We start from the raw sequence: 1,035,012 nt of genomic DNA on the forward strand, positions 1-1,035,012 counted from the left end.
TTATCAATAAGAGAGAGGACGCATAATAAAGCAAATGAGATAAAATTATATCAACAGACGGAGAAGGCAATGGCACCCCACTCCAGTACTCTTGCCTGGAAAATCCCATGGACAGAGGAGCCTGGTAGGCTGCAGTCCATGGGGTTCCTAAGAGTCGGACACAACTGGACGACTTCACTTTCACTTTTCACTTTCATGCATTGGAGAAGGAAATGGCAACTCACTCCAGTGTTCTTGCCTGGAGAATCCCAGGGACGGGGGAGTCTGGTGGGCTGCCGTCTATGGGGTTGCACAGAATCAGACAGGACTGAAGCGACTTAGCAGCAGCAGCAGCTGCATACCAACAGATAAATTTGGGGAAAGATGACTATTCTTTGTATTATTTATATTGTAATTTCCTCATGAGTTTTAAATTATTTCTGTCCCCCTCTCACCCCTCCAAAAAATGTTAAAAGTTCTAGAGACTCCTAAACAGTTCTTGGCTATGCTTTGGGAATTGGCGTGAATACATCCAGAATTGCCATTAGGCCTCTTTGGAACAAGGGCATTTGTCTCTCTGGGACTCCTAGTCTTTATCCTTATTGATCTCTCATTTATCATGTTATTGTTCAAAGGAAAGTGGAACTGTGGTTTCCTCGAGTTTATTTGGTTTACCTTCTAGTTTACCTTCTTGGGGGGCAAAGAACAAACCTTAGTTGTCTCTGAAATCCCCACAGTGTACTTACTCAATTATCATTTGCTGACTTGAAATTAATTGAATGAGCCCACACAGGTCTATTGAACTGGCCAAAAAGTTCGTTTGTTTTTTTCTGTAACATCTTAGGGAAAATCTGAACAGACTTGTTGGCCAACCCAGTGGTATTAGTATCTGACAATTTCATGGGGTGGTCTGGAGAAAAACCTCTTGAAGGTCGAGCAGAGTCATCTAGTCAGCAGCAGCTCCAAGATCTCCCCTTTGGATCTGGCAAAAATGGTGTAAATAGTGCTGGGTGCAGTGTTTAGCAGATAAAGTGGTTGTGGTAGCCTCAAAATGCACCCCTCCCCTCAAAATAAGAGAGTCACTTGGTAATCTCTGGAACCTGCGAATGTCGCCTAATATCCTATAAAAAGATTTTGCAGATATGGTGAAGTTAAGAATCTTGAGATGGGGAGATGACCTTGGATCATCAGGTGGACCCCAAATGCAATCATACGACTCCTTATAAGAAGGAGTAGAGGGCAATTAGACACACAGAGAAAAGGGAACGACAAGACCGTGGAGGCAGAGACTGGAGTGATGTTCAAAGGAATGCTGGCTGTCACACCCTTGGACCTGGAAGAGCAGGGAAGGATTCTCCCAGGAGCCTTTGGAGGGAGCATGGCCCCCCCAACATCCTGATTTTGGTCCAATGAAATGACCTTCAAACTCATGGCCTCCAGAAATCTGAGAAAGTAAATTTCTGCTGTTTTAGGCTTTCAAGTTTTGTGTTAATTTGTTAGAGGAGGCTTCAGAAACTAACACAATGAAATGACTTCAACATCAATCCTCACCCTCCCATCTTATACACATTCTTTCAGGAAGGTGTGTTCGCTGTCATGCTTTATTGCTTATTTATTTATTCATGAGTTTGAGCAAACTCTGGGAGATAGTGAAGGACAGGGAAGTCTGGTGTGTTGCAGTTCATGGGGTCACAAAGAGTCAGACACAACACAGCAACTGAACAACACATTTATTCATTTGTTTATTTGACTGCGCCAAGTCTTAGTGGATCTTGTACGCAGGATCTTCTGTTAGGGCATGCGAGCTCTTAGTTGCGATATGTGGGATCTAGTTCCCTGACGTGGGATCGAACCTGGCCCCCCTGCATCGGGAGCTCAGAGTCTTAACCACTGGACCACGAGGGAAGTCCCTGTGCCTTATTGCTTGTAATTTATAACATAGGAAAACAGAATATGTAGGGACATGCAGAGGTCTGCAAAATACAATCTCTTCATGCCAACCTCTCCTCCCTCTAATACAGAAAGTTAGGTGGTTCCCAACCTTGCCTTCTCTCTCTTATCCGTCCAGACATCAGGGGCCCAAGGTGATCCAAACTGATTCTGTGAATAATTCTACCTCCTGTCTTTGTCTTTCTTAAATCATTATTTGGCTGAGAAGAGCTCTAACTCAGAATTTAAAAGAAGAATCTGATTGCATGTACTTATTAGTCATACTCTCCTTAATAAAAGTTAATATACTTAAACTCCTCATCATTAATTTGGCTCATTGTCTCATTTAATCCCCAGGCAGCAGCCAGGTAGGCTTATTAATATTGTTTTACTGGTATGGATGACCTTGAGGATGTGACCGTGAGGATGACTAATGCCTTTCTGATAAGTTACGGTAGGGTTGCAGATCTAAGTGGAGGGCTATGCAACCATGACCTGGACACACATTTTGCCCAGCTTAGCTGGGTGATTAAAAGATTTGGCAGAAGTTCAGAGAAGGTGAATCTCCATGGAGGCAAACTGAGAGTGGACAGGGCTTGCAGAGAGGAATTCCAGTGGAATTTGAAGTCAGTTGAGTCATCAGTGATTTCAAAATAACCAGCTTTAAGTGGATAAGGGCTCAAGAAAGTCTGCTCAGGGTTCCAACCATCTCTGGCATCACGTGGCTTTGAGAGAGGCCAGGAGAGGAGTTTTCTCATATGTAGGTCATTTCTAGCTTGGCTTTGAAGATTCTAAACCATCTACATTCTCTGTTGAGTAAAGGGTAGAATTTAAACATTTGGAGGTGATATTAGCCATGTAGCAAAGAACAGTTTAAAAAAAAAATGCACGGTTAAAAAATGCAGCTGAGGACATCCCTAGTCCAGTGGCTAAGACTTCGTGCTCCCAATGCTGGGGGCCTGGGTTAATCCCTGTTAGGGAACTAGATCCTATAGGCCACAACTAAGTGTTCAAGTGCTACAACTAAATGTCCCACATGCTGCAGTCAAGGTCAAAGATTACATGTGCAGCAACTAAGACCCCTCACAGCCAAATAAATAAACCAGTGAATAAATAATTTTTTAAAATGCAGCTGGTACTTCAGTCTTCAAGTCAATTATAATAGTCTGTCCTTCCCTCTTGATATAAGTAGTTGCTGGCACTATATAAAGATGATGGAATAGATTGTAGGTAGAATGGAATTATAAGGTTAGTGCCAAAACTCTTAGGTTAAGTCATTGAAACTTTGACTAAATCTGTTTCCCCGTCTTTAAAATGAGGTTATTAAAATCTTTCCTACTTATTTCATGAGTATGTTGTAAAGTTAAAATGAGGAAATGTGAACTTCTTAAGAGCTTTGGATTTAGACTGATCTGGGTTCTAATCTACTTTGTCCACTTACAGAACTTGGAGCTGGTTTATTCAAAATCTCTCTAGTCTAGTTTCTGTGTCTGAGCAGTGGAGATCCTAGGGTCTTAGAGGCAATGAAATGAGATAACCCATACAAAGCATTTAATAGTGTCAGGCGTAAACATCTCATTCAAGAAAGCTATTATTATTGAGTCATAATTGATATACAAGGAATTTAAACAGTTAAAAGGAATTGTGGAGCATCTTACTGATGATAGTAAAACCAAGCAGGACCCCTATGATCCTTCCCCTCCATGTCCTATGCCTGCCTTTTGTCTGTGGAAAACATTAGTCAAAGAATAAGTTTAATCAAAGAAATAAGACATGCAGAAACAAAGGAAAACAGTCCAAGGAGACCAGGTAATAATAATGTAGTCATTAAGCATAGTCAAGGACCTTTAGTTCCTTCTTAAGGGGCTGAGCTATATCTTGTTAGCTGTCTTATAGATACTGAAACTCCGACTAGTTGGAGGAGTTAACTGCATGGTGACCATAATGTAGCTGTGACATAAGCTGCCACAATTCTGAGAATTGGCCTCAAAGAAATGGAAGCAAACCGACCCTGAAACTGAAGATTACCTGTACCCAAAATAATGAAGATGACGCTGATCAGACCACCAATGACCAATTTGAAGATGACTGTCAGAGCTGACTGTGCTCATCTGCATGTAGCCCCTCCCTTAACCTATAAAAGCTCTCACCCTCTGCTTAGCAGGGTAGGGGGAGTCAGCCTTTGGACAGATGACTGCTCTTCCCACCCCAGTTGCCAGCGTCTGAAATAAAACAAACTTTCCTTTCCACCAACCCAGCCTGTTTATTGGCTTTTGAGTGGCGAGCAGCTGGATCCCACCTTTCAGGAGCAGTAGTAGTAGGTACAAGGCTAGCAATATCAAAGCAAGCCTGTGAAACATGCTGACACGTTCTTTATCAACTAGTGACAGTGAGCCAAGCAAAGGTGCTTGTTCGGGCAGTTAGCTTTAGACGTAGAAGTACGACCAAAACCCTAATTGAGACATCGTCCATCTGTATTTCGACTTCATGTATGCCTACTAATCCTGACATTTTGTGAAGCATTTTGCTCTGTGTAACTTGATATGCATTTTCTACTTGCTAAGACTGCAAATTCCTTGAGAATAAAGACAGCATTTCCTCGGTGGCCCTGGAGCCTGGTGGAGCTTGGTGAAAATGGCGTGGGTGTTCAATCTATTAGTTACTCACTGGTGCCAGAGCAGAGCAGAAATTGTTCACTTTTCCATCAAGTGTGATTCTGGGAGCAAGGGAGATGCTAAAGACCTGCCAGGACTGTTGTTGTTCAGTCGCTCAATCGTGTCTGACTCTTTGGGACCCTACGCACCGTAGCAGACCAAGCTTCGCTGTTTGGGAGCCTCTTATTTGGGAAAGCACACACTTCTCTCCTTGGGGTTACATCCACAGCGGTGTGAATGAAAGCCATTCTGAAGCGAAGTCCAGAGGACTAGGTATGCCTCCTTTCTTTCTTTTTTGAAGTCGTGTCTTTCATTAATTTAGAGACCGAAGTCTAGGCTCTGACACTCCCTAACTGTGGGAGCTGAAGTGTGTCATTAAGTCATTTTGAGCCTCCATCTTCTTATTTTTAAAGCTGGGGTGATAATATCAGTTCTATTTGCTTCCGGGGGTTGTCCCAAGTACCAGTGAGAAGGCGTTCATAAAAGCTATGTACACTGATACACAGGATGGGGTCCACAAAGGTGTGTTATGATGTCATCCAACCCTGCGGGCATGGGTCTTTTTGGTGGCTTCTTGCCCAGAGATGATAATCAGCTACTTCTGAAGCATCGAGGACTCCACTGGCTTCCAAAAAGGGCTGTTATCCAGAGGGCTTCAGGGGCTGTGATCTCTCCAACTCACAGACTGTGCTATCAATTTTTCCAAAGCAATCCATACCCAAGCCTCGTGTTTTGGCACTGACCGGTCACTGTTCTGCTTAGCGTTGCCTGCAGCCAAGGGCAAGCATTTAGGCAGCACCTGGCTGTATTTGGGGGTGCAGTTGTGGGGGTTATCCTCCCACAGTTTCCTTGTGGGAGGATAACCATTCCCTCATTGTTTGGCTTCCTGGTCTTCCACATACTTCTATGAGTGTTTCTACCCTACCCACCTCCAGGCCATTCCACATTTCCTCAGACTTCTTCCAGATTCTTTGCTTTCACTCTTGGTTTGGGTGATCCACTTGCACACCTGGTGCTTGGAGTATGACCTCTGACCTGCAATGACAAAATTGGTGACTGATGTGTTGTAGGTCAATTATGTCTTCCTAGGTCCCCTAGAAGGGACACTATTGGTTGTCACTATTATCACCCATCACCTCATTTTTCAAGGAAATTTCTAGAAGAGAAGGAGATATCTGAGGTTGCTTTTGCTCCTCCCATTGGACATATAAGACAAAGATTGTTGTTGTTGTTTAGTCACTAAGTCGTGTCTGACTCTTGGTGACCCCGTGGGCTGTAGCCTGCCAGGATTCTCTGTCCATGGGATTTCCCAGGTGAGAATATTGGAGCGGGTTGCCATTTCTTACTCTAGGGGATCTTCCCAACCCAGGGACTGAACCCGTGTCTCCTGTACTGGCAGGTGGATTCTTTAGCACTGTGGCATCTGGGAAGCTCAAGAAAAAGGTAGACAGAGGTATTTGATCCCCTGAAGATGTCTAGAGACTTTTTTCGCTTATACCTCTCGTCGACTCTGTTCCTTTTTACAAATACACCAAGATGTTCATGGGACAAATTCCCTTCCTGCTACTCTCTCCATTTCCTCATTTTACCTGGAGGAAGATATTTCCAGGGTCATGATAACTTCCTCTGGGGACTTCCCTGGCTGTCCTGTGGTTGGGACTTCCCCTTTCAATGTAGGGGATGCTGGTTCGATTTCTGGCCAGGGAGCTAAGATCTCATATGCCTTGTGGCCAAAAAACCAAAACATAAGATAGAAGCAATACTGCAACAGATTCAACAAAGGCTTTTCAAATGAAAAAAAAAAAATGGGGACATTATTTTGAAAAAATTATAATTTCCTTAAATTTTGACTCAATGAACTTCAGAGTTAGGAAGGGCCTTGCAAACAGCTGTCCTAAAAGTTTCATGTGGACACACATGGATTCAGAGGCTCAAAGAGATGAGGGGATTCAGTTAAAGCCCCATAGCAAAGCAGGGGCTGAAGTGGCTCCCAGCCATACACTCCTTGCTCTCTCACACCGTGAGTGGCTGAAATTCCTCCTTGCAATAATCAAAGTACGTTACTTACAGTAGAAGGGAACCTGAGAGAGCATCGGCTGTACCTCTGGATTGAGGCAGCATCAACCTGGTACTCAGACTGGGTGCAAATCCATTTACTTCATCTTCCTAAATGATGTTCTTTCAATGAGGTCTCATAAGTGTATCTTTCACTCTCTCTCTTTTTTGCTTGCTTTTACTCTTAATTCCTCCCTCCCTATACACTGCAATTAAATATAACTATTTCAGTCCTTAGGTTTGTGATGTATTTTCTTAAGGGGGAAAAAAAAAATGGCATGAAGCAAAACAAAGATGTGCAGCCATGTGGCAGGGCAACTTCATCCCACGTGCTGTTTTCCCACAGGCATGTCAGGACACCAGGCTGGTCCCTGCTCATCCCTTCTGCTCTTCCCTCCCATTTGTTTTGAACTTAGATTCTTTCACCAAATTCCCTAGACCCCAAAGAACACCCTGTTCAGTAAGCCTGGTCTCTCCTCCACCCTGCCTGCCACATGTCGTGGAATTCCAAGTCAAACAGTGCTTTCCTGCCTTTTCCATTCAGCACAACATTCCAGGGCTGTTTCCTCTCTCTGCTGGCAGGGAGCTCACAAATAGAGGAAAACGGAGCAAGCCTGTGAAGGAATGGGCTCAGTTACCACAATGGAAACGATGGAAAAGGTGATACGGAGTATATTCCTTATAGTTACAAAGCATTCGTAGGATTATTATCTCAAAAAGTTTGGTACATCCAAATTTAAAAATTACATGTTTGGAAATGTTTTGCAACCTACCCAAGTTATCTGGGAGTCAAAGGGCTGTGTTCTCTCCCTCTGGTGACCAATAATTTTGTTAGGGAACCAGTGACCGAAACTGCCCGCCTTGGCCAGGCATGAAAATAACCACTTGCATGATTTGTCCTGATAAGGGGCATGGTGCTGCCACTGGAAAACTAACCAGGAAAATTTGGGAGGGGCCAAAAGGAGGGAGGAGAGGCCAGCCCATAAGATGTCCTGCCAACCTCCCCAAAACGCTCGTGCTGGGAAACATCTTGACTGAGAGATGTGTGCGCCAGCAGGAGGGGCCTTGAATTGGACCAAATGTGGGCACAGTCAAGATGAGTGGCCAGAGAAAACCCAGAAAGCTAACCTCATCCTCATAAAATCCATGACTGTGAGCCACATGGCTGAGCAGTTCTGCTGGGTTCTCTTGCCCTGCTGCCCTCTGCCTGGGTGCCCCTCCTCGATAAAGCTTTTTGCTTTGTCAGTACATCTGTCTCCTTAGATTATTCATTTCTGAGTGTTAGACAAGACCCCACTCTTGGGCTCTGGAAGGGGTCTCCCTTCAGTAACAATTTAGACCCAAACCAGCTGAAAGAATGCATTGCTATCGATGACGCCAGTGGTCTTCTAGTGTGTACTTAAATACAAGACTAGGTGGTGGTGTTGAACTCAAGATCCTGTGCCTGACGCACAGTGAGTCCCAAACACAAACTGAAATGTCAGAGTTTGGAGCAGAGATAGGTTGACTGCAGGGCCAAACAAGGAGAATAGGCAACTGATGCTCAAGAAAACCCCAAACTCTCTGATGGTTTTTGAAGAGTTTTTATAGGCAACACTTGGAGTGAGGGCTGCAGGGTGTGTCATCTTCTTCTGATTGGTTGGTGGTGAGGTAACCAGGCAATGCGCCAGGAATCGTGTGCTCAGCCTGAAGTTACCATCCTCCACCCGAGTGGGCACCTTAGGTCCTGCAGAAGAACTCATAGATACTGTTATGCACATCCCTGGAGGAGGACCAAGACTGTGCTCCATCATTGCATTATTGTTTCTCGACTACTTCTCCTTTGTTTCTTCATTCTCTCCCTTCCCTGATTAGTAACTGCTTGAATCTGCCCTTCAGAACTCAGAGAAGGTCTAGGAGACTGAAGCCTTTTCCCTACAGATAGGAGACTGAGACACGGAAAGTCTTTTGTACCCGGGAAGGCCCCACAGGGTCCCGCCCGGTTTTGGAAGTGCGTTTGTCTCTGGACAGCTCTGAGCATTAGTTGAAATCAGCTTCTTTGCCACTGGGTGGGTTTTCTCCACTGAGCCATCAGGCACCTTCTTCCCACAGGAACAGCTCTGGTGTTAGAAGATAGTTCTCCTGTCTTGCTGAGTCCTTTCTTCATCAGGCTAGGTTGTTTTAGTTCCTTTGGCAATTTCTTATTTGGTGTAGTCTTCTGGTCTTTTGCCACCTGGGCTGCTCTTCTGAAGGAGCTCCACTTTGTCTCTATTACAAAGTGCTTGCCTGGAGCTAAAAGCAGTCCTCCTTTAGCCTTCAGCTATTAGATCTCCCACTTGGACCGGACACAGCAGCTTCTTAGACAGACCTGAGAACAGGCTCAGCAGATACCCTCTTATTTTCTTGAGCTTCCTTTTGTTGTAAGAGCCAAGATTTTGGCTGGCAACACATTCACATGCTTTCTTGGACATGGTGGGCAGGATTGGTGTACATCAGTGATGAGAACAGAGGCGCAGAGAGAGGAACAAAGGCTTAAAGACTGCCTGAGCTGGTCAAACATCACTGACTTCATGGACAGGAGTTTGAGCAAGCTCTGGGAGCTGTTGATGGACAGGGAAACCTGGTGTGCTGCAGTCCATGGGGTCGCAAACAGTCCTACAAGACTGAGTGACTGAATTGAACTGAACTGAGCTGGTGAAGCTATTTACGAAATGGACAGGATTAAATAGCTTGACTGATTTTTTTTTGGTCAAGGGCTTAGCTTTCAGACTCAGCCAACTTAGATTCAAATCCTGTCTTGCACCATTCATAAGATGTTTAAACTCGAGCAACTTACTTACTCTCTCTGTGCCTCAGTTTCTTCATCTGGAAAATGTAAAATCTCACTGCTGTTGTCAGGATGAAATTGAAGGTGCTGAGGACAGCACCTGGTAACATGGAAGTCTCTCTGGTGCTATTATTATTATAGGCGTTTTTACGCTCTCTGGTTGCTCAGATGGTAAAGAAACTTTCTGGAACGCGGGAGATACAGGTTCGATCCCTGGGTCAGGAAGATCCCCTGGGGGAGGGCATGGCAACCCACTCCAGTATTCTTTTTTTTTTTTTAATTTATTTATTTTAATTGGAGGCTAATTACTTTACATTATTGTCCACTCCAGTATTCTTGCCTGGAGAATCCCCATGGATAGAGAAGCCTGGTGGGCTACAGTCCATTGGGTCGTAAAGAATCAGACACAACTGAGCAACTAACATCACTTCACCTTACTGTCTCTGCCCTTCTTTTTTCTGCGTGCTGTTGGTAGAAGAAAGCTGGAGAGCTTTTCTGAAGCAGCAAAAACTATAGCTCATCTGAGTGCTTCAGGCTGGAGACTCACCTTTGCCCCCAGATTGCAGGTGTCTTAGTGGGAAGATAATAACACCGAAAGCCTGTCATTAATCCCTTTCAGGCTCCTGGGGCTTTTCATGCTAAAGAATTATTCCAAGGCCTTGAATAAATGAAGCCAAAACACTCATTAAAACATGGACATTTGCATGGCAGGTACAAGAAGTCCTTCTGATAGAGCTTATTATCTGTAGTAATTGCTTGTTATCTGAAGTTTTGGTTTTAAAAGCTTATTCAAAGTAATTTTTAAATTTTGAAGCTCAATCCAGAGTTGTTTTTTTTTTTCCCTTCCCTTCTGGAAAACCAGAGACAAAGGTTTTGAGTACTCCCTTCAGCTCCATCTTCTCAGATGGGAGAAAAGGAAGGTGCAGGACAAAAGAGGACAAAGGTAGTCACTTGGGATTCCTGCAAAATAACATCACAAACAGCAAAGAGAACTGTCCTTTCATCTTAAGATCTCACAGCTCTTTATTCTTGACATAGCTCTATCTGCTGTCAGACATAATTGCACATAATTTGTAGAGAGAGTATTTTGACTTACCCAGGGTTAGAATTTCACCTCTTAGACATAAACAACAACCAGCATGATATATTGGTTTGTGAGATCAGTCTCATTGTTTCTGATTTTTAATTAACTCTGCAAAGTTCCTCAATCAAGGAAATGCTGGAGGTTTGCTCTGGCCCCAGCTCTGGGAAGCATGGTTGGAAGGAAGTGACTGCATTGTTGAGAAGGAAGAAATTTTCCTCTCCCCTTCTTGGGTAGTTCTGGTTGGTCTAAGAACAACTGTTGACAGGAATGAAATTGAAACAAAAGTTTAATAACAAGTATACATGGGAGAGACCCAGGAAACAAGGTAACTCACCACAGTGTCGGCCAAGGTCCTTCCCTTGCCACCCTATGGACTGTAACCTACCAGGCTCCTTTGTCCATGGAATTCTCCAGGCAAGAATACTGGAGTGGTCTGCCATTCCCTTCTGCAGGGAATCTTCCTGACCCAGGGATGGAACCCAGATCTCCTGCATTGAAGGCAGATTCTTTACGTCTGAACCACCAGGGAATCTGAAAGAAGGATTTTGTCTTCAGCTAAAGATGAAAGAGAATGTTGGGGGTAGGGATTTGGGATTTTGAAGGGGAGGAAAGCAATTCACATGGAGTTAGAAAAGCAAATGCCTGGTAAACCATTGTTTGCTGGGCCATTCAGAAATGATGGGACCCAAAGTGGACTCTGTTCTCCAGGCTCTGCAGAATTTTCCCCACTCAGCCCATAGTCTTCACAAATCCCTCTGGTGACAGCTCTATTCCAGGAACAGGCCCTCTATCTAAATTCTTTTTTTTTTTTTTTGATTCCACACAGCATGTGGGATCTTAATTTCTCTGACCAGGGATGGAACCCATGCCCACTGCAGTGGAAGCCTGGAGTATTAACCACTAGGCCACCAGGAAAGTCCCTCTGTCTAAATTCTTTTAGGCCATTATGGGAAAGATCAAAGTTCCTGAGTCTTCTGTTTCCTAAAAATAAGCAGCCCAAATTAATCCTCAGGCCAAGGAGGTGCATTTTAGGGGAGGGAGCAAATTTTGCTTCCCTATAGCTTAGTGGGTGATTTGGAGGTTGTCACATGCGCTACTGTGATGGTCAGAGGCTGTATTCAATCACATCGCAAACCCATCATGATCTGGTGAAAGAAAGAGATGCTAAAATTCCATTTCTTGATGGCTCATGTGAACACTCCCAGTAGGATGTGTCATCTGCCATTTGCCTGGGGATAGATAACCTGACCCTCTAGGAAAGATTCTATTAATCTGGGTGGATCTCTTCATGCAGCAGACTTTCAAAGACGTGTGTTCCCATCTTCAGTGGCAACAAATGCCTGGGTCTCCTCTTGCTCTCTGCCCCACGTGTGGCTGGTGGGCTGGAGCATTTGATGAAGTGATCTGTAGTTTCTGTCACTGCTCTCTTGGGTTTGGTGGCACATTCTTTAGTTTTTTAGTTAAAAAATTTTTTATTGTAATTTATTCTTTTTTGGCTGTTCCACATGGCAAGTAGAATCTTAGTTCCCTGACCAGGAATCAAACCTGTGCCCCATGCAGTGAAAGGACAGAGTCCTCATGGCTAGACACCCAAGGAAGTTCCTTGGTGTGTGTGTGTGTGTGTGTGTGTGTGTGCGCGCGCGCACGCTCAGTTGTGTCTGATTCTTTGTGACCTCAAGGTCTGTAGCCTGCCAGGCTCCTCTGTCCATGAGATTTCCCAGATAAGAATACTGGAATGGGTTGCCATTTCCTTCTCTAGAGTATCTTCCTGACCCAGGGATCGAACCCATGTCTTTTGCATCTCCTGCATTGGCAGGAGGATTCTTTACCACTGTGTCACCTGGGAAGCCCAAGTACCTTGGTGGCACATTCTTATTCCTAGTTTCTGGTTTCTTCAGGGATAAGAACAGAGAGAAGTGAATTAATGTTTGGTGAGTGCTTATAATGAATCAGACATATTATATACATGATTTCACTTAATTTCACAGGTTGTGACATTCCCTGAGAATCTTGGTTTTTTTTGAAAGTCCAAGTTAAGGAACATAGGAGATGATATGTCCTTTAGTCCAGAACACAGGAGATAAAGGGACAGGAAGATTCTCTCTGTGGAACCTCTTCGGTTCTCTCTGCTCATAGGTGAGGGAGATGCTGCCAAATGGTCAGATTCTAACACTTGGGGAATGCAAATCCTCCTTTGCAGGTTTGTGAAATGATAGACTTATATTACTTTGTGGATTGTCGTATCTGATGGCAGTAGCATTTTGCATTTGTCCTGGTGACTCTGTAGAAATAATTTAGCATCTTTGCACAATTCACTGAGAGAACATTCTCAGTACTTCATAAATCATGTGTCTGAGATGCATGACTCTTAGACAATGAGGCTGTGACCAGGGTACCTCTACCCACCTTGCAGGACAAGTATCTCAGAGACAATAAACTGTCTGCATATCCTGAACGTGTATAATGATGTCAATAGCATAATAAATATTTGTAGTATCAGCTTAATTTTGGTTCTTATCACCTTAGTTTTGCTTTTGCTCAGAAGAGTAATTACTTGCTGACCATAATAGTGAAGAACTTTAACAATGTTAATTCCATTAACATTGTTTTTGAATAGATGACATACTTTGTGGCTCAGAGATCCCAGGAACAGGGTAAAGATGTGGCTTCTGAGGTTTGACCCTGACTGTTTCCTGTGGGTGGGCAGATGGTCTGTTCCACATGATGAGTTGCTGAAAGGAACTTTTATGAATTATTGCATTCTGCTTTGCATATATAAATGCTTAAGTCTGAGCCTAATAATACCCTTGATGTAAATATCCCATGAACGCACGAGCTGCTAAATCAGCCTTTCAGATAAGTTCAATGGGCTTGTCATCCCACAAACAGTTTTTAACAGCCTGCCCTCTCTCTGGGCTATAAAACCTGTATCACAGAGACAGTAAAACTGATTAAAAACAATTAACATTCTTTCTTATTGACTTTTCTTAAGCTTCTCCTGGTAATAGGTACGTAGAATGGTGACATCAATTTACAAATGTTTACTGGTCATCTTTACCATAAAGCTAAGTGCAAATGCTGGATCCAAAAGAGGTGGGAGATATTATCTCTGCCCTCAAACACTAATAAAGTCCAGGAGTTAAAAATAACACTCAAGAAATAAGCATAAAAATGTCTGATGATATGAATAAATTGTGTGACTAATCTCTGTCCTGGAGGGCTGGGGAAGGTCATTGTGGAGATGAAGAAATGAGCTGGAACTTGGAAAAGTTGTAGAATTTGTGTTATTATTAATAATAATGGAGCCCACTGGTATTTACAGTGACTTCTTTTTATGATCTCTGTATTGTCTCTCTGAGACAGATGGTGAAAGGAAGGCAAAGAATTTGTTGAGTACATATGCAAAGTGGACTGGATGGTACCTGCACACAAAGTGGGTTTCATTACAGAAGAGAAATCTTGAACTTAAGGAACCCAAATCTTTTATGATGGGGAATAAGACTTGATTTTTGTTCCAAAGGGAGACTTATCTTCCAAGGTTGTATATTATACCAGTGTCTTTGAAAAGATAAATCTGGAACAAAGAGTTGTCAGTGCCTCTCTCATATGATGTGCAAACTTACAAGAGACCCAAGAAGAACTGTGTTCCATGGCTGTCTCAAGGTTACCCAGCTAGTTAGTATCAGGGCTAAGACTGGAACCAAAGTAGCCAAGGTCACTGAAATGGTCTCCCTGGTTCCCTAAGATATCAGACTCAAATTTCTCCCAACACATGGAACCAGCCTTCATCCTACTTGGGGAGTTTTGCTGCTGGTCTGGCTCATATGAGGCATCCCTCATCAAGGACTGGGCTCCTTCTTTGCTCCTTGGAGTCAGGTCCTAATCTTGGGCTCCATTCTTGTGATGTTTCTTGCTTTTTTCTCATGGCAGACGTGTCTGTCTTGGTTCTCAACCCAGTTCCACAGCCTCAGGAATTCCATTGCCATTTCCCATGCTTGGTCAACATCATGCCTGACTCTGGGTGTCTTCTACCCCACTGTGTTTTGTCCAGTTGTCACAGTTGCAGGAGTTCCTGACAGTGACTTGCCCACCAAGAGCTTTGTCATCTCATTCCCTCTCCTAAGGCCACTTAGTCCAGTTGGGCTTCAAAGATCCTTTCCTGTAACATCTCCTCCCATGTGCTTGTATGACTGTCTCAAATGTGTTTTGTTTCTGGGTCATTGTCCAGCTGCTTACTTGATTTCATTCCAGTGGGAGAGGGAGGAGGTGATGGGGAGGTGGGGGATGAACAGTATAAGCAGAGTGCTGCAGGGGGATGGCAATATTGGGCCAACCCAGAGGCCAGGGTGATTAGCGCCAAGGGGAAGAGTGTCACAGAAGAGACCCTGAATGTCAGGTTGCAGAATACCCAGGGGACAACCAATAAATTATAGAGCATCATAAGACTTGATGGTAGTGTGCTCAACAATTTGTGGCAAGAGCATGAATTTGAGAATCAAGCTGAACTGGGTTTGAATCCTGGATCTGCTAGGTACTAGAGGATGACCTTGGAAATTTTGCTTTATGTCTCAGAGTTTCTTATCTGTAAAATGGTAGTAGTAACACCTATTTTGTGGGGCTGTGATGTGGACAGTTAATAACATACATAAAACACCTACCACCATGACCTCAATTTTCAAAAGTTCGATAAATGGCAGCTGTTATGTATTCATCATTATGGAACGTTTACCCAGGGTAGACCTCAGAGCTTATTTAACCCGACCCTTTAATTTAAGTAAATGAATTAATTTATATGTTGAAGTATCGTTGATTTACAATATAGTGTTAGTTTCAGATGTGCAACACAGCTATTCAGTATTTTTTTGCAGATTACGCTCCATTACAGGTTATGACAGGGCTTCCCTCTGAGCTCAATCGGTAAAGAATCTGTCTGCAATACAGGAGACATGGGTTGGATTCCTTGGTCAAGAAGATCCCCTGAAGAAGGAAATGGCAACCCACTCCAGTATTCTTTCCGGAGAATTCCATGGCCAGAGGCGCCTGGCGGGCTACAGTCCATGAGGTTGCCAGAGTCGGACATGACGTAGTGATTAAACCACCACCACAGGTTATTGCAAGGTAATGGGTATAATTCCCTGTGCTCTGTAGTATGTCCTTGTTGCTTATCTATCTTATATATTGTACTTCATATGGTCTAACCCCGATGTAAACCAGTAAAGTCTCCTGTGACACAGCCAGCCTCCGGGTACTTGAGCCTCACCCCCTTTCCTCCATTCCTCAAAAAATGCCTCACTCTTTCAACAATTTGTATTTATTCATTTACTATCGGAGTATAATTGCTGCCCAATGTCGTGTTACTTTCTTCTATATGACATAGTGAATCAGCTATATGCACACATATATCCCCTCCCTCTTGAGCCTCCCTCCCCGCCTCCATCCCATCCCTCTAGGTCATCACAGAGCATTGAGCTGAGCTCCCTGTGTTGCTCAGCGGCTCCCCACTAGCTATCTATTTTACACCCGGTAGTGTATATATGTCAATACCAATCTCCCACTTCATCTCACCCACCCCTTCCCCCAGCTGCCACCATAATCTACACCTGCGTCTCTATTCCTGCCCTGCACATCTGTTCATCTATATCATTTTTCCAGATTCCAAATATATGCGTTAATATACAATATTTGTTTTTCTCTTTCTGACTTATTTGGTATGACAGACTCTAAGCTCATCCACATCACTACAAATGACCCAGTTTTGTTCCTTTTTTATGACTGAGTAATATTCCAACATTGCTTCACTCTTTGCGGCCACTTAGGGTTATACAACCAGCTAATTCCTCCCCATCCTGCCGGGCTCAGCCTAAGTGCCATTTTCTACATGAATCCTACCCCGAGCCCCAGCAAGGCATAGCTGCCTGTCACATGTTCCTGTCACGCCCCATGTTCTCCTTCACAGTATTCCTTATGCTCTTGTGACATCACCAGCTCTCAGCTTTTTCACTGGGTGACCTCTGTGAGTGCAAGAGTTGGTTGGTCTTGCCTTCTGGGACATCCCCAGAGCTCTGCAGGCGGTAGATGTTTAACGAGTGTTGGCTAATTGATTAAATAAGCTTTGCTAACTGTAATTGTTGTTCCAGAATCTTGGCCTTGTTGCTTGGAATGTAAAAAAATCATCTAAAAATGGGAAGATAATAGTCTCAGAATAAAGGAGAGTTCTTTCCAAGAAAGGCAGTTGGAAAACTTATACCGACATGGATAAATGTATGTAATCTGTATATTATAGTCCACACACGCACATGCATGTGCACACACACACACACACACACACACACGCATTTTGCTTTGCCCTTATTTTTCCCATTTCATCTTGCCGTGACACTTCATCATGGACTTACTTGGCCTGAGGACTGGCATTTAGAAACTGCTATGCTAAAAGTCAGAACTATTAATTAACTGGAGCAATTTGTATTGCTCCACATTGCTGAGGAAAGCAAATTTCACAGTCCCAAAGGTTTTCCTGACCAAGGTACCAAATATACAGCTATCTTTTATTTCTTCTTGGTGCAATTTTTATCCCCTAGTTTTACTTCTCACTTTTAAATAAAAACCCCACCCCATCGGCAGGGCTTATTTAGTTCCTGGGGCAGTGCACACCACCTAGGCAAGGGAGGTAGCAAGCAGCAAGTCCAGAAAAGGACCGCTCTTCTGGGAAGTGTCATTTAACCAGAGTGAAACTTGACGCCCTATAGCCGCTGAAATCCCTTCACAGATTCATGATGTCCTCACTGGGGCCTGATCCTGCTCCAGGTGTCAGCAAGGGAACCGTGCTTAGGAAATGGGGCTGGGGGACCCTGAGTCCAGCTGTGCAGACCACCTCCTGCCAGGGGTCCCCAGCTGAGGATGGGGGCTGCCTCACCAAGCTATGCATCCAGATGGGGCCTGGCTCTGCTAGGAAGACGGAGCCATGTGTCCGTAGGTCACACAGAGGAGAAAGGGCTGGAGATGATGATGATTCATGGAGTCCGTGGAGTGTCTTGGTTTAGGGGATGTGGGCTTTGCAGTCAGGGAGACATGGGTGTAGATTTCTGCTCCACCACTTACTTTTTATGACTTTAGGCAACTGAAGCCTCAACATCCTTCTCTGTAAACAAGGATAGCCACAGTGTCCCCTTTCATGAGGTTGAGGGAAGGATTAAATGCGATAATGCAGAAGCCTTGCAGGGTGATGGGATCATGTTCAGAGCTTCCTAAATGCTGTCTCTGCCCGTCATCGGTGGGGCCATGATGCCCACGGCCATCCAAGAAGTGCTCAGGGACTGAGAACTCTTATGCCCTTTGCTCACTTCCCCTCATCTCACGGCCCTGTCCGGATCTGTGCTTCCCCTTAAGGTCCCCATCATTCTTGTTCACTAAAACCGGAAACCCCAATTCCACCCTAGCAGCCTCTCTTCTCTCTCACCTCTGACATCTAAGTGGTCTTGAAAGTCTCTCAGCATCACCAGCTCAGCTTCTGTCCCATCTGCTCTCACCTCTGCTACTTGGCCCAGAAGAGCATAATTCCTCTCTTAGACTATGGCAGCACCGTCCGGGGCTGGCTCCCACTCCCAGCCTTTCAAGAACACAAATCTGATCTCTTGGACTCTCTTGCTTAAGACCATCTCTGTTTAGGTGGAGGATAAAGCTCCAAGGTCTTTAGGAGTGATTAGAGCTCAGTAAGACCACCTGGCCTGTCTCCTCCTGCTCCTACCTCCATTCCTGGGTTCCAGAGACACAACATGGTCTGTGAAGTCCCAAGAGATTTGTAGGGTGCTCTATTTCTGTGCCTTGAACACGTTCCCCCTTTCTAGAATGGTGTTCATAATAAGGAGGAGGATGACCAAGCAGAGGAGGGTGGTAATAAGCATACCAGCCACCGTGTACTCTTCTCAACACTAAGCGTTTTACATTCATGATCTACCTTTCCCCAGCTCATCAAATATAACTGTCATATATTTTTTGTAATCTCAGGAAATTTATTTATTTATCTATTTATTTCTTTTCTCAACTTTTTATTTTACATTGGGGTACAGATGATTTACAATGTCGTGTTAGCTTCAGGTGGACATCATATGTTCAGTTATACATATACACCTATCTGCTGCCGCTGCTGCTGCTAAGTCGCATCAGTCGTGTCCGACTCTGTGTGATCCCACAGACAGCAGCCCACCAGGCTCCTCTGTCCCTGGGATTCTCCAGGCAAGAATACTGGAGTGGGTTGCCATTTCCTTCTCCAAATACACCTATCTATTTTTTTCAAATTCTTTTCCCATTTAGTTTGTTACAGAATATTGAGCAGAGTTCCCTATGCTATAGAGAGAACCAGGTCCTTGTTGTTTATCTGTTTTAAATATAGCAATGTGTACATGTCCATCCTAAACTCCCTAACTATCCCTTCCCATCACCCTTTCCCCCTGGTAACCATAAGTTTGTTCTCTATGTCTGTGAGTCGGTTTCTGTTTCATAAATAAGTCCATTTGTAATTTTTTTTTAGATTCTGCATATAAGCTATATCATATGATATTTCTAATATAATTATCTTTTAAGATCTATCTTTGTATTGGGAGTGCTTCATGTACAATCCAGAGGACTTGACTTTGCCTGAGTCTCTCACCTAGAGGAAGGGCCCATATTGGCGTGTGTGGTAACTGTGCTGTACCTGCTACTCATGTTTTTTTTTTTTTTCCCCAATATACTTTATTGTTGAGAGCAGTTTTTGATTTACAGCAAAACTGAGTGGAACGTACAGAAGGTTCCCGTACCCTCCATGCTTCTCCCTTGCAGTGTCCCCCACTATCAATGCCAGAACGGGACATTTATTAAAAGTGATGAACCAACTTTGATATACCATCATCATCCAAGGTCCATAGTTTAAATTAGGGTTCATTCTCGGTGTTGTACAGCCTATGATCTTTGACAAATGTATAGTGACATGCATCCACCAATGGAGAATCACACAGTACAATTTCATTGCCCTAAAAATTCATTTTTGAAGGGCTTCCCTGATGGCTCAAATGGTAAAGAATCTGCCTGCAATACAAGAGACCTGTGTTTGATTCCTAGGTTGGGAAGATCCCCTGGAGAAGGAAATGGCAACCTGCTCTAGTATTCTTGCCTGGAGAATGCCATGGACAGAGGAGCCTGACGGGCTACAGTCTATGGGTTTCCAAGCAGTTGGATACAACTGTTTGGATATAACTAACACTTTGTCTCTTCATCCTTCCCTCCTAACAACCCCTGGCAACCATTGATCTTTTTACTGTCTCTGTAGTTTTACCATTTCTGGTATATCATATGGTTGTAATCATACAATGTAGGGTTTTCAGACTGGCTTTTATTTAGTAGTATGCATTTAAAGTTTCTTGATGTTTTTTCATAGTTTGATGGCTCATTTCTTTTTAGTGCTGAATGCTATTCCATTTTCTGGATGTACCATGGTTTGTTTATCCATTCACCTACTGAAGGGCATCTTGGTTGCTTCCTGTTTTTGACAATTATGAATAAAGCTGCTATAAACATCCACGTGCAGGCTTCTGGGTGCACATGTATTTTCAGCCCCTATGGGTGAATACTAAGGATTGCGATTGCTGGATTACTTTGTAAAAAGTATGTTTAATTTTTAAGGAACCGCCAAACTGTCGTCCAAAGTGGGTGTACCTTTTTGCATTCCCACCAACAATGAATGAAGTTTCTTTTTATCCACACCCTCACTAGCATTTGGCATTCTCAGTGTTTTTGATTTGAGCCATTCTAGTAGGTGCGTAGTGGTATCTCATTGTTTTAACTTGTGTTCCCTTGATGACATATGATGGGGCCGGTGGGGGGGGGGGAGGAATTTTCACATGCTAATTCCCCATCTGTATATCTTCTTAGGGCAGGTGTCAGATCAGATTTTTTTGCCCACTTTTTAATCAGGTTGTTCTTTTCTTATTGTTGAGTTTTAAGAGTTCTTTGTATATTTTGGATAATGGTCTTTCATCAGACATGTCCTTGGCAAATATGTTCTCGCAGTCTTTGACTTATCTTTTCATTCTCTTGAGTTTCTACTCATTTTTGAAGAGTAGCTCAGCGCTTACCTTCTGTGGCATTTGGCCTGTCTCTTCCCTTCCCCAGCAGTTGGTCTCTGTTGACTTTGTACCGACACTGCACCTTTTGCAAACATCCATCGTATTGCAAATATTTACCTAGCAGACTGAGATTCTTGAGGAGTGGGGCATGCCAATCATTTTTGCATTTCCAGAGCAAAGCGCAGTGTCTGGCATTAATTAGGTACTCGGGACACGTGTGTTGAGTGAACCGAAGTGTAACATTGAGGACGTGCTGACCTAGGCACCCCTGCCTCCCTCAAAAGCACAGTTTTTCCTTCAGTAGAGACATGTACTCTGGGAATGACAGACATTCTGGTACTGGTTACATCACATCTTCACCTAGACAGAGGTATTTTTGGCAGATTCTAGATGCAAACCATCCAATCTGCACCAGAGAAGTCACAGGGGGGCAAGAAGCTGAATGCCCTCCCCCCTCATGACAAAATATTTGTGAAATGCTCAGGTTCTCCCTGGGCAGAGAGCCTGTTCATCATGGACACATAATCTTTCAGAGAGTGTATCCCCGCTCAGCTCTTCTACTCCTCTATCCATGTCTGCATATTTGCATGGATAGAAACTTCACTTTGATTTACCATTCCACCTGCCTCCAGAAGGGCTTCCCAGGTGGCGTTAGTGGTAAAGAACCCACCTGCAAGGCAGGAGACACAGGAGATGTGGGTTTTGATCCCTGAGTTTGGAGAGCATGGCAACCCGTTCCAGTATTCTTGCTTGGAGAATCCCATGGACATAGGAGCCTGGTGGACTACAGTCCATGAGGTCGCAGAGAGTCAGACACGACTGAAACCTGCAGAAAGTCTCTTCTGGTTTCCTGAATGGAGCCAATATGCACCAGCACACATGCGAGCCAAGGTGGTAAAATTCCACCTGAATTTCTTTCACAGATCAGAACGTTTCACCCTTTAAAACCGAAACCCTGTCCTCACTCTCTTCTGTCTCTACCTCCCTCTTCCTTCTGCTTCTTCTCACTTCTCATCTCTGCCTCTCTTTCCTTTGACGAGCAGTGATTTTGTAAAACTGCCCCCTCCCTGGCCCATCTACTCTTTGGCATTTAGCTCAGAATACAGAATCTTTTTCTCCCAGTGGAGTTTCTTCTGAGACCAGGCTCTGCGTCCAGGGTTGGGTTCAGCCCTCGGGCAGAGTTAACTGGGAGAAGAAAGAACTTTCACATGGTTTATAGGCTTGTGACCATTTTGACTTAACAGACATGAATGCCGAGACATTCAGAGGAAAAGTAAAGAAAAATCCCATGAAACATCACCAGAGGCTTTGTCTGTGAGACTTCAGGCTTTTGATGTTAGTCTGGGAAAATGTGTGGATTCTTGACAGAATTTTGCAACTTCACGGGATGTTTTAGGGATATTTAGAGAATAGTCATTATTAGCATTTTGGATCGATTTAGGTAATTTAAAAAGTTACCAAAGTTTGCCAACTTGTAAAAAATTCAAATAAGATGAGAGTCTACAGGGTAGAAATTTTCGTGTCCTTCTAGATTCTTCTCCCTTCCTTCCAATTTTACGCTTTCCTAAGATGAATCACAGATTGACTCTCCTTTTGGACATTTTTTTTTGTGCATCTGCATACGTTCATAATTCTATTATGATTATTATTTTACGTAAATGGTCATTTTATACAATTCATTCTGTGATGTTCATATTTTCAACAGACCTTGGAAATCTCATGTCAGTGCACCCAGAACTACCTCACTCATCCCCAGTACTGCCGAGGTTTCTGTACCATTGCGTGCTAAGCCCCTTTAGTCGTTCTCTTCCATTTTGGTCATTTTGGTTTGTCATAGTACGTGTTTTGTCATTCAGTCATGTCTGACTCTTTGTGACCCCACGAACTGTAGCCCACCAGGCTCTTCTGTCCATGGGTTTCTCCAGGCAAGAGTACCAGAATGGATTGCTCTGCCCTCTTCCAGGGATCTTCCTGACCCAGGGATGGAACCCCTGTCTCTTAAGTCTCTTCTGTACCATGGAGACATTGTCACTAGTTAAACATTTCCCCAGGGAGGGGTGTTTGGCTTGTTTCTTTCCTCCCCTTCCACCTTTTTTTTTTTCTCTTTTTATATTTTCTGTTTTAAACAAAAAATTGATAAATGTCCTTACACATATTTTTTCCTATGTGTGTGTATTTCTGTTGGATGTTATCAAGCCTTATAACTTGTTGCTGATTTTGAGTGAGATTAAATATACCCTTCCCCCCTTTTTTTGGTCCATTTGCTTTCCTTTGTTTCAAATTGTTAATTTGCTTTGTTTACTGTTCTTTGGAATTATATGCATTTTCTTATTTTCAGGGGCTTTCTCCCAATATTTATTGTGAAAAATTTCAAGCATACCAAAAAATGGAAAGAATTGTGTAGCTGACATCCATGAACCCACCATTTAAAATTTATCAATTTAATTATCATTAACATTGTGCTGTTTTTACTTTATCACTTATCTTTCCATCGATCCTTTTATTCATTTATCAAGCCACCTTATTTCTGTGCACTTCAAAATAAGTTGTCACTATCTGTACTCTAGATGTTTATCAATAACAGACTTTAATATTTGTTTACAGGCCTTCTTACTTTTTGAAGTAAAATTTACAAACAGTAAAATGTACACATCTTAAGGGTACAATTATAATTACAATTTACAAAAGTAAATTACAATTTAGTGCAGGGAGCTTTTTGTATATTAACAGTAGCAATCTTTCTAAATATATATATACACACACACACATATTTATATAAGGTATTTTTTCCCAATCTGCCTCTTACTTTTTAACTTTGTTATGATATCTTTCACACACAGAAATGGAAAATTTACATAGTCAATCTGTCAAAAATTTTCTTTATTCATTCTCAGTGTTATGTTTGCTTAGGAGGATGTCTCCCATTCTAGTACTACTTTTTACATTTCATATTTTGGTGCTTTGGTAGTGTTATGTAGAAAATTTTAAATCCACATTAAATTAAATTTTTGTATAGGGAGGGATATAATCTAGCTTTTGCCATGTGGAAACCAGTTGTCCCAAAGCCAAACATTCTTTTTAGAATTCTCTGCTGTAGTCTTTGACTGAGTTTGCTCCAAATCATAGAAATTGGAAGAATGAAGAGAGAAAAGGCAGAAGGTAGGGCAGAGGGGATGGAGAGAGAGTGGATGAGATTGTTGGAGTGGAGATTCTAAAGGTCTCTCTAAAATTTTCTGCAACAACTGAATGTGATTCCTGGCATAGAACAGTGAACATGCAGGGTGAGTTGCATCTCCTAAATAATACTGTTTTCTAACTTAAACAACATGGTAAGATGATTCAGAGTTTGGGAATTGCAGCATCTGTACTTTTTAGTGGTGATGTTTATGAATGAGTTGGAACCCAAATATGAAGTTTGTAGGATAAAACCTGCAGTGTTACTGATTAATGAATCTGTAGCCATGGAAACAAGAGAGAGAGGGACAAAGAAGACAGCAGCTGAGAGCAGGCAAGTGGGGAGGTGGGGTCTGGTCTACACCTTGCGGAGTGACTTTTGAGGTAGGGACACTGTACATTTTGGCCGGGGGTATGACCCAGGGTTTGAGAAAAAATGGAACAAAAGCAATTTGAACGTGCAGTTCTTCTGAGAAAACATCTGGAATATTTTATTCAGTCTTGGAGATGTCACTGTTGTACAGGGAGAGATAATCAATGGGAGTGAATCAGAGAAACAGAAGAAGAAATTATTTGTGAGGATATGTTAAGACAACTTATGCAAAGGCATTTTGTAAATTGCTTTGTGTAACACAAAAGCAAAATCTATTGTTATCATAACATAAGAAAAGAAAAAGAAAGTAGACTTTTTAAAATTTCATAGTAAACACAGGCAGGCATCAAGAGAACTATATGTAGGAGCTCCTGATTTTCTCCAAGCACAATCTCTATTTTCGTGCATGCATGCTAAGTCACTTCAGTCTTGTCTGACTTTTTGTGACCATATGGACAGTATCCCGCCAGGCTCCTCTGTCCATGGGATTCTCCAGGCAAGAACATTGGAATGTGTTGCCATGCCCTCCTCCAGGGGAACTTCCTGATCCAGGAATTGAACCATAGTCTCATATCTCTTGCATTGCAGGCAGGTGGGTTCTTTACCACTAGCACCACCTGGGAAGCCCACAGTCTCTATTTATTTAGGATCTATTCAGAACATAATATTATACCATATGACCTAGCCATTCTCCTCCTAAGTATTTGCCCAAGAAAATGAAAGGATACATCCATGCAAAGACTTGTACATGAGTGTCCATAACAGCTTTATTCATAATATCCCCAAACTGGAAACAACCCAAATGTTTATAATACTCCATGAGCAAGCATGCTAAGTCACTTCAGTCGTGACTGACTCTGTGTGACCCTATGGACTGTAGCCTGCCAGGCTCCTCTGTCTGTGGGATTTTCCAGGCAAGAATACTAGAGTGGGTTATCGTTTCCTCTCCCAGGGAATCTTCCCTACCCAGAGATCGAAACCACATCTCTTATGTCTCTGGGATTGGTAAGCGGGTCCTTTAATGCTAGCACCACCTGGGAAGCCCGTAATACTCAAAGAGATAAACAAAAGTGGTATGTCCATACAATGAAATATTATTTATGTATAAAAAGGAGTGAACTATGGTATACCAGACAACATGGAATAAATCTCAAAATAGTTATACTGAATGAAAATATCCAGGCAGAAGAAAGCACATTATTTTTTGTTCCTATTAACATAAAATTCTAGAAAATGCAAACTATGGGGGAAGGGAAGACAGTGAGGGATTACAAAGGGCACAAGGAAAGTTTGGGGGGGTGATGGGTATGTTCATTATCTTGATTGGGGTGATGGCTCAGTGGATGTATATCTTTGTCTATACTTTTCAAATTGTACAATTTAAACAGTGCATTTTATTGCATGTCAACTGTACCCCAATACTGCTGTTAAAAAAGATGATAGCAGAAGATAGCTATTCACTTAGAAAAACATAATCATTTCTAAAAGATTAAAAATTAAAAATTTTAAGCAAGCACAGTTTACTCCTGTATTCAACCCAGAAAAATCTGGTTTATACCACACAGTTTTAGAATTAAAAAGTTTTCAAAGAATTTTTCTTAGAGTTGAAGGAGTGGTGTTGATCATCTATGGTATGAAAAATGAATCTGAGGAAAGCATAAGATGCTTATAAAGGCATCAGTTCACCATGACACTCTTAGAGTCATGGAATTAGTTCTCCAAAGGGAAATTATAGAAACCCCATTACCACAGCCAAGAAAACCCAACTGTACAGAGACTCAGCTAAGAATAGGGCTCAAAACTTGTAAATGCCTTCATCCAATGATGTTAGCTTTTCCAAACACCAATGAACAAAGTCGCCACCATCCTGGGAGCTGATGGATACAATCATCACTTCCTCTACAGACTGAGAATTGGATTCCAAAAGTGCTGAGCCAGCCAGCCCAGGGTCACCCGGTAGGGCAGTCACTGACACAGCGCTGAGGCCTGAGTTCTGTGTCCTGGTCCTTCTCTCACTTACTCTAACCAACAGGGAACTCTCTGGCCCTAAACCAGACCATTGAGGGGGGAGAAAACTCATGCCTTAGCCAGTCTGCTTTGGAACCAAGATGATATAAGATGCACTCCAAGGGTAGGATCCAACAAGGCCGATACTGATCTCACCTCCTCACTTCCTCCCTCACTATTTTGGGCCAGTTCTCTTCTGTCTTCAGAATGTGAAAGAATGTATGATTGAAGCCTAAATAATTTCTTGGTGAACTCAAAATCAGGATTTCCACCCATGTGCTTTTCATCCGTTTTGTCTTTTTGCACAGAGATTCTCTCCATTCCACAGAAATTTGGGAAGTGCCCAATACTGCTGGATTGATGGCATGATAAATGTGGAATCTCCGGGACCCAGGGAGGGAAAACCTAGTAGACTCAAGCACCAATTAAAGGAAGATTGGGTTTACTTCTGAATTTTGAGGATTCGTGTAGTCTATCAGGGCCCTATCATTGTCTGGGGTGTGACTTCTGTTGGTTTTGGTTCATAAAGCTGGAAGAACCAGTTAATTTAGATGTCAGATCCTATGATCAGAAGCGTTCTTTTCCTGGATGGTTTGAGGTTCTAACCCATGTAAGACACATTTACTATGAGTTTCTATCATCGCTTTTCTGGTAATGCTTGACTTACCTGGGAGTTACTCATACAATAGACGCAACCATCTGAAACATAGCTGAGAAACCAGAAGGAAGCAAAAAAAAAAAAAAAGGTGGAGTGGGGGGCTGGGGGTGGCCAATAGGGGCATCAAAAATCCATAGAGCAATTCCTCCTCTTTTGGAGACTATTTTGTTTTACTTCAGGCATGACATAATAAGCTTAATTCTGCTGCACAGAAGACTAGAATCAGTGCATTCATGGGGCAGGGAGAAATTTTTAGAAACAGAAGCAAGAAGCTGACAACTTTATGGTGAGGGAGGAGACAGAAGAATGATAAAAGCACAAATGAAAACGCAAGAAACATAATTCAAGGTGAAAGCAAATAGTCCTCTATAATTTGCAGGCCCAACAGTTCATTATTTTTGGACATCAAAGTTCACTACTGGAGGTTATAATTATTTATTTGTTCTACCAACATATACTGGAAGACTAGGTATGCCACCAGGTATGAGATACACAATGACAGGAATGATTTTGTCCTTATTCCTGGTGGCTAAGCTGATAAAAATTCCGCCTGCAATGCGGGAGCACTGGGTTCGATCCCTGGGTTGGGAAGATCCCCTGAAGAAGGGAATGGCCCCCCACTTCAGTATTCTGGCCTGGAGAATTCACAGGTCATGGGGTTGCAGAGTCGAACATGACTGAGCAACTTTCATTTTCACTTATGGAGGGTAAATATATTATTTGTTGTTGTTTAGTTACTAAGTCATGTTTGATTCTTTGTGACCCCGTGGACTGTAGCCCCCCAGGTTCCTCTGTCCATGGGAATTCCCAAGCAATAATACTGGAGTGAGTGGCCATTTCCTTCTCCAGGAAATCTTCCCAACCCCGGGATTGAACCCGAGTCTCCCCCATTGGCAGGTGGGTTCTTTACTGCTGAGCAACCAGGGAAACCTATAAATAAATGATTGGGTGAGTTCTATTTAGAAAGATAGAGAATGATACCATATATTTAGAAAGAGTTCCATACCAATGAATAATGTTTAAAGAATTTGAGTCCCCAAATTTTAGACTCTAGGAATCTGGAAGAATCAATTATGTAGAATGGTTCATTTCCCACTAGACCTAATAAATGAGACATTAATTATATTAACATGACATTGTTATTAGTTAGAAATTAAAAGCAGTATGCCTATGTGTTATTTTCTGAAGACACAGATGTCTTCTTTGACCTTGAATTATTGCCAACTCTTTTGATATTATATATTTCAGCTCAATTAAGGTAGCCCCGTATTCCTGGGGGTGAGGAGACCAGACACAAGCTTGCCATTTGATAAGAGGTGGTGACACCTCTCAAGAGACGAGAAAGTAAAGAGCATAGGAGCACAAGGGACCTTCAAGGCTGTTTATGGAGAACCTTCTTTTTTTAGCTTCTCTCCCTACCTCTCTCCCAAAGTGGTGGTAGTTACTCAGTCGTGTCTCTTTGGGACCCTGTGGACTGTACCCTGCCAGGCTCCTCTGTCCATGGGATTCTCCAGGCAAGAATACTGGAGTGGGTAGCCTTTTCCTTCTCTAGGAGTTCTTCCTGACCCAGGAATTGAACCCAGGTCTCCTGCTTTGCAGGTGGACTCTTTATTGTCTGAGCATCAGGGAAGCCCCACCTCTCTCCCAGGCCCCTTTCTAATGCATAAAAATAAAGGGCCAAAAGGAATCGATTTAATGGAATTAGAACAGAGGGCGGGGCTGCCTGGGGATGTACCGTGCATTTAAAATAAAACAACACACAACGCCTCAGTTCCCCAGACAGGAAATTTCTGCCCAACTGGAAGGGCTGGTTGCTGGAATCCTTGAGGGGACTTTCTGGAAGGGCTGCAGGAGGCGTGGCTGTGAGAGAGCTCCTCCAGGCATTCATGCCCAGCTGCAGCCTGGCTGGGGGAGTGAGTCAAGTATACCCTGGGTGTCAGGACAGGAAGATGAATCTGACCAGGCAGAGAGGGATCGGTTCAGAACAGGACAGCATTCTGGCAAGGTCATCCTTGTGTCAGGGAAGCCTGTGGGCCTAGAAGGCCAGAGAGGTTTGAACTGAACAACTTGTACAGAGCCAGGATTAGAACCAGAGCCAGAATCAATCTGGCACTTCCTCAGTGGCTCAGAGGATAAAGAATCCGCCTGCAATGCAGGATACCTGGGTTCAATCCCTGGATCCAGACAATCCCCTGGGGAAGGGAATGACAACCCACTCCAGTATTCTTGCCTGGAGAATTCCACGAACAGAGGAGCCTGGTGGGCTACAAACAGTCCATGGGGCTGCACAGAGTCAGACCTGACTGAGAAACTAACATTTTCACTTTCAGAATCAATCTAAGCTATATTTCTGAAACTACTTGCCACTTCTTATTTAAAACACACACACACACACACCAAGAAACAAAGCAAACAGCATTCCATCTCTTCTAGAGCTTCTCACACCATCATATCCAAGAAATTCATTAGAAACTAAAATTGGGAGACACTGGGCAAATTATACCCAGATTATTACTATTGGCCATTACTTCACAAAAGTTTGCACTGAATAAAAATAAAACTTTTTTCCTAGTAAAGAGTTTGTGGTTTCCTGTTATTAACTTATTTACCCTTAGTAATGAAGTATACACTCAGAAGCTTATGGTTAGACAAGTTTTAGCCTGAGGCGTTAGCAGCCTAATTATAATGAAGATAAACAAGCATAAACACACATAAGTGCTCCTCTCATCAAAATAACCTGCAGGCAGGGCCTCTGCTTTGCGGCTTCTCAACACCTTTATCTTTTAAATACGGTGCCTAAGATGGCGGAATGTTCTAGGCATCTGTAGTGTTGGTGACTGCATTTACGAGGGTAGCGTGGTGGCTCTGCATTTTTGGAGCCTGGGCTTTGAACCCACAGATGGATAGTAGCGGCCCTTCCCCACTGCTCGGTTGACTGGAAGTGTCAAAGGCAGCCAGTTCACAAACCCCTAGTAGTCTAGGTCTACCCCACGGAAGGCGCTTGCACCAAAAATGCCAACCACCCATGCCGCTAAGCACACTGCTAGGTTCTACTGACATTTTAGAAGAAGACCTCTAGGTCAAAGGTTGGCCAACTTTTTCTGTGAAGGGCCAGGTAGAAAAATATTCTAGGAAGACTTACCTGGCAGTCCAGAGGTTAAGACTCCACAATCCCACCGCGGGGAGCACTGGTTGGATCCCTGGTGGGATCCCACATGCCCCGCAGTGCGGCCAAAAAAAAAAAAAAAAAATTCTGGGCTTTGCTGAACAGTGTCTATCACAACTAGTCAATGCCACTAAAATGGCCATAGATGACGCACCTCATATGGGTGTGACTGTGTTCCAATACAGTTTAAAAAAAAAAACAGAAGTTGGCACAAGCAGGAAATGGAAAGTGGGTTGAATGTGGCTTGGGGTGGGGGAGACGCTGTAGTTTGCCAATCTCTGCTTTATGTGAAAGAAGCTGTTTGTAATTACATTTTGGTGCGAGTTCCTCATCTTGAGTATTGCTGTACTAGGCAATCTGTGGAGGCCACAGCAGGTGGGATCCCAAGGCCCATCTATTGCTGGGGAGATCATGACACAGATGTTACGGGGGAGAGTGACAGCTTCGCTACACAATAGTGTAGCCAATGGGAAACGCCAGAATCCTTCAGCTTTTCTTCAAACAAACCTTTAGTGAGCATCAACTGTCTACCAGACACTCTTCTAAGCCCAGGAGACCCCAACATGAATAACACAAATTGCTGCCCTTCAGAAGCTCACAGCCTGGAGCTCTGTGTCTTGGGACACTCAGAGAGAAGTCACCATAGGATGCTATGCAGAAGTGTCACATCTTACTCAGAGATTTAGTCCAAAGTCAGCATATAACGTGAAATGACCAAGGGAAGTCACCCTACAAAAATCCCTGAAACTGACCCTAAGAAACTTCCTGCAGTTTTCTTTACATTTCAGCTAGAACTTCCTTTTTTAAAAAATTCTATGAATCTAAGGTATATTTTGCAGGGGGTGGGGAATAAAAAAAAAAAGATGTCTTTCTCTTGGTTTACTTTTCCCTCTTTCTGTTTACTGAGCATGTGCAGTTAGATCCTCGCAAGTTATAGTGCATATGAGACAGCCCTTCGTTATCCCTAAGATGGAAATTTGTATGAATGTACAAAGTGCTCTGAAAGCACAGAGGAACAATGTTCTAACTTTGCCGTAGGAAGTCTAGGAAGGCTGCCCTGAGGAGGTGTCATTCAAACAGGTGGAGGGTTAGGAGCATTCTAAACAGAGAGAATAGCATGCACAGAGACCTGTAGCAATGGGAAAACCGAGTTTCTTCAGGGAATGATCTAGAGTTTATGTTTAGGGCAGGGAGGATGGTAGTGGAGAAGATGGAGAGTTACTGGAGAAGAGAGGTTCATTAGGGCAAGACCATGAGGGACCAGAGCACAGCACGTGGCTAGCATAGCTGGAGGGAAGAGAGATCAGGAACACTGTGTTCTCTCCCTCCCAGCCCGCCAGCCTCCACCCTCCCTTCTCATCACTGACCATTTCCCTCCGGGGTTAACTACTTCCTGAAACGGCCAGAGAAACCATTCTTTGCCTCAGTCCTGCTGTACCAGTTCTGACTCACTGTATGGTGTTCTCGAGCTGAAAAGGATGCGTTTCTGTTTCCTAAGCCTCCTTTCATCTAAGGGTCACCAAGTCATCTGGGAACTTTGAATCACTACTAAGCTCACTCATGGTCTAAATGTCGGTGGGTTTCGTGTGCCTATTTAGTAGTTAGACTGTAACACAGATGCTCTCTGGGGATCTGTGGACCAGAGTTTGGCCCGGATGGGAGCCTAGATGATATACCACTTTCTACTTTGTCTTTCAGACTGTGAGACAAGCATCTTCCGGAACCATGCAAATGTGGCATTTTTCACATCCCTGGAAAGAAAGGGAAGTGGATTTTCCTATTTAGAACCCTTGGAGAAATTAAGGAAATGACAACGGAATTTTTGGACAAGAGTTTATAAAGATAACTTAGTGTTCTCTGGGGCTTCCCAGGTGATGCTAGTGGTAAAAAATCTGCCTGCCATTGCAGGAGACGCAAGAGGCATCGGTTTGATCCCTGGGTTGGGAAGATCCCCTGTGGGAGAGCATGGCAACCCACTCTAGTATTCTTGTCTGAAAAATGCCATGCACAGAGGAGCCTGGTGGGTTACAGTCCATGGGGTCGCAAAGAGTCAGACACAACTGAGCACCTTAGGTATTTTAGCTAAAGCCTGGAAGGAGGTTTTATCAATTAGAATCAGATCAGGTCACATATAACAAAGAAATCAAAATAACAGTGTTTTTAAAAAATATGAATTTATTTTCCTTTTAAATATAAGAAGTCTAGGGGTAAGCTGTCTAAGATTGATACAATCATGCACAGTCTCAGGAACTCAGACTTTGGTCTTAATACTCTGCTATCTTCAGCATGTGGTTTCCAACTCATGACCCTGGGTAGCTGCTCAAGCACCAGCTATCACATCCACACTCCCAACAGCAGAAAGAAGGAACAATTAAGAAAGGTGGGGGGAATGGCACCTGGCAACTGTCCTATAGAGATTTCCTGGAAGCTGCCACTCACCACTTCTGCTTATAACACGTTGGTCAGAACTTAGTGGAGCCTGGGAAACGCTGTCATTTTTCTAGTTGACAAGGTGAAAATAGATGCTACAGTAGGCAGCTAGCAGCCTCTGCCGCAAATCCCACAAGCAAGAATTCAGCACTGTACATATGATCAGAGAGTGAACACACTCTTACTTCTTCTCTGCTTCTTAACAAAGAGACTAGTGCCTCAGAGAAGCATGTAACAGCCGTAGGGGCCCTCCAGAGAGTCACCAACCCCCATATCAGTGTGATAATTTTAACGCTGGGCTTATTTAAATGCCAGGGAAAGGCGGGGCCAACCCATTTGCTACCAGCCTAGCACTCCAGGTTTCTTGAGAACATCGGTGTGACTGTTCCCAATTTCCCCTCCCAGACCTTCAGCTGTTTGAATGCCACACAAGAGGTACCCGGCGCCTTTCTGAGCAATTGTGAATGAGAAATTTCCTCTGTCACCTAGACAGTACGTTCTATGAGTGGCAACTGAGGACACAGGAGGGAAAGAGGAGGGGGAGGAAGCAACAGTTCAAGCAGAGAAGTGATGGTGGGTGGAGAGGAGGAAGGAAAGGGTGGGGCCAGCCCAGCCCTGTACAAATATGTGAATGAATCCAGTTTCTTTCCAGGGTCCTTCCCTATCCCTGGACATGATCCCCTTTCCTTGTTCACCATGTCCTCACCCTCCTCTAGTCACCCACCCTCAAGTCCTCCTTAGCTCTGCCTTCCCTAGTCTCTCCCTGCCTTTGTCCCATGCCAAAGCATCATCTCCTGCACTGCATCTTTAGGGACTCCCATAAGCAATAGCACTTAAATAATGGCCAATAATCATGGGCTCTCAAAATATGTCATATTTACTCACTCTCTCCTTCCACTGCTGTGGAAACCAAGATTGCGACCCTGTTGACATTTGAAGACTCATGAGAGGAGGAGGAGAAATTGTAAAAGCAACAAAATACACTGTCTAGCAAAATACATTGTCAATAAAAATTGGAATCCAGGGGGATGCCTCAGAGATACTTTGGTTTAGGCTGGCCGGACACACTGACTTATTAAAGAGCAGTGGCTCCAAGTTCAGAGGAGAGACAGAGTGAAAAGGAGTTCTCAAGAGAAATGATGAAATCAGATTACTGACTATTGGCAGAACAAGGGAAAGATAAATAGGCAGGTTCCAGCAGACAGGATGAGAGAGGCACGTTGGCAAGGGGAATTGCCAGAAATTCACACCAAGTATCCAGGAGTCTGTCTGCATTGCTTAATGGATCTAGGACGATTTGAATGGGACTTGTACACTTCTGGATTCCTGTTTAGATCAAAAACAGGGCTGGTTCTGGATCAAGTGAGCTGACAGAGAGCTCTCTCTTCACCTGCTGAGGCAGCTTGTCTTTCATATTTGTGCTGAATTTTGGGTAGAAGAGGAGAAAGGGATATAACATGAGTTAACATTTAAGACATTCCCTCTGACACTGGACTGAGTTTCTAAGACATTCCCTTCCCTGGACAACCTCCACCTTCTAGTCCAGAATTTCTACCATCCTAATCTTTCCCTCACTCCTCTTGAGGTTAAATGTGTATTCCACATGGCTTCTTCCTTTGAAAAACTTTCATCCCTTGCTTCTTTCCAACCTTGGCAACAAGGAAGCATCGTTGTCTTTCTAAAAGGGTCTGGAAAAGCTAGTCTGCCAGACAGAGAGAAAGGGTCCACCCCAAGGCTGAAACTAATCAGGAGCTGATGTCAGGCCTGGTGCCTCCCAGGTGCAAATGACTCCAGTTATATCTGTAGGAAGCAAGGAAGGAAGGGAGGGAAGGAGGGAGAAAAGGGAGGAAACAAAGAAGAGTTTTGATTACGAGTTGTAGCTGATTTAAGGATTTGATGATCTCCAGACCATACTAAGGGACTGACAGAAGCCACTGAAAATTATAAAATGAATTAGGTGCATGCATGATAAGTCCCTTCAATTGTTTCCGAGTCTTTGCAACCCTACGGACTGTAGCCCACCAGCCTCCTCTGTCTTTGGGATTTCCAGGCAAGAATACTGAAATGGGTTACCATGCCGCCCTCCAGGGGATCTTCCCAACCCAGGGATCAAACGCATGTCTCTTATGCCTCCTGCATGTGCAGGTGGTTTCTTTACCACTAGCACCACCTGGGAAGCCCCAAAATGAGTTAGATAATACATTCTATTTACGACCTTGATGGCTACTCTGTACTGTTTTGTTTCTTCAACCCTAAGTCTAGAAATTCTCCTCTAACAATCTTCCTAAAAACAATCTCACTTTATCTTCCTCAGCTCCTATAGGAAACCCCGTTCTCCAGCCAAGTCACTGGATTGGATCTGTCTTTTGAGAATTATTTGCATACCAGTCTCCCACACTAAAGTATAAGCTTCTAGAGGCCAATGTGCTAAAACATTTTCTATTCGCCCCTCCAGGTCCAATTTCCACCTTTTTCCACCCTCTCCTGGAGAGGCTGAACTCTTCAGGCTATTACCTAGACTCCCTTGCACCTTTGGCTTCCAGCAGGTTTGGCCAGTGGGAGATACCGATGAGAGACTGGAGGGTGGGGAGTCATTCCCTCCTGCCGAGCCATGTTCATTCTGCACATTGCGGCCTCCCTTCCTGGTTCTCTGAATCTCATCCCGCAGCTTTGCAAACTGTCTATTCATGAAACCTCCACTAGCCATTTTATTCATCCTGGATCAGTCATGGTGTGGAGCTGGAACTGCCGGGCACACCCCAGTCTGGCGCCGAAAATGAAGCCCACTTTACCACTCCCTCCCACCTGCTAGGGCTCCAGAGCCCCCACCCTAGTCCCACAGCGGCACCTCTTACCTAATTCCTTTCCCTTCCCTGGGATTCCTTTGAAGGTGATTAATGTATCTTTGAGTTCAAGCTTATAAATCTCTCTTACAATGTACACACAGCTTCTGGGAGGAGCACAGGCTTATCTTGATCAGTCTGGAAGTGAGCAAGCTTATCAGACTCAGTGGAAACCAAGTTTCCACAGCAGCACTGTGATCATGGATAAGCCAGTTAACCACTTGGAGCCTTAGTTTCCTCATCTGTAAAATGGGAATGCTAATAGTTCTAGTTTTATAGGACTGTTGTGGGGATTAAGGGAGTCAATAAGTATAAGATGTTGGGACCCATGTTTGACCCATGATGAGTTCTCAATAACAGTATGCTTTTATTATTACCGTTGTTGGGGGTATTATTATGGCCCGGGGCACCATATAGTTCTCTTTAAAGTACAGTGTGCTGATTCCATCTGTAAACTGAATTCTGTGCTCCAATACAGGGGTCTTCTAAACCAAGAGATGACTTGACAGTTCTCAGGCTTTTCTCCATGTAAAACTCCATCTTCTCAAGAGGGGGTGACTAGGGTAGGATTTAAACTGTGGTCATTTAAAGGCAGAGAGAGCTTTCTTGCAATCAGGGAATCAACTCTGGAGTTGGAGCTGAAGATTGTTAGAGAACTTTTAGCACACACTGGGCATTTATCAGCTAAAAAAAAAAATGGCGCCTTAGAGGTTGTGATCACTTGCTGAAGGTCAGCTGGGACCTACTGGCAGCCTGGACTAGAAGCCTGGTCTCCTAACTCTCACTGCAGTGTTCTTTCTACGCCACCAGGGATTTTTATGTTTTATGGATTTCATATCTGTCCATCATCTAGCTATCTACCTATCAATTTCATTTATCTGAATCCTTTCCCCTCAAATTAAATCTTTTCCTGAGCCCACATATATGAAGAGGGAAAGCTGTGTGTTCTGGCTGAAGGGAGGTGTAGGGCCTCCACCCTGGCCTTTTCTTTGCCTTCTGCAGTACCCCGAGTTTGCCCATATCACTATCTTATCAGTACTTTTGCATCTGTTTCTTTGATACGGTGTCAAATTCAGTTTTTCGAACCAGTTTTCCTGGTATATGGAGTTTCGGAACCTAGTCTGTCTTAAAGGGGGTTGTCAGTTAATACTCTCCATTGTAAATGGAGAAGTTTGGGGACATATTACTTTGAACTTTGGTCACTGCAAGGAAGCCTGGAAGCCAGCCTGACTCCATGAACATTGGCCAAAGTGCTAGAGGATGGGAAGGACCCTAAAGAAAACAAGCCTAAAACAAGGCTACACCCCACTTTCATCAACCTGAATATTTCTGTCCTCAGCTTGCAGCACACCCAGTCTCGAGTTCCAAAAATTCCATTTAATTTTCTTGGCTCCTGTATTCACTCAGTTACAAGTGTACCAGAAGGAGTCTTGGCACTAACAGCCTGCAAGGAAAAGGCTGTTTCTTTCAACTTTGTTGCCCAATTCTGCAGAACATTTTAGGTTCAGATAAGGTTTTGGGTGGCCAGTCATTTCTTTCTACTTGTTGCTCTGAAATGGGCCCAAACTCTTCCACCTTCTGAGATTCTCTGGTTGAATAATGGTGATAAGATGTTGACATTCCTGATTCAGAAGCCAAGTTGCCCTAAAGGTTATTTATTGTCCATGGTCCTTCTCTAAGCCTTCTCTTCATCTTTAGGTCACAGGGGAGTATAGTCTGAGCTTCTCTTTCTGGCCCTGAGAATGGCTGCTTGGAGACATCTGGGCGTATGCTCTCGTTGTTCAATTGAGAAATAAGAGGAAGCTTTTTTGGAAGCATTATCTCAGCTTTCTGGGCTATTGCTTATTTTTAAACCACCAGTGTCTTGCCCTAGTCAATTGAGCTTTCCACTAGAGGCATTATAAGGAGAGTTAAGTGTGTAGTTTCTCTTCTATTCAGATAGCCTTGTATGTGTGACACCCCAACTAATGATACTGAGAAAACTGAATATTCAAAAAAGTTATGAAATTGGACTCATCTCACACCACACACAAAAATCAGCTAAAAATAGATCAAAGACTTAAGTGCACAAGTTAAAACCATGAAACTCTTAGAAGAAAACACAAGGGTAAATCTTCATGATCTTGAATTTGGCAATGGATTCCTAGATATGACATTGAAAGCACAACCCATAAAAGAAAAGAATGAATAAGTTGGATTTCATAAGAATTAAAATTTTTGTGCCTCAACAAACACTGTCAAGAAAGTAAAAGGACAAACCACAGAATGGAGGGAAATATTTGCAAATCACATATTTGTTAAGAGACTTGTGTCTAAAATACCTAAAGACCTCTTACAGCTCAATACTAAAAGACAAATAGCCCAGCTAATGAAAGGGCAAAGTAACTGAACAGATGGACATATCACTAAAGGAGACGTATAAATGACTGCTTTGCACGTGGAAAGATGCTCAAAATAGTTAGTCATTAGGGAAGTGCAAATCAAAACTACAGTGAAATGTCACTTTACACTCAGTAGGGTAATTAGAACCAAAAAGTGATGAGTGTGTAGAGAAATCAGAATCTTCATATACTGCTATTAGGGATATAAAATAATTTGACTGCTTTGCAAAACAGTCTGCCAGTTTCCCAATGGTTAAACACAAAGTTACCATATGACCCAAGAATTCCACTCCTTTATACATGATGGAGTAGACACATGCTTTCATTTCTTCCAAAAAAAAAATGAAAACATATGTCCACATGAAAAGTTATATATGAATATTTATAGTAATGTTATTCATAGTAGGCAAAATTTGAAAATAATCCAAATGTCCATGAACTGATGAATGGATAAACAAATGTGGTATATCCATACAATGGGATATTATTCATCCATAAAATGATTGAGGTAATGATACATGCTACAACACGGATGAACCTTGAGAACATTATGCTAAGTGAAGAAAACCAGTCACAAAAGACCACATTCTATATAATTACATTTATATAAAATGTCCCAAAATAGAATATAGGTTACTAGTTGCTTAGGGCTGGGGAGTATGGGGTCATAGGGAGGTAACAGCTAAAGTTTCTTTTGAGGTGATGATAATTTCTTAAAACTGACAGTCGTGATGGTTACATATATATGTGAATATACTTAAGAGACATTGTACACTTTAAATGAATTGTACACTTTAAATGGGTGAGTTGTACGAGATGTAAATTATATTTCAATATAGCTGTTATTTAAGAAAAGATGTAGGGAGAGGGTGTAATTACCTGAATTCTCGACAGGGACTGGAAAATCCAGTTTCAAGTTGCTCCTGGCTGTTGTCAGAAGGCCCTTGTTCCTCATTAAGTAGACTTCTTCATTGCTGCTGAATTACCCAGCATTCTCCAGAGAACCAGAACCAATAGTTACAAAGACATAGAAAGATATTTTTTTATTATAGAAATTGACTCATGTATTTATGAAGGCTAAGAAATCCCAGTATCTGCTGTCTGCAAGCTGGAGAAACAGGAAAGCCCGTGATGTTATTCAGAGCCCAAAGGCTTGAAAATTCAGGAGGCCAATGGTATAAATCCCAGTTTGAGCCCAAGAGCCCCAAAATGCGGAGTGCCATTGTCCACAGACAGGAGAAGATGTATGTCTCAGCTCAAGCAGAAAAACCAAATTTGCTCTTCCTCTACCTTTTTGTTTTATTTGAGTCCTCAATGGATTGGGTGATGCCCACCTGCATTGGTGAGGGCAATTTTCTTTCCTTGGTCTTTTAATTCAAATGCTAAGCTCCTCCAGAATCACTCTTACAGACGTATCCCACAATCATGTTTTACCAGTTATCCGGGCATTCCTTTAGCCCCATCAAATTAGCAACATAAAATTAGGCATCAGAGCTGTTGAGTGTTTTCACAAGATGGCAGCTGGCTTCTCCCAGAGAGAGTGATCCAGGAGTTAGGGTAAGGTGAAAGTTACAACGTCTTGATGAAGTGTGACACTCTATCATTTCTGCAACATTCTTGTGGTGGTCAGCTCTATTCAATGTGAGAGTGGCCAAAGAAGTTCAAGAGTGCCAGGAGTCTAGAATCTCTCTGAGAATCTCTCTGAGAATCCCTCTGAGCCATCAAGGGTACCTACCATAAATGTATGCCTCACCTATAGAGCTTTCATCAAATGAGGCAATGGGTATAAAACATTTTATAAACTTCAACCTGCTATTTAAACATTGAATATTATCACCTTATTATAGACCCAGATTTTTAAAAATATTTATTTTTTTATTAGGTTGCACCAGGTCTTTGTGGCATGCGAAATCTTTAGTTATAGCACGTGGGATCTAGTTCTCTGACCAGGGATTGAACCTGTGCCCCCTGCATTGGGGGCACGAGAGTCTTAGCCACCAAATCACTAGTGAAGTCCCTGTGGACCTGGATTAATTGTCCAAAGCCAATTGCAGTTTGCTTTTTAACGATTCCTGCTTTAGATTGTTCAAAATTCTTACAGTGTCTTGGAATTCTGCAACAGTCTGCAAAATAGAAGTAAGTTTTTGAGGCTATGTGTCCTTGTTGGCATTTAGTTGACAGGAGGAAACAGATGTAAGGAAAAAGCTGGTCATTCTAGGATTTACCAGGAGTGGGATCCAAAGGACCATTTTAGCTCAATTCTGCAGCCCTGTTTGTCAGCTCAGGACTGGCTTCCTCACAGCTTTATTGTGTGGGCTGAAAATATGCAACAGAGTAAATAGCAAAATTAAACAATTGGACAAGGAGGAAAGAAACCCAGGACTGGGACCCAAGAAGAAATACCGAGTCTCCCTGGATTGTCCAGGGAAAGACGCTTTGCATCCCAGCTTACGTGGAATCTGGTCCAGCTTCAGGCCAGCCCCAGGAGGGCAGTTTCAGACAGGATGGGGATGAGGGCGTGGTGGGACTGTAGCCAGGTGGCTGTCAGCAGGCAGCTCCCTCCCGCCCATGTTTACTACTTCTGGAACACAACACTCCCCAGACTGTAAAGCCCTTGACAGCAGTGGATTTTAGGTTCTCTTCTGATGTCCTTTGCTCATAATTCTATCACAGACAGCATGTAGCGTTTAGGCCCAATAGGATTATACAGATATAATCTGAGATTCCCAAATTAAAGAGCAGCATCTAATTATTTGGGTAGCTTCTATCTGGGATGCATTAAGCCAGGTGCTTGCTTCTAACTTTCTGAGTCTAGTCCCTTTTTTTGTCTCCAGAGGCTCTCTTGGAAGCCTGGTCTCTCCAGCTCACTCCCTTTGCTGTTAAGAAACTGATCCTTTCACCTACCTAGATAGCTCTTTCATAATTTCACAAATATTAATTAACATCTATGTTAGACATTTCTGGAATATTCAGGTCTCTTCACTCATTTAATCATTGGTAATACAGGTAATATTATCATTTGGAGTTTGAGAAAACAGACATGAAAAGTTGAGTAGTTTATTTAATGGGACACAAATCCAGGGTTCTTGGTTTTCCCCAGACCCTACTTCTCCTTTCTTAAAAAAAAAATTTTTTTTTTTAATTAAAATTTTAAAAAGTATTTATTTCCCTGTCTCAGGTCTTGGCTGTGGCACGTGGGCTCTCTCGTTGTGGCGCACCGGCTCTCTAGTTGTGTCTGTAGTTTAGTTGCCCCATGGCATGTTGGATGTTGGTTCCCTGCCCAGGGATAGAACCCACAACGCCAGCATTGGAAAGTGGATTCTTAACCACTGGACCACCAGGAAGTCCCTCTTCCTCCTTTTTTTCAGCCCTGACACTACACAGTTTCCCTTAACTTGTAGCACCTTTGTTCTTTCTTGGGGAAGAGAGTAACCTGCCACAAGTAGGTGGCACCTACTAGTCATATATAATGCTTTATACTTTTCCCTAAATATTCTGTTCTGACTTGAGCCATTCCCCAGAGCTTCTCTCTAGCTGGCTTAGAGGTTAATGAGAAGACAGAGAGAATCCTGGGAATGGTCAGAGATGGCTTTTAGACGAGCTGACAATAATTCTAGATTAAAGTTAACTCTGCAAGACTCAGATGGATTCTGGAATCCTGCCTTCCTTCTCAGGCTCTCCCAGATGGGTCTTGCTCAGAGGGTCCTGGCATTGGTTTGGGCTCCATCCTGATGTGGATTGCTGCCTTGTGGTGGGGTAAAAACTAAACCATTCTCTGTGAGCGTGTGATGGAGGGAAGGAAGACATGTTTATGCATTACGCTGAGATCTTCTCTACTGGTTATCTCATGACACTCCTTGGCACCCAGCATGAGTTAGGACAGAGCAAAGTGAAAGTTGCTCAGTTGTGTCTGACTCTTTGTGACCCCATGGACAGTAGAGTCCATGGAATTCTCCAGGGCAGTATACTGGAGTGAGCATCCATTCCCTTCTTCAGGGGATCTTCCCAATCCAGGGATCGAACCCAGGTCTCCCACATTGCAGGCGCATTCATTACCATCTTAGCTATCAGGGAAGCCCTAGGACAGAGCAGGTACTCAATAAATGTTTCTTTTTTAACTTAATCAAATGGTAACCAATATTTTGTCTTGTTTTATCCCCCTCCCCCTCCAGGAAACCAATTCTACAAATGAAATATGCTTAACTGAAATTTCGTCCTTTCCCTCTTCCTTCCCCTTCTTTCTTACCTCTTCCTAAGTATATTTTTTAAAGTTTCCACTTTACCCACCCCCCCCTTTTTTGACTGGGGGCCATTTTTAATGTCTTTTATTGAATTTGTTACAATATTATTTCTGTTTTATATGTTTTGATTTTTTGACCGCGAGGCATGCAGGATCTTAGCTCCCCAACCTGGAATTGAACCCACACTCCCTGCGTTGGAAGGTGAAGACCTAACCACTGAACCACCAGGGAAGTCCCACCTGCTCCTAAATAGTGATGCGTACAAAATGTTACCATCTTCAGCATGACTACCTGTCTCCTTAAGCCTTAAATAGAGAGGGGCAGAAAATAAGCAGATAATGCTCTTCTCTCAAATGACCTCATTTGATCTGTTTCACCACTTTTACCCATAATGCATATCAAATGGAGCTTCCCAGGTGGTGCTAGTGGTAAAGAATCTGCCAGCCAATGCAGGAAATGCAGGAGACAGGCATTCGATCCCTGGGTTGGGAAGATGACCTGGAGGAAGAAATGGCAACCCACTCCAGTGTCTTTGCCAGGAGGATCCCATGGACAGAGGAACCTGACCGGCTACAGTCAATGGGGTCGCAAAGAGTCAGACAGTACTGAAGCACCTGAGCACCATCACATATCAAATATAAATTATCATGAATTCATCCCACCCCAAATTCAAGTGTTCTATTTTATTTTTCCATTTCCTTTATTAAGAAGCTATTATTCACAGTCTTCCTCTCCCAGCCCCGAGGGGAGAAAAAAGATCTTGTTTTCTGTGGGTGGCCTCTGAGGGTTTCCTAGCAGATGTTCTGAGAATTAGATTTTGTCTCTAAAGTTGTGTCTGAATCACTTTGGGAAGCTGTTAGTATTCAGGAATATATTAGTATTCAGTAAGCTGCTACCTGAGTACCTCTCCCCAGCACCTCTGTTACTTTTCCCTTTTCTGTTCTTTTCTATTATTTAAATTTAGCACACACAAGTACCTTCTATATTCTGAGTGTGTAGTGTCTTGCAGTAATGATATGTAAGGAATGTGCTCAGTTGTTTCTGACTTTTTGCAACCCCATCCATGGCTTGTGGCCCACCAGATTCCTCTGTCCATGGGATTTTTTAGGCAGGAATACTGGAGTGGGTTGCCATTTCCTCCTCCAGGGGAGCTTCACCCAGGGATTGAACCTGGGCCTCCTGAATCTCTTTGCATTGCAGGCGGACTCTTTACCTCTGAGCCTCAGGGAAAGCTTTAATGATAGGTAAAGAATATATCATTCCTGATGTACAATCAATAATATATTACATAAAATATATGTCCTAATATATCAGGAAGATTTCAACATTAGTTTGCTTATATTGAGTTGGTCAGAAAGTTTGGATTTTTCTATCAGGTGCTACAGAAAAACCTGAACAAACTTTCTGGCCAACCCAATACATATATAGACAGTGCTTTTCTCATCTAACTCAGAGATTTTAGGGACATCAGAAAAGTGAAATTTACCCTCAAGAAAATGATACACCATCTCTTGACCAAGCTCCATTTTTCTTTGAATGACTTACCCCAAAATGTTCAATACAGAATGCGATAATGTAGCCCGGCAGTTTCTGTGGCTCTCTCTCTGAAAGGGGATCGTGTGGAAGTGATAAAAAATAAGTTCTCAGGCTCATTTAATGAGAAATAGCCCTTTATGGCAAGATGTGGAGAAGTTAAAGCACTGGATTGCAAACAGAACTTTTGATGTGATACTCGTGTTCAGGGATTAAAGTATTTCAGATTTTAATTTAGCAACCTAGCTGATGCATTCTAAAATGTATGATTCTGAAGGACAGGAGGAAACCTGAAGGAGAGAAAGAAAGAAAATCAACAAAATAAATTATTCCAGTAGCTTAAAGAGTCTCCTGGGAAGGGTTTTTTAAAAAGACATAGACGTCTAAGAGAACTGCTTGTTTCATAAGAAAACAATATGGTTTCAATAACATATGAAAAAACGATCTCAACCCATGAGAAAGCAGGGAAGGGTAGAAAGAAATTAACTTGGTGTGGCCAAGGGTTGCTGTAAAATGATCTCAGAAGTGGAAGTTTGCCAGGCTACCAGAGAAAAGGATGGAAAAAAATGGAAATAATTTGCTGAGAAAACCAGAAAAGCCAAAGTAGGAAATGAAATGCAACTAGTGAAGAACATAAGGAAAAAATAGCAGAAAAAAATGCATTGCTTAAATATCAAAGCCATAAATAAAAGATGTAGAAAAAATACTACCCTTTGTAAGAGAAAAAAGAAGGCTAAAAATCTGATATACTTGAAGCCAAAGTTTAAAAATGTTAATCATGAAAATATTTTCTTGCATCTAATGCCTCAATTATACATAACCACTTTGTATGCATTTTCTTCTAGACCTGAGTTATATAATACTTGAAATAAGGTTAGTCCAAATTGAGATGTGCTTTAAGTGTCAAATACATGCTGTATTTTGGAGAGTTAGTAAAATTTGTTTATTATTAGATTTACTAATAATTTTTATATTGATTATGTATAGAAATGTATAGACAGCATATTAAAAAGCAGAGACATTACTTTGCCAACAAAGGTCCATCTAGTCAAAGCTATGGTTTCTCCAGTAGTCATGTATGGATGTGAGAGTTGGACTGTAAAGAAAGCTGAGCACTGAAGGATTGCTGCTTTTGAACTGTGGTGTTGGAGAGGACTCTTGAGAGTCCCTTGGACTGCAAGGAGATGCAACCAGTCCATCCTAAAGGAGATCAGTCCTGAATATTCATTGGAAGGACTGATGCTGAAGCTGAAACTCCAATACTTTGGCCACCTGACACGAAGAACTGACTCATTGGAAAAGACCCTGATGCTGGGAAAGAATGAAGGCAGGAGGAGAAGGGGATGACAGAGGATGAGATGGTTGGATGGTGGACATGAATTTGAGCAAGCTCTGGGAGTTGGTGATGGACAGAGAACTCTGGCAAGCTGCAGTCCACGGGGATACAAAGAGTTGGACACGAATTGAGCGACTGAACTGATGTATAGAAATTATAGAAAATACTAGAAAATACTAGAAAATTGTGTTAACCATAATATATTTTAAATTAATTTTGTCTAATTGACATGAGTGGGTCACATTATATTTCTATCTGATGGTGCTATCTACTTTTTATTTCCTATACATAAAAATCAGGAAGATTTTGTTAAACTTAGAATCATCTGAAGTTACTCAATTAAAATGGGAATGGAAGTTTCATAAATACCATTAAATTGGTTAAATAAGGAGGTCATTAAACTGAGGTGGCTCTAATGTCGAGGTGGCTTATGTAAACAGATCAGAATCTCAACCTGTAAATGCCCCAAGGTTACCAAACTGAAACATTCAATTCAGTTCAGTTCAGTCGCTCAGTTGTGACCGACTCTTTGTGACCCCACGAACCGCAGCATGCCGGGCCTCCCTGTCCATCACCAACTCCTGGAGTCCACCCAAACCCATGTCCATCGAGTCAGTGATGCCATCCAACCATCTCATCCTCTGTCGTCCCCTTCTCCTCCTGCTCTCAATCTTTCTCAGCATCAGGGTCTTTTCCAATGAGTCAGTTCTTCGTGTCAGGTGGCCAAAGTATTGGAGTTTCAGCTTCAGCATCAGTCCTTCCAGTGAACACCCAGGACTGATCTCCTTTAGGATGGACTGGTCGGATCTCCTTGCAGTCCAAGGGACTCTCAAGAGTCTTCTCCAACACCATAGTTCAAAAGCATCAGTTCTTCGGCGCTCAGCTTTCTTTGTAGTTCAACTCTCACATCGATACATGACCACTGGAAAAACCATAGACTTGACTAGATGGACCTTTGTTGACAAAGTAATGTCTCTGCTTTGTAATATGCTGTTTAGGTTGGTCATAACTTTCCTTCCAAGGAGTAAGCATCTTTTAATTTCATGACTGGAGTCACCATCTGCAGTGATTTTGGAGCCCCCCAAAATAAAGTATGACACTGTTTCCACTGTTTCCCCATCTATTTGCCATGAAGTGATGGGACCGGATGCCATGATCTTAGTTTTCTGAATGTTGAGCTTTAAGCCAACTTTTTCACTCTCCTCTTTCACTTTCATCAAGAGGCTTTTAGTTCTTCTTCACTTTCTGCCATAAGGGTGGTGTCATCTGCATATCTGAGGTTATTGATATTTCTCCCTGCAATCTTAATTCCAGCTTGTGCTTCCTCCAGCCCAGCGTTTCTCATGATGTACCCTGCATATAAGTTAAATAAGTAGGGTGACAATATACAGCCTTGACATACTCCTTTTCCTATTTGGAACCAGTCTGTTGTTCCATGTCCAGTTCTAACTGTTGCTTCCTGACCTGCATACAGATTTCTCAGGAGGCAGGTCAGGTGGTCTGGTATTCCCATCTCTTTAAGAAAGCCAATCAAGTCAACCAGGCTTCTGTTATAACCAATTTCCTTTCTTTGCCTCCAGGCTCTCTATGTCACTCTTTCCCCTGGCTTTTGACTTTGGAATGCTCCTAATCATTTCCGGTTTGGTGCTGCCTGATCCCAACAAATTTTTGCTCCAACAAGCTCTTAAAATTTTTAATATGCCTCATTTGTCTTTTAACAGTTCCTTTTTTTTTTTTTACACTTTCAATTTAAAAATTTTATTTATTTATGTTGTGTTAGTTTCTGCTGTACAACATGAATCAGCTATATGTGTACATATGTTCCCTCACTCTTGAGCCTCCCTCCTACCCTCTATGCCAACACATGAATAGATAAGGAAGATGTGGTACATATATACAATGGAATATTACTCAGCCATTAAAAGGAATGAAATTGAGTCAGTTATACTGATGTGGATGAACCTAGAGTCTGTCATAAGAGTGAAGTAGGTCAGGAAAAGAAAAACAAATATTGCATATTAACACATATATATGGAATCTTATAACAGTTCTTAAAAAGGATCCTTATGATTTTTCATCTTGAAAGTATAATGAAAGATGTAAAAGTAATTTTATCATAAGCCTTCTTAAAATGAAATTTAGGTTATACTTTCAACTATGCACCAGTTCTTAGAAGAAAATATCAATAAATAACGTGACAGGGGAGAGGATTGGGAGATAGTTTTTACAAAGAAAATGAAAGATAGTTTAAGACTACACATTTCAATTCATATTGGATTATTTTGAAACATGGGCATAAAGAGGACCAATTTTGCAGAAATGTTTGAAGAGTTCATCAATTTCCTTAATGGCCTCTCAGAATATTTTACTAGTCAGATTGTTCTCTTTTGTATGGCATATTTTATCGTCACCCTTAACTTTATCTTCAATTTTTTATTGATCTAACTCTCTGAATTCTTATCTGCTAGCAGCTTTGCAAGTGATTTTGTGCTCTCTAGACTCTCTAAGTCTTGTAACTCTGATGACTTAGATTATGACTACGTAGATAATGAGGACCCCTGTGTATGTTTATGTAGCGGGGATAACACTTAAATACAGGTCTGTACTCTATATTGCTACTTAATCCTAAGGGCAGTTATTTCTCAATGTCTTTAAGAAATCTTTATAAACATCACTTAAATAAATGACTACTAATAGTCTATCTTATAGATAAATGATAATCTGTAACTTATTTAAACATTACCTTATTTTGGATATTTTCTGTTTGCTCCTTTTTGACTCTTATAAATAACATCTCTGAGCACAAATCTTGTTTTTGCTCCTAATAAGTAACTAGGAGTATAATTACAAAGTAAAAAACTATGGACACTTTTATCCAAATTGCCAAATAGTTTTTTTGAATATTAGTTATAATTCTTGCCTTTACCAGAAGTATATCAGCATTCATGGAATCATACCTTTGCCGATATTATTACCAAGAAAATTATTTTTGATAACCCAATATAAGAAAATGATATCTACTTATTTTTATTTGAATTTCTTTGATAATGAGTTTTAAGATGTTATGAGCAAGGTGTTTTTAAAGATGTTTTCATGTTTTAAAAATGTATATAAACAGTATCATACTGCATGTGTCATTCAGGAGGCAGTTTCTCTTTAATTTTTTGTTCCAAATTAATCTTTTTTAAAGGATTTAATCCATGTCAAAACACTTTAACTGCTAGAGATATTTAATCATAATTATTCATTCTTCTATTTAGCATTTTTTGTTTTTTGCTATTGCAGATAATACAAAAAAATTTAAAATAAGCCTCCTGGTGCACTAAGGCATATATACCTGGAAGGAGAATTGTTGGGTTTTAGAGAATCTATGTCCTCAATTTTACTACATGCAGCCATATTTTAATCCATAATGGATTGTCCTAATTTACGACAGCGATTAGTGAGAGTTCCCAATTCTCTGCACCTTTGAGAAGGTTTGGTCTTGAGAAGCTTTAATTATTAATTTTTTTAAATTTCCATTTTCCTGGTTTTAGTGAGATGAACATCATTTCATAAATACATTGGCCACTTGGATTTTTTCTTCAGTATATATCCTATTTGTATCTTTTAACCAGTTTTCTGTTAGTTACATCTTCTTTCATATTGAATTATATAAGCATTCCATATTTTCTAGACATTAATCCTTTGTTGATAACATGCATTGAAAAATATAGTCTCTCAGGCTGTAACTTGCCTTTTCACTTTGTTTTCATATTTGTAATAGTGCAGACTTTTGGAAAACCAGTTTAATCAAATTCCCTCAGTAGCTCAGTCTGTAGAGAATCTGCCTGCAATGCAGGAGACTCGGGTTTGATTCCTGGGCAGGAAAGATTCCCTGGAGAAGGAAATGGCAACCCACTCCAGTATTCTTGCCTGGAGGATGCCATGGACAGAGGAGCCTGGAGGGCTACAGTTCATGGGGTCACAAGAGTTGGACACGATTTAGGGACTAAATCATCACCACAATCCATTTTTTAAAAAATAAAAATTCATGCTTTTTGTCTTGTTTAAGAAAATCTCTACTCAGATCAAGAAGACGTTCTTCCAATTTTCTCCTAAAAGTTGTGAGTTTTTCTTTTCAAGTTTATGCCTTAATTCACTTGGAATTTATTTCTGTGGTTGGTGGAAGAGAGAGAGATAATTTTGTGGGCAATTAATCATATCAGGATCATTGATTAAATATCCCATCTTTTCTTTAAATATATCCATTGATTTCCTTTAAGGTCATTTATTTCGTATATCAAGTTTTAATTTACATGTGCACTCACTTCTGAGTTTTTTACTCTCTTCTATTGGCTTATTTGTCTATTTCTTACTAATATAATCTCAGTAATTTGACTTTATAGTTAAGTCTTGATCTCTAGTAGGGCAAGCCTGTCTTTCACTTTATATCTAGTTTAGGAGTGTCTTAACCCTTTTAACCCCTTTCCCTTACATGTGAATTGTAGAATTGAATAAACACTTGAATAGAGTCTTGTTTCTTTTATAGATTTATTCAGGGAGAATTAATGTCTTTTCAATATTGAATCTTCCATTCACAGACATATTTTATTTCTCCATTTACTCAGGTCTTTTCTTATGAACTACACTATTGTAATTTTTAAAATAAAGATTTTACAAAATATTTATTCATTTCTAGATTTTGTTGATATTTTGATGATATTTGTTTGACATTTTGATAATATTTTTTCAATTAAGCTTTCTAATTGTCTCTTACTTATAGACCTCTTCTGACTTTCTAGCAGCTTTTTTGAGATGTTGTTTATGTATCATACAATTCATTCATTTAAAGTATTTGTACACAATTTAATGTTTTTAGACTATTCAAAGATATGTGCAACCATCACAACAGTCAATTTTAGAAGGTTTTCATGACCTCAGGAGAAACCCAGCATCTTTTAGTTCACCTCCTATGTTTCCATCTCACCCCCACCCCCGACAAGGGTTTTGGACATGTCTCCAGAATGAAACAAACATCCATCCAAGAGAGTGAATGAAATTAATAAGGGAAAGAGAATAAACAGGGCAGCAGAGGCCCTGAGAACAAATGTCTATTTTCAGGAGGCAATAAAAGGAAGAGGAATTGACCGGGGGGACATGGGGTCCTCGAGAAATAGAGATGAGGGTCATCCATAGGAGCCACGGGGAGAGTGAATCCCATTGAGTGAAGCATCCATATTGCAGAAGAAGAATGAGGCCAGAAAATCAGTCACTGACCTTTAGACAGCTCCTTGGCGACCTTTGGGAGAAAAGATTTTATAGAGCATGAAGTGGGGCAAAATTTCAAGAAAAGAGTACTTATATAGCTCAGTGATTTAAGAAGTGTAGCAATGGAAAGAAAATAAAAATAGGACTGTAAATCATGGAGAAAGCAAAGAGGAACATTCCTCAAGTTATTAGAAGTCTAAATGTGCTTATAAGCAGAAGAGAAAAAATCCATGGAGAGAAGAAATTGAAGGTGGAGTCTGCCATGCTTATTGAGGGAGGAGGATTCAGGAAAGTGATGAAAAATGTATGTGGCTGAGTTGAATAAAAGAGGATGTGCTTTAAAATTTTTTAATTTAATTTTTATTTTTTTGTATTGGAGAATAGTTGATTTACAATGTTCTCTTAGCTTCAGGTGTACAGCAAAGTGAATCAGTTATATATATATATATCCATTCATTTTCAGATTCTTTTCCCATATAGGTTATTACAGAATATTAGGTAGAGTTTCCTGTACTTTATAGTAGGTTCTTCAGTTCAGTTCAGTTCAGTCGCTCAGTCGTGTCTGACTTCTTGTGACCCCATGGACTGCAGCACGCCAGGCCTCCCTGCCCATCACCCACTCCTGGAGTTTACTCAAACTCATGTCCATTGAGTTGGTGATGCCATCCAACCATCTCATTCTCTGTCATCCCCTTCTCCTCCTGCCCTCAATCTTTCCCAGCATCAGGGTCTTTTCCTATGAGTCAGTTCTTCACATCAGGTGGCCAAAGTATTGCAGTTTCAGCTTCAACATCAGTCCTTCCAATGAACACCCAGGACTGATCTCCTTTAGGATGGACTGGTTGGATCTCCTTGCAGTCCAAGGGACTCTCAAGAGTCTTCACCAACACCACAGTTCAAAAGCATCCGTCCGGGGTACTCTTTTGCCCCCTTCTGATGCCTATGTCAGAAGCTTTCTCTATCTCCTTTATACTTTAATAAAACTTCATTACACACACACACACACACACAAAGCATCCGTTCTTCGGTACTCAGCTTTCTTTATAGTCCAACTCTCACATCCATACATGACTACTGGAAAAACCATAGCTTTGACTGGACAGACCTTTGTTGGCAAAGTAATGTCTCTGCTTTTTAATATGCTGTCTAGGTTGGTCATAACTTTTCTTCCAAGGAGTAAGCATCTTTTAATTTCATGACTGGAGTCACCATCTGCAGTGATTTTGGAGCCCAGAAAAATAAAGTCAGCCACTGTTTCCACTGTTTCCAACAGTGGAAAAATAGATTTTCCCCATCTATTTGCCATGAAGTGACGGGATCAGATGCCATGATCTTAGTTGAGTTTTAAGCCAACTTTTTCACTCTCCTCTTTCACTTTCATCAAGAGGCTCTTTATTCTTCTTTGCTTTCTGCCATAAGAATGGTGTCACCTGCATATCTGAGGTTATTGGTATTTCTCCCCGCAATCTTGATTCCAGCTTGTGCTTCACCCAGTCCAGCGTTTCTCATCACGTACTCTGCATATAAATTAAATAAGCAGGGTGACAGTATACAGCCTCAACATACTCCTTTACCTATTTGGAACCAGTCCGTTGTTCCACGTCCAGTTCTAACTATTGCTTCCTGACTGGCATACAGATTTCTCAAGAGGCAGGTCAGTTGGTCTGGTATTCCCATCTCTTTAAGAATTTTCCAGAGTTTGTGGGTCCCTATTAGCTATCTATTTTATATATGTTAATGCCAAATTCCTAATTTACCCTTCACCCCACTTTTCCTCAGTTCAGCTGGTAAAGCATCTACCTGCAATGCAGGAGACCCCAGTTTGATTCCTGGGTTGGGAAGTTCCCCTGGAGAAGGGATAGGCTACCCACTCTAGTATTCTTGAATTTCCCTGGTGGCTCAGACAGTAAAGAATCTGCCTACAGTTGTGGGAGATCTGGGTTCAGTCCCTGTGTTTGGAAGATCCCCTGCAGGAGGGCATGGCAACCTACTCCAGTATTCTTGCCTGGAGAATCCCATGGACAGAGGAGCCTGGCAGGCTGCAGTCCATAGGGTTGGAAAGAGTCAGACACGACTAAGCACAGCACCGCACCACTTTTCCTCTTTAGTAAAAAGAGACTGTTCGTAACCCCCATCATTGTCATGGCTAAATCTATATCATTGCTTACAATTGAAAAAAAAAAAAGGAGGATGCCCTTTCTGGAAGGAACTAAGTCTTTGGAGCTGGAGAAGGAAGGTTAGACGTTCGTCTTAGGAGATGATCATTTCTCGTCAAGACTTCTGAAGATAGTAGAGTGGGAGGAAGAAGTGAGCGCTTGGAGGACCTGGAGTGAGAAGGAAGAGGTGTAGACATGCCAGATATTCTCCACTTGCACAAGCTCAGGATGGGGGAAAAATGAGTTGCTGCCCTAGAGCAAGCTCCCTGTTTGCCAGGCCTGTTTGCACTCCCTGTTTGCAGTGACGCAGCCTCTTTAAACTGCTCCAGAACCAAGCACGCACACAGAAACACACACACACAGACACACACCAGCTTCAGGAGCAGCCCCAGTGCATTCTGGGCTCCAGCCCCTTCGAGCCCTGGCCACGCCCCCGGCCACACCCCCTCCGAGAACTGTGGGCCACATCTCTTTCCTGTGCACACAGGTGGAGTAAATCGAATTCCCATCTCCAGCCCTGCTCTGGCCCAGCCCAGCTGCTGACACCCTTCCTTTGGGCTGTGAACTCTACTCCCATGATCAGGCCTGGGGCAGCTTGAAGGCAGTGAGGAAAATCCCTTACACTTCCTCTCATAACAATTTCAAACCGGCTTTCCCAAAATATGATGTCATTTCATTTTCATGGCACCATGGCATTACTGTCCCCAATTTAAAGATGCCAATCATTAAGTATCTGGAGTGAGACCATGCAGCTGATATTACTATCTAGGCTTTTTGATTTGAAAACCCCAGCTCTTTCAACCACCCCCAAGCTCTACCCTTGACAGATCCACTTGAATGCTAAGGAGGTGGGTTCTGGGAATTGAAAGGTGAGAAAGAGGGGGAAAAGGTTAATGACAAAATCAGTGACACAAAACTGCCACCCAGGCTTAGCTTGCTGAGGATGGTTCCTTCCTCTTTGTTCAGGAAGCCATCTCCATGTCTACTGAAGGGACACCATGGTACCTATATACTTAAAGTCTTCTGGAAATCGAAGACTTAATGAGTTCTTAGAAGCAGTAAGGCAGGCAACTTAGGTGGGCGTTTGGTGATGATGGTGGTAGTTGGGACACGGACAGGTGAAGGGCACTGTGTTACTTGAAACACAAGCAGGAAATGGACTGTTTCCTCCTCCTTCACCTTGGGTGTGGGCTGGTCTGCCCCCCAGTGAAGGGCACTGGCCAGATACGTGACCCGGGTGAGTCCCTTCATCTTTCCAGGGTTGGGCTTCCTTTCCTGGAAGATGAGATGGTACTAGATGATTCCTAAGGTCTGACTAAACCCAAATCGTCTCTGAGTCCTTCATCGGTAGGAAAACGGAAATCATAGAGCAGGAGAAAAATTTCTTCAGGCGGACTTCCTGTTCAAGGCCTCTTCTGATTTCCCACTGGGGCAGTGAAATCATGAATGAGTCTGTGAAAACGACATCATTTTCTCGGAGGTGGTTTGTGCCCTTGTGCTACTTACAAAATGAACAAACCCACCAACCAATGAACCAACTAACTACCCAACAAATCAACTGACTGACCAACACATACCTGAATGGGTAGGAATGGAGCCCTTGCAAACATCCTCTTCTGTGAAAAACAGAGAATAATGCTGAAATAGGCATACCGAGATACCCCCAGCAATCCTGAACCTGCAGCTGTTCAGTGGACCCCACATATGAGTGACAGTAACGTACATGGGCCGCTAGACTGGTCTTGCCGCGAGGCCAGTGTGCCTTGGAATGAAGTATTTCCAGGGACGGATTTTCTCTACAGCTCCAGTGGCTGGATGGCCGCCCTGGGGTGTTTCCAAACATGAACCTGTAAGTGTCTGGTGCTCCCAGGCTCACAGAGCACAGGCGATTTTGGTTTCATGTGGCCCTGCCAACAGTGGAGAGGCCCCGAATGCACTTTCAGTCATGTGACTCGGTGACTCAGGCCCTTTCTGGTTCATGCTTGTTGGAGTATGAGAACCAGGGAGGAAAGGTGAAAAGCTGTACACCAGCTCTCTGGGAGGGTCTGGGCTTGAGTAATAGATTGTTGTTATATGGCTCACCCTGAAGCCTTTTTATGCGAGCGTAATTAAGTTATAGCTGTAGAACTGCAATCTCCAAGTGAGGTTTCTTGAGCTCCTGTATTTTAGCTCCTGTCTCCAACAGGAATAAGCCAAAATCATCCACAGGGGAAAAAAAAATCTGCATTTCACCACTTCCTTTAATGAAATGGTTTGGTATTTAACCACCTCATCACCAGAAATATTTCTGTAGTCTTAACCTGAATTCACCCTGCCACGTTTCAGCATGATTTTTCTTACTCTGGGAGACAGACTGGAAAATTCGTTTCATGGCAGTAGGAATGTCTAAGTAATCTTAAGGGAAGGTGCTCATTCCAACTTTCTTTTTTCTTCCCCGCCAACCTATAGCCCCCTTTCCAACTAGATTTCAAACGTTGAACTGCCTTTCTGAATCTTTCACTGTTTAACCCCTCTCTTGTTCAGCAAGGCCAGAACACACAGGCTTGGAGTTGATTTTTTCATGCATTTGTTCTTGTTGATATGCTCTTTTGCACATATTCTATTTCAGGTCACAGTGCTCTGTATTTGTAAGCAGGATGGATTCTCTTTAATGCAACTCTGGTGCTCTGAAAAATGTCTGGGCTTGGAATCAGAAGTATTGGATTTGTCACTCACCAGCTGTTACTTGAGACACATTCCTCAGCCTTGAAGAGATTCAGTTTACTCATCTGGAAGACAGAGAAAATGGGGCTTTAATTGTCGGGATCATTGTGAAAAAAAAATCAAGGAAAATGTATGAAAGTGCTTAGGATAATGGCTAACACTTAACAGGTGACCCGCAGACACTAGCTCACATTCTTTAAGGGCAGTGTCTTTAACTTCTGTTTCTATAGTAGTGCTCATGCGCTCAGTTGTGTCTGACTCTTTGCAATGCTGTGATCTGTTGGCCACCAGGATTCTCTGTCCATGAAATTTCACAGGCAGGAATACTGGAGTGGGTTGCCATTTCCTTCTCCAGGGGATCTTCCCGACCCAGGAATTGAACCCATGTCTCCTGCATTGGCAAGCAGATTCTTTACCACTGAGCCACCTGGGAAGCTCCTTCTGTTTCTATGGTTTTCCTTGTTAAGGGCTCAGGGTGCTGTTTTGCTCATCAGAGAAACTTCATCAGGACTACTGACTGGCTATCTTATCTGGTTGCTGAGGACACGCAAGTAGGAAAAGATTTAGGACTATGGCTTAGATGGTAAAGAATCTGCCTGCAGTGCAGGAGACTGGGGTTCTATCCCTGGGTCAGGAAGATCCCCTGCAGAAGGGAATGGCAACCCACTCCAGTATTCTTGCCTGGAGAATTTCATGGACAGAGGAACCTGGTGAGCTACTGTCCATGGGGTCACAAAGAGTCGGACACAGCTGAGCGACTAACACTTCTAACATTTGTGGTCTGAAGTCTGGCAAAGTCCCAGATTGAGGGTTCCCATGCCAGGTGGGCTGCAGGAAATGAAAAGATGGGACAGCACATGTCTGCCAGGGAACTGGGTGAGGCCAGATCTATGAGACAGACATCTATAGGGGAAAAAGGACTGAGGATTTAGCCTGAAAGCGTAGTCTGGTGTAGGCATATGGACAAGAAATGTTCCCGTAAAACACTCTGTCTCTTGTAACGCTTCCAGCTCTTAGAGTTCACCTTTGTGCTGCCTTTTCTGTCTTCCCTGACTAACTTCAACAAGTCCATTCTGATCCTTATCTGTGTGGGGGCGGGGCTTCTCTATCTAGGTGCCTGGTCTGATTACCTAGGAAGGTACACAAGTAATTGCTGAGAAAGTAATTTATTTTTCCCCAGAAAACACGGGATCTTCCCTCCATCTGGTCCCTTAGTTTCTCTTTTGCAGGAGGGTTGGAGACCCCATGAGATGGCTGCAGTGAGGCTCAGGCGAGTTTAGGGGACAGAGGTGGGCACTAGTCTGATGTGACTCTGGGTGAAGTGGGCAGGGTTACTCAGGGGTTGAGCAACCTGCTCCACAAGTGTTCTGTGGGAGGAAATGAGATTTGGGTGGGAAACCCTAAGCCTGGAGATTACTGAGGACTAGGGAGGGGTTTGTTTGTAGAGGGTGAGACCAGCTGAATGGAGGGGGGGAGGGGAGGGAGCCTGTCGGAAGGTCAAGGAAAGTGTCACCTCCGCTGCATAGCTCACTTCTTTGATCAAAGCAAAGGAGCAGTCAGGTGACTGCTACTCATTTATTTTTCTACTATACATGCCTTGACCCATGATAGGATCCTCAGATACAGAATTGAATACATTCCTCCGTTCATTCACAGGCTGTGCAAGGTCAGAGTCTTGGTTGACTTGATCTTGGTTGTTTCCCCCTTTATCCCTGATCATCACTCCTATTTCTCCTCCACTCCCTTTTTCATTTCCCACTTCCCCCAAATGCCAATCACTGACTGATATCTGGTAGTCTTCAATGATACGACCTTGAACCTGTGTTCCTATGACTTTGGCAAGAGCATCCCTGGGCACATGCCCAGCATGGAGCATTGCTGGGCATAAGGTACATGAGTACTTCATTTTCACTAAATACCCCCTGGTTGTTTTCTAGAATGTGTGTGCCAGTTTGATGATGCTCCAGAAATGCATGGGCAAGTCTATTTCCCTGAATCTTCTCCATCACTTGGTATTACCCAGCCTTCTAATCTTTGTGCATTGTGTATGTGTATGTGAATAAAGTAGTATGTTACTGTTTAAAAGTTTGTATTTCTCTGATTTCTATGCTCTCCTAGAAATACATATCTCATCCCTGGTATCCATTCTCTAAATTGTATATTACATGTTTTGTTCATTTTTCTCTTGGATTTCCAATCTTTTTCATATTGATTTGTAAGAGTTTCTCATGAGTTAGATATATAATTATCTACAGTGTAGATAATATAATTTGTGCTGTTGTCATTTAGTTATGGAATCAAGGTTCTACTTATTAGCCTCATAAAGTGATTGACATTTTCACTTCTATAATGGTTATTTATCTATGCAAGTATTAAATTTATTCCTTGCTAATTTGACACTTTTACTCTTTTAATGACTTTATTTTTAAATTTTAATTATTATTTTTCAGTTAAGTCACAAAATGTCGTTAAATTGTATATTTTCACATTCTTTAAAAAATTCTATTAAAATATAGTTAATTTACAATGTATGTATCTATTCTTATTTAGATTATTTTACATTATAGGTCTGGAGAAGGGAATGGCTATCCACTCTAGTATTCTTGCCTGGAAAATCCCATGGACAGAGGAGTCCGGTGGGTTACAGTCCATAGGGTCACAAAGACATGACTGAGTGACTAAGCATGCACTTTATAGATTATTACAAGAGAGCAAGTATAGTTCCTTGTGCTATACAGTAGGTCCTTACTGTTTGTCAGTTTTATATATAGTAGATTGTATATTTTAATCCCAGACTGAATTGATCCCACTTCCCTTATTCCTTTGGTAACAATAAGTGTGTTTTCTGTCTGTGAGTCTATTTTTGTTTCTTAAATAGATTCATTTGTATCATTTCTTTATATTCTGCATATAACTTTTAAAAATTCACTATAATGTCATTAGGTTATGGATTCCTCTGCTTATCTATGTTATATAACAATAACACTCTGTAAGTGTTCTCAATTCTTCTGTACTCTATACCTTAACTTTCACTTTTTTGTTTCTTTTTAGAAAAAATAAAAATATATATGGTGTTTACTTATTTATTCTTAATTGACATAAGTCTCATAGTGAGTTCTTCTTAGTGGAGTACTTCTTCCAAGAGAATATTAAGAGACATCTTATGTATGCCTGCTATACCATTAATTTTGTCCCCAATTTTAAATAGTTTGATTGGTGTTAAAATTCTAGGTTGAAGGTTCTTGAATTTCAACACTGAAAAAGTTATTCTCTTGGCCAGCATTTATTGTAGATATTAAGAATTCCTGTTCTTTTTAGGTGACCTATATCTTCTCTCTGGCAACTTTTAAAATGATCATTTTTGATTTCCTAAAATACATTTACTTTCTTTACCTTCTGAGCCCCATGACATGACAGCAAAGGAATAAAAATATTGTATAAACTTCCAATAGCATTGACAACACGGAAAGAGTCTTCAGAAGATAGGCAATTATGTGACATGTGGTTTATAGGAAGTAGGACTGTTACCAAAAGGAATTTGAGTCTACTCATCTGATGTGCGGCAAAGCCAATCTACTGACACAGCACCATGGTGTCAGTGAAGTGTTTATCAAAGGGCACCAAGCAAGGAGAATAGGCAGCTTGGTCTCAAAAGACCTGAACTTCCTGATGACTTTCAGGGAGGCATTTTTTAAGGCAACATTTGGGGGTGAGAGCTGTGGGGTGCATGGCTCTCTTCTGATTGGTTGGTGGTGAGGGAACAGGGTGATGTTTGGGGAATCTTAATCATGAAACTTCTGGTTATCTGAGGTCTATGCACTTGTGATCAGCATGTGGTCTCCATCCTTCACCTGGCCGAGGGGGGGGAGGGGTGGGGCGCGTCTTAGTTTCTGCAGAACAACTCAAAGATAATGTGTCAGATTGTTATTTTATCCCTTGAGGAGGAACTAGGACTCTTTGTTGCTGCACTATTGTTTAAGCAATCATTACTTTTCTTGTTTGACTGCTTCTTTGTTTCTGCATCCCCTCACTTCTCTGATAAGTAGAAACTCAGGGAGGGCCTAGGAGACTAAAGCATTTTTCTGCAAATAATAAACAAGGGACTCAGGGGGACTTATATACCTAGGAGGGTCCTGTGGGGTCCTGTTCAATTTTAATCCTCCCTTTCTTTGATATTCCTCAATCCTGAGGGAAACAGGGGCAGGACAAGAAAGGGAATTAAATTTTGGATAGAGAAGTTATTGTAAACTCCACCGGGGAACTTGGTTTTAGGGGAGCTTGGTTTCGGGAGGAGGCTTGGGGGCTGATGAGCTGAGGTAGACAGAAGTAGGTGCGGTGAAGAACATAAGCAGTGCGGGTGACTGTCAGTGGAAGTTTTGCTTGAATAATCCTAAAAGGGTTCAGGACTCAAAAGCTCTAGATTTGATGGTGGGCAAAAGGGAGACATGGGCTTTCCTGGTGGTTCACGGGTAAAGAATCCGCCTGTAATGCAGGAGCCACAGGTTCAATCCCTGGGGCTGGAAGGTCTCCTGGAGGAGGGCATGGCAATCCACTTCAGTATTCTTGCCTGGAGAATCCCATGGACAGAGGAGCCTGGCTAGCTACAGTCCATAGGGTTGCAAAGAGTCAGACACAACTGATGTGACTTAGCACAAAAGGGAGAGAGAGGCTGAGAAACCCCCAACTTCTCCACCCTGAGGTCGTGGGAAAGGATTGAAACTTAGTGCATCCTGAAAAACCCTTCCAAGTACAACTACCCCACCCCCCACCACGTCCCTGGTTTCTTTTGTGTGTGTGTCTGTGTACTGTCATTTATTTTTTAATCAATTTAACTGTGGTATAATATACATACAATAAAATGCACTCATTTTAAGAATACAATTCACTGAGTTTCAAAATTTATGCCTTTGTGTAACCACCACTATCATCAAGACCTAGAACAGTTCTGTCACCCCCAAAATTCCCTCATGCCCCTTTCTAACCAATCTCTTGTCCCCATATCCAACCCCAGGCAACCACTCAACTATTTCCTGTCCCTATAGTTTAGATTTCCCTTTTCCAGAATCTCATTTGAATGAGTTATATTCTTGTTTGTAGGAAAAAGAATCCTGTCTCCTAGACCTTCCCTGAGTTCCAAAGGGCAGATTCCAGCAGTTACTGATTAGAGAAGGGAGGGAGTGCAGAAACAAAGGACAAGCAGTCAAGGAACAATAGTGCAGTAAGAAAGCAGAGTGCTAGCTCCTCCTCTAGGGATATAATTGACACGGAACAATCTGATACAAATGCTATAAAGTGCTTCTACTGGAACTAAGGTTCCTACCCAGGTGGAGAATGGTAACTTCAGGCTGAGCGCAAGACTCCTGGGATACCATCCAATTACTTTATGCTCAGTCGTTCAGTTGTTCAGTCTTTGTGACCCCCTGGTCTGTAGCCCACCAGGCTCCTCTGTCGATGGAATTTTCCAGGCAAGAATGCTGGAATGGGTTGCCATTTCTGACTCCAGGTGCTCTTCCTGACCCAGGGATCGAACCTATATCTCTTGTGTCTCCTGCAGTTGGCAGGAGGATTCTTTATCTCTGAGCCACCTGGGAAGCACCAATCAGAAAAAGTCATACATTTTACAACCCTCACCCCAAATTTTGCCTTTAAAAACTCTACCCTGAAAATCATAAGGTACTTGGGTCTTTTGAGCATGACTTGCCCCTCCTCCCGGCTTGACTCTTTCTCTGCCCCAAACTTTTAGTTCAGTTCAGTTCAGTCACTCATTTGTGTCCGACTCTTTGTGAACCCATGGACTGCAGCACCAACTCCTGGAGTTTACTCAAACTCATGTCCACTGAGTCGGTGATCCCATCCAACCGTCTCATCCTCTGTCGTCTCCTGCTCTTGCCTTCAATTTTCCCAGCATCAGGGTCTTTGCAAATGAGTCAGTTCTTCGCGTTAGGTGAACAAAGTATTGGAGTTTCAGCCTCAACATCAGTCCTTCCGATGAATATTCAGGACTGATTCCCTTTAGGATGGACTGGTTTGATCTCCTTGCAGTTCAAGGGACTCAAAAGAATCTTCTCCAGCACCACAGTTCAAAAGCATCAATTCTTCTGTGCTCTTTATAGTCTGACTCTCACATCCATTCATGACCACTGGAAAAACCATAGCTTTGCCTAGACGGACCTTTGTCGGCAAAGTAATGTCTGCTTTTTAATATGCTGTCTAGGTTGGTCATAACTTTTCTTCCAAAAAGCAAACGTCTTTTAATTTCACGGCTGCAATCACCATCTGCAGTGATTTGGGAGCCCCCTCAAAATAGTCTGTCACTGTTTCCACTGTTTCCCCATCTATTTGCCATGAAGTGATGGGACCAGATGCCATGATCTTAGTTTTCTGAATGTTGAGTTTTAAGCCAACTTTTTCACTCTCCTCTTTCACTTTCATCAAGATACTCTTTAGTTCTTCTTTACATTCTGCCGTTAAGGATGGTGTCATCTGCATATTTTAGGTTACTGATATTTCTCCTGGCAATCTTGATTCCAGCTTGTGCTTCTTCCAGCCCAGCATTTCTCATGATGTACCCTGCATACAAGTTAAATAAGCAGGGTGACAATATACAGCCTTGACGTACTCCTTTCCCTATTTGGAACCAGTGTGTTGTTCCAAGTCCAGTTCTAACTGTTACTTCCTGACCTGCACACAGGTTTCTCAAAAGGCAGGTCCAGTGGTCTGGTATTCCCATATCTTTCAGAATTTTCCACAATTTATTGTGATCCTCACAGTCAAAGGCTTTGGCATAGTCAGTAAAGCAGAAATAGATGTTTTTTCTGGAACTCTCTTGCTTTTTTGATGATCCAGCGGATGTTGGCAATTTGATTTCTGCTTCCTCTACCTTTTCTAAATCTAGCTTGAACATCTGGAAGTTCACAGTTCACATATTGCTGAAGCCTGGCTTGAAGAATTTTGAATATTACTTTACTAGCGTGTGAGATGAGTGCAATTGTGCAGTGGTTTGAGCATTCTTTGGCATTGCCTTTCTTTGGGATTGTAATGAAAACTGACCTTTTCCAGTCCTGTGGCCACTGCTGAGTTTTCCAAATTTGCTGGAATATTGAATGCAGCACTTTCACAGCATCATCTTTTAGGATTTGAAATAGCTCAACTGGAATTCCATCACCTCCACTAGCTTTGTTCGTAGTGATGCTTCCTAAGGTCCACTTGACTTCGCATTTCAGGATGTCTGGCTCTAGGTGAGTGATCATACCATCGTGATTATCTGGGTCATGAAGATCTTTTTTGTATAGTTCTGTGTATTCTTGCCACCTCTTCTTGATATCTTTTGCTTCTGTTAGGTCTATACCATTTCTTTCCATTGTTGTGCCCATCTTTGCATGAAATGTTCCCTTGGTATCTCTAAACTTTCTTGAAGAGATCTCTAGTCTTTCCCATTTTATTGTTTTCCTCTATTTCTTTGCGCTGATCACTGAGGAAGGCTTTCTTATCTCTCCTTGCTATTCTTTGGAACTCTGCATTCAAATGGGTATATCTTTCCTTTTTGCCTTTGCTTTTCACTTCTCTTCTTTTCACAGCTATTTGTAAGGCCTCCTCAGACAGTCATTTTGCTTTTTTGCATTTCTTTTTCTTGGGGGTGGTCTTGATCCCTGCCTCCTGTACAAAATGTCATGAACCTCTGTCCATAGTTCTTCAGGAACTCTGTCTATCAGATCTAACCCCTTGAATCTATTTGTCACTTTCACTGTATAATCGTAAGGGATTTGATTTTGGTCGTATCTGAATGGTCTAGAGGTTTTCCCCACTTTCTTCAGTTTCAGTCTGAATTTGGCAATAAGGAGTTCATGATCTGAGCCACAGTCAGCTCCCGGTCTTGTTTTTGCTGACTGTATAGAGCTTTTCCATCTTTGGCTGCAAAGAATATAATCAGTCTGATTTCAGTGTTGGCCATCTGGTGATGTCCATGTGTAGAATCTTCTCCTGTGTTGTTGGAAGAGGGTGTTTGCTATGAAAAGTGCATTCTCTTGGCAGAACTCTATTAGCCTTTGCCCTGCTTCATTCCGTACTCCAAGGCCAAATTTGCCTGTTACTCCAGGTGTTTCTTGACTTCCTACTTTTGCATTCCAGTCTCCTATAATGAAAAGGACATCTTTTTGGGGTGTTAGTTCTAGAAAGTCTTGTTGGTCTTCATAGAACTGTTCAACTCCAGCTTCTTCAGCATTACTGGTTGGGGCATAGGCTTGGATTACCATGATACTGAATGGCTTGCCTTGGAAACGAACAGAGATCATTCTGTCGTTTTTGAGATTGCATCCAAGTACTGCATTTTGGTCCATCTAGTCAAGGCTATGGTTTTTCCAATGGTCATGTATGGATGTGAGAGTTGGACTCTGAAGAAAGCTGAGCACTGAAGAATTGATGTTTTTGAACTGTGGTGTTGGAGAAGACTCTTGAGAGTCCCTTGGACTGCAAGGGGATCCAACCAGTCCATCCTAAAGGAGATCAGTTCTGGGTGTTCATTGGAAGGACTGATGCTGAAGCTGAAACTCCAATACTTTGGCCACCTCATGCGAAGAGTTGACTCATTAAAAAAAAAAAAGAGTTGACTCATTGAAAAAGACCCTGATGCTGGGAGGGATTGGGGGCAGGAGGAGAAGGGGACGACAGAGGATGAGATGGCTGGATGGCATCACTGACTCGATGGACATGAGTTTGGGTAAACTCCGGGAGTTGGTGATGGACAGGGAGGCCTGGCGTGCTGCGATTCATGGGGTCGCGAAGAGTCAGACACAACTGAGCGACTGAACTGAACTGAACTGCATTTCGGACTCTTTTTTTGACCATGATGGCTACTCCATTTCTTCTAAGGGATTCCTGCCCACAGTAGTAGATATAATGGTCATCTGAGGTAAATTCACCCATTTCAGTCCATTTTAGTTCACTGATTCCTTAAATGTCGACGTTCACTCTTGCCAGCTCTTGTTTGACCACTTCCAATTTGCCTTGATTCATTGACCTAACATCCCAGGTTCCTATGCAATATTGCTCGTTACAGCATTGGACTTTACTTCTATCATCAGTCACATCCACAACTGGGTGCTATTTTTGCTTTGGCTCCATCTCTTCATTCTTTTTGGAGTTATTTCTCCACTGATCTCCAGTAGCATATTGGGCCCCAAACTTTGAGGTTCCCATTTGTTCGGCCTCACTGAGCATAGGGCACACAAACTTGGGTTCAAAACCACAGGTTCGTCCCTGTCTAAAGAAAATGAACAACCTGTTCTTCGTGTGGGAACTAATGCCATATCTGGGCTCCGTTTCCATTCACCCTGAGATGGAACCCAATAGCCAACATTGCCACATTGAGTTCACAGTCAGCTTTAATAATTCCACCAGTGACTAGGTCCTTGAGGGAATTGTGATATGTGAAAAGGAAACATTGTAGAATAGAGAAATAATCTCATAGGAACACAAGAGATAATTCAGGCTAAATAAGGAGCTTGAGAGAAACGAATTTGTATCCTCAGAGACATTTATGAAGACACCATATTAATTAAACAAGAAGGTGCTATGAAAATGCTAATTAAAATGTTGGAAGATAAAATAGAGAAAACCAAAAGAAAAAGAGTATAAAATGATCAATAACAACAAAAACATTTAAAAATAACCCGGGGGCTCAATATCCAGCTGATGGACGATCCAAAAGAAAAATATGCCAGAAGGAATTACAAAGAAATATTACAAGAGAATTTTCCAGGGTCGAAGGATATAAAAGTTAAGACAGAAGGTCTTAACTTTTGTTAAGACCTACTCCCCACTATAATGAATAAAAATAGCACAAGCATAATTTAAAAATTCGGAATGTTGATATTAAAAGAGAGATCCTAAGTGCTTTCAGAGAGGGACAGAGTCAGAGACAGGGAGAGAAATGAAGAAAAAAACAACAACCCACAAATAAGCACCGAAGGCTTAAGAGCAATTCTAGATGATAGACTGTAATGGAATGCTTTGTATTATGAAGGAAAGCTCCTTTTCACTAGAATTCTATATCCAGGAAACATAATTGTGAATTTTGAAGGCAGAAGAAAAGACATTTTCAGACAAATGCAGTGTTGAAAAGGCTTGATTCTACACATCTTTGAAGGAAGTCATTTGAGGACACAGCTCTGCAAAAAGAGAGAGTAAAGTAAGCCAGAAGGAGACGTAGGATTCTGGAAGCAGTACCTGCAACTTGGACAGGAGGGAAGAGAAATGTAGATGACATTTTTGCTGTAGGTCTAACGAGATATCAGTGCAGATTTTACAGCTAAAGGAAACTCGGATTTGTATTTTCTGCCATTTATAAAGACATCATAAACACAGAATTGTTAAGTCAGTTAAAGCTGGCGATCTGGACCCAATTAGTCTAACTTCAGAGAGTGAACACTTACTTTTTTTAAATCTTATGTTGCTTCTTCTCGTAACTTAAAGTGATTTATGGTTTCCACCAGGAAAATAAAAATTTTAGTATGAGTTGTGTGTGCTAAGCACTCTTAGTAGAGTCAGAATGCAAAAAAAAAAAAAAAGTTATGCAAAATTGCTAAATTAAAAAATGACTTTCTAGAAATCCAGAAATACTTCTCAGAGAAATGAATGTAACCACAAGGAGAGAAAATTTTAAAGAGTGAAAGGTGGTTTCGTTGAGGGAGTTCAGGGGCAAAGGGAAGGGGAGGGCAAGAGATTAAATTAATCATGTGCACGTATTCCTTTGAAAGTTAAACATTTTTTTTGCTTTTGCTGTGTATTTTAAAAAAATATTTAAGTAATTTATTTGGCTGCACCAGGTCTTAGTTGCAGCATGCGAGATTCTTAGTTGAGGCATGTGGGGTCTTGTTCCCTGACCATGGATGGAACCTGGAGCCTTTGCATTGGGAGCATGGAGTCTTCCCTACTAGACCACCAGGGAAGTCCCTGTTTCTTTGTATTTTAAAAAGAATGAATAGGGCTTGTTTTGATGATAAACCAAATGAGGCATTACAGCAAGGCACAAAGGCCTGGACGAGTAAATCTTTCGTGGCTTGGGGGAGGTCAGTATGGCTTAAGGGACTGAACTGGAGGAGGGTTGGGGGCAAGTAGGAGAAGCTGGAGACGACTCTGGAAAAGCAGACCAGGGCAGGGCTGTGAAAAGCATCGAATGCCACGCTAAATAGATTGGAATTTCCTTTGTTGGCAACAGAAAGATGAAAAGTTTTTGAGCCGCGTGATTCCATCTGTGTTCTAGGAGGCGCATCCTTATTGCGATGTGAAACAGGCGCTGAGTATGGGAAGGCAGGAAGCCGGAGGATGGAGGACGAGAGCAGCGCCGGGTACAACCGTCTACGGGTCTGAACGAAGGCTTTCATCCTGGGAGGAAACTGAAGTTCCATACCAGTGGCTGGAATCAAAAGTCCTCCTGCCACGTTAGCTGCAGCCCCGGGCCTGCTGCTGTCTGCGGTTCAGCGCCCTCTCTCTGGTTGGATGGTCTCCGCCCCGGGATGCACTGATGGAGCTCGTGTTGGGGGGCAGCGGGGTGGCCTCGTGGAATTGCAGGCCCTCCACCCCCGGGAACCGCTAGAAGCCCACGCCTGGGCGGCGTCTCAGTTCAGCTTTTTAGACCTTCCTATAAACTACTTTTTTGGCTACTTTTAAAGCCATGTTTTAGTTTTTCATATGGGATTTTTACCAACTTCTCTGCACCCCCTCCACACCCTTGAATGGTTCCCCTGGTTTTTATAAGCAGTTTTTCAGTTTTTTCCTCCTGTCTTGCCAACACATCTAAGAAGTAGGATTTTTTTCTCCCTTCTTTTATTATTAATAGCTTTAAAATAATATAATGGAAAGAATGAGTGTTTGTAAACTTCTGGCCTCCTGCTTTCTAGGTTCACACCCAGGGGTGCCCTTCCTCTGAGACTAATTAACATTCCACGTGCTGGGTGTGGGTGTCTGTGTGGCTAGGAGCTCTCAGATGGTTTTAGCCCTGTCTCCCCAGTTACCACGATTTCCTCCCTGACTTCTTTACCTACCCCCCTGTCTTTCGCCTGCCTCTGGTTGCTAGGCAACATAGCTCAGGGGCAAGAGAGTTTGGTTGGAAGTGCCCAGGTAAGGAACTCTGGGAGCTGGGCAACATGCTGAAGGTCAAAGGCAGTCATCCATGGCCGTGGCATTCTCTCCTCTAGGCATGAACCTGACTCAGGAGGGGAAATATTCGAAGGCAGGGAGTGGTGTGAAGTAGGTAGCTTTCCCTTCACACCCAAGAGGCCATATGGTTCCTAGCCTTCCGGCAGAGAGGATCAAAATTGAGCTGAACAGGTCTTTGTGCATTTCAGGAATGTGTTCATTTCCCTCCAGGCTTCTCCTGCCCTTGACTCTGCAGAAATGACAAACTCACTTGTTAGTAGAGGTGGCATTTGAGGAATGGGGATCCACCTCCCTATTACCATGTCATTCAAAATTTGACCTGGGGACTGGCAGCAGAAGAATCACCTGAGAGCTTGTTAGAAATGCAAACCTCAGCCCCACCCCAGACCTGTGACCCAGAATCTGCCTTTTGTCAGAATGGCTGGGTCGTTTGTGTGCACATGAAGTTTGAGACTCGGATCAGATACTTCACTGTCAGTTTGGTTAGAATGAGGGCACCTGGCTGACAATGGGACTGGTGTCCCACAGAATCCTGCCTTTCCCTGGTCAGTGGAGCATCACAGAGCCATAGACTTGGGGTCTTCTATGGATTTATGGAGAAGTCCGTGTGCAAAAGCACAGTCAGTCTCTCCTTTCTCCATCTGCCCTGATCCTTCCCAGGTTCCCCCGATCACGCATGCTCAGATTCATTCTCCCACCTCATCCTTGCAGAATCCTAGGGGTAACAAATTGGGGTTATTAATCTAATTTTAAACAATAAGCCTCCGTTTTATGGATGAGGAAATGACTATCTCATTCAAGGTCACAGATCTGCTAAACTCTACTTAGCCTTCTGATGGCCCAGCTTCTCACTCCCACCTTCCTTTCATATGTGACCTAGGCTAGACTTTCAGTCCTTTTCAACATGAACCTGACTCAGGAGGGGAAATATTCAAAGGCAGGGAGTGGTGTGAAGTAGGTAGCTTTCCCTTCACACCCAAGAGGCCGTATGGTTCCTAGCCTTCCGGCAGAGAGGATCGAAATTGAGCTGAACAGGTCTTTCTGTCATCTCTCTGAAAGCCAGTTGTTGTTCTTCAGTTGCTAAGTGGTGTCCAACTCTTTGTGACCCCGTGGACTGCAGCGCGCCAGGCTCCCCTGTCCTTCACCATCTCCTGGAGTTTGCTCAAATTCATGTCCGTTGAATCGGTGAAAGCCAGAGCCATTGTCCAACTAATTACTATGGAGAAATAAAAAAAGCCATCAGAAGCATCATGTTGGATTTGGTTTGAATCATAAATTCCACCACGTAGGGCTGCATCTAAAGCCTTCTTCCTCAGCCTGTGCAAACGATTCCAGTGGTTCAGAGGCCCTTTGAGCAAGAGGTTACACGGATTGAGTTTCAAAGAAAAGAATGTCGAAAGAGATCTCCCAGATGAGGATGGAGTCCAGATGTGGACATGGCTCTTCCAGATGTGTGGGAGGGTCGGGTTGGGGAGTGAGTGGCCTCACATGTCTGCAGGATGAAATGGAAAAACTGCTCGCAGCCACGGAAGAAAGTAGGACAGGGGGAAGAGGAAAGAGATGAGGGGGAACGGAATCCAAGCTCAACTCTGCAACGTAGGACCAGACGAACTTGAGGTGCCCGTTCCCACGTGAGCTGACATTTCCAATCTGCGGTCCGTGTGGAGGCCACACCTCAGACTGTGCTTCTGGAGAGAAAACTGAGAAGGTGTTGTGCCTTCAGGTCGCTGAATGAATCTGATCTGCCTCACAGAGGAGTTTCCAGGTGAGGCTGCAGGGAGGGCAGGCACCTAGAGTCTTGCACAGGGCAGAAGGGAACCCAAGGCCGGAATGCGGAAGAAGGAGCCAGAAACCACCCGCTCCTTCCTTCCCCCAGCGTCTGAATCAGCAGCTCGTTTTCTCTGGCCTCACCTGGTTTGTTTTTTTCACCAGGGCTGGGACATCCCCTGTTTCTCAGATGAGTAAATCTGCACAGAAAACAGAGATCTTGTGCGCTGAGTCATCGTGGTTTGTCATCTCTCTGAAAGCCAGTTGTTGTTCTTCAGTTGCTAAGTGGTGTCCAACTCTTTGTGACCCCGTGGACTGCAGCGCGCCAGGCTCCCCTGTCCTTCACCATCTCCTGGAGTTTGCTCAAATTCATGTCCGTTGAATCGGTGAAAGCCAGAGCCATTGTCCAACTCCTGGCTGCAGGGAATAAACCCTCTTTATTTCCCTTGGTCAGCATCTTTCCCTTCTCCTGGAAGATGTGCCAGATCACTGCTCCTGGTGTATTGTTGTTTCTCCGGACACCACTCCTGCCCCCCTGCCCCACCACTTTCCCAAGCCTTCCTCTCCTTCCACGTAAGGACCATCCTCAAGTTCCTGAGTCCACATCACTCTTGTTCCTCTTACCCTTCCCAATATGTTTCAGCAACACAAATAACTCACTCTGCGCTGGCCCCACTAGTGGGGTGCATGTTTCTATTTCCCTCTAAGGGGTCCCAGAATCCAAGGAACACATTCCAACAAAATGAGTACATTTAAGTTGTTAATTATTTATATTATTAAAACATGTGAACATGTAACAATGCCTACATACTGATCTCACATACACAGACACACACAGAGTCACAATCTCTGGCCAATATGCTAATAACACAATGAATGCTCAGTTGAAAAAGTTAATTGCCATAAACACACTGCTGCTGCTACTGCTAAGTCGCTTCAGTCATGTCCGACTCTGTGCAACCCTAGAGACGGCAGCCCACCAAGCTCCCCCGGCCCTGGGATTCTCCAGGCAAGAACACTGGAGTGGGTTGCCATTTCCTTCTCCAATGCATGAAAGTGAAAAGTGAAAGTGAAGTCACTCAGTTGTGTCTGATTCTTAGTGACCCCAGGGACTGCAGCCTACCAGGCTCCTCCGTCCATGGGATTTTCTAGGCAAGAGTATTGGAGTGGGTTGCCGTTGCCTTCTCCCATAAACACACTACTATATTTAAGATAGATAATCAATAAGGGCCTATTGTATAGCACAGGGAACTCTACTTAATATTTTGCAATAACCTATATAGGAAAAGAATCTGAAAAAAGAATGGATATATGTATATGTATTCACTTTGCTTTACACCTGAAATTAATACAATATTGTAAATCAACTATACTCCAATATAAAATAAAAATTAAATTAAAAAATAATAAAATTATCAAAGAAATTTTTTAAAAAGAGTTAATTAGTTTACTAGTTAATCTGTTTTCCTATGTGGTATCTAATCTTCCTTGGGTCTGCAGCCCAACACATTTTTCAAAGCCCACATCAGTCAGAGGTTAGATTATCCAGTTACAAGGTATTGAGGTCATTGCAGAGTAAAGTTAGGAGTGGTGCACCCTGGGTACAGAGATAAATGTCATTACTTTGGGAATCAAGTACCAGGAAGTATAGGACTGCAACCGAGCAGTGCCCTATGAGGCCTTTCCAGAATCGACCCCTACCAATGTCCTCTGACTGCTTTTTGTCTTTAGAAAAACTCTACAAAAAAGAATAAATTTAATCAGAGAACTGAGGAAATGCAGGAAGAAAGGAAAACAGTCAAGCAAGACAAAATAATAATAGTTAACCCATTCAACAAAATTAAGGACCATTAGTTCTCCCTCAAGGACTATAGGTGACATTCTGAGTCATGTTCTTTGAGCTGTTGCAGAAACTGAAACTCCCACCAGATGGAAGAAGTTAACTGTATGCTGCCCACAAGCATGTAGACCCCAGATAAGTTGGAACCAGAAGGCTGAAGATGCTGACTCCCAATTACCTCGCCACCAACCAATCAGAAGAATGTCCACAAACTGATCACATACCTCACAACCCCCCCTCCTCATCCTGTCTTTATAAACCTTTCCCTGAAGCCCTTTGGCAAGTTCGCATGTTTTAAGCACTAGCTGTCCTGGACTCCTTACTTGGACCTGCATTAACAATGCACTTTCCTTCACTACAACCCATTGTCAGTAGGTTGACTTTAGCGTGCACAGGAAGTAGATCCAAGTTTGGTTCTGTAACAGTATCATTATCATCATCATTGTTGGCTAATTGCAAATGCTTTATTTCCTTCATTTTATTTATATATTTTTTGGCTGTGGTGGGCCTTCCTTGCTACACTGGCTTTTCTCTAGTTGTGAAGAGCAGGGGCTACTCTCTAGTTGTGGTATTCAATTTTCCCATTGTGGTGTCTTCTCTTCTTGCAGAGCACAGGCTCTAGGGCTCGTGGGCTTCAGTAGTTGCAGTGCATGGGCTCAACAGTTGTGGTTCCAGGGCTCTAGAGCATAGGCTCAATAGTTGTGACATGTAGGCTTAGCTGCTTCGTGGCATGTGGGATCTTCCCAGACCAGGAATCGAACCTGCTGCCGCTGCTGCTGCTAAGTCACTTCAGTTGTGTCCGACTCTGTGTGACCCAATAGACAGCAGCCCACCAGGCTCCTCTGTCCCTGGGATTCTCCAGGCAAGAATACTGGAGTGGGTTGCCATCTCCTTCTCCAAAGCATGACAGCGAAAAGTGAAAGTGAAATTGCTCAGTCGTGTCCGACTCTTCGCGACCCCATGGACTATAGCCTACCAGGCTTCTCCGCCCATGGGATTTTCCAGGCAAGAGTACTGGAGTGGGTTGCCATTGTCTTCTCCAGAATCGAACCTGTGTCTCCTGCATTAGTAGGCAGAGTCTTTAACACTGAACCACCAGGGAAGCCCTATTTTCTTTGTTTTAGTCTAAATTGAGTTAAATTCCCAAGCTACTGTTTGTTTTATATTTGATTCTAAGGGTAATGCGATATTCCAATTAGTACCTTGTCCAGTTTTATAAAATTGATTCTGTCCTGGTTCACTAGAATCTACATCTTTAAGTTTTTATATGTAAACCCACTTAGAATTGGCTTCAGGCCTAGGCAAATAAAAAGCTAGGCTAAGTTCAGTATGTGGTTCAGAAAATGTCTCCACTTCATCCTGGCTTTTAATCACCAACTTATGTATTTCATGCTTCTGAATTGGATAGATTTCTGTTTGGCATTTTGGGTGGCCATGTTGGTTGAAAGTTCTTGTAAGCTGGTTGTTATTCATTGTTATTTTAGAAAGATTCTAGAAAACCTGGTGTTACAAGTAGCCTACCTTGCCCCCAAATACTGCCCTGTGGGTCCTTAATCGCTGCATTTTGCTCAAGTTTTGGATTATCAAGCTTTTCCACCTTCTATTTCTGGGCTTTTCACAGAGTCACACATCTGCTCCAGGAGTGATGGCATTCGGGTTTGCTTACTACCCTAGTTCGAGCAGGACTGGTCAGGGAGAAAGGATAAGGCTTTTCTCCTATCAGAACTTCCACCCCTGCTGGAGACAGAATCCCAGCCCATTATTCCTCAGTGGTGACTAAGGCTCAAAAGCCTAGCCCTTGTCCTTGGATTCCACCTGTGTAATTTCATTTGGAATGTACCTTTCTGTTTACTTCTTCTCCTTTCTTTTCACCTATCTGTTATGCTTAACTCTACCCTCGCATACGTGTTAATTCTAATCCTTTGGTGACCTAAATTAGAGAAAATGCCGCAGGAATAAACTGTTGGCCATCCACGAGCTTGCTCCCCTGCCTGCTATGGCATCTCTCCCTCTGACATTAATGCATTGGTGTTACTGAACACACGTTCAGGTGCCTCACGCACAGTGAGGCCAAACAAACCGAAACATTGGAGTCTGGAGAAGAGAGGTGTCTTCTGCAGGACCATACAAGGCGACTGGTGGCCCATGTTCCTAAACACCCCAAGCCCCCAAAGCATTCCAGCAAAACATTATTAAAGACCAGGTGAAGAAGGGGTGATGTTGGTTTTTGCAAACTTCTTGGCGTCAGAATTCTCTGTTCTTACAGCTGTCCATGTGGATCATGTCACAATGTTCCTATAAATCTCCAGCAGGACAAATGTTATTCTCTGTTCTGCAACTTTTAATCTCTATATGAATGGGAAAGTGTTTTACCCTGAAAGATGAGAGCCTTCAGAATGGGCTCTCCTGTACATTTCAGGCTAAGGCAACATTCTAAGTCATGGAACACAAGGGGTAAAGTAAAAGAAACAGCCAATCTGAAGTCAGTTTGCTCTTCCCTATTACATTGAGTTAAATCTATCCTTTATTATATAACTATGTGCCAAGAAATTGACTCATGTTTATCAAATTTATTGCTACTAACAATCCAACCAGCTAGATGGTGTTCTCCCCATTTTACAGATGAGGAAACTGAGGCTCAGGGTGGCTGAATGCCTTGCTCAAGTCTCTGAATCTGGAAATCAGATGAAACGTGGTTCATGTGACTCCAGAGCCTCTTCTCCAAGGATTTTTGGTTCTAGTCCAGGGTACCCCAAGAGGTCTTCTGTTATTTCAAGAAATTCTCAAATAGCCAAACCCATCTGTTTTAATTCAGTGTTAATAAAAACAATAGTGGTTATAGGTCTCATAGTAATAAAGTGAAAGGAAGGAGAAGAGTGTTATAGTCTGAAAGGTTGGAAATCACCCTCTCTGCACTGGAAGGAAGACTTCAGGTTATACATTAGATGTTTCCATTAGAATGACTTTGGCCATAGGTGTGTGAACCCACCACCGCCCTTTCGTTTGGTGGATGGATTTAAGTCTGCAGCTGAACCTGATGGAGGAGATTCCTTCTGGGTTCATGACCCTGCTCTTGGGGATGCAGAGTCTTGAGCTGGCAGGTCCTGAACGGCAGAACAAAGACCGAGTGAGATGCACAGGAACAAAGACTGGAAGTTCATTTCATCAAGCAATTGAAAATGCAGATATTCTTTCTAGAACTTGTAGCAAAATGGTGCTTTCTATTGCAAGAAAACACAAACCACTTCCCCATCAAGGTTATTTCCTTGTGCATACCCCCGGACACCCTTGACACTGATCCCTCTCGGCCTCTGAGAGCAAGCCTGTGTAAGTCTAGAGAAGCATGGTCTAGTGTAGGTTTACAGCTTTATCCTGCCTCCTCCCATAGCGTACTCGAGGCTGCACAAATAATACTGTGAGGCTTTGGCGATGCCATTTTTCCCAGTGGTAAGTTTGCAGACTTTGCCGTGGATGACTCCGCTGACAGTCCTGAGAGGCTCACACAGTCCTATGACAGAAGCCCCAAAAGCTGAAAGTCACAGTCTAACTCTGCAGTCTTATTGTGAGAATTGGGATTTCTGGAGGATGCACAGGAAACTTTTCTCATGGCATCAAGGAGATTGAATCCAAAAAGACTTGAGGAAAGGGTTGAATTTTTCAGCCTTCAAAACAAACTTTTAGGAAAGTGCCTTATCATCCTTTGGGCGTGCGTGCTAAGTCACGTCAGTAGTGTCTGACTCTTTGCAACCCTATGGACTATTGTCCACCAGGCTTCTATGTCCATGGGATTCTCCAGGCAAGAATATTGGAATGGGTTGCCATGCCCTGCTCCAGGGGATCTTCCTGCCCCAGGGATCAAACCCAGTCTCCTGTGATTTTTCATCTTTTATTAAATGCAAACCAAGGAGAGAAGGCTATATCCTTCCAGGATCTTCCTTTGGGGCATTTTTTTTTTTTTTTTGCTAATGATGGGGGTGGTATTAAGAGAGAGCGAGCCTGAAGTCTCTTGTTCTTCAGGTTAAATGTGAAGTTTGCTCAGGAAATATGAACAAACATCTTGGAATCCTTATCACCCCATATAAACTGCTTTACTGGTTGACTCTATAGAGAGTATCATATTTACAGAAATGAAATGATACCTTTGTGGAGAGTCTTTCATCATAGGATTTCTTGGCCTGATCATTTGACCCCTAATTTGCAGAGATAAGAATAAAAACCAAGAGAGGTCACAGTTGAGGAATAAGTCATCAGCAGAACATGATGAGAGCTTAGCCTTTACTAACCTGGCATCCAGATTCAAGCCCTGGGCTCAGGACACGAGACTTGTTTGCACTCCCAACCCTGGATAAGCAACCTCATTGCAATGGAGCATGTGTAGTTAGCAGGATGGAGTGCGTCTAATTGCTGTTGAATTAGTTGAGAGTTCAAGATCAACTGGGTTCTTTCACCATTAACCATCATCCAACAATACTACTGAGCATCTATATGCCATGAATGGCATTGGACACCAAGGAGGGAAAGGAGAGGCTGTGACATTTCAACATTTAACTTGTACAGAAGAAATGGCAGGCAGGGTCTCATACTTTTCTTTAGAGAGAAGGTCCATAAATAAACATGAAGCCAGTAGAGAATGACATGAAGTATGTCATCAAAACGGCAAAGAAAAGAGTATGAAGGAACACTGAAGGGAATGAATGGGTGTTGGTCTCCAGGCAAGGTTTGAAGGAAGGATGGACAAAGAATGGTTCAGAGAGAAGGGGAAGCTACATGGAAATGTTATTGTTCAGGCAAAGGGGTAGGAATCTCTGAGGTGCCTGAAGGGATGGATAAGAAAGAAGCAGACTAGACTTGTAAGGCTGTTTGTGTTGAAGCAGGTGATGATCGGGTTAAGGAGTTCAGTTCAGTTGCTCAGTCGTGTCTGACTCTGTGACCCCATGGACTGCAGCATATCAGGCCTCCCTGTCCATCACCAACTCCTGGAGCTTGCTCAAACTCATGTCCATCGAGTTGGTGATGCCATCCAACCATGTTATCCTCTGTTGTCCCCTCCTCCTCCTGCCTTCAATCTTTCCCAGCATGAGAGTCTTTTTGAGTGAGTCAGTTCTTCACATCAAGTGGCCAAAGTATTGGAATTCAACTTCAGTATCAGTCCTTCCAATTAATATTGAAGACTTATTTTCTTTAGGACTGACTGGTTTGATCTCTTTGCAGTCCAAGGGATTCTCAAAAGTCTTCTCCAGCACCACAGGGTTAAAGGAGGAAGAAGCCATACACAGTTCCTGAACCAGGTACAAAATGGTTTTTGAAGCTAGTTATTCTCACCAGCTACACGTGGTATCATTTAATTAAAAAAATAAAAAAACAAAATACTGCACATGGTATCATGTCTATCAATGGACATGAGTTTGAGCAAGCTCCAGGAGGTGGTGATGGACAGGGAAGCCTGGTGTGCTGCAGTCCATGGGGTCGCAAAGAGATGGACATGACTGAGCAACTGAACCGAACTGAAGAAGTTTAAAGGATGAAGCAGCAATGATAACTTTGGAATGGAGGAAAAGACCTCAAAACAGAAAGTGAGAAAGAGAAAGAATTAGCAGGACTCAGTAAAAAAGAGGGGAAAAAAAGGCTACGGAGGAGTGATATTGAGTGTGTTTTGGCCGAATCTTTTCTGAATTTTTGAGTTGGAAAATGCTTTAGTCCAGTATCCTTATTTTACAAGCAAGGAAACCCAGGCCAGGTCAGATCTATAAGGAAGCTGTACTTACAGAATTCAAGTGGGCTAGTGAAGTTCAACCAGGCCCTTATCTTATTTAAAGAGTAATTTAAGTTTTAAGGTTCAGTCACAGAAACTTCTGTAAAATTATGGGAAGATCAGAGGAAGCAGAATGTAAGGTTTGAACTCATGACTTCTGCATTCTGATTCTAGAAAGATCTGACTCTTGGAGACCTTTGGTGGACGGAGAGTTACTTTGCAGTGAGGCTAATCTGGATGAGGGATTCAGGTCATCAAAAAGTCACTGGGAAACGTGGTAGGCAGAGGATGGGGGTGGGGATGGGGGGAGGGGTTCCTGGTGTCACACCCTGCTTCTGGGGGCTCCAAGATCCAGGGATGATCAGGCCTGTGTGCATTCACAGTTGGATCTTTTCTGGGGAGTCCCACTCTGGCTGGGGTTACCCAGCTTCCCATCCAGACTTGTGCTAGCTTCACACCGTGTGATTCTCTGTGACCCTTCAGCCAGCATCGTTTCTCCACACCATATTATAAACCAAAAAAAAAAAAGAAAAAAAAATTAAGATCTTTCCCATGGATTAGGAATGCATTTCATCTAGCTTCATTTGAAATACATTGTTAGACTTGTGTTCACAAATTTGCCCGATGCTATAAATATGTATGAAATCGCAGAGGTTCCCACACGCATAGAGAGGCCAGTTTTTGCACGGCTAACAGACAGGGAGAATTTTAAGTACATCCTGTTTCACTAAAGCTTAATATTTTCCCATTTTGTCTCTTCCTCCTTCTTCTCACTCTGGCTCATCAACCTCTTCACCCTTGGCAACAGAAGTTTTGCTATGAGGGCTGAGCTTGGGCAGAGCTGAAGTTTTCCTCTTAAAGTATTACAAAAAATTTAAACTGTGATAGACTTAACAGCGCTCCCCACACACCCAACACAGCTGTCCTCTGTCAAACAGGAAACTAATGCCTGGGGTTGGTGTTTGCAGCTCTGGTTACCTTCCCCTCAGGGTCTTCCTGGCCATTCAACATGGTTAAAAATAGTAGCAGTGGAGCCAGAAAAAAGATGATTTCATTGTCTGCCCACTAGCAGCAGTGGCCTGATTTGGGTGGTGGCAGATGGAGCTAGTCCTCTGACTCGGCACCTCGTGAATTCTCTATAAGGTCAAGACTGGTCCTCCCATAGGATTGCAACACCGTGGTGCTCCCCCAGGGGCCAGCCATTCTCGGTGGTGGTCGGGGGTTGGGGGGAGGCAGTGAATCAGGCAGAGCCAGCTTGCCCTGCATGCCCACACACAGACACACAGCAGGTGACACAGTCACGGAAAACTGCCATCCCCTGCGGCACAGCCAGTCCACGTGCAGACCTCCTGGCTCCCTGGCTTGAGAAGGCAAGGCCGGGGCAAAACCTCTCTGCCCTCTGGGTTGGCCCCTCCTGCTATGGTTTGGGGAAAATGCATCCCACCTGGACTGGCCAGGTACAAAAATTTGTACAATTTACTGAAGCCTAGTTGGCCTTAGGGAGCTGTCCTAGTGACAGGTGTCGTAGGGACCCAGTGGTCTTCCAAGCCTGGGAGGAGAGCAAACTACTTTGAGAAGGAACAAAGGATTTGCTGGCAGTTAATCTTGGGGAGTAAAGGAGAAATCAGTTTTTACACCCCACCTCCAACTGCTGGTATGCGAGTTAAATCCTCCAAGTGTGCTCAGTCACTCAAGTCTTGTCTGACTCCTTGCGACCCCATGGACTGTACCCCACCAGACTCCTCTCTTCGTGGGATTCTCCAGGCAAGAATACCAGAGTGTGTTGCCATTTCCTCTGCCAGGGGATCTTCCTGACCCGGGGATCGAACCCTCGTCTCCTGTGTTGGTAGATAAATTCTTTACTACCACTGAGCCACCCGAGAAGCCCTTAAAATTCTCCTAATAGAGGTAAATTCACAATGCTGAAAAAAACCCATGTCCCTCTATAGAGGGCTTATGGTCCTCACTTGTATTAATCTGTTACTCAGTCAATCAGGCAAGTGGGTTTTAAAATGACATCTATGTGCCTGGCACCTCCCAAAGTGTTGTGGGCATTCAGAAGATTTATAAGACCTGTTTCGCTGTCTTTGGGGACTTTTATAGAGAAAGAACTAACACAACCACAGTCAACTGGAAACAAAACATGCCAAGCACTCAACCTTGGCATTCCCTGGAGAAAATTGTGAAAAAAAAAATCATAAACCCCTGCCCTCAGGGAGCTGATGGGCTAATAAGGCAATAACGAGGAGAAATAAGTAAGGATATATAACATGCTGGAGAGGGTAATTGCTTAGGAGAAAAAGTAGTGAGGAAAGATATGAAGTATTGGGACCTTCCTGGTGGTTCCATTCCCAATGCAGGGGACCCGGGGTTTGATCCCTGGTCAGGAAACTAGCGGAGAAGGCGATGACACCCGACTCCAGTCCTCTTGCCTGGAGAATCCCATGGACAGAGGAGCCTGGTAGGCTGCAGTCCATGAGGTCGCTAAGAGTCGGACACGACTGAGCGACTTCACCTTCACTTTTCGCTTTCATGCGCTGGAGAAGGAGATGGCAACCCACTCCAGTGTTCTTCCCTGGAGAATCCCAGGGCCGGGGAGCCTGGTGGGCTGCCTCTGTGGGGTCGCACAGAGTCGGACACGACTGATGTGACTTAGCAGCAGCAGGAAACTAGACGCCACAACTAAGTTCACAAGCCACAACTAAAAGATCCTGAATGATGTGACTAAAAAATAAATAAATCAGTAAAGAACCCACAGGCTGCAACAAACATCAAAGATCTCAGATGCCACAACTATTGATAAGACTGGTGCAGCAAAATAAGTAAGTCGAATAAATATTTTTGAAAAGATAGATTGGAGGTGCTGAGGAGAACACGTCTGCTGATTCACATTGTTGTAAGGCAGAACCCAACACAACATTGTAAAGCAATACTTTAAAGATAAATGATGATATTGCATAATTACACCCTTTGGATAGATACATTAGGATCTAGAAATTTACCAGGGATGTCCCGGGGTGCCCATCCTGACATCTGAGGCTGGAAGGCAGTATGGTGTGGGAGCAGCCCTTGCTCTAGGGATGCTCGCTGGGGTGGCGGTGTGGGCAGAGCACAGGCTTTGTTCTCAGCCTTGGGGACATGGGTTCACGTCTTGCTCGACCAGTTCCTAATCCAGACATGATACTTCCTTCTCTGAGTCTCAGTTTCCTCATCTTGAAATTGGGAATACCAACATTTTTTTTTTTTTTAACAAAGCTGTTGTAAGAGACATACCTAAAAGTCCCATTATTATTAGTGTCATGAAATCGCATGACTGTGTGAAATAAAGAGATGGGCTCTGTATGGTTGTTGTGGAATCTTGTCATAAGTCTGAAGGACGTTAACAGCGGTCAAACGTGTATTTCAGTGGAGAGCACTCAGCCTGGCATGAGTGACTCAGTGGGGGGACAATGAGAGGTTAAATGAGGCAGTGTTGTCATTAGTCCCTGGGGGTGAGGGGGCGGGGAGTGTGTGGTTGGCTTGCACACTCTGATCTGGGCCCTCAGGGAAGGAAGCATTTTGAGGGCCTTGACTCCACTGCTAATGAGAAAAGCCAGGGAGAAGGTAGACGGGACATTAGCCATGGGGCGGTGAGCTCCTGGAAGCCTTCCCATAGCAGGCGCTGCTTCACCGGCAACGCAGAGTCAGTGATCGCCTGTCAGTCCTTCCCCGGGAGGGTCCCTCAGGATGAGACCTGGCGAGAGCTGGCCTTGGCACTTCCGGCCTCGTCAAGCAGTATCTCTTCCTCTCTCTTCCTGATCTTGACAGTTCACCCATGAGAACGTGCGAAAGCCACACGATAAAAACCTGATAAACCCAACTAGAACACCCTGAGAACTTTCAGGCACTTAAAACTGGCCTGACGAAGGCCTGCGGGAAGCCCTAGGGAGGGAGTGAAAAAGGGCAGAGGGACTTCCCTGGTGCTCCCGTGATTAAGGCTCCTCACTTCCACTGTAGGGGGGTACGGGTTTGATCCCCGGTCGGGGAACTCAGATCCCTCATGTCTCATGGTTTGGTCAATAAATAACTAAAGAAAGAAAAGAAGGGCAGACAGCACTGTGAGGGTTCATAAATAAAGCTCGGGAGAAGAGAGCAGAGTGTTTTAGAGCAAAGGAAAAGTCCTAGGGGTCTGATGGAGACTGCGACTTTTCGGGTGGTAGGAAAACTTCCCATCTGGGGCTTCCTAAATGTTTAAGCTGCTTTGCCAATATGCGTGCTCACCACTGAGGCCTGGTCTCCCGGGGACAGGCATCTCTGAGGCTTTGCACATGGTCCCACCCACGCACCATCCAGATATCCTGTATCATCACGGCACCAGGGCCTCTCTTGGCTTCACACAGGTCTGTCTGACAGGCATTCAATTACTTGCTGATTCATTGATCGACAAGGCCGTTAGTAGGACTGCTTAACCCATCATTTCTTTTTAACATTTATTGAGCACTTATTACGTGTTAGGCATTGTGCTTTGCCTGCACTATCTTGTTTTATTCTCATAAAAACTTTATGAAGCGTGTGCTCTTATTATATTTGTTTTGCAGAGAAGGAAACTGAGCTTTTAAGAGGTTACACAATACAGGCAGGCCTGAGGGTTAGTAGCCTCAGACGCCAACATCTGTGTGCTGGAGCAGAATGCTATTCAGCCTTACTATCTACCATCGCTCCAATTTGACTTCTTTATGTCTGTAAACATGAATTTTTAGACAGGAGATGAGTGATTTTTTTTTTTTTAAAGAGGGCAGGGAGATGAACATATTCGTAGTACATTTTCAATCTTCCATTCACTTATAAGCAAATTTTGTTCAATAAAAATAATACAGCCCTGGGTGAGAGGAGAGATAAATTAAGAGTTTGGGATTAGTATATACACACTACTGTGTATAAAATAGGTGAACAACAAGGACCTACTGTATAGCACAAGGAATTAAACTTACTATTGTATAATAACCTATGATGGAAAAAAATCTGAAAAAGAATAGATCCATATGTGTAAAACCGAATCACTTTGCTCTATACTTGAAACTAACATGGCTTCGTAGGTTAACTATGCTTCAGTTAAAATGCAAAAATAATAATAACAGAACACCAGCCATGCTTAGGCATGGTTGATAATTAGTGAGAACTCATATTTTTTTCTTTTGGCTTGTGCAATCTCAGTTCCCCGACCAGGGGTCAAACCCATGCCCCTTGTCATGGAAGTGCAGAGTCCTTGGCCCTGGACTAGCAGGAAATTCCCAGGTAATGAGTGAAGATTCAAACACAAAAGACCATTCTTGTCATCCAGGATCTTGCAAAGGAGGAGACCGACCAGTAAATGGGTATTGTATCTGTTTGTGATGAGTGTCAAGACAGGTGTGCTTGGAAGCTGCGGGAGCTCCCATGAGGGGTACCAAATCCTCACTGGGGCAGAGGGTATCTTCCTGGGGAAGTTGATGACTGAGTTGTCTTGAAGACCAGGTCAGAGGGAAGAAGCCTTTCATCCAGATGGGACATTGAAGGCTCAGAGATGACCTGGAAGCATGTGGCTGGGATGTGAGGCTTGAAGACCGAGATATGATCAGATATGAAAGGCCTTGTGTGCTGCCCGAGTAGTGGGCTTGTGTTGTATCCTAGCAACAACAGTGGGGTGCCATGAAATGCCTTTCCATAGCTGAGAGACATGGTGGCCCTGGACGGTCACTCAGAAGAGCAGAGTCAGAGCAGTGCGCCTTTAGTGGGGAGGGGATGACAAGATGGGGAGAGGACACAAGACAGTGAGTGACTGCAGAGATGCGGGTGAGTGACCAGGACCAGGGCAGTGCTTTGGGCAGGTTTGGTTTGGGTAGAGAGCCTTAAACACTCAAGTTACCTCCATCCCAAATCAGAAAACACATACTAAGCCTTCATTTTAGTGTTATTAGCATCATCCTTAAATTCAAATTGGTATTTCTAGGGTTCTTATATCAAATGTCCTTCTATCATCACCAATAGAGTCTAAGTCTACAGACATGATTGAGACAGTGGCAGTTCAAAGTTTCCACGTAGGTCGTGTCATTTCTCTTCCTCTCAGCCTTCGGGGATGGCTTTGATTCTCTTCACTTTGGAAGTGAAGAAGCTGAGGCTTAGAAAGATGAAGAACTTGCTCAGAGACCTTCAGAGTGACAAAGCTGGGCTTCAAACCAAGCCCAGTGCTCTCGGTGAAGTCCCATCGTGGATTTTTGGTATTTGTTGGAAGAGCTAGGTCTTCCCTTTCCCACCCACACCCACACTTTATAACTAACTGTTGGTTAATAATCCAGGTTCTTTAAGAAGTTTGTTCTTGTACCCTCCAGTCCTTGTCCTTGAATAAGGGTTCAGATTGTGCTGGGCATTGGATGGAAGGATTTATTCTCTGTAAAATGTGTCACCTGTGTTACCCATATTGTGTGTGTGTGTGTGCTAAGTCGTTCCAGTCATGTCTGACTCTCTGTGACTCTAGGGATTATAGCTCTCCAGGCTCCTCTGTCCATGGGGTTCTCCAGGCAAGAATACTGGAGTGGGTTGCCATGCCCTTCTGCAGGTGATCTTCCCAACCCAGGGATCAAAGCCATATCCCTTATGTCTCCTGCATTGGCAGCGGGGTTCTTTATCACTAGTGCCACCTGGGAAGCCCATCAGCCAGATTAGACACTCATCTATTCCTCTGAGATTGGAAAGGCATTATCTCCATCTCACAGATGAGAAAACCAAGGCTCAGAGAAGCAAAAGTCATAAAACTACGTGGTGTAGCTTACTGTTAATACTCTGAATTTGTCTTTTTCCTTTTTATTGTCTTTTATGGACTGAATTTAGGTACAGTGGCATCACCTGGTGATCTTTTGGAAAAAAAAAAATTGTTTGACTCTCTGGCTGCTTTTTGTTCATATCCAACTCAACTCATTCAAGAGACGTGAATACCTACAGGGTCCAGGCACTGGGTGTTTGAGGATGCCCATCCTGGCCCTTAGGGAGTGAGTGGTACCCAGGGGGGATGGATACTGTGCAGTCAAAGGTGAGAGGGTGTGGCACATGCCGTCCTAGAGGTACGTGCAGAGCCTCCTGGCTCATGGGCAGGGATTACTCACACTGCCAGGGTGGGATGGAGGGATGAGGAAGGCTTCACTGAGAAATTGACATTTGAACTGGCCACAGAGGTAAAACAGCATTTCTTCAGGGCAAGAAGGGCTGGACAGCAACAATAACACCACGGGTATCACTCGCTAAACCCTGGCTATTCACCAGGCCCTGTGTGAAGAGATTTACAGACATTATTTCTTTGCTCCTCCCAATAAAACCATGAAGTGTCAACTGGTATCATCCTCATTTGAGGAAGTGAAGGCTTAGTGAGGGGTTGCCCTTAAGCAGTCTGATTCCTGCATGTTCTTTCAATCACTGCAGCACAGGGCCAGGTACCCAAACTAAAAAACAGAGCTTGAACACAGTCTCAGAAAACAGGACCAGCACCCTTGCAGTGGGGAGTGGGTTCGAGGAGGGCCCAGGCTTGAAAGGTGGGCTGGGCCAGTGTGTGATGAGTCTTGCATGTTTGATTTTATCTTGCGGACAAAGTTAGATTGCAGCCATGTGATCTGATTTGATCCGATCTGTGCTCCACACAGATAACTGATGGCAGGACACAGCAGGGGCTGAAAACATCCATGCCTACAGGAGACCAGGCCCCTAAAACCAAAGGGTCAGGCCTCATGGGGGAAGGGATGCCCCCTCCCCCACTGAGGGTGGCAGGCTTCACACCTCCAGCTCTTCCCAGCTCATCTAGGCTGTTTGCTGCCTTTCCCTGTGATTTTTAATGAGAGCTTGGAAAACCAACGTTTTATTAGACATTTTCTGGTTTTAAAGGTGAGGATTGTTTTTAGAACATTTTCTGGGCCAAACAAATTGTGTACGTGGGCTGTTAGTTTGTGACGTCTGGTGTGGAGGCTGGTCTGTAATGCAGATCTTGTAGAGACAAGGAAACACTGTACTAGTCGAGACAGAATAAGAGGCCTGAGCAAAGACCATAGCAGTGGATGTGAAGAGCGGGCAGACTTGAAATATTTACTTTAAAATTGACTTACATAGAACCTGGTGAGTCTGGGGACTTCCTTGGTGGTTCAGTGGCTAAGACTCTGCCTTCCCAGTGCAGGAGGCCTGGATTTGGTCCCTGGTCAGCGAACTAGATCCTATATGCCTCCACTAAGCATTCACATGCCGCAAACAAACAAAAAAAAGATCCTGCCTTCCACAATGAAGACTGAAGATCCTCAGTGCTGCGACTGAGACTTGGTACAGCCACATAAATACAGTACATGAATATTTTTTAAAAATGAAGGACCTGCTGAGTTTGGATGTAGAGGCTGAAAGGAGGACTCCAGGTTGACTGGGCAAATGATGGACCCATTAATTCATTTAACTTGGGGACAATTAGATATTGAGTGTCTACTAGGCTGAAGCTGAAGCTCCAATACTTTGACCACCTGATGCGAAGAGCCAACTTATTGGAAAAGACCCTGATACTGGGAAACATCGAGGGCAGGAGGAGAAGGGAGCAACAGAGGATGAGATGACTGGATGGCGTCACTGACTGAATGGACATGAGTTTGAGCAAATCCTGGGAGATAGTGGAGGACAGGGAAGCCTGGTGTGCTGCAGTCCTTGGGATCGCAAAGAGACAGACATGAACGACTGAACAACAACAAACCTACTAGATGCAAGATATTGTATTAAGAGCTGAGATACAGGAAGGATTAAGACACGCAGGACCTTGCTGAGAGGAGCTGGAATTTAGAGAGGAGGCCTATTGGAGGGAAGGTGCCCAGGGACTTGCGCACTCAGAGGGACACCTCCCTGCATCTTAGAAAGCGAGATGTCAGGCTGGCTCTGCTGATAAAGGAAACCAGAGAGGTGCACGTGCAAGAGAGATCGCGAGTCTGATTTGGAATGTGTTTGAGCTGAAGCTTATCTACAGCCCATCTCCTCTGTGATCTGATCCTCTCTCTGTTGTTTTTCGCTTTGTGACAGCGAAAAGTCCAGACATGTGACACATACCTTTCTTGCATCATGTTTTCCCTTTGCCCTTTGTTAAAATGGTCAGCCCAAGTGGGTACACGGCCGAGAGTACCAAAGACGCTGATGTGACCGGCGTCATCCACGGGTTCCCCGCCTCCCATCCCTCTAGCTATTCATCTTAGGTGTTGCAATATTTGTAAAAGGAACCTGGGCTTGCTTTTTTTTCAGTTTGCTCATTGCTGTTGTGGTGAACGATCTGGTTTCTTCTAGGTATTATTACTATTATTGTGCTTCCCTGGTGGCTCAGAGGTAAAGAATCAGCTTGCCAATGCAGGAGATTCGGGTTCGATCCTTGGGTTGAGAAGATGCCCTGGAGAAGGAAATGGCAACACACTCTAGTATTCTTGACTGGACTGGGAAATCTCATGAACAGAGGAGCTGAGCAGGCTACCGTCCATGGGGTTGCAGAGTTGGACACAACTAAGCAACTAAACAAATAACAATTATTACTGTAGGGTTTTTTGAATTTAAATATTTAAGGGGAAAATTCTCTGTGCTGTTATTCACTTGACACCCTTCCTCTGCTCACTCCACATTCTTTTTCAAATGCAGGCAAGGTTTCGCTTCATTTATTCAGCAAATAATTATCAGGCGCCTTCTATGTTCATTCAGCAAATAATGATCGGGTGGCAGAGGATGAGATGGTTAGATAGCATCACTGACTCAATGGACATCAGTTTGAGGAAACTCTGAGAGATAGTGAAGGACAGGGAAGCCTGGCATGCTACACCATGGTGTCGCAAAGAGTCGGGCATGATTTATCGACTGAAAAACAATAACTGCTCAGGAACTGTCCTAGGTGCTTGGAATGCATCCCTGAACAGAGAAGGACTCCTACGCTAATGCAGCGTGACTCCCCTGCAGCCTAAATGGTTTAGCTCTCGCTGATTTCTCTTTTGCTCTCTGGAGGTGTGCATAGATAGATGGGCACCTCCCAGCCAGGAGAATGTTCCCTCCAGCTCTTTCTCAAGAGGGAGGCTGTGTTCTCCCTCATCTGAGACTCTCCAATCCCTGACCAAGGATTGTCAGCAGTGTGCCAGCTTCTTACCCAAGTAGCTGGTGTGCCACTGTTCCCAAAAGAATCTTAAGTACTTTGCCCAAGCTCTAAATATCAAGATTACAGTCTTTTCCCAGACCATAACTAGAAGGCTGCTCCTCAAAATACTCTGAAAACGATTATGCTCTTTTGAGAAGATAATTTAACTGTGTCTTTATTTTATTTATTTTTTAAAAATTTACTGTATTTATTTCATTTTGTCTGTGCTAGGTCTTTGTTGCTGCACAGACTTTCTCTAGTTGTGGTGAGCCAGGGCACTCTCTAGTTGCAGTGCTTGGACTTCTTGCAGTGGCTTCTTCTGTTGCGGAGCACAGGCTCTGGGGCGTGCGGGCTTCAGTAGTTGTGGCTCTCAATCTCTAGAGCACAGGCTCAGTAGCTGAGATGTGAGGGCTTCGTTGCTCTGCGGCATGTGGGATCTTCCCAGATCAGGGATCGAACTCGCATCTCCTGCGTTGGCAAGCAGATTCTTTACCACTGAGCCACCAGAGGTGTCCTTAGCTGTGTCTTTAAACCCTCCCATGGACCAGCCCACCAGATGTACCTTCTGTGATAAAGACGTTCTAGTCTTTCATTCTTTGCCCTCAATGAAGAGTCCTTTCTAGGGGGGTGGAGGGTAGGTCTCCAGGTAGTCCAAAGCATGCCTGGAACCCAAGCTTGAGCTGGCTCATTGATGTGAATTTGGTAAAGCAGGATACTCAGGCAAAGGTCCCTGGGGAGGCTGACCCCCACCAGATCGCAGGGCTTGCAAGGTAGGCCCAGGATCGCCAAGATAAGCCTGCAAGGGTCATTTGTGCTGAGGGAGTTCCTCACCCAGAGAACTTGAATTTAGAGACCTCTTGGAGTCGCAGCTACTCTGTAAGTGTCTAGAAAGCTCTAATTTGGACAGTGTCCAATTGGAGTAGCTCAAAACCATCTCACATGTCTGGAAATCCTGCAGCCTTTTGGACCATCCTGGATCTGTAGCAGACCCTTTATAGCTTCCAAGGGCCACAAAAAACTCAGCAACACAGGGGAAGAAAAAAAGTAATAATTTACAAAGAGTTAAAAAAAAACAGACCTGGATTTCCTGGTGGTAGAGTGGATAAAAATCCACCTGCCAATGCAGGAGATATGGGTTCAATCAATGGTCCAGGAAGATCTCACATGCTGCAGAACAACTAAGCCCCCCCCTACAACAAGAGAAGCCACTTCAATGAGAAGCCCATGCACTGCAGCTGGAGAATACCCCACCCTCCACAACTAGAGAAAGCTCGTGCAGCAACGAAGACCCAACACAGCCCCAAAGAAATAAACAAAGGCCCTTCCCCCACATACCTAAGAGACCCCAATTCTATTCCTTAATAGTTCTGTGGTCTTCATCAAGCTATTAGGCCTCTTTGAGTCTCAATTTCACCCTTTAAATAACATGAGAAAAGGAAGATGTTAAATCCAAGGAAACTATATTTAGAAGATGCTATGCAAATGCAAATTTTTGACTGTTGTTATCTTCAGCCGGCCTCTTTTCTGGAGTCCACACTGTCTTGAACCTGAATCCTCAAAGTTGCCCCAGGGCTCCCCCTCCACCTGCGGAAGACAGCCCAATAGCCAGTGTCTGGCGAACCACCCCCTACCCTGCTCACCAGCCAGCCAGCCCTCGGCTGAGGAATCCATGCAGCCGTCACCTTGCCACCAGAACATGGATCTTGCATTTTATTGCTTCTGATATAAGGCTGGAAATCCCTTGGCAAGGGCTCCTGCAGCACAGGCTGGTCTGTCTCCCTACCCCCAGTTTGCTGAGGGCAACCCACGGTACCAAGAGACAAAGGACTAGCAGTTGGTCAGAGACAGATCACTGGCTCACCACCTGTGGCCCCTCTAGAGCTATGTGCGCTGTAGCTTGTGTATCCAGCAAGGGTCATACCCTGAAACCGGGGATGAAGGCGTAAAATGGGCGAGATGATGCCATGAGCCTGGAATTTCGGGAAATGGGTGTCCTCCAGCTGAGAACACAAATGGAGAGGTAGCCAGAGCCACAGAATCTTTTAAATCTCAAATTCCTGGCAGCCACCCAGCTTTATATCATTAGGGTTGGGCGGTCTGATTTGGCTCCATTTTCTTAGATGAAAGATCAGAAGAACAACAATATGAACTGTCCATCATTGTTTATGGGATAAAAAGAGAAGGTAGAGGCCAGAGAGAGCTGGTTGGCATCCATTCATACATGCCTTGCATGAGCTTTTAGAGTTGGTAAAGGGGCCATAAAATATTGATCCTCACTGACGCCCTCCAAATCATGAGGAACAGGATCCAGAGAGCTTTAAGACATTTTCGAAGTCTGCATGCAACCTCTGAGGGATGAAATCAATCCTACATGCCTGTCCAGTGAATGAGGGACAGAATGTTTAATAAGATGGCAAATATGACATTCCATGTAGAGATATGCTATGTTCAAAGAGTTTTACCATAGTACTGTTTTCTAGTGACAAAAAAATCAAAGCAACATAAATATCCATTTATCCATTAATAGGGAATTGTTTAAATACTTCATAATAGAAGGCACTTGATGGAATATTTTGTAGGTGTTACAAACACAGTAAGTCCCCTAACTACAAACAAATTCCATTCTAAGAGAGTTCAATTTGTTCGTTAGGTCCAGCAAAGTTAGCTTAGGTACTCAACTAACACAATCGGCTACATAGTCCTGTAGAGTAATAGGTTTATAATACTTTTCATATAATACATACAAAACCAGCACAAAAAACAAAGAAAACATTTTTAACCTTACAGTATAGTACCTTGAAAAGTACAGTAGTACCAGCTACATCACCACTGCTTTTATGCTTGCTTCTAGACATCCTGGGCTTGAAGTAAAGATACTGTACTACTGTACTCTATACTGTGAGTGTATGTGTGTGCATGTGTGTTCCCGTGCTCCGTCACTCAATCGTGTCTGACTCTTCGCGACCTAATGGACTGTAGCCCACCAGGCTCCTCTGTCCATGGGATTCTCCAGGCAAGAACACTGGAGTGGATTGCTGTGCCCTTCTCCAAGAGATCTTCCCAACCCAGGGATTGAACCCGAGGTCTCCTGCACTGCAGGAGGATTCTTTCCCATCTGAGCCACCTGGGAAGCCCTGCTCTACGCTGTACTATACATGCACAAAAGCACAATCGCTTGTGGAGGGTGCACGCACGTGACGATGTACGCCAGACACATGAGCTAACTTACATGACTGGACACGCGAACACTCATGTGCATCTTTGAAAGTTCACAACTTGAGGGCTCCTATGGAGGGGACTTATTGTGATGACTATCCTGCAATAAAACAATCAACAATTATGTGTATCTACATTTATTGACATGGGAAGCTGTGGGGCTTAGCTAGAAGGTCACTTCTGTTGACTTCCTGTTGTGTGACAATAGCAGGCGTCAATGCAACATATACATCACCCTGGATAAAATTTTATATACGTGTGTGTGTGTGCGTGTGTGTGCACGCGCGCGCTCATTTGCTCAGTCATGTCTGACTCTTTGTGACCCTATGGGCTGTAGCCCACCAGTCTTCTCTGTCCATGGGATTCTCCAGGCAAGAATACTGGAGTGGTTTGCCATGCCATCTCCCAGAAAATCTCCCCAACCCGGGGCTAGAACCCACATCTTCTGCATTACAGGCAGATTCTTTACTGCTGAGCCACTGGGGAAGCCCACGTATGTGTATGAATAGATAAAAAGGAGTCTTCGTAATAGCTATCTCAGAGTGAGGTTTTGGATGACTTCTAACTTTCTTATTTACATTTTCATGCACTGTTGGAATTTTGTTCAGAAATCATGTTTTTTATAATCAGAGAAGCTGATTAAATTGGACATCCTCCTTGCTGTCATGGGTCCTGTGAGGACTGCAGGAGGCAGACAGTGAATGTCCCCACATCTGGCTGGTTTGGAGTTGCTCTCCCCTCAAAACTCAGCAAGTGCTTCCCAGGACACCATCCAGAAAAAAGAACTTTAGGGAGGGCATGATGGATTTTCAAATGGAAATTGTTATGACCAGGGGTAGATTAAGAGGTCCCCATAACATCGAGATAAACCTCCATTTAAGAGTGAAAAATTAGGAAGACAGTGGGTGTTTGGTTTGAGTCTGTGGATGTGACCACTCTACAAAGAGTCACCTCTGCCTCTCGGTGGCAGAGGAGATGTAGGTATCCCCCAACTGTAATTAAGATGCTGGATCACAGACCAGAATGGCTAAAGTGAATTTATAAGTAGAAAGATGAAATGGAATAAATTGAATGGGATAGCCCTGGAATTTGGATGAAGCACAGTTGAAACCAAGGTGGGGATGATCGGCAAAGGGTCTGGAAAATGAGCTCTGTGTGTTTGTCAGCATTTACCTAGCTTTGCTAAGGAAGAATGGCTGTGAATTCTGTGGCCACAAGCTCTGCCAGGCTCCAAATCCTTGAGACACCTCTTACATACCACCCACAAAGAGTCAGGTGGCCCTGGCGTCTGTATGTTTGGAGCAGTAGATCACCTTGTGTATGTGTGTGTGTGCATGTGTGCAAGTCATAAGGGTTAGACAGAAATCTCTTTAGTCCTGCAAGACTTAACAGTTAAAAATATTATCCTAAGCAATTATTCTAAAATTTAACCAGAAAGAATTTCCAATGAGGCTGAATTATTGAGTCACTTTTATTGTTGTTCAGTCAATCAGTTTGTGTCCAATTCTTTGCGACCCCATGGACTGCAGCACGCCAGGCCTCCCTGTCCATCACCAACTCCCGGAGTCTACTCAAACTCATGTACATCAAGTCGGTGATGCTATCCAGCCATCTCATCCTCTGTCGTCCCCTTCTCCTCCTGCCCCCAATTCCTCCCAGCATCAGGGTCTTTTCCAAAGAGCCAACTCTTCACATGAGGTGGCCAAAGTATTGGAGTTTCAGCTTCCGCATCAGTCCTTCCAGTGAACACTCAGGACTGATCTCCTTTAGGATGGACTGGCTGGATCTCCTTGCAGTCCAAGGGACTCTCAAGTCTTCTTCAACACCGCAGTTCAAAAGCATCAATTCTTTGGCATTCTTTCACACAGCTTTCTTCACAGTCCAACTCTCACATCCATACATAGTTTTGCCTAAATGGACCTTTGTTGGATTGAGTTACTTCACTTAGTATTTTTTGTTTTGTTTTGTTTTCACCAAGAAAAGATCTGGGTCTCTGAAAGTGTTATAGCTTGGTCTCAAAGATCATTTGAAGAGGGTCCTCAAGTCTTGTGTGCTCTGCTGACCACACAATCCCAGTGGGAAATACATTCTAAGACATTCAGGCTGGACTGTCCAGCTTTATATTCCCTCCTCTGACAATTTTCTTCAGGAAAACTCAGAGATATGTTCTAACTGCTTTTCTCACAGCGACGGGGGTTTAGCGAGCGGGTTTGCTCTGACCAGTATTGGAACTCAAGGGGTAAATCTTGAAGGAGGACGTGAGATTCCTTTACTTGGGGATTGGACACTTGGCTGACTTTAATGGGACACAGGCTATGTGGTCAACCTCCACCTTCTGGGCTTGCTGCCTTCAAAGCAAAGGGAGAGATAGTCAAATCTTTAATTCCTTATAAATATTCAATCCTTTACCTGAAATGGTCCATTAAGCAGTAGGGATAATGTATTCATGAGAGGCCAAGTGGTGAAGGTGACATACCTTTAATATTTACCTTCCAGGATGGACTACCATTGGCATTAGTTGGAAAAAGGCAGAATCTTTTCACTTTTTATTTTGGTCACAACTGCTTATTTGTTGCTTGTTATTCTCTGGTTATGAATCTGTAACCAAGCAGCCACAGATCAGGAGATCTATTCTTTTAGGCTTTCTGACCATCCGTGCACATCCTGAAGAAGAGATCACAGCGATTTAGTAACAGTCTGGTGTTTGTAATTGTTTAGTTTCCCAGGTGGCTCAGCAGTGAAGAATCTGCCTGCCATGCAGGGGATGTGGCAGGAGCCGAGGGTTCAATCCCTGGGTCAGGAAGATCCCCTGGAGAAGGGAATGGCAATCCACTCCAGTATTCTTGCCTGGGAAATCCAATGAACAGAGGAGCCTGGGGGACTATAATCCATGGGGTTGCAAAGAATCAGATATAATTTAACAACTCAGCAACAATAACAGTTGTCCAAGATAGCAGGGTGGGTTCACTTCCCCAGCCAAGTTCAGATGTCATTGTCAACACAGCCCTCCCTATTCTATAACTATTAATACCTGCATCATACCACTTTGCTAGCAAGACTTTCCACGCAGCTGAGACGTACTCAGCCAAGAGCCTGTACTCTTGGAAGTTCTTGGAGTCTCATCAGTTTAATCTTTCAAAAGCAGTTTCAGGATAAGCTCACTCAGAGACAAAAATGGGGAAGATGCAAGGGGTACCTAGAGATCTCTCATTTCATGAAATTATATTCAAATATTTCACTGAGAGGAATTTAGGAATGTAAGCAGTAAGAACAGGAAGGAAAGAGTGGGTGGAAGAAATAAAGGCAGAACATAGCAGAAAGAAGGGAAAAAGGAGGATTATGACATTTTTGGTAAATCCTAAAATTTTAAACCAGAGTGGCAAGGAACAACATTCATTTGACTTTGGAAGATACTATATAATTTTTTTGGGGGAAAGATTGAAGGCAAAAGGAGAAGATAGCTTCACCAGCTCAGTGGACATGAATCTGAGCAAACCCCAACAGATAGTGGAGGACAGGGGATCTTGGCATGCTTCTGTCCATGGGATTGCAAAGAGCTGGACTGAGTGACTGATCAATAACAGCAACAATATAACTTTCATTTACTTCTATTTACTTTTCAAACAGCGTTCGCTAAAATGAACATCAACACTCCCAGCACATATGATAGCTTTGTTTGTGTTCAGTCTCTTCTGACTCTTTTTGGTCCCATGGACTGTAGCATGCCAGGCTCCTCTGTCCATGGGATTCTAGGCGAGAATACTGGAGTGGGTTGCCACTCCTTCCCCAGGGCATCTTCCCAACCCAGGGATCGAACCCTCGCCTCCTATGTCTCCTGCATTGGCAGGTGGATTCTTTACCACTGTAATAGCTTTGGGGAACATGTCTGAGATTCTTTTTGGCTAACTGAGCAAGTTCAAGCTCTTATGAGTTTTCTTTTCTGGGAGCAACAAGGGGCCAGACCTAACTTAGACAATCTATCCTTGTATCTTGTCCTGAAAAGCCCTGAATTTACACATCCATTTAAAGTATTTACGCCAGTTCATACTTGAAAATCTGCCCCAGACGACATCATGCCAGAAGCGGATGCCTGTTGCTTCAGAGGAGGGGGGGAATGTATTCCTGTGTGTGAGCACAGTGGTATGGCAAATGGGCAAGAGGGGACATTCCTTCCCAGGGCTTTACTGAGGTCAAACGAAACTTTGCCCGGTTCTTTACCCATGTGGAAAACCAATGTGTCAAAGCCAAGTGGGGGAAGTGGGAACTGAGAGCAGGCAGGCAGATCACCCTGAATGATTTGAAACTGTGTGGCAGGCAGAGTGGCATTCTTCAGCCCCACATGGTTCTATACCCCTTTACCATCTGCAGCCTCAAAGCTGTCCAGCTCACGGCCGGGAAGAGAATCAAGCTGACTATGTTCATCACATCCAGAGGCAGAGTAAGCTGGAGCCTCAGCTGGGACAGATTCAGTTTCCTGCCCGGTCTTGATAATTTTGTAAAGAGAGCTCAGTGACATGGCAAGGGTTAATTACAAGCCTTTAGAAATCCCTAGACAGGGAGGCCTGGCATGCTGCAGTCCATGGGGTCTCGAAGAGTCGGAAACGAATGAGCAACTGAACAGCAACAGAAATCTTCGATTGGCATTTGTCTTTTAGAAACACCGTAGGTCATCTGTATCTGAGGGTTCCACCTCCATGGATTCAACCAACCACATATCGAAAATACTCAGAAAAATGAAAAATTCCAGAAAGTCCCCCAAAGCAAAACTTGAACTTGTTGTTTGCTGGCAACTGTTTAGGTAGCATTTACTTGTATTTACAACGACTGACTTAGCATTTACGTTGCAGTAGGTGTTGAACCTGCCTGCCAATGCAGGGGATGGAAGAGATGCAGGTTCGATCCCCGGCTCAGGAAGAGTCCCTGGAAGAGGGCATGGAAACCCACTCCAGTATTCTGGCCTGGAGAATCCCATGGAGAGAGGGGCCTGAAATACTACAGTCTACAGGGTTGCAAAGAGTTGGACATTACTGAAGTGACATCACATAGCACACAGCATAGGTATTATAAGCAACCTAAAGATGATTTGTAGTATATGTGAAGATGTTCATAGAGTATATGCAAAAACTCAACATTCAAAATGAAGATCACAGCATCCAGTCCCACCACTTCATGGCAAATAGATGGGGAAACAATGGAAACAGTGACAGACTTTCTTTCTGGTCTCCAAAATCACTGCAGATGGTGACTGCAGCCATGAAGTTAAAAGATGCTTGCTCCTTGTAAGAAAAGCTGTGACAAACCTAGACAACATATTAAAAAGCAGAGACATTACTTTGTCAACAAAGATCTGTCTAGTCAAAGCTATGGTTTTTCCAGTAGTCATGTATGGATATTAGAGTTGGACCATAAAGAAAGCTGAGTGCCAAAGAACTGATGCTTTTTAACTGTGGTGTTGGAGAAGACTCTTGAGAATCCCTTGGACTGCAAGGAGATCAAGCCAGTCAATCTTAAAGGAAATCAACATTTCTTAAAGGAAGTAGTGATACTGAAGCTGAAACTCCAATACTTTGGCCATCTGACGAGAAGAACCGACACATTGGAAAAGACCCTGATGCTGGGAAAGATTGAAGGCAGGATGAGAATGGGATGACAGAGGATGAGATGGTTGGATGGCATCACCAGCTCGATGGACATGAGTTTGAACAAGTTCCAGGAGTTGGTGATGGACAGGGAAACCTGGCGTGCTACAGTCCATGGGGTTGCAAAGAGTTGGACATGACTGAGCAACTGAACTGAACTGAATGCCATTTTCTATCACAGATTTTGCTATCCTTAGGGTCCCGGAACCACTCTTCTCACTAGATCCCAAGGACAACTGTATTTACACAACCACTGTGTGTATGTATGTATTGAGATCAAAGCATTTAACATTTTCTCTCCAAGCTCTGAATGCCTCCCAAAGTACAAAGGAATGTGAGATTCACCAGGCCTACTTGGAAGCTATGACATAGGTTCATTTTAAGGTTGAATTGCAGGACAGCTGTCATTCCCTGACTTACCCCCCTGCCTCACCACCACCAGGTGGTGGGAGAGGAAAACTAGAACTGTTTTCTGAGTTCTGTCCTCAGAACTCCTTTCTTTTTCTTTCTGGCTGCACCCTGCGGTATGTGGGATCTTAGTTCCCTGATCGAACCCACACCTCCCGCAGTGAAAGGAGGACTGTTAACCACTGGACCACGGAGGAAGTCCCCAGAGCCCCTTTCTCAATCCCCTGCCTCTCCTTTGCAGACCCAATATGGGAATCCAAGAGTCCAAAAGGACCAAATGACTCCTCTGCTCCAGCACCGTAAGACAAGTTTCTGATTTTTTTCCCTTTGTTTACTGTGAGAGGGAGGCAGGAGGGAGATGATTTCCCCCCCCGACTATTCCCCAGCCCCAGATTTCTCTCTAAAAAAATGCAGCCAGACCACATACCCCTCAGCATCCCTGGACTCTACTCCTGGACCCAGCCCCCCTTCACATGCCGCTGGGGCACGGGAGAGTTTGAAACTGGCAGAAAGTCTTGGAGGTGAAAGACAAGCCCCAGAACTGTGGGGGGAAGGCCTGCAGGTGGGGTGGCCTGGCAAACTGCAGCTCGGGGACGCTGTGCCTTCATTCTGCCCTTACAGCCTGTGAGAATCTCCAGATCTCTTCATGAGACACCCCTGCTCCCTAGAGTTAGGCTGCTCCTGAACCACTGTGGGAGGGGCTTCTCAAGGAGGCATCTTTATTATCAGATGAGTGATGGAGTAAGTGTGTGCGCGTTTGTGTTTCTTCTTCATCAATCACGTCAGAAAATATTCCCTCCTAAATTAAAAAAATATATATTTTCTCAAAAACCAAAGTAATGTGGCTTCATCGCAGAAGATTTGAAAAATACAGAAATGCATCCCAGAAGAAACTAAAATCCACCTATGATTTTACCACCTCGTTTCATCAACATTTAGTTGAATAACCATCAGTCCCTACTCTATTCTTTTATGGAATATAAATTCCAGGATGACAGAGATCTTGCTCACATCTGTGACCCCGTGCTCTGAACAGTGTGCTAGTGCATGGCTATGTGCAAATATATAGACTGGCTGGATCAGTAAACTCTAGAAGAATAGTTCAAATTGAAATAAGTTGTCATGATACAGTACAGACCAGCAGAAATGGAGTTGCTTTGGGTGTGGCTGACTTGTGACTCAGCTGCTCCTGCTAATTTGCTGTTCTCCTTGGATCAGTTACTTCACCTCTCTGGGCCTGGGTTCCATCTTCAGTAAAATACTCATTCTAGTTAATATTTATGAAGGGCTTATTAGGTGCTAAGCATGTGATAAGCTCTCTACACGTATTTCTCACCATAACTCCATGAGAGGTACTGTCTACCACACTTACACCCCAGGAAATAGAGGCATACAGTCACATAGCTAAGTGGAGAGCAGCCGGACTCTGGGCTCCAGTGGATGCCTGGCCTTGGGGTGACAGGACTTCTAAAGGCCCCTCCCGGCTCTGGTGCTGAGCAAGAGAGGAGTGGGACAGGGAGATGGTTGGGACAATTACGCACGAGGCGCTCAATTGTGGAGCAAGGTCCAGGTGATTATTACTTAGAGATCAGAGAGCAAAGTTCTTAACTAGACGACTTCCTCCTGACTACTGTGAACGTGAGAAGCCCGGCCGGGCATTCCTGGAGCCTAATTACAGGGTCTTTCAGCCAGCGCCCCCATCATTCAGAGGCAGGTTTCTGGGGTCTCCTGGTGTGTTCCCCTTTTCACCCCTGCCCATCCCCAGGACAGTGCCCAGGGTCAGGCAGGGAAGTAATCAGAAGTCAACCTGATCATTCCTGACCGTGAGCAGCTGTGGATGCGTTTGGTGGGAGAGGAATAATAGCCCATTTGTGGGATGCTTAGCTGGGATGTCAGTGGGCAGAGCACTTCAGTCCCCCTGTTCCTGCCCCCACCAGATAAAAGTGTGGGCTCATCACCTCTGTTTTACTTGTATCCCCGGCAACCCACTCTCCTTTATGGTGAGGAAGAATGGGCTTCGGTAAACAGATCTATTTGTGTGACTCCTGTTACTCATTTGAAGCCATGTCACTCCTTTTTCCACTGTGGTCTGTGTGTCTGAGTCACAGGGAGCCTAAACTGGCTTCTCTGAATTGATGGCTCCCTCCCAGCCTGTCTTGACTGACTGCCAACTGAGCAGGGCGTAGCTTACCAACACATTTTTTTTTTTTTAAGCCGGACTGATTCATAGAAACTCCTTTAAAACACAGTGAAAAGAAACCGCCCATCACACACCCCAGCACTCCAGCTCAGGAAACTTATAACCTCGGGAGGCCAGCCCTCTGCTCACTGTGATCACAAACCTCCAGGAGAGCGGACGCCTGCCACCAGCTGCTGCCACTTAGGGCACCTTGGTCGGTCACCGGACCCTCAGGTAGGACAGTTCCCGACACTGCCGGAGAAGCCCAGAGAACTTTTCTTGCTTCCCACTGCTCTCCTCCTTCTGACCTCATTGAAGCTTTTTCTTATTTCCTGGGCTATTTTTCTAGGACTCCTTGAATTGAGCCCTTCAAGCTTTTTAGCTAAAAGTGGGCATTGATACAACTCTTAAGGTTCAGTAAAATCTAGTTTGATGGGGACCCCGGGGTAGAGGCAATCATGGGTCCGTCTGGGCCGTGATTATGTCTTGCAGGAACGGGGTTCTTGTTCTGAAAGTGTGCTGGGAGCAGGGACTTTTGGAACATGAGAGGATAGCGTTTTCTTTCTGGAGGAAACCCGACGTACCTTGAAACCGGACAGCACCTCTGGCTGCTTGCCAGACTTTGTCAATTGCTCTGTTGTGATTTAAATTGCTCAGGACTTGAATCCTTTCTCTGTTTGCCAGTCTTTTGGGGGTGAGGGTGGGTTGCATCTGCTTTTCAGTTTATTTTCATGGTGGCTGTCCTTTGGCTTGTTCATTTCGCTTTTCTTTAAGTGTAAATGTTTGGTTTGGTTTTTTTTCTTTCCACGGGATAGGAGGAGAGCGGGTGGGCTTGTTTAAAGAAAACTGTTAGAGGGAGAGAAGGAGGGAGAAAGAAGAAACTCTCTCTCTTTAAGTGGTGTTTGAAATGTAACACAGGAGGGGCTCCTGGTGCCTGATGTGGATTTCAGAGCTCTCTCCCAGGGCCAGATGTGGAGGGCGGGGAGAGACAAGGGAAAAGTTGGGTTTGGAGGGCAGGGTGGGGTTGGGGGAACTTCATCTGTTCTTATTAAAAATAAAGCAAAACACTGCATCGCTTTATGCTTTTATCCCAGAAGCAGCCAAATTCGGTGCAGAGCAAAAAGACAGCCTATCAGAAATGTTAAAATAATTTTTATTTCTTAGGTAGATGTAAGATTTTTTTTTTTTTCTCCTGCATGGCAGGCAGTGATTGTTTTGGAACGTTTAACTTCTCACTCTTTCCAAAACATGGCTGTACAAACGCAAACACTCATGCTAATCATGAAAGGATCTGGAAAAGGAAGAAGGGTGATTTCTATTTGCTTTTTCTTCTCAAGGTTAGCATGTTGGTTGGTTGAGGTGTGGCCCATTTCAACACAGATACTCGTGTATCTCCCTGCCCGGCCACCCCACTCTACACACAACACAAGGAGAATGACAGGATACAGCTTGCCTGATGAAATTAGGCTTTTTCTTTAGAAATGTGGTTCGTTGGAAGAGAAGATTCAAACATAATCTGCCTGGGTACAGGCAAGGTGCCTGCTAAAATTGCCCTCCAGGGGATGATTCAGTTAGTACAAGGGCAACTTTTCAAGGTGCAGGGGACTCCCACCTTTGCTTGAAATGTTGATTATTTTTAGATTACATCGACATGGATTGGGGAGGCCATTGTCATTAATGATATCCTGAGAAGCTAGAAACAAATCTTTGAGCCTGTGCAGGCTACAACTAGTAAGAAAGATTTGACCAGTCAGGAAATGAAAAACACTGACGACTGTTTGCACGTAAACCACCCTGAATCTGACTATTTGTACGGTGTCTCACTTTACGCTGGAGTTTTATGCATGAGAAAAGTGTGCTGTGTGTTATTGCCTGGAGTTTGAGGGCAATTGAAAAAATGCTGTTCTTATTCCCACTTTCCCATCTTCCTCCAACAAGTAGTAAGAGAGTGTCTTGGCTGTGGGGGTTTTTCTGGATTTCAGCTATGTATGTTCGACGAGACTGGACTGGGAGTTTGTTTTTTTCTCCCTGCTGCTGTCTCCCACCCTTGGGGGTGGATTGAATTCCACTCCAGGCTCTGAGGACTGGGGCAGGGGTTTGGGGCTGGCCGGAGGGCCACGGGATGTCCGGTCTGGTGTCCTGGTCTGAGGACGCCCCGGATTTTACATTGTTTGAGGATACAAAACTGTCCTGGGAGTTGGCAGGAGGCCTTCAGGGACCAACCCAGGGTAGATCACATCCCAGGGCAGACGGTGGCTCCCTCCCAGGAAGGGAAGAGACGTCCTCAGGCCTCAGAGGGGAAGAGACGTCCCTTCCACAGACCGCAGAAAAGACTGGGGCTGTCTCCTCTCTTCCTGCTCCCCTCCTAGGCCAGACTTGGCCCGTCCAGTTCCCAGAGACATCCAGACTCTGGGGGACTGAGAGAAGGAGCCCCATAGAGCCCACCCTGGGGATGCAGACCGTCTTCGCTTGGTCTGCGTGGCTCTGGGGGTTTCAGCTGGTACCCGGACCCACTGGGACCAGTGGAGAGAAAGCAGCCAGTGCCTCACAAGGCTGAGAGATGAACCAAAACAGCTTTTCTGTAGGCACCTTGGCATCAGATAGGGAATATATCTGAAAAACGGCCTCAGAAAAAGGCACAGGGCAAATATAGTTACATGTCATCCTTGATTTGTGCACTGAGTTTGGTAGAGATCTTGGAGGTCAACCTGTTCATTCTCCTGCCATATGCAGAAATCTTATTTTCACACCACCTTGGATGGATGAGTGTTTTATGCTTCCCTAAAATTTCCAGAGAAGGGACTTCGCACCTTAGAGAGTACTTCCACGCCCACCCTGCTTCACTGGACAACTCTCATCACTAGAGTTTCTTAGATCCAGCAAAATTGGCTTGTCTATAACTTCTATACTTTCTCCTGAGTTCTCCAGTCCTGAAAATATCTATTCCATTTTTGCTGTTGCTGTTGATCCATCCAGTGCTCTCATCTTCTAAACACTCAACTCTTATTTAGTATTTGATGATAAAACTTGATAGATCTGTGCTGCTGTTATTACTATTATGACTACCTAAGATTCCGAAAGAGCAGGGAGCATTGCTGAAGCTTTGAGGCTATGTACATACTCATCCCTACCTAGGTGATCTGATTCTGAGGTCTCTTTTTTTCTAAGCAAGGTGTGTGGTTTCTTCTTGAACTGACCGCATACATAGCTGCCTAGCACAAAATCTCAGAGCCACCTAGGACTCTCAGATGTAGGTACTCAGAGGGACACCCAGTGACTACCACAAGGTCATGGTTAAATCAGTGCAATGCCAGAAACACAGGCTTCTACCTTGGCCTGTGGGGCTGGTCCCTTAACTTGGTCCATAGTTCATGGAGCCCACGCCTTGCCACTGTTACTTCCTGTAATGGTAAGTACAGCAACAGGCTGCCAGTTAGCATAACCTCAGTCTATTTGCCAGCAGGCAATCTGGACGTCCAGCTCCTTGGAAAGGACTCATAATCCTTAAGTATTGTAGAACTGGAATTTTCTGACCATAAACTTCCCTTTTCCCATACTCCTTTTAGTTCTGCCCAGATGACCCTGGATTCCTATTCAGTAACCAAGGGAGCAGAAATATGCTTCTAATTAGGAGTTTGCTTGGATTCCCAATACCCTATACGCCATATACACATGTCTCAAAACCACGCTAAGTAACACTTCAGTTACAAGTCATCTCTCTCAATTTAATTGAGATCCGCAGACACTGAACCACAAAGATGAAAGCAGAGCCCATGTGGGGATTGCTGCTTCTCTCTCTTCATTTTAAACACAACATTTGGGTCCACGTTTTCTTCTCTGCGGGCTTCCCTGGTGGCTCGGAGGTTAAAGCATCTGCCTGCAATGCAGGACACCCGGGTTCAATCCCTGGGTCAGGAAGATCCCCTGGAGAAGGTAATGGCAACCCACCCCACTGTTCTTGCCTGGAGAATCCCATGAACAGAGGAGCCTGGTGGGCTACAGTTCACGGGGTCGCAAAGAGTTGGACATGACTGAGCGACTTCACTTTCTTTCTTTCCTTCTCTGCTGTGGAAATGGCATTTCTCTTTAACTAAATTGGATCGCTCTACTGGTGCCTCTGGCCTTACCGAGGATGTGGCAGTTTTCATATTTCCCAAGCCTATTTCATGAATTCTGTCTTCCAATGGGGTAATTAAAATTGAGAACACGTGAGGCTTGGGTTGAAATTGGTGGTTGGAACCCTTCGGCAGGTGCCAGCTGGCTAAATAGGAGGCTTGAGAGGCTTCGTCTTGTCCTGAATCTGCCATGTGAAGTGGGCAGGACATTTGCCTTCTCGATGGAGGGAACTGAGCTTGGTGGTCTCCATGGACCCTTGTGGCTCTGAGACCCTATTGTTCTAAGATCCGATAGTTCCTGTTCTGAGAAATCCCATGGCTCATGCTAACAGCAAGTTTAATCCATAAACACTGGTAGGAAAGTGAAATGATGTAACATGTCTGCATGGAAACAGGAGGATGGAGGACCCAGGTGGACTCCTCTGCTTCATCCGCTTAGAGATTCTTCAGGTACAGGTGTCCGCGGGCTTTACTGCTGGTTGCAATGAGCATTCACCCAGCTCATTCACTCAGATGAAAAGAAAGAAGTTTGATTTATGAAACCTGGGCAGTGCTGGGTTGGTGAAGCTTTGTGGGGACACTGACGACAGCAAGTGATCCACCAATGAACCCAGACCAGGCTCCAGAGACAGAGACGCGAAGGTGGTTCTGGGAAAGGAGCCTCACCCTCTTTTCAAGGAGGGTGTGGCCAAAAGGTGTGGATGGGAGCGGATGGGGAGCTGGGCTTCGAGGAGGAGAGGGAAGGTACCAGGAGGAAAGGGGTGGGGAGCAAGGGGACTGCCCGAGGTTTCTTAGGTCTGTGTGCTGGCTGAGGGAGGGGGGCAAATGGAAAGGCCTAGAAGAGGGAGAAGAATTGATGCTTTCAAACTGTGGTGCTGGAGGACTCTTGAGAGTCCCTTGGATTGCAAGGAGATCAAACCAGTCAATCTTAAAGGAAATCAGTCCTGAATATTCATTGGAAGGATGGATGCTGAAGCTGAAGCTCCCATACTTTGGCCACCTGATTCAAAGAACTGACTCATTGGAAAAGATTCTGATGCTGGGAAAGATTGAGGGCATGAAGAAAAGGGGGCAACAGAGGATGAGATGGTTGAGTGGCATCACCGACTCAATGGACTTGAGTTTGAGCAAACTCTGGGAAATGGTGAAGGACAGGGAAGCCTGGCGTGCTGCAGTTCATGGAGTCTCAAAGAGTTGGACATAGCGACTGAACAACAACAAGAAGAGGGAGAAACTGGGAAGAGGAAGCCAGAGAGAGGGCGAAAGAAGAGGGCACAAGTGTGAAGATGCTGGACCCCTGACTCCCTCCCCTCTGGTTTGGGGACCACCCACCCTCAATGTCAGGATAGTACTTGGGGCCAAGAATTTTGTTCTTTGTCTCACCCCTTCTTTCCCCGCTATGAAGAACCTTCTGTTGTTAAGGAGGCAATGTTAGAATTGCTATGGATTACTTGTGCAGTGTTCATCTTTCCCTAAGGACATTTTTTTTTTCCCTTTCCAGAAGGGTCAGGTCAGGACTGACAGCAGAATGAGGTCCTTGATACTTTGATGTCTTCTTTCAAATAATCAAAGAACTCTGCTTGGGAGGCTGGATGCGGGAGTTGGGGAGAGGTTATAGAGGTCAGGCCAGCCAGGAGTGTCCATACTTAAGCGAAGCTGAGACCTCAAGCTTCCCTTGGCTGTTTTGTGCTTTGCTGCTGGGGAGGGGGCCTTGTGCTGTGGGTGGGGGCCAGGGTGGAATGTTTGAAGCTCCTCTGGGGCCAGCAGTGCCGGCGGGGTGGGCTGTTTCAGCCTGGGCTGGTTCTGCTGGTGGACCTTCTCAGCAACTCAGTAGGAAGAAGCAGTGACCCTCCAAAAGCCCTTTGTTTTTTCCAGTGGCATCACTTTGGAGAGTCTGTGCTGACCCTCTGATTAACTAGGAGGGGTTGGAGAAACAGAATGAAGCAATAGATCCGGTAGAAGTTCTAGAATTCTGCCAGAAGTAGGAGAGAGAAGCTGTGCTGCAGTGGGGAAAGCCTGGCCCAGGAGATGTGAGGGAGTGGGCTTCATCCCGATTCTGCTTTCACCCTGGGGACCCGTTTTCCCACTTTTGTCAAGGAACTGGACCGAGTAACTTCAACTCTGCTAAGCCTCTAAATAACCAACTGCCTGCAGAAAGAGCCACAAAGCCCACAGCCCACGCCAGGCACCGGGGCGCCCCTGGCTGCACCCGCGTCTGTCCCTGGGGCCCCCACTACCTCCCAGACTGCAGCCTGCTGGTTGAAGCCTGTTGCTGGTTGAAGCCTGTTGCTGGTTGAAGCCTGTTGCCGCCACCTACTGTCAGACCCACCCAGGCGCCCCCCACCCCCCACCCAGGCTGGGCCACACCTTGAGTTTCTTCCAGAACCCTAGTTATTATCTTGGCAGTCTCTCCCTCAGAGACGTTCTGGCCGCCAGAACACTCTGCTTTTGTCAGCAGCAGAAGACAGCAAAGGTTCCATCCTTGCCCTGGGGACATCGCCTGATGGCCTGACCAGCTGCGGTCTGGGGGCGGGGGCTGGCCTCTGTCACCCCACCCAGGTCTGGCCTTGGCCTTGGCAGATGTCACCCAGCCCCAGCCCCTCCCCGGACACAAAAGAGGACAAGGGGAAACCAGAGCGAGCGAGCGAGTGAGAGAGAGAGAGAGAGAGAGAGATTATTCTCTCTGGGAACATTTGCCAAAACAAGATTCAAACTGCTTGTTTGCTTTTAGCAGAGTGGCTGGCCCTCGGATTCTGCCTGAGAAGTTTCAAGCGCATTTCACTGGGCTAAGTTGCTTCTTATCCATAAAGGAACAAAAAGGAACAAAACCAGCAGCCGTGCAGCCTTTGCTCTGTATCAGTCACGAGCCCTTCGATCCTCACGCTTACGGCTGTGAGGTGTGCAGATGAGCGCTAAAAGGGGCTGGGGTCACCACGATGTATGCTTGAAATAGCTTACAATTTTATGTGCCAGCTATACCCATCAAACCTGAACGTCTTTTTAAAAGGGGCGCAGTCAGGAGTCGCCCCCAAATTCAAGCTTTTTTTTTTTACTGCTCAGTACTCTGTCTCTCCAGGAGCTACTGTCCAGAGAGGATATATCATTTTCCCAAAGTCAGCAGAGTCAGAATTTTTTATGAGAATTTCGTTTTCAAAGAGGTGCTCTTTTTCTTTCTTGCTTTTGGTTCCCCTTAAATAACATGCTTGTCCCAGTACCCACACCCCCAGTTCCTTATCCCTAACTATGTGGGAATCATGCCCGTCTACACCAGGGCCAGATAAGCACCACCCTTTCTATAGTAAACCCTGTTCACAGTTGGGAGGTGCAGTTCCCTCACCCCCAGGACGATGAAAAAAAAAAAAGTTGTTTTCTTTGGATCATGTAGATTCCTGTTGCTTTTGCTGCTTGACTGCTGACGTTTCTCCTGGTCATAAAAAACTGCCCCGCATTTTAAAAAAACAGACCCCAGTATGAGTGTACACAGTGAATTACAGCCCAAAGTTCTTTCTTGCCACACCAAACATCCAGGCATCCAGAAGCAAGAGGAGATGGTGCTTTAGGATTCTTTTTCTCCACGTGTTTCCCACGGGGAAATTAATGCCCCCCTTCCCCACCCTCACGTAAAAACAATATTTAGAATGGAAAAGTACACTTGATATAAAACAACAAGAACAATGGTCAGAAAACCTCATCCAAGGTCTCATTCACTGAGCCTGTCTTTAATCCCAGCCTTTTCCTCCTGCGGATACATCCTCTACGGCTGCTCCCCAAAGACAGTATTTCCTCTTCTGCTTTTGCGTTCAGTGGATATTCATTTTGCCAACCCACAAGATCCTCAGTGGGAAACAAACACATCAAAACAAACCAAACAAAAGCAAAATGATCCTGACGCGTCGAAGACAGAAAGGCATCAGTGCCACCACCCTGCCTCATGTTCCTAGGAGAGGCACAGCTGCAGTTTTGGGTGTGACGCCAAGGAGGATGGGCAGATGTGGGCTGGCCCATGGAGATCATACGACTGGGAGTGGCTCTGCCTTTCATCTTGTGCCTTGGAGAAAGCCTTGTGTCTCGGTCTGAGAAAGCATTCTTCAAAGTCTGCAGTTATCCAGAGGAGATGGGAATTTCACTGAAAGCATCAATGGATAAAAAGACAGAGTCTGTCCGGCAGTCGGGTCATCTCAGGACTGTGTTATGATTTACTTGAGATTGGGGGATCTTTGGCTGATATTCTGATATTCTGATAACCTGGAAGTTCTGCTGGCGAAGTGACCACTTTAGAAAAAGCATTAGACAAAGCGCAGAAGTAAGATGGAGGTAGTCATTGCCAAGAGCCGCCTCTAATGCATTGTCAGGACCTTTCTGATGAAAGAGTGGGGAAGTTTTTGTAGATAGTCAGTTATCCATGACTGGAGAAGTTTAAGCATGATTAAGGTAGTTCCTGGTTATAGATTTGTAGATGAGTTTCATGCTCTGGGGAGGGATTTTAAAGTCCAGGGTTTCTGTAATTGAAAGAAGTAGATAGAAAAGTTAAATCTGTAGATAAAATAGTATTTAGAAGTTTAAAATTTTTTTCTTTGCATTTGCCTGTTTCTTCTTGAATAAGAGGGAACAAACACACGTATAACCTTGCATATTCAAACGTCAAAGATACTCAGGAAATATTTCTAGAGTTTGCATATAGTAAGATGTTCAATACATATGTTGTTCAGTCTCTAAGTTGTGTCTGACCCTTTGCAACCCCATGGACTGTAGCTCACCAGGCTTCCCTGTCCTTCATTGTCTCCTAGAGTTTGCTCATACTTATGTCCATTGAGTTGGTGATGCCATCCAACCATCTCATCCTTTGTTATCTGCTTCTCCTCCTGCCCTCAATATTTCCCAGCATCAGGGTACAGAAATAATTTCTAAAAATAACACAGGACTAAAATTCACCTAGATAAAAAAAAAAGGGGGGGGGATCATTTTCTCTCAAGAATTCTGTTGTTTATTATGAAGACTTCAGTTACCTTGACATTGTTTTTCTACAGGGAAGAAAATATGTCCTTTCTTGATTCATTTATTTGCTGGCTGAACAGATACTTGGCACATGTCATAGACAAGATTCTCTTTTCAGAAACTTAGAATCTTGGGGGTTGGGGAGCCAAACATTTCCACAAATAATTCTGTTACCAGGTAGGCTACCACTAATGATTTTAATAACAGGAGAAAAGTGACTACTTTTGACCTCTGTATCAGGGAAGGCTTCCTAGAGGAGGCAGAATTTAAACTTCCTTGAAAACAATGTGATAGTTAACTGGAGGAAGGTTATAAAAATAGATCTTTTTTAAAAAATCTGTTTTTAATCCTAGGATTTAAAATTCCTAGGATTCCCAGGGCCAGTGTGGAGCCTCTTTCCTGACTGGTGGTGGAGTGGTTGTGTGTTTGGAGGATCTGAGAAGAGGAGTGACTTGGTCAGATAACCCAGTGGTACTGAGGATATACTTAAGAGGGAGGATCAGAAGAGGCGGGTGGGAGAGGCGGGTGGTCCTGAGCTGGACAATGACAGTGGGAGTGGAAAGTAAGAATGCGTAGGAGGTAAGTATTGGAGGAAGAACGCATGACCTGATTGTGTTATTTTAGGCTGTAAAACTGGGATGAGAGGAAGGAGCAATGCGGACTTTGGCAGCTGGTCACTATTGCTCCTGTCTCCCCAGAAAAGTCTGGGCTGTCTTGGCTGCCGGAGAAATGACTAAACTGTCTTCTGGCTCTTGAGACAGATCCACGTGCTTCTCAGGAAGTTATGTTATGCCATCTGGTTGAGGATGCTTCCACTTTGCCTTTGTCTGGGAGACTCTCGCCCACTCCGAGTGAATCACAGACATTTGAGCTCTGTGGGACCCCCCACTCCCATCACTCACACAAGCCCCCAACTCACTGTTTCTGATCTTGTGACACCCCCAGTCTCTGGCTAGTTCTTCAGTGACTCAAGCCCAGGATTTCCATCACATCCTTTGCTGGAGAAGTAGGTCTTGGGGGCTCTGTTCTGTTGTATGGCTCCCCATTACTGTTCCTCAGACCACTCGAAGGCCCTGCTTCCCCCAGACTGTGGTGGCTGCTCAATAAACACACAGACTCCAGGGTTTGGAAGAAAGTTATCAGTCAGCAGTCTGACCCCTGGCTTAGTGATCGTGGAGCCAAATTACCAACGTCTCGACTGTCTGTCTAGAAGTCGATTCTCAATGTCTCTGCTATGAGTTACCCATCAGAAAAGGAAAGGTGTCCACAGAGATCTGATTAATTTCTCATGGTTGAGCATGTGTGCTAAGTCATTTCAGTCATGTCCAACTCTGTGTGACGCTATGGACCGTAGCCCACCAGGCTCCCCTGTCCACGGAGTTCTCTAGACAAGAATACTGGAGTGGGTTGCCATGCCCTCCTCCAGGGGATCTTCCTGACCCAGGGATCGAACCCACATCTCTTGTGTCTCCTGCTCTGCAGGCAGATTCTTTGCCACTGCATCACAAGGGAAGCCCTTCTCAGGGTCAGACCACCCTAAAAGTGTTAGGTTGCCTGCAAAGGGTGAAGAGGCAATAGAAGGCAGTCTCAGGGCTTTGTTCTTTTGATTCTTTCATTTTGTGGGAGGAGATGAGAAACCAATAAATATCGAAGTGGATGGAGCCAGCTAGAGAGGGCCGTCAGCCCTTCCCCCACATCAGTTGGGCATTTACAGCTCCAGTCACCAGCAAGCATCATCTTCAGGTTCAGTGTCACTAACTGCAATGAATGTCCCATTAGCAAAGACCTTCATCCAGATCTGGAATGGTCAGTGGCTGTGAGGCTTGTATCAGGGACAGGAGTGTAAAGAGACCGCTGCCCTAGTGTGGTCTGAGCCATGTGGGAAGGAAAGGGGAAGTGTGGTCAGAAACAAGGATGGCGGTGGAGGAAAGAAAACTGGCGGGCCTGTCGATTAGGGCAGAGAGAGGAACCGGAGAAGCATTACGAGAGCCTGTGTGCAGCTCTAAGTGGTTAACCTCCATTTTTCTTGACAGTCACTTCTCTGCTAGAGTCAGCATTCATGCCTCCAAGACTTTTCTCAGTTTCCCACCCAGCCCCATGGAGTCCTGACCAACCCTTTTCTGTGACTGTTGGGTGGGTGAGGGTAAAGAGGGGATCCTACCCAGCTTCCAGTGGGGAGACCTGTTCCTGGCACCCTGCATAGAACAGTCAGCGGACATCCTATCCCCTGAGAATGCTGTGGATTCAGTAGCTCTGGTGGCCTGGGTCCAACTCCAAGCAGCACAAATAAAATTGTTATAGAAGCCCCAACAGTAACACAACGAGCTTTGGGACTGCCCTGAGCGTCCATGCTCTATGAGGGGGTAGGTGTGTCTCTGAGATCTTCAGAAATGCCATGCTGTTTTCCGTTGCAGTCTGGTTGGAGCTCCCCAGCTAGGACAAAGTGTCTGCTTTCCACTGGAGAGGGCCGTAAATAGCATTCTTTTTCATTCTAAAAAATTTATTTATTTTTAATTGAAGGATAATTGCTTTATAATATTGTGTTCGTTTCTGTCATGCATCAATATGAATCAGCCATAGGTATACATATGTCCCCTCCCTCTTGAACCTCCCCAAAATGTTTCATTCCAAATGCTATAAAATTATAATCCTTTAATTTCTAAGTGTACAATTACAATCTTTGATAATTATTACTCAAGAACAGTTATGTTTTATGAGTATTGTTCAATTGTTGTCACCAATAGAATGGCACTCAGATGCGTCCATAGCCTTTTGAAGAGGTCAGAGAGAGAAATCAATGACAGCTTTAGTGAAACCTATTGCCATGATGGAAAGTTGTAGCAGCCAATACTTGCAAAGATATAAATGCTCAGAAATGGTCTCTTTTCAGTACTTTTATACGAAGCAAGATTCACACGAGGGCAGGGAATGACGCTCTCAGAAAGTGGCCCTGCATGTGATGGGTGGGTAGATGTCTCAAGAGCACCGGGTCCTCTTTTATTTCTGCCCAAACTGCTCTCCAATTTGATAGGTCCCCACTCACCTGTTAAGTATGTGGGCTTCCCAGGTGGCGCAGTGGTAAAGAATCCACCTGCCAATGCAGGAGATGCAAGAATTCTATTCCCTGGTCGGGAAGATCCCCTGGAGGAGGAAAGGGCAACCCATTTCAGTATTCTTGCCTGGAGAATTCCCATGGACAGAGGAGCCTTGCAGGCTACAGTCCATAGGATTGCAAAGAGTCAGACATAACCGAGCACATACAGACATGCTGGTCCCTAAAGATCTCAAGAATTACCTCCCATCTTCCCATCTCAGGATTTCTCTGCTGGGAGGGGGACAACCTGTAGTATAGGGACAGACATTTAAGAAGATAGTTCATTCTGCTTCCAAATGTGTTGGGGAGGGCTACTGAAATTCAAGAAAGGCCTTCTAAGCTGACAATGGATGATCCCAATAAAACCTGACAAATTTCGGGCAATGAAAAGATGGAGAAGCTACTACCTGTGTTATGTGATAGCTCCAGTAAACAGGTTCTACTTCTGGCTGGATACATCAGCCAAAAGCAGATAAAATTGTGTGTTCTGTGCACTAAGATCACTTGCTAATGCAAAGCATTTTGCTCCTTTTTTTGGTGGAAAGATACAGCGTGATTTAGTTAAGTTCAGTCTCTCAGTCATGTCTGACTCTTTGCGACCCCATGGACTGCAGCGTGCCAGGCTTCCCTGTCTGTCACCAACTCCTGGAGCTTGCTCAAACTCATGTCCATTGAGTCGGTGATAACATCTAACCATCTTGTCCTCTGTCATCCCCTTCTCCTTCTGCCTTCGATCTGTCCCAGCATCAGGGTCTTTTCCAATGAGTCAGTTCTTCGCATCAGGTGGCCAAAGTATTGGAACTTCAGCTTCAGCATCAGTCCTTCCAATTAATATTCAGGACTGATTTCCTTTAGGATTGACTGGTTTGATCTCCTTGCTGTCCAAGGGACTCTCAAGAATCTTCTCCAAGACCACAGTTCAAAAGCGTCAATTCAAAAAAAAAGCATCAATTCTTCAGCGTTCAGCTTTCTTTACATTCCAACTCTCACATCCATACGTGACTACTGGAAAAACTATGGTGCGATTACAGATATCTAAATACCCTGAAAGAAAATTGCTATCTTGCTTGATCCCCTCACCCACTCCTGTCTGAACCTCACAGGGAATAGTGATCAGGTGGCGCTGTGGTTTAGTAAGAAGTGAGAACTGGTGGGCCGGAACTCGTGTATGTGGTGTGATGGTGGTGGTGGGGAGGCAGTAGACTAGCCAAGCTGGATGAGCAGGGTATTTGGAAAGCATGAGTGTTCAAATGATCAAAACGGAGAGTGTGAGCGGGGCGAAAAGAATCAGGCTCAACATCAGAGGGTTACAGAGCAGTCTAAGGAGACAGAAAATTCTGCTGGATCCCCAACAGTGTGTCAGAGAGGAAACTCCTAACATTCTCCTTGACCTCATTTAAGAGGCTTTGCTTGGTGTATTGTTTTCCATCTCTGGCCCCTCAACCCCTATTAGGAGGAGGATGTTTGTCAATTAAAAGCAAAGGGGAAAAAACAGTCATTTCTACAGCCCAAGGAGGATTAAGCACAATCTTGTTATATAATGTTTTAATTCCCTGCATTCAGAGAATGAATTCAGGCCTGTTCCCTTCCCCGTGAGGGGTGAGATCAGGATCTAGTGATGGTGTGAGTCTGGGGGGAGTCGGGAGGGTGACCAACACAGGGATGAGAAGAGTCAGTTTCTCCTCTTCATCCCCACGGGTGGTCCCTAGTGGTCCTCCCTGCAAGGCGCAAGGATTCGATGTAGAGATAATTTCTAAGAGGACCAAAATGACTTTATTCACATGGCCCTGTGAACTGGATAGCCAGTATCCTATTGCTTCACGTGGGGCAGCCTGGTGAACGGATGACTCGGTTGCTGCTCAGTTTCATATAATAGCAATAACAGTAATAGTAACAGTAATACTAATAACCACAGCCCCATTAGTGTCTGCCAAGCGCCAAGCACTGTGTTGGGAGTTCTCCATCTAGGATTAAATGTAACACTACTGTGAGCATTGCAGCCCCCACCTTCCATAGGAGGGAACTGAGACCAGAAGGTCAAACAACCGTATGTGACTCTAACTCAGCCTCTGTCTAATTCAAAAATCTCTTTTCACTGTGCATTAAAGTCAAGCAGAAAATTGAGGAGGTGTGATTGAGGAGGTGTGCAAGGATCTGAGAAAAGCAAAAATGCACTGGAATGTATGGGGAGATTAAATAACAGGCACAAAAGCTCTAAGCTCTGCCCTGAAGGCGAGCAGTCAACATCATCATTTTGATCATTCACAGTTGGAGAAATTTCTACAGAAAGAGTCTGGGTGGTAGGGAAGTGCTTAGATGGCGAAGGAGGGAGGGAGTGGTTGGAATGGATCAGGGTGGGCAGTGGAGGCCCGTGTCTGCCTTTCATTCTTGGCTTGTCAACAGCAACCTCCTCCCACCCCCCGCCAGGGTACAGTAGAGCATTCTGGATTTGGAGTGCTTGATGAGGAAAGGGAGAGATCAAAAGCACTGGAAGTGTTGGAATGTTTACATCCAGGCTCTCCAATAAGTACCCTGTCTGAAGTGGAAGGGACTCAAACTCAAAGCTTTAATTAAACAAGGTGGAGGGAGAGAGAGAGAAGTGGGACACAGTTACTGGGTGTGCATAGCCATCTCCTCCCTGGGAGGGGACAGCCACACGTCTACCCTCCCGAGGGTGTGAGTAACCTGAGCCCTTTCCTTCTGAAGTTCCAGCAAGCCTGCACCACCTGGTAACTGTCTTGGGTGTGACAAAGCATTCCTGCCACTGACATCAATCAGAATAGCCGCCCCCTCATGCATCCTTCACACTTCCTTTTATGTTCTAGGTTTGATGATCCATGGGCTCCCCTCATCACTTCTGCTGAGATGATGACTGAATGCTTCCATTTACCCATGCACATTCTTAATCTGTTAGTTCCCCATCCTCCCATCCACCGTGTGATGGGTGCATCTGCTGATGGGCTGTACTGAGTCCAGGAGGATTGGTGTTTGGGTAAATGTCACACACAAGCTGAAGGCACATTTGGTCCCTCCCGCTGCATCCAGCCCCCAGACGTGCCATATTGAGTCGTAGGAAATATAACCCTCTGCCCCCAGACCAAAAGCAGAGTCCCTACCATGATGTAGCCCAAAGACTCAGGTGCAACACAAGTCTTAAAATATTCCATTGGTAGGTGATCAGACCATTAAACTGTAATTGGGTTGTTATAATTATTGAATATTCAACAGCATTATTATAGTGGAAGTTGTGGCTCTCACATTTTATATTTCATACGGGATCAGATTAGTAGCCCATTTGGTCTCTGGGCATTGAGTAATAGCTGCCAGTCTTAGGAAGGCATCCACTTCAATTAAAATCGCTGGGTGAGCAGTTTGATAGAAGTGTGGACAACTTCCCTAATGGAAAATGGAAATTTATACGACATTGTTGCGTAGAGACCTGGAAATGACAGCTGTGAAAGGCCTTTTAAAAACCAAAAATCCTACTTTTGACCTGTACAATGCAAACAAAATAGTAACAGTTACCATAAAATTTTTCTTGTTTTGAAACAGGCTGTATTAGAGGGATGAATATATAAATACCCGAGGTAGAATTTTCTTTCTGTTTAGATCTACGTAAACAGATGAACAGGCACTTGGGGAACTGGGCTAACTAATTAGGTGTTGGCAGAATTTATGGAATCATGATGATTTTTTACTGCAACTCCTCTTGGTTTTAGCAGAGAACCCACCCATGTGGGAAAGCTGAAATAACGCATTGAATGAGAGAGTAACTTCTCCTTTTCCTTTCGTGCTCTCCTTTCTTTTCAGGGCTCTCTTCACCCTCAAGCCACCGAAAAGCCAAGATGTTGGTGTTACTGGCGAGTATCTTCGTGGTCCACATCGCCACCGTCATCATGCTATTTGTGTCTACCATTGCCAACGTGAGTCCTGTTCTTTTCTGTTCATTCATTCATTTGGAAGTTATTTGAATATTTACACAAAGTGCTACAAAAGATGTTTAAGCCATTGTGAATTTACAGCTTAGTCGTGGAAAAAATTAAACACACACTTGCACTTCAAACAACTAAATATTAATAACAAGTGTCTGAATGAGTGATCTCGCCAGGTTGGAGAATACAGTGAGGCTTCTCAGGGAAGGTGGAGCTTGGAGGATGGCTGGATGGGTGGGGTTTCTTTCTGCTAGAGATGCAGAGTGAAAGGAACTTGGGAAGCATTCCAGGAGGTGTGCCCAGCCAGGGAGGACAGGTGGGAGGGACAGGCTTTGTTCAGGACAAAATGAAGACACCATGTGGCAGGCCAAACTTCCTTCTGGGATCCTTGATTAGAAGGAGAAATGGGGGTGAGATGATGAGATGCTTTGGTGTTCCGACCAACAAATACAAGTTCTGAGCAGAGAGTAGCATGTGAGAGTGGAATTATGCAAGATTAACTTCGTTTGCCTGAATTAACAACAACAAAAAAATACAAACTAAAAATACAGAGTAAGCCATAGGCTGTTCTGTCTGAATCTGGGGCTACTCTGACCTCTAGTGGTAGTTTGCAGAGTCCAGTATGCTTTTATTGTGCTTTTCTCAGAAAAAAACAAAAACAAATCCAAGACAACTCCTTGGAACTAAAGACCAAGGCCATGCATCGCTAGATAAACAGATATGACCACAGAATCTCTGTGGGTCCCTGTTACAGTTGAAGGATAGTGAGTTTTAAATTTCAGAGAGAAGAGTTTTGCCAACATTGGTGGGTACGATTATAAGCAAGATTCAATGAAACATCACTGTGATGACCTACCCCTCGCCGTGTGGACTCCTCCAAACTTGGATTTAGCAGTTCTGTTCTGTACACCCCCCCACACACCAAGTCTCTCAGTCTACCAGGTCCAATAAATGGCTTCAAACTATTTTAGTGGATGCCCCGTGCTGAAATCTGAATTATCAGCCTCTAACATGGGGCTGAACTCACAGCTGTTTATTAAATCAAGAGCAGGCAGGCGACTGGACATCCTGGCCCTGCTTTTCCAGTAACTCGCATTTGAACAGACACTCTGTGTAGACAGGGCTGGGTGTTTGTCTTTCATCCCAGAAGGATAACTGTTTCTCTTGGGCCTGGAAGGAGGGGGTGCTGGCACCGTGGTGAGCCTCGGTGAATACATTTTGGTCGTTTTTTCTACTTTCAGCTGCCCCCACAGGAAAGCTCTGACTGGACTATGTTATTATGAAATTACTTTTCATGTTGTGATAATCAAGGTTTATCCTTCTATTTAGATGAAAGTGGCTTATTGATCTCCCCGTCTCAAGACTGTTTTCTTTGCTGCCGTTACGTTTCTTACTTTTTTTCCAGTTGAACATTTTTCCTTAACTTTTTTCACCTTCTTTGCCAGGCCCTTTATTGGAAACAATCTTGGTAGGGTGTATGAATTGCACATCTTTAAAATCAATTTCCTCATGCAGGGTTTCCGTTTCTTAGAGCCTTAGAATGATTTAAAAAAAAACAAAACAAAACCCCAATGGTTGGATTACGTCTTTACTTTTTCAGTAATGAGAGATGTGAAGTCCAGAGAGTGAGGTAACTTCTCCTCGGTCATACATTCTTCTCTCTCGTTTTTTCTTGGGACCTCTGTGACTTCAGTTTTAGCAAGACATTATTTCCACCTAGAGATGAGCTTCTTAGCCCCACTTATGGCTAAACATGGCATCTTGCATAAGATTTAGTCCAGACACAAGCTGATGGTTGTTTCTTTTTCTTTCAAGCCAGGGAGTTAGTTTTTAAACAATTTTTTAAATTTCTTTTAAAATTTGTATTGGACTGTAACTGATTTACCATGTTGTGTTAGTTTCTGCTGCATAGCAAAGCGAATCAGTTATACATATGCATATATCCACTCTTTTTCAGATTCTTTTCCCACCTAACAGGAGTACTGAGAAGAGTTCCTTTATGTCTTTTTGGTTTCAGGTCTGGGTGGTGGCAGATTCGGGAGCGGGATCAGTAGGTCTCTGGAAAAACTGTACCATCGGTGGCTGTGCTGACACCCTTTCCTACGCGGGTGAAGGTACGTGCAAAGATACTGTACCCAGTGCCCTTGAGGAAATGGCCAGCTCCTTGGGGACTGGGTGGCCTGACGTCCTCACTCCCTCTGCCTTCTGTCCACAGATGCCCTCAAGGCCGTGCAGGCCTTCATGATCCTGTCTATCATATTCTCCGTCATCTCCCTCGTGGTCTTCGTGTTCCAGCTCTTCACCATGGAGAAAGGCAACCGCTTCTTCCTCTCCGGGGCCACCATGCTGGTGTGCTGTGAGTGTCAGCTTACTCAGAAAAAGCTTTCCTGTAGATCTCACCCTGGGGGCTCTCAGTGGCTTGAACAGCTGAGCACTAGGGGCAGTGAAATGCCTCGTACAATTTACTGGCTTGGTCATTTGTGCTCTTGGGGAGAGCCCCTGATAGCTACTTGAAATAAGAACCCTCATTGGCTTCACTGTTTAAACCTGGGGCTCCTGGGCAGATACCAAGTAGCCGGGGTCTGCCCAGCTGTAGAGCTTGTATGGGTTCGTGCTCAGTCATGTCTGACTCTGTGACGGCATGGGCTGTAGCCTGCCAGGCTGCTCTGTCCATGGGATTTTCCAGGCAAGAGTACTGGAGTGGGTTGCCATCTCCTCCTCCAGGGGATCTTCTTGACCCAAAGATTGAACCTGTGTCTCCTGCATCGGCAGGTGGATTCTTTACCACTGAGCTACCTGGGAAGCCAGAGCTTGTATCCAAGATAGTTGGAGGGGCAGGGGATGTGGGAGTCCTTAGATAGATGAGCTTGCTGATGGCCATTCCCTCTCTCCCAATATACACAGTTTGATGGAAGGTGTGTTCTTTTGCATCCCCCCAGGGCAGCCTGTCCTTGTGTGCTGGGGTCTAGGTGGGAAAGCCAGTGGAAAGGAGAGGGGAAGACCAGAGAAGCTGGGTTTTACTTCACAGCCACACAAACCAGTGCAGGTGTGAGAACTCGAACACCAGTGGTGCAGCAACATAACCATCAAGCCTGGTTCGGGGCCATCAACAGAACTACCGCTGGGGGCCAAATTTCAGATTTCATTTTCCCATCACCCATGAGGAACATAGGATCTTTCTAAAGTTATAAATCTTTTTCTCGCTTTGAATGTTAAGAAATCAAACCAACAGTGAATCACTTCTCCCCACTGCAGGGCTGTGCGTCATGGTGGGGGCCTCCATCTACACTCATCACTATGCCAACAGCTCTCAAAACCAGTATTCGGAGAGTCACCACGGCTATTCCTTCATCCTGACCTGGATCTGCTTCTGCTTCAGCTTCATCATCGGCATCCTTTATCTGGTCCTGAGAAAGAAATAAGGCTGAACACATTTACTGGGGAACTGGGGGGTGGGGAGGAGGGAGCCCTTGAATCTGGGAGGGGAGTGGAAGTTGCTAAGCAGGAAAAACCAGGAGAGGGAAGGGGGGGAGGGGATGAAAGGGGGGAGGGGCTGAAACCCAAACATGATGAAGGGGGTCCTGTACTGTCCAGCCCCTGCCCTGGGAGAAAGCCGTTGCCTGGGATGGGTGCTCCCTGGATGTGGGCCAGGGGGCCTCCCTCCGGCCACTGGGCTTGGCCTCCAGCTGTTCTCCGTTACACACACCGCCTGGGGCCCCAGCAGCTGCCACATCACTGGCTCCACTTCCGAGGGTGAATTCAGTCTTCAGACCCACTGCACCCAGTTAACACAGCGGTACAAGTTCCGGCCAGGGCAGATATTGGAATAAGCCGAGCCTGGAAGCCATCCTGCCTTTCTGACCCAAAACAAAACATCACCATGTGAAGGGCTCGAGGGAGGACTTTGGCCACTGTGCCACGATCCCTCTTTGTTAAACAGAGATTTAACTCTCTGGTATTTGTGACAAAATGGGAAGAAGAGACATAGTGATTAAGGCCAAGTTGGTGGCTTAGCTAAACTGAGAAAGAAATTTTCACAGTGGAAAGCCTGGGGCGTGGTCAGAACCCAGACCAGGCCTCACACAGCTGTCCCTTGTGGAGACCTCTTGCCGTGGACTTTGCTTGGTCTCTCGCTTAAAGCCACGGCAGCACTCTGGAATTTCTGTAAAGCCACTAACAACCAATTCAGCGGTGGGAGCACCACGCAAATTATGGGAAAAGGGGGCAGTCTTACAACGGGATTATATTAGGGTTATGTTATTAGGAACCTCTCTCTGTGCAATCAGTATTTAAGTATAAGATGTGAGAGAGATGGACATAGATCCTTGCAACTCAATCTGTTACTCTCCCCCTAAATTATACCCTTTTGAGGAAGTTTTATCTAATTAGCCAAGTTGGAGATCAGGGCTCCTGGGCTCAGAGATAGCTCTAGCTTTGAAATGAGCTGAAGGGGTCTCCTTTCAGAAGTCCTGCCTGTCCCACAATACGGATGAGTCAAGGCAATTTTGGAAGCTTCTTAAAACACATGCAAACCAAACCACACATCCTTGGGTGAAAGGTGCTATACAATTGTCAAGTATTAAGCATACTAGATTTCAGTCACAGTAAGAACAGAGTGTCTGTACTTCCAGGAAAATAAGAAAATTTCTGTGAGAGAAATAAAAATATAGGTGATGGGCAGATATTTTAAGGGAAAAGCAAAAACCCCTAAAACTCTTGTGGTGCCAAGTCCGATGGTCATTGAGCTTCTCTGTTGCCACAAGAGTGTTTCTTTGTAGGACTTAGAAGTATGGTATTAGTATGGTAATCCTGGTTAAGCAGTCATTGCTCTGGCCTGGCGCAGCTATTTTTAAGCCATCTCAGATTCTGGCTAAAGGGTTTATTTGTTTGTTTTGGTGGAAGACACTTCCTTTATCAATTTGAGAAGACCTACCCTAGGGAGAATCTGAGACATCTTGCCTACTTTTCTTCTTCTAGCTCCCCCTTCATTCCATTTCTTATATAGTTTTCCTTTTGGGGAGCTGTTATGCCACAATTGCTGGTATTTATATAAAAGGATTATTACTAAGTTTATTTCTTTATGTTTATTCTGGTTAGGGGAATGTGGAGGGTGGGCCACCAAATTATCTGGACTAAGGGTAAATGGGTTGGAAAGCAAAAAACTGTGGGATGATGAACTTTTTAATTATGATTTAGTGATCATATGACTATAGAAGGCTGTCTCCAGTTCAGAGGCAGTCTTGCATACCAGATATATCCAAAAGAGACACTACCATTGTGTTAAAAAGTTAAACTATGACTGGAGTGAACCATGTATTCCCTGGCCTTTTACTTTGTTTCTGTGCCATTTATGTCTCATGTAATTTGCATTACATTGGTGGGTTGTTCTAGTACTGTATTTGGCTTCTTCTTTAATAGATTGATATTTCATATACTATAATTGTAAATATTTTGATACAAATGTTTATAACTCTAGGCATATAAAAACAGATTCTGATTCCCTATGCTGTGTGGGTGTTTTCTTTCTAAAAATGTATGACATTTCCCCCTAATTAAGTTGTCAATCAGTTTGATTTGGACAACTTGGCATTTATCTGAGATAATAAGCTACTTTCTGGTAATGCATTAGGCATTTATACAATAACTCTTTCAGACAACTGAATGTTACTATATTTTCATCTTGCTTTCATTAGGCCTTTTAAGCAAAAAAAAAAAAAAAAAAATGGAACTTCACAAACTATTAGAGAGAGGTTATTATCTTGAATTAGAATGGTTTATGATATTAAGAAATGAGACACTTGCTAATTTTCTTTGAAACAGCCAACTCCACTAATGTGTCTTCAATATATAAGGCAATTCACAAAGGTGTGTATAACATACATTTGCATGAAGGCATTCATTGCACAACCTGGGATGTACCTGTAGGAAAGCTTTGAGGCTTTCTGGGTGCAGTGAGGACTGGAATCAAGGGTGGAAAGCAGAGTTGATGCTGCATACCCCAGTCTCACGCTGACACCAATAAGATGAGTGCTTTCAATGTGGAGTAGGCCATCTTTCAGTCCCTGGTAGACTTGGATGAAATCACTGCACAGAGTAAAACACACACACAAAAACCCCACAATGGAAGTTGAAAATAAGACTTTGACATATTTTAAGTTAAATTAATCAAATTGCATTGATTATTGAAAGCCTCTTAGAGACCTATGTGTATTGGTTCCAAAAGTTATTTTCCTAAGCTGATTGTCTGGAACTCACAGCACATTGTCCACAGAGACAAATTGAAATGATCTTACTTATGATATGGGCTAAAATGACTTTTGTAAGTCTAGCCTGGAAAATAAGTCTAATTATGATTAAACTATAATTGTTATCTTCAATGGGAAATGAATTAGTCAGGTTTTGAAACTTGGACCCCTCTTTTGCCTCTCCAGACCCTTCATTGCAAGAGGAGTGTATCTGATAGAGGCAGAGATGGGAAATGAATAGGGGTCAATCGCCAAGGGGGCATGGCTGCCTGGGAATCATTCTTCCCTGGTCATGTCAGAGTTTGCCATTGAATACAGGAGAACGTGGTATTAGCACAACTCTGACTGGCTTCAAATATATAATTTTTTTAAACTGGAGGTTCTTAAACTGGGACTGCTTGTTCTATTCTGCAACTGCATGATTTAGAATCAACCTTAATTTCCCCACATTTATTAGCATATCAATAGCTTAAATCCAGTTTACCTAGGAACATTAGAATGATTCTTATTCCTTGGTACAATAATTGACAGGCTTTTGGAAATGATGAAATCTTACTATTTTAGTTTGATTTCACAACATTCCCTCGCTCTCATAAAATAATTACAAAGGGCACATATATCTATAATTTTGAAGATAAGTCAAAAGTAAACCTGTTTTGAGTATTTGAACACAATTTGCAAGAGCTCTTAAGGTAACTAGGCCTTGCAAAATCAAGTTGGAGAATTATAGCACTGGGTTTTTGAATGTGATCGATTACACAAATGAATTGGATATTTGGTCACCTTGTTTTTAAAAAGTTAAAATCATTCTGGCAGTAATATTTAAATCCAGATTTGCTTCCATAAACCAAGTTGTCAAACTCACTTCAACGTGTCATACTTGAACTGACTCTACTGATCTCTTTCTGCAGAGTAGTTAACATTCTTCACCTTTCATTGTGTTTAATGTTTGTCAGACACGTACACGTGGGGTATAAAAGATTTTCACAAATGCTGGTCGGGGTCCTTGGCTAAGAGGAGACTCTGCCTTGGGCCCACCGGTGTAATAAACTGCACTTCACTAAAAAAAAAAAAGTTTGTCAGAGCTCCTGGAAGAACAGATAAAAGATCAACGCAGACAACTTTTTTTAAAAATTAATTTTTACTGGAGTGTAGTTGCTTTACAGGGCTTCTCTGGTGGCTCAGACGGTAAAGAATCCACCTGCAATGCAGGAGACCCTGGTTTGGTCCCTGGGTTGGGAAGAGCCCCTGGAGAAGGGAATGGCAACCCACTCCAGGAGACTGCCATGGACAGAGGTGGGCTACAGTCCTTAGAGTTGCAAAGAGTTAGACAGAACTGCACACACACACAGCTGCTTTACAATGTTCTATTAGTTCCTACTGCACAGTGAAATGAATCAGCATTGTGTATATGCATATCCCCTCTTTTTTTGGGTTTCCTTCCCATTTAAGTCACCACAGAGCAGAGTAGAGATCTCTGAGATGTACAGTCGGTTCTCCTTAAAGTGAAAGTGAAGTCACTCAGTCGTGTCCGACTCTTTGTGACCCCATGGACTGTAGTCCACCAGGCTCCTCCATCCATGGAATTTTCTAGGTAAGAGTACTGGACTGGGTTGCCATTTCCTTCTCCAGGGGATCTTCCCAACCCAGGGATTGAAATTGGGTCTCCCGCATTGTAGGCAGATGCTTTACCGTCTGAGCCACCAGGGAACCCCAGGTTCTCCTTAGTTATGTATTTTATATTTAGTATCAGTAGTGTAGATATGTCAATTCCAATCTCCTAACTCACTTGCCCCCTTGGTATCCATACATTTGTTCTCAATGTCTGTGTCTCTTTCTGTTTTGCAAATAAGACCATCTACACCATTTTTCTAGATTTCACATGTATACATTAATATATGATATTTGTTTTTCTCTTTCTGACTTGCTTCACTCAGTATGACAATTTCTAGGTCCATTCATGTCTCTGCAAATGATGCAATTTCATTCCTTTTATGGCTGAGTAATATTCCATTGTATACATGTACCACATCTTCTTATCCATGCATCTATGTCCTGCCTATTGTGAACAGTGCTAAATGCAGACAACTTCTAATTGCAGACAACTCTTAACTTCATTTCAGCCACTCATTCCCATGACCTTTCCTTGAACCTTCCCATTCCCACCTCTAGTTTTTTAATTTCATGCTATCTTAATTCCTTAAGGATACTTTTTGGCACATCCCTTCTTCCTGTGTCTCCAACCTCTCTTTCTCTCTTTACTGGAAATGTTCTCTTGTGGATAAGATATGTTTAATTTTTTCTTGTTATAAGCAAAAGAAAACAAAACACTCTTTTCTACCCTAATACTTTACCTCTTGCTGTCTGTGGGGCCCCAAGTGAGAGTACAAATGGAGGTCTGCACACCTTGCCTGAATATTTATTTAGCTGTGCTTTGCAGCTTGTGGGATCTTAGTTACCCAACTAGGGATTGAACTGCCCTTGGCATTGAAAATGTGGAGCCTTAACCACTGGACTGCCAGAGAATTCCCATGTTTAAGTATTTAAATATTACAGATCAAGTCAACGAGCTGCTAAATAAAGAGTGTGTTCTATGGTTCTACCTTGGTAAATATATGTCTAGAAAGTCAGGATCAGGTTTAGAATTGTCAGAGTCCTTAGGGTTCTGGGGTAGAACGTGGTTTTGCAGAGGAGGCTTGGTGCTCGGTCTCTGCTTCCCAGCCTGCCTTCCTTACCCCACACTTATGGCTCCATCCGTCATCCTGAGGGACCCTGAGTGCTTGACTGTGGAGACCCTGGCCCACACATCCAAGTCCAGCCTTCCTCTCCTCCCTGCCGGGCCTGCCGGCAAAAGGAACAGGTCGAGGACGCAATCACCAGAGCACCTGAGAAATAAAAGACTAGGAAAGATGGGGTTGAGAGGGATGGAGTCAGCTTGTGACTGATTCCAACGACTTTATTGAGGGGTAACATACATATATATACTAACAGGATTCACCAAATTTTAGATCAAAGACTTGCATACGTGCAGAACTGCAGACACTAGTTTTAGCTCAGGAGTTTTATCTTAACTCCAGCAGAGCATGGCACCAGCGTCTTACAATCAGGTAAAGACTACCTAGACATAAGCCATTCACAGGAGCCCGATAATCTTATCAGAGTCAGGAAAATGGGCAAATGGTGGCTGCAGCAATTTCCTTGAGGGAGGTGAGAAAGGCCAATTTGCACTTTAACAAATCAGGGGTGGCGGGACAGAGAGGGACCTCTTGATCTCTCTCAGGGCCGAGAAGGGGCCTGAGCAGTCAGGCCGGCTCCCCGCACCTCCCCACCCTGCAAATGGCTGCCCCTCAGCCAGTTCTTGGGCCAAGAGCGTGCACACTCGTGACATGGTCTGGCCTCTGTCTGGAGTAGACTTGAGAGGAAGCACAGGGGAGGGAGGCTACAAGTGAGCTTGGGGACTCTGGGGCAGGGAACTTGGGGTCCTGAATAACCTGAATATAATCTGGAAGGAGAGTGTGGGCTCCACTGGAAATGCTCCTTTAACCCCAAGTCCAAGGACTTCTTGTCGATGTAGACATGTGGCTAGGGGAGGGGCAGACATAGCCATAATACGCTGGCCTGGGAAAGGCCTTCCCACCTGATCTAAGGGCACTGGTTTTCCAGCCTGACTCCTCACTCACTTTTTTACAGCCTCACTCAAGCCAATCTGCTTCTCCCCTCATCATTCCGAAATAATTGGTCTCCTATGGGTCAACGGATCCTTTAGATTCTCTAGTCCAGTGAACAATCTTTTTTCGTTTGTTTAGTCGGTTTTCCTTGACCCCCTGTTCCTTTTATCTCTGTATTCTGCATGAAAGACTTAATTAAAATTCATACACTGAATCACCACTGATCTTGTAATGATTTCAAAATCTGCATCTTGACTCAGACCAATTTTCTGGCTCCAGTCCCACAAGCACCAAAAATTCGACAGAACCCAGTATGTTCCGCCCCCTTGCGTGTCCCTAGTCTCAGGAAACAACCTCCCATCGCTTAGATGCTCTTAGATGCTAGAAACCCGAGTATCATTCATGATTCCGCCTTCGCCCTCATTCTTTACATCCAATTAGGAACTGTATCTTGTTGATTTTAATTCCTAAATATTTCTAGACTCTTTCCCTTTATTTCTAACCATTTTGCTGTGATATTAGTTTAGACCTTTAATAGCACTTATTTAAAGTAGCTGAAAAGTCTCTTAAGAATTCACGGCTCTAACTCATTTTCCACTCTGTTGCAAAGATGATTGCTTAAAATGCAAATACCATCATGTTCTTCCCCTGCTTTTAATCCTTTCTTGGTGCCTTCATGTTGTTCATGATAAAATTCAGAACCCATCCATCACCACCTTCCCCCCACCGCCCCAACCTCATTCTATCCTGGAACTAAAACGTACTACTTACTCCACGCTTTGGGGACTCTTTCCCCTTGCTACTCTCTTTCCCCTCCTTCCTTCTGATTCCTCAAGACTCAGCATATTCCTCATCTCTGGAAGAGTGGCCAGGCAAGCCCCAGGCCCTCCTGGGATGCCCTTTGTCACTGCCTTCCTAATACCCTGTGCATATTCCATCAGAATGTTTTTTCACAAACTATTTTAATTGTGGGTTTAACTGCACGGCTTCCTTTCGAGGGCAGGGAATCCGCCTATCATTTATTACTGTCAGCACTTTGCCTGGCAATTAGCAGATGCTTAATATAAGTGTATGAGAGATGCCAGGGGAGGTGCTGGGGGGTAACTTGATGGGTGACAGACCCCATCTAAGGAGAACTGGACAAGCTGTCCCAGTGCAGGCGTTGCGTGGTTAATACTGAGGGGGAAGTGGGGAGATAGGCTCTTGTGTGGTAGTTGCTCTGTTGTGTTCGACTCTGTGTGACTCCATGGACTCAAGCTTGCCGGGCTCTTCTGTCCATGGAATTCCCCAGGCAAGAACAGTAGAGTGGGTAGCCATTCCCTTCTCCAGGGGCTCTTCCTGACCCAGGGATCAAACCCAGGTCTCTTGCAATGCACGTGGGTTCTTTACCATCTGAGCCATCAGGGATGCCCAAAGATGCTCCTAGGTGGGTGTTTAAAAACCTTCTTGGGGTCATTAAATTTGATAAAAAGCAAAACAAAACAAAACCATCTCTGCAAAATGTGCATACTTATTTTTTTTTTCTTCATGAAATTTAGGACACTGACAAATTCCCCTGGAGCCATCCATGGATTTCCTATGTAACACACCCTTTTAGACTGTCTTAGATCTGCTCTGACCCTCACCCACCTGTGCTCTTGGGCTCATGCCTCTGAGGAGCATCTGAGATGAATTTGAAGGGCAGGTAAAATTTTGGAAGTTGTACTTATGGGAGAAAGAGGGAAGCTAGTTCAGAAGGATAGGCTGAAAAAAGCAAGGGGGTGGGAAAGCTGGCTGGAGCAAGTGACTTATTTGGAAAGGTAGACTGGGGTTTCTGCTGCAAAAGGGGCCAACTCTCAGAGTTAGGAATTTGAAACTAATTGGGTGGGATCATGGGAAGTAATTAATTTTTTTTTTTTTTTGGTGGGGGGCATGACATAATTGGAGTATGCTTTGAGAGGATGACTTTGGCAAATGATTGAGTGGGTTCCAAAGCAAAAGAAAGAAGATGGGAAAAGGTGGTTTGCAGTGGTTGATGAAACAAATACAACTGAAGAAACTGGACAGAGTGGATGGGTGGGGATGGAAGAGATTTAGGCAGAAGACATGACTTAGTCACCCAGTGACTTAGCAGGAATTCAAGGAGAAGCCAATAAAGATTATTCTGATGTCACGAGGCTGGACTTTGGGAAACTGGCCATGCTGTTAATGAAACAGAAAAGCTGGAAGAAGAATTAATTTGAGGGAGAAGATGATAAGCTCAGATCTGGACTTGAAAAATATAAGGAGCAAGCTGGCTATTTAGGAAGCTCTCGACTTCACTGGGTCGCAAAAAGTCAGACACGACTGAGCGCGCGCGCACGCACACACACCCTTTCATCGCTAAAGAGGTTCTAGAAAACTCTTGAAGAGTTCCATTCTAGAATAGTCCTGGAGGTCTCTGAAGCACCCCAGAATTTAAACTCTGGGGAGCATGCGTATGTCTCATGTGTAAACTCTAGATAGTTAAGTTTTTCTGGGCATGTTTGTCAATTCTGGATCAACATGCTTGGCACAGGGGACACTTCTTAATTCAGCTAGCACTCCCTTGAAATTTTACTTTTAATGATTTAATGATTTTATGGCCACATTTAGCTTCCTCAAATTAGTGTCATTTTTTTGTTTGTGTTAGACCCAGTCTTGTTACTCCATGGGATAACAAGGCCATTGAGGTGGGGTAACCATGGAAGGATGACAAGAGGACAGGGCATGGATCCAGGGCACACTCAGCATTTTAATTTGGTATCCAACAACACTTCTTGTTAGAATATCTGATTTGCTTAAATTTGCTTTTCAGAAATGTTACCCTTTACAAACTTTCCCTTTGGACATGTTTAATATCTGCTTTTGTTTTAAAAGTGCTTGTCTTTTTTCCTTTTTGAGGACATCTTTTACTTTTGTTCGAATACTGTTATCCTGAAAATGGAGACAAACTACTCTGGGACAAACTACTTTGATGTTAAACCTCTGAACATCCATCTCACCAATGGGGGATCCAGAATGATGCCTAGACACAGGTAACAGGAACCTGGCATGAACATGAGTCAGGTGATATGATGAACAAGCCCACGTGATACTAGGGTGTATGGAGAAATGTGCAAATAAGTGCAATAGTTCCCCTATATTCTGAATTAGTCAGATTATAGTCTGAATTAGAGGACTGTTCCGCATCGGTCACCATGGTTCAAAGGGATGTGAAGAGTTTGGTGTGACTGTAGGAACATGCAACAAAGATGATTAAAGGGTTGGAAAATAGGTACCAGGATGAAAGATGAAAAGGTTTTTTGATGTCTTGGGACAAGAAGACTAAGGTGGGGCATGATTCTGAAAGGTCTTTACAAGGGATTTATAAGGGATAATGGAAAGATAGAAGATTGGGAGCAAACTTTAGAGAAGAAAAAGTGCCCCATCTTGGGTAATTTAGACCAGAGTCAATATTTTGTCCTACTCTTGGCAGACACTACCAATTAATCACAATGCCCTTTTTCTTTTGGTGGGGGGAGGGGAGTGGAGTTCAGTATTTTTTATTTGGTGAGGAAATAATCAGTAAAACCATAAATGATACTATTCAACTTTCACGGGGCTGGGTAAAATGAAAAAGACAACATTTTCAGATGCCGGTAAGAAAATGGAGTGGCCAGACTTCTCACACACTTCTGGGGGGAATGGTACAAATCTCTATGGAAGAGAGAAAAAACTAGATATCTCTCTGTTTGACTATATCTATTTTCAAAAGTTTTTTAAGTTAATTTTTTTTTATTGGAGTATAGTTGATTTACAATGTTGTGTTAGTTTCTGCTATATAGCAAAGTGAATCAATTATACATACACCCACCTTTTAGGATTCTATTCCCATATAAGTCATAACAGAGTATTGAGTAGAGTTTCTTATGCTGTCTCTGTCATGTCTGATTCTTTGCGATCCCATGGACTATAGCCTGCCAGGCTCCTCTGTCCATGGGATTCTCCAGGCAAGAATACTGGAGGGGATTGCAATTCCCTTCTCCAGGGGATCTGCCTGACCCAGGGATCAAACCCTTGTCTTCTGCACTGCAGGCAGATTCTTTACCGGCTGAGTCACCAGGGAAAACCCACAGAGGGTCCTTATTAGTTATTTATTTTATATATAGTAGTGAATCACATCACTCCTGTCTGTGGAGCTTGGGCCAGCCCTCAAACATCCTTCATTTGGAGTTCCAGGGAGCCTCTACCAGCCTTTTGAAATTTTTACGTAAGAAACCCCTTTCCAACTTCAGGTTTAGACATTTAACTTTCTGAGGCAAGTTTTATCTGATGCTTTTCCCAACCTCTCTCTATAACTTTGATTCTACTAAATCTTTGGTTAAATGAGTTTTGTGAGAGCTGGACACAGTGATAGATGATAATGATAATGTATAGATAATGATCTTGGCCCTTTGAGCAAAGTGGGACATCTTTGAAACACTTTTAGTTAAGGAATGGGTTGAGGGGAGGTTTGCTACTATGTTTTCATATAGAGTTTAGTTGTCCTCTCAAACAAGCTCTTCAGAGTCAGCCTAGAAAGTCTCATAATACTGAGAAGCTTGAGCAAAAAGAAATATATGGATTAAAAAATAGAAATATATTGATGGAGCTAGTTACAAGAGCTTCTCCAAGAATCTTCCCTTTTGAAATGGTCTAGGAGGTGAGATTTCCCTGGTGGTCCAGTGGTTAAGACTCCATGCTCCAATGCAGCTGTCGTGGGTTCCATCCCCAGTGGGGGAACTAAGATCCTGCATGTCATGCAGTGCAAAGAAAAATAAAGAAAGAAGTAAAAAATTTACAAAAATAGAAAAAGTGGTTCAGGAGGAGAAAAACTGGCTTTAGGTTGACCCTGAATGCTGACTGGCCGGGGAAGGCATCATGGCACAGTAATAAAGCTAATTGAACTCTGCTTTTCCTGTAGCTTTTAATATGCTGTTATGAAAGACCCGATGAACAGTGCTTTTCTGACATCGAGTCTCTGGGAGGTAAACAGTGATAAATGGCAGATCAGAAAGCTGAAGGGCAGAAATCGATACTTGCTGTTTACTCTGTAGTAAATTATGAGAAGCTCTGGATGAGAGGGACAGATGCTGGTTTTCAAATCACACTGCTTGAACTTTAGTTGTTTATACATTTCCTCTCTCCCCGAGGATCTGAGTTTCTATTTTTGCCACGTATGCCCTAAACATATGGGGCTATCCATCAGGACAATTAAAAAAGTGGCATGTACTTCAACTTAATATTTGTATTTTCTTCTCTACTTTCTCTAGCTTTTCTGATGATGGCTAGCATCATTTGTTTTGTTGAAGAAAAGCCTTTGGATTGCAAAATGGATTAAACTAAAATAAAAAGAACTAATTGTGCTTTAAAAAAAAATTAAGAATTTCCTATGCTGAGTTTCAAGGGCATCTTCCTCTGTGCCATTTGGCTCACAAACATATATTCTGGAGTCATTAAATTGGAAATACAGAGGGATTTTAAAAAAGGTATTTCTTCCAATGAGGTCAGCACAATTTTCACCATATTTTAGACAAATTCACCATGTTCGTCCAAGTGAGAGACTTACATATACTCACTTGAAGTTTTGTCACTGAAAAATAATAAAAAAAAAATCAGTTCAAAGATATTTTTTGCTGTTTTCTGGGGACAGTTGTTGACCTTTAGTATTTATTGATTTTTCTATCTTTTCCTTATTTATATTCCTTGCATCCCCCTCCCATTTTTGGAATTAGCTTCTTGAAATTTGCAGTAACAAGGCTGCTGTTAGGAAATTTGCTGGTTTTTTTTTTTAAAGGCTAAAGAATTTATTATTTACATGCATGAATGCACCACGCTGCATCATAGACGCGGATCAGGCTGATCACCAGGAGAAATGTATGAGATGTCATTGGAGGAGGCTGCTTGCTGCCGGTCACAGAGGTGTGTAGGGATGTTTATCTGAAGTAGCCATTGGGTAACTTCTAGAACAATCAGAGTCAAGACTGCAGAGAGAATAGATCCATCCCCGTTCCCCATCAGGCAGGAACATTGCAACTCAGGGGGAGGGGGTTGGCGTTCTTGCCTGACCTGCCCCCCTACCCACGCTGGCTGCCTATGGGCCGTGGGCTTACCTGACCAATCTATAGACAGAGCCCAGAAGCTGGTGGAGCCTCCTGCCAGACTTGATAACGCTTATTTAGAAACAGAAAGTGAGCAAAAGGTTGTAAAAAGCAACCAGGAGAGCCTTAGAGATCTCTGGGCTGTGAAACAGAGAAATAATGGTTTGAGGGGCTCTGAATTGGGGCCAGATCGTAAAAACTACTGACACATGATCTAATTATCACCAAGTGTTTCCCCCCACTCTCCCCCCAACCCCCCCACCTCCCCATCCCCGCCCTTGACGGTAAGTACCTGGAGTGCTTGTTCGATGACTTTTTGTTCCATTGTTTGCCTGCAGTCCACCACATTGCCTGGCTCATGTAGAAGAAGACACTGAATAAATATTCATCGAACTGATTAAACAAGAGAAGGGAAGAAAGGATTTTAACTTAAGATGAAGGAGAAATAGACTTCCATTGAAGCATCAGGGATACAGGATATATTTGCAGGGGGTTTCTTGGCAGGGAATATTGTTGAAGTCTGTTATGGGTTACGGAGTCAGTTTCATGTAATCTAAAGAGATCCGTCATCTCATGTCAACTGTACTGAAGTGATTTCAGTGGGCTGCCTGGAGGAGGGCACAGACTAGTTACTCAGCCTCTCATTCTTCTCTTGATGCTGTTGGTTTTGATTCTCAGGAAGTTTCCCGTCTTCTCTGCTCCCCTAACTGGCTGTGTCTATTTCTCACATGATTCTAATTTCCTTATGGTCACTGCAGCATAGGAGTCTTGGGTCCTGCAGCATTTTTGACAGTATGGTCCTGGCAGTCATTTTCAGAGCAGAGATGATACTTTCTCAATTACATCAATGACATCATCGGCCAAAGAGGCTGAAGAACTAAAACATAAGGGGCCAATGATCCCTCTGCTAAAAAATATAGTGCATCATTACTGGTGCTAGATAGCAAGTGTCAAGAAACAGAAGTCAGAAACTACTCCCACCCATCTTTTTCTCCATTGACATCTGTTGACCTATATTGTGCATTCTGTAAAAATTCTATATAGCAGAGAAATCGAGAGTAAAAAGGTCAGGTGAAGGCAGAGAATGAGTTGGAGAGGATTCAGAATAAAAGGACCTGCAATAAGAAAACAGTTTATGAAGACAGAAGCCGTGATTTCGGATTTTTTTTTTTTCCAGCCAGAAGATAAACAAGCCCAAAGGATGCTATATCAGTCTTGGGTTAATCAGGCATATTTTACAAGAGGGAAATTAACGCATCTCCATGTTTCGGATCCCTCCTCGATCCTTCTGATTTAGGGTTACCTGTGAGGTGTGAAGTTGCCGGCTGCTTCTTGATGGATCTTTCAGGGCTGGGGCCAAGAGCCAACCCTTAAGGAGTGCTCCGTGATGACTATCTTCATCCTGAAGAGTGGCTGGTTCCCGGTCTGTTATTTCACACATTGACACTAGATGTCAGGGAAAGACTTAGCGTTCTAATTTGCAGGTCTCACACCACTTCAGCAGAAAGGAAGGCTTCCTGCAGAGAGAAATCAGATGTTGAAGATTGGCACATTTCCCACCGTGAGCCACTAGGGACGCCTGGGTTCTTATGTCAAAACCTCACCACCCTGCTCGTGCTCCATCAGGCATACTCTAGATGCAGCTGGATCTAGTTTATAGAAAGGGTTAGATCAAGGTCATCTCGGAGAAATATATTTTTTTGGGGGGATGGACGAAGAGAACCATCAATTCAACTTTATTACAAAAGATATTCAATTTTACTTCGGAAAAAACGACAGTAGATATAGCATGGTCATGTTCCTATAATCCTTTTAATTAATGAATTAGGAAACAGCCAAACCAATTAAAAATTACATGAAAGTCTCACAAGATCATTCCAATACTCTGTGGTAGTTCCTTTCATTTTGTAAAACTGGTATTTTATTTTAAATGATATTAGGTAAAAATGTGGTTTTACTGCAGAATAGCTAAATCTTAACCTGCTTTAGTTATGCTGCCAGATTCCCAAAGCTCTGAGCCCCTTAGCAGGCTTTCTGATGTAATTAAAAAAATGTGCCTTTTCATTACTATGGAGGCCCCATTGAAAACATTTTTTTCTTCTTCTATTTTTCTTTTTAAAAATTTTTGACCTGAAAGAAGGCAATATGAGGGAACTTGAATCAAGCAGGACAGTGGCAAAGAACAAAGCCAGAAAAAGGGACATCGTTTTCCTCATTATGTACATTCCCCCACCACCTCCAATTCTACAGGGTCATGGCCACCGTGTTCTCCACCACCCTTTGGAAATAGCCAGTAATCTACCCTCCCAAGTTAAAAATAGCACTCCTGCAGCAGGAGGAGGGTCCACCCAGACGTGATGTTGCAGCCTCGCCTGTGGAGAGACATTCCAGGAGACCTCTTGGTGATTCTGGAAGGCTTTATATCATCATCATCAAAAATAGCATTCTTAATGTCATATGGGTGTGCCCATTTATTCGTGAGCTGGATCTTGTACAAAGGATGGGGAGCACAGAAAAGAAAACAGAGCTTCTGTGAAAACTCACAATGAAGACAGAACAGAGACATGCCAGCAAATCATTCCAAGTTCACGAGAGATATTTACAACGATTGCTAGCTGTCCTATATAGCAATCTTGACAACTCTATCCTCCTGGAACTTTCAGATAAAAAACTGATGGGGACAAACAGTAGAGGCAATTTCCCAGTGTAACTCAGATTAGAGGATTACTCAGACAAGAATAAAAATATGAAGGGTTATCAGTATTATTGATTAATTGATGGGTTTGCTGACTGATTTACTGATTTATTTGTAAAAGACACTCATATGGCACATACGATACGCTAGGCATCATTCTAAGCATTTTTTGATGTCAATTCATTTCAACCTTAAACCAACCCTACTAAGTATATAGGGGCTTCCCAGGTGGCACGGTGATAAAAAATCTGCCTGCCAATTTGGAAGGTAAAAGAAACTCAAGTTCAATCCCTGGATTGGGAAGATCGATTCCCTGAAGGAGGAAGTGGCAACCCACTCCAGTATTCATGCCTGGAAAATTCCATGGACAGAGGAGCCTGGCAGGCTATAATCCATGGGGTCGCGGTCTGACACATACTGAGGGCACATGTTACTAAGTATATAGGTACCGGTGTGAGCTTGATGTGTCAGATACGTAAATGGGGCAGAGATGTTAAATAAATTGCCCAGGTATTGGCAGGTATCTGGCGGGTTCATTTCACTTACCTTTTCTTCTACCCAACCTGAACTCCCACAGGACCATCTGTGTTTTTTCTCTTCCACCCAGAGATGGAGCTTTATTTAGTTTAATGACAACCTTCCAGGTCCTAAGGACCCTCCAACAGGCCAACAAAGGCTCCACATAGTGACGAACCCTCCCGCCCACATTCAGCATCACCTCACCAGTCATGTGAGTGAGTGAGCCATTCTGCAAGCAGATTCTCAGCCCCAGTCTAACCTGATAGCAGCTCTGGCTAAAATCTGGACCATAGCCTTATAAAAGACCTTGAGCCAGAACTACCCACCCTGGCTACTTCCAGATTCCTGACCCTCAGAAACTATGTGAAATTGTAAGTATCACTGTTTTGGGCCACTAGGTTTGAGATAGTTTGTTACACAGCAGTAGGCAACTAATATACTTTTCCTCACCTATTCTTGGTCAATCAAGACTCTGATCTCCACTTCTCACAGAATAGTCTACTCCTGATGTAAGTCTCATGGATGAAGTTTGCCCTGCAGACTGAACTCAGGGACCACTGTGATGAAGCAACGCCCTCTGTTGCTGAGAGCTGGAAGTGTCTTAGCTTCCTCATGTAGTCAACCAGTTTTCACTGCCCACTAGGTGTTTGTAGAGATGTCTGTTTGCAAGTATTAGTACTCTAACAGTGGATATGGATGATGAAAAGACTTTGTGGTATGGTATCTGTGCCAGGGTGGAGTCAAGTGGTGGGGCTGATGGTTTGAAGGAGACCCCTACTAAGTCACTTTTAGGGAGAGGATTCCTGGGAGTGTTAATTCGCAAGGATGTCTATGAGTTCACAACGTAGGATATAAAAAGGAATTGTTCGAGGGTTTGAAAACCCTGAAAAACTGAAAGCTGTCAACACTTTTGGGTTGAGTACCACCTATGTTCCTGCATAGATTTTTTTTTTTTGCCAGTTTGCAATTTGGGCCAGAAGCTCGTAAAGACCCAGGTGTTGGCCCAGAATGTCCAGCTCACCACCATTTAAATTCCTGTGCTTATGGGATGTCTGGGCATGTTAGATTTAGTGAACCCGAGTCTCAGAGGAGATCCCACTAACATGGTAAACATGCTTAGTGAAAAGCGGCTAGGAATTGAAGTCACATAGACCTGGGTAATATCCCTTTAGACTTGGACAACCTGGGCCGGTGTCTTGGGTTCTGAAACTCTAGAGGGCTCTGTTTTGGGGGACATCCAAAGAGCCAAGGGGGAATTCTTGCCTGAAGCCCAAACCCCTCCTAGACCACACTTTGAGTATGAGGGACTTTCTGCCCAAAGAGACCTAAGCATCCTTCTTGGATGCATCCTTCCCATCACCAGGTTTATCCTCCTAAAGACGGACCACCTGGACTCTTGGCTTGAGGGGTGAGCAAGGGATGTCTGTTTGAGGGGACAGAAAACAGAGCTTACACGTGGGGTTAAGGGTGTCTACACACACACGTGTGTGAAACCACTTATGGGGCAGGATGGAGCAGAGTGGAAGAGAAATTTGGGAAGCTTGAGGCTTCCCCTTAATCCCTTGTCCAGGACTTCTCTGGTCATTCAGTGATGATGAATCTGCCTGTCAATACAGGGGACACGGGTTCGATCCCTGGTCTGGGAAGATTCCACAGTGTCTCAGGGCAACTAAGCCTGTGTGCCACAGCTACTGAGCCTGTGCTCTGGAGCCCGTGAACCACGATGAGAAACCCACCTACTGCCACTAAAGAGTAACCCTTGCTTGCTACAACTAGAGGAAGCCCACACACAACAACAAAGATGCAGTGCAGACAAAAATAAAATAAATTAATTTAAAAAGTCTCTTGTCCTGAGCCCTGCAAATGTTGAGTGTTGGCCTGGATATTTCTTATAAGTTTAAATAAAATTCAAATTTCTTATAATAGTCTACATGATCTTTAGGGATTGGTCTACCACCTACATCTCCAGTTCAGCTCCCAATCTACCCCTTCTCAACACATGCAGCCTATTCAGCCTTTTTGTCCCAGGACAATGTTAAGTTTATTCCCTCCACACGGTCTTTGGCCCTTGCTGTTCTCCCTGCCTGGAGTCCTCTTTTCCTCGAAGGTCTTCACTTCTTGGTTCATTCTCACCATTCAGATTTCAGTTCAATGGCCCCTGCACAGAGAGGATTTCTTTTATCAACCTGTTTATAGGAAGTGCTTCTCTGTTGGACTCGATCACACTAGCAGGCTATTATCTGGATAGCAGTTCTCACTGTCCGAATCACTGCGTTCATTTGTTCACTTGCTTTTTTGACGCCCACTCCCCATCACGTCACATATGCCTCCTGAGAGACGGAGTTATCGTGCTCACTTAGTGAATCCCAAGGGCTTTGAAGAGTGCTTGACATAGTGTTGATGCTCAATAACTGTCTCAGTGAATGAACTTTTCAGATAGATTTACTGGCTATAAAATGAGACTATATGTAGTCATCACTTAATAGATTAGAAATAATAGAAAGGCACCAAGCAGGACTTCCCTGGTAGGTCTGGTGGCTGGGACTCGGTGCTTCCACTGAGGGGGCCTGGGTTTGATCCCTGGTTGGGGGACAAGGATCCTGCATGTTGCTTGGTGCAGCCAAAAAATAATAAAAATTGTATATGTATATCTATGTGTGTATGTATATATTTATGTGTATATATATGTGTAAGTGTGTGTGTGTATATATATATCTAAAGAAAAGCACCTAGCAACTATCTCTGGTATGTATCGAAGTGAAAGTGGCTCAGTCGTGTCTGACTCGTTGTGACCCCATGGACTGTAGACCTCCAGATTCCTCTGTCCATGGAGCTTTCCGGGCAAGAATACTGGAGTGGGTTGCCATTCCCTTTTCCAATAGTGGTATGTATTGGGAATTCAATAAACGTGATTTTTCATTATCTCTTGCCCATATAACAAATCCATCTCAAGTTGCCTAAAATGATAAAATTCCAAGCCTCTAGCTCCAAGTTCGCCCTAGACTACCCTACTCGCCTTCACCCCTTCCCATCCGTGTTCTGCTCCAGTTCCCGGCTCCTGCCCCATCTCCCCGCCCCGCCGGCCTGCTTCTTTTCTGTCCCAAATTGTCAGTGTAAGTGTGCCCCCTGGTGGCCATTGCAGAAATCACCCTTAAATTGATCTCCCTTCCGCATTCTCCTCCCATCTTTTCCCTAAAGTTCCGATTGTGTCACGCTGTTCATCTGCTTAGAGAACACTCAATGATTCTCTATTGCATGAAGAATGAAGTCTTATCTCCACAGCCTGGCGTCCCAGGTACTTCAAAGTCTGGGCACAATCTGCCTTACAGTCTCTTCTACTCACATGCTTCCTCTCGTACAAATTCTCATGTGTATGGTACCTTGACTTTTCTCCAAAAACATTCTTCGACTTCGTCGACTTTCACGTTATTCTCCCCACTGGAAATGCTCTCCCGTCATGTTCACCTGCCAGGTTAATCCCACACCCCTCAAAGCCAGTTCAAATGCTGGCTCCCATGAACTGATCACTCCTACCCTCGTGTTGAAATCCATGGTGCCCACACACCACTATTCATGTTTCCACCATCACAATTACATTATGCCTTATAATTGGTATGATTTTTTTTTTTTTACAGACTTGTCTTTGCCACTTTTCTAAGTTCCTTTAGTGCAGAGATGGTGTTGGCTTTGCCGATTACACTGTGATGGGCATAGCTGGTCAATGACACTTGCTTAATGTGTAGATGAATATAAATGCTGAGATTGGGTTCCATGTCTTCTGGAGCCCAGCCAGGCTGGTCTAAGAAGTAAGAGGGCACATATGGTGATATTGGGACAGGACATTTTGAAGACAGAAGTGCCTTGGGCAATCTGGTATGCACAGTCACCCCTCACTGGAAGCTGAGTCTCCTCTGGGGTCCTGTGAGCCCTGCCTCCTTTAGGGGGTGATGAACACAATCATTTCTGAATGCCCTTCTTTCTATTGAAAGGAGGGAGGTGAAGATCTGGGCATGCTGTCTTCTGTCCTCTGATGAGCCAAAATAAAGGACAAATGTAAAAGGTGCTATTATTGGGGTACTGATCACATATGTATGGGAAACTGCATTCCTGCAACACTGTATCTTTCCCCAAATTTAATTGAGTTATGTATTTCTTCGCTTCATATCCCAAGGTATATTACAAGTACTTGAGATGGACAAGCCTTACGTTATGGTATAATCGCTCAACTAATCTTTAGACAAAGGACTCAGGAATATCTAATGAACACAACACAGTCCTGAGAGTCAGTAACCAGATACATAAGTTTATCTTTTCCCTGAGACACGTTGTGGTGTCTCCTAATGAACTTTGTCTCAGTTTTCTCACTTGAAACTCGGAAATATCTGATTTCCAATATCACTAGCAAATTAGGCTTCTAACGAAGACATTGAGACGCATAAAACTGAACTTTTTTTTTTTTTTCAGAAAAATGCCAATTATCTTAGAAAAAAACAAATGTGAAGTTATGCACTTGGGATCTGTTTTTCTTGGACCTACACCCCAAGTCCAGCATCGTATGGTGCATAGTCTTCTATCATTTTTCTTGACTCTTAGAGAGGACATATTCTGGACTCAGACAACAGCCTTCCTACTGTTCTGATTGCTGACATACCTAATTTCTATGCACAAGATCCTCTTCTTGTTCATAAGGGAGCAGCAGGAGGTTAGTTGTGGAATACCCACTGTCAGGTTCTGTATGTAGGGTAATATCAGGCCAGGTCCCAACGACACAACCTCAATGGGAGACCCAAACCATCTGGAGAGACTGTTGGGAGCCACTGAGCCAGTATCTGGGGCTCTGTCTCCATTTCTGGGTGGAGAAATACACTTTCTCACGGGCATGTCCTACCGAGGAGTTAAAGGGACCAAGCATAGGGGCGACAGAGGATGAGATGGTCATATGGGATCATTGACTCAATGGACACGAGTTTGAGCAAACTCTGGGAGGTGGTGAAGGACAGGGAAGCCTGACGTGCTGCAGTCCATGGGGTCTCAAACAGTCTGAGCGTCTGAACAACAGATACTGTATACAACCACTTGCCCCACGTGATGTAATAAGTGAGACATTAACACTTAGTCCTATGACTTATAGCCTTGTCAACTAAATGTGTGCGTGCTAAGTAGCTTAGTCACGTCCAACTCTTTGCGACCCTTGGACTGCAGCCCGCCAGGCTCCTATATCCATAGGATTCTCAAGGCAAGAATACTGGAGTGGGTTGCCATTTCCTTCTCCAGGGGATCTTCCCCATCCAGGAATCGAACTTGTATCTCTTATGTCTTCTGCATTGGCAAGCATTGGGTCCTTTACCCCTAGTACCACCTGGGAAGCCCCATCAACTAAATACTTGAATGTCATATTTAGAGAAATTGGAGTCTGGTGGGTTTAAGGCAGGCTTCCACAGTCCCTTGTTTTTGCTTTTAAATAATCCTAAACCAATCTTGGATCTTAAGTACTTTGAAGGCCAGTTAAGTGGAGCTTCTCTGTGTCTATTCAGGAGAAATTTCACTTGGCAGTGATCTGTTGGAGACCCTGAAAATCATCTTTGGGCCAAGGTCCAGAGATCCTGGAGGGCACTAGCTGGAACTTGGCATCCTCAAGTTCACCACAATGTAAGTGCTCCCGGAGACCCACCCTGGGTCAGATCTTTCATGCTTACGCAAACTTGTGGAAGAGTTATTCCAATAGCCCCACTCTCTACCCATAAGACAGTGTGTAACTAATACCCTGTTCCCCGCAGACACAAGCTCCTGGGCAGGGCTCTGGAGTTTAGACCACCACCCAGGAGGATCAAGTAGAAATCTCCATTTGTAGCATTTCTGTGTTCCCTGCCAAATGCTTCATGTCTCAGCACACTCTTCTTACAACCATATTGAGCCTATGAGAGAAACAGTTGTATGGTGTATGGTTATTCTGCTTTATTTGAAAGTCTCTTTCAAGCACGCTGCCTACCGTGGGTCCTGGAGTAACTGGGGGTGCTCACTCCTAGTCTGTAGAGGAGCCAAGTTCAATAGCTTTCACGCCTCTGTGTTCAGGGTCAAGGATACCCACAGGCACTTGCTGCAGTGAGCTAGCCAACTGCAGAGCAACGCAAGCACAGTTAGATGAGGCTGTGATTCTAGAGCCAGCGTGCTCCATTCTGAAGGTGAAGAATATCTTCCTTAAGAGAGACGCTGTCTTGGCCAAATGTCTATTCAGCAGTGTGAGCCTCTCAGCCCTGTTCTAAAGATAATGAGGGGACACAGGTTCGATCCCCGGAAGATCCTACATGCCATGGAGCAACTAAACCTGTGCTTCACAACTACTGAGCCTGCCAGCCCTAGAGCCTGTGCTCTGCAACAAGAGAAGCCACTGCAATAAGAAGCCTGGGCACCAAAATGAAGAGTAACTCCGCTTGCCATAAGTAGAGAAAGTTCACAGTGCAGCAACAAAGACCCACTGTAGCAAAAAAAAAAAAGAAAAGAAAACATTTGCAGCTTAGAGCAGCGACTGTGGGATGCGTTCAGTCTTACACCATCCTCCATCCTGTGTATAAGCTCCATGAATAAAACTTGTCATCAGCAGAGAATTTTTTTAAATTATAAATTAATTCCTATGTCAGCTTGAGCTTGGGTGAATGAGTGACAGATGGGTAGAGAGGGAAAGAGGGAGGGAGAGGGGAGAAAGCAGGGAAGACAAAGAGAAAGATGAATGAGGATGAATAATGAAAGGAGAGATAAAAGGAAAGCAATAGAAAATGGAGAAGGGAGAGACAGGAAGCAGTGGTTTCTGGTAATTGCAGAAATATATCACAGATAAAATGGTAGAAAGGAAGGGGTTAGGACAGTGAACAGAAATAGTGAGAGTGTGACTGTAGATGGAAGAAGGAAGATGAATAAAGTGGGGAAAAGGAAAAGCAAAAGGGAAACTCTCAAGAAATAGGTTGGAAAGGAGATGTGCGTTCGGAATTTAAATGAACTATGTTGTCTCCTAAGTTTCTAACGTACAATGTGTCCTGTGATGACAGTCTAATTCCAATTAAGATATGCTAATAAGGCTGACCATATACCATAGACTCACCCTGCCTGATAAGCAGTTTATTTTCCTTCTGGGTTGGGGGGAAGGCAGTTATCTTCACTTTCCACACCAAAGTTTCTCATTGGCATTCCTCCTCCACAGACACACAGACAGTGAACACATATTATTCTGCCCTCATGTCTGTTTAAGTCCACCACACTTCACTTTGCTGAATTGACCATTCACTGCTCATACAAACTTCCTATTCTTCCATCCGCTTTCAGTTCCCTTGATCAAAAGTCATATTTACGTGAGTCTTTCTTCTTAACGGGGCAAAACTGATTTTGTCCTGGCTGATTTATCTCTGTAGACATAGAATTATTTTTGCAGAATGTAAAGCATCGTAGTAGGCTGCGAAGATGCCTGAGAAGTAACGCTGATAGAAAAGGAGTCATTACGTCCCAGAGCCATCTTGCTGACCTGCCAGTTATCGACAGTGGAGAGGAGCTGAACTGTAGTAATTGAGTGAAAATCTGGATTGTTCTTCAAGGGATCTTAGAAAGAGGCTCCAAGAATGGCAGGAAGACTTAACATACATAGCAACCCATTACTGAGCGTCTGAGCCCTGTGACAGACATAATGCTTGTGTCATCACAGTTCATGGGGTGGGGCATGGGGGATCTCATCCATTCCACGTGCAAATTCCTCCAGGGAGAGTCTCTGTTCACGTACTTCAGGAGCTCAGCATCCTTCCTGAGGGCTTCTGAGGTTCCCAAGAATTGCTTTTGTGTCTGGTTTTTTTTAAATTAAATTAATTTTTGTTGGAGTATAGTTGCTTTACAATGTTGCATTAATTTCTACTGCACAGCAAAGTGAATCAGCTCTACGTATACATATATCCCCTCTTTTTTGGATTTCCTTCCCATTTAGGTCAGCACAGAGCTTTGAGCAGAGTTCCCTGAGCTATGCAGTAGGTTCTCATGAGTTATCTACTTTATACATAGTATCAGTAGTATATGTATGTCAACCCCAATCTTCCAGTTCACTGTACCCCCTTTCTCCAGGAATTGCTTCTATTCTCCTAATGTCATTGCCAAGCTCTTGCATCCAGATTAGCCCAGATTTCTCTGCCAACCTATTCCTACATCTCCATGGTGCACCAGCACGTCTGGTACATTCCTTCCCCAAATGGCATCACAGACCCTCCTTTTACTTCTTTCCCAGGCAAACATGACTCTAAACAAAGATTAGAAAGTAGCTCTGCAGTCAGACTTCAGGAGTTGAAATTCAGGCTCTGACCCTTGCTGGTGCCTGGTTGATGGTCTTAAGCAAGTAACGTCACCTTTCTGTACCTGGATTTCTTTCTCAGTGAAATGAGGATGATAATCATAGTTCCTTTCAGAGTTGCCATGAGGATTAATGGCTTAATAATATGTGGAACCCTTAGAAGAGCAGCTGGCACAATGTAAGCCCTCAATAAATGTTAGTTATTACTAGTGATAGGTTGTAACTGTGAAGAAACTTTACTGAAGACTTTAGGTTGTAGGAAAATGATAGTTTTGGCATGAACAGTGTGAAACTGGGTATGAGGCACGGCCGCTGCTAGAATTCATCGGCCTCTCTCTAAAATTTGATTGAAGGATGGTTGGTTTACAATGCTGTGTTAACTTCTGCTGTACATCAAAGTGATTCAGTGATACATATGTGTATTCTTTTTCACATTTTTTCCCTTATGGTTTACTATAGGTTATTGAATATAGTCACCAGTGCTATATAATAAGACCTTGTTGTTATCCATCCTATATAGTTTGTACCTGCTAAGCTGAAAGTCCCAGCCCATCCCTCTCTCACCTTGGCAATCACAAGACTGTTCTCTATGTTCTCTCAAGTCTTTTTCTTTTTGTAGATAAGTGCATTTGTGTCATAGTTTAGCTTCCCTGGTGCCTCAGACAGTAAAGAGTCTGCCTGCAATGCAGGAGACCCAGTTTCAATCCCTGGGTAGGGAAGATTCCCTGGAGAAGGGAATGGCTTCCCACTCCAGTATTCTTGCCTGGAGAATTCCATGGACAGAGGAGCCTGGTGGGCTAAAGTCCATGGAGTTGCAAGGAGTTGGATACAACTGAGTAACTAACACTGTCGCTTTCACTTAGATTCCACATAAAAGTGACATCATATGGTATTTGTCTTTCTCTTTCTGACTTACTTCACTTAATATGCTCGTCTCTCTCTAGTCCATCATTGGCCACTCTCTTGATCCACAGATTCCAATGGGTTGTTTTTTCCCTTAGTTCTCAGCCTCCACTGTCTAGCTGGAGCCCCACACCTCCCTCATTTATATACTCCTCTCTCTCATCTCCCATTCCCCCCACCACCATCCTGGACCACAGGGTCAATCTCTGAGTTCTGAGGAAGCCAAGAATAAGGAAACAGCAGGACAGTTTCTGCACTCAAGATAGACAAACCTTCTACTTTCACTATGTAGATGCCTTGGGTCTTCATGACCTTAATCCCTTCACCCAGATTGGGAACTGAAGTACACTTTTGCATGACCACAAGTCCCACTTGAGAATTTCCCAAGCAAAACAACAGTCTCTTGCCAAAGATGAATTCCCCTTGCTTTCCCAGGATGGAGCTAGGGCTGCAGGAAGTGGGAGACCCTTCAGAGGCTCAGGACTTCTCCACTAGCATTAATTGTATCAAAATCATATCCCTTGACTGAGACACACTTATTTTGAGCCCATGGAGCTTGTTTGATGTTGATGATCATTACCTGGAGGAAAAATTTGAGGTTCTTCAAGAAATGGTCTAGGGCTCAAAATAAGTGTGTGACCATGACTCTGAGATCTGTTCCTTGGAAACATATGATGGAGCTGAAAATTGAAGCCATATGCTTTGCTTTGCTGCAAAACATTCTGCTTTCTAATCACCCGGGCTTGTAGCTCCATCACTTGGCAGAAGAGTTCTCCTGAAAACCATCAATATTGTGCAAGTTGCTATGTGCTACGTCCAGCAGCCTTTTCTTAATTCACATCTTCCTCCTCGACCCTTCAGAACATTGGGCATGATTAAGATTCTGTTCTCTCTTTGCTCTCCTGGTCTTTCATCTCTTGGTTTTCCTTGACCCTCTGGTTGTTTCTTCTCTAACATTTTTGTAGCTTTCTCTTCCTACCCTTTTCCTCCAAATGCTGTTATTGCCTAAGGCTTTATCCTTGACATTTCTCCCCCTGTTTCCTACACTTTCTCCTCTAGTAACCTTATTCATAGCTACAATTTCAAATATAATTTCTCTGCAGGAAATCCCAAATTCCTGTCTCTAGCCTTGATATCTCCCCTGACTAGACTCACTTTTTCAACAGCCTTTGCACCTTTCTATTTAGATATTCAGCTGAAACCTTAAACTCAAACTCAAAGTTTTCATCTTCAAAGCCACTGGCACTTGTTAATGTCTTTTTTTTTTTTTTTTTTAAGATACTGGAATCTTACGTTGATGCAGGTTAAAAACCTCTAACTCAATTGTTTCATTTTTTTATTACATATCTACTGTAAGAAATACATTTTACATCATGACTGCTATACATTCATATGCAACACACACATACACACACATACAACTGAAACAAAATTTCATAAAATAGTACTTATCCTTACTATGTGTGTTGCTTTCTAATCTATTTTATTCTAATGTACTCCATTAAAAAAATCCAGTTGTGACCCATTAAATTGATTTTATGATCCACTAAAGATACATGAATGGCAGCTTTAACAATACTGCCTTTAAATAATTTTTGATTCATTTTCCTTTTTAAACGCCCTGCTCTAATCTGTCATGAAGTAATGGACTTATTTTCAAAATGTCTTGCACGTTCAATCTCTTTTTCCTATTTTCTCTCTGGCTTTTCCAAATGTCTCCTCCTGGATTCCTCAGCTCAGGCTAATCCCCCACGCTCTCACCAAGGCACTCAATTTCTTTGGTTGCATCTCTCTGAAATTACTTGAGTATCACACCCCATAACTTTCTGTTTTCTTATCTTGCTTTATTTCTTTCTTCCAAGACCTTCTCACTTGACAATATACACTGAATTTATATGTTTCTTTATTTTCTGCCTCTTTCACTGGATTGTGAGATTGAAGACACAATATCTCCAACACTTAGAAATGAACTGTGCTTGAGACACGATCACTGATAACACAAGGCTGGGTGTATTTAAAACGGATAACAAACAAGGACCCACACTAGAGCAAGGGAGCTTTGCTCAATGTTACATGGCAGCCTGGATAGGAGGCGGGGTTTGGGGGAGAATGGATACCTCTCTATGTATCACTGAGTCCCTTCACTATTCACCTGGAACTGTCACAACATTATTAATTGGCTAAACCCCAGTGTACAGTAAAAAGTCTTAAAAAAATAAATGACAAGGCTGGAGGGAAGAATGAATGAAGGAATGACTCCCAGCAGCAAAGGGACCAAAGCTTCCTCCAGGGCCAGAGGTAAGGAAGATCCTGCAGCTTCCTTTTGTTTATTCTATTATTATTATTATTTTTAAACTACCTTGGATCTTCTGCCCAAGGTGACATGTGCTAGAATTGATTGATCAGGGGATTGGCATGTGCTAATTGACTTAATACCTCAATTCATTGCCCAGTACTGAGTCATTCACTGTGAATGGCTCCAATCAAGGCTAACCCTTATAGTCAGGAGATGGGTGTAGTCAACCAAAGTCCCTGGGTGTTTCACAGTTGGAATAAGGGAAGGGTTGAAATATATATATATATATATATGTGTGTGTGTGTGTGTAATGTTCTTTCAGATGGCCACTTTGGCAATTTTTTAAAAATGGCACCTTTAAAATTTTTTTATTTATTGACTGCGTTGGGTCTTTGACTGGGTTGCTACTTGAGGGCCTTTTTCTCTAGTTGCAGCAAGCAGGGGCTACATTCTAGTAGCAGTGCACAAGCTTCCCATTGTGGTGGCTTCTCTTTTTGTGGCACATGGGCTTCGTTGCCCCGCAGCATGTGGAATCTTCCCAGACCAGGGATTGAACCCGTGTCCCCTGGCAGGCTTAACCACTGGACCACCAGGGAAGTCCCTGGAATAGATATTTTTGAGAGGATGTTGAGAGGCAACCAAAATGCCCACCCCAAGAGTTCAGACAAGGCCTATCAAAAAGTTGCTTTTTTTCCCCCAAAATTGACTTTGCACTGTCACCTGTAGGTGCTCAGCTGGCCTCTCTACAAAGTCAGTGAAATGACACATCCCTCCCTCCCACCCCCTTAGCCACTCCGCCCCTGTCATTCTCCAAAATACATTAAATGGTACACTGTCACAGCATTGCTTGGGATGGAATGAAAACACAGAGAACGAATCTATAGTTAAAATGTGTATAAACTATGCACCTAGAAAAATGGAAGTGATGCAGAACACTTTCATCTGTATTCAAAGATGCCCTTGGGGAGAGATGGGGAGGTGCATTCAGAGACAGGCGAAGCACTCCTGGCAGTGGTTGAGGTGGCCGTTGCAGAGAATTCACCCCAGAGAGGTCATTTCTGCAACTTCCATGTGTTCTCCAGCAGCCGGGATCACTTTCTGTAAAAAGTGCTAGTTGTTCAGTCATGTCTGACTCTTTGTGACCCTATGGATTGTAGCCCTTCAAGCTCCCCTGTCTATGGGATTCTCCAGGTGATACTGGAGTGGGTTGCCATGCCCTCCTCCAGGGGATCTTCCCCTCCCAGAGACTGAACTTGCATCTCTTACGTCTTCTACTTTGGATCATTAGAGCCACCTGAAAATTCTATAAAGATTTAAGAAATGGTCTACATTAAAAAAATCTTAAAAAAAATAGTATGATGCAGGATCTGGAGATAAGATGGTCGAGGGTGGTGTCCACCATGGAGTAATTGGTGGGAATGGGAGACGTTTGTCCCCAGATGTCTCCTTCAACCTGAGAATGTGAAAATACAAGCTTCACGACTCTTTTGGAACAAAGTTAAAAAATTCCGACATCCTCTGGGAGGATTAATGCCTCAATACCATGGTTTGTTATCTACCAAGAGTCTATCAGCAGAGACAGGTTTTCTCGGATGATCTTGTCTCTTCTGATACCAGGGCAGGATGAAGCTTTTCATAGAGTGTTTCAGTGGATTGTCCAGACACCCTTACGTCGTAGATATTATATAGATAAGAAAATTGAGCCCTAAAGAGAGTGCAACTTTATTCGCTCATCCATCATCTTCTCTGTTCACTCAGCCAGCATGTTTACTAAATGCCTACAAAGTAACAGATACTATGCTAGAAGACAGGATACAGAGATGACCGTAGATGAGATAACACCTCTGACCCCAAGGAACTGCCAGTTAAGTAAGAGAGAAAGATATCAAATTCATGCTGGTCGTGTACATGGAGTTGTGTCCATAGCTAGTTAATGGATGAACTGGGATCATAACTTAGGTCTCAGAACTCCTAATTTTTTTTTTCACTGCCTCAAACCATGGCTTTCATTGTAGCAACTGATTTCTTGATTGTGAAATAAAGCTCATGTATGAGATGTGGAACAGCTAATAAAAATGATTATGGTTCACATCTTGTGGAGGACTCTTTTGAACAGACTTAATGGGCCATATGAAATAAAAATAACAATCAGAACACTTTTCAAACTATCCTGCAAGATCGGCACTGGTCTCTCTCTACTCCTCATCATTCAGTGATGGCTCCTCTAATAGCAGTGAGTATTCACAGCCTTAAGAATCCTGGGCTATGTTCTGTGGTTCATAATTTTGAATTATATTAAAATTATTCCTTTTGCAGAGTAGCATTTCTTTCCCAGTCAAAACAATTTGCATGGCTTTTGCTAATCAGCATGGCTGTCTAGCTTTATTAGAGGGGCAGGTAGAAGGAAGACCTAAGATGTCACCTGTCCAGAGAACTGAAGAGCAGCCTGAAGCAATGCCAGCAACATGCAGATGACAGTAATTCAAAATCACTGCTGACTATACCTGAGAGTCAGGTAGGGCCTTAGAGAGATTATCTAACCCAACACTTACGATGTAGCAAGGCTCAGGGCAATGGAAAGAATTGTCAGAAACACAGCAGGTGAGTGTCAGAGCCAAGACCAGGTTGAATCCAAGTCTGCTGATGCTTGATCCTTGATCCTGATGCTGCTGTGGCAGGAGAAAGGAAACATGTTCATCTGGCCAAATACTTCGAGAGGAGACAGAATCCAATAAAGAAGAATGAAGCTGTAGCAATCTAGGAATCAATTTTCACAATTTATTATTTCGGGAACGTCATTGAACATGTATGTCAAGTTACCTGGGTCATAGAGCTGTAGTTCTGGTCTGTCCTTTTATAATATAACCAAATGATCTTTTGCTGGCTAAAGCTTCTTTTTAAAAAAAAATTTTTTTTTATTGAAGTATATATGACAAATCCACAGCAATGGTGAAAAACTGAAAGCATTTCCTCTAAGATCAGGAATAAGACAAGGGTGCCTGTTCTCACCATTACTATTCAACATAGCTTTGGAAGTCCTAGCTACGGCAATCAGAGAATAAAAAGAAATAAAAGGAATCCAAATAAGAGAAGAATTAAAACTCTCACTGTTTGCAGATGACATGATTCTATACATGGCTAAAGCTTCCTAATCCTGTTTATCTATTTTCTTTGAATGGGGTTGAGTGTAGACTCAAGACATGACAAAAGCTGTAATCCTTTCTCCGGATATTTGTACATGCATTCACAATTTTACAAACATTTTCAAGAGTTTCATGAGCTTCTTCAATCTCACTCACAGCACAAGCACACATTCAGATACCTTTTTAAAAAATATTTTTTTTTATTTTTATCACTCATTAGGCTGCGTCAGTTCTTAATTGCAGCATGCGGGATGTTTTGCATGGACTCTAGTTGGCGCATGTGGACTCAGCTCTGGTGACATGCAGGGTTAGTTTCTCTGCAGCCTGTGGGATCTTAGTTTCCCAACCAGGGATCGAACAAGTGTCCCCTACATGGCAAGGCAGACTCTTAGCAACTGGACCACCAGGGAAGTCCCTGGATACCTTTAAAGAGACTCTCTGACAAGATATGATTGTGACTCATCTCACTGTCTCCATGAGTCGCTTGATGGTGGGCAAGAAGGAATTCTGCCAGCAGATTGCCTCAGGACTCAAACTGCATACATCCTGTTGGTTCTATTTTCTGGAGAATCTTGACTGATACAGATTTTCCTCAAGGGACGTTGATGTTAAAATTGTGGCAAAAAGACTACGATGTCCAGAGAACATCTTGTTCCTGGCAGTGGTGGTTGTATGTGCCTCTGCCAAGGTGACGGATAAAATTTGTGCTCGTTCCAATTGATCAATCTTCCAACTGTTCCTTGAGAAGTATTATTTTAGGGAAATCTGAGCAATGTGTCCACTTTCAAAAGCACTAGGATGATCAGACTAAAAAGATAAAATTCCTAGAATCTAGTTTGAGGAAGCAAAGCATAGTGTGATCAGGCCAATCAGTAAGACTGTGCCTCATAACAGGATTAAATAAACTGACAAGGAAGGAAGCTTAGAGGGTCTTCCCTAATGGGTTAGGGGAATGATGGCCTTAGAGGTGAACTCATCTCCTGGGTGGCTCAGTGGTAAAGAATCCCCCTGCCAGAGTAGGAGATGCAGGTGTGATCCCTGGGTCAGGAAGAACCCCTGGAGAAGGAAATGGCAACCCACTCCAGTATTCTTGCCTGGAAAGTTCCATGGACAGAGGAGCCTGGTGGGCTGCCATCCGTGCAGTCGCAAAGAGTTGAACGCGCCTGAGAGAATGAGCATGCAGCACACACAGAGGCCAATAATTTCAAGAAAGCATAGTTTTTCTTATTGTTTTTTAACTTTAATAGAATATTTTTAAGCAGTTTTAGGTTTACAGAAAAGCCATGTCAAAAGTATAGAGATTCCAATAAACCCCTTCCTCACTTCACATACGTCTTGCATTAACGTGGTACATTTGTTATAACTGATGAGCTGATACTTTATTATTAATTGAAGTTCATAGCTTACATTAGGGTTTGCTTTTTGTGTTGCTCTTTGTACAGGTTTTGACAAACGCATGGAGTTATGTGTGCACCATTTCTGTATCATACAGGATAGCTTTCCACCCTAAGAATGCTCTGCGCTTTACCTATTCTTCCCCCTACGCTTCCCCGGAGCCCTGGAACCAGTGATCTTGTCGTCGTCTCTCTGATTTTACCTTTTCCAGAATGTCATGAAGTTGGAATCATACAGCATGTATCCCCTCTAGAGTGGCTTCACTCACTTAGCAATATGTATTAAAGATTCATCCATGTAGGAAACAAAAACCAAAAACGGATTGAGATACTTGTGGGTGCCCAGGGCTGCCAAAAGCAGCTTCCTGTCTTTGTGCCTTTGCATATGCTGTTCCTTCTGCCAGAATATCCCTGCTCACACTGTGTCCTAATCAGGGTTCTCCAGGGAAACGCAACCAATGGAAACAAAACATATGTATATACTGAAATATATACATATTTCTCCCTTCCTCTCTCGTTTATTTATTTTTAAAATAGTGGTTTTTTAAAAAGTTTATTGAGGTATAGTTGATTTACAATGTTAATTTCAGCTGTATGGCAAAGTAATTCAGTTGTATGTGTATATATATATATGTGTATATATATATATATATATATTCTTCTCCACATTCTTTTCTATTATGGTTTATCACAGAATACTGAATAGTTCTCTGCTGTATAGCAGGACCTTGTTGTCTGTCTTCTATATATAATAGTTTATTTATTTATTTTAAAGAATTGGCTCCTATGTTTATGGAAGGACGCGGGCATGGCCTAAATGTGCAAGGTGAAGAACTGATGCTGCAGTTCAAGTCTGCAGGTCATCTCCTGGCAGGGATTCCCTTTTGTTCAGGAAAATCAATCTTTTGTTCTATTCAGGTCTTCATTTTATTGGATGAGACCGACTGCATTTTGGAGGACAATCTGCTTTACTCAAGGTCCAGTGATTTAAATGTTAATCTCATCTAAAACATCCTCTCAGAAACATCCAGAAAATGTCTGACCACACATCTGGGCACCAAGGCCCAGCCAAATTGACACGTTCACTGTTTGCCTGTGAATTTCTCCTAATTCTTTAAGGTCTAGCCTAAACATCTTACTCCCTTTCTATTTTGCCACTGAACCCAGCACATTCTTATGTTCGAATTCGTATTCCACAGTATTGTAATGATTCGGTCACGTGGCTGTGGACTTGGCTAGACATTGAACCTTCTGAGGGCAGGGACTGTGGATTCTGTTGAAAGGGGTGTTACAAGATGGCGCGCTAGGCCCTACCCAGGGCCTAGCGTAGGGAGCTGCTTAGCGTAGTTTATGGAATCAGGGGATACTTTAATGGAAGGACTCGGATGTTAGAAGCAATAACAGCCTTAAGTTATTTAAGTTCTGAATATCTGTTGCATCAGATATTCAGATCATTATCATTATTACAGCCACCTTGTCATAAGAAGGCGTGTACACACATACCGATATTCATTTTGGCAGATCCTGAAAAGATCTGCTGAGGTCCTTAGAGATGCATTCAATGATTAACCGTTCCTGCCTTTCTCAGGGCAGAAAGAACCAGGGGAAAGAATCCAGGGTTATAACTTCGGAAAGATTTGCCTTTGATTCATGTGGTAGCCCCTTGCTGATTGCCTGGACTTGGATATTATTTGCATATTCTCAAAGCCTTTTAACATTAATCATATGAGAACAATAATAATGACACTTACAACATAGTGTTGGTAGAAAAATCAAGTGCCTGGGCTTCCATGACTCAGATGGTAAAGAATCTGCCTGCCAAGCAGGAGACATGGGTTCAATCTCTGGGTCAGGAAGATCACCTGGAGAAGGAAATGGCAACCCACTCAAGCACTCTTACCTGGGAAATCTCATGGGTGGAGGAGCCTGGTGGGTTACAGTCCATGGGTTTGCAAAAGAGTTGGATGTGATGGTGACTACACAACAAAACCAGAGAGTGGTTCCTTAGTAAACATTGATTCCTCTTTCTTTCTTACGTTTGAATTTACCTTTACTGGATTAACTATTGGAAGTAGCTAAGAACATTGTAGATGAGTTCTTAAGATAGTCTTCCTGTCTGTTGATAATATAAGCTTCTTTTTTGTCTCTCTTCACTTCTTGATGAAGAGGGAGAATTTAGATTGTCTGGGGCAGTGATTTCCAACATTTTTGGCACCAGGAACCGCTTTCGTGAAAGACAATTTTTGCGTGGACCTGGGTGCAGAGGGGAAGGTTTTGGGATGATGCAAGTATATTACATTTATTGTGCACTTTATTTCTATTATTACTACATCAGCTCCACCTCAGATCATCAGGCATTAGATTCCCAACTAAAGGTTGGGAACCCTTGGTTTAGGGGATGGTCCCACATGAAAGAACAGAGAAGAGGCTTGGTATGTGCACCATTTTGTTTTTTTCTGCAACTAGTAACTCCTAATCTTTTCTGGGACATAGTCACTTTTGAGGAGCTTCGGAAAGTGAAGGACTCTTTCTCTAGAAATATGCACATACATTGTGTATTTGCATACAATCTCAGAGATCCATGAATCACATATATTCCAGATTAAGGACCCTGGGCCAGAATCTCATCTGTTGTCTGTCTGCCTTCTGTCCCTTGCCTCACATTCTCCTTCTCTCTTTCTTTCCCTTGCTACCTATACTTTCATGTATTTAACTAATGTATTTAGGATTAGGATAAGGATTGCGGATGGATAGATGGCTGAATGGATTAGAAAAGTAGAGGGCAAGAAAGAGCTATGGAGTTAGAATGGCCCCTTCTTTTTTCCTGGAAAGTTCACGAGTATGCCACCTTGGACACACCTTGCTGATCTAGTATAAAGCAGAATGTGGTGATGGTTAAACTCTGGAGCTAGACTGCTGGGTTCAGACCCTGGCTGTGTGGGACTTAGGGCCATTAATTCTTCCTCTCAGTTTCCCTATTTTTAAGGTGATAGTACCACTGTAGTGAATACCCGTAAGATTTAAATAAGCTAAGACATACATGGGCTTCCCAGGTGGCGCTGGTGGTAAAGAACCCACCTGCCAATGCTAGAGATGTAAGAGATAGGGGTTCAATCCCTGGGTCTGGAAGATCCCCTGGAGAAGGAAATGGCAACCCACACCAGTATTCTTGCCTGGGAAATCCCATGGACAGAGGCACCTGGCAGGCTACAGTCCGTAGGGTCGTATAGAGTCAGATACAGCTGAAGCGACTTAGTATCCATGCAAGACATATATGGATTTTAGAATAAAATACTTTAGCAAGTGCTCAGTAACAGCAGTAGCTGTCAAGAATTCTGATAATTTAAAATTGCCAATAATATAATTACTTATTCACAAAGCATGATACATTACAAATAATAAATTCAACACCACTGAGAGGAAAACTGCAACTAGAAATCCTCTTTTCAGAAAAAAAGACTTTGCCTACCCCTAAGGTGACTTACTCTTAAATAGAAACTGTAGTTTAACAGGGCAGCTAGGAAACCATTCTGGATTTTTTCTTGAGACCTGGTGGGAAGGAGACATTGTCTATAAGATATTTTTGTGTTTTTTTTCCCCCCATACTAACAAGGCTTTACTGTTAAGGGAGGAACTCAAGCCTACTTCTAGACATCACTAGAAGGGTTTATGTCCTTTTGTCTTTTTCTTAGGAAGCATCTCTAGACTAAATTATTTCTGTGTGCATGCTAAGAGGCTCTGGTCATGTCCGACTCTTTGCAACTCCATGGACTGTAGTCCCTCAGGCTCTTCTGCCCAAGGAATTCTCCAGGGAAGAATACTGGAGTGGGTTGCCATGTCCTTCTCCCAATAATTATTCTTGTCCCAAGGCAAATGGTGTATCATAACATCAGATTATGAAGCTGATACTTTCCCATGGGAAGTTGCATAAAATAAAAAGATATGAAAGAAGAAATGTAAATGTGTAGTCATCACTAACACTTCACATTTTTAAGGTAAAAGACTGTCTAAAATGGAACCACTTTCCCCTAATTTATAGGACTTGTTTACATGTGGCCTTTCATTCTTCTCTTGCAATATGTTTCTTGTTGCTTTTTAAATAGAAAATATGAATTCTTGCAAAACTGCAGCTTGCAAAACTGTCCACTTAATGGAGGGCTAGCAGGAGGGAGACGACCCATTCATTCCAGGCCAGATCTTTAAAAAAATTTTTTATTCCATATTTTAAACTTTTTATTTTATATTGGAGTGTAACCAATTAACAACGTCGTGATAGTATCAAGTAAACAGCCAAGGGACTCAGCCATACTATCCATTCTCCCCCAAACTCCCCTCCCATCCAGGCTGCCATGTAATATTGAGCAGAGTTCCCTGTGCTACACAGTAAGTCCTTGTTGGCTATCCATCTTAAATACAGGAAGCCATAAGTTCATTCTCTAAGTCTTTGAGTCTCTTTCTATTTTATAAGTAAGCTCATTTGTACCAATTCTTTTTAGATTCCACATGTAAGGGATGGCCAGTCTAGCTCTTGACCTCTGACCTGTGCCATTGGAAGGAGACGGTGCAGCTGAGCCTGAGGCCAGTGGGTGGCGCTGCCCGCACCACCTGGGAGGGAGGGGTGGTCCCGTGCGGGAGAAGGGGAAGGGTCCTTGGGAGAGAGCTGGGGGAGGAGGATGGGAACGCAGGGTGGAGGGATCGGGGGAGGACTGAGCAGTGGCCATGGCCTTGTTCTAATGGTTCTAACAAATTGTCAGTTTCAAAGAGGGTGTAATTGAATTCGAATTGTTTTGAGGTGGGGACAAAATCTAAGAATGTTCAGATAGGAAACATCTGGAGATGCCAGAACTGAATGAGCTGGGTCTCCTAGTAGCCTATTTGCATGAGATTGAGGCCGCTTCTGGGACGAACTCCTCTCAAGGAAAGACAGCTTTGAGGAGCAGGACCAGTTTGGTCCTGGATCACTTTGTGCTCATTTGCACCCCCCAGATGTGTTCATACTCTTTGCCTAGCCCACCAGCCTCCTCTGCCTATGGAATTTTCCAGGCAAGACTACTGGGGTGGGTTGCCATTTCCTCCTCCAGGGGATCTTCCTGACCCAGGGATCGAACCCCTATCCCTTTCATCTCCTGCATTGGCAGGCGGGTTCTTTAACACTGGTGCTGCAGCACCACCTGGGAATCCCTGCTCATTGTTGGAATGACTTGAAAGTGGCTCCTGAATCATGAACGCATGTCTGCGTCTTGCAGGGGTGAAGAGAGAGGAATTTGTTAATGTCCCCCCACCCCACTGGAAGAGATGTTTACTAAAATCCCAGGAGGCAGGGAGTTACAAGCCTACAAGCCATTCAACCTTGGGGCTCTCCTGGCAGAAGCTGACACTGGGGTGGTGGGAACATGGCTCACAGTGGGTGTAATCACCCTGCACCCAGGACTTATTTTCTGCCTGACCCTTGCCAAGGGCTTTATGATCTTCTCTTATTTAGGTTTCAGAATAAACCTGGAAGGTAGACTTTATCTCCAGTCTCTTTTATAGAAGAGGAAACTGAGGCGGACTTAACTTGTGGGCAGACAGAGGAAGTTGCAGGCTGGGTTTGTATCAGATGGGCCTGGCCTCAGGGCACATGGCCGCTGCTGCCCTTGTACTGGGTGCCTATTTTTACTTCTTCTTCTTTCTGGTGCCTGTTTGAATCTGTGACAACAATGGGACTTGCCCATGGTATGCATCTAAGGAGAAGATGGGGTTGTTGGGGAGAGTTCAAAGCAGCTCTGACTGGCATGATCCTGAGGTTAACATGATGCTTTTGAGTTTGAACCAGGCCTTGATGGCTTGAGTATGGGAAAGGAATTGAGCTTTCTTTCTTTTTTCTTCTTTTTCCCCCCACTTTTTGCCCACACCTAGATATGTGGGATCTTAATATCCTGACCAGGGATCGAGCCCATAACTCCTGCATTGGAAGCACGGGGTCTTAACCACTGGGCCACCAGGGAAGTCCCAGGAATTGAACTTTTTAGGCAGGGGCCTGGAAGGAAGAAAGAAGTGGAGGCCGGAGCAGGTAAGGTGTGATCAGGGGCAGTGAGAGGCCTGTCTGACTGGGTGAAGGGGTTGGGAGCCTCAAGCCCATGCAGGAGGGCTGGCCCGGAGCTGCCAGGCTGGAATGGCATGGCACTGGTGGTGGCTTATGTAGACTCAAAGAACACAGTGAAGGGAGGGTGGGATGGACTTCACTTCCCTGTGCATGCTAAGTCGATACAGTTGTGTCCGACTCTTTGTGACCCTATGGACTGTAGCCCACTAGGCTCCTCTGTCCATGGGATTCTCTAGGCAAGAATACTGGAGTGGGTTGCCATGGCCTCCTCCAGGGGATCTTGACCCAGGGATCAAACCCGGGTCTCCTTGGGCTTCTGCATTTCAGATGGATTCTTTACTGCTGAGCCCCCCAGGGAAGCCCTGGGATCCCAGAGACTGTAGGTTGTCTTCCATTGAGGGCTCCCTCTTCCCGCTCTGACCAGCAGGTGTGGATTGTTAATGGGTCTCCATCAACCCAGCAGGAAGTCGACATCTCAACCCAGCAGGAACTCCACATCAGAAATGAATTCTTTTTTTTACTTTATGAAGAACGTTGCAAAAAAAATAACTTTATTGTCAATTCTCAATTATCTGTGAGGAAATAAGGTTAATTGAAATCTACAGACTTCAGTAGCTAATAGCTTTGCTTTCTTTTGCAACTCATCATTCACCTCAGCTTCTGGAAAATAGCACAATAGACTGATCAGATTTTTGCATCTAATTTTTCACGTCCTCTACCAGAAGTGTTAACAAGCAGTGAAATGGCCCAAAAGTGGACAGCAAGAGGGAGAGAAAGGAAAAGCAGAGGCCTGGAGAACTATCCACATAGATGTTAAATTCCTAAGAAACCCAGAATGAGCTTTGCAATGTCTGTGTACTTCCCATCTTGGCTGCCATTTTGGTGGGGACCAGGAGAAAGGATGTGCTGTGTGTGTGTGTGTGTGTGTGTGTGTGTGTGTGTGTGTTATGTTTAGTCGCTCAGTCGTGTCTGACTCTTTGCAACCCCATGGACTGTAGCCCACCAGGCTCCTTTGTCCATGGGGATTCTCCAGGCAAGAATACTGGAGTTGGTTGCCATGACGCCCCTGCAGGGATCTTCCCAACCCAGGAATCAAATCCAGGTCTCCTGCATTGCCGGCGGATTCTTTACCAGCTGAGCCACCAGGGAAGCCTACAGAGAAGGGATGGGAGGTAGAATTCTGGGGCATAATAGTGCAAATGTCATTGAAGTTCAGAGTTCAAGAGCATCCCACAAAGTCTACAGGTCTCGAGAAGTTTGACAAGATACCCTGTCGGGGAGGCTTACATGGGGAACGTGGGAACAAAACTGGGGTGAGCTAAACTGAGCTAGTGGGTTAAAGAAATTCAACAAACAACTCCATAACCATCATCCTTCCCCTCCTCTTCTGTTCCCCTGGAGAGTGACTTTGGGTGGTAAATATTAATGTAACTGTCCGAACTAGTGATGGTATCATCCATGCCTGTGTAACTTAGGACATATTGTGATTTAGCTGGAAGTCCTTTATCATCTCTGTTTCTGCTGTTGTTTCTGTTTAGTCCCTAAGTTGTGCCTGACTCTTGCACCCCCATGGACTGCAGCCCATCAGGCTCCTCTGTCCATGGGATTTCCCAGGCAAGAGGACTGGAGTGGGTTGCTCTTTCCTCCTCCAGGAGGTCTTCCTGACCCAGGGACTGAACTTGCGTCTGCTGCATTGCAGTCGGATTCTTTACTGCTGAGCCACCAGGAAAGCCCCATATCTGAATCAGTGGTGATGTCATGGATGCCTGTGTATCTTAGAACATACTGTGATTTAGTTGGAAATTCCTTATCATCTTCATTTCTGCTAAGTAAGATCTATTTTTGATGTGAGGATGCAGGACCCTGGGAAGAACATTTAGATTTAAGAGAAGCCCTGCTGTGCAGTCTCATGAGTGCTCCTTCTTTCTTTTATCGTAAAGGAAATGGGTTTGGACTAAGGAGGCTGTAAGTGAGGGTGGTATTCATGCCTGGGAAATCCCATGGACAGAGGAGCCTGGCGGGCTACCGCACATGGGGTCACAAAGAGCTGGACACGACTGAGCAACTGAGCATACACACACACACACACACACACACAAGTGGGGGTGATGGGGCTGCAGAGAGTAACTAGTGTTTTCTACCTTTTTTCTTTTTTTTACTTTTCTATTACTCTTTTTAAATTGAATTAATTAATTTATGGACTTCCCTAGTAGCTCAGACGGTAAAGCGTCTGCCTACAATGCAGGAGACCGGGGTTCAGTCCCTGGGTCAGGAAGATCCTCTGGAGAAGGAAATGGCAACTCACTCCAATATTCTTGCCTGGAAAATTCCATGGATGGAGGAGCATGGTAGGCTACAGTCCATGGGGTCGCAAAGAGTCGGACACGACTGAGCGATGTCACTTTCACTTTCACAATTAATTTATTGGTCGCACTGCATGGAGGCGTGTGAGAACTTAGCTCCCGGACCAGAATGGGACCTGCGTCCCCAACATTGAAAGCGTGGAGTCTTAACCACTGGACCGCCAGAGAAGTCCTCTACCTTCCTAGATGGTAGGTACACACAGAACCCCAGGCCCCAGGGAGACGCTCCGGGCGGAAAGAACTGTCTGCAGCCAGGGCATGTGGAGAAAGAGGACCAGCCCCCAGCAAGAGGAGAGAGGTGATAGTAGGCCGGGCTCTGTGAGGCTTCAGCTTCTGCTGAAACCCTTGTCTGCTGTTGGAACAGCACCTCTCGGGAGAAGATGGTGCCACACTCCTTTTCCTATCGCATCGCACGGCCGGTTCCTCCATAGCCTGTGACAGCTCACCCCTGACAGCTGCCTCCTGCAGCCCTAGAGCCCATGAGCAATGCCCCAGCCATCCACACGTCGTGCCCCACCCGGCACAACCCTAGAGCAAGGTCTTCGGGGATCTCCAGATCCTGGAGGGACTTTCCTGTGGGCTGGGTCCTGGGGCTCCATGTCATGTGCATTAGAGCCTCAGAGAAGAGAATCCCGGAGAACAAACACCCACCCAGGCTCATCCCACGCTCTTGGTAACATCCCATCATCATCTCTTGGGATGTGGGTGACTCTGAGGCTGATGGAAAGATGGAGTCGGGGAGGAATTTGAATGCTATGTTTTAACATGGAGTGTGTGCTCAGCCTCTTAGTCCTGTCTGACCCTTTGTGACCCCATTAACTGTAGCCAACCAGGCTCCTCTGTCCATGGGATTCTCCATGCTGGAGTGGGTAGCCCTTTCCTTCTCTAGGGGATCTTCCTGAGTCAGGGATCAAACCAGAGCCTCTTGCGTCTCCCGCGTTGGCAGGCAGATTCTTTACCACTGAGCCACCTGGGAAGCCGAGGTGACCTAGAGAGGAGATCCTTCTATGAATTTTGGCCAGGTTTGCTACCTTGAGATCTCTTCAGTTGTTGTGTTGCTTACTCTTGAGTTGAAGGAACTTCCCTACCTGGTCCTCCCCGATTTTCTGGAGATAGATGTCAACTCTGATTGAGACCCTGGTGACCCCGAGGAGTCTCGGCTGTTGGCTTGCTGGTTGGGAAATCCCAGTTTTGGTGCTGTGTTCCTGAAAAAGCTGGGACAGCTTGCTTACCAGGTTGTCAGGAGACTTAACTTTTGTTTCTGGCTCCATGAAGGGTTAGGTGTGGCCACCAGTGACGCAGGCTTGGCAAAGTCACGCCACCATCCTGACTTCAGTTTCTTTATCTGAGAAATGAGGGAGTTTTGTGTAGATAAGTTCAAATGGGATTATTCATATCGAATAGGCTTTGCTTCTAAATCTTTGGACAGACTACTTACATCTCTGATTCTACTTCTTTCTCCACAAATGGGGGTCATAATACTCACCTCTACCTTCTAATCTATGTGAAAACACTTAGACCTCTGGGGAAGAAAAGCATTATTTAAATCCAGAGCAGAGTTATGATTACGTTTTATTTGTTCTCTCCTAGTTATTTGTCATGGCTGTGCTCTACAATTAGACCCTGGGGTGAGTTATGTGAATAGTCATGCTGGGTAAGTTTATCAAGTGATGGAGGGTTCTGATTGTGGACGTGGAAAAGACACCCAAAGTCTTTTATTTAGTTATTTTCAAGTAGAACCTGCTATCTTGTTTGTATCCAGAAGGAATACATCACTATCTCTAGACTATAAGCTTGTGGTTAATTTGGACTTTGTTTTCTTGCCCTTGAAGGTCTGTGGGTGTTGTTTTGTCCAGTTCTGCCCTGAGGAAGCATGGCATGGGTCCTCTTCAGCTCCCAGCATGACCCTGCTAGTGCCCCAAACTCTGATGGTGCCTCAAGCATAACCAGGGTCCCCATGCCTGGAAAATCTTTCTAACCCCATGTGCATAAACAAGCACTCACCTCACCCAGCTAACAAACACACACACAGGTCTATAATTGGTTTTGTATTTTCCCATTGTAACCACCAGAGGCCTCCCAAATTGTGGTCGATTTTAATGTCAGTGGAAATCTACTGGGAGTTAATAAAAAAAATTTTTTTTAACATTGAATAGAATGCCTATGAAAGTTCAAAGTCTGTTACCTTGTTCATTCAACATCGCTATTCATGCAAAATGTCATGCAAATCAGTCCTTATTTACTGAGCACTTTGCTTCAGTAACCAAAAAAAAAAAAAAAAAATGCTAAGAAAAAAAGCTGCTTATGTTTAGCCATCTATTTTTCCAAAAATAGGACTGCAATTAAAGTAGTACCACATGATGCGACTGATGATATCAGTGCAGGAAAAGAACACCATCTCGGTGGCTGGTGCTCACTGCTGATCATCGTCAGAGGCTGGGCCGTGTGGCCTAAACAGAAGTTCTAAAGCACCAGAGCCATCAGCGATGTAGATGCTATGCAGGGCACGCAATGATGAATGCATCCTTCATGTGATTAATCATGGCAGCTGTGCCTTTCAACGGGAGACCTCAGGGACCCTTTGGGGACCAGATTTCATCCCCGTGGTGCTGTGTCTTTTTTCTACAAACATGAGAGGATTGGGCTAGGTAATCTCCAAGTCTTTGAGAGTCTGTGATTGTTTCCTAAGATATTCAGGACCACTTACTGTGTGTCTACCACATGCAATTACAAGCTGCTTTGCAGATGTTTTCTTACTGAACTCTCCAGTCTGCTCTTGGAAGTGAGAATAGCCAGCTCCATTTTAGAGATGGTGAAACTAAGCTCAAAGAAGTGAAGTCACTTACCAGTGATCTTACGGGTTGTAAGTGACAAAGCCAGGATTTGTACTCAGATCGGTTTGCGTCTAAGACTTCTCACTGCCTTACCTATCTGGCATGCCTTCTCAAACTGAGAGAATAAACTCAATTAACCTATATGATTTACATAGGGTTAATATAGGTAATTATGTAGATGGAGTATACTATTCCTTGCCAGTTACTGTGCCAGTTAAAAATCACACTAGTGCTAAGCAACAGGCCAGACACTAATGGTTTAAACATGCATGAATATATTCCCTCTCATAAGTGAGGATAGGTTGTCTAGGGCAGACATGGTGGCTGTTGAGTCATCAGAGACCTCAATGCCTTCTGTCTTCCTGCTTTACTATTTCCTAGGATGTTGTTTCCATCCTTAGGGATGACTCACAGTACAAAATGGCAGATGGAGATCCAGCCATCACATGTGGGTTACAGGCTGGAAGAAAGAGGAAAGCAAACAAACACAGTTGGCAGGTCTCTTAACGGAACTTAACTCCATTTCAACAACATTTCAAAATATCAACACAGCCCCCTGCTAACATCTCACTGGCCACAATTTAATGACATAGCAGCCACACAGAGGGGTGAAAATGTGAAGCTGACCAACGTTATCTTTATTCTGGTTGACTAACTGTCCAGTTAAGCACTAGGGTTTAATATTGTTGAGGAAAAAAGGGAAAATGGGTATTGGGAAGCAAGTAGCTATCTTTGCCATAGGGATCAACTCCACAGAGACCCCCCAGTTTTTTACTGCTATTGGAGCCCTGATTTCATCCAGGTTTCTGCCTTTCCCCATGTCCTACAGCTGCATAGGTGGAGTCAGTCATGTCAGTCATGGTGGTACATTCTCCTTGCCTGTGATTGCTTGGGATTAGGTATATCACAGGTCCCCAACCTTTTTGGCCAGTTTCATGGAAGACAATTTTTCCATGGATGGAGGTTGGGGTGGGGATTGTTTGGGGATGATCCTCATAAGGATCACACAACCTAGCTCCCTTATGCGCATAGTTCACAGTAGGGTTCGAGCTCCTATGAGAATTTAACGCTGCTGCTGATCTGACAGGAGGAGGAGCTAGGTGGTAATGTGAGCCATGGGGAGTGGCTGTAAATGCAGAGGAAGCTTCGCTCAGTAGCCTGCCACTCACCTCCTGCTGTGTGGTCCAGTTCCTGACAGGCCTTGGGCTGGTACTTGTCCATGGCCTGGGGACTGGGGACCCCTGAGGTATATGACTAGTTTTGGAAAATGAGATAAGAAAGAGCTTCTGGAAAAGGTCTCTTTGCTCTTAAAATTTTGGTATTTGGGAAGAGACTGTTTTAATTTTTCTACTAGACTGTGTAATGTCTGGCAGTGACATCTGAAAATGTGGCAACCATCTTTGTCACCATCTGGGGAACCTACTTCTGAGGACAAAGTCACAGCTGGAAGACGGCAGAGGGAAGAGATGGAAAGAATCTCAGTTCTTGAGGATGAACTGACCAACTTGGGAGCTGGCCTACTTCTGGACATCTTATGAAATAGATTTCATATTGTTTAAGCCAGTTGAATCAGGGCATTTTCTTACTTGCAACCAAAGGTAGCCTGCCTGATATGTGGGAGAAAAAAAAGGAAGAGACCCATTCCTCTCTGCCCATAGGCTGGCAAGCGAGACACCCATCTATGCCCCTGTATTGCTCTATTTCTTATAAGAAGTACCTTTGTTTTGATTTCCACAGAAAGGATACCTTTCTACAGAGTATTTAATAGGTTCAGGTTAGAATATTTTAGGCTATACAATAGATAACTAATGAAAACGCACTGTAGGGCAGGGAACTTTATTCAATGCTCTGTGGTGGCCTAAATGGGAAGAAAATCCAAAAAAGAGGGCATGAATGTATACGTATACCTGATTCACTTTGCTATACAACAGAAAATAACACAACATCATAAAGCAACTATATTCCAATAAAGATCGATTTTAAAAAATATTTTAGAGTTATAAGGGACTTCTCCCCCTTGCTCAAGGCTCAAAGAGAGTCAGTGATTTCTCCAGGGTCATCACCTAGTTAGGGTAGAAGTGGGGCTGGGGACCACGTCTTCAGAAGATCCCCCAGTTCAAGGCTCTTTTCAACACACCGTTACCCCTCTCCTCTGCCGTCAGTTCAACTACTGCTGCAAGGTCTGAAATGCCGTGGGTTCGCCTTAGTGATGGTTAGAACTTTCCCAAAGAGAGGCCCCTTCCCCACCCCTAGCGTTCTCTCTCAGCCTCTTCCACATGACCCCTCTTGGTTCCAGGCTCCCAGGCAAGTCATGCCTGGAAGGATGACTTACAAGGATGGGCAGAAGATGGTTTTCGGCATCGACTGTTGCAAACCACATCAGCCATGGCTGTCACCCTTCCTCTCTGACTGCTCTTGCCAGAGCGTGCTGGAAATCGTTAAGACGGCCACGCTTCCTCCCCTTGAAATTGGACCCCAAAGGGTTTTGTGTACTCAAGCCCCATCTGCTCTTCATTCCAGACCATGTCATGTCACAATTATTCCCAATCATGTCTCATTTGGCCAGCCAGGATGCACCTGACTGGGAAAAATTCTCTTAGTGAGAGTCAGAAGGGTGTGCAGCTGTCCAGGGTGCTGGGGGGTGGGGAGGGGATGCTCTGGGACCCAAATGACAGACTCAGTCATGGTCTGTGGATGTTCTCCAGGACAAGCAGTGCGGCAGTCCTGGGCTGCGAAGTCACACCAACCCCAGCTCAGCCACCTACTGGTTTAAGACCTTGGACAAGATGTTTAAATTCCTGGTGCCTCAGTTCCCTCAACTGTCAATTAAGTATAATAATAGCTATCTTATAGAGCTTCTCTGGTTGCTCAGATGGTAAAGAATCCGCCTGAAATGTAGGAGACCTGGCTTTGATCCCTGAGTCAAGAAGATCCCCTGGAGGAGGGCATGGCTATCCGCTCCAGAATTCTTGCCTGGAGAATTTCATGGACAGAGGAGCCTGGCAGGCTACAGTCCAAGAGTCAGACATGACTGAGCAACTAATACTAAATGATACAGTTTATATAAAGTACTTAGCAGACACTCAATAAACAATTTTTAATTGAAATACAGGTAATTTACAATGTTGTGTCAGTTTCTGCCATATAGCAAAGTGATTCAGTTATGCATTCTTTTGAAAATTCTTTTCCATTATGATTTATCACAGGGTATCGGTTACGGTTCCCTGTGCCATGCGATAGGACCTTGTTGTTTATCCATTCTATGTATAATGGTTTGCATCTGCTAATTCCAAACTCCCGGTCCATCCCCCGCCCCCCCCCACCCAACCCTCTCCCATGGCAACCACAAGTCTGTTATCTGTGCCTGTGAGTCTGTTTCTGTTTCACAGATAAGTTCATCTGTGTTATATTTTAGATTCCACATATAAGTGATATCATATGGTATTTGTCTTTCTCTCTCTGACTTACTTCACTTATTATGATAATCTCTGTCTACCCATGTTGCTGCAAATGTCATTATTTCATTCTTTTTATGGTTTAGTAGTACTCCATTGTATATTATACTACAACTTCTTTATCCATTCATTTGTTATTGGACATTTAGGTTGCTTCCACATCTTGGCTATTGTGAATACTGTTGTTATGAGCAGGGGGGTGCACATATCTTTCCAAATTATAGTCTTGTCTGGGTATACGCCCAGGAATTGTATTGCTGGGTCATATGGCAACTCTATTGCTAGTTCAGTAAGCAATTTTTAAAAGTATATAGAAGACACTCAATAATTGATTAAAAAAATAAACTTTCCTCATGGAGTTACAATAGCACATAGGCTTCAACTTGTGTCTTTTTTGTTTCTGAGCTGATGCTCTTTGCTTCTCTGACTTGATACTTGCTGGCTCCCTGGGATCTAGGGAAGAGGTCAAGTGTCCCTCCCCCCAGTCATAGATTCTTAGCATTGAAGGGACCTTGGCGTTCTGCATCCTGACATGCTTCGTCCTGGTCTCTTACATTCTCTTGCTGAGCAAACACGATCAATCCAAAAGGTGGAGCTTGAGTTACTCTTATCCCAGGAGTTATTATCATCCTACCAGAAAATACCTCCCAAGCAACTATTAAAGCACCAGAAAGAACAGTGCCCTATTATGGTAGAGGTCAGTCTGGCTCTATCCTGTCCTGTCTCTGGCTGTCTAGGCCCCCCTGAGCCTTCTTCCAGTGGGGTTGTCCCCTTTCCTCTGAGGTCTGCTGGATCTCATCTGACCTTGCCAAAGGGCAGTCCTGGGTATTGTCTTAACCACCTTAGCAAGAAATGGAATTAAACAGAAATGGTATCACCTTTGCTCTGACCACTGAGCACTCCATCTTCTGACAGGATGACCAGCTTCATGTACCCTCAGCATGTCATATTATCTTTGATGTTTACCATCCTCCCTGGCTTCCCAGATGGCGCTAGTGGTAAAGAATCTGCCGGCTAATGCAGGAGACATAAGAGATGAGGGTTCGATCTCTGGGTTAGGAAGATGCCCTGCAGGAGGGCATGGCAACCCACTCTAGTATTCTTACCTGGAGAATCCCATGGACAGAGGAATCTGGCCGGCTACAGTCCATAGGGCCACGAAGAGTCAGACACGTCTGAAGCGACTCAGCACACAGCACACACTCCCTGGCGGTGAAGTAAGGGGAATTGAAGAGCTGAGTTCTCCCATGAGACTCTTAGATTTGAGCAACAATGACCTCATAATAGCTGGTAAATTTGGTTAATTCTATTAGTGTCCTCTGTTTAATTGCAGTGGTCCTATTAGCTTCCTGTTCAAACACAGCCATATCGTTCAGCTCTTGCCGTTAGTCTCTTATCTGTACTGATGACTTAGGAATGCAGCCTGGCTATGAGGAGCATGATGGCTACATTAACACCAGTGTTCTCCAATCAACTGCACTATTCAGAGGATGCCTTTCATGTCTTCTTACTGCAAACAGGCTAAGGAGGTAGTAAATGGGGGGGAAAAAAAGAAAGTTAAGCAGACTCTTAATGGGGGAACATTTGCTATTTCACGATTTACATAGTTGGAGGACAATTTAGTGTCAGGCAGTCCTCCTGTCTTGGGGACACTTGAAAAATCTTCACGAGGCACTTGTTCTTAAAGTTGGCCTGATTGGATTGGACACAGCCTGCCGAGGTGGAGATTTCATTGCAGTGTCAAGAGGCCAGCCCCGGAAGACTTCTAGAAGCCTCTGGCCTCTCCTGGCCATCTGGTCTTAAATGCCAGAGGACATGCTGGAGCTGCTGAAGGACGGATAAGGATGTCCTTAGGAGCAGGGCTCACGCAGGCTCTTGTGACACAAGTGGTTGTCTGCAGTTTGCCCCCAGGAATATTCAGAGAGGGCTCTGGGTCACACCGATATGATCACGGATCTGTGAAAGCCCTCTTGTGCTCCGAGCCCCACACTTTTCTTTAGAGGCAGCAGATGGCTCCCCCGGCAGTGCAGAGGACCAGGCTGCCTGAGATCTGCCGCCTCCTCCTCGGCTCACTCACGCCATCACTTTCTTTGTTCTTTGTCCTGTTTTCCCCCTAATGTGTGTTCATCAACGTAGGTTCTTCCTTTTATCTTTGTTGTCTCTTTAATTCTCTAATTCTCAGCAATTTTCTGGCCTCTTTCTCTCCATCCTTAGCCTCCAACCTGCTTTCTTCTCTTTCATGCTTCCTTTCTTCTCTGTATCCTACCCACCATCTTATTCTTTGGGCTTCCCTGATGGCGCAGTGGGTAAAGAATCCATCTGCAATGAAGGAGACACTGGGGACACTAGTTTGATCCCTGGGTCAGGAAGATCCCCTGGAGAAGGAAATGGCAACCAACTCCAGGATTCTTGCCTGGGAAATCCCATGGACAGAGGAGCCTGGCAGGCTGTAGTCTAAAGGGTCACAAAGAGTCGGACAGGACTGAGTGACTAAGCACACATTATTCTTTATTCTCTCTCTCTTGTTATCATCCTACTTTCTCCATTTTGTTGTTTTTCTTCTCCACAAAGCTTTCTCAAAACATATTTTAAGACAGATGTCAGCATTCTGATAAAAACAAGAACTCAACTCAGAACAACTTTACTGAGGAACTATCTCATCTATCCAACTTTGGGCCCCTCAGTGGCGCTCACGTCCCATCCCACGTTGCTGGGATCTGTTCAATGCACTATTTCACTCCAGAATAAGATTGGTTTTCTTAAGATCAGTGCATTAATTCTTGCTGTGGGCCGTTATTCTAGGTGAGGAAAATAAATGGTAGAGCGTGGTGTTCTATAAGCTCTATAATGACTGAGCTGAGAATCAGGGAGGACTCGGTCAGGGAGCTGGGATGAGGGGTAGAGGTCAGAGCTTGTGGGAGGTCCTCCCTGACTCCCTACAGTGGGTTAGATGCTCCACCTGCATTCAGCCCCCATCTCCCTGCCTGGGTGCTTGGCTGTCGCTCCCACCAAAGCATAACCTTGCATAGTATCTGATGGTAGTCGGTGCTCAGTGTGAGGAATCCACAGAACCCCGAGATCCTAGTAAGAGCCTTTCTCCCAGGAGTTTCTTTCCAGCTCACCTCTAGAGTGTGTGTGTGTGGATTGTTTGCTGTGAGTAGCCACATTGAGAATTCCCATGCCTATGTGAAACCAGAGAGCATTAGATTTAAAAGTTTTTTTGACACATACTCCGTGCTTTACTTTTTTTCTGGCTGCACTGGGTCCTTGTTGCTGCATGTATGTTTTCTCTAGCTGCGGAGAGCAGGGACTACTGTCTAGTTATGGTCCATAAGCTACTTACTACAGTGGCTTCTCTTGTGCAGCACAGGGTCTAGGTACCCGGGCTTCAGTAGTTGTAGCATGTGGGCTTGGTAGTTGTGGTATACAGGCTTCATTGCTCTGCGGCATGTGGGATCTTCCCAGACCAGTGGTTGAACCTGTGTTTCCTGCATTCATTAGCAACACAACAAAGGTCTGTCTTGTCAAGGCTATGGTTTTTCCAGCGGTCATGTATGAATGTGAGAGTTGGACTATGAAGAAAGCCGAGAACTAAAAATTGATGCTTTTGAACTGTGCTGTTGGAGAAGACTCTTGAGAGTCCCTTGGACAGCATGGAGATCCAACCACTCCATCCTAAGGAAGATCAGGCCTGGGTGTTCATTGGAAGGACTGATGCTGAAGTTGAAACTCCAATACTTTGGCCACCTCATGTGAAGAGTTGACTCATTGGGAAAGATCCTGATACTGGGAGGGATTGGGGGCAGGAGGAGAAGGGGACGACAGAGGATGAGATGGTTGGATGGCATCACTGACTCGATGGACATGAGTTTGAGTAAACTCCAGGAGTTGGTGATGGACAGGGAGGCCTGGTGTGCTGCGATTCATGGGGTCGCAAAGAGTCGGGCACGACTGAGCGACTGAACTGAACTGAACTGAACTGAATCCACTATACCAACAGGGAAGCTGATTAGGTATCCCAACAGAGTTCAGCATTTCTTTCCAGCAAACACTTCTGGGCTTGAACTAGGAAATATAGGTGTCAGGAACACCAAGTTAAATAAGCATGCCTCCTGTCCTTGAGGAATGGACAGTCCAGTGATAGGTTCTTCCTCAGTCTTGAGTTTAACCTGACATCTCCTGGGTTGGCTCATGGGGCCTGGATAGCAGACTCACTTCTGCTAGAATTTTCCAATGTGTAGTTTACCCATGTTAAGTACAAATGTATTTTCTTAATGAGCACTTGGGTAGAATATGTTATCAGGTACAGTATGTATTTTTTGGAGATTATGACCCTAACATGATTTTTATTTTTAAATGGGTCCACAGCCTATTTTTCTTCTCCCCCAGAATTATTTCCACAGTTGTGAACAGATTTAAAAATAACTTGGTTGGGAAGTTACATTTAGTTCACAAAAATGTCATTGAGCTTTGCAGTGGTCACCAGAGCCACTTTTATCCACAAAGTCACCTTGCTTAGAAACTGGTCCGACTTTGGGAAATTAAAAATTCACTTGCTTCTCAGGAGAAAACTTTGGGGCATGACAAAGAGGTTTATTATCTTGAGTGTGGTGATGGTTCATGGTTGTCTGTGTGCGGGTATGCTCTGTTGATTCACTCGTGTCTGACTCTTTGTGACCCTATGGACTGTAGCCCGCCAGGCTCCTCTGTCCAAGGGATTCTCCAGGCAAGGATACTCGAGTGGGCTGCCATGCCCTCCTCCAGGAGATCTTCCTGACCCTGGGATAGAATCTGGATCTCCTACATTGCAGGTGGATTCTTTACCACTGAGCCACGGGAAGCCCTCACGGATCCCCGTTACTGCTACTGCTAAGTCACTTCAGTCATGTCCGACTCTGTGCGACCCCATCCCTGGGATTCTCCAGGCAAGAACACTGGAGTGGGTTGCCATTTCCTTCTCCAATGCATAAAAGTGAAAAGTGAAAGTGAAGTCGCTCAGTCATGTCCAACTCTTCGAGACCCCATGGACTGCAGCCTACCAGGCTTCTCCGTCCATGGGATTTTCCAGGCAAGAGTACTGGAGTGGGGTGTCATTGCCTTCTCCGTCATGGATGTCTACATATGCCATACAGGTAGCTTAGTGTATGTCAATTATATCTTGATAAAAGCTGATTTAAAAAAACCCCACTGGGCCCCAAATATGTCCCTTTCCTCTGCCTGAAATTTATCATTTTGTTTTCTTTCACTGTCTTTGACTTCTTTCATCAGATGTCATTTGATTCTATCAGATTTTACGAAGTAAATACTACTAGGGAAGGACAAGTACAGTCAACAAATTCTCACACTCTTGTATCAGTTAAATCAATTTACTTACTTTTTAACAACAGGAGTCTAGAACTATAAGCTGGAGTTCAGAGAAAGAGAGAAAAATAATTTTGGAGCCTGGGAAATTTGGAAGATGAGAGGACAGGGTGAAGTGACTTGGTGACCAACCAAATTCTAGGGAGGAGTCCCAGGGTATGAAAGTGTTATCTGTGAATTTGCATCAAGGGTCAACCCTGCTATTCATCAAGAAATGTCCTCTCATTATTTTCTGTGGGATCCATGGTGAATCTACTGGAGGCTTTGAAGTCAGGCAAACATGGATGTGACCATGGTTCCCTCACCGATTTGGCAAGTTTTTCAACTGACCTTAACTTTATTTACCGGGTGTGTCAAAAGGTATAAGAATATTTATCTTAGATGGATGTTGTGAGGTCAAAATGAGATTATATAAACGGAGAGTGTCACCAAGTGCTCTGCACATGGTAGGGCTTCCTTTCCTCACTTTAGGGACAATTTTACCATAGATCTTTTTTCTTAAGCTTTGGTTATTAATTCTATAAATATGTATGGTGTACTTTCCAATGCACAAGTACCATAGATCTTTTGAAGCTTCATCAAGCCCATTAAAAACTATGGGTATACATTTCTTCCCGAATCACCAGAAGTAATTCATTATAATGGTTTTGAAAGAATGCAGAATACAAATCAGTCAATGGACCAAACACATACACACACACACACACACACACACACACACACACACACAAAACAACTTCTCTGTGAGTTCTTAAGAGAAAATGCACACCTCAAAATATAAACATTCAGAAATAAGGCCATTTGCAGCAACGTGGATGGACTTGGAGATGATCATATTAAGTGAAGTCAGTCAGAGAAAGACAAATAACATAAGATGTCACTAATATAGAGAATTTAAAATATGACACAAATGAACTTATTTATAAAATAGAAACAGATTCGCAGACATAAACAACAAGCTTATGGTTACCAAAGGGAAAAGGATTAATTAGGATTTGGGATTAGCAGATACAAAGTACTATATATAAAGTAGATGAACAACAAAATTGTACTCTATGGCACAGGGAACTGTATTCTACATCCTTTAATAAACCATGATAAGAAACTATATATATATACAGGCTTCCCTGGTGGCTCAGATAGTGAAATATCTGCCTGCAAGGCAGGAGACCCAGGTTCAATCCCTAGGTTGGTAAGATCCCCTGGAGAAGGGAATGGCTAGCCACTCCAATATTCTTGCCTAGAGAATTCCATGGAGAGAGGAGCCTGGGGAACTACAGTCCATAGGATCATATTTATATCTGAATTACTTTGCTATGCACCAGAAATTAGCACAACATTGTAAATCCACTATACTTCAATAAAGAGATATAGGCATTCATCGTAACCCTTACAGAGCCCTGTTAAGGGTGAGTGGCTGTGGATGGGTAGGTTATGTGACCCTGTGTCCGATTTGGTCAGCTCTGATCTCCTTTTGATTCTGAAGATCCAGGCTGACACTTATTTTCAGATATTATTGTCTTACTTTGAACTCAAGATTAAAGAAAATTTGGCATTATTTTAGATTGCAAAGTTCAAGAATGCTTGCTCAGTGTAGAGGGTGGAGAGTGGATGTACCACGTGACTCAAAGCAGATCTTGCAGTTCTGCCGTTTCTCTTTTAATAAGGCCGGACCCAGAGCAGCCAGTCTTACTCTTGACTTGCTTCCAAGCACAATACAATTAGCCTCCAAGTTATCCCTGACCCTTTTCCTCCTTCCTCTCTTGCACCTTCTCAGTCACCGAATCACACCTATTCCTTCTGCACCTCAAGTCTGCTCAACCCTTTATGCTGCCTCTCCAATCATCACAATACTGTTCCTTTTTCAAAATCTTACTTGGTTTATTTTCTATACATTTTTTCATATTCTTTTCTATTATGGTTTATTCCAGGATATTGAATATAGTTCCCTGTGCTATACAATCGGACCTGTTGTTTATCCATCCTAAAATATAAGTTTGCCTCTGCTGATACCAAACTCCCCCTCCATCTCTCCCTCACCTCTCTCCCCCTTGGCAACCACAAATGTGTGTTCTATGTCTTCATCACACTATTCTCTACACACAACATCTTTGTCCTTTGTGAATCACTCCATCTTCAGTGCCATCAACCACTCCTTTAAATTCTTTGCGAAGTCATGTCATCAAGAGCTAGAAGAGACTTCAGGGTCATAGTTTTTTGTTAATTAATTTTTATTGGAGTATAGTTGCTTTGCGATATTGTGTTAGCTTCTACCGCACAGCACAATGAATCAACTGTCCATATACGTACATCCCCTCCCTTTTGCAGAGTCATCTTATGTACTCCGCCCATCATATCAGTGCTTAGTTCAAGGCCACACAGCTGGGGCTGCGGCACTGATGTCCTGATGCCCAGGTACAGGTGACCTGGAATGTGCCGGAGCAAGGGATGCACGGCTCCATGGTGCTGGCCCCGACCACCTGGAACCACTTACTCTCAAAGCAAGGAAGGGCTTGGGAGTCCCTTCATGTTGGCATTTTTCTGTATCACAAGGAAAAACCCTCTGGACAGTTCATCCGCTTGTGTCACTCTTAAACCTAAGCGCCTCCTGATTGCTTCCACTAAGGGGGCTGATGAAGGGTTAGTCCCTTCAGGGTACCAATCCATCTCCTCACAGCCCAGGACAAGTCCCTTGCGTCCCTGTCCCCAGATGCAGGTAGCTGACTCTGCAGCTACACAGAAGCACTTTCCTGTCCATGCCACCTGCCTTTGCACCCCCTGGTCCCGCTGACTAGAATGCCCTTCCCACTTTTCTTATGTAGAAAATGTCCAGTCCAACCCCTCTTCCGGGCCATCTTCCATGTTATCATGATCCCTTGACCACCTCGACAATGGTAATCATAATGACAACCATGGTAATGAAGATAGATTGAGGGTGGACTGTGTGATGGGCAATGTGCTCATATAGACTCATTATTTTATTTCAACATCAGTTTGTTGTTCAGTTGCTCAATCATGTCCAACTCTTTGCAACTCCATGGACTGCAGCACGCCAGGATTCCCTGCCCTTCACTGTCTCCTGGAGTTTGCTCAAACTCATGTCCATTGAGTTGCTGATGCCATCCAACCATCTCTTCCTCTGTCGCCCCCTACTCTTTTTGCCTTCAATCTTTCCCAGCATCAGGGTCTTTTCCAATGAGTTGGCTTTTTGAATCAGGTGGGGCCGAAGTATTGGAGCTTCAGCTTCAGCATCAGTCCTTCTAGTGAATATTCAGGACTGATTTCCTTTAGGATTAACTGGTTTGATCTCCTTGTTGTCCAAGCGACTCTCAAGAGTCTTCTCTAGCATCATCAAAAACAATTTAATTAGAATGCTACATTCATGGATGAGATGCTTGAAGCTTAAAGAGGTTTAGTTATTTACCCAAGGTTACAGCTCGAAGATGCTGGCCCAATCAGTCAAATCTGTCTGATTCCAGATCCTAAGTCCCTCACCATGACATCACCTCTCACCACCTACCATGTTGTCTTAACAGTGATCTGTAAACTAGTCTTGCTGGTTGAGGACAGGGACCATTGGCATATTCCCAGTGCCTAGAATAGTGTCTGGCATATTTGAAGTGTCCAGTAAATGTTTGTGGAATAAGTGCATAAACAGTCCATTTCAGCCGGGCTCTCCCCACCTCCAACAGTCTTTGAACCAAACCTGGTGACTTGGGTGGAGGCTGTTAGTCCACACCCAGGAGCAGCAGCAGATGGTACTTCTGAAGATGCTCCTCCCATCACTCCTGCCCTGAGCTGAACTTTCCATCTCCACTCTTCCTCTGAAGAAGCCCCCTGTTCCAGGAAGGTGGCCAAGTGAGGCCATGAGTCTTCCAGCAGGAAATACCTGGCTGGTCAAAGGTTTTTGCAAAGCTTTGTTCCCACCATTACCCATTTCTTCTCTCTCCCTCTGAGATTTCAGGCAAGCCAACTGGTATCTCTTTCTAAACAGCTGAGAACACCAGATGGAAGGGGAGGGGGAGGTGGAGACACAGAAAAAGGCAGGAAGGGGTAGGGCAGGGGCTGTGGATGAGGAGGGCATGTTCTGAAACATGGGCAGTAGGGGAACCGCTGGACAGGCCGGCAGAGGCAGGAAAGGAAAAAAAGAGCTGAGAAAGTGAGCAGCTGCCATATGCGTAATGCACAGACACACGGGGCTTTCAACATACCATTAAAATAGAGACGGAACCGTGCTGGTTTCCGTAGCAACAAGGCCTATTGGTGCCTCAGCCAGAAAAACTTATTGGAAAAAAAAGGCATTTGCCTGTTAAGGAGCCTGATGAATTGGGAGATAATTATACAGCGTTCTGCCACCACTAAAGATACACAAATATCCTCCAGGAAATATTTTAAAGAGCACGATTGTCACAAACCCGTGAAGTCAGGGGGTGGGAGGGAGAGGCGGCAGGCAAGGATAAAAGGCAACTAGAATGATTCTAGGTGGCCAGCCCCGGGGAGTAGGGGCTTGTGAGGGGTAGGCTAGAATCAGTTGGCATGTCAGGCATCAGACATCTAGTGAGAGGTCGGAGCTGGACACAGCTCTGTATCTGATTCGAAGAAGCCAGCACATTGGGTCCTATTCTTTGTCCCTTCATGAAGTGGGTGGATCTGTAAAGTTGAAACTGTTCGATTCAATGAGAGAGTCTGTTGACCAGAGCATTGGGATCTGCATTTATTAGGGTCCTGCCAGTGCCATGGAGTGAGTCATGTGAATCTCATGGTACATCTGGTCCCTGAGATAGGGTGGGACAGAAGAGATTCTTAAAAATTGGGGTAATGCAGACTCTTGCTTAGGGTAGAAGAAGGAAAGGAAATCGGTAATTATTTTGGACTCGTAGCTTGGGACACAGTGCCGGGCATATGCTGCGGCTGCTGCTGCTAAGGCACTTCAGTCGTGGCCAACTCTGTGCGACCCCATAGACGGCAGCCCGTCAGGCTCCTCTGTCCCTGGAATTCTCCAGGCAAGAAGACTGGAGTGGGTTGGCTGGGCATATAACCATTGCTAAATATAACAGTGAATGAAGGATTGAGTGAATAAATGGATAGATGGATGATTATGTAAGAGAAATGACAAATGCATGGATAAAGAATCATGAGGAACCGGGTTCCCATCTTCTTTCCTCTTGTTTCTCCCTAGGAATTGAGCTGCAACTCAGTTTCCCCCCAGAAGAAGGGGCGGGAGGGTGCACACTGTCAGCCGTGGAGACTTAGAAGAGAGTCATGTCCCGAAGTCAGCCCTGAGGCCCTTGGGACTAAAGGGTCCAGCATCTTTGGGACACTTCAAGGAGTTGGACTTTCTGTACATGTCTCCCCACCATGGATGGTAGATCCTCTAATACAACCTTCTAGGGGCATATCCTAAATTAGAGGGACAAGCTCGCCGCCCCCCGCCTCACCCCCGCCACACACACTTCATCAAGGCACCAGGAACACTTTCTATGGCTCTTGGGGCTCAGGAAAGCCTTCAACTTTGATCTGAATCCACTTTCCATCCTCTGGTTTCCTGTAGTGCTGAGTGATGTCTTCATTTGACCCTTAATACCTGCTAGGAGAGGGGGATGACAGAGGACAAGATGCCTGGATGGCCTCACCGACTCAATGGACATGAGCTTGAGCAAGTTCCGGGAGTTGGTGATGGACAGGGAAGCCTGGCGGGCTGCAGTCCATGGGGTTGCAAAGAGTCGGACACGACTGAGCGACTAAACAACAACAACGTGCTGTGTACAATCCTGATTTATTGTTTGGTTTCTCCCGTGTGGACATCACACCTCTCCGACTAGACTATGCTCTTTAGGGGCAGGGGCCTCCCACAGAACCTCTTCTTCATGCAGCCCCTAGCAGGGTGCCCTGCATTTCAAAGCGCTGCATGTTGGCAGTGCTAACACCAAGGAGAAGGACACTGATCAGAGCCTTGAGAAGCTGGCGAAAGGCATCAGGCTCCGCTGCAAGCTGGGGTCAGCTCCATGCCAAGAAGCTCCATGCTCACCAGACACACCTGTGCTCACACACCTACCATTTTGTGGGTGCTGCCTGGGCTGCTGCCCAGCCCCCAGGGCATGGGCTTGAGGGCTGCGTGATGGGAAAGAAAGGGAGGGAGTCAGGGACAGTGATGGAGGACTCAGCTGCCTGCTACTCATAGGCACTTGGCTTCGTTTTGAAGTCAGTGTACCACAGTTACGGCTCAAAGGGGTCCTGCCTGGGAAGAGAAGGCAGAACCAGCTTGGGGTAGCTTCTCTGTCCTGAGTGTCGAGATGAGGGGAGGAGAACCACAGGCACTGCTACTTCTTTGTCATCACAATCCTGGAGGAGCATCTGGCTTCTTCTTCATTTTCTTGACAAGGAGATGGAGGTTCAGAGAGGTTGAGCAAATTACCCAAGGTCACACAGCTAGTGAGTAACCTATGTTGGACTCACACTCAGACTTTACACTGTGGCTCCAGTGTCCAGGCTCTTGACTCCTGTCCTATATCAGCTCCTGTGACTCAGGCTCCCTGGAGGAAGCCAAAGTATGTTTGATTTCCCTGAATAGATGCCTCTTACAAAATACAGCTGGTTTGAGAGTGCGAAAGAAAAAAAAAAATCGGATCAGAGCCCATTGCTAGTTAAAATAAAGAAGGAAGCAGAGTTCAGAGCAGGGGAAAACTTATACGTCTTATTTTGTGTAAGCATCATATTAAACAGATTCTGTTCCAACTGTAAACAGATTTTCACATTTCCACCTTCCCCCCCACCCCACCCATTCCCTCCATCAGCCCCCACCATCTCTAACAGATTGTTCTCTGCCTTCTTGTTTAGATTACAACTAAGAAAAATTGGCTTTCTTTTCATTCTCCACCTCCCTGGCCTGCAGCATCTGCGGAGCGTGTGTGCGCGCGCGTGTATTTCTTACCCCTATTTCTTTTTGAAAATCCTTCCTCGGCTTCCTGTCCAGCCGCCCCGTTGGCTTCGGAAGCTCTGCGGAGAGTTTCTCCGGCGGCCGCCAGGGGTCGCGGTCGAGCAGGCAGAGCCTCCTCTCCGCAGGGACCGCTTGCCGGGAATCGCAAGCCCGTCTCCTGTCGATCTCAGCGCGCGGCATTCATCAGGCCGCAGCTCTGCAGTGCTCGGCGAGGGGAGCGCGAGAGCAGGGCTGCGAGCGGAGATCGGGCCTTTTCAGGTGCCTAGAGCCCAGCCGCCGCAACTCTCCCGCCCTGGGCTCAGAGCAAACATCCATCAAGAGGAGCGAGCCCAGCCCCTCGCCCTGGCCCAGGGTCGTCCTCTGCCTTTTCAGGATTCCTGAAGGGAATACAGGCGTGGGAAAACACAGGGCCCGTGATTCTGCAGAGGGCAGTACCCCCGCCAGGCCTGACTTCATGGGGGAGAGGAGGGCTGCGCTTGCTCTAGGAGGGGAGGACATCTCTCCCAGCCCTGTCTTCTTACCCCCTCCCCCTCCCACATCCCCATCCCCGTAGACAGCCCCGGCCCGCAGACGCGAAGTCCTGCTTTCCTCCCGTCCACACACGTGGACGCTCGCAGCTCACCAGTGACTGCTCTGTCAACCCAGACAGACTTGGCCCAGGCTCCCCGGGTGTCCGCCAGAATTTTATCAGATGGGATGCAGAGGAATGTGGAGGGGGGCGGGGGGCGGCGCGGGGGTGGGGTGGGGTGGAGCACGTGCTGCCTTTAACATATGAATTTTTCAACATTACATTTTCATCTCTCTGCCCCATTTCTCTCCATTCCCTCCCACTGCTCTTTTCAGAGGTGGAGCTGCTTAAGATTTCAGGCCATTACTGGGCATCTAAGATGGAGGCACAAGGTGGGAGGAGGGAGGAGAGGGAGCAGAGGGGAGCCGGGAGAATGTGGCTGCCCAGGATGCCAGCGGTTTGGCAATGAAGAGAGCCTGGGGGCTGGCCAAGGCTTTGCCAGTCCTGGGACGCACTGCTGAGCGGTCTGATGCAAGACAGTGAGGTGAACCAGCAGAGGCCCTGGAGGCACCTCTGCTTTCCCTTCTCATTTCTCTGGTCCCTCCTTCTCTTCCCTCCCTCCCTCTGTTTCTTTCTTCCTTTCTTAGAGACAGACGTGAGCACACATATAGAAAATTCTAGAAGCCTGAAGACACGCTGACACTATAAGATGGACTTTGATCTTTCGTGTGTGTGTGCGCGTCAGTTGGCTCAGTCATGTCTGCCGCTCAGTCGTGTCCCAACTCTGCAACCCCATGGACTGTAGCCCGCCAGACTCCTCGGTCCATGGGATTCTCCAGGCAAGAATACTGGAGTGGGTTGCCACTCCCTTCTCCAGGGGATCTTCCTGACCCAGGGATGGACCTGGGTCTCCTACTTTGGAGGCAGATTCTTTACCATCTGAGCCACCGGAGAAGCCCAGATAACATGTTTTAATGGGCTGAGGAGCTATGAGAATTTCTTTTAATGAAAAGCTCTGGGGACTTTACTGAAATGACTGAGATATAAGTTGGATCTTGAGGGATGGGTAGGGCTTCTGCAAGAGGGAACAAGGCCTGTCTAGAGGGAAAAAAGAGCTTGAACAGCAACATAAAAGTGAGAGATTTCACAGCATTTGGGGAGAGTAATGAGTAGGCGGCTGTGGTTCAGCAGCAGGTATAGAAGAAGGGATGGACTGAGCGCAAGGAAGTGAAGGGAGGTTGGACCAGAAGATGGAGCGCTCTGCCTGCCTGGATGAGGAGCCAGGATTGCCTTTACACAGTAAAGTCTATCAAGGGTTCCCATGGCACAACAGATCTGTGGTTTAGGGGGCTTCTTTCAAAGATGGGCAGATAAAGGACCAAGAGACTAGGAGGTTGCCAGGACGGAAGATCTGTTAGGAGGACATCATGGCAGTAGAGCTGGAGACAGTCAGGTCCTGAACAGAACTGCACTGGGAGTGGAAAGAGAACGAGAGAAAGCAGGAGGAGGGGCTTCATGTTTGCATTTCCTCCCCCTCCCCCATCTCCTTCCCTTCTTCCACTGTCATCAGAGCTGGTGACCTCCCATCACTCTTCATTAAAACATGGAAACTATTGGAGGAGAGCTCCCTCTTCTCTCAGTCACCAGGTCAGTACCTCTACCCGTGTGGATACTTTGTCTCCATCTTTCCTCCTCCTGGGAGGCAAAAACCGCCCCCTGTCAGAGGTCAGTGCCTCCCCTCTGCTTTTTTAAAATTTCATTTATCTGGTTGTGCTGGGTGTTAGTTTGCTGCATGTGGGATCTAGTTCCCTGACCAGGGATCAAACTCAGGCCCTCTCTACTGGGAACGTGGAGTCTTAGCCACTGGACCACCAGGCAGCTCCTCTCCCCTGTGCTCTTTTGAAAGATTTTTCTTCTTTGTGGTTCCTCTCTCTTGTGCGATCAGTCTCTCCCTCTTTAATACTCATTCCTATCAGCACACAAGCTTGCTCTGTCATCCCCTATCTCTACCAAGGCTTTGACTGATGCGACGTTCCTCCCTACCTCTATAGTAAAACTTCTCCAAAGTATTGTCTGCACATGCTGCTTCCATTTCTTCACCTACAAATTGCTATTCAGTTTGCTCCAGCCTGGCTCATAGCACTGCATTGCCAAAATTACTTTGCAATCTCTAGCCTCCTCAGCCCAAGTGGGTAGTTTTCTGGCTTATTCTTGGCCTTTGAGTAATATTTGGCATACTTGACCCCTTCCTCCGCATGAAACATGAAACACTCTTCTTAGTTTTATAAGAAGCTCTTCTGGATTTTTTTCTGTAATCACTGCCTTCTGCTTCTCACGCAATTTTGCCGACTCATCCTCTTTCCTCTTCTCTTCCTGGCTTGTCTGTTCTCTTCCCTTCATCTGTGCGCTCCTGTGGTATAAATACCATCTCTACAATGATGTCTTCTAAATGGACCTCTCCCCATGGAGCTCCAGCTTGCTGTATCCAACCGTCAACTTGACATCACCACCAAGATGTCTCACTGGCATCTTAAATTTAGCACGTCTAAAACAAACACTTCATTCCCTGCTGTACTCGACCGCCAGCTGGCTCTGTTCCTTCTTCTATGTCCCCAACTCACAAAACAGCATTATCATCCACCTAGTTGCTTACACCAGAAGCCCTGAGTCACCCTGGATTCCTCCTTTCCCCCCATCTCCATATCCAGTCCATCAGCAAGTCCTATCAATTTCTTCTCTAACATGTGTCTCAAATTAGTCCACTGCTCACCACAGTCACTGGCATCCTGTATTTCAGGCTGTCACTCTCTCTTACCTGGCCTTGTGCAAAAGCTTTGAACTTGCTTCCCTATTCCAGCCCCATAATCCACCTAATCCCCATCCATGAAAGCGAACTTGGAAAAGCATAAATCAGCTCAGACTCCATGCCCTACTTCAATGCTGCCATTTGAGTTCCTATCACATTTAGAAGAAAATGCAAATGCCTTGAGTGGACTCCAAGGCCCTTTCTGTTCTAATCTTAGGTCCCCCTCAATCTAATCTAGATATGAGGACTCCCCCTTCCATAAGACCTGCCTTGAAGGACTCACTGCTGCTTCTTGGACATGGGAAGCTCCTTCTCTGCCTGTAGCCTTGGCGTCTGTTGGTTCTGGAACCTGGATTGCTTGTTCTTCCTGGGTCTTTTAATGAGAGTTTCCCTTCTCATCCTTCCTGACCCTCAGATGCCCTTCCTGACCACCCTCATGGCCCCAGTTATTCACATCACCCTGCTTCCTTCCTTCACAGCACTGACCACACTCTGCAACACACTGCTTATTTTTCTGTCTATTGCCTGTCTCCCAAGAATCAGAAACTTACCTGTCTTGCTCACCCCTGTATTCTCAGGACCAAGTAAAGCTCCTGGCTATGAATGATAGTGATAGCTGTTAGGTAGAAATGAAAGGTTCTGGTGAGTTATCCCATGTATGGAGTGGAGAAGGGAGAGGTTTTATTAAAGATGGAGGGACTGGAGAATGCTAATGCCTGCCCTAGGAGAAGGGACAAAGGAGAAAGTAGAGTCTCAAGTGGGGAGGTGAGTAAGGGGATGATTTCACGTTGAGTGTGAGATGCTTGTGGGAATTCCAGCTGTTGGATGGGGATGTGGGTCGATAGCTTGACTAAGAAGTTAAAGCTCGAGATGAAAGTTTGGGAGACAGCTATGCCAAAATCATAATGAAAGTGACGGGCATGGAAGAGATGGATCGTGGTGGGTCGGCTGAAAGGAAAGCAGGAGAGACACAAGGACGGGACCTTAGGTAGGGCCCATGATTAAGGGATGGGAAGAAAAGAGGAGTCTTTCAGGGAACCAGAGAAGCAAGGGGGAAGCCAGGGGAAGGAAATATTCCTGAAGCTCAGAAAAGGTGAGAGTTTAAGAAAAAAGGGTGGTAAAATTTCAGTTCAGCGCTACAAATATTTACTGTGCTATTCCTCCATGCCAAATGCCGTACTTGACCACAGAATAGAAATATAAATAAATTCTCACTTTGTGGGGAGGAGTTTATAGAATCTTTAGGATAAATAAATATGTGAAAACAATTCTGTAAATAAAAAATATGTACTGACACAAAATAGCACTGTGTACTTTGTAAGTGTATGAAAGTGAAAAGTGAAAGGGGCTTCCCTGGGGGTTCAGATGGTAAAGACTCTGCCTGCAATGCTGGAGACCCAAGTTTGATCTCTGGGTCAGGAAGGTCCCCTGGAGAAGGGAATGGCTACTTACTCCAATATTCTATCCAGATATAAAGATATATGTCAAATGCATTAGAGCTGTTTCCTGTGGGGGAGAATAGGAGTACAGAATAGAGATAAAAAGATATCAGTACATTAATGAAACAAGAAAGGACACAACCGCACAAAGATGTTAGAATATCATAAACAGACTTCTGCCCACTCCCCAGATCTTTGCAGTTTTTCCTTTAATATCAAAACACTTTTTTTCTCTTATAAAGTGCTAAATTTTTTTTGTAAAATCTTTAAATCGTAGAGAAAGAAAATAAGCATCTCTTGAGATCCCATTGCCCCCAAACAAGCTACTGTAATATTTTTGTAACCATGTATGCATGCATGTACATATATGTATATTTTTGGTGTCTTTACTTATTTAAAATTTGCTGCGCGTTTGTTTCACATCACCTAGGAGCAGATCCTCTTATGATGAAGAACCTCTTACCATATATTCATTTCATCAGTGCATCTAAGGGGAGTATCCATTTGCCCATTGTCCTAGGAGGAATGCATAATACAATGCATTTTGGTTTCACAAGAGTCAAAAGCCTAGACACCGGGGTGGGAGTGAAATCAGGTAGTGAACCTCCCCAATATCCTTGTGCCTTCATTAATTTAAGAAGTGAAAGACTAAGAAGTAAAAGACTCCTTTAGAAAGAAGGAGTCAGTAAGGCAGAAAAAATTAGAGGTAGGGATGAAGGGATAGGTGCATTCTATCACCCAGGGTCTCACCTCAAATCTAGGTCTGACCTTTGCATTTTGTTATTATATATGATTGGATATCAGTGGAAAATTTACACAAGTGATGACATGACCTGCTTATGTTTTTTACATGCATATCTAGAATTTTTCCATAAAAGGGTGCACATGATTCACTGTCTTCTGTAACTTGCTGTTTTTGCTCAGGAGTGTGTAATATCCAGACTTCCTGGGTAGTACAGTGGTAAAGAATCCACCTGCCAATTCAGGAGATGTGGGTTTGATCCCTGGGTTGGGAAGATCCCGTGGAGAAGGGAATGGATACCCACTCCAGTATTCTTGCCTGGGAAATCCCATGGACAGAGGAGCCTGGCAGGCTACAGTCCATGGTGTCACAAAGAGTAGGACATGACTTTGTGACTGTGCCTGCCTGGATGTAATATTTGGTCATATCTCTTTCATACGGGAGGTATGTGCCTTTACAGAAGGGCCCCTGGAGCACAGAAGAGGGCATTTCCAGCCTTAAGGAATCATGGAATCTTTCCTGGTAGAGATCCCTAAGCCAAGATATAGATGATGAGAGGTAGCCAGCCTAAGAAATCAGTGAAGGGACGACATATAAGCTCAGAGGAGAGACAGTGTGGGTAAGGCAGAGTGATTAGGCACACAGCTGCAATTTCAGAACAGGACAAAGAGGCCTCTGGAGTCAATCTCTTTCATTGAGATGTAATTGAAATATTTTATTTGTTTCAGGTGTGCAAAAAGACTTCATATTTGTATATATTGTGAAAGGATTGCCACAGAAGTCTAGCTAACACCCATCATCACCCACAGTTATGATTTTTTTTTCTTGTGATAAGAGTCTTTAAGATCTACTGGAGTCCATTGTTAAGAGGCAATGATCAGCAATCTTGAAAAGAAATCCGCTTCGGGGATGTTGTGAGGATGTGGTTTCAACAGGCATTATCGGATTACAGGGACAGAAACCACTCAACTGAGAAGGGCAGCTGGCTATTTTCAGGATCTCAGACAGTCTAACAGATATCCAAGAATAGGATAGGTTAGGATTGAAACTGGAAAGTCAGGGACTGAAATCATTCTCTGTTTTTCATGGTGAGAATCTGATTGGCTGAGCCCCGTCCACGACTGGACCTGTCAACTCCAGGTCCAATCATCTTGGGCAGGTTGGTAACTTCGAAGCAAACAGCATGGGTTGAGCAGGCTTCACAAATATGTGTATGTGGCTGTTCTAGTGATGAAGAGGACAGACTCCAGAGCCAGAGTGAGGTGGAACTTTGGGGCTACCACTCACCAGCTGTGTGCTAGAAGGTTAATGGCTTAACCAGCCTGGGTTCACTTTCCTGTACTGAAAAATGAGGATGCTAATGATATATATATAAAATATGTATATATATAACAGTAATATATATGTATGTATATATATATATATATATATATATATATATATATATATATATATAAAACTATTCCTCTTCAAAGAGCATTCCTGTTGGGGTCCAGGTCTGTGGCTTTGGTCTCTGTTGACAGCGAAGCTCTAGTTTTCACCTGTTTGACAGAGGACCCTGAATCTGACTGAGAAAACGCCAGGACCTTCACTCTCTTGACTCTACTCTGAGGTCCTGCTGAGGCCTTTTCTCCCATCAGTCTCTCCTCTTACCTTCTTCTTGTGCACACAATGCAGACCCTGCTTCATACCCACTTCAGTGTCCTAGAGCAGCAGTTCCCAACCTTTTAGGTACCAGGGACTGATTTCATGGAAAACAGTTTTTCCATCGACTGGAGGTGGGGTGATGGTTTGAGGATGATTCAAGTGCATTATATTTGTCGTGTACTTTATTTCAAATCTAATGCTGCCGTGGATCTGACAGGAGGTACCTAGACCCCTGGCTAGAGAATCCAGAGTGCCTCCTTCTGGCAACTGCATCTGTTCTCCAGTTATTTATGAACCCTATTTCCTTTAGTGAGAACATCCCTTGAGGGCAAGACCCATGCTTATTTCACTTGAATATCTCCCCCCTTCACTATAATATAGTCCACGTAGCTCAGGGCTGTGAGGTACACAGTGGGTGCTCAATAAATGCAGGTTTTCCAAATGTGGAAAAGAAATTCTCAGTCTCATTCCACTGATCTAATTCATCTCGATTTCCACGGTAACATCCTTTTCACAACACACACTGGCATTTTAAGAGACAATTTTACTTTGAAAATATGTCTAAAGTTCTTGAAGTGCTATTGGAAAAGGGTCAACTGTGTCTTCCAATCAGACATTTGGCCCCCAGTGTTAGAATCCCTGGGGCTTCTCAGATGGTTCAGTAGTTTAAAAAAACAACAAAAAAGTCTGCCTGCCAATACAGGAGACATGGGTTTGATCCCTGGGTTGGGAAGGATATCCTGGAGGAGGAAATGGCAACCCACTCCAGTATTCCTGTCTGGGAAATCCCATGGACAGAGGAGACTGGTGGGCTACAGTCCATGGGGTTGCAAAAGAGTCTGACACGACTTCACGATAAACAATAGCATTAGAATTAATGTTTGGGGAAATGCTTTTACTGGAGCTCAGAGTGACATGGGCCTGCTTTCCTCTCTGGAGGCACTTGGATGCCGAAGGCTGTGTACGGGAAGGAGGAGGTTTGTGATTATTGGCAACTTAGGAAAAACTCCTGTGAATCGAGAAAAAATGAGCTCTCCATCTTCATCCTTCTGTTTTACCTCTCTGTATTTCATCTGTCAGATTGGATAATGACATCTGCAGAACTTGCCTACTTATGATTTTAAAATATCTAAGATAATGAAAATGCTTTGAAAAGTGCCAGGTGAGATGTAAATACCAGGTATTCTATTTCTGCCTGCACATAGATTTTAAGGTTTCAGTTCTGACAGGTATGTCTCAACCACTGAAGAATATCTAGGAGCCATTCATTATGTGTGTGGAAATATATACTCAGACACACAGATTTTTTTTTTTTCTTTATCTCAGAAGGATTTATTTCAAAGAAAATGTTATGAATACAGTTAAAATCCACTGGGTACTCCTCCCTAATTTTGTTTCTCTCCTTCCTTTCTTAGAAGTAACCAACACCCTGAGTTAGGTGTTTATCATTCCACACTTTAAAAAAAATTTTTACTATATATATGGTCATAAAAATTTATGGACTTGATTTTCATGTCTTAAATTTTATATAAATAGTCATACACTGTACATATCATTCTGCAGCTTTCTTTTGTTTGCTCAGCATTTTATATATGTGTGTGTGTGTATATATGTATATATATATATATATATATATATATATATATATATATAATTGTTGTTCAGTCCTTAAGTCTTGTCCAACTCTTTGAGACCCCATGGACTGTAGCACGCCAGGCTCCTCTGTCCTCCACTATCTCCCAGAGTTTGCTCAAATTCATGTCCATTGAGTCAGTGATGCTATCCAACCATCTCATCCTCTCTGCCCCCTACTCCTTTTGACCTCAATCTTTCCCAGCCTCAGGGTCTTTTCCTATGAGTCAGCTCTTCGCATAATGTGGCCAAAGTATTGGAGCTTCAGTGTCAGTCCTTCCAGTGAACATTCAGAGTTTATTTCCTTTAGGATTGACTGGTTTGATCTCTTGGCAGTCTAAGGAACCCTCAAGAATCTTTGTATAGTTCCTTGTAGTACAACTGATATGTAAAAACTGCACACATTTAATGTACACATCTTGATGAGTTTGGACATGTGCTTACACCTGTGATATTATCATCACAATCAAGGTTCTAAACTGATGCAACACTGCATGGAGATTTTAAAATAGAATCTGCGTGTCTGTCTGTGCCTCCACTGATGCCAGCAAGGATTTTTTTTGTAAAGATCTGTTCATGGCGAGTGTTTATCAGGTGTATCATGATGATGTATTTGTGTATCCTGGTGTAGTGGGATAAACTTGAAGTCTGCCCTGAACATATCTGGTTAAGCTGTACATATATTTATTAGAGCAACTCATACTTATAGACTCAGATATACCATAGGTCATTCCTGTTCCCCACTGAACATAATAGTCTCCTATTGCCAAAGTCTGATGTAATAGTTAGCTTCCTAGGTCTTCCCTGGTGGCTCAGATGGTAAAGAATCCGCCTGCAATGAGGGAGACCTAGGTTCTGTCCCTGGGTTGGGAGGATCTCCTGGAGAAGGGAAAGGTTACCCACTCCAGTATTCTGGCCTGGAGAATTCCATGGACTGTATAGTCCATGGGGTCTTAAAGAGGCGGACATGACTGAGTGACTTTCACTTCACTTCCTAGGGAGGTGTTGGTCCTATGTTCTCAACTGCAACATTTACTGAGAATTTCTTCAGCATTTTCATCCTTGATTTTGGACGAATATCCAAAATAAATTGGCACTAACTGTTGCACATCTATTTCTCAGACAGCTCTTTATCTATCCTCTCTCATGAGAGATAATTACTCAATTGCCCAAGAAAGTTCCTATGTTTTGGTGGGAACTTTAATTCCAGGAAGAGATTGCTGAGACTGGTTACTACATTCCTGGGAAACTCAAGTACACAGCTTCTGACTTAGAAGCACACCAGGTTTATGATAAATGAAGATCCTACTTCCCATGACTGATTGCATTTGACAAGAGAAGTACAGACCAGATCCTGACCCCAATTAATGAAATTGCCAATTGCTATTTACAGAGGTGAGCCCTGTGCCTGTGATATGTTTATAAAACCTCATTAATTCAGACTTCATTAATTTAGAATTTGGGTTCCTTTGGAGAGGGCTATCCCCGCTGCATTTATCCTTGTGTTAACTACAGGAAGGATTCTGCTGCAAGAGCTGGCAAAGTGAAAAGTCATTGTGGGGAGATATTTACCACACGCTGGCATCATTCCAGCAAACAGAACCTCTTCATGGTGTTCCACCAGCCTGGACTTGAGTTGCTGCAAGACAAAATTGGGTGTGGGGTAGATGGAGCAGCATTGCATGAGGATTATAGCCCTACAACTGTTGGATGAATTTGGACAAGTTACACACACCTGCGATATCATCTCCACAAAGACTCTAAGCTGATGCGTCACTTCATGGAGATTTAAAAATAGAGTCTTATCAAGAAGATTCCACATGACGCGGAGCAACTAAGCCCATGCCCCAGAACTACTGAGCCTGTGCTCTGGAGCCTGGGACCCACAACTACTGAAGCTGTGAGTTGCACCTACTGAAGCCCGAGCTCCTAGAGGTCACGGCAGTGAGAAGCCCGTGCACCACAACTAGAGAGCAGCCCACGTTCACTGCAACTAGAGAAAGTCTGTGCAGCAGCAAAGACCTAGCAGAGCCAAAAGTAAAAATAAATAACATTATTTTAAAAACTAGAGTCTGCATGTCTGTGTGTGCCTGTATTTATTTATACCAGAGAGGATTGTCTGTAACGATCTGTCCATGGTAACTGTACGTCAGGTCTATCATGATGAAGCTTTAATATATCCTGGTTTAGTGGGATGAACTTGATGTCTGGCCCTGCACATACTCAGCTGAGCAAGGCTCTTCCTCCTCTCCTGTGACCATGAGTCTCTTGCTCATGGCAACTCTGTTTCTCTCTGACATGTGTCCCTTTTTCTTTACTAACCAGTTCTTCTGTTGGCCTGTAGTGTTCTGGGGCTGGAAAGCTTCATGTTGCACTTGGTCGTGTTCTTTCTGGCCCTAAACACCAAATACCCAGTCTTCCAGCGTTGTCTATTCCACCCCTTCCCACCCAACTAGTGTATTTTATGCAAGGTTTTGAAGGCCATATGCTGAGGGCCAGATCCATACTGATAGCCATTGTCTCATCAGCCTTCCCTAGCTGGAAAGAGCCTCATGGCACAAGCTGTGGTCACTATAGCAGCGCAGGGCCTCTTATAACTGGGACACAGGGGAGGGCAGGCCAGCCACAGTTGGCTGCTTTGGTCCACTTGAGTCCAGGGAGGGAAACGATGGTCCGTGTAGGGTGAGACTTCAGTTATAGACACAGTCACAGACTCACATGGCATGCTTTAACCTTCTCTCATCTTTGTTTGGGTCTAGTGTAAAATTGAAACCATTGACCTGGGGTGAGACCCAGGACCACTGAAGTCCATGGTACCTTCCACTGCCCTTAAATATCACTCTTGTCCAGTGATGCTTCTTCAGCCTTCTTTTCTTCAGATTCTCCCTGAGAAATCTCACTGAAGCCCAGGGTTTCAATCATCCCTATGCTGACCCAGAATGTATGCCTCCATCCAAGCTCCCCTCCAAGCTCCAAACAACAGTTCCAAACAACCTGTGTCCCACAGGTACCTGAAATTAGGTCTAAGCCAAAATTATTTTCTTGTCCTGAAATTTCTCCTTATGTTACCCAACCTCTTAAATTTTCCAGTTTAGTGACTGTCAAGAGCTACTCCCTGGTTGTCCAAGTCTGAAAAGTCCTAAGAATTCTGAATCTTTTCTCTCTAGCTACTGATCATATCCATTCAGATTCAGAGCCTTCCAGGGACTTCCCTGGTGGGCCAGTGGTTAAGACTCCACACTTCCAGTGCAGGGGGAAAGTTTCCCCTCTCAGGGTCCTTGGGCTTATTCACATCTGCAGAGTCTCTTTTGCTTTGGAAGGCACGAAATCACAGGCGCCAGGGATTAGAATGTTAACATCTCTGCAGAGCCATTATTCTGCCTAATTTTAACACATATTTATACATATGTATGTATTTTATATACATATATCCATCCATGTATATGTGTATTATCCATATATATATGATCTATCCAAATATATATATGTTTAACCGTATGTAGTATCCATACATATATATTATCCATTCACATACATACGTATTATCTCTCTATATAATATGTAATATATTTTGTTGTTGTATAGTCACAGAGTCCTGTCTGACTCTTTGCAACCCCTGGACTGTAGCCCACCAGGCTCCTCTGTCCATGGGGTTTCCAGGCAAGAATACTGGGGTGGGTTGCTATTTCCTACTCCAGGGATCTTCCCAACCCAGGGATGGAACCCATGTCTCCTGCTTGGCACCTGGGAAACCTGTGTATGTATGTATGTGTGTATATATATATATATATATTTTTTTTTTCATACTTCCAGGGAAATTTTGATTCCTGTTTTTTAAAAAAATTTTTTTTTGATTTGTTGTTTCTATGAAAAAGTATTAGTCTCTCAGTCGTGTCTGATTCTTTGTGACCCCATGGACAGTAACCTGCCAGGCTCTTCCATCCATGGGATTTCCCAGGCAAGAATACTAGAGTGGATAGCCATTCCCCTCTCCAGGAATCAAACCTGGATCTCCTGCCTTGCAGGTGGATTATCTACTGTCAGAGCCACCAGGAAAGCCTTAGGGTTCACTACAATTCACTCTGCGCCTCAGGGAATTTATCCGTTTGCTCACCTTCCTGTGCCCAGCACACAGTTGGTACTACATTTGATTGGAAAGCCATTCCACTCTCCTCGCCCTCTCTGTGGGCGTGAGTGAGGCTGCAGCCGTAAGACACAGCCCTGGCCAGCAGGCAGCTCTCGTGGGCGCCACTGAGGCGTTCTGTCAGGGGCTGCCCCCTGGCCACGTGTCCTCTCCATGAACACTGGCTGTAACCTCAATACCCAAGAATGTCTCACACATCTTTCACATATTTATTCCCCCGACATCCAAGGGATGTGAAGCTGACTCAGGTGCGGAGAAAACAAACAGAGACCTGAGGTCTTGGACTTTTCCACAGTCAGCAGACAGGAGTCCACAGAGGTCAAGAGAAATCCCACCGCTGGACCTTCCTGCCATTCACAATCTGTCACACGGTGAATGGGTTCAGTGGTGGAAAGACAGACTGTGACGGGAGGAAGCCCACAGTGCCTTCTAGAAGCCCAGGGGAGCTTTTCAGGAGACAGTACATCTGGCATCACTTCAAACCAAGACTGGCCTAGATTCTGCAATGAAATAAACAAACATGGTGGATGCTTGTAACTCATGGAGACCTTAGAAATTGTAAATGACTTCCCATTGCTGTCTGGATAAAGTCCTAAATCCTTAACAATACCATAGTGTCCTGCATGGTCTGGTCTCTGTCTATTTCTCTGGTTTTCTCTCATCAGTATTTTTCTGGCTTTCAACAGCCTAGCCAAGCCACTCATCCTCCAGCTCTCCAAAGTGGCCATGGCCTTTGCTCACATTAATTCCTCTCCCTTGCTCATTCCCTTTCCCTTTCCCTCTCTTTCATCTAGCTAACTCACATTCCACCGTAGATCTCTGCTTAAATTCACATTTTTAAGGAACACTTTCCTGATGCTTTTGAACTGTGGTGCTGGAGAAGACTCTTGAGAGTTCCTTGGACAGCAAGCAGATCAGATCAGTCAATCCTAAAGGAAATCACTCCTGAATATTCATTGGAAGGATTGATGCTGAAGTTCCAATACTTTGGCCACCTGATGTGAAGAGCTGACTCATTGGAAAAGACCCTGATGCTGGGAAAGATTGAAGGCAGGAGGAGAAGGGGATGTCAGAGGATGAGATGGTTGGATGGCATCACCGATTCAATGGACATGAGTTTGAGCAAACTCGGGGAGATAGTGAAGGACAGGCAAGCCTGGTGTGCTGCAGTCCATGAACAACAGCATAAAAGGAAGACTTTCCTGACACCCTGGGCTGCAATATTAATCAGTGTTCTCCAGAGAAACAGAACCAGTAGGAGCTGTATGTAAAATAAATAATAAATGTATAAGAAAGATACTTACTCTAAGGAGTTGGATCTCGTAATGATGGAGGCTGAGAAGTGTCACATCTGCTGTCTGTGAACAGGAGACCCAGGAAGCTGGTGGTGTAGTTCCAGTTTGAGTCTGAAGCCTGAGAGCCAAGAGCACTGCTGATGTGGATCCTCATTCAAGAGCAGGAGAGATGGATGTCCCAACTCAGTCAGCCAGAAGAGCAAGAACTCTCCTTTCCTCTGCTTTTGTGTTCTAACCGAGTTATCAATGGATTGAATGATTCTCATGCACGATGTTGTTTAGTCGCTAAGTTGTGTCCGACTCTTTGCAACCCCATGGACTGTAGCCCTCCAGGCTCCTCTGTCCATGGGATTTCCCAGGCAAGAATATTGGAGTGGGTATCCATTCCTTTCTCCAGGGGATCTTTCTGACCCAGGGATCAAAACTGGGTCTCCTGCATTGCAGGCAGATTCTTTACCATTTAAGCCACCCCACACCATAGGGAAAACAATCTGGATTAGATTCAGATGCTAAACTCATCCAGAAACATCTGAATAAACACACCCAGAAATAAATTTAATCAAATATCTGTGTACCCCATGACCCAGTTAAGCTGACACATGAAATTAACCATTACAATCCCCCTATTATATATAACAACACACCACAGCTATAATTGGTTATTTGAAGTGGTATAGTTACTACTTTATAAGGTCTATCTTCCCTTTGTAGCCTACAAATTCCATAAAGAACTTATCTTGTTCACCATTTTATCCTCAGGGGATAGCACAGTACTGGAAAAGAGTTGGCACTTAATGAGAATGATTTTGAATTAATAGCTTTCCAGGAAAATCCCACTACTTGCTAAGGAAGATATTACTAAAGCGATTGGGAGATGGAGAGATTCCAATTCCATGGCAAATTCTGAGGAAAAGCGCTTCATCTTACATTCTTTTATCCCTGAAAATTTTACCTCCCTGATTCCTTATTCCTGAGTCTTAGCAACTATTAAACAAATCCTCAGTGAGAGAAGGAAGAGAACTAATGGTGTGACACAGGGTGGGGAACTCAGAGAGCAGATGTGGGTCTGGGGCTGGTTTTGTTGATAACCTGGGAGACGACTGTGTGCAGTGACTTGACTTACTCCACGTTAGCTCTAAGCTTGGTCTCTGCCTCAGCCCTGCTGCTCTGTGGTCCTGAAGCAGAGGGGTTCTTTCCACTTTCCATCTCTGTGGGGGGTGAAACAGTGGATTCATGTCAGGGCATTAAGATGCCCTGACATTGCTCACCAACTTTACAAAAATGCAGACGGAAGTCATCTAATGGGGGAAGGATGAACCCAAGTGGTTGGGGCACAGTGGGATGGCAGATTGTGTCCCCTGAAAAATTGGAGCTGGTAGGAATCATCAAGTTTATCTAGTTTAGGTTCATATTTTATATGTGAGGCAGCCGAGGACCAGATCAACTCACTGGTTCATCCAAAATAAGTGACCAAGCTGACTCAGAAAGTGAAAGTGTTAGTCGCTCAGTTGAGTGAGACTCTTTGCAACCCCATGGACTATAGCCCACCAGGCTCCTCTGTCCATGGAATTCTCCAGGCAAGAATACTGGAGTCGGTAGCCATTCCGTTTACCAAGGGATCTTCCCAACCCAGGTATCAAATGTGGGTCTCCCGCATTGCAGGCAAATTCTTTACTGTCAGAGCCACCAGGAAAGCCAAGTTGACTCAGATTCACCTGTTTAAAGTTTTAACTCTGGGCTCTTCTTACCCTATCCTTCCCTTAGTCCACTTGAAGGACTCGTGGACACACCTGAACACAGACACAGGTAAGTGGAGGAGTTGATAAACCTCCATAACACAGGTGCTAGCTATTTCCTTTGAAATGCAAATAATACTGACCTGGGACCTTCATTTCTTGGGCAGTGGGGCTCTCCTTTCTCTCCTAGTCTCCCCAGAGATACTTATACAGAAACTTACTCCTCTGCAGGTTACCTCAGACTCTGAGATCTTGCTTCCGCTGACTTATTCCAATTTCTGGATCATCTGGGGCACCTGTGCATGCCGTCCCCCACCCCCAGAGCCTTCATGCCCTTCTGGCTTCCTGCCCTGGCCGGGCGAGGCAGGGGCATGGGAGTGAAATTGGAGAGCAAGAAGCGTCATCTTTGGGAAGCAGCCTTAAGGCCAGTGGGAGCTTTGGCAAGAATGGCTGTATTTCAGTCCCACCAAGATGGCTCCCGGCCCTTTCTGGCTTTTGGGAAGTGTGTTCAGAGGTTCCACCCTCCTTGTCCATCGGAAGGGTGTGCGGAGCTCTGCTGTTGCTGCTTAGCGCACATTCCCATCTGGGCGGCTCTTTCACTGAGGTCTTCCTCTCCCGCTCTCTTCTCCACATGTGCGCGCGTGCCTGTGCATTCTGGCCCCTTTCTCTCTCTCTGAAAGGCTGCCTGCCCCGTGTCATGTTGACAAGGAGAAGACACGCTGGGAAAATGTCACAGCTGAATGGTCCTGAGGGAGACAGCTTTGTCAGATGCCAAGCATGTGGGAAGATAAAGGCCAGCTGAGGTCTGGGGAAGGAGGGAGTGAGTGGAAGCCAGGGGCTGGCACCATTGGTGCCCCCAAGATGGCCTGAGCACTTGTTTCAGAGCAAGCTGAGGGCAGAGGCCTGATGTGGGGGAAGGGTGGTGTGAAGCTCCTTTTAAACTTCGTGGCTTGGCCCTGCCAGCCTGGGCTCTGTGGGTGATGAGGGAGGCTGACAGATGAGTTTGAGCATGGAGGTTCTACACACCTCCAGGGGTCTGGAGAGAGCAGCTTCCTCAACCAAGAAGGACACATCTGAATCCTTCAGTGGGGTTTTGAGCGCACTTGATAAGAGGAACACATGTTGGCAGGAAGCTTAAAGATAGACAAGATTTTTAGGACTCCTCCCCCAGTTCTAAATTCCCAGTGCATTTTTCCTGGGACCTTGGAATTTTCCAGAAGCAAGTGGACACAAACCCAGGTCCTTCTGTAAAACCATTGTGTCTGTGGTGTTTGGACAGGAACTGGTTGTGTTTGGGGCTTATCTTGAACCATACTGAAACCAAGCCCATGTACTCGGCATGTGATAGACTGGGATTCTCAGGAGGCAATGTTCCTGCCTACGGGGAGATAGGAACACTCTTTCTGAGAGGAGACATGTGTATGTATAGCTGATTCACTCTGCTGTACAATAGAGACAACAACATTGTAGAGCAATTATACTCCAATAAAAATTAGTTTGGGCTTCCCTCTGGCTCAGATGGTAAAGAATCTGCCTGCAATGCAGGAGACCGAGGTTCAATCCCTGGGTTGGAAAGATCCCCTGGAGGAGGGAATGGCAACCCATTCCAGTATTGTTGCCTGGAGAATTCCATGGACAGAGGAGTCTGTTTAAAAACAAACAGACAAAAAACAAACAAACAAACAAACAGAAAAAATGTTCTTTTTCTTCTGCTCAGTAAAGGGTCATCTCTCATTTATTGCTCCCAGGAGCATGTCAGATACTAGGTTTATTAAACAAAAGGCCACACCTCTCTTTATCCTGGCATCTCCTTGGGCACAGACTTGTAGGAGGAGACAGGCAAGGGGAACTCAGGAACCAGATAGAAGACTGTACTCATCCTCTCTACAACACCGATTCAGGCAGTGATCACTTCCTTTCATTCACAGCTATTCCCCAAATTCATGAGGTGCCTAGTCATAGGAATAAGACACTGTGCATTTTCTAATCATTTACTTGTTCATTCATTCATTTAGTGAACGTACTATAAAATTCCATTTTGTTCCATGATAGAGACTTTGGAGACGTTAAGAAAGCCTTGTCTTTAGGGATATCGTAGACTCGTGGCAGAAAGAAGACACGCAGATAAATAAGGGCAATTCAATGGAAAAAGTTAATTACCGTCATACCAAAGGTTTAGGAACTTAAGAGAACGAAGTTACAAACTTCCTTTACAGGTGGGAGGTGGGGTAAGGGGAAAGATGGGGGAAGGGATAGTCAGGGAGTTTGGGAATCGACATGTACCCACTGCTATATTTAAAATGGGTAACCCACAAGGACCTTCTGTGTAGCACATGGAGCTCTCCTCAATGTTATGTGGCAGCTTAGATGGGGGTTGGGGGAGTTTGGGGGAGAATGAATACATGTGTATGTACGGCTGAGTCCCTTTGCTATGCACCTGAAACTATCACAACATTGTTATTCAACTATATACCCAATACAAAATAAAAAGCTTAAAAAAAAAAAAAAAGAAAGAACTGTGTATGCCCACTTCTCACTGGCTAGAAGCAAACTATGGCCTCTGTAAGCAAAAAGAAAAGATTTGTTAGGATTGTGAGATCATAGATTAAGCTTCGAATGACAGAATTAAGGACAGCTCTTGGGAAGCCTAAATAGGGACACAGCTTTTAGGATTCCGCCTTAAGTTCTAACCACATCGTCTTGCTACTCCTTTCTCTTCCACCCAGGCCTGCTTACACCAATCTTGCCTTCCCTGTCTCTTAGAGTAATTTATGAGAGGCTACCAGAAGTAGGGAGGACACTCTGACACCCAAGCCTGGGAAGGAAGTAGCTTATACTCCCCTTGTACTTTACCAGCTCACATTATTTCATATCTCAGCGGCTGTCACTCCCACCAGCCCATTTCTGGGCACTATATCAAGGCAAGGTGGGTGAGTAACTACACATGGCTTGGTCTGCTTCTGAGCCTGGGGGTGAAGGAGGGATCTGTTAGAAGAAGGAACATGGAGGGGAAAGATGCTCAGGAGAAAGGACCTCAAACTGTCACTTACAGGTGATGCAGGTGCTCAAAGGGAGGAGAGGACTAGATGGTGGAATCAGAGAAAGTTTTGAGAAGGAGCTAGAGTAGGGAGTCTGCTATGAGACTGTCTCCCTCATAGCATCAGAGGTATACCTGTGCAGAAGCTCAGTCATTATATTTGATGATTCCTCCCTTCCTTGGCCAGAGCTGGGCAGATGAGTTCAACAGCTGATAGTCCATTGGGAAAGCTGACTCAGTGACACCTCCTTCCCCATCCATTGGGAATGCGAATACATGGCAGGATGCTGGTTAACTGGCTGGTGGGCTTGGAGATGAGAATCATGGAAAAGCCTTTGGTGGCCACGTTTGGTCAATATATATGGAAAGGTAGAAAAGGCAGAGTCTGAAAGCAGCAGAGCAGACTCATGGGAGGAAGTAGAGATAGAGCCTATGTGACTAGTGAGGAAGGAAAATCTGGGGTGGGAGTGAGCGGCAGAGTGAGAGAAATGAATCATTGCTCCTTGTGGCTTTCTTGTGTCTTTTTCCAGTCCCTTGTAGGATGTAACTGTAGTTGGTCCTTTTCACTTTCATGAGATATCCTTCAATCTTTCCAATCTATTCCTTTTGAGTCAATTTCTGTCTCTTATTATTTTTGAAGGACAAGGGGATGTGGACCTGTAGAGATGGGCCAGAGGTGAGGAAGAACATTACAGGCAGCTTGAACAAAGCCTAAATAAAGGTGGTAGAGTGTGAGACTTGATAGGGAAAGAAGAGTAATAATAGTTCAGTTTGGCTGGTTCAGTTTGTAAACAAGGGCTAGGAAGTGGGATGGGAGAGTACATAAGGTTAGATTGCAAAGACTAAGGAGTTTGGAAGTTAGTTGGGATGTAGAGCTTCCCTTGTGGCTCAGATGGTAAAGAACCTGCCTGCAATACAGGACACCTGGGTTCAATCCCTGGGTCGGGAAGATCCCCTGGAGGAGGAAGTGGAAACCCACTCTAGTATTCTTGCCTGGAAAATTTCACGGACAGAGGAGCCTGGTGGGCTACAGTCCCCAGGGTCACAAAAGGTCAGGCATGACTGAATGACTAACACCTTCACTTTCAGAGTTGAATCATTGAATTTTTGAGCCGGAAAATGAGTTCATCTGACCTGGTCTTTGGGAAGATCACAGTGAATGGACACCACTTTAGTATAAAAAAAAAAAAAATGTGCAATGCTCCTGCTCTCCTAAGAAAGGAAGGGATAGGAAATTCCTTCTATACCCCACTTCCGTAAGATCTGGCCTGAGACAACTTATTTCATACTGGGTGTGTACTCCTCCTTCACCTTTTATGGTGAGTAGCACTCCAAAAACCCAGAATTCTTCTATTCTGTTTCCCAGATCAGTCACCTCTAAATTGGGTTTGGGGATTCACAATTGGAATTTAAAAAACCTGAGTGATCAAAATCTCTGAAAAGATCTCCTGTGAAGACATATTTCTTCTCATCTACAATAAGAAGATTATGCAAAACAGTGTGTTCTGAGATCTTCCAGTTTTGAGAAAGTTTAAAAGTGAAAGTGAAATTCACAGTCACTCAGTTGTGTCTGACTCTTTGAACCCCATGGACTGTACAGTCCATGGAATTCTCCACACAACCAGAAAGCTGGAGTGGGTAGCCTTTTCCTTCTCCATGGGATCTTCCAGACCCAGAGACTGAACCCAGGTCTCCCACATTGCAGGTGGATTCTTTACCAGCTGAGCTACCAGGAAAACCCTGAGAATGTTTGGATGACTTCAAAAGGTAGAATAAAGTGGCCTAATGATGGAGGTGTTCGTGATGTTTCTTATACTAATTGTACAGAAAAACATCTTCGTGCCCACCCCCAAACTCATCCAGCCAGGCAGAAACATCAAGGTGTGGATCTGAGGTCTTACACTTACGAGTTCCTTGTGTGTTACTGCACGCAGTCACTTTCATGAGTCCTCTGTCACAGGAAGAGAGACATAAGGGGTACAGGATCCGTGAGTACCAACTCATTTAGCAGCCAGTCTGCTTTCAGCAATGATGGCTAACAACCAGGTTGGAAAGAGGAGATAATTTTAAATAAAAATGATTGCCGAGGGTGAGTTGAAAGAATTCAGTAATGGCTTAGCTTAGGCAGATGTGTTCTGTGCTGGACTGGGAGGAGACTCTTTTAGATGGAGGAGGGGATTTTGTAGAGCTAGGAAATGAAGGGATAAGCCAGAGGGACAGTAATCATACATATCCCTATGGCCACTTGCTGGATACCTAGCAGTTCTGGCCAATTATCTACGGCTCTTTCCATTCCCCTGCTTGCCAGCGCTGCTAATGGTGGTGGGGGTCAAGAGAGCATCCTGCCTTCAACATCCACCTCATCAGTGCCTCACTCTATTGACAACAGTCAGTTCTGCGCTGACAGCTCTCAGCAGCCTATGTAGAGGTGCCTGTGAGGAGGGAAAAGTCCTGAGACGGAAATGGAGACGGGTGAAAACAGTGGAAAAGTTGTCAAGAAGCAGAGGGTGGATGGAGGGTGAAAGGAAAGTGACAGTGTTAGTTGCATAGTTGTGCCCAACCCTTTGCAACCTCGTGGACTGTAGCCCACCAGGTCCTTCTTTCCATGGACTTCTCCAGGCAAGAATTCCATGGAGTGGGTGGCCATTCCCTTCTCTAAAGGGATCTTGCCATCCCAGGGCTTGAACCCAAGTCTCCTGTATTGCAGGCAGATTCTTTACCGTCTGAGCCACCAGGGAAGCTCTACGAATGGAGAGTAGGTGGTCCATTTATCTTTTCCCAAGTTGTGTGGGGACGAGGCATTGCCGTAGCACAAGAAAAGATGCTCCATTCTTGGTTTTAGTTCCATGCTCTCTGATGCTCTCTGAACTTCAGGGCTTATTCTAACGCTCAGGTGGTGTGAGTCTATGGATTACTGAGCTCCCTGGGGTTCATTCTCCACCACTTAGGGAGGATGTGTAAGGGCCTCCATGGCTGTGATGGAGGCCCTTTCTGCCACAGAAGCTTGGATCATAGTTTGAAGAGGGAAACAGGCACAAAAAAGCCTGACTGGTTTCCCAGGGGTTCATGCTTGGTGACAGTCTGATTAACTGAGGAGAAAGCAAAATATTGCCCAGTTTATTTTCAAGTGTGGTCCAACAGGCAATACTCTTCCTTGATATCTGGGCAGACAGGGTTTGAACTCTGTCTAACCAAAGTATGTGGAATGGGAAAGGCATCTTCCCCCTTTATTTATTCAAGTTTTGAAAATTATCATTTCAAGTTTTTTTTTTTTTTTTTTAGGTAGTAGTTTCCATATTATGTCGGTGGATGTGATTTAAATTAATAACATTTTAACTAATCCAATCATCTCACCAAATGCAGAAATCCCATCCGTAGTTGATTCCTCCCTGTCTCCCATTCCCCCTCCAACAGACATGTTGAATATATGTGCTCAGGACAGGGCAATAAGACTGAATAGAAGTTCATATGGTTCAGTATATCCTGGGTGGGAGTGGGGGGCAAGAACCACATAGACACAACTTAATATAGATGAAAGCACAGTGTCTGGTTCATGATAGAGTTTACTAAATAAATTTGTGTCTAAAAGCAAGAAAGAAAGGAATTAATACACTCTCAGTGGTAGTCTTGCTTTTTGGCTGTGCTGGGTCTTCACCGTCGCATGGACTTTTTCCTCTTGTTGCAGTGAGTGGGGACTACTCTCTAGTTGTGGTGCATGGGCTTCTCATTGTGGTGGTTTCCCTCGTTTCGGAGCACAGGCTCTAGGGCCTGTGGGCTCAGTAGCTGTGGCTCCCAGGCCCTAGAGCACAGGCTCAATACTTGTGGTGCACCGGCTTAGTTGCTCCAAGGCATGTGGGATCTTCCTGGATCAGGAATTGAACCAGTGTCCCCTGCATTCTTTACCCCTGAGCCACCAGGGAAACCCACACCCTCAGTAGTTTTGCTCTCTGCTTTTTGAGAAAGCCTTTTCCACCACGGAATAATTTTCTCAGAAAAAATCTTTCTTTCCTTATTGAAATGATTTCTGTGTTTCTGTCTGCGCCACCCCGCCCCCACCCCCCCATACAAACACATTGGTTGACCAGTGTTTGCCTTTTCTTCCTCTCAAAAATTTTTTCATCCTTTATGACTTGTTTCAAGAACCACATTTATTTGCCTTTCCCCTCTTATATTTCTCTTTCTCTGTTGGCTAGGGAAGAGACTGAAATTATCCCTAGAAGATGCTCCAGAGAGTGAAAGTCTTGGGCTTGCTTGGCTGTCTGTTTGAATCTCCTTTACTTGGGTTTAGTTTAGTTTAGAGGCAAAGGCCCCAAAAGAACCCAACTGAGATGCCCCCTAACTGGGCGTCCTGCACTGGGGCCAGTGCACATTGAACCTGTAATCTTGCAGCCTGGTTACGATGCATCTTTGGAGGGTAGTACAGATTTTTACTCCCACATGTACCTGAAATTCTAAGTCCCTGCAGCCTAAGCCTTTAAGGATGCTGTCATAAGTTAGGAATGGTGAAATGTTACAGTGTATGAGCAAAGCCATGAAACTCTAAGATTGTCTCTATTTATCCCAAGGTGAAAGGGAAATGGACACATCATCCAGTTTATAGCAGTGTTAGAGATTTGTGAAGGGGCCTCTCAGCAGTGATTCCAAAATTGGCTTGAGCATCTTTTTCTCCTGACTCTTCAATGTGAGCTTTCTCTTCCAAGTTAATCTCCTCAGTGGCTTCTACTCCCTCAATAGAGTTTATGTCCATTGGCTACTTCTAAGGCAAAATTTGTAGCCCATTTTTGATCATTTTAATTGCAGTGTTTGTGGAACTTTCCTGGTGCTCCAGTGGTTAAGAAACCACCTTCCAATGCAGGGGACATGGATTCAATCCCTAATTGGGGAATTAAGATCTCACAAGCCATGGGGCAATTAAACCTGGGTGCTGCAACTAGAGAAATCTATGCACTAACACCCAATACTGACAAATAAATAAATAAATAAATTTTAACATTTGTTCCCTCTAGCCCCTGTTTGTTTACTAGGTCACCAAGTTTGAAAACTAAATGAAACATTTTCAAGTTTATGAGGCTGAAGCTTCTTGGCAATAGGTCTGTGATTACGGCAGCAAAAGAGAATCAAATTTTAAAACTTGCTTTGAGGTATTGAACAATTGTATTTGGAGAGAGTTTACAACCTTGTGGGCATTTATTTTGCAGTTCTCATTTCATGCCATAGGCTGGTCACTTTTATTTTCTCTATAGATTTCTCCTCCAACTTTGGTGTCTCAGCTGGGCACAGTAGTATCACTTTTTTCTTTTCTATTGTGGTAAAAGTTACATAATATAAAGCATACTATTTTAACCACATTTAACTGTACAGTTCAGTGGCACTAAATACATTCACATTTTGTGCAACTCCTAAACTGAAACTCTGTCCCCATTAAACACAACTCCCCACCCACCCCATACCCCTGCCCTGGAGCCCCTGGTATCTACCAATGTACTTTCTGACTCTATGAATCTGACTATTCTAGGTACCCCATATAAGTGGAATAAAATTGTATTTTTCCACACCTAATGTATGTTGGAATGCATTTTTAAGGTTAACTTAATAGATGTCCCACAGATTGTACCTTCCCTTTCTCCCCCTGTGCTACACAGTACCTAGTCATTGTTTAGCTGCTAAATTGTGTCTGACTCTTTTGTGACCCCATGCACTGTAGCCCACCAAGCCCCTCTGTCCGTGAGATTTCCCAGACAAGAATACTGGAGTGGGTTGCCACTTCCTTCTCCAGGGAATTGTTCTGACCCAGGGATCAAACCTGAATCCCCTGCATTGGCAGACGGATTCTTTATTATTCTTTATTCTTTATTGCTGAGCCACTACCTACTCATCAGTTAACTATTTTATTCATGAAAGTGAGAGTGAAAGTATTAGTTGCTGTCATGTCTGACTCTTTGCAACCCCATGGACTGTAGTCTGCCAGGCTCCTCTGTCCAAGAAATTCTCTAGGCAAGAATACTGGAGTGGGTTGTCATTTCCTTTGGTGTGTATATGTGAATCCCAATCTTTCAATTGGGAGGATCACTTTTTGAAACAGGGCAATGTTGCCTTGTTTCTTGGTCTCTAATCCATTATAGGTTATGAACAGATAAAGCCAGGACATGCCACCCCTACAGACGAAGGAGACAACACGTCTTCAGGAAGGTCTACAGAATCAGAGACCCCCCTATTCCCTCTTTCTAGCCCCAAACATAACCTGGCAGTGTTCCCTTTCCTCTTAATATAATATGAAGCTCCCAGTGTATCAGTCTTAATTAATAAGACATTGGAAGTCAGAGTCGTGCATGTCTCATAAACTCTGAGTTTGGGCTTTGCCTCAGTTGGCTGGGGGAGAAACTCATCAAAGTGTAGCAGAGAGGAAGGCAAGCCCAGACCAGGGCAAAGCAAGAGAAAGAGAGCTAAACTGAGTGGTATTTAAACTGTTTACATATGGCCTAGAGAAGAGCCTGCAGAAATACTAGCCATTCAGCTCTTGAAGATTTCAGCTTTCCATTTTGGTCTCTCCTCCCTTCCCTCAGCTCTTTATTGGCACGGAAAAGAACTTAATCCATACGCTGATTACTCTCCAGTTGGAATGACATCTCCACTCCAGATGTCAAATTGCCTTCCTCTCTTTCCCATTGGATGACTAATGGATTACTCAGATTTAATATCATCAACCCAAGATGCTGAGGTCCTTCTCCCATATGTACTCTTCTTTGCAGTCTTCCCCATCATAGGCAGTGCTAGTGGCAGCCTTCGCATTGCTGGAGTTGTTCCTGAAGTCTGTCTCTCAAAATCCATATTGGTGACAACTGTAATCTCATTAGCTTGACATTGAAACTGTGTATACATTCTGATCATCCATTACTCTGCTGCTGCCGCCTTCATTCAAGCTGCCATGATTTCTCCCTTGGATTATTGTAGTTGGTTCCCAACCAATTCCCCTGGGTCCACTCTACACCCTGTTCACGGCACAAGGGGATTAAATGATCCTCTTACAATTGTCAGACTAGGCCCCTCCCTTGCTCACACTTTACCCCTGGGACCTAAGAGGCCCCGCACGACCTGTCCCCTTTCCTCCCTGACCTTGCCTCTGTCTGTGTCCCCTGCACTTAACTCTGTTCCAGCCACGCAGGCTGCCTTGTTCTGTGATGGAGTGGGGCATACTCTTGCCTCAAGGTCTTTCCATGTGCTTCCCCCTCTTCTTTGAATCTTCTTCCTGCAGAAATCTGAGAGGCTTGTTCTTTCATCTCCTTTAGGTCTTGCTCCCACGTCACTTTCTTATTAAGGCCATCTCTGGTCATCTTCAATAAATCATGCTCCCGCTGAAAACTGCCCTTTCTGCTTCCTTCTTTTGTTTTTTATCTTGGGACTTATCACCATCTTGCCATTGTCTTCACACGATGAAAGTTGGCTAGTGCTGAGTATGAGGCTCTCAAAACTCAGTGACATCAGTCATTTATTTTTCGTGCTTGCACATCTGTGAGTCAGCTGAGCCCAGGTTTGGCTTGGAACTCTGCTTCCAGCTGTAGGTCTAGTCTGTCCTTCTCCTGGCAGGTAGGACTAGGTGGGTTCCATGTGATTCCATCTTGGGGCTTACATGGTTGGGGCGGCCAGGACCCAGGGAAAGCTCTTGTCATCATGATGGCAGGGGTGTAAGAATACAAGCCCAGTCCACAGGCACATTTTGAAGATGTTTTCAGCCTTCTCTAAAGACTGCTTGTCTGCAGTCAAATGCCTTTCGGTGATGTGCTGAGGGTCTCTTGTCCTGAGATGAAATGTTTATGTCAGCCAGATAGGAACTCTCCTACGGCTCACTCCATCATTTCTCTTATTCAAGTATCACCTTTTCAGAGTAACTTTCCCTGACAACTGTTTCAAACATAGCATCCCTTACTCTATCTTTATGCTCTGCTATATTTTAAAATAGCATTTCCTTCTACAGTATGTTTTAAATTCTTTTTTTATTGAATTGAATTGATTTGTAATATTGTGTTAGTTTTAGGTATATATCAAAGTGATTCAGTTACACACATATTGGGTGTATATTATACAATTATATATACATAATTTTTAGGTTCTTTTATACTATAGGTTATTGCAAGACATTGAGTATAGTTCCCTGTATACAGTAGATCTTTGTTGGTTATCTATTTTATATATGAAAGTGAAAGTGTTAACTGATCAGTCGTGTCCAACTCTTTGCAACCCCACGGACAGTAGTCCACCAGGCTTGTCCATGGGATTCTCCAGGCAAGACTTCTGGAGTGGGTTGCCATTCCCTTTTCTTGAGATCTTCTCGATCCAGGGATCGAACCCTCATCTTTTGCATTACAGGCAGATTCTTTACCATCTGAGCCACCAGGGAATCCTAAACTCCTTATTTATCCCTCCCCACCCTTTCCCTTTGTTAACTGTAAGTTTGTTTTATAACTGCATCACATTAGAGTAAATATTTGTTTCTTTTTGTCTCTCCTAGAAGATTATAAGCTTCCTGAGGGGAGGGACTTTGTGGGCAAATGAATTTTCAGCACCTTAAACAGGGCTTGAAGACTAGAAGGCTTTCAGTTAACAGTGCTGAATGAATTAGGTCTAAGTCTGTGTCAGAGACTTCTCTATGGAGGGGAGGGGCTTGCTCCTAAATTATGTGGTGTCATTCCATGACGTCCGTTTATCAGAGCAGAGCTCTTTTTGACAGAACATCAATATTTTTGATATTTGTGTGTTTTTTATTTGCTCATAAAACACTGTCTGTGCCCCTGTAAGAACATCTCTAAATTTTTCCTGATACTGCATGTGATGCTTTGATTATTTCTGAAGCCATTCTCTGAGTCGCTAATATATTTGTCCCTCCTGTCTGCAGATACTTTAAAGGTGGTGGAGTAGAGCTAAAAATATTCAGAGGTAGCAAAGCCATCAGCTTTGTTTCAACCCTGTGCACTGACTGCCTTTGTGTCTTACCCTAGCATCTGGTATAAAAACAAAAATCTTTAACTCAGGAAGATATTTAAGTCCTCAAGCAATCTATTATTGTCACAGATAATGAACAAGGCAGCTTTTAAAAACACCAAACAATGATCTCTAACCTGTCTTTCCAGGCACCCACCTTGCTGGGATAACAAAGAGAATGTTATCAGATTCACCTCAAATAGACTTACTTTTACATAACTTAGAATGTAATGATCTTTTTTTAAAGTTACATGTTTGTGTCGTGTTTGTCCCTTTCTGGAGAAATTTCACATCAAGTATATTTTCCTTGTATGTCAAAGCAGGCATGGCTGCTCCCATTTCACATGGGACAAATCAGAGTTCATCGATATCCTTAGGTCACTTGGCTAACTAATGACTGAGTCAGGACACAATCTTCAGCCCTCTGTGCTTACTGATTTTGAATGTTGAAGTAGTAAGGTCACCACCTGTGATTCCCAGCATGCATGCAAGCATGCTGTTGCTTCAGTCCTGTCCAGCTCTTTGTGACCCCATGGACTGTAGCCCACCAGGCTCCTCTGTCCACGGGATTCTCCAGGCAAGAATACCGGAGTGGGTTACCATTTCCTTCTCCGATTGATCTTCCTGACCCAGGGATTGAACCCGTGTCTCCTGCATTGCAGGTGGATTCTTTACTGCTGAGCCACCAAAGAAGCCCCGATTCCCAGTATATAGACTTCCTGTTTTCTAGATTTGAAAACATATCAGTAAGCTTACAAAAGAAACATCGAAGGAATGGAAGTGTGTTTGGTAAAGCTGTGAGGCTTTACACTCTCCCCTTTGCCCCATCACCACATTTATGAGGATAAAATCAGGTGCTTTTACTGGAAGTGGGCACAAAAGGGGACTATGAAATGGGAGGGAAATAAGGGGAGAGGGGATTCTCCCAGTGGTGTGTATAAGATGAGAACATGTGTATTAAGGCTCTAGGCTCCAACTGTGTCTTTTTCATCCCTCCTCCCGTAAGCTTAGCTCTGTCCAGCACACAAGCCAGTCCTGACCAGTTGTCCACAGTCTCAGAACACCAGGTAATGCATTCCAGCATTTGTTATCATGGACCAAGTATCTGATGTGAGCTGTGGGAAATTCTATACCCATCAAGTCCTTGCCCTCTTTGGCCTTCTTTGACAGTAGCAATCACTTTGTACGATTGGGTTTCTGTTTGGAGCCCTGGCCTGAATACTGAATCATTTATCTGGGACCCTGATGTCCTGGTGGCTCAGACAGTAAAGAATCTGTCTGTCATGCAGGAGATAGTGGTTTGACTCCTGGATTGGGAAGATCCCCTGGAGAAGGGAATGACAACCCACTCCAGTATTCTTGCGTCAAGAATGCCATGGACAAGAGGAGCCTGGCGGGCTATAGTCCATGGGGTTGGAAAGACTCAGACATGACTGAGTGTCTAATACTTTCACTGATGCCCTACTAAGCCCCCACCAGCTCATACCCTGAGGACAGGTGGCTGGGTTCTGCTTTCTTCAGACTCAGGCCCTGGTTGGGAATATGAAGTTATCAGTTGCTGGTAATACTGCTCCAACTGCCTGCCTGACTTTGAGCATGTCCTACAGGGTTCAATGCTAAAACCCCAATACCTTCCATCCTACCTGGAATGTAGTTGATAGTCAATGAATACATGAATGAATGAACAGAAACACTTTCTGACTTCCTATGTCCCCACACTGGGGAGAGCCTTTTAGAAGGACACTTGTCTATCTGTATTAATGCAAGCTCATGTACAGTGAGGCCAAACAAACTGAAATGCTCGAGTGCCAAATGAAGAAAGGCTTGTTGCTGTTGTTGTTTAGTTGCTAAGTTGTGTTTGACTCTTTTGCTATCCCAGGTTACCCGACTGTAACCTGCCAGGTTCCTCTGTCCATGGGATTCTCCAGGCAAGAATACTAGAGTGGGTTTCCATTTTCTTCTCTAAGGGATCTTCCTGACCCAGGAATTGAATCCACATCTCTGTGTGTGTCTCCGGCACTGGCAGGTGGGGTCCTTACCACTAGTGCCACCTGGGGACCCCTGAAAAATGTTCATTTCAGGGTAATGCAAGGAGACTGGTCGCTCATGCCCTAAAAAGCCCCCAGTTCCCTGAAAGCTTTCTGCAAAGCACTTTTAAAAGCCAGAGGGAGGGAGAGGGGTCGCAGGGTTTGTGATTGGCTTGTGCACAATTCTCTGATTGGCTGATGGTGAGGCAGCAGGGTGATGTCACAGGGGTGAACATTATCAGTCCTTAAGCTCCAGGAGGCCTGGGGCTATGTGCTCATGGTCCTCTGTTCAGTTCAGTTCAGTTGCTCAGTCATGGCCGACTCTTTGTGACTCCATGGACTGCAGGATGCCAGGCTTCCCTGTCCATCACCAACTCCCAGAGCTTGCTCAAACTCATGTCCATCCAGTCGGTGATGCCATCCAACCATTTCATCCTCTGTTGTCGCCTTCTCCTCCTGCCTTCAATCTTTCCCAGCATCAGGGTTTTTTCCAATGAGTCAGTTCTTTGCATCAGGTGGCCAAAGGATTGTAGTTTCAGCTTCAGCATCAGTCCTTCCAATGAATATTCAGGACTGATTTCCTTCAGGATGGAATGGTTGGATCTCTTTGCTGTCCAAGGGACTCTCAAGAGTCTTCGACCACAGTTCAAAAGCATCAATTCTTTGGCACTCAGCCTTCTTTATGGTCCAACTCTCATATCCATACATGACTACTGGAAAAACCATAGCTTTGACTAGATGAACCTTTGTCAGCAAAGTAATATCTCTGCTTTTTAATATGCTGTCTAAGTTGGTCATAGCTTTTCTTCCAAGGAGCAAGCCTCTTTTAATTTCATGGATTCAGTCTCCATGGTCATCAAGTAGTTAACATCTTCCATTTGTTGGAGATGGGAAGGGTTTTTACATCTGCAAAACAAGTCAGGAAATGTGCATCAAATACTGTTTTCTAGGTACTCCACAGAGGAGCTAGAGCAGAGGATGTGGGGAAGGGCCTGCCCCCCACCCCAAGGCCCCATGGGGTCCTGGTCGATTACATTTGGACAAAACCTGAAAGACATCATCCTTTTGGACTTTGAGTCTTGGGCTCTCTATCGTTTGCAGCAATTCAGTTAATTCAGTTTTTTCGAGCAAGCATGTGCTTACAAGGGTCTCCCACTCACTTGCCTCTTTTTTATCTAAGATGTCTGCCTTACCACCACTGTCTGTAGTATAGAAAGATGGCCCCTTCCACTTTGGGGGACTATGAAAGCCATTTCGGAAACCAACAAGTGTGCTTTCGCTAAATGAATTCTGAAATTTCTATTTGAGGAGCAGGAAGGAGAAATCTCTGGCTCATGCTCAGGATTTTGAAGGCAGAATTAGATTTGGCAGTAGGAAAAATTCAATTCCATTTAACAGAGATTTATTTAATTTTAAAGTACTTTTATATGCTGTGAACGACATAGGAACGAAAAAGAAGAGTCAGTCATGTACTCTGCTCTCTAGGGAATGACAACCCGGTGACTGAGCAAGATCCACGGGTAATTGAGGTAGGCACAATAATCCCAGTATCTGGCAACTTTAGCAAGTGGAATAACAAGGGACAAAGGCGGACCCCACAGGCCCCCAAATGGGGAAGGTGGTTGACAGTTATCATGTATTTCTGGGAGACCAAGGGAGGGAGAGAAATTCCAGAGTACTAATAGCTTGTCCTTGATGAATGAAATGAAGTAAATTGAATTTAATATTTGGATTAGTTAATACACTCCTGTGATCAAAGCCCAAAACAGTTTCAGGTGACACATAAGTCTTACTCTCTCCAAGTTCCCTTCCAGCCCATCCCCTACTCTTAGTCGCTATAGGTAAGTTTTTGTATTGGTTTCTTGTGAATTCTCCCAGGGCTATGTTATGTAAACAAGGCAGATAAGAATTCATATTCTTATTCTGTTCCTTTCTTACACAAAAGTTTACATTAAGTCCTGTCTCCATCCTGGCTTTTTTTTTTTTTTTCATCACAATACAACCTAGAGATGATTCTATATCAATCAATAAAGAGCTTCTTCATTCTTTTTTTAAAAATAAATCCATGAAAAGTCTTGCAGTTTATTTAACCAACTCCCTGGTTGGGGTGGGGGGTGGGGTTTCCAACAGTTTGCCATTAAAAGTATTGTTGCACCAACATACACTGTTCAATTTCATTTACATGAGGTACCTTCTAGAATAAATTCATACAGTCAGAAAGTACATTGGTAGACTCCAGGGGCCGGGAGTGGGTGGGGAGCGGGGGATGGAAACTTAATGCTTAATGGCGACAGAATTTCACTTTAGGAAGGTGAGTAATTCAGGAGACGATGATGGTGAGAGTTGCACATCAATGTGAAAGCACTTCAGTTCAGTTCAGTTCAGTTGAGTTCAATCGCTCAGTCGTATCTGACTCTTTGCTACCCCATGAATTGCAGCACGCCAGGCCTCCCTGTCCATCACCAACTCTCGGAGTTTACTCAAACTCATGCCCATTGAGTCGGTGATGCCGTCCAGCCATCTCATCCTCTGTCGTCCCCTTCTCCTCCTGCCCCCAACCACTCCCAGCCTCAGGGTCTTTTCCAACGAGTCAACTCTTCGCATGAGTTGGCCAAAGTATTGGAGTTTCAGCTTCAGCATCAGTCTTTCCAATGAACACCCAGGACTGATCTCCTTTAGGATGGACTGATTGGATCTCCTTGCTGTCCAAGGGACTCTCAAGAGTCTTCTCCAACACCACAGTTCAAAAGCATCAATTTTTCAGCACTCACCTTTCTTTAAATAGGGTTAAATAGTATGTTTTATATTCTGTGACTCTTACCACAATAAAAAATATTGTTGCAACATTGAAATACTTCATTTCATATGTGTGCAGCTGTATGTATGTATGTGGGGGTGGGTGTGTTAGTTGCTCAGTCATGTCCAACTCTTTGCAGCCCCATAGCCTGTATCCTGTCAGGCTCCTCTGTCCACGGGATTCTCTAGGCAGGAATACTGGAGTGGGTAGCCATTCCCTTCTCCAGGGGATCTACCCGACCCAGGGATCGAACTTCCGTCTCTTATGTCTCCTGCATTGCAGGCAGATTCTTTACCTTCTGAGCCACCAGCAGGTGTATATGTAGGGCAAATACCCACCGTAGGGCTGCTCAGAATCTGCTCTTTTTTCTTTTTCAGTCTCATCATTATTCTCAATCTCAGAGACACTTGCTTTGGGACAGAGACCCTCAAGGACGAAAGGACTGGTGTCTTCTGGTTGAATTCCAGTTCTAAGAGGAGATGTAAGGTGAGACCTTAAGAAACTTGCTACATCCTAAGATCTAGGAAGCCATTTATTTGCACAAGACCCACTTACTGGACTGACTTTATTGTCACATCCTGACTTCAAATTCCATTGATATTTGTGTCAGCCTAGTCAGTGGCTTGCTCTGCCCTCATTCACCTGTGCAGCCAACAGATGTTTACTGGGTACTTATCAGACCTTAAGAATTCCTGGAAAGGGGAATGGCCACCTGCTGTAGGATTCTTACCCAGGAAATTTCGTGGGCAGAAGAACCCGGTGGGCTACAGTCCATAGGGTCTCAAAGAGTCTGACATGATTGAGAGACTGGAACTAACACACTACCAAACCTTGAGCTCTGATAGACGCTGCAGTTCAAGTGGACTAATACTTGGTCCCTGCTCTCTAGCTCACAATCTAGACAGAGATGGAAATATCTAAGTATGCATTCAGTATGGCAGATATTGCTCTAAACATATGTGTAGGTTGAACTTGGCCTCCAGAATCCCCACGTCCTCTGTGTATGTTCTTGGCAACCTATTGGGATTCCTCACTGTTACTTGCCATGTGCTTCTCATAAAGCGTGGAAACTTGGGTCAGAAAACTCTCATTTGGGTTTAACCTGTGTTACTTAATAGCTTTTCATGTTTTGGAAGATCTAAACCTTCATTTGAAATGGATGTGAGTATCAAATGCTATAAAAGCTGGAAAGTGCTTTGCAAATTATTGTTGGCATTTTTTCTCTCCTAGAAAATAGCACTGTGAGTGAGAACTGTCAAGGGTTGTGGGAATAATTTTAGTACTTGGCTCTGGACTGTGAGAACCTCTCAGATCGTCCTTCTTTTCTGGGTTGATTTGTCCAGGTGGCTGGCAGTCAAAGGCAGACATTAAACTTTTCCAGTAAGGGCGGTTGGTGCAATTTCTCAGGTGGGCTCGGGGTGCTGCTTCCAGAGGTGCCAAGTTGGCCCACCTGTCCTTGTCATTGTCGGTGTCACCACTGATGCCCTGAGCTGACCATCTTTCTCTCACCAAGGTCAGGGAGGGCTTGAGGAGATGATGTCCCTGGGAACTGTACCAGAAAGTATGAGAGTATTACCCAAAGTATTCCTGCATACAGACGACAGGTCAAAGTCAGCACACGGTCAGAATCAGGCATCCGTATTAGCCAGCGTGTGGCCAGGAAAAGAAAGCCCAGGTCCAGGCCAGGGGACCCCGCAGAAGAGATGTTATATGGGGAGTGCATGTCAAAGGTAATGGAGGGGCTGAGAAGTGAACTTGGAGAGAACAGAGAGACAACCTAGGAACAGTAACATTCACAGTCAGCTGCCAGCTCTTGGGTAGGAGAAAACAGGGGGGCAGGAGGTAATTATTATCAGTGGCCAGAAGACAGACCTACTAGTGGTCTGTCTTGGATGACAGAGCAGCCCCAGCACAAGGATGGGAATGAGAGAGAGGGGGAGATTCTGTCTTCTTCCTTGATCCACTCCTCTACTCCCCTGCTAGTACCTTCCGTGAGCAGATCCTAGCAGGAAAACCATTGGCAAGTAGCCTGGGAAATAAATTTTGTGAGAGAAAGTTAGGGAATGCATCTGAGAGCAAACAGGCAAATGACCAACACAGAATCTCAGCTCTCTTAAAAAGTGTTTCCTCTAAGTGGGGAAGGTTGCTTCCAACGTCCCTCTTTTTTTCCTGAAGATATATTCTTTTGTCTTGAGGCCTATCAGGTTTTATAAAAATTTAATTTCTCATTTTATTGGAGTATAGTTGCTTTACAATGATATGTTCATTTCTATTGTACAGCAGAGTGAATCAGCCATACATATATATATATATATATATATATATAGCCCCTCATTTTTAGATTTCCTTCCCATTATGCTAAGTTGCTTCAGTCAAGTCTGACTCTGTGCAACCCTATGGACTGTAGCCTGCCAGGATCCTCTGTCCATGGAATTTTCCGGGCAAGAGCACTGGAGTGGGTTGCTGTGCCCTCCTCCAGGGGATCTTCCCGACCCAGGGATGGAACCCACATCTCTTATGTCTCCTGCACTGGCAGGTGAATTCTTTACTGCTAGCGCCACCTGGGAAGCTATTTTATACATAGTATCAAGAGTGTAAATGTGTCAATCCCAATCTCCCAATTCATATCCTCCTTTTCGTTTTTCCTTGGTATCCTATACATTAGATCTATACTATCCTATATGATCCTCCTTTTCCCTTAGTTTCCATACATTGGATCTCTGCATCTATATATCCAAAGGAATATTACTCAGCCATAAAAGGAATGAAATCAGGTCATTTGTAGAGACATGGATGGACCTAGAGACTGCCATACACAGCTAAATAAATCAGAAAGAGAAAAACAAATACCGTATATTAATGCATATATGTGGAAACTAGAAAAATTGTATGTGCATGCTCAGTCATGTCTGACTCTTTGTGACCCCATGGACAGTAGCCTGCCAGGCTCCTCTGTCCATGGAATTCTTCAGGTGAGGATACTGGAGTGGGTAGCCATTCCCTTCTCCAAGGGATCTTCCCGACCCAGGGATTGATCCTACGACTCTTTTGTCTCCAAGACTGTAGAGGTGATCTTATTTGCAAAGCAGAAATCGAGTCACAGACATAGAGTCCTATCAGGTTTTAGCTTCGTTGTTACTTTCTCTTCCTGCAGGCCCACCTAGTCTGGAGCTGACAGTGCTTCCCGTAGGCTCAATTGGGACCATCCTTCTACATTCTTCCCATTCTTTCTGATTCCTGCAGTTGACTAGCAAATTCGTTCATCAGTCGCTTGGTTGGATGTATAGGTAGGAAGGCGAAGGCCAGGATAAACAAGTCACCTCTTAGCAGCATCATCTAGAAGCCAGAGATTTATGAGAAGGAGCAAAATGATTTCTGAGGCTTCACTTCTGTTATTACCTACCACTCCTCCGGTGGTTATGGGAAAAAACTTTAAATCACTTTACTGTCAGCCACAGTCTTCTAGTCCTGATTAGAATGATAGCATTTTAGAGCTAGAAAGGTTTTAGAAATCATCAGTCCCAACGTTTTCTTCTCCTTTGTTTTATAAACAGTGGAAATGAGGTCCAGCGAGGTTAAGTGACACAGAGAAGATCACATAACAACCTAGCCATGTGAGCAGATTTTAAAACACTCTTTTTCCATCTGCTGGCGTTAAATTTCAGTCAAGTTCCATACTGAATCACTATCTTAATTCTGCTGCTGCTGTTTAGGCGCTAAGTCATGTCTGACTCTTCGCGACCCCATGGACTGTAGCCTGCCAGGCTGCTCTGACCATGGGGTTCTCCAGGCAAGAATACTAGAGTGGGCTGCCATTTCCTTGTCCAAGGGATCTTCCCCACCCAGTGATCGAACCCATGTCTCCTGCTTGGCAGGCATATTCTTATTCTTTAACACTGAGCCACCTGGGACACCCCACCATTTTAATAGATTCTTCCAAAAACATTTAAACACTTCTACTACTTCAGAATTTCTCAGCATAGCAGATCAGTTTAGGTAGTCTCGGATCACTTTCGGGAGACTTTTATTTTCTCCTGGTGTTTCTGCCTCATCCGAAACAAATTGTTCTGAGTTGAGGAACATCTCCAGTGAGTTCAGGTTTGAATTGGCCTGTGGCTTATAGTATCAGAGGAAGGCTTCCCCTTCCCTGGTGTTGTTTGTGGTTCAAGTATGTGGGGGCTCTTTCTGTGAGGAGTTCTGCAATTTTATTGCCAGTAAAGTAAAATGGAAAACCAATACTATCATTTTCACTGTAGGTTTTATTTCCCTGGTGATACATGAAGAAATTGGTTCAGCGAAAAAGCCAGCTGGAAGTGTGAAAATCTGCAGAGCTGAGGTCCACGGGCGTGCCGGAGAGGATGTGGAATTCAGGAAAGAGGAAAGTCCTATCCTTGGTGTAATGGCTGATCCCACAAGACCTCTCCCCAGCTTCAGCCAGTGACTTCTGTAGTTTAGTTTTTAATCTGAGTCGAAAAGGAGAAAAAGATATACCAAGAGGAAAAAGATAGAAAAATGAAGGGGGGGCGGGGAGAGGCACAACAGAAACGGAGAACAAAGGAAAAGAAGGACAAAGGAGATGCTCCCATAGGAACAAAGAGCCAGGAGCAAATAAAAATCAAAGGGGGCCACATGTCACCAAAAAGTGCATTGCAGGGAAATGTGACTTTTTCTTTTTTTTGGTCTGCGGCACAAAGCTGAATTAGCTATTTTTATCAGTGTGAGGTAATCAGACTCAAGGCATGTTTCTTTGCAGAGAAAGCAGGGTGATCAAAAGAATAGGTCACCCTGGTTTACAGCTGCAGGGAGTAACACATTGAAACCTTGCATGGGTTGGAGTTGAGCATCTTGGCGGGGGTGGGGGGGGAAACCACTGTCTTAATCCCCTGGGGATGAGGATTCACACATACCAGTCCTCCGAGTGCCCTGGTTAAACATTCATTCTTTCTTTGGCCACTTGCTCTGATGCAGTTGTGATGACCCCAACTTAGCATAAAGATTAGTTCACCCATCTTTTCTCAGTTGTTGTGAGTCAATATTTGGTTAGAGATTGGTCATCCTCAAGTTTGGAAGACAGAGCAGTGAGTGGGAGGCAAAACCTCCTGGGTAAACATCAGGGTGGGAAGGTGTTGGGGCTTCCCAGGTGGCTGAGTGGTAAAGAACCCACCTGCCAATGTAGGAGACACAGGAGATGTGGGTTCGATCCCTGGGCTTGGAAGATACCCTAGAGAAGGACATGGCAACCCACTCCAGGATTCTCACCTGGAATATTCGATGGACAGAGGAGCCTGGTGGGCTACAGTCCATTGGGTCACAAAGCGTCGGAAACGACTAAGCATGCATGCACAGGTATAGGAGGGTGTTTGTTCTGGGTAGTAATGGAGGAGAAGGAATCTTCTAGAGTGGGCAGGTGCCAGAGGGTTGTATAAAATGGAAGCAACTGCACTGTAATCAGCTGGAAGAAGAGAAGGAATTGAGATCTGGCTTGAGATCCTCAACGTGCTTTGCAATTCCATATGTTGGTGAGGCTATCAGTCGAGGTACTCCACTGGACTGTCTCCTGGAACTTATAATCATTGGCAGATGAAAAAAACAATTGGAGCTAATTCATCCTATAGCTGCACCCTGATAAGTCCATCAGTTGGCCTCTGTTACCTGGATTCCCAGAGTTTCCCTGGCTTCTGCCCTTCCCAGATCTGTTGGGCATCTTTATGCATTTCTTCCATTTTGGGAGCTACCACCCTTTCTTCCAAAACCTCTTTTTTTAACTTCAATTAGGAAGAATCTCTTTCTGTTGCTTTAAGTCAAAGGACTCTAACCCAACCAATAGATGCTCTGACTTACCATTTTCTAAAGATTGTTTTTAACATGGTCCATTTTTAGTCTCTATTGAATTTATTACCATATTGCTTCTCTTTTATGTTTTTGTCCTTTGATCATGAGGTATTTGGACTTCCCAGGTGGTACTAGAGGTAACGAACCCACTTGCTAATGCAGGAGACACAGGAGATGTGGGTTCAATCCAGGAAGATCCCCTGGAGAAGGAAATGGCAACCCACCCCAGTATTCTTGCCTGGAAAGTTCCATGGACAGAGGAGCCTGGTGGGCTACAGTGCATGGGGTCACAAAGAGTTGGACATGACTGAGTACACACACATATACACACACATATACACACATATGTGGGATCCCAGCTTCTTGACCAGGGATCGAATCCATACTCCCTGGAACTAGAAGGAAAGTCCCAACCACTGGACCACCAAGGGAAGTCCCAATGCTCTATTTCATTACCAAATCACTGACTTTCCCAATCTATGTTTTGAATCTCTAGCTTTTCCAATAATAAATACTTTCTGGACCTGAAATAGATGAATGTCCCCTCAGTATAATGGTACATCTAATAATCCCTATTATGGTACATCTGATAAGGCTTAACCCCTCTGTTTCCCTTGTGGCTTAGCTGGTAAAGAATCCGCCTGCAATGTGGGAGACCTGGGTTTGATCCCTGGGCTGGGAAGATCCCTTGGAGAAGGCAACAGCTACCCAGGCCAGTATTCTGGCCTAGAGAATTCCACGGACTGTATAGTCCATGGGGTTGCAAAGAGTCGGACACGACTGAGCAACTGTCACTTTCACTTTCAACCCCTCTTAAACCCCTGAAGCATCCATTCTATCTTTAAAGGTTACAAAAGAAGGTTTGCAAATGTCCATAGATGGCTCTGACCAGGAGAGGCAGCAGTCTGGTGCAAAGGGTCAATCCCAGTTCTATAACCAGTAAGTTGCTTCATCTCTCCAGCACATGTAGTTTCCTTTCTATAGCGTGGATTTCACAGGGTTGATGAGGAGACTGACTGAGCTCACCTAAATCAGGGTCGCTTGGCAGCTGGCACGTAATGGGTTGAATCTCCACATTTGCTTGGGGCAATGCATTCAGTGATGTCCACAGTGAATGCAGATGAGGGACTCCAGAATACTTGGAATGTGGGTCCTTGACCAAGGTCACTGAGCTCAAAGCTTCTGATAAGATGGGACAGAATGACACCTAGGAGCCTAAAAATCAGAGAAGCGTAAAGGGGTCTTGATACAGAGATGATAAAACAGAAGGACGGCCTTAAAGAGAGAGAGAGTTAAACCAAGAGAAAGCCGAGCACTGGAGAGGACAAAAACTTGTACTCAGAATATGTTTCTTGAGTTACCTCTGCTTCTGAACTCCCACTTTGTTTTGTAAACTGATACTTGAAGGCCGGATTATGAGACTATTGAACCAGAGCACCAGGTTGGAAAGACTGGAACTGGCATGAAGCTGAGGCAGTCTGCATAAGCTACAATTTCTGCAAACAACTAAGGCTCTCATTAAGCAAACTTTAATTTCTGTGTGTTCTCTCCACTGTACCTTAAAATAAATGTATTCTTTATGATCTGGAGACGTGCCTACACTTCTCATTTGGAAGAAATATAAATGTTGGTAGCATGGTCTCTGGAGGATGTTCCTGCCCATCCTCATTAAGGGAGGAAGTAATGAGAGAGCGGGAGATTACTTAGTTGGGGAATCAAGGAAGAGAGGGAATTGACACCTCGGGGCTTAATCTTGAAAACTGTTCTGGTGCAGGCGGCAACATGCTGAGCAGAGGAGGAATGGGATGGGGGATGCCAAAAAAAAAAAAAAAAGGAAGAGGGAAAAGAAAAAAATGATCGTCAAAATAAAATAAGTAGACCTAGAGATTATCATACTAAATGAAGAAAGCCAAAGACAAACATCATAGATACCATCAGTTCAGTCAGTTCAGTCGCTCAGTGGTGTCTGACTCTGCAACCCCATAGAATGTAGCATGCCAGGCTTCCCTGTCCATCACCAGCTCCAAGAGCCAGCTCAAACTCATGTCCATTGAGTCGGTGGGGCCATCCAACCATCTCATCCTCTATAGTCCCCTTCTCCTCCTGCCCTCAATCTTTCCCAGCATCAGGGTCTTTTCCAATGAGTCAGTTCTTTGCATCAGGTGACCAAAGTATTGGAGTTTCATCTTCAACATCAGTCCTTCCAATGAACACCCAAAACTGATCTCCTTTAGGATGGACTTGTTGGATCCCCATGCTGTCCAAGGGACTCTCAAGAGTCTTCTCCAACACCACCGTTCAAAAGCGTCAATTCTTTGGGGCTCAGCTTTCTTTGTAGTCCAACTCTCACATCCATACATGACTACTGGAAAAACCATAGCTTTGACTAGATGGATCTTTGTTGGCAAAGTAATGTCTCTGCTTTTTAATATGCTGTCTATGTTTTTCATAACTTTTCTTCCAAGGAGCAAGTGTCTTTTAGGGCTGTAGTCACCACCTGCAGTGATTTTGGAGCCCAAGAAAATAAAGTCTGTCACTATTTCCATTGTTTCCCCATCTATTTCCTATGAAGTGGGACTGGAAGCCATGATCTTCATTTTTTGAATGTTGAGTTTTTTTTTTTTTTTTCTGAGTTAAAAGATATTTTACTGGCACTTGTAGTAACAGTCTGAGATTAGGGAGGTGTTCAGTAATGATTGGATTTAAGGTTAAGGATAAAATTGTTTTATTACCTCATTTCTCAGAAATATCAACATTTCTTATACTTTATTTCTTTCTAGACATGGAGTTGTATCCTCAGCTGGCTTTATTTTTTTTTTATTTTTATTAGTTGGAGGCTAATTACTTTACAATATTGTAGTGGGTTTAGATGCCCATCAGCAGACAAATGGATAAGGAAGCTGTGGTACATATACACCATGGAATATTACTCAGCCATTAAAAAGAATTCATTTGAATCAGTTCTAATGAGATGGATGAAACTGGAGTCCATTATACAGAGTGAAGTAAGCCAGAAAGATAAAGAACATTACAGCATACTAACACATATATATGGAATTTAGAAAGATGGTAATGATAACCTATATGCAAAACAGAAAAAGAGACACAGATGTACAGAACAGACTTTTGGACTCTGTGGGAGAAGGCGAGGGGTGGGATGTTTGAGAGAACAGCATCGAAACATGTATATTATCTATGGTGAAACAGATCACCAGCCCAGGTTGGATGCATGAAACAAGTGCTCGGGCCTGGTGCACTGGGAAGACCCAGAGGGATCGGGTAGAGAGGGAGGTGGGAGGGGGGATTGGGATGGGGAATACATGTAACTCCATGGCTGATTCATGTCAATGTATGACAAAACCCACTACAATATTGTTAAGTAATTAGCCTCCAACTAATAAAAATAAATGAATGTTGAGTTTTAAGCCAACTTTTTAACTCTCCTCTTTCGCTTTCATTAAGAGGCTCTTCAGTTCCTTTTCACTTTATGCCATAAGGGTGGTGTCATCTATGTATCTGAGGTTATTGATATTTCTCCCAGAAAACTTGATTCCAGTTTTCGCTTCACCCAGCCTGGCATTTCACATGATACACAAGTTAAATAAGCAGAGTGACAATATACAGCCTTGATGTACTCCTTTTCCTATTTGGAACCAGTCTGTTGTTCCATGTCCAGTTCTAACTGTTGCTTCTTGACCTGCATACAGATTTCTCAGGAGGCAGGTCAGGTGGTCTGGTATTCCCATCCCTTTCAGAATGTCCCACAGTTTGTTGTGATCTACACAGAAAAAGGCTTTGGAGTGATCAGTAAAGCCGATGTTTTTCTGGAACTCTCTTGCTTTTTCGATGATCCAACAGATGTTGACAATTTGATCTCTGGTTCCTCTGCCTTTTCTAAAACCAGCTTGAACGTCTGGAAGTTCACGATTCACGTATTGCTGAAGCCTGGCTTGGAGAATTTTGAGCATTACTTTGCTAGCATGTGAGATGAGTGCAATTGTGCAGTAGTTTGAACATTCTTTGGCATTGCCCTTCTTTGGGATTGGATGAAAACTGACCTTTTCCAGTCCTGTGGCCACTGCTGAGTTTCCCAAATTTGCTGGCATATTGAGTGCAGCACTTCCATAGTGTCATCTTTTAGGATTTGAAATAGCTCAACTGGAATTCCATCACCTCCACTAGCTTTGTTCATAATGATGATTCCTAAGGCCCATTTGACTTCACATTCCAGGATGACTAGTCTAGGTGAGTGATCACACCATCATGATTATCTGGGTTGTGAAGATCTTTTTTTGTACAGTTCTTCTGTGTATTCTTGCCACCTCTTCTTAATATCTTCTGCTTCTGTTAGGTCCATACCATTTCTGTCCTTTATTGAGCCCATCTATTCATGAAATGTTCCCTTGGTATCTCCAATTTTCTTGAAGAGATCACTAGTCTTCCCCATTCTATTGTCTTCCTCTATGTCTTTGATGACTTTAGATGCCATATGTGGCATCTAAAAAAAAAAGGTACAAATGAATTTATTTACAAAACAGAAAGAGACTCACAGACATAGGACACAAACTTACTGTTAACAAAGAGGAGAGGAAAAGGAGAAGGATAAATTAGGAAGTTGGAATTAACATAAACACACTATCATATATGAAATAGATAAACAAAGGACCTGCTCTATGGCACAGGGAACTATACTTAATATCTCGTAATAACCTGTGAAGGAAAGTAATCTGAAAAAGAATATGTATATGTCATTATATATAAAGCTTCCCTGGTGGCTCAGATGGTAAAGTGTCTGCAATTCAGGAGGCCCAGTTTTGATCTCTGGGTCAGGAAGATTCCCCTGGAGAAGGAAATGGCAATCCACTCCAGTATCCTTGCCTGGAAAATTCCGTGGACAGATGCAAGTGAATCACTTTGCTCTACATCTGAAACTAACACGACATTGTAAATCAATTATACCTTAACAAAAATTTTAAAAATATATAATAAAGTGCTAAGCTATTTTAAATAACAGCTTTGGGTATGACATCTTTATTCAGTCACAGATGACATTTATTAAAAATGCTTCGGTTTCTCAAGCTGTTTCAGCACACGAAGCAGGGAGAGAGAAGCCCAAGAGTTAAACTGGTGATTTAAACCCAAGAGTTAAACTACAGCCGGATTCCTCATCTCTCCGTGCCGTCTGGGACGCCAGTCTGATGACAGAGACAATAGCTAAACAGGCCTCTGAATTGGAGTTGTCACAGGGCTCTTTGTTGAGTTCATCTACCTTACTTAGCATTTTAAGTCTCTCTGGCTTAATGAAATGTCATCTTTTCAAAGCCGGAGACCAAATAATTGTTTAAAGTGAATCAGAATGTGAAAGGTGAAGGTTTTCATAATTCGACGCTTAATTCATTGTGAGACTGCGAATCGTGCTTCACACTCACTAAAGGATGTCCTATTTCAGGACGTGTGACCTTTCACCACCGCACGCTTCACCAGTTACAGCACTTCCCTTTCTCTCGAGTAGCTGAGGGGAGGTGGTTTCAATTTCCAATATTCTGATTAACTGGATATGGACATAAAATCCAATTATCAGAGAATGAAAAGTTCTTCTTCTCTGGATGATGGCTTTAGCTTTTCAACCTTTCTGTTTTTTCTACCCTCTCTTAGGGTTAATCTTCTTGAAGACCAGCTCATTTCTCCCCAGCTCAAATCTTCCAGTAACAGGATTTCCCTGGTGGCCCAGTGGTCGAGACTCTGCACTTCCATTGCAGGGAGCATGAGTACAATCCTCGGTTTAGGAACTAAGATCCTGCAAGCTGAACAGACAAACAAAGAAAAAACCTTCAGGAACCTCCTATAACCCATAGAATAAAGCTGTCTCTCAAGATTGTTCATGATCGCCCCTAAGTGTATCTATTTTTACACTGATGTCTGTGCCCTCTGCATCCCTCACACTCTTCTTCATAAATATCCTGACCTTTCCCCATGCTTGGTGTTCCCTCCACAGAGGAATTCCTTCTGCCTTGTTCCTGCACCCTCAAATCCTGCCCATTTCTGAAGACTCAGGTCAGTTCCTTCCTCTTTGGAAAGTCTTCCTCAACCTCTCCCTCTCCCCTACCTCCTGGTTTTACTAATATCTTCCTCTTCTGAAATCTCATAGTCTTTTTTTTTCTCTATAATATTTTATTTTTTTTAAATTGTTGAAGTATATTTGATTTCCAATGTCATGTTAATTATGGTGTATAGCAAAGTGATTCAGTTTTATATATATATTCTTTTTCATCATCAGTTATTACAAGATACTGAAAATTCTCCCTATGCTATACAGTAGGACCTTGTCGTTTATCTATTTTACATATAGTAGTTTGTTTCTGCTAATTTCAAACTCCTATTTGATCACCCCCCTCCTTTGGGAACCACAAGTTTGTTTTCCAGGTCTGTGAGCATGTTTCTGTTTTGTAAATAAGTTCCTTTGTGTCATTTTTTAGATTTCACATATAAGTGATATATGATATTTGTCTTTGACTTACTTCACTTAGTATGATAATCTCTAGGGCCATCTATACTGCTGCAAATGGCAGTATTTCACCCTATTTTGTGGCTGAGTAATATTCCATTGTGTATCTGTATCACTTCTTCTTTATCCTTTCATCTGTTGATGGACATTTAGATTACTTCTCTGTCTGATAAATGTAAATAGTGCTACTATGAATTTTATGGTGCATGTATCTTTTCAAATTAGAGCTTCTTCCAGATGTATGCTCAGGAGCGGGATTGCTGAGTTATATGGTAGTTCTATTTTTAGGTTTTTAAGGAGTCTCCATACTGTTCTCAATAGTGGCTGTATCAATTTACATTCCTACCAACAACGTAAGCTTTCCTTTTCTCTACACCATCTCCAGCACTTATTGTCTGTAGACTTTTTAACTATGGCCAGTCTGACTAGTGTGAAGGGATACCTTATTGTAGTTTTGATTTGACTTTCTCCAGTAATTAGAGATATTGAGCATCTTTCATGCATCTATTGGCCATGTGTATGTCTCCTTTGGAGAAATGTCTTTTTAGGTCTTTTGCACATGAAATCTCAAATTCTTGATATCTGCCTCTTTGGGGAAATGATTTTCCCCTTTAAGCCATTATCATTTACATCTACTTTATCTTACCAGTTAGTCACAATTTCCCTGAATGTATAATCTGTGACAGACATATCTCTTTCAGCCCCCAGATACCACCACATGTCTTGTACACAGTAGGTGTTCATTAAATAAATGAACCAACAGAACCATAATTTCATCACTAGGATGGGTCAGAAGGTGCTTTTCTCTTCCTCAGATGATTCATAGAATACTTCAGGATCTTACAGTGCTCTTGATTTATTATGATTAATATCAACCATCATTAGAGAGGCTGCAAATAAGTCTGGTATTTGAATTTTCTGGTTTGGATTTCTGAACAAAACCAAGAGTAAGTACAGTTAGCAACCAGTGGATGACAGAACCTAATGGAAAAATGCAAGGTTTCATTGACTTTACATAAAACAACAGTAAAGGGGATTAGGAGAAAATTAAATCCATCTGGACAATGTGGAGTGACTGGGTCTGGAAGAATCTAATTAATCATGTCAGAGTGTGATCAGAACCTTAGCATTACTACTACCCAGCATCCCCGTTCCCTGGGGATGATGACTTTAGGAAACACAGCCATCCCGGAAGACAGTAGCAGGCTTCGGGCAGAAGCTAGGCAGCTTCCTTCTTAATCACCAGAACCACGACTTGGATTGAAAATTTACTGTGGCTCCCTGACCCCAAGGGTTGAAGGACATGGCATTTATTTCAGGGCTGGTATAGTCTCTGCCCACAATGCCACGCCTGCAGGCTGACAAGTGTCCATACAGAGTCATGTACCTCCAGATAAAAATAAGAAAGAGGCTAGCGACCCAGGCATGGGTTAAAAGGCAGCATCCCTGATGCCTGGCCATGCTGTGAGCAGCATCAGGTCAAGGGATCGGAGGAAGAGAGAAAAGGGAATGTAGGAGCTCAGGGAAGGATACAATCAGGGTAGCGGTGGGTCGGCTGCCAAGTAAGTTAATCAGGAAGTGGATGTCAGTAAGATATATAAGACCAGCCCAAGCAAAGAATCAACATCTCTGGAACCTTAAGAAGCTGAAGGGACAGAGCAGATAGGTTGTCGATATGGAGATAACTGGAGCATTTTGCCATTTTCTCTCCAGAAACCAGCTGCATGGCCCCAGAATTGAGGAGAGAAATGAGATGCCAGGGGAATTTGTTATTCCAGCCCCAGCTGCATTGATGTGCCCTCCAATGACACCCACTGTGAGGTCTCCTGTCTCAAGGGTTGGCAGATGATGCTAAATGAAGGCTGGCAGCAGGCAGTGTGAAGGTGATCACTGGAGGTGCTTCTCCAGACAGAATGATTTCCCCAAAACACAGGCAAGGAGTTGTTTGGAAATGGACCCTCCCTGTAGCATTAAGCTTATCAGGATATCTACTAGGGATTCTCTTTCTTAGACTTTTATCTGATTTCTCCTTGAGGTTATGGGAACCCAGAGTTCACTTAAAATCCTCTCCACATGCTCCCTGTCTTGGTCTTTGACACCAAATGACACAACTGATTCTTCCCACAGCTGGTGGCAGTGGAGGCCAGGTTCACAAACTTTCTTAGCACAGCCCAAGTCCATCCTAAAGTAACTTCCAGGTGGACAACAAAGTGCAAGTGTTTGTGTCATGGAATCTTCTAAAGAAGAGTTGATCATGCTGAAGATGTTGCTAAAGATGCACTAAAGTTGCTTTAGTCACGTCCAGCTGTTTGTGACGCTATGGATTGTAACCCGCCAGGCTCCCCTGTCCACAGGATTCTCCAGGCAAGATTACTGGAATGGGTTGCTTATGCCTTCCTCCAGGAGATCTTCCTGATCCAAAAAACTGAACCCGTGTCTTCTGTGGCTCTTGCATTGCAGGCGGATTCTTTACCACGGAGCCACTGGGGAAGCCCTATGTTTGAAGCTAGAAGAAAACTTTGTAGTTCACACGGAGGGAAGCAAGCTCAGAGTAGTTAAGTAATCAGCCCAATGTCACAGAGTCAGAACCAACAGAACCCAGAACTTCTGATTTCTTGTCTATGAAATCATACACACGTGGCCATCAGAGACCACATCAGTTCCACGTCAGGCTTTTAGGTTCCCATCAGATTAGTGAACAGGAAATGCCCACTGTCCATGCAGTGGAAATTGATTCTTAAAGTAACTGTCATTGAGAATGTGTAAGAATGGATGAGGATGTGTGAGGAATTTACCAAAACCACTCTGAGCCCCCACTTTCTTATTTGGAAAATGAAAACTTCTCACCCCCCTCAGCAGTTTACTGTAGAGATAAAAGGGATAAAAATGTAGGTAGAACATTAACAAGATGCACACTAAGTCCTTGCTTCTTCAAAAACAAAAAAGATTCAAGAATGTTCAAGTTTGGTGCTGTGTATTTCATGGCTTTAGGACTTCATAGAGTTTAGTTACCTCCTGCAGAGTTTTTTGGTTTGTCTATTTTTTTTTGCCATGGTCTGGAGAAAGAAGCACAATATGTGAGTTACATGTGCTTACATGATCAAGAAACAAACATATTGAGGTGTCAGTTCTAGCTCTGCAACTTTCAAGCTGGATAATCCTGTGTAAACCATTTGGAGTCTATGCTGTATCATTTCCTCTTCTCTGCAGTTCAATAATAGACTGTGTTTTCCACGTTTACTTCATAGGATTATTGTGAAGATCAGATAAAGTAACAAATGAGCAAGTGTTTAACTCAGTGGCCATGTATTGAGTATGTCAGTTTCCATCGGTCCTTTAATCTGCACTAATCCCATGTAACAGACATAAGCTTGCTCCATTTGAAAACCTGAGCTCAGAGAGATGTTCAGTGACTTGCTAAATCTTCGCAGTTACTAAGCAGGACAGCCACATCTCAGAACCCAGCCTCTCAACTGCAAGTGCTTTTCTGACTATTATGTGGAATCATATGAAATTGCAATTTTTGGAGGTAAAAAAAAATCAAATGTCAGCAATTTCATATGGTTTAACCTGATATAACACTTCTGTATAAAGAACTATTGAAATTCCAGAGAGCGTAACTGTTGAGTAGAACTTAGGCTCTGATTAGCACCATTCAAGAGAGTGTGCCTTTATATCATGCAGAGGACCAGAAGGGGGTCATAAATTTCACATTTCATCCAAATCAGAATTGGCAGAACCCTGCTTTGGTTGAGCATATCCACTTAATAGTTCAGCCACAGGTCATATATAGAAGACAAGCTGCATCAGAAGTGCTGTCCTTACACTGGGGCCCTGACAGGCCATGTAATGTAGAATATCTACCTATCAGGAAAGTGTAAATTCATAATGGACCTGAATCCAAAGGCAAACTGAGATACTAAGTTATTTATGAATGCTAAGTACACACCTTTAGCAAATATGCCTTTATGAGATGGAGGCTTTTTTTTTTTTTGGACTATTCTTTTTTATTTTAGCTGACTTACAATATTATATTAGTTTCAAGAGTACAGCCAAGTGATTTTTATTTTATTTACTTAAAAAATATTTTATTTATTTATTTATTTGGCTGTGTCGGGTCTTAGTTGCAGAATGCAGAATCTTCCCCGCAGCGCGTAGGCTTTTCTCTAGTTATGGCATGTGGGCTTAGTTGCCACAGGGCATGTGAGATCTTAGTTCCCCAACTAGGGATGGAACACATGTCCCCTGCAAGGCAGATTCTTTTGTTTTTCTTAATATATATATTCTATTGAAGTATAGTTGCTTTACAATGTTTCAGATTCACAGCTGATTCAGTTATACATATACACATATATTATTTTTGAAATTTTCCATTGTAGGTTATTATAAGATATTGACTATAGTTGCCTGTGCTATACAGTAAACCTCTGTTGCTTGTTGCATATCTATTTTTTAAATTAGAAATCTAGCATTCTATTTATACTAAGTCAAGTGGAGTCAAAATATCATAAATTTTTAAAAAACTATTTTATTTTACTTTGGCTTCACAGTGTTGCATGTGGGATCTTATTTCCCTGACCAGGGATTGAATCTGCATCCCCTGCATTGGAAGCATGGAGTCTTAACCACTGAACCACTGGGGAAGTCCCCAAAGTGATTTTTATAGCCAATTATATAGATTATACTCTAAAGTATTATAAAATATTGCCTATATTCCTTGTATTGTACATTATATCCTTGTCAGTTATTTATTTTATACCTAATAGTTTATCTTATACCTGATAGTTTGAACCTCCTTAACCCATCTTGCCAAGTCCTGTTGATTTTTACCCTAAGATCTCTCCAGCATCTGTTATTTTTCATCACTCCCTTGGACCCTTGGTGGTGCAGGTCACCAGCATCTCTCACCCAAATAGCCTTCTAAATTATGAGATTGTTTTCTTAATATGAACTTAGATTGGTCTGTTCATGAAATTGCTGTATTTTGGGGGGGAAATCTCCAACTACTTGCTGATAATAGTAGATCCTGGTAATCCTATGGAGGATGCTGGTTTGAGTTTCTCATCACTCATGCTGGAAAAAGACTGTGAATGGGCTCTAGGAGTTCTAATTCCTAATGCTAGGAATGATCTAGCATTACCCAGACTGGAGATGAGATGTCCTCCATATGTCACACAAGATTGGACAGTTGACCTCTGGGAAGATATATACAGAGTATCATGATTGCTTTGATCACAAGGCTGGGTTATACCTCATAGATAAGGGTGGGAATTTTCCCTAAAGATAATAAATATTCCCACTATTGGTTATCCTGAGGGAGGGAAAGAGGAGTGCTTTGGACAAGGGAAGGGAAATCTTCTCCCTGTGAGTTGAAGGGCAGCTAGGGGCCAGGATGGCAAATTAGGGAGGAGTTTGGATATTCCTGTAGGATTGAATTCAGCCACTTACTTCCAGACTGGAAGGGCTGATGCTGGAGCTGAAGCTCCAATACTTTGGCCATCCGATGCAAAGAGTCAACTTATTGGAAAAGACCCTGATGTTGGGAAAGATTGAGGGCACAAGGAGAAGAGAGCGATAGAAGAGATGATTGGATGGCATCGCCGACTCAATGGACATGAGTTTGAGCAAACTCCAAGAGATAGTGAAGGACAGGGAAGCTCGGCATGCTGCAATCCATGGGGTGGCAGAGAGTCAGACAAGACTTGAAGACTGAACAACAACATGGTACGATTCCCTGGAAAAGGGAGTGGCAGCCCACTTCAGTATTCTTTCCTGAGAAATCCGATGGACAGAGGAGCCTGGTGGGCTACAGTGCATAGGGCCACAAAGAATTGCTCATGACTGAGCGACTAAACAACAACAACAACATGGGTAAAAAGACACCCTGGAGGCCTGTCCAGCCAAGATGAGCAAATTCAAGTTACTGCATTTCAAGTTTCACTGGTGACTTTTGGAAACTGCAATCAGTTCAACCCCTGGTGTGCAAGTCTTAGGGAGATGCCATGAGAAGGGGGGCAAGCAACTTCCAAATATGAGAACTGGTGATCAGAGCCTGGCCCCAGAAGGGCAGAGAGGGCCCCGGATTTTCCTACTCAGATGTTGATGAAGCAAGGGGCTGCAGATGCTGAACCCGGAGCTCTGGCTGTATTTGAAATAGAAACCCTTAGAAAGGCTCCCAGAACAGATATTCTGTTTCCAAAGTAGCAGTGCCAATGCCAAGTTTCTGGGCCAAGTAAAGGCCACAAAATCAAATAATATAGCTGCTTTCAAAGGACAGCTAAGTTATTGGATGACTGCTGAAGCATGTCTATGGCAGCCACAGAAGCTGACAGACCAGGATGTGTAAAAAACAGGCCATCCTTTGAGAGACCCCTCATTTATCACTGCCCTGCATGGTCCATGATGTTGAAGCCCCAGCAGTGATCTCTGCCTTTGTTGTGCTGCCGTAGACAAAAAGATGAGTGCACGGCCATGGGTGTGTCTACAAGAAGGCTGACCAAAGGCTTAGAGGCAAGAACAGCCTCAGCCGAATGCCATGTGCAGAGTATGAACCTGGAGACAGTCACAGAAGCCAAGACAGGATGTCTTCTCTTGGGAGCGGGTGCTGGTGTACCCAGGACAAATAATGCAAACCTTTTCCCTGAGAGGAAACTGAAGCCAGCCCAGTGCCTGAGGGGTGGGACAATTTACAGTCATCCTTCATTGCCAGGCTCCCCACTGTTTCCTGGGGGGTGTATGCTTCCCTGTATTCCTCATCTTGCTTAGCTTCTATGTTGCACACAGGCCTGAGTGCCCCCCTCAGGGGCCTAGCCCATCATGGCAACTGTGCTGAGTGTGCTTGAATTATCTGAGCAGTAAGAGGCTAAAGATGGTGCACAGAGATGAGTGTAATGTCATGACTCCTGCTCTTCCTTATAACCGTTTCTCCCAAGCTGGATCCAAGGATGCTCGGCATCTCTGCAACCCAAGGCTGCAGTGAGGGGATGCATCTCCCCTGGGGTACCCCAAATCCTTCTTCAACAGGTTTGGCTGGGCTCTCTGACAGACTTCTGAGTGGTTGCCTTTCCCTATGCCTGATGCTCAGGGACTAAAGATGTGAATTTGACCTTGGACCGCTGGATAGCAGTTTGTGTCTAAAGGTCACCTGCAAAATACTACCTGATACTACAGAAACAGGGAACAGCTCCCTGACTTTGTGAGCCAAAAATAATGAGAGTTTTCATTTCTTCTGGAGGATTATTCAAGTTTGACTTCCCTAGTGTTCCAACGGTTAAGAATCCACCTTTCAATTTAGGGGACGCAGGTTCGATCCCTAGTAGGGGAACTAGGATCCCACATGCCTCAGGGCTACTGAGCCCATGGGTGGCAATGAGAATACTGTGTGCCACAAGTAAGACCTGATGCAGCCAAATAAATAAATATTTAAAAAAAAATTGCTGCTTAAAAGAATGATCTGCTTTGTATGAGTCATTGCAGGTAACATAGGTTCTCATCCTAAACTATTTTATGAACTTGATACAAGAGTTTCTTCTTTATGTTTTCTGGAAAGGGCCAAATAGTAACTATTTGAGGCTTTGCTGGCCACATATGGTCTCCCTGCTCCTTCTCCTTAACTTCCACAGGTCTTGTCCTCTTCCCTCCCTCCTCTTCCTTCTTCCTCTTCCTCTAATTAAAACCATAAAACACCATTCTTAGCTCAAGGACTATAAAGAACTGGCCTTGGGCTGGATTTGGTCCTCAGGCTTGGTTGCTGGTCTGTGCTCTAGAGCCCAACGTGAAGAAAATCATCTAGTGTTGTACAAGGGAGCACTTGTTAAAGACTTAAGTTGAGTGGACCTAGGTGAAGAGCTCAGAGTAGGGTGTATTAGATTCGCCAAGGTACCACAGCAATCTACCACAAACTCGTAAGATTGCCCTTTTCTCACGACATTCACCATCTGGCAGGTTTATCATTTTTCTCAAGACAGAGCAAACCATCAGCCTTTCTGGGTCAAGGTAGGCATCTCTTCCGTTTCCTAGTTCATCATGAAGCCGGGATATTCCTCATAATCACACATGACAGTATACTTATGGCCAAAGTATGGTACTCTCATGTAACAGAATCTGATTCATATCTGTTTCTCCAAATGGCTTGAAGAAGGAAAACAGGATGCACACAGAGAAGCATGTGTCACCCTAGAGGGGAACTCACAGGTAAACATGCATATAACATAGCCACATGGAGTCACCCAAACTGGCCCTTGCCCAGGATACCTACCAGGCTTGGTCATGTGACTCTTTGGGCTGATGAGATGGAAGTGAAAAATGACAGAAACTTCAAGACCCAGCTTATGGGTCTCGATGAGCTCTTCTTCCTCTGCCATGAGATTTTTTTTTCCAACCAGAAGTTCTCTGTCGACCTAGGACCTAGAGTAGAGATGGGGAGCATAGGGTTGTCCATCTGGGGTGGACGAGTAGAATGGGTGAGAAAGAAACCTTTGCTACTGTAGACCAGTGAGGAGTGGGGGATGTTTGTTACCACAGCAGTGAGCAGAATCTCACTCATTCTGACTCTCCAAGTTGACAGCCTATTTGTATAGGCTCAGCTACATGCCACATAGCTAAGGGCTTCCCTTGTGGCACAGACGGTAAAGAATCTGCCCATAATGCCGGGGACTTGGGTTCAATCCCTGGGTCGGGAAGATCCCCTGGAGAAGGGAATGGCTACCCACTCCAGCATTCTTGCCTGGAGAATTCCATGGATGGAGGATTCTGGTGGGCTACAGTCCATGGGATAGCAAAGAGTCTGGCAGGATAGATGGAGTAACAGTTTCATTTTTCAGTTTCATGTAGCTAAACTATGAAGTTAAGAGGTGGTAGACAAATTCACAATTAGGTTCAGTCTGCTCCGGTGCTTGGAGATCCTTGGGGATGCAATTGATGTATACATTTTAAATACTTACATAACTCACATTTATTTCTCTTGGTATCCAGACTCCACTGTCATTTTCTAGTTCAGACATTCTGACCCATCCTGCATTTCCTGATCCCCAGAAAAGTAAGGATTGCCTGAAACCAAGTCGCAGGGATTGGCAGAATGCCAAGGTGGTATTATTGCCAGGCTAATAGTGCTTAATAATCAATTAGGCTTATTCATTAGTATTATTAACTCTCTCCCCCCAGCACCACCTGCAGTAATTTACACCATGGCAGACAGATGCTTTCCAGATGTTCACAAGGCCGGTTTTGTGGGTTTTCTTGACTCTAATCAGGCAGGCTGTGAAGAAGCCTGAGGTGGAGAGAAGGGCTGGGAGTGGGGGCGGAAAGAGGGGGGAGAGCAAAGAATGAGCGCTCGTTTTCAGGGTCCGCTGTTAATTCATGTCGGGTTTGTGAAGAACAAGGCGTCCGGGCTGCGACAGACAGAAGGCACACCCCATCTGCGAAGCGCTCTGGCCAGGGAGGGACTGGATACAGGAAACAGCGGGTGTCTCCCGGGTCCCCCTATCCCGCCTGGCGAGCACATCCCACCCCGTATGGTGGGCTGGGAGTGGGATCCCCGGCGACTCCGCACCTTCCGGTTGTCTGGGAAGTGGGGACAGTGAACTTCTGGGTGAATCACGGAGGCATCATTAGACCCAGGGCCAGCTTTTCAAGAATGTGAGAACTAAGGGTTTTCACATTCACAGCAGCTTGGAAAAATTACAACCTGCTGATCAAAACTGCGCAGTAGGAGGGAAGGTATCTAGAGTGGTGAGGCCGATTCCGCCGCCCGGATCTGTGCCTTTTGGGCTAGATGTGTACCCTGTCTTTGGGCAAGTGGAGCCCGCGCTCAGAGGGGGCAGACTGGGCGGAGCTGCACCCTGACCACGCCCCCTTCTCTAGTCTGAGCCCAGGGCCCGGGTTTCCCAGATCCCGGAGGAAGCAGATGGAGAGTGGGAGGAACCGACAGCTCCCGCAGCCCTGGAGCCGGCTGCTGGACGGCTGTCGTAATTATAAGAAGAATAAAATTGTTACCAGTTACTGAAGATTTACCAGGCATGCTTTTAACCCTCACAACAACCCCGTTAGTATTGTGGCATTATTGTTCCTATTTTACAGATGCAAAAACAAGTCCAGAGAGTGTAAGTTCACATGCACATCATCTCAGTCCACACCCACATACGCTTCGAAAAGTTGCACAGTCGGAATTCAGACCTACATTGTCCAAATTCTAGCTGTGCCTTCGTTTCCCTGTTCTACCAAAACTCGCAGTTCTTGACCCTAGGACTGTGTTTTGTGATTAGGTTAGGTTTGGCAGAAGATTTAATGCAAAGGTTTTATTTTTGGTAGGGGGGTGTTCAGAATTAAAATACAGTGTAGTCAATGGATGAAGAATTCTTTCAAGCTAAAAACTTATGAGCCTCTGTATTGTCAAAGACAATTCAGAGAGCTTTGCTTGATATGAATATTTGATTAGCAGCAAACAAACCATTTGTGAACAGGGAGACTTCAAAAGTGAAACTGGTCTGAAACTCGGAGGCATGATGTTACCTGACAGCTTATAAAGTGAAAAGGAGAAAGTTATTTAAGGAGAAAGTCTTTTTAATGATTGGTTATTACAATGGGGGTTTCCAGATGATGGGAGATAGGTTCCAAGAATTATCTTTTATCATTCCATGAAGATAACTTAAGTTTTATTTATAATTATCAGAATCATTTAAAATAAATAGAGTAAGATTCACTTATGTTCATGAAATAGACTAGATTATTTTGCTTATATTGCTGAACTGGTTTTCTCTGGGGGATTTTTAAGCCTGGTCTCCTTTTTATTTTAACAGAGGTAGGTTTAGGTGAAAAATTGGGGAAAGCCTGTTGGCACATATATTTTTTAGGGGTTAGACTAAAGAAACAACAAACACATGTGTGTGTGTGTATGTGCACACACACGCAATCTTTGTAACTGAATAACTGTTTTGACTTCTTGATGTCATCAGCTGCATGGGAGCAAGATGGCCTCTGAGAACACAAGTTCAAACACAAGAGGGCAGAGAATGTCTGAAGAACAGCTGGTTGTGTGGCTTGGAGACAGAGCCCCTGCCTCCAGGGCTGCCCTTCAGGCTCTCATCCTGGGGTTGTTCATCCCATCAGTTCCCTGGGTAAAGCCAAATGGGAGATGACCCAGGGCGAATGTGCCCCTAGGCCGCTTTCTCACTGGAAAATCCCTTGTATTTTTAACAAAGACTCTTCAGTGTCAGTAGGAAGTGCCAGGGCTGGGAGGGCTGTGAACTCAGCGGCTTGCAATTGCTTGACTGAAGCCCTGACTCCCTCCACATGGAAGGGCTAAATGCTGAACTCCCAGCATACTTCCAGCCTCAGGGTCTGAGGCCCTCCAAGAGACTGAGATTTTTTGCTGGGAATGCCTGATTTGCTCATTTCTACATCATTACCCTTCATGTGGCTAACATATATTAGGCACTGATAAATGTTGCTAGAATGAATTAATAAACGCATAACACATTTCCTGAGTCAGAGACCAAGCTGTGGGGAAACATTTCACACTATATTTAATAATATTATTCATTCAGTGTCTGTTGAACTCTTTTTTATATGGATTCGAAAGCATTGTGAGGGATTCGAAACTAAGACATCTGGTTCCTGTCCCTAAGGACTGGGAGCTGTAGTGAGGAAGGGTACCTGTGTCATCACTGACAATTCTTCTTTACCTGGATTTTTTTCCTTTAATCTCATGTCCAGATCTTTCCCATCCTTTAAGATCTTGTTCAAATGATGCCTCTTCCATGAACCTTCCCCCTTCTCTGCATCCCCAGAGTGTATTTTAATTACTTCTGTATATGCATTAACTACTGTTTTATGCTAAGCTTCTTCGGAATACCATTGGCATCTGAATCATGGATATATTTTCTCATCTTAGAGCCTTATTGTTGTTGTTCAGTCATTTAGTTGTGTCCGACTCTTTTCGATCCCATGGACTGCAGTACACCAGGCTTCCCTGTCCTTAACTATCTCCCAGAGTTTGCTCAAACTCATGTCCATTGAGTCAGAGATGTCATCAATCATCTTATCCTCTGTTGCCCCCTTCTCCTGCCTTCAATCTTTCCCAGCATCAGGGCCTTTTCCAATGTGGCTCTTGGCATCAGGTGGCCAAAGTGTTGGAGCTTCAGCTTTGGCATCAGTCCTTTCAATGAATATTCAGGACTGATTTTCTTTAGGATGGACTGGTTTGATCTCCTTGCTGTCCAAGGGACTCTCAAGAGTCTTGTCCAGACCTAAAACATAGCAGAATCTCAGTGTTTTTAAAATTAATTATTAAACCAATGAAAATGTGCTCACAAAGAAAGCAAATTTTGAGGATGGCACAGAGATTGAGGTAGGTAAAGAGGGAGGAAAGGAATCTATTAATCGAATGCTTGAAAGAGTCCATTCAAAATGTGAATAGTGCCACTGCTGAGAAACCCTCAATTAGAAGAAAGCCAAAAGCAACATGAGCTCCCAAACCAGTAAAATATGTTAATGTACTCAACCATGGATTAGTTTTAAAAATCGGTAATGTATAGAAAAGCAGAAATATGGGAGGAGGAAGGGGAGGGTGAGACGGATTGGGAGAGTAGGATTGACATATAGACACTACTGTGTGTAAAATAGCTGGCTAGTAGGGAGTCGCTGAATAGCATAGGGAGCTCACTTCAGTGCTGTGTGATGACTGAGAGGGGTCGGATGGGGTGAGGTGTGGGAGGGTGCTTGAAGAGGGAGAGGATATATACAGATGTATAGCTGAATCACTTTGCTCTACAGCAGACTCAGACAACATTGTAAAGCAACTGCACTCCAACTTTTTTAAAAAGTGGAAATAAATTCTAGCAATGGGAGGTGGTTTTCAGTAGTTGGTTAAAGGATGGTAAAGTCTCTGTTCTGTAAGAAGAAGATAGAAATAATTTTATGCTTTATATAAATAGGGTGTTTGTTAAAACAGTTGGGAATAACAATTTTTTAAAAAAACAGAAATATAATCTACAGGTTCCAAGGCAGTAAATGAGGAAAATTAGGACTAAGACAACTTTATTAATTTAACAAGAGGTGGAAAAAGAAGGACAATGAAGCAAAAAAATATGCAAAACAAAAGAAGCAAAGTAAGATATAAATAAGCTCAAACATATTAGTAGACACAAAAATGAAAAGGATTAATCTCACCTATTATAGATCTCAAAAACATCATCTTGAATGGAAGAATTAAATGGTATGTTGATATATACAGGCTGATGATGCCATTTGTGTAAAGATTTTATATAAACGAATGTCAGTCATGGGTAAATGCATGCATAGTAAATATATTAAAACATGAATGGAAAAGATACAAACTACCTTCAGGATACTGGTTTGTTGTGGGATGGGAGAGGAATAACACTGGATAAAGAGAACAAAGGAGACTTCAACCTTTCCTCTGAACTTCATTTCAAGAAAAAGATAATTCTGAAGGGAAGATGGATGACATTTGGGTATTGAGTACCCAAGTGTTCATTAGGTTTCATAGTTTTGTGAATGTTTCAACTATTTAAAAAATCTTTATAATTGGATTGAAAATGGAATACATTCCCAAGAAAAAAGGAAAAACTCAGCATTCTGATAGAGTTTTAGAAGTATATCTGTATTTTTTATGATGACACTTTCTTGCAAATCTGGTTTCATTACTTATTAAAAATGTCTAGTAATTGTTTTTAGATTGTATTTAATTGCATATTTATTTTTCTATCAGATAGTCATATAATTATATGTAAAATAAGCCAACTAACAAATAGGTAAATAGATACATACATAAATAGGTAAGTAGGGCTTCCCTGGCGGCTCAGTAGTAAAGAATCCACCTGTTAATGCAGGAGGCCTGGGTTCCATCCCTGATCGGTGAAGATCCCAATGCAATGGGATCCATGCCCCGTCGCTATGGAGCCTGCGCTCTAGAGCCGAGGAGTTGCATCTATGGATGCCCTGATGCCTAGAGCCTATGCTCTACAACAACGGAAGCCACCGCAATGAGGAGCTTACGCACTGCAACTGGAGAGTAGCCCCTGCTTGCTGCAACAAGAGAAGAGCCCAAGCAGCAGCAAAGATCCAGCACAGCCAAAAAAAAAAAAAATTAATTAAAAAAATTTTAGAAATAAATAGATACGTACATAAATAAAATATCTTAAATTTCACCTGTAAGAGAATGCAGTGTCTGCAGGACATGTGGAAGTGAAAGGAAATCATAGACATAAGATGTGTAATGGAGAGAGGTTTGCACCTGTCCCGGCCCTGCCATGTGGAACTTTGGGCAAGCATGAATCACCAGGTGATTGGATTCTTTGTAAAAAATAAAAGAGGTTAATAACCCTTTCCTGATACAGTTGAAATGGCAAGGAGGAAAGCACTGTGCAAAATTTAACAGGCCAAGTAAAAGATGTGAAATAAGAACAGACATGAGCTGATTTGGCTGTGAAAATTCAGGGAGGGGAAACGGGAATAGAAGGTATGCCCCCAAGGGCAGGGTATAGAAAGTGGTGATGCTTATAAAGTGACCCTACACACCTTATACCTTAGGCCAAAGTGGACCAAAACTAATTGCAAGCATTCTATCCCAGAGGGCATCTCCCTACTTGCTGCTGGAATTAGGTAACACGCGGTGATGCAGGATGGGTCAATTGGAGCAGTTGGCTGCTGAATACAGATGGGCCATGCACTTTATATATATATGTAATAAAACTGACAAATGTATCAATGGAAAGTATGCTGAGCAGGGTAATTGCTTTAGAGGCCACTTCTCCAAATATTGACCCAACCTGGGAGTCTTAGCATAACTATTGTCTCCTAATACCAGGGGAGACGGTAGGCATACTAGCCACAGGCTAAATGAGTTCTCACAAATTCTCTGGTCCCCATCAATCTAGTAGTTACTGCCATGCTGGTCCCGTGGCAGCTGGGCAACAAGTTATATTGGTTTAATATAGTTTGGAAATCTATAACACTTTTCATTTTCCTATGTATCCCAAAGCATTTAGTGTTTAAAGAAATGAAGTCAGAATTTTCTCAGGACTATCATTGGAGCAGCAGAGAAGGAAAAAAACTTCAGTTGCTGTAACAGATATCACAAGTGATCTCGCAGAGTCCCCAGGGATCCATGAAAATGACGCTTGAATAAAAGTTTCTATCATTATCCCAAACAATAACCTCAATAACAACAAATATCATTTATTGAGTGATTAGCATGTGGCATGAAATTGGCTGAGTGCTTTATGTGGGTTATGTCATTTATACCTTGCAACAGTTCTATTAGGTGTTTATAATTATTATATTGATTCTACAGGTGAAGACATCAAAGCTTAGAAGTCATACAGTCAATTAACAAAATGGGAATTTCAATCCTAATTTGTGGACCTGAGCTCTTAAAAACTATTTTAATGTTTTCTTAACCTTAGGCAGCTAGGTACTCTCATGACTTTGTTTCAAATCCACATGTTGCCTGAATGATTATTTATTAAATATTTAACTCAATTTCCCTTCCCCAACATAAACAAAAACATTTCATAGATGAAAAACAGATATGGAAAGCCACACAAATAAATGCATTAATTAATGAAAGCAAACATCTTTGAAATATATGTCAAGGTCTATTTCTATGTTGGGTCAAGAAATAGAACTTTGCCACCTAGCGGCTTAGTTGGTAAAGAATCTGCCTGCAATGCAGGAGACCCAGATTGAGTCCCTGGGTTGAGAAGATTCCCTGGAGGAGAAAATGGTAACCCACTCTAATACTCTTGCCTGGAGAATTCCATGGACAGAGGAGCCTGGCCTGCAACAGTCCACGGGGTCACAAAGAGTCGGACACCACTGGGCAACTAAGTCACTTTTCACCTATCTCAGAACCTCCTCCACGCTCTCTCAACCAAAACTCCCTTCCCTTCTCCCAAAAGTAACCTCTATCTCAACTTCTTGGGTGTTTCCTTAAGGTTTTATCATCCTAATTTGTATCCCTGAACATAGGAGTCTTGCTCTTTATAGAAAAATGGTATGTCTTTAATGAAATTTTTAATCTATAGGTGCTCCTATCATTCTTTCATTTTACTTAAAATTTATGCTCATAGATCTCGGCTCTTTGCCTGGTAGAGTCTTATTCAGTCTGTGTGTGTATGCGTGCTGAGTCTTTCCAGTCGTGCCCCACTCTTTGCTATCCCATGGACGCCTAACCTTCAAGGATGGAGAACTTATATATTTAATGCTTGTGTAAAAGGTGCTATAGTCATTTTGGTTGTCTGAAACTCCTTCTCTGCTAGATTTCTCAAGAAGTGCTCATGAGAACAATATTCTCTGGGTTCTTGTATGTTACTAACAGTTTGTATTCTTCATCCTTGAAGGCTAGTCTTGCTTGATGTAAAATCCTTGGGTCATTCTTTCTTTCCTTGATTATATTACTAATGTTTCTCTATTGTCTTTTACTGTCTTTCTTTGTTGTTGTTGTTCAGCTTTTTTAAAAGAAATTTGATTTATTGAAGTATAATTTACATGCAGTAAAATTCACAAGTTTTAAGTTTCTTAAATTTATTGAGAAGACGGCATCTGTCTTACATTATATATATTGTTTGAGAAGTCAGAGTTTAACTTGTTATTCATTCAATGTAAATGAAGGGTTATTTTTATTTTTGGTCTGGCATAAAGCATTGCTGGCAAAAATCTGATAATGATCTAATTTTCTTTCCTTTGTAAGTCACATGCACTTTTCATCTAGTTATTGCTCCTTTTCTTCCCCCATTTTTAAAGTCAAAGGATTAGATCTGATAGACAGAGTGCCTGATGAACTATGGATGGAGGTTCATGACATTGTACAAGAGACAGGAATCAAGACCATCCCCAGGAAGAAGAAATGCAAAAAAGCAAAATAGCTGTCTGAGGAGGCCTTACAAATAGCTGTGAAAAGAAGGGAAGCGAAAAGCAAAGGAGAAAAGGAAAGATATTCCCATTTGAATGCAGAGTTCTAAAGAATAGCAAGGAGAGATAAGAAAGCTTTCCTCAACGATCAATGCAAAGAAATAGAGGAAAACAAGAGAATGGGAAAGACTAGAGATCTCTTCAAGAAAATTAGAGATACCAAGGGAACATATCATGCAAAGATGGGCTCAATAAAGGACAGAAATAGTATGGACCTAACAGAAGCAGAAGATATTAAGAAGAGGTGGCAAGAATACACAGAAGAACTGTACAAAAAAGATCTTCACAACCCAGATAATCACAATGGTGTGATCACTCACCTAGAGCCAGACATCCTGGAATGTGAAGTCAAGTGGGCCTTAAGAAGCATCACTGTGAACAAAGCTAGTGGAGGTGATGGAATTCCAGTTGAGCTATTTCAAATCCTGAAAGATGACACTGTGAAAGTGCTGCACTCAATATGCCAGCAAATTTGGAAAACTCAGCAGTGGCCATAGGACTGGAAAAGGTCGTTTTCATTCCAATCCCAAAGAAAGGCAATGTCAAGGAATGTTCAAACTACCACACAATTGCACTCATCTCACACGCTAGTAAAGTAATGCTTAAAATACTCCAAGCCAGGCTTCAGCAATACGTGAACTGTGAACTTCCTGATGTTCAAGCTGGTTTTAGAAAGGCAGAGGAACCAGAGATCAAATTGCCAACATCCGCTGGATCATCGAAAAAGCAAGAGAGTTCCAGAAAAATATCTATTTCTGCTTTATTGACTATGCCAAAGCCTTTGACTATGTGGATCACAGTAAACTGTGGAAAATTCTGAAAGAGATGGGAATACCAGACCACCTGACCTGCCTCTTGAGAAACTTATATGCAGATAAGGAAGTAACAGTTAGAACTGGATATGGAACAACAGACTGGTTCCAAATAGGAAAAGGAGTACGTCAAGGCTTGTATATTGTCACCCTGCTTATTTAACTTATATGCACAGTACATCATGAGAAACACTGGGCTGGAAGAAGCACAAGCTGGAATCAAGATTGCTGGGAGAAATATCAATAACCTCGGATATGCAGATGACACCAGCTTTATGGCAGAAAGTGAAGAATTTAAGAGCCTCTTGATGAAAGTGAAAGAGGAGAGTGAAAAAGTTGGCTTAAAGCTCAACATTCAGGAAACTAAGATCCTTGCATCCGGTTCCATCACTTCATGGGAAATAGATGGGGAAACAGTGGCTGACTTAATTTTTCTGGGCTCCAAAATCACTGTAGATGGTAACTGCAGCCCTGAAATTAAAAGACGCTTACTCCTTGGAAGGAAAGTTGTGACCAACCTAGATGGCATATTAAAAAGCAGAGACATTACTTTGCCAACAAAGGTCCGTCTAGTCAGGGCTATGGTTTATCCAGTGGTCATGTATGGATGTGAGAGTTAGACTGTGAAGAAATCTGAGCCCTGAAGAATTGATGTTTTGAACTATGGTGTTGGAGAAGACTCATGAGAGTCCCTTGGACTCTAAGGAGATCCAACCAGTCCATTCTAAAGGAGATCAGTCCTGGGTGTTCTTTGGATGGACTGATGTTGAAGCTGAAACTCCAATACTTTGGCCCCCTGATGTGAAGAGCTGACTCATTGGAAAAGACTCTGATGCTGGAAAAGATTGAGGGCAGGAGGAGAAGGGGACCACAGAGGATTAGATGGTTGGCTGGCATCACTGACTCATGATGGACATGGATTTGGGTGGACTCCAGGAGTTGGTGATGGACAAGGAGGCCTGGCGTGCTGCGATTCATGGGGTCTCAAAGAGTCAGACACTGCTGAGCAACTGAACTGAACTGAAAGTCAAGTAATTGTACGAATATGTCTTGCTTGAGTTGATATGCTCAGATATAAGTTGTGTTTTTTCAATAATTTTTTCTAATTACAGGAAAGTTTCCTTGGATTATCTTTTTTTTTTTTTTTTTTTCCAGTTATGATGTTCTTTTGCTTTCATTTCGTTCTTCAGGAATTTCTATTATCTGTATACTGAAGTTTCTTTGCCTATATTTAATGTTTTTCTCTTTATCTCACTTTCCCTATCTTTATTCCTATTTGATTTAAAAACTTGCCTCTTTTCACCTCTAATTTCTCTTAAGGAAGTGTCTGTCGTACTTATTCCCCGTGTGTTCTTTCCTGTTTAGTTCTTACTTTTAAGATGAATTATTCTTTTGTTATCACTTCCTGAGTTCTGTAGCCCCACTTCTGAGTTTTTCTGTAGTTCTGATTTATGTTATTCATTCATCTCTTTTATCACTTTTAAATGTCTTTCAGTTAGTTTTGAAATGGAAGGTTACAGTTTTGATCTCTTTGTGGGCATTTTTTTTTTTTTTCCTGGAAGGCTTATTATTTTGGTCTTTATTCTTATTTTTTTTTCTTATAATTATTTGTGTGGGATTTGACCTCAATACTTTTCGTATGCTTTTATATATATGAAATTAGTTTCTCTGAAATTTTAGGAAAAAAGCTGTATTCAGGTCAAGATAGTCTTTCTAACTTCACAAGGCTCTCTCTTCTCTGGTTTTGTGTAGCTTGAAAAAATAGCACTTCACTTTCTGAAGTCTGCTGGCTGTGTTACCCTTTCCCAATTTATTTTGCGTTTTTTCTCTATTTTCCTTATTCTGCTCAATTTTAATCTCACCCCAGCAATTTCTCTTCAGTCTGTGTCTCTCTTGGAAAGGGTTGTAAAGTGGTCAGTTTTGCAAGTTTATAGATACTAGACTTCTCCATTACCTTTGCACCTATTGCAGTTTACTTGTACTCACCCACAAAGGAGAGGGAAAAATAAGTGTTTGTCTCAGTATCTTTGTCACAGGCTTTCCCATAAACACCTGCTAGTTATTTTAACATTCTTCTCATATTGTCTGTGAACTTTTGGTTTTGCTGTCTTATTATTTTTGTTTTAGTGTGAGGACTCAGGAAGATTGAAAAACAAAAACAAAACTATGCTATTGCTGTCTTCTGATTTCCCCCAGAATATTCTATTAACTTTTAGTTCCATTAAAAAAAAATTGTATCAAGGTGAAATCTACATGTAAAAAAGTCATTAATTTTGTATTTCTTGAATTATTGGAAATGTTGTTTTCTCATTGTTGAGTTGCTTTGCTGAGTTTTTGAGAAGTTGGAGGCTAAACTGGTATCCATGAATTGTAAATAACTTAGTTTTTATGTCTGCAGTTCCAGAAAAAAAAGTTTTATTAACTTCAGTGTCTTAATAATTTTACTAGGCGATGTCCCAGTGTTCATTATTTGGGTTCCAGTGTTTTGAGATATAATATAGACACTCTGAACATGTAGATTCAGTGTTTTTTTTTTTTTTAATTTTGGAATGTTTTCTTGCCTTGTAGTTTAGATATTTTTGTTTTGTTTGTCTTGCTTTCCTCTGTAGAATCTCCAATTATACATATGTTGGATCTTCTTTATTTATCTTCCATATATCACTTTCTCTCTAAAACTTTTTACCTATTTGTTTTCTAATCATTCTCTTAGCTGTTTTCATTTCTTTTCTCAGTTTCATGTAATATACTTTCAACCAAATCTATTTTCACCTGAACACTTTATAATCTAGTCTTCATTTCTGAGAAGATTTTGTCTGATTTCTTCAGTTTTTTTTTTTTTTGCCAAGTTCATGTCCAGCCAACTCTCATTTTTTATGTCTTTTTTTTTCTAAGTCTGTACTGAGATTTTGAATTTCTATTTGAAAGAGATCTTTCTTCCACAGATGCTGTTTAAATGATATTTAATTCATGTTGAGGCACTGTGTTACAGTTTGCCTCTGCTTCATGGCTGATTTGGGGGAGAATTTTTTTTTTAATCATTTGGAAGTTTTGACTCTCAACTTCTATTTTCTTTCTGCAGCAGCTTTGCATGATGTTTCCTGATATTTTCCATTTATGTTTAAAATGTTTTGGAAATTTTCTAGACCAGCAACAGCACAGGTTTGTATGGAGGAGAGAGAGGAGTTGACTGACTTGCCATGTATCTTTGCAGTTTTTTTTTTTTTTTTTTAATAGACTGAAGTGCACTTTCTTTGAAAATTGGTGTCTATTTGGGGAGAGGGATGCTCTTGATTTTCTGATGGAGTCTTCCATTATTTCTGTAGAACTCTTTTCAACTTCTCACTTCTTACTTTCCCTTTACCACTAAGCCACTCCAAGAGACACTAGATAAGTCAGGGTCCAGCCAGAAGATAAAAAATATACCAGTAATTGGAAACTGAAAGCCTGATATAAAGAATTATTATCTAGTAATAGGTAGTTAACTACTAAGGGGTAAAAGAGGACTCTCAGGATTCTAGAAGAAGCAAGTTAAAGATATCAGCTACTACTTTTAGGCTGAGGAAAAATAGAAATAAAGCAATTAAGGCTCAGAAGAACATCCTTATATCCTTCAAGCATGAGACTCAGATTTATCTAAAGAGCGATGTGCAGCCTGCCTGTAATGACAAGACTTGCTGGAATTCATGGGTCAAGTGGGGATGCAGTTGCCAAGACTGTAGCTGCAGCTGCTGTGGAAGTGGCTCACTGCACCAACCAGAACCAGCCGCTAAATGGGGAGAGGATGGTTTGAAGATGCAGTTGGAGCTAGCAAAGAAGTAGCCCACAGGAGTGGGTCAGAAGTGATTACTAGATGGGGACAGGGTGGCCTGAGGGCACAATTAGAGTGGGTCCATGACTACCACTAGGTTGCAATGCTGGATAAAAAATGGCAAACCAGAATCTGGAAGAAGAGTCTGCTCATATGGCTATCACCTTGGTGTTAATCCAGCATCCTCTGTAGATAAAGCTTTATTTTGTGTCAGCTGGCAAAAGAGACATGTTTACAGGGTCTAGCTTCAGTATCATGAAGTGGGTCAAGCAAGAGTGGGTTTGGAACAGGGAAACAGTAAATTGATAACTGATACAGACATGTTCTTTTTCAATTTGTCTTCTCTCCCAGAAGTTTTGTCTTTCCAATACTGCCAGCTTTGAAAATATATCCTTTCAACACCCTTATTTTCAGCTCTCAGTTGCCAGTAGTCTTATTTCCTATGCCGGACATTTTCTCAGCATTTCTCAGCTCAGGATGAAATCTTTACTTTCTGAAGTTAATATTTATATTTCTTCTGCCATCTCTAGAACACTGCACTCTCCTTTTCTTCACAATCTTCCCCAGAATCGCTGCTCTAGCATGAGCTACAGATGTGGTTCTGCTGGTTTAGATGTTTATTTTCCCACTTGCTTGTAAAATGAAGCTTGCAACTTTCTTTTTGTATCAGTAAGCTATTAGAAATCACTTATGTGGCAGCTAACAACAAGCATTTATTTTTTGCTTAATCATCTTTGGGTTTGTTGAAGTTTGGCTGAGCTTAATGTGGATTGGGTCCAGGTCTAGTCCATGTGCCTTTCATCCTCCTTGTGGCTCTCGAAAGCATATTATTTCATGACAAAAGACAGGAATTCAAGAAGCCAAGCCCATCTATGAGAATACATTTCAAATCTCTACTTGCAACACACCTCACTAACCAAAGAAAGGCATATGAGTGAATCCAAAACCAATGAGGCAGAAAAACTTGTTTTCTCTGTGGAAGTTGGAAAAGACAGGAAGTGAATATTTTCTGAATACTAGTACCATAGGCTTCCCTCTTGTTCATAAATAAATCCCTCCCATATTCAGAGTAAACTCACTCTCGTCCCAAGAGCCCCCAAATTCTTACCAATCATGGTATAAATCTTGAAGTCCAGGATCTTCATAGTCCACACCAAATCTGAATTCAGCTTCTTCTCTTGATCCAGAGATTTGTGAACTAGGAAGGCAAATTGTTCTCTACCACCGCTCCACATGTAGCCAGTATACAGTGATGGACCAGAAGCAGGTAAACTGCACTCTCATTGACTAACTACACTCCAAACATTCTAATTTTAAAAGGGAGAGAATAGCAATCATATAGGATGTTGTCACTGATCCATAGAAATTCTGAAATCCTGCTGGGCTTGTGTTGTCAGATTCTTCTATATTGGAGGTGAGAATTTTCCTTCATTAGGTCTTGGTGCTCTCTTGTAAGAGGAGTCTTAAGACCTTTGTTCCTTCCTATGCTTGGCTCTACCCTTAGGGAGTTCCTTCTTGTTTTATAATTTGATTCCTAGGAACACAAATGACAAAAGTCTCACACACACACACACACACACACACACACACGATATATGCCTTTCTTTTTCTACACTTAAATTGCAGCAAATTTGGACCCACCATTCTTCTATGGAATCATGTTCTCCGGCTTTATACTTGTCCTTTTTTTTAGTTGAAAAGATCTGATAGACTTTACTTTCATCTTTTCAGGGATATGGCTTCACAGGTGGCTCAGTGGTAAAAACTCCGCCTGCCAATGCAGGAGACACAGGAAATGCAGGTTCAGTCCCTGGGTCAAGAAGATACCTAGGAGGAGGAAATGGCAACCCATTTCAGTGTCCTTGCCTAGAGAATCCCATGGACAGAGGAGCCTAGTGGGCTACAGTCCATAGGGTCTCAAAAGAGTTATACACGACAGAGTGAGCATGCACACATGCACTTTAGAGATAAAATTAAGTATTATAGTCACACCTTTGATTTGATCTTTATCCTGAGGTCATGTTTTACTGGAAGTACCTGGATCTTGCATTTTCTTTGAGGCTGTCTCATAATGGTGGCACCTTTGATTTAGTAATAAGCACTTTTATTTTCCAACCCTGTAATTTTCTTCTAAATATCACTTGCCAACTGGGTAGTATTTTTTTCTGATCTAATCACTTTCATGCATTACTTTATCAACTAGTCACAACCAGTTCACGCTTTCAATGTTCTACCTCAAAACTTCATCAAACACTAAATATTTATTAGGTACACTTTCTGCTCTCTGAGATGCTGCAGGTAATATTTACGGAATAATATGTCACTGTATAACATAGACATTATTTTTCATTGTCATTTTATAACATTTTCCTCATTACCTACTTCTTAGCCCCCAAATTAATATAAAATATTTCAGGGTTTTGTTATAGCAGCATCTCACTTCTGGTACTAATTTCTTTATAAAGGAAATATATATATACACACACACACATATTTATAGTAAGTTCTTGTTGGTTATCTATTTTAAATATGGTAGTGTGTACATGTCAATCCCAAATTCCCATTCTGTTCCTTTCTCCAACCCTTCCCTTTTGGTATGCATAAGTCCATGAGTCTGTTTCTGTTTTGTAAATAAGTTCATTTGTATCATTTTAAAAATTTTCCTCTTATAAACAATATTATATGATATATGTTTTTCTCGGTCTGGCTTACTTCACTTAGTCTCATAATCTCTTCACTTAGTACAATAATCATGTTGCTGCAGATGGCATTATTTCATTCTTGATGGCTGAGTAGTATTTCACTGTTTATGGATCACATCTTCTTTATCCATTCACCTGTTGATGGACATTTGGGTTCTTCCATGTGGTGGCTATTGTAAACAGTGCTGCAATGAACAGTTGGGGTGCATGTATCCTTTTGAATCACATTTTTCTCTGATATATGCCCAGGAGTGGGATTGCTGGATCATATGGTAGCTGTAGTTTTAGCTTTTAAAGGAACCTTCATATTGTTTTCCACAGTGGCTATATTAATTTACATTCCCACCAACAAGGTATCAGGGTTCCCTATTCTTCACACTCTCTCTGGCATTTATTGTTTGTAGATTTTTTGATGATGGCTATTCTGACTGCTGTGAGGTGGTATCTTATTGTAGTTTTGATTTGCATTTCTTGAAAAATTAGCAATGTTTAGCAACTTTTCATTTGCCTCTTGGCCGTCTTTATATCTTCTGGGAGAAATATCTATTTAGGTCTTCTACCCATTTTTGATTCGGCTGTTTATTTTTTGGATACTGAGCCACATAAGCTGTTTGTAAATTTGGGAGACTAATCTTTGTCGGTTGCATCACTCGCAAATAGTTTCTCCCATTCTGTGGGCTGTCTTTTCGTTTTGTTTGTGGTTTCCTTTGCTGTGTAATCGCTTTTGAGGTTAATTTGGTCCTATTTGTTTACTTTTGTTTTTAGGTCCCTTACTGTGGGAGATGAATCAAAAAAGGTGTTGCTGCTATTTATGTTAAAGAGTATTCTGCCTATGTTTTCCTCTAAAAGTTTTATAGTATCTGGTCTTAGATTTAGTTCTTTGATCCTCTTTGAATTTATTTTTGTGTATGGTGTTAAAGAATGTTCTAGCTTCATTTTTTCATATGTAGCTGTCCAGTTCTCCCAGCATCACTTATTGAAGAGACTTGTCTTTTCTCCATTGCCTTGTTTGCCATGGATTAATTGACCATAGGTGTGTGGATTTATTTCTGGGCTTTCTATTCTGTTCCATTAATCTATATTTCTGTTTGGTACTAATTTCTATGTCTGTCAACTATTGCTGCCAAATAAACAACCCTAGAACTCAGGCGTATAACATAATACTTATTTTTCACTTATGTTTTTGCATGTTGACTGGGACTCAGGTGATGTAGTCTGTGTTTGGCTGGGTTTGGTTACAACCTGCCGGTTACAACCAGTTCTTCTTCAAGTGTCTGTCATCTTTTTGGACCAGCTGCTAAATAAGGCATATTCTTTTCATGGCAAAAGACTAAATGCAACCATGTTAGCACACAAGAAGTTTCTGCCTGCTTCACGTTCCCCACATGTGATCGGCTGAGGCAAGTCACATCTCCATGCTTGTCAATGGTGGTGGTCATGATTCTTAGGTGGGAGGGAGAGTGACTATTTGGTGAACAGTAATCAAATCATCATGATCATGATCGCTTCCTCAGCAATCAATGCAAAGAAATAGAGGAAAACGAGAGAAATGGGAAAGACTAGAGATCTCTTCAAGAAAATTAGAGATACCAAGGGAACATATCATGCAAAGATGGGCTCAATAAAGGACAGAAATAGTATGGACCTAACAGAAGCAGAAGATATTAAGAAGAGGTGGCAAGAATACACAGAAGAACTGTACAAAAAAGATCTTCACAACCCAGATAATCATGATGGTGTGATCACTCACCTAGAGCCAGACATCTTGGAATGTGAAGTGAGTGGGCCTTAGGAAGCATCACTGTGAACAAAGCTAGTGGAGGTGATGGAATTCCAGTTGAGCTATTTCAAATCCTGAAAGATGATGCTCTGAAAGTGCTGCCCTTAATATGTCAGCAAATTTGGAAAACTCAGCAGTGGCCACAGGACTAGAAAAGGTTAGTTTTCATTTTAATCCCAAAAAAAGGCAATGCCAGAGAATGCTGAAACATGTTTGCACTCATCTCACACGCTAGTAAAGTAATTCTCAAAATTCTCCAAGCCAGGCTTCAGCATTATGTGAACTGTGAACTTACAGACATTCAAACTGGTTTTAGAAAAGGCAGAGGAACCAGAGATCAAATTGCCAACATCCGCTGGATCATCGAAAAAGCAAGAGAGTTCCAGAAAAACATTTATTTCTGCTTTATTGACTATGCCAAAGCCTTTGACTATGTGGATCACAATAAACTGTGGAAAATTCTGAAAGAGATGGGAATACCAGACCACCTGACCTGCCTCTTGAGAAACCTGTATGCAGGTCAGGAAGCAATAATTAGAACTGGACACGGAACAACAGACTGGTTCCAAATAGGAAAAGGAGTACGTCAAGGCTGTATATTGTCACCCTGCTTATTTAACTTATATGCACAGTACATCATGAGAAACACTGGGCTGGAAGAAGCACAAGCTGGAATCAAGATTGCCGGGAGAAATATCAATAACTGTGGATATGCAGATGACATCACCCTGATGGCAGAAAGTGAAGAAGAACTAAAGAGCCTCTTGATGAAAGTGAAAGAGGAGAGTGAAAAAGTTGGCTTAAAGCTCAACATTCAGAAAACTAAGATCATGGCATCTGGTCCCATCACTTCATGGGAAATAGATGGGGAAACAGTGGAAATAGTGGCTGAGATTATTTTTCTGGGCTCCAAAATCACTGCAGATGGTGACTGCAGCCATGAAATTAAAAGACGCTTACTCCTTGGAAGGAAAGTTATGACCAACCTAGATGGCATATTAAAACGCAGAGACATTACTTTACCAACAAAGGTCTGTCTAGTCAAGGCTATGGTTTTCCCAGTAGTCATGTATAGATGTAAGAGTTGTACTATAAAGAGAGCTGAGCACTGAAGAATTGGTGCTTTTGAACTGTGGTGTTGGAGAAGACTCTTGAGAGTCCCTTGGATTGCAAGGACATCCAACCAGTCCAACCTAAAGGAGATCAGTCCTGGGTGTTCATTGGAAGGACTGATGCTAAAGCTGAAACTCCAATACTTTGGCCCCCTGATGTGAAGAGCTGACTCATTGGAAAAGACCCTGATGCTGGAAAAGATTGAGGGCAGGAGGAGAAGGGGACAACAGAGGATGAGATGGTAGGATGGCATTGCCAACTCAATGGACGTGGGTTTGGGTGAACTCCGGGAGTTGGTAATGGACAGGGAGGCCTGTCGTGCTGTGGTTCATGGGGTGGCAAAGAGTTGGACACAACTGAACTGAACTGAGTCAAATCATCTAATCTACTATACTCTGTCTCCTAGTGATGTACTAAGGTCACAGGTTTAGCTATACTTCTTCCACTTGTCCACTTGTTCTTTGAGGGATATATGGGAAGTTTAGATTTAAGTAGCTGCATTATCCTATGAGAAACTAGAAGTTCTCTGTTTAAATCAACTTATTTTTTTAAACAAAATCTCTTAAATAATAATAATATCCATTAACATTTTTTATGTGTTACATATATTTGTCACATGATTTTGCATATGTATTATAATTTTAAGGAAAAAAATTTCCCTATGCTACATACAACCTTCTGGTTAATTAGCTAGGGTACATGTATCAAACTTTTGGAAAAATACTGTATTACCCTGTAAAGTTTCCCTAAATCACCGATAAAAGTGTCCTTTGTCCTTTTGTCTTTTGTCCACCCACATGAGAAATCCAGTCCATTAAGTAACAGTATCTTTAACCTAAGGATCTTAATTGCCTGGATGACAGGTTTGACTTCAGCACTTGGCATGCAATAATAACCAACACACAGCACTCACTATGTCACAGAGGTGTTCCTAGTGCTTTACATATTAGCTAATTTAATCATCACAACCACCCTCTGAAATTGGCACTATTATTATCCCCACTTTACAGATAAGATAACTGAGGCACAGGAAATGTAAGCAATTGCCTAGAGTCACAGATTTATCTGGTAGCCATTTCCAGATTCAGATCCAAGTAGTATGACTTTAGAATCTACATTCTCTTTTAAAAGTCATTAATTAATTTTAGCTGTGCTGGATCTTCATTGCTGCATGTGGGCTTTCTCTAGCTGTGGCGAGTGGAGGCTACTCTTCTTTGTGATGCTCAGGCTTCTCGTTGTGGTGGTTTCTTTCACTGTGGAGCCCGGGCTCTACGGCCTGCAGGCTTCAGTAGTTGCAGCATGCATTCTCAGTAGCTGCAGTGTGGGGGCTTCGTTGCCCTGCAGCATGTGGGATCTTCTAGGACCAGGGATCAAACCAGTGTCGCCTGCATTGGCAGGCAGATTCTTAACCACTGGTCCACCGGGGAGGTCCCCAGAATCCACACTCTTAATGATTCATGTGTTCTACCTCTCATGGCAGGAGCTCGGTAAGGGTTTATTGGGTGAATGGATGCACAAAATCCACTACATGGTTGAAAAAAAATACAAAGTTTAGGGCCACTGTATGGCATTTAGATTTATAGGACACCTCATAGCACCCTCCACCTCTCTGAGATTTTAGGACCTGTTGTTTGTTTCATAAATGGATGTCAAATAGCCTTGTCCCCCAACTAGCCATTAAAGCAGTACTCTATTTGAAAAAAGAGCTCAATGCAATGTGCTATTCATTTGGTACTTTGCCTGCAAGCAGGCGTTAACTCATCACTAGACGGAAATGAACCTCCTTCTGCTCACGGCTCTGCAGCACTCCTTGCTAAAACAGTATCAACTGCCCCTGTGAGAGAGGGACCTGGAGCCTGGGAGGGTGAAGAGCTTCAGGCACCATCCTAAGGCACCCTGAGGAAAGATGAGCTCTTTTCTTTTTCCTTTCTTCCCCGAGGCAAACATCAACTCAGCTGGCTCCTAGAATTTATTTGTGCTTAAGATAAATTAACTAGAACCAAAGAGCCTTTCTGAGGTGTTGGTACTGGACTAGAGTGCCCTGAAGACAGTAATCCATTTCAATTCCACTATTGCTGCCTTTTGGGGAACATGTTGGAGCCCACGGTGTTTGCCATGGTTTTGGGCCAAGCACCCTGCAGGCTGCTGGAGCTGGAAGCTCCTCACACTTTGAGACTTTGATATAGATTCCTCTTTCTGTCGCCTGTACGGAATTGTGAGGGGCACCCGAGCAAGAAAGAGTAATGTGACCTTCCAGGGCTGTGTAAATAATCGTGTCCTCTATGAACTTGGAGCTTGAGTGATGATGCAAATTAGGGCTTTGGCTTATTCTTCAGGGTGAAGTACCCAGACCTTGAGAATATTTCATCATTATTTCTTCATAGCCAGTAAGAGTTCTGCCCTGCCCCCTTCTTAATTAAAGAATCCTTGTAATAAAATTTCACTCTGAGCATTCATCTCTTATCCCACGCTTCAACTCTGCCCCCTCCCACCTCACTGGTGGTAAGAATCAAAGGACATTTCAGGCTGTTGTTTGTTGCTGTTGTTGTTTAGTGGCTAAATCATGTCCAACTCTTTTGAGACTCCCATGGACTATAGCCTGCCAAGATCCTCTGTCCATGGGATTTTCCAGACAAGAATACTGGAGTAGGTTGCCATTTCCTTCTCCAGGGAATCTTCCTGATCTAGAGATTGAACCTGAGTCTCCTGGAATGGCAGGCAGATTCTTTACCACTGAACCACCAGGGAAGCCCCATCTCAGGATGACCAAAAGTCAAACAAAGGAATTTACTTAACATTCACTTAATGAGTAGTTATTGAGAATCTTCTATATACTGTGAGTGTCTTAGCAAAGCCCTACGGCTTCATGATGGGTCCTGGGACAAAAAAGGAAAACCTGGATTTCATTTCAGGTCCAACTCTGATCTGGGATGATCAACCTCTGGGTTGCTTCTTCTGCAGGTTTGGGGTCACAATGGAGCTTTTAAAAGAAATGCTTTATGTATGATGTTTCCCATAGTGTTCCCCTTTAATAAAAGCTCAAAGCTGTTGGTACTACTCCAACATTCTGGTACTACTAAAATGGTAATACTACAATACTACGTTTGGTAGTACTCCTTTCTTCCCTCTCTCCAGGAACAGAGGAAACGAAGATCAGTGGGGGGAATGGTTTTACAGAGATAAACTCTAAAATGTCTACAGAGGATGAATAACGTGCCCTGGGGGTCCAGAGGAGGAAGGAACTTATTTTCTAGCAAAATGAAAGCTGGAGAGGTTTTAAAAGGTAGGAATGCTCAGCTTCCTTATTTTACAGGTGAGAAAACTCAGGGCCAGAGAGGTCATGTGACTTGTTCAAGGTCATGGCATATTTGTGGCAGAAAAAAAGGTGTTACTTTCTCAGTCACATCCAACTCTTTGTGACCCAATGGACTGTAGCCCACCAGGGTCCTCTGTCCATGGGATTCCCCAGGTAAGAATACTGGAGTGGGTTGCCATTTCCTTCTCCAGGGGATCTTCCCAACCTGGATCTCCTGCATTGCAGGCAGATTCTTTACCATCTGAGCCACTGTGGCAGAAACTGGGAGTAAAACTCAGGACTCCACATCCCCAGCTTAGAGCTTATGTCACACAGACTATGAGGCAGTCACTGACACAGGAAAGATTTCTTACTAAACAAAAGCAGAAAGCTGGATTTTGAGTAGAAGGATCTAGAAGCTGAAAAAGGGCTCTAGAGGAAAGAAGGCCAGAACTTCATCTCATGCTGGACAGAGCCCCTGCCTGCTCTGTAATTGGGAACTTGAATACTGTTCAAGCTCTGATGATCCTCGCACTGTCTCAGAAAGTAGGTATGTTGTCCCAGAAGCCAGACCTGAGAGTGAATTCTGCAGGACGGCTCATTCTAAGGGAGGGCATGTAGAGAAAGAGAACTAGGAGGAGAAGGAGGTTTGTCCCTGATGTAGGAACCACCATAAATGGCCTCAAGAATCTTGGTGTTGAACAGGCACTTGCAACTGAAACTAAACCTATTTAAATCTGGAGCAAGAGGTTCATTTCATCTAGACCCAAGTTACGCTTTTGGATTATGCTGATGTTTAATGAATGTAATTTAAAAAATTAAATTAAATATTAAGTTAACTTAAAATTAAATTTAAAATAAATTGTAAATGATTAGATTTAAATTAATTAAAATTAATTTTTAAAGTAAAATTTAAAAAATTTACACATTTTTTAAGTCACATAGAATTATCTTCAGAGACTCTGACCAGAAGCATAAAGCTCACCTTCTGCTCCTTCCTGCCTCCCCCACTGCTGCAGCCCCTGAGAGCTCCCGAGGGTCAGAGGTCCATCTATGGGAAGGGAAGGAGGGGTCGATGTGTGTGTTCACATTGTTACCAGTGGCTTTGGGAAAGACCAGTTCACCTAAATCCTTCCTAGCCCACCAATGTTTCAATTGCATTGGGTGCTTTAAACTCTAGAGCAAATGGAGAAAAGCATCCTAATGACCAGCGTGCTGAAAAAAGAAAGAATAATCTCCACCTTACAGTTCATGTCCTACGTCTGGTTCCAATACGAGACCATATTTACACTTCAGGTGTTCTAAGGGGGATGTGGTTTCCGTTTTTTATTTAGTAGGGGGAAAAAAGATCAGAAATGAGTTGAGCCTCAAAGCAGAATTCCACAGACAGAGGAGCCTGGCAGGCTACATTCCATGGGGTCGAAAAGAGTTGGACACGACGGCACAACTAACACTTTCGCTTTTCCAAGTAGCAATAAAACAAAGCCGTATTCCCTGGGATCTTAAGTTCCTGGTGGGAGGTGGCAATCTTAAGGAGTCTCCACTCGCTATGACTTCTTCCATTCTGTCCTCCCAACCCACACCAAATGGAGCAGAGGCTCTTGTCAGAATGGGGGGCTTTTTTTCTTTCTGAGACTTCCTTCTTCTCAAGACCAGGTCAGAGTTTAATTGTTATTATTGGTCAATTTATCTATCCTATTTAAAAAGTCAGTGTATAACAGCAGAAAGAAAATGACTTCTCTGGCTAGAGTTTGCTGACCCTTAGAAGATTGTTTCATTTTGGATCTATTTTAAATCAAAACATATTCATTTAGTGAGTCTTGGCTACAGTATTAACATGGTAGCAGGTTCCCTGATAGGGGGGTAGGGGGAGACTGGTCCACTGAAGAGAAGCATCCTTTCAGATTTTAGTCCAAAGCTGGAGTCAGATGGCTGTTCATCTGGTGGCCCCGGGTGTGGACACGGTGACGTACTCTCACACCCAGCTCCAAAGCTAAGTTGCACTCATATGGAAACTGACAGCGCTTTGTCACCCCAAATTGGCCATGTCCCGGGCTTCATGCCTGTGGGAATAAAATCTAAAGCCAGAGTTGTAGAACTCAGCTCATAGCAGCTGTTTTCTGGGCTTGGGATTCAAAGAATGATAATTCAAATGTGCATTATCAGTAGTTGCTCCATGCAAAGGGAAAAAAAAAATCCCAGAAAATTTCATCTATTCCCAAGATGACTCTGGTCCACTGAAAGTGGGGCCTCCTGAAATCCCAAGATTATAGGTAATAGGGCCTGCCCTAGCTGTACAGTTTATGAGGAGAACATCATTTTAATTTGCATTGGCCTTGTCCTTGCTCTTGTAGTCTAATACCTGGGTAGCACGAGAAGGAGGGAGGGAACTAAATGTTCAAATATTAGCAGTTATTCAAGGGAACTGCATTTTCTGACGCTGCACTTGACACATGCTTTCCAGAAAGCTTGCCTGTGGCTGACAGCCTGCTTGGCACATTCCTGCTGAAGTCCTTTGGTGATGAAGAGCAGGGCTGACACATGGCCAGATTCCAGACAGGCCCATGAACTGGGGGAGATGGAGGCCTCAGAAGGGCATCAGCTGATGAATGTATCTGATCTAGGGAAGGGAAGGTGCAGCAAAAGAGTCATTCAGGAGAAGCAGATTGAAAGAGCTTTGAAAAATTCATTTTCCTTTATTTAAAAAATCTTTTTTTCTTTTCTTTTCTTTTTTAACTTTTTACTTTGTATTGGGGTATAGCTGATGAATGATATTGTGCTGGTTTTAGGTGTATAGCACAGTGATTCAGACATATATATATTTATTATATATATATTTTCAGATTATTTTCCATTTTAGATTATTGCAAGATATTGAATGGAGTTCCCTGTGCTCTATGTAGATCTCTGTGGCTTATTTATTTTATGTATAGTTTTTTATTATATAATATTTAAATATTAAAATATTTATTTTAATTTATATATAGTTATTATTTATTTCATGTATAGTTGTGTGCATCTCATACTCTTCTAATTTATACCTTCCTTGCTCCCTTTCCCCTTTGGTAACCATAAGTTTGCTTTCTATATTTGTGAGTCTGTTTCTGTTTTGTAAATAAGTTCATTTGTATTATATTTTAGATTCACATGTAAGTGATATCTTATGATATTTGTCTTTCTCTGTCTAAGTCAGACTTCATTTGATCTGATCATCTCAAGGTTCATCTATGTTGCTGCAAATGGCATTATTTCATTCTTTTTATGGCCAAGTAATATTCCATTATATATATTGCTTCCCTCATGGCTCAGGCAGTAAAAGAATCTGCCTGCAATGCGAGAGACCCTGGTTTGATCCCTGGGTCGGGAAGATCCCCTGGAGAAGGTAATGGCAACCCACTCCAGTACTCTTGTCTGGAGAATCCCATGGACAGAGGAGCCTGGTGGGCTACAGTCCACGGGGTTGCAAGAGTTGGACACGACTGAGTGACTAAACCACCACATATACATCTTGCATCTTCTCTATCCATTCATTTATCAGTGGACTTGCAGGTTGCTTCCACAATATGGCTATTGAAAATTGTGCTGCAGTGAACACTGGGGTGTATATATCTTTTTGAAACTTTTTTGGATATATGCCCAGGAGTGGGATTGCTGGATCATATGGTAACTCTATTTTTAGTTTTTTTAAGTACCCTCCATACTGTTCTCCATAGTGGCTGCACCACTTTACATTTTCACCAATAGCATAGGAGGGGTCCCTCTGAAGACTTCTGAAATAAGGATATGGGATGATGCCAGTCACCTCCACATTCCCCAATAGAAACCCACTTAATTCAAAGAGCTGGGCTTATTAGGAAATGTTAAGCACCAGCCTCCTAGGTATTAAGCACTTTTCTGTGTATAATATGATGGAAACCACTGTTAATTTCCCAGCAAATGCGGCATAATAGAATTTTAGCTAAGAGGTAATTATTCAGCCAAGGACTCGTTTCTGGTTCCTTTTGGAACCAGGCATGGCCTTGTGACAAACTCCCTCTCTAATGTGAGCAGAAGTGACGTGAGCTCCTTTCAGACCTGGCTGTACATCTTGTTAATGAGCTCCTGCCTACCACCATACCACCCGATGGGTGACAATAACTGGGGATTCCCAGTAAACTTTGGGGGCCCTGACTTGGAGACGAGAGAGCCACCATCTGTCTGGATCCCTTAAATAGCCCTGGGAGCATAATGCTCCTCAACTTCCTGCTCTAGGTCATAAGATGAAAAAGAAAAAGTCTTCCATTATTCTTGGGCTATTGCATTTTGGGGTCCACCCATTGTAGAAATTTAGACCTCACTGTCCTAGTCCATTTAGGCTGCTCCACTGTGACACTGGAACATGGGGGAGGAGAGGGTTGGATGTAGGAACTGAAAAGGTTGGTGGGTATGAGATAGGATAGCTCATGCTTTAAGGAACATCTGCGTTTATGTTGGGGAAGAAAATGACAACCTACTCCAATATCCTTGCCCAGAAAATCTCATGGGCAGGAGAGCCTGGTGGGCTACAGTCTGAAAAAGAGTTGGTCACCAACTTAGCAACTAAACACAACAACATTTATGTTACCTGATTATTTTTTTAGAAGTGAGGATGAAAAGAGTAAAGGAGAGAGAAGATGAAGGGAAAAATAGAACCGTGAGAGGTAATGATCTTGAAGTCTGATGTTGAACCAGTTCTGATGCTGAACCAGAGAAAATTGTACCAGCCTCCATTTCCACTGATGAACTAAATAAAAGGCTGGTTAAGAGGCTTCGAGATTACTTCTCTTTCAATCACCACTGGAAATACACGTGGATCTCCCTCCAATTAGATGCCTGCTACCTGGATATAGCTGTCGGTAAAGAATCGGTCTGCAATTCAGGAGACCCTGGTTTGATTCCTGGGTCAGGAAGATTCCCTGGAGAAGGAAATGACAACCCATTCCAGCATTCTTGCCTGGAGAATCTTATGGACAGAGGATCCTGGCAGGATATAGTCCATGGGATCACAGGAGTCTTAGTGACTTGACTTGGCGACTAAACCACCACCACCACCACCACCACCTAGATATCCAAGTTTTGCTGGGGAGAAACTTTGGCTCCAAAAAGTCAGATCTTTTTAGAGCTGGATCCATAAACTACAAGCACAGACCACACACAGAGCTCTCCTCTGGGCCTCTTAGATTGTATTAAGTCCTAGGTTTATTGACACCATCACCTCCAGCCAACAACTCTACAAGTTGCTCATCTCCTAAAACAAAGGGCTTGCAGGAAAAAAGTGGCAGAGAGATGGCAATGGACCAGGACCTAAGGGCAAATGCTGGAGGAGGTGCTGTAATAGCATCCTTTGTGAGTCTATGCCTTTGAGTTAAGGCTGTGGGTATGGTCAGGTAAAGACAACTCATAGTTTTTGGCTTTGCTGGTGTTGTTGAATTACTCAGTTGTGTCCAACTATTTGCGACCCCATTGGCTACAACATGCCAGGCTTCCCTGTCCTTCACCATCTTCCAGAGTTTGATCAAACTCATGTCCATTGAGTCGGTGATGCCATCCAACTATCTCATCTTCTGTTGCCCCCTTCTCCTCCTCTATTCTATCTTTCCCAGCATCAGGGTCTTTTCCAATGAATCAGCTCTTCGCATCAGGTGACCAAAGTATTGGAGCTTCAGCTTCAGCATTGATCCTTCCAATGAATATTCAGGGTTGATTTCGTTTAGGATTGACTGGTTTGATCTCCTTGCTGTCCAAGGGACTCTCAAGAGTCTTCTCTCAAGTTACTGGGTTGGGAGAGGGTAAGTCACAGCCCCCGGTGGCACTGGTGGTAAAGAACCCAGCTGCTAATGCAGGAAACATAAGAGACACAGGTTTGATCCCTGGGTTGGGAAGATCCCCTGGAGGAGGGCATGGCAACCCACTCCAGCATTCTTGCCTGGAGAATCCCATGGACAGGGAAGCCTGGCGGGCTACAGTCCATGGGGTTGCGAAGAGTTGGCCATGAATGGAGCAACTTAGCACGCACTCAAGTCACATTGCAAGTTCAGATCTGGGTCTTCAGTCTTGGGAGGGCCCCCCACTCCCTTTTTTTATAATAGCAGCAAGATTATCTTTATATCGATAAGATTATTCTAAAATTCACAAGGAAAGGCAAAGGAATTATAATAGTCAAAACAATTTTCCAAAAATGATATAGCTACTTTGAATATTTAATTATTCACTTGGCTGCTTCAGGTCTTGGTTGCAACACACAGGACCTTCCGTGCTGGCCCACAGGTTCTCCAGCTGTAGCACAAGGGCTCCAGAGTGTGTGGGTTCTGTAGTTTGTGACCTATGGGCTGTCTAGCTGAGGTGCATGAGCTCATTGTTTGCAGTGCTCAGGCTTATTTGCCCTGAGGTGTGGAATCTTTGTTCACCGACCAGGGATCGAACCCATGTCCCCTGCATTGCAAGGCGGATTCCTAACCTCTGGACTACCAGGGAAGCCCCAGGAGGGGCCCTCTTTTGCAGCAGAGAAAGTCTCCAGGTTCTTGGCTGGAAGCTCTCCTAGGCCCACATCGTTCCCTTCGCAATCCTTCCACCAGGCTGGCCTTCCGGAGGGTGCCATCCAGATGGTGTACCCCTGTCAAGGACAGCAGGAAGGGGAGGGCTCTGGTGCTGTCAGGGACCTCACTGCTGGCTCCAGTCATCTCTCCCAGCCCTGCCCTTTCCTTTGAAGGGATGCAGTTGACAATGGGCCTATTAGAGCCCTAATTGAATCGTTAACACACCAGCCATTAGCAGCTGCTAATGAGGGAATCCAGGGGATTACAGCATCAATTATCAAGTTTGACTTCTGAATGTGGCTCTGCCAACAGTGGGCTCTTGTGAGAGTCTTTAGAAAAATGTGACAGAGCCGGGGAGGAGTGGCATGTGCTCGTGGTATGGCCATGCCCCAAAGATGCTCTTACAGGGCCTTCTTTACATGGCCGCACATCACAAGTCCTGAGGCAGCTGGTGCACTGAAGACAGGACAGCGTCCCACAGGCCTGCATGCCACTCTCCCAGAGCTCTGCAGCATCCTTAAAATGCAATTGCTTCTTTGCCCCCACAGCTGTTTTTTCCACTAGTATTGTCACTTATGATGGTCTTCTTTAATGCCTTCAGCCAAAGTGAAGGTGTTAGTCACTCTGTCACGTTCGACTTTTTGCTACCCCATGGACTATGGCCTGCCAGGCTCCCATCCATGGAATTCTCCAGGCAAGAATACTGGAGTGGGTTGCCGTTCCCTTCTCCATGGGGTCTTCCCAACCCAGGGATCGAACCCTGGTCTCCTGCATTGCAGGCAGATTCTTTACTGGCTGAGCCACCTGGGAAGACTTTCAGCCAAAATCATTCCCAATTTCCTATCAACCCCATCCATCCTATCAGTCACTGAGCCCTTGGAATTCCAGCTTGTAAATATCTCTTGATTCCCCTTTCTTCTTCTTTCCCTCCCTATTACTTTAGTTCAAGCACTTATCATCACCATAGAAATGGTCATCTAGAGAAATTGTTCTCTCCATCTCCAGTTCATCTCCTCCTTCCTGTCCAAATAATTCTCTTTCTAAAAAGTAAATTTGATTGTCCCTCCTCAAAACCCTGCAGGGATCCTTTCAGCTTATAATAGGAGAAAGAGTAATTCCTCAGTAGAGCATCATAGGACCTCCATGATCTTGGATCCTTACACCTCACCCTCGTATTCCCTTATTCTCTGCTTTTCAAATCTAGCTGGAGCCACAGTGCCCTGCCTGCCCTTTCCCAAAGTACGGAAATGGTGGACCATTAGCTTACTTTGCACATGCAGATATGTCTGTCTGGAGTGCCTTCCCCACTGGGGAGCTTGTACCTGTCTCTTAAGTCTTCATTTAAATGAAGTTTCTCTGACTCACTCTTTCTTTCCTGGCAGTCCTGTACATATTTTTCTCATTGTACCTAATCATACTAGAATTATAATTATTTACTTGTCTTCTCTGCTGGACTATGAGATCATTAGGTGCATCAGCTTCTGTATTTCTTTCTGGAAGCGCATGTGTCTGACACATCAAAGACATTCAGGGTGCTACCCTCCCTGCAGCGTGTGCTGGACCAGTGGGTTAGATCAATGATAATGCCCCTCCCAGTTCCTTTCATGGACCTATATTGACATGCATTTTATTGTTCTATGTGGGACTGTTGTTCAGAGTCTAACTGTTTTGAACCCAAAGAGAAATGTTTTAGTTGTCAGAAATACCCCTCTCTACTCCAAAAGCTCAGTGCACTTAAAATGCAATTGCTTCTTTGCCCCCACTGCTGTTTTTTCCATAAGTATTGTCACTCATCGATGGTCTTCTTTAGTGACTTCAGCCAAAGTGAAAGTGAAAGTGAAGCCTTTGGATCCATGAATACTTAGGGAATTGAACTAAAATCTCTAAGTGTTAACTGAGCCACTTGTTCTACTGAGGCTCTAGAAGGAAGTGCTTGGGAAAAATGTCAGGCTGAAATAACCTATATGGGAAAAGAATCTGAAAAAGAATGGATATATGTATATGTATAACTGAGTTATTTTGCTCTACACCTGAAACAAACACAGCACTGTAAACCAAATATATTATAAAATAATATTGAAATTGAAAGAAATTTAAAAGCCCATGGGGGGAATAAACTAGAAGTTGAGGAATAACAGATACACATTAATAAATATAAAATGGATAACCGAGCACTGACTGTATAACATGGAACTATATTCAATATTTTGTAATAACCAAGAATGGAAAAAAATCTGAAAAAGAATATATATATATATGTATGTATATAAATATCTATGTTTATGTATAACTGAATCATTTTGCTCTACACCTGAAATTAACACAATATTGTAAATCAATTTTTGTTTTAATAAAACAAACAAAAAACCCCCAAACTGTCGCAACAGTCTCAGATGGTGTGTAGCCCTGTGTCCAACCTACATATGAGAAAACCAAATTCCATGGAAAGAAGCAAGAGGCAGAGCCAGGCTCACACCAAAGTACCTGCTGCCAGGGCTCCAGGCTCCCACCCGCAGTGGCTCCTGCCTGGTAGCCGTATGTGGTTAATATCAATCAATCTCTCCATCTGGGAGGGACGCTCTTTCTGCTTCCTCCCATCCCCTCCATCTGTTAACACTTTGCAATCCCATGGGTTGTCCACACATCAAAGCCTGTGAAATTGGACAAAATGAGATAACAACGCAGAGGCTAAACTCCTGCCCAAAGCTGTACCCTTGTTGCAGCCCAGAATACTCTCTGGGAACTTTCTATTTTTTAAATTTTATTTTTCTCCTTAGATATCTATTTCACACATGTTAGTGCATATTTGTCAATCCCAATCTCCCAATTCACCCCACCACCCCTTCCCCCTCTTGGTGGGACTTTTTAAATTGTTCCAAGATGAGGGATGCAGTCCCAAAATGAGGACGTTTAAGCTCTATGAGAGAAGAGAATTGTTCAGCGTGGTCTTCCTGTTATCCAGAAAGATGCCTTGCACACAGTAGGCACTTAATAAATATTTATGGAAAACTGTAAATGGTAGAAACAGGAGCATTTCAGCTGAGTTTAAAAGGCCATGCCCATTCTTCTTCTGCTCTTGACCCGTACAGGAACACTTAGGAGATACTGAGCCGCTTCGCATACACTCAGCCCCGTTCTTCATCTCCCTCCTCCATCAGCATGGAGTGGAAATCCATAACACAGCTTGCATGACCTGCAGAGTCGGAGGCCACGGGCTGCCCACTTCCTGGAGAGCCTCTTCACCCCTAGTTCACTGAAAAGCAAAATTTCAAAACAGGCTTGGAACTGACTAGGGTGAGCAGAGAGAGGCACCGGGATGCAAAATTCAAGGAGGCACTAGCGCTCCATCCAGCCACGTGGCCTCACTCACCTTATTATACAGGTCTTGCTCTAAAGACACTCATTCTGTCAGCTTTATAAATGAGGGTCTATGTGTGAGTGTGTAAAGTCGTTTCAGTCTTGTTGGACTCTTTGCAACCCTGTGGAGTGTAGCCCACCAGGCTTCTCTGTCCATGGGGATTCTCCAGGCAAGAATACTGGAGTGGGTTGCCATGCCCTCCTCCAGAGGATCTTCCTGACCCTGGGATTGAATCCATATCTCTTATGTCTCCTGAATTAGTAGGCAGGTTTTCTTAGCAACATCTGGGAAGCCCAAATGGGGGTCTAACTGCCTGTTAAAAAATATACATATATATATATATATATATATATATATATAAAATTTCTCCTAAAATGTTTTATATTAAATCATATATGTTTGACCACATTCTGGGTAGCTTTTATTTTTTAGAGGATAATTGTTTTACAATGTTCTGTTAGTTTCTGCTCTACAACGCACCCTGGGTGAGCTTATTTAGTTTTTGAAATGGAAGAAACAAAGTCCATATAGTAGTATTTAAATCATGCCATGTGGATCCCAATCTTTCTTTTAAGTGAAATTTTGACTGAGATTGTCATAGATTTACATGCAGCTCCCAGGTGGCGCTAGTGGTAAAGAACCTGCCTGCCAAAACAGGAGACATAAAAAATTTGGGTCAGGAAGATCCCCCGGAGAAGGAAATGGCAACCCACTCCAGTATTCTTGCCTGGAAAGTTCCATGGACAGAGAAGCCTTAGTGTGGTACAGTCCATGGGGCCACAAAGAGTCAGACATGACCGAAGCAACTTAGCATGCACGCATGCAACTAAACGTTTAGTCAGTCTACTGGCTAGCGTTCGGGATTGAAAAAAATTGAAATGGATTTATGAAAAAATACAGAGAAACTCTATGTCCTTTATCCAGTTTTTCCAAACAGTAACATCTTGTAAAACTATAGTACAATATCACAACTGAAATATTGACATTGGTACAATCCACAGGTTTTGTTCAGATTTTTTTCATTTTACTTGTCCTCATTTTAGTGTGCTATTTAGTTCCATTTGATTGTGTGTGTAGGTTATTTATCCACCTCCATGGTAGGATGGTGAGCAGATCCATCAACACAAGGATGCCTCTGCCTCTGCACCCACACCCTCCACCCTACCCACAACCCCCTCCATATACAGTCCCATGACTTTCCATGGTCTTTCATAATCTAAAAGCTACAAGTATTCCACTCTATGACTTTACTATATTTACCCAATCATTGAGAGTTGAACATTTTTTAGATGTATCTTTTCGCTGTTGTTTGTTTGTTTCACTCTTCTGGGAGCCACTTCACTTAACCTTTTTGCACATCCAGATTTATTTTCCTAGGATAAGCTTGAGAAATCTATCCTTCATTTTCTAAATTCTTAATTTGATCACTCAGAGCTGACTTCACGTTCCTTCTGCTCTGAAGGAAAGAGGGCTCTTCAAAACATTAAGTTCTCGAACAGTGGACAGAGCCTGGCCAGGACTAGGATCCTCAAAAGCATGTGCTTCATTTCCCTAAGGCAATTTCAAAAGAGAAACTGTAATAAGATTTGGGAGAAATGAGAATATTATTAAAATAGGTGCAGGTCACCAGTTTGAAGACAGCAATTATCTGGAGGTGCAAGTTCGGGTTTTCAGACACCTTGCCTAGGAGCCTCTTCTCATATGATGGGGCAAAGGTAGAGAGAAGGTCAAGGGAGTGGACAAAACCGGATATTAGCCAAAGATGCTAAAGAGGGAGGAGGCTGGTCTGCACACCCTGAGACACACAGCTCCCCTTGAGGGATGAAGAATGCCCCTGGATGGGAAAAGCTTGCCTGCACAGGACACAGCCTGGTGGAGGGAAGGATAGACGGGTGGATAGTCTGAAAATGCAACCAGGTCAGGTGTGGCCAGAGTCTGGATCAGGGACACAGGACAGGATTGAAAGCATCCACAGCAGTTCCCAACCTTTTTGGCACCAGGGACTGGTTTTAGAAGACAATTTTTCCATGGATGCCTGGGAGGGGAATGGTTTGGGGGATGATTCAAGCATATTACATTTATTGTGCACTTTACTTCTAATCTAATGCCACTGCTGATCTGACAGGGGGTACCCATCCATGGCCCGGAGGTTGGGGATGCCTGATTTAGAGGATATTGTTGAAAGAATTAGAGGAGGAAAAACTATTCAGAATGAGAAAACTTGACCCACCCAGAGGAGGGAGGGGAGTATTCATTGGCAGGAAAGACACAAAAGGAGCTGGATCTTGCTCTCTTCTGAGGCTTGGGTGGCCAGAGCCTGTGGGTCTCACACAAACTTCCTGCCAGGCAACAAGGTCTATGGAGAGAAGCTGAGACTCCCTGTGGAGGCTCCGCCCCTCTGGACCAATGGGTGGAGTCACTGGGCACAGAGACTTCCTTCCTTTGCTTGCATGGGCAGTGCTGTCCTGAGACCTGGGCAGCTAGCCCCTGTCCTTGGTTCTGTAGTCCCCAGGGTCTCAAGTTAGCCCTCCTCTTGTTCTGTCTCTTTCACCCATCTCCACTCCCTGAGGGATTAGCCAGGCTATAAAGGGTGTACATGGCCAGAGGCCACCTCCGCTACCATACCCTAGACCACCATGTGCTATCATGCTTTACACCTGAACCCCAGAATTCCCCTCCCAGATGGTCTCAGGCCCATGCTAGGACTTCTGTAAGACTCTCTCCAGGCTCTGTGCTGTGTGGGTGACCCATGCTTATAGGTATGCCCCTGCGCCCGTGGCCTTGCATGGTGAGTATTGGTGTTGAACTTGGGGTAGGAGAAAGAAGGGGTGCAGGTGAGTCCTTGGAGCAACTTGAACTAAACTGCACCCCGCCTTTTCTTGATGCCTGGAAATGCTTCTGATCTTATTTTGGTTTTCTGTTTGAAACGGATTGCTTCATTTGTCAGTTTGTCAGGTTCCCAAGTAATTACCCTTCCCGAATTCCTGCTGGCCATTCTGACATCCCAATGTGTTGGGCAAAGCATTCCACCTTTCCCACCTCTGTGTCCTGGCAATGAAGCAAAGCATAAATGCAGAGGGCTAGGGGAAGCCTTAAAGGGAGGAAGAGGTCTCACTAGGGCAGTGTTCCATCTTATGTCATCATGATACTCACAGAAGGCGCTTGTTAAAAATCCTAATTTCTAGGCGCTATGCCTGGCAAGTCTAATTCTTTTGGGTTTGGGGGAGACTCAGGAACAGTGGTTGAAAGCTGGAGTCCCCTGGGGAGCTTTAAAAAGTTCTAAGGCCTGGGTCCCAACTCTAGAAATTCTGGCTCAATTGGTCAGGGGTGTGGCTTAGGCATCAGCGCATTTTTTTTTTTTTCAAGTGCCCTGAGTGGTTCGTAGGTACAGAGAAGCACTGCTCAAGCCTCAAATGACTCTTCTGACCAGGTAAGGGTGGAGATTCTGCAGGTGGTCCTATAAAATACCATAGGGAAGAAAAGCATTACAGGACAGATTTTCTACACCTAGGAGGTCTTGTTTTGTTTTTTTCTGTTTGTTTTCAGAAGCAGCTGGCGAGCTGTTTTGTCCTCTGCCTCTTTCTCTCCAAGTTGTTTCCTTAATGCAGTAAGAGAATTGTTCCAGGGACTGAAAACTGTAGAGGTGACCCACCCCAGCCTCCCCCACCACTCCGGTAAAACCCTCCCTTTCTAGTGCATTAGTGGTGACTCATTTCCCCCAAGAAGTAGATGGAGTAGCTTACCCGGAGTCCTAACCTGGTAAATTTCAGGTTTTTGTTGTTGTTTAGTTGCTCAGTTGTGTCTGACTCTTTGTGGCCCCATGGACTGTAGCCCACCAGGCTTCTCTGTCCATGGGATTTCCCAGGCAAGAATATGGGAGTGGGTTGCCATTTCCTTCTTCAAAATTTCAGGTAATTTTTTTCCCCCTAGGGTGCATGATTCCTTTTATTTTTTCCCTATTATTTCTTTATTTTTTGACCATGCCCAACAGCATATGGGATCTTAGTTCCCTGACCAGGAATTGAACTGAGACCCCTGCACTGGAAGCATGGAGTCCTAATCACTGGGCCACCAGGGGAGTCCCATCTCTTTCCTATTATTTCATGAACTTTGTCCCATCATAGCCCATCCTTAGGGACTCACATTCCCAACATGTGACCTGGCTAAGCAAGGATATTGCTGAGGACTGGGACTCCAGGCCTTGCAGGAGGGGACTGAGATTAGCACTAACTCAAGACAGGAAGGATGGCAGAAATATCTGAAAGGTGATGGCCAATGCTGGATTCTAGGCTTTTTATGAGATTTCACTTGCCCTGTTCTCACCATCATTACACCAAGTGAATCAGAGGCCAGTCAGTGGTTAGCCACAGGACCTTCAAGGATAACTCAACACCCATGTATTACTAACTTCTTTTTCCCCTAGTGTGGGCTTCACTGTTGTTCATGGGAAGTCCACACATGAGGCTGAAGTCTAACATACAACTTGGAGGGAAGGGCACACCTGTGTCAAAAAAGGTACTCGGCTTAAAAGAGAAGAGGAGAAGAAGCAAATGACAGTGTCATCACCAAATGTCTGCCACCATCCCTAATTAGCCAGAGGGGCAACATATTCTCTAAACTACAACCTGTGAGCTTGATGCCAAAACATAGCCAAAATTCCAACCTTGCTACCGAAGGGTCGCTTTGTAACACCTGGAAAAAGATTCTAAGATTTCATGGATCCAATCTGGGTCTACGGAGAGCACACCAGAGCAGGACATCTTTCTCTGACAAGGTCATGTTAGACTGGTCAGTGAGGAGCACGTGGACTTCAGTCAGCTGAGTGATAAGGACTCCCATGGTCTTGTTTCATGGACCAGAAAGAAACACGTGGTTGGATACATGCATATATGACCTCTTGGTAACTAGCTGAACATCTGGGCACTGAAGGTATGATTTAATGAATGTGGAGAAAAAGCATCTGTAGGTGCCTGGTTTGGAAGCCCTCCTTTTGTTCTGTTGCATTCAAGTTTATTAACTATGACTTAAGGTGACACAGTGGTAAAGAATTCGTCTGCCAGTGCAGGAGATATGAGTTCGATCCCTGGGCTGGGAAGATTCACTAGAGTAGGAGATGGAAACCCACTCCTGTATTCTTGCCTGGGAAATCCCATGGACAGAGGAGCCCGGGGGACTACAGTCCATGATGTGGCAAAGGGTTGGATACAACTGAGCACACACGCCATGCCATGCCACAAAGAGTAATATATATTCTCAGAAGATAGGGAACTCTCTCTCACACACACATACATACAGAAAGATAACTGATAGATAGATGATAGATGGGAAGATTTTTGAAAGTCCGGGTTCAAGAGGGAAATTGGGCAAGATGATATTTACCAGATGTCCCTAATAGCGTGATTGCAAGAGAGAGCATAGCTCAGCAGCATCTCATGTGGAAAGGTGTAGCAGTGTGTCCACAGAATCTGCAGTTGCTTTGTGAATTCTCCTGTAAGGTTGCTTGGGTCCTGGACTGTAATAATAGAAGCAGAGAGTCCACAGCTCAGGAGATGATCTTCCATTCTGTACTGTCCTGGTCCTATACCATTAGGAATTTTGCCTTCCATTCTGGACATCATGCTAAGAAGCTGGGACCATTTGAAATGGCAGAGAGGAGCTAACTCTTTTTTTTTTTTTTTTTGAAGCTAACTCTTAATAAAATGACCTGAAACACTCTGAATTAAGGAAGAGAAAAAAAACATAGAGGGGCCATTTCAGGAGTCACATGGAGAGGGCACTGTTGTGTGAAGTTGTCTGAGATTTCTCTGATTTCCTCAAAGGTGCAAGGAGCATGTGTGTGAGAAAGCTCTGGCGGACTGGCTTAGGGCTCAATGTAAAGTTCTCCAGAGATAGGGAATGCTGGGCTTGAACTAATCCCAACACACAGGGACAGATAAGTCAACGGGCAGCTGATGTGGAAATTGTCAGAGGTCTGCCTTGCAGGTGGAAGGGGAAACTCTATACTCAGTTTGGTTTCAGAAAAACTCCAGAAAAGCCTTTAAAGGCCAGAACCTTCTTTCTTAGCCATCCTAAAACTTCCCCATTTGTGAGCAGTCCCTGTAGCTGAAGGTTTTGATTCCTGTTCCATACAAACACATCTGGAGATTCTATCAGAGAGTTCCTGGGACAGCAAGGAGATCAAACCAGCCCATCCTAAAGGAAATCAACGTTGAATATTCATTGGAAGGATTGATGCTGAAGCTGAAGCTCCAATATTTTGGCCACCTGATGCGAAGAACTGACTCATTGGAAAAGACTCTGATGCTGGGAAAGATTGAGACCAGGAGGAGAAGAGGGTGACAGAGGATGAGATGGTTGGGTGGCATCACTGATTCAATGGACATGAGTTTGAGCAAACTCTGGGAGATAGTGAAGGACAGGGAGGACTGAAGTGCTGTAGTCTATGGGGTCTCAAAGTTGGACATGACTTAGTGACTGAACAACAACATATATAAATGTGAAAGAAGGAGAGAAGGGGGACTTCCCTGGCAGTCCAGTGGTTAAGACTCCGTGCTCCCAATGCAGGGGGCTTGGGTTCGATCCCTGGTCAAGGAACTAGTTCCCATATTCTGCAGCTAAGACCTGGTGCAACCAAATAAAAATAAACATGTTTTTTAAAAGGAGAGAAGTGAGAAACTTTAAGGCAAGGAGAGTAAAGAGAGAGTGTGAAGATAGGAGGATGGAGGTAAACTGGGGAGGGTTTTAAGCATAGGAAAGCTGGCTTCATTTCCATTTGCCTGGTCTGTATCCCCACTGCTGATGAACTCAGATGATCCCATGTCCACTGACTCAGGGCTCAGTTCGGCCTGTCTCCCAGCCCAGGTCCTGGTGTCAGTATCTCTAGGCACAGGTGAGAGCTTCTGCTGCTGACTCAGGCCTGGGAGCAGACCATGTGCAGACACCCCTGGCTCCTGCCCAAGAATCGATCCCCAGTCAGCAAAGCCGGACACGAAAACCCCACGCCAGGGAGAGCAGAGGGAGCAGGTGCCTGGCCCCCCGCACCACCCGTCCTGGCAGGCTGGGAGCCTGGCTGGCATCACGCCCGGCTCATTTCCAAGAGCATGCTAGCTAGATATTTACTGGGAGGAAGGCTTGGCAAGAGGAGACAGCTGGGCAGAAATGGTGGCACAGGCTCATTCACCCACTGGGCTGCAGCAGCCCAGGTTCATTGCCCCTGATTGAGTTTGGTTTATGTGCTCGGGCCGTCCCTCTCCCGAATGGCCAGGGAAAGGGGTGAGGTGGTCCTTCCATCACAGAGGCAGCACGGAACCCTTATTGCATTTCCCTAACTCTGGAGCCTGGGAAATCTGATTTATTTTAGAGTGAATCCATCACCCTCTGGCATCCTTTCAAGACAGGCCTTGAGCGTAATTGTAGGATCTGGAGAAAATGGGGGAAGTCAAGTTCAATTTATTCCATTAACATTTAAAAAACATTTAATTACGATAAAAACCAAAGAGCATTTAATGTGAATGGGACTGTGGCTTTATCTTCTCCGTGTGTTTTTCCCGCTCATCACTCTCCCTGCTGTTGCTGGCCCGTTGGAATTTTGGGCCCTGGTTTTGAGGGGTCCCACGAACCTCAGCCCCACTATCAGCTTTGGCTGGCTACAGTGGGAACCAGGTGGGGAAGCAGGTGATCTGTCCTCTCATCGTCTTTTTTGCAGATGTGGATCCATCCATTCCTTCCTGGATGGTCTTTGTGTATTCTCTCCCTCTGCCGCACTCTACTTTGCAAATCTTCTCCCATTCCCTTTTCTCATCCAGGGCTGGAGGAGTAGGACAGGTGGGATGTGATTTTATTTACTTCTTTTTTTTTTTTTAAATTGAAGTACATTTGATGTGCAATATTATGTAAGTTACAGTTGTACAATATAGTGATTTACAATTTTTATGGATTATATTCCATTTACAGTTATAAGATATTGGCTATATTCCGCATGTGGTATAATATACCCTTGTAGCTTATTTTATATCTAATAGTTTGTACATCTTAACCTCCTACCCTGGACCCTCTCCTGCTGGCAACCACTAGTTGGTTCTCTATATTTGTGAATCTGCTTCTTTTTTGTTATCTTCACCAGCTCGTTGTATTTTTTAAGTTCTGCAAATAAGTGATATCATTTAATATTTGTCTTTCTCAGTTTGACTTAGTTTACTTAGCATAATGCCCTCCAAGTCTATCCTTGTTGTTACAAATGAGGAAATTTCATTCTTTTTTATGGTTGAGTAGTATTCCATTGTGTGTGTGTGTGTCTGTGTGTGTGTGTATAGATTACACACACCACGGTTCCTTAAGGGTGTGACTTTAGAAATAACTACTATATTTCATTTCTTTCAAGGCCACCAAGATAGATGAGAAAGACTAGCCTTTTGTCAGATTTCTTTATACTTATGATGAAGTATTGCTTTTACTTTTAATTCCATATGGGATTGTGGTAGGCTGTGTGTGTGGTCACTTCATGTCTCCATGCTTCAGTTTCTCTATGTGTAAAATGGGCCTTACTATTCCTGCCCTCCCACCTCACGGAATGCCCAAGGAGGTTCACAGATCACAGGCACGAAGGTGCATTGACACAAGAGAAAGTTGTATAATACAAACGCGATGCACTGATTAATCATAGCCACCCTGACAAGATAGCCAGATCTAGGGCTGCGCCAGGACAAAGCCTCATATGTGACAGGCATATGGATGGCAGACTCAGCTTTGGGCCTTCAAAGGCCAGAGTTGCCACCTGCTATCAAGAGTCTCCCTTCAGAAACCACCGAGTGCTAACCACTCGTGCTCCCCATGCCCGGCCCCCTTGGGCTTGGCCCCCCGGCCCCTGCTTGAGGCTGGCATGTCATTCCCAGCAACGGAGAAGCTGTTTCATTTCTCTCCAGGAAAACAGCCTTGCACAAAAGCTCCGCAGCTCCAGAGGGGACTCTGGGCATTGCACAAAAGAAGCGTCTGTATCCTCACGCTGAAAACATAATTAAAACACTTCCGCCTCCCTTATCTGAGACAGGGAAGAAAAATGAGTGGGATGATGAGTGAAAGAAAAAAAGCCCTTATCTCTCCTTTTGTAAATAAATTTTCTTTTGGCTTCAAGGAAAGGGTCACTGCCAAATTGTGTTCATAGCAAGAGGAGGCCTGAGAGTGCCAGGAGGGATGTGGTGTGTGCCTGGGACAGTTCTCAGCGCCTTGGAGGGCATGGCTGTAGGTGAGGCAGCCACGGCCATCCTGCAGCGGCCACGTGGTGCCACAGATGAGGCCTCGCAGCCTCCCGTCCTGGGCACATTTCCTGCCGTGGTGCCAACCCACCAGCTGCCTGGCCATACCTAGCCCAGGGAGAGGGGGACTCAGCTCGCCTCCCCGAGTCTCCCTTCTGTGTCCTGCCTGCCTGCAGGTTGTTCCCTGCCCCCTGCCACCCTACCTCATTCTTTTTGAAGCGTTGGGAATTCAACCCTAGCCCAGGCACTCTGAACATTGAATTATTCTCCAGTCACCCCCCACACAGCCGTCAGATCAGGATTAAGTGCAAAAGAAGAACAACACCCCCAAACAACCAAAACAAGGAAAAAAAAAAAAAAAACCACAGAAGAGGCTATAGAAACATCTTCCCTCCCTCCCTGCGATGAACCAAGAGCCCCTCCGGAGATTTCCTCTCACTTCCCAGAAGATGCTCGTTTCAACACCGCATTGCCTGACCTGGCAGATCCCCGCGGAGAAAACCCGCTGAACACCCAGGTTTCTTTGTTCAGACCACTCTCTCAGCAGAGCAGGGGCTACATGGGTGCCATGACACGGGGTGGCCCACCCATGTGGGATTCAAGGAAATCAACCTCACGAAGGATTTTCTGACAACTTCACGAAAACGTTCAGTCGCAGAGTCAATAACAGAAGCAAAATAAAAAATTCAGAGGTGTGGACACAGGAGAAAGAAATGCCTGGGAGAAGACTGTAGGGGTAGGAGTTGATAAGGTCGTGAGCCGGGGAGAGAGCTGTCCCGAGGGGTAGGAAGTCTGAGCACCCAGACGGTGGCTGGAGCAGGTGGAGAACCAGATCCACACACCCTCCACGTGGCCCTGGGACCCAGGGATCCCCGAGGAGCTGTAAACAAGTTTTTGCATTGGTCCACCCAGAGGTTTGGCTGGAGGCCCAAGGAATCCCATGGAAAAGCAGGACTAGTAGCCTGGAAGGAGGAGCCGGAGGGCTTAAGGCTGGAGTCAGTCAGGAGATGTAGAAACTTGCAGTGGTTATTATGATAGGAAAACCATTCTGGCTGGAAATCAGAGAGAATGGGAAATGGGTCAGGAAGCTAAAGAACACGTTTCAGCACATTTAGACTTTCGGCAGAGTACCAGGAAGCCGCTTGCTTCCTACGGGTTCTTATTTTAATGAAGCCAGTAGATCAAGACCTTTCCTGGAGGGGGCTCAGCGTGAGCAGCGGACCTCGGAGAGGTGCCTGCTCATTTACTGAGTCCTGTCGATTCTATTGCCTTTACGCCCCTCCGGCTCCCACTGCTTTTCTACGTTAGTTCAGACTCTCATCCTTTTTTCTCCTACATTATTAAAACAGCCCCCTAAATGGTCTCCCCACCTGTGGTCTCATCACCTTCCAATCCTCCCCTCCCCGCTTCCAGACTGATGTTTAGACATCCCAGATCCAATTGCTTCATTCAGGGGCTTAAAACCCTCCCAGGCTCCCTGCTTCCCCCAAGTGTGTTCTCAGCCTTCCTTGATCATAGACACCCCTGAGGTGGTTGCAAGAACGCAGATTCCTAGACCCCCCTGAGAATCTAATTTAGCAAGTTGAGGGTGAAGCTTTGGAATCTGTACCACCAGTTAGCATCTTAATTGATTCTTCTGCCCGGGAACGTGTAGGAGACACTGTCTAGAGCTATTGCTGAAGTCTCACTTGTGTGAAAGGTCCATGCTGAGCGGCCTTGCCCCCTCCACTCTCCCCGTCTGTGCACCCTGACAGCTCAGCTGCATCTCTGGGCATCACTCGTTGGAGCCCAGCCAGATTGGGCTCTGAAATGGGGATCAAAAACCAAAGATGGGTTGAGACTACCAACCCCCAGGCAGTTCAAATTTATCCGCAAGCAGTCCACTCAACTCTGGACTGAGAGAAAGCGGGTACACCTGCTGTGGACAGATAGATTTTCTTTCTTTCTTACAAAAATAAGAAAACTACAGGTAGACAGGGAAAAGCAACTCAAAAACCATATTATATGAACAACTTGTGGTGGCCACTGCTTCCTGCTGTTCTGAGAGAAACAGCTTGGTAAGTAAACTGAGGCAAGACAGACATGACAAGTGACCGTACTAAAAGAGCTCGGCTGTTATTCTCCAAATTGCTTGCGGCTGGAATTTCCAAGCTCCAGATGGTAGAATCGTGACGCCGGCAGTTTGCCTGGATGTCCTCAAACCTCTCCCTTTGGCTTCTCCTCTTGCCTCAATTGTGCTTCCCAGGTGGCTCAGTGGTAAAGAATCTGCTTGCCGATGCAGGAGACGTGGGTTTGATCCCTGGGTAGGGAGATCCCCTGAAGGAAGAAATGGCAATTCATTCCAGTATTCTTGCCTGGAGAATCCCATGAACAGAGGAGCCTGGCAGGCTACAGTCCATGGGGTCACAAAGAGTTGGAAATGACTGAACGGTTAATGTTTTCACTTTCACAAAATATTACTACTCCTATTCTTCCTCCAGTATGAACATCTAAGAATAAGAATTCGAATTCCTGTGAGATTTTTTTTTTTCCATCTCTTGTGCAAGTAGTATTCTCAGGCACCAACCCAACTTTCCAGTTGGGATCTTCCCTTGTGACCTGGTGGCACAAGACAGAGGGCTTTTTACTGTCCTGGGTCATAACAAGCTTTTATGTGGATAGAACCCATCTTACTCCATGCTTAGTTTCCTAGAGCTGACATAACAAGGAACCACAAACTGAGTGGCTTGGAACAACAGAAATGTTTCCTCTCACAGTTCCGGAGGCTGGAAATCTGAAATCAAGATGTAGTAGAGCCGTGCAATCTCTGAAGTTTCTGGGGAGCCTTCTTTCTAGCCTCTCCCTAGTTCTGTGCTTACCAGCAACCCTGGGCGTGACCTGACTGATAGACACATCACTCCCAACTCTGCCTCTTTTTTCCACAAGATATTCTTCTGCTTGTTTGTGTCTCTATTTTCTCCTCCAGTAAGGGCACGAGTCATTGAATCAGGGTCTACTATAAATGCAGTACGGATGCTTCTGCAGTGGCTTAGTGGAAAAGAATCTGCCTGCAGTGCAGGAGACCCAGGTTCCGATCCCTGGGGCAGGAAAATCCCCTGGAGGAGGGCATGGCAACCCACTTCAGTATTCTTGCCTGGAGAATCCCATGGATAGGGGAGCCTGGTGGGCTACAGTCCACGGGGTCACACAGAGTCAGACAGGATTGAAGTGACTTAGCATAACATGCACACAGTGCAGTATGGTGTCCTTAACTAATTACATCTGCAAAGACCCTATTTCTAAATAAGTTCATATTCTAAGGTTCTGGTTGGACTTGAATTTGGGGGAGTGGAAACTCTTCAACCTAATACACTCCCCTTGGCATTTCTGTCCTCACTTTCAAGCTCCTTGTATATAGCAAAGCCATCTAAACACACATCCATCCCTTCCTATTTTCCCATCATACTTCTCTTTGCTAATGGCTTTAGGTTGTTTCCAAAGGGAGCAAAATATTCTTATTCTGTTCTTCCCAGAGCAGGGGTTGAAAACCCTTGGCCAAAGAAGCCTGGGGCAGAGAGTGGTCAGTGCTTCGGAAAGCTGTTTCCTCACAAACCTGCATGCAGAAAGTGATTGTGTTTCTTAGATCATCTTGCATTTAGGTGTGACCTCTAGACTGGGTTCTAATCTATAGTCTGAGGAGAATCAAGTGCTCCACTTCCGGGCCTGGCCCTGGATCACCTCCCATGCAGGATCCTCCACACGCTTTCCTTCTCTGTTGTGTGCTAAGTCGCTTCAGGAGTGTTCAACTCTTTGCAACAGCATGGACTGTAGCCCGTCAGGCTCCTCTCTCCAAGGGGATTCTCCAGGCAAGAACACTGGAGTGGGTTGCCATGCCCTCCTCCGGGGGATCTTCCCAACTCGGGGATTGAACCTGTGTCTCTTACGTCTTCTGCACTGGAAGGTTTCTTTACCAGTAGTGCCACCTGGGAAGCCCTTCTCTGCTGGCTTGAGGCCACTGGGCAGTAAAGCCTTTAAAGCTGAATGCTAAAAATTGCAGAGGCAGAAGATAAAAGGAACTGGATCTCTGTGTAATTTCCTAAAAAAGAGCTGACTGTAGGTCAGGAACACCATTTTGGATTTTATATGGGTAAGAAACACACTTTGCTTGTATTAAATCCGGGGGCTTGTTTACTATAGGCGTTAGCCTACTCTGAGTAACCAGGAGGCTAAGACCAAGCTTATATGGCCACATTTTTATTAATGTCAAAGACATAGGCTTTTTAAAATATATTCTTTTAAAATGTTTTTAATTGATGAAGTTATTTTTGGCTGCACTGGGTCTTGGATGCAACCACCGGCTTCCTCTAGTTGCAGTGAGCGGGGGCTACTCTTCACAGCGGTGCATGGGCTTCTCATTGAGGTGGCTTCTCTTGTGGAAAGCGGACTCTGGGAGCTGGGGCTCAGTAGCTGTGGGGCACAAGCTTAATTGCCCTACAGCATGTGGGATCTTCTTGGACGAGGGATAGAACCCATGTCCCCTGCACTGGCAGGTGGATTCCTAACCACTGGGCCACCAGGGAAATCCTTTAAAGTCTTTATTGAAATTGCTATAATATTGTTTCAGTTTTATGTTTTGTTTTTTTTTTGTCACAAGGCATGTGAGATCTTAGCTCCCTAACCAGGGATCAAACCCATACTCTCTGCATTGGAAGGCGAAGTCTTAAACATTGGGCCACCAGGGAAGTCCCTGTGGTCTCCTTTTTTAAGGGCCTTAATCGCTTCTCAAAGGGCCCCTCTCCTAATACCATCACAGTGAACATTAGGTTTCAAGATATGAACTTGGGGGAGGACACAAATACTTAGTCTACAGCATTGCATATTTGATTTTGTGATGTTTATTTAACCATTTCAATTGAATTTCATGTTAAGTCCTCTTGGGATTTCCTCCTGGTGTCACTGTGTCCTTCAGTTTTCTCTGAAGATGACAGTCACTGTGTCCTTCACTTCAGTATGAAACCTCCTCCAGGCCTGGGCACCTTCATCTAGCTCTGCTTTCTCACCAGATCCAAGATGGATCCATTCTCAGGGATCCACACACCTGCTACAGAGCTGTCATCGAGTGGAGGTATCAGAATCCATCCATCTCCTAGGGAAAGACTCGCACAGGACTGGATGGGACCACTAGAGTCAGCATTGGTGTAATGTGGGGGCAACATGGCTTCAGCCTCTTCCTACCCTCCTTCATGGTTCCTAAAATAATTGTGACCTCTAACTGCACAGCGCTCCAAAGATCTGCTCACTTCCGATCCTGCCTGAGTACTTCTAGATTTGTTATGTGTTCAGTTCAGTCCTCAGTCATGTCTGACACTGTGACCCCATGGACTGCAGCACGCCAGGCTTCCCTGTCCATCACCAACTCCCACAGCCTACTCAAACTCATCTCCATGATATTAGTGATGCCATCCAACCATCTCATCCTCTGTCCTACCCCTCTCCTCCCGCCTTCAATTTTTCCCAGCATCAGGGTCTTTTCCAGTGAGTTAGTTCTTCACATCAGGTGGCCAAAGTATTGGAGTTTCAGCTTCAGCATCAGCCCTTCCAATGAATATTCAGGACTGATTTCTTTTAGGATTGACTGGTTGGATCTCCTTGAAGTCCAAGGGACTCTCAAGAGTCTTTTCCAACACCATAGTTCAGAAACACCAATTCTTCGGAGCTCAGCTTTCTTTATAGTTCAACTCTCACATCCATACATGACTACTGGAAAGACCATAGCTTTGATTAGACAGACCTTGTTGGTAAAGTAATGTCTCTGCTTTTTAATATGCTGTCTAGGTTGGTCATAGCTTTTCTTCCAAGGAGCAAGCATCTTTTTATTTCATGGCTGCAATCACCATCTACAGTGATTTTGGAGCCCAGGAAAATAAAGTCTCTTACTGTTTCCATTGTTTCCCCATCTATTTGCCATGAAGTGATGGGACCAGATGCCATGATCTTAGTTTTCTGAATGTTGAATTTTAAGCCAACTTTTTCACTCTCCTCTTTCACTTTCATCAAGAGGCTCTTTAGTTCTTCTTCACTTTCTGCTGGAAGGGTGGTGTCATCTACATATCTGAGGTTATTGATATTTCTCCCAGAAATATTGATTTCAGCTTGTGCTTCATCCAGCCTGGCATTTCACATAATGTACTCTACATAGAAGTTAAATAAGCAGAGTGATAGTATATAGCTTTGATGTACTCCTTTCCCGATTTGGAACCAGTCTGTTGTTCCATGTCCAGTTCTAACTGTTGCCTCTTGACCTGCATACAGATTTCTCAGGAGGCAGATAAGGTGGTCTGGTATTTTCTTCTCTTTCAGAATTTTCCACAGTTTGTTGTGATCCACACAGTCAAAGGCTTTGATGGAGTCAATAAAGCAAAAGTAGATGTTTTTCTGGAACTCTCTAGCTTTTTGGATGATCCAGCAGATGTTGATAATTTGGTCTCTGGTTCCTCTGCCTTTTCTAAATCCAGCTTGAACATCTGGAAGTTCACAGTTTATGTACTGTTGAAGCCTGACTTGGAGAATTTTGAGCATTACTTTGCTAGCATGTGAGATGAGTGCAATTGTGCAGTAGTTTGAACATTCTTTGGCATTGCTTTTGTTTGTGATTGGAATGAAAACGACCTTTTCCAGTCCTGTGGCCACTGCTGAGCTTTCTAAATTTGCTGGCATATTGAGTGCAGCACTTTCACAGCATCATCTTTTAGAATTTGAAATAGGTCAACTGAAATTCCATCACCTCCACTAGCTTTGTTCACAGTGATGCTACCTAAGGCCCACTTGACTTCACATTCCAGAATATCTGGCTCTAGGTGAGTGATCACACCATTGTGGTTATCTGGGTCATGAAGATCTTTTTTGTATAGTTCTTCTGTGTATTCTTGCCACCTCTTCTTAATATCTTCTACTTCTGTTAGGTCCATACCACTTCTGACCTTTATTGTACTCATTTTTGCATGAAATGTTCCCTTGGTATCTCGAATTTTCCTGAAGCGATCTCTAGTCTTTCCCATTCTATTGTTTTTCTCTATTTCTTTGCATGGATCACTGAGGAAGGTTTTCTTATCTCTCCTTGCTATTCTTTGGAACTCTGCATTCAAATGGGTATATCTTTCCTTTTCTCCTTTGCCTTTAGCTTCTCTTCTTTTCTTAGCTATATGTAAGGTCTTGTCAGACAATCATTTTGCCTTTTTGCATTTCTTTTTCTTGGGGATGGTCTTGATCACTGCCTCCTATACAATGTCAGGAACCTCCATCCATAGTTCTTCAGGCACTCTGTCAGATCTAATCCTTTTAATCTATTTGTCACTTTCACTGTATAATCGTAAGAGATTTGATTTAGGTCATACCTGAGTGGTCTAGTGGTTCTCCCTAGTTTCTTCAATTTAAGTCTGAATTTGGCAATAAGGAGTTCCTGATCTGAGCCATAGTCAGCTCCCAATCCTGTTTTTGCTGACTGTATAGATCTTCTCTATCTTTGGCTGCAAAGAATATAATCAGTCTGATTTCAGTATTGACCATCTGGTGATGTCCATGTGTAGAATCTTCTCTTGTGTTGTTGGAAGAGGGTGTTTGCTATGACCAGTGCATTCTCTTGGCAAAACTCTGTTAGCCTTTGACCTGCTTCATTTTATACTCCAAAGCCAAATTTGCCTGTTACTCCAGGTAGCTCTTGACTTCCTACTTTTGCATTCCAGTCCCCTATAATAAAGAGGACATCTTTTTTGGGTGTTAGTTTTGGAAGGTTTTTAGGTCTCCATAGAACTGTTCAATTAGAACATTGTTATGTGTGCATGTGTGCTAAGTTGCTTCAGTCATGTCCGATTCTTTGCAACCCTATGGACTTCAGCCCGCCAGGCTCCTCTGTCCATAGGATTCTCCAAGCAAGAACACTGGAGAGGGTTGCCAGGCCCTCCTCCAGGGGACCTTCCTGACCTGCACTGACAGGTGGGTTCTTTACCACTGGCGCCACCTGGGAAGCCCAGGTTGTTATACCCATTATCCATTTTCTTTTCCATCTCCTTGCTTTTTTTTAATCCCCCTGATTAAAAAAAATAAAAAATCATAAAGTTTATTTTTCTAAGCTGAATGCCACATGGTTATCCTTACTTTGTTGAGTCTATTTGTATCATTATTCTCCTGTTCTCTTGCTTGTATCAGCTCCCAGCTGAGCATGAACACATCATTTCCAACTACTTCTAGATCATTAATAAGCTGTGAGGGAAGACAAGTTCTTACCCTAAACCCTGTGGCACCAATTAGATGCTTACCCCCCAAATGGGCTCCTTGGCAATTTATCATCACCCTGTGGTCTTTCAGCCAGTGTTTAATCAATGAGGTTGGATTCTGATCCAAGCTGACTTTCGACTAAGTTTCTAAGGAAACTTTCCGGAGACCATTTGGTTTTCTGAAGCTGTCTTCTCTCTTGTAGCCCTTCCAAGCTGCTCAATTGGGAGCACAAAGACCTGCCAGACCATTTATTTGGCTCTAAGGACTGTTGAGGGTGGTTGCATTCATCTCTCTTTACTTCTATCTGTCTTTCACTTTTTGAGGAAAGGAAATCATCTTGGACCACTCCCTTCAGTTACTGAACTGTTGCCAGGATGGGATTGGAAAAAGGAGGATGTCTTCTACTCTGGGCAAGACTTTGATCACCAAGTGCTGCTTCCCAGACATGTCTAGGTGCAGAACTTTATGTAAAAGGGGCTGTTCAAAAGAGCACCAATGATAGGCGGTGGGGTGCCCACCCATGTTCAGTGAATCTGAAGGTTAAATACTAATTATAGAGCACTGATCATGTTTTAAGAGTTGTACCAGAGGTGCCCATACAAAGCTAAAGAAGCCACAGTCTACACCCTCAGATGACTTCAATTCTGGTCAAGTCGTGGTAAAATTGTTGGACTAAACACACAGGTTGTTGTGTTCAGTCATTCAGTCATGTCTGACTCTGCGACCCTGTGGACTGCCCCACAGCAGGCTTCCCTGTTCTTCACTATCTCCTGGAGTTTGCTCAAACTCATGCCCTTTAGGTCGGTGATGCCATCCAACCATCTCATCCTCTGTCGTCCCCTTATCCTCCTGTCCTCAATCTTTCCCAGCATCAGGGTCTTTTCCAATGAACTGGCTCTTTGCATCAAGTGGCCAAGGTACTGGAGCTTCAGCTTCAGCATCAGACCTTCCAATGAATATTCAGGGTTGATATCCTTTAGTAACATCTAAAGTTTATCTCCTTTGTCTCCTTTTATCTCCTTGGTTTTATCTCCTTGCTGTCCAAGGGACTTTTAGCGTCTTTAGCACTGCAATTCAAAAGCATCAATTCTTCGGCATTCAGCCTTCTTTACAGTCCAGCTCTCACATCTGTATACAACTTCATCTCTGACCTGAAAACCTAACAAACGGTCCCTGCTAGAAGTTAAAATATAAGCTGACCATGATAAATAGAAATACATTTGAAGTTATATTACCTTCAGCACAAAATTTTAATGTTTTTGAGTTGTTATGACTCTCAGCTGGGTTTGGCTTCAGGGAAGGGGATGTGGAGCAGACACTTTTCTTGGCGAGTTGCTGGGTGGTTAGCTAGGTACATCTTCAGCATTGCTGGATGTGGCCATATTTTCCTCCATAGTAGTTGCACTGATTTGCACACGATAACGGAGGAAGTCTGGGAATCTGAATTAGCTCCAGCACCAGGCACATGAGGGACAACTAAGCTAGGTGGACAGCTCTCCAATCCATCTCTGAAAACCTGGGGATGGATTCTCTGTACCACAGTCACACAGATGATAAAGATGCAGATTTCTTCACCCCACCCTAGCCTTTCTCCATCACAGTTTCTGAGCGTGAATCTGCATTTTAAACCAGGAGTCTTAGATGGTTCTAAAGCAGGAGGTTTAAACCTGGGGTTCACGGGCATGCTAGGGCAAGGTCCTCAAACTACAGTGTGTGGAAGAGTCACTGGAAGAGTGAGAAGGGTGCAGACCCTGGAATCTAAAACTTACAGATTCTTCTTCAGTATGTCTGGAGGTGGGGCAGAGAGCCTGACTGCACTTTTAACTGGCGTTTCAGGTCTCTCTAATGCAGGTGGTCCTGGGATTGCACTGTGAGAACTCCTGTCCAGGAGGTCTCAGGGGTTCTCTGCTCTGCATCCCGTCCTTCCACTCTCACTTCCTGACAATTTATACACAGACTTTTTATGTATGTGTCTCTGTGCCATTAAAAAAAAACATTTATTTATTTTGTTGCTCCAGGCATTGGTTATGACACACGGGATCTTCAATGTGGCATGCAGGATTTTTAGTTGTGGCACGTGGGAACTAGTTCCCTGACCGAAGATTGAATTTGGGCCCCCTACATTAGGAACTCGGAGTCTTAGCCACTGGACCACCAGGGAAGTCCCCTCTGTGCTGTTTTATAACAACAGTCGTTTATTTTTTCAGATCTCCAAAGTGAAAGTGAAAGTGATAGTCGCTCAGTCGTGTCCAACTCTTTGCAACCCCATGGACTATACAGTCCATGGAATTCTCCAGGCCAGAATACCGGAGTGGGTAGCCTATCCCTTCTCCAGCAGATCTTCCCAACTCAGGAATCAAACCGGAGTCACATGCATCGCAGGCGGATTCTTTACCGACTGAGCTATTAGGGAAGCCTGAAGAGATCTGAAAAAGAGTTCAGAAAAAAAGTTGATACACTGTTATTGGTACAAACTCTTCTTACTTTCCTGTACTTTCTTACATCTCTGTGTAAGCAATATAGAAAAAGAATGTATCAGCCAGCAGCTGCAGACACTATCCTTCAGGTAAGCTATTTGCTCCTCAAATGATGCATAAGTCCTGTCCCAGCAGAAGTCCAAGGACAAGAGCACAAGAAAAAATAAAAAGAATCCAGTCTTCAGGTTCTGATTCAATATTCTCCCTGCCTAGCCTTCAGGCTTGATTTTAAGGAAGTCAGTTTTAAAATAAAAAAAAAAAAAACAATAATAATGATTTATTTATATTACTAAATGTGCCATCCCTTGAAATATACTTTTTATAATCTGCCAGACTTGCAACTTCCCAAATCCTCTGAACAGTCTCTCCTAAAGGACCACTTTTGCTGTCCTCTTTATTCAAATGAAAGACAATAAAAAACTGCATCTTCTCAATCTCCTATCCTTTATAGTTAAACTGAGGCTCCCCTTTCCATTTTCTCATGTTTTCACCTGTGTTCACTTGAGCTCCAATTAAAGTCTCATAAGTTTTTGTTTGTTTTGCTTCCTTTTCTGTTTTCAGCTTGTGCTGATTCAAACGAGGGAAAAAATGATGTGCAGATGTGGCTTTATCTACTGGCCAGGTGGGTGGGGGGGGAAAAAAAAACATGTTTCAAGGCCAGAATCTGGGGAGTAACTGCCAAGTTCCCAACCTAAATGGTCCAAGGACACACTGCATGCTGGAGTAGGTGAACCCCGGCTTTGAAAACTGCAAGTTCTCAGCAGCTTTACCTGTGTGACCCTGGGAGGGTAGCCTACACTCTCCGAGCCTCAGTTTCCCCAACTGCGTGTGGGCAGCCGCCCTGGCTCCACTCCTCCAGGCAGACTGATGTTTTCTCAGCTCAGCCAATAGGAGTCAGCACCTCTTTCTCTTTCCAGTGGATCCACCCACACCGTGGAATTATAGAGCCACTTTGAGTTTACTGAAGATTTTGTAGAGAATCAGAGGAGGGTTTATATCACACACTTCTGCAGAAAACCCCATGAGATCCCACGAACAGATCTTCTCTTCCAAGTCTTTCCATCTCCTGCTAATCCACAGCCTCTCATCTCTCTCTCTGCTTCACACAGAGCCCAGACTCACTCTTGGTCTCCCCACTTCCCACATCCCTGCTCCCTCCTCCAGTTCCTGTGGATCTCTTAGTTGATGTCCACTTCCTTGTTGCTCAGACCTGTGTTTCCAAATCTACAGTCATCATGTGCTCAGAAAACAAGGATTTTTGTCTTCCGCCCCTACCATTACCTTAGTTTGGAAAAACAAAAACAATTCAGCCCTCAAATATTATTTCCTAACCCCCTTCTTTTTAAGAATCTTCAAATGAATGCCAGTCTTTTTTTTTTTTTTTTTTTTAATGTCACATGTAACAAGTGATAGCCTGAAGAGATTTCCATGGCTAGAGCTACTTCCCAGGGCCTCCAGCAACTCCAACATCTGGGAGGGGGAGAAGGGGAGGCCGGTAGTACATCACCAGACCCGTAATCCATCTAAGGCACATTCACACACCAATGCACACAGGCCAGGAAGCTCGGCCTCTGAAGACAGAGGGTATGAAGAGCCCCCACACATCTTCGCTTGTCAAAAGGGGGAAATGATGCCTATTGGATAGGGCTCGACTAATGACTAAACGAAATAAAACCTGTGAACCACTCAGCAAGTCTCTGCTATCAGGAGGCGATCAAGGAAGGAACTTAGTTAAACCTCAATTGAAATTTTTAAAAATTTTTAATTTATATATGGCATGAGGGTTCTTAATTCTCCAATCAGGTTCTGAACCCATGCCCCCTGCAGTGAAAGCATGGAGTCCTATCCACTGGACCATCAGGGAAGTCGATAGATTTAAAGAAGTTGATTCACTTTCCTCAGAAGAATCCCCTTTTGTTGGGAATTCTTTTACTTCCTTTATTTCTGTTTCATTTTTTAAAAAATGTCCATAAAATCTGTAAACTTATTTCTTTGAAGCCACATAGGCTAATGTCAATTAGTTTCCCTATTTGAAGGAATTGTAGTCCACTGGGCCTTGATTGTGGTCTCCTCTGGGAGGAATCCATTCCCTCTACCATTTGTATATCTTGACCTCATTCACCCTGCCCCCGCCCCTCACCTTCCACCACCATCCCTGACCATCAGTCCCACATCCATCCTCCCTCTAGAGCCTCCCACTGTGGATGGCTTGTGTCTCATGTCTCTTCATCACATTTTGTCTTTTATCACCCACTCCTGGTTAGACACTCTGTTCCCTGGAATCAGGGAGGCCTATGATTCTAACATTGTCATGCATTTTGCCTACATGTCAATTTCAATCATGCATAATCTCCCTTGCAGATTTACATGGAACCACTCGATTTTGTAGGAGAAGATACTTAACAAAATCCATCATGATTGATCTTATCATTCTGTTTCTCACTTTGAACCACCAGGCTCCTTGCTGTTCTGCTTCTTGAATACAGCAGTACCCTGCTGCCTTGGAGCCTTGACTGCTATCCCCACGGCTGAACACTCTTCTCTCAGATAACCACTTGGCCCACACACCCACCTGTTTCAAGTCTTGGCTCAAACGTCATCTTCTCCATGAGGTTTTCCCTACTGTGCCCCAGTGCCACTGAGTCCTTCCCTGTTTTATTGACTTCTAACATTGTGCATGAATGTGTGGAGAGAGAGAGAGAAAGAAATGTATATAGTTTATAGTTAGCCTGCTCCCGCTAGAATGAAAGCTCCATGAGGGCAGGAATTTTGCCTTTTTTTGTTTCTTAGTATATATTCTTTGTATTATATACATGTGTACTATACACTTAGTATATGTAGTACTGCTGCTGCTGCTAAGTCGCTTCAGTCGTGTCCGACTCATTGCGACCCCATAGATGGCAGCCCACCAGGCTCCTCCGTCCCTGGGATTCTCCAGGCAAGAACACTGGAGTGGGTTGCCATTTCCTTCCCCAATGCATGAAAGTGAAAAGGGAAAGTGAAGTCGCTCAGTCGTGTCCAACTCTTTGCAACCCCATGAACTGCAACCTACCGGGCTCTTCTGTCCATGGGATTTTCCAGGCAAGAGTACTGGGGTGGGTTGCCATTGTCTTCTCCAATATATAGTACTATATATATGTATATATATGGGAAGATCCCCTGGAGAAGGGAAAGGTTACCCACTCTAGTATTCTTGCCTTGAGAATCCCGTGGACTATATAGTCCATGGGGTTGCAAAGAGTCGGATACAACTGAGCAACCCTCACTCATAGGTATGTATGGTGCACATGTTTGTAGTGGACTTTTCTGGTGGCTCAAATGGTAAAGAATCTGTACTATACATGATATGTGTATAGTACATATGTATATAAGACACATGTGTGTGTGTATGTGTGTGTGTGTTTGAAGTCGCGTCAGTCGTTCTGACTCTTTGTGATCCTTTGTACCATAGCCCGCCAGGCTCCTCTGTCCATGGGATTCTCCAGGCAAGAATACTGGAGTGGGTTTCCATGCCCTCCTCCAGGGGATGTTCCTGACCCAGGGAGCGAACCCACATCTCTTATGTGTCCTGCATTGGTGGACAGATTCTTTACCACTAGCACCACCTGGGAAGCCCACATGTATGTATAATACATGTATTTATGTACACATTTATATATATATATATATATATATATATATATATATATATATATATATCTTCTTTATATTCTATACCTAGAATACATCCTGTCACATAGTAGGTGCTTTGTATATAACTGTTGAATAGAATGAATCAGTAATCATTTATTTCAGACAATGGTGGCATGAATTGTCCAAGTTCACACAGTATCTAAGGTAGAGAAGGAAGTTAACTCAGGTCTTTGTGTGTGTGTGTGTGTGTGTGTGTGTGTGTGTGTGTGTGTGTGTGTGTGTGCACGCTTAGTCGCTCAGTCATGCTCTTTGTGACCCTTTGGACTGTAGCCCACCAGGCTCCTCTGTCTATGGGATTTTTCAGGCAAGGATATTGGGATGGGTTGCCATTTCCTCCTCCAGAGGATCTCCCTGACCTATGGATTGAATCCATATCTCCTAGGTTTCTACAAAACAGTTCAAAACCTTTCTCCTTCCTCCTCTGCCTCCATTATTAACCACAACCTATAGAACCGCACTTGGGTCACTGCCCCTAGAGTGAAGTTAAGGAAGGCTTGGAGTCCGTCCCTCAGCAAGGATTAAAGAATGTGAGGTTTTTGATGTATTAAATGTATGTTCTTTATAAAAGTGGGTTCATTTACTATGTTTCAGCCATACTCTTCCTTCAGTTCTCTAAATCAACCTCAGGGCCTTTGCATATGTGGTTCTCTGGAATGCTATTTGCTGAGTTCTTCCCCAGTTTTGTCCTTCAAGCCTTGGCTTAAATGTGCTTTCTTGAGGATCTGCCCCCAACTAGCCACATCAAATAAGTTTCAGTTATTTATTTTATAACAGTTGTTGCTATTTGTTTGTGGTTATTTGTTATGTCATTCTCCTCCTGTAGGGATGGGGTTAACTCTGCTTTTTACACCTTTGTACAGCAATGCTAACACAGTATCTGGAATGAACACATCAGTGGATAAATCTATTACTAATAAAATTCAAAGAATTTGAGGGGTAGGCCTTATTTCACATTAGCCACCAAAGCTGCCTTTTGAGCACATGATGTCTATAGGAGCAGCCATCAGTGGGTACAAGCTAGGTTTGAGCCCATCGTTCTATGGTTGCTTATGCTTCTTAGGCCTGTCTGTAACTTGCCAAGCAGATCCCAGGCAAGTGACTTGATATATCTATGTGGCAGTAGAAACCCAGACTCAGAAAATATATGTCCTGTGTGTATATGTAACATTATAAACTAAGTTATATCAAGCTGTGATAATATTTGTTTTTTCCTTTAAAAAATCTTCATTGAGTTTGTCACATATTGTTTCTGTTTTCTGTTTTGGTTTTTCAGCCACAAGGCATATGGTGTCTTAGCTCTCCAAACAGGGATCAAACATACACCTCCTACATTGGAAGGCAAAGTCTTAACCACTGGGCCATCAGGGAAGTCCCATCAAGCTGTGATAATGTATATGTATTCATATCCACTTCAAGTCTTACTGGGTTATCTTGTCTAATGTCTGTCTTGTTAAATTATACCTCACTGGAAACTATTTCAGATCATTGGATAACTATTCACTAGGAACTTAACCAGTGCCTAGCCCTGAGAAGAATATAGGAGAATTCTAAGATAATGACCCATTCATCTAGCAGGATGAACACAGTTTATACACAAGATGATGTAAACAGGATTCTCCTTCCTAATGCATGCATTACGCAGGACAGGCAGTAAGTACAAGGCAATTTGAAGGGAGGAAAACATATATGTGCTGAAGTCTGAAGAGAAGGGCTTATGACTGAGATGGTATTTAACAGGAGTTTGAAGGATGGAGGAGAATAAATCAAAATATTTATTGAGTGCCTAGTATATGTAAGATACTAGACTAAATACTATGGGGAATACAAAGACATAAGAATGGGTCTCTTCCTTTGGCAAGTTTTTTATTTACCTAGCTGTAGAGACAAGATATAAATTAGTGAAAAGTAAATAACATTATGAGAGTTAAACAGCAGCTTAAGACAAGAGCAACACAAGCAATGTCAGAAAGCATTGTGTGATGAATTACCCAGGGAATGCAATAAATAGCAAAAACTTTAGGAGTTCAAAAAAGGTGGGCTGGGAAGGCTTCTCAGAAGACTTAGAACTTAAACTTGTGTTGAAAGGATGGGGAAGATTGGTTAAGAACATGATGGAAGATGAGAGAAGGCCTTATCAGTGAGGAAGAGTGGAAAATGACATAAAAGTACAGGGGCGGGGAAAGAAAAGCATATGTTGCAGGAAAACAAATGAACCAGCTTGCCTGGAGTAGATAAAAAGTAAAAAAACAGAAGAGAAAGAAAACTTCTCTAAAAACAGAAGAGGATGATTAAGACCAGATTATGAAGGCAATGAAAGCTGTCCTATTGAGTTTACATAAAATCTTCTGTGCAGTCAAGAGACCAAAACGTCTGTAGGGGTGTGATGTTTCAGAACAATTCATCTGGCAGTGAAATGAATGGCTCTGAAAGGAGCAACCCGGGAATTCCCTGGTGGTCCAGTGGTTAAGACTTTGCCTTCCAATGCTGGGGTACAAGTTCAATCTCTGATTGGGGAACTAAGACCCCAAATGCCTCATGGCCATAAAACCAAAATATGAAACAGAAATAATATTGCAACAAATTCAATGAAGACTTTAAAAATGGTACACATCTAAAAAGAAAAAAAATCTTAAAAGAAAAATGGAGCAGCTCTTCAAGAGGCTGACGTAGGGGTCCAAGCATGAGGCTAGAAGGATCTAGTAAGGGCAGGGGTGACCATTCACAATGGAGAGTGCATAGACACATGTGAGAAACAGTGAAGGAAAAATCAACAAGCTTCTATGACCAGGTGAATATGGGCTTGAAAAGAGAGAAGAGTCAAGTGTGGGTGTTGAATATTTTGTGTCTGGATTTCAAGAGGGTTCAGTAGCACCCACCCACCTACACACATACACACACTGTCATTAATTGAATACCTGCGATTTACCAGATGCTGGGCTTAGAGGTTGAAAATGCAAAGACAAATAAGACAAGACCCTGACTAGATTTCTTACAGCCTAAAGTGGGATAATAATACATATTCAATGAGCAATGTTAGAGTGCTCCATATATTCTAGGAATAACAACAAGCAATGCCATATAGAGAAGCTTAGGAACTAGGGAGAAGGGGAGGTTAGATTTCAGTTGTATGGAAAAGGGTGAAACACTTCATTTAAATGCATAGAATTCAAGGTAGTAGAAGGATTTTCACATAGAAATGTTCAGAGGCACAGGTAAATGTAAAATTAAAGCTAAGTGCAAAACCTGGGCAGGGAATTGTATATTTGAGAGGGCTTTACTCAGAGTGGATGGCTGCCAAAGAGAAGGCATCGAGAGAGGAGACGGAGGTTGAAGTCTGAACCTTAGGCTATGATTACATGTATAGCTGGCAAGTGAGATATCAACCAAGATGGGCTCAACATAATCAGAGCAGAGTTGGGGCAGTGTATGTCACTCAAAGGCAGAGAGGCATTAACAATTCAACTGTGTGGACTGTTCTGCGGAGGTCAACATGGGGGGAGTTAAGAAAAAGTTACGCCTGGGTAATATTCTATTGTATCTAGGTACCACATCTTCATAAAAAAGAATGAAATTGGGTCATTTTTAGAGATGTGGATGGACCTAGAGTCTGTCATACAGAATGTAGTTAGAAAGAGAAAAGCAAGTATGATATATGAACGTATGTATATGGAATCTAGAAAAATGGTACATGCTCAATCTCTAAGTCGTATCTGACTCTTTATGACCCAGTGGACTGTATCCTACCAGGCTCCTCTGACAATGGGATTTCCCAGGCAAGAATACTGGAGTGGGTTGCCATTTCTTTCTCTAAGGGATCTTCCCCACCCAGGGATTGAATCTACATCTCTTGCACCTCCTGCATTGGCAGGCAGGGTCTTTACCACTGAGCCACCAAGAAAGGCCCGAGAAATGGTACAGCTGAATCTATTTGCCATAAAGAAAACTGAGTGCTGAAGAATTGCTGCTTCTGGATTGTGATGCTAGAGAAGACTCTTGAGAGTCCCTTGGACGTAAGGAAATCAAATCAGTCAATCCTAATATTCACTGGAAATGGACCCTGAATATTCATGGGACGGACTGATGCTGAAGCTGAAGCTCCAATACTTTGGCCACCTGATGCAAAGAACCAACTCATTTGAAAAGACCCTGGTGCTGGGAAAGATTGAAGGCAGGAGAAGAAGGGGGCGACAGGGGATGAGATGGCTGGATGGCATCACCAACTCAATGGACATGAGTCTGAGCAAATTCTGGAAAATAGTGAAGGACAGGGAAGCCTGGTGTGCTGCAGTCCACAGGATCACAAAGAGGAGGACACGACTGAGTGAACAACAACAACCATCAATTTTCAGGGCAGGAATGAGATGCAGACATAGAGAACAGATGTGTGAATACAGGGAATGAAGGGGGGTGTAGGGTGAAGGGGAAGATTGGGATTGACATTTACACATTACCATGTGTAAAACAGATAGCTGGCAGGAAGCAACTGTATACCACAGGAAGCTCAGCTCAGTGCTCTGTGGACCTAGAGAGGGGGACAGTGGGGAGTGAGGAGGTCTAAGAGGGAGGCTATGTATGTCTATGTATAGCTGAACACAGTTGCACAGCAGAACACAGCAGTGTAAAACAACTATATTTCACGGAAAAAAGAAAAGGCTATGGAATATGTCTCATTAGCTAAGGAACCCTCTGGTCCTGAGGCTTTTTGGTGAAAATCTGGATAACCATGTCATGGATATCACAGAAACTGCCCCCCCCCATCCACCAGCCCCCACATTTGGGAGGAAATTGAGTTAGATGAATAATTTTCAACTTAGGTGTTTCAAAGTGTTGTTATCAATGGTAAGAAAGTATCTACATTTATAAATGCTTTGCATTTGCATTTGAAAGGTAGCTTACCTGGAAAATGGACATATCTTCCAGCCTATGACATGCCCACTAATATTGGTGGCTCATTGAAATATCAGAAACACTAGTGTGTGTGGTTGAAAAATGCTGGATGGCTTTAACAGACTCGAGTCTCTTTCATGACTTCATATTTCTATAATGCTCTGATTTAACAATTAGAGGCCATAGGTTGTGAGCTTCTGGAGGGTGGGGACCTTGTACTGGACCTTTGCCTTGGTATCCCTTCCAAGATATGATCCACTGTTAAGTACTTCATAATTTTGTATATGGATAAACTGATGGAGGGGCTTCCTACATGGCTCAGTGGTAAAGAACCTGCCTGCCAATGCAGGAGATTTGAGTTAGATCCCTGGGTCAGGAAGATCCTCTGCAGAAGGAAATTGCAACCCACTCCAGTACTCTTGACTTGGAAATACTGTGGACAGAGGAACCTGGTGGGATATAGTCCATGGGGTTCCAAAAGAGCTGGACATGACTTAGTGACTAAACAATAACAATAAAAGTGATGGTGGCCTTCAGGATTGCAGTGCAACTTCCACAGAATAGGAAGAATTTTTTAATATCCAGTCAGAAAGATGACAAAAAGATCAGAAAATAAAATGAGATGGAAGGTGATGGTTTTCATAATAGCTTCATATAAGTGAATGGTCGCTGCAAGAGGACATATATCTGTGCTTTGATAAGAGTGACTTAAGTTGGATATAACAAAGCCATTCCTAGTCATTAAGGCTAATAGATACTGAGCAAAGACTGCCAGGGAAGATGTGGATGTTGTATCTTTGAAAGTGCTTGAAAAATGAGTCATCTACACCTGAGGTTCAGCCCTCTTCCTTTCCCTTCAGTGGTTCAGTGATACAAGCTGCCATATACAATGTCTTTCTTTGAAACACATATTTGAGTGAATTTTTCATTTGTGAGAATTTTTATATTAACTACTTTTTGACCACTTCAGGGACCAAACTCAGTCTATTACATCTCCTAGAAAATGAAAATGATTCAGTGCATCTGCATGCAAGGTTTAGCTGTGAAAGTGAGGGAGTCAGATGCCACTAGCAAGGAACAATGAATGTGCCTGAGAGGAGGGGTGTGTATGTGTGTGTGTGTGTGTGTGTGTGTGTGTGATTATTTCAGCCCTCCTTCCATTCAGAGGGAAATGTACATCTTCTTCCTTGTAAGAGGACCCAGGATCACTGCTTACTGTGAATTGCAAACTCCATTTTCCATCCAAATTCAGCGGGAATGGAAATCATGAACTTGAGTACATTATATTTCAACATTGCCCAATTCTCTTGCCCTACTCTCTGTTTACATTCATCCATTTATATATAACCTTGTATTGTGGCTAGACATTTATTGTAAGCATTGCTGGAACCTTGAAAAACGGTTGTCTTCACTTGACAGGTGATGCTTTGAGGAGTAAGGGCCAGAGGAACTTGAATTCACTCCCTCCCCTCACTGGGCCTCAGTCTGGACTTTCTCTTCCATTCCCTTTTGTTTCCTGCTCTCTCATTTTTATCTTCTTGCCTCTCCCAAATTCATATTCAAAGATGCTTTCAACATAACACAGCTACTGCCAGAGCTAATTATAATTGCACATGGTTTCTGCAACACGACATACATTTTCTTCTAGCCTGAATAGTTCAAATTGACCTGTGAGAGGTAAAAAGAATTAATATGATCATTTTACCCACCCTCCCTCCCTCCCTCCCTCAGTGTCCATTCAGGGAAACTATTTTTTTCCTTCTGGGGTCTATTTTTATTCCCTATCCCCTGAACTCTTATTTAAACCTACAATATTGATGAACTCTATTCCAAACTCAGCATTCATTAGCTCAGTTGAGTACAGGTGGATGCAAATTCCTCGGATTCCTTAGAGGCCAGAGGCAGTGAGATGCAGAGGTTAATGTGGGGAGAAAGACGACATGACCACTGATTTTTTGTCTTTATTTTTTTAGTTGTATAGTTGGCTTACAGTGCTGTGTTAATTTCAAGGGTACACCAAAGTGACTCAATTATACATACATATGTGTATCAGTATACACATATTTTCTTTTTTCAGACTCTTTTCCATTATAGGTACTTACAGGACCTTGAGTAGAGTTCCCTGTGCTATACAGTAGGTCCTTGTTTAAGTATTTTATATATAGTAGTGTGTATATGTTAATCTCAACCTACCTCCTAATTTCCTTCTTTTGTAACCACAGTTTGCTTTGTATATAAGGTCACTGGTATCATTTTTTAGATTCCACAAATAAGTGATATCATATGTTTTTTCTTTCTCTGTATGAATTGTTTCACAAACCCCCTACAATTTTACAGTGGAAGTGACAAATAGATTCGAGGGATTAGATCTGATAGACAGAGTGCCTGAAGAACTATGGATGGACATTCCTGACGTTGTAAAGGAGGCGGTGATCAAGACCATGCCCAAGAAAAAGAAATGCAAAAAGGCAAAATGGCTGTCTGAGGAGGCCTTACAAATAGCTGAGAAAAGAAGAGAAGCTAAAGGCAAAGGAGAAAAGGAAAGATTTACCTATTTGAATGCAGAGTTCCAAAGAATAGCAAGGAGAGATAAGAAAGCTTTCCTCCCTGATCAGTGCAAAGAAACAGAGGAAAACAACAGAATGGGAAAGTTTAGAGTTCTCTTCAAGAAAATTAGAGATACCAAGGGAACATATCATGCAAAGATGGGCACAATAAAGGACAGAAATGGTATGGACCTAACAGAAGTAGAAGATATTAAGAAGAGGTGACAAAAATACACAGAAGAACTATACAAAAAAGATCTTCATGACCCAGATAACCATGATGGTGTGATCACTCACCTAGAGCCAGACATCCTGGAGTGCGAAATTGAGTGGGCCTTAGGAAGCATCACTGTGAACAAAGCTAGTGGTTGTGATGGAATTTCAGTTGACCTATTTCAAATTCTAAAAGATGATGCTGTGAAAGTGCTGCACTTAATATGCCAGCAAATTTAGAAAGCTGAACAGTGGCCACAGGACTGGAAAAGATTGTTTTCATTCCAATCACAAACAAAAGCAATGCCAAAGAATGTTCAAACTACTGCACAATTGCATTCATTTCACACGCTAGCAAAATAATGCTCAAAATTCTCCAAGCCAGGCTTCAATAGTACATGAACTGTGAACTTCCCGATGTTCAAGCTGCTTTTAGAAAAGGCAGAGAAACCAGAGATCAAATTGTCAACATCTGTTGGATCATCGAAAAAGCAAGAGAGTTCCAGAAAAACATCTACTTCTGCTTTATTGATTACTCCAAAGTCTTTGACTGTGTAGATCACAACAAACTGTGGAAAATTCTGGAAGAGATGGGAATACCAAACCACCTGACCTGCCTCCTGAGAAATCTGTATGTAGGTCAAGAAGCAACAGTTAGAACTGGACATGGAACAACAGACTGGTTCCAAATTGGGAAAGGAATACATCAAGGCTGTATATTGTCACTCTGCTTATTGAACTTACATGCAGAATATATCATGTGAAATGCCAGGTGGGGTGAAGTGAAAGCTCGATTCAATATTTCTGGGAGAAATATCAATAATCTCAGATACACAGGCGACACCACCTTAATGGCAGAAAGTGAGGAACTGAAGAGCCTCTTGATGAAAGTGAAAGAGGATAGTGAAAAAGTTGGCTTAAAACTCAACATTCAAAAAACGAAGATCATGGCATCCAGTCCCACTTCATGAAAAATAGATGGGGAAACAATGGAAACAGTGATAGACCTTATTTTCTTGGGTTCCAAAATCATTGCAGATGGTGACTGCAGCCGTGAAGTTAAAATATGTTTGCTCCTTGGAAGAAAAGCTCTGACGAACCTAGACAGTATATTAAAAAGCAGAGACATTACTTTGCCAACAAAGGTCCATCTAGTCAGCACTATGATTTTTCCAGTAGTCACGTATGGATGTGAGAGTTGGACTATAAAGAGAGCTTAGCACTGAAGAATTGATGCTTTTGAACAGTGGTGTTGGAGAAGACACTTGAGAGTCCCTTGGACTGCAAGGAGATCAAACCAGTCAGTCCTAAAGGAAATCAGTCCTGAATATATATTGGAAGGATTGATGCTGCAGCTGAAATTCCAATACTTTGGCTACCTGATGGGAAGAACTGACTCATTGGAAAAATCCCCAATGCTAGGAAAGATTGAAGGCAGGAGGAGAAGGGGATGACAGAGGATGAGATGGTTGGATGGCATCACTGACTTGATGGACATGAGTTTGAGAAAGCCCTGGGGGTTGGTGATGGACAGGGAAGTCTGGCATACTGCAGTCCACGGGGTCGCAAAGAGTCGGACATGAATGAGCAAGTGAACTACTACTACTACTAACTACCATCCTATGACTTGTTTCATTTAATATAGTCTTTAGGTCCATCCATGTTGCAGCAAATGGCATTGTTTCATTGATTTCTATGGCTGAGTAATATTCCATTTTATTATCTCACATCTTCTTTGTCCATTCATCTGTTGATGGACGTTTCTGTTGATTAAGCACTTATTTGAATGTTCTATGAAGTTGAGGCATAGTTATGTGAGCAGGAGAAATTTTGGAAACAATCTGGGAGAGTTGTCTAGGTCATCAGAATTCAGAGGCAGCATGTATGTGGTGTGAATTCCAAGGAAGGCAGGAAGTTACAAGGGAATGAATGTAAGCTTTCAATCAGGCTGCCTATGTTCAACTTCTAGCTGCAGATCTTACTAGTTGCTTGATTTGAGGCATGATCCCTGCTGATCTAAGCAGCTTCCTATAAAATAGAGAAGGCAACAGTTCCTATCCAACAGGGCTTGAGGGAGAAACTAGAAAATGCTTATAAAAACATTCAGCACAGTGCCTGGCTTGTAGAAAATAATTGGCAAATCATTACATGTCCTTCGCTAATGTCCACCCATAATCAGCACACATTTCTTCAACTATCACTATGAGACGTTCTTAGCTCATGAGAATGATGTTTAAAACCTATCAGCCTTAGAAAACAAAAGTAAAGTCCCATGGACAATTCCAGTAATTCTGGATTGATATTAATTTATTGTCTTCTATGTCATTCGAGATTTTAATCTGTTGTTTGTTTGTCTCATTTACATCCTAGTTGTGAGATTATGTCTGTCTAAAAGGTAATGCTCAAAATCCTTCAAGTTACACTTCAGCAGTACATGAATGGGGAACTTCCAGATGTACAAGCTGGGTTTTGAAGAGGCAGAAGAACCAGGGACCAAATTGCCAACATTCCTTGGATCATGGGGAAAGCAAGGGAATTCCAGCAAAACATCTACTTCTGCTTCATTGCACAAAAGACTTTGACTATGTGGATCACAACAAACTGGAAAATTCTTAAGAGATGGGAATACCAGACCACCTTACCTGTCTCCTGAGAAACCTATATGTGGGTCAAGAAGCAATAGTTAGACCTAGACATGGAAAAATGGACTGGTTCAAAATTGGGAAAGAAGTACAACAAGGCTGTATATTGTCACCTGCTTATTTAATTTATATACAGAGTACATGATGTGAAATGCTGGGCTGGATGAAGCATGAGCTGGAATCGAGATAGCCAGGAGAAATATCAACAACCTCAAATATACAGATGATACCACTCTTATGGCAGAAAGTGAAGAAGAACTAGAGAGCCTCTTGATGAGAGTGGAAAAGGAGGGTGAAAACCTGGCTTTAAACTCAACATTAAAAAAACTAAAATCTTGACATCCGGTCCCATCACTTCAGAATAAATAGAAGAGGGAAAAGTAGAAACAGTGACAGATTTTATTTTCTTGGGCTCCAAAATCACTGATGATGGTGACCTCAGCCAAGAAATTAAAAGATGCTTGCTGTTTGGAAGGAAAGCTATGAGAAACCTAAACAGTGTATTAAACAGCAGAGACATCACTTTGCCAACAAAGGTCATTATAGTCAAAGCTATGCTTTTTCCAGTAGTCATGTGTGGATATGAGAGCTGGACTGTAAGAAAGGCTGAGTGCTGAAGAACTGATGCTTTTGAATTGTGCTGGAGAAGAATCTTGAGAGTCTCTTGGACTGCAAAATGATGAAACTAGTCAATCCTAAAGGAAATCAACCCTGATTATTCATTAGAAGGACTAATACTGAAGCTCCAATACTTAGGCCACCTGATGCGAAGAGCCGACTCATTGGAAAAGACCCTGATGCTGGAAAAGGCTGAAGGCAAAAGTAAAAGGGGGCAGCAGAGGATAAGATGGTTAGATAACATCACCAACTCAATGGACATGAGTTTGAGCCAGCTCCGGGAGATAGTGGAGGACAGAGGAGCCTGGTGAGTTGCAGTCAATGGGGTTGCAAAGAGTTGGACATGACTAAGCAACTGAATGACAACAACATCCATCTATCCATCTATCCATCAATTCATCTATCCATCTCTCTATCCATCTATCTATCTGTCTATCTATCATCTGTTGGTCTATTTATCTACCTATCTCTCTGCCAGTCTATCTGTCTATCTATCCACCTACCGTCTGTCATACATAACAGGGTGGTGAGTGAAATGTTTCCTATTGTCTTGGAAATTGTGTCTGGGGTGCAACGATTCCCAGATGTCCAAATTTCTCCATCAGGAGACTGGGGAGTGTAGGTGATGCACAGGTCTGAGAGCTGGAGGACACACAGTTGGAAGAGATCAAATCTGAGCCACATCTTCAATATTAAAGGGTTGTGCCACCAAGGGGCTCCAAGGCCACTCTGAAGGACTCACACATGTGTCCCAGGAGAGACGGCCCTCAGCTGGGAGCCAGTTGCATGGAGGGCTTCCAAGGTCCACCTGTGGAAGCTAGGGAAGCAGCCACAAGCAGCAGAGACCACGACAGCGGCGCAGCCTCAGAAGAAGACACTTGTTCTCCTTTCTCTCATTTTCCCCCATCCCACCATCCCTGTAAGAGTCAGGGTTTGCAGAGTTGGGGCATAAGAGGTGTCTTTGAGTCAGATCACTGTCTTAGATCCCAGCTCACTGAGTTTTACGTCCCCATAAGATACGCTGAAATCCTAACCCCAGCACCTCAGAATGTGTTCTAATTTGGAGATAGGATCTTTACAGAGGTAATCGAGTTAAAATGAAGTCATTGGGGTGGGTTCTAATAATACAACCAGTGTCTTATAAAAGGGAAATCTGGAGATAGACATCCACAGAGAGAAGACAAGGTGATGAGACAGAAAAAAAATGCCATGTGAAGACTGGAATTATATTCTACGAGCCAAGGACTCTCGGTTGGTAGCCAAGGGGCTACCAGTGAGCACAGCCCTCCTCACAACTTGGTTTTGGAGTTCCAGCCTCTGGAACTGTGAGACAATACATTTCTATTGTTCTAAGTCACCCAGTTCATCATACTTGGTAATGGCTTGCAGGTGGCTCAGGTGGGTAAAGAACCTGCCTGCAATGCAGGAGAACCGGGTTCGATCTCTGGGTTGGGAAGATCCCCTGAAGGAAGCATGGCAACCCACTCCAATATTCTTGCCTGGAGGATCCCAAGGACAGAGGAGCCAGGTGGACTATAGTCCATGGGGTCACAAAGAGTCAGACATGACTGAGTGACTAACACACAACAGCAGACCCAGGAGACTAAGACAGAGCTCAAGACTGTGAAGGGAGGGAAAGGGGATATGATTGAAAACCACTGCAACTTGAACCTGGGCTGTACTTTAGGAGGCAAAAATGACCAGAAAATTATGGAATCTGCCCCCCATCTTGTTGAACGATGTGCTATGTATTAGGAAAAGGAGCTTCTACAGAGCATAGACAGAAGCAGCAGCTGGAAAAACTACAATTATTTTATGAACACGCCCCACTGAGTTTTCATTGCTCAATAAGCCAGTAACACACAGAGTCCAGCATTCTCTGCCCACCAGTTGCTGGGGAACTTTGCCAGGAATGCTCTCAGACTGTGTGCTGGTTGCCATGACAATGTAGGTAAGATACAATCCTGTAACTTCCCCAGTTTATAGCATAGCACCAGTAGCACAGTGCCTCTAAAGGTTCTGATCACTAGTATTTTGTGTTGAAATCAGACATTTAATGATGAGCTCTCAGAATGACAAATCTCTGAAATCAGAGGGTGCTCCAAGGGTAACCACGGAGCTCCCTCAATTGAAGAGCTACTTCCCCAACAGCTTAGAGAAAGACCCTCTTCCACATCTTGCCTTTGTCTGTAGAATAGCATGAGGAAGCTCCATACCCAAAAGAATCTCCACCATAGTCTAATTCCTTTAAGCTCTTAATGGATTTAGCTCCTCATCTCTAATGTATCCTGCTGACGTGTACCATTAAGTTTATGCTTGATCCCAAGAGGGTGTGGGCTGCAAGCTGAGTTTCTGGGGTGGATGGCCACTCAGGATTTCTCTCCTTCTCCTTCCTGGACACTGAAGCAGGGAGCAAAGAGCTTTGGCAGGATGGGTAGTTAGTTATGTTCATACTGCTGGACCTCAACAGGGACTGAGTTCACCCCTTCCTTACTTTCATGGATAATCTGATTGACTTAAACCAGTCAGAACACTCAACTCTTTGTCCACAGTCATTGGTGTGTGGACGGTTATAGGACTGATACTCCAATCAGAGTGAATCTCAAAGCTGGCTTGGAATGTGGAGACAGAAGCACACACCCTCCTGCTAAGTGTAACTGATGATGTCTGTAGCCCGGATTATAGCTGATAACCACGAGGGGACTTGGCCAAGGATAGGGTTTGCCTTTGTGGTTGATAGATGATAGAGCGAGAAAATGGGTCCCTGACCACATCATTGAATCAGTCAGTCTGAAATCTGGCCTACTCCTTGAATTCTCATTTACATGTGACAACAAAAACCTTTTCTTTTTAAGCTAGCTTGAGTTTTGTGTTCTGCTATTTGCTACTAAGGCTTGACAATTATGACCCAGTAATTTCACTTCTAGGAATCTACCTTAATGAAAGAAACACAAATTCATACGAACAACTTAAGTACACCATTATTTATAAGAGAGGAAAGTAGGAAATGGCACGCACAAGTGTCCCCAAATGGGTGAAGATTAAATAAATTATATCATACTCATAGGAAGGAATTTTATGAAACGATTACAAATCATGTTTCTGAAGCATATTTAATGACCCTGGAAAATGTTCATAGCGTAAAGTATAAAAACTGAGATGCAAAATTGGATTCACATAATGTGATCTTATTATCTTATTTACATATAAAAAGATTAGAACCAACCAAAATATTAACCACTGTTTATGGGTAATTTTTATTGCCCTTAATGGGTTTTGAACATTTCACTCTGAAAAATGTACATATATCACTTTTATAATCAGAAAATTTCAATCAACATTGTTAATATTTTTATATTTCTGACTCTTTGCCAGAGACCCAAAAGGGTAATAACATTTGCTAATTTTCTACTTAGCCGAGGCATGTATTTTAATGTTGCCCTTGGAGGCTGGCATGAGGAAGCACATTTTAAAACTCTGCTATCCTTACCATAGGTCAGATGCTTGATGGAGTGAGTCCTGAAGAGATATCAGGCTTGGGTGGTGGTGGTGGTGTTTAGCTGCAAGTCATATCTGACACTTTTGTGATCCAAGGGACTGTAGCTTGCCAGATTCCTCTGTCCATGGAATTCTCCAGGCAAGAATACTGGAGTAGGTTGCCGTGTCCTGCTCCGGAGGATCTTTGCAACTCAGGGATCGAACCTGGGTCTCCAGCATTGCAGGCAGATTCATCACCCCTGAGACACCAGGGAAGCCCAGGCTTGGGTGGGACTGGAACCAATCTGTCATCCAACAGAGAAGCAAATACTTCTCAGTCCAAGAAAAGAGTCAGTGTCTTGCAAACTTCTTGAAGCCATGCTGAATCTGAAGCTCTGTCTACCCTTCCAGACTCTTCCTGCTTTCTCTGGTCCCCAAGCTCCATCTCTGCATTTGCAGATGGGAAATGAAAATTCTCTGGGAAGTGAGTCAGTCACAGCCAGACTGCAAAACAGCCACCATGAAACAGCGTGGAGTCAGGGCCATCTGCTTCTCCAGTTAAGGGCTTGATCCCTAAGGTAGCTGATCATGAGGGACTGTCTTTCCCTAGACTGCTGTGAAGGCGACATCCTGCATCTCGCTGCCCCCTCTACCTCTTCTAGAACAATCCAAGTGGGAAAAGTTCTAGAACCTGAGGCCTGAGAATAAGGGACTGCTTTCTGTTAACCACATGAGTGAGCTTCAAAGAGAACCCCGAGCCACAGATGAGATGATTAGCAAATTTGGCTGAGACCTTGATATAAGTGTTCTGAAATCCTGGTAGAGAACCCAGCCACATGGATCACTAGAGAGTGGTCCTACAGAACTGTGAGCCAGTGAACAGGTGCTGTTTTAAACTTTGAAGTGTGTGGCAATTTATCACACAGTCATTTAACACTCACATACACTGGAATTCACAGTATTGTTCTTTGTAAACATTTGTACATCTGAACTACTTCATACTTCTTTAATACAGCTAGGATGAAGCGAAGTAATATTGCAGAGTTCTGGGCCTGATCTAGAACTGGAAAATAATTACCTGAAAAGTAGGTTACATATTTGGCATATAGTAGAAACCCAGTAAGTGTTGAATTGGAGACAAAGTGTGTCTGTGTGACATTGCTGAGACTAACTTAACAAGTGGGATCCCCCATGAGTGAACTGGGTATAGATTATGAGAGTAAAAGTCTTTATTGGACCAGACACTGGGAGCTTGGTGAGGTTTTCTAGAAGTTCATAGGATTCTAACAAGACTCTACCACACTGGTTAGCATCTTGTGGTCTGTCTGAAGAATGTTGGGCTCTTAAGTCAAGTTATTCCTCTTGGGTTGGGATGGGGGAGTGGGAAGCAGGAGATGTGAAAGTAAGTGGAGAGAGGAGACATCCTAGGAGAGGCTGTTCTGGGTGAGGCTGTATTAACCCATCCTGGGGAAAATGCTGCATCCTGCCTCTGGGGTACCAACCAACCCCCACTTCTGTTCAGTCACTCATCAAATCCATATCTTCATCAAACTCACTCCAATTTCAAAATGTGATTCCTGGAGCTACATGTCTGGGACCACAGTTGTCTTTTAGGTTTGTGCCCTGGGATGACCAAGTCAGGCCATGGGAAATGGAAACAAGTGCGTGTGTGAACTAGGGCTTCCCTCTTCTTCCTTCTTTTAGGAGATATTGAGCAATGGATGATGGCTGCACAGAGGAACTCTGGGGTAGCCCACCGGCCATCAAACTCAGTTCTGCCCAGGTGATCTCACCATCTCATCTCCCACCCCTACCCTTCCTATCTCAGACGTGTACTTATAACATCATCATTCATCTAGTTTCTCCATTAGAAACCTACGAGTTACCCAATCATTTCAATGATTTTCCATATTTTATTCCATCCACTCCTTATAGTGGTCTAAAATTTGTCACCTCCTTTTTCTTCTCAATCTTGATTTATTTTATGTACATATAATTTCAAACTGTACAGAAAAATTTTAATAATTGTGTAATTCCCATATGACCTGTACCCAAACTAACTGTTTGTGTTTTGCCTCTGTTTCTCCCTCTTCCTCTCCTTCTTTCTCTCCCCGTCTCTTACTCCATGTGTGTATGTGGTTTTTGCCTCTGAACCACTTGAGGCATCATGTCCCTTTACAACTAAATACTTCTTTCTGTATTTCCATATTTCCTGAGAACAAGAAGCTTTTCTTACATAACCACAGTACAATCATCAAAAGTGGAAAATTGATATAACCCTGAAGACCCTGATGCTGGAAAAGACTGAAGGCAAAAGGAGAAGAGGGTGGCAGAGGATGAGATGGTTAGATAGCTTCACAGATTCAATGGACGTGAACTTGAGCAAGCTCCAGGAGATAGTGGAGGACAGAGGAGCCTGGTATGTTGCAGTCCATGGGGTCACAAAGAGTTGGACAGGACTTAGCGACTGAAAAATATGACAGTTGTATTTAACCTACACTCTATATTCAGGTTTTATCAATTGTCCCAAAATGTTCTTTTTATAAAATTTGTTTTCCCGGGTCCAAGATTGAACACATTACATTTAGGTGCCATGATTCTTTAGTTTCTTTGAATCTGAAAGAGTTCCTCTGCTTTTCTTTGTCTTTCTTGACCTTGACATTTTTCAGAGTCCAGGCGAGTTATCTTGTAGAATGCTACAGAATTTAAGTTTGTCTGATGTTTCCTTGTGAGTAGATTCAGGCTAGTCGGTTTTGGCAGGAATATCATTTTGGCAGGCCCACAGTGTCGGTTTGTCCCAGTACTGGTGATGTTAACTTTGATTACTTGTTTAAGCTGGCATCTGCCGGTTTTCATCTGTTAAGTTACACTTTCTTCCTTTGTAACTAGTAAGTGATTTATGGGGACACAGCTGCAGGATAGGAAAATTTCCTGTGCTATGCTGTCTGTGCGTAGCCTCTCAGTCATGTCCGACTCTTTGCAGCTCCATGGGCTGTAGCCCACCAGGCTCCTCTATCCATGGGGATCTCCAGTCATCAGAATACTGGAGTGGGTTGCCACGCTTCCCTCCAGGGATCTTCCCAACCCAGGAATCAAACCCAGGTCTCCTGCATTGCAGGCGGATTCTTTACCATCTGAGCTACCAGGGAAGCCTAAGAATACTGGAGTGGGTAGCCTATCTCTTTTACAGGGGTTCTTCCTGGCCCAGGAATCAAGCTGGGGTCTTTGGCATTGCAGATGGATTCTTTACCAGCTGAGCTACCAGGGAAGTCCGGAAATTTCCTCTTTCATCAAACTTTCACCCACTAGTCTTTACATCCATTGATTTCCAAACTCTTTCATTCATTCTATATTTACTCATTGGGGCTCTTTTTAAGGAACATTTGTTTATTTATATTCATAAAAATGTATGGATTCTTATTTCATTCAACGGGTTATAACAAATTACAGTTATTTTTTGTTGTTGTTGTTTAAATTGCCCTGACTTGGCCAGTGGAAGCTCCTTCCAGGAGGCATGCATGTCCTTTGGATGTATCCCCAACATTGTTTTGAGAATTTTCTTACTCTCTTATGCAACAAGATGTTTCAGGTTTATCTTGTCTTTTCGTTGCCTGGAATCAGCCCTTTCCTTTTAATAGACAATGGTATATAGAAGCCAGAAGCTGGGTCTATATACAATTAGTATTCCTGATATATCATTATTCCTAGGCTTTCTCAGGAGACAGAGCTAGAATATATATACATATATGATAGAAAAGTTGATTAGTATATACATATGTAGTAAAATCATGTATCCTACGAGACATAGTCTTTCTTCTCTTTTTCTACACATGATTCTCTTTTCTAACAGTAAGAACCCTGGCTCTTATTATCCTCAATATATTTACTTGCCTTTTTTTCAAGCCTAGAGTAAACAGAAAATTGCTTTGGAACTCCTAACCTGGGCCACTGCTGAAATTAAATTTACTAATTAGAGTTCAACATTTGTATTTTTTCAGGGAAAATATTCAAATAGTGCAAATGCACAGAACTTAAGCATATAATTTATTGAGTTGACAAATGCATATATATTCCATACTCCTATCATGATATTATGTATCCATCACCCCAGAAAATCCCCTCAAGCCCTTTCCCAGTCACTACTGCCATCTCCCATTGGCAACCTTTTTTCTGATTTTTTTCACCAAAGATTAGTTTTGTCTGTTCTAGAACATCATATAAGTGAGATCATAATACAGATGTACCATTTCATTCTTTAGCTCAGGATAATGTCTGTGAGAATCATTCATGTTATTGTGTGTATTAGTAATCCATCCTTTTTTTTTTTTTTTTTTGCTGAGTTGCGTTCCACTGTATTAATGTACCTGAATTTCTTTATTCATTTTCCTATTGATGAACATTTGGATTGAATGTGCATACTATGAATAATGCCACTATGAATATATGTGTAAGTTTTTTTATGTACTTTTCATTTCTCTTGGGCAAATACCTGGGGGTGGAATTGCTGAATCATGGGGTAGATATGACAGACCGCATTTTCCAAATGTGGCCACAGAGTATCTTTAGTCCCACAGGCTCTTTTTGACACTTCTTCTTTCCTCTCTATCAAGAGGTAGAATCTATGTCTTCACTGCTGAAACCTGGGCAGACATGTTTGACAACAAAAACAAAGGACACCGCATGACTGCTGAGGCCAGATCACACACTGTCCCCTGTGCATTTCACTTTTCTCAAGGCTCACAGTCCAGTGCTTGCTATTTCATATCCTGAAAATAGTTGTTTTGTGTATTTTCCAGTTTGATAGTTTTTTTCCCAATGGGAAGAAAAGTCTAGTACCAGTTAAACTCTCATGAATGAAAATCTAACTTCAATGGCTTAAAACAATGCATTTCTCTGTCTTATAATATCTACAGATGAAGTATAGTTTAGCGGGACTAACTCAGGGCTTCCCAGGTGGCGTTAGTGGTAAAGAACCCACCTGCCAATGCAGGAGACATGAGAGACAATGTGGGTTAGATCCCTGGATCAGGAAGATCCCCTGGAGGAGGGCATGGCAACCCACTCCAGTTTTCTTGCCTGGAGAGTCCCATGGACAGAGAAGTCTGATGGTCTACAGTCTATAGGGTCACAAAGAGTCAGACATGACTGAAGCGACTTAGAAGGCACACAGGACTAACTCAAGGCTATCTCGTCTGTCAGAAACATTCTCCACAATGCTGCTACAGTGACCCACCTAGGTGGTAAATCTAACCACCTCATCAAAATAAAGTTCACGTGTCTCAGCATTTGACATCGATAATAGCCTTCATGATCTGGCCCCAATTCTCTCTCCTATCTCTCCCTTTCCTCCTTCTTAAACTTCATCATCATCTTCATTTTCTTCATCTTCTATCTTTGCATGGAACAGCCTTCTAGCATGGTCCCATAATAGTCTTCCAAAACCATTGTCAAGTGTCTTTGACACTTACCTCCTCCATGAAGTCTTCCCTAATGCCTTCTCCAAAGATAGAATAAAAAAGTCTCAAATTTCTTGCCTGCTTGCCTTTCTCTTCTGGCACATATGACACTGTATGTGATCATTGGTTTATTTGTTTATCCTCTGCCCTGGATTGTGGTCTCTCTGGTAGGGGGACGCTTTCTTTTTTCTCTTGTCACCACTCTTTTTGCAGCACCTGGGAAAGTATCAGTCCATAGAGAGTGCTTATTCAACACTTTCTTTGTTGTTGAATTAGAGTGTTAGAACTATAGTCAAATACTGCTCTCATGCAATATTTAAAAACAAGAAATTCTAGCTTTAGAAAGTAAAAGCGACTGACTGGGAAAGAAGATCTGAAAGATGATTCTGAGCCTTTTATGTGTTTTTCTATTGGGTCTGAGTATCTCCTAATTCATTAATACCCAGGAAAAGGAAGAAGGCTGGTAGGCTTTTTTTTTTTTTTTTATCTCAAATCATTATGAAAATGGAATATTTTTTCCCCAAAATATTCTCTGCGTGAAGCACAATTAGAATTTGTCTGAAAAAGCAGCCTTCAGGAAATGACTTGGGTCTTGACCTCGTCCATAAAAAAATGAGACGGTGCTGTGGTTCGGCCTGGGGAGCCCATTCACTCTGCTCACATATCTTCCTGATGAAGACTCGATTCGTGGTACAGGTTGAAAAGTATGTGCAAAACGGAACTCGTCACCTTCCCTCTCAGCCCGGCACCACCTCCTGATTTACCTATTTTTGTTAATGGCATCACCATCCTCCCCACCACCCAGGCTCAAAATCACCTTGTTATCTTTGCTCCTCTCTCTCTCTCCTTCCCCTGCACCCCGACCACCTGTCTGTAGTCAGTTCTGCCTTCCTATTCTCTCTCAGATCTCTCCCCTCCTCTGTCCCCATGGCTGCTGCCCAGGGCTCATTACCTCTTGCCTGGCTACAGCAAAAACTCCCAAGCGGTCTCTCTGCCTCCCTCAAATCAGCCGTGCCTATGGGGTTAATCTGCCTGAAGCACGGCTTTCATCATGTCCTAACCCAGCTAACAACCTTTCAATGGCTCCTCAGTTCCCTACAGAATCAAGTCCACATTCAAGGTGTGGCCTTTGCAACACAATTTCTCATTACTCCTTCTATGCTCCCTATGCTTCAACTAAATCAAAGGGCTTTTCATTCACTCACTCATTCATTTATTCAATAGATACTTATTGAACCACTGGGCAAGGCATTGAAGATTCATGAATCAAAAACAACATTTTAGATCCCAAACTGTTTGCAAGATCTGCCCTTTCCCATCTCTGGTTTGTTAACCTTTCCATCCCCCATACCTAGAATGTTCTTTTCCCCCACCCTTCATCTCTACCTGCCCCATTTCAACCCATGTTTCAATGCTTCTTTTCTCCTAATGCAAATATCACTTTCTTTCTGAAGCTTCCCCTGCCTGCATCTCTCTCTCTCTCCAAGCTGAAAGAAATCAATTTTTCCTCTCAAAGTTTACAGCATGTCACCTGCATTCTCTGTGGGTGATGTCTCCTTTTCTACAAACTCTTTGCTCCTGAGAGAAAGATTTGTGTCTGTTTCACCTCTGCATCTGAAAGACCTTCAATACAATGCTGGGCAGATATATTAACTACTCAATTAAATGTGGTTTCATGAACACATTTCCCAGAGAAGACACTAGGGAAATGAGGGCCCCCTGAGTCTTAGATTGTAGAAATGGAAAAGAAGCCTTTTCTGTTCTTGGCTCTGAACTGTTCCAAAGACTCTGCCCTTTTCACAGTGCCTGCTCTTTGTGTCCCGGGCATAGCACCCAATCCCACATGCACTGGAAAAATCAAAGCAAAGCTCAGACTGAGTTCCTTGGAAGCCTCCAGGCCTTGCATCCCTGGGGAAGGGCTGTTTCAGTCACATGGTGGCTCTGTTCCTTCGTTACCTAGATTAGCCAGGGTTTGCTCTATTCCCTCCTGGAGACATGGTGGACCCAGTCATCTGGAGATGGTTTCTGCACCCACATTTGGTGGCAAAAGGAAGATGACTGGGAGCCAGGAGATGGGTGCCCAGCAGGTTGGGTGCTCCAGGCTTGTATGTGAGGGTGAAGGGCCTCACCCACTGGTGGGTGGCCAGAATCAGAGGCTGCCATCGTTCCAGAACATTCCAGAGTCTACTGGGGCCCCAGTGAGCATCATAGCCTGGGAACAGGTTTGGGGGGAAAAATAAGGCCTGGGAGTGAGCCCCAGCTCAGTCCAGAGGTTTCAAGGGCTCCTGAAGCTTCACTAGCTCTCCATGGATGGAAAACCAAGGGTTCCTCCCTGACCTGGCTCCACCTACTTCCATTGTCCTAGCATCACCACACCTCTAGGCTCAGCTTCTTTTCCCTTTGTATCCTGTTCATTCCTGCCTTAGGGGCTCCCTCCTGCTGCCGGCCCCATTCTCAGTCTATTGAAAGCCACTGTCTTCAAAGTCCCATGGAAATTCTACATCTACACCCTCTTCTCTTGAATATCCCACTGAAAATGCACCATTTGCTTCTCTAAGTTTAACGATTATTTTATTGTCCTCTATCTAACACATTGCCTTCCCAATCACTTAGCAATAAAGAATCCCACTGCAATGCAGGAGACACGGGTTCGATCCCTGGGTTGGGAAGATCTCCTAGAGAAGGAAATGGCCACCCGCTCCAGCATTCTTGCCTGGGAAATCCCATGGACAGAGGAGCCTGGCGGGCCACAGTCCATAGTGTCACAACGAGTCAGATGTGACTGAGAACTCACACAAGCATAAGACAATTAGTTGTTGGGAAGTTTGTCTCCTTCAGTGTATTACAAGAGCCTTCAAAATAGTCGTACATTATTCAGATACATGCCCCAAAGTCTATCACAGCTCCCCAAACACAGTGGCCCCATGGACATCCGATAAATGCTTGTTAAGTAGATATCTGGATGAAATATCATCCTACCATTCCATAGAATTAATGTGCTTCCAGACGGTTCTTCTACTTTGGGAAGAGTGAGGCAAACAAGCATGCTAGTTCTCCCAGAGCATCTTTCCCTGGTCCTGAGGATGTTTTCTGTCCTGTTCAGTGTGAACCCCTCCATCAGATGTACCTGGTTAGGCTCTGCTCAGGAACATGGTGCGTTACTGATGTATGAGATCCAGTTCTAAGAGTTATCTCTCTCCCTTGGATCTCTCATCTCTGTCCTCCCTCTGACAAGTGGGGCTTACCTGGTCCCTGTCACTAATATCTTTGATGTTGGTAATCAGTCAGCACAGAAATGAGGTATAGTTGCTAGGGCCCCGGAGAGGTGAGGATGCTGAGACAGCAGACACTGCACTCCACACTCTACTTTCCAATCATCTCCTTTGACTCACATTTTGCAAAGTGCTCCAAGCTCCCAGCATCTATACAGCATGAGGATATCATACTGTAGCTTTCCCCACAGCTTCTGGTGGTCTCAAGCACATGTATCTCATTCTCAGCAAAACTGTAAACTTCCTTTTTAAAAATGTTTTCTTATTGGGGTGAAAGTCACATAATATAAAACATATTGTTGTAACCCTATTTAACTGGACACTTCAGTGGCACTAAATACGTTCACGTTGTGCAACTCTCACCATCATCTGTCTCTTGAATTTTATTTTTTACATTCCTAAACTGAAACTCTGTCCCCATTAAACACTAACTCCTTATTTTACCTCCCAACCCTAAGGGCCCAAGGCATCTACCCGTGTACTTTCTGACTCTATGGATTTGACTATTTTCGGTTCCTCTTATAAGTGGAATCAGACAGTAATTGTCCATACTTAATGTACATTGGAAGATATTTTTACAGTTAACTTATATGTCCGACGAACAGATTGTACCTCCCACCCCCCCGTGATTCTCAATATTTATCTGTTTTATACACAGTAGTATATATATATTTGTTAATTTCAATCTCCCAATTTATTCCACTCCCCGTTCTCCCCTTGGTGTCCATGCATTAAAAGTGTAAACTTCTTGAAGGAGGGAGTTGTGCCTTATAATATTCTATAACCTGTAACACAGTGTTAAACATATAGAAACTAAACAATGAACATTGCTGCTTTTTACAAGTCAAGCTCCCAACCAGGGCATCCTCAGGAGTCATGGGCAACGAAGTTAAACACTATGGTCTGTAATTAAAGTATCTTCACCGCAATGCTGTTTATAATGATAAATAACTGGAAATAACTTAATACCCAAGGATGAGGTAGAAGATTCAATAAACGGTGCATCTTTTGATGGGATAGTATGTAGTTACTAAAATGGTAATTATAATGTCTGTGGAGCAACATGAAAAATATTTATGATAGACTGGAACTGATGAAAGAAGATTATAAGTAGTCTGAAACTATCATTGTAAGTACTGCCTGCACTATAACAAATGTGATAAGGTGATATGCAAAAAGAAACCCCGCATCAATGCTGTAGGAGTTTGATTTTTTCTGTCTTTTAAGCTGTGGCTATATATTTAAAAATTTTGTTATTTTATATTGGAGGATAGCTGATTAACAATGTTGTGATGGTTTCAGGTGGATAGCAAAGGGACTCAGTCATACATATACATATATCTATTATGGCTGTATAATATTTTGAACAAAATGTAGATGTATCTGTAATTAATATAAAATAAATACTTGCTTGAAGTTTAGGGCTATTCGTAGTGAGAAGTCCATCTGGCAAAAGAATGGAAGGACAAAAAGGTGATTTTAATCAATGCCATGAAATTAAAAGATGCTTACTCCTTGGAAGAAAAGCTATGGCCAACTAGACAGCGTATTAAAAAGCAGAGACATTACTTTGCCAACAAAGGTCCATCTAGTCAAAGCTATGGTTTTTCTAGTAGTCATGTGTGGATGTGAGAGTTGGACTATAAGGAAAGCTGAGCACCGAAGAATTGATGTTTTTGAACTGTGGTGTTTGAGATGACTCTTGAGTCCCTTGTACTTCAAGGAGATCAAACCAGTCAGTCCTAAAGGTCAGTACTGAATATTCATTGGAAGGACTGATGCTGAAACTCCAATACTTTGGCCACCTGATGCAAAGAACAGACTCATTGGAAAAGACCCTGATACTGGGAAAGATTGAAAGCAGGAGGAGAAGGGGATGACAGAGGATGAGATGGTTGGATGGCATCACCAACTCGATGGACATGAGTTTGAGCAAGCTCTGGGAGTTGGTGATGGACAGGGAAGCCTGGCATTCTGCAGTCCATGGGGTTGCAAAGAGTCAGACAGGACTGAGTGACTGAACTGAACTGAATCAATGCCTAGATCCAGTGTATCTTATGAAAGTGTTAGTCACTCAGTCATGTCCAGCTGTTTGCAAACCCATGGTCTGTACCCTGCCAGGCTCCTCTGTCAATGGAATTCTCCAGTCAAGAATACTGGAATGTGTTGCCATTCCCTTCTCCAGGGGTTCTTCCCAATCCAGGGATTGAACCCGGGTCTTCTGAATAGCAGGCAGATTTTTTACCATCTGAGCCACCAGGGAAGCCTATATATGTTATACACCTACCAAATGTATTTTGATAATGATGATGCTGCTAATAATAAAAGTGAAAGTGAAAATCACTCAGTCGTGTCTGACTCTCTGCAACCCCATGGGCTGTACAGCCCATGGAATTCTCCAGACCAGAAAACTGGACTGGGTAGACTTTCCCTTCTCCAGGGGATCTTCCCAACCCAGGGATCGAACCCAGGTCTCCTGCATTGCAGGTGTATTCTTTACCAGCTAAGCCATAGGGAAAGTCCAGTAATCAAAAGAGAGCAATATTTCTTTGACTGCCATCTTGAAATAAGTATGGAAACTGAAAACAACCATGGCCCACTACGAAAAATAGGCTAACTCCTGAAAACAACCATGGCCCACTATGAAAACTATGCTAACTCTGGTAGGTTCTGGAGTTTCAGGGAAGAGGGTTGTCTTGACTTTGGGAATAGCTGGTCCCTGACTGCATGATGCTTAAAGATGGAATGAGAGGAATAGGGAGCAGAAACATTGAAAGGCTGGAATAAAGTCCCAGTTCTGATATTAAAGACCCATAGCATTTTGGAAAAGTCTCTTAACCTCAATAGGTAACGTCCTTCAAGCATCCAGCCAGCTGACCCCATTCAACAAAAAACAGTGAGTTCTCACTGGGAGGCAGCACCTAGCACAACCTTGGGCCATCCTTGGTTTCTGCCAGAGCTAGTTCACAGAGACAGGGGGAGGATAAAATGAAATAATGCATGTAGAGATTGTGTGGAAAAGCTGCTCTAAATAAATGTGAGCTGTGATTAAGGAACACAGAAGCAGAACTGATCTGCTTAGTTCCACAATGCTGACAGCTGATTCAGATCGCACCCAAATTGAGACAATCAACCAGTAACAAAGACGGGGAAAACAAAGCCCTGATTGAAATGGGCTGCAGCTGACTTTTCCGAACCTCCCAGCTGGACTCATTCGGATTGCTCCAGTGAACCTTGGTACCTCCATCAGAGCAGTGATCACCTGCCTAGCGCATAGTTCTGTCCCAGGCTCTCATCCCCTCTGCAAACCTGTCACCTCACCCTTGAGGGCTGCTTAGCAAACATTTGTCAAATCTGAAATCTGTGTGTGTGTGTGTGTGAGAGAGAGAGAGAGAGAGAGAGACAGAGAGAGAGAGAGAGAATGAGAGGGAGAGAATCTTCCATCTTAATAAGTAATATCTGACTTAGCACCAGGGAAGGGCAGTACGCCTTCTCTGAGCTAGCTATTTACTTTATTTTTTAAAGACACAAAATGGGACTTCCAAGGTGGTGCTAGTGGTTAAGAACCCACCTGCCAATGCAAGGGATGTTAAGAGATGTGGGTTCGATCCCTGGGTTGGGAAGATCCCCTGGAGGAAGGTATGGCAATCTCCTCCAGTGTTCTTGCCTGGAGAATTCCATGAACAGAGGAGCCTGGCAGGCTACAGTCCATGGGGTCGCAGAGAGTTGGACACAGCTGAAGTGACTTAGAATGCCTGCAAAGCGGAGCCTTAAGACTTGTGCAAAGACTTCTCAAAACACAATATTTTTCAGTGATAAAAGACACAAAATGCCTTGATGCATTCTTTTGAATGAACTTGGGCCTTTTTCTGAATACTTTGCCTTCTTCTCGTTCAGGCAGAAATGAGACGAGTTAAGTCTAATGTCTCATGGAGGACATGGGGAGAAGACAGGAGCAGAAAAGCAGCAGAAAAAGAAAAAGAAATGGACAAGAAACCATGGGAAAGGCAATTCAGTCCCAGAGGACAGAGTCTCCTTTGTAGAAGGGGCACCGACCCCTCTCTGCACCTTGGCACCCTCCCTCTCTGAGAAGGGCTGAGTAGGGACATGCTGGTGGGATCTGAGTTCAGAACCTTAGTCCCTCCTTCCCCAAGACAAATGGCTTAGAGATGTTAGTCACAGCTAATGAGCTTTGATGTATGAGTCAATAACCGCAGTCCCTGTACTTTCTTTACTGCTGAGTCACTTATTGGCATGTTGGTCAGTTGTAACCTCACCAGGCTTCGTGCACCCCAACAGTTAGCCTCGTGCAGGAGTAGAAGCAGGTGGGAATACCAGCGGTGGGACCCACTAGCTTCTGAGCTCGTCTACTGCTCTGGCGGTGTTTAAAGTGGGCAAAGAGGCTCACAGCTCTGTGTCTGCAAAAGTGGTTGTTGTGTTTCCTTTTATAAATTCCAAATTAGGACCATAACACTACTAACAGAGCTCATTAATCGCTTACTGTGTCCAGAGAGAGAGTCAAGATTTGTTCTTGTAACAGACTCAGACATAGAGAACAGACTTGCGGTTGCCAAGGAGGCGGGTGGAGGAGGGATGGATTGGGAGTTTGGGATGAGCGGATGCAAACTGTTACACACAGGATGGATAATCAATAAGGTCTGACTATATAGCACAGGGAACTATATTCAGTATCCCATGATAAACCATAATGGGAAGGAATATGAAAAAGAACATATATATATATATGTGTGTGTGTGTGTGTGTGTATGAATCACTTTGCTTTATAGCACAAATCAGCATTGCAAATCACTTATGTGTGTGTGCATGCTAAAGTCACTTCAGTCATGTTCGATTCTTTGCAACCCTATGGACGGTAGCCTGCCAGGCTCCTCTATCCACGGGATTCTCCAAGCAAGAATACTGGAGTGGGTTGCCATGCTCTCCTCCAGGGATCTTCTCACCCAAGGGATCGAGCCTTCATCTCCTGCGGCTCATGCACTGCCGACATTCTTTACCACTGAGCCACCGTGAAAGCCCTGCAAATCAGCTATACTTCAATGAAATAAATTTAAGAAAGAGATTTGTTTTCATACATTCTGTAGGGTCACAGAATAATAAGTTGTAGAGCGAGTTTTCAACTCTTAAGTACGGGACTGTGAACTCGATAGGAAATGATCATATTGAATATTTATTTATTCAGTTGCTGGATCCTGACTTAGCAGCTACTTTAGGAAAAGTCCTGGGCTAGGCACGGTTGTTGTTTAGTCACTAAGTCCTGTCTTTCTCTTTTGCGACCCCAGGACCAGCCAGGCTCCTTTATCCATGGGATTTCCTAGACAAGAATACTGGAGTGAGTTGCCATTTCCTTCTCCGAGGGATCTTCCCGGCCTACGGATTGAACCCTGGTCTCCTGCATTGCAGGCAGATTCTTTATCACTGAGCTATCTTGGAAGCCCAGGCTAGGCATTAGGAGGGACATAAAAGGTTCTACAGCCTGACTGCCCTTCTAATCAAGCTTCAGGCTCATGTGACCCTCACGAAAGTCATGGGTTAAGAGCATCTCCCATCATTGTCACCAGCACTGTGACCAGCACCACCATAGCTCTGCCACCATCTCTAGCACCTCCACCCTGGCCATCACCACCACCATCATCAACACCAGAAAACATTCAGAAAGCATCTGTTGTGTGCATGTGGCCATGTGGATTTTCTCCAAAGTGGCAGCTGGGTCACAGCTGGGGCGTGCTGAAGGATTAGGTGGTGCCTGAGTGAAGGTGACATGTGACAAACTCTCCTCCTCGCCTGGAGCAGGCTGCAGATGCCAGTCTCCCAGGAGCTGTCAATCCAGGACAGAACACAGTGCTTGCAGAATGGGAAATGAGCATGGTTTACATAATCTTTCTGGAGGAGTCAATGGCCGAGACTTCAGTCTCCCTTTCTGCAAGCCCATCTGAGCTGACATCTCTGTTGCTGATCAAAGGTCCCACCTACCTGGCAGAAAGGGTGTCCTATCCCATCAGGCAATGCCTCACCTCTGCAAAACTGAGGGAGATGCTGAACGCACCAAGGCAGCATTGTCATGCCAACTGTAATCTCTTGAAACTCACAAGAAAGGCAAATGCAGAACCAGAGAGCTAAAGTGAGTCAGTCTGTCTACACTGGGGATTTGTATATAAACAGATTTCATGTACACGGGCACACTTTTCAGAAGCATCTATATTCATGATGTTACTTTAATTTCAGAGTCAAATGAAGCTAATCACTCTTTCAAGCATATAAAACCACTTCCGTGCCCATCCCATGCTTTAGCTTATTTTCTACCTACAGCCTGAAATGCCTTTCCTTCTGCAAATGTCCAAATATTCCTTCTGATGGGTAGAATGGTACCCCACAGAAAAGTCTAAAGTCCTAATGCCCAGTACCAATAAAAGTGACCTTGTTTAGAAATCAAGTCTTTGCAAATGATCACATCAAGATCATATTAAGCCTCATACACTGCAGCTAACATCTTTATAAGAAAGGGACATCTGGACTCAGATACAGCCATGTACAGAGGAAAGATGATGTGAAGGTATAGGGAGCTTGCACCCTACAAACCAAGGACTGCCTGGGGCTACCAGAAGCTGGGAGACAGACCAGATTCTGCCCTAAGTATGTCAAAAGGGACCGGCCCTGCCAACACCTTGATTTGGGCTCCTAACCTCCAAAAGTGTGGGATAACGTACTTAGGTTTTTTTAAGCAACCCAGTTTTTGGTGTCTTGTTACATCAGACCCAGGAAACTAATACATTAATCAAACCTCAGGGTCAATGGTCTTTCTACAGAGCATCTTCTCTGAATGTAGCACAGTCCTACCTGTGATGATACAGATGTGCCATGACTTTACCTCCCAAACTTCTAATCTATGTGCTTGTGTAGCTACAAGGTGGAATGTAAAGTTGCCAAACACCCAGAAAGCAAGGAGAAAGGAGCTATACAGGGACGGTCTTGGGGACAGGGTGGCAGGTTGTAAAGGGGCTCAGGTAAAGATTATCCCCTTTCCTTTGACAGCAGAGTGAAAGTGAAAGTGTCCATCACTCAGTCGTGTCTGACTCTTTGCAACCCCATGGACTGTAGCCTGCCAGGCTCCTCTGTCCGTGGAATTCTCCAGGCAAGGACAGAGGAGTAGGTTACCATTTCCTTCTCAGGGGATCTTCCTGACTCAGGGATCGAACCCAGGTCTCCTGCGTTGCAGGCAGATTCTTTACCATCTGGGCCACTGACAACACAGGGACCCACACTAATAGTCTAATGGTCCCTGCTCATGCTGCCATGTTTAAGTGGACCTGAAAGGGTCAGAGAAGGTGCTCGGCCTGGAGTCCTAGGATGCTGCCGACAGGCACGAAGAGGTAGGAGAGACGATCCTAGGTAGGCTCTGTGTGTTGCCTCCCCTTCTGGAAACCTCTCTGGTGCTAACACGGGGTTATGAGCAGGCTGAGTATTGGAGCAGACCTGAAGGGTTCTTGCATACAGAATGTGGATGCTACATGGTATGCCTGTCACTTGCTTTCTTTGCTGCAGTGAAAACTCCACCATCAGAGTCTGGGCTGGGAGTGGAGAGTGGCTGACCATCCACCCAGTGCTGAATCTCAGTGACGCTTATCATCAAGGGCTTTGGGAATTGCCAAGAATCTACCTTGGTCTATTTCCTAGTCTCAGAAGCTTAGACTGCCCCAGGACTTGTCCAGCTGGAATATAAGGCAGAGTGTGACATGCATCACAAGATGGGAAGGAAAGAAGAAGCAGAATGGACAGCACTGGTGGATGATGGAGGGGGTGAAGGGGGAGTCTCTCTTCAGTGTTCTGCAGACATTCCTCAAGAGCTCTGTACACCAGAGAGTGTGTCCTTGGCCTGACCTCCAGGGCTAATAACTCAGGAAATCTGAACTCTGGTTCAGGATATTCACACTCTCCCCTGTGGCTGTCATTGTAATGTTGACCCTCCCCAAATCCTGCCACCTCCTCCAAGAAGTCCTCCCTGATAATCTCAATTGGAGCTAACGGCCCTATTCTGGCATTTTAACTTCTGTTTAGCACTTACATCATCTTGCTTTATGTTCCAGGGAAACATTGATCTCAATCCCTAGGCTTGAGTGCCTCAAGGTTAGGAAACATGTCTGATTTGTGTTTTTCTCCTTCTGGAGGCTGCCACAGTCCCACTGGTTCAATGAGTGTCAATAAATAAATCAACAGCTATCTATTCATTGAGTGCCTATTAAGTGCTGGGCATTGTGCTCTGCTGGGGAGATCAATACTTGAACAGAAAAGTGTCCAAAGATGAAATAAGATCTGCTCTTCCTCCTGACCCCTATTTCTCTCCAACCTTCAGCTCCCTGACTTACTGACCACATCTGAGGGCTTGGGCCCCACTCAGCAAAAGGTGCATAAGATGATATCTTACTGAACTGGGAGTTGTCTGCATTATGGATAGCCTGGTTGTAATGCCTTATTTCTGTGGTCAGGACCACTCACTGGCTCCTATCTGTGCCTTGCTTGCCCAGACCCCTGGTTCCCAACTGCTTATCTAAGATTTGGCTTCTTTTGAAATTTTTTACCTATTTATTATTTAAGCATAGTTAATATACAGTGTTGTGTTAGTTTCAAGTGATTCAAATTCTTTTCCATTATAGGTTATTGCAAAATATTAAGAACAGTTCCTTGTGCTATACAGTAGGTAGGTCCTTGTTGTTTACCTATTTTATTAATACAAATAGTAGTGTGTATCCCAGAGAAGGGCATGGCAAGCCACTCCAGTATTCTTGCCTGGAGAGTCCCATGGACAGAGGAGCCTGGCGGGCTACAGTCCTTGGCTCACAAAGAGTCAGACAAGACTGAGTGACTAAGTACAGCGCAGCACAGCAGTGGGTATATGTTAATCTCAGACTTCTAATCTATTTCTCCCTCACACCCCAATATTCCCTTTGGTACCCATAAATGTATTTTCTATGTTTGTGAGTCTGTTTCTGTTTTGTAAGTAAGTTTATTTGTAATATCAGTTTTTAGATTTCACATGTAAACAATATCATATGATATTTGTCTTTTTCAAGATTTGACTTCTTGCAAAGGGAGGGGATGGGGTAGGAATGAATTGGGGGTTTAGGATTAGCAGATAAAAAGCATTTTATATAGAAGAGATAAACAAGGTCCTTCTGGAGACCACAGAGAAATATATTCAATATCCTGTGATGACCATAATCGAAAAGAATATCAACAGGAATGCCTATATAACTGAATCACTTTGCCGTATAGCAGAAATTCACACAACACTGTAAGTCAACTGTACTTTAATTTTTAAAAAAATATTTGGCTTCTTACATTAGCTTGGCTTCTCTAACTTCTTTTATCTCACCTAACTCTGCCCCCAGCTCTCCCTTGACCGTGGGCTCTCAGATTTCCCCTTGAATCTGGCTCCATCAGGCCAAGCCACTGGTTTTCATTCTAAGTCTTGTCTCACCATCTCCATCTTGGATTTCCAATCCTTCTGACGCATATCTTGCCCTCAGGCAGATCTTCTTGCAAGAAGAAAGAAAGAGAAAATTTATGAATATGTGTTTTTGTATAAGAGTATGTCACTGTTGAAACAACAACAGTAATATCAGATTGAAAAGAAGGAAAAAGAATAGAAATATCCAATAAGATATTGAGGGAAAATGGAGCTAAGTGTTGTGAAGTTTTTATACTATCTGTAACTTTAAAATTTTATACATTGCATTTTTTAGGGTAAGTACTAAAAGGATAGAAACAGCATGTAAAACTCTCTAATAGAAGGAAAATAGAAATAATAAAAAATAAATCCAAAAGGAGACAATAAAGAAAAGGAAAACAAATGGAAGTAGGACAAATATAAGCATAAAATAAGGTGTAGATTTTAACCTGAAATGTTAGAACTTAAAAAAACTTGAATGAATTAAAGTCACCAGGAAAAAACAACAAAAATTCCAAAGGTGTTCTGGCTATACATTTCTATATGTGCTGTTTTCAAGAGAAAAAATTCTAAAACATAAGGATATAAAAAGGTTAAAGATGATAGGATGAAAAAAATACAGGTGGCAAATATTAATTAACAGATGTCTTAGGAGAGTTCATTAATATGAAATAAAAATTCCATAAGAAATCTGTATGCAGGTCAAGAAGCAACAGTTAGAACTGACCATGGAACAACAGACTGGTTCGAAATCGGGAAAGGAGTGCATCAAGGCTGTATATTGTCACCCTGCTTATTTAACATATAAGTAGAGCACATCATGTGAAATGCCAGGCTGGATGAAGCACAAGCTGGAATCAAGATTGCCAGGAGAAATAACAATAATCTCAGATATGCAGATGACACCAGTCTTATGGCAGAAAGTGCAGAAGAACTAAAAAGCCTCTTGATGAAAGTGAAAGAGGAGAGTGAAAAAGTTGGCTTAAAGCTCAACATTCAGAAAACTAGGATCATGGCATCTGGTCCCATCACTTCATGGGAAATAGATGGGGAAACAATGCAAACAGTGGCTGAGTTTATTTTTCTTGGCTCCAAAATCACTGCAGATGGTGACTGCAGCCATGAAATTAAAAGATGCTTGCTCCTTGGAAGAAAAGCTATGACCAACCTACACAGCATATTAAAAAGCAGAGACATTGCCAACAAAAGTCCGTCTAGTCAAAGCTATGGTTTTTCTAGTAGTCATGTATGGATGTGAGTTGGACTACAAAGAAAGCTGAATGCTGAAGAATTGATGCTTTTGAACTGTGGTGTTGGAGAAGACTCTTGAGCGTCCCTTGGACTGCAAGGAGATCCAACCAGTCCATCCTAAAGGAGATCAGTCCTGGGTGTTCATTGGAAGGACCGATGCTGAAGCTGAAACTCCAATACTTTGGCTATCTGATGTGAAAAACTGACTCATTGGAAAAGATTCTGATGCTGGGTAAGATTGAAAAGGCAGGAGGAAAGGAGGATGACAGAGGATGAAATGGTTGGATGGCATCACTAACTTGATGGACGTGAATTTGAGCAAGCGCTGGGAGTTAGACAGGGAAGCCTGGTGTGCTGCAGTCCATGGGGTCACAAAGAGCTGGACATGACTGAGCGACCGAACTGAACTGAAGCATTACTAAAGAGTATAATTTCATAATGACACATTTTAATTAACAAAAGACTACAGTTTAAAATATGTAAAAGTAAAATTAAAAAAATAAAGCTTTAGAGTATATAAAATAAAAATTGATAGAAAAGGAGAAATAATAACCATCCAAGTGGTAGATTGTAATGCTGTATATCTCTCTAAGTCATAGATACATCTTACAAGAAACAATCATAATCGTCTAGAACATTTAGACCAGATTTTAAAATTTTACATAATGGATGCTTATAAACATTGCCACAAACAGTTGCAGAAAACCTATTCCCTTTAGGTACATGTATAATGTTCATGTGAATCAACTATTTCTGGACCTTGGGTCAATCTCAATGAATTTCACTGAATTGAAATCACATTAAGTGTGATCTCCAATAAAATCCAATTAAGCTAGAAATAAAAAGCAAAAATGAACTAAAATATTTCCATATAATTAGAAATTTAGGCATGTGCTTCCATATAATCAAAGAAGTTCAGCTTAAAGAGAAAAGACAGTTTACATTTGAATAAAGTGGGAGGGCAGATTAGGGGAACTGATCCTCTGAACAATAAAAAAACATCTATGGATAGGTCCTCCACATCCATAGTACCCCATCTGTGGATTCAATCAGCTGTAGATTGTGTTGAATTGTACTATTTACTGTTGAAAAAAATATATAAGTGAGGTCATGCAGTTCAAACCAGAATTGTTCAAGGATCAACTGTATAGTGTTAATTAGAACATATTTTGAAAACAATAATGAAAATACTATTTAAAATTTGAGACATACAGCCAGAGGTATACTAGAGTTGCCTTGCAAGAGCTGAATGTTAGCTATTTAGGAATTTTCCAGCTGGTTATTAACCCACTACTAGTTTGAAATTAGTTGTGGTGAAGCACTTAAACACAGAAATATAAAATTGGCATGCTGCAAATCAGGAATTTTTCATTTCTATTCATCCTTATTCCCTCCTTCTTTTTCTCTTTCTTCCCTCTTTCCTTATGTCCTTTCTGCCTTCTTTCCTTCCTATCTTTCTTTTGCAAATTAATTACCAGATGACCAAGAGATGCAGTTAAAATATTACATAGAGGGAAATTTATAGCCACAAAAGCGTGGATTAGGAAAAAAGAAATGCTGAAAGTTCTAATTCAGAAACTAGGAAAAACAAAGCAATGTAAAATCCAAGAAAGCAGAAGAAAGAAACAATTAAGAAGATAAATTAATGTCAGAGAGAAATATTACACAAAACAGAAATATAATAAAGAGAACAAACAAACCCCAAAGTTGGCTCTTTGAAACTATGAATAAAATTGACAAACCACTGATGAGGTTAATCAAGAAAATAAAGAATAAATGCACAAATAATCAACATTATGAGTGAAAAAGTGGACATTAATATAGACACTGCAAATACTGACAATATAATAGGATATACAAAAAACTTAACACCAATATGTTTGAAAATAAAAGCAAAATGCAAAAAAAAAATAAAATAAAATAAAAGCAAAATGCATACATTCCTGGAAAAATATAACATACCAAAACCCTTCTCAATAAGAAATAAGTATCTTGAATTTTCCTTTAGTTAGTAAAACAAAAACTTCTTATCTAGAACTCTCTAGGCCCAGATGGTTTACCAGTAAGTTCTATAAATGTTCAAGAAATATTTCCAATTTAAACACATTCCCTCAGACAATAGAATAAAAGGGCAAATCTTCCATTATGCTTTGTGATACTACCCGTAATCTTGATTCTAATGCTCAACAAAACAAAATGAGAAAGAAAAATTAGAGCCCAATCTCACTCATGAATGTAAATGCAAAACATGAACTACAATTAGTCAACTGAATCCAGCAATATACAAAAAAAATACATCATGACTAATTTGCATTTCTCTTAGGAATGCAAGATTATGTAACTTTGGAAAAGCAATTCATGTAATTCACCACATTTTAAGAAAAAAAAAACAAAAAAAATGGGATGATTATCACAGAGATGCAGAGAAAGTATTTAGTAAAATCAACATTCATTCATAACAAAACTCTTAGCAAAATTGAAATAAAGTGAAATTTCCTTAACCCGACAAAGTGTGCCTATGACAACTTTATTGCAAACGTGACATCACATGTTAAAACTTTGAGAGCTCTCATTTTGAAATTTGGAACAAGAGAAGAATTCCTACAATTGCTGCTTCTATTCAGCCTTGTCCTGGAGGCTCTTGCCAGCTCAGTGAAACAATAAAAAGAAGGAGAAGGTATGAGAATTAAAAAGTGGGGAGAAACAACTGTCATTATTCACAGATGATTTCATTATGTGTGGAAAATCCAAAGGATTCTGCATAGAGATTACTGTAATTATTATGAGGGTTTGACACGGTTGTACTGCTCACATTCAATACTTAAACAACACATTTAATTCATATAATCAAGCAACAAATTGAAAATGAAATAAAAGAGCTACCATTGAGAAGAGCATAAAACAAGATGATATCCTTGGGAATAGTACTAACAAAATATTTTCGTCTGAGACATCCACAGAGAAAATTATAAAGTATTATTGAGAGACGGTAAAAAAGAAAACTAAATTGAGAGACATACCAAATTTATGAAGCAGAATAGTTAATTTTTATAAAGATGGCACTTGTCCTCAAGTTGAGTTATAAATTTAATGCCTACTCAAGAAAAATTCCAGAGTTTAAAAAAAATTTTGGCAGGTTGTTATTAAAATTTATATGGACATGCAAAGGGTTAATTAAAAAAAAAGTCCAAGATATTCTGGAAGAAGTAGAATTCTTTGACTACCAGATTTAAAGATCAGCAGGGAAAACAAAAATTTTTCAACAAATTGCTGAGATGATTAGACAATGGATCTTTACTTTGTATGGTACCAAAAAACATCAATTTCAGTGGATAAAAGACTAAAACTGAAAGGAAAATCAATAAGGAAAGATACTGTCATGATCTTGGGGTAAAAATTTCTTAAACAGGATAGAAAAACCACAAACTATAAAGAAAAATTTGTAAATTTTTTCTACATTAAAATCAAAACATCCTCTTCAGCAAATGGCATCAAAGGTAAAAATATAAACCATGAAGTTGGAGATAATGTTTACAACATGCAAAACAAACAACAGACTAGTATTCAAAATACTTTAAAAAACAATTCTTCCACTTCACTAAGGAAAAGGCAGACAACTTAAATAGGAAAGATGTGTAAAAGGTTTAAACAGACACTTCACAAAAAGGAAATTTCCAGTAAATGTGAAACTGATGGGCCTTGAACTCAAATACAATAACAATGGAATTCTTTCCATACCCAATTCAACAAGAAACACTTGAAGTCTGACAGTGAAGTGGTAAGGGAACATTTTGAACTCTCCCTGGCTGCTGATGTCAATGAAGTTGGTACAACCACTTGGAAATCAGTTTGACTTTATTTAAGATATGACCTCTAAATAGAAGTACCCAGAAATGTAACCCTAGATGTTGCTGCTGCTGCTAAGTCACTTCAGTCATGTCCGCCTCTGTGCGACCCCATAGACGGCAGCCCATCAGGCTCCCCCGTCCCTGGGATTCTCCAGGCAAGAACACTGGAGTGGGTTGCCATTGCCTTCTCCAACGCATGAAAGTGAAAAGTGAAAGTGAAGTCGCTCAGTCGTGTCCCACTCTTCGCGACCCCATGGACTGCAGCCTACCAGGCTCCCCCGTCCATGGGATTTTCCAGGCAAGAGTACTGGAGTGGGGTGCCATTGCCTTCTCCAAACCCTAGGTGTACACCCTAGCAAGCCTTGTTCAGATGGGCCCAAGGCAATCCAAGAATATTCATAGCAGCACTGTATATAATACAACTTTGATACAACCCAAATATCCATCACCAGTAGAGGAATTACTCTGCAGTTTTTCATGCAGTGGAAACGCACAGGCACAGGTATACCCCAGGATGAATCCCACAGGCGCAATGCTGAATGAAACACTCCCGACAGAACGGTACCATCTCTACAGACTTCAAAACCGAGAAGCCAAAGTTTAGAAGATGAAATGTATCACAGTCACTGAAGCCAGCCCAGTGGTTACCTTTAGGAAGCTGCTCAGATTCTGGCAGTGTTCCTTTTCTCGTCCTGGCTGGTGGATTATGTGGGTGTTCTCTTAGCTTATTCATGTATTTATTAAACTGTATTACATGTGCCTGGGGGCTTCCCTGGAGACTCAGAGGGTAAAGAATCTGCCTGCAAGGTGGGAGACCTGGGTTCAACCCCTGGGTTGGGAAGCTCCTCTGGAGAGGAAACAGCAATGCACTCCAGTATTCCTGCCTGGAGAATCCCACGGACAGAGCAGTCTGGTGGGCTACGGCACAAGAAGTTACGAAGAGTCGGACATGACTGAGCACAGACACACACCAGGCATTTGTGGGGTACTGAAGGATCATTCAAGAGAAGGGAGCAGCACGTGGATAAGTGAGAAACCGTGGGAGCATTCCAGAAACAACAAACAAGTCTGACTGTCTGGAGAGTCCTGTGACTACATAGGGTTGATTCTTGTAAGTTTTACTGTGCAAACCCCATCCTTTACTGGCAGGCCACAATTAGGGTTGTAAAAGAAAATATTTTCAGCTTTCAGGGTCCCTGAGAGTATTCCTAGAAGGGATTTCTTAAGTGTAAAAATCATTTTCAGTACATTTTTACTAAGAGCCTACTATATGCAGGGGTTTCCCTGGTGGTTCAAACAGTGAAGACTCTGCAACGCAGGAGACCCAGGTTCAGTCCCTGGGTTGGGAAGCTCCCCTAGAGAAGGAAATGGCAACCCACTCCAATATTCTTGCCTGGGAAATCCCAAGGACAGAGGAGCCTGGCAGGCTACAGTCCATGGGGTCTCAAAGAGTCGGACAGGACCAAGCAACTGAGCACGCATATATAAAATAGCTAATTAATAAGAACCTCCTGTATATAGCACAGGGAACTCTATTCAATACTCTGTAATGACCTATATGGGAAAAGAATCTGAAAAAGAGTCAATATATATATATAACTGATTCACTTTGTTGTACACCTGGGCCTGACAGCATTGTAAATCCATTGTACTTAAATAAAAATCTTTTTAAAAGGGGGAAAAAGGTATATCTGTTGGGGCTCATGAAACATGGAGACAACAATAATGCTTTACATTTGTATAGTATTTTTCCACTTTTAAACTCTTCCACAGATATCTCATTTGGTTTGAGGCAGATACAACCCAACCAGGGGTTTTGCCTGGCAGCTCTGCTTGTGATTAACACTGTCCTGCCCACTATTAGCAGGCCATCTCTTTGGTGGTCTGCTGACACCTCTCTGGGGTTTATTACAGGGTGGGGTAAGTTGAGACATTTTGCTTATCTTGCAGGGTTACTAGGTGGCCTGGGAAACACAATTGAGCACCTCAGGGCCTAGATTTTCCCTTGAGAAATCTTGAAGTCTTGCTTTGAAATCTTAGCTTTTTTTTTTTTTTTTTTGGTACAAGGGCTTTGCCAATAGAATTATTGCCAAGAAAGAACTAGAAAAAGAATAATCCTATGTGTCATTCAGGCTGAGGCAGCCAAAAATGAAGGGCCACACAATCTATTCCTCTAGGTTTACCTCAAAATGAAGAATAACTGGAGGTCTGTAATGCCTTCCATTTGTGGCAGAGTGTCCTGAAAACACCACTGAGTTTGGGAGTATAAAGATGTGGTTTTAGCACTGACTGAATTGCTACTTAGCTGTGTGACTTTAGGCGAGTTATCCAACCTCTCTGAGACTCAGTTTTCTCATCTGTAAAATGGGGGTGAAAGCTTCTACCCCTCTCGGTCATTATGGCCAGAAACGTGTTTAATGTCTATGCAGATCAGCTTGTCTCAACCAAGGAAATTGCTGTTGTTGTTCTTGTTATTGTTTGTTGTTACATAGCCTTTCTGTGGGATCTGCTTGGGAGGTCTGTTGTCAGGCAGAGTTTATTTTTTATTTTTTTGTCTCCTGCAAGGTAGCTCTGAATTCTGTCTCCCCGGAATAGCAAATTGCTACGTTGTCTCTTTGTTGTTTGACACTTAGGTTCTCATCCTAATAGTCTGTTTACTTAAATATTTCAGAGTCTCTTAGCATTTCAAAAGAGTATTTTGAAACATTAGCTATGAAAAGAAGAAGAAGAAATAGAGGCACAATTGCTCCTTTTTCTAGGCTCAGCAGTTATGTATTGAATTATGCACATACACAAGCAGAGAGAAAAACACAAAAAATGAGACATGCACTTGTGAACAGAAATCGGAATTACCTGTAAGTCTGTTAATCAGAGCCTGGCCTTGGTGGTTAATTTAAATACAGAATTTCACCTCTGCTTGAAAGCCAGGTGTGGAAATGACAACTCCCATGGGAAGCTTCTGTTATCCTTAACAGCCATTCCAAAGAAGGCTGTGCTTCAATCTGGCAGTCTTATTTTATGACACATGGAATGATAGGAGTTCCTTACAGCTGTGAAGACTGGAAATGAGGAGGTTCTGACTGACTTTGACATCTAGATCTAGGCTTCCTTGTCTCTTTTGTAATGTTACAGTCCCAGTGTGGTTCGGTTCTAGAGAGCATTTGATTAAAATGTTATTTTTAGTGACTACATGACTTCCTACATTAAAATTAAAAAACCCAAGAGGGCAGCTTAGGCTTGTAACTGTTGTGAGACTGTTGGCCACTGGTGTCCAACAAAATCTGACCAAGAGGGAAAGGGGGAAAGAACTGGTACCCAACACACACCCCAGCCTTGAGAAAAAGATACCAGAGCCCCAGTCTCCCATAAAGCACCTTTGCTGGCATGAGGCAGTAAAACCATCTGCGGGAACCCACTGTCCAAACAACCTCTCTCATTTTCCAGGGTGGGGAGGGACCCCGCAGAGGGACTGTGGGCCAGATGCCAGGCATCTGGCAGGCTGCAAGGGGAAAAGAGGTGCCAAGGTTCTCGTCTCCATCGGCACAGTCCTAAATTTGCTGTGATGTGATTCAGACACTGCGCTGCCCAGGACACTCAACAGGGTTGCAGCCCTGAGTCTGCCTCAGGCACCACCCCCCATCACGTCTCTACACATGTGCGGGGCTGAGCATCAGACATGGACACCTGCGTCTTACCAGGGCTCACTTTCTCCTCATGTCAGATCCAGGTCCTTGTTAGGCCTGACCTGCTGTCCTCAGCACGTGCTTTCAAAGAGACGCTGGTCCATTAGGTAGGAATCCCAAAGTCTCTGTTGTCTGTTAAGTCTGAGTAATGGAGAGTTCTCCCTGGTTAATTCAGATTATTAGAGGCTGAGATCAATCTATTAAGAAAGGTTTATCGTTCATAGCATTTGTATATTTACATTTCAAGGGATTGAAATTAATCTACTATTCATTTTGTGTTTCTGGTAATAGGGATAGACTTGTTGTTCAGTCACTAAGTCATGTCCAACTTTTTGTGACCCCATGAACTGTAGCACTCCAGACTTCCCTGTGTCCCAGAGTTTGCTCAAACTCAAGTCCATTGAGTCAGTAATGCCATCTCATCCTCTGTTGCCCGCTTCTCCTCCTGCCCTCAATCTTTTCCAGCATCAGAGTCTTTTCCAGTGAGTCAGCTCTTCGCATCAGGTAGCCAAAGTATTGGCGCTTCAGCATCAGTCCTTCCAATGATTATTCAGGTTTGACTTCCTTTAGGATTAACTGGTTTAATCTCCTTGCAGTCCAAAGGACTCTCAAGAGTCTTCTCCTGCACCACAATTCAAAGCCATAAATTCTTTGGCACTCAGCCTTGTTCATGGGATTTCTAAACCAACTATTTAATTGGTTTAGAAATCCCACTAGGGTGTTAAAGACAGAAAAGGAATTTTAAGGGAGTTTGGTAAACTGTTGTAAGCTAATGGCCACTCAAGAAAACGATTCCATAACCTAGCAATGATCACCAGGGGTCCCCAAGCTCCTGGGGGATCTAACATTTGATGATCTGGGGTGGGACTAATGTAATAATAATAGAAATAAAGTGCACCATAAATGTAATGTGCTTAAATCATCCTGAAACCATCCCCTACCCCATCTGTGGAAAAAATTGTCTTCCAGGAAATTGATCCCTGGTGCCTAAATGGTTGGGGACAGCTGACCTACCTTGAAGGAAGACCAGGTGCAGCCAAGGATCAGACACACTCAAGCCACGAACTCTGACTGTTAAAACACAAGAAAACAGATACGGTGTCTGAATCTTGTTACGTGAAGTTAGGGAGTTAATAGTCCTTGTGCATGTAACCAAGATAGAAATGAGAGGGAAAATGAACTAGGTAAAAGAGGACATTATACCAAAACCTGAGGTGAGTATTACCGTATTTTAGTATATGTTACTACCCTTTGGCTAATATACATATGATTTAATAAAGGCCATGATAGTACTGGTTAAAACATACAGGGCCAAAGAAGGACCAGTAAGCCTTGATGCCTGCCCAGGAATGAGATAGAGGGTGGCCTTCTCCCCTTCCCCACTTTCTCTTTGATTATAGAATGGTGCCCTCTTTGTTCTCGAGCTACTGGGCTCCCTTGCTTGCTCTCTTGTATCTCCCGAAAGCATCCTATGCTGATAAACTCACTATTTACATCTCATTGAATTCTTCCTGCACCAAGACAGAAGAAACTGAACTTCAGTTAATCCTGACACCAGGTGCGTGCGTGCACGCTCAGTCGTGTCAGACCCCAGGGACTGCAGCCTGCCTGGCTCCTCTGTCCGTGGGATTTCCCAGGCAAGAATACTGGAGTGGGCTGCCATCTTCTTCTCCAGGAGATCTTCCTGACCCAAGGACGGAACCCGTGTCTCCTGCATTGCAGGCGGGTTCTTTGCCACTGAACCACCTGGGAAGCAATACCAAAGCAAGAGAAGATAATTTAATCTGTCTTTGCCTGATCAGAAGATTTATTAGGATTTTACAGAACTCCAGGATCTTTCTTAATTACAACGTGCAGTAGCTGACTACCAGAGGGTGCCTGCTGACAGCTGAGTCTCTGGGAGAAGAAAGGGCTGACGCCTTTGTTTTAGTTCCCAGGTCTCCTGGTGGCTCAGCTGGTAAAGAATCTGTCTGCAATTCAGGAGACCCGGATTCAATCGCTGGGTCAGGAAGATCCTCTGGAGGAAGGAATGGCAACCCACTCCAGTATTCTTGCACGAAGAATTCCATGGACAGAGGAGCCTGGTGTGCTACTGTCCATGGGGTTGCAAAGAGTTGGACACAAGTGAGCAACTAATGCACTCCTTTTGGAGACATGAAAACTAAGCTATTTTAAAAATCAAATAAAAGAAACTTTGTTGGGTTAGTGAAAGGACCAGGGTATATGATTCTGGTCAGAGAAATAGTTTGTCCCCCAGAGCCATCCTCACTCACTTGGTAACCATGGGTCACACAGGAAATAGCTTCATGCCTTAGCATGAAAAATGGAACTAATAACAAGTCCCCTTGTGTGTAAATAAAATCAAGTCAGGGATAAGCACTATGCATATTATTCCTTATGCTCTCTGGAAGAAAATATTAAAATAGTTTCAAAGAATTATTATTATGATTACATATGCCTGGAGACTCAGGGCTGATTTTTCAGTTCAGTGATTTCCTGAATCCTTCATGGTATCTTTGAAATGGAAGGAATCTTTCAGTAGGGATGAGAATTGGAAGAGGCTCCTCTATTGGAGATATTTTTGGCTTTGGGATCAAAAAGGCTTGGCCTTGAATCCCTGATCAATCACTTATTACCTGCATCATCTTTTTTTCCCCTTCATTAGAGAAATGTGTATTAAGATCCTATGGTGTGTTCTGATAAGTTATCTAAGTTCTCAGAGCCTCAGTTTCCTCATCAATAAAATAAAGATTAAAGTATAATTCTCCTAAGTTCACGATGTCTGGCAAATAATTCATGTTAGTTTTCCTCCTTTAATTAATAAATGAGGGAATTAAGTAAGACATGACCTCTCAAGAAACTGAAAGTCTGTAACAGGAGGAAAGGCGAGGCACGATGCAACTAGTTTTGTGTGTGTGTGCTAAGTCGCTTCAGTTGTGTCCAACTCTTTGTGACCCTATGGACCATAGCCTTCCAAGCTCCTCATCGCCAGGCAAGGATACTGGAATGAGTTGCCATGCCCTCCTCCAGGAGAGCTTTCCAACCCAGGGATCAAACCCATGTCTCATGTCTCCTGCATTGGCAGGTGGTTATTCACCACTAGCACCACCTGGGAAGCCCACAGCTAAAGTTAGAGATGGGCAAAAAGGAGCTGAGACTGTCTGAATGGACAGGAGCGAACTGACTCAAGGAATGGGGCCCTGGTGGTTGAGTAGGAAATGTGAATGCTGATCTAGTGCTGCAGCCTATAACCAACAGGATGGTGTGAGGTGATGCAAAGAAGTCTCCCACATCAAACTCCACCTTGTTTACCGTTTAGTTTAACATTGATATTTGGGGAACACACGTGCATGCATTCAAGCGTTCATCCATCCTTTCCTTTATTCATTTATTCATCCATTGAAGAAGCATTTATTACCCTTCTTCTCTGAGTTAGGCATTTTCCTAACACTTGGAATACAACCAAAGTACTTACGGAAGAGTGAAGAAAGACAAGTAAACAGACAGTTATAAATCATCGTGATGAAGGCTAAAATGGAATAAGACATAGGCCTGAACACTTCCTGTTGTGTAATCACTTGGTCATGTCTGACTCTTTCACGACCTGATGGATTGTAGCCCACCATGCTCCTCTGTCCATAGGATTTCCCAGGCAAGAATACTGGAGTGGGTTGCCATTTCCTTCTTCAGGGAATCTTCCCGACCCAAGGATTGAACCCATGTTTCTGGTGTTGGCAGGTGAATTCTTTACAGCTGAGCCACCTGGGAAGCCCAAATACTTCCTTGGGGTGGGCGCTGTCACACAAAACTGTGTGTTGGCTTTGGTTTTGCCACTCACTGGCCATGGTTACCTGAGGAAAGAGGATAAACTCTTAGTTACCATGTCCCTTCTGCCCTCTGGCTTATTGCTTTGAAAATAAATTGAAATCATGTACTTAGAAGCTCTTTGGAATCTCTTATGCCATATAAATGCACATTTTAATATATTAACCATTAATGAATTCATCATCTTATATTACCCCATCAGAGATCCTGTTTTAAATTTTCTGCAATAAATAGTGGCTGGCACACAGATTTTATTGTCATTCTTGTCATTTTTATTTCTTGACATAGCTTCTTTTGGAACGTCTGTAAACCTTATCTTCTGGTTCTTTCTACCAAGGTGGTTGTCGCCACAGCTCTGTGTTCTGTGTCAGATAGAATTTTAGGGAAATCTAATAAGGTTTTCAGTTGCCTTTGGGAAGGGAGAAGGGAGACTGATCACTAATGATGCAAAGACTCAGGCACAAAGATTAGAGGGGAGTCGCGAGTGTTCCAGAAAGATCACAGTAAGAACATGAAGGGTGGGGTTTAGCAGCATAAAGGGAACAGAGATGGAAATAAAACTGAGAAGAATAGAATGAGTTGAGAGAAAGGGCGGAGGAAGAGACAGAGGCATCTATCCAGCTGGTGGAAGAGAGGAAAAGGTGCCTCCCATTTTAAACAGCTTATCTCCTCCATCTGCAATATTTCTGCTGGTGTCTGAATAGAGAGAAAAATGTATGTGTGTGTGAGTGTGTGTGTGTTTGTTAATAACAGGCATCTATTTATAGGCTTTAAATTATACGCCATGAAAGCCTCTCTGAGACAAGATGTGTTATTTGGTTGCCAGAAGGAAAAGTTAAAGAAAAAAAAATCTACCTCCAAAAAAGAGCTTCTAGATGTCTCTCTTCCTTCTTCTCATCCTCTCTGTTCATCTTCTTGTGGTTAATGACAACTGTCGGTTCTGTGTTTTGGAGCCAAACTTCACAGAGGTGAAAGGAGATTGTTAAAGATCTTCCTCCAGGATAAGGGGCCTCCCTGGTTTCCTGAACACATCATTTTCCTGCTGAATCAGAAGGGAGATTAGACAGCATCCTTCCCGTTTCAGAGGATGCTCTTTCTGTTATATCAGGGGACCTGCCAAGCAATTGCCACTCTTTCCAACTCTGGTTCCCTTACCCACATATGAAACAAGAGATTTCTGTCTCCTTTTTCCTCTGACCTCATCTTTCCAGAGAATGGGCTGAATCCTTTAATGACCTCAAGATGACATTCGGGTACAAGGCCTTCACACTTGGTTCCAAGTTCACAGAATGTAGAGAAGAGCATGAGCTTTTGATTCAGACTCAGGTCTCCCAGGTACTGTACAACTTTAGGTGGGTAATTTTTTTAAAGGTCTTTTTAAACATGCACCATTTTTTAAGTCTTTATTGAATTTGCTATAATATTGCTTCTATTTTATGCGTGGCTTTTTGGCTATGAGGCATGTGGTATCTTAGCTTCCCAACCAGGGATCGAACCCACAGCCCCTGCATGGAAGGCAAAACCTTAAGCACTGGACCACTAGGGAAGTCCCAGTATGTGATTCTTTACATGTCAGTTGCCTCACTAGCAAAATGAGGATAATAGCAGAACTCTCATGGGGACTGGTGTGGAAATCGAATGAAGTGATACGCGTAAAGCATTTAGCAAAGAGATGGGGCATGTGGTGGTGGTGGTTTGGTCACTCAGTCGTGTCTGGCTCTTTGTGACCCCGTGGACTGTAACCCACCAGGAACCTCTGTCCATGGGATTTTTCAGGCAAGAATACTGGAGTAGGTTGCCATTTTCTTCTCCAGGGGATCTTCTCCACTCAGGGATCAAACTTGGGTCTTCTTCACTGCAGGCTGATTCTTTACCAGCTGAGCTACCAGGAAGCATAGTAATGTCTAACAATTCTTTTTGTTGTTGTTATTATCATAGCATTCTAATGGGTTAGGAAAGCTGACTCCATTGACTAGGGTTTTGGATTGGAGCCTTGAATGCAGTGGTCACTCCCTCTGAGAGGCCCTTCATGCCCAGGGTATGGATGGAGGAGATGGTGACCAGCCAGTAACCTGCCAGTCAGTCTATAGATGGTCTTATTGAGGATGTCAGTGACAAAGGGAAAAGACAATGGCAGGAGGGATGGGGGGGAAGTGGCCAGGGGGCCATGTGTGAATATTAGATGAAGCTGGGCCTCTTCCTTTGATGAGAAAGAACACATGTCTCCTGTCCATCTCCTCCCACTACAGGCTGTGGGGGTGTCAATTTTGGATCTCTATGTTCCACGAGGAAGGACCCATTGCCGCGTTCTGTAGCCTCAAATGCTTTCCCCGTCTCACATACTCACCTTCTAACCTTCACCCGTACAAAGTCTGGCTTCTGTTCAACTTCTTGATCACCTTTTGCTTGCGATTTAACATTTTCTTTCATGAAACATTTATGACTATTATTTTATTGGATTCAATGACTCTAACATGATTGGAGAGCAGATTATGATTGCCAGTTGTAGAGAAGTCAAATGTTTTTCTCAAGATCCAATGTTTAGTAATTGGCCTCCTAAGTCCTAAGATGGCAGGGTGTGTGTTGGAGGGGAAGGGGGTTCAGAGTGTGTGGGTGCTTTTCCTGTTATATGACTGGGCTAGTTCTTGGCAATAACTTTCACCTTTCTTTTGCTCTCACATATACATTCAGATGAACATGGATCCATACTTTTAAAAAACATCAGGGACTTCCCTGGTGGTTCAGTGGGTAAGATTCCACGCTCCCAGTGCAGGGGTCTGGGGGTCAATCCCTGGTCAGGGGACTAGATCCCACATGCTCCAACTAGTTCATATGCTGCAAATAAGATCCCACACAGCCAAATAAATAAATATATATATATATTAAAAGTTATATAAAATATTAAAAAATAAAAAATCACCAAAACATTAAATATTAAGAATTTCTGTCTTAGGGTTAAGCAGAACAATATATTCTCTTATTTCCTTTCCTTTTGGGGAAGCACAGGCCCTAAAAGTCAAGTCTGAAAAGGGCTGTTAAGGAAAGAATAAATGAAGCCTCTGTTAAAATCTAGCCTCTAAGCAAAACATTCCATTCTCACATCCTTTGTAAACAACCCAAGGATACCATTATTATCTTATATATTTTATTTCCTATAATGTTTATGATGGTGCTTTGAACAAGTGTAGCATTTCAACAAGTGTAATAAATGAAACCAATTGAGAACATCTTAGGGTAGGAGGTGGGGCACGGCATCCCCGTGGGAGGCCTCAGATGCTGACGTGGGTGGAAATGACGGTCACATTAGTGGGTTTTTACTGTTTATACAATGCTATGTAAGGCATATTTACAAAAAGTATCTCTAGTTCTCAAAATCATCCTGAAAGGTAGACATTGTTCCTGTTTTACAGTTGGGAAAATGGAGGCTCAGAAAGGTTAAATAATCTGTCCAATTGACTAGGTAGCTCGGAGGCAGAGTAGGAATCTAGGACACCCTAGAATTTTGTTTCAGGATTTTTTTATTTTCTTGACTCCCTTAGTTTTTTTTTAATGTATGTTTTTTAATTGAAGTATAGTTGATTTATAATGTTGTGTTAGTTTCTGGTGTATATCAAAATAAATCAGTTATATATATGTATGTGTGCATGCTCTGTTGCTCAGTTATGTCTGACTCTTTGAGACCCCATGGATTGTAGCCCGCCAGGCTCCTCTGTCTATGGGATTCTCCAGGCAAGAATATTGGAGTGTGTTGCCACTTCCTCCTCCAGGGGATCTTCCGGATCCAGGAATCAAAACTGCATCTCCTGTGGCTCCTGCATTAGCCGGCGGATTCTTTACCACTGAGCCACCTGAGAAGCCTAATATATATATTTATATATATCTCCACATATGCATTCTTTTTCATTTTCTTCTCCATTATGATGTATTATAGGACTTTGAATATGGTTTCTTGTGCTGTACAGTAAAATCTTGTTGTCTACTTTATATATAGTAGTTTTATCTGCTAATCTGAAACTCCTAATTTCCCCCCACCCCCTTACCCCTTTAGTAACTGTAAGTGTGTTTTCTGTGTCTATGAGTCTGTTTCCGTTTGTCAATCAGTTCGTTTGTGTCCTATTTTAGATTCTCTGTGTAAGTGATATCATATGGTACTTGTCTTTCTCTTTCTGACTTACTTCACTTAGGATGATCATCTCTAGGTGGGATGTCCCAGTTTTCTGTGGTTTTGTGCAGATCCAACAACACCGGCCACCACTTTCATCACACTGGCTCCTCCTGGACCTCCCACATGGAGTGCTTCTCTCCACTGGCCTTGTGGGGTCATTCTTTGTGTTTGTGTGTGTGTGTGTGTGTGTGTGTGTGTTCAAAGGGCCCCCGCTGAGAGTCGATTCTGCAGCCTCAGTAGGAGGTGCTAGTGGCAGGCTGAGAGCAGGCGGGCGGGGCCTGTGTGGGAGCAGTTCTTGAGAGAACTTGAAAAGTGGGAGGGGGATCTTCTGTAACTAAGCAAGGATCTAAGAACTGTTGTCAAGGAAGAATTCCAGGCCTCCCATAAAAGGAAGGCCTCCTTCCTCCACTGGTAGCCTGGCATTGCTCCTGGTCCCCCTGTACTGGGGCAGCATTGGAAAGGAGGCCCCTGGGGGTGGGCACAGGAGGAAGTGACCTGGAAATAGGAGGTGGAACCTCCGCTTGAAGGGGTCTGTCAAAGAGCATCTGGTGGAGGGGGGCAGCCCTCAGCAAAGCAGCAGAGCTGAGCTCACCAGCCACACCTGGTGACAGGTCACCTGCCCTCCAAGCTCATCCTCTCTGACCTGCCCCCCAAGGTCTACCTGGGAGACTTTCCCAAGATGCCACAATCCTGCCTCAATGTCCTTCAATGTTTGCTCATCATTATTGGATAAAACTCACCTTATTTTTTAATATTTATTTTTATTTATTTATTCTTTATTTGGTTGCACCCAGGCTTTGTTGTGGCACTCTGGATCTTTGGTCTTCGCTGGGGCATGCAGGGTCTTTAGTCGTGGCGTGTGAACTCTTAGTCGCAGCATGTGGGACCTAGTTTCCTGACCAGCGATCAGACCTGGGCCCCGCTCATTAGGACCATGGAGTCTTAGCCACTGGACCACTAGGGAAGTCTCCCAACTTACTCAGCCTGCCAAGAAAGTGCTTTTTCCCGAGCTGACCTTTGCTTGCTTAATCAGCCCCTCATCCCAGGCTCCCTCTGGCTATTTCCGAGTGCTCATCTGCCTCCGAACGGGGCAGGCTTTCCTGTGCCTCTGTGCTTGCACACAGTGAGTCTTCTCTCTGATGTGCACCCTCCGCTCACGCATACCTAAACCCTTCTAGGCCTGGGAAACACACTCAGAGTTTTAGCACAAGCATCTCAGATCTAGACCAAGGCCACCCCTCCCACCAGCCTGTCAGTTATAACACTGCCCTTGGCACCACTTCATTCTTTCTGAGCCCTGCTCTTGCCCTGCCCACCCCTACCCTCCTCCACCCTGGAAGAGCTAGACTTTGAAGAGAGAGGTGGAGTGGGTATGTTCCCAGTTTAGACTATGCCTCTCTGTCCGCTTCAAAGCTGCTGATGATAAGTGTAAGGTACCAGGTAGCATCACTGAGCTTCCCTCTCTCGGACCATTCAAGCTGGTATAATGAAAATGCCTTAGACCTGGGTGGCTTGGAAACAACAGAACTTATTTCTCATGGTGCTAGGATCCAGGAAGTCCACTGTCAAGGTGCCAGCTGATCAGATGTCTGGAGAGGGCCTGCTTCTTGCTTCATAGATGTCTGTCTTTTCAGTGTCCTCACACGGTGGAAGAGGACAAGAGAGCTCTCTGGGGTCATATAAGGGCACTAATCCCATTCATGATGGCTCCACCCTCATGACCTGATCACCTCCTGGAGATCCACCTCCTGAAGCCATCACTTGAAGTGTTAGGATTTAATATGTAAGTTTGGTGGCCCACGGACATTCAGTCTACTGCATTTCCTTACCTCACCTCACCCTGAACTTCCTGGGAAAAGCAGAGGATAGGAGGTGTAAATCAAGCTTAAAATCTCAGTTTTAAGTACAAGTAATTAAAAAAAAGAAAAGAAAAAACCTTAAAACAATGAAACAAAACCCAAGATGTTACTAAAAGGAAAGACACAAGGAGATTGGAATGCAGATTATATCTGACAGGGCTGAGACTTCCCTTAAACTGGCTACATTCCGTTCTTATTTCTGATTTTGACTGACTGACAGTTCCTCTGTCCCTCGATCACTCTCTCTAGCATATGTTGAGAGATGTTCTTCCAGGGAGTGTATAAACAGCTGGTGTCCAACGCACATACTTGCAAGGCTGATGACTCATCATCAACTTTCACTGTAGGTTCCCTGTTCATATTACAAACAACCAGGGAACACCTGTGCTGACAGAAGCATCTTCATCGTCTCATGAATCCTCTTAACCACCTGAGGTCTGATTCTGCCCATTTGTGCTGAAGAGGCTCCGAGTTACACTGTTTGCCCAAGGTCATGAAGCTGGCAAGTTCTAAGGCCACCACTGGTTCCGAGGCCCACAGTCTTTCTATGATGCTGCTGCTAAATTCAGCTTAAAAGGAGCATTTATTAAGAGCCCACTGTGTACCAGGAACTGAGGATGCCAGCACCAGGACTCTTCAATGAAGAATGCCCGATTCCTGCCTGCCTGCAGCTTGTGTTCTTATAGGGGAGGGCACATCGTGGAGAGTTCATTCAGTGTGATGTGGTGAAGATGGTGGTGACAGACTGCACAGCGAGTGGTTGGGGCATGGAGGAGGGACACTGAAATCTATCATGAAGGGGTGACGCCTGAATAAGGAGCTGGAGCTGAGTTTACCCAGGGGAGGGGTTCAGGGGCTGGGGATGCTTTGCAGAGGAGATGCCCAGGTGCCCAGGCACCGTGTCTCCACAGGTGTGAATTGGGAGACCTGGCTGTGATGTCTCCTCCCCCCTCTTGCTCTGGGGACATTAACATTCATTGGCTCCTTAGTTTCAGTCTGTGCCCTTGCCAGGTATTGTTTTTTTTTTTTTAAGTTCTATCTCAAAGTAAGGAACAGAGCATGTGGTCCAGAAGAAATGTCAGGTACTCTCTGGGCAGGGATGCAGGTGAGGAAAGATTGCTATTATTTGTATAATCTTTACTGAAGGCAATACCTGTTTTATTTTGAGTGAAGAGTGACTGGACATCAATCCAATTCTCTTTAAGCAAATCCACTGAGAATTTTAGAAATTGCCTTCAGACAACAATCTGGGGTGGATCAATAGACAGAAACATTTGTCATATTATCCTCATTTTGAAAGGTTTAAAAATTTTTTTGTTTCGTTTTGTGATGGAGTATACTCAGATGGTGAAGAGTCTGTCCGCAATGCAGGAGACCCAGGTTCTATTCCTAGGTCAGAAAGATCCCCTTGAGAAGGGCATGGCAACCCACTCCAGTATTCTTGCCTGGAGAATACCAGGGACAGAGGAGCCTGGTGGGCTACAGTCCATGGGGTGGCACAGAGTTGGACATGACTGAGTGACTAATGCTTTCACTTTCAATAGCCGATTAACAGTGCTATGATAGCTTCAGGTGAGCAGCAGAGGGATTCAGTCATACATATACACGTATCCATTCTCCCCCAAATTCTGAGGGAAGATTATTTTAAAGGGCCAGAGACCCATTTCCTGGATGGTATAAAATATGCCACATAGACCAATCCCTGTTGCACCTTCCCTGAACTTGTCCTGGGAGGTGCTGTCGGAGCAACACAGACCATCAAGGTGATAAGAATGTGTTAAGGGTACCATGGCTGCTGGAAGGAGGGGGCTGGGCACATCTCTATAGAAAAGTTCCATATAATCAGAAGTTGGATTTACTCAGGGATGTTTGGGTTTTACAGCTACCCACTCAGAGCTATAAAAAGGGTTTACTTTTGAAATTCCTGCCAGAGAATAACTTTTTTTTTTTGAAAGGCTGAATTGCTTTAGTCTTTAACCCATTTTTCCCATGGAAACAATTGTTCTTGTGATACACTTTTTGAACTCAAGCTTTCTCAGCCACACAAATAAAATAGAACAAATAGAATAAAATAAAAAAGAGACTTTCCATGATAGAGTTTCGTCCTGGAAGAGCTTACAAATTCATGTAGAAGACAGAATGCACTCAGTCGCTTCAGTTGTGTCTGACTCTTTGCGACCCCATGGATTGTAGCCTGTCAGACTTCTCTGTCCATGGAATTCTCTAGGCAAGAATACTGGAGTGGGTTGCCATGCTCTCCTCCAGGGGAGCTTCCCGACCCAGAGATTGAACCCATGGTGTCTCCTGCACTTTCTGATTGCAGGCAGATTCTTTACCGCTGAGCCACTTGGGAAGCCCAGAAGACAGAATACAGATGAAATAATAAAAACTGCCTACTAGTTGTCACTAAGTGCTACCATCTTTGACCTCTCAACACCTAAGCTCTGTAGGTTCACATACATGACTATGGTGTTTTCCACGGGTGGGGCACTTGTGTGACTGCAGTCTGTCCCCTCTGCTGTGATCCAGGTGCCATCCTGGTGCAGCCCATCCAGGACTTTTGCTCCAGCTACGAGGGCTAGCTCTGAGGCTCTCACTTCCCTGAGTGGGAATGCCACAGGCCATTAGCACGGCAAGAGGACCCAAAGTGGGAAGTGGTTAAAGAAAGGAAAACAGGTGGACAGAGGCAGAGCAATCACTGTGCACAACTCCAGGGGGCACCATTCACAGGGAACATATTTGAATACGTTGTGATGGATGCCCTCTGGAGTAGCCAACAATGTGGCCCATTGGGGGATTGAATTGGAGGATGAAGAGGAAAACCAAGGAGAGGAAGCAAACATAACTGCTTTAGGGGAGCATTATTATTATCTACTGTTTTCTCTCTCTTTTTCCCTCTGATTCGGAATCTCAGCAAATGTCCCTCTTCCTCCCCGGGCTCCAGTTACTTCATGTCTCTCTTTCTTGACTTATTCCATCATGGGTCTCTCCCTGATTCCTCAGTCATCACTAATTTCCGGTCCCCCTTCATCTGATGCATTTCCTCTTTCTGCTTCCACTGCTTTCGTCTTTATTTCTTTTCTTCCCCTGATAGATTTCAAATATTGGCTCATAATTTTAGGTTGACTGCCAAAGAAAGACATGAATTGTGAAATTTTGTGCAAAAAGGTAAAGCTGGCCTAATGAAGATTACCTATAAATAACTCCTCTAGTTGAGAGCATTTCTCCTGGACACCTCCAGCTCTGACTCATGTCACCTCTCTGAATCTTCCTCCTGGGATGGTCAGTGTTCAAATGTCTGGCCCTGACTGTGTGTCTTCCCTCCCCTCGGTGTCATCCTGGGTCCTCTTGTTTCTCTTGCTGACCCAGGCTCTCTGTGATGAACTAAATATCCTCTCCTTTCTGGTCCCCCTCTTCCCTGTCCCTCTCTTGTCACTTCCCTCTCTCTGTGTCCATGAAACATCTCACTCCTGGACCAGATGCCCAGAGCTAGTCCTTACTGCAGTCCTGGATCTGCTCCTGCTGGAGTCTCCTGTCTCCTAGTGACTCATGTTCAGAAGCAACAGCCTCACCCTCAGAAGTCAAGCCCTTTGCCTCATGAAGGGTTTCTAAACAAGTCTAATTTCGAGAATCAAAGGGAATGTCCATAAGCCAGATTCCAGGGTCCTGCCCAGGTCTAAGGATCTAACAATCACACCATAAGGGAAAACATTGGCCTGGTTTAAGATCATCAGAACACCGGAGTGGTGTGGGGGTGACCAAGCCAGGGAGTGGGTGGAGGGCCAAGAGTAGGTCTGTAGCCCACTCAGAAGTCACATCCTCCCCGTTCCTCTGGGTCCCAGGTTAATTAATTCTGAAGTTGGGGTGCAGAGAGGCCTGAACCCAACCAAAGCCCAACTGGTTCTGAGATCTGAATCAGCCGGAAGCAACTGCTCTGGTCCCCAGAATCCGTGTCTCAGTTCCACCTGGCATCAGCAATTATCTGTGCCTCTGACACAGGGTGCTTTTTTTTTTCATTCCCTCGAAATAGGACTATAATTAAATCCAGAATTGTACTGGAGACTTTATAGTCATGGCAAAAGCAGAACACAATGTCTGCACACCAAAAAAAAAAAAAAAAAGAAAAACCTCTTTCAATAAAAATTAATTATTCTCAGCTCGTGTCCTAGTGCTGGTGGTGATGTGGGGAATGAATGCACACGTGGATGAAGAGGGGGGTGGGGAGGGCCAGCAGGCACTCAATGGCGCCCCCATCTCCATTCATGCCAAGCCCCACTGCACCTCCCCACCCTCCTCTATTTCCCTCCCTCTCTCTGAGTAACTGTGTGTTCTCTGCAGCCCTGGAGGTCACTGCTTTTTTCATTTCCCTCCTTCAGGGTCTGAGAAATTGAAAGCAGCCATAGAAGGGCTGGGGGGGGGCGGTGAGAGAGAGGAGAGACAGGATACAAAAGAAGAGAGAGAACGTATGATCTGTCATCCCCATTCAATCTCTCTTTCTTGCATGAAGAGAAATCCTCACTGATGGGGAACAAAGATTTTGCTGGCAGCTTGTGCCTCCTGCTTCGCTCCACGGGGAGTGTGCGTTCTCCCGCTCCCCAGGTGAGCTCTGGAGGAAGATGAGGGCCAGGGCCGTGTAACAACTCCCGGGACAAAGCCCGCTGGGACTCAGGCTTTCCTCTTGTCCAGAGAGTTTGTCGGGATGTGCAATGGAGTCAGAGCAGAGCTCTGGGGTGTGCAGGCCTCCTGTGGAGCAAGTACAGTGAAAGATCGGAGAGGCACGGGTGTGATCTGGGAGGCAGGATGCGGGGGGCGGGGGCGGGGGGCGGGGGAGGGGTGTCTCCCTCTGTAAACTAGTCATCAGATTTGACCAGGAAAAAGGAAAAGGGCTGTAAAAATTATAGAGAAAAAAAAAAAAAAAAACCCAAAGTGGGCATAAAGCCGGGTGGGACACCTTCCAACTCACCCGACAGTGTAGTCACTGAGAAGGGGGGCTTGGTGTCTGTTGCTCCATCAGCGTCTTGTCTTTCTTCCTGCAGCGGATCGGGTCTTCGCCATCTGCTCTGCCTGGAGGAGGGTCCCACCAGACCTCAGTGAAGCCTGGGATCCAAGTGCCCAGGACTGTGTGTTATCTAAACACGATGAGTGGTACAGAGGGTAAGAGGCTTCCTCACCAGGACACGTCAGTGGGGCACCCCCCTGGGGTCAGTCCCAGCCGCTACGGACACTGCCGGGCTCACCACGGGCACCTCACCCAGGCCTTCTGAAGGGGCGGGTCCAGATTTCACAAAGCAGCAGAATAAAAATGTGAGAACCACTCCCGGCTTGGTAGAAGGTGGAGGTGGTGGGCAGGTAATGCTGTGAGGTCATAAACTGTGGAAAGGAACAGACAGGGGCCATGGAAGGGCTGATGGGACATTTCTGGAGAGGCTCTTTGATATGGAGGTGACCACAATTGTCCTCCAATCCCAAGTTTTTCAAGATATTCCCAGGGACCCATGCTTTGGGTAGAAGATTGAATGAGATGCTCTCCAAGACTAGGATTTGGTGATTCTGTTGAGTCAGATTCTCCCACATTGGGGGGATTATGCAAGAGACTTGGGTTCAATCCCTGCATCAGGAAGGTCCTGTGGAGTAGGAAATGGCAACCCACTCCAGTATCCTGCCCAACTCCATGGGCAGAGGAGCCTGGTGGGCCACAGTCCATGGGGTTGCAAAAGAGTTGGACATGACTTAGCACATACACACACACAAGGACCAACACATCCTTATCTCCAGCTCATGGGACTCCATCTCCTCTTCCAGCACCATTTCTGTTAAGGCAAAGTCTCCTTCTGCATCCCATCCCCCTCTTTCATCCTGTTGCAAAGCTTATTGAAAGCTCAGAATTGTTGACCTGAGATGAGGAGAGGCCTCGCTTCAACTTAAATAATTAAGAAAACTCTGTCAAGGCTGCCTGATCCTGAAAATTAAACAGTAGTATGGCAGGTCCCAGCCAAGGCAATAAGAATAAGAAAAAAAAGGACAATGATTGAAAAGGAAGAAATGAAGCCACTAATGTTGCAGATGGCATAACAGTTCATGTAGGAAAAAATTTTTTTTCAATCTACAGATAAACTACTGGAATAACAAGTAAAGAATGTTGGACTCTGGATCAATATAAAATTCTTTGTATTTTACATATTTATGCATAAAAATTTAGTTAAATATTTTTCAATAGTTACAATTTGGAAAGCATTCATCATATAAAATGCATAAGCATGAATCTTACAAAATTACACACTTGCAGCCTTAAAACTTTATTGAGGCAAATGAAGAGACCCAAACAAATAAAGGGATACATATCATGTATTGAAATACTGTAAAGACATGAATTCTCCCTGAATTGATCTATAAATTCAACATAGTCATAATCAAAATTTCAGCAGAGTTGTGTGTGCATGTGTGTATGTATGTGTGAAGTGACAAACTGATTCTAAAACTTATAAGACTGTGCCAAAGGATGAGGAAAGGCAAGACATTCTTGAAGAAACACAAAGATGGAGCCCTTAATCCACTGTGTATTAAGGCTTACTATAAAGTAATAATGAAGGCAGTGTGGTATTGAGCCAGGATAAACAAATAGACAAATAGAATACACAAATAGAGTCTAGAAATACACCACAAATATGAGTTCACTTGATTTATCGCTAAAGTAATAATGCAGGGCAGTGGGGGAAAATAATCCTTTCAGGAAATCTTTTTCCTTTTCTTGTGAGCTCAGTTGTATCTGACCCCATGGACTGTAGCCTGCCAGGCTCCTCTCCAGGGGATTTCCCAGGAAAGAATACTGGAGTGGGTTACAAATTCCTCCTCCATGGATCTTCTCGACCCATGGGTCGAACCTGCACCTCCTGTGGCTCTTGCATTGGCACGCAGATTCTTTACCACTGAGCTATCTGGGAAGCCCTTTCAGGAAACTGTGCCACCTTAATCGGCTATCTAAATTGGAAATAATAATTTTACCCCACCTTACGCCATACGCAAAAATACTGATTCCCAATGGATTGTAGCTCTAAATGTGAAAGGTAAAATCACAAAGCATCTAGAAGAAAAAAATAGGAAAAGTCCGCATAAGCTTGGCACAAGGAACAATTTATTATATGGAAATAGAAAAACACAAATCATAAAGAGGGAAATGATCAATTGGAGTTCATAAAATTAAGAACTTCTGTTCTTCAAAAATACTATTATATTAAGAGAAAAAAAGTGTCACCCATAGAGTGGGAGAACATATTCGCAATATACTTTTATATCTTTCTGTACCCAAGATATAGAAAAGACTCCTCCAGATCTATAAAAAAGATAACTATCCCCCAAAATGAGTAAAATGTTTGAATAGAATTTCACAAGGATGTCCAAATGGCTCATAACTATTTGAAAAACAGCAAAATGTCAGCAGTTATCAGGGAACTGCAACTCAAAGCCACAATGAGATTTCACTATATACTGCCATAATCACCCAATCATATAAAGTACCCATTCATATGGGGCTTTCCAGGTGGTGCAGTGGTAAAGAATCTGCCCGTCAAAGCAGGAGAGGCAGGAGACAGGGGTTCGATCTTGGGGTAGGGAAGATCCCCTGGAAAAGGAAATGGCACCCCACTCCAGTATTCTTGCCTGGAGAATCCCATGGACAGAGGAACCTGGCCAGGCTACAGTCCGTGGGGTCGCAAAATCAGACGTGACTGAGCATACACACACCCATTCACACAAAGTACGGATCGGCCAAACTCAATCTATGCTGTTAAAAGTCAGGATGTGATTATCTTTGGGGGGCAGTAACCACGTGGTACTACAGTGGTTCATTCATGGTCCTGGGAAGGTTCTATTTATTGAGCTAAGTGCTGGTTATTCAGGTGAGACCTCTTTGTGAAAATCCACTGAGTTAAACTCATGATTTTTATTACACTTTTCTGTAAGTATCAAGAAAAATTCACTAAAAAAAAAAAAAAAATCAGTTGAGTAAAGTCTTCAGACGAGGATAATCCTCCTGTTTAGGGGGAAAAGAATGAGAAACGGAGGGAGGGATGTTAGGTCACAGGTTCAGGCCAGACTTAAAAGAATGCAGAATGGGGACCACCCACCTGGTACATTTTGAGGTTCATCACACATGGTGATCAGTGTCAGAAGTCCCAGCACTGTAAATCTATTCACTCCTTCAAGCTTTCGGTAGCCCTCTGAAAGCCTTAGATGTTATGCTCTGTGATTAGCTAACATGTCAAGATTTACTGTCAGCTGGAAGAAGGTCCAAGCTTTTAGAACATGGAATAAGCCCTGGGAGATCTAGGGCGGAGAGAGGGAACCACACGGCATAGCAACCAACTCCAGTCTTCTTGCCTGGGAAATCCACAGACAGAGGAGCCCGGCGGCCTACCGTCCATGGGGTCGCAGATAGCTGGACACGACAGAGCATCTAAGGGCACACTACTCAGGGAAGCCCTTTACTATGGCCGTTCCATGTAATCATTTCTTCATTGATTTATATACGATACATACTTATGATGACGCTACTGTGTTAACACGGCAGCAAATTACAGACATGAACAAGATAGGCATATCCTTTGCCCTTGCAATGTGCGGACTGTAGACAGGCATATGAAGCTGAATTTCTAGTAGGTGGATAAGCTTACTCTTCAACAGGACAAGAGCCTCACTGGGCTTCAGCTCCCAGTCCTTTGAGCCGTCACCTCGCAAGGAGATTTTGGTGGGACTGTATGGGACTCTGCATCACGTAAGTTCAAGGGCAACAGGCTTGCTCTTCTCAGGGTGCAACTCAGAACATGAAAGCTTACTTTGAAATGGTGGAGGAGACCCGGGCACAGCATATTTGCAAATGGATTCTAGCCAATACTATGAAATTCCCATCATCTCACTTTATGTCATAATTACAGTCTACTTGCTCTTTACCATCAGCCAAAGGGGTGCTTATTGGAGTATTTGTCATTATAAATGTTATGTATATAATCATGGAAATTTGTCACTGAGGCAACAGAGGGAGAGTAATCCTATTGAGGAGAGACATTTAACCTACTAAGAAACACAAGACTAACTGGAAGAATATGCCTCAATATACCTCCCTAGTGACAGAACGCCTTCCCTCATCCAGGTTGTCACGGCCACACTGGAGCCGACAGCCAACCCTGCAGCTTAATTTGTCTTTGTCTTAGAAACTGAAGAAAGACCAGTTATCAGAGAGAGCAATTTCATCCAAATAACCAGAATAAACCGTGCGTGCGCAGAATTCATGCTTAACCATGGACATTCTGGTTCCTTTTTATTTATCTTCCCGTACCAGGGATCAAATCCATATCCCCTGCCTTGGCAAACAGATTCTTAACCACTGGACCCCCAACACATTCTTGAACCTCGGTCTGAGGCATTCTTGCATGTCTTCAGCATCATTTGTTCAATAAATGTTTAATGAGCTCCTCCCCTGTGTCAGGCACCTGTTCACTCCACCTGGGGCCTGTCCTCCCCAGCCACCCACCACTGACCATGAGGGTAATCTACAAATGACCCCTAATCTAGGTATATATCCTTCCAGACCTTTTCCCTCCATCTCTGATATTCATTCTGAATCATGTGTGAATGTGGATCCAGAAGTGCACCCTCCCACTTACTTGACTCTGTCGACTCTCCCTAGCACACAGATGTGCCCATAGGCCCTCAACACATGTTTGCTGGTTTGTTCTTTGAAGTAACCAGATGCTGACACAATTCCTCTGGCTAAAACCACATGTTGACAACCGTGCTCATGCCATAAATAGGCTTCCCAGGTGGTGCTAGTGGTAAACGATTCACCTGCCAAGGCAGGAGACGTCAAGAGAGGGTTAGATCCCCGATTTGGGAAGATCCGCTGGAGGAGGGCATGGCAACTCAGTCCAGTATTCTCACCTGGAGAAGCCTATGGACAGAGGAGCCTGGCAGGCTACAATCCATAGGGTTGCAAAGAGTCTGACGCTACTGAAGTGCCTTAGCACACACTCATGCGCACCATAAATACTGTGAGTTCATGCCTTTCTTGGTGGCGCGGGCAGACTGTCCCCAGTGGAATTTCCTTGTAATTCATGCCCAATCTAGCTGAGACTGTGCTTCGGGGAGTCTTTATATGTGCCATGGGACCTGCACATGGTTAACTTAGTACAGTATGAAGGCACGCTGTGTTCCTGACAGCACATCTGGATTCACAGGGAAAGAGTCCACAGCCTGTAATTCAAAGATCACAACAATATCATTTCTATCAACACCACCTGAGAACTTTAATTGTCAAGGCTCAGGAGGCAGCCAGGGCAGGTGAGGTACTTGGGGGTTCTTAAAGTATCTTGCTTTTTTTTTTCTGAGATGAAGTGGAAGCTGCCACAGTGATTCGTGCCATGAGGAATGTGAAGAGATAGGATGCTGAGCCTACTAACAGACGAAAGTAGAAAAGTAGAGTGAACCTTTCCCAGATTTCTGTGGTTGTTGTTGTTCAGTCACTAAGTCATGTCCAACCCTCTATGACCCTATGGATGGCAGCATGCCAGGCTTCCCTGTCCTTCACCATCTATTGGAGTTTGCTCAAACTCTTGCCTATTGAGTCAGTGATGCCATCTAACCACCCCATCCTCTCTTGCTTCCTTCTCCTCCTGCCTTCAATCTTTCCCAGAATTAGTGTCTTTTCCAATGAGCTGGCTCTTGGCATTAGGTGGCCAAAGTATTGGAGCTTCAGCTTCAGCTTCATATTCCTTCCAGTGAATATTCAGGGTTGATTTTCTTTAGGATTGATAGGTGTGATCTCCTTGCTGTCCAAGAGACCCTCAAAAGTCTTCTCCGGCACTACAATTTGAAAGCATCAATTCTTTGGTGCTCAGCCATCTTTATGGTTCAGCTCTCACATCTATGTTTGATTACTGGAAAAGAAGCCTAGTATGTGGCAGACAGGCAGCTTTAAATCTTAAGACACACTCCCCAGCGCTCAGCGGCACCACTGAGATCTGGGCTGATAACTATTCTGCATCTCTACAAATTCATCTGGTGAAATTTCAAAGAAAACCAAGAATTGGGCTATAAATAGAAGAGACTATAAGACATTTAATTTTAAATTTAAGTGAGTTTATTATTGCTATAAACAAAAGGCCACACAAGTTCTAAGCAATAACAAGATGGATGATAGAAATAATAGGATAATTTTTTGGAAATGACCAAGGTCATTCAGGATGCTGGAGTCCCATGAGACATAAACATTTTATAGTCATCTTAAACATAATAGAGACTCAAGAGCTTATAATTTTAATCTAAACATACTGAATAACATTAACCAAATAACCTCCAAAGATAAAAATGTTTGTTATATATACAGAGAAAAAATATTAACTTGAGAATAACAATGAAAAAAAATGACGAAGGTCCTATAAGAGGTGTGAAGTGGAGGAGATGCACTGTCAACCTCAAGGAGAGAAAAGAAACTTCAATCCTGGACCAAATAGGAGGATATTTACCTGCTGCTGTCCTCTAAGATTAAGCATGGGCTGGATGCCAGGGTCTACTGCAGGGAAGTCAAGTGAGCGTTAAGAACCCAAAAGAATAGGCCCAGAGTCACTATCTGGGAGGTGACTGAAAGAAAGACATTTATCTGTTCTGGCCAGATCGAGAGCAAGTGTATGAATATACTTGAACTCTGCAAGCAGCTGTTGGCTAAAGCTCTGGATGGACTGCCAAGACAGAAAGATCCCTTAGCTCTCACTTCTCTTTCAACTCTGGGCCCAAAGTCTTGAACATTGATTAGAGTTCAAAAAACCGAGAGTGTCTGAAAGGTTTCTCAGTTTCCATATCCGAGGATATATATATGTATTATATATGTATATACATACACAGTACACAGATATACAAGTTTATTTAAATATGCATATTGTGTATATATGCATATTTACATACAATATGCATATGTAAATGAATTTTATAAATGTATATTATATATAAAATTAAATTTGATTTAAGAATGTGTATATTATATATACATATATATATACACGTTACTATTTATGGCTCAGTTTATGGTTTGATTAGCATTGAGGTAAACCTCACTGGACAACAGATCAAATTATTATAATTGATCAGTCAAAAATAACCTTCCCTACTCTGCGTTCCACATCCCCTCAGAAACACTCTGCTGAGCAAAACATGACACCCAGGCAAACAGCAGAAGGATCCCCAGTGTGAGGTACAACCCCCCAAAATGTGATGCCTCAAAATGCCTTCTTTACCTAGATTTAAAGTGGCATGAGATTAACTAGTAATATATACATATATATATATATATGGAGAAGGGAATGGCTACCCACTCCAGTATTCTTGCCTGGGAAATTCCATGGACAGAGGAGCCTGGCAGACTATATAGTCCATGGAGTCGCAAAGAGTCAGACATGACTGAGTAATTAATAATAACAACAACAAAAAGAATATATATATATATATGTATAAATGTTTATTTACTTGTCTTGAATACATGTAAGATGAAACACTTGCCGTTAAACAGAACCAGGGCACCATGGAGTCACGGTTGGTTGATTCCAGTTCTGCGGCATAGAAACTTCAAGTTCTGGAATGTCTTGTAAGGAAATATCAGAAAGTAATGAATTGCTCAAAAATTGCGGGAGGAACTCTGCTCAGTGCTATGTGGCAGCCTGGATGGGAGGGGAGTTTGGGGAGAATGGATGCATGTATATGTATGGCTGAGTCCATTTGCTGTTCATCTGAAACTACCACAACATTGTTAACTGGCCATACTCCAATACAAAATAAAGAATTTAAAGTCTGAAAAAAAAACAAGAGGAAAAAAGTTGAGGGGAATGTGTTAAAAGTACAGAGGAGGGGACTTGAAGTAGTCAATTTGGTAAAATTCAGTCATTCACAAGAATAATAATACTGATGGGCTACAATAATACACTTAATAAAACAGGGAATCCCTGAGTCCAGAATATTGCTACAAAAAAGGGAGGTGGTTCTTCTAATAGAAGAATGCCAGCGAATAGATATAGAAGAAATGATACAGTTATAATGTAACCACTGTATAATCACCAAAATAAGTCAGTATCATCAATGGATGACAAAGCTACTGGGAGAATGTTATTGGGAAAGGATATTCACATGTTTCTGAAAGTATCATGCCTCTGATTACATATTAACTACAAATGAAAATATGTGACACTTTGCAGTGGAGAAATCCAGAAGGCACCCCCTCAACTAACTGAACACACTCAGCATCATTAACCAAGGGACAAATTGACAAACTTCAAATTTGATATACTAAGAGGTCACATCATCACCTATGTATATTCTTGGCAAAAATGTTTAATATATTTATGAGAAAACAACCACATAAATCTAAATTGTGGGGCAATCAACAAAGAAAATAACCTGAACTATTTACAGTGATCCCCAATGTTTTTGCCACTGGGGACCAGTTTTGCAGAAGACAATTTTTCCATGGACCAAGGGTGGGGGATGGTTTCGGGAAGATTCCAGCACAAGACAGTAGAAACTAACAGAACATGGTTAAGCAGCTATGCTCCAATAAAAATTAATTTAAAAAGCTAAAAACACTACTACCTCCAAAAATAAATAAAATGAAAAATTAAACCCACCGTTCTCACTAACAAGCTGTATGATCTTGGGCAATATGCTTTACCTTTTGAAACACACTTCTTTCATTTATATATGGGACTAGTAATACCCATTCCACAAACTTGTGAAAAATAAAGTATGTGTGGTGGTACTTTGGTTGCCAAATCATGTCCAACTCTTGCAACCCCATGGACTGTAGCTTGCCAGTCTCCTTTGTCCATCGGATTTCTAGGTGAGAATATTGGAGTGTGATTCCCCCCTCCAGGGGATCTTCCCTAGCTGGGGATCAAACTTGGGTCTCCTGCACTGCAGGTGGATTTTTTACTGACAGAAAAAATTGGGAAAAGATTTTCTCTAGAAAACACGTGGCTTGACTTGTGCCTTGCTTGCATAAACATGGAGGAGAGAGTACGTGTCTGGCTCTGCTGATAGGTAGAGAATTTTGTTCCCTTGGATTTCTGCCCACCCTGCCTCCTGGGCTGAAGGATCTCTCTGCTTGGTCAGACCTGATGAAGATGCCTGAGGGCGCCATGACCGTACTTCTATCTGTTGATGTTCTAGAAAGCTAAGTACAGGTTCCTACGAGTTTGGCATTTTTCTCAGCTGTGGCCTGATGGCACTTGCGCTCCATTTGTGACAGGCCCCTCATTGAGCTTGAAAGCTGGTTTTCTTTTTCCTGCCAGAAAACCTGGCTCTCTCATTTGCTATATTTTCTGGGTCTGTTGGACTCAGCTCAGAAACGCCCCAGCAGAGTCTGTCTCTAGGGAAGAGCAGCCCCCGAGAAAGGGCGATGAAAGACAGTGTCTGTCTCTGATTCTTCCTGGCAGCCATGTGCAGGTGAAGATGTAGAAATGGGCAAAACCCATGGCTCAAACGCAAACTAATTGTGCAGCTTAGCAACTTTCCACAAGCACTTGTGCTGGTGATGACTTGCACTTCAAGAAGACTCCCTCCTGGCCTCCGCTGGGAGAGGAGGATGGGGGTCACTTACCTGAATAATGAGGTAAGTGTCCTGCTTGCTGAGTCTGGAAAGGTGGGTGGCAAGAGAGGTGACGCCCATTTTTTCTGAGAACACAGTTTGTCTCTTTGGCTCCATTTCCCCCTGGTAGCCTCCCTTGATAGGACAGTCCTGGAACTCAAGGTCATGGCTAAAGCCCTGTGAATCAAAGAGCACTCAACAGAAGGTAACCAGCAACTTTCTCTGTGGTTTTCCCAGAAAACAGCATCAGGGGCTTTTGCATAGCCTGGAAATTCAGATTTAATTCAGATATTCCAGGGAAATGGAAGGAAGGGTGACTCAGTCTCAAAGTATCTTTTACTCTTCACTATTCACTAAGAGTTACATAGGAGTTATCATGGAAAATATTGTCTAGCCGGCTTATGAACAGAATCAGTTTTGATGGGACTCCCCTGGTAGTCCAGTGGTTTAGACTTCACCTTCCAATTCAGGAGATGCCAGTTCAATCCCTGGTCAGGGAGCCAAGATCCCACATGCCTCATGGCCAAAAAAACCAAAACATGAAACAGAAATAGTATTGTAACAAATTTATTTATTTTTTTAATATAAATTTATTTATTTTAATTGGAGGCTAATTACTTTACAATATTGTATTGGTTTTGCCATACATTGACATGAATCCGCCATGGGTGTACATGTAAAGACTTTAAAAACAAACCACATCAAAAAAAATCTTAAAAAAAAGAATGGGTTTTGACATCTCTTTCTTGTCATTGTTTAGAAGATTCTAAGTAAGAGAGATTTAAATACCACTTAAATTTCATATTTAATTTAGAAAAGGTGCTACAAAAAACCCCAACATCTCAAAAATGTCTGAGTCATTTATCCTGGACTGATAAACATTAATCGTAGGAGTTACATAATCTCCAGAATGAAATATAAAACCAAAATAAAGATATCAGTGAACACTCCAGCACTTTTCCAGTTGGTTCCTCAAGATTCCTTTTATCATGGTCCCTAAAATATCAGATACTATCTATTAATATGAACTTAAACTTAAGAATATGAAATCCATGTCATAACTATTGTATCCATTCATTGAAGGCAATCAAGAGCTAAAGGTTGATGTTTATTTCTGGGAAGAGTAATCATTTTTATTTCCCTTTATAAGTCATTTTTTATTATGATCTTCAGCACCCCAATTTTTATTTTTCAGCCAGTCAATGAAATTATTGAAAGAATACACAAAATAAACACTTTCCCTGGGGGAGGGTCCCCGTGCTCTTGGTGCTATTGAGAAATACAGAAGATTCTGGGGGCACTTTTCCCATATTCCTGTTCTTAGTCCAGAACTCTGTAACCAACACTTTCAAAAGCTTAACTCCACCTGCCAGTACTCTTCTTCCTTAGCTCTACACATCCACATGCTGCTGATCGCCCTAATATTTCATGAATATTTTCCTTCCCTTCCATGTTCTCTGCCACCATTCTAGTCCAGAGGTCTTCCCAGGTGACGCTAGTGGTAAAGAACCTGCTTACCAATGCAGGAGACATAAAGAGATGCAGGTTCAATCCCTGGGTCGGGAAGATCCCCTGGAGAAGGGAATGGCAACTCACTCCAGTAGTCTTGCCTGGAGAATCCCATGGACAGAGGAGCTTGGCAGGCTACAGTCCATGGGGTCACAAAGAGTCAGACACGACTGAAGCAATTTAGCACACACACACACATTCTAGTCCAGATCCTTAACACTCCTATCCTGGATGGTGGCATCAGTCTCCTGGCTTATGTCCCTTCTCCAAGGAGGTAGACATCACTACTGCTCACCAGGATCATGCTCCCCTGGACTTGATGCCTCCTGGAAGTATTAATATATAAACTCAAACCTTTTCCTGACCACTGAAATCTTAACAGAAGTCTGAGCAGAAATGAAGTGTCTCCTGCTCTCTCTGTTCTATGATAGAGGGTTAGATTATTCCAGAAAGTGAAGCCTGTGCCCGTGGGGTCCCTGGTGAGTATGTGGGGGAGCCCCCGCCAGTGTGATGCAGACATGCATAAGGATGAGAAAGAAACTGTGCTGGTTTAAGCCTCTGAGATTTGAGTTTTGTTTGGTCATGCTGTCATTTACCTTAACCTAATACATTCAGTCTCTTCCTCCTCCAATTCTCTTCGTACATCTTGTCAGAGTCGTCATCTTAAATCACAAGCCAGACTGTTCCTCAATCGGAAGCCATCAATAGTTCACCATCAACCACAAATATAATGCCCCCCTTTTCCGGCTTTCAAGAAACCATGAGCTCTGTCTTCAATTTCCTTTTCCATCTTCCTCACCAAACCCATGTTTCCAGCCCAATGGGAAGACTTGCTGTGACCTTCAAATGCTCTTTTCCTGACTTTGTGGGAACCTTTGCCCATGACCCCACCATGTTGAAATTCTACTATCCTTCAAGCACAGGTTCAAATGGTAAGATTTTTCCTGACGCCCAGAAATGGATGAATACTCCCATTCTTCTGGGATTCCCTAGCAAATTATATATTGTCTGTAGTATTTATCATTTCCTATTGCACAATATAAGGGCTTCTCAGGTGGCTCAGTGGTAAAGAATCTGCTTGCTAATGCAGGAATCATAGGAGACACAGGTTGGATCCCTGGGACAGGAAGATCCCCTGGAGAAGGAAATGGCAACCCACTCCAGTATTATTGCTTGGGGAATCCCGTGGACAGAGGAGCCTGGTGGGCTACAGTCCACAGGGTCACAGAGTCAGACATGACTGAATGACTGAGCACATACTCACACTTGGCATAATATAGGTATTTGAATCTATATCTCACCTTTCCTATTAGACTCTAAGCCACATTAAGGCATGTACCTGTATTATTTATTTTTGCAATTCCCTACAGCACCAAGCTGTGCAGTTACTCAAGAAATAATTTATGAATTAAATATTAATCTTCAGGGGAGGACCATGGAGTTCTATTTTAAATCCCAAATGATCATAGTTTAGTAAGTGACTAGAGATGTCCCCCATAGAGTGGACATGCATTTTCCTGGTGAGCTTCCTCCTTCAGTGGAAGATTCTGCAAGACCACCTCTGGGTGAGGCATCAAAGAGAAACTGGTTCCCAGGAGATCTGATTACACTTTAGCCCCATGGTAATCTCTACCCTGCAAATAAGCTAAAAACTGGAGGAAATCCTAAGGCAATCAAAGAGAAACACATTTTTAAAAAACCGAAAGAGTCTTTGAAAAAAAGACTTGATAATTCCTGGGTTCAGAGGGACTTGCCGTATTGGGAACAGTTTCTCAAGGTGCGATAACACTGGCCATTGAAGTCTTATAGCTAGTTTTTGAGGTAAAGAGAAAGGAGAAAAGGGGAAGAAAAGACTAGCAGGGCAGGTGAGCTTGCAGCAATTGATGTTACTGAGGGAGAACAGTCTGAAGGATCAACTGAGGGAATTCTTCAGAATGATGGCACGCAGCAAGGAATATACATGAAAAGCCAATCTAGGGAGTTACAGGTGGGAAAGGCGACACCTAAAAGGAAATATTTGTAACTTTGGTGCCATGGGGGTGGGACCTTTGTAGTTATGGCTTGAATCAGGAAGAGCCTTCCCCAACTAGAAGTCCAGGACCAGCTCAAGATCCAAGAGGAGCAGGCAGCTGTGGAGTGAAAATGAAGCACTGGGACAGTGCAGAGAGAGAGACAGAAAAACACGAGGGGCTCACCTGGTCTGGAAGCTGTGCCAATCTGAATCTACCTGGAGTTTGATTATTTTTACCATCTGACCCCAACAAACTCCACAAAACCAGGGAGCCCATAGGCTGTGCCCGTCCAATGCATGTGTGTGTTTTTTTTTTAATTGGAGGATAGTTGCTTTACAATGTTGTGTTGGTTTCTGCTGAATAACAACAAGAATCAGCCATTAAAGTATGCATATATCCTCTCCCTCTGGAGCCTCCTTCCATGCCCCCATCTCACCCCTCAGGCCATCTCATCAGGAGCATCAGGCTAAGCTCTGTGTTACACAACAACTTCCCACTAGCTATGTGTTTTACACAGTAGTGTACATATGTCAATGCTACTCATTCCTTCTGCTCCACACTCTCCTTCCTCTGCTGTGTCCACACATTCCGTCTCTGTATCTACATCTCTATTCCTGCCCTGCGAATAGCTTCATCAATACCATTTTTCTAGATATCATATATATTCTCTTTCTGACTTACTTCCCTCTTTATATCACGCTCTAGGTTCATCCACCTCAGTCCAACTGACTCAAACTCATTTCTTTTTACAGTTTGTAGATACCATATATATTCTCTTTCTGACTTACTTCACTCTGTACAGCAGGCTCTGAGTTCATTCACCTTAGTCCAACTTACTCAAATTGGTTTCTTTTTATGGCTGAGTATATATATATATTCCAATATATATTCCATTGTAAATATGTACTACAGTTTCTTTATTCATATTAGTTGAAATGAAAAAGTACTGTACAATTATAGAAATTAACAAATTTATATTAATTTACAAAGTACTACTTTCTGATGATAATTTTGTTTTCCTAAGAAAGCCAGACCCCATTCCTCTTGAATTTAGGAAAGAGGTGGTTTTCTAACCCCCTCCTTCTGCCCATGACAATAATGGGATATTAAGACACACCTAGATTTTAGATGTGAAAACAGACATATGATACAAGCTCAAATGCCTAGAAATGAAGTCATCATACAGGACAGGGTAGTTAAGTGGGTCAGCTCTATCTCCAGTGATCTCTGTTCTGATACAGTCTTCTTATTTATTGGAGTTGCTTATTCTCTCATTTCTCAGGGGGAAATGGCTGCATTTCTTTTGTACACAGAATACTGTGATCTTGAAACAATACATTGAGTCATCTCTGAGCACTTAAATTTTTTTTACCTTTCTTTAGTCCCATCTATAAACTTTGGAAGTGGCAGGAAGTAGGAGAAATGAAGATACAGCAAAGTACATGTGAGTAACTGTTGTATTCTTACAGAAATCAATGAGATTTTTAAAGATTTTATTTGATGTGGATCATTTTTAAAGTTTTTATTGAATTTGTTACAACATTCCTTCTGTTTTATGTTTGTTTGTTTTTTTTTTTTTTTGGCCCTGAGGCACTCCTAGACGAAAGGTTAAACCTGCACCCCCTGAATTGGAAGGTGAATTCTTAACCACTGGACAACCAGGGAAGTCCCTCACTGAGATTTTAAATGGTTTTGCCTCAGTGGTTACATTGATCAGGCTGGACTTAGGGCTTAAAGGCATTGGTGACATGAATGGAGAGCATGACAGACTGAGTATAATGAATTCAGAGACAGAAAGACCAGACAAAACATTACGCCTGAAGTCCTTAGAGTCAACAACTATGTGGAAAATGAATTAAAATCACAGAAACACATGGACTTCAACAAAGCAGTGTGGTAGGAGAAAAATAAGATGGGCTTTGGAGTCATCTTGATCTGGTCCTGGATTCTAGAATCTTCCACCTACCTTTAGCAAGTGGTTTGACATCTGTGATCCATTACAAGGGACTTCAATCATGAGGACCCAAAAGAAGGTCAGAAATTGATCCATCTTTATTCAGACATCCACTAGCATTTCGAGTTCTCTCTACACTGGGTGCTTGAGAAATAATGGTAAAGAAACCAGGAACCCACCTTAAAGAAACTCATAATCTATAGAGTGTGATAGTGACAGAGCAGTGAAATAAATATCAAGAAAGATATGTACAAAATACATGGAACTGCCTTAAGAGAGAGGTTGATGGTAGAGCTTTTTGAGCTTGTGCAGAGTTCATTACAATAGAACACAGCCCTTGTTTGCTGTTCATCGTTGTCTTAGAGCATTCAGGCTGCTATAACTGAGTACCGTAAACCGAGTGGTTTAAGCAACAATTTCTTTCTCACAGTCATGGAGCTGGGAAGTCCACAATCATGGTGCTGACAGCTTTGCATCTGATGGGAACCTGCTTCCTGGTTCGTAGATTGCATCCTTGGCACTGTGTCTTCACATGGTGGAAAGGGGTCAGAGAGCACTCCGAGATCTCTTTAACAAAGGCACTCGGTCAGTCAGTGGCTCGGTCATGTCTGACTATTTGTGACCCTATGGACTGTACCCCAGCAGGCTCCCCTGTTCATGGGATTAGCTTCCCTGGCAGCTCAGATGGTGAAGAATCTGCCTGCAATGCCAGAGACCTGGGTTTGATCCCTGGGTCAGAAAGATTCCCTGGAGAAGGGAATAGCAACCCACTCCAGTATTCTTGCCTGGAGAATTCCATGGCCAGAGGAGTCCGATGGGTTACAAAGAGTCAGAGGGGTGGCAAAGAGTCAGACATAACTGAATGACTAACATTTTCACTTTCATTTCAGGTAAAAATACTGGAATGGGTTGCCATGCCCTCCTTCAGGGATCTTCCCGACCCAGGGATTGAACCCTCGTCTCCTGCATCTCCTTGCATTAACAGGCAGATTCTTTACCACTGAGCCACCTGGGAAGCCCAATAAGGGCACTAATCCTATTCAAAAGCCCCCACCTCTATGATGTAATCACCTCCCAAAGTCCTCACTTAATACCATTACATTGAGGGTTAAGACCTCAGTGTATTAATTTGGGGGGGACGCAAACATGTGGTCCATGACAATGCTGTTTACCATGGCTACTTTTTTGCAATGCTGCAGCTGTGCAGAGCTGCAAAATGGTAGATGGCATGCAGCCAACAGCTGTTCCTGGAATCCTCAAGCATAAGAGCAATCAATGACTGTGATATCCAGGTCATTGCATTCATTTAAAGATGAGTAAACTGAGGAAGGAGGGTAATGTGACTTGGTCAGGCCAGTTGCCCAGCTGTTGTTCAAGTCAGAGCTAAAGCAGATCTTCTGTTTCAAATAGTGCTCTTTCCTCCTCATCATACTGCCTCAGACTGACCAATAGTATTACTCAGATGATAGAACTACGTCTCAAAAAAAATATAGGAAGCAAGAAACCCCGCAAAGATTTTTATGGATGGTCTGTAACAATTTTCATGGATAGTAAGAGGTTTTGGAGGCTATACTATAAGCAATGCTGCCCAATAGAAATTTCTGCATTGGTGGAAATGTTCTATAGCTGCACTGTTTAATACACTGGCCACTGGCCACAGGTGGTCACTAGCACTTGGCTAGTGTGACTGAGGAACTGAATTTTCGGTTGTATTTAATGGTAATAAATTGACACTATAATTTCAATAGCTACATGTGGCTCATGTCTACCATATCGGATAGTGAAATTCTTAAGCATTGCCTATAAATTTAATTTATATACTAAATTTATTAAATTTGAAATAAATTAAATTTATTTCATTTAAATTAAATTAAATCTATAAACTTAAGCACTGCCTATCAATTTAATTCCCTGGTGGCTCAGAGGTAAAGAACCCGCCTGCCAATGCAGGAGATGGGATTGATCCCTGGATCGGGTCAATCCCCCGGAGAAGAAAATGGCAGCCCACTTCAGTATTCTTGCCTGGAAAATCCCTTGGAGGGAGGAGCCTGGCCACCACAGTGCATGGGGTCAAGAGAGAAAAAGAGTTGGACACAACTTAGAATCTAAACAACAGCAATAACTTTAATTATGCCACTAGATGTGTGATTGTCCTTATCTAGTTATCCTTTCTTTGTACTCCCCCAAGCTCACTCCATCTAGTCCCTGAGCCCTAACAATATATAATCAAACACAGTTACTGGTGGGTGGGGTCTGGAATTAGTCTATTCCAATAAGTCCATTTCACCTAGACAGTATTTCTAGAAGAGTTCTTGTCATATTCTCTCATCATAATAAGGATAATCATAATTTTTTAGCATTTTCTGCACATCCCTCACTCACCCTAAATGCTCTACAATACTGCACTAACTGTGCTGTACTCAGTCACTTTAGTTGTGTCCGACTCTTTGCAACCCTGTGGCCAATAGCCCTCCGGGCTCCTCTGTCCATGGGATTCTCCAGGCAAGAATACTGGAATGGGATGCCATGCCCTCCTGCAGGGGATCATCCTGACCCAGGGATCGAACCTGCATCTTCCACGTCTCCTGTATTGCAGAAGGATTCTTTACCGCTGAGCCACCTGGGCTCTCCCCCACAAACCCATATGTTCTATTACTATTAACAAGTGACCACAAGACAAATCCATCTTCTTCCAAAATCCTCACTTTTTTCACTGTCCTACATAGTCTAAGAACTGAAAATTGGTGTGTAATCCCTATAGTCTGAGCAGGGGTGATTTTTGTTCACTCATTCAAAAATATTTATTAACCGCCTCTTAAGTGCCTGGCACTGTGCCAGGTAAACTACATAGCCAGGGAGCGAATCACATTATCTCAGCTGACACCCAGCTTGCCCTCTAGAAATGAAATGCTAGTTTTCTGGGAAAGAAATTTGGTAGATTCTGCCAAGTAGCTAAGAATTCAGTGTTTACATGCTGCAGACAACATTTATACTGGAGATCATTTCTTTGATGTTTGAAATGTGTGGTAATACTCTCTCAAGGCTAGGAGTTTGTTTTCTTTTTTGTCATTAAAATATGAGGTTTCATTCACTCAAGAGTTCAAATCCTGGGATTTCATCATGAACTCCACATACAAGCTAATTTCACAAAAGGTCACCACAGAGACCCCCAAATTAGTATTGCAGTAGTTGACCACAGCTCTGTGATGATTATCCCAGCTTATAAATTGTGCTTATGAAATTTAAATATGTGAAGAAAAGGACTGTGAAGGATATTTAAGATTCTAAAAACTTTACTGAATAATTAAGTCATACAAAAGAGGAGTGGTGAGAATCCAAAATATCACATACCACATTACATCAGCTCTAACAAATCACAAATTTTAAAGCACACCATAATTTTACAAAGCAGAAAAAAAAGCAATGCTGCCATTTAAATTAGGACACAATGCATTGTTACATTGAGTTTTTATTTAAGACTTCCAAAAAGAGGCTTTTTTTTAAAGCTCATTGAAACATAATTTTTCTTAGTGATATATACTCAGTTCAGTTCAGTTGCTCAGTCGTGTCCAACTCTTTGTGACCCCATGGACTGCAGCACGCCAGGCTTCGGTGTCCATCACCAACTCCCAGAACTTGCTCAAACTCATGTCCATTGAGTTGGTGATGCCATCCAACCATCTCATCTTCTGTCATACCCTTCTCCTCCTGCCTTCCATTTTTCTCAGCATCAGGGTCTTTTCCAATGAGTCAGTTCTTCACATCAGGTAGCCAAAGTATTGCAGTTTCAGCTTCAGCATCAGTCTTTCCAATGAATATTCAGGACTGATTTCCTTGAGGATTGACTGATTTGATCTCCTTGCAATCCAAGGGACTCTCAAGAGTCTCCTCCAACACCACAGTTCAAAAGCATCAATTCTTTGGTGCTCAGTTTTCTTTATATTCCAACTCTCACATCCATACATGACAACTGGAAAAACCATAGCTTTGATTAGATGGACCTTTGCTGGCAAAGTAATGCCTCTGCTTTTTAATATGCTGTCTAAGTTGGTCATAGCTTTTCTACTAAGGAGCAAGCATTTTTACTTTCATGGCTGCAGTCACCATCTGCAGTGATTTTGGAGCCCAAAAGAACAAAGTCTCTCACTGTTTCCATTGTTTCCCCATCTATTTGCCATAAAGTGATGGAACCCGATGCCATACTCTGAAGGGAGTCTTAGGCGGCATTGCTTGGGGTAGGGTCCGGGCCTGAGTGCCCTGAGGACAATCGGAGGGAGCTTCTGTGAGTTGCCAACTTGAACTGTGGGAGACCAAAAGAGAGAGAGAAAATTAACCGGCCCAAACACACTGCCGGCCGTTCGCAGAACAGAGACCGAGAAAGTCCAGAGAAGAGCTCGCAGGCTGCAGACCGGCCCAGCCCCGCCGGAGGCAGGAGGCAGGGGGGAGGGGAAGGTCGCTGCGAGACACAGGGCGCAGGCACCCGACCGGCAGCCTGGGACTGGGGCTGGGGACGCGGAGGGCAGAAGGCGCACGCACCCGACTGGCGCCAGCGGAAACTGAGACTGGGTCCGTGGAAGGGAGTGGGCGCGCCACACCTGGGGAGAATGCGCCCACCAAGCCCCTGGCTGCCTGGACTGCTCTGACGGGGAAGGCACAGAGAGCAGGCGCAGCTTTTTGCTCTGCGCTTTTGTGGAACACCCAGGGCTGGAACCTCGCGCAGGGCGGGGCGCGCTCCATATAGAGCAGCCGGAAGCCTGAGCAGCGCAGACGGAGAAAGCAGCGTCAGCCCCTCCCCGCAGCGTCAGCCCCTCCCTGCAGCGCCAGCCCCTCCCCGCAGCGTGACGGAACTAGCTACCTGAATAAGAGTCCACCTCCGCCCGCCTGTGTCAGGGTGGAAATGAGGCTCTGAAGAGACCGGCAAACAGAAGCCGAATAAACAAAGGGAACCGCTTCAGAAGGGACCGGTGCAACAGATTAAAATCCCTGTAGAAAACACTGACTACACCGGAAGGGGCCTGTAGATATCGAGAAGTGTAAGCTGGAACGAGGAGCTACCTGAAACTGAGCCGAACCCACACTGACCGCAACAGCTCCAGAGAAACTCCTAGATATATTTTTACTTTTTTTTTTCTTTTTTCTCTTTTATTTTCCTTTAAAATTTCCTATTACTCCCCCATTACTCCTTAACTTTCATTTTCATAGATTTTTATGATTTTTTTAATTAGGGAAAAAAAAATTTTTTTTCTCTTTTTATTTTTCTTTTTTCTTCTTTTTTTTTCTTTCCTTTTTCTCTTCTATTTTCTGTTTTTCTTTTTCTCTTATTTCTTTTAAAGTCCTCTAGTACTCCTCTACTACTCCTTAATTTTCATTTTCAATACACTATAACCTTAAAAAAAAAAAAAAAAAAGAAGAGAAGCCCTATTTTTAAACCGAAGATTATTCTCTCCCAATCTTGACTCTCTGTTTTCTACCTCAGAACACCTCTATTTCCTCCTTTCCCCTTCTCTTCCCAATCCAATTCTGTGAATCTTTGTAGGTGACTGGGCTACGGAGAACACTCTGGGAACAGACAGCTGCGTAGATCTGTCTCTCTCCTCTTGAGTCCCCCCTTTTCTCCTCCTGCTCATCTCTATCTCCCTCCTCCCTCTCCTCTTCTTCATGTAACTCTGTGAACCTCTCTGGGTGTCCCTAACGGGGAGAATCTTTTAGCCATTAACCTAGAAGTTTTCTTATCAGGGCTGTATAGTTGGAGAAGTCCTGAGACTACAGGAAGAATAAAACTGAAATCCAGAGGCAGGAGACTTAAGCCCAAAACCTGAGAAACACCAGAAAACTCCTGACTACATGGAACTTTAAGTAATAAGTGACCGTCCAAAAGCCTCCATACCTACACTGAAACCAACCACCACCCAAGAGCCAGTAAGTTTTAGAGCAAGACATACCACGCAAATTCTCCAGCAACGCAGGAACATAGCCCTGAACGTCAACATACAGGCTGCCCAAGGTCACACCTAACACACAGACCCATCTCAAAACTCATTACTGGGCACTCCGTTGCTCTCCAAAGAGAAGAAATCAAGTTCCACGCACCAGAAACCGACGCAAGCTTCCCTAACCAGGAAACCTTGACAAGCCAATCGTCTAACCCACCCACTGGGTAAATCCTCCACAATAAAAAGAACCACAGACCTCCAGAATACAGAAAGCCCACTCCAGACACAGCAATCTAAACAAGATGAAAAGGCAAAGAAATACCCAACAGGTAAAGGAACATGAAAAATGCCCACCAAGTCAAACAAAAGAGGAGAGATAGGGAATCTACCTGAAAAAGAATTTTTAGAATAATGATAATAAAAATGATCCAAAATCTTGAAAACAAAATGGAGTTACAGATAAATAGCCTGGAAACAAAGATTGAAAAGATGCAAGAAATGTTTTAATAAAGACCTAGAAGAAAATAAAAAGAGTCAATAAAAATGAATAATGCAATGAATGAGATCAAAAACACTTTGGAGGGAACCAAGAGTAGAATAACGGAGGCAGAAGATAGGATAAGTGAGTAGAAAGATAAAATGGTGGAATTAAATGAAGCAAAGAGAGGAAAAAGAAAAAAGGATCAAAAGAAATGAGGACAACCTCAGGGACCTCTGGACAATGTGAAACCCCAACATTCGAATCATAGGAGTTCCAGAAGAAGAAGACAAAAAGAAAGGCCATGAGAAAATACTCGAGGAGATAATAGCTGAAAACTTCCCTAAAATGGGGAAGGAAATAGCCACCCAAGTCCAAGAAACCCAGAGAGTCCCAAACAGGATAAACCCAAGGCGAAACACCCCAAGACACATATTAATCAAATTAACAAAGATCAAACACAAAGAACAAATATTAAAAGCAGCAACGGAGAAACAACAAGTAACACACAAAGGGATTCCCATAAGGATAACAGCTGATCTATCATTTTTTGAATGTTGAGTTTTAAGCCAGCTTTTTCACTCTCCTCTTTCACTTTCATCAAGAGGCTGTTTAGTTTTTCTTCACTTTCTGCCGTAAGGGTGGTATCATCTGCATATCTGAGGTTATTGCTATTTCTCCTGGAAATCTTGATTCCAGCTTGTGCTTCATCCAGCCCAGCATTTCACATGATGTACTCTGCATATAAGTTAAATAGCAGGGTGACAATATACAGCCTTGATGTACTCCTTTTCTGATTTGGAACCATATATATATATATATATATATATATATATATATATATATACAGGTTTTCCTTGGCAGTACTGGTGGTAAAGAACTTGCCTGCCAATGCAGGAGACAACTGATGCTAGTTTGATCCCTGGGTTGGGAAGATCCCCTGGAGAAGGAAGTGGCAACCCAAATGCAGTATTCTTGCCTGGAGAATCCCATGGACAGAGGAGCCTGGTGGGCTACAGTCCATAGGGCCACACAAAGTTGAACACGACTGAAGTGACTTGGCATGCACACATTATATATATATATATATAAGAAAATATAAGATAGATGACTTGGTTAAGGAATTCCTAAAACTGTGACATATTGAGAACTTGACTTTTTAAAATTGTTTTCAGCTCAAAGTTGTCAATATCTGTGTTTTCCCCACAATGTCAGCCTCTGCGTCATCAGGGTCATTGGGATGTAGAATTTCTCAAGAGATTTTTCTTTGAGGATTTTCTTCTAAGCTGATGAAATCCTTCTGCAAATTTTGAAGATGGTGCTTTCTGTGTTGATTTTTGTTCACACATCAATGAACTGACATAACTAAGCTTCGTTTGCTCTTAAGCATCTTCCTTTCCCATGTCTTGGAGGGCACTTAGTGTTGCTTTGCAAGAAAACAAAGAATTGTGGTCACTCTTCCAGTATCACACATTTGCTCTCATATTATCCAGTGTATGCTCCACCATCCCGTTTCTGTAGTGCTCTGTGTACACAAAATAAGTTTTCATTTCAGTCAAATCACTGAGACCATTCTGTCTATGTTTTCCTCTAAGAGTTTTATAAGTGTCTGGTCTTACATTTAGTTCTTTAATCCATTTTAAGCTTATTTTTGTGTATGGTTTTAAAGAATGTTCTAATTTCATTTTTTTTTCAGAGGAGAAGGATGAGGGGAGGGAAGTTAGGGAGTTTGGGATTGACACATACACACTGCTTTATTTAAAATGGATAACCAACAAGGACTTACCATGTACTACAGGGAACTCTGCTCAATGTTATATAACAACCTAAATGAGAAAAGAATTTGAAAAAGAATATATGTATAACTGAAAAAAAAAAAAAAAAGTATTTCAATCCTGGGGGGAAAATCACTGAATTGTATAAAGTGGTGAAATTTTATGATATATGAATTATATCTCAATACAACTGTTATTTAAGAAAAAAGTCAAATCATAATGTACTCTGTTCACAAAAAGTAACAACCCATCAAAGGATCAATACACGTAGCACCTGCAGGAATCCAATCCTTACTTCAATGAAATGGGAATTCAAGGAAGGGAGGGATTAAACTCTAAGCTCCTTCTATTAATCATAAAAATATATTTAAACCCAGTTTCAGAGTGAACTCAAAACTCTACCTGAAGAACTGGATCTTCTTGGAAGATGAGGGACCATTCCTGTTCTGAGTCCAGCAGACAGTCTTGGAAGCACAAAGTCCCCTATCTCCCTAAGTTTATAAGATATCTTACTGGGAAGATTCCTCTGGAGGAGGAAATGGCAACTCACTCCAGTATACTTGCCTGGAGAATCCCAAGGACAGGGGAGCCTGGTGGGCTCCTGTCCATGGGGTTGCAAAGAGTTGGACACGACTGAGTGACTAACACTAGACACTAGGTTGGTAAGAGGCAACTTGGTTTCAGATATTGTAAAATATGAAAAAAAAAGTTGTCTTCGAAGATGGACAAAAGTCCTTTCCTGACATTGCTACAGAAGAGACTGACCCAGCTTGGACTGAGTTGAGACCATGAGGTTGAGCATTATGGGATGTCCACCCAGACATGTCCCTCACTGGCTTTACCCATGCCTCCTGCAGTCTGGCCTGAGCCCTGAAGACCTGTGATGAAGGAGAAGCTTCTTCCACGTGGGTTTTGTGCTTCCCAGACTGTCTGCTGGACTCAGAACAGGAATGGTCCCTCATCTTCCAAGAAGATCCAGTTCTTCAGGTAGAGTTTTGAGTTCACTCTGAAACTGGGTTTAAATATATTTTTATGATTAATAGAAGGAGCTTAGAGTTTAATCCCTCCCTTCCTTGAATTCCCATTTCATTGAAGTAAGGATTGGATTCCTGCAGGTGCTAGACCACGGTCTTCGGGTTTCAGAGGTATGAGAATGGAAACCAAACCTTTAGCCTATATGCTGTCTTCTTACCCTAGTTTTACCTGGAATTGCCTGAGAGCTAATATAAAACTGGAAACTTAGCGGTACATGACCCTCCAAGGGAACAGGTTCCCCTGAGGTGTCCAGGCTGGAATTGAGGTCTCGGTGTTCAAAACCCATTCTGCTAGCAGCCTACAGTCAGCTGCTTCTCTTGGAGAGTGGTATGTTGAGAGAGAAGACAGGCTTGTGAATCTCAGTTGTGTGGCCACAGACAACCTCAGAAGCTGGGAGGAGTCAGCAACTCCCTGCAAGCTCCCCACTCAGTGGCTGGGCTGCGATGAACTTCCTTCAAACCCACGCCAGCACAAGCTCTGCTGAGACACAGAATGCTTTGCGGGGAGAGGAAGTGGCAGAGCTCTGAGAATGACCAGGAATAGAGGCAAGAGGGAGCCAGTGGCTCAACCTTTCAGCAAGGAAAAGGGAGAGGTTAATGTGCCAAGATTTAGAAGAATGGGGAGACAGTTCCTTTTTGCCTGCTCCCCCAACATGGAGGGCTTGGCCTTTCTGTGAAGATGAGGAAGGCTGGCACCGGAAGAGTTAGTGTCATCAGTTGGTGGGTTGTGGTGATGGGGTCATGGATCTGTAGGGAGCTTGTGTGTACTTACTGGGATCTTCAAGCCAGAGGAGATGTGGGTAGTGGGGAGCATCCCTGGTGGTCTGGTGGTTAAGCTTCTAAAGCAGCAGGCACAGGTTGGATCCCTAGCCGGGGAAATAAAATTCCACATGCCTGCCTCCAAAGATCTTTCAAAAAAAAAAAAAAAAAAAAAAAAAGAGGAGACATGGGCAGGTCTAAGATAGAGGCATCTAGAAGGTTATAATATCAGTGTTGATAATATTAAGCTGTTGAAAAGTAAAAAGAGGCAAATACTGAATGATTTCTTTGTCAATTTCTTCAATAATCCTGTGACATTATAGCCAAGGGACTATGTGTACTCAATACACCATTAACCCACAGCAGATGCAGAAGACTGACACATGGCCAGCTGACAGATGGAAAAATTCACCATAACAACAGAGCTAGAACAAGATTCTTAATCTCCTCAATTCCTGACCAGAGCTATGTCAGCTGGCCACTCTGCAGTTGGAAAACATGGTAAGAGAGAATGGGAAGAGGGGGTTTGGGAGAGCAGGTAAGCAGAGGTCAGGGAAATAGAAGCTGAGTCCATGGAGGGGATCCAGCATGGCTGCCACCCTTGACCAGGGTTGCCCGAAATTGATGGCAAGGAGAAGACTCTTCATAACAGGCTCACACTTGATGAACTGAGTTGAATAATGTCCCCCACATTCACATCTACATAAAACCCATGAATGTGACCTTTTTGGGGGTCTTTGCAGATGTTACTTAGTTAAGACAGGGTGGGCCCTACAGATTATAGTACAGGTGTCCTCATAAAAAAAGGGATATTTCGACAGATGGACACAGAGACACCAATGCAGAGGAGAATGCCACGTGAAGACAGCAGCAGAGATCAGGTGTAGGGCTGTGTCCACAAGCCAAGGAATGCCAAGGATTGCTGGCAACCACCGGAATCTCATTGGAAAAGACCTGATACTGAGAAAGATTGAAGGCAGGAGGAGAAGGGACGACAGAGGCTGATGGTTGGATGGCATCACCGACTCAACGGACATGAGTTTGAGCAAGTTCCAGGAGTTGGCTATGGACAGGGAAGCCATCACCATGCTTCAGTCCATAGTGTTGCAAAGAATTGGACATGACTGAGTGACTGAAATGAACTGAAATGAACTGAACCAGAAGCTAGAAGAGTCCAGCAGGGGTTCTTCCCTAGAGCCTTTGCAGGGAGCATAGCCCTGCCAATGCCTTGATTTTGGACTTCTGGCCTCCAGAACTATAAGGACATATTTATGCTGTTTTTTAAAATTTTTACTGGAGTATAGTTGCTTTACAACGTTGTGTTATTCTCTGCTGCTCATATAAAGTGAGTCAGCTAGATGTATACATATATCCCCTCTTTTTTGGATTTCCTTCCCATTTAGATCACCACAGAGCATTAAGTAGAGTTCTCTGAGCTATGCAGTAGGTTCTTGTTGTTTAGTCGCTAAGCTGTGTCTGACTCTTTGAGACCCCATGGACTATAGCCTGCCAGGCTCCTCTGTCCACAGGATTTTCCAGGCAAAAATACTGGAGTGGATTGACATTTTTCCTCCAGGGGATCTTCCTGATCCAGGGATTGAACCCACGTCTCCTGCATTGGCAGGTGGATTCTTTACCACTGAGTCACCAGGGAAGCCCTTCTCATTAGTTAACTATTTCATACACAGTTGTGTATATATGTCAATCCCAACCTCCCAGTTCATCCCACCTCTTTTTTCCCCTGTCTGGTGTCCATATGTTTGTTTTCTACATCTGTGTCTATCTCTGCTTTGCAGATAGGTTCATCTGTACTATTTTTCTAGACTCCACATATCTGTTGTTTGAAGATACCTAGTGTGTGGTGCAATGTTACTGCAGCCCTAGGAAGAGATTACACCTGGATCGGGGCTGCATTTCAGCAATCCAGTCAAGGCTTTCTGCAAGGTAGCAGAGGTGCCAGTTCCTACTAACCTCTTCCTCTGGATAGACTGAGTTCTGGGTGATCTTGACTGATTTCTCTGATTATGGCTCAGGAACCCAGCATCTACTCCTCGTGTCCTGGAGATTCAGCTCTAACTGAGAGACTATGAAAGCCTCTTTCCAGACAGAGACCTCCCCAATCGAAGTTGGAAGTGCCATACCACAACTTCTGTCATTTTTTTTGGTCACATAGACCAATCCTGGCTTGTGATGGCAGCGACTAAGCAGGATCTGTGGGCACCATCTTGGGGGCTGATGACCATACCCATATCGAAATGTTTCCTGTGTTTTCTGAGCCTGGAGCAGGACACAGATTACTTATGGCTCCCAGAGTCTCAGAACATGACCAACTCCACCATGTAGTCCTTTCTAGATGATCCAAATGTCTCTATTTTTCAGTCTTGATCTTTCCACTGATATAGGGAAACTGTGCTACTTAGTTCATTTCTCTTTGGTCAGACTACCTGGATTCATGTCTTGCCTCCTCCACTTATTAGCTGTGTGATCATGGACAAGTTACCCAACTTCTCTGTGCCTCTGTTTCCTTGTATGTAAAATGGGGCTAAAACAGCATATACTCCACAAGATTACTGCATGGCTTTAGTGCTGTAATACATGGAAAATAAGTATCACAATCCTAAGTGTGCCTTATGTGCTCAATCGCTCAGTCAGGTCTGATTCGTTGTGACCCCATGGACTGTACCAGCCAGGCTCATTTGCCCAAGGGATTTTCCAGGCAAGAACACTGGAGTGGGTTGCCATTTCATATCTATAAAGATCATTGTTTGAAAATATTCTGTTTTAGGAACCAGAAAGGAAGGAGAAGGGATTATAGGGGATGGTAAAACATCAAGGTTTCTCCTCCTTGAATATTCTGCTGCATTTGATGTAGCTTGGACTTTTTGAGGTCACTGTTACTCAGAGTAAAGGTCCTTGTCATTCCCTTCCCTTTCTTCTTTTTTTTTTCCCCCTTCTTCTTATAAACACATTGCCATCAATTCCCATACATTTTGCTGGCCAGCTAAGAAGTCCCAGCCAGTGGCAGCATGGGCGCCTTGTTGCACCTTGAGTTGAATTTTCACCAACATTTCAAAGCCAGCTGCGTGCTGTGCTAAGTCGCTCCAGTCATGTCCAACTCTTTCAAAACTGGCAACCACAGTCATTCCTCCTTATGCTTTAGAACAAAGAACTCAGGGCTTCCCTTGGGTCTGATGCTTATAGATCAAGGCAGTTCCTACTGGCAAGAATCCTTATGTTTCTTAACTTGTTAGTCTCCCAACATCTGGCAACATAGTGCAGAATACAGTGGCTATTTCTCAGAAATGGAAGGTGTGGGATAGATGCCTCCAGACTATTAATGGCCTACAGATGCAGCAGTCAGGCCAGAAAAGCTCTGATAATAAACAGGATTCTTTTCCAACTGGTTCTCTGCATCCTTTACCCTTCTCCCCTCCAAAGGCCCTGCTGCCTGACACAGAGAAATTCATAACAATGGTGGAAAATCGCCAAAGCCCACAGATTTCTCCAAGCAAAGAACAATTCCAATAAAGAGTGTTCAGGTTTGCAATATTGTAATAATGAAAATGATCATATTTTATATACTTAAAGCACTTCTCCTCCTCTAGTCTACTATTTAATATGTGAGGTTTGTACATTTGCATATGCCCAGAAGAGGATGTGCACAGTGTACTGAGTCCATAAAATGGTTCGATGAAACATTGTCCTTTGTTTGATTAATTTCCAACATTTATTCATCTTGCCCAGTTTAAAATTTTAATCCCAAATATTACATTAGCCTCCTGTCAATCTCATCAATTTGGGCCATTTACATTTTTTTTTTCATTTACATTTTTAGTGTCAAAGTTATTATCTTTTAATACCCTATAGGGGCTTCCCAGGTGGAGCTAATGGTAAAGAACCCGCCTGCCAATGCAGGAGACATAAGAGACGTGGGTTCGACCCATGGGTCGGGAAGATCCCCTGGAGGTGGGCACAGCAACCCACTCCAGTATTCTTGCCTGGAGAATCCCATGGACAGAGGAGCCTGTTGGGCTACAGTCCATGGGGTCACAAAGAGTTGAACACAACTGAATCGACTGAGCACAATACCCTATAGATGGCTAAGAAGTTGGGGGCATCTTCCTGTGAGAATGTCATTTCCTGCTCAGAAAAGCTGAAGCAGAAAGAACTTGAGAGACAGCAGTGGACAAGACATTTTGACATAGGAGATTATGCCTGATTTCTGTGATCTGTCCCCATGCTCTGAGGGCAGCAGCTCATATGAACCAGCATGCTCCAGCCTGACTTTATTCCAGTTTAGATACAAAACATGAGAGATACCAAATTCTGCACAGTTGGAGATTCTTGCAGCCACAGTGACTCATGAACACAGCAAAAGAACTGTATTCCATGAGCGTTTTGGCCTCTCAGGTGGCACTAGTGGGAAAGAACCAGCCTGCCAATGCAGGAAACGTAAGAGATGAGGGTTCAATCCCTGGGTTGGGAAGAGTCCCTGGAGGCAATTTTGGCAACCCACTCCAGTATTCTTGCCTGCAGAATCCCATGGACAGAGGAGCCTGGTGGGCTGTGGTCCATAGGGTCGCAAAGAGTCAGACATGATGAAGTGACTTAGCACGCACACCAGCCTCTCAAATAATCTGCTTTTGGCCACTCTTCTCCTGGTTGGGTTCTGCATAGGATGGCAGAACCAGAGCTATAGAGCCCCAAGCTCTGTGAAGAGAAAGGCCAGTTTTGTGCAAAGGGGACCTGTTGTCTTGTCAAGGGTACATGAGAAAATATCACTGGGTTTCACAGACTGACAAGGAGGGCCCGTGGTGGGTGGAAGCTTAGCCCTTACTGGCCCTTTCAGGATCTTTGATCTCTTCTGTGAGGACCAAGGGGAAGTGGGTGGATGGGAAAAGGAGAAGAAGGAGAAGAGTTGTAGGAGGAAATCAGTTCAGTGAGTATTCACCAAGACAAAACTCCCTCAATTTCCTGCCACAAGAGGACATGCAAACAGAACATTTCAGTATCAGGTGCTTAGAAATACTGTAAAGATGTGCTAGGGAATCCTGGGAGAAGAGCATGGGGTCACTGAGGTCATGTTGAGGTTTTTTTTTTTTTTTTTTTTTTTTTTTTACTGTACCAAGCAGCATGTGGGATCTTATTTCCCCAACCAGGGATTGAACCTGCACCCCTTGCATTGGAAGCCTGGGAGTCTGAACCGCTGGACCACCTGGGAAGTCCCACCTTGGGGGTTTTTAAAAGAAGTGTTCCTAAACAATTGAAAGCTGAGCTGAGAGCCACCTGCACAGACAGAATGCATTTCTAGAGTGGTCTAGGAAATGTACCAGGATCCAAGAGAACATGGAAATGAAGAACATGCAGAAAATGCAGAACATGGAAATGTAGAGGCTACAAAGTCCTAGCCCCTTTTTGCCACAGGGAGTGATGGAAAGGTAGATAGAGCCAGTTCCCTTGGGACACTGCATGCCATGCTGAAAAAGCTAACCTTATTCTTCTGGATTTTATCTGGGGACAAATGGGGTCTGACCAGTTTTACATGGATCATTTCACTAGTGGTATATATTGAAAGCGCAAAACTGGAGTTGGAGGGGTTGGCTTGTAGGTGAGTGGAATCATTCAAGAAAGAATGGCAAAAGCCAGAACTAGGACAGGGTGGCAGGGAGAAGATAAACTAATTTGGAGACAAAAATCAATGGAACCTGATTGGTTGTTTGCTGGGTGGGGAAAAAGGGAAAAGGAGAATGAGGAGGCTTCTGGAACCACTGTTTTCAAAGTGTGACAGCTGGACCAGCAACATCAGCATCACCTAGGAACTCAAAAGAAACTGCAAATTTCATGGCCCGTCCCAGACCTTCATATCAGTTACTGCATTACTAACACTGATGTTGAAGCCCTAGAAATCTGCATGTTAAGAAACTCTGCAGGGGATTCAGATACAAGCTCAAGTATGAGCACCAAACTCGGTAGAATAAACTCCAGGATTTTGCCTTGGGTTCTAGGGTAAATGAAGTTGCCTTCTAACTCAGACAATAATCTTTCTGCAATGCAGGAGACATGGATTCGATTCCTGGGTCGGGAGGATCCCTTGGAGAAGGAAATGGCAACCCACTCCAGTATTCTTGCCTGAAAAATCCCATGGACAGAGGAGCCTGGCGGGCTACATACTGTCCATGGGGTCCCAAAGAGTCAGACTTGACTGAGTAACTAACACTTTCTCATTCACTTTATGCTGTGATAGGGAAGACTTTAAAAGGAGCAGAGTGATTTGTCTTGTTTTGTTTGAGGATGAGAAGAAGACTGGAAGTTAAAGAAAGGAAGAGAATTAGGGTGACACACAACAAAGAAAGACAGAAAAAGATTTAGAGAGAAAGAGCAGAAAGGAAGGAAGAGGTGACTTTCAGATCCTGCTTGAGGTGAGTGGCTGGCAGAGGGAAAGTTTTGAAAGCTGATTTGCTGCTCCTGGAGTAGTGATGGAACAGAGAATTTAGCCTGAATGGTGAGTTAGAATTTTTTTTTTCTTTTTCTGAATCATTAACTCCAGTCTTCTTGCCTGGGAAATCCCATGGACAGAGAAGCCTGGCCAGTTACAGTCCATGGGGTCACAAAGAATCAGACACACCTGAGTGACTGAGCACAAAGAAATCTGAGTTTCCCACACTATTGATGGTAACATATCCTGCTTTTTATACCAAGGCATGGTGGCTATGATATGAGAGGATCTGATGAAGGTCTTCCTCCTGTTAGGTTGAAGAGATGGAAAGAAATTGCAGAAACACAAGACACAGGTTCACAAGTACTTTGTCCCAGTCTTTCTTGTGTGATGAACATGGTGAACACTATGTTCAGACAGAAGTGTAGACCATGGCAAGACTTGGCCATCAGGTCAGAAAAGCCCTTCTCAAGGGGATGAGATCTCAAGCAATTAGCCCCTGAAGTTGTCTGTCAGTACACCAGGGTCAGAGTTTAAGTACACAGTACATGCCTCCATTGAACTGGGGAAGATGGTGAGCAGAGTGGAAGACAAGGCCCAGAGAGAGAAAGGGCGATTCCCCTGCTCTACACAGTGGCCTAGGCTGGGGTCAGAGATGAATAAAGTGGCTAAGGAAAGTCAAGAGCCAATGCATGGGGAGGTGGTCAAAGAAGAAAGTTCTGCCTGGATCCAACCCTGCCTAATAGAGAGAGATGAAATAGCATCCTCATGCCTTTGAAATGGAGTGACTTGCTGGGGACATTCAAGTCTGAAAATAGAAGCTTTAGTGCACCAAGGAGGCCACTAACTCAGTCATGACAGATGTATGGAAGCTTTCTCCTAATATGGTATCTGAAGATAAAAGCAGCTAGGAGAGACACATATTTTAAGTGCTGTCCTGCTAATACAAATGCATCATCTGCTAGCCATGCTCTTTGACCGCTGTCTCAGTGCCGAGAATGGTTACTGCTGATGAATCCACGTGTTCCGTGCCAACATTTCCAAGCCCTTGGCTTTGCGACATCATGTTCCAACCAACTGTTCTCTTCCCTGCTCCAATTCCTTCTACATATCACTGCCCGACTGATTTTCGAAAGTAGGTCCCACATTGTTCTTCTGCTCAAAAACCTCCTAAAGCTTCCTGTTGCCTACACAGTTGAATTCAAACTTTTCAACTTGGCCAAGGTACCGAGACTCCCATTGTAAATGACTGCCATGCCTCAAAAGCCACAGTTGTATCAATAATAATGGAAGGATGATGACACGGGAAGGAGAACACGTTCACTCATTAGCACCAGATGGGCAATTCAACAATGGGTGAATTTAACAGATGGAAAGAAAGCAGGCTCCTGGTAGACCCGGGATGGGCACTTTTCAATGAAGCTTCCTTCACACATTTAGGCAATTTTTATAACAGAAATTTCTGATGGCACATATTGATGGAAGGGTAGGAAGGAGGAAGGTCTAGACTAGAGCACAGTGTACTGCTGGGATGAGGAGATTTGAGGTGTATTATGAACAGCTTACTCTACCCAGGAAGGGAATGGACCCAGAAACAACAAGAGGGGCCTCCCAAGGGCCTGGAATCTTTTGCAGTTAAGTGTGTGCAGCCCTGTTCCTCATTCTCCCAGCTTCATCTTGCTGACCTTGGCAGATACTTCACCTTCTCTCCGTGGCTCTGATTCTTCATCTGTAAAATGGAGATTTTTCTCATAGGACTGCAAGGAAGTCAGTATACTTTGAGCATTGCCTCCTTGATATATACTAGCTTTTAAATATCTTAGCTTTTAGTTTAATCATCTTAGCTTTCCTTCTCTCTCCATTACCTTTCTCTACCACCCTCAGCCCATACTCATGTAGTTTCTTAAAACTTTGGTACTTGATGTTCTAGAGTCAGGACTCCCTAAAGCCTTCCTTCTCATAAGCCCATTCTGTTTCATTTCTTGATCAGAGGGTCATAGAGTTTTACAATCCTGATGTTTGGGTCCCACCCCAGGGACTCTGATTTGAGTCAACTGCAGTGGGGCTCATGAATTGGTAATTTTTAAAAAACTCTCCATCTTATTCAAATGTGTGGTTAGCATAGACCCCCTGGTCCAGACTGATGGGAATCAGAAGAATGGAAGGAGGAGAAGAAACATACTGGACCACTCAATAAGTCTACCAATGCCTTCTCTACAGGAAGTGATCATGGAGTCTTAGTAAACACTCCAGGTTAACTTTGAAAGAACTTTGTGTTTTTGGAACACTTATATTATTTTGAAGCACCCTTGCCTTTGGCTTAGCTACCTGTGGTGAGACTTACTGTGGAGCCCTGCTCAGAGGTTCTGGGTTGGTGGGCAGGAGATGCTACTCTGGGGACATTGGTATTAAATTTTCAGTTACACTGTTGGAGAAATCACTTGGGCTACAAAGGGAGAAATAACACAACTCAGAGTGTTCCAGCTTCTGGACCAGAAACACTTAGTGTTTCTTTCTATATCCAGAGGCAGCTTTCACAGCCATTGCAAAAGCTTCTTTGCCTCAGGAGAAGGATTTTGGACTTTATTCTTTAAACTGTGGGAAACCTATGACTATTTGGGGCAGGAAAGCAATATGGTGATGTTAGCCATGCTTTCCGGGAAACAAACTCACTCAGAAGGACAATGCAGATAGGGGAGTGCAGTTTATTACACTGGCAGGCCCAAGGCAGAGTCTCCTCTTAGCCAAGGACCCTGACCAGCATTTGTTAAAATCTTTTATACCCCATGTGTACGTGTCCAAACCCACCAGCCCAAATCCCTTGAGGCTTACAAAGGAAGGGTAAATACAATCACAATAACCCCATCATTCATGTGTTATGTGTTCAAACAGTCAATAATCAATAAGCCCACAGTTACATTCCAAACAGTTAATAATCAATAAGCTTGTGGTCACGTTCCAACCAGTTAATAATCGATAAGCCTGTGATTACATCCCAATAGATACGGAAACAATTTTATGGCCTATCCGGAGACAGGGGTGATTACAGTATGTTTCTTCTTAGGCAATGAGTAACCTGGATGTGATCTTCAAGATTCCCCTGTCTGGAGGGGGACTTATCCTTCCATTGTCGTTCCCACAGGCACTAAGTAGAGAGTTCAGAGTCCACTGGAGAGGCAGCCGAGCATGATCAGCACAGATAGGCCTGAGATGGAGTCCTGGCCCTATGAATTCCTTCTTCAGTGACAGTAGCATTTTAAGAGGATGGATGGTGGTGTGTAGAATGAATTGTATCAGAGACTGTCAGAAGGAGGTTGAAATCATGCAGGTGAGGAGTGTTGGGAAAGAAGAAAGGCTGTATGATGGAGTTCTGCAAGCATGGTCTGTCAGAGGCAGTCTGGGGTTTTGAAGGAGAAGGAGGAGACCTTTCCACATCACTGCCCCACCAAATTATGAATCCTCAAAGTCACTGTCTCATCTCTTGTGCAGGAAGAAACATACTTAGTCTCTAGAATATTTCCCTTAGCATGCTGTGCCTGCTGTGCTAAAGTCACTTCAATCATGTCAGACTCTTTGCAACCCTATCGATTGTAGCCCACCAGGCTCCTCTGTCCATGGGATTCTCCAGGCAAGAATACTGGAGGGAGTTGCCATGCCCTCTTTCAGGGGACCTTCATGACCCAGGGATCGAACCCATGTCTCTTACGTCTCCTACATTGGTAGGTGGGTTCTTTACCACTAGTGCCACCTGGGAAGCCCCTTCCCATAGCATGATGCCAAGTAATGTATTTATTTTGTGATGTCTACCCTTTCCTCCGCTCCCACTGGGCATCAGGCTCTATACAAACTGTACTGATGCCAGGTGGGGAGGGGAGGAAAGGGTAGACATTGCAAAATAAATACATTAGTGGGCATTATGCTAAGGGAAATAAGCCAGACAGAGAAAGGCAAATACGGATATCACTTATACATGACATTAAAAAAAAATCAAACCCATAGAAACAGAGTAAAGAAGTGCTTTCCAGGTGCGAGAAGTGGGGAGAGGTTGATAAAAGGGAATAAACTTTCAGCCCTAAAATGTTTAGGAGCTGAGGATCTAATGTGAAACATGGTGAAAATAGTCAATAACATTGCATAGTAGACTATAAATCTGCAGAAAAAGAGTAGAACTTAAATATTCTTACCTTCCACCCCTAGAGGTAAGCATGTGAGGTGATGGGTGTTGTAATTAACTAGACGGCAGGAATCTTTCATAGTGTGTATGACTATCAAGTCGTCATGATGTACACTTGTAATATCTTACAGTTTTGTCAGTTATACCTCAATAAAACTTGAGTATATGAGTAAATAAATGAATAAAATAGCTAAATGCCATGCAGAGAAGTTGAGCTGTGAGGATGGGAAGAAGTGCTTGGTTGCTGGAACCTGGAGAAGATGCAATTATTAATGACAACAAAATCAAAGGCATCAACCCAGTTCTCCTTCTGCTTCTATCATTTTTGGGGGCTACAATGCAGCAGGTGGGATCTTAGTTCCTTGACCAGAGATGGAACTCTTGCTCCCCGAATTGGAAGCACAGAGTCTTACCTACTTGACTGCCAGGGAAGTCCCTTCTGCTCCTCTTCTTACCTCTTACAGCCCTCATGACAGACACCATGCGCCTTTAAACCAGCATCACAATCTCCCATCTCCATACCTCTGACTGTGTCTTTTGCTGGCTCCTTATTCTTCAGTGTTCTCTTAATTAAGTAGTGCTTATTTTTCTAGTCCTTCTCAAAGGGATCCTCCTTTGCCCCTCTCCTCTCCCCACACGTGAACGCCATTAGCCAGAAGTTATTTTCATTGCTCTCTGGAGGCACAATGTGTAATATTTATGTAGTACTTATTACATATTGCCTTTTAGTAAATGAGATGCTTGTTCTTGGATCTCAGCTACTTGACTACTTTTTAAGGGCTCAAGGGCAAGGACCATCATTCCACAACTTGGTATTCTGGTCCAGGCTTGGCTTAGTGCTGTCCTGCCAGTTGGAGCAGGACAAATAAAGCATCCAATCTCCTAAACACAGGGACTGTGTAGTAGATGCTCAGTAAATGTCTATAGAATTGAATTACTGCCTCAATACATCAGGAGCATCATTTTCTATTTCTCACGTGAACCAGCATTCCTACATGTTCTCTCTTCTTTTTTATTTACTTACTTCCTTTTTAGGTTATGTCTGGGTCTTCACTGCTGTGCGTGGGCTTTTTCTGGTTGCTGAGAGCAGGCACTATTCTCCAGCTGCTGTCCGGGGACTTCTCGCTGCAGCAGCTCCTCTTTTGCACAGGACAGGCTCTTGGGCACATGGGCGCAGTGGTTGTAACATGGGCACAGTAGCTGTGGTACAGGGGCTTAGTTGCTCCTTTGCATGTGGAATCTTCCTGGACCAGGGATCAAACCCACATCCCCTGCATTGACAGGCGGACTCTTATCCATTTTACCACCAGGGAAGTCCCTTTTCTTTCTCCTCTATGAGGTTAATAGCTCATGTCCAGTCCAGTTGTTCGTTAGAGACCATAATAATAATAATGTTGAAACTCGTATAATTCTTACTTTGTGACAAGCAGTATTTTAACTAATTTCTTTACATGTTTAACACACTTAATCCACATAATAACATCAAGAACTGAGTGTTTTTATTATTCTCATGTCATGGAAGAGAAAACTATGATTTAGAGAAGCTAAACAATTGTCCAAGATCACCCAGGTATCATAGTTGGCAGCAGAGCTAATCGCAACAAAATTTAATAAAGTTCATGCTTTTAACCAGTGTTTTCTAACTTTTGGACAGTGATCCACTGTAAGAAATATAACACTACCACCTAGGACAAATATACACATCTGAAACGAAAGTATCACAAGCTAATAATTTTCTTTGCTGTGTGCAATGCTCTTTGTTTTTTGTTTTTACATTTTATCCCATTTTAGTTCATTAAAAATGTTAGATGGAACTCCCTAAATTGATTTCACAACTTCCTCATAAGCTGAGATTTGCAAGCTGAAAAACACCACTCTAACCAATATGTTTAACCACCTCCCTCGGCTGTAATAGATGAATGACTTCAATCCTTCCCCACTTCTCCCAAGTAACTGGACCAAGTTTCATTTCTTTAAAAAAGGAAGTGTCCTAACTGGTATGTGTGGGAAACGAGATGCACGAAGTTGCTGTTTAATTACACAATGTCAAGCGTAAATTAAATGACATATTCCCTCATGAATTACAAGTAACTCAGCTACAGGACTGCTGCAGCATTAGTTAAGACAATTCTAATTGAGCAAGAAATATAATTACAGAGAGGTCAACCGTCTGTGAGCCAAACCGGTTTCCCATCCTGGGATCTTTTCTCTTCCACACCACACTGACTAAGTAACCCTTCAGTAAGTAGATAGATCCCTGAATTCACTTTTTTCTTGTTTAGTCCTTCATTTAGTTACTAGCTTGCTAACTCTTTTATTTGGAAAAGAGTCATTTAAAGTGCTTCCAAGCTAAGCACTGTGATTAGCTCTCATGATGGCCCCTGGTAACATGGAGATGTTTGGTCCCTGTCTTCTGTCAACTAAGAAAAGTTGAGAGTTAAGTTTTATTCGGCAGGAATTTTTAGGGGCTCAAACTTGGAAGGCAGTATCTCAAGTAACCCTGAGATGACAGAACTGCTCCAAGGAGGCAGAGGGGAGGGGACAGGGTTAGGATATTTAGAAGTTTTGCAACAAAGAACAGGTAGTTGGGAACATCAAAAGATTTATGTTGTTGTCCTTCAGTCGCTCAGTCATGTCTGACTCTTTGCCACCCCATGGACTGCAGCAAGCCAGCCTTCCCTGTTCTTCACTATCTCCTGGCGCTTACTCAAACTCATGTCCATTGAGTCGGTGATGCCATCCAACCATCTTATCCTCTGTCGCCCCCTTCTCCTCCTGCCCTCAATATTTCCCAGCATTAGGGTCTTTTCTAATGAGTCAGCTCTTTGCATCAGGTGGCCAAATTATTGGAGCTTCAGCCTATGCATCCTTCCAATGACTATTCAGGAGTGATTTCCTTTAGGTTTGACTGGTTTGATCTCCTTGCAGTCCAAGGGACTCTCAAGAGTCTTCTCCAACACCACAGTTCAAAAGCATCAATCCTTTGGCACTCAGCCTTCTTTATGGTCCAACTCTCACATCCATACATGACTATTGGAAAAACAATAGCTTTGACTATATGGACCTTTGTTGGCAAAGTAATGTCTCTGCTTTTTAATACGCTGTCTAGTTTTGCCATAGCTTTCCTTCCAAGAAGCAAGCATCTTTTAATTTCATGGCTGCAGTCACCATCTGCAGTGATTTTGGAGCTCAAGAAAACAAAGTCTCTCACTGTTTCATTGTTTCCCCATCTATTTGCCATAAAGTGATGGGACCAGATGCATCAAAAGATTATCATTAATTAGAGAAAACCAGGTTTGTCAAGTTAAAGAATTTAGTGCTTTTCTTTGTATAGGAAGATGCAAGAGTCTGGGCTCACTGAGATCATTCCTCTGATTTGCACCTCAGTCATCTGGGGCCAGTCTCCTGTGTTTTCACATCTTGTGTCCTCTCGGCTCACCGTAGGGAGTGGCTGCAATCTGATGACTGCTGTGCTGTGCTTAGTAGCTCAGTCGTGTCCAACTCTTTGCAACCCATGGACTGTAGCCTGCCAGGCTCCTCTCTTCATGGTGATTCTCCAGGCGAGAATACTGGAGTGAACTGCCATGCTGTCCTCCAGGGGAACTTCCAGACCCAAGAATCAAACTGGAGTCTCCTGCATTGCAGGCAGACTTTTTACCAGCTGAGCTACCCGGGAAGCTCTCTGATGACTGCTAGATGACAGGTATTCTTTTCCTTCCTGAGTTCCCCCAGGGCTTACGGGTTCACTAAGACTGTGACTTGGCCCCCACCGTCATTTCTTCTCTGGATGTCATTCCTGTCACCTTTTGCCTCAGGCACAATTAAGGAAGCCTTCACTTTGCCCTCCCTCAGTGGGTGGGACATTTTTCCTTTGGGGCACAGTAATACTAAATTTTAAACTGAAGTGATAAATGGAATATTCCCTGCCATATCCGTAAACAAAGAATGTCAGGGATTGCAGCCACAGCCTTTGGTGAGCCAGTAAGCCCTGGGGGAACTCAGGAAGGAAGAGAATACCTGCCATATCAGTAAACAAGGGAATGATGATGGGGCCACGTGTTGCTGAGCAATAGGAATTTTCTGCAGAGTGAGGAGCTGGAGAAGATGGGGGGTGGTAATGGGGAGAAAGGGGTGAGTGTTCCACACTGAAGAAAACATGTGAAGGCAAGAGCATCAGTGGAGCATTTGGGGCTGGGGAGAGGACAGAACATGGAGCAAGGAGAGTGGACAGGTCTTGATTAGGAAGATTTGTGACTTACAAGGAGTTTATTCTGTATTTTGCAGGTGACAGGGGGCTGTGACAGAATGTTTGGCTGTTGAACGACACAGAGAATGTAATATTTCAGGAAAGCATGTGATAGTGTGTGGAGTGTGGGTGAAACAGAAACTGGAAGTGAAGGTGAGGGGCAGGTTTGAGAACCCTTTAGCAGCTGAGTGTACAGAGTGAGTGACAGTGTGGAAGGTGTGGACAGTGGCTCCCAGCGTCTGCTTTGGGTGGCCCAGCAGATGACTGTGCCATTTGCTAAGATATCGGTGCAGGAGGATCAGGGATGGGAACAAACTAACAAATTCTATTTATTTTATTAAAAAATTTTTTATTTTTAATTTCTTTGGCTACACCGGGTACTTGGTTGCAGCAAGTAGGCTCTCACTTTCAGCGTATGGGATCTAATTCCCTGACCAGGGATCGAACCCTAGCCCCCTCCATTGGGAGCAGGGAGTCAACCACTGCAGACATGAGCGAAGTCCCAGCAAATTTTATTTCAGAGAGGAAGCACTTGAGCCTACCAAGAGACCCCCAGGTATGCATGTAATAGGAGGGCAGAAATGTTATTCTGGAGCTTAGACGTAGGTCTGCTTACAGGTATAGATTTGGAAACAGTAGGTTCTGATTGCCAGCTAAAGCATTAGATGTAAATGAGTGTGTGTGTGTGTGTGTGTGTATGTGTGTGCGCGCGTGTGTGTGCGCATGTGCACTGGCACAATAAAAACAAGAAGGCTAAAGCCCCAGAATTTTTGGCACCAGGAACCAGTTTTGTAGAAAACAATTTTTCCACGGACTGGAGGTGGGGGTGGGGGATGGTTTCAGGATGATTAAACCAATTTCATTTATTGTGCACTTTATTTCTGTTATTATTACATCAGCTCCACGTCAGATCATCATCAGGCATTAGATCCTGGAGTTTGGGAGTCCCTGATGTAACTAAAGTTACTCTTACTTTGCATGCATGCTCGGTCGCTTCAGTTGTGTCTGACTCTTTGCAAGCCCATGGACTACAGTCCGCCAGGCCCCTCTGTCCATGGGGTTCTCCAGGCAAGAATATTGGAGTGGATTGCTATTTCCTCTTCCAGGGGACCTTTCTGACCCAGGGATTGAACCCTAGTCTCCTGCCTTGTAGGAGGTTTCTTTATGGCCAAGCCACCGGGGAAGCCCCCTACTCTTAGTTTACCAGACCCTAAAGTGGGTACAATAATAGTGCTGTCAGAGAGAAAAAAACTCTACCCTTCTAGGTTCTTCTGCTGTGTGATACGTGCTAAGTTGCTTCAGTCATGTGCGACTCTTTATGAGAGGTCTACAAATTAAACTGACAGGAGAAAATCAGACAAAAGTTTAATAACATGTACGCACAGGAGAGACCCAGGAAAAATGTGTAGCCAAAATGTCTGAGGCCCTCCCCTTAAACAGCAGCTCCAGCTAAGGACAAAAGTGGATGTTGAGGGTGGTGGTTTGGAACTTCAGAGGGGAGGAAGGCAACTGACATAAAGATGGAAAAGCAGATGTTTGGTAAACAAACGTTTGCTGGGCCCTGCAGAGACCACGGAACACAGAGAGGACCCTGGGCTTCAGGCCTGCCCAGTGTCCCCCATCACACTCAGCCCATATTCTTTGCAGATCTCTCTGGGAATTATCCCCTGGAAATTCTAGGAACAGGCCCTCAATTTTAATTCTTTCAGGCAGTTAGGGTGAAGGTCAAAGGGTCTTCCTGACTCTTTTGAGCCTTGATTGTTTTCAGCGTGAAATAACAGGCATGCTAAAGAGATATTTTGATGTGGCCAATTTTGTCCTCCTAAGGTTCCTATCTCCCTGGTGGCTCAGACGGTAAAGATCTGCCCGCAATGCAGAAGACCCAAGTTCAATCCCTGGGTTGGGAAGATCCCCTGGAGAAAGAAATGGCCACCCACTCCAGTATTCTCGCCTGGGAAATCCCATGGACAGAGGAGTCTGGTGGGTTAGAGTCTATGGGGTCGCAAAGAGTCGGACATGACTGAGCAACTAACACTTTCACTTTACAGTTCCTGTCTCACTGGGTCATTGTGAGAAACTGAAAAAAAAAAAGTGCAAATCACTTGGCCCAGTGAACAGAGCCTCATCACTGCTCAATACACATGAGCTAAATTCAGTGGCCACTTTTCCTGAGACTTGTCTGTGATGGAAATTAAGAGATCTGAGTACAGTTGAGTGTGGACCTAGGCCTGGAGGACAGGCATCTCTCCATACAGGAGAGACTTGTGTACCAGGAAGAGGCAGGCAGGCTGAGGAGAACCAGAACTATCAGGAGGAGAGTCGGAGACCAGGGGAGGGACCGTGGTCGCCTCTGGGTGAGCAGCTGTGCATCAGAGCTACCTGAGGCTTCACTGAGATGAAAAATGATGACCCACTTTTGAGTGAATGACCTTGCACCTGAACTCCTGTGCTCCTTTATCTTTCACTCTCTTCTTATAATCTGTTTCTGGATCCAGGGCTTCCTTGTTACCCCTAGAGTAACCCCCGGGTGTGCTGTGGGCACACTTCACAGGGAGCAGCCCCATTGCTAGGGTGACCGTTCACCCCGACGTCCCAGCACGATGTTTTTCATATCATCTTAGGATTTCCATGCTTCCTCCACTGGGAGGGGTCTTCCTTCTCTAGATTCCAGAGGAGAGGTGTTCACAGGTGCACACGGGCTGAGGGGGCAGACAGACCTTAATCCCAGCTCTGTTACCCACGAGCTTACAGCTGCAATAAAGCTCTTTAACCTCTCTGAGCTTTTGTTTCCTCCATGGTGAACATGAAAATAATACCTGCCTTAAAGCATTGTTGTTGCTGTTTAGTCGTTAAGTCATGTCCAACTCTTTGTGGCCCCGTGGACTCTAGCCTGCTGGGCTCCTCTGTCCATGGGATTTTCTGGGCAAAAATACTGGAGTGGGTTGCCACTTTCTTCTCCAGGGGATCTCCCCAGACTAGGGATTGAACCTGCATCTCCTGCATTGGCAGGCGGGTTCTTTACCACTGAGCCACACAGGAAGGCCTGAGGTGGTAATCTCGTAGCATTACTGTGATTAAACTTGAAAATGGAGAGTACCTAACCTGCTGTCTGGTACTCAGTTAAATACTGAATAATTATTTTTTTCTCATCCCAAAGAACCCTGAAGTATATAATCATTTAATGATTATGGAAATGATAAACACAAAGATCCATAGAGTATTACATAACTGTTTACATAACACTTTCTCATCTATAAGATGGGAACAACAACAGCAAAGCCTTGCCCACAGCATGGTGGGGATTATGTGACACAAGGATCTGGTGTTATATCTTTGTGGACCATTTGTGACTATTATGAAGGCAAAGGGTTTCCCAGGTGGCGCTAGCAGTAAAGAACCCAACTACCAACACAGGAGACATAAGAGACGTAGGTTCGATCCCTGAGTCAGGAAAATTGCTTGGAGGAGGTTATGGCAATCCACTCCAGTATTCTTGCCTAGAGAACCCCATGGACAGAGGAACCTGGTGGGCTACAGTCCATGGGGTCACAGAGAGTCAGATACAGCTGAAGTGACTTAGCAGAGCACAGCCCAGCACATTATGAAGGCAAATTTGAAAATGTGGAAGGCTACTTTCCATCAGGTGAGAAATCTTGGTACCAGATGCTGCAGTGAGGTGGAACACTCGAGTGTGGGTCTCACTGAGGGCCAGATAGAAATCCTTAAAACTAAGCAGCAGTGTGCATCTAAAACTTCAAGCAGGGCTGTCTGCAGTCCAGCCAGCATCGCCAGGATGCAGATATAGAGACCCTGCACAGACTGACCCTGTGACATGGAGCTCTGGATGATCAGACCCTCCTAGGCAATCACGGCTTTGGACCAGAATCATTTATGTGAAGGGATTCCCTGGTGGCTCAAGTGGTAAAGAAATTGCCTGCAATGCAGGAGCCACAGGAGACTTGAGTTTGATCCCTGGGTTGGGAAGATCCTTGGAGAAGGAAATGGAAATCTACTCCAGCATTCTTGCCTGGGAAATCCCATGGACCAAGGAGTGTGGCGGGCTATAGTCCATGAGGTCGCAAAGAGTTGTACATGACTGAGCAGACACACAAACACTGGTTTGAAAGAGGTTGGAAGTAAAGATACATCCAGACAAGTCAAAGGTCAGGAGAAGCATGGGCAGAGCAGGCCACCAGTAAGAGCTTCCCTCATTGTATAAAGAGGGAACCCAAGATCAGGTGCCTGCCCAATGTCAACGTAGGAATCCAGCAGCGACCCACATCCAAACACCCTGGTGTTGCTGGCATGGTCAACCCAGCTCTGCCAGACACATCCACTGCATGGTCCCTGAAGTTTATGAATTTGTTCCCTGCCCTTCACTAGCTGCAGGGCTTTCTGCCATTCCCTTTGGTTTCTCCAATCCCATCTGATTTCCCTTTGCATCCAGATACCCTGCACCTGGGGATCAGTCACATGCCATATGCTGAAATGCCATAGCTAGAGAAAGCTGGGCATTAACCCAAATGCTATGTTAGCACCACAATTAACTGGTAAATGGGGACTTTTCAAAGAACCTAGGCCCTCTGTTATATCACATAGCCAGGGCTGGTGTGCCTTCCACTGACTGGGATTCAGGGAGCGGGAGCCAGGCTTTGACCAGTCTAAGCCACTGGCACTGATGATATTGCTTTCCTGCAGTGAAGGTGAGCCTCTCTTAGAAGACAGTGAAGGTAGAAGGGAAGAAGAGAGAATTCAAACTCTCCCTCCTCTCCTTCCTTCTCACCCAGCTCTTCCCACCACACGCCATGCATATCCCATCCACTGAGCCTTGGACTGGCCATTCTCTCTGCTCTGAAACGTGAAAACTAATAAAGGGAAAACTCACTAAAATGGAGTCAGGAGGCCAGAAGGGGGCGCTCTCAAGCACATGCCATTTGAAGTACAGATCCCAGTGGAAGTGACTGGGATATAGTCTCCCTCAGGAAGTGACTGCCTGCAGGAGGAAGATAGATTTTCTCCTCCCTTGGCAACAGCTCAGCCAATGAAAAATCACTATGCTTCAACTTCCCAGTTTCCTCCAATAGACTTTTTGTTTACAACAGCCTCTCCCAACTTCCCCTTCTCTATAAAACAGTTTCCTCTCCTTTGTTTCACTAATCTTGCCTGTGGTCCTGGAAGCTGCACGTCCTGAACTGCAATTCTTTGTTGCTACTGAATAAACCCATGTTGCTGGTAAAATAAGTGGCTGTTTTCTTGTTTTAGGTTCACAGAATGCTGTTCCCTAAGATGCATCATGGTTCACTTTCTCTCTGCTCTTGAGGAGCCATCTCTGGGAAGCCTTTCTGGCCACTCCCCTGGACTTGCTCCCCCTTTTCCTGTTCTACTTTCCAACACAACATTAATTATCATTCAGTGAACTAAGTCTCTCACATGTTTGGTTTATCTTTTGCCTCCTCTCGTCAGACCTCAAGCTCTGCTGGAGAAAAAAATTTTGTCAAGTCTAATCACTGCTGAATCTTTAGCAACAAGCATTTACCTGGCATATAGTAGATGCTCAGTTATTTGTTGCAAGTGCAAACTACACATTGGCACATGCCGAGAGCATTTGCCATCTGCCTCTGCAAAGACTGAGTCCTCTGCTGCTGTAGTTGTTGACTTTCAACATGCCCTGAAGAGAGTTCAGGGTGGAGAGTAAGGCACTCTGCTCCAGTGAAATTGGTGGAACAGGTCTTTAGATAGTTAGATATTTTTGTGGTTTCATGATCCCAATCCTTGCATCTCTTCATATTTATAAAAGCACTAAATCCCTTCATGTTGACATCAGCTCCTTGGGACGAGCAGAAAACCTTTTGTAAAATCAGTGCTTGATTGCACTGAACTCCCCCTTCACCAAAATTATATTGACCTCCCCCCACTACCTCTTTGGAGCAGTTTCTCAGAACTATCTGGGGTACTGTCTCCCTTGCTGCAGTCTTCATTTTGCCCCAAATAAAATTTAACTCAAAACTCTCGCATTGTGCATCTTTTTTTAGTTGACACAAGGAAGGAAAGGAGGAGATGAAAGGGATGACAAAGGTATGAAAAACAGGCAAAGTTGCCATTTTTGCCCCCAAACTTTCCATTTAACTTAACAGATTTTGTTTCCATCTGTACTCTCTGCTGAGCCCCTGATCACATCCTGGAGTAATGAGTTAGTGGTCTCTCTCACTCAGGACCTCCCGATCTGGTTGTGATCTTTTTGAGAGCAGGTGGGAAGCAAGTGGAGTGAAAGAGACTTGGGATCACAGGAAGGAGAGGCCAATGACTGGCTCACTGGTAAAGAATCTGCCTTTTATGGTCATTTTATGGGATAGAGGAAGTAGGCTGTTGTGATTTATAATAAGAGATGTATACTTGGTGTTCCCCTTACCTGGCACAGAGCTTCTAAAACCCTTAGAATTTAATAAGTGATCAGAGAGATAATGGTGCCTTTTGTTATCCATAATACACATCTGAGTTTATGTTGGTGGTGGTTTAATCACTAAGTCACGTCCAACTCTTGGGATCCCATGGGCTGTAGCCCACCAGGCTCCTCTGTCCATGGGATTCTCCAGGCAAAAATACTGGAGTGGGTTGCCATGCCCTCCTCCAGGGGATTTTCCTGACTGAGGAATGAAACCCGCGTCTCCTGCATTGCAGATTCTTTACCAACTGAGCTACGAGGGAAGTTTATGTTCATGAGGTGATATTTACAAAGCCCCTAAAAAACTGCAGGGTAGGAACCAACTCTGTGACCAGAGCATTGAAACTTTCTGAGGGACTTCATCCTCACCTCCATTTCTGGGAAGAGAGAGGGGCTGGAGTCTGACTTAATCAGCAATGGTCCATGTGTTTATCAGTCATGCTGACATAAAGCAGCCACTGTGAAAATCCTAAACAATGGTTTCTGGAGGGCTTCTGGTTTAGTGAACAGGCGGCAGTGCTAGGAGAGTGACCCTCTTCCCTGAGCATCTCTTCCATCCAGCTGTTCCTGAGTTGTATCTTTTTATAATAAACTGGTAATCAGGTAAATTCTTCCCTGGTGGCTCAGTGGTAAAGAATCTGCCTGCTAATGCAGGAAATGTGGGTTTGATCCCTTGGTTGGGAAAATCCCGTGGAGAAGGAAATGGTGGCCCACTCCAGTATTATTGCCTGGGAAATCCCATGGACAGAGAAGCCTGGCCACGGGGTCACAAAAGAGTCAGACATGACTTAGTGACTAAACAACAACGATTTGGTGAGTAAACTGCTACTGAGTTCTGTGAGCCACTCTGCCAAATTAACCGAAACTGCAGTGGAGTTCCTAGTAACCTCTGATTAATAGCTGGTCAGTTAGAAGCCTAAGTGGCAACCTGAACTTAACAACGGGCATCTGCAGTGGAGGGAGAGGACAATCTTGTGGGACGGAGCTCTTAGCCTGTAGGACCTGATGCCGTCCCCAGGTCATAGCATCTGAACCGAGTTGAATTGTAGAACACGGCTTGCTGAGTGGAGATCCCACCTGTCTGGTCACGGAAGTGTCAGTGACAGAGGAGAGGAGAGCTGACATACAGGGGGTACAGTGACAACCCCTACACAGTGTACACTGGAATAACTGCATGGAAGCAGGCAGTACAGGGTGTGACTGAAGAATGCGGACGCTAGACAGCAAGCCAGAGAGGGAGGCCAGGTTATGATGGCAGGGGAGAGGTCCAACTTCACTGGGAGGCAGTTAGGAGCTAGGTGGCTTCTGTTGGAAAACGGCCGGGGTCATTTGGTGCTGGAAGGCAAGACTAGTAGGGTGTTTTTGTTTTTTTTTTCCCTTTATAATGTGGGCCGTTTTTAAAGACTTTGTTGATTTTTTTTTAACAATATTGCTTCTGTTTCATGTTTTGGTTTTTTGGCCATGAGGTATGTGGAATCCTAGCTCCCTGGCCAGGGATCAAACCTGCACCGTCTAAATTGAAATGGGAAGTCTTAGCCACTGGGCCGCCAGGGAAGTCCCATGCCTAACGAATTTGAAGGGAAGGTTGGCATGAGGGGCTCTGGCAGGGGAAGAGCCCTCAGGACATCACTGCCATTGTCCCGGTAAATTCAGAGGGCCTGATCTGGACAAGGGAGGCCAGGGAAGGCATTTAGGCATGTTCCAGAAGCAGATGTGATAGAACATGAGGACTGACTGACCCAGGAACACAAGGAGAGTCAAAGATGACCCAGACTTTGAGCCCGAATACAGGCGAACAGAAACAGAACGCGAGGAGGAAGAGGCAGAGGGTGTGTGAACTTATCTATTCCCAAAGTTCCAGATGACTCACTCTCGTTTTTTTCCTTTTGCTCTGAAGTTAAATTTTAATCAATAATCAATTTTAACCACTAATAACCACACATCCATTCCCACTCTACCAAGATATGCGGACATTATCACTTTAAAAGCACCCTCATTCAAGACACCAGGGCTCCGCCTTGTGGCTCTCCTGAGACCCCCGCCTCAAGAACCACTGGCCTGCCAAAAGGTCTCAGAAGAGCATAGCCCCCTCTGCACCTAAGTTCCATTTCTCCTAAAGAGGGCAGAGGCCCCACCTCTGTTGGGAATTCATTCACCTCAAGGTCGAGGTGGGGAGGAAGCTCAGGTCTAGTCCATTAGCTGAAAGCCCCTTCTGGGGAACCAAGGAGCAGACGGGACTCTGCTGCTTCCATCTGGTTCACCCTCATGTTGAGTAGGAAGCCTTAGGACTGGGATACTGAAGTCAGCCACCCAGTCCGTTCACCCATCCAACCTCTTGGCCATCCTAGTCCCTGAGATGTAGTTATACAGAACGCCGGACCACGTGTTCCGAACTGACCATCTGTGTCAATGAGGCCGGACTGCCTCACTGCTGAACTGAGCCACCTCTGGCACGTCCTGGAACCCGGGATGCCTCAGTTTCTCCTTCTGTTGGAAGTGGGTGATGCTAACCTGCACCAACCCACAGGGCAGCATGAACGTCTAAAGACGTTTTTGCTGTGGGCATTGAACCCGGGCCTCACAGAGATGTAGTGGAAACGCAGTTGGTCTGTGCACACAAAGGGCTTGTCCTGTTGGAGGTGCTAGTTATTGCGGGGGCGGGGCGGGGGCGGAGCGGGGTGGGGTGGGGGGAAACCTCAGGATCAGGCCCTATTCCCTCTCCCCGGGCCCCAGCCTCCGTCGCGGTTTCCTTTATGCTCCGCTTCCTTCTTGCTGTTGGCCTCCGGCCGTGACTCTGCTTTATTCTGCTGCAGATGGTCCACCCCCGCCAGGCTCCACCCAGGAAGGGTTTGCATTTGTGATTGGAGAGAAAGGGCATTAAATGGGTCTGATAGACCCAGGCTGTGAAGCCCCAGGACGCTGGAACACCCACCGCAGCGGCCGGAGCAAAGCAAGCTTGTTATTTTCCTTTCTCAACCATCCAAACAGGAAGCTACCTGTGGCATCTAAATTGCAAAGGCAAAACGTGGAGCCTGCGTTGGAGCTATTGGTTTGGGATAATTGGGAAAAGAACAGGGAGTTATTATGGGTTGAAAACCGCTTGCCGTGTCCCGGCCCCCATGTGATGCGGTGGCTGCTGTGATGGGGATTCAGGAAGCCAGTCACTTTCCCAATTGATGCCAGGGAATAAGCTTCGGCCCTGAGCAATGGCAGAAGATGGGAAACATTGTATGAACTAGAGCCTGAAAACCAGGGCTCTCCTTCAACTGGCAGAGTTACTAAGAAGGTAGTGCGAATTGAAGGGAGCAGGGGACCAGTTTGCCAAGGGAGAAGCCGGCGTAGGAGGCTCCCGTGGCCCTTCCTGAAGCATCGCTGGAGTTATCGCACCTCCAAGCTCGCACTGAGGCTCCCTCTGTTTTTAGAAGCCAAGACTCCAAGGGCAAGAAGTCAGTCGAGGGGAGAGCTGGGCTGACCTTCCTGCAGCCAGGCAGGGTGCCAGCCTGCCCTAACACGGAAAGCATTCCCTTGAGGTCTTGGGTCTGTCTGACTCTGCCACTGTGGAGAACGCCCGTCGGCTTCCTTCCTGGGGATTCTGACACTAGGATTCTCTCCTAACTCTTGACAAGTTCGGCTTAAGGCATGTTAGAGGCAAAAGCTCAGAAGGAAGAGAAAGGTTTAAATAAAAAAACAGAAGCCTGACCCATGTCTGACATTCAGCTTTGTATGCAAAAGGAAGATTTGACTTTCCATGGTTTTGTTTTGTTCTGTAACTGGGAAGGGCACCTTAATTACAGAGGAGGGTGTATACCTGTGTCTCCATTTGATTTGCTTTCTTTTTTTTTTTTCATTTATTTTTATTAGTTGGTGGCTAATTACTTCACAATATTGTAGTGGTTTTTGCCATACATTGACATGAATCAGCCATGGATTTACATGTGTTCCCCATCCTGAACCCCCCTCCCACCTCCCTCCCCATCCCATCCCTCTGGGTCATCCTAGTGTACCAGCCCTGAGCACTTGTCCCATGCATCCAACCTGGACTGGCGATCTGTTTCACACTGGATAATATATATGTGTCAATGCTATTCTCTCAGATCATCCCACCCTCGCCTTCTCCCATAGAGTCCAAAAGTCTGTTCTATACATCTTCTCCCCTCCTTTCTTCAAGCCTCACATAATTGTATAGTGACGCATTCAATCCTTTCCCCAAACTCTCTTGAGATCCCTCTCCCAAGTGAGTTGTGGTCTTTGCTGTTCCCCTCCTGTCAATCATTTTTGCAAATGTTCCTTTGAATCCTGCTTCTCTAGGGTTTACCCCAGGTAGGTCAAAGCCATCATGGCTCAGAGCCCACGAGAGGGAGGACAGGGTGCGAGGGCAATGGTGCTGGACCAAGCCAGGAGCTTCATTTTCTGATACTTAGGGTTGCCTATAGTCTCGGTCCCCTTGATCATGAGTGTGCCTTGGGAGCATCTCAGTGGCCGAGGCTGGGTTTAGGGAGAATGATATGAATCTTCCAGTGGCTGTGGGCAGCCTAGGAGCCCCTCATTCATCCCTCTTTCCCACTTAGACAGGAACGGCAGTAAGCCGTGGAGTGACGTGGGAGAGAGGTGACCGCCAACCCACAGATGCTACAGGGTGGGGAAGAGGTAGTTTAGAACCTGAAATACCAGGAGGTTCTAACAAGTCAGTGCCCCAGCAAAAATCTGGCATTTTTTTAGCCCCTAGGACAACATCTATATTTGCTGATTTAGCAGGATGGCGGGGGAGTGACACTGGGCAACCAGGGGCCTGAGGACAAGCTCAGATATGGGGGAGCTCGGGTTGCAAGATGAGCAGAAACGTGGCTAAAATGCAGCCCTCGCTTCAATGTTTCCCTAGGAACTTCTGTGCCATTACATGCCAGCACCACAACACAGAAGAGCCAGCATGAGTTCCGTGGTTTCATACGATTCAGTTCTTGTGGGCCAAGGTTTTGAAAGGATCTGCCAGGTTGTTTTCTTCATCTGAAGGTCTTGTAGTAGTGACTCAATCAAAGTCATAAGGGGAATATGCATCTGTCTCCATACTTGGTCCCATTTTACCTTCCCTTCTGCCTCACCGTCCTTCATCACCTTTTGTTACATTAAAAAAAAAAAGTCCTGCAATTGTCCATGTCAGTCAATCATCATGCAAGGAACCTGGTGCCATGGAGAGAACACTGGGTTAGAAAACCCGGGACTCACTTTTTACTCACAGCTTCACCTTGGAACAGTCCCCTCTCCCCAATTTTCTCATCCATAATATAATAATACTATCTCCCTGCCTACCTGTCAGGGATGTTGTGAGACTCAGAAAGACAACTGTGTGGAAGCAATTTCTCTTCCTATGTCACTTACCTCTTTCTATCTCCACCCCCCAATTCCAGAGTTCTTTATACTCTTATATATCAATGTATCTATTTCTTCACTTCCATCCAGGTATGGTTTTCATCCTCTGTTGCGGAGGCGGTCCTTAAAATGAATCTGTCCGGAAGAGAACCTCTTCCCTGAAGAGGAATTAATGCATCATTCTGGATGCAAAGGCTGATATCCCAGGAGCTGGTACTCCATTGGAGCTGATACCCCAGGCACAGTGAACACTTCCTGTGGCCAGTATATGTGGGGCCAGATACAGTGTCCTGCCCGGAAGTCAGTCCCGATGTTTGTTGGGACCACGTATGATTTTCCAAGGCTCTGCCCAATTAAGAACTAGAATGGGAGTTTCCTGATGGGAGGACTGTTTTTCTTTTTTTGCAAGTTGTTTCATCTTTAACCTCTAGAACAATATCTGGTGTACAGGAGACACTCAATAAAGGAATGAATTAATAAAAATAAGTAGCAGCCGTGGAAACCCCCTTTTTCCCCCAGAACCCTCATGTAAACCTCACCCATGAATCCTCCCCAGAGTCCTCACCCAGGTGTTATGATCATTGTTGATTTGGAGCAGACTAGCTTTAGCAAGGGATTTCCAGGTGGCTCAGCAGTAAAGAATCTGCCTGCCAATACCAGAGATGTGGGTTCGATCCCCAGATAGGGAAAATCCCCTGGAAGTGGAAATAGCAACCCACTCCAGTGTTCTTGCCTGGAAAATTCCATGGACAGAAGAGTCTGGTGGGCTACAGTGAATGGGATCACAAAGAGTCAGACATAACTGAGCACAGAATGGTGGAGAAGAGAAGACAGCCTCCTTGAGTCAGCCTCCATCTGCTTTAAACCACTGCTTTTAGGCTTCCCAGGTAGCTCAGTGATAAAGAATCTGCTTGCCAATGCAGGAGACACAGGAGACTTTGATCCCTGGGTCAGGAAGTTTCCCTGGAGGAGGAAATAGCAACCCACTTCAGTATTCTTGCCTGGAAAATCCCAAGGACAGAGAAGCCTGGCAGACTACAGTCAACAGGGTCACAAGAGTCTAAACCACCACCACCACCAGTTTTATCAAAATTTTCCAATAAGTTTACTCTAATAAAAAGAGACACAGACAAAATGATTAAGGCTTCCTTTTCTCTCCCCCACTGCCACCACAATCACCAGAATCAATATAAAACATGAAAGCATAAGCATTAACTTATATAAATTATTATTAAGTCATGTAGAAAATTAATTATAAATTATATATTATGTAACTCATCTTATGTAAATATAATTTATATAAAGTTGTCAGGAAACAATGTCTCCTAGTAATATGAAGCTTGCAAGTTAATTAACTTGAATTCTCCTACTGATGTGATAAAGCAATGGAAGCAAAGCAAAATTCTAGTGTTAACTGTCACAAAGAAGTCTATAGCTCATGGAGTCTTTTCTTAACCAAAATCATCAATTGAGTTAGATCCCCATATTCCTACAACACCCAGGAGATTTTTTTTTTTTCCCAGAAATACAACATCTGTTATTTGTCTAAAAGGGACATGCTTATTCAGGCTTCACGGGGGAGCCTGTGCAAAGCTTTTCCTCCATCTCCACTTTGTGATCTGGCAGCCAGGTTATCAAGAGTGATGGATGCAGCAAACAAGTTTTTGATGTAACCCAGTGTAGACATTGGGCTTCCCTGGTAGCTCAGCTGGTAAAGAATCTACCTGCAATGCAGGAGACTCCAGCTCAATTCTTGGGTCAGGAAGATCCCCTGGAGAAGGTATAGGCCACCCATCCCAGTATTCTTGGGTTTCCTTTGTGGCTCAGCTGGTAAAGAATCTGCCAGCAATGGATTCTATCCCTGGGTAGAGAAGATCCCTTGGAGAAGGGAACTGCTACCCACTTCAGTATTCTTGCCTGGAGAATTCCTTGGACAGAGGAGCCTGGCAGGCTACAGTCCATGGGGTCACAAAGAGCTGGACACAACTGAGAAACTCAGTAATGTAGCCATTGGGGTTCAGTAAGGAAAGAGAAACCACAGCCAATTATCTAAATGGAGAAGACTGAACTTGAGGAATTGTTTCCTGAGTAAGTCCCCTACACACGAACCTTTAGGGTGTGGACTTTCAAAGGTGTGAAAGTGCATGCCTACGTCCAGTCATGTGAGTTGCTTCTCCTTGAGGAGGCATTGTTAGTTTTTGAGGCACAGGTCTCAAATACAGAACAGCACAGGAAGGGCGCAACAGTCATTCAGAATGCAGTTCAGTGCTACGATGCCATCTATGACGAAAGAAAAAGAGCTACTACCCAGACATCATTGGGTGGTTTTTTCCAAGCAGCTAGATAGAACTGAATCCAGCAAGGAACTAGAACCTGTGCCATCAACATCAGGCTGGAGTGAAATTTCAGCTTGCTCTCCATCTCCTATGGCTGACGATCCTTCAGCTGTACCATCTCCCACCTCCTCCAGTCAGTAACTCTTCTTGCCTGTTCACTTGATGCCAGCCCATGCGCTAGCTCTTGTATTATACTACTGCACTTTTCAAGATACGGCGCTGAAAGATAAAAATGTGTGTGTGTGTGTTTTCTATGTATTATTTGTGTGAAAAGTATTACAAACCTATTACAATACAGTACTCTATAACCGATTGTTGTTGGCTAACTAGGCTAATCTTGTTGGACTTACAAACATGCTCTTGGAACAGAACTCATTCGTATGTAGGGGACTGACTGTGATTCTTTACTAGGGAGTGGGACAGAACCCTGCAGAGAAGAGCTCCCAGCCCTGGGACTGAGGTGGGGGGGTGAACAGGGAAGGGACTTTACAAGGAGAACCTGCAAAGCTGAGACTTAACCACTGTGGCTGCAAGCCCTGGCTGCATGATTGGGGAAACCGGCTACAGGCAGTTCTAGAATCCTAGGAACTGCCCAGCAGTGTGGTGTAGACTTGGGGGTCACCTGCACACGGAGAGGCTGGCTTGCTGGCTGAGCAAAAGAAGTCTTCCTTCTCCAGCAATTCAGTGTCCACCCACCCCTCCAGCGCCCTCTACTGGCAGAGCTTAACATCGGCTGGTTGGTCAAGGAGAAATGAACCAGCTACAAAGTCACAAAGCAGCAAAGAAGGGTGCACGTGGAGCTTGAAGACCAGACTCAACAGCTCACACATCCCCAGGGATTCATAGGGTAAAAAGTATTTCTGGGTTTTATGTATTCTAGCCATGAAAACTTCTCTGTTTTCACGGGGCTGTAGAAAAGTGTTCCAGCCTCTTCCCCATCTTGTGACCCTGATTTATTTGCTGGCATTAAATGAAGCCACTTATTCCCACCCCTGGCTCTAAGTTAGCATCACCCAATGAGTTTTTACAAATTACTGAGTACTCAGCACCTACATTTTTGAAATCTGGTCAGGTAACTCTAATAGGCAGCCAGAGTTGAAAATTTCTGGATTAAGCAGTGTCAGGAAGGCAGGCTTCCCTGGTGGTCCAGCAGTTAAGACTTCACCTTTCAATGCAGGGGGTGCAGGTTCAACCCCTGGTCAGGGAGCTAAGATACCACATGCCTCATGGTTAAAAAAAAAAAAAAAGGCTTCCACAAAAGCAATGTTTTTAGGGGCACTGGAAACCTTTAAAGTAGTGGAAGGATTTTGGGGTTATGTGGAGATGTCTACCTGTGAAATTCCAGACACATTAAGTAACCCCCCTGAGCTTCAGTTTCCTTCCCTGTAAGATGAGAGATGAAAAGAAAAATATGATTTGTCCCAACATTATTAGAAAGAGCAAATGAGATGACACATGTGAAATATTTAGCACAGTGCTGGTAAATTAAGTCCTCAATAGATTGGATTTATAATGACAGAAGTAGTGGCTATTTTCACAGGCAAAGACCACTTCTGCATAACATTCTCAGAATGTCTACCAAATGTGACACTCGGGAAAAGCAGAGTGTTACAGCATCCAAAGGGGCAAGATTTGTCAAGAGCATTGCCTAAGTGAGTAGCAGTAACTAAGTTGAGTATCAGAAACAAGCAAGTGAATACCAAGCCATTAGTAGATATGATAGAACGACCTTCCATTTATCTGGAGCATGCTTCTGTTTTCAGAATGGCTTCAAATGTACTGTGTTCTCCTTTGAACAGATCTGTAAGACTATTTGACTTAATGGTGAGAGTGGGGTGTTTGGGATCAGCTTTGCTGGTTTTGAACTGTTGATCTTTGACTCAGTAGTGTTGACACACATTTCTAAGCTCAATATGGAGCTGTTTCTGCTCGGGGAGGGGGGCATGTCAGTAAACCAAACTTTAGATAATGTTTGTGTCCCTGTGAATGCTCTGCTTGACAGCATATCTAGTCAGCCAATCTCCAAACACCAAGGCAGTCCTGGGCTCTATACGTACTTCCTGTTCTTTATTCTTCATCCCATAAATATTCCCCTGCCTTCTGCCTCACTTTACAGTTCTCTGGACCTTTGGGAATAGAGACTGTCTGCTTCATGAAGTTTTAAAAGAGTTTGTATCACATAAATTGTCTTCTTTATCCATGATAGCTGTGTGCCTTTGGGCAAGCTGATAAATCTCTTTGAACCTCAAAAGTAACATTTGTGAAATGGGACTTAGTAAGAGGATTACATAAGTTTTTTTAAAGACATTTAAAAAATATTTATTTTTATTTATTTATTTGACTGCACCAGGTCTTAGTTGTGTGATATGTGAACTCTTAGTTTCAGCACGTGGGATCTAGTTCCCCGATCAGGGACCAAACCTAGGCCCCCTGCATTGGGAGCACAGCATCTTAGCCACTGGACCACCAGTGAAGTTCCAAGGGGATTACATAAGTTGGTGAATAAAGGACCTGGAACAGACCAGGTGCACATTAAATGCTGGTTTCTTCTAGGTCTAACAAAAATGAAAAAAATACCTCCTCTTCTGATGTCCAGAGGATTTTCTGGATAGGATAAAACTCACACTGCCATATGCACTGGGAATAAAGAAGGATCTGTCCAAATATTAAATTTAATCTCAAAAAGAAGCAGCAGAGAAAGGAAAAAAAAAAAACTTGATATTTAAAGTTATTGTGGGTATGTATACTTAAACGTTGTAGAAGGTCATACAGTGTAACATTTTATTAGCCATTGGTGGACCCTTGGTACACAGAGAGGAGGAGGAAAAACCAAACACTGTCACCGCTTTGACCTGAAACAAGAAATGCTATTTTCGTAGAGCCAGTACAACTTGTTGAGTATGTTGCAGCAGTTAAGTAGATCGGACTTCAGTTAATATATCAGACTTGGTACGTGATGTGTCGAGGGCAGATGGCATGGAAGAAGGAGAGTGTGGTAGACTTAATTACCCACTAAGGTGAGACAAGGAATGGTAACCAACAGGGATTGTACAAAACTCAAGAGCAGATACTATCTAGAGGCATTTGGTCCTTAGAAGATCATCGATCATTCCAAATTTTGGAATAAATCCAGCAATAATGATACATCCAATAAAACAACTTCCTAGAAAAGTGCCACTTTCTGGTTTTCTTCTTGTGATCATGGGAATGGTCATTTAAAAATTTTTTTTAATTTATTTTTATTGGAGACAATTGTTTTACTACCATACAACAATGTGAACCAGCTGTAAGTATGCATATATCCCTTCACACTTGAGCTTCCCTCCCACCCCACCACCATCCCACCCCTCTACATCATCACAGAGCACTGGGCTGAGCTCCCTGTGCTACATAGCAGCTTCTCACTAGCTGTCTATTTTACGTACAGTAACGTATCTGTTTTAATGCTACTCTCTGAATTCGTTCCACCCTCTCTTTCTCCCACGGTGTCCACAAGTACATTCTCTATGTCTGCATCTCTATTCTTGCCCTGCAAATAGGTTCATTAATTACCATTTTTCTAGATGTCATACGTGTTTGTTTTGGGAATAGTCGTATTTAACGTGTATGCGTGGATTTAAAATGTCTGTGTTGAATTTCCTGTAGGTAGACAAACTTTTCAGTCTATCTCTATCTGGTCGTGGATTGTGTTGGTAGGCAAAATCAAAGAACTGGATTGTAAGAGTAAGCTGAACCTTCCCTAGGTTCATTCTGCAGCTCCAGAGAGGAGAAAACAGGTCTAGGAGTTCCAGAAGGTGCTCATCTGTGACATGTGACATGAGTGGTGAGGTGGTCTGTAGTGAGCTTGAGAATGGGAACAGGCAGCAGCTACAACATAGAGTTGAATTAGGAGTAAATATGAGACCTCCTCTCCTCCCCATACTCTGCTGCATATTAAAATCACCCAGGGAGGTTCTAAATGCCTGATGTCCAAGCAGCACCCCAGAATAATTGAACAATAATCTTTGGGGGATGAGACTCAGGCATCAGTGTTTTATTCCCATACTCTTTTTTTTGCCACACCATGAGGCATCTTAGTTCCCTGAACAGGGATTGAACCTGAGTCCCCTGTGATGGAAGCATGGACTCTTAACCATTGGGCCACCAGGGAAGTCCAAGCATCAGTGTTTTAAAAGCACCCTAGATGACTCCACTATGCAACCAGAATTGAGGACCACTGCTCCAGGTAACCTGTGTTAGAGGAGGGGGGAGGTTGTTATCTGGGCTGGAAGATGCTCAGAACCAAGGACCAGAAATGTTGACTTCTAGTCAAGACTTTGCCACATGTATTAACTTCCTGAGGCCCCTGCATCATAAAATAGGGTTTTAGTAACTGTTCTCACTATAGTACTTTCCAGCACTGGGATTACAGGAAGAGCACATGGCTCTTCATAAAGTGATGCTGGAATGTGCTTTATGATTTTCATTTGAAAAGCTAAATATATTTATCTTATCATCAGATATACCATTTAATTTGAATAATTTAGAAATCAAGGTATAGTAAAGGAAATCATCCAGTATCCTTATATATATAAAATCAAAGACAGAACTGGGATTAGAAGAGGAAGAAAAAGACCATGTAGGCAAATGTAATAGCTCAAAAGGACTGGTTGAAGAGCCAGACTGAGTACTGTTTCTTGTCTTGACTATGAGAGGAGCTTGGTCGCACTGTGACTAGATCCACCTAACTGCCAATCACCTGGAAGATGTATGTGAGTAGCTAATTCTTTGAAATGCACTGCACATTGGTTAAAATGCAGGTTAGTTTGCTTTCCTGATATTTCTAAGCAATGGAAGAGAAATGCACTAAAGAGTAAGAAAGAGGGCTTCCTGGTGGTTCAGTGGTTAAGCATCCACATGCCAGTGCAGAAGACAAGGGTTCAATCCCTGGTCCAGGAAGAACCCCCATGCCGAGGAACAAGTAAGCCTGTGTGTCACACCTACTGAGACTGTGAGCCAGCTACTGAAGCCCACAGGCCTCCTGGGCTCCATCCATAGCAAGAGAAACCATTGTAATGAGAGACCCTCGCACCGCAGCGAAGAGCAGCCCCTGCTTGCCACAACTGAAGAAGGATCCGTGGGCAGCAACAAAGACACAGCGCAGCCATAAATAAATAAATCAATCTTAAAAAAAAAAAAAGAGTAAGGAAGGCAGTTAACAATTTAAAGAAAATACAGATAACAGAGGAATATGTTTGTCATGCCCTTGGGGATGCCACCAGCAAAATCCAACTGTGGGAATGTCTTCGGGATAAAAGACTCCATGTCTTTAACAAATAGATTTCAAAACATAAGCTGAGAGGTGAAACTACAGATTCAAAAGAAATTTGAGAAATAGCAACCAATTGTGTGAACTTTATTTGGCTTATGATAAGAAAAAACCTGAACTGTAAAACAGTATTATATTTGAGACGAGAAATTTGAACAGTAACTAGATATGTTATCAAGGAATTACTGCTTATTTTTTATGTCACAGTGGTATTGTGATTACTCTAAAATAGAGGCCTTAATTTTTAGAAATATGTAGTAAAATGTTTACAGATTAAATTATGTCATTATCAAATTTGCTTTGAAATAATATAGAAGGGGGAAATATGGATATGGTTGAAATCAGACTGGCATAATTTGATAATTATTGAAACTGGATGATGGATATATGGAGGTTTATTATACCATTCTTTTTACTTTTGAATATGTTTAAAATTTTCCATGCTGAAAAGAAAAAAAGTAGAAGACAGTTATTGTGTAGTAAGGAAAGAGTCTTATGGAAACTAAGATCATAATTATTTAGCCTCTTCCCAACCCCTTACCAACATAATTTTCACTATTACCAACAATTTCAGCATCAGCTAGCAGAAACAGACTCCTAACTTAACTAGATTCATCAGTCCAGACTACCACTGACCATGAAAAACTGTTTAGAAGGAATTTTTTATGAACAGGATCTTATTATAACAAGCTTTTCCAAGACACAGTGAAGAAAGCACAGAGACCAAAAGGAAAAAAAAAACAAAACACTCTGATTCTGTTTTTTTTACCCTGATAATCTGTGGTAGGTTTCTTTATTTTTTGAATATAAAGTGACAGAAATAATTTGCCATTAGAAAAGAGAAAGAATCTTTGACTATTTACAGCTTTTATACATCACAAAGTTTTTCTTGTTTTTATGTTGTGTCTTTTTTAAATTCATTTTAATTTTTGTTCCTGCATCATTTTGAACAAGTCCAAACTGGAAATCTATACAGCTCACAAAAAAGCCCTCCACCCTAAAGACCCCCCACCCCCACCCCACCCCAATGAGAAACAAGATAAATTAAAAGAATGAAATCAACTTATTTCTTTTTTTAAAGGTAAGTCATTTGCTTATATATATACTTGTAATTATTTTTTTTTTCAAGTTCAAACACCAAAATCCAAGAGAGAAAGGAAAAAAATAAAAAGACCCAGTCATCCGCCCCCTCCCCCCACTCCAGAATCTCAATTGACCCCTGCACGTCCAAAATAAGAAATATATATTTACAGAAAACGAAAACAAAACAAACAGAAAGAGAACTCGGAGGTGGATGGGCTGGGGATCTGAGAGTCCAGAGGAAGGAGAGCCCGCCCCAGGGAGGGGGGCTGGGCCTCACAGAGTCAAGGTGAACCTGAATCCTCTGTGTTTTCCCTGGGGAGGGTACCACACCAGGAAAGCTAGAAGCCTGTCCCTTCTGCCATGGCGCCTCTGGAGGGCTGCGGCTCTGAGTTTGCAACCCAACCCTGCGGTGAATCCGTGGTTCGTGGTTTCCGTCATCCCCGCTCACCCCCATGCTCACACACACATGCGCGCACACACTCACAGGCACTCACACGCATGCGCGTCGTTGTGGCTCAGTGTAATGAAGACGGCGCTGGAGCGTCGGCTTCTGTCAAGTGCAGGAAGACGCCCTTAGGGACAAGGGCTCACTGCCCCGTCTCGTCCCTTTCTGATCGCCATTGTAACATGCCGTCTAGCTCCCTCAAAGGTTTCCAGCTCCTCGGAAATATTAATGCTGGGATGGTCATTGGGTAACCAAGCTCCTACCAAGATTTGCCCCTTGCCCGCACTCCTGCAAATGCCCTGAACAAACAGGTGCACCCGCTGAATCAGGTGTGGGAGGCAACCTGAACTAGGGAAAAATCTGAGACTCAGGCACTGGAAACCACGTTGTTCCCTGCTCACCTTTGGAAGGTTCCATTCCCAGGTGTCAGAAAGCAGAGGGTGTGACAACCCCGTCCCTGGCTTCCTTCCCTTGCTTCTTTCTTCCTTCCTATATGAGGTCCTCTTCTTCTTCAGTGCATAAAGCACTGTGCACCCCTTTGAGTTGGTCACAATATCCCCCCAGTACAAGAACTCAAGACATGGCATTAACAAGCCAGGGTGAACACAGTTGAATCTTTGGGGGAAAATGCCAGGCAGGGGGTGACTAATCTCAGGGGTCCCTTCACTGGGGGACAGAGAGGCTGAATGATTAGTGGTAGCTGTGATGTGATGAAATTCATGCCTTGCTCAAGGTTCTGTGTCGGTTTGGAGAACTAGTGCACCAGAAATGGTTGAACAGCTTCTATCTTTTTTTCAGATTATGAAAGGTTTTTTTTTTTTTTTTTTTTAAGGGCACAGGATATACAATGGAAAGAGCACGCCATCTGTGTCGGAAGCACGTTCCTGGGGGCAGACTCCAGGTTGCTCTTGCTAAATCTCTAAATGCCGATGCAAGTGGACTTTTTCCTCTTGCCTCCCTTGGTCAAATTTCTGATTTTTTCAGCCCTTCTTAAAAGCCCTCACTTGTCCCTTTTTCATGCAGCCCCACTCAAAAGTCCTTTTCTTCCTAACCCACTCCTGATCTTTCAAACCTCTCACCCAGGGTTTTTAAAGACTTTGCATCATTTCCTTATGTTCCTCTCTGTCACAAAAGAAAATACTAAATAAAAACGATCCGTGAGAGAAAACTTTCATTGAGCAGAACTGGGCAGAAACGAAGCTGCTTTCTAATCCTTTTCACTTTGAGTTTTTCTAAAGATATATGAAGAGAAAGGTGAACAAAGAATTATGATTTCCCCCAAGGAAACTGACTTTGTTGGGAACCTTGAAAATAGAAAGGACAAGATTTACTGGGAAAATGTGTTCATTCTAGGGCAAACAGTCGAAGTGCGGCCTCGAGCCACGATCACTTTTGCTGACATCTATAAAAATAGATGTGGCCTACCACAGATGGCAATGGGGTTTTTAGTGAACATTAAAAACAACAACAAAAAATAACACACACACACACACAAATCCTTCAGGATTGAAGAAGAGGCACCAGAATGCCACTCGGTTCCTTGGCCTCTACTCCTTCAATAATCTTTTCCTCTAAGTAACAGCAGCCCCCATCCCATACCAGACCCCCAACCAGTAACTCCAGCCTCTGCAAAAGTGCAGTCTCAAGCATCACACACTCTGACCGGCTTCCACCTTCCAGATTACGCTTTCTGGAAGCTGGCTCAATCATTCAGTGACCCCAGCCTGCATCTCAGTCCTCTCCCCTACTACACTTCATTATTTCCAGTTCCTTACAAAGCCTCACTTTCCTCTCACCTGGCTTTGATTCCAGGGCCAAGCATCATCACCATTTCGCAGTTGCCCTTGACCCTGTGTTCTGTGCTGCCCTCATTGAGTTTGCGTGCTAAGTCGCTTCAGTTGTGTCTGACTCTGCAACCCCAGGGACTAGCCCTCCAGGCTCCTCTGTCCATGGGATTCTCCAGGCAAGAACACTGGAGTGGGTAGCCATTCCTTTCTCCAGGGGATCTTCCCAACCCAGGGATCCAACGTGGGTCTCTCGCACTGCATCTGAGCCACTGCATCTTTACCATCTGGACCACCAGGGAAGTACTCGCTCCTAGATCTGCACTCACTAGATCTGTATTCCTAGATCTGTCCTCATGCCTAGATCGAGTATCATGGCTTTAAACACCATCTGAATGCCTCTGAATTCCAAATTTATATTTTCAGGCACCACCTCTTTCTCAAATTCCAGATTCAAGTATCCAACAGCCTAATCAACATTTCCATTTGGACATCTGATAGATATCTGAACCTCACTCAGAAGAAGGATCTCTTTCCCAGCCTACTCAACCCCCAAGATTCCCATCTCATTAATGGTGACTCCAAACTTCCAGTAGGCCAAAATTCTAGGCCGAGGCCAAAAATTCTAGGCTCATTCTTGATCTTTTTCTTTGTCTTACTCAATATCTAGTGCCTCGACAAACCCCTCAGAATATTTCTGGAATCCAATCACTTCTCACCTCCCTCACTAACACCATGGCCCAAGCCACTACACGTCTTACCTAGATGGAGGCAACAGCCTTCCAAGTGGCTTCTCCCAAAGCCAACTGCTTCTCACAGGATACTCGCAACACAGTGGTCACAAAGCTGCGTTTGAAATGGAAGCTGATTCGTATCACTGTTTACTCAGATCCTTCCAGTGACTGCTCATCTTGCTCTTGGTAAAAACCCTTACAATAATGGCCTGTAAGTTCTGTATTCATAGGTCAACACCAGCTCTCTGACCTTGTCTGTCACGCTCTCCTCCTCACTCATGGGCCTCCTGGCTCTTCCTCAGGTATATGTAGCATGTGGTTTGACCTCAGGGGCTTTGCTTTCTCTTTGCCTGAAAAACTCTTCATCTAGAAAACTCCAAGGCTCGCTGCCTTGTTTCCTTTTAAGCCTTTGCTCAACTGTCACCCTTTTATAGAATCTTCTTCTTTCCACCCTATACGAAGTAGCAAGACCACGCCCACCCTCTACTCAACCTGCCTCGTTTTTCTCCATGGTGCATTGAAGTGTCTGACATGAAATACATTGATTGATTTCTTGCCTGTTTCCTCTCATCAATATGTAAGCTTCAAGAGGCCACAGACCTTGCATTCTTAAGTATCAATAAATATCAATGCACAAATAAACCATCTCGCCAAAACATGCTCCTACACTGCAGGCCAAGTCTCCCCAAAACAAGAGTTTCAGTCAAAAACAAAAATCTGGTTATCAACTCTAAACTTTAACAGATTTCTAAATGACAAGGGTAGAGCTCACTTTGAGCTTTTCTGATTGAAGAATTGTCCTCGGGCTTATTGTGTTTTTCAATAATTAAGGAAAAATTACCTTGAGTCTTAAAAGCTCTTTTGGTTGCCTAACTCTTAAATTCCTTGGGGGTCCAGTAGAATTTCTAGAGACTCAATATTTGGGAGGATTATTTAACACTTTTCAGCCTTTCTGCTTTGCTTAGAACACACAGATCTACTGCCTTTCAATACTATTTTATAGCTTATAAGATCACGTCTGAGTCAGTAAATTCCATGTTAATATATGTAAGACTCAGGATTAAATCGATCTGTTTAAAAAAAAAAAAGCCTATTTGTAATCGAATCTACCAATTTCCTTCCTGAAGCAAATAGTAATCTGGTTAGAAACCTGGAGTTTTCACTGGGGATGGGAAGATATAATTTTATTTAAAAGATTTTCTTTCTCAGAGGTGACCTGAGTTTGTGATCCACAATCATTCCAAAATTGAAAAGCTTCAGCTAAGTCTATTCCCCTGATATAGTTCGTTCTCCCCAGCACCCTTTGCCTTCCCAATTTAAGTAAATGTAACCATAATGGGGCTTGCGCTGTTCTACTCAGAACAGTTTTGACTGGAGAATGGAAATGGTTCGAGAGGAGCCACCCTAAGGCTTTGTAGACCCATTTGGAAGAGTTAAGATGTAGTGTTTACCCATGTCTACCTGGAAGGAAACCTATGTCTCTTTCTAAAGTCAATGTCCCCATTTTTTCTGAACAATCAATATCTGCGCAGCTTCTCCTGCTGCCTCAGCTCATAGGGAACAGCAAACAAATCTTTTATAGAATAAACCAGGGCATCTGTGTCACCATCTCTTCCCCCCAAACCATTCTACCCTGATTTCACCTCATTGCTTTTGGATTTTTTGAAATGCTCAGTAAAGAGCATTTTTTTGGAAGAAAGATTTTTTTTTTTATATACTTATCACTGTGTCTGGTTCCTAGTTCACCTTCTGTCTCTCATCCCAATAGAGAGAGAATGTTAATGATTAAAAAATATAATGTACAACAGCTCAATGGGTGTGATATTTAGAAAGTCTGTGGCCTTCAGGCCAAGGATAGCTGTGGAGAGTGTCATATCACTGGAAGATTCAGACTGGAATGCAAGCATGCCCCGTCACACGGACTTGTGCTTTGAGACAATAAAAAAGAGAGATGATACCCGTGACAACCATGAAATGCCTCTGGGCCCTTGATCAAAGCCTTGGTGCACATTTTCACAGAGGATGCCTGATATTCTACAGCACACCCCCACTCCACTAGGTGGGGGAAAAAAAAAAGTGAAAGTGAAAGCCACTCAGTTGTTTCGGACTCTGCGACCCCATGGACTGTAGCCCACCAGGCTCCTCTGTCCTTGGGATTCTCCAGGCAAGAAAACTGGAGTGGGTTGCCATTCCCTTCCCCAGGGGATCTTCTCAAACCAGGGATCGACCCTGGGTCTCCCTCATTGCAGGCAGATTCTTTACCCTGTGAACCACCAGGGAAGCCCTTCTCCACTAAGTGAACCTGAGGTTATCACCAGGACAGGCACACACTTTTCCAGCACTTGACCTTGAGTTGAAACATCTGGCAATAAGGCCCTTCTTCTTTGCTTATTGTTCTCCTTTTAAAGCTTCTCCATCTCCCAAGTTTAAAAAAAAAATAATGAGAAAAAAACATGAGAAATTACTAAGGGTTTCTTTGAACAATCTAAGAGTTTAGATAATGATGCAGCTTAAGGAATAGATCCCTCCTTAAGGAGGGACATCCAAATCCATGAAGAGGAACCAGGAGAACCAACAAGAAGTCTGAGAGGTGAGGAAGAGTTGGAAGAATTTCCACATAAGAAATCTGAAGGGTTCAATGAGAAAAACCAGCTTGCAATGGCTAAAAACATGGGTATTTTGGTCTATATCTTATTACGATCACCATTCTTATTGTTCAGCGCCAACCACTGAAATTGATTTTGGCATCATAGTGCCAGAAAAGGAAGGGAACAAATGCCCCAAAGAAGAGATGGCTCTGGAGAAGAGATGAAGATCCCAAGGACAGTCGGGATTAAAGGATATACACTGCTTCTATTCATTCTTTGTGAATTTCCCCACCAGAACTCTGCCAGAAGGATGTTTGATTGGTGATGATCAAGTAGATTTCCCCACAATATGCCAAAGAAAATGAAGACTAAAAAAAGGAAACCAGAAAAGGAAGAACACAGCCCCAGAAGATCACAGTTCTGTGCTTGATCTCACTCATCTTTTCATTCACTAGGCTTTACCCAATTACCTGAATTATCATGCAGATAATTCTTTCAAGTCAGCTGCAGAAAGCAAGAGGTTAAGGAGACAGGTGAGCTGACCAAACAGGCAACCCTCTCTTGAGAAGAAATAGAAACCATGCTACCAGAGGACCTTACATCCTACCCTATGTCTTAGTGAGAAGGAGTTTAAACTCACAAGGAGTCTGGTGCCCCAGGAAATACCTGGGCTCTGAAACGGACTCTCCTCTGTGGTGCTTTTCCACGGGACACCTAGCACCCAGGCCCACTAAAAGCTACTCCAAATGGGAAGGTACCCACAATGTACACGTGCTCTTGGCTCAGCAACTCCAGTCTCGTGCAGATGTGGATTTTCTTTGTAAATTTTTGCCTTTGTAATATTCCCTATCTTTTTCTACGAGCTATCTTTTTGGCAGCTTTGCTGAAGGGTTGGTTTTTTCATTTCCACCATAATCTTTAATACTAAGCACATCTCTGTAGTTTTGATTAAATAATTCTCTATTTCTTGACCTAAGGGTCCCTGTGAATCCTCTTATTTCCCTCTCTGTCCCCAATGAACAGAGCTGAGTCTAGCAGGAAATGGTCATCCCAGGCACAAAAGAATGCTCTGAATGATCAGCTGTTGGCCCTACTACTCCTCATGAAGGAGCATCAGGGCCCAGTATCCGTAACATCACTCCTGTGAAGGATGAAGTTCCCAGGGTCTCAAGATGGAACCCCTGTCTCTCTCTCTTAGCTTCCTGTGATACCATCATGATTTCAGGCAGCCTATTGGGAGGCAGACAGGAGAGAAAGGATATTTGTAATTGGCTTGATTCTAAACTTTGAGCTTAAGGAAGGTTCTAGTATCTTCCTCTAATCATCCTTGCACATGGGAATTAAACTCGCTTCTTCTCTCTGCCATATTCTCTCTCAGAGCTAGGGTCCTGAACCAAGCTTTGAGGAATGACCACACTGTGCAATTGATGTGCAGATCCCCTCCCCCACCCACTCCCCACGACCCCAATCAGCTATTACTTTTCCAACATCCTACTTCTTCTCCTGTCTTTCCTTTGGGGCAGGCAGGACTGATGAAATGAAAATACAAACAAATAAACAAAACCAACTTTCTACATTGAACTAGGACACTTAGAGCTCTTTCATGGCCCTTGGTGTAAGCCAAATGCTCTGTATGTGAATGAACATCTGTTCTGCAGCACAAACTAAAGACTGTTCTCTTTGGAAAGACTGATACTTCCTGAGCTTGAACCACTCATCAGGGAACAGGTGGATTGAAAAGAGGATGGTTGCAGGATTCCCTGGCCCTTGTTTGCTTAGAGATTTTACCATTATAATCTTGGGGCAACATGAAGGCTTCACAAGAATTCTCAGGAGACCTTCATTAGTCTTTGTAACATCCATGACACCCTTCTTCCGGGCTTTAGGCAGCAAAAATTATTATGGGGCTAACTCTTTCCTTCTGGAATTCACTGTATATGTGAACTTCCTTATGTTTCTACTTAGGCTTCCAGCACTAACTCCTGCCTTAAAATTGACCTCAAGTTTGCTGTGTTTGAACTTGACTGAGTTACCCAGAAGAGGCTAAAAGGCTCTGTCTTGGGGTTGCCCTCTTCACTGTCAGCTGATCAAAACTCCTGACACCTTCAGAGTGTCATGGCTTCCTCACAGATTCTAGAAGTCTCCCTTCCCCATGGAACATTCTGGAAGAAATCCTCTGTCTCATGTCTCGGTTTTCCTTGACTTTTTTATTTGAGTGGGTTTCATGCTACATAAAAATTTTTTAAGGATAAAAAATTATTCACAATGTGTTGCCCCACAAAATTCAAAAACATTTTTGTGATTTAGCCTTCAACTCATCTTCATTACAGAAACTTTTCTACTCATTCCTCCTTTTGAAGTTTTTTCTTAGCTTTTTCTGATCTCTGTAGACTCAAATGTGTGTGTGTGTGTGTGTGTGTGTGTGTGTATGTATGGTGTGAAGATTTTTTTTTCTTCCATTAGATGCTGAACACAGGGTGTGGTGGAAAATTCAGGCAACTTTACTCTGTGACCTAGGCTGAGAGTTAGAAATTCAGACAAGTTTTGGTTCTTCCAAGAATTTCCTATATAACCTTAGTTTTAACTAAGCATCAGATTTTGCTGTGCTTCAGCTTTCTCGTCTATAAAATTAGAAGACAATCGTATTTCCATGCCAAAGGAAGCCATTCAGAGGGAAGGTTATGGTGGAGGTGTAACTGAGCTGCTGGTGACCCTGAGAACCACATCCTTCTCCAGGGCCGGGGAGCGGAGTCAGGCTAGAAACTGCCATAGCCCAGGGCCATTTCACATGGGAATTAAGCTAAGAATGTTCAAGCAATGAATCCTCAAATTTCTATGTGCCCCATTTCTTGCACCTGCTACCAAGAAACAACCAATGCAGTTGCCCTGGTCACTGCCAGTGCCCAGGAGGAATCTAGTAATAAAGTTGTTCTCTTTTCTGGGATCCTCAGTACATGTGATGTGCAGGAAGTGCTGTCCTTCATCATTCAGATGCAGTGGCTGACTGTGCTAGGTTTGTTGGGCTCTGGTTTGAAAACATGAATACCAAGCACACGTGACAGCCTTGTGCTCTCTCAGAGTCTCATTCTAACACTGCATGTGTGCATGGGTGTGGCTGTTCTGAGGGTTAAGTTAGAATATAGAGCACCTTGAGATCCTTGAACTGAGAACAAGAATGTAAGAGGACATGTGAGCAAGGGAAAACACGGCTGTAAGTGCCCTGGCTATCTTCCAATTGCGTCCGCATGAAAGAAAGGGTGTTTTTTTGCCATTTTATGTTTTTTGCAATAAGAGTTCTGTCTGGATGCCTCTCTAGCCTCTTTGCTTCCTGCTGACATGAAGTCTTGATATTTTCCCTGCTCTCAACACCGGGAGAAGAAAAATTATTGAATCTCCCAAGGTATGTTTGCCATTTCTGTCCCCACTGAAGGCAGACCTCACCACCCCCGCTCACATTGTTGTCAAAGAGGAGATGCGGGTACATGTGGAGATGTTATTTATCTAAGCAGCAAGCCTGTCTGTCCTTGCAGAGAATGGCTTCTGCATCTCCACCCTCTTCACACTGAGCACTAACGGGACATCAGAGGACGACACGGATTCCACAGGGTTCAGCAGGGACGGGCAGCAGGGCAAAAATGTTGTTCTATTAGGAAGAAATGCTCCCTTCACATAAAGCCTAGACACGCAGTCAAACCTTGAGGTAACAGCCATCCACAGCCTATGAAGAGCCCAGGGGAATCACAGGCTGTAATATATCCATCGAGTTCCAAACGAACACTTTCATCTACCAAAGATGCACCCCTGCTCCCCGATAATGTGAGTGACGTTGGCAATGTGGGGTCTATTTGTTAGGAGAGTGAGTCTGTGCGTGTGTGTTTGTGATGTGTGTTGGGGAGGTGCACAAACATGACAGAGACCAAATTAGGTGTTGTCAGGCTGTTGGGGGGTGGAATCTGTGGAAGCAATTTATAAGCAACAAAGAGCATAGCTCAGACAGAGCCGGCAAGGCCGAGCCTCTGATTTTCGTATGGTTCTACCTCACAGCCAAAGGGAACATTCGAATAGCCCTTGATTTCGAAAGAAAATGATCAAAGACAATGAAAACGTGCCGATGACATTGGGAGTTGACTACAAAGTCGATTCTGTAGAAGACTGAGGTTTCAGGCAGGCATGTTTTAGTCTTTCAAAAAATTAAAAAATTGTCCCCTCTGGAAACAGGAAATATTCTTATCTGAGATCAGCGGGCAGCCCAGCACACTCAGAATCCTGGGGCTGCATCCCATGATGCTCTGCTCCTGGTAGATCTTGGAGACTGTGCATCTCAACACAGAGAAGGCGATGGAGCCACAGCGTGGGGCTTAGGTTCCCTGTTACCCAGTCTCTGCCTGGGGGTGGGCTCAGGGCTGGCCTGCGTGCCTTGACTCCCTGCGGACATCCAGGACAGCACATGTTTGGTGGCATCCAGGTTTCTCCCTCCTGCCGGGAGGGGCACGGTTACTGCTGAAGGCTTCTGTGATGGGGTTCTCGCTTCCCTGGCACTGCCCTATATAGCTGTTGCCTTCCTGGTATTTCTGGCTTTGGATCAAACAACTTCCAGGCTACACATGGGCAGGAAGATGCTTCAGAAAGTGCTTCTGAACCAGCTGCATCTCAGATTACAAGTGGAGAGGGGAAAATGAGAAGTGTGATTCCATCTTTACTCCAATTATACCCAGGAAACAAGCTCCAAGTTTGAATTTTCCTGCCCTGGGAAGGATCAAAGGAACAGACACCTAGAAGGGCATCAGCTTTGAGTCCTTTTCTAAAGCTACCATCAACACCAGTAACCAAGGAGAGGGGGCCAAAGAGACTCAGGTGCAGTTCCTGGCACCTGACGCAAAACCATGCTCCATTGGAGGACCCCGTGTTTTCCCTTCCTCCTACGCTAACTTTCCTCCACTTCTGTAAGTATTTGTAGGCAAAAAAAAACTGACATGAACACCTCGTAGATGTTCTGGATATATTCTGAGTTCCCTGGAAGTCTCTTCATTCCACTTGACCAAGAGAGATTCATGAATGTCCTTTTTCATGAGGATGGCACCTCTCGACCCTTCCACCAGCTATTATCAGACTATTTCTTTCACTGGTTTTAAAAAAAGTGTCATAACAGAATGAGCTGGATTTTGCTCTAAAACATTAAACTACCCCATTTCCTGAAATAGGACCATCTAGACTTAACGGGGCCTTTGAGATGAACACTTCTCCCCCAGATTTACATTTTAATTTTCATTAGGGTGCCTCCCAAGTTGTCTCATTCTGCCCCATCTTGCCCATAATAATTCCTCCAGCCCCTTCTATCTCAGTGAAGAATGGAATTTGTTCACTTTTTTGAAGAACAGACTTGTCACTGCCTGTAACATATTTGAGTTTGGTTCTCTAAAGGATGCGTTAAATTAGCACACAGTAGCAGAAGATGCCTCCCATGGAAGAATAACTCATGCTTGATGACAAAATGAAAGTTACAGAGAAGGCTGGTGAGGAGAAGGGAACATGATTGGTCACCAGAGCAGCTTGAGTGAAAAGACAATACCAGCTCTGAGAGTTTGTTGAGGGGGTCAAACAACAACTGACGCTGACCAGAAAGAATAGGACAGACTGCTCACTAGACCACCAATGAGGTGGTGGGAAGGATGAATGGAGCTCAGAAACTAAACAAACAGGAGGGCCATAAGATCAGAGGTGACCTTCCAATACTATGAATCCCTTCACATTTAGAGACATGGCTGGAAATTTGTGCATTAAGCTGAAGCAAAAAGTCATGTCTAGGAGGCAGTATTTAGACGTCATCCTCACCCAGAGAGTTGTTGAAGTTGTGGAAAATAGAAAGGTTGCCATAGAAGCATAGAGGAAAGGAGAAGAGGGTCAAGCTCAGAACATCCCAGCAAGTTGAGGCTGAGGGGACAGGACTAAGAGCAGGAATCAGTGAGGGAACACACAGAGAGGGCCAGAGGTCTAGGATCAAAATCAGAACGTGCTGCTACTATTTACAATAGCTAGAACATGGAAGCAATTTAGACGTCCATCGACAGATGAATGGATAAAGAAACTGTGGTACATATACATAATGGAATATTGCTCAGCCATAAAAAGGAGCATGTTTGAGTCAGTTCTAATGAGATGGATGAACCTAGAGCTTATTATAGAGTGTGAAAGTCAGAAAGACAAAGATAAATATCTCATACTAACACATATATATGGGATCTAGAAAGATGGTACTGAAGAACTTATTTGCAGGGCAGCAATGGTAAAACAGACATAGGGAACAGACTTATGGACCTGGGGAGAGGGGAGGAGAAGGTGAGATGTATGGAGAGAATAACATGGAAACTTACATTACCATATGTAAAATAGATAGCCAAGGGGAATTTGCTGTATGTTTCAGGAAACTCAAACAGGGTCTTTGTATCAACCTAGAGGGGTGGGATGGGGAGGGATATGGGAAGGAAGTTCAAGACAGAGGGGATATATGTATACCTATGACTGATTCATGTGGAGGTTTGACAGAAAACAACAAAATTCTGTAAAGCAATTATCCTTCAATTAAAAAATAAATAAAATTTTTAAAAGAAGACTCTACAGAATGTGCTGCTACCCAGCAGTAAATTTAGGGTAATATCCATAAGACTGAGGAGCAGAAATAAAACAAACAAAAAATTATTAGATTTTATAACAAGAAGTCTAAGACTTTCATTGGAAGGTTGCCACAGTAGTTTAAGTGGAGTGACAGGATGAAGCCCATTTTTAAAGTTAAATCACAAGCATTAAGAGAGGAAATGAAGAAAGAAAGACAACCCTTTTGAGAAGCTTGTAAGTGAAAAAATTGGAGATAGGATAGGAATTCAAGGATCTAACTGTATTGACAGAAGTTTTGGTTTTAGAGACTATTGCAGGATTTGTTTTTGGAGATGATGACAGGATTGACTGTTTTTAGAGACGGTTGTAGGCAGGTGTGGGGAAAAGATGAAAGACGCAGCAGAAAGAACTGCTGTTGGCTGGGGCGTCATAGAAGAGATCAAAGGGTGAGTATCAGTACCGGGAAGAGGGGCACTGAGCTGGGAGGGAGGATGGTAAAGACGAATTGAAGCACAGGAGAAATTTAAAGGTAGACAGGAGAGATCATGTGAGAAATTTGTAAAATCTGATATCTTTTGTTAGTAATACAGTAGGAAGAGATGAGGTGAAAATGAAAATAAAAACAAATTTAACAAACACTTGGAAGATGTGATGGGGAGTCAAAATTGGAGAATAAAAAAGACATCTGAGCTGGACAGGGGTTAGGTGCAATTAAATGGATCCGATCTGTGCACTCTGGCATAGGTTTTGACCTTCTGTTCCTGGAGATGGAGTAGATGTTGGGAGAATGGGATACAGAGTTAAAAACAAAGTAGGTGTGGTGAGAAGGTGAGAGGAAGAGACACAGCTGGGGAGGGTGTTGTTGATATGGGTGAACACAGGGAGAGACCAAGGAGAGACGTAAATGAAATCAGAGGGGTTTATGGACCAGAACAACAGAGGGACCTGGAAAAAAGGCAGACAGGATTATAGAAAAGGCCAGGTAGAGGGCAGAGAGAAAATTTTCAGAGTTTAAGCACTGGGAGGCAGAATAATTCTGAAAGAAGGATTTGGGTGTGGCCACTATGGGGAGAGCTAGATCTCTGCAGTGTTTTTAAGATAATACAATGCATAATATATTTGACTCATACCCTGAAACGAGAAAAAATTCAACTTGCATGTATAAATCTACCCATTTATGCACACCTATTTATACATACATAGTGCATACATTCAAATACTGTATGCTTTTGTGTTCACATATTATATGTGAGTATAATATACTCCATTTTAAACTCTTTTATATTCTTCACAGCACCAGCCCAGGGGCGTAATAGGCATTCAGTAGACACTGGTTTAATTGCACTAACACATTTAACCAGAGATTTTATTTTATTTTTCTCCTGTGTAGTACTGGAATCTACTCCACCCTGTAAATCACAACGCTAAAATAATTACAAAAAGAGAGTTCAGGTTTAAACTGCGGAGACCAAATTTTTCAAGTAACGGATTTGTAATGGACTTGGTGTTGTGCTTTTTAATTGTACCCTTAATCCTTGCAGTGAGCTCCATTTCTTTCACTTTTGCCAAAGCCCAAATTCAACACACGAGTTCCAAGGCCCTAGGGAATTCTATTCGTTTGCTCTGCTTTCTACTTTCAGTTCTCATCAGGAGTCCTCACCCTCAGAACCACACCAGCAATTCTATTGTAAAGCACAGAACAGAACCAGAAACTCACTGTGATGAGCTCAAAGATAGATGGAAATGGACAGACTGGCAGAGAAACATGGATGACTCCTAATTCTGCCCACTTAGTCTCAGGACTGCTAGCCTAATCCATCACCCTTTGGGCAAAACTCTCTTTCCTTGCCTCAGCATTGTAAATTAGAGGCCCCAAACTAATCTCTCCAAGGCAGGGAAAGAGCACTGCTTTTCATTTAAGGTTTTTTGGGGTATTCTTTGTCACGAGAGCACCTAGGTCATAGTACCCACTGGGCCCCTGTGTGATTAAGTCAATGTGGTTGGAATGGGCTGGAGGGGGGACATATGCAGACATCCTGGGATTTTACATAATACTGGAACCCCCAAACTAGAATGAAACCCTAGACCTAGAATATTATTAGAAATTCTCAGACTGACGAATCTACATTTTAGCGATGTCCAAAACACCTGTTAGGTCTAAAAAAGAACTGCCCATTGGTTAAACTGTACCTTGTCCTGGAACTCCTTATCAGTTAGTGTGTGTTGGGATCACCCCTCTATGGAGGTAGAAAGTGGAGAACCCAGAACCACCCGGTTACATGGGAAGATTAATTGAACTGGGACAGAAGACAGAAGTTACTGTCATTACAGTAACTTTTTGCTGTCATAATTTGATCTTTCCAGCTGTCTACTCAGTAACCTGTGACAGAGGAGAAACATCAGTCTTCCACTCCCTACAGAAGGAGTCAAAGCCCTTGGCCTGTCCTACCAGGTATCACTGTTAGAAATTTATAAACTACACACTCATGTGACAGCTTATTGGAAATGATTCCCAACTGGGAGTCTTATTTCTGTGTCACATGAGCCTTAAATAAAAGCGAGAGAAAGATGAGATGGTTTACATGTCTTTACACTCTGGAATCTATCTCTTTCCTCCCTACTCTGTAACTCTCAGCATTCTTAACCCTCTCCCTCTTCTCCTCTACCATCACTTTATTCCCAGGAAAGGAAGTGAGAACCCTAATGTAAGCTAGGTGTTTCAATATCTAAATGTCTAATATGGCTTAATATGGCACCCTTCCTGGGATGACTTTCACTTAAATGCCAGATGAGCAGCTCAGGGCTAAAGGGATAACTCTGTGTAGGAGGACAGTAGTTGGAGTGAGGCTGAGGAATAAAAAGGAAAGGTCTTCTCAGGATCCCTGAAGTCACACCATGGGCCATATGCCATTTGTAAGGCCAGACCCATTCCAGTGTAACTGCCTACCCTGAGCTGCTTCTCATCCACAGAGTTCCTTAGACAGAGAGGAGAGTCTCTTGACACTCAAGTGAAGAATGAAACGCTCAACCAGTATTTGGCAATCTACTGAGTACACATTTCTTATATGGCTTTGGGTTCAGACAGCATAGAAGGTACGGCCACATACCTAGAAATCCCGAATGCATTCATCAATAGCACTGCAGCTGCATCATTTGTTCACACATCTGAATCATTCTTAACACCAGACACACACAGCGTGTCAAACAGACAGGGCTTTTTTTTTTTTTTTTTTAAAGAGATGGAAATTAAAAGAATAAAGTGAGTTCTGGAATAGCTTTTTTCCAAAGGCTATTGCCCAAACAATCTGGCTATTCTGTGCCTAAATCCTGAACTAAGCAAAGAACAAACAAATTAAATTCAAAACAAAAATAAAGAAACCCTAGTTCTTAAATGAGATGTGCAGGTGACCAGCACGCTGCGTTTTGGCAACACAGTGTCTTCACCTCCCATGCAGAGAATTCACCCATGGGAGACTCTCTGATGGCCACGGAAGACTGGGCGGGTGATAGTCCCTTAATTTTCTAGACGACTCCTATTTGTATCACATTACACATGCGTTTTGGCACTACTGACATCACCAACATTTAATGGAATCATTTGGGAATTTTTCTCTCCCTCAATACAACATGGCTGTGGCCAGTACAGGGGAAACCCACATCAAGGATGTTTCCCACATTCTGGCTGAAGATACACAGTGACATATTTTGAAATTACAAGATCCACTGTACATGCGTCACTCTGAAGGGTGTGCACACTCTTAATTCAGGCAAATTCAAGGGTCAGATTATCTGATGTCGGTAGAAATGCTGAAATTTCAGCATGGCCACCGAGAGGAGGGATACAGGACAACACCTACCAACTCACTTCCACAGTGGAAGGGAATGATGGAGGACACAAGAGATAGAAAGCACAGATTCTGAAGAAGCTTGGAACCATTAGCCCTCCTGAGGGTGTCTGTGGAATCTCACAGTTTGGATAGATTGAGTCTTTGTCCAGACCCATCTGTGGAAGAGATGGGGCTGATAGCGGAATTCATCCTCATGGATTTTCCTGGCTTCTTATTTTGGAAGGAAGTAACATCTAGAACTTGGCATTGCTCAGCCTTCCTTTCTGTAAGATTTCTTGGGCAGGCTGTGAATATCTTATCTGGGCTTAATTCAAACATCCAGTTGAAGAGAAGTGACCAATTGGGGCCAAAGAGGGTTTTAGAGAAATGAAATTAACCAGCCAACAATTTTTGATGATGGGACGACTGGACAGAAATGTAATGTAATATCCCAGTGAAATGGATTTGGAAATTTCTTCCTGCGGTACAAAGAGAGAGACGGCTACCACCCTTCACAGAGACAACAACCCAGTGAAAGAAATTCTACTTGTCTGGTCAACCCCAGGTCAGGTTCTGAACACCTGGCTTGAGACAAACAGTTCTTTCTTGATGGTGGAAGTGAGGACAAGGCAAATATAAAGTCACTACAGGCACTGTCCTTCCCGGACTCACCCTTCCACCTCTAAAACCAACTTTGTAACCTTTCTAAGAGAATCTCCTGGCCACTGAGTTTGGAGCAGATCTGGTCATCTTTTCCGGAAAAGCATGCAAATTTGTAAGACACAGATCCAGAGTTACCCTCCCATAACCAGATATCACATGTTTCCAGGAAGGAGACTTCATGGGAATTTTCCAGGTGTGCCTGTGGTGGTGATTTCTCAGGAGGAAGGAAGTGGACAGGAAGAAGGCTGGAGCCCAGGTACTAGGGAGAAAAGACTGAGCTGCGGGGAGATTTCTCAAGACAGAGCTTCCTGAAATCTCTTAGCCACATCAAGAGGAGAGATTGCTTTGACCTCAATTCTGGTTTAAGCCCTTTGGGGAATCTTTCCTACCCTAGATGCCCACAGGAGAAATATGGCACCACCAGCTTGATCTGGCACGGATGCTGGTGATCTGTGGTCCACCTGGAAGATAGAAGCTGGGCCTGGGGTTTGCCTGAAGCCAAACTGGACCCAAGCCAAGCCCAGTCATACCCGACGCCTATGACTACCTCTCACAGGCCAGTGAGAAGACTGGTGAGGTGGGTGGCAAGGACCCACAACCCTTCCCCAGCTTCGTCACTACTGTGGCCTCCACTTCCGCTCACTGTTCTCCAGACACCCTGCAGCCAAAGCCGTACAAAACTCCCCCGGAAACAGAAAATGAAACCCCTTAACAAAACACTTCCCCCTTCATTCCCATCCCCACCCCGCTCCCTCCAGCCAACACCCTGAATACTCACAAGAGAACACTTTATCTATACAAAATGAATTAGAAAACAAAATATTTACATATGAAATAAACACCATCTTGATTTCTATCACCAATGGGAGACGACAGAGCCCCCTTTGTTCTAGATTGCTGTTCGCTACAGTTGGTTTGGTTTTTTATTTGAAAGGGGTGAGGTAAGAGGAAGAGTGAGGGAGGAGCCCCTGACCTGGGATCGAGTCAGGGTGAAGAATGTTTGATGGCCCTTCGCCTTCTTCCTCCTGGAGGCACCTCACGCCCTCTGTCCTCTCGCTCCAAGTCCTTCCTTCAACCTAAGGTAAAGCACTCTGTGCTCCTCTCCAAATCTGTGAGAGGTTCAGCCCCTTGCCCCCAGGTTCGTTTTAGAAAGAAAACAAAGCTTTACAAGGCCTTCGGTTGGCTTGAAAATGAAAGACACTGAGGTAAAAATCAAGGAGGGCGGGGGGTGCAGTCAAGGACGGGGGTGGGGCGATGAGGAAGCGGGTGAGTTGGGGTGGGTGGGATTTCTCCAAGAGACATGGCAGCTTCCTTTAGAGGAGGATGAGCACCTTTCTGGTTTATGTGTCCTGTGTGTAACATGGAGATCCTGCGGCCAAGCTTCCAAACTGACCCGGCTCTTTGGCTGCCACCTGGGGAGAGGGGAGGATGGCGGCGGAAGAGTGGAACTGACCCCCGGAACACGTCTACCCCAAGTTTCGGGACTGGCAGTGACACGTAGTCGTTTCCCTTCTCCAGTTTCCAACTTTGAGTGAAGGGGGATTTGCTGTCTGCCAGTACCCTCATCCCTGGAGTTTTATATGTGTATATATATATATACACACATGATTTTTTATTCTTGAATAGTTCGATATGGGAGATGAAGGAGGTGTTGCAGGAAGGAGGAGGGGCTTCTACAGAGTGTCCACACTGGGCTCAACGTCACATACTCTGGGAGCCAGACCCAACGAGGTAGCAGGGGAGTCCCTCTCCGCCTCCCATCCCCTCTTCCAAATCTCTTCCCTTCCCTCCCCTCCCCTGTCTCCTGAGCTGTCCTTGAGGAGCAAGCTCAAAGCTCTGCACTATCTGTTCCATATCACTTGTGGCCAATTCAGGGGGTAACAAGCCTGCTCTCCTAGCTCCAGGTTAAGTAAGAAGGGATCAAAGCATTGAAAACATCCCCCTCTCTCACTTACCCTATCATAAACGATGCCCCTTGCCCTTCAAAGCGTTCCTTTAGCTCCTTCCCGCAAACTGGCCAGCTAAGGGTCTCAAAGCCCTCGGTTATGTGCAAAAGAATCCTGACTGCTTCTATTTCCTTTTAGCCTTCTGGAAAGTTCTTGGCCAAGACTGGTTGAAAGTACTGGCAACCATGAAGGAATTAGTTTTGTATATGTTGCTCTTGTAGGAATGTTCACCCATATGTTTTGTCTAGGCCACAGAAACTTCTCGTCAAGAACTTCCAGTCTTCTTATTCAGGAAGGGTGAAGGGGGAGAGAGAGCCATAATTCAGATAACATAGGACCATCTTTGTTTGTATACAAGCCAAAAAAAGCCTCTTGCCTAGGGATACTGAAGAAACAGCTTTATGGGGTCACGGTTGACTTCTATACAAATAGGCCCCTGACAACAGCTGTGTATAGACAACAGGTGTGCAAGTGTATATAGACACACACGCACAGGCAGTCCCTCCTTCTTAGCCTCTAATGTGCCCCGAAACATGCTCTAATGTACTTTTCATCATCTGTCAATGACTTTTCACTCCAGTTCACCATCAATAAGTCTCATGGAATTGAAGAAAACTCTTTTTTTTGGCTTATATATAAACACACATGGCTTCCCACCCTCTGCTTGGCGCCTGATCCCCAAACACACACCATCTAAGCAACAAGAATTTAGCAAAAGCCTCTTTTCATTTACAGGCAGTATGCTAATAGATCTTATGGGAATGCTTTTGCTTCCTCACCTACACATACAGATCAGTTCAGCAAGAGGTATCCTGCGTTCCCCGTGGCCTCCTCCTGCTTCTCCTTGGCTTCGCTCCAACCGGGTGGCAAAGAGTCCTTCCAGGCCAGGAGCAAGCTCCCCTGCGGCCACTGCCTTCTCGGCTCCAGCTGAGCCAGCCCACCGTATCCACTCTCCGGAACTGGGAACGGCAGCCTACCGTATCTTCTCGCGGGAACTGGGAAACGGGACAGGATGGACAGACGGGAAGGAGGAGGAAGAGGAAGAGGGGGCTGGAACGGGAGCAGAGATGGTGCTGGTCACCAGGCTCGCCCTCAGAAGGAATCAAAACTCCGGGATCCCAAAAATAAATAAAAACGACAAGAAAGGAGCAAATGGGAACCAAGTTCGCCCCCTCACCCCCCCGTTCGCCCTCCGTGACATGCGTGCCACACGCCCACAGCCAGACCCTCCCGGACGCACCTTCGGCCTCTCTCTTCCCTCACTCAGACATCAGACTCAATACTAGACAGTTTCTCATACACATGCCCATTGCTGGAGCCATTGAAAGCCCTGGGGTTTTTGTTGTTAGGCACACAGGGGTTGGACTGGTTCCCTATACAGATGTCTTTCTGGAAGCGGCCCGGCATAGCCCCGTGCAGGGCCGAGACCACCGGCTTGTTGCTCACAAGGGCCCGGAAGTCCGGCCTGGCCTTCGGCGCCCCCGCCACCGTGGGCTGCCTGAAGAAGTAGGATTTGCTGCCGTGGAGCAAGCACTGGTCGTCCCCGAAAGTGGGGATGAAAGGGTTCTGCGTGACCCGGTCGGGGTAGAGCGACTTGCTGAGCATGTAGCCGCCGCCGCCGCCGCCTCCGCCGCCGGGGTTGCCGTGGTGGTGATGTCCCGCGGCCGGCGCCGCCGCCTTGCCATCGTTGCCGCTGCTGAAAGCGCTCTCGCCGGCCGGCATCTCGAACATGTGCGCGTAGGGGCTGCCGTCCAGGAAGCGGCCCTTGTCCTTGAGGCTCACGCTGCGCGGGGCCAGGGCGGCCTCTTCTTTCTGCAGGTCCACAAACGTGTCGTAGGAGTGTTGGCGCCGCAGCTTGTTCCGGGGCTTCTTCTGCGCCTTGGAGTTGGTGGGGCTCTGCGGGTACTTAGACGCGGCGGACGTCACGGCCGCCACCGGGGCGGCCGGCTGATCCAACTCCTGCAGCGAGTTGTCCTCGCTGATGTCGTACAGGTTGCCGGCCTTCTTGCACGCCTCGCAGCGGATGCAGGCCGGCCTGCCCGAGTTCTGGCCAGCCACCACCGCCGTTGCTGCCGTCGTCGTGGAGTAGTTGTGCAGCTTGGATGGACAGCTGCGGCAGAAGTTGCCCCCGGGGCGCTCCTCCCAGTCCACGTTGGTCAGGTTCTTCTCCCAGGGGGCCGGGACCCCGCCGACGACCCCCCCGCCGTGTTTGTCGCCCGTGCCGTGCTTAAGGTGATGAGCTCGGTTGGTACAGGGTCCTCCGCCGCCCACCGAGTCGCGCTTGAAATCCTCGCCACGCTCTTTGTAGAGGTCGGTCAGGTCCACGTGCTCCCAGTGCGGCGAGGTCTCCTTGGCACGGAACTGGTCCAGGTAGAAGTCCCGCAGCCCGTCCTTGTCCCGAAAGTAGCGCTTGTGGTCGGGGGAGCGGGGCGGCCGGCGGCGGTAGGCCAGCTCTATCTCGTCGAACTCGCGGCGGGACTTGGCCGAGGCCGGACGCTTCTTCAGGCTATCCTTGTACTGCTGCTTCCGTCTCTTGGCCGCGTTGCCCTCGATGTTGCCGTAGGTGACCGTGTGGGTGGAGATGTCCGACACGTCGGAGCGGATCAGGTCGTCGTGGCCGCCGTAGCGGTCACTCTTGAACGAGAACTTGCCGTACAGGTCGCCGAGCTGGCTGTGCTTGGACGAGGGGAGGCCAATGTCTAGGGGCTTCTTGCCCAGGGCCCGGGGCTGCGTGGTGAAGGGCGGGTTGTCGCAGTCATAGAGCCCATCTATGGAGCTGGCGCTGCCGATGCTGTGGGGCCGGTGGTGGTGGTGATAGTGGTCCTGGTACACGTTGCTGTCCTTGAGCTGCAGGTTCCCGAAAGTCCTTTCCACCTCACTGATGTAGTCGCTGAACAGGTTCTCCTCGCAGGGCGGGTTGTTGTAGGATTTGCAGTCAGAGTGCGTGAAGCTGCGGCGGTGCTCAGAGATGTCATAGACAGACGACTCGCGGCGGATGAAGTCCAGGGCGCTCTGCGGTGAGCCGTTCACACCCGACAGGTTGGCCATGTTCTTGGCCGTGCGCAGCAGACGCAGGATATTGGAGTGCGTGTTGTTCATGGTGGCGGTGGGGGAGTTCATCACGGATTGGCGCTCCTCGATGGCCACGCCGTGGATGCAGCTGTAGATACCCTGCAGAGAGAGGATGAGACGGGTTAGGTCTCTGGCGAGGCTGGAAGGGACCCTCAAGCGCATCCCCTACCCCTGCTAACTGCCTAAATGGATGAGAAAAGTCCAGGAAAACATGAAAGAGATGGTCTTACACACTCATAGAAACCTGTGGCTAGAAGCTTGCCTGCCTTGTGCTGTGCTGTGATGAGTCCCTCAGTTGTGTATGATTCTTTGGGACCCCATGGACTGTAGCCGGCCAGGATCCTCTGTCCATGGGATTCTCCAGGCAAGAACCCACTGGAGTGGGTTACCATTTGCTTGCCTTATTCCCCAGCATTTAGCAAGTCTCATCATGAACCCTAGGGTTTTCCAGGTGGGGCTAGTGGTAAAGACCCTGCCTTCCACTGCAGGAGATGTAAGAGACCAGGGTTCCATCCCTGGGTCAGGGAGATCTCCTGGAGAAGGAAATGGCAACCTACTCCAGTATTCCTGCCTGGTGAATCCCATGGACAGAGGAGCCTGGCAGGCTACTGTCCATAGAGTCGCAAAGAGTCAGACATGACTGAAGCAACTTAGAATGCAACATGAGCTGGCGGTCTGATTGGATAGGCTTGGCTCTCTAAAAGGGGCCTCACTACATACACCAAGTGTTCTAAGCAAATGGACTGGAATTGCAAGACATGAGATTCATGCCTCACTCCACCACTGATTTGCACTGATTTTTCTTTCTATACTGAGGTTTTTGCTTCACAAAAATGAGGCCGTGATATCAACTGATAGCAAACAACATTGTCAGCCTTCTGGAAATCAACAGCAATGCTCTACAGATGTTGGGGATGTTCTGCCCTGGCTGGTCACCCCTGGCTGGCAGTAAAGACTGGGGAGCCCAAGCACTCACAATTGCCATTCATTTCCAGTTCTGACAAATTTTGAGCAGATTTTAGGATTTTGATCATCAGATCACAGCTGAGCAATTCTCTCCCTGAGCCAAGCATGAACCAAATTCAATGAGACAATTAGCCAGCTTTGAGGTCAAAGAAGGATATTTCTGCTGCTGTGCCTTACACCATGGGAGGGAGGACCTGGGACAGATATTAAGGACTAAATAGCAATCATGAATCCCCCTGCTGGAGAGGAGTAGTGGGGGAGGGATGGAGTGAGAGCTTGGGGTTGGCAGAGGCAAACTAGTGTATATAACATGGATAAACAACAAGGTCCTACTGTATAGCACAGAACCATATTCAATATCCTGTGATAAGCCATAATGTAAAACAAATGTGAAAAAGAATGTATGCACATGTATAATTGAATCACTTTGCTGTACAGTGCAATTTTATATTGGAAATCAACTATACTTCAATAAAATGAATTTAAAAAAAAGAATCCCCTTGTCGAATGCTCTCCTTTATTCTCTTTAGCTCCTGGTTCCCTCCTTTAAGTTTCTCACTCACTGTGATCACAAATAACTAGTATCTTAACATTAGTATTGATTGAGAACTCCCTGTGTGTAGCTTCTTGTGCAGAGCCCTAAAAAGCACTGTCCAGGAGAGGGAGAGGCTTGGGCTCAAGTCTAAAGTCAGGCCAACCTCCTGCCAATCTCTAGTTCCCTGCCTGAAATGTGGACATATTTGGAACTTTTCCACCTGGCAAGGGAAGATGTTTGCAGAAGAGGTTGTTTGAACAGTGTCTTTAAAACAAGGGGGATTCATTTGGAAAGGGACTGTCCTGATGGAGGAGGATGAGAGGAGAGAAGATTCAAAAGTAGAGTGGCAGCTAGATGGGAAAGAAGGATGGTTTGCATGAGATGAGCATCCCTGCCCTGGAGGCATCCACAAGATAAGAGATCTACAAGAGAATTGGAGATTAATATATATATATATATATACACACACACACAGTAGGGGTTTCCCAGGTGGCAGAGTGGTAAAGAATCCGCCTGCCAATACAGGAGATGCAAGACATGCGGCTTCAATTCCTAGGTTGGAAAGATTCCCTGGGTAGGAAATGGCAACCCACTCTAGTATTCTTGCCTGAAGAGTCCCATGGACAGAGGAGCCTGGCAAGCTATACTCCATGGGGTTGCTAAGAGTCGGACACAACTAAGTGCAGAAGAGAAGATATATACACTACCATGTGTAAAGTAGCTAGTAGAAAGCTTCTGTACAGCACAGGGAGCTCAGCTCGGTGCTCTGTGATGAACTAGAGGAGTGAGATAGGGGTGGGGATGGGAGGGAGGTCCAAGAGGGAGGGGATCTATGTATACAAACAGCTGATCCACTTCATTGTACAGCACAAACTAACACAACACTGTAAAGCAATTATACTCCCATTAAAAAAAAAACAGAGGGTTCTCCTGCTTTCTTCTTCTTTCTGACCCTTCTTGATCATGGCCAGGAGAAAATGCACTTGTCCTCTTCAGAGCCATCGATTATGTCGAGGGGCAACAAATAGGATTTCTACTACAGGCTTCCTGCGCTGTGGCCAGCCCCCTCTCTGGGGTCTTGGAAAGTGCCACGAGGTGCAAAAAGGTGGCTTAGGGACCACAAGTCTCTTGCTTCCAGGTAACTGAATGGCCTGAAGCAGCTCATAGACAGAGACGACATTTTTCTCTAGAACTAAAATACTACAGGAAAATGATCAAAAGATGGGAAAACTTAATGAGTACTCCATTTTCTTACATAACCCCATTAGAGACAAAGTTGGTTACATCTGAAGCCTAGACCTCTATTCTAAGAGGACATCTGAGTTCACTTCTCATGAATGAATCTCATAACTTCATTAACAAAATCAAAAAGTCTGCTTTTTTAAGGGGAAAAAAAAAACCCCTTTTCCCTGTGACCCTTTATTCATATTCAACACTGTGCTCCAAATCTTACTTTAGACTAGACATGTAGAAGAGAACTAAATAAAGAAGGACTTGAGTGGTACTCTTGCTCCAATTAAGGAAGTTTCTGGAATGCAAATTTCTTAATAGGTCAGGACTTATTTCTGAAAGTTCTGTTAAGCTCCTGAATGCTCCAAATGCATACATGGTTAAAATATAAAGCGGGATGGTGAAACGACCAATATACATTTGCATGTCAGAATAAGAGAGATATATGTTATGATTTATACAGAAATGTGATTTTTTAAAAGGATTAAACGATTAATCCAGCCTATGCAGAATTAACTAATAGTGATGAAAGGCACCTGGGGAAAGGCCAAATGTTTCATTTTGATAGCTCTGCCAGTTCTTTTTAAGAACCAAATGCCCAAACCCCACACAGAAAGCTGTTTCTTGAAGGAAAAACAGCATCACCTGCTCTCTGAGCCACTTGAAATGATGTCATCCTACCCCCTGGGGAAATGTACATGATGTGGCTTCTTGCTTTCACAGTCTCAGGCTGGAATTAGTGCCCCTCTGGACTCTCTGCTTTGCATGGCACTAGACTAAGCTTCCTTCCCCAAGTTCCAGGCACCTAAATCAAACCACTTACTCTGCTGATGGAGAAGACCATGCCGGGCTTGCCAGAACAGACACCCATAAAGCAGTGCCGGAACTGCCAATAGAAGAGGTGTTCGCAGATGAAGGTGATGAGGCTGAGAGCCATGGCCGCCCCCAGCATGTAGAAGACACCCGCCATGTTGTCGATGTCCAGCTGGCTACTCATGACTTCGTTCTTCTCATTGTGGCAGATGCCTGTGAGCCACAGAGCTTCCAGCTCCTCCATCTCCCCTGGGGACCGGGTAGGAAGGAGGGAAGGGAGGGGGAGAAAGGGGTGTTGGGAAAAGAGAGGAAAATATGAGAGAGAGGGAAAGAGACATAAAGAAAACCAAGACAGGTTAGTAATTTTATTAATATTGTTAAACTTATCAAGTTATTCAACAAGTGGTCAATGAAAACACAATGTTGGTATCAGAGGTGATACAAAGATAGAAGACATTACCTCTGTGCCCTGTATGAAAGTGTGAAAGTTTTAGTTTCTCAGTTGTGTCAGACTCTTTGAGACCCCATGGACTGTAGCTCCTCTGTCCATGGAATTCTCCAAGTAAGAATACTGGAGTGGGCAGTCATTTCCTCTTTCAGGGGATCTTCCCGACCCAGGGACAGAACCTGGGTGTCCTACATAGCAGGAAGATTCTTTACCGTCTGAGCCAGGTAAGCCCTAGCTACCCAGTGTAAATTGGTATATAAACAATCAGTACAACAAGCTGTATGTAAGTAACAAAAGCTTCCTGAATTAGTCAGGGTAATTTTGAAGATGCGGTGCCCAGTGGGTTTTCAGGAGGAAGGTAGGATTTGGAGGTGGGCATGGTGAATGGGTGAATTTTAATTGATATTGTACAAAAAGGCACTCCAGGCAGCAGAAATAGCATGATCAAGGGGAGGAAGGAGAAAAACACAAGTCGTATTTGGGAAAGGCTGGCAGAACAATTCAAACACAACAACAGCTGGTAAAAGAAGCTGAATACAAAAGGTTGATGAAAGATTGCTGAGCACCTGAGTATCAGACTAAGCACTTTGCACTGTTGTTTTTTTTTTTTTTTTTGTAGACAGAGAGGAACAACATAATGGAAGAAGCGATTCAGACAATTGCTCTCAAAAAAATGTGCAAAGCAGTTTGAGTTGGGGGAGGAGAGACAGAGACAAATCGGTGGAGAGATTGATTGATTCCCTAGAGGCCCTCAGACTTCCTGATCTCTTGTTGAAAACACAAATATTCACAGGAAAAGGGGGGAAGCTGGAATAAAATGAGACCACCAAATTCGGACCTGTCTCCTTTTAACGCTGCTTAGAGAAGTTCTGATTAATTCAAGTCATGCCAGGTTACAATAACCTTGATCCACTTCAGTGGATACTAGGAACTAGAAAGGTAGAAATTGTAGGCAAGAGGGAAATAAAAGAAACCATGAGCCTGAGAATGCATCTAACTCTAGAGAAGCAAAAATCTGAAAATCTCATGAAGAAAATTGCCAGTTTGGCTTAAAACATGAAATTTGTTTGCATAGTCTGACTGGAGCTCTGGGGTGTGTGTGTGTGTGTGTGTGTGTGTGTGTGTGTGTGTTAGTTGCTCGTCGTGTCCAACTCTTTGCGACCCTATGGACTCATCAAGTTCCTCTGTTCATGGAATTCTCCAGGCAAGAATAATGGAGTGGGTTGCCATTCCCTTCTTCAGGAGATCTTCCCAACCCAGGGATTGAACCTGGGTCCACTACGTTGCAGGCAGATTCTTTACCGTTTGAGCCACTGGGAAGCCCATGGAGCTCTGGTAACTTTTGCAAATCGTCTCTACTGCTGCTCTTGCTTGTGGATAGAGGCCCTGTTATTGCCTTAAAGTGACAGCTACATTACCATGATAGAAGCTCTTACACTAAAAAGGCTTGGAACACTCCACTAGAACCCCATCCTCTTTCCAATGTTCATCAAATCACTTTTTGCTCATTTCTTGGATCAAACTTGGATGACTTTCTTAACTGAACAACTGACCTCACCTGGAGTCTGCCAATCCAGCTGTGTTGTCTTCTCCCGACCAGCAAAGATTCCCCAGACGGAATTGGGGAACTGCTGGGTTGATGGCCTGTGGGGCCAAGTACAGTCAGGCTGCTCATTGTAACAGGATTAGCTTCTGTGAGACTGACAGGAGAAGGAGGTTCTTTAGGCAATAAAGTGAAGTGGGATGTGGAAGGTGTGAGCAAAATAAAATAGGAGATGAGGTATTCTCAGAGCAAGCTGTCTCTTCAAGGAATCACTCTGGCGAGTGATTTCAGTGTCTGCCTCTGAGGACCTGGCCCTGCTTCCTACCTCTTCCACCAAGAGAAGCAAAACAGAAGAGGGAAGGATGAGCAAACGGCCATGAATGGATTTCTTTGCCCTTTCTCTGGGTCCAGAGAGAAAAGGTCTCTGGACCTTTCTCTCTGTATAAAGGTCTGTATAGTCAAAGCTATGGTTTTTTCCAGTAGTCATGTATGAATGCGTGAGCTGGACCCTAAAGAAGGCTGAGTGCTGAAGAATTGATGTTTCTGAATTGTGATGTTGGAGAAGACTCTTGAGAATCCCTTGGACTGCAAGGAGATCAAACCAGTCAATCCTAAAGGAAATCAACCCTTAATAATCATTGGAAGGACTGATGCTGAAGCTCCAATACTTTGGCCACCTGATGTGACGAACTAACTCGTCAGAAAAAACCCTCATGCTGGGAAAGATTGAAGGCAGGAGGAGAAGTGGGCAACAGAGGATGAGATGGTTGGATGGCATCCATCACTGACTCGGTGGACCTGAGTTTGAGCAATACTCTGGGAGATAGTGAAGGACAAGGAAGTGCTGCAGTCCATGGGGTTGCAACGAGTCGGATATGACTAAGCCACTGAACAATAACAACAACCTCATTACGAAGCTTTAGAAAACTAATATATACCACCCAATGTCCTAGCATACTACGAAATGCTTTTCTGGAAATGCAGAGGTTAGAGGGACGGGGAAGGAAGAAGGGTAGATGTTTTGGACTGGCCATAGGAAGAGGCCAAGTAGACACTCCCTTTCTTTAACTCACCATCTCCGAAGAGCTGCAGGATAGCAAGGTCCACCTGGCGCTTCCATCCAGAGTCTTTTTGGATAGCAATGCCATAACCAGTGGAGGCAAAGACCTTCCCACTGCCAATGGTCACCAGCTTGCAGCCCTCATCTCTACCGGCCATGTAGTTCAGCACAGCTGCATCGTAGATGAAGGCATCCAGTTTCCTGTTCGAGAAAGGAGCAAACAAACCAAGTCGAATGGAGGAATTCGAGTACAAAACTACCTATGGGGCCGTTAAGATGAAGAAGTAGGGCTCCAACAGACTATGGGGAGAATTGGTTCAAAGCAGGGCTCAAGGTGGAACTCAGCCAGAAGCTAAAGCCGAACTCCCAGGTGGTTCTTTATATGATTTCAGATTGAAAGGAGGAGTTTTTTTCCCTCCTGTTCGGAATGATGAGAATGTAAGTTGGGCCCGGAGCCAACTCATAAGCTGTGTCTGAAAAGGAGAAGGAGTAAAAAGGAATCAATAAAAATAATAACAGAAATAATGAAAAGGAACCATCACAATGATAGCAACAAATAGCATGGGTTAGACTTACATAACATTTTTCATTTCTCAGTTCATTACAGTCCAGAGTGGGGATAAGTGTAGGTGGACGAGGAGCACTGGATGGGCAATGCTATTTTGGCGGTCAGAAAGGTTTTAGTATTTTTTTTTTTGCAGCACAAAGAGAGGAGAGAGTTGCTGGGGGTGGTGGCATTATAGGCTCAGGTCAAGAGCGAATGTGTGAAACCACAGCCAATGCAACATACAGAAGAATTCAGATGTCTCATGTTCCCAAACATATGAGAATCTCATTGTATGTACAGTGCTTTGCAAGGAGAAGTAGGCAGGGAAGGGGGAAAGGCTAGGGGCAAGGTCAGGAAGGTATAGGTCAGTATTTAAACACAATAAATGGAGTAGAAATTCAGATATATTCATATAGGTAATAGAGAGGTCTGCAAGAAAGAAAGGCAGGCATCATGACCTGCACTGTTACAAGTTCAGTTAGCTTTACCTCTCCTTAAGAAAAAAGAAGCCCTTTCTGGCATGACAAGATACAGAACGTTTTTTCCAAAGGTCCGTGAGTATCCTTTAGAAAGGTGTCCATCAGAAAGTCAAAGCTCTGAAGGGCTTGAGAACTGTGACTGTACCAGGGGCCAGATAACCCAGAGTCATCCGTCCCCCAAATTTAGATCCCACCTTCTGAAATCTGCTGTGTCTTGATAACGATAAGACAGAGTCTAACAGTGTTTAAGTAAACATGCCTCTGGGAGGCTCATTCCAAGTAGGAACCACCAGGAGGTCTAAGGGCTGCCAGTCATCATACAACACAGGAAACCAGCTATGAGACCAAACTCCAGCAGCTCTCACGCTCAACTGTCAGTCTTATTCCACAGCTGTGGCTTCCGAGGGAAGGAACCGCCATGGCTGAAATTATGTAAGCCAACATATTTGCAGTTCGTGAGTTCTCTTGAATGAACAATCCACCCTAGATTATAGAGCTGGATCAAAGACTGCCAATTTTGTTGGAACTGGAGATCAGTTAACATACTCTTACTGTTCGCTATCTAAAAGATTTCACGCTTTTCATTGTTTCTTTTCTTGTCTAAGACACCAAAATCAATTTCACTTTTAGGTCAGCAGGTCTTTATTTTGTGTGTAACACATAAATTTTAGCCTCGACTCTCCTCTTTGACTTTTATATCTATTACATTCTAATTTCACGGTTACATTCATGCAAGTAAAACAGAAATTGTTGAAAATATATATAAGTGAATAATACCAGTGGAATCTCCATGCACTGGTCTGAATTACACTATCAATTTAACCTGGGGACCCACAAAATGCAAATGCAGTCTTCTTTGCTTGAACTTGGTATGGCACACAAACATGGTGCATCTTATTCCATGGATGTTTAAGAAATGTGAGCAACACAGCAAAGATTCTGAGCTTGGAAGCAGTTCTTACCCTGTTTTCAGGGAGAGCAGTGCATCATCGACACCTCTCTGGTTGAACTTCCCCATGTAGGCATGCATTTCTGCATAGTTATTGCGAATATTTCTCTCTGTGCTGCCGTTGGGCACAGTGCCAAAGCGGAAAGGGGGTGAGAAGTCATTAGGTCTCTGGAACTAAAAAGAGAGTTAAAGAGAGACAGAGAAGATGAATGCTTCAGAAAACGTGGAGAGATATTCAGTTAACATTTGCGGATTTATCATGGAAGTGACCAATCAGAGTTCACCAAACACGTTAGCCCTTGCTCAGGAGTAGCAATTGCTATCTGAAAGTGAACTTCAACGCAACTCACTTTAATGCATATTGTTGAGAGCTTTCTAACTGCCCACCCGTGACTTGAATCTGTCTCTCTTGTCTGCCTTGTGTATGCACACTGCACAAGACCGGGGTGATGGGAATGAGCTATTAGTTTAACTGCAGTGGGCTGGTTGCCTCTATTTCTGAAAGTTGGGTGAAATCTGCTTCCAGGCCCCATCATTGGACGATTAAGGCTCTAGGACCTTAGTAAGGTAAACTACATCGTACTCCTGAAAATCACTTGTTGGGTAGCAAATATGTTTTGCTAAGAAATTCTCTCTTTACTTTCCTTGATGCTTTAAAAGCCCATATGTATCCTACATGAGTTGTCGGAGAAATTGTAAAAGCAAATGCAATTTTAATTATGTTCCCTCTTGTATTTAAGAACTGAAGAGTGGATTGCCAGGGCATAGCATATTAAAGGGAAATCTCTTGAATTTTCACCCCTATGACATCAGCTTTGTTTCTGGCTATTGCCCTGCAGTGAGCAGTCTGTATATCGCTTCCTGAATGCACAAATTGTGCATTTGTATCTTCATGGCCTCAGAGAGTCTGTTTCCTCAGCATGATCTCACCTTTCTCCCTGGGCCAATTCATGTCCTTCACCTCATTCATGTATCTCAGAGCAATTTCTTCAGGACACTTTCTATGAGTTCTTTCTTCCATCAAGTTTACCCAAGAGTGAGTCATCGGTACTTGGTGTTCTTGGTCTAGATCCCTGTAATTAATACTACAAATTCATTTACTTTCTAAATAAGCTGGCCAAGTTCTGAGAGCTTGTCTCTGAGGTAGTCAAGGAAGCTCTAGATTGAGACAAATATGGATTGAAGACCAGCTCTGAGTGTGTGTTAGTTGCTCAGTCATCAGTCATGTCCAACTCTTTGTGATCCCATGCACTGTAGCCTGCCAGGATCCTCTGTCCATGGGGTTTCCCTAGGCAAGAATACTGGAGTGGTTTGCTAATTCCTTCTCCAGGGGATTCTCCTGACCCAGGGATTGAACCCAGGCCTCCTGCATTGCAGGCAGATTCTTTACCATCTGAGCCACCGAGGCAAGTAACAGGAGCTCTCTGTGCATCATTTCCTCATATGTAATAAAAAGACAATAATGTCTACTTTTCAAGATTGCTGTGTGTATTAAATGATACAATGCATTGGAAGTGCATGACACAGCGTCTTGCACACAGTAAGTGCTCAATAAAGACTTCTTACATCATTTAAATTCATATCTACATTCTACATTCTCTAGTAAACTTCATATTCTCCAAGTTTCTCATTCTATTAGGACAGCAATGACCAGTTAGAGTATGACCGGAGCTCACAATCATATATGTTGTGCCCTAGTATAGGAAAGCCGATGTAGATGTTTAAAGTCCCCTTGGTTTCAATATTAAGTGAAGTGCAGTGAAAGTCACTTAGTCATGTCCAACTCTTTTCGACCCCATGGACTGTAGCCTGCCAGGCTCCTCTGTCCGTGAAATTTTCCAGACAAGAATAGTGGAATGGGTTGCCATTTCTAAGTGAAGATATCTTGAAAATCTTTGAAGATACCTTTGAAAGTCTAACTGAGGAGTACTCTGAGGCTTTGGAGCTATCTGGGCTTACAACCATTCTCCTTTATTCTTCCCTTGACCTGAGACACTTAGAGCTTCTCAGAATATGGGGATTTCATGGGCCACTAAATGTCACAGCACCAGTAACCATAAATGCCATCTTCATTGCTCAGAGTTGGCCACAGTTAAAAGTAAGGTCATGCAGTGGGGTTAGGTAATCTGAGATGCATCAAAAGATCACTACTTTCTGACTTACCACAGTGCTTTTTGCCATTAAGAGTATTTGTTTAATTATTTTTTAAGGGGTTGTGAGTTTTAAGAAAATAAAGATACTACAAAACAGTTTTTACAACACTCAAGGTTAACTAGTCCAAACCTTTAATTTTACAAATGAAGACAGAGGCCCAAAGAGGACGAGTTATCTGCTCAATGTCATACCACGGCAGTGATGGCTAACATTATCAGGAATCAACCGGCTTAATCAATAGTACTTCTCATGGTCCCCAGCAGATAACAAGTTTAAAAGTAAATACAAATATGGTTTATTGGAAGAGACAGAATGTTATGCATAGAACTGCCAGTTGTAACATTTCAGATGTTTGAAAGATGGTGTCCCCCAGTCAAAAGTAGAGTATTCATAGATATCATGGCAGGCAGCAAAATAACCAAATGTGCTCTCTTTAGTCAGTAATTTCCCATTTTGTTAGGACAGTGAGAACTGATGCTTAGAATGACCGAGATACTCTAGGGTCTAAAGTATTTTCTGAAACATCAATGAAAGTTGAACTCATGTCCACTACAATGTTGGTATAAATTTTTACAGTCTAGTTTTTTGAAAATTGGCAGTCAATGTAAGATAGATATAATAATTATTTTTAAATTAAAAAAACTTTTATTGAAGTAGAGTTGATTTACAGTGTTGTGTTAACTTCTGTTGTGCAACAAAGTGATTCAGTTATATATGCATGCTAAGTCACTTCAGTTGTGTCCGACTGTTTTCAACTCTGTGGACTGTAGCCCACCAGGTTCCTCTGTCCATGGGATTCTCCAGGCAAGAATACTGGAGTGGGGTGCCATTTCTTCCTCAAGGGGTTCTTCCTGACTCAGGGATCAAACCTACATCTCATGTTTTCTGCATTGACAGGCGTGTTCTTCACCACCAGCACAACTTGGGAAGCCCATTCATTTTATATATGTGTATTCATTTTCATTATGGTTTATCACAGGATATTGAATGTAGTACCCTCTGCTATACAGTAGGACCTCGTTTTTCTATTATTGTGCATATAACTGTTTTCATTTGCTAATCCCAAACACTTAATTCTTCCCTTCCCCACGGCAACCATGAATCCCTCTCTATTGATAAGACAATTTTTGATTAACCAAATGGAATGTGATATCCAGAAGGCCTCAAGTCCTGATAAAGCTAGATTATGGAAATTTTCTGTGCTACTCTTTATTAACTTTGATTTCGAAATTATCTTGAGACTTCTAGATGCTGTTTTATATCTTTGAATACTTAAAAACTAAAGAAATAACAAAGAACCTGGAATTTCTAAGATGATTTTAAAAAAGAAGGACAAAGTTGAAGGACTCACACTACTTGACTTTGAGACAAAGCTGCAGTCATCACGACAGGGGGACATTAACACAGAGAGAGTAAAGAGATCCTGAGAGCGGGTGCCCTCAACAGATCAACACATATGGTGCAAAAGCAATTCAGTAAAGATACGACAGTCTATAACCAATGGTATTGGAACTCTATATGTAAAAAAAGAACTTCATTCCACATCTCACAAGATATATAGAAATTAAGGCTAAGTGGATCAATGTACCTAAATACAAGTCCTAAAACTGTAATATTTCCAGGAGAAAATATAAGAGAAAGGCTTTGTCACCTTGAGCTAGACAAAGATTTCTTAGATATGACACCAAAAGTATAATCCGCCATCAAAGACAAGTAAGTTGGACTTTGTTAAAATGAAGACCTCTTTGAAAGGCACCGTTAAGATTATGGAAAGACAAGCCACCGGCGAGATAAAAATCTCTGAAAACAGTTTAAAACTATTAAAGAACTAAAGGATTATATAACAACACAGCCAGACTCTAATATGGTTACAGCATCTTCTGTAAGAAAACAGTCAGAAATAGCCAACACAAGAAGAATGGGAGGCATAGGCCTATGGAAAGCATTGGTCTTGAAGGCAGATAATTTGGATTTGAATTCCAGTTCTTTGACCAACTGTATGAACATGGGCTAGTTCTTTAACTTCATGGAGCCCCATTTTTCTGAAAGGATTATTTTTAATTACTATTATGATAATATCTAGGATCACTTAACACAATATCTGGCACATGGCAAATTCTCAAAACTATTAACTGCTTCCATGAGGGTGAAGTTCTAATACCTAAAACTGTTGCATGTGAGATTATGTCCCCTAAGATGGAAAACTCCTGTTTCCTAATTTGTTCCTTAAACTTGGCCAGTCTGGGGACCAAATGGGTGAGTGTATCACCCCAGAATCACCCAGAGTGGAAGCAGAAGTAAGTCAGCCTTTTCCTCTGAAAATTCTTGTCCCAGATTGGTGAAGTTTAAATAAAACATATATTTTTAAAACACTGTCACTGGAACTTGAATTTTACTAAAATTAATCGCCATGGAGAACTTTATTTTCACTAAGGAAGAAGGAAAAGGAAGGATCTTCCAAATACCGCCTTGATGTTTCCAATAAATGCCCAATAATAAAACTTACTCCAAGCTGTGAGGTTTCCATGGCACTTGTTTAACCCGAATGTCAGTGCTCCCTGGGGTTTGGGGAAGGAGTAGAACTTAGTACTGTCCAGAACCAGGGGTCTTAAAATCCACAGAACAGGGAGGACTCTGAGAAATATTTTTTTTAAAAATTAAAGACCCCAATACGCTAAGGAGACCAGCATTGAATTAAAAAGTTTGGTCTGATTTTAAAATAGGGAATTTTATATAGTTATTCCTTATTAGTCACCTTTGGCTATTATAGAGCTTTCTTGAACTTGGAATGTTTCTCTAGATTATAAAAACATGTGCTTAGCGGCTCAGTTGTGTCCGACTCTTTGTGATCCTATGAACTGTAGCCTGCCAGGGTCTTGGTCCATGGACTTCTCCTGGCAAGAGTACTGGAGTGGGTTGCCATTTCATACACCAAGGTATCTTTCTGACCCAGGAATTGAACCCTGGTCTCCTGTGTCTCCTGCATTGCGGATAGACTCTTTACCTGCTGAGCCATCAGGAGAGCCCCATTAAAACACAGAGAGGAGAATAAAAACACAGAAATGAAGAAATTTGGGGGGTCAGTCTCATTTCACAGATGAGAAAACTGAGGCTCTGAAGGAACCAAGGAGTTGTTACAGGCCACAGAGTGAAATAGGAGGACCAGCTTATAGGACTTGACCCTTGAGCTGAGTCCTCTGACCGTGGCTCAAACACCAGCCACCAGGTCCTACCTCTGCTCACCGGTGAGGGACTCTATGCATGTGTATGTGGGGCCACTTGGTGAGGGCACCCTTCCCTTCCTGGCATATCAGATGCCAACTCCCTCTCAGGGTTCAACCCAGGGAGTCCAGCCATAACTGTAAGCAGGCTCTCACCCAAGGGCAGGACAGTGCCAGAATGTTAAGACACCTGTAATCTCACTTGATCCTCCTGGAGAGCTGCTGGGAATCAGAATTCAGCCACCTGGGAGGTTCAGATGATCATCTCAGCCCCCACATTAACGACCTCAAAGTGAGTGAGTCTTGGCTATCAGGCAAGGAAAAAGGTGTGGAGCCAAGGACAAGGCTCCAACCCCAACCCAGAGATGAGGGGACTTGGGGGCCCTGGAGTGGTGCTGGCTGATCCCTCCCATTAGAGAGACCTTTCTGCAGCCTTCAGAGAGAAAGGGAAAATGAAAGATGTCAAGGAAGTGGCACCATTAACTCAACAGACATGAGTTTGAGCAAACTCCGGGAGATAGCAAAGGTGAGGGAAGCCTGGTGTGTTGCAGTTCCTGGGGTAGCAAAGAGTTGGGCATGACTGAGCGACTGAACAACAACAAGGGAGTGGAGATCTGGTCCATTTTTTTTATTTATTAAATACATAAACTGATTTTATTATGTATACGGCATTATTAATTTGTTCACAGCAGTTACTGATACTCAACACCTCTGTATGTGCTGAGAATAACTCTCTCATCTCTTTTAATGATAACAGTTTAAATGCCTCCATCCATTTGATAAATATATATTCTGAGCATCTAATAGCGCGGAGCCTGTATTTATGAGGATGCAAAGATGAAAACACCAGACTCTTGTTTTCAGGAAGTTTACATACCAGAGAGAGATGTAAACATTCATTCAGTTTTTCATTCCTTTACCTTTTTGTTCATTCATTATTTCATTCGCATAGAATAAAATAATTCTATGCTAAAACATTTTAAAATTCAGCACACATAATTCTAAAAAATTCAGCACATATTTACAGCATCTATCACCATATTCTGGGTGCTGGGGATGCAATGTGACAGGAGAGGAAGAACCTGCCTTCAAGGAGTTCATACTGTAAACAAAGGGGACAGATAATAAACTTTTTTTTTTTTTATGTAGTAGACTGGGGACTTTGCTGGTGGCCCAGTGGTCAAGAATCTGCCTGCCAATGCAGGGGACACAGGTTTGATTCCTGATCTTGGAAGATCTCACATGCCCCAGGGCAGCTAGGCCCTTGCTCTGTAACTACTGAAGCCCAAATGCCCTATAGCCAGTGCTCTGCAACAAGAGACGCCACCGCAAGGCAAGTGGCACCTGCTCACTGCAACCTGAGAAAGCCTGCATGCCGCAATGTAGACCCAGTGCGGCCAAAAATAAAATAATGTGTAGTTGACTAATACACAGCCACAGATTCCTTTCCAGTCCTTATATAAGAGATGAGGCCTACACTCTCTGAACTTAATTCTGATCTGGGCTTGTGACTTGCTTGACCAACAGAATGTGCAGAAATAACACTCTGGGCCTTCTGAGGCTTGGTCATAAGAAGCTTTGTGGTTTCCACCTGGGCCTCTGTAAGAAGTCAACAGCCTGGCAGGCTCCATGCTGGAACTGTGACGTGTAGGCACTTCTGTCTCCAGGCCTGGCTGAACCCAACCTTCCAAACATGCCAATCGGGGCACCAGGCAACCCTGCTCCCATATCTGACCCACAAGTTGGGGAAATACAATGAAATGGCTCTTGCTTAAGCCACCAAGTGCTGGGGTAGGTTGCTGGGCACCCATAGATCACGGGCCCACAGGTGATCTCAAGTAGTGAAAACTACGTGCTGGGAAGAAATTGACGCAGCTTGGACACAGGACACAGGGTGACTGGCAGGAGAACGAGTTTAGCCCGGCTGGCCCGAGAAGGCCTGTCTGAGAAGGTGGCATCTGAACAAAGCCCTGGATGAGAGGAGGAATCCAGCATGTGAAGATCATGGGAAAGTGCAGCAAGTCCAGGGAACAGCAAACACCAAGGCCAGACAAGGAGACAAGCCTGGTGAGGCTAGTGGGCCAGGAGCCACGTGCGGGGTGCCACAGAATCGAGTGCCTGTGACGGGGAGCCCAGAGCAAAGGGCGCTGTCCTGAACAGGCCTATGAAGGCTGAAGCCCCAGGGCTAAGAGATGAAGGGAGAGTCTTCTAGCAGGGCAAGAGGAGCCGAAGCGTTTCTAGATAGATAGCAGTCGGATTTAGAGACAGGGCCCTGAGAGAGGCTGGGCATTTGTCATTACCGGAGGCTAATAGATACGGCCGTGTTAACCGGAGCGCATTGGGGCTGAAGAGGGAGGCGGTGCCTGGGTCCCAGTGGGAGTTGAATTCTGCACAAAGTTCATGCTCTAAGGGAAAAGAAACAGTAGAACCTCTGGAGCCAAACTGCCCGAGTTCAAACTCCAGCTCTGTCACTTGATAGCTGGGTGACTTGGAGAAACTCACTTAACTTCTCTGTGCCCCAGTTTCCGTATTTGTACAATGGGGCCAATAATGCTACCTACCTCATTAGGCTTCTTACCATTCACCAGATTAATCTGGGCAACATGTTGGCATCGTGCCTGGCACAAGTTAAATACACTAGATTAGCTATTATAACTGCCATCATCATCATTGTCAGAAGCAACCAGAGAATTCTGGCCGAGTGTCAAGACTGGGTTTTTGCGCTGGAAAGAGCCCTGAGGCATGCAGGGATAAAGGAGAGAGACAGGAGCTGAGAAGGAGATGCACTGGGATGAGGGTCTGGGTGCCAGGGAAAACAAGGAGAGCAGGAAAGTTGTAGATAATTCCCTACCACCCAAGACTGTAAAAGACACCATGCGCATAGCTAGATAAAATCAGGACCACAGGGTGTATACCAGTGCCACTGAAACTCCAAAGGAGAAGGTGCAAGCAACCTGGCTTCCTGGATGACTCTTGAAGGAGGCTGGATTTAAGCTGGAGGAGTGGGTTGGGTTTGGAAGGGTGGAGGTGGGGCATGAATGTCCCTTCCCATTAGAAGAACCCTCCACTATAAGACACTTGCTCCTTGGAAGTAAGGCTATGAGAAATCTAGACAGTGTACTAAAAAGCAGAGACACCACTTTGCCGACAAAGATCTGTATAGTTAAAGCTATGGTTTTTCCAGTAGCTATCTATAGATGTGAGAGTTGAACCATAAAGAAGGCTGAGTGCTGAAGAATTAATGCTTTTGAATTGTGGTGCTGGATTCTTGAGAGTCCCTTGGACAGCAAGGAGATCAAACCAGTCAACCCTAAAGGAAATCAACCCTGAATATTCACTGGGAGGGCTGATGGTGAAGCTGAAGCTCCAATACTCACTCTGGCCACCTGATGTGAAGAGCCAACTCACTGGGAAAGACCCTGATGCTGAGAAAGACTGAGGGCAGGAGGAGAAGGGGGCGACAGAGGATGAGATGGTTGGGTGGCATCACCGACTCAATGGACATGAGTTTGAGCCAAGTCGGAGAGATAGTGAAGGACAGGGAAGCCTGGCGTGCTGCAGTTCATGGGGTCGCAAAGCGTCAGACAGGACTGTGACTGAACAGCCACTGTAAGACACTCCTTGTTCCCACCATGAGAGAGGAAACAGGTCCTCACAGAGAAGCTTTGAGGCCATGATGCCAGAAGAAAAGAAAACACAAACCCTTCTATATGTTGATGGTATCCAGGTTTTTGTGCTGACCACCAGACACAGCCCAATGAGGTTCCTTAGCATTAGATCCTGGGAACGACAGCAGGCAAATGAAAGGAGGAGGGTGGCAGTAAGTCCCTTCAGGGGTCTCTGGGGACCCTGAAAGATGGCCTTTCTCCTGCAGCCAGAGTCCCATCAGCATATGCAAATTAGGACAAACCAGCGCTGTGACCTTGCAGAGATGGATATTGTAATGTCCTGTTTGCAGAGTCCATCCACGTGAGACACAGAATCTGGGGGCTTTTGTCTGCAAAGCTTGACAATCCCACGCATAAATATTCATCCCAGCACTCCTGCTTTAACATTTGAATCACAAAAAGAATCAATGCCCAGATGCAGCTCAGCTCAGCCGTCTGAGGCACCCAGGAGAAAAGGTGGGAAGGTTTAGGCAGCAAGGGTGGCATTTGGTGATGTGCTAATAAAGAGAAGGTGGCAGAACAGCAGAATTTGGCAGGGCGCACGTTACCTACCCAAGTACCATCCCATCATCACTGTTACTAGCATCAGTACCCTCTGTTTTCACAGGACTGTTTTATCATTGACTTCCATCATTTTGATGTACTGTTCTACAAATTTTGTTATTGTAGTTATTCATTCATTTTATCAATATACAGTCCATGGGGTTGCTAAAAGTCAGACACGACCGAGAGACTAACACCACGATCACCGTACATAAAATGGGGGCTTCCCAAGTGGCTCAGCCAGTAAAGAATCTGTCTGCAATGTAGGAGACATGGGTTCAACCCCTGGGTCAGGAAGATCCCCTGGAGAAGGAAATGGCAACCCACTCCAGTATTCTTGCCTGGAAGATCCCATGGACAGAGGAGCCTGGTGGGCTACAGTTCACAGGGTCACAGAGAGTCGGACATAACTGAAGCGCCTGAGCCCACACGCATACATAAAATGGACTCTTTTTTGTTATCAATCTATCTTTTAATCCATTATTGATAGTTTGGTTTTGCTTTGGGATCCAATCTGAGAATCTTTTGCTATTAATACAAGAACTTGTGCTACTTTTATTTATTCACAGGAAAAAAATGTATTTGGTACTCAGTTAATCTTCGTAGAGCTGTCCCTCTGTTCTAACAATAACATACACCATTTTAAATATTTCTAAGTGTACAGGTCTGTGGCATTAAATACATTCATCCTGTTGTGCACCATCACCACCATCCACCTCCAGAAATTTTTCATCTTCTTCAACTGAGACGCTGTACCTATTAAACAATAACTCCTCATTCATTCAATGAATTTTAATCACATATTGAACATCTTTGAAAAAATTTATTTATTTATTTTTAGCTGTGCTGGGCCTTTGTTGCTGCTCGGGCTTTTCTCTAGGTGAAGTGAGTGGAAGCTACTCTCTAGTTGTGCAATGGGCTTCTCATCGCGGTGGCTTCTCCTATAGGGGAGCATGGGCTCCAGGGTGCTCCAGCTTCAGTAGTTGTGGCATGAGGGCTCAGTAGTTGCAGCTCCCAAGCTCTACAGCACAGGCTCAGTAGTTGTGGTACTCGGGCTTAGTTGCCCTGAGGCATGTAGAATCTTCCCAGACCAGGGATCAAACCCATGTCTCCTGCACTGTTTATTAGGCGGATTCTTTACCACTGAGCCAACAGGGAAGCCCTAACCATGTACAGAATCTTGTAACCAGCAACAGAACAGGACACAGAACAAGTCCATCACCTCCAAGAATTCCTGTATATTCTTTGTCTAGAGTTGTTCTCCCTCCACTTCTAACCTCTGGCGACCACTGCTCTGTCCTCTGTCCCCACAGTTTTGTCTTTTCCAGAATGTCCTACAAACGAAATCACACTGCATGTAACCTATTGAGACGGGCTTTTCACTTCTCATAATGCCCCTGAGATTCATTCATGCTGCTGCTTGTATCTGAAGGTCACTCCTATTTATTGCCACGTAGAATTCCACTGTGTGGCTGCATCGGTTTGTTTATCCATTCATCCATGGAAGGACATTTCGGTTACTTTCAGTTTGGGATAATCATGAATGGAGCATGGATGTACAAGTTTCTGGATGAAAATAAATTTTCATTTAAGGTAAATACCTGTGAGTGGGAGCTCTGGGTCATGAGTCACCCTCCTGCCTGAGACCTCCTCCCTCAAGTGCACCTCTTTTTGAATCTCTTCTCTCTTTTGATCTTTCCATTTTCCCCATCAACTATAAAGTAAATTAGCTCAGTTGGTAATGAATCTGCCTGCAGTGAAGGAGACCTGGGTTCAATCCCTGGGTCAGGAAGATTCCCTGGAGAAGGAAATGGCAACCCACTCCAGTTATTCTTGCCTGGAAAATTCCATGGACAGAGGAGCCTGAGGGCTACAGTCCATGGGGTCGCAAGAGTCAGACACAGCTTAGTAACTAAACCACCATGTGAAGTAAGTACATCCACTATTATTATCTTATTATTCTTCCTGATTCTCATCCTTTCCATAGTACTATCCAACAGCTTATCTAGGATGATGTAGTTGTGTGTGTGTGACTTCAGACTCTAAGCAACACCTGAAGGTGGGAGGGAATGGCTGGAGGATCTTCCATGGTGATCGGTTACCCCTTGTTTGCCCAAAGAGAGAAGAAGGTAAGATGACAACACAGACCAGACTCCTTGCAGGTATGACCTTCACTGTTTGGTGGCCCGTCAATGCTCGGGAAGATGGGGAAAGAAGGCACAACGTGCTTACCCGGAAAAGGCAGTGTAATGATGGAACAGTAAGTCAGAACATGGGTTATGGGCTAAGAAGATCTAAATTCAAGACTGAGTTCCACCCTTTATTAACTAAGCGACTTCATAAACAAACCACTTAGCTCTGAAACTGAATATTGACAATGTTCTAAGAGCAGAAATAATGAACGGCATCTCATTACAGATCCTCCACTTCAAACCTGGGGCCCAGGGTAGCCACCGAGGACCCGTCATGGAACAAGCTGGCTGTGGATACAGTGACAGATTAGAAAGGAAGGCTGTTCATGAGAATTAGCATCTGGGATGGAAGTGGGAGGAAAAAAAATTGGTTTTCTATTTCATTCTACATTATTCATTGGAGAGAATATTTTCAAATTCATTTGGAATAGGTGACTGATGAACAATTACTGTGACAACAATAACATAGAATGTAGTTAGAAGATACAGGTATATCATCAAATTGCCCAAATTAACTCAGTTCTCTTGCTGGTACCTGGAGAAATAGATTCCATTTTGCTACTGTCAGAAATGGAGTTAGCATTCAGGAAGAATCTAACACCTTAGCCATTTTTGTTCTTTTTCTCTCTTCTTATTAATATTAGTCCTGCGGTTGTCTACAGTGGCAAACACATCTAAATTTGCATGTGAAGAAACGTGCACTTATACAATGGAATATTATTCAACCATTAAAAAGAAAGAAATAATGCCATTTGCAGCAACATGGATGGACCTAGAGATTTCATACTGAGTGAAGTAAGGCAGATAGAGAAGGAGAAATATTGTATGACATCCCTATTTGTGGAATCTAAAAAGAAATGATACAAATGAACTTACAAAACGGAAAGATATAGACTTAGAGAATGAACTTATGGTTGCCAGTACACACTGCTATATTTTAAATGGATTACCAACAAGACCCTACTGTATAGAGCGCAGGGAACTCTACTTAATGTGTTGAGGCAGTCTGGACAGGAGTGAGATTTGGGGGAGAATGGATACATGTGTGTGTATGGCTGAGTCCCTTCACTGTTCACTTGAAACTATCACAACATTGTTAATCAGATACACTGTAACACAAAATAAAAAGTTAAAAAAGAAACCTGCCCTTGGCTGTAAGAAGCCGGGTAAGTTGTCTTCACAACTCTGGATGCTGTGCCTCTGGGGAAGGCACCCCTTACCTCTCTGAGCTCAACGTGGAGCTGGGGCTCCATGACAGGCTGCAGAGGGCAGGGCGTGATGGAGGGCACAGAACTCGCTCACCTCCAGTCGCTACCCTCCTGCTGCGGCCAAAACAAGAGCTTGTGGAAAAGAAAATATCAGTTCTCTGGATTCCTAGAAAGGAGTTAATGACCAGTTTTTTTCCCTCATTGTAAAACAGTCACTTCTTTTGTATTTTGCAAAATTTGCAACTAGAAGCCTTAATAAATATTTCCTAAAATATGTCATAAGATTAGACAGTAGCATTCTAATTCATGTGAGCTCACTGAGGTTTGGTCCCTGAGAGGGTAGAGCAGAACAGGTGGGCTGATTCCTGTATTCACTTTACCACGTCATAGTGTACCCTGGGGTCTTAGGTGTGTGGCCATAAAGTATCAACATCAACACACATTTCATGGGGATCATCCATGCATAAGTCACTGAACTCTGAAATGAGAATTTGAAATGAAATGGGACAGTAGACACAATTCCTATATTATAGTTCAACTGGAAATAAAAGTGTTAAAACGATACAGACACAGCTAACACATCCATGTTAATGCATACATGATTTACATATAGTAACTCACTAATCTTCCCATCAACCCTATGTGCTCAGTCATGTGTGACACTTTGCGGGCCCCATGCCAGGCTCCTCTGCCCATGGAATTTTCCAGGCAAGAATACTGGAGTGTGTTGCCATTGCCTACTTCAAGAGACCTTCCCAACCCAGGGATCAAACCAGTGTCTCTTGCAGCTCCTGCATTGGCAGATAGATTCTTTAGCACCAGTGCCACCCGAGAAGCCTTCAACCCTATGAGGAAGGTATTATTATCCCCAGGTAACGGACCTGGAAACTGATGCCCAGGGAGGTAAGTAACTTGAATAAGATCACCTAGCTAGAAACTAGTACACCAAGGGTTCCAATCCAGGGTCCTCACCCTTAACTGCAAAACACATCAGGGAGTTCTAGATACACAGAGTAGGTGCTCAGCAAACAGGTAGAGTAGAAAACTCCAATGACTAAGGAATATACCAAGTTCCAAGTGGGACAAAAGGAAAGTAATGGCTCTGCAGGTTTAGAGGAGCAGAGATCATTGTGAGACTCCAGGGAGGAAGCAGAGATGGAGCAACCCCTACAGATGGGCCAAGGTTTATACAGGCAGACATGCAGTGAAGACACTCAAGACAAGAGCAAAGACGCAGAGGAACCCAGGCTCGGTGTCTCAAGGGAAGTTGGAAAGAAAGTTTGTACGTGTGAATGTGGACCACGGCGCTGGTGTCCAGGCAGGAGCCCTGCAGTGTCCGGTGAAGGACGCAGCATCAGGTATCACTATGCAGCTAAATCAACAGCTTTGAAGAACAGAAGAGGCTTGGGCTGGAATGTTCACTGAGGGTCTGTCTGATTTCCAGGAGAGAATAATGGGAGGAATATATGGAGAAGACACCGAAGCAGAGGCCTTGATAGAATCTAAGTTGGCCTTCACGTTCAGAAGGAGGAAGGAAAGGACGTGGCAGAGGGGCTCAGCCCCATCAACTCCACTCCCATGGCTCTCCTCACTGGCCCCTCAAGGCTACCCTGGCCTCCTGGAAGTTCCTAGAACCCACCAGGCAACCTCCCACCTTAGCCTGCTCTGCTGTCCACCCAGAAGTCCCACACACCCAATACTCCCTCACTAACTTCAGGTCAGAGACCTTCCTTGACCACCTGACTTCAAACTGCAGTTCTTCTGTCAACATTCTCTCCCTTCTCTGTTTTACTTCTCTCTGCGGCATTGAACACCTTCTAAGATAGTATATGTAAGCATGCTAAGTCGCTTAGTCGTGTCTGACTCTTTGAGACCCTATGCACTGTAGCCCACCAGATGCCTCTGTCCATAAGATAGTATATAATTGTCTTTTTATTTTCTGCCTTCTCCCATTTAGAATACAAGCCATATGAAGGACAAGATTTTTTTCTGTTTTGATCACTGCTGTCTGGTGCTTAAAACATAACTTGCGATTTAGTGGCTCTCCATATGAATGAATGAAGGACTAAATGAGTGAAGGAATTAAATAGCAATAATAGAGCTATTTACTATATTTTTAAAAATCCCTCAAAATGTCCTCCTTCTTGGTGAATATATTACTGAGCAACACAGTTGAGACTGACTGATGCTCAGAGCTGGTGCTCTTCTGGTATCCCTGGTGAATAAGGAGTTAATACGTCCTCACAGCAGTGGAGGACATCTTTCTTGGCCCAGTCTCCATTTTCCCTTCAAAAAATACATCTGAGCTGTGATCCCAGGAGAGCTTGTCAAACCAGGACTTGACAATGTGTGTGGATATTTCTTTGGCACCAAAAATGTGACAGAGCTGGAGATGATTCTGATGACATGGGGATGAAGGAAACAGAGGCAGAGGGCTGAGGCATTTGAGTTTCATCCTGAAGTCATCCGGCGCCTGACAGGTGGTCTTGGTGGTGTTTCTTCAACCTCCCCTTAGCTGAGACCATTACAAAGAGGTGTGATGGCCTTCTGTGCACTCATGCCGACCCCCCAGACAGACCTGTGAGAGGGCAGTCACCGTGCAGGCATTCTTATGAAAGTTGTGGGTGCTGGCAAAGAGACACGGCCTTTAAAGAAGATGATAAGTAAACGGTACAGATGGATTCACCGTGGAGCGCTGCAGGAGCTCATCCACAGTTTGGGGGAGACTGCTTGCTCAGGGTTACTACCAGGGTTTCCATATGCCAGGATGTCCTGGGAATTTAGGGGCATGCCAGCTATTAGCATGACGACCTGAGGTTCCTATCACAGTGAAAACAGCTTTAGAGTCACAAAGTTGGGGACAGCAAACTTGAGGTCTGTGCCCGGGCAGGGCTGGGAATCCAGGGAGAGGCATGGCGGGAAGACAGACACACCCCTGCTCTCCTGGCCATTGATCAGCTCAGTCAATTCCAGACTGAGAAATGGAAACCCCAGCACATGCTCACACGCTCACACTGTGCCCGGTTTACACAGAGCAGAACTCCTTGCTCTGATCAATGGAGTCGACCTCCCAAGCAGGGGACACTCCAGACTGCAGAGGGTCAGCGCTGGGAGGGGGCTCAGTGACCCCACCGTGCCCACTGCATCCCCTCCTGGGTTCACGAGGGACCCACACAGGAGTGGGCTCCGATACGTCCATCAGCAAAGGGACATATCTAATCTTGATATGGCATTTCCCAGGACACATTCTGCCATGAATATTTTTTTTTTTAAATACCCATTATGTCTCCCAGGACACTTGTGGGTTGTGAAACAAAGTTTGAGAAATGCTGATCGAGTGACAGACATCCTAGTTGTACAGAAGCAGAAGCCTGGGCGGTCTGACCTATCCAGGGCCACAGGGCCATCCTCAGTTCCTGTCCCCTCCATCCCCTCCCTCATCTGGTCAACACACATGTGTTGAGCAGCCACTCAGCACCAGACACTGCGTGAGCCTCAATGATGAGTGAGACAGGGATAATGAGGATCCAGTGTGACTCCCTCATCCTTAACGGGCCTTCAGTTACAAGGTGAACATCACTATTTTAAGGTGACCGCTGCACTTGTGATTGGTTGCTCATTCGTGTCTGACTCTTTGAGACCCCATGGACGGTAGCCCTCCAGACTCCTCTGTCCATGAGGATCCAGGCAAGGATACTGGAGTGGGTTGCCATGCCCTCTTCCAGGGGATCTTCCCAACCCAGGGATCAAACCCACGCCTCTCACATTGCAGGTGAATTCTTTACTGTCTGAACCACAAGGAAGCAGGAAAAGATCAATAACCACATCAGGAGAGGAATGGATTTGATTTTTCCAGTTGACAGGGTTAAGCCAAAAGCTCATTCACTTTCAACCCTTTTGCTGAGAATCAGTCTAACTTACGGTAATTCACACTCCTCTTTAGGGTTACCTTTGTCAGACATGCTCGGTGAGCACCACTATGCCTCCAGCTACTGGATGTGGATAGGGCATAGGAAAGTAGACCTGAAAGGTGAAAAGTGGTTTAACAGATTGTGTTTAATGTGTATTTATGCCAGAAAAATCTTTGAAACTGGTTTCACTTTTAATATTTCCTTCATATAAGCTGAGTTTAATCATGATTTATCTCTTTTCCCCCTAAAAGTGGCAAGTGGCATTGCTATAGTTATTTCACCTACAATGCAGGAGACCCTGGTTCAATTCTTAGGTCGGGAAGATCCCCTGGAGAAGGGATAGGCTAACCACTCCAGTACTCTTGGGCTTCTCTGGAGGCTCAGATGGTAAAGAATCTCCTGCAGTGTGCGATACCTGGGTTTGATCCCTAGGTTGGGAAGATCTCCTGGAGCGGGGCATGGCAACCCACTCCAGTATTCTTGCCTCGAGACTCCCCATGGACAGATGAGCCTAGTGGGCTACAGTCCATAGGGTTGCAAAGTCAGACATGATTGAATGACTAAGCACAGCACACCTCTTGTTACGTCAGTGATGGGAAAGTAGAAAGCTCTTACATAGGTACATAGAGAGCCTGCCATACCCTGCTCACATATGAGATGAGGAGCAATCAGGGACTTTGGAGAAAATAAAATATCTTGCCAAATAAATCTTTCCAAATCAATAAATCCTGAAATCACTTTTTAAGTTAAGATCTGGTGAGCCACAATATTGGTATTATTCAGTATTCTTATACACCTGTTTGATTTATATGATTTGACAGTAGAAATCACAGGATGAGCAAATTCTGAGACTACAAATATCCAATATTTCTCTACATTACTCCTCTCTTCCTCACCATTAGTGAGTAAACTATACTCCACTGTTCCTCACATCCGAATGGCTAATAAAGAAAAGGAAGTATTGGTTTACTCTATGAACACTATGAATTATGTAACTATCTTCTCCTTCATTTCATTCATTGATTAAATAATTCATTAACTCATCCTTCAACAAATATCTGAGGATCTGTATTTGCCAGATTCTATTACAGTTACTGTGGATACATCAGTAAATAAGGACAAAAATTCCTGCCTTCATGGAGGTTACAGTCTAGTAGAGAGAGACAAGTAAACATTGTAAATATGGTAAAAATAGATGGCACTAGTGGCAAAGGACCCGCCTGCCAATGCAGGAAATGCAAGAGACGTGGGCTCGATCCCTGGGTCGGGAAGATCCCCTGGAGAAGAGAATGGCTACCCACTCCAGTATTCTTGCCTGGAGAATCCTATGGACAGAGGAGCCTGGCAGGCTACAGTCTATAGAGTTGCAAAGAGTCAGATATAACTGCAGTGACTCGGCACACATACACAAAACACTCATAAAGCAGATAGGACTTAAGAGATGAGCCAGGAGAGTGCCAACCCTGGCATGGCATTTGCAGTTGCTGCCTGCTGCCTGAAGGAAGAAGGATTGGTTGTCACACCATATAACATAATTTCCACTAATGGGAAAAAAAGAAAAAAAAACAGACAGGGAGGGAAAAACCTGTTTTAGAATCTCTTTCAGATTTTAGGTGGCTGCTTAACTGAGGACCTGCCCTACAGGATGTCCTAGGCTTAGACTGTCTTTTAGGGACATATGAAAAGTCACCATTCCCTGGAAACTCTTGTCTCTATTAATGTACTTTCCTGTAAGAGCTTTCCTCCTTGAGTCTTGGTCTGATGTGAATTTTCAGAAGAACAACTTCAAGTTTGCATTAGATAAGACACATTAAAATTTATTTTTCCACTTAAAACCCAAGGTGTGTCTCTTCTCAGGCTTGGAGAGAGACTTTTTCTAGAATAAAGCAAATGAGAGAGAATTACTGGCAGGGTAGCTTGCTTATGAACTTCAATATATATTTGGGAGAACAACCTAGATGAGTTTCATGTCACACTTCTATTTTGAAGACCTTTATCTGGGTGTACATAATTAGAGGTAAATGTGTGCAGTAATTGGGCTATTGTCTCAGCTACCGAGAAGGAAGTTATGCAAGCTTCCTTATCAACCTCCATGACCATTCTTTTAAGATACCAGCCCACTGGGTCCTTTTAATGGTTCTAAGTGCATGTCTCATGTTCCCTTGTCAATGGTTTATAGAGAACCTAGCCTACTTTAAAACTAGTCTATAAATTTCAAATCAGAAGCTAATTAACAGAATGGAAGAAAAGTCTCTGTGTGTGTGTGTTAGTCACCCAGTCGTGTCCGAGTCTTTGTGACCCCACAGACTGTAGCTCACCAGGCTCCTCTGTCCATGGGATCCTCCAGGCAAGAATACTGGAGTGGATTGCCGCGTCCTTCTCCAGGGGATCTTCCTGAACCAAGGATCCAACCCCAGTCTCCCACATAGCAGGAAGATTCTTTACCCTATGAGCCACCAGTTTCTACTCAGTGCCCAAGCAAACTGTAAAGAAAAACATTTCTCTTTATGAAATGGCAGATGGGACATCTGGTGAAAGGGCAGACATGAGTGCTTGAGTAGGGAGTGTGGGGGTCACTTGTTAAGCACACAGGGAAAGGACCCATTTTCTTTAATTACTTAGATGATGGAATGGAAAACTTGCTCCTTAAATCTGCTATGACACTCAACTGGATTGGATGGCTGGCCATTTGGAGATAGAACTAAACACCAAAGTAGTAAGTCTGGCATGAGGCAAGAAGATATTAAAAGGATAAAGTTCAATTAGAGAGTGTACAGAGGAACTCTCATAGGATGTAAAACCACACTGTCCCAGAGTCAGAAGGGGCAGGAACTGGCTTTGTGAAAGCATGGTCAGAAAGTATCATGGAGCCCTGGTGGACCATAAGCTACATGAGCTGATAACATAGTGTTGCTATTTAATCAGGGAGCTTGTAATGGGAAGCTCAGGAGAAATGTGGCAGGTGGGAAGGAGCCGGTCAGGCCCCGTCATGGGCCAGTGGGAGAGCTTTATGATTGCTGCTGTCTCCTATAAACTCACAAGTGAAATCTGAGAAAGTTCACAAAACCACTAAAGGTGAGGGGAGCAAGTCTTGCGGTGAAAGGTTAAAAGACTGGGTTTATTGAAGGAAATTCCTCTGTTACTGAACTTGATCTAATGTTTTGAGAGTCTGTTCTAGTCACCTAACTATGAAACTGGTGTAAACACAACCCATCACTCGTAGGGTTCTCTGAAATTTGGGGATACACTTGTACTAAAATCATCTTTGCTGTTTACCAGAAATTTAAATTTAAGTAGGTGCCCTGTTTTCATTTGCTAAGTCTGGCAACCCTACTCACAGGGTAATTAGTAGCCATCCAATAAATCCCTGTTGAATTAACTGCTATTGTGTACTAAGTATTATGCTAAGGGCAGAAAATCTTAAAAAACTAGAAGGTGATATAACAGAGGCCCTAATCCAAGGAACTATGGAAAAGGAAAGGTGCAGGAATCTGCTAGGAAGTAGAATCCAGGTTGAATGGATGGCTTATAAAGGGTGAGAGGAGTTTCAGGAGAGATTATTTGAGATAAAGAAGCACAACTATTACCTCTGGTCATTTCCCTGGGCTTCTAGCCCTTAGCCATGGACATCGTGGCAGCTGCTAGGATAGACGGGGACAAATGTGTGGTTGGACCCTGCTAGGATAGACGGGGACAAATGTGTGGTTGGACTCTGAACTCAGGAATGACAGGAAGGTGACAGAGAGCATGTTTGCACCGAGCTGTTCTGATTTTCCCATGCCGTGTTTCATGGGAAACAGTGGTTTTTGGTAGATATTTAGGGTCTATCTGCTGAATGAATAAATGAGGAGTAGTCATGAAGACTGAAAGCCAATGAAACAGACTGTTTAGAGAACACCATTACATTAGGTTTGCATCACAGAGATACGCAAGATAAGGCGCACTAACACAGCGCGTGTTCAGTGTGACATGGACAGCAGACACCCTAAGTGGTGCAGAAAGTGGGAAGAGAGGTCCCTGGCTTAGCAACTGAGACTAGGAGCTTCAGGGAAGGAAACCACTGGGTCTCAGGTTCTCCCAAACCCACATCAAACTTGACTTTCTGGGAATCTTTTAAATGGCAAGGAGTGATTGGGGAGCATCAGTCTTTCCTTTATTAGAAGACAAACTATGATAGAGTAGCCACCATTTAGGACAATAAGAACATAATTTCTGTTGCTCAACTAGTCAAAATGTGCATTAACGATTAAAGTAGCAGTGTTATACATGCTCTGTTTTTATCAGTAATTTGCAGGGCAGCTAAAGCCCTTTTCCACTTCTTTAATAAGAGACCTTGAGGCAGAAGCAGTTAGGTTTACTTTTTCTGGGAATCTGGAAGGACAGACCACTCCTGGGCAATAATAAATATGGACCATGAAGGCAGGGAATGCATAAAGAGGAACCCAGGTCTGTAATCGGTCTAAGAAAATGTTTGGGGTAGGGACCACTTGCCCAAGGAAATGATATTTGAAATCATTGTTTTCTATCACAGTGGTGGGTGAAAGACATAGATTTAGAAATGTCCACTGAGGGACTTCCCTGGTGGTTCAGCGGTTAAGAATCCACCTTGCAATGCAGGGTTCGATCCTTGGTTGGTAGGGGGACTAAGATCCCACATGCCGTGGGGCAACAAAGCCCATGTGTCATAACTACAGAGAAGCTCATGTGCTGCAATGAAGAGCCAGCACACCAAAAAATAAAAAGAAATGTCCACTGCGCTCTTACTCTGCACCTAGGAAAGGATGCTCAGTGCTTACTCTCCAAATTCCCCAGGATGGCTGCAAAGAGGTAGCTGGTGCCTGCTTCCCATGGCAGAGACCCTCCTTCCAGGCATCCCTGGATTCAGAGGTATTTTCAGGGGGTCTAAGCACTGCAGGGTGGCACCTCCATCCTGCCCTTCATACCTTTCCAGCCCTGACATAGTACAGGTCTTCCCCACCCCCCTATTTCTGAATCGCACTGAAATAAAGTGCAGGGAGAGTTGAGGATCATGGGGGTGGTCTAGCATGGATCGAGAGCAGTTTGTCTACGGCTTTCCGGGCACATGTTAATCATCTAATGGAAACAGCACAGGTTTTGTAAAATGGATTTTGGCACAAACCCCGAATCTGCCCGAACATTTACTGAGGGATTAGGACACACTCTTCTAAGCATTTCACGATATTGTAAGTACACAGTACTATACATCTTTAATCAACACACAGCTATAGTGTAGGCAATATTTTTATCCTCGTTTTGTAACTAGGAAACTGAGGCATCAGAGGGGTTTAGTAAGTCGGCCATATCATATGCTTTCCAGCATGTATATACTGTGTGCTCAGTCATGTCTGACTCTTTTCCATCCCATGGACTGTAGCTCGCCTGGCTCCTCTGTCCACGGGATTCTCCAGGCAAGAATACTGAGGTGGGTTGCTATTTCCTCCTCCAAAGGGTCTTCCCAACCCAGGGACTGAACCTGCATCTCCTGCATTGGCAGGCAGATCCTTTACCAGTGAGTCACCGGTGAAGCCACACTTTCCAGCAGTGGAACCTCTGTTTTCCCTTCTGGAAAGCAGAGTTAGCATCTGCCTAAAAGGTCTAGGAGGAGAAGTAAAAGGGACCAAGAATGCAGAGCGTCTAGCCCAGGAAGGCCACCCCTGGGCCCGGACGACTGGCCCACCCTGAAACTCTAAGTCCAGATTGTGGCTTCCACAGGGACTGCATGGACGACAGCCATGGTTGCTCACAAGGCAACGGAGCATACGACACAAAATTGGTTTATTTTTGGCGTTGGAAATGCAATTTTTAATAGGCAGCCTCCAACCTATGAACACATTGTCCTCAATAGTTCATTTATAAGTCAGCTGTTCGGAAACAGAAATACATTTCCCCAGAGAAAGAAGACTGTAAATGCTTAGCTCATTAAGGGCAATTTAATCCATAAGAGTGCAGAACTTTAGTGTTAATATTATTAGCTTCTGTTCTGGGAACACTCATTCACTTAACACCCTTCTGTGATGTACCAGGCACTAGCCCAGGAGCGGAACAGAGTTATTTTATTGAAAGCATGTCTGTTGCCTCAAGGCCCTTACAGTGTGATGAAGGAAATGGTCATCTGATCAGTAGTTCTAATGGAGGGTGACAGAGGTGGTTTCTGACTGTGGTCAGAGGACAGGGGCAGGGTATCTGGGGTGGGGGAAGGGGTGGGAAATGGTGATGAAGCCCTGGAGGAAGGGGAAGGGGTTTCCCTTGCTTGGGGTCAGGGCTGGCTCTCACACTTCCCTTTCTGTGGTCAGACCCCACTTTCTGGGCCCTGTTGCTTTTCTAAGCTCCCTTCCAGGCATCCCAAAGTCTCTATTTTCCTGTATGATCCATGTCTATAAGACCAAAAGTTCATTTTTTTTCAGTCCAAAGGAATTTAGGTGTCAAAGGGAAGATGATCTAAAAAACAAGTGTCATTCTTATATGTGGAATCTAAAAAGAAATGAAACAAATGAACTTACATACAAAACAGAAGAAAGAGACTCAGACTTTGAGAAGGAGCTTATGATTGCTGGGGGGGAGGAGATGCTAGTTAGGGAGTTTGGGATGGACATGTACACATTGTACACACATGTACACACTGCTATATTTAAGATGGATAACCAATAAGGACCTCTTGTATAGCACATGTTGGCTGTTGTTCAGTCGTTCAGTCCTGTCCAACTCTTTGCGTCCCCACGGACTATAGCATGCCAGGCTTCCCTGTCCTTCACTATCTCCTGGAGTTTGCTTAAACTCATGTCCATTGAGTCGGTGATGCCATCCAACCATCTCATCCTCTGTGACCCCCTTCTCCTCCTGTCTTCAATCTTTCCCCGCATCAGGGTCTTTTCAATGTTTAGTGGCAGACCAGATGGGAGGGGAGTTTGGGGGAGAATGGATACACGCATATGTATGACTGAGCCCCTTCACTGGTCACCTGAAACTATCACAGCACTGTTTGTTAATCGGCTCTACCCCATACAAAATAAAAAGCTTTAAAAAAATTGTCATGAACTTGTGATTGAATTATTACTCAATGTCCCTTAGATCTCTTCATTTTAAGAAGTAGCTAGTTTAAATTTTTTCAGTCCTCTATATAAATGTTTAAACTAGAAAGCACATGAAAATGTTCCAAAACAGCAGGGGTCACACAGACTACTCAGCCCGGCCCGAGGCTGCCCCGGGCACCCCTGTCTTTCAAGGACTCTTCATTTACCACTGAACCACGTGTCCTTCAGATACTGGAGGGTGCCTGCTGTTCTTTTTATGCGCACGTGGTTCCAGTGGGCAGGGGGCGTGGTGGTGGAATGGCGCCTTGTCCGGGTCATCTGTGACCTGGAGGGACTCATCCAGGGTGCAGAGATATGTGTGATTTCATGACCCTTCAAACCAAAGAACTGAGGGCACACCATGAAGACTATTCAGGAGGGGCTGGAAAACTACCCTGAATCCTGACAACCCTCCTCCCCCACAAATCCCAGCCCTGTTCCTGTCACCAGGACCAACCACACCATCAAGCAGAGATGCCCCCACTGCTGTGAGCTGTGTCTGGCCCAGGTCGCCTCCAGCAGAGAGGACCAGGGTGACAATTACATGATTCTGTTAAAAGCCTCTTGCCAATGACAGGATTGAGAGGAGGGATTGTAATCCTAACTCAAGACGAGGCTCTGAAGTGCTGGGGCAAGGTGACAGGGTGAGCAGTCAAGAGAAAAGTCAACCCTCCCCACTGTGATGACTGGGAAGACTGCTCTGCGTACACGGGCTCCTGAATGAACTATATTGGCCTTTTCCAAATAAATCAGTCTCATAATCTGAGATCTCATGTGCATGCTAAGTTGCTTCAGTTGTGTCCAACTCTGTGTGACCCCAGTGGACTATAGCCTGCGAGGCTCCTCTGTCCATGGGATACTCCAGGCAAGATAACTGGAGTGGGTTGCCATGCCCTCCTCCAGGGCGTCTTCCCAACTCAGGGATTGAACCCGTGTCTCCTGAGGCTCCTGCACTGCAGGAGCTGGAGAACCACCTGGAAAGCCCCTGTGAGATCTTACTGTTCACTGATTTCTTCGTGTGTGTGTGTTGATCCTTCTGTGCTCTTTACATGTTGGCTCATGCTTGCTCTTGACTTCCGGTATTCTTTTAAATCAATCATTTATATATTTGGTTGCATTGGGTCATAGTTGCTGCACGCATGATCCTCGTTATGTCACGTGCGATCTTTTGTTGTGGCACATGGGCCCTCTAGTTGTGGCTTGCAGGCTCTGGAGCATGTGGGCTCAGTAATTGCAGGGCCCAGGCTCAGCTGCTCCTCGGCATGTGGGATCTTAGTTCCCCAACCAGGGATCGAACCCATGTCCCCTGCATTGACAGGTGGATTCTTAACCACTGGACCACCAGGGAAGTCCCTCCAGGTATTCTGAATATGGATACATTTATGGTTACACCTGACCTCCAGATTATGGATGCCCAGTTATCTCATGGACTGGTATCTATGACTGTCAGACCACTGAGGGTATTTAAAGAATCAAGCTCTTCTGTCTACACTGTTTGGACCCCAAATCATCCCTAATCTTGGCAGATCTAGCAGTGACTTCCCACATCAGGACCCGATTCACACCAAGGCAGCAGGTGCTTGTGGAGCTGGTGTCAATTCTGACTCCATCCCTGCCTAAACCTCCTCAGCCTCCTCTGTCAGCATCAGAGGGTCACAGTGTCCATGCCGGCAGCCACCTCTTCTCGTCACAACCTGGAATCACTGCCATGCTGAAAGCTGCTCTGCTCTTCAGCATCTGAACATCAGTTTGCGTAATGAAGCAGGTGAGAGAAAGGTGAGAGAAAGGAATTTGGCCGTAATTGACCACAATTAACTTGATGTGCTTTTATAAGGAGAAATGGGTCTGATCCCTGGGTTAGGAAGATCGCCTGGAGGAGGGCATGGCAAAGCACTCCAGTATTCTTGCCTGGAGAATCCCATGGACAGAGGAGCCTGGCAGGCTACAGTCCATGGGGTTGCAAAGAGTCAGACACAGCTGAAGAGACTAACACCTTCACACTATAAGGAGAAAAGGAAAAAAGCAGAAATGTCTCAGCCCTCCCTGTCAAAGCTGCATTGGCACTCTTGGGTGTGTGTTCTCAGTGGTGGGTGAGTGTGCCCCGGAAAGGCACATAAGAGGATAACCTTGGATATTCAAGTGCACTTCCCCGCCGGGAGCACTGCTTCCTAGTGGCACCTCTGCCTGGGAGGTCCGTGGCTGCAGTGCCCTTCCTAATGCAATGTTGCTTGCCATCTTGTTCAATTTGGACTTGAGGCCACTAGGAGACATCATTAGACATCACGGCCTTCTTTCTGCAGTACCAGGATGACACCCAGCTCAACGGCTCTTTTGCACTCAGTCCAGAAAAGGCCGGGGTCCAGCTGTTTCAGGGTCTGCTGGCAATCAATTCTTGCAAGAAATGGAACGGCCTTGTCCTCAACTCAGAGCCCACCACCGTGCTAGTGATGAGCTGGGAGATGGGTGAGCAAGTTTGAAGGAATTAAGCATCCATCTAGCACCTTTACTATTGAGGTGGTTTCTAGACTTAAGCTGTTCAGGGTCTCCTGGCCATAAGCATTTCAGAAGCAGTAAGTGAACACTGTTCTTGCTTTAGTTCCATCCTAAGAAGAGGATTGAATAGGGAGAAGGGTGCACATCTGTCCTCTCCAATTCTTTCCTCTTTCTTGAGAGTAGGATCTTTTCCTTCTTGGCTGGATTAACTAAGTATGTATATTAGTTACTTCGCAGAAGGGAAAAAACATGGAGTCTGACAACATTCATTCATCCAGTTAACATTAAGTAAGTGGCTCTTAAATATGCGAGGGGCTATGAGTTCAGAAAGGCTTCCCAGGTGGCGCTAGTGGTAAAAAAAAAGAAAAAAAGAAGAAAAAAAAAACCCTCCTGCCAATGAAGAGGACTTAAGAGAAGCAGATTTGATCCCTGGGTTTGGAAGATCCCTGGAGGGAGGAGGGCATGGCAACCTACTCCAATATTCTTGCCTAGAGAAACCCATGGACAGAGGAGCCTGGCAGGCTACAGTCCATGGGGTCACAAAGAGTTGGACACGACTGAGTGACGAGGCACGCATACACGCATGAGTTCAGAAACAACGACAACAGAGCCCTTGGCTAGTCCCAGATTCCAGTGAACAGAAGACTCTCCTAGGGTCTTGTGTACCCACAGCTGGGTAGAGGGTCTACCCATTCCTAATGGGTTGGTGAGGGTCTTTAATCATCTCCTTAAGAATCCGAGAAGCCAGAAAAAGGGGGTCCCATGACGGGGGCTTGACAGGATTCTGCTACCCCAGGTCCATGCTTCCAGGAGCGTGTCCCTTGTCCCCATGTCCATACAGAGAGTCCAGGGGGTGGCTGCAGGCTCTGGTGTCAGTTCTGCCCGGATCAAATCCGACCCCCTCACCTGGTTGTGTGTAACTTCAGGGTATTTAATTATCCTCTAAACAACCCTCCTCATCTGTAGAAAGACACTGGCAGTGTCTATCGCACAGGGTGGGCATGAGGCTGCAAGGAGCCACAGACACGACGGGTCCAACAGTTGGCGTGTAGCACGTGTTCATCGAATAGTTCAATCACTGTTCAGTAACAAGGGCCAGGATGGCACATATGGCTGCAGGAACTCTAGCCCCTGGCAGGGGGGCCAAGTGAGGTCAGCTCTCCTGGGACCTGACCCTGAGCTGTTCTCCCCTGTTCTCTGGGGGCCTCGGGTGGAAGACAGAGGGCAAGAGGAGCCAGGGATGGGTGGCAGCCCCTCGTGGTGCTGTCCTGACCCGGCATGTGCAAGATAGAGTCTTCTCCTGGCCAGGCAGGCTCACGGAGTTCCCGAGTCTCAAGCTCTCCCAAGGATCCCCCCAAAGCCTGTAGGTCTGAGGGGTGGGAGGAAAGAGGAGGCATAGCCCTCCAGTAACTTCCTCCCCAGAGTAACTTTCTCTCACAACCCTTTTCATAGGTCCAGTTTCCTGGCTGCATCCTGGCAGGTGCTGCTCAGGTGGGACCTTCTTCCACCTGGACTTTAATTTCCAGGTGGATGAAAAAGGTTCCCTGAGTGACTTTGACATCAACACCCTGCTCTACCCCACCCCTTCCCCAGTGTTCACACCACAGACAGGTCTGCATGGACACACTAACCCTGTAATGTTTACAGAGAGGACGTGAGACTCCAATCTTCCCCCAACTCTGCCCCCTGAAAGTCTGAGCTGCCAGACCTTGGGGACCCCCCACGTGGGCAGCTCTGAGGATCACACGGGCCTGGAGCCACTGCCCTTGATGCTCTGAATCAGAGCCACCCAGCCAGGGCTGGATTAAAAAGCCGGAGGAAATGTCTGAAGGTCTGGTCACAAAAGAGTCGGATAGGACTTAGCAACTAAACAACAACAACCGGAGTGTGTAGAGCATGACTGGTCTCTCCACGGCTCTCTGTGACTGGCCCAGAATGGAAAACTTGACACTGAACTGTAAACTGAACCACGGTTCCCCAAGTTTTTTGGCACCAGGGACTGATTTCATGGAAGACAAGTTTTCCACAGACAGGGGAAGGTAGGGGATGGTTTCAGGATATTTCAAGCTCATTGCATTTATTGTGCACTTTAGTTCTGTTAGGGCTTCCCGGGTGGCTCAGATGGTAAAGAATTTGCCTGCAAGGAGGGAGACCTGGATTCAATACCTGGGTCGGGAAGATCCCCTGGAGAAGGGAATGGCTACCCACTTCAGTATTCTTGCCTGGAGAGTCCCATGGACGGAGGAGCCTGGTGGGCTACAGTCCATGGGGTTGCAAAGCATCGGACATGACTGAGCGACTTTCACTTAGTTCCATTATGATTACCTCAGCCCCATCTCAGATCATCAGGCTTTAGATCTGGGGGTTGGGGACCCTTGAACTAAATGGTTGGTCTTCCCCAGCTTTAGGCACTCTAAGGCCTGCCCTCAACACCCCCTCCCCGACCCTACCCCGAGAACACGCCCAGCTATGTAGAAAGCTTCCCAAAATACAATACAAAAGACTACACACGGTCCACTGAGGCCCTTGTCTACTCTCTTGCCATCACTATAGAAAGGGGGAGAGGGAACACTGGAAGAGCCAAAAGGCCAAAACATCCACAAAAGCCCAGAGCCAGTCCAGGCCACAATTTTCACTATGAATACAATTCTGACACCTCTAAAACTTGATTTATTTTAGGCTTGATGCCTTTGGCCACATATAAATTTTCATGGCTGCATTAATTTGTCTCGAAGGACTTGAACTTAGTAATTCTTAATAAGTTCTCAACCCACAAGCCAAGATTTCGTCAGCTTGTGAAAGCTGAGCTCCCTAGTACTGAAACACTTATTTCTAGTGTTTGCTTTTAACCAGACAGAAAAGGATGTTGAAGAACTCCCTTATTTTTCTTGGATGTCAATGAACTTCAGAGTGAAGACACTGCTTTCAACTGTCAGCTAAATGCAACAGCTCCCTTGTCTTGGAACCAGAAATTGGACCATAAGTAAATTACAACTTCTCTGGGAGTCCCCAGGGTCACTCGCTCTTCCCAACCTGGAAGACATGGCCCAGCTGAAAGAGGCCCCATATGGAAGCCACAGGGCTTCCCTGGTGGTTCAGTGGTAAAGAATCCACCTGCCAACGTAGGACATGCGGGTTCTGTCCCTGGGTGGGGAAGATCCCCTGGAAAAGGAAATAGCAACCCAGTCCAATATTATTGCCTGGGAAATCTCATGAACAGAGGAGCTGGCGGGCTACAATCCATGGGGTCGCAAAGAGTCGGACATGACTTAGCGACTAAACAATAGCAACAATGGAAGCCATGCAGATAAATTGAAGGATCCGACCAGTTCAGAGAAGCACTGTTTTCTTCCACTCCCAGGGCACTCAAGACTTGAGTGCTACATGCAGTGGAACGTGCTTGGGTTTTTGCTAACAAAAGTGTTTGTTGTTTATTGCTGGCTTCTATTTCGGGCCCTGTCCAATTCAATGCAGGTGGGGAAATTGTGGATTCATCCTCGTGCTAATCTGTGTAGTAGCAATTTAAAAACAGCTATGGTCCAGGAAGGTGTCTAACTCTTCTATATCTTGCACAGGACCACTTTTCTAAAAAGAGGTATACAGAGCAGATCTAGTTTACAACTGGGTTCAGGAGCTTTCTTTTTTTCTTTTTCTTTCTTTTCTTCCCTTTTTCCTTCCTTCAATCCATTTTGTTTCATTTCATAAAATGATGATTCCACTGATAGCAGAATGAGACGAATCTTTTCTCTTTTTCCAGGTAAAGACAACTTTCTTAAGTTCTATGCACATGGGAAACTTGCATTCCTTATGCAGATTTGTTAAATGTCACATTTCTAATTAGCCAGTTATTTGATGCTTCAAATTGGGTTGGTGGAGAAGACCCTTGAGAATCCCTTGGACAACAAGGAAATCAAACCAGTCAAGCGTAAAGGAAAGCAACCCTCAATATTCATTGGAAGGACTGATGCTGAAGCTGAAGCTCTAATACTGTGGCCACCAGATGCGAAGAGCCAACTCATTGGAAAAGACCCTGAGGCTGAGAAAGATTGAGGGCAAGAGGAGAGGGGCACAGAGGATGAGATGGTTGGATGGCATCACTGACTCAATGGACATAAGTTTGAGCAAACTCTGGAAGATAGTGAAGGACAGGGAAGTCTGGCATGCTGTAGTTCATGGGGTCGCAAAGAGTCAGACACAACTTAGCAACTGAACAACAACAATTTTGGAGGCTAGAGATACACACATATATGTGCACACATATGCACACACGTACATGCACATGAGTGTGCCTTCCTATGTAACAAGGAAGATACCTTCATTAACATGGAAAGGACACCTGTTTGCCTTTGATGAGAAAAACAACACCTGTGCCTGATGACCAGCTAGCATCCCTTTCAGCTCTGTAATTTGAGCAGCACAGCGAAACCCAGAATATAAGAGGGCTGCATGAATATTTTCCCCAGAAGAGTTGTGAAAATGATACATCTTGCCAAAAACATGTCCACAGTCCCCTCTGACAATGACCTTCCTGCTCAGAGCCTGCGTGTGGAGCGCACACACAGCTCACATGCTACATCTGGGGATAAAGTATCAGTAATCAGGCTCAAGGACACAGCAAAAGTGAGCGCACAGCAATGCATGGGGCTTTTTATTGTCTCCTTAAAATGAAACTGCAGGGAGAAGACTCCCTCTGGGTGTAAGCCATATCTTTGCAAATCTTCAGGGTGATGTAGATCTGTTCTTCCTAACAAAGAGATTAGTGGGGAGAGGAACTGGATTCTAGGGTAAGAAATACCTGCCTTGGAAGGACAGGGTTGGGTGGCTGATCAGAGAAGCTGACTAGGAGAAGCAGTGGAATTTAAGCGGGGTGAGGGGGGTGTGCAAGCCCCTGAGAGTGTTGGTTACAGGAGGGCATTGAGGCTCTGTGTTCACTTCCTATGGCTCCCGTAACAAACCCCTGGTGGCTTCAAAGAATACAAACTTATTCTCACATATTCCTGAGGCCAGGAGTCCACAATCAGTCGTAGGGCTTCACTCCCTTTGGAGGCTCTAGGGGAGAACCCATGCCTGTGTCTTCCAACTTCCAGTGGGTCCCAGTGTTTCCGTGGCTGCCACACTCTCTGCTCTTACTGCTCCTGGGCTTCTATTCTGTGTCAGCTTTCTCCCTCTGCCCTTCTCTTAGAAGGACATTCGCCCTGGATTTAGCAGCAACCCAGGGTGATTGTAACTTGAGATCCTCAACTTAATTACAACTGCAGAGATATTTTTTCCAAACAAGGTCACCACTCACAGGTTCCAGGCATTAGAATGTGGACGTAGCTTTTAGGGGACCACCGTTCAATCCCAAGAAACCCTGACATTTATGGTGGTAAGTCCCCTACATACAAACCTTCAAGTTGTGAACTTTTAAAGATGCGAACCAGCAAGGAGCCAGAACCTGTGCCATCAACATCAGGTGTGAGTCAAAGTGCAGCTTGGCCTCCGTCTCCTATGGCCGACGACCCCTCAGCTCCATCTCCCACCTGCTCCCTCCTCCAGTCAGTAACTCTTCCTGCCTGTTCCCTCAATGCCTGTACTCGATACCTGTTCAGCCGCTGTACGCTGTAGTAGTTGTTCTACTGTACTATTGTACTTTTCAAGGTACTGTACAATAACATTAAAAATGTTCGTGTCTGTGTGTGTTTATGTATTATTTGTGTGAAAACTATTATAAACCTATTATGGTGGCTTCCCTGGTGGCTCAGTGGTAAAGAATTGCTTGCCAATGCAAGAGATGTGGGTTTGATCCCTGGGTCGGGAAGATCCTCTGGAGTACAAAATGGCCACTCACTCCAGCATTCTTGCCTGGAGAATTGCGTGGACAGAGGAGCCTGGAGGACTACAGACCATGGGATTGCAAAGAGCTGGACACGACTGAGCACATGCACACATACTGCATAGCTGATTGTGTTAGTTGGGTACCTAGGCTAACTGTGTTGGACTTACCAACAAATTGGACTTACGCATGTACTCTTGTGGAATGGAACTTGTTCATTCGTAGGGAGCTTACTGTAAAGCAGAGGTGGGAGGTGAGGAACTTTACATGGGGAGGTCACAGAAGGTCAGGAAGCAGTTGGTCATTCAAGGAGAAGAGGGTGAGTGAAGCCTGACACTGTGAAGGGGACATAAGAGGGAGAGGAAGGGGACTCTGGGCCCCCCTCGGGAGCCCCACAGTCAACACCAGGACATTTGTATCCCAGGACCAGGAGTGTGACCACTGCTAAGCTTCACTGGATGCCTCAGTCAAGGCAGCCAGTCAAGTCAAGAATGAATTTGAGAATCAAGAGTTCAAGGCAGCCACCTGGGGACCATAAGCAGTCCCGTTCTCAAATAATCCTAGAGACGTGGTGAGAGCCAACCCCAAGTAACAGAGTTGGGGCTGCTGAAGCCCCAGGGCTTTGATTTGGATCCATCTGGATGGAGGCCACCCTGGCAGGAATGAGGCAGTGCGGTCCTGGGGGCGGAGGTCCACGTATAGTGTAGACTGGTTCAGCTAGCTAAGCAGGAGGCAAGGGGCGTGGTGTCCCTCCTCCAAGCCATGCATGTCCTATACCCAGTACAACCCCAGGGTTTGGGGAGTTTTCTTCTGTCATTTCCTCCAGAACTGTCCTTTTTTCAAAAAATTTATTTGTCTGTCTGTGTCGAGTCTTAGTTGTGGCATGTGGGATCTTCACTAGTCATGTGGGATCTTTCCTTGTAGCACACAGACTCTCTAGCTGTGGCTCACGGGCTCCAGAGTATGTGGCTAAGTAGTTGCTGTGCCCAGGCTTCGTTGCCCCATGGCATGTGGGATCTTAGTTCCCCCACCAGGGATCGAACCCATGCCCCTTGCATTGCAAGGCAGATTCTTAATCACTAGACCACCAGGGAAGTTCCCCTCCAGAACTGCTCTAGGCCAGTTTCAACAAAAGGACCAGAGGTTTGACATCTCTGGGGGACGCCACGCAATAAATCATTCCCTTATTTTGCTCAGCTATCTGAAGGCCAGGCCCAGGCCCTCATTTCTAGGTCCCCAGCTAGTAGTTCATGCCTGCTGTGTGCCTTGATGAGCTATTTTTAGCTCAGCATTCCAGAACCTAACCAAGATGGCCTGGGCCAGGACCAGCGTGTGACAGATCAGGCTGGAGATCAGCTGTCTCCCACTGGCTCCCGGCCTAAAGTTAATAGGGCGAGAAAGTCCCATTTGTACAGGGGAAAGCAAGGCCCATTTCCTCACTCACGATCAAATGCCCCCCAAGCATCACACATCAGGGTAGCTGTGGTGTAAATGCACTCCTCACCAGGCTGGGTTTCTTCCAGGATGCAGACTGACACATTCGTTTGCACATTAATTTAAAAAGTCATACAGTGCCTATCTGCCAGAAGGATATAAGGCAGTTTCCAGATGCTTGTGGAACTTCTCGGGAACTCAGAAGAGTCATTGTCTAGAAAAGCCATGGGGTCCTCAGTTTTAAGAAGGCTGTCCTGATGGCACTTTCAATGCTGCAAGCGAAGATGCCTGCCCTCATTAATTAGAGAAACACTTTCTTGACATTTCAAGTGAATAAAGTTCCTGTTGTTCCCCGAGGAAAAGAACCAACAAAATATAATGCAGGCATATGTCACTCATGTGGTGAGAATGAGTGAGGCAGGATGCAGCCAGGTACCCTCAGGAGCCCCATGGCCTGAGAGCAGCCTCTAGTGACCTTGGCAGCCTCTGCACCCCCAGCAGGCTTCCTTCAGCCCCTGACCTTTTCCCCTGCTCGCATCCCTCTCCCACCCTCCAACCATGGCTTAAAGCTCCTGGTCACAGAAGGCCCAGGTTAAAGTCAGTCTTGTGGGCAGTAAGCCTGCTCAAACCCAGGAAATATCACCCTCCATTCAAAGTCATGCCTCTGAAAAACTTATGAAAAAAATGTTAAAACACTATCTAATTATTTGGGGGTGAGTTAATCAGATAGCTAGCTACTCTTTAGTAGAGGAGAAGGATCTCACTTGTTAAGTATCAGAAAGGTAGATGGGAAGGTTAGAAAGAAAGGATTAGCTGGAAAGAGCACTGGGATCTAGACATGGTGACACTCTGTTTAGGGGCTATTAGCCAGCCAGGAACATCAGAAGGGCAGATGACTTAACCTCTGCAAGCTTCAATTTTCTCATCTACAAATGAAGATATTAAAAGCACCATTACATAAGATAATCTATGTAATGTATTTGGCATTATGCCTGGTTCCTGAGAGCTGAAAAATGTTCACAGAGATATCATTGCTGAAGTTATATTAATAATAATGATAACTGTTACTATTATTATCAGTAGAAGTAGTTGTAGCAGTCATGGCAGTGGTAGTGTACAGTGACCTGAGAAGGGATAGATTAGGTGGAACCAAAACTGAAAGTCATTAAATGAGAAGACGGGAGATTAAATGAAGAAGTGGGTGCAGGGTGTTAATACCAATCCTGAGCTATGTCATAATGTTATCTAGGGAGACATCCTGGCAAAGTGCTTTTTAGAGGCAGACACATAGGAACTCAAACCTTGGCTCTGAACTCAAACCTTGATAATGTAGGACTTTACGGAATCACTAAACTTCCTGGAGACTCAGTGTTCTTATCTGTAAAATGGGACTAATCATACCTCATGAAAATCATTTGTATAACATACACGCAGCGTACGTAATGTATCCAACACCCAGAGACTATGTCTCCTGTTTGTCTGGCCAAGCTCTTTCCCCTCCACATGGTGGTTGGCAGACTGCAAAATGAGAAATCCATCTGGAGAGCTGAGAATATGAGAATGAGCATTGTGGCTCTTTGTTAAGAGAAGAAAGATGTCACCAGCTCCCTTACAGCCTCCTCCCACTGGGAGAGCTGAAGGAATGTACAGTAGGGTTGCTAAATGTTAGAACTTGAAACCATTTTTAGTTATAGATGCAGTGGAATCATTCTGAATTCACTGATGTAATGTGCTATTGCAAGATGGAAGGCATCCAGTAAAAAGGAACCCCAAAATAGGATGCCATGGAAATTTAACTCTGAACATTCTGACTTTGTACCTTGACATAAATGAGACCCAGGAACATTTTTCTGCCATAAAATTGAAGTTAATTTCTTAAAATATATAGATTTAATGACAGCAAATACCTTCCCATCATCACTCCACAATATCTACGATTTGGTCTGACTTACATAGAAGATATGTCATCTATGAGAGTCAAAACAAGTTTAGAAACCCTTCTCCACTTCAAATGTTACCTTCCCTGATGAAAATTTAATTACACTGAAAAAAGAATCTTCAAAATCACCTCATTTCTCTGCAAAGCAAAATGTTATGGCTTTGATGGCTTTATTATTTTTTTTTCTAAATTCACAGAATATACTTCCTCTCACGCAAAGTCATTCCCAAGACTTAGCGTTTAGTTTTGAAGGAAAACTAATAAGAATTTTGACATTTTAAGTGTACGTTCAGAAAACTCTGATTTATAATACTGTTCCTGACACTGATATGCAGTCGTATGTTATTAGTTACTTGAGTGTTTTCTATAATTATGTAAATGATGTTGACACTTTCTGGTAGGATGCTTACCATTTACTATTTTGTCATTTGCAGAGTTCTGAAATGGATCAGATCACCATGTTCAAGCTGAACAGCTGTTAAAGGGCTCTTTTCTCTTGCTGTTTTCTTTGCCTGTCATGCCTAGTCCATTGCTCTGTGCAAGAGACTATTCAATATACTTCTCTCCTTCTCTTCCCACAGACTTTTTATAAACATCATAACCAAGTTATGGTCTCTGACATTGTGGAGCACATGGTCAAATAGGGGGAGAGGGATTTCCTTGGTGGTCCAGTGGTTAAGTGGTCCAGTGGTCCAAGAATTAAGTGGTAATTCTTAACCTTCTGCCTTCCAATGCAAGGGATGCAGGTATAATCCCTGGTTGGGGAACTAAGATTCCACATGGGCCAGGGCAACTAAGCTCATGTTCTGAAACTACTGAGCCCATATGCCACAACTAATACTGAGTGTAGCCAAAAATAAATATGTAAAAATAGAGAGAGATACAGGTACAGGTCGGGTACAGGTCTGTAGATTACAATGTGGGAGACAAGGGTTCTAACAAAGGTACAGATGATTGCCAGGACAGAGAAGACAATGGCTAACTTCCCAGATGAGAAAGCTTTACAAAATAAAGTGATCTCGAATTTGTCTTGCCATTTCAGTAGGAGTGTGGTGAGTGCAGAAGTGAGGAGAACAATCCAGGCAGGTGCAGAGCATGTGGTTGGGAAGGAGAAGGAGGCAAGGATGCCTGGAACATAGGGTATAAGAGTCTACACACGAGATGAGATGGAAGTGATGGCACATCCTGGGGATCATTAGTAAAAACTCTGAAAGCCACGTCTGAAAAAAGTCACCTTTACTCTGTGAGCAATGGAGCCAGAGAGTTCTTCAAGCAAAGGTGGGATGCATCTTTTCAGAACATAACCAACATGGCGTGGAGGACAGACAGAGGCAGAGCCTCTCTGTTCAAGTGGCGTGGCCCAGAACGGTATGTTCTTTCAAAGCCGCAGAAGGGAAAACAATCTCCCTCCATCTCAATTATGCTTAGCTCAAGTAGAAAATCGTTCAGTTGTTGCCGGATGGCCCTTGAAAGGATGGAAAACATAAATACAGTGTCCTAATGAATTCTCGGAGGCATCGGAAGAAAACAATGTGATAAAAAGTGGTGGCTCCCCCACTGAACGGCCCAGAGTACCCTGACCTCAAGCACGTTGTGTACTGCAAAGGCACATGGTCCCACCACCCTCTGCATGGGGACAGGACCTGCCACACCTCTGCCATTCCCCGACGTGAGGACGCGGTCCTCCGCACCTCTGCCAGACCCACATGTGGGGATGAGCCCTGCCATGCCTCTGTCACACTTGTGTTTGAGGAAGGACACGGCTTCCCTGGTGGCTCAGAGGGTAAAGAATCTGTCTGCAATGCAGGAGACCCGGGTTCAGTCCCTGGGTTGGGAAGATCCCCTGGAGGAGGAAATGGCAACCCACTCCAGTATTCTTGCCTGGAGAATCCCATGGACAGAGGAGCCCGGTGGGCTACAGTCCATCAGATTGCAAGAGTCAGCCATGACTAAGCGGCTAAGCCACCATCACCAATTAAGTGTACACACCACAAAACCAACAGGTATTTAAGTATTCTGGAGAGTATGTGCTTCCAAGGGATTTTAATTGCTGTACTTGAGACAAGGGCTTCCCTGGTGGCTCAGAGGGTAAAGAATCTGCCTGCAATGCAGGAGACCCGGGTTCGATCCCTGGGTTGGGAAGATCCCGTGGAGGAGGAAATGGCAACCCACTCCAGTATTTTTGCCTGGGAAACCCCATTCATGGAAGAGCCTGGAGGGCTAGAGTCACGAAGAGTTGGACACGACTGAGTGACTAACACACACACACATACGGCCCACTACAGCTCTGCCGGGTCCAGGTATGGAGCCCTGAGGCATCAGCTGTTTTCAGCCCCATGACTGCCCAGGTTACAGAAATGGGCACAAAAAGCAGTTGTAGAAGGGAGTGAGGGGAGAGGTGTAGCTCAGATTTTCTGAGGGGATCATGATGGTGAAGGAAGGATATTGACAAAGGAACAAGGTGAGAAAGGCCTAAGATGAATGAAGTAATAGATGGATGAATATCTGAATAAATGCATAATAAATCAGGAGTTAGAATAAGGAAGTAAAAAAAAAAAAAAGCTCAAAAGTAAAGGAGAAGGAAATACAAGAGAGGGAATAGTTTAAAAAGTAAGGAAGAAAAATAAAGTGAAAAGGAAGACACACCAGAGAAAGAGCTGACATAAAGAGGAAAACATCATGAGTGATCCTTTTGTGTGTGTATACAAATAGACATATATTCATTTCCTTAAGAAGCTTGTTATCTTCTTCATGCTTCTGAATGTTCTTGATGAGTAGTGAAGAGTAAATGGAGAAACCATAACTGAAGCCTCCAAAGAGACCATCTTCTCCTTTTCCCTCTTCCCAAACCATTTGCTCAGTGGTTAATTAGGTTTATCTTGAGGAAAGCTGCGCATGTGATAAACCATTAACTACACGGGACCTGTCTGGTCTAACACAGGTCTGTCTGTATCACACAGTTTCTCCTGGGGGTAGGGATGGGAAATCATGGTTTCTAAATCTTAAGAAAGCAGAGAGGAGGAGGTTTGTGGTAAGTGAACGTCTCTAGAGGGTTCTGGGGTTTCCAGAAGCTTTGCTGGGCACTCCGGGAAGGCAGCCCATAGTGCCAGGGTTGGACCACCCCAGTTACCAGAAGGGCAGGTGACAGAGCGCCACGGAAACTGATGATTCCAGCAGACCTGGAGAGTCACAGGAGCTGAGCACAGGTTTTGCATATCCTCACCCAGAGACCATGGCAACCGGCATACATGCCCCCCCACCCGTCCCCCCACCACGGCACAGGCCAGCAACAAGGCCTGCGCTGGGTTCGGGGACAGCCCATTCACGGGTGCACCACCCCCGACCCTGGACAATCATCTAGTTAAAGGGCAGCTACTTTTCTTCAGGACACAATGAGAACAATCCTCCTTCCCAGCCCTGGGGACGTGTGAGAGCGCAGAGGACCAACGGGGGAGCGCGCAGGCGAACAGCCCTGGGTAGAAAATGAAGGCGTAAGGAGCTGGTGCATGCAGTGTGGGTGCGCGGGGCGGCCCTCTAATGACACCCCAAATTCACAGCCCTGTGCTGAGCGTACCCAACAACAGGAGCCCTGTGCTCAGAAAGCCGCTAACACACCAAGCCCCTCATTTGCAGCCCAGAGCCTGCTGGCGCCGACCTTTCACAAATGAGAAGGTGAACGTGAGGTGATATTATTTCAGTAGGGACACTGATTTCTGCTCCCGCATCCCAATTTAAGGAGTCGTAAGAAAGAATGGTCGATTTTAGAGATTTAGAAAATTAACAGGTCCGTGAGAGCCCTGAGTACGGCTCAGAACGGGACCGAGGGGAAAGATGGGCGGTTTCAAGCGGCGCTCCTACCTTTTTGTCACTCAGGCCGGAAACCTGGTCCACATACTCCTCTTGGATCATGAAGGCAGCTAAGTTGGCAGTGTAGCTGGCCAGGAAGATGACGGCAAAGAAGGCCCACACGGACACCATGATCTTGGACGTGGTACCCTTGGGGTTCTGCACAGGGACGGAGTTGTTAAACACCAGACCCCACAGTAACCAAATAGCTTTGCCGATGGTGAAAGATGGGCCACCTGGCTCTGGTGGGACAAAAAGACAAGGACAGAAGGTCAAGACAGACTCACCGGTTCCATTTAAACCTACAAGTACATGGGCTGATAAATTCCAGCTCAGACTGGACACCAGCCAGTGAAGCCCCTGCCCTTTCATAGGTGGTTTTTTCAGTTGAGAGTTCATGTCTCACTTCTTTTTTTTTTCATGTCTCACTTCTTCTGGGGCCCTCTGGAAGGCAGAAGAGAAACACCAGAGGCCTGGGATGTGTGGCGGATCTCACTCCAACCAATGACCATAACTCAACCAGGACAACGGAGAAGGCCAGCTTTCTGCCTTGATGGATGGAAGACCATTAAGATCTCATCAAAACTGAGTAACAAAGGCAACCATCCCACTGTGGTCACCTTTGCATCCTCATTACTGTGGTTCTTAAAATTTATATTTGTATCTACCAAGAAAGCAATTAAACTTCAAAGAAGATGAGCAAGAACCAAGCAGGGTCTTTTCTGCCCATTGGTCACAGACCTCCAATTTTATTCACTGACTCTGCTTTGAATGTAGTTGATCCTGATTTTTCTTTGGCTTCTAGCACTCAGTGTTTCAAAGACAATCTTGACCTCACTCCCATGTCAACATTTCCCGCCTGGTTTTTTCCACCAGTACCTGCCTTTTGTATAAGAGAACACCAAGAGGCCCAGAGAGTCAGCCGCAGATCCCTGGCTTGGCCACATGAATCTAAAGGCAGAAAGGTAGGCTGTCTTTGTCCTCCACCCAAACTTTATGTAGATCATTCAGGGCTTCTGTCCATAAATTTATTGTGACCTCTCTGCTTTCTCTGCTTGGTGATGGTGAAACCTTGCCTGCTTCCTGCGTCTGCTGGCAGCTCCTCTGCTGCAGAAACGAACATCTGCGCGCACAGTTTTACAGCACATTAGCACAGGTCTTACGATGCTTTCTGCGATCCTTTGAGCATCTGCTCTGCCACCTAAATCATCAATGACTACACATGTCAGGCCTAAGATCTAACTGCGCACACACATCTGTGTGTGTGGACCTTATTTCATGGAGCAGATGCATATTGAAAGAGTTGTGTCTAAATCAAAGTTTTGTACACTGGAAGATGCCGCAAGGAGACTTGATACTTAAAGTGGCCCCATGTTGAATTCCTTGGCGAAGACAAGCATCCTTTGGTAAAGTGAGTCATTGTAAGTTCTTGCTCTGAATTTGGTGTCTGAATATTTGCTGCTTTGATTTTCTTTGCAGGTCGGTGAGGGTACATGCTGGCTTTAGTTCTTAACATTGCCAACATATGTAGGTACTCCTGTGCTTCTCCAATGCCTCACTTGTTACTAATCGGGATGGGGAGTAGCCACAGCTTTGGGGTGACCTTTTGGCACAAGCAGGAAGCACTTGACTATTCTGTATGGTGGAGATGTTCACATTTCCAGCCCAGAATGCACACCCCAGATGAGAAGGTAGGTGTGCACCTGGAAATCCTTCAGTGTAGGTGTGGTTCATAGCCTGGACTGTGAATTCAACAGAAGCACAAAGGGAGCTTTGACAAAATATTGCTGCCTGGCACCCCATCCCCAGAGATTCTTATTAAATTGGCGTGGGGTGGAGTGGTTATTCTAACATGCAACCAAGGTAGAGAACTGCTATTTTGAAACTTATAGTGGTTTGAGTTCCGCTCTGGACTTGAATATTGAATATTCAGAATATTGGAATATGAGGTCTTTGCATCTTTGTCTTTTAAGTGCTCTATAGTTAATTCTTAATGTATTAAGAATCTCTCCTCTTTGAGGCATAATTCCAGGACAAAGCTCACTTTGTGGTTGGGTAAAGACTCAGAGAAGGCATAATATTTCCTAATCATGGGGTTTTCAGGAAGTTTTAGAAGAGATATTTAGAAGGATCCCATGTTCCCCTTTGGAGATCTAGTAAACTTTGTGTGAGGTCTCACAAATGCCTCAAACACATGGGTGGATCTTCATAGCCAGGAAGATGGATGAACCACCCCCAAGAGTAGCTGTGGGTGAGAACTGTTATCCCCTGGCCATTTTATTTAATACCCAAATCTCTGCCTCTTGACAGAGGGATGTGAGCTGCAGACACATTCTGTAGAGACCAGAGGTAATCCTTTGGCTGCGGAGAATTCTTTCAGTCACAACTACCCTGGCATGTACCCTGGGGTGACCTATTTTTTCTTTCTTTTTTTTATGTTTTTATCATTCTAAGATGTCTTATTCTGTGAATTCAGAAAATTCTGAAACTAGTTCTAGCCCTTGCTTTTCCATGATTCAGTCTACTTTTTTTCTTATTCTCGATACATGCATCTCATCTGCCTTGTTAGCCCATCTGATCAGACAGACTGCTTATCATAGCCTAAGGTTATCACAACAGTTTCCTCTAACACGGTTACGTTACACGCATCTCCTGCCTGCTCAGCTCTCACTCCTCCAGGGGTAGAACTGGGCTAGGGGCCAGGCTTGAGCCGGGGAGGGGACACACAGATTCAAACCAGCATCTTAACTGGGGTCTTTCTAACAAGTCACTAAGAGGACAACCTAGAGGCCTGAGGGTTAGGGAGGAGGCAGACAGCAGGCGAGGGGCACAGAGATTCAGAGCCGAGAAGGAGAAAAAGGCAGACATGCCGCGGTTACAGCCGCCTTACCTCTGCCGTCAGCGAGGCACCTGTTGTAACCCACGGGGCTAAAGTACTCGAAGACAAAGACGGCCACGGCCGAGACGATGAGGAGCATCACAAACATCATGACCCACACGTCAGCGCTGAATGGCTCTGGGGAAGGAGAACATCGGCACTCAGGGTTAAAACAGAACGAACGGGTCCTGATTTAGTCATGTGTTCCTTCACTCCCTGCGACGCGTCTCTTTGGGAAACACAAACCACAAGTGTGTGCCCCTTTCAGAGAGTCAGGGCCTGCGTTAGGAGGAGTAAGAGGCTGTGTCTGACTGTTTCCATTCCCCTGATAGGCATGTGGAAATTTATTTTCTTTCAAACACATGAGAAGGACAGCCTCTTGCCTGTCCTTTTTGAGATGGTAGAGATAGTTTCTGCCATGATTAGACCGATATCTGGGTTTTTGGTAAACAGTGGAACTAGAATAAGTATTGAGGTGGCCAAAAAGTTGGGCTTCCCCAGTGGTTCAGTAGTAAAGAGTCCATTTACAGTGCAGGAGCTGCAGGAGTCGCGGGTTTGATCCCTGGGTCGGTAAGATCCCCTGGAGGAGGGCATGGCAACCCACTCCAGTATTCTTGCCTGGAGAATCCCATGCACAGAGGAGCCTGGTGGGCTATAGTCTGTACGGTCGCAAAGAGTCAGACATGACTGAAGTGACTGAGCATGCACTCATGTGGCCAAAAGGTTCATTCTGATTTTTCTATAACATCCTACAGAAAAACTCAAAACGAACTTTTTGGCCAACCCTACACTAGACATGGAGTAAGTGAGTCCTGTGGGACCCACTCTTGGTTTACACCCTCATCTATATGCCACACCCCACAGTGGGACCTAGGAAAGCTTTCAGTAACATTCCAAGCCTTGCAGCCAAGTTCATTCTCAACAAACTCAGTCACTCTTAGAGGCTTGAATTGGTTCAGTAATACTTAAGTACAATGAATGACTCCCTTGCCTCCTTGCCTCACTTCTCTTGAACTTTCCTGCCTAGATTGACATTTTCAGCTTGCTTGGATATGGTGTATTTTATTAGATATCATTAGTGTATGAGACAATGTCAATGTTAAAAAAATCAATCTAAATTAAATATCAGTATCTACAACACTGGGAATGTAGCAAATAAGAGAGGAACATGATAATTAACAGTACAAGCACAATCTAGTCTTTCCAGGTGACAGGGTTGACGGGACAAGACCAGGCAAGATAGCAGGAATGTTCTACACCTGCTTTCTTTAATTTCTTTAATCATTTTTGGAGACTCTCTTCCAGCTGATCTAAATCTCTCTGGCTCAGAGGTGTCCAGTAATTGAACACTGAATTCCAGTAGCTCTCTCTCTGGAGGCCTGTGAAAAGGGACAATCACTCTTCAGTCCCACAATACAATGCTTCCTCAATTGTGCCTCAAAATAGTTCTGGCCTTTTATAGCTGTCACATCACATTGTAAACTCCGAGCTAAGTGAATTAACATGCTGTTTTCTCCATCTTCCAAATCATTAATAAAGATGAAACTGAAAAGGGGGAAAACGGACTGGAAATTCAAAAATATTTCCTTAACTTTGAAATCTACTTTACTTTTGAACTCCGAAGGGAATTATAACAGCCCAGTCACTTAATTAATTTAAAAAGAACCTTGATAAGGCACACTCCAACTGTGAAATGCAAAACCTTTCAGTGGCAGCCAGAGATGTGAGGGTGGAAGGTACAGTTCAAAGCCTCTAGACAGTAGAGTCAAACCAGTCAAGCCAAAAGGAAATAAACCCTGACTATTCATTGGAAGGACTGATGCTGAAGCTGAAGCTCCAATATTTTGGCCATCTGATGATAAGAGCTGACTCATTAGAAAAGACCCCGATACTGGGAAAGATTAAGAGCAGGGGGGAAGGGGATGGCAGAGGACGAGATGGTTGGATGGCATGTCAATGGACATGAATTTGAGCAAACTCTGGGAGATAGTGAAGGACAGAGGAGACTGGCATGCTGCAGTCCATTGGGTTGTGGAGTCAGACACAACTGAGTGACTGAACAATAAAAAAGTGGAGTAGAAATCCTCTCCTCCTTGGTTCTGACTGACTGCAATCCTACTTCAATCTCACTTTGTCCAAGATTAGGGAATAACCGAGTAAAAGCACTGTCTCTAGGCTTTCTTTCCCCTCATTAGGCCCAGGGCAACTTTCAGTACATAAAACACAAAGAAATATCTGTACTGGTCTACACAATTTAGAAAGTACCTCATCACATAGTTTCTATGGTCCTTTGATAACAGCCCTTTCATTATGGATTATTATATATATTTTACAGAACAGTAACTAAGACTCAACGGTCCCAGCCCTTTGTAAGTTCATACTCAGAAGGTGGCAGAGCCAGGTTATAAAAATTGAGGGCTTCTGAGGGCAAAAGTCTGTGCTTTTCCATTTTAAATCACGTCTTAGTCCCAGCCCACTGGACTGATTCCTGATTTAGGAGTCGAGCTCTGAAATGGCCCCACCTGTACTAGAACACAGGCTGCAAGGGCAGCCACATCTAAACTTTAATTCTGGATCTGCTCCTTACTAGCTGGGAGACTGCTGGAAAATTACATAAATGAGATTCAGTTTCCTAAGCCATAAACTGAGTATGTTAATAGTGCCAATGAAATAATATGATCGAAGTTGGTAGAGGGATGCCTGGGCCGTCCCATAATAAGTGTTCAATAAATACTGACTTGTCTTACTCCTGTAATTAACTGACTGTTCTTCCTCCACACATACACACACCCTGCCTGGCATTTCTATGTCATCCTAGAGCTACACTGAAGTGTCACTGGGTCTTCTAGTTCAGAAGTTAGAGTTAGTGCTGGGCTGACAAGATGAAAATTACAATATGGTTTATTTGTATCTTTTAATGTTTCAATTACCCTTGTAAAGGAGAAAAAGCAAATAAAATACGTAAAACTGCTCTGAGGATTAATATACATTGTGTGTCCTATCCAATAACATTTCACATAAAATTGGCAGGGCGAGAGTCGCTTTACTGTGAGTAAGAGGTTAGTTGAGAAATCTGAGTAATTATAGAAAAATTCTCTGGAATCTGTAACTCTGCCTTGGAGTGTGTTCCTTCAATAATTCTCCCCAGATTGAAGCTGAAAGAAGTGTTAGTTGTTGTCTATTCCAACATCCTCACAAAAGAGTATTAATGTCCTTTAGAGAGATGGTGACTGGCCCAAGGGCTTTCAGCTTGTTTAGGACCAAACCAACTTCCTATCTCCTAGCCAATGGTTTGTTTTCAAGGTGACATTTTATTTTCCAATCCCTTGCTCTCACAGCCCCGGCAAAAAAAAATATGGAGTATGAGCTCACAAAAGACCTCATCTAATTGAAATCTTGGCCTCATCTCACCCGGTCTTATATCATATGGAAGGCTTTTGACACATAAGTGATGCTGGAGAGTGAGGTACAGGTTCCTATGGGGAGGGGTGGGGGATAGGTTAGGGTCAGAATAGCTTGATTTGGCAAAGCCTCTGAAAATTAATGTGAAGGCAGAAAACCTTTTTTTTTTTTTTTTGTAGCACTGAGCTCCATTCTTGAAGATAATTTGAAATAAATAGGTATTTGAATGATATCCAGAATTAGAAGTTATTAAAGCAGGAAGCAGCTTCAGAGATCAGCTAGTCAAAATGCCTTCTTCTACGGATGAGTGTCAAAGGCTGAGTGCCAAAGAACTGATGCTTTCGAATTGCGGTGCCTGAGAAAACTCTCGAGAGTCCCTTGGACAGCGAGGAGATCAAACCAGTCAATCTTAAAGGAAATCAAACCTGAATAGTCACTGGAGGGACTGGTGCTGAAGCTCCAATATTTTGGCCACCTGATGCTAAAGGCTGACTCACTGGAAAAGACCCTGATGGTGGTAAAGACTAAAGGCAAAAGGAGAAGGAGGTGGCAGGGGATAAGATGGTTAGATAGTATCTCTGACTCAATGGACATGAATCTGAGCAAACTCCAGGAGACAGTGAAAGACAGGGGAGCCTGGCGTGCTGCAGTCCATGGGGTTGGGAAGAGTCGCACACAACTTAGCAAGTGAACAACAACAATAATGGATGAAGAAACTGGGCCCCAGCATGGAGTAAGCTTATTCTAGGTTCAATGATAGGAAGAGGCAGGAGTGGGACTCAAGTAGGATCCCTTGCTACCAGTCCTGCACTGTTGTGTGTGGTTTTTTTTTAATAGGGAATGATGCCTTCCTATTTTTGAGGGTGGTCTTCAGTTTCCATGCTGGAGAAAGGTCAGTTCTGAGATCCCCACAATGAAATCCCTGGCTGAGGGAAGCTCCTGGCAAACCAGTTCCTGACTGAGAGAGTCTGGCCTGTCCCTGCATCCATGTTCTTCACACCTGCAAGCCCATCACTCACCTAAGAAGGCAGAAGGTGAGACGGTCCCATTGCTGCGTGACACCATGACGCTGATGCCAGTCTCTATGAAGGGCACGGAGAAATCGACCACCTCCGATCGCTCCTCGTTGATGGTCAGCGACCCCACTGCCATATAGGCCCTCTTCATGACCACCTGAGGAAAAAGGTGCGAGGCTCCAGATAAGAGTGCCCAGGGAGGTGAGGGGTCAACATGGGGAAAATATTCGGGCCCTAGAGTGCCTCCCTTTGCATAGTGGGAACAGTACATTTCATTTACAGTCATCCCTCAGTGTCCCCAGGTACCAACTCCTGCCATGGATACCAACACCTGAGGATCTTTAAGTCCCTCCTTATCTTCAGATTCCACCAACTGCCGCTCGTAAACATAGGACAGGATCTGTGGTTGGTTGAATCCCAAGATGCAAAACCCACAGGTAAGGTGGGCCGATGATGTATTTATTGAGAAAAATCCATGCATAAATGGAGCCACACAGTTTAAACCTATGTTGTTCAAGAGTCAACTGTACTATTTTGTATTTTCTAGATAGCTGGCGGGGTGGGGGGTGGGGGTTGGGGAGGTTCCCTGGTGGCTCAGTGTTAAAGAATTCGCCTGCCAATGCAGGAGACAGGAGTTCGATCCCTGGGTCAGGAAGTTAGCCTGTAGAAGAAAATGGCAGCCCACTCCAGTATTCTTGTCTGGGAAATTCCATGGACGGAGGAGCCTGGCAGGCTACAGTCCATAGGGTGGCAAAAGAGTTGGAAATGACTGAATGGGTAAACAACAACAGCAGGAAGCTGCTCTATAGTGCAGGGAGCTCAGCTCAGAGCTCTGTGATCACCTATAGGGGTGGGATGGAGGGTGAGAGGGAGGCAGAATAGAGAGGGGATATAGGCTTACATATAACTGATTCATGACGTTATACAGCGGAAATGAACACAATATTGTAAAAGCAGGTATTCTCCAATAAAAATGCTGATTGTGAAATAGGCATTTTTTTATATTAGATGAAATAAATGAAACATGGAAATGGCCCTTAACTCCTGACACTCACCTCTCCAATCATACCATTCCAGGTTCCATTGATTTTCTTCCCATGCTTGCCATTGGTAACCAGGTAAAGATCATAGGTGAACTTCACAGATTTAGAAATTTTCTTAAGGATATCAATACAGAACCCCTTGCAGCACTTTTTGATGTAACCTGGCTCCTCATCTGTTTTATTTCTGACCGGGTAAAGAAACAAAAAAAACAAAAACCAGGCTTTTACACAAGAGGCAAAATATTACCCTTTGCCATTAAAACTCCAACCACAAAGCGGGCGCCCCTTCACAGCTCAGCACAATTTATATCAGGCCTGAGTGAGGACATAAATCAGAACACAGAACTAAAATAATCTCATTATCTCATCACACTGGACCATGTTTTCTCATAATTTTCAATGTTCCTTTGAATATAAAATGCATCAGGAAAATACAGATATCCGAAGGGTTCAGCTAGATGAATTTTCATACATGGAACTCAAACATTTAACCAGAACCCAAATCCAGATACAGAAGAGTTACCAGCACCTTAGAGGCCTCTTGATCTCCCTTCCAGACCCTTTCCACCCTCGCCAAAAACGAACCATTATCCTGCCTTCTAACAACATAAGATTAGTTTTATCTATTTCCCAAAATGTTTCTAAATCTCACAATGTCAAGACATGCTGACCGGAAAAAAACATCTTTCAAAGCCAATGTAAATTTAAATCTCCATGAACTTGAATCTCATGGAGACCCAGGCAAAGCCTCAGAAATGATAACAGGTTTAGTGGCAATTCTCCCGGGTCACAATCTGGATAGAACCAGATGCCAGACCACAGGGCTGCCGGAAACCCCATCACGCAACAGCAACAGGATTCAGACATGGCGCCCAATCAATTCTGTGCCTCGGATCCCAGCCTGGTGCCAACGGCTGGGGCCAATCTGACTGTCCCAGGCCCCACTCCCTCCCCAGAGCCCCGGGGAAGGTGACATACTCAGAGATGATGCGCTTTTGGCAGGGGACCGTGTTCCTCATGCAGGTTCCACTCAGAGGGTCCACGCTCTCCACAATGACGAATGGGGCTTCCTCCAGTGTTACGATGCTCAGGTGGTCATCCTCCTGTTCTTCCGTCTCAGGGCACATTCGGGGCCACACGTAGTACTTCATCTGCAGGGACTTGTCTTTCCACTTCCCTACCTGCACAGGGATAAAGGCAAGACTCAGAAACCACTGGCGGAGACAGGGTGGCCTCTCCTGGCATCACCTAACCAGCTGTTAAATGAAAGTCAAAGATGCTGGCTTTGTCCATGTGCTCAGGATGAGAATACTGTGTCTGGATCTAAGGAAGGCAGGATATTCATTTACTCACCCATGTACCAAATGTGAAAAGAGGGCCTACTATGTGCTGGACACGCTGCTAAGCCCTGGGGGTCAAAGAAGCCCTGCCCTTCATCAAGCTCACATGGAGTGAAGGAGTCAAAGTGTAATCGAATGTTGACAGTGCCCAGTGACAAGTGCAAAAACTGACGCATGTCTCAGTGCTGGGAGGAGGCCAGAGCTGCCTGCCTGGAGTGCCTGGCGGTATTTCTCCTTAACTGTAGTGAGGAGTGGGATGATGAGAGCAGAGTGCAGTTCTGGAAAGGTCAACAGAGCGACTGGAGCAAGTAATCCAGAAGGATGTGTTTTGGCCCGTGCCAGAGGTCCAGGGGGGAGCCATGTGGACAACTGGGTGGATCTGAATTGGAATAAAACGGTGAGTCAGGATGAAAGACTAGAGCACATATTGCCTAGGGAAGGGAGTGTGATCGTGGGGGTGACGAATGTCACAGGTCAATGCAGATAGGCACCTGCTGGACTGGGTGGGTGCCCCAGGGGGAATCAGAGAGGTCTCTCTGTGAGCTGTCACATGTGGCCACAAGGGCCGTGTGCCCCCATGTCACACACTCCAGTGTAAAGATGGGTGCCCCTGGCATCAGGCACATGGTGGCCCTGCTGCCAGGCACTGGGAGAAATGTGTGGGTTCCATTCCTTTTTAAAAGAGCCATTCATTCCTGTTTTTATAATAGAATCTGCACGCCTTGCTGGTAAGGTTCCTGCTCTCACTCTATCATTGAGTTTACTGAAGAAAAAGGAAACACCTTTTAATTTTCTAAAACCAAACATCTTCAATTAGCACCACGAATTATAGATGGCAAGTTCCCGCATTTTCCCAGTCTATAATTTGCTCCATGCAGCAAAGCAAATTAGTAGCACAGGTGAGGCTCCAAAACTACAGAACGACTTAATTTACGAACCTCGAAAACCAACAAGGAGCAATAAATGGGCAGGACTGCATACACTTCCAAGCAAACGGGCTTAGATCTCCACATGAATACAAAACTCAAAGTCACTTCTTCGTTTCTGCGTTTGTCTACACTTCAGTTTCTACCTAGTGCCTCCCTAGGTGCGGTCTATACCTCCCCCCAGAATGTCTGGTGGGCATTGCCTACTTTCATGCCCAAGTTAGGCTGTATAGCCACCGCCTCTGTTCTCCTGTGTCACTCAGCATGGGCAGTGGCTTGGTGGCCTGGCTTCTCTTGCTTGGCATTAACCTTGATGCTAGTTCTCTTCCAAGCATGTTAGCCATATTTCACATCTGTTCAGAATTAGGCCCTGAAGCAAACATGGCTTCCCTTTACACATCTAGTCTCTTCCATACTGCTGGTCCTGACTTTGGTGCAAGTTTGTTTTTCTTCATATTGCTAAGACTACTCATTTCTAAAATGAAAATGTTCAAATAGCTTCATATTGCTAAGACTACTTATTTCTAAAACAAAAATGTCCATGTGGAGATCTTAATAATGTCTTTTGTGTGTGATATGGGGGACGTGGGGTTTGGAGAAGGGAGGCCCCAGCCCTGAGAGGCCGATGACACTGGGTCATGGCCCTATCCAAGCAGCCCTAGTTTCCCCAGTGGCCAAATTGACATTTTCTGCATATTCCATTATGTGAAAAAGATTGGGAAGCCCCAAACTATCTATTTTTATTTTTTCACTGCTACTGTGTTACCCCAATAGTCTCACTGAATTTTCTTCTTTAAACCCAAATGTCTTCTCTTCCATCTTTATTGCTATACCAATGGTCTGGAAGCCTATTCTGGGATCACTGTGGGCAACATCAAACCTCACATAACATGTTGCTAGCATCCACCGAGGACACTGCTGCCAGATGGATCTTCTTAAAACATCGTATCATCATATAATTCCTATTCAAAAATTTCAACAACCTTCCACAACTCTCAGGATTGTGTTCAGGCTTGTCAGCTAGATGGTCGAGGTCTGGGCATTGAGTCTAATCTATCTTGGTATCGTTAACTTCACTATTTTGAAACATACATCTCTTGTTAAAATCAGAAAAGGAAGTCAGTTTAGGAAGTTCACCTAGGTTAATCAGGAACAGGTTTCAACAAGTTGGCTACATTTTCTTTTCTGATAGCTTGGCTTTATTGGTGAAACAAAAATGCTGCAGACATAGCATGCCGGCAAGTTTTTTCATGAAACTTGTGAACAAGAGGGAATATAATACAGATCCTTATATACTTGATAGATTTGAAAGGAGTTTAAAATCTATACCCAAAGAGAAAAAAAATATGAGATCATTTAATGAATCAACGCCAACACAGAAAGAGGTCTCTAGCAACATGTCTGGAGACTCTGTTTTTAGAAGGGGCCTGGATAGTGTTTCAGAAAACAAAATAAAAGTCATGCTCACCCAGTTGCAGATAACACAAACTAGAACGGATAGAAGATAGACTGCAATGCAGAATTAAGGTAGGAAGCAACACAAATTCGCGGGAATAATGGATTGAATGAAATGGAAAAAAATTCAACAGTATTTATACTAATGTCTAGCATTTAGATTTTTTAAAGCAACTGTACAGTACTGAAAAGGAGCTATTTCAAGGAACAGCAGTCTACATGAGCTATTGCCACGAAAAATGGTATATTTCCAGACTTTAGAGCGTTCAGCACACAGGGCAAGGGGAGGGAGTAGGTGATCCTACCCGGCTCTGTGTTCATCATATCACAGCTGGAGAGCTAGGTTCTGATCCTGCAGTTCTATGATCCATCAGTTTTTATTTACTATCTCATTCTCATTTCCCCAGCAATCATCTGCTCACATGGTCTCCTCTAGCACTCTTTTTTTCCCAACTTCCTGTCAAGCTCGCTGGATCACATCCGTGCTTCATTTCAATGCAATGCAACTGACGTCAACTGCACATCAGTTCTGTGCCAGGCACTGAGTTACGTGCTAAAGAAAAGAACACCAGGCCATGTTTACTGAGGGCTTAGTATGTGCTGGGTACTAACCACATCCAGGAATCTCATGAATCGCCACAGTGAGCTTATGAGATGGAGGATGCAATTTAAGGTCTCATTTTACAGGTGAGATCAGAGAGTTCTGATGACTTGCTCATGGTAGCAAGGTAAGTGAGCACAGTGTTGGCTCTGAAGCTGACCAGCCTGATTCCAGAGCCCAGGCTCCCACCCACCACCCTGAACTGCTTCTCGGAAAATGAAGGAGTAAGACATGGTCCTTTGTCCTTCAAGGACAGTCTCCTGGGGAAAGACACTGTGCAAATTTCCTTCAGTCATGTCTGACTCTTTGCAACCCTATGGATTGCAGCCTGCCACGCTCCCCTGTCCACAGGATTCTCCAAGCAAGAACACTGCAGTAGGTTGCCATGCCCTCTTCCAGGGGATCATACTAACCCAGGGATCGAACCTGCATCTCTTATATCTCCTGCATTGGCAGGCAGGTTCTTTACCATTAGCATCATCTGGGAAAGACACTCAGTCAGTTCAGTCACTCAGTCATGTCCAAATCTTTGTGACTCCCTGGACTGCAGCAGGCCAGACTTCCCTGTCCATCACCGACTCCCACAGCTTTCTCAAACTCATGTCCATCGAGTTGGTGATGCCATTCAACCATCTCATCCTCTGTCATCCCCTTTTCCTCCTCTCTTCAATCTCTCCCAGCATCAGGGTCTTTTTTAATGAGTCAGTTCTTTGCATCAAGTGGCCAAAGCATTGGAGTTTCAGCTTCAGCATCAGTCTTTCCGATGAATATTCAGGACTGATTTCCTTGAGGATCGACTGGTTTGATCTCCTTGCAGTCCAAGGGACTCTCAAGAGTCTTCTCCAACACCACAGTTCAAAAGCATCAATTCTTTGGCACTCAGCCTTCTTTATGGTCCAACTCTCATATCCATACATGACTACTGGAAAAACCATAGCTTTGACTAGATGGACCTTTGTCGGCAAAGTAATGTCTCTGCTTTTTAATATGCTGTTTAGGTTGGTCATGGCTTTTCTTCCAAGGAGCAAGTGTCTTTTAATTTCATAGCTGCAGTCACCATCTGCAGTGATTTTGGAGCCCCTCAAAATAAAGTCTCTCACTGTTTCCATTGTTTCCCCATCTATTTGCCATGAAGTGATGGGACAGGAGGCCATGATCTTCATTTTTTAAATGTTGAGTTTTAATGCAACTTTTTCACTCTCCTCTTTCACTTTCACCAAGAGGCTCTTTAGTTCTTTTTCATTTTCTGCCATAAGGGTGGTGTCATCAGCATATCTGAGGTTATTGCTATTTCTCCCAGCAATCCTGATTCCAGCTTGTGCTTCATCCAGCCCAGCATTTCTCATGATGTACTCTGCATATAAGTTAAATAAGTAGGGTGACAATAATCAGCCTTGAGTACTCCTTTCCCAATTTGGAACCAGTATTTTGTTCCATGTCTGGTTCTAACTGTTGATTCTTGAGTTGCATACAGATTTCTCAGGAGGCAGATAAGGTGGTCTGGTATTCCCATCTTTTGAAGAATTTTCCACAGTCTGTTGTGATCCATACAGTCAAAGGCTTTGATGTAGTCAATAAAGCAGAAGTAGATGTTTTTCTGGAACTCTCTTGCTTTTTCTACGGTCCAACAGATGTTGGCAATTTGATCTCTGGTTCATCTGCCTTTTCTAAATCCAGCTTGAACATCTGAAGTTCAGGGTCACGTACTGCGAAGCCTCACTTGGAGAATTCTGAGCATTACTTTGCTAGCGTGTGAGATGAGTGCAACTGTGTGGTAGTTTGAACACTTTGGCATTGCCTTTCTTTGGGATTGGAATGAAAACTGACCTTTTCCAGTCCTGTGGCCACTGCTGAGTTTTCCAAGTTTGCTGGCATATTGAGTGCAGCACTGTAACAGCATCATCTTTTAGGATTTGAAATAGCTCAGCTGGAATTCTATCACCTCCACTTGTTTTGTTTGTAGTGATGCTTCCTAAGGCCCACTTGACTTTGCATTCCAAGATATCTGGCTCTAGCTGAGTGATCACACCATCGTGGTTATCTGGATCATGATCTTTTTTGTCTATTTCTTCTGTGTATTCTTGCCACCTCTTCTTAATATCTTCTGTTTCTGTTAGGTCCATACCATGTCTGCCCTTTATTGTGCCCATCTTTGCATGAAATGTTCCCTTGGTATCTCTAATTTTCTTGACGAGATCTCTAGTCTTTCCCATTCTATTGTTTTCCTCTATTTCTTTGCACTGATCACTGAGGAAGGCTTTCTTATCCCTACTTTACTATTCTTTGGAACTCTGCATTCAAATGGGAATATATTTCCTTTTCTCCTTTGTCTTTTGCTTCTCTTCTTTTCACAGCTATTTGTAAGGCCTCCTCAGGCAACCATTTTGCCTTTTTGCATTTCTTTTCCATGGGGATGGTCTTGATCACTGCTTCCCATACAATGTCACGAACCTCTGTCCATAGTTCTTCAGACTCTGACTATCAGATCTAATCCCTTGAATCTATTTCTCACTTCCACTGTATAATCATAAGGGATTTGATTTAGGTCATACCTGAATGGTCTAGTGGTTTTCTGTACTTTCTTCAATTTAAGTTTGAATTTGACAATAAGGAGTTCATGATCTGGGCCACAGTCAGTTCCTGGTCTTGTTTTTGCTAACTGTATAGGGCTGCTCCACCTTTGGCTGTGAAGAATATAATCAATCTGATTTCGGTATTGACCATCAGGTGATGTCCATGTGTGGAGTCTTCTCTTGTGTTGTTGGAAAAGGGTGTTTGCTATGACCAGTGCATTCTCTTGGCAAAACTGTGTTAGCTTTTGCCCTTCTTAATTTTGTACTTCAAGGACAAATTTGCCTGTTACTCCAGATATCTCTTGACTTGGTACTTTTGCATTCCAGTCTCCTAGGATGAAAAGAACATCTTTTTTGGGTGATAGTTCTAAAAGGTCTTGTAGGTCTTCATAGAACCATTCAACTTCAGCTTCTTCAGCATTACTGGTTGGGGCATAGACTTGGATTACTGTGCTATTGAATGGTTTGCCTCAGAAACGAACAGATATCATTCTGTTGTTTTTGAGATTGCACCCAAGTACTGCATTTCAGACTCTTTTTTTGACCATGAGGGCTATTATAAGGGCTACTATGAGGGAAAGAAACTAGCTACTGACAATAGTATCAAGTCAGGCTTTGCTAATTACCCTAATAAAAGGTATTAAAAAATTACTCTGGGATTCAGAGTAGAAGTGACCATTTCTGAAAGCGTCAGGGAATACTTTGACCAGGATCCTTTCTTAAAGCTGGGCCTTGAAACGGAAGTGATGGCTTAGTGGGTGAAGAGAAGTTTATCTGCTGAAATAAAAGCAAGAGCAAAGATGCAGACTCCTGCAGCTGCTCCATGCAGAGACCAAGGATGGCCCTTCACGTGTGTGGAGAGGAGTGTTGGTCTTGCTCAGTTCTGGTCCTTACAGATCCGCTCCCCCCACACCGAAGATCTCTGTTCCTCCAGACGCCCAGCTGGCCTGCACCCATCTCTTCCCAACTCATTGCTCAATGGCTTCAGGTTGGTGGTTTGAAACTGGCCGTGGGCACCATGAATTTGGGGCTTCCTCTGCCCACTCCCAGCACACAGATATGCAAACACATGGGCTTCCACGGTGGTACAGTGGTAAGGAATCTGCCTGCCAATAACAGCAGACATGGGTTCGATCCCTAGGTCAGGAAGATCCCAAAGTGGCACCCCTCCTCCAGTATTTTAGCCTGGAAAATTTCCATGGACAGAAGAGCCTGGCAGGCTATAACCCACCGGGTTGCAAAGAGTCAGACATGACTGAGCAACTGAGCACGCATGCATTGCTCACCCAGACCCCTAGATGTTAAACATTTCCCAGCTCACCACTGCTCAGTGTAACTAAATCATTATTTCACACTCTTTACTACCTTCTTTAGTGACTTTTTAGATGTCTTGTCTCCTAAATGAAATTCTGAACATGTCCCTAAGTATTACTGTGACTGTGGACAAATTTCTGTAACTCTCTAAGCCCCAGTTCCCACATCTGTAAAATATGGAGTGATTTCTAGGTGTTTTCTATATATTCTCATGCTCCCAAGATCTCTTGAGGACACAGGCTCCCTACCACATTATCATCGGATGAGAGAACCAGTAAAAAGGTGTTCTTAGAGGTTATTTCCTGAAGGGCGAGAAGTATCTGACCTGTGTCTACAGAAGATTAGCTTGCCTTACAGTCGTGATTGTCTTTTCTTGATTGTTTCTTCAAGGATGATGACAGTGGGAAGGAAATTAACAAATTCCTTTAGGACTGACTGAAAGGAGAACCAGGTTAAAAAAAAACACAATTCTGCTATGAATATCAGATATGCAATGCCAATACACAGTACTCATGTTTAAGAATGTGTTTGTTGTTGTTTTAGTCACCAAGTTGTATCCAGCTCTGCATCCTATGGACTGCAGCCCACCGGGCTCTTCTATCCATGGAATTGTCCAGGCAAGAATGGAGTGGGATGCTATTTCCTTCTCCAAGGGATCTTCACAACCCAGGGATCAAACTGCATCTCCTGAATTGCAGGCTGACTCTTTACTGCTGAGCCACCAGGGAAGCCCAAAGAATATGTTTAGTTACCACAAATTGTTGGGTTAAAAATGTTATGGAAAATCCCCAATGAACTTCTTGGCCAACCCAATAGTTACCTCAACTTCTCTGTGAAGCAAGACTGGTAGAAACAAGTAAACAAATAAAGTTAACATAGGGACTATTTATGTGGAAGAATAAGGTATGTTTCAAGCAATTCTTCTTTCAAGCGGGGGAAAGTATGGTGAAAATATTATAAATGGGAAAGTTTGTGAAAGTAAACACAGAAAGAGAAGCCTGAGATTCTGAAAGGAAAAATCTTGAAGTCTTTTCTAGGATGTCTGAACCAGCATGAGTATATCATCTTGGAAATGCAGAGAGTAGGAGGAAATGAAGTAAACAGGAAATATTTCAGAGAAAATCCAGTGAGAAGAGCTGAATGAAAAATTTATAGTCAAGGAGTAAAATATGTTCAGGAGAAAGAAAAAACCTTAAGAAATAACGAAGAAAATGTCTGTAAAGCGCCCTGAATTCCTCAGAGGGCAGCACTGAACAAACATCATCTCCACAAACACATTTAACAACAACATCTGTCTATAAAAAATGCAGTTCCCTGCCACACTAACATTTCAAAAGATCTCTGGAGACCTGAAATCATCTTCCTCAAGAGAAAAAAAAAATCTCTGATTAGTTTTCTCAGGGAAACATGAAGTCATTTGGAGGGTTTCTGATCAGTTCTCACAGTACAAGCTGAACACCTGTTCGGCCGGGAAGTCTCCTCAGAAGAAAGTCTGCCTCACAAAACTAGAGCATGTTATGCCATAAGCCTTCCCTCAGGAAAATTCTAGAACCAATCTGTGCTGATTTGAGATGTCAAAGTCTTCCTTCTGCTTTAAGGTTCCTCCACCAGTAGCAGTGAAGGTGGCAGCCTTCAGCACCCTGGGACACACAGGGACCATATTCTTTCCGGAAGTCCCTGGGTCTGTCTCCTGGGGGAATGTGTCCTCATGGAGAAGAAGGGCCCAGGCAGGGCTGCTGTGAAGGCCGCTGTGGTCCCTCATCAGAGAGCAGAGGGCATCTCTCTTCCTGGATGCCCTCTCTCATCTACAGGCAAAGTCATTTCTCAAGATTCTGGAACGAAAGCACTTATTAGAGCCTCTTTAGGCATCAGAGGTTATTTTTCCCAAATCAGAGCATTTTTGTTTCTGGCTGGAGATGACACCTGGATCTAACACTAAATGCTCGCTGCTTATTTGAAGCCTTCCTCTGACTGTTGGAATGCAAAATTTCAAACTACATGGCAAGTGGAAGGGACCGGCAGAGTCTCTGCCAGGCAATGGGAAATCTGCACCTCCATCCCATCCCAAAGTGACGTCCATCAGGCAGCTGTGTCTGACCATGGGTGGGGGTTGCCCTGAGGCAGGCCTGAGACTCCTAACAGGACAGAAATCTGAGGAGAGCAGGGCACTCCTGTTTCTCTTCCCCTAAAGCTATGCAAGGCTATGGTTTTTCCAGTGGTCATGTATGGATGTGAGAGTTGGACTGTGAAGAAAGCTGAGTGCCAAAGAATTGATGCTTTTGAACTATGGTGTTGGGGAAGACTCTTGAGAGTCCCTTGGACTGCAAGGAGATCCAACCAGTCCATCCTAAAGAAGATCAGTCCTGGGTGTTCATTGGAAGGACTGATGTTGAAGCTGGAACTCCAATACTTTGGCCACCTCATGTGAAGAGTTGACTCGTTGGAAAAGACCCTGATGCTGGGAGGGATTGGGGGCAGGAGGAGAAGGGGACGACAGAGGATGAGATGGCTGGATGGCGTAACCGACTCAATGGACATGAGTTTGAGTAAACTCCGGGAGTTGGTGATGGACAGGGAGGCCTGGCGTGCTGCAATTCATGGGGTCGCAAAGAGTTGGACACGACTGAGCGACTGAACTGAACTGAATTGAACTGAAAGCTATGCCAACTCATTGGAAAAGACCTTGATGCTGGGAAAGACCGAGGGCAAAAGGAGAATGGAATGGCAGAGGATGGGATGATTGGATGGCATCACGGACTCAGTGGACATGAATTTGAACAAACTAGGGGAGATAGGGAAGGACAGAAGAGCCTGGTATGCTGCAGTCCATGGGGTCACAAGGAGTCAGACATGACTTTGTGACTGAACAACAACAAACTATGCCTCTTAGCTCTGAGGATTTTCAAAGGTTAAGTATCTGATAACGCTTCATTTTGCTCAATATTTTCTTCCCTTCATTCCTGGTAACCAAGTGAATTTCTGGTGTAAAACCATCCATTCTCTATATTCACACAGAATACACATACATTTGAGGAAGCAGTATGTGTGAGTAGGTATGTATTTTTCCAAAATCAGATTGTAGTATACACGTCTCTGCAGATTTGCTTTTTCCACTTAATTACATGCCACGGACTTCCAACTCAATAGATGGTAGACCTAATTCCTTTTATTAGCTGCATGCATGCGTGTGTGCTTAGTCACTTCAGTTGTGTCCGACTCTTTGTGACCCTATGTACTGTGGCCTACCAGGCTCCTCTGTCCATGAGATTTTCCAGGCAAGAATATTGGAGTGGGTTGCCATGCCCTCCCCCAGGGGATCTTCCCGACTCAGGGATCGAACCCACATCTCCTGAGTCTCTTTCACTGTAAGCAGATTCTTTATGCTCAGTCACCAGGGAAGCCGTTTAGCTGCATGGTACTTCCTAATAATGGATACACTCTAATTTATCCAGTCATACCCTTATTGATAAACATTTAGAATGTTCCCTCGAAACTTAACCAAAACACATGGTACATATCTTGGTATTTCCAAAGCATCGATTCCCAGTAATAAAAAAGCAGAATGAAAGAATACCTGTGTTTTTGAATGTGCTTGATGTTGCCAGAAAGAATACTTTACTAAAAGTTTAGAGTGACTGAAATTCCCATCAGCAAAGCACAAGAGTGCACCTGGCTAACGTTCTTGCCAGCACTAGGTTGTCATCCCTATTTAATGTTTGCTAATCTGAAGAATAAAAAATGGTATCTAACTGCTCTAATTTCCATCTCCTTGACTCGCAATGGGCCAGAGCACCTTGTACGTCTGTTTCGATTTTCCTCTTTAACTTTCTGTTCGAATTTTTCACCCATTTTCTATTGAGTTGTTTGTCTTTCCTATCTACTCATAGGGAGCTGTGGTATATTGCATGACAGGAACCCTTTATACTTGAAATATTCTTCATACTTGAAATATTCTTCTGTTCTAAGATTTGTCTTCTGACTGTTTTTTATAATATTTTATGCACAAAATTTTACTTTTGGTTTTTTTTTTTTGAAGTAAAGTATGCCTCTTTTAACATAGAATGTTTGGTTCCATACTTTTACTTTAAAGAAAAAACTTACCTCCTCTCATGGTGTTTTCTTTTTTTAATATTTGGAAGTGTTATTTGCAATACTAATTTAAACATACAGCCAGGAATAAACAATAAAACAGCTAACGTTATAGGATGAAATATATATGCTGTGAACCTTGACAATGGAAAATAACTAAAAGGGACTGGGAAGAAATATAAAAGTACGAATTTGTTTTAGGTGTGACTCTAGAGTCTAGCATAAATTGGCTTTTGCTTTACAAGCCAACCCGAAAGTCTTTATTAAGAACTAAATTTTGCTCATTTATATTAATTAATATGATGTATTTGGCCCTGTTGCTGTAATATTTCAGTCTTTACTGTTTTTTATTTATTTTTTTTAAGGATAGTTGACTTAAAATACTGTATTAGTTTCAAGCACATAGCGAAGTGACTCAGTTATATTTCTTCAGGTTATATTCCATTATAGGTTATTACAAGCTACTTAATATAATTCCCTGTGCTGTATGGTAGGTCCTTGTGGCTTATTTATTTTCTCTACAGCAGTTTATATCTGTTAATCCCACACTCCTAACTTGTCCCTGCCTCCCTCCCTTCTCCCTTTTGGTAACCACAGGTTTGTTTTCTGTGTCTCCTCCCAGTGCTCTTTGTTCTTTGGTTTTGCATGAGCTTTTTCTGTACTGCGTGTGGTAGCTTTGCTTTCAGGCTGCACAGTCTTCCCTCCATCATCTCCTTCCCTGCTTCTCAAACGCTCTGCACCCTTCCCAGCCCTCCTCGGGCCTCAGCACCACCAGGATGCTGTACCTGGCCACCCTGCCCAGAGAAGAAGCTCGATGTAATCTTCCATCATCATTTTGTGGGTCAGCTGCTCCCCTAGGCAGTTACATTAAAATGTTAGCTATAGTTTGATTCGCAAATTCCTTTCTCTGAATGTATCTTTAAGCACTGGAGGGCAGAGACTATATTATTGCCCTCTTTCTGTCCCTTGTACTGGCTTGAACAAGTGCATTCTCGGTAAGTTATTGACTGTGTGTTCTTGGTAAATTATGACGTCACTAGGGGGGAAAATATTTCATATCCTCAGAAAGCCCCCAGTGCTAGATATCAGTCCAGTGCTCTTCCCTAGACAGGCTTTAGGAGGTAGGAGATGCCCCACATATTATGTCTCTCGATTCTGTCTCTAGATTATAAAGGTGCCCTGGACAGACTCAGTTCCATATGGATGGCTGTACGTACAACCACATTATCTACCGCATACATCCTCTCATCACATGTATACTCAACGATGTCTAAGATCTGGAAAGCTATCATCTTGAAAAAAAAAATGTGTTAGAAAATAATTTCCATATTCAAATTTGATCTGTGACTGCCTTGATCTTTGAAACTTAACTAAGCTGGGAGTGGGGTCTCTGGACACACACACCCATCCAACCTCTCTTGCCTGGCACCTGTGTGTGTCTCCCAGAGGCACTGAGAGTCAGTTGTCATCTCAGGCCTCAGCTGCCCTCCCTGGCTGACTCCAGCCCCTCTGAGAGAGCCCGGGGTTCCCTGGGGTTTGTGCAGACCCACTGCTGCTGCTGGTCATGGCTGTCTGTGGGTCCCTGTTCTCCATGGTCTCTCCCTCCATCTCTCCTGCTCTGAAGAGTGAAGGAATGGAGAAGTGGCATGCTGGGGTAGAATCTGGGTCCAGGAATGGAAGGTGCTAATTCCCTCAGCACCATAAACAGTTATGGTCATTTCAGATAACACCATGAGGAGAGATTGTGATGGCATTAGAGTCACTGTGCCAGGCATTAGGCCCTGTGCCGGGCACCTCACAGATTGATGGCATTTCACTAGCACCAACTCCCAGATAGGTGAGTACTGTTATGAAAAACTGAGGCTCATTGAGGGTCTAGGTACAACGGTCCCCAACCTTTTCAGCACAGGATCGGTTTCATGGAAGGCGATTTTTCCAGGGACGCGGGTGGGGGAGGGATGGTTTGGGGATCATTCAAGTGCGTTACATTTATTGTGCACTTTATTTCTATTATTACTATATCAGCCCCACCTCAGATCATCCGGCATTAAATCTTGGAGGTTGGGGACATCTGGTTTAGGACGTTATTGCTGATCTGTTTGACTCTGGAAGCCCAAGTTTCCTGCATCGTGCCATGTTGCCAGGAGACTATTTCTGACCTCCTTACTCTTTCCCTTCTGTGATTCTAGGAGGGAAGAATCTGGAGAAGAGTCTGTTTCAGCTCCACAGCCTCCCACTTTCATCTCAGCCCCACAGAAACTGGGGTTGACAGTTGTGTCTAAAGACTTTACACCAAGTGTCAGCCCAAGTCTGTTGGGGGCGGGGGACATCGACAGGATGGTGGCAGGTGGCTGTGGGAGGCAGGACACAGGCAAACTGTGTGACCTCTCGGGAGTGATTTCATCTCTGGGCATGGTGTGCGGTGGTTTCACACAACCAGTATTTGCTATTTTTCTCCTCCTCCTCCCCCTCCTCGCTGTTACTATCACTCCTGCTCCCAGAAACATCAGTGCAGCTCCTCAACATGACCACTCTCCTCTCAGAAACATGGTCTCCCCCTGCAATGGGAAATGTTAAACCACTCCAACTTCTCAAATCCTCAACTTGATGTGTTTCAAAATGTCACAGTAAACTCTATGAAATTCTTCCAGTTTCATGCAATATTTTCATTCAGGTGCAAATAAAATAGATCATGAGAATAAAATTGCTATGATCCTTCCAGGTTTACCTTGAACCCAACGAATGCCATCTAGAGAGATGTTCCTCTCCCATAAGCCCCTCCCCGTGGCAAGATGGATAGTTTAGAAAAGATAGCAATTCTTTTAGATCAGAGGATATTGTAAATAGTTTGCTAAACAGGCTCAAGTAGGCTGAAGGATACATCATGTTTTCCTCCAGTATCTGATGCCTCCCTGCCCCGAGGGGTGGAAACTTCCCAAGTTGACTATCACTCCTCAGACAGCAACTCTTGGAGTCCATTCCGGGATTTAGAGGGGCTCAGTTACCGAGATCTGAGTCCTGAACCATCTCCTCTTGAACTTCATCAGGACCAAGCTGTGTCCCACCTTCTCTGAATCAGCTTCCTCCTGTATTGTGGGGCTCTAGACGTGTGTGCAACACACCCAAGGCTTTGGTTGCTTGAGAACCCAGCTGAACAGGGATGCTGACAGACTGACTGACATATGAGGGTGGATTCATGACCTGCTGGGGGGACTTGGCTACAGGCTTTAGTCATGGACATTACTTATCATCATGTTCCCCTCTCATTGCTACCTTGACCCTGGATTACAAGCTGGTAAGATAGAGCAAAAGTCCACGGCGCCTGAAGGTTTTGAATGTGGCTTCCTGAATTTGAGGGCTTCCCTAGTGGCTCAGATGGTGAAGAATCTTCCTGTAATGCGGGAGACCTGGGTTCGATCCCTGGGTCGGGAAGAACCCCTGGAGAAGGAAATGGCAACCCACTCTAGTATTCTTGCCTGGAAAATCCCCATGGACAGAGGAGCCTGGTGGGCTACAGTTCAAGGGGTTGCAAAGAGTCAGACACCACTGAGCAACTAACACACTCCTAGATTTGAGAGCTGACTTGGCAAGGTCTAAAGTGGTATTTCCATATGTATATATGTATGCACTCAGGCATTCACTCACTTCTCTAGTTCATTCTAATTCATCATCTTAGTTAAATGCATAGGTGTTGAACTCAAAATGGCCTAATTTGAGTCCTGGCTTTGGTTATGTGTGACTCTGGACAAATTATCTAACCTTTTAAATTCTGGGTGGTAGATATCTGCTAGTTTGTCTACCAACCAGCCGTCTTCTGCCTGAACCCCTCCCCCTTCAACCCACTTTTTCCCCCAACCGCTTTTCTTAGCTCAGTCTCCCCTTTTCTGAACTGCCCCTTCCTCAGTTCCAGCCACATGGTTCTCTGAGAGCTGCCATGTTACTCTGTCTCCCAGTCCATCCTCTGAGCTGCAAACATCTCATGGGCCAGGAAGTAGGCTGCGTCACCAGTGACAGGCAGATCCCACCGTCATCCCTAAATAAGCACTTCCTATGTGGGACCAAAGAGAAGCAGGACCAAGTTCTTGGGTATGAGAAAGGCCGATCAATAGAGTTTCCATGGTCAAGTCTAACAGTGACTTGTGGGGGCATCCACCATTGGCCCCCAGGCCTTGGGCTGGGGGTAACTTGGATAATCAGAGGGTCTCTACCTGCAGACAATCTCACTTGGAAGGTTCTTTTACCCACTGGCCCACATGCTAAACTGTGCTGCCAGGTCCAGTGATTTTCATTCCTTCCACCTCTGTTTCTGTTCTCCATGGACACTGCCTACAACTCCTTTCCCAGGATCAACAGTTCATAACCAGAAGGTTCCAAGAAGACCCTTATATAGACGTTTCAAAAGCCCAGGAACAAGATTTGAATTCAGGCATTCTAACACCAGAGTCTTCGCTTTTACCACTCCTCTGTATCAGGGGTACCCAAACCCCAGGCCGTGGACTGGTACCTGTCCAGTTAGGAACCAGGCTGCACTGCAGGAGGTGAGCAGCAGGTGAGACAGGAAGCTTCCTCTGTATTTACAGCTGCTCCCTAATGCTCACATTACTGCCTAAGCTCCGCCTCCTGTCAGATCAGCAGCGGCACAATAAATGTAACCTGCTTGAATCATCCTGAAACCACCCCTGCCTCCCTCTCCCCTCCCAGTACATGGGAAAATCATCTTCCATGAAACTGTTCCTTTCCTTTTTTCTCTGGTATTTATAATCTAGTTTTCACATCATCTGCTAGCCAGGGGGATAGCTGGTCTCAAAGCAAGAGCACTTGGCCAGGAGTGTGGAGACTCGCTTGGGCTCTGCATCTAAACCTTGTCCCTTAACTTTCCTGAGCCTGATTCTCTATCTATAAAATATAAGGGTAACAATATTTACCAAAATTCCCCCATTAGGGCTCAGGAGAGACAAACATGATAAAATGTGTGGAGATGTCTTGAAACTGACTATTCCTTGCAAGCAGAATGTTTTCTATTTTCAAGCAGAAAATACCCAGTGTTTAGAGATATTTATCTAGAGTTTATTTACACTGAAGATGGGCTTCCCAGGTGGCACTGAAAGTGAAAGTGTCAGCCATTCAGTCATGTCCGACTCTCTGTGACCCCATGGACTGCAGCTCACCAGCCTCCTCTGTTCATGGAATTCTCCAGGCAAGAATACTGGAGTGGGTTGCCATATCTTTCTCCAGGTGGCGCTAGTGGTAAAGAATGCCTGCCATGCAGGAGACAAGAGACTCAAGTTTGATGCCTGGGTCGGGAAGATCCCCTGGAGGATGGAATGGCAACCCACTCCAGTATTCTTGCCTGGAGAATCCCATGGACAGAGGAGCCTGGCAGGCCCCAGCTCATAGCTATGAGTGGGACAGGACTGAAGCGACTTAGCATCCATGCACACCTACTGAGGATGTGCCAGACACTGGGTTAAGTGGTAGATTTGGTCCCTGGTGCCCAAAAGGTTGGGAACTGCTGCTCTGTATTGCTTCAATTACTGGATAAGACATATAAGAACTATATCAAACATGTAGTAATAATGCTCAATGAATGGTACTCATGCTCAATTAATAATTGATAACTGATACTCAAATAATAATGCTCAATTAATGGTACTGATGCTTGCTCCTTGGAAGAAAACCTATGACCAACCTAGACAGCATATTAAAAAGCAGAGACATTACTTTGCCAACAAAGATCCATCTAGTCAAAGCTATGGTTTTTCCAGTAGTCATGTATGGATGTGAAAGCTGGACTATAAAGAAAGCTGAATGCTGAAGAATTGATGCTTTTGAGCTGTGCTGTTGGAGAAGACTCTTGAGAGTCCCTTGGATTGCAAGGAGGTCAAACCAGTCAATCCTAAAGGAAATCACTCCTGAATATTCATTGGAAGGACAGATGCTGAAGCTAAAGCTCCAATATTTTGGACACCTGATATGAAGAACTGACTTACTGGAAAAGACCCTGATGCTGGGAGAGATTGAAGGCAGGAGAAGAAGGGGATGACAGAGGATGAGATGGTTGGATGGCATCACCAACTAGATGGACATAAGTTTGAGCAAGCTCTGGGAGTTGGTGATGGACAGGGAAGCCTGGCATGCTGCAGTCCATGGAGTCGCAAATAGGTGGACATGGCTGAGCGACTGAACTGAATGGTACTGATGCAGCATAGCCCACCTGCCCTGCTCTTAGACAGTCCATGTTCTAGGGGCCCAGAGCAGCAGCAGGATGGAAGACATGAAGCAGAAGCAGCACCACCATGTAGAAGACACCAGCTCCTCATGGAAGACCTCTGGAAGCTAGAGGCGATTACACTGTTCTTCAAATAATGTTTTCTGAACCCGATCTCCGATCGCTCTGCCCTTGGCCTCCTGATGAGTTTCATCACATCCTCCATCATAATCTTTCTCTGAATTTGAAATGTATTTAATGTTTAAAGACAAGGTTATTTGAAAATATGCCAGCATCTACCTATAAATCTTCGACACACAAGGCCAGCACCTCTATCAAGTACATCTCAGGACACTAAGAAAAATGACGCCAGTGTTGCACGTTGACTGAACTAACCAAACCAGCAAAATCGAGGTCTCATGCAAATCTTCAGGAGCTAAGGAATAAAATAGCCGGGGCTGGAACAGGGCCTCATCAGGTGAGGCTGCGGAGAGCTGTTTTCAGCACTGCAGGCTGCTTGTGCACAAGAGCCGAGAAGAAAGTAAAACGAGGAATTCTGGAAAAGGAACATACTGCCTAAGTATAAGGACAATGTTTTCCAGACCACAAATCTGGATGTAAAGTCTGACGATTGTGAATGTGCTTTCAGGGACAAGGAAGCAGCAGAGTTGAGAGCATGATCATTCAGGAAATCCAAGGCATGAAGTTGTGAATATCTGTGAAAAGAAACAAGGCATAAACATTGAAAAGGCACAGAAAAATAACTGAGGCAATAAGGGAGCACAAATACAAGAGGTCAAAGTCATTGAAAATGTATTAAAATTTCTAACAGACTAGACCAGAGAGAAAAGAAAAAAATCTTGAAGATGTGTGTCCAAGAAGGTCCCTTAGAGGATTCACAGAATGGTTTGCTCACGATTCACTAAGGCCACGCACAAGAAGACAAATCCCTCATTAGAACACCTTAAGGTTGTCGAGGGTCTACCACCTCTCCTTAGCCAGAAAAAAGTCCCTTTTGTAGACAAGCATGGGCTTCCCTGGTGGCTCAGATGGTAAAGAATCCGCCTGCAATGCAGGAAATATGGGTTCGATCCCTGGGTTGGGAAGATCCCCTGGAGAACGGAATGGCAACCCACTCCAGTATCCTTGCCTGGAAAATCCCATGGACGGAGGAGCCTGGTGGGCTATAGTCCATGGGGTCACAAAGAGTCAGACACGATTGAGTGACTAACACTTTCCAACTTTTCACTTTCATACCTGTTAAATATGTAGAAAATAGCTTTTCTTTTCCAGAATATTCTGGACTATGCTGTCCCAAACTTGGATATCTGAAATCACCCCTTTTCTCACTAAAATGACTTTCCCCAGCTTCACAGAGTAGAAATGGCTGGAAAGAATCTCACTCGGGCCTCCATTCTCAAATATTCTATCACTTGCCTGGGTTTCTGGATTATTCCTAGCTGGTCTCTGCCCTCCTCCAGTCTTACCTCCTTCACTTGGCCCTAGATTTCTTAATATACAGATCTGACTCCACCCCAACTCTTTACAAAACCTCTCAGTGCCTCCTCATTCACCTACAGAAAAGTCCCTGACCTCCTTGGAAGAGGATGCATTTGTTTCCCACACTTTGTCTTTCCCATTCCTACCTACCCTCCTTCCATCCCTTTCCCTTTCTCTCTCTGTCTTTCTTGCCTTCACACCTTCTTTTTGGCTTATCTCTTCAGGATTCCTCACCTCGAACTCTGACAACAACACACTACACTCTTACCTAATGCCTTCACTCATACTATAATATTCTCTACTTTAAATCCCTGCTCTTCTGGATGAAAGCCACATAACCTTTAGGATTCAATTCATATAGTATCAAGAAGCCTTTCTGCACCACATCTCCAGGCTGGGTTAAGGGGTTAGGTATCCTTCTTTGGTTCAGCAAGTCCTCTACATATGAAGGAGTTCTGTTCCAAGAGTGTGTTCATAAGTCCAATTTGTCTGTAAGTCCAACACAGTTAGTCTAGGTACCTAACACAATCAGCTATACAGTACTGACCTATAATATAGGTTTATAGTATTTTTCACACAAATAATACATAAAAACAAACACAAAAATACAGAAAATATTTTTAATCTTACAGCATGCAAAAGCACAACTATTGGTAGATGATGTACACATGTGACAATGTATGCCAGACATGCGAACTAACTTGCGTGAATGGACACGTGAACACACAATTGCATCTTCGAAAGTTCACAACCTGAAGGTTCTTATGTAGAGGACTTACTGTACTCTCTAAATGCTCTGAGCAAACCTTAATCACTGAATTTGCTGTAGGATACTATATTTATTTGCTTATGTGTCTCCTCTGCTCCAGTAGACTATGAGTTCCTCAATGGCAGAGGCTGAATAATATTTCCTTTTTCCTGAATGCCCAGCATAGAGAATAGTACCATCATGGGCACTCAGTGAAAGTTAGCTGAAGATAGAAGTGAATAGTATTTCAAAAGGAGAATCTGCTCTTGGTAGCTAATAAGGGCTAATGATGATTCTACTAATGATACTAATATTTACTGAGCATTTACTGTATGTCAGGAACCATGCTAAGCAATGCACACACATTATCAAATTTAATTCTCAATATAATCTTACAGGATAGATATTATTTTTATACCCACTTATGGTAGATGTTGGACTTCCCTGGTGGCTCAGAAGGTAAAGCGTCTATCAATGCGGGAGACCTGGGTTCAATCCCTGGGTCAGGAAGATTCCCTGGAGAAGGAAATGGCAACCCACTCCAGTACTCTTGCCTAGAAAATCCCATGGATGGAGGAGCCTGGTGCAAGCTACTGTCCATGGGGTCGCAAAGAGTCAGACACGACTGAGCAATTTCACTTCACTATGGTAGATGTTGGGCTACCTTGGTGCTTCAGATGGTAAAGATTCTGCCTGCAATGCTGGAGACCTGGGTTTAATCCCTGGGTCAGGAGGACCCCCTGGAGAAGGAAATGGCAACCCACTTAAGTATTCTTGCCTGGATAAGTCCACGGACAGAGGAGCTTGGCAGGCTATAGTCCAGAGGGTTGCACAGAGTCAGATATGACTGGGCAACTAAGCGGTAACAGTGGCACGGTAGACGTTAGTGGCAACCAGTGAATCACACGTCTCAGGAGCCATGCCCTTGTGACTTGCTTTGACCAAAAGGAGACCAAAAAATGTGACATGTGTAAAGATTTAGCAAATGACAGTGCAGAGGGTCTTTCCTTATTCAGATATTGCTGACAACCCTGGAAAAACTTGGACCAGCCTCCTTGAGGGTGAGCAAACACACAGAAAGAGGTTCAGTCGACAGCCAGTACCAACAGCTAAACACAAGTGAGGCCATTTTGGATTACTCACCCTCGGTTGAGCCACCTGACTCCATCAGATGAGTGATACATGGACCAAGGACCACCCAGCTTATACCAATCCACACTATCCCAAAGAATGACGAGTAACAAAATGGTGGTGGGTTCAGGGTCACTAAGTTTTGGGTGGTAGTTACATAGCAGAGGTTATTAACTGAAATATATCCACCTCTGGAAAAACGCTATGATAGCAAGCAAAACCAATGGAGAAGATAAGAAACAAGACAAATGGAGATAGAATTAAAAGACAAAATAGCACGAAGTTCTTTAGAGTTCTTTAATAAGTACAGTGCTGACGTAAGTCCTTCTTAATTGTAGTACTGTTGGAACAGTGCTAAACATAGAGTTAGAAAACCTGAATTTCAAGCCCAGCGCTACTCCTGACAAGCCCTGTGAAAGTGACAAATCACTTAACCTCTTGGAATCTGAACTTATCAGCAAAGTAGAGCGATATGCATGTATACATATTTCTACAGGGCTGGTGGAAAAATCCAAAGTGTATAACAAATTGTCCAAATGTGAATATTAATGTGATTGAAATTAGTTAATAACTTTGGTTCACAACAACATGAGCCAACAGAAGCAGGTGGGACAGTGAGGGAAATTTGGAAGTTAAACTGTCATCGTGTTTCCATGGATCAAATAATGTTTCTCTAGTAGGTATTTCAACACCTTTTGTATTAGTGCTATCTTATTTTCTTGTAGAAGGTGGTCTTTGCTATCTCATGAAACTGTTTTCTTTTTTCCCCTGGTATTTATAATCTGGTTTCACAGCATCCACTACAGACTAGGTGATAACTGATCTCAAAGCACTTGGCCAGGAGCGTGGAGACTTGCTCAGGCTCTACTTCTAAACAGCTTTGGGATCTTGTCACTTAACCTTCCTGAGCCTGATTCTCTACCTGTAAAATACGAGAGTAATGACATTTACCGAAACTCCCCCACTGGGGTTCAAGAGAGACAAATGTGATAATGTGTGTGGAGATATCTTAAAACTGACTATACCCTGCACAATGTCAAGGTAGCAGCAAGTAGAAAAAACACGATGATTAGAAGTATTTATTTATTTAGCAGTATTTGTATTGAGAAAATGCCCAGGCACTGGACCATGTGGTAGGTTTTGCAAGGGGAAAATGGGGAAACTGACATTTTGAGATGCAAGATTCTTCGCCTGTGTCCACATAATTAATAAGGGCTTCCTTGGTGGCTCAGACAGTAAAGAATCTGCTTGCAATGCAGGAAACCCAGGTTGGATCCCTGGGTTGGGAGGATCCCTGGGAGAAGGAAATGGCTACCCATTTCAGTATTCTTGCCTGGAGAATCTCATGGACAGAAGAGCCTGGTGGGCTACAGGCCATAGTGTAGCAACACGTCAGACATGACTGAAGTGACTTAGCATGCACACATGCACATAATTAACAGAAGGCTGAACTGGATTCAAATCCTCATCGGCTTCCCTCCAAAGCCTGGGCATCTTGCATAGTTCTGGGCAGCCGCTAGATGAAAACTCCTCAGCCCCGCAGGAAAGCAAGATTATTGGCCAGGTAGTTTACCATTAAACGGGGTCACCAGCTTGTGGCTAAAGAAACAGATGATCAAAAAAGTGCTGGGGGAGAAAAGGCCTGTTTACAGACACAGCTTAATTAATTAGTCAACTCAGATGAGGCAGAAGAGACCAGTTTCCAGATGCCTGACACGCAGGATTAATTAGCGGAGAGGAACCAGTCCCCCCAGCCCTGGATTTCTGTCCAGAGCACATGGTGGGATTAAATGACTATAGTGCCTCAGTGCGCCTGTGTGTGTGTGTGTGTGTGTGTGTGTGTGTGTGAGAGAGAGAGAGAGAGAGAGAGAGTCTCTCAGTCATGTCTGATTCTTTGAGACCCCATGGACTGTAGCCTGCCAGGCTCCTCTGTCCATGGGATTCTCCAGGCAAGAATACTGAAGTGGGTTGCCATTTCTGACTCCAGGGGTTCTTCCCAACCCAGGGATTGAACACTGTCTCCTGCATTGCAGGAAGATTCTTTACCATCTGAGCTACCAGGAAAGCCCCCAGTGCCCCTCATGTAACTTAACTAAAACCACCTGACTGGAAGAAAAAAAGGAAAAAACAAACAAACCACTTCATTGAGAATGATAATCAAATTGAAAAGGCTCCACCAACTAAAGCTTCAAGGTCCAGAAAAGAAAGTGGTTTCCAGTGTTTCTAGTTCAAGAGACAAAAGGTCAGAGCAATTCCAAATCTGCACCTATTAAGGAAATAAAATGGAAACATCCTAATTCCTTCCAAGTGAAGCCACCAGTTCACTGCCACTATCTGCATGGTTGCAGTGGAAGTGTGTCTGGGAAAAGCTAAAGCACCCAGACCACTGCTTCCATTTTCCAGTTCATTTCTGCTTATCTAAGGGATATTTCATGTTTGTGCTCAGTCGTGTTTGACTCTTTTGTGATTCCATGGACTGTAGCCCACCAGGCTCCTCTGTCCAAGCAATTTTATAGTAAAGAATACTGGAATGGGTTGCCATTTCCTCCTCCAGGTGATCTTCCTGACCCAGAGATTGAACCCAATTCTCTTGCCTCTCCTGCATTGGCAGATGGATTCTTTACCACTGTGCCATCTGGGAAGCCCATTTAAAGGGTAAAGGGTTGTTTAGGAAAGAGAGATTTACTATACTTACTTCAGTTACAGTAAATATAAAGTATAGCTATCCTTTGATATCCATGGGATATTGGCTCCAGGACCGCCTCCTCTCCTCCCACCCCCAGGACCCAAATTCAGGGATGCTCAGATGATTAAGTCCCTTATATAAAATAAGATAGTACAGTCAGTGCTCAGATCCTCAGATACGGCGGACCAATTGTATGTGTGAAATCTGTTGGGATCACAACAAAAGAGGAATGGGTCAGCCTAGGGGAATAAATAATATGGAGTCAGTGTTAAATGCAATGTGTACTATTTTGGCTCTCCTGTGACCTCATGAGTCACAGTCACTTTCCAGGAATGAGTCCCTTCTCTGCTTCCACACTTAGCATTTCCGAAGGGTTCTAAAAGTGCTCCTAATTCATTGTTTATGCTTCTGTCAGTGAATTTCCATGCATTCTGCAGTTGTTTGGGACTTGTCCTCTGCCTAATTAAGCAGAGGAAGTTAATGAGGTATGCAGTGCGTTCATGTCACCCAGTGAAGAGAACACAAAGTGCATGGGGGAAAACAGTGAGGGGTCCGGGTGAAGAGTCAGGGAAGCTTGGGGGTTGGGACTGGGCAGAGGTTGGAGGGATGGAGAGACCAGGTGAGATTCCACAGGGCGGGTGGAGGTGGTAAGGGTAGACTTTTAGATCTGGAAGTGACCTAGAGAGATTCAGTGCTTTTCAACCAGGCTCTATGTGAAAATCACCTGTAAAGCTATTAAAATGGTGATCCCTGGGACTTTGCTGGTGGCCCAATGGTTAAGACTTCGCCTTCCAATGCGGGGGTTTTGGGTTCGATCCCTGGTTGGGGAGCTAAGATCTCACATGCCTCACAGCCAAAAATCCAAAACATAAAACAGAAGTAGTACTGTAACAAATTCAATAAAGACTCATCCCCATCCAAAAAAAAAATTGCTGATTCTTGGGCCCTGTCCCCAACCTCAATCTTGGAATTGCACGATGTAGTCTAAACACAGTATTATTAACAGTATCCCAAGTAGATTTCCATGTGCAGCAGGATTGAGGTCCACTCATCTATGGTGAGATGGCTGGATGGCATCACCAAATCAAAGGACATGAGTCTGAGAAAACTCCGGGAGATGGTGAAGGGCAGGGAAGCCTGGCATGCTATAGTCTATGGGGTCGCAAAAAATTGGACACGACTTAGCAACTGAACAACAACAATAGCATCTATGGTGACCTCTTTGTTTTACTAAAGGGGAAACGCAGGAACAGACATGGGAAAGCAAAGGAGAGAGCCAGTGGGGGCCAATGGTGGTAGTGGACATTTCACTCAGTTGCCCTGAGCAGCCTCACTCTGCATCCACAGATTCATTCTGGCTTTAATTTCTCAGAACCTGGGATCCTTCCCTTTGTCAGTCTGTCACACTTGGGTATGCCTTTGTCAACAGGAAGTGAAGTTGAGGGAATTTACACCAGTGATGCCCCATATGTAGTCCACACGGCAGCCTCATCAGCATCACTTGGGAGCTTGTTAACAATGCACGTTCTCAGGCTTCACTCCAGACCCCGTGAATCAGCAACTGTGGGGGCAGGGGGCGGAACCCAGAAATCTGGGTTATAACATACCTGAAGCACACTGATGTTAAAAAACCACTGATTTAGAGCATCATTTTTCAAAAGTGGGTCTTTAGCGGCAGGAAGTAGAGTGGGTGTGGATGGCAGTAAGAGGCTCATGAGGACACTGACCTCCGCAACTGAGGATGAGGGATGGCTGGGTTTTCTTTGGACAAATCACAGACCACAGGGTAAAACACATAATGTCTGTCTACAATGAGGATTTTGATATTTACCGTGTGTCACCTGCCTGGGTACAGCTAACTGGTGAAAATAAAATGCCTTTTCTTCACTTCAAGAGCTGTGATGTTAAACTGATACATTCCTGCTTTGATTAAAGCTCCAGTTTTGCCTACGATAGGGGTTATTTCAGTACCCTACCTGCTCTTAACTTTAATATTTCTATTTCAACCCTTGATTATGTCTCATAATAGATAATAAGGAAATTCATATAATAGTAAAAAGATAACATATTATCTGCTTGCACGATGTATTCACAACCCATACCCAATCAATGACACTAGCACTCATCCCCAAATACCCTCCCCAACTTGTTTCTCATCCTCTCTTGGCTCAGGGCCCTTCTCAGCGCCTACCACACAGCTGTTGACAAGAGGAATATGCTGAGATGATGGAAGAGTCGGGTCACAGCAGATAATCCATTTAGGGATAATAAAAAATGTGTGTCACACTTCGCTGACCATGTCAGTTCTGAGTTCCCGTACATATAGAAGAGATCCTTCATCCCCAAGACGGATTTCTAAGCAAAATGAAAAGCCCATATGATTTGGCCATGTTCCTACTCATGTTTTAACTCACCCTACAATAAAACATAGAGATAAGCTCTCTGCCCGACACCTCTTTATTGATCATGTGGGCTGTGCCAGGCTGTGTGTGAGAGCCCACGGGGGCTACAGAAGGCACTTGAAACAGACTCTGCTTTCAGGAAACTTACAGTCGTGCCTCAGAGTCCACTGGGAAATGGTTCCAGAGTCTGCCAAAGATACCATATCTGTGAATGCTCAAGCCCCTGAGTTGGGCCTCATACCTGCAGGGTCCACATTTGTGGGTTCAAACAACCCCAGTTGGCTGGATTCAATCCTGGTTGAATCTGAGGACACAGAACCCAAAGATAGGGAGGGCTGATGGCACAATGAAATGGAGGAAAAGGAAATACACACTCTGAAAATCACCCTACAGCATCTGGTGTATCAGCTCTGTAACAAATAATCTCTGAGGTGTCTTATAACGCCAACACAATAGAATTCCATTTCTAATTCACGTAACTGTGCTGAGGAGGCCAGAGCAGCCTCCTCCATGCAGGTATTTGGGGCCAGTGGAGGCTCTTCCATCTTCAACAAGAGGCTTTCAAGATCCCCATGGAGGTGTTTCCCTTGGAGCCAGACAGAGACAGAAGGAACAAAGTTGAGCTTGTGGGGGAGGGTTTTATGACACCCATTGCTTCTGTTCATGTTGCATTGGTGGGCCGTTAGTCACATAGCCACGCCTAACTGTAAGAGAATCCAGCTGTATGCCCCAAGATGAAGAGCAAACACATTTTGGTAAACAGCGACACCCTCTGCCATACTGAGCATGGTTGGGGAAGGAGTGTGAGGCTCGGGTGTAGGGAGATTGGTAAATGTTTGCTCTATTTATGATGGTCTTGTTTTGTTGCTTTCCATTTTCATGTTTTACTTAAAAAAATTAATTTATTTATTTCAATTGGAGGCTAATTACTTTACAATATTGCAGTGGTTTTTGCCATACATTTTCATGAATCAGCCACAGGTGTACATGTTTCCCCTCTATCCCGAATTTTGAAGATCTTATTATCTGTACTTATGGCTACTTCCTGGATTTTCCCAGACCTCTAGGGAATACCATTCAGTACAGTCCACACCAGGGATGGGTGCTATTAAGATGCTTCTTTGACATCTTTATGTCCCTCCTTTCAGCCAGTAACTCATTACTTAATGTCAATGCTTGAAAAACACTTTGGTGTGGAAGTGACGGATTTCATTTTGGTGCCTGGGCCAAGAGTGGTCCAGTAAGGCAGGACACTGAATGTGTGTTCTGGGACCTGATGGGATGTTAATGCTAAAAGGAGACTTAAAAATTCAGAGGCAAATGGCATTATTTCATTCTTTTTAAAGGCTGAGTAATATTCCATTGTGTATATATACATATTCTTTACCCATTCACCTGTCAATGGACATTTAGGTTGCTTTCATGTCTCAGCCATTGTAAACAGTGCTGCAATAAACACTGGGGTGCATGTCATTTGCAGCAACATGGATGGATGTAGATTGTCACATTGAGTGAAGTAAGTCAGAGAAATAGAAATATCATATAATATTCCTTATATGTGGAATCTAAAGAAATTATACAAATGAACTTATTTACAAAACAGAAAGAGACTCACAGACTTAGAGAACAAGCTTATGGTTACCGGGGGGAAGGATGGGGGGAAGGGTTAGTTAGGGAGTCTGGGATGGATGCATCCACATTGCTGTATTTAAAATGGAAAACCAACAAGGTCCTACTGTGAGCATGGGGAACTCTGCTCAATGTTATGTGGCAGCATGGATGGGAGGAGAGTTTGGGGGAGAATGGATACGTAGATACATGGCTGAGTTCCATTGCTGTCCACCTGAAACTATCACAATATTGTTAATCAGCTATATTCCAAAATAAAATAAAAAGTTAAAAAAAAACAGAGTGTAGAGAAATATGAGAAAACAAATCTCTTCACATGTAAGAGTGCAGGATGATGAAACAGTCTGCAGGACTAAAGAGGGACTGGAAATGGAGAGAGGGCCATTTGCACTTTTTCCTGTTTTCTACAGAGAAGGGAAATCAATAGACTCTCCTTAAGAGCTCCCTCTGGGCAAAGACCAGATACCTATCTCATTTTTCCCCCTCGCTACCCTGCCAGCACTTTCCCAGACACCACTTTATTAGCTCAGGATATAGGGAGGAGCAGAAGAAGAAGGAAAAGCAGCGCACATCTGGGCTTGCAACACCTCCCCCCACCTGCTGCTTTTCTGCAAAGATAATTGTCTAATTGGAATCAACAGGCACTCATCGTCTGCTGGAAACAGCAGATGTAAGTAGTCATCAAAAGATTGAGTGTGAGCACAGAAGAACTGGCAAATGTGTGAACCTGGGCTCTTTAACTTGGTGCCCTGAATCTAGCCATTCGTTTGCTTTAAGCAAGACATTCTGCTTCACCTAGACAGTGGCAGGGAGGAAATGAGTATGTGCTTGAGTTCCCATGCGTTATGCTGGGGAAGATATTTTACACCTCTGACATTTGATGGTGGAAATGCAAGCTCAGGAAAAAACTGTCATATATCAACAGTTATAATTAGAACACAAGTTTTTGTTCATTCATTCATTCAACAACTATACACCACTTAGGACCCAGGCATTTTTCTAGGTTCTGGAGACAGAGGTGAACAATCCACTCCCTACCCACCAGAAGTTTACACTCCAGTGAGGGAGATAGACAGTAGGCAAACATATAATAGAGGGTCAGTTGGAGAGACATGCTATTAAGAAAATTAAATGTGGGAGAGAGGAAGGTGTGTGATGGGACACAAGGTGGTCAGGGAGGTTTTCTCCAAAGAGGTGGCATTTGGGCAGACACTTGTATGAAGTGAGGGTCCTGTGAATACGTAAAGGAGGAGAATTTCAGGTGGAATTCTGAAAGGGCATCAATCTTGCAATGGCACCTTCCTTGGAGTGTTTAAGGGACAGGAAGTTGGCCAATATGACAGAAGCCGGAGAATCTGATGGAAGAGTGGCAGGAAATGAGTCTGGTGGGATCGGGAACAGACAGACCATGTAGTGAGGCTTTGGACCATCTGTGTTTGATGAACAGCTGTTGCAGAGTTCTGAGCAAGTCACTGACATGAAATGTTCTGTTTTGAATGTACCACTGTGGCTGTTACACAGAGCACTGACTATGGGCAGCAAGCGTAGATGAAGATGTTAAGTGAGGAGATGGTGGTGAGTTTGACCATGGTGGTGTGAATTGGTTAGTTTCAGGATACATTTGGAAGGTAAAGATAACAGGACTTGCTGACACATGATATGAGATGGAGAGAAAGAGAGGAACAAAAGATGACTCTGAGGTTTGGGGTCTGGGCCATGGGTGAATGGTGACGCCATCTATCGAGACCTTGTACAGTTGAATATTACTCAGCCATAAAAAGGAATGAAATAATGCCATTTACAGCAACACAGACAGACCTAGAGGTTATCAAATTAAGTGAAGTAAGTCAGACAAAGACAAATGTCAAATGATATCACTTATATGTGGAAACTAAAAAAAAATGATAGAAATGAACCTATTCAAAAACAGAAATATACCCACAGACATAAAAAATAAACTTACAGTTACCAAAAGAGATAGCAGAGAGGGAAGGGGATAAATTAGGAGTTTGGGATAAACATATGCATAACAACACTGTAAATTAACTGTACTTCAATAAAAAAATACAGGTCATGGACAAGAAATTAATGCAATCTGAAAGTTAACAAGGAAAGACAGGGCGGCAGAGTCATGCACAAGAAGAGGTGCTAAGTTAGAGACTTGAGGGCACAGAGATGGCATCCCTGAGCAACTTAAACCAAGGTTTAAGTTGAAACCTGGGGGAAGAAATTCCATTCATAATTATGCTCACACTCCTCTTTGTGTATTTCTGGTCATGACACTCATGGCCTACACTGAGCAGGTTAAAAAAGACATGTGCATAGAAAAGGACAATGAAAAAATGAATTGTGCATCTGTGTACATTTCCTTAGGAAAAACATCAGTGAGTCCTTCTCAATGAGATGTTCCAACTTTGGTAAAGTTCTGGCATCCATCAGTGAAAGGAAATGTCAGAATTTCCATACATTTTGCATCTGCAGTAAGACATGGTTCATGGCTTAGTCAGCATTTTCTCAAAACAATACTCATGACACTGAGCCTTATCTAAGCTAAGAAACCATTATCCTTTATAACCAAAATGTAAATGGGACCCTGATGAAAAGGTTTACTAGTTTTTCCCTCCTGTTTAGGTCAGTAGATCCTTAATATACATAGAAGCTGGACATATGAAGATGCCTGTTCACATAGGCCATCAAATAAATATTTCAGTACTCTTCCTTTTCTCTTCAACTTTGGGTGCCAAATCACTGACGTCCAAGAGGCATCAGTAAATTGTTTCACTAACTCAAACAGAGTTTGTTTAAGAATTGAGGACAAAATGATGTCACTGACCTGTAAATAAGTATACAGGTCTGACTGGCAAACAGGATTTAAAAGACACAAGATCAGATTTCCCACTGAAGTGGAAAGGAAAGCTTCTACTCTTCAGAGAGACCTCCTGTCATCTTTCCACTGTCCCAGATGGTGAGAGTTATGTACTCCTTGACCTGAGCCAAAGACGATGTAAGAGAAAACAAAGGGATAAACAAGATCTGCCCAAGAAAACTGAGCAAAAGCCCATCTCCAGTGGCTTAAGTACACAAAACAAACTTTCCAGACAAGGACACCTCCCTTGACCCTGAGTATGGTATACAAGATAACTGAATGGAAAAAAACCCAAAAAACTAACAACAACAACAAAAAACTTCAAAAGAAACTAGTACAAGGTTTCCCACAATACCAGGAAATGACACTAATAGATTTAAAGGATTTGAACTCAGTGACAATGATGATGATTTTTTTTTGGTAAGGAGTAGACCAAGGCCAAGATATGTCCACAGGCATATACAGTATCACAGTGAATGAACATAGATAGACAGGCATGTGCAGGCAGAAGGAGTTACTGGCAGAGGCAATCACTGGGCACTGACACTGATGAAAGAAAGTAACATCTTGGAGGGAAAGTCATGCTTTCCAAAGATAGGAGCTGGGCTTTGTAGCTTTCAATCTAGTCCTCTGTCAATAGCACAAGAAAAAGTGAAAGTGCAGTCACTCAGTTGTGTCTGACTCTTTGTGACCCCATGGACTGTAGCATGCCAGGCCCCTCTGTCCATGGGAATTTCCAGGCAAGCATACTGGAGTGGGTTGCCATTCCCTTCTCCAGTGGATCTTCCCAACCCAGGGATAGAACCCAGGTCTCCTGCATTGCAGGCTGATTCTTTACCATCTGAGTCGTCACAAGGAAGGATCTTCTTAATTTGCAAGTTAAACACATCTCCAGAGTATAGGAGTCCAACTCTTTTTATGGAAGGGTGCTTGAACTCTTATTTCATAATGGTCCATCTTTAATAATACCAGTGACAGAGCACAGATGTCAGCCTTTAACACTGAAGAACCACTTGGCAAGTGGGAGTGGAGTGAGCTTCTTGTAAGTCATGTCACACTGAGACCTGAGCTCCTGGTGACCACAGGATGGCAAGCCCCATCCTACCTCAGTCTATGCAATGGAATGAGTGTGAATTTTCTGGGCATATAATGTGACCCCTCTTCTTTCCCTACTCTTGACTCCCCTGCTATGACAGGTGATGGTGAAGGGAGGCATTCTTTTCCCCTTTGTTGTATCCGCAAGGGAAGGAAACAGGAAATGAAGGATAGCATTTATGGAATACCTCCAATCTCCCATACCTGAGGAAGGTCTACATACCCAGCCAGGTAAGTTATATTTTCTCCTTTCTACTGAAGAGAGAACTGATGTTCAGGAATGTTGAGTAACTTGCCCAAGGGCACTGAGTCAAGAGTTGCAGTGTCAAAATTCAAACCCAGTTGACACCCCAAAAGCCACAATTCTTCCCAGGGAAGGCGCTCTGGTTCCTTTTTTTTTTAAACTTTTTTGGCCACACCCTGCTGCATGTAGGATCTTAGTTCCCTGACCAGGAATCAAACCTGTACCCCCTGCACTGGAAGACAAAGTCTTAATCACGGAGCTACCAGGCAAGTCCTGGTTCTGATCACACCTACCCTACTCAAGGTACCACTGAAATCTCAGGAACAATGCTTCTTTTTTTTTTTTAATTTTTTTTTCCATTTATTTTTATTAGTTGGAGCCTAATTACTTTACAATATTGGAGTGGTTTTTGCCGTACATTGACATGAAGGAACAATGCTTCTTGATCCACACACCATGGCAGCCAGTCAGCAGCAGATCCCAGTGCCAGAAAGTGCCTTGGATGGGTCATGAAAATAAAAAGATTCTGCAGCAGCAGAGGCAGTAAAAGCTGTCACTGTGTTCACAGAGAGGGAGGAGGTCTGCCCTAATACCGGTTAACTCCTGTGGTTTTGGGCAGTCTGTGTTAACAGCTTTTTCATACCTGACAACCATTAATAGGTCACTTCTCAATGTTCCAATGTCCCATTTCCTTTTAAGTTGCCACACGTGTTCCATTTACTGTCCTTTTAATCATCCTCTTATTTTCCAACAGACACTCACCAGGTTCTCTTTAATTCCTGTGGAGTCTGTAGTTTTCCACAGGATCCAGTTCTCTGGGGAGATTGGAAAAGTGCAGTACGTCTTGGAAGAAGGATGTCTTGATCAACATTTAGAACATGCTTGTCAGACACACGCCACATCCTCTGCTGGGGTTTCACACCTCCCTCCCTTCATTTCACTGTGGCCTCCTTTCCCACCATTTCTTAACCTACCTCCCCCTACCATATCTCCTTCTTTCTATCCCCGTTCTATTTTTCTCTAGTCATTTTCTCTTTTCATCTTTCTCTCCTTCACTTTTTAAATCTGCCACTATCTTTTCTTCACCCTACTCTTCCTCTTTGATATTTTTAGGGGCCAAATAGTTCAGTTTTGGGGCTTCCTAGGTGGCATAGTGGTAAAGAATCTGCCTGCCAATACAGGAGACATGAGACTTGGGTAAAATCCCTGGGTTCGGAAGATCCCCTGGAGAAGGAAATGGCGATTCATTCCAGTATTCTTGCCTGGAGAGTCCCCCCAGACAGAGGAGCCTGGTGAGGTACAGTCCATGGGGTCGCAAAGAGTAGGACACGACTGAGCACACACACAATAGCAGTTGGTTTTAAAAACACAGGTATTGATGTCACACAAACCTGGTTCAAAAACTGGGCTTAGACTCAGTGTTCCTTCAGTGTGACCCCCTTCCCTCTGTCTTCCCATTGGTAAAGTATGTTTATCAATGGTATTCATGTCTAGATCTGAATAAATACGAGATAATCTGTGTAAATTCAATTCAGGGTTTTGTAAGGAAGTAGGACAAAACTCCCACTTCCGTCCTGTCTGCTGTCCTGCTGTTGTGAATTCTACCCTTCTCTCTGTTCCCTTCCTAGCGGTCGTCTCTGCTCCTGGCTCAGAATCCAGCTCATCTCGTCCCCCTCACTGTGTTATGGGTTCCCTTTGGCTGACTTCTCTATTCTGAGTCCACCCTTACGTGGGAAGAATTAGACATCACGGAATACTGCACACAGACAAAGCGTTCAAGCACCTCAGTGACATGCTGATTTTAAATAATGGTGAGACCAACAATATTCAATACTTCTGGACCATTCTGAATTATCTGTGACAAATAAGGAGCTTAGAATCAAAGAATGGCCAGGTTGCCCTGTACCCTCAGGAACCAAATGTGTAACTGAGGAGTCTACTGAGGTAAGGGCCACACTCACTACCTGCCCAGATAACGAAGACAATGTTATTTTTTTCTTTTTTTTTAGTTAAAGGTTTTAAAATTTGCAAGCAATATTAACCACTGGCCCTTACTCCAGATTACTTTTTGAAGGACATAATTCTATTATAAGAAGATCAGTGCAAGGCATAAACCTCCCACAAACACTTCAGACTCCATTCTCCTTTCCATAAAACGTAAGATCCACAGATAGACGCTGACTTGCATTGCTGCACGTGGTGACCTCTGTAACCATGTAACTTCATGCTCCATAACTGCATCGTGTCTATTTCCAGGTTCTCTGGAGCCCACACACCTTCTGGTAGTTCTCAGCCTGACCTGCCATGTCCATGTCTCAGAGTTTTCTTGTCTTTATTTTCTCTGAGTCCTCGACTTCCCTCTGCCCTTGTCTTGGCTGAGCTTCATCCTGTTAGCTTCTGATTACTTGTCCAATTTGTTGAAGCCATTTCCAATTCTAATCGCATCCCCCAAGGCTTTAGCCTCCACTTTAGATTCAGTCTCATCCATGAACTTAATGAGTATGCTGTTGCTGCATCCAAGTCATTGATGACAGTCTTAACTAGAAGTGGGTCCAGGGCTGGACCCAGCACAAGAACCAGCTTTTATGTGTTTACTTGTCAAGAGAAGTGTACGTGCAGGTGCTTTAATGATGTTTAGAAAAGAGAGGCCTCTCTTCTCTTCAGAATCGGGGGTCACTCAGGTAGACTTTGTGACGTTTTTGGCAATTCTAGTCTGTAATTTGACCTTCCAAGTCAAATTAAATAATCAAAACCATTGCTTAAAACATAACTTTCTTTCTTAAAAAAATTTTGAATGTAGAAGTCAGTAGCTAGTTTCACTTTTCTCCCCTGGGAATCAGTCATTAGCACCCTCTGCCCTGCTGAGGGGGCCTTGGGTGGGGAGGGCAAGGTCCTGGCTCCCAGTTCTCTGCCATTCGGCATGTGACCTTGGGTGAATTACCAAACCTCTGCCAGCCTGGACTGTATCCTCATCAGTAAATGAGGGGCTCCCATCAGATGCCTGCAAATGTGCCTTCCCGTCTGAGAGGCTGTGATTCTCTCGTGATGAAGGGCCTAATTATTCTCAGTGGCAAATTGCTACACACATTCTTTGATTATAAGCTTTTCCCATGACACGTATATATAATGCTACAATTCTGAATACATTTTAGAAGTAAAATTTAGACTAGCTCCAACATCATCTGGAATTTATCTGCCAGAAATGCATGTTTATCTGCTTATGTGTGCCTTCTCTGTGCATTCTCAAGTACTTGAATGCTAGGTATGTGTGAGGTGTGCCCTGAGGCTTGTCATTTCTTTGTGACATCACTAATAATCAATACAGCAGCATCTTTCAGAATTACCACTTGAAGAAGGAGGAAACTGAGGCCCAGATTGGTTGAGTGACTGTGTAAGGCAACAAAACTTGCTTGTGGCAAAGTTCAGGCTTGAACTTGGATATCTAGGCTCTTTATATGTATGTGTGTGTGTGTGTATGTATATATATATATATATATACACATACACACACATATATATATATATTTCCTCCTTACAACCTTCCTATGAGTAGTTACTATTATTGCATTTTAAAGATGAAGAAACTAAGGTATGAAGCAGTTAAGTAACTTAACCATAGATAAAAATCTATGAAATTTCAAAGTCAGGATTTTTGTCTTCTATACTCTTTCCATTTGGCATGCTCCTTTTCAACATAACTTATTGTTCAAACTCAGTATAGTATCTGCATTAAAAGAAAATACCATCGATTATTTCAGCAATCAACGAAAATGCTTCCCTAGGTTACAGAGGACCATTTCTCTTTTTCAATGATGAATGACCATTTAATTCAGCTGGTGGAGACAAAGTCATTCTGAATTTTCTTTCACTGTGGATAAGTAAATTATTTTAAGGTATTTGACTCTAAGTCTGGAAACAATCATAATTTAAAAAAAAATCAACTTCTTGGTACTAAGTTCATCACAGAAATAAACAATTTCCTACTCTTTCTCCCCAATCCCCCTTTCCTCCTCCTCCTCCTCCTTTTTTCATCCAGACCTGATTTTTCTTTTCCCCAGTTGATACCAGATTGGGCTCCAGGTAGGAGGAATGATGTCAACAGCCCCCTTCCCTGACCTTCCTTAACATTTCTACTGTCCTATTCACTGATTTCTCCAATTCACTTGAATTTTTCCTGCAAGGCAAGTTCTACACAAATAAATATTTAAACAGCAGGGCAAAGGTGGGAGAGATCTATAGGCCTTGTTGTGGAATCCAGGAAAGAGTAAAAAGAAAGACCTATATTTGAAAGAAATGATGAGACAAAACCTGAAAGCATCATTTCGCCCCAAAAATTTGTGTTCTTCTAATCAGTCACCTTAAGACACTGAGAATTGTTTTTTTAATTCCTCAGACAATGCTCGCTAATAAACAAGGGAACAATCTGCAGTGGCTGTTCTCCAGAACAAAAAACAAGAACATGAAACAGCAGCAAACCATAAGAGGTTAATGATTTGAAGCTCCTCTCTCTGGAATTACAAAAGAATAACCCAAAGAAATACATGTAATGTTTCTAGTCAGAAGCTTGTGAATAGAAACTGCAGTCCTTGGAGTCGCAAAGAGTCGGACATGACTGAGCAACTGAACAACAAGATTCTCCTAACATCTGCCTCAGTGTGTCTCCCAGACAGGAAGAAAGGAACTGATGTTTTTTTTCATATGTTTTACATAGATTATCTCACTGAATCCTCACCATAACTGAATGTGGGGGTGGGGGAGCAGACATTATTTCAGCAGATACACCCTAAGGTGACTCCTACTGAGTTACTACCTTCCGTAATCTCCTCCCTGAGGGCTGTTTCTAACCGGTAGAATATGGCCAAAAGTGGTAAGATGCTCCCTCCTTGGTTAGGTTATGTTAATGGCAAAGGTGATGGAACTGTTACTTTCGTGACTCTGTTATGTTACATAAAATTTCTTCTTTACAGACTAGAGGGAGAGACTCTCCCACTGGCCTTGAAGAAGCAAACAGCATGCTCTCAATCTGCCTGTGGAGAGGACCATACGGTTAGGGGCCTCTAGACCACATCCCGCAAGAATCTCAAGCCAAGCAGACACAAGCAAATGAAAACCAAAGTGTGAAAGTGTTAATTGCTCAGTCATGTCTGACTCTTTGCAACTCCATGCACTGTAGCCCACCAGTATCCTCAGTCCATGGAATTCTCCAGGCAAGAATACTGGAGTGGGTAGCCATTTCCTTTTCCAGGGGATCTTCCCAACCCAGGACTGAACCCAGGTCTCCTGCACTGGGGGCAGATTCTTTACCCATCTGAGCCACCAGGGAAGCCCAGAAGCAAATGAATCCTGCGACAAAACAGGCCAAGCTTGAAGGGGATTCTTTCTCATTCACGCCTTCAGATGGGAACACAGTACAGCCAATATTGGGACTGCAGCCTTGTAAGACCATCAGTTCAAGACCCAGTTAGAGACATCCCTGGACTCCTGACCTCCAAAAACTGAGATAATGAGTTTACCTCAACTAAAAACACCAGATTTGTGGGAATTTGTTCCATGGCAGTAGAAAACTACTACAATTCCTCTTTCTATTTCATAGAAGAGAAAAGCAAGCTTTGAAAACCTAAGTATGCAAGCTTTTGAGAAATTAAGTGACTTTGGTCAAGGTCACAAAGCCAGAACTCATATTTCAACTTAAGTCTCCATAAAGCTAAAGGTCAAATGCTCTCCAAAACAGCATGATGCCTTTCCACACTTTCCTTCTCATTCACTGGCATTGTTGATGGAATATCACCACATTTGGCCTATGATATGACCTCTGTCAGTTATGAACCTCTGGTGGATATGGTCTTGAAGATTAAAACGAAAGACCGTAAGTATAATAGTGCGTTCCTTGCCTCCCTGGCCTTGACGTAGAAGAATGCTGCCTACTTTTCACCCTTGAGGGAGAGGAAAAGACCAAATGGGGAAGCTTAGAATGGAGGGGGCTGTCTGACTAGCCCCAGAGAGAGAGGTTCTCACCCACTCAAAAGGGAATTAAATAAATGTTCTCCAAAAAAGAATGGCTCCACCTAGGAAAAAAAGCTCTGAGAATCACAATAATGAGTTTCCCACCAGGAGTACCCCGGAGGCAGAAGCCTGGAGCTGATGAATAAGGTTCCACACTTTGGGTCAATGCTGGGTAACAATGAATCCCACAGCTTCACTTCAGTAATGTTTGGCTTGGGTTGGATGAAAGGATGATGGCAGCAGGCTGACTTTGAGTTTGACAAGTCAAGGAGCGTTGGTTCAGATATCTTAGGGGCTGTCTGTTTGATGTGGATTATAACGGCTGAAATTTCATTGGCTAGGCTTGGCTGGGCCTGTCTGCTGTTGGGCAGAGTTGGACTGTACTTTATATGTGCCTTGGTTAAATTACTGGAACAGTAATAAACTAAGTGTATCAAAATCTTGACATGCCAAATTACATGGGAGCATAGAGGGAGCAGCATAAATCTCAGCTCTCCCCAATCCATCATAATGCTCGGTTTCCAGAGCACAGCTTCAGAAAGAGTTCAACAAATAGTTAAGACCCTATCCCATGCCAGGCCCAGGGCTGGGTCCTGTGAAGGGAACAGGGGTGAGACACAGCCCTAACTACCCCCGCCCAGAGTCTATAATCCAGCAAGATAGAGAAGGGTGTACATTAATAACTAAGCAGACTTCCCAATGGCTGGAGCTGGTCATCTCTAGAGCAGGCAAGAGCAAAGGGCACTGCCGGCCTCAGCTTTAATGCAGTCAATTAGGTAACACTAAGCCACTTGGAAGACTGGGTGTGTGTATTAGTCGCTTAGTCGTGTCCAGCTCTTTGCAATCCCATGGACTGTAGCCCACCAGGCTCCTCTGTCTATGGAACTCTCCAGGCAAGCATACTGGAGTGGGTTGCCATTTCCTACCCAAGGGGATCTTCCCGACCCAGGGCTTGAACCCAGGTCTCTTGCATTGTGGGCAGATTCTTTACCCTCTGAGCCACCAGAGAAGACCAGGCAGCAGGTGTGAAAGGCCTAAGGGACAGACTGTCATTCGCTATGAGAATTCCTAGAATTTCAGATTCCCTTCTACTGCCTCGAAGAAAACAGCTTCTTCTTGGATGAAAGATCTTATTGCAGGGACCTCCTATGATAGCAGGCAGGGACTAGTTGAAAAGGGGTGTGAGACCAATGAACACTTCTGGACTTTATCATCTTCACTTTCCAAGAAAAAGGCATGCATAGGTAGTGTGCAGTGAAAACTTCAGAATGCAGATAACAAAGCCCTGACCTGGAGGATCTGATGATTGAAAAAGACGAAATTACATGCTAAATAAAAAACCTGAGAGGGACAGGAAATGTGGGAGCCTTAGGGTTGAATGTCCTTGTGAGTCCAGCATTCTTCTTTAACTTATTAGGACATTGGTTTTAACATAAATGCCTTGTGTGGTTGACTTCACAGAGAAGAATAAGAGACAAAAAATAAATAATCTGGGGAAAGTAACACAGCAGACAGCCATACTAGCTTTCATTAAGCAGTGGTTTGAAAAGTCCCCAGAAGAGGCTGTTGGGAAAATATTCTGAAAGAAGAGGCCTACCTTCCTCATCAGCTAAGCTGCCCTAATCATTCAAACCTCTGGCCCTCTGTTTTCTCACTTATAAAATAACGGGCTAGAGACATATTCTGAGTAACCATCTAGCTCTAATAGTTGAACATTTACATGTGGATGAGAACTATAGGATTAAGGATTCAAAAATAATGCATGTTACTATGGCTCTTCTTAGATAACCAGTAATTCCCTTCTGGGAGGCTTTCAATGGTGGTCTCTGAGCATTCACCATGAACCATGATCTGTGATAGAAGTTCTTCACTCTGGATTCTCCCAACTGATTCTTAATTCAAGAACTCCCCTTACAAATAGAGCAGAAATGGTCACCTCAGTCACCTTCTCATTGAGGACTTCTTTAGCTACTTATCTAGAATTTCAACACCTTCCCTGTTACACTTCAAATGTCCTTCATTCACTTTCTCTCTTTTACATTTATCTCTATCTAACACACTGAATGGGCTTCCCCAGTGGATAGGTGGTAAAGAACCTGCCTGCAATGCAGGAGACATGGGTTTGATCCCTGGGTCTGGAAGATGTCCTGGAGGAGGAAACGGCAGTCTACTTCAGTATTCTATTTCTTGCCTGGAGAATCCCATGGACAGAAGAGCCTGGCGGGTTACAGTCCAAAGGGCTGGGAAGAGTCAGACACGATTGAGCAGCTGGGAACAACAGCATACAGTATAATTTACTTAGCTCCATTGTTTTCTATCTCCCCATCTATAAAGGATACTCCATAAGAGCAGAGATTTTTGTCTTTGGGGTTTGTGACCAAATCTTAGTGCTAGAGGACTATATAAGAGCCTGGTGCATAGTAGATCCTTAATACATTTTTTGAGTGTATAAAGCAATGCAAAGAATGCCATTTAACCTAAAGGGTTTATATGGCCTTTTACTGTCTGCTGTTTTATCTACCAAATATTTCCATGAAGATGAGGTCATTCCATTTAATAAAGGGAAAGTCTGTTTTGAAGCACATCCACCAGTGGCAGAGAAAAGGAAATGAGAGAGATAGCTGGAACATACGCTCGTCTCAGAAACCTTGAGCTAAGCTGGTGTAGACCTCATAACCCATGGTAGGAACAGGACTCAGGCCAGGCTAGCACGTGGAAGAAAAGAGAGAGGACGACAAGACTGATTTCCTCATGCAAGGAGAAAGGGTGATATGGACCCAGAGGTATGCAAATAGACCCAGACAGCATTCAGGCAGAAGCACACATGTCTTTGGCAGTGACTCTGTCCTCCATTAAAATGGGCCTTGTGATAAATTAAATTTGTCATCAACCATGTGTAGACAGGTGGGTCTCCAAAATCTTTCCCACAACCCAGTGGAGAAAGGAGCCTAAGAAGAAGTTTAATATCTTTTGAGGGAGAGACAGAAATGGGAGAACAGGGGGAAGAAAGATATCTCAGTGCAGACTTTCTCAAGCAGTGGCGATGCTAGCTTTACATTCTCCAATGAGTCAAGCATATAATGGTGGCTCAGTGAACGTTAGTGAACTAGAGGGCTGGTGTTGATTTTATAGGCATTAACAGAAATTTTGCGACTAAAATAAAGGCCAGCATAAAGTCCATCCATTTCACTGGGCTTTAGGATCTATTGCTAACTTTCCTCATTCTGACCCTCACTTGTTAATATGACTCTTTCCTACTTCCGTACTTTTCTCCTAACCATGCTTGAAGCTCTTCTACATCAGAAGTTGCTTTGAGGGCAAGAAGATGCTGTTAGTGCCCATGCAAACTCTCCACGAGGTTCAGACAGACCCACGCTGCTCTGTGACATGATATTCACATGATCCTGAGCTAGTTATTTAACCTCCTCAGATCTAGGTTTTCTCATCTATAAAACAAGGATAATATTTACCCAATGAGAAGCTGTGTCGATTAAATGAGATCATTTAGGATTTCATTTATTTGTTTGTTTAACATTTACTGAGCCTTTACTATGCTCTGGGCTGCATTATGTACTAAGGATACAGAGATTAAAGACTTAGTTCTCATTTGGCAGGAACTTGCAGTTAGGAGAAAGACACAGTCAAACATCAGCAAGCACAATATAGTGTGATAAGCATATGGATGAAGGTACATATCAGTTGGTTCCAGGACAAACATACTCAGTTTCTAATCTGGCTGGCAAGGAAGTCAGGAAAAGATCACCAGAGGAGGCAACTTCTGTACTGGACCCTGAGGAGTCATTAAGAGTTAGCCAAGTGACTGACTGAGATCTTTGTCCAAAAATTAAGACCAACTGATTAGTTGGCCCAAGCTAAAAAAAAAAGTGTTAGCCAAGTGGAAAAGTCCTGAGACAGGAAGAGGAAAGTTGACCCTTCCAGACAAAGGGAAAAGCAGGTTAAGAGAGGAAGGCGAGAGTCTGGTAGATTCAGAGAACCAGTCTCTTGTGGATAGAACATTGGGTTTAAGGGGAGGAATGATGGAAAATGAGAATGAAGAGGCTGGCAGGAGTTTGGAGCCAGAACATGAGAATCAAATCTTCTCAGAGTTGCTTTGAGTTTTCATCTTGATGTCACTGGAGTGCTATGGCAAAGTTTGAGTCAGGGAACAGACATGAATAATTTTATGTTTAGGAGGATTCCTCTGACTCTGTGTGAAGGATAGATTAGAAGAGGATTGGATCAGAGTCGGGGAAAGGAGGTAAGTGCACTGACTCATGCAATAAATGACAAAGAGAGAAGAAAGAAAGAGAAGCAGGCAGATATTAGAGGGATAGACGAGAAAGAGAAATAACCCAGAATGATTCCCAGGTTTCCACATTGATAACTGGATAGATGTTGATGTCAATGTTGATGCAAGAAGAGAGGAGGAGACAAGAGTTCTAATTTTGGTGGGCTTGAAGTCTCTGTGGGATGTAAGACTAAAGGTGGGGACTTCCCTGGTGGTCCAGTGGTTAAGGCTTCACCTTCCAATGCAGGGGGTATGGATTCGATCCCTGGTCAGGGACTGAAGATCCCACATATTTTGCGGCCAAAACACCAAAACGTAAAAGAGAAGCAATATTGTAACAAATTCAATAAAGACTTTTAAAAAAGTGATCCATGTTGGGAAAAAAAAAAACACTAAAGGTGATTGGACACACAAGTCTAAGTCTGGGTTCAGGAGAAAAATCTGGGTACAGACATTTTAAAGTCATCCCTTTGTAGACACAGGCTGTCCATAACATCTGTCTAGATGGATCTGTGAGAGAATGAGAGGATTAAGGACGGAACCCAGGATGTACACAGTGAATACAGCGTGGCAAAGTGAGAACAAGAGTGAAAGATAAGCCAGTAAAGGAAGGGGACACAAACAGAGAGGGAGTCACAAGAATGAAAGAGGGGTCACCAGAATTAGCTCTCAAACAGAGGTCAGAAAGGGAACAAGTGGATTAACTGGACTGAGAGCCAGGAAGCCACAGTGTCACTAGGAAAGGCCATTACAATGGGAACATATTGTAGTGTTACAAGTGTTGGAAGTGAGACAACTTCCATTCTGCTCACTGAGTATATACAGTGACAATATTGTGACTTTATCTTTGAAATAAGTTTGTCTCTTAAAATTTTCTTTAATTAAAAAAAATATTCTATGTGTTAAGAACACAACTTGAGATCTACCCTCTTAACCTTTTGAAATGCACAATACAGCAGTAGTGACCATAGGTACAACGTTGCACAGTGGATCTCTAAAACTTTTTCATCCTGCATTACATAGACTTTATGCCCATTGGTTAGCAACGCCTCATATGCCCTACCCCCTAGCCCCTAGCAACCACCATCCCTCTCTCTGAGTCTATGAATGTGGCTATTTTAGAGCCCTTACATAACTGGAATGATGCAACGTCTGTCCTTCTGTGACAAAATATCCACACTGTTGAATACTGCAGATTCCCTTCCTTTTTAAGGGTTGAATAATGTTCCATTGTTTCAAATAAGCATGTCTCCATCCAGTGACTGCAGGTGAGTTTTGTCTACGACCATTAACTGGTCACTTGCATTGTCCATCGTTCCCCTTCTCTGCAGGATAGGTCTACGGTTCTTTTATCCGAAAATTTCTATCCGTTGAGCCAGACTTGGGGCTAGGTATCTGCTTTTGTCAAAAATGATAGAGAAAACAGCTGCAAAATTTTGCTATTTCCTTCCTGATGCTCAAAACACCAAGGGGCTACACCTGTGCTTCCAGCTCTTTCCCTCCAAGGCCCAGAAGCAGAGGAACACTGCATTGGTCACTAGGCTGCTGGAAGCAGCTAGTGAGGTCAGTAGCCCTCACAGCCTGAGTGGCTCAATGGGAATCTAAGGATAAAAGGCCTGAGGGAAGAGGGAGATGGTATTTCTGGAATTATCATGGTAAGAGGTGTAATGAGAAGCTCACTGCAGGGCTAGAGAGAAAGAAGAAGGAGGCGGCGGCCAGGAAAAGAAAAGCTTCCTTGGGTTCTTTGCAGAGAAGTTGTAGGAAAATATTTGAAAATGTGTGAATGTTGAGAAATAAGTAGAAAACTGAAGAATGAAAGGCTTCAGTGCTGGTGAACTAATCCCATTTGCTTGTTTGTATGTGAAAAGACCAAAGAGAGAATCTTGACATAAAGCACATCTTTTAAGAAATCTGTTGCTAATACTTTACAGCTGGGGGTCTCTGCTTAAACTTTCAGACAATAGCCTTGCAGCGTGATGCCCACAGCAAGATGGACAAGGCAGCTTAGCGCCGGCTCCCCCAAACCACTTGCTGCCCATGAGTCAACTGGTTCTGTTTCTGACAGTTTATTTTTGTTTTCGCTGCGTTCCTGTAGATAGCAAGTACTGACTGTGTTCTCTTCTGGAGCTGAAACAAAGGCTCCGGAGTTTAGTTTTGGCCATCCTGCTGGTGTGTTTTGCTTTTCTGGGCTGGAACTGTCCCAAAACCTAAGGTTCTGGGATTCCTGTCCACTCGTTACCATGGCAATTATAAGAAAGTGAGGCTAGGTCTGCCTCCAGTTCTGCAAAGCCCAGTCCAAGGCTTAAGAACAGGTCTTAGGTGGAGAATGACATTCTAGCCTAGGTTCTGGTTATTTATCTGTAAATAAGAGAAACAGAAGCTTCTGATTGTCAGAGATGGCAGGAACAATGAGGAACAATATTTTGACGGAAGAAATGGAATTGGGAATGTCAGCCTTCTCTCTGAGAGTTGAAGAAATAAACAAGCAACTCCCTAAGTTGGGTCAGTTGTTTTACTTGCTTAATTGGACTACACTCCCTTCTGCAGATGGAATATAATTGCTTCACAACGTGTCAGTTTCTGATCTATGTTGTTGTTCCATCGCTAAGTTGTGTCTGACTCTTTGCAACCCCATGGACTGCAGCACACTAGGGTTCCCTGTCCTTCACTGTTTCCTGAACTTTGCTCAAACTCACGTCCATTGAGTCGCTGATGCCATCCAACCATCTCATCTCTGTTGCCCCCTTCTCCCCCTGCCCTCAATCTTTCCCAGCATCAGGGTCTTTTCCAATGAGTCAGCTCTTCACATCAGGGGGCCAAAGTATTGGAGTTTCAGCTTCAGCATCAGTCCTTCCAATGTGTGTATATATCCTTTTCCTCTTGAGCCTCCCACCCCACCATCCCATCCCTCTAGCTTGTCGCAGAGCACCGAGCTGAGCTCCCCGTGCTATACAGCAGTTTCCCACTAGTGATCTACTTTACACACGGCAGTGCATACATGTCCATGCTCCCCTCTCAGTTCATCCCCACTCCCCCAGTGTCCCTAGGTCTGTTCTTTGTGTCTGCATCTCTAGTCCTGCTCTTGAAATAAGTTCATCAGTACCATTTTTCTAGATTCCATATACTCTCGAGGACAGGCTAGAAATGAGTGGGGTGTCAGTAACATGAAACCAGAAGGCATAAGATAGCCAAGGTATTCAAAACCCACACAGTTCTCATCTCTCTCTGTATAAGCAAACATGTGGGCCAAATACCCTCTTTTCTCAGACTTGCTCTCCTGACCGGACTTGGCTCAGAATAGAACCACCCAGCCCAATGATGATTATACTCAATGCCTGAGGCCAGAGCAAACATGCTAAGCACCTTTGGCAAACATGCAGCATGAGGCTTGAATTTCAGAGCAGCAAGAACTGATGGGGAAGGAAACAGGCATCAGGACAGTTAGAAACTAAGGCATGAGTGGGACCAGATCTTTCCTTATGCTACGTGTAATGGTGTGCGGTAGTCACTACCATCTCTGGAGTCTGACTGCCTGGTTCAAATCCTGGCTCCTCCACCTCTTAGCTGTGTGACCTTCAGAAAGCCACTACACCTCTCTGGGCCTCATGATTTTTTGATTTGTTGCTTTGTCCCTAAATAATGCTCCATACCAATGCTGTGAAGACTACTATGAGTTAATATAAGTGATCTGCTTAGAACAGGGTCTGGGCTATACTACTGACATATTGCAGAAGTGATAGTTATTACTAACTGTTATCTGTTAGCCAGGGCTCTTGTCTCTTTTGAGAATCTTCTTTAGAAGAACTAGCACAAACTAGGGTTTAGACTCCCCAAGTCTTCCGATTTCTTTCCTTCATTTCCCCTGTTTTCTGTCCTGGATGCAGTCTACACTATTCCTCACCCTTTTTGAGAAATGTCCACCCTTTCTAACTTCTCTTGTGATGCTGACCCTTCTCCTCAGTTCTCTCTTGCTTTCTCCACCTTTCTGTCCATTCTCCCTCACTCTCCTTTCTTGGAGAACAAATCCAGCACACTGCAGGCACTAATTAAAAATTCATCCAACCAATGGTAAACTAGAGCAGTAACATACAATTTAGACTCAGAATACAATAGTGACTTCAAAACATATAAAGGAAAAAAAAAATACCCTATAAGTTATTTCTAATATTGAAGGAAGGGATCTCAGAGAAAGAGATAAGTGATCACTTGTCAAACAATATCCAGAAACACAAAATAAAGATAAGAAGAGAAGTTTCCAGTGGGTGTGTGTGCAACCATGACACTTACATGTAGGCAACACAACCACCCATGCCTCTTCCATGAAGGAGACACAAACAGTCAAACCTCATAAGGCAGACCATCAAAGCTTTCCCCCAAGTGCTCAGGAGCCAGGTCCCAAAGAAGCCTGCCCTCCACCATTATTTTGTCAATTACTAAAAAGACCAGAGAAGCAGGGCAATGGAAAAATTCAACCCCCCTTCCCAGCTTCCATCCCAAAAAGGTGGCCATTAAGTAAGCCTATGGAACCAAGGACAGAGCTACCCCACCTAGGAAATGAAGTTCTAAAAATAAGCAATTCTTACAACAAATTAACAAATAAATAGATGCCATTAAAACCATGGCACAGTCAGAACACTGTGTAAAATCCAAGTATGTACTTGAAACCACAGACTGCCTGAACTAGAAGGGATCTTGGGGATTCTTGCTTTATAGATACAGAAACTGAAGCCTGAGGACCTTAAGGGACTTGTCCAAGGTCATGCAGTGATGGAGGTGGAGCCAAGTCTGACAGGCCAAGGGAAATGGGCTTGCCTGTATCTGGGAATTTAGGGCCCACTGGGGCTGGACACCCTGCTTAAGGCAGGCAGCATCGAGGAGCCAGAGAAAGAAAGAAAGCAGGGAAGAGAGACTTCCCTGGTGGTCCAGTCAGTAGCTAAGAGTCCGCCATGCAATGCAGGGGACGCTGGTTTGATCCCTAGTTGGGGAACTAAGATCCCACAGGCCGCAGGGTGACTAAACCCACGTGTTATAACTACAGCGCCCACATGCCGAAACTTCTAAAGCCCATGCACTCCAACTAGAGAGTCCATGAACCGCGACAGAAGATCCCGCGTGCTGCAACTAGGACCCAATGCAGCCAAATAAATATATACTTTTTAAAAAAGAAAAGGGCAAGGGAAGAGATCAGGAACTTCCGTGCCAGCAGACTGGTTTCAGAGATTCAATGAGAGTTGAGGCCAGGATTGAAAAAGTAACGCAGCGAGGAAATGGAGCAACAAAAGCCACCAGGCAAACCACTTGCTGTCCTGGAGCGAGTGGTTATTAAACACTGTCGCGGGGATTTGGGGATGTTCCAAGACTCGGCTCTAAAGGGCCAAATAGCTTTTTCATGTTCTGAAAACCACTGGAGCTCTCCTAGAAGAAGGGCCCAGGTGCTCATCTATTATTGAACATGTTTAAAAAGGCATTTAGGAAAGAGCACCAGGAGACAGATTTGCAACTGCAGTGGCGGTCCCAGGAGGGCTGTGTTTGCTCAGAGGAGGAGCAGAGTTCACGTGCAGTGATACAGGGAGAGCCAACACGGGCAGGTGTCCCGGCGTTCTCGGGAGCACCTGTTGGTGTTCCCCCTCTAGCAGGTCACCTGGAAGTGAGAGATGCAGGGGGCAAACCCCGAGAAGGGCAGCCCCCCTACTGTTAACACGCTCAGACCAATGAGCCATGGCCAAACTCTTGTGTGTCAATGACGGGGGTGGGGGTGTGGGAAGAGGAAGGGGTGCATTGATGGGAGAGGGATTTTTGTAATGTATATCTACACACACAGATTCTAAATAATGAGATAATACATAGCACCAAAAGTTATGTGATAAATAGATGAATAGAGATGGTTAGATAGCATCACCGACTGCATAAGCGTACATGACAGAGAATGAGATGGTTAGATAGCATCATTGACTCAGTCGACATTAATTTGAACAAACTCTGGGAGACAGTGAAGGACAGGGGAGGCTGGTGTTCTGCAGTTCACAGGATCGCAAAGAGTTGGACAAGACTTAGTGACTGAACAACAACAAAATGTAGATAATAGATCAATTAATGGCTTGATAAATATTTAATGATATATTTTCTATCATATTTTATTTCTTATATTTTAATGATATATATTTACAGCATAGCATTCACAACATATTGTTAAAGGAAAGCATGGATTACAAAATAGGATGTATAATATTATCTCAATTTTTTAAAAATACACACATTTATAAAACATATTTATAATCTAGAAGAGCATGGTGGAAAAGATTGGAATGATAGAACCCAATATATAAATAAAAATTATCTCTGGGTGATAGAATTTGAGGTGAAGCTTATTTTTTTCTTTATGCTTTTCTCTATTTTATGAACTTTTTCTCAGTGAACAATTGCTATACTTTTGGATCAGACATAAACAACAAATATCAGTACGTAAAAGAGAGGTTTATTACTAAAGATGAGATGAGATTCCTCTGGTTCTGAAACAGAGATCCTCACAACTTTGTGTGCAATACATTTAAAACCACGGTTTCCTCCCTGGGCTTTTATATAAGTATAGTCTTAAGTAGCCCAAGCAGTCATGGGGAGAATAAACATATACATAGAGATTTGGGGAGTCTTCTTAGTGGCTGCCTGCTATCATCACATTCTTCCCTACATTATACCTGTGTGATATTCTCAACAGCACACATTTCTTGAGAACAGAGTGTCTTGTTTACCTTTATTTCCTCTTAGCACCCGGCACAGAGTCCTTCGCAGAGAAACCCTTCAGATTACCTTCGCAGAACTGAACTGAAGCCGCGTGATAAAGGAAGCGGTAAATGGATACAGGAAGAAAAAGCAATGCCTTCTGGTGGACTTTGAGATTCTGCTCTCACAAGGAAAGAAGCAATGCCAGTGGAGATCCAAGAAGAAAGGTTTATCTGAACTTTGCAAAGTAGAGGAAATGCGATCTACTCACCGTAGTTCTTTGGATATAGCAAATTCTCTTCTGAGATGGAGCGTCTCTCACTTCTGGGCTGGGGTGGGGCAGGGGGCCTGGAAATTTACAATTCTTCATCTTCAGGGCAGAAAGAAACCCGAGCACCCTCCTTTACATCCTTATTTAGCACTTGCAGGAAGATCAAGATACCCCTGCCGATACTGTCATGATGAACCTGTCTTTCCTTACATCCTAAAAGCTCAATCTCATCTGAGTGTGGCTCTTTTCCTGCCTGGACAACCTCAACCTCCTTTTTTCCTGACTGCTGACTTTCCCTTTCTCTCTGCATTAGTTTAAGCGGACTAGCATAACAGGAGTCCTCTTGCTCTCTCCCTACACTCAGACTTTGTTGCTCTCTTTAATCGCTATCAGGTTTCTGTTCTTAAAGATGTGACATTTCCCCTACCTTCAATTCTGATTTCATTTTTCCTCTTCCACATCTCTTTCCTTTCATTTGCCCACCGCTTTCCTTCGTTTTCTTGGTCTCCTGGCTGAGATTTTTCTCTGCAGAAGCCTTCTTTCTTTGCCAGGTACATGTCCTTGGATCACTCAAATTCCCCTTGAAAGCTCTTGTCTATGAAGCCTTTCCAGGATATTCATCTAGGTAGAATTATTTGTGACTTTGCCAAGAGAAAAGACAAATTCACACATGCCTAAAACTTTTAAAGACATTAGAAGTTTATATTTCTGTCTTTCATTGTCTGACGAATAGAAAGCCCTTTAGACAGGTAATGTCTTATGCCTTCTACAATTCTAAGGTGAATTTGAGGATTCAGTACAGCCCAGAACTGTGGATGCGCTGTGGGACTGAGGTGTTTTTAATACAGCGCTCAGAATTCTCAGCTGCCCCCTAGGGACCACAAGGAGAATTGCAACAAGCAATCGAAGGGTGGTGTCCTCTACATTTTTATCCAATTCCTTAACCCTTAATGTACCCATTTTCAAGGTACATGTTTTAAATTTTAAGCAGAGACTGCATCTTTTCTGAACTCATTCCTGTTCTAGGAGTTGCAGACTCCAATGGCTGCAGGAACGAGGCAGACTGTTAATACAGGGCTGGACCCCAAGAGGGCTGCATGGAATTGACAGCTTGTATTCCTGGGGTTTCCCAGGTGGCACTAGTGGTAAAGAACACACCTGCCAATGCAGAAGACATAAGAGACATAGGTTCCATCCCTGGGCAGGGAAGATCCCCTGGAGGAGGGCATGGCAACCCACTCCAGTATACTTGCCTGGAGAATCCCACGGACAGAGGTGCCCGGCGGGCTACAGTCCATAGAGGAGCAAAGACTCGGACATGACTGAAGCTGCTTAGCAAGCATGCATTCCATTCCAAAGGGGGTCCACCCCTCAGTCCCAGCAGAATGCGAGCCCAGGGTGGCCACTCTCCTGATTTTCTAGGAACCCACCAATCTGGAGTTTCAGGGTAATCTATAAAATTTTAAATGGTAGAGCCAATTTAATCTTCAATACAACACCCCAGGTCACATAGAACATGTCTACGATCCATGTTTTACCCATCCTGTGATTTATTACCTTTCCTAAACATTCTCACCAAGTCCTCGTGTCGTGTCACACTGTCACCAGAGGGTGAAATGGAGACAACCAATGGAGCGAAATAATTGACACAACAGCTGCAAACAATGTCACGTTCACTTGGAACCGTAGGTTAGGGTAAGTGACTAAATGCAGTTCTCAGTGAACAAAGAGGGTTAACGCTTATCGACTCTCTGGAAAAATCAAGCATAAAAAGTGGAATGTTCATAGCCCAGTGCGTCAAATTATAAAAATTCATATCCCAATCCTCTAAAACTTAGTAGTCACGGGAAAAATGATAGATCAAATACTACCCACATTTTCCCTGTTGCTCGGAAGTGGGTCTGGAGTCTCAACAAAGCAGCCAGACAACGTTTAAACAGGGGACATATGGGCATCATCTGAAAGGTTTTTACTTTAAGTTGCAGTTAAATTAATAATAGCTATTGATAATAACAGCTTTCCTTAGAAATTTATCTGACAACTTATTTAAAATAATACATTTTTTAAAAAGCCCCTTTGTACACGCTTAGTCACTCAGTTGTGTCCAACTCTTTGTGGCCCCATGGTCTGTAGCCCGCCAGGCTCCTCTGCTAATGGAATTTTTCAGGCAAAAATACTGTAGTGGGGTGCCTTTCCCTCCTCCAGGGGATCTTCCCAACCCAGGGATCGAACCTGAATCTTCTGCACTGACAGGCAGATCCTTTACCACTGAGTCATCTGGGAAACTGCTTTGGGGGCTGGTATTTCTAAAAATCCCTTGGTGGCTGGTGTCACGTGGTTGAGAGCCACTGTACCCAATCTTACCACCTTAATGGCGCTTGATACCATTTGAAGTGATGATAGTTACTTATTTGTTGATGTGTTTGTTGTCTCATCTCCTCACCAAGATATAAATTCATTGAGGGTGGGGAATTTATTGGTCTTATTCAGTACTGTTTACCCCATACCTGGAACAGTGCCTGGTACTTAGTAGAGCCTCGGGAGATATTTCCTGAATGAATAACCTCAGACAATCAGCCTAATATCCTGGAGTTCTGTATCAGTAACTGAAGACCATGGGTAATTCAGAATCTTCTGGAGGGAGAGGTATAGGCCTTAACTCTTTCCTGCTGGGCTTCTGGCTCTATCTTTAACTTTGTGGAGGGATAAAGATTCAGATTTATTTCCAAGTAAATGGCTGGAAAATAAAATGAAAATAGAGAACAGTGACAAAGTGGCAGTATACAATATCCGTTAAGTGGACACTTCTCCTTGTGAAAAGGCAACATCTGTGGTAAACTACCCCTGTGTTTTATAGGTTAAAACTCAGATTTTTGGGGTCTCATTCCTGGAGCTTCAGAGATAGGACCTGAGAACTTGCATTTCAAGTAAGTTCCCAGGTGATGCTGCTGCTGCTGGCCGGGGGACCACACTTTTAGAACCACCAGTATGAACTGTAAGACACTATTCATGTGTCAACCATCACTATCATTCACCCTCTACTTCACCGCCATCCCCGTTACAGTCAACCCTGACTGGGACATATCTTTGAACATAAACCACCATCCCCTGTGGGAGGAATTCCTTTCACACTTGTGGGTCAACCTACCTGCTACACAATAAGAAAGCCATAAAGGAGAGATTGGCTGTTCTTTACTATCAACCACAAAGCAGTGGTTTATTACAGTGAAACAAAAGCCAAGGAGATCACATGGCACAAGGACCCATGATATATGAGGTTTCATGAGCAGTCACAACTGCCTAATGTGGTTTGGTGGTTATTTAATGGTTACTGAGAACCACAACATCCTAAATCTAAGCTGAACATGTTTCCAATCCCTGCTTTGGGGGCGATAAGCCCAGCGCGGACTGCTCTGCTGTGTTGTGGACTTTTACTACTCTTTTATTATTAATAAGACTCAATTTTTAAAAATCCCTGTATAAAAAGTTGTTCAAGAATGAAGGAAGAAAGTGTATTCATCACCAGTTTATCATGAAGCGTGTCAAGGATTCTATGTGTTGTCTCCTAGCTACTTCCTTTCAGCAACTAAGGCCAAAATCCAGCCATGTTCGTATGTGTGCACGTGGATCGTTTTTCTTCATTTTCTTGTTTTCTACAATCCAATTTCAGTTGTATTAAAACTGGCTTAACATATGTTGAATTATACTTCAAAGACAAACTCACATGAAAGAGGTTAGATTTGTGGCTACCAAAGGCGGAGAGTGGGGGTAAGTGAAACTGGATGAAAGCAATCAAAAGGTATCAACTTCTAAGTGTAAGATAAACAAATCCTAGGGATATAGTGTACAACATGATAAATATAATTAATACTACTATAGGATATATATGAAAATTGTTAAGAGACTAAATCCTAAGAGTTCTCATTGTGAGAAGGACCTTTTTTAAATTTCTTTAATGTTGAGTCTATGCAAGATGATGGATGTTCACCAAACTTATTATGATTATCATTTCATGATGTATGGAAGTCAAATCACCTTACACTCACACAGGACTGTCAATTTTATCTCAATAAAACGAGAAGAAAAAACACATTCAAGTAAAGAACAGTGAATATTTGCACAGCGCCTGCTACACACCCGATACCGTGCTAAGAATTTGAAATGAATTAAAATTCGTTTGATCCTTACAGCAACAGTTTGAGGTAAGTGCTACCATCCTTCCCGTTTTATAGATGAGAAAAGGGAGGAAAGGGATGAGAAAGCTGCAGCAACATTTATTTACACTGCTTTGTATGATTCCCTGTTTTAGGCAGAAGGGGAGCAAGATATGATGCCTCTCGGCTTTTAACTATGCCTCAAAGGACAAGTTCAAGAACCCAAGGTTAAGGAGAAAGCATAAGACAAGATATGTAGCCATAAAAGTACAGGAGGTTGGGAGAAGGTGTTGTCGCAATTATGCTGGTGTGTAGACTCAACACAGGGAGGTGAGGAGGAAAGAAGATACAAAGGGAGGGCAGTCCTGACTCTGTGACTCGGGAACCGGGGGTCAGTAACACCCTTTGCCTTCTGGAAGCATTTCCCAAATTTCACTGAAGAACTACTGCTCCAATTTTTGTAACATATGTGCACTACTTTCACTATTTTTAATTTAATATATGAAATGACCTTCTTTAAGAAAATATTTATTAAAAAATTCATATCACGACTGTGAATGTAAGACAAGTGTTACTTGCCAAAGGTAGAAGATAACTATAAAAATAAATAGGACTTCCCTGTTAGTCCAGAGGTTAAGAATCCTCCTGTCAATACAGGGGACTGGGGTTTGATCTCTGGTCTAGGAAGATCCCACGTGCCTCAGGGCGATTAAGCCTGTGCGCCAGAACTACTGAAGCCCTTATGCTCTAGAGCTTGTGCTCCACAACAAGAGAAGCCATGGCAAAGAGAAGCCCTCTCATCACAACCGGAGTAGCCCCTGCTTTCCAAAACTAGAGAAAGCCCACACACAGCAACGAAGAACTGGCATAGCCAAAAACAAATTGAAACATTTTAAAGTAGATTACTTAAATTAAAGAATATTCATTCTTCTTAACTTATGTACCAGAGTGAAACTCAAAATCACACTTCGGGAAACATTGAGTTTCCCGATGATGAATGAGGAATCACAGATCAGTGGTCTCAGCTATGGAATTTGGCTTCTATTTTCTCTTTTATATATGTGGCACCTTTTTTTTTCTCAATGGATCTCTAGCTAGTTCTATATAAGATCTCCAAACTCCTCTCTCTTAGCTAGTTGAACTCATAAAATATTTGGTTGATTGTGTTTTATGGAAAACAAAGTTAAAATTTCATGTCACTCTCCCGCTAAGATATGAGAACTGTTTTGTAGGTCAGCTATTTTAAATTCTCCTCGGTGGTTCAACATTTCTCTGCACCTCCAGCAGGTGTCTGATCAATGGGGCTGCATGGCCACAGTGCCACTGCCATGGTGGATGCGTTTTAGAAGAGCTTTCAACTGCAGAAGCGAGCTCTTTGCTAGAAAATCTCCCCTATGCCATCAGAACCTAGACAGCTGCCTCTGTAGGTAGCTGTGGCCTTTATTACTGGGAGAAAGGTGTTCTGTCCTCACAGTTTGAAGAGACAGGTTATTGTTCTAACTGGAAAAAAAAAAAGGCGATATGCATGTGTGTATTCATGATGTATTTTTAGGTGTGTGTGTGTCTGTAATGCGTGCATGTGTGCTAAGTTGCTTCAGTCATGTCCAACTCTTTTCAACCCTATGGACTGTAGCCCACCAGGCTCCTCTATCCATGGGATTCTCCAGGCAAGAATACTGGAGTGGGTTGCCATTTCCTACTCCAGGGGATCTTCCCAACCCAGGGATCAAACCCACGTCTCTTACATCTCCAACATTGGCAGGTGGGTTCTTTATCACAAGCACCACCTGGGAAGCTGGTGTCGGTAATAGTAGCAGAAAGGTGTAGGGCTGTGAGGATGCAGAAAAGCTTTTCTGTTGTTGCTCTTTCTATCTTTCCTGCCTCTCTCCTTTCTCCCACTCCTCCCCCCTTACTTTTTCATTTCATGTTCCTCTCAGGAAAATATTATCCTGAAACAGTCAGTCACACTTTGAGCCAACCTCTCCCTCATCCCAGTACAGGATCATGTGTGAACACTTCGTTTAACCACTCTTATGTGATAGGGCTCACGTGTATCCATGGTGTTGTCATCCTCTGGCCTACAGAAGAATTCTCATTTGTATTGCTACACTTTGACTCCATTAGTCTAGTTAAAATCTGTGTATCAAGGCAAAAAGCATACTGAACTTAAATGGAGCCAGATGTAAATATCTACACTCAGTACTGCCACTCCTTAAATGTATGAATTTGGCAAGTCAGACTTTTCTGAGCCTCAGTTTATGTAACTGCACAAATATTTCCCAAAGTTTTCATCAGAATCAAAATTAGATCCTATATGATAAAACTCTTCATAAACCACATTGCTCTTAAAGGGTCATATAAACGTCAGATGTGCTAGAGGCCAAATCTTCCTAAGATCCCTTGATCTCAGGCTACACTATTCTAGCAACTATACATCTTCCTCAGACCCTATAGGGAGAACAGATGTTTTTCACTGTTATATGAAGAGAATGCTGAGGTGGCTTAAACATCCACCAGAAATTCTAACTAAGAGATAGTATTCACATTCTTCACCAGCAAGTTTCCCTCCTTATGGGATGAATGAAAAAAATGGTATGTGTTATTATGAGAAGAGCCAAAGTTAATGATCTTAAAAGAAACCACACATCAAACTCTAAGAGTAGAAAAATGTGAAAGGAGATCTAGTGGAGTCTGGTGTAAAAAGGAGAATATGGGGCACTTGGTCCTCTTCCCCGTGGGGTCTGTCACTCTCTCCCCACCGTCTGCCTTCTGCTTCTGCTATTCTCCTCCTTGCTTTGCCTCCCCAAGACCACACTTTCATTCTCATCGTTCCCCTGGTGCTTTAAGTTTAAACCTTCAGAACACTTAGCTGATAGAACTAAGACCTGGAATGCTTATAGAACCAGCAACGGGGCAGCCTTTATGGGCAGCAGAGAACAGCTGGGTCATATGATCACAGAGAGGGAGAGTGGGTAGAAAGTGTGAGAGTGTGACCCCCGCAACTCACTCTCTCTCAAAATGAACTGAAATGTTCATGAAATTATGGACGTAAATCATTCTAATAGAGAAAGAAAAATCATACCAAATAATCTGACTTCTATACCTGTTGTGGGATGTTTGTATTCATGTTTTTTATTGATAGCTTTCATTCTTAAAGGCAGATTATTTTCTTAATTAGACTTCCCTTTAAATTTTTGTACTAGGGGCCAATCAGAAGAGTTAACAAGCCAAGGTCAGTTGCTTCCCTTCCTGTACACACAGATTGCTTTACCCTGGTCTCAGCGAACTCTCAGAAATAGGTACTGTGGTGAGAGACACTGTGTGGGAACTTGCACAAATCTATCAGCGCTACAGGAAGAACTCAAATCAGAAGATCTCCTGGTGGTAGGTCAACAGAGGTATGCTTGTATATGAAGGACATTCAGATATTATAGCTTTAATGCCAAACCTCAGGGAAAGTTAATATGTTATTAATGTATGCACAAAGTAGCCAGTTCAGTAGAAAATACATCAAGGTTCAAAAGGAGTGGTTTCTGCCATGATGGCCTCTGACAGTGTTGAGGCACATCAGCCTGTGCCTGTGAGAGGCAGCCAGGTGCTGCCCCCACTGGTGAAAGAAGGTATTGCTCTCCCATCTTCCTGGGTCACTTGGGGCACGGAGAATGGAAACAACACTAGAAATGATGTCACAACAAGCATAAGCCAGCCCTACTAGCTCCTTGGGAACATGTGCCTGAATTTTGAAGGCCTCTAACTTGCAAGAAAATGGTCCTAGCATGATGAAAACGGCAGACACAGACCATGTGACCAACCCCATCCTCCGTGTGTTGTAATTGCCAAAGATGATAAATATTCTTATCAGCGAAATTAGAGGATCAGAAGATCAGAAAGAGAAAACCCTCTGAGATTCCCAGCAGACCAGGAACCACCAAGGAGAGACACATACCCACCACACATGTGTCTACTCTCCTGTTACCGAATTAATATAATTCAAGCTTCTCAGGTTAAGGGATGTCATTTTGAATGTTTAGGGTCATTATACAACAACAAAAATGTGACCAAACCTTGTCACCTTGGACATCAATCTTAGGGCATTGAAGTTGGATTATCAAAAACTCTGAAATTATTCTCATCTGAGTACTAGTCTCTACTGAATACACATGTGAATGCTTAACCATGGGAGGTTCGTTTAAAGAAGTATGATACAGGGACTTCCCTGGTGGTCCACTGGTGAAGATAGTGCTTCCACTGCAGCGGGCATGGGTTCGATCCCTGTTTGGGTAACTAAGAACACACATGCCATGTGATGCAGCCCAAAAAAATAGTACGATACATCTTTACAATGGAAAATGAGGCAGTCATTAAGTTTCATGCTTTCGGATAACATTAATAAAATAAGAATATGGCCACAATATCATAGTGAGAGAAAGAAGATTGCAGCTGTTCATACATTGTTTCCAATTCTATTGTATCACACTGTATTGTATTATAATATACACAGAAAAAAGCATCAGATAAGAAACAGAAGAAATGTAAATGCTAGTTCTTTGTAGGTATGGAAATGGGTAAATTTTATTTTGTCCCCTAAATACATTTAATAAGCAAATAAGAAAATCGCAAATGTTATAATAAGAAAATTGTAAGTGTTTTTAACTTATCTATCAACATGAGTCTTGTAACCCCTCCACACCACTACTTCTTCTTCAACACTGCTGCTGCTGCTAAGTCACTTCAGTCATGTCCGACTCTGTGTGACCCCATAGACGGCAGCCCACCCGGCTCCCCCGTCCCTGGGAACTTCAAGGCAAGAACACTGGAGTGGGTTGCCATTTCCTTCTCCAATGTGTGAAAGTGAAAAGTGAAGTGAAGTCGCTCAGTCGTGTCCAACTGGTAGCACCAGGCTCCTCCGTTCATGGGATTTTCCAGGCAAGAGTACTACTACTGAAGAAACATCATAAGCCAGAATTAGAAAGATGGTTCATCAGAGACTCAGGAGCCAACCAGAGATAACTGTCATGAAATAAAAATCTCAATAAAAAGTAAACAAGGTGGATGAAAGCCGTCTTTCAGCTTTGGGGACACTTTCCTCTTTACTGCGTTTCCTTAAGTCAAGGTCAAGCCAGCATTTCTGTCTCCAAGCTCCGTCCAGCTTTTCTCAAACCTGACTAGCAGGTATAGGTTTCAAAAGCAAAGTCAACCAAGGTTTTTTTGGTCTTTTATCCTTTTCATTCAGTGGCTGATGACAGCACATGAAGACAACCAGCCTTTCTGAAATGACATTTCTGAAGTCTATTCCCCCAATACATCCTGCTCTGCTCTTCAAATTATTTTATAAACGTACATGGGGGCAGCAGCTTGACTTTGTGGACTAACAGGGCCATGGAGACTTTGAGGGCTTAAGTGCACACCTTCCCACCACACAAGTCTCTTTCTGGAACCTCAGAAAAGGGTGTAGACAAAAAGCCACATGGGCCATGGCTCTTGGAGCTGAAGGAACCACATCACTTGGATGTGAGAGTCTGTGATAATCAACAACTTAGAAAGACAACCAAAAGCATGCAACCCAGAGGCCCTGTCTGTAAGCCCGTGTCATATAGATTCACGGTCTTTACTAACCAGGCAACATGAAACGCCACCCAAACATAAGATAAAAGATTTAAAAATCACCTTAGGGTGCGCACCCGCCCAGGCCCGGCTCCCACGTCCCCAGCTCCGCCCCCGCGCGCCCCGCCCCCCGCGGAACCCGCCCGGCTGAGCGGTAGGTTGGCCAGGCCCGAGCTGGCGGGAGGCTGACGTGAGCGGGCGGGACCAAGATGGCGGCGCAGGTGGTGCAGGCAGTGCAAGCGGTCCATCTGGAGTTGGATGCCTTCCTCGTGTGTCTCAACCACGCTCTGAGCACGGAGAAGGAAGAGGTGATGGGGCTGTGCATTGGGGAGTTTGACACCATCAGAATTGTTCACATTCATTCTGTCATCATCCTGCGACGTTCTGATAAGAGGAAGGATCGCGTGGAAATTTCTCCAGAGCAGCTGTCTGCGGCCTCAACAGAGGCAGAGAGGTTGGCTGAACTGACGGGTCGCCCCATGAGAGTTGTGGGTTGGTACTACTCCCATCCCCATATAACTGTTTGGCCTTCACATGTTGATGTCCGCGCACAAGCCATGTACCAGATGATGGATCAAGGCTTTGTAGGACTTATATTTGCCTGCTTCATAGAAGATAAAAATACAAAGACTGGACGGGTACTCTATACTTGCTTTCAATCCATACAGGCCCAAAGGAGCTCAGAGTATGAGAGAATTGAAATCCCAATTCATATTGTACCTCATGTAACCATTGGGAAAGTATGCCTTGAGTCAGCAGTTGAGCTGCCCAAGATCCTGTGCCAAGAAGAAAAAGATGCATATAGGAGGATCCACAGCCTTACACATCTTGACTCAGTAACCAAGATCCATAATGGCTCAGTGTTTACCAAGAATCTGTGTAGTCAGATGTCAACAGTCAGCGGACCTCTACTACAGTGGTTGGAGGACAGACTGGAGCAAAACCAACAGCATGTCCAGGAGCTGCAACAAGAAAAGGAAGAGCTTCTGCAAGAACTTTCTTCTCTAGAATACAGCCAGAGACAGAACGGGGAAGGATGAAAATATCCAGGAATAAAATTAAATAGGCTAAATCCATTTTGAAGAAGAAAAATTGGGAGGACTCTCATTACCTGACTTCAAGATTTACTGTAAAACTGCAGTGATCAAGACAGCCCAACCAATTTTGACAAAGGTACAGAAGCAATTCAACGGAGGAAGGATAGTCTTTTCAACAAATCATGTTGGTGCAGTTGGCAAAGAAAAGGAACTTTGACCTAAACTGTATAGATTATACAAATCTGAAAATGTATCATGATGTTAGGTGTAAGATGTAAACTGTAAAACCTTTAGGGAAGAAAATCATAGAAAAATCTTTAGGATGTTGGGCTAGGCAACAAGCTCTTGGCCTTCACCCCAAAAGCACAGTCCTAAAATGAAAAAGTTGATATACTGGACTTTATCAAAAGGAAAAACTTCTGCTCTGCAAACAATTTAAGAGGAAGATGTTATTGAGAGAAATCACTTGCAAACCATTTATCGTGATGAATCTAGAATAAAGTCAAGAGGAAAAAATAATACAATTAGAAAATGAGCAGAAGACATGAATAGACATAGCACTGAAGAGGGAATGTGGATGGCAAGCAAGCATAGGAGAAAATGTTGAATCTTATTAGTAATTAGGGGATGCAAATTAAAACCACAAGGAATTATGACTATGTACTTATCAGAATGGCTAAAGAAAATAATAATGAAAATGGGGACTTCCTGGCAGTTCAGTGGTTGAGACTCTGCCTTTCAATGCCGCATGGGTTTGATCCCTAGTTGGGGAACTAAGATCCCACATGCCTAGGGGTGTGGCCAAAATTTTTTTTAAATAGTGAAAATAGCAGATGCTGTTGAGCATACAAACTGGATATCTCATACCTTGCTGAATGGAATGTAAAATGGTAAGCCACTCTGAAAAAAAGAGTTTGGAAACTTTTAATAAAGTTAAACATGAAAGTGAAAGTGTTAGCTGCTCAGTCATGTCTGACTCTTTGGACCCCATGGACTGTAGCCTGCCAGGTTCCTCTGTCCATAGGGATTCTCCAGGCAGGAATACTGGAGTAGGTTGCCATTCCCTTCTCCAGGGGATCTTCCTGACCCAAGGATCGAAAGTTAAACATACATGTTCTTTATTACCCAGCAATTGTTTTTCTGGACATCTATCCCAAAGAAATAAAAAGCCTATTTTGGCACAAAAACTTCTGTACAGATGTTATTAGCACTTTTATTTGTAATAGCCCCAAATGAAACAACCCAGATGTCCTGCAGTTGAGTGTGCAGTTAAACCAACCATTCACACTATGGGATACTACTCTGCAATGTAAAGAAACAGAATATTGATATACACGACTTGGATGGATCTCAAGTGTATTATGATGAATGAAAAAAGTCAGTCTCAACAGGTCACCTACTGTATGACTGCATTTGTATAACATTATAAATTCTTGAAATGAAAAAAATATAAAAATGAAGAACAGATTAATGGTTACCAGGGATAGGGACTGGAGGGGGTATGAGATATGGGTGATTATAAAGGGTAACAACACAAGCAGTTCCTTTGTGCTGATGGAACAGTTCTATTTCTTGATTGTGGTGTTGATTACAATGAATGTATATCTGTGCTAACACTATATGGAGCTACACAAAAAACCCACAAATGGAGTGCATGTAAAATCTGGTGAAACCAAATAAGGTCTACAGTCTAGCCAGTAGTATTGTACCATTGTCATATGTTGGTTTTGAATTTGGACTATAGCGATGTGTAAGATCTTACCACTGGGGGAAACTCGGACTCCCTGTACTATTTTTGCACCTTCCTGTTAATTTGTAATTATTGCAAAATAAAGAGTTGTAAGTTTTAAATAAGGAAAAAATAAAAAAAAAAACCCTTAGGTTATAGAAATTTTGTGTCACAATCTGCATCCTTCTTGCAGTACTTCTTTTTTTGTTTTCCCCAGCAACTAGGAAAATGACAAGACTAATTTGGTGGGAGCAGTGCTAGGATCATAGTAGGTGCTCAATTATTATGTGTAAGAAAGAAGGGAAGACCCCAAACCCTCAATGCCTTGGAAGTCACGCCTTGCTGTGAGGGCCAGACTGCCCCCTAAGAAATACCCCGGATTTTAGATTCTTCCAAAGTCAGCCCCTGGCGTGGTTAACAGTTCTGGCACTCTACACTCCTCTCTACGAAGAAATTTTCCCGAGAGCTAGTAGAGATCCTTTCTGCTGGATCTTAAGCCCACTTAACTCTGGTTCTGTCTGGAGAAGAGAGGGTGAACAGCTGATGTCAACACTTGGTCCGATAATTCTTCATAGATTTAAAGAAAGTCATCACCTCCTTGCTCTCCTCCTTCCCCTCCATGACCCCAATTCCCACAGCCTTTCTCCATGGAGTCTGTTTCTTAATCCCTTAATCCAATGATGCCTATTAGGATGCAGTTCAAAGTCAGTGAAAAGAACATGTTGTTAAGTGGTGGTATCGGGAGATGCAGAGCAAACACACCGATGCAGGAAGAAGCTCTTATTTCACTCCTCAGGTGCCTTCTGTGAACCTGGAAAGTGTGTGGACGGCAAGTGGCTCCTCCCCTGGGGTGTGAGGTGGAATGAAGTGGGGGCAGGTGTGTTCCAGCCATCACCAAGTATTTCCTGGCCTGCTGAGCACTGTCTAAGGCAGGGAACAGACATCTAGTGGAAAACCAAACAGATGTGGTTTCTATGTTTGTGAGCAGCCCATCAGCTTGTCCATGATATGTGTGTGTGTGTGTCTATGTGTGAGCCCACACAAGCACACATGCATGCTTGGGAGATGGAGAGGCTGTTTTAGGTCAAGAGTCAACGGCTTTCAAGTGGAATCTGTCACAGCAGTGATCGACCTTTCTCATATCACCACCAAACTGACCATCCTGGAATACAATTTTGCTTGTCCTCAAGGAATTCCCCAGTGGTCGGCAGTAAAAGAATCCACCTGAAATGCAGGAGATGCGGGTTTGATCCCTGGGTTGGGAAGATCCCCTGGAGAAGGAGATGGCAACTCACTCCAGTATTCTTGCCTGGGAAATCCCATGGACAGAGGAGCCTGGTGGGCTACAGTCCATGGGGTCGCGAAGAGTTGGACACGACTGAGTGACTAAACAACAAGAGCAGGTACCAGTATGACAGAGCATCCACAGTCTGGAGGTAGTGCTGTCTCCTGGATACGGGGTGACCGGAAGCAGCCTTTAACCGGACTCATTCATCTCAGGCTCCAAATGCCAGTGGCGCCTTCTGTTTTATGATGTTGCTGCTGCGGCAGCTCTTGGGAGTTATCTTTCTACCAGTTTGGTTACCCTTCCTCTCTCTTACTTAATTCACAAATAAAACTACTGACCCAGCATTTCCAATCAACCACTTTCTCCTGGAGTCCTTCTTTCACTGGTGAATGTGGCTCTAATCTGTTAGGATTGCAAGCCTAAAATGATAACTGGGGGTTGGGGAGCCCAAAGAATGACCTGGACAAACAGAGAATGCTGTACTCTATACAAGGATGAGTATTTTCCGGTGGGTGGAAACAGGGAAGAGGGAGTGGGCTTGTAAAATACACGTCTGGTGTTTTTGGGAGAAAGGATAGCGGAGATGAAAACCATACGTATCCTCGCAGTTCTGACCTAGACAGTCCCTTTAAGGTCTGTTTACATCTTACAGCTTGAAAATGCACCATCATCATTTCTTGAAGTCATTGCTCAGAACACACCCCCACTGCATTTCATTTTTATTATCCCCATTTTAGGAACGATTAAATGGAAGCAGGGAGCAGCAGCAATGAAGCAAATCATGAGAGGCTCAGATAAAGACAGAAGCCCGAATGCTTGTTGGAACTGCCTCTCTGTGCCAGACTATTTTTAATGCAAGTTTATTCATCTACCCCTCTCTTAGAGAGACTTAGAAATGAACCCTTCTGCACAGAAATATTTTTCTATCATCCCCTACCCTTTCCAACTCACCAGGCTATGTCTGTGTGTATCTGTATTCCTCTTTAAATGTTCCTCACATTTCTACCTACCAGAGATATGTACTTGGCTTTCTGTGAATATAATTCTGATCCAGAGATCTCTGCTATTCCAGCTCCCTGCCTCCATGCCTCCTTAATGGCTACTTATATAGGATCCCACTAAAGGGTCACAAAAGCATGTACCCTTTGTTTCAAAAGAAAAAAGGAGGTTGAGTAAATGTGGAAACTTTGAATATGCTTGGTGTATTTTCAGAGCAAAAACGTGACAGTGGGAACAACAATTTCTCTGAGACGCGGTCTGGGGAACCAAGGCTCATAGATGATAAAAGGACATTCTTTTTACTGGATGTTCTTTTGCATCATTTGACTTTTTATCATGTGCAGATAGTATCTTAAAAAATTGTACAAAGAGGGTGGAGACTACCAACTGATATTTGTAAAATACTGGCTATGTTTCAGCCACCATTAACCAGTTTTACTATCATCTCCTTTATAGTTGGTTACTGTAAAATCCCCTTTAATCTGTATAATAGCCTTAGGCAAAGCCCTATATTACAGAAGGAAAATAGACTCAGGTAATATCAGTGGCTGGGCTAACACAGTTGATAAAAAAAAAAACACTAGTGTGGGTCATTGAACTGGGCTCTCTTCCATTTCCAAAACCAAGCTGTCCTCTAGACCATCCTGCCTTCACTTTGAGTCTTTCAGAAGGAACCAAATTTATAAGACAGTGGATTTGTAAAAACCTGAAGGAATCCTGTGAAATCCTATCATAGGGTTCACACTGACAACTTAATGAATCTTCCTCTGCCCAAGGTGTCTTGTTGAGCACTGCTTGGGCACGCCTGCCTGGAGATGAGGCCTCGCCGAAGGTCCCCTGAGTCCCTTGCTGGTCCTTGGGGGCACTCACCCCAAAGGAAGGGATGTATCTGCTCTTGTGAGCTGTTCAGTAAACCACTCCATCTGCACCGGAGAGCCTGAGGTAGAAGTGAATGGCTAGTCACCACTCCAACCCCCCTAAGCATACAGATTCTTCATTTATTGAACAATGGTCTCTGAAGTGAGCCAAGCACCCTTCTTAAGTGCTGGAATTACCGAGGTGAAAGAGGCCCTTGCCCCATGCAACATCCATCCTGGTGTGAGAAAACAGGTAGTAAACAGGCAGACAAATAAGCAAACCATCAGATAACAAGTATACCGAAGAAAATAAACATAAACCTGACTGCGTGGCTGCTTCAGCTCGGCTCATGATATTTACCCCAGTGACAAGAATGACTTCGGAGCTACTGTCCTTAAAAACAAAGTCTTCTTTTGTATGCTCCAGCTGTCAACTAACTTCCATGCCAAGGTCCTATTTCTTTACAGCATGAATTTGTAATCTCAGGAGTTAGAGCTGAGAATGACCCATTGTTCATGCCACCATTCTAGACATGAGGAAAGAAAGACCCCAGACAAGTGAAAGGAGCAGATCACACAAATGAGTTAGGCGTGTCACTAGAAGCTGACAGCACTGTCTCTTAGCCCATGCTTCTTCCAGAAGTTGAGACTCACTCTTTGCTTATCTCCCCCGTGAGCATCTCTTTACGGTAGAATCCTCACCCTTAAGCCTGCCTCTCTGAGCTCTAAATCTCCCCAGGACCACTGGGAACCATCTAGAACACTATTAGGAATCCTGGGGATGCAGAAGGGTTCTGGGGGCCAGGGTGATGGTGGAAGAAAAGGATATTTGATTTCACCATGTCCCAGACATGCCTTTGACCTGAGCCTGGCTGCCCCTGCCTGCCCACAGGGGCTTCCATGATTGGGAGCCATGAGGCTCATAAAGCCAAAAAACACTGACTTCTCTCTGCAGCAGCATTCTCTGATGTAACCAAGTCAGTGTGAAATATTCTATTCTATTTAGTATGATCCCAATCCCCCCAAAATGCTTTATCAAAAGATTACTCACAGAATTTCTTTAAATAACAAGCTCCCTTAGCACACTTAAAATACGATCTATGAAAACTCAATCTACATAAAGATTTTATCTCCTCTTGCCAAAAAAAAAAAAAAATCCAGCTATTGTATCAAGGGCAACAACATAAACTTGGATTCTTAATGATGGATTTTAGACGGTTGCATTATGTAATGGTTCTCAGTTGTTCTACACGTTTACTGAGGCGTGTGACATGCTCCTCCAGGTTCCCGTGAGGACACGACAATATAAAGACACAGCCTCTGCCCTCTGGAAGCATCACACACACAGTTCTGACACAGGCAGCTGTCTTGAGTGCTGCTGACAGGGGAGCAGACCAATGCTACAGGGGATATGGGAGAGAAAAGTGAAATCCCGGTCAAAGATCAGGCGAGGAAAAGGCAATATTTTAATTGGTTTCAAAGGATGATTGTGATTTGTATAATTGGACCATTCATTCCAGGAAAAGGAAACATCATGACATGCCGTGTAGGGAGCAAGACATACAGGGGCACCTTCTCAGAACAGAGACGAACCCGGTGCTGCTTGACGGTGATACAGGACAAACCGAGGAAGAGAAGACGGGTGTTGGAAAACAGAGCAGTGCCTTGAAGGCAAGAAGAGAGAAAGTTTGGGTCCAATTCACAAACCACAGGAGCTGTGAGCAGGTTTGGAGCAGAGAAAGAACATAACCGGAATTGTGCCTTGGGAAGCTCATTCTAGAAGCCATGTCCAGAACTGAGCTGAATGGATAAAAGTGTGTGTCATCCCGGGTGATCTTTTTTGAGCCCCTGGATCCAAGTGTGGTTGGGCTCCCAGTTAATAAGGAGCCATGCAATTAAAAATTTCACTGAATGTTATCATTGAGGAAAACATATCATTTTACAATCTGAATCTTTATTTTTGTCTGCTAGGGCTTTATTTTATTTATGGATGATTACTGATGCCACTTGAATATGCCAATGATCTCTGAAATAAAACATATCTAAAAGTAAAAAAAAATTTTTAAATAAGAAAGTGTGCATCAGAGAGAGGGAGGTCCATTTAAAACATTATCCACATGGTTTTTGGATCATATAAAAATAAGCAATACATAGAAGAGTGAGGGTAAAGGTAGAATTGATAAGGAGGGGAGGGATCCAGCCCCCAGGAAGGAGAAACTAGCTGTGGGAAGGGGTGGGAGTCCCAAGCCTCAGATTCCAGCCTAAGGAAGAGAAGGCAGCGCCAATGAGTGGAAGTGGTGTCTCTTTAAGACAGGACGGCTGTGAGAGGCCCCATACTTGAGTCAGTAATCATGAGTCTACTGCATAAAAGCTACCCCCAGCTGGACGTCTTCTGTTCTACGTATGAAACCTCAGTTTTTAATAACTCCTCTTCTGGAGATCTACAGAAGTGCCTGGTGTACATGCCGGCCCCAGAACACTTCTTAAATTATTATGTCTGCACAGCAGCGGTGAAAAGCAGCTTGATTGGGGTGAAGAGCAGGAGCCCAGAGAACAGCCATTTCGGAACAAATGATAACTTCAATCAAGGACGCCGGGTATGATGTTAGCCTCATAGCTGAGCCCTTATTGGGGGAACACATGACAAATGTCTTTCGTTTGAAGGGTAAGGCTCTGGGTCCCACTACCTGAGACACACACAGCCTGTTTCACGTGTCCATGTCTCTCTGTGACAAGATTGTGAATTTCAAGAAGTTTATCTCTGGCTTCTTTTCCTGGCTACTCTCTCTGAAAATATATAGCCTGGTTTCCATCCTAGTCAGAGCCACGCTGACATCCTGAAGTCTGTTCTCAGCCAACTGGCCCACAGAGTCTGCAGAAATTGCCTTAAATCAGTGTTTCTCAACGTGTTTGTTTCACAGAATCTGATTCCGCAAATAAAGGGTTTTATGATAAAAATCATTTGGGGAAATGCCAAATTAAATAAAATTAAAGATGTTCCTTCGCTAAAACACCTCTATTTGCGACAACATGGATGGACCTTGAGGGTATTTATGCTAAGTGAAGTTAGAGAAAGATAAATACTGCATGATCTCACTTATATGTGGAATCTGAAAAAAAGAAGAAAAAAAATCTAGCCATAAGTACAAAGAACAGACTGGTAGCTGGTCAAGGAATACAAACTTCCAGTCATAAAAGGAAGTCATGGGAATGTAAGGTAGAGCACGATGACTATGGTTAATAATACTGTGTTACATATTTGAAAGTTGCTAAGAGAGTAGATTTTAAAAGTTCTCATCACAAGAAAAAAAATTTTTGGAACCATGCACGGTGATGGATGTTAACTAGACTCTCTGTGGTGATCACTTCACAATATACACAGATATTGAACTATTATATTGTACATTAGAAACTAGTACAACTATATATGTCAATGACACCTCAGCAAAAAAGACAACTCTGAACTTTCAAATGCTAATATGTGTTCAGAGAATCTCCCCAAGTGAGACACAGTAGACAGCACCCCTTAATCTTATTTATCTGAGAAACCATTTCTCCACAAAGCATCTCAAGGCACAAGTGTCCTGATTCTCATGAACACCTGTGATGAAATGACTCCCAGGAACATTTGTATTGAACTAGGAATTAGATATACTAATAAAAGCCAATATCTACTACTAAGTGCTTACCATGTGCCAGGCACCCTTCTAAGTCCTATACCTATATCAATATATTTAATCCATATAGCAACCCTGTGATACTGACACTATTATTTTTCCCATTTTTCAGATGAGGAAATGGAGGCAGAGAGAAGTTAAGAGATTTGCCCAAGGTTGTAAGTAGCCAAGTTAGTGAGTAGAGACCTGGGAATTGAACCCAGGCAGTCTGGCACCCATGTAAATTAATGCCTAGTAATAGAATTTCAGACACTGTGACCAGCTGACAGTGGGAGAAATCCTAAGAGCAAGCCTCCAATCACAGGAAATCCAAATTTGTGTGCTCATAAATTAGGTTTCACAGGCCTCCCAGTACACCCTGTAGGACACGACTCCTGAATTACACCATCATTCAGTTTCTCCACTTAATTGTGCTATCCCATGCCTGCACACTCTTCCATTAAAACAAAGTCATGCTGCAGACAGCACAGTTACCAATAAAGATGGTAATACACAGGGAAAATCATCTCTTGATTGACCAAAGTGGCAAGAAAATGAAGACGCACGTTTGAGAAACGGCCTCCCCTGTGCTCTGAAAGTATTGATCTCCAGCTCAGAGACCAAAACCAAGTGGCTGTTTCCCTCCTGTGTGTTGCAAAATATCCGATCCCCACCCCCTCCACTTAGCTCAAGAATTGCCAAAGACATGTCCTACCCTCTCCCACTTCCTCTCCTTGTTCAGAAGGATGATCACCAGCTTTGGGTGCATCTGGTAGCCGTCTTCACTGAAGGACAGATTTCTCCCTTCAAAAGTCACATTGATCAGATACCTGTAAAGAGAGAATGAAGAGAAGGTTACATGTATGAAGAAGGTGAGCCAGAATAAGACAGTCAGGAAGACAGAGAAAGGTGGATGGAGACTGGATGTGTACATAGCTCTATAAATATCATGTAAAGCTTGTGCCCCTCGGGCTTCCATTTCATTATCCAATAACTGCCATCCAAGTTTTCACAATATAGGAACAGTAAGAAAAGATAATGTAAAAATTTAACATAAGGGCAATGGGCTTGTGTTTAGTCGGCAGCTAAGAGTGAGCAAATTATTGAGCCTTTTGAATATCCATTTTTTTCATGATTTGACAAAAATGGGGTAATAAAGAACCTACTCTATCAGGTTTGAAGGGCTTAAATGAGATAGCTGACCGGGGGCAGAGTAAACCCTCATTAAGCGTTAATGACTATTATTCAAAAAAGGAGGTGAGTTCAAGGGTGGGGGGTGGTAGAGACAAGACACAGTGGGAATGGGCAAGACAGCTTCCTGCTCAGAGAGGCTGGAGTTTAGGGTCTTTCTCCTCCCAGAGATACACCAATGCTTTCAAACTCTTGCGACAATACTTCCAGCCCATACTTAATGAGTCCAGCAATCAGGGATCTGGTTCTTCCAAATGCATCTGGAAACCAGGGCTACTGAACTTTTATTTGTTTTTGTTGTTGTTCAATCGCCAAGTTGAGTCCAACTGTGCAACCCATGGACTGCAGCAAGCCAGGCTTCCCTGTCCTTCACTATCTCCTGGAGTTTGCTCAAACTCTTGTTCATTGAGTTGGTGATGCTATCCAACCATCTCGTTCTCTGCTGCCATCTTCTCCTTTTGCCTTCAATCTTTCCCAGCATCAGGGTCTTTTCCAATGAGTTGGCTCTTCACATTAAGTGGCCGAAGCATTGGAGCTTCAGTTTCAGCATCAGTCCTTCCAATGAATGTTCGGGGTTGATTTCCTTTGACCTCCTTGCTATCCAAGGGACTCTCAGGCATCTTCTCTAGCACGACAATTTTAAAGCATCAACTCTTCGGCACTCAGCCTTCTTTGTGGTCCAACTCTCACATCCGTACATGACTACTGGAAAAATCATTGCTTTGTTTATACAGACCTTGGTTGGCAAAGTGATGTCTCTTTGCACTTCTATAGTGAACAGAAAATCGCAGGAGTGGGATGGGAGTCCAGGGAGGAGGGAAAGACATTTCACAGAGTGCTTCAGGTTCAGACACGTAAATGAGCAAAAACTCTAATAATGAAAGTCAGACCAATGGAGCTGTCTTTCAACACCTGTACCCCCAGCTCACCCCATTCTCCCTTTCTGGCTGCTCTGACCTGATGAAGTTCCCTCACTGGGAATTCCCACAGGCATGCTCGTTCCCATGGCATCAGTGCAACCGTGCTGATGGTAATTCAGGTCCCTTCACCACCATGGCTCAAGGAGTCAATAATGATTAGCTCCACGTTCACATGACATGCTGCTCTGGAGCCTTGCACCTGATGCTGCAGTGAGACGTATTTCTGTTCAGAAGCAGAATGGGCATCCTGTGATTGTCGGGAGTCTTCTGACAGGCTTCAAAACTTCGAGCAACCATGGTTCCCTACTGCATTGAAGGGGAGGAGAAGGACATGCAGAAGGCGGCCTAAAGGCTCCTCTCGTAAGTCTTCTCATTTAACAAAAACTGTGAGCCTCTTCTTTGATGCTACCAGGTAACATTAGATTAAGCAATTAGATTAATGGTTGCTTAGGGTTGCTAGGATATAGGTCTTTTAGGAAATTCTAAAGATGACTAGGTACTGTGAACCAAATCCTCATGGACCACATTCCTGCTTCTCAAGCTGCCTGGGACTTTTCAACCTGTCATTTCCAGGGCAGATGCAGTCAAAAACAGACCACAAGAGAATAGAGATTCCTAGAGTCTCAAAATTGGAAGAGATCTTCATAATCAATGAGCCCAGTTCCTGCAGTTCATCTTTCCTTTCTATGACATCATAAAACCAGCCCTCTCAGCTCTTCTCGAATACTTCCACTGATGGGGAGCTCATCACTGTATTCCCTGCCCTTGAGGCAGCCACCTCACTGTTGGGCAGTTCTTTTTTTACCTAAAGGTGAAATCTGCTCCCCTTCTACCTCTAGATTCTGGTCTCCTCCTTAGGAGTTATACAGTCCTAGTCTAATGCTTCTTTCACACAGGAGCTCTTCAAGCATTTGAAGATATTCATCATGTATCCCTCACAAAGGGCTTCCCAGGTGGCTCAGTGGTAAGGAATTGGCCTGTCAATGCAGGAGACACAGGTTTGATCCCTGGGTTGGGAAGATCCCGAGAAGGAAAAGGCAACCCACTCCAGTACTCCTGCCTGGGAAATCCCATGGACAGAGGAGTCTGGCGGACTGTAGTCCATGGGGTCGCAGAGTCAGACATGACTTAGTGACTCAACAACAACAACGAATCCCTTATAAAATGAATTTTCGTCTTTGAAGAAACTATGAGCTCATTTGGTTCTATAATTTTAACTTGATAGATAAGGGAACTAACTGAAGCACAAAGAGGTCAAATTATTTGCCCCAGCTAATTGGGAGCGGAAATAACATTTTAAGAGCTATATTATCATATGTGAAACGAATCGCCAGTCCAGGTTCGATGCATGAGACAGGGTGCTCGGGGCTTGTGCACTGGGATGATCCAGAGGGATGGGATGGGGAGGGAGGTGGGAGGGGGGTTCAGGATGGGGAACACATATACACCCGTGGCGGATTCACGTCAATGTATGGCAAAACCACTACAATGCTGTAAAGTAATTAGCCTCCAATTAAAATAAATAAATTTATATCTAAAAAAAAAGAGCTGTTCCCAGTCCCATGTGTCCTCTAGCATCTCGCTCTGATTCTCACACGCCACAGCAGCTTTAATATCCCCGTTCCTGCACCAAGCTACACTGTGCCATGGTGGAACTCCCTCCCTCTACCCCCTTGGCTGTGATCTCTGGACACTTGCAGTTGGTAAATGTGTAACATCCTTGATTCAGCGCAAGGCTCCACACTGTGTCTCTCCACCTGCTGTGCTGCTCCTCCTCTGAGCTCACTGCGGCCTGCTCCCGCCCATCACTAGTGAGAAGATGATATTCGGGTCTCCTGTAGCTTACAACAACTTCAACACTCCAACCTAAGTCCCATGCAGTTCATTTCAGGGAGTACAACTTTAAACTAACAGACCAGAATTTAAGCATCGGACATAATCCATTTGGAAAATAGGTTCTTACTACATTAATATGGCGTTATACTGTAGAGTAATTTCTGGAAGTTTTCAGAGGAGATGTATGAGACTTGCAGAAAAACATTAGTCTTGCCTCTTTTTTGGAAGAACACAAGAGAGGAAGTGGAGAGGGAGAAGGAAGGGGAGAGAGTGAGGGAGAGAGGGAGGGAGGGAGGGGAGGGAAGGGAGGAGAGAGGGAGGGATTAAAGGAAAGGGAAAGAAAGAGAGGAAGAAGGAGGAAGGGACGGGGATGAGATGGAAATTATCTGGCTTGTGAACCCTCCTTTTCACCAAACATGGCTCTGAGTAATTCTGACTTTATCTAAAACACCATTAAGACTATTCCAAAGAAAGTGTCCATTTCAGAAGGCAAGTATAAAAGAGAAGCCCCCAAATCATATAAGCAACAATCAGCATGAATGGAATAAGCATATGGCCTCTCAAGATGACTTCTTTGAAAGGGGATAGCCCTGAATTGAGTGGATAGGTTGGGAAATTCAAACTCCAAGAAAATAAAACCACATTCATGGGTAATTGCTCTGCAGTTAAATTTCTCTTATTGTTCCTGCTCCCGATCCTTTTGATTTTCCTTATATATTTTTCTCTCTCTGGGATGTTCACCTTCTTCCAGCTCTACATGTTCATTTTATTCTGTGTTTATATTTCTCATATATTTTACTTATCAAAAATATTAATAAAATGTTATGACAGTACACAAAATACTCTTCTGCAAAGTATCCTGTAATTATTCATATCCTTCAGCAGTGTAAAGATTTATCATTCACACTGTGTTTTTCTGAGTAATTCCCTGAGACGTGCCAACCTTTAGCTATTAGTGAGGAGCTTGCAAATATACACTTGCCTTGAGCAAGGATGCCCTTAGAATAGTGGAACAGACCAATCCATTCACTGGTAATGAAAAGTGTGAAAAAATAATTGGGAGTGTGGTCACTTCTCAACATGTGACCTTGGCCCTGAACCTGAGTTTTTCCCTCTTTAAAACAGAAACACCAATTTTTTTTTTTTTTTTTTTTTTTTTTTTACCTCTAGTTTATCAGGTTGTGATGATCACCTGAAATAGGGGGTAGAAAAACTAAATAAAATATGACACAAGTATAAGGTTATATAGTAGGAAACATTTAGAAAAAAATAATATACTAGCCTGATTAGAATTATTTAAAGGCAAGGAACTTGCCTTATTTTGGACCTCAGTGAGTAAAAGTGGTACGGTTACATTCACCAAGACTGAACTGTCATTGGAACACTTGGGAGAAATGGCGATTGCCTCCCACATATTTAGGATTAACTAGGTCAAATGGTCATATTAATCAATTCAACTTTCCATAAGACCTGAAAGTACCCAACCACCTTTGCATCTGGCGGCACTTTGTCAATTTTGAATATTAATTAAAACCTCAAAGTGTCCGCATATAATCCTCAGTGAAGGATTAGACTATATTATTAAGAGATGCCACAGCTATTCTGTTTGTCTCTGAAAATGTCATCCTCAAGAATGTAATGAGAAAGCCTAGCTTCAAGTGGCACTCAAATTCAGAAGTTCTGCCCATAAAATCCTAGTCCCTTGGAAGGCCCAACAAGGTTTGGTATATAAAAAAATATTACTTGATTTGTCTCTAGGATGTAGTTTGACCCTTAAGCCAAATGATGGCTTATCTCATAAAGTTCTAATATTGCAACAATCTCAGATTGCTGGGACTAGAGGAAAACTTAAAAACCATCCATTGGGAACTCTCAGTATGGACAGGAGAAAATGGGTCCCCCAATACTACCTGACTTTCCAAGGTGGCTTGCCTGTTCAGGACTGGAGTTCAAGTCTTCTTATTTCAAGCTCAGGGTTCTTTTCATTACATCAGTAAGTAAAGTGAAATCAGTGTCTCAGAGCCTCAGATGGGCCTCTTAGCAGTCTCACATCACCATCATGTGTCCTTGACCATGGAGACCCCTCATACAGACTGTAGAAAATAAAACCAATCACATTTCCGGCTTGTGGAGAAAGTCTTGGATCCCTGTTGGGCTCAGGTCCAACACATTTGCTACCTATGGCCAAAGTCACCCTCCACTGGGTTGAATGGGGTCAAGTTGAGGTAAAAAGTCTGCGTGCCTCTTTGACTTTGACCACGCCACTCAGCGCTCACCCGCTGCAATGATTTAGCAGTACACCATGTGTGGGAGGCGTCCGAGGGCTCTGCCAGAATCTCCCCAGCAAACCACAGTTCTCACTGTGCCCTCCAGATTCTCACGAGGGACTAGTCTTTTTTTGTTTTTTTTAATGAATGTCTTTTAATGTGGTAATAAGAGAGACAAGGCTCACCTCTCAGGCAATCCTCTCATTTTCAGATGAAGCAGATGAAGTCTGGAGGGGTTTGTGTTTTCACCAAGATCAGATGACAGGGTTGGAAAGAGGATCCAGGTGTCCGCACCCCACAACCAGTGATCTTTCTGCTCAACATCATGCCTCAAAAATGTGGAATTATTCTCATTTTTTTGAGGAATCTCCATACTGTCTTCCATAGTGGTTGTATCAATTTACATTGCCACCAACAATGCAAGGAGGGTTCCATTTTCTCTATGCCTTCTCCAGCATTTATTGTTTGTGGATTTTTTGATAGCCATTATGACTGGTGATAGGTGATATCTCATTGTAGCTTTGATCTGCATTTTTCTAATAATGAGCGACACAGCACCTCTTCATGTTTATTAGCCATCTGTATGTCTTCTTTGAAGAAATGCCTGTTTTTGATTTGGTTGCTTTTCTGGTATTGAGTTGTATGAGTTGGATGTGTATTTTGGAAATTAATCCTTTGTCAGTTGTTTAATTTGCTATTATTTTCTCCCATTCTGAGGGCTGTCTTTTCACCTTGTTTATAGTTTCCTTCACTGTGCAAAAGCTTTTAAGTTTAATTAGGTCGCACTTGTTTATTTTTGTTTTTATTTCCATTATCCTAGGAGGCAGGTCATAGAGGATCTTATTATGATTTATGCCATACTGTGTTCTGTCTATGTTTTCCTCTAACAGTTCATAGTTCCTGGTCTTACATTCATGTTTTTAATTCATTTTGAGTTTATCTTTGTGTGTGGTGTTAGAAAGTGTTCTAATTTCATTTTTTTTACACTTAGCTATCCAGTTCTCGCAGCACCACTTATTGAAGAGACTATCTTTTCCCCATTGCATATGTTTGCCTCCTTTGTCAAAGATAAGGTGCCCAAAGGTGCATGACATATTCTGAGGAAACCAAAACTGAAAAAGACACATGTACCCCAATGTTCATTACAGCACTATTTACAATAGCCAGGATATGGAAGCAACTTGGATGTCCATCAACAGATGAATAGATAAACAGTGGTACCTATATACAATGGAGTATTACTCAGCCATAAAAAGGAACACATTTGAGTCAGTTCTAATGAGGTGGATGAACCTAGAGCCTATTTTACAGTTTATACAGAAGTAAGTCAAAGAGAACAACAAATATCATATATTAATGCACATACAAGGAATCTAGATGGAGAGGGAATGGCAACCCATTCCAGTATTCTTGCATGGAGAATTCCATGTACAGAGGAGCCTGGCCAGCTACAGTTCATGGGGTCACATAGAGTCAGACACGACTGGGCAACTAACACACATAGACATGGAATCTAGAAAGAGGGAGATGATGAACCTATTTGCAGGGCAGCAGTGGAGATGCAGACATAGAGAACACACTTGGGGACATGAGTAGAAGGGAGGAAGGAGAGGGTGGGGACGAATGGAGAGAGTAACATGGAAACATATATACGACCATATGTAAAATTGACAGCCAGTAAGAATTTGCTCTATGACTCAGGGAACTCAAACTGGGGCTCTGTAACAACCTAGAAGAGTGGGAAGGGGTGTGAGGTGGGAGGGAGACTCAATAGGGAGGGGACAGATGTATACCTATAGCTGATTCATGTTGATGTATGGCAGAAGCCAACACAATATTATAAAGCAATTATCCTTCCATTAAAAATAAAAAAAATATTAAAAAATGTGGAGTTTTCCATAGCTCTCAATTTCCATTCTCCAGCTATTCAGAGCAAGGTAATAAAGGAGGAAACACAGTTCCAGGGAAGAGACTCAAATTCTTGACCCCTTTGCTTATGATTTTCTAGCTCTGAAAACCTGTAACTTTGTCACTATGTCTTTGGTCTGTCACTTACCTTCTAAAGCATTTAGCTCCTTCATCTATAAAATAGACCATCATCTATAAAATTCAGACTACCTCACTTGCCTGATGTGGGAAGAACACAACTCCTTGAAGTTCTCTATCTTGATGCTTCACCTGATTAATATTGTGGCTATTACACTGCTAAACTCTATCATCTATATGCCAAAACCAACTTTTAATCTGAGAGTCCAGGATTTAAGTCCCCGCCCAGGCACCAAAAGTAAATAAAGAAATAAAATAAATTAAAAAAAATAAATAGCAAAACCACAGGTCTTTCAAAAAGCTTTTTGCTGGTCTCTTTAACAATTACTGTATCATTTGCATTTCCTCCTGAAAACAATAGGAACAATTTTTTTACAAGATTAGAAATAGTAGATGTAATGCAAAGGATGGGCACAATAAAGGACAGAAATGGTATGGAACTAACAGAAGCAGAAGATATTAAGAAGAGGTGGCAAGAATACACAGAAGAAATATACAAAAATGATCCTCATGATCCAGATAACCACGATGGTCTGATCACTCACCTAGAGCCAGATATCCTAGAATGAGAAGTCAAGTGGGCCTTAGGAAGCATCACTATGAACAAAGCTAGTGGAGGTGATGGAATTCCAGCTGAGCTATTTCAAACCCTAAAAGATGATGCTGTGAAAGTGCTGCACTCAGTATGACAGCAAATTTAGAAAATTCAGCAGTGGCCACAGGACTGGAAAAGGTCAGTTTTCATTCCAATCCCAAAGAAAAGCAATGCCAAAGAATGTTCAAATTACTGCACAATTGCACTCGTCTCACATGCTAGCAAGGTAATGTTCAAAATTCTCCAAGCTAGGCTTCAACAATACGTGAACTGTGAACTTCCAGATGTTCAAGCTGAATTTACAAAAGGAGGAACCAGAGATCAAATTGCCAGCATACACTGGATCATCGAAAAAGCAAGACAGTTGCAGAAAAACATTTACTTCTGCATTATTGACTATGTCAAAGCCTTTGACTGTGTGGATCACAACTCAAGACATGGGAATACCAGACCACCTTTCCTGCCTCCTGAGAAATCTGTATGCAGGTCAAGAAGCAACAGTTAGAACTGGACATGGAACAACAGACTGGTTCCAAATTGGGAAAGGAGTACATCAAGGCTGATTATTGTTACCTTGCTTATTTAACTTATATGCAGAGTATATCATGTGAAATGCTGGGTTGGATGAAGCACAAGCTGGAATCAAGACTGCTGAGAGAAATATCAATAACCTCAGATACGCAGATGATACTACCCTTACGGCAGAAAGCGAAAAAAAAAAAAAAAAACAACTAACGAGCCTCTTGATGAAAGTGAAAGAAGAGTGAAAAAGCTGGCTGAAAACTAAACATTCAAAAAACTAAGATCATGGCATCCTGTCCCATCACTTCATGGCAAATAGATGGGGAAACAGTGGAAACAGTGGCTGGCTATTTTTCTTGACTCCAAAATCACTTCAGGTGGTGACTGAAGCCATGAAATTAAAAGATGTTTGCTCCTTGGAAGAAAAGCTATGACCAACCTAGGTACCATAAGAAAAAGCAGAGACATTACTTTGCTGACAATGGTCTGTCTAGTCAAAGCTTTGGTTTTTCCAGTAGTCATGTAAGGATGTGAGAGTTGGACTATAAAGAAAGCTGAGCACCGAAGAATTGATGCTTTTGAACTGTGGTGTTGGAGAAGACTCTTAAGAGTCCTTTGGACTGCAAGGAGATTAAACCAGTTAATCCTAAAGGAAATCAGTCCTGAATATTCATCGGAAGGACTGATGCTGAAGCTGAAGTTCCAATACTTTGACCACTTAATGTGAAGAGCTGACTCATTGGAAAAGACCCTGATGATGGGAAAGATTGAAGGCAGGAGGAGAAGGGGACAACAGAGGATGAGATGGTTGGATGGCATCACCGACTCGATGGACATGAGTTTGAGCAAGCTCCAAGCGTTGATGATGGACAGGGAAGCCTGGCGTGCTGCAGTCCATGGGGTCACAAAGAATTGGACATGACTGACACGACTGAGCAACTGAACTGAACTGAACTGAAAATGTTTAAAAGCTACTTAGTTAGAGACCAGTATTGGGAGACAAAAGTAAATATTTAAAAATCAGATGTTCCTTGTGATGGTTTGGGAATCTAAATAGAAAGTTCTGACTTTTCCTCAACATAAAAATTCATAATAATTAAAATGAATCTAAAATGGCCAACCCAGTATAACGTGGTCATTGTGGCAGACCATGGCCTGGGAACACTTCTCTCTAGGATTTACCAATAGCTTCTTCTGAGATCAGACTCAGAAGAAATAACTCACTAGTAAGATATCCTGCACTCACATGAACAACATAGACAATGCCCCTAAATGCTGGTAGAAAGAAAAATAAGGGGAAATAGGAAAAATAAGCTAATTGGAGAGGAAATGAATGTAGTGTGCACTAAATAAATACTCTATCACCATCACCAACAGCAGCAGCAGCAGGCAGTGTTTGTGGCATATAAAGGCAAGGATGCTGCCATCTGACCACTTCTGTTCAAATCCTAGATCCATTAGTTCCTAGGTTATGTGACAATGTTCTCAAGGCACATGAATTATTTTATTCTGGTCACCAGTGGCGTTCTCTTTGAGGAAAAGGGATGTGAAGAAGTTTTAAAGGTTTCCTTTGAACCACAATGTCAAATATAAAAATACTAAACCATGCTATTGAACAAAATAATTAGAAATACCAGTTTCCCAAGCTGTCAAATGCAGGCCTTTTTTCACCTTTGCAAAATGATACTTAGAACCTCAGGAAAAACTAATTTAAAGAGTAGACTGTAATATTAATTTATAATTACTTGAGGCAAATTAAAAATACTTTGTCTGCCAGTGGATTAAACACTTTCTCTGAAGTGGTGTTTATGCCATTCATTTTATGAACCATTCTTTACAAATCATAAAAGCTTCACGTTTGGGCTAGTCCATAACTCAGTTATTGAAATTCTAAATCTGTAGTGTTAAACTAATGAGATATTAAAGTATCTTGAAGACTAACTGATATACATTTAATATACTCCCTCTATCCTGCTGGTGGTGAAAAGGATTGTGTTTTGGCCTCTTAGCAATCTGGCTGAGGGTAAGTGGTGATGTGTCAACTTCCCAACTATTACAGGGAAAGAGTCTTCTCAGACCCCTCAGCCTGACAATGAGATTTTCTGAGCTCTATTACCCAAATTCTGTTTCACGACTGAATGCCATGAATTAGTTTTATCAAAACAAAAGAAGGGCTTCCCAGGTGGAAGTCCCTGGATCAGGAAAGTCCCCTGGAGGAGGAAATGGCAACCCACCTCAGTATTCTTGCCTGGAGACTGCCATGGACAGAGTAGCCTGGTGGGCTATAGTTCATGGGGTCACAAAGAGTCGGACACGACTGAGCAAATGAGTACACACAAAATGAAAAGAAAAAGAGGGGCACTGTTGACAGTTGATGACAATCTCTGCTCAGATATATAAGAAGGTAGAGAGCATTTCCTCTTCCTCTAGATGTTAACTCAATGAGCTCCAAGAGGTTCTGCCATCAGCTGCCACGGCCTACTGTCTACCTTTCCACCCTCATGTCTGTCTTCTTTCACCAAGCGGGGTCAATATGGCAGGTCATGGCCAGGGGACAGCTCTCCTCTGGACTCTTTCATCTGGGGTCAACCCCAGGAGCTTGATCTCATTATAAAATACCAACACTCAAATGAATGAAAAGTCCTGGACAATGTCTCAAAATGCTTAGTGATGAGGAGTTAGTAGAAAGAACATGGAAGGGAGAAATAATACACCTAAAACTAATATAATGCTGCAAATCAACCACACTTTAATAAAAAGAAAACGAAAAATAGCGATGATAAAAAAAAGGGGAAAACAGAATATGTAAAGTGAAGATGAGAGAAACGCAGTATGTATTGCACACACACACAAACACCCCCAATACCACCAATGTGCAGTGCAGCGTGGTGTGGACAAGCAAGGACTCTGCAGCCAGTTGACCTCTGCTCACGTCCTTGCTCGGCCAGTTCTGAAGCTGCGTGATCTCATGAGCTATTTAATCTCTCTCTGCCTCAGTTTGCTCACTATAAAAATATGAATAATACTAGTACTTACCTCACAGGACTGTTGTGAGAATATATGCACCTGTACATAATGAGCCTTTAGTTTTAGCTGCTTCTGGTGTCATTATTATGATTACCTTTAAAACAGTATTGCCTGGACACCAGAGAATGTTAGACTTTGCAGGGCCTTCTGGATCACAGTCTGATCTTCCATATTTAAAGCTTAACAGAAGATATTGCCTGGGTAGATGTTGCCACTTTTTGGCAGGATAAGTTCAGAGTCTGGTCTCCCAGTATCTGGATCTCTTCTTTTTCCATTAACAGCACATTCATCCCATCCCCACAATATCCCAGCCGTTCAGGCTTGGGGATGTCTGTTGTCTCTCCTGTGATTGGTTATCCCTGTGAGGTATTTTGCAGTGGGGAATCATTCAATTGTACGACTTCAATGTAAAGTTTGTTTTCTGAGGAAGGCAAAAGATGAGCTCATATCTCCATAATTTTAGTCTAGAATAAATGACTCCTTGAAATGACCCCCCATTATGACCTTCCAGAGCCCTGATTGGAACACTATGTAATTCTCTTTAAAATTCCCTTTGGCGGGGCACACTTCTGCTTGTGGGTTGCTTAGGAACTGGCGATGCCAATTAATCAAGAGTGCTGGACACCAAAGCTTAGGGAACTGTGCACAGAACTTGAGATGGGAAAGGAATTCCTCCTGGTATTCATGTCCACAGCCCTTTATCACCTCTGCGATGGCTGAGGAGAGTGAAGGTGTGAGGGGAAACCCAGAGTCATCAGAGGCACTGAGAAAGGTGACCGTCCCCGCGGGAAGGAATCGAGGAACTCTCCTGGATTCATTTTAAGCTCATGTTTTCACGTTGCAAGAAAGTTAATATCACTTTCTTTTTCCAAAGCCCTGAATAAAATCCCTCTTCTCGTCCCTAGACGATGTGCTCAATATATGGGAATACAGCCCAGCGTGGGCCATCAGAACTAAGCAGTGAACCTTCCCAGAGAAAATGCCAAGGCAGATCAAAGGGTAGCTGATCACTGGGTCCTCGGTATTTCTTCTTTATGCCTACTAATATTTTTCAGGTATTGCAACTTTATGCCTACTAATATTTTGCTGACATCCATTCTAGCTCATGAGCAGGCAGACCTATTCAGGGGTTATGCCAAAATCAGTGAAACAATGACTGGCAAAGATTTCTCTAGGACATCCAGCTCTGATCAGAAGCCTTTTCCTTCCTGTGAACCATTCAGACTTAATTGAAAGCAACTCTGGTCACATACACCCAAAAAGAAGTCTCTGGCCACAAATCCAAAGTGACCTGGGCATGAAAGTGAGGGGATAAGGAGGCTTTTCTCTTCCTTTTGACCTTTCTCCATTTTCTCAGTTTGCTTTTCCATGGGAGCCCCTTTCTACCCTCTCCTCTACCTGAGATGGCCAACAAGACCAACAGACTGGCAATTCCTCCATTCATGAAGCACCTAGCCACTCTGTAGCTCTGATGCGCTTAATTCCACAGCTCCCTGCAACAGCTCTACTGAAGGGAAGAAGAAGAGGTAAACAAAGGAATTAGTGAGATGACTCTAGTTACAGGGACTGGGAATGAAGGTTATGAGCAACTGTCTTGTCATCCAGGGAAAAAGGGGGTTATGACTTAAGTCTTTCAGTAGCAGTCGGTACAGATCTTTAAGTAGAGATTTCTAGAAGCAATTACACTGAATGGAAGGAAGAGAGTGGTCAAAAGAAGCAAGACATTCCAGGGGCAGGAGATGGTTTCCGACAGACAGAGGACTCAGGATACCTGGGTGAAGATGATGTCTTTCAGGGAGATGGGTGTCTCAGAATTTCGTCATGCTACAGATGCAAGGCAGAGGGTGGGGGAGGCTGTGGCCTCGTTCCAGAGCACACCTCCATCTTCAGAAGATGCAGTCATGGACCGCCTGTCCCAAGGATAATGCCCATTCACATTGGAAGTGAAGCGATTTACTGAGTCTATGGTCCAAGGAAAGACCAGGGGAATGGAAGACATACACGTCCCAGACGCAACATGGAACAAAACATGGGCATGAAGAAAGTGAACTGTTGGGAGTTAGCGACAAAGAGTTTGTTGATGTGGCTCCTATAGCATGGTCTGCAAAAGAGCTTTCTTTGACTTCCGGGCAGCAGGAGGACCCACCTCTTAAAGTCTGGTTGAGTTTGAAGGTACCGGAAATGTACGCCTGTCAGTATTAAAAGGGATACGAGGGACCTGAAAACAGTAAGATGAAATGTATATCTTGTCAAGGAGAAAACATCAAGATAGAAACTATAATGCAAAAGTGCTGATCCAAGGTTATCAGTCAAACACAGCCTGTGTTTCTAGAGCTTCCATAAGTGCTGCTCTGAAGCACAGTCCTTCATAGCACAGTTTCTAGATCAGGTTAGAGCAGAGAGGTCAGGGGAAGATCAAGTTTGTTTATTTATTTAACTATTTTTAGATAGGTACTTAGTTAGAGACATTCATTGATCCATTCCAATAACTCTAACGTGGCTTGACCCTTGAGTCAGAATTTGAAGCAAGGTCAGGGCAAGAGTTTATTTAAATCCAACCCCATTTCCCTCTTTCCTGGTCCTCAAGAGGACAGCGCACATGAACCCCAACCGCATCTTCACAGGGAAGCTGAAAGAAACATGTAATCATCTCGCCCTGCTGTACATGTGGGGGCTAGAACGCGGCTGTTCCTTCTTTGTCAGGGGATCCTAGCTCTTTCTCTCCCTCTGTAGGTTGATGTTTCCATGGAAACATACTCTTTAATGCTTCTGAAATTACTGTGCAGTTATAATATTAACTCCTTCTCGGCCAGGGGAGGTCACAAAGAGATCTGTTTTCCAAAGTAATGGAATTCCAAAGTAATTCCATTTTCTACCTCTTTTCCCTACAAACTTAAAAAAAAAAAGTAATTGACACCTGATGCCCCGACTTCCTTACCAGCCCTCTCTCCTTAACCTTTGCAGTGTAGGCTTTTGCCTCTATCGCTCTACAGAAACTGTTCTTATGAGGTCATCAATAACCAAAACATAATCAGTAGCTCTTGCTTCATCATCATTCTGCCTGACATTATACAACTAACAGATGACACTCCCACATTTCCAGCACTCTCCTTTCCTTTGTTTATTTGTGGATTAAAGTAGGATAATTTCTTGGTTCTCCCTATACTTTAAGAACCAGTTCTCTCTCCTTTTCTTGTCCATTTTTGCTGGGAAATTCCTAACGTCGGGGCACTCAAGACTCAGGTTTTCACCACTGCTCTCTCTCGAAGACACATTCATAGCCAAGTATCAACCATCACCACCTCAATACCAAGGCCTCCAAAATCTCCATCGGAGCTCCCATCTCTTTTCTGACCTTCATTCAGTTCTATATTCCTGGTGGGATCATTCTACCTGAGTGCTCAGTTATCAGGTCAGACTTAACGCGGTCAAGGCCCGGCCAGGTTCCCCTGCCTTCTGGCAATGAGACCACCGCTCTTAGGGGTTAACAGTCTGCCACAGCTCTGGCTCCTCCCTCTCTGTTGGGCTTTCATCTTTACAACACAAGGGCAGAGATCAGGCTGGCTGCTCTTATGAGCTGCTTTCTCAGAACCAGTCAAATCAGCTAAATCACCAGCTGGAGTTTACCATTATGTACAAAATAAGCTGATGGATATTTTTTTTCCCCCTCTTTTCAGATTTTTGTCTCCCCAAGGTAAATGAATCTCATGGCTTTCTAGCTTATAAGTGAAATTGCTTAGAAGTCATATTTCTGCTCTGGTCACTCAATTAAAAAATAAAAATAAAACCTTTAGCAAATGCTACCATTTTTTGAGCACATGCCAAACTCTGTCCTGGATGTTTTGTATTATATGATATGGCCACAGCAATGCTATAAAATGATAGATCATGTTATAATGAAAACCCAAGGTTGGTGCCACCGGGAGTTGACCCCATTCAATTCTGAGTGGCTCTAAAACCCATGTTCCTGCCACTGTTCCTCTCACTAAGAATACTGTTGTCAGAAGCGGTGGTCAGGAAAGAGGGAAATAAGTCCCCAACTCCTAACATGGTAGAACAAAAATCTAAACCCAGTTCTGAATGGCTCAAAGCCTGAGCTCTTAGTCACTATTTAGACCACCAAGCAGCAGTCCATCAGTTGCTTTTAACTGTCCCTTAAGCCAGCACCATAACGGAAGTCTTCAGGGAAGAGGTGGGAACCACATGGGCTCTCACAGCCCTGAGGAGGACTGGAGGCACATTGCTGGTCAGGCGATACATTCACAGAATAACAAGAGAACTCCAGGTCTCTGGGGTCTGTCAGTCTGTCATATTTCACAAGCACTAAATCCCAGAAAGGTGCAGAAATGGAATTAATTTTCCTTATAAGAAAACAGGAGACAAACCACAAGGCAGTAAGCCTGACTAAACTTATAGAGAAATTAATTCTCAGATCACGCTCTGGGAGGAAGTCAGTTATGAAAGTCTAAGACTATATTCTTGGAGCTCTTGTTAGAGGCAGACAACAAGAGTTAGAATATTTATTTGGCTCAGATAAGATGGGGGAAAAAAAAACTTTATCCTGCTTTGGCACAGAATATTCAAGCTCTCTCTGAACTTAAAAAATACAATATTTAAAGTATTGCTTTGGAGCTGCAATCAACTCTCAGCAATCCTCCGTGAGGGAGGCAGAACTGTACTCATGATCTGGACAATCAAATACACTGATTATCCTTGGGGCTCATCCACTGCATCTCGTTCCGGGTTTAAGCTGCACGACACACTCTTCCTTTGGAAATGTGTCCAGTCTAGGCTTCATCATTATCTTGGTTCTTCTCCTTTACCTGCCATTGCTCCTTCTTTCCCTTCTTAGTTGGCTGCTTTTATTTCTCTTTTCCCTTCTTTGAGGTTTTGTAGAAAATTTGTAGGAACCCTGAAATTACAGGGTCTCTGTTCATTTCAGCCATCCTCAGGGCACCAACTCTTCCTCTCAGTTCCGATTCTACGCCTGCATTTCCACCTCTTTCTCATCCCCCACATTCACCCCTCCTCAGTGGCCATTTCTGCTTGCATTTCCCCCGTTACAAACTCTTAGGGCTGGAAATGCATTTACTTTATCTTCTTCCTCATACTAACTGACTTTCTAATTCCTCTCTCTAACTTGGTTAATATTTACCAAGCATTTGGGATGCTGCCCAAAGCACAGTGCATATTGTTGTTCAGTTGTTAAGTTGTGTCTGACTCTTTGTGACCCCATGAATTGCAGCATTTCAGGCTTCCTTGTTCTTCACTATCTCCCAGCGTTTGCTCAGACTCATGTCTATTGAGTCAGTGATGCCATCCAACCATCTCATCCTCAGTCGCCCTCTTCTCCTCTTGCCTTCCATCTTTCCTAGCACCAGGGTCTTTTCCAATGAGTTGGCTCTTCGCATCAGGTGGCCAAAGTATTGGAGCTTCAGCTTCAGCATCAGTCCTTCCAATGAGTATTCAAGGTTGATTTCCTTTAAGATTGACTGGTTTGATCTCCTTGCTGTCCAAGGGACTGTCAAGAGTCTTCTCCAGCACCACAGTTCAAAAGCACCAATTCTTCATCACTCAGCCTTCTTTATGATCCAGCTCACAGTGAATATTAACTGGCCTCATTCCTGTGGTCTTGAAACCTCCCAGGGGTCTCTGCCATCTTCCTTTTCCTAGTTTCCCATGCTCAGTGACCCACCCCCTCCCCCACAACAGTCCTGTTTTTACAACATACTTCTTGCATCTGGCCCTTCCCTTCAAGTTCCATGACCTTCATCCTAAACTAGACCTCATCACTTGGTAGGCGAACACCTAAAGCAGCCCTCTACTGGGCCATCAGCCCGATATCAATCACCCTCACCTTCCAAATACCACCTGCACTTCATCTTATGACAAGACCTCTTAGGGCTGCTTGCTCAAAGAACTCCAATGACTCCCTGTTACGTAGAGGAAAAGTCTGTCCATGGTCAAAGTCCTCTCCGCCCTGGCCCTGTCTCTTTGTGTGTTGTATGATCTCCTGCTGAAGCCAAGAGGCTTCTTCACTGTCCCCTGACCATTACCTGAATTTTCCTGCCTCTATTCTATTTTCTTTCCATGAAATTCAATACAAATCTTGCTCGTGCTGTGGTCTCAAATCCAGTTTCCCCTCTCCACTCCTGATCATCCCAGCTCCTTCTCTCCTCTTCTCTCCTCCTCCCCTTTCCAGCCTCCAGTCCACATGTCAGCATTTGATTAATTGTTGACCTGACCTATCTTGTTCCTTTTTTCAAAAAATTCTTTTGTCTTAAATTGGAAGATAATTGCTTTAGAATACTGTGCTAGTTTCTGCCATACATCAACATGAATCAGCCATAGGTATACATATGTCTCCTCTCTCTTGAAACTCCCCCCACCTCCCACCCCATCCTGCCCCTCTAGGTTGTCACAGACCACCTCTTATTCCTTTTTGTTACTCGTCATTTTGTGTGTCTGGATTTTGTCTTCCAGATAGATAAGACATTGTTAGAAGGCAAGTATCAAATCTTGTCCTTCCGTTATCCTTTGCAGATTCCAAATTAGTGCTTTGCTTGTGGTATGCAATCAATTAATACTTACTGATTTATTTTTGAACTTCCAGAAGACTAGTCTTGAAAGCCTTTCCTCTGCTTTCTTACTTCCCACCGCTCACACCCACCTTTCTATGTCATCTCTCTCTCACACACACACACAGAGATGGAACTGTGCATCGGTATCAGTACTGAGTATTGATTCCCTATAGAAAGTGACTCCTCCAATGATTGATTTAAAGAAGAGTAACTTCTAAGGAATATACACCTATAATCTTTCTTTTCTAAAAACAATGAGTCAAACAGTGGGGATGACTTCATTTCTGCACAAGCAGAAATGTTTTTAAATTTTTAAACTCCTTCCCTTTGAATGTTCCTACCATTCTCCCCTTTGAATGGTCCATAAAACATACGTTTGTCTCTGAGAATCATGTAACTTACTCAAATCTTATTCCATAAGAAAGCAAAAGGAACTTCTTGATAACAGGGTTGCTGGTAGTAATTTTTAGTCTGAAAAATAAAAGCACTAGGGAAATCTGAAATATATGTAAAATATAATGTTGGGGGTGTTCTCTACCAATATAAATTCACTTTGCTAGTTTAGGAACAGAGAAAAATACTTTGTTTATAACAATGGCATCATAAGGTCTTAAAAAAAAAAAGAAACCAGAAAAACAAAAGGAGAATTTGTTACTTATTTTCTAATATTTTTCAATTTTAAAAGTAAATTAAAAAAAATAAAATGACCTCAATGGGGGAGGGAGAGAACTTTCCCCCCAAAGTCCACATAGTCAAACATGCATAAAACCTGTAGTTATTCAAATAGGGCAAATCTTCAGTTATTCACACTAAGATCTTTTCTACATATGGCTCAGCTCTTGATAACCGAGGATGTCAATATCTTTCCTCCAAGACACCCTCGGGTCAGTGCAGAAAATGCACAAAGTGAATTATTTCATGGGTGGGAAATTAGGAGCTGAAATAGTTCAGGCTTTCTCCTTTGTAGATAACACCAGGACACGAAGAAACAGTTCAGGTGGAAATCAGCAAAGTATTGTTAATAAGTCTCTCTGAACCTCAGCAAAGGTTTAATCCCTGTGAAAGCAGAGGGAAGTTAATTTGATTAACACTTGCCTGAATTCCCTCAAACTCCTGAGCATCCTAGCATAACGTAAAGGAATTTAGCATTTGAGTCAATTTCCTCCCCTCTCTTCCAGTCACTCCCAGGCTGCTTTGATTATATGAAGTTAAAACACAGTCAATGTGACTGGGGGCAGAGCGGCAAAATAGCTTGAAGAGATGCGGTGTTTGATGTCCTCAATTACAACGGGGCCAGGCTGAGTGTACAAGGGAGGATGGAGGGAGCGAGCGCACGCTGGAGAGAAAGGAAGAGATGGAGATGAGACAGCATGTAACACACGGGATAACATCTCCATGGCAACCACAGTCCACGCGCAGAGAACTGCCAAAATAAGTCAAGATCCAAGTAAGTAGGTGTTGGTGGGAAGTGGAGATAAGAACTCAGCAATGGACGAAAACCAGCTAGAGGAGATGAATCCTCTTTGTGAGCTTAACTCTTCCTCTCATTTCTTTCTCTAACCATACCCAAAGTTCCCGCTTGAGTGAGAATGCAACTGATGTGTGGCTGCTGCCAAATCCGAATTTCATCCAGGAAGGTCTTGGGATCCTAGGAATGAGGCTTAAGGGCCCCCAGGAAAGCCAAGAGAGAAAAAGAAATTCCTGAGGGAGGTGAATAAGATCCCCATAGCCCATAGCTTGTTTTCCCAACATATTTTTTTTTCAGAAATATGCGCAGAAGGAATAGCTTTATTTTCACTCTTCAGTTGACCTAAAGAGGGACAACAACACTGATGGAGATGCTGTTGAATATGTAAGACAGGTATCAAGTCCCTACACTGGTTGTCTAGGCTGCCACCCGTGGAGAATCCAACCCTGTATCATCGGAAGGAACTTCGTCAAAAATAGTCAGATGTCCCTGGAAAACTTAGGTGCTTGGAAAGATTATTTTCTGAGAATCTGAAAATTAGGCAGCAAATAATGTAGAATCAGTCATTCCTTTGTAACTTTAGGACATCACATATGAGAACCACCAAGAGCCCCAGAATTTTCATGCCTTGTGGGGAGTCCCAAGCTAGCGCCTCATGAGGACTTCACACAGGTTTCCACCCGAGTAAGGGACCCACTGAGTCCCTGAGGTTCACCTGGTGTGTGTGTGTGTGTGTGTGTGTGTGTGTGTGTGTGTGTGTGCGCGTGCGCACTTAGTTGCATCTGACTCTTTGTGACCCCATGGACTGTTGCCTGCCAGGCTCCTCTGTCCATGGAATTCTTCAGGCAAGAACACTGGAGCTGATTGCCACTCCCTTCTACAGGGAATCATCTGAAACCAGGGATCGAACCTACATCTCCTGCATTGGTAGGCAGATTCTTTACTACTAAGCCACCTGGGAAACCCTACACTCTAAAGTAGGGCTCAGAAATTCCCGTTTTCAGCAAGTCACCCAGTGGATCTGAAGTGAGGAGTATCTGCCCACTGAATTACAGGGTGGAGTCCAGGCTCCCTAACAGGACTCTCAGGGCCCTTCATCTCTCTCTGATTTCCCAGCAAATCTCCAGTCCTGAAATGTGTGATCTCGACTCACCAAACTCATTACTCTTTTTTAAGTTACTTTTTTATTGGATATAGTTGATTTAGAATGTTGTGCTAGTTTCTGCTGTACAATAAAATGAATCAGCCACACATACAAGTGTGTACGTGCGCGTGCTCAGTCCCTCCGGTGTTTCTCTTCGTGACTCTACGGACCGTAGCCCGCCAGGCCCCTCTGTCCATGGGATTCTCCAGGCAAGAACACTGGAGTGGGTAGCCATACCCTCTTCCAGGGGATCTTCCCCACCCAGGATCGAACCTGCATCTCCTGCCTTGACAAGCAGATTCTTTACCACTAGCGCCACCTGGAAGCCCCAGTGCTCACCTGGGGAGCCTGTTAAAAATATGAATTTGTGAGCCACACTCCAGGGACAGGTATTCACTGTGCCTGGGAAGAGTCTAAGGAACGTACATTTTAAAGCTCCCTGGTGGTTCTGTAGTACAGCTGGGTGTGGAGACCATCCCAGGAAGCGAATTTCCTCCCCCCACTTTCTTGTGACTACCCCTACTCTCTGGCTCAGTCAGTAAAGAATCTGCCTGCAATGCAAGAGACCCAGGTTCAATTCCTGGATTGGGAAGATCTCCTGGAGAAGGAAATGGCAACCCCCTCCAGTATTCTTGCCTGGAGAATCCCATGGACAGAGGAGCCTGGTGGGTTACAGTCCATGGGGTTGCAAAGAGCTGGGCACTATTTAGCAACTAAACCACCACCACCTGCCTCACCAAAAACCCTGAAGGCAGCCTCTCCTCAGCCCTGGAATGGCAGAACCCTCAAGCCTGGCAGAGAGTTATCCCTCACTCCCCAGGCCAGAAAAATGTCATTCTGTGTTGAAAACGGGTCTGAGACCAGGGCTCGTCACCACCTACTCCAGTAACCCAGCAGAACCCCATGGGGGCTCCCAGGGACAGGCCCTCCTCCCATAAGCTCTGCTTTAGCTCCTCTTGGCAATATCTGAGGCACATTTCCTGAGTTGTTTTGCAGATGTAGAAAACCTCCCCCCTCTCCAACAAATGGAAGCTGTTAACTACTTGAGACCCTGGGCACACAGCCCCAGGATTCCTGGACTGATAATGTTAAGCCCTATGACACCTCCCTGCGATCTCACCATCATCCCATTATAGAACTGTGCACAAACTGACCACACACCCTGGGACCCCACCCAGCTTTTTGAAAATGCTTTGCCAAAACCCTCCAGGAGAGCTCTGGACTTTTTAGGGCATGAGCCACCTGTCTTTTTGCAGAGCCCGGCAATACACCTTTCTCTGCTCCAAACGCCCTCAATTTAGTTTACTTATCCTCACTGTGTGTTAGGCACACGAACTTTTGCTAACACTCCTGTGAAAGAGAGCTTGATCTTGGAATCACTCTTTTATAAATCTTGGGGGGAGAGAGTTGAACTCGGGAGAAAGGGAACACCGTTGACACTGAAGCCTTGAACAGTAACTGAGAATAGTTAGGTCTTAAGGTAAAATAAATAGCTAAGTTTCAAATGAGAAAGTCAAGTACTCTTAATCCCTCTCTGGACCCACAGAGGCACTCTTCTGCATCCTTCCTTGCCCCCTGCTCAAAGTCACCCTTGACATCACTTATCTCAAAATTCCGTTATCTTTCAGTAACACCAGCCTTTTAATCCTGATTTCTACTACGAAACGTCTGAAGAAGCACTTCCCAAACTAACTCAATCATGACTATAAAGAAGTAAAATTTGCGAGGTGAGGACTCTGACAGGAGCAACCTCAAGCTGAAGGAGCCCTGTGATGTGTCAGACACGGGGAATACAGGCAGAAGCTCCTGGCATCTCCCAAGCGCTCACCCTGTCACAGGTGTCTTGCAGACGGTACCTCATGTGATCTCTTGTTACAGATGAGGAAACTAAGGCTCAGAAAGGTGACTCACTTCCTCAAACTCACAGAGCTACTAAATGAGAGATGGAATTAAAATCGAGGTGTGTCTGACCCCTAAATGATACTTTTAAAATCTACCACAGGAGCACATTCCCAGTTTGGGGTACACAGAAATGTGTGTACAAAATTCATATTGCCGATCACATGTCCACTCTTCCCCTCTACCTCAGTCCCGGAACAGACATATAGACTTATCATGGGGGAAAAAAATACCTCTTCTGATGGCTCAGACGGTAAAGAATCTGCCTGCAATGCAGGAGACCACGGTTCTATTCCTGGGTTGAGAAGATCCCCCTGGAGAAAGGAATGGCAACCCACTCTGGTACTCTTTCCTGGAGAGATCCATCGACAGAGGAGCCTGGCTGGCTACAGTCCATGGGGTCGCAGAGCGTTGGACACAACTGAGCGACTAACACTTTCTGAGAAGAGACCATAGATGTCTCCCACTCCTTTGTTCAGAGCTAAAGGGTGGGAAGAAAGCCTTTCCATGGGTGCAGTAAAGGAATATATTCGTATGTTGGCTCCCTTTGCCTATCCTCTCGTTCTGCCCCTTTCACAAGACTTGAGGCTATGCATGCCCTTGAGAGGTGCTGACTGGCTCTGAAGAATGCAGAGGATTGCAAGTCCTGTCGAAGAGGAGGAGCCGGGTGCTTTGCGGAAAGCTGCAAAAAGATCCCCTAAGTAGCTACACTGTCCCGCTCCACTCACTGAAAAAGACACAAACAAAGCACTGACCAAGGAAATAAAAGGATCTGGGGACTTTCCTGGTAGTCCTGTGGTTAAGACTCTGTGCTTCTATGGGTTTGATCCCTTGTAGGGGTATTAAGATCCCACATTCTTCACAGCGTGGCCAAAAAAAAAAAATCTGTATTGGGAAGTGTGTCCCAGTGGTGGTACACAGTCAGGATAGGCAAGCCTTGTAGGAAACATGCACGTGTTCACTCACCTGCCTGTCCCCTCTCTGCCTCTCCAAGTGCTGGCTGCCAACTGCCTGATCTCCTAGGAACGCAGCATAGCAAGAAGGAACCCAGTAGGGGTGCTGCTCAGGAGAGGGAAGACTCAACACAGTGTTAAGTACTGTGGCCACCTTACCAGGATGGGAGAGCCCAGAGGACCCCGGGAACTGTGTGGGGAAGGAGCTGATGGGAGGAGTTGTGTGGGGGGAGCTATTTTAGGGGCTCCTAAAGAATGAGTTGTTTATGTCCATTTCCCCTTCTCTGGCTGTTAACATTTGCTTTATGAATTGAAGTGCTCCCGGAGGTGTGGATGGACCTAAAGAGTGTCATACAGTGAAGTCAGTCTGAAAGAGAAAAACAAATACCATATATTAATGCATATATGTGAAATCTAGAAAAATAGTATGCATAGGTGCTAAGTCACTGCAGTTGCATCCGACTCTTTGTGACCCTATGCACTATAGCCCGCCAGGCTCCTCTGTCCATGGGATTCTCCAGACAAGAATACTGGAGTAGGTTGCCATTCCCTCCTCCAGGGGATCTTCCAGATCCAGGGATCGAACCTGCGTCTCTTATGTCTCCTGCATTGGCAGGAGGGTTCTTAACCACAAGTGCCACCTGGGAAGCCCAGAAAAATGGTATAGATGCCCTTATTTGCAGGGCAGAAATAGAGACACAGATGTAGAGAACCAGCGTGTGGATACCAAGGGGGTATGGGATGAATTGGGGGACAGGGATTGACATATATACACTACTGATACTAAGTGTGAAATAGATGACTCATGAGAACATAACGGTACAGCATAGGGAACTCTACCCAATGCTCTGTGGTGACCTCAATGGGAAGAAAATGCAAAAGGGACGGGACATTTGTATATGTACAGCTGATTTCACTTTGCTGATCAGCAGAAACTAATACAACATTGTAAAGCAATGTATATATACTCCAGTAAAAATTAAAGTTAATTAATGAGTGGTTTGGGGAAGAAAGGGCTAGAGAGCCTGTAGGAATGTTGGTGTTGTGACCACAGGACAGGCTGGAGGAAGGGGAATAAGGTCACTGGAGTGGAAAGAAGCAATGAGAGGGTTAATCCTGGGAAGAGACTGAGGTCATGAGGGAAGGTCTTGGACATGACACTCCATCCCTATAAGTAAGAATCCAAGACAAGTCTTCAAATGGGGCAGATAAGTGAGCCAAATCATGTTTCTAATTAATTTTTTTGTTGTTGGGAAAAATAACATTTGGCATGAAGACACATTAAAGGGCTCCTAGTCCAGATCAGAGAAACCATGTGAATGTGAAGCTGAGGAGTAGAAGCAGAGATTGAATGCAGGGGGGCAATCTAAGGGACCCTGTGAATGGTGTGGATGGACACAGGATGTGAACTGTAGTGGGTCTGGCTGCATCATCTACTCCCACTCATTACAGGGAGAGAAAGTGCAGCTGTGAGCTCTGTAGGCCACTCTCAGGACACGGCATCTTGCGTTTAGGATCTTTCTTAGTAAAATGACAACCTTCTTAAGACTTGGAACTCAGTTGTGAACTGACTGGTTCTTACTTAAATTAGAAGACAGCGAAGAAGGAAGACTGGGGAGTCACAAAGGAAAGTGAGCTTGGAGCCTGAATAAAGACCAAGATGGAGGCAGCAGGGCCATTCCGCACACTGGAAGGTTGTGCTAGCACAAGTGGGGAGCTGGCTGCCCATAAGTGACCTGTGATATACCTGACAACACTTATTTAGCTGACTTAGAAGCCCCCCATCTTCAGGACTGAGAATTCTTTTTTGTTGTTGTTAAGTAGAGTTGATTTACAATGTTGTGCCAATCTCTGCTGTATAGCAAAGTGAGTCAGTTATACACATACACATGTTCTTTTTCTAATATTCTTTCCCATTATGATTTATCCCAGGAGACTGAATATAGTTCCCTGTACTATACAGTCAGACCTTATTGTTTATCCATTCTAAGTGTAACAGTTTGCATCTGCCAACCCCAAACTCCCAGTACATCCTTCTCCCTCCTCCACTCCCCTTTGGCAACCACCCGTCCGATCTCCATGTCTGTGAGTCTATTTCTGTTTCGTAGATAGGTTCATGTGTGCTGTATTTTAGATTCCATATATAAGTGATATCATATGGTATCTGTTTTTCTCTTTCTGACTTATGTCAGTATGATAATCTCTAGTAGCATCCATGTTGCTGCAGATGGCATTGTTTTGTTCTTTTTCGTGGCTAAGTAGTATTCCACTCAGGTCTGAGAATTCAGGTTCCTTCTCCTTTGTGGAATTCCTTTAACTCTTTTCAATGTTCTTTCCCAGTTCCTCTCACTGCCAACTCTTTTATATGTCAGGACATAAGATGCTATATAACCCAAAGTCCATACCCAGACCTATCTCAAATGTTAGCATGCAGAGAAATCATTGCATTCAGTTTGAGAAAGTTGTCCCAGGTGATTCTAGACTCTGCCCCTCCACACAGTCTCACTCCCATTGAAAGCTTCTGCTTTACTGTATGCCTTTGTGCCTTACCCACGCTGGGTGAGGACAAAGACTGGACATCAATTCAACCCTTCAGGGAACTCCTATGGATGCAGCCTCCCTCTCATCATGGCGTCGTATCACAGGACCATGTTGAAGTCAAGGCTCACTGTGATTCTCAGCTGTATTTTGCAGCTGTTTTTTCACAAGTCAACTCTTCATCACCAGGACCAAAGGAGGACAGGGAAGAGCATACATAACCCAAGTCAACAGATAACTCAAACCTTGTTGTAGGCAAAGTCTCACATTTCTCCGCCACTGAGTCCTTTGTAGAGCTCTTATCACGAAGAAAAACTTAATAACACTTTGCCTGTTCTCTTTGCTCCTCCACACCCGCTGATGGAAGTCCTAACTAGTAGCAAAAATGACCGAAACCCAGCAGGAGGCGGAAGGGGGCGGGGGAAGCAAAAGACCTAGAAACTTCACAAAGTGGATAATAAGTGCCTGAATGATAGGCTCTTGGAAAATCAGACCCTGGCTGATGAGGCTTCTTTTTTTTTTTCCCCCAAATACAATGAAGACAAATCATCAAGTTTGCTCCAAGATGTAAATTCTGAATTGCTGTGAATTACTCCCACAACTCAGGAGAGAGGCAAAGAATGGGAAAAGCCTCAATTTTCACTTTTTAAATGTGCAACCATAACCTTAAAATTCATCCAATTCAGGAAGCAGCTTGTCTCTAAATGTGATGGAAAAAAAGAAAAAAGAAAAAAAAACAGTCTATTGCGTCTATCGGGGCTTCTAACACACTCACAGATGGTGCAATTAACATCCAGCTCAGCCTGTGTTCCCACCATACCCTCTTCCCCCTCGTCACTCTAGGCTTTGGGCAACGCCTGACTTCATCTTTCCTTTTGTTCTACCCTTTGTTTTCTCTTCTGTGGGTTCTATAGTCACCGGAGGGAATCATTTCACTTCACAGTGACCTTCTAAGAGCAGGAACTGGAATGGAGAGGCTGACAGGATGCCCTGGTCCCCAGTCCTCATGCCAAAAGACTTTTTCCCAAGATTGTGTGTTGGGAGGGTATACCCACCATGAAATACTGTCATTCAAAGAGATAGGAAGCAAATATGGACAACACTGATCTTCATTAAATCTGTACAGAGTGGGCCTCCCCCGTGGACCAGTGGTTAAGAATCCAACTTGCAATGCAACAGACACTGGTTCGATCCTTGGTCCAGGAAGATCCCACATGCCTCGGGGCAAGTTAGCCCGTATGCCACAGCTACTGAGCCTGCGCTCTAGAGCCCACAAGTTCAACTACTGAACCCACGTGCTACAACTACTGAAGTCTGCATGCCTAGAGCCTGTGCTCTGCAACAAGAGAAGCCACAGCGATGAGAAGCCTGCACACTGCAACTAGAGAAAGCCTGCATGCAGCTACAAAGACCCAGAGCAGCCAAAATAAATAAATAAATATTTAAAAATCTGTGCAATGGAATCATGGTATCCAAGATAGTATTTTCTGTACTTCTCTGTGCATTTAAAGAATTTTGCATTTTAAAAATGTTACACTGTATGGAACATAAAAGACAGGTGACTTGCACCATTCTACTATTTTAAAGTTAAAGTAGAGAATGTTGATCCTAAGATATGCATTTTGCTATGTGTACAGTATTTACTCCTACTGGAAACTAAGCTTCCATACCCAATTTAACTCACGCCTCTGAAATATGCACCAAAGTAACAGGGAAGTTGGGCTTCCCTGGTGGCTCAGTCGGTAAAGAATCTGTCTGCAATATGGGAGACCTGGGTTCGATCCATGGGTTGGAAAGATCCGGTGAAGGAGGGCATGGCAACCCACTCCAGTATTCTTGCCTGGAGAATCCCTACGGACAGGGGAGCCTGGCAGGCTACAGTCCATGGGGTCACTGAGTGACTAACCACAACAACCACAACGGGGAACGTCGGCTCCCCCGTCTCCCAGGTAGGATGAAGTAGATGCAGCCCACTCTCCTCCATGAGGTCTATAGCATCCTTCGTGAAAGGCTGGGGCATTGTCCAAAGGCGACCACAGTTGCACAGAATAGCATCGTTTTGTCCAGCTTCAGCATTTAGCTGGAGGTCACCTCGCCACCTCATTATCAGCCCTGCTCCATGGTTTATGAGGCAATGAATGCATAACACGCTCTGCTAAAGGGATGTGTGTATGCTGCTCTCTCCTGATGCAGCCCAACCTGGAAGGAAGTAATTACACATTTAGGAACGTCTCAAAAATCCCAAGGAATTCCTGGAAAACAATGAAACTCTCTAAAAGGAGAGTCCTTCTAGAAAAACAAAGCATCAGGGGGAAAAATATTCCTTTTGTGGAGACATGCAAACATTAGCTGAAGATGTTGCTTTCAGCATGATCCCACTTCTGCATACAATAAAATGACATATGTGTGTCTATATAAACAAAATCTATTTATACATATTTTTAAAGCCTGGAAGAAAATACTCCAAACTGTAACAGTATTATCTCTGAGTATAACAAAAATCTTTTTATTCTTCTTAGGCTTATGTAGATTTTCAAATGTTTTTATAAGGCACATGAATTGCTTTTATAGACAGAAAAAAATATTTTAAAAACAAACGAAAAAAATCGATCTACTTTGGTCATCCACCCAGACTATTACACTAGCAAATATAAATTATTATTATAAAACGTAAAAACTTGGGGGAGAGTCCAAATATCAAAACATGTTCTGAAAAGCATAATGAAAATTGGATACAGGCCTGTAATGGCAACTGTGTAAAAATCAGTGGGCACAAGGTAAAAGGTTACAGTAAAATTAAAATGCTTGTCTTATGGTGGTGGGAAAATAAGTCTATTTTCTTTTGTTTCCAATTTTCCTATTGTTGCTATCTATCTACCTACCTGTCCTCTAACTACCTACCTATCTAATCATCTATCTCATCTATCTATCATCTATCTATCTTTTAAAAAAATGGACTCAGTATTACGGCTTATTAAGTCAGTTTATTGGGGGATAGGGCCAAGTGCCTCCATAAATGGAGAGAAGTTGGCTCTGAGAGGTAAACTAGTACAGTTAGACCTATCACGGCTGATGTGGGCTTGCATAAAACATCACAAAGACAGCGGACTTAGGAAGACCTGAGTTCACACCTGGAGGCAGAACTAAGGACCTCAGGTGAGTTGGCCTCTCAGACACCCCTTCTTCCCCAAAGACCCACCGATGCATTGTAGTGCTGCCTGGAGACAGTGTAACACACATAAATGCCTGGAATCGACAGGTCATTGATAAGTGGTTGCTACTTGAGTCACCTAAATTCAAGAAAAGCAAGCAGATTCTGGAATACTCACCAGGGTGGTTCTAACAGAATAAGGAATCTGCCAAAGAATCAAATGAACATCTACAACTTGTAGGGCAGGAAATCTCTGAAGAGAGATTGAATTGATCAAGGAAATTTGTTTGAAATTTCTAGAAGAAAAACGATTGTATGTGATTTTACTGATGACGTTTTTTAGCATAGAGGGGGAGACAGTCACTCTAAGGACAAAGAAAGCTTTTTTGTTGTTGTTGTTCCAAATGCATTTGACAAGTAATACGACAGTTGAGATGTATATATCACAACTTTGGTGACACCAGATAGATCCTCAGACCATGGAATTCACTCCTTTGGTCTCTGCATACCAGGTTGCTGCTGCTGCTAAGTCACTTCAGTCGTGTCCGACTCTGTGCGACCCCATGGACTGCAGCCTACCAGGCTCCTCTGTCCATGGGATTTTCCAGGCGAGAGTACTGGAGTGAGTTGCCACTGCCTTCTCCACTGTATACCAGGGGATCTTCTTGTAACTGGGTCATGGCAGCTCCAGTGTTTCAATAAAAGAAGAAACATATGCGATTTGTGTGTGGGGAGGGTGGACTAGGGGATGTTGGCAGACTGGGACTTTTGTTAAAAAGACACCTGCATAATAAATGGGTTCCACTTAGACTGTACATTTATTTGCCAGGACTCGGAAGGGGAGCTGATGGGAATTTTAAGGAAGTCAAGTCCCATTCTCTGGGCTATATAATTTAGCTAACTGAAACCTTTCTATAAGGAAGAAATGTAATGAACATTCAACTGTAGTATCAAATCTTCTGAATAGATCTTCTCCAATGAACATTTGGAGTTCAATAAAAATGGCTACAGATTTTTAGCACTTCCTCCATCAAGAGGTAGTAATATTTCTTATCCACCCCCTCTTCCTCCCCCTGCCCTGGTAGGCAGGGCCTGTGGCTGCTTTGAACAAGAGAACACAGCAGAAGTGGCACTGTGCCAGGTGCAATCCGCCACCACGCTCTGAGGAAGCCCAAGTAGCCAAATCGTGGCACCCCCACGGAGGAGGACTGAGTCATGATGACTCCTAGCTGACAGACAGAACCAGTCTGAGTGAACCATCTTGGAATTAGACGCACCAACTTGAGTCAAACACTAACTGAAGTTGCTTGGAGTGAAAAATATACTATTCTTGTTGAAAGTCAAGTTGCTCAGTCATGTCCGACTCTTTGCTGTGACCCCGTGGACTGTAGCCCACTAGGCTCCTCCATCCATGGGATTCTCCAGTCAAGAATACTGGAGTGGGTTGCCATTTCCTTCTCCAGGGGATCTTCCAAACCCAGGGATCGAACCCAGGTCTCCCGCATTGCAGACAGATGCTTTAACCTCTGAGCCACCAGGGAAGCCTTCTCAAATAGCAAAACGATCAGCTTACTGGTTGTTGTTTTAAACCAGACACAGTTCCTGTCCTCACAGGATTCTTGGTCTGGTAGGTGCCCAGTTCATCTCTCTAATGATAATAGCAGCACCTGCTCAAACTGCATTGACTACAGCTCTGGACAGAGAAGCCTGGCAGGCTAGAGTACACAGGATTTCAAGAGTTGGACATGACTTAGCGACTAAGCCACCACACCAGTACAATCCAGGCCGGATCTCAGTGGAGGTTTTGTTTTGGTGCAGAAGGCTGGCCCACCCCAAGGAGCCCAGAATTGCACAGCTGAGATGCCTGTTCAATTGCTGTCACCAGTGTCTAGGGCTTTTCCTCCAGCTGAGCACCCCAAGAGGCAGGCAAGACTGCTCCCATCCTCCTGGATATACCCTCAGGTCAGGGGACTCTTTGGATGAAAGACAAATGCAAAGCAGGGGTTTACAGGAGTTGTGAGAAGAATCCTTGGAGAATTGAGAAATTCACATAGAACTCTTCTGAGTGAGTTCAGAGTCTTCGGTATACAGACCAATACTGGCCAATTCAAACTCCAAGAAAGTTTTCATTTTTTCTTTTTTTAATTTGAATTATCTCAGCAATAACAGAACCTCAGCAATCTGCCAACAAATAATCACACTAATTAAGATTTGTATAATGAGCATCTTAGAATTCATGGACCTCTTTCATGTATATCCTAGTTCTTCCATTATCAGGCTCAGAAACTGCTTCCCATGGGACCCTGGCCTGTTCCCTTCTCAACTGCTACCATCACACCCAAAGTAACAGAACTATAATTGTTAAAATGTCTACCATTTAATAGTTCAAAAATGGATCTTTCCCTTGAAGAGGGAATCTCAGGGTATCCACTTTTTACTAGATAACTTAATGACTGGCAACAATCAAAACTGCCCGGAGCCAAGGAGCGCTTTATCACAGGACACAAAGCCAGAACACAGGCTTGGAGTCTGTCTGCTCAGATATTCGTCTGCTTCCTGGTCTGCTTTTGGGCTCCTGACTTCAGTGAATTTGAATGATTCTACATCAGCGATGGATGAAAAGCTCTAGGATGGAAATTGTCATAAGTGGCTATAAACTACACCAAGAAGCACAGCTGCTAAATGAGCATTATGGCTTGAACACAGAAATAGATCGCATTCATCTGCCCTCTATAGGGGTCCACACACCATTAGCACAACAAGTCTATCCATCCCTGGGATGTAGCTCCAATATAAACAAGAGATACAGCTCACTTTCAAAGCCCCATGAAGAGGGGCCCCACAATAATTCAAGGACAGTGTCCCAAGACCTTCAGAATTCTGGAGACCACGGGCCAGCACCAAGAATTTGAAGGACAGCTTTTGGATTGCCCATCTCTCTGCTTTCTGCTCTCTCAGACCCTGGGCACTCAGGTCCCTCTTTCTGCTTTAGGTTAATGCCCTCTGTGGTTTCAGGTTCTCCAAAGTTTCTGGATTCAGAGCTCTCAGACATCTTCTGCAAGGTGTTCCAAGTTCACTGCTTCTCCCACTGTGCCCTGTGCTCCTGGAGACACTCCTCCTTTCAAGCTATGGTCTCAGCCAAACTAGGAGGAAAGCAACCTCCACGGCATTAACTCAAGCAATGGTGGAGGAATGTCCTGTATGTGTGTGCAGGGAGAGCACTGCACAAACTCAGGAAGATTGTTCTAACATGAATACAGTTGCTGAGTGTTTTCACTATGACAATTCTCCAGCACCTGGCAGTCCTTTAAGGAATGGACATCTTTTTCCAATTTGCACAAAGATGACATGTGGGCTAAAATGTCCTGTGAATCACTGGAAGATCTCTGCCCTTCCAGGGGTGTTTATCACTTCAAATAAATTTCTAACTGGGGCGAATTTTTAGGCAGATGTTCTGTGCCCCAAACTAAGGTGAGATGGAGGATGAGGAAAAGAAAGGCTCCAAGCCTCATAATCCTTTGTGTGGTCAATCGCTTCAGTCGTGTCCAACTCTGTGTGACCCCATGGACTGTAGCCCACCAGGCTCCTCTGTCCATGGAATTCTCCAAGCAAGAATACTGGAGTGGGTTGTCATGCCCTCCTCCAGGGGATCGTCCCAACCCAAGGATCAAACCCACATCTCCTGCATCTCCTGCATTGCACGTGGATTCTTTACCTATTGAGCTACCTGGGAAACCCTTATTTGTCTGTAATAATGACCTCTTCCCATCTGCCCACTCTTCATATTTATCTTACTCCTAAAATACTGTCACCACAGTATGTGTCTGTCACCTCTCATGATTTTATATTTTTTCTTAGTCACATGTTATGTGTTCACTGCAGCAAATCAGAAAACACAATTAAGAAAAATAATTTCACTTTCCGGGGGTAACCACCCTATTATTTTAGCAATATGCTCAGATACTTTTGAAGCATAAATATGTAAATGCAATAAAAATATACATCACATTATACACAACTGCTCTAACCTTCTATTTTCACTTTATACCCCCATCCCTTTCTCTACGTACATACACACACACAAGAATGAATATATATTTGGAAGAACTCATAATTCATTGACTGATTAGCCACAATGTAATTAATCCCATCATAGATATGGACAGAGTAATAAAAATTAAGGATGCATACAGCTTACAAAAACTGGATAATCACTTTCCAAGGCATGGTTTTATGCAGTTCACCTTGTCCTTATTTCAAGGAAGCCTGACCACAGGATTCTTTTGATGTCTTATCAATTTAATCCAAGCTGCTTCTTCCCATCCTGGGACCAAATATACACATAAACAAAAGAGCAGAAATTCACTCTTCATTCTGTACAGACCCTTACACTGGCACGTCCATTCACAACTGAGTTCAGATTCAAGCTTGAACTCATATAGAAACTCACCCCATAGGCAGGATCATGTGTTCACTATATCTGGCACCCAAAGAAGGGGAAAGGGTAGGATGGGTCTAGGGGTGATCAAGGATGGGGACAAGGTAGGAGAGGAGTTCTGAAGGCTCCAGTGGAATGGAGGTCATCAGAAGGATAAGAAAGTAATGACTGGATCATGAGGGCAGCATCTGTAGTTATGGGAAGAGAAGAAGGCATCGCAGCCTTAGTCAGAAAGGGTTTGATGCTGAGACTGGGAGGCTGACAGTGATACTCCAAGGGAACAATGACATGAGGATGATGTGAGCCAAACAGGCAGACAGTCCATGGGGCTTCCCAGGTGGTGCAGTGGTAAAGAATCAGTCTGCCAGTGCAGGGACACAAGATACACAGGTTCGATCCCTGGTCCAGGAAGATTCCCTGGAGGAGGAACCAGCAACCCACTCCAATATTCTTGCTGGGATAACCCCATGGATGGAGGAGCCTGATGGGCTACAATCCATAGGGTTGGAAGGAGTTGGGTGTGACTGCATGACTGAGCACACACACACACACACACACACAGCCACCTCATAGCCATGCAGAACAGGGCTGGGGCCAGGAGGAACTGACCTCTGGGGGTGGTCCTAGAGGAAAAGAGAACAGTAGGAGAGAAAGGAAAAGGGCACGGGATAACACAGAGAGGAAGGACTCTATCTCTGTGAAGCACACCTCACGAATGGCCAATTCCTGCACAGCAGTCACCCACCATCTCTGATGACTCAACCAGCAGACATCCCTCATTCTGCATCCATCTATTTTCAGAAATATGCTGAAATAACGCCTGCAGCATCACAGTCCTTCCTGGCCATCACATCACCCTTCAGTGAGCCCCAATGCCCTAGGAGCAGAGACATACCTGTTCATCTGGTGCCCCATCTCTTTAAATGCTACTAGCATCGTCTCCAAGTGAACTCTGACCCCACTACTCAGACCCGCCATTCCAGGAATTTCCATGAGATTTCTCCTCCCTGTTCATTTCCACATCTGTACCTCCATCCCATGGAGTTAAGACAGTATTGCCTCACAGCGCTGTTATGAGGGTTAAATAAATTAATACACGTAGATGGACTGAGAACATTACCTGGGATGCTGTGAAACCTCAAAAAAACTATTTACAAAGTGGGGAAGAGGGGGTGGATTGAACTGGGAGAGTGGGACTGACATATATCTATGTATAGAATAAATAACTAATGAGAACCTACTGTATAGCACAGGGAACTCTACCTCAATGATCTGTGGGGACCTAAATGGGGAGGAAATCTAAAGAAAAAAAGTGGATATATGTACACCTATAGCTGATTCACTTTGCTGTATATCAAGAAACTAACACAACATTGTAAAGCAGCTATACTCCAATAAAAATTAGTAAGAAAAACTTAACCATCATTACAGTGATTTCTTCATTTACAAGTAAAACGCATGCCATTGGCACTTTCATTCCTCATCTCTTACTTAGCCCTAAACTTTGAGGTGCCAGTTTCCTCCCACCTGAAAAATCACTGCCAAATGACTGATCTCACTGGAATAGCCCCACAGCCCATACCTCCTGGGACGGCCCCTCCTCCAATGCCCAAGTGCTGTAGTATCGCCACACAAACATACACTGATTCGATCATCCCATCCGTTTGTCATCCTTTCCCCTGAGGGTGATGGGCTATCTCTGCCCATCTTTGTGCAGCCATGGGACCGAGCACGATGCCCACACACAGGAGGTATCTGATGAAGGGTGAATCTCACCCCCCTGCTCCCCAACCTTGTGTATGTGTCTGACTCTGCAACCCTGTGGAATCCTCCAGGCAAGAATGCTGCAGTGGGTTGCCATTTCCTTCTCCAGGAAGGAAATACTGATTATTTACTTAGTGCATCCTGATTACCTATTTAGCCCCTTACCCTCTTCATGAACCCCAAAGCCATTTCATGAAGGAATAAAGTCATACAATTTTACCCAGTTATTTGTGGTATTATGTCTATGATTTCAGGTTCTTTGGACAAGATACTCTAAAATACACTAACCACTCCCAAACTGATCAGATAAAAAAAAAAAAAAAGCACAATATAAGGCATAGTGCCCTGTCTTCTCTAGGTTTATAATTTAAAAGTAATTTTACAGAAAGAAGGCACATGGTCATGTCCACAAGAATTCCAGAGAAATGCAGGTGAACCATAATGAGATGAAGTCTGTTAACACAATTTTAAAAAACAAAAACTTGTAATGCATTGTGTCACCAATAGCCCTACCTAAAATCTGGCCCTAGCAGCAGTCATTTTAATTTTCTCTGTGAAAGGCCTATGATCTTTATCACACTGGAAGTCATCAGTGAGGTCTAACAAACAGTTACTCTGCACTCAGTCTAAATTAATGTTCACTAGAGTAATTATTTTAACACAATGTAGAGAAACTCAAGAGTCGAGAGAACTTTAATAAAGATAGCTGAAGATATAGAAAGGAAACAGCTGATGAACAGTGCAAGAAATTGGAGCTGTTTCCTCTAGAGAAGAGAGAGAGAAAGGCGATGAGGTTTTGTCTTTAAGTTCATGAACAGCTGTTATTAGCATGTAGTGATCATTTGCTGAACTTTCCCGGTGGCTCAGAAGGTAAAGAATCTGCCTGCAGTGCGGGAGATGTGGGTCCCATCCCTGGATTGAGTAGATTCCCTGGAGGGAGGCATGGCAATCCACTATAGTATTCTTGCCTGGGAAGACCCATTGACAGAGGAGCCTGGTGGGCTACAGTCCATGGGTCACAACGAGCCGCACACAATTGAGCAACTAACACTTTTTTCAATCATTGGCTATCCTGACCAAACAGACAAAACAGAAGCAAATGAAATTAAATCAGGAAAGATTTCAATTAGACACAAGGAAGAACCTTCCAGCTGATTAATGACTAGAATGAGCTACTTAAGGGAGGCTGCCAGCTTCCATCCCTGGAGTGCTAATAAACAACTCTTTTATCTAGAGCGGGTTTGGAACTCATCTACCTATAGGCACAGTGACCTCCAGAGGTCCTTTACAACTATTTGATTTGAAGACTCTCACATTGTTTACTGGTGTCTCATTGATCACAGAAATTATTGGAACTGGCAAAAGGCTGAGGATCAATAAGGCTGAGGAAGAGCGGGGATTAACGGTAGAATTAAGTACTGAATAGACATCAGACGTGCCATCTCCCAACGTGATCATATTCTAGTGCTGTTAAGATCAAAAGAAAAATGCATAAACTCATACTTTCCCAGTGGGAGACTAAATGGTTAGAAATAAAATAAGGTTTCTTTCAGTGACCTAAGCAGAACTCAATCGGTAGAGAAAATTAAGAGGTCAAAGTAAGATCATTATTTAACTGTATTTTCCAGTAAACCAACACGTGTCACACATCTTAAGCCCCTGCTTTACACAGTGCAGTTATATGGACAGCAAGTGTGTGTGCTTAGTCATGTCCAGCTCTTTGCAACCCGATGGATTGTAGCCCGCCAGGCTCCTCTGTCCATGGGATTCTCCAGGCAAGAATACTGGAGAGGGTTGCCATTTCCTCCTCCAGGGGATCTTCCTGACCCAGGAACTGAACTGGAGTCTCCTGCATTGCAAGAGGATTCTTTACAACTGAGCTACCAGGGAAGTCCATACGGAGAGCAGTCTCACACATTTCTTCCTCCAGCCTGAGCCTGGGACTCCCAAAGCCCCAAGTCTGACCCTCAAAGTCCTCACCATCTCTAAAATCCCACTCAGATGCCACCTTCTCTCTGAAGATTTACCAAATCCCCTCAAGCCAGAGTGCACGTCTCATTCACCTCATCACTGCCTTTGGATCTGGGTTATTACTGCACCCGTCAGGGCTCTGTCATGTCTGCTTGACTGGGCTCCACAGAGGCAAGAAAGCAGCAGTCCATGACAGCAGGAGAAATTTTGGTCTACCACATCCCAGAGCATCTTTCCAGGCTCTGGGAGCTCCCATGGACCAGATGGCTGTCTTCTCTTCCTTTGATGCTAGTGCCCAAGACACAGTCTCCTTCCCCTCCTCTCAGGAATATCCCCCACGTTCCTTATCCTTTGTAAAAGCTCTTCACTCAAGGACTGTACAAGGGAAATCAGTCTCTCTAATCCTTCACTTCCTGCTGCCCACGAAGGCCAATATATAAGCCCCTTTCTGTTCAAAGATCTTAAAAAAAAAAATCACTAAGGCCTTATAGAAATGGGAACAAATTTTTAAAACTCAAGATTCTAATAAGTATTCTCGGAGTCTGGTTTGTCTCCTTGGCCTTAATTCCCCTCTGAGACAGTAAATGGAAGTCTCATTTTGTTTTTGTTCCTGAAGAACCTATCAAACGTCAATCCTATCACCATTTACCCTACTAATGAAGTCCTTATAGTCTCTCTTTCATCCTAGAGAGTCTTTTTTTTTTTTAACCAAAAAGGAAAAGGGTGGAGGAAGGATAAACTAGGAGTTTGGGGTTAACATACACACACTATGTTGTGCTAAGTTGCTCAGTCATGTCGGACACTTTGTGACCCCATGGACCAGAGCCTGCCAGGCTCCTCTGTCCATGGGGATTCTCCAGGCAAGAATACTGGAGTGAGTTGCCATGCCTTTGATCCTCCCAACCCAGGCCTCCTGTATCATAGGAGGATTTTTTACCAGTTGAGCTACCCAGGAAGCACAACATACACACACTACCATATATAAAATAGACAACCAACAAAGACCTACTGTATAGCACAAGGTATATTCAATATCTTTTAACAACGTTTAAGGGTGACTTCCTGGCAAATAGATGGGGAAACAGTGGCTGACTTTATTTTTCTGGGCTCCAAAATCACTGCTGATGGTGATTGCAGCCATGAAATTAAAAGATGTTTGCTTCTTGGAAGGAAAGTTATGACCAACCTAGACAGCAGAGATATTAAAAAGCAGAGACGTTACTTTGCCAACAAAGGTTTGTCTAGTCAAGGCTATGGTTTTTCCAGTAGTCATGTATGGATGTGAGAGTTGGACTTTTAAGAAAGCTGAGCACCAAAAAATTGATGCTTTTGACCTGTGGTGTTGGAGAAGACTCTTGAGAGTCCCTTGGACTGCAAGGAGATCCAACCAGTCCATCCTAAAGGATATCAGTCCTGGGTGTTCAATGGAGGGACTGATGTTGAAGCTGAAACTTCAATACTTTAGCCACCTGATGCAGAGAGCTGACTCATTTGAAAAGACCCTAATGCTGGGAAAGATTGAAGGCAGGAGGAGAAGGGGACAACAGAGGATGAGATGGTTGGATGGCATCACCGACACAATGGACATGGGTGTGGGTGGACTCCGGGAGTTGGTGATGGACAGGGAGGCCTGGCATGCTGCGGTTCGTGGGGTCGCAAAGAGTCGGACACAACTGAGCGACTGAACTGAACTGAAGGGTGACTCAGTGGTAAAGAACTCGCTTGCCAATGCAGGAGATGTAGGTTTGATTTTGAGTCAGGAAGATCCCCTAGGGAAGGAAATGGCAACCCACTCCAGTATTCCTGAATGGGAAAATCTATGGACAGAGTCACCTGGCAGGTTACAGTCCATGGGGTCACAAAAGAGATACAACTTAGCGACTAAACAACAATAACAAATAACTGAATCACAGTGCTGTACAACCTGAAACTAACACAACATTGTAAATCAACTCTACTTCAATTTTAAAAAGGCAAACAGCAGGTATACCCTAGCATCAGATGGCATCTCAGAAGATCTCTATACTGGACTCTATCCGGTGAAGGAGGTCCAAAGGATATATTTTAAATGATAGCCTGTGACTCTGGCTTCTGGGCTTCCCTGGTGGCTAAGATAGTAAAGAATCCACCTATAATGCAGGAGGCCTGGGTTCCATCTCAGGGTTGGGAAGATCCTCTGGAGAAGGGAACAGCTACCCACTCTAGTATTCTTGCCTGGAGAATCCCATGGACAGAGGAAACTGGCAGGCTACAGTCCATGGGATTGCAGAGTCGGACACGACTGAGTGACTGTCACTTTCTTTCACTGGCTTCTAAACCCCCTCTTTCCATATTTAATCCCTATATCCACTCCCTGAGTTCAGCAGCTCTGACGCCAAAGAGTAACAAACGGAGTTGAAAATCCTCAGAGAGATGTCCATTTGCTACACATTCACACAGTTTGCAAGATGTTAACAGCATCTTCCCATAGACTTCAGAATGTTGTGGGAGTCTGAAGAAAAATTAAATAGTGTTGTGTCCATGAACAACTAAATTGAGGCAATCAAGGCATATTTTTGAACACTTGCCAGATCTCTTGCACAAAGCCTGAAACTTTCACTGAGCACCTGATGCAGGGCATGGGCGAGGTAGAAAATGTGAGGATGGGTAACATGTGAATGCTGGCTGGAAGCAGTTGTCAAAAAATTGATTACTTTAGCTGTTTGGAAGTGTTATTGAGGATATTTCCATTCAATATCAGGAATGAAGGAATGAAAAAGAGAAAATTCTTTGGTTAAGAAACGATGTACTGACAGTAACAGGCGAAATACTGAGCCAGGTGAGTGGGCAATCTAACAGGTGAGAGGAACAGGCTTCTGGTCTCTCACAGAGCTCTGGTAGGGGGTTGCTGGGAGGTGGATCCAGGCTGAGTTTCCAAGCAAAGCTGGAAGCCTGATGGATGTGGAGTTTTGGTCTGCAGGTCCCAAAGAAATCACAGGCTTCAAGCAGTAGGAGTAAGGCAGAGTAGGCCGTGACTCAGCAGGCAGAGTTCTGTCAAACTTAGCCCAGCTCTGCAGGACCAAAAGGTCAACAGCAGCGAAATGAATAAGGTTGCCAATTTACGCCTGCCCATCAGAACTGGTTTGGGGATGAGCTGGCAATTAAAAGATTCTCTTTGACAGGCTGGGCAATGAGAAAAGCCTATGTTCTCCTGTTGCTCCCAAACTTTCATAATTTTTATCCTATTACACTTAGAACAGCTCTATGGGAGTATGTATTATGATTCTCGCTTTACAGAGATAATTTGACTTAACCTGAGGAAGGTTAAAAAGTCACCTATGAAGCTACATACTCACTTCAAAGGCCATGGTATTACCTTTTTCATGATCCTTAATAGAGAAAATGGGAGGAAAATGGCAGTAGAATATTTCTGCTTCCATTTGCCATCTGTGTACACCAAACCAACTGCCCCACGAAATGAACCCATCTTTTGGTTTTTCTTCTTGCTCCCAATTTCAAAAGCTATCATTATTGGCTCTGTATTTGAAGAGGAGTGAAAAACAATATTCTAGATATCCAGAACCCAACCTAAAGTTACTCATAACACACAAAGCCATGAAAATCTTGACTTGTGTGGGGAAAGACAATCAGCAGATGCCAACAATGTGCTGGCAGGGATGTGAGAATTACGTGATGAAGATTTTAAAGCAGCTACTATAAAAATACTCAAAGCAGTCTAAAACACTCTTGAAACAAAAGTTACAACAGAAAGCAAATGAAAGTTTTATAACTGAAAATACCACAGCTACCCACCAAACAGACTCAGCGACCAGAAAGTTGATGGCAGGAGAGTCAGTGACTTAAAGTTAACAAGAGTAATTGGGCAATATATTGTTCTTAAAGCTCTAAGTACTGCATCAGATTCATATGGCACCAGACATATGTTTTCCTCTAATCTTATAAGTTCTAAGCACAACCCCAGCTCTAGAAATAATAGTTGTTCCTATAGGAATTATTTCTCAGTATTCTCTTTTTGTTCTTCTACCCCTCCAATTTTCTACAGTACATTCCCTCCTGTTGACTGAAATATTCATACATTTATGGTAGAATGTAAAATCATATAACCACTTTGAAAAATGTTTGTCCATATCTTACTAAGTTAAATATATACCTCTCCTCTCCCAGTGGTTCTACTCTGAGGTATTTACCTGGGAGAAATGAAAAATTATGTCCACAAAGGACATGAACAAAAATGTTCAGAGCATTTTCATTCAAAAGTCAAAAACTGGAAAGAACTCAAACGATCGTCAGCAGAAAACAGCATACTCTAGTGTATTCATACAATGGAATATTACTTAGCTTTAAAAAGGAACAATTTATTTATAAATGCAACAACATGGATGAATCTTAAAACATTATGCTGAGCAAAAGAAGTCAGACACAACATAATATATGTTATATGTCCGTTACTAAGTTCTAAAACAAGCAAAAATATAGTGAAAAAAATCAGTGGTTAACATTGTGTGTCAGTGGGGGCTGGGAGGTGGTAGGATCAACTGGGAAGGGACATAAGGCAACATTTAGTGATGAAAATATTCCATATTTTGGTAGAGATGTGGATTATACATGAAAAGGCATTTGTCAAAAGTCACTGAATACACACCTAAAATATATATTGAAATACTTAGTGTACTTACTTTCATTAGAATTTTATTTTTAAAGCATATTTTAGAGTCTCTGAGTATCATTTTAAGCCAATCTTTATTTTTCAGCCTTTGAAACATCTTTCCATAAAGTACAAGCACATGATTTCTAACATCTGAATTTTAAACCCTTAAGTTAGTATGATCAATATCTCCCAAAGTTCTAGTCACCTTCACATCTTCCAACAGTTCTTGAACATAGCTTCTCTTGGTGCTTTACATTCAGAATATGTTTATGTGGTGTAAATATTTTCTTATTTCAATTTACTTCACTTTGTTGTTGTTGTCCTTTAGTCACAAGTCATGACTAAAGTCCTAAGTTGTGTCTGACTCTTTGTGACCCCATGGACTGCAGCACGCCAGGATTCCCTGTCCTTTACTATCTCCTGGAGCATGCTCAAACTCACATCCATTGAGTTGGTGATGCCATCCAACCATTTCATCCTCTGTCATCCCCTTCTCCTCCTGCCCTCAATCTTTCCCAGCATCAGGGTCTTTTCCAATGAGTTGGCTCTTCACATCAGGTGGCCAAAGTATTGAAGCTTCAGTTTCAGCATCAATCTTTCTAATAAATATTCAGGGTTGATTTCCTTTAGGATTGACTGGTTTGATCTCCTTGCAGCCCAAGGTACTTTTAAGAGTCTTCTCCAGTGCCACTTATTACTTCATTTTAATAAATATTTATTGACCAAATCTGTGTGCAAGGTCAGGTGCTTAGCAATGTAAGAAATACAAGATAGATGGCATATAGTTTACTCTTCCGGATGCTTATTATCTACAGTAAGATAATGGAATACCAAACTAAAATATTGGTAGAATATAAGGAATTTTTAAAAGTATAATAGGGAGTCAATGAGATATGAAACCTTCACAATAAATTTGAGAAATGTTAGGTACTTCTTTTAACATCCTTGGTTGAGAGACATTCTGTTAACAACGTGACTTTCTTACTCCCACTTCCAGTTCATTTGATGTGCCACTTTTATGCTCCCTCACAAACATAATTAGCAGACATTGACGATTTTATCCCAGTGAATTTCTGTTCCTATTAGTTCTAATAATTTAAGCAAGTGATCTTCAAAGAACATTGACCTTATTGGTTTAAATGTCACATATTCAAGAGGTCCCACCAGTGTGGTTTCCCACCTAAAGAGGCACTAACTTCTTCCTAAAAGAATAAGAGAATCTAATTATCCTAAAAATTAAGCAGAAATAACTATTTATATTTGCATTCTTCCAGTGAAACAGCAGCCATGACTTAGGTCTTTCCTAGGGACGAGCCATCACTGTTGGTAACAAATTCTTGAAAGAACAAAAAGTGTGTTAGTTGCTCAGTCATGTCCAACTCTTTGTAACCCCATGGACTATAGCCCACCAGGCTCCTCTGTCCATGGAATTCTCCAGGCAAGAATACTGGAGTGGGTTTCCATCTCTTCCTCCAGGGCATCTTCCTGACCCTGGGACTGAACCCAGGTCTCCTGCATTGCAGGAAGATTCTTTACAGACTGAGTCAACAGGGAAGCCCGAACAAGAAGTCACAGGCACCAGCATTTCATTCCACATTAAATGAAAATTCTACACGTGAACAACTCAGAATCTGGTTGTAGCTTTCGCTCCACCCCCCCAAATCAGTGTCACCAACGATTAATAAAGAAAACTAAGGCAAAGATGAGCCAAAAGTTGGTGGCAATCTGGGTTTATAAGATCATTCCTTCTTTGGAAAAAAACTTGTCATCAGTATTAACCACATAGAGCTGTTAGGCTGCCTGGCTGGAGAAGAATGTAGCATGATGCTCTGGCACTAGGGTTTGTAAGTTTTTCCCCCTTTCCTCCTAAGGACTCATTCTTATTGCTTTCTTTGTGACCTAAAAGGTATGTAACTTTCAGCTTCTTTTTTATTTTCATTTTTTATTGTGAATACATGATTTTAATACATGTATATACTATAAAATTTATTACAAAATATAACCCTTACTACTATTTAAACTGATGTGGAAAAGAAACATTTGAATACCAGCTCAAAAATATACAAGGGGATATTCAGTTTAAAATATCTTAAAAGCTAAGTTAGCAAAATTCTTCAAAATTATGTGTTAAAGAGTGGAAATGAACATTCCAAACAATGGTGAAATGGATATTCCTATGTAATTAATAGACTGAATAAGCAATCAGTAGGTAATTGTATTAGTTTGCTAAAGTGACCATAACAGAATACCACAGATGGAGTGGCTTCAACAATAGAAACTTATTTCTTCAAAGGTTTGGAGACTAGAAGTTCCAGATCAAGATGCTGGTAGGGTACTTTTCTTCTTGGACTTTTTCCTTGGCTTGCAGATGGCCATCATGTCTTCCCACAGACTTTCCTCTATGTACATATCCCTGGTGTCTCTCCATTTTCTTCTAAGGATATCAGTAAGACTGGATTGTTGTTTAGTTGCTAGGTCATGTCTGACTCTTTGCAACCCCACAGACTTCTACCCCAGGCTTCCCGATCCTTCACTATCTCCCAGAGTTTGCTCAAACTCATATCCATTGAGTCAATGATGCCATCCAACCATCTCATTCTGTGTTGCCCCCTTCTCCTCCTGGCCTTCAATCTTTCCCAGCATCAGAGTCTTTTTCAGTGAACTGGCTCATCGCATCAGGTGGCCAAAGTATTGTAGATTCAGCTTCAGCGTCAAGATTGGTGCTCAAGTAACCTCATCTAACCTTGATTACTTCTTTAAAAGCCTTATCTCAAAATATAGTCACATGGATCAACTTCCTTTTAGCAGTGACAAAATGGGTATTGTTTCCAGCCCTATAATCCAGAAACAAAATCCCCCAAAACTCCAACCTAGAAATTAAACAGATTTCTAAAAACAGACCCTCTATCTTGCAATCAAAGTCCATCTTTGAAAAGTGGGTGGGAATAGAATTCTTTCCTCCCTCTGGTCCCTCCCCTACCCATCCTGTTGATGGATAAAAGATGTCAGCTTGTCAAGTCTTATTGGGTGCTACCTGATGTAAGGCCACACTGAGGCAGTAAAAATCTGTTTGCAGTCAGCTCTTTTAATAAGTCCCAGCAAACAGGAGGAAGGCAGATCTATTCAGTAAGATGCTTCCTCTGATACAGCAGAAAAAAGAAAATAGTCCATGACAGAGGCTTGATATGAGGAGATTTTTAAACAAAGGACAGCTCTTTCTTTAGAGAAACTGGAGAGAAATAGCTTCCCTAGGGATTTTGGGATTCTAAGAAATATTATGTTTCTATGCTGATGATTTAAAGCTGACCTAGACTCCAAGCTCTTTGAAAAGGAGGTCATATCTTCTCTGTCAAATGCCCCCATTCCACAAAGTCCTGCTGAGTCCTAAGTATTCTGTGGGTTCTAAACTTTGGTGAATAATATCAATGCTATCTCTTACTCTCAAGCCCAAGGGGAAACTCTGGGAGGGTACCCAGCCTTCCATCCACCAGCAAAAGGATTAGAAAGACTGAGAAGAGCAAATGTTCTGAGAATGTTTCTTGACACTAGGACCTAATTCTTGAGTGAACCAAAGTTAAGTGTTCAGCCAAGAGATTTCAGAATTCTAAGAAATATGTTTCTATGCACTATACTCACATTATTATTAATAAGATCAAATTAGGTGCTAACCTCCTAAAGACAGTGGTCCAGCCTCCTCAGTAAATGTTCTCATTCATGGTGCCTAATGCATTGCTGGTGGGCTATGTGTCTTATAGTACTAAATACTGATAAATGATGCAGCTGATGTTGGTACCAACAGTAAGAGTGATGAAGGAGACAATGAGACTAAGCCAAGGTGTTTGTTTTTTTTTTTTTAATGACCTGACAGGGTGAACTGAGAATTATTCTGAGAATGGTTTTTATGTATTTATTCATTCGTTCACTTTTCTGAAGCCTATCAACTCTTACCTTCCACGTCACACTCACTTCTGGAATGATATAGATGTGGCAGAAAGTGAGTTCCAGGAGTCAAGCCAACATCATTCATGCTAAACTTCTTATACCATTAGACTGAGAAATATTTTTCTGCCTGTATGGAATTAACAAACTAAGAGCTACCAAAGTTTACAAGAATATTGAGCTTTTCAGAAATAATCTTGCACCAAAGTTTAAAGAACTGCCTTCATTCCTTACCTTCCAAGTAACATGCAAGTAACACTTGGTAAATGTTTTGAATGAATGCAGGCATGATTGTCAAATGAATGAACAAATCCATGAGTGAGTGAGCAAACGAAGAACGGCTCCTTGAACTATATTTCCTTGCTAATTAGAATAGCAACTATTGTACAGGTTAAAAAAAAAAAGATCACATTTAAGAATCTGGAGCTTATGCTCTGAAAGAATGATCTCAGGAAACCTGGACACCGATTCTTCAAATGAACGATGCAAGGCTGCATGAGCTCCAGAATTGCAAAATATGACCCCCTGATGACAAAGCCAAGAAAACTGGTCATAATGATCTCATAAGAGCAAGCTCTTTTGTAAGCCATTATAATTTTTCACATCAGTTTTAACCAGATGATTTGTGGAAGCAGAAGAATTTGATTCCAATGCAAAGTGGTGATGGAAGTGTGTCTCTACCAGTGTTCACTTATTTCCTCCACAATATCTATTCCCAAATCATTACCTTGTCCATAGTGGTCTTAGTCCAACATGACTGAGTCATAAAATCATTTCTATAGGATTTTTAAAAAATCTACAACTAAAGTATCAATGGACCATTGGTGACATAAACCACCAAAAGATTGAAAATGTTTCAGAAATAAGAATATACCTAACTTACTTCTGTATCGACAGCAAATATAATACCAAGGTTTGAATGAAACAATCTTTTAATAAACTGCCATTGACTAAACGCAGATATGAGACTAAGGTGATGCAACAGGCAATAAATACTGTGCAAGTTTATTTATTTATTATTATTATTATTTTTTTTACTGTGCAAGTTTAGAGACAGGAGAGCACAGTGTGGAGAGGTGAAGTCAGAGTGAACTTCATGGAGGATAGAGGACTTAAATAATATATTGATAAATGACTGTGTTATCAGCCAGTGCTAATCTAAGCGCCTAATATGAAAAAGCCCTGGACTTCCCTGGTGGTCCATGGTTGGGAATCCGCTTGCGAATGCAGGGGACACAGGTTTGATCTGAGGTCTGGGAGGATTCCAGATGCTGTGGGGTAGGTTGAGCCCAGGTGCCACAACTACGGAAGCCCATGCACCTAGAGCCCATGCTCCACAACAAGAGAAGCCACCTCAATGAGAAGCCCATGCACTGCAACTAGAAAGTAGCCCCTGCTCGCCGCAACTAGAGAAAGCAACAAGGACCCAGGGCAGCCAACAATAAATAAATAAAAGAGAAAGTCCTAAGCTCTCATGGCTCATGGCAATCTCACAGTGGCACCTTACCCAAGGCTTTTCTGATGTTCAGTATCTTACTCTTTCAGAGGGACCGTGCTGGACAGAGGTGTGTACATTTACTGTCATAGTGGACCATGGCAGATAAATATGAGATGCCTCAAAAGCAGTCAGAAGCATCACCATATAAGAGATCAACACTAAATTTTTCAAAAAGGATTAAAGACAGGGGTATGGGATGAAGGTGAGGAAGAAAAGCAGAAAGAAAGACATGGTTTCAGTGAAAGAACTCCTTTCTCACAGCTTCAGGTAAAGGATTAATCTGTCTTACGGGAGTGAATGTCATGTAATATTCTTTGGGAAAACATAAAATAGAAGGAGTTTACAACCAATTATTTCTATCATTCTAGTCCTGTTCTATCCACACAGGTAGTAATGTTAGTTCTTCCATTTATTCATCACCTATGAGGACTGTGCCTATCTTGATGTGATGACTAAATATTCAAGGGCTTGGTTCTTTAAGCATAAGAATAAGAATGATAGAAAACTCTTCAATTTTATGCATCCACAGGAAATAAGAAGAGGGGGTTCTCACCAGAAGGGGGAATGAGGGAAAGAGCACTAGCATTTCCTATCTAATAAGTGTGTTAGATATTATATTAGGCTACATATACACACACACACAAAATGATGTATATATTGTACATATGCATGCACATGTGTATATGTGTGTATGTGTGTACATATCCTGGAGTAGAAAATGGCAACCCACTCCAGTAATCTAGGTTGAGAAATTCCATGGACAGAGGAGCCTGGTGGGCTGCATGCAGTCCATGGGGTTGCAAAGAGTTGGACACAACTGAGCACACATGTACATATTCACAAAATCCTCACAGATATCCTTAAAATAAGGAGTTAATAACTCTCTTTTTTAACCATTGGTAAAGCTGAGGTACAGATAATTTTATACAAGTTAATAGTAGGTGGTTATGAATCCCAGTAGACCCTGGTAGATTTATTGGGATTCATAATCAGGTCTGGCTGACTCTAAAATACACTACAGCTCAGAAAACAGGCAAAGCTCGACAATTCCTGGTAGTAAAACAAAGTTTTGATTTGAAATAAAAGCACAGTGTGCAGAATAATGAAAAGATCATGAGAATTAAACTCAGAAAGCCCTGTTTGAACACCATCTCCTTCATCAACCCTTGAAAAAATTATCCTACTAGCCTTAGTTTTCTCTTCTATCAAATGGCATATTAGCTGCCCCAAATAATAACATCACAAACTAAATCTGGTGCCTTTGTGAATGTACCTTACTGTGTAGTTGGTACAGTAGGACTTTTGGAACAGAATCTGCATTAGGCATTGGGTAAATATTTGTTGAATGATAATGAAGTATAAGTGAGAAACCCCAGAACCATCTTCTTTTTGCAAAACTGTAACAGATGGTCAACTTAGTCTTAAGAATTTCCCATCTCTCCACCACCCTCAGAAATCATTCTACCTATGCCTTCACTGTCAGAAATCCAAAGTGAAAAACACAAAGACACTGGAGGTGGAGGTAAAAACACAGCCTGAGGGTGGGTGGGGGCTCCAAAGTTGAAAACAGACTTGTCCTTGTTCTGCAAATCAGTCTCTTTTTCTCTTCACCCCCTGAGGTCACTTCCCCTACGCCCACAGTTTCTCTTAAAGGAAGAACCAGGCAGGCGAATCCCACTGGAAGCACTCCACCAGGAAAGGGACTCCCGTTTCCTCTGGGGCCTCTTTGCTCATCTCTCTCCTCACCACCTCTGTGTGTCTGGAATCTAGAATGGTGACTTCCTGCTTCTCCTCACGAAGCAAAGTCTTCGTGAAGCATCTCGTGGGCAGCCGCTTTCTCCCCAAGTTTCACATGGGCATGCCAGCCTCCCATCCTGGGACCCACTCCAACCATGCACAAACACACACACCATACACCATTCCCCCACACCACACACACACCACACACACTACACACACAACCACACAGACACCCACCACACATACTACACACACAATCACAGACACACACCACACACACCACACACATCACACACACCATACACACCACACACACACACCATATACACCACACACACACCCACACACACACCACACACACCATGTACACCACACACACACACACACCATACACACCACACACACACACACACACACACACCATATACACCACACACACACACCATATACACCACACACACCATATACACCACACACACACACCATATACACCACACACACCACACACATCATACACATCACACACACACCATATACACCACACACACCACACACACACACACACAAACACACACCATACACACCACACACACCACACACACACACCATATACACCACACACACCACACACATCATACACATCACACACACACCATATACACCACACACACCACACACACACAAACACACACCATACACACCACACACACCACACACACACACCACACACACACACCATATACACCACACACACCACACACATCATACACCACACACACCACACACATCATACACATCACACACACACACACCATATACACCACACACAGCACACATGCACACACACAAACGCACACACACACCTCTCTCCTTCCCCATCCCCAGCAGAGATCCAGCTCCTGGCTGACTCTCCAGAAGGGCATGGGAGAACTCCGGTACCCAGAATAGCATCTCTGTCCTCTGCACCCCCCCCACACACACCATACACGCTACACACACAACCACACAGACACCCACCACACACACTACACACACAATCACAGACACACACCACACACACCACACACACAATCACAGACACACACCACACACACCATACACACCACACACACACCCACACACACCACACATGCACACACACAAATGCACATACACACCTCTCTCCTTCCCCATCCCCAGCAGAGATCCAGCTCCTGGCTGACTCTCCAGAAGGGCATGGGAGAACTCCGGTACCCAGAACAGCATCTCTGTCCTCTGCACTGCCCCCCCACACACACCATACACGCTACACACACCACACATACCATACACATACCACACACACCACACACACATCACACATACTACACACAAAATCACACACATACACACCATACACATGCACACACACACACTATGCATACCATACACACACCACACATACCACACACACAACCAGACACATACCACACACACTACACACACACAGACACACACCACACCACATACCACCCCCCCACACCACACATACCATACACATACCACACACACACACCACACACACTACACACATGATCACACAGACACACACCACATACACATACACACCACACTACACACCACATACACACACTACACACACCACACACATATGATACACACTACACACACAACCACACACACACCTCTCTCCCTCCCCATCCCCGGCAGAGATCCAGCTCCTGGCTGACTCTCCAGAGGGCCATGGGAGAACTCCAGTGCCCAGAAGAGCATCTCTGCCACCTACACACCATCCACACATACCACACACACACACCCCCATATACACACACTACACAAGCTGTTATCCCTCCTCCTTCTCCCTCCTTTAAGGTGAAGAGACAAAGCCTCTCAGGCTGATCATTCAAGAAATTCAGCTAAGAGTATTTTCAGGAAAGAATGGCAGCTATGAACATCCACAAGATGATCTAAATGTGAGGGAGGGGTCCCAAGGAAAGAAGGGCGAACAACTGGACCAAGGTGGCTGCAGAGATGAAGGGGGTGGGGGGGCTGCTGCTGGCTTACTCCTGAGTGGAAAATGCTCGCCTGGCCCGATAGCACCTCTCCGGTGTTGGGAAGCATGGCTAGCAAACTCCTATGGGACCACAGATTATACAAATGCGCAGGAGAGAAGCTGCAAGGCCACCTCACAACGGCCACTTCCAATGAGGGCCTGGAAGCCCCTTCAGTCAGTCATGTGACATCCTGGGGAGGCAATCCCTGGGGTGTGAGGCTGAGGTTAGGAGAGATGAGAAAGCTCACAGCACTATCACTGATGATATGGCTTCGATGTGTTCAATTTAAACAGGAGTACGGTCACTGGCTGCCTTCACACCGACAGTGAAAACAGAGGAGAAAACATGCTCCAACACGCATCTCTCTCCAACTCAGCCCAAAGCATCATGCCTACCAATGCCTTCATCCCCCAGGCCTCCCACTCTCAACACGGAGCCACACTGTCCCGCCCACTTGGCCCACACCTGCTAAGCCTTAACCACCCGTGGAGTTGGTGAGAGGCCACCATCCGCCCCTCACAACTGCTCAAACACAAATCCTCCCCAACAGCCCCTCACACACTAGGGTCACTTATACACACTCCCTGTCACCCCTCATCACCCACCGTCTTCCATTCCCAGAGGCCAAAAGCTGGCCTACCCCCACCATCGCCGAAGGAGACCACTCACTATTCCTGCTCACGCCCCACCACTCCCGCCTCCCCCGGCACACTGAACCTGTCCTAGGTGTACATGTGTCCACAGTGCAGCCTGTGATTCACTTGTGCTGACTTTTGCCCACTCATATGAATATTCGAGTATAGACTTACTTCTCCTTCACTGATCCACACGAACCAGACAAGTATCAGAAAATCACCCCTGTACTTTGTTATAAATTCCAACACATGAACATAGTTTCTTTTCAGAAAAATGTCTAAATTCTATGATGCGCGCGTGCCAAATCACTTCAGTCATATATGACTCTTTGTGACTCTATGGACTGTAACCTGCCGGGCTCCTCAGTCCATAGCATTTCCCAGTCAAGAATACTGGAGGGGGTTGCCATGCTCTCCTCTAGGGGATCTTCCTGACCCAGGGATTGAACCCACATCTCTTATATCTCCTGCACTGGCAGGCGGGTTCCTTACCACTAGTGCCACCTGAGAAGTCCAGATTCTCTGACATATTTTTAACAAATATTTGTTTTCATATGGAAGTGCAGTCAAGAAAAGCCCCTCCACACAACCAAAATGATGGTGACCCTCTGGTTTACCACCTCGTCAGTGTGACAAGTCCCATAGTGGCGTTTTATAGGACACCATCACAGTACAATGTGCATGGGGTCTAGCAAAGCCACGCCCACATTTCTGTTTATTATCCAAAGGGCTCTTTTCCATGCATAAAAGCTTGTGTTAAGTGCAAAAGAGAGCTACCGAATTCATGTGGCTACTTCTGGCATCTTGACCTTGGACTCTGGTTCAGAAATCCATTCACAGGCTAACTTGTCCCTTTTGAAATGTAGCTGCTCTTGGGCCACAGGCTCAGAGGCAGTTCTTTTGTTATTTTATTTCATAGAAACAGAAGGCAATTTGCTGCAGCAGTCACTCTCATTAATTGATGTTCCAGAGATTCTGAAGCCTCTGCTTGCAAGTACCCAAACTGTCAATCACAGCACCACTGCAAGAACTGTGGAAGACTTCCGGTTCACTCCCTTGTACATCTTTCAATGGTTAAAAGGGACAATTAACCCAAGACACCCAGTGCTATGTGAAGCTAGGAAGGAGCTTCGCCCAGGGATGGTATATTTCGCTTACAGCATTGGGAGAGGGGAGAACTGACAGGGCCAAAAAAGACAAGCCTGAGTCTCAGGCCCCGGGGCTAATGGAAACATAGGTAAATGTTGAGTCAGTCTGCTTTCATCTAATTTTTTAAAATAACCTCACTTAGATCACTTTCCAAGCACCCATGTGGCCTGGCACCTGTCATGGGGTGGCTGGTTCCTTGATTCTGGCACATTCCACCAAGCAGGCTTTCTTTTCTTACATTTCCAATTAAAAATGACATGGCCTTTCCAGCACTGTGTCAGACCGTCTACACCAGCGCACAGGATGGATGTGATGGAAAGGGAGTGGTACTAGCAACAGTGAGTAGGGAGAGTGCTGAGGGCTGACAAGTCTTCGTGAAGGCCTGAAGGAGGGCACTTAATTCGATGGCACAATTATTTCCTTGTGAACGTTCACCAGCAGGGCATTGAGCTGAGCCGTCTGAGCCATTGACCTTTGGGCAATTCCATCATTGCTCCTCAAAGACCCTTCATCTTCTGAAGTTTATTTTGGTCAAGTACTAGGGCTTCCCTGGTGGCTCAGCTGGTAAAGAATCTGCCTGCCATGCGGGAGACCTGGGTTCGATCCCTGGGTTGCGAAGATCCCCTGGAGAGGGGAACGGCAACCCAATTCAGCATTCTGGCCTGGAGAATCCCATGGACTGTATCCTTCATGGGCTTGCTAAGAGTCAACACAACTGAGCGACTTTCACTTTTCCCTAAACAAATAAACAAATAAGCATGTTATTCTTAGTCGGGGCTCCTAGGATTTCTACATAAGGAGAGCTGGGATGAGGGTGAGAGGCAGAAACCTGGTAAGAAGCAAGACTAAATGATTTATCTTGAAGTTGCTCCTGTTAAGTGCACCATTTTTACTTCCATGCTCTTTGGAAATATATTATCTACTCTATACTGGGATGGAGAAATGTTTCAGAAACAGATGTGAACAAGTTAGACTTGGAACTTGGACTCTGGACACTCAGGTCTACAAAGAGAGTTAGACAAGAAAAACAAAAACAAAAACCACCACACAACATTGAGACAACGAAACAGTAACTAACAAAGGCTGCTCCTTGGAGAATTAATTAGGGCTGTTCAATAGACTGACCAGGGCAGACAGGAAGGGTTGCTCCCAGCAAATACCAGTTAGACTGAGCCTTAAATGGCAAGAGTGAGGTGGTTCAATGAAAAACATGCCACCAAGAGGAGGAAGCAGGTTCAAGAATCCTGCGGCAGGAAGAAGCTCTGCATACCTGAGGGAAAGAAAGCTGGTGGAGACTGAACACACAATAGCCAAGGAAACAGAGTAAGGGACACGAAAATGGTGACTAAGGTGCCGGGTTTCTAATACCTCATGTGGGACAGAAAGTCATGGGAAGATCTTGAAGTGGTATCATCTGATTTCTTCTATCTATTTACTTATTTTTGATGTGGACCATTTTTAAAAAGTCTTTATTGCATTTATCACAATATCACTTCTGTTTTTTTATGGTTTTTTTTTTTTGGCCCTGAGGCATGTGGGCAACCTTAACTCCCTGACGAGGGATCAAACCCAAACCCCCTGAAGTTGAAGGTGAAGTTTTAACCACTGGACCGCCAGGGAAGTCCCTGATTTCTTCTTGTTAAATTCATTCTGGCTGCTGTGCAGAGAGGATGCCTCGAGTGTCCTGCAGTAATCCAGGGAAAGGACACTGGCATCTTGGCCACAGCGACTGGGGGAAAGGAGAGTGGATTGCTTTCTATGAGGAGAAGGCGGGCTCCAGAGCTGTTGCTTACGTTTGGATGTAGGAGTGAGAAATGCAGTAGGATGAATTTGGTTGCCCATTGACCGAGATGTGGAAGACAAAAGAGATAACAATTTGAAAGGGGAGAAATGTTCTCTTTTGGCAATGTTAGGTTTTAGGTGCCTTCCAGATGCTGTGTGGAAATGTCTGGGAGGTAACTATCGAGGGTAGTGTGTGGTTCTGAGGCAGTGGTCTGAGTTGAGGATGAATATTTGAAAGTCATTGCATAAAGAAGATGTGTAAAGCGATCAACTAGATGAAATCACATAGAAAATCTGTGTACATTAAAAAAATAATAAGTGAGCCCAAACAGGGCCCTTTGAACAGCTTTTAGAGATGGAGAGGATAAAAAAAATGAAGCTAGCAAAGAAGATTGAGAGGAACCAGCCAATATGATGGGAGGAAAATCACAAGAAGTGTGGCTTCATGAAAACCAGGGATTTCAATAAGGAAGCTGTGACTTGTATCAAATGCTAAGCAAGGACGAGATGACAATAGGGTAACCACTATATTTGGCCAAATGGTGATCGCTGGTGACTCTAGCGAGTCACAAGAGCCGTTCCATTAATACGGTGTGAATAGAATCCCAACTGGAATGGGAGGTGAGGAAGGAGAGAAGACCATCATAGGCAACTCTTTCAAAAAGTTTTGCTATTATGAGGGACAGAAAAAGGTGGAAGTAGTCAGAGGAAGATGTGGATTTTTAGTATTGTTTTATTTCTTTAAAATTTTTGATGTGGACCTTTTTTTGAAGTCCTTATTGAGTTCTTTACAATATTGCTTCTGTTTTTTATGTTTTGGTTCCTTGGCTGCTAGGCATGTGGGACCTTTCTCCCCAACCAAGGGATTGAACCCACATCCCCTGCATTGGAAGATGAAGTCTCAACCACTGGACTGCCAGGGAAATCCCTGTTTTATTTTTAATATAGGATGTGCTAGAACTTATTCATGGCTGGAGAAAATGGTCTAGTAGGGACAGAGAAAAATTAAAAAAAAAAAAAAGGTCTTTGAGAAAGGAAAAAGGTTAGGAGTCAGAATTTAAGAATTCAAGAGATCTGGATTCAAACTCTTGCTTTCTCTTAGACTGTGCTCTTTGTAGAGGGTTGATCTCTAAGAGACAGGGGAGCTTCATCCACAGAACCTGGAGAAAAGGCAGAAGGCAGTGGTGCTGATGCAGGTACCCTGGCAGATTTGGTAATATGAAAATGAGAACGTTCCTGGCAGAATAATTCCATTTTCTCAATGAATTCTGAAGGCAAATTTACCAGCAGAGAGAGCTAATCAGGGAGTGGAGAGATGTAGCAGGTTTGAAGTGAGAAGAGAGAGTGAGAAGTGATTCTGGAGTGGGAGCAAGTTAATACAGTAGGAAATGCGGTAGGAGCTCTGGGCAGGATCAAGTCACAGTTTGAGAACTGTGGCTTTGTCATCATGATTGTGTTTCTTCAGCTTGGGAGGAGAAACTGGAGTCGTTCAAATGCTTTGAGGCAGGCATGAAGAGGCGGCCTACTCAGCCACAAAAAGAATGAAATAATGCCATTTGAAGCAACATGGGTGGCCCTAGAGATTATCATACTCAGTGAAGTAAGCCAGACAGACAAAGGTAAGTACCATATGATATCACTTATATGTGGGTTCTAAAATATGACACGAATGAACTTATCTACATAACAGAAACAGACTTACAACACAGAGAACAGACTTGTGGTTGCCAAGGGGAAGGGAAGAATTGGGAGTTTGGGATTAGCAGATGCAAACGAATATACAGGATGGATAAACAAGGTCTTACTCTATAGCACAGGGAACTATATTCAATATCCTATGATAAACCATAACGGGAACTAATATGAAAAAGAATATACATATGTACAACTGAATCACTTTGCTTAACATCAGAAATTAACACAACAATCCAAATCAACTAAACTTCAATAAAATTTTAAAAAAAGGAAATAGTTCAACTGGGGCTGTGTAACAGGCAACACTTGGCCACCACTTAAATCCTCTCACCTCCCCTGCTCTTCAGTCACAAATATGGTGACTATTTGGGCTTAGGCTCCAGCCAGCATCATGCAGATCTCACCCTGGGCACATCCTGTCCAGCTCTGACTTCTTGCCCCCTGGGCTTCTCTGCGGCCATGACCTGGTACATTAGGGAAGGAACAGCTTGGTGCAACTCAGCAGTGGGAGAGTGCCTGGGAGCCTACAGATAAGGCTCCCTCTCCCAGGACACAGTTCTATTTCTTCAGACTCCTTAGAGGATGCTGCTAGGATGAACGACCCCCGGCTTTTATCAGTGCTCAATCCAATAATGCACCCTTGCTTCAGCTTTCTCTTCTTCCTCATCTCGCCCTTCTGGTCCCTAACTTCTGCTCTATGGGGCTGCTTTTTTAAAAAACCTACCTACATATAAGTCGTTGCCTAAATCTCTGCCTTCAAAGTAGCCTACTGGTATTAAGAAGAGTTACAGAAATCAGAGCCCCAAGACAGGGTTGTGGAGTTCAGTGAAGACCCCACTGCTGGGGTAAGTGAAGTAGTGGTAACTCCTGGCATGTGTGACGTCACAAATGCTAATATTCTCCCTGGCAGTGGACTGGGACCGGCGGAGGTAGAGAATGATGTATGGGGTTGTGTGGTGGCTCTTTTGTCTTTGAACATGTGGGCAACTGGCTGATTTGTTGATATATTCTGTGCATTTTGCAAAAAGAAATTGAAAAGATCAAGTCAGCCAACTATCCACTCAAGGCCTTCTGTGAAACCCAGACAGCCATGGATAAAGAGATTCACACCATACAGCCACAGGCAGACTGCTGAAAATCAGACCCGGTAGCAACGACACCACCACAAAGGGGACTAAATGCGCAGCCTTGGACCATCTCTTACGTGACAATAACAGGAAAAGAATGGGACCCCGAGACCGACATGGGGACCTTTGAGGGCATAGGGAGGGAGGGTATTCCTGAAACCTCGAGGGAGGCAGGAGATACAGATCTATAGCCTTATCCCACCCTCCCTCCTCACCAAAGGAAAGAGACCTGATATTACACAGAGATTCTGCTAGGACTTCATCCGAGGCAGGGGCCTTTCAGTATGACTCTGCTCCTAAGTCCGCGTGGGTAAGAACGATAGAAAATTTGTTGGCACAGGAGCACCTGCTGGTGAATTGAGGGTCAAGGTCCTGGCAAAGCCTCCTTGGGGCACTGCTAATAGGCTCCTGGGTCCGTGGCTCAAGGAATGAGGCAGTGGGTGATGGAATGACTTTGGCAGAATCCGGGGTCAGAAGACTAGTAGGGTGAGAACGTCAGGCTGGAGCTTGAGACCAATCACATGACTGCACTGAGGTGATTTCTGAAGCCTCTTCTAGAAAGTGCTGGAGGGATTAAGCACTGGTCGCCACGGGATAGATTAGCTCAGCACAGCTCCTTTCACTGGCTTCCCTCCTTCACTCTCTCCCTTTCCTGGTCCCTACTATCTGCTCCCCAAGATTATTGTTGTTTTTCAGTCACTAAGTCACCTCTGACTCTTTGAGACTCCAGGGACTGCTGCATGCCAGGCTTCCCTTTCCTTCACTATCTCCTGGAGTTTTCTCAAACTTCTGTCCGTTGAGTCGGTGATGCCATCCAACCATCTCATCCTCTGTCGTCCCCTTCTCCTCCTGCCTTCAATCTTTCCCAGCATCAGAGTCTTTTCCAGTGAGTTGGCTCTTCACATCAGGCGGCCAAAGCATTGGAGCGTCCGCTTCAGCCTCAGTCCTTCCAATGAATATTCAGGGTTGATTTCCCTTAGGATTGACTTCCACATAAACTCCCCGTGCAAAAAACTTAAGAGCTGCTTCCAAGGAGCAGAAGTTCCAGGCCAGGTGGAGAATCCCAAGGCTGCTCCTGTTCCTGTCACTGACTCCAAACATGATGGGGCCCAACACCTCCTACTGCACGTCCATCCCGCACACCGTGGGTCCTCATCAGATGACAACTTTTCTTCCCTTCTCCCTTCCCCTGAATCAGTAACTTTGGAGGGCAGCTAAGGGCAAACACCTCCGAGAGACAGAACATATCTCTTCTGCTCGGGGCTCCCCACAGCCCCTCGGAACCCACTCTGGCTGAGGGGCCCTGCCTCTGCTTTTCCTTCCCCAGCACACGGTTTGTCTCCCTCCTCACTACATAGCCTCAGGTTAACTATATTCCCTGGAGGGACTGCATCCCCTTCTGGGGAAATCAAAGAGCAGATTGGGAGTTAGTCACCAGACTGTGTCGCTCCGAATACAAGGAAGAGAAGAAGACAAAAAGGAAAGGAGGCGGGGGAGGGGGAGGAGGGAAACAGGAGGCTACAGCGCTGCGGTTGAGGAGTTCACACATCTGATTTCCTTTCATCATCACAATACGTTTGCAAGGTGTTCTCCTGTCACACGGATGAGGACGTCAAGGCTCAGGGTCCCTGTCTAAAACACCTGCTTCCTAAGCTAAACTGACAGCCAGGAGGGACAGGTGGTACCACCATGAGAACCAGAGACAGGGCCCGATTGAGAATGCGGGAAATCAAGCAGACCAGACAGACGGATGCCTTAGGCCTCTGCCTTGTTGAGCTCGGATTTATTTGGGAATACCAATTTATGGGGAAAATTCATAGACCTGAAATGCAGGCAATCAGAATATTTTCATTTTTCCCCTCTGCTTAACAAGTGGAGTGGTTGCTAAGTCATGTCTGTTTCAGTCCTGTCTGACTCTTTGCGACCCCATGGACTGTAGCCCACCAGGTTCCTCTGTCCATGGGATTCTCCAGGCAAGAATACTGGAGTGGGTTGCCATGCCCTCTTCCAGAGGATCTTCCCAACCCAGGGATCAAACCCACATCTCTTATGTCTCCTGCAATGGTAGGTAGGTTCTTTACCACTAGCACCACCTGGTCACCAAAAAGTAGAGATGGAGTAGTTTCCAGGGAAGAGGGCACAAAGGCTTGTGAAGAGAAGCACCTGCTTCACTGAATTCTGAACTCTGAGCACCAGGATGAGGCAGCCTAGAACCAGGGCAGAGAACCAAGGCAGCTGCTGTTAACTACACAATGAACTTGACCATGGCACTCCAGACAACGCAGCCAGACTTGTATTACCTGCATACCTTCTATGGTTCTGCTTTGCTTCTGGAAAATTCAGTCTTACACCACCTCCCTTTGCTTCCCTACGAAGATCTCTGCCCATGAATTTCCACCTCCATCAAGGAAACAGCTAATTTCTTCTTATACTACATCCCTTTTTTGAGGTTCCCATTGCAGTCCTCCTAACTCTTTGCCATTTCAGCATTCTTCTTTATAGGCAAGTCCTTTGTAATCTGCACATTCTTTCTGCATATCCAGTAATAACTAAGCTTCAAAGAATCATGATACCCTAGAGCTGAAGGGACCATTTTCTTTTAAATTCAGGAAACAATTACATTTACCTTAAGCCACACACAGTATTGAATCCCTTGAAGTTATTAACTTATTGAATACTCATGACAATTCTATGAGTTAGGTATAATACTTCATTTTTTCTCAGATGAGGAAACTGAGGCTCAATGAGATTAAATAACTTGCTTTGGGCCATACAATTAGAACGTGGCAGAACCAGAAAGTCTGGCTCCGAAGTCCACACCCTAAAAAGCTTCTTAACCTGAGGGATCATTTCACTCCTTCCCTTCATTTTACAGAAGAGGAGATTCAGACACAAAATGTTAAGTGATCTTAGCAAAGATAAGCACACTGAGGCTGCCATGCAGCTTTTCTGATTTCCAGTTCAATGTTTTTGCCCCAACATCCCATTGCTGGGCTCTATACAATAGTCTTCACCTCTAGGTTATGTTTCAGCAATGGTTTCCCATGAGTTCTACAACTGACTTACAGATTTACAATATCACTGTGGATCACCACGTTACCAAGGTTGTGTAGAAACACATGGGTCATCTTAAGACACTGCACCTAGTCCTTTGGGGCTTTAAAATCTGGTGATCCAGGATCTAGGGTTCCTGATCAGCTGGCAGACCCTGACATGTTCCTTCTCCTCTCTGGAAAGTCCAACTGGTGTATGGGAGGTATAGCCCTACACATTGTAAGAAACCTATAAACCCTAAAGTTACAATGCTGATGATTAACACCGTTAAAAACACCAGGTTTCACCCATGATTTCTGCAGACATTTTGAAATGGTGATTAGGATACAGACTCAGATGGTCATCTTAAGGTGGAAGTATCTGGTGCTGAGATGGCTATTGTGGGAATCAGGGAGGCTGAGGGTAAAAGCTGGAAATGCAAACCATGTTCTTGTCATTATGGGCTCGGGATAATGCTGTGGTGGGGCAAAATGTAAGGCTGTTAATAACAGAGAAACTGGGGGTCATGGAGACATACCTCTGCAGGGCCACCTTCCCCCAGATCTGGGGTGCACACCTTCACCTGCTCTTTCACAGCCACCCTTACTATTGCACTGCAGGCAAACCTCAGGTATCAAAACTGATTGGATTTGGTATTTCTGCTGTTCTCTCAGCTACCTCTATCAATGGACATGGGGAGCCCTTCACCGACAGGAACCTTTGTCTTTTATCTCTTTATCTACAAAGCCAGCAGTGTGGTTGGCACCCAGGAAATGGGGGGTGAATAGGGAATGAATGAATGCTCTTTTGACTTCCTTGAATTGCAACCATTTTGCTTTCACTCAGCAGCCCAGGGCTAAGGGTGTTCTGAAGTAACCCTCCCAGAGTTGTGGTCAGCAAGGCTAGCATTGGAGTGGGGAATCAATGAAATTTTCAGGAAGAGTGGGAAGAGACAGTGAAGCCTGGAACTTCTGTTTGTGAGGACACATTGTATGATAGTTCTCCAGTATTTTATCACCCAACCACCAAAGGTGCCCATAACTCCCTCTGCATCAGAATGCTCTCCTACACATATTAAAAAGCAAAAACTAAATCAAATTTTTATAAAACTCAATCCAGCACTTTGTCTTGTAGGCACTTTAATCCTGAGGAGACACTCAGAGAGTTGTAGTTTTTGGCTTCAAAGACAATTTTTAAAAAGGAAGAGGGGATAAGAAAGGCCATGAAGGCGGAGATGCCAGTTTATACATTCTTGGTGTATTCTTCCATAATGAGAATACTGAGAATTCCTTAGTGACAAGAAGCAAGTATAAACTTGGTAGAACTCCCAGAGCACCTAGCACTTGGCTGTGCCCACAGACAGTGCTCAGTAAAAATTGGGTGGATGGATGGATAAATGGGTGGACAGAATATATTTTAAAAAAATTTTTGGCCATACCCTGTGGCATGTGGGATCTTAGTGTCCTGTCCAGGGATCGAACCCACACCCCCTGCATTGGAAGCATGGAGTCTTAACCACTGGACCACCACAGGAAGTCCCAGAATACAATTTTCTATTGCCACCACTGTCAACAGTCATCTGTAACTCTGGTCAGAATGTCCTCGTAACCTACCATGCTCTTTCCCCTTAATTCTCCCTGGACCTTTTTTGTATAGAACTGATATTTACTTATCACCTTCTGTATTCAGTCATTCAAAAGAAAACTGTCTCCCTCACCATCCAACAGTAAAACCCTCTACATACACAAGTGTCTTCTCACACAAATCAAACAACAAAATACAATGGGGCTTTCATTCACTGAATTGTGTTTCCATCTGAGTAAGAGATGAAATCAGAAATGTCGTTAAAGTCAAAGACAGATGTTTTCTTTTTGCTGTCATTTATTTGACACTAGTTACCCTGTGCTTCAAATGAGAAAAGTAAAACATGCTAACAATAACCTAGCATTTGCAGATTACCTTGGGTGGAGGTGGGAGCTAACATAAATTAGTCTCTGCAAGTCCTTCCATCTGTTCTCTTTGTCCAAATAATTCATTGCCATTCCAACAGCTGCATCTGGCGGTTCAGGTCACTGATACCCATGTCTAAACTCCTTCTCAGAGAACTTTATTCCTTCTGTCCCTCCCAATTTTGTATAGTTCCCTGTCTGACTCAATTTTTGAGTGATGGAGATTTTCAAGGACAGATAATTCTTGAGTTAGGAAGAGGTGATTCACGGACAGACAGTCTTGGAGGAGAAGGGAAGAAAGAGCATTAGAGACGAAGTTTGGAATGATCGGGGTTGGGGAGGGGGGAACCAAGGAAGAAGTACAATCGAATCTGTAGAAAAAACTGTTTGCCACATCTCTTGCTCATACCAGAACTTTCAGAAAAGAAAGAGGTGATGAGACGGAGAGTGGATTTGGGGAAAGTAATCGTCTGTTCTATGACAGGATTCATTTTGTTACTGAAGGGAAATAACCTACAAAGGAAGAGAGAGACAGAAAGAAACCAGGAGTAGGGTGGGCGAGACAAAGAGGAAGACATATGGGGAGGGGGTGGAGGAGAAGGGTGAGGAGGAGAGAACACGGAATGCAGCGGGAACACTGTTGGAAACAGAAGAACCGCCCCCAGAGGAAAATGCCAGCATCTCTGGGCAAAAATCTAAACTGTCATCACATGCATCTTTGCTCTCAGAAATGTACACATTTCTTTTTTTTCTCTTTTCAAGATGATTCCCCATTCTGAATCAGTGGAACACTTCGAACTGAGAGACGAAGACAATTTCATTTCTGCTATCATATAGCATTTCCAGGTCCTTCCTCAGCATTCTTCATAAATGTGCCATCACCAACCTTTAGACAAATCGATGCTGGGAGCCCAGGGCAGGGAATATTCAGGGGCAAGTCCTTGTCCAGATTTCATGTAGATTTCATCTCATAAAACTAGAGTGGAAGAAATCTGTCCCTCTTAGGAAGAAATGAGGAAAAGAAATACAATCTTTAATGCTCACACTTTCTACATACAGTTCTCTATTCCTTTTTTTTTTTTTTCTTTTTTTGCCACATGGCATGTAGGATCTTAGTTCCCTGACCAGGACTCAAACTCACACCCCTAGCAGTTGGAAGTGAGGAGTCTTAACCACTGGATGACCAGGACATTCTCAGTTGTTAACATCAATAGAGCAGGGACAGTCCAATAAAACAAATAAAATAAAACAATAATAATAAAACCAATGACTACGTTTTTTGAGCACTTGTATAGGTCTTTTTGTACACACTTGGTATACATTTTCATTTAACCAGTATGAAGACAAGAGGAAGCCATTAGTGCTACCCTTGTAGCTCAGAGAGATTAGGTAACTCTGTCAAGGCTGCCCAGCTGATAAATATGGGGCCAGAATGTTGAAAGACACCTCTGGCTTTCCATATCATGCAAATAACTCAAATTTTATTTTACCAACAGTGAGTATTAAGCTCCTTGCCCACCAACATTTTCCTATACCTGGAAACGAAGAGAAAATGTTTGAATCCTTCTCTTCCCTTTAAATCTTTCCCTATGTTGTTTAAAAAGTGATAAAATGAGCCCAGAGTCCTTTGGCTCCACCATCTTGGCCTCTCCAATTGCCCTTTATCAGAAATAAGGGGGGATTTTCCTGGTGGTCCAGTGATTAAGACTCTACACTGACAGTGCAGAGGGCATGGGTTCAATCCCTTGTTGGGGAACTAAGATCCTAGATTTTTTTTGGAAAAAAAAAAATAGGCAACTGACTCGAGTAATAATCAAAAACCTAAATAATCAGTCCCTGATCAATGGTAGTTAATGGTATGAAAGAGGAAATAAAAGCTACGTACAGACCGTATGTGCCTGCCCTCTCTACCACATTTGACGCTATGACCCTTTTTGCTTTTTTAACTTATTTCTTTTGACTTGACTACCCTGCCCCCTACAGAGCAGACCACACCACATCTCCCTCCCTGTCTCTACTGGCCTGTGACCGTCACCGAATAATTCTGCCTCCTTGTCCCTCCAGCTGTCCTGGGTGTCCAAGGCTCAGCCAAGTCTCACTTTACTTTTCCCTACATGCTCTTCTCTGGAGAGCAGATCTTTTCTCAGCTAGCCACTGACAGCTGTATCCACACTACACTGATGAATTTCAAATCTGTAACCTCACATCCAGACTCTATTAGCTGGAGGAACTGCAAGACATCCTCACTGGCACATCCTGCCCTCAGCTCAGAATTTAACATGCTTTCTGTGAAAAACAGGTTTTCGGCTTCGACTTTTTCATTTCCATTGATTCATCACCAGCCGTTCAACCTCAAAACCTAAAAGCCAGCTTTGACTATTTCATCTCCTGTATTATCTCTATGGAATGCACTACCAGATCCTAGAGTAATATTCTTCAAAATTCTCTTGTCATCTCTGAGGTCACCAAAATCCTGGCTTTTGTCACCTTGCATTTGGAGTAGATCTGACTTGTCTCCCACCGGTCACTACTCTTTCCTTCCTTTCATGCAGTGGTTCAGGATTAATTTTCTCAACATAACCATCCCATCAAGTCTCTCCTCCCAGGATAAAGTTTAACGACATTAATCTAGTTTTCAGGCTTTTCCATGGCCTACTGGTTAGCAGTCATACTCATTCAGCCCAAAGCATAGATTCAAAAACCGAATAGGCTGTTTCATAGAAAGAAGATTCTAAAGCAGAAAGATACCTCAGTGGTGTCCATTTTAATTCCTTTATAGAAACATAACATGTATTAACTAAAAGCTGATGTATCCCTACCTTTTACTGATGCACGCTCCTTACTGTGCTATCTTTAAAATGAGATTTGAACAGACTAAATGACTTGATTAAGGTTCCATAATTAGACGCCAGCTCCCAATACAGTACTTTTCCAACCCTAACCTTTCCTGAAGACAACTCTGTCCCACGGTAACCCCACGCTTATTTCCCATTTCTTGTCTACAATTCCATTCAGATGAACTTGAACCTGATATAACCCTCACATGCTCAGTGTCAAGTCCAAATCTTAGTTCATGCTATCATTCTCACTTGGAGAAAGTCACCTACCCTTGGGCCCCTACGTTCCATATGCTTCAAGGTCTAGGTCACATTCCACTGCCTCCAATTATTCCACAGTGTTTCAAAGCTGCAAGTAGTTAATACTGCTTGACTGTAGCATATGAACTGTATTACCCATTTGAGGCACTAAATCATATTTTGTCTGGCACTTTTACTCAAAAATTTTCATGTATGCAGCCTTTGCTTCTTCAACTAAACTCAAGTTTTGAAGAGAATTAGTTCATGTCTTTTTTGTTGTGATGCCCTTCACACTAACAATAGCTCTGTGCACAGATACGGCACTATTTGTTAAAAACATAAAACCTGAAACAAAGTCTTAAATAGATAATCCAGAGGCCCGGAGGAAATCAAGTCCATAGATAATACAAAGCTTAATTTTCCAATTAGTTTAAGTTAATTAACTCATTTTCAAATATTTAATAAGTGCCTGCTCTGGGCCAATTAAAGTACCAAGCATTAAAATGCAATGGTGAGAGGAACAGACATATTGCTGCCGACATGGAGCTAATAGTCTAGTCAGAGAAAGATACAAACATTAAGTAATCACATATACTAAGTGTGAGCGTGTGTTGAATTTAACTAGGCAGGCATGTATGCTTAGTCGCTCAGTCATGTCTGACTCTTTGAGACCCCCATGGACCCCAGGCTCCTCTGTCCAGGGGATTTTTTTCCAGGCAAGAATACCAGAGTGGGTTGCCATTTCTTCCTCCAAGGGATCTTCTCAACCCAGGGATCAAACCCATGTCTCCCAAATCTCCTACAATGCAGGTGGATTCTTTACTGCTGAGCCGTGGGAAAGGTCCAGCTTAACTAGGGCTCTAGGGAAAACAGGACTTCCCTGGGGGCTCAGATGGTAAAGAATCTGCCTGCAATGTGGGAGACCTGGATTCCATCCCTGGATCAGGAAGAACCGTTGGAGAAAGGAATGGCAACCACTCCAGTATTCTTACCTGGAGAATTCCATGGACAGAGGAGCCTGTGGCCTGGCAGGCTACAGTCCATGGGTTGCAAAGAGTTGGACCTAACTGAGCAACTAATACACACACTAGGAAAAATGGGAAGAAGTGGACAGATTAGAAACATAGTTTGCTATGGAACCAGTAAAATTAGAAAATTGATTAGATGAAGCATTTGAGGGAGAAAAAAGAAAGATAACTTGCAAATTTCTGATACATGCAATGGTAAAGATACCCTGCCATTCCTGTGAGATGAAGGGAAGTACTGGAAGGCAAGGTTGAAGTGATTGTATTGATATCATGAAAATTCAGCCTTGGGCATGCTGAATAGTTCATTACTAGAACCCTATTAAATAAGAAATGTCAGCAAGAAGCAGTTTAAGGCTCTTGTCCTGACTTTTACCCTGTTCACTTTCAGATGATGTTTCTTAAAGAGCAAATGCTCCACCCAAAATTGAGCCTGAGAAGAGAAAAGCAGAATCAAGGAGCTCAGACAGCTCAGAGCTGGGTAACTAGACTGTGAATAACCGCAGGTTAGTATTTGCTGAGACTGGAAGAATGCAAAATAGATCTTTTCAATCCAAGAAAATCAAATCTGGCCCATTTATTTTTCTTTATCAAGTGAATCAAAAGCTTAGCTGAACGGAAAACTAAGCCATTTGAAAAAAGGATGGCTCCTGGTGTGTATACGCATGCAAAAGGCAGGCTTAACACATAGGCCTTGACTCCACTCCATTCCTGGTGCTCAGTCAGCTACTGTATAATGTGTGCTGGGAATGAGGCCACCATTCTGGATTCAAAACCTATTCAAGTCTTGATCACAGGGTTGGAAGCGAACATGGAAGTTCAATACCTCATAAAAACCAAAAGAATCAAAGAACCTCATCAGAAGAAACACAGGGCTCATCTTTTCCCAATTCTCTCCAGGCAATCATTTTCCCAAGACATTATCCTATAGATGAGGAAACCAAAGTCTGAAAAGGTAAAATGACTCATAACCCAGCTAACGGGTAGCGAAGCTGGGACCAGACGTGTGTTCTCAGCACAGGGCACCTTCCTCTCAAAGGACTGCATAGCTGGATGGTAAAGAGAGGAGCAGGGCGAGAAAAGAAGTCCCTTTTGAAAATTAATTTGAGATCAGATTTTGAAAGCAGAAATTTGCTATCTAGGGAGGATGACTGCTGAGCTAAGTTTCAATTTGGCTAAAAGAAGTCCCCATCTATCCTCTGTCATGTAAGCAAAATGATCCAAATGATATTTGAAAAATATAAACCTGATGGTGGGTAAGATGATTTTTGTGATATTAAAAAAAGGGGGACCCAGAACAGCTTGTTATGGGAATCTGGGCATAAGCTAATGAGGACAGAGGCTGTGAAAGCAGAGAGGAAAGAATGACAACTTTGGGGAGCCGTGCAAGAATGATGGAGTCTGACTATTTATAAAAAAGTCAGGAAGGGCAGTGAGGACTCATTTCCAAGTCCACGTCACTAATTAGAAGGCAGAAGGCTATGTGAGCACTCTGCACATAAAGCCGATGTTTAAAACTAGTCCAAAGTCTACATTTTACTGCCAATGAATCAGAAATATCACCTTCACACATGACGGATAACATATTGAATTTTTAAAAAGAATAATCACTTTTTCACTCCACAGGCATGAGCCCCACCTTTCATCTTTATTGATTCAATCACATTTTCATTCACCAAAAAAATGTGTGAGTCTTCTAGGCATTGAATCCTGGGGTGGCTGTGAAAATGAGTGAGACAGTCCAGCCTCAGGCGCTCCCAGATCTACTTTTAATTTGAACCGCCCGCACATCTAAGCGTGATAATAGCAGTGTGAACACGGGGCTGTGGGAACACAAAGAGAGAGATGACAAATTCTGCCTGGAACTGTTAGAGAAGGCTTCAAGGAGGAGGTGACATGAGTTAGATCTTAAGGGACAGTCATGTATCCACCAGGGAAGTTGAAAGAGGAATATCAGAGATACAACCACATGGATAAAAGGAGCAGGAAGGAACTGTTACATTTAGAGTACGGCTGGTCATGCCATTGGATGTTGCTGGATCACAAGAAGGGTACGTTGGGGCCAGGCGGGGAGTTGGAAGAGGGAGGCAGTTGGATAACCCCAATTGTAAAAGTTAGATCCAGGGATTTCTCTGGTGGCCCAGTAGTTCAGAATCCACCTTTCAATGCACAGGATGCGGGTTCAATTCTTTGTCGAGGAACTAAGATCCCACATGGCACAGAGCAACTAAGCCTGCATGCCCCAACTAGAGAGAAGCCTGCGTGCCACAATGAAGATCCTGCTTGGTGCAACTAAAATAATATATTTGGCCGATGCACCCAAATAAATAAACAATTTCTTAAAAACCAATATTAAAAAAAGTTAGACACAGATATTCAAGGTCTTTGATGGCTGGCTGAGAAATATATATATCTCATCCAGTAGATAAAAGGGAACCATCAGAGATTTGTGGAAAACTTAGCTTTCTGCTCTCAATATCCAATTCTTCCTTCTTTGCAGGTCATTGAAATCCTATTTATTATTTGCTTCAATAAGTCATGGTTGCAACTTCTTCCCAATCCCAACTTGATTTGAGAGAGATTACTTTAGCCACATTGAGGTCTTTGATGGCAATGTCTCCACCCGGGGAAAAGCACAGATGCAAAGGTGATGGGTTTTTCACCATTCAGGGTAGCCACCAAGCAGCAAAGTCCTAGAATATGCTTGCTGGGACTGTTGCCATTCTTGTCAGGCCTTGGTTCTCTCTTTGTAAAGGAAAGCAGAATATATTTGAGGAACTATGACCATATAGCCCCTTTCAGGAGCATACACCCTTGAGCTGAATTCACGAAGGCATGATGCTGCTGCATTGAACAGACTGCTTCCCTGCCATAATGCTATTCCTCTCCACACCATCAGGGTGGGCCAGCGAAGGCTGGAGCAATGATAAGATCTGTGGGCTCTGTGATCAGGCTCTCAGTACCCAGTCATTATAAGATCATGCCCCAGTCTAATTTATTTCTGAAATGTCTCTTCCCCCTCAGATATGTCCTGTTCCTTCTTTACATCTCCTGTCAATTTCTTTTTTTAATAGACATATTTCCCTGCTGCTTACTAATAACCAGAGTGACTGATTCAACAGCTGGTACGACCAAGTGTGCAGAAAGCAGGATCCTTTCCCAGGCTCAGAAGGAATGGAAGACAGGTTTTTTTATTTTTTATTTTTTTCAAAAGAAAAAAAAACCTCACAATCTGAAGCACATGTCACTGGTAGGGCTGACAAATGTAGCATGTGTGTTCTTTACACGGGACCCAAAAGATTTCGAGGCCTGAGTCAATGCTGTACTTGCTTTCTTTGCCTACTTTCCAATTTTACCTTTTCAGTGGAAAAAGAAGCATGTCTCAGTTTTCCTGACACCGAGATGCATGAACTATCACCTCCCACAGAAAAAGAGGAAAAAGAAGGATCAGGTGACCATTCAACTCCCAATGTATCCCCAGCTCCTCCAGGAGAGCATTTGGAACTTACAGGTCACCCTTTTTGTTTTGCAAGTTCTCTAATTTACTATTTTTTAAAATTTTATTTTATTGAAGTATAGTTGACTTACAATGTTGTGTTAATTTCTGCTGGAGAGCAAAGTGATTCAGTAATACATACATTTTTTTTCATGTTCTTTTCCATCCCAGTTTATCACAGGGTATTAAACATAGTTTCCTATGCTATACAGTAGGACCCTGTTGTTTACCCACCCTATATATAATAGTTTGTATCTGCTAACCCCAAACTCCCAATCCGTCTCTCCCCCACCCACCTCTCTCCTGTCAACCACAAGTCTGTCTTCTACATCCATCTGTTTTATTTTGTAGATAAGTTATTTTCTGTAATATTTTAGATCCACATATAAGTGATATCATATGGTTTCTGCCTTTGTCTGACTTAATTCACTGTGTTTGGTAATCTCTAGGTCACCTTTTGGACTCAGGTAAGACAGGACAGTGGACTGTTCTAGGGGGATTAGCCCTGATGGCCCTTCTGGTCGCTGCCTGGTTCTGAAGACACCACCAAACAGCCGGGATGAAATAAAGTTGATACAAAAACAACAGCTGCAAGGAAAAGGAAACTGCTGTAAAGCCCAAGAAACATTAAGAATGCTCCAACTAATAAAAATAAATGGAAAAAAAAAAAAAGGCCATGGGTTCTCGGCCACGAAGAGCCACGGATCCCTAACTGTTTGAGGTCTGCAGTGCGGAGCAGTAACTACGCCTCCCTTTACCTGCCATTCACCTCCAGTGCAGAACCCAACATTGTCCTGTGCATCCCTGCCATGAAATCTGGAAAAAAAACACTCTAAATACTTAGAAACAAACAGCTAAATACATGATCCTACTCACATCACCAGTCACTGGGCAAATGCAAAATAAAAATTTGACTGCATGCATGAGATATTCTCAATCAACCTTAGGAGCCAGCTTTCTATTAGAACATGCCTGGTCGAGCCCATGAGAGGTACACATGTTGTGTGGCAATTAATAAACTCTTCTTAGTAGTGATTAGTTCCTCCCTCCTGTTATGCTCTTGGTGTAGAGACACCAGAAGCCTCCATGTAAGAGCCCAGATCTGAAACCTGGAGATGGGGAGCACAAGGGTTCTGCACTCATTCCCTCCTGTTCATTCAACAAAGCCCAAGTCCAGTGGCCTTAAGGGTCCACTGCGAAATGCCATGTGTTCAGCCAGGCACCTCTGTGACAAATGTAGGAGAGATGGCAGGGTGGGTGGAAGACAGGGGCATCAAGGCCAGTGATCACAGTCACCTCATAATCACCTGCCTGGGAAGTATGTTTGGCGACTGTCACAGTTCTCCCTCACAAACCACAAAAAGCCTTAACAATAATAAAGCAGCATTTCTTTCTCTTCTTCTTATTCCTCTGGACAAACATACAGTTTCTTCTGCCCTGCAGTGTCTTTAATAAGATGGATGGTACCACTCTATTTTGAAAAATTCTGTCCTCCTTAATATACAATTTCAAAGCTGTGTCTTGGCCTAGCTTTCTTGCTTGCTCACAGCAATCAGAATACCACATATTATGAAACCACCTGCAATCTGCCCCCCACCCCCAACCAGAACATTCTCAAGCCCAACTCAGTGGGTTGCCATGAAGGAGAGCTCCCCTGGCCTCCAGGGGTAGAGCTGTAAGACCAAGACAGCCCACTGGTTTTTTTCTCCTCTTACCTCTTACCCCGTGTCTTCCTCATTCTAAACTGCTTTCCCCTTCATTCTCTAACACTTTAGGGAGCAATTCCATTAAATGTAATAACAGTGTAGTAATACAAAGAACATCATTTTCTAGTGCTAATAACTTTAATTTTAAAACCACTTGTGTGCTCCAAAATTTAGTAAAGCCTCCATTTCTCATCAAGGCCAGCAGACATCAAATTCAAAGCATTCAAGTTCTGTCTCTCCGGCGTAGGTAATCTAAGTACAGGGGAATTGAAATGCCATTTAAAGTCAGATTTGCTTTGATGCTCATGTTGCCGGCTTTCCTGATGGAGACTCATTTCTGTGCATAAAATAGACACACAGAGCGCCAGCAAAGGGACCCAAAGCTATATAAGGAAAGTATGACCACTTGCAAGAGGACCAGCAGTATATGACCCTCTAGGTACCCTTTCTAGAATTTCCTATAGACCACCAACTTATGTACCCTCTGTATCCATCCTACCATTTCTTGTATTTACCCTTTCTGAACCAAAATATAAATTTATGGAATTAAAATTTCACAGCACTGACAGGGATCACAATTTTTAGACTGGTCATCAGGAGAGAATCAAAAGAAAACTCTCCCATTAGCACCAAGTTCAAATCTCTGCAAATGCTATCATTGCCTTTCACCCTATTCTGTTCATTCTCTCTTGTGTGTGCTCATGTTTGACTCTTTGTGACTCCCATGGACTGTAACACACCAGGCTCCACTGTCCATGGAATTTTCCAAGCAAGAATACTGGAGTGGGCTGCCGTTTCCTCCTCCAGGGGATCTTCCTAACCCAGGGACTGAACCCGAGTCTCCTGTATTGGCAGGCAGATTCTTTTACCTCTGTGCCACCTGGGAAGCCTTCTGGTTTGGGGGGCTATAAAAATGGCAGCTGAACTGAGAACAATGACTTGCAATCCTGGTTGCCTCTGAGAATCAACTTAGGAGCTTTTAATATACATACATTCCCAGGCCCTTGGACTTCCCAGGCGGCGCTGGTGGTAAAGAACCTGCCTGCCAATGCAGGAGACATAAGAGGCACAGGTTCAATCCCTGGGTCGGGAAGATCCCCTGGAGGAGGGCATGGCAACGCACTTTAGTATTCTTGCCTGAAGAATCTCATGGACAGAGGAGCCTGGCTAGCTACAGTACATAGGGTTGCAAGGAGTCAGACACGACTGAACCAAGTTAGCATGCATTCCCAGGCTCTTACCCCATCCTGTACACCTAAATTGGAATTTTGCTGTGGGGGACCCTGGGATCTGTACACAGTTTCTTAAATCTTTCAGGGAAATTCTAACACATAGTTAGGACTGAGAAACACTGACATGGAAAACTCCAAACACAAGGAACTGAAGGCAGCATGCTGGCAAGTCAGCACATCAGTACTTCCCCGAGGCTGTTGAGTCAGCATCAGGTGGTACATTTGAGAAGCCTCCTTTGTTTGGAAAGGGATAAGGTTAACTTCTGATAATCACAGCAAACACAGCTTATTTGCATTACCTCACTCTCTGTTACTACTTCTACCCCAGACACCCCGCCCCTGCTCTCGGGAAATGTTTGTGGGACTCAGGATTCATTCCCCAGCAAGACTCAGTTTCTGGATGGGTCCCCATGGTTTTGAGCACATAGTAGGTACCGACTGATCAAAGAATCTGTAAGAAGCCGATCACATGGAGGATGATTCAGAACACACAAGTGTTCCACTTGGCTAGTCTGGGTTAATTTCTTTTTTAACGTTTTATTTTGTATTGGGGTATAGCCAATTAAAAATGTCGTGATAGTTTCATAAATAGCAAAGGGACTCAGTGATACATATACATGTATTCATTCTCCCCCAAACCACTCCTCCCATCCAGGCTGCCACATAACATTGAACAGAGACCTGTGCTCTACATTAGGTCCTTGGAGCTTATGTATTTTAAATATAGCTATGTGTACATGTCCATCCCAAACTCCCTAACTCTCCCTTCCTCCTATCCTTTCCCTGGGGCAACCATACTGAGTAAAGCAAGTCAGAGAGAGAAGGAGAAATATCATATGGCATCCCTTTTATGAAGGAAATAAAAAGAAATGATACAAATGAAGTCACAAAACAGAAACAGACTCACAGACTTAGAGAAGGAACTGATGATGGTTGCTGGGTGAATTTTGGAATCTGCTGAGTGCTTCTGTTCCAGGAAGGAAGCGCTTCCCCGAGGACTGAGCCAGCCGCTAGAGGTCGCTCTGAGCCAGAGCCTTGGTCAACTGGGCACCAAAGTAAAATCACAGGGAACTGAAGGCTGCTAGTAGCCTGGGAGTCATGGCAGCAGTATGGCTCCTATTTTTAAACTTGCTGGTGAGTGAGCACACGACGTGCATGCATGGGGGAGGAGGGGAGTCTGATTCCTGTCCAAAGAATATTCTTTTAAGAGGTTCTGAGTTTGCAGGTGGCTAATAACCTGTGACCATGAGATCAAAGAATTCAGCTGGTATCAGCTATATTAGAAGGATTCTTTTCTCCTCCTCAACTCCACTATCTCGTTCTCTATCAGAGGAGATCCATCACAGTCTTGTGTCAGAAGTATCAGGCAACTCTGGAAACGTTTAACAAATGTATGCTGAAATTTTGATCTTGGTTTCTGAGGCTCATTCCTCTAGCCTCTTCAGCAATTCATTCATTCTGTGTCAGAAGAAAAATCAGTCTAAACAAGGAGACTGAAAGAACTTGCTGTGGATGCGCCAATGCTAGTGATGCCAAGCAAATGGATGGTGTGTCATTTGTATGCCTAGCACCCAGGGCCCAGAACATGTGCAGGGCATAAAAAGGGGTCAAAAAAGAACAGTGAATATGATATTGAGAAGTAGAGAAAGCTACCCTCTTCAAATCATGTTTCTTTCACTCTCAAAGCGCTGCTTTTACTCTTAGCCAGTCTCTAGCCAAGTATTACCCTTAAGCAAATCCAAACTTATCTGACCTGTCAAAAATGAATAGCAGCCGTGGAGGACATCTGTAAATCATGGCAGGGGCCAAGGTCTTGTTTTGTTTTATTACAAGCCCCTGACAGTGTTTTTCCACATGTATGTCACCTCTAGGGGCCTTGCTGGATCTCAGAACGAAAGTCAGCTCTCACTTCAGTTCAAAGGACTTTCAGGTCCAAGAACACTACAAGTGGTTGTTTCTTCATATGCGGACTTAAAGGACTTTGGAGTATACAGGAATATGGGGGGAAAATAAACCTTTCTCATTGAAAAGGAAGGTATAAGACAGACCACAGCAAGGCTGGGTAAACAGAGATGTGACACACTTTGGGATGGGGAGGAAAAGAAACAGACTCAGTCTGGAACATCCTCAACACATGTGCACAGATATCTGGACTATTCCTGGACTGTTTCCGGATTGATCATCGTTTCAGGACAAGAATTCAGTACATCAGTCAAGAAAGGATATTATTATAAAACTACTCTGTCCCGAGGTTAATCATGTGTTCACCTACATCACAGTCATGCCTAACTGACCTGACCTCCTCAGTCATGGAAAGATGGACAGTGTGGGGCAAAGTACACCTGGAACCCATCAAGACTTGGGTTTGAAACTCAAGTTTATCTGTATGTGGAGTAGGCAAGTGATGGAACCTTTCGAGATCTCAGTTTCTTTCTCTGAAAAATGAAAGTAATAATGCCTCTGAGCAGTACTTTTAAAATGAAATAAGGCTATATAAAACACTTGGCACAAAGTAGTCACTCAATAATCTTTTTTTAAGTAAATTTTCTAAATTGCTGAAGCTGTGTGTTTTTAAGTATCAAGCTTTTTCTTGATTATAGGAAGCATTTTCAAATGGAAAATTTCAGAAAGGTAGTATAGAGTTCACTGATGCCTTAAACAAAAGATAATCAATATAATTTAAGCTTTTATTGATGACTTAACAATGTCTATGCTGTTTTGCTCTACAGGGATGCTTTTAAAGGGGGTATATGTTTTCTAAGGAGTATAAGGCAGTCTGCCCCCAAATGATCTTAGACAAATGTTCCTTTCAAGGTCTTTCACTGGGTTTTCCTAATATTTTCTGCACCTTATAATTGTATTTATTTCTTAATGCCATCAGCTCACCTACCCAACTCCCATCCTGTTTATTATTTCTAAGCTGTTGTCATCTGGGAAATCAGAGAAGCCAGTTATCACCAGACACAAATGGTCACCTACCAAATGTAGGGCCTTGACTTTCTCTTTCTAGTTAAGAGAACTTGGATTTTTAACTGGGCCTATTACTGCCCAGGTCATAAACTAAATTAAACTAGACTAAGCTGAACTGCCAGCTTCTCTTGCAGCTAGCAGCGGCCATTGACTGATTTCTGACAGATGGGCTAGAAGTAAAGTAAGGGCCTTCTGGGTGTTCTCCTTGAAAGGGAAAGAACTTGCCCTCTTTCCTTCCTAAGTTCACTCTGCTGCTTGAAAGAGGCGTCTTTAGCATGGGGATAAAGGCCACACCCTATAAACAAAAGACTAGAAAGCTAACAGGAGGAGTCTGGGACCTGATGACTAGGTAGCCACCATACCAGTTCTGGACAAACCACCTAAAATATGTCATGAATCTTGTTTAAACTGGGTTACAGATACTCTATGCCACATTTAAACCAACTGCCCCACAAGCTTCTTAGAAATATGTATAAAATTACAGCAAATGAGCTCTTTAGATAAAATCGGTCACATTCATTTTATGGTAAGATTTTGTGTCAGTGGTTTGAGCTCAAAACCCTTTTCTGCTTTCTTTGGGATTCTTGGTTATGTTCAGTGCACCCTATTGCTGAATTTATGACCCCTTCTCTCCCAGGTAAAGGAGGTAAGTCTATATGTGAACACATGTGAGATGTGGGAACAAAACATAGCCTGTGGGGGGCTTTCCAGGTGCCTCAGTGGTAAAGAATCTACATGCAATGCAGGAGATGTGGGTTCAATCCCTGGGTCAGGAAGATCCCCTAGAGAAGGAAATGGCAACCCACTCCAGTATTCTTGCCTGGAGAATCCTATGAACAGCGGAGCCTGGTGGGCTACAGTCTATGGGGTCACCAAGAGTTGGACATGACTGAGCACGCACGCACGCGCGCATGTGCACACACACACACACAGCCTGTGGGATCACTCACCATTTTGAGTCATAATCTATAACACACACTCAGATACCTAGCTTTTTCTCTGCCTACTCAAAATGAGAGAAATTTGACTTATTAGTGTAATCTATGTAATAATGAACTATATTATAATGCCATTCTATTGTGCTATTTTCGCTTGAACAAAAGTTTCTGATAGATTTTTGTTCAATGACCAAGAAAAGTACATAGGAATGTCTGGAAATGCTGGTGGGAAAATTAAAAGAAAGTAAGTATCAGAGTTTTCTCTGTTGATCACCCCACCATTGATCTGTGCAGTGAGCAGACAAAGCCCTCACAGCTCTGTTGTAATGAATCGGTGAGATGATGGACATGAAGATTCCGTGTATGAAAATGGTCACTTTGATCATTATCAGCCATGATCATGAATGAATTGAAGGTACTGATCCTCAGGTTTGATGTTAAACACTAAATGGACTTTGACATACATCCTCACCTGGACCACACATCCTCACCTGGATGCCACCCTGACCTCTTTCAAGGAGTGATGAAAAGGACCGCTTAGAATGAATATGATATGGTCACAGTGTGGCTTCCATGGCTATTTCTGCTGCTTCATCAGGGAAGATCTTTCCTTCAGAAAAAAGAAGATATCTATGGACTTCTTCACACGATATAGACCCACTGGCCTACTATGTCTACCTCTTTTACCTAAAGAGTAAATGTAGGGTTACTTAGCAACCAGTCTTACAGCCACCAGGACTTTATAAATGAAATCAGAGTGGATGGAAATACCTTGTTGATATTCACCAGAGCTAACTGCAGGCAAGTCACATAGAAAGATTCTTCCCAACTTCTGTCCCATCTATAGCCCTTTGCGGACAATCAACAACATGGTCTCAGGGACAGGAAGAAGTGGAGAGATTTTCTATGTGAAATATTTTCATCCAGTTCTTTGAATAATTCTCTATTCACCTGAGAGATGCCAAAAGTGAAAGTTGCTAAGTCGTGTCAGGCTCTTTGAGACCCCCATGGACTGTAGCCTGCCAGGCTCCTCTGTCCATGAAATTCTCCAGGCAAGAAGAGCGGAATGGGTTGCCATTTCCTTCTCCAGGGGATCTCCCAGACTCAAGGATCGAACCCAGGTCTCCTGCATTGCAGGCAGATTCTGTACTGTCTGAGCCACCAGGGCAGGGTACACACAGAAGTCCATGCCGTATGGATATCTAATGCACATGCACATGGATGTGTGTGCCTGTGTGTGCGTGTGCAAGAACTCCACGGGGTCACGTATGACCACAGAAAGCTAAATGTAAGAAAGCCTTCAAAGATCGGACAGGAAAGCTAGGGAGAAAGAGAGAGGGGCAGCAAGAGATCAATGAACGGAACACCCTATGGAGAAAGATGGAGAAGAATAAGCAGGAAGGTGGGGAGTGGTGTGAGGCAAAAATGAATGAGGGACAGTGAAGCCTGAGCAGCGAGGGAGGCAGTCAGTCGGCAGCCCCCGGCCTGCTGCTGCCGCTGGCAGCCGGACAAGAGGGAACAGATTCCAGCAGCAGGGGCTCTAATCTGTCAGCAGCAGTCCCTTCATGTGTGATCGGCCGGCCCAGCTTGGGGACCGGTGCCAGTCTGGGCGCACTGACCCCGCTGGGCCCTCCCAGAAGAGAATGCGCCACTGATGAAACCCTGAAGGGCCGGGGAGGGCTCCCTGACCCCCAGCCCTAGCCACTGCCCTCCTCCTCCACCTGTCTGGGTGCGCCTGTCTGCAACATGGGGTCACTTCCCTCAGCAAGCCCTTCTCAAGGTCAGCCAGGCCCAACACCCCACTTCCTCCCGATCCTTATCGGCTACATCAGGTCCTGGAGGATTCTTTCCGAGAGATGACCTTCTATGCATCCACGACAGCTCCACTGGAGAGGAAACGGAGAAAGGCTCAAACCATTACTTATTTAAAACGTGCGAGGTCTTACAGAGATGCCAAAGCCACAGAAGCCTCTCTACTCTCAAGAAGCTTGTGTTCGTTAAGCTGACCTTGGCCGGCCGTGGTCCAGCCCTCACTCGGGCTTCCAGCCCATGTCTGTAACCATAAATGACAGCACTCGCGCTTTCTGGCAACTCGCCTCCGTCCTTACTGCCACCCAGCCAGCCTTTATCCTCTGGTGGGAAGAGAGAGCAGATGGAGAAATGACTCCCACTCAATTCCTAAATAACACCAACTTCGATTCCCATTAACTGTGAATTTGCACCCTTGTCTGGGTAAGAACAAGGGAGCAAGTATCATGCGGACGTTGCCAGAGCTGGCCGAAGGTTACCTGGGGAGCCCTGACTGCCTGCCCGCTCCTCCAAGGCTGTGGTCAGGCGGCCAAGAGGGGTGTGTTCTCCGCAGAGCGTGGCTCCTCCCAGTGGGACCCCTGGGTTCTGCCGCTGCCCTGCCTCCGACAGCCAAGGGACAGCTCTGAGATTCTGTCCTCACATTTGTGAAATCCATTCACCATCCTGCCTACTCTCTCTCTCTCCCTCGAGAATACGTATGTTGAAAGGGTTGGATGAGATGAGCACTGAAGCCTCTCACAGCTGCAATGCTCTGATTTTAAGGGCAGCCAGGGCTTCTTTAAAGCTTGATTACTATGCAGCAGGGTGAGGGGCTGAAATCCAGGTAACCCAGACAGATCCAGGCATCACGCTGCCCAAGCCTGGGCCTCGGGCTTCTTTCAAACATATAAAATGGGCATAATGGTTCCTGCCTTCATTCATGCTTTTATGCACAAATATTTATCAAGTGCCTACAATGCAGACAACAAGATATTTTAAACTAAAATATATACAACATGTCAGATAAGTGCTACAGAGAGAAAAAAAGCAGGAGAAGGGGACAGGGAGCTTGGGAGGGTGGGAAGGACAAGCTGCCCTTAAAAGGGTGATAAGAGAACGTTTCCCAAGGACATTTGCATGGATCAGGATTTTTGCAGGGATCCAGTTAGATAACCGCACTATGCCGGGTATGCAGAACGCATTCAGAAAGGCAGTCAACACCGGAGTTATTAACTTTGCTAGCCTGGCTGACTTGTGGCTGCTTTTGAGCCTGTACTTATGACCCCCTTCTTAACCCTGGCCATCACCACCAACCCACATGCTTTCTGAGGCTAAGCGTGCTCTGAGGATGAGTCTGTCTGCTTCCTTCATGGAAAGCCACAGCCCTGCACTGCTCTTGCTCCCTTTCTCCTGAGACCATCCTATTCCTTCCCACAGATCCTGGACCACCTATGTCTTCTCGCCCAGAGCAAGTGGGCATCCCACCCCCTCCCCAAACTGTCCTCAATGGAATGGAATTCTCTTCCCACTCTCTCCCCCCTCTCTATTTCCTGCCTTCTCTTCCAAATTGTAAATAATTTTTCAGAGGAGGAAAGAAGAGAGTGAGGGGGCAGAGGAGGAGGAAAACAAAAGAGAAGAAAGAGGAAAGAAACACCAACCATGACAGTGTGTAATGAAATGTGTTAGCCACTCAAGTCATGTCCGGCTCTGTGAGACCCCGTGCCCTTCTCAAGGGAAGGGCTACCAACTCCAGTATTCTTGCCTGGAGATTCCACAGACAGAGAAGCCCAGTGGTGTACAGTCCAGAGTGTTGCAAAGAGCTAGACGTGACTGAAGCAACTCAGCATGGCACAAGACTGATTCCCTTCTCCAAGGGCCCTTCCTAACCCAGGGACTGAACCCAGGCTTCCCACATTGCAGGCAGATTCTTTACCGTTTGAGCCACCAGGGAAGCCCCAACTATGTCACTGCTAAGTCAAGTCAGCCATAGAAGTCAACAGTGACTAAGGAAGGAATTGGGCAGGGGTCTCAGTGTTAAGCAGTTCAGAATGCTCTTCACTGTATTTAAGGGAAAGAATCAGACTCACTGAAATGACCATCTATATATCTGACATGAGGAAGGAGAAAACTACAGAAAAACAGCAGAGCTTGAATAATCCTCACATTCAAGCCATTCCTCCATGAATAGTTAAAGCTCGCTGTGCCTGAATTACAATCAGCAATGAATGTATCTTTTAGGATTATCAGATTCTTCCGTTATTTTCCCAAATTTCTATTTCCTGCTACACCACTGAGCAGCTAAAGTCTCTCTATACACAGATTGTGTCTTGCTTTACTAAACATTTCATGTGAAAAATGGAGCTTTCCTTAGGTTCTAGTAGACTTCTTCAATCAGGTAAAGGCCACCATGCCTAACAGTCCACTTAGAACAATGCATTTGTGGAAACTTTTGACTCACATATAAATTCTACGAAGTGAACCTATAATAACTATTTGCCTTACCTTCAGTCTGCCTGTGCTTGGCACTCCACTAATATTGAACAACAATAAGAGATGGGTGGGGCTTCCCAGGTGGCACTAGTGGTAAAGAACCCACATGCCAAGGCAGGAGACTCAAGAGATGCAGGTTCCATCCCTGGGTCAGGCAGATCCCCTGGAGGAGGGTATGGCAACCCACTCCAGTATTCTTGCCTGGAGAATCCCGTGGGCAGAGGAGCCTTGTGGGCTATAGTTCATAGGGTCTCAAAGAGTCGGACACAACTGAAGTGACTTATCATGCACGTAAGAGATAGGAATGACCAAGCTGGTCTTGCCCACAATGCCTAAAAACTAACTGACTCAATTCCTAGTTTATTTCTTAACCTCTCAGCATTTTTCAGGCCAAGAGAGTCAAGGAGGCATCCCGTGGGAATGATCCCGCTAACATAATGGTTTCGAGGATGTGGCATCTGCCCCAAGGTTACAGGAAGATCGTATTCATCACAGCCCTTTTAAAAAAAACCTAACAAAACACCTTCCTTCCCACATCGGTCATCCTCATCCCTCAAAGACCTCACCAGAGGAGGATTCTGGCCTTTTGAGATGGCAACTTTCATGGGGAAGGAAGAATGTGGGGGTGGCAGGGGTTAACACAAAACATTTGTTGAGTAGGAAAGCTGAGGACACCAGGGGAAAATAAGCAAGATTCAGGTGGTGCCAGTGGTAAAGAATCTGCCTGCCAATGCAGGAGATGCAAGAGACAAGGGTTTGATCCCTGGGTCAGGAAGATTCCCCTGGAGAAGGAAATGGCAACCCACTCCAGTATTCTTGCCTGGAAAATTCCAGGGGCAGAGGAGCCTGGTGGGCTATAGAACATAGGATTGCAAAGAGCTGGACACATGTGAGCACAACAAAAACAACAACAAGATAAGAGATTTGCTATGTTGAGATATCAAAGAGCAACTGCTCTTTCTACACGTCCCCAAAGTTGCTATGGATGAAGAACAAGAGTACTGTGTCCTCAAGACAGAAAGGGAGCCCAGAGGTGAGCAACAGGCACACCATCAAGTTTCAGAAATATGCTGGCCAAGTACACTGAGAAAGAAATTCACCGTCACCTGTTCCCCTAGGGAAATGATAAAGGACACATGCAGATACGTGCCTATTTCTTGTTGCTGTTCAGTGGCTCAATCATGTCTGACTCTTTGGGACCCCATGGACTGCAGCACTCCACGTTCCTTGTCCCTCATCATCTCCCAGAGTTTGCTCAAACTCATGCCCATTGAGTCGATGATGCCATCCAACCATCTCATCCTCTGTCACCCCCTTCTCCTCCTACCCTCAATCTTTCCCAGCATCAGGGTCTTTTCCAAAGAGTTGGCTCTTCATGCCTACCAAAAGCTACCAATCTTCTCTAGCTCAGGGGGATAAGAGAGGCTTTAGACAACTTGCCTGATCACTTCCTAAACACTTCCAGATCATCTGGTAGCAAAAAGTTTTCAGGCTTTTCTGGGCAACTAAGATCCTTCACTTCAAGAATGTATGGCATAAGAAATTATCCAACCCTTTCAACCAAATAAAGCTCCCAGTTGGAACAAAATGTTCTCAGCATGTCTTGGTATAAGGGCGCTGTACTACATTTACTAATAAGGCATAGATGAATGCTATAAAGTTCCAACAGAAAATGAATTTCTATCAGTATACCAAGTAGGATTGTCATACTTGGCCAAAAAAGAAAAGATAATACAGGAGCCCTGTTACATTTGAATTTCAGATAAACAACAAATTATCTTTTAATATCAGTATGGCATGGGTGCCATAATTGAGTCAGACTTATGCTTAAAAAAATTCGTCATTTATCTGAAGTTCAAATTTAGTTGGGTTTCTGTTAAACTTTCCTTGCAATCCTGGTAAACAGCTTTGTCCAGAAGTCTGTCTAGATATAGGTAACAGGCTTCCAAGAGCTAAGAAGTTATCAATAAGGAATTTGGATTGATGGGGGATAAATAACATTCATTTGACAGTGAAGGAAATAGCTCATTTTAAGGATCCTTTCTGAGAATACTTATATATCATTAATTTTTTTTCCCCTCCTGCAGCTAACAAGTGCGTGCATGTTCAGCCAGTCAGTCATGTCCGACTCTTTACGACCCCATGGACTGTAGCTCGCTAGGCTCCTCTGTCCATGGAATTTTCCAGACAAGAATACTTCGGTTGCCACTTCCTCCTTCAAGGGAGTGTCCTGATGAAGGGAGTGAACCAGAGTCTCTAGTGTCTCCTGCACTGGCAGGAGAATTCTTTACCACTGAGCCACCTGGGGAGCCCAACTAACAAGTAAATCCCTTCAAATATGAGTTTCTGTTTGGGATTCAGGGAGAGCATAGAGCCTCCTGTCTGTGTTCCCCAAGTCAAGACTTAGGAACGTCCCTCATGTGGAAAGAATGCCATGGTCTCGTCAGGTATGACTGAGGGCCTTCCCTCCCCTTGCAATACTGCTGGGTCTGTGAATGCTCCTGGGTTTTCAGAAGGTGAGGCAAGAAGCCATTTCCTGACTCTGTATTCCTGGTGCCAACCGGGGGCCGGGGGCCCCCTGGATATGTCCTGAGGAGCCTTCCTGGGGCTGCTGCTGTTGCTGGGAGCTAAGCATCAGGCCAAAGGAAAAGTCCTCCTTGGGAAACAGCTCGGCATCTGCAACAATTCCATTTGCAAGATTTCCTGCTGTGGCTAAATGCGTTGGCTGCTTGGTTTGTTATTTAAAAGAGTGACCCTAGTGAGACCGGAGCTCTGATGGGAATGGGGAGAGGCTGATTTCAGATCAGGAGGAGGAGGAGCACTGAAGATGCCTCACTGAATTCCACTGATGAACTGAAAGAGTCCCTTTTAGTCAATCCCAATCCTTTCCGGATCCTAATAGAAAGACTATTCGAATACTAGTGTTCAAACACTAAGAGAGGCTAGGCAGTGGATTCTAGAACCAGGGGTAGCTGCACTGGGGAGAAGGGGAAGGAAAAGGCAACTAACGGAGAAGCATGCGGGATGCGAGTCCACGGACAGGGGAGATGTCCTGTCCAGGGGAGATGCCCAGCAGACAGTCAGAGACAGAAGCCTGGAAGAGTCAGGGAACAGGAGCAGAAGAGAACCTTCATGGAGGAAACAGTGGAGAGGCGCTCTGGTAAGCCTGGTGAGCCCTTTACATGGAGCATGTAGCAAATCGAGGGAAGACGGACTGTCTCTCTGCTCTGCACTGGTCTCAAGGAAAGTATGAATAACCTGGACTGTGCCATCTTTGTTCTATTTAGGACCACTGTGCACAAGAAGGTTTTTTTGTGAACATTTGTGGTCCTCTTGACAATAAGCTGTAAGCAAGAAGTGTGGAGGACTGGGACCTCCCTGGTGGTCCAGTGGTTAGGACTCTGAGCTTTCACTGCCTAGAGCCCAAGTTCAATCCCTGGTAGGGGTACTAAGATCCCATTTTGTGGACAAAAAAAAAAAAAAAGGAGCACAGAGAATGAAGGAGGCTGCCTTCCTGAGTGGCCAGAAGAGATGGCAACAAGGTTAAGACCAATTATAGTTTCAAAGATACGGTGACTGGAGACCAGGCTTCACAGATAACATTTACAGTCCAACATGAAGTCAGCCAGATGAGAGGTACTATCTTCAGATGGCAGCTTACCCAGAGGAAGTTTTAAGATATAAGCAGGCATTCCCGAGTCATATTTATGTACCCTAAGGTAATACCCACTTGACTTCCTTGGGTTGTTTGGCAGAGGCTTTCATCTCGATATTCCTTCATTGTTAGTTTTGGTTTTAATGAACAAATATTTGGAAAAATCATCTGAATCAGATTTGAATTTAACACTAACAATGAGGAGAAAACATGAATGTACAGAACTGAACATATAGTTTTTAAAGGAAAGGTCCCTTGTCTTGAAAAGAGGAGCAGAGCAGAGATGCTCCTGCGGGGCAGGGAGGCACTGAGCCATGGGCATCTCAGAGATACGTCCTGCATTCGATCCAAGAATCTCTCTCATGCTGCCTGAACAAGGCAGACAGAAGTGTCCCTGATTTCACAGAACGTACAGGGAAGAAAGGTAATAAAGCACATAATGACGATCGTCTTTATTGGAAAGGCAGAGAATGCAGGGCAAGTGTATAACAGAGTGATGTCAGCCCAGGGCTCGGCTTGCAGAGGAAGGGATGCCAAGACTGAATCCTGAGGGATGATAAAAAGGGGGCAGGAGAAGAGGGCACGAGCATCTGTGTACCACCGGGCAGGGGCACCTGGGGAGCACACTGAGGCAGCAGTAGGGGCTGGAAGGGAGCGAGGACATGGTAGGTTCAGCCTGGCAGGAAGGTGGCATTGAAGAGAGAGAGGTGCACAAGACAATTTTGGAAAGCCAAGAAGGCTCACGCTGTGGAAGACTCTATAAACCATATTAAGGAGCTGGGACTTTATTACAGGAGCAATGAAAAGCCGCTGATAGGTATTAAGCACGAGAGTGATGAAATCACATTTTCATTTTAGATCACTCTGACTGCAGAGGAGATTGAAAAGAAGCAGAACTGGGAGCCAGAAGGTGTTTAAGAGGCCCTGTAGCAATGCGAATCAGAAGACGTGGCCTGGGATGCAGCATACGGGTCAAAGTAAGAGAAGGCTCTCCGGGGAGAATCCACAGACAAGGTCATGGTTGGCTGGGGCATCAAGGACATCTTGGACATTTTTATTGTAGGCACCGGGTAACAAGAGGTTCTCTTTATAAGGGGCTTCCTGGGTGGCTCAGTGGTAAAGAATCTGCCTGCCAGTGCAGGAGACCCAAGAGATACAGGTTCAATCCCTGGGTTGGGGAGATCCCTTGGAGAAGGAAATGGCCACCCACTGCAGTAGTCTTGCCTGGGAAATTCTATGGACAGAAGAGCCTGGCAGGCTATAGTCCATGGGGTCGCAAAAAGTTAAGACACAACTGAATGACTAACAACATCCTTTTATAAGAGGTGCCAATTTCACTAGAAGAGCATGGGGAGGGTTGATGGGAGATGAGACAGCAGTTGAGCTCTGGATATGGTGTGCTCTAGGGCCCACAGCCTCCAAAGGAGAACAGATGTGGTCATAGAGGGATACACGTGGGGCTCAAGGGAGACACTGCAGCCAGAGACATCAATTTGGGCGAATTTACAGACACTGCACTCTCAGCAATGGATGAGACATCTAGCAGAGGGTCTAGGACAGAACCCTGAGAGGCACCAATATTTAAGAGATGTGTAAAGGAACAAGTAAGCTGGGAGGTCAGGACAGATCTGCCAGGAAAGCAGGAAGAAAACCAAGATAGTCTTTACCAACAAGTGGGAATAACGAGGGATGACAGAGAGGGCAGGGAGTTCAAGGTGGGGAACGTCAGGGCTGGATCCCAGGTCCAGTCACAGAGAAACTACTTTTAGGTTCAACTCTGAACTGGGAATGTAGTCAAGAGGCTATGGAGTTCAAGTCCCTTCCAGAAGTTAAACAAGCATTAGTCAGTACACATTCAACCTCCTGTGAATGCAATATACTTGAACCTCTCCAGAGTATACTTTCTAATATTTTATTTTTTAAGCTGGGTGGAGGGTACCTGAGTATGAGTTAAGTTTTTCTGAATACATTTCTATATGTCTGATATAGTTCATAATAAAGGTGAAATGGATACCCAAAACACATTGTTGAGTGAAAGAAAGTAAGGTTATCGAACAGTATGTCTGGTTAGAGTTTCATTTATGTAAAACTGTAGATTCATCTCCACACAAGTACACATGCATAGGGAGCTAGTTAGAAAGACAGTCATTGATTATTTCAACAATGATTGTCTCTTCAGATTTAAGGTCTTTTTTACTTTTGGGGGGGCCTCTTCTATATTATTTGAATTTTTATTGGAGTATAATTGCTTTACAAAGCTGTGTTGGTTTCTGCTGTACAATGAAATGAATCAGCTATTGGGCTTCCCAGGTGGCTGGGTGGTAAAGAATCTGCCTGCCAATGCAGAAGATGCAGGAGATGCAGGTTCCATCCCTGAGTCAGGAAGATCCCCTGGAGAAAGGTATCCCTCTTGGACCCCTCTCCCGCCCCGCACCATCCCACCTATCTAGGTCACCACATGTAGCAGCTTTATACAAATAACAAAACCACAGGAGCAGAGTACAGAACCTGTACCTGACTTGTTTACACAATGGTCCCTATGAGGATGTCCTGCCATCAAAGTTGGATTCTGACTATAACCCGCCAGGCTTCTCTGTCCATGGAGAGGGGTGAGGCCAGGGAAGCAGAATTCCACCCATATCTTCTCATTCAATAAACCAGAACAAGGGCAACCATAAAAGTTGTTTCTACAATGGTGCTCTCACTTAATCTCAAAGGCAGAGAGAGGAGAAGCAAAATTTTTTAATTAAAAAAATTTTTAAGTAATAATAATAAAAACAATAAATGTTCAATGAGCCAAAAAGAAAAAGACATCACCATACATGTAATATCTACTTCTGTCATATTTGTAACATCATATCTGTAAGGACAAACTATTAATAACTAATCCTTGATGGTGAGCACACTGCAATTTGTTGTAAAATTCTTTGGGTTTACTAGTTTTTAACTTTTTTCAATAAAATCAAGAGTATTTATTAAAAAACAGAAATAAACCAAGGGACGACCCCTCTTCACGTGCCTACAGACTCAGGTACCTCATTCCCTGTTCCTTTTCCGTACAGCATCATCCCGAAGGTAAGGAGCCAGTCCTCTTTCACATCTAAGCTTGTCTCGTCTTTCCCAGTGATCAGGGGTGTAGCCATCGGAGACATCTGCGTTCAACTCCAAACTGAACCTCTTAGTTTCAGCCTGACCTGAGACAGCTTACACCTACAAGCCTATTCTCTTATAGCATAAAACACAAGCAATTTTCAAAAGCTGCCTAGTAGGGTTTGTTGCCTTGAGGATTAAAAAAGGTTGAACACACGAAACTCTTAAGAGGAAGACCAGGCATGTGGGAAGTGATCAAGAAGGAAGGGAGCTGTTCTGTATTTCTTAAAACAAGAACATCGCACAGCGAGCTCTGATGCTGGGTCGCCCCCACTGTCACTGGCCCTCCCAGTGGCCAGCCTTCAACCTCAGACACCGCGAACTGCTCCTGCCGGTATGTGAACCTCCGACCCAGTCTTGGAAGCTCCCCTCCGACCTCCACCATCGGTGCACCCTCTGCCACACGCTCACCTGTTCAGCATATTGGACTGGTAGATCCTCTTCTCGTGGGTGTTGTAGCAGCTGCTCTTGGGCTCGGGGATGAAGCTGTGCTCGGAGAGCATGTCGGAGGCCGCGGTGGTGATGATGGCGATCCCGTCCCTCACTCTGGCAGGGAGGCCGTAGTCCCACTCATCATAGGACACAGAGACCAGGCCGGTGGGGAACTCCGAGGGCACTGTGTCCGTGTCCCCCGCCACCAGACTAGGCACAATCCATGTGTAGCCGTAGCCGGTCAGCCCTACTGAGTTAGCCACTTCGAAGATGTAGGTGGCCTCTTCCTTAGTACAGTAAAGAAGAATAATGGGGCTCTGAAGTTTCTTGAGCTGGTTCTGGATCTTAGAATCCCCATCGTCCAAGGACATGTCCAGCAGAAGGACCTCCTCCAGCTCCCAGCCCACAAAGCTGTTCTCGATGGTGCTGCGAATCTTGTTGACAAAGTCCTGGTAGCCGGGGAAGTAGGTGGTGACGATAGAAAAGATGTACCAGTCATACTCCTCCATGATGTTGAGCATCACGGAAGCCTGCTGTTCAATCGATGGGCCGAACTGGAAGAACATGGAGGATTCATCCTAGAGCGGGAAACATCAAGAAAGAGAAAGAGACAAAGTCAAAACAAAGATGGTGAGGGAGAGTCTGAACTAGCTGGACACAGAGATTTGCTTGTGTCAATTACTCTTTCCACGTTAATGCCTTTAAAGAGGGATATGTTTGAACTGCAAACATCTGTAACACTCTCCTTCTTAAAACCTTCCCCTGGAGAAAACCAACCTGGGTCTATGCTCTCTTTGTCCGAAGTCCTCGAGGCTACTGCAGAGCCCCAGGCAGTCTCCTAGAATCAAATATGTTAGTATTTCTAGAGCAAAATGTAGGGAGAGTCACAAAAAGGATACAGACTAAATGGTCTCATGTCAGTTGAGGTCAGGTTTTGCTGTCAAATGAGTCATATAAACACAAACTTGCTCTTTCCAATTTTTGAGACTTTTGGATTCATTCACTGTGGGTATGTTTCATTCAATCCAGGGAATAATCCAAAATGCCCTCAATCTGCCCTTAAATCTACCTCAAGTAGGGAAGGGGCAGGTGAGTGGTCCAGCAGGTGAGTGGCACTCAGGTATGGCGAGCCGGGAAGTGCACTGTAGCACAAGATTTGATCAGTGCATTGTCTATAAAGACACAACCGTTAAATGAATAGCACATGGAGTTTTCTCTCTGTCTTCTACTCTGGTAATGAGGCATATAGGTTAGAAGGAGGCACAGACAGTCTATGTAAGCTACAAGTTACAATGACTTGTCTGCAAGGTCATCTGTGATTAAGCCTGTATTCAAGAAGAGCATATACAAAATAGCTCTTTCTCTCACCTCTATAATGCCAGGGGTCTCCGTCTGACCTGTGTATTACACACAACCTCTGTCAATTCTAAGCATCTTATCTTATGTTGTCTCACACTTTGTGAGGGAGAAGCCCTTTTACATTTCTCCCATTTGAAGCTGTATTCCACCTGCCATTTGGACATGTCAGGCCCTGTGTTTTATCTCCATCTTACAGCTAGAAGAATCTGAAACCACAAAATGAAGACCCTCTCAGCCTCATCCTTCCGTTTCAGTCTATTTTCCCCTGAGTTCCTCCTGGGTAATGGCGTCTCTTTTCTTGGTCAACGGCCCCTGTCTCCTATCTGATGGTTTATCTCCATTTTATAACTATCCAAGCTAACAAAAGTGTGTCTTTAATTCAAAGGGGGCAGTGCTTTTTTACCCCCGAAACCAGAGCTTTGAAGCATGGTTACAAGAGATCAGGCTTTTAAACAAAATGATGCAGTGATTTGTTAGTTCAGAAACACATTGTTGTACAGCTGAGAAATTGCTGAGTATTTTTTGGGCACTCGCTATTGAAAAAAAAAAAAATGCAAGCTGGGAGATATCCAGCTGGTATCCAAAGACCCTGATTCGGCAGCGAGAGCTGCCAGCCCAAGTCTCTGCCAGGGCTGTGTGTGCTTCACGTGCCTTGAACTCTTCACATTTTCTCACAAGTGATCCAAATGACACAGGAGCTGCTCAGGCATCTGGAGTTAATTCCTTCTGCTAAAGGTAAAATGGTGCTTATAACAGCTCCCTCTCCTGGCTTAAACATACAGTCCAAAAGGAGCCTCTTAAGACCATGGAACTCAGGGATACAGAGAAGATGGGGCACCAAGAATGCATGGGGAGGGAATGGAAATTATTTCAGAATAAAAGAAAGCCCAGGGCCAGATGGCTTCACAGGTGAATTCTACCAAAAGTTAAGAGAAAAGCTAACACCTATCCTGCTCAAACTCTTCCAGAAAATTTCAGAGAAAGGAAAACTCTCAAACTCATTCTACAAGGCCATCATCACCCTGATACCAAAAACAAACAAAGATGCCACACACATACAAAAAAATCACAGGCCAATCTCACCAATAAACATAGATGCAAACATCTTCAACAAAATTCTAGCAAACAGAATCCAACAACACATTAAAAAGATCATACATCATCATCAAGTGGGCTTTATCCCAGGGATGCAAGGATTCTTTGATATATGCAAATCAATTAATGTGATACACAAAATTAACAAATTGAAAGATAAAAACCACATGATTATCTCAATAGATACAGAGAAAACTTTGGACAAAAATAAACACCCATTTATGATTAAAAAAAAAACAAACTCTCCAGAAAGTAGGCATTGAAGGAATCTACCTCAACATAATAAAGGCCATACATGGCAAACTCACGGCAAACATTATTCTCAGTGGGGAAAAACTAAAAGCATCTCCTCTAAGATCGGGAGCAAGACAAGGGTGCTCACTCTCATCTATGTTATTCAACCTAGTTTTGGCAGTCCTTGCCACAGCAGTAAGAGAAGAAAAAGAAATAAAAAGAATCCAGATTGGAAAAGAAAAAGTAAAACTCTCACTGTTTGCAGATGACTGACACTACATATAGAAAACCCTAAAAATGCCACCAGAAAATTACTGGAGCAAAGGGTAGAATGGTGCTTATAATGGCTCCCTCCCCTGGCTTAAACATACAGTCAAAGAGGAGCCTCTAAGGACTATAGCAAAGTTGCAAGATATAAAATTAATACTCAGAAATCCCTTGCATTCCTACACAGAACAGTAGTAGTGATTTTTTTTTTTTAATTTGGCCAGCTCCTGCTCCTGGTCTTCTACTTCAATGCCAAGTATGGACTGCTCTTCAGGTGATACTGACCTTGTTCTTGGGTTACAATATAGAGTGGGAATCCAAGACAGCAAAGCTTAATTATGACAAGACTTGTCAGGGGCCCACAGAGAACCATAGTAACAGGAAAGGAAGGCCCGTGACAGAACAACTTACCCAGAATGGTTGTGATCACTTTAAAGTGACAGCCATTTGTTTTCCTTGTTACTTTCAGCTAAACTGGGGAGTTTGGGGGATTCTCAAATGAGATGTATTATCACTTGAGTTTCCACTAGCCCAGTGGACATGACAAACGGACAGATGCATCCAAATATCCCTTAAAATGCACAGGCTTAGGAAGAGATGGGTAAAACTACTACCCATTCTATGACAAATGAACATATCTTATCACAAGGAGGTTCTTGAACACCCACAAAGCTCCAGCCACAGTGAAGCCACAGCTGATTCCAAAACACAGTTAGAGATAGCCTTGAAAGAAAACCCATGGGCATCCATAGCAAATGAGCCCATGCTAATGAGACTGAATTTAAAAGAAAGCCAATCTACTGTATACCAATCTGACCCTCTCCTTTTTAGTCTTCTCTTAAAACTCCCTCACAAAAATAAATGAGCTCTTAAAGAAACTGCCAGCTATTATGTGAAGAAAGCCAATAAACAGTGAAAGTAAAAAAAAAAAGGAAAAATTAATATGGTTTCAAGCTACCTCCACCACATCCTCATCTTGCCTACTAATTCTATCATCTTCCATGATCATCCTTTTCTGATTTTCTCCACTCCTGTCAATGCCCAGTTCAACCATCTTATCTTGCCAATCCTTCATTAAATAAGGAGGCCTTACAAGGCGATTTTATCTGGGGCACCAAGAGGAGGTTAATGAAACCAAATGGGAATCAAGAGACAAAGTTATAGCTTGGGCAAATGTTTCCTGGTATAATGACTGGTCCAGCATTATTAATTTAGTTGACACATCAATCTGGTACATAGCAGTCGGGAACGGAACAGCTCTTTTTCAACAAAGCTTTGGGCTAACTATAAGTTGTAAGCAGTGACAGCCTTTGCAAATTATGGTCACAGCCACAAATCAAAGAGCAATCTTCATGTGTGCATGCAGTGGAAAGGACTGTGGCCATGCATCCATCTTGGCAGGCTCCCAGCATGCATTGTGATCACTGCAAGAAGTAGCATCTTCTAGGATGAAGGACAGGGATATAACTCAGTTCACTATGCTTCCCCACTAACATTTTTATCTCCTGGTGTCATTACAAAATGTTATGTGCATGAGTCCTTGGAGCAGTCTCCTCAGATTCTCAGTCAAATTTATATATGAATGTACTTCTTCAACTTGCCTCCAGAGCACCTTTAAAGCAGTCCAAATAAAGGGTTGCCATGACTGATAGGTGCAGTCAGCACAGGGAAGCTACGATGGGACATTAGAGCCTGTCAGTCTGGAACTGTTATGGTGAACCCCATCACGTTGGTGTTCATGGTGTTTATTAGCTAATAAGAAGAAACAAAAACAGGTACTGTTCTCATTCTATTAACTGTCTCAGAAAAATAGCTGCCTAGAAAATCAGCAGTACATGAGATTCTTCTTCTGCATCACTGAGATCCCTTACAGGTCCACTTCAGACATAAAGGATATACTAGCAATGGGGTTCAGCTCCCAGTTCACCTTGGGGGCTGCATCAGCTGAAGAGAACCCCCTCACCCAAAGTGGATAGAGTGCACGGCGTGACCGGCGGTGACGGAGTCTAAAGACCTGGTCCTCCTGCCTTAATTCTGGGCAACTCTGAAGGATGTGTCTGTCTTTAGAACTTCCCACAAGGTTCCATTAAAACTGCATCAAAGGACTTCCTTGGTGGTACAGTGGTTAAGAGCCTGCTTGCCAATGCAGGGGACACAGGGTCCATTCCTGGTCCTGGAAGATCCCACATGCTGCAGGGCAGCTAAGCCAGCGCACCACAATGGGTGAAGCCAGCGAGCCCGGGAGCCCATGCTCTGCCGCAAGAGAAGTCCCCGCAATAAGAAGCCTGCACACCGCAAGCAGAGCATAGACAGCCCTTGCTCGCAGTAACTAGAGAAAGCCTGGCACATCAACGAAGACCCAGCAAAGTCAAAACTAAAGAAAGAAAATCATGTCTCACACTGTATTTCTCCCTCTGTCTACTCCTACCCTTCCATTCAGGGTGTGTGGGACTGGACAGCATCCCCTCTTAAACCTCCTATGCACCAACTTCATCTCAGATCACCTTTCGGGGAACCCACCTGGAGACTTTATCCATTTCCCTTTTCCAATGTGGAAAAGAGACAACTTGAAAGTGAACATGGTATCTATTTTCAAATATAAAAATGACTTATATGGTAGAAAGATAAGTCTCTGCCCATTGGCTCCAGAGGAGAAAACTGGGACCCATGAGCAGAAATAGTAAAAGGCACCATTGGGCACAATGGAGAAAGTACATTTGCAACAATTATAGCTGTTTAAAATGAAATGGGCCTCATAAGGTAAGGAGCTTGCTGTCGTTATGAACATTCAAAAAGGAGTTGGATTATTAACAGATAAAGGGATTCTCCCCAGCACTCCATGTGGAAAAAGTCATGCTCATCTCTCAGGCCTATTTCAAAAGTCAGCTTTTTTTTATGCATATTGTCTTTTCTGACTTTCCTAAGTCAGGTTAGTTCTCTTTTCTCTGTGCTTTAACAATATTTTATACATGTCCCTATCACCATATATATTTATTTTAAAAATTTTAATGAAGTATAATTGATGTACAATATGATATAAATTATAGGTGTGCAATACAGTGACTAACAACTTTAAAAGTTATACTCTACCTATAGTTATTATAAAATACTGGCTATATTCCCCGTGTTGTACAATGTTTCCTGCTGGCTTATTTTATATCTCATAGTTTGTAGCTGTTACTCCCCTACCCCTATATTGCCCTTCCCTACTTCCCTCTCCCCAGTGGTAATCACTACTTTCTTCTCTGTATCTGTGAATCTGTTTCTTTTTTGTTGTTGTTATATTCACTAGCTTGCTGTATTTTTTTTTAGATTCCACATATAAGTCATATTATTCAATATTTATCTTTCTTTGTCTGACATCTCATTTAACATAATACTCTTCAAGTCCATTCCTGTTGCTGCAAATGGCAAATTTTATTCATTTTTATGGCTGAATAGTATTCCATTGTGTGTGTGTGTGTGTGTGTGTATACACACAGACTACATCTTATTTATCCATTCATCTGTTGATGGACACTTAGGTTGCTTCTATACCTTAGCAAGTGTAAATGAGGCCGCCATGAACACTGGGATACATGTATCTTTTTAAATTAGTGTTTTGGGTTTTTTCAAATATATACCCAGGAGTAGAATTGCTGGGTCATATGGTAGTTCTTTGTGCCTTTTGATAATGTTCCTGGTGTTCTTGCAGCAAGCTTACTAGAGTGGTTTGTCATTTCGTCCTCCAGAGCTATGGTTTTTCCAGTGGTCATGTATGGATGTGAGAGCTGGACCATAAAGAAAGCTGAGCACTTGAAGAATTGATGCTTTTGAACTGTGGTGTTGGAGAAGACTCTTGAGAGTCCCTTGGACTGCAAGGAGATCAACCATTCCTAAAGGAAATCAACCCTGAATATTCATTGGAAGGACTGGTGCTGAAGCAGAAGCTCCAATACTTTCATCCACCTGATGTGAAGAGCCGACTTACTGGAAAAGACCCTGATGCTGAGAAAGACTGAAGGAAAAAGGAGAAGAGGGTAGCAGAGGACAAGATGATTAGATAGCATCACCAAGTCAATGGACACCAGTCTGAGCAAACTCCAGGAGACAGTGAAGGACAGGGAAGCCTGGCATGTAGAAGTCCATAGAGTCACAGAGAGTCAGACATGGCTTAGGGATTGAAGAAGAAGAACAATAACAATAGTAGTTCTATTTTTATTTTTTTTAAGGAAACTCCATACTGTTTTTCATTGTGACTACATCGATTTACATTCCCCAACGGTGTTTGAGGATTCCCTTTTCTGATGGGAAGCATATAGGCATGCTTCATTCCATTTAAAAATGTGCATTTCTCAAGAGCAGGAATTGCACCTTATTCATCTCTGCATCTCCAGGTGGCATGTGAAAAAATTTAAATTTGTATTAATATTACAAAGGGCATTCCTTTGTTGGGTAGGAGATGAACTGAAATGACCTTGACGGTCTCAGCTGGTTCCAAATTTCTATGCTGATGGCACATGTCCACAGTTATGCCTGAATGGTGGTGCACTTTTACAAAAAGTGAGGTGGATCCACCTTGGAGCCAGCCCGAGAGGCAGGAAGTGTACCAGTCATTTCTTCATTCTTCTCTACAGCAAATTCCATGAAACATCATCTACACTTCTTCCAACTCCTCTTCTACCATTCTTTCTTGTACTAATTCAAATCAGACTTCCAACCCCACTCCTCCCCGCCAAAAGATCATCCTGTGAAAGGCAGTGGTGACATTTGAGTTGCCATCTCTAATGTCCAATGGTAGCCTTTGAGTTGGGTCATCACAGGCTCCTAGATATGCTTTTGTTCCTTGGTTTCCAGGGCTTCATATTCACTTGACTTTCCTCCTAACTTACTGGTAGCTGTTCTTCTGTCTCCTTTGCTGGTTCCTCCTCTTTCTTCTGATCTTTTGAAGATGGAGTGCCCTAGAGTCAATCCTTGATCCTCATTTTCTTTCCCTTCTCAGAAATCTCACTCAGTTTCCTGATTTAAATCCCATTTCAATGCCGATTGCTCTCACACTTCTTTCTCCAAAACTTCAAACTGACACATCAAACTGCCTATTCTACATACCCGTTTGGATATCTCTGAACCATCTCCAACATTTCCAAAATGGAAATGTTTCCCATTTCACTTCAAGGCAATTCTCTCCTCCCACTGCCAACTCCTCTCTTTCTTTGGACTTCTATGTCCAATCATTCAGGACACCTTGACTGCCTTACCTTCAAAAGGCTGTCCATACAGAGCCTTTTACCACCCATGTTGTTTAAGCCACTCTCATCCTTCACCTGTCATTGAAAGGCCTGCTAACTGGCCTCCTTGCCTCTGGCCCAGTCTCATGTACAACAAAGAAGCAAGATGATCTTTTGAAAACTTAAATCATAAGATGTTATCTTCTATCCCAAACCCTCAATGACTTCCCAACTCACTAAAAGGAAAGAACTGACACCCGTGATTGGAACCCCACTGGCCCTCAGATCCTGCCTTCTCCAACTCTACCTCTCACTTTCCTCCAAGCATACTGATTGCTCTTAAATATACTAATTCCCACCCCAGACCTTTATTCAAGCTATAGCCTCTGCCTGAAACAGTTCCTCCAGCTTCCCAGGTACCCACAGGGCTAACACACACACCCGGTACAAGTCTTTACTAAAACCTCACCTTCTCAACAAAGCTCAATCCTGAGCCTGCAATATGATAAAACAGTCAGCCTCTCTCCCATCAAAGGCAGGCCTGAGCCCTCTTATCCTGCCAACATATGAAACCTACTTTTAATTATGAATCCACTTTTGATTTTTGCCACAGCATTCATTTATCACCATCAAACAGATAACACGATGTATTTATTATGAATGTATGCCTCTTCCCAAATAGAATGTAAACACCATGAAGGCCAGGATCAATTTATTTGTTTATTGCTGCAACTCAGCACCTAGAATGGGCCCTGGTCCAAAGTGGACTCTCAGGAAATAGCTGTTGAATTTTTAAAAAAATAGTAATTTGCCATTGTTTGTGTTTGTATGTATTCATATTTTTCTGGGTCCATTTATCCTTTGATGGGCACTTATGTTGTTTTCATATCTTGGCTATTGTAAATGATACGGTAATGAACATGGGGGTGTGGGGTTCAAGAATCTTTTCTAGTTAGTGTGTTCACTTTCTTCAGATAAACACCCAGAAGTAGAACTGCTGGATCATATGATAGATCTGTGTTCAATTTTTTGAGGAACTGCCATACTGTTCTCCACACTGGCTGCATCAGTTTACATTCCCACCAATAGTACCCAAAGGCTCCCTTTTCTGCATATCCTCACCAACGCTTGTCATTTCTTGTCTTTTTAATAATAGCCATTCTAATAGGTATGGGCTCCTACCTTACTATAATTTTGGTTTGCATCTCCCTGAAGATTTGTGATGCTGAACATCTTTTCATGTGCCTGTCAGCCATCTGCATGTCTTCAGGAAAAACATCTATCCAAGTCCTCTGCCCATTTTTTAATCATAATTGTTTGCCTTTCTGCTATTGAGCTTTATGAGTTCTTTATGTATTTTATATATTAAAACCTTATCAGATATATGATTTACAAATATTTCTCCCATTCAGTAGGTTGCCTTTTCATTTTGTTCATGGTTTCCTTTGCTGTGCAGAAGCTTTTGAGTTTGATGTAGTACCACTTGTTTATTTTTGCCTCTGTATTACTCAGCCATAAAAAAGAATGGAATCTTGCCATTTGTGACAACATGGTTGAACCTTGAGGGCATTATGCTAAGTGAAATAAATCAGGCAGAGAAAGACAAATACCATATGATTTCACTTATATGTGGATTCTTTAAAAAAAAAAGAAAAAAGCAAACAAATCAAATGAAAACAAACAAACCAAAAAAAAAAAAAGCTAAGCTCATAGATACAGAGAACAGACTGGTGGTTGCCAGAGGCAACGGATGGGGAGTAGGTGAAATGGGTGAAGGAAGTCAATGGTTCAAACTTCCAGTTATAAAATAAATACGTCATTGGGATGTAATGTACCACATGATGACTATAGTTAAAAATACTGTACTACATATTTGAAAACTGCTAAGACAGTAAACCTTAAAAGTTCTCATGACAAGGAAAATAACTCTTGTAACATGTTCGGTGATGAATGGTAACAAGAATTGCTGTGATCATTTCACAGTGTTTACAAATATGGAATCATTATATTGCATGCTCAAAATATATTACGTATCAATTACACCTCAATTACAAAAGTGGCAATTGATGTTGCATCCAGATAATTGTCATGCATGCATGCTAAGTCACTTCAGTCAAGTCCGACTCTTTGCGACCCCATGGACTGTAGCCCTCCTCTGTTCATGGGATTTCCTAGGCAAGAATACTGGAGTGGGTTGTCATGCCCTCCTCCAGGATATCTTCCCAGCCCAGAGATCAAACCCACCTTTCTTATGTCTCCTGTATTAGCAGGCAGGTTCTTTAACCACTAGTACCACCTGGGAAGCCATAGATAATTTTCAAATCTAGTTTATTTTTATTGTCTATTGAACTGATAACATTTTCCAGCATTTTATTTATTTTTTAATTGAAGGATAATTGCTTTATAGAATTTTGCTGGTTTCTGCCAAACATCAACATGAATCAGCCATAGGTATACATATGTCCCCCGAAGTACCTCAGACTACACAAATCTTAGCAATGTATCACATCCTAGGGATTACAAGCCTGCTAGGACATTAAAGCAATTTCAGATTAAATAAATCTGACCTTTCTCCTCCTTCTGTTTTCCTTCTAAATTCAGTTCTTAAGAAGGATCTGTGTTTGAAAAAAGGCTAGAACCTCTAGGCTTTTGCTGAAAATCTCCACTACCCATCAGATTTAGAAGGCAAGTGTAGAAATGACAGGCTGAGAGGTCAGGTTCCTCCAAGCTGGGTTAGTCCTGGGTATTTCCTCTCTACTTCTTCCACACCGAGCACAAAGTAGAAGCAGAATATGGGGACAAAAATCTCTCCTCTCCCAACACAAGGGGAGGCTTTTCTCTACTCCCCCAACTCCAAGAGATCCCCTTTTTGGTGACTATAAACTCTGATACCAACCATCATTTTTTTTCAGGTGACTAAGGCTGGTGAAGCTATTTAGAGTGGGTTTGGTTAGTGTCAATTTTGTGAGCCCTGCAAGAAAGAAAAAAAACACCCGATGTTCTTGCCATTAATCAGAAATATCATGAGTGAAACACACAAAGGAAGCTCACTGGTGGAGAAGCATGATCTTTCCTGCCAGTTAAATGCCAGATTCATTCTCAGTAAACCCTTGCACACAAAGAGAACGCTCTGGGTTTTCAAAAGCCCATGAACAGACATTCAAGCAGATTGAGCTAGTCTAACAGCCATTCTGGATAGCTAAACAACTCCCCCAGAAGCCGGCATTCTTTTTCTTATTTGTTCTTTCAGAAGATAATTTTGCTTTCTCCTTGAATTGTGTCCTAGTTTCCTCCCTGAATCTCCCTCTTGGATGTGCTTCAATCGCTGAATTTAAGCCACAGCTGAGAAACAAACTAAAAGTATTCACTTTGAGAATGTCTACAAGGTCCTTCTTATTCTAGGTCTCAGGGACAATTTTTTAGCAAGAAGAAAGCTTACCAGCAACAGACAGGGCAATAAGAGGAGAAGAATAAAAAGGCCAATTCCCTCTCACTAATATACTCGAGTGAATTAAAGAATTAAGTCAGGAAGCAAAAGGCCTAGAGAATGCCAAGAGGACTTTCAGAATGTGCTTGGGCTTTGCTGTAAGGTATCAGGACACCAAAATCCTAACAAGGCTACTGCATTTCATCTTAAATTAAAATTCTTCACTATGGCCAGTGTCTTCTGCACATCAAAACAAGTCTCTGATGAACTGACTTGTATTTTTATTAAGAGGTCCTTTTCTATAAAAGAACAAGCTGACATATTCAACAATCACCAGATTCTGTGACTGAATAAACATTCTTTTAAATAAATGCAAATGAAGAAAGCAGGGGAATAGGAAAAGTTTGGGGGGGGGAATGAAATAGAGAAAAATAGTATAAACATCAAACCAACAGTATTAATTAGGATTATCAATATCAGACTAAATTTATTTAGACAAGTTTACAAAATCAAGTGTGCTCAACACAAATATAGATCTGGGCATTTTCATGGATTTAAAAAAAAAAAAGCATTTCATAGATAAAAAGAAGGGCATGGTAAAACTAAACCACAGAACCAAGAGAAAAGAAAAAAAAAATTTTACTAGGAGCGAAATCCAAAATCCAAAACTGCTTACACCATCAAAATCTTTCTATTTCACTTAAGCCAAGAGGGTGGAGTTTACGGAAGAAATATGATCATTAACAAAGAACAGGGCGAAATATAGACCAGTGATGGTACTGGATGCATCAGCAGCATTTTTCAGAGTGAAGATGTAGACATTTGTCTCAAAAACATTAATGCTCCCATCTCTTAATATGTATTTGCTCAGAGCATCACATTCATATACCAATGGGAGTAAAGAATTGGGGAGGTGCTCACAAGAGGAGATGAGGAGGAAAGGCATTTTATACTTGACAAAGCTAAGAGTGCTGGTACGTTATATGTTGCTGAAAATAACAAAGCACTGGTTCTAAATACAGTAGCTATGTTCATGCACATGGGTCTCTTCAAAAAGATTCCTGGAAAACAAAAAGTTCTCTCTCCTTCTGTCCCTGCTCTATAGAGAAAGATGAAACATTGCTGAATTGAGAATCTGGACCAATCGTGCTCTTTTGCACAGGTCAACAAGCCATTGCCAGGAGAAATAGCAATAACCTCAGATATGCAGATGACACCACACTTACGGCAAAAAGGGAAGAGGAACTAAAGAGCCTCTTGATGAAAGTGAAAGAGGAGAGTGAAAAAGCTGGCTTAAAACTCAACATTCAAAAAGCAAAGATCATGGCATCCGGTCCCACCACTTCATGGCAAATAGATGAGGAAACAACAGAAACAGTGAGAGACTTTATTTTCTTGGGCTCTAAAATCACTGCAGATGGTGACTGCAGTCGTGAAATTGAAAGACACTTGCTCCTTGGAAGAAAGGTTATACCAACCTAGACAGCATATTAAAAAGCAGAGACATTACTTTGCCTACAAAGCTCCATATAGTCAAAGCTATGGTTTTCCCAGTAGTCATGTATGGATGTGAGAATCAGACTATAAAGAAAGCTGAGCACCAAAGAATTGATGGTTTTGAATTGTGGTGTTGGAGAAAACTCTTGACAGTCCCTTGGACTGCAAGGAGATCAGACCAATCAATCCTCAAAGAAATCAGTCCTGAATATTCATGGGAAGGACTGATGCTGAAGCTGAAGCTCCAATATTTTGGCCAACTGACATGAAGAACTGACTGACTGGAAAAAGCCCTGATGCTGGGAAAGATTGAAGGTAGGAGAAGAGGACGACAGAGGATGAGATGGTTGCATGGCATCACCGACTCAATGGAAATGAATGTGAGCAAGGTCTGGGAGATGGTGATGGACAGGGAAGCCTGGTGTGCTGCAGTCCATGGGGTTGCAAAGAGTCAGACACAACTGAGCGACTGAACTGACTGAACAAGCCATTGCCTCCAGGGGGAGAAAGAAGTTTCCTGGAAAAGTTTTTCCCAACAAATATCCAGTGATCTGTTTCCCCAGGTCCCTGCACTGAGAAACTGATCACTACTTCCTCACAGAAAGCCAAGGATGCCTGTTCACAATTAACATGGCTTCGAAACTTTCACTTTTCCAAACCAATTTGGTCCTCTGTCTAAAAAAGTCAACACATTTTGAAGGGCTCCAGAAATGAAAAGAAAATTGCATACAAGCAAATTAAATATACATATACATCTTCAACAGCTTGTCATCACCTGCCTGGCTCTGCCTTACTTGACTGTGGACTTAGAATTTTAGCCACTAGTTGTGGCTTCCACCCTTTAAAGCAGGACTGGTTGAGTCCCATGCTCAACCAGAACATCTTCTAGAGCTGACTGGGCTGTTCCAACTCCAGAATTTAGAGCACATGATGTGACCCTGGCTAGGTGCAGAAAAAGAAGGCTTCCCCCTTCACAGACCCACTATGTGCCCACCCAAACTTCTTCTGCGTGACTTTTATTCCTGTCTCTACCGGATGAGACTGGGCTTCCCTTGTGGCTCAGCTGGTAAAGAATCCACCTGCAATTTAGGAGACCTGGGTTTAATCCCTGGGTTGGGAAGATCCCCTGGAGAAGGGAAAGGCTACCCACTCCAGTATTCCAGCCTGGAGAATTCCATGGACTGCATAGTCCATGGGGTCACAAAGAGTCGGACACAACTGAGCGACTTTCACTTCCTACCAGATGAACATCCCTACTCAGACCTTCCCACTTTTCTGCACAGGCCCTGCCAACACCCTGGATGCTGGACACTCCCTGCTCCCTATATCCAAGTGCCAACAGAGACTGGACACCCTTTCCTGCTCTCAACGATAAGAAGTTTATGTTGCTTTGTCCACTACTGTATCAAACTCCTGCATCCCCACACCAGCCTGAATCACACCAAGTGTGGGTTATTTGATTCGAAATATGTTTTTTGGAGGGCTGGTGGTGCTAGTGGTAAAGAACCCACTTGACAATGCAGGAGGCGTAAGAGACATGGGTTTGCACCCTGGGTTGGGAAGATGCCCTGGAGGAGGGCATGGCAACCCACTTCAGTATTCTTGCCTGGAGAATCCCATGGACAGAGGATCCTGGAGGGCTTCAGTCCACGGGGTTACAAAGACTGAAGGGACTTTGCATGCAGGTACACATGTTTTTTGGAGCTTGCTGGCTCCTCCCTTGCGGCAGGCAGTGTACAAAGTGAGGTCCACTCTCTCCCCGCCCTTGGCCTCTCCTTAGACTCGTTTAGACCCCAGAATGCCTGGCTTGTGAAAACGTGAAAGTGGTGTCCAGTGCTGGATTGGTTACACCTAAGTTTCTCTGAAATTTTGTCTCTTCACTTCATGCTGAAAATCACTCTCCTTTGCCAGAATTACTCAACTTTCACTTTGGCTATGCCTCCTTTGTGTCTATGGGTTAATAGCATAAATCACTCTTTAAGAGTTCAGAAGTCCTAACTGCTTACCCTTCATTTTCTTTCCCTCCAGCTCTGGGACGAGTGGGTGTATGAAGTCTTGCCGAGTACACAGCTTCATCGGCTGGAACTAACATCTAGTGCCCCACCGGACAAACGGAGAACCACAGGATCCTGTCCGAAAACACCTGTCTATTTCTCTATCCACACACAGAAGGAATACTTGGCTGAGAAGGTACAGAATGCTAACAGATCCAGTTTCCAAAGCTGTCCAGGGTCACTGTCTCTGGTCCAGCCTGCCCCTCCCCCCCACCAATGGAGCAGTACCAACTCTGCCAATATCCCAGCCATCTTGTCGCTGGTATCCTGGGCACTGGTGTCTTGAGCACTGCAACCCAGGCTGAGGCTTCTTCCTTTGTTGACTCTCTTTCCCCACAGTGTTAGTTCCACAGATGAAGACCCCACTGGAAGATTTCCCTGGTGGCTCAGACACTAAGAATCTGCCTGCAAAGCAGGAGACCCGGGTTCTATCCCTGGGTTGGGAAGATCCCCTGGAGAAGGAAATGGCAACCCACTCCACTATTCTTGCCTAGAGAATTCCATGGACCGAGAAGCCTGGTAGGTCACACAGTCCATGGCATCACAAAGCGTCTGACATGACTGAAGCAATTAATACACCCACAACTGGCCTACACCTTTAGCCCAGCATTTCCATTCTCCTCTCTGGGGCCACGGGTAGCTGAAATGCTGTCAGTATCTCAATTTGATTCTGAAAGATTGGCAGTGGCCATCACACAAGGGCAGTATCAAAGGTGGCAAGATCGCTTCTAAAAATAACTGGATGAGTAAAGGAACGGCCAATATATTCATTGTCCTTTTCAAGTTTGTAGATTTTTTTGTTTTTAAACCACATTTAATGGTCTCCTACTTTTCTATAGTTCATATACTTCACCTAAATATGTTTCCTTTCATGGAAGCATGTGAGCAGAAAAAGAGTTCTTTAAAAGAAAATGCCAACTGGCATTTCAAACAGAAAGAAACTCAGAGCTTAGCCTTTCACCCATCCTCATCAGAGTCTCTGTAGTACAGAGCCATGGTTACAATCAGATGTTGGCACTTATTAATCTCTCATCTAGGTTCTTCACAGTGGGGCCTCTGCCTACAGATGAATCATCCCAGACGAGTATGATTCTTACATAGTCTCATTATCTTTAGACTTGGCAGAAAAGGCACTCACCTATCAGGCTCTTATCAGCTGGCTGTGAATTCTGATCCAGGCTGAAAAAAACAAAATGGCGGATCCTGATGGTCCATGACGACATTTTGATGTTAATTCAGTACTGCTTGAAAGGTGCCAACACATTGACCTTGGGTAAGCACAGCTTAAGTGTAAGTGTTAGTCGTTCAGTCGTGTCTAACTCTTTACGACCCCATGGACGGCAGCCCACCAGGCTCCTCTGTCCATGATATTTTCCAGGCAAGGATACTGGAGTGGGTTGCCATTTCCTAAATGCTCTATTAAATAAATGCTAGCCTGGGATCTCAAAGAAGACACGTTAACCTAAGCGGCTTGAGAAGACACTAATCCAGTTCACACACAATTAAACCAGTTCAGGAAAATGGGAGGAGGAACTAGACTATTTCCCAAGCCTTCAAAGAAAATTCCACATTCCTCCTAAGTTACACAGGCCAGTGAGTTCAGAAATCCTGACTGTCAGAAATTCTTCCCTATGTCTGTCTCGTTTCCATCATGCTGCAGATGAAGCCTTTGGCTCTCATATTTTCCTTGGTGTGTGCATGCTAAGTCACTTCAGTTGTGTCTGACTCTTTATGACCCTACGGACTGTAGCCCACCAGGCTCCTCTGTCCATGGAGTTCTCCAGGCAAGAATACTGGAGTGGGTTGCTATTGCCTTCTCCAAGGGAACTTCCCAACCCAGGAATCAAACCCGTGTCTCTTACGTCTCCTGCATTGTCAGGTGGGTTCTTTACTACCAGCGCCACCCGGGAAGTCCTTCCTTGATAAAAAGTCCTCAAAAATTTTATCAAACTAAATTAAGGCAATGTCAACTTAGAAGATGGTTTGAGATTTGCTTTGTGTGTAAAGATTATTATACTTACTCTCAAACTTTTCTTCCTTAGACTAAACTGATCCCTTTATGTCTCAGCAATTATGGTTCTTAATACAATATTTATTGAGTTTAAAGTGTATTAGGTGTTTTATACATTTATTATGTTCATTAATTCTCATATTTCTATGCAGTAAGCCCTATTACTCTCTCAGTTTCGGCAAAAGAGAAAGTAAGCTTTTGAGAAGTAACGCACCCAAGGTCACTGCTAGTTTGAGAATCTAGCTGGGTCTGACTACAGAGTGTACTTATTCAACCACCACACCCACACAGCCTCAAGCTTCTGTAAATCATCTTTGTGGCTCCTATCTGAACAATTTACACCTCCTGTTTTAATTGTGAACCACAGAATGATCACAGTCACCTACTGAAGGTCTAATCCCAGCCTAGTATAGTACACAGACTATTTTCATGAGTCCTTAAGCTTCACGCCTATGTATCCATCCACTAGCAAAGTTGTACTACTAACTAATGATGGACCTGGTACATGTTATCACCCTATTCAGTTCAGTTGCTCAGTCGTGTCCAACTCTTTGCAACCCCATGGACTGTAGCATGCCAGGGTTCTCTGTCCATCACCAACTCCCAGAGCTTGCTCAAACTCACGTCCATTGAGTCGGTGATGCCATCCAACCATCTCATCCTCTGTCATCCCCTTCTCCTCCTGCCTTCAATCTTTCCCAGCAATAGGGTCTTTTCCAATGAGTCAGTTCTTCACATCAGGTAGCCAAAATACTGGAGTTTCAGCTTCAGCATCAGTTCTTTCAATGAATATTCAGACCTGATTCCCTTTAGGATGGACTGGTTGGATCTCCTTACAGTCCAAGGGACTCTCAAGAGTCTTCTCCAATACCATAGTTCAAAACCATCAATTCTTTGGTGCTCAGCTTTCTTTATGGTTCAACTCTCACATCCATGCATGACTACTGGGAAAACCATAGCTTTGACTAGACAGCCCTTTGATGGCAGAGTAATGTCTCTGCTTTTTAATATGCTGTCTAGGGTGGTCATAGTTTTTCTTCCAAGGAGCAAACGTGGAAGGACTGAACTAAGCTGAACTGAATAGAGTAATTTCATGGCTGTAGTCACCATCTGCAGTGATTTTGGAACCCAAGAAAATAAAGTCTCTCACTGTTTTCACTGTTTCCTCATCTATTTGCCATGAAGTGATGGGACTGGATGCCATAATCTTCACTTTTTGAATACTGAATTTTAAGTCAGCTTTTTCACTCTCCTCTTTCACTTTCATCAAGAGGCTCTTTAGTTCCTCTTCGCTTTCTGCCATAAGCATGGTGTCATCTGCATATCTGAGGTTATTGATATTTCTCCCGGCAATCTTAATTCCAGCTTGTGCTTCATTCAGTCCAGCATTTCACATGATGCACTCTGCATATAAGTTAAATAAACAAGGTGACAATATATAGCCTTGACATACTCTTTTCCCGGTTTGGAACCAGTCTGTTTTTCCATGTCCAGTTCTAACTGTTGCTTCTTGACCTGCATACAGATTTCTCAGGAGGCAGGTAAGGTACTCTAGTATTCCCATCTCTTTAAGAATTTCCCACAGTTTGTTGCAATCCACACAGTCAAAGGCTTTAGTATAGCCAATGAAGCAGAAGTAGATGTTTTTCTAGAATTCTCCTGCTTTTTCTATGATCCAACAGATGTTGGCAATTTGATCTCTGGTTTCTCTGCCTTATCTAAATCCAGCTTGAACATCTGGAAGTTCTCGGTTCACGTACTGTTGAAACCTAGTTTGGAGAGTTTTGAGCATTACTTTGCTAGTGTGTGAGATGAATGCAATCATGTGGTAGTTTGGACATTCTTTGGCATTGCCTTTTCTCTTTTATTGAACATCATACAACTGGTTCTTTATGATCTTATTAGTTGTTTGCTAATCAATCAAATATTTATTAAATACCCATCACGTGCTATAACAAGTAGAGATAAGGTATAAGTCTTTTCCTCATCCTCAGAGTGAGCCAACTGGACAATAAGATCAAAATATACAGAAGAATTGATGACTTCTTAAGCTAAGTGATAACATGAGGCTTAGAATATTTGTCATAGATTCAGTGTGGCTGGACAGTTCTATTTTTTAAGCTTCTTTTTACTTATCTTTTTCTTTGCCAGTTCTCTCACAGCTCTGTGCTGTGAGCAAATTAAATGCCTATGCATTTTAATCCAAACACCAGACTATGGACAGAAATATAAGCAGAACTGGCCTTGAATTCAGTTTTAGACAATTTGTCCTCAGGTGGACAACGGGCCTCTGATGTCCACTCTCTCAGGCAGCGATGTAAGGGCTGATAGACATACCGTACAGTATCATACCCAAAGCATTCCACCGTCTAAATGAATTATATATAAATCTTTCTCCTTGATCTACCCAGCCTTTCATTTTCATCTCAGAAGATTAGATTAGTATGACAGGACTTGTCCTTTATGAAGTCAAGCTACTCAGTTAAAAAACCCTCTCTCTTCAAATGACTGCAAATTGATTTTGTTAAGATTTCTTTTCAGAGTTCCTTCAGAAGAGCTAGGGGAATGATACTTTCTAGTCTTTCCTTTCTCTCCATGAATTTTTTCTCTACTTTGGCCTTTTCCCTCTGACCCTCCAACAGAGTTTGATAATTGTGTGTATCAATCAGGAGATCAATCACTTATCTTAGTGCTCCTTGCATAAAGATGACCTATGATGGCAAAATTAAATCCAAGCCACTCACAAAAGTAGCCTGACATCAAATTTTCTTTAGTTCAATTTATTAGTCTCTATGTCTCCTTCATTCAAAAACGCATAGACAACTACCCGAACACTATCAATTTTCAAAGCTCCCACCATGTCTCTTAAATTAACATAGGGTTCTTTTTAATCTTATTTGCCTACTGATGAAGAAAGGGTGTATTTCAAGATCTGCTTTTATTCTTGGTTCCATGAAATTAAAAGAATGCATAGTAGCAATAGCATCCTTGAGTATTCACACAGTGACACAATTTCTCACCTTTTGCAAAAATAAAACAAAATGTTTAAAAAGGACACATCTGAACCAGAGATGCTTTCAGGTGTAACTGGTGTGAAAGACAATGTCCTTGTTTGTGTGTTGAGGCTTATATTGGTTACATATACAACCATTTATTAGCAAAGTTACTAGAAATAATCAGTTTAGTTTGCAAGTTATGCTTCACACAAAAAGGAAACATGTCTTGGCTCATAAGAAAACATCTCCTTGTATTTGTCTTCCTGAGTACCACAAAGATGCAAAGATTATCTAAGTTATCTAGACAGAGTTTTCAAAATACCTCCTACCAAGGACCTCCATGGAATCAGTTGCTTGGTTATACTAAATTCTTAATATTAAAATCTTTGGTGACAAAGAATAAGCTCATCTCTCTCAACTTCTTCTTCTTTTTTTTTTTGGCATCTTTTTATTCTATAGCAATATCTTTCAAAGAACAGACATTTTAAATCTGAAGTCCAAATGCATCTTTTAAAGTGGATCGTGCCTGTACTCCTCTAAATTCATCAGGAAAAGCAAGAGAAGGGTTCTTCTTTAGCAAGTATGAAAACTTCTGCCAGTTTACAGCCTACAGGGAAATCTGGAAATTCAAGTTTCCCAGACAGATTCTTGAAAATGCGCCCATTCCAAGCCTCAGCATTCCACTGTTCTTTACTAAGGTCCTTCACAGTAAAATAAAAGACTTATTAGAAATGTGTATCTGGTATCTTTTACACTTGCATTATCTTTAAAATTTAAATTTGAGGCTTGAGAGATAAGCTAAATTCTTCTCCAGTCTCCTAGGATATGAGACCATTTTCCCTGCATGAGCTCAAATCATCTCAGTTTTACTGCTTACATGTACCTTTTCTATCCCCACTCATACCACCCCCAGACAGAAAACTGCTTCTTAGAACAGCTGGCCTGAACTCGGTGAGCAGCTCTGGGTATTGTCTCTCAACTTCTCTCCTTTTCTTCCATGAGGAGAATAACGCCCCAGATTCCCCTCTCATCTCCTTTTCATAAAGGCAAAGATCCTCCCGATGTGGCCTTGGATACCTAATTGTTTTTTGCTTTATTTTTTAGTTTGTATTAAACATGTACTAGAAGAGGGTTTCTGGGTCATTCAGTGAGTGACGTCTAGAGGCAGAAGCAGTTAAGCTTCTTTGATCTGTTGGATGTTCACAAAACCACAACCTTTCACAGGCACTGAAAGGGTTAACCTTAAGTTGCTTGCAAACAGGCTCCCAAAGAAATAAAGCAAGTCAGTCGATGATGTCAGGTAACTCAGATTATTGTGCACAGATTGTACACGCAAAATGAAAAAGAGGAGCACAGGCACATAATCCAGCAATAAGACAGTGGTTCCACATGCTCCAAGGCCACGGGGACCCACACGAGCCACTGTCGGGCATTGGGGAAGGTTGCCCCTGCAATATCAGGCCAACATCTAACAGCTGAGAAAGTAAGCTCCATGTGTCACCTGAACTTCTATTTTTTAAAAGATTTCTGCAAATCTGAACATAGCTCCTTGCTTCTGAAATTTTAATATATCCCATTCTCCACCATTACAAAAAAATGAAATTTCTTCCATCTTGCCTTGCTAACTTAAGTTCTGTATCCATACACCCTGAATGAAGCCAAATCCATGCCAGTCCTTGACTTTTTCTCAAGGAACATAAAGCTAGCGTGTACTCTGTTCACAACAAGTCATTTCCTACATCCCTATACATTTAGGATGAGAGAAAGTTAGTGTTCTGTTTCTTCTGAATTACAGGGCATTTCACAGTGGCCTATCTGCCCACCTTCAAGTCAATAAACTTAATGTGCACTGACTTTGACCAAATTTGGCTCATTCTGAGGGTATAACCCTTTGTGAAATGGTAGCTCAGTAGCTGTCAAAAAGGCTAGTTTCCAGAATATTTAATAGAATTCATTGAAATTTGGTATATGGGAGGAGTTTCCAGAGTTATTTGCTGGCATTGAGATTAAAGTTTAAAACAAACCATTGTCTCTGGGTAAAGAATCTGCCTGCTATGCAGGAGATAAGGATTTGATTCCTAGGTTGGGATGATCCCCTGGAGAAGGAAATGGCGATCCCCTGGAGAAGGAAATGGCAAACCCCTCCAATATTCTTGCCTGGAGAATCCCATGGATGGAGGAACCTGGTGGGCTGTAGTCCATGGGATTGCAAAAGAGTTGGACATGACTGAACAGCAAACTACAAAAAACATGAATTTAGCCCTTGGCATTAGCATCTCAACACCCCTGATGTACAAACTGCAAACTTGGTCCATTTTAACCACACTTAAAGACAGATATGTATTGTCTATCCCTGAGAATAATGGTCTAAAGATATTCTGTGATGAATTCTGTCTGACAAGAACAGCTGGTCCTGCTCTCTGAGATTTCTGCAAACATTAACTCTCTGGTTTCAATCCCAGATGCCTCAACCTTCTTCGTGATTTTGATAACTGGTTTCCCATAGCCACCACTTCATAAAGACCCCCAAGTGAACATCTAAAATTTAGATTTTGCTCTTTATAAACTTTGGTGGTGGTGGTGGTGGTGGTGCAGACACTAGGTCATGTCCGACTCTTTCAACCCCATGAACTATAGCCCACCAGGCTCTTCTATCCATAGGATTTTCCAGGCAAGAATACTGGAGTGGGTTGCCATTTCTTTCTCCAGGGGATCTTTCTGACCCAGGGATCGAACTCAGGTCTCCTGCACTGTAGGTGGGTTCTTTACTAACTGTAGGTGGGTTCTTTATCAGGGAAGCCCCTTTAAAAATGTACGTGGTTTTAAAAGGAAGAAATCAACATAACAAAGCAGTAAGTACAAAAAAAGAAGACGCATATGAGGGCTATGGTAAAAATCTGAAATTCAGATCCAAATCTGCATACTTCTTTGTGATCTTGATTGTAATTTAACTTCTCCAAGCTTTATTTTCCTTTACAAAACAACAGGGTGAGTTCTTCATTTATAGAATTGTAAAGAGGATCAAATGAGATAACACATATGAAAGTGGCTACTACAATGCCTGGCACAGATTAAATTCTCAGATTCGGTAAGTGTGAATCTATTTAGCATATATTATGACCAACAACACAGTCAAGGAAGAGGTTTATTTCACACATATTTATATAGCTACAAATTGGTTAAGTTGATAAATCCATCATCATTTTTATTGTCCTTCTAGCCTAAGCATCAGTTGTGTGCCTGTGTGCTAACTTTTCAGTTGTGTCCGACTCTTTGCAAACCCATGGACAGTAGCCCACCAGGCTCCTCTGTCTATGGGATTCTCCAGGCAAGAATAGTAGAGTGGGTTGCCATGCCCTCCTTCAGGGGATCTTCCAGACCCAGGGATAGAACCCACATCTCTTAAGTCTCCTGCATTGGCAGGAGTTCTTTACCACTAGTGCCATTTGGCCACTGGAGCCCAGGCATCGATTATAATTGACTAAACACAGCTTCCAAGTTTGACTGGACCTCCAATACAACCCATAAGAGCTGGGTTCCCACTTTGTCCTTTTCTGAGTGTGTGAGAACACTCCATCTTCTCATATCTTGAAATAGGTCCTACTGATTCTTTCCATGACTTCATTCATTCACTCAACTGAATGGCTGCTGATTTCCAGCCCAAGAGACATACTCTTGCCTTTTTCCTGCTTCTCACTGTCCAGTCAACAACATTCGCCAGCCTATGGATGATAGTCACCCTATAGTTTCATAAAAGTCATCTTTTTCAGCCATTGTTCCCAGTGCTGGATCTCAGTTGGAAGAGCTTCCACTGGGTCTGATTGGCAGGTGCCACTTTGGTGGCTCTTTACCAACAGGTTACCTTATTTTACCAGACACAATTCCTCTTCACTATCATAAGGAAAACTGTCCCTCTCTTCCTGTGTGAAAATCACAGATTTCCTCTCAGCTTGCTCCAATCCAAGTTCTGTCCCCAGTCTGAAGAATACTGTTAGCTTCGGGCTCATTTGCAGACCAGTTTGCCCTGAGCATAAAGAAAGACTAGGGACTTCCCTGGTGGTCTAGTGATTAAGACTCGGCACTTCCACCACAGGAGGCTCCAGTTTGATCCCTGGTGGGGGAACTAAAATCCTACATGCTTGTGTGATCCAAAACAACCAAGCAAAACACACACAAAAGAACAACAAAAACCCGATGACCAAGGAACCTTCATAGAAGCTCTGAATTCCGACCTTCAGTCCTCTTCCATATAAAAGAAAAATACAATTTACATTAAAAAAAAAGACTAACCCTCCCCACCTCTCACTCCAATTCATGCCCATGGTTCAGAATGCACCTTAATCCCTTGGTTCTCTTTCATGACTCACCAGCCAGCATGTATGCAATGAAATAACCATCTCATGTCTGCTGGTCAAAGTTCTAGACTATAAAACTCTCTAGCACACACATAAAGTGTGCAAAATAATTCTGAGAAAAAGAAGCAGTATTTAAATCATGCCCTCATGGAGTAAATACCTGAACTAAGAGCAAGAAGAGAGAAGGCAGAAACAATAAATTGAAATTCTAAATATCTGAATCCCTTAAGACAAAATACATTTCTATCACAGGCAACATAGTAGCCCTGTAACAGTTTTTTTTTTTTTCTTTCACAGATCAACTAATTTCTAAATATCTTCACAGGTCTATAAAAACAATCACACTTTTCAATGCTCTTAGTCATTATCAAAATCAGCCCCGGCTCTCTAATGAATGTATTCTCAGTGAGCAAAGCCTGAACCTTTATTCTTACCCATATCCTCAGTGGTGAAGTAAGTGCTCTAGGGTCCATTCTCTGGGAGGGTCCAGAGAGGTCACTGATTACAGTTGTGAATCTCACACTGAAACACTAGCAGAGTGGGAACTCTTGAACAACTGCAGTTGGCTAAGGTGTTGGGTTGGAGATGATGGTTAGAACTGCAGAAGGGACCGGTGTTACCATGTGCCCACTTAGTGACTCATAACACAGGCTTGGCAAGTTCTTTCCCATCCAGTCATGTAGAAACTGCAAGGCTGAAGAAAGAGGCATTTTTCCCCCTCTACTTAAAGGTCCACTTTTCCTTGTTTTTCTCAAATTCAATTTCTACATTCTCTGGAAGAGTTAATGTTCTCTCAGTTGTAAGTCTGTGTACACACACAACTGCACAATATTGTGTGTGCATGTGCAAAATAAGAAGAAGGAAGTCAATACAGAAAGATCTATATAGAGAGAGTACATATCTGTTGGACTTCCCTGGTGATGCTGTGGATAAGAATCTGCCTGCCAATGCAGAGGACACGGTTTCTGACAAACTTAGTGTATTAAAAAGCAGAGACATCATTTTGCCGACAAAAGTCTACATAATCAAAGCTATGGTTTTAGCAGTAGTCATGTATGGATGTGAGAGTTGGTCTATAAAGAAGGCTGAGCACTGAAGAATTGATGCTTTTGAATTGAACTGTGCTGCTGGAGAAGACTCTTGAGAGTCCCTTGGACTGCAAGGAGATCAAACCAGTCAATCCTAAAGGAAATCAACCCTGAATATTCATTGGAAGGACTGGTCCTGATGCTGACGTTCCAATACTTTAGCCACCTGATGAGAAGAGCAGATTCACTGGAAAACACCCTGATGCTGGGAAAGACTGAAGGCAAAAGGAGAAAGGGGTGTCAGAGGATGAGATGATTAGATAGCATCACCAAACTCAATGGCCATGAATTTAAGCAAACCCTGGGAGAAAATGGTGGACAGAGGAGCCTGGTGTGCTGCAGTCCATGGGGTCACAAAGAGTTGGACATAACTGAGAGACTGAACAACAACAAAGTATCTCATGTTAAATACACATGAGGCAGGGTCATGGTGAGATGGAAGGTAACACTGCTTAATGAAAGAAGCCACTGGCTGCTTCTTCATTAAGGTGGACCTCGGGAAAGAAGTCTGCATCCTCCCAGAAGTTCCCTAAGGCAAACAAACAGCTTCTTTCCTGGAGGAGAAGTAAATGAAGGCTTTGGGGCATCCCAAAGTATCCCTCTTGGTATGGAAAACCGTGATCTCTAGAGAAGAGGTGGAGAAAGTAAAACAGGTCAAGGATTCAGTTGGGAGAAAAGAGATTGGTATCACCAAACTCCTGCAGAATTACAAGACATTCTTCTGTAGATGGATATAGTTCAGACTGAGACCACTGACAGGAAAGAAAAATGGTGGAGCTCCCCATGAAGCAATGAGGAGTCTGCAACATGAACCCTGCTCAACTTAAAAGGGACTATAAGTTCACGCAGGAGGACCAGTTTCAATACAACATAAGGCTGAAGCTGGAAGTCCTTCAGATACAGACATCCCAGGACAATGACCCTGCTTGGGAACAGTGGATGAGCAAATTAATGTAACTTGAAGCACTGCAAGCCTAAGACAAATCAGAAAAAAAAAAAAAAAGCAAGCCAAACCAAAATGGGATGTACTATGTAGACTGCCCAGACAGTCCAGTTCTCTCTCCTCCTGAGGTCTAGTAAATTCCTTGGGTTCTTGAATAACCTGGCATGGTTATTAGTGAGACCTTCAGAGGGTGAAATTGTTTTTCCTGACAATATGGATATGAGGGAATTTTAACAGTAAATTTAAAAATTAAAAAAAAAATGTGACCCTTTTTTTAACCCAAGCTGATGACTAGTACAAATATGGACATAAAACTAGTTACACATATTAGATAAAGATAGAACCACTTTGGGTTCAATTTAGTTAATTTTGCTAGTAGGTTTATATCAAAATGTGAAAAAGAAGACGTATAATGAGGGGAAAGGTGAACATCCAGATGGCTAATTATAGCTCATTTGCCTGATACTCTGAAACCAGTGTGGTTCCAAGCCAACTTTATTGGAGAATGTTCATCCCTGGGAGAGAAAATAAGACTCATGAGAATTGGACTAGTGAAATTCTTAGTCTAGAGCAGGTATTTAATCTTATCTTACAGGCCTTCCCTGAGGTACAAGGGCATCAAAGAAGGGGCTAACACCTACTGGGTTACTAACTTTGCTGAGTCTAACGTACAAAGTTGGAGTAAATATCATTTTCCAAAACACTGCCATAATATTACAGTGCTTTCCTAAAGTTCTTTTTGAATCAAGAGCTGTAGTTGGAGGATGTATTTTATGAATAATCTGACCTTGTCTATTTACTATTAAAGACATAACATGCATTTAATCATTCCTGAGCATACACTACATGAAGGATCCCATACTAAGCACTAAGGAGGATACAATAAGCTGAGGGAAATTAGCCCTGATCAAAAAGAATTTACAGTTCTGACACCTGGAATGCACTAATGATAATAATGCAATTATCACAAGGTGAATTAAAACAAATGTTAAGGAGTTTAGAAGAGAAAAGGATAACACATGATCAGGAAGGGGGAAAATTTTCACAGTGGAGAAGTAAGACTATGGTGGCAGTGTTGATAACAACAGGTACCAAGAGGGTGAGAAGCCGATTCTAGTGGTGGGAGCAGTTCAAGCATAGGAGAGAATTTGGTTCTGAGGACAATAAAGGTTCAGTTAAACTATCCCTTCAGCAGATATTCATCAAGTGCCTAATAAATGCCAAACATTGGGTTGGAGGCTGGGGACGGAGACAGGAGCTTCTTGCCTCAGCTTTCATGGGGCTGAGCAGAGAGCAAAAGGTAAACAGTCTTATTGTATTACAGCTTGGAGGTTAAGAGCAGGAGGTCTGTGGTACGACCGTGTAGGTGGGAACAGGACTCTATCACCAACAAGCTGTTAATGTAGGCAAGTCATTCAGCCTCTCTTGCCATGGTTTCCTCATGTGTAAAATCAGTCAGTAATGTGCTTGCCTCATAGGGTAGATGAGATGATACCTGTCAAGCACCTGGTATGGTGATAGACACAGAGTAACTGCTCAGTGACTAGTACTATAAAGAGTATCTTTGTGCTCATCAACAGATGAGTAGATAAACAAAATGGAGTACATATATATATATATACACACATACATATATACATACATACACACACACACACACACACACACACACACACACACACATATATATATATATATATATGATGGAATACTACTCAGTCATAAAAAAGAATGAAATCATGCCATTTGCAGCAAAATGGATGGATCTTGAGATTATTATAGCAAGTGAAATAAGTCAGAAAGGGAAAGATGAATACCATGTGATAGCACTGACATGTGGAATCTAAAATATGACACAAGTGAACTTATCTTCAAAACAGAAACAGACTCACAGACACAGAGAACAGACTTATGGTTGCAAGGCAGGAGGGGGGAGAAGGACCGATTGGGAGTTTGGGTTTAGCAGACACAAACTATTACATATAAAATGGATAAACAACAAGGACCTACTGTATCGCACATGGAACTACATTTGCTATCCTATGATAAACCATAATTGAAAAGAATATGAAAAAGAATGTATATGTGTGTGTATGTGTGTGAATCACTGAATTATTTTGCTGTACAGTAAAAATTTAGACAACACTGTAAGTCAACTATACATCCACAAACTAAATTGGTTTAAAAAAGAATATATTTCTTTGTACTTCTATGAGAATATCTGTAGTCATAAAGAGAGTCTCTTTAGAAGTAAAACTTGAGAAGACTCAGTCAAGGATACTAATTTTAAGTCACTAATGTATTTTTTACACACTGTTTTCCAAAAATGTTGTATCATTTCACACTCTTATAAGCAGTGTAGGAAAGTGCTGACCTCACTATACTCCACAGTTAATTATTCTTTAAAATTTTGCCAATTTAGTAGATGAAAATGATATATCATTGTTTTTTTCATTTCTGTATTTCTCATTATGGTGAGGCAAACATTTTTCATATGTATGAGACGTGCATATTTTTCTTCACATAAAATGGCATTACCATTTTACAGGTGAGAAAAATGGGAATTTTGGTTGCAGAGATTGGACTCAAAGAGAGCGAAGATGGGATGTGCTTGAACATTACTGAGAGGGGAACAAATGATATGATTTTATACTATAGTGCGCACGGGCTAGTTCCTTTCTTATCATATTATTGGGAAAGAACAGAAATAAACTAAATTAATATTAAGGAAAGTTTATGGGAGTTATGGAGCAGGAACGGAGTAGAAAAGGACAAGAGAATACATTGAAGACTTTAAGACAGAAAGAGGAATAGGGAACAAAATAAAGAGAAAAGAGACAGTGAGCACAATGTGATTACCAAAAGTAGGCAAAGAAAGGAAGTAGATGAGAAATAAGCCCCCAAATTAAAATTTACATACAGGGAAAGGGATACACTGGGGGTCTGGGGTTAACATACACACACTATTATGCATGAAATAGGTAACTAATGAGGACCTGCTGTTCAGCACAGGGCACTCCACCCAATACTCTGTCATGACCTACATGGGAAAAGAATCTAAAAAAGAGTGGGTATATGGATACGTATAACTGATTCACTTGGCTATACACCTGAAGCCAAAACAACATTGTAAATCAACTGTACTCCAATTTTAAAAAATCAACTTAAAAATAAATACAGTAAGAAAATTTTCATATAGTTTGCTTCTTTTCATCCCCCAGGTTTGTACTTGAACAAATAAGCTTTATCTCTATGACTGGAGCTGCGCAATGATGTGGAGGAGAGGGCGGGGAGAGTAAGCTGGAAGGAGAGAGCAAGGACATGCTAATGGGAGTCCCCAAGGTGCACTGTTCTCAAAGCCAAGGTAATCCCGAGCCCCATTCCATTAACCCAGTGGCCCTGTCTCTGTCCTGACCTGGAAGCAAAAAAAAGAAGAACCTGAATAAGAACAGCTTCTGGATGTGGATCCTTCCGCCCAAGTCCTCTTTGCAATGGCCCCTTTTGGTTCCAAGAACAGAAGGTCAAGACAGAAAATGGAGTTAAGACGGAGGCCAAGAATAGGAGTGAACTGGAGCCAAGGGCTTCCTCTCGCCAACTTCCTTAAGGACACTTCTACTCAAGAGTGATCACCTAACCAAACTCTCATCTACAACCTGATCATGCAAGAGTTTCCAGCCTCCTCTGAACCTCATCTTTTCTATGCCAAATTCAGCTCACCTCACTTATGCCAGGAAACCGCAGGAAAGGTAAATCAGCTGGGAGAGGAGTTCAAGGAGGGCTATACCCTCACTGCCCTGAGGTTCTCTGCAGTACCCCACAGACCACTGCAGAATGAGAGCAACAGGAGCTACAAGATCCACAGTGACTGGGATGAAAGGTCCCCAAAGGAGAGAAGACCCCACATCATTTGGTGTCTTCCTATCACCGGTGGGGCTCCCCAGGTGAGGCTAGTGGTAAAGCACCCATCTGCCAATGCAGGAGACATAAGAGATGGGGTTCGATCCCTGGGTTGGGAAGATACCCTGGAGGAGGGAACGGCAACCCACTCCAGTATTCTTGCCTGGAGAATCCATGGACAGTGGAGCCTGGTGAGCTACAGCCCACAGGGTTGCAAAGGGTTAGACATGACTGAAGCAACTTAGCAAGCATGCACTTACCACCAGCACCTAGAATGATTTCTCCTCCAAAGCCTTGTTATTCATAAGCCTTTCTCCTTTGTTCCTCCCTCTCAAAGAACACTGACATTCAGAAGATATGCACATATTTAAAGGGTGTGCTTATGCCGAACCTCTCAGCAGATGCCTCCCTCCTCTGGGACAGTCTTATTGATGTTGGCCCAAGTATCAGTTCTTACACTGGCATGCTCAGTCTTTCCTGAATTTCTACCAGCTCCTGAGGCCTCGAGTTCCCATGTCTGCCCTGTTTGCCCACTGCTGTTCCACCGAGACCAACTGAAATCTGAAGTCCAGCCTTAATTGAAATCTACACAAAGGACGGGAAAACCCACTTGTTTCATCCATTTTGTGAACTCAGTAATTTGACATAAGATCTTGGTAGACCTAGGGAAGGGCCACAGTACTGCTGGAATAGACCAGCACCCTTTCCAAGCTGGTCCGCATCTGGCTCTCTCCTCTCACTCTCTATCTCTTTATATATATATTTATACCTTCCTCATATAATTCTTCGTATACCAAGCAGAACTGTTTCTCATACCCTGAAGTCCCTCAAACTCAGTTCTACCCCCAGGCAAATTTTTCAAGTTGCTTCTTCTGAAGAATATGAATTAATCTCTCTGAAAGGTATTCTGGAGAATACAACTTCCTCTAGGCATATTACATGATGGTGCAAATTATATAAAATTAGAGAACTTACAGGCTACAGTTTCCCTTAAGCATGAATAACTTCTCTTGCTAGGAACTTGTTGTCCAGCCTCTGCCTTTTTTTCGGTTGAAGAAATAATGACCTAGAACAGTCTTACATGTTCAGCTAATTAGAGGGTGCCTATCTTGACCGAAATAGATTGAATGTAACATAAAGTGAATTCAGCCAAGTACAGTCCAAGTACAGACACAGTGAAAATAGAATTTTTATTTACCTGGTGAATTTATCTGAAGTTTTATTTATTCACCATTGAACTATTTTTTAAACCAGTCTCCTAATTTACGTAAGCAACTTCTATCTCTACGCTTGAATTCTTGCCAGTATTTCATGAATGTTTAGTCAGAGGAAAGCATTCACCATGATTTATTTACCCTTCCAAATATTATTGTTGTATTTAGTTGCTAAGTCATGTCCAACTCTTTTGCAACCCCATGGACTGGTGACCACCAGGCTCCTCGGTCCACGGGATTTCCCAGTCAAGAATACCGGAGTGGGTTGCCATTTCCTTCTCCAGGGGATCTTCCTGACCCTTGGATCAAACATGAGCCTCCTGCTTTGGCAGGTGGATTCTTAACCACTGAGTCACCGGGAAGCCCCAGCAGATAGAATACAACCCTCCAAATGGCAGTTATAACACAGTAGATATTGCCTCTATATAAAGAAAATGTTGCACAACCTGAATCGAATAGACGCTCTTGACCATTCAGGTAAGTTCCCTGCCACTAGAGACATTCCAACAAAAAGAGTCTCAGGACCACCTCCATCTCAGAGATTCCTACACTGAGTAAGAGGTTGAACCAAATGATATTTAGGGTTCCTTGTGAGACTCTGCTAGTATGGTATTTATGTAGTGAAATGTGGACAAACTGAGTCAGCTCTGTCTGAATCTATAACATCAAACTGTGAGGTAATTACACATATGGCTTCCCTGGTAACTCACATGGGAAAGAATCTGCCTGCAATGCAGGAGACACAGGAGACCTGCGTCAGATCCCTGAGTCAGGAAGATTCCTTCCCCCTGGAGAAGGAAATGGTAACCCACGCCAGTATTCTTGCCTAGAGAATTCCATGGACAGAGGAGGCTGATGGGCTACAGTTAATGGAGTCGCAAAGAGTTAGACACAACTGACCGACTAACACTTTCACCCGTATTACAGAGTATTGTACTGCTGCCAAGTCGCTACTGATTCTTTGCGACCTATGGATTGTAACCCACCAGGTTTCTCTGTCCATCGGATTCTTCAGCCAAGAACACTGGAATGGATTGCTGGTCCCTCCTCCTGGGGATCTTTCCAACCCAGGGATCGAACCTGAGTCTCTTACAACTAACCTCCACTGGCCGGTGGGCTCTTTACCACTAGCGCTGCCTGGGGACATATGTTATTACTAGAATCAAACCTTAGCTCTTCTGTATCTGTAGATCAATTATGTCAACAGTTATGTGCTGGACTTTGAGCTAGTGAGGTTGAATGTAGAACAGGATCAGAATTTATCTGAGTTGATGAAATAGTCTTCACTTTTCCATAATTAGAAAGCAGAGGTCAGTCAGCAGGCTTGTCAAGGGAAGGAAACAGGGTACAGAGGAAAAGGAATAGTGATCATTTCTCCTGCCTATGTTAGCAACACAGGGGAAAGGAAGGGAGGGGGCTGTTTCTCTCTCTCTCTCTTTCTCTCTCTCTCTCTCTCTCTCTCACACACACACACACACACACACACAATCACTCTCCCGGTAGCATCCAAGGACTAGGCTTCTGCGACTCTCAACATTTCTAAGCAGCTTGAGAGCGAACGTTCCCCTTCTATATCCAGATGATCTTTGCCATTGAGGTTAAGAATAGTATTATATTTTTCCTTCTCTCAAAGGATGAATTTGTCAGATTGTCAGATATCATTTTTGTCTTGGAGTGGAGGCTTCAATGAAATACAGAAAGAATTCTATATCATCTCTCAGCCCTTCCAGTTTTAAAACTGATGATTCAATATGGCTCCCTTTCTTAAAGTAAGATAATGAGGCTCATTTCTCGCAGCTTTGAGAAAAGATCTCTCACTACTTTATAGTTCCACTTTGCACGTCATCCTGGAGCTAGCTTTCACTTTGGTGAATCAAGCTTGGGAGGTTCTTTGTTCCAGACCCGAGTCACCCATATATTTTTATCTCTGCATCACATTCCTGGTTTCTCTGTAACTCCCCACTAAAGGTCAAAGCTGCAGCTCATCAGCACACTAGGAACTCAGAAGGTAGTGATATGGAAGGAGTCCATCCTTTAGTCTATGAAGATGGGAAAAACAGATCTTTCCAGTCTTCATAGAAAGAGGCATATACTGTATGAGCACCCAGAGCTCTCTCACATTTAGAGAGAATCAATGATTTGACACAAGTCTACCATCATGCCCAAAAGAAATCAAAATTTTCAAAGACTGAGTGGGAGATCTTTTAAATACTATTTAGTATAAAAAGCTACAATTTGTACTCTCAATGTCAACATTAAATAACAGAAAGATCCAACAAGTTTATAATACGCTACAAAAAAATAGGAAAAGCTTCACTTTACTCAATGCTTTCACTAAAAATTTATTTAGGTCTCCTCTACGTCAGTTCATCCTTCTCCCACCTCAGTAATCAAAGGAGCAGGATACTGGGGGGAAAACACACACACACACACACAGAAGGATTCATGCCCTAGGGAGAAAGAGGGGAGTAAGTTAGTCATTCCATGCACAATACCTACGTTCAGCTTATAAACGACAGGATTCCCTACATAATAAGCTATGGACATTCTACCGATGTCTAAAATATGAGACAAGAGAAATACTAACATGAATGGATTTTTAGAAAACCACAGGTAGTAGGGGGAAATGCAGCCCTTTATTCCAAGCAACAGGCAGAGTTGGGTGGGTGTTAACAGAGAAAGTATTTCAAAGGCTAAAACACCATGACATTAATAATGAAGACATGATGATCTAGGCACAAAAATCTGGGGCATATGAATAAAGGGAGTTTGACTGAGGTCTATGAACTCCCAGCAAGATGAAGGACTTTGGGTTCTTCCATGGGACAAATTGTATCTCTCTGTTATGAAGCAAATGATCTCAGAAAAGACATGAAATAAATTTATTCTGAATAAACAAAAAAGCCCACTCCCAGCAGCAAAGCTCTAGAACCTTTTGGCTGGACTTGGTGTAAACCAACTCAAGAACTAGGGGATGCTGGGCCGGAGGGTTCAATGTCTTCAGAATCTGCACTTTAGTAGGTCGGAGGAACACAAGAATGAATGCATAACTAACACAGAACATATCCCTTTGCATCCTAGCATCAATGCATCCCTTTGCATCCCCGCTCAATAGGAAGCTTCCTGAAGGCAGGAAATGCCTTGGGTAGTGACTAGAATATAGTAAGTGCTTAAAACATGTTTGTTACTTGACTACAAGAGCTCAATTTGAGCTGTCCCTATGTGGCAGAATGAATGTACTAATGGCTTTCATCAATGGCTTACATGGATCCACCCCTTGCACCATGACTCTGAAGTTCCTCCCATTGAGAGGAATAGTCAAGCTCTTAATCCCTTGAAATAAACTTGCCTAATGACTCATTTCAGTGCATATGATACAGGAGAAGTGTCAATGTGAGAGTTCCAACTTTAGGCCTCAAGAGGCTCTGCATACTTTTGCTTTCTCTCTTGGGGACCTGCCATGATTTGAGAATAAGCCCAGGCTAGCCTAATGGAGGATGAGAGATCACATAGTGAAGAGCCCAGCTGTCCCAACTGAGGTCATCCTAGACCAGCCTAAAGCCAGCCAACACTCACAGATGAGGGAACTCGGCCGAGATGCTCAACCCAACACAAAGCTCCCCACAGATGCATGCCTGAGTCCAGCTGAGACCAGAAAACCTAACCAGTTGACTCCTAGGTTCATGAGAATTAATAAATGGTTGTGGTTTCAAGCCAGCAAGTTTTGGATAGTGGCTTTTATCCAACAGTAGCAAACTGACATAGCTCACTAAATGTTGCTTTTATCACTGACCTTGCCTTTAAATCCTTGTGAAATATTTTCACTTCTAATCATTTAATTCAAAAGAAAAATAAAAAAGAATCCCTATCATCCATTCAATAAGAACTTATCTCTAAACGTCCATTTTCTTTCCCATCTACTTGCCTCTAACTTCTGGAAGTCCTCACTTATGTCTGTTTTTCTAAAATCAGTCCCTAGCTGGCCCCCAGGTCCCCATCTTTGCTCTAATCCCATCTTAACACATAAGAATTATCACCACAAAACATGTGTTTGATCAAGTGAGGCCTGTCATCAAAAAGTTTAAGCCTTTCACATCGTGCACGGAACCGAGTGTGAACTACACAGCACAAGTCACGTCTCTCACATTTTTGTCCCAACACCTCTTCCCAGGCTGGCCTCAGACTGCAACTCCCACAGTGCCTCATGTCCCAGGACGCCTGTCTTTCTCCATATTCCCACCTTCTCCACCTTCATGTTTCACATGTCCAACTTGTTTCACAGACTTGCAATTTTCTAAAAATCAAATCTCCCCACCCAGGTCACCCACTCAAAGACGCTATCCTAATCTCCAACCGTATCTTTATGTAATAAAAGTGACATAATAATAACAATGCCAGTAGCAATATTTAGTAAACATACACTATGAACTCGCCCTGTGTTAAGCACTCCAAATGCCTTCTCTTTTAACCAGCATATCAATTCTAGGGCATGGCTCTTCTTAACGCTTTCTGTATGCTATAGACAAGCAGATGAGACTCAGGAGGCTGATCAGTCCAACGTCAAATATCTACTAAGTGGCAGAACTAAAATATAGATCACGGACTCCAGGAGTAAAAACACTAAGCTACATCATGGTTTCATTTGAACTTCCCATATTTATTGTAATAAATGAGAGCACCAAGGAGTTTAATGACCTGCCCAAAGGCCTCAGAGTCATCAGCAGAACCAGATCATGAATTAAGGACTCCCAAATCCTCCAATCTAATGCTAATTTTGTGCCACCAGGGAAAATATATCTGCTGTGTGGTCTCCCCAGCAGATCATGAGCATTTTTGCCTTTGCCCATGTTTTTTTTTTTCAGTTAGAATGCTTCAACTGAACTAAACATGTAGATTTTATTTTCTCCTCCTGCGGTACTCATCCTTTGCACTTTAGCCAAGATTGCCAAGTTAGAAGAAGAAACTGAACCAAAAACCAAACTAAATTTTGGCTTCATCTGATTCACATGTGACGAATAGTCCACCCAGTAACACTCTCAGTACATAAATGAACTAAGTTTCCCATGCTCCCAATTGGCTCTCGTTCTGTTGGGACCACACAGGTCACACTGATGCCTTAAACACGCTAACCTCATTCTGTCTTGCTTTAGGTGTGCTGTACTCAGTCAGTCAGTCCTGTCTGACTCTTGTGACCCCGTGAACTGCAGCCCGCCAGGCTCCTCTGTCCATGGAATTTTCCAGGCAAGAATACTGGAGTGGGTTGCCATGTCCTCCTCCAGGGAATCTTCCCAACCTAGGAACTGAAGTTGAGTCTCTGAAGTTGAAGCTCTAATACTAAGGCCACCTGATGCGAGGAGCCGAGTCATTGGAAAAGACCCTGATGCTGGGAAAGATTGAGGGCAGGAGGAGAAGGGGACGACAGAGGATGAGATGGTTGGATGGCATCACCAACTCAATGGACATGAGTTTGAGCAAACTCCAGGAGATGGTGAAGAACAGGGAAGCCTGGTGTGCTGCAGTCCATGGGGTCACAGAGACATGACTTAAGCGACTGAACAACGAGTCTGGCAGTGCAGGCAGATCCTTTATTTCCGAGCCATCAGGGAAGAACCCCCTGCTTTAGTTACTGGTCTCCCAAAGAGCACCCCATAGCTGACTATATCAAGACTTGCTTTTCAAGAACTGTGTTCCCTTTTATTACAGAGAATGTCAGCCAGGGTAGTCTCTGGTCCTGAGGCATACACTTGCACTTTTAAGAAAGCAGGCCCGCAGTTGGCCGGTCATTATTAGTCTCCAGAGGCTAGAGCCTCTGGCTAGAGGCTGCTAGCTTTGGCTAGAGCCAAAGAAAGCAATATGAACCAAGACTATAGCAGAACGCTAACCAAGAATATAGCACATTTTGACCACAAGAATCAGGGTTGAAAAAAAGAAAAAAGCGCTGACTACAAGCTCAGGTGAACCATGTACGTTTAGAAATAGCTCTTTTACTAACTCAAAGGGGAAGGAAGGGAAACTGACACAGCTTGTTTGGCCGCTGTGCCTGGCGTCCATTCCTTTCTTTGTCCACGCAGCTGCCCAGCGGGTGCGAGCTGCCTCCGCGAGCGGCAGGGGCTGCCGAGGGCTCGGGAGAAAGGGTCTATTCAAGAGCGCTTAGTCCTCCCGGTTTGAGGCTCTCCACAAAAGACAGACAACAAATGCAAGCCTCAAAGGAGAACAGAAAATGTTACACTGATCCACCTCCCCCAAGGAACCTTTGATCGACAGCTCTTCCTGGGGTTTTATGTCCATCCTCTGCATCCCCCATTTCCGGCTCATGTAAGAGGGTTTTTTTTTTTTTTTTTCCTTAAGACCTATAAAATAGGCATAACAACTGACTGGATGAAACAGAGGGTCAGATTTCACCTAGGCCGGGAAAAGTATCCACTCAGTATTATTTGAAAACTTTCTTAAGTTTATGAGAAGCCCTTACGTTGGTGGCGCTACTGGTAAAGAACCCATCTGCCAATGCAAGAGATGTAAGAGATGTAGGTTCAATCCCTGGGTCAGGAAGATCCCCTGGAGGAGGGCATGGCAACCCCCTCCAGTATTCTTGCCTGGAGAATCCCAAGGACAGAGGATCCTGGTGGGCGACAGCCCATAGGATCGCAAAGAGTCGGACACGCCTAAAGCAACTTAGCATGCAGGTACACACCTGTATTAAAGAGGAACTTCAGTTGAATTCCGGATGTCTTTGGTTGTTCATTCCTTATCTCACATGCATCATAAGAAAAGGTGAATGCTATTCTATTCAGTCCAGGAGAGAGGGAGGTAATAGCAGATAAGATGGGTCTTTGATGCTGGGAATGCCCTTGAAAGAGAAGTTTCCAGATTCTCAGACTGATGTGCATTAGTTCAGTCATTCTTTCCTCAAAGTCTGACTTAACAGAACCATTGATTCTCCCCCAGCTCCTCCCACTCTGCAAGCTTATGAGCACCTCTGCCAAAGGGTGGGCAGTCCCAGTGAAATGACATACAAATAACAGCCAATTCAGCTGGAAAAATACCTCATGGGGGGCGGGGGGCGGAAAGAGCAAGAAATATGAGCTTTCATAATGTTTCTGAATTATCTAAGGATTTCATGTAACCTGTTGTTCTCCTAAGGCCTATAACTAAGATTAACTCCAGTAACAGACTCTTCAACACACTGGAAGACACGGTTTAGGCCAGTGGGAGCAATCTTTTGTAAATAAAGTGTCTAATCTCCTTTTATTCACTCCAGGTATGGTAGAGAAAAGGGAAGGTGAACAATCAGCATAAACATGTAATCTACATTTCTAAGAAAAAGAGCCCACCTTATTTTTAAATTGAAATATAGTTGATTTACAATGTTGTGTTAGTTTCAGGTGTATAGCACAGGGATTCAATTATACATATATAAATACATATACACATATAAATATTCATTTTCAGATCTTTTCCATTATAGGTTATTACAAGATATTGAATATATTGTAGTTTCCTGTGTTGTACTGTAGGTCCTTATTTATCTATTTCATATGTAGTAGTGTGCATCTGTTAATTCCAAGCTCCCAATTTATCCCTCCCTCCCCCTTTCTCCTTTGATAACCATAAGCTTGTTTTCTATGTCTGTGAGTCTGTTTCTGTTTTGTAAATGAGTTCGCTTGTATCTTTTTAAATTCCACATGCAAGTGATAGCACACAGTATCTTTTTCCGTTTGACTTACTTCATTCAGTATGACAATGTCTTTGTCAGATCTCACTTTCTTTATCTCTCTAACTAGACTGGTCATTCCCCAATATACAGATCCACCACATTCCAAAAATTAACTCCAGAAAGTTTCTCTTAGAAACTCCAAAGCATCCTCCCACTGGCCCAATGTAATAGATGGTGACTGCAAACTCAGGCCAGCCTGCAAGCACCAATTCATCGCAAAAGACCCTGATGCTGGGAAAGATCGAAGGCAAAAGGAGAAGAGGGCAGCAGAGGATGAGATGGTTAGATAGCATCACCAACTCAATGGACATGAATCTGAGCAAGCTCTGGGAGACACTGAAGGACAGGGAAGCTCGGCATGCTGCAGTCTGTGGGGTTGCAAAGAGTCGGACACAACTTGGTGACTAAACAACACTGGGAAGAGTCTTCCTAAGAGCCCCTGGCCTCTCTGAGCCTCAGCCCATGGAGGCCCCTCAAGTCTTAAAGCCCCTTTGGGATCAGTATCCTGACATCTCAGTGCAAAGTATGGTGGAGAAAGTGAAAAACATATCAAGTTCCATCACTGTGGTAGCTGGAGACAGAGACTCTGGTGGGAGAGGTGGAAAGATATAATATTCCTCCTGAAGTGAGGGAACATCAGAGGAAGGGAGACAGTTTGTGATGACGCTTTCCACCTGGATCCTAAGAAAAGATGCTGAGTGTAGGGACAGAACTAGACTCCTGGAACATCAGGGAGGTCACTGTAGCCTTTCAACAGAATACTGAGCACAGGTCTAACTTTTCCAGCAACTATCACTCATAAAATAACCACATTTCTCTCATAATACTGATTTTAACCATTATATACTAACTATACAAAGGTACTGTTTTAAAAATCTAGCTATAATGATCTTATCCATAGACTCAACTCTTGGCAAGGGAATGGCTGGCTACCCACTCCAATATTCTTGCCTGGAGAATCCCCATGGACAAAGGATCCAATGGGCTATAGTCCATGGGGTTGCAAAGAGTCAGACATGACTGAGCAACTAACACACACATACTAATTATAGAAAGATACAGTTTAAAAAAAATCTAGGTATAAGGATCTTCTCAATATACTCAACTCTTGCCAAGAATTTTAGAGAATCATAGACGTTTTGCACTTAATGGAGCCTTGGAGGTCATCTACCTCAAGACCTTCATTTTAAAAACAAGGTCATCAAAGATGGAAAACTTGAGTGATCTCCAGAAAGTACTCCAGTTACTTAGACACAGAAATCACCTGGTGTCCACTGGGGACACTACTACATGTACCTCTTATATAAACTTTGGTTTCTCTTCTTTCAGGAGCCTTTCATTTCTCTGCCTTGACGCTCCCCCTGGAAGTTAAATGCTGCTCCCAGCCAGAGAGGTTGTTTATCTGAGGGAAGGTATTAATAGCTTCACCCAAGGCATCTCCCTTTGAACTCTGAGGACTCCGTTGGAACTCTCTCTGCAGCCAGGAGAGACTCTTTTTCCTTTTTCTCCAAGGCAGGCCATCCTTGGCCCTGAGCATCAGGCCTTCTGCACTCGCTACCTCCCAAACAAGTGGAAGCCACTGGTGAGAGAGCAATAAAACTCCTGCAAGTGTCCAGCTCACTTAATTTGCTAACCAACTGATCAATGGCTCCTCTCCACATTTCAAATCAGCCCCAGCTAAACCTCTGGAGCTTCTTGCCAAAGGCTTCTTAAAGAGTCTTGATTTTTTCCCCCCTGTATACACTGAAAAACCTCATTAAGCAAGCGAGAATGTTTTTAAAACAGTCAAATAGTGTTTTATCCATAGCTTTGCATGCCGGAGGTTATAGAGTCTTATATTCAACAACTGCCTCGACAGGATGGGTGCCAGGGCAGCACAATGATAAACCAAGGCAACAGTGCAATAATGGTTTCCTGTCACCAGTTGAGATCTTAAGCGGCAATAACTGCAAAAGAATGTTACTATTAAACTAAGTGGGTATGCCATCATATTCCAGCAACAGGTTTTAGAAGATGGCTGAGGCTGAAAGTAGCTGGAGGAGGACAAAAGGGGCGATAGCTGAGGGTGCTCTGCTTCTCAAGGTATCCCCTGGGCCAGGCCTTTTCAAACCTCAAGACACCCTAAAATGAAGAAGACTATTTTGATGGTAAACATCCTGCTGTTAGACCTGAGAGCCAGACCAAGGTCAGCTTGTTAGTGACTCTGAATATTGCCTGACCACTATTAGACTGAGTTCCCTCAATTGCAAAGGTGATAATAATGGTCCCTTTCCTTGTAGAAGAACTGCTGGAAAGATGAAATGATCGGGAAATGGAATGCGTACAAGAAGTAAGGGCTCAATAAATAATAGCTGCCATTGCTTTTTAAATCTGTTGAAATAAGGTTTCTTTCAATGTTCCACATTACCACTGGTATCGAATAGTGGTAACTTGCTAGTACCATCACCCAGAAGTGTAATGGGGGATGGGATCACGCTGCTGGCCAGGAGGCTGGGAGTGGGAGGACAATCTTTGGCTTGTTCTACAGTGCTCCATCCATCTTCAGACCACAGAGTTTCTGAGGCCATGCGGTGATTTCACACAAGTGGCTTTTATTGACATGTGGAGGGGTCCCATGACCACAGAGGCGAGGCGAATCAGAAGCAGATTCTACTCAGCTAGTCTGGCATGAATTTAAAGCAGAAACACACCCTCAGCACCCTCGCTCCACAGGCTCTGACTCACCGCCTGATACTTGATGTATCAGTGGGGGACCGCTCCTCCTTCGAGATGTCCACCCAGCTTTCAAACTTCTGAACTCCTATGCAACTGGGTGAGCAAGCACTACCTGGTCTAGGTGTGAATCTGCCCTGTGCTCTCCCGGCCTCCACCTGTCTGTCCATCACAGACATAGTCCGTCTGTAGTAAACATCTCTAAGCTTCAACCTGTAGGGCCTTCGGTCCCTTGTGTAATATTACCGCAGGGAGCGACCTCCTTAGCCAAACACTCGGCTCCTCAGGCTTCCCCGATCCCACTCATCCCCAAGCCCTTCTGATCTGAATCATCTCTCTTTGAGCTCATTATCTCTGCTTTCCTTGAATATATGTACTGTGCTAAGTTGCTTTAGTCGTGTCTGACTCTTTGGGACCCCATGGACTGTAGCCCGCCAGGCTCCTCTGTTCATGGGATCCTCCAGGAAAGAATATTAGAATGGGTTGCCATGTCCTCCTCCAGGGGATCTTTCCAACCCAGGAATCGAACCCAAGTCTCAAACCCAGGTCTCCTGCATTGGCAGGTGGGTTCTTTACAACTAGCGCCATCTGGGAAGAGTCAAATCCTTGAATACATAGATTTCATTTATAAAGGAAAAAAACTTATTTTTAAAAAATTTTATTGGAGTATAGAGTTGCTTGACAATGCCATGTTACTTTCTGCTATGCAGAAAAGTCACTCAGCTATATGTATGCACATATCCCTTCTTTTTATTACACTATTCCCTAATCATACATCCACCTGACCCAGATGAAAATGTTTTTATTTTCCTGTTCAAGAGGTGCAAATTGTTACGGACAGTTAAAGCCAGCATCGGCAGCTCCCAGAGGTCTCCTTTCAAGTTTTCCGTAACTTTAGGGGTCACTGCATATTATAATGGCCATCTCGCAGGAACACTCTGTGGAAAATCATTTCTCTTCTCTATTCCTTTTTTCTATCCTGTTTCTGGCAGGGGTAATAGTGGTAGGGCCGTGCGCAGTGGACAGTACCTGTTGGCAGCGATTTTATAAAATTTGTAGTAGGGACCGTAGGTCCAGAGAAGACACACGCCCCTGTTGTTGAAGATGTGAAAGTGAAATAAGCACCACTATTAGGACCCAAGCCAGTGCTGAAAGAGGGCCCAAGGTGGGCAGTTTGGTTTGTGCAAGACTGAGGTTGCAATAAGGACCCAGAGAGCGGGGCCAGGAATGAAAGGTCAAGCAAGACCGGGGCTGCCCCTGGGGCCAGAGAGAGGAGGCCAGAGCTCTGCCCCACCGGGGGGCCTGGAGGACAGGGGGGTCAGAGCCCCGGCCCCAACTCAGGCAAAGAAGAAGGTGCTCAGGGGGCCCCCCACGTGGTCCTTACTAATTTCAGCACAGGTCACTGTATAATAACTACAGAAAAGAACGGCAATGCGGAGACAATGAAGGGGCTTCACTGGAATATGTTCCTGACAACAGGGTTAACGTTCCACCTCTTGTGAAAGAGTCACAGAATGTTAAGAGCAAAAAGAACCGCAGGAGTGTAGAGTATGCCACAGACAGAATTGCTCCATCCTCAGGGGAGTGTGTTCTTGTTTTTTAAATTAATTTTCATTGGCGTCTAGTGTTGTGCTAGTTTCTGTGGTACAGCAAAGTGAATCAGCTGGACATGCATATATGCATATACACATTCCTTCTCTTTTGGATTTCCTTCCCATTTAGGTGACCACAGAGCACTAAGCAGAGTTAGGATTGAAAGTGAAAGTCTTAGCTGCTTCAGTCATGTCTGACTTTTTGCCACGCCATGGACTGCAGCCCACCAGGCTCCTCTGTCCATGGGATTCTCCCGGCAAGAATACTGGAGTGGGTTGCCATTTTCTTCTACAGGGGATCTTCCCAACCCAGGGATTGAACCCAAGTCTCCTGCATTGCAGGGCACATTCTTTATCACCTGAGCTAACAGGTTATCATTTTCTTACAATTCTCTGATCTCACCCTAAGAAGACCACTCATTACGAACTTTTTCATTTTCTCAACAGACTCGTGGGTAGGAATGTCTAACTCACATATGGAGATAAGGAAATTGAAGCTCAGGGATACTAAAGGACTTGCCCCAAGGGCATGAAGTGGGTGGGTGTCAGAGGTGGGATAGGGGCACGAAGTCTAACTCCATATACCGTGCTCTTTCCAATCAGCCTCAGCTGCCAACCGTAAGTGAGGACAGTCTCTCATGCCTTAAAGGGCAGCAGCTGGCCTGGAACCCATGAAGGTCCTGTCTCAGCCTCAGCCATCATGAGTGTTTTCAATGTTCAGGCAGGTCTTGGAAACTGGAGGGTGGGCTCTGAGGAAGACTGTTTTCATTCTTTCATGACTGAATGAAAAGAGATTTCTGAAAAAATCTCCTTCAATTTTGAAATAATGCCATTTGTGGCAACAGGGATGGACTCAGAGATTGTCATACGGAGTGAAGAGGTCAGACACAGAAAGACCAAGATGTATTATATGTGGAATCTAAGAAAGATGGTACAAATGAACTTATTTACAAAACAGGAATAGAGATGTAGAAAACAAGCCTACGGTTACCAGGGGGGAAAGTTGGGGCTGGGGCGGGGGGTGGGGGGTGTAAGGGGAAGGGGAGGGATAAACTGAGAAATTGGAATTCACCCATACACACTGCTGTTGCTGCTGCTAAGTCACTTCAGTCGTGTCTGACTCTGTGCGACCCCATAGACGGCAGCCCACTAGGCTCCCCCGTCCCTGGGATTCTCCAGGCAAGAATACTGGAGTGGGCTGCCATTTCCTTCTCCAATGCATGAAAGTGAAAAATGAAAGTGAAGTTGCTCAGTCATGTCTGACTCTTAGCGACCCCATGGACTGTAGCCTACCAGGCTCCTCCATCCATGGGATTCTTCAGGCAAGAGTACTGGAGTGGGTTGCCATTGCCTTCTCTGCCCATACACACTACTATATATAAAATTTTGTTGTTGTTGTTTGGTCACTAAGTCATCTCCAACTCTTTGAGATCCCATGGACTGCAGCATGCCAGACTTCCCTGTCATTCACCATCTTCCAGAGTTTGCTCAAACTCATGTCCATTGAGTCGGTGATGCCATCCAAACACCTCATCTCCTCTGTTGCCCCCTTCTCCTCCTGCCCTCAATCTTTCCCAGCATTCAGGTCTATTCTAGTGAGTTGGCTCTTCATACCAGGTGGCCAAAGTATTGGGAGCTTCAGCTTCAGCATCAGTCTTTCCAATGAATATTCAGAGTTGATTTCCTTTAGGATTGACTGGTTTGATCTCCTTGCTGTCTAAGAATCTCCTATATAGCACAGAGAACCCGACTCACTACTCTGTAATGACCTATATAGGAAAAGGATCCAAAAAAGAGCAGATATATGTATATGTATAATTGATTCACTTTGCTGTACGCAGAAATAAACCCAGCATCATAAATTAACTATACTCCAATAACATTTTTTTAAGAAAAGAAAACTGGATCAAGAAAACATTTGGGGGCTGATGAAAATATTAAGACTGAAATGTAGTAATAAATTGTAACTGTACACATTTACTAAAGTCATTTAATTGTGTTCTTAGAATAAATGAATTTTATTATATGTTTTAAAAAAAGTCTATTTTCACGAGAAATGAAGGAGCACCCTGAGGGAAAATTTTCCTTAAGAAGGAACCAAATAAATGCTATCCACTCACAAGGCTATAGTCACAGGGTGGGAGGAGCAGCTTGGAAGCCATCGTAATGGTTATTGCTTAAGCTCCCCCAGCCTGACTGCAGGTCCTCAGGGAATGAGAAAGAAGGAGATGTAAGTAAACACTGAAAAGCTGTTTCATTAAAACCTTAGAAGAAATTATGTCACAAGCGTGCCTGCGGCCTTAGTAATAGCTTATAACACAACGGGGGACGAGAGCTCTCACCAGACACTTCTCCACAGCCCATGCTGACGCCTTGGCATGAGGAAGGCCCCAGTGCACTTGAGGAGGTGTGCAGTGGGAAAGCATCATATCCACAGGGAGACTGTGGTCCCCAAGGGAGGAGGCAGCAGGGTCGGAAAGAGGCCGACGTGCAAAGCAGATGCCACAGAATTCCACGGCCGTGCACATGAAACAAGAGGAAACGGCAGCATCGCCAAAGGGGAATCCAGGAAACCGATGGAAAATGGCAGCCATTCCCAGCAAATCTGGTATCAGAACCAGTTGTGAACCTGTGACATGCCCTCCTGGGGGCTGCCCAAGCCACCCCAGCAGATAATGGCTTTGTGGGGACTGTGGTCTTACATGAAGCAAGAACAGATGCTATTTCTTCATTGAAGAATAATGGCTTTACGATGTTTTATTAGTTTCTGCTGTACAACATCATGAATCAGCTATAATGTAACCATATATTCCCTCCCTCTTGGACCTCCCTCCCATCCACCCCACCCCACCCCTAGAGGTCATCAGAAAGCACTGGGCTGAGCTCCCTGGGCTGGCGAGCACGTGCCCACTAGCTATCTATTTTACACCTGGTAGTGTATATGTCAATGCTACACTCCCAACCCCTTCCACTTTCAAAAACAGATGCGACTGGAACTGTTACTGATGTACACACACAGAGTGCAGAGGCCTGGGGAAATCAGTGCTACCTGTTGCACTCCTAACTGCATTTTTTTTGGAAACTAGAGTTTATTTACAATGTTGTGTTAATTTCTGCTGCATTTGTAATGTCCGCCATTCAAACTAAGCCCAGTGTGAACCTCAGTCTTCTGGATAAAGTGATGAGACTCATAAATCTGAAGTCTTTGAGGAAATTTCAGGACACACTTTGTTTTCCAACCAAAAATGTGTTCAGCACCCTCCCTCCTTTCCAAGCAGAAGGAACGGGGAACCCAGGATGCTGCAGAATGTGGTCATTTTTCCTCTTCCTCCTCTGTGGCTTGTGTTTCCTTATTTGAATCCATTCTTCATCAATTCCCCAAAGGGCTTCAGTAACCTTGCCCCAGCACCTCTCCTCACTGACAACCGCGAGGTGGATCAGCCCTTTTTGGCCTTGGCTTTCTCCATGGTTTGGCCGCTATTTGAATAGTGTGTTCCAGTGGGGCTCTTTAAACCCTGTCTCAGCATCCAAGCACATAAACAATTTCTGCCTCACCATCATCCTTTTGGGCTTCCATGGTGGCTCAGAGGGTAAAGCGTCTGCCTGCAATGCAGGAGACCTGGGTTCGATCCCTGTGTTGGGAAGATCCCCTGGAGAAGGAAATAGCAACCCACTCCAGTATTCTTGCCTGGAGAATTCCATGGACAGAGGAGCCTGGCGGGCTACAGTCTATGGGGTCACAAAGGGTCAGACAAGACTCAGCAACTAACACACACACATTATACTTTTGGGGGGATATAGAAGTGGAGGGGGCAAAATTTTAATTCTGCCGACATTTATGTCTTCAACTCCTTTATGAAAGTAGAAAAAAGTTAATGCAAAGGAATGGTTTACTTACTTAGACGTTCCCGAGTAAAAACCACGTCCATTTTCTATGGCCATGGCCAGTAGATGATTCTAGAGCAGAAGGCCCACTTCAGTGCATCTGCAAAAGTTCCTCTCCCCTAAATCAAACACTAAATTAGGATGTGCTATCACCAGAGCAATCATCCCTCAGTTAATTCCATTACAGTCACACCTTCCCCCTCCAAACCCAAGAGGTCACAGAGAGTCAGTGACAACAGGAACATAGAATATTTTTACATCAGCACAGCTCCAGCAAGAAATTCCTCTAAGACTGTCTGACAGAGACATCATTTTTCCTCACAAAGTTGTTGAAGACAATTGAGTAATCAGAAGAAATGAGGCTAAAAATAATGCTAGCCATGGAGTGGGAAGACGTAGCTCAGCAAAATGCTGGCAAGCGCTTCTCTCATTGCCAAGCCTCAGAATACACAAATGCCCTTTTCTGTTCAGCCATGACAATCTAATTCAGGTTTTGTCCTCCCAGGAGGTGATCGGTGAGTCCAGATGGACACTGAGCCATCTCGTCTTCCTGGGCACAGAAGCCAGACTGCACTGCAGGTATGCGCTCCGAGTCTCCGCTGCCAGCTAGCCTGGCCAGGAGAGGAACTCACCATGCCCATAGCCAGCCCCCAGGAAGGCTGGGTAAGGTACAGAGCCTGAGGATGGCTTCAGGCAACTCTGATGTTTCAGGACCTAAAGGAGCAATCAGAACCCAGCTGGGCTCACCCACCAGAATTCGGAATTACTGTAGCACACAATCGTGACATGATCAGAACCAAAGGAGTAAAATAATAGGAACAAGTGCTGCTCGGTACCAAGAGGCTGAGTCAGTCTGTACTAAGCAGAGAGAGAAAAAAAAAAAAACAAGTCCAGGGACATTTAGTGGACAATAAGCCAAATGAGTTAGTGATGTAACAAGGTAAGAACAAGTTAGATCAGGATATCTAAATTTCAGAATGCAAGGCAGACATAAGAAGGGATCTATTATCTTTAAACATGGTTAGATCTGTCAGGGAGAAAAAGACTTCCATCTGCCCTTCTAGGTTCTTCTGGCTGGTCTAAGAACTAAATTGACATAAGACAGGTTAACAGGAGAAAAACCACGTGAAAGGTTAATAACATGTATGCATGAGAGTATAGTAGTATAGCATTAGTCACCCAGTCATGTTCTTTGCAACCCCATAGACTGTAGCCCACCAGGCTCCTTTGTTGATGGAATTCTTCAGGCAAGAATACTGGAGTGGATTGCCATTCCCCTCTCCAGGGGATCTCCCCAACCCAGGGATTGAACCCAGATCTCCTGAATCTCTCCCAGATCTCTCTTCCTACCACACAAGTGGTAAAGAAACCGCCTGCCAATGCAGGAGACATAAGAGACATGGGTCTGATCCCTGGGTGGAAGATCCCCTGGAGGAGGGCATGGCAATCCACTCTAGTGTTTTTGGGCTTCCCTATTAGCTCAGACTGTAAAGAATCCACCCGCAATGTGGGAGACCTGGGTTCAATCTCTGGGTTGGGAAGATCCCCTGGAGGAGGGCATGGCAACCCACTCCAGTATTCTTGTCTGGAGAATCCCTATGAACAGAGGAGCCTGGTGGGCTACAGTCCATGGGGTCACAAAGAGTTGGACATAACTGAGCAATTAAGCACAGCACACAGCCCTCCTGAATTGCAGGCAGATTCTTTACCGAGTGAGCCACCAGGAAAGTCGACTCACCAAAATGGCTAAAAATTCATCTTAAATACCATCTTCAGCAAAAGCCAAAAGACGATGTTGAGGGTAGTGGTTTGGGACCACAAAAGGGAGGAAGACAGTTGACATGGAAATGGAAAGGCAAGTGTTGGCAGCATCTTGCAGAGACCATGGGACACAGAGAGGAATCTTAACAGACTTTGCTGGGTTCCTCCCTGTCTCCACACCAAGTTCATACTATAGTGATCTAAGCTGATATTTCCCTTCCTCGACCAGATGCTATACATCCTGTAAGTAGTTGGGGGAAGGTCAAGGCATCTTCCTGAGTCATTTCAACTCAAAGTAATCCACGTGCCAAAGAAAAATTTTGGAGTGGCAAATTTTGCTCCCTTACAGGTCTCTTCTAGAGAAAGAAGTCAGGTTTGGACAGTGACAAAAAAACAAAACAATCCTATAAAATACAGGTTTGCACTTAAAAGAACTGGATTTGACCTTACTATGCGTTTTCACTATGCCACCTGGCATAAGCTCTCTGAACCTCAGTTTTCTCACCTATAAAATGGACATAATAATAATACATAATTCATTAGATTTTATAAGAATTCAGTGAGGTGATGTATATAAAGTGCTTTAAAGTACATGGCAAGGATAAGAGTTCAGTAAATGTTAGCTGTTCATGGAACACCTATTCCTGATATTGCCAAAGAAAGATGAGTGGAAAAATACTGTACAAGTTTCTTGGGAAGTCTTACACACTTTAAATATCGTAAAAAAATGTTGTCTCCTGGAAATATGACCAACCACAGACCTACAAAGCTAAGGACCAGGTGGGGCCCTCAGACTTCGTGCCCCTGCCCCGTTCTGCAAGGTTCAGCCTAGAGAAACTGCTAGACTCCTTGGCAGTCTCTCCATTTAACCTCACTTTGTGAGTGGAGGAAGAGCGCCAAAGAGGAACATAATTGTGACCACAGGGCACAGACCTGGAGCAACTGCAGCTGGGCTTGCAAATGACAAGCCAAGCCCTTCCCCAATTCCAAAAGGCTTTCAGGACTATTTTAAATAGAAGTGTCCATTAACCTTGAAAGCAGGCAATTAGTAATGCAAATATTGTCACCTTATAAAGGAAAAGGAAAAGGATCCACGTATTTTTTAAAAACCTTTGTGAGAGAAACCGGCTTCCTGCTGCCGTCCGCCTCTCCCATCTGGTGTGCTAAACCTTCCCATCATCATTCCACCACTGGACTTGCCACTTGCCCTGCAGGCTCGAGAGGAGAACAGCGGAGACCCTGAAGTTGGAGACCCTGAAGTCCACCCAGATCAAACTCCTCATTTTAACAGATGAGGAACTGAGGCTAGGAGAAATGAAGGTGTTTTCCGAGAATGCCAATTTAGTGGCAAAACTGGTATGATAGCCTGGTTTTTCTGATTACTCGTCATGCCTGACTTGTTCATTCTCCTCAAAGATTTCATGACGACAAGGAATATGATGGTTTCACTTCTCTTTATTTAGACTTCAAGCTCCTTTGCTGTTGTGGCTGTTGTTCAGTCAGTAGTATCTGACTGTTTGGAAGCCCTTGGCTCATGAGGCTCCTCTGTCCATGGGATTTCCCAGGCAACAGTACTAGAGTGGGCTGCCATTTCCTTCTCCAGAGGATCTTCCTGACCCAGGGATTGAATCCATATCTCCTGCATCGCAGGCAGATGCTTTACCACTGAGCCATCGGGGAAGCCCCAGCAAGTCCTTAAAGGTAGGTAAAGCATTCAACTTTAGTATTTCTCACTCACAACCATAAACAGATGATTAAATTGGCACGTACAAACTACTGTGTATAAAACAGATAACTAATGAGAATCAGTTTGAAGAACTGACATTTTTGAACTGTGTTACTAGAGAACATTCTTGAGAGTCCCTTGGACAGCAAGGAGATCAAACCAGTCAATCCTAAAGGAAATCAACCCTGAATATTCATTGGAAGGACTGAGGCTGAAGCTGCAATATTTTGGCCACCTGATGAGAAGAACTGACTGACTTATTGGAAAGACCCTGATGCTGGGAAAAATTGAGGGCAAGGGGAGAAGGGGATATCAGAGGATGAGATGGCTGGATGGCATCAGTGACTCAATGGACATGAGTTTGAGCAAGCTCCGGGAGATAGTAATGCCAGGAGATAGTCTGGCATGTTGCAGTTCATGGGGTTGCAAAGAGTTGGATGCAACTGAGCAACTAAATAACAAAAAAGGAGAATCTGTACAACACAAGGAACTCTACTCAATATGTTGTGATGACCTATATGGGAAAATCTAAGAGTGGAGATACGTGTATGTGTAACTGATTCACTTTGGTGTACAGCAGGAACTAACACAACATTGTAAATCAACTGTACTCCAATAAGAGAAATTTAAATACAAATCAATTGTACCTGTACCGAAATAATGGTGCAGAAGAGAGGAACCAAGACCCATTTGGGCAACGATTGATTTATTCTGCTTCACTCATGTCAGACCTCATTGTGCTAATAATTTTGAAAAATTCCCAAGGTTCACAGAATACGGATAGAAACTACCATTTTCAAATTAGCCCAGCTTCCTGCAAGTGGGTGGAAAGCTATACATTTTGACTACAGTAACAACTGATTGTTCTCCATTTTCATACAGGATTTTAAAAAACTGCAACAAGAGTTTCATGGTACATAAGGCAGAGATAATATTTTTATTCACTGGGCATAAAACTAAAAAAAAAAAAATGTGGTGTGGTCTTTGCTTTTACAAATCTTATAAAATAATCTTGTCAGAAAACCTAAAAAGATATTTCTTCAAAGAAGAAATACAGATGATCAATAGGCACATGAAAAGATGCTCAATCTCACTAATTATTGGAGAACTATAAATCAAAATTATTGACTACAATGAGGTACCACCTCACATCAGTCACAATAGCTATCATTTAAAAAGTCTACAAATAACAAATGCTACAGAGAGGGTGTGGAGAAAAGGGAACTTCCTACCTTGTTGGTGGGAATGTAAATTGGTACAGTCACTGTGGAGAACAGTATGGAGGTTCCTCAGAAAACTAAAATCAGAATTATCATATGATCCTGTGACCTCACTCCTAGACATATATCCTGCAAAACTGTAATTCAAAAAGGTACATGCACCTCTATGGTCGCAGCACTATTCACAATAGCCAAAACATGGGAACAACCACCGAAATGTTCACTGACAGATGAATAGATAAAGAAGGATGTGGTACTATATACAATGGAATGCTACCCAGCCATAAACCAGAATAAAATAATGCCATTTGCAGCAACATGGATGGGCCTAAAGATTATCATACTAAATGAAGTAAATCAGAAAGAGAGACAAATACCATAGGATATCATTTATATGTGGAATCTAAAATACAACACAAATGAACCTATCTATGAAAAGAGAAACAGAATCAGGGATGTAGGGAATAGACTAGCAGTGCCAAAGGGGAAGGAGGAGAGTAGGAGACAGTCATTGTATCCACCACCCACTTGGGAGTTTGGAATTAGGAGATGCAAACTGATACATACAGAACGGATAAACAAGGTCCTACTGCATGGCACAGGGAGCTATATTCAATATCCTGTGATAAACCATAATGGAAAAGAATACAAAAAAGAACGTATGTATAAATACATATAACTGAGTCACTTCACTGTACAGCTGGGATTAACATAACATTGTAATTCAACTATAAAAGCAAAAAGAAATTTTAAAAAATTTAATTAATTAATTTAACTGGAGGCTAATTACTTTACAATACTGTGGTGGTTTTTGCCATACATCGGCATGAATCAGCCAAGGGTGTACATGTGTCCCCCCACATCCTGAACGCCCCTCCCACATCCCTCCCCACCCCATCCCTCTGGGTTGTCCCAGAGCACCAGCTCTGAGTGTCCTGCTTCATGCATCGAGTTTGCACTGGTCATCTATTTTACATACGGTAATATACATGTTTCAATGCTATTCTCTCAAATCATCCCACCCTCCCCTTTTCCCACAGAGTCCAAAAGTCTGTTCTTTACATCTGCGCCTTTTCTGCTGTCTTGCATATAGGGTCTGTCTTGCATATAGGGTTGTCATTACCATCTTTCTAAATTCCATATATATGTGTTAATAATTGGTGTTTCTCTTTCTGACTTACTTCACTCTGTATAATAGGCTCCAGTTTCATCCACCTCATTAGAACTGACTCAAATGCATTCTTTTTTTATAGCTGAGTAATACTACTATAATATAATATTACAGCTATACAGCAGTAATTAACACAACATTGCAATTTAACTATAAAAACAAATTTTAAAAATTTTTTCTTAATTTTTTAAATAAAATAATGCTGTCCAACTTGAATGGTCCAGTCATTCTTCCATACAAAGACAGAGCTGGAATATGCCCTCCTGTGAGCCTTTTCATCCTCTCTTACTTTCTGCTGTTTTATGACAGTGATGTTCTAGCAATGCTTAATTCCTTACCACCACTGATCTCCTACCTCCAATAACTCCTAGTCCAGGTTGTGCAGAGCCTCCACATGTACGCCATCATATCCGGCTTGTCTTTTAAGTCCCAGCTGTGATTCAGAAGATCTGGGGCGCAGCCCAAAAGTCTACACTTCTAACAAGATCCCTGAAAATATGAATGCTGCAGCCAACAACCCAACCCAGCCTTGACCTGGGATGTCTTCCTATTTTCCCAGGTGTGTCTACCCTGACCCAGATATCTCTCTAAAACTTCTAGCGTGTCTACTCTGACCAACGATGTCTCCCTAATTCCCCAGGTATGACTCTATGACCTTAGATGTCCAATTACCAAGGTGTCTCTACTGTGACCTGGGATCTTCCTTAGCAGCATGTATTGTCAACCACAGCCTGCTATGTCTGTCTAATGACCCATCTTATTCCTGACTCATCCCCTTTCCTCAGCAACCTCTTTACTGAAATGTTTAAGATACTCTGTGTGTGTTTACTGTAAAATGAATTTATGATTGTGGTGTTATGAAAATTAAACAATGGAGTCACTTGTTCAGTTAAAAATATTTACGAATGAGGGATATGGCACATATCATAGCAGACCCTAAGAAGACAGAGATGAACAACACATGACCTTACTTGAAGACAGATGTCAATCCCACATGATTGACCCTGGGAAAACTACCTGATCTGTTTGTATTAGCTTTTTCTTCTATAAAATAAGAATAACAATGTCCTCACAGGGAAGTGTAAGCATAAAACAGAACTATGTATGAGAACTCAAAACACACTCCAAAATGTATAATTAATATAAAAACGTGTAATGTGTTCATTCCTATCTGTTTTGGGCTCCCCTTTTATACTGTAAACTGCCTGATGCTAACAAAAATCATTTTTTTCCCTTCTTACAAAACTAAGAGTTTAGCATAGTTTTTTACATGTTATGCAAGTTAAATTCTCTTTCATTGAACGTCTTATCTCTTTTTTTTTTCTGTCATTGGATAAGCAGTACATCCTAGAACATTTCCACAAGAAAAAAATCGAACCAGATGGATACTAGGACACAGCCTCCAAAAATCTCTGCTCTGCATGATTTCTCATCCCAACATTAAGTTCTTCTTTGAATTTAACAAGGTACTTCATTTCCCCATGGCCCCTTCCTTCCACTGATCTCAGAACATCCCCCACAACCACTGGCACTCAAAAAACATTCACTGAATGACTGAATTGATATTAGGGCTTGACATTTGTTAGGGCTTCCCTGGTAGCTCAGCTTGTAAAGAATCTGCCTGCAATGCAGAGACCCCGATTCAATTCCTGGGTCAGGAAGATCCGCCGGAGATGGGATAGGCTACCCACTCCAGTATTCTTGGGCTTCCCTGGTGGTTTAGTCAGTAAAGAATCCGCCTGCAATGTAGGAGACCTGGGTTCGATCCCTGGGTTGGGAAGATCCTCTGGAGAAGGGAAAGGCTACCCACTCCAGTACTCTGGCCTGGAGAATTCCATGGACTGTATGGTCCATGGGGTTACAAAGAGTCGAACATGACTGAGCAACTTGCACTTTCTTTCACTCGACATTTGTTAAATCCAAGAAAATATTGACATGTTTGGGAACTGGAGCCATGATCCTTAGCCCTCCTTCTCTTCATGAACAATTTTACCACCCCATGTCAGGGCAGCCACCCCTCACATCCCCTGAAAGCTGAGACCTTGATGCTGTGCCTTAGAAGCACTTATGATTTATACACTTGTTCTTTAAGAATCATGGCCACTCATGTAATTGACACCAATTAGCCCTTCCCACTCCAGGCCCCCATGCCGGGCCAAAGGCTAAATGAGACACAAACACAGTCAGCCTCTCAGGGTGGTGGAGGATGGGTGACACATTGGCACAGGGTGGGGAAGAATTTCAGGGTTTTCGCTGCCGTTTGCTGCATCTCTTTCACTCTGGTATTACACTGTGCTTCCATTTCCAGGGACTGTCAGTCTAGCACCGAATCCACTTAAGCAGAGGCACTGCCACCATGAGGCTGAGGCCAAAGGCTTTCAGATCACAGGACACCTGAGAGATGGCTAAGCCACGATCTCAGGGTAGAACCCCAGGGCATCTCCTGCCCCTTGCCTTCTTCTCCAGGTGCTGTTCCCGCGGCCACCACAGACAAGATTAACAAGAAGGTTATATTTAAACTTCCAAGAGGCGCTGCTGTGCCATTATGGGTCTATTTAAGATCCTCCGGGCAGCTGCAGTACATAATAACAAATCAGCGGGAGGGAGGGAGGGAGGGAGGGAGGAGGAGTAGGGAAGGAGGAGGGGAGGTGGTCAGGAGCATCCTGGATTGTTTCCCTGAGAAATGTACTGTCAAAAGATGGCAGGGGGGTGCGGGTATGTTAAAGATGCCCCCTGCAGTGAGAGTGCTAGAGAGAGAGCCTCAGGAGAATGTGCTAAGTAGGGGCTGGGAGGGAACCTGTGTGTCTGTGTTAGTTGCTCAGTCGTGTCTGACTCTTTGCAACCGCATGGACTGTAGCCCACCAGGCTCTTCTGTCTGCTCTCTCCAGGCAAGCATACTGGAGCGGGTTGCCATTTCCTTCTCCAGGGGATCTTCCCGACCCAGGGATTGAACCCAGATCTCCTGCATTGCAGGCAGATTCTTTACCATCTGAGCCACCAGGGAAGGAATGTAGGATCCTAATATGAAACTCTGCCAGACCTGAACACTTGCTGCCTGCCTGGGAAACGTCCCAGCTCCAGAACACTCGACTTCTCCCAGGGGACCCTGCTGAACAGTACGAGCCATCGGTTCAATGTTGATGGAAGATCAGCACCAGAATATAAAGAGTTCTGGTATCAGGAGTACAGAGTGACTCCCTCGGGCCCGACCGAGGCATGCCACTCTGTCCCTGGATTCAGTATCCAGGATCGTACCTGGTAGAGGGTCAAGTGAAGGTCCCCTACCGGAAGTTCCCCATTGCAACAGCTTCAGGACCTAAGGGCATACCTGCAGTTAGGCTCCGTTTTGACCCCACTTTCTGCTGCCTTTGCTAGGTTTGGGTGTAGTTTTTACTCTCTCTTTGCCCTCTCCTACAGTGGGATACTTACGGTGTTCACTGAACTGTGGGCACAGCCACGCTCATCTCCCTTTCCCAGCCCCTCCTTCATCCATGGTATATTTGTGAACCTTGGTTTGACTCATGTCATCCAAACTCCTGACCAGTTTTATCATTCTTTACTAAAGTCGCTTCAAAGTTAATAACACTTCTCATGATTTTTCTTCATGGGCAAGTTTACTTAAATCTCCTCTATCTGCCCAAACGGTCACTGTGCCCATCTCTGTGGCTTCTGTATGATATAAATTTCACCTCTGGTCCCACAAGCAGATTTACAAGATGAAACCAACGTGGCATTCCTGGGAAGCATGTACTTAAAATGAGAAAAACAGCTATTACCTTATTGATTTTACTTCTGTGGATGACCTACTGGATGTCACAGGCTCAAAAGAATACTTACCATGAACATAATTCAGAAGACCTGGATGTCCACAGTGATCCAATAAACTAAGTAAATATCAAAAATTCACTTTCTACTGCATAGACATAGTTTAAATGTCATATCATATTCTGATATAAATATGTAAGTAAATTATGTAAGATGTAAGTTCTCTCTCTATATTATATATATATATATATGTATTTCAAATAGAATATTCTAGTAGGTCAGCATTTGCTAACAGTTTATACAGATTAAAAATGCATTCCTCAAGGAGCTTTATCTTCTTTTTTCTTTTGCTTCTGGTTGAATGCCTAATAAGCAGGAGATTTATAAAACTCTCTGCCCCTACTAAAGCAACAACCAGAAAACAATAGTCAACTTGTAATAAGTCCAAAGCTGTCATGTCAACATATACTCATTGATAGTAACTATAGATTTAGAATTAAGCTCTATAGTAGGGAGAGTAAATGCTTATTAAGCACATTATGCAGAATATATTGTGCAAATATTACCAACGCACAGAGACTGTATAAAACACTCTGGCCACAGTATGTTCAAATGACAATCTGTGACCTCTGTGTCAAAACTCTGTAACAATCTACCAATGATTTATTATTGTCAATGTCCTTCCTTCTTTTCATTTCTATACCTATTCCTGTAAATACCAGAAATCCAAAACAGACAAGATTCCAGAGAGAGAAATCCAGAAGAATTCCTCCAGGAGCTTCACCACCACCAGCCTTTCCAAAGGTTGAGGGGACAGAGAACCTTATGACAATGTCCCAGCCAGGCTCCACCATCCACTATGAAGGCAAATGAAAATGACCTTCTCAATAATAAAGAGAGCGAAGAACCTTCATACTCCAAAGAGTTCCTTCCAGGTGACATGATCGATCAATTGAGGAAATCAGATATAACAATTCCGAAGTGTCAGATGGGAAAAATCTTGACAGAAGAAATGCAGTCCTGTGGACACGCAGTGCCTCATTTGAACCTGTACTGATCACTCAGTTCTTTCTCTGAATTCCTGGCCACTTGACTCACTATCTTACATGTCACCCACCTGTGGTCAAACTCAGCCTTTGAGTCTGTCCCTGGGAGCAGCTAAGAGCTCAGCTCAGCAGCATGGCGTAAAGAAGGCCTACCTACACTGGCTTAGTGCAAGTCTAGGAGAGCAGGCAGGGGGCATTCAATCCAGTTCAGCTTCGTGTGTGTGTGGGTGCACATGCTAAGTGGCTTCAGTTGTGTCCAACTCCTTGTGACCCTTATGGACTACAGCCCTCCAGGCTCCTCTGTCCATGGGATTCTCCAGGCAGAACACTGGAGTGGGCTGCTATGCCCAATTTCAGGGGATCTTCCCAACCCAGGCAGAGAACCTGCCTGCGTCTCTTATGTCTCCTGCATTGGTGGGCGGGTTCTTTACCACTAGCACCACCTGGGAAGCCTCTCAGCCTCATACACTGCTTCCTATCTTTCCATTCACTTGAGACCCATCTATTCGCACACCCACCAGAGGTTTACTGAGTCCTTATGCTGGAGCTCGGGATAGAAACAAATAAGATACGATGCTGCCCTGAAGGAGTCTGAAGTGTCACCAAAGTAATAAACATGTAAACAAAGACTAATAATTTATTGAAGTGAAATCATGAAGACAGACCCAGGGGAAGAAAGCTTCCTCTTCAAAGTCCCTACCAGAATAACAGACAGTTCACAAAAGCGAAATAAAACTCAAGTGGCTAAAAAGGATATTTTTAAAATTCAAGCTCATTGAGAGATCAACTAAATAGAAATTTAAACATTTTCCCAGTTATATTGAGAAATAACTGACCTACATCCCTGTGTTAAATTAAGGCACACAGTATGATGGTTTGATTTATACATATTGTGAAATGATGACCATGTTTAGCTAATATCCATCTCCTCATCTAAATATAATTTTTAAAAAAGAAAGAAAAAAATTCTCCTTGTGATGAGAACTCTAAGGATTAACTCTTAATAACTCCCTATATATCACTCAGCTGTGCTAGCTATAGTCATCATGGTGCTGCTGTTGCTGGTCAGCCGCTAACTCATGTCCAACAGTATTGTGAGCCCCCCCAAAAAAATTATTTACCTTATAACTGGAAGTTTGACCCTTTGAACCACCTTCCTCCAATTTCTCTTCCTCCTGCCCTTCACCTCTGGTAACCACAAGTCTGATCTTATTTTCTGAGTTTTAAGCAATAACATTATACCTTCTTAAACATGAAAAGGTTTTTTTGCCTTCAATGCAAAGGTCAGAGTACTCGATATTCTCAAACATACACAAACATATATAATAGTTTTAAATTTTTGGACATCAATTTGATAATATATATACCAAAAGTCACAAAATGTTGATATTATTTGACCTTAAGTAAATCCAGTTCTACAAGCTTATACTAAAGAAATAATTAAGGACAGACAAGAAGATTTATATACAAGACTATGCATCATTATGGTATTTGCAAAAGTCTTCATTTGGAAAGCAAAGTAAAATGCTGAACCATAGAGAACTGGTTAAACTGCAGAATTCTTTGCAGTCATTAGAAATGATATAGGATGCTTCTGACAGGAAAGAATTATCACTGTATGTTGATAAAAAGAAAAGGCTGGATACAAAACAATATGCATAGTATGACCTCATTTTTATTTTGCATAACACACTGAGAGATGTTTGCGGTGCTGCTATCTGGTGAGACGATGTCTGCTCTCATTTTTCCCTTCTCTTCCAATTTTTCTCCCATGTGCATGTATTGCTTTTGTAATAAGAAAAAAAAATTAAGTTACACTTCATTCTAGAAGAAAATTAAGTGCACATCTTGTGCTGGGTGTGGGGGATGTCTGTGCATACACAATCTCTAATTGTCACAGTCTTACAGACAATGAGTGAGATTAAGTGACTCACCTAGTCAGACAACTGGTAAACCAACAGCTGCGCTAAAAAATCAGGTTCCCAAACTCCTGTTTCCCTCCCTCTTGGCGAGTCCATACTACTTGTTCCCTAAAATCAGATGTTTTTTCATTGATTTCACTATGATGTTACAAAGAGTTTTTCATATAAGCCAAACAAAAACATTTTTTAAACCAACACAATACCTCAAATAAAATTTAGGGGATTGTGAATAGGCAAAAAAAAGTGCCTTTAAAAGAAATTTCTTTCACTTGAGCTTATAGCTAAGCCCCCTAAAGCCTGTGATGAGACAGGGAGGGGGTAGGAACAGTAGGAGGCCAAAAAAAGAAGACATTCATGTGGGAACAACAATTCATGCAGAATTACCCACAGCCAAGTCTCAGCTGATGGAGAAAGTCAACCAGATGGGTATTTGTCTTTCTGCCTGTGAACCTGCAGTTATGTTTTTGCCAACCGGTCATTTTATGCCCCTCTGCTTCTGTGTAAAGTACAGTGCATGGAATTACATCGTGCTCAGTAGGAACTGTCACTTCACTAAGTGCTTTATTCATTATTTACCCATTTTCATCTTTCTCTGAACCTGGCAAATTATATCTTTGTGGTGTGATATGCATTCCTGCGTGATCAAGTATGAACCTGTCAAACTTTTGCCTCTTCTTTCTGATCTCACTGTGTCTTGTGGTTTTTACAGTCTGTTAGCAAGATACTGTATGAGATAACAAATCTTTTCACTGCTGCTTCAATCCTCTATTGTCTGTTTTGTCCAGCCTACACTGTGCATTACTTAGATTTAATGAATTGATTTTCACTCTCCTCTTCCTGAAGATCAGAGCTTTCTTCACATTTTAGGTTGTTATTCCTAAAAGTCTGTAAATTTGTATATTCTTCCTTTAAATGTTTTTTTTATTAAATAGTTATTCTATTTATTTGGATCTTAGTTGTGGCATGCGGGATATAGTTCCATGACCAGGGATCAAACCCCAGGCTCCTGCATTGGGAATGTGGAGTCTCAGCCACTGGACTACCAGGAAAGTCCCCATTCATATATTCTTAAGCCTTTAAGTGCTTTACAGTCATATAGGCTTCTCCACATTCTAATCCAACTTATTTTTCAGTCCTTTTTCTTCAGTCCTTCAACACAAATCCAAAAGCAAGTCATCCAAACTTCTCATTCATGACAATTATTCCACTTTCATTCACATTTGGTCATGTTGGTTCCTTCGCCTAGACTGTCACCCTCTTTGCCCTTGGAAATCCATGAAATTCAAATACCACCTCCTTTTCTGATCACACTAATTAAAACAGCCTCCCTCTGCATTCATATATAACACTTAGTTTTACAGCTCCTGCAGAGCTTCTCATAGCGATATATATTATATTCCCTTGGCTATGTCTTATCTCCTCCAATAAATTCTAAACCCCATGAGGTCTAGAAAAGTGTCTTGAAGCAATAATGTCTTGCCCTTAAGAGGTCCTCAAATATTATTTTATGAATGAACAAATAAACCTAACTGTGTTTCTCCAAGATCCTGGCCATGAGGATGAAGGCCAATGTGCACAGTGAACCTAGAGTTCATGGATTTCCCGGGCAAGAAGTGGCTCCTCTCTCACCCCCAGCGCACACATAGCCTTTCTGTTTAACTATTAATTTCAGTCTGGCCTTGACTGTCAATTTACTTCATCTTTTAGTGTTTATTTAGTACTTCATGTTTGGGAAGAGCTTTGTAACCATTTATTAGTTATTCTTCTGTGAGACAGATCAGTATTGTCATCCTTCTTTTATGATCAGGAAACTGAAGCCCAGAAAAAGTCTATGACTCATGGAGGAGCAAAGATAATGTCAATGTTAAACTCTACAGCACTGAAATTTCTTGCCTGCAGGTTCTCCCACCTCACACATTTCCCACCAGAAATCAGGGCTTAGGGCTCAGCATAAAAGAACCTCCTAACCCAAATAAGACTGGATTGAGAGAAACCTGAAGGTCACAAATCCAAACAGTTATCCCAAACTGTAGGATTGGTGTTTTTTTCTTCCTTGAAAGTAACACTCTTCAGTGCTAACTACAGCACCAGAGAAAGGAAGCTGCTTGCATCTTGCCTGGCAGGTGTTTACTTTTCTAAGAAACAACAAGCAAGTAGGTTATTATTATGTATGTTATTAAAGATCTAAAAATATTCAGTTCAAACCCTAATTTGAGCAACATAGCCTGCCACTCAAATGTCCTGGAAGTGCTTCACAAATGATGATACTTTATATGAATGTGAGATCTATCACTGTGCTATGTTTATTTTCCTGCAAACCCCATGAAACTGCTTCGTTTCTTTACTTTCTGTCTTGACTTTTTGCTTGAACAGGGCACAAGTTCCTTAAGGTCTCTGGGGCTGTTTTAGGGAAAGAGGCAGGCACATGAGAAGCCTTCTATGATGTTCTCCTGCCCAAATAAGCTATAATTGCGTGTATCTACATGGCTGCCATGCTGACTGGTTGAAATGACGGAAACATTTCAGGTAGGTGGGTGGTTATCGTCTGGACAATTGCGCCAGTGGCTTGACATCGTGTCTAATAAAGGGCCCTAGAAAACGCCAACCGCTTCTCTGCACCTGTTCACATTTCACTCCCTCTCACCTCCCATCTCCTCTCTGACCACAGTCACCTTGCCTCTCCCCTTCTCATCCCAGGAAGCAAGCTTTACGAGGCCAGGGGAGAATCTCACCACAGCGAAATCCGCCTCAATTTCAATCAGCCGCAGAGAGGGGAAAGTGTCCAAATTAAGCTGCTTGATTACGGAAATTAATCTTGTCATTTAGCGTCCTGTTCTGCAGAACAGGGCCTCTGATTAGCCTCCTTGTTTCAGAATATTACAAGTTGCCGTTTATTAAGCGGGAGGCGTTTTTTGTACTCAGGCGAGTCAGAGGGAAGGCAAAGGTGCCAGGAGCTGCCGAGAGAAGGGCATCCAGTCGAGGACCCTCGCCGGCTTCCACACCCAGCTTCTCCCAGGAAAAGACAGTCATGGCTTCAGGGCCGCAAGCAGCCTGCCCAGCTGGGGACCATGCCTTCCATGGGAATTTAAGAAGCAGCAAGATAATGCATAGTCCTTGATCCTTTTAAGTAACGGAACGAGCCTTGTGCCCTAGAGAGAGTCAGATGACGGGTTATTTCATGCAGTGCACAATTAAAATCCAACGTGTGGACACAGACCCAGAGGTTATTACAAGATACTGACTATGATCCCCTCTGCTATACAGTACATCCTTGTTGCTTACCTATTTTACATGTAGTAGTTTGTATCTGTTAATCCCATGCTCATAATTTGTCCCTCCCTCTCTTCCTCTCTCTTTTGGTAACCATTAATTTGTTTGCTATGTCTGTGAGTCTGTTTCTGTTCTGTATAAAGTTTCTGTATTAATTTTTAGAGTCCACATAGAAATAACATCATATAGTCTTTATCTTCCGCTGACTTACTTCACTAAGTATAATATTCTCTAGGTCCATCCATATTGCTTCAAATGGCAATGTTTTATTCTATTTTATAAACCATTCTCTTTTGTAAAAACTTATTGTGGTAAGAACATTTAGCATGAGATCTATCTTCTTAATAAATTCCTAAGTGCACAATAAATATAAAATAAAATCCAACATGTGGAGAAGTTGCTGCTTTTATAGGGTCATTGCTGTAGCAGCTCTGAATTGTGTTAGTGTCCAGACTGAGAAAACCATAAAGATCGCATGTGTGCCCTGTTGCAGGGAGGAGCACAGAGGTTACTCTGTCTCTCCCATTGCCCGTGCATCGGCATTTTTAAACTTTGAAGGTGCACGTTATCTGGTAGAAGGCAATTTGCTTACCAGACCATGTTCCCAATTTCAGAGCTGCTGGGGTCACTTTGAATCTGGTTGTGGGAGGGAGTCAGAGTTGACCTGCTCCCAATTCGCATGACTTTCTGGCAGAAGCACTTTTTCCAGTGACGTGCACCACTCCAAAGGAAGTCCAGCGTGGAACAATGGGGCAGCTCAGTGCAGGGGCCCCAGGATTTCACTAGAATGGCTCAGGGGCTCCCAAGCCCTAGAAATCAGAGCCCAGGTCACCAGCAACCAATAGATCAAGTGGTGCTAGGAGACAACTACTCATTAACCAAAGCAAAACAAAAAGCAGCTTGACAACAGAGGTCACTGTTTTTCAGGTGTATCCTAATTTCTCCTTAGAATCAGAGCAAAGAAATACAATCAAGGTGATGAGCGATATAGGGGATGTGTACTGATCAAAGGGACCAACCAATCAGGAATGCAGAAAAATGACTCTGGAACTGGATCTCTGAACCTTGGTTCTATTGACATTTTGGACAAGATAATTCTTTTACACAGGGCTGCCCTGGGCCCCATAGATGCTTGAGCAGTCTCCCTGGCCTCTACCCATAAAATGGCAGTAACACCCTCTACCCACAACCCAAAAGGTCACCAGATACTGTCAATGTCTCTGAGGGTCAAAACTCCTTTCCCTTGAGAACCACGGCTCTAGAATAAGAGCAATCTCAGAAAAACCAATTTCCTAAATTTTCCCAGTTAAGTTCATTGTGCCCTTCAGCTGAGAGACATCATGGTGTGGCAGGGAAGACTGTGAGGTTTGGAGGCCAATAGGCCCATGATCAAGTCCCAGTTACCATGTGTGCTAGTGTGTGATTGTGGCTGAGGGACATTATCTCTCTGAGCTTCAGTAGGATGAGAAGAATTTCACTGCACAGTTTTTATGAGGATTAAAACATATACTACTATATGCCTGGCATGTGGTTACAGAGGAGATATTAAAAACCGGTGGTGGAACTTCCCTGGTAGTTCAGTGGTTAAGGCTTCGCCTTCTAATGCAGGTGGTGCAGGTTTGATCCCTGATCGGGCAGCTAAGATCCCACATGCCTTGTGGCCAAAAAACCAGAGCATAAAACAGAAGCAATGCTGTAATAAATTTAATAAAGACTTAAAAAATGCTACACTACAACAATCTAATAAAAAAGAAAAGAAAACCCAACAGTGGCAATCATTAGCACTCAAAATCTTAGACTCTGAGACAGAGAATCTGAGACAGAGAATCACATGCCAAAGACAAGGAGAGAACTTGTAAAGTGAAATATTAGCCACTTTGGCTGGTCACCATGAAATTTTGTTATAAAGGGTTTAAGGAAGGAAAGGAAGAGAGAGATAAGGAAGACCCCCCAGAATCTGGGCTCCTTGAGGCTGGGAACATTTGGGATATAGCTGCACAACGGGAATGCAAGCATGACTGCCTAAACCAGCCTCCTGGCCACTTCCATGCCCCCACCTCATCTTCCCCCAGCACTCAGAGCGCTCTTCTGTATACGTTAACGCCCTCCCATTTATTCTCTGCACACTTCAAACAGCACCCAGGTTTCTCCACCTGGCCTGAGGGTCCAGCCTAGCCCCTTCCCAACCTGAACTGCTGTTCCCTCCCCTGTTCACACTGCTCCATCCAGGAAGGCTTCTAGCTCGTTCTGCAACTGCCAAATGCCTTCCTGTTTCAAGCCTTCTCCACTGGCTCTTCTCTTAACCTAGAACTGCCTCCTCCTTCCCATCCTTCAAGCTTCTGTTCAGGTGCCATCTCTTCTGAGAGACCTATTTCACCCATCTTTTCAAAATGAACTCCCTCTCCATCGTTGGCTGTTCTTTATCCCCTTACCTTCTTTCCTTTCTTTGTGGGACTTAACTTCTGCCCCAAACTAGATCTTGTGTTATCAGTTTTCTGTCTCCTTCATGATAATGTAAGTTCAAAGCAGGGACTCTGTCTTGTTCACTCAGTAGCCCCAAAGTCTAGTCAGCCACGGCACTCTGCACCTGTTTGTCAAATGAACGTAGCTGAGTTGCAGGCACGCTCATTCTCAAGGATTTTCTTACTGGTGAGTGCAGCCAGTAGCCCACCTCCCTGAGCACCGGCTCATGAGAAATGAGTAACCCCAGGCACTCCTGAATGAACAGTCACTGTGTCCGTCTTAGTGGTGCTTGCATGCCTCTGCCTAATGCCCAGCACTGTGCCTGGCACACAGCAGACACCCAAAAATGTGGATGGCTTCTACTATCAGAGAAAACAGAGGAATAAGGAATAATACACCTTTTTGCTCTGTCAGGACATCCCAAAACTGGGCCAGTTGTTCAAAGTAAGAAGGGGGTCACAGAAGGCCTCTCTTCTCCTTTCCAGCACCCCTAAAGCATCTCCACAAATAATTATTGTGGAGGGACATCTGACTGTGTGGACTGGAATTAATGTACCAGTGAGCAACAAAGTACTGGCCGCCTGTCACATTGAGTAGGGTTCATTTATCATATCCAGCAGCCAGATTCATTTACCTAATCACAAGCCACTGCCACCTATGGTAACTAGCAGGAAACAGTGACCTTGTTTCAGTCAATGGACTCTGGGCACGCATAGCTGGGGAAGGAGATAACGAGGAAGATGTCAAATCAAACCAGAGATTACAGTATGAAAACCAAGCCCTCCCCATGATTCCATTCCCATTCTGCAAGGGACAGACCCTCTTTACAGCTGTAAAATATAGCCAGATATCCAGAAGCGTCCCCTCTATGCCTGCACGGTGCCCTTCTGGACAATATTACTTACAAATGCTTAAGCAGGCTTTTTTTTTTTTTCTTCTTCATAAAATAGAGTAACTTGGGCTCAATGAAGCTACAAACTCTGGCAACTAACACACTAGCCTGCTTGGAGGGCAGAGAGTGGATGATGGCACTAAGACTTCCAGTTTGGAACTGGCCACAGAGGTCACCTTCCAGTGGAGATAAGGAAGGAGGAAGAATCTATGATCTATGAATAGGGGTAAACTATGAATAGAAAGTAAGGATGCTAAATCTGGGGTTTCTGAATGGCCCTCAAGGGATTCATGAAGCCCCTGAAACTGCATGTAGAATTGGGTATGTGGATATTTACCTGAAAAGGGAGCCTACAGCTTCCTTTAGGGTCTTTAAAGACTCTGTTAGCCATGTCCATAAGTCTCCAAAGAGAAAAGGAAGGATGTCTGGTAACTCATAAGATATAGTGGTGTTCATAGGCAGTGTTCAATTTTTCAGTTAATCAATCTATGCAACCATAAAAATCAATTCAACAAATATTTGTGAAGCCCCAGACTTGCAAGGTACTGTGTAGCACCATGTCCATGGGAGTGTGCCTGACAGAAGAAATTTCGAGAAGATGTTAGTATTCTTTTATGTCGGAATAAAGTTCTTAGCAAAATGTTGACTGAAATAACTTCTGGGATCAGGCATTTGGACTGAATATGATTCACCTATTACATTTGCATTTCCCACTATTGACTCTCCCCAACCTCGATTTTCATCTGTACATAATATTTTTTTTCATTTTTCCTCTTCTCATCTGCTACCAAATCTGTTTCAACTTTGAACATTTTCCATGAGCAAAATCCTGCCACAGTGCTTTGCATTTCATATAGGAAGAACAGTATAAAATGAAACAAATAAAAACTGCAAATGAAATAAAAAAATTCTGTTTTACTCTATTAAATCTGAGGCAGCTGCAAGAGATTAAATTGCAATGTCTGAAAGAAACGGAAGTGAAGAAAAGAAATAAGAAAATTAATAGTAAGATAGAGATGTTGATCAAGGTGTCTGCCTTAGACACATGATGTTGAAAACCATGAAACCATGTGCATTGGGAATGAAAAGACACTGGACTTGCCTTTAGAGGATCGCTGTAGAAATCAGTAAAGGCATTTCATGGTAAACTGGAATCCGGGCTACAGTGAGGTAAGCAATTGAGAAGTTTGGGGAAGTTTTATGTAAAACTGGAACTCAAGAAAAGTAAAGACCAAGCAATAAAGCTATTTAAAGAGTCATCCATTTGAATACTGAACATCAGAATTATGATAGAAGGCTAGAATAAGAGTGGGCAAAAATGAGAACCAGATGGCGAGGCAAGCATGTGAGAATGCTGTGGATCCCAAACACTACACTTCCGGGACTTGGTTACAGGAAGTTGGAAACAGGGGGAGGATAAAATTGGGGGGAGGAGGCAGAGCAATAACAACAATAGCCACAAAAATAACAACAACTAAAAGTAAAGAGCAACCTACTACATGCCAGTGCTTGACACATACTCTCATTTTATTCGAATGACCACTCTACAAGGTTCTGTAACAAATGAGGAAACAGAAGGAAAGATGGAGGCACTTGCCAGAAGTCATTTATGAAGGATTTATACCCAAGCTTGCCTGGCTCCTGGGCTTCCATGGTGGCTCAGTGGTAAAAAATCTGCCTGCAATGCAGGAGGCCTGGGTTCTATCCATGGGTCGGGAAGATTCCCTAGAGATGGAAATGGCAACCCACTCCAGTATTCTTGCCTGGAGAATCCCATGGACAGAGGAGCCTGGCGGGCTACAGTCCACAGGGTTGTAAAGAGTTGGACACAACTGAGTGACTAACACTTTCACTTTTTTTTTGGTGGGGGGGAGCCCGCCTCCTAAGTGTTAATTCGCTCAATGAAGCATAAAAGAACTCAAGAATTTAGAACACATACCTTTTCTGAAGTGAGCACCTACAGGTCAATAATGGGTAATAAAAATAGGAAATATCACAGAATAAGCAACAAAATTCCCCTTCTCAAAATGTTTTCTTTTTCTCACTGTTGTTTTAATGAAGTTGTACAGTCCCACCTTCGGGGAAACTGGAAAATCTCAAGGCTGACAGCTTTTATGCCTCTGTGTGCATGTGTTCTCACACTCCATCAACTGAGTCTTCAGATCAGCGTGGACAATGACTCAAGAGGCAAAAACCATGGACGTGTCACCACTTCAGGATTTCCCTAAATGGTTCCTTTTAGACACAATAAGAAAGTTACCACGGATGTTAAAAAGTCACAAGGAAGGAAACAGCAAAGATTCAGAGTGAGGACCAAAGACCTGGGTTTCCAGGTAACGTGGGAAGTGTTTGGATTTAGGAACGTGAATCTAAAGTACAAGATGCTCTCAAAAGAGATACAGGCGGGTTAATGAGAACTTCCCTCTCCTGAGTATTCCTCAGTGTGCAGTCCCAGCCACACGGACCCAAGAGAAGAAGAGCCAGGTCAGACCCCACATGTCACATTTAGGGTTGGCTGAGATGGCCAGCAAAGGTGAGAATCACTACAAGTATTTTTGGAACGTGATGCTTATTTTATGTATTCTAGGATTTAGGACCAGTCCCACTGGGACCACTAAGAGTTATGAAACAGCCACAAAGCTTAGTACCCAAGAAGAGAATGAAAGAATTTCAGTGAATAACCTGAGCCTCCATCGAGTCACCAAACCTGTTCTCTATCATTACAGATATTCTTTAGGAAGTTTAAGTTGCTTTAACCTGTATTTTCTGCCATGACCAATACCCTCTCTGCCTTGCAACACTGTTCATCAGAGTTTCTGGAGACGACAGGAATGTTACCTACCTTTGCTGTCCAGTGTAAGAACCACTAGCCACATGTGACTATAGAGCACTTGAAATGTGGCTCATACCATTAAGAAACTGAATTTTTAATTTTATTTAGTTTTAACTAACTTAAATTGAAATTTAAATAGCCACAAGTGGCGAATGATTACTGTGTTGGTCATGGCAGAAACTTTAGAACTTTGAGCAGGCTCGGCTCTTATTTCCTAATTCTTCCTGTCTCTGAAAGCTATTTTCAACTCTTCCCTTAACTTTTAGCTCTCGGATTTTTTAAAATCTATCTTTAAATGTCAATCTTGTTTTTCAAGGTCTTTTTATACCGCACCTTTATCTTCGGTTAAAGTCTTAAAATTGCCCTTTTACAGGTCAAAAACAGTGGAATATTGGCAGTTTCCTATGGTTCAACTCTATATAATGTGTCCTGGGCTTCTTTGGTATGATTGATATATGACACAAAGAAAGCTATACACATAGAAACCATCTGTGGTTAAATAAATGAATGAAAGGATGAATGAGTGAAGGAACAAATGAATATTGACTGAATAAATGAATGATGAAGTTAGGTGGCCAGCAAGTAACTTAAGCATTACTCAAGGTAACTTTCTTCAAATCAATGGGCGAACATAATTGATATTAAGGTTAAGCCATGAGGCAAAAACCCTCTCAAATCAAAAAACATGTAACAGGAATAGATTTCAACTGAATCTAGTATTAGGTACCATTCAGAACAGACTACATATATTAAATCCTGACACTATAAGAATAAAATAATCATGGAGAATCCAGGGATTCACAAATTCCTGAAGCAGAAAATGATTAAAAATCATTAAGAGTGAGTTGCTTATTGAGGAGGGAAATGGAGTCATTAGAAAAGGGAGATCTAGGGATATGTACCAGAGACATTTGAAAAGTCTGTAGAAGAGATGTGTTCACAGTCTAATAATGGGTCTTTGGGGATGTATCTGTGTAACATGAGAACTGGAGAAGTGAAAAAAAAAAGATTGCCAGTTTTTAAAGTCTAACAAACTAAGCTCTCACTGCAAACAATCTGGCTTGGTGTAGTTCATGAAAGCCCATTGTGCCTATCTTTGAAGTGGAAAGATGAGTTAAAACGCACATACATTTTCCGCCTGTCCTTCTAAAAATGGACTTGTAGACTTTAGGCTTTCTTCTGCTACTTGTATTCATGGGCTTCATTTGACGTCATTCCTTACACAATAATCTTCCCATTAAAAGAATGCAAATAAGTGATAACTGCAAGTGTAAATCAATACCCTGAGTTGATTTACCCAACACACACATACACACACAAACACACAAATAGCTGCAGTTCTCTGTGTATGAAATGATGCCACAAACCAACGGCCAGCAGTGCATACACAGGAGAGGTGCTTGCAGAGTAAAGAATCATGCATGGTCTGTCTCATGGTCCCCATTTGTGAAAATCAGTTCACACATATATATCATAGGATGGCTAAGACCACCGTCTGTGCACAGATAGAAGAGATAACAGGTCCCTAAAGAGTCAGATCCTGCACCCTTATTCCAATGGGTTATTTAAAAAAAAAAAAAAAGATACGAGTAGCTAACACCTGGAAAACTATGAGGTTTGACAATGCCATAAAATGGAAACCAGAAAAGTGGATGCAAACGGGTAAGACAACCAATATATGGTAAAATTTTTCTCTCCATCCTATTGGAAAATTCACAGAAGATTTAAGGTGTAGAGGCTCTACCGGTGATTTGGACTAGGTTCCTATTTTTCTCCCCACCTTCCTCCACTTACAAGAGGCCAGAACAACACGTTACAATGAGGTTACAATGAAAAGTCACAGTTTGGGCAAGAGGCTGCATGCTTTTTTGGATTCCATGCTATATGAAGCATGGAAATTCTACTCTGGGAAGGAGTGAGCGGCAGAACCTGGTTTCCATAGCACTGCCATGGAAACAACTCTCTGCGACTCTGCCTCCGGGCCCTCTCAAACTGAAACATCTCTCCCTTTTTTTGCTCCCACACCCACCCCCATTATCACATGCCCCCAACCCCTCACAAATGATTAAAGGGTATTTTGAGAAAGCGGGGCCCTAACCGGGCTTCTGCCTGGTGATATTAATACACATTAATATCCTTGAAAGAAGAAGAAAAAAAATCAGATGTTTCTTCCTCTTTCATTGGGGGTGAAAGGGAGGTGGTGGATAAAAAGGAGAAAAATAAAAACCAAAAGATCCAAACCTCGAAACTTGAAGTTGCAGAAATATAAAAAAATCTTATCAAGTAGTGGATTAAAGATGTGCTTACTAATCTCATGCAGTTGGTTCTCTGATCCTGTTTTGTCTGCCTGGAATGCCAGCGTCCAAATATAAAGGATTTAACTGCTAGAATGTCTACGACCTCTCCCCTAATCGCTAGTGTGGGTGATCAATTGGAGCTTTGGAAGGAATTTTTTTCTCAGTCTCCATCCCTTGGTCAGAATTCTGAAAACAGAATGGAAGTTCAGAAGGGGCCATCTAGAATTAGGTAGAAAATTCCGACAGAAGGAAGCGTGGGTGACAGCACAAGTTTGTGTCCCTTGTGTCTCTCTCCGGCCACCCTGAAGGCTGAGTGACAGCCGGCCAGTGGCACGCGGGACTGGGATCTGGCTGGGTGATATGCACTCTGGTCGAGCTGGAGCGATGCCCGTGGACCAGGAGCAGCCAGGAGCAGCTCAGAGGGACTGGTAACCAGCAGATGCTCGCGAACTAGACAGAGCAGGTCAGGACAGTTCCTGGCCAAGCCAGGGGACTGCAGCTTGGACCCTCAGAATCCCCTTCCTGTCTTCAGATCTTTCCCCACCTGATAAAATGTACTTGAGACACTGACCTTTCCGCACGTGGAATGCACAGATGAACAAAAGCGTTACATTTCAGAAGAGCCTGAAGCTACAGTTCCTGGCAAAACTGTTGTGAGGAAAGGGAGCAAAGGAGGGATTCGAAAACTGCTGATGGGGAAAGATGGGGCTGTGATTTTTAACCCCTTCAGCATCACCTGATGATGAGTTCAGAGCAGAGAGGCTGCACATACATAAGCAGAGAAGATGAAAGTCAGGCCCTGAGTTTCCAGCAGCCCAGGAATGCATCTTCAGGGGCCAACAACTAAAATGCTCTATGTCTTTATTGCTTCACCTGAAAAGTCTCCTCCGCCTGCCTTGCTGAGGACTGTGAAATGGAAAGCAAAGCCGAGATCAGTCAGAGTTAGACAAGGGGGAGTAAAATTACACTGGAGTTCTGAATTATTCATTTTTATTTATGTATTGTAGTGGCAATTGCTACAGTTTTTTGTTTCTCCTGGATGTTGAAATTGTAAAAAGAAGACTGAATAATTCAGCATGACTCAAGAAAACGTAAGTGGAGTACTGGCTGGGCAGTGAATGCCTATGAAATAGGGTCATTTTGTTGTTTTTCTTAGCTTTTGTGTGATGCCCTGGTCTATAATTTAATTAGCAACCTATAATGGTGTTAATGAACGTGATAAAATTTGTAGAGCATTTCAATGTTCTAAACGTGATTGAGCTGTCTCAATCTCTTCATTTTCACCACAGGGCAGGAAGGAGCACAGAACCCAGTGGGAAAGCCCTGGGATGTTCTGGAACCAAAGGCCACTTCAGGAAGACGCTGGCTCCCACACATGCCAGAGGCCCATTTCCAGGCACTAATTCCTGCCCTGGCTCTTGAGCGCAGTGTTGAGCTCTGGATGCGGTCTTATTTCATACCACTGCAAGCTTACAGACAAAGCAGGATTTATTTTCAAAGGGGGGTGTTACTCCAGTCTAAGAGTCACAGGTGAGTTGAGGAAACAGAGAAAGTGTCTATTTCTCATTATTCCTAGAGACTGAGGAGCCCAAACTCCAGCCCAAACCTCATATGCTTCAATCCACTTCCTCATGACATCTGCTTTAGAGAGTCCAGAAATGCTGCCTAAGGGAACCAGTCAAAAAGGGCTTGAAGAGGGGAGAGTGGACATTGGATTGAAGAAGAGAATATCCATTCCCTGAAGAAGACCTCAATTTCCCAGCAAAGGCAGGACCATCCTGACATACCTCATCCCAGGGTCCAGGTCTTTCTTCGGCTCCTCCCTCCATGGTCGGCATTCAGTGGAGAGGGGGGCTCTCTTTTATACTACAGGCTGTTTGGCAGTTCTGGCTCCCTCCACTGTAAGAATAATGTCACAGTCATTGTAACCTCTAATCTACAGTCACACATTTCAAAACATCCCATGGGCTTAGTACAAGATGAACTGTGTCCCTCTGAAGTTCATGTAGTGGAAGCCCTAACCCACCCTCCACAATTTCACAATATGACTGCACTGTAGACAGGACCTCTCAAGAGGTGATTAAGTTAAAATGGGGCCATGAGAGTGGGGTCATTACTAGGGCCACTAGTGACCAGTACCAGTGTTCTTATAAGAAGAGAAGATTAGGACACCAGGGACATGTTCATAAGAGAAAAGATCACATGAGGACCTACAGCAAGAAGACAGCCATCTGCAAGGCAAGGAGAGAGGCCACAGGAGAAATCAAACCTGCTGACATCCAGATCCTGGACTTCTAGCCTCCAAAACTTTAATAAAATAATTTCTGTTGGTTAAGCCACCCAGTCTGTGGCATTTATTATCGCAGCCCTAGCGAACCAATACAGGAGATAATACCACCTCCGGTTGAGAAGCAAAACAAGATTCTGTACATCTTCAAAACCCAGTTCACACTCATTTTGTCCAAAAGGCTTTAAATCCACAATCCTTATATCTAAGACTCCAGGAGCAGTGTATGGTCGATAACTTAAATTTTTTTTAAATCCTAAAAGTAACATGGTGGTGCATCTCCCGAATATTACGCAACAGCCCCCCTTGTCTAGGACAAGACCCTATAATCAAGCACATAAATGTTTCCCCCCACAAAACATAAAAACTGAACACTTGTAAGATTAAATGAAGACTATAAATTGATTAACATCACTTTAGGTCAGATTTTGTTGCCAAATGAATTTATATTAGATCAGGCTTCAACCATAATTGAACTACACAAACAAAATGCTTTGTTTTTCAGAATATATTGGATTTCTCCCCAGAAAATAAGCGATCATGAACTCAATCCATCTCCCTTAATAAATGAAATTCAGAACTTCCAGAGTTGAGAATTAAATGGAGGTTCTTCTAGTGAAGAGGAGCAACCAATGAGCAACATAAACTTCTTGCTCAGGTTTTGCCTTCCTCACTGGATTCTCCTACTTTGGTTCCTGGACCTGGGTGAATACTTCTCTCCTTAAATCTCTGGCAAAGTCTGGACAAAGGGTTTCCTTTAGTTTCCCTTTTGAGAACTTCCAAAGAAAAACTTTATTAAATACCAAAGGGGAACAAATAGTTACTCTGACTCTACTCTGGGTAGCTAGCTCTCAGTGGCTAACAGGGCTCCCTAAATAACATGCATCCCCAAGAGAAAAGAGAAAACAAGATACAAAGCCAAGTAACTAGTGCTCTCCTAAGCCCACCACCTACAGACATGATCCTATCCATTTTGACCCTTCCATTTTCAAAACCAAGAGAAAGGTCCCTCTCTAGCCTACAACAAAGTTGTCATTACACATACACCCAAGTGCAAATATTTATTCAATAAATATTAAGTAACTGTTAGATTCTTCAACTCAACCAAATGCTTGGGATACAGACATGAATAAACACTAAATTTACCCTCATGGAACTTCCTAGAAACCTTTTCGCTCTGTATACCAATAGCACACATTGCTTACCTCTGCTATAGTGCTCACCACACTGCATTTTACCTGTTAAATGCCAACCTCCCTACTAAACTTTGAATTTGCTACAGGAAAGAAGCCATGCCCTTTCTAGTTCTCAAGTTCATAATGCTTGTCCTATATTAGAGGTCCAGATAAACAATGATTGGATTAATGAACAAATGAACAGGGATGATAGAGAACTTGGTCACTAAATGTTTTTAATTATCTAAAAGGCAATCCTTCTTTCTTTATTCCCAGAGCTGGGCCTTTACTAACTTTTGGCTAATTACAACAGTCTGATAACTGGTCTCTGTGCCCACAAAAATTCACACTCCATGTTGCTACCAAAGAGAGCTTTCTAAAACAGAAATTGGATCATTTCACTGCCCTTTGACAAAGATCAAATTCCTCTGAATCACGAACATGACCCTGCACAATCCAGCCCAAGCTGGTTTTTGTTTTGTTTCCTTTTCTGTTTTTTCCACACTCCTTGCACTTCCTACTATACAACATATACCTATTACCCAAGACTGCTCCATGTTCCTAAAATACACCTGCCCTTTCATCTCTGTGTCTCTCCCCAGGCTGTTGTTCCTTTTTTCTTTTTTAATGCTTAATTACTGCTCCTCTTTCCCACCTCTGTTCCTATCTCCAAATACCTCCCCATGAGAAAAAACCCACTGTTGATTGTTCAGCACCCAGCTCAAACATCATTTCTCATATGGAGCCTCTCCAACTCTTCAGGCAAACTCATTCTCTTCCCCTGAAACCAAGCAATATAGTCAGGGAAGGTTCCAAAATGAAGGGATCACTTCCTTCCCTACACATAACATATACTTGGTAGAGGTCATTTCTGGCCCCAAACTCAAAACTGGGAAATGTAATCCTCTGTGTGTAAGGAGATCCTGTTAAAATGCTAATATCGAAAAGATATATCACAAGCAAAGGCTAACCCAATGATCAGTTAATTGTTATCAGGGATTAGTTAATAACCAGCTGAGCAATAGAAAGCATCGAGTGTCCAGGAAGGAGAAGTCAGAGAGGAAGAAGGGGCTACATACTAAGAGAGGTAGAAAGAAATATAAAACAAACTTTCCCTATTTTTCTATTTGTCTCAGATCAACACTGGATCATGTAATGGGCTGGCCAAAAGGTTTGTTTGAGTTTTTCCATCTTACAGAAAATCCCAAACGAACCTTTTGGTCAACCCAAGAGTAGCAGAGACCCTGATCATTCATTTAGGAAAAATTTAGTACCAGGCACTGTGAAATGTTCCTTTGGAGCCATATATGATTAAGACACAGCCACTATCCTCAAACAGCTTACAATCGAGTGAATAATTGAATTCACAAGAATTACAAGCCTGTCCTCCTACCCAGGGCCAGACGTTTTCTACCAACTGAGTGAAAAATGAAGGAAATATATTCCTTGGACTTTTGGACTCCTTGGAGGTTTCTAAGACTTCAAACATTACTAACTTTCTCCGTTAAACAGAATAAATATGGGAGGCAATGAAGCAGTAAGAAGCTGCCCATAAATATTCTCAATCCTAGTCATGAAATATGTCCTAACTCTTAACACATATAACAAGTCAAATGCAACTCAAGGAATGAGATGCAAAGCAGTTTAATTTGGTCTGTCACTCTACTCTCTTTTCTGTACTGTATTTCCTAAAGGGCTGGGCCTAAAGTCTCATGAATTACTAACACAGGAGCTTCAGAAGAGAATTTGGATATGAAAAAGGAGAGAGAACTCTATGAAAAAATTATGGAACCACACTTGCAACATATTTAATGAAAAATAATGGTACCACCCTTCTAACTTATTTGGTCAAAAGGAACCAAACAATCTAACAGATTCTGAAAAACATTCATAAAGCGGTTTAGTCCTCTCAGTCTGTAATGCAGTAGTCAAAAATCTAAAATGTATCAGGCACATGGGGATGGATGGTTTAGGGGTTACAAAAAGCACATAGCCCATGGACTTACAAACTATTTGATAAAGTATGGCTATGAGGAGAAGTAACTAAAATATGACAATCAGATAAAGGTTAATGATATGAATGGCAAAGAAATGAAAGTATGGGGTAGTATTAAACCTTTATTTATTGAGAAGCTCTATGTGTCAAGTAATGTACAACACTTGAGTCTCATAATAACCATACAAAGTGACTACACTAGAAGTCTTCTTATCTGACAAGATCAGGATAGACAGAAAACTCTGGTTGAAGCAAGTAATATTTATACCTTTTATATCTTATTTTAAGCTAAAATATATAAATGAGCATCCATTTGCTAATCTTTTGATACAGAGACAAAGCTTTTTCATTGACTGTTGATTTGATGACTAGAGTTCCTATCTTTCTTACAAAAATGACAAAGTCCATAATCTACAATTACTAGTTTTAATCCCTTTAAGATACCTGCCAAAGGTTGAGAATCATTTCTTTTATGATTTGAATATCCAATTGTTCCATCACTTTTTATTGAAAAGCCTTTTTCTCCTTGAATTATTCTGGAATCTTTAATGAAAATCAACTGAACATATAAGTATATGGTCCATTTAAGAACCCTATTCTATTCCATTGATCTATATATCCATCCTTATGCCAACACCACACTTTCTTTATTACTGTAATGTATTAGTAAGTTTTGAAATCAAGAAGTCTAAATCTCCCAACCTTGTCCTTTTTCAGAATTTTACTGGCTATTCTAGGTCCTTTGCAATTCCAATTTTTCATAAGCTTTTTTATAATAACTTGTCAGTTTATACCAAAAAATTCCCTGGAAATTCGATAGAAGGTTTAGATGAATCTAAAGATTAGGGTGAAAAAATCTGAATCTTAAAAGAAATATTAAACCTTTTGATCACAGTCTATCTTTCCATTTACTTAAGTCTTCAACTGCTCTCAGTAATGATACACAGTTTTCAATGTAGAAGTCTTATCAATGTTTTGTTACATTTTCTATAAATATTTCACACTTTTAATGCTATTATAAATAGTATTTTATTGAAATTTCTTAAATTTCCAATTCTTCTTTGATAATATATAAAAATATGATTCTTACATATTTTGAATCCTATAACCTTGCTAAATTCACTTGTTCTAGTGATTTTATTCCTATTCCTTAGAATTTTCTAAGATCATGCCATGATACTTTCATCTCTCCCTTTCTCATCTGTATAGTTTTTCTTTTTCTTGACTTTTTCAATATGTCACAAGACTTAGTATAACGTTAAGTGGAAGCAGCAAGAGCAAACATTCTTGCCTTATTTCTAATCTTAAGATAAAAGATTCATTCTTCCACTGTGAAGCACAATGCTAATTGTAGGTTTTTCACAATTTGTCTATCAGGTTGAGGAAGTTTCCTTCTATACTCAGTTTGTTGAGAGTTTTTATCAGAGATGAGAGTTGAATTTTTCCAAAATGTTTTTCTGCATCTATTAAGATGGTCATATGGTTTTTCTCTTCTTTTTCTGTCAATACAGTAAATTACATTAATTTTCACATTTTATACTATCATAGCATGCCTGAGAGAAACACCTCTTGGATATCATGTATTATCCTTTTTATTTCTTGCTATATTTCCACTTTCTATTATTTTGTTGAAAATATTTGCTTCTGTGTTCATGAGGAATATTAATATATATAGTATTCTTATAATATCTCATTTTAAGTACCAAAGGTAATAAGTGAATTCGTTCAGTTGTGTCCGACTCTTTGCAACCCCAAGGACTGAAGCCTACCAGGCTCCTCTGTCCATGGAGTTTTCCAGGCAAGAGTACTGGAGTGGGTAGTCATTTCCTTCTCCAGGGGATCTTCCCGACCCAGGGATCAAATCTGGGTCTCCCGGGTCTATCAAAGGTAATACTGGTGTTTAAATGTTCCTTCCTTTTCTATTTCCTAGAAGAGTTTGTATAGAATTTATATTATTCTTTCCTCAAATAATTCAGTGGAATTCAACAGTGAAGACACTTGGATCCAGCATTATCTTTATGAGAGGATTTACCTAGGAATTCTATTTCTTTGATAGATATAGAGTTACTTAGGTTACCTTCTCTTCTAGAGTGAATTTTGGCAGTTTTGTACATTTCAAGGAATTCACTCACTTATCTAAGTTGTCAAATTTATTAGCATTAAATTGGTTATGATACTCCTTTAATATTTCTTAATTTCTGCAGGATCTATAGGCCCTGTTTCATGACTGACATTGACAATTATATTTAATCTCTTTAATTCTCAGTCAGTCTTGCTAGAGGCTTATCAATTTTATTGATCTTTTTGAAGATACACTTTTTGGATTACCTTGTTTTTTTTCTTTCATTTATCTATTTTCTATTTCACTGATATCCCCTCTTATTTTATTATTTCATTTCTTCTGTTTATTATGGATTTATATTGATCTTATTTTCCTCGATTCTTAATTGATTGAAGACCTTGCTCCTTTTCTAACATAAGCATTTAATTCTATAAATTTCCCTTTAACCACTTCATTAGCATATGGCACAAATTTTAATGTGTTGTTTTTCATTTTAATTCAGTTCAAAGTATTTCCTAATTACCCTTGTGATTTCTTTTGGACCCATTTATTTTTAGAAGTTTATTGCTTAATTTTCAAAATTTGAGTATTTTCCAGCTACAGTTCTGTTTAATTCTAATGTGGTCACATAATACATCCTGTAAGACTTCAATCAGTTTAAGTTTATTGATATTTGTTTCATGGCCCAGAATATTACCTGTCTTGATGTTAGATAAGTACTAGAAAAGAATGTATATTCTCCCATTGTTGAATAAAGTGTTCTACAAAAGTCAATCCGGTCAAGACGATGGACAATGTTCTCCAAGTCATCTATATACTTAATATGTTTTGGCATTACTTGTTTTGTAATGAATGAAAGAGAAGTGCTGAAACCTCAAACTACTAATGTATTTTTGTTTATTTCTCTTTACCAGTAGTGTTCCATCAGTGGTCATTTCATGTATTTTTAAATGATTAGATGCACACACGTTTAAGATTGTTACATCTTCTTGGGAAAAAAGGAGATTTTTTCATCACGAAATGTCTCTTTTTATGCCTGGTAATATTCTTAATATTTCTTGCCCTGAATTCTTTTTTATCTGACATTAATACAGCCTAGTCAGATTTCTTTTGATTAGCATTTGTATAGTATATTTTGTTTCATCTTTTTTTTTTTAACTTATCTATGTCTTTATATCTAAAGAGGGTTTCTTAATACAGCTCTCAGTTTTTCTCCAATCTGACAACGTATGTCTTTCGATGAAGTATTGAGGCCATTTTCATTTAGCATTATTAATAATGTTTGGGTCTCTATTTACCATTTTGCTCTTTGCTTCCTACTTTTTACATCTATTCTTTGTTCCTTTATTCTGTTTTCTGCCTTTTCTTAGACTGTCATTGTTTTGGATTTTGGGTTTCTCTAGGATTTGCAATATTCATCTTTAAACTATGTTACTCTTTCTTCAAGTAATATTATACCACTATTCAGACAATATAAGAATCATCCATTTTCTTCCTCACCATATTCATATGTTCCTTTATATTCTTGAACATATTTATAATAGCTCTTTTATTTATCAGTATCCTTTATTTATGCTTTGAATATCTTTGTTATTTCTGCCTCTAAAGTTTTGTTGGAGTCTTCTTCCTGTTTACAGGTCATATTTTTCTGGTGTGTGTGTGTGTTATATTTTAAAATTCCTTTAAAAAAAGGTGAGTTTTTTTCTGGCAGAGTTTCTTACAGGTTAGTTTATTCCTTTTGATGGCATTCTAGAATAACCCTTATTTTAAGAATTTAACCCCACTTCTAAGACATGGTCCTTCTGAGATCTCTATTGAATTCAGTAATCTTTCCACTCTGGCTTAAAGGAACTAGAAAGGTCCCTAGCCCTTCATGAATATGAGGGCTACCAATCATGAGATTGTTCTTCTTACGACTCCGTGATAATTGTTATTTCCTCAGAAATTGCTCTTTTCCAACCTTAGGGAGTTTCTCTTGAAATATGCAGATTGATATTTGGACAAAGACTCAAGAGGAACCCTATACATATTTCTGGAGCTCTTCCTCATTTTAGGTGTTCAATCCCACAAAAATCCTTCCCAGCCTCCCGAAAGCATGATTTCTGTTTCCTTACCTCAGTCAGACTGTTGAACTCACTCAGGTCAACCTTCCTTGTGTCTCAGACATGGAATTATCTCCAGGTAAACAGCCTAGGATAACCTGACTTCACTTTTCCCAGGAAGATGGGTCCTAAGCTGCTTATTTTCCAAGGTTTAAAATTAGCCATTTTCTTTTTTCCTTTCAATTTTCTAGTTCTTCATGGTTGGGGGGGGGGGGGGGGGGCGGAGCGGGTGCGGCACTAATTCTAGATTGTCTTATCCCTTCATGGCTGAGAGTTGAAGTCTCATACTTTTCATTTTTGATATTAAAGTGCTGTTAAATTATATCATATTGTCTCTGCTAAGAAACCTTCAATAGCTTCATATGGCAAGTGGAATTAAATCCAAAGTCTTTACCATGGTCTCTAAGGATATACATGATCTAGTGCCTGTCTTTTTTTTTTTTTTCTGACTTCAACGCCTACCCATCATCCTCTGCTTACTCCATTTCAGCCATATTTGCCTTCCTTATTCTCTGTAATTCCTCATCAGAGCCTTTACCTTGCTGCTAATTCTTACTAGGGTGTGTCTACCATAGATTTCACATAGGTGACCTCTTGTCATTCAATTCCAGTCCAAACTTTACCTCCTTGGGGGCTTCTGTGATGGTCCAGGGGCCAAGAATACTCTGCACTCCCAATGCAGGAGGCCCAGGTTTGGTCCCTGATTGGAGAACTAGATCCCACATGTCACAACTAAGAGTTCTCATGTTAGAACTGAAAGATTCTGTATGCCACAACTAAAACAGATCCTGTGTGCTGCAACTAAGACCCAGAATGGTCAAAGAAATAAATTTTTAAAAACTAAATATTCAAACTTTACCTCCTCAGTATCTTCACTGGGTACTCAATCTAAGCTAGCGACTCTCCTAGTTACTCTGCATTAAAAGATTCCATTGTATTTCCTTTATAAAACTCACCATTATCTGAAATTATCTTGTTTATTGATGTATTATCTGAGTACCCCCAAGATTAGGACATGTAAACTCCATGAGACCTGAGACAAGTCTCTTCATTCCTGAATATCCATCACCTACAAGAATACCTGCCTATACTGGGTATTCAATAAGTATATGTTAAATAAATACTATCATTCCCTTTTAATTAGAATTTAGAACATGGATAACAGACTGTGGTCTAGAATGAAGAGAAAACACAGTGAGGAACTGAGCCCTCAGAGATGCTGACACCCTTTCTCTCCAATTGCTCTTTCAACACACCCACTCCCGCTTCATTATCTGCAGCCCTGGCCTAAAGGATAAATTTGAGACCTAAGAATGATGCAGATTTCACTGGATCCTGGTTGAATGTTTGAGATTTATCTTTATCCAAATTAAAATTAGAATCCTCTGGGATGCCAGTCTCTAAGAGGGAGGTGTAGGAGGCAATAGAACGCCAGCCATGGTGAGTCCACCTGTCAGGTTTCAATAGCCTTTCTCTTTGTGTCTCAGATGAGGCTATTCCTGAATTCAGGGCAGGAAAGGAGGGCTTCCTTTACAGAAGCAGCTGCCCCATGCTTACATGAAGGAGTCCTTGTGATGCCAGGGCTCTGTCTCCAAGAAAAGGGGCCACCTCAAAGAAAGTGTCCTCCTCCTCTTTCCAAGATGTGTGAGGAGGTACAGGCATGGAGAAGGGGTGCAGAGTGCTGGCGGGAGAGGGGCTGCAGCAGGGAATGAGACAGGAGAGCGTGTGTGGAGGTTCTGATCAAAGAACTCAGAGCACCCAAGACCCACCCACTCCCTGGCAGACACAGATGGTGAGTCTGCTACCCTGTGATCAGAAAATGGTTGAGGTCTGTCAACAAGCCCAAGTCCTTTAAGACACCCACACAAAACATACTCGACAAAAGCAAGGAACCTTCCAGAAGACATTATGTTATAGAAAGTAAGGGACTACAGCCCAGGAAGAGGCCAAACCAGGGCAGGACCAAGTTAGTCAGCTCATTCTTATGCCTGGGGTTATGACCCAATTCTATTATTTTTGTGACTTGAATTATAACTCATTAATGCAGACTAAGATAAGAAAACTATAAGTCTTGCAAAAACTGAAACAAATCAGGTTAACTTACTCAGGCTTCTACCTGAGGAGGACATGGTTTTGATATAAGACTTCCAGCTTTATGATCCTATACAGACAAACCCAAAGAGTGTGTCTTTCATTTCTTAATGAAAAAGGAAGTTGTGGAGAAATTACAGAGAATATAATTGGAGATAAAGACAAATACTGTCATCTTCTCTGGAACAAACACTAGCGTTAGTTTATCTTTATAACACACCTTATCAAAGGAATAAAGAAAAATTAAAATATATAACACATATTATATATATATACTTATATATACACACACACACATATTTATATACACACACACACACCCCCAGGCTAAGAAACTAATCTATAGGACAATATAAGCCATATAGATAGATCTAAAAACCCTACCAGGGCAGGCAGGTAGTGTTCACAAACATGGAATTCAGGAAAATTTAGCAAATTTCCTAGGACCTGTTTCTTTTTCATAAATGTGTATCCTTATTGCAAGGGTATTATTATACCTAGTATTGTGGAAAATTGGGGAATTATAAAGAACATACAGAAGAACATTGAAACCATGTCTATTATCTTCATTCGGTAATCATAACATTGTTTTTGGTGTCTTTTTCTCATTGCTCATAGCATCACAGTGTATTCATTTTTACAAACACGTCCTCCTCCTAAGATCAATTTCCACCACAGCAAAACACACACCACACTGCACATCATCTTCCACAGAGTACACTCCACCACATCACCATCAGGAAAAACTTTCAGCATGCAGCCCATCCTCAGTGGATGGAATTGTCTCTCATTGTCTGTCTCTCTTATTTACACTCCATCCCCTGCATATCGCAGTAAATACTGTGTCCTGAACACAATAGGGAATCAATAATTATTTGTTGACTAATTATTACAACTTTCTTTGTTCATGTATTTATCAAATATAATATTTTACCATTTCATTAAGTTTTTGTCTTCATTAATGCAATTTTTAATGGTTGTTTATCTTCCATACCATAATTTAAGTAGCCATCACTGAACATGTAAAATGTTTCAAATCACTATGATAAATAATGTTTTGATAACCATCTTTCAGATAAATATTTTTTGCATTGTCATAGGGTCATTTTCTGTAAGTTCAGCAGCTGTAATGTGTACACATATTTTTGAGGCATTAATTATCAAACTGTCTTCCTGAAAGGTCACTCTGGTTTATATTTTTACCATGAATTTATGAGAGTGTCTATTTCCCTATACTCTCACCAAAACTAAGTATTTTAATGAAGAAAAAAATTGTCACTCTGATGGCTAAAATACAGTATCTCATTACAGTCTGAATTTGAATTTCTTGATATCAGTGAAATTGAGCTTCCTGTGTTCTTCAGCAAAGTTTCAAAACCATGTTACTTACCAAAGAGATAAAGTCAATTCTCCACCTTTTACCATCCTAATCTTCTGTTATTTTCCCCTCATCTAACTGACAGAAAAGCCAAAATGGATATTCACTCTTCCTCCCAGGCCGGCTGTGCTCTGTAGCCCTACTCTTCCTCTGTCTGATTTCCATCCTCCACACCATCTCCACTTACAGGAAACCCACCCTTCCTTCAAGCCCTTCTCCAAAAACAATACAGTACGTCCCCTACATACGAATGAGTTCCGAATGAGAACGTGTGCGTAAGTCCAATTTTTGGTAAGTCCAACACAGCTTAGGTACCCAACAAACACAATCAGTCATATAATACTGTACTGTAATAGGTTTGAAATACCTTCCACACAAATAATACATATAAGACAAACATAAAAAATAAAGAAAACATTTTTAATCTTACAGTACAGTACCTTGAAAAGTACAGTGGTACAGTACAATGGCTGGCATGATGGTTATTATTAAAGTTGGAGTTATTACTGGGCTTGCATGCTTCTTGAAAACAGAGCCTGGCATGGCATTTGGCACTTGGAATCCATGGTGGTTCAGATGGTAAAAGAATCCACCTGGAATGCTGGTAACCCATATTTGATCCCTGAGTTGGGAAGATACCTGGAGAAGGGAATGGCTACTCACTCCAGTATTCTTGCCTGGAGGATCCCATGGACAGAGGAGCCTGGTGGGCTACAGTCCACGGGGTCTCACGGAGTCAAACACAACTGAGTGACTAACACACTTTCTTTTACACATGGTATTAAAAACAATTATCTCTTGAATTGCAAGTAGACAGGTGCTGTGGATCTGCGTTGACCCAGGAACATACCATAAATCTGACCTTGGAATACGGCTGACCACTAAGATATTCTACAATTTTTAACCATTCAGAGGGTTGTAGGCATTTGAATGTAAGAATCGTTAGGCCCCCTGTCTGGGCCTGGTCTTTATAAGGGGATTAACACACTAGAGCCTGCCTTAGGACAGCCACTATGGGCTTCAGAACACTCTTCCTTTCTGTCTCCTCAGAACCTTGGCCTTTTTCTAATTATTCTATGATTTGTCCCTGATTTCTAAATCCTGTTCATGAAACTAGTTGAGTAAACTATAAGTCCTGTTATAAAACTGTTACAAATTCAGTTGTCTTCTGACTTGGTTTTTCTGAATGAACCCTGAGCCCAAGATGCTCCAAATCCAGAATTCCCCTCGTGTATCTCTCGTCCTGGTCTAGGACGGGGCTGTCACCGTGTGGCCACCTGCTAGGCAACTGTGAGCACGTGACAAGTGTCAGTGTGAGACCAATGGGAACAACACCCTTAGAACCCAACAGGCCCCAACGGTCCTGTCTCACTCTCATTCTCGTTCCTTTTACAGATTAGGAAATGAGGTCCCAGGGGATAAGGGGTTGGTCCACAGCATCACAGCTTATGATGAAAAAGAGGTGTCACGTCCTTCCTACGGCCCCATGGTTCCTCCTCCACGAAACTCATAGAGGAAAGAAAGAAAGCTGATGGCCATTCTAGTGATGCTTCCTGAATGTGATCAAAATTTTGTGAGCTGAAGGCTCGCTACTTTTTGCTTATGTCCACTGCCTACAGACAAAGGCAAGAAAAAACAGCAAGATGAAAACACAGTTCTTCTATCTGACAATGTCTCGAATGAGAAGACGCCCTTCCAGAGGAAGCTCCATCAGCAGCTTTAGGTCAAGTTCCAGACGCACATCAAAATGCGAAGTCATGTTTCTTTCAGGCTTACCACGAAGAGCATCATCTTTCGACCTGAGTGACCGACAGAGTGCGCGATTTCCCCGCCCCCAGCGCCCTCACATTAGGCACCCCTGACTCCGCCAGGGTTCCCATCTTGTCACCCCATCAGCTGGAAGACCTTCACCCTGGGACAGCTCCCGCCTGTTTATCTGGCTAATTGCGCGGTGTTCTCCCTTCACCGCCTTCACAGGTTAAAGAGTGGTCATGTTTCACGAGGACCCTGCATCTTCTAAAAGTGATCTGCAGAGAGGAAGGGGGAGGTTTGAACTAAATCTGAGAATTCTGTGCCTTTTTTCCCCCAAAGATTTTAGAGATGGCTGCTTCATAGCTAAGGGTACAGAAGCCAGGATCACTTCCTCCCAAACAATCACCAGCAAAGCTTGTAAATCTCAACCTCTGTTACATATTAGAATCACCTGGAGGGCTTTCAAAAATGACATTTGGGTGCACCCTAAAACAATGACATCAGAGCCTGAGGGTGGGACAGGCCTGCATAACAATGCAGGCACTTGTATTTCTTTTTTTTTTTTTAATTTTTTTAACTCTCCAAGTGATTCCCAAGTACAGTGGAGTTTGGGCACCTTTGTTCCAAGCATGGACCAAAGGAACCTTCTCTAATTGACATTTATGTGCCGAGAACAGAGCACCAGCAATGGAAATGAGGAAAAGGAGAGTTAAATCTGTGACCTGTTCCTTATTCTCTCTCTTCCCCCATTTTCATCACAGGCTGTAATTCAAGTGACTCAAAGAGATTCTACCATCTACAGACCAAAAATAATCCTGAAGGAAAGGAATACCGCCCCCTGCCCCTTTTTTAAAGTACTGGCCAACTTCTGTCCTTACTCTCAGATTATTGAGCTTTCTTGATTTGAAGCTCATATTTTCCCAGGATCCTAAAATGGGTTGTAAGGAAAGAGAAAAGATGCATGCATGCCCATTTACCCAGAATCCTGGTTATCTTGTGAACATCCCCTAAAGTGATTACGTGCTTAGCGAGACGTTTCTGAGAATGAATACTTAACATCTCAGCTTCAGCTGTCTTTACCTTACCGTCTCACATTCACAGAAGCCTTGATGTAAAACAGAAACTTATTTGCTATGAGCTCAGCCCAGAGAGAACCGGAGCCAAGCAGGAGTGAACCCAGCAGAAAGGACTGTGTGAAGGCCACTGAAATGACCGGAACAGACACAACGCCTCATGCAGTGGGATGAAGGGGTGGGGAGTTAGGGGTAAGGATGAACCTCAGGAAAATGCCCCCTTAAGCTGGGGACCTAGCTGGTCCTGGGGACACGCACTTAAATTAGCATTCTGGGGGAAAAAGAGAGGGAAGGATTTAAAGACGCAAAGGAGTTGTGTGAGAGAGAAAACATACCACGTTAAAAAAAAAAAAAAAAAAGGCAGAAGGAATATGTCCTAATTTGGAGAAACAGGCCACATTGCCATGGCAACTCTGAATCTCCAAGAGGCAGCCAGGCATATCTTTAAACAGCATGTTAAATAGTTCAGCTATGAAGAAGAAGAGAGAGAAGAGTGTAGGGGGTCTGAGAGAGAAGAAAGAGGTCTGGAGTCGCTGTGGGCCAAAGGGCCATGCCACCCAGGGCCCAGCTATTCTTCAAGGGAGGTTTACTAAGTGAAGCCTCAGGTTCTGAGAAGGATCTTTCCTCTGGGACTTGGGCAGGTTGGGGGTTGTATTTGCCTAGAGTTAATCTGTATCTTGGGTTTCCCAGGTGGCACTGGAGGTAAAGAACCCGCCTGCTACTGCAGGAGACACAAGAGACCCGGGTTCAATCCCTGGGTTGGGAAGATCCCCTGGAGGAGGGCATGGCAACCGCCTCCAGTATTCTTGCCTGAAGAATCCCATGGACAGAGGAGCCTGACGGGCAACAGTCCATTTGGTCACAAAATAGTCAGACACGACTGAATCAACTTATGCACACAACCTGTACCTTAAGGAAGATTCTCTCGAAGGCATAAAGATATTAACTCAGTACTTTAATCTCTTCCATGTGAACTGTTGCCCCAACACTGAAGCTGCCCTCTGGGCTAGGACCCCAAGGGGACTGTGGTCTTGTGCCAAAAGAGAAGGGAATCCAGCAGCACAAGGACTGGGGAGAACCATACCTGTAACCGATCCATGGCACACTGGTCAGGAATTGTGGCCTAAGGGAAGGAAAATTGTTTATTAAAAAAAAAAAAAAAGGTTTAATCCACCCGGAAACCATGTCTAAATGAAGTGATGCCATGTGTGGTTCTCTGGGATCAAGCCAGTGATGACAGGAATTCAGGAAACAGTTTACCGAGTGGCTCTGAACCTTTTGAAAATCTGAGTAAGAATATAAAATTGTTCTCCCATCTGGAATGTTAATTGCTTGAATTATGCACGTAATGTTCGGCATTCATTTTACCTTGCAACTAATTCTCAATCATCTTCAGCCGTCTTTGTCTTCCACATTACTTTGTATCCTTTCCTCTTAGAATGTCCCTCGCCTGGTCCCTTCTGACCCTGCCCACCTGCCCTTCCGCACTTCTCTGTTGGGGCCTCAGGTTGCCCCTCGATGGAACAGAAGAACAAAGCAGCTCCAGTGGATGACCAAGGGGGATAGGGGTGGCAGGGAAAGGTGTCACAGGCCACCCAATGGGGAGTAACAACAACAAGAATAATAAAAGCAGAAGTATATTGTTTCCCCAGGCCTGGTCTCCCTTTCTTTTCACTCATCTGCTTACATCACATCATTTTCCCCATAGATTTCTTCTTGGCACATGAAGCTGAAACTTCCACTTGCTCTGCTGTGAGCTCTCAGAAAGTGTCCTGTTCCGTGAACATCCCACAGCCCAATGGGGGGCTCCCATCTAGTTCTGTGTGGCCACGCCTCCAGGTAGAGACCTCAGGCCCCCGAGAGGCCTCATGAGATCCCAAGCCAAAGAAAACCAGGCCTTACCCCTCCGTCAACACCCTCTCCCTCGCCGGCACCCTCCACTTATACTGTAGCTTCCACCTCCTCTTTACTTCCTCTGCACAGACTCAAACCACAATCCCCCTGAGTCCTAAATGTCTTCACCTGTACAACAATCTCCACCTCCTAGGATTGCCAGGGGAACTGAATAAGGTATCTGTGTAAGAGTGAAGCCCATGCAGACCAAAGTGAGAAGGGGTCCCCAAGTGTGTGTGTATGTGTATATGCCAAGAACCACAAGACACTTCCTTCTCTGTCGACCCCACAAGGTATTATGATTTTAATTTAAAATGAGAGCCTGAGGTTCTAAGAGGTTATATAACTCCCTGTGTTCAAAGAGCTAGGAGTGGGCAGACCCCGATTTTGACTTTCACAGTCACCGCACTTGACTGCCACCCCACTCTCAATGGTGGCTCTGGGTTTCTGCACAGAAGGGCTTGGGGCTGGAGGTCTAGTTGGAAGGTAGCGCTTCAGGTGTTGGCCAACACTGTAATTCATAGCACTGCTGCTGCTGTTAAGTCGCTTTAGTCGTGTCCGACTCTGTGCGACCCCATAGACGGCAGGCTCCCCCGTCCTTGGGATTCTCCAGGCAAGAACACTGGAGTGGGTTGCCATTTCCTTCTCCAATGCATGAAAGTGAAAAATGAAAGTGAAGTCACTCAGTCGTGTCCGACTCTTAGAGACCCCTTGGACTGCAGCCTACCAGGCCCCTCCGTCCATGGGGTTTTCCAGGCAAGAGTACTGGAGTGGGGTGCCACTGCCTTCTCCGAATTCATAGCACAGTCAGCACTTATTATTATGTGGGTTTATTTGGGGTAACTCAGGGTGAGGCGGTATAGCTGATGGAAGTCTGGGAAGGTATCTCCCCCATCCACCCCCACCTCCTACCCACTACCTCTCTCGGTGTTGCCCTGAGCACACTGTCCTTCTGATAAATGCAAATCAATATCTGTTTAATAGGAAATGCCATGTCATGGATTCTTTGGTAGCAATTCTGCTTTTATTTTCCCAACTGGAGCTCCATGAATTACCAAAGGGTTTAAAGATTCAGGAAGGAGATACAAGAGGAAACGTGAAGCCATTTGTTTTTATAAAATTTAGACAAGTAAAAGGCTGCCTATTAGAGAGGTGAGATTAGGAAAGAATGAGATAAATGGCAAATGGGAAAAAGGAGAGAGGAAAATGTTAAGTGTTTAATAAACTCACCACTTAAAATCCCACTTAGGACAATGCCTGGAACACAGCCAGACGTGACCCAAAGTGCTCCGTTCCCCACCCTTCAAAACCCCTGCTATTTCCCTGGATGCCTCACTCTCTAAGGAAAAAACTCCTAGTCTAACTCAGTTCATTTGATCCACAGAAACTCCCATGTCTGTGTACCCCAGTCCCCTAGAACTCAAAGACTCTAGCACTGTTTTTCTTGCCAATCTCTTATTCTATCTGACCTTCCTGTTTCTCTCTCCACTCCTCTTGCGAATTAACCTGCATTTGAAAACAACTGAATTATCTCTGTATTGTTTCATCACGAGATGTTTCATGTGGCGGCAACACTCCCAACCCTCTGGCCTCTACCTCCTGTAAGGTCCGAGTCTGCCTCTCCTCCCTCTCACCTATCCCCTCTCCTGGCACCTAGTCAAGGACTAATAGAGTCAAACCACTCGTTCAACCTGTAGTCACTGATGATCAGGTGTGACATAAGAGGATTTCTAACATGGCCTCAGAGCTGTTTAACAGGCAAGACGTGGGCAGGGGGAGTGGTTACAAAAACCAGACGTTTTGCTCAAGAGATACATATATTTCAGGGTTGTTGTACAGAGGGAACTGGCAGCTTTCTCTTGGCTCCTCGCTGATGCAAGATGGCATAAAACCAGTCTCCCTGCTTCGAAGTTATCCCAGGCACTCACTACTCACCCTCTTTGATAACCTGACTGACTCACTCACTTGGAAGCACGCCCCTGGGGAGCTCACCGAATCTGCAATCATTGAGCAAGGCCCCCAGGACCTGAGCTGCTTTTTGATCAACCCTTGCAGCCATCCACTTGGCCAACATGTGGCAGAAAAGGTGCCACCACGGACCCTTGTAACATGTGCTGGTGGCACTTGGTGGTCAAGTCAGCTCTGGTGCTGTGAAGCCCACACGTGCAAAAAGGTGAATGAGTCTACGAGGAACAGCAAAGAATCCAGTGATTTCCACAGTAGTCTGGCGGGCTGCTTTCCCCTCATTTATAACTAATTACGTGTATGACGTCACATACACAGCCACAGAAGAGCAGAGTTTGAATAAAGGCTAAGAAGTAACAGAGTGAGGGGACAGAGCCCAAGAGGTGCTTTATCACAGTTTATTTACACAGAGGAAAGGTTGTGGCGAGAACTTTTCCTGGATGATGGAAATTTAGAAGTGGTGAAATGTAACCACACATACAATCACCGTGGTGAAAACCCCCCAATTCTTTTCAATTCCTTCTAATCGGACTAACAATTACACCTAATGCTTGTAGAGTGCTTATAGCTTAATAAAGCACTCTTATGTGTATCATCTCATTTTTAATTGTTACATCATCCAATGTCATTTCATGGACAAAGAAACTTTGGCTCAAAGAGCTTCAATAATCTGCCCAAGGTCACGCAGCCAGCAAGAAGCAGAGCCAAGTGGAAGACCCACGTGTCGGACAAAGGTCTGGTGACTACACGCCACAAATTTATGCCCCTGTCGCCCCAGTCCTGGGAGGAACAAGGACAGGCACAAGAAAAGCCCAAGATCTAAGAATAATGTGCTCACGAAAAGCCACCCAACAGCATCAATTAGCTATTGAAAATGCAGCTTCTTTAGCGAGTAATAACCAGGTCAAAGCTTTGATTTTATTGAATGGACCAGTAGAGCTCATTCAATGAACATAAAGCATCTCCATAATAGAAAATCTGCCTATGTGTGTATTTATATAGGAATCATGGAATATTTTTACACTTGAGAATCTTTCCGAATAAAATGTGCCGTTTTCTCCCCTACCTCGCCAGAGAAAGTTTATCCTGTAATGAAGGACCGAACCACTCATAACTCAAATGGTGAGCTGTGTTCCCATCCTCTCTAGGAGGACATTATGTATGCTACCACGGTGCATGACGACGCACTGCTCTATTTCATTCTCTGCCTCTCAGTTCTGCCCCGGTGCACCCCTCCATATCACTGGAGCCAGCTCTGCTCCCCCGGAACTTGTTTATTGGGTAAGAATCCAGGCATTCTAGAAAGATACAGCTGGAAAGGACCTCAAGGTCATCTCACTGGAAAGGAAACACAGCAGAATGAGACCGGCAAAGAGATTCCAATGCCGAGAAAAGTGCCTTGGACACTCACTCAGCATTAGGAAGTGGCAATGAATGAGTGTATCAGTGCAGGGATATCTTGCAATCTGGAGCCAAGATGCCTGGTTTAACTCCCGGCTGCGCCTCTTACCTGATGTGCAGCCTTGACAACCACTTGAAATCTCTTGGCCTTAGTTTTCATTTATATAAAATGGGGGTAATATCTACCTCACAGGATTATAGTGAAACCAAGATACCAGTAAGATTATAGAGTAAATAACATAATGGTGTTGTTCAGTCGGTAAGTCAAGTCTGACTCTTTGCAATCCCGTGGACTGGGGCTCCTCTGTCCAGGGGTTCTCTAGGCAAGAATGGAGTGGGTTGCCATTTCTTCTCCAGGGGATCTTCCCAACCCAGGGACCAAACCCAAGTCTCCTGCACTGGCAGGTGAATTCATTACCACTGGGCCACTAGGGAAGCCCAAATATACAAGTAAACAATAAAATCAGATTTGATAAAATATATTTTGAGCTGAACAGGTACTCAACAAAGTACCTTTTCAGTTCAAGTTATATCCCTTTTCTAACTAGGTCCAAAAGCACTGAGTATTTCTTCGTTGATTTAATTTTAAAATAACACTACACGACTGATTGTTATCTCTGATGTGCTACATCTTCTGTTTTTTTCTTTTTTTCTTTCCACTCTGAGCCTTGAATTGTTTATCCTGTCATTTTTAACACATTTATGAAGAGTAAATGTATGAATCTCTTCTTCAGCTTGATTCTCTAGGGGCCAGAAACAAGAAGTAAAGGCAACTCATCCTTCACTACAGGGATGACATAATACCCTTATCCATGCGTAACCATACTTTTCTTCTTTTAATGAATAGGTACTGGAGCAGTATGAGATAACCGTACCTCAGTGAGCTTATATATTGGTAACTCAAAGCAAAGGAACATACTATTTTTCTTAGCTTAAATAGCCTGAAAGTGTAAGTGTTAGTCGGGTCCAACTCTTTGCGACCCCATGGACTATAGCCTGCCATGGACAGGCTCCTTTGTCCATGGAATTCTATAGGCAAGAGTACTGAAATGGGTTGCCAACTCTTCTCCAGAGGACCTTCCTGAGCCGGGGATCAAACCCAGGTCTCCTGCATTGCAGGTGGATTCTTTACCATCTGAGCTGCTAGGGAAGCCCTTGTTGTAGGTAAACATAAAGTTACTGTTGGGTTTTTTGGACACTGAAGTCAACGTGGTGGGCCCCAGGGGATACAATTTTTCTCTTATGGATAAGGAAACTGAGACCAATGAATGAAGTGACCTGTCCAAGGTCACTCAGCTGGCCAGGACAGAGCCAGGACACCTACCCAGGACGCGGGACTCTCAGATGAGCCCCCACCTTCCTCGACACCACAATTGTGAGATAACCTTCCCACCAGAAAGTTGTGCCTAGATTTTATTATTTTCTCAGATTATTGATGAATATGTCACACAGGACAGAAATAAAAGCCTCACTAAAGTTGAGACAGAGTACATTGATCACTGCCCCCCAGGGCGCGAGCCTCATCAGTCAGTCACTGAAGGAGATTATGATATACCCGGGAGAATCTCGGTGCAACACTCTTTATTAAGCGATGTGATTTCTGGCAGAGAAACAGGATATGAGTGAAGCCCCTAACCTGTCAGACTCCAGACCAACAGTTCAGGGAACGCATCTGGATCTGCTGCTCTTAGAAGTAATTTCCTTGGTAACGCCGCCTCTAGCAATAATATCTACACCAGTGCTTCCCAAACACTAGTCCATGGATCAATGACAGTCCATGATAAAGTTATCCTTGGTGCCCAGAGAAATGAGAAAAAGAAGAACAATGCAGTGTGTGTTGATACAGCTAAATGTATTCAGTTTAAAGGACTCTCCTTTATTCTGAGATCATGTAGTTCCTAGTATTGTTTTTAGTAAGTATCCAAGGCCTTTCTTTTAAAAAATAATTTGGTATAGAGTTTTCAAAATGCATCTTTAATTGGGAAAATGAAGACTCACCATGCTCTATCATGCCACCAATGCCATCATGATTACAAAATAATTAGAATCTGTGGATCAGGAAACCAGGAATCTCACCTCTTAGCAGCAGGCAGCACAGGCTGTGTGTCAGGAAGCACTAAAGTCTCCCCTGAGGCTGGGGCACTCCCAGCAGAAGTGAGGCCCGTTCAGAAGACTTCCCTGGGCATCATAAAACTATGGGCTTCCCAGGTGGCACGGCACTAAAGAATCCATCTGCCAATGCAGCAGAGGCAAGAGACGCAGTTTCGTTCCCTGGGTTGGAAAGAACCCCTGGAGAAGGAAATGGCAACCCACTCCAGTATTCTTGCCTGGAAAATCCCATGGACAGAGGGGCCTGGCAGGCTACCTTCCATGGGGTGGCAGAGAGTCGGACATGGCTGAGTGACTGAGTGCACATAAAACCATAGTCCAACACAACAGGCACCACTCAATATCTTCTGAATTCAGTTACGTAGGTTTTTCACCATGTTACATTTGGGATTTTGGTTTTAATTTCTTTGCTTCCATTTTTCATATCCGACTAACACTGGTAGGTAATGACCTACCCAAGCACCAACATGGTTATCAGCAGCTCTTACAGGCATCATTTTTCTGAGCAAGCCTTCAAAGTATTCACAGTGATCATGCTGGGTCTTTGTAGCTCATGGCTACAAACTTCTCATGCTGACCTCTCAGATTTTAGTTTCTCAAATTAGGTCTTCTTCATCTAATTTCCAAACCATTTTCTCCTTTAGTGAGGTGTTATGCATGTTACTATGGATTAAAAGTCTATTTCTGTCCATCTATTCCTCTAACCTCACTGTGGTGCTCCCAGTGACAAGCACCAGATCTAACACATAATGAATGCTCAGTTATATTTACTGAATGAATAAATAACTAATCCTAAACCACATTCCAAGAAGCTAATAAGACCATTCAATGAAATTATCAAAATGTTGACATTTTTTTGTGAAAATAGACCTGAAAAGAAAGTTAACGTCTACAGTTCATTATAGAAATAGGTTGAACGTGAGGTCCAGGGAAGTGATGGGTTTTCACCTGCAAAAATAGTTAAGATAATTATAATGAGATAACACAGGTAAAGTTTTGTACACAGCAAGGATTCCACAAATCTTCTTCCTTTTCCAAGCCCTTTTCTTGTTGTAGGAAAGCCAGGGTGATTTATTTTTTCTTTTTTAGAAAAATCTGCTTTGTTGTAGTTACAACACTGCTTTTCAAAAAAACTATAGTATCAACACCAGGTCAAGGAAAAACACCTTGAAAACACCCTTTCACCACTTGTTATGTTCTCCAGAATACACACACACGCACGCACACACACACTCTTCCAAAATTTTGGTTGACATCGTCTAAGTGATTTTGTTTTGTTTTGTTTTGGCTGCACAGATGTGGGATCTTATTTCCTCATGCAGGATCAAACTTGCTCATCCTGCATTGGAATTATAGAGCTTTTTTTTTTTTTAAATACAGAACAAAGTTACATGTAGTCCCACTATATATTACAATTATTTTTTAAGCAGATAAATCAAGGTGTGTAACTGGAGTTTCAATATCAAACTCTCGAAAATTAAAAGAATGAATATACGAAGAAGTAGAAGGACACAGTAGACCTGAAAAGCACTATGAACCAATTCAACATAATTAAGATTTACATAATTTACATGCAACAGTAGGGTACAAATTCTATTCACATTCCTATAGATTATAAACTAGGAGACACTGGAATACATCCAGGAACATAAAACAAGGTGCAAAAATTTCATGGTCTAAAGGTATTAAAATCCTGCAGAGACTGTTCTCTTATCACTATGGAACCGTGTTACAAATCAATATCAAACATATTTGAAAATAATCACATATTTTCAAGTACAACGTGACATTTACCAAGAGAGATTTTTGACTTAGCCACTGAAAGTCTTAACAAACTTAGAAGACTGAAAAAACACAGCGGTTGATTGCAGAGAAGAAAGCTTAAATGAGAAATTAATATCAGAGTACAGAGTCTCAACAACTAGAACACCCGGGAAGTCCCTTCGTTGACATCACATTGCTAATTATCATAAATATAATATCTTCCAGACACCTGTGTCCACATCAAATACTTCTAAGGGCCATTCACACTTGATCCAGTTTTTAAATTTTTCCAATTTTTTGTGGATGATCAAATCAAAAGCTTCTTCAAAGTAAAAATTAAATGTACCTTTTTTCTTTTAAAACATCTGCACATTCAGGCTTTCATGGTATATTAAGGCAGTGTAACAGGACTTTTAGGAGCACTGGGAAAACTTCTGAAAAGTGAGTGCTATTTAATTCTAAGAGCACCTGTAGCTGATAAATATTAAATAGCCAGAAGTCATCGATGAGGGCTAGAAGCACCAACATCCTGAGTCACACAAGATTATTATGTCTATTTTTGAAAGGGGCAGTTTTTAAATAATTGGTAAAAGTTGCAGATCTCGCAAGATCCTAGCATTTTCTGGGTCCGACACGACTAAGATTTTTACCATTCGTTTGCAACAAATCACCAAATCTCTCTGAGATGTGTCATGTCACATTGGCATGCACACTTCTTTCTGCTTGTGCCTATGTATTCTATTTACACTACCCAGTGTAAAATAGTGCTTAATATCCATGTTAAAGCCAATGTTATCAAAATATATTTCAGCCTACATTCAACAGCTCTGGAGTAGGCCAAAACCTAGTACATTTTCTCCTCATTATCACCTCAGTACGAGTCCCTTGCCAGGATCTGGCTAGGAGGCTTACATCTGACAAAGCTTAATGAAGTGTTAATGAAGGGAAAATGTCCCCACCATACTGAGCTTTGTTCAGAACAGGTTTAAGTGTACCCTGGTAAAAAGCTCTACCAGTGGCTCCTTTTGTTCCCCCAAGAGAGGACAGATAAAGTGAGAGGTTGTACTCCTGGCTCTGTTACCTTTTGATTGAATGGTGTTGTCTGTTGTTCAGGATCGTTGAGGTTTAACCCTTGGCCTTATTTTAAAATTCCTTTGTATGGGCTTTACCCATCATCTCCCCATCCTCAATACGGCCTGACCTTTCTGATATGTCCATACAGATTTAACATATCATGGCTTGTTTTTCTCCCCTCCAAATAACTTCTTGATCTTCTCTAATTCCACCTGAGTTCTTCATTCAACTAAAATCTCATCAGCCAAGGTCTACCAAGAATTCCTGTGGCTCCCTGCTCTGGATTCTGTGTGACTCCCTATGGTACCACCTGACCCCACACTCAACACCCTTCAGTGTGGTTGACCTGGTTCTCTCCTCTCACAGCCAGCAGCTTAGATTCCAGTCCGGGAGCCTATAATTTTCCCATCTCTGATGTATCATTAACTTCCTGGATTCTTTGTTTCCATATCTGGGAGAAGGGAGATGATGCTTATGGTTACCTGCATTCTTCAGAGAGACAAGGTAAAGCTGCATTTCCCATCTTGTAGGACTGCTGTATCAAATTAAGACAAAGTACATAAATTGTCTTTGTGCAGAATATCATAAAATGTAACATTTGGTTATAGTCTAACCACACATACTAAGGAGTTTCTTTTTCATCTCTCTCCTACACTCTTTCTTTCTGGAGGCTTCTCTGCCCTTCCAGGAGGAATCCCCCTTTGCAGACGAATGTCCATGCATACTTAAGTCCTGCTTTCCTAGTCATCTCAGTGAGAAGAATGGCTCAAGATGAAAAGTAAGAGGGGTAATCCCAAGGCACCATTTTTGGAGAAAATGTGTTTTTTCTTATCTGTCACCTGTAAGTAGCTGGAAGACACCTGCTTCTTTGATCATTGAAGAGTCTCACCGAGATGGAATTTACTTCATCCAAACCTACTTTCTATCTGCATACCTTGATTATCATAAATTTATACAACCCCCAATATATAGGTCTTTTGTGTGCATGCACGCCTGCGTGTATGCTAAGTCGTTTCAGTTGTGTCTGACCTGTGTGACTCCATGGACGGTAGCCCACCGGGCTTTTCTGTCCAAGGGATTCTCCAGGCAAGAATACTGAAGTGGGTTACAGGTCTTCTACCATAGTTCAAAAATTCATTCAATATTTACTTTTATCAATATCTGACAGATTTGTTTAAAAAAATACTTTTAATCAATTATCTCAGACCACATTCAGTGCACAAAATGGTAAAAAAAGAAAAGTTTTCCCCTCATCCTAATTTCAATTTGCCCTTGTCCTTCACCTCTAGTCAGGAAAGAGGAGAGACTGCAATTCATTACATCACATTATCTGCTGGAGCGTGAACTAGTAAACAGGATTAGTGATTTGTGGATGTAAAAGTCCTACCAGAGACTGACCTGGTAATCTGGAAAATCAGGCCAACTCCAGGAGACAACTGAGGTGTGGCCTCAGGCAAGTCACTTAATCTTCCTTGGCCTCAGTTTCCTCTACTGTGAAATAAGGGCAATGCTCTTGTCTCTGAGATTGCTTCCAGGCCAACTGGTCTCTCACACAGGATGCGAGATAACATGGGCACCCAGACTTCTGCGGAAGGGTGGGGACTAGGATGGGGTAAAGATGAAGACAGAGAGCTTCTGTTCAGAAATTCTCTCTCCCTTCTTCACTGAGTGAAAGGAGCTGCAACCTTCTCTTTATAACTCCCTGTATTTTTAACCTCAATAACCTTTATAACCTCAATAACCTTTATAACCCTCAAAATCTATCAGAGGATGCAGCTAGAAAACTCATAGTCTGACCACGTTTCCTTATTTACCACTGTCCCTCACTGCCTTTGTTTACTTTTCTCTCCTCACACTGACTTCTTTTTTGTGGCTTCCCTGTAATTGCCTACCTCTCCTTCATTCAACATCTGTTTCTCCTGGACAGCCTATCAGAAACTTCTAGAATGAATTATCTGCCTGGCATTTGTAGCTCATTGCTGTGAACTTTTCATGAGGGCCTCCCAAATCTTGGTTGATCAAATTTGGTCTTCCTCCTCTAATGTCTGTGCCATTCTCTCCTTTAGGGAAGCATTCTGCACATTATAAATCCCCATCCCTCCATCTTGCAGATGAACAAAACTAAAACTAAGAGAGATCAAGGGATAGGACCAGTCAAACAGCTGTGGTTGGTTATGAAGGAAGGTTGAGAACCAGGTCTCCTGACTCTGTAGTTCAGTCTAAGCTTCCCACAGTAACCCCAGCTACTACTAAGTGCATATTTCTATCCAACCCCATGGAGCAGCCGAAGCAGGATACAATCTTCCCCCCAAAAATGAGCAGAAGTCTTCCATCGACTTCATGGCTTCTATGATTCAAAGTGGTTTCTAAAAAAATTTAGCCCCTCAATTCAGTTATTGGTGATATGTATCTTTTATAGTCCAAGCTGGGTATAACTACCTTTTTTTTTTTTTTTCAGTTCTTTGACAAACATGATTAAGTCTGCTATAGACTTTTTTTTTGTCTGCATTGGGTCTTCATTGCTGTGCAGGCTTTCATCTAGTTGTGGTGAGTGGGGGCTCCTCTCTAGTCGTGGTGCACCGGCTTCTCATTGCCAAGGCTTCTTTTGTTCCGGAGAACAGGCTCTAGGGTTGGAGGGTTTCAGTCGTTGCAGCACATGGGCTCAGCATTTACCAATCTCAGGCTCTAGGGCACAGGCTGTGGTGCACGGGCTTAGTTGCTCTACAGCATGTGGGATCTTCTCAGATCAGGGATCGAACCCATGTCTCCTGCATGGGCAGATGGATTCTTTACCACTGAACCACCTATAGACTCCTTATAGCTGCATCTCCACCTCAAAGCCACTCAAACCAACCCTTTTTCCTCATAAAAAAAGTGCCAGCTGATATGTTCCACTCCACCATCATCCAGCCCAGGATCTAAGTGGAAAAGGTAATTAAATCAGTTCTGTAATTATTCTCTCCTGCTTATAAGTAATTAAGGGTTGTACGTTCTGCCAGAAGCCACAAAGGGCCTAGGAAGAGTGAATGACAGGGGGAAATGGATCAGGACACATGCCTTGGAAAGGAAGTGAAAATTCAGAGACGGGCTGATGGAGAGACAGCAAGAAGCTAGGATGAGGGACAAGCTAAGAGTCAGGAAAATGGAAAGAGAAGCACAAAACAGGGAGAAGAGAAAAGAAGAGGAGGGGAGAGAAAAAGCAGACTTTCTAGAGACTTTGGTTAAAAAAATAAAAGGACAGTTAAGGAGGGAAACAGCGTGATTGAACCCTAGTAACAAAAGAGACAGGGAAGGCGCGCAGGCAGAGGGAGGCTGCCGGAGGCCAAGTGTGTCCTGTTGTCATCACAACCCTCGTCTCACTGCTAAGGAAACTGAGGCACAGAGAAGCTAAGCAACCAGGCTAAGGTCACAGCGAGCCAGAATCTGAGTCCAGGGCTGTCTGGGCCTGAATTCTGCCCATAATATTGAGCTCAAATCTTTTTCAGACCTTCAACAACATAAAATGTGACTCTACAATAATCTCAAAGTAAAAATAGAATTAAAAAAATAGACATACATAATATTATTACTGATGTCCTTTATCAATAAATTAGCACGAATTCCACCAGAGCCCTTCAGCCACCACCTCCCTGTGACCAAGGCTGTGGACACGAAAGGGGCGGCTCGTAGAGCGGGTCCTACAGAGACGAGACGCATCTTTGGTTGGCCTCATTAAATACCAAGTTCTGACCAACTGCACCCACTTGCCACAGCCTATAAAAGTACTGTTTGATGGCCACGAGCAGACCACCTGGGAACTTTTAACTATGCCAGGTCCAAAGGTGGGCCACTGAGGGACCCGGAGTCTGACAGGATGAAGCATGAAGGTGGCTGCGTGCGCCACGCAGAGTATGTCACATGGAAGAGTGGGTCACAGAATACAGGGGAGGACAAGGGGAGAAAAGGACAGAGGAACACACACCAGAACTGAAACGAGAGAGGGAGCAGGAAGCAGAGAGGAGAGGAGGGAAAGGAGGACAGAGAGAAGCAGAAATCAGAGAGTCTAAGAGCAAGAGAAGCAAAGAAGGACCCAGATCCAGACAGGTGGGGAGCAGGGCGTGAAAGGACAGCTCCGGGTTCTTAGTGCAAAAAGCAGGATTTGAGCCTTCTCTGTGGTTTGAAAAATTAAAACATCTAGAACTAGAGTCCATTGATGAGTCTGGGCTTCCGCTTCTACAGGACTCTCTTCCACTTCTCAGGGTGAGTTGAGATGCCTCCTGGCTTCTTGGCCAAGATGCTCCCCAAGGCAGGCTGTGTGCTGTGCCAGTCGGGGTTAACTGATATCCTTCTCCAGTGGCTTCCCTTTCATTTCTGTTTGCAACCAGGTCCCCTAGTGGAGCCTAGGCTGATGCTGGCTAGAGAGAGCCTCCCAGGGAATGGCAGGATCTGTGGGAGTCAGGGAAGTGCCTTCCCTTTTAAATATGCATTTCCCCTATGGCCCAATATGGTGTCTGAAACTCCATGAGTTCAAGTCCTTCTTCTGAGTTAAAACATAAATAAATGCCCATGGAAAGGGTCACACATCAGCTGCTTTTGTCTATTTAAAACCTGGCAAGGACTTAGCTGATCAGATTGTCTCCCAGGTTGAAATGAAACAGGGACCCACAAGAAGGACATCCTTGGGGGGAGGGGGGACTCCTTGGAGGACAGACCCAGGACGGAATCATATGATGCTTCTTGGGGGAAGCCCCATCAGTGTGCGGAGCAGGGAGCTAGAGGCAGGGGGAGAGGAGTCCTCTAGGCAGCCAAGAGGCAGAATAAGGACACAGGATGGTTAAACAAGGTGGCAGCTGTCAAAAGAGGAGAGAGGAGCATGGGAAAAGGGAGTTTTAAAAAAAAGATTAAAAATACATTATTTTCCAATTGCGTCATTTTCTCAGGACATACCACAGAGGTCAGGATGACAAAGGTGGCCCTGGTTGCTACTTGAAAGTCCAAAAACATTAAAAAAAAAAAAAAAAGAACCCTATTCAAGCCCTGCTGCTCCCTCCCAGTGGACAGGAAACCAGTTCCAGATATCTGCAACTCTTAGAAACAGAAGCCCTTACCATATTGATGGGGGAGCCTCACTACTGGATCAAAGGGCAGAAGAGTAGAAAACAGCAAAGGGAGAGGAGACACACCGCCCCCGGTCCCTCCTTGGCCAAACAGACTGGTGTCCATCCTAATCACGACACGGGTATCCAAAACCAAAATGACCTCAGTAACTCTTCAAGGTGTTATCAGGTGTCCCCTTCCACTGACCAAGGAGACTTGTCCTTGGACACAGAAACTCCAGGGATGAAGTTCCAGAACCCCAAAAGCCACATTACTTTCCTGGGGGAAATTAGCCATCAATATTAGTCTCAGCAGCAATGATCAGAGACCAAGACTTCATAAGAAAAGTATCTGAATCTACAGATTCTTCTGGTACAGACAGGTTAGATGTCTCTGGGAAGATCGTGGGGCAGGCAGGATGAGGACTGGACTCCGGCCACCACTGCTTTTCCCCACCTCGCTGAGCAGTCGTGGGGCCCTGCTGCTTGCCCTGTGCCCCTTCCTGGCCCCCAGGAGTGCAACCAGAGCTGCTTCGAGTGACAACTTCAACTGATGCACCCCACTTCTCTCCTGCCTGGTTTTGGGGAGTATGTGTTCACACATCCTGCCCCAATTCCTTTGTCTCTGGGCTCCAACCCCGGCATCCAGACCTTTCCTCCTCTCAGCATCAACGCTGCCTTCCAGAACCATCCATCCAGGGTAGGAGACCCTCTGTCATTTCCACTCAGAGGGGCTGTAGGGGGAGAGCTGCGGCAGAGAGATTCCAGGCAAGCGGCCAGTCTGGGCCAGGAGGAGGAGAATTAGTCACAGGCTCACAGATGCTAGAGACGAAAAGAACTTGCAGACACACACCTCACTCATCCATCCCACCTTTCGAGGTAGGCCCCTTTCCAGGAGCATATGTCCTGTTCCCGTCTGATTGCAAAAGGCTCTTTCTTACAATGAAGTATGTACCGAGTGCGCCACGCATGATTGGTGCTGCCCCAACCACGGGAGGCGGAGACGAATGGACTGTCCGCTTCAGGAAAGGGCTGTCTCATCTCAAGAACACCATGCCTCTCCTGGGTGCTGCCTGCATCCTCCCTTCTCTGTCCCTCCATCCCAACACAGACACCCCTGGCACACCTGAATACCACCCTTGCCCATAGACAGACCAGTCTCTGATCATCAGGGAAACTAACAGGGAAAGTGTGGGTGTTGAAGGCCCAGCAAATGGAAACAGCACGAAGCGGCTGAGGAGGGAGCTGGTTGAAGCGGCCTCTGATTACCACCCCAAGGAAGGTGATACCCTCTGAGACTGGTCCAAGGTGGCAACAGTCAGAGGAGCCTGGCGGGCTACAGTCCATGGAGTCGCAAAGAGTCAGACACGACTGAGTGACTAACACACTCACAACAGCAGTCACAGCTGATTTTCTATGACTATTCAGAAAGTAGGAAGAGACCATCTTCTCCACGACCTATAGCCATCCAGGGCAGTAAAGCTAAAATATTCCTCCTTCTTTGTCAACTTCTCATCTGCTGAGATAGAATCTCAGACCGATGTATATCTGATTTCACTTTCTCCAGACACACAGCAAGCTAGGAAAAAATAATCTTTCCAATTCCCCAAAGTGTCAGTGAGGAGTCTGATCTGATCCAGGACTCAAATCCGAGGATATCCACTTGGAAGTGGGTGGGCTTGAGTGGGGGGCAGGTCTACTCTGGAGAGCAGAGACCTCAGTCCCTGGCACCCCCACGCTGGGAACCAACCCGCAGTTTTGTCCACCCTCATGGACCTCTCTCTAAAAAAAAGACCAAAAACCTCTTTTGGACCATTTTTTTAAAAGTCTTTATTGAATTTGTTATAATATTGCTTCTGTTTCATGTTTTGGCTTTTTGGCTGCGAGGCATGTGGGATCTCATCTCCCCAACCAGGGATCAAACCCGCATCCCCTGCACTGGAAGGGGAAGTCTTAACCACTGGACTGCCCGTTCTGTTTCTTGTCTTTCATCTCAAGCTCTTCTCTCCTTCAGATCTGTTATCTTGTTTGAAACAGTTAGGTCCTAATCAAGACTGACTGGAAGAGGAAAGAATCAACTTTAACGGTCAAGCTCCAATTGGTCGCTCTCTGGGCCACTGGGCTAGTCGCCTCACAGGCTAAGCTGGATGTTTCAGGAAAACCAAGTCCATGGTAGTGACCCCGGGCAAGTGCAGCCCCCCGCTGAAGTCCCTGAAGATTACTCTCATCAGACAAGGGTCCTCGTTGCCACCCTGCCACTGCCAGGGCATGACCGTGGCCAGTCACTTTCCTTTCCGACCCTCAATTTCTTCATCTGTAAAGAAAGAGAACCATCCTACTGTCTAAATCCCCGGGTTCCTTTGAGAGCTAAACTGGTTAAATGTAAGTAGGCACTATCTCACATAACGTGTAGCCCTAAATTGTAGGAGGCACTTGGTTTATTCAAAGGGGGAAAGAGAATGAAGCTGACTTCTGAAACTCCAGATCTAGTCCTCCCCAGTCTCTCAATAACCAGGGAAAATCTAGAACCAAAATACATCCAAAAAAGCATGTTAATCACTTCCAGACCAAGACAGAGCCTGCACTTCAGCTGAAAGTTGGGGGCAAGGGCATTGGAGCCTGGAGTCTGATGGCTGATTGTCCCCACCCCTGATCCACAGCTCCACCTTATAATTTCCACATTGCTCCCTCCCTTCCAAAACTTTCTTTCCTCTTTTCACCTCCTTTAGCTTCTTCTTATCCTTCTCCAACCTCTCTTCCTCCTCCTTAAATGTTACACAGCAGCCCCACAAACACACTGCACTGGAGACCACAAAAAATAAACTCAATGGAGAGATCTTAACCCATCGCAAAACTTTACAACCTAAAAACATGCCATGTTCTACTCCTCAGTGGTACCCAAACCTGGCTGTGTCTCACAGTCCCTTGGGTGAAGTTTGTGAAAATTGCCATGAGTGGGCTTTATTCCAAGCCTATTAAATCAGAATCCTTGAGTACGGGATCAGAGACGCTCTACTTTTAAATAATAATGACAATAAAATTTTAAAGTTCCTCTGTTGCTTCTAAGTTCCAGTCAGTTTAAGAACCACTACCATAGACTGTACAACTAAACGGCAAAACTCTATCAAGCTCCTTTCCCCTCTTTTCTTTGATGATTTTTTACCTCCTTCATTCCCATCACCCTCTCAACTTACAATGCCCATGTGGCTTTGCTTCCTGAGAATTTACTATATTTGCTTTCATATGAGCAATGAGAACCCAGAAATGGTAAGAAAAAGAAAGGCAAAGGGGTTGGAGGGAACCGGAAGGACTACGCAGACAAGGACTTATGGAGGCAGAAGGTGGGAGAATGCACACGGAGGCCAGGTGGGAACAGGAGTGAGGGGGAGGGGGCAGGTGTTGGCAGGGGTAGGTGGGAGGGGTGGGTGACAGCATGGTGGAGAAATTACAGTGAGGTCTGGCTACAGTTGTCTGTTGTCATGGCAACACGATGCTGAAAGACTGAAGGCTGCTGCTCTTTACAACACTGGACCACATGTTCTCAAGGCAACAGAATGCATCCAGGACACATGGTGGCCAGACATGAGGTCTTGGGGGTGTGCCAGGAGTCCTCAGCCTGTATCCTCAGATACAGGCTACACTGGCTGTGCCATTACACTACCTCCCACCCTCAATGCTCACACCCTTCACCCCCAAATCTTGCCCTGAGGGCTCTGTTCCCTGAGGCACTGTTGTCAGTGCCAGAAGCCCCATTCGGAAAGGGGGGACATTCTATTGGGCTGCAATGATGTAGATGCAAGTCCAGGAACTGGCCACTGGCCACTGGGAACTCTATGAACTCAAAAGGATAGGAAACTACTTCGGGAGAGGAAAGCCAATCTCAATGTTGCTAACTTCTTCCATTGCAGAGCTACTGTGTTCCCAAGTCAGTAAACAAATTTTATAAAAACAACAAAACCGCATCACTGGTACGTATATCAAGAGTAAAGGATGTCCAATTCCAGAGGAATTTGTATTCAATCATACCAAAATGATAATAGCATCAACTTATTAAAACCAGGAGTGTTCCTAACAGAGTAATGAGTCCTGGAAAGGTTATTTTCTTTTCTTTCATAATAGCTCTTTGAAGTTGATGCATATTAACCCCATCACAGAGGTGAGAAGAAACAGATCACAGAAGTCGCACAGCAAGGGAGAGGTCACTCAGCTTCTGAAAGATGGAGCCAGGGCTCAAAATGCACCAGGGTATATGTCCCGTCCACCACACTCCACTGCTTCCATCTGAAAAGATGCTAAGTCAAGTTATATTGCTCCCTTCTTACACATTTTAGAATGAATTAAAGGTACCCATCTTTCTGCTAAGACTCAGATTCTCGTGTTATCCACTCTTCTCCTCATACAAATCTCCAGTGCCACCTCCTCAGAGACCTTTCCTGACAACCCTAAAACAGCCTACAACATCCCTTTCTGCTATTTTCATGAAAACATTCGCCACTGCCTGAAATAACACTGCTCCATTTATGTGTTTGTTTATTGTCACTTAATGTACCATGAGGACAAGACCTCTCTTATGGACTATATCTTTAAGACCTTGAACAGTTCCTGACACCCAGAAGACACTTAATAAATATTTTTGGAATGAATGAATAAATCAAGGAGAAAGGCTGTTGTTTGCTAAAGCAAGTTTCAAAATCCCTTCCTTCTACCATTGGAAACTTAATTGCACTGATTAAATTTCCTTGATGTTACCTGGCTGATTTGCATGTCGCAGGCATTGCATACATTTATCTTTCAAAACTTTTTGAAAATGTTTGTTTTTTTCTGCATCTCCCTTTGAAAGAGGCTAATAAAGTCAAGATAATCATCGGCACCCATCTGCTTTGCATGATAAAAGCTTTGCTCTGCCACCCCAGAATGCTCCCTGATCTGAGACTGTCCTCTTGCCATGACTGATGGAGATTAAGTGGATGTGAGTGCCAAGATATTGACTGCTGGCATCTGGCAGGTGTGAAGAATGGAAGGATGAGAGACAGCAGCCTGGACAGAGATAAGGAAGGTAACTTGCCAGTAACCAGAGATGAATCCTAGCATCCATTTTCATTTGGATTTAAAATATTTTTAATTGCTACTGACAGCTGCTGCACTGAAATAATGAATCCACCCACACATGTAAATAAGTGTATATTAAGGACTTAGCCTGTACCAGGTTATATGTTAGGATCTGCAGATACGGAAAGGAAAATGACGTAGTCCCTGTCCTCATGAAGCCTGTAGTCAAGCAAGACAGGCAGCTAATAAAAAACGATGGTGATTCATTACAATTGTGATGAGGATGGATGAAAAGTATGAAATGAAAGAGAATAAAGTGGAAAGAGACAACAATTTTTATTTCAGGGGAGAGAAAAAGAAAAATCTGAAAGCAGGACACTGGATGAAGAGGGGAGCCTAGGTGAGATGCTCTATCCTGAGCGCTGAGAAGAGAAAGATACAGGCAACCAACCACAGTGGAAAACACACACACATGCTCGTGTGCACACACATGTGAATGCACACAAAACAAAGAAGCAAAACCAAACCCAAGGAGAGAGGAGGACAGAAAAGGATGCTAAAAATGAGCCTCACTGCCCTGAAGCTCCATCAAAGAAGAGCTGCCTAACTGTATCACCTCACCTCTCAGCACTGCCCCAGGTCCCAGTAATCCAGAATATATGAGCCAGTTACCACGGAGCTTGGTGAGTTCTGATCCTATCGTGGATGGCTTGCATTTATATTCACATCACTATACTCACTCATTCATGTATTCAATGTAGACTTACTGAAAACCTCTCACAGACCCACTCTTACTGATTCCTGCTATTTATCAGGCCTTTTCTAAGTGCTTTTTAATGGCTTTACCTAATAACCTTAAGAAACAGGGTCTATATTTACCACCATTTTATAGACGAGGAATCCAAGATTCAGAGAAGTCAAGTTACTTGCCGAGGGTCACACAGTAAATGGTGGAGCCAGGAAACATCCAGGCAACGAGACTCCAGGGCACCCCTCTTCACTGAGATGTTGGTGTTACCAGATTCCTAGGGCTGCCCTAAGAAATGCATCACACACTTGGCAGCTTAAAACAACAGAAAATTTTTTTCTCATGGTTCCAGAGGCCAGAGCCTAAAATGAACTGTCAGCGGGATCATGTTACTTCTTAAAAAAAAAAAACAACTCTTTATTTTGTATTGAGGTATACCCAATTAATAATGTTGTTATTATTAAGTCCCTCCTGAGTGAAGGGACTCAGCCATACATATACATGTATCCACTGTCACCCAAACTTCCCTCCCATTCAGGCTAAGTAGAGGTCCCTGTGCTCTACATCAGGTCTTTGTTGATGATCCATTTTAAAAACAGCATTGGATCCAAGGGAGAATGTTCCCTGGCCTCTTCCAGCTTCTGGTGGTTTGCTTGGCTTGTGGCTAAATACCTCCAGACTCCATACCACACCTTCTCGTCTTCCATCTCCTAGAAGGACATGTGTCACTGGACTTAGGGCCTGTCTGGCTAATCCAAGATGATCTCATCATAAGAACCTAATTTACATCCGTTAAAGATCCTTTCTTCAAATGAGGTCACATTCACAGGGTCCAGGAGTTAGCACACAGATCTATCTTTGGGGGCCACCATTCAATCCACTGGAGTCTGTATAGAGAGTGTCCATTTTTATAACTGCTAATCGTGTAATGACAGTTGGCTGTTGTTATTCAGTCACTAAGTCATATCTGACAGAGAGTGATGTTATCTAACCATCTCATCCTCTGTCACCCCCTTCTCCTCCTGCCCTAAATCTTTCCCAGCATCAGAACTTTTCCAATAAGTCAGCTCTTTGCATCATGTGGCCAAAATATTAGAGCTTCAGCTTCAGCATCAGTCCTTCCAATGAATATTCAAAGCTGATTTCCTTTAGGATTGACTGGTTGAATCTCTTTGCTGTCCAAGGGACTCTCAAGAGTCTTCTCCGTACCACAATTTGAAAGCATCAATTCTTTGGGAACTCAGTCTTCTGCATGGTCCAACTCTCACATCTGTACATGACTACTGGAAAAACCATAGCTTTGATTCTACAGACCTTTGTTGGCAAAGCAGTATCTCTGCTTTTTAATACGCTGTCTAGGTTTGCCATAGCTTTTCTTCTAAGTTGGCTACGACTATGCACCAGACATGTGGCATGTGCTGGGAACACAAAGTTAGTAAAGCCTGGCCTGCACCACAGTGGGCCCATTGTACAGCAAATGAGACAGATAAGGGAACAAGATAGATTATCATAAAAGCCCTTAAATAGGGCACAGGTGAAGCACAAAAAAATAAAAAGAAATAAGAAATTCTGTGATGATCAGAGTCAGAAAAGGGCGCACAGACATGCCATAATTTCTCTTGGAAAGTGAATAGGTTCTTCAGGGTGGACGAGGAGGAGGTTATTCGGAGGAGAAGAGGAGGCACCAGGCCAGAGATGTAAACCATCAAGGACCAGTCCAAGGAGCGGTGACTAACTCCGTGTCTCTTCATGACACGGGAGGGCCGGGAGGTGAAGAGGAAACCCTGGAGGAGTGGCCTGGGACCACATCCCAGAAGGTGTCCTAGTCTCAGCTGTGCGAAGCCAGGGGAAAGTTTTCAGTGAAAGTTGTCACTGTCGGATTTGAGTTCCTAAAGAATCATGCAGGTAATCTGCCATGTGGTGAGAGGAATAGGGCAGGAGTGCTCAGAGGGCAGAGGACCCACAACAAGGCTTTATTTATTTATTTAAACTTTTATTTTATGTTGGAGGATGGTCAATCAGCAATGTTGTGACAGTTTCAGATGGACAGCAGAGGGACTCGGCCATACATATACACGTATCCATTCTCCTCTCAAATGCTGAGTGTCTTGGCACTAGCAGTAAAGAATCTGCCTGTCAATGCAGGAGATGCAAGAGACTCGGGTTCAATCCCTGAGTCGGGAACATCCCCTGGAGGAGGAAATAGCAACCCACTCCAGTATTCTTGCCCAGAAAATTCCATAGATAGAGGAGCCAGGTGAGCTATAGTCCATGGGGCGGCAGAGTCGGACACAGCTAAGCACTCACACATCCTCCCCGCGCAAACTCCCCTCCCATCCAGGGTGCCACATATTGAGCAGAGTTTCCTGTGCTAGGATGTTATTGGTTATCCATTTTAAAAAGCAGCATGTACATGTCGATCCCAAGCTCCCTAACTATCCCTTCCCCTCATCCTTCCCTCCATAGTAACCAAAAGTAAGGCTTCTTTACTGTTTGTTGGCAGAACTGTCCTAATGGGAGCGGAGGGGCCAGGTTGATTCCCAGATTGGTCAATTGCTCCCTGCTACTTTATATGTAAGCCTCTCTTTCCCCTTGTCCCTGTTCTTATCTAGGAAGTTTTTTTAGCTCTTTCCCATCTCCCCCTCCTCTGACCATCCCTCAGATGGGGGTTCTATTCTGGACACACTTCCCTCCTAGTCCCCTTGTTGGTTCTGAGCCTCTCCTCCACCCTCCTACTTTCAACGACCCTCTCCTTGCTAACAAGGCTCATCTCTTAATTTCCAGCCCAAACCACTCTCTTTAACCTCCAGTCCCAAATCCAGCTGCTTCCCAGACATTTCCCCTTCTGCGACCTAACCATGCTTCAGTCCCACTCAGCCTCATTCCTGCTGTCACCAAATCTGTGACAAATCTAACGACTCTTGTCATCATGCTTGTAACAGCACTAAAAGGGTCAACGGTGTTCAGTGCCGCAGAAGGTCACCGGCGACTTGAAAAGCCCATTTGGATTTGGCATTTTGGATAAAGGGAAAGATGAGGAAGTGAAAACAGCAATTTCAAATGAGTATGTAAGGAATTTAACTATGAAAAGAAAGAGCAAGGGAGGAAAAACTGGGGTCAAGGAAAGCTTTCAGGTTTGTTTACTTATTGATATGAGAGTGATCTGGACAGGTTCAATGAGGGCAAAATCGACATTTTGGGCAAGACTATTCTTGACTGGCGGGTACTGTCCTATGTACCACAAGATACAGCATGCCTGGCCTCTGGGTTCTAAGCACTGGTAACGGGCACATGCACACCACTAAGCTAGGTGGCAGATTCCAGCAAGGAGGAAGAAGTGGATAATTAAAGGGAAATGGGACATAGTTGACAAGTCAAGGCCCAAGTTCTGGAGGACACATGACTAGACCAAGGGCACAAAAGTCGTTTGGTATGAAGCAGGAGAAATGGCAGATGAGAGATGCTGAGCCTTAGAGTTACACAAATACTGGTTGTATTCCCAGGTGATCACTTAACTTCCTTTGAGAGATACTGCAGATGAGCCTCAAAGCTGGCCCCAACACTTGTCCCCTTTCCACTCTTTCAGTGAGCCTGCAACCCCCACAGGGTGGCCATGTGATAAGACATGGGGTCGTGAGATCCAGGATATGGGGAAGACTTTTCCTGATTTACTAGCCACCTCTGCCTGTCCCTGCTTTTGGGTATGAGTGAGATACCTAAAGCTAGAGCAGCCTCCTCATTTCCATGATCAAAATGTCAAGAGAACCCCAGAGATGAGCCCTGACTTCCTCAGTGCATGGACTGGGAGTTTTAAACTCAACCAAAAAAGTTAAAACTTCCAGTTCCACAATTTTTCTAGCTATGTGACTTTGGCCACAATACATAAACTCTCTCTGATTTCTTTTCCCTGTCAAATGAAATAATACTATGTATTTCATAGGATTACTTAAGAAATAGCATACTCATTAACATCATGCCTGGCACAAAGTTGGCATCTGATGGTATCAGCTTCATTACCATCTTGTTCCTCCCACCTCTATGTCTTAATTTTGCTCATCCCCCAAGAGTGTTCTAACACCACCATTTGCTCTTGAAGAAAGAGCAAGAAATACCCAATGCTGTCCCAGGAAATACCGTATCACAAACAACTAAGCAGCAGGGTAAAACCTCAAAGTCACTGAAACATAGGGAAGAAGCATGAAGTGGGCTATGAACAGCATGGCCATCTTCCTTTCAAGATTCTGTTGGAGAGGGAAACCTAAACAGCAGATGGGAGCAGTTAAGACTATTTACAGCAGGGGTCTCCAACCTTCTGGGGTCTAACACCTGGTGATCTAAGGTGCAGCTGATGTAATAATAATAGAAATAAAGTGCACAATAAAGTAATGCACTTGAATCATCCTTAAACCATCCCCCGCCCCAGCCCCTGATTCCATGGAAAATTGTCCCTTGTGCCAAAAAGATTGGGGACCACTGATTTTCAGGGTCACACACCACCACTGGCTCAACTCCCTCCAAACCTATTTCCATTAGGTAGGGGGAGAAGGAAGGAGTATAGAGAGGAGGAGACAGGGACAAAGGAGAATAAGGGCCATCTTTCTCACCCCAGCTGGATTCCAAAGTGTGGCTCTCTGCACAGAAAATTAGAGTGCTAGTCAAAGTATGAATTCTCAGCCAAGAAATTTAGAAATGAAGGAATCACAGCAACAGAAGCCAGAGTAAGAATATTTTCACCTGTCCTTCAGGGAGGAACAAGGTAAGAAGCATGACACACATCTAGCTACTGTTCTATATCTGATCAATGCATCTATTTTCAGACCCTGACCCTTTACTCAGAGGCACACCTGCTCTCTTCCATTCTTGCAGCATTAGAGCTTGGATCTTCTATTCTTCTGCCTGATCCTACTGCAAGTCTCACTCCCTGGGTTCCTTCCTACAACCTTCCCAAGCTCTTTCATTGGTCCTAATGATAGTGACAAAGTAACTGTCAATGACTGTCATTCCCTAGTGCCACTAATTCCTTCACTTAAAGTACCTGTTTGCCCAGCACTTTCCCAACTATTTTATTTCATTTTATCTTCAAAATGTTGTAAAGTGCGTAAGGCAGAAAACAAAATTTAAATCTTATAAAACAGAAGTATCATGGAGTATCCGTGAGTATCATAAAGCTAAAGCAATTTGTTTGTCTCAATTCCCAAAGCTCGTAAGAGTGGAGGCTGAAACAACTCACGACTTACAATTCTTAGTGCAGAGCTCTGTTGGGCGGAATTGTATAAATAGGAAGCACAGGCTTCAAAATAGGTACTTCTGGGATCTGAGTCCCAGTCCCATTGCTCATAAGCTGTGATATCTTGGACTAGTTACTTAACTTCTCTGAGCTAAAATCTGAAAACCCAAGAAAGAGTTCAGCAAATCAGCAGAGAAACCTCCTGGAAAGAAATGAAAGTTTATGTCTAGCTTCAGTTCATTATTTGGATTCAGATGGGCATCCTAAATCCAGCATCTCAGGGAGAATAAAAGCAATTATAACAAAGGCAAAATAAAACAGACACTTTATACTCAGGTGGGGAACTGCCAAAAATCACCTCATACATTTTTAAATGGGTTCTGCTACTATTCTAAACAGTCTCTTGCAACAAGCACCTAGCAGTTCTTTCCTTGTTAGAGTTTTCCGTTAAATGCACGTGCCCCTTTTTGGCTGGCCCTGGGGGGGCTATATCACTGATGAGTCTCAGCCTCCCTGGTGGGCTGAGACTGAAGCTCCCACCACACCTCAGAGCCCATTCCCATGTTTTCACCTGACCTGCCTCCGTCTGCAGTTCAGCAATGTCTCTGTAATTGGCTATGATTCTAATCAATTCTCCTCCTGTATCATGAAGCCATCTCCCTTTCTTCAACCTGCTCCATATGCCCTCAGCTTAGCCTACTGAATGCTTTGCTAGACACTTAGTGAAGAACCTGCTCTGTATGACCTCATTTAATCTTCAACAACCCTGTAATGGAATACATTATAATCCCCATGATACAGACAAGAAAACCAGGGTTTAGAGTAAGTGGTTGGTAAGTTGGCCAGATCCTCATGCCTAGCAAGCGATTGTTAAAACTGCTTTGACTCTGAATTCTGAACTTAGAAGACCTCTGCTCCGCCAGCTCCCATGCTTCTTTCTGCCACAGTACAAGAGCATTTCCTCAATGGGGAAGTACAGCACTAATTAATATTTGTGATTAATTAGCATATGCAAAAAAGTGAGCTGACCAGATGCTGAACTCACATCTCCCTACTTGTGCCAAAAAGTCTTTATAAATCCATGTGCTATCTTTCTTCCATCACAGACTCCCTGCATCGGGAATTTCATCCCTGTAAAGCAATCTCCCACAAACACACATAATAAGTGAGCTTTATTTCAAACAAACAAAAAACTGAGTCAAAACAGTGGCAATTTCCTATCTCTTAGAAGAAGAAAGCAAAAGAGAAGGCTTAGTCACCATCCTTCAGGTGGCAACTGCACCTTCAAGACTACTCCTTACACACAGTAAAGCTGTATTTTTTAGATTTTTCTGCATTAGTTTCACTTTCAAATGTGTTATCCTATTGCCCCCATAGTTGATTCAGTGTTGTCAAACTCCATGTCCCCATTCTATGTTGATAAAATATGGTCATGGTACCAAAAATACACTTCTATCAAAAAAAAAAAAAAAAAAAAGCTGGCCTCAGAATTTGAGGTTATTTTATTTTTGAAACTTGTCCCCAAAGCTTATTTCTTAGAGATCTGGGGGCCTCTTTTCATTTGCCTTCCAGTCAACCTCTTCAGCCTATGAACACCCCTCTTTCACAGCTGCCCACAATCTCAGCGTTGCTGCCCTTGGGGTCCTGGTGGTCCTTGGGCCCCTCCCCACGCCTGCCGCTGCAGTCACCCCCTGCCCATCGGGGCTTCTCACCCCCGGGACTGAACCTTCAACCCTCCCACTTCTGTGGCACCAGGACTTCCTGCTTGCTTCTTTCTCCTTTTTCTTCTTTATACCTGCCTTTCAGAAACTTCTTTTCAGGTCCAAAGTCAGCTAGATATTATGTAGGCTATTTTGAGGAAAGTGCCTAAAAATCTGGAGAAGGAAATGGCAACCCACTCCAGTACTCTTGCCTAGAGAATTCCGTGGACAGAGGAGCCTGGTGGGCTGCTGTCCATGGGGTCGCACAGAGTCGGACATGACTGAAGCGACTTAGCATGCATGCATGCATTGGAGAAGGAAATGGCAGCCCACTCCAGTGTTCTTGCCTGGAGAATCCCAGGGACGGAGGAGCCTGGTAGGCTGCCATCTATGGGGTCGCACAGAGTCGGGCACAACTAAAGCAACTTAGCAGCAGCAGCAGCCGCCTTAAAGTCATTACCTACCTCCTTTTTTTGATGAAGAGAGAAAAAAGGTAAGATGGGATCTTGAGGTGTGGCTGTGGTGTGGGGGGAGGGTATGGGGGCTGAGATCAGAGGGGAATTCTCATTACAACGACCCAGAAGAGGCCTCCTCACTGGCTTCCATCTTGCGTTTTTACCCCTGGAGCTGGTAGCCTATGAGCCCCCTACGGAATTATGCTACTCCTAAGCTTCCACTATTTCATATCTCATTAATCCTCTCCTCTAGTCAGACTCCAATATTACCACAACGAATCAAGCAATAGATCCCCTGTCGTCAGATGATATCTGCCACCATTAGGTAACAGAGGAAGAAGTAAAGAATATCATGGTATGTGAAACCTTAGCCAGCCTCTGAATTCTCTTGAGAGGTCATCAAACACATGGCCTATGGAGCCAGCCCCCAATGTTAAAGTCCTGGATGTCACTTACTAGCAGCATCATTTGGGAGGTTATTCAACCTTTCTGAGCCTGTTTTCTCATCTGCTAAATGGAAATGAATAATACCACTTAGCTCACTGGGCTGTTGAGAGTGTTAAATAAGATAATGCAGGCAAAGCAATATGTGCCCAGCACATGGTAGACACTCAAAGCACCTCGGATACATCAACGAACAAAAGAGGCCAATCTCTCCACACCACCTGCACCATTCTTCAAATTATTACACTGTTACTATTATGCATTTGTAAAAGACATAACAAGTAACTACAACAAAGAGACACAATCAACCAGTTTAGCCAACAACCTTTTATACTGGGGAGGGGTGAGCCTGAAACAATATAGGTTGCACCAAAGCCCAGAGATGCTAAATCAATCAATCATTTTCACCTGTCTTGCTCTCACAGTAACTTTGCACTTATTTATAACTCAAAAATTTGTCTCATCCATCTTGGCATTCTTTTCATGCATATTGTGCCCTCAAAATACCACTGCTAAAATATAATCTACTAAGGACCAAACAAAATCTTCCTGAAGTAAAAACTCAGTGAGTTTTGCTATGTGTGATTATGTATGACAAAGTCACTTCAGTTGTATGCAACTCTTTGCAACCCTACGGACTATATAGCTCACCAGGCTCCTCTGTCCATGGGATTCTCCAGGCAAGAATACTGGAGTGGATTGCCATGCCCTCATCCAGGGCATCTTACCAACCCAGGGATTGAACCCACATCTCTTACGTCTCCTGCATTGGCAGGCAGATTCTTTACCACTAGGACCATCTGGGAAGCCCTAGTTCTTGCTATAGTATAGTATAGTGTTAGTCATTCAGTTGTGTCCAACTCTCTGAGCCCACCAGGTTCCACTGTCCATAGGATTCTCCAGGCAACACTACTAGAGTGGATTGCCATGCCCTTATCCAGGCATCTTTCCAGCCTAGGGATTGAACCCACGTCTCTTATGTCTCCTGCATTGGCAAGCAGATTATTTACCACTAGTACCATCTGGGAAGCCCTAGTTCTTGCTATAGTATAGTATAGTGTTAGTCACTCAGTTGTGTCCACCTCTCTGAGCCCACCATGCTCCACTGTCCATGGAATTCTCCAGGCAAGAGTACTGGTATGGGCTGCCATTCCCTTCTCCAGGGGATCTTCCCAATCCAGGAATCGAACCCAGGTCTCCTGCATGGATTCTTTACCAGCTGAGCTACTAGGGAAGTTTTTGCTATGTGAAAGTGAAAGTCACTCAGTCATGTTCGCCTCTTTGCAACCCCATGGACTATACAGTCCATGGAACTCTCCAGGCCAGAACACTGAACTGGGTAGCCTTTCCCTTCTCCAGGGGATCTTCCCAACCCAGGGACTGAACACAAGTCCCCCACATCACAGCCGGATTCTTTATCAGTTGGGCCACAAAGGAAGCCCAAGAATACTGGAGTGGGTAGCCTATCCCTTCTCCAGCGGATCTTCCCAACCCAGGAATCCAACTGGGGTCTCCTGCATGGCAGGCAGATTCTTTACCAACTGAGCTATGAGGGAAGCAACTTTTTGCTATAGTCAGTCTATAATTTCCATTCTGTTCAAGTTTATTCCACTTCCCTTAACATGGGCTCTTTGTGGAAGTGGTTTCCTAACATCCTTACCTGTGCCTTTATCCATGCGAATGGGACAATATCTTTCTCATATGGTACTGAAGTTCCTCCAGTTAGTACTTTCCACTTGACCTTTCCTAGACTGAATAAAGGAAGCTCCTAAACAGACATGAGTCGTCTCCGCCTGCTGCCAACAGATGGCGATAGGGATCATGCAAGGTTATTTCACTCTGTTAAGCCCTGCGCCCTGATGGTTCTCCACTTGCCAAGTTGCGGGCTTACGGTGTCTGCGCTAGGTTTTGAGGCGTTTGCAAACATCATTAACCCCACAAGATGTCTTTTAAGTACAAAACTGAAGGCAGTTTTGAAAATGATGTTAAGAAGTATAAAATGACAATGCAGAAGTAGAAACACTTTAAGAAACCTAAAGTGATACAAAACAAATACCATATCTGTGAAATGAATCATTCTAAGATGATATGAATGACTAAGATATGAATGATATGATGTGAATGACTGCAAAGACACTATGTATGTGAAAATAACTGTACTTAAGCAATAAGCAGTAACCATTGTATAAAGCAAGGAAAAATAACTAAGCGAAAAATCTAAAAACAAAACATAACTACAGACAAAACACTTTTTCTGCAGTTAGAGGGGAAGCATCAGTGTCAGAGGATAATTACTTTATCATGTGACAATTAATCTAATATTAATGCAGCAGAGACTACAATTTATTTGTGGCCTTACGGCAGTGGTTCCCAGCCTTAACTGCACACTAGAATGACCTGGGGAGCTTTTAAAATTCCTGAAGCCCAGACTGTGCCCCAGAACCTCTAGGCGTAGGACTCAGGCACTGGTTGTGCAGAAAGCTCTTAGGAAATTCCAAGGTGCAGACAAGGTTAAGAACCACCACCTTTCAAAGCTCAGCCTGGGGAAAAACACAGATGTGACTGGTTCTATGGATTAAAATCCATTCACATGGGCAGATCGATGTGTGTTGAGCCTGGACACCTTAGCAAGAAGTACTTCTGTATCTCCAAGGAGATAAATTACCTGCCTCAAGGGATTCTGCTTTTTAGATTCCAGAAACTGGTATGGGGAAAGAAAGGATATTATCAAGGAAGAATAGAGCACACCTTTTTTAAAGTTTGGAAGGAGCTATTCATTCATGTATTTGAAAAAAATAAATCACCGAGCTACCAGCTTCAACATCTCTTAGCCATTTCGGTAAATTCATTTACAAACAAATGGACACACAAGCTGTTCAAAACAGAAGGAGCTGCTAGACACAAGCACCTTGCCCTCACTTTAATCTCCAGTTAGACTAGTTCCTGGACCATCCCCTCACCCAGTGCATTCTGGTTACCCTCCATCTTTCATAACCAGATTTGGCATGTAAACAAATGGATCATTTAGTTCTCATACACAGCCCTCAGGCTCTTCTCACCACGACCCCCTTTTACCTTGTCCGCCATTATCATCGAGGAGCCCCCGTGGATGCCCAGGATGGGGGTGAGAGTCTGGGCTGAAATGAAGTCAAGGATCTGGGCAATGGCTTCCTGGTCCGTGTCGTCAGCAAACACCACCCCCTGGATCTTCCGGTCGGACATGAGATCGCAGATGCGGGTTATGATGCTCTTTGGGTCCGTCTCGTTCATGGCCACCAGCTCCACGCGGGGCACCACGGAGAGATGGTGGAAATCATCTTTCTCGTGGGCGTCCTTGATGGCCACCTCGTCTGAAGTGCCCACGAGGATGACAGCAATGCCGATGCTGGGTGGGCTCTTCTGAGAACGAGCTCTGCTGCCGGACACGGCCAGGACAGCCAGCACCAACCAGAACTTGGGGGAACAGCACTCCGCTCTGGGCTTCATCTTCAACTCGTCGACTCCCTGGAAACACACACACACACACAGAGGTTAAATTAAAACCCACACTGTCTGGGGAGAGGCTGGATACTCCAAGTCAAGGAACTTATCTCCTTTTCCTGATCCTCAAACCCAACTTTTATCTTCTAGCTTGGTTTCTTATCTCTCATGTTTGAGCAGCAGAGTAAGAGGGGAAAAAAAAAAAACTTTCCCAAAGCATCAGAAATCCTTGAGCAAGACAGTAAGAGATGCTATTGCTCTAGCCATCATCAGCAGACAGGCAGCGACAAGCCATGGAAAGAGGATGCAAGTGGTCCAGGCAATCATGCCAAGTACACCAACATAGGATTCTCCAAAAAGGGGTCTAACTGTTGTGAGATCCCTGGTACCCCAGTCACAACCCATCCTTTAATGGCTCTTGAGGCCAAAGGATGGCAAAGGCCAGGCAGCAAATTAGCAGCAAAATGGGCTCAGCAGAGGCTACCAACAAAACATGACCTGGAGCAGCCAGATATAGGAAGCTGCAAACACTGAAGCCCCCATCCTTGCTACCTGTACTTCGTATTCACCCCAAAGAGGAAAAGAGCCTGCAGATTCTTCAGCAACCCATCTGGCTCTTATTACTAAATGAAAAACAACCCATACATGGGCAGTACTTTTAAAAAACATCTCCTTTGATCCTTACAATAACCCAGCAGGGGGAAAATAAGAAAAACATTATTATCACCATTTTATGGATGTTGAAGCAAAGCCTAAGAAGTCCAAGACCGTGAACCAATTAAGTGAAATGAACAACCCAGATCTTCCAGCTTTCAGGCCAGTTTACATCACACTGCCTCTTACATCATCAGTTATTATGAGGATAGTTTTATTCCCATTTGATTATGCATTGAAGTATGGTGATTTTGACAAATGCTATTAAATTACTGGTAGAGTCTCCTTCCTGAAATGACCGACTTCATGTCTGCATACGATTCATCACCTTTTACCTTTTACAACGCGCTCCTACCTTTTTACTTTCACATATACCCCTAAATATTAAACTCGGCACCAGACGAGGGTGCAGCTCTCCGCAGAGACGTATAATCATTTGTTATGCATCCATGATGTGCTAGGCACCTTATTAAGCATGTCTTCCCATGCAATCTCTTTTGCTGCTAAGTCGCTTCAGTCGTGTCCAACTCTGTGTGACCCCATAGACAGCAGCCCACCAGGCTCCCCCATCCCTGGGATTCTCCAGGCAAGAACACTGCAGTGGGTTGCCATTTCCTTCTGCAATGCATGAAAGTGAAAAGTGAAAGTGAAGTCGCTCAGTCGTGTCCGACTCTTAGCGACCCCATGGACTGCAGCCCACCAGGCTCCTCCGTCCATGGGATTTTCCAGGCAAGAGTACTGGAGTGGGGTGCCACTGCCTTCTCCATTGGTCTTCCTAGAAACCCAATAAACTTTTATCCCCACTTTTCAAATGGAGAATCTGAAGCTCAAAACACTTATGTGATATTGTCAAGGTCAATAATATTACAACAGCATGCCAATACATACACATAGCATCTGTATACTCCAAGGAAACAGTCTACAAAATGCACCCCAAACCAAAACTAGGGTTTTCATTCTTCTCCAAAGAGAGAGATGTGTAATCAAGGATGAAAATGCTGCTTCATATCTCCTGCTTCTTTGGAGTGGGGGGAGGAGAAGTAAGATATTAAGAATCTAAAAGCTTTGAGAGTCTAGCTAACAAAAAGAAAACAATAATGATGAGGGTGTTGAGCAAAGAAAGATAAGGCAGTATTCAGGCAGAGCAGACTGGCTGCAAAGAGCATTAATGATTTGGGGCTAAGATGCTGGGGACATTTTGTGGCTGAAGAAGCACAAAATCCAACCCAGGTCTTGGCAGAAAACATTCTGGAACCCTGGCTGTCGTGGTCATCCTCCCACACTGCCAAGAAGGTGCCTTGTATCGATGGCCTTGTCTCTCGCACGCGCGAATAAGATGAGCGGCTCAGTGGTACACATCTGAGCAAAGTTTGCTCCTGATGGCTTCCTTGGCTATGTCACTGTGGAAACAGGGAATGACGACGAGGCCCTGGCAAACGGTGTGCTGAACTGTCCCCAGCAGGGCAGGGCAGCCGAGGCCTGAATTCTCCATCCCCGAGCTCCCAGCCAAGCAGCACTACTTAGAGTCCAGCAGCACCGAATTCTCAAAAGAAGACAGATGGGTTTAGCATCTCAAAGAGCTATTGGCATCACATCTGTTACATTTCAAGGACTGACTCTCAAGGAGAACCAAAAGATTTAGAAGTTGGCAAAAGTAGCAACTAACTTCATTCCAGTGGGGTTCTAATCCTACCATCATCAGTCACTACATCAGATCCTTTCACACTGAAAAGTGGTCCACTCTGTCATGACAGTTTATTAACTTTAATGCACTTCCCTCTCCCATTCTGATGTTTTATTTGCTCTCTTAAAGACACCTCTTACATTCCTCTATTTCTTCTCACACAATATATTACACTTTGTTATGCGATGGTGACTGGTGACACTCGAAGAATAGACTCTGGTTTTACTGAGCGTCTCTTTTATACTCAGGATCTAGCAAAGCACTTACAAAGCAATACATTATGGAAGATACCAGTAACAGAGGGACTGCGAGACAAACAAAGAAGTGCCGTGAATACAAACTCAATTTCACACATTAGAAGGGGGTTGGGGGAGAGAAAGCTTGTAGTCCAAGATAAGCAAATTGGTTTTTCTCCCTTCCACCCACAGATCATGGTCAGTCTTCAGGAACCTGCTTTATGAAGCGGCAGCCCCCTCCTCTGTACTGCACTCCCCCTCCCCCAGGAGAACTGAGCATCCTGTCTCTTGGGCTCTTGCCATGGCCTATGCGTGTCTATCTAAATACCTATTACGGTGCATTAGGGTTATGTGATGATGCATCTGCCTATCTTCACTGCTTGGTCATCTCCTGGCGGGCACGAACCTTTTCAGTTCAGTAAACAGTTATTAGGCCCCTCCTCCCTAGCAAACATTGTTCCCGTCGTCAGGGAGGCAATGGAGGCAGGTTCTAACCTCCAGGACCACAGTCTAGAAGAAGACAGAGACGCACGAGAAAACCTCACCTTTTTTTGCAGTTCCTGGGGCCTAGCAGGGCCTTGGATACAACAAGAAAGGACTGAACCACTGAGTTCCTACCATTATGAAACTATCAATATTTGGCCATTTTTTACCTGTATTAGTAACCTATTTTACATATTATATATTTACAGTAACACTTTACCTATAATCTACCCTATGCCAGGCACTATAATTGCCAGGTAATTTTCATGGATTATTAAATCACATATAAAAATTATATAATTTTCCCCTACATTAGCTTCCCCGATGGTTCAGTAGGTAAAGAATCCATCTGCAATGCAGGAGACACAGGAGATGTGGGTTCAATCCCTGGGTGGGAAAGATCCCCTGGAGAAGGAAAAGGCAACCAGCTCTAGTATTCCTGCTGGAAAATTCCATGGACAGAGGGACCCGGTGGGCTACAGTCATGGGGTCACAAAGAATCGGACACAATTGAGCACATGGCACATGCACAAATCAGGAAACTGCGCTTCTGAGAAAGGGGTCAAGTACACGAACAGGATCACACAGCTAATAAGGGATGGCATCAAGTTTCAAACCAAAGTTTGTCTCCAAAACCTTTGCTCTTTCCATCCTGCTGCCTCTCAGTATGTGTGTAAATTAATGAATAAATAAACAAATTCACTAACCAAAACAAGCTGTGTTCTCATACCAGTTCCACATTAATTAAGTACCTGAGGATGGGCAAGTCCTCATCACTGTCTCTATTTCCTCACATGTGAAATTTGGATAATATACCTAACCTAAATACCTGAAAGAGTTTTTGGTGAGGATCAAATGGTCATATGCAGCTGGAAGTGCTTTGAAGAATATAAAATGCTCTATAGATGCAAAGGATGTTACCTTTCAGCTTCTGTAGAAGTTGTTCAAGGAACCTGGCTATTTATGAAAGCACCAGGTCAGCATATGGAAAGTGGGGGGTGAGATGGCTGGCAGAACCTGAGCGGAAAGCTAAGAGGAGCCTCCCAGTGGGGACAGGAGGGGTGGTAGGAGATACGAGTTCCCTGATGTTCTAACTCTCTGAAGACGATGTCACTTACTGGCTTGAGGGTAGCAGCACACTCCCCAGACAGCTTACCAGTCAAGTGTAGCAGAATTCAAGTGTCATTCGGGCCAGGGACAGTAATGGGGATCAGTGAAGCTCAGCATCCCCTCAAATGATGCTGTCAACTCAGACACGAGGGTTCACAAGCACAAACAGCAAAGCAGCAGGATTAGAGGGTTAGCTGTTCACCTCCCGGTCCTCCACCTCCTTGTGGCTCGAGGTGAGTGGCCCTTAGATTTACAGCAAGCAGAAGACCGCGGCAGCTTGCGTTGATGTCTATGAGCGGAGCCGGGTAACTCTAACAAGAGCCAGTCTACACTTTGCCCACAGTGGACTCCAAGGGAAGACATACTTGAGTGAGAAGCTGGATCAATCCTGTCCTCAGAGAGAACTGAGTCCTAGGGCAACCCCAACAGGAAGGATAAAATGTGATTTAATAAATGATTAAGTCAAATTCTCCAAGTACCATCCTTAATGCAGTCAGGACAGTGTTCGGAGTGACCCAATTAAGGCGACTGTGATTAGAATATGACAGACAGTGAATAAATTGAAGATTAAAAGTGCCAGAACCATGCATCAGGTCCAGTTTACTGAGATACCAACAAAGACAGAAAGCTAAGATGCACAGGCCTTAAAATCTGTTACACAGGAGAAGGCAGGGGGAAAGCAGTCTCACACAGTATAAGTCAAGTGAAATATAAACAAGTATAACCTTTATGGAGGGCTGTGAGAATGTCCATCAAAATTTTAATATCAAGACAAAATAAAATTGAAGATGAAAATATCAAAAGTGACAATGAGAGATGTCACATACTAGGTCCAAGAAGATACCATCATCATGAATATATATGAATCTAAAAATAAAGGTATAACATGTATAAAGCAGCAACTAAAATTACACTAAGGATAACAGACACATTCAACAGAGAAATGTAAATAAGACAAACGATCAAAAAAATAAACACCAAACCAAAACAATCCAAAGAATAAGTAATCAGCTTGAACTATTTCAGGTATCTAGCAATATATATACAACAAAGAATATATATTTTTAAGCACATGAAAAATATTAACTGTACAAACGTGCCTCAGTATATTCCAAAGAATTAATATGAATGACTGGCAGTTTCTATAATGTGATTAAATTTACAAATAAAATTTTAAAGGTAGCTAAAGATATCACACATCCAAAATTTTTTTTTAATTTATTTATTTGGCTGCACTGGGTCTTAGTTGTGGCACCTGGGTCCACTGCATTGGAAGCACGGAGTCTTAGCCACTGGACTACCAAGGAAGTCCCACATCCAAAACTTTTTAAAAACAATAATAAATAACACTAAGGTTATGGAGGAAATCATAACAGAAATGAAAAATCCTTTGACTAGAATGACAATGAAAATAATAAATATCAAAATTTCTAGAGCATAACTGAAACAGTTTAGAGAGAAATCTATACCTTTAAATTCATTTTTAAGAAAATAAAATATAATTAATTATAATTAAAATTTCCCTTATTGAACAATGAACAGAGTCAACCCCAAGAAGGAACTGAATAAGAAAAGATAAGAAAGGAATCAATAAGATAGAAAGCAAGGAAAAAACAAAACCATAAGCTGATCCTTTAAACACTACATTAGACAAAATTCTGACAAGATCAGAGAAGCGGAAGAGAAAATGCAAATGAAACTGAAAAAGAATCAATAGCAATATATACAATAAACATTTTAAGATAACAAAAGAATATTATGAAAGCTAGCTGCTTTTAAAGTTAATGCATAAAATCTAATTTTAAAAAGCAAAAAGATGTTCAAAACAATGTAGGAAATTTGAATATAATAATAATCACTAAAGAAAATAAAATGGTTATCAAAGGTCCCCAATCCAAATCCACCAAATACACTCACCCCACCTTTGCCAAAACAAAAGGAAATAAAATAGGTACATATGAAAGAAATGAGCCTTGTTCATACAAGTTGAACAAAAAGAGAAAGAAGAAAAGTTTAAATATAAATCCAGATAATTATAGTACAAGAAAAGATTATCATAGGTCTCTTTCACTTATGAACATAAAGGCAAAAAAATCCTAAACAAAATATTAGCTAACAAAACAAATAATATATTTAATAATAGTAATAATAATATTCAAGTGTGGTTTACACAAGGAATGCAGGGATGGTTTAATGTCAGAATATAAATCAAAAATAATTACCACATTAATGGACCAAAGGAGACATTTAAATTAATATCTCAAAAAATGAAGACATTTGATTAAGGGCAACACCTATTTATGAATACATGTTAGAATATTTTCTTAACTTTTTGATGACAGGAAATAAAGGAGATCATCAGTCTACCTGTAGAGTATATACCCAAAACTTTTTTAAAATTTATTTTTAATTGGGGGAAAAAAGTGAAAGTGAAAGTTGCTCAGTTGTGTCCGACTCTTTGTGGCCCCAAGGACTATACAGTCCATGGAATTTTCCAGGCCAGAATACTGGAGTAGCCTTTCCCTTCTCCTCAATTGGAAGATAATTGCTTTATGCTGCTGTGTTGGTTTCACAACATGAATCAGCTGTAAGTACACATATATCCACTTCCTCTTGAGCCTCTCTCCTACCTCCCCATCCTACTCCTCCAAAATCTCTTAAACAAATTTTTTTTTTTACAATGAGAAAAAGGCAAGGTTAGTGCTATCATTGTTTATTGAGCATCCTGGTAAATAAGTCAAGAAAACAGAAGTTTTAAGACTAGAAAAGATAGAGAAAAATAGCAGTATAAGATAATATGGTTATCTGGGCAGAAAATCCAACAGAATTTTAAAACTATTAACATGGGGAGAATGAGATTGCTAGATAAACACTATTCGGAGAAAACACCAATAGCTCTTTTAACCAACCAGAAAATGTTAACAGTCATAACAGCAAAAACAACTATAAATTATTTAGGAATTAACAAAAAATGCACAAGACCTCTGCAGAGAAAAGCTGAAACTCTTATTAAAGGATATGAAAGAAGTTCTGAACAATGCAATCATACACCACATTCACAGAGGGGATAACATAATATTTAGAGAGTTCTATTTTCTTTCAAATTAATCCATAACTTCAAGGCAATTCCTATCAAAATAACAGCAGGATTTTTAAAGGAATTTTATTATCTTATTCTAAGAGATATACACAAGAATAAAGGTACATAGAGAACAAATTAACTAAGCAAGACATTCTTATCTGAACCAATAATGAAAGTGTGCCATAAACAGAGAAGTATGATTAACTTAACACTGCAGAACAGATCCAAAATTTTTTTTTAAATTTTATTAAGAACATTTTTTAAATGTTTATATTCCAAGTCAATTTTGGGTTTTAAGTTATACTTCCTAAATTCAAATTTGTAGGAGCAGAGCAAATGTTGAACCAAAGAGGTGCTTTTGAGTCAGAATAATAGCTTAGGCAAATGTGTTCACCAATCATCTGAAGCAAAAAGTATAACTGATGTCACGCGTCTACTACCCAGTGCCATTCTGAAGTCAAATGCCATCTACATATTCAGGGCATTTGGAAACCCAATTTCAATCCTCCAGATGCATTCAAGATCTGCTAAACATATCTAAGTTTCATCTCAATCTGTAGTAATAACATATAAAAGGTGGTGCAGGGGTAAAGAATCTGCCCGCCAAGCTGGAGACACGAGTTCAATTCCTGGGTCGGGAAGATCCCCTGGAGAAGCAAATGGCAACCCACTCCAGTATTCTGGCCTGGATAATCCCATGGACAGAGGAGCCTAGTGGGCTATAGTTCACAGGGTTGCAAAGAGTCGGACACGACTGGGTGACTGAGCATGCACACGCTTTTAATTTTAGTGTACTCAGAACCTACAACTTCTCTCTCTATTGTCATCTTGATCCTTTTCATACTGTCATTATCATCCAAACTCTTGGAGCTTCTGAGTTCCCTTGCCCCTGCTCTTTGTTCAAAAGGAACAAAGAAAGCCTGGTAGTCTGGAGTTTGGGGGGCTGAGACTGTGCCTATGAAATGAACGACAAAATAAAAGTCTACCTGTACACCCTATAAACATGCCGAACCCAATTTTAATGTAGTGACCGACGTGGTAACAACAGTTTAATGGTCCTGCTGGGGTATTTAGCTAATCTAAAAACACTTCTGTGCAGAGCTAATCTCAAATCCATTTCAACATACCATACCCACAACCAATGATGTAAATATAAAAATCAAAGAAAAGAGAGCCTTAGTTAAATCACTTCTGGGAAAGGACTCGATCAGGGAAGAGCCGGATTGATGGGAGAGAGGAAAATGATACAGGTAAAGTTTATCTAAACTACGAAACTATGGAGTAGATGGCTCCATCAAGTCCTCCTACAAAACGCAGGAAAGGATGTCCTTCCAAAGACCACCAGTCCCCAAGACCCTATGAGAAGGTGGTCCCCACACTGGAAAGGGCCAGTTTGGCATGAATTCCTCGGCAGGGAAATTTGTTTTCCTAGGACTTCTGTCACCGAAGAGCCTTCTTGTTCTTACTCAATCTAAGCAGACATACCACCTCAGCCTTCTTCTATTAATACAACCTACCACCTTGTTCTGCAATACTTTAGTAGATAAATCCTGTTTTTTCCTTCTGTATGCTCAAAGCAGAAGTATCACTTCTGTCACCCAAGTTCTTGACATAAGAGTTGAACAGGCAACTAATAAAGGATTATAAGTCACTTTTCAGGTGTGCATTTTCATAAGAATTTGTAATACAAACATAGATGATAATCATAGATGATGATCGATACTCTCACCAGCAACAGCCAGTCATAGGTTTTTTTCTCTTTAATATTCTGCAAGAACAGACACCAAAATTGTTCAAAATTTCTCTTGTAACATCCACACACAGTTCTTAATTATAATTAATTTATATGCCTCCAAGGACAGTGTGGGCAGCCTTGGTGAAATCCAAACCTTTTGAAACCTGATTCTGATTATTACCATTTGGCAGCAGATTAGGGCAATTGCATGTATTGGTTTAACAGCAAAACAGCATTTTCAAGTGTTAATAAAAATTATTGACTTGTCACTGATTATTAAGAGGGGTGATGAGCAGTAAAAATGGGTGATGGATGATAAGAACAACAATCATGGGAACAGGGTAGCAGGAAAAATATCTGTGGGAAAGGAGGTCAAAGTAAGACATTGGGAAGATAACAGTGAACCAGGAATGGGGCAAGGACCACGAGAACTTTATGCATTCACCCAGAAAACACTGGTATTCTGAGCTAAAGAAAACAGCCTATGCTAAAACAGACTTAAAAATGGGGTGTTAAGAAGGGCCATTTCCAAGTGTCCCTTATGATCACTCTACTGCCTAAGTATATCCCAAGCTACTGCAACCTTCTACCAAGCTCTTTTGCAATACCAATGATAACTGTGCTGTGTTGTGGCAAAGAGAGCAAAACTCTGGAGTTAAGAACACACTTTTCATTTACTCTCAATTTGCTATGTGATCTGAGATCAGTTTCTTTACCTCTCTGACCCTCAGCTGTCTCATCTGTAAAACTCGAGATAGTAACAGCTTTCACAGGATAACTGTGAAGATTCACTCATCTGACAAATGTTTATTAAATGCCTTCCATGGGTTTCCCTGGTGGCTCAGTTGGTAAAGAATCCTCCTGCAATGTGGGAGACCTGGGTTCAATCCCTGGGTTAGGAAGATCCCCTGGAGAAGGGAACAGCTACCCACTCCAGTATTCTGGCCTGGAGAATTCCATGGACTGTATAGTCCACGGGATTGCAAACAGCCAGGCAAGACTGAGCAACTTTCATTTCACTTTCCATGTGCCAAAGAACGCGCTAGGAGATGGGACCCAACATGGGATGGAATACAGTCTACAAAAGAGCCTTTAGTTCAGTGTCCAAGACAAATAAATAAATATAAACCACAGTACAATGTGACGAGTTAGCAAAGAGCATACCCGGTGCTCCATGAGGCCACCTAATCCACCTGGGAGACCAAGAGACTAACAAACTAATTACTAACAGGTAAGCGTGCTTGCTGGTCCCACTCTTTTGCAACCCCATGGACTGCAGTCCACCACGCTCTGCTGTCCATGGGATTTCCTACGCAAGAGTACTGAAATGGGTTGTCATTTCCTTCACCAACAGAAAGCAGGAAACAGTAATGAAAACAATATATTACAACTGCAGAGAATAAAATATTAGTTAGAAGGAAATTATGATACAGAGGAGAAAGCAAGGAACTAGATGTCAAAGATGTAGAACTGACACTTGGCTTTGACACTTACTCCTCCTTAGGTGCAGAGGAGGCAATAATTTCAATTACCTGGACCTCATTTTCTTGATTGTATTGGGTTGGCCAAAAAGTTCATTCAGGATTTTCATACCCTATTTCATGAGAACTCGAACAAATATTTTTTGGCCAACCCAATAAAATGGAGATGCTTAACTTCACCTTACAGAGTTGTTGTGAATAATAAACAATTTACTGGAAAATTAAACCCAGCAAACAGCAGGTGTTGTTGTTGTTCAGTCACTAAGTCATGTCCGATGCCGTGCAACCCCATGGACTGCAGCACGCCAGGCTTCTCTGTCCTTCACTATCTCCCAGAGTGTGCTCAAACTCATGTCCACTGAGTCAGGGATGCCTGGCTCCTCTGTCTATGGAATTCTCCAGGCAAGAAGACTGGAGTGGATAGCTAGTCCCTTCTCCAGGGGATCTTCCTGACCCAGGGATCAAACCTGGGTTTCTTGCATTGCAGAATTCTTTACCATCTGAGCCACCAAGGAAGCCCCAAATAACAGGTGCTACACTGTGCTAAGTCGCTTTAGTCATGTTTGACTCTGTGACCCTGTGGACTACAACCTGCCAGGCTCCTCTGTCCATGGAATTCTCCAGGCAAGAATGCTCAAGGGGGTTGCCACATCCTCATCCAGAGATCGAACTCATGGCTCCTGTCGCGACTGCATTGCAGGTAGATTCTTTACTGTTGAGCCGTCAGAGAAGCTCCCAAATAACAGGTACCTGATATTTATTTACTGAATATGAAAATACTCTGTTCAGAGACAGATAAGGAACTTGTTTTGCCTTGAATTACTTAGAAGTCAAAGACTGCTTCCTTCACACCCCTCTCTCCAGCTTTAGTACAATTTCTACTAATCTTAGACATAGCTTGTTTTTAAAAGTTAGTCTATAAGTAACCACCTGATATCCAATATAAACAGTATTTAAATCAGATTTTAAACCCTAGAACCAACCAGCAGCAGAACCCACTCCCCATCTCTGTTTTGGTGGCCACAAAACAGCCACCAAATTTGGGGCAAGTAATGTGCTAACTTCAACTACATAAAAACAGTCACTTATTATCTTTGGAACCCATATCTTCACTTTGTTGTTGTTGTTCAGCTGCCAAGTCATGCCCAACTCTCTGCAACCCCATGAACTGCAGCACGCCAGGCTTCCCCTTCCCCATCCTTCACTATCTCCCAGAGTTTGCTCAAACTCATGTCCATTGAGTTGGTGATGCCATCCAACCATCTCAACATATCTTCACTTACTAATCACCAGATCTTCACTTACTAATAGTGATTCTCCCTACGTAGAATATAGGAAAGGGGAACCCGATTCTCACTAATTTGGCTAATAAAATAGCTTTTCTAGAAAACCCTAATGAAGTGGAGTCAAGGATTACATGTGTCTTCCTTACCTATCTCCAGTACTTAGCGGAGTGTCTGGTATATAATAAATCTTGATGGCATTACGTAATGAAACAGTGAATAAGTACCTAAGAAAGGCAATAATAAGTTGACTCTCTCCATCTGACACATAAAGGAAGGTTTAGGTCCTTAACTCCCAAGGGTTACTGACATATGAGGGGAATATTTCCCATAAACACCAATACCATTTCCAAATTCTTGATACTCTGCAGGGTCATTCTTAGGTCAGTGTTGTTAGCTGATAATTGACTATGTACCTGAGTGTTCATTTGCACGTGTACCTATGTGCGTAGGGGTTCCCTTGTGGCTCAGTTGGCAAAGAACCTGTCTATAATTCAGGAGACCTGGGTTCAATTCCTGGGTTGGGAAGATCCGTGGAGAAGGAAATAGCAACCCACTCCAGTATTCTTGCCTGGAGAATTTCATGAACAGAGGAGTCTGGCAGGCTACAGTCCATGGGGTCGCAAGAGTTGGACACAACTTAGCGATTAAACCACCACTGTGTGCACAAATCAATGCCTATCCTGGCGATGTACAATATGTTTACAAATTAGCCCTCTTTCCCTTGTCTCTGAGTTGTAAGATGCTGCTGCTGCTGCTGAAGCATGGTACCCAAACATGATTCAGCCTTCACTCAAAGGTTTAAAACAAGACCCTGAGGCCATAAAAGATCCCAAAGAGAGCATGGTGGCAAAGCCAGAATCAACAGGGGACAAAAGCCACACCATCTGAGCAGGCTGGTTCTCAGGCCAACTTCGGATGCAGTCATATGTTTCTTGATATATAATGCCGTCTCTATTTTTGCCATCGATATTCATATTTGTTAACCATGCAACCAATCATAACTGAATCTGAGCTCACTTAAATTTCTCTCTAACCTTATATGTGGAACTGAGCACCTACTCAGGAGAAACATTCCTCTCTAATTTCACTCACCCCTCCTCCTCTCCCTGTCCACTTAACTGTATGAAAAGAACACATAATAGAAGGAACGCAGAACTGAGGATTAGGAACCCCCAGGCCCTCTTACAATCCTGCTATGAATGAGCCAGGAGACTCGGAAAGACTCGGGCTCAGCCTCTCTGTGACTCTAGTTCTTTATTTGTGAAGTAGGAGAAATGGACTGGTTGTTCTCAAAGTCTCTTCCAGCTTTAAAATTCTGTGAATCCCTCTGTCTTCCATTTCTCCCTCAAGTTCAACTCTCTACTCTTCTCTGAGCCCTGGGAGGCAGTCCTGCTTGGAGCACATCAATGGACATCCTAGTCCCCTGGTGTTTGGTTGGGTTTGACCCAACAGACAGCACAGACAAAAGGAAAGGGAATAAGAAAGCCAAGATGGGGCTGTTTCCCTTCTGTGCCTCCATTCCTGTGGGTTGGCTGTATCACTTGACTGAAGGTCATGGAGTTCGTGAAACATCCTTCTCCACATGACTCTCCACCCAATTCCCCCTCCAGATTCCAGAAATCCCTCCACCACTTCCTCCTTCAGGACTAAAAGTGGTGCTAACTTCACGAAATCGCTTCTAGTTCAGGACACTATACCACCTCTTGTGGTTTCTGTGCATTGCCGACATCTTGGTAAATTCTCTCCAAATTAAATCAATTGAAGGTTGCTATCTGTTTCCTCCTCTGACCATAAATGATACAGCTTCCTCCTGCATTTCATGTATAATGCCTAGAAAACTCTCAGGTTTGAAAAGGCAAAGGCAGGGCTTGACCTCCACCCCAGCCACCACTAAATAAGGTATGGCCTCTCCTGAAGGTATGGCCTCTCTTGCTAGGGACTTCCCTGGTGGCTCAGACGGTAAAGCGTCTGCCTACAATGCGGGAGACCCGGGTTCAATCCCTGGGTCGGGAAGATCTCCTAGAGAAGGAAATGGCAACCCACTCCATTATTCCTGCCTGAAAAATCCCATGGTTGGAGGAACCCGGTAGGCTACAGTCCATGGGGTCACAAAGAGTCGGACACGACTGAGTGACTTCACTTTCACTATCTTTCACTTGTACCCAAAGAATGGGGGCTTAAGTAGAGACTGTGACTGCCTTTAGACTGTATTTTCTATTGCTAGTGCTTCCTGAGTATCTTCAGGCCCAGGTTTATCAGCAGCATGATAAACAGTAACATTCTCTGGGTGACTGGCTCCCTTGCAAAGGATGGACAAGCGTCTGTAGAATACGTCAAGAGAATAGCCGGGAGGTAGCATTTGGAGAGTGAGGACGGTAAAAGCACTGGACATCAGAAAAATACACCAGGCAATTATCAGACTGATTCCAAAGCACAACCCAGAGAAAGGCTGATTCTTTTCATGAAGGAAGATGCGCTCATTAAATGGGAATTTATGTTACCAAAGAAACAAACTGGGAAAGGAAACACTAACTTTCATTCATTTGGTTTGATTTGGATGGAATCTGTTTCATGAAAAAATGAGTTTTAGAGTCAATTTTCATTGTCAAATTGTAAACCAATAATTTCTTTGTAAACAAAGAAATACAGCAACACAAGAAACCATAAAGGTGATATTTCAAGGTAACATGACAGTTAACTCTGTATTTATTCTTTTCCTTTTTTTCTTAACATGGAAAAGATGCTGTAATGCTATTAATATAGTTGCAATCTGGTCACCCTTCACATTTTATACTGTTTTGAAAAAACAATGATACTGAAGTTAAAGCTCCAATACTTTGACCACCTGACGCAGAGAGTCATTGGAAAAGACCCTGATGCTGGGAAAGATTGAAGGCAAAAGGAGTAGGGTTAACAGAGGATAAGATGGTTAAATAGTATCACCAATTCAAGGGACATGAGTCTGAGCACACTCTGGGAGATAATGGAAGACAGAGGAGACTGGCCTGCTACAATCCATGGGGTCACAAAGAGTCAGACACACCCTAACAACGGAACATCAACAAAGCTGTTCTCTCTGCCTAAGTCCAGCATTTTTGCACTGTTAAAATAGCACATATATCAGGCCTGCATCACCATGCCCTCCATCACCATAGGGATGGAGGGACAGGGCCAGTTGGTCAGGCCTGCACCTCCCTTCCCAGGCCTGGTCCAGGCCAAATTAAGCTCTTTTCTGATACAACTCAGCCACAGGCCATGCTGGAATCCACCTGCCAAGATCTGGGCTTCCAATACCAGGAGTGCACTCAGGGTACCTGTGACTTTTCCATTAAAATCAGAACTTGATATAGGAGACAACAGATGTTAATTAAACTTACATGGTAATCATTTCACAATAAGTTAAGTCATTATGCTATAGGCCTTAAACTTAGTCAGTGCTGTATGTCAATTATATCTCAATAAAACTGGGGAAAAAACAGATTCTGAAAGCAAAAAACCTGACCTCACACACCAGCTCCTACCCCTTTCCCCTCAAAAGTCCAGTGAATCAACACATCCTTACTGAAGACTCATTTTGCAGATCAGAGAGAAGTGTTCCAGGGAGTCAAGGACTGGGCTTCTGCTCATAAGGACTGCCCACCCCGGCAAGGAGACAACACAGACTCCCCAACGCTGGACTATCAGGTGGCATGAAGGATGAAAAGGAGGACAGAGATGAACAGAGAGGGACTGGTTCTGGGCTTGGCTAAGTGAGGACAACTTTCTCAAGAAGCTGCTCTGACGGTATCTGAGGTGAGGAACTGGGTTTGGAGGTAGGAACAGGAACAAGGCAGGCAGCACTAAGGAGGTGAAACTGTTTATCAGGGATGGTAAACAGTGCGGTCTGGCTGAAGAAGTTCATGGAAAGAGTGGTCATGAGAAAAAGCTGAAAAAGGACACAGAGGAATCTGGGTACTCAGTTAAGGTGCTTTACTTACTGCTAGAGAGGCAACAAGACACGATAGAAGAACAGGAAGGGAGGAACAGATAGCCGGTCACGAGATCCAGTTTATTTTCAACTGCCAAGGCGAATAAAACTCCAGTGCTGGTTGGGAAATCAACCAGGCTGGCCTACGATAGCATGGCAGTTCCTGCTCTGCTTGGGATAATAGCTGCCACTGTTCTTGCTATTGTTCAGCTGCTAAATCGTGTCTGACTCTTTGCAACCTCACGGACTGCAGCACACCAGGCTTCTCTGTCCTTCACTATCTCCTGGAGTTTGCTCAAATTCATGTCCGTTGAGTCAGTGATGCTATCCAAACATCTCATCCACTGTCGACCCCTTCTCCTCCTGCCCTCAGTCTTTCCCAGCCTCAATGATTCAGCTCTTTGCATCAGGTGGCCAAAGTCTTGGAACTTCAGCATCAGTCCTTCCAATGAATATTCAGTTGATTTCCTTCAGGACTGACTGGTTTGATCTCCGTGCTATCCAAGGGACTCTCAAGAGTCTTCTCCAGCACCACAGTTTGAAAGCATCAATTCTTCAGTGCTCAGCCTTCTTTATGGTCCAACTGTCACATCCATATATGGCTACTGGAAAAGCCACTATTGAGAAGACCCCAATTTTGTGATGATTAAGAAACTGAGGCGCTAATTCACTGAAGTGTTTTTAATTCAGCTTCTATTCATGGAAACAGCGCTCTTCTCAACAGGAACATTTCCCTGTTGGTAAGACGAACTTTACCACCATGGCCTTGGACCACTGTCTGAAACTGCCCCTCGGCTCAGATGTCTCTTTCCTCCTCTCATCTCCATCCTAAGGTGAGTCCCTCGGCTCCTCCAGCTTAGGACCCTCACTTGCTCATTCAAAGGCTGTCTCATAGTTTCATTGAAGCCCTTCATCCTCAGGCAGCTTTTTTTCAGTCTGCAAATTCTCTCTGGCTTCATAGTGGGTGATGAAAAAATGTATGAGGTTCAGCGTGTGTGTGCACACCTGTGTAGATTAGAGAGCAACAGGGAATATCTCATTCTCATTCATTTGGTATCGCCTTCTCCAACCTCTTCATGGCATTCCTCACCTTGCTTTTCAAATCTGCTTTCCCTTTTTCTTAGAATTTTCTAGTCCCAAGTTCTTTTGGAGCATCTTCTCACTTTCATCCCCTCCATTTGACTAAAACTACCTTGACAGGAGTCACTAACAATATGTTCATGAAAAACTCCGGTTGCCTCTTTGCTTCTGCTGTTCTATTTTCCCTGACTGTGCTTGACAGCATTCATCCTCTGTTTCTCCCCTATCTCATCATCTCTCTGGAAGCCTAACCGCCTTGCTTACCTTGACCTGCTTGCACTCTCTTACTTTCTCAGACCACTCTTTCTTTCCTCATCCCATCTCTCCAGAGAGCTCCATTTTTACCCAGAACTTAATCCTTTTCCCTCCCTCAACTGAGCTGGTGACTCAAATCTTCCTCAGTCCTAACCTGTTAAAGAAAGGCCTCATTTTATACTTTTCTCCATCTGTTTGGTTGCCCAGCATCACTTCAAGGTCGACATATCTGAAATGCTTTCACAGCTCTTTGCATGACCTTGTCATTTTCCTTTGTCTAATTTATATTCAGATCTAAGTCAGACTTTGCTACTTTATTTTGGCACCAAAGTCTTTTCTCATCACCTGATGTGAGCTCTTACTGTCTTCATACAACCATCTTTCCTCCAACTTCTCTCACTCCACATCAAAATATCCCCATCAGAATCAACTCCTCCTGGTTGCCAAAAAAACGTTTTTTCTTTAAAATCTGACGTCTCATTTCTTAGTCTCTTCTTCCCCGAAGAGCCTACATAGACATTCAGTGATGTAGCTTGACAAAAATGCAACAGATCCAGTCTGAACTCCACAGAGTTTAGTGAACAGTCTGCTGAGCCTTTACCCCTGCACCTGATTAATCATTCTGTCTGGAAATTCACTTCCTCTTCTCCCAGCCATGCACTTGGTCATTCCCACGCCAGTTCTCCAAATTTCCATCTGTCTCCTTGTCCAGAATCAACAGGCTCTTTCTTACACAAATCTCTCCAAGCAACAGATGAAGAAATAACATAGCGATCCACTAGTTATAGCCAACACAAATGACAGTATGTGTCATACTGGCCGAAAGGAAGAGGGTACGGTGGGTTCCTGAAGTGACTGAGCTCATCAAGAGCATTTTCCTAGGAGGACTAGAGTCTGGAGGAAATGGAAGAGCTCTGACAGAGCGCGTGTGAGAGGGGAAGAGACTGCGTGAAGCACCAGGAAGCTCCCTGGAGTGCAAGGCACCAAAGCAGGAATTCCCAGCTAGTCCAGGGGAAGAAAGAGCATCCAAGTAACCCATAATGAAAAACCACTTTTAAAGAGGCACTGGGGACTTCCCTGGGGGTCCAGCGATTGAGACTTCAGGCTTCCGGTGCAGGTGGCTCATGTTTAATCCCTGGTTGGGGAACTAGATCATGCAGGCCACGAGGCATGGCCAAAAAATAATAAATAAAGGGGCACTGAGTACTTCCCTGGTGGTTCAGTGGATAGGAATCCTCCTGCCAATACAGGGGACATGGGTTCGACCCCTGGTCCGGGAAAATCCAACATGCCGTAGAGCACCTAAGCCCGAGTGCCACAACTACTGAAGGCTGCATGCCTACAGCCCGAGCTCCAAACAAGAGAAGCCCCTGCAGTGAGACGCTGGTAGACCGCAATGAAGAGTAGACCCTGCTCACCACAAATAGAGAAACGTAGTAACAAAGACCCAGCAGAACCAAAAATAAACAATTATCTTTAAAAATTTTAAAAAAGAGGCACTGAGAAATTGTGGGAAAAGCCCAGAATTTGAAAAAATTTTACCATGTGACATTAAGCATATCACCTAGGCTCTCTGAAGGTCAGAGAGGAGGTCCTCTCTAAATGTGAACAAGGATGTGAAAATAATACAATTTCACAGGGTTAGGAGACTTACATGAGAAAACAGGTATGAATATAGCACATAAATTGAAAAGTACCATGCAAACGGGGAAGTCTGTTATTACTAAATGGAACTGACAAATTATTCATTGATGCATACATCAGTATGTAAATTTTAACTAATAACAAATTTTTTTTAGGTCTAGTTTACTGGAGTATTATATGCATATATTAAAATTCACCCTTTTAAGTGTACAGTTCTACAAGTTTTTACTAACTTATACAGCATGTAAGTAACCATTGCTATTATCAAATTATAGAATATTTCCATCACCCAAAAAGTTCCCTGTATATACTTCTTTATAATCAATCACTTCACTCTCCAGCCCCTGGCAACCACTCATCTGATTTGGTCTCTGTAATTTTGCCTTTTTCAGAATGTTTTATAAATGGAATCATGCTATATGCAGTCGTACTGTATGTCTGACTTTTTCTCTCTTTTTTTTGCCACTTTTTGGATAATTGCTTTACAGAATTTTGTGGTTTTCTGTCAAACATCAACAAGAATCAGCCATAGGTACACCCATCTCCCCTCCCTCCCGAACCTCCCTCCTATCTCCCTCCCTATTTCACCCTTCTAGATTGTCACAGAGCCCTTGTTTAAGTTCCCTAAATCATACGGCAAATTACCACTGGCTATCTATTTTACATATGGTATTGTAAGTTTCCATGTTACTCTCTCCATAAATCTCACCCCCTCCTTCTTCCCTTCCCCCCGTGTCCATAAGTCTGTTTTCTATATCTGCTTCTCCATTGCTTCCCTGAAAATAAATTCATCAGCACCATCTTTCTAGAGCCCATATATTCACTTGACACAGTGGCTTTAGAGACTTCTCAGTATTGGGGCTTATGTTGGTACTTGGTTGTTTTTACTGACAAGTGATATTTCATTGTATGAATGTATTTATCTACCCACTTTTCGTGATTTTTTTAATAAAGCTACTATACCATTCACATACACTTCTTAGACATATGTTTTCATTTTTCTTAAGTAAGTACCTGGGAATGAAGTTGCTGGGTTATATGGTAAGAGTAATATTAATTTAATAAGAAATTGCCAAACTTTTCCGAAGTGGCTATACCATTTTGTGTTCCCACCAGCGGTTCTTCCATATTCTTAGCAACACTAGATTTTGTGAGATTTCCTTTTTCCTTCTTCCTTCTACCTCTTTTTTAAATTAAAAAAAAAAAGAATTCATCCATGCCACTGGATGTTTAACAGTATCTTACTACAGTTTTGATTTAAATTCCCTGCCAACTAATGATGATGAGAATCTTTTCAAATGTTTATTTGCTATCTGTATCCCTATTTTCATAAAATGTCTTTTGCCCACATTTTAATTAGGGTGTTTGTCATACTATTGAGTAGTAAGGGTTCTTCATATTGATACAAGTCCTTCACAGAAGACAAGCATTTTGCACATATTTTCTTCCACCCTGTGATGTATCTTATCATTTCCTTAACAATGACTTTCAAAGAACAGAAGTTTCTCTTTTTAATGAAATCTTATTTATCAGCTTTTTCTTTTATGGTTCATGCTTTTGTACGTCTAGGAAATATTTACCTGAACAAAAGACCCAAAGACGTCTCTCCTGTTTTCTTCCAAAAGTGTTTTAGTTTCAGTTCTAGTTCTATGATACATTTTAAGTTAATTTTTTACATGACAAAAGATATGAGCAGAGGTTCTTTTTTTTTTTTTGTCAAAAATCAGCTGCCCACATGTGTGAGTCAACTTCGGAACTCTCTCTGCAGCCTGACTGATCTCTACCTCTATTCCTATGCCATTCCTGCACTATCTTGATTACCATTGCTTTATAGTAAGTCTCATAATCAGTGTACGTCCTCCAGTTTTTACTCTTTCATCCCAACGTTCTTTTGGCTTTTTTGTTTTTCCATATAAATATTAGAATCATCTGTCAATTTCTACCCAAAAAAAAGTCTGCTGGGATTTCTATGGGGCTTGTGTTGAATCTTAACAAAACTTTGAGAAGAACTGACTTCCTAACAATACTGAATTGATGGTGGAAATGACTTCCTGGGTGTTCATTTTCCATTTTATAATAATTCACTGAGTTGTATATTTTTGTGTTGTCTTGAAAAAAATTTTAAATATAAAGATACAAATTAAAAAGAAAATACTGGGCTTCCCTGATGATTCAGTGGTAAAGAATCCACCTGCCAATGCAGGAGATACAGGTCTGATCCCTGATCCGGGAAGATCCCACATACCGCAGCGCAACTAAGCCCATGTGTAACAACTATTGAGCCTGTGTTCTATAGCCCGGGAGCCACAGCTACTGAAGCCCACACACTTTAGAGCCCAAGCTGCCAAACAAGAGAAGTGACCAAAATGAGACGCCTGCCCACCACAACCAGAGAGTAGCCCCCGCTTGCCGAAACTAGAGGAAGGCCCTCACAGCAACAAAGACCCCACATGGCCAAAAATAAAGTAAATTTTTTTTTGGAAAAAAAATACCGAGTCAGAAATTTTATAACGTTTATCCCTATGAGTATAATGTTTCTGACGTCATAAATTTGTTTTCTGTATCTCCAATTCTTTTTAAAATTTTATTGAAGTAAAGTTTGTTTACAGTGATGTGTTTCTTTCTTTTGTACAGCAAAGTGACTCAGTTATACTATATATTTAATTATATATATATAACATATATATTTTTTTCATATTTTTTCCATTATGTTTTTCACAGAATCTTGAATATAGCTCCCTGTGCTACACAGTAGAACCTTGTTTATCCATTCTGTATATAATAGTTTGCATCTGCTAATCCCATTTGCAGCAACACAGATGGACCTGGATATTATCATACGACCCAGATAATCACGATGGTGTGATCACTCACCTAGAGCCGGACATCCTGGAATGTGAAGTCAAGTGGGCTTTAGAAAGCATCACTATGAACAAAGCTAGTGGAGGTGATGGAATTCCAGTTACGCTATTTCAAATTCTGAAAGATGATGCTGTGAAAGTGCTGCATTCAATATGCCAACAAATTTGGAAAACTCAGCAGTGGCCAGAGGAATGAAAAAGGTCAGTTTTCATTCCAATCGCAAAGAAAGGCAATCCCAAAGAATGCTCAAACCACCACACAATTGCACTCATCTCACACGCTAGTAAAGTGATGCTTAAAATTCTCCAAGACAGGCTTCAGCAATACGTGAACCGTGAACTTCCAGATGTTTAAGCTGGTTTTAGAAAAGGCAGAGGAACCAAAGATCAAATTGCCAACATCCTCTGGATCATCAAAAAAGCAAGAGAGTTCCAGAAAAACATTTATTTCTGCTTTATTGACTATGCCAAGGCCTTTGACTGTGTGGATCACAATAAAATGTGGAAAATTCTGAAAGAGATGGGAATACCAGACCACCTGACCTGCCTCTTGAGAAACCTGTATGCAGGTCAGGAAGCAACAGTTAGAACTGGACATGGAACAACAGACTGGTTCCAAATAGGAAAAGGAGTACATCAAGGCTGTATATTGTCACCATGCTTATTTAACTTATATGCAGAGTATATCATGAGAAACGCTGGGCTGGAGGAAGCACAAGCTGGAATCAAGATTGCCAGAAGAAATATCAATAACCTCAGATACGCAGATGACACCACCCTTATGGCAGAAAGTGAAGAAGAACTAAAGAGCCTCTTGATGAAAGCGAAAGAGGAGAGTGAAAAAGTTGGCTTAAAGCTCAACATTCAGAAAACTAAGATTATTGAGTCCGGTTCCATCACTTCATGGCAAATAGATGGGGAAACAGTGGCTGACTTTATTCTTCTGGGCTCAAAATCACTGCAGATGGTGATTGCAGCCATGAAATTAAAAGACACTTACTCCTTGGAAGAAAAGTTATGACCAACCTAGACAGCATACTAAAAAGCAGAGACATTACTTTGTCAACAAAGGTCCGTCTAGTAAAGGCAATGGTTTTTCCAGTGGTCATGTACGGACGTGAGAGTTGGACTATAAAGAAAGCTGAGCGCGGAAAAATTGATGCTTTTGAGCTGTGGTGTTGGAGAAGACTCTTGAGAGTCCCTTGGACTGCAAGGAGATCCAACCAGTCCATCCTAAAGGCTATCAGTCCTGGGTGTTCATTGGAAGGACTGATGTTGAAGCTGAAACTCCAATATTCTGGCCACCTGATGTGAAGAGCTGACTCATTTGACAAGACCCTGATTTCGGGAAAGATTGAGGGCAGGAGGAGAAGGGGACCACAGAGGATGAGATGGTTGGATGGCATCACCGACTCAATGGACAGAGGTTTGGGTGGACTCGGGGAGTTGGTGATGGACAGGGAGGCCTGGCATGCTGCGGTTCACAGGGTCTCAAAGAGTCAGATACGACTGAGTGACTGAACTGAACTGAACTGAAAGTAGAGTAAGTCACTTATATGTGGAATCTAAAGTACAGTACAAACCAACCTATCTACAAGACAAAGACAGACTCACAGATACAGAGAACAGACTTGTGGTTGCATGAAGGGGCTGGTTAGGGGACAGACTTAACGGGAGTTTGGGATTAGCAGAGGCAAACTACTAAATTTTCATTTCTAATTGTTCATTGATAGCATTTAAATACAATTAATTTTGGTATATTGGTCGTGTGACTAAGTTACCAAACTTAGTGGTTCATTTTCATAGTTTTTTTTTGTCTATTTTTTGCTACTTCCCACATAGATGATCATGAACACAGTTTTCTTTTTCCCTTTCCCTTCTTTTTCTATTTTTGTTACACTGGCTAGGACTTCCTCCAATACAACTGCTCAGAGGAGTGGTTCAGGAAGCATCCTTGCCTTGTTCCTAATCTTAAGGGTAGAGCATCCAATCTTTCAGCGGGATATTACCTCTAAGGATTTTCACAGATGCCCTTTGTCAGGTTGAGGACGTTCCTTCTAGTTTTAGTTTGATGGATTTTTAAAGTCACAAGTATGCATATAAAGTTAGGAGGTTTTGTTTCCTTTACTGGAAAAAAAAAAATTTTTTTTTTTTTTTTTGGTGCCTTTGCTTCAAGATTCCTTCTATGAGCTTGGCTGCTCACAGGGATTTGAAAAGAAAGAGTGGTGCAGATGGAGTGGGTTATTCTGGTTAGAATTTATCATATTGACCAAAGTATAACAGAAAGTGAGAAGCCTCCCCAAGGAAGTTATAGCTATTCATGATTCTTCATATATCTTCATTCAGAAGATAGTCAGGCTATAAAAAAATTGCTGGAGAGGAGATAACAGATCTGAAACTCCTCATCAAGAAATAAAATACAGTAAGATGTGGTTCTGGAGAAGACTCTGGAGAGTCCCTTGGATAGCCAAGAGCTCAAACCAGTCAATCCTAAAGGAAATCAACCTTGAATACTCACTGGAAGGACTGATGCTGAAGTCGAAGGCCTAGTACTTTGGCCATCTGATGCGAAGAGCCGACTCAGTGGAAACAACCCTGATGCTGGGAACGATTGAGGGCAGAAGGAGAAGGGGACTACAGAGGATGAGATGTTTAGATGACTCACCATCACCGATTCAATGGACATGAGTTTGAGCAAACACCCGGAGATTGCAAAGGACAGGGAAGCCTGGTGTGCTGCAGTCCATGGGTCACAAAGAGTTGGACACAACTGAATGACTGAACAACGAAGATGTGGAGAAGGTGGGAAACTAAAATTGTACTAAAACCGTCCCCTACAACAATGTTTGGAAGGCGAAGTCCATGATGGAAGACAATTTAGGGAACAAGTTCTGTGTATTCCATTTCAATTTCCAGGTGTCAGCAGTACATAGTGTTGTAGAAAATATTACAGATAATGAAGGATAAATACTATACCACGGGGAGAAAACGCAATCAGAGCCCCATAAAAACTAATCTAAGTGACAACTAAATGGAGATGAAACCTCTCTCAAAATTGAAAGTACAAATACACTTCCTTAAGAGAAGAGCTTCCTGTCTACCTGGTATGTTAGAAACTACCCCAGACGAACTTTTCTTCCCTATTAATGTAAGAATTTTCACTATTCCTTCACGTCCACTTGGCTCTTTATATAAAAGCTCTTCTACTGTGGTGGGGCCTTCGTCGCTGTCCCTAACTATGATCCACATTCCATCCCAACCCCTACTTCACTTACAACCAGCGCTGCCAGCAACAGGGTCTGGGGAAAGCTGCTAACAAACCAGAAAGCTTAACTAGGCTTTTACATGTTGGCTTTAGGAATCTACCAACCTTCCCAAAAGAGGTGTATTCTTAAGTTCTTTTGAATGAAAGTCTCAGAAACCAATTTTCTGAATACAACTTGTTCATAAGAGAGAGTATTCGCGCCCAGAGAGGACGAAGAGGGCAAGGATTATTGTTTAGTAAAGAACCCACCTCCGATGCCGTGTTTCTCCAAAGATGAGCGGCAAGCACCTTGCTTCAGAACTGCTTGAGCACTTGGCAAAAGGTGTAGATAGCCAAGCCTCACATCAGAAAAGGTGACGCAGAATTTCTGAGGATAAAATCTGGAGATCTGTATTTTTCACAAGTGCCCCACGTGATCCTGCTGTGTACTCTAGATACGCGTGTGCATGCTCAGTCACTTCAGTAGTGTCCGACTCTTTGCAACCCTATGCACCATAACTCACCAGGTTGCTCTGTCCTTGGGATTTTCCCAACAAGAATACTGGAGTGGATTGCCACGGCCTCTACCAGGGGACTTCCCGACCTAGAAATCGAACCCACGTCTCCTGCCTTGCAGGTGGATTCTTTACCACTGAGACTCTGGGGGAGCCCACACTGTATGTAAGGGAGTCCCCATTAGAGGAGTGCAGAAAAGCCAATGGGTCCCCACGTTCACCTACCAGCACACTCACAGCTGATGCCAGCAGAGGAAAAGAAATACAATTTCAAGCTAGAAAATAATTACAAAAATAAACAGAAATGCTTTTAAAAACCCTTCAGTGAGACAGGAGAAACAAAAACACAAAGAAGAAAACAGATTACAAAAACATGAATAACATAAGTGACTTTTTTAAAGGTTTTTTTAATGTGGACCACTTTTTAAAGAATTTGTTACAATATTGCTTTGCAAATTTGCTTTACGGTATTGTCTTCTATTTTGGTTTTCCAGGCACAAGGCATTAGGGATCTTAGTTCCCCAGCCAGGAACCAAACCCATACCCCTTGCAACCACTGGGCCACCAGGGAAGTCCCTAACATAAGTGACTTTTAAAACACTGTTCGTTAACCGATAACATTTACACAGACAAGTGCATACATTATAAGTCTGCACAGAGCTCAATGAATTTTTATCAAATAAACTGCCACTGAAGTTTTTTAATGCCTTTGTAATTAAATACAGAGAAATTATCAGGGGGATGCTTGATGCTTGCTCTCTCTACCCCTAAAACAAAGTTTAAAAATAAATACATAAATAAAACAGAGAACACCCAGCGGCGCTCCCTGGGTTATACATCAGCTTCCCACCAGTTATCTGTTTCACACGGGACAGTGTATACATGTCCGTGTTACTTTCTCAACTTGTCTTATTCTCCCATTCCCCTGCTGTGTCCCCAAGTCCATTCTCCACATCTAAGTCTCCATTCTATCCCTATAGGTTCAACAGAACCATTTTTCTAGATTTCATATATATGTGTTAAAATGTGTGATATTGGTGGGATGGGACGGTAGAAGGGAGGCTCAAGAGCGAGGGGATATATATACATATATTAATAATTACGACTGATTTGCATTGTTTATGGCAGAAACCAACACAACATTGTAAAGCGATTATCCTCTAAGAAAAATGGAACAAGAAAAAAAAACTAATATAGAGGGGCAGGAAGATAAAGCAGAGAATTCAATAGGACTCTTACAAAAAAAAAATTAGCAAAAGACAGCATGAATGGAAGGAGAAAAAATAAACTAGAGGAAATCACAACTCCTAAAAGAATAATTCAATTCTTAGTCAAAGTGACCTGCTTTCAAAACAGTTTGGGGATTTATTTCAGACTTACTTACACTTACCCACTCATCTAGGACACGTAATAATTATACAAAGTGAGTAATGAAGACTGGCGGTTTCTGGATCTCATGGATTTTATTTCTTTGAAACAATCTTGAGAAGGAGAGAGGGCCAAAAGCTCTTAGGTATTCACTTCAACAGCCTGCTCTGGGGGTAAGTACTATTAATACCTTTATACAGCAGTATCACTGAAATGTGAAGGAAACCATGCCATGGCCTCACATGCAGGGGGACGATGCCTCTGTCTTAGTGGCCATGGACTGATGCAGTCTGCAGTCCACCTTCATCCACTTTCATAAGCCTGTTTGCTCCCTTGTCTCAATTCCAAGTCAGTTGAGCAAACAACAGAACAGCTGAATGGGCATTGGAAAGAGAAGGCAGACAGATAAGAGGCAAAGGGAACTAGCAAAATGAGAATAAAGGGGACAGAGAGACAGTTGCACTTAACCCTGAAATTAACATATATAACATCTCTAGGCAAGGAAAACAAGGTTGCCATCACCTATTATTAGCACAGGATATACATAAAAAAACCTTTACTATCTGAGCTGCTGAGGGAGTTTTGGTAAGCACGATCTAATTACCCAACTTAATATCACTGAGGGCTTCATCTTCCAAATACTTCATAACCTTTACCTAATTAATTTTCACCAAACCTCCACAAGGTCTGAATGTATTAAACACCCACTGGAAGTGGACAAACCAAGCGCCTGAGTTTGCATAACTTACCTAAAAGGGAAGAGAAGCTGGCACATGAAATCAGAGTGGGAACAGCAATGAAGTATTTGTGTTCCCCAAGACCATGTCAAACCCATATTTTTCCAAACTGCTTGTGTTTTCAACCTCCTGGCGTTTATGGAATGGCACCAGGGATGGAGTTTTGCACTAGTAAAAGGTACATACACCTGGCTTTCATTCAAATGACAAAGAGAGGTACACTTCCCACAAGTAAATATGATCCTGGGAAAACTAAAACACCCAGTACTAACAGGAACAGAGATGCGTAAGCAGGGCACAAAAGCTCACCATCAGTCACTGTCACTCTACCGCCTTGCCCATCAGCAGATTTCATCTTTTTTTAGGCTTCTGAGCAAAGCCTGGCCAAGGCATCCGCCTGTGTCCCTTCAACTAGTGGGGACTGAAATGGTCGTGTGTGCTAAGTCGGGTCTGACTCTGTACAACCCCATGGATGGTAGTAGCCCTTCAGGTTCCTCTGTCCATGGGATTCTCCAGGCAAGAATACTGGAGTGGGTTGCCATGCTCTCCTCCCGGGGATTGTCCCAACCCAGGGATCGAACCTGCATCTCTTATACCTCCTGCATTGGCAGGCGGGTGTTCCTATCTTAATTCTGTTCTCCTGGTGCCTGGGAGGAACTGAGACCCTGCTGCCCAGCTGTGGGTCTCACCCTGCCCATATGGCGGATCCACCTTGCCTCCTCGATCACCCCACAACCTCCTGTTACAGCGGGAGGCTTGCTCTGAATTCCAGTCACAAAATAAGAGCCCTGACCCTCTGCGTGGCTCTTGATGGTTTCTCCTTTCTAAGTGAACAGAAAGTTGGACCTACTCAGACTCTATCAATTGGTGCTTCCTCCTCCTGTGTGTCTGTCTGTCTGTCTTGCTCTTTTGAAATAATTTTTTGAAGCTATCTCTACTGCAGAATCAGTTCTACTTTCCCTGACCTCTGCCACCATGTTCATCCTCCCTTTTCCCCAATGACTACTGCAAGGATCCCACAACATCCTTAAAGTCAAATCTCCGTGAACTATAAACGTGAAACACGAAGGACATTATTTCAATGCAGACGTCCTCTCTCCCAGATATTTGCCACTCCTTACTACCACTCCTTACTACTACTTCCTTGTCACCTCCAGGAATTTCCTCGTGCTCCATCTGTCTCTTCTTTCGGACCCTTTGGGTTGCTAACCACTTGCCCATCTACATCAGGGACCTCTGGACTCTGAAGAGTCCAGGTTATTCTCTAAATTCTGAAAGCCATACATGGATCCGTAAACCACCGCATCTCAACTGAGTCTTATCATCTGTCTATTGTTGACTAGGGGTAGTGTTAGTTACTGAGTCATGTCTGACTCTTTGCGACCCCCTGGACTGTATCCCACCAGACTCCTCTATCCATGGAATTCTCCAGGCAAGAATACTGGAATGGGTTGCCATTTCCTCCTCCAGGGGATCTTCCCAACCTAGGGATCGAACCCCGGGCTCCTGCATTACAGGCAAATTCTTTACCATTTGAGCCACCAAGGAAGCTGGGGTATGTGCCCCTCAGTGTGACCACTGGCAGTACTAGAATGCTCATTTAAGACAGGCTTAGAAGCACCAGTCTGGTGAGAAATGAAGCTAAGGAACTTGTCGTAAGCCAGCATTTACATAGCAAGCCCTATGTTACTTGGTGTGTGTGTTTACTGAGGCAAAGGAGTGCTGTATGAAGGCTTGTAGACACTATGGGATGATGTTTCCCGCACCTCACTCCTTGCTGTCATCTGAACCATCTTGAGTGTTTAGGTCTCTGAGGCTGGAAGAGTCAGTGAAATCTAGCGGACGGTGGGTGTCTGGTCCACAGCCCTATGAATGGTGCAACTTCCACCCGGCTCAACTAGGATTTCATGGAGAACAGTGCTACTGGGCACCGTGCAGACTTTTCACTTTGGGAGAGAGGCAACACTCTGGGCACCACGGTCTCTGATTCTGGAAATCCCAGAGTGTTCAGGACCCATCCGAGAAGCATCCCCTGCAGGTGAGGATGCTCTAGGGCCGTGGCTGTCCCACTCGTGCACTTGAGCCAAGCTAAGCGATCTCTGCTCCCTGTCAGCATCACTGATGCACAGCTGCCTTTTGCTGACTGCCATCTTTCATCTCCTGGAATGTGACTTTTAAATGCATTATGTACTTCATCTGTGCAGTGCCCTGGAACCTGGATTGGAACACAACTGCAGCAGATTACACTATTTATTTTACGTACTTGAAGATAGAGCCTCTTGAACTCGATATGCAAATACACGTGAATAATATGCAAATCTGTGTTTTCCGCCAAGATGCTGGCATTTTTCTTTTAATGGGGCTGTGATTCTTATTCAAGAAGGAAGAGCATCTTCCCTGTGTCCCTCGGCATCAGTGCTCTCCCGCTCTTCTCTTCAAGGTCCTGACCAGCTTGTAATTTCACTAAGCTTCAAAGCCCTGAGAAAATTACAGGTGCCACTGAATTACATTTAAACCTATAATGGTCATTCCAAGACATTATTTAGTGCCTTTCAATAGGTGTGCTACAAATGCAATGAGGGTCACACTCCTTCACTGCCAATTTGGGATTTTATTCTTAACCTCATGGAATCTGACAGTCTCCTTAGTAACTCTAAATTTAAATGTTCTCACCTACTGTACAGATGCAGCCACATAACCTTTCTAAAGAAAAAAAAAAAGATGCAGTTTACAAAGATTTTTAAAGTGGTATTTACAATGGGGCTGGTAAAAGGTGTCACACTGGCACCTGCAAAACTGCACCCTCTATTTAGCCTCAGAATAGCAAATTCCACGGACAGAGGAGGCTAGCAGTCCATGGGTCACAAAGAGTCTGACATGACCTAGTGACTGAACAACAACAGCAAAGTAAATTACATGTATCTCACACATGCGACCTAAGCCACCACCATCATCATCACCACAGCCATCATCAAAGCTACAAGGAGAAAAAGACTTGCTCAGACCCAGGAGATGCAACTGAAGAGATGAAGCATGTCAAGCAATTATTTGCCTATTATGTACAAGACACTTTTCTGAGTTGTTAAAAACACAAGCTTAAGATCAGCCTTGCCATTTAGAAGGGTACAATCTAATAAAAGTAATGACAGGGACCAATATGCGCTTAGCACTTATTTTTGCATCATACTCGACACTCATCAGGAATGTTTCATAGATTCCTTATGACAACAGAACTTGCAGTATGGTTACAGTACAATCATACAGTTTAAAAATGGTAGAGGCCAGGTTCAGCCCCCCAAAAAGCAATCCTGGTGACTCATATATAAATAATTGTTTGGTGGTCCAGTGGTTAAGACTTCATGCTTCCAATGCAGGGGAACACAGGTTTGAGACCTGGTCTGGGAATTAGTATCACACACATCTTGTGGTGTGGTCAAAAAAAAAAAAGGGTTTAAAAAATAATAATTGTTAAATGAATTGAGTTAAAATTTCATAGGCTAAACACAACTATCCCAAAGAACCAAGATAAGATCCTTAAATTAACTCTCAGAAAAGGCTTTCACTCAGGGCTATAATAACACAGGGGAAGAAAGAAATCAGAAGTTCCACTTCCCAGTGGCCCAGTTCTAATTTGTATTTAATGCTTACATGTCAAATTCAATAAAATAGCCTCATGGTTCTCTAGTCCTAGTGCCTTTATAAAGAATATCATTTTTAAAAAGCTACTTCAAATTCTCATAATGGAATATCACACAGTCTAGATTTATCCTTCCTATGTTGGGAGTGGAATAAATGAAACTCCCCAAGGGCTTCCCAGGTGGCTCAGTGGTAAAGAATCTGCCTGCCAATGCAGGAGACACAGGAAATGCAGGTTCAATTCCTGGGTCGGGAAGATCCCCTGGAGTAGGAAATGGTAACCAGCTCTAGTATTCTTGCCTGCATAATTCCATGGACAGGGGAACCTGGCAGGCTACAGTCCACACGGTGGCAAAGAGTCGGGCACTGAGTGAATGCAGGGGTCTCAGAGGGTGAGGAAGGCTCAAGATTTCCAGGTACCATGAGCCGAAACGTCACACTGGTGAAAAATGAAGCTCTATCTCCCACTGACTCTATTCCTCAACCAATTGTTTATTCCTCTTGGTTCTGCAGAGGTCAGAGAGGCAAAGACTGCCACCTCGGATAAAGATGTTCCTCCCTGTGAACATAAAACACTCTCAAAAGCCTAGAATACTGTAAGACACCGGGGCTTCCAATGAGAGCTCAGTCCACATTAACCATACAGTTCTCCTGAGGACTTCAGGGGAGTGAGGGTTATCTGGTTAGCCCTCCAGGAAGACATCATATTGTGAAGGTTTCAGAGAATGAATCCTGAAGCCTGCTCCAGAAGAATTCACCTAACATCCTGAAAATATCTTCTCTTCCGCAGAAGCAGTAGATCCAAAGCTCAGAGCAACATGCTGGAGGAGGAGGACCTGGAGTCAGAGCTGACAGGTGACCTGACTGCTTCCATCCCTTGAGAACCATTCAGCTGGTTCCCAGCTTTGTTCGCTATGCAAATAACTTGATTGACGCTGATCAATGACTGGCACTTGGCCCATATCTAACTGCTTGTGTACAAATAAAGATGATTAAATTGCTTCGAACAGCTTTTGAATTACATCTGAGCAGCTATATTTTAAAATAGAGAGCACACTCTATTTCGCCACTGTTATCAATAAAATATTCATGGAGCTTGTACACACATTGATTTCTAATCATATGGCCAAGTACCGAAGAAATGTGCCTTCGGTTTTCCCCATGCTGGTGAAGACTGATGCAGAAGACAGATGGTGTGAGTTAGGAGTGGGTCACAGAAACCCTTGAGAATGTTATTTCCTGAGGAATTTTTTGGTAGTCATAAAAAAATCCTAAACTTGTAATGTCAAATGAAAAGAGATTAAACAATTGAGATTTCAAATTAATAGAATAATACATAGAAATAAAGGAAGAAACATACCAAAATATTGGATGAAAAACATTCATTTAGTTCTCTGTTTAATCATTACTATAATAACTAACATTGAACTGCAAAAACTTAAGGTTCCAGCTACCTGGAAGTCTGTGAAAAGATATACACAAGTGCATCTCATTTTATTTAATAGACATGTTTCTGAAAGCTACAAATTATACTTAATTCTATGTGTTTATTACATAGATATTTGAAAGCCATTATGTTCATAACTATAATAAAGAATTTTTAAAATACTGCCGGTAAGAGCAGAAATTTCACAAAATAGAAGCTATGGATGATTAACCAACATGGAAAATTGTTCAGTGTCACTGGTAATTACAGAAATAAGAATTAACCCAGCAAAGGAATATAATTTTTACCCAACAGATCATAAAGATATTTTTAATTTAATTTTTACAGGGGAGTAGCCAAGGATATGGTTAAAAAAAAAAAAAAAAGAAGAAGAAGGCACTCTCACATATTGCTATAGGAAGTATAAATTGATAAAAAAAAATTTTGGAAAAGCCATTTGGCATTATGTATCAAGAGCCTTAAAAATGTTCATACCTTTGACCCTGTAATTTAATTTCTGGGAATCTATCCTAAAAAAATAATGTAAAATAGAGACAGAGAAGCTTCATACACCAAAATGTTCACTGCAACATCATTTATAATAGTGAAAAATTCAAAGTAATTAAATGCCTGACAGTAAGAAGGTGGTTAAGCAAATTATGCTATAGCTGTATGACAGAAAGCTAAATACCCTAAAAAATTATGTTTACCAAGAATTTTTAATAACATAGAAAAATCCCTTATGGCTGCAATGTTAAATAAAAATCTAGCACAAAAAAATACTGTTATGATTCCATCTATATAAAGATTCATACACAAATGCTGCAAAGAAATGTATCAAAATGTTAACAGCAATTACTTTATTGGAATTTAAGAGATTTTTTTTTCTTTCTGACAACTTTTCCATTTTTCCCAAATATTTCACCAGTGAGTATATATTACTTACCTATTAAAAAACACTGAAATTATATATTACATTTCAAGTATTCACACCAACCATTTAATTTTTTTAAAAAAGATAAAGATGAAAATGGATAAAACTGAAATAAGGCAGAGACACAGATTAATGGAGCCTCTTCCTGTCCCCTTTTCGGTACTGCCTGTAAATATTTTAAGGCCATGTTGTGTTAGCAACTGCAAGCACATGAAATATTTACCCCATTAGCTGAATAAAATTAACTTGGATAAATAAATCTGTTCAGGGTCACATATTTCCTATTTCTGACCTAAAGGAATCACAGAATGAATCATTTTGGAAAGAATCATTTCTGTTGAATGAGAGTCATGATCTAATTCTGAGCTTTCAAGTTTATTTAAAGGGTTGCACCCTCTTTGGGGGGTATCCCAGATGGCACTAGTGGTAAAGAACCTGCCTGCCAATGCAGGAGACATAAGAGATGCCAGTTCGATCCCTGGGACAGGATGATGCCCTGGAGGAGGGCATGACAACCCACTCCAGTTTTCTTGCCTGGAGAATCCCCATAGACAGAGTAGCCTGGTGGGTTAGAGTCCATAGCATCTCAAAGGGTCAGACACAACTGAAGCAACTTAGCATGCATACAGATCCTATTTTTGTGCCTATAAAGGCATGCGTATACTGTGTAAATAATGTGGATGTGCCTGCAACATGTAGACACATACTAAAGAATATAAGAGCAACTAAGAGTTGTACGGGCTGATGGACTTCAACTCTCTCTCTTGCCAGAGGAAGAAGCCGAGACCCAAAGAAATCATGAAGCTAAAAAGCCTTGCTCAGGGTCGCTTGACTGTCAGCGGCAAAGCCAGTGCGGCTGGACGACCAGTTTGGAGGTTTTCCGCTGACCTGGTCGCCAAGTTTATATACCCCAGGAATGTGGCTGTTAAGAAACTACAGAGTTGAAATAAAGTTACTGTAACACCCTACTCTTACCCTACCCAGAAAATGAGCATGTCACCTTAACCATTCAGTATACTGAAGGGACTTCAAAAGCTGTTGGGGGCGTATGACTGGAAGCTTTGATCTGTGTGTAATGGTCTGGGGTGGTCACTAATTGCTCAATTAGCAGAATGAACTGAAAGTGGAGGCTAAAACAGTGGTTGTTTTATGGGTATTATAAGATCAAAATAGCTTTTTCCAAAATCTGAAAGGCCAAGAATTTGAGACGTTCTTGAGGAATGACAGAAAAGTGGGTTAATAATGTAAACTGAACTCTGCAGATAATAAATATTTCACTGCTCCTGTACAACGTTAGGCTGGCCAGCCCTGCCTTGTGATTCTTGGTGGCTGTGATTAGCATATGTAAAGTATTTCAAGGTGACTTATTAGGCTTGTTATCTGAGGGCTTCAGAAAAAGTTTTTGAATGTGGATCTTTAGATCTTTTCTTGCTGTATCAGTTCTTCCAACTTTGGGGTCTAAGGAAGTGTCTTTCAGCTTAAGAGTCCTTGTGCATATTAATCAGGGTATCCTTATATGTAGCAGAGGTTGACTAAATCAGGATTTAAACCACTTTGGCAGAACTTGTCAACTCTATTCATACCCAGTGGGCTTTTACCAAATATATGTGTGTATATTATAGTTGGTGCATATACCTTATATATTTCGTCTATGCTATTTTGGCAAATTCCATTTGCAAATATTTTCTACATTTGTCATTGTTGTTGTTCAGTCACTAAGTTATGTCCGACTCTTTCACAACTCCATGGACTGTAGCCCACCAGGCTCCTTTGTCTATGGGATTCTCCAGGCAAGAATACTGGAGCAGGTTGCAATTTCCTCCTCCAGGGGATCTTTCCTACCCAGGAATCGAACTCACGTCTCCTGCATTGGCAGGCAGATTCGTTACCACTGAGCCACCAGGGAAGCCCATCTTCTACATTTACAAACTCGCTATTGATAATGCAACAGAAAATAATGTATGTAGAGGATCACAGTGGGCTTTCAGAAAAGAGGTGGAGTGTAGTGGAGGGCTCACCCAACGTGGAGGCTCCTTTAATTGGCACTAAACTCAGAGCTGAGGACAGGAGCGTGGTGCCAAGGGGAATGAGTAATAGTGAGAGGGCTGGACAGGAGCGCAGAGCTGACGCAGCTAAGGTGCAGGATGCGCTTGGCTACGACAAGTACACAGGGGATTGCAATTAAAGATCAAGGCAGATATTTGGAATGGAATTCAGAAGGGGAGAGGGTGTCCAATGAAAAGAGCAAAGTGATGCAGTAAGTCCTTCAAAAGGTCTGCAGCATCACCACTGGCAGAGAGGGGATGCAAAGAATCCAGAGTTACAAAAACACAGGCGATGTAAGAAGCTTATCATTGAGGCCATAGTGGTGTTTGTAAAATTTGCAACACATCTCCAAAATGAATGTAATACACAACTACATGGTGGTGATTTCCATAAATCATCCTAGAAAATCCATTTCATTATTTTATCATACTCACATGGTGATCTCATGGCTCTGTAGACAAGGGAAGTCCTTGAAAAAGAAAAGTCCAGAATATAAAATGTCTTTGGGGGTGGCCTTTAGAAATCCATATATATAAAGACTATTATCACTTTATGGGCAAGTTAAGCCTTATCTACATATTTAACTCTCGAGCAAGGACTATAGACAGAGCTGACCTGGCTTTGACATGAGTGGTCTTGAGTAAACTCTTTAAACTATCTGAGCCAAGTTCTCTCATCTGTAAAGAAAACAGTAACTGAGATAATAACATCCATCTTAAAGAACTCCTGGGAGAATTCACTGAGATCATGTATGTAAAGTATCTAGAAAGAAGCCTATCACATTGGCCCCCATAACAGATACTACTTATGATAATAATTATGATGAGCTATGATAATAATGCTACTTACTTAAAATACTGCAAACATTTAAAATTCTCCTTCACTTGCTCTATTTTTTTAATTGAAAGATAATTACTTTACAGAATTTTGTTGTTTTTCTGTCAAACCTCAACATCAATCAGCCATAGATATACATATATCTCCCTTTTGAATCTCCCTCCCATTTCCCTCCCCATCCTCTCTTGCTCTTTTTGACTGCCCTAAAAAGAAGCATCATTCCACTGTCTCCTGAACTCCCTACAACTCTCTGAGAAAAGCATAAAAAATATGGAAAAGCTGATATCTTAGGAAAGTTTCTCACTGACTGAGAGCTTCTTGTGTTAGTCAGCCAAACTCATGCCTCTCTCATGCAGGGAAACCACGGCCCAGACTAGCCAGAGCCTTGCTGCAGATACTATCCAAATCACTCCACCACCTTCTCTGATAGACAGCATGTTCTCAATAAAAGAACATGCTAAAGTTCTGCCTTGCTAAAGCCCCACTGCCTTGCTAAAGCCAAAGTTACAAATGAGCAGGTGCAGAAGAGAGAGACACTGCTGTGTAACGAAAGTGCATCAGACGATTGGTAAGAGACTCCCAAATCTTTAATATTTGACAAGAATTCAAATTAAACTATTAACCTCCTTACCTACCATTACCCAAAACAATTTTCCAGAGTGTCTGCATGCATGCTAACTTTGTTTTCAGTCTATAGACTGCAGAGGCTCCCCACTGAGTCAGGAGTCCTTAGACTTTCAGAGGTAACTGGCTATGGGATCTCATTCAAGACACTTGTCTCTCTGAGCATGGATTCTCCCTCTGGAAAATAAAAATGCTGTATTAGGTAATCTTAACAGTCCATTTCAGAGATAGATAGACTAATAGATAAATACAATTGACTCAAACAATGCAGAGGTTAGGAGCGCTGACTCCTGCAGAGCCCAAGAACTTTACAACTGTCCCTCAATAGACACGATTCTGCACCTCCACTTAACTGCTGATTGTATGGTACTGTAGCACTTATTTATTGAAAAAATCTTCATACAAGTGAATCTGGCACTCTTCAAATCCATGTTATTCAAAGGTCAACTATATTTAGATAGAATATCAAAAGATGATAGATACATAATAAGAATACATTTTTACTGGAAAATACAAATAATTGAGTATGGCTTAATTATTTAGTTCTACTGGCTGGAGAATTATGTCCTGCACCCAGATTATGTTTAGTAATTTGATCCTCATTGAGAACAAAATCACAACACACCAAAACTTATGGTTTGAAATAAAAGGAGTACTAAGGGGGAAGTTTATTGTGCAAAACACATTAAAAAGGAAGAAAAATCTCAAATCAACAACCTAACTTCATACCTCAAGGAACTAGAAAAGCAACTAAACTCAAAGTCAGGAGATAAAGACTAGATCAGAAATAAACAAAATACAAAATAAAAAAATAGAAAAAAATCTATGAAGAGTTGGTTTTTTGAAAACCTCATTGAAATTGACAAATCTTTAGCTAGACAAAGGAAAAATGAGTGGATTCAATTAACAAAAATCTGGAATTAAAGAGGAGACATTATGACTGATGTCAAAGAAATAAAAATGATCACTAGAGACTACTATGAATAATTACACACTAATAAATAACACAATCTATAAGAAATGGACAAATTCCTCAAAACCTGCAACTTACCAAGACTGAATCATGAAGAAATTAAAAATCTGAACAAACCTGTAACTAGTAAAGAGAATGAACAAGTAGTCACAACCTCTGAACAAAGAAAAGCCAGACTGCTTCACTGTAAAATCAGTGAAGACATTTTGTGTAAAATCAGTGAAGACAATTTGTCATTTAAAGACAAATTAACACCAATTCTTAAACTCTTCTGAAAAATTGAAAAAGGAGCACTTCCAAACTCATTTATCAGGCCAGCATTACCCTGGCACCAAAAGTCAGACAAAGATGCTGCAAGAAAACTATGGATCAATATCCTTGATGAACATTAATGCAAAAGTTCTTCATAAAATACTAGCAAACCAAAATGACACATTAAAAAATTATATACCACGACCAACTGAGAATTATTCTTGTAATGCAAGGATGGTTCACATATGAAAATCAATTCATGTAATACACCACGATAACAGCATGAAGGACAAAAATTACATGATCATCTCAACTGATGCAGAAAAACATTTGACAAAATTTAACACTCTTTCATTGATCAAAACACTCAAAAAACTACAGATAGAAGAAAACTACTTCAACATAATGAAAAACATATGAGAAACCTATGGCTAACATCATATCCAAAGGCTGAAAAACTGAAAGCTTTTCCTCTAAGATCATGATCAAGGCAAGGATGCCTACCCCTGCCACTTCTACTCAGTATAATACAGGAAGTTCTAACCAAAGCCAGACAAGAAAACTTAATAAAAAGCATGAAAATTGAAAAAGAAGAAATGAAAATATCTGTGTTCATACTTAACATAATCTTATTTATAGAAAACTCTAAAGTTTCCACAGAAAAACTGTTATTATTAACAAATGAATTCAGCAAAGTTACAGGATATAAAATCAATACACAAAGTTAGTTGTGTTTCTAAACACTGACAATGAATAGTCTGAAAAGGAAATTTAAAAACAATCCCATTCATATTATTATCAAAAATACAATATTTAGAAGTAAACTTAACCAAGAAGGCAAAAGACTTACACGCTGAAAACAACAAAATAATCCTCAAAGAAATTAAAGAAAATACAAATAAATGAAAAGATATCCTATGTTCATGGATTGGAAGATTTAATATTGTTAAAATATTCATACTATCCAAAGGGATCTACAGAATCACTGCAATCCCCATCAAAATTCCAAATGCCTGTTTGTTTGTTTGTTTGTTTTTTTTTTGCAGAAATAGAAAACCATCCTAAAATTCATATGCAATCTCAAAGGACTCTGAATAGCCAAAAAATCTTGAGACAGGAAAAAAAAAGCTCAAGGCCTCACATACTTCCTGATGGTGAAACATATTACAAAGCTATGGTAACCAAAACAGTATGTTACTGGCATAAAGACAGACATATTGACCAGTGGAATAGAAGAGAGCCCAGAAGTTAATCCTGATATATATGGCCAAATGGTTTCTGACAAGAGCACCAAGGCTACACAATGAGGAAAGCGTAGTCTCTTTGATACATGCGGCTGGAAAAAACTGCATAACCACACAGAAGGAAGGAAGCTGGACCCTTAACTTACACCACATACAAAAATTAACTTAAAATGGATTAAAGACCTAAATGTTAAGACATGAAATTATAAAATTTCTAGAGGAAAACACAGGGGGAAAGCTTCATGGCATTAGATTCGGTGATAATTTCTTGGATATGCCACCAAAAGGAAAGGCAATGAATGCAAATGTGGACATATGAGATTATATCAAACTGGAAAACTCTGTGCAGCAAAGGAAACAATCAACAAAGTGTAAGCAACGTATGGAATGGCAGAAAATATTTACTAATATATATCTGATGAGAGGTAACATCCAGAATACATAAAGAATATATAGAACTCAACAACAGCAAAAAAATTAATAACCCAATTAAAAATGGACAAAGGACTTGAATAGACATTTCTTCAAAGAAGATATGCAGACAACGAGCATATGAAAATATGCTTAATGTCACTAATCATCAGGGAAATACAAATCAAAACTACAAAAGATATAACCTAACACCCAATAGGATGGCCATTATGAAAAATAAAAATAACTGGTGTTGGCAAGGATATGGATAATATGAAGCCCTGTGCAATGCTGTGCACTGTTAGTGAGAATGTAAAATGATACAGTTCCTATGGAAAAATAGTATAGAAGTTCCTCAAAAAATTAAAAATGGACCTACCAAACTAAGAAAATCCTATCATACAGACAAACTATAGGGACATCATGTAAATGAAATAAGCCAGATGCAAAATGACAAATATTGCACAATTCCACTAATATGAGGTATCTCAAGTAGTCAAAGTAGTAGGGAGGTAGCTGCCAGGGGCTGGAGGAATTTAAGAAAGGAAACTTGCTGTTCAGTGGGTACAGAATTTCGATTCATGATATGAAAAAATTCCAGATATCAGTGGCACAACTATACAATGAAGTTAACAATATTGTATCAGTTCAGTTCAGTTGCTCAGTCATGTCCGACTCTCTGCAACCCCATGGACTGCAGCACACAAGGACTCCCTGTCCATCACCAACTCCCGGAGTTTACCCAAACTCATGTCCATTGAGTCGGTGATGCCCTCTAACCATCTCATCCTATGTCGTCTCCTTCTCCTCCCACCTTCAATCTGTCCCAGCATCAGGGTCTTTTCAAATAAGTCAGTTCTTCGCATCAAGTGGTCAAAGTATTAGAGTTTCAGTTTCAACATCAGTCCTTCAAATGAACACCCAGGACTGAACTCCTTTAGGATAGACCGGTTGGATCTCCTTGCAGTTCACGGGACTCTCAAGAGTCTTCTCCAACACCACAGTTCAAAAGCATTAATTCTTCGGCGTTCAGCTTTCTTTTTTTTTTTTTTTTTCAGCTTTCTTTATAGTCCAACTCTCACATCCATACATGACTACTGGAAAAACCATAGCCTTGACTAGATGGAACTTCTCTGCTTTTTAATATTCTGTCTAGGTTGGTCATAACTTTCCTTCCAAGGAGTAAGCATCTTTTAATTTCATGGCTGCAGTCACCATCTGCAGTGATTTTGGAGCCCAGAAAAATAAAGTCTGCCACTGTTTCCCCATCTATTTGCCATGAAGTGATGGAACCGGACTCAATAATCTTAGTTTTCTGAATGTTGAGCTTTAAGCCAACTTTTTCACTCTCCTCTTTCACTTTCATCAAGAGGCTCTTTAGTTCTTCTTCACTTTCTGCCATGAGGGTGGTGTGATCTACATATCTGAGGATATTGATATTTCTCCCAAGAACCTTGATTCCAGCTTGTGCTTCATCCAGCCCAGCGTTTCTTATGATGTACTCTGCATATAAGTTAAATAAGCATGGTGACAATATACAGCCTTGACATACTCCTTTTCCTATTTAGAACCAGTCTGTTGTTCCACGTCCAGTTCTAACTGTTGCTTCCTGACCTGCATACAGGTTTCTCAAGAGGCAGATCAGGTGGTCTGGTATTCCCATCTCTTTCAGAATTTTCCACAGTTTATTGTGATCCACACAGTCAAAGGTTTTGGCATAGTCAATAAAGTAGAAATAGATGTTTTTGTAGAACTCTCTTCCTTTTTCAATGATCCAGCAGATGTTGGCAATTTGATCTTTGGTTCCTATGCCTTTTCTAAATCCAGCTTGAACATCTGGAAGTTCATGGTTCATGTATTGCTGAAGTCTGGCTTGGAGAATTTTGAGCATCACTTTACTAGCGTGTGAGATGAGTGCAATTGTGCGGTAGTTCGAGCATTCTTTGGCGTTGCCTTTCTTTGGGACTGAAATGAAAACGGACTTTTTCCAGTCCTGTGACCACTGCTGAGTTTTCCAAATTTGCTAGCATATTGAATGCAGTACTTTCACAGCATCATCTTTTAGGATTTGAAATAGCTCAACTGGAATTCCATCACCTCCACTAGCTTTGTTTGTAGTGATGCTTCCTAAGGCCCACTTGACTTCACATTCCAGGATGTCTGGTTCTAGGTGAGTGATCACACCACTGTGATCATCTGGGTCGTGAAGATTTTTTTGGTACAGTTCTTCTGTGTATTCGTTCCATCTTTTCTTAATATCTTCTGCTTCTGTTAGGTCCCTACCATTTCTGTCCTTTATTGAGCCCATCTTTGCACGAAATGTTCCCTTGGTACCTCTGATTTTCTTGAAGAGATCTCTAGTCTTTCCCATTCTATTGTTTTCCTCTATTTCTTTGCATTGATCATTGAGGAAGGCTTTCTTATCTCTCCTTGCTATTCTTTGGAACTTTGCATTCAAATGGGTATATCTTTCCTTTTCTCCCTTGCTTTTGGCTTCTCTTCACAGCTATTTGTAAGGCCTCCTAAGACAGCCATTTTGCTTTTTTCCATTTCTTTTTCTTGGGGATGGTCTTGATTCCTGTCTCCTGTACAATGTCAGGTACCTCCATCCATAGTTCATCAGGCACTCTGTCTATCAGATCTAGTCCCTTAAATCTATTTCTACTTCCACTGTATAACTGTAAGGGATTTGATTTAGGTCATACCTGAATGGTCTAGTGGTTTTCCCCACTTTCATCAATTTAAGTCTGAATTTAGCAATACGGAGTTCACGATCTGAGACACAGTCAGCTCCCAGTCGTATTTTTGCTGACTGTATAGAGCTTCTCCATCTTTGGCTGCAGAGAATATAATCAATCTGATTTTGGTGTTGACCATCTGGTGATGTCCATGTGTAGAGTCTTCTCTTGTGTTGCTGGAAGAGGGTGTTTGCTATGATCAGTGCATTCTCTTAGCAAAACTCTATGAGTCTGTACCCTGCTTCATTCTGTACTCCAAGGCCAAACTTGTCTATTACTCCAGGTATTTCTTGACTTCCTACTTTTGCATTCCAGTCCCCTATAATGAAAATTATATCTTTTTGCATGTTAGTTCTAAAAGGTCTTGTAGGTCTTCATAGAACTGTTCAACTTCAGCTTCTTCAGCATTACTGGTCAGGGCATAGAGTGGATTACCATAATACTGAATGGTTTGCCTTGGAAATGAACAGAGATCATTCTGTCATTTTTGAGACTGCATCCAAGTACTGCATTTCAGACTGTTTTGTTGACTATGATGGCTACTCCATTTCTTCTAAGGCATTCTTGCCCACAATAGTAGATATGATGGTCATCTGAGGTAAATTCACCCATTCCCGTCCATTTTAGTTCACTGATTCCTAAAATGTCGACATTCACTCTTGCCATCTCCCATTTGACCACTTCCAATTTGCCTTGATTCATGGACCTAACATTCCAGGTTCCTATCTAATATTGCTCTTTATGGCATCAGACCTTGCTTCCATCACCAGTCACATCCACAGCTGGGTGTTGTTTTTGTTTAGTCTCTGTCTCTTCATTCTTTCTGGAGTTATTTCTCCACTGATCTCCAGTAGCATGTTGTGCACCTGCCGACCTGGGGAGTTCATCTTTCAGTGTCTTATATTTCTGCCTTTTCATACTGTTCATGGGGTTCTCAAGGCAAGAATACTGAAGTGGTTTGCCATTCCCTTCCCCAGTGGACCACATTTTGTCAGAACTGTCCACCATGACCCATCTGTCTTGGGGGGCCCTGCACGGCATGGCTCATAGTTTCATAGAGTTAGACAAGGCTGTGGTCCATGTGATTAGATTGGTTAGTTTTCTGTGATAGTGCTTTCTGTCTGTCTGCCCTCTGATGCCCTCTCTCAGCGCCTACCGTCTTACTGGGGTTTCTCTGACCTTGGACGTGGGGTATCTCCTCACGGCCCCCGCTCCTGACCTTGGACGTGGGGCTATCTCCTCACAGCCCCAGTTCCTGACCTTGGACATGAGGTATCCCCTCTCTGCCCAGCTGCCCGCTGCTCCAGCGCCATGCAATTGCCACTCACCATTGTATGGCACACTTATAAAAGATTATAATGATACCTTTTATGCTATGTGCCTTTTACCACAATGACAATAAATCAATAATTTGGTCCTTACTGTCCATCCTCCTACCTCCCACCTCCCACTGCCATCTTCTTCATAATAAACAAAGAAAGATCTTAAAACCCCTCTGGCTTTGCCAACAAGGCTTGCTTTAATGGTGAGACAAAGAGAGATAGAAAGGAAACAATGATAATAAAAACCCACAAGAGCTGCTCATGTTCCTCTCCTTCTGAGCTAACCAAGACCACAGGCTGCACATGACCCATCAGGTCAGAGTCTGAGATGGAGGGATTTTTTTTTTCCCAGTCATTATTTCTAGTGCCTTATATTCTTGATTAATATTACTATTTCTAGAGATGACAATAATAATATTTATTGAATAATTATGTATTAGCCACTATGCTGTGACATTTATGTACAGAATTGCACTTAATACTTAAAGCTTTTTAGAGAGAGGTTATGTTATGAAGCAAAAGTCACACAGCTAATATAGTCAGGGTAAAGATACAAACCCAGGCCTGCATGATTCCCAGGCTGATGCCTTTAAGCACAGGAGAGAACCCTGTTGCCACTGAATGGTCACTTTGTGGCCAGAGCATCCTTCTTGCTGGATGTGGAGAGAAATCAAGAGACAGAGCACAAATGCAACTCTCCCTTGTCTGCCTTGTCTGCCCATTGCATTTCCTGGCACATTCTCCAGTGCAAATAATGACGACTTCTACTATTTCTATTAATACTACTCAGTACTACTACCATTGCTTACTGAAAATTACATTTTGTCAGATACCGTCCTAGGCTTACATGGGAATTATTTCCCTCATTTTTTAGATAAGAAAACTTAAAATCTAGAGAAGCCAATAATTTGCCTCAGGTCAAAACAGCTTGTAAAGTGGAGATGAATTTAGAGCCCAACACTGTCCGACTCATCCTGAAATATATTATTAAAGATTTGGATACGGAATTAAGAACACATTAATTAAATTGGCATATGACACTAAGCTTTGCAGGTCCTTAACTTTTTCAAAGTAAAAAAATAAAATATATATTTCAAATCCTAAAAGATGATGCTGTGAAAGTGCTGCTCTCAATATGCCAGCAAATTTGGAAAACTCAGCAGTGGCCACAGGACTGGAAAAGGTCCGTTTTCATTCCAGTCCCAAAGAAAGGCAATACCAAAGAATGCTCAAACTACCGCACAATTGCACTCATCTCACACGCTAGTAAACTGATGCTCAAAATTCTCCAAGTCAGGCTTCAGCAATATGTGAACCATGACCTTCCAGATGTTCAAGCTGGATTTAGAAAAGGCAGAGGAACCAGAGATCAAATTGCCAACATCCTCTGGATCATCGAAAAAGCAAGAGAGCCCCAGAAAAACATCTATTTCTGCTTTATTAACTATGCCAAAGCCTTTGACTATGTGGATCACAATAATCTGTGGAAAATTCTTAAAGATGGGAATACCAGACCACCTGACATGCCTCTTCAGAAACCTGTATGCAGGTCAGGAAGCAACAGTTAGAACTGGACATGGAACAACAGACTGGTTCCAAATAGGAAAAGGAGTATGTCAAGGCTGTATATTGTCACCTTGCTTATTAAACTTATATGCAGAGTACATGATGAGCAATGCTGGGCTGGATGAAGCACAAGCTGGAATCAAGATTGCTGGGAGAAATATCAATTAACTTCAGTTATGCAGATGACACCACCCTCATGGCAGAAAGTGAAGAAGAACTAAAGAGCCTCTTGATGAAAGTGAAAGAGGAGAGTGAAAAAGTTGGCTTAAAGCTCAACATTCAGAAAACTAAGATCACTGCATCTGGTCCCATTACTTCATGGCAAATAGATGGGGAAAAAGTGGCTGACTTTAGTTTGGGGGGCTCCAAAATCATTGCAGATGGTGATTGCAGCCATGAAATTAAAAGATGCTTACTCCTTCAAGGAAAGTTATGACCAACCTAGATGGCACATTAAAAAGCAGAGACATTACCTTGCCAATTAAGGTCCATCTAGTCAAGGCTATGGTTTTTCCAGTGGTCATGTGTGGATGTGAGAGTTGGACTATAAAGAAAGCTGAGCACCAAAAAATTGATGCTTTTGAACTGTGGTGTTGGAGAAGACACTTGAGAGTCCCTTGGACTGCAAGGAGATCCAACCAGTCCATCCTAAAGGATATCAGTCCTGGGTGTTCATTGGAAGGAGTGATGTTGAAGCTGAAACTCCAACATTTTGGTCACCTGATGTGAAGAATCGACTCATTTGAAAAGACCCTGATGCTGGGAAAGATTGAAGGCAGGAGGAGAAGGGGACAACAGAGGATGAGATGGTTGGGTGGCATCACTGACTCGATGGACATGGGTTTGGGTGGACTCCGGGAGTTGGTGATGGACAAGGAGGCCTGGCATGCTGCGGTCATGGGGTCACAAGGAGTCAGACACGACTGAGCGACTGAACTGAACTGAACTGATATATATACATGTATATGTATATATACTTGGGCTTCCCTGGTGACTCAGATAATAAAGAATCTGCCTGTAATGCAGGAGACCTTGGTTTGATCCCTGGGTCAGAAAGATCCGCTGGAGAAGGGAATGGCAACCCACTGCAGTATTCTTGCCTGGAGAATTGCATAGACAGAGAGGCCTGGCAGTCTACAGTCCATGGGGTTGCCCAGAGTCAGACACGACTAAGCAACTAACACACCCACTATATATAATATTTTTACACGTAAGAGGTATATAGCTTTATTTAAATACATATAGCTATATTTAAAGATATGTATATGTAACTATTTTAAAGATATATATATACACACACATATATATATAAAATTTTAAAATGGAAAAACTGACCTTAAAAAGAAAAAGACTGGATAACGTTCAGTAGAAATAAGATAAGACAGTATAACCTGACAACTATAAGTGGGTCAGTGCCAAGTTGAAGGCGGTTTAGTTGCAAAGCAATTGGGCAGGTGCCTTACATAAGCCATGTTCAATCCAAATGAAAATGAACATAGGCAGGAATGTCCAGAGGGGTGTCTACATTTGTCCCAAGGAGCTCTGCTACTCAACATAGCACGGCAGTTAAAAGTGCCAAACACATTAGGAAATCTATAAATACTAGATACGATTGCTTTCTACGTCAAGATAATAAATTAAAGCAAATGATTCATCTGTAATTAAATAAATCAAATGGGGAAACTGCCAACTGTCCACTTCCTGTCAGGTGGTATAAACAAAGAATAACATGTTACGATGTTGAAAACTTTTCTTATTCTGTCTGATGCCAACAGGGTTATGGCCGTGGTCATGTTTTCTTTCAAGAAATCCACAGAGATGTTTTGCAGAAGATGATGTATTTATCTATGAAGGGCTTTTTCTTATTGAAGAAAAATTTTAAAATTGCAAGTCTAGGAGGAGCTCCCATAATACATCTCTAACATATGTAACAGCCTTATTTCCCAACAATGTCCACCTTTCCATAAAGGATGCTGGGACCACTGACAGGACTCAGATAGGCATGTCTTCCCACCTCCATGCTGTTTTCATGATGTTCTGATCCTAGATTGATCTTTCCCCATCTCTATTCATATCAGTCTTAAATATCCTTGCTATATATAACTTCTTTTCAAATATAGTCCAGAATATAAGTGGCCTGTGTGTGCTCAGTTGTTCAGTTGTGACCGACTCTTTGTCACCCCATGGACTGTAGTCCACTAGGCTCCTCTGTCCATAGGATTTCCCAGGCAAGAATACTGGAACAGGTTGCCATTTCCTCCTCCAGGGGATCTTCTCAACCCAGGGATCAAACCCGCATCTCTTGCGTCTCCTGCCAACTTTACCACTACTCCATCTGGGAAGCCCAGCTTAGGGCTTCCTTTTTTATTGTGGAATATACATAGCAAAAGTTGAAAAAACATTTATGTACAATCTTCCAAGTAATTCTAGAGCAAACACTCCTATAACACTCAGATCAAAGAACAGCATGTGATAACTGCCCCCTAAAGGCCCCTGTAAGCCCTTTCCTTTTTATGATCGTCTCCCTCACCAGTTGAGGAAACCACCAGGCTACTGAGTATTATATTAATCATTCTCTCCCTTTTCTTCATAAACTTCACCTTATGGCAAATCCCTAGGTAGTATGGTTTAGCTGTTTTATATTGTTATATAAATAGAATCACACCATGTGTGTTAGTTCACATTCTGCTTCTTTTCCTATCACACCTGTGAGATTTAGCCATGCAGCTGTGATCCACCTACCTTAATTGCTATACACTGCTGCATTCAATATATCAATACTTCTCTGCATTAGAATACAGATAAGACCTTTGGGTTGATTGCAGTTTGGAGCTAATCTGCCATGCAAACTCTCATCCAAGAAACCCTGGTATGATAATGTATAAAACGCTCTTAAATTTTTACCTACATGTGTGATTTAGAGCAGGGATATATAAATATGGGTGTGTATATATGTATGCATATATATTTTTTCCCTATGAACTTCAAACTTATCCTCTATATACTTTAGATTTAATAGGTAATACAAAACTATTTTTCAAATTTGGGCTATTACATTTCTACAAGGAGTGTAGATGTTTCCAACACTTGGTGGTGTTCAAAATATTTTAGTCAATCATCTGAGCATACACTGAGCATACAGCGGCAACTTGTAATGTTTTTGTGTTAACTGCTCAGTCCTGTCTGACTTTTGGGACCCTATGGACTATAGTCCACCAGGCTCCTCTGTCCATGGAATTCTCCAGGCAAGAATATCAGAGTGGGTAGCCATTCCCTTCTCCAGTGGATCTTTCTGATCCAGAGATTGAACCAGAGTCTATAATGTTTTTAATTTGTATTCCTCTGCTTCCTTAAGGGGTTGATATCTTTTCAGATGTTTACTGACCATTTAGGTATCCTTTTCTAGGAAAGGCCTATTAAAGCCTTTTTACTACCAAATTGTTTTCTTCATTATACAAAAATATTCACTTCTTTACAAATTATGGAAACCTTATGAAGATATATGGAACTATCCTTTATATAATCTGGATATATATTTCTTTTTTTTCATTTATTTTTATTAGTTGGAGGCTAATTACTTTACAATATTGTAGTGGTTTTTGCCATACATTGACAGGAATCAGCCATGGATTTACATGTGTTCCCCATCCTGATCCCCCCTCCCGCCTCCCTCCCCATCCCATCCCTCTGGGTCTTCCCAGTGCACCAGCCCTGAGCACTTGTCTCATGCATCCAACCTGGGCTGGTGATCTGTTACACCCTTGATAGTATACTTGTTTCAATGCTATTCTTTCAGAACATCCCACCCTCGCTTTCTCCCACAGAATCCAAAAGTCTGTTCTGTACATCTGTGTCTCTTTTTCTGTTTTGCATATAGGGTTATCGTTACCATCTTTTTAAATTCCAAATATATGCGTTAGTATACTGTATCGGTCTTTATCTTTCTGGCTTACTTCACTCTATATAATGGGCTCCAGTTTCATCCATCTCATTAGAACTGATTCAAATGAATTCCTTTTAATGGCTGAGTAATATTCCATAGTGTATATATACCATAGCTTCCTTATCCATTCATCTGCTGATGGGCATCTAGGTTGCTATATATTTCTTTAATATACATTGAAAGACATGACTGGGCAACTGAACAACAACAAATTGGTGAGCTCTATTTTCTAATAATTTTTCTATTTTAATTTAATTTTCTTATTCATCAGCATATAGATTTTATTACAATTTTCTTTTTATTTTATGCAGATTTATAATTTATTCTTTTTCATTCCCTAGATTATTTATGCATGCCCTTTATCATTTTTTTCATGACTAGCCTTACCAGACATTTGTAAGTAGGTGAATACTTCACATATATTATCAATTTCTTTCATTTATACTCTTGATTATTTAGTTCCTTCTATACTCTTCTAGATTATTTTATTTCTCTTTATCTAAGTTCATGAAAGAAATACCTAGCTTATTAATTTTTAGTCTTTTTCTTTTATAATACAAGCTATAAAAACCATAAACTTCCTCCTAAGGTCTGTTTTATCTGCATCACCCATGTATAAATATGCAGTATTTTAAAAATTCATTTATTTGGCTGCACCGGGTCTTAGTTGCGGCAGGCAAACTCTTAGATGTGGAATTAGATGTAAAATCTAATTCCCTGACCAGGGATTGAACCCAGGCCCCCTGCATTGAGAGCATGTAGTCTTAACCACTGGATCACCAGGTAACTCCAGCATTTTTGTCATTTTCGACTCAAAATACTTTCTAAACTTCTACTTCGATTCTTCCTTTAACGCATGAGGTTTTTATCCCACATATATGGGATTTTTCTAGCTATCCTTTTGTTCTTGATTCCTAGTTTAATTGTGGTCAGAAAAAAGAAGGTTATCTTGATTTCAGTCCTTTGAAATCTACTGAGATGCGATTTAAGTTCTGGTAAACAGTATCTTAAATGTTCTCTATGTGCTTGGAAAAAAAAGTATTCCACAGATTTGTACTGCAGTGTTTTGCATATATCTGTTCTCTCAAGTTTGTTCTGAGAAGGCGATGGCACCCCTTCCAGTACTCTTGCCTGGAAAATCCCATGGACAGAGGAGCCTGGTGGGCTGCAGTGCATGGGGTCTCTAAGAGTCGGACACAACTGAGCGACTTCACTTTCACTTTTCACTTTCACGCACTGGAGAAGGAAATGGCAACCCACTCCAGTGTTCTTGCCTGGAGAATCCCAGGGACGGGGGAGCCTGGTGGGCTGCCGTCTATGGGGTCGCACAGGGTCCGACACGACTGAAGCGACTTAGCAGCAGCAGTTCTGTCAAGTTTGTTAATCATATTGATCAAATCTTATATAACCATATGCATCTTTTGTTTGCTTTTTCTATAGTGACTAAGAGAAGTATGTTTTAATCTCCTATGATAATTTCAAATGTTTGTATTTCTCCTTCTACAAATGTTAAACTTTATAACATATATTTTGGGGTTGTATTACTAGGTTCATCTGAGCCACAGTCCATGGGGTCAGACACGACTGAGCCACTTTCACGTTCACTTACTAGGTCCATATAATCTAAAAGTTTTATATTTTCCTAGTAGACCAAAATTCTAATCATTAAAATGATCCACCTGCATAAAGTCTATTTTGTATGAAACTGACATACCAATATCAGCATTCTTTGGGGGTTATTTTTAGTGTTTTTAAATTATTTTTTAAATTTGTACTGAAATAGAGTTGATTTACAAAGTTGGATTAACTTCAGGTATACCAGTGATCCAGTTTTATGTATATTCTTTTTTAGGTTCTTTTCCATTATAGACTATTAAAAGATACTGAGGAGAATTCCCTGTGCTATACAGTAGGTTTTTATCAGTTACCTATTTTATATATAGTGGTGTGTATGTTTTAATCTCAAACACCTAATTTATCCCTCTCTCCCCTTTCTGCTATGGCAAACATAAGTTTGCTTTCTAGGCCTGAGAGTTTATTTTTGTTTTGTAAATATGTTCATTTGCATTAATAGCATTTTTTTAGATTCCACATATAAGCAATATCATACATTTATCTTTCTCCGTCTGACTTACTTCACTCAATATAATAATCTCTAAGTCTATCCATGTGGCTGCAAATAGCATTACTTCTTTGTATTCCATTGTGTATATATACCACACCTTCTTTATCCATCCATCTGCCAATAGGCACTTACATCACTTCCATGTCTTGGCTATTGTAAATAGTGCTGCTATGAACATTGGAGTGTGTATATGTTTTTGAGTTAGAGTTTTCTGAGGATATGTGCTCAGGAGTGGGACTGCTGGATCATATGGGTAGCTTTATTTTTAGTTTTTTTGAGGAACCACCATACTATTCTTCCTAATGGCTGCACCAATTTACATTCCCACCAACAGTGTAGGAGGGTTCCATTTTCTCCACACTCTATTTCAGCATTCTTTTGGTTAGTATTATAAAGTATATATCTTTCCAACTTTTTATAGTCATACTTTCATTATCCTTATGTTTTAGACATGTCACTTAAAAATAGCAAATAATCAGATTTTTAATCCAATCTGATAACTGTCTTTAATTAGCTCATTTTTAGTTTCTGTAGTTGATGAGCTTAAGTTTATCATCTTATTTTGCATTTTCTATTTGTTCCACCTCACTTATGTTTCTCTTTTTTTATTTCCTCTTTCTCTGGCTTCTTTGGGATGATTAAATATTTTTATCATTCTATTTCCCATCTGCTACTTTAAATTATATACAGTTCTATTGTTTTAGTGGTTATCTTAGAAATTATAACATACCTACATAATTTACTGAAGTTTAAAGTTCTTTACCCTTCTCTCAGAAAATATAACAATCTAAAGACACTTTAACGCCATTACTTTCTTATTACATTTTTGTTTTCATTTTTACCATTTTTTATTTTTTCACTATTAGCTATTCCTATTATTGTTGTATATAGTTAATACTCATTTAGGTTCACATGTTCATTAGTTGTCCTTCACTTCATCTTGCATCTCAGACCTTTCCTCTTAGGCTCATGTTTCTTCTGCTTAAAGGATAACCTCCAGAATGTTCTTTAGTGACTAAAATTCTACTTTTCATTTTGCTTAATGCCTACAACTTTTTTCATTCTTAGATGGTATTTTCACTGGCATAAAATTTTAACGTACCCATTACTTTATTTCAGCATATTAAGTTTCTAGTTATCTTCTGGCTTCTGCTGTTGCTGTTAAGAAATCAGGAGTTAGTTTGCTAGTTATTTCTTCATAATATCCTACCATTGTTCTATGATTTCTTTTTAAAGTATTCTTTATATACTTGATTTTCTGCTGCACAAACCACTGTGCAGTTGATTACTGCACAAGTCATTTTGAAATATAAATTAAAACACACATATTCATATTTTTTAGTATTCATTATACTTCTTGAATTGGTATATTTTGTTCTTTCCTCTTAGAAAACTATTAATTTATAAGTATAAACAGATCAAGATAGATATATAGCTATTTTAGGTATATACAAATTTTAAATTGGTATATATTTCTGGTAGGACTTTTTATCATTATGATGCAATCGTGGGGTCTATGCTTGTGATATATGGCATTATTTCTTCAAATATATCGCTTCTACCCAATTATGCCTTCCCTGGTGTCTCAGACAATAAAGAGAATGCCTGCAGTGCAGGAGACCCGGGTTTGATCCCTGGGTCAGGAAGATCTGCTGGAGAAAGAAACAGCAACCCACTCCAGTATTCTTGCCTGGAAAATCCCATGAACAGAGGAGCCTGGCAGGCTATAGTCCATGGGGTCACAAAGAGTCGGACACGACTGCATCACTTCACTTTTCACTTTCTTCAAACATATTGCTTCTACCCAATTATGCCACCAAATATGGGAAACTCAGCAGTGGCCACAGGACTAGAAAAGGTCAGTTTTCATCTCAATCCCAAAAAAAGGCAACGCTAAAGAATGTTCAGACTACTGCACAATTGCACTCATCTCACATGCTAGCAAAGTAATGCTCAAAATTCTCGAAGCCAGGCTTCAACCGTATGTGAACCAAGAACTTCCAGATGTTCAAGCAGGATTTAGAAAAGGCAGAGGAATCAAAGCTCAAATTGCCAACTTCCGTTGTTGGATCATCGAAAAATCAAGAGAGTTCCAGAAGAATATCTACTTCTGCTTTCTTGACTACACCAAAGCCTTTGACTGTGTGGATCACAACAAATTGTGGAAAATTCTTCAAGAGATGGGAATACCAGACCACCTGACCTGCCTCCTGAAAAATCTGTATGATTATCAGGTCAAGAAGCAACAGTTAGAACTGGACATGGAACAACAGACTGGGGTTCCAAATAGGAAAAGGAGTACGTCAAGGCTGTATATTGTCACCCTGCTTATTTAACTTACATGCAGAGTATATCATTCGAAATGCCAGGCTGGATGAAGCACAAGCTGGAATCAATATTACTGGGAGAACTAACAATAACCTCAGATACGCAGATGACACCATCTTTATGGCAAAAAATGAAGAAGAACTAAAGAGCCTCTTGATCAAAGTAAAAGAGGAGAGTGAAAAAGTTGGCTTAAAATTCAACATTCAGAAAACTAAGATCATGGCAAATAGATGGGGAAACAGTGGAAACAGTGAGAGATGTTATTTTGGGGGGCTCCAAAATCACTGCAGATGGTGAGAGCAGCCATGAAATTAAGAGGCTTGCTCCTTGGAAGAAAAAGTATGACCAACCCAGATAGCATATTAAAAAGCAGAGACATTACTTTGTCAACAAAGGTCTGTCTAATCATAGCTATGGTTTTTCCAGTAATCATGTATGGATGTGAGAGCTGGACGATAAAGAAATCTCAGAGCTGAAGAATTGATGCTTTTGAACTGTGGTGTTGGAGAAGACTCTTGAGAGTCCCATGGACTGCAAGGAGATCCAGCCAGTCTATCCTAAAGGAGTTCAGTCCTGGGTGTTCATTGGAAGGACTGATGTTGAAGCTGAAACTCCAATACTTTGGCCACCTGATGCGAAGAGCTGACTCATTTGAAAAGACCCTGATGCTGGGAAAGATTGAAGGCAGGAGGAGAAGGGGATGACAGAGGATGAGATGGCTGGATAGCATCACCAGCTCTATGGACATGAGTTTGAGCAAGCTTCGGGAGTTGGTGATGGACAGGGAAGCCTGGCTAGCTGCAATCCATGGGGTCACAAAGAGTTGGACACGACTGAGCAACTGAACTAAACTGAACTGATTGTGTATACCTAACTTCTCTCAGCATTCCTATAACTCCGATTACAAGCAGAAAAGATCTTTATTTTCTCATCCTATCCTTCATGTATTTTAACCTCTCTTACACATTTTCTTTTGTTCAAGGGGAACAGTGGGAAGGGTCTCTCACTGCCGCCTCTGGATAATTTTTCTGATTATTCTCCCAGTTCACTAATTCTCTCTTCAGCTGTATGTAAACTTACTAAATCAATCATATGAGTTTTCACTTTCAGGGTTTTTTTGTTTTTGTTTTGCTTCTAAAAGTTCTGATTTGTTCTTTTTCAGCTGAAAATAGTTTTCTATTTTTAAAAAGTGTGTGGTTTAGCTCACAACTCAATCACCAAGTAATTTTCTTCAAGATATCCATGATACTTAAAAAAAAGATGTGCTTTATGCATAATACCCATTTCATCACAGAAGCTATTTTTTAAAACACATATTCAAAGGTAGAACATTAACAAAATTAATAAAATTTTAATATTTCATCAAAGAAACTTAATATGTCTGGAATTGCTTTATTGTGAATGCATGGTGGTGTTTTTAAAAAAAAATTACTAGAATAGCTTGGTACCACTGTCTTGATTTATATGAAGTCACCCGCAGTTTACCCATCACTGCCATAGAATTATCAGTGCAAATGTCATCATAGTGAAAGAGGAAAATAGTATCTATAAGCTATTTTGTTATTACAATTGTATTGACTCCCAAACCCTTGAGACTCTCAGGAAAACTCTGGGAGACTAAAAATTACACTTTGAAAACTGCCACATTAAGGCAATGGTTCAATTTTTTTAAGAATATACATTTACATACAACACACTCAAATGCAGATATATATAAAATATGTGTTAGTCTGTATTAAAATCCCAGAACTAACATTTGCCAGCTCTGTGACATGAAGTGAATTATTTCACTTCTGTGAGCCTCACTTTCCTCAATTATAAAGGAAAAATAATAATAACTCTTACTTCAAAGAGATTTTTAAAAATTAAATGAGATTAATTTATGCATAGCAATTAGCACAAAGCCTAATAAATATTGCCAGATCAATAAATATTAACTATTACCACTACCTATTACTTTTTAGAGTTTTTTTTTCACTAACTAAATATATGAAGGCATATTTTCAGAAATAAAAGCTACAATAGAACCTCAGCAATTTGCCCAATCAAGAACTCAGAACACTTGGCCTAGTTTATAATCTTAAATAGCTTAACATTATGCACTATCCATTCCTGATTTTAAATCATGTTTCGATGGCACAGTTTTCAACACTGCATCTATTTAATTTAAGCATATTGCCTGATTTACAAACAGGACGGGTAGTTAGTTCCTGGTAGAGCTACCATAAAGATGGTGACATACTCTGATGCCAATTATGCTTTTATTGGATGACTACTGATAACAGTCCAGAATCTCAACTGGGTATTGCTGATCCTGACAAATAGTGCCCAGTGTATCCCTGAGCTGGCTGCATAGTTTCAGAAACACTTCCATTTCAGATTGAGACAATGGCTGAACAATAACAGAACTACCTGAAGATCTAAAATCAGGATAAAAATTTACAGGCTGCCACTGGATTTTCCAGGAGTCATGTATGGATGTGTGAGCTGGACCATAAAGAAGACTGAGTGCTGAAGAATCGATGCTTTGAATGGTGGTGTTGGAGAAGACTCTTGAGAGTCCCTTGGACTGCAAGGCTATCAAATCAGTCAATCCTAAAGCAAGTCAACCCTGAATATTCATTGGAAGAACTGGGAGCCTGGTATGCTGCATTTCATGGGGTCGTAAAGAGTCCGACATGACTGAGCAATTGAACAACAGCTGGATTTGATGCTGGGTTCTCCTAGTGCTGTCTTGTAGTCTTGAAATCAGCAGTAATACATCGATTGAGTGCACTATTCTTTATTCCTTTGAATAAGAGCTGTGTTCAAAATATTTGAAATTGCTGACTTTGACTTGACATCCCTCTGACCAAGACTGGCTCATTACCATCCTCATATGCTTTTACTCCCTTCCGCCATGGTTCCAACTCTTCTCTACATAAGGAGTTCTGCCATTTTAAAATTATTTTGGGGTGAAAAGAAGGTGTCACCCATCAAGTTGCAGAAATACTTCCTGCCCTCCACTTTTAGTAAAGAGCATGCAACAAAAAATGAAAGTCAAAGTGTTAGTCGCTCAGGCGTGTCCGACTCTTTGGGGCCTCATGGACTATAGCCTGCCAGGCTCCTCTGTCCATGGAATTCTCCAGGCAAGAATACTGGAGTGGGTTGCCATTTCCAACTGAAAGCTGCTGACTTTCAGCAACCTGCCACCAATTTAAATCTAGTAAATATGGCTGTTTCACAAAGTGTGACTGATGATCACAAAGTCTGAAGATGCTGCTATTTGCTGCTGGCCTTTCTGCACAGTGTTTCTTCTGGTTGGTGCTGGTTTTGTTGCAGGCTTCCCTGGTGGCTCAGATGGTAAAGAATCTACCTGCAATGCAGAAGACCAGATTGGAAAGATCCCCTGGAGAAGGAAATGGCAACCCACTCTGGTATTCTTGCCTGGAGAATTTCATGAACAGAGGAGCCTGGCAGGCTACAAGTTCATAGGGTCCCAAAGAGTCAGACATGACTGAGCGACTAACACTTTCCTTTTTGCTTTTTCTTACACACTCTTTACTAAAAGTTGAGGGAAGGAAGTATTCCCAGTAATCTTATGAAGGATGAAGGTGTGTTCCCCCTAAATTTTGCACTGGTTCTGTCAGGTGCCCAAGAGTAGTACTAGGAACCCAGAACCGCCTCTCACTGCTGGAGATTTCCTGACTGTCCATTTATGCAAATATGGTTACAGGTACCTGTTGGGGTGAAGGTCTGCTGTGGTTCCAACTTCTCGGCCACAGGTTTCTTTCACTTGCCCATCCCCAAACCCCTTCTGCTCGGTCTCAAGGCAGCGCTCCATAGACTCACCTGGGGCTGTGATGCTCATATTTCTGGTTCAGAGATTCCAGCTCTAATATGGGAGGGTTTCCCTAGGGTCCCAAGCTAACTGTTCTGTGCCCTCTCCTGCCAGGCCATCAGAACAGCAGCTCCATTTCCTAGATCAGCAAATACCACTGGGTAAAAGGAGCTCCCACTGCTTTTCTCTCTCTCGAATTTCAACCCCCTGATTCCTCATTTTCTTATAGCAATTTAATGCTTTTAGGACAACATCCTTTTTGTCCAGTATTTTAATTTGTTTTTAGCCAGAGGGTTAGGCTGAATAGCCAGATTGCCATATTCCTGGAGCTGAAATGGCATTTATTTGTACTCCTGTCACTTAATGTGTTTCATCTTGTACCTGGCGTCCTAACTACAAGCAAATCCACAGGCGCTCAGAGCGTACCCCTAATCCTTCAGTATCAAAGCCTAAAGGGCACTGCCCACTGCAGGGCAATTCTCAACCAGACTTCTATCTTCTCCCATCCTCTCACTATACAGTTTTGCTACATTCAATCAATTCCAAGAATAACATTTTGAGTCTCAGGGACAATACTATTGTGGGGGGACAGTGACCCACTTAATCACATAGCAATGAATGGTTATATCCCAGTAATAAGTGGTTTTCACAGGGTCTGTTGAAGGTGGTATATGTGTGTTTGTGAGCATGTATGTGTGTGTGTTTGTGGTTGTGTGCACATACACAAGAGAAAGTGAGAACAGAAAAGAGAGAGGATGAGTGGGTTAAGATTTAGACCAATCAATTCCATTTTGTTGTACCTAGAGCCTTATGACTGTGAATGGGCACGATGACAATGATTTCCTTATTTAGACAATTAGAATAAGCTGTTCAAAAAATGTCACTATCAAAACGTGTGTATACAATCTGAGAAGCCAGTCCAATAGCAAAGAGGTTTGATTTGTATCAAAGTAATTTGTAATTTTAAATAATTCAAATTCTGTATGTAATTCAGACACTGTGTACATTCCTCTCACTGAGAATAAAGCTTGCAATAGATGCATCGAGGTGAAGATACAGCATACTACGCCAGTTGGTCATGAGTTAACTAAGAAAGTTACTTAACGTAGTTTAGAATCAGATGCTTCATTTGTTAATCACAGGCCTGGACATGAAGTTGTGTAAAACTCTTTCTACTCTCACATTTCTTCCAAAGATTAGGGTATGGCTATTTGTACGCATACAACTGATTTACTTCATTGTACAGCAGACTGACCGACTTCGTTTCACAGCAGAAACTAACCCAACATTGTAGACCAGTTCTACTCCAATGAAAAAATTTTAAATAAATAAAATACAAAAAATGGAAAAAAGATTCTAGAAATAAGTTTTTTTGCATATTTTTACATGCAACAATAAGAAAGAATCTCACAGACAAGATGTTAAGCAAAAGCCATTAGACACAAGAGTACATATTGCCTGATTTCCTTTACATGCATTTCAAGAATAGGCAAAGCTTATCTAACACTTGACAGAAGTCTGAATAGTGGTTACATCACTACCTGCGGTGATACTGATTGGAAAGGGGCATGAGGGAACTTTCTGGCTCAATGATAATATTTTATCTTTATCTGTGATGGTTGTGTGAGTATATACATACATAAACATCCATCGATCGTGATATTTGATATTTACTTAACTATGTATATATTATACCGCAGCTTTTTAAAGTGTATAAACAAGGACTCAAAAGTTATAGACTTTATCATAGTATATAGTATAGTGAAGTCGCTCAGTCGTGTCCGACTCTTTATGACCCCATGGACTGTAGCCTACCAGGCTCCTCAGTCCATGGGATTTTCCAGGCATGAATACTGGAGTGGGTTGCCATTTCCTTCTCCAGCGGATCTTCTCGACCTAGGGGTCGAACCCGGGTCTCCTGCATTGTAGGCAGACGCTTTACTGTCTGAGCTACCAGGGAAGCCCACAGACTTTATTATATCAATAATGATAAAAAAGATAAAAACAATTCATCCTTTTCTCTTTAAAAAAAGATGAGCATGAATGGCATTTTACTTATTACCGCCCATGAATGCCTTAGTTAGAAATGCGTATGATATTTTTAATCTTAAAGCTTAATTCTTTTATTTAAAAAAGAAATCCTCATTCAACTTTCGCCAGGTCAGAATGGCATCCTCATCCATTCTCCCTGATGCTCCCATTATTTTGAATTCAAGACGCTGTTACTGTTGCTGCTCAGTCACCCAGTCATGTCTGACTGTGACCCCACGGACGGCAGCATGCGAGGCTTCCCTGTCCTTCACTATTTCCCGGAGCCTGCTCAAACTCATGTCCATTGAGTCAGTGATGCCATCCAACCAATTCATCCTCTGCCCTCCCCTTCTCCTCCTGCCCTCAATCTTTCCCAGCATCAGGGGCTTTTCCAATGAGTCAGCTCTTCCCATCAGGTGGCCAGAGTACTGGAGATTCAGCTTCAGCATCAGTCCTTCCAATGAATATTCAGGGTTGATTTCCTAAACATTATGGGAATATCTATGCAGTTTAACTTTTCCTGGGGCTAAGCTTCTCAGTTCTCCATTGTAGAGAGCAGAATTTGCTACCCCAAAATGTCTCTTTAGCATGTAGTTTATTTCAAGGTGAAAACAATCAAGGCTCAAAAGACTCAGGAAAAAACTTTGATCTTCCCCTTAATAGCCTAAAAGAGTTTGGATTAAGGACCTGTTCCCCTGAATAGAGCTGTCACCAGACATGTCTGCAAAGAATCTGGGCTGGATGTGGTGGCGGAAAGTCCAGGCAGGACCTTACAGATCTCAGTCCACTTTGTGTCTCATAGTCTGTGGCCCAGCAAACATTTATTTACGAAACATTTGCATTTCCATCTTCATATAAATTGCCTTCCTCCCCTGTGAAGTACCAAACCACTACCCCCAATATCCTCTTTTGTCTTTAGCTGAAGATAGTATTGAAGGTGAAGATTTTAGCCATTTTAGCAAGTTACTCTGTTTTCCTGGGTCTCCCTCATGTATACATATTATTAAACATGTGATTTTCTCCTAATAATCTGTTTCAGATTGATTTCATTCTTACATCAGCCAGAAGAACCTAGAAGGGTAGAAGAAAATTTCTTCCTCCCTGACACCACCAACCCCCTTCATCAAAGGAAAAAAAGATTTAAAAACAACACATCTGTGCCTCCTTTCTTGCTTCTGCTTGAGCTTGGTCTCTGGCATTGCCGTGTAGGCTAACTCATGTAGAAGCAAGAAAGGGAACCTTACAAAAAAAAAAAAAACACATAAATATTCTAAAGAATTTCAATTGTGAAAAGAAAAAATTTTAATGCTCAATTGCAATGGAAATGATGGAAACTATCATTAAACCCATATTCTATCTTGAGACAGTTTGGACTGTTAATAATTGCCAGTATTATCAAGTACTCACTATGAATCATGGTAAGAGCATTTATCTGGTATTATGTTATCAGATAACCACAGAAATTCATGAGATAGATACTAATATTAACCACATTGAATGAAAAAAGAACCTAAAGATTAGAAGAGTTAAAAAAAAATTACCCAGGTGTGGTTAGTAACTGGCAGATGGTGGATTTAAATTCAAGAAGCTTGATTCTAAAACAAAAATTCTTCACCATCAAGCTCTAAAATTCTTCCTTATAGTGGACTGAACTCTATCTCCCTCTACTTTGCACCTAGTTCTGCTCCTGAGGGATACATAGAACATCTTTAATCCCCTTCCAAATGGCAACATTTCAAATGCTTGAAGAAAACTGTCGAGTTCCTGCCCCGATCTTCTCTCCTACAGATTAAATACGGCCACCGCCTTCCATAGTACCCCCCCCCCTTTTTTTTAATATGACTTGTTTCAAGTCATGTCCGCTTGCTTAAAACCTCACACAAAATGCACCCCAGTGTATTCAGTGATTGCCTGGAAATGGAAGAAAAGATGTTCCAAGTGGTCTGAAATGTATACAACATAAAGCACACTGCTAGTCTGCTCCAGAAGAGAAGAACCACTTTAGCGGAAGCCAGAAATGATTCGTACGTAGTGGAAGAAGTGGTCAGAAGAAGGAACTCTGGGACTGTGTGAAGGAAAGTTACACACCTTAAAATAGCCTGGAGTTAAAACTCCCCTCCAGGTCCTCTCCACCATTCTATGCAAAACAAAGAACTCTCTCACCGGAAGGAAAAAAAAAGGACATTAAGGTTGATTACACCCAACTCCCAGTCGGTCCAGCCTCTGGCCGATCTCCAGAATTCCTTGCCCCAGCTATTTAAGAGAGAACTACTCTGAACAACCTTAGAGAAGAACAAGCTCCCTTAAGACAGTGGATTTCCATATATATGCCTGTATATACCTACTCTTTCCTTGGGTTAGTGCAGCAGCTCACTAATTTGACTGCTGCCCCTGCTCGCCTTATTAAAGATGATCTGCTCCTGTAAAGTGCTGGTCTCGTTCTTTTTCCGAACCTCACCTTCTCTAACTCCCTTACCCCACACTGTACACACACCACACTCAGGAGAGACATCCCTGCAACAAGGAATGTCTCCAGGAAAGCAACGTGAAGATACTTCCTTCTCACCTTCTACTTTCCTAAAGCCTGATCAAAGCCACTGATCCTTGAGCAAAATTTTGTAGCTCCATATTTCATGGCACAGACAGGCAGGCCATGTGGGATAGCTACTGGACTGGTCAACAAGTTCATTCGGGTTTTTCCATAAGATGTTAAGGAAAAACCCAAACGAACTTGTCACCCAAACCAATACCTCTCGTATGCATAGAAGTCCCTGTGAAAACTCATGGCTGGCTGTGAGACAACCCAAGCAGATAAAGATGAGTGGTGCTCACTTGTGCAAGCCTTTCTTGGATCAGGACCACCGGGGTTCAACACAGGGCGGTCAGAAGCCTACTGAGATGGTTGGTAATGATATCCCTCCACAGGGCCAATAGATACATGCTGTGCATCCTAGCGATGGACAGTCCAAACAGGAGGCGGGGAGGGAAGCAGGAAATAAAGAGCTTTGTTCTTAAATCCAGTAAAACTTCCTGGAAAGTCTCGGGGAAAGATATGAACAAGATACATCGCAACACACAGAAGCACAGGCAAGTCTAGCACCTGATGCACTGGGAAAATACACCGTATCCAGCAGCCTGATGGCTGATATCTGACTGGTCCCTAAACTGGAACAGAGATTAGAAACACTCAGAAAGAAGGATGCGAACAAGAGGGCTGTAAGGTTGGAGGTATACCCAGGAGTAACGGAGATAAATGTGACACGGAATAAACATGAGAGAGAGGAGGAGGCTGCAACTAAGAGACAAACAAATGGTGTTTTTTCTGATTTATATAAAACATCAGAGAAGAGAAAAGGGACCCAGATTAGAAAACATCAGCCATCTTTGTAAAAACCTCTTCTTTCTCAAGATAGATTGATTGACTGTCAGAGATTAAGGAACAGCAATGAAATACCATCTCCTACATTTTAAGAAACAATCTCCAAAAGGCAACTAAAACTATTTACCTTGGAAAACCAAGAGCAGAAGCTATTTATATTATATTTCAGGAATGAATGTTAATGTGTTCAGAAGTTCAAATACTTGAGATTCTTCTTATAAAATTTAAACTTAGACAAAGTACTTCCAAACCTCCTCCTTCCTTCACTGACAAATACAATAAAGCTCCTGGGGCTTAGATCTTATTATTATTAAATACTTATTAAGTCTCCCTGGTGTGTGAATGTCACACATAATAGATGGATAAATACATCGTGTGCCCTCCTTTGAAGAGCTTAAGAGTCTTATAAAACCGATAGGACACACAAATAAACACCTCCAAATTTCTGCCAGAGAGTATTTACAAGAATCAATGTCACCACCACGCCTTGGTGCTGGGTGCAGGGGAGAAAACGGAACTGGTCTCATTTGATGAAAAGGGAGAAATGCTCGGACATAATTATTCCAGCAATATGCAGCCTGCTCTCTCCCTTCCCTCCACCCCAGAGAAGGTGCACCCCGCTCCTGTCCGTAGCTAATCTTTCCATCCTAGTTCTCCCTCCATCTCGTCTCCCGCTGCCGCTCAGGCTCAATCCTTCATCTTTTCCAGCCAGGATCACTGTAAAGGCCTCACTGCTCTGAGCAATCCTCCTGCACACCGTCTCTCAAGGAATTTTCTTAATAAAATGTAAATTTCACCATGTCACTCTCTTCTGTTTAAAGATGCTTCAGTGGCTTCCCGCAGCTCTCAGGATATAATCCCCTCGCAGGACAAGAAATGATCTTTGCAGTTTGCATCTTTCAGATATTGCATCTTTCAGATATTCACTCTCGCCTTACCGCTCCTCAAGCCTACTGTCCTAGACTTGAGGGCTCCTGAATCTGCTGGACCTTTACACATCTCCCCATCTTAACTCACGCCCAAAGGGGCCTGAACTGCCTTGCCCTTCTCTCCTGATGGAGCAGTTCAAGCATCACCTTCTCTTGAAAGGCATTTCCAAGCCTTCCTGCATTTCCCTGGGATGGCCCTGCTCCAGGCCTCTTTCTGTTCTCCGGTAAGACCCTACAGGTGCGTCTCCTATGACAGCACCGTGTCAGTCCTTGACTATCTCCTCAACTAGACTAGGAACAACTCCAGAGAACAACTGGATCCCATTCCTTTCTATATCTCTAGCACTGACACAGAATTTATCAAGAAAAAATAAGAGCTACTGAGCATACTGCATGCAGTCCATGGGGTCGCAAAGAGTTGGACACGACTTAGCGACTAAATGACACCAAATAAATCTAAAGCAAAATAAAACAATACTTTTGAATACAAAAATGAATGAAGGGGCTGTCCATGGTTAAGAATCCGCCTGCCAGTGCAGGGGACACGGGTTAGATCCCTGCTCCAGGAAGATTCCACGTGTCATGGGACAATGAAGCTCGTTGACAACTACGGAGCCCTCACGCCTAGAGCCCGTGTTCCCCAAACAAGAGAAGCCACCACAATGGGAAGCCCACGTGCTGCAACTAGAGAAAGCCCACATGTAGCAACGAAGACCCAAAAAAAAGAATGTATGAAGGATCAATGGCGGTCCAGCCTCGAGGAGATTTTAGGAAAGGACTGGATGCCTAGTGTGAACTCCGAGGTTCTGGAGAAGCTGGAATTGGGAAGAAGGAGGGAAGGGATACGAGCACAAGGGCGCCCAGCCAGGAAGCGAATTCCTCTCAGGGGTCTGCTCTGACCTCCCAGCCTGGGAAACAGGAACCAACCTGCAACCCCTGCAGACTTTGTGTCAATATCTATTATTCTTTACACAGTTCTCCTTGGTGAGCTGCTCACCACAGGCCATACATCAAACTCCCAATCTGCTGGCTTTCTGGAAGGCCCCTTACCTTCTGTGGCTTTGCAGGAAAATAGTCTCTCTCCCTTATTGGGACCCCCATCTAGGTCTGAGGCTCCCCGCATCCCCTCACACACAAGCACCCCCTCCCCCAAGCACAGGACGCCGGGGTCAGCGCAGTCCCCGCCTTGCAGAAGGTTGAGCTGCCGGGACACACGAACTTCTCAGTTACCCGTTCATTTCAGCCTCTTTCACTCTCGTCCTTCTCCAGTTTTTCCCACCCCCTCCTGAAGAAAGATTTTAGCTGGAGAACAGCAGGCTTGACCGCCCAAGCCCTCAGGAGGGGGCAGTTTTGCCCCACTGTGCACACGGGCCAGCAGGTGAAGTTAGAACAGCCCCCAGCGCAGGGCACGGGGAATAATGAGGAGCGGGATTAACGGGAGTCCCCTCTAACCCAGGGCCACCTCCCCCTTCCGTAGGGAGGGGGTCCTGCTGCTGGCTCCTCGGGGCTTCCCACCCCAGGCAGCACAGGGTGGTCTTAGGATGGAGCTGATGCCACTGCCCCTCATCACAGTCTGATGCTCTCTCCTGTGAGACTCAACAACTGTATGCCCTGAACAACAGCCAACCAGGCCCTCTTGCTATTCCCAGAGCAACAGGAGAAAGAGGAGGGCAAAGGATAGGGGAGATGATCAGAGGTGAAGGGGGACATGAGTGGGACATAAAGAGATAGGAGAAAGTGAACGACATCTCGCATGTAAAGGAGATGCTTCATGAACGACACTAGGAAGGACTTTGTGCTCCTGTCCAAGTGCGTATTTAATACGACTGGCAGGAAACCACCTTGAGGGTTTCAGACAGCACAGCACATCCATGAGCCGAGCAGGCTCCCTGGGCCTCCTCGGTACTTACCTGTGGGCACAGGGTCAGGATGAGACCACGTAAAGGCAGCCTGGGTTTCAAGTGGTGTCTGAATTTGCCCTGCCCTCTGTAAGAATCAGGACTTCCCTGGTGGCTCAGATGGTAAAGAATCTGCCTAAAATCCCAGAGACCCAGGTTCGATCCCTGGGTCAAGAAGATCCCTGGAGAAGGAAATGGCAACCCACTCCAGTATTCTTGCCTGGAAAATCCCATGGACAAAGGACCCTGGCAGGCTACAGTACAAGGGGTCGCAAACAGTTGGACACGACTGAGCAACTAACACCATAATAATCAAGGTGACTACAGTGTAGAAGGAACACGGCCTGAGGATTTGGGGGTGCTGGGTTCAAACTACTTTTGCTGAATGACTGGCCTCTATGAGTCTCGGTTTCCTTATCTTTAAGATGGGGCTGAATATAATACCCTTCACAGATTTGTCTGGGAGGAGTCCATGCATATGTATTTTGCAACATGCAATAAAGTGTCAGCTCTGGGATGCCTCCCAACCTGGGGAAGCAACAGACTTCCCTGGCAGTCCAGTGGTTAAGACTGTACTCTTCCAGTGCAGGGTGACGGGTTCGATCCCTGGCCGGGGAACTAAGATCCTGCATTCTGTGAGACACGGCCCAAAAAAAAAACATAGGAAAGCAGGAAGCAGAAGAGCAGGAGGGCCTGGATGCACATTACAAACCCTTGGGGCTCCTCCTCCTGTTCTCTGCTTAGAAGAGCAGGTAGGCAGGCTCCTGGTCCCGCAGGCAAGAATCCCAGCCCTTTGGCTCAGAGGGCTGGGTAACATCTCACCTTACTCCGCAATCTTCCCACCCGAAAGAAACGACTGTGCCCTCCTCCTTACACCTGAGCCAAGAGTAACAGTGGCAGTGAGCATCACAGGGCCCAGGTAGAAAGAATATAAAGCCAATCCCCAGAGTCCACATGGCCTAGATGGAAGACCCCACCTATATCTATAGTTCTATACAAGCCACGTTCATCACACTTCCTTTTCTTTTCTCAAACAAAAGTCCCACTACAGTACGTGTGTTATATGCTAAGTCACTTCGACTCTGTGCAACCCTATGGGCCACAGACCACCAGGCTCCTCTGTCCACGGGATTCTCCAGGCAAGAATACTGGAGTGGGTTGCCATGTTCTCCTCCAGGGGTTCTTCCTGACCCAGGGATCAAACCCGCATCTCTTGCATCTCTTGCATTGGCAGGTGGGTTCTTTACCACTAGCACCACCTGAGAAGATCCATTAGCGCACAGGCAGAAATAGCACTAAGACATGGTTTTTAAGACTAGAATCTTCTGTTCAACACCTCTTATGCCCTTCTCATATTGGCCTGAATACTCAGCACAACCCAAGACACACAGGGGATGGCTGGAGTGAAATGGATGGTGGAGGACAGATGCATACTCTGACATACACAGAATCTCCAGAAACTTCTATGCGGTGCTGCCTTTAAGAACCTGCTATCCCAAGAAGGGGTCAGAACTGGAGTCTGAGAGGCAGGGAGAGATTTATAAGGGGTCCTGGAATACCAGTGCTGCCACTTACTCTCTGAAGCACCAGGAGAGTCATTTCGACTCTTTAGGCCTCCAATTCAACACCTAAAAAATGAATGGTCTGCAAGATGCCGCCTGCAGGTGAGCTCTGGGGAGAGGGCTCACAGAGGTGCTACAGACGCTATTTAATGTGGCTAGAGAGCACTGGGCTGGGCACGCACTCCTGCCCCACTATCCCTGACATTACCTGCCCGTACCCACTGCAGGGCCATCTGAGATGCCTCAGATGGAGACAATGGCTTCTGAGATGCCACCCCCTCACTGCCTGTACCTTTGGAAACTGACTTTCTCTCTCCAAACCTCGGTTTCTTCATCTATAAAACAGGGGTACAAACAACATCTACTTCCTAGGGTCGTCACAGGATTAAATTAGTTACCTTATGCAAAGCCCTCAGCACAGTAGCTGGCACCCTGAACAATATCGACTACCTAATTATTCTTATCGTCATGACCGCTGATGTATTTTCAGTTTCAATTCTAAATTCCTCATTCTACTCACTAAGCCTCTCATGGAAGGAAAACCCACCTCAGCATCAGTCCCTGACAACAGGCCACAAGCAAGTGGCTAACCTCTGACCAGGCTCCGAGGGACTACCAGATGGTGCCACTGGGTTGGATTCTTCAATAAATGGCACCTGGACTGGTTCTTTGCCCACCTATACCCCTTCTCTCTCCCTAGCCCTAAAGCCAGAAAACCACTGAACTTGAGTTAGAAGCACCAAGTTCCAACTCAGACCCTGCCACTATGCAGCCTTCTACACATTACTTAAGGCCGCTGAGCCTCAGTTTTCTCATCCGTAAAAAGCAGGCAAGGAGCCACCATCTTAGAGGCAGAAATAAGGTAACTGAGGTGAAAGCAACCAGCACAGGCCCTGCTGTGCGTTAGTCACACAGTAACTTAGGTCGGTTTCAACTTGAATCTGAGCCACTCCATTTCCTCACTCTCCACTAGCTGTTTCAGACCTGCTAGTGGGACCCAAGGGCATCACCCAAGTCCTGGCCACAGGCAAACCAACACCATTTGCTGTCCTCTCTCTCTATTTTAAGCAGTGCCTCCCGGGACTGCTCCTGGCCATTCTGGAACAGTTAGGCATCTTGAGGATGTAACGCTGGAGGCGTCCAGGTCTCTTGGAGCAGCACCGCCCAAGAGGACTTCCTGCAGCGATGGCCATTTCTATCTGCAGGGGCCAACATGCAGCCCTTGAAATACAGCTCAGCAATTGAGAGACGGAACTGTTATTTCATTTAACTTTAATTCATTTAAATGTAAAGATGGTCTGTGGGTATTGTATCCCATACTGGACAACACAGCCTTAGAACGACCCGCAGTTGCTGCCAAAGTGCTAACTCCCGCCACTCTTTCAAGCAAAACATCCCAACCCTTCCAACCAGCTGGCTGGTATCTGTGTTTGGACTTTGCTACTTCCACCCGGACTGGTTTGGGGGAGCAAGAAAATGAGGTCACTCAATGGCTATTTCCAATGCCCTCCATGATCATGAGGCAGCCAGAAGACTTGTTTTTAACATGCAGGTCAAATCAACATTTCCCTGGTTCACTGTATTTGGGGGAATGTATGTAAATTTCAGCTACCTTTTTGTTAATAATTGTTGCTAAGGGTTTTGCTTGCAGTGGGATTATTTTGTGGGGAATCTCACCAAAGGGCAGAGCTTTCAGGCCAGTGATAAAAAGGCTGTACCCTGACTGAAGATAAGAGGCAAACGGCTGGGGACCTTTTCAAACATGAGATTTCTGGCAATTTAATTTCACTCGGTCAAAAGCCTACAAGAATTACCTTACTTCACAATATTTTTTACATTAATCTTGCCAAGATCAGATTCCAGGAAGCAATAAAGAATATTAAGTTAGCTTTTACTTTAAATCAGAAAGCTTGTTAGGGTTCATATCCTACACAAATTATCATCTTTGCCAAACTGAGACTGGCCCTAAGGGGGTTGAAAGAGAGAGAGGATTTGTCCTCTTGCTTGGAATGTGTGAACCTCGAATAGAGTCATGGCCTTCATCCAGGGTATTAAATGTGTCCTGTAGATGGTTCTCAGTCACTTACTCTAGGCAAAAATGAAACAAGACACCACGGTCCAAGTGAGAGAAATAAGGGAAAGTACGTCTGCTCATTTGATAAAAATCTACCGAGCCTTTACCATTTATATGTCCATCATCTACTCAGTGGACGTGAGTCTGAACAAGCTCTGGGAAACAGTGAAGGACAGGGAAGATGGTCGTGTTGCAGTCCATGGGGTCACAAAGAGTCAGACACGACTTAGCAACTGAACAACAATAACAAGCCTTTACCACCTGCCCAGGAAGACACAGACAATAGGGCTCCAAGTCCAGTTAGAGACAAATTTATAAATGAGTGATAACCATGCAAAAGGTACACAGCCCACACAAGCTGCCTGGGAGCACAGACACTCCACAGGGAAAGTCAAGGAAGGCTTTCCCAAGAGGTAGCCTTGAGCTGGAACTGAAGACTGGAGAGAAGGACAGCAGGCAACAGGGGAAAGAGGAAGAGCTGCGCTTCCACAACACGACAAAACCACAGCAGGGGAACGAGTCTTCTACACCCGGGATGAGCTCCAGAACTGGCCCGTTTTCGGAAGTCTCTCAGCCGTCCCAGTCTTCACTGGCTACCTGAGCCCTCTTCCAAATGGAAGCCACCAGTCCAAGAACATCCTGCCCGTTCAGGTCATGGCCCATTATGGGAGGGCTCCAAGTTGAGCCCTGCTAACGAAATCCCACATCAAGGATACTGCTTCTTTATGCAAAGCCCCAGCAACTGGCCATCCCTATGAATGGTGTTTGCTCTTTCTGAAAATAGACCCCTCACTGCCGCCGGAGGTAGCCACTTTGAATGATGATCCAAAAATTTTAGAGGGAGCTGAGGACCAAGAGGGTGGGCTGGCTGGGTTGGGAAGTGCTGTAGTACTATTATAAAAGAGAGAAGAGATGTTAAGTGATAGTTGATTTAATGAGAGGAATGTCAGGAGGTTAAAAACGGCTGCAAAGTACAGTACAATAGAATGATGCAGAAGAAGAAAAAGACAGCGATGACCAATATAAGTGTGGGCTAGCTGGACTTTTTTCTGGCATGATATTAGATTCCTAAAGTTGATCTTCTAATCCATGCTTATTGAGGACACTAGTTTTCAGAAGGTACATTTACCCCAAACTGCAGAAGAAGCTAGAATATTCACAGGAAACTATATAATATTGCAGATAAACATATACTCAAAACTAGCCTATAATTGTTAGATGAGAAATATTTGTTCCATTAGATGACAATATCTCATTTTAAGTGACAATTTCAGAATATAAAAAATGTTTCTTTCTGCTTTCTTATTATTCCGGATGCTAGAAAAGTGTCGGATTATTTTGGGTAGAGTTTTTTTTTTTTTTTTTGTATCGTCTTATAAATTAGGTCACCTCACCAGGCTTTTTGGACATGCTGGGTGGATTTTCCCAAATAAAGACATCACAGTGGTCAGCTGGCAACATCAATGATAGAATTCAGGTCCCCAGAAACTGGGACCCAGTAGGGCACACTGTGACAATGGCCCTGGACCCGCCATCAGACAGCCATCAGATTTAGCTTCGGGTACGACAGGTCCATCCTTTTCTCCTTATGCACATTTAAAAAGACAAGTCTCCCAACTCCTCTGGACCTCAATTTTCTAATCTGTAAAAGGGGAATAGTAGGAATACCTCACAGGATTGCTAGGAAGATTAAAGATAATGTTATAAGTAGAAAATAGTAGACAATAAATCTTGGTTCAGTTGACTCTGATAAATACCATGTCTTGATTCATGAGAGGAGTTTGATGGTCTGGATGTTTGGGGGGGTGTTTTTATGTTTTTTTTAAATTTTTATTGGAGTATAGTTGCTTTACAATATGGTGTTAGTTTCTACTGCACAGCAAAGTGAATCCACTATATGTATACATACATCCCCTCTTTTTTGGATTTCCTCCCCATTTAGGTCAACACAGAGCACTTAAATAGAGTTCCCTGAACTATACAGTAGGTTCCCATCTATTGTATACTTGGTCTCAATAGTGTATAAAAATATACATATATACGTATATACGTGTGTGTCTATGTCAATCCCGATCTCCCAATTCACCGCTCCACCCCCATTCCCCATTGGTATCCATACATTTGTCCTCAATGTCTGTGTCTCTATGAAATCTGAATGTTAAATAAAATGTGCACATAGCTATCAACAGTCCTGGTTTCTCCTCACTTGCCTAATGATCAGTCGCAGACTGAAAACATGAATCCCAGTTCCTAGCGTTTTCTATCCGTTTCACATTCTGCAATGGGGCCTTGATTAAGGAAAAAGAAAATATATTAAAAGGGTGGTTATTTGCTCCCTTCCCCTAAAAGCCGGTGGACAACTGACTCACAGACTACCCATTATGAAGGTGGGGGTCTCCTGCTTTATACAGGGTTTGTAGCTCCAAAAATGAATGATTTTACCCAAATAAAGCTGGAAAAGAATTCCTTAGTCCCCTCCTCCTGTGATCTCTTTTTGGAACAATCAGTTTGAAAGTCAGCTTTCTTTGTCCAAATCCTTCTCAATCTTTTCCACCCACTCAGAACTATTGACAGTCCAACTAACTTATTTATTTCACTTATTTAATAGCTCACTTGTTCTCAAAAGAAATAAAGACTTCTAACTTCAGCTAAAAAGAGAGATTCACTTGCTTCCAAATCTCTTTTGTGGGGAATTCCCACCAACAGCCTGAGCTTCTTTTCCTCCACATGCAGAACCCAAAAGCTCAACATTTACCTGCTTTATTTCAGTGTATTAATGCACACAGAATCAAACCTTCCCACAAACAGGCATGTAGACCTTCAGTCTCTTAAGTCAGAGTGTCTATGTTCTTGGTGACCTTCTGAATGTGGTTTAGAGCCTTGAGTTATAGGAATCCCAATATACAATCCATACAGAAAGCAAATAAAGCCAAGTTTAAGATTATAAATTAGTATTCTTCATAGATTCTATTCAAACTCTTCCAATGAAACATTCACTCATAAATTAAATCATTTGCTTCTCTCACAACTTTTCTAAAATTCAAACTCTTTTCTAAGCTAGTGTTCTCTAATACATGCTTTTGGAATGGTCCCAACATTTTGGAAACAATGGCCCTGTCTGACATGAGCGATGCCAGGGAGAAGCCATATGGCTTCTTTTTCTTACAGGCTTAATGACAACTCTAACAATGATTCAAAAAACAAAAAACCAAGTGATGCAGTCTTTTAAGACAGTCGATCAACTTAATTTGTGTGAGTTAAAAAAAAAAATGGTGGTATTCATTTACATAAAGGTAGGGAAGCATCGAAATGAACCAACGAAAGCTTTTGGCCAAGACCTTGCTTAGAAGTTGGGAGCTGAAGAAGAGCAAGTCTTCTTGAAAAGGAGTGGAAAGGCTCCTCATTCTGAGGGTGGTTGGGACCTCAGGGACTAAAAGAAAACAGACCTTCTTCTTTAGCTTCATTTCGGAAGCATCCTGAAGATGCAATCAGCGATGCTGCAGATAAACTGGCTGGAGCATTAACTCTCTTTACCACAGGAGGAAGTCACATTCGTTCAGAGGTGTGTATGTGTGTTAGGCGCTCAGTCACTCTCTGCGACCCCAGGGGCTGTAGCCCACCGGGCTCCTCTGTCCATGGCGATTCTCCACACAGGAATACTGGAGTGGGTTGCCATTCCCTTCTCCAGGGGATCTTCCCAACCCAAGGATCGAACCTGGGTCTCCTACATTACAGGCGGATTCTTTACCGACTGAGACAAAACGGAAACCCCTTCCTTCAGAGGAAAACCCCACAAATCTTTTCAATCAATTCAGCTTTTTACCCTGTGTCTCCCTAAAGAGCTTCTCTCTCAACAGGGTTCGGATGATAAATTCCCCGCAGGAACCCACACACGATCCCGAGACTAACAGCCCTTCTCTTTCCTAAAAGAAGAGGATGGGAGAACCAAGAGGGCGGCAAGTGGAAAAGTGAAATAAAAAAGGAACAGAGTCAATAAAACTAAATTTCCCCACCACAGTTACATTTCTTACTGAAACCTCATTCCTTGGCACTTTAAGCTGCTCAAGGGGGAGGCTGAAAGGGATAAGACTGCAGTAGTAGAGAAAAAAAAGGAATGGCTACTGCCTTACCCTAGGCCAAATGTCACTTTTGGTTGTGCAGTAAGGATATATTATTTGCTGGGGACCTCCCTGGCAGTTCAGTGGCTAAGACTGAGTGCTTCCACTGCAGGGCACACGGGTTAGATCACGGTCAGGGAACCAAGATCCCACATGCCTCGCAGTGTGGCCAGAAAAATAAAAGGATATTGTCTATTGATGTTCAGCACCATCCTCACGGCTCCAAGCTCTCCCTTGCACACTTGCTCTCCAGAACTTAGACACTGCCTTTCCTAGGTGCCCTGGTCAGTGTGTTTCCAGTTAGACTCCACCACTGAGAAGCAAAGTGAGATGGGGAAGCAGAAAAGAAAGAGAAGCTACTATGATCCCAGAACACTTGGAAGTGAGGACCCAGTGCTGGCACCGGCAAAGGGGACCTGGCCTGGGACACCAGACATCTCCTAAGATTAACCCACGAGATTCAGTCTAGTCCCTGCACTCACCTTTTCCCTGAACAGAGCTTTCCTGGCCTTCCATCCCCCCACCAGCCTTTCAAAAGTTTCCAAAACCCTGAATTTCTGGTACTAAACCACTTGCCATTCAAGACTGCTGTGGAGGCTTCTGTGACTCCTGGCTGACACATTAGACTCTTGCACGCTTCTCAAATCAGAGTACATGGACCAGCCCCCGAGGACACTGGGGGTACAGAAATAGCCCAGAAACACAGTACATATCCTTGAGCCATGACTTACTCTGCAGTGCCTACTTTTAGGAATTTATTTTTATGTTAAAATAATCATTGAAATATTATGGGGGGAAAGGGGCATTTTAAAATACAATTTTAAAAGACTCACAGAGAAAACAAACATGGTTACAAAGGGGAAAGGGGAGGAGAGATAAATTAGGAGTTTGGGATTAACAGATACACACTACTGTATATAAAACAGATAAACAGTAAAGGTCCTACTGTATGGCACAGGAAACTATATTCAATATGTAGTAATAACCTATAACGGAAAAGAATCTGAAAAGGTATGCTGCTGCCAAGTCGCTTCAGTCGTGTCCGACTCTGTGCAACCCCACAGACAGCAGCCTACCAGGCTCCCCCATCCCTGGGATTCTCCAGGCAAGAACCCTGGAGTGGGTTGCCATTCCCTTCTCCAATGCACGAAAGTAAAAAGTGAAAATTAAGTCGCTCAGTCGTGTCCGACTCTTAGATACCCCATGGACTGCAGCCTACCAGGCTCCTCCATCCATGGGAGTCTCCAGGCAAGAGTACTGGAGTGGGTTGCCATTGCCTTCTCCACTGAAAAGGTATATTTATACATAAAACTGAATCAATTTGCTATATACCTTAAAGTAACACAACTCTGATGCTGAGAAAGACTGAGGGCCAGAGGAGAAGGGGGCGACAGAGGATGAAATGGTTGGATGGCATCACTGGCTCAATGGACATGAGTCTGAGCAAACTCCAGGAGATAGTGAAGGACAGGGAAGTCTGGAGTGCTGCAGTCCACGGGGTCACAAAGAGTAGGACACAACTTAGTGACCGGACAACAACAACATAACATTATAAATCAACTATGCTTCAATTCACAAAGGAACTAAATTCTTAAGACACTATACAAAACCAAAGAATGTAACTCTTGCAGAAGGCCATTCTACCACACACTCAGAATCTGAAGAACATGTTTCCACTCTCGGCAATCGTGCCTATCTTGGTGGAAGAGTTATAGACATGACACACGTATGTCTATCTGTCTGTCTATCCATCTATCTGCCTATCTCTCTATCTACCCATCTGCCTACTGAAGCTTCTCCCATGTTTTCATTCCAGAAGGGATTCTAGACAGCACGGTAGCCTCGGGGATACACTATGAACAGCACAGTCAGGGCACGCAGTGGTGAAGGGCATGCAGTGATGAAGTCCCTGGGTCTCCATACACATTAGCCACTAGAATGCGAGTTCCCTCCTGGCAGAGAAGACATCGCGTCTAACCAGCTCTGCTCTCCACGCCTGGCGCCTCCAACACTACTGGCCCATCCTAAGCACGTGATTCATATCTTAGTCACTGAATTGAGGAATCAGGGAAGAGATGGCTGGACGGGTAAGTATTTACCTAGCCCGAGTGACTGAGAGCATAGAGGTTACAGTACATAAAATATGTATTTGTAAATGTGTAACCTTGGGCAAGTTATTTTGCCCCAAAGCCTTGGCTTCTGCACTGGGAAAAGGAGGATGATAATTGTACCTTCTTCATAGGGTTGTTTAGGTTCAGGTGAAGGTTCAAGAAAGATGATACAGGTCAAGTGCAAGGTGTCTGACACATAGTAAGCGCCCCATAACTATTAGCTATTAACATTACCAATGTCCCCTGGATTTGAAATAGCCTCAAATATGCTTGGATTATACTGCTATACCGAGGCTAATTCAATCTTTCCTCAATGGTTCAGAGAGCATTAAAGCGCTTCGGCAGGTCATCTGAGATAGAAATCATGTCTCCAGTTCATTAGCCAGAATGGCAGACAGCAGAGTGCCCTGGTTGTCCTAGCTCGGGCCCTCGCTCTCACGAGGGAAGCTGGCTAGGGAAAGCTGATGTTTTGGCCACGTGGCAGTCTTCCATACTGAATTGTTATTTGGGGTCGGATTACAAGATTAGTAGAGAGGAGCACACAGTCAATGAAATCATACATTTTGACTCTAGAAAAAAAAAAAAAACTGATACAGCAGCTCTTGGAAGCTTTACTCCTTACATGAAATTTAAACTGGCAGGAGTGTGAAGCTCATCACAGAGGCTAAAACCTGACTAAAGGCAAATGAACAATTATCAATGATAATGTAAAGAGTCAGAGGAATGCCTGGTGGGGAGCCTGTGGCACCCGGGGTAAGTCCAGTTTTATTTAATGTCTTATTAAATGATCTGGAAGAGAGATAAACAGAAGACTAAAGAGAGATGCTGCACTGGACATCTGTTGGCTCTGCCTGCCGGGCACCCATTCTCCTGCTGGTGGTAACAACACCCAACCTGGAAACAACTCCCTCTCCAGTGGATAAAACTTCCATGAGACTGTCAAACAAGATGCCCCATGTCGGGCCAGAAACATCCTCTCCCCCTGGAATCTGAATCTTAAGTACAGCACCATAGTGACTTCAGAAATCACAGAGCCGAGGGGCAGGGTAGGAAAAAAAAAAGAAAGAAAGAAATCATAGAGCCATCCAACATCATTTGTTCTGGGAATATAGTCTCTGAGAGAAAGAAAATGCATTTATTAATTCCTGCTACCCAGATGCTTGGAAGCACTGTGACACTTTCCCCTTTCCTTTCCCTTCAGATCTAAAATACATCTTATATGAGTTAATACCACTTTCTGTGGACTGCAACCAAAAAGTCCTACTAATAAAGGTGCAGCTTCTACGACATCTGAAGTAACTGGAAATCTGTGGATCTGACCCTCCAGCAATTCTCAAAATACCCTTTCAGACATTAACATAAGCACCAATGCAAGTGATCTAAAACTCAGAGCATTTTGATTTGACTTGAAAGAAACTCACGTTGACATTTTTCTGGGTAAAAGAAATGATTCTAATATTCACGCACCAGAACAAGTCACCTGACCTTACAACTAAGGTGAAAGCAGAGGACCAGACAGGCGATCTCAATGAGATGAGGCACTTCTAAATGCCACTAAAGTTCTATATTGCATAAAATGCAACCCAGCAGACATTAGCAAAGTACAACACGGTAAGTGACCTCTATGGTACATTGTCTGAATCATTAGGTACACACTTTCTTTAAAGAGAGAGAGAAAGGAGAGAAGAAGCCCAGTGGGGTTTGGAGAAGCAGCATAATAAAAATAAATCAAGTCATTCAGGGTAAACGGATGAATGCTAAGGAGACACCAGCTTTGTTTTCCAACAGCCCCGCTCTCCTGGGTGGAGCACCGATAAGGAGGCCTCCATCTTTGCTGGAGACTAAAGGCCACTCCAGGCTCAAGTGCCACACCTGCTGATTACGGAAACCCCAGCACCCAGGCTCCAAAGCGGAAGTGAAGACTAGGGGTGAGGCCAGCCCAGCAGCTGCTGCTGTTGTTCTCCGTCATCAGCAAACCCTACTCTGCCTCCACGGTGACTCGCCTACACGGGTCTGGGGTCAGAAAGAGCTGCCTTGTCAACAACGAAGAAACGAGTGGAAGGATGGAAAGCGGGTCTGGAGGGACAAACCGAGCAACACTCATCTCCATGTCTATACTGAGATCGCTTTCGAATCTCACACCTTGGCAGCTTTTCGCATCTTCCTCCAAAGGACGTGATGTTCATTTCAATCTTCTACTCTCAGTAAGATCTTCGGTGCTGTCTACTGTCCTCAGTAATGTCCAACTCTTTGCAACTCCGTGGACTGTAGCCCGCCAGGCTCCTCTGCCCCATAGGATTTTCCAGGCAAAATACTGGATGGAATGGGTTGCCGTTTCCTACTCCAGGGGATCTTCCCAACCCAGGGATCAAACCTGCTTCTCTTGCATCGCCTGCATTCACAGGTAGATTCTTTACCACTGCACCAGTCGTGTCCAACTCTTTGCGACCCCATGGACTGTAGCCTACCAGGCTCTTCCATCCATGGGATTTTCCAGGCAAGAATACTGGAGTGGGTTGCCATTTCCTTCTCCAGGAGATCTTCCTGACCCAGGGATTGAACCCGGGTCTCCTGCATTGTAGGCAGACGCTTTACTCTCTGAGCCACCAGGGAAGTCTACCACCGCACCAACCCTCCCTAAATACTAATCTACAGTTTCCTTAATTTTCTCAGTATATAAAATAAACTTAGGGGAAAGGATGCAAAAGTAGTATTTCCTCCTGCTTCATCATCCCCCCCACCCTGCCACACATCAAAAGGAACAAAAGCTTCCTTAATCACAAAGGAAAAAGGAAGTTGGTGATAGAAATGCTAATATCCTACCGAATAACTCAAAGGAAAAGGAAATCTTTGCTAATCTTTGCTTTAACAACACAGAACCCAGGTATCCTCTAAGGTACACCCAGAACGAAAGCCAGCCTTGTGTTTCTTTGTTTTCGTGGCAGGACTGGCAGCACTGTCCCCCCCCCCCCGCCCCCCGCCCCCCGGCATCACCCACGTTGTCGGCCCGACTCCACCTTAGGGACCGCTCTGGGCACCTCCTTGTCTCCAACTATAGACTAAGTCCCAGCCTCCCGTGTGACTTGACCCATCCAGGACTCCGACTCCTACAAAACCCTCTTCACAGCACGTGATGGGGCCAAGATAACAGGAAGAAATTACAGGGTAATTTAGGAGTGCGGTGTTGGAAGAGGCTCTCACAAGATAAGAGGTGTTATGTCATGAAAGGGCGGCACTAGAAAGTGGGGCGGCTGTCCTTTTCGAGCATCTGCCGACAGAATCTTCAAAGCACAGCTTCCTTTTCCGACCCCCACCCCAATGCATGCTAGACAGGAGTTTGTGCACGGCTCTATAGGCCAGCATCACTGGTACGTCATGCGCTTCATCTCTGCTCTGACAGGGGCACCGGGAGATGGTTTATGAGCGAACTCATGCACTGCCCTCCATGACATTGGCCTCAGGTTTTCAGGAAGGACCCCAAACACCCTGAGGTTCCCTTGGGACCTTAAAATCAAGGGAGCCCCGTAGTCATCTGTCCCACTTTTAATCCCTGACAGTTAAAATTCAAGCATTCGAAACAGTTTTTAAAGCTATTAATAGTGAGATTTTGATGAGCTAGTTCAAAGTCAGCATTAATGACCTGTTAATGATTTTAATGGTTCTTGCAATAAGCCCTGTGAATGACCTATTGTTAAAATACAGAATAACTGGCTTTTACATGAAGCCACTAACTGTTCTTTTCTCATAACTCTATCCCAACTGAAATATTCTTTTTTCCTTTCAATTTGAAGGGTTCATGGATAAATAAAGCTGAGACATGCACAAAGAATACATTTTGGCGACTGGGAATCAGAGGAGGCAAAGGAAAAGAGCCAAGAAAAAGAGGACTCTGAGTTTCTGTTTGTATGCAGTAGTGGCTTATTAAGGAAGTAAATCCAGCAGGGGCACAATCAGACCAAGAAGGGGGCAGAAGAGAAGAGCAGTCTGAAGGCAGAAATGAGAGGGTGATCGTGATGGAGATGGAATGGTAGGGGCAGGGACCCATCAGCATCCAGGAGTTGCACCTGCTTCAGTCATACACACCCAACAACAACAAAGCAGCATCCCACCCTGATGTGTTTGATGAATAGGCTCATCTCTCTTGCTCTGGACCTGACTTAATGCCTGAGCCACTGCTCCTTGCCGGCTTATGTCCTCTGAAGCCACAATCCACCCCTAAACAAGGTACCCAGTCCTTTCTCGCCAAGTGGCAGAAGCAGCTATTGTCCTGGCCAGTGTGGTCTTATCTTCAGTTGACAACACCACGTGGAGACCACCTCGTATAACGCCCACCTTGTACAATGACCCTCTGGTTTCAGCTTCTCCCCAGTACCATTCTGCTCGGTGGCTGGAAACTGGTGAGAGCAGGGGAGTCTGTCCCACAATGAAAGCATAAGAAGCAGACAAGTGTGTTTCTCCCTGCTGGCAAGTGACAAATGAACAAAGTCAAAAGACTTGGCTCCCACCTGGCTCTGCTGGCATTATGAAACGCAAACATGGGAAGAAGGCATTTAAGGTGTTGTCGACTTGTCTGGAAATTCACGAACCAGGATCCACGGCTGAGAGCATTTGCATCAAAGGGCAAATAAGACAGAAAATAGTATCACAGTAAGACCACTGAGCATCTCAGCCTGACAGAGGATATTGAAAATATTTCCTGAAAGAGATCACAAAACTGGCAGAGAGGCAAGATATGAGATGAGATTTGTGAGATGAGATTTCATTTATTTAGACATGCTAGAAGTTTAATTCTTTTAAAACAGGGTATCTGATTTTTTCCTTTTGACAGCAGTATTTCCCAGAAGGCTAGGAAATCTTTGAGAAGAGCTGCTGCAAGGGAGGGGTTAAGGTTCCTCCCTCAGGAAGCCCTAGCAGTGGGCCAGCCAATTTTTCTTTCCCCTGTAGAGGGAAATATTTTACACTTTGTGAGCTATACAGGCTCTGACACAGCTATTGATCTTGGCCTTTGTAATGTAAAAGCGGCCACAGACAATAGGTAAACAAGTGAACAAGGCTGTATTTCAATAAAACTTTATTTTACAAAAACAAATAGCAGACCCAATTTAGTCTGCCGGCTATAGTTGAAGAATGCTTGCCCTAGATGGGTCATATGTAGAATTAATGATAGCCCTATGAGAAAATGACCACATCCTCCTGGAATTTATACTAAAGAAATGGGATGCAGTGAAGAATAAGATGTGTCATTTAGTAAGATGATTTCTGAGGTTAAATTAAAAGTTTGGAAATAATGCATTTGAGTCTACAGACATTTCTAGAACAGCAATGTGATTCAAAAGAGATGTAACGCACTGCTTTAAATGATTTGATTCTGGCTGCTTAATAGCTAATTATCCAATGCTCAGTAGCTCAGTCCTGTCCGACTCTTATGAGACTCCATGGACTGTAGCCCGCCAGGCTCCTCTGTCCATGGGATTTCCCAGGCAAGAATACTGGAGTGTGCTGCCATTTCCTTCTTCAGGAAATCTTCCTGACCCAGGGATTGAACTCGCATCTTTTGCATATCCTGCACTGGCAGGCTGCTTCTTTACCACTGTGACACCTGGGAAGGGCAATAATCCCAATGCAGACATTTAAGAGACACCATGGATACCCAGGAAGTCCGTGATTAAATCAGATTATATCAGAAAATGTACAAAAGTCAGATGTGTGTGCTTAGTCGCTCAGTCATGTGTGACTCTCTGCAACCCCATGGACTGTAGCCCACCAGGCTCCTCTGTCCATGGGATTCTCTAGGCAAGAATACTGGAATGGGTTGCCCTGCCCTGCTCCAGAGGATCTTCCCAAACCCAAGGATCAAACCCAGGGATCAAACCCAGGTATCCTGCATTGCAGGCTGATTCTTTACCATCTGAGCCACCAGGGAAGCCCATAAAAGTAGGATACACTTCTAATATATAAAAACAGGACAGTTATGAAAACAGGAGGATGAACTTATAAGAAAAGTGGCTCAAGTCTAAGAAAAAAATGGTTGAAAGACTTGTTAAAGTTGGGTTCAAAAGAAAACGATCCAGGAAGTGATAGAAACAGCTTTGTAGGATGATGGAAAGTTAAAAGATGACAGAGAGAAGGCAGAGGTACTCAACTTTATTCTTGCTTTTCATCTCTTCCACCAAGGTGAGTGATCCTCAAACTGAAAAGGGTAAGGCAAATGGGGCTAAGATGAAACAAACCTTATAGGGGAAAAGAAACAGTAAAGAAGAAGCCAGTCTCTTAAACTAACACCACGTATATGATGGCAACTCAACAACAATGGTCAGTGTTCACTGAGTTCTGAGTGTATTATGTTAAGCCTTTGATATGATTAACTTAGTCCCCAATGCTGCTGCTGCTGCTAAGTCGCTGCAGTCGTGTCCAACTCTTTGCGACCCCATAGACGGCAGCCCACCAGGCTCCACAGTCCCTGGGATACTCCAGACAAGAACCCTTGAAGGGGTTGCCATTTCCTTCTCCAATGCGTGAAAGTGAAAAATGAAAGTGAAGTCGCTCAGTCGTGTCCGACTCATAGCGACCCCATGGACTGCAGCCCACCAGGCTCCTCCGTCCATGGGATTTTCCAGGCAAGAGTACTGGAGTGGGGTGCCATTGCCTTCTCCGTTAGTCCCCACTAACTATACATATAACACCTATATACAGTACATATATACACAGTACATATACATATAATACATACATATACAGTGAAAGTTAGTTGCACAGTCCGACTCTTTGCAATTTCATGGACTACAGCCTGTCCGCCTCCTCTGTCCTTGGAGTTCTCCAAGCAACAGTATTGCAGTGGGTTGCCATTTCCTTCTTCAATATATACAGTACATATATATATTTATATATGACCTCAAAGATATTGCAGATTCCATTACAGACAATTTGTTGTGGTGGTGGTTGTTGTTTAGTCACTGAATCGTGTCTGACTCTGTGTGACCCCATGGACTGTAGCCCACCAGGCTCCTCTGTCCATTGGATTTCCCAGGCAAGAATACTGGAGTGGGTTGCCATTTCCTTCTCCAGGGGATCTTCCCAACCCAAGAGTTGAACCCACGTCTCCAGCACTGGCAGGCAGGTTCTTTACCACTGAGCCATCAGGGAAGCCCATTGGAATAAAGCAAGTATTGCAATAAAGCAAGTCACACACATTTTTTTGTTTGTTTGGTTTTCCAGTACATGTAAGAGTTACGCTTAGGGAGTGGTTAGGATTCTGGGCTTTCACTGCAGTGGCCCAGGTTCAATCCTTGGACAAGGAACTGACATCCCACAAGCCTGGAGCACAACCAAAAAAGGAACTGTGTTTACAATATACTATAACCTATTAAGTGTGCGATAACATGATGTCTAAAAAATGTACATGCCTTAATTTAAAAGAATTTTGTTGCTAAAAAATGCTAACCATCATCCGAGACATCAGCAAGTCACAAAAGTAACACCAAAGATCACTGATCACAAGTCACCAAATAAATATAATAACAATGAAAAGTTTGAAATGTTGGTAGAATTACCAAAATGTGACACAGAGAGAAGTCAGCAATGCTATTGGAATAAAAGGGCACTGACAGATTGCTCAATGCAGGGTTACCGTAAATCCTCAACTTGTTAAAAAAAAAAAAACAGTATCTGGGAAACACAATAAAGTGAAGCATAATAAAACAAAGTATGCCTATATGCACTATCATTATCCCCCATTTTACAGATGAATAAATAAGAGTTTAAGAAACGTGTCCAAGTTCCCAGTAAGTACAGACGTAGTTCTGAACTCAAGTCTGCCTAAATATCAAAATCCTGCTTTTAAGGACATTTCAGTAACCTGAAGACTTGTTCAAGAATCACTATCACTGATCCTTTATAGAACTGGACCCCTAAATGGAAGACTGGCATACGACCAGCTCTAACTTGCACAGATTCATAGAAAAGCTCCAAAACAGACTGATAAACCAGTGGTGTGGTTGCTATTAAAAAAAAAGAAAGAAAGAAAGATGTGATCATCAGGAATGAGCACTTGTTCACTGCTGGTTCTTTTCTGCCCTGGCCCCACCCACCCACCAGTATCAGTTCAGTTCAGTTCAGTCACTCAGTCACAAGTGTCTTCTCCAACACCACAGTTCAAAAGCATCAATTCTTCAGTGCTCACCAGTATAATAACATCCAAACAATATGGTCTGGCATACGACCAGCTCTAACTTGCACAGATTCATAGAAAAGCTCCAAAACAGACTGATAAACCAGTGGTGTGGTTGCTATTAAAAAAAAAGAAAGAAAGAAAGAAAGATGTGATCATCAGGAATGAGCACTTGTTCACTGCTGGTTCTTTTCTGCCCTGGCCCCACCCACCCACCAGTATCAGTTCAGTTCAGTTCAGTCACTCAGTCACAAGTGTCTTCTCCAACACCACAGTTCAAAAGCATCAGTTCTTCAGTGCTCACCAGTATAATAACATCCAAACAATATGGTCTCCGCCCAGCTCCATCCTGAGCCTGGGAAAGGCAGGCCCCCGGATGTGCCAAAGAAGAGTTCCTCATAAGTGATGGACACCTGAACAGTCTTCTGCCACATACCTGGTGCTACTCCGCTTGGTCCAACAGAGCCTGGGGAGCACCAGGGGAGCACCAAGCTTCAGCTTTCCTCTCCCCCCATCACCTGTGAACAATGGTGACCTCCACCACCTGTCCAGGTCCCCATTCCCAGGCTCCCATGTCAGTGGTCTGGACCCTAGTTTGGCCCTTCATAAGCAGTCCTGAAACCTAGGCTAAGCTATTATCTTCTTTGATGATGAATTTATCTGCAAAATGAAGCATCCTAGGTCACTAGGTTATTGTGATGGCTCAGTGTGACGGCTAAGTGAGAAAACACAGATTAAAGCGTTCTGAAGACGACAATGTGCTAAACAAAGATTAATAACTAGAAGTTATTTTCTTATTTTTTTAATTAGAACCATACTGTAACTTTTGTTGATCAGGCTGCTGGACATGTGATTCAGAGAAAGGTATAAAGAATCTTGATTTTAGTGGGGTAGTAAGCCAAATTTCCCATGAGACATTTGAGAATATGACAGAGAAAGATGAGCAGGATAATAGCCCAGCCAGAGAGGTTCACGAAAGGATGACGAGAGAAGAACGCATCTCGGAAAGAGCTTTGGGGAACCAGACCAGACACATCCAGGTGACAGAAGCATCATTCCCACCTATGATCTTGAGCAAGTAAGAACCAGACCCTCTGACTTTGCAGGGCCTTCCTCACTCTTAAATTGTGTTTAAACAGCATTTGTCCTGTCTCTGTGTATCTATCAGTAATTTATAGGGCTTCCCTGTAGCTCAGCTGGTAAAGAATCTGCCTGCAATGCAGGAGACCCACGTTCGATTCCTGGGTCAGGAAGTTCCCCTGGAGAAGGGATAGGCTACCCACTCCAGGATTCTTGGGCTTCCCTGGTGGCTCAGATGGTAAAGAATCCACCTGCATTGCAGGAGACCTGGGTTCAATCCCTGGGTTGGTAAGATCTCCTGGAGGAGGGTATGGCCACCCACTCCCGTATTCTTGCCTGGAGAATTCCCCCATGGACAGAGGAGCCTGGCAGGCTACAGTCCATAGGGTCGCAAAGAGTCAGACATGACTGAGCGACTAAACACAGCACATACATCAGTAATTGACAGTTTATGCCCACCCACTTTCACAAAATACGAGAAGCAATTAACATGTTTATTAATGACTTGGATGAAGGCATAGGAACTGGTTTATAAAAGGATGTCCCTGAGTGACAGAATCTAGACCCAAAATAAACTTCAACAAGCCAAATCAACAAATAAGATGAAGCGAAACAGTGACAAGCTTCAAGTACAGCACTTGAATCCAAAAAAAAAACAACAACAACAACAAACAAACGAGAGAAAACACCATCCATTTAATAACAGGATGGAGAAATGGCTTTGAAATAGTGTGTTAAAGATTTAGAGCTCTTAGATGATAACTAAATATCAATCAAAAGTTCAATCTGTCTGTCATAAAAAAATAAAGACATGCTATCTATCTTAGGCTGGAGTCATAGACAGAGAATACTGAGAATGAAAGGAATCATTTCCCCGATATATTTCATGTGGGACAGATCACACGTGGAGTATTATATTTAGTTCTGGGCATTACTTAGAAACACCTGAGCTCATTTAGAGGTGGTTGACTGGGAAAAAATTTAAGAAAAATCTAAAAATTATATCATGTTAGAAACAGCATATACGGTGGGTACAAAAGAAGAGGAAAACTGAGGCATTCACCTCCTAATAGTTAGTTGCAGAACATCATTTGCTCACATTCCATTCTTCTTTAATTCTACTAACACTGCTTATGGAGAGGTCCCCAATGGTCCTCGTAACACCAAATCCGAGGATCAGTTTACCGTCACATCTCTCACGTGCATTCAACAGTGTAGACTAGCCCCTGATTTGTGAAACACTTCTATTCTGGCCTCAGTAACACTGCAGGATCCTTGCTTCCTCCTAATTCAGTGGTCAGTCTCTGCTGTCTCTTCTCTGCCTCTTTGTTTCATAACAAATGCTCCAAGGTTTTTTCCCCTGGCTACCTAGGGTCACTTGCTAAGTGACTGCATGCAAGTTCATAGTTTTAAATACTATCTGTGATGCTGGCTCCCAAATTTATACCTCCAGTCCTGACCTCTTCCAAACTCAAGACTCAAATAGCTTTCTAAATCAGAAATACCTCAAGCTGCTTTATACAAAAATACTGCATTCTTTCTGCACTCTCCTCAAGTCTCCCCTGTCTCAGATAATAACACCAACATCTCCCAACCGCAGTCACCCAGGATTCCTCTTGCTCCTTCACCCCCATCCACATGCAATCCACATGTAAGTTAAGTCAGCTCCATAAGGAACACATATCTAGAATCTAACACTGCCCACCACCTTCACAGCTTCTACTTTAATCCCCATCATTTCTCACCTGTATTTTGAAACACTGTAGCTGGATTAAAATATAAATCAGAGAGTGTCCTCCAATGACTCTATCACACAGAATAAAACTCCAAGCTTCTTACCATAGCCTAGAAGGCACCACAGGATTTTGTCCCTATCGCTCCAGTCTTATCTTTTAACGTTCAAATGTTCATTACATTCCAATCACAGTGACCCTCTTGCTACACTCAAACATGACAGGATTGGTCTTGTTTGGGGGAACTTATGCTTGTTGTTGGCCCCCTACTGACGTTTGTTTAACTTATAGTTAGCAGGGGGTGGGGAGGGAGGGATAAATTGGGAGATTAAGACTGACACATACACCCTACTATATATGAAATAGACCTGCTCTGCAGCACAGGGAACTCCACTCAATACTCTGTAATGATCTATACGGGAAAAGAATCTAAAAATGTGTGCATATAAGTACATGGATAACTGGTTCACTTGGCTGCACACCTAAAACTAACACAACATTGTAAATCAACCATACTCTAATAAAAAAAAATTTTTTTAAGAGTAAATGTTTGTCATTAAAAATAATAAAAAATAAAAACTATTGACGTTTGTTTGTCGGTACCCCAAGAGGACAGTTAAAGCGGGTCTGCATTCAAAAGGACTTTGTGTGTCTGTGTCTGTGTATGTAGCCACAGTTCCTGCCGGGCAGCCCCTCCCATAGCCACAGTCCTCACCAGGCTTCTTAAACATCGGTCTTCCACCTTCCCTCCGTCAGGTATAATAACATCTCCCAGCTGTTGCTAGCCTCTGAATTTATTCATCAGTTCATGGTGAGTCTCTTATTTCTCCCCATACTTCTGTTAACAGTCCCTTTATCATGCTCTCTTCAATTAAACCCTTTGAGTATTCATCACCTTCCAGCCAGGACCCTGACCAAAACATCAAGGCCTGAAGGATGGCTTCTTACTTGGGGCAGCGCTTTCTAGCCAATCAACTTAAGGTGAGGACAATTCCCTTCTTTAGTTGCCCACTACTTGAACTCCAAGACCAGCAGATTAACAACAAGATGCTTTTGTTTCCAGCTAATTACCCATTGCATCACCATTTCCCCAGGCATCTACCCGATACAGTTCCACCCAAACAGCTTTACATTTATAATTCTACCCTAATTTCAACTTTCACTGACCCTGGCTTCCCAAATGCAACCATATCCATTCTGTGTCATGGCTCAAGAGGTGCTGCGCCTCTGCAGAGAAAGTCCAGCTTAGCCAATCAACTAGGGCTCAGAGATGGCCTCCTGCCCTACGGGAATGCTGGAAGATAAATCAAGAAAGCAGAGTATCAATAAACCCACGGCAGGACTGCACAGGATATGCTGAAGGGAAGACTGCAGGTACGTGGCCCAAGTCTACCCGGTTTACCAGACCCCACGCTTGGAGGAGCCTGATTTGTGTCACGATCCTACCAGCTGGAGGGTAGAGAACTACCTGCCTTGGTAAAGCCCGATCTGGGAGAGGAACTGATCGAAGCTGACAGAATGAGGCTCATCCTGCCTGAAGGTGAACAGGGCTGGGAAAGGCAACAGTGGGCATTTGCCTCATCCTCAGACCTTCCTCTTATCTCTCAGTATCGCCCAGTCACCAACTTGCCCAAATGGCTGCTTCTGCTAAAGCATCAGTTCGCAGGACCCAGTCTTACTCCTTGAGGACACTACGGCCCACAGAGGGTAGGAAATAAATCTACCTTTTCTTCTGCTGTGTTCTCCGCAGCCTCTGGCACAGTGCTGAGGGCTTCAGAAAAGGCCTGGTCACTCACCGCCTCATCTCAGCAGTCTACTTCGGTTACTCTCACAGACCCAAATCCTAATATTCCTTTCTTCTGTGAATGCTTAAGTCTCCCCAGCCAACTGGTTCCATCTACACTTTTTTCTAAAACACAGAAAATGAACAATAACGAAATTGCCAGAAGTTTCATGCCGTTGACTCTCTTTCTCTCAGAAAATGATTTGGAAACTGGGTTAGATAAAATAGTTTTCATGAACATACTTTTAGGGGCTACTACTCAGACAGTAAAGAATCTGCCCCCAATGTGGGAGACCTGGATTCAGTTCTGCAGTCAGGAAGATCCCCTGGAGAAGGGAATGCCTATCCACTCCAGTGGTCTTGCCTGGAAAATCCCATGGACGGAGGAGCCTGGCGGGCTACAGTCCATGGGGTCCCAAAGAGTCAGACAAGGCTGAGTGACTAACAGTTTCATACATTCTTTTATTTTCTCACAATTATCTTTAAGACTGGATCCAACAGGCATTATGATTTCCATTTTAGAATTAATGAAACCAAGTCTCAAAAAAATTAAGTAACTTACCCAAGAGCACTTGTAGTGATTTTAATTCTAATTAGAAGCCAGGTCTTTGTGTGTGACCCCACACTGCTTCTCTATGAGCTCACCTCTCCCTCAGTCCCAGGTTAATACTCCTTCCTCCGCAGATGAGCAAACAAACATATCATGATGGGGCGATACAACAGGGCATCTGGTCACAACTCATGGCTGAAACACTGGTGCAGAGCCAAGACCCCCATCCCCCATACACATGGCTGAGCTCTAAATCTTGGCTTCCACTTGCTGCTGCACACACTTGCAAGTGAGGCTCACCAGCTCTCTAATCAAAGCCCCGTGTGCTCACACAACCCCATCTCCTGGTCATCTGTCAAGGCTGCTGTCAACAGCAACCAGAAAATAACACCTGCTCATGGAAGACTCTCCCATGCCTCCAGCTAACAAAACCCAGTCACAAGCAGCAGCTTGATGCCTTCTTTCTTCTGTTCTCCTCTCACCTAAATGGATGAAATGTTTATTCCCGTTTGTGTTCTAAAAGGAAACTCAAGGGGTCTAAGGATGGAGAGCCAAAAGTTTCTGGGACTTTAAGGCAGAGAGGACAGAAGGAATAGGCGGTCCATTCCTGGAAACAAGTATAAAACTGACAAAATACACGAAGCAACTGTTCCCAGGCAGTGGACAAAAAGCTGTGTAAGATTTCAATTTCTGAGAAAAGGGAAACTCATGAGAAAAGTCTGTGATTTCTCTGGCCTTTTGCAGAGAGTCAGTTTCCTGACTGGAGAAGTAAAGGCAGCTGACTTCCAAACACAGCACAGTGGTCACACCATGCTGAGGGGGCAGAGATCAGAGTTCCTGGCAGCTGAAAAGGTTGGGAAGTGTATCAGAGAGAAATTTGCAGAAAGGGGACCCCATAAGTTCAGAAGTGAGGGCTGGGTATATATCTTGGGCAAGACATCCATAATTTTCTTGATAGAATTTCCTACAAAGGTGGAAGTAAAAGAGATACTAGTGGTTGAGCACCATTGGGAACAGGGAAGTGCTGGAGTCTGCTGGAGTTCCTTCCTGAATGGAGATTTCCAGAAATACCACTCCTAAGGAACAAGGTGTTCAGTGGCTTGGCTGTGTCCAACTCTTTGCAACCCCAAGGACTGTAGCCATGGATAGGCTCCTCTGTCCATGGGATTTCCCAGGCAAGAATACTGGAGTGGGTTACCATTTCCTTCTCCAGGTGATCTTCCTGACCCAGGGATCAAATCAAGTCTCTAGTGTCTCCTGCATTGGCAGGTGGATTCTTCACCACTGTGCCACCCGGGAAGTCCTTTAGGAACAAGGGTCATACCCTAAAATAAGACTTACTCTAGTCTCACTGTAATAAAGACTAATTCTAAACCCCAAGAAGATCCACAAGGAGATAAAATTTAGAGATTGATTTCCACCAAATTAGAGGGGCTTGGGAAAAGCCACAGGCTTTGAATAGACATTTAATAACAAAGCATAAAACCAAGTCTGCACAAACTCACTGTGACCAGTCAATATTTAAACTGTAAGATATAAGAAGAATTAATACTTTCCCAAACAAAATAACAGAATCCAGAGTCTCAAAATATACTATCCACAATGTCCAGCATTCAATTAATAAAATCACTGACACATACAAAGAAAATGGGAAACGTGATCCAGATTGTGGACTTGGTAAGTAAACACTTTAAAGTAGCTATTAGCAGTTATTACATTCAAAGAAGTAAAAAAAAAAAAAAATTCAAATAATTAAAGGAAAATGTATTAATGAGTGAACAGACATGGAACTTCGGTAGCAAACAGAAATTACAAAAAGATGCAAATGAAAGGTCTAGAACTAGAAAGTACACTAACTGAAACAAAAACAAAATCACTCGTTCAGCTTAACAGAAGATTGGAGATGACAGAGAGCTGGTGAACTTGAAGACAGATTATTAGTATCAGTGATTTAGTCTTGTTTTCATCCTGGCTCTCTGCCTAGAGACAATTTTCTGACCATAATAAAGAGAACTGGAGTCCAAGCACAGCACAAAAATAAGGAAAAGCAGGGAGAAAGGCTGAATAAAAAATGAAAGAGCTGCATATTGATATTTGGCACAGTATCAAATGATCTAACACACATATAATTGGAGTTTCAAATGATAAAGAGAATGAAACTGAAGCAGAAAAAAATATCTAAAGAAACAACAGCCAAAAACTTCCCCGGTACACTGAGAAACACTGACTTAACAATTCCAAGAAGCTCAGCAAACTCCAAGCAAGATTAACATAAAGAGAATCACAATACGTACATCATAACCAAACTTTTGGAGATCAAGCGGAAAAAACAGAAGATATTGAAAGCAGCTCGCAAACAAAAGATGAACAGAGAAACAAGGGGGAAAAAATGATTGCTGACCAGAAAACAATGGAACAATATTTCTAAAGTGCTAAAAGGAAAATGACTGTCAAAACAGAATTCTATTATCAGCAAAAAATGTTAAGAATAAGGATAAAATAAAGGCATTTTTAAATAAATAAAAGCGGGGTGAAAGAATGGTCTTCAGGCTGAAGGAAAATAATACCAGATGAAAATACTCAGGTCCACACGAATGAGAACCACTGGAAATAACAAATGAGCAAGTATAAAAGACTATATTCTCATTTTTCTCTTAAATTACAAGAAATAGTCCTGTTTATTAAAGCAAAAATAATTATAGCATTATAAAGAAAAGTCTTACAGCATAGGTAAAAGTAAAAGATAAGACAACAGTCTTGCAAAGAACGAAGTGTGCAGTTAAATAAAATTTTGCTGTTGTGAGGTTATTACATTTGTGAAGTGGGAAGTGTGAATCAGGAAACAGAAAGTGGGAACTGGAAAGTGACAGATCTGAAGCAAGAGTGGGAAGGAGAAACTATGGGGAAACTATGTTATATGTGAAGCATGAAGAGATATAATATTGACTCTAAATAGACCACCATAACTAAGAACACACAGAGTTAGCCCTAGAGCAACAACTAAAATAAATAGTTAAACAGAGGCATAACTAAGAAGTAAACAGAGGAAATAAAATGGAAAACTAAGCAATATTTTATTAACCTAAAAGAGGATAGGAAAGAAACAACAGAGAAATGAAGAGAAGCAAAAGAGACAAATGAAATCCAAATAGCATGACAGTAGACATAAACACATCCACATCAATAATTACATTAAATATAAATATACTAACTCTCCAGTTAAAGGGAAGAGACTGTCACACTGGATAAAAAGCAAACTCAACTGTATGCTATTTATAAGGAATGCATTTTTAAATCCCTGGGGGAGGGCATGGCAACCCACTCCAGTACTCTTGCCTGGAGAATCCCATGAGGAGCCTGGTGGGCTACAGTCCATGGGGTCGCAAAGAGTCGGACATGATTGAATCAACTTAGCGTGTATTTTTAAATATAAAGACATATTCAGGCTGAAAGTAAGAGAATTAAAAAAACTAAATCATGTAACAACATGATCCATTATTTCTAAGATTTCTAGACATATGTCCATAAAAAGATTTTGACATGAACGTTCTTTGCAGATTTAGTCATAATAGACAAAATCTGAAAATAATCCATACATCCATAAACAGGTGAAAAGATAAACGTATTATGGTATATCCATAAATAAAATACTACTCAACCAAAGGAACAGACTACCGATTTGTACAAGTAAATGGATATATCTCACAGACACTTTGCTGAGCCAAAAAGGCTAGATTCAAAAGACTACATAATGTTTAATTCCATTTATATGAAATTCTAGAATAGACAAACCAATCCTTAGAGATTACAAATCAGACTAATAACTGCCTTGGGTGAAGGAGCTGGGGAGTAAAACGACTGCAACAGGGCAGGGGAGACCTTCTGAGATGACAAAAATGTTCTATTTCTTAATCAGAGTGGTGATCATGTAGTTGCATATATTTGTCAAAGATTATTGACCTATATGTTTAAAATATCTAAATTTTATTTTATGTAAATTTTACTTCAATAAAATTGATTTAATTTCTAAATAAAGGCAACTAAACATTTTTCTCCTCTTTTTGTCATCACCATCAAACTTGATTAACTCACATTCATCCAGAAAAGAGAAATAGAGGATTAAATAAAATTAAAGCTCACCTCAAAATAATTAAACTATTCTCCCATCCCCTATCTATTCTGAATGCAGTCTTTGAATTACCACCTAATATTATTATTACTGAACAACTTTTTGATCTGTAGAAGAGCTTAATTGACTACTGTGCATGCATGCTAAGACACTTCAGTCGTGTCTGACTCTTTGCAACCCTATGGGCTGTAGCCTGCCAGACTCCTCTGTCCATGGGATTCTCCAGGCAAGTATACTGGAGTGGGATACCATGCTCTCTTCCAGAGTTGACTACTAATTGCTTCTAAAATTCTCTTGTGGAATCACAGCAGTTCAAAAACACAAGTGTTTTTAACCCAAGAAACACTGTCACCCCACTTGACTGCACAGGATACAAGGCCCCCTATGTGTTAGCTCCAGGAGCTAAAAAGCTACTACAGTGACCTGAAAATCCACAGACACAGGTTGACAGTCCAGGAGAACATTTATCACAAGCTTATGAAATGTGAAAGAGTCAGAAATCCACAGATTATACTACTAAATTTCACCAGTCCCCTAAGATATTTACAGTTGCAGTAGTGCAAATGAAACCAAGACCATCTTCTGCCGGGAGCACCACCAACTGCATTTTTCCCCAGTGTTCTGCATTTTTTCCTCATCTTCCCATTTGCTCTCAACCCATTCCCCCACACCCATCCCACAAACAAAGAAACAGATCAGGCTCCCAATTACCAAAATGATGAAGTGGCGGAAGAGACTGATTTATGAGGGTGGTACGGGGGTGTAACTAACTCATAAAAGAGGTGAAATTGAGCAAAGGCACTTGTAGGCTGAATATCAAGAGATATCTGAAACTCAGCAGAGGGTGAAGCTAGCTAGCAGAACAGAGGCCAGGGAAGCCGTCCGGCTGGAAATCACCACATACTCAACAATGGGAAATAAGGGGCCTGGTCAGCTGGCCAGAAGGGAGCAGAGGTGACATCCCGGAAGTGCTCTGCTAAATAAGTCAGTGATAAGTGAATGCTCTGTCTTCATCCTCATTCTCTCTCTCCCTCTCCCTCCAGCCTTCTCACATGCAGGCCCATTTCACAAGCATCCACGCTCTCCACACACCTTCCAATATGATGACCAGAAGCAGGGGGCTCACCAGGCACCTCACAAGGCCCTCCAGGCTCCAGCTCACACCGACCCTTTCTCTCCTAACCATCGCCTACTTCATCAACCTCCTCATCTCCCACCACTCATCCTGTCCACTCTCCCTTCATTTCTCACATTTTCTTTCATAAACCACTATATTTAAGCTGGTGCCCCACCCCCAACAGTACCACTGGCCCCAGGCAGGTGGGGGAAGGGGGTAGATGGGTTGGTAGGAAATTCACACCGGTGTGTGGCTCTTGGATAAAGCTAAGCCAATTACCAACAACAATCAAACAGTGTTGCTAGATAATGAGGATGATTTTATATTCCAATGCCTCCTCCTATTTTTAGTAGTACATTGAGACTACATTATGTTCCCATACTGAGCCTGGTCAAAAGCTAAAAATGCCTGCAACCAGCACAGAGCTCCTCACAGACCTTGGGGCTAAAAAGTTCTCAGAAAGTTGACTATCTTAGTCATATGCATGATAAGATGGGGTCAGGGCACCAAATCTTCCAGCAGTGAAGACAGACTAAGGGACAAGAGAAAAATAATGCTACTCGTATTTCAAACCCTGTGCAAGGCATGGGATTTGGCAGGATCTCTTGTTTCCAAGGTACCCAGCTCTCTAGTAGGATAGAGACTCTAACGCTGGACAGTGTGATTTGCTAGTCTAGTCAAGTCAGGACTAGGACAGCCGCCTTCAAAGCGGACACAGAGCAGCACAATCTGCCCTTAAACTTGATCCACGGGGATGAGGTAGCCGAGGGCTGAGGCACTCACAGCATTAAACGCAGCAGAGCCTCGCTGCAGGTCTCCAGAATGTCAGCGTCCTGTGGATGGGTGGAAAGTGTCACTTCCAGATCTGTGTGCCTGCAGACCATGGAACCAAAGGCTGAAAACAAACCTAAGACTAAATATTGATCCGGTGAGAATGAAAATGAAGCTCACCAATGACTAATGCTACGCAGGCTCCTGCAGCGTCTATTAAGGACCACTTGGAAAAGCTTAAATGTTAGCATGTTACTGCCCTCTCCTGGGCAAAAGGTCAAAGACGGTGCAGATGCATGAGTCACAACTGGCTCAAGTTTGCCTGCCCCAAAGCAGTCAATCTTGAATCCACTGTTCTCTGAACAGCGACGCCTTCCACTGTCTTCTGCAGACAAACCTCTCCCTCACTACCCCTTTGACCTTGCCCCCTGATACCAAAGGCTCCTAAGACCCTAGACCTCATTAGTGGGTGCTTGTGGGAAAGGGACTGGAATTGTCCACTGGGACAGCTGATCCGATGGAAGTGGGAGAATAGCCCAGAACTTCCTCCTGATCCACTTAGGCAGCAGCCCCCTTCACTGTTCTTGAACAGTGAACAGTTCTTTGAGAAAATTTCTTCTTCCAATCCTAACTGCTCCCCTCACACACCTTCTCAGTTCTTCCTTATGCCAGAGCACTGACTCTGCTGGAACCTAACTTGTACAACTGAATAACATAATTAAATCGCGTTCATTTGCAATTTTCAAGAAGGGCTAGAATATCTTACCAAAATTAATGAAAACTCAAATCTTTCGGAAATAATTATTTTATGACTTTCGGTGGCTGTACAAATAACAGTTTAAAGGACGATACACAGGAATACTAAGTAAAAGAAAATGAGACAATTAATTAACAATGCCCTGATCAGCCTAAATTAGGTAAGAATCTTTTTTTTTTATATAAAGACCTGAGGTAAGTCACTTATTTCCAACCCTTACTTTTGCAAGAAGTACGAAAACCAGATCTGACATCATACAAATGAAAAGGATCCAAATTAGTGGGAATTTACCATACGGTATCTTTCAATAAGGACAATAATCACTTTCAAGGATTCTCATCCTTCACAAATATTTACCCAGGGCCTGCTGCACACACAGCACTATACCTGGGGATGGAGCACAATTTCACTACTGATCTCCCCGTGAGGATCAATCACAAGGAATCTTGAGAGCCAACAGCGGGGTCCCCTTGACAAGCCTGGCATTTTGATTTTGTGTCCCCCACTATCCTCCCTGGCCCCTCCTGAAGAGGTTCTCCCCATCACTGTTCCAGAAAAAGCACATCCCCAGGGGCATGCAGGATGGGGTAGCCGGTGAGGGTGGAGCAGGGGGTAATCCTGGGATGAGGGACCTGACCCCCAGTCTCAGAGCTGCTCACTCTCCTCTCTGATGAGAAGGGCATCGGCCACCATCCATGAAGCAACCTGCCAGCACTGCAGGGATATGTCAGTTAGTCCTCAAAACAGTCCTGCAGGCGGATCTTAATATTATTCCACCATTTTAAGGCTGAGAAAAGAGAAGAGTACCGAATATAAGCATCATTTTTTTTTCCCCGAATATAAGCATCTTGCTCAAAGTTACAAAACCTTAGGAAGTACAGTCAAGAGTCATGTCCAAGTCTGCTGAAGCTAAAGTCCAGGCCAGTAACTGCTGGCCTCCATTGCGACCTTCACATGGGGACTGGAACCCTCCATCATGCTTGCTATGCAAATGAAATGATAATTTAAAGACAGCGCTTTCGAGAGGATCATTTGCTTACGTAAAGGATCATTAAGTCACGCCTGTGCTCAAAATTCTCCACTGGTTTCCCATTCAATTTAGAATGAAATCCCAAGTTGCCGTGACTCACAAACCGCATGTGAACTGGCCCTTGACTACGCCTGCGGCCCACCCCCCCCCCACCCATTTCTGCTCATTCACTGCCCTCTCGCAAAGCTGACTTGCTGTTTCTTGAACAAGAATGCCTATTTCTGCTTCAAGGTCTGTGCGTGTTTGTTGCCTCTGAGACACTATCAGCCCAGCTCTCTACCTCCATGACCCACCTCCTCACTTGGTTCTGCCCAGTGTCACCTTCTCCAAAAGGCTTCTCCCTGCCCAATCCCCGTAAAATAGAAACATCCATCCCTTCCTGTCCCTTCATCTGTCTTCAGTTTTACTGACAGCCTTTATCACCCTCTGACATCAGTACATTCACATCTGTTTGTTTACTGTCTTCCCCATTTCAGCAACATGTCCACGAGGGCAGGAAGCTGGTCTGGCCTGATCACTGTGGAATCGCGGGCACTATGACAGTTCATGGCGCATAGCAGAAACTGTAAATGTTAACTGAATAAATGAAGGAAAAGTGAAATATTAGCTGTTCAGCCGTGTCTGACTCTTTGCAACCCCATGAACTGTAGCCCGTCAGGCCCCTCTGTCCATGAATGAATACATGTATTTAAATTCTTTTATCAGAAGATCCATATGTGCCTCCTTACCTTTACTTTCGTTTTGTAAAACAAAGCTAGGAAGGACAACCTCAATTTTATGCAGATGGGCTATTCAATATCCATTTTATCTAATTCTTCCATTCCCATCTAAGTGTTAATGTTAGGCACTCAGCCATGTCCAACTTTCTGAGACCCCATGGACTGTAGCCCGCCAGGCTCCTCTGGTCATGGGATTTTCCAGGCAAGAATAACTGGAGTGGGTTGCCATTTCCTTCTCCTGGGGATCTTCCCAACCCAGGGGTTGGATCTGTGTCTCCTGACGTGCAGGTGGACTCTTTACCATCGGAACCACCATGGAAGCCCCATCCAGGTCCTCTCTTATTTCATTCCTCAAATCCAAAACACTATGCGCTGAACTGCCACATGCTCCCCACTTTCCAGAAGTGCCTTCAATGGTCTGCTACAAGTTTCTCTACCGCATAGTGGGGGGACAGGGGATGACAATTTCAAGACCACCACCTCTGTCACACAAGCCAAGGTTTCACAGCCTAATAACCAAACGACGACCACAGGCTGTCACAGGCAGAACCCATCCTCTGCCCCAGTTGTACTTACCCTTGCTGGGTAAGTCTCAGAGCCGGGGGCTGCTGTCCGGCTCTGAACACCAGCTTCTGGCTCAGCTTCCAGCTCAGCTCATGCACGGAGGATTCATATTCAGACGCCTTTGAGGAAAATCGTCCTGATCGCTCAGCACCTACTCTGCATTTCACCCTTGTTTTCTCTCAACTACAAAGGCAGACTCTGCACTTTTCATTCTACAAATGATAAAAGTGAATGCTATCGGAAAAGTAAACCAAATGGTTCAAGGTCACAAAGGTAGTAAGGACAATGAATGAACCCAGAGCTGACTCAAGGCCAAGGAAGAAACATCTCTTTCCGTTCTAAGAGGTAAATGTTAAGGCTTTTGCCTAATTGTTCAAGTGTTTTTCATGCAGTTAATATGCATGGACTTTTTATATTTTTTTAAATAATTAATAATTTTTACTTATTTGGCTGCTCCCAGACTCAGTTGTGGCACATGGGATTTCATTCCCTGACCGGACTCCCTGCCCCTTACATTGGGAGTGTGGAGTCCTAGCCTCCAGACCACCAGGTAAGTCCCCAGGATAGATAATCTAGAATACAAAAGAAATATATAGGTTCCCAGCTGAGAGGGAAAGCTGGAGCCATCAGTGTGGCTAACTCTTTCTAACATGTTCACAGCTTTAATTTTTCCAAAAGCTGGACAGTTGGGTAAGTTTATCTGTATGGTTCCTATGAACTGTGAGTTGTTCATCACACATCACTTCACCTCTCAGATGCCTGTGGCTAGAAGAATAAACTGCTTTACTAGTATCACGTGCTTTTCAAGAATAGAGGGATTCAACACAAGTTCCTAAATTTACACTATGAATATAGACAGGCTTAGAGGCTTAAGGTCTGACACAAAGGGAGGGGGTAGGGGTCTGATCAACAAAAAAACAAGAAAAAAGCTACAGGCATCCCCACCCCAAACAAAATGCAACTAAGTAACTACTACTCTCCTTGCTCCAGAGGCTTAATCCATTGGCTGTATCATTGTTAGGACATGAGAAAGAGTGAGAATGTCAGGGTAAGCATTTTTCTGAGGTGTTACAATTCTGTAACTAACCTACACTTCCTTTCTGGAAGAAGTGGTATTTTCTGTATCACTACAGATTCTCATTGCAGTCCTGGGTGTTACAGCTGAAGTCTGGCTCTGCCATTGTAATCCTGGGGAAAGCTTCTTTAGGAACAAATTACAGGGGCTAAGCTTGAGCCTTTGTCTTACCTGTTGCCTGTTAGGTTGCTTCGGTCCTGTCCAACTCTTTGCAACCCCTGCCAGGCCCCTCTGTCCAAGGGATTTTCCAGGCAAGAATACTGGAGTGGGTTGCCACGCCCTCCTCCAAGGGATCTTCCCCACCCAGGGATCAAACCTGTATTTCTTTAAGTCTCCAACCCACATCTTCTGCACTGGCAGACAGGTTCTTTACCTCGAGCGCCACCTGGGAAGCCCCTTGTCTTACCTGTTAGGACAGCACTAAGTTCCTGTGAACACAATGGCAACGGATTTCCTCTACTCACCTTCACCTTTCTCTCTCCAAAATTAGCCTTCCCACCAAACACAGCAGACACATCAGTACCCAGAAGGGTGGTAAGCCTGCAGTGAGATAGGCTGCCTGAGTCAGTGATGGAGACGGGCTCAGATGCCCGTGAATGCTACAGTAGCCTAGTTGTCAAATCAAGACTATAAGGATAGTGGGACTTCCCTGGTGGCCCGATGGTTATTACTCTGTGCTCACAATGCAGGAAGCCTGGGTTTGATACCTGGGCAGGAAACTAGATCCCACATGCTGCAACTAAAGATCCCTCATGCTTCAACCAAGACCTAGCTCGGCCAAATAAATAAAATAAAAAGTGTTTTTAAAAAAAGACTATAAAGACAGTGGCAAAACAGATCATTCCAACCCCAGCTGAAGTGTCTGAGCCAAGGTAATAATGTAAGCAACTTCTTCTTCACCTGACTTTAATTTCAGGAGCAAAGTATGATGCATTCGGACTTGGAAGTAAACCAACCATCACCAGACTCAATTCCTGTGCAGGTGCTGGAGAAAAGATTTAGACGAGAAACCTCTGCCTGTAGTACACAACTCAGAGATGTCAGGGGTGGAATGAACAAGCCCCATTTGGGAACAGAGGTGAGCAGCCCCGTGGGACAGTCCGGAGATCGTGCAGACTACTGCATGAAGAGACAGAGTGAAATGAATGGTGGGCCATTCATTCATTTCCACCAATGAAGGTGAAACAGGGCACATCAGGTTTCTGGTGTTGTTTCATTATTTTTAATTTCTATTGGAGTAGAGTTGCTTTAAAATGTTGTTATTTTCCTACTGCACAGCAAAGTGAATCAGCTATGTGTATACATATATCCCCTCTTTTTGGACTTCCTTCCCGTGTCGGTCAGTACAGAGCACAAGCCCCTCCGTCCTCGTCTTCTGAAAATAAAGGCTGACTCCAGTTAATGATTGGGAAATGTGAAGATGCAGAAACAAAGACTAGCTGTTGGGCTGGGGAACTGGCAACAATTTAGACTGTATTTCTGCCACACGGCAGAACCACTGAACTCCCAGTTCCCTGAGAAATATATTAGATAAGGGAATCACACACATTCCTAAGTTGTTTATACAGAAAGCAGACCCCCTCCAGATGAAAACTGCTGATCACAAGAACACAGACCGTGGACTGGTTGAAACCAGAAGGTTAATGATGCTTGAAACTTCACCTTGATGCCAACCATCCAAGAATTATCCATGAGCGGATCATGCCCTGCTTCTTGAACACTATAAAACTCCTCACAACCGTGCCTCCAGGGTGGGTCATACGGTCTTCAGGGCAGCCCCCTTTGCCTGGCAAAGCAATAAAAGCTACTCTTTTCTACTTCACCCAAAACTCTGTGTCTGCATTTCTATTCGGCACCCGTAAGCAGAGGCTGAGTTTCAGCAACAAGGAGAGTTCCCTGTGCCATACAGTAGGTTCTCACTGAGAGTTAGGCTTTGAAATATCAATACATAAAATTTGGAGTAAGGGGAGCCGGATGTGAATAATGTCTTCAAAAATTTTGCTAAGTAACCCACAAAAAAGATTCCTTAAAATGATGCACCCTGGTGCCCGATTTTAAACTGACATTTAAGTTTTTTCTCACCATAGTCTAAACGTTCCAAAGGATACAATTTCTGCCATACAGTAAATACACACACTTTAAGATAAACTGTTCCATCACTCTTTAAAATGTATTCAATGGAGTGTAAATACCAGAGTAACTTGGTATCTACCACCACGCACTTTCAAAATGTAAAATGGAGCTCTTCTTTAAGTGTCATAAATTTTATATCATTTCCTTGGTTCCCTGCATTGTATTTCTGTCTCATTTCCCCCACAAGATTGTGTGGTAGGTAGTACATTATATATCATGCTCAAAAGTATTAATACTTGAATGATCACTCTCTATCATGCTTCTTTGCAATCAAAATAAATTGAAGTTTACGACTATTGTGTGTTACCTATAATCATGAACTCTAAGTGTTTAACTGTTCTTTTGTGGATTGAGATAATATTACAATTATTATTTGTAAACGTTCAGGGGAAATAACATAAATACATGATAAATTTTGACAGATGGGTATTCATCATGAATAGTAAAATCTTATTAGATTTTACGTTACATGTATTTTGCCACAATTGAACAAAAACTACTATAAAAAGACTTTATTAGAAATATATCTCTTAGTAAGCTGGATACAGGACAGTTAATGGTGTACTGAATAAAGGAAGTTTCCCCTAACGCCAGTATTTCTTGTGTGTGTTGTGCTCAGTCGTTGTGTATGACTCTTTGCAACACCATGGACTGCAGCCCGCCAGGCTCCTCTGTCCATGGAATTTCCCAGGGTTGCCATTTCCTACTCCAGGGGATCTTCCCAACCCTGGCATCAAACCCGCACTCTGGCACCTCCTGCATTGGCAGGTGGATTCTTTACCACTGAGCCACCTGGGAAGCCCCTTCAGTATTTCTAATTATTCCTTTATGTGCACCTTGCCCAAGAAGGGTTTTTCAGCTTAGGGCAATGTATATAGTAAAATTTTAGGAAAATGAGACAGAACCTTTTCTTTTGTAAAGCAGACAACGACAACCATGAAAGGGAGACAACAATTTCCCCAGCAGATACATTTTTAGGAAAGAATATACTAGAAAACTGGAGATGTGGAAATTCAGTCCCTTAACATGGTCCCTGCCTTCATACTCCTTGGGATGTCTTCATGTGCTCACAAAAGCATCTGTTTCTCCAGCTTGAAGGATGCTGTGCTGGAGAACTTCTAGAGCACTGAAGACCTGTTGACTTTCCTGCTGACCTAAGTGCAGCCAGTGAAGCTAATAAATCCTGAAGTTGCATGTACGTATCCACTCAGGGTAGGAAAAGGCTAAGGCTCGCCATGTCCGTGAACGATCTTGGGATTACACCACCTAGACTGTGAGCTGCTTTCTGCTCCTCATTATCTCCCAACAGGGGAGAGTCAACAGCTTGGCCCAGCAAGCAGCAGAGCCCAGGAACCAGCCTTTGCCAGGCAAGTTGGAACACAGCTTAGAAATAAGCTTCCCGTCACTGGAGGACTGCGGTCAATAACAGAAGCAAAGACAGCCACGATCCCACACACACCCCCAGACACACACACACACACACACACACACACACACACTCATGTCCAACAGCACCCCTCTCCCACACCCTGCAACGTAATGTTTCAACATCTCCATGGGCATTCTCCAGCCTGTGTCTTTTATTTTCAATAATAATCCATTCCATCCTCTCCTCTCCAAGTTGAAACTCTGACATAAAAAATGTGGCCATGGACCCTGTAGGACCCCACCTGTGGCTGTGGCTCCTTCGCAGTCCCTGCCCAGATCCTCTGCTGATGACACCTGAAGCATCACCATGGCAACCATCATACCAACAGCCAGCGCGAAGCTGAGGATGAAGCAAGGATTCTTTTCCAAATCGCTTCTACGATGTGAATCTCATGTTATCTATCACCCTCTAGGCTTACTGGTTTGTCTCAGAACCAAGGAAGCAGCACATTTTTAAAATTCAGTGATGCCTTTTAATAACAGTTATTTTCATTAGAAAGCAACAGAAACATTTTTAATGCATAGGAAGGAGAGAGGAAAGGTTTACCTGTAATCCCAGTATACTAAAATATTTAGTCTTAGCATTTTGATCTCTGCAGCAGCACATTTTAAACTGAAACTGTTCTCTGCACTCTCCCCAGGACATCTCTACAAGAAAACTATGACAAACATTGCCATAGTTCCATCTAGACCCTTAAAGTGGCACTTATTCATATGAAAGCCAACTATCTTTCAGTTAAAACAGAAAAAAATGCTATTGGGGGAGGTAAAGATGGTATACCCAAAAAGTGGCACACGGGTAAATACAGTACAAAATGCTAAACTGTTGTTGGATGGGAAAAAAAGAAGGTTCTGGGGCAAACACAGCCACAGTGCCTCACAGAAAAAGCCTAAAGAAAGTCCCCGCCAGCGGGTATCCTTCGGGTAAATGCTTTCTTTTCATAAGGATCAATCCAACCCTGCCCCATATGTTTAAATGCTAAATTCAAAAATGCACCACAATGAAAGAACAGCAAACCTCTGTGAGCCCTCTGGGGGGACTGAAGATGCTGAAGTGTGTGCCTTGCTGAGACAGCACTGTAAATAGCAAAGAAGTCCTACTTTTCTTTGTTCACAGATAAAGCACAGTCCTACAGATTTGGGTCTTACATTTCTTTCTTTCTTTCTTTTTTTTTTAGATCCTCTCCAATTCATTTTTGCCAGAGTCATCCGGTTCCGCTCTGATGCCAAAGACTGTGGCACAGTTGGTGGCAACACAGCCAACACTGGTGACTTAACAAAGTCTATTCATTCAAAAGCCATGTTCCTGAAAAAAACAGGGGTCCAGACCTAAGAGACTTGGATCCTGCGAGAAGCAACTCTACCTCTGGTTAGAAAATTTGAAATTCCTCTGAATGCAGGTTACACCCAAGCCATCAGCAAAACCAGAGATGCTGAGTCCTAATTCACAGTCAAGACCCAGGAGGTGCAGTCCCCAGAAAGGCCTCAACGTAAGCAGGCTGATCAGTGAATCATGAGAATAATGGGGACGGACTCTGCGCACACAGGGAACATCTAGGATGACTGGCACTTTGGTCCCTCTAAACTGATGGGCAGTTACTTGGGCAACCCAGGGACCACAGACTTGTCATACTGCTGAGGACCACTTTTTCTTGGAAAGAACTAAGTGCTTGGGAAAGGAGCGCTTAGCTGAATGACCCTTTAAAGGATGCTCCCAGAGATCCTATGACTTTCCCTGTATCTCAGGCCCCCAGCAGAGCAGGCTGAGAGTCCCTGTAACAGCTAACAGCAGGAATATCTGGGTGTTTGCTGGACATCAGGGGATCCCTGCTGGAGCCCCAAGAGTGAGCACTCAGGGCTCCAGATCAGGGCTGAGTCCCCAGGTTAAAGAACCCAGAGTTCTTGGAGAGAAAACAGCGGGGAAGGTATATGTACGCCCTCACTCTGGCCTGGACAGCAAGCAATCCTCAGCTGGGGGAAAGAATGATTATCAGAGACATCTCAGAAGCAACTTGCTGCTACAGAGGAATTTAAAAAAGAAAGTTCCCAACTGTTTCAGTGCCAGAGCTCTCCCACATCCAGGCTCCCAGAGATCATCAACAGCAGTTTTCCTCTCTGCTCCTCTTTTCCCAGAGCTGCTCAGGTTTCCAAGACCCTCAATCTGAACACTCAACCAGAGAGACGATGGGGTGTCCTAAAATCTTTACAGGACTAAAAGCATGAAAGCTGGGGGGCATCTGCAGGCAGCTCCAAGCCACTGGTGTGGGACTCTCCAGCTGTGTGGAGCGCTACACACTTATGATCACACCCCATGTGACATCTGTACTGTTACTGGTCTCTGCACAACATGTCAAGCATCCCATGGTGGACACAGGATTATTAACAAACTCCTTAATCTGTGTACACGTTCAGGTATTGTTGGGTAAGCTCACAAACCACAACAACAAGAAGGTACATTCAGTGGAGTATACACTGGTAAGCAGCCAAGCAAACAAAGAGATGGATACAGAAAGACAAGACCCAGCATTTGATATGTACCAAGCTAGACTGCACCTGTAGCACGTAAGACACAAGATCCAAGTCCACTGAACTCACATCCACTAGGCACTTAATCCATGTAATTGAGGAGGAATTCAAAAGAAAGCGACAGAAGGTACTAAGCATTAAGAAATGAATCATCTTTGATCATGATGACTACAAAAACTAAGAGGAAAGATTAGACGTGGCTGGAGGAAACAGAAGAACCACCACTTTACACAGAAAGGCTGATCAGGCTGCTTCTCCCACTGATGCCGAGGAATGCTTTTCTACTGTGGACGGGAAGATGTCTTATCATATATGGAAGAGCCGCCCGTCAAAATGGGGCCTCCCACACCAGAAGAAGTCACTAAAGAGGGGGTCATGGATCTCTCCTTGTTAGAAATTGTTAAAACAGAGCAAGTAAATCAACCCACAAAGGTCTACTGAGACCCGCCCACCACACAGCCCAGGCCTAAGCATCGTAGTTAAAAGCAGGACCCCAGAACTAACTAGGGTTCAGATCCCAGCTTGCCCACTTACCTGGGGCCTTGGGCAAGTGATTCAACTGCTCTCAGCCTGTTGCCTCACTTACAAGAGGAAGGTGACAAGAGTACTTACCTCATCAAATTAGTGTGAGGATCAAATGAGAACATTCATGAAAGCATTTAGTGCAGTGTCTGGCATGGACGGCAAGCTCAATAAATTACCGATGCTGTGTGGATCTGGCTCCTTGCCAGTCCAGGAGCCACTTGCCCAATGAAGAAATAAACAAAACGCACTTCTGATGTGTCAGATGAGATGTCTCGGGTTCCTGCCCGACCGTGAACGCTCTCTGCTCCTTGAGCCTTCACTCCCGCCTCTGACTCAGGCTTCCAACACAGTTCCTTATAAAGAGCTTCCCACTTAAAGTCTGTGGGACAAGATAAGTTTTAGGTACAATACCACTTGGGTAGATGCAGTTCAACCAAAGGCCAGATTTTTAATATCACCAGAGTCCCCATCAGAAGCAAGCTCAGCACAGAGGCTCTGACTGACAGGTCAAACCACGCTTAGCATAGGAAAAAGCTAAGCTGGATCAGGAAAGAGGAGAACAAAGGATAAGACTCCACTCCAGAAGGGGCGCTTCTAGAGATAAAAGCTGCAGACATTTCTCACTCCCTTGTGAGCATTCCAAGAAGAATAAAGACAGGACTTCCCCAGTGGTCCACTGACTAAAATTCTCCCCACCCAGTGCAGAGGTTCAATCCCTGGTCAAGGAACTAGATGCCACAACTAAAGATCCTGCATGCTGCAAGGAAGATCAGAGATCTTGTGTGCTGCAACTAAGACCTACTGCAGCCAAACTAATTAATTAATTATTTTTTTTAGAAAAAAGAAGAAGAGTAAAGACAAGGGAGAGTGATGATATGGCTTTCCAGGCAAAATATAAGGCACCTAATAAAATTTGAATTTCAATGATAAACAACATATATTTTTAGTATAAGTATGCAAATGTTGCTATATTTGGAACATATACTAAAAAAAGATCTTTGTTTATCTGAAATTTAAACCAAACTGAGTGTTAAAGTATTTTTAATTCTCTAAATGTGGCAACCCTAGACACGGTACGGGTAAACATTCCATATGCTGACCAGCCAAGGCCAAGAATGGACTGGCAGTTCTGAAAAACCCGTGAGCCCCCAGAGAGTCTCCCTGCTGGGTAGACTGGCCAGAGAGAATTCATGCCAGGGGAAGACGGGAATCCCGAAGCCAGAATAAGAAAATCCAACATGTAAAGCATTTAGCCTAAATGTAAGGGGTGAAGAGGTCCCCTTGGGCAAATTAGCTTGTCTCATTAAGAGATATTCAAGTCAAATAATCCAGTCTGTTTGCAGAAAGCTCACTGCACCCAAAAGCCAAGCATATGCAATTCATGGTTGATAGAGCTGCATAATTGGCCCCATTTGTCAAAACTCTAAGTGTCTGTCCAGCTACCCAGCACATCACACCCACCACTCCCGTCTCAGCACCCACCACACAAAAGTCTCAACCACCATCTATCCATCTCTCCTTCCAGACTGTGAGCTCCTCCAGGGCCAGGACATCATCTGTGAGCCCACACCCCCACAGTGCTGACCCCAGAGTACAGCTGGGGGACTTGTACAGTTCCTGAAAGGAAATTCATTCACGGTAAGAAGGCAACAGGGGCTGCCCTGGAGGCTCAGTGGTAAAGACTCCACCTGCCAATGAAGGAGACTCAGGTTTGATCCCTGATCTGGGAAGATCCCACAGGTCTCGGAGCGACTAAACCTGTGGGCCGCAACTATTGAGCCTCTGCTCTAGAGCCTGGGAACTGTAACTACTGAAGCCCTTGCACCCTAGAGCTCATGCTCAGCAACAAGAGAAGCCACCGCAACGAGAGGCCTGTGCACCGTAACTAGAGAGTAGCCCCCACTGGCCACAACTAGAGAAAAGCCCAACGAAAACCCTGTACAGCCAAAAATAAAAATAAAATATTTTTTTTAAAAAGGTGATAAATATGTTTTATGCAGATTGTCAGAAAAGGGAGAAAAAATATCCATTTTTTATTAATTCTCCTCAATACTCAATAGATTAGATATGTTTGTTTGTACAGGTTTTCTACATAAGTACATTTTATTTCATCAGTACATCTGGGTATATATAAGCAGAAAGGAAAATTCCAAAAACTTCTGTCGATTTTGGGAGCTGGGGCAGGGGGGAGAACCACATGTATACAGTGATGTAAGGATGAAGATGTACATAAGGGCCTTAAGTATGTACCTATATCTGCATACCATGTGTATTGATGGAATCCACTAGAGGTCCCTTAAAGGAAATGAGAGATACTAGACAAAAGACTCCACCCAATCGCTTCCTGAAATGGCTCAAGTGGTGCTAGTGCAAAAGAACACGCCGGCCAATGCAGGAGACGTAAGAGACATGGGTTCAATCCCCGGGTCAGGAAGATCCCCTGGAGAAGGAAATGGCACCCCTCTCCAGCATTCTTGCCAGGAGAATCCCATGGACAGAGGAGCCTGGTGGGCTACAGTCCTGGGGTCGCAAAGAGTCAGACACAAGTGAAGAGACAGCATGCACGCATGCAATCTCTCCCTAGAAATATCCAGATGACTGAAGCAATCAATTCTAGAATCCGCTCTCAGTCATGGTTCCCATTGGGTTAGCCAGACTATAACACATCTCTGTACACTAACCGTGAGAAGTACTGTGTCCACAGGAATCAACACTGGACCATGTGATGGTCGAGAGTGGCATTGTAGAAATGAAAGTCAACTCAGAGCCTCAGAGCCTCACACTGCTTCAGGACAAATCTCCACTGGTCTAGGAGCTCTGCCTTCCACTTCATGGGCTCTCCCCTCCTCACTGCCTACCTCCCTGGACGCCTCTGCATCATGTCTTTCCCATCTCTGACACTGCTCCCCAGTCATTCCTCCTCACAGACTGCTCAAGTAGTCACTGGCTACTTAGAAGACCAGAACTTCTACGTAGCCGTGATTCCATCCTCTTCTGGACGTGAATCCAATGTATAGAATAATGTATACTCTCCAGAATCCCAGGGTCTGGGCAAGTCCATTCACGAGGCACGGGAAGAAAATGTGAGAACTTCTATTTACATTTATCTCACCCATTTTTAATTTCTGGTTTTCTGTGTGCTTTATAATGGACACCACATATTAGACAGCACACACATATAATTATGTACTAAATAAACATCTTGGTCACTTGTGTTCCAATTATAGATAGATGGCTGTGGAAGAAACCACTGCAAAATTTAGTGGTATAAAATAACAGACCTCGTATTATGCTCACAGATTCTGAGGGTCAGGAGTCTGAACAGGACGGCGGGATTGCTTGTCAAAGACCCATGGCATTGGGGGCCGAGCAAGAAAGACTCAAGAGGCTGGGAGGTGATTCCGAGGGCCAGATGCTGTAATCACCTGGAACTTCTCCAGGACATGGCTGGCACTGAGCTCAACAGGGACCCTGTCCTGCAGCACAGAAGTGGCCTCTGCAGGTGGCTTCCCACTGCTGGGCAGCTCGAAGGTCCAGAGAGCAAGTGAACCAAGAAACCAAATGGGAACCACTAGGCGCCCTCGCCTCAGAAGTCCCCTAGGATCTCTCTCCAGACCCAGCTGATGGAAGCGATCATAAAGCTGCCCAGACGCGGGGGAGGGGACTAGGCTCCACCCTCAGAGGGGAGCAGCCAGCTCACACTGCAGAAGAGCAGGGAGGGGAGGCGGAGTCGCTGTCACCCTGGGTCCGTTTCCCTGCGTGGCTCTAAGATCTGTCTCCCTACACTTCCCCTCCACTGCCCTGGATGGCAGGGGGCACACCCTGCGGACCACCTTCCACAGGCTTTGCAGCCATGGACTCCAGCTAGGTTGCAAGATCTTAGTTCCCCCACCAGGGATTGAACCGACGTCCCCTGCAGTGGAAGCGAGGAGGCTTAATCACTGAGTCGCCAGGGAAATCCGAACTCTGGCCAGGTTTAAACACTAAAGGTACTGCCCAGAGATGGGGGGTACCAAAGCCAGGAGAAGCTGGGATATTCCACACTGGTCACCAGTATAACCCCAGGGGCTATCCCTCCTCCTTGGTTTTCTTTCTCAGCTCAACAGCCACCATGCCTTCCAGCTCCCATTGGACAGCTTCCTTCTGTTCCTTGTGACTCAAAGGTTGGTACTAACTTCCTGTTTTGCTATCTGGGGTTGATATGGCATCAGCCATGCCCCATTTACTGTGTCAGATTTCCCAATTTCCTTTATTGGGAATTAAGTAATTCCCAGTATCAAATTCTCCCTTTCAAACCACCTGATGTGGACTCTTATTTTCCTGGCAATATAAGTATACACACACTGGGGGTAAATATTCCAAAATATTTTACTAGTCAAAATGTGGGATCAAAACAACGTGTCAACCATTGATGTCGTTTTCAAAAAGACGTGGAATGGGAGTCAGGTTGCCTGAGTTCTGGCCATGGATCAGGCACCCAGTTTTGTTCTTTAACACTTGCTCAGTACACAGGTCTTAGTATCCTCAACCACACAATGAGTGGTCCCTCTCTGTATTGACATTCTATGGCTTTATCTTTCAGATATAATCTGCCCACTAGGTTCAGGCCTAATCTACACTGACCCTGATTATGCATCTCACCTCAGCTCTAAAAAAGATGACCATCACAAACAAACATAATTTTGCTACATGACTCAACAAAGGGAACTAGCCAGGCTAGAGACAGTAGGAGCCTGCCCATGGCAATGAACACTGGTGAGGTGCTGCTGAGGGTGAGACGGAGGATGAAGCCCAGGGCTACCAGGCTCAGGTCAGCTCTGGCTTCTCAGCTCTACATAAAAGCATGACAGTGTTTGCCACTGGACCCGTACACAGCGGCCAGGCCATCTGCAGACCGAGCACCATCCAAGATCAGGGGAACCATTTGGGGCCATTCAAACCAGAGAAAAAAGAACTTTTTCATCTTTTCCTTTTATAAAGGAGAAAAATAATTCTTATGACGTAAGAGGAGCATAGGTTGTTGCAAAACTGGGAAAAAAATTAAAAACCTTGTGCAATGAGCCTGCCAAAACTCCAATCAAAGAGGAAAACTTCCACTTTAGAGAAATGCCTCATGATGGAGCTGACGGAGATAGGGGCAGAGGCAAGTTAGTGCCCTCTTTTCTTTCAGGTGTATATAAAAGCACCCTAGTTTAATTGTGAGTCATACACATTGCATTCTTTTTTTTTTTTAACAAACTGAAGGTTTGTGCCAACCCTGCATTGTCAGATGATGGTTCCCCTTTTTCTTAGCAATAAAGTATTCTGTAACTAACGTTTCTACATTGTTTTTTTTAGATACAACACTCTTGCACACTTACCAGACTACAGTATAGTGTAACTATAATTTTATATGCACTGGGTAACCAAAAACATCACATGACTTGACTGCAATACTCACTTGATTGACAGAGGAGCCTGGCAGGCTACAGTCCCTGAGGTAGCAAAGACAGGATCACAACTTAGCAACTGCATACACACGCACGATGGCAGTGGTCTGGGGCTAAACTTTCAGTATCACTGAAGTCTGCTTGTAAAATGATTCCTCCACCAACTCACCCATCCCCTCATCATCTTCCCATCTCAAGATATTAACAAAATTGATTGTAGATTTAACATAACATCTTTAAGATACATGAAGGAAGGAAATGGAATACTTCAGTAAACTACAATTTGATCATAAATTTTAAATCCCAATGTTCTATTCGACTGAATATTATTTGAGACAAATGAGCTAGATCTTTACTTCTGGCATTCTTTGGTAGTAGAGAAGTTTTCATGTTCAAGCTACTTCTTATAACAGGATTTGACCTGTTAATCAATCTAAATACCATTCAGAAACATAGTTTAGGAAAACACACACCCAAAACCAAACTAATATTAAAGATGCTTAAATAATATTAAAGATGTTAACCCAGTGGGCTAACCCAATCAAAAAATGGACAGATGTAACAGACATTTCTCCAAAGAAGATGTACAGATGGTCAAAAAGGACATGAAAAGATGCCCAAGATCACTAATTATGAAAGAAATGCAAATCAAAACTATAATGAGGTATTATCTCACACCAGTCAGAATGGCCATCATCAAAGTGTCTATAAACAATAAATGCTGGAGAGGGTGTGGAGAAAAGGGAACCTTCCTAGACTGTTGCTGGGAATATAAATTGGTACAACGACTATGGAGAAGAGTATGGAGGTTCCTTAAAACACTAGGAGTAGAACTACCATATGATCCAGCAATCCCACTCCTGGGCACACATCAGAGAGAAAAGCATAATCTGAAAGGATGCATCCACCCAATGTTTATTGCAGCACTGTTAACAATAGCCGACACACGGGAGCAACTTAAATGCCCATTGCAAAGGAATGCCAAAGAAGCTGTGGTACATATATACAACGGAATATTACTCAGCCATAAAAAAAACAATGAAATAATGTCATGTGCAGCAAAATGAGTGGACCTAGAGATTATCATACTAACTGAAGTTAAGTCAGACAAATATCAGATATCAAGTATCATATGATATCACTCATATGTGGAATCTAATTTTTAAAAAAGATACAAATGACCTTATTTATAAAACAGAAAGAGACACACAGATATTGAGAACAAACTTACAGTTACCAAAGGGTTGGGGGGTATAAATTAGGAGCTTGCGATGAACATACACACACACTCCCATATATAAGAGACATAACCAACAAGGACCTACTGTAGAGCACTGTAGGGAACTCTACTCAATATTTCGTGATAACTCAGATGAGAAAAGAATCTTAAGAAGAATGAATATATGTGTATATATAACTGAATCACTTTGTTGTACACCTGAAACTATTACAATCTTGTAAATCAAGTACACTCCAATTAATTAAAAAAAAATAAAAAGATGCTTAAAGGCTAACAATGAGAATGGAAACCTCACCACACATTTGCAGCCAACTTAGAATTTTGCTTAAATTTGCCACCCTGGTTCTAACTGAACAGAGTACAGTTGTCCCTGGGTGCACAACAGGGGTTAGTTCCAGGACACCCCCCTCCCTGTCCCCTCTGCAGATACCAAAGTTCCCTGATGCTCAAGTCCTTTGTATAAAATTACATGGTATTTGCCTAAAACCTAAGCACATCCTTCTACTTTAAATCATCTCTAGACTATTCACAATACCTAATACAATGGAACTGCTATGGAAAAAGTTCAATGGAAATGCTCTGTAAGTAGTAGTCAGTGAGCGGCAAATTCAAATCCTGCCTTTCGAAGTTTACTGGGATCCACACTCCCACCCCGTGTATTTTCCATCCACAGTTGGTTGCTTCCTTGAAAGTGGAACCCTAAGATATGGAGGGCCAATTATATTCAAATCTGAAACTTTAAAGTGATGGCTTTAAAGAGCAAGAAACAAGTTCTAACTGGAGCAAAATGTATTTATTCTTCTTAGTTAAAATTACTTCTGTCTCTGAATGATTTTGAGACGAACTGGGCAGAATTCATCACGGACCTGGGGGCAGCTTTCATCCATTACCTGAATCTACGCTGGGGCCTGGACAATTATACAATAATCAGAAACAATCAATCAGGTATAAAAGGCAGATGAAGCACTAAAGGTAAACAGCCAGCAGCGTCAGCAAAGAAACCAAGGACAGATCCACTTAATGTGCCTACCATATGCAAAAGGCTACCCTCATAGCTCAGCTGGTAAAGAATCTGCCTGCAATGAAGGAGACCCCGGTTCGACTCCTGGGTCAAGAAGATCTGCTGGAGAAGGGATAGGCTACCCACTCCAGTATTCTTGGGCTTCCCTTGTGGCTCAGCTGGTAAAGAATCCACCCGCAATGCGGGAGACCTGGCTTCAATCCCTGGGTTGGGAAGATCCCTTGGAGAAGGGAAAGGCTACCCACTCCAGTATTCTGGTCTGGAGAATTCCATGGACTAGTCCATGGGGTTGCAAAGAGTCGGACACGACTGCATGACTTTCACTTCACCATATGCAATGTGCCTTCCTAGATCCCATGCAGAACATGAAGAGGAACAGAGGCAGCCAGACTGTCCAGCGCCCACCGCCCACTGGTGGTGTTAGCCATATGTATTAATAATCTGAAATCAGATATATGTATTAATAATCTGAAATCAGACTTGGCAGTGACGAACGCCATGTACAGGACAGAGAGGGACACTTAAGACTGCGGAAAAGAGAAGGTGCTGCCTGTCTGATGGTTATGGGATGGCTTTTTAGAGGAGGTGGGGCTCCAATGAGACCTTGAAGAACGGCCAGAATTCTGACAAAGCCAAGAGTGGAGGGGCACCAGAAGATGAGCTGCTGGGGCCAAGGCAAGAAAGTCTGTTGAGGACCTGTCGATGATGATAGAGGACAGAGGAGAAGGCAATGCTAGGCAGACTCTCAAGGCTGCCTAGCCTGTGAGAGTCAAACCCTGGTGCCTGGGCCACCAGCAGGGGACAGCGAGGACTTGGGTCTACAGGTTGTAATGAGCCATGAAAGGTTTCAGAGAAGGCAGATGCTATTAGATCTGTGACTTAAAAGGCAGCTTGTGGCAATCTGAGTTACTTTCTCTCCCTCCCCACCCCTGCCCCCTACTCACTGCACAACATGTGGGATGATAGTTCCCTGACCAGGGGCAGAATCCATGTCCCCTACATTGGGAGTACAGAGTCTTAACCACTGGACTGCCAGGGAAGTCCCTGAGTTACATTCTTAAAAATCTACATTCCTGGAAGAAAATTCTGCAAAAATCTCTTGTTGTTTAGTGGCTAAGTAGTGTCTGACTCTTTTGTGATCCCATGAGCTGCAGCCCACCAGCTCCTCTGTCCATGGGACTTCCCAGGCAAGAATACTGCAGTAGGTTGCCATTTCCTTCTCCAGGGGATCTTCCCGACCCCAGGGATCGAACCCCCGTCTCCTGTATTGGCAGGTGGATCCCTTATCAAGGCAATAACTCTTGGTCACAGCTGCCCTGAATTGCTCCCACCTTGGTTCTGCTTTAAACACCTTAGTCTGAAACCCAGAACCTTGTTCCTCAAATCACTGCCTCCAACTGTCCATTCCGTGTGGACCCTGGAAGCCCTGGGTGGTGTCACAGCACCAGCCACCAGCTGTGACATCATGGGTGAGACCTGGAGTGTCCCCTGAGAGCTCACCAGAAAGCTGCTGAATGACCAACTTCTACTTTTCTAAAAACGTCCACAGCAATAAGGAGCCAAAGGACACATTTTTCCTGGATAAGTAGGCTCTATATCCCTTAAATGATGCTGAAGCTTCAATACTTTGGCCACCTGATGTGAAGAAACAAAAAGACCCTGATGCTGGGAAAGACTGAGACAAAAGGAGAAGGGGGCGGCAGAGAATGAGATGGTCAGACAGCATCACGGACTCAACGGACATGAATCTGAGCAAACTCCAGGAGATAGTGAAGGACAGGGAAGCCTGGTGTGCTGTAGTCAATGGAGTCACACCATCAGACATGACTTAGTGACTGAACAACAACGAATGTGCCTGAAACAGTTAATGTCAAGGTTATCTTGTTCCACAATTTCTCCGGACTCAGAGAACCAGAGCTCGGAACCCTCCCTCTGGTCCTGAAATTAAAGGCTGGGTTTCCGAGCAAAGCCCTTTCTCCCTCTCGCCTCCTTCCATGTGTTTGTTCCATTTGTGGAGGATGAGAGCTCCCAAAGCCTCTGTCCCATAGGTTGAAGAGAACTCAGTATTTCCCCTCGTAGGCATAAATAGTGAATCCGATTAAAATTCAAGTTGAGCAGAATATGTAAAAAGAAAGGGGAAAGACACACGCAAAGAGAAGGTCAGGTCAGGCCAGGCCATCAACCTATGACTTTCATTAGCTCCTCTCCTGAGAGTGCGGGGTTTTCTGAGGCTTCCACTGGACTTGGCAGCAACACATCTGCCTCCGGGAGCCTCTGCTGGGGGTCCAGACTCAGTAAACACTAGGGCTGCTGAAGAAATGCAAGTTGTGGGCAGGAAGGTATGTGTGTACACACACTAACACACACAAGAGAGGTGGAGAGCTGTAAAGAAAGGCTTCAACCACAGGGACTCCTGGGGTGTGTCTCCATGGAAATTGGAGACAGAAGCACCTATGAGTCTGTTTGCATCTCCTTAATAACCTTCCCGTGGACCACATGGAGGAGATGGGTGGGCTGCCCCATCACCATGCAGAGCCCCCTCCACGCGGTCTAGCCTCCCTCAGCCTGGGCCCCTTGGGAAGAGGCTGAGGCCCCCCAGATGTGAGTGCTAAGCTGTCCTGGGGTTGCTGTGGGCGGGGGGGACGGGGAGGGGACCCAGGAACTGGTGGTTCATTCTCCGTAAACCCTCCCTACCCGGGATGGCAGGTGGCTCTAACGCTCGCCTCTCTCCTACAGATGGTCCAGGCTCTGATGACGCTGCTCCCCAGCAAGCTCCCACCTTCAGTTCTTCATGGTGAACTGGGACCTCCCAAGAGGTAAAAAGGGAAGGCAGATGAAGTTAAAAATCCAGATTAGATAAATTACTAACTCCGTTGAGTATAAGGAAATAGAGCTTCGGTGCCCAATGGGGAACCACTGACCACCTGTGACTATTTACACTTAAACTCACCAGGCAGACCCGCCATGTGTGGCCAAGAGCTACTGCATTGGACAGAAAAGATACAGGACATTTCCCTCATGGTAGAAAGTCCTAGTGGACAGCACTGGTCTTAAGGTTGTCATGAAGAGGCCTATGGACACCCCAGATTAGGACTGAAGTGTAGGGTTGACAACAGCACTAACTGGGAGTTAATTCAAGGCCCCACTTTCCTTCCCACAGGCTTTAATGTCATCCAGGAATCCCTCAGCAGTCCAACCTTGATAATAATCACAACAGAACGGGATGGGTCACCCTTAACACCCTAGGTGACAAAGTAAGATGAGGCACTGGGCCCCACGGGGAGAACCCTGAGTTTACAACAGTCATGAGAACCAGAGGCAAGTCCTCATCTCTCCAGTCCTCAGTTTCAACCCTCGGCTGCAGAATGGAATGTCTTCATCTACTTCCTAAATCACACTAACGTCGCTTCATGACACAGGAAAGTTAGGAGAGAAAGTCCTGAAAGCTCTCAATCCCAGAAGGGTTTTTTTTTTCCCCTTCATTCCTTGTTATTTCCATTTCCTTTCATGAGAACTATGTGAGAAGATGGATGTTCGCTGCACCTATTGTGGTAATTACTTCATAATATATGCAAATCAAACCATCATCCACCTAAAATGGATACAATGATGGATGTCAATTATCTCTCAGCAAAATGGGGAAAAAAATTGCTGTTAGGTGCAAAATGCTAAACAATAGCTAGGTGTTACCCTCAGAAGTTAAAACACCTGGCGTGCACAGTGTTTTAGGATTCCAACTTCTCCTCTTTATCCCCATGAAGCATCTCTGTTACAAGTGCCCGGGTCGAGGCACTAGTGTGTTTTTTCTCACAACCACATCTTTGCTCTTGATGGCTGATTCTTTAGTAGAGCTGTTTTGTTGGCTGTATTTGGCAAAACCAAATTTCCCCCCCTCCATCCTCCTCCTCCTCTTCCTCCCAACACCCATATAACCACAAAGAGAAGAACAGGTTATTTTAAAGTCACCCATAAAATACAATCTTGGAGTTCTTCCTGGAGTCCCCTCAAAAGGTGGGGGGGGGGGGGAGACAGTTTCAGAGACATCATTTATAGAGTCCTGTGATAGCCAGTGTACTTTATTTAATTAGCTTTAAAAAATAGAGGTACAACCCTAAAAAGGTGGGGGGAATGAAACATGCACATACAGAAAGGCTTTCAAAATACCCAGGGATTCCTTATACACCTCAGCAGGTGTAAACTAACGTAGACCGTATCTAGTAAGTACTTAAGACCAAAATGAGATTTGGAGTACGAGAACTGGGAGAACATGGTGGGTTATTCAGGAAGCTTCCTCAGGGAGTTCAAAATTGAGCCAGACTTTGAAAGAGGTGATGGAACTATTTGGGCAAAAAAAAGAGAGAAGGCGGCCGTCCAGGGAGGGAGATTATAAGATGCCAAGGTGCAAAGACAGGATGGGGTGGGGGGGGATCAGACAGGTAAGCTCCCAGAGGCCTGGGGTGGGGGGCAGTAATACAAAGGCTAATGGCTGCCGGGGTCGGGGCCCCAAGCAACAGGGAGGTCAAGCCTTAATGGCCTTTGTGGGGGAATTGCCTTTTGCTGGTAAGTGGTAATGGGGAGCCACTGTGGACTCTTGAGCAGAGGAAAACAGTGTTTAATGGAGACAATTCTAGCAGCCGTGTGAAGGATGGAGGCGAGGAGGGGAGGCAGGCAAGGCAGCCCGAGTCCTGCACTAGGCAGTAGCCATGGAAATAGAAATAAGGATCAAAGGAAAAACACGGAGGAAGACCTGGCAGAAAGTGGCGTGGGCTGGAGGCAGGGGCTCCAGGGGAGACAGCCAGGGGGAACCCGAGCTGGGACACTGTGCCATTGGCAACGGGGAACGTTGTGAGGGTGGCCATCTGAACGGAGAAGGGAGAGGTCTTTTTTCTCTAATGCTTTTCCTTTAACCTTTTCCCATTTGGGGAGGATGTACCTGGGGAGATCTTTCTGAAAAACCACTGGAGACATCATGAGGAGGCCGGAATACTGAGTGGAGTAAGTCCAACAAATGCATGGATCATATGATATCAGTTACATGTGGAATCTAAAAAATGGGTACAAGTGAACTTATCTACACGACAGAAATAGAGTCACAAATGTAGAAAATAAACATGATTACCAGGGGGTAAGGGAGGTGGATAAATTGAGAGATTGGGACGGATATACACAGTACTATGTATAAAATAGATAACTAATAATGACCTGGGCTTCCCGGAAGGCTCACAGGTAAAGTATCTACCTGCAATGCAGGAGACACAGGAGACGTGAGTTTGATCCCTGGGTTGGGAAGATGCCCTGGAGGAGGATATGGCAACCCATTCCAGTATTCTCACCTGGGAAATTCAGACAGAGAAGCCTGGCAGGGTACAGTCCATGGGGTCGCAAAGAGTCGGACATGACTGAGCAAAGCACACACAAAAATGAATTACTGAATAGTACAGGAAACTCTACTCAATACTCCCTAATGACCTATATGGGGAAAGAATCTTAAAAAGGGTGGACATATGTATATATCTGGCTGATTCACTTTGCTGTTCTGCAGAAACTAACACAATATTGTAAAGCAGCTATACTCCAATAAAAAAAAATTAATGTTTTTCCTTCAACATTTTTCAATATTGGGAGGATGTTCCAGGGAAGATTTTTCTGAAAAACCACTGAAGACATCATCAGGATGCTAGAAATGGAGATTTCAGAACCATGGGAATCAGTACGTCATTGAAACCAGGTGATACACTAAGTCTTCCGAAGACCTGAGGCTTGAGGAATAAAACAGAAGTGGACACTAGATTACACCTTGAGAAAGCAGTGGCAGGGTCTGGGCCAAGATGCAGGGCAGAGTTTTACTGACATCGTGACTGGACTGCTGTTTCCAGGAGCTGTCCCCTGCCTTACAGGACACTGAAGATTCTTAAGAGTCCCTTGGACTGCAAGGAGATCAAACCAGTCAATCCCAAAGGAAATGAGTCCTCAATATCCACTGCAAGGACTGATGCTGAAGCTGAAGCTGAAGATCCAATACTTTGGCCACCTCATATGAAGAACTGACTCATTGGAAAACACCCAGTTGCTGGAAAAGATTGAAGGCAGGAGGAGAAGGGGATGACAGAGGATGAGATGGTTGAACGGCATCACTGACTCGATGGACATGAGTTCGAGCAGACTCCGGGAGTTGGTGATGGACAGAGAAGCCTGGCGTGCTGTAGTCCATGGGCTCGCAAAGAGACACGACTAAGCGACTGAACTGAACTGAACTGAACTGAGCAACATCTGGGGCCTCCACCCACCAAGGAGCCCTCCTCTCCCTGGCTGTGAAATTCAAAACTGCCTCCAAATGCAGCCAAGTGCCTCCCAAGAGGCCACGTGGTCTCCGGCTGAGAACCACAGATGTGAGGTCATAGCAACATCGAACATTTATTTGTTGGACTCTCATAATGTGCCAGGCACGGTTTTAAATACTTCAGAAACATTTGTGATGTAAGTCCCAAACATTTTGAAACAGCTCTACTATTATTACCCCCATCATGTGAGTAAGAAAACAGACACTCAGAGGTCAGACGATTTTTCAAAGGTTTCACTGCTAGGAACTGACAATGTTGGGCAATTGAGCTTCAAGGTCCACGATCTGTTAACACAAGGCTTGACTGCTGTTTTTGTGGGAAGGAAGAATCATATGTGAAAGTGTTCTGAAGTCAAAGCCCATCAGGGCTGGAGAGAGGGTGCTGGGGAGATGCATAGACTCCCAGAAGTACCAGCCCTGAGGCTCTGGGAGAAAGACATGGGGATCTCAAAAAGGAAGGTTGAGTTGCAGGAAAATGAATGTCGCTTTGGAGAAATAAAGGATTTAGGGCAACCACCTAAAAAGTCACCATTGAAAGAAACAGTGAAGAAGCCCTGGGAAGACAGGATTTCATGATGCCAGGAGAGGAGCCTTGAACATGACAGCAAAACTTCTAATGAAAAGACAGACTGGGCCAGAAACAAAAAAGCTTGTCCAAGTCGTGAAAGATGGAAGGGAAGCCCCCCTGCAGTTTCCAGCAAACAAAAGACAGACATGACCGTTTGCGTTGAGAAGAGGAGGATGGTGGACACGTACATCAGAGAGTGTTGACTTTTTCAGCCAAGTATCAGAAGACCATGGACCGTGAACAAGGGTTTGGAGCAAATGCCTGGGGAGGTGATGCTTTCAGGACGAGGTGAGCATGTGACTCTGGGGCTTGCAGACAAAGGCTAGTCACCCCCATCCTTCAGGGATGATGGTGTTTTGGAAGGAAGGACTCTGAGCGTGACAAGTGAAATGACTTCTTGGACTTTTGTCATCTGCTGTTAGTAGTGTGAGTGACAGAAAAGAAAAAGCAGATACGACTGCAAGTTGATGTGGGTCAGTGGTGGAGATATTAAAACAGAGAGTGAGGAAACCTCAGTGGTCAAGCAGGGAGGGGAGGGAAGCAACAAGGGTTCCACATGGTCAAGTCAGGGGATCCAAGTGAAATAGAGGAAGCAGAGCTTGAAGGTCACAAAGAGGGCAAATTGAGGTCTTCGGGGGGAGGGGGTGAGAAAGAGACGATAATTTAGGGAAAGGATGCTGCTGGAGACCTGAGGTGCAAGGCAGACAAAGTGGAGGATGTGTCTCAGTTGGTAAAGGGTTGACCTGCCAAGGAAACGTGTGAGAACCCATGAATCCAACATATTTCCAAGTTCCTTTAGTGTATATTTTGAAATATAGCAGAAAAAGGAATCAAAAGTAAAAACGTTGACTATTTTAACTGAATAGCTAAATAAACACTTGTTCTATTAAAATTAGAGAAAGTTCTTTCCCTCTGGGCGATTTGAACAATCCACTTAGAATAACAAATCTAAGAACCGTTATTTCCACAGCATGTAGAGCCGTGTGCATAAAATTACAGGGTTAAGAGCATTTATTTAATCAATCCTCCACGTCTTTTAGAAACACGGGTCCATTGGACAGGCAGACAAGAATGGCCAGGAGTTTCAAAGAAACCAGAGGCTCGATCGCTTGGAGTAGATGCCGCAAAGAGCCGTGTGGGTGATAAAGCAGCCCCGGAGACAAAGGAGAAGGTGGGGGAGAGCAGCCAGGGCGCTGGGTCTAGGGGAGCAATTCTCCAGCCTGGCTGTCCATCAGAATCACCTGGGCAGCGTTTCAAATATCCTGGTGCCCGACGAAGAAACTGGAATCAGTGCCCCAGGGAACATTCTCTAAGGCTTCTTACATCCTGCAAAGGAATGATTTTTCATTCATATTCTCATGTTCTCTCTGTCTGTCTGTCTCTGTCTTTCTGTCTCTGTCTTACACACACACACACGCACCGGGCTGGCTCTTTCACACAGCAAGCAGCAGAGAGCACGGCTTCAGTTGGCAGCAGCTCCGGGCTCCAGCTGCATCCAGGCTGGAGCCCAGCCGCACGGAGGAACCCGGCGGGAGCAGGGGGGGGCGGTCCCTGCCTCCACGCCCACCTCATCCCCAACCCTGATTCCCTGATTTCGACACCAAAGGGAGACCAGGACCCAGTGCCTTCAACACACCCACCTCTTCTCTGATGGAAACAGAAGGGTTTCACAAAGACCAATAACCCACCAGCCTGCAGGTACTCAGCTCAGAGATTCCACGCGGCATTCATTCTGTATAAAATTAACCCTGGATTGCCTAAGCTACCGGTAGACACTGTGACAAAAACCAAGAAAAAAGTCCAAAGTGATTTCTATTTGCCGTTTGAATGCTTGACATTCTATGAACTCATAACGCTTAATTCCTTCCCAAAATGTCTGTCTGCCACCATTTAGAGGGAGGACTGAGAGAGAGATGGGCATGAAGCAGGCTGCAGCCAGCACATGTCTGCCGGGCAGCAGGTTGACCCACGGCTATAATGCCCAAGGAAGCCCAGGAGAGGCTGACCCGGCGGACAGGCTGGCTGACCTCCACCAAGAGGTTGCAAAAGCTACCCCCGGAGCCCAGACAGAACTTCCCAGGGTGGAGGAGAGCAGCTGTCACTCTCCGACTCTCCCCGGAAGTCTGCCAAAACTGCAGATGACTCCATCCTTGTCATCATCGGCCAGGCCGGCAAGGTGGCCAGGCGGGGGTGTGGGGGCGTCCCCTCTCCTGGGGGACTACAGGCAGACCTCAGACTACACTCTGCCCACACAAGTCCCGTCCCCAGGGTCTGGGAAGGGGGAACCTCCTTACAGTCCTTTCCTTTCCGCCCCCTCTCCCATTTTCTCCCCGTCCCTGTATTTCTCCTCCTCAACACACAAAGGGGAAGAGAAGCCAAAGAAACTGATTGAAGTTGATGTCCTGGATGTGCCACTTTCCTCTTTTTCCTTCTGTCACTCTCTTTTTCTGTCCCTCCCTCTTTCTTTGCTGCTGCCATTGTCTCTAATAACGTCAGGATCCCAGGCTCAGCTCTCTTTTGATAGTGCACACACACCCCCAATCCATCTATCTTCAGGGCCAATTTAGACACGTTCCCCACTCCCCAAGGTCATCCTAGGCCACCGGGTTTCACACACTTCCCTCTGCCTTTCTCATACTCAGGAAAAAAACACCCCCAGCTTCTGCATTGCTTCTCCTCTGTGCACTAGAGCTGGAGTGAAGGATCGCTGAGGAATAGGTTGGGGAAGGCATTTGTGTAGGAGAATCAGAAGACGGTGAAGACCAATAAGGAGTATCACTTTTTCACTGTCCTGCCCTACTGAGAACTCCCCAGCTCTGTTCCTAGGATGTGGACAGCAGAGGCCCAGGAGCTAAAGTTCCAGATACTTTATATAATACTTTGCCTCATCGAACCCTCACATAACCTGCACTTCACACAAGAGGGGAAACCCAGGGCCAAAAAATCAAATGCCTAATCCAAGGTCACTTGGTGGCAAGCAGCAAATTCAGGATTTTGAACCCAAGGCCCTGTGACGTCAAAGACCTGGCCATTGACTCCTGTGGGCTGATGATCTGGGCAGAGCTAAAGGGGCTTCGGTCTTTCCCTCCAGAGGCACTATACAAAATCTCCAAGTCTGCTTTGGTTTAAAAGCCACAGGGGTTCAAACATAGAAATCCTAAAGATGCTGGCCTCAAGCAGCTTGGAAAAGCACTGTCTGACACCCAGTAAAAATACAAAGCTCCCACCAGGAGGAAGGGGAAGAAGGGGATCCAAAAAAGTTATTTTCACTGACTGTCCCTTCTGTTGGGAGGGGAGGGGAGTCCTCTCAGAAACCTAAAGAAATCCTCACTCTGGGTCCCAAAGGGGAATTTATGTCTGGTTAGACATTGTCCTCAGGGCCTCTGACAAAAGTCCAGGAGTCAGCTGAGGTAGACAGGGAGAGGCATGAGGTGGTAGTTTCTGCCCAGAATCGACTTTGTCTGAATCACACCTACTATTTCCAAAGCACTCCAGGCCCCTCACCTGCAAGCGGCCGTGCTGGCTGGCTCATGTCTGGCCAGATGGCCAAGGCTCCTACATCACTTGCTTAGACCACCTTGAACTTCAGTTCTGCTTGTGCCTTCAGCCATTTGTGCTCTAGTATCAGCTCCTAGCTTGTCGGCACTTGGAGAAACAGGCATAATGCCTGATTCCACAGCAAAGAGAGCCTGGAGCCCCGCACTTGACCTCGAGCCTTCATAGACATTCTGTAATCGAACCCATGAGGGTAGTTGAACCTGGAAGAACACAGGAGCTGGAGCCTCAAGGAAAATTCTTCACCACAGCCCACTCCTTTCCACACACAAAGAAGTGGAAAACTTGCCAGAGTGTGCCCTGGACACGGGGCCTAGGGCAAGGGTTCTGAACCCGGCCTTCGTGGCACCCATGCCTAACCTCTGCTGTGGAGTTGGAGGAGTTGGCTCGAAAATGGGTTTTTCTGGGAAGAGGGTCCCAGGACACATTTCAGAAATCACTGATTAAGCGCATGTGTGGGTAGGGAGTGGGAGGGGTGGTGGCAAAGATAAAGCGGGGCGCAGGGGTGGCGGCAGGCCTTGCAGAGGCTGTAAGCAGGGTGTTCTCCACACCACAACTGCAGAGCCACCTCTGGGGGAACACCCCCACCCCTCAGCCAGGAGAACAGTCCCCGAGGGGCAAGCAGAGCGCTTGCCTCACCATCCTGCCCTGTCGAGGACAGAACAGAGGGTGAGTTCAAGCGCCCCCAGGTGAGAGGCAGTCACGCTTCCACAGCGTCTCCAGAGCCAGCCGCCACTGCCCACCACTCCCTCTGAGCACCGTCTATTCACCTTGCCCCATCTTTCTGTTTAAAAGGTAGACTCTCCAGGGAAGTCAGACCTAAAACTTCTTCTTAATTACATGTATCAGTTGCCTACAGTCTGCCAAGACTGTCCTTCTCAGAAAACCAGTTCTAATACGGTTTGTTCTTTAAAAAGCCATTTTGATGGGTGCCAAGGCCTGGTCTCTTTAAGGAGCTGGAAAGGGACTGGGCGGTTCAATATTTTTGCACTGTAACATTCATGCTCCTGAGTTGGTAACTTCCAGTCATCATCTCTTTTTTAAAAAAGGTTAGGAACTGGCCCTCAGACATCTTTCCAGTCCTCTGTGATTTTCTCAAATGGCAGCCTTTGCCCTGCAGTGGCCACTTTCTTGTTATAGGCAGCTTAGAATCTGCCTTTAAGACCTGGGGTTATTCACTATACTCTTCTTAATTAATGTTTCAAAATCCTCTCCAATTTTAACTTGGTTTTGTGTTCCCTAACCCAACCTAGAACCCAGGTTATACCCACCCATACACAGACATAACCCACAAACACACACATGTGATTGTATGTGAGTAACATTTTCTAAGAAAGTAAGGGTATACCTCTGGCCCTTATGGTGATGATCTTTACCCCTTTCAGTTCAGTTCAGTTCAGTTGCTCAGTCGTGTCCGACTCTTTGCGACCCCATGAACCACAGCACACCAGGCCTCCCTGTCCATCACCAATTCCCGGAGTCCACCCAAACTCATGTCCAGTGAGTCAGTGATGCCATCCAACCATCTCATCCTCTGTCGTCCCCTTCTCCTCCTGCCCTCAATCTTTCCCAGCATGAGGGTCTTTTCAAATGAGTCAGTTCTTCCCATCAGGTGGCCAAAGTATTGGAGTTTCAGCTTCAACATCCTTCCTTCCAATGAACACCCAGGACTTTACCCCTTTACATTTATCTAATTCTTGATATAATTAAAAGTGTTTATTTTTTTATTTCCTATAGCATCTTTTCTGAATAATTCACTTTATTGTGGAACTTTGGATGGAAAGTAAAGAAAAATATAAAAAAGTAAAATTATAATTCCCTTGTCCTAAATTCTTCTGTCTTTTGCACAATATGTTGACCTGACCTTTTCAGGTTTCACAACCTTCACTTTTCCTAAATAGGCTCGTCTGCTCATCAAGGTCATTTTTCCTCTTTGTTTCTTCAATCTGGCTTTCTCCAAGCTTTCTAACCCAAGGTAACAAGCATCTCTCGTTCTCTCTCTCAAGGTGGAGGCAGAGAAGAAAGAACCCTGGACTTGGGATTCAGAAAAGCTGGGATGGAGCTCCATCTCTTTTCTTCTCTTCAACTGTACACTTTTGCATAATCACTAGAGCACTCTGTGCCTCAATTTCATCATCCATAAAATGGGGTAACAGTTTCTGCCCAGAATTTCTCCTACACTGAGACTACCAAAAATATGGGGGGGGGGGGGAGGGAACATATGAGAAAGCCCAAAACAATTTGTTTTGTTTGTTTGATTAGTTGCTAAGTCATGTCACTAAGGGTCTCTTGAGAGTGCCTTGGACAGCAAAGAGATCAAACCAGTCAATCCAAAAGGAAATCAACCATGAATATTCATGGAAGGACTGATGCTGAAGCTGAAGCTCTAATACTTTGGCTACCTGATACAGAGTCGACTCACTGGAAAAGACCCTGATGTTGGGAAAGATAGAGCGCAGGAGAAGGGGGCAGCAGAGGATGAGATGGTTGGATGCCATCATTGACTCAATGGATACGAATGAGTTTGAGCAAACTCTGGGAGATAGTGAAGGACAGGGAAGCCTGGTGTGCAACAGTCCATGGGATCCAGAGTCCAAAGTTAGACTCGACTTATTGAATGAACAAGACGTCAGGTCTGACTCTTTTGTGACCCCATGGACTGTTGCATGCCAAGCTCCTCTGTCCATGGGATCTCCCAGGCAAGAATACTGGAGCAAGTTGCCATTTCCTTCTCCAGGGGATCTTCCTGACCCAGGGGTTGAACCCGGGTCTCCTACAAGTCTCCTGTGTTGCAGGCAGATTCTTTACCGCTGCACCACCTGGGAAACTATACAGCACTCCAACAATGTAAGTGATTATTACTATTACAAACAACTCGGTTTGTCTTGGCCTCTGTTTCCTTCTTTCATTGAAAACTTTCCTTTCTTGCTCAAATCGTTTGTTTGTTTACAGGTTTCCTTACAGCTTTCTATTTTTCACTCTGATCAGTTCATAGTCATTCTGCCCAAAGCTCACTTTAAACTTTTAAATCCTTGATTAACTGGGGCCTATTTATGCATATGATCTGTATTTTTTTTTTTTTTACTTAGAATTCATGTTCTCTCAATATTCTAGGAACATGTCAGCTCTTGGCCATACTTTCTTCTCTTGCCATCTATGATCTAATAAGATATTCAAAGAGGTCAATGCCAGTCTTGATCTGGAAAGCCCTAAGCCAGAAATGACTGCCCCAAACAGGGGACAACTATGCATTACATCCTCACCACCAGACTGGCTCTGACCGGGTGGGGACCAGGAGCTGTCATACTAGTTATTACTTACTGAATGCTAACTCTGTCACAAGGACAGTTCAAAGTGAAATAAGTCACTTAATTCTCACAATGACTGAAAGGCCAGAATTATGAATACCTCATCTTGAATTTCCATCCTAAAGGAAGTCAATCCTGAATATTCTTTGGAAGGACTGATGCTGAAGCTGAAACTCCAATACTCTGGCCACCTGATACAAAGAACGGACTAATCTGAAAAGACCCTGATGCTGAGAAAGATTGAAGGTAGGAGGAGAAGGGGACGACAGAGGATGAGATGGTTGGGTGGCATCACCGACTCCATGGACATGAGTTTGAGTAGGGTCTGGGAACTGGTGATGGACAGGGAAGCCTGGCGTGCTGTGGTTCATGGGGTCGCAAAGGGTCAGACATGACTGAGTGACGGAACTGAACTGAAATGAACATCTTGAAAAGTGAAAGTCAGTGTTAGTCACTCAGTCGTGTCTGACTCTTTGCAACCCCATGGACTGTAGCCCACCAGACTCCTTTGTTCGTGGGATTCTCCAGGCAAGAATACTGGAGTGGGTAGCCATTCCCTTCTTCAGGGGATCTTTCCAATCCAGGGATTGAACCCAGGTCTCCTGCATTGCAGGCAGATTCTTTACGATCTGAGCCACCAGGGAAGCCCCTCTTACAGGTAAGGAATCTGGGGTTACAGAGAAATGAAGACATCTGCCCAGTAAACCAAAAGAGCTGTACAGAAGCTCTGACAGTCTGACTCTTAAGTGCTTGTTTTCAACCAGTTTTCTGGACCTGCCACCACGGTAGACTGTGATGAGAAACAATGGAGGGGTGTGCAGTTCAGCAGGTCCCCTCGGAACACCCGAAGCACCACTGGCAGAGATGGTGACCAGAAAACCTTAAGGCACCCAAAGGTGATGACAGCAAGAAGCAGAGAGGTACAACCCGCTCCATCCATAGCAGAGCTCACCACTGACGATGCTAACACACGCCCTTGCTTTTCTGGAAGACAGTTGTAGGTGTGTCCTGTATCTAAGGAGCACAGTCCCAACCACCCTGCAAATTCCACTGTGCACTCTCCTCATTACGGAGAACCGGACGCACAATATGTCTTTTCTAAGTGTCTGACCGCTCAAGTCGGCCATAAAAATTTACTACAGAGCTATGGAGCATAAAGCTTAAGAGCTCCAGCCAGACAGCTGGGTTCAAATCCCAGCTCTGCCACTTGGGCTACACAAGTTTTAACCTCTTGTGTATCCTCTTCCATAAAATGCAGGCAATAACTACACACACTTTCGGGGGCGGGGGTTAGGATTGTCAGATTCATTCATGCGTGGAAAGCACTGAACACAGAAGTTGTAGGTGCTCAGATCGCACCACCAGCCACTTGGTACGTGCCCACCCCATGCCAGAACTCTGCCAGGCTCCCCCGGGGTTGAGGGTAGAGGCATTTTCTGCTAGGCTCCCCTGGAGTAGACGGTAGAGGCATTTTCTGCCCTTGAGAAAGCAGGATGGATGGAATGGAGACACAGTAAGAGTCATTTCAAACCAGAGGACCATGGTCAGCAAGGAGGCAGTGACTCCAGCCTGGGGTACCAGGAGGACTTGGAGCAGAGAAGTCCTAAGCAGAATCTTGAAGACGGGACAGGAGTGAGGCAGGTGAGCGGAGGTGGGGAGGGCACCACGACAGAGCAGGAGGCGTGAGCAAAGGCGGGGGCCTGAGACTGCCTTTCACATTTTCCTTTTCCTCTGCCTGCGTCGCCATCTTCATCTCTCCCCTTCTTGGATCGTGTAAAGATAAAAGATAAGCCTGGGAAAAATGGTTCTATACATAAAGCTAGAAAGATTAGTCTTGCTCTCCTTTCTGACAAGCATTTATCTAGTTTTCTAGATAAATACTGTGAAAGAGAACCGGAGAAGGAAACACGGACCAAAGATTAAAAACCACACGTCACAGTGCCTGTTGCTGCTCTGGGTTCCAAACGCCGGGGCCTCGCTGCCTGCCCCCCTCCATCAGATGCTCCCTCTTCTCCTGCCCACGGGGAGTATGTGGTCCACGCACCGCACTGGAGGCCGTTGCAAAGCCGTGATGTTGAGCAGGGTGGAGTTATTAACAATAATACTGTGTGTGTATTAAGTTCATGGTTTGAAAGGATTCTTTACATTTCCTCACTTGCTCCACAACACAATCCCTAAAGGTCTCATTTTACAAATGAGGACATGAACTCAGAGAGGTTGGGTAACTTGCCCGAGTCCCACAGCACGCACTTGGGCTGAGATGGGATCTGATTCCTGGCCCCTCAAGCATTCCTTCCCCAATACCACTCTGCTTCAAGTACTGAAAAGTAGTTTTAAGATCCACACATGACAAAGCTTAAGCACCAGAACGCCCTGCAACACCAAGACACAACCTCCTTTCTTAAGCAGAAAAGTAAAGACACAGGAAATTGATAGAATCACCAACTCAATGGACATGAATTTGAGCAAACTCCGGCAGACAGTGAAGGACAGGGGAGCCTGGCATGCTGCAGTCCACTGAGTCCAAAAGGGTCAGATATGACTTAGTGACTGAGCAACAACAACAAGGATATTGAATCTTTGTCTTGTATGTTTCCTTAAAAAAAAAAAAGTGCCCTGTGAGTCACTAGTTAATGCAGATATTTGAAACAAAAAGAGTTCCTTCTCAGAATGAAGCAAGTGTATCTCATGGAATAATAATAGTGAGTTCTGCTACTAATAAAAACCCAACGATGAAGCAGGATGCTTGATCGCCATTCTCTTATTCTAAGCACTCAAAGTGGTAGTTTACACCTGGGTTTGAGAAAGACATAGGTGGGAGAAAATGGGTAATCATCGGGATGTTCAAGATTAAGTAAGTTCAAAGGGGACTGTTTCCTCTTAAAGGAAGTATCTTCAAGCTGGAGGTGCAGGATATTTACAGAAGGGTAGGAACAGGCTAAGAAGATGGTGTCCAAGCCTTAACCATCGTGTGAAATAAAAGCGACGCTGATTGCCAATGCCATGACTTTCTCACCTCTTGTCCTCACTAAATTAAGTTACAGTCCAGAAAATGGCTATTTTGTAGGATGCATTTTTCTACTTGAAAACAACTTTGTCTTTCGCCAAGAGCGAAGCCCAAAGAGAAGGGATCAGAAGGAAGTCACTCCAGCTGAAGTTTCAGAGTACATGTGCTTATGGGGTCCTCTACACGCATCATAAACCCTCCCAGCCTTTCACATGGAGGTGGCTCTACAGAATTTCAAGAGCCAGGGGTTAGAATCCACGGGTGTCGGCCGGAATCCCGGCTTGCTGACTGCTAGGAGCCCGTGCGCTCTCTAACCTTCACTCTGTCCATCTGAGAAAAACAAAACAACGTCAGCCTGCTGGTGAGGATTGAGTGAGATAACACATGTTAATGTAAGCCGGAATATTACATACATAACGTAACCACAGATATCTATTGCCGATTCAAGGCCCAATTTCAACAGAAAATTGAAACTGTCCTAAGCAAAAGTGAGGCCATTCCTTTTAGATGATTATTATACTTAAACTGACAGCAATAATTCTTAGTATTTTCATTCCACCATTTCTCTCCCAAATGATCTACAACTTCTGGCCACCTAATTCCAGGACCTTCTCACTTCCTTCCCTAACCTCAAACTGAGGTTCCATAAACCGAGGTACATAAACGAAGACTGACCAATAACTGAGATTCCCCTCTATGGTGGTGGAAAGACATTCGTAAGTTTCAGAACCAACTTTGAATTTTATCTTGAAATCAAAGCCTCTCTGTAAAGAGGGACAGAATAAAAAGGAGAGGTTGAGAAGGTGAGTAACCATGTTCCTATTTATTCCAGAAAGCCCAGTACAGTGAAGGCAACTGGGGCACATGAGATGAAAAGGCCTTCCTAGGGATTTGCCCCCAGAGTCAGCATGAGAAAGGTGAAGAGAAAATAAAAAGAGGATGTATAGAGATGACTTGAGAGGGCTTATTTCTAGCTGGGAAGATCAAGCAAGACTTGGTGGAGGAGAGAGTCTTGGAGATGGACCTGGAGGGATGAGAGTATTTACATGGAATTTGCAGCAAAGGGGAAAAGCATTATGAGTGATAAGGGGGTGCTTTTGGAAGAAATGCCCTTATTAAACACAATGTAAAATGAACCTCAAAGAAGTGAGGCACTGAGAAATGGGTATGTTTTCATCATTAGTCTGTAGCAAGCACTAGAGACACTCGCATACATACAGCTCTAGTGAAACACACCTGAAGCATCACGAGGCGCCTGGATGGCCAGGAAATGAAAACATTAGAGGCATAAATATGTCAACTTTATCTTCAATGCATGTTCCTTTCTATCACCATCGGTATCGACGAGCAGCATTTCTGAGCAGTGTCCATGTGCACAGAGCATTCTGCTAAGCACCGAGGACTTAAAAGTGCCATAAAGCAAGAAGCAGGAGTCTCATTCTCATGGAAAAACGGCAAATTCATCAACAAACAAAAGTGATTTCTCTTCTATACGCAGAAATAAAACCCACCCAGTATTTTTTTTTTCTCCAAAAATCCAAGGGGTCAACGTTCTCCTACCTAAGAAAGACCTTCCATTAAATCTGAGCACCTATATTTGGCCAGGGTCAGATTTCTTCTGCAGTCTCTCTTCCTCTGTGAGCTGAAGGAAAAACCAGGACACACACGTAAACAAGACCAGCACAGGACTGAAATGAGTTCCGTCTCCCCTCAAGCCCAGAAACAATCCTGGAGTTTCTAACAAGGTGATGGAGAGGAGAGCCACGAACCCCAAAGACATCAATTCTGGCCCCACGGAACGCGTGGTCTGCATGGTAACAAACCCAAGGCAAGAGGCTGCAGTATCTCCATGATTCGGATGTTCTGCTTCCAAAGGACCAACCAATAGATACTGGGAAATGCAGATCAGTGAGTCCACTGCTCAGGCTTCTCCTAGACAATCATCGGCTCACACCTCTGCACATCACACCAAACTCCACTGTGAGTCTAACCCACACTCATCACCTTTCTCTCCAACTGCTCTGAGCAGACGTCCGAAACAGAACTATTTTTACTTTCTTATGATTTGTCCTTATAAAGGAACACAGGTCCAATAAATCTGCTTTCTCCTCTCACCTCTGTACACTTAGGTTCACATTGATTTTAAAATGGGGAAGGGAGGGAGACAAAAAGGAAGGAGGTGAGAAAACTATTAAGCCAGCCAGCTTAACAGTCAGTGATTAAAGTAACAGTCACAGAAGAACGAAGCTTACTGCCTCCCACCTTCTTCCTCCTCTTCATGCCTTTAATATTCGACTCCAGGCGCTGAGAGGGAGGGGACGGGGGCCAGTGGATCCCAACTGCACTCAGATAATTGCCCCATTCACACCCCTCACCAGTCAATCAGGGTCCGCTCAGCCAGCCCCATTTATTAATAGTTTTCCTACATTTACAGTGTTACACAGGAGTGAAATGAGGCTCTCTCTCCGAAATGAGAAATGGGGCACCCTCAATACAGACTAAGTGGAACAGGGGATGGGGCCGCTCGCCCTACTTGCAGGCAGACACACCTGTTTCAAGGGTGTCCAGGAAAGCAGGCCCCCACCATCCCTCCAGCCCGCACCCCGTTCCCAGCACAGGTCACTGGAACAGGGTTACGATAGCTCTTCTCTGAAGCCCACACCAGTCCCACCCTTTGGGTGCACTCTGTACACTAGATGCCCTCACGTTCCAACCACTTCTTCCAACCTCCGACTCAGGGACCCTGTGCTGGTCCTGGAACCATTTCACAGCCCGAGGGTCTCTGTATGCACATCCAAATCCTAGGGCTGTAGGATGCAAAGAGCTAACAGGTGCCCTGTCAGTCATCTCGCCAGTGGTTCTCAAATGTAGCCTCACATGAGGATCCCTGGGAAACATATTTAAATGGCCACAGCCTGGCTGTCTCCCTGAGAGATCTGAATTGAACTGTTCGGGGTCAGCCTGGGCATGGACATCCGCGACCACGGGATGGTATTGTTTATTTGTCTGTATTTATTTTTTGCCAAAGTTCTGCAGGTGATTGGGTGACTGACCTGGGGTTAAGGAGCAACGTCTCGCTTGGTTAAGGAGTCTGTCTTGCTCTTTCAGAAATGAGGACGTCATCGCCCAGCATCCATGGGGTCACATGGTCACGGGGGAAAAGAACGCAAGCAGAAACCAAAGGGAGTTTCTGATTGCCAAGATCACCGCCTCCCCCACCATCATGGAGGCAGATACTGGACACCCTGGGAAAACGTCACACTGTAAAGACCCTTCACACACCCAGGGAGAACATGATGCCCTGGGCTCTGAAGATGGGGCCAAGGGCTCACCTCTGGCTGGCTTCAGGGTCAGGCAGCCCAGAGAGACAAGTGGGGCAGGGCAGAGGAGGGGAGGCACTGGAAAGGGACTCCGTGGACCTGACTCTGCCGCACGAACGTGGCTTTAGACCACGTGGCTAACCTCAGAACTATTTTCACAGCTTCAAAATGGTACCTGTGGAAGATAGTTCACCTCCAAGGTGCCTGTCAGCATCAATATGCCAATTATCCCATTTCTTTCATACACCCCCCCACATGCATTACTGTACCTAAATGCACAGACACATATACTGCATTTAAGAAAATCTTTGACTACTGTTTGGCAGGTCAGTCCTTGCACAAACATGCCCATATGTACACAAGTCTAGTGTGTGTGGGGTGTGTGTGTGCATTCGGATACACACAAAAAACACTGCTCTCTAATCTAAAGTGACCAGACTAAGACCCCTTGGCAGTGGGAGGGTCGACCCAGAATGTCTGGGCATTCTCACGGGGTACAGAGGACTTTGGGGAAAGGGTTAAAGACATCGGCTAAGCTCCAGGTTTCTCCCAAGCCTCTCTTCTCCCCTCCCCGAACAATGCAGCTTTCATCCAGCCCTTGTTTTGAAGTCCCGTCTCTCCGAAAGAAACGAGATCCGATTTCCTAAGAAATTCTCACCAGTTGAAGCCCTGAGAGGGTCTCTATAAAGAGTCATAGGGAAAAAAAAAAATAAAGAGTCATAGGAAATTGAAACTTGACATGAGGAGATTTGTGGTCTGAATGAGGCGGTGAGCAAAGCCACAGACGAGGGCGTGTGTGGAGTGCGGTGTGGCTGTTAGAAGTCACGCGAGTTAACCAGTCGAAACCTTCAACGGTCCTAATCTAGGAAGCTCTCCATGACAGACGACAGATACCTCCCCTTAGACGACAGATACCTCGTCTGTCAGCGGACCCCCAGCAGGGTCCAAAACTGGGCCTCTTTTTCCTTCCAGGCCTGCCACTCCCTTGGGCCTGTCCCCTGGCCCCTGCCCCTCCAATCACCTTGAAACGAATGTCCCCCCACCCAGCAGTGGCACCTGCTCATCCACACACCCTCATGTGTACGCTCTCTTTATATGTAGGTGGGTCTTCAGGCTGAGCTTCGGTGCCTTTTGCTAATGAAATGTATACAGACCATAATAATCCAGAGAAAGGATCAAAGTGAGGGGAAAGGGGTAGAAGGATGGGGCGCAAGAAGAGGTGCAAATAAGATTTAGTGGCACATTCATTTCCAATCCATCTCCCCTTAGGCTCCAATGCTACACTGAAGCAGTAGCTGCAGGTGTCTTCTGAGCGTGTCTACACCAGGACAGCCCCGTGAAGAACACTCCTGAAACAAGAAGCCCTCTAAAGAGGCCACCAAAACACTGTGAATGCCCTGAGAGCAAGTAACTGAGCCCCTCTTCTTTCATCACTCCCCTTCACCATTAAAAAAAGCAGCTAGTGTCTGCCTGGCCTGGCCTCTCTCTGCCTCCCTTCCTCTAGAAACACATGGGGCTCGGCCGGGCCTTCATTCCCAGTAGCTTGGCCCGGGCTAGGATCCAGCTCTCTCCTTGGCTACAAACCAACTAACAGCTGTCCCTTTCTTTATAACGGCCATCAGCAAAGTTAGTAGCAAGCCGTGGCCTGAGATGGTGTCATTTGCTCATTCCAGAGGCAAGCCTAATAAACAGGGCTAGGATTCATTAACTGGAGAGCCGCTAAACCAGAAAGGGCTCTTCCCTCTTCTTTCAACAAGACCCTCACATTATCCTCTGGCCTCATCGTCTGGAATCTGAAACTCCTAATCAGTGAACCAGCACACTGACGTGCTGATCTTCTCCCCAAGTTAAGGGATGTGAGCGAAAGCGGGAGGCTTGCCCCGTGACGACACCTGCCTCTCCATCTGCTCTCCACCCTCCTGAAACGACCATCCTCTCCTTCTTCTAGGAAACTCCTAATTAAAGATGTAGTTTAAACATCACCACCTCCACGAAGCCCACCTCTTTCTGCCAGGCTGCTCTCCTTTACATCTCTTACCCAAGGACACGGTGGTCTCCTTACATGTCTCTCCCATTAAATCCCCAACTATTGGAAGGCACAGCCAGAGCTAAACTTTTTTCATGACACAGTGTTTGACAAAAATTGGTTCTTAACACATGTTTGTTGAATAATTGAGGAGAGCAAAAGTCATAAAAATAAATGAAGTTAACAGAAGAGATAGTGTGAAAGAAAAGAGACCAAGAGATAAATAAACTCAGAAGCTGGAGTACAAGCAAAGAGGGAGGAGAATCAGTGATGAGAAGGACCGGAATAAGAAACCAGAGAGGACTGAAGGCAAAGAGGCAAACGACGTATGTGGGTGGAAGAGTGAAGGAAGAAAGGACAAGGGTGAACTTAAATACAAAACCTCCTCTCTGATTTTTTTCTTTTCTATTTTTAAGAACAAAGCAGAAAGGCTGGAAGTCCCCAAAGGAACAGAAACACATGTGGAACTGACAATGTTCACGATGATACAGAACTGGGTTCAGGAATGATGTAGACCCATGATCCGCGGTCAAGTAATTTGGGCATCACCTGGGAGATGGCTAGAAACGCAGAATCTAAGGCACCAGCCCAGACCTACTGATTCAGAATGGACATCCTAACAAGGTCCCTGGGTGGTTGTTATTCACAATAAAGTTTGAGAAGTGCTGATGGAGACATCTGAAATCCACAAAAAACCTCCACATCTCACTCTGTTCAGAGGAGCAGTGCACAACGCCTTGGCAGTAAGCAGCTACCCAACTTCAACAAATCACCTAATGTCCCTGGATCTCAGTGTCCATCTATTACATGAGGTCAGAGAAGATGCTTTCAAAAGTGTCGCAGAGCTCTCATCCTCTTGATCTCTTCTAACATCCTAACTGTGAACCATTCCTAAACCCACCTGAACAAATAACAAGTAGCATCTTTCACTAATTAATATTTCACTTCTTCTCTCCACTCATTCACTTACTATTTTCCCAAGTCTCTACTATGTGCCAGACACTGTGTCAAGTAAAAATGATTCCAAGGTGAATAAAACCCTCCCTGCCATCAAGGGGCTCACAAACTTCTTAGGGAAACAGGGCATATAAACAAAACTAGGATAAAGTGTACTGATGGTCACCTGCAAGCACCAGTGATGGAGAGAAGGCAGCGCTTCCTGGGGTAGTCACAGAGGACTTCAACAACAGGTTACATAGGCACTAGGTCCCTTCTCTGCCAACCTCAGCTGAAAGCAGTGGAAAGTGAAAACACAAAAGTAATATGGTTGGACGTTATTGAGGACCCGACTGCAAGGTTCCGAACACACCTTTCTGGGCTCACAAAACCCTAAGAGCTGATCCACACCATGGATCTTGTGTCACGGCTGCAGGCACCTGATTAACAGCCACAGGTATGCTGTAGAAACCCACCTCCTCTGAGTTATGCCTGCTCCTTCACATTCTATCTTCTGCAACCTTCTGAAAGATAATATCAATTCAACCACTAATCTACTCTCCCTGGAGACTTCTTCTTGTGGTTGCAAAGAGGAGATGCACTTTAATAAATGTGAACAATTCATTAGACCAGTAACTCTTTGGATTCATATTTATTTACAGAGAGAGTGGATATTATGATCCAACTGTATGCATGGTAGCAGAGACTGCAAATGTAGTTTACTGAAAGGAAGAAATTTCTAGAATTCTTAAGGAGGGTGCAGAATGACAGTGAGGAAAAGGAGCTTATCCACTTCTGACCCCAACAAGTTAGCCAAGATGAGCTATTTTGTCAGCCCTACTGTCCATCACCACAGAGAGAAAGCCATCATTCAGAACAATAGTTTCCCAGCCTTTAGAATGATGAGCTCCACCTGGCTCCTATAGGCTGCTATTTTGCTCTGGTTTCTTCACACACAACCTATCCTTTCCCCTGCCTCCTTCTCTATTTCACCATCTGTAAATATTAACTAAATTTTTGCTTTAGCCTGTCAGAACTAGTCGATATGTTATCTCAATTTTCAGATCCTTGAACAAGAAAATAGGGGGGTGGGAACTCTATATCCTGGGTTCATCATATTCATGGAGGAGATGGGAGATGGTTATACAAGGTAATGATGATGTGGCCAAGGACTGTACCCCGCTCAGTCCTGTGTCTCCACTCATCCCACCAACCAATTTTAGTCCATGTGTCCACCCCCCAGATGCCCACTGTCCTCCCCTCCACACACACACAGGTCTGGGTGCGTGAAAGTGAAGGTCAAGGTTTTGAAACCATATTTCTGGAGGTGAAGCAGGAATACAAAATCAAAGTACCTGCTGTTCATCCCTTCACCAGAGGCAGTCTCTCTCCTCTCTCAGCCTAAAAGAAAGGCACTGGGTGTGCAAAGTAGTGACTAGAGGGATTTTTTCCCTTCCTCCTCCTTTTCTGTCATGTCTCCTCCTTCCTTAGCCTCTCTGCCTCTATCCCCCCCTGATAAATTATACAGATAGAGTGGCATAGCAAGGCTCTTCAGACAGACAGGCTTCCCAGGAATGGGACCAATGGAGAGAAGGAACCAGACATTCCTGGGCACACCCTGCCCCTCTCGTTGCTTCCAGCATCTATTCTAAGCTGCCACATCGTCCTGTGTTCACAGCTCCATCATGCTTTGCTACACCTGAAGCACATACTCAGAAGACACCATGTTGTTCTGCATCCCTTGACATCACCAGCCTAACATCCTTAACCGTGCTTTCCTGGGAAGTCTTTATTTCCTATTAATTTTTGTCTTAATTGCATATCATGGAGGCGCCTCAATCGGAATTCAATGTGCTCTTCCTCCCACAAGCAGCCACATTTCTTTCCCATGTAGCCCACACCATCAGGGGAGTTGACAGGACGGAAGAAGACAAAATAGAACCCAGTCAGCATTTTGGGCAGTGAGGGGGAAAAAAAAAAGCGGGGGGGGTGGGGGGAGAAAACATTGGCCCGGAGGCAGCCCAGAACCCCACTGAGTTCAGGGCATCTGCTCTCAAGGACAGGGACACCTGCCTTCTCCCAGGGTCTCCAAAAGGGCTTTGGATGTGGAAAGGCATGGACCACCTGTGGTGACTCCTCCCCGAATCCCAACAAGCTCTTTCCAGGTCGATTCCATTCTTCCTCTTGGATTCCATTCTTCCCACCACTTAGTCCTCCCTTCCTCCCCGTTCAGTGTCTTGTCCTTTGCCCAGTCCTAGAGCCAGCTAAGGATGGCCTGGAACCTGTCTTCACCCCATTGGCATTCAGGGCAAATGGGGCTGAAACTCAGATCGAAAGGCCTCCTGACAACCCCGTCACCAACCAACCTGAAGAAGGACCTACTTGGTGGAGAGCACTGGTGGTGGACTCAGAAATGCAAACGAGGCAGAGACCCATCTCGACTGGTTCATCCTACCTAGGGGATCATTGCACATGGAGTTGCTATTGTCACCCAGACCTCTGTTCTCTTTTGAAGTCAAATTCTGAGTTCATCCTCCCACCCGAAGGAGCAGAAGCAGATGGGGAACCACTCAGGTGTCTCAGGTGAGCGCACACTAGATCACCCCGGCTATTTGTAGACATGGCGAGAGCGTGGCTTCAAATGGGATCCCAACCACCATGGTTACAGATGAGAGTTGAAGCAAGGAATGCTCAGAAGAATGAAACCTGCGGCAGGGCAGCAGTGGATCGGATTCCATCCATTCTTTCTGGACAATGAAGAACTAACTCTCCTCTAGAGTGATGTTGAGTGATAAGGACCTTCCAGGACTTCTCCCACATCCCTTTAGTATTTTAGATTGTTTCAAAGTATTATTTAAAAATTACTGGAAAAAAGATTTGGGGGTGGAATACTTTTAGGAAGATTATTGGTACTAGTGACTCTGCCACATTATTTTGAAAATCTTGTTCTCAACCCGATTCCTACCCTTGGGTGCCTTCGGAGTTTGGGAATATATGGTCAGTGGAGTAGCCAGCTCCCTTGGCCCTCCAGCCCATGGGCGATATTATTTCCTAGGAGTAATCTTGGATTGCACGAGTGGCTGGCTGAAGAGCCATTAGCTAAGTCTTTTCCATTTCTCCTGCTATTTCTCTTTTCAAGTCCATGAAAATACCGCCAAACCACACTGCTCATGTTGTAGAATTTGATGAGAGGGAGAAAGAATATAAGCGCTCATTCTCTTTGGAGGGTCCATGGCTAACCCAAGCAAACTGCACATCTCTTTGTTCAACACAAAGACTCACGTGTCGAATTCTGCACCCCTGCCACACACACAGCATTTTAGAACTCTGCAAGATAGCCATTTTGCAAGAGTGTGGAAGTAACAGTTTGCTTGGAGGATGTGTGGGTATAAATAGATGTGTAGACAGAAGGAGAAATTTATAGCTCAAATATAATAGCACACCAAAAAATACAAATGAAAAAGCAGAATACTGACAGAATTCTTTCTTTCCGAGCCTAAAATTTGAGTCCTCTCAACCTGCAGCAGCCTCCAATTCCAGGTGTTCTGAGAACAGTCTGATTTCCCACCTAGACCTGTCCCTCTGCAGTAGGCCTCCCGGGATCTCTGGCCGAGGGTCGGCATTTAAACAGCAAGTGGACTTCGGGGCAACAGCTACAAGAACCTCATTCATCATTTCATTTATTAAAAAGGGCATAAAAAGGATGCCCAGGAAGGCAGGGACCGGAGCTAGAGAGACATGGAAGTGGCAAGGGGGAAAGGCATCCTGAAAAAAAGAAGAAAAGCTTTCCCGATTCCCATCAAAATCAGAGCTTTAGCTCGGGGTGAATAAATTTGCTATTTGACTTGAAAATCACACAGGTCTCCCAGCCCTTCTGCCATCCAACAGCTGTCCCTACATACATCCACCCCCATGCCTCCAAAAAAACCCCAAACCTGTTTGATGAGGCAGGAAAAGAAATAACATGGGAGATCTCCCCCTTTGTAACAAGCCTTTTCCCCCACACAGCATTATTTGAGTATCTTGTTACCCTTTCTTCCCCCTCAAAAAATCCACTTGAGGGACTTGAAGAAAGAGATAAACAAGGAATCCCTACCCCAGGTGAGAAGAAAATGAAATCGGATTTGCCCTACCTTGGTTTGTAGAAGCCAAACCTCTAGATGGACAGATTAAGGGAGTGAGCATGGTGGGAATATCCAGTCGCTTCTTCTCGCTTGCATATCCACATAAGAAAGACGAAGGATAAAGAAAAGGAAGATCATTTAAAATCCAATTCAGCGTGAATTTTGTTTTAATCTTGTGTCTTGAAGAGATGCAAATTCAAAGAAAAAAAAAAGATGGAATTCAAAGGTAAATCAGGCTATGGAGAACAGCTCACAATGCAGAATCCAGAATGATTATTCCGTGTGCATGTGAGGTTAGTGGCCGGGCTATTTTTTTTTTTTTTAAACAATTCTTCGGGCAATTACGGTTTTTGGTTTTTGGAGCTTTAGTGGAGGAGGCTCTGTGTAGAGCAGCTGGGGACCGGCTCTGTCCCTCCGTGGAGCGTGGTCATTCCCAAAGCGTCCCCTTCCTGAGGGGGAAAAAAGAGATGGTCAGGGTTTGATTCGAGTGTCCCCCGGAGGATGAGAAAAATGCATTCCGAAAAAAAAAGAAATCAATTCGTTTTAAGGAAAAGGGGGGAGGAAACCCTGCATTTCCCACAGAGGGCACACCAGAGGAATGGAAAACAGCTGGCACCGGTCTATAAATAATTCAGAAAAGGTCTGGCTATACCATTCCTGGGACAGGCATGGATGCGAGGTGGGAAAGCCAACCTGAATGGACGAGGAGAGAGGGAGAGAGAGGGAGGGAGCGAAGGAGGGAAGTGGGAAGCAGGGAGGGAGAAGCGGCTCCCTGTAGCAACACACACTCACACACACACGCAGAAACACAAGCCCCACTTAACTCGCCAGCAACTGCGGCCCCCAGCCCCATCTGCAGTGCTGCCGACATTTCTGTCTCGCCGTCCCCATCGCCTCCAGCAGCAGCGCCTCCTCCCACCCCGGGCTGGTGCTCAGTGGGTTCTGATTGTGCACCGGGTGCACACTGGGCATTCCTTGGAAGGGGCACACTGACACGCGCGCGCGCGCACACACACACACACACACACACACGCCCCCGGCGCGCACGCGCCCCCGCGCGCACACTCACGCCGCCGCCGCGCTGATGTGCAGCGCACGGGGCTTCACCTGCAACGTGTCTATTGGACGGATGGTCGCGGCGCGCGGCTCCGGCCCCGGGCACCGATGCCCAGCCTCTCTGCTCGGTAAGGGGACGAACCCCCGCAACAAAGGACCAGAGAGTGCCCTACCCCTCTACCCTGAAAAATCTTAAAAAAAAAAAAAAAAAAAAGCCACGTCCAAACGAGCAAGTGCCGGTTTCTGCCGGCTTTAAGAGCCTTACCTAATAACCAGGTTGGTTAAGGGTTCCACCGCCTCGACCCTTTATCTTCCTGACACCCCCAACCCCCCAAAATTGAGACAAGAGACTCCAAGACGAATATTTACGTACCGGTTCGGAGCTCCTGAGCGATTGCAGGGTCTCCGGAGAGGGGGTGGCTGGGGATGGAGGGTTTCCCTTTCCTGCAAAGCAGGATTAATTATCCGTCTCGAAGGGTCTTGAAGTTCACGACTCTTCTTGGCAAAGCAAAAGCAAATGCATCCGGACGCCAGCACTTCTGGATGGTGGTGCTCAAAAACCGCCCAGACGAGCACTTGCGATAGAGCAAAGCCCCGAGATTTCCTAGAGGTGAAGAAGCCGAAGGAAGTGGGTTTTTTTTTTTTTTTCAAAGGGGGTGGGGGACCTGCCTTTCTCCAAAAAGGTGGGGGGTGGGGGGTGGAGAGGCTGGAGCCCAGATTCCAGTTGGTGGTGATGGGAGCCGGGGGAGGGGAAGCGGGCGGGGGCCGGCTCTGCAAGTCAACCGCGCGGCAGCGGGAGAGGGAGAAGAGGACGAGGGGAGGGTGGGGAGAGTAAGAAAAGGGGGGATTAATCACCGGGGGGCGGGGGCAGGGCGGGCGATCACAGGTCGCCTGGTCTGGATTTGGGTCTCTCACTCAGAAACGTGCCACACACACACACACACCCTACCTCTCACACACTGCCCTGATGGGCGGAGAAACCCAAGAAGCTGGGGGAAGAGGCTCGTGCTCCCAAGGTGTGTGCGCGCGTGTCCTCTTTCTCCACACCCCCCACCCCACCCCACCCCCAAACCCCGTCACCCCCTCACTCCTATTGCTAAGACTCTGGCGGAGGCAGCTTCCCACGTCATGTGCTGGGGGGAGTGGGGTAGGAGAAGGGGGGAAACGGCTTAACCCGAGTCTGTGGCGCCTCCTGCTGGCCGGATTGGGGAACAGCGACGAGGAAGGGCGGCCGAGGGGTGGGGGAAGCGAGACCGGGCCCCCGGTGGCCGGCCGGGCCCCCAGCGGGTAAGCGTGTCCCCAAGGCGGGACTGCGGTTTGAAATTTAAGATCCTGGCTTGATTGTCCATAAATCAGCCTTGGCTTCGTTAAGTGCCCGCGTGCTGCAAACAGTTGAAAGCCAGGTTCTTGCCTTCAAGAAGCTTAAGATCTATTTTGAGCACAGGAGGCTGACGCGTTAAAACAATGGGGAAAGAAGCAGGCAAATGTAATTAAGGGCTAAATTGTATAGTACGGATTACATGTGTGCTTTGCTGACTGCTAGTGAAGGTTTGAGGAATTTGGAATTTTTTATTAAAGTAGATGCTGGTATTTAAAGACTTTGAGAAGAAGATGAGACAGATGAATAATCCCTAAATAAAACTAGATTTCACGGCATTTGCAAACCCACCCTCTTGTAAAAAGCAAACTTATCTATTCATTTCTCTCTCTCTTAAGCTGCTTTCTATTTTAACGGTGCTTTCACCACCTGTAGTATTGTTTGTTTTTAATATTAATATCATTGTGTAGGTATCATTTTTATTCAGATCAATCAATCAATAAATATTTATTTATTGTCTCTTCGGAGATACAGAATGTTATGGTGGTAGGACATTTTCGTTTTGGTGATATCATGAGCTTCTCACCCATTTCTGAGAAGGAGCCACACACACACACAGGTCACTATCCTATGTGAAGTGTTTATACCTAGTAGCTGGGCGCTTTGATCTTTGTAGAATGCAGTCCTATAAACCAGACCACACCCCCAATACATCTGAACTAATTCTTTCATATTTCCTAATTTTGATAGGCCAAATCTTTGAATGTAAAATTTTTAAGACAAACACATAAGGATTACGCGAAAACACAGATACACTGTGTTCACCTGCAAATTACTCTTTCTCAGTAATAGTAGTGCTATTTTTTTTAAGTCAAGGTAGAACTGGTCTGGGCTTACCTTGAAGACTAAAGAATCCACCTGCAATGCGGGAGACCCGAGTTCCGTCCCTGGGAGGGGAAGATCCCCTGGGGAAGGGAATGGTAACCCACTTCAGTATTCTTGCCTGGAGAATTCCGTGAACAGAAGAGCCTGGCAGGCCACAGTCCATGGGGTCGCAAAGAGCAGGACACGACTGAGCGACTAACAGATGACAGAGCTGATCTTCCAACTCTTTGGAGAAAAGCAGAAACATCTGGAACTGCTGTGCCCCTTGACACACAACAGCTTACCCAACCCAGGCCCCTATATACATAAATTTCCAGTTGTTAGAAGTGTAGATTCCAGGAGGGGTGTAGGATGAGGAGAGCCAGGGCCCTGTGGGAATTTCCTGAAACACTCTTCCCAGAGTCTTTCAGAATTCCCATTAACTTCAAAATAATATCCAAGCTCACTCAAGGCTTTTTTTTTTTTTAACTTCAGAGCCCACAGTGCTCTTCCTATCCCCAGCCCCCTTCACCGAAATTGGACCAACTCCCTTCTTTTATTCCTTTCCTGGACCCAGCAATCCCGTTCCCCCTGTTCACTTTTGCAAGTGCAGAGGGAGGGAGGAGCTGGCAGACCCCCTCTTCCTCGTGAAGTCCACTCTCTCTTTCAATGGCTCAAGTGCCACCTCCACAGAGCATATTTTTCTGTCAACCCAGCCTGAATTGATTTCTGTACCAATTTCAAAGATTTTTAAATGAGGTCTGGCACCTCACTACCATCCCCACCTCTAGTTTTCCCAACTAGTTGTTTGACTATTTAGTGAGACAGACCAGCATCTAGATATCCATATATTCCCAGCACTGGCTGTTAGATAGCAACCACAGGAGTTCCCCTGGGGTGATTCAAAATGACCTCATACATGGAGGGCAAGGAGGGACCGAAGGAAGAGGCAGACCACTCCAGATTGGTAGGCGGCAGGTTGTTTTTTTTTAATCAATTTGTTTATTTTAATTGGAGGCTAATTACAATATTGTGGTGGTTTTTTCCATACACTGACATAAATCAGCCACGAGTGTACTTATGTCCCTCATCCCAAAAGCCTTCCCACCTCCCTCCCCATTCCATCCCTCTGAATTGTCCCAGAGCACCAGTTTTGAGTGTCCCACTTCATGCATTGAACTTGGACGGGTGATCTACTTCACATATGGTAATATACATGTTTCAGTGCTATTCTCTCAAATCACCCCACCCTCGCCCTCTCCCACAGAGTCCAAAAGTCTGTTCTTTATATCTGTGTCTCTTTTGCTGTCTTGCATACAGGGTCATCATTACCATCTTTCTAAATTCCATATATATGTGTTAATATACTGTATTGGTGTTTTTCTTTCTGACTCACTTCACTGTACAATAGGCTCCAGTTTCATCCACCTCATTAGAACTGATTCAAATGCATTCTTTTTAATAGCTGAGTAATATTCTATTGTGTATATGGTATATGTACCATGACTTCCTTATCCACTCATCTACTGATGGACATCTAGGTTACTCCTATATCCTAGCTATTGTAAACAGTGCTGCAATGAACATTGGGGTACATGTGTCTCTTCCAATTCTGGTTTCCTTGGTGTGTATGCCCAGGAGTGGGATTGCTGGGTCATATGGCAGTTCTATTTCCAGTTTTTTAAGGAACCTCCACACTGTTCTCCATAGTGGCTGTACTAGTTTGCATTCCCATCAACAGTGTAAGAGGGTTCCCTTTTCTCCACACCCTCTCCAGCATATATTGTCTGTAGACTTTTTGATAGCAGCCATTCTGACTAGTGTGAGATGGTACCTCATTGTGGTTTTGATTTTCATTTCTCTGATGAGTGACTTTGAGCATCTTTTCAAGTGTTTGTTAGCCATCTGTATGTCTTCTTTGGAGAAATGTCTGTTTAGTTCTTTTGCCCATTTTTAATTGGGTTGTTTATTTTTCTGGTATTGAGCTGCATGAGCTGCTTGTATATTTTTGAGATTAACTCTTTGTCAGTTGCTTCATTTGCTATTATTTTCCCCCATTCTGAAGGTTGCCTTTTCACCTTGCTTATAGTTTCCTTCCTTGTGCAAAAGCTTTTTAAGTTTAATTAGGTCCCATTTGTTTATTTTTGCTTTTGTTTCCATTACTCTAGGAGGTGGGTCATAGAGGATCTTGCTGTGATTTATGTCAAAGAGTATTTTGCCTATTTTTTCCTCTAGGAGTTTTATAGTTTCTGGTCTTGCATTTAGATCCTTAATCCATTTTAAGTTTATTTTTGTGTATGGTATTAGAAAGTGTTCTAGTTTCATTCTTTTACAAGTGGTTGACCAGTTTTCCCAGCACCACTTGTTAAAGACATTGTCTTTTCTCTATTGTATATTTTTAGGTGGCAGTTTTAATAAGGAAAGGAACTTACATACCAGGCTTGCTGTCTTTGGCAGCTGCAAGATGAATAGATCTCCTCTCTTACCAGCCCTACGTAGAAGCTCTAATGGAGTTCAGTCACATATACATTCCAGCGTGCAAAGGTGCTCCGTCACACAGTTGTGTCCAACTCTTTGTGACCCCACCAGGCTCTTCTGTCCATGGGATTCTCCAGGCAAGAATACTGGAGTGGATTTCCATTTGCTCTGAAACAATTTCAGGGGATCTGAACCCAGGGATCGAACCATCATCTCCTGTGTCTTCTGCATTGCCAGACAGATTCTTTACCCACGGAGCCATCAGGGAACCCCTATACATTCCAGATGATCTTAATAACACGTCCTCTCAAGGCTGCATCCTTGAAGTGGAAGAGTGAGAACAGCGGGTGAAATTAACATTCCAAAGACAGGGGAGGGTGTAAGGAGTTTTTATATTGCCTGAGTCCACTGACAGTCACATCCTCTTAATGATCTCCTCCAACAGTGGTGCAATTCCAGACATGCAGTGGGGTCTCAGTAAATCTTAAGGAAATTTTTATGACTGTTAGAAACCACTTTCCCAAGCAGCCTTGCTGGCCCTGGAAGAGCAGATTCTAGGGACGATGCAGCTTGTGAGTGGAAGGTCGTATCACTTCTCTATGATATTCATTGCCTATTTAACGGGGGAGACCTCTCTCCTTATTTCTGACTTCTGGTCACTCACTTACCCTTCTAATGAACAACCTTTGCCTCCTAGGACCACAAGCCTTTCAATAAAACTGTTTTCAAAGATCACCCGGATTCATGACATTTGAAACACCATTTCTCAATGTTGCAAGTATGCATTTCCTAACTCCTAGTCCGACAGTTCAGAAAGCAATATTCTAACATGACAAGATGCTGGGTTATATTTCACAGCATTGTTTATTGAGGTAAAAGCTCTTGCTCCAGGCTGCTAATGACACTGTTGGAGGTATTCTGCCAGCTCACTTGACCCAAAGGATCCCTGGAGATGCAGACTCTTGTCCATGGCCCACTCAGCAGATGCAAAATCCATGCCTAGTCTGGGGAAAAAGAAGTATATTTATCTCACAGCATTTTCAGATCAAACACTAAAACCAAAAGATAGGGCCTGAAGCTTACAATTCAGGGTCCTTCTTTAAGGAAAAGAGTAGAAAATTTGATGTGAAAGTAAATCCTTACTTAACATGAGAAAATCAATCACAACAATTAAAGAATTCTGATATTTATAAATGTGACATTTTAAAAAATTAAATAACAGGTTTTATTAGTTGCTGCTTGACTCTTTGGTAACACTTGCTTTTCTACCTTTTTTAGTTTCATACTCTTTGAACACCTCTTCACATTATGATTTATGTTATTTTCTGTAAAAATAATAGAATCCAATCTGATGGTTGTTCAAAATTTGTTTTTTTGTTGTTGTTGATCATTCGGAAAAATTTCTTACCTATTGGTAGTAGTACAACGTACATTTTTTTTGAATTGTAGAGTTGGGGAAAATCTTTTCTCAAATTTCTTTCATATATAAATTGTAAGGCTTCAAGAGTTTCCAGTTTTCCTATACAGTGGCTCATCTTATATATGCTTTGGACTGATGACACTCATTAACAAGTTTGCAGTGTATTATAAAGTTTTACATTATCTTCATCAATGTCAGTATTTTGCCTCAAACCTGCCAGAAACTTAAATCATTTCCCAATGTGTACAGATGATTCACTCCTCTTCATTAACTGGATTATCGAACAATCCAGAGGGCTGTTCATTACTTCTATTCAGAATTTCTCTTTTCTTCTTAAAGAACTAAAGTATAATTTGAAAAAAAAAAGAAAAAGGTTGCAATTCACTTCTCAATGTCAGATTGATTTCTATTGATGTCAAAGCTAATCTTTTTCTTTTTTGTTTCTTATTCCATTAATTATTATCTAAGTTTTCTCTCAACTCTTTGATAAATAAATGTAGATTATAAAAGAAGGAACTCTTCAAATATGTCCCAAACAGCAGTCTGTAATTTTTCACTTCTTTTATTAAAATATCCCAAAATGTTTTTTCCAAATTACAGGTTATGTTGGTGCAATCAAGCTTTATCAACTCTTTGAATAAACTTTTTTACATTTCCACATTTGGGTTTCTCTTCCCAGCTGATGAAAAATTTTAAAGCCTTAATACTGATGTACACGTGTTACAAAGCTTGAGCAGCTTTCTCATGGGAAACATAACGCTTTGGTTCTTTAACAAAATTTCTAAGTGGTCACACAATCTATTTGGGAGAAAATTTAAAAGGAAGGAAAAAAACTGTGACAAAATACAAACGTGGTCAACAACTTCAGGTTAGGTACGGAAGTTTTTTTCCAATGAGAAAAGGAGAGACCCAAAGAGCACATATTCTGTGAGTCTTTCATGTCACAATGCTGGGTGAGTAGATACAAGGCGCACGTGGTGTTTTCTTGGAAGCTTTTCCTTGGGACAGCTGGCAATAACTTCACAGGAAACTGATTGCAAGCCGCATAAATATATATCACTAAATCCAGATTAAACTATTCCCAACTCAACTTTCTCTTAGCTTCATCTCAAAGTTGCTCACCACCATTTCAAGGACATTCAGCATGAGGGAAAAAATCAGAGAAGATTGGAGTGGAAAGAGATAGTAATCTTCAATTATTTGCAATTAAAATATGCCACTTTCACAAATTCTACTAAAACATTTGGACACGTCATTAGGGCCTCTCTCACAGTTTTAGAAAGGGCCCAGGTGAGTGGCTGGGAGTCTGGAGCTGCATTAGCTTCAAAGTCAGCCTGCCCCTGCTTGTTACTTCAAGTAAAACAGGCTTTCTGGTTTCTAGAGAAAATATTCAAATGTTTATTATCTCTGAAAAAATAATTGGTTAAAGGCTTAGTTGACAACATGCATATTAATGCCTTTGGCTGAATCCAATCCATCTTATTTTGCTTGTGATTCCTGGAGTGTGCAGGAAACACGGGCAGAGCATTCAATTTTAATCGCCCTCACAAGCATACTAAGATTCTGATTCTACCATCATTACTCTTTTAAAAGAATCTCTGTTTTGTTCTTATCATAATGATATTAATTATTCAACTGGGGCAGTCTTTTTTCAAAGGGATAAACAACTTTCATCCCTGTGTGAAGACCTGTCTGTCCTCCAACAATGAAAGCAAGTCTTCATTATCCACTGCAGTTTTTTGAGCTTGTTGTATATATTGGGAACAATACACTTCTAGATATTTGCATTGTGTGCTCAGGGGAACGTTGCTTTAATACGTCCCCAAATAGGCCCTTTTCTTTTCCAGATTATACAATGGGGGCAGAAGGGAGGAGAGAGAAAAGGGAGGAATAAATAAGACTTTCAGAAAGAAGACTGAATCTGGAAAGCAGGAGATATGATGTGATGCGATGTGGTAGTAAGAGTTCTCTGTAACAGAGAAGGGGAAGAATCCACATGGTGTTATTTCTAGCATCACTCAACTCCTGCGAGAACATGCCCCACGTGGAAATAACCCCCTATTAAGCACAGTCAGAGTTGGCACTGCCTTATTAATTGTTTTTTCCCTTCCTGCAACATAGCAAAAATATGACAACACTGTATCTGACCCAGCTTGTTTTTCTTTTTAAAAAGGAGTCCTTTGGAATCTTGCTTTTTGCCACCTGAAAAGGTCTTTTTATTTTTTCCACCTAAAAACTCTGGGGGTGGGGGGAACTGTCTCTCATCTCACCATTATGATGAAGAGAAGATGCACTCTTCTGATGATACAGAATCAGATTGTTCAAGCTTCTTGAGAAATGTGCCCCAATGTCTTTTACTCAGACAATATGGATGAGGGACTCCATCTCCATCTGAAGGCATCTTGAAACATCTTATTACCAGAGGCAGTCGGATAATGACGCAAATGATAAAATGGAGATAAATTTTAAAGCTCTTCTCTCACTAATTCCCTTTTCTCTTGTCACTTCATGCTCTTGTCTGAAACTTTTAATGTTTTTCTTTGTAAGTCACGTGTCTGGGCCCCCAATTCCTTTTTCCATCTTAGCATCTGCCTCCTTGCACGTGGTCCTTTACTCCCAAAACCATCCCTGTCATCATCCTCGGGGGCCGATACTCTTTTTCCTGCCCCCTTCCTTTTATCATGCTTCTGCCCACTTCTGCTGGCCCCTCTGTTCCCATCACCCTGCACCCTCTGCATTCGTAAGCAAGAGACCTTTTATGGAAACCAATTAAATAAAGGAAATAAGGACAAAGCAGCATGGGGTTCTCCTGCTGGAGTTGAGGGGCTGAAGGGGTTGCAGGGAGACCTGAGCAGCTGAGCCACAGGGTGTGAGATGATTACACATGGAGTCAGTGATTCCACAAAATAAATGTGAAGTTAATGTGAAACTGTGTGAATTAAGCAAATTTCATTAGGGGCTGTATGTATGTGTGTGTTGTTCCCACAACACATCAGACAGAACTAGTCTGGTGGCCAATCCCAGCTCTATGGGAGCCGGGAAGGGTAATCTTTTCTAGAAGGAGTAGACCCATACATTTTGTGAGTGGCAATGACACCTACTTCCTCAACCAGTTTCTCTCCTAACAACCAGAAATTAGACATTTGAGTCTTAAAGCTCAAAGTGAAGGTGAAAGCACTCATTTAAAATGTCTTTGGATAAGCATGTATACTCATATATGCTAATTTCTACCTCCCTTCTCAGAATCTAGGGTGTTCACGCTTGATCCCCTTCACTACTCTTATTCCTGTCCAGAGAGACTGAAAAGATCCAATGACATAATCCATATGCTTTGCAAACTTTAAAGCACAGCTTGAGTAGTATCATTCTGTCTGGTATTAGAATCTTTATTTACCCTCAGTTATCAACTAGCCAGTCGTTCAGTAGTCATGGAGCACTTACACGAAAGTTATTCTGCTAGGCACTGTGTATATGCTTAGTCGCTTCAGTCATGTCTGACTCTTTGTGACGCTGTGGATTGTAGTCCACCAGGCTCCTCTGTCCATGGGATTCTCCAGGCAAGAATCCTGGAGTGGGTTGCTATGCCCTCCTGCAAGGGATCTTCCCAACCCAGGGACTGAGCGCATGTCTCAGGCAGATTCTTTACCACTAGCACCACCTAGGAAGCCCACTAGGCACTGTAGAAGATACAAAACAAATTAAACACCTATCCCTGCCCTCAAGGAGGTGCAGTTTCATTAAGACACCAGGCTGTGCCTGTGAAATGTTAATAAGCAAAAGCAAGGCAGCAGAAAAGATGTGACAATGAGCACTTCTCATTGGAAATACTATTCCAGAAATCACGGAAGAAAAAAATGTGGAATTTTTCAAAACGGTTTTCTGGGACAATCTTAATAGTTAAAGAAGTGGTGAACTCAGATGTATGAAGTAACATGATGTAAGGATGATGAGTATGCTGAGTGGAAAAGTGTATGCTCCATCCAAAGGCTTTCAAATTCTGGGAGGAACACACAAACACCATACGGATCAAACAAAACACAACTTCTTGGAAGTGTCTGGACTGTGACCTCTGACTTAGAGTACCTTTGTGCTGGGAAAAAAAAAAGTCAAAGTGTTAGTTAGTCGCTCAGTCAGGTCTGATTCTTTGGGACCCCATGGACTGCAGCCCACCAGGCTCCTCTGTCCATGGATTCTTCAGGCAAGAATATTGGAGTAGGTAGCTATTCCCTTCTCCAGGGGATCTTCCCGACCTGGGGTGCTACCTGATAACAAAGCTTTACATTAAAAAGTTAATTTTGATAATGCAAGTTCATGTGGTGGCTCAGAGGTTAAAGCATCTGCCTGCAATGCGGGATACACGGGTTTGAACCCTGGATCGGGAAGATCCCCTGGAGAAGGAAATGGCAACCCACTCCAGTATTCTTGCCTGGAGAATCCCATGGACGGAGGAGCCTAGTAGGCTACAGTCCACAGGGTCGCAAAGAGTCGGACACGACTGAGTGACTTCATTTTCACTTTCACACACAGTGAAGCCAAACTGAAATGTCAGAGTTTAGAGCAGAGAAAGGTTTACTGCAGGACCATACATGGAGATGGGTGGCTCCTAGCCTAAAAAGCCCCAAACTCCCCGAAGGGTTTCAGCAAAACACTTTTAAAAGCCAGGTTGGGCATTGGGGGGAGTCGGGGGGGCAGTCACAGGGTCAGTAATTGTGCACAATTCTCTGATTGGCTGATGGTGAGGTAGCAGGGAGGTGTCACAGGAGTTAACATTATCAGTCCTTAGGCTCCAGAGGCTCAGGGCTATGTGCTTATGGTCATCAAGTAGTTATCTTCCATTTGTTGGAGAGGGGATAGGTTTTTTACATCTGCAAAACAACTCAGGATGTGTGCATCAAGTACTACGTACTTTAGAGAAAAGCAAAAGTATAGGATAAGGGAGAAGGCCTGCCCCCATCCCAAGGTACCATGGGTCCTGCTCTGTTACAGGTTTCAGACAGACAAAAGATAAGATTGGAGGGGGTGGTCTTCAGAATATCTGCTGTCCCAGAGAATCTGGCCACAGGAAAGTTTGCCTGATCTAGTAAAACTAGATTCGAAGAGAATTTAAGTACATTTTGCTTAAATTATCACAAATTTCAACTTAGTAAGGTCAAAATTAATGAGGTATTCCTGTACTTTGAAATCAGATTTGATGGCATGATAGACGTTAGAGCTAAAAAATTAATAACTATCTAATAATGTCAACATTTAAAGAAAGAACAAGGAAAGAACAATTAACTAACATGATTGCAGAAGGAACAATGGATTGGCTTAATTAAGGCCTTTCAAAGACATGTGCTATTATGCTATAGGTTTTCTGAGTTTTTAAAAGACAGCACATTCACACTTGCCACCAAGTTCTTAGAATTTGGTTAAGCAGGACATTTATTTTATGTCTTATCTTGACCCCTGAAAAAGACTGACCATCTCATTTAATTTGAAAGGAACTTAAATTTAAAATTATTACTAAAGATTCAAAAAATATTTTCTTTTGTACTAGTATTTCTAATTACTTTTACATTAAAATAACTCTTTAGCCTATGCCTTAATTTTAAAAGACTAGCTATTTGTGTTATTTGTTTCTATTTTTATAGATATTTATGTATATATTTAATTTTTATGTAGTTGTAATATATGTGATTACATAACTTGTATTCTTTTTTCACTTAAATCTACTTTTTATAATCTACATGTAATCTACATAAGTCATATATTGATGAGGATAAAGGTTATAATTTGCTAATCCATTCCTTAAATTTTGTTTCTAATTTTTTACTGTGATAATTTGTTACTTCTACAGCTGGATATAAAAAATGTATTTTTTCTCTTAGAAATATTTACTTGGGGTGCATCCCCAAAAGTGGGATTATTGATCATTGAGTACTATCACATTTATTGATTTCATTTCCAACTTTTCTCTAAGATTTCTTTGGGGGGGCACCCAACGACACAGCTTGTGGGATCTTCGTTCCCCAACCAGGGATGTAAAGCAGGCCACAGCAGTGAACGTGCTGATTCCTAACCACTGGACCACCAGGAAACTCCCATCTAGGAAAACTTTGTGAGTTTGCAAAATCTTATTTGCACCTCTTTCTCACTGCCCTGCAAACTTGGTCCATATTATTTTATTTATATATGTTTATATAACCTATAACAAGGAGTATCTCCTATGAACATCTCCTTTAATGTATTTTTCTGTAGCTCTGTGCATTCATCCTCTGTGCAAACGACTTGCTCCTCTTCTTTGGTCAGTCATTCTATGGAGAAGAAATATTGATTTTATCTATAATTATTTTCTTTACATTTGTATATTCAAATTATACCCATCACATTTATTTTGCACGTTTACCCTAGTATAAAACTTTAATTTTGAAGATTTTTCTACTAAACTATTTTAAAATATTTATCACAGAAGCACTTACAGAAATTCCTAACTATCATAAACTCCCAGAAAATTCACATTGCCTTAAGTTAGTCTTGATTCAGTGAAATTTTGATCAATTTCAATTTTGCTTGCAATGTTACTTTAGTGTTTTGACTTTGTGAATCACCCAGGCTGACCTGTGTTACAGAAGTTGAGTAAGGTTGGATCTGGGTTTATGTTTTTATAGGGTTAGCAAATATAGTATAGAAAAGACTCGTGTGGTAGCTTTCCACGGAGCAGTGATCATAAAATGAATAGTACCACCTAGCAACCTAAATCCACACTATTATTCTCATAATGCATTATTGGACAATACTTTCAGAAGCCATGCTAGAAGCATCCTGGTGAGGCTCTCGCTAGAAATAGAAATAAATAAAAAGTCACAGTGATGGAGCACTGTTGAGAAAAAGGCCATGTTCCTTCTTGCAACAATGTTAACTATTTCTCTTTTCTCTGGCAGACACAGTCATCCACCACTTCAAAGTTAAAGAAACAATAGCCTCATCTTAAGAAATTCCCTGGGCTTTCTGAAGCTTCATTCTTATTAAGGGAAAAAATATTGCATTAGGAAATTCACTGAAGCAGCACTATGACCTCTGCAGAATCACTTCCTATTGATCTCATCCAGTCCTACGGTTTCCAACACCCAAACTGTACAGCTGGGATTTCCAGTGATTTCCCGTGCCCTAGGCCAAACCTTTCTTCCAGACTTGAGAGTCACATTTTCAAATGCACTGGAGATCGCTGCCGAGGAGACTGATGTTTTTGAATCATTGCACACTCAACATGTCCACACTTATCCATATTCTTTCTTCCCTTGTCAAGTCCTCCTCCACTATTCTATTCCCTACTGGGCGTAATATCAGCATTTACCCAGTTGTCCAAGTCAAAATTCTGAAGATGAATCTGACTTGTCCCTCTCTCACACCTCATACTGTAATTCTTTCTCATGAATATCTCTTGAATCCATCTTATCCTTAGCTTCTATACTCTCACGATTTCATTCCAAGCTCTCCATAGCTTTGCCCTGAGCTGTTGTAATACACCAGTAATCATTCTTCCAACTTCTAGACTCAACTCCCTCCCATGCATCCAGCACACGACATTAGGGGGATCTATTAGGAATATACATTGATCAAGACACCTCCCGCTTTAAAATTCTTAACTGTTTCTCATCACTTTAACCTCTGAGCCACCAGGGAAGCCCCGGGATAAAATCTAAACTGCTTAGCATGGAAGCATGTTAAGAGGATGTTCATTATTTGCAAAATGCCTCCAAAGGACAGATAAAGACTTGAAATGATGACTCTACAATGGTGATGAATTACACTAACAACTTATATAGTTAGTATATAACGATTACATACAGTAAACAATTTTTTATAATTAATAACACAGATCTTATATGACTAAGTGGAAATAGAAATGCAGTCAATGACTGCATCCCTAGTTTTTCATACTTTCACCTTAGAAATAGACAGCTATATTCCTTAATCCAATTTCTATAGTTTCTGGAGGTGAAGCTTATATTATCATAATGGTTTATATTAACTCAATAGTGGGGGCTTCCCTGATAGCTCAGTTGGTAAAGAATCTGCCTGCAATGCAGGAGACCCCAGTTTGATCCCTGGGTCGGGAAGACCCCCTGGAGAAGGGATAGGCTACCCACTCCAGTATTCTGGCCTGGAGAATTCCATGGACTGTATAGTCCATGGGGTCACAGAGAGTCGGACACAACTGAGTGACTTAAAAAAAAAAAATAGTGGATCAATATTTATCAACATTGGGCTTTAATAGTGTGGTTACTTAATATGTTATGTTGTTTTTATTCAGTAAGTCACGTACGACTCTCTGTGACATTATTGATTGTAGTCCTCCAAGCTCCTCTGTCCACAGGATTTCCTAGGCAAGAATACTGAAGTGGGTTGCTATTTCCTTCTCCAGGGGATCTTCCCGATCCAGGAGTTGAACCCAGGTCTCCTGCTTGGCAGGCGGATTCTTTACCACTGAGCCACCAAGGAAGCCCTTGCATACTCTACACACGCTTAATAATTTTAGCATAATTCCTGAATGAAAGACTTTATTGTAAGAGGTTAAACCCACATGCTTTAATGACATCCCAGAGTTCAAAAGGCAAGTGTAACTTAATTACAACCAAGTCCAACAGGAGTATTAATTCACACAATGAATTTATAGATCTACTCATCATACCATTTCTGTTTTTTCATTTCAACATTTGAGAGTAAATATTGATTTGATTTTTTTTCCTAATGAAAAAACACACTAGTGACAAAAATAAAACAGTTGACCAGAAGGACAGCTCTAGGCTAATAAACTATATTGCAAGGTTTCAACAGGGCATTCAGAGAAGCCACAGGTTTAGCATTGTTAATCACGATCAACTATTAAAGTCAAACTTGAAAATTAAAAAAATCACTTCTAACACTAGAACAGAATATGGAATTTTTCCGAAAGGGTCGATAGAAAATCTGGTTGTGGCACTGTTTTAGTTCATGGATCAAGGAAAGCTGTTTTGCCTACTTTCAGAATGTTTTCAGACGAAGAATTGGACAGAACCCGCTTGGGTCTCTTTCCCTTAGAAAGCGGAGCGCTGGCAGAATTGTTCCCTCCACATTCTTGTGCTTTCTCTTGAGCCCCAGGTTAGTCAGGCTCGGCGAAAAGAAGACAAAGAAGAGAGACTTTCTCACGTCAGCTCAAAGGTATTCCTCCTCTTGTGGATTTTCACTTCTATTCATCCTAGTAAATCCTCTCATTTCTTTCTCTTTGATCCTTTCACCTTCAAAAAAAGGCCTGGATGTAAACATACCAGACAGTGTCTAAAAGAAACACCAGCAAGAAAAGAGGCAATGGTGCTGTTTTCCCTAGCCCACTAGAAACAATTCATCCTCTCTCAGTGCTTCTCGCTCTGCCAAGCAAAGTGCAAAAACAGCTACCGTGTTATCAGTTCCGGCTTTGAACTGGGAGCTTCAGATTCCTGCTCCATGCTGGCCCCGCCTAACTAGCCCATGCATTTTCTCAGTATTCCTAACTGAAGACCCGAGACTTCTGAAGTCTCTAACTGAGACTTCAGTCTCTAAGACCCTAACTGAAGACTGGATCACCTGGATTCAGAGTTTATCAGATCCAGAAGAAGAATTACTTTCAGCCAACTGAATGGTTCTTGGGTTCTGCGTGCTTCAACCTAATCCTCCGAGGCACTCATCCAAACTAGAAAACATGTCTACAGATTACTTCCTTCCTATTCCTTAGGGAAGTGGAATTAATAACAATTTTTAAAAGAACTCCCAGGTTAAAAACACATAAAACTCAATATTATCTTGCCTAAAATAGTCTTTCTTATAATAAAATCTTATGTCTCCCTTTAGCAGAGGAAATAAACATTTTTTTTATTATATTTAATCCAGAAAGCTTTAAGGCAGGCTAGATTTTTTTTTTTTTCTTGATGATTTTTTTGTCCATGTCTTGCTCATAACATTCAGGTCACATTAGGTTTGGGGGAGACAAAGGAGACATAGAATAGGGTAAGTTCCTTGAAATAATTGATTGTTGCCAAGTATTAAGTTTACCCCAAACATCCTCTTCATTATGATGGAGTATAAAATTCTGATCTACAAATAAACACTTCACAAAAATATTCATTGGACTTTTTTTTTCCTTTTAACTGAAGAAACACCTCTCTTGCTCAAGAGCATGGATTTAAAATTATGAGTTAAGAAGTTGGGGGATTTGATGAGTTGTTACCAGGCTCCTGCATGTGTAAGTTACTCCTCAGCCATTAAATAAATGCTCACCGGGAGAAATATCAATAACCTCAGATATGCAGATGACACCACCCTTGTGGCAGAAAGTGAAGAACTAGAGAGCCTCTTGATGAAAGTGAAAGAGGAGAGTGAAAAAGTTGGCTTAAAGTTCAACATTCAGAAAACTAAGATCATGGCATCCGGTCCCATCACTTCATGGCAAATAGATGGGGAAACAGTGGAAACAGTGGCTGATTTTATTTTTCTGGGCTCCAAAATCACTGCAGATGGTGATTGCAGCCATGAAATTAAAAGACGCTTACTCCTTGGAAGGAAAGTTATGGCCAACCTAGATAGCATATTAAAAAGCAGAGACATTACTTTGCCAACAAAGGTCCCTCTAGTCAAGGCTTTGGTTTTTCCAGTGGTCATGTATGGATGTGAGAGTTGAACTGTGAAGAAAGCTGAACGCAGAAGAATTGATGCTTTTGAACTGTGGTATTGGAGAAGACTCTTGAGAGTCCCCTGGACTGCAAGGAGATCCAACCAGTCCATCCTAAAGGAGATCAGTCCTGGGTGTTCATTGGAAGGACTGATGTTGAAGCTGAAACTCCAATACTTTGGCCACCTGATGGGAAGAGCTGACTCACTGGAAAAGACCCTGATGCTGGGAGGGATTGGGGGCAGGAGGAGAAGGGGACGACAGAGGATGAGATGGTTGGATGGCATCACCAACTCGATGGACATGGGTTTGGGTGGACTCCGGGAGTTGGTGATGGACAGGGAGCCTGGCATGCTGCGGTTCATGGGGTCGCAAAGAGTCGGATACAACTGAGCGACTGAACTGAACTGAGAGGAAACTCACCAGCACGAGCATCAAACTTCTAATTAAGCACTTGCAGTACAAGGGTGGAGGCAGAAGAGAGGTCATGTTCATTCTAATATCATTGTTTTAAGAGCAAAAGGGATGTATCAATAGCTTTAAGGTACCAAATATGTTTTAATGATATTTTTGAAGCAAGAAAAAGCTTGCAGAATATTCAGATGGGACGGGAAGGTTAAAACTACTCATAAGGTGGTTGAGAATAAGGTATTTAGTTGTCATTGGAAGTAGATTTCAACATGGAGTTCCGCCTACTTAACGTTTATATCAACATCCTCTCATCTTTTTAGGGAGGAAGATGAGCACATCGGTGTCCTTACAGGTGTTTATTACACATGAGTCCTTACATCACTTCTTCCCTATCCTTCTCTCCAGCAAAGTCTCCATGCAGTAGGTCCCCACTTACTGTGGACCATACCACGTTCATAGAGGCTGGGCTTCTCTGGAAGTAGGAAAACACGTTTGTTCCTCCCTCTCTCGGTCTTCATCACTCCTCAGTCCAGCCCAGAGACATTTCAGCCCTGGTGGGCATGAGTAGGGAAGGACAATGCCTTCTGCTCTTTCCCAAATGGGATCTGGGATCCAGGATACGTGGCCAATGTGATATTAAGGTGTTTCTCTTTCAGGCCACTTTGTTCTTATTATATACACACAGAGAAACATTCCAATGTATAAGTCATGGACTGATTCTTGACAATTTTCGTCAGTATATCTGATCCTTTTTTTCCACTTTCCGGTATGCTGTAATCTTGTAGAACTGAAGTTCCAATCTGTTCATTTCCAGGCAGACTTAAAGGGACCTTATTATTTGAAATGTGCCCCCCTTTTTAGAAAGTATTACTAAAATATTTTCAGAGGGTACAGTATTCCTAATATTAAAACTAGTCGAAGATATAAAATCACACAAGTACACTTGTATAATGAAAAATATGCTTGAGCGGTAACTGGAATGTAATCTTCCAGGGAAATAGGTCCTTTACTCCGGTTCGCTTATCAGTAAAGGCCACATCCCATACACCGTTGAAGCCTGGGACCACTTTTCACTTCAGAGAAAAATGCCTGGATTTTAAGAATCTTCAGTTTTCAGTTTTCTGAAGTGCACAGCAACCAGATGCATTGTTCTGTTCAAAAAATTTTAAACGTTTTTAAATTTCTCAAATGACACCTGGCATGCAAAATGGTATTATTATTGTTGCAATCATTTTAATATTTGGATAAATACAGGCATCTCCTAGAAGACCCTGGGGAAGAATAATCCTCCTTCTCTATTCTACCTTTCAGTGCTATTTCCTGAAATAGGGAATCCCATTTTTTGTACCCCCGAAGCCAGCCATGTATTTGACATCATCCCCTAGAATGGAATTCTTTCACATTTGGGAAAGAGGATGGAGGTGAATGAAAAGAGCTAGAAAAATTTCGCACAGTGAATAGCCTAAGAGATGGCTTAGTAACAGTATTCAAGGGTATAAATGTTTACTCTAAGAAAGATGATGGCAAGTTTAACTTTATTCCACTCAGGACAGAGTGCAGGGGGAAAAAGAACTTAAAATTGCCCTAGAAAAATGTGTTGTACCTGCAAAAGTATTTACATGCACACATGGATACTGGACATACATATATACAGACATAAATACATTCAAAACCTTCATAAAGCCCTCGTGTATTGTATTTTCTTTAACTTGTGTGCCTTGCAGTTTAATAACTTAGTTTAGATTTATGATAGAAATAACCTGTGCAGAAGTCCAGAAGTGAATTTATGAAACTGTAGGCCAACCATATTGTGCAGTTATAACAGTATATACTAACTGTATGTCCTATGTCAATAGAAGTGGCTTCCTTACGTAAGAAGATAATGGATAATTTTGGCTATGGAATTAGTCAGTATCAGTTTTTGAAAGAAAATTTCTTTTGACTTTTATATGATATACATACACTATTTCTGTCATACCTATAACCCAAGTTATGAAACTTTGAAAAGCTATATCAGGACATTACGAAGCACCCGTGTATATATATATGATAAATTCTAATATAAAGGTTGAATCTAAAAGTAAATAAAAGTTTGCCAGCTTCTTAGAATCCCAAGAAATATTTAGTTTGACTGTTTTGTAATTTCAGTCTCTTATGAGTAACAACACTATTTCCTAAAACTATTCAGGACTCAGGACTTTTTCACATATCTTTTCATATATAATTCTTCCTCAGCCTTCTTTGAATACACTTCTTTTCCTCCATATCCTGTAGATATTGAGTCTTAGTGAATAATGATGTGTCTTCCTATATGTATGAAACTCAGGTGGGAGAGAAGAGAATTCCTCTCCCAGAGGAAAGAACCAGAGAAAAAGCACAGGGATATGGAACAAAGTAGCATGTTTAGGGAAACGCAGGTACATGGACTGTGCCTGGGGCATGGATGTTGTTTGGTGGGGGGAGGTGGTGAAGATGGGGACATGATGCTGAATGACAGATAGGGCTACAGATGGGACGTGGGTAGACTGGCTTTGGGACCTTGTTCACCACACTCTGAAGTTTAGAGTTTCTGCAATGGGTAGCTCATGATGGTTTTAAGCAGAACAATGGGGTCATCAGTTTAGGACTTTAGAAAAAACATTCTTGCAATGGTGTGGAAGACTCATTGGAGGGTCCAGAAAGAACCATATGGATGCTGACCTAAAGCAGTAATGGGGGAATGAAATGGAGGTAGTTGGTCTGAAAGAAATTGAGAGGAAAAAATTTATAAAACTTAGTAGTAATTAAATGAGAAATTAAGCAAGAGAGATGAATGGCAGATGATTCAGTGGGTTCTGAATTTAAAACACTGGGTGTCTGATGCTACCATGCATTGAGGCAGAGACCCAAACAGAAGCAAAAGTAGAGCAAAAGAGGAGGTAGAGGGTAGAAAGGACAACAAATTCTGTTTTTATATTCTATATTTGAGTTGGTTGTAGGATATTCATCAAGTTGGAGCTCAGGGAAAAGATGAATTTTAGGGCACCACCTAAAAAATCTGATGTTAGCAAAAGCAAAGTTCTGATGCTGCGATTAGGAGCTGAAGTCCTTGACAACACTCTTGTAAATGAGAAAGGGAGAGGCTTCCCCTTTTTAATCCTCTTTAGAGTTCCACACCAAAGGGTTCCAAAACATTGTGGATTTTACTATTATGTCTCTTATTTCATACACATAGCCACTTCCTCCCAGAGTGCATCCAACCTTTCAAAGAACCTGCAAATGATCATTAGCATGCCAATTTGTCTAGGTTATACATACCCAGTTGTGAAACATTAATCTAGGTATTGCTGTAAAGGTATTTTGTATATGTAGTTACCATCTATAATCAGTTGACTTTAAGTAAAGGAGATTATCCTCAATAATCTGGGTGATGGGTCAGTCAATCAGTTAAAAGGCCTTTAGAGCAAAACTAAATCCACAGCAACATCATACTTAAGGGTGAAAGAGAAGAGGCTTCTCCTTAAGAGCAGGAACAAAACAGGGTATCTGGTCTTACCACTTCTATTCAGCATATTAATTGAGCTTCTAGCTAGGGCAATTAGGCAAAAAAAGGAAGTAAATAGTATTCAAACTGAAAGGAGAACTTACACTTCCTAATTATAAAATATATTTACAAAGCAGTGATATACAAGACAGTGTTGACAAAGATAAACATACAGACCAACAAAATAGAAATGAGAGCCCAGAAATAAACTCGTCTGTCTATATATAATCAACTGATTTTTGACAAGAGTGCCATGACCATTCAATAAGAAAAAACAGTTTTCCAAACTAATGGTGCTGGGACAACTGGACAGTCTTGTGCAAAAAAATTCAGTTGGAATTTCATCTCACGCAATATACAAAAATTTAGTCAAAATTATTCATGTTGAGTTTTCACAGAAAACAACATAATTCTGTAAAGCAATTATCTTTCAACTAAAAAATAGATAAATTTTTTTAAAAAGTCAAAAAAATTTACTCAAAATGAACCAAAATCCTAAATGTAAGGGTGAAAACTATTACTCAGAAAAAAATATAGGGGAACATCTTCATGCTCTTGTATTTGTCAAAGGATTCATAGATATGACAACAAAGGCACAGGCAACAGAAGAAAAAACCAAATGAGGCTTAATAAAAATCTAAAACTTGTGTGAGTCAAAGAATATCATCAAGAAAGTAAAAAGACAGCTCACAAATATTTGCAGGTTGTGTATTTGATAAGATATTTTATATGCTATATAAAAAACTTACTTTTCAGTACTGAGTCATGTCCAATACTTTTGCAATGCCTTGGACTGAAGCCCACTAACCTACTCTTTCCGTGGGGTTTCCCAGGCAAGAATACTGGTGTGAGTTGCCTTTTCCTTCTCCAGGGTATCTTCCCAACCCAGAGATTGAACCCATGTTCTTGTGCATTATTGGTGGATTCTTTACTACTGAGCTACCCGGGAAGCCCATGAAGAACTCTTACAGCTCAATAATAAGAGAACCCAATAAAAAATGGGCAAAGTATCCAAATAATCATTTCTCTAAAGAAGATATATAGTAGCCAATAAGTATGCAAGAGGATGCTCAACATAATTACTAAATTAAAATCACAATGAGATACCACTTCTCACCTACTGAGATGACTAGAATCAAAAAGACAGATAGCCAACAAATGATGAGGATATGCAGAAACTGGAAGTCTCATGCATTGCTAGTGAAAATAGAAAATGATCCAGCTATTTTGGATATAGTCCAGCAGTTCATCAAATGATTAAAAATGAGTTAGCATATGATCCAGCAATTTCACTCTGATGTATAGATCTAAGAGAAATGAAAACGTGCCCATACAGAAAATTGTACACAAGTGTTTATAACATCATGATTCATACTAGCCCAAAGGTGAAAACAACCCAAATGTCCATCAACAAAGGAATGGATCATTCATCTGAATCTAACAATCCATTCAATGGAATATTACTCAGCCATAAAACAGAGTGAAATATAGATACATGCTACAACAAAGAACCTCAGAAATACTGTGCTAAGTGAAAGAAATAACAAATGTTATTATATATCCAGTAATACATATTATATAGTTCCTAGTATATAAAATTCTGAAATAGGTACAGTTGTAAACCCAGAAAATAGATTAGCATTTCTTCAGTGTAGTGCATCAAGAGGATAGCTTTAGGGAATGGGGAAATGGAAAGTGAAAGCTAAAGAATATGGAATTTCTTCTTTGAGGTGATGTAAATATTGTAGAATTGACCGTGGTGATAGTTGCACATACCTGTGGATATACTAAAAACCATTGGATTGTACATGTTAAGTGAATGAATTGTATGGAATGTAAATTTTATCTAAATAAAGCTATTTTTTAAAAAGAGTGAAACTGATTTTCTCTGAAGAAGAGAATCTGTCCATGCACAGTAATGTCAGTTCCCATCAGAGTTTCCAGTCTGCTGACATGCCCTACAGATTCTGGACTTGCCAATTCCTTGAAATAGAATAAATAACAGATACAGAATAGATGACAGATGATGAATGGATGGATGGATGGATGGATGGATAGATAGATACATATATACATACATAGGATAACATTTCTAGTATAAAATCTCCTGCTGTTTCTGTTTCTCTGGTAGAGCTCTAATACAATTTTGGCCCTGAGAAGTGAGGTGCTGCTGTAACAAATACCTAAAAATACGGCAGAGGCTCTGCTTTGGGTTTTGAGTAGAGGCTAAAATGGGCTACCCGGGTACGGCTAGTGGTAAAGAACCCACCTGCCAATGCAGGAGACATAAGAGATATGGGTTTGACCCCTGGGTCAGGAAGATCCCCTGGAGGAGGGCATGCCAATCCACTCCAGTATTCTTGCCTGGAGAATCCCATGAACAGAGATGCCATGCAGGCTACAGTCCACAGGGTCACAGAGTGGACAAGACTAAAGCAACTTAGCACTCATGCAGAGTCTGAAATAATTTTGAGGTGCTTGACTGAAAAATCCTACGTTACTTTACAGAGATAACTGGTAGAAGTATGAATGTTAAAGGTATTTCTGGTGAGATGTCAGAAGGAAACATTGGAAATTGGAGGAAAGGTCATCTTTGTCATTGCTGTTGTTGTTCAGCCACTCTGTCATGTCTGACTCTTTGCAGCCTCATGGACTGCAGCATGCCAGGCTGATGTCCTTCACTATTTGCTCAAACTCATGTCCATCAAGTCAGTGATGCCATCCAACCAATTCATCCTCTGTCGTCCCCTCCTTCCCCTGCCTTCAGTCTTTCCCAGCATCAGGGGCTTTTCCAGTGAGTTGACTCTCTTTGTATCAGGTGGCCAAAGTCTTGGAGCGTCAGCTTCAACATCAGCCCTTTCAATGAATATTCAGTGTTGATTTCCTTTAGGATTGACTGGTTTGATCTCCTTGCTGTCCAAGGGACTCTCAAGAGTCTTCTCCAGCACCACAGGTTGAAGGCATCAATTCTTCAGCACTTAACCTTTTTTATTGTTCAACTCTCACATCCATACAGGAGTACTGGAAAAACCATAGCTTCGACTAGACCTTTGTCAGCAAAGTAACGTCTCTGCTTTTTAAAGCAGAGACATTTATCTTTGTTAAAAGTAGCAGAACTTGGGTGATCTTGGTAAAGCAGAACGTATAAGAAATGGATTCGAGTACTTAGATAAGGACATTTCCAAGCAAAGCATTTAAGATACTGCTAGGCTTTTGGCTTTTTTTGTTTTGGGGGTTTTTTGTTTGTTTGTCTCTGCTGCTTATAGTAAAATGCAAGAAGAAAAAAATAATTTGAGGGAGGAACAGTTAAGTAAAAAGAAACCAGTACTTGATGATTTGAAAGATTTTCAGACTATCCATATTGCAAAGGATGCTAAAATTAGGAAACTCACTGTTAAGGAAGTCTGCTCTGGAGAAAAAGCTGAGTGTAGCTGGACAGCCTTTTGTTGAAGAGATTTTAGGCGTGTGACTCATTTCCCAATCAACCATCTCAGTAGAAGCCAAAAATAAGGATGAGGTTATCCAGGAAGGATCTGAGAAGAACTCTCTTGCCTGATGGTATGAACCTTCTTGACAGACATAGGAGGCCCATGAGGGTTTTGATAATATTATGCTAGGACAAGCATTGCCAATTTGAACTGATAGGGATGGGAACTGGACAAAAGGAAAGAAGGTGGTCTGCTCCCAAAATCCTACAGGAAGTAAATGGAAACACAGAGCCACTCAGCTGCAAGCATGAGCTATTCTTAAAAGAAAGAAGAAGAAAGACTCAGAAGGTGGGACTGCCATGGAGCCAGAGGTTAAAGACAATGGAGCCGTTGCCGAGGGCATAGAGCAGGGGAAGCTACAATTAAGGGTGCAAAGGATAATGGTGGAGGGACAGAAGGAAGACCTTGAGCTTCACAGTACTATTCTCAAGTTTGGAAACCTAATGCAGTTGGCCCTGCCAGATTTCAAAGTGGCTGGGTACTTGTGACCTCTATCTTTTCCAATTGCTCCCTTCTGTTATGTAGCTATCTATACTATACTTGTCTCACCATTCCATTTTGGAAGCAAATGACTTGTTTTCTACGTTTTCAGACCACATCTGCCCCACGATAAATGATACCCAGAGTAACACCCATGCTTGATTTAGATGATTTAGAAGATGAGATTTGGGCCCTTCAAACTGATAATGTTACCATGAGATTTTGGACTAAGAGTTGGTGCTGTTGAGACTTCAGGGGATATTGGTATGGAGTGAGTGTATTTTATAAGTGATAAAATACAAAATACATAAATTGAAGGGAGCCAGAGAGTGGACTTGGTGTGTTGAATAGCAGCCCTCACAAAGATAAATCACCTGGAACCTGTGTATGAGAACTTATTCAGGAAAAGGGTCTTTGCAGACGTGCTTAAGTTAAGGATCTTGAGACAATATCATCCTGGGTTCGATGAGTCTTAAAGCCAATGACTGGTTCTTAGAGAAAAAGGAGAAACAGACCCAGAAACATAAGGAAGAAGACCATGTGAAGACAGAGGTAGAGATTGGAGTTAAACAGCCATCAGATGCTAAATGAAGAAAGAGAGGCTTCTCCTTGCAGGATCCTGCCAACACTTTGATTTCAGAATCCTGGCCTCCTGAGCTGTGAAAGAATAAATTTCTGCTGTTCTAAGCCACCAAGTTTGTAGTAATTTGTTACAGCAGCCCTAGGAAACTAATACACTGGGCAAGGATGAATTTTATGTTTGTACATACTCTTTATCCAGAGCCATCACCCCCTCATAATAATTTAATTCTAGATATTGAACCCAGTTCTTGTTGCAGACTCACCTCACACTGCATAAAATGTATTCTTAGGAGTCCCATTGTCCTCTTCGGCAACCAGCTTCAGTTAGAGCCGCCCCCTTACAACAGGTATGATTTTATATATATGAACCTCAGTTGGAGATAAAGTGGTTAGAGTTACCAGCCCATCTTCTCCTAAGAGTCTCCTCACTCCTGTGTAAATTTGTGGAGGCAAAAGAAACCTGTCTGGTAGAATGAAAACAGTTTAAATTGCCAGAGCACCCAAACTCAAATAAATGGATCACTACTCCAACCCCTACAATATCTGAATCTCAAAATATCCTGTGGTATTACTATGAGGGTTTTAATTTTAATTGTATTTTAACTTATTTTTGACATAATATGATTTTAATTATTAAAGGTGAATATTTAAGATATAACTCCTGTCTTCTGGGGATTAATCATCTGGTAGGAATAATAATTGCTTATTATTGAAAAATAAATAGACTAAAATATACTAGGCACTTGGTAGATAGAAAAAGTTTCTTTGAATACGATCTGAGGATCTAATATATAGTGTGATAACTAGTTGATGACACTGTGTTGTATAACAGAAATTTGCTAAGAAAGTAGAAACCAGGAAAAAAAAAAGGTGGGGGGAAGGGTACAGGTGGCGCTTGACCAAGATGGTAGAGTAGGAAGATGCTGAGTTCAACCTACTCCCAGGGACACATGAAAACTACAACTATTTACAGAGCAACTACTGATGAGAAAGACCAGAATCCAACAGAAAAGATCTACAACTAAAGATACAAAGATGGAACTGCCACAAGTTGTTAGGAGCTTAGTCAAGACCCAAAATCCCAAGTAGGTGACCCACAAGCAGGAGAATAATTATAATTTCAGAGTTTATCCCTAAGGCGAGAGGAGTTTGAGCCCTATATCAGGCTCCCCAGGCCCAAGGTCCTGTGCCAGGAAGTTGAGCCCCCGTAACTAATATAATATTGTAAATCGGGTACATCTCAGAAAAAAAACTAATCAATAAAAATAAACATTCAAAAATGTAAATACGTGAGGCAAATACATTAAGCAACTCCATGAAGAAATCCTTTCACAATGCATATGTTTATCAAAGCATCGTGTTGTACACTTTCGATATCTAACAATTTCATTTGTTGATTATACCGCAGTAAAAGTGAAAAAATTCCTAGTTAAGAACTTAAATTCCTCCATTTCATCTATGAAAGTGAAAGTGAAAGTCACTCAGTCATTTCCATGGACTCTCCATGGAATTCTCCAGGCCAGAATACTGGAGCGGATAGCCTTTTCCTTGGGATCTTCCCAAGCCAGGGGTTGGACCCAGGTCTCCTGCATTGCAGGCGGATTCTTTACCAGCTGAGCCACAAGGGAAGCCCAAGAATACTGGAGTGGGTAGCCTATCCCTTCACCAGGAGATCTTTCGGACCCAGGAATCAAACCAGCGTCTCCTGCAATGCAGGCGAATTCTTTACCAATTGAGCTATCAGGGAAGCCCTATGGAACAGAACAAATGGAAGTTTTAGTGTTTAAGGATACCTTGTATTCTATTACTGTCTAAATTTCTTATATTATTGATGTATTATTTTTTAACAAATAAACAGCCCTCACTAAGAGGCAGGAGAAGTAAGGAAATTGACATACAGCAATATGAGATTCTTTTTATGGATTAGAAATGGGGTTTATTTAGCATTGTTCATAACAAAGTTCCCAGGAGGCACAGCATGGGAAACAGAATTATCCTCTCTAACTTCAATCTCAGAAGTTTGGTATTTAGCCCAGCTTCATTTCAGAGCCATTTATGACTCTATGATTCATAAATTTAATCATTTATTTTTCACTAATCTATGAAATGCTTCAGATAAACTGGATGCTGTAACAGCTGCCCTCTGAGATGTTGTTTCATAATGAACCATTCCTGAATTAATAGATAATAGTCAGGTGCTTTATTCTTCTGATAGTGGGACCAGTTCATCTTCCTCTTGTGCTTAGCAAACGCATTCTGTAGGAATAACCCTCGGCTGTGTATTCCAGGAAAAAAAGAAAAAAACAGAGACTGTCTCAAACAATATCGAATGCTGTTTATCCCTTAAACCTGAAAGAAGACACATGCGGGCAGACCAGAGCCTCCACAGAGACTCCTCAAAGTCTTTAGAAGGCAGGTTCATTGCATCTTTCCTCTCAAACCACCTAACACATGGCTTCTAATTCCAGCTATCACATCTGCATGAAGAAAGAGAGGAAAGAATGCTTTTCCCCTCAGTTTTAAGAGATCTTCTTCCACTAATATCTCACTGGCCACACCAATCTGCAAAGGGGATAATATGTTCAGCTGGGCCCATTGCAAGGATTTGGCTACAAAGAAATAAACAGATAATAGATGTGGGGAAGCAATTAACAGTCTGTAACACAGCAGAGATTCAACATATGCCACAGGCCAATTTCTGAAGGAGATCATGCTTAGAGTCACAGTGATTATGCAAAATCTACTCCTCTCTGTGACATTTACCATTTATGTTCTATTTATCATCTTGCTCAAGCAGCCATAGTCCAGAAAAAGAGAAGAAATTCTTCCACTATCAAATTTGTGAATAATTTGTAATCAACTAATTTTATATTTTAAGCTTCTGCTATTGAAATAAAGGCAATTTTAACAAGATTTTTTAAAGACTAGACCCAAGAGTTCTTTTAAATGTCCATTATTCAATGTGCTATACCAGGGACCTTCTTAATAACAATGGTTAGTGTTGAAATGTAGTAAAGCTCACTACTAAGCCAGCATCCATCACTGTGTTTTTAGGTATACCTGCATATGTTTGTCAGACTGAGGGAGTACCCTTTTCAGGGAGTCCTAAAGAACAAGACTGACCCCTCAAGTCAGAGGAGAATAAGGATTCTGAGACCCACAAATCCAGACTAAGAACATCGGTTCCCAACACCATTCTTTGGTGCAGGTCTGAATCCTAAGGAGAAGGAAGACTATGAGTAAAACTAAAAATCTCTTCGGGCTTCCCAGGTGGCTTGGTGACAAAGAATCCACTGCCAAGGCAGGAGATGAAAGGGAAGCACGTTTGATCCCTGGATTGGGAAGATCCCCTGGAGGAGAGCATGGCAACCAACTCCAGTATTCTTGCCTGCAAATTTCCCCGGATAGAGGAGCCTGGTGGGCTACAGTCCATGGGGTCACAAAAAGTTGTACACAATTGAAAACACACACACAAGACAAAAATCTCTAAACTCTCTAACACTTTGGGGGCTCAGCAGCACTGTCTCAGGACACTTCTAACACAATGCAACCCAAAAGAAAGGAAGGCATCTTTTTTAATTCCACAGGAGGGGAACCCCAAAGCTTTGATGTGCTGAAATCTGGGTGCAGCCTCCTGGGCACAAATGATATGGCCAAGGCCCAGTGCTGGAGGCATACGGACAGACACAGTTCTCTGCCAGTTGTTTGATGATACAGCTGTGTGGCGCTTGCTCACAGCAAGGGCAGAGGGCCAGTTGAGAAGCACCATCTGCCGTAAGAATAGCAACAAGCAAGGAAACTACTCTATCCAGAAGAGCAGTGACAATGTCAGGAGGGCAAAGAGCACTTGAGTCTACACGTGAGATAGTCCCTGGGTTGCTGAGAAAAACTGCAGGATTTCATGAGTCTAAAGAGTTAGTGGTCCATCAGTTCAGTTCAGTCGCTCTTTGTGACCCCATGGACTGCAGCGCACCAGGCCTCCCTGTCCATCACCAACTCCTGGAGTTTACTCAAATTCATGTCCATTGGCTCGGTGACGCCATCCAACCATCTCATCCTCCGTCATCCCCTTCTCCTCCCACCTTCAATCTTTCCCAGCATCAGGGTCTTTTCAAATAAGTCAGTTCTTTGCCTCAGGTGGCCAAAGTTTTGGAGCTTCAACTTCACCATCAGTCTTTCCAATGAATATTCAGGATTGATTTCCTTTAAGATGGACTAGTTGGGTCTCCTTGCTGTCCAAGGGACTCTCTCTAACACGACCATTCAAAAGCATCAATTCTTCAGCCTTCAGCTTTAAGTACAACTCTCACATCCATACATGACTACTGGAAAAACCGTAGCCTTGACTAGACGGACCTTTGTCGGCAAAGCAATGTCTCTGCCTTTTAACATGCTGTCTAGGTTGGTCATAACTTTTTTTCCAGGGAGCAAGCATCTTTTAATTTCATGGCTGCAGTGATTTTGGAGCCCCCTAAAATAAAGTCTGTCACTGTTTCCAATGTTTCCCCATCTATTTGCCATGAAGTGATGGGACCGGATGCCATGATCTTAATTTTCTGAGTGTTGAGTTTTAAGCCAGCTTTTTCACTCTCCTCTTTCACTTTCATCAAGAGGCTCTTTAGTTCTTCTTCATTTTCTGCCATAAGGGTGGTGTCATCTGCATATCTGAGGTTATTAATATTTCTCCCAGCAATCTTGATTCCAACTTGTGCTTCTTTCAGCCCAGCGCTTCTCACGATGTACTCTGCATATAAGTTAAATAAGCAGAGTGACAATATACAGCCTTGACGTAGTCCTTTTCCTATTTGGAACCAGTCTGTTGTTCCATGTCCAGTTCTAACTGTTGCTTCCTGAACTGAATACAGATTTCTGAAGAGGCATGTCAGGTGGTCTGGTATTCCCATCTCTTTCAGAATTTTCCACAGTTTGTTGTGATCCACACAGTCAAAGGCTTTGGCATAGTCAATAAAGCAGAAATAGATGTTTTTCTGAAACTCTCTAGCTTTTTTGATGATACAGCGGATGTTGGCAATTTGATCTCTGGTTCCTCTGCCTTTTTCAAATCCAGCTTGAACATCTGGAAGTTCACGGTTCTTGTATTGTTGAAGCCTGTCCTGGAGAATTTTGAGCATTACTTTACTAGTGTGTGAGATGAGTGCAATTGTGTGGTAGTTTGAGCATTCTGTGGCATTGCCTTTCTTTGGGATTGGATTGAAAACTGATCTTTTTTCCAGTCCTGTGGCCACTGCTGAGTATTCCAAATTTGCTGGCATATTGAGTGCAGCACTTTCACAGCATCATCGTTTAGGATTTGAAATAGCTCAACTGGAATTCCATCACCTCCACTAGCTTTGTTTATAGTGATGCTTCCTAAGGACCACTTGACTTCACATTCCAGGATGATTTGAGTTACAGATTATTTTCCTCGGCGACAATATGAAAGCATCAAAACAAAAAAAAATTTGACAATTTTCTAAAATTACAAAGCAACTTTAGATACTACTGAAAAATGCAGTGAGGTTTTGGCTGCATGGCAGATACTAAAAATTAGAGTTTCAAGACATCCTTATTACATATGATTCGAAAAATATGTATTAAGCACCTATTATGTGTCCTGTGCTGGGCTTCTCTGGTAGCTCAGCTGGTAAAGAATCCACCTGCAATGCAGGAGACCCTGGTTCAATTCCTGGGTTGGGAAGATCCCCTGGAGAAAGGATAGGCTCCCCACTCCAGGATTCTTGGGCTTCTATGGTGACTCTGATGGTGAAGAATCTGCCTGCAATGTGGGAGACCTGGGTTCTATCCCTGGGTTGGGAAGATCCCCTGGAGGAGGGTATGGTAACCCACTCCAGTATTCTTGCTCAGAGAATCCCCATGAACAGAGGAGCCTGCCGGGCTACACAGTCCATGAGGTTGCAAAGAGTTGGACACGACCGAGTGGCTAAGGACAGCAGAGCAGCACGATGTCCTGTGCTAACTGCCAGGAATGCAGTGGGAACTGCAACCATGTGATGCCGAGCTTGGTTGGAGTCAATATTAGGTATGGGCTGCAGAAGCCAGCAATTCAAGTTTGACTGCACCAAGAAACTCACCAGCAAATTTCATTTATTTGAAGAAACTATGTGTGTTTACTGTGACAGACTGAATTATTATCCTTCTTCTTATATAATTATGTATTTTTGCCATGGGACTTTTAACAGGTTTATTAAGTATGAATTATATACCATAAAATTCACCCATTTTAAGTGTACAGTTCAGTGATTTTTTGGTAAATGTATACTATAATGGAATAGTCACCACAGTGCAGTTTTAGAACATGCCTCTTACCCCAAAAAGGTTCCCTCATGCTCTACACAGTCAATCTTGTCTCCCAGCCCGAAGCAACCATTTCTATAGTTCTCCCTTTTTAAAGAAATTTTATATACATGAAATCACACAATAAATAGTCTTTTGTGTCTGGTTTCTTTTACTTAATAGTTTTGAGAGTCATTCACATTGTGTCCTGTACTAAACTTGGTTCCTTTTTCTTGCTAAGTGGTGTACCTTTGTGGATATTCCCAGGTGGCACTAGTGGTGGAGAATCCGCCTGCAACGCTGGAGATGCTAGTTCAATCCCCGAGTTGAGAAGATCCTGGAGAAGGAAACAGCAACCCACTCCAGTATTCTTGCCTGGAGAATCCTACAGACAGAGGAGCCTGGCGAGCTACAGTCCCTAGGGTCGCAAAAAGTCAGATGTGACTGAACATGTACACACAAAAAATACCATTGTATGGGTATAAGAGAGTCCATTTGTAGGCAGGTTGATAAGAAGTCCTGGGTCCTCAAGGAGGAGAAAGCGGTCTGGAATTCTCAAGGAGGAGGAAAGGACAAATGTCTTTCTTTTTTCTTCTCTACATTCCTTAGTGTTAGTCACACAAAACGCTTTTTTCTTTAAGCCCTGAACTGATGATTACAACTCAGTTTAAATTCTGTTCTAAGTATTATACAACAACAATGTATCCTGCTTGAGGACAGTTTCTCCTTCCTGAAAACCTACTGACTAATCCTGTTATCTTAAAATGTATATTATGGGAGTGGGTCTGGTAAAACCTTTCTACTGTTAAGTTCTAATCCTGTTACCTTAAAATGTAAATTGTGAGAGTAGGTCTGGTAAACTTTTTACAACATCTAGACATTCTTTTGTTTTATTGTAATAACCAGTTAAAAAAGTATATAACTCCTTTGCTTAAACTCACAAGGGGGGCACTCTCCAACCCGCTTCTGATGTCTATGTCAGAACCTTTCTCTGTCCCTTTTCATACTTTAATAAAACTCTGCTACACAAAACCTCTTGAATGATCAAGCCTGGTCCCTGGTCCTGGAGCTAAATCTTCTTCAGAGATCACAAATTCGACACTGTTTACCGTAAGCTATCAGGTAGCTGATATCAGGTATACCACATTATGCTTATCTATTTCCTAGCTGATTAAATCAACAAATATAGATTTCCAGATTTGGGTTATTAAAAATAATGCTGCTGTGAGTGTCCACAAGTAGTTGTGAACGCTTCTCCTGAGTAGACACAGAGGAGTGGAAATGCTGGACAGGATGGTAAGTATATGTATAACTTGTCAAGAAACTGCCAGCCTTTTTCCAAACTGGATGTAACAATTTACACTCTCAGGAGCTTTGAACAAGGATTTCAGTTTGTCCATGTTCTTGCCAGCCTTCATGCTGTCAGACTTTTCAATAATAGTCAATCTAATGGGTCTGTCATAATATTTCATTGTAGCTTTAATCTACATTTCCCAAATGTTTTCATCTCTTCGTGTGCTTACTAGCCATTTGGATGTCTTTGATGAAACAGCTATTTAAATCTGCCCATTTTTAAATTGAGTTTGTCTTTTTATTATTAAGTTGTAACAGTTATGTATTCTGAATATGTCTTTTGACATGTGATTTACAAATATTTCCTCCTAATCTGTGGCTTGTGTTTTTATTTTTTTGATGGTGTCTTTTAAAAAATTTTATGTATTTATTTTATTTTTGGCTGCACGGGGTCTTTGTTGCTGTGCACAGGCTTTCTCTAGTTGCTTTATCACACTGGCTGGAGCCTTCAGTAAAATGTTGAATAAAAGTAGTAAGAGTACCTTATACCCAATCTCAGTGAGAAACATTTCAGTTGTCCACATTTAGGTATAATGTTAACTGTACATTTTTCATACACGTTCTTTTTCAAGTAGCAGATATTTCTTCCTGTTTTAATTTGATGAGAGTTTTTATCAAAAATGGATATCAGATTTTGTCAAAAGATTTATTCCTGTCTATTGAGAAAATTGTATAGTTATTTTTCTTCCTTCTACTAATATAAAATATTATAGTCATTGATTTACAGATGTAAAATCATTCTTGCATTCCAGGGATAAATCCTATTTGGTCATGGTATACAATTTTTTATATACGTTGCTGGTTCCACTTAGCTAATATTTTATTGAGGAATCCTGCATTTATATACTTTAGAAATAGCTGTTTTATACTTTTCTTTCTTGTGTTATCTTTGTCTGACTTTGGTATCACACTAAATACTGGCCTCACAGAAGATACCAGGTGTTCCCTCCTCTTTTTTTTTCCTGAAAATATTTGTATAGGGTTGGTTTGTGTCGTCACTGTTTAATAAAATTTACTAATGATGTCATCTGGGCCTGGACTTTTCTTTGTAAAAGATTTTCAATTTCCAATTTAATCTCTATGCATTTTAGGTCTATTGATATTTCTATTTTTTCTTGAGATAGTTTTGGTAACTTGTATCTTTCAATATATTAACCATTTCATCTAAGTTGTCCAACTTGTTTGTATAAAGTGGTTCATAATATTCCCTTAGAATCATTTTGATTTCTGTAGGGTCTGTAGTGATATTCTCCCTCTTAAGGACTTCCCTGGTGGCTCAGACAGTGAAATGTCTGTCTACAATGTGGGAGACCTAGGTTTGATCCCTGGGTCGGGAAGATTCCCTGGAGAAGAAAATGGCAACCCACTCCAGTACTCTTGCCTAGAATATCCCATGGACGGAGGAGCCTGTTGCAGGCTACTGTCCAGGGGGTCACAAAGAGTCGGACACGACTGAGCGACTTCACTTTCACTTTTCACTTTCTTCCTCTTATTCCTGATTTTGTTTATTTGTTTTTTCTTTCTCTTCTTTCTTTTTGTTATTCTAAGCAAATCTTTACCAATTTTGTTGATCATTTATGTGAAACAGCTTTTGGTTTTCACAGATTTTCTGTATTGTTTTTCTGATTTTTATTTCACTTATTTCTTCTTTGGTCATTATTGTTTCTTTCCTTTTATTTACTTGAGGTCTGAAATGCTCATATTTATCTAGCTTCTTGAAGTATAAGTTTAGATTGTTGATCTTATTGATCTCTTTCCTGACTAATATAAGCATTTAAAGTGGTAAGTACCCCTCTAAGTACTGCTTTAGCTACATATCATTTGATGTTTTGATGTGTTAGCTTTTGATATGTTATTGTTTCATATGTTGGTATGTCAGGTTTTCATTTCAAAGATCTGTAGAAAAATGTCAAGCCTATCAATTGTACTTGTAATAGCAGTCCCAGGAAGAATGGAGAAACACAAAGGGAAAATGTTTATTGAAGAAATAATGACCTTAAACTCCCCAATTTTATGAAAAGCCTTAATCTATAGGTTTGAGAAACTCAATAACCACCAAGTAGACTAAACATGAAGAGATCCACACATAGACCCATGATGCTAAAAGCTCCAGAAAGCCAAGACAGTCTTGAAGCAGCAAGATAAAAATGACTCATCATGTATGGAGAACAATACAAGCAAGGGCTGACTTCTCACACAAATACGGAGTCTGTTAGTAATGGAAGAACATATCCAAAGTGCCAATAGAAAAAATGACCCAAAAAGTCTGTTAATCAAGAATTTTCTATTGAGCAAGACCATCTTTCAAAATGAAGGCAGAATAAAGATCTTCCCAGGTAAACAAAAACAGACCACCCTATAAGACCACCCAAAGGCTACCCTTCAAGCTGATATGTTAGGTTTTGATATGTTAGGTTTTCATTTAAATCCAATTCAGCACATTTTCTAATTTACCTGTGATTTCACCTTTAACTCATGTTTTTTCAAAAGGATATTGTGAAATTCAAAATATTTGGGAAATTTCAAATTACCTTCTGTTGCTGGTTTCTTATTTAATTTTGTTGCAGTCAAAATAGCTTGACTCATTTTGTTTCCTATAACATAGTTTATATGGAGAGACTTCCCTGTGCACTTGAAAAGAATGTTTATTCTGTTGTGAGATGGAGCATTCTGTGTCATTTGTATCTAGTTGCTTGCTTGTGTTTTTAAGTCTTAAATATTCCGTCTAGTTCTAGCAGTTACTGAGAGAGGAATATTGAAATTTTCAACCACTATAATATTCAATTGCTACCTATCTTTCAGTTCTGTCATCTTTGCTACATGTATTTTGGTGCTCTGATGTTAGGTGTGTATACACTTATAATTGCTACTTCATCCTGATGTATTGAAAATCTTACCAGTATGAAATGTTTCCATTTGTCTCTAGTAGTATTTCTTGTCTTAAAGCCTATTTTTGTATATTAATATAGCCATTCCAGTTCTTTAATAATTACAGTTTGCTTTTTCATCCTTTTACTTTGAAACTACTTGGATTTTTTTTAATATAAAATGTATTTTTTATAGATGGTATTTAGTTGGATCTTGCTCTTTCCTCTATTAATGGTTCAGAAAAAAAAGTGAAAATATTAGTCATTCAGTCGTGTCTGACTCTTTGAGACCACCCTGGACTGTAGCCTGCCAGGTTCCTCTGTCCATTAAATTCTCCAGGCAAGAATACTGGAGTGGGTTGCCATTCCTTTCTTGAGGGAATCTTCCCAATCCAGGGATCAAACCCCAGTTTCCTGCATTAAAGACAGATTCTTTACGATCTGAGTCACCAGGGAAGCTCTATTAATGATTTGCCTATTTTTTAAATTAATTTATTTATTTTAATTGGAGGGTAATTACTTTACAATATTGTGGTGGCTTTTGCCATACATTGACATGAATCAGTCATGGGTGTACATGTGTCCGACCATCCTGAACCCCTCCCACCTGCCTCCCCACACCATCCCTCTGGGTTGTCCCAGAGTACCAGCTTTGAGTTCCCTGCGTCAGGCATTGAATCTGCATTAGTCATCCATTTTACATGTGGTGATATACATTTTTCAATGCTATTCTCTCATATCGTCCCACCCTTGCCTTCTCCCACATAGTCCAAAAGTCTGTTCTTTACATCTGTATCTCTTGCTGTCTTGCATATAGGGTCATTGTTACCATCTTTCTAAATTCTATATATATATGTTCATATACTATATTGGTATTTCTCTTTCTGACTTACTTCACTCTGTATAATAGGCTCATTTCATCCACATCATTAGAACTGATTCAAATACATTATTTTTTATAGCTGAGTAATGTTGCATTGTGTATATGTACCACAACTTCCTTATCCATTCATCTGCCGATGGACATCTAGGTTGCTTCCATGTCCTGGCTATTGTAAACAGTGCTGCAATGAACAGTAGGGTGCATGTGTCTCTTTCAATTCTGGCTTCCTCAGTGTGTATGCCCAGCAGTGGGATTGCTGGGTTGTATGGCAGTTCTATTTCCAGTTTTTTAAGGAATCTCCACACTGTTCTCCGTAGTGGCTGTACTTGCTTGCATTCCCACCAACAGTGTAAGAGGGTTCCCTCTTCTCCACACCCTCTTCAGTATTTATGGTTTGTAGATGTCTTGATGGTAGCCATTCTGACCGGCATGAGATGGTACTTCATTCTGGTTTTGATTTGCATTTCTCTGATAATGAATGATTTTGAGCATCTTTTCATGTGTTTGTTAGCCATCTGTATGTCTTCTTTGGAGAAATGTCTGTTTAGTTCTTTGGCCCATTTTTTGATTGAGTCCTTTATTTTTCTGGTATTGAGCTTCATGAGCTGCTTTTGAGGATGAATTCTTTGTCAGTTGCTTCATTTGCTATTATTTTCTCCATTCTGAACCTCAGGAAACAAGAGAAACATCAAATAAACAACCTAACTTTATAGCTAAAGCAACTAGAAGAAGAAAAGAAGAACCCCGAAGTTAGTAGAAGGAAAGAAATCATAAAAATCAGAGCAGAAATAAATTAAAAAGAAATGAAGGAAACTATAGCAAAAATCAACAAACTAAAAGCTGGTTCTTTGAGAAGATAAATAAAATAGACAAACCATTAGCCAGACTCATCAAGAAGAAAAGGGAGAAGAATCAAATCAATAAAATTAGAAACGAAAATGGAGAAATCACAACAGACAACACATAAATATGAAAGATTTAGCTATTATTTTTAAAATTATTTTCTTAATAGTTCATCTAAATATTATAATACATATCTTTAACCCACTACAGTCTGCTTCATAATAATCACAGTAACAACAATAAGAAAAATATAGCAAATTTGCTCTGATACATTTTCATTTTTCCCTTTAATTTTAATGCTAGTGTTGTTATACATATTACATCTAACCATGCAACACCTCCCAAAAATAAAGCATTATAATTGTTGCTTCACATAGTCTTTGTTTTTAAAGAAATTAGGAGGAAGCAATAAACATTCTTTTATGTTTACTCACATATTTAACATTTTCAGTGCTCTTCATTCCTTCCTGTTGAGATGAGTTGAGTCATATCTGCTACCACCATTTCCTTTTAGCCTGAAACAGCCTTTAGGATTTCTTATCGATGGACATAAGTTTGGGTAAACTCCGGGAGTTATTGATGGACAGGGAGGCCTGGCATGCTGTGATTCATAGGGTTGCAAAGAGTTGGATACGACTGAGCGACTGAACTGAACTGAACTGATAGGGTGGTCTATTTTGTTTACCTAGGAATATCTTTATTCTGCCTTCATTTTGAAAGATGGTCTTGCTCGATAGAAAATTCTTGATTAACAGACTTTTTGGGTCATTTTTTCTATTAGCACTTTGGATTGTTCTTTCACTACCTTCTAGACTCCATAGTTGTGTGAGAAGTCAGCCCTTACTTGTATTGTTCTCCATACATGATGAGTCGTTTTTATCTTGCTGCTTCAAGACTGTCTTGGCTTTCTGGAGCTTTTAGCATCGTGGGTCTATGTGTGGATCTCTTCATGTTTAGTCTACTTGGTGGTTATTGAGTTTCTCAAACCTATAGGTTAAGGCTTTTCATAAAATTGGGGAGTTTAAGGTCATTATTTCTTCAATAAACATTTTCCCTTTGTGTTTCTCCATTCCTTCTAGAACTATTACAAGTACATTGATAGGCCTGACATTGTCCTATAGGTCTTTGAGTTGCTAGTTTTCTTCAATATTATTTTCTCTTTATTCTTTAGATTAGATAATGTCTATTGATCTATCTTCAAGTACACTGGTTGTTTTCTTCTGTCTTTTCAAGTGTTCTACTGCCCCTTCTTTTCTTTTCAGTAACTGTACTTTTCAAATCTAGAATTTCTATTTTGTTTCTTTTCTGTAGATTCTATCTCTATTTAGATTTCCTATTTTTTGAGTCATATTCGCTATATTTTCCCACTTTGTGTGTAGCTCCTTTCTACTTAGGTTTTTAAATTATATTTTTAACATGATTTTTCAGCTTGTCTCACTAAGGTTCATCCCCATGTCACTAACACAGCAGTGGTCAGCTAATAATCTATGCAGAGGTTTGCTTGAGCACCTCAAGTCCAAAAGTACTTCCACCCTCTGCCAGTCAACCTGTGTATAGTTTGGGAAATGCATTCGACATTCAGTTACTTCTCAAGTAAGCCTTTGCTTTTACTTTCCACTACATTCTTTTTGGGCTCCTCTGGCATAAGCATCGTTCATAGTCCCAGTCAGCCAGGAATGTGTGGAAAGCTTATGGAGTCCTTTTATGTCTCTCTTACTTCTAAGGATTCACATTGGCAGATGGATTCTTTATATACTGTGTCACCTGGGAAGCCCCGTCTTGGATGGTGCCTGGCCTTTAAATAAAGAAGTGTAGATCTACATCCAGTTTTAAGCCTAAAGCCAAGCCCAGCTGAGCTCAACCATGTTCAGCCAAACTCTAGCTGAAACCCTACTGACCCACAGACACATGAATAAGAAAATAAATATTTGTTACTGAGAGTAACTGAAAATGTTGGCATTATTTTTATGCAGCAAACTTATGTAGTCACCTAATAACAGACAGCATCCTATCTAACCTGTTCCATATCACCAATAAAGGAGTGTAGTGCCATGATCTGCTCTGTACAACCTTTTCAAAGGATCCCAGACTGAAGGGTAATGTCTAGGTTACAGGCATCATCAAATGCCATGGGGAAATAATGAAGCAATTGGCATGGATTTATCATGAAATTCCTCACAGAGTCAAGAAAGAGCAATGAGCTGGTGTAAGCCTAAAGAAGCCATTTACTTCTAAGGGTTATTGACAAAGAAGTAGAGAAGTATATGAAAAATGCCATTGTGTCTTTTTGAGCCTGATAGACCAGGTTGAGAGGTAACCCAGCATTACTCTCTTACTCTGCACTATGAACTGAGAGTTCATAAAAAAGAATGCATCTAAACCCGCTTTGTTGAAAGCTCTGCATTCTTTGCACACCTTACAGAGCCTCTTGAGCAGTTTTATTGGTTCAGTTCAGTTCAGCGTCATCCACAGCAAAATACTTACGATACTCTGAGAGCAGCCCAAGGCATCCTAGAATCCTTCACTTGACTGATAGAACTTACCAATAAATAGATGTTTCTAATAGGATGTTATATGGGTTATAAGATTAGATGTCTGTGTGTTAGGGAACAGTACCATATCCCAGATCTAAGAATGTTAACTTAAAAATCCGATCTCTCACCAGTATCCTAAGAAATACTGTCAGTCTTGGCACTGAAATAATCCTCATATTGACATGCCCCTGGAATGTGTGTATGCAGAGAATGCAAGACAGCGGGACGCTCAAGGACCTATTGTGTATGATAGCTGATGCTGGAAAAATCACAGGCAAGGAAAGCAGGATAAATGCTATAAGTACACATCGAAACACAGCATCAAGCAAGGCAACAGAGCTTTGGACCGCTGCGAAACAGCAGCAACATACAAAACAGCCCTAGCTCAGCGGTAAGGAATGTAGAGAAAGACTCCAGCTGAATAGCTAAACAACAATAGGCTGCATCCGCTAACAGGCTCACATTTCACATGAGCATAGTTCACTCTGCTTAGCCACACTTGAACACAGCAGTTGTGGACCCACAACACTGGCTTAAAAAAAATAAAAAAAACAGAGGTCAACAGAATAATTCTAGCTATTGCCTATCAATCCCTTATATATTTTATATAGTTATCTCAACAATTGCATACATAAATTCTAACGTCATCTGAAAATGCCACACTGCAGGTAATAGATTAGTGGGAAGACTTCTAGCAGCCACAGATATCTCATCCAGAACTTCTAATCCAGAAGCCAAAAAGATCAGTGCCTTGCAAGAAAACCGCCTGAAATAAAACCCATGGACTTTACAGAAGAAGCAGACCTACCATGAGCACTCAGACCTACAATTCTGTAAAAGTTTACAGACCTTATAAGATGTTTGTCTGCTTTTTCTGGAAAACTGTTAGGTTTTCTTAAATTATAAGGGACATAGAGGTTGCATTAGAAAGGGCGTAAAGGTATCCTTAAGAAGCACTAACAAGCATTGGGGAAAACACAGCCAACATTCCTAACTATAATCATACATGAATCAGGGGCCATTTTATATGAGAGCAATATCCCTATAAGCTTCATTAACTCATAAGGACATCAATAAAACACAAGATAAAAAAATATTAAGCTCCATAAATGATGATATTGACTTATCAAGGAAATGTTAAGTTGCTTTTTCTGATTAAGAAGTTGTGGAACTGTAGTATGTGTAAGAAGACTTTCACAAAAATAATTGACACAGTGAACATTTAAATGTATCTGGAAAATATGCACATGTGAATTGTTTTATCACACAATGGCCCTGGAACACCACTGCTCAGCAGAAACAAAAACATGAGCCAGCAGTGGAAGCCACCTACGTCATTTTAAGTCTCCAGCAGATACCTTAAAAGAGTTTTCAAAAAAGTAAAATTAATTCCAATAATGAATATAATTTAACCCAATGTAGTCAAAATACTATATTATTATAGCACTTCAATTTACAATCAACATAAGAATTATCAAGGACATTTCGCCACATTTCATTTGTACGAAGCCTATGAAATCTGGTATATGTTACACTATGGCATGTCTCAACCCAGACTAGACACATTTCAAGTACTCAGCGGACACACTTGACTGATGACCACCATACTAGATAGCACAGCTCTCAATACATGAAGCTTTATTGAAGAACAACTGAAATTAATGCAAATGCAACTGGAGTATTCCAACCCAGTATTCAGAACTACTAGAAGAAATGCAAATATCAAGCCACATATGTTCTCTCAGTTTCTCCAAAAGATCCATAAACAAAGTCAAAAGCATTGAATATGTGTCTCTAATAACCATTACCAAGGCAAAAAAAAGGTTAGTACTAACTCCTAGTAAGAGGAAGGAAAGAGTCATAGACTCTTCGAGAATGAGATTTATGAAGAAATTTTCTTTGTCAGATTTCCTTGAGCACTCAGAAATGAAGTGTTATCTTTGATGCCACAGTCCTTTTGCTATCTGGAGAGGAGGAAAGAGAATTGTAAACACCCAAAGCTATTTACATAATCACTTCTGAGATTAATAAGTTCAATCTTCAAAGCTGTAACTTTGAACTTTCAAAGATTGTTCCAATGTATGTCTAGATCACAGTAAGAAAGGCTCTATTAAATACATCTAATAAAAATATTTTAAAGTAAGTCTTTTTTTCACATGTCTATCAATATAGGGTCATTTGACTGTGTATAAGTTTATATTATAGTTTGGGGCTATTAAAAACCATATGTAAATTTCCTTGTGTTTCACTGCACTTTCTAAAATAAAAGCAAATTTTAAAAATCTTACTAATGCAACATTAAAATTAAACTTTTTAATGATCAAATGACAGCAAATGCAAAGAAAATGTTTCTTAGGGAAGTAGGCTTTCTCTGTGATCTAATTCATATCTTGTGTCATTCCACATTTTTCTACGAGTCCTGGTCCACAGGACAATGCCCTGTGAAATTTTCTGCTTAGCCACCTCCCTCAAACCAAAAAGGTGGAGGGAATGTCTTTTTTTTCTCATTGGATGAGAGTTAGGGCAAAGTTTAGCAAAGAACCAGATGAACTGTAGGCTTCCACTAGGACAACCCTGTGTGAAGAAAAATTCTAAATGTCAGGTACTAAGAAGCAGATGGACAATAAATCTGTACTCTTTACCCCACGAGGTGATAATTAAGAACCACTGGAAGATGCAGAGGTTTGGGGAGGTACAGTGTATTGGTATGGGAAATGATGCTCAAGTAAATTGAGGACTCAGAGGAAGAAGGATGGCGAGAATAAAGCTTATAAGACTATTACCTATAAGGTTTTATTTACTGTGGACTTTGTGGGTTTGAGTGTATTGATTTTGAATGAATTATAAGTTTATTATATTTTTCTACAATAACTATGTAACTATTTTCTACAAAGATCTGCTGATTCTGCATCTTTTCATCTTTCTTCACGATTTTCATCTGATACTTGATTACTCTTACATGAATTTTCTCAGCACTTTCTCTTCTGAGGTGTTGAGGATTTTAATACAACTCACAGTACATATGAAGAGTCTAACTACAGCTGAAGTGCAATAAGAGGAAAACTCATGGTCCTAACATTAACTGGCTCTTACAAAAGATCTTTGTATCACAGGTTGATTTTTAAAAATCAGACTATTAATGCATGCTCTTTTTGACCTGTCTTTGGCCCTCCTTAATCCATTGTTCCCTCCTAGCTTTGGAGGGTCCTTTTACAATCAGGATGATGAATGTACTTTATAGTAACCATGTGTAATAGATTTGATACTATTATCCATCAGTTAGTTAATGGGAAAAAAAACTGAAGTGATTGCTTAAGGACAGATATATGAGGTAATCTTGGGCTTCCACTTTAAGGTTTAGCTTCAAGATCCACTCATCACTCATCTCTCAAAGTCCTCCAGGCGACTCTCATGATATCCGACCACCAGAACAAGTACTTGGTGTCCAGAATTCATTATTATTTTCCACCATCACTCAAGTAGTAAAGTTCTGGCTACCCTTTCCTTTATAGATACCGGTGAGTAGACAGGCATTTAGAAGTAAATGGAAGTTTGGGTGACAAAGAGATCAATTCACACTAACTAGAAGTGAACACTAAAAGCCACATGAGACAAAAGTAAACATCAAAGGCTGATGTGTTAATTTACAGTGAGAAATATAACACCACATGCACAAGAAATACCATGTTGGCTTGATCAAAGCATTTTTTTTCTTGGGGTCCAACCACATGAAAATCAAAAGATGGTTTCATGAGCACAGACTCAAAACAACAGGAGGTAGAGAAATCAAGTCTTCAATGCAGCCTTTCCCAAATGTGCTGTGTGCTGGGAGACACTTTGATAGATCTTTCAGCAACAGAAGGTTCAGTGATCAAGTGAGGTTGAGAAACGCTGGATTAAACCAAGGAAAACAGCTTTCATAACTGCACATTTCCTTTGGTCTGCAGATGTACATTGTGGAGTTGTGAGCTCAGATAGGCAGCTTTTCTGAAATAAATTTAGCTCTTTATAGAATATCTCAGAGAACAATATTATTTTGCAGATACAGTTGAGGATTAACTGACCAAATTCTTGCCATAAGGACAGACTTTCAGTGGGCTTAGTATAATTGGAATGCAAGGACTAAAGTCCTGCATCATTCACCCTTCAAGGACACACCATGAACGTGAAATGCGTTACTTGCTCAGTCGTGCCTGACTCTTTGAGACCCCATGGACTGTAGCCCACCAGTCTCCTCTATCCACAGAATTCTCCAGGCAAGAATACTGGAGTGGGTTGCCATTTCCTACTCTAGGGGATCTTCCTGACCCAGGGATCAAAAACCTGGGTCTCCCGCATTGCAGACAGATTCTTTACCATCTGAGCCACCAGGGAAGTTTTTTTAAAATAAAATTTTTTAAATGTTTTTTAAATAACAATTTAAAAAATAAATAAAAAAGAAAAGAGAGACTCAGAACGAAGAGAAATGAAATAATCAATACCAATATCTGAGTCTCCCTTTTCTTTTTTCCTTTTAAATTTTTATTAAAAAACAAACAAAAAACATTTGAGGGAGCACTGCACAGTATAGGCAGTCTCAGTTTCTCCACCAGGGGCCAAACCCTTGCCCTCTGCATTGGAAGTGCAAAGTCTTAACCACTGAACCACCAGGTAAGTCCCATCCCTTTTCCTTTTTAGTGTTTGGGTGAGCACTGCCAATACATACCTATATTATTGTTCTTTTTCTTCAATTTTATTTAACTCTACCATTGATATTAAGACATTAAAGAGGTTACAGTGAAGGCATGCTTGCCTACCAGTAATTTCATCTTCTTCAGGTGATTTTTCTCTATCTTTATTGTAAATTATACATTCTTCAAACGTGACTTTAAATGAATCCTTTTTCTTTATTTTCAATTTTTAGAGTCCCACCACACTACAACCCCTAAACGCTTCTAGAAGGAACTTCCCTGACACTCCAGTGATTAAGACTTCACCTTCCAATGCAGGTGATGTGGGTCCAATTCCTGGCTGGGGAGTTAAAATCCCACATGTTTCGGGGCTAAAAGACCAAAACATAAAACAGAAGCAATATTGTAACAAATTCAATAAAAAGGTTGTGGACCTTTTTAAAAAGAAGGTCCACAACAAAAAATCTTTCTTAAAAAAGGTATATAACCAAATCCATTAACATACTCCCTGCTTGACACAGAGAGCAGACTGTGGATCCAAGGGGGCATGTGGGATGGAGGAGGTGGGATGAATGGAGATGGGAGCATGGAAACATGTACGCTATCATATGTAAAACAGATAGCCAGTGAGAGTCTGCTGTATAGCTCAGGGAGCTCAAACTCATGCTCTGTGATAACCTGGAGGCGTGGGATGTGATGGGAGGCGGGAGGGAGGTTATGGCTGATTCATGTTGATGTATGGCAGAAATCAACACAATATTGTAAAGCAATTACCCTTCAGTTAAAAATATTTTTTTAAAAAAAGGTATATAACCAGAAAATAATACAACCATGGGAAATAGATTAATACCGTCCGCTCAAAACTCTATCTCCAACCTATAGAACCTGCAAATGCGTTAACCTTGTATGATAGAAGGAACCTTGCACATGTGGTTAAGTCAGGGATCTTGAGATGGAGAGATTATTCTGGATGACTTGGGTGGGCCAGTGTTATCACAAAGGTTCTTATAAGTGGAAGAGGGAGGCAGGAGAGTGAGAGGAGGAGATGTAATGATGGACGAGATGTCAGAGTGATACAGTTGCTAACTGGAAGGGGGCCACAAGCCAAGGAATGTGAGCAGTCTCTAGAAGTTGGCAAGGGCAAGAAAAGGAACTCATCCCTTGAGACTCTGGTGCCTTGCTGACACCTTGATTTTATATTAATTTTTTTTAATTCCTTACTGAATTTGTTGCAATATTGTTTCTGCTTTATGTTTTGGTTTTATGGCTACAAGGCATATGAGATCTTAGCTCCCTGACCAGGGATCAAACCCATACCCCACTGCACTGGAAGGTGAAACCTTAACCACTGCACCACCAGGAAAGTCTCACCAACACCTTGATTTTGAACCCATGAAATGGATTTCAGATTTCTGAACTTCAGAACTACAAGGTAATAAATTTATGTTGTTCTAAGCCCCTAACTCTGTACTAATTTCTTTAAAGCAACAACAGGAAAGGAACAGAACGACCAACATTTTAGAGTCACTTGTCCCCTGTCCACTTGGTCTCAATTACCCATATGCAACATGTAAGCCTCTGTGCTCAACCTTGAGTGATAACTAATACCCTGAGCAAAGTGTCTATGTGTCCTCTAAAACTTATTTGGAGACTCATATGAATGTCACCCCATAGTGCTTAAGAAGTTTCGACAAGCATGAAATAAATCATTGAATGCTGCAGAAAGAGACCAATGTAGTTAGAGAGTAAAAAGCTGAGACTTTTAACTGAAGATGACAACTACTTGAGAAATGTGTTTTCAGAGCCCCGACAGTAGAATGAACTCAGAAGAACTGACCCATGTTAAACAAACTCACAAGACACTTGAAATAACTGTCAGGGTTCTCCAGAAAAACAAATCCAATAGGATGTGTACATAAACAGAAAGAGGTTTATTTTAAGGAATTGGTTCACATGATTATGGAGGCAATCTGAAGGGTGAGCTGTCAGGCTGGAAACCCAGGAAAAGCCAATGTTGAGTTGAAGTCCTAAGGCTGCCTGCTGGCAGAACTCCTTGTTGGGGGAAAGGTCAGTGTTCTGTTTTATTCAGGCCAACAGCTTATGAGATGAGGCCCACCCACATTATGAGGGCAATCTGCTTAAGAGTCCCCCAATTCAAATCTAAATCTCACCAAAGAAACACTTCCACAGAAATATTCTGAATAATGTTCGACCAAACATTTGGGCACACAAAATTAACCATCACATAAACCAAAATGTCAATTTATTAATTTAAATTTGGGACATTTCTTCCCATTGATTAAAGTGTTTGTCTTCTAACCAGAAAATTTTAGTGTCAAAGCATCTGACAGAGTAAATTAATAAGCCCTAAACTACTTGTTGGGTGTGAATTAGAACAAAGTTAATAGGACAGCTATGGGAAATAGAATTATATAGTGAATACTATACTGGTCAGGTTCTAGCAGGTTCCTATAATTTTACCATCCTTCAAAGAAGCCTGCAAGTTCTTGCCTTTTTGAAATTTTCCTTGTCAATAGATTTCTATCATTTTTTCCACATGATGGAAAACTATCTAGGATGACCACCATCTAGAGGTCTAAGAGCTGGCCTTGTACTGATTGTACGTAACTTAATAGGTTCATTTCTCCTTGAGATTTTGATTATGAAACATATGGAGAGAGAGAAAGAGAATAAGTAAAAGCCTTAAAACATAAGAAACAACATCTTGGTAGAAGCAATATAGAAAAAAATGGAGATGAGTTGTTCAGTGGCCAAGTCGTGTCCAGCTCTTTGCGACCACAAGGACTGCAGCATGTCAGGCTTCCCTGTCCTTCACTATCTCCTAGACTTTGCTCAAACTCATGTCCATTGAGTCAGTGATGCCATCCAACCATCTCAACCTCTGTTGCCCCCTTGTTAGTTTGGCAAATATAGAACAAATACAGGTAGAAAAAGAAGTAAAGTTTGAAGTGCTGAATCATAGCCCTTCAGCCAGTGAGAGTCACTCAGGTACACCACTTTCTAGTTCTCCCATGTATCTTACAGCAAACCCCACTTGTGAAGCCCAACAGTAAACACATTCACCCTGGGCCCCAGGAAAAGTCCATAAACATTTACTATCTCACCAGAAATTGCATCTCTCCCAAAGACCAAAGAATTCCTAAGCCCTAGGTCTGGTATCTAGATCCTAGGTTCTTTGGATAGTGTTGGAGACTTAAAACCTCTCTGTAAGCTTGTGACCCCCATCTCAAAATAATATTACAACATACAAGATGCATATGCCTGATGTATGGTCAGGTCAGTGCTCTGACCTTGTTATTACTGCAGAATATGATTCCACTGTTCATCTGTTTCCGGGAAAGGTGTCCTGGTTACACCCTACTTTCTAGTTTTCTCAAACTTTCAAAAATTGTGGTACCATCTCATCTTCCCAAGACCATACCCCAGTCTTGGTCTATATACCATGGTATTGCCCTCTTGACACCAAGTTCTTGATTATTCCTCAAGGTGTGTACATTTTAAGGATGGCTGACCTCATCCACTCTATGTGGCCATTCTGAGGTTTACTGCCAGAAGTCAACCTTGTTTTCCAGTTCCCGTGTGACATCCCTCATTTCCCCTTTTTGTGCTGATAATAACATCACACTTACTCAAATCTATCAATGAAAAATTAAGAGATTTAAGATTAATTACACAGTAAACCTTAGGCAGGGGCAAAATTATAATGTGAAAATCCAGGCTTATTTAATCAATTTTAGTGGACTCACTCTCCAGGGAGGAGCAAGGAATCTAAAAGCTGATGTTGGGGAATTCTCTGACCTTCTGGTAAGTTCCTTACTCTGCAGATAGGTGAATGATGACAGAATCTGACTGTCCAGAGGAGGCCAGAATGGGGGTCTCTGAGTTGAAGCAATCTGGCAGCTGCTTCTGGCTAAGCCCACAAGCCCTTTGGACCAAGTGTCAAGTCGTAGCAGGAGGATTCAGCAGATGCTGTGGGCTCAGGCAGTTAAGAGGAATCTTGACTAAGAGCAAAATGAGAGCCAGTGGCAGAATAAGATGGTACTGCAGCTCTGTCAAACAGGCAGGGGTCCTCTGGTCCCAGCGCAGTGACCGTCTGCCCCCTGCCCAGCCCGAGGGTTGGCTCGGTAGGCTGTGGGAGACTCTAAACTTCTACGGCTTGTTTCTAACTAGCAAGAAAGCGTTAGTCTACAGATTCATCCCAGGCCTGGATGATGCCTGGGCACAGAGTTCAGCTTGCCCCACTTTCTTGTCACAGGAAACAAGCTGCCGCAGAAATGCCTCAGAACAGTGGTGATTCTTTTCCTAATGGTTAGTAAGACAACTTTGTTCAAGTGAAATTTTTCTGTGGGATGTTAAATACGTAAAAATAGTTGAAAGCGTATTAGCTCGGAACAGCGCAGAACCCAAACACAAGGCCTTCCCATTAGGCCCCACCCCCATGGCAGCCTCTGCGGCCCCGCCCTCATTGGACCCCGCCCCCACTGGGCCCCACCCCCATGGCAGCCTCTGCGGCCCCGCCCCCACGGCAGCCCCTATGGCCTCTCAGCAGAACTATTGGCACTGGTGGGACACAGTTTGAAAGCTGCTACTTCAGAATGCCACGTGGTCTGCCTCTGAAAGCTTGAAAGCATAAATTTAGGCAAACATGAAATATAAAAATCATGCATCTCGCCGACAACTTAGTAAACCTATCAAGGTTGAATCAACTGGTCCCTGGAATACTCTGTGTCAAAGGCATCTTTGAATCCTACCACAACGGCACTCTGCTGCTAGAAACACCCTTACTGGGAAGGCACCTGAAAGGCTATGCATTGCCTGGAAAGTGTCACTTGTGGTCCTAAACCCTGGATATGAGTCACAGCTCTGAGACTTACTAGCTGGGTGACCTTGAGAAAATATTCCAAACCCTCTGAGCCCTAATTTTCTCAACAAGAGAAAGATCATGCGTTTTTTACTCACCTTCTATTGTTATGAGGATCAAACGAAACAATGCATTTAAGAGGTCTATAAATAGTTAAAATGTGTTCATGAAGATTGTTGACATTATAAAAACCTGCTGCCTGCTGTGTCATTCTTTCACTCTGCAAATTTTTACTGAATAATATTCTAGCTAGTGTGAGACTAAGCAGTTCAGTTCAGTTCAGTTGCTCAGTTGTATCCGACTCTTTGCAACCCCTTGAACCACAGCATGCCAGGCCTCCCTGTCCATCACCAACTCCCAGAGTCCACCCAAACCCATGTCCATCAAGTTGGTGATGCCATCCAACCATCTCATCCTCTATTGTCCCCTTCTCCTCCTGCCCTCAGTCTTTCCCAGCATCAGGATCTTTTCATTGAGTCAGCTCCTCGCATCGGGTGGCCAAAGTATTGGAGTTTCAGCTTCAGCATCAGTCCTTCCAATGAACACCCAGGCCCGATCTCCTTTAGGATGGACTGATTGGATCTCCTTGCAGTCCAAGGGACTTGCAAGAGTCTTCTCCAACACCACAGTTCAAAAGCATCAATTTTGGGGGGCTCAGCTTTCTTTATAGTCTAACTCTCACATCCATACATGACCTCTGGAAAAACCATCGCCTTGACTAGACAGACCTTTGTTGGCAAAGTAATGTCTCTGCTTTTTAATATGCTGTCTATATTGGTCATAACTTTCCTTTCAAGGAGTAAGCTTCTTTTAATTTCATGGCTGCAGTCACCATCTGCAGTGATTTTGGAGCCCAGAAAAATAAAGTCAGCCACTCTTTCCACTGTTTGCCCATCTATTTGCCATGAAGTGATGGGACTGGATGCCACGATCTTAGTTTTCTGAATGTTGAACTTTAAGCCAACTTTTTCACTCTCCTCTTTCACTTTCATCAAGAGGCTTTTTAGTTCCTCTTCACTCTCTGCCATAAGGGTGGTGTCATCTGCATATCTGAGGTTATTGATATTTCTCCCGGCAATCTTGATTCCAGCTTGGGCTTCCTCCAGCCCAGCGTTTCTCATGATGTACTCTGCATATAAGTTAAATAAGCAGGGTGACAATATACAAGCCTTGACGTACTCCTTTTCCTATTTGGAACCAGTCTGTTGTTACATGTTCAGTTCTAACTATTGCTTCCTGAACTGAATACAGGTTTCTCAAGAGGCATGTCAGGTGGTCTGGTATTCCCATCTCTTTCAGAATTTTCCATAGTTTATTGTGATCCACACAGTCAAAGACTTTGGCATAGTCAATAAAGCAGAAATAGATGTTTTTCTGGAACTCTCTTGCTTTTTCGATGATCCAGTGGACGTTGGCAATTTGATCTCTGGTTCCTCTGCCTTTTCTAAAACCAGCTTGAACATCTGGAAGTTCACGGTTCACATATTGCTGAAACCTGGCTTGGAGAATTTTGAGCATTACTTTTCTAGCATGTGAGATGAGTGCAATTGTGCAGTAGTGTGAGCATTCTTTGGCATTGCCTTTCTTTGGGATTGGAATGAAAACTGACCTTTTCCAGTCCTGTGGCCACTGATGAGTTTTCCAAATTTGCTGGCATATTGAGTGCAGCACTTTCACAGCATCATCTTTCGGGATTTGAAATAGCTCAACTGGAATTCCATCACCTCCACTAGCTTTGTTTGTAGTGATGCTTCCTAAGGCCCACTTGGCTTCACATTCCAAGATGTCTGGCTCTAGGTGAGTGATCACACCATCATGATTATCTGGGTCATGAAGATCTTTTTTGTATAGTTCTTCTGTGTATTCTTGCCACGTCTTCTTAATATCATCTTCTTCTGTTAGGTCCCTACCATTTCTGTCCTTTATTGAGCCCATCTTTGCAGGAAATATTCCCTTGGTATCTCTAATTTTCTTGAAGAGATCTCTAGTCTTTCCCATTCTGTTGTTTTCCTCTATTTCTTTGCATTGATCACTGAGGAAGGCTTTCTTATCTCTCCTTGCTATTCTTTGGCACTCTTCATTCAAATGGGTATATCTTTCCTTTTCTCCTTTGCTTTTGGCTTCTCCTCTTTTCACAGCTATTTGTAAGGCCTCCTCAGACAGCCATTTTGCTTTTTTGCGTTCCTTTTTCTTGGGGATGGTCTTGATTCCTGTCTCCTGTACAATGTCATGAACCTCCATCCACAGTTCATCAGGTTCTCTGTCAGATCTAGTCCCTTAAATCTATTTGTCACTTCCACTGTATAATCACAAGGGATTTGATTTAGGTCATACCTGAATGGTCTAGTGGTTTTCTCCACTTTCTTCAATTTCAGTCTGATTTTGGCAATAAGGAGTTCATGATCTGAGCCACAGTCAGGTCCTGGTCTTGTTTTTGCTGACTGTAAAGAGCTTCTCCATCTTTGGCTGTAAGTAATATAATCAATCTGATTTTGGTGTCGACCATCTGGTGATGTCCATGTGTAGAGTTTTCTCTTGTGTTGTTGGAAGAGGGTGTTTGCTATGGCCAGTGCGTTCTCTTGGCAGAACTATATTAGCCTTTGCCGTGCTTCATTCTGTACTCCAAGGCCAAATTTGCCTGTTAGTCCAGGTGTTTCTTGACTTCCTACTTTTGCATTCCAGTCCCCTATAATGAAAAGGACATCTTTTTTGGGTGTTAGTTCTAGAAGGTCTTGTAGGTCTTCAAAGATGAATAAATTGAGCTAATTTGGGTGTGACCTCTCTGTATCCCATGGACAGAGGAGCCTGGTGGGCTACAGTCCATGGGGTAGCAGAGAATTGGAAATGAGTGAGCACTAGCTCTCTCTCTCTCTCTCTGTATATCCCACTGAACAGGACAATGCTCTGGAGTGGCAACTGCCTTCTAGCAGCAGTGATGGGATCCTGCCGCTGGAGAGGGTCCCTCCCCACTCTCCAACCCCCGCCCCCCACCAGGAGCTCCCTGAAGCGAGTGGAGCTGTCTCATGGGGGAGTCTACCCCTGCCTCTCACTGTCACCTCCACGGGGTGGGGAGCTGAGGCCCTGAGCTTCCTGATCTCCGCCTCTATACAGAAAATTCAGAGCTAGCTGACTAGCCTGACAGATAAACCTCACTTTCAGCACCCCCCGAGATTCTGGCAGCACTGCCCAGCAGAACTCTCTGCGGTGATGGGAATGTTCTGTATACGTACTGTGTAGAAGACAGCCTCCAGTCACATGTGGCTATTGACCCCTTGATTAGCAGTCTTGAAGGAGTAACCTAATTAATTTTTTTTAGTTAAAAAGATATATATATATTTATTTTATTTGACTGCTCTGAGTCTTAGTTGTAACATGCAGAATCTTTAGTTTCAGCATGGGAACTCTTAATTGTAGCATGTGTGGTCTAGGTCCTTGACCAGGGATTGAACCCTGCAGGATCCCCTGCATTGGGAGCACTGAGTCTTAGCCACTGGACCACCAGGGAAGTCCCTTAATTTAACCAATTCAAGTAGCCGAATTTGGATAATAGGGCTTCTCTGGTGGCTCAGACAGTAAAGAATATTCCTGCAATACAGGTTCGATCCCTGGATCAGAAAGATCTCCTGGAGAAGGAAATGGCAACCTGCTCCAGTATTCTTGCCTGAGAAGTCCCATAGGTGGAGGAACCTGATGGGCTCCAGTCCATGGGTTCACAAACAGTTGGACATGACTGAGTAACTAACACTTTCACACTTCCATTTGGATAGTAAACAGCACAGTACTAGAGGACTGGAACACAGGTCAAGCCTGACCTTTCCAATAAAATTTTTTAAAAGGGTAGTAGGTACATCCCTGTCATTTTTAAAAATAAAAACATTGCTAAATAAACAAGTGTTGGTGTCACCATATTCATGTACTCTTGTGAGGAGCAGATTGATTTCCCTGTCCTAATTCAATCTCCAATAGTGCTTCTTCTAATTATTGAAGGCGGTGAGCAGAGGCCAGTGTCAGACAAGAAGACAGCATGCATCTATGGGACTTAGAACCGTGATCAAATAAAACTTACAATAGCATTCATCTGACACCTATTAATGATGTGCATAATAGCTGTGGTGCATGCTGTAATTAGTTATAAAGGGTAAGTCACTCTCATAAATTACTAAAATTAGCATAATTTTTATACTGTTTGTTCTCTGGAATTAACAAATTACACCAATATCCCAGCTTTCCTGAATTCTCTATACATGTTCATAGATGGCCCGTCCCCAGCACCATTGAAAGAACAGTATTTCAACCCCAAAGCTGTTGCTCCATGTTCTTTCTCCATGTTCATTCCCTTCCCAAATGGTCAACAGTTGAGGTGTTGGGTCCTCTGGGCCTTATTGCCAAGTTCTCCCCATCCCAGCCTTGAGATACTGGTAAACAGGGTGATTTTCACTCTTCCCATCTTAAAGTTTTTGCCCTGGAGGACCAGTGGCAGAAACTCTGAGGCAGACTGTGGATGGAGAGCTCTATTTGGTCACCATGCAGCAAAGAAAAGGGAAGGGAGGGAGGAAAGAACAGAGGCCAGGAAGGAGTCAGACCCTGGGCAAAGGTGCCTATTGGAGGAGCCAGAGGAAGTGCTGGAGGTGGGCGCTGGGTACTGGATGGATCGCAATTTGGTGGGTGGAGGCGAAGAGCATGGAATAAAAGAAGACAGTGCAGCAGTGAGGTGAGAGGACCTGTGCTTGCAAATGCCATCCTGGTCCTGAAGCCACATCCAGCAGAAACCAAAAGACATGCAGACCAGGTGGCTTCTGAGCAGTCCTGGGAATGTGCTTCTACTGATTCTAGTTCTGACACAGCTTCCGCGCTGAAGAACACAACCAGCATCGCTGCAGTCTTGACCTCGTGGAAGATAAGGGACAGTGCAGGGGTAGTAGGTAAGAGAGAGGATGGGGGGAGGGGAGAGGTTGCAAAGCCCAGGAAAGAGAAAGACTGCATTCCTTCATGACTGGAAAAACCTGCAGGAACCCTGCCGCATTCGCAGAAAATACTCCTGTCCATAGTAATCAGTGGGTTATAAATACTTCAAATCAACCGTAGCAGGCCCTACAGACAGACTACCTGCTTCCCGGTAGTGTGGTTTCCAGACCACCTGCTTTTCCAGAGGCCAGGGCTTTGAGGGGAACTAAATGATACAGCTTCCCCGGTTGGCTCAGTTGGTAAGAAGGCCGCTTGCAATGCAGGAGACCTGGGTTCAGTCTCTGGGTCAGGAATATTTCCTGGAGAAGGAAATGACAATGTATTCCAGTATTCTTGCCCAGGAGAGCCCATGGACAGAGGAACCTGGTGGACTGCAGTCCATGGGGTTGCAAAGAGTCAGACAATGAGTGACTAAACGGTAAAGGGTCCTGACGTCATCCTGCTCCATGTGTTTTCTCAAAGGCAGAAGCTGTCAAGCACTGGTTTGTTTTTCCAAGGTCCAAAAACACAAAGGAGTAGGAGGAGCTCAGCAAGGCTTGTACTAGCCACATCCTTTTCTCTCCAAGGACCCTCTCTGTCTTCACAGTTTCCAGTTGTTCACTCTGAAACAAAATACTAGTAACAACTACAAACCGGTCATGGAAGCATTTGTGTGAGCAGCACTAGGTGTTCCCACCTCAGCTCGGCCTCCCTCCCTTTTTCTCTCTCTCTGCCTCCTGCAAGACTACTGTACAGCTCTTGACACCTTCTCCATTCACAGAGCCAGCTCAGATAGAAACCAGCAATTTCTGTTCTCAATTTAAACTCACTGGGAGGAAGAATTACCTAGCCCTGCTTGAATTAAAAATCCACCTTGGTTGAATCAATGGATACCAGAAGCTCAGGTACTTATAGAATACAAGTACATAGTGGGGTCCCATTTGAGGGAGAGAGAGGTTGACTGCCCCCACAGAAGAGACATGTGAGCTGGACAGACAATTGGGAACATGTTTATTGCAGTGCAGCCCTTCAGTGTTGTTCATCTTAGACTGTCTTTGAATTTTAGGAAGTTGTCATCACCAGAGGTGAGGAAATTCTGAAATGCAGTATGCAGTAACTTCTAACTGCAGCATGGTCTACCTAAGACTGCCTCAGTTACCTCCAACTGACCAGGTAAAATGGGTTTATGTAGTGGTAAGGAACCCTCCTGCCAATGCAGGAGATGTAAGAGAGATGCAGTTTTGATCCCCAGGGAGAGAGGAGCCTGACAGGCTGTAGTCCGTAGGGCTGCAAAAAGTTGGACATGACTGAAGTGATTTAGCATGCACACACATAGGACCGGATAAATAAAAGCTGTGTGCAGAGAAATCTAGCCTTGCCTGGTGGCAAGTACAAGGGAGGTACAGTCACAATCTCTTTTGGAGAAAGTGCCTCGGCAGAGAAATACTACTGATATTAAAGTCCTTGAGCTGAGAGATTATTGTGCCCTTCCTTTCAGGGATTCAGAAAACCTGGTTGGGAGCAAGCGGCTCAGGTTGCAGGACATGGGGCAACTTTCTGTGAGACTATATGGAGAGAATGAGCTTCTGATCCCCAGCAGAGCTACTGATAAAGGTTCCTGTTCCAGAGATAGGTGATTAAGATGTCTACTGCAATCAGTATTAAGGAGTTACCTTTATTAGGCTCCAGCAGAGGAAATAAGGACCAAAGACCAGACGATCAGACTTACCTTTGGCAGCTGCTGATTGAAAGTGATTCTGAGCTGCATCTATGATGGTGAACCCCTTATGACTAAGAAGACGACACCAATACAGAAACCCTTCTGTGGAAAAACTTTAAATAAAGAAGAGCCTTATCTCCTAGGAAACCAGTTCACTCCTCCTCATTTTCTGTTCAGAAAGGTGGCCAGCTTCCCTTTTTCCCTTCCCCAATCCTATCCCCATTTCCTTCTTCAAAAGCTCACAGTTTATCAAAGCAAGCAAGCATTTTAGATTTATATATATATATAAATCTGAATTGTATCCAGCCGTATTTAAAGCTGAATTGTAAACAGCCAAGTTCCAACACCATTTCCAGATTCAGAATCCATTTTAAAAAGATATTCGGGATATAAACTCACAGGCAGGTGCTGAATAATCACTTAGATATGACAAGGAAATCAGGCCTTGAATCAGAACACAGCTAGAACCTACCTATATAACCTTGTTTTCCATAGGGTAGAATTTAGTGAGTAGTACCTCTATTATAAAGACCTGGTTCCTTATATCTCTCATAAGCAATTTCACTGGCGCTATGGCCTCAAGGCACATTGCCCTATAGAAGCTTTCATCCATTCATTCATCCCATGTGAATTGAGCACCTATTATAAGCGAAACACTAGGCAGGGTACTAGGGAGGTAAAGGTTAAGAAAAACAAGGAACTCAAAGTGTAATAGAGGAGGCAAGCACAGAAGTGAATATTGCATCTACTAAATGAAGAAGCGAGTGCAAAACACAGTGTTGGTACAAGAAAGGGTCAGTTCTATTAAGAATAATCTAGGAAACATCAGTGGCAACCCACTCGAGTACTCTTGCCTGGGAGATCCCATGGATGGAGGAGCCTGGTAGGCTGCAGTCCATGGGGTGGCAAAGAATCGGACGCGACTGAGCGACTTCACTTTCACTTTTCACTTTCATGCATTGGAGAAGGAAATGGCAACCCACTCCAGTGTTCTTACCTGGAGAATCCCAGGGACGGCGGAGCCTGGTGGGCTGCCGTCTATGGGGTCGCACAGAGTCAGACACGACTGAAGTGACTTAGCAGCAGGAAACATCACAAAAGAAGAGCTCTTTGCATTGAGAGTCTTAAGAATAAATGGAATTTTTCCAAGAAGGCTACTGCGTGGGAGGGTAGGAAGACCTTCAGATCTGGGAAGGTATGAGACATGAAACTCTAAGTAAGTAATTCAAGAAAATCAGCACCAAGGAAGACAGTGGAGTGGATGGAAGTGACTGGAGAAGGAGGGAGGCACTGGCTCACGGAGGCTGTGTTTGGTCATGGCCGAGGGGAGACTGTACCAGATTGCCTGTGGTCCTCAGAACCATTCCCGCTTCTCCTAAGCACTCTCCTGGTTCTCAGGAGTTGGAAATCTGGGAGTACACTTCCTGAATCTCTTGTCAGCTGTATTCCAGTTTCAAATCCACTAATTTAGAATCCTGCCTAATTTAGAAGGTAGAATGAAATCAAAGGCCACCATTCCTCCTCCAATAGTAGCACAAATGTGTGAGCTTCAGTAGATTTTAGGTTTTGTCAATGTTCTGCTGCATGTTCAGTACCCACTTTGACACGTCAGACAGCTCAGAACTTCAGCAGTGGTTTTCTGAAGTCCTTAACCCAGGTGACAATGGCTGCTTCCTCATCCCCAGAAAGCTTGCTGTCACATTGTAGACCTACTGGTAAACTGCAGAGCCATTGACAACCTTCTCTGACCTACAGTCCAACAACTTTTCCAGTGTTTTATAAGCATCATTTAGTGGTTTTCAATCCACCCTTGCTTAAAATACTTCATGTGGTTTCTATTTCCCTGATCCAAACCCTGCTTGGGCAGTTTAGTATGACCCTCATGGCTTCATAAAGACAGAACTGAAAGAGGAAAGGACTAGGGCCAGGGAGATCAATAGATGGATTATTTCAACAATACAAAGGAGAGTTGATGAAACTCAAAATTATTAATAGGACAGTGGCAACAGATATAGAAGAGGAGAATGACTTTAAAAATATTCAGGACATATAACCACTTGGATGGAGGAGTAAAATAAAAGGAGTTTAGGAGGCGCTCAGATTTCTGGTGTAGGTGATTGCACTAATGATACAGAAGACAGAATATAAAATGGGGAAGAGGGGGAGAGGGATACTCAGCCAGCATTATAGATGATGAGTTCAGTTTAGAATGTATTAAATTTGTGGTCTGGATATTAAGTAGGCAGTTGGCTTACTAAGTCTGAGGGTGAGGGGACTGAGGCTGAAGGTATTCATTTTGAAGACTAGGAGCACAGAAATGGTCATTAAGCTGTGAGAGCGGGTAAAATTCATTAAGGGATTTGTGTAGCATGAAAAAAGTGGAAAGTTAAAAAAAAAAAAAAATCCCTGGAAAACATTAAAGGTTAAGAACAAATACTAGAAGACAATTTAGCAAAAGAGATCAAGAAGTAACCAAAAGAGATAGAATAATCCAGACAGTATGGTATTAAGCGGGAAGAGGTTATCTGATATCATGGGTAAAGACATGAAGATGACATAAATGATAACTGATGGAAGACATCCATTTAAAAACACAAGAAGTGGAATATTACTCAGCCATTAAAAAGAATTCATTTGAACCAGTCCTAATGAGATGGATGAAGCTGGAGCCCATTATACAGAGTGAAGTAAGCCAGAAAGATAAAGAACATTACAGCATACTAACACATATATATGGAATTTAGAAAGATGGTAACAATAACCCTATATGCAAAACAGAAAAAGAGACACAGAAATACAGAACAGACTTTTGAACTCTGTGGGAGAATGTGAGGGTGGGATATTTCAAAAGAACAGCATGTATACTATCTATGGTGAAACAGATCACCAGCCCAGGTGGGATGCATGAGACAAGTGCTCCGGCCTGGTGCACTGGGAAGACCCAGAGGAATCGGGTGGAGAGGGAGGTGGGAGTGGGGATCGGGATTGGGAATACATGTAAATCCATGGCTGATTCAAAGAATAAAAAAAAAATAAAAAAAAAAAAATGTAAAAAAAAATAAAAAATAAAAAAAATAAAAACACAAGAAGGAGTCCAGCTGACTACTCACATTCATTCAAATGTCATTATTCATTGCTTTTCTACATGGGTGTGGTTTTATATAACGGAAGAAGAAAGGATGTTTTTTGCAGCTTCACCTTTTCACTGGCTTTCATTTCTTCCACTATCTTCCTCCTCCATCCTAAAGGCAACTTTCCTTTCCTTCACTGTTTTATCTCCTCGTTTCATTCCCTTTGTTCTCATGGGGCTTCCCTGGTGGCTTAGGTAAAGAATCCTTTTCTTCTCATGATGAAGCCAATACATTTCTGTCTTTACAGATGAGTTCATATCTCATATCTCCCAGATACCTAATCTGCATTTGTTTAGCCACGAAATCTGAATCAAAGCCTTGTGAATCCGATGCCCATGCCAAGTTTGGATGTGGCCATTCACAGACTTATGAGTTCAAAAACTGTAAATAGATTTCTAGTGCTGTGTTGAAGTCAGTTTAACTGGTCATGACCAGACTGCTTTTTAAATGAAATATAAGAGAGTAAAACGGAATGAAAAACACAAGCATATGTTACTGGTAGTGAAGATAAATATTATCTCATGGAACATTAATGATAGGTTATGTGTATATTTCATCTTCATGCATGGTATGTGTGAAGAGTCAGTCACAAAATAACAGCCCAGAGCAAAGCCTCATAAACGTAAGACAAAAGAGCTAGCAAGGAGGACTGAGTCCTATCTTAGTCTTAGTTTACCTTACAGACAAGGTCCCAGGAGCAGGTAGTTTCTTTGGAAAGTAATCCTAGGAAACAAAAGGGAGGAAGTAGGGAAAAGAGAGGAAAGGAAGGTCAGAGCCCATAAAGTGTGTGTAATGTACTGGCTACCACTGTGGGCAGCCCATCTCCATCTTTCTGGTAATCAACTGAGGAACTGTCTCAGAATTGTGTGCCTCAGAATGTGGAATGTGCCTCAGAACTGACCCACTTAGAGGGTTATTTTCAAGTATCTTTTGATATTTATTTCTGACAGAGTCTGTAAGAGAACAGACTCTGTAAGATTTCAATACCTTTAGACCATGACATTTTGTTTTAAATCAGGGTGGGGTTTTTTCCTATTTTTTTTTTTATTGAAGGATAATTGCTTTACAGAATTTTGTTGTTTTCTGTCAAACCTCAACATGAATCAGCCATAGGTATACATATATCCTCTCCCTTCTGAACCTCCCTCCCATCTCCCTCCCCATCCCACCCCTCTAGGTTGATACAGAACCCCTGTTTGAGTTTCCTTAGCCATACAGCAAATTCCCATTGGCTATCTATTTTACATATGGCAATGTAAGTTTCCTTGTTACTCTTTCCACACATCTCATCTTCTCCTCCCCTCTCCCCGTGTCCACAAGTCTGTTCTCTATGTCTGTTTCTCCACTGCTGCCCTGTAAATAAATTCTTCAGTACTATTTTTCTAGATACCATATATATGCATTAGAATAAGATATTTATCTTTCTTTTTCTGACTCACTTCAGTCTGTATAATAGGTTCTGGGTTCATCCACCTCATCAGAACTGACTCAAATGTGTTCCTTTTTATGACTGGGTAACATTCCATTGTGTATATGTACCAGAACTTCTTTATCCATTCATCTGTTGATGGACATCTAGGTTGCTTCCATGTTCTAGCCATTGTAAATAGTGCTGCAATGAACAATGGGATTCATGTGTCTCTTTCAATTTTGGTTTCCTTAGAGTATATGCCTAGGAGTGGAATTTCTGGGTCATATGGTGATTTTATTCCTAGTTTTTAAAGGAATCTCCATACCGTCTTCCATAGCGGTTATATCAATTTACATTCCCACCAATAGTGCAAGACCATTCCCTTTTCTCCACACCCTCTCCAGCATTTATTGTTTGTAGACTTTTTGATGAGGACCATTCTGACCAGTGTGAAGTGATATGTCACTGTGGTTTTGATTTGCACTTCTGTAATAATGAGCAATGTTGAGCACCTTTCCATGTGTTTGTTAGCTATCTGTATGTCTTCTTTGGAGAAATGTCTGTTCAGGTCTTTTTCCCACTTTTTGATTGGGTTGTTTGTTTTTCTGGCATTGACTTGTTTGAGCTGCTTGTATATTTTGGAAATTAATCCTTTGTCAGTTGTTTCACTTGCTATGATTTTCTCCCATTCTGAGGGTTGTCTTTTCACCTTGCTGATAGTTTCCTTTGCTGTGCAGAAACTTTTAAGTTTAATGAGGTCCCATTTGTTTACTTTTGTTTTTATTTCCTTTACTCCAGGAAGTGGGTCATAGAGGATCTTGCTTTGATTTATGTCACTGAGTATTCTGCCTATACTTTCTTCTAAGAGTTTTATATTTTCTGGTCTTACATTTAGGTCTTAAATCCATTTTGAGTTTATCTTTGCATATGGTATTAGGAAGTGTTCTAGTTTCATTCTTCTACATATAGTTGTCCAGTTTTCCCAGCACCATTTATTGAAGAGACTGTCTTTGCCCCATTGTATATTCTTGCTTCCTTTGTCAAAAATAAGGTACCCATAGGTGCATAGCTTTATTTCTGGGCTTTCTATCTTGTTCTATTGGTCTATATTTCTTTTTTCTGCCAATATCATACTATCTTGATGACTGTAGCTTTGTAATATAATCTGAAGTCGGGAAGGTTGATTCCTTCAGCTCCAATTTTCTTCCTCAAGACTGCTTTAGCTATTCAGGGTCTTCTGTGTTTCCATATGAATTGTGAAAATTTTTTTCTAGTTCTGGGAAAAATGCCATTGGTAATTTGATAGGGGTCTCATTGGATCTGTAGATTGCATTTGGTAGTATAGTCACTTTCACAGTAATGATTCTTCCCACCCAAGAACATGGAATATCTCTCCATGTGTTTATGTCATCTTTGGTTTCTTTCATTAGTATCTTATAATTTTCTGTGTACAGTTCTTTTGTCTCCTTAGGTAAGTTTATTCCTAGATATTTAATTCTTTTTATTGCAATGGTGAATGGGATTGATTCCTTAATTTTTCTTTCTGATTTTTCAATGTTAGTATATAGAAATGCAAGCGATTTCTGTGTATTGATTTTGTATCCTGCAACCTTGCTAAATTCACTGATTAGTTCTAGTAATTTTCTGATACTATCTTTAGGGTTTCCTGTGTACAGTATCATGTCATCTGCAAACAGTGAGAGCTTTATTTCTTCTTTTCTGATCTGGATTCCTTTTATTTATTCATTTTTTTCTTCTCTGATTGCTGTAGCTAGGACTTCCAGAACTATGTTGAATAATAGTGGTGAAAGTGGACACCCTTGTCTTGCTCCTGATCTTAGGGGGAACGCTTTCAGTTTTTCACCATTGAGAATGATGTTTGCTGTAGGCTTATCATATATGGCCTTTACTATGTTGAGGTAGGGTCCTTCTATGTCCATTTTTTGAAAAGTTTTAATCATAAATGGGTGCTGAAATTTGTCAAAGGCTTTTTCTGCTTCTATTGAGATGATCATATGGTTTTCATCTTTCAATTTGTTAATATGGTGTATCACATTGATTGATTTGCATATATTGAAGAATCCTTGCATTCCTGGAATAAACCCAACTTGATCATGGTGTATGAGCTTTTTGATGTGTTGCTGAATGCTGTTTGCCAAAATTTTGTTGAGGATTTTTGCATCTATGTTCATCAGTGATATTGGCCTGAAGTTTTCTTTTTTGGGGTTGTCTTTGTCTGCTTTTGGTATCAGGGTTATGATGGCCTCACAGAATGAGTTTGGAAGTGTTCCTTTCTCTGAAATTTTTTGAAAGAGTTTTAGAAGGACAAGCATTAGCCCACCTCTAAATGTTTGATAGAATTCTCCTGTGAAGTCATCAGGTCCTGGGCTTTTGTTTTTTGGGAGATTTTTGATCACAGCTTCAATTTCAGTGCTTGTAATTGGGTTGTTCATAATTTCTATTTCTTCCTGGTTCAGTCTTGGAAGATTAAACTTTTCTAAGAATCTGTCCATTGCTTCCAGGTTATCTATTTTATTGCCATATAGTTGTTCATAATAGTCTCTTATAATCTTTTGTATTTCTGCATTGTCTGTTGTAACTGCTCCTTTTTCATTTCTAATTTTGTTGATTTGATTCTTCTCTTTTTCTTGATGAGTCTGGCTAAAGGCTTGTCAATTTTGTTTATCTTCTCAAAGAACCAGCTTTTAGTTTTATTAATCTTTACTATTGTTTCTTTCATTTCTTTTACATTTATTTCTGCTCTGATCTTTATGATTTCTTTCCTTCTACTAATTTTGGGGTCTTGGGGTTTTTTTTTTTTTTGGTTTTTTGTTCTTCTTTTTCCGGTTGTTTTAGGTGTAAAGTTAGGTTGTCTATTCGATGTTTTTCTTGTTTCTTGAGGTAGGATTGTATTGCTATAAACTTCCCTTTTAGAACTGCTTTTGCTGCATCCCATAGGTTTTGAGTTGTCATGTTTTCATTGGCATTTGTTTCTAGAATTTTTTTAATTTCCCTTTTGATTTCTTCAGTAACCTATTGGTTATTTAGAAATGTGATGTTTAATCTCCATGTGTTTGTGTTTCTTACAGTTTTTTTCTTGTAATTGATATCTAGTCTCACAGCATTGTGGTTAGAGAAGATGCCTGATACAATTTCAATTTTCTTAAATTTACTGAGATTAGATTTGTGACCCAAGATGTGGTTTATCCTGGAGAATGTTCCATGTGCACTTGAGAAGAAGATGTATTCTTCTGCATTTGGATGGAATGCCCTGAAGATATCAGTGAGATCCATTTCATCTAATGTATCATTTAAGACTTGTGTTTCCTTATTAATTTTCTGTTTTGATGATCTGTCTATTGGTGTGAGTGGGGTGTTAATGTCTCCTACTATTATTGTTACTGTCAATTTCTCCTTTTATGTCTGTTAGTGTTTGTCTTATGTATTGAAGTGTTCCTATGTTGGGTGCATAGATATTTATGATTATTATGTATTCCTCTTGGATTGATCCCTTGATCATTATATAGTGTCCTTCCTTATCTCTTGTAATAATCTTTATTTCAAGGTCTATTTTGTCTGATATGAGGATTGCTACTCCAGCTTTCTTTTGCTTCCCATTTGCATGGAATATATTTTTCCATCCTCTCACTTTAGTCTATATGTGTCTTTAGGTCTGAAATGGGTTTCTTGTAGGCAGCATACATATGGGTCTTGTTTTTATATCCATTCAGCCTGTGTCTTTTGGTTGGAGCATTTAATCCATTTACATTTAAAGTAATTATTGATACACATGTTCTGATTGCCATTTTCTTAATTGTTTGGGGTTGATTTTGTAGATCTTTTTCTTCTCTTGTATTTCTTGACTATATAAGTCCCTTTAACATTTATTGTAAAGCTGGTTTGGTGGTACTGAATTCTCTTAACTTTTGCTTGTCTGAAAAGCTTTTTATTTCTCCATCAATTTTGAATGAGATCCTTGCTGGGTACAGTAATCTTGGTTGTACATTTTTCCCTTTCAGTACTTTAAATATATCCTGCCATTCCCTTCTGGCCTGCAGAGTTTCTGCTGAAAGATTAGCTATTAAACATATGGGGTTTCCCTTGTATATTACTTGCTGCTTCTCCCTTGCTGCTTTTAATATTCTTTCTTTGTGTTTAGTCTTTGTTAGTTTGATTAGTGTGTGTCTTGGCATGTTTCTCCTTGGGTTTATCCTGTAGGGGACTCTTTGTGCCTCTTGGACTTGATTGATTTCCATGCTGGGGAAATTTTCAACTATAATCTCTTCAAAATTTTTCTCATATCCTTTCTTTTTCTCTTCTTCTGGGACCCCTATAATTCGAATGTTGTTGTGTTTGATATTGTCCTAGAGGTCTCTGAGACTATCCTCAGGTCTTTTCATTCTTTTTACTTTATTCTGCTCCTCAGAAGTTATTTCCACCATTTTATCTTCCAGCTCACTGATTCATTCTTCTGCTTCAGATATTTGGCTATTGATTCTTTCTAGAGTATTTTTAATTTCAGTAATTGTGTTGTTTGTCTCTGTATGCTCATTCTTTAATTCTTCTAGGTTTTTGCTAACTGAATCTTGCATTTTCTCCATTTTGTTTTCAAGCTTTTTGATCATCTTTACTATCATTATTCTGAATTCTTTTTCAGGTAGTTTGCCTACTTCCTCTTCATTTATTTGGACTTCTGTGTTTCTAGTTTGTTCTTCATTTGTGTAGTATTTCTCTGCCTTTTCATTATTTTTTTTTTAACTTATTGTGTTTGACGTTCTTTTCCCAGGCTTCAAGATTAAACTTTCTTCCTTTTGGTTTCTCCACTCTTAAGATTGGTCCACTAGTTTGTGTAAGCTTCATCTAGGGGAGATATGTGCTGAGTTTTTGTTTGTTTGTTTGTTTGTTTGTTTGTTTTTCCTCTGTGGGCAAGGCTGAGAGAGGTGGTGATCCTGTCTGCTGATGATTGGGTTTGTATTTTTGTTTTGTTTATTGTTTAGATGAGGCGTCCTGCACAGGGTGCTACTGGTGGTTGGGTGATGTCAAGTCTTGTATTCAAGTGGTTTCCTTTGTGTGAGTTCTCACTATTTGATATTCCCTAGGGTTAGTTCTCTGGTAGTCTTGGGTCTTGGAGTCAGTGCTCCCACTCCAAAGGCTCAGGGCTTGATCTCTGAGGTTTCTTCACCTTAGTAATCCAGGTGGGCAGAACAATAACAGCAGTGTGATCCCCCAGGGAGCAGGGTTCCTCGGTGTGATGCAGCATGAAGCAGGTCACCTTATTGTGAAATGCCTGCTTGCACCAGAACAACGGATAGCCCCAGTCTCTCTACTGTAGAAGGAGAAATTTTGCTGGAAGTCAACAGAGAAGGAAATTTTTCCCATTGGAGCAGATCTCAAATTAGACCATGAAATTTTTGCAACTTATTTTATGTCCCTAGATATATTCCAATGTCTCCTGGTTTATAGCCTATGGGAACTTGAAAAGAACTTGTATCCTGCTGTTGTGTGAAAATTGTATAAATCTTGTGTTGAATTGGTTCATAGTGCTTTTCAGGTCTACTATATCCTTCTAATTTTCTGTCTATTCATTCTGTTAGTTTTTGAAAGTTTGATATTGAAACTCCAACTAAAAATCATTATCTGCTTTAAAAATTGTAATGTATAGTAGAACTCTTTGTAACTTTGTTCTGTATTTTACAAGTCTCCTGTAAATGTGTTATCATACTTTCACAATTTAAAATAGAAAGAAAGAAAAAAAAAAAAAGAACTGACCCACTAAAACAGAGATGAGCAAAGATTTTCTGTAAAGAGTCCAATATTAAGTATTTTCCTCTTCACAGACTGTGCAGTCTCTGGTAACTATTCAACTCTGCCACTGTAGCATGAAAGTAGCCATTGACAATACGTAAACAAATGGGTATGACAGCATTCCAGGAAAACTTTATTTACAAAAATAGGCGAATTGGGTTTTGCCCACAGGCCAGAGTTTGCCAGTCTCTACACTACAATGATAGCTTCCCTGGTGGCTCAGTGGTAAAGAATTGCCTGCAACACAGGAGAAGCGAGTTCGATCCCTGGGTCAGGAAGATGCACTGGAGGAGGGCATGGCAACCCACTCCAGTATTCTTGCCTGGAGAATCACATGGACAGGGGAGCTTGGCAGGCTACAGTTCATAGGGTCACAAAGAGTTAGACACGACTGAGGTGATTTAGCATGCACACACCCACACTAGAGCAATAATCTTCTTTCCATTGCTGAGCGTGCAGAGACAATGAGGAAGCAACACAAATGGATACCCCATGTGTTTGATGGAAAACCCTGGCCCGCAAGGATACATGGGAGTATCCTTGTGTGCTAGAGTCAGACGGACTCAGGGGATGTGATGGAGTGCCTCCCAGATGCTTCAGGGAACCAGCTGAGATCATAAAGTTCTGGAGAAAATATTCACATACTCTCATCTTTGCTGAAATGGCTGCACAAGTCTCTCCTAAGTCCTAACTCATCCAACCATACCACTTTTTTCTCTGGAAATGCTAAGACTTGGTGTTTTTATATTCAGTATGACCCATTCCCTAAAGAAATGAGTAGCTGCATTTCAAAAAAGTTCTTTTCTTTTGCTTCCTCAAAGTTAACTGTGTTTTCAGCTCTCATACCTAGCTTAGCACACACTCTACCATTTCAAATCATTTTCTCTTAAAACTGGCCACGCAGAGGGATCTCACCTAATTATGCTTACACAGTCTAAAAGACGCTGTCTCTTTATGCTTTTAAGCTCATTTTCTTTTCCACACTTTCCTTTTTCCCCCAAATGGACACATCCAATTATTCTCCTCTTGGGTGTTTTAATTTCACACATTTTTGTACACTTAGAAAGACCATCGATTGCACTACATTCACTGGTAAATCATCAAGAAAACATTTAGATGAAAGAAAATTTTTGTAAAAACATGTCTTTTGTAGCAACATAAGCAGAAGATCATTCCTCGTTTTAAACCACATAACTTTGGAGAAATGTCTGTTTAGTTCTTTGGCCCATTTTTTTATTGGGTCATTTATTTTTCTGGAATTGAGCTGCAGGAGTTGCTTGTGTATTTTTGAGATTAATCCTTTGTCTGTTTCTTCATTTGCTATTATTTTCTCCCAATCTGAGGGCTGTCTTTTCACCTTACTTATAGTTTCCTTTGTAGTGCAAAAGCTTTTAAGTTTCATTAGGTCCCATTTGTTTAGTTTTGCTTTTATTTCCAATATTCTGGGAGGTGGGTCATAGAGGATCTTGCTGTGATTTATGTCAGAGAGTGTTTTGCCTATGTTCTCCTCTAGGAGTTTTATAGTTTCTGGTCTTACATTTAGATCTTTAATCCATTTTGAGTTTATTTTTGTGTATGGTGTTAGAAAGTGTTCTAGTTTCATTCTTTTACAAGTGGTTGACCAGTTTAAAGAGGTTGTCTTTTTTCCATTGTATATCCTTGCCTCCTTTGTCAAAGATAAGGTGTCCATAGGTTCGTGGATTTATCTCTGGGCTTTCTATTCTGTTCCACTGATCAATTTCTGTCTTGTGCCAGTACGCATTACTGTAACACCGTGAATATTACTCAGCCATTAAAAAGAATTCAATTTGAAATCAGCTAATGAGATGGATGAAACTGGAGCCCCTTATACAGAGTGAAGTAAGCCAGAAGATAAAGAACATTACACATACTAACACAATATATGGAATTTAAAAGATGTAAAACGATAACACCTATATTGCAAAACAGAAAAATAGGACACAGGAAATACAGAACAGACTTTTGAACTTGTGGGAGAATGTGAGGGTGGGATATTTCAAAAGAACAGCATGTATACTATCTATGGTGAAACAGATCACCAGCCCAGGTGGGATGCATGAGACAAGTGCTCGGGCCTGGTGCACTGGGAAGACCCAGAGGAATCGGGTGGAGAGGGAGGTGGGAGGGGGGATCGGGATGGGGAATACGTGTAAATCTATGGCTGATTCATATCAATGTATGACAAAACCAAAAAAAAAAAAAAAAAAACCCACATAACTAGAGAAGAGGAGGAAAACAAGATTCCATGATTTGATTTCTTTTTTAACAACTTTTTCATTTATATAGCATTTTTACAGTTCACAGAGCTCTTTCTCATTGAAGTTGTGTAATGTATACATTTCTTTATTTGACCCGTAGCAAAAATGAAACTCAGAGGTTAAGTGCCTTGTAAACTTTACACAGAAAATCAGTAACAAGACTGGGTCTACAATTCAATATCCCTTTATCTCAATCCAGTATGCTTTTGGATGGGAACTATTTATAACATTCTTGTGAATTACAGAAATTTTAAGTTATTTCTTTATTTATTTTTGGTTGCTAACTTCTCACGGAGGCTTTATAATGCCATGTCATTCAACTTTCTCCATGTCCAGATATTGGCTGTAATTGCTTGATTTTTCTTCTTTGTTTGTTTGTTTGTTTCTGTTCTAATGCAGATAGGTCCTAAGCATGGTATGTGTTCACTCAGTTGTACCCAACTCTCTGTGACCCCATGGACTGTAGCCCACCAGGCTTCTCTGTTCATAGGATTCTCTAGGCAAGAATACTGGAGTGGGTTGCCATTTCCTTCTCCACTAAACATGGTAGATTATTTGCAAAGATGGCTACAAAACCTCTTACCCTTATATACTCATGACTTTGCCATTCTTTCTAGTGAGAGATGGCATCTATTCCCCTGCTCTTGGGTCTGGGCTGACCTTGTGATTTGCTTTGAACAGTAGAATGCAGCAACGTGACATAGTGGAACTTCCAAGCCCAGGCCTCAAGATGCCTCTAGGAACATGGTGATGCCATGTGAAGGAGCGTGGCTTTCTTGCTTGAGAATTAAGGGCCATGGGGAGAGAGTTCCAGCTAAATGCCAATGCTGAATGGCAAGTGAATGAAGCCCCCTTACACTACCCAGCCCTATTCAAGCCTCTAGGAGACTGAACCACACAAGTGATTCTAGATAATACCAGTAGAAGTAGACAGCTAAGCTCATCCCAAACTGCTGATCCAGAAAATGAGTGAATAAAAACTGTTGTTGTTTTAAGCCACTAAGTTCGGGGGTGATTTGTTATGCAGAATATACACAACTGATAAACAAGGGATGAGAGATTTCATGGTCATTATTTTGAGGAGGAAAAGAGGAGATTCCCCAAATACTGGGAGCTACCTTTAATGCCTCAGGGAATGACGAGTTTCCTCCATTTTTGCTATCTCAATTCCCCAGGCTTATTTCAGAGTAATTATCGTGTGTGCTCAGTCGTGTCTGACTCTTTGCAACCACATGGACTGTGGCCTGCCAGGCTCCTCTGTCTACATAATTTTCTAGGCAAGAATACTGGAGTGGGTTGCCATTCCCTTCTCCAGGGGATCTTCCAGACCCAGGGATCGAACCTGTGTCTCTTGCATTGGCAGGTGAATTCTTTACCACTGAACCACCGTGGAAGCCCTAACAGATAAATAGCATATGCCTATTATATTAAGTTCTCACAGATCTGCTCAAGCTCTCCATAGAAGTGATCTCTGGTAGCCAACTTTCTGTTGCTTGACTCTTCGCCAGCAGCCATAACTAATTTCTCCAAGAATGAATATCCAAGAACGGATACTAGTACAAACTGGGCAAGTTTATCTCTCCGTGGTGAGTCTGAAATACTGAATGGAAATCTAGAGACTAGAAACCTTTGAAAACTAAGTATCTTTAACAGTATGGCTCTGGAACAAAGGCTCAGACTACTCTGAGGTCCCCAGAGACACACCGGTCCCCAGAAGTGGCTGTTCAACTCTTCATTAGACTCTGTGACATATTTTAGTATTCATCCAATAAATCCCCTTTCTCACATAAGCTTCCTTGAGTTGGTTTTTGTTCCTGGCTGCTGAAAAAAGTAAGTCTAAATGCATGTCCCAATCTCCGCTTTAGCTGAGTGGAAGCTCAAGGCTGGAGTTCCTGTGGGTTTCTCGGGGGATTATGTACCTCTCCTTGCTCATCTAGTGTGTGGGAGACAGAAGGAAGCAGCTGCCTAGGAAAATAATCTCATTGTATACTGAGGTCAGAGGAGCTGGTATCTTACCTTTCTTCCCAGTTCCACCTACTGCCCAGATCAGTGCTGACATCAGATACAAGCAAGTCTCTGTCAATAATGATTTCACTGATGAAAGCTAGCCCTGTCCCAATCGCTGCATGCTCCTATCACATGGACATCAACCCCGTGCTGTCCAGTTCAGCCTTGGTGATAGCAATAGGAAGAAGCAAGTGTAGATGATGACATCTGCAACTAGTTGCTCAGGAAACTGGGTTTTTGGTAATCTGTGGTGCCAGGTACAAGGTCTTTCTCCACTGCCCACCTGGGCAGCTCAGACAATTGTATTCCCTTGTTCCCTGTGGCCTCTATAAATTACTATAATATACTAATTTTATTTAAGAAATCTTAGTTAAAAGAGCAGGGATCTTACATAATTACCACAATTCAGGGCCCAGAAAAAAGACTGCAGGTTACACAGTCATTTTCTATTATATTTGTTCAGGGAAAGGTGAATGCTGCCAAACACCTCCTGAGGGCATCTTGTTTTCAGTAAGAGCTCACACAGTCACGTGGCTAAATTTCACCTATTTCATTCAGGACAAGTCTGGGAATTGATTCAGTTTTGTTACTGAAAAGGGAAAATGGTCTTAGTAAATGTCCAGCAAATAAGGGTTACCAAACTCTACAATGTCATGACAATTTTTGCAAAGGCTTAAATCAAGGATAAAAGTTAGGCATCCTGTGGCCAGATGTCCTAGTACCTGGGTCTCTTTTTGATTCTCTGAAAAATACAAACATGAGTGAATTTAAATCTCAAGAAGTTAGTATCTTTTAGTAAACAGTTTTGAGCTTCTCCGATAGCTCAGCAGGTCAAGAATCTGCCTGCAGAGCAGGAGATGCAGAGACATGGATTCAATCCCTGGGTCAGGGAGGATTCCCTGGACAAGGAAATGGCAACCCACTCTAGTCTTCTTGCCTGAAAAATCCCACGGACAGAGAAACCTGGCAGGCTACAGTCCAAAGGGCTACAAAGAATTGGATATGACTGAGCACGCACACACATAGTTGACAGTTTCAGGTTGTGGTCTACAGACTGATACTGATTATTCATTTTTGATAAGAGCAAAATCCTTGGTTCTTGATCATATTCAAATCTCTTCCTCCATTTTCAGAAACCAAAGAGTTGAGGTTTCAACAAAAGTTAGTGGTCTGAAGAAACAAGTCAATTGATTCCAGTTTCTTGTGACTTGGAAAAAGTAAAAAAGGGACAGAATTATACAATGTAAAAATGGAGATGATCTCTTAATCCCACCCTATAAATAAAAACTTGCCTAGGTTGTTCTAGTTTTAGTAATCCTAAAGAAAACACATTGCGTATGTAAAACCTCTATTCAAGTTAAAAAACAAAATTTAAAAAAAAAATCCCTAAACTAAAGCTTTAGTTTAATCTAAACTAAAGTTAGAACCACTTCCTTAGAAAGGAGTAATTACCTACTGGTAGGACCTTGTGTACTGAGAACATAAACATCTGTGCTTGAGTACAAAGAGTACATACATACCAAGAAGATGCCAAGAAGGGGTGTATTTGGTCACTGGCAACTGCCATTTTTTCAACAATCTATACTCATGACCTGTGAGTCACTTTTCTTTCATTCACTCACTCCTTCATTCATTCACTCCTTTGCTCACTCATTCATTCACTAGTATGACTGCAGTGTACTAGGTAGGCACTCTGCTAAATACTAGAGAGGAAGAGAATTTTTATAAAATACAGCTCCCAGCTTCAAGAAGCTTACACTCTGATCTTGGAAATTTTCCATTCTCTTATCTTTTGCATCCAACTGTGAAAATCAATATAAACCTCTTTTCTTTTCATCTCTTTCTGCCTCTACCGTGATTAATCATTACTTGATGACTGAATGGTTATAGTTGTTTCCTGTTTGGAATTCCTACATCTAGCCTCTTCTCTGGAGAAGGCAATGGCAACCCGCTCCAGTACTCTTGCCTGGAAAACCCCACTGATGGAGGAGCCTGGTGGGCTGCATTCCATGGGGTTGCTAAGAGTTGGAAAAGACTGAGCAACTTCACTTTCACTTTTTACTTTCATGCGTTGGAGAAGGAAATGGCAACCCACTCCAGTGTTCTTGCCTGGAGAATCCCAGGGACGGCGGAGCCTGGTGGGCTGCCGTCTATGGGGTCTCACAGAGTCAGACACGACTGAAGCGACTTAGCAGCAGCAGCAGCAACAGCCTCTTCTCTTTGTGCAAATTCTTTATACCACTGCCTAATTCATCTTTGAGACCTCATGGACTATACAATCCATGGAATTCTCCAGGCCAGAATACTGGAGTGGTTAGCTTTTCCTTCTCCAGGAGACCTTTCCAATGCAGGCATCAAACCCAGGTCTCCCGCATTGCAGGCAGCCAGGTGAATCAAGCTGGAATCAACATTGCTGGGAGAAATATAAAAAATCTCAGATATGCAGATGACACCACCTTTATGGCAGAAAGCGAAGAAGAACTAAAGAGCCTCTTGATGAAAGTGAAAGAGGAGAGTGAAAAAGTTGGCTTAAAACTCAACACTCAAAAAACTAAGATCATGGCATCCAGTCCCATCACTTCATGGCAAATAGATGGGGAAACAATGGAAACAGTGACAGACTTTGTTTTTTTGGCCTCCGAAATCACTGCAGATGGTGGCTGCAACCATGAAATTAAAAGACGCTTACTCCTTGGAAGAAAAGCTATGACCAACCTAGACATCATATTAAAAAGCAGAGACAACATTGTTAACAAAGGTCCGTCTAGCAAAGCTATGGTTTTTCCAGTAGTCATGTATGGATGTGAGAGTTGGACTATAAAGAGAACTGAACACCAAAGAATTGATGCTTTTGAACTATCATGTTGGAGGAGACTCTTGAGAATCTCTTGGACAGCAAGGAGATCCAAGCAGTCCATCCTAAAAGAAATCAGTCCTGAATGTTCATTGGAAGGACTGATGCTGAAGCTGAAATTCCAGTACTTTGGTCACCTGATGCAAAGAACTGAGTCATTGGAAAAGACCTTGATGCTGGGAAAGATTGAAGGCAGGAGGAAAAGGGGTCGATAGAGGATGAGATGATTGGATGGCATCACCAACTTGATGGACGTGAGTTTGAGCAAGCTCTGGGAATTGGTGATGGGCAGGAAAGCCTGGCATGCTGCAGTCCATGGGGTCGCAAAGAGTCACACATGATTGTCTGAACTAACTGACTGGGCTTCCCTGGTGGTTAGTTGGTAAAGAATCTGCCTGCATGCAGGAGACGTGGGTTCATTCCCCGGGTCAAGAAGACCCCCTGGAGAAGGAAATGGCAACCCACTCCAGTGTTCTTGCCTGAGAAATCCTATGGACAGAGAATCTTGGCAGGATGCAGTCCATGGGGTCGCAAGAGTCAAACACCATTTAGCAACTAAACCACCTCCACTGAAGGCTCACCATGTGCCAGGAACTGTACTAAAGACTTTCTATGCATTACGTCATTTACTCTGCATGACATGATTCTGGTTTAAGGCAAGAATTATTATCTTCATTTTTTAAAATAGAAAAATAATGCTAAGAGGTGATCACTGACTTTCCCAAGGTCACATAGAAAGTATGTAGATGACCAACTCCAAAGACCCCCACTCTTTTTTTTCCCCTAAATATTTGCTTTTTAAAATTTATTTATTTGACTATGCCAGGTCTTAGTTGTAGCACGCAGGATCTTAGATCTTCATTGCTGCATGTGGGAACTTTTGGTTGAGGAATGTGGGATCTAGTTCCCTGACCAGGGATTGAACCCAGTCCCCCTGCATTGGGAGCATGGAGTCTTAAGCACTGGACTTCCAGGGAAGTCCCTCAAACCCCATGCCCTTAACCACTACCCTGAACTGCCATTCAGCTCCTGAGTCAATTTCAACCCTGTGCAAGCATGCCTCTGCACCTTTGTTCCCACTGGGTCCCCTACATGATACTGTCCTGCCTTTCAAGCCTTACTGACACTCATTCAAAGCCCAGTTTAAATCTCCTCTCCTCAGTGAATTCTTCCTAGTGCACGCTAGTCTGCAAGGACCTCTTCATCCTCTGAGTTCCAACAGGGTATATTTCTACCACTCATTTGGCACTGAGATGTCCCATATCATATTTTATAGATACATCTCATATGTCTCAGGTGCTGTGCTGTGCTTAGTCGCTCAACTTAGTCGTGTCCAACTCCTTGCCACCCCATGGACTGTAGCCCTCCAGGCTCCTCTGTTCATAGGGAATTCTCCAGGCAAAAATACTGGAGTGGGTTGCCATGCCCTCCTCCAGGGGATCTTCCTGACCCAGAGATTGAACCCCAGTCTTCCACACTGCGGGTGGATTCTTGACATCTGACTTACCAGGGAAGCTCAGGTCTCAGGTACAGCAATTAAAATCCCTTGGAAGCACATGGTCTGCAAGACACTTCATAAATACATGTTGGTTTTGTGGTGAATACACTTAATTGGTGGTGGTGGTAGTTTAGTCACTAAGTCGTGTCCATCTCTTGTGACCATGTGGACTGTAACCCTCCAGGCTCCCTGTCCATGGGATTCTCCAGGCAAGAATAGTGGAGTGGGTTGCCATTTCCTTCTCCAGGGGATATTCCCAACCCAGGGATTGAACCCAGGTCTCCCACATTGTGGGCAGATTCTTTACCATCTGAGCTACAAGGGAAGCTTGTGTGAGAAATTAAGACAGTAATTTGGACAGTAAAACAGTGAGGGAAGCCCGTCACTTAGTATGAATGGTAACAATGCACATGCCATTCACTTGCCACGGTGGATGGAAAAGGGTGATATTGGAAGTGCTGCATCTCCCTGTCCCAGCATGCCATAAGGAACAGGAAGTTATAGGGGAGTCATAGGGGTGCCCCAAATCTTGCCTGAGTAGTCAGACAAAAGTATTTTGAAAATCCTTGACCTGATCCTTTATTTGAATAAGATTTACATGGAACTTAAGTCCCAGAGCCTTGCCAAGTTCCAGAGTAGAAATGATGAACTTTCCAAACATTTGGCAGCAAGGTAGTCTGGCTAAGACTGGGTGGTGTAGATGCTGAGGACCCCCACCCTCTCCTCAAGACATAAGAAATTATTTTAATTCTGGTCTAATCTAAGCCACATGGAGCGTCCACAGACCTCCTCAGTCCTCAGCCATGTCCTTCAACACTGAGCCCCTCCCCACCCAGTGCATGGCAGGATGTGATGACCACCCCACGTGTCATACCTGGAGGCTAGCCAGAGAGAGACTGCCAACTGGATGGGAATCTCCAGCGGAAAAGTCTCTGGCTGCAGGCAACCTGTGACTGACTGCTCGATACCATTCTTTCCTTTGGGAATCAGTAGCAGAGCAGGATCCATGCCTTCACTTCTTTGCTAAGGATAAAATGCTACCTGACTTGACAATGGACAGTTCTCAGCAGAGCCTCAGATGCCTTCAAGTAAGCATCATAATGATTGAGGGAAGAGAAGAAATGGAAGAGCTTGTGACATGATGGATGCACATTCTCTGGAAAAGAGCTGATAATATGCTATGTTTGGAATTAGCCTCTCCATTTTTAAGGGGGGTTTTTATAAGTTTCTATATAACTTCAGCCTCTCATCAACCCTAGGAGATGTTGCAAGCAGCTGTAAGCATCCTCCATTGTTCACACATGGTAACAGCAGCCCAGAGCCTGGTCGGAGGTCCCACTGCTGATGACAGGCGGCACCAGAGCTAGACCCTCAGCGCCGCTCCCCGTTCCTCTAGTGCCCTGCCCAACTCAGCACACTGTTCTTTCCCCTGAAGGAACTGGAATATAAAATTGCTTGGTTCAATTTGGTTGGTTTGGTTTTTTTTTTTTTGCTTCCATTCCTGTTTTGACTTAGTTCACTCCCTATCCCTTCCTTCCCACTTTCACTTCTCTCTCCCTCCCCACCACCCCTACGCTCTCAGATTCTGCCTCACTGGCCAGCCAACTTCCCATCTTCACAGCCAACATTTGGAGCCTGCAGATTACGGAACCGTGTTCTCAAGCTGCCTGTTGCTTCTTCTCTTGGTTAATTATTTTTTAATGGAGGAGGGGTTTTAGAGAGGAAGAAGAAAGAAGTGAAGAATTACTGAATGAACAGCGATTGCTGCTCACCTAACAACATCACTGAGACCCCAAATCATCTCAGTCTAACTTCTTCATGTTTATGATGGACCAAGTTAGGGGTCAAAACCCCAGGTTTAGATGCTTCCATTATTTTGAGATAGCTGATTGGTTAACATCTTGTTGTTGTTGTTCAGTGGCTAAGTTCTGTCCAACTCTTTGTGACCCCATGGACTGCAGCACACCAGACTTCCCTGTCCTTTACCATCTCCTGGAGTGTGTTCAAACTCACATCCATTGAGTCAATGATGCCATTCAACCATCTCATCCTCTGTCACCTCCTTCTCCTCTTGCTGTCAATCTTGGCATATAATAATCAAAAAAACTCTAAACAGAGACCTCGAGTGAGAATCCCCCTCGTTGACTGCTAAGTTGTGAGTTAGAGACACCAAAGAGGGGACAGGATGTGCTGGGACCTGTCAATCCAGCCTCTTCCTGGCACTAAATTCACACAAAGCAGAAATGAGCAGTGAAGAGAGAGCAAGGAGAAATCAGAGGGCTATGCTGTCATTCTACTCAGAGGGAAAAGTGTTCTGAAATTGTCAAAGGGAAGGTCCCGCTCTGGGCCTTCTTTATTCCTCAACATAATTGTTTGGGCAACTCTCGCCATGACACTCTTCCACTGAGCTCACTTGGGGAGGCAGCGACTTAGACCTCCAGTGCTTCGCCCATGATAAAGATTTTACCAGCTGCATGGAACTTTGCTGTGAAATCCAGCTATGGCTGTCAGGCTAATAAGAGAGAAGATTCCCTGTTGTGAATCGAGTAAATAAACATGCCTGGGAAACACTATGGCAGCAGATAACACTGAGGAGAGAAATGAGAATTGGTACTATTTTTAGTGCTAGCATTCTGATTCTAATTGTACTTGAAGAGCAGCTAGCATGAACAATATAAAGGCAAAATTAATTTCAGATCCTGAGCTTGCTGCACCTTTCTTGGATGATTTGAACTCAATGTGATCTACAGTCATTTTTCGGCTATGTGACAAGGAAACTTGGAGATGGCTAAGTAGCTGCTGGGAGGCTCATGGGCAAATGGGAGTTGAGTATATCTCATATCATGTACCCCATTCTCCCTTATATGCTAACATTTACTGAAGACTTATAATGTGCTAGGTACCATGTCAATTGCTCTCATAAGAATTATCTCATTTAATTATTATGACAACCTGTGTGGTGGGTACTGTTACTGCTTCCATCAGATAGAAGCCGTACAGCTTGCAAAGATAGAGTTAAACTTTGAACCCAGTCCTCTGACTCTAGAGCCAAATCATTGCACTACCGTAGATAAAGAAAGGAGATGGGACTTCCCTGGTGGTCCACTCGTTAAAAATCCACCTGCCAATGCAGTGGACATTGGTTTGATCCCTGGTCAGGAAAGATTCCACCTGCTAAGAGGCAATTAAGCCCACATACCCAACTTTAGAGTCTGTGTGCCATGACTAAGACCTGAGGCAGTCAAAAATAAATAAATAAATATTTTTTAAAAAGAATGGAGACAACACATCCTTCTACTTTCTGTCTTTTGATGAGAAAAAGAATCATGTCCCTGCACATGTGTGCATGCTTGGTCACTTCAGTTGTGTCCAACTCTTCGTGGCCCAATGGACTGTAGCCCACCAGGCTCCTCTGTCCATGAGACTCTCCAGGCAAGAATACTGGAGTGGGTTGCCAGTGGCCTCCTCTAGGGGATCTTCCCTACCCATGGATCAAAGTCACATCTCTTATATCTCCTGCATTGGAAGGGGGATTCTTTATCACTAGTGCCACCAGACTTGCACACCCATCACTAATGACAGCGCCTATGGTTGCTGCCCCAGTGACACAGAAAGAAAACGGCGGCTATGCCTTCCCAAAACACCTGGAGCACCTCCCCCCCTGGATCTGCACAGGGGGGACCCTCTCCCCTACTGACTCCAAGCCTCATGACAGAGCTACTCTCATCTCTCTCCCCAGATCAGAACACCAAGAAGCAGACACTCAGGTCCAGCTTTGAATCACTGCTCTGTTACCATCATCCAGGGAAGCAGAAGGGAAGGTGGTCACTTCCACGACTCAACATCATGTCTCCTTTCTTTTCCTGCCATGGAGCTACAAAGTAGCCAGGTTCAGACTCACTAAATGCATATATGAAAACAACTTTCATTCCTACACACTGTGCCAAATGCTAAGCTTACAAGATCGGGGAAGTGAGGAACAAATTTGTCCCACATTATGTGATGCTCTGAGCGCTAAAGTACTAGGTGTACATGTGCATGGCAGTATCTATAGATGGAGCTCATTGTTAAACACTGCAGGTCTTCAGACTAAAGAAAGATGAAAATCAAACCAAGTTGCAAGGATAGGATTAAGAGGAGAAATCCCCATTAACTGGAGACCATAGTGTGCTTCTGGCTGACCACAGGGTCCAGAGATGTGGTGGTCAGTTCAGTTGCTCAGTTGTGTCTGACTCCTTGAAACCCCTTGGACTGCAGCATGCCAGGCTTCCCTGTCCCTCACCAGCTCCTGGAGCTTGCTCAAACTCATGCCCATCGAGTTGGTGATGTCGATGTGGTGGTACTGATGTCATTTCCAAGTTTATGGAAATCTTTCTTAGAGAATGCTTTATAGTGGGAGTTAAAGGGACAATAGTTTTGCCTCTAAGGAAGAGTCTTATACAGATAACTCGACTAGAATACATTTGTATCAGTTTAAGAGCTTTTTGCTATCCTGGTGGCTCAGACAGTAAAGAATCTGCCTGCAATGCAGGAGACCCAGGTTTGATTTCTTGGTCAGGAAGATTCCCTGGAGAAAAGAATGGCTTACCCACTCCAGTATTCTTGCCAGGAGACCCCCACGGACAGAGGCATCTGGTGGGTTATAGTCCATAGGGTCACAAAGAGCTGAACATGACTGAGTGACTAACACTTTCACTTTCAAGAGTTTTTCAGTTCCAAATGAGACACGAGCCAACTCAAACTAGCTTGGGTAAGAAGGGCCCTTGTTAGCTAAGTAACAGGCCTAGAGCTGGCTTCTGGCACAGACTAGCCCAAGAGTTCAAACTCCATCACCAGAGCCTGTTCTCTCTCCACACTGCATTCCTCCTTCCTTCATGTTGCTTTCCTTGTCTGTGTCCACTTGGAGGCAGAAAGGATGATCAGCAATTTCCTGTCCTACACTCTGTGGAGCTGGAGGAGAGTTTGAAGGGTAAATGTTCCGGGCTCCACTCTGATTGACCTGATTTGTTTCAAGGACTCATCCTTGATCACATCCCTGTGAATTTGAGTGTGTCCTGTGGCCAAGTTGAATCACATGCCTGCCTTCCATAAGGGCTGTGAGAAGAAGGGAACAGAAATTCAAGGAATTATTTTCAAAAGAAGGGGGAAAGAAGGCCTACAGTCAACAGATGTCCTCTACAGCCATAACGCAGAAGTCCTTGTGTTCTTTTATTAAAAGTATTCAGTGTCAACACATAAAACACTCAACTATGAGTATGCTTAAGTTTCACCCCCCAAGTAGTATCTTATTGTTGTTCAGTTGCTCAGTCAGGTCTGACTCTTTGGGACCCCAAGGACTGCAGCATGCCAAGTTCCCCTCTCCTTTGCTATCTCCAAAAGCTTGCTCAAATTCATGTCCATTGAGTTGGTGATGCCATCCAATCATCTCATCCTCTGCCGCTCCCTTCTCATTTTGCCCTCAATCTTTCCCAGCATCAGGGTTTCTTCCATTGAGTCGGCTCTTTGCATCAGGTGGCCAGAGTATTGGAGCTTTAACTTCAGCAACAGCCCTTCCAATGAATATTCAGTGTTGATTTCCTTTAAGATTAACTGGTTTGATCTCCTTGCAGTAGATTAAATGTAGCATCTTAGATGGACCTAAAACATTGGCACATATTTTAAAGCTTTAGCTTCCCATTGGTATGAATATGATTGCAAAGCTTATATAGGTCTAAAATTAAAATCAAAGATCAAGGCCAAAGAATCTTGTATCTCTATCTCAGATTGACCTCTGAGTCATAAAATGTTATCCTGATAAATTCAAGTAAACTTTCTGTACTATTTTTCCACTAGGTATTGTACAAGGGGATTAGTTTGGGGGGAGAAGACTGGCAAAGACTTTATGGTTGCTCAGTAACCAGAGAACAATTACCTGGAAGCAGTTAGCCCACATTCCATCAGAAGCAAGGACCACTGTCTGGTATGGTTCTATGAACATGCTCTAGAAGAGCTGACTTACCCATATTTGCCTGTTCTTTGCTAGATCAAAAGACATTTTTTGTTTCTAAACAGGGGGAGTTGGATTGTCACTGTAGATGATATAGTGAACAACAAAAACAGAGTGAAGAGGGAAAAACAGAGATTATGATCCTCAAACCCCCCATACCTTTATTTGTATCAATATTCCTGTGGGTAGCTCACTCTCCTTCTGCCTCAGGCAGGGGAACTACTTAGAAAGTAGAATTGGTTATGCTCTCCCCGGTCTGCAAATCTCTGCTGCTGCTTGTTTATTTTTTGTTTTTAATTTTTATTTTTTAAAGACAGTGGTAAGAGAACCAAGGAACGAGAGAACATACTCATTTCTTACTGGCCCTTGGCCTTTCTTAAGTCCTTGTTTCGTTTTTTTGTTAATTTGTTGATCCCATCCATGGCAGCTGCTTTCAGTCGCCCAGTGGAGTCTGAATTTTAAGGAAAAGTGCTATCCTCTTCCTATTCAGTTTAGTATAATTGTTGCCCAGGCAAATCATTATAATTAAATTCAATTTAAAAGTGAGAACCCACCTGCAACCATATGTTAAATCTGCCTTTGGGTAAGGAAGTTGGTATTTTCACTTTGTATTTAAAGTAAAGGTGGGTAATGGTAAGATTCTCAATGGTGATGGTTAAAGAGATTTGCTTCTTTTTTAAATGATTAATTGCAATTCACCTGTATCTGAAAGGATATTACTTGACTCTTAGGAAAACACTTTCATTAAACAGAACTACCATTGAGCAGGCTTCTATTAAGCGGATTCGGTATTGATGCAGAAATAAATTGAAATAAGACGCTTTCATTAGATATGTGAAATGAAACTGAAACATAGAAGGCTCCTATATAAAACATGTGGCTGCCCAGTGTCCTTTCCATTTCCTAAGAGTGTTCTGAAATTCTTCTGGAAAAAAAAAAAACAAAACATTTCTCATTCTTATCCAGAGTTTGGAAGAATTAGATCCTCCCAAACCAAGAGCTGATGTTACTTAAGCCAATCAGATTAAGCCATACCCATTCCTCTGGCCATCATAACCTGACTAGGAATCAGAGTCAGTAAGATGCTATGGTGGAACTTATGGGAAGAAAAAAATTCCTCTCTCTTCTTCAAGAGTTAGTTAAAGAGATGTTTTTCTCTAGAATGTATAGTTTAAAGATGTAAGATCTAGAACTGTGATGCCATTTTGCAATCTGAAAGGAAAACACAGAGTGGTTAGGGCCCTCTAGGCATGAAGCTTTTACCTAGGAAGGCAGAGCAGTGTGATTGCCTTGGTGACATCATTGAAGCCATTAGACCAAGCTAGTGCTACCTCTGATTTCTCAGCCAAGCGAACCCACCTTTATGCTTCAGCTAGTTTAGGTTGACTTTTCTGTCACTTGCAGCCATGAGAATCCTGGAGGAGTGAGGCAAAAGTCAGATGACCTCCAATCTATGATAGGGTAGAAAAAAATGTCAGTGCCAGTGCCTGGGACAATGCATTAGATCAGGAGTTCCTGGGTCTGGATAATCATCTGAATCACCAGGAAACTTAGCAAAAATACATGTGAAGAGCTTCCCTGGTGGTCTAGTGGTTACGAATCTGCCTGCCAATGCAGGAGTCACAGGTTTGGTCCCTGGTCCTGGAAGATCTCAAATGCTGTGGAGCAACAAAGCCCATGTGCCACAGCTGCTGAGCCATGCACAGAACTACTGGAGCCCCCATGCCCTACAGCCCTTGCTCGGCAACAAGAGAAGCTACCACAGTGAGAAGCTCATGCATTGAAACTAGAGTGGCCCCCACTTGCCACAACTTCATCACACAGCAAGGAACACCCAGCGCAGCCAAAAATTAATTAAATAAATATTTTCTAAAAATATGCATGAAAACTTGAAGATCAATGATTTAGGAAATTAGTTTTTAAAAGTAGGTGAGTTGATAAATAGAACTAAGATAAACATAATTAATGAACTGTGTAAAAGAGGAGGGAGAGAATGATGGAAGACATGGGCAAATATTCATTCTCTTATTCAACTGATATCTATTTAAAGTCATTTAATGGCAAAGTACAGTGATAGAATTTGGTAGAGATGATTACAAAGCTGTGTAAGAAAAATACATCCACACAAGGAATTTTTTTAATCTAATAGGAAAGCTAAACCTGTATGCTCAAAAGTCCACTGCAATTCAGTACAAGGCAAGTGCTGAGAAGTTATTTCTATAGTCTTTAGCAGCTTACTAAGCATAGTCACACTCATTATATCATTTGATTCTCACAACAACTCGTTGAGATAGGCAGTGGCACTTCCCTATCTGGCATAAAGAAAGACTCTGAGCGCACAAAGATAAATATAAATGAATGTCACAGTGGCATTATTTGAAAGAGAAGAAAACTAGAAACTGCATAAGTAGCCAGGAATAGCGGAGAGGCTAAATACATTATGTCTCTCCGTACAAGGGACTGGTAGGCAGCTGGTAAAGATAATAAGATAGGGCTTCCTTGGTGGCTCAGTTATAAAGAATCTGCCTGCCGATGCATAAGACATGGGTTTAATCCCTGACCTGGTAAGAGCCCACATGCTGTGGAGCAACTAAGCCTGTGTGTCACAGCTATTGAGCCTGTGCTCTCGAGCCCGGGAACCACAACTACGGAGGCCACGTGTTGCAACTACTGAAGCCTGAGGGCCCTAGAGCCCGAGCTCAGCCGCAAGAGAAGCCCTCGCATCCCAACTAGAGAGTAGGCCCTACTGGCTGCAACTAGAGAAAAGCCCTCAAAGCAGTGAAGACCTAGCACAGCTAATAAATAAATTAAGCAAATAATTAAAATCATTTTTTAAAAAAGAAATGTCTTTTTAAAATGTTAATAAAAATGGATTATCATTAAGGAGCTGAAGCAAACTTTTTTATCACAAGAAAATGTTTTAATCTTTTCATACACTCTGTTCATTTATTCAATAACTATTTATAACTTGGCAAGTATTCTGGAAGGAACCAAGGACATAACAGTCAGTGATAAAACCACTGCTGACTAATAATATTAAAAATATACGACATGTGTCCAGTGTACATGCCAAGTGAGTTACATCAGTTTTTTGCTTAAAGAGGTGATAAGAGCTGCCCGGGCAACTCCAGCTGAGAAGTGGAATAGTGGACTTCTTAGCTGTAATTCTTGCCTGGAGAATTTCATGGACAGAGGAGCCTGGGGGGTCCCAGGCCATAGGGTCACAAAGTGTCAGGCACGACTGAACAACTCACATACTAGCTGTGATAGGCAAAATTCAAACCTGGCTTGGTTGTCTCTAGAGCCCGAGCTCTTAACCACAGAGGCATCGGGCTTTTCTGGCAGATAATGTTTGTTAAATTATAAGTGTGACAAATGAAATAGTAGGTAAATCTAAGGCACCCAAACTTGCAGGTGGTGAGAGGAGACCATCATGGTCGTGACATTTTAGCTGAATAGGAGTTAGCTAAGGAAAGCTGGAGGAATTGAGGAGATTGTGCAGAGAAGTAGAGGAAAAGTAAGGGTAAGATGCAGAGAAAATAAAAAAACAAACCAACACACCGCCACCCACCCCCAACCACACACACACACACAAAGACAAAATAAAACTTGCATGGCTAAAATCAAGTGGTGAGAGGATGGAAAAAGGGCAAATTGTGAGATGCAGGCTTACTGATGAGCTTTATTAATAACACGGAACTGGATCTAAGTGCAAAGGCTCATAATCCTACCTCGGAAACACAGATTTCCTATGTTTGAAGAAAATTCTTAACAGAAGTAGAATTGAGGAGTGGAAAATCTTACTTATATAGAATAAATTTTTAAATGATATTTGCTACAATTTGTAATATTGCTTAAGACTCGTACGATGAGAGAAACTGAGGCTCAGGTAAGTTGAGTAACTTGTTCAAAGTCATACGGTGAGAGAATCAAAAGGATTCTTACATATGCCTAATGTTCTTTTCAATAAATGACAATGAATTCTAGAGAAAGTCAGGAAAGTGAACTTTCTTGGTAGTCCAGTGGTTAAGACTTCGCCTTCCAATGCAGGAGGCTTGAGTTTGATCCGTGGTCAGGGAACTAAGATCTCACATGCCACACAGTATGGTCAAAAAAAAAAAAAGTTAGAAAGGGAAGACTGGGGTTTGGGAAAGACTGTGTTAAAGAAGAGGTATTTGGGGTCATACCTGAAAGGACAGAAAAAATTTAAAAGGTGGAGATAACGGGAAACATTTTTGGTAATGAGACTCTTGAGTATAAGCACAGGGGCAGGTTCCAGTTTATTTAGATCAACTATATAACTATACACATAGCATTAGTATAAGGTGATGCAGAGATGTTACAGGGCCTGAGAGCTTTGAAAACACTGTATGGGGTTTGGGAATTGAGAATAATTAAAAATACATTAATAGCCTTCAGAGAAGCCAGATGAGATTAAGCCATCTTAGTTTGAGGATGGACAAAGACTAGCTGTGATTTCCAGAATAAGTAGTTACTTCCCAAAAATATGTTTCAAAATTTAGCTGGGTTTATTTGCAGGGAAACTTATGTTCAGCCCAGTTAAAAAATGATGTTTCACCTGTATAGGTTTTAAAAGAATCTTTGATGCTCTGAAAACTGAGAAGCATCCTGACATTATCCTTCTCATCAGTTATTTAGCAGCAATCTCAGCTGTTCTGGGATGCTTATTTCCAGAGCATTCTGGCCCATAATAGTAACCTTTCGCCCACACTATGTAATATATTAAGGAAAGATAAATCGTAGGTCTAAGGGTTGTTTGGGAGCAGGATGTCCCAGTCTACCAGCACTGTTTACTAATTGGATTTAAGATTTGTACTTGGTTTTGGTGCAGCCGGGCAAGTTTGACAATTAAGTAGTCCTGAAGTCTGGAAGTCGGTTTTGCTTCTCTTTTCCTGGCTCTCGAGAGCTTCCTCCCCTCCCCAGCTTGGGTGGGAGTGTACAGACAGAAGCCTCAGATGAGCACTCAGCTCATGGACACACTGCTCATCATCTTTGTCTTCTTGTGCCTCTTATTCTCAGGTTTCCCCAGTGGCTCAGCAGTAAAGAATCCACCTGCAATGCAGGAGACGCGGGTTCTATCCCTGGGTCAGGAAGATCCCTTGGAGGAGGCCTTGGCAAGCCACTCCAGTCTTCTTGCCTGGAGAATCCTATAGACAGAGGAGCCTGGCTGGCTACAGTCTATAAGGTCGTGAAGAATTGGACATGACTGAAGTGACTTAGCACACACACACGCCAGAGTAACCTGCGTTCTGGTTTACAGGATAGACAAGTACAAGAGACTGTAGGCAGAAATGGAAAAAAGGGGTAAAAAATTAAAAAGAAGAAGGAAACAATGCAAATCAGCTGGTCGACCACCAAAAACTAGAAAATAGGCAGAAAGAGAAATTGAAGAATAACAACAGATGTGCTGTGTTATGCTTAGTTGCTCAGTCGTGCCTGACTCTTTGGGACCCCATGGATTGCAGCCGGCCAGGCTCCTCTGTCCAAGGGGATTCTCCAGGCAAGAATACTGGAGTGGGTTGCCATGCCCTTCACCAGGCAATCTTCCCAACCCAGGGATTGAACCCAGGTCTCCCGCAAAGATGGCTTGAATGAAATCCTTGTTTGCAACTGGTGTTTGTTTTACTGCCCAAGTGGGAATGTTCAGCTCCATATTTGATGGTAGAATGGTGATGAGGGTCTCCTCTCACTCTGCTTTCCTTCATCTGAGGATTACCTCAAGGGAGTCTGTTGGAGGCTAACACCACAGACTGTTCCTCCACCTTCCTGTGTGTTCTCTGCACCATGTCATTGGACAGAACATCCAGAAAACCTCAGCCTTGCCCTTTCACAAGCTGCCACCAAGCAGGCAGGTAGATTTCTTGGCCCTCTGCCTCCTTCTGGCAAGTTATTTAGAAATCTAGAAGAACCCTATAATTCCCATTCTTTTTAGACATTCAGATCAGACTGGCAACTATTTTATAACAAGAATCATAAGCAGCCTTAGCAAATAGGCCACTTTCTAGTTTTGAGTTATTTCTAGATGCTTTGGATATGATTCCAATGAGAATGGCATCCAACAAACAAGACAATGCTTCTGGTTACACATCATTTTTTTAAAACTAGTGTGTTGATTAGATAAATTTGGGTAATGTTTGTGTAATGAGAAACAAAATCTTGTTTTGCTCATATAAATAATTCCTGTAGAAACGGCTCTCAAGTATGTGCTGTGTGCTATGCATTATGGAAGTTGACTCTCCATGAGCATTTAGGAATCTAGAAGAAAATTGTAGCTTCTGTAACTTTTAATTGGAACTATTTATTGTGGTTTTTTTCAAACCAAATATATGACCTGAGATCAATAAAGAGGTCAAAATTTTAGCTATTTCTTCACAAGAAGAAATCTGTTTTGTTTTGATATATCTCTAGGTACATGTTTTTAGTCATCTGAGCATAAGGGTGAGCAGTGGCCACAAAGGAATAATGTTTTAAATCTGTTATTTTACCAAGCATGCATGCTAAGTCACTTCAGTCATGTTCAACTCTTTGCAACCCTATGAACTGTAGCCCTCCAGGATCTTTTGTCTGTGGGATTCTCTGGGCAAGAATACTGGATTGGATTGCCATGCCATTCTCCAGGGGATCTTCCAGACCCAGGAACTGAACCTGTGTCCCTTATGTCTCCTGCATTGTCAAGCAGGCTCTTTACCACTAGCACCACCTGGGAAGCCCATTATTTTTACCATACCTGCTCAGATTGTAGAGTTGTCCTATTATAGGAATTGGGAAGCAGGGGGGGAAAGGCATGACTCATATGAGTATTAAAAGTAAGAGTCCTCAGCAGTTCCCTTCATACCCCAGTACAACCGATTGGAATCTCGGGCAGGCATTCTTAGTCCTCCCTGGAGGCATTTCATAGTTATATGTGGTTGATCTTGAGCTTCCTTTTTGTTACAAAGGCCTTCAGTTCCTACCGTGTTTCTTTGTAGGTGCCATTCTTATACCATGATCTTCCTCTCCTTTCTGAGAGAGTTTGTTAGGGCTTTATATTTAAGTTTACTCATTTAAAAAAAAAACAAACAACAGGAATGAGGGTGTCCCTGGTGGCTCAGTGGTAAAGAATCTGCCTGCCAATGCAAAGGACAGAGGTTCCATCCCTGGTCTGGGAAGATCCCACGTGCCACAGGGCAAGTAAGCCCAGCACCACAACTATCGAGCCTGCACTCTACAGCCTGGGGGCCACAACTACTGAAGTCTGCGCACCTAGAGCCGGTCCTCCACGATAAGAGAAGCCACCGCGATGAGTAGCCCATGCACTGCAAGGAAGAGCAGCCCTTGCTAGTCACAGCTAGAGGAAAGCTCTCACAGCAATGAGGACCCAGCACAGCCTTAAAAAAAAAAAAAAAGAATGGGCATGAACTATCAAGGAGAAGCAAAGAAAGAAAGGCAAAGGAAAAATAAATCCAAAGAAACAGAGACATGATATTGATTATAAATTTTAGTCAATAGAGAGCTGTTTAAATAAACTACAATAACTTGTGCAACTAAATTACTATATAGTCTTTAAAAATAAGAATAACGCTTTTTTAGGTTTTTTTAAAGTTTATTTATTTTTAATTGAAGGATAATTGCTTGACAATATTTTGCTGGTTTCTTCTCTAGATGCTAATAAAGAAAAATGTCCACCGCAGTACGCATCTCTATACTGTTAGTCCTAGAAGAAGACATTTGTCCGTGTCCAAGACATGTGTCTTTATGATCAAGACAATGAAGCAGAAACTGGATTTGAAGAAATACTGGTAGCAATTAAAAAAAAAAAACAGATTAAAAACAGAAAATTGTTGAAAACATAAAGTCTTAAAAGCAGCCGAAGAAATAAGACTATCTTCAAAGGAGTAACAATTTGGTGTATGACTTCCCAACAGAGATAATAGAAAGTAAAAGATGAAGGAGTTACATCTTCAAAGTACTGAAAGAAATAAATAGTAAACAAAGATTTATAGCCAGAAAAATCACCCTTCAAGAATTCAGATGGTCATTAATAGCTACTCAGAAATAGTAAAAATGTAACCAAGCTAACAGGGAAAGGGAAGGCAAAATAATAAAAGCTATTCAATATAAAGGGAGTCAAGAAAGGAAAGAAAAGAGAACATAGGGTAGGTGAAATAATTAGAAAAAAATAGTGAGATAGAATAATAAAACTCAATGTATACCCATACTTAGATTAAATGTAAATGGTCTAAATGTTTTAATTTTTTTTAATATATTTTTAGGGTAGATTTAAAGATAGAAACTGTATACTACTTACAACTAACACATGGAAAATATAAGGTTACATGTGTCCTCTCCGCAGTGAGCTCACCTTCCAATATTCATGCCCTTTTGTACTCTCCTCCCCTTGAATCTGGGATGAATTTGTGGCTTGATTTGCACTAATAAAATATAAGTGCTGCTTTGTGACTTCCAAATGTAAGTCAAAATAAGCCTTGTATCATGTATTTAATTTCTTAGAAAATATGCCTTGGGGAAAGATAGTCACCACGCAAGAAGTACAAATATTCTAAAATTACCGTGCTTTGAGAAATATAGATCGAAAGGAACTGTACCCAAGTGATACAGCCAAAAAGCCTCATCTGTACCTGGACATAATTCATATAATGAGATCCTGGACTTCAGGAAGGAGCTTAACGCCACAGTAGAATGAGACTTCGGGAACCTTGATGGATAGATTCATGTGGAAGAGATAGAAACCACTGCAGGCCAGAGAGCAAATTGTGGTAACTAAGTTTTCAAAAATAGCCTTTAGTGAATCATACTCCCCAGTATTTATACTCTTGTATAGTCTCATCCTCCTTGAATCTGAGTCAACCTTCTAACTCACTCTGTACTAACAGAATACAGCAGAGTGGTGCTACATGACTTCCATCAGTTCACTTCAATTCAGTTCAGTTCAGTCACTCAGTTGTGTCCGACTCTTTCCGACCCCATGGACTGGAGCACTCAGGCTTCCCTGTCCATCACCAACTCCCAGAGCTTGCTCGAACTCATATCCTTTAAGTTGGTGATGCCATCCAAACCATCTCATCCTCCGTTATCCCCTTCTCCTCCTGTCTCAGTCTTTCCCAGAATTAGGGTCTTTTCCAATGAGTCAGTTCTTTGCATCAGGTGGCCAAAGTATTGGAGCTTCAACATCAGCCCTTCTATGAATATTCAGGGTTGATATCCTTTCGGGTGGACTGGTCGGATCTCCTTGCAGTCCAAGGGACCCTCAAGAGTCTTCTCCAACTCCACAGTTCAAAAGCATCAATTCTTCAGCATTCAGCTTTCTTTATCGTCCAACTCTCACATCCATACATGACTACTGGAAAAATCATAGCTTTGACTAGCAGGATCTTTGTCAGTAATTGAATGTCTCTGACTTCCATAGCTAGGACACAGAACACCTGTAGCTTCTGCCTTAGTCTCTTGGATCATGCCCCCTGGGGGAAGCCAGTCACCATGAAAGAAATCCAACCACTCTGAGCTTGATGTGCTGTGAGAAAGCCTGAACTAGCCATATACAGAGGTCCTGTGAAGAAAGGATGATGACTGATCATCCCTCAGCTACTTCAACCGCTCCAGCTGAGATGCCAAACAAGTGAGAAAAGAAGATATTTTGGCCATCCAGTCAAATCAAGTCCATACATGATTCCAGCATCAGCTGCCATGTGACTGAGACTACATGAGGGACCTCCTTCCAAATGAGAACTACTGAGCTGAGGCGTATGAACCCACAGAACCATGAGAGATAATAATACGTTGTTGTTTTAAGCCACTAAGGTTTGGGTGTTTGTTACACATCAATAGATAACTGAAACAGGACTAAAGAGGTCAAAATAAAGGGAAGTAACAAATATACTACACAAACACAAAAAAGGAGCAATAACTATATTAACACCAGATAAAGTAGATAAAATGTGAAAACCTTTACTATAGATTAACAGGAAACTTTCACAATGATAAAAGATTTAATCCACTAGTAAGGTGAAAATTTTAAATATGTGGACACCTGATAACACATCCTTGAAGTACATAGAGTTAAAATAGAACTCTAAGGAGAAATAGATAAATCCACAACTACTCTGGGCAATTTTAACTACCTGTCTCATTAACACAGAGATTAGGCAGAGGAAAACTATCACAAAGGATAGAAGATTTGGGAGTTCCCTGGTGGGGCAGAGAATAAGAATCTGCCTATCAATGAGGGGGACAGGGGTTCTATTTCTAGTCTAGGAATATTCCACATGCTGTGGAGCAACTAAGCCCATGAGCCACAATTGCTTTAAGGGATATTTATATCTTTAAATGCATGTAAGAAAGAAAAAATGCTGAAAATCAATGATCTGAGAATCCATTTTGAGAATTAGGAAAACAGCTGAAATTCAAATCTTTAAAAAAAATAGAATAGGGGAAACAATTAGGAGAAAAGAAAAAAATTAATGAAATAAATTTAAAATGTACACTAATGAATCAAGGCCAAAAGTTGGTGTTTGGAAAAAAAACTAAAAACAAACACACACCAGGAACTGAGCTATGAACACTCTGAAATTTAATCAAGAAAAAATCCACTTACAGTATCATCAAAAAGAGTTAACTAATTTGGAGTAAACTTAACCAAAAAATTACAAAATGTGTACACTGAAAACTATAAAACATTGTTGAAAAAATTTAAGAAAGCTTTAACTAAATAGAGAGATATTCATAATCATAGACTGGAAAACATTATTATTAAGATACCAATATTATCCAAACTGACGTACAGATTCAATGCAATTACTCTCACAATCCCAGCTTGCTTTTCGCAGAAATAAAAAAACTGATTGTAACGTTTATCTATTCCATGCATATGCAAGTTTCCACTCACAGGCAAGGAACCCAGAGAAGACAATCTTAAAAAAAGGACAAAGTTGGAGAACACATACTTCTCATTTTGAACTTATTACAAAGCTACAGTAAACAAGGCAGTGAGGTAGTAGAGTAAGATTATCAGTGGAATAGAATTGAGAGTACAGAAATAATCCCATGCATTGTGGTCATTGATTTTTGAGAATTCAATGGAGCTTGTGGAACAATTTTTTCAGTGAATGATACTAGAACAACTGGATATTGACATGTAAAAGAATAAAGTTGGAACCCTCCCTCACACCATGTACAAAAACATTAAAATGGATCATAGATCTAAATTTAACAGTTAAAACAGTAAAACTGTTAGGAAAAAAATATGAGTAAATCTTTGTTACCTTGGATGATATAATGGTTTCTTATACATAATACCAAAAACCCAAGTGATTAAAGAAAATATAGACAAATAGAACTTCATAATTAAAAAGGTTTCTGTTTCAAAGTACACCATCAAGAAAGTGAAAAAGCAATTAACATATGAGGAGAGAATATTTGTAAATCATATATCTGATAAGAACTTTCTACCTAGGGTATTTAACAAACTCTTACAACTCTATAATAATTAAAAAAATTTTTTTAAATAGAATATAGTCTGAATAAACATTTTTCCAAAGAAGACATAGAAATAGCCAATAACTGTATGAAAAGATGCTTAACATCACCAGTCATTTGAGAAATGTAAAGCAAAACCACAATGAGATACTACTTCACACCCACTCACTAGGATGGCTAAAGCAAAAAAGATAGACAATAACCAGTTTGGTGAGGATATGGAGAAATTGGGACTGTTAAACATGCTGGTGAAATTGTAAAATTATGCATTCACTTTGGAAAACTATTTGACAGTGCTTCAGAATATTAAACCTAGAGTTACCATATGATCCAGGCATTCCACTCCTAGGTATGTACACAATGAATTGAAAACAAATGTATACACAAATCTTGTATACAAATGTTCATAGTAGCATAATAGACAAAAAGTAGAAAACAAACCCAAATATCCATCAACCAGTGAATGGAAAAACAAAATGTGAAGTATCTATAGAATGGAGTACAGATCTTCCTCCACTTAAAAATCAGGTTACTTCCCGATAAACCCATTGTAAGTTAAAAATGCATTTAGGGCAACTAGCAACTGGCCTACATTACATGTGCTCAAAACACATTAGCCTACAGTTGGGTAAAATCATCTAACACAAGCCTATTTTATAATAAAGTATTAAACATCACGTGTAATTTATTTGACCCTATACTGAAAGTCAAAACCAGAACGGTTGCATGGGTACAGAATGATTGTTAAGTGTATCGGTTGTTTACCCTGGTGATCGTGTGGCTATATCTTGCTGCCACTGCCCAACATCATGAGGGAATATCTTAACTTACTGTGTATCACTAGCCTGGAGAAAAAATTAAAATTCAAAATATGAAGTATGGTTCCTACTGAATACATATCATTTTGCACCATCATAAAGTTGAAAAATCATTAAGTCAAACCAGTATAAATTGAGGACCATCTGCATTATTTGGCAGTAAAAAAAAAAAAATCAGTGAAGTACTGATACATGCCACAACATGAAAAAACCTTGAAAAGAGGATGTTAAGTGAGAGAGCCCAGCATGATTCCATTTAAATGAAATGTCTAGAATAAGCATATTCATAAGGATGCAAAGTAGATTAGTGATTGCTTAGGGCTTGGGTAAGAAGAAATGGAGTCTCTGTTAATGGGTGCATTAGCAGGGACTAATTTGGAGTAATGAAAATATTCTGAAAATAGGTATCAGTGATGGTTGCACAACTCTGTGAATACACTAAAACCCACTGAAATGTACATTTTTAAAATTTTGTAGTGTATGAATTTTACGGTATCTGAATTCTGTCTCAATAAAGCTGTTATCAAAAATGAAAGGCTTAAAGACTAAAAGTAGAAGTCACATATAACCAATACTAATAATAAAAACAGAAGCACTGTCCTATATCCCCAAATATTAAAAATACAAGAAACTAGGATAACATGAAAACATTTATACTAATAATTGAAATTTTTGATGAAATGAATCAACTTCTAGGGGAAAAATATCCCAGAATGATATGAGAAAATCCTAAAACTCTCTAAAAATTTTAGTCTGTAACTTAAATCCTTCCTAGAAACAGATATTTTGCAGGTAAATTTTAATTACTATATAAGAAAAATGTTGCCATATTTACACATACTTTTTCCAGAAAATACTTTTCAACACATTTGGGGCCCATATGTTCTTGATACCAAAACTTAAAAAAGACATTGTAAGAAAGAAAAATCATAAATGTACATGCACAAACCTGAAAAGAACAAATCAAGCAATATATAAAATTGATAACCAATTTAGCCAAAATTGAGTTGATAACCATCAGCCAAAATTTAATGGCTAATGTTGCTAAAGCAAAATTCTTTAAATCAACCAATTATCATTAATAAGGAAAATAATATTATATAATAATTACAATAGATACAAAGAAAGCAATGTATTTACTTCAATGACATTTACAAGAAAGATGCTCTTAGTAAACAGAGAATGTCCCGACTCTCTGCAACCCCATGGATCCATGGAATTCTCCAGGCCAGAATACTGGAGTGGGTAGCCTTTCCCTTCTCCAGGGGATCTTCCCAACCCAGGGATTGAACCCAGGTCTCCTGCATTGCAGGCGGATTCTTTACCTGCTGAGCCACAAGGGAAGCCCAAGAATACTGGAGCAGGTAGCCCATCCCTTCTGCAGGGATCTTCCTGGCCCAGGAATCAAGCCGGGGTCTCCTGCATCGCAGGTCGATTCTTTACCAACTGAGCTATGAGGGAAGCCCCAGTAAACAAAGAATAGAAGGAATTTTCTTAATGTAATAAAGTGAATCCAAAAAAGTTATCTAGTGTCATCTAGCCAGGATCTAATGTTAGTCGCTCACTCATGTCTGACTCTTTGCGACACCATGGACTGTAGCCCACCAGGCTCCTCTGTCTATGGGGTTCTCCAGGCAATAATACTGGAGTAGGTTATAGCAAATATCTTATTTAATGATGAAATCCCTCTGAGATTAGTAACAAGACAATAATTCCTGTTCTCATCACTTCTAATAAACATTCTACTTAGGTCTTAGACAGTGCAGCCAGGCAAAAATAAATAAAGGAAATTTATTATTTATTATTTGCAGATAATATGATGTGTATTTAGAACACTCAAATAAGCTACAGATAGATTATTGAATTGTGAGTGTAACAAAGTTACTAAATACATGGTGGTGGTGGCGGTTTAGTCCCTGAGTCGTGTCCAACTCTTACGACCCCTAAACTGTAGCCTTCCAGGCTCCTCTGTCCATGGGATTTCCCAGGCAAGAATACTGGAGTGGGTTGACATTTCCTACTCCAGGGGATCTTCCAGACCAGGGATTGAACCCGCCTCCCCTGCACTGCAGGTAGATTCTTTACCAGTGAGCCACCAGCTAAGCCCTAAATACATGATCAATATAGAAAACATAATTATGTTTATATATACCAATAATAAACACTAAGAAAAATGAATTTTAATAACTTAAATTTATAAAATCATCAAAAAATTTATAAAAGCATGTGAAAGAACATGATCCACAAAACTAAAGCATTTCTGAAGTAAAGACACCAAAATGGCAAATAGGAGACCCCAGCTTCTGTCTCCCACCTCTGATAAGCAGTTAGTCATCCACAAACAAACAAAAAAAAACACATCTGGGAGAGCTCTAGAGTCCACTTGAGAAATTTCAGCAACACAGTAGAACAGAGAAACCTGAGAATAACCATTCAAGAAGAGAACAAAAAACAGTTTCATTTTGCCTGCATCATTCCTGTCCCCCTAGAAAGCATGGTGTAGTGCTAAGAGGTAACTTTCCCAACTTTTCTTTCTCATCAAGAAAGAAGAGCAACATGAGCGACCAGCTTCTCCAGCCTTGCTGCTGCTGCTAAGTCGCTTCAGTCATGTCCGACTCTGTGCGACCCCATAGACAGCAACCTAGCAGGCTCCCCCATCCCTGGGATTCTCCAGGCAAGAACACTGGAGTGGGCTGCCATTTCCTTCTCCAGCCTTAGCCAGCAGCAAATAAATTTCCCACCTTAGTTTTACCCCCACCCAAACCAGCAAACCTGAGCAGTCTCTAGGCTGCTAGGAACAGGGGGAAAAAGCAGGGGCTACCAGTAGCAGTCATGCAGCAGGAGCGATTACAGTTCCCAGTGATTAGCTGCATAAACCCAACAGCCTTAGCCACTGAAGAAGTAACCAGTGGTCAGCAGAACTGCCGCAGACTCCCTGCAGATATGCCAGCTTTTGTCCCCAAAGTATTTATGTATGATAAGTCAGCTGCCTATCTCTCAGCCCCCTCCCTAACCCTAGTATCCACTGACTCCTCGGAACACCTGGTAGCCGTCTCAGACCACTGCAACTGCATCAGTGCAAGACAGTAGCCTGGACATGAGTGACTCTCACTGTCATAGTGCAGATTTGCACTTGCACGTCACTGACCCAACACCTGTCACAAGCCTCCACTGCGGTGCACAGGCTGGGGGCAGGGGGTAGAGGGTGGAATTTGCACAGCCTTGGAAGAGCACATTGGCATACCCACTCTGTGTGTGTCTGCAACTGGCCTCCACCACTGCACAGATACCTATAACTGGTCCCAACAGCCAATCTCTGGCCGCTACCGCTGCCTGCCATGGTCCCTAGTGCTGCACCTGGAAGTGACACTGAGGACCTACCAGCCCTTATAGCCACAATGTCTGTCAAAGGCCACACAGTCGTCAGTGCTAGGGAACTCGGTGGCCTGAGCTGGGAGAGACATTATGCACCCCTGGGTGCAGTACCGCCACATACCCCTGCACTTGGCCCCTGCACCTCTAGATCCCGAGTCACTGAACACTCCCAATCCACAGATAAAAGCCTTCGTTACCAAAATTACCCTGTAAAACCTAGAGGAGGTGACTGTTTCTTCAAATGCATAGACACCTATGCGAGGTTATAGGGAATCACGAAGAATCAGGAACCACATTTCCATTAAAGGAATACAGTAAACCTCCAGTTGTTCCAAATAAATAGAGATTCAGGAATTTCCCAACAAAGAATTCAAAGTAGTTGTTCTAAACATTCTCAGAGAGCTACAAGAGCACACAGATAAAATTCTCAACAAAATATTAGAAAACTGAAATCAGTAGCACATTAAAAGGGTCACACACCATGATGAGGATAAACATCTTGCAAAGCAAGGATATTTCCATGTATGTAAGTCAGTTGATGTGGTACATCACATTAAATAGAATGAAAAATAAAAATCATATGATCACCTCAATAGACGAAGAAAAAGCATTTGACAAAAAAATAACATCCTTTCATGATAAAAAACACTCAGTAAACTGGAACAAACTGCAGCTTAATAAAGGCCATATGCAACAAATCCAGAGTCAACATCATCCTCAACAGTGAAATGTTCAAAGTTTTTCTTCTAAAATCAAGAATAAGACAAGGGTGCCCACACTTGCTACTTTTACTCAAAATAGTGATGGAAGTTCTAGCTAGTGCAATTAAGCAAGATGAAGAAATAGAAGACATCAAAAAAGAAGATATAAAATTGTTATTATTTGTGGATGATATGATTTTATATGTAGAAAATCCTAAAGATGCCAAGAAAAAATTATTGGAACTAATCAATGCATTCAGTAAAGTTGCAGGATATAAAATCAACATACAGAAATCATTTGCATTTCTACATAAAAGTAATAAAATATTTGAAAAATAAAGAAAACTCTCCCATTCACACACACACACACACACACACACATTAGGAATAAATTTACCCAGAGAGATGAAAGATTTGTGCAATGAAAACTATAAGATCTTGACAAAATAATTGAAGAAAATACAAACATGTGAACAGATATCCCATGTTCATGGATCAGAAAAATTAGTATTGTTAAATGTCTACACTACCCAAAGCCAGCTAAGAATCAGTACAGTCCTATCAAAATTCCAAAGGTATTTTTTACAGAGATAAAAAAAAATCCTAAAATTTATATGGAATCAAAAAAGACCCTAAACAGTCAAAGTAATTCTAGAAAGAATAACAAACCTCAAGGAATCACACCTGATTTCCCACTATATAACAAAAAAGTTGTAATCAAAAAAGAATAGTACATTTACAAAAGTAGACACATAGGCCGATGGAATAGAACTGAGAGCCCTGAAACAAACCCAAGCATACAAATTCAACTATAATTTGACAAGGGAGCCATGAACATTCATTTGGGGAAACAACAGTCTTCAATGAACGGTGTCAGCCAACTAGATAACCACCTGCAGAAAAATAAAACTGAACCCTTATATTACACCACTTGAAAAAATTAACTTGAAAAGGATTAAAGACTTAAACATAAAAACTGAACCATGAAGTTCTCAGAATGAATCATGGGGGAAATCTTCATGTTGGTGCTGGCAACAATTTTTTTGGATATGATAACATTAAAAAAAAGCAACAAAAGCAAAAATGAACTAGTGGGACTCCATCAACGTAAAAGTCTTCTTCAAAGCAAAAGAAAAGATCAGCAAAATGAAAAGGCAACCTACAGAATGGGAGAAAATATAAAAATGCATATTTAATAGATATCTATATAATAAGCAGTTACTATCAAAAATATATAGGGTTTTCCAGGTGGTTCAGTGGTAAAGAATCTGACTACCAACGCAGGAGATGAAGGAGACCTGGATTCCATCCCTGAGTCAGGAAGATCCCCTGAAGGAGGAAGTGGCAACCCCTCTAGTATTTTTGCCTGGGAAATCCCCTGGACAGAGGAATCTCGTGAGCTGCAGTCTTTGGGGTCGCAAAAAGTCAGATACAGCTGAGTGACTGAGCATGCACGCACAAATCGAAAATATATAAAGAACTTATACAAAATCAGTAGTATACAAAATTCAATTAAAACATGGGTTTTGGGACACTTTTCCAAAGAAAATCTCAAATGACCAATAGGTACATGAAAAAATGCTTGACATCACTGGTCATCAGGGAAACAAAAATCAAAATAATAGTAAGCTATACCACCTCACACCTACTGGAACGACTAACATCAAAAAGAGAGAGAGAGAGAGAAATGCTGGTGAAGATGTGAAGAAAAAAGAACCATTTGTACACTGTTAATGAGAATGTAGATTGGTAGAGCCACTGTGCAAAACAGTATGAAGTTTCCTCAAGAAATTAATAATAGCACTACCATATGTCCAGCAATCCCATTTCTGGATATATATCCAAATGAAATGAAAACAGAATCTCAAAGAGATCTGGACTATCATGTTCACTGCAGCATTACTCACAATTACCGAGATACGGACACAGCCTAAGTATCCATCAACGGATGAACAGATAAAGAAGATGTGGTATGTGCATATACAATAAATATTAGTCAGCCATCAGGGAGAAGGGAATTCTAACTTTCAACAACATAGATGGAGCTTGAGGGTATTATACTAAGTGAAATAAGTCAAGCTGAGAAAGACAAATACTGTATGTGGCATATTTATATGTGGAATCTAAACAACCAAAATCACAGAAACAGGCAGTAGAGTGATGGTTACCAGGGGTAGGAGATGAGGGCAATGGGAAAATGTTGGTCAAAGGCTACAAGACTCAAAAAACTGGAAATAGAACTGCCATACGACCCAGCAATCCCACTGCTGGGCATATACACCAAGGAAACCAGAATTGAAAGAGACATGTGTACCCCAATGTTCACTGCAGCACTGTTTACAATAGCCAGGACATGGAAGCAACCTAGATGCCCATCAGCAGACGAATGGATAAGGAAGCTGTGGTACATATACACCATGGAATATTACTCAGCCATTAAAAAGAATGCATTTGAATCAGTTCTAATGAGGTGGATGAAACTGGAGTCTACTATACAGGGTGAAGTAAGTCAGAAAGAAGAACACCAATACAGTATATTAACACATATATATGGAATTTAGAAAGATGGTAACAATGACCCTCAAGGCTGTATATTGCCACCCTACTTATTTAACTTACATGCAGAGTACATCATGAGAAATGCTGGGCTGGAGGAAGCACAAGCTGAAATCAAGATTGCTGGGAGAAATATCAATAATCTCAGATATGCAGATGACACCACCCTTATGGCAGAAAGTGAAGAAGAACTAAAGAGACTCTTGATGAAAGTGAAAGAGGAGAGTGAAAAAGTTGGCTTAAAGCTCAACATTCAGAAAACTAAAATCATGGCATCCAGTCCCATCACTTCATGGCAAATAGATGGGGAAATAGTGGCTGATTTTGTTTTTCTGGGCTCCAAAATCACTGCAGATGGTGATTGCAGCCATGAAATTAAAAGATGCTTACTCCTTGGAAGGATTATGACCAACCTAGACAGCATATTAAAAAGCAGAGACATTACTTTGCCAACAAAGGTCCATCTAGTCAAGTCTATGGTTTTTCCAGTGGTCATGTATGGATGTGAGAGTTGGATTATAAAGAAAGCTGAGCACTGAAGAATTGATGCTTTTGAACTGTGGTGTTGGAGAAGACTCTTGAGAGTCCCTTGGACTGCAAGGAGATCCAACCAGTCCATCCTAGAGGAGATCAGTCCTGGGTGATCATTGGAAGGACTGATATTGAAGCTGAAACTCTAATTCTTTGGCCACCTGATGGGAAGAGCTGACTCATTGGAAAAGACCCTGATGCTGGGAAAGATTGAGGGCAGGAAGAGAAGGGGATACAGAGAATGAGATGGTTGGATAGCATCACCGACTCAATGGACATGGGCTTGGGCGGACTCCAGGAGTTGCTGATGGACAAGGAGGCCTGGCGTGCTGCAGTTCATGGGGTCGCAAAGAGTCAGACACAACTGAGTGACTGAACTGAACTGAACGATGATCCTATATGCAAGACAGCAAAAGAGACACAGATGTAAAGAACAGTCTTTTGGACTCTGTGGGATAAGGCGAGGGTGGGATGATTTGAGAGAATGGCATTGAAACATGTATATTATCATATGTGAAACAGATGGCCAGTCCAGGTTCGATGCATGAGACAGGGTGCTCAGAGCTGGGGAACTGGGATCACCCTGAGGGATGGGATGGGAGGGAGGTGGGAGGGGATTCAGGATGGGGAACACATGTACACCCATGGCTGATTCATGTCAATGTACAGCAAAAACCACTACAATATTGTAAAGTAATTAGCCTCCAATTAAAATAAATAAATTTTAAAAAGGGGGGTATAAGACTCCAGTAATAAGATGAATAAATTCTGGGTATTTCATGTATAATATTGTGATTATAGTTAGTAATACTGTATTGCATACTTGAAATTTGCTGAGACTAGATTTTATATGTTCTTACCACAAAAAAAAGAAATGGTAATTATGTGATATGATGGATGTGCTAGCTAATGCAATAGTGATAATCATTTTGCAATGTGCAAGTATCAAATCAGCATGTTACACACTTTAAAATTACACAATGTTATATGGCAACTATATATCAATAAACCTGGGAAAATAAAATAATTCTAAAACATTTGTAAAGATTTTAGATGAGATCTAAATCAATGAAAAGATAGTCCCTGTTTATAGACTTGAAGACACAAAACTGAAGATATTAACTGTCCCCAAACTGATTTACAGATTCAAAGAAATATCAGTAAAAAACCTAACAAATAGTTGCTGTTGGCAAATAAACAAGTCAATTCTACAACTTACATGAAAATGCAAAGTCCAGATGCATTTCAAAAAGAATCAGGTTGTAGGACTTGCTCTGCTAGATATCATGACTTTATAAATCTGCTATAATTAGGATAGTATAGATACTAGGGCAGGGATAGAATATTAGACCAAAGGAGCAAGAAATGGACCCATATATATAGACATACAAACATATATATATTTTACATATATATGAATAGATATATGGGTACTTGTTTTACAACAGAAGTAGTACTGCAGAATGATGAGGACTTGACAGCTTTCAAAAATTGCACTTCAACAACTGTAATGTCATGTGAAAAATAATTAATTCTGACCTCTACCTGATGCCATATAAAAATTAATTATAGGTGAATTGCAGACCTAATGTGAAGGCAAAACAATGGAACTTCTAGAAGATAATATAAGAACACTTAGTGTCTGTGGGGTAGGAAAGATGTCTTTAGCAGGCACATATAGTATGTTTTCACATATAATATTATTACTAAAGAAGAAATTCATTAGATTGAATTACATTAAAATTAAGGACTTATATTCATCAAATAAATATTAAGACACTGGAAAAGAAAGGCACAAGGTGGAAGAAAGTATTACATCACTATTTAAGTGACAAAGGACTTGTATCCTGAATTTATAAGGACCTTCTACAAATTCAACAACAATAAAAAGACAGGTAGAGAGACTTGAGGAGGTACTATATATTGGAGTAATTTTTAAATGGAATTAAGGGGAAAAATGGAAAGAATTGATTATATCTCAGACTATTTAACATGAAACACTTGGTTATAAACTTTCTCTGTAATACTGAACATGCTTCACTGAAAAATATGATTGACGCTAGTAATACACAGCCCTCCTTTTGTTCCCCCACCGTCTGATTGATGGACCACACATCATTTGAGGGATAAAAGGACGGCTATTGAGACTCGTCACAGATGGAGTTTGCAATGCGAATAAAAACCAACTCAAATTTAGAGAGTGCTTTTAACTCAAAAATTACACAGACAAGAATACATTAAAGAACATTTAAAAGAGGCTGATAAAATATGTTCATCTTTAAGCTTTATAACCAAATGTTTTTAATGGTCCCACTACACTTTTACTAACATTAAAATAAAAACTCAAAAACTATCCCTGGTTATTTTTCCTAAATGGATTTGAAGCAAATGAATGGGGAAAATGTATTTACTTATTACGCAACACGTTTGTTCTTAATGCAGCCTCTTACATGCTTAGGCAATTTAATGGAGTTTAAATTTCTCTCATGATTAGTCTGGGGCCCTGCCTATCCCTTGAAGTGGAAAGACACTGACATCTGCGTTCTCAAGAGGGACCTTAAATAATGAATAGGAATCTCTACACATCAATTCAGCTGGAGTAAACTATATTGAGATAGTACAAAGAAAGAAAGAAATTTTAAATAAGTTTAATTAGAAAAACTCTAACTTATAAATACAGTGTTTCTTTGGAAGTTGAAATAACTATAATAATATTGGATGCTCTAGGATACAAACATGGGCTTCCCTTGTGGCTCAGCTGGTAAAGAATCTGCCTGCAATGAAGGAGACCTGGGTTCGATCCCTGGGTTGGGAAGATCCCCTGGAGAAGGGAAAGGCTACCCACTCCAGTATTCTGGCCTGGAGAATTCCATGGACTGTACAGTCCATGGGGTCACAAAGAGTTGGACACAACTGAGCAAATTTCACTTCATTTAGGATACAAACTTAAAACTGCTCCTGAGACATCCTTCACTCAAGTGCAAATATATATATGTTTCAATATTAGAGATGACTATGCCACACATTTGATTAAAATGAGAAATATCTTCCTCGTACTAGTAAAAGGCAAAAGAGAAGTTCTACCACTTGAATACATAAGAGTAGAGCCAGTCTTTGGCATAAGGAAAACATGTATTGACCTGATACCACACCAAACACTATACATGCTCTAATCATTAAGTTTGATTTTCACAACTCTACACAAGAGATAATATTAACCCTTTTAATAGATGAGGTTTATGGAGCTGAAGTGAGTTGACCAAGATCACAAAGATATGGAAGAGTCTGGATTCCAATCCAGTCCTGTGGTTTCGGTCCTGTGATCTTCCTAGAGGACCAAGGAGAATGACTCCCATTTCACACAGTCCAGTCCAGCTGAGGTTCCGAGCCCCTTCTGTGTGAGGGATATGATAGTGACTGAAAGAAGCTGGATAGATTAATTGCATTGATGGCCCCAGTTCTTTGCCTCCTCTGTTTTAAGGCCACTTTGCCAGATGAGTCTACATTTCTCAAGGTTTTGTCACGTCACTTGCTTTGGCTAATGAGACGTAGGTAGATCTAACGCAGGTGTAACCCTGAAAAAGCGCTTCTGCTCTTAGGCTTTGGCTGCTGGCATGAAGACGTGCCTGGGCTCACCTGCAGAAGCATGAGAGCCTAGGGTCTCATTGCCTCAGCTAACAGTCAGCTGATCACCTGACCGCTCAGGGAAACCACCTGAAACTGCAGAATTGTCCAGACGTGCAGCCTGTAGACTCGTAAGTGAGGTAAATGACCGTGGCTTTCAGCCACTGTGAGTTTTGGGGTGGCTTGTTTTCCCGGCAGTAGTTAACTGACAGACACCTTCTCACAATGAGGGGAAAGGAACACTAATTCTGGGGGAAATAAATGGTTGGTGAGTATACAGAGGCCTTCGGAACACAAAATGAATCCCTAACCACAACTGCAACAAATCAGAAAATGTCAACCTCTAAACTGAAAGCAAGTTAAAACAATGAAAGTTCATGAGAAATATCTACAAACTATACCATTTCCCCACTCTCTAATGCTTCAAGTAACAAGGAGGGTGTAAGGACCAGTCCCCACTTGTCACTAAAAATGAGCCCCCTTGGATGAGATACCCACCCCATCCTGAGAGACTGAAATTATCCCTTGCACAAATTTTTATATCATTTTTAACCATAATTATATACAGAATTATCAGTAGCTTCTTCAAGAAAAGAGGTGGGAGCATCATCTCTTTGGGTGACAACTGCTATCTTTGATAACAACCAGAGTGTACGTAGGACATACTTTTTCTCTTTCACAGTAATAATGACAAGAATCACAAAGGGTTCCAAAAGTGTCCTGGGGAAAATAAAACATAGTGCACATGTTTTAACGAAAGATAAGTGAAAGTTTGCCTTGAGTCAAGCATAAGAAAGACAGCATGTGGGATGGAGGGCCATGGAGATCAGTGAGCTATTATTCTGGAGTATAGGGATGTACAGTCTGTGGGTGAAGACAGATGTGTAAGCTGCCAACTGTAACTCAAGGTCAAATGCAGCAAGAATTCTGTCAAGTTACACGCTGTGGAAAATACAGGACACCTAAGCAAATTTAAACAGATATTACAAGGGGGGAGAAAGAGAATTACTTTAAAATTTTTCAAATAAGAAAGTCAAACTTTGTTTAAATGACACTGATTCTTCATCGCATCGTGTGTATTTTGCTTTCTCTAAACATAAAGCATTAGGAATAACTCTAAATTATTGTGATTTTCATGTCTGGGTATCCCTACAACGAAGTTACACAAAACTGTGGGTGAAGAGTCATTCCTTTTCAGCTTTTCAGGAGAGAGTTGACGCTCTAAGCCTGTCTCTTATCTAGATTGTGTCCTCCTTCAGGGAGGAAAATGTGTCTTGTATTCTTGGTATTTCCTGGTTGGCAACAATGGCTAGCATGTGAGCAATATTTGTTTCTAGTGAGAGATTGATACTATATAGAAACAGGCCTTGATTTATAAATTAGCTGTTTTAAAGGTCCTGCTTAAAGTCTGTGGTTTAATCTCAGAATGTGTTTCCCTACAGAAACACAACTGTAAGCGATAACAAGCTTCCTAGGTTAGACTTCCTCCCTCCTCCTTTTGTTTTGTACAAACAAAAAAATTCATCAATGTAGCAGCAGCATATCCTTGAATTAAACAAACAGCTCTGTGAAAACTCTTCAGTAGACTACTGACGTCTCTCTCTGCCAGCATTTGGATCTGACACCTCCCTGCCCTGTTCTCTCCCCAGTTCCACCTATTAAGCAGTCCAAGTGAGGACTCTGCTAAATCCAAGCCACTCTTAACAGTCCTTGGGGCATAGGACAGGGAGGTGATATGAGGTCATTGTTCCGTTTACTTGCTCATTTATTCATTCTTGAGCATGTAATACGTGTGATTCACTTTTATGTTTGAAAATAGAAGAGTAAATAAAATGGACATGATGCCTGCCTCATGGAGTTTACATTCTAGCAGAGAAGTTTTAAATAAACAAAAAGTTGCAGTAAGAGCTACAAAAGAGATGAGTCAAGGGCTGGGCCTGAGGCTAAAAGTGGGTGTTTGAGCTCCCGTGTTCACGGGAGGCCCCTGTGAGGAAGTGGTATTTTAGGTGAGTCCCACAAAATTATCTCCCAGAGTGTCACCTGATGGGTGACAGGTGGGACCTGACGGGTGCAATTTAAAATAAGCCCCTGCACTGCTCAGACTAGTGGGGCTTGGTTCTCCCTGCCCCTTGGGATATACCCATGGCCTGCCCATAGGATACACCCACGACTTCTCCAATCTCACCCAAGTAACTAGATTTCTTCAGTCTCTTAAGTCACTTCAAGTCACATTGTACTCCCATTTCCGTCATTAAAATGACTATTCCTATATTTATTGAATATTTATTTTTGGGCTAAACCCTAGGTAGGATGCTAGAGGTACTAAACTAAGTAAGAAAAGATCCCTTCACTCAAAAAGCTCTTATTCTCACCAACTAACAACTAGTAGGCAGTGCAATTAGGAAATCATTCACCATATCTATGTTCTGGCCAAGAACTTCATCTTTCTGTGCTTTACTGTCTTCATCTGTAAAACGGGGATACTAACAATGCCTATTGAGCAGGTTGGTGAAAATAGAAAAATACATATTTGTAAAGGCCCTAGAACATAATAAGTGCTCAATAAACCATAAAATAAAAAACTAGTCATGTGTCATTGTCAAAATTCTATATTTCAAGCTTATATTAAAATTAGAAGAGTACAATGACCACTTTCTATCCATTACCTAGATTTAAAACAATTTTACAACTATATGGCTATACTGGTGCATTCAGGCAGATTACTGGTCCTCAATCCAGGTTGAAGAATGGGGAATGGGAGGAAACAGAGAGAAGGACAGTGAGGTATAGTTTGTGCTCATCAAACATTCCATGTACACCTCCCTTCATTCCCATCTTCCCTTGCATATGTCTTCTCTTAGCCAATGAACATCAGTGGAAATGACGTGTCATTTATGGGTCAAAGTAGATAAGAGACATTACACCTCTTCCATCCCTGCATTCCCTTGCCATTGGATGAAGGAGGGCCACCACTCCTACATAGGCTTTCTGCAAACACAAACAAAATCAAAGCTGTGTTAAGCTGTATTAAGCCACTGGGATTCAGAAGTTGGTCTGTACCCAGGGTTAGCTCATTCAGCTGCCCTGTAGACAACAGGGAAAGCCTTCATGGCTGGCTGTGCTGTAAGTTAGCATCCCTGCTCCCTGGGCCTGGCAGGTATTGAAGACATTTCCTCTCTTGGCATTTTCATGAGCTCTTCAGAAAGGCTCCCGCACACCATCGGAAATGGCTTGTCTTCAAGCAACAAATGCACATCCTCAGATGGTCATTCACATTTCCTCCTTCAGTGTTTGGACACCTGACATTACACTTCCTGCTGTGATTTCCTGCCCCTTGCAAGTTACCCTCTGTGTGGTGTAAGAGAAAAACCCAGCCAGTTTTCTCTCTAAGCAAAGCACCTATCTAGTATGCATATGATTCACAGAAAGCCCTCTCTCATCCTTTTACTCCGACCAACTCAGCCTCCTTCTCCCTCCAGCCTCTCACGAGCCACCTCTCGTTGCTCTACCGACCCAGAGAGCACCTCCAGCCTCATCACTTGTCTTCATGTGTCACAAGCAGGGAGCAGACACAGTCCATAGCATTTCTGCTGAAGCCCCCTAACTAGGCCTGAGTGACAGGGAAACACCCTTGTTCCTTCCCCCTCATAGGTGAACGGGTGGCTGTTCGGGTGTACAATGCCAGTGCTTATACTCCCACTTAGGGGGCTGAGCACTTTTTCTCATGTTAGAATGTGGAGATACTTTTGGCCTATTATTTTCAGGCCTAATATCAACCTACTTTTTCAGTTCAGTTCAGTTCAGTTGCTCAGTTGTGTCTGACTCTTGGCAACCCCGTGGACTGCACTGGCCTCCCTGTCCATCACCAACTCCCAGAGTTTACTCAAACTCATGTCCATCAAGTCAGTGATGCCATCCAACCATCTCATCCTCTGTGATCCCCTTCTCTTCCTGCCTTCAATCTTTCCCAGCATCAGGGTCTTTTCAAACGAGTCAGTTCTTCACGTCAGGTGGCCAAAGTATTGGAGTTTCAGCTTCAGCATCAGTCCTTCCAATGAACATTCAGGACTGATTTCCTTTAGGGTGAACTGGTTGGATCTCCTTGCAGTCCAAGGGACTCTCAAGAGTCTTCTCCAACACCACAGTTCAAAAGTATCAATTCTTCAGTGCTCAGCTTTCTTTGCAGTCCAACTCTCACATCCATACATGACTACTGGAGAAACCAGTTTTAACTAGATGGACCTTTGTTGGCAAAGTAATGTCTCTGCTTTCCAATATGCTATCTAGGTTGGTCATAACTTTTCTTCCAAGGACCAAGTGTCTTTTAATTTCATGGCTGCAGTCAACATCTGCAGCGATTCTGGCGCTCCCCCCAAAAATAAAGTCCCAGATAAAATAGACATTAAACATGTCCCATTTTTATACTCTGTTAAATTAGAATGGTCAAGAATGTACTTCCCTGGGTTGGTTCTGGGTCAAGGTAGGCAAGAAAAGCCAGACCTTGTGGAGATAAAACAAGGCAGCATCATCCATTCATTCAGTGGTATGTATCATTGAGAGGCGTGCTGGGCATGTTTCTAGATGCTGGGTACAGAAGGGTGAATAAAGCAGACAAGGGACCACAACTTTCCTGTTCCTTATAAAGAAATGTGAGAGATAGACAATAAACAAATGAACAAGACAGATTTGCAGAGAAACGAGTGATACAAAGAAAACAAAGATAGGGTTACACACTAAAGAATGACATGGGGGAGGACAACTAGAGAGTGGCAGGTCAGATGCACTGTCATCAAGGAAACAGCCAAGAAACAGACCAAGTAGAGGACACACACACATTCTTATTTTAAGGAACTGGCTTATGTGGTTGTGGGAACTGGTGAGGCCAAAATCTGTGGGGCAGACCAGGATTCTGGATCAACCAGTCAGGAGCTAATGCTGTATAGTCTTGAGGCAGAAGCGCTTCTCCCAAACGGAAACCTCAGTTTTGTTCCCAAGTCTTTTGAACTGTTTGGATGAGGCCCACCCATGTTAGGGCTTCCCTGGTGGCTCAGAGGTTAAAGCATCTGCCTGCAATGCGGGAGACCGGGGTTCGATCCCTGGGTCAGGAAGATCCCCTGGAGAAGGAAATTGCAACCCACTCCAGTATTCTTGCCTGGAGAATCCCATGGACAGAGGAGCCTGGTAGGCTACAGTCCATGGGGTTGCAAAGAGTCAGGCACGACTGAGCGACTTCACTTTCACTTTCACCCATGTTATTGAGGAAAATCCTTTAATTCAAGTTGACTATTGTCAATAGTTTGGATGTGAGAGATGGACCATAAAAAAAGCTGAGCGCCAAAGAATTGATGCCTTCAAACCATGGTGTTGGAGAAGACTCTTGAGAGTCCCTTGGACTGCAAGGAGATCCAACCAGTCAATCCTAAAGGAAATCAGTCATGAATATTCATTGAAAGAACTGATGCTGAAGCTGAAAACTCCAATACTTTGGCCACCTGATGCAAAGAACTGACTCATTTGAAAAGACCCTGATGCTGGGAAAGACTGAGGCAGGAGGAGAGGAGAACAACATAGGATGAGATGGTTGGATGGCATCACCAACTCGATGAACATGAGTTTGAGCAAGCTCCAGGAATTGATGATGGACAGGGAGGCCTGGTATGCTGCAGTCCATGGGGTTGCAAAGAGTCAGACATGACTGAGCGACTGAACTGATTGTCAACATTAACTGCAGCTACAAAAGACTTTCACAGCAACATGTATATTACTGTTTGCTTGATTAACTGGGCACTCTAGCCTAACCAGATTGATGTATAAACTAACCATCACACTGAGATCTGGATGACAAAGCAGAGTCAATCATAAGAAGACCTGGGGATGGGGCATTTTTGGCAGGAGAAAGAGCTAGTATGAAAGACCCAAGGCTGATATGACCTAAACACATTTTTGTGGACTGAAATTTTTTTTCATATTCATATATGAATTCACTCCCCAAATTCATATATTGAAATTTAACCCACAAGCTAATGGTATTTAGAGGTGGGAGTGGGGGGCTTTTATGGGTGACTAGATCATGTGGGTGGAGATAATGAATGGAATTAATGCCCTTGTAAGAGGTCAGACAGATAGCTCTCTCCCTCTCTCTGCCATGTGAGGATAAAATGACAAGACAGTCATCTGTGAGCCAAAAAGAGGACCTTCACCAAAACCTGACCATACCAGCAGCCTGATCTCAGACTTCCAGCCTCTATGTGTGTGCTTGCATTCTAAGTCACTTCAGTCATGTCTGACTCTTTACTGTAGGCCGCTCCGTCCATGGGATTCTCCATGCAAGAATACCGGAGTGGGTTGCCATACCCTCCTCCAGGGGATCTTCCTGACCCAGGGATCGACCCTGCATCTCTTAAGTCTTCTACATTGGCAGGTGGGTTCTTTACTACTGTATTGCCTAGGAAGCCCCACTATAACTATGAGGAATAAATATGTGTTGCTTAAGTAACCCAGTCCATGGCCATTGTTACAGCAGCCCAAGCTAATAAGATACATATCAAGAAGCAAATGGATTCCACATATAAGGGATATCATAAGATATTTGTCTTTCTATGTCTGACTTACTTCACTCAGTATGACAATCTCTAGGCCCATCCATGTTGCAGCAAATGACATCTAAAAAATTATACAAATGAATCTATTTACAAAACAGAAATAGAGTTACAGATGTAGAAACCAAACTTATGGTTTCCAAGGGGGAAAATGGTAGGAAGCAGGATAAATTGGGAGACTGGGATTGACATATACACACTACTACATGGAAGACAGAGAACTAATAAGAACCTACTGTGCAGCATGGGAGACTCTGTAATGACCTGTATCAGTTCAGTTCAGTCCAGTCTCTCAGTCGTGTACGACTCTTTGCGACCCTGTGAACTGCAGCACACCAGGTCTCCCTGTCCATCACCAACTCCCAGAGCCTACCCAAACTCATGTCCATTGAGTCGGTGATGCCATCCAGCCATCTCATCCTCTGTCGTCCGCTTCTCCTCCTGCCCTCAATCTTTCCCAGCATCAGAATCTTTTCAAATGAGTCAGCTCTCCACATCAGGTGGCCAAAGTATTGGAGTTTCAGCGTCAACATCAGTCGTTCCAAGGAACACCCAGGACTGATCTCCTTTAGGATGGACTGGTTGGATCTTCTTGCAGTCCAAGGGACTCTCAAGAGTCTTCTCCAACACCACAGTTCAAAAGCATCAATTCTTCAGCACTCAGCTTTTTTCACAGTCCAACTCTCACATCCAAACATGACTACTGGAAAAACCATAGCCTTGACTAGACGGACCTTTGTTGGCAAAGTAATGTCTCTGCTTTTTAATATGCTGTCTAAGTTGGTCATAACTCTCCTTCCAAGTAGCAAGCATCTTTTAATTTAATGGCTGCAATCACCATCTGCAGTGATTTTGGAGCCCAGAAAAATAAAGTCTGACACTGTTTCACTATTTCCATCTATTTGCCATGAAGTGATGGGATGGATGCCATGATTTTAGTTTCTGAATGTTGTGCTTTAAGCCAACTTTTTCACTCTCCTCTTTCACTTTCATCAAGAGGCTCTTTAGTTCTTCTTCACTTTCTGCCATAAGGTGGTGTCATCTGCATATCTGAGGTTATTGATATTTCTCCCGGCAATCTTGATTCCAGCTTGTGCTTCCTCCAGCCCAGCATTCTCATGATGCATTCTGTATAGAAGTTAAATAAGCAGGGTGACAATATACAGCCTTGACATACTCCTTTTCCTATTTGCAACCAGTCTGTTGTTCCATGTCCAGTTCTAACTGTTGCTTCCTGACCTGCATACAGGTTTCTCAAGAGGCAGGTCAGGTGGTCTGGTATTCCCATCTCTTTCAGAATTTTCCACAGTTTATTGTGATCCACACAGTCGAAGGCTTTGGCATAGTCAATAAAGCAGAAATAGATGTTTTTCTGGAACTCTCTTGCTTTTTCAATGATCCAACAGATGTTGGCAATTTGATCTCTGGTTCCTCTGCCTTTCCTAAAGCCAGCTTGAACATCTGGAAGTTCATGGTTCACTTATTGCTGAAGCCTGGCTTGGAGAATTTTGAGCATTACTTTACTAGCATGTGAGGTGAGTGCAATTGTGTGGTAGTTTGAGTATTCTTTGGCATTGCCTTTCTTTGGGATTGGAATGAAAACTGACCTTTTCCAGTCCTGTGGTCACTACTGAATTTTCCTAATGTGCTGGCATATTGAGTGCAGCACTTTCACAGCATCATCGTTCAGGATTTGAAATAGCTCAACTGGAATTCCATCACCTCTACTAACTTTGTTTGTAGTGATGCTTTCTAAGATCCACTTGATTTCACCTTCCAGGATGTCTGGCTCTAGGTGAGTGATCACACTGTCATGATTATCTGGGTCATGAAGATCCCCTTTGTACAGTTCTTCTGTGTATTCTTGCCACCTCTTCTTAATATCTTCTGCTTCTGTCAGGTCCATACCATTTCTGTCCTTTATTGAGCCCATCTTTGCATGAAATGTTCCCTTGGTATCTCTAATTTTCTTGAAGAGATCTCTAGTCTTTCCCATTCTGTTGTTTTCCTCTATTTCTTTGCATTGATTGCTGAGGAAGGCTTTCTTATCTCTCCTTGCTATTCTTTGGAACTCTGCATTCAAATCGGTATATCTTTCCTTTTCTCCTTTGCTTTTGGCTTCTCTTCTTTTCACAGCTATTTGTAAGACCTCCTCAGACAGCCATTTTGCTTTTTTTGCATTTCTTTTTTGGGAGGATGGTCTTGATCCCTGTCTCCTGTACTACGTCACAAACCTCAATCCATAGTTCATCAGGCCTATATGGGAATAGAATTTGAAAAAGAGTGAGTATACATATATGTATAACTGATTCACTGTATAGCAGAAAGTAACACAAGATTGTAAATCAACTATAATCTGATAAAAGTTAATTTAAAAAAAGGAGAGGGGGAGAGAAGATGGAAGGTCCATACTAGAGTACAGTGAGTGACTGAGGAGGTAGATACACGTTAAGAGAAGCAGGCAGGCTATATCAGGCAGGGCCTGGAGAACATTACTTGAAAATGCAGTTTTTTTCTATATACACCAGGAAGCCGTTGGTAAGTTCTAAAGGGAAGTTATATCTGGTTTTTGCTTTAAAGATTACTCACATTGCTAATGGAGAACTGATTATATGCACACAAGAACAGGACAGCCAAATGATGCTTTAGGAGCCTGTTGAAGTTGTTCAGCCAAAAGATAATGCTAAAACATAATGAAAACAGTCAAGTTTTCATTAGTCAAAGTGGGAAAGAAGTAGATGGATTCAGCCGTGTGTTGGTGGTCAGGACACAGGAGTGTTGTGGTGCTGGGCAGCAGCACACTTGAGTTTAGAGTTCTGGTTTCCAGTCTCAAAGTCATCATTCCATTTTAACTACAAGAAAAAAGCTGGACAAACTGAAAGATCAACAGCGCTTCTGAGATCCATCAGGGAAGTGATGTCACAGGGTAAACTTTTCCCCACCACCCACCCCACCCCCCAAATAAGAGAGACAAGTGAATAAAGACAATCACAACTGTCATGAGTAGAAACTCATGAACAGAAACTTCTATAACCAGTACTGGGGTACAAAATCTTATTCCTCATCGATCATTGAGGACACTCAGTATGGACAAGTCTGAAAGTTAAAAACACCACGGGAAGCAGTTATGAGGGGGCCCTGCACTTTTGTGAGTCTTACTGCCAGGAGTTCTACCAGGGTGAATACTGGTGGGGGGGTGGGGGGGGGTGAGGGGGTGGATTCTTGTGCTTCTGGAAAAAGGATGAGGAAATAACCATTTTGAAATACTCAAGAAGATTCTGTCTTTAACAGGGCCTGCCTCCAAGAGAAACTATTTAATCAGACCCTAATCTGCTGGGGCTTTATCAGAGCCTGAGTAACCTGGGAGAAGGGAAATACCCAACTCCAGCCCACTCTACCATCCTGTCCCATTCTGGGGGTAGGGGGAGGGCTGGGGAAGTTCCCAGTCCAGGGTACTGAGACCTAATCATAGGACTAGAGAATGCTTCTCTGTCCATAACAGCTTAGATCTGTTTACTGAAGTTTCTTTTGCTCAGTACATCTTGTCCAGCTATCAAGAAAAACTACAAAGCATACTACAATGCAAAAACGTAGTTCAAAGAAACAGAGCAAGCATTAGACCAGACTGATATGGCAGTGATGCTGGAATTATCAGACAGGGGTTTTAAAACATCTATGACTGATATGGTAACAGCTGAAGCAGGTAAACCAGACAACATGCAAGAACTGATTGGCAATGTAATCAGAGAGGGAAATTCTAAGAAAGGATCAAAAAGAAATGTTAGATATCAAAAACACCATACAGAAAATGAAGCAATCCTTTGATGGGCTCATTAGTAGACTAGGCATGGCTGAGAAAAGCTCTGAGCTTGTGGATATGTCAATACAGACTCCTAAGATGGAAAAGTAAAGAGAGAAAAAAAAAAAAAACCTGAAAAATACAGAATAGGATGGAATATCCAAGAGCTGCAGGATAACTACAAAAGCTGTAACATACTTTTAATGGGAATACCAAAGAAAGACAGACAGGAATAGAAGGAACATTTGCAGTAATAATGACTGGAATTTCTCCAAATTAATGTCAGACATCAAGCACAGATCTGGGAAGCTCACAGAACACCAAGCGAGATAAACTCCTCCAAAATAATGAAGAATTACATATGATGTCACCTCAGAAACCAGGCAAACAAGAAGAGAGTAGAGTGGAATATTTAGAGTGTTGAAAGAAAAAACCACCAACTTAGCATTCTGTACTCTGTAAAATTATCCTTCAAAAGTGAAGGGAAAAAGATACATTCTCAGACTAGCAACAACTGAGAGAATTTGTGGCCAATAGAATTGCCTTATAAGATATGTTTAAAGAAGTTCCTCCAAGAGGAAAATGATACGCATCAGAAACTCTATCTACATAAAGAAAGGAAGATCTCCACAGAAGGAATAAATGAAGGTGAAAAAAAAAAAAAACCTTTTATTTATCTTATTCTTAACTGAACAGATAACAGCTTGCCTAAAATAATAGCAATAATGCATTCAATATTGAGCATGTGTGTGTGCTGTGTGCATGCCTGCTCTTATGCATAAGTACAATGAATGGCAGCAATGATACAAAGTTTGGGAAGGAGAAATAGCATTATTCTGTTATTGGAAGGTATTTGCACTGCCCATGAAGAGGTATAGTGTTATTTGAAAGTAGACTTGGACTCATCCTAAATGTGTATTATAAACTCTAGGGCAACCAATAAATGCTGGAGGGGATGTGGAGAAAAGGGAACACTCTTGCATTGCTGGTGGGAATGTAAACTGATACAGCCACTATGGGAGATGGTAGGAAGACTCCTTAAAAACCTTGGAATAAAACCACCATATGACCCAGCAATCCCACTCCTAGGCATATACCCTGAGGAAATAAAAACTGAAAAAGACATGTATCCAAATATTCATTGCAGCACTATTTACAATAGCTAGAACATGGAAGCAACCTAGATGTCCTTTGACAGATGAATGGATAAAGAAGCTGTGGTATATATATACATTGGAATACTACTCAGCCATACAAAGGAATGCATTTGAATCTGTTCTAATGAGGTAGACAAAACTAGAACCCATTATACAGAGTGAAGTAAGTCAGAAAGAGAAATGTAAATATCATATATTGACACATATATATGGAATCTGAAGAGATGGCACTGATGAATTTATTTTCAGGGCAGCAGTGGAGAAACAGACATAGAGAACAGACCTATGGACAAGGTGGGAGGAGAGGAGGGAGAAGGGGAGATGCATGGAGACAGTAACATAGAAATTTATAATACCACGTGTAAAACAGACAGCCAATGGAAATTTGCTATAGGATTCAGGGAACTCAAACAGGGCCTCTGCAATAGGCTGAAGGGTGGGGAGGGAAATGAGAGGGAGGTCCGGAAGGGAGGGAAAATCGGTGTACCTATCTCTGGTTCTTGTTGATGTATGACAGGAAACCACAAAATTCTGTAAAGCAATTATCCTTCAATTAAAATTTAAATATATATATATATAATCTTAAAAAGAAGAAGAAGAAAAAGAAGTGTAGCTGAAATGTACAGAATGGAAAAAAACCATTCATATAATGCTCATGCATGTTCAATCTTGCCAACTCTTTGTGACCCTATGGACTGTAAATTTACTCTGTCTATGGAATTTTCCAGGCAAGAATATGGAGTGGGTTGCCATTTCCTATTCCAGGATGTTTTCCCAACCCAGGGATCTACCCCACTACTCTATATTTCCTGCATTGGAGGTGGATTCTTTTACCACTGTGCCACCTAGGAAGCAGTTAAAACCAAAAGAGGTGGAAAGAGTGGAAGAAAAAAATAAAAACAATTAAAAAAGAGCAACAAATAAAAAAGTTAAAATTACAGTAGAGATTAATCCAACTATTTTTGGATTTCAGGAAGATATCAGGGACAGAGATATAAATAAGGGAGCCATCAGCACTTAGATGTTGTTTAAAGCAGTTAAATTAGATATGATTACACAGAGAGAGGGGATGGGTAAAGGATAGTCAAGAGTCTGGAATCAAGCCTGGGGTCATTCCAGCTTTTACTCCAGTTAGAGTTAAAAACAAGGAATTGCTGTGGCAAGAGGGAAGCAAATAATCAAGGTAAAGAAGTCCAAGTTGAAGGAGGAAAACAAGCTTGACCAGGCCACCCAGCTGGGCCAGTCTTTAACAGGGGGATATCTATTCACTTACAAATCAAGTTGGTGATGGCCACTGTTAGATGCTATTGTCAATATTTTTTTAAAGAGGGCTAAGTCAGTTCAGTTCAGTTACTCATTCATGTCCAACTCTTTGTGACCCCATGGACTGCAGCACACCAGGCTTCCCTGTCCATCACCAACTCCCAGAGCTTGCTCAAACTGATGTCCATTGAGTCAGTGATGCCATCCAACCATCTCATCCTCTATTGTCCCCTTCTTCTCCTGCCTTCAATCTTTCCCAGCATCAGAGTCTTTTCAAATGAGTCAGTTCTTCACATCAGGTGATCAAAGTAAAGCCAAAGTATTGGAGTTTTGGCTTTAGCATCAACCTTTCCAATGAATATTCAGGACTGATTTCCTTTAGGATGGACTGGTTGGATCTTCTTGCAGTTCAAGGGACTCTCAAGGGTCTTCTCCAACATCACAGTTCAAAAGCATCAATTCTTTGGTGCTCAGTTTTCTTTACGGTTCAACTCTCACATCCATACATGACTACTGGAAAAACCATAGCTTTGACTAGACGGACCTTTGTTGACAAAGTAATGTCTCTGCTTTTTAATATGCTGCCTAGGTTGGTCACAGCTTTCCTTCCAAGGAGCAAGTGTCTTTTAATTTCATGGCTGCAATCACCATCTACAGTGATTTTGGAGCCCAAGAAAAGAAAGTCTGTCACTGTTTCCATTGTTTCCCCATCTATTTGCCATGAACTGATGGGACTGAATGCCATGATCTTAGTTTTTTTAATGTTGAGTTTTAAGCCAGCTTTTTTACTCTCCTCTTTCACTTCCATCAAAAGGCTCTTTAGTTCCTCTTCACTTTCTGCCATAAGGATGGTGTCATTTGCATATCTGAGGTTATTGATATTTCTCCCGGCAATCTTGAGTCCAGCTTATGTTTCATCCAACCTGGCATTTTGCATGATATACTCTGCACAGAAGTTAAATAAGCAGGTGACATTATACAGCCTTGATGTACTCCTTTTCCAATTTGGAGCGAGTTCGTTTTTCATGTCCCGTCATAAGTGTTTGACCTGCATACATATTTCTCAGGAGGCAAGTAAGGTGGTCTGGTATTCCCATCTCTAAGAATTTTTTACAGTTTGTTGTGATCCACACAGTATGAAAAGAGGGATAAGGGGGTAGATAAACTGGGAGACTGGGATTGACATATATACTATATATAAAATTTGTGTGTGTACTTAGTCACTCAGTCATATCTAATTCTTTGCAACCCTTTGGACTGTAGCCTGCTAGGCTCCTCTGCCCATGAAGGTCCTCCATCCATGGGATTTTTCAGGCAAGGATACTGGAGTGGGTTCCCATTTCTTCATCCAAGGGATCTTCCTGATCAAGGGATCAAACCCACATCTCTTGTGTGTCCTGCATTGGAGGCAGATTTTTTACCCAAAAAATAACTAATAAGAATCTGCTGTATAGTACAGGGAACTGTACTCAATACTCTGTAATGACCTATATGAGAAAGATATCTAAAAAGGAAAAATAAGAGTAGATCTATATGTATGTATAACTGATTCACTTTGCTGTATGCCTGAAACTAACAAAATATTGTAAATCAATTATCCATCAATAAAAATTTTTAAATGTATATATATTTTTTAAGTCAATATGGGCCTTGCTCTTTTTTTTAAACCACTGGACCACCAGGAAACTCTGGGCCCTGCTCTTAAGGAACAAATAAATTTTCTTCTAAATACAAGTACCAAAAAACTTTCACCAGCATTTACATTTACAGGATAGACAATCTTATAGATCAGGGTTCTCTCTGACTTAAAAAGAGTGAAAATACTGCTTCCTCCCTGAATAACCTGACTCTGAAAATGCCCAAATCTTCAAGGGCTTTATTATTCCCATAGAAATCTATACCAAGATACATCATGGTCAAACTTGTGAAAACTAAAGACAAAGAAAAATCTTGAAAGTAGCACCATATCAATAGGGGAAAAACATTCAAAATACACTGGATTCCTCATCAAAACCATAGAGGTTAGAATACAATGGCACAGCATTTTTTGTGTGCTAAAAGATAAATTTGTTAGTCTAGAATTCTATATCTAGCAAAAATATCTTTTAATAATAAGGGGAAATCAAGACATTCTCAAATGAAGAGAAACTAAGAAATCTTGTTGCCAGCAGATCTATTCTTTTTTTCAGCAGATTTATTCTAAAATAAGTTATTTAAACAGGATAAAATTATTAAAAATATAAACATAGATGGAAGAAAGAATACAGTAAGACAAAATAATATAGTAGACTTTCTCATTTTGAATTTCATAAATTATATCTGATGATCAAAACAAAAAAATATAACATGGCCTGATTTGGTTCTGATTATATATAAAAGGAATATTTAAGAAATTATGTCATAAATGGAAGGGGTTAAAAAAAACAAAGGGGAAGTAAGGTTTCTACACTTCATTCTAGCTGATAATATGATGATAGAAGTACACTGCAATAAGGTATGGATGTGCAGTGTAGTAATACTTAAAGAAACTACTTTAAAAAACTATGCAAGGAGATTAAAAACATAAGTAAATCAAATTGAAATTCTAAAAATGTTCAAGTAAACCATGGAAAGGTAGAAAAAAGAAAGCAGGGAAACAAAAAACAATGGAGAGAACCAACAGAAACAAAAAACACCAAATAGCAGATTTATGCCTTAATTCATCAACAATTATTTTAAATTTAAGTGGTCTAAATACACCAATTAAAAGATAGAGATTACCAAAGTAGATTAAAATATGACCTAAATAACTCTGTGCTGTCTTAAAGAAACTTCAAATGAAATGGTATAGGCAGAAAGTAAAATGGTATGGGCAGTAAGTACAAAAAAATAAATGGATAAAGATGTATCATGCCAACAATAATCAAAGGAAAGCCTCAGTGAATATCAGGTAAAGTAGATGTTAAAGCAAAGACAATTAAAAGAGACAAAGAGGGATATTATATAATGATAAAAGGGTCAATTGACTAAGAAGGCATAGAAATCCTAAATATATATGCACAAAACAAAAGAACAGGAAAATGTGCGAAGCAAAAACTAACAGAACTGAAAAGATAAATAGATAAATCCAAATTAGAGTTGGAGACTTTAACACCCCTCTCTCTATAGTTAATAGAGCAATTATATACAAAATCAGCAGGATATGGAAGAAGTCAATAATACCACTGACTAACAGGATCAGTAAACATCTATAGAACACTCCATTCAACAATAGCACAATATACATTCTTTTCAAGTGTTCATGGAACATGTATTAAGATAGAACAAATCCTGGGTCATAACACAAACTTCAAAAAATTTAAAAGAATCTAAATCAGAGTGTATTCTCTGACCACAAGGGAATCAAACTAGAAATCAATAACAGAAAGAGAAAAAGAAAATTTCCAAATACTTAACAACCAGAACAAGACACTTTTAGGTAATATGTGGGTCAAAAAAGAAATCTCAAGGAACAATTTTAAAAATACATTGAACTGAAGCAAAATGAAAATAGAACATACCAAAATTTGTGGGACACAGCTAAAGCAGTGCTGAGAGAGAAATTTACAGCATTAAACACATATATTAGAAAAGAGGGGGGGAGGAGCCAAGATGGCAGAGGAGTAGGACGGGGAGACCACTTTCTCTCCTACAAATTCATCGAAAGAATAACTGAACGCAGAGCAAACTTCACAGAACAACTTCTGATCGCTAGCTGAGGTCATCAGGCGCCCAGAAAAGCAGCCCATTGTCTTCGAAAGGAGGTAGGACAAAATATAAAAGACAAAAAGTGAGACAAAAGAGCTGAGGACGGAGATCCGTCCCGGGAAGGGAGTCTTGGGCGGCATTGCTTGGGGTAGGGTCCGGGCCTGAGTGCCCTGAGGACAATCGGAGGGAGCTTCTGTGAGTTGCCAACTTGAACTGTGGGAGACCAAAAGAGAGAGAGTAAATTAACCGGCCGAACACACTGCCAGCCGCTCGCAGAACAAAGAGACCGAGAAAGTCCAGAGAAGAGCTCGCAGGCTGCGGACCGGCCCAGCCCCGCCAGAGGCAGGAGGCAGGGGGGAGGGGAAGGTCGCGGCGAGACACAGGGCGCAGGCGCCCGACCCGCGCGGGCGGGGACTGGGGCTGGGGACGCAGAGGGCAGAAGGCGCACGCACCCGACTGGCGCCAGCGGAAACTGAAACTAGGACCGTGGAAGGGAGTGGGCGCGCCACACCTGGGGAGAGAGCGCCCACCAAGCCCCTGGCTGCCTGGACCGCTCTGACGAGGAAGGCACAGAGAGCAGGCGCAGCTTTTCGCTCCGCGCTTTTGTGGAACACCCAAGGGCTGGAACCTCGCGCAGCGCGGGGTGCGCTCCATATAGAACAGCCGGGAGCCTGAGCAGCGCAGACGGAGAAAGCAGCATCAGCCCCTCCCGGCAGCCCCAGCCCGTCCCCGCGGCGCAAGCCCGCCCCCACAGCGCCAGCCCCTCCCTGCAGCGCCAGCCCCTCCCTGCAGAGCGACGGAACTAGCTACCTGAATAAGAGTCCACCTCCGCCCGCCTGTGTCAGGGCGGAAATGAGGCTCTGAAGAGACCGGCAAACAGAAGCCAAATAAACAAAGGGAACTGCTTCAGAAGGGACTGGTGCAACAGATTAAAATCCCTGTAGAAAACACCGGCTACACCGGAAGGGGCCTGTAGATATCAAGAAGTGTAAGCTGGAACGAGGAGCTATCTGAAACTGAGCCGAACCCACACTGACCGCAACAGCTCTAGAGAAACTCCTAGATATAATTTGACTTTTTTCTCTTTTTTTTTCTTTTTTTATTTTTTCTTTTTTATTTTTTCTCTTTTATTTTCCTTTAAAATCCCCTATTACTCCCCCATTACTCCTTAACTTTCATTTTCATAGATTTTTATGATTTTTTTAATTAGGGGGAAAAAATTTTTTTTTTCCTTTCTTTTTTTTTTTCTTTTTTTTTCTTTTTTCTTCTTCTTTTTTCTCTTTCTTTCCTTTTTCTCTTCTATTTTCTATTTTTCTTTTCCTCTTATTTCTTTTAAAGTCCTCTAGTACTCCTCTACTACTCCTTAATTTTCATTTTCAACACACTATAACCTTACAAAAAAAAAAAAAGAAGAGAAGCCCTATTTTAAACCGAAGATTATTCTCTCCAAATCTTGACTTTCTGTTTTCTACCTCAGAACACCTCTATTTCCTCCTTTCCCCTTCTCTTCCCAATCCAATTCTGTGAATCTTTGTAGGTGACTGGGCTACGGAGAACACTCTGGGAACAGACAGCTGCGTAGATCTATCTCTCTCCTCTTGAGTCCCCCTTTTTCTCCTCCTGCTCATCTCTATTCTCCCTCCTACCCTTCTCCTTCTTCTTCATGTAACTCTGTGACCTCTCTGGGTTGCCTAACGGGGAGAATCTTTCACCATTAACTAGAAGTATTATTATCAGTGCTGTATAGTTGGAGAAATCCTGAGACTACAGGAAGAATAAAACTGAAATCCAGAGGCAGGAGACTTAGGCCCAAAACCTGAGAACACCAGAAAACTCCTGACTACATGGAACTTTAAGTAATAAGTGACTGTCCAAAAGCCTCCATACCTACACTGAAACCAACCACCACCCAAGAGCCAATAAGTTATAGAGCAAGACATACCACGCAAATTCTCCAGCAACGCAGGAACATAGCCCTGAACGTCAACATATAGGCTGCCCAAGGTCACACCTAACACATAGACCCATCTCAAACTCATTACTGGGCACTCCATTGCTCCCCAAAGAGAAGAAATCAAGTTCCACGCACCAGAACACTGACACAAGCTTCCCTAACCAGGAAACCTTGACAAGCCAATCGTCTAACCCCACCCACTGGGTAAATCCTCCACAATAAAAAGGAACCACAGACCTCCAGAATACAGAAAGCCCACTCCAGACACAGCAATCTAAACAAGATGAAAAGGCAGAGAAATACCCAACAGGTAAAGGAACATGAAAATGCCCACCAAGTCAAACAAAAGAGGAGGAGATAGGGAATCTACCTGAAAAAGAATTTAGAATAATGATAATAAAAATGATCCAAAATCTTGAAAACAAAATGGAGTTACAGATAAATAGCCTGGAGACAAAGATTGAAAAGATACCAGAATTGTTTAATAAAGACCTAGAAGAAACAAAAAAGAGTCAATTAAAAATGAACAATGCAATGAATGAGATCAAAAACACTTTGGAGGGAACCAAGAGTAGAATAACGGAGGCAGAAGATAGGATAAGTGAGGTAGAAGATAAAATGGTGGAAATAAATGAAGCAGAGAGGAAAAAAGAAAAAAGGATCAAAAGAAATGAGGACAACCTCAGGGACCTCTGGGACACTGTGAAACGCCCCAACATTCGAATCATAGGAGTTCCAGAAGAAGAAGACAAAAAGAAAGGCCATGAGAAAATACTCGAGGAGATAATAGCTGAAAACTTCCCTAAAATGGGGAAGGAAATAGCCACCCAAGTCCAAGAAACCCAGAGAGTCCCAAACAGGATAAACCCAAGGCGAAACACCCCAAGACACATATTAATCAAATTAACAAAGATCAAACACAAAGAACAAATATTAAACCTTCAGTGAAGTTTATAGAACTGTACAGTGAACACCCACACACCTACCACCCACATTCCACAACTGTTAGCATTTTACCATATTTGTTTTCTCACATATTTGTCCTTCTAACCATCTACCAATCCATACATGCATATATATAAATACAGCTATAAAATATTATTGATACATTTCATAGTAATGCTACCACCCAATGATTTGATTTCTGATATTTCACACAAAGGCTGGCCTAAAAATAATTCTTCTTCTCACTTTCAACTGACCCACTCCCTGCAGACCCCAGGTTCCAATGTGAAACCCCAGCCTCCAACTCCACTGCAGACCTGATTAATGCTTCTCCTTCAGGGCCTTTTCTGGGGCTTTCTCTGATGCTTTTGTCAGCCCTTCCTAACCAAAATCACTGCAGATGGTGATTGCAGCCATATGACCAACCTAGACAGCATATTAAAAAGCAGAGACATTACTTTGCTAACAATGGTCCATCTGGTCAAGGCTATGGTCTTTCCAGTGGTCATGTATGGATGTGAGAGTTGGGACTGTGAAGAAAGCTGAGCGCTGAAAAATTGATGCTTTTGAACTATGGTATTGGAGAAGACTCTTGAGAGTCCCTTGGACTGCAAGAAGATCCAACCAGTCCATCCTAAAGGAGATCAGTCCTGGGTGTTCATTGGAAGGACTGATGCTGATGCTGAAACTCCAATACTTTGGCCACCTGATGCGAAGAGCTGACTCATTGGAAAAGACCCTGATGCTGGGAGGGATTGGGGGCAGGAGGAGAAGGGGACGACAGAGGATGAGATGGTTGGATGGCATCACTGACTCGATGGACATGTGTTTGGTTGGACTCCGGGAGTTGGTGATGGACAGGGAGGCCTGGCGTGCTGCGATTCATGGGGTCGCAGAGAGTCAGACACGACTGAGCGACTGAACTGAACTGAACCTGGATGAAACCACCATTCACTCTCACCCTCTCCTCTTCAACCATCTAATGTTTCCATTCTAAGCCTGTCAAGCTACCATGAAATGAATATTTCTAAAGCCCAACTTTACACTTGATCACATACTTTCAGCCGAGAAGAGTGATATTTTCACACAATTCTCAGTATAAATGATCCCTCCAGCTGTTCCTCCCAAGGAAATGTGACTGGCTCTGCTCTTGGCCCCTCCCCCATCACCCGACCCTTAGAACAAGCAGCATCACTTGTGCCCAGTGAGACTGAACTACTGCTGCTTTCAACTGTCACTGCCACTGTCTCAAGAATTCAGTTACTCGTTTCATTTTTCTGGGAGAGAGTAAGAGCCATTAACTGAATGTGCGAGAGAAAAAAATTTCCACTTTCAGAACACACTGGAAATCAGAAAGTTATCTAACACAATACAGGGTCTGTGATTCCAGCTTAACGCGCCAGCCAAAATTCTTCATCTGGCTTTCAGTGCTGAACTTTCACCTCTTACCAAGGCCTCCCTTCCTTTTAGGCCAGATGAAATTCACCTCTGCGTTTTGTCAGAGGCAACGGTCTCCTTCCCCATTAATCAGTAAAAAGCAAACGTTTATTCCTTCTTGTAATGCAAACCAGCCAGTTAGATGCTCTGGGCAGGAAGTTGTTTAAAGCAGCAATTATGAGGGCATATTTCATAGGAATCTTTTCTTTATTTTTTAAAAGAAATAATTTACTAAGCCCATATTTATTGCAGAAATTTTAGAAAATTTTAAAAAAAAAGGAAAGAGAGAGAAAGGAAACATTAACCATAGTTCTGCAACCTAGGAATTACCATTAACATTTTTATACAAATCCTTTTAGACTTTAAAAAAAATTAAAAACATATAATTTATAAAACTGGAATCATGTTATTTCTATTATTTTTAAACTGTTAAGTTATAAATTATTGTCATTTTTATTAATTGACATGATTCCATGTTATTAAGTACTGGCTGATGTAACTGTAATGAAGATATACATTTAGATACAGATATAAATATAGATATATGCTATAATTTAATAATCCTTGTTGGACATCAAGGCTGTTCCTAATTTTTTACTGTTCTAATTATCGTTTTGGTGAAAAACTTGGAACATACTACTTTCTGCATAACTTTGTTTCAAACAAAAAATTTCCAGGAGGTCAAGGGCTATATGCATTTTTAAGATTTTAAATAAGTTTTGCAAAATCGCTTGGCAGATTTAGACTTCCACCAGTAGTTCTACAACCCACTCCCCTGTCCTGGGTAGTTTCTGCACATCCTCCCTCATCCCATAGGTGGGAAAGGTGCTGTTATGCTACTAAAATTTACATTTATTTGACCACCATTTTAACGGCCATTTTCAACTCTTCTTTCATCAGAACTAGTGAATGACAGGGGGGCGTGTGTCAGTCCTGGGAAATGTCTTCCAGCACCTATGAGTGACACTGGAAGGCCTACAAGAGCTTTAGCAGCCCTGTACAATGAGCACTCAGACCTCTGTCACTTAACTGAAGTTCTGGAATCATCTCTCTCCTTCCTCTCCTTTGTTAACTGGACATTTTCCTCTGGAGACACTAGAGCAGTCGGTACAGGAATTTTAGGTTTCCAAATACTCTTGATAAATAATTATTTTCAATATTTTGCCCCCAATATTTTACATAGAGGCCCACTGGTGGGAAAAAAGTACAACTAAAGCCCACTCAGAGAAAAAAGAAAGTATTTGGATGTAGTCACTTTCTCAAAATTATACGAATAAACTAGAACCAGAACCAAGTGCTCCCATCTTTCCTGTGATTTTGGCAGCAGAGGAAGATTTACCTTTACAAGTGTGCAAAATGAGAAAGAACTCAGGCTGGACACAAGTCTGTGCTCTGCAGGGAGGCCCAGAGTTCTTCCCGGAGGGGAAAGGGAGGTCCCAGGGACAGTGGAGGTACTTACCTGCTCTCGCCTCCCTCCATGAATAGTCCCAGCAGGGGACAGGGTAGGTTCCAGCTCCTCAGAATCTACCCATGACACGGTGCTCAACAATGCAGAACAGACTGGAACACAAATCCCAGGCAGCAAAGCCTCCAAAACATCGTGTCCACAGGCTTTCAGAATGCCAGTAGGCACCCCACTGCAGGGGCAAATGGGCACTTACTCTTTGCTGAGAGGCTTGGTCATCTGGGAAATCTCAACCCCTGGTTTGTGGGGTCACCTTCAAATGTGTGGGAATCTGGCTGGTGTCTGGATATCTGTCCCTCTGAGTTACAAAGAGGAAAAAATCCACTCTACACCTCCAGCAATTAACATTTGCTGCTGAGCACCCACACAGCAAGCTGCAGCTAAGTCAAGCCTCTTGAAAGTAACAGCAGTAATCAGGGCTGCCTAGCTTTCATTTCTGGGGAATCCCAAAGTGCAGCAGGAGCTTGGTGACCCAGAATGGTGCTGAGTCCTGGCGAGGATAGAGGCCAGTGGGCCGAGGCTGGGTTTTGTTAAGCAACAGCATCTCACCAAGTTTTCAAAGCTACAGGTCCCAGACATTGTGGCTATGAACTCCAGCTGCTTGGTGTGAAACCTTATCCTCTAGTCTGTAACCCCTGGGGTCCTTCACTGTCTTCAATTTAAAATAGCAAATTCAGGGAGGCCCAGGAGGCTCCCCTTCCCCACCCCCACTTCTCTAACTGGCTGGCTCAGAAACTCGTGCTCAGAGTCAGGCCAGGAAAGCTGCCTGGAATCCCAGCAAAAACTGCTGATCACGCAACAGGGAAGAAGCCTCTGCAAGACAGGGGCCTCTATCTTATCAGCCTAATTCCCCAACCTCTGGGAATTCCAAAGCAAGTTTTGAGTTGACAACTTCAAAAATTCTTCCAGAAAGCAGGCAGTAAGAAAACAGACATCCCTGCTCTTGGAGTTGTTTTGTTGCTGGCTCCTGCATAAATGTCAGGGGAGCAAGTTAATTTCCAACAACCACTTGCTTGTAGTTTTGGGGTTAGGGCAGTGGTTCTCGAGCTTTAGTGAGCATCATCTGGAGGGCTGTTTAAATGGATTGCTGAGCGCTACCCCAGGGTCTTCTACTTAAATATGAATTTGCCTTTCTAACAAGTTCCCAGGAGAGGTAGTTGCCAGACTGGGACCCATACTTTGAGAACTCCTGAATTAGCGTATAATAGCTAAGAATGCCACTTTCATGAAGATTTCAACACAGCCAACTTCACATGGTTCACATCTAAGATCTCCAGACCAGACTTGAGAAGGAGTGCTCTGAGAGAATCCCAGTATCTGTGGATACGATGGCCAACTGTAGCCATTGTGCTAGGCCATTTAATATAAGAGATTTGAGCATCCTTGAATTTTGAAATCCACGGGGGTTCCTGGAACCAATGTCCCATGGATGCTAAGGGACAAACTGTATTTGTCCCTCCCTCCTTACTATCCTTCCACTCAGATCTTCCAGTCCTCTTTTCCAAGACCAAACAGTCCACCTTTGCTCGAATGACTGATCACATTCCCTTCCCCCAGGACCTGACTGCACCCCGACTCGAACACTGCTTTCTCCATTGATTTCTTTTTCCATCTCTTACCATCACGGGCACCTGGTGTCTGCTCTCTCCTTGAAACTTTTCTCCTGAAACTCTCCTGGGCCCCCTGTACCTTCTCTGAATCTTTCTTATCCATTATCTCTTTGGGTTGCTTGCTGTTTTCATTCACTCATCCTCCTGGAAAACCTATGTCAGGCAACCCTGATTAACAACAGTGGACTTGACAGACCCTGCCTCGCCCTCATGCAGCTGACAATCCAGTGGGGGCATCTACACTGATCAGTTAATTACACAAGTGGTCACTTAATTACAAACAAGTCGAGTGCTCCAAAAGAGAAGAACAGAGTGCTGAGACCTCAGCCGATGGGGGTGGGATGGGGTTATTCAGCCTGGGGCAGGAAAGGATAAGGAAGAAGTGTCATAGGTTAGAATTGGTCTGGCACTGCTTTTGCCAAGTCCTTAAATATTAGTGAGCTCAAGAATTCAATCATATTTTCTCTCTCACAGTGATGACCAGTAATTCAAACAGACATTCCTTTCTCCAGCCCCCACACTTCTCTTCTGAACTCCAGTTCTATATTTCCATTATCCTCTGGACTCTTAACTACAATGCCACAGAGGGACCTCAAATTCAACTTCTTAGAAGAGATTTCCCCCCACAAAGGATATCATAACAAAGATATCCTACATCCCTTCCTCAAACTTGGACACCATCCAATCAAGGCCTGAGCTATATTATTCTTGAACCCACCTACTCTCAGCCTCATCCATCATCTAAAATGTCACCAACACCAGTTAATTCTATTCATCCAATAATTCTCCTGAATCTGCCCTTTATCATATATTAATATCTCCAAACCCACAGCCATTCTTTTAAAATTAACATATATTTTTTACTTATGACAATAAAATATATACTCATTAGGGGAAATTTTGAAAATATACAGAATAAGATATTAGAGAATAACCACTGATAACATTCTGTCATATTTCCATATGTGCATGTGTCTCTAAGTGTCTCATGTTTACGAACTGCAATCATGAATATATGTGGTAGATGGTTATGCCAGTGGTTATCAGTAGTCACCTCTCGTGTGGTCTGCTTTCCCTGAGTCAATGGCTTGGTCATATGACTTGCTTTGGCCAATGGGTCATTAATGAGCATGATGAAAAAAGGTCCTGGTTAAGAATGTATATATAAATAACCTTGGAAAAAATATTTTTAAAGTCTGGATGATATTTCCTGTGTATATGTATCATAACTCACTATTCCCTCTATTGTTGGATATGTAGATCTTTTCCATATTTTTATTATTTATGAAAAATGACTATCTTTATTATTACATATATCAGATGCATTTCTACTTATTTCCTTAGGTTAGATTTCTAGAGTTGACTTTACCAGGTCAAAAGGTATATATATAGTTAAGCCTCTTCAAACTTTGTGCCAGAGAAGTTTTACCCAGGTATACTCTTACCAGCAATTTAGAAAAGTACCTTTCTCAACACAACCCCTGCTGGGTAACCTGAGTGGAAAAAAATGCTATCTCACTTTACTTTGCATTTATTTGATTATCAATAAGTTAAATATCCACCCCCCGCCCATGCCTGCATGTACTTCTGTGCATGATCTATGTCTTCTCTTCGGATAATTTTTCTACTGAGATATTAATGTTTTTCCCCTACAGATTTACATAAGCAACAATTCATATAGTAAAGGACTTTTTTCTGTTATATATGGCAATTTTTCTACATTGACTATAAACTTTTTTTTTTAATACTTATGATACACAGAAGTTGATTTGTAGAAACAGTCCAAGCCACTTGTCTATTTTCCCCAGTGCTTTGTCTTAGAAAACCAACTCTTACCTAGAAAATAAGATAATCTCATATATTCTCTTATTTTTCTATGGTTTAACTCGAAACATCAGATTGGAATTTATTCTGGTGTATGCTGCGGGAGAGGATGTAATCATTTGCATTAGTAAGTAATCACTTACTAAATAATCCATCCTTACTCCCCTCTGACTTGTGATGTTCCATCATCCCATTTTAAATTCTCATAAACACTAGGATTGGCTTTGAGATATTATTGTATTCCTTTATCTTTGTATTCCTTTAATCTTTGTCTCTACTCATACACCAAACTGTTTTAATTACTGTGCATTTATAATAGTTTTACCATCATGCTTTCATGTATTCACTCAACAAACATTTATCAAGCCCCTACTGTGTGCCAAGCACATTTCTGGGCAACAAATACACACCAGTGAACCAGGCAAAGCGGGCCTCTGCTTCCCCTTTCTATTGGGGGAATCTACATTGAATAAGTAATAATAACATTTGCTGAATACTTACTCTGTGTGCCAGCCAGAGAGTACTTGGCTGTTGGGCACTTTATGTGTCAAATCTAATCCTCCCAATAGTACCTGACATAGGCAGTGTCATTCCCATTTTACAGATGAGGAAAACTGACACCCAGGTGGCCACATAGCAATAAGGGGCAAAGCTGGACGATAATGCAAGCAGTGTGGATTAGAGCCCACCTCGCTGTAAATAAAGTGCATAATCCAGGTAAAAGCAGAGGAGAGTGAATGATAGGAGAGAGAGTGGTTTAGACAGGGTGATCAGGGAAGGCTCCCCAGAAGGGGAGGTGCTTTTTGAGCATAAACCTGAGTTGAAAGAAAGAGTGAGGCAGGAGACAGTCCAGACCAGAAAGAAACAGTTCTGTGTGCAGGCAGCAGTGAACCTGAAGGTGGGGTGTTCTCCAGGACAAGGAGGAAGCCAGTGTGACTGGAGCTTTAGTGAGCGAGAAGGTGGCGGGAGGCAAGGTTCGGGAAGCCAGTCATTGAGGGCCCGCAGGTCCCAGTACAGAGGGAGATTCCACTCTGTGTGACTGCATGACACCATCAGATGGGACCTGACTCATGTTTTAAAAAGATCACTCTGGGCAGTGTGCAGGCAACAAACTAGAAGGGATATCATTACCCCCCCCTTCATGAAAAAAATGTCTTGACTATTCTCAGCTGTTTATCCTTTCAAAAGAATCTTAGGCTCATTCTGTCATCTTCCCAAAAGCCCACTGGGATTTAATTGGAATCATTAAACACTCTAGGCACTGACTTTGGCAGAAATATCATCTTTGCAAAATGCTATAGTCTCAGGAAACTAGGAAACTAGTTTATCTTTCCTCATATTCAAGTCATTCAAAAATCTATCAGTAAAAATGCTGACATTTTCTTCAAGATCCAACCTATTTCTGAACCCTCACGGTCACTTGCCTGCACTGTTACAACCAATCACCTCCTGAAACTGGGGCCCTCCCTTCCCTCCATGCCCCCACCCCCTGGCCAGCCCTCCAACTACCCCTCTGCTTGGAAAACCCTCACTGTCCACATGATGCCTCAGCCCCTCCCTTCCTCCCTCCTCTTTGTCCTCAGTGAACTCAGTCACCTCAGGGCCAACCTGTCATGGCATTCCCTCTTCTGAAAGACCCACGTGGATATCTGAGGCCAGGTGTCATGGCCAGGTGTTGAATAGTATCCCACCCCACCCAAATCCATATGCCAAAGTCCTAATCCCTAGGACTTCAGAATGTGACTGTAATCAAGAATGGTCTTTAAAGAGGTAAAGTTAAAATGAAGCCAATAGAGTGGCCCTAATAAAATACAACTTCAGCCTGCCAGGCACCTCATCCATAGGATTTCCCAGGCAAGAATACTGGAATGAGTTGTCATTTCCTTCTCCATGAGATCTTCCTAACCCAGGAATCGAACCTGCATCTCTTGCATCTCCTGCATTGGCAGGTGGATTCTTTACCACTGCGCCACTTGGGAAGCCTAATAAAATATGACAGGTGTCCTTAAAAAAAAAAAAGAGGAAATTTAGACTCAGCTGAGTATAGAGGAAAGACCATGTGAAGACACAATAGTCATCTACAAGCCTCAGAGAGGAGTCTCAGAAGTCAACTTTGCTGACACTTTGATCTCAGATTTTTACTTCTCAGAACCATGAGGAAACAGATTCTGTTGTTTAATTTGCGCATTCTATGGTACTTCGTTATGGCAGTCCTTTCCATAGCTGCAAAATGGGACTAAAACCTCCTATTAATCATGATAAAATGGAAAGATATGTGGCCAAGATTCAGAAAATACTGATTCTCAACCAGCCCTTTCCCGTGGCTACCGCCACCCACATTTCCCAAAAGCAACAGCACCAGACCAATTCCTGGGCCAGGCAAGGCTCACAAACCCCACGCAGCCTCCTGCCGACCCACCCTGAACATGTACAGCCCACACAACTCCTCCGGCTTGCCACATTAAGCAGTCCCTCTTAACAGCCTTCCTTTAAAGCCCAGTAACAGGAACAGCTCAGAAATTCACACTAAGTTGCCTGATAACCGGCAACAGCAAGAGGAAAGAACCCCTCGTATATCATACACACTAATCAATAAAGGCAGCCACATGCTAAACTCGGCCTTGGTCTTAAAATCTTTCTCTCCCTGGTCAAGCAGCTCCTACTAAGGAACTAGAGCTGGCAGGGAGAGAGGAGACCCGCCCGGCCAGCAGGCCTACAGAGCAGCCTACAGTGTTTGAGACATGGTGACGGCTAATTGAATTTGATTTCTAAGGGACGGCTGGTCCCATAAAATGAGTAGATGGCTTTGAGGTCCAGCAGACCTGGGATCAAAGTGGCCGACTCCGAGTGAAGGAGACCAAATACTTAGGGTGTGCTCACCACGCGCCAGCACTGCCCTAGTTTCACCATATACTCCTTAATGTAATCCGCACAGCCCTGTGAGGTGGGTGCTATTCACACCTCCAATCTACAGGTGAGAACACCAAAGCAGAGTGGTTGCCCGACTTGCCAAAAGCCACATGCCTGAGGTTTGAGCCCAGATTAGCTCTGGGCCTGTGTTTTTAACCCCTGGAGTAGAGGCGTCCAAGCTTTAGAGTGCATCGGGCTTGCCTGGAGGGCTTGTTAAAACACAGACGCCTTGGCCCCTCTCCAGAGTCCTCATTCTGAAAAGCATGAGTAGGGCCTGAGAACCTGCATTTCTAACAAGTTCCCAGGTGATGCTGCTGGTCCAATTACCAGGAAGCAAAACTACCTCTATAATGATAAGCCCACAGAACAGCTGTGCGGGACTCATGCACCCACAGAGGAAAAGCACTTAACACAGGGGGGGGGGGGGTGTGTGTGTGTGTGTGTGTGTGTGCTGTGTGTTGTTGTGTGTGTGTGGTGTGTGTGTGTGGTGTGTGTGTGTGGTGTGTGTGTGTGTGTGTGTGTGTGTGTGTCTACAGAGGAAAAGCACTTAACACAGGGGTGTGTGTGTGTGTGTCTACAGAGGAAAAGCACTTAACACAGGGGTGTGTGTGTGTGTGTGTCTACAGAGGAAAAGCACTTAACACAGGGGTGTGTGTGTGTGTGTCTACAGAGGAAAAGCACTTAACACAGGGGTGTGTGTGTGTGTGTCTACAGAGGAAAAGCCTTAACACAGGTGTGTGTGTGTGTGTGTGTCTACAGAGGAAAAGCACTTAACACAGGGGTGTGTGTGTGTGTGTGTGTGTG

The 1,035,012-nt window shown here is 43.1% G+C and overlaps 3 protein-coding genes and 1 pseudogene across 3 annotated transcripts; 3 read left to right on the top strand and 1 right to left on the bottom strand.

The window, feature by feature from the left end:
* The first annotated feature begins 98,027 nt into the window (after nt 1-98,027).
* Nucleotides 98,028-119,590, top strand: EMP1 (epithelial membrane protein 1). Its single transcript, XM_043440431.1, has 5 exons — nt 98,028-98,184; nt 113,965-114,077; nt 116,104-116,200; nt 116,302-116,442; nt 117,342-119,590. Exons 2-5 carry the CDS (start codon nt 114,000-114,002, stop codon nt 117,506-117,508), a joined length of 483 nt encoding a protein of 160 aa, XP_043296366.1. The 5' UTR covers nt 98,028-98,184; nt 113,965-113,999; the 3' UTR covers nt 117,509-119,590.
* A 300,093-nt stretch (nt 119,591-419,683) lies between these two features.
* On the bottom strand, nt 419,684-902,331 carry GRIN2B (glutamate ionotropic receptor NMDA type subunit 2B). The gene is made up of 15 exons (XM_043441483.1): nt 902,180-902,331; nt 901,604-901,834; nt 900,184-900,623; nt 759,060-759,488; nt 639,231-639,829; nt 550,469-550,583; nt 481,319-481,521; nt 480,353-480,524; nt 479,301-479,454; nt 474,892-475,017; nt 472,014-472,243; nt 432,500-432,660; nt 430,525-430,712; nt 427,471-427,709; nt 419,684-424,015 (listed from the first exon to the last, which is right to left on the bottom strand). The coding sequence occupies exons 4-15, from the start codon at nt 759,468-759,470 to the stop codon at nt 422,108-422,110; spliced, it is 4,506 nt and encodes a 1,501-aa protein (XP_043297418.1). The 5' UTR covers nt 759,471-759,488; nt 900,184-900,623; nt 901,604-901,834; nt 902,180-902,331; the 3' UTR covers nt 419,684-422,107.
* On the top strand, nt 540,397-541,227 carry LOC122423823 (lys-63-specific deubiquitinase BRCC36-like). Its single transcript, XM_043441248.1, has one exon. It carries the CDS (start codon nt 540,397-540,399, stop codon nt 541,225-541,227), a length of 831 nt encoding a protein of 276 aa, XP_043297183.1.
* An 85,066-nt stretch (nt 902,332-987,397) lies between the features above and the next one.
* Nucleotides 987,398-988,374, top strand: LOC122423141 (annotated as a pseudogene).
* The last annotated feature ends 46,638 nt before the right edge of the window (nt 988,375-1,035,012 follow it).

Source organism: Cervus canadensis, chromosome 21, assembly GCF_019320065.1.
Source record: "Cervus canadensis isolate Bull #8, Minnesota chromosome 21, ASM1932006v1, whole genome shotgun sequence".
NCBI classification, from domain to species: Eukaryota; Metazoa; Chordata; class Mammalia; order Artiodactyla; family Cervidae; genus Cervus; species Cervus canadensis.

Excerpts from the sequence above, each read along its gene's own strand:
- EMP1 (XM_043440431.1), top strand. The coding sequence starts at position 114,000 with ATGTTGGTGTTACTGGCGAGTATCTTCGTGGTCCACATCGCCACCGTC. Across the intron at positions 114,078-116,103 it reads TTGTGTCTACCATTGCCAAC|GTCTGGGTGGTGGCAGATTC; the intron begins GTGAGTCCTGTT and ends TTTTGGTTTCAG. Across the intron at positions 116,201-116,301 it reads CCTTTCCTACGCGGGTGAAG|ATGCCCTCAAGGCCGTGCAG; the intron begins GTACGTGCAAAG and ends TTCTGTCCACAG.
- LOC122423823 (XM_043441248.1), top strand. The coding sequence starts at position 540,397 with ATGGCGGCGCAGGTGGTGCAGGCAGTGCAAGCGGTCCATCTGGAGTTG.
- GRIN2B (XM_043441483.1), bottom strand. The coding sequence starts at position 759,470 with ATGAAGCCCAGAGCGGAGTGCTGTTCCCCCAAGTTCTGGTTGGTGCTG. Across the intron at positions 472,244-474,891 it reads GTGCCTCGCTGACGGCAGAG|AGCCAGGTGGCCCATCTTTC; the intron begins GTAAGGCGGCTG and ends TTGTCCCACCAG. Across the intron at positions 430,713-432,499 it reads CTGCTCTCCCTGAAAACAGG|GAAACTGGATGCCTTCATCT; the intron begins GTAAGAACTGCT and ends TTTCTCGAACAG.